At 34.8% G+C, this 998,560-nt stretch overlaps 29 protein-coding genes across 55 annotated transcripts; 13 read left to right on the top strand and 16 right to left on the bottom strand.

Moving 5' to 3' along the window:
- The first annotated feature begins 16,434 nt into the window (after positions 1-16,434).
- Positions 16,435-18,370, top strand: LOC142978958 (cytochrome P450 6B5-like). Its single transcript, XM_076123616.1, has 2 exons — positions 16,435-17,879; positions 18,159-18,370. Exons 1-2 carry the CDS (start codon positions 16,544-16,546, stop codon positions 18,326-18,328), a joined length of 1,506 nt encoding a protein of 501 aa, XP_075979731.1. The 5' UTR covers positions 16,435-16,543; the 3' UTR covers positions 18,329-18,370.
- A 3,926-nt stretch (positions 18,371-22,296) lies between these two features.
- Positions 22,297-24,429, bottom strand: LOC142978960 (cytochrome P450 6B1-like). The gene is made up of 2 exons (XM_076123617.1): positions 22,939-24,429; positions 22,297-22,601 (listed from the first exon to the last, which is right to left on the bottom strand). Exons 1-2 carry the CDS (start codon positions 24,266-24,268, stop codon positions 22,435-22,437), a joined length of 1,497 nt encoding a protein of 498 aa, XP_075979732.1. The 5' UTR covers positions 24,269-24,429; the 3' UTR covers positions 22,297-22,434.
- Positions 24,430-56,223: 31,794 nt separating this feature from the next.
- Positions 56,224-67,906, bottom strand: LOC142978976 (putative ATP-dependent RNA helicase DHX34). Its single transcript, XM_076123637.1, has 19 exons — positions 67,304-67,906; positions 66,780-66,898; positions 65,916-66,082; positions 65,250-65,453; positions 64,940-65,072; positions 64,453-64,601; positions 63,877-63,984; positions 63,661-63,766; positions 63,206-63,411; positions 62,495-62,698; positions 61,899-62,084; positions 61,417-61,514; positions 60,803-61,013; positions 60,296-60,358; positions 59,888-60,069; positions 59,402-59,512; positions 58,924-59,045; positions 58,380-58,668; positions 56,224-56,509 (listed from the first exon to the last, which is right to left on the bottom strand). The coding sequence occupies exons 1-19, from the start codon at positions 67,819-67,821 to the stop codon at positions 56,224-56,226; spliced, it is 3,462 nt and encodes a 1,153-aa protein (XP_075979752.1). The 5' UTR covers positions 67,822-67,906.
- Positions 67,907-68,493: 587 nt separating this feature from the next.
- LOC142978768 (ubiquitin-conjugating enzyme E2 Q2) lies at positions 68,494-84,341 on the top strand. The gene is made up of 8 exons (XM_076123326.1): positions 68,494-68,779; positions 70,604-70,720; positions 76,531-76,631; positions 79,446-79,581; positions 81,441-81,612; positions 82,161-82,352; positions 83,243-83,470; positions 83,862-84,341. The coding sequence occupies exons 1-8, from the start codon at positions 68,618-68,620 to the stop codon at positions 83,891-83,893; spliced, it is 1,140 nt and encodes a 379-aa protein (XP_075979441.1). The 5' UTR covers positions 68,494-68,617; the 3' UTR covers positions 83,894-84,341.
- A 192-nt stretch (positions 84,342-84,533) lies between these two features.
- On the bottom strand, positions 84,534-87,412 carry LOC142978769 (glutathione S-transferase 1-like). 2 transcript variants are annotated; one of them, XM_076123328.1, is made up of 7 exons: positions 87,275-87,311; positions 87,014-87,077; positions 86,300-86,457; positions 86,138-86,196; positions 85,686-85,833; positions 85,089-85,282; positions 84,534-84,760 (listed from the first exon to the last, which is right to left on the bottom strand). In XM_076123328.1, the coding sequence occupies exons 3-7, from the start codon at positions 86,438-86,440 to the stop codon at positions 84,616-84,618; spliced, it is 687 nt and encodes a 228-aa protein (XP_075979443.1). In that variant the 5' UTR covers positions 86,441-86,457; positions 87,014-87,077; positions 87,275-87,311; the 3' UTR covers positions 84,534-84,615. The 2 variants fall into 2 exon arrangements, with proteins under 2 accessions (XP_075979443.1, XP_075979442.1); XM_076123327.1 differs by having other exon boundaries at positions 87,014-87,412.
- A 5,422-nt stretch (positions 87,413-92,834) lies between these two features.
- On the bottom strand, positions 92,835-94,135 carry LOC142978711 (ribose-phosphate pyrophosphokinase 2-like). The gene has a single exon (XM_076123247.1). It carries the CDS (start codon positions 93,993-93,995, stop codon positions 92,964-92,966), a length of 1,032 nt encoding a protein of 343 aa, XP_075979362.1. The 5' UTR covers positions 93,996-94,135; the 3' UTR covers positions 92,835-92,963.
- A 756-nt stretch (positions 94,136-94,891) lies between these two features.
- Positions 94,892-114,198, bottom strand: LOC142978710 (uncharacterized). The gene is made up of 7 exons (XM_076123246.1): positions 113,950-114,198; positions 109,120-109,216; positions 102,925-103,855; positions 100,009-100,216; positions 96,893-97,231; positions 95,671-96,429; positions 94,892-95,427 (listed from the first exon to the last, which is right to left on the bottom strand). Exons 2-7 carry the CDS (start codon positions 109,193-109,195, stop codon positions 94,954-94,956), a joined length of 2,787 nt encoding a protein of 928 aa, XP_075979361.1. The 5' UTR covers positions 109,196-109,216; positions 113,950-114,198; the 3' UTR covers positions 94,892-94,953.
- Positions 114,199-127,074: 12,876 nt separating this feature from the next.
- LOC142978747 (uncharacterized) lies at positions 127,075-132,570 on the bottom strand. Of its 3 annotated transcripts, none has more exons than XR_012959779.1 (2): positions 128,956-132,570; positions 127,075-127,892 (listed from the first exon to the last, which is right to left on the bottom strand). XR_012959779.1 is itself a non-coding variant. In XM_076123300.1 (2 exons), exon 2 carries the CDS (start codon positions 129,875-129,877, stop codon positions 129,017-129,019), a length of 861 nt encoding a protein of 286 aa, XP_075979415.1. In that variant the 5' UTR covers positions 129,878-130,472; positions 131,937-132,570; the 3' UTR covers positions 127,075-129,016. The 3 variants fall into 2 exon arrangements, 1 of the variants encoding a protein (XP_075979415.1); XM_076123300.1 differs by having other exon boundaries at positions 127,075-130,472; positions 131,937-132,570.
- An 844-nt stretch (positions 132,571-133,414) lies between these two features.
- LOC142978876 (adipokinetic hormone/corazonin-related peptide receptor variant I-like) lies at positions 133,415-266,465 on the top strand. The gene is made up of 8 exons (XM_076123481.1): positions 133,415-133,716; positions 193,028-193,149; positions 206,227-206,332; positions 215,904-216,108; positions 217,405-217,558; positions 236,963-237,150; positions 246,149-246,210; positions 265,591-266,465. Exons 1-8 carry the CDS (start codon positions 133,480-133,482, stop codon positions 265,753-265,755), a joined length of 1,239 nt encoding a protein of 412 aa, XP_075979596.1. The 5' UTR covers positions 133,415-133,479; the 3' UTR covers positions 265,756-266,465.
- Positions 218,483-231,589, top strand: LOC142978891 (uncharacterized). Its single transcript, XM_076123497.1, has 5 exons — positions 218,483-219,125; positions 219,271-219,772; positions 219,847-221,256; positions 228,016-228,362; positions 231,581-231,589. Exons 1-5 carry the CDS (start codon positions 218,646-218,648, stop codon positions 231,587-231,589), a joined length of 2,748 nt encoding a protein of 915 aa, XP_075979612.1. The 5' UTR covers positions 218,483-218,645.
- A 3,130-nt stretch (positions 266,466-269,595) lies between the features above and the next one.
- Positions 269,596-323,592, bottom strand: LOC142978848 (actin-binding Rho-activating protein-like). Its single transcript, XM_076123439.1, has 5 exons — positions 323,328-323,592; positions 298,354-298,490; positions 292,775-292,952; positions 273,308-273,400; positions 269,596-272,850 (listed from the first exon to the last, which is right to left on the bottom strand). The coding sequence occupies exons 1-5, from the start codon at positions 323,382-323,384 to the stop codon at positions 272,731-272,733; spliced, it is 585 nt and encodes a 194-aa protein (XP_075979554.1). The 5' UTR covers positions 323,385-323,592; the 3' UTR covers positions 269,596-272,730.
- LOC142978847 (cytochrome P450 6B5-like) lies at positions 281,616-283,109 on the bottom strand. The gene has a single exon (XM_076123437.1). The coding sequence runs from the start codon at positions 283,107-283,109 to the stop codon at positions 281,616-281,618; it is 1,494 nt and encodes a 497-aa protein (XP_075979552.1).
- A 1,980-nt stretch (positions 323,593-325,572) lies between the features above and the next one.
- Positions 325,573-699,166, bottom strand: LOC142978874 (protein unc-13 homolog B-like). 9 transcript variants are annotated; one of them, XM_076123478.1, is made up of 43 exons: positions 699,006-699,166; positions 632,402-632,431; positions 631,929-632,031; positions 613,836-613,950; positions 604,655-604,781; positions 580,366-580,482; positions 578,430-578,545; positions 577,413-577,516; positions 577,050-577,135; positions 576,608-576,704; positions 575,493-575,715; positions 574,623-574,707; positions 574,122-574,397; positions 573,753-573,864; positions 573,542-573,609; positions 571,660-572,979; positions 571,118-571,494; positions 388,195-388,238; positions 387,884-387,974; positions 386,150-386,224; positions 385,830-386,049; positions 382,647-382,779; positions 382,204-382,310; positions 380,336-380,477; positions 379,630-379,756; positions 379,070-379,210; positions 339,097-339,275; positions 338,613-338,763; positions 337,863-338,021; positions 336,281-336,406; positions 335,891-336,058; positions 335,428-335,541; positions 334,926-335,093; positions 334,318-334,539; positions 333,578-333,744; positions 332,582-332,723; positions 331,610-331,741; positions 331,079-331,222; positions 330,306-330,525; positions 329,908-330,006; positions 329,433-329,595; positions 329,070-329,196; positions 325,573-328,913 (listed from the first exon to the last, which is right to left on the bottom strand). In XM_076123478.1, exons 1-43 carry the CDS (start codon positions 699,025-699,027, stop codon positions 328,740-328,742), a joined length of 7,113 nt encoding a protein of 2,370 aa, XP_075979593.1. In that variant the 5' UTR covers positions 699,028-699,166; the 3' UTR covers positions 325,573-328,739. The 9 variants fall into 9 exon arrangements, with proteins under 9 accessions (XP_075979593.1, XP_075979594.1, XP_075979591.1 ...); XM_076123479.1 differs by having other exon boundaries at positions 578,430-578,542; positions 631,929-632,034; XM_076123476.1 differs by having other exon boundaries at positions 631,929-632,034.
- Positions 553,907-561,844, top strand: LOC142978990 (uncharacterized). The gene is made up of 5 exons (XM_076123662.1): positions 553,907-554,317; positions 556,928-557,119; positions 558,119-558,263; positions 559,900-560,033; positions 561,127-561,844. Exons 1-5 carry the CDS (start codon positions 554,264-554,266, stop codon positions 561,340-561,342), a joined length of 741 nt encoding a protein of 246 aa, XP_075979777.1. The 5' UTR covers positions 553,907-554,263; the 3' UTR covers positions 561,343-561,844.
- Positions 699,167-704,370: 5,204 nt separating the features above from the next.
- temp (protein prenyltransferase alpha subunit repeat-containing protein tempura) lies at positions 704,371-706,827 on the bottom strand. The gene is made up of 3 exons (XM_076123584.1): positions 706,610-706,827; positions 706,128-706,522; positions 704,371-705,978 (listed from the first exon to the last, which is right to left on the bottom strand). Exons 1-3 carry the CDS (start codon positions 706,684-706,686, stop codon positions 705,113-705,115), a joined length of 1,338 nt encoding a protein of 445 aa, XP_075979699.1. The 5' UTR covers positions 706,687-706,827; the 3' UTR covers positions 704,371-705,112.
- A 699-nt stretch (positions 706,828-707,526) lies between these two features.
- Positions 707,527-708,999, bottom strand: LOC142978980 (15-hydroxyprostaglandin dehydrogenase [NAD(+)]-like). Its single transcript, XM_076123641.1, has 5 exons — positions 708,836-708,999; positions 708,379-708,615; positions 708,114-708,287; positions 707,873-708,033; positions 707,527-707,792 (listed from the first exon to the last, which is right to left on the bottom strand). Exons 1-5 carry the CDS (start codon positions 708,938-708,940, stop codon positions 707,642-707,644), a joined length of 828 nt encoding a protein of 275 aa, XP_075979756.1. The 5' UTR covers positions 708,941-708,999; the 3' UTR covers positions 707,527-707,641.
- An 881-nt stretch (positions 709,000-709,880) lies between these two features.
- ksh (transmembrane protein 167A-like protein ksh) lies at positions 709,881-710,412 on the top strand. The gene is made up of 3 exons (XM_076123289.1): positions 709,881-710,039; positions 710,112-710,221; positions 710,304-710,412. The coding sequence occupies exons 1-3, from the start codon at positions 710,037-710,039 to the stop codon at positions 710,407-710,409; spliced, it is 219 nt and encodes a 72-aa protein (XP_075979404.1). The 5' UTR covers positions 709,881-710,036; the 3' UTR covers positions 710,410-710,412.
- Positions 710,413-711,132: 720 nt separating this feature from the next.
- vap (RAS p21 protein activator vap) lies at positions 711,133-723,436 on the bottom strand. Its single transcript, XM_076123288.1, has 19 exons — positions 722,936-723,436; positions 722,737-722,850; positions 721,129-721,201; positions 720,900-721,053; positions 720,450-720,574; positions 719,517-719,859; positions 718,364-718,657; positions 717,745-717,915; positions 717,172-717,347; positions 716,844-716,916; positions 716,657-716,775; positions 716,451-716,581; positions 716,069-716,238; positions 715,643-715,771; positions 715,394-715,523; positions 714,970-715,124; positions 714,485-714,617; positions 713,901-714,074; positions 711,133-713,661 (listed from the first exon to the last, which is right to left on the bottom strand). The coding sequence occupies exons 1-18, from the start codon at positions 723,090-723,092 to the stop codon at positions 713,923-713,925; spliced, it is 2,799 nt and encodes a 932-aa protein (XP_075979403.1). The 5' UTR covers positions 723,093-723,436; the 3' UTR covers positions 711,133-713,661; positions 713,901-713,922.
- Positions 723,437-724,034: 598 nt separating this feature from the next.
- LOC142978729 (polyubiquitin-C) lies at positions 724,035-727,089 on the top strand. The gene is made up of 2 exons (XM_076123275.1): positions 724,035-724,193; positions 724,428-727,089. Exon 2 carries the CDS (start codon positions 724,436-724,438, stop codon positions 726,947-726,949), a length of 2,514 nt encoding a protein of 837 aa, XP_075979390.1. The 5' UTR covers positions 724,035-724,193; positions 724,428-724,435; the 3' UTR covers positions 726,950-727,089.
- Positions 727,090-728,406: 1,317 nt separating this feature from the next.
- EndoA (SH3 domain containing GRB2 like, endophilin-A) lies at positions 728,407-766,718 on the bottom strand. 8 transcript variants are annotated; one of them, XM_076123199.1, is made up of 13 exons: positions 766,528-766,717; positions 743,331-743,411; positions 737,946-738,014; positions 737,424-737,640; positions 737,039-737,172; positions 736,752-736,827; positions 736,586-736,639; positions 736,158-736,243; positions 735,875-735,978; positions 735,588-735,679; positions 733,595-733,684; positions 731,659-731,780; positions 728,407-731,533 (listed from the first exon to the last, which is right to left on the bottom strand). In XM_076123199.1, exons 2-13 carry the CDS (start codon positions 743,373-743,375, stop codon positions 731,408-731,410), a joined length of 1,215 nt encoding a protein of 404 aa, XP_075979314.1. In that variant the 5' UTR covers positions 743,376-743,411; positions 766,528-766,717; the 3' UTR covers positions 728,407-731,407. The 8 variants fall into 8 exon arrangements, with proteins under 8 accessions (XP_075979314.1, XP_075979311.1, XP_075979317.1 ...); XM_076123196.1 differs by lacking the exon at positions 733,595-733,684 and having other exon boundaries at positions 735,384-735,679; positions 736,761-736,827; positions 766,528-766,718; XM_076123202.1 differs by lacking the exon at positions 736,586-736,639 and having other exon boundaries at positions 736,761-736,827.
- A 486-nt stretch (positions 766,719-767,204) lies between these two features.
- On the top strand, positions 767,205-801,915 carry Rbcn-3A (rabconnectin-3 alpha). 7 transcript variants are annotated; one of them, XM_076123223.1, is made up of 63 exons: positions 767,205-767,467; positions 768,418-768,618; positions 769,943-770,096; positions 770,513-770,586; positions 771,334-771,463; positions 772,310-772,430; positions 773,049-773,237; positions 774,266-774,393; positions 774,692-774,852; positions 775,380-775,467; positions 776,003-776,074; positions 776,437-776,623; positions 776,968-777,152; positions 777,438-777,551; positions 777,725-777,909; positions 778,175-778,289; positions 778,518-778,710; positions 778,934-779,081; positions 779,361-779,559; positions 779,913-780,128; positions 780,370-780,518; positions 780,827-780,972; positions 781,074-781,180; positions 781,374-781,675; positions 781,910-782,194; positions 782,471-782,734; positions 782,992-783,141; positions 783,455-783,606; positions 783,831-783,894; positions 785,145-785,222; positions 785,499-785,621; positions 785,972-786,113; positions 786,387-786,566; positions 786,938-787,159; positions 787,495-787,670; positions 787,919-788,056; positions 788,126-788,241; positions 788,446-788,677; positions 789,043-789,286; positions 789,557-789,680; positions 789,837-790,051; positions 790,386-790,619; positions 790,928-791,160; positions 791,627-791,799; positions 792,064-792,164; positions 792,331-792,575; positions 792,882-793,073; positions 793,319-793,440; positions 793,700-793,842; positions 794,088-794,250; positions 794,445-794,547; positions 794,749-794,934; positions 795,375-795,556; positions 795,861-795,969; positions 796,776-796,829; positions 798,107-798,167; positions 798,319-798,548; positions 798,665-798,734; positions 798,811-798,885; positions 798,964-799,181; positions 799,256-799,361; positions 799,452-799,582; positions 799,667-801,915. In XM_076123223.1, the coding sequence occupies exons 1-62, from the start codon at positions 767,381-767,383 to the stop codon at positions 799,550-799,552; spliced, it is 9,657 nt and encodes a 3,218-aa protein (XP_075979338.1). In that variant the 5' UTR covers positions 767,205-767,380; the 3' UTR covers positions 799,553-799,582; positions 799,667-801,915. The 7 variants fall into 7 exon arrangements, with proteins under 7 accessions (XP_075979338.1, XP_075979336.1, XP_075979337.1 ...); XM_076123221.1 differs by lacking the exon at positions 796,776-796,829 and adding an exon at positions 797,464-797,547; XM_076123222.1 differs by lacking the exon at positions 796,776-796,829 and adding an exon at positions 797,464-797,547 and having other exon boundaries at positions 775,380-775,458.
- On the bottom strand, positions 801,905-807,169 carry IleRS (Isoleucyl-tRNA synthetase). Its single transcript, XM_076123228.1, has 4 exons — positions 806,923-807,169; positions 806,226-806,331; positions 805,618-805,819; positions 801,905-805,533 (listed from the first exon to the last, which is right to left on the bottom strand). The coding sequence occupies exons 1-4, from the start codon at positions 807,048-807,050 to the stop codon at positions 802,331-802,333; spliced, it is 3,639 nt and encodes a 1,212-aa protein (XP_075979343.1). The 5' UTR covers positions 807,051-807,169; the 3' UTR covers positions 801,905-802,330.
- A 507-nt stretch (positions 807,170-807,676) lies between these two features.
- Positions 807,677-808,511, top strand: Vlet (COMM domain containing 10 protein valette). Its single transcript, XM_076123403.1, has 2 exons — positions 807,677-807,827; positions 807,900-808,511. The coding sequence occupies exons 1-2, from the start codon at positions 807,796-807,798 to the stop codon at positions 808,450-808,452; spliced, it is 585 nt and encodes a 194-aa protein (XP_075979518.1). The 5' UTR covers positions 807,677-807,795; the 3' UTR covers positions 808,453-808,511.
- Positions 808,512-809,559: 1,048 nt separating this feature from the next.
- ari-1 (E3 ubiquitin-protein ligase ariadne-1) lies at positions 809,560-824,905 on the top strand. Its single transcript, XM_076123656.1, has 10 exons — positions 809,560-809,923; positions 811,363-811,515; positions 812,461-812,526; positions 812,863-812,949; positions 814,559-814,687; positions 815,001-815,171; positions 816,503-816,699; positions 817,692-817,881; positions 818,279-818,505; positions 818,782-824,905. The coding sequence occupies exons 1-10, from the start codon at positions 809,717-809,719 to the stop codon at positions 818,861-818,863; spliced, it is 1,509 nt and encodes a 502-aa protein (XP_075979771.1). The 5' UTR covers positions 809,560-809,716; the 3' UTR covers positions 818,864-824,905.
- A 3,570-nt stretch (positions 824,906-828,475) lies between these two features.
- Positions 828,476-900,474, bottom strand: LOC142978954 (sodium channel protein para-like). The gene is given in 39 exon segments (XM_076123612.1): positions 828,476-831,625; positions 831,628-832,186; positions 832,269-832,472; positions 832,550-832,854; positions 832,932-833,202; positions 833,295-833,540; positions 833,621-833,815; positions 833,918-834,040; positions 834,961-835,083; positions 836,375-836,548; positions 836,619-836,890; positions 836,970-837,111; positions 837,196-837,311; positions 837,390-837,512; positions 839,149-839,353; positions 839,609-839,796; positions 841,668-841,830; positions 842,974-843,147; positions 843,234-843,511; positions 845,045-845,110; positions 845,224-845,332; positions 845,451-845,659; positions 845,844-846,087; positions 846,693-846,761; positions 849,113-849,418; positions 849,731-849,895; positions 850,034-850,178; positions 850,256-850,313; positions 850,519-850,731; positions 851,360-851,451; positions 851,753-851,881; positions 852,677-852,882; positions 853,773-853,928; positions 855,444-855,476; positions 855,726-855,905; positions 857,173-857,276; positions 858,247-858,353; positions 859,185-859,324; positions 900,239-900,474. Coding segments are annotated over 35 exon segments (6,684 nt in total). The 5' UTR covers positions 855,873-855,905; positions 857,173-857,276; positions 858,247-858,353; positions 859,185-859,324; positions 900,239-900,474; the 3' UTR covers positions 828,476-831,149.
- LOC142978956 (cytochrome P450 6B6-like) lies at positions 859,731-863,579 on the top strand. Its single transcript, XM_076123614.1, has 2 exons — positions 859,731-861,136; positions 861,476-863,579. Exons 1-2 carry the CDS (start codon positions 859,789-859,791, stop codon positions 861,643-861,645), a joined length of 1,518 nt encoding a protein of 505 aa, XP_075979729.1. The 5' UTR covers positions 859,731-859,788; the 3' UTR covers positions 861,646-863,579.
- LOC142978955 (cytochrome P450 6B6-like) lies at positions 864,482-866,742 on the top strand. The gene is made up of 2 exons (XM_076123613.1): positions 864,482-865,891; positions 866,136-866,742. Exons 1-2 carry the CDS (start codon positions 864,544-864,546, stop codon positions 866,303-866,305), a joined length of 1,518 nt encoding a protein of 505 aa, XP_075979728.1. The 5' UTR covers positions 864,482-864,543; the 3' UTR covers positions 866,306-866,742.
- A 4,544-nt stretch (positions 900,475-905,018) lies between the features above and the next one.
- Pmvk (Phosphomevalonate kinase) lies at positions 905,019-907,661 on the bottom strand. 2 transcript variants are annotated; one of them, XM_076123560.1, is made up of 4 exons: positions 907,515-907,661; positions 907,231-907,317; positions 906,852-907,048; positions 905,019-906,533 (listed from the first exon to the last, which is right to left on the bottom strand). In XM_076123560.1, the coding sequence occupies exons 2-4, from the start codon at positions 907,305-907,307 to the stop codon at positions 906,223-906,225; spliced, it is 585 nt and encodes a 194-aa protein (XP_075979675.1). In that variant the 5' UTR covers positions 907,308-907,317; positions 907,515-907,661; the 3' UTR covers positions 905,019-906,222. The 2 variants fall into 2 exon arrangements, with proteins under 2 accessions (XP_075979675.1, XP_075979676.1); XM_076123561.1 differs by having other exon boundaries at positions 907,511-907,661.
- Positions 907,662-940,691: 33,030 nt separating this feature from the next.
- Positions 940,692-993,439, top strand: LOC142978706 (protein groucho-like). 2 transcript variants are annotated; one of them, XM_076123238.1, is made up of 16 exons: positions 940,692-940,963; positions 946,665-946,762; positions 949,147-949,210; positions 950,118-950,162; positions 967,551-967,688; positions 975,204-975,402; positions 978,191-978,216; positions 988,973-989,074; positions 989,237-989,358; positions 989,959-990,252; positions 990,414-990,660; positions 990,896-991,075; positions 991,318-991,478; positions 992,069-992,151; positions 992,507-992,706; positions 993,019-993,439. In XM_076123238.1, exons 1-16 carry the CDS (start codon positions 940,895-940,897, stop codon positions 993,124-993,126), a joined length of 2,136 nt encoding a protein of 711 aa, XP_075979353.1. In that variant the 5' UTR covers positions 940,692-940,894; the 3' UTR covers positions 993,127-993,439. The 2 variants fall into 2 exon arrangements, with proteins under 2 accessions (XP_075979353.1, XP_075979354.1); XM_076123239.1 differs by lacking the exon at positions 989,959-990,252.
- Positions 993,440-998,560: the final 5,121 nt, after the last annotated feature.

The following is a 998,560-nucleotide window of genomic DNA, read 5'->3' on the forward strand; positions in this document are numbered from 1 at the left end:
CAGGTATTAGCATAACTTAATCTTGGTCATAGTCGTTATAGATAGCTACTAGATTTAGCTCAATAGAGAAAAGACAATTTTTTTTTAACCTTTCCATCATCAGCAGTTGGTAGCTACTGAAACAAAGGTTAAGAACTCGAGACTTCAGTAACCAAGTCAGACTTAAAAAGTATCCAATTATGTCTGAAAACATAGCCGGCGGCAGTCTATCAAACGAAAGGACATTGCGTGAACTTTTAAATTAAGAACCTAACTACATAAGTAGTCTGTCCTTGGAAACATGTCATTCAAGCCGGGAGCGGTAATTTCAAAATTCGAAGATTAGCTACCTACACTTTTAAAGCAACAGATTCCCGCACGGAAGCTATAGAATAATCTGAATTCTGAATGTTCGTTCGGGAGCTCGTGCCGATGTATCGAGATTGTTCTAATTCGATTATTATAGGCACGCTTGCGAACACGCGAGCGAATTATTTGAAAAAAAAAATAAAACAAAAGAATTTCGTCTCGATGTTCCTTGAGTTTTGAATTTAATTGCCGCTTAATAGTGATGCGTCATATTTTTAGATAAGAGTACCTAGTTAACTTGCTAAATATGGGTTATAATAGTCGACTAGAAATTAGAGCTGTCATAATTCTTGTTTGGTAAAGTTAGTTTACGGAAATCGGAAATTTCATTCGTTAACCATAGATAAGGTGAACTATCATACGAATAACTATACTGAGTATTTGACAGGTGAAAAGTGGGTTCTGAACACGCTTAAAAGTCTGTGCTCAGATAACTAGCTAGCAATAAACAATCTGTATACCTACTTACAAAACACTAAATTGATACAAATGACTGCCAAAAGAACATCATAATAACGCTAAGAACATCTTAAAACCTACGAATAAGTAGGTCAAACCTTACTTACCTAACAGAGTAACTAACTAAACTAGATATATAACTACCTACAGTTTGTAGTAACATTCTAATGCCTAGTTATAGCACGGTAATAAACATTAAAACATGTCTCTAATTAGGATCACCGCTTGTTTAACCTCGGTTGCGTATTAAATTCGTTACGCTGCGCCGAGACATTTCGATAAATTGTAGAGGCAAAGTAATTGGTATAAAGTTTACTACTTAGCTCTAAATAGGTACTAGTAACAGATACTTGCTGTGTAGTACGGCTCTACTTGCATATTATATTTTGTACATATTAGATTCAGGATGTTGTCAATATTAAAGCCATTATTCATATTTTTACTAAACTAGGTACTTCCGATATTCTTCTCTGGTCTCTGCCTATCCCTATGGGAAGAAGGCGTGATTTTATGTAAGTATCTAGGTACTTCCGATAATTAAAAAGAATACTTGGGTACCTACTTTTTGTACCGAGAAAAATAATAATACTACGTAAGTAGTTACTATTTACTTAAGCATTATACGTAGAACGTACCTATTACTTATCCCTAGTTCCTCCGAACTCCCAGCTCTAAGCGTTTCTAAATTTAAAATTTCCTCACAAAGGAAAAATAGAAGTGGGCTACGTCAACATCACCTGTCCCGCTCACTCTAATCTTATCCGCTATTAGTCTATCCCTTTCTCATGCGACATGCGACAAACAGTGACATCTAGACGACGGCCAATGACAAAAGGCCGCGCTACTATTGGCTGAAAGTGTCGCATTCATGAAACAGCTGAGGAAAATTAAACTGAGAACTCGCGTTGGTTGAAAATAGGACAGAATTATCTTTTTAATTCGGCTCTACAATATCTATAACTAAATGTTAGTGAGTGCCTTGCGCATTTTGTCGGTGATTATAACAATATGTATATTTATTTTGTATTCTATCTTTAATTAAGTACTTACATCATAGAGTGTAGGTAGTAGTGGAGTAGGTGTATCTAACAATTTATTTTTTGATACTATAATAGTAATATATGGGATTTTTTTCTGAGAATAAGTTTCTTTTGATATGATAAATGATTGACAAGATTTTAATACAGTTTGTGAGAGTGAAACATAAGCATTGAATTACGAAATAAGCCGAGTTTTTTTTATAAATGTTTTAGATCCTTTACTAGTGGTTAATTGCTGTTAGTTAGATGTTTGATACTTAATTGAATATAATAAATTGGTGCGTATCATAATGCATGTTATTATGAGCAATAAATAGTGTAATAGGCTTAATATGTGAATAAATCAGGTTCGTTTCGTAGTATGATTTTGTAAAATTAATTTATTTGTAAAATTGAACGATTTATTTTAAAGCAATTTTAATTTTTGTTACTAGTATCTATTTATTTTAATTATAAGTACTTTGATTTGATTTAAGTATACAGTAACTAGTGTAGGTAAGCAATGTTTTGAAAATGCACCTAACATTATTTTACGTAGGCGGTCTCAAAGCGACCGTTTAAAAATGTCACCGCCTTCCACGCGATTGGTCGGAAATGTCACCGCGACGCGCGACACTTCTGATTGGACAACCACGCCCTTCTCAATTCAAATTTAAAATCACTATTCCGATTCTATAACCGCCTATTAACATTTTCAATTCTATTTTCAAATATTTATTTTTAAAATATAGTGGTGTAAATCGTTAATAAACATTTCCAGCCAGTAATATTCGTTACTTATCTATTATTAAAAATTAACGGATTTTTGTTCTAAAAAGGTTTATGTTTTCAGGTTTTTATGTGTAGAATGGGACATAAGAAGAGTGTTTGAGTGATGTCGTCGGCCCCCGGTGGGCTTGCGCGAAACTATTGATTGGAGACGACCGTGGCCGACGCCCGTGTCCTGAGAGGTGACAAGTCTTATACTTAGGACAATAGAACTGTCTGGCAGCTTCTAGAATGATCCTTGAGATATTTCTAATAGTGTTTTCATTACCTCTGTCTATTCGATATTGTTAATAGATTAATTAATTGTATGTACTACTAATTGGTAGTTAATTTTGACAATCGTTAGCGTCAATATTTGACCTATAAATAAGGTAGTTAAGTTAACAAAGTACAGACAATATTTGTATCTTGCAGTAATATTAAATTGTAAGTGGTATCAGCAGTATGGTTTTAAGAACCTTAGTGAGTAATTTTACTGAAAGATACAGTTTTGTAATTATTATTTAAATTCTGAAAACCGTCTTAGTCTCTTCAGACACATCAATAAGGCGTTTTTTGTAAAAATGATATAAAAGGTAAGTTTCATATATACGCATCTCATAATTTCGTCGTTCATCAAAGAGATGAGTCAGAAATAATTACGCACTAAGTATATTGATGTGGAATGTATCTGAGTTTATAATTTAGCTTTCTCGGGATGAGAATGACGTCATATTCAGTATCCTTATACGTCACTGTTCCTGTTATTAAAGTTAAGTTACCTAGAACAGTTTGGTATGAATTAATTTATATAGAATTTTGTTTAATAGTAGGTAGTAAGATGTAGTACATATTTGTCAACTAAGACAAGTACACAGAAATATTGGAGTGAATAAGATACCGAGACGTCTTGTTCATTTTTTAAAACTACAAAAGCTCATCCGTCATTCCACCTCTAATACACATTTACGTAATGTAGGTAACTATTATTGACAAGATCTTTATTATATTATTGAAAACATCCTTATTATTAAATTCGATTATTAATTAATGCACTTCTGAGAAACTACGACATGTGACTTAAAGAACACACCTAATTTGGTCATAGCAAAATAATATACATTGTATAACTCTACATTACTTTAGTCCAAAATAATCCTTTCACGACAAGCCTCAAGTGCATATTCCACAGAATTACCACTTTTCTCCAAACTAAATTAAATTCCCCGTCAGTATAACCAACAAAGCTAGACTCCAATTAACTCGGAACAAGTTTAAAACAAAATAATGGCACAAAAATACGTTAATTAACGGCTTAGTTTCAAAAATGAAATCGATCGAGGAAGTTCTGAGTGCTAGTTAGGACTGTAAAAGTGAGTGCACGGTTGGGCTTGAAGGAGGGTGTATACAGATCGTTGTAATGGAACATTTTTCTATGTAACATTCGTGTGAATGAACTGTACACTGTGGACAGTGAATTAAAATAAGATTTTTACGTGTAATGTACTTAGGTACTGTTATCTAGGTAATTTTTCTGTGGTTAAAAGTGATTTAACTACACTTTATTGTCACCTGAATCTGGCTTCATGTTAAGTTAATTATTAAAATTGGTAACTAACTTAACGATAGTTTACGAACAAAAATATAGACTATATGTTTTAACACAGTGTAGCAGACCGTACCTACAAAAAGCGTTTGACATTAAACATTTCTGGAAATTAATTCTTGCGAAATACACTGGGGACGCTGACGCAGGCGTTGATAATTTTTTCTTGTAAAATTTCACGATAGCGTTAGATACCCCAGAGCCAAATTTTTCAGCGGTATTGCCTTAATATTTGTCCGTTTGCAATAAACGTAGGATACACTGTAAATAATTTATTACGAAATACGATGCAGGTATACTTTCACCTTTAGTAGCAGGTACTCTTCTGTGCTGCCGAATTTTCGTTGAAATTTCTCCCGTACGGTTGTCGGGATGTTGAAAACTGATTTCGATGTTGTTTTGTGAGTTAAACAAAGTGCTCCACTGTTTGCAACGAACGTAAAGGTAAAGTTACATTGTATAGTACAGGAAAGCCGTCAAAAGCATTCTTTTAATTTTTTATAGTAAAAGTCTAGTGTCAAAGTTACAAACTGGCTTCTAATTTTCTTTGACGATGAGTAATTTAATTAAGCCGTGAAATTACAAAATGTATATGCGTATGTCTGCGTTAGGTATCCTTCGAAATAACCTCAACGATCGGAAATTATTCGCGTTTTAAATTTTCGTCACCCCAGAGACTTGTTAGGCTGTAATACATTTGGCCATGGCCTGCTTGGAACAGCTACATATTTCCAAAATTACACAGAAATATCTATAATTATCTAGATTAATATTGGTATGCATATAGGTACTAAGGCTCTCTGCTAAGTCGTCAAACTATAAGCCAGCTTCCACAAAATACGTTGACTATTAGGCATTCTCACGTCAGCAAAAATAAAACCAAGCCAATCAAGAAAACTACACAGAAAATATTAGGCAAAACCACTTCAACTTAATAAAAGCCGGGAAGAAAAATATAAAAAGCCGGCAAATAAAAAAAGGCAAGTAGTGACGTAACGCAAACAGGGCTGTGCAACATAAAAGTTTATGTCGGGTCATAAAGACCCGGGTTGATATCAACAGGTAAACGTTTTAGGGTTATTGCGGATTTTTTTACTACAATGTGTTGCGTAACTTTTGGACTAAATGTATTCGGGTTAATAGTGATGTTTGTATTTATGTTTATTAAAAATTAAGAGGTTTTCAACGGATTTTTATCCTAATTTACCACTACAAAAATAGGTCTCGAGACCAAGGGTGTTAAAAATATACTTTATTTGAAAATTAAAGATACTGTTTCACGATGTTAATCTAACTGAAGCTTTCCTTATTTATTTAAAGCATTAAAATTTCAGTTTAATATTAGGAGGAAAATAATACACTCTGAAAATAACTTAAGATATAATTAACTCTTTAGTTTTATTCATCTACATTTTATCCATTCATCCAATATCCAAAAATGAAAAACCTAAGGTTAATCATTCATTTACATTTTAACCATTCATCTAGCATTAAATTAAAAATCGTCTAGTTAATGATATTACTACAATTACAAAACAGGATTATAAACCACCAGAAAAAACTAGTTCTAATATTATTTAGTTCTTCAATATTATTAACTTCTTCTAAAACAGTCAAATAATCCTTTGTACTAGAGATAAACCGTGTACAAACATTGTAAGCCGTAAGGTAACGCTCATCGACCAATACCATTCATCCAATATCTAAAAATGAAAATCCAAAAAAAAAAAAATTTTTACTATTACAACACATGATTATAAACAACCAGAATCCACGAAAAACCTAGTTCTAATATTATTTACTTCTTCTAAAACAGTCAAATAATCCTTTGTACTACATAAAGATAAAACGTACGTACATACATTTACTGTAAGCCGTAAGGTAACGCTCATCGACTGAGTGGCTTCCCCGTTCCCAGTTTACTGCCCTCACTAAATTTTATACCCGCAGTACTATGTTACTTGTATGTAAAGTAGATGAATTTAGAATATATTGTTTAGGTTTTTGAAGTTATTGTTGTTTTGTGTTAAATGAGATTGTACTTGTCAAATGTTGTGTGATAGTTATGAGCACAAATTTAGATGTACACTGGCATTGTGAAAAAAGCATCATATATTTTTGTAAGATTTTTTAGTCATTTCTGTTCGTGACAGTATACTTAGTTATAACAAAATTTTGGTACTAGATAGGTGTGACCTATGATGAAAAAATCGTTTATTTCATCGACTAAACTGAATCTAATTACAAGATGGTCGGAGCCCTCTTTTTACGCATAACATTGCCTGTGTTAGGATGATACTACAAGTATGTTTTTATGAAAGAACGCGAATTGTTTTACTTAAAAATAAACCTTATAAAATACTCAAAATATATTGTCATATTTATGAACAAAATCTTCCTATCTTTCTATAAAAAATACACTCCGATAGTATCAAAATAAATACAAATAATTTATCGAAAAATCTACAAAAAGTCAAGTATCAAAGCTGATTTGGAAGTCACCCTCAACCCTCTTATGGGTTCCATCACACCCCTTATTTGCATTCCATTTCATTTGCAATACCCGATACCCGGACACTTTTATATTCTTTTTACTGTCTTTTTATTTTATTATATTACCCTCCGAGGGTAAGAGGGTAAAAGTTTTACCTTTACGAGAGAGGTATTTAGATTTTGGGTAAGTCAATTTTACGATCCAAAGGTTTATCTTAGTAAATGGATATTGATTTATTGGGATTAAATTTTGTGAATTTTAGTAGAGTATTGTTCGAAATTGAGGAGAAAAAATAAGTAGCAAAAGTTGCTGTAGTAATGGTGTAGGTATCCCTTATATTTTAAAGATCTATTATTTACTTTATTAAAAGATTGAATAAGTTTTAAAGATACCAGTTCCAAGTAGGTGTTTCTTCTTTTCAAAACCCATAGGGACGGACGGCTATACGGACATGGGGTAGCAGCTGAAATTTCATAGTAAACCATTTCTTATTTGTGAACATTGCACAAGGTTAAAAAGATCTTTCATAGTAGATAGTTTTATCTTTCATAAGTAAGATAGTTTACTTATCCGTGAATATTTGCACAACGATCAGAAATTATGCCGTTCAAAGTCTCTTGGACACTCACAGAAATAGAGTAAATATAACAAAATCATAAAGTATAAAGTCTTCTTCGTAACGCCATTATGTTCAATAAAACAAACATATTTTAAAAATCACACGCAATTTTCACATAACACTACAAATAAGGGTGGTAATTGTTTCGCGTCCGCAAGCTCTGTCAAACACATGTTCGGCGTGTTCGCGTCGCTCGCGTCATTGACAAATATTGGCAACGTGACTAGGCATAAAGTCCCCTTTGTATCGATCAGTGATTTTGATAGGAAATTGTTTATATTTTAGTACACCTGATGATAGTACAATACAATTTGCGATTAGTGCCTTTTCTGTGGTTTAAGTTTCATCCAAAATACACTATGTATATATTATTACACCTTTGAGGATAGCAGAATAGCGAGTGTTTACTGAATGATACTTAACATTCTTATGTAAACACTCGATCACGCACTCTATAACATTAATCTGGCTTGTTTGAAGAAAACTGACCGGCTCCGGGGCAAATATCGTTCGAAAGACGACAGTACATACTATCAATAGAGTCGTTCGGGTCAAGTGTGCGCACTTTCACCTTTGGGACCACATTGTGAATTAGAACAGTGTAATCAGGAAAATAAAAGTAACATATCAAAATAAACATTTATTAGACTACAATTTGGAAGACAAACTAAATCTGTAAGTGTATTAGTTTTCATTCAAACAGACAAAAACAACTGAAAGTCGGAATGCGTACACTTGACCCGTGTTGTGGGTAAGTGTGCGCACAGCTATGGGGTAAATAGACGCACTTGGGACAAGTGAACGGATTGGTTAATTTGACCGAAATTAATGATATTAAATAAATTATTTCACCAAAATTATCTATCCTTTGTAGTAAATTTAATGAAAATTAACCAGAATCAAACATTTCCTCCTCAGAAATTTCAAACACCAAACCGACAAAACTACTTGAACATTCTAGGTATATAAATAAAAACGTAAATAATCAAATTAAATAATTTGTACTGTTTCTGGCTTAAACCGACCCATTGAAGATGCAGCTACGTTTAATTTAAGTCTTTTGCGAAGACATGACTCGCTTATATCAATAGCTCCTGCAGCAGCACGTTTAATTTTACCCTGTTCAATTAGAGCTTTTGCTTTAGCGATTTGTTGTAACAGGCGCAAGTTTAGGTCTTTTTCTAATATAATTTCGAGGCATGGCGCTACACTAAAACAAATAAGTAAATAAGAGTTTATTTGGTACTAAAATTATATAAATTTATTATTATCTATAGGGATCGGGGGCAAGTGTTCGCGTGCGCCCACTTACCCGCGCACACTTTCCCGCAGACCCCAAAATTGAATATAAGAACCACTGAGTCCAAAGTAATGAATATAACTTTATATCACGCTTACAAATTTCAACAACAATAACCATTTAATTTAAAAAACATGACTTTCCTGGTGTTGCTTTACAATCTTGTGTGTCAGAATGTTTTCCAAACCATAAGAAATAAACAATCAAATGGCCTAAAACAGTTTCTTGCAAATAAATAAACAACAAAGTGTGATGCGGCGCACTGACATGTCGCGACTAGTTCGCGTCGCTTGCAGCTACGATTTACCAAAACAGTCACCCGCGCCCCCTCACCCCGATCAGAGATATAGGCCCTGCGCTCACTTACCCACTGCGAACAGTTACCCCGAACGACTCTACCAATACACAGTTAGAGCTTTACACAAATCCTACGTCGCGATTTTGAAATAGTATGAAAACCACAGCAGTACCGCAAGTCTCTACCACTATCAACTAAAGACAACCTAGCTATCGAGAAATTTGGTATGAAAATCGGATCAGCGCCTCTAGCGGGGGTTGTAAGAACTATTTTTGCAGTATATTTTAAATGTCAAACTCTCGTTACTCCTTAGTACCGACTATACAAAATAGCGCTACAGTTCCTTAGTAAAAGCATAGCGTACAAACCATACTCATCATGTTTCGTTGTCAGTCAAGTAATGAGGTAATCCGTAGACACAGCTGTTAATTCATCCGTCTGTTACTACCACTACTTAATACAACACATCACACCCCGCTGCGCTGGTCTAATTCAACTGTTAAGCTGCGTCTACACAAGGAAAGTCAAGCACGAGCCGAGCACGAGCAGAGCACGAGCCCGGCACAAATTTCTTCTAAAAACGCGCTCATTCGAGGCTATTAAGTCGGTCCACACTACACATATTTGTGCTCGGCTCGTGCTCAGCTCCTCTAGCGTAGACGCAGCTTTAAAGAATTAAAATTTTACGGTCGCATGCTTAAAAACAAACAAAGCAGACTATTAGGTATATAATTTAACTGGAAGCAATATTAAAATATTACTCTACATAAACAGTAACTCGATTCTCTACCACCATCAACAACTGTTACTAGTCATCGATAAATTTTGTATGAAAATCTGATCAGCGCCTCTACCAGGCATCGTAAGAACTATTTTGGCAGTACATCATAAATGTCAAACTTTCGGTACTCCACAGTACCGACCATAAAGAATGGTGTTACAGTATACTCTACATATTCCTGGTAATGTGCAGCGTTACCTTAAATCCAAAATGGCGCTGGAGGTCAGAGCAGTTAACATACACGCAGTAATGAAACCAGCTTCTTAAGACAGTTTAATTTATTCTGGATTAACGTTTAATTGCGATACATTACTTTGTGCTTGTGTATTTGCACTACGAACGGGATGGACGGCTATGTGATATGGGTACCATAGCTTTTATTTTTTTGATTTACTATATTGCCCGCGATTTTGTATAAAATTTCCCAAGGTAAAATAATGATTTAATTTTGTATGTAGATACGTACCTTAATTATCTTCTCTGCTCTCTGCCTACCCCTATGGAAAATAGGCGTGACATAAGAATCAATTTTCTTTGTTCTTCGTGTGATAATAAGTCCAGTGGTTCTAGCTTCTCGCACGTTCAATAGAAAATTATTAAATTGTATTTATTTTCACCCTGCATGATATTCTTTACTACAGTTTAAGTCTAAGTAATGAAAAGTTACTAAACTCATAAAAATATAATACTATGATCTGCTCTCTTAGCCCTTTTAATGTTTCTACCAGAGATTAAAATTCAATTTTACAAGTGCAACATCGATCAGTACTCGTAAGTCACCGCGCTTCCATAAACAATGCCATTAGCGCGGGCGTTACGCGGCGGATTTTAAATTTGGAACGCGCGCCGCCATTCGTCATGTCGCCGCCGCGCCAGCGACACGCCGCCGCCGACTTCTATTCTGCGAAGAGTAGATGCTCTTGATACTTTCGCAAATGAAAAATAAAATGTGTGCCGGTTTTCTTACTTCACTACTGTAGATATCGAAATGCCTTATTGAACATAATTTTATGTATATAATGATATTTATACTTCTAGTGGCGCAGTAAATGAAAATTTATCAGAATTATAGGCAATTAGGTACTATCAGTGAACACATTTGTTATAGGTACCTACCTAGTTATTATAGTCAGTTATTATGCTAGGCACTGCAGTTTAGCACTGTCCGAGGCTAAACCCTATATTCCAATTTCCAATTAATGTTCTTAGGAATAAATATAAAAAAGTACAATAAAAAAAAATAACTCGCAGAAGCAAATTGCGGAAAACTTTGCACAAACCTACACATTTAATAACCATCATTGAACTTGAGTATCAATCACAAATAAAATTATTGTCAAAACTAAACCAAGTATCAACACAATCCAATCACCGTACATTCTTACTTGACTAATGACGTCATGTGTCCCGCGCAGCGATCGCAACGGCAAATGACTCGAATGAATTTAAAATTCGAACTTTGCTAACGAGGGAGGCGGCATGTTGCGGATTTGTGAGTTATCGGCGCGTTGTCGCCCGGAACAAAGTACAATTACATGATATGAAATGTGTTCCTTGTCTCGAGGGATATTGAAACGTGTTCCGATGTAATAGACGGGAAAATTGATTTTAGAGTTGTGTTAACTGTCTCAGCTTAGTAACTGGCTTGATAAAGATTTGACAGAAAAACTACGGAAAAAATAGAGGGCCAGCAAAAGTCACTGTTTTTAAATGCTTACGCCCATACTTTGCCTACGTTCCCTGAGCTTGAAGGAACTCTTTTCATAAAAGTCGAGACAGGGCGTCTATTCCTACAATAATAAATATCGCAGAATAAAAATTACTCAATATAACACCTAAGCTTTCAGTAATAGTGCTGAATGGGTTGGTACCTACCTATTTCTTGCTTGTTTCTGTCTGATAGTTACTATGCAACTTTTCTCACGTTATTTAGGAAACTATACCAAAGGTTTATCAGTCTGTGAAAGCTAATCCAACATAACTATTAGTAGAAGTCAACATTCAATTAGAAACAGTGAGTAACCAAACTCGATATTATAAAATAAACGAATCGTAAAATTTACCGCATTTCCCGCCATCACAGCGGCCATCTTCCAAAACAGGCGAGTTAAAAATACACAGTGTCGACGCGGGTGGCCATAGAGATCAATTATTGTCTATTAACACTATGGCCAGGAAGTTACTGTACAGTATTTACTCTGTCGCGTTGTTTATGGTTGGGATTTTTTTCTAAATGTGTTTTTCTTGAGGGAATGTACGCGTAATTTTTCTTAATTACACGTCTCGTATTACGAACTACTGCCTCTGTGGCGCAGTCGATAGTACCTACATAATAATATATCCGACTAATAGGAATGAGGTATCGAGTTTGATTCCCAGGGCAATTGTACTATTGGTCTTTTGAAATTTATATTAGAATATTTCTCAGTATATGACAAAAGACTCGCTTCCTATTACTAAGGACTTCATTGTTAATGACGAAATATGGGTGAGTTTAAAAACACTGATTGCACTTAGGTCATATCAAGCGAGATATTACCTATGTACCAATGAATGGTAGGTTTTAACATACCTAGGTATCTATGTCAAACTGTCAGCCTAATAAAAATATGTTTGCAAGTGGATTAATGTATTATTGCATTTCTGGGTTGCAATGTCAGAATGAGTTAATAATGAGTAAAGTTCAAAGATAACGTTAATAGCTTTGTCACCAATCAATTAACCAGTATCTTTAATTGTCATGGACTATTTAATTCAAAGCAATAAACATTTTTTTTAATAATTACCTATATTTCTTTCTTTTTCAAAAACTTTTATGTTTTTGAACTGCATGTTAAAGGAATGAACGAAAATATACTTTTCTTTATTTTACTTTCCAACCCTGATGGAAAAAAACAGGTATATCTCTGCACACATATTGTCCGTAGATTATATTATTATAATCTAAGGCTATCCTTATCTAGCTAACTATACAAGCGAAACTACACTTCATCTTGTCCTCAATAATGTAGGTATGTACTTTTGAAACCAGTCGTACTATTCAGCATATTGACTAATTGCTCACCCAATACAAAAGACAAGTACAACCAGCATTCAGTTCACAAAAAATGTTATTACGTATAACAGAGCACGGCTAATTAATCTTAATAGCACCTTAAAAACCATTTTACAATGACCTCCCTGTTAAACGACTTTTAAAACTAAGATATATGAGGACATGGGTCTTGTAAAACTGGACGGTCCGTGTCACGCACTGAGTCAGTCAGTATGTGGCCCGAATTTGGCATTGCCATGCTAATGGGACTCATTGCCTGCCAATTATGTTAGCGCCTGGCATTTGCTGAACACATTTGAGACGATACTAATATACGAACTTCTGGAAACCACATACTGCGGTAGTTTAAAAATCAAATATCGTATCATCCGTTTGATGACATGTTAGATGACATCATATACAGAAGTTTAAATTAAATTTTAAATTAAATAATCATTTATTTCAGGCAAATCACCCATATTTTTGTTTACATAATATAAAGATATTACATGGATATACATAACTATTAACTAACTTGTTTAAGATTATATTATTATTATGGCACATATTATTAATTATTTGGTAACATTGTATCTATTAACGTTATTATTTAGTATTTGGTATTTGTTATAACTATTTTTTATAATTATATATATATTTTTTTTGTATAAGTTTGTATTAGTACGACATATATTATAACTATAACTATAACTATAATTATCTTATATTTAGGTAAATAATGTTATTTAGTACGACATATTTATTTTGTTTTATATATGTTACTGTAAAAGCCCGAACTGTGGTAAATCCTAAGATTTTCCGGTAAAACCTAAGATTTACCAACTCTCAATGGTAAAAGTCCGAACAAGCCAAAGTTTAAAAACTATGTTACGATATATAAAAAAATCCTCCTTCATAACTATGTTTATAACTATTTCACGGTGTAATTATATACTGTGACATTGTTATAAAGAAGGAGTTTTGGGCATAGCGACATGGGTAGGTTAGGTTAGAAGGCTAAGGTGGGAGCGAGCGAAGCGAAGCTCCCACCTTAGCCTTCGTGGTTATTTTTTTTTTAACCACCCAGAAGGAGGAGCCCCGCGAAGCGGGGCTCCGGCGACATCTCGATATCATCAAGTGAATATAGGTAAAAGTTCGAAATAAAATAATTATTCGGACTTTTACCATTGCCAGTTGGTAAATCTTAGGTTATACCGGAAAATCTTAGGATTTACCACCGTTCGGGCTTTTACAGTAACATATATATTACAAATTATCACGGTAACTTTCTGAGTACATGTATACAGCGAAAGACAGCTGTCACGATTCCGTTCTTACTTGCACTCACACGGTGAAGGAAAGATGCTCGTAACTTAGTCATAAGCGCTTCAAAGTCTATCACTTCGTAATCCGCGAACATGCCAGACGCACTACACCGCCATGGCAGGAGAAGCATGGCGCGAAATGCGTTGTTGTATTGTACACGAAGAGCGCTGTAGACACTCTTCGTGTACTTGTACCAGAGCTGGCTGGTGTAGAGCGACTGACAGTACGCCTGGAACAGAGTAATTCGTACCTGCTCGGAGCACTGGTGAAAACGTCTAGCGAGCATGTTTCCCTTACAAGCAATGTTACGTCTTTGCCTCTCTAGATCATCATTGTCCATTATTTGTTTAATAGCAGGATTGTCCATTTTTTTGAGAAATGGTCCCCTGTTGATGCTATACTACTGAAAATGGCTTTTAAAATCACTTTTTTTGTGGACTTGTCCAGACCAGATACCTAAATCGTTTGGACAACCGTCTGCTTAACACCCTGTATAATTTTGAGGTTCAAGAATTTTGTTTCGTAAAACTCTAAGATGTTTTAAGGGACATACTGTACGTCTTCACTCTTCACAAAATTTAGGAACCGGACAATTATTCAATGGATTCCACAGATACCTTAATCCTTTTCTTTAAACTAAAGGTTGTAAACAAATGGAGGTCAAAAACAGCGGTTAGTACAATCATAAGGGATTTTAGAATCGTGAGAGATAAGTCACACGACCTCAAAGCCAGTAAGTAACTTAGTCGATGCTACACCTCTGCCAAGTCCTTCAAAGATTATTATTCTAATTACACGAGATCTTAATCTCTATAATTACATCCTAGCTGCTCTTCAAACAAAAAACCTCTCAAAATGTTATCTGTCATTCGAATGCCGGAACACAATGAGTAATGATATTCCTGCGTGGCCCGTATAGGGAAATGATCATAGAAATAGGTGTCAGTAATGATTGTGTCACGAATGCTATCATTATGTTTCAACCGACGTCAAAAAAGGAAGGTTTTTATATCGCACAACGAACCTATTAGTTCGGGGAAAAGGTCTTTTCGCATTATAGTATGAATGAACTTGTAATAAAATCTTTTTGGCTTCAACAATCACAAATGAGTTGGTACACGGTTCATTAGGTTTCTTTCAGTGAGCTCGTGAGGTACCCAAGTATCGAGCTTTTTTGTGTAGAGAAAAGATTTTATTATAAGTTCATACATACTATAATGCGAAGAGACTTTTCCCCCGACCTAATAATAATATGTTGGCGATTATCTTCGAATTTTATTGCGTAATAATAATTACACAGCGAGTGCAACCTGCGCCGAAACGTTAGGCATTCTAAGGTAAAATGCGTGTTCGCGTTAATTCCTGTATTCTATTATACAATTTTTAATAACCCATTACTGTCCCACTGGGCAAGGGTCTCGTTGCACAAGAGGGAGGGGTTAGGCCTCGAGTCCACCATGCTGACCAAAGCGGGTTGGGGAACTTATCTTCGAAATTATTAAACCGATTTTGATGATTCTTTTGCCTATTTGAACTGAGTTGTTTTCTCTAATGATTGCTCAAAACAAGTTGAAACTAAGTTATTACACTCCAAGGTAACGAAATTCGAAAAGTTCGTTTGTTTGTCCTTCTTTTGAAAGAAGAGAAGGAAAATACGATATAATTAAGCATACGTGCTAGAATTCACACGCCTTAAAAATAACGTAATACGTGCACCACTTCACATATAAAATGCATTAGCCTCAAACCACAAACCTAATCTTTAACTAATAGATTTGTATTTACTCGAATTTCCAGCACAATATTTTAATTGCTTTATAATAATAGGCGCCAAATCATCGTTAATTCATGATTGATATCACGTTTTTGTATCACGTAACTCAGTTGACAACAAGTGTACGCCAAATTGATGATCACTATTCAAGTAACGAGTTAATCGGTATAATCTAATGGAGAAAACAATGTACATTATAGTGGCTTTCAAATAGTTGTCATACAATACATGAGATATGTACTTGGTAGACTGTTCTTCAAGTACTCTTCGTAGACCATTACTGCACTATAGAGCAATCACCTTCACCTTCCGAAGACCCCTCTTTCCCAGATCCTCCCGATCCTGTCTGACAGCATATCGTAGTATTTTTATTAAAGTTTTTTTTTTCTTACATACATTGAAATATTCCTTCAGTTGTGGTAAGTTACTGTTTCTGCGGCTGACCTCTTACTGGTCTCGTAGGTTAAGCCGTCCCGTCCCACTGATAACTATGCAATCAGTTAATTACTGAAATTCTATATTCCTTAATGCATATGTTATCAGTATTTTTTTATCAGTATCTGCGTTTAAATCAATCAAAATGTAGATAGTAAATCTTTAAATTGTCATACTTATATGACGTGCAGCCGGTGCAACGTGCTTATAAACATGTTTTAAAGTTTAATACGCCCGTATATATAGCCTATTAATAACAAATCAACCAAATAATTTGCCATTATGTTTTTAATTGTGTTCGTGTTCGGTTTCCTATGTTTATTAAGCCTCATACATTTTACTACAAATTTTAATTACTGGAAAAATAAAAATGTGAAAGGACCAAAACCAATCTTCTTTTTCGGAAATTTCATGGACGTCGCGTTGAGGAAAATGCATATGGGGATGCTCTATAAAGAAATATACAATAAATATCCCGAAGAAAAAGTGGTAGGGATCTACAGAATGACTTCCCCTACGTTGTTGATACGCGACTGCGATATTGTCAAACAAGTGCTGATTAAAAATTTCGAATCATTTTCTGACCGTGGAACATACTTCAGCAGTCAAGGGCTCGGACAAAATATCTTCCATTCTGACACCGATACGTGGAAAGTTCTGAGGAATCGATTCTCTTCGGTGTTCACAACTAGTAAGTTAAAGAACTTATTTCATTTAGTCAATGCCTGCGGTGATCACTTTGTGGATTATGTTGAAAATATTACCATGAAACAAACAGAACAAGATACATGTCGACTATTTCTAAAATACGCCGTTGGAGCAACAATGTCGGCAGTCTTTGGCCTTCATGTCGATACATACAACGACAATATAAGACTATTTGAAGAAGTGGATAAATATTTTGTAGCAAATTTCTATCGTGAGATTGATCTACTGTTTCCCGGTTTTGTTAATAAGTTCAATCTATCGTTCCTGACGGAGGAAACTATTAAATTTGCTCATCAAATTGTTGAAATCGGAAGTAAGTTGGTACATCCAAAGATTGATACGTCTAATGTGATGGGTGTTATAAATAATATGAGGAAAGAACAAGATAAAAAGCAAGTACCTGAGCCTACTGATGACGAAAAAGAACCAAGTATAGAAATAACCGACGATCTCTTGGCTGCACAAGCTTGGATATCATATTTAGCTAGCTACGGAAATAATACTTTAAGTTTAACTTATGCAATGTATCATTTAGCTAACAATCCCGACGTGCAAGAAAAATTATATACAGAAATTGACGAGGTTTTGGAGAAATACAAAGATAAATTCACGTATGAAGCTTTGAAAGAAATGAAGTATCTTGAAATGGTATTTAATGAGACGCTGCGAATGCATCCACTAACTAATGCTATAATAAGAGGTGCTAACAAAGCTGTTAAGATAGAAGGAACGGATTTGATACTAGATAAAGGCTCTGATATTGTAATATCTCCATATTCAATTCAACACGATGAGAAATATTGGCCTGAACCGGAAAGATTTATCCCAGAGAGATTTTTACCAGAAAATGTGTTGAACCGTCATCCATGCGCTTTTCTGTCGTTCGGTGCTGGTCGTAGGAGCTGCCTTGGTAAGGTTTTTTTCATTTAATTTGATTGTAACTTGTAAAATTATCTCGAACGTGACGATGATGAGCGCATAAAATAAATTAACAAATTTAATGTCCCACTGCTGGGCTAGGTTCTCCTCCCGTAATGTGGGAGGTTAGGCCTTAAGTCTACTATTGGGGACTTGGCATGCCCTCAAAAAATGTATTAAACCAATTTGCTGGGCAAGGGTCTCCTCCCGTAATGAGGGAGGGGTAGTAAGTAGTAAGTCAGTAAGGATATAATAATCCTTATTCTTGCAGGTTCAAGACTCGGCCATATGTTATATGGTGTCGGTGTAGTGAAAATATTATCAAAATTTCGTGTGAAGACTACAAAGAACACCGTAAGAAGTATCAAATATGATGCATGGCGATTGTTGCTTACCCCTGAAGAACCTATACAGTTGAAATTTGTACCTAGGGAGAGGTAACGACTATTGTGACAATATGATTATTTAATTAATAAAGTATTTATTGTATTTTTTTTTTGTAAACTTATTTAATCAATATTTCTTAAAAAAATCTTTTATACTATGGTAAAACTCAAAAAGACTTCTGTAGATTATGAGGAAAAGGAATAAATCTTATGAATTTTACCAGTAAAATATTTTTTTGGCTAAAGCTACGAAAGAAAATTAAAATAGCAAGAGTTTATGCTTTGTAACTTTATTAAACAATTAAATACGGGAATTAAAGCGCACACCTTAGAATGCCAGCGTTCCGGCCTAGGGGATATCAGTTGACAACAAGTGTACGTCAAATTGTTGATCACTATTCAGTACATTGCTGCTTTGACAAAACGCGTTAATCACTATAAACTAAAAGAGAAAGCAATGAACAGCATAGTGGCTTTGAAATAGTTGTCAATTGTGATATGTTATAGCCTCTCTGGTAACACTAGTCGTGGTCGCAGGCTGACTTGCCTTGCTTAAACAAACAAGTTTAAAAGTCGTACAATCACCTTAGGAAAAACAGATTAAATATAAAATATCATATTAAAAGACATTAAAAAGACCCCAACAAAACAAAACAGCACACGTTTCTCCATAACGCACCAAAAGAATAGCTCGTTATGTTATAAAACGGTCGCTTTATCTGCGCGTACGCATCAACACGTACGCTGCTATCAGCCAATCGCAGTTGAGGGCGGGAACGAACATTCGCTTCGGAAAAAAGTCGCAGGCACGATGTATCTTTAGTGCTTAATGGTTACTTGTCAACATATTATAGTTATGTGGAAGGTTGTATAAAACATAAGTTATTTACTTCGAGTTAAGGTTGACAGATGGCAAGGTGAGTCGATAAAAGGATGTAGCAGTCTGTTTAATGGTACTGGTTGACGCTTTGTTGCTGTGGCTAATCTGCTTGATAATTTTATTGTATTTGTATATTTGGTAAATACATAAATCATTCATGAATACATAATATCACGCCTTTGTCCTATAGGTGTAAACTTATGTAAATAATGATGATGATATTTTGATTAAATTATTAATTAAGTAAATCTTTCTGCTGTTGTCGAAAGTCAAATAAACAGTTCAATTTGATACATTGAACAGTTTCACTTGCAAGGCCTGAGGTTATATCTACTATATCCTCGAAGATCGCAACTGTCTTTCATTTTCACAAAATGATTTTCGAACAACCTGATATAAATGGATTTTATAGATTTTGGTGTTATTATAGACTTGAAGAATACATAAGTACTTACAGGGAATTCTGAAACAAGTTAAATTAAATTTATTTGCTTATGTTTTCAAAACTGGTCTAATGATATGTTTTTACTATTAACAAATGATAAGTATTAAAGCATTTTGTTGTCCTTGACATTTTGTTAGTTCTTAGAAGCAAGACGTTTTGACAATATCACCGCAAAAACTTGTGTGAATACAAACATATCAATCATTGTCAACAAGTTAAATTAGTAATTCCATAATATATGTTTAGAACTACATAAAAGAAACATGTAACTATAAACATAGGTAGTATTATGATAAATTGGGCCTTAGGACACTATTAATTTTCGTACCCTTTTATTTTCTATCCTTGATATTTTAAACCCCTAACTTTCTTACTGCTGGTCGCTAGACAAGGGTCTCCTACCAAATTAAGGGAGGGATTACGCCTTGATTCCACAACGCTGGCTAAGTTCGAGTTGTTTGCTTTGCATGCCCCAAAAAATCCTTAAAACTATTTTTAGACATGCAATAAGTGGAAGAATGGCATTTAAATTTGGTAATTCCTAATAAATAGCATTGATAACCGAATGGTTTCAGTTGGCACCTTCCACGCCAGTGGTTGCAGGTTCTAACCCGAGGCAAACACACCAATGATCACTTGCTCTAACGGTGAAGGAAAACATCGTGAGGATTCAACCTGGCATGCCTAAAATTTGTTTAAAATATTTATTGAGGGCATGCAAAGTCCCCAACCCGCACTTGGCCAGCGTGGTGGACTCAAGGCTTAATCCCTTTCCCTCGCTTGGGAGGAGACCCTTGCCCTGGGACAGAAATGGACTAAAAAAAATACTCTGAAAGCTATAAAAAATAGCTGTTTTGGAATCCAACATTTCTCCGAATTCGTTTATGCAAGTCATTTTTATCAACTAACGAACTCGATTTCAATTTTAAATGGAGAATACCTTTGCTAAAACTAACAAATTCTAATTATATAGTCTTAGAGAATCAAAACATAGATGCATTGCTATTACAAATATCATAGGCGCTTTGAATATTTTATATTGCGATAACAGAACGCTGAATGATTTAATTATGAATGAATGATATCATTCGATCGATTATTATGTACGGATTAAAAATAATACTGGTAATAATAAAAAAACAAACACGTGCTGCACATGAGTACAAAGGTCGTAATCGTTCCTTGTACAGTAGTGCAAAGATCTTCGAAAATGACAATGGACCCACAATTTAACGTGCCTTCCGAAACATGGAGGAACTCGATACGTATAAGATGGTCATCTATCCACAGAACAACCTCGGCAAGCGTGGCTTAACCTCAGGTATCGATCCGTGCGGCTGTTTTATCTAAGCCACGAGCTCCTCCGCCTACTGTTTCACTTAGCTAACATACGAAATAGATTATTTACGGTTCATACATACATAATATCACACCTTTTTCCCATAAGGGTAAGCGGAGACCAAAGAACGCCACTTGGTACAATCTTTACAAACTTCCCTTGTCTCATTCACATCCATACATCTTATTATACAGAACCGCCGGTTACGAGATATCTTTTAAAGCAATTTTATTTATTCCTTAACATGAAGGTTTCCAGTAAAATTAAAGTGAGGCACCTTTGGTCAGTAATTTTCTTCCATCATTCACTATTTTTGAAAAGACCAACCTGATCGTGCAATCAAACCCGAGGCCTCATGATCAGCAGTCGGATAGTCTACTATCCGCGCTACGGAGGTAGCACAGTTTTAATCTATGCTTTATCAAGTATGACCGGGCAATAAATGATTGATGGTGTAGTTGGTTGGTTGGCGATAACTGGGTTAAACCACCTGTGAAGGTGACTCAGATATTCAGGTTTTAATTCAGGAGGAGCTCATGGCTTAGTCAGCAACAGCAGCGTGGATCCATCTCTGAGGTTAAGCTACACTTGCCGAGGTTGTTCTTTGGATGGGTGACCATGTTACACATTCCGAGCTCCCCCGTGTTTCGATAGGTGCGTTAAACTGTGGCTGTCATTTTCAAAAATCTTTGACAGTCGTTAAATGTAAGTTCGAAGCGGGATTCGAACATACAATGCAGTAATGGTGACGTGGCCAGAACAATACCACTGCGTCGATATCTCTGTACGAGCTATATTTATTAATTACCTTTATCAGTTTTGGTACAGGAAAATCCAGAACGATGCGGATATAAACGGACTAAGATTTATAAGATAACATTTATTTTACTGATAACAAAAATATTACAGACTTATCGTGTTTCATCGAAAATTAGTGTTTTCATTTGATTAATATGTTTTTCATACTGATTAATAAAACGTAAATAGATCTTACGTTATAATATAATATAGCTCTCGACCGGACCTCTGTCCGCGTAGACTATAGTTATTATGATTATCTCTCAGAGTTTTAGTACCGGATTAAAAACTGGCGTTTTTGGGTCTCAAAATATCATCGTACATGATTGCCAAACAAAATCGCTTCAGTGCTATGAGCGTGACTTACTTTCGCATTTATAATATTAGTAAGGATTTTAATCAATCAATGAACAGAGGATTTTTTTAGTTGTAGGTACCTGTAAACAATCTTTCAAAATTCTCTTACTTTGCTTCAACGAAAATTAGACAGGAATCGACCATTTAGGATTAAAAAAAATCAATTTAAAATAATAGGACATAAAAGCCATATATTGTAATATATTATACAGTCATTTTTTATTGAATAAACGTAACTTTATCTTTATTATTATTCATATCATAATATACATTTTAAATAAAACTAGTAATCACAAATCAGTCCTTAATATAAATAAAATTAAAAGTAAAATTACAACTAAACTAGCTTCTAGGAATAAAATTGAGACGAATTCGTTCTTTAGGCGTTAATAACATTCTCCATGGATCATACTGAATACAGCTGATGGTGTTGTTTGATGGCTCCACTCGAAACTTCGATAGTAGACTTGCTACACATATACCAAATTGATTTCTTGCCAACTGTGACCCTGGAAAAAAACAAAGAGACACTTTAAAAAGGCGTAATTGAAAACTATTTTCGACGCTTGTCGAGGAATCTTGTCTTGTTGTGAAGCGTGTGACGTCATTTTTGAGATGCGTCGACGCAATGCCGTGTTTTGACTTCGCCCATAGGGAGAAATCATTGAAAATCGTGATCAATCAAGACATTTTTTTTATTTCCACCAATTTTCTGAAATTATATACCTATGCTTAATCATTCTTAAATGAATGATTTAAAAAGAGTTACCGAAAGGGTGATTTCCGAAAGTTTCTACAACATTTTCTGGCATCAAATAAATCGTTTTTTAAAGACAAAATGCTTACCTAAACAGCTTCTAGGTCCAGTTCCAAATGGCAGAAAAGCACACTGATGTCGATCTACAATATTTTCTGGTAAGAATCTCTCTGGGTTGAATCGTTCTGGCTCAGGATAATACTTCTCATCGTGTTGGATCGCATATGGAGATACTACTACAATACAGTCTTTATCAATAGTGGCATCTATTCCCTCTATCCTTACATCTTTGGCCACACTTCTAACTAGACCGTTTGTTAACGGATGCATTCGTAGTGTTTCTTCAAACGCCATATCTAAATATTTCATTTCTTTAAGCGCTTCATAAGTCAATTTACCATCATATTTTGCCAGTACTTCGTCTATTTCTTGCCTCAGTTTCTCTTGAACATCAGGGTTCCGAGCCAAGTGATACATAGCATAAGTCAACGATAACGTGTTATTAGCATTTCCTGCAGTATAAAATACCCATGCTTGTGCAGCCAAAAGCTCATCAGTAACTTCCACCATTGGCTGTTTTTCATCAGTTTTGATTTTCTCAGTACTATAAATATCACTTTTATCTTTAAAACTTAAAATTACATCCATCACATTATGTATATCAGTCTTCAATCTCTGATTCGAAATTCCGGTTCTGACTATTTCGTGGCAAAATTGTATTGTGTTTTTTGCTAATAATGACAGGTTGAATTGTGTTAAGAAACCTGGGAATACAATATCAACTTCACTCAGAAAACTTGCTTTTACTTCTTCGTCGATGATTTCGAATAGTCGGCTGTCGTTAAACGTATCTATGTCTAAACCGAAGCCTGCAACCATTATTGTGCTCACAGTGTATTTTAACATCAGATTATAAACGTCTTGTTCAGGCTGTTTCATTGTAACGTCTTCAATATAGTTGTTAAATTTATCACCACGATCAACCAGCAAATGGAATATACTTTTAAACTTGCTAGAAGTGAACACTGAAGTGAATCTTTTCCTGAGAATTTTCCACGTAACCAGATCACAATGGAACATATTTTGCCCCAATCCTTGTTTGCTGTAGTAGGTAGCTCGATCAGGAAAACATTCGAAGTCCTTGATCAGCACTTGTTTCGCTATATCCAAGTCACGAATCAACAATGTAGGAGCCGTCATTCTGAAAAGTCCTACTACTTTTTCGTCAGGATATTGTTTGTACATTTCATTGTACAACATACCAACATGTTTCTTCCTTAACACTACATCCTTGAAGTTTCCAAAAAACGGTATAGGTTTTGGTCCACACACTTGTCTGTCTTTCCAGTAGTTGAAAGACTTTGTAAGAAAGTAGTATAACAACCAAGCGAAAACAAACACTAACAAATACAAAAACATGTTGACAAATGAATTCAAAAACTTGATTTTAATAGTCTCTTTAAATGTCTAGGAAATATATTATTTAATTTCGAAATTTTATTAGTTGTCACTACTGTCGTTTCATCACTTATAAAGAACAGTGTATTGTGAACTTCGATAAATGTAAGAACATTCTATTGATTGTCACGGTCTAGCGCCAACTAATTCGTTATTACTAATGAGCCATACACAAAGCTTAAATACGATGTTTTAGATTGATGACTTTTATCTGCAACGCGATTACGAACTTTCCATACAAATGTATCACCTTTGTAAGTGTTTAGGACATTTGCAAAGTAGACAATATTACGTTTGAAGCACGTATTGCTCTATCAACACCCATGTTTTAAACCTATTCCTTTTTCTTCAGCAAGTTGTCTTTATTTAGTCTCATGCAGGCATAAATATCCGGGCCTGATCCGGAAAATCCCGTATGATGAATGTTTTTTAAGTATTTCAAATAAATTTGGGAATGAGTAATAACTAGCATTCCGGGCTACCAAACAGTTTAGTGGAGAAACGCACTCGAGTTTCTCAGTCTTATAATTAAACAAACAAATAGTGTACAAACACTCTAAAGACGGTAAAATTTATAACGAAACAAACGTGACTTAAGAACTCTTACACCTGAGTCAGCAAAACATATTTTCTTCAATATTTCAAACAAAACACACAAATCAAACCGCATACCTCAAAACATAGAAAATTACTATCAAATCAAATGCCGAAAAAATTGTGTATCAAATTGGTTGATCCAAAGATACCGGTATCATTACGAGGAGTTTAAACGTCAAGAGAGCGGCGTATATCTAATTAGGTGGGTGATTTATTATGGACGAAGTGGGAGCAATTATTGTTGGCCGATTAAGAACACTGCGTCGTTAGAGTCAAACTAGTGGAGACTCCAGTATTTTTGATTTTGTAGGATAAATTCAACATTCTGGTAACGTCCCTGCTGGACTGTGATTTGGAGGAGATCTAACGATTTCCCATTGTCTTCCTTTTACTTCGTAGATTGTGTATATTTCGCATAGTTTTGCATGCCAAGTGTATTTTTTTTTAATTCATATATTTTTCTATATTATTGGTTTTGAGTTTCTTTACAGTTTAGAGAGATTTAAGATTTAGCAAAATACGCTGCAATTGGAAGCATCTTACTTATTTCAAAAATCAAATAAGTCTTTCCAGTGGTCTTATTATATATTATATATGAAAATATGGTATAAAATATGGTATATTATACATTATTTTTCATAAAATTAACAGTTCTGTATGGGTAAGGGATACAAAAAGAATTGGACATTTAAATCTCTGACTCAAATCTATGTTTAGCACAGATAAAATAATAATTTGCGACGGTAATAGGTACTAATTTTATATAAGAGACATTTAAAGTTGTTGATAATATTAAAAAATACGGAAAAACAAACGTAACATATTGAATAAAGATTTATTGTAAAGAAAATTCCCATACTCTTGATGAATAATTTAAATTATGAGCGGAAGGATTTGCGGCAAAGTTCCAGTTTGATAACACTAATTGGATATTCTATATCAAAATCTTGTTATTTACTTATGACACACCGATCGTATTTTTCTTAGTAATTATGTTAAATCATCACTTTAAAAATAAGATGTTTACAATTTCCTTTATTATCAATTGATTTAATCTTTAAATGCGATAACTTCGTGGTTTTCCCAACAAATCTGTGACGAAATTAATTTAAGACGCATATACCTAACTTTAACATAATAATCACGATTCAAATGAAATTGCAGAAAACAGAGGTGCATGAAATACACCCATACCTCTTATACCACCTTAGTCCCATGTATAAGGGAGTCAATTGCCATATACAGGCCACGTTACCAAGCTCCAGGCTAATATTTGAGAATCCTACTAATCCTACTAATATTATTAACTGCACGTTTGGCGCAGTGGTTTAAGCGGTCACCTCGCCGCAACAACCGTAGCGCCGCGTGTGGTGGGTTCGAATCCCACCCGGGACAAATCTTTGTGTGATGAGCACGAGTATTTGTTCTGAGCCTGGATATGGATGTTAATGTATCTATATAAGTATGTATTTAGAAGTATATAAGTATGTTTATCAGTTATTTGGTTACCATAGTACAAGCTCTGCTTAGTTTGGAATCAAATGACCGTGTGTGAGTTGTCCCAAAAATATTTATTTATTTATTTATTTATTATAAATGCAAAAGTTTGTCAGAATGTTGGGATGTTTGTTACTCTTTCACGAAAATATTACTTAACCGATTACGATGAAATTTTGTATATAGGTAGCTGAAGACCCAGAATAACACATAGGCTACTAGACTTTTTATCCCGCAGTCCCCAGGGGTCGGGATTTACATGGGAAGGGTTTCCACGCGGACGAAGTAGCGGGTGGCCTCCAGTATTATATAAAAAAAAATAACATTAGCACGCTGCCGGACCCGGGCCAAAGAGGGCCGAGACATCACGACATAGTAGTCGATATACACTAACGCCCGGACAATTTCATAATATTAACAGTGTATTTTTCTTAAAAACAATGCGTCACTCATAATCCCATAATCACCTGTGACGATGTTAAGTGTTCAAGTAAAATAAACTATTCTCAGAATTATCTATTCAAAGATAGTCCTAATCTATCACTAATTATAATATGCCTACTTGAAGCCTGCTTGTTGTAAAGATATGAATCAAATGGTAGTTTGATATTCAGTTCATCTTTTACTAAAGTTATAAATTTATGCGTAATTTTGTAAGGACGAGTTTAAGTATATTTGTTACTCATTCAAGCAAACGTTATAAACAGGGTTTTGATGACAGTTGGTACATAGATAGTTAATATCCTGGATTAAGGGACGGTTCACATCTGACGGAAGATGCGTCGGGCGTAGCCTAAATAGTATGGGGTTCGCAATGATGCATCATCGGTTGAGTGTGAACGGTCAATCGTTTTTCTGTACATTTGTCTGTTCTAACGTTACGCGACCGATAATACGCGACGCATATTCCGTCAGATATGAATATCGAAGCGAAAAAAACCGATCATGGTGGAACATACTTCTCTAACAAGACCTCGCTCATACGTAGGAATAGTAGCTATTGTTGAATCCCAAGTCAAATATTGCTGTGATAAGCACGAGTTTTTATTCTGAGCCTAGAAAGAAATATACCTACATATAAGTATGTTTATCAGTAGACTAATTACCAATATACAAGCACTGCTTACTTTAGAAGTCTAAAGATAAAAATAAGATAAAGGGCGATTTTTCCTTATGAAATCTGGGTATAAAGTCCAATGTTCCAAGTACCTACATGGCAAAATCACGCGAAGGCATGAGTGATCGAAAGTGCTACTGATTTAAGAAATCAAACCTTATAAGAAAATATAATAACAAATGAAATTAAGCGGGATTAAACGATAACGTTAAGATTATTTCTCTGCCTGTAGTGAAAAAGGGTATAAGTCTGATTTTGTCGAAAATGAGTTAAGTACTTATACCAAAATGTTCAGACAAAAATTCTCTATCGATTAGTGAAAATTGATATTGCTTATATGTATATGTATATAAATTGAAAAATATATGTGCAAAAGGGGTCATCTTACACTAAAAATATTGCAAAAGTGGGATATAAGTCCACTTTTATTCCTTAACTAATATTCGCCAAAATCGGACTTATATCCTTTGTCACTAGAGGCACATGTTTAATCATGTTATTATTACTTACGTGGTATAAAAACAAACGGATAGAGTTTTATTATGCTTGTTTATCGGAATGATCGAACAGATTTGGATTATATGTTTAGTACGTTATGATAAGGATTGTAACGAATAAAACGCAGTGATTATTGAGTGGTGTAATCGTAAATAAAAAATGTTCATACAACTGTAAACAGCAACTGCAGACCGCAGGTGACCGCTAACTGCAAACTCTGTAGTTGATGGTAGCACTACGGCAGACGCTTAGAACGACATTTGATGACTGTAGGTTTGGCGCTACAATTAATACGATTAAATGACGGCGCATGTGTCATAATAATTCAAATGATACAGCGAGCGTGTTGAACGAAACGTTCGGCGCCGAATATTGCGCAGCTATGTTACAAGATTTACAAGAGAACTACTTTCCATAGTTATATCTATCAACCTGCCATTGACGATCAGGAAGTCTGCATTAAATATAATAATAAAAACGACCAGCAAATGTTCAGAAGCAGGACCGATGACTTTACATGCTTACCGAGGCACGGAGGTCTACAAACCCTAAAATCAGTAACACATCAGGCAGTGGATATAAAAATTTAACCATAAAATATTTTGTGAGGTAACATTAAAATGCTAATTGTAATAGTAAATCCACTAAGACTTGGTCACCCTACAAAACAATTGGCATCGTATTAAGAGCCAAGCCATCGCCGTGGCATATGGGGCTACTTTATAGCCCACAAATGCCACTAGCCCACCTAACCGGTCATTATGTACTAAGCAGAACTCTCTAAGTAGTTTTTGCAGCAAAAAATAGTATAAAATTCACAAAAAATGTATAAGTGAGGGGTCGACTGATAGAAGATGGACCTTTTTTCTGATGTTCCTGAAAACCATTTTCTATGGCACACGATTTCAATACAGATAATTATATTGTTTATAAAACTATGACATAAATAATGTAGAAGCTTGTTTAGAAGCATCACATAAGAACACTCGCTAGACATAGCAAAAATAGAGAACTATTGCATCAGCGTTTAGGGAGTTATACGGAAACCAACCATTCATTTAATTCCAAATTACCAGGTACTTTGAAGATTTTTCTGATTTGCGGATAACTGTACACATATCTTATAAATCACGAAAAATAAACGGAGAAGCGAACAACCAATCTAAGCCATTCACAGACAGACACACTATTGGGAACAACTATTCGCATAAATAAGTAATTGCTGAGTATAATAATGAACCTGTTGTCTAATTCAAAGGTAGAAAAGTAGCAACCTTCCACATAACCATTATTTTGTACAGTATGCACCCTACATTGCCGTACAATGAATAAGGGTTTTGAGAGCTTATTCTACGACTAATATGTTTACGTAGACGAAAACTCAAGCAGTTCTTTACCATCGCTTTCAGCATATAAAGCACAATACACGTGCAATCCTTTCATCAAATGTGATAACGCATTACGAAAAGTGTTGTTATTTAGAAATCTTGTATTCACAACAATGCTTTTAGCCCGAGGTGCGCTATTGTTACGGTTCATCGATGTGCGCGTAGCATTTACAACAGAACTCGTGTCACACCGAAACGAATGTATGGTTCTTGATACGCGTAACAATGCATTTCTGTAGCACAATTCTGTATAGTCTGTGCTGTCGAGTATCGAGAGTATGACATGTAAAATGTACTGCTAAAATGATTCTTAAAGGGCCCGGTAGAGGCGCTTAACAGATTTTCTAGCGGAATTTTTCCATAGCTAGCCGGTTGTCGGTAGTCAATAGTAGTAGAGAATTGAGCTACTGTAGCACATTATAAACAATTAATACTATGGTGTTGTTATCGTATGACATTTGTTATAACATAATAATGTTGACCAAGTCATTGATTTGTCTTATTAAGAGCCCCATCACTGGTTTATGATTAGTTCCCGGAAAATTTGGAATAAAATGTCTGTGTAGTTAGAAACGAATTTGCCCAGTGGTCATATTTTATCATTCGAAATCACATACAATACAAACAATAAAAAATGTCGATGATCCAAAAAGTCTCGTGAATACTAAATAGCTGCATATAAATCCCAATTAATCATTGCATTACAGTGTAACAAATGATAGTATTAAACGTTCCCCGAACGCAGCGACAGGGGACGTCCGCTCGCGACGGCAGCCGCGGGGCGAATGGCATTTTTTCTTTTTTCTGCGCGGGTAGTCAGACAAGAATGTGACCGAGTGTAGTGCGATATGAAACGCCGCTGGGCTTAAAGACACTCGCTTTTTGTGTACGGAGCGAATAAATTACTGCTCTTAGGCTGCGTTCAGACATGCGGGAATCGTGCGTTTACGAATCGCGCGGTTTGAAACCGCAAAATTGTGATGCTATTCAGACACCCGCGGTTAGTATGCGATTTCGTGCGTCAGTTTCAAAATGGAGGTCGACGAAGAAGTGTGTTTACTGTGGTTGCTCCTTAAAAAAAAGAAAAGAAAAAGGCGGTATTGGGTGCATCCAATATTACGTGACCGACTAGTACATGGTCAGTTCGTAACGTTATATCCCAAATTAAGAATGTATGATAACGAATTTTTTGACTATTTGAGAATGTCAATAAAATCTTTTGATAAACTAATTGAACTGATCAGGCAAGATATTTCAAGCTCTGAAACGCATTTGCGGCGAACTCACGTGCTGTGACGTGCTAACCGCGCGATAACCGCAACGCCACTGAACGCGAAGTAAGGACTCAATAGTAATAGAAACGCGCAGGAGCAGCGCGATTCTATTTTCTGGCGGTTGGGTTGCGGTAACCGCGCGGCTTGATTAACCGCGCGGTTATGTCTGAACGATTACTAACTAACTCATATAAATAAGACCCGCGCGATTTCCATGCGATTCTATAATCGCGCGGTTCCCGCCTAGTCTGAACTAGCGCTTAATCTCCTCGCGAGATGGTCAATGACTATAGCCCTTGGACATGGAACATTACTTTTAAAGTATCAAGAAATTTGCTTTTTCGTTTAACGCTTTTGATGTTGCATGTGAGGGCGTTTGCGTCATCGTGTTAGTAACGGAGTAATTTGTCGAAGGGTTACACAATTGTGTGACAATTACCTTTTATTATGAATTTGGCATTTACTTTCTCTAACTTTTCTTTCAGCAAACATTAAAATAATAATCACCAGTCTTTAATACATAAACTTAATATTTTATGTCCATACAGTTAACATGATAAAAAGATGTCTAAAAATATGTCGTAAAATAAGTCTTAGTAAAGATTAACTGATTAGGAATCTGGAATAAAGTTCAATGTTTTACAGACTGTAGAATTTGTTTACAAATCTGAAAGATACCAACTTATTAATTTAGGTTATGATAGTAGCCTAACGTTAGTCGATTCTGGTATCAAAAATACTATCACGTACTTCGATCATGACGATTGTCTAAATTGAGTGTGGGAATAGTCTGTGCAAAACTTCATTTTTCAAGAAACGACTTCAAAAAAAATATCTTTTTTATTTGTACTAGAAATCAAACTCGAACATGGTATACCAATGATCTACTGACTTATGTAGTCCCGTTTCTTCTTCCAGAATATTTCTACTTTCAGAAAGCAAAAAGTAATCATCAAAATCTGTCCACCCAAAAAAGTTATGAAGTAACATTGAAAAAAAAAAGCAGAATAACGAACTTCCCCCCTTTTTAGATCGTTTAAAACAATTTTATTTCCTCAATACAAATCCCAGTAACTGGTACAAACATTTTTTCCTCCACGACTTGTTACAAGTCCTTAAACGCTATGACAAGTCCCCACCCAACCTCGCCGGAGCGTGGGAACGTAAGATCATTACGGGAGATGCTCAGGCTCACTTACGTAATTGCCACTGATTTCGCCAATAATCACTGGCAACAGTTACTAAGTTGCTCGCCAAATTATATCGCTTCTTGATTTTTGAATTTGAAAGTAGACTGGAATTGAACTCTGATAAGTGTACTGTGTTAACGATAACAACTTACTTGGATTTGTTTCCGAAATGTTGATAGAAAAATATGTACCTACCAGAAAAACTTTGTAAAGTTGGAAAATGTATGCTTTTATACTAATATTATAAATGCGAAGGTTTCGATGTTGAGATGATTATTTCTCATTCCAACAGTAAATGAATTTTGATGAAATCCTTTCACGCAGACGAAGTCGGCCGCTGAAACAGCACACAAGTATAATGTAATACAAGTATATAAAAACAAATAATGTCTCATTTTTTAAGGACTTTAATCTCGCTCCCGTTGTCATTTACTTATATTAAAAACAAAAAATAAAACGATAATAACCTGTGCTTAATTTCAATGGTGCAATAAGTTCATTATAACTTTATCACTTTCCACACCTTGGTATACCTAACTGTCATGATCCGGGCATATCGTGACGTCATAGCACGCACTCCATTATACGGGCTTAACTAATACCTGATTATTTTAATCCACACGTTCGTTAGGAATCAGTTGATGACTGCAACGTGACTCGACCATTTGTCATCATTTTATATATTATTTCTTTCTAATATCGCTTGGTAATAACTGAAACAATATACATTTGACCCTTTGTACGTCATAAAATAAGTTCCTTCTGAACACTCTAGGTACTCTACTTTTATATAAAAAAAATGTTAGCGCCCCTAGAGTGTTAAAATGCCACATTTGCTACATACTTATTTTTTATTATATTTGTTTTATCTTGCGCCGACGATGTACTTATTTAGGATTTTTTGACGTATCTTGATCTTAATCTTGATAAATAAAAATCTGTGTGCAGTTCCTCATAAAATTAACATAGGTACATTAGAATAATAATAGGTATCGCTTAATATAGGATAATATTTTACTGTGTGTCAGTTTACATCCCTACATCAAAAGACAACATCATCTTTTAACGATTTTACTACATTAATAAAATGTGTACAACATTCAGTTCTATCTCTCATGATGGAACGTGCGCGCTGACACGCACAATCATGATAAGCACCAAAAATACAGCTGATATAAATATTTTAATTACTAAGACTTGCCACACATATATTTGCGTCCGCATTAATCGGCCCAGCCGGATGTTAAAATCAAATTTAAGTAGATGAATACTTATTTGGAAAAATGCTACTTGACTTTGCCGCCCCTAAATGTTAAACCGAAATGTGACGATCAAACTTGAAGGAAATACCACCCGATCGATACGAGCCGAACAAGTGCAATAATTGCTTCGAATCGGTTTTGTACTTCGATAAATACTGCCAAATGAAACATGCCGCCCAAATATGTGCGTGACAAGCCTTATATTGACATATACGGCTTGCTAAAAAAATAAAACACATAAAAGTATTGAATCATATAAAATTCCCAAGAGTCACGAGTACTATAATGAGGAAAATCAATAAATATATTAACTTTATAACAATCGGCTTGTCAATTACCGATAAGATACTATCTCATTAATAGGCCTATATCAGTGATCTCTATTTTATTTTGATCCTTATAATAAAACTAATTACTTGTACATGTTACGTATACATAATAATGACACGCAAATCCGAGTACTTATACCACATAACATATGTAAATGAGTAATAGTATATTAATAATGCGTGAAGTATGATTTCCGGAATTACACTTAAGGAGTTATTAAATTGTATGTAGCATCTGTTTTAAAAAGGACGTGATTATAAGAAAATAAAACAATATTTATACAAGTAAACATTTTTTCACATTTTTTAAGAAACATGTATTACATAAAACTAGACCTTACCCGCCAGTTCGTGTGCGTAAACTATGGATATCATGGACAAAATGACAGGTCATCAACTATTACCTGTTTCTTTAACGTATGTTTAATTCAGGTGCAGAGTCTACTAAGGTACTCTGTTACTAAAGCTATACACAAACAATAAAAAAGTGAAATCAAAATCTATTCAGTAGTTTTGGCGAAATTGAATAAACAAAACATGTATATACAAAATGTTATTAACAATATATCATTGGAATTTAATTTATTTGTACGTGCAGTTTAATAATCTTTGACTTTCAGAAGTAAATCGGGCGTTAAATGTTATTGTCACCTTACGTATTACATAAAGGAAAAAAAACGTCTAGATTTGGATTATTATGTGCATAAAATTTTCCTTAATATATCACAGATTTTGTTTGGTTGGTTGAACGCTAATCTTTGGTAATACTGGAGTTAAATTATGCGTTTAATGATAATATCACCTTAGGTATTGAAGAAGGGCATTCTCTGAACCTAGAATTATATGTAAGTATTTCCGTGAAAGAGTAACAAAGGAATGAACATTATAATTATACATCTTTAAAACACATCAACATCTTCAAAAAATAATGCGTTTACAATATTAGCAGGATAGCACCGAACTCACCAATTCTTACTAACAAGTATTTGGTGTGTAGCTAGATTATCACGAATAATTTTGGCAGCCATTTTCAAACAGTTATTGGTACTTTATCTATCGGATAGGTAAACCAGCACTTATCCATCAGGCATGAAACTGACCTTCAACGGTATTCCCCATACGTCGGAAAGTATACGCTATAATTTTCGAAGTAATTTCCTAAAAATTAGCACATTTTGCATGATTCATAATAATTTTGTGATAAGTTAAACATGACCTTCTTTCAAGTCTGTCAATTTCGTCAGGTCAGTGATAATATTATCAGTCAATCAGGACATTGCCTTATACGTAAAGATTATTTATATTAGAATACATTGACTCGCGGGTTACATTTCTATACTAATATTATAAAGCTGAAACGAACGCGCTGAACGCGCTAATCTCTGGAACTACTGGTGTGATTAGAAAAAATATTTCAGTGTTAGATAGCCCATTTATCGAGGAAGGCTATAGGCCATATATCATCACCCTACGGCCAAAAGGAGCAGAGTACCAGTAAAAAACTGGGAAAAATTTGACCCATTCACTCTTATGTGACGCAAGCGAAGTTGCGCGAGTCAGCTAGTTTATTGATATGACTCGAAAAACAACATTGCAGGCCAGAGATGGATATCGCGGATGTATTTATTTACAGGCTCACAGGGGGCTGAAAAGCGTTCCTTCAAGTCGGATTACGATAGGTATATTGATACGTCTCTATGACAAATAGTCAGCCTAGCTTATAGATTAACCTAATCATTATGTTGGTAATCAAAAATGGATTCACCTTTTTTTATTCTTATCGCAAATCAGTATCAGTTATTATAATACAAGTTAAGCAGAGGTTATATCTATGAAAAATAAGGGGCATTATGATAACTCTATATTGTACAACCCTAGCGTTTTCATTCATTCAAGTTTTGTTGTTTTCCAATACCCTTTTGACCTATTTTCCTACTAGAATAGTAGTCAGTTCTCAGAATAAAAACAGTTATTTGATTGACTAAAGGCTTAAAATCTAGGAATTTATTGTTAGTCTCAATTAAAACTTTTGTAGTGGGTTAAATCTTTTGTCAATTGATGCAGGGATACATATTTTGATTTAGTTATTTTTACTATAAAATACTTTGAATAATACCCGAAAACTCCTTAATAATGACGAATAAAGTCCTTAAAGGACTTTGTTCGTCAGTGGAACAATGAAGCAGGCTAAAAGAGACAGTTTGTAATGATTTTGACCACAACTGGCACCAAGAATCGAACTTGACGAGTTCTACATTGCCTGCGTTTCACTTTAGCCATTGCGTAGCTAGGACGTAATCGTATTTATACTTAACTTTATCTTTAGAGTTAAGAAACATCTCAAATTATCAAATAATTTAATTTTATCCCTTACAAACAGTAAAACAATCTGCTTAGTAAATACTCCTTCACAAAGCGAAGACGCAGGCTAATTGTCCCACGGGCAAAGGAACTTTGTAAATAGCCGACGGCAATTTGCATATCGGAACCTGCCTCGATTGCTTCGGACTGTACTTACACACTAATTCCTTAACACTGTAAGCAAAAACTCTTTGGCAACCAATTAGTTTGCTGTTTTTTTGTTTAAGTGATACTGTCGGGCTCAAAAGCATTTAATATTGCGAAGTGAGTAATTGTTTTATGGTGTTTTGAAGAAATCATAAAAAAACATGGAAGGCCATTAAATTAATCTCAAATTTTAATTATTGGAGAACTATACAGAATGCTCAATAAAAAACTGATTATTTTCTGAACTATAGAATACCTATTATTACATTAATATTTCGATTCCTTGCCACCAAACCGTGATAAACGCGATGGTATACTCTCCATACAGTCGCAGCCATAGTATATTCTGGAGATACCCAAAAAAAAATCTTCAATTCCTCGTCTCGTCCAAGTCTCTTAAGGTCTACTTTTATTTTGCGTTGATTACTTGGGTCATTGTCAAAACAGGGTCTAAATAAAAAAATAAAAAAAAATACTGTTTTTTCAAAGAATTAAACATTTATTAAATAAAACATATCAATCAAAGCAAATATAAATTGTTGTTTGAGATCAAAGTAAAGAATTACAAAAGATATTTTAAAAAAACGTTTTTATTGTTCTACCGGAAAGACATAGGTGTCTACCGAATGTACTAAAAGTGCAATTAAGTAAGAAATTAATCAAGATAATCAAATTAACTTACAATAAAATAATATTAAACCTTCTTTAATTTATAAACAAATCAACAAAAACATAATGAGGTGTCATAAAACATTTAAAAAAAATTATCTCCCTGTGTCCACCGAAAAGATTATGTATTTTTGGTGGACAATATATCTTCAACCTCTGATGATGACAAAAAATGTTCTACTTGCTTCTGGTGCACTTCTTTGGTGTGTCTGGTCTTGATACAGGTGGTGAACTTGAACTGTCGAAGTAAATATCAGCATACTCTAGGCGTTTTCGACTTCTTAGTCCACGCAGAAACTCGGAACAAGTTGGTTCAAATTCGTTGATTTGGGGGCTAATAGTTCTTGGTCCTGACTTTTTCCTGTCTATCGACTGAAACAGCTGTTGAACAATTGGACTCCAGTTAGGACTAAGAGGGCTTGGCATACTCGGTAGGGGGCTGAGAATAGAAATCGGCACGGGCATACGTCTATCTGATAAATCATTTATAGTCTTAATAATTTTTCCTTGCGATTTTTCCTATACTCTCTATCTTTCTTCCGCTTTTCTTCTAAAGCTACTGGATCTTTCTTAAGTCGTTTTCTTGCTTTCCTCATACTTAATTTCTTCTGCTCGCGTCTTTTTTTCTTTTTCTTGTCGTAATTTTTTGACTGGTTTTGGACATATTCTAAAATGGCGGAAAAAAGCAAGCAGGACCGTAAACTAGGCACAAACAAAAAAACAGCAACTTGCAAAACATATATACATACAAAATACGTAACATTTGATCCATTCGCTGGACATTCGTCTTTTCGGCGGACCCAAATTTAAAGAAAGTCCACAGAAAAGATGTCCACCGAATGTACTTTCGTAACAAAATGTCCCATACCAAGCATTATTTTTAGCTTATGTTACAGTTACAAGCCTATAATGATAAATCACATATTACTCTTAACTATTATGTAAAACTATAAATTATTAAGATATTAATTACCGAAATTCAGAAGGAACCGAAAAGACACACTCACCTTTGACACAGCCAACTATTTACCTACGATCACCTGTAACTTTATTCGTGCGTGTACAACAGGAAACTGACGTTACACGGGGGTAACTGAGTATATAACGTGTTCATAAATAACGTTCCCTTCGCAAAATTTTATTTTTTTCGTAGCTATCTAGTGTAAATACATAAGTCCATCGAATAGATGTTTTTTTTAATAACATTATTTTAGACTGCAGGAAGTGTCTTGATTTTAATCCAATTTTTTTGTCATTTTCTTATTATGATAAACAAAATGTCTAGTTTAGGAAAATATCCTTAAAGGATAACACAATTATATATATATTATTTTATATTTACAAATTTATGTGACAAGACAGCACAGTAACAGTCCACCGAGACGGACTTTTCTTTCGAAACTATTTTGTATATATTCAATTTTTATTATATCTGTATTTCTAAATACGTAATCATGAAATAGTTAATATCATCTTGACTATAAAATTAGACTATGCTCCCTAATAAACATTTAAACTATGAATTTCCACTTGTAACACAATTTTATGCGGTTATGACAATGACCCACTTGTAAACATCTAGCAATCCCTTGCAGCACAAGATCTAATCATAGTATATCTTCAATTGTTCCAAAAAATATCGATTTTCATACTTTGATTATTTTGCACACGGTTTTAGTGTAAACAACATTACGCATATAAATAAAAAGAGATAGTAGATAGATAAGAGCATCTTCACACTGGCATTGCGTAACCGTGACGGTACGCACATTCGGTAAGCTTGTTTTGGCGCGTGCGCGGCGAATGTGACGTTGTAAGTCACGTTTACGCATATGAGGTATGTCTTATCGTTATTTTGCGTCATTTTGGTTTGTCCCACCTCTTTTAATCCTACCCGATAACTGCAAATTTAATATAAGGTCGGGGAAATAGTCTTTTCGCATTATAGTATGTATGAACTTGTAATAAAATCTTTTCTCTACACAAAAAAGCTCGATATTTGGGTACCCCACGAGCTCACTGAAAGATACCTAATGAACCCTGCTCATTTGTGATTCTTGAAGCCAAAGAGATTTTATTACAAGTTCATACATACTATAACGCGAAAAGACTTTTTCACCGACCTAATATAATAGATAGTACTGTTTACAACCTAAAGTCATATGATTTAGAACCATCGAGTTGGAAGATAAATGCGTCATGCAGGACCGCCTGAAAGACTGGGTGCCTATATGAGATTTAAAGCTCTATCTAATACGAAATCCGTGTCAAAATTGTTTGAAAAGTATACGTTATTATGTAATTCGCTCTTTGTTATTGACAGATAAATATTTACCAGTAATATTCACAGATGTGGCGCTTGTGATAGCATCATGAAATATACGATTGGACATACTAATGTAATTCAAGATTGAAGATACTTATGATATCAAAGACACGTAACTAGATAAATACTTGTAAGGAATGCACAGATTATTATCAAATGTTCGATTATAGATTTTTCGATTAAACTCCAATAAAGCCTACGTATCTATATGTAAATAAATAACTTATAATGTCTATTTATAATCCAACTAGCTGACCCGCGCAACTTCGCTTGCGTCACATAAGAGAGAATGGGCCATGTTTTCCCCCGTTTTTGTAACATTTTTTACTGGTACTCTGCTTTTGTTGGTCGTAGCATGATGCTATATAGCCTATAACTTTCCTCAATAAATAGGCTATCTAACAGTAAAAGATTTTTTCAAATTAGAACATCACAACTACAACATTCAACTACTCACAAGAACAAGCCAATAATGGTTCTGTCACGCAGCGAAAACGTTCATTAAACGCTGAATAGTGTGAAGGAGCTCTACATAACAGGATGTTTTGTGCTGAATATGAACATTATATTGACAAATATACAGAGTGGGTCTTTATCTAGCATCGTTGCTTAATTACCTGATCCTTATAAACAATTCGGAATTAAAACTCCCTTATCTAATATTGATGAAGTAATTGTGGTAATCTTTCAAAAAATCGGATCATTGTAGAGCTATAATTATTTGTATAGTACAAATGACGCAATTAATGAGCTAAAATGACTATCGCGGCATCTGTCAATGGTATTAGTGAGTTCTATTTACTATCACAAAAACAGATAATTAATTTAATTGTCATTGTTTTCGGACATGTTTTAGAAGTCATGTGAGGATTTTTTGCCGTCTTCAATAAAGAGAGAGGTTAGCAATTCGTTACCCTTTTTTTTAAAGTATAAGCATAATGTTGCGTATTTTGTATTGCGGTCCTTTTGTGTCTGTAACTCGAATCAAGTCATGCAATGTTTACTTGCATCTTTCTAAAGACTATGTCAGCGCTTCTTTTCTGGGCTAAGGCGTCTCCCGTTGACTTCGAAATTTCTCGGCCGCGTTCTCTGACCATCTTTCTAGTAATATATCCAGGCTATCCAGCTCGTCTTGCCATTTCCATTAGATCCTTATCTGACTTGTCGTTGACATTGTTATTCAAAATACTCGTAGTATGTGTCATATTGACCTGTTTACTACAAAAACTTATGTATAACAAAACTGGTATAAGAGATTCGAAATGTATAGATACAAATCAAATTCCACCACTGCACAAAATAACAATTATTCAATTCCAACTACTGGATATTTACGGAAGCGTGTACAATTTCCAAATTAGCGTAAAATTTTAATATTTTTGTACCTAAACCTTTCCTTTAGCGCCACTTAAAATATTTCACAATATAACTTACAGTCAAAATCAAAAATAACAAAAGACTACACCTTTACGTTAACCACATAAGGTACAAAATTGAACAGCAGTGCCCAAATTAGTTGTAAAATGTATCTTTGTAAGATTTCTCTAGTTGGGAGGTCCGATTGTCATAATCCTGTCATATTGCCATTGTGCCCAACAATGGTCATTGTGCAGAATATTGCAAAATAATTGTATTACTATTCTTCATAATTTATGTCAAAAGTAGCCAAAAGGTTTGAGTTTTTTTTCAAACACTGGTATAAAAGGTATAATAGATTTTGTTTGGTGTTGTACCTGATTGTGAGCTGTTTGCTATCGTTGGTTTGAAAGTCAGCGATCTATGTTATTTTAATCTTATTGATAATAATAAATATGAGTGATTTCTAATATTGATACAAAGAAAGCCGATACTTGTATTGCAAACAGGTGTGTTTGTGAAGCACGATCATAAAGATAATAATTACTCGCTCCTGTAGCGCAATTCTGTACCTATAGTCTGTATAGGTGAGTATCGACAGTTTGACGTTTAGAATGTACAGCCAAAATATTTTCTACGACGCCCGTCAGAGGCGCTGGTCAGATTTTCATATAAAATTTCTTGATGACAAGGTGGGTTGTCGGTATTCGATAGTAGTAGAGAATCGAGCTACTGATTTAGGGATGCAAACGTCGCAGTGAATAATGTATCAAATATACTATGCCTTAACTTTTGGGTACATAGAGTTAAGAAGATAACCTATAATCGCCATTTCAAAATACATGTAGTATCGATGTTTTGTTATAGTTAAAAAAATGTGTCTAAAGCTTACTGAACACAAATTCGGTTCGGCATTATTCGGTATAGCCGGGCGGCAAAACCAGATACGTGTTCGGTTTTGTTATTCGAAAAATATTGCCGAACCGAACGTGCCGAAGCCAATATATTGTTAGCACTACCATACACTGTTTATTAGTACTAAGAAAGCCTACGAAACTCATACATACTAACATTTCAAACTTACTAAAGTAACATAGATCTATTAAGTAATAAGTATCATGATCAGAAAACGCTCAACTCCAACGAATATGCAGATTTTCCCAACATTAAATATCTTGTACTATTTCCTATGTGTTACTGATTCTAATTTAATGATTAAAGAGCGGGACATTACCGCCAAGAAATAGTTTCTTATACGAATAACATCGGATACCGACATCTCGACGACTATTAAAACTAAACACCGCGTTATTGTGCTCTTGTGGTGCGTTTTATGAAAGATAGCGGGTTTTAATTTGTGCGAATTTTCTATTTGACGATACATTTTAAAAAATCAATCATGGATTGGTAAAATCTGCGAGTATTCCTCTTCCAGCAACGTATAGGTATAAACAGTAAGGTTCTGAAATCGTAGGTGTTAAGAGAATGGGCTGAAAAAGGAATACCTCCTAAAAAATGTATAATATGTAACGTTGCGTGTAAAGGACATATAAATGCTGCAAAAATTAAAGTCCAGCAGTGATACAAGGACTATATTCAACCAGCATGTACTCGAGTCTCCACCCCCAACAGCATTGAGCATGCCTGACAAATATATTTTTTTGTTGATGACTAAAAAACAAATCATGTACAGATAGAAGAGGTTGTAAGTTTTCCTGTGTTAACCGAGAATCGCAATATCTCACTCCTTAAACCGATATTTACGAGTGTCGGTATCACCGCAACGATCGGGCGTTGGCAAATGATGTTAATTTTCGAGTTTTACAGCGAAACAAAGCAATTGTTATCTGGCGAAGCATCGCTCACGAGTTGTGCCGCTGCTATCTAGCTGTAGGACTCGGACTTGTGCTCTTAACCCTGTGGTACAATGAGAGCAAAATACCTGAGAAGGGATTACGTCTATCGCCAACCGAGTAGCTATCAAGAAATCGTGTGTGAGTTTGAAAATTCAAAAATGTCATAGGATTTAAAAGTAAAATATCGTTTAATGATCTTTTCGGAGTCCATGTCCTTCTTGTAGTCAGTAAAATACTAATCAATGATCCTGGCGTATTCGACAAAAAGTATTTTTAGCAGCCTCATGATAAAACCGAGTGTAGAAAATTGCATTGCTTGTAGGCACATATGTCGATTTTCTAGAAATAGCTAAGGGGGTCTTGATGGTCACCAAAAATCGACGTACGGAATAAATATAGTGCACTACACCATTTTCAAAATCAATTCTATAATTTCAAATAATAATTCTATGTAGGGAAACTTACAATGGGTAATACTTAGGTACATTTTTTATCTGTAAGTATTATCATGTCTTATACTACACACCTTTACTAATTAATTAAGTGTCGTCATTCGCTAAAGAATTTCAGATTATAATCTATTTGATTATAAATTACGCCTTTTTGAAGATAAATGTTTTTATAAAGACAAATGGGCGTTCCAGCAACATGTCAAGATTAGGATGAATGGATCTTGGTTTCGATTTCTGGTACAGCCAATTAGTAATTGAGGTATATTATCAGCATCAACTATAACAAAAATGTATTTTGAAATTGCAATTCCTCTCATTCAATCTTAACTATAGTATTGCTCTAAAAAGAGTTACCTGCTTCTGAAAAGAACTGGCATAGACGTCTAACAATCTGTAGGCTCAAACCTTAAGTAAGCAATACTACAGTTTACTTATCTTGTGCCAAAAAAGGAATAGCGATTTAATCATTATCGACCACTTTTGTAACAAATAAAACGTGTACAATACATTTTAAACTGCACTCATTGTGTACTCAACTTTGTAGAGTGCAATCGGTGTACGGACACGCACGGCAGTCGCGGCCGAATTACGGCTCGCGATAGGATCTCGGACGACAAATCGTTAGGAGCGTTCCCTAACTTCACGAGCACACTATCGAGACATCATAGTAGCAGCCCGACGTTACTTACCAAAGATATTGTCGTGAAAACCATCTATAAATCGTTGTAGATGAAACTCTATGTAACGTTTTTTTGTTTTATTTTGAAGACAATATTTTAGCTTTGTAAGACAAATTATTAAAATTTTTCATTTGGAAATATCCACACAGCTGTAGCTCGATTCTCTACCACTATCGACTACCGACAACCGGCTTTCTATCGATAAATTTTGCACGCAAAATCTCATCAGCGCCTCTAGCGGGCTCCGTAAGAATTATTTTGGGAGTACATTTAAATGTCTAACTCTCGGTACTCGACAGGTCCGACTATAGAGTATTAGTTTAGATAGGATCACAACAAGTAGATCACACGACAAATCGTTAGGAGCGTTCCCTTCACGAGCTCACTATCGAGACATCATAGTAGCAGCCCGGCGTTACTTACCAAAGATTTTGTCGCGAAAACTATCTATAAATCGTTACAGATGAAACTTTAGGTAAGGCACCAATTTTTCATACTGGAAGATACTTTCGAGCTATTTTCAGAAAATAAACTTCTTGTTATTTTATGTGTGTCATCATTAGCTCAGTCTTTCTTCACAGTCTTAATAGCAGCTGAATGCCAGTATTTTACTTGGAAGGACTGCCTATTGAACCTCCACAACCCAGTAACCTGAGGTATAACACGGTAAAAAGACTGCTTGTCAGGCTTATAAATATTTATAACTATAATAGATAATCATAATTTTCCCCGTTTTTGTAACATTTTTCACTGTTACTCTGCTCCTGTTGGTCGTAGCGTGATGATATATTGCATATAGCCTTCCTCGATAAATGGGCTATCTAACACTGAAATAATTTTTCAAATCGGACCAGTAGTTCCCGAGATTAGCGCGTTCACAAACAATCAAACAAACAAACAAACTCTTCAGCTTTATAATACTAGTATAGATATGTGTCTGCATATACATATATTTAAGAACTACTGACTCTTACACTATCATCAGTAAGGTGAGACAGACACCGTTAACGATACAATTTCTTAAAAATTCGATAGTCGTCATTCATTTACATACAGTATTTTTAAGTGATAAAGATGTTATTTGAGAATATTTAATCTCTTTTCGTTTGTAAATTTTGAAAATGTATCAAGTAAGCAAGAATTCAAGGCTCCATAATTAATACTTTATGTTAATTTTACTGTTTCAGGCCCTGGAAGGAGTATTTTTTGTCGCCGTCCAAATTGAGCTTTTTAAATTCCCATAAGTAATAGGATGTGGCCAGTAAGAAAAAATGTTGATTTGATATTAATTGTTACTTGATTGTTAGATACAATGATAGATTGGTTGTAGCTTCGATCTCATTAATCATGGAGTCAGTCACCTCTGGTAATCAGCTGTCAGGTATCACATACCTTTCTGATTGAGGATATTAGCGTCACAAGTATGTAGTTACTACTTTATTTTGTAGCTACTGTTACATTTATAAATAGCTTCTGCCCTCGATTTTGCCTGCCTAAAGATATTTTCTGGGGAAAAGAATATCTTTTGTGTTAATACAGATAATAAACTATCCATGTACCAAATTTTTTACAGATTCTGTTCAGTAGTTTTGGCGTGATAGAGTTACAAATATTCGTTTGAAAAGCAAACATCAAAACTTTCGCCTTTTTTTTCGCTTTACGAGACAATATAGTTTGTGAAACCTTGAATACCTAAAACTTTTTTTAATATATTTATTTAGGGCATGCAAAGTCACCTACCCGCACTTGGCCAGAATGTTGGACTCAAGGCTTAATCCCTCCCTCGGCTGGGAAGAGACCCTTGCCCAGCAGTGGAACAGTAATGATTTAAAAATATATCTTTAGAAAAGAAACGCTTCAACAAGGGCATATAATACAAAAGTAGTTAAAACAGCAGAAAGGACAAAAGTAGTTAATACCCCAGAGCTGCGTGTTGGCGTCCTATCAAGCGGCGGTAGTATCAGCACACGTTATCTTGTTCTGCAGATGCGCAAGTACGATACCATCGTGACAGGATACCGAGGACTTGGCCACCTTTGTGGGAATGAAGGAACGACTGTGGAATTACTTTCGGGTCATTTTTGAAATAGGTACGATAAATAAACGGGTGATAGTTTTAACGGAGTGTTGTGATGTTTAACAGCTTGACATAATATCTAAGCTTTGACGTACCCTTAAAATATTCTAGAAAATAGTTTCAAAATTCATTAATCTTTACTAAAAGCCGCATGTGATGCTATAAGTTTTGATTAGATCATCCGATTCGAAATATGGTTCGAAGTGGTCATGTCTATTATCTATTCAACGAAACTAGCACATCGTATTTTTTTAATTCGGACCCACAGTTTCAAACTCTAACACACCGAAAATGTCAATTCCTATCAAGCATTAAAATTTGTCAACGCTGAACCTAATGTATATAAAAATATTACTACGTGTAGCATAAACTAGCAAAAACTGTGCTTATAATCCTGTTCCTATTTTGATCTATCTATCTTTCTTCCCTATCTTTTATCTTTAAGACAATATTGAATGTTCACGAGGAGACAATAAGTTCGTCATTGTAACGTGATCACACTTCACGCTAGTTCTCTCATTACCGATAGTCAGTTGTAACGAATTTGTTGTGACCAAACTCACGCCCCACCGATTAGGTTCCGTACCAGTTAGTGAAAACTTCGTTAAAGACGTCAAACTTTCACGACACTTACTTGTATTATATTTTTCGTATAATCGCGCTAGTTTATACACATAAATATGGTTTATTAAATAATTCGATTTAAAAATCCATTAATCGGGGCTTGATATTTGCCTCTTGAATTAATATATCAATTATAGCGAATACGCTACAAGGTTTCCCCGAAATTAAATCAGAAAACAGCAAACAAATTAGCAAGCCTATGACTATGCTCAACTCGCGTAGAATGGCTTTACAACAGTCAAATTACTGTTTGCGAAGGAATAATAATTAGAAATATTGAGAGCAAATTATTAGTTTGTGGTTTTGTGGCAGTCACTCACATGTAGGACAATAGTAAGGAAGACAACTATGAACTAAAAGCGTTTGTTTCATTCTATCCGTTTGTAAGTTCTGTTCGATGTCTGTAACCTTGCTATTATATTTCCAGTGCTAATGCAATTAGCCCTAACCAAGACCGAGCCTTCTAAGATCGTTCACGATCGGTCCGCGGTAGAAACTCTACGATTTACTGCTCTATCGGGCGATACATCGCGACCGCTCCGCGACACCGAAACACTCGATAGATGGCGCTGGATACGCTTTTATTATTTACTTTACACATTTTTACACGAATAACGTATTCCTCACAAACTTTTATTATAAAGAAGCCATCACAATCCACTTTTATTTACTCAATCAAAAATCGCATGTCCACTTTTAGTTAAATGTAAACTTAACAAACGAATCTATGCTCCTAAACCTACATTTCCATACTTATTCGCACTTATTTCACATCTGAACATAGGTACCTAACTATATTTTTTATTTATTTCCTGGCCAAAGAGCCTACTGGCTGCTGGTCGTCTCAGCAACTCAGGCATATTCTGAAGATATCCGCCTGTTGACGGTAAAGCTAAGATAACCTTATACGTACATTTGATATACATACGTACGTCAAATCACGTCTTCTTTCCATAGAAATAGGCAGAGACAGGAGAACGCCACTTGGTCCTTACAAACTTCCTTTGCTCATTCTCATCCATACATCTTGCATAAATGGATGTATGGGATATGGCAGTATAACGTAGAATCACAGTAAAATTAACCTCCCAACTTATAAACATAACTAACGTTAGTAACAAAGCTACACAAATCAGAGAGCGTGGTATTACGTTAGTGAATTATAATCCGTTGCAGCGTCAGCTCTCTACTGTGAGCTATAAAGTAGGTGCGTCAACACGGGCGGTCGGGAGCGTCTGCGCATTCGCAATAAGGATGGCGAGTTGGTGCTTTGGAAAACTAATTTTACTAACTAAAAATCTATTTGTACCTATGTATGAAGAATATGGCTAAATTGGCTAGATTGAAGTTCCAGTTTAGGAAGCATAGGATGTTCTATTTAATGAGCATTTTATTTGTAAAAATGTTCACGATTCAACCGTCATAAGCCTGGCTTAGAAGACTTAAGACGTGGAACAACTATACCTTAGAATAACTACTAGGTTAAATCTTCTTGTGGAGAAAGAAATCATCGCCAAAAATTTATTTCATTGAAATATAACACCTTTCTACTCTGAATTGATAATACACTGTAATAACTGCCTAATTGCCAAATAGTATCAGGTAGTTACGTAATCAAAGTATTTTTAAACGTTAAAGGGACAGACAATTAAACCACAAGAGCTACATAGGAAAATCTCTAAATCCTTTATTCCAGAATTCAAAAAGTTCTAAACTTTTTAATATCTAACATGAAAAAGCCAGCCCTGTGCGGAGGTCGGCGTAAATTGAAAATTCTCGTGACGGCACGTGTCGGGAGGGATCAGATGGCCCGATAATAGCCATTGTTTGTTTTGCCTTCACGGTCTAGATACTAAGATATACTTAACTGCTAGATATTGGAGCAGATAATGGAGCGTGTGACTTATTAGAGCGTTAGGTTAAGCTAGATTAATAGGGTTTGGATTTTGATGGGTAAGCGTTTATAAAATTATAATTGGTAACATTTTTCCCGAGTAGAGCAATCTGGTATTTCCAGATTTCTGTAGCTGGATCTCTACCGCTATCAACTAGTTACCGAGAAATATTGTATGAAATTCAGGTCAGCTTTTCTAACGGGCGTCGTAGGAACTATTTTGGCAGTACAATTTAAATGTCAAACTTTCAACACTCGCTGGTACCAAATGTAGAGAATCGCGCTACTGAAACAGTTTCGATTTTTTCTTCGCTTCTTTATTAAAGTGTGATTGTTAGGTTAACCGTCATGATACAATTATTTCATTGACATTGATAATCGTCATTTCTATCTTATCTGATTTACACAATAAACAAAACAACAATAGTCAGTACACGTACACTTATGACCAGGATACGAATTTGAGAATCAAAAACATACCTGATGTTGATTAGATTATGAGTTCATTTCATGTTGTAGGGTACTTGAATATATTGGCCACTGATTATATTAGTACCTTTGGCCTGATGCCGTAATATTAAGTTCTGTTTCCGTTTGTGTGTATGAAGAGATGAGACAACAATTATCTTAACAATCGCTTTGAAATGCATTTTTTTTAACCCACTACTGTCCCACTGCAGGGCAAGGGTCTCCTCCCAAGCTAGGGAGGGGTTAGGCCGTGAATCCACCACGCTGACCAAGTGCGGGTTGGGGACTTTGCATGCCCTCAATAAATGTATTAAACAAGGTCTCCTCACGATGTTTTCCTTCACCGTTGCAGCATGTGATAACTATTTCTAATACACACATAGTTTCGAAAAGTCTTTGATGTGTTGCCTCGGGTTCGAACCTGCGACCACTTGAATGAGAGGTGTTAACTTAAACCACCCGGCTATCACTGCTTGTATGTAAATGTAAAATAATAAAATTAAATAATCTTTTCTTCTACTATTATACGATTTTGTATGACAATATCTAACTATTTATTTGATGTACCCTTAAACTAACTAAGTGTGGGCAGTGAGAAGTCTAATAAGTTTAGCGACTTTTGTAGCTGGTAGAATTACAAACAACACGGAGTCTTTCTGAAATCTTTCCGATTATATTTGGTAATAGATTTAACAATAATGAACTTGTTTAATGTACATATTATTGCTAGCTTACTGTAATGTAAATATCCACCTAGATACGTGGATTGGCAAGCTTTGTCAGCCACACTGTCAATTAAGAAATTCCTATTGTTTTTAGTTTTGCCTTCACAGGGTATCTCCTTAGACGCCTGTCTGTCCGTCGTCGCCTTAATTGTTTCAGTGCGTCATGACTTATCACTTTGGAATAACACCGACTTTGATTATAGAAATATACTTAGATACTTATTACTTAGTAGGTTCTTAAGTATAGCTATTTTTATATTAAATATTATATTTTTCTAAATAACAGTTAGCTGAAATAATGATAGTCCATTTGGTTTTATTCCCAAAAAAAACAAAATTAATAAAACCTTTACAATCTCCCTACAATCCCGCCTATGCAACAAACATTCCTGGGAGACAAATACAGAACCATTACTTTCAGAAATCTCTCTACCTAAATTTTAATATACCTACCTAATTTTCAAACTACTTGGCGAAGAAAAAGACTGTCAAAAATTCCTTATACTCTCCCGCTAACATCACATTCAACATAGGACCAACTTCTAACAAGAAACCTAACAAGTTGCCAAGTGCCAGAGCCACTTATTTTCTAATACCACGAACCACCGCGTTTAATAACTAACCTTATTACTAGGCACTCTGATTTACTTCACGAAATAATTTCATTAAATACTCTAAGATGCCTTGCTTCTTTCCCTGACAGGTTGACAGGAACAAAACACCATCTTACCTTCACACTTTGCTAAAGAAATATAGCCTTTATGACAATGTGTTAAGGTTCAGTACAAGTGTAAAAGTAGTGTGGTTTTAGTATAACTGAAGGTTAAAAGTTAACCACCCATCTGGTGAGCGGTCGGTGCACGATTACATTGAATTTGATGGTAATGCTTTCTTATAGAAACTACTAGTATTTTAGTAGGTTGTTATTCTACTAGTTATACTGAATGTACGTGAAACGGGTGATGTAATAGGTCTAGGAGACGCAAATGTGAACAAAACATTCGTAATAATAGTCTTTGCTAGAAACTTAGCAAAATCATGTTTTTAAAACTTGGGACTATTTACCACTTTAAGGCATAACCAGAGAGAATATCTTACTCGTCAGTAACTCTTGCCTACTGGCTCTGCCTTTTCCGAACAAACAGCGAAACAGCAATATTTTTATTGCAAAATTACTTTGTAAAAAAGTTTATCAATATTTTTACACTATTAATCAAAAGTCTGTCCAAACGCGTAAACTAAACTCTTGTTTCAACGAATTGTTGGCAAGTATGCAGAAATACTCAATGAAAACATTAATGGAAGAAACTACTTGGTCAAAATATAGTTCCTCATCGATTTCACGTACAACATAAAATTTAAACTTATTCTTCAATACATACTTAGTGGATATAAAACAAAGTCGCTTCTGTCCATACGTATGCTTAGATCGTAAAAAATACGGAACGGATTTTCTAGTAATTTTTTTAGCAGGCAGAATAATTTACGAAGAAGGTTTACGTGTAAAAATTGTAAAGGTATTTTGTAAAATCACCTTTTAAACCGAGCGAAACCTGGCCGCTAGTAATTAATAAGACTAACAAAAGTGTTGACCGCTTCCGGGGCCGTAGCCCACATTGTTAGAGTTACGAGGCCAACGCTCTTCACAGCACTAATTACAATAATTACCGATCACAACCTTCGAATGACAAGGTAACGTGTTCACAATGTTGAGGGATCTATACAAGTATCGTTTAAAACCAACTGTGACTTGGATTTGGCTATATGGGCGCTACAGCAAAAAAATCGGGTTTGTAGTTTGAGAGCCAAGAAGTTAGGTATTTATTTTATTCTTATTTTTACTATTTGTCACAGCGGCAACAGCCATAATCTGTGAAAATGTCAACTGTCTATCTATCACGGTTCATGAGATACAACCTGGTGACAGAAAGCGAAGTCTCAGTAATAGGTTCCCATTACTAATACCCCTTGAGCACGGAACCCTAAAATGACTTTGGTTAAGTCGGAATTATCGGCCTGCTTTGAAGCGATAAAAAAAGTGACAATAATAACATAACGATCAAGTCAAATCAATCAAATCAAAGATTTTTTTAATAGTGTTTCCTCTTTTTTTATTCGCATCTACGAAGAATTTAATTAGAGTTTTTAATATGTTCATCTCATTGTTACTGGCTGGTTAACCTAAAAAAATATTGGGTAACCCATTAAATGATTAAGAAAAATACTAAAAAACAAAACTTAATTAGCATTTCTTTGATTTTTTTACCACGAATGGCCAGTATCTTTAAATATGGAAGTTTAGCTAAGCTAGCTATATATATTTTTTGATATATTTTTAAACGCTCAAGAAACACACGGTAAAGTATTACGTTTTCTGAACAAAAATATTTTAAATAAAATACCTGAACAACAATTTCGAAATCGAGTCGCAGACACGACGATTCATAGCTACTATCGAAAGGAGGCACGTCAAAACAACAATGCTATTCAGGTTTTCAGAAAGTAAGAGTGAACCTTACTTAAAAATTTAAATTGTTTATCTCCTACAAAAGGCACCGACATTATTGTGACACACCCAAAACCTGCACCAAAGACTTTTCTTATTCGCCCTCATTCCATTTTCCCAAAGCTCGCTTGTGCTTCACTCACGTTTTCGTGCGTAAACGAACAATGACAGAAATCGCATCGTGCTTGCTATAATTACTGTTGTACGGCCATATTTGGGTAAAATCGACACTAATGATTGTAATGTCCAGTAATGACCTGTGTGAAATATGTGAATACGTTTTGTGCTAGCGATTGCGTTGTTACGTAAAGGCACGCGTTTGTGACTCGGCTCCCACCGTAGATTTTGTTACAAATATTTTTTTATATCAGCAATTATTTGATAAAATAGATGCTAGAGAATTAGTAGACTGATTTTACTGATTGAAGATTTGCACACAAGTGTCACAAAGTTAAAGATCGTACCACGTGGCTTTCTCTGCTTACTCCTATGTATGTTTATAAGTTTGTGTTTCAACAAATTAAGTTTAAATTCTTGTGTAAACTTGGACTCCAAGTTCACAATCGATTTAATTGTGTTTAATAAGGTACCCGCGGGTATTAAGGCCTAGCTAAGGGAGATTTGTAATAAAATGAAGAATATCCAATATAATCAACCAGTTTTTATAATAATCAGTCATGTACTTATATTACTACCGAGTTTAAACAAAAAATAGCTTCTAAAGCTTAAAACTAAAACATTATATCACTTTTAAAAAAACGCTGTCTTTAGGCCTTATTATAATAGGGTAGGGTAAAAAGGCCTATTCTATAAACTATTCAAAAATCAACTTAAACTAAGTAAATTAGTATTCTTGACATCAATAATCATTAACATAAGGCAATAGAAAGCATAGTAGTCTTAATAAATTAAATAAATTGTCCTTATTCGCATCCATCAGGACATTGAAAATCGTCAGTATATTCTGCAGTCAAACCGACACATTCTTCGTGGTACCACTTGAAGCATCGCGAACATTGCCTCATTGCATCATCCATTCTATCTTCTTTGCAGGCATGACCGTACCGATATTTTTTTTTTTGTGATTTATTTTTGTCAGATCGCCTTCTGACCACAATGCTTGTTTGGGAGGCATCGTGACTGTAAGCACTAAAAACAATAATAAATAAATTGAAAATATAAACTACGTATATACTACCCACTAACAAACATTTTAAAAACACGCTCCTACTTATATAGCAGTTAAAAAAATAGGAGTATAATAAGGCCTATTGTAAAATTTTATAGGCCTTAATATCCGCCAACCACCTATTTACAGAAAAGAATAATAATATAATTTTTATAACTACAAGTCTCTTAAAACGGTAATCTAAGGACAAGCATACATTAATTAACAAGCGGACAGATAATACAGGTTTGTAAATATGATATTTTCTAAATAACTTACGTTTTACTGGAGTCGATTTTTATAATTCGTGCTGCTGAACCGCACTTCTGAATGATTTCGACGATATTTGCGGGGGGAGAAGTGCAAGAGTGTGTCCGCCACTTTGCAGCGACTGGTATACGCTCTGAGCTTGTGTGACTGTAATCTTGATCGTCTACTACTGTATTTCGTACGTTTTTTGTTATTTAGGCCTTATTACCCGACAGGCCTTAATACCCGCAGGTACCTTACTTAAAGTCCAACACGGCGACAGTAGCATTTATTACCTTCAGATGAAGATTGCAATATTTAAGAGGCACTATAGTCCTTTAATATTGTATAATCTCTATCTAAATTGTCTCACGATGTTCCGTTCCGTTTTTTGTTTCATCTCAGGTCTAGGTTTACATCTTACACTTGCAACATTGTTAGTTCTTTAGCTCTGGGCGTTGCGACTTATCTCTCACGATTTATAAGAAAAAACCCTTATCATAGTACAAACGGACCGCTGTCTTTGACCTCCATTTGTTTGCAACCTTTAGATGAAAGTTAAGGATTAAAGTAGCTATTGGTGAAAATGCATTGAACTGTTGTCTTATTCCCGCAGAATTTTGTAATTAAACCTCAAAGCTACTTCTTTGAAAATTTTCGCAGAAACCGGCAGAGGAGGTTCCCCCTTTTTCTAAGTCGGTGAGAAAAAAGATGGCGCTTGTGCTTAGTTGTTGAATTTAAAGAAAAAAATAAAATTCCGAACGCTTGGAGCTCTAAAAGCTTCGTTGTTCAAAACTCATTCGATATCCAGGATTACGCACATTAGTGTTTACAGAAATAAAAACAAGCGTAGGCAACTTTATAGGTTTCACATTGAAAATAGGTACCTAATAATGGATTGGGAATTTAAGTGATATTTATATTCTCACGACAAAAAGTAATTAATTACGGGAAAAATGTTCCCATATTTTGTTTACGCCAAAAAATATGAAAGTAAGTGTAATTGAAGTAAAGTATTGTTACATATAAAGTGCACTTATTGTCGCTGAGCTATGGCAGCTAAAAGAATTCGCAAGAATGTCGACGATACTGGGGGCGGTGGTCTCTCACGACTGACGGACATATTGCCTGACATACACGGGGTCATTCTTTGCTCAATTTATAGGGAGACAAATGAAGAAAGTTATTTTTATAACCACGGTTTTATGTTGTTTAATTTAGAGCACATTTCTGTTTAAATAAATAAAATCATATTTTTTTAATTTAATTATTTAACACCAAAAATTTACCTTCAATATCGTACGTTTCTTGGTCGAAAATTTGGATACAGGTACTTATTCTTTGATTTTATAATGAGGATGTAGAAACGATATTAAGATAGGTACATATCTATGTCTACTTTTGTGTTTTGAGTTGCTAACAACTATTGTTTAGATCACTGAGAAGTAGCAGTTGATTTAAATTTGCGTATCCCTAATTTTTACACGGGTATCTAAGCCTACATAAACAAATATTACCAGAATAGTACGCTGAAACTACATATTATTCAATTGTAATACTTCTGATAAAAATCCTCACCCAGTATGAGCCGATGTATTTTGAACGCACGGTGCGTTATTGTGCGAATTAAAACGGGCATCGCGATCGCCCGTGGGCAGGTCACGAACATACCTACCTGTGTGCAGTGTGCACACCGCCTTAATCACATTCACCTGGACCAGTTCGTACCGGACTGAGGTACATCGTGTGCTCATCGCTTTATGTTTATTTTGGAAATATGAGTCTCGAATCAAATAGGTAGCAGATTATTATATATTTATATATTTGACTGCCTCCGTGGCGCAGTGGTTTAGGTCGCCACGCCGATACCACTGCAACGGGAGGTCGTGGGTTCGATTCCCACACGGGACAATTATTTGTGCGATCCAAAAATAATTGTTTCGGGTCTGGTTGTGCTTTGTGTCCGTTGTTTGTATGTCTGTAAAAGTCCCCGCGACACAAGAGCAATTCTTAGTGCGGGAGTTGTCTTTTTAAAATAAATAAATAAATAAATATTAAAGTGAAAATAAACTTTTTCTAAAAAAGAAAGCTGTAAGTATCTTATTCAAATGAAGGGCTATAAGTACCTACTAATAGAGAATACCTAGGCTATAAGTATCTACTGATAGAGAAAAATTTTTTTTTATGTTTTTTTTGGTTAAGTACCTATTATAGGTTCTTTACATAGTTGAAGGACGGAAGCAATCAATCAATTTATTTGGTAAAGATTTCTTATCAATTACTAATCCAAAACGACTACTGAATTAAGGTTGGTGGATAACAAAGTAGGTAGGTGTATTAAGAATTCGTGATTCCCCTATCGAAAGTACCTAGTTATTAGAGATAATAATTTGAATTTCCTATTTTTATACTACTCAGGTAATTCCTTGCTGATGTGGTTAGGTTCCTAATACTGAAGTAACCGTCTTCTAAGCTGTTATGATAAAAATTCTGGACCTATTTACATTTGGATGTAAGTATCTATAGATTACAACAAGATTTACTGTGAGCACCTGAACAAAACAACATGAATGAACAGATACTATGAGAGGCAATCAAAAATATGATAAAGGAACTTTGATAAGAAGTTATTATGTCGTATGCAGGTGTTTCCCATCGGATAAGCATGGCGTGACGGTGTATTTTGATAACAGATTTTGTTAATCAGGAAAATACTACTAATTCTCATAGATTTATTATTTTTTTAAGGATATAGGCATTGATTTGATTTGTCTATTTATCTATTATGTTCTAATACGCAGAAGGAATAGATCTATACCTACTGCATCTGACGATCAGCAATCGGATTTAGTACCAACTACGTAAGTTACGTAGTTGGTACTAAATCCGACTACTGATCATGAGGTCTCAGGTTGCAATCCCGGGTGTGGCATAGTATAAAAGGCTCTTTGTTAATTTATATAAGAATAGTTCTGAATTGTAGGCCAGACCCTGGTATAAGGAAACAGGGTCGCCCTCTATTACATGAGACTTACCTACACTATAAACAGCGAAACGCGGTTGTATTGCATACACCTCTGCCTCCACCCTGGGTTTAACAAGCATGATATTATGTATGTAGGTATGTATGAAGAGAGAGACTTATTGTATTGTGGCAAAACATAGGGCATTAACGTGATAATAAAAAATCCATACTTTTATAAATTTTATTTAACCTTACAACTTTTCCTATGCTTCAATATTTCAACAGGCGTTAAATACAATGTTTCTTTACAAATATCACACTTATACTCTTTCCCATTAGGTTTATTTTCCCTTGAAGTTTTAGGCTTTATTTCTTCCTTTTTCTCGTCTTTTGCTGAACAAGTGAATTGTGTATGTTGTAGTTTCTCTAAAGGAGATAGACAGACTGTTATGCCACAGTTAGGGCAAGTCCAAGGTAGGCTGTAGGTTTCTTGATAACTGTTGTAACTCCAATCCGTGTCTACAATACTGAAAAATTAGGTGTTTAGTTAATACTAGCTGATCCGCGCAGCTCCACTCACGCTTTCTTGTTTTTATTTAATACCGCGCATTCTCAAATTTATTCTCCTTTCACACATTCTCTGGACTTCCACAAATAATGTATGACCAAAATTAGCCAAATCGGTCCAGCCGTTCACGAGTTTGAGCGAGACTAACGAACAAACGAGCAATCCATACTAATTTTATAAATGCGAAAGTAACTCTGTCTGTCTGTCTGTCTGCTACTCAATCACTCCTAAACTACTGAACCAATTTGCATGAAATTTGGTATGGAGATATTTTGATGCCCGAGAAAGGACAAAGGCTATATACATCATCACGCTACGACCAAAAGGAGCAGAGTACCAGTAATTAATGTTACAAAAACGGGGAAAAATTTCACCCTTTCTCTCTTATTGGACACAAGCGAAGTTGCGCGGGTCAGCTAGTAATATGTATAGATTTGTGACCGTAGTTAGGCATTAAAGGCATTAGACTGACCCAAGAATAGTTTTGGGGTGTTTAGATGTTATTGGAGAGATGTCGAGATATTGTTTTAAAAGTCAGAAGGAAGCGGATACTTCAGCTACAATGTGGTCGTGTTTTTGCTCGGATATTTTAGATCATACTAAGGCAAGGGCAAGATGTTTTTTTTTTTAGAATTGGGGGAGGGAATGCTTTAATATGCTGCAATGTGATCGTGTTTTTCTGCTTAGGTATTTTGTATAAACAACCAAAATTTGTTCTGTAGATGTGACTGATTACTCTATACTGCCTACTATATCTGCCCCCAACAAATAGGAAAAACGGACAAGAGTGTATGGTAAATACCCATTTTTTATCTACAGAGGTAATTCTTTAATAAGGAAATGCATAATGAATCAAACTTTATCATTCAAAATTACACAGTACTTATTCGTATTGAGTACATAATTAAGTAGTACAGTTTGATACTCTATCAAATTGTGAAATAAAAATAAAGATAATTATAATACTGAATCACTCAATTAAAATCGTCAATCCATTAATATCTTCAATCCAATCCATTAATCTTATACGAGCCATTTTCAATACGTAAGAACACTCTAGCATACGAACTTTTTCTACACACAATCTTCAAACTATTACCACTATCTAATCGTATGGGCATTGTGTTTTCTCCCATATTTTTATTTTACTTTACATTATTTTTTTTGTTATTTCACAAATATTTTTTGTTTTCTGTTCTTTATATTATAAGAGACTGATATTCGTACTAGGTTGCCCTGACTCACTGATTATCAGGTTAAGAGAGCAGAAGGGCGATTCTCTTCCCCTATCGACTATCGACTACCGGCTAGCCATCAAGAAATTTTGTAATTCTAATTAGCGCGGTACGTACCAACTAGAAACTTTTTTTTAAACTCTTTGAATACTAGACTACTCCCGCGCTTAGAATTGTTCTTGTGTCGCGGGGACTGTTACAAACAAACAAACAACGGACACAATAACAATTATTTGTGGATCGCACAAATAATTGTTCCGCGTGGAAATCGAACCCACGACCTCCCAACGCAATGGTAGCGCCGTAGTGACCTTTACCACTGCCCCACGGAGGCAGACAATTCCATAAAGAACATCTAACAATAAAACATAATAAAACTAGCTGACCCGCGCAGCTCCGCTCACGCTTTCTTGAGTTTCTTGTTTTTATTTCATACCGTGAATTTTCAAATTTATTCACCTTTTACACCTTCTCTGGACTTCCGCAAATAATTCAGGACCAAAATTAGCCAAAACGGTCCAGCCGTTCTCGAGTTTTAGCGAGATTAACGAACAACAATTCATTTTTATATATATTGAAGAAACGTAAACTTACCAATTATAAACAACATTATCGGTGACATAAACTCCCCCTTTCTTTTCATGGGGTCGGCACTCGAACTTTTCATCAAACGGGTTCGGTTCCACACTCGGGTGGGCTTCATCTCCTCCATAATATAGCACTTTAAGATCACCAGGCAGTAATCGTTTGATAGTGTAGTATATTTCTGACGTCATGTAGGAACTGATGTCACAAGATAACTCGTGTTGGACCTCCTCGTAGCAGATTTGAGGGAGATTCTGCTTGTCTAGTTCGCTTTCCACCGATTTTGGTGGGTTGGCGTCTGGAAATAGAGATAAGTCTAGGTTATATAGTATTTTAATGGTGCATTTATATGATAAAAAAAATATAAAAACCATTCTTCATTAAATATTATTTCGAGTCTGTTGTTTCAAAAAATTTAAAGGTAATAGTTCAACTAAGGTTTTAAAGGTAAGTACCTATCCATAAAAAAAAACTATTTTTGTAACGCTGAAAAAGCGATTGCCCAAAGAAACTAAAGAAAATTCAACAACAAGCAATAGCATTTGTTACATACCAAGTAGTCTTCTATTTATCAAAGCATCCCATCTTTGACGAAGTTTGGTAGCTTTCAATAATAAGTTCAATCCAGTGTCTGGATACGGAAATTCTAACAGCAACCATGAATCACAGACAATCCTGAAAACAATTCAAAATATTATACATATTAATAAAACATTTACATTCGTCTAAGTAAATCAAGGCACCTATTCTAATAGGTATTATAAATACAAAAATCTATCTGTTTATCAAGTTTAAAGGGTAAACCGCTACCCGATTTCAAGATACTTATCTTTAATTCGGGTAGCCCGGTATTGTCTTGGGATCAAAAATTGACAGTATTTTTCAATAATCAACTTAGGCATCGGATGAAATACTTTATACGAAATCGGACGCAGGGTTGTAAAATAGTTCATGCTAATTTTATGAAATTTTAAAGATGTAGTACAATCTCAGACAGTATTCGTTTCTCCATGTAAATGTTTTACACGTACCTAGTAAATCCTATATTGGTATCGATTGTATGAGCCAATAGTAACAAAGTCTGCGCGGCAGGCATACGCATTGAATTCACGATGTATGGCTTCGTAGTTTCTAGGAGTGATCTGAAATATAAAACACGTTTATCGGATGAAAAAATAATGAACTGCAAAAAAGATACAAACAAAGTTTTTATGGTGCAGTTCCAGTGTTGCACACCAAATCTTTCATGACACATTATTATGCCAGTTGGTATTATTTATTGTGAACTATAGTGAACATTTGTTGGAGAGTGTAAGTAAGTTTGGTAAATTTTTTGGATAACAAATTAAAGTAATTTTTTCTACATTCCACATAATAATTTATTATTTAAAGAAAATACCTAGTAATAAATACAAATAGTTGCCGTGTCTGTGCCTTCATTCAAAGCTAGTAAAAAATGCCAAAGAATAAAGAACTTTCTCGTTTTTCACAGTGTGTAAATAACATAATATACTCACAAATAACACAATATCTGGTGTCTACTGGACAGCGGGAGCTTGCTCTTGTATCCTTGCGGCGTGTCTGTCTGTATGTCCGCTTCAGTAAGTTGCAGACAACGACCGTTCTTACCGAAGTAAGAGGTCGGGTGGAGGAACACGAACGGTTTGCTCCAAGTATGGTATAGTTGCTCTGATATTGACTGAAAGATAAAATGGCCACTAAAGCAATCTAATAAAAACCGAATTTATTTAACAATAGTTATTATTATCGTAGTTAGGAGGTAAACGATTGTACGGCTTATAGATAAGTGTCGCATAACCCGAAAGATAAAGAGAAGGAGCTAAGTCTTGAATAAATCTATCAAGTGACCCTGCAATATCAGCCAATATTTGTACGTGTATTGTAAAACTGGTTATTATAAGTACCTTACAATGGTTGAACTCATCCGCAACCGCCACTTGTGGATACAGTGCTCTGCATAAAACAACCTGAAAGTTGGAATAGATACAATTATGTACGCTATGTAGTTCAAATTATATATGTCCGCAATAAGGACTATTATATATATTTTTTTTTTTTTTTCATTCAACGGTGAAGGAAAACATCGCGGTGAAACCCTGCATGCCTAAAAAGCTCTTTAACACATTTCTTAAGGGCATGCAAAATCCCGAACCCGCACTTGATCAGCATAGTAGACTTAAGTCCTTACCCCTTCTTAAATTGGGGCGAAAACCCTTGCCCAGCAGTGGAACAGTAATGAGATAAAAAAAATATTAACGATTTTAAACTCTCGCGACTATTACACATAATATTATAATGCAACGGGTATTAAACGCTATTGAAAATTTAAGGTTAGAATACCATATTTGATCACCCGACAAAACATATTACCTAACCTTAAGTCTATATAAATTTGTATTTTGAAAACTTACTTTCAACATAACAAGATCTCTCCCCCCACTCGCACTAGAGCCCGCTATCAGCGCATGTATCCTCGCCGAGTCGTTACTCAGTCTGAACTCAATGTCACGTATATCAGGCGCGTCGTCCTCATCGTCTCCTCGTTCTGACACTATCTCCCACGAGTCCACTTTGAGCCGCTTCTTGCGTTTTGATTCCTCGGCTGCTTTTTGCTTGTATTTTCTATAAATGATTGTAGGAAATTAGTTCCTATTAACTAGCACATAAGGGTGGTTTCATCATAAGGCTTGTGAATTTAGGACTGCCACAAGTGCGGATACTTAACAATTTAACCTAAATTAATCAACTCCACTTTTGAAAATTCGTAATAGCTCGTATAATACCATCATAAGGAGAAAATTAAAGTAAAGGTACTAGAATAAAAAAAGTCACAAAGACAGGCTGCGCCTAGTGGGGTTGTCGTAGTTATAAGCATAATTTTGTAAATCTGGGACTGGTAGGTAATAAATGACGATTTTTTTCTTTATAAAAGGAACCATTTTACAACCATTCTGACTTTTTTGGAAGTCCAAAAGAATATATCTGTCTATTATCGAAGTATGTATTGGTCTGAAGTTATTTTTACCTTCGCATGTCTTTTAGTTGTTTCATTTGACCATGTCGTAGAGCTCTTTCAGCGGAAGACACATTTTCTGGCTCTGGAGTCTCCATTAAATTGTTGTCCTGTAAATAAATGTAAGACATACAGCACAAATTTAACTCGCGCTACACTGTACGTACTTTACAAGACATTACAACGTTCTTTTTTTTACTAATAAAATGTAAGTTTGAAAATGTACCATATGCTCCTTTCATATCTAGAAAATAGTAAAACCTAGTTGACAACTAGTTTGCCGGCGCCCTCTTACCCTTTCAAATGATTTTATCATAAAGCCCGGTTTCCACCGCGAGCGGAAGGGACCCACCAAAATGGAATTCTAAAGTATTCAGTTTACACATGCAAGTTTAACGAAGTCATTAAAGGGTCTGTTCCAACCGCGATGGAAACTGGACTTTATACATGAGATACTCATAGATTTTAGTAATTAATAAAGAATTACTGTATACCTGTAGCAAAGAAGTCAACTGCGCGGCAAGTTTAGTGAGCTCGTATAGTCGTTGTTCCTCAATACCGCGGCGCCTGCACCACGCGCGTCCGCCGCGACCTTCCTTCTTCTCTCTCAGCCATGCGCAGTACAATGATAGTAATGTTAGAGGATCACCGTGCTCTGATTCGTCAGGTTTACGAGCATTCTGGAATACGATAGTTAGTTAGGGTGTGAATTGACTTAAAAGTATCCATAATTAAGTTAACTATGTGAAGATTTAAATAAGGTTGGACAAATATTGACTGAAAATTAAGAATTTGAAATGTTTGGGTCGATTTAAATGAAGGGTTACGAAATTCTTGAAAGTCTAGAAAAGCAGCGAAAAAAATTTGCGAGATTAACATAAAATATCACTGTAGCTAGAATTAACGATAATTATTGCTCCTAATTTACTATTATTATGTAATGTTATCTAACGCCAGCTGTTATCTTAATCATGGAAAATATATAAAATTAAATAAAAGTTATCATATTTCCGAATGCTAGACACTCGTGTCGACAACGTTCACCAACTTAGTGTATCTTAGAGAGGATATTAATACTATACTTACTAACCTCACACTCAAAGTCTCTATGAGCTCTCGTAGTGTATATAGATCGTATGCCGAGTGCAGCCGCTAGAGCCAGCGCCGAGTGTCTCTTGTGTGCCGACAGTGTCGCCGCGCCGATCACTAGCGCTTTAGCTAAGCATACCTCTAGTGGCAAGCTGGCTAGAGAACGACCTAGCGATGTCAACTTCTCGTTAGACGTTAAGGCACCCTGTAAACAAATAGAAAACCAAATTTATAGGTAAGCTCATCTTGATATTATATGCGAAAATATCATCATAGTTCTACTCTGATAATAATGTAAGCCTGTTTGTGCCCTAAATCTTGAAGACAGAGAAAAGAGGTCTGTTTAACCCATAATTTACCATAGATATAGTTATTTTAACGTCAATCTCAATCAAAACTTATTAATATGGCATTCATATCAATAGATGGCACTATTCTCAAGAATTAAACATTTGTCTGATTACGTGCACACAAAATTATGTCTTTAAAAAATAACATAGATCGGCTGCTTATCTTAAGAACCTTTAACCACATATAGTTACTAATAGTATCGACATTTCTGTAGTTACAGTTTAGCAAGGAACCTGCAACTGCTAATAGAAATTAATAATACCGACATTTCTATAGTTAACGTGTGCGTTATAGTAACGTGCACGCTCACGTTACGTGCACGTACACATACGTGCACGTAATTATTATACCAACCACTTACATGTTGTTTCAGCTCCAACAACGCATTCTCGATAGCTTCTTCAGGCGGTGAGTCCAAGAACGGGAATCTCCTAACATCACTGACTCCGAGCGAGCTCATAAGCAACAGTAATGACGCGAGAGGTACTCTCGATACTTCCGGAGTACTGAACGATTCCATATCTGTGTATTGTTGTTCAGAGTAAATGCGGTAGCAGACACCAGGACCTAGAAGAGAGTAAGGATATTGGAGTAACTGAGGAAAGTGTGAAGATGTGGCTGGCAGTGTAGATACTGGATACTAATTTTGAGGTTCTGAAATTTTGCCGTAATTAATCAAAAGAGAATTGAAGTTTGGAATGATAGGTAGGGGCTTGTTTTTATGAGGAGAACAGTAATAGATTCTATTAACTCATACTTTTAAAGATAAAACTAAGTTTTAGGTCAGGGTGTAATCTTACTTGCTAAAGCGCGTACCTGTTCGACCAGCTCGACCTTTTCTTTGATCAGCACTCGCTTTTGATATCCAAAACTCTTTTAACCTCTGCATTTTGGTAGTGGAGTCATAACTCATTTCTTTCACCTACATAAATATAAAAGATATAGGTTTAGTCACATTGACTCTACAGAGTACATATACATATTATAGAGGTATACTGATGGAACTCAAACAAGTTTATTGATACCACTCACCTTGCCTGAATCTACCACAAATCGGATACCATCGATTGTAACTGAAGTCTCTGCTATGTTTGTGGAGACTATGCACTTCCTCACACCTTCCGGAGGGTAGTCAAAAACCTGAAATTGTTATAGAAATGATTTAATTATGTAGATCTAGAAGGTTAAAGGCTAGTTCCATGGCTTTATCTATACTAATATTATAAAGCTGAAGAGTTTGTTCGTTTGTTTGTTTGAACGCGCTAATCTCAGGAACTACTGGTCCGATTTAAAAAAATATTTCAGTGTTAGATAGCCCATTTATCGGGGAAGGCTATATATCATCACGCTACGATCAATAGGAGCAGAGTACCAGTGAAAAATGTTACAGAAACGGGAAAAATTATGACTCTCTTATGTGAGGCAAGCGAAGTTGCGCGGGTCAGCTAGTGTCGGGTATAAGTGTCGAAAAATTTGTCCAATACATAAAGTAACATCAAATGTATGATAACAACTGCCTTAATTGCCCCAGATACGCTAACTAATACTTTTTCAGAAGTGTTGTAACCAGGGCTTAGTATAAAAGTAGTTTATAATTTGGTTCACTACCTTATCTTGTTCTGCCAGTGATAGACCACTATGCAATGGTAAAACAATCCAGTTTTTTGTCTTTTCAGCATACTGTTGCGCTGCGTCACATATTGCTGTGATTTCTTGAACGCCTGACATGAATATCAGTAAGTCACCTCTTTCATCACCTGCAAGAAACATACACAATAGTATTTTAAGTATGTACTGGAACCATATTTTAATTTGAATCTTAATTTTACTAATAATTATAATTAATTCCAGCAATCTATCAAAGGTAAGATTAAGCAGTCTATATATTTTTATTGAATTCCATTAAATAATCAGTTACTGACAATGGAGACCAAGTTATAATAGTCCCAATAATTACTATTGTTACTGAAGTGTAAACGTCAATCAAATTGCAAAGATTAATATAAGGACATGAATAACATGAAAGGCAGCCACTTAAAAAGACGACATGTGATGATAATAAGATGTTGTTTAAAATAAAGCTGATCATACTCACTGGGATATTTGCTGTCAATCAGCTGCATTATTTGTACATAGGGCTGGGGATCGAGTCTGTCATCTCTGGTTGGTTTCTCTTCAATAAATATTGGCTTGTAGTTTAATTCTATTGGGAATAAACGACCTGGCACCTGAAGAGCAAGAATAAACTATATAATACACACATTTGCACAAATAGGTTATAAAATATAATAATTACAATATTTTTTTTTCATGATATATTTAATTTGTTTATTGCAATATTTGATTTCTAATCAGAAAATACTGCACTAATCACATATATTCAAATAAATTGCTGATAAAAATACCTGTATAACAGCTGCTGATTCCGCAGCAAAGTAATCTTCAAACAGCTTAATATTAATTGTAGCAGACATAAGCACCAGTTTGATGTCATTACGACTGTGTATCAGGCATTTTAACACGCCTAGTAAAAAGTCTCCCATTAGATGCCTCTCGTGAATTTCGTCCAAGATTATCACGTCATAGCTAGGTAGGTTTTCTGATGACATCTGTAAATTAAATTAAAATGAAATTTTGAAACCTAAGTTACTAAAACTGGAACAAACAAAAAAAAACAGAAAATAAAGAAGTGAAAGTGAAATAAATACTTTCGACTCGTAGAATTTTTTTTTTACTACAATTCACCAGTTTTATTCTGCCAGGTTCTTAGAAAAAAAATGTATTAAAACATAATTTCCCACCCTACTTCTGTTTGTTCAACTGTAATAGCGAATCACATAGTAGTACATAGCATAAAATCCAGTGCTGCAAAAGACTCTAAGCAGGTTGAAGTCATCTTCTCTACATCTAAATGTGGACCAATGACAACTCCTTTTCTTAATCTTACAGTCTGCTTCTTGCTTTCAGCAGAATCTGGTCTTCTCTTTAAAAAATGCACTCTTTTTAATGAACCAAATAATGATTTAACTCAGTCATACTCTCAGTTTGCCATTGAATACAATAAATTATACCTGTCTTAGCAATAATCCTTCAGTGATGAAGCAAATCTTGGTATCTGCTGTCTTGCTCTTCTCAAATCTGATCTGATAACCAACTTTGTTCTCAAACTGAGCCAACATCTCATATGCCACTCTTTTGGATAGAGACACACAGGCTATTCTTCTGGGTTGTGTACATGCTGGAAAAAATGCAAGTGCAGTTATTAATTTTAAATGGTTTAACACATTTCTTGAGCACATGTATAAGTCCCCAATCCGCACTTGGCCAGGGTGACAGACTCAAGGCTTTCCCTCAATTTAGGAGGAGGCCCTTCCTTCAATTTAGGAGAGGATCCTTGCCCTTTAGTGGGTTTAAAATAAGTATTACTTTTCCATATGTATTATTATTGCATAATACAATTTAATGATGAAATGCTAGTGAAAATTGATGGAGCAAAAGATCCTTTGCGTTTTCTTTGAACATTTATACATCTATACTTATACTTATATAATATTATAAAGCTGAAGAGTTTGTTTGTTTGTTTGTTTGAACGCGCTAATCTCAGGAACTACTGGTCCGATTTGAAAAATTCTTTCAGTGTTAGATAGTCCATTTATCGAGGAAGGCTATAGGCATCACGCTACGACCAATAGGAGCGGAGAAGCAACAAAAAATGTTACAAAAACGGGGAAAATTTTGACCCATTCTCTCTTATGTGACGCAAGCGAAGATGCACGGGTCAGCTAGTAGTTTTATACACCCTTTGTGTGCAAATCAACTTTGCTCTAGTAATTCTTTTTATAAAATTAGTCTAGATAGAACTAGGTGTGCAAGTGTGTCTACAGCTTTTTGCTGTTATCATTGTTAGTGTTAGCTATTGAAAGCGTTAAACTCACCAATATTCTGAAAGCCTGCTTCATGTAGATACTGTGGTACTTGAGTAGACTTGCCACAGCCAGTGTCTCCAGCTACCACCACCACTCTATTGTTCTGCACAGCTGATACTATCTCATTTCTGAAACATTTAATAAAACTTCATTATAAACATGAACTATAAGGTTTTTAAATACAAGTTTGAATTACTATCAACTAACATAGGGAATATTTTTTTCCAGTGTTTTGATATTGTTGTAAGTATCTAAATGTAAATGCTTGTACATTTACATTTAGTTAATGTGCAAAGGGTTCAAAGGTTCTTAAAAAGGACGGGAACTGGGCAGTCATCCTTTCATTAAGCCAGCTTTGATGACTCACAGCCAGTTTGAAGGGGTGGAATAGAAAGTACCATAGTTAGTAGTTACACTCAGCTAATGATGCTACTTTTTCATCCCAGGATTTCAGCCCTACTTAGCAATCGTCTAATATTACAGTAAAGTTCTTTTTATTTATATCAATAAACAATAATTAGCAGTGTACATACTTATACTTAGCTACAGGAAGATCTTTTTGAGCTTGTCGCAACTTGATAAGCTTATCAAACTTCTCTTTATTCTTAAAATCAATATAAATAGAAACAATGTTCAAAAATGCCTCAAATAATTTTTTGTCCAGTTTTCTTCTATCTCTGTCATCAGATACTATATCCACGTATTTTATAGCAGTAGTAAAAACAATACAGTTAAACTTTGAGTAACTTCCATCATTTTCTTGAGGTCCACAGTCAACTATTGGTTTTCCAGCTTTTCTCAATGTAGCTTCATACTTCTTCAAAAATACCCAAAAGTCATCTAAATTATTAGCTACAGTATTAGTTTCACTACTGTAAAGTAATATTTTATTCAATTCGCGTTTGTAGTTTGTAAAACTAAAATCCTCTTCGATTTGTTTTGAAGTTGATGCTACAGGACTTTGCCTTCTAACTTTATGTCTATCTCTATCATAAGAACGCGAGCGTCTGCGTTTGTAATTCCTACTTCTAGGGGAAGGACTTCGACCCATTTTAATGTCTATAATAAATAATTAATGAACTTCTATAGCTGATTTTCATAAATCCCTGTAATGTTTACAATTTATATGTATTGGACTGACAACTGTCATCGGATCTGACAATTTTGACAGGAATTCCATGCTCTGACACTTAACAATCACTAATTATTACCAGCATAAATAAATATTAATGAAGAACAGGGGAAATCTGTGTATTACAGAAAGTAATTTATAAAATGTACAATGTAATATCAATAGTCGAATCAGCCTCGAGCACCTACCTGTGTAAATGTCAGAAAATACAGCTAAATTATTTTATAGGCTTGAATGGCTTGATTATTAAACGACAAATAAGAAATACTACAAAAAGATATTCCAAAATGCGTATTTAATTAACTTACGTAAGCTTAATTGTTCAGTAGAAGTTAATTATTAATATAATGATACTTAGATTGAATGTGTGACAAATATATTACCTATATTGTTTTACTGATTTTAGATAAGTTCTATGTAGATAAGCCCTCAACCACATTTAACTTAAAGTTATTCACAAAGTTACCCATGATGAAAGTAAAATCATTGGGCACCTACTAAGGCATTTCACTTTTTAAATCGTTAAAGCACAGATAATGTATTGAACGGTAAAACTTCAGTCGCCCTCTATCGTCAGCAAACAACGTTTTTTATAATAATTTCCGCCATTACGTTCCGCCATTTTGCTTGGTCGCGGAGTGAACGTAAAATTTATTCTCATGTATTTTATCGTGAATAAATACTAGTTAGTTTAGAATTAGTGTTTAACACACTAATGGCTTGCTTAAATACACTTAAGTTAGAAATCAAAACGTTAGAACAAGTGTTTCCAAAAAACCATGAACGGTTTCAGATAATGTCAGCTAGTGTCGACGAACTGACCTGCAGATTCGTTGGCAAAAATGGAAAGAAATATGAAATACACGCTAATATTACGGTAAGTACCATAATTAACTAAATTACATAGGTGACATAAAAATTAATGTGTTAGCTCAGGGGTGCGCTTTATTGATTATCTTTCGCTGGGACAAAGGGTCGTTGTTTATGAGGGCAGGGCTGTCAACAAAAGGTTTACGGAAGTGAATTTACATTTCCCTGTTGCAACTGCACGTTTGTCACGTTTCGGTGTAAATTATTTACAAAACATTGATGTAAAACACAAATCAATAGTAGCGTGTTAGCGAATGTTGCAGATCATATGTTTATTGAGCATACGGTACCGTGTCGAATCGCTGTATCGATCATTTCGGGTCCAGCACGTCATTATCACAGTGTTCGTGAATCATTACAGCTATTTTATAGAGAGAGTAACGACTGTTTTGTTTGGATAACGGTATATAGGCGCGTTTTTGGGACAAAGGCTCTTAGTCATCTTCTCTACCTGCTTTTTGTCATGTAGACATTTTGTTGGTCCCATTTATGTTTTTTTTACTGATGCAACAATGCAAGCTTGGAATGTTGAGTCCTTAGCTGTACATTCACAGATAGCAGGCTATTATTGTATGTTGAATGTATTTATTCATTATGTTTACTAGGATTTTGTATTGATAGAGTAAACATGTTGTATTGTTTATGTGTGATAGTCTACTATCTATGTTATAATGCTTATTTGTGATTACATTCACTTATCTGCAATGACCATTATTATACAATGTGCTATAAAAATATATTGGACCCAAATATTACAATAGATAATAACCAAAATAGAAGTATACATACATATCTAGTATGATACTGATAAACTATAATGTACACATTGTAATTATACATGCACCTAAATATCTACAAATAATTGTGAGCTGAATAGTATTTACATCTAAAAAGGTTTTATGAAAGTCAATTTGTCCCATTATGCCCATGTTATTCTATTATTAACCTTAAAAGCCCCATTAAAACCATAATTGACATTGATTTGAGTGTAGATAACCTGTTTAGTTACATAGGAATTTCTATTTAAAGCATGGGAATGATTTTTGATCACTTTTACTGTGGCATAAACTACTGTTGGTGCCATATAACTGAGTTAATGGTTTATTTATGTTAGTTACAAATAAATAAATATAAGCCCAAATTTAATTTCCATTAACACTAGTGTCAATGTTAAAAATACATTTTTATTTCAATAATCTGATAATTTAATTAAACTTTCTGTCTAATTCTAAATTCCTAGCAAGTAATACATGCAGTTCTAACTAAGCCATGTTATAGGTACTATGTTTATATTTTTATACAGTATTCTTCCTACAGCTGTTTACATAAATATTGACTCTTACCATGATAAGTATGTAAACATTTCAAGTGGCAAAAACCAAGAATGGCTTGTTGTTCTTTAGGTGCTATTTTTCCCTAAACCTTAATAAGTCACCAACAATAAGTGGCCTGCTGATTTAATTTCATTGAGTGTTCCTTTTTTGCCCATAAATTCCATACAAAGCTTGGTCCTTTGCAAGTTGGTTGTAAATTGCTAATAATGGGCTATAACATAAGTTATCATAAGTATCTGAATAGATTGCTCACAGCTTCTGGATTTTTAGAAGTTTCTTGTTAAATTACTGATTCCAATTCTGTAAAAGCCTAGTTTAAAGAATATACATGCACAAATAGGCAGAAGTTATTAAAGATACCAATGTTTTGCCATTAACCATGTCAGTCCCTATATAAGTGCCATATACTGCCATATATTTAGCTTGGGATGCAACTATTAAAAAATATTCTTATATAAAGAAGATACATTTAATAATACAATATTATGGTTGTTCAGGAGACATACCCCAACACACCACCAGTATGGTTCGCCGACAGTGAAGATCCCATTGTGACAAATGCGGTCCAGATCCTGAGCAATACACAAGGCAGAGACAATCATGTTATAAACCAGGTAAGTCATTTATTTATAAATTAAAACATTGGATCAACAATCAACATATAAACAATATTATGAAGATAACTCTCACTTATTGCATTATGATGCCTTGTTTTCACCTGACTGATCAGCATATCCTGGGCTACAAGCTTCTTGTCATAATATTAGATAAAACTGCACACTGTAATATGATTTTAATATAATTGTCTTTCTTACTGTAGTAAAACAACTTAGTAGACAGCCTTGTCTGCAATGTATGCTGAAGATGGTCTGTCTGATATATTTTGGACATAGTTCAAAATTATTACTTTTAATCTCTATAAATTTTGCCTACTATTACTCTCTAGTTGTCAGACTATAGTACTTAGATGAACTATAAGAGGACTTCAATTATAACTATAGGTCATCTTTAACTAACCATGGGCGGGTTATGGGTAAAATGCTATACATAAATGTGTGAGTAAATAATACAGAAATCCAGATTTATAATAACCAGTTATTGATTTAGGGGAGAGCATTGGGGGGCAATGACCCTCTCCCTTTAACCAAGAAAACTAAAAATAACATAATGTACTCTGTTGATAAACACGTTTGATTTATGAAATTAACAAGAACATTATAATAACTATTATAAATAGTTCAAATCTATGTATATTAGTATGTGTGTGATATTTTTTTTGCATAAGTATGTTAGTAGAAATAAATCTTCAAGGACAGTGATATTGACATTCAATGTTGACCCTGATTTGTTTGTCTATAAAAAAGATAGCTAATGTTATGTTAGAGCTATCTCATGACCTACTGTAAGAAGTGTCTATTTTTTTATCTTTCCATTTCTTAATGAAGTTGAAGTTTTTCATTAAGTGAATGTAGGCAAATCAAGGCAAGACCATAAGAAAATTTTCAATAGGCACTTTATTTATTTAACATTTTCAGATTTTCCTTGGTTATCAACTATACTTATATTATACAACAATTATGTAATAAAGTTATCTACTTTATTCAAGGAATAGTTCTGTCATTTTTGAGAGAATGTACATACATTATCTGTTTAAAAACAAATAAGAAAATCTACAAACAATATCTTCACCAATAGAAAAACCACTACTCAAGTAGTAATAGAAACATGCCAGTCATAATAAAACCCACTTTACTATCAGAATGCACTCATATAAATTCATAGAATAGCAAAGAAACTGCCTACACATAATTGTGTGATTTTCTACTCCATGGCTTACTTTCATGAGTCAGTGTGAGCAAATAGGTTATTGTGTAGTCTTGAAGGCCTTACAACTGATCCTTATCTGTTTAATTGATCCATTGAAGCAACTATTAGATTGTGTTCACTGGAATACTAACTATTGCCTTTTGAAGTAAAATAAACAATATCTAATATACAATTTGTTAACATTTCTATTGGCAATAATAGTACCAATGATAGTTCATACAAGTAGAATTAAAAAAAGTACTGAATGTTAAGTAAAGATTTCTGAAAATGTGGTCTACCAAGTTCATTAGAATATGGTAGTTTCCCTTGCACTTATATGGTTGCTCATCATCTATCTTACTAATAATAAATATAATAAGTAAACATTGTGACGAAATCAAGCATGCATAAGAGGTCTTTAACACAAGAACTGTATTAGAGACTTGAAGTGATATTGTGAAGTACTGTAGAGTCCCCAACCCAGTACCTGGCCAGCATAATGGCTTAACCCCTCACATTCTAATAGGAAACCCTTGCCCACCATTTGGGCAGTAATGGTTAAAATAATGTATTATAATATTTTAATTACCAAATCTGATACCTACTGCACCTAGTCACCTTTCTTAGCTATATAAACACTAATATGTCATATTCTTGCCATTATACCTATTAATTAATGAATGATTAATATGGTAAATACCACAAAGTTATTCATAGTGTTATTTACCAATAAATCAAAACAACAGTGACTATGTTATTATTTTATCATATTTGGTTCATTATGAGTTGTTAATTTTGTGTTTACTTTCATACACATTATACAAGTAAGTATATAAACGTGACTTGCTGTAGGTAAAGTGTAAGAAATGCAAATGATATCTAACTAGTTTGCAAGTTAAAATGTCAGTACATTTTTCTGTTATAATTTAAACTATTATTTAGATTAGTATTTGGTTAGTAGTAACTTTGAGACGCTCATAGCCAGTTTCCGTTCGGTAACCGATCCGTAGGTGAAGCAACCCTTGGCGCGGCCATTCGGATGGGTGACCGATTTGTGGTATTTGAACTGGGCGTTTCCGTGCTTCGGAGGGCACGTAAATATTTGGTCCCGTTTGTTGTTTACTTAGAGAACATTCGTTAAGCCATATCAAAGGCCTTTCGGACGGTATGAACAACTTTGACACTAAGTGGCTAACTAACCATTCAGTCATTCTTAATTTATTCAGTAAGCATAAGGTCAGACAAGAGAAATAACATACATTCTAAACATAATAATATAATCCTTGATAATTCGTGTATGTACTTCACACAGATCATGAGTGTTACGTCTAGATTTCTAGCAGAAAGGACTTGCTTCTTTTTAGAAACAATTGCAACTAATTTGTGCCCGCGGTTACGGATTTTTATTAAATGTTTACCTATGACATTTCCCGGCTACTGTCTATCCTTGCTATATATTATATAAAACAGTTAAGTTGTTTTGACGTAGAATAAGAGCAAACTTTCACTTTTTAGGTACAAGAATAGATTATAGAATATTTATTTTCTTATGTTTGTGCTCCACAATTTTATTAATGAGTTTATTTTACGTCTAGATTATTATGATTGCAATACTCGCTATAAAACAATAAAAGAAAAGGGTTTAATCAGTCATCGAAGATAAAAAGACCATTGCACTACTACTCCTACTACTATTGCTTAATATGAAGGTTTTTCAAACAAATAGTATTTGCGACTAATTTATTAATACTCCTTAGGTATTAACTGTACAAAGGAAAAAGAATTGTGAAATATTTTATTGCAACAGAAGGAGAGATATCTCCTTGACTAATATAGGAAAGGAGATATCTCTATCTAAGGAGAGACTATATTTACATCATTAATATTGCACCTTTACTTTTAAAATGTTGAACATAATAATTTTAAAATGAATCCAAGTAGATGACATGTTACCAAACTTTAGCTGGCTGCTGATGAAAGCCCTTAATTACGCTTACAACTTCGTGTCGTGCATCGGTCCACGGATTTCATTACTCTTCTGCTCATACTATAACACCCCTAAGGCGATCTATTTTAGTGCAAACACCCAGACTGATTCTGAAACTTCTTATTTCAAAAACCCATTTAATAAAAGAAAATCCCGCTGCAAAATGATTGTACTTATTCTTGATGTTATCCAATCCATTTTATTGCTTTAACGGTCTTGTATATTCAGATGTGGTAACGACATTGCCGGCTATGTAATTTTATGTGCAATATAATATTATGTTTATCGAAGCTCACACGGCTTCAGGAAAATGATACGTATGACGCACTTTAGCTTTTTTGGAAGTCAACACTGAGTAATAGATTATTTTAATAGCTTAAGCATTTGTATCAATGATTTGCTGTGTACCTATAGAAAATGAACCCTGCGAATCTACACGCGATCTTATTTTGTCGTCGCCTTATTGAGCCGCTTAAGGGATGATTTTTGGAAAACAGAAGACTCTTCGTCCACTATTTCCCTCCCAGTTTAAATGCTTTAACAAAACACATAAAATTTTATAACGGCTTAGCTACGAAAGCGTAATCATGCAGTAATTTTTCCGTGGGTAACAGACAAACTTTCGCATTTATATTAATATGGATTGAACTGGTTGATTCAAAGTGCAGACCATTAATGGATGACGTTGATGTTGACGCGTCAGTCCGATGACCGCGAAAGGTATTTGTGCGGTGCGCATATTTTCTTTATTTTCTGAAAATGCAGCGCTTCAAGAATTTGTGCTTATACTATCGATTATTTCATTAGTATTAAGCTTAAAAACTTTATTAACATTCTGTAATTATTTTTTATCCTTTTTTCTACTTTTATATTTCGGTATAGCCGAAAAAAAGAAAAATATTCGACGGAAGCTGCAGCTACCCCGAAATGGAACTTTCTTCTTTTCATAAAAAATAGTAGGTAATTTTTTTTGCAAAACATTAGTTCTAACATGAATAGAGCCATCAGCATAGTGTGAATTGTATAGTAAACAAAAACAGTCATTGCATTTTTATCTATGTACGTTTAGATCATTCGACCGCGACCTCGGGTTCAATGAACTTACCAAAATAAGTGCCTACCTACACGACGTGCAAATTGACCGTGCCATTGAAATACACGGTTTTTTTCTCCTATTTGAACAGTTTCTGGTACAATTTTATCTTCAAAACTACTTAGGAGGTAAATAGATTAATTCGTTTGACCATTTACTGTTATCTTAATGACGTAGGATTTGAAGAAGCAAACTTCCTGTTAAATATTTATTCTTAACTATATTATTTATCTGTCATCCATGAATCAGCTTACTGCAGTAATCATCAATTAGCAGACATTTATTGGGATGATAATGTGCCAATTCTACTGTTAAGATTTATAAGAAACTGGTAAATCTTGTTTAGAAATACTTGGTAAAATACCACGTGTTTGAAGTTTTGAGTTATTGATACATAAAATGACTGATGTTGCCATTTCTTTCTTTTGTATTTAATAGCAAAGAACTCGTAAAATGATAATAAACAGCAGTAAATGCATATTTATATAAATTGAAATTTGATTACAACTACAAACATCTTCGTTCAGAACAGTCACGAAAATTCAGGTTATTTTCTTACTATTACTAATGGTCTGGTTAAATATTATAAAATCTAGCAACGGGACTAATCAAGAAATGTCTAGTTTACGGTATTTCCATGTCAAAAGTTGATAGATTATATCGTCTGATGCAATTATGTAGCGGTTTACGACAGCTATCGAAAAATGATGACTCGATTCATTTATAATTGTATCGTGTCGTCAGGTCTTTAGGCACACATGACTAAGTATTTTGTTGTCACGGTGAATTTTCTAAGATATATCCGTATAGCCTTTGGAATAAACCAGTCTTGGGCCAGTTAGCGGTCAAAATGTTTCTATAGTCTTACAACTTTGTGGAGAGCCTTGTAAAACAAGTTTCGAAGTTGTCAGAGATACTTAAACAAAATTAAACATTTTGAACATCGCGATGCATCGGTGATTGCTTATACAACTGACGGTGGCCTGTCTGATACATCTACTTTTATTTAGAAATACTCAGCAGTATTCATTACAATCTAGGTGAAGTTATCCAATGCAAGACTACTAAGCTGTCGAACTTATTATCTCTTGGATAGTCTATCCGGAAGTGTTAAAACCGGCATTTAGTATAAACATATGTTTAAGTTGTACATAATTGGCTTAATAACTCTATTGTATGTAAAAATACAACAGGAAATATCAATGAACTTTGTTGCCTATTTTGTGCTAAACAGTTCATAAAATTAGACTTGAACTTCGCACATCTAAAATAGGAAATGGAATGCTAATTCCGCCTTTTATCAAGTAGAAAATAATTGGTAGTACAATGTTCTGTACATTTCGTACAATATTTACTAAACTGTACAAGAAGGGATCCCCATTCCCCTCTAATTTTCACTTAGCCCTTATAATACTGGTACAAGTCTGTCGTCATCAGGCGGACGAATGATTAGAAAGTACAGAGCCCTAAGAATCATAGGATGAAGAGAGTTCGTGTATTATTTTAAATTAATGTTTGTTATTTCGTATTGTTTCTAGGTCGGTATATTGTTGAGGGAACTATGCAAGTTACACGGTGTTCCAGAGCCTCCAGATTTGGACTCATTGTCGCTTCCAGTGCATCCAGCACCACAGCAGAGGTTAGTAAACTAATTTATGTTAACTAGTCAAAATTATCTCACTACTCGTTAGTTTTATCTTTGTTTTAAAGTAATCATTAATTAAATTGGTAATTCCCTTCCAATATCTTCAATAACTTTGTAAGGGGCTTGAAGTATCTGTTGCTGCATAATTAAAAAAATATTTAAATTGATAAAAATAGGTGAGGAATGTAAGTCTTCCTCTTGAACTGTTAATAGTTGAAATACATTTCTCTCGTCTGCAACTGGGTACTAGTATGATACTACAGTACAGTACTGCAAAACAGCCTGTGAAAAATTAACAAACGGATCCTATTCATATGCAAATCATAACGTTACTTGTATCAAGTATGTAACCTTAACTTAGTAATGGTCCATTAAACAATAGTTTTAATACCGTATAATTACATAATAAACAATCAGCCAGCTATTTACCTAATAAATGACGTCAAGAAAGAAACGCGTACCATGTACATATATATTCGGTATTGTAAGACTGAAAAATAAATAAAATAATCCTCAATGCGTAATAGCAAGGTCGGTTTCAGACGTTTCAGTATGTTTATTGAAATTGCGCGCAATATAATCAATGTAAGGTCATCTCAGATATAAGTGTGAGTGGTTTAATTTGATATATTTTAGTAATTATAAGATTTAACAGTTAATTAGAACCTTTGTTATGTTATTGTGTGCAATATAGTGACGCAGAAGCAATTGGTATTTTATTCGTTGACTGTTGGACATTCTTCCTTATACAAAGAAGATAATTTTATGGGCCTGTATCGTCTGGGTAAAGGCCTCCCACAGCTTTCAAGAGACAATCCCGTCTCCATCTTTTACGGAAGATAATTATTTTTATAACATTAATTTGTAGTTTTCATGAAACTATGTTGGGATGTTGAATAATAACATGCTGTATAGTAAATATTCGTTGACTTATATTTATTCAAAAGTTATGTTAAATAGTTGAATTGGAAATACTTTAATCAATTTCCCTTTTTCTAGTCTTCCGTACTAAAGCGTGTTTTCTACCTGAACGCTATAAAGTAAAATGCTGGAAAACACCCAACCAACGCATTTACATAATAACATGTAAATGTAATTACATGTAAGTGCATAAGTCTTTTGACTGAACGTTTGATACGGTTCTTCCTTCAATGCAAATTGTACTCATTAAAACAATCAATTTACTTGACGGAATACAAATATGTTTCAAGTATTTTACATTAAAACAAAGTCCACGGCCGCGTCTGTCTGTTGGCGATAAATTTTAAGTAATGAACCGATTTTAATGCTAGTTTTACTAATAGAAAGAGAAATTTAAAAGCGATGAACGGTATAGCTCATAATTAATTATGGTTAAGTGACAATTGGCTGAAATATTATGATGGCAAAGTTTTTCGAATAAAATAAGAGCGCTGCGATCGGGATCCAAGTTCAATAAAACAATGTGGTTGGCTTGTTGATTTCTGTATAAACAATGGAAACTTTTACCTTATACGTTGTTTTTTGCCTATGTACAGGCAAATGCTCCAATGGGGCACTCAAATAGCGCATCTCTCGGGGAGACTCAGCTCCGCCGCGTACGCAATCAGAAAAGTAAGACAGTTTGCTGGTGTGGATGCGGCAAGACTGGTTTACTTTAGTTATTTCCACAGCGTCATGTCTTACGGTATATTACTGTGGGGTAAGGCTGCTGATATAGATGTTATTTTTGTCCTTCAAAAAAGAGCTATCCGTGCAATTTATAGTTTAGGAGCGCGAGACTCCTTGAGAGAGCTTTTTGGGCAGATAGGGATACTGACGGTGTCATCACAGTATGTGCTTGCAAACTTGTTGTATATAAAACAAAATTTAGGGACTTTCGCAACAAATAGCGATAGACACAATTACAACACTAGAAACAGACACAAATTAGTAGGTCCCCATCATCGTTTACACAAGGTGCACAATTCGTTTGTAGGTCTCGGCATTCGTTTCTTCAACAAGCTTCCAAAGCACATCATGGATTTACCCCTGCCAAAATTCAAAGTTGCTGTTTAGGAACATCTCGTTAGGAAAGCTTATTACAGAATTGATGAGTATCTAAACGACAATAGCTCTTGGGATTAGTCGCTCGCTTGATTAGGATTCTTTGAAATTAGGGAACTTTGCTATAAATTGTATAAACTCAGTAGCAGTAGGTCTAAATATTGTAAAATATGGGCAATTAATGATGCAAATAGGTGATGTTACGTACAATTTGATGTTATTCATAAAACTGACACTTTTTTCTTTTATAATGTTCACAACCAGAGTGCTCACTTGCTGCCCATATTCTTATTATCACATGCTAGTAGGTGCTCCCAACATACGGCATGATCAGAGACTAATAAATAACCTTGCTATGTTCATTTAACTTAATTGACGTTTAGTCTATATCGCTGATTGTTGGCAGCTCCTCGCATGATCAATTATTGTATCAACCACATTGTAAAACTTTTTGGCGATTGAAAAGAGTGGCCGTGAGTTTCTCGCTAGCTCTTCTCATAAGGCTCTACCCCCTTTCCGAGCTAGTGGTAGATTCAGTAATTGTAACGACTATCATTTGACCTAAATGAATAAATGATTTGATTTTGATTTTGATTTTGAAATAAAATAATTTGACACCCCGACGATCGAAAGAGAAGTGTCATAAGTTAAACGCCTATGTGTGTCTGTATGTGGCACCGTAGTACCTAGACGGGTGAACCCACTTGGATGGGGTATTTTTCTTTATAGAGCATATTTTCTTAGGATCTTAGGCATGTTGTTCAATGTGTTTTGTTGTTGTAGAGTACCAAGTGTGACGTCAAATGGTGCCGAGTCGGGCACAGAGGAGGATGAGGAGATGGCTGAACAGGAAGATGAATCTGAAGGAGAGGATGACTTGCCACTAGAGATGGTTGATGATGCTGGGCGCAGTAACAAAGTAAGTTATTACGAGGGTCTACTTTAGGGTCCCATGTAATCATACTGTAGGCAGTACTAGTCAATAGTAGAGACATCCATATTGCCTTGGTATCTTCTTCATAGTAAAAAGACATGTTGGTTTCATGGTAATGGTCCATGAAAGAGCTAATGAAGGGTGACCTTCCAATGTCTCTCTGCCTTAAACATATTTCTTACTAAAGTAAAAATGTTCAAGAATTTGCTAAACAATTTACTACAAACGGAAGAGTGTCAATTTGTCTATACTGCTTATTTTACATAATATGCTTATCAATTTAAGAAATTTTAAACACAATATAAAGGGTCAAATATAGTGCCAATCTATGACCAAAAATATATAAAGGGTGTGTCTTGTTTTGAGTTAAGTATGCATCTTTGTACTACCTAGCTGTAGTACAGAAATAAGACTCAGCTAAGAAGTATGCAAGTTTGTATAACTATGTTAAAGCTATTTGGGTGTTGACTTTATTTGATTGATGTGTTGTTCTCAGTTGTTATGGATCAGTCATAAGTACTGTTTTGGCATCATATCACTAGACAGTTTGCCAACATATTGCCCAAATGTTTTCTTTGATGCCAGTACATATCTATTGGGTAATTTACCATATCAGTGCCTAGGAACAGTAGCAGTTACAATTGTTGTTCATTCATAGTGAATAGCTAATAATATCAATCTTAGTGTCAAAGTTGTTGCTTAACTACCGCTTTTTTAATTCAAAACAAACGGGGCCGACTTTTCACATACTCTTCAAAGCACGTAGACGTTCAATCTAAATTGCCGCTCTGCGGCTACCCATCTATAGAATGTCCGCGCTAGGGTTGCTTAACCCAGTGATTGTTTATCGACTGGTGAACATAACTAGCTATTATAAGCTCATCAGGCTAGCACTTAGTTACTATGAGTTTAGATACATTTCGACTTGAATAACTTTGACAGTAGGTTTGGCCACTAAGTATACAGACTGGGCATAAAAACTGTTCACACTTTCTCATCACACATTAATGTTTGGCAATAAACAAAAGTAATGTCAATTACACTTTCAAAACGTCTTATACTCTTATTGACTTGCAATGTTAAATGAAAGTCGCATATTAATTCGATGCCATTTTTTTTATAGCGATCAGGTGCATATTAAAAAAAAACATGGGGCAAAGATATCACATTACGTGTTAGAAACCAATAAATAACAAAATTAAAAACAGTAATTGAGTGAATAATTGAGTTATCTTCGAGCATTTATGAATAAACTTGTGTTTGCTAATTACTAACTGAAATAAATTAGTGTCAATGTGTCATCTAACACAAGCTAAAACTGCCTTTTATCGAGTATTTTAATAGCAAATACTCGAATATATTTTTCACAAGTAGAGGTAATTGAAATACACATTTCGCCGTGTAATTAGTAGACAGTCGTTTAAAAGTTACTAACCGAATTATTAAACATCGCGCTTCTCTTGAGAATTTCATTGCATTCATACCTTTTAGTATGTTTCCCAAAACTGGGAAACCCCTCAGATACACCGTTAACTATAGGACCACTGTATTTACTCAGTAAAACATTGTTTAATGAAGTCATTTTTACTTGAAGCAAATTCATTAGTAATGACTTTTTTTTTATTAACCTGTATTGTCCCATTGTTGGGCAAGGGTCTCCCCCAAAATCTTCCACCGGTTTCTGTCATTGGCTGTCTCACGCCAATTCTCCAGATAGGTGTCCAAGTTATCGCATTAACGTTTTCGTGGCCTACCCCGAAGTCGTCGACTTAAATGACTTACTGATTTCAATTATATTTTAAGTCTTTGTATATTAGATTTAACCTTGAATTGTTGTATTCCAGGACGACATGGAAACAGAACACTTAGCCACGTTAGAACGGCTGCGACAGAACCAGCGGCAGGATTACTTGTCGGGCAGCGTGTCAGGCAGCCTGCAGGCCACCGACAGACTTATGAAGGAGCTCCGGGATATATACCGCTCGCATTCCTTCAAGAACAATATGTATTCTATTGGTTAGTTTATAACTTCACCACTTTTTCAATACACTTTCCGCGATTTAACAGTCAGAGTTCGCAGTTCTATTTTTAAATTAAATTTTAGAGCCTTGCTCTTGCTGAGCACTAGGACAGCAAAGGAGTTAATATTGAAATGTATGTCATCTAACTCACGTGGCAACGTGACATTTCAATATTAACTGCTCGGATACGTCGCCAGCGACGCCGCAATGGCGTCCTAGTGAGGCAGGGCTCTTAAGCACACGGTAGCGACCAGACTACAGCGGTCAACGTGTGTACACACTTTCAACTATGAGCTCTAAACACAGCCCGCTGGGGCCACGTGTTCGGCGCCTTATGTTAAAATAAATAATATTCACTAGCTTATCATTCGAGAATCAGTAACCTTTTGGTATGCTATTATCAATATACTTGTAGGAGCGTATAATATAACAACAATGCAGAACATTACACGAGTCTTAATCTATGACCTTCAAAAAGCAAAAGCAATTAATCACAAAACGAAATTGACTCTATAATTAAATGGTTAATATTTAATTTTCCAGAGTTAGTAAACGATTCCCTCTACGAGTGGAACATCAGACTGCGATCAGTAGACCCAGACAGTCCGCTGCACAACGATCTTCTACTGCTAAAAGAAAAGGAGGGCAAAGACTCGATACTGCTCAATATCATGTTCAAAGAGACCTACCCGTTCGAGCCGCCTTTCGTTAGGGTTGTTTACCCTATTATATCAGGTGAGATATTATTATTCAAAGTTATTCTTTATAATAGCATATTATCATTTACGATAGGCTTATAACGTTAGTTGATAAGTTTGCTTTGACATATCGCCTTGGTGTGAAAATAGTGTTCCGGGAATTTATTTTGACAATGTTATTAACTGGTCAATATGTTTGGACATGGCAGGGTATCGTAACGCTGACATTTTCAGCCCATTTTATTGTAATATGTGTACTATGGAAACAATCAATAAAAGTTTTTAAACTATAGAAACTAACATGTGACTAACTTGTTGACAACATCACACAAGGACAATTCTTCGTAAACTGTATTATTCCCAGAAAATATTTACATATTTAATTTATTAGTATTACACTCACGAATCACTGCTTTGTACATTGGTCGGGTGCATTGCGAATTTATATGGAATATTTTCTTGTTTTGTAATGTCTGATGAGCTCATTATATTTCTCTTCATCAGCGTCAATTGAGGATGTCTAAAAACAACCTTCAATTGAATGTAATAAAATTGTTTTAACAACACATTGACTCATTGGTAAATCACCAGGCTTTTGATAAATTATATTATTTTTATAAAAAGGAAAATACCCTTAATCAAAAAGTATCTTTTACCTTCTTTATTAAGACATCAATTGGTTATAATTAACCATTAAAAATGTTACTTTGTGTAAAATTTAGATTCCCATAACTAGTGTCTAAACTAAAAAAAAATCTTGTGATTTTTATAATAAAGTATAGGTAAGGATGTGAGTCATGTGAGTTTATTGAGAATTTGCAATCAGATTTTGCGCTACCATTAAGAGTATTCTTACAAAAACTGGAAGTTGCTTGGCCCATGGTTGCAGTTTGACTATAACTAAATCTTTCTTTATGGTTATTTCAGGTGGCTACGTTTTAGTAGGCGGAGCGATTTGTATGGAGCTGCTAACAAAGCAGGGCTGGTCATCAGCATACACAGTGGAGGCTGTGATCATGCAGATCGCGGCCACACTAGTGAAGGGCAAGGCGCGGATCCAGTTCGGCGCCACCAAGGTGGTCTCGCAGTCTCAGTACAGTCTGGCGCGCGCGCAGCAGAGCTTCAAGTGCCTCGTGCAGATACACGAGAAGAATGGTGAGACTATTTACCTTTTACTTTATCTATTGAAATTCGGCCATGGCAGCCAGTTTCATTCGAATTATACCTAGCTTAGTGCGTGGGACCATTTGAAACGTATTTAATTTTGAGCTTAGACAAAGTAGAGATCTTCTTGTCCACTTTGAAAATAGAATGGAAAGTACCCTTGATCATTATTACAAGCAATTTAGTCAAGGAATACTATAAAATGTTTCCAAGCTGCATCAAGTTGCTTTAATAGCATCAGCAGTAGTATGAATTGTGAGAACTTGTGTTTGATTCTCAGGTCAAGTTTCACGTCATCCACACTTCGTCGCTTTGTTTATTCTTTGTTCTTATTACTAAAAATTAAGTTCATGGTTTTAACACGATTTGTTTTATATTCCAGGATGGTTCACACCCCCAAAGGAAGACGGCTAATGATTGGCGATAGTATGCCGTTACATTTTAAGACTAAACGTGCAACATTGACAGTAACGCCCAAACAAACAACCACTCCAAATTTTGACAAGTGACTTTGAGTTTGCGTGATACTATAACATTATGATTCCATTCAATGTTTGTTTCATAACGCGACGCAATTATGTATGTGTTAAGTATGACTGAGAGGACATTTTGTGGTCGAAACTCGTGTATATTATATGTACTTTAATCGTTAAGTGCTATTAATGTTTTGAAGAAGTGCGGGCGGTCGCGAAGAGACTTTACAAGACTTATAGGAAATGTTTAACTGTGTAACGTTTTTTGTAATCATTAATTTTCTCAAAAAAGTTATCCATATGGTAGCCCTAGACGTTACTGGAGTGTAAAGTTGAAAAATTCTTTGCATTTCTTTTTAGTTATTGAAATAAAAAACCTGTGATTCTTATGCATTTTGTTTTATATGCCTTACCTTTAAATAAGCTTCTAAGAAAATAAGTTTCTCGAGGTTGATAATGAAAGTGACAGATAACATAAATGAGTTCACGTGTCGCAAGGAAACATTGGAAAGAATAAGTGCCTATTGGTATATGGAAGGAATGGTAAGTAAAATCTAATCTTTGTTAAAAAAAATATTATTTTATGTTTTCTTGTTTACAAGATATATTTATTACTTGTTTAAATTTTCCCTTTTACCTTAAAAATAGACTTATAAAATAATCTCATAATTTGGACGTCTGGTTGTATTTATTGAATGCCATCAATGCCTTCAGTCCCTCGGCATGTTGCTCGCTTCCTGGCACGTTGATCTTTTTACCGTAGTCTGTCGCGTTCATTGTGTCGAACCACTTTTTGAGTTTAGGAAACCTGGAGGAGAATATTATATGATAGCATAAAAATGCGATTGGGTTTATTGTCGAAAAAAAATTGTCTCTCGCTATATAAACTTTAGAAATCCAGGTTTGACTACGGATGATCGTAATTCATGGTCAAATTACTGTTATAATTATAGATAGTATACTGAGCTTACTTTGTTACCTTCGTTTTCTTTTTATTTTCATTAGATATAGATACATCTCTATAAACTGCGGAGAATATTATCAATCTACTGTACAGTTAATATGCTCATACTTAGTTTATTGCGTGTGATTTAAACATTTTAGTTTATTCATATCAAAATACCAAGTTCACAAACCTTTTTTCATCAATAGGCACTAGTCCATTCAATGAGCCGACACTCGTCATGATGCTAATGTCGGCTATAGTCATTTCATCGTCTGCTATATACTTATGTTCAGATAGATAGTCTTCAAGCTTGGAGTACGCGTCTACTATGTTGGCAATCATATGTTTCGTCATTTCACCTAGTCTGCCGCCGTATGTTGGTGCCTGAAAAGTAAGTATAAAGTAAATAGATGTTGTTTCTCATATTGTTGTATAGAGAATAATGCAAAAGATATATTTTAAAGTAAAATTTCAATTTTCGACAAACGCCTAGTTTTAGTTAGAAAAACTGATCAGGAGCGCGATTCTCTACAGTCTGTCAGTACTGTCGAGCGTTAGTAGATTAACGTAACGTAACTCTATTACGTATTTGAGTCGTTGGCAACGGCTAATACTATCCGGCTTCTTGCTTCTCAAACACACAGGCGAATGTGGGGATACCAAAAATTTAAATTATAATAAACCGGAACCACACTCGTCATCAGTTTGCATTCAGGTAGGTAATAAGTTTTATCTCAGTTATATTATAATTACAGTAGTAATATAATTGTTAGTAAAATGTAGTTACCATAACAGATCTCATTCTAGGGAACAAAATGCCGCAATCAAAAAACAATCGCTGGTGTATTGTACCTCGCTTCCTTGGATCCTTTGGATATAAATGTGCGTGTTCTGGTTTGCCGTATTTCTCCAACAAATAGATCATTATAGCGTGACTGTAAAAAGAAGTACAAAACTTGATTCATTTCCATGACAAATTGAACCTTAGTTAGCAGAATATATCCAACTAAATGGTTGAATATTTTCTCCCTTGTAAAAACTTGCTGTAATTTAATTAATCACAAATATTAAATCGGTACCTATATTGAAACTTTAAATTGATTGATTAAATGCTCTATCCCTGTCGTTTTAACCACACGACCATGTTAAATAGACTGTAAGATAACGATATTAACATTTAACAAGGAGTAAAAGATTAGGTGTATTTAAACAATGTAGTAAAAGTGCCATAATATTTACCTATCTGCTAGCCAGTAATCGCCTTCGTCCAGCAACGGAATAGTCCTCATGGGATTTTTCTGAAAAGCGTTTCGTTTAACGTGGTAAACTTTACAGGTCTATAAACACAAATATCTAGTTAAAATAAACGCCATTTCCTCATTTTATTTGTCATAAACCCACCTTTTTAAGTTCGGGTGTATCCTGCTCACGTAAAACCGGGTTACAATCTCTTTGGTCGAAGTTTAGGCCGAGAATGTCGACGATCATCATCGCAGCTCTTGCGGTCGGACTGGCGTCCGCTTTGTATAGTATGGTTGGCATTTTGACCCACGAGTTAACTAGAAGTAACGAGACGAACAATAGTAGTATTTTTAAAATGTTAGTCTGTCATGAAAATGATCCTTATTTTCATGACAGACTAACATTTTAAAACTACAAAAAGAAAAAGAACTTAAGAAGGTACAGTAGGTCTGTACACTACATAAACTTAGATGCAGCAGGTAAAATGTAATAAATTCAGAGATAGATGATTGATGGCACATCAAGCACATTATAGATAACTATTTATTTATAAAATTAAATATCCTTTCATCTCAGGAATAATTATGCACCTACTATATTAGCTCTGAAAGCAAGAATCCATGCCAATTTATAGTAACTATAAACGTAAACAATTGATCAATAATTCAAATTTGAAGCACTAGTACAAGCAATAGTAATCTACTAAGCAAGATGCATTAAAACAATTAAAACAAGAGAACATTGTACAATAAATAAGTCTAAAGTTTTAACTGTTATGTAAATTATATAAACGTAGGTACATAATAAGGTCCAGTTCTATTTTCGGTGATATAATCAAAACAGCATACAACTATTTAGTAAATAATTACTTACCAACTTAACTGCTATTATTTCTTGATCTTTGACATTTGTCACTGTTCTAGAATCTGTAACTTAGCTGTTGCCAGCAATTTATAGGTCGATATACGTACAATAACCTGATTATATTATAAATAATAACATTTTACTACCTACGCTATCATATCGTTTTGATAAGATTTCGATAACAAGTCCAAATAGAGGAATTAAAAGGTAAACATAACCTAAAAATAACAAATTCTATTTCGTTGTTCTTACTCAACCACAGCACTTTACCTTTTAGTTAAAGAATATAGGTAACTTTTGAGTAATTCCTGATTTACTTTTCTTAAATGTTAATTATGAAGTTTTTTATATAATATAAATAAACTTAGCTTCGGTCAAGTAAATTGTCAGGCTACGTCTCAGGCAAATGGAAACTTGTAAACAGCTGAGTTAGACCAACATGTTTTCATACGTTCGTAATAGATGGCAGTACTTTGAATTTACTGCTATGTTTTTTCATTATCCATCTTAAAATGGTGCACACTTCTTTTTGTAATTATCCTCATTTCCTTTTTAGATTTGTGTTATATGTAAATCACGATTGCAAAATTCTATATTATAACTTTATAACGTAACTTATTATTTGGCTTACTAGTTTCATAACTTTAATTAAGATATCAAAATTAAACAAGTGGTGTGTTGTATTTTTCGTTCTAATGAAATTTTATACCTATGTATGAATGACTGAGTAAGTATAAGTACCCTGTTCATTCAGTACTTATCTACCTACATGGATTTTTTTCATGTGAAATAAGAAATAGGTACTTATAACAGTTCTTCAAATGTGTTAGTTCTTTGTCATTCTTCGTAATTAGTCTGGAGGTCACCGAACAGATGATACTGGAAGTCGTGTGTGGGTTTGAATCCCGACTCAAGCACGTCTTATATTATTTGTTATTTATTTCGCGCAATCAAATAAAATTCGAACGTGTTATTATAGGTATGTTCGAGTATAAATGTTTTGTATTCCTCTCCCAATTCGTAGAATCACGGCCAGACGTCCCTTATTAGACTTTTATATTTACGATTACAAAAAATAATTTATTATATACTTACACCTACAATGTAAATAGGACGTCGTCAATTCCATCAAAGACATCCTTTTACACAAAAGAAATCTTTAATGAGGACAAGGAGATTATTTATTTTTAGAAAACAATTTCTGGGAATAAAATTGTATAGATAATTCTACAAATCTCAATTACATGATAACCGACACAAATCATTGAAGGTTTCTTATTCAACTCACACTCTCTTCCTCAATACGCCCATGGCGATGAAGTTTCTATGAAAGAAAGAAACAATTGATTTGATCAAAGTAGCAGTAGATATTTTTCTTTTCTTTTCTTTTTAAAAGACAACTCTCGCATTAAGAATTGGTCTTGTCTAGCGGGGACTTTTTACAAACACACAAACAACAGACACAAAGCACAACCAGACCCGAAACAATTATTTGTGGATCGCACAAATAATTTCTCCGTGTGGAAATCGAACCCACGACGTCCAGGCGCAATGGTATCGGCGTGGCGACGTAAACCACTGCGCCACGGTTAGTAATTTAAACAATTTCGTTACATCTTAATGAAAGGATTGTACGGTCTGCTTGGAAAGTATTACGGGGCGCAACGGTGAGGGCTATTGAGCTTTGATCGCCCTATTGATGGAACAGTTAACTGAGAGTCGTCAGCGCTGGGTCTACGTTCAGTTTGCTTTCTGAAATATCTCGTATTTCAGTTTTTGCACATTCATACGCTCATCTATTGGGCGCCTCTGTGCACTGGTAACTGTATTCGGCAGTGTATGCAAATCCTGGGTCGGGCCAAAAAGTTTTATCAGAGATATTTTGTTAAGAATTTCGTTGATATTGCCCGGAGTTACAAAGTTGAGGTTATAGACCTCCGTGCTTCAGAGAGCACGCAAAGCCGTCGGTCAAGCGCCTGTGTCGGATTAGCCGTCCCACCGGCCTTTAATATTAAGGGAATTTAGAGCGTACCTGTGTATTGTGCATACACTTGGACGCTATAAACAAAGTCTTGCACGGTAGGCTGGTTTCAATTGAAATGGCCGCCGTAGCTGAATATCGGCCAGAAGGACGTTATTAGGTGTACATAAAACTTAGATGTATTATGTATTTGAACTATAAATCTACTATCAAATTAATATTGTTTACTTATAATATTGTATAAATAACTGCGAGCAACCTTTAACCTATTCCTTTTGACGTGACTGATTGGTACAACATTGTTTGTGATAACACCATAAGTCGGCACTACTTTACAAGCCTAATTAGTCCACTATGCGTATCACGTATTTCAGTTGACAACCAGTGTATGTTAAATTGATCGTCGCTATTCAGTACATTTCTGGTTAGACACGTTAAATTTATACTATAATATGAGGAAGACAACAATGTACAGCATAATGACTTTCAAATAGTTGTCTACCCCATTCCCCAGGTCGATTGTGTAGTAGCTTAGGTGATCAATGCGTATACGACGTGGGTTCGATTTCCACATGAAACAAAGGTGATCGGGTTGTAGTTCAGTTATGTTTCTAAAAGGTCCTTTAGCACGATGTGATACTTACTAAATTATGTAATTATCTCTTTTAATATAAAAATAGAACCGTATTTCTTGTATGTTAACGCTGTATCTAATTATTTAATTTGCTACACCTTATAATTGTAATAACAGCTTCGCATTTTAAGTGCTCCCTTATAATTACTTAGGCACATTACTTAAATACTTACCCAAGTTCAACTCGACACAAAGTTTAAAAGTCAACGACCTTCCATTTGGAGATATATTTTAATCTACTGACGAAATATCTCTAGGTACAAATTGCTAATATAGATAGTATAAGTTGAAAGATCATAGTCGAAATTCTGTAAAATAATTGTTAATGTGTTTTGATCAAACAACATCCACCAAGACCATGCCAACTGTTACAAACAAAGTAACCCCTTTAAGAAATATTAGTTGTATGTTTTCAATTGTGTGAACACTGAACGTAGCTCACGTTTTCATTCATGAAATATTTAATGTGACACACACACACATAGAGAGTTTGTGAGAATAAAGCGAAATAAAGTACTACTGTTAACTTTCACTTCAATGCCCTGTTTAAAAAGCTACGTACGGTTGTAGCAAAAATTGTTACCGCAGGCTAATATCCAATTGGAGGTACCGCGTCCTGGCCACTTTATGGTGACTGTCGAAGGAACACCGTCAGGTTTTAAGTCAGTAAGCCCAAATTTAAAGCCAGAACGTCTTGCCGGCGGGAGAGCCCGACAGACCCCCGCTTCCTCCCAGGAACGGGACATGCAGTAATCCATTTTCCTGACGAAAAAAAAGCTTGTAGCTGTCATAGTAAGCACTCCCCTGACACACACCCACGCTATGTACGAAAATTATGAGAAGCGCGTTTCACACATTGAAAATACCCCAAACCCGCATTCCAACGATGTGTGTTTCGCCTTACAATCCAATTGATTTATCACCCCTGTCAACAGATTTCGTAATACCTACCTTATTTTCAAAGGCGTTGACTCCAATCAACTGTTAGGTATGTCGCCGTAGTAACTACACTGTCCTTTGTCTTGTAACTAAGATGGATTATAAGCCAAAAGCCGCCTTTAGATACAATATACGTTATATGTATGACTTGTTGCCTTGCTTTATAGTTTACCTTTCAAAATTACTCTTGTATTTTTGTTAGAAATGTTGAAATTGAGATCATATTATTATTTGTACTGAGTTTCAATGTAGGTTAAAGTCCTAAGGTTGTGTTAGGCGCAATTACGTCTCAACTTAAATTTGTCGTTTAAAGGAGAAGGTTAATACTCCTTACGTGGCTGCACTATAACCGTAATTTAATGTTATCAATAATAAATATTTCTGTAACGACCACAAATGCGCAAAGATTTTTCTTTGCCAATTATTTTTTGTATGGTAAAACTGTTAGCCCTTCTAATTCTTAGGAATATTTGACTCATATGAACTCTTATTATAATAGGAGAGACCTACTTTAATCCAGGAGGTAGCAGATATTATCGTCATTGATCACCTACATCACTTTATACCTGTATTAGGTACCTTTTCCTTCGCTTAATCTTGGCTTTGCTCTCATTCCGAGTAGTAAGATACGCTGTAAATATAAGTATTTTAAATACAATTTTCTATTATTATGTTCGGATAGAGTTCCTATTATTTTAAACTATCTGAGATAATGGGGTCGTTGATCAAATAAATAAAGCGTTATTATCATGTGATGTAATGGAATATTGTGCCCAATAATAGATAACTGTGTTCAAGAGAGCTTGTTTACTCAAACACTAAAATAAACCGGCTCTCGTTGATGCAATACACTGTTTGAAGTTGACTCTCGCTCCTTGTTATTGTTCAAAACGTGAAGAAAACGATAGAATATAAAATATAATAAGCTATGTTCTGAACCGTATTCTTTTCAAGAAATAAATAAGTACACTGTTTTGATGTTTAAAACTATGAATAAATGAATATAAATATAGAAGTAATTCAAGTGTTGTTATAAATTGGTTACAAGACACAATAAGAGCCAGATTGATTTAAAGTACTACTATTATAAGTACAATATATCAATCCATTAAGTGACATTTAGACACTATAACTTCTGTAATACTTTACTGAACAATTTATTGAAAATGTCCAAAATGTTGTGAAATTGTTATGTTAGATATTAATACTTTTGTGGCCGTACATTTGTTAAATAAATCAACACAACTAATTGCCTCATTAAACTACGAAAGAGCCTTTAATCCTTTAGTTGAGCGGCCAACTAAAACGGTATCATTTGATATTAAAATTCATACCTCGACCGTTCATACAGTCTTAAGTTCTTACCTATCTTGATTAATTAAGTCCAGTATTCCAGTCCCGTTATTCAACTAGATTGAAACTACTTCCTTTGAGTAGATTCTATTAGTGTAAAGAGGAATTATTTGAATATTATTTTACGAAGAAATAGTTTTCAATCTTATTTTGTAAAGTGGTAATCGGTTTGTGCTGGGACCGACAAAAATATTGGACAGTACTTGTAAAAAGATTTCATATCTCTCTGTTCTTGTATCTGCGATATCATGCGAGGACTAAAGTGTTTTGGGTAAAAACTGTCAGATCGGCTAAGTAAAGGTGATAAATAAACATAGTAAAGAAAGTTTACCAAACATTTTCCAATGGTTTGTGTAAGATTTTAGTCTGGTTAATACGAATTTGGTTGAAACAGTAGGCAGTGGTATATCCTTAGTAATTTTTGTATCAACGAGGTCGATAAATATAATTCTTTCGTAGAAGACGAGTCACCAGACTCCTAGATTACGAGACAACAATTTCCAAACTGGGTTAAGAACGTGGATCACTTGACATAAAAACAAACAAATTAACTCGATTATATCAAACAGTTCAAGGTATATGTTATCAAATAGTTACCTAATAATATTCTTTGGTGATTTTGTACATAATAGCCATCTTCCTACGCACCATTCCTATAATATAATGAGAGATGTTCAAAGGTTCTTCTTGACAACAATTGAGATACTTTACCCCACTTAAGTACAAATGAGGGGTATTATTATACAAATTTACACGAGGACGAGAACAACAACACAACAAATAAGCCTTTTAAATAACATTATTTTGAGAAACACGCGTAACAATTTCCTAAATTGTACAATCATATAACAAAACATACGCAATTCTTAAGACATTCTTGTCAATTGTTCTCGTGTACTTCTTTGTATCAAGGAAAAATAATATGACTAATAAATTAGATTTTTATTCTTTGAGAATATAATTTAAAATAGTGATATACACATTATCTTATTGATAAAGCAAAACAATCATTTGTGGAGTATTAAATTCTTACACTAATTGAAGTTTGACTTCTAATAAGGTACATTTGTGAACAAGTAGGATACAGATTCTGCGTAGTGAGTGCGGCGGATCGCTTCAGCGAGCATCACAGATATATCAATCGTTTGGATTTTCGGGCACAGCTTCATGTGCTTGTCTTGTGGGATCGTGTTTGTCACTACTATAGCCTCAAGATTAGAGTTATTTATCTTCTCAATAGCATTGCCAGCGAATACTCCGTGAGTTAAAATAGCATATACTTTAGTAGCTCCAGCCTCGTATAAAGCTTCAGCGCCCTTGACAATAGTATCACAGGTATCAGCTAAATCGTCAACCATGATTGCTGTCTTGTTCTTCACACTGCCTACAAGAACTGTTGAATCACCCTCGTTGGCTCTCTGCCTCTCCTTGTGAATGATAGCGAAGTCGATGTCCAAACGATCGGCAATTGACGTCATTCTCTTGACACCACCAGCGTCGGGAGACACCATCACACTGCTGCTCCAGTCAGGAATGTTTTCTTTGATCCATTTTGTGATCGCTGGTTCAGCGTATAGATTGTCCACGGGGATGTTGAAGAAGCCCTGGATTTGTGACGAGTGCAAGTCAATTGTGATGACGTGGTCAGCTCCAGCCACTGATACAAGGTTTGCCAACAACTTAGCAGTAATAGGAGCACGGCTCTTCTCTTTCTTGTCCTGTCTGGAGTACGGGAAGCTTGGAATCACAGCAGTTACACGGGACGCTGACGCAATTTTGCACGCATTAATCATGATAAAGAGTTCCATGAGGTTATCATTGATTTCACCACAACCGCTCTGGACAATGTACACATCCTCACCTCGAACTGATTCTCCGATTTCAACATTGGTCTCTTTGTTGCTGAATTTCTTCGTCGTAGCACGGCCTAGGTCAAGGCCGAGTCTTGAAGCAATCTTTTTCGCGATCTCGGGGTGCGAGGTACCGGTAAATATCTTAATGTTCGGCATTCTGGCTCCTGGGTTTGAGAAGTGTCTAGTTATTTTCTTCTCGTCTGGTTTCTCTTGATTTTCTTCAGGTCTCATGAGACACGCCGCTGTAGTGAAGAGCTCCTTCACGTCCCGCGTTCCACCACAAAATAACTTGCTATTTGTTTTAAGCGAAGATTTATCTAAGTTCACGAGGAGGTCAGTCCAATATAATCTAAGTCCCCCGCAATGGAACTGTACACTGTCTCATCCATTTCAGTAAACACGTCAATATAAACACCGAGCACTGTTTATTGATCACAATTTATAAAGTATTACGTAAAAATATACATTTATTACGAAAGTGTGAGTTCAAACACTTAGCATAGAATGTTTCTTTAAGATAACGGGGTCGTATACTGATCTGCCTATAATTGCATCATTACTGATAAAATGTTGTTACTTGCGGTAACCTGTTTCTGACCGTTGTTATGGTTACAAACATGCATCGATTTTTATCGCGATGCCTTGCCAAAAATATACGGAAAGAATTTTAATAACTTGTGCGGAATACTTTTCCTCAGATTGCTTTTTTTGGTCTGTCTCAGAGTTTCATATCATAAGAATTTCGTAATTGCGATACATTCGAGGTCAGCCCTATAGGAAAAATATTGGCAATATTTTTACACGGTTGTGTTACGTGTTTTCTTACACATGATAAAGTAAACATGCGTAGTAAAATTCAATATTTAATGTCATTTACAATTTATGAATGATATGGCAAATATTGTTTGATATTCATATTTGCCTTCATTTGCGATTATAATTATTTATGCATTTGGGAACAATAAAAAATAAGTTTAAGGGTAATATTACTTTTAAAAGGTTTGTTACAACAAAAACAAAATTCATCAAACTATCAAGAGCCAAAAATTAATACTTAAAGCAATATTCATTTCGTAAATATGAGTATAAAAGTTCAATATGAGTTCAAAGTAAACAATTCAGGATCATTAAAATTTATGAAATTCATTGCATTTAATCAACCGTTAAAGATAAAACCTTTATTTAACATTCAAACGAATTTCTGAGTAATTTTATCCTTACTTTGCAACTCACAAAAATCTATATCAACTTCTTCATATCGATGGCTATCGAAATTATTTTGATCATCATCGAGGCCGTATATTGTTATGTACCATACTTCTCTATCCCATGTACCTTCGAAGAAATTGCAGAAAACTTCATAATCGTCACCTTTTGAGGTTATAGTGAGTGTGTCTGAATCAGCTTCGAATTCCAAAGTCATGTTTGGACTCATATGGAATTTTCCTTTGGCTGAGCATACAGTTATAGTTGGTATAGCCGTTGTTGTGTCTTCTGGGGTTGTGGTGGTTTCGTCACCAGATCTTGGAGTGTCGGTAGTGGTACTGTCTGAATCATCTTCAGTTGTCACTTCTTCGGTAACATTTTTCGTTTCGCAGTGCAACGCTATGATGATAGTGTAGGGTGCCATTTGTTGTGTTTCGGCTGTTGTTAATTTGGTTTCCTGTAAAATATAGGTAGGTATTTTAATTGTTACTATTATTAAAGGTTGTTACAAAGACGAATTTTGCTGGCTTTATGTGATTGAAGATTACATTCATACATACATGACACACGTACATGATACGTCTTTTCCCCATAAGGGTAGGCGGAGACCAAATATTAAGATTAAATTCGTGTTTTAATAGTCCCACTGCTATTTCAGATCAATTGAAAACAATATAAAAGGTGAATAAAAATGTCTTACCGGTTGCGTTATTAAAATAGATCCACCACGAATCAAAGTTAGGAACTCAGCATCAGTTGTGGTCATTGTCATCACTTCTCCCGGTTCTCCTTCAATCCTCAGACCACTCCAAAACTCAAACCAATTCCCTGGTGGCAGCCAAAAGCGAACATGACTCTGACTTGGTTGTAAATTTGGAACTATTAGCAAATCATCTCCAACAGAAAATTGAGTTTTCAAATCAGCTAATACATCTTCTGAGGGAAACTGGTAAAACATTGGTCTTAGAAGTGGACCTTCTACAAGAACTGTGTGTAGGTAAGGCATTATAGACATTCGTCGTTCTAATGCTGTGATCATATACATTCTGTCATTGCCAACGAAGGCTAAGGGATCTCTCCGAGCTTCTTTGGAATGTATTTTGATTAGTGGGAAGTAAGTAGCTGCCATATACCATTTGGCACAGAGTCTTGTATGAGTGCTATTATCAAAGTCTTCTGTATCACCACAGATGGGAGAAGACCAGTATCTATGACCAGATATCCCTCCCAAACTGGCTTCAACAAGTTCTCTCTGCAGACTGGACCAACTAGTCTCTACATTTTGTCTGTTCACTACCACATTTCCGTTCATCCATTGGCTGGTGGTCATGATCGGTACATCTTTGACCTTCTCAAAGGCATCAGCAAATTGATTTCCATATTCGTTGTGCGTGTTGAGATACCTCTCCGGTCGTTTTGCATTCCACAAGGGAGTGTTTTCAAAAGCTGTTTCGAAATTCTGAAATTGCAAACTTTATTATAGAAGCAGTTATAACTTATTTGGATCCTTGTATAAACTATTTAATTACACTATAGAGTACTCAATCAGTCTGTAGTCGCTCAACTCAATTTAACTTTTTATTGTAATAAATAATGCTGCCTCTTAGGTCAAATTAAACTTTTATTTAAGGTATTTTACTTGGATATTGTCCATATCCAAGTAAAATCTTTTTGTTAATTGATATATATTTCTAACATAGAGTCCAGTGCACTTGTGCAATGCACATTTCTAGGGAGGGTTGACGTCAGGCAGGCGGTTGTTAAAACATCAGCTCAATACGTTTCGATTTTATTTTTAAGAGAAAATATGCTATGCCTAGCCCTCGGCACGTAGGATAAGGAGAAAAAAGAGAGTGCAGGGACTATCGCAATATGCAAAAAAAATCGGCATTTACTGGTAACATAAAAAACATCACACTTACCTCATTAAAATACGGCAAATGCAGATGTGTTTCATTAAGCAACTTCTCAGATTCATCCAAAGGCCAGCTATTTTCTAACACAACCGCATCAAAATCACTAAACACCCACAATTGCTTCATGAATTCTTCGCTGACATTATCATACTTTGGATATATCACGTCATACTCGTCTACTGAGCCTATGTACACTTCTTCATTGTCTGCATCGTTGATGATGGATTCAAGATGCTCTTCATCAAAGCAAAGTTCAGGACGTGCTATTGTTGTTGCCGCTGTGGTAGTTTCTGTTACATTGTCCGCTTCTGTCTCGTTTATTACTATTGGTTTTGTGTATCGTATCTGTAAAAAATATGTTTTTTATATATTTTTATTTGTATATTTTAGTCTTAACATGTAATAGAATACAAATATTTTACATGAAACGATTGCTTATCGGACCTCCGAAACCCAGTTACTGGGGTTATAATACGATACCCATCGGTAAGACTGGTAGTAAGACATTCAAGTTTCTGACTACTGGTCACGTCTATGAAAGACCTTCGAAAAGCTGGGGCCCACGATTTAACGAGCCTTCCGAACATGGAGGAACTCGATACGTATAAGATAAGAACTTATTTGTGTCCCACAAAGGGACATTGGCAAAATGTATTTTTTTTCACGTGGGTAGAGCCACGGTCAAAATCTTGTTCATTATAAATTCGATTATCCTTTTAATAAGCTTAATGTAGTATTTTTCACTCATTATTTCTTTTGACAGTGTGGGCTCATTAACGAAGTTTGTTATCCGATTAAAATTACGCTATAAAAGTATTAATAAATTATTTATATCCAAATTTAGTTTATGATGATGTAGGCATCATATTTTAGTTCTGAATCATAATTTGTTGCGTAATTAATTAATTCTTAATAGCCTTTCTAATTGGTGTAAAATTTACCAAATTGACAAAATATTGCAACATATTTGTAAAAAATAAAATCTATTAGTAATAATGATGACCGAATTATGAATCATGTCTCGTAATTTATATTGACATGTTAGTTGTAAGGAATACAGGTATTTCATTTATTTATCTCAGGTAATGTGTGGGGGGGTGATAAATATTTAATTACTGCCAAACGAAATAAACGATTCCCTCACGGAGGTATCAAATAGTTATTTCGGGTTTGGTTGTACTTTGTGTCCGTTGGTTGTATGTATAGGTGCGGGCATTCTACAGATAGATAAATGGTTTACCGCCTAGTTGATGTAACTTTGAAAGGCTTGTTAAAGGTCGCTCCCCTTTGCAGTATATTAAGATACCTGTAGCTCGATTCTCTATTACTATCGACTACCGACAACCGACCTGTCATCGAGAAATTTTGTATGAAAATCTGAACAGCGCCTCTGACGGGTGTCGCAGGAAATGTTTTGGCAGTACATTCTAAATGTCAAAATTTCGATAGCTAGCCGGTTGTCGGTAGTCGACAGTGATAGAGAATCGAGGTACAGTAGTTAAGCCATGCCAAGGCTTTCCGCCCTGAAAATAATTGACACTAGGTTGACCACTAACCATAATAATAAATATTTTTTATAATTTTGAAAATCAAAGTACATTTCAATTTTATAAATACTGAAAGATTATCGTCTGCCTTAACTTAATAATATTAAACATTATTCCATGAAATCAGAAAACTAACAAAAGTGAAGTCAAACTCAGTCGGACGTATTTAACTTTTTAAAATTAGTTTTTAATTAATTTCTTGATCCTTAACATTTAAGTCGAAACACAAATGTTATATGAACTAAAAGCAATTTCAAAAATATTTCATGGAAAAACGATCAAAGGCTTATTTATTCTTAAACTTACAAAAAATCATTTTCATCACAAAATTCAGACAAACGTTTATCAAATTCTAGTTCTAGGTAATTGAAATGAATAAGAGATAAATTATTTTAATAAGCATTTATACAAAAAGCAAGCTTTTTACCATGACTTCGTCGGCGTAGAAAATAATCTGTGTACTGAAATTTATCCAAATCCTTTCAGTAGTTTATGAATAAAAGAGCATTTATAATATTAATAACATACGATTAATTATAATATACTATGCAGTTAATCTTAGCAACATCTAAGGTCTTTCAGTGGCGTGATTCTGTATAGCTCGAGTATCGAAAGTTTGACATTTACCCTCTTATTCATAAACACACTATAAATCTATTTTAGTTAAACCACTACTGTCATATTTCGTTAAGGAGTGAAAGAAACAAAACTATTTATAAGCCTTTCACAACTTCATATTATTATATTCTTAGGAATAAAGGGTTAGAATGTACTGCCACCTGTTTGAGGCGCTGATCAGTTTTTCATGCAAAATTTCTTGATGACAAGGCGGTTGTCGGCAGTCGATAGTAGTATCATGGGAGAACCGCCACCAATAGAAAGATAATGGGTTAAAATACCGAATTATCCTTGACACGATTGATATTTTTATGGCCAAATTTACTTGGTATTCAAAGATATAAAACACCCAAGGACACAACACCCACTGTGATAAAGAAAGCACAAATTGGGCCATGGGCTTACAGATTTTTACTACATTGTCATAAGAATCGCCACACAAAAAAAGTTGTAAATAAAATGTGAACATACCTACTACAAAATTATTAAATTACTCAAATAAACCACTTTACATTATATTAGAAACCCACCGAATATGGTATGTACAATATCTGGGCCCGTATTATTAGACTGGTGTCAATTTGGACTCAAGGGTCTCACGGTTTTTGAAACTTTTTTTAACCGACTTCAAACTTCATATTCTTTTTTTAGTATGTAAAATGGTTCTTTTAGCTTTAAAAACCCTTTGATGATGGTTTCACGTTGATTATAACAGCTAAAATAAATCCAATTTTAATGATACAGCGGCCTTATTTAAACTTATAATCTGTAGCACAATTCAATACATTCAGTACTATCAAGTAACGAGAGTTTTACATTTAAAATGTACTGCAAGAAATAGTTCTTAAGGCCCCCGCTAGAGGCTCTGATACTTTATCATACAAAATTTCTCGACTTGTCGTTAGTCGACAGCTGATAGTGGTGGCGAAACGTGACGTAAACGAAAAAAATACTTACATAAGGAGATACGTGGGGTACAAACTTCTTCCTAGCATTCCTCAGGGCAGCTGCACCGCTGTTCACAGACGTCACAAGTTCGCTATTACATGTAGATACACTGTCGAACACTATCGGGCCCAGACCGCAGTGACTTTCAAACGGCATGGCTTGAGAACTGGCCGTTGTGATGAACGATTGAAGATCTGCTAATGTTGTCATTGGTTCACTGAAAAGGTCATAAAAATTGATAAGAATGCATAAAAATACAATCATACAAACCGACGTAACATTTTCAAGTCGGTTAAACGTTGAAATATTTGGTCAAATATGGTTTCACCTAGGATTGTCCTACCTAGTAGGACCGTGGTTTTTCTGCCTGGCAAATTATTGCGAATCTCGGTTGTCAATAATTTGATAGTTTATATTAATTTCATTACTTTTTTCTAAAATGATGACGACTAATATGTTATGTCAAAGCTGCAATGTATTGGATATCAATGGACTGGTGTTATGGCTAGTTAACTAATAACTATCTGGTAGTTGTGAAAACAAAGTGGTGTAAACATTTTCATTCCTTACTTCCTTGGCTTATACTACAGACGGATTTTTAAAGAAATATTTTAGCGTACTTATGTTCACTTAAACGCATCGATGTTGAAGAAAAACATTGTAAGAAATTAACGTTCTTAGAAACAAATTTCGAAATAATACAGCTACATTTAAAGCTGTTATTCGTGTGACTCAAAAACATTTTCGCGCATGTTAATAAAACTTCGACATGCGTGTTTAAATTGCCGAAGTTCACTCTTTATTTTCATTACACTCTGTGAAAACATTGACACGGGCTGTAGACAAACTATTCAAAATTAATTTCCAAGAAAATCCTCTAATATTTTCAGGTTCTTTGAATCTTTGACAAACATAAATGTTGTGTCTACGAAGAGACGAAACTAATTGGTATCAATTTTCGTCGTGGCGATAATAGTTATTGAAATTTTTAAGTTGAAAACTTTTATATAAATTATTAATTTTATAAAAAAATATTGAGGGCATTGTATCTCGATAATTTAGATCTATAGAAAAATGACCTACGATAGAAGAGACTAGCAGCACAGTTTTGATTATGCTTATGGTAGCGACCATGCCATGAAAATTATTTTTCAAATACACACTCTACTTCGGGAGATTACTCGACTACTAGATTTTATTTAGAAAAAGTTTCGGGATTTTTTTATGGGAAAATAAATAAAGGATCTTCTGCGATTCCTATTTTTTGTATAATTCAAAGTTAATACTAAATACCCGATATAATTATTTGCCGATGAAGCATAAATAATTGACCTTATAAAGGACATCCCAAATAAGGTCTGAGTAAGTCTTGGAAATCTAGATTCTGGAGCCTTCCCGGTATCCCTTTGAAGTATCTTTGTGAGGGCTACTTATACTAAAATGTAGGCACCAGTAGATATTGGGAATTATATTTCAGACTTGATGTTGTAAGCTTATTGAAAACTAGCTGACCCGCGCAACTTCGCTTGCGTCACATAGGACAATCATAATTTTCCCCGTTTTTGTAACATTTGTCACTGGTACTCTGCTCCTGTTGGTCGTAGCGTGATGATATATAACCTAAAGTCTTCCTCGATAAATGGGCTATCTAACACTGAAAGAATTTTTCAAATCCGACCAGTGGTTCCCGAGATTAGCGCGTTCAAACAAACAAACAAACAAACTCTTCAGCTTTATAATATTAGTATAGATATGTAGGTGTGTGAGAAACTCACATAGTCTACAGGTACTTTATATTTTATGTAGATGTTTTCAGATTAAATCAGGTAAGACAGGCGGTAAGTTATAAGCATATTAAGTAGTCTTTGTATTATTATTATTTTTAACCCTAGACAGATAATCATATTTTGTAGTAGTGAAAAGATACTCATGAGTAAAGTTGACTGACGCGGTCATTATATTCAAAATGGGTGAAACTTACCTTACACGTGAAATGTCCGATACGCACAGCGATGCATTCGCGCTATTTAACAGATAGAGCGATATTTCGCAAACGCATGCGTAAATTTTACGCAGACTATCTTTCTAGGATTAATTTAAAGATTTAAGTTTTTGAGGTACGATACTACTACTACTGTTTATAGAGTAGCGTATACCTCCCTGTGTAGGCATACGTGTCAATCAACCACACGTCTAATTACTAAATATTTAAGTACTACTAAATATTTACAACTACGTAATACTTATTTTAAAATCTCAGCCGTACACTGTTACTTGTTGCGTATCTGATAATTCCTTCTTCAAACTCACAAAAGATCTTTTAACTAATATTACCCTGATATACTAAACTTATCCTTATCAAGTTCACAAAACATGCCTATCAAATCTGACCCACATTTATAAGTTTCAGTACAAGATCAACAAAAATCCCGAAGGTTTGCCCTTTACTAATAGTTGCAAATAGTTCCCTAATCGATGATTGATTATGATGGAATATTTTCGTGAACGATTTTGCAAGACATGTTCGAGGGAATATCCTTTTACCACATACCAATATATCTTGATAAAATTAGTTTCAATTACACCTATCTGTAATCCGTGGTTAGTAATGCATTCAAAGTTGCTGATTGTGATTTTAAACTGAACTATCAATTAAAACTAAACTAACCAAGGTTGCGCATTCCAAATTTTATATGATAAAGGTTATTACTCCCAAGTGTAATATTGTAAAAAGCCTAAATCAACAAGTGTCGGAATACATTAAACCACGCTTTATAAATAACCTTTTGTTTTCAACGCACATGAAACGCTCGTTGTTGCCTGTCACATAAAAATTAATCTACCGTATTAATGGCACAGATAAACAACCAATACGCTTTGTTTTCCAACGATACAAAGGCGAGAATAAAAAAATATTGTACTCACCTACATATATGGGCTCCAAGCATCCAATATTCCAGGCCTTTATCCGCCCCTATCAAAGCCATGACATCTTTCATTATATCAGCCGGTTTCGGACCCACAAATAAATGGAATTTTAATCCCCAATTCGTTATACTACGAATTACAAGTTGGTTACCATATCTTACATTTATTTCTGTCGGAGCCATCGTATCAATCAAAAGTCCGTGATAAGTACCGTTTGATTTCGCAAATATTAGCGGTATTGAACTCATTCCGCCTCTGTGGTTATAAATTACTTTTACTGTATCCTCTTTGAGTGGTATTTCGCCCAAACCGTACATGGATTCGTCTGTGATTTTAAAGGCCATTTCCCATATGTCATTGGAGGCTATAAAAGGCCCGCGTGCGGTGTTGAAAATGTTCCCACGCGTGGAATTAACGATCACGTTTAATTCTCCTTCTGAAATATTGTACGCGTACGCTTTCTCTTCGATTTTTCGTCCTATTATAGGTTCATCTGATTTGTAGAAGGTTAAAGACAGGTGTGTTTCGGAGACTTCGTCGATGGATAGTCTGATGTTTGTGAAGCTTCTTTGTAAGCCATACGGTACTGTGTTTATTCTGGGGTTCATGATGGTATCTTCGGTCCAATTGCCGTTCAGAATGTAGGAAAATCTAGAGGGGAATCGATGAAAGCAGGCATCGTTGCTAAGGTCGTAGCAACATTCTGGGTGGCATTGATCTTGGGTGACGTCACCATATCCACAGGGCAGTCTTGATTCCCTCGCGATGAGACACGAGCCGAAGGAGAACCCGTCTGAAGGTGGTAGGTCCAGATTGCTGATGAAGTGCAACTGGTATATGAGCACTGGAACTATTATCGCTGTTATTATTAGTGCTATGATCACCTTTAACGGGCGGTTTAATAGAATCCAGTCTTTCCATTTCACTTCTGAAAGGAAATGTGACTTGCTTTAATGATTTATTTTATAAAAATAATATTTTTCTTGTTACTGAGTTTATTTTTATACTTTAAATATTATGTGAAAATCATTATTTTTAAATGTAATTTCATCTTAAAACGATCGTCATTTCAAATTTCTGACACAGTATCTTATTAAAGCGAAGATTAAAGGAACGTGTTTATAACTGTTTTGATTAACATATCGGCAGTTTAACGAAAGGGCCTACTATAGAATTAACAGAAAGTCAAAATTCCTAAGGTAACTGTGAGGTATGGAAAACTGTTATGGTATGGAAACGACTTGAAATCGTGCCAATTACGTTGTAATGTAAAAATAAAAATAATTATTGTTTTTTTTTTATACAAATCAATGAAAACGGCGAAAAATCACGCTTTTTGTATAGGGGCCCTCTTAAACATAAATTTTATTTTATTTTTGTGATTCCAGCGGCAATAGAAATACGCCATCTGTGAAAATTTCACCAGCCTAGGTATCACGGTTCATGAGATATAGCGTGGTAACCGACAGAAGTTTTAGCCATTACGGAATCCTTAATAAGTGAAAACAAGTATTTTCATTTCATTCAAGTTCATGCGTAAAATCAAGGCCTTCAAGAACCTAAATCGATTCCCCCGTCTAGATACGATTGGGTGTCTAAAAATTCATAGAATATGCAAATTAAAGGATGTAGACTAGACACCATCATATAATATCTAAGAAATATATTTTAAGTCTGTGAGAGTATTCGCCGAACACTATATTTTATTTCATTGCTTTCGAGACTCAATCAGTATTCAATAAAATAAATTAGGGTTGTAAAGGAGCTGTTTCAGATATGAATCGGTGTTTTAAATATTGAAATCATGCAATTAGCCTTTAAAAACATTCTCTGAACTACTAAATTAGAACCAATGTGGTAGTGAAACTTCTGGCACCGTGTGTTAAGTTTGGATACAAAAGCAAAAACAAAGTTTTAAATTCAATCGGATGTTTTATCGGAGGTGCATGCGACATTTTAGGGGATTTACGCATTACGCACTTTCGAGCGTATGCATAAATCTAGATCATAGTAAATCATCATCATCATCATCATTGGCCTGTGTTCATCTATTGCAGATGATTCAATGATTGCAGTGGCGTCAGAAAGAGGAATATTTGTAATAAGGGAACCTCTTCGTTCGTCACTTAAGGTCTTTAAAACCAAAGAAAAAACATTCTTCATTACTCGCGTTAAGTTTCGCGGACCCTGAAACGTAAGTTTTTGAGAAAAATCCGCAGTTATGGTGAGATTAAAGTTCTGTTACAACCCTAAAATAAATTATGACACGTATGACTTTATAACTGCGATGCACTCATGTGTTATTTGAACTCTCGTATGTGGGCGTTTCTCAAGCATTTTTCAATGTCAAATCTTTTGAAAGTACATTATAGTGATATTGTTGGCGTTCGTAGCTAAGTAGCACCAGCCGCGCGAATCTCTAAGGTTAAGTTACGCTTGCCGAGGCTGTTCCGTGGATGGGTGACCACATTTTACATTCCGATTAGTGACTCAGAAGGTAAAGTGTAAATACGGAGGGCCGTATTTCGGTATAAATGATTCATTTCCTTTGTATAGATGACTAGAGGCCACCTGCTACTTCGTCCGCGTGGAAAACCTTCCCGTGTAAAGCCCCATCCTCCGGGAACTCCAGGATAAAAAGTAGCCTATGTGTTATTCTGGATCTTCAGCTACCTACATACCAAATATCATCGTAATTGGTTTAGTAGTATTTGCGTGAAAGAGTAACAAACATCTATACATACTCACAAACTTTCGCATTTATAATATCAGTAGGATTTGACAGTTGACTCTTAATTGTTGTTTATTAACGTTATGTCCCAAAGATACGATGCTTTTGATTCCTTTCTTTGTTATGAAAAAGTCTTCTACACTACCACCTTCACCTGACATGTAAGGTCATTGACCCCGAATTAAAATTGATGAATATCGTATGTTCTAAGAAGAAACCCATGACTGGCATGTTGTCATTCGATATTTAATTTTAAGTCAACAAAAAAAGTTTAGTTCAGAATGACATTAATCTCTTAAATGACATATTGAGAAAACCGGCCAAGAGCGAGTTGGACTATGCACGAATAGTTTCATGAAAACTGGCAAAAATCATGTTTGTTCTATGGGATCTCCCTTAGATATTGTTTTTATTCTCAACATAAATATATCGTCTGTAAAAATATCGTCTAACTATCACGGTTCATGAGATACATCTGGTAACAGACAGACAGCGAAGTCTCAGTTAAAAAGGTTTCGTTCTTGACCTTTCGGTGTGGAACGCTAAAAAAAAACAAAATATGTTTCTTAAAAGTAGTATTTGTCTACTATTTTCGATCTAATGGCCAAGTATTGTTCGCAGTGTTAAGCCTTTGATTTATAAAGTGGAACAATTGAGAATAATTGCATTCATAGACTAACTAAGTGCATTTAGAGAGGCGAACGCTTCATTAATTTATGTTGAGCCAACATTGCTCAACTAATAGGAGAAGAACGTTTAATGAATATTGTTCAAACAATTCAATAATAATTTTGTTTTATAAATGCATAAGTTTGTGAGTATGTATGTTTGTATGGATGTTTGTTACTACTGAATCGATTACGATGAAATTTGGTATGTAGTTAGCTGAAGACCCAGAATAACACAGGCTTTTTATCCCAAAGTTCCCGAGGGATCGGGATTTACACGGGAAGGGTTTCCACGCGGACGAAGTCGCGGGCGGCTTCTAGTATACTTACTAAAAATGTGGGTGTGCATATCTTCATTATCGGCATCATGCCTTGGACTATTTTTAAAGGACCAACTTGCAGTTTATCAGATTCATTGTTTTTCAGATCACTCATATATTCAATTGAGATTTTCTTGTAATTTAAAATTTAAAAACTCGAAGCATACGTAATGACATGTGTGTATGTTTTTATGAATAAAGTTTATGAGTAAGGCCGTACAGTTACGTCTGCGTGCGAGGATCCAACATATATTATAACAAATATTTACGAACAGAAATGAGAAAACAACTACAGAAAATATATCAATGAGAGTAAAAAAGAAGCTCCTTTATAAATTATTCGTATAATAACACATACTTACCTATATTTTAACTATTTTGTAGCTAACTAACAAAGCTTAATGAAGGTTCCTAACACACACATTTTGACCAAACGATAAATAAATCTAAAGCGGATAAGCCTAACCGTGATGGATGCGAGAGAAAAATGGCCGCCCGAACATCAGACGTGAGACAAGGGTTAATATTATGTGCACCCTTAATAATTAGAATAAACGATTATAAATATTAGTAAGCTGTTATTTATGCTCTAAGTTGACTTGGTATTTCTTCTTTATTATTCTGGGATGTTGCCATGATGCCCATGTTTTGATGTTTGGATGAAAGTTTGTTAGTCAATCACGTCAAAACTACAGAACAGATTTTGATGAAATTTGGTACATAGATAGATTATATCCTGGATTACCTCATACAACTTTTTGTTTCGAGTTTTTTGTCGCGCAGGCGAAGGCATGAGCGGAATCTAGTTCTTAATAATATTATTAGGAAAGGTATACAAGTGTTTTTTTTGCTCGATAATTTACTCGTGCTATGTGTGTGGGGCGTGTGGGCGTTATACCAATGTACTGAAATAACACTCCTATTTGTACAGCTAAGGAAATCTCGTTAAATCTTGTAACTACCTGCTGAATAACCGAGGTCGTTGACCTTTTACAAAATAATCGAGGTTTCTTATTTAGATAGCAATGAAATGAACAAAATACCTAGTATTTTTCCCATGACCTGAGAACCGTTTGCATTTAACAGTTCAAATGATTAATTGTTTTACTATCGTTAGTCAAACGGAGTTTGATACTAGAGCAAGCATTTAAAAGTTATATTTATACTAATATTTTCGAACACAAACATTTTTATTCTAATCCTTTTGGCTTGCCAAATGCATATTTCTATTTGTGTGTGTACTGTAATGATATGTCATAAAAACGGTATCAAAAGTTTGGATGAAGGCTGATTTTTTCCAATGTGTATTTGAACTCTGTATGGAAAGTCAGACGCTTCGGGACATCTCGTTGATACGTTTTTGCGTCAATATTTCTATAGATACGCGTTATAGAGAAACATTAATGTAAGAAATCACTTTCTCTCTTTACTTTAGGTTTGAAATAAAATAAAATGATTGATGTTTGAAGAGACATGGAAAATATTGCAGTTCAATCGCAAAAAGGAGAAGAATATAACTTGGACTTCACGTTAGACAGAGCAAGTGAGATTTAAATTCTATATACTTTTAAAATTTAAAAATATATTTTTTTTATGAAATTATGTAAATATTAACGTCAAGCTAACGGATTAACTTTTTATGTATTAAGTTTCGATTAGGAAAGCTGATCCCGCTAACGGAATGAAAGGAAGGTAGGTATTATGTTAATCTGACTGAGTCAGCCCGTGACCACGGTCGATGTAATTCGATCGAAACGTCGGGTGAACAAAAAAGGTATTCTAGCCTTAAGAGCCTGTCCAGATGAAGCGTTTTACGCGCGAGTTCACTCGCACGTAGACACTCGCGCGTTCTTGAGGTACTAGAGCTACATATATCCCGTCCAGAAGACTTTGCGCGTGTCATCACTCGCGCGTAAAACGCGTGCAATAACCGCGACTCTCAAATCGAGCGGCGCGCGAGTCGAGATACTCGGGCGCCATTGCTGCGTCCAGTATTACGCGCGAGTGCATGGCGTATGGACGTATTTAGTTGCGATGATGGAGCGTGACAACTTCAATACCGAACTTTTTATTGATGAAATTGAAAAAAGAGTAGCCTTATGGGATATAGAATCAACAGAATATTCGAATAGAACAACAAAACGTAGGAACTGGGAGGAAAAGAACGCGGTATCTGGATGCAGTGTAAAATTGATACGCGCGAGTCCACTCGCGCGTAAAACGCTTCATCTGGACAGGCTCTAACCCTCTTATTCATAAACACACTATAAACTTATTTTATTTAAAAACTACTATAATATGTTATATCTTTTTCATTTTGCTAAGAGTGAAAGAAACAAAACTCTTTTTAAGCCTTTCAAAACTTCATATTTTTATGAATAAGAGGGTTAATTTAAACCCTTTACATAATTATACTATGTGTACAAGTTGCGACAGTTTATAATCGTTAATTATACCTTTATAATATACTTACTTTTGGTTTTATCAACATGATAAGTCAAATCGACTTCCTCCAAGTCATCTTTACTCTCGTTAATGTGTGGTATCATGTTTCGTATTCAGCACATGTCCTGAAAATAGTAAAAAGTATAAAATAATAACTATTACATTTATAAATGGTTTATAATATATCTGCTAAAGCAGCAGATTGAGTTTAAAAAATAAATCTATTTAATCCATTATTGCCCCACTACTGGGCAAGCGTCTTCTCCCGTAATATGGGACGGATTAGGCCTTAAGTCCAATATGTTGGCCAAGTGCAGATTGGGGACTTTACATGCCTTCGAAAACTTTTCTTCTTTATAACGTTTCTTCTTTATTAAAACAATATATTACGTTGGTAAAAAGCCGCCTCATTTTTTGAGAATCTCTGCGTATTTGTTCCAGTCTAAACTTATACATATAATTAATTACTAGCTGACCCGCGCAACTTCGCTTGCGTCACATAAGAGAGAATGGGTCAAAATTTTCCCCGTTTCCGAAACATTTTTTACTGGTACTCTGCTCCTTTTGGTAGTAGCGTGATACGAAGGTGTGAAGGTTATAGGCTATATGATATATAGCCTATAACCTTCCTCGATAAATAGGCTATCTAACACTGAAAGAATTTTTCAAATCGGACCAGTAGTTCCTGAGATTAGCGCGTTCAAACAAACAAACAATCAAACAAACAAACTCTTCAGCTTTATAATATTAGTATAGATTATCATGACCTATCAGACCATGTTAAATAATTGATTTTATGGTTTAATTAATTGCTTTCAAGTGTCAAGATTTCTAATAAGTGAATTGTATGTGGTATAAAAGCTTTCTGCAACAGTTGTTGCTCAATTAAAATATTATTAATTAACTATGGTCGCTATTCATAATACTGTAAAATTCACTCACGAATAAATTCATATTAAGTTATGGGTGACTGAATCCGAAAATCTTTATTCAAGTTATCTTACTAGATAATAGCAATAATATTTCTTTACTAAAACGCGTTTTTTTGCTTTCAAATAACTCTGTGATAATTGATAATATAAGTAAAACAAACTCTTTAATTATTTACGACTAGTATCTTCGTCTGCATGGACTTTCGTTTCTCATTTTTTTATTACTGCTCAACTCTTCTCAATAAATTAATAATAAAATATATTCTAACCAGTAGTTCCAAAGATTAGTGCGTTGAAACAGACAAACTCTTTATCTTTATTTGTGCAGTTTTTTATTACTAGAATCGATTGATTGTACAATCGGAACCATATTCGAGTATCGACAGTTTGACATTTAAAATGTACTGCAAAAATAGTTCCTACGACTTTTGCTAGAGGCACTGATTAGATTTTAACGCAAAATATTTTGATAGCTAGCCGGATGTCGATTCTTGATAGTAGAGAATTGGGCTACTGTAGCCCTTATTACAAATGCGAATACTTGTGAAACAAAAACATTGAAACTAGGTTAGGTTATTTCAATTTGAATTTAATAAGTTTAGCAAATGAACTGCGGATATCCAGACGAAATTTCATGAATATCAAATTGTATCTTAAACAGTCTAATGAAAAAACGTCTTGCACGTGATCCACTGTTACTTTTGAATTATTTATGCAAGCGAATGTAGTACAAATGTAAGTTCTTTTACTAAAACAAGCGGGTATTATATATGTAGAACATGATTTTATGAGACTGGGTCTCCTTAGCGGTAAATATTATGTATTTTTTGATAATACATTAAGGTAAGCAATGTTTTTAATAGTCAAGCGTGTGGATATACAAAATATACACTTTGTTCGAAAATTTTTACTAGATTCCATCAAGCTTATCTTTTTTTTTGTTTATTGATGAATAATAGTCAATGAGACTATTGAATCGTTGTTGCACATCTATATGAATAAAAATGAATTGCCGAAATGTATGTGAGCGCATAACTTTTGAACAACTAAACTAAATCGGATTTAAATATTTTTCTAATATGCATGTAACTGTCGGGACTGAGTTTGTATGAAATCAACGGAATAAAAATTGTACTATATCCGGACGAAGTCAAGCCAGTCCGCTAGTTTGTATTAAAAGTGAAGTAGTATATTACGGAACTCCTTTTCTTCAGAAACTTGACAATGATAAACAATCGTAATCTGTCTAAAAGTAATCGTTTAAAGTATTAAGTATTTAAATATGATACTTGCGATACATACAAGGTTGGTAGAAAGCTACAGGCTGGTATTAAACAGAAATCCGTTACAAATCGAGCGTCTAAACATTCCAATCGCATTTGAATAATCCGATATTATTGGATCTCGAATCCAGACAACTGTTCTTACCATTAGAATATCGGTAACCTTTAATTTGTTTTTTTTTTTTTGCGGAAATCTGCATTGATCAGTAATAAATTTAATATAATTAATAGGGCTTGTTTAAATGTAGAGCTGAAAATATAGGTGTAACATATTCTTACAATATTATTAACATCTGTCTCATTTTCAAAAATAAGATCATTTACCCCATCACAAGTATTTTAAAACTTACTGGGAATGCTTCAATTTTGTAAAGTTGTAAAATTGAAATACAATAAAGAAATATTTATTTATATTATTTATTTATTTCGTTTTTGGTTCAATACCTAAATTATTTTTGAACAAAGTAGCGGGTATTTTTTTCCTGGAATATATTCTACCAAATTATAGACAAAGTATGAATATAGTTTTTAGAATATTGATGACTACTAAGACGAGTCACAGAAGCAATATATTTGTATGAACATTAGGCTGACACTTCAGTGAATTTCGAGCATTAAACCTGATTTCCAATTCGTAGAAACGTTATTTTTAACCTCTTTACTTACGTATATATATAGTATAAGGTGACAAAGCGTTCATATATATTAGGAAAAGTTCAATGAACTTTGGAGTTCAGAGAAAACGTTTTTAGGTTGGTACTGTAATAATATTGTACTACCTTTCAAGATTTTCTTTATGTGCTAGACGAAAGGAGCCTAGGTTCATTTGATAAGATTATTATGCTTACTCAAGTAAACTTATTTACGACATACATTAATAACATCACGTCGGTTTTACCCAAGGATATAAGAATATGTGTATAAATTACTTTAGAATGTTAGTCCCATGTAATCGGGGCATCTCACCTGACTATCGAATTTCTCCATAGCTGGCCGTCTTGTCTCGTAAATTGTCGGTACTCGATATTGGTGGAAAATAGAGCTACAGTTACACAAATATTATTTTACTAGACATCTGCTAATTAGAATCGAAATACGCTAATAAAGGAGATCATCCATTTTGGGCCTTTTTTCAAAGTGCCGGCCAACAAAAAAAAGTGGCATGTATCGATAGAGCTAGCCATTTGAAGCAATAGTTAGTATGGCACGAAACCGGTAGGATCGCTTTGAACCGAGTTATACAGGTTTGAAGATTCATAATATTCAAACATTTATTCATTTCTCAAAGTGCTGTGAAACATAAATAATGATTGATTTTGCTAGAATTAACTACCTAAAGCAATTTTGATTGTGAAGCGACCACTCTGAAGTTGATTTAAGGTCGTAAGCACACGTATCAACTCATAAACGGGTCGTCACCGTATCAACTCGAGCTTATCAGTATTATTTGTATGTAATTCCCTACTATAACACACTTATCGGAATCGTTATCAGCACTTTGAAAAAGGCCCAAAAATGTATGGAGCCTGGATGATCTCCTTTATCCGTAAGGAGACATAATTTAATCTCAAGTTATTGAGTGAATTTTGATTCAAGAATTTTCAAAAGATAAAAAAAATCGTAATAAGAAATAAACTTAACTTTATTGTTAAGAACCAATAATGGTAAACAGGAAAGATTTGCTAAGGAAAGAGCTATAGGATATTTACCTAAATAATAACTTAAATGGGTCGGAATAATTTTATTGTCTGATTTTCCTTTGTGTCCGTGTAAATAGAAAATATCTTTAAATATAATTAATTATAGGACTTTTGGAAAGCTGTGGACAAAAAAGTGTCTTCGTCTAACACGGAATTATAAAGATATTTTTTTTTATAAACAGTGGACCCTAACGAAGGTAGCGGGATGACCTGGACGCATTTGAGAAGGACTGGTAGACTCTTGCCGCCGATAGAGTGATTTGGATGGAAAAGGGAGAGGCTTCTGCCCAGCAGTTGGACACTCAGCTAGGCTAATAAACAGGTTCTAAGAGCTAATCAGCTAATACGATAATCATACATCTGTATGTTAGTCTACAATATGACATCATTCAACACTTGCGCAGTACTAAATTGGAAAGGAATGCAGGTTGTATAAAGTGCTGCTTAACAAAACAGTGGAACATTTATTGTAATCACACAGTCAGTATTTTTATTGTTGAACATGCCGATTAGTTGCAGGGGATGTCCCTTCATACGACTGACTTATTAATTACGCAATAGAGCTGAAGAGGATTTTTATTTGTATAATTATTTTATCGCACTAATCTTTGGAAACTACCTTTACATAATATGAATGACAGCTACTTGAAAAATACTAGAAGACTACCTAACATACGAGAATTGAAAGAAGCGGAGTAACCACTACAAACACAATAAAAACAATGAACAACAATTAATAAGGAATCTAAAATGCGCCTCATCGCGCTATCAACATTATCAAATGACGTTTGAATTCTTGTACTTCTACGTTTCTTCATGGGTTACATTTAACCTTAAACGTCAACCCGTTATTCTCTATCTTGTATAATTTGTCCCTCATATACTAGACTGGACGGTAAGAACAAGGAACATTCATTACACTTACTTACTCGCATAAACTTACCTTACAAAGTTGTTATTCCTTTGAACAGTCTCCTGTAGAGAAAGGTATACTTTACACTGTAAAAACGACCTTATAAACTTGAAAATAAGGTGTAAAACTGCACTCGGTTAGAAAGTATACACTTCGAAACTATCACCACACTATTTCCGTATTAAAATGTTTAAATTTTTGCTTAATTCAGTACATTTTTACACAATAACAAGAAACAATGCAACGTTTTGTAAAATGTTCTGTAATCGGTGAGTTGGTTCCGATTATGATAATTATACTGATTGAATGGATAAAATGACTGATATCGCGGAATCCCAATAAAGGAAACTGATAATTGATAAGACGTTCAATTAATATGTTTATTTTGTTGATAACAGTGATTCGTTGGATAAGAATGTGTGACGGTATTCTATTTATACATAGAATTAAAGAAAGGAAGTAGTATATACGTGGCGGAAAGATTTTTGTACTACCTATTATTTCTCAATGGTCAAATGCAGTATCTAACTAGAGTTGCCAACTTTTATTTGTCGAAATGGAGTATATCTGATTTTAGACGAAGCAAATAAAGAGTGCGGACTTATAAGATAGAGAAACATATTGATATCAATACAGTAAACATTGTGTAATAGAGTAGAGAACTCTATAAGTGTTATAGAGTATGTCTACTTGTTTTAATTCTATTTAAGAGTACGGTTGGCGATTATATCTAACTTGAATCTTTCCCAATATTATATAATGCGGAAGTTAACACGTTTTTTACTCAATCATATCGTAACTACGTATGATTGAGTAAAAATTCTGAAGACACTCTGCAGTTTTGCAGTTTATTAAAATACAGTCCGCTCAAAGTCGCGAGCAAGAGCTAGTTAAATGTATATTAATGTCTAATATTTGATTTTGTCAAAGAACTGAATGTTTGCCATCATTGCTGACTGTTGAAGGATTTTGAGACGTCTAATTATTGATATAATTGTATTTTATAACATATAACATATAACTCGTTCAATATTTATTTCGAAATGTTAACACTCTCAGATATATTCAATCTATTCTTAGTTTTAAAGTAGCTTTGATATTATTTATAAGTATCTCTCGGAGTTAACTCAGTAATAAAGGTCAATAGAATAATATTTGTTTATCACAAATTGATTTAATCCCGCCCTACACTTCGTTTCTTTGGTAACCTTGAATTTGATTAATAATACATAATGTTTTATCCTTCTATATTTGGCAAATATACAAGAATAAAACATTTAACAAAACTTATGAAGTGTTACCTATTAAATAAATCATTATAATTAATGTTAAATATTATTTGGTAACATTTCATAAATTTCGAGACCATTATGAAACAGTTTTGTCAATAAGCAAATAAACCGTTTACAATCCTTTCAGAAATGGATTGAAGAAGTGAATTGGAGAAGTTGCGGCACACAAAGTAGTCTGGCGCTTGTTATATCTGCATCTAGTGTAGTATGATATAGCCCAACTTAAACCTTTATATTAAAACAATCTGAATCTGCAAAAATAGGATTTGTAGCTCAAATACCGGTTTAACCCTTCGAGAAAATTCTATGTAAACATACAATTTACACCGATATTTTCCACCTTATGCGACACTAAAGTCTAATTAATGTAGAAATTAATAGTATTATTGTATACGAGAACTATTCAACATTGGATATAATAGTAGTAAATGCATGAAACCATAGAAAAAGCAAACACATATGCGTCATAACTTCGATATTACTTACCCTTGAAAGCGATATTATTTGCTAATATTATTATGTGTTCGTTCTGATAGTAATATAACGCTGGGTAATTTGATCACAGATCAAGTAATGTCTATGGGTATTATATTTGTTCGATTTTGTTTGCACAGATTTTGTGATAAGACTGCATTTTTCTTCAACGCTTTTAATAGAGGTCATGTCTTGCCATTAGGATTTTAAATACTTATTATAGATACTTACCTACCTAAATGAACACCTTTTTCTCGTGTGGTAATCTGAGACCAAAGAACACCGCTTGCTATGATTCCTACAAAATTCTTGAGCTTAATAATTTGTATATTGCTGAAACATAGTTCAAGATAAATGCGGATTTATAAACAAAACATATAATAGCCGTAATGTCTGTACAAAAATGTACGAGTGTATTCAAAATATTAGGTCGGGGAAAAAGTCTTTTCGTATTACAGTATGTATGAACTTAATAAAATCTCCTTGGCTTCAAGAATCACAAATGAGTACACGGTTCGTTAGGTTTCTTTCAGTGAGCTCGTGAAGTGCCCAAATATCGAGCTTTTTTGTGTAGAAAAAAGATTTTATTACAAGTTCATACATACTATAATGCAAAAAGACTTTTCCCCCGACCTAATATATCAAAAGTGAAACCTATACTTGCTCCCTTACATACTGTTGGTGAGCAAGTTGAACATTTTCACAATAGTTGAGCAGCTACTGTAACTAATACTCATAACAACAGAAATATCTGAGATTAAACAGTTGTGAACGATATTAAAACAAATTATTTTATTCTATAAAGGATTCGACTTATGTCAAGCAAATTATAATTTGCGATCGTTTGTGGTTAAAAATACATGAATAGCACGAGCCATTACTTGGATAAATTGATTGTAAAGTAATTTAATGATTAGAGGATGAAAATAAATATCCGCTATTAACTTCCACGTGGAATAAGTTCAAGGGATATTGGTATTCGTAATTCTTGGTTATGACGTCATATTATACAACTATTTTGGTATGTACGTTTATTATTAAATATTATCATACACGAGGATGATGTGTAATGAGAGTTGTCATTATTTAGCTTTTTTAATTGACATTTGGGCATAAAAAGAAGTAATTTTGTAAGGGACTCGTGACTGACACTATATTGACATAATATGACGTATATATAGACGTGTGCGTATAACCTACTCCTTTGCATATACAATCGGGTATAACAGGCGTGATGTTATGTATGTATTTGAATCTCTACCTACGTGTCCTTAAAAGGACATTGACCTAACAATATAATAAGTTTCTTCTATTAATCTCAACTTCCATAAAACAGTAGTCGGTTCTAATGAATGGCAAGAACTTCTTGGAGGCTATTGAGTATCTTAGTTGTTACAAACTATTCTGTAGTCCTATTTCCTACTACTACCGACTACCGACAACCGGCTAGCTATCGAAAAAAAAATTATAAAAATCTGATTAGCGCCTCTAGCGGACGTCGTAGAAATTATTTTGGGACCACATTTTAAATGTCAAACGCACAATACTCGTTAGTTCCAATTGTAAAAAAATCGCGCAGCACATTGTTTCTTTTATTAAATTATGGTGAGTTTATGTCATGTTAAAGCTGCAATGTACTACATAGTAGCTATTAAATTGACGTACAAGATGTCAATTGAAATACACAATACATTGACGTCAAACTACCTAGACGGAACTATAGTATCGAAATGTCTAAGCTACCTCGAAATCTCGGCGCCTTTGTCAATGTATGCTATATCAAATTAAGTGGTGTATCGTGTTGGACACAGATCTTAATGATTCGTACTCGGAACGACAGTGTTAGACTAAACAAAGGAAAAGGTCAGCGTAAGGAAATAGGTCATACTATTACATACGTCATAAGTCAAAGTATCTCAGAGCAATTGAGAATGTCACCGACTTTAAAGGATCAAAAAAAAAATACTTTTAGTTTTTCGGAGAATATTGAAAACGTTTTCTTTTAAATCCTACTAATATTATAAATGCGAAAGTTTTTGAGAATGTATGTATGCATGGATGTTTGTTACTCTTTCATGCAAATACTACTGAACCGATTAAGATAAAATTTGGCGTATAGGTAGCTGAAGACCTAGAATAACTAATAGGCTTTTTATTACGGAGTTTCCGAGGATCAGAATTTATACGGGAAGGGTTTCCACGTAAACAAAGTCGCGGACGGCCTATAGTAAAAAATATTTTTATTGAAATTGATTCAAGGATGAACACATTTCTACAATTTTTTTTAGATAGCTGATTTCCCACAAGTATCTATCGACTTTCGAAGCTATAAACTTTATGTAAAATACCTATCCCTAGTATATTGTGAAGGAACTTTAAACTTTAGCTTTCGAATTGTTTCAAAAGCAACTCGATGGTTTCAAATATAGGAAACCGCGATACAGACCTTTAGGAATCAATGCGGGCTAAGTCCCAACAATATGGATATGATGAACGATGTAGCGGTTACCAAGTAAGTTCTTGCGATGTCATTGAGGATGAAATATACAAGTTACTTTGGCGGTTTCATAGTTTCATCACTATTGTTCGAAGTTCTATACAATAGCGCGATACTCTACCACCGGCTGGCTGTCGAGACATTTTGTATTAAAAACTGATCAGCGCTTCTAGCGGATATCGTAGGAACTATTTTTGCAGTGGTTTCTTATATATCAAACTCTCTACCGTCGGTAGAGAATCCGCTACAGTTTTAAAATTGATTGAAAGTGACAAAATACATACCTACATTTAGTTTTTAATTTCAACTTTTCGATACTCGATTGTAGTGATTGTCGAGCATCCCGCTACTGTAGGCATATACGAATCTACGCTACAGACTAACCTAGATTATAATTTACTAACTGATCCGCGCAACTTCGCTTGCGTCACCTAAGTGAGAATAGGTCATAATTTTCCCCTTTTTTATGTAACATTTTTCACTGGTACTCTGCGTGCTAGTCGTAGCGTGATGATACATAGCGTATAGCCTTCTTCAATAAATAGGCTATCCAAGAATTCTTCGATTGGCTCTAGTAGTTCCTGAGATTAGCGCGTTCAAACAAACAAACTCTTTAGCTTCATAATATCAGTATAGATGACATGGGTAAGATTGAAGCCTCCGAGAGTTCCATGGTCATTCTTGATGGTGCCCAAGAGCCTTTGCTAATTGTGTTGCAATGTTATTATGTGAACATGTCACAAAGTGATTGATGGACTTGATAAGTTACAAGGACGATGAATTCCGGCTTTTTGATTTGGACGTCACCACAAAGGAACTAATTACTTATCTTGTTATGCATTTGGTTTGAACGATACTTTTTACTTATGTAAATATTAGGTCGGCGAAAAGTCTTTTTGCATTATAGTATGTATGAACTTGTAATAAAATCTTATCTCTACACAAAAAATCTCGATATTTGGGTACCTCACGAGCTCACAGAGAGAAACCTAATGAACCGTTTACACATTTGTGATTCCTGAAGCCAAAGAGATTTTATTACAAGTTCATACATACTATAATGCGAAAAGACTTTTTCCCGGACCTAATAAATAAGATAGTCGAACAAGTAAGTGGAGAGTCTTGTGTGCAAGGGACGTGGGTGGCGGAGGTATAGGTACAATTTGGAACCTAGAACGTCAGCCACCCGCTGACTTATGCAGCGGACTGTAGACTATTTGCTGCGACTCTCTAGTGATGATAGTGGTTTAAAAAATCAACTTCTCACAAACTAAACTGTACAATTTCTAGAAGCGAATCAAGGTAAGTCTCACATAATCTGTAATATTTGAGTCAAATAACAACCACAATGTCTTTTACGACTTACTCTCAGAACAATAAAGCTGTTTTACAATGGAATAATTTAATATCTAAATGATAATTCTATCATTTTCTTTGTCTCAACACTATTACTAACATTGTAAACGAAATGGCAGAGATCTTTCAATAAAGACCAGATGCTCAACTCAGTGAAGATGTCTTTCAATGAACAAACAAATTACACAAATTACTCTTGTATTTACATAAAAGATTTAAGGCCAAATTCTGAGTTCTTCTATAATCCCGTATGTCCTTGGAGAAAATATCTCTGTCTGCATTATGAATGTACAAATCGTAATTTCATAGAATTTATGTATATTAGTTAGGTGTCTGAGTGAGGGCGTCCGATTTAGCGTATTAGGTATTACAAAAAATGGTTTACTATTGAATATATCAAATCTTTTTTAAAAGAAAAAAAAAAAGATTTCCAGAAAAGTACTAAAAATCTATTACTAACAGAAATCTATTTCTAAATGTTTCATAAGTTATATTTTCTTACGGCTATCTCCAATAGGAGTGATTCACGAGAAAAGTAAAGTGTAAGTATAATTTGTTAAGATTGCATTTATCTATGACTAGCTGACCCGCGCAACTTCGCTTGCGTCACATAAGAGAGAATGGGTCAAATTTTTCCCCGTTATTGTAACATTTTTTACTGCCGCTCTGCTCCTATTGGTCGTAGCGTGATGATATATAGCCTATAGCCTTCCTCGATAAATGGGCTATCTAACACTGAAAGAATTTTTCAAATCGGACCAGTAGTTCCTGAGATTAGCGCGTTCAAACAAACAAACAAACTCTTCAGCTTTATAATATTATTAGTATATTAGTATAGATAAGAAGAGTAGGCGGCTGATTGACATCTAAGTATACAGATTACATCGTTGCGAAACTAGTGTTAAACAGTAACTAGTAGTAGAGACAGTTTTTAAAGTGTCATATTGGAAACCAAATAGCCGTCGGAATTGATTTTAACCTCAGAAAATAGTGTGTTCATAAATCACTAAACGAAACCATTAAGGTGCGACCATCAATTAAATAGATACGAAACAATTCGTACAATCAACACTGCCATTACAACGTGGTTGAATTACGACTATTCTCAAATAAAAGCCATTGTCAACGGCCTAGAACAGATGATATCAAATACAATGTTGTTTTATGTCGATGACATTCCAAGAGCACTTTGTTTGAAGTAATGGAGGAAAGTTACGTATTGTTTTCATGCTTTCAATTATAGTTTGATGAGGTTATTTGTACTCTTTTGTTTTGTAACGAGGTTTTATTGCTAAATACGTTTGATTGTTGCTTGTTACTGTTTATAGAGAATAGTAATTTAACAGCTTTTCAATCTTTTAGTTATTTCAAGAACTAATTCATAACGTCAGACACGGCAATGCTATAGCAAATTTTTGGCAACAAATTCTCTCTCCAAATTTTATTTTGTATTATGAAGCAGTTGCGTTATTTATATTAACAAAATAATGCGTGAAAACGGAAATATGTAGAAGAGTAGCACATTTAAACACACAAGTGATGTTACGTCGACCTGCAACACTTTCTTAAAAACATTTACTTTTAAAAAGTTAGAACTAACTTTGTATCTAAACTTAGAAATATTTCACTCAGTTCATTGCAAAAAAAAGTAAAATATAGTTACTTTTCCGTACTCACAACAATGTAACAAGTTGCATCAACAGGTGAGCTAACTATAAAACTACGAAACCCGTTCATTGATTTAATTAATTGTGTGTGTGTGAATTGAGTGAGCACCCTAAATAAAATTCAATAATATATACTAGTCATTTAGTAAAAGGTGTGAAACAATTGTAAAAACAATCTTACAATTTGTAAAAAGATAAAACATGAGATATATCAGTTAATGAATGCTCACTCAGTTCGCACATACGACCACCCTGAATCTCAGAACGTATGAAGAATTCATGTAAGATTTATGTACTACTCTTTAGTAAAACCTTTATAAAGTTGTCGTTTTAGATATCAATCGCCAAGGGCCGTATAAAAAAAAATTACAAATACTTTCATATGCTCACTCAATTCACACACTTTGAAAGGACCCGATTTCTTATGAACAAACCATAATTTCATTTTGTTATAAATCTTGTTTTATTAAAAGGTATACACGTGATTTTGTAAAATACAAAGCGAACCATAAATGTAGCTAGTTTTGTAATAGTTAATTAATATAAGTGCTCACTCAATCCACACAATTCTGAAAAGTTATAAACGTTAATATCTTTGAATTTATAAGGATTAGAAAGCTATAAATTGTGCTAATTTTAGTAAAGAAAAGTTACTAAAGATTTGCCATTTTACATTTAGTACTCTCAGTTTACTCTAAAAGATATTCAACTGTTTGTGTTTCAATGAAAATCTGCCATACTGTAGGGTTGTCACGGTATTTCCGAACGCAGCCTTATCCATATTTTGTTAATTTTACTAAACTACCCTCATAATAATACGCACCTAGTTTCGGATTATCCTCTCGAGCGCCCCACGTCAAAATTCAAATATACCGTTAAGCGTCCGGGCCAAAAATGGCGCGCGAAATTGAATTGGCGGTTGGCATTTAAGCGTCGATTCCGTCATATTTTAATACTAACACCCTAGACATACCTTATATATTTGAAATCTACATAAAATTTGCTATAGATTAAAACAATAAACCACAAATAATATTTGATAGTGCTAGCACAATAGTCGGTTTAATCTGAATATTGTGTGCTTTAGGCATGTGTTTGAAGAAAGTCTAATAAATATTTTTAGGCAAAAATAATAATATGACGAAAGGTCTTAAACTTAATAGGTGTGAAACAGCTATTTCTTTGTCGGAAGGTGAATCAAAATGTGCGTCATGTGAGGGAGTAGCAACTAGTTATTATATTATTTCAAATGTGATTTCTTTTGATTTGAATGGCACCAACGCAGTAGCGCTAAGTAAAGTGCCCCGTACAATTGTACTTAAAAATAAATTGTATAGAAGTATTGGTGCGGTCGAATTCGTAGCACCTTTAGATTTAACAGGCATTGGTCATTATAAGAGTCATTATTTATCAAACGAGAAATATTTTTGCTACGACGACAACTGTACTAATATCCACGAAAGTACTGATCAAAATATTCTGTTGCACTCTTTAAGCTACATCCTGATCGACAACGATTGTTAACCCAAAAATCTAAATTTGTAATTTTTTTAATTAAACTACATTATGTAAATAAATGGTTTCAATCAAATTCGTGTATCATTGACCTTACTGTAACATCCCAGGTCCTACTGCTGACCTCGTAGATAAAGGTCATTATAAAATAAATAAAATTTTAGTTCAGCAAAAATGTCCAGCGTGACAACCCTACAGTATGGCAGATTTTCATTGAAACACAAACAGTTGAATATCTTTTAGAGTAAACTGAGAGTACTAAATGTAAAATGGCAAATCTTTAGTAACTTTTCTTTACTAAAACTAGCACAATTTATAGCTTTCTAATCCTTATAAATTCAAAGATATTAACGTTTATAACATTTCAGAATTGTGTGGATTGAGTGAGCACTTATATTAATTAACTATTACAAAACTAGCTACATTTATGGTTCGCTTTGTATTTTACAAAATCACGTGTATACCTTTTAATAAAACAAGATTTATAACAAAATGAAATTATGGTTTGTTCATAAGAAATCGGGTCCTTTCAAAGTGTGTGAATTGAGTGAGCATATGAAAGTATTTGTAATTTTTTTTTATACGGCCCTTGGCGATTGATATCTAAAACGACAACTTTATAAAGGTTTTACTAAAGAGTAGTACATAAATCTTACATGAATTCTTCATACGTTCTGAGATTCAGGGTGGTCGTATGTGCGAACTGAGTGAGCATTCATTAACTGATATATCTCATGTTTTATATTTTTACAAATTGTAAGATTGTTTTTACAATTGTTTCACACCTTTTACTAAATGACTAGTATATATTATTGAATTTTATTTAGGGTGCTCACTCAATTCACACACACACTAATTAATTTAGCGGTACCATTACACGGGAATGCTCTTTGAATGCAGTAACTATTTTCGTAATGTGATGTTACTGTTTAAACATTATTACCGAGAATATTATTTTTATCTTTCAAAAGACTACTTCCTTTGAAAATCCCCTTTTAGAAAATCTTGTGCGCGAGGAAGTTTTACCAAGGATAGTTAGAGTTAGTGGTGTTTTAGATCAGATAGCACTTCCTCACCACGCGAACATTGTTGAGCACTGAAAACATGACCATTAGAGGCATCAAGCCCATCTTAAAAAGTGCTAAGCATAGTATATACCTAAACTTATAAAATAAATAGTCCTACTCCCGAGACATACAAAACTAAAATGCAATAAATCATCTATTTTATTTGGTAATTTGTTTAACTGTATAAAGATATTCCGCTCTCTCCCTTGTAAATATTAACTTGTTATTTTGATTACATTTATAAACATATCAAGATAATGTCATCAAAATCAGTGACCGGGAAACACAGCGTAGGACGTCGTCATCCGGCGGAATCATCGACCTACATACATGTTAACATATCAAACCACTAATATGAAAAACATATGTACTTTGCTACTATTTATTAAGCTGTTATTATTAGCAATTATATATTTTTATTAACAAAAATAGCATAATTTTATGAGTTTGAAAGTTCTTAATAATAATTGTCGTCTGACCCGGTAATCGAACCTCGAGATTCCGGGATAAGCAATATACAGAATCATACATACTTTATATACAATGAATATATTATGCCACGAATTATTTTGTTCAAAACCGGTCTCATTCTAGAAATAAATATTTATACATTAAAAAATATTATAATCAACTAAACTGTTATAAATATCGAATGTAGTTCAAAACAGGTGCATGTTTATCAGTCTATAAGTCACGTCATTATAGTTTTATATAACCAATATCGGACCCTTTCACTCAGTTGATCTTTACAACCTACCAACTTGCATTTTCACAAAAGATTTATGACATTTCCCCTATGAAAATACGGAAATAGTCGTAAACTTTGTAACAATGTTAGTGTCAATGCGTTATTTATGAGAATGCTTCAAGAGCTATGTTTGTTTGGGGTCAGAGAAAGGAACTACATAAGAGTAGATTCTATATTTTATTTTAAAAAAATCCGCATTATGTATTTCAAATAAGAATTCTATGTATTTGTACACTCGAGTATTTATAATTTATCTACTACCGTTTCCTAAAAGCTCGTTTCTTTGAGAAGAAATGGCAAGAAACATTTCAGAACAGATTGAAATTAAGTGGTTTACATCTGTATAAATAGGTAAGTATGTTAGTGTTATGAGCACCGAACACCCGACCCACGAGAACATCGATAGCAGTATAATGACACTGACAGCCTTAACCTTTTCACCGCCACGGACGTTAAGAGACGTAAAATTGAAAATCGCTCACGACGCCATCGACGTGATAGCACGTCAAAAATATCACTTTTTTATAGTTCAAAATAAACATACAACAATACGTTTCAAGTGTTTTCTTTCTCCTGTTATTATTACCTAAACATATTTATTACATTATTACACAAAGACATATAATAATTAGACAGTTGTACCTGAAAAAAAAACAAAGTAAATCATCATGCAAAATGTATAAATTTAGCCCGCAAATCCACGCCACAGACGTGAAGACGCGTCAACTAGTGATGTGCAAGGAAAAGGACTACAATCTAAACACTTTATGCAATATTTCGAAAACAAATTGAAATACTTCACTCCTTTCTGAAAAAAAAAATTTTTGTCTGATATGTTTTAAATTAGATTCAATACAAACCTAAATATGTAATAAAACTACCATATCTAGTGATAAACTCATGACTAAATAAGTGCAAATCGATCATTTTGTGGCAACTCTCGCGCATCTCTATTAGCGGAATCCCTTACAGTGCTTCGTACGCCACTGACGGAATGAGACGGCGCGCTCTGACGTCACCCGCGCTGCTGGACACTCGTAGTGTTGTTGCAATACGTTATTAATAATAGGTACATAAATTCTTGTGTATAATAAATTTTTCGTACACCATCTGCGCCACAAAAATGTCTTCAAGTCAAATGACGACAGAAGAGCTGTTGAGAGTGTTAGAAGGTGTAGAAGATGATGTTACATATTCTGAAGCAGAATCTTTAAGGAGTGACGATTTAGAGGTAAGTTATTGTTTGAATACATTAAACAAACAATAAAGGTATTATTAATGTTGTAGGACTAACAAAAAAACACAGTTATCATGCCAATACGTACTATCTATGTTTATTGTACCTTTTAGGTATAGTTACTACTTTTGTCGTTATTCAATATTAGAAATATGTTATCACTACATAGTATATTTGTATGCTTAAATCTTTAAAACTACGCAACAGATATTGATGCGTTTTTTTAATAGATAGAATGATTAAAAAGGAATGTTTTATGTATAATATTACATTCAAGAAATAGTGGAGAAATATTGTTATTAAATACCCGTGCTAAGCAGGAGCGGGTCACACTGGTACATCTCTAATATAAGGCGGCAAAATTTGAAATCGCAGCGCTGACCACGCCAGTGGCGTTTCTTAACGTCAAAAGGTGTCGTCACAACTGGGATTAGTGCTGTGACTTTTTGAATAAAATATTTGAATTAAGTACTTTTTTTATGCAAATTGTTCGTGTATATCATTGTTATTTTTGGGTAATGAGTACTGAGTAGTGTAAAGTTGACACATGGGAGAAATTCAATAAAATTTTGTGGTACTTTTATGCAATTTTTACTCATAATATAAGAACACGTAAAATTAATCGAAGTTTTATCGATATACACTTTTCCCGTGACTATTATTTTGTAGGTATAAACGAAGGAATTTATTGCTTGGCGTGGGGAACACCGATTTTCAATATTACTCTGGCGGTGAAAAGGTTAACTACTACTACACTAGGGACGATCTCAAATAATTAAGGCGATTTTGTGATCAAGTTATGACTTTCTTAGATGACCGACATGACCATATGACTTGATTGGCTATACGAACCATGCGTTAAGTTAATATGGCGCCGCGATGCGTCATGGAGTGGCGCAATTCCTTTTCAATGATTTATAATAATTATCGTACTAGATTATACATTACCAAGACAATATTAAATTTTTACTTGCTATGTCTGCCAAATAAATAAATATTAAATAAATAAATATTATTGGACAACTCACACACGGTCATTTGATTCCAAACTAAGCAGAGCTTGTACTATGGTAACCAAATAACTGATAAACATACTTATATACTTCTAAATATATACTTATATAGATAAATTGACAACCAGGCTCAGAACAAATAGTCGTGCTCATCACACAAAGATTTGTCCCGGGTAGGATTCGAACCCACCACACGCGGCGCTACGGTTGTTGCGGCGAAGTGACCGCTTAAACCACTGCGCCAAACGTGCAGTTATATTACATATTATATAACGACGAAGAAAACCCATTTACAGTATTAGAATGAGTGACGTCAGCATCGCTGGCGTCACCCATCCCACTTTTATTTGCAGACATTACTTAATTATAACTATTCTCCTAATCGACACTTTTAGTAATTATACAAGCAAAAACTTACAGTCTCAGAATTCTCAGACAGCACAGGTCCTCACATGTCCTCGTTACCGCTAAGAATGAATTGCAACATGGCGTGCTTCATAAGCGGAACACGTATAATTAAAAATGTTTTAAAATACAACAACGTGTTAAAACCATAAACTTTTTACATCAAAAATTCTAATCTAATTAATTAGTAATTTTAAAGCCTTTACATTAATTTTTTGCATTTAATTTATTAATTATTATTCAAATCGGATGTGTTTTTATCAAATATTAATAAGGGCGTCAATTGAATAAGGGCGTCAATTGAATAAAGACCTCAATGGTAATAAAATCCGTTTCAATGTTGTTTTAGCTAGATATCATTAAAGGTTGATAAAAACACATCGATTGATGCTAATAAATCCTAATATTAATTAACAATATTGTTTAGGTAATAAATCTTTGCACTTAAAACTAATAACAATTTGTTTGTATTTGATGGGTACAATCCAACCATCAAATACTTTCATTTTAAAGTTACAAAATCAAATAAATGAATAATAATATTTAGGCAAGACACCAAAAGCTTATATTGATGTTCAGTTTGATTTGATAAATACGAATTATTTAATTAGTTATTCTTTGCGAATAATTAGTCAACACGATGCGTCGACACGGCCATTCTGCGAGGTGGTGCGCGCTCTGCACCAGTCCAAGGCAATTATTCTGAAATATTAAGTTTATTAATTTTAGTCTAGCGCCTATACACAGGAACGCTAACTAATGATTTGGTTTGGTACATTTAATGCTGCCAAATATTTAGCTAATCAACTTCACCAAGTCATCAGCTATGAATAATTCAATGTAGGTACATAAACATGTTGGTAAATTATAACAAAATGAATTGTTAATATGCTCAGCGCATCATGTCACTGCTTATGATTTTATTTTGAATACAGTTACTCCACGTAAATCTGCATCCTTTATGTTTTATTGTTAATATGCTCAGTGCATCATGTCACTGCTTATGATTTTATTTTGAATACAGTTACTCCACGTAAATCTGCATCCTTTATGTTTTAGTATATAAGAGTGATGCTGTGGTCTGGGTGGTCTTGTGCACCGTGGTCCACAGAGGCTCTAAAGGAAGTAGGTCTAGGTCGATGGTGTGGTCTAGATCATTCAGTATGATCGTGGTCCACACAGGAGCAATGTGATGATGCTGTGGTCTGGGTGGTCTTGTGCACCGTGGTCCACAGAGGCTCTAAAGGAAATAGGTCTAGGTCGATGGTGTGGTCTAGATCATTTAGTATGATCGTGGTCCACACAGGAGCAATGTGATGATGCTGTGGTCTGGGTGGTCTTGTGCACCGTGGTCCACAGAGGCTCTAAAGGAAATAGGTCTAGGTCGATGGTGTGGTCTAGATCATTTAGTATGATCGTGGTCCACACGGGATTTCAAAGAAACATGAAACATGTATGGTACTTTAAAGTGTAACAATCACTTTTAAAGTTTACTTTATGAACTTTTATAAAAGTAAGAGTTGTTATAACAATAGTAATACTTTTTAAGTTTCTGCCACATCTCATACATTACATTTGAAAGACATGGTAAATAATTATCATAAATTAGACATGAATAAAATGTCTATGCTAAATATTTATTCTATGAATATGTTAGTTATGTTAAATAGATTAATATGTTTAATATTAATCTGATTTTATTTCCTATTTGTAGGTGATAGACATAGTCATCAACTAGCCATTCACAATAACAGATAGAACTCACCGGGACTTAGGCATCTTCCAGTATGCCATCTGTAGGTATGTGTGACTGCAACAAATGAGGCTCAGGTGTTGGTGTAAGCCGACCCAGATGTTTCCAGTTGTTGCAGATCATCCTTGTCAGAGTCCGTCGACACGGCTGCCTGATCACCTGGCTGAGGGGCTCTACGGAGTTGATCATGAGCCACCTTGCGTGGTCGTCCTCTTCCTGTTACTCGTTTGACCATGTAGCGATCATTGTCTAGGATTCTGTAAATCTCAAAAGGTTCACTGTATTTTAAATCAAGAGAAGTTTGGTTACGTGGGTTGTTCTTGATTAAAACATAGTCTCCCCTCTGAAACGGTTTGAGCTTGGCTTTATTCTTGTCAAAACATTGTTTTTCATATTGTGCTGCTGTCGCCATCTTCTCCTGTACATGTTGTTCCAACAAATCAAAATCCATTGACTCGTTTTCAATATTCACTAATCTCAGGAGCTCTGGTGCAACACAATGTTCACGTCGTGTTAGAAGAGTGAGGGGTGCAACGCCGGTCACACGATGAGCAGTGCAATTGAATGCAAGTTGTAGTGCTTCTAATGCAACTTGCCATTTATCTGTGTCATAATTTTTGATCATGGTCAGAGCATTTTTTAATGTACCCATCACTTGCTTCACCTGACCATTTGCTCGGCTAACTCCTGGCACTATTGAGTGGATATCAATACCAATACGGTCACAATATACTTTAAATTCATTACTTACATACTCATCACGTCCTTCAGAGTCCTTGCTGCCTAGTTTGCCTGTGATGTCCATATGAATCACTTGAAATGGTGCAGTGGGCTTTTGGATGGGATGAAGTTGTGCCTGTACTGCACCAGAAGCGCTTTTAGAGGTTCTGCATATGACACAATTATCAACAAAGTTCCTTACCACTGTGCTCATCTTATCAAACCAGTAAGATTGCTTAATTTTCTGTAGAGTTTTTTCCCATCCTGGATGTTGTAATGATGTGTGATATGAATTAATTAGACTCCACTGGAATGCTTTCGGGACTACTGTAACCTTATATGTACCATGTACATTATCTGTGAAGGACTTTTTTAGTACATCTTCTTCACCATTTCATATCAGTTGTTAATATTTTCATGGAGAACTCACCGGAGGGATTTCTACTGAAGAAATCTGCATGTTGAAGCCTTTCACCCTTTCTATATTCTACCTCAAAATCATAATTTTGTAGAAAGGCCCACCAACGATGAACTCTGGGTAGAAGGTCTTTCTTGTGCCTTGATGCTTTGAGAGCATTACAGTCCGTGATTACCTTGAACTTTCGGCCATACAAATACTGTTTGAAATGTTTGATTGCTCGCACCACTGCCAGTGTTTCCAGTTCATATGAGTGATAGCGGCTTTCTGTGTCAGTAGTACGTAGACTCATATAAGCAACAGGATGGTGGCGTCCCTCAATTACTTGAACCAGTACAGCTCCATAGCCCAGGCTGCTGGCATCAGTGTAAAGCTCAATTGGTGCTTCTTCCTGAAATAGAGATAGGGTAGGGGCAGTACACAAGTATTGGATGATTTTGTTGCGGGCCTCGTCATGTCTATTATTCCATTCCCACTTAGTGTCTTTCTTAGTTAACTCATAAAGTGGTAGCATAATTTGGGAAAAGTTGGGAATGAAACGACGGAAATAACTGGCCAGGCCATTAAATTGCCTGACTTGTTTAGTTGTAGTTGGCACTGGTGCCTTAACTAAAGCCTCTACTTTCTTTGGACTTGGACCCACCTGTCCATCAGAGATTATATTGCCTAAATATTCAACAGATCTTTTTAAAAAAAACAGTTTTCTCAATATTAATTGAGAAACCAGTCCTTTGTAAGGAAATTAATATTTGTTCTATGTTAGATAGATTCTATGTTAGATAATACGGCGCGTTCACGTTTAAAACATTTATCAAATGTATGACCCACTTTTGAGCAAAACGTACACATTGGCTTATCTGTCTTGGAACCAAAAGACTGAGGAGTCACTGGTTTGTTTTCTAGAGAACGTGGCTGAGTGCCCTCAGATTTCTTATAGAAACGACAGTCACGTGTTTCATGCCCCGATCTTTTACATACTTGGCAAGACGATTGTTTTTCCGAAAACCGTGGACGTTTGTTGATAACTAACTGAGTATTAGATTGACTCGGGTTTGGTCTTTTAATGTGGCGTATAGACGATGCTACCGAAATAAGTTCCGGAACCGATGACGCACGTGCATTTAATAACTCGATTCTCAGTCGATCATCCCCAATGCATCCAATAACTGCCTCAACCGCGTCCTCATCACTTAATTTATCTTTCGTGATACGACGCCAAAGTACCCAAGCTTGAGAAATAAATTGCGCGATATCTTTACTACTGTCATAAGTGTGTTCACGGAATCTAAAAATGTCTCTAGAATACCTATTTTCCGGCTCGAAAGTAGTTATTAACAAATTGCACAATTCTTCCCACGTGGATGTCGAGACTAACCAATTGTCTACCCACAGCCTAGCACGACCCTTGAGCAAACTTCCAACTTTCATCCTAACGTCGTAATCAGCCAGGCTGTAGTTTTCCATGGCTGTACTCACGTGTTGGCACCATTCACGTATTCCTATATTGGCGTCCGGATCGTAAGATGGCAAAAATACGTCACTAATTTTAACTTTATCCGATTGTTTAGAAAAACGATCCGACATGCCTTTCATAACCTGTAACATCTGCGAGAAAAATTCCGTGGGTACGCCGCTAACAGAAGCAGAAACATTTTCATTACTTTGAACAGAATGTCCGGCAGAAGCGGGTGGATATCCCACTTCTGATAACGACGAAGAAAACCCATTTACAGTATTAGAATGAGTGACGTCAGCATCGCTGGCGTCACCCATCCCACTTTTATTTGCAGACATTACTTAATTATAACTATTCTCCTAATCGACACTTTTAGTAATTATACAAGCAAAAACTTACAGTCTCAGAATTCTCAGACAGCACAGGTCCTCACATGTCCTCGTTACCGCTAAGAATGAATTGCAACATGGCGTGCTTCATAAGCGGAACACGTATAATTAAAAATGTTTTAAAATACAACAACGTGTTAAAACCATAAACTTTTTACATCAAAAATTCTAATCTAATTAATTAGTAATTTTAAAGCCTTTACATTAATTTTTTGCATTTAATTTATTAATTATTATTCAAATCGGATGTGTTTTTATCAAATATTAATAAGGGCGTCAATTGAATAAGGGCGTCAATTGAATAAAGACCTCAATGGTAATAAAATCCGTTTCAATGTTGTTTTAGCTAGATATCATTAAAGGTTGATAAAAACACATCGATTGATGCTAATAAATCCTAATATTAATTAACAATATTGTTTAGGTAATAAATCTTTGCACTTAAAACTAATAACAATTTGTTTGTATTTGATGGGTACAATCCAACCATCAAATACTTTCATTTTAAAGTTACAAAATCAAATAAATGAATAATAATATTTAGGCAAGACACCAAAAGCTTATATTGATGTTCAGTTTGATTTGATAAATACGAATTATTTAATTAGTTATTCTTTGCGAATAATTAGTCAACACGATGCGTCGACATATATATTATATATTAAATATTAGGCTAAAATATTATTTGTGTCAAAATTCAATTCTCTAACATAAAAACTAACAAAACCCATAAATTCCCTTTTGTTTATTTTTATTAATTAATCTTTTTATTAATGGTCGGTCGAATGCTGTCAAAAACAACACATTAACAAAGTTTTGCTTTCGAACCCAATAAAAACATTAATTATAATCATTTACAGGCTAGTTGATCTGGCCATTTATTTTGAGAGAAAAATATTAGTTATTATTTGTATACTCCCATTAAACTTATAAAACTACAATGCAAAGTAATAGACTACACATTCATTCACTACTACATTCATGAATAAAATCCTCTTACTACTAGATCGAGGTTCAAAGCCTCAATTTCCGATTGCTACGTCATATTGTGCTACGGCGCTACGGCGATAACACGTCTCGTAGCGGCTACGATCGTTCGTAGACGACGCGAGTTTGCTCTGCGGAAAAAAAGTTGTTTGTTAAAAGTTTACGAATGGAATAAATTAATTAAATGTGTGTTTGAAACAATAGTTGAGAAATATTCTAAATTAAATAGATTTTAAATATTTTAACTAGTTAACTGAAAGTTGACGATAAGTTTTCAAGTTTAAATCATATTTAGTTGAATTTAAATTAAGTTTAAAATACGGAAGTTGTGGACACTTAGTGATTAATATAAACAATAAAACATATTACTTTTAATTAGTGAAAAAAAAAATACTGTGATCGTGTAGTATTATTGTGTACAAATTTAAAAAAGCGTATTGTAGTGTGTACTAGTGCAAAAATGTGAATAAAATAATGACTTAGAACTTAGAACCAAAATGTTACAAGACAATTCACCCCCTACGGAAGAGGGGGATTGTGAGCAAAAATTCTGGGATTATTTTAACATGGAGTTGTCTAGTGATGTGGTGAATTCTACGGACATTGCCGAGATGGTTCCCGCTCCGGAACAGGGGTTTGTTATAGGGGTATATAGTGCGTTGTTGGCTGCCGGGGCTGTGGGTAATGTTGGTGTGTTCACATCACTAGTGCGCTCGCGCAGGCGAAAGTCGCGAGTGAATTTGCTGATGACGCATCTAGTGGTTGCTGATATGATAGTGACGTTCATCGTAATACCTTTGGAGGTTTGTAGTTTTTTAATTGTATTCATAAAATATTTAAGTGTTTTAAAAAATGAGGGTATTCAAATTTATTTTCTTCGATTGACTTAAAAATATTTACAGAATTATGCGTTTATTAGACTATGAGTATTTAATTAATTTTCTTACTCATCAATTTATTTCAAATTAATTATCTACCAAAGGTGAAAAGAGCTAAAACAGCTAGTGGTTAAGAGTTTTCTCAAACTAACAGTATCGCAGCGTTTCCGACAAATTAAATGTTTAATAGAATAGGTCCGATGTTCTTAGCTTGAATCGGTAAGCTAAATTGTATAAGTTTTCTTATTATCGAATACAAACTAGGCGTTTAAACTGTGCTTTGTGAATTTATGTTGTGTGTACCTATGGTATTTGGTACCTGGGAAAAGTGTACAATATCTTCTTATTTTATACCCTTCAATTTATCATTCAAAATTATGTTTGTAGCTCAGATTCAAAATAAATAATCTAATAAACAAAAATATATCAATTGAAATCGTGTATCCCAATCACTTCAATTACTCAATTACTTCCAACGACGCAAAACAAGCCTTTGATCAAAAAACATATATTATTTGCTCGACAAATAATTTCCTCCAAGCTTCGTATTTCTACAATATATTAGGTTTCAAATTAACAGCGTGAAAGCCTGTCGCCAATTATTGGCCAAAGTTTCTACAACAGGACATTGGTATAATGATCTATAAATCATGTCTCAAATGTTGCCACCTTCGTTTTATCGGTGCTCGTAAATTGTCGAGGTTTTGTGTTCCTAGGCGCGAAAATTCTTTGGGAAATAGTTGAAGCAGCTGTGAGTTCGAAAGTCGTTTTGCTGTCGTTCATATAAAAAGTTTTGTTCTACTACTCATGGATTAGGAAGAATGTGTACTAAAAGTATCCATCTATTTCTCTTCTATCCACTTTCAAGATTATTGCTCCCCCTCAGTAACCCCCGATTTCTGACTACATTTAGTGGTAGTTTATCTATTCAATAGCGTTTTTTAAATTAGTTTAAACGCTATTGAATAGATAAACTACCGTTAAATGCACCTCAGAAACCGGGGGTAAATCTTTCCACTATTAAGCATATTAGTACATCAATTTATACGGTCCTGCGTTTGTCTCATACATTGCAGCAATTTACATAACGGTGTCATCCGAGTAGGGCTTTCTTTGCGAGGTTAAGGTCATGAGTCCGTTATAGTTTTGCCTTACATTCCATTAATATGTCCAATTAGGTCCAAATACGTATTGTAAGTAAATATTGTAGCAAATAAATATGAAAAGTTGAACAAAATTTCATCTGAGTTAAAATTTCGATTTATAATAAGTATGAATAAAATATGATTGCATATTTTTGTACAAACGTACTCGTACGTGTAAGCTTGAAATTGGGGTTCATATAATGATGATTCTTATTCAATAACACTTTGTCTCTTTTACCCCCGGTTTTGGAGGTACATTTAGCGGTAGTTTATCTGTTCAATAGCGTTTAAACTCATATACAAAAATGCTACTGAATAGATAAACTACCGCTAAATGACCTCAGAAACCGGGCATTAAAGATTTTATAGCTTAAACTCGAATTGCTTTCCACATGTTCTTTGTAAAGAAGAAAAATATACCTCTACCAAAACTGACAAAGTAGAAAATCCTGAGTACAGTTCTTTGTGATAGTTTCTTGCCTCTTCAATTCCCTGAAGTGAAACAATTATTATATACGAGTGTAAGCTTTTAGCGCAAAATATAAAGGAGTAGATAAATTGTCTTTTGTGTCAAATACTTCTTAACACGTACAAAGCAACACACTTCGAAAAGTTTACTTAAAGAATTGTGTCAATACTATTTTGTCTTTATTGAAAAGTGTTGTAGCTATTATCTCTTTCTTTTTGGGATCTTTATGAAATAAAAAATAATCTAGGAATACTTTTTTTGTGAGCTTTCGACTTTGTGACTATAGAAACAACACATATATAGAGAAACCAGTAGCGCGACTCTCTACCACTATCGGCTATGAATCGTCAAATTTTGTTCGAAAGACTGATTATCGGGGGGCGCCGTAGGGTATTTTGCAGTATATTTTAAATGTCAAATGTCGCACTCCCGATACTCGATATTTCCGTCAATAGAAAATCGCGCTTCAGATTCGAAACTAGTGTATTATACAAATATTGATTTCGTGCTAGGATCAAACTCTTGGGTTCCTAGCACAAGCCGCATGATAACCATAACGATTACTCCACTTAGAACGTCGTCGATTATATCTATTCATTATTATTTGATTATACATAGATACATGTTCGTTGACCCGTGAGATCATGTATCGTTTCGGAAGATTGATAGGGTAAAACGAAGAGAAACATTACGAAAGCTGACACCACTAATTTATGAGTTAAACACTCCCGAAGAGAGGAAGAAAGTGGGCGGAGTTAATATACTTGTATCAAAAAAATATTGCACAGCGTTTATCATTTACTAGCTGACTCGCGCAACTTCGCTTGCGTCACATAAGAGAGAATAAGTCACAATTTTCCACGTTTTTGTAACATTTTTCACTGGTACTCTGCTCCTATTAGTCGTAGCGTGATGATATATAGCCTATAGCCTTCCTCAGTAAATAAGCTATACAACAGTAAAATAATTTTTTTATTCGCACCCGTAGTTCCTGAGATTCGCGCGTTCAAACAAACAAACAAACAAACAAACATTTCAGCTTATACTAGTATAGATTGATTTGTGAGTGTAATCTCATACATATTTACAATGATCTAATTCAATGTCCAATGAAATCCTTCAAGACATTTACTTTACAAGTCCATCGCATTTCGGCTCTTAAATTAAACGCCTACTTGGTTCATTTAAATTTGGCAGCCGCCTCTCTCCGTATATTTATGTATTGGAGGTCAAGATGGCCTGTAAACCTTTCAATTGCTCCCAAGATTTATGTTTGGACTTTTACTTTGCTATCTTTAGAGCGGCACAAACAGAGATAGTTTACATTATGTTCCTTTAATAACTACTAGCTGACCCGCGCAACTTCGCTTGCGTCACATAAGAGAGAATGGGTCAACATTTTCCCTGTTTTTGTAACATTTTTTATTGCTACTCTGCTCCTATTGGTCGTAGCGTAATGATATAAAGCCTATAGCCTTCCTCGATAAATGGACTATCTAACACTGAAATAATTCTTTAAATCGGACCAGTAGTTCTTGAGATTAGCGCGTTCAAACAAACAAACAAACAAACAAACAAACTCTTCAGCTTTATAATATTAGTATAGATGAAACACGTAGGAGGGAGATAATCTATCTTAGATATAAGAGTATTTTTATAATGCTACGATAATATTATAAACTTTGCACTTGTACAATTCTATAAATATAAATTCTGGATCGTAGTATACGTGTGGAGTTTGACTGATTTATTTTCTCCCTCAGTATATGCAGTTTAAGTTTATAACGTTTTTAGTCATTATATCACAATAATGATACATTAATGGAGCTTCAAAAAACCTGCCTCAAAACATGTGTGCGCAAATCTATAAAAGATTATTTTCAAAACATCACGTTGTATTTTTGAGCGCAACGTAATGTTTTTTGCGTTACAAGGTTTTAAATTTTTAGTTTTTGAATTTATTTAAACCTCAACTACTATTTGTAACGTGAGACGCACATATGTTTTATTAATGCATAGTTTTTGGTACAACGAAATTTTTGTAAGTATAGTCTCTTTAATATAAAACTTATACAAAGCTAACCTTTGCCATAGTTCAGAACAAAACATAATTTCATATTGATATAACAAGATATTGAAACAACACAGTCACGGCAGGATGAACTTGACCTCTGCCGGATGAAAGAACAAAAGAGAGAGTTTCCCTTTCCTCTATCCGGTATCTGCAATACAGACGTTACAAGATATAGGTACATATAATAGAGAGGTACTATGTAGTTGTTAGCCAAAATATTTGATATTGTGTGTAATGTAATACTTAGGCTTCCGTAATTCAAATCAATAGAAGAATGTTCATAAAAAGGCTATGGTAGTTTGTTTGTTTATCAAATCTATAAATGAATTTATGGACTTGTCTATTTACAATTTTTCATAGTTTACTATCTGATTTATTTGTATAGCTTGCGTAGCATGTGTATTGTTCTTTTAAATGTAGCCCGTGTCTTACTCGTAAGCCTTTAACTATCTTTACGCTTCGTTCATGAAAATTAGTTTTAGCCAGGATAAAGACAAGACAGCTTATTTTTCTATTATTGCTCTGTTCGTGCAAAAACTTTGAAATAAAAATTCATAGGACCTTATACCAGTGTGCACTTCAAACAAAATGTACTTAAAACCTCAAAATAACACAGCAACTTCCCTTTACAAAGCAAGAACTAAGCATGGGAGAACTTATAATAAAACAAATAGAAGTCGTATCATCGCTTTGAAATCCCGACGTCGTCTTTACTAAGCTAAACCGCTTCACATTCAATTTGCTTACGAAACGTTTAGTTGACAACACTTCATTGACACAGCAGATCTCTAGCGCGACTTGTACACTCAGTATTAAGAACGGAGAACGACATTTACAATTGACTTTGGAATTAGTTTCTACAGCACCCACTAGAGGGCGCAGATTTTCATACAATATTTGATAGTCGATAGTGTTTGTCGATAAATCTTACAAAAAGCAAAAGAAACTAAAATTACTTTTTTACAGCCAGTACTAGGGATTAGCGAGTGTTTGACATTTAAATGTACTTCAAAAATAGGCCCTACGGCCCCTGCCAGGGGCGATGAACTGAAAACATTTTTTGTTGATAGCTAAATGCTGGCTGTCGATGGTCCATGGTAAAAATAAATCGCACTACAATAGCGACTTTCTATTGTCGGTTAGCGACTAGTGAGCGATTGCAATTAAAATTACTTGTAGAAAATAGTTTTTGCAAAATACGCTACGGGCGCTTACAAAATTTTTACTCTCTATAGTTGATGGTCGATACCGAAAGGAAATCGCGCCACTGCGTTTAGTTGACACTTTACTCTGCAAAGTTTCCTGTCAGAAATGTATGCAGCATTTTATGTTACATTCAGTTTTATACGGTCGTAAGGATGTTTGATGGGTAACGTTCCGGGTTTTAAGATGAGTTCGAAAATATCGTAAACTTTACGTTAGTTCATAATAATTGAAAATGTGTCTTTTTATGCTATTGTGGCGCTAAGCACTAGTACAGTGCATGTTATTTCAAGTTTCTTCGTTTTAAAATTGACTTTCGCTTTCTATTTTTAAAGGGACTTTAATACAATTTTTCACTCTAGAATGCTAAATAATAAATGAAGGTACAGAAATTAGGTCCTTAGTAATAGTATACCTACGTATTCGGTCTGAAAGTTTCAAAATAAACGATACATTTGATACACAACAACTCCACTATCTTATCTTATCTTATCTTAGAGGTGGGGGTGCCAGTTAATGCCTGGCTGACACTTCGACCATTCCTGATCCTTTGTGTCGCCCCCTCCTTTGCTACTCTAGACGTTGGGGGGCAGGGCAACTTATCAGTTTTGCTATGCACCCCACCGGAAGCAGCCTGTAGTCTTCTGGTTTAGGGTAACCGCATCCTAGAAGATACATTATTTTCCTTCCTAAAGCATCACACTCGCACAGTATGTGTTTCATGATTTCTGCTTCTTCATTGCAGTGCCTGCATTTAGGGTCATCTATGGCACACAACTCCACTAAATACATTTCCTTAAAAGACGCCGTTACACTAAACCTTTCACTGTCCTATAATACAGCAGAAATATTCTCCATAAAGGTCCTCAGTAAATTAGATACAAGTCCTTTAAAATTACAAGTATCGAGTTACAAATTAAACATAAACATTACCCGTTCACACGTTGCGTCATTGTCCCGTCTGTACCCGTTATTATAACCCATTCACTTCTATTATTCCGTGTAAACCCGACACCCAGGCTGACTAAATGTTATGATTATTTCATACAATTTTCGCCTCCATAGACGTGAAAATGTTGTGTTATTTTATTTTACATGACAATTTTATACTGTTTAGGCTTTCGGGAGTTTTAGAACGGTTTGTTTATGTTTTATGGAAATGTAGGTTTATGTAGACAGGAATTCGTGCGTACCACTTAGTACTTCTGTGTAGGTACTATGGACTTTATAATAACCCCGTCCCGCCTTGTACCTACCTTTTGAGCCGATCATAGATAGTTGCATTTACCAATTGGTAATCGTGCAGTAAGTTACGCAACATCAGAGCGGATATATAACGGATAAGTTGCCGCATAGTGATAATTGAGCGTCTCTGTGCTTCGGAGGGCTACTAACTATTGCGTGCCGGCAGTTGTCAATAGGCGTTAAGACAAGAGCCTTTGGGCGACAATAACAAATTTAACTGGACTGCCTCCGTGGCGCAGTGGTTTAGGTCACCACGCCAATACCACTGCGGCGGGAGGTCGTGGGTTCGATTCCCACACGGAACAATTATTTGTGCGATCCACAAATAATTGTTTCGAGTCTGGTTGCGCTTTGTGTCAGTTGTTTGTATGTTTGTAAAAGTCCCCGCGACACAAGAGCAATTCCTAGAGCGGACGTTGTCTTTAAAAAAATAAAAAAATCACTAGGTCGGCCACTAACCATACGATGAAGAAGAAATAAAGTCGTTTGTGTGAATGTATCCTAAGATTTCAAACTGAACAGACTAAACGCGTCACTGAATAAATGGACTTCGTAAGATATCGAATCAATGTCATTTATCTTACGCACTGCATTGATTCTGGCTATAAAATAAGTGTTTTATACTATTCAGAGCACATTCAATTACATGGATAATGTTGAATTGACTCTCATGAGCTAAAATACAGTCCGTACGTCGATTTCAAATTGAGTATTGTCAATGAAATATGTGTAGTTTCTGCAGTATGTGTCGTACAAATGAAAATGTATCTAGTCGCCTGACGTTTTCATCTTTAAATATCAATATGAAATCAAAATAGAGTGTACATATTTGTGTTCATAATTGTACGCACATAAATTAGTGCGAGCATTCAATTAATTTGATTGCTGTCTACTTTACAATTAATTTACGATAATATGAAAGTTTACGCTGTAATTTTATAATAATGCATTAAGAAGATTAAACTTTTAGTAATTACGTAGTGGGAACGTTTGTGTTTTAATTATATTTTTACGAAATAATTATCATTAATTAATTTCTGGTAGACTTGACAGTCTGATATTATTTTTCATAAACAGCCAAAGCCTACATTAATTATGGAATTATAAAAGACCTAAGAACAAGTTGGTAATGAATACGAGAAAGTTTCATAATTAAATACTTCCTAATGAGGAAATATTTTTCCTGCTAACTTTAATTAAAAGTGTCGCTATGTTGATTCGTAAAAACAACTTGTAATACTCTGAATCTCATTACTAGAGTATTATAATAACTGCCTAACTAATGAATGCGGTGTAAACATGGCTTAGTCAATTCATGTCTTGTTATTTTCCAACAGGTATCAAGTTTAATCTTTAGTGATGCTTATCGACAGTTGTTTTATAATAGAAATAGGTAACCGTTACTTACTACCTTATTTTTATACTACTTATTACCTTATCTATGATATACGAAGCTATGAATACAACTAAACAAATATTCTAGCGCAAGTCAAGGTCCACCTGCAACTGTAGAGAATAATGTAATCAAAAAATGTTCAGTTGGATATTGTGTAACTACTTGTCACCAACTTCTTCTTATCTGCTTAAAGATCGGTTCAACCATGGCTTATCCTGTACCGCTATTCTCTGCCACTATCGATTACCGACAGCCGGCTAGCTATCGAAAAAAATCGTATGACCCGATGGCGCCTTTAGCGGGCATCCTAGAAGTTATAGCATATTTCAAATATATCAAACTCTCGATACTCGAAAGTACCGACTGTACCGAAACGCGCTACTGTTGTCATTGTTAAAGTAAGGGACTGTTTTGTGACGTCACTTGCAAAATTCGAATGCGGGTGTCGTAGATTTGAACCAGAGCCTTCTGCGTGGGAGGTTCTTTCCATTTGGCATTTTGCCCTTTAGTTATACAACATGGTTGTCTTAAAAAACTCAAGAACATTATCGTTGCACGCATTGTTAGGTTCAGGATTTAGTATTTGAGCTTGACCTATTTGGAAGTAGCTTTATACCTATATATACTAGTATAATCAGAGAAAGCCTGTTTGTCTGTCTGATACGTTTTCACGACTAAACCTCTAAACCGATTTAATTTAAATATAGCACACACACACAACAACGCAAGAACACATATAGACTATTTCTTGCTTTATACCTATATATACCAGTATAATCAGAGAAAGCCTGTTTGTCTGTCTGATACGTTTTCACGACTAAACCTCTAAACCGATTTAATTTAAATATAACACACACACACAACAACGCAAGAACACATATAGACTATTTCTTGCTTTATACCTATATATACCAGTATAATCAGAGAAAGCCTGTTTGTCTGTCTGATACGTTTTCACGACTAAACCTCTAAACCGATTTAATTTAAATATAACACACACACACAACAACGCAAGAACACATATAGACTATTTCTTGTTTTAAATATCAACACCTAAAGTGTTAAAATATCAGACGAATATGAGCGCAGCCGCGCCGTTTAGTAAAAATTTAACTAATAGGTCATTAAATTGGTCCAGGTGTCGGGAGAAACGAGAGAAACTAGGATGACTTTTAAATACCCTAGTCATTGCACTAAATGGAAAACATACCAAAATGGCGTTAAAATGCATCAAATACATAAACACTGAGAGCGCATTTAGAAATGCGTAGAACCGTTGAACCGCAACACAATAATGTCATAGTGAAGTAAACATGTTGACGTTGCACGTGACTGCGTGGGTGTATAACTACGTGTATTTACTTCTACTATATAAACTTTATATACTATCGTTTAAAAAGATTTTTGTGCTTTTCTTCCAAATATTAGGGTACCTGGGTCAAATATGGCCAGTCGAAAAATACAACTACAATACAATTGCAAAATAAAAAAAGTACGTTTTTTTGTGGATTTTGTATTTTTGCCTTTATTGTTAAGGGTCAATAGTCACACTTTGTGAATGTGTACCAAAACTTTTTTGTTTAAGCTTTATTGCATTAAAAAAGACAACAAACCTTAACGTGGCCATATTTACCCGGGTACTTTAGTAAACAAGGACGTTCTTTTATCGAAGGGTTGTGTTTATACCATATCAATTTGGTTGCCAGGTAATAAAGGACAAGTTTATTGCAATTAATTTGGCATATTTCCAAAGATTTGGTCTTTTCCGGAAAACCAACTCCATTCTTATTGCAAGAACCTGGAATTGCGTATCTAATTATAAGAAGTGAACAGCACGAATAAAGTTATTTAGACTTTTTTCTACAACGCGTGTTGGACCTGAGAGTGCAGATAGATGAACGAAATGTACCGTACATACCTACATTTTGCCATTAAAAAATTTACTCTATTGTTATACAGTGCGAGTTGATTGCCATGTATCGAGCACGCTGTCGAAATCGGAGTTACATTATTTAATGTTTCGACAAAAAAAATAAGTCCAATAGCACCTTGTTCGTCCCGGGAATCGCATTCTTGACCTCCTGATATATAGTGACGCTGAGACCACATAGGCAGTTAACTATACGAATCTATACTAATGTTATAAAGCTAACGAGTATGTTTGTTTGAACGCGCTAATCTCAGAAACTATTGGTCCGATTTGTAAAAATATTTCACTGTTAGATAGCCCATTTATCGAGGAAGGCTAAAGGCTATATATCATTACGCTACGACCATAGGAGCAGGATACCAATAAAAACGGGGAAAATTTTGACCCATTCTCTTATGTGACGCAAGCGAAGTTGCGCGAGTCAGCTAGTAAGAATATATTGAGTTTATGCCATAATCCTGTATCAGTATGATAGAATTTGAGCTTCATGTCAATAAATCTCAATCGCTCGCTACCGTTTAATCTTGTATAAGCGAATTTACGAGGTATTGCACTCCTGTGATAAGGAAAAAGTATATTACAATATGATTTATGCAGTCCTTATTTGCCTTGTCACCTTGACCTCGCCCTATAATATTGTGATACAAGCGAGTTTTTGTACGAGACAAAATTATTATATTTTCTACAGAAATGTTTCTGTTTTTCATTTAATCCGAGTGACGATTTTCCAAATTAAATGTAGTTTTATGATGTTCAGTTTGTTTTTTATTTGCTTTTGTGGTTTCTGCATTAAGCGAAAAAAGCATCAGGAAATAGTTTTGCTTTAAAATTCTTTGTGATGTTGGACTTTTAACTGTTTCCTGAATTTATTTTGACATGAGCTTTAACAAATATATTTTATTATAGTTTTGTGACCAAACTATTTATGTCACGAATATTCTTTAGTTTATACCAAACAAAATTGTAAGTGTGAAACCAAACCTAATGTATTTAAGGACCTAAGCGTGTTTATCAGTTTTATGGTTAGCATAGTACGAGATTTGTTTAGTTGGAATCAGATGACCGTGTTTAAAATCTCAGATATCAATGAATGTTTATACTGAACCTACACTTTAATTTTGTTGCCTATACAGAGTTACTTCCTAAAATATCTTAAGTTAGTATGGGAAGACTCTATGCATAATAAAATTGGACATACACAGGTAGATTCAATCATTCACTCACCTCAAAATTAGGTAGGCCTAAAGTATTTTGTGCTGCCTTCAGTATAACGAAGATATATCATATTTTAGGCTTTATTATTGTAACTGGTGTTCCTTACAACTTTGAAAAGCTCTTGCATCTAAATTGGGCTTTAAAGCTGAGTGCGTTATTATAAATTTCCAAGTAATTATAAATTACGTGCTCGCCGCGCATAATAAAACAACGTTAGCGTTTTGAACTAACTTCTTTGAATAAAAGTGAAACCTGACTAATTGGTTAAATACTGAACACGGGCTATCAAAGTTACGCATTAACATTTTGAAAAGATTCAAAATATTTTAATCAGAGATAATAAAAAAAGCAGCAAAGATTGAAATATCTCTCGATAGTGATTTCCTTTCTTATTCATGGTATTGCTTCAAAAGAAACGTCTTATTAAATCTTAAGTTCTTCAGACAAGAATTTAATTAACTATCTGCCCCATTTAAAGGAGGCTTTCTTTTAATCTGCGAGAGAAATATTTTGCTTATTATCTTAATTGGTACATGAATATAAATTTAATTCAGCATTCATCTATAAGTATACATCAAAACACATCACCGATGCGCATGACTTTTGAAAAACTACAGTTAACTTTATATTCTTTTTATATTTTTGTAACTGTTGCGACATGGACAAGGTTTGTATGTGATAGATGGATCAAAATTCCCACAGGAATGGAATCAATGGGATAAAACTAATCTAGTCCGCTTGTTAATGATACTGTAAAGTTAACACATTAGCACAATATGCTACATTCGGTACTGACGAGTATCGAGAGTTTGACATTTAAAATATGCAAACAAAATAGTTCCCAAGGAGCTCGCTAGAGGCGCTGATCAGATTTCCGTGCATAATTTCTCGACAGTTAGCGGTAGAATATATCGCTAGCCAATAGAATCAAGTTACTGCTGTCTAAATGTTGATTGACAGATGTATAATGCAAGTGGTATTAATTAATACATAATTACGTAATCTGACCGCACGCTTAGCTGTAGGGCTAAGATTAAAACGCCTGTATTACTGTGTGTTCGTTTGATTTCCAGAAGAGACAATTCTTTGATATTGGCTCGTGGTTTGTCGTCTTTCTGCCATTCAGAATGTTGCCTGGTTGTGCCTTGTATTAAATATAATGTAGATTTTACATTCGTATAAATATGTAAATTTGAATGTCTAGAGTAGCATTTGCTTAGTCTAATACGAATTTTATAACTAAATTTGAATTTAAACCGTATTTTAAACGCATCTGTGAACCTGGGTTTATGCCTGCAGAAATCTTAGCTATACCCATCGGTTTTTAGTGGTATATAATAAAATTATAAAATGAAAGACTATACATATAAAACGTGTATTTTATTATAACAATTCTATCAAGTAGTGCTGCTTGCACAGTGCTGCAAAATAAAGTCAGAACTCAGCAGTTTTCGCTACTTATTGATATTCTGAAACTCAGAGAGCAGTATTTACTCAATGTTTCTATCAGAGCTAGCGAGTGAAACTCAAATATAAGTGAGACGTATTCAGTTCGGTTTGAAATTTTCCATCTATGAGTGATTGGTATTGCTGAACATGTGTTCTTTAGTGTGTCTGTGGCGCAATGGTTAATATCGCCACGCCAATACCATTGCGTCCAGAGGTCGTAGGTTTGATTCCTACTCGGAACAATTATAGTGGTTTCGGGTCTGGTTGTACTTTGTGTCCGTTGTTTATATGTTTGTAAAAGTCCCCGCGCAAGAGCCATATTTAGTGTGGGAGTTGTCTTTTCAACAAAAAAACATAGGTTTTAGTAAATTAAATGTTATAGCGATAGGTAGGTACAAGATAAATAAAGTTGAAGATGTATTGCTGTGCGTCTATGTGTTTGCAAAGACAATACTAATAAAAATGTATACAAATGAGAGTATTTTTCTACTGTTATGTGTGTAACTCACCATTTAGGTCATAACATATACTATGAAGGATAAGTAAGTACTTTAGGATAAGATATAGTATGAAGAGTAAATTACAAAATTCTAGACTTTCATGTAGCATGAATAATATTTATTATTGCATAATCTATGGCGGCAAAGCTAACCCAGTAAGCTCGCGACCGTGATTTGTGTATAGCGCAGTCAGTGCCAAAATGTTAATCAGACCAATATAGTGCATGGTCGCGCTAATCTTCGCGTAATAGTAGTAATAGCAATTACTTGGTGATTAGTTTCACATTAATCTGGACTTGTAACTAAAACCTAATACGCTTTATTATAGGTCTTGCCTTTTGATTAGTGACTTAGGACAGAATTTTTATACAAACTCTCATTCCTTATTTTATCCCCCTAGGGAGAGAATTGATGAAAATTTTCAGCGTCTGTCTACGTCATAGCATTTATCTGCATGCCAAAATTCAGCCCAATTCGTCCAGCTGTTTGAGCTGTTCGTTGATAGATCACTATGTCTGTTACCCCCGATTTCTGATGTACATTTAACGGTAGTTTATCTATTCAATAGCGTCAAAACTCATACAAAAAAACGCTATTGAATACATAAATTATCGCTAAATGTACTCATATACCGGGGGTTAGTCAGTCAACTTTGAGTTACATAAATGTGTTTATATAAATTTCTTATCAAAATTCCTTGTTTGACTTTTTATGTCTCCGACCTATCGTCTTCTGTTCTTCTTCTTTTTTCTCTCTCCACTCATTCCCATCATTCTCCTTCACTCATATGTACTTCCTGATTGCTCTGACACTTTATTCTGACATTTTATTCATTTCACATCGACTACATAAGATTACATAACAGTCAGTATCCGTCCTGTAATTCTAAATATAGCTCAGGTTGGGAAACGAAATGTAATCGTCGCCTTATCTTTCCTAAACGTTTTCGTATATTTTTTGCAAGCTCATTTAGCAGCTAACGACTTGAGTATTTTTGCTTCCGTTTGTCCGTTAGCCGTGAAGGAAATGTGTTTAAAGAACTATCCATTTAATTCTTCGAAATGGTTGCCTAGAATGATAGTTTCATAAAACATCGGCTTCGATTCTCAAGTCGTATTAAATTAGTTAAAATTTTTGTTATGTTTAGTTTTATATTGGTTGCATGTCCAGTATTTGGGCATGCCCACTGAACAAAATCAAGTGGCGAAACTCTTTCTTTTCGTATCATCTTTAAGTAAAGCGTGAGTTACGAAAATAATTGTACGTAATAAAATAATTGTAAACCAAGAATTGAAAATACACACACATATATTATGATTTCGATTACATATGAACATTGAAGCACATAATATTTAACTGAAAATACAATTACGTGAACAAATATTGATAAATTATCATTTCCAGGATTTACGGTATTCAATTCGTGTTTATTTGTACTAAAATATGATTAGCATTCATAATAATTAGTGATATGTTAAACCAATTTTTTACAGATAAATTAAATTAAAGTAGAATTATGATTAATTGAACATTAGTTTACAGTGTAAAATCTAGATGGAACAATACCGGTTGCTAGTGTAAATGTTTTTTCTTTATTCATGCCGTCATTGTACTATTTGTATCAGTTTCCTGTTGAGATGTACGACATAGATGTTGATGAGGAGCTCGTGGCCTAGTTAACGACAGCCCCGCAGATCGATCTCTGAGGTTAAGTCGCGCTTGCCGAGGTTGATCTGTGGATGGGTGACCATCTTACACATATCGAGTTCCTCCGGTTTTCGGAAGGCACGTTAAATCGTGGGTCCCGACTATCATTTTCGAAGATCTTTGACAGTCGTAAACAGTAGTCAGAAGCTTGAAAGTCTGACAACCTGTCTTACCGAAGGGTATAGTGTTATATCCCAGGTAACTGGGTTGTGGAGGTCAGATAGGCAGTCGCTCCATGTAAAACAGTGGTATTCAGCTGCATCCGGTAAGACTGGAAGCCGACTCCAACATAGTTTGGAATAAAGGCTATGCTGATATACATACATATGTATATGTGCGACATAGATGTTAGTGATTGATAAGTAGTGGTTGGAGTTTGTGGGATACCTTATTCCTGCAATAGTACCGTGCAGGTTAACTTAATAAAAATGTTCTATAAGGCCTATTCAGCAGTTATCTGCAAGCATTGTAAGTTCCTTAATCTTAGTACATCAAACAATTTACGTTATATCTACACGAGAGGTCGGTTTAAGAGCTTACCATTAATGGCCATTACGAGTTTTGTGTCAGTACCTGGAAAAGCTATAGTATAGAAACGTAAAAACAACACGATAATAATAATATAAAATAATGGCCGGTTTTCTCAAGAGAATAAGGACTATATAAATAGACCACACCTACGTTTCAAGTCACTTTTTATAGACTAAAACGTGTTACTTATGTACATATGTCTGACATTTATTTTTTTATGGCAACACTCGCACTCTGAAATAATTCTGTGTTGCTTGTGACATAAATACCTTACTACGTAATATATTACTTTGAAATAATAAACCTTATAACATCAAAAATGTTCTTAAAATTCTCATCTCATAGGAATAAGAGACCCTTTAGTTTGTTAGGTTAAAGTTTCAATATCCGAAAGCCCTAACACGCGTGTAAGTATTTCTAAGTCGGCACCGCGCCGTCTGGTCTAGTACTTTTGACTTCGTAATACCAGTGCCTGCATAATGTAATAGGTTGTACAATGTAGTTAAATCCTGCTTTTATTTATCTTACTAATGAAAAAACGCGAGTGTTTGTGGTGATGGGTGTATGTATGTCTGTTTGTTTGATTGTTAGTTTGTATATCACGTAAAAACGGCTAACCAATGTTTTATGAAGTTTGGTTCGTAGATAGATTATAGACCGGATTCACTCATTTGATACTTCTGTCCCGGAAAATCTATTCACGGGGACAAAGTTGCGATCAGAAGCTTGTATTCACTATATTAACCACTTTTGTAGTTAATAACATAAGAAAAAATAACGATAAAATGTGTATTGCATGAGATATAGTAAAATATTTTGTTTTCCTTACGTCTTTATCTAAATGCAATCATTAGAACCGTGATTGACAATTTGATAGCAATCGTATCATTAAGCTGAGTCACTTGCTAATCACACGAAAGAAAAATAAATGAAAGAAATTGAAGTTTTTCTCCTAAAGGGTCACTATTAGATTGTAATATTAAACATATTCTGTCGCACATATTGTATATTATATAACTTTTACAAGTATTACTTTTAGAATTGATTGTAATTACACTGGTGTCAAAACAGTAAGAAATTAAAAGTTATTAAGAATCAATTCATCTTGCATATCTGAGAGGAAATTGTTAGACAAAACATTATCTCAGTTCACTCACGAATCACGCACAAAAAATCTAATTAATTAGCATTTCGTTAAACCCGAAACCCAATCCGCGTTTCCAAGCTCCAAAATGTGATTTATTAATGAAACTTTGTTTACAAAACTAAACTCAATTAAGAGTGAATACGGTCCGCAATTTTGTGGTCACGATTGTAAATTGTTTACACAATTTTATTACACATTTAATACATTTTCATTAAAACAATGCTATTTTAGCGTAGTTATAATTTCATAATTGTTATTTATTTTGTTGCTAGGTTTAATTTAGAAGCCTTTTGGGTAGTATTCTTATGGACGAACCAGTAAACTTATTTTATATAATACTTTTTTTGATATTTTTGCAATAATTTTCCTCAAAAATTCATTTAGGTACTGGACTGACTACATAAAAAGTTGTTTCCAGCTTGTTCTCATACATTTATACTAAGTATAGAAAAATAACTTAGATTTGGGACATTCCGTGAATACTAACTTACTTTTAAGAATTACAACTAGATGTATCACATAAAATTTTATGTTAAAAAAAAATAAGTATATCTTTATTTCTATATTCTTCTCCTTCTTACTTTACAAAATAAATCAGACGTCCGCGCTTGAACCACCATTTGTTTTTATCATAGCGGAATCCTGGGTATGTTTTATATCTGATTTAGTGCAGAACGCAATGCCCAATATCTAACAAGACTGGCTCAGTACATATCTGGCAAAAAGCCAACCAATTGAGTAAAGCTGTTATCTCACCACTGAGTGAACGACAAACTTGAGTTAGCCTTTTGAGTATTGTCGAAGATACGGCTAAGTTTTGATTAATTCAGTGATACGAATAGTTTGGAAAATATTTCGTCTTCAAACGGGATTTGAAGAATGGCGGTCGAGGTTTCTTCAGGCTTTCTAAAGCTAAAGTTTTTTAGGTCTGTAAATTGCGGCGACCGAGAGAAATCTATGTACTATACTATATCTGGGGGCACGGAAGTGCCCCCGCAAGTCGAGCAAAAAAAAGCGGCACGGCCGTAACATCCTTTTCTCGAAGCAATTCGGGCTATTTTGACACCCCTATAATTTCGTTTTGGATAAAACAAGAAGCCTGGATTTTCAGCAACTAATACGTCATTGTATAAACACGGTATATTTAAAATTTCAGTCAATTTGAACCAGTAGTTTAAGAATGACAACTTGTTAAAATTTTGAATTTTGTCACTCACTGATTCACTGACTCACTGACTCACTGACTCACCGATCATCAAAAGTCTAAGGTACTTCTAGCAGACTTAGAAGCTTGAAATTTAGAAAACAAATAGGGTTTAGTGTCTTAATCATGGAAAAAATTTAATCTTTTCTGATTTCGGTCCAGTTTTCTAAATACACCAACTGCAACAATAACTTTGTAACCCTATATAAATGTATAAGATTACAAGGTTACATTTGCAGTTAATGAATTATTATTACTGTAGAAAATAAAATAAATAGGTGTAAATAGGTACCTACTATATGAGGCATAACGGGAGGGGGTATAGGGTGGGTAAGGGTGTTTAGCCCATGAAACTGAACAACATTCCCATAGGAAAATATGTTCAATTTTGAAAAAAACACGTCTTTCCATACAAATTGGACTTATGTTCGCTCTTCAAAAAGAAGTGAGATGCCATCAAAAACATTCTGTAAAAACCTCAAGTCTCGCCGTAAAAAGTTGTGAGATCTATATAATACCAAGTCGATTAATCTATTTAGTCTCTACTTAAAGGACCTTCTGTCTTAAGTTATTACGTATGTTATTATCATGCCAATTAAAAAAAAATACCTTTAAAACAAATAGATCGACTTGGTCATCGCAAGAAAACACAAATTCGCCATTAACATCTCGTCGTGCTGTGTACATACTAATAATTAAATCATGCGATGGCCAGGTCGGTCTATTTGTTTTAAAGGTATTTTTTTTTTTAATTGGCATGATAATAACATACGTAATAACTTAAGACAGAAGGTCCTTTAAGTAGAGACTAAATAGATTAATCGACTTGGTATTATATAGATCTCACAACTTTTTACGGCGAGACTTGAGGTTTTTACAGAATGTTTTTGATGGCATATGTACTTATACGAGTATATTCTGTAGAATGTTTTTTAATATTATCATGTTGTAAGATTTTATGTATGTATTCAGTATTTTATTTTTACGAATACATTAAATTTATGAATAACAAAAACTACAGAGACTTGCAAAACTGCGTGTTTACAATCTCTTGTGTCAGGAGAGTAAAAAGAGCATAACGACAGCTATCCTTGACTGAATGTAGAAAACATTTCCATGACACAGTGTAAGGAGCTTAGAAGTAACGTACGAAAATAGTGTCTTTCCGTGAATTGATAGCAATTTACCTTCTTACATACGTAACTTCCCGCCACGTTTAATATATACTTGTAGATAAAAATAGATTGCTTGATTCTAAGTGACTGGTATTACAACAAACATGGCTTTTCATTAGGAATATGCTATGAAAAACTCACTAAGTAGGTAAGATTATAATAAATTGCATATTTTTTTGTTTGTTCATAAACACATAACTTTAGTAATCATCGGCTTCTTTGTAAAACTAGAATAGTTTATTAATGAATACCGAAAGAATAAACTTACATTGACACATATATGTAATGTTACGTGTACACACTTTCATTTATTTAAAGTTCATTTACCTTTTATCATTATACCTCACAGGTATTTATTAACACAAATGTCCCATTGTAAACAAAATCTCTATATACTACAGATCCAAATTAGTTTCTTGTAATTACAGTTAAGATTAAATCGTATCAACTAAATCTGAGTTTACCTTCAAAACAGCAATTAGAATGATTACAAGATTTCCATATTAATAGTAGGTAGTTACTTTGGGTTAGCGAATTAATATCGACTCGGTGACGACAAATATGTGAGTAGTATTCTCATATTGAATTCATTAATATTTCATTTATAATTAAAATCAACGCGACACGTACAAAACCCAATCATGCGGTAACAGGTGTATGAATTCGAAATAATTTCAATAGCCTGCATTTTTAATAGCATTCCTTTATTCAAATGTTATACGGGAATCATGGTCGTAACATAAATTTGAATTACCCGAAGTTTCGGCGCAGAGCACTCTAACCTTACAGACTGGTAAAAGTAAGACTAACCTGTAGCTCGATTCTCTACTATTATCGACCGTCGCCAACGGGCCTGTCATCGAGAAATTTTGTATGAAAATATGATCAGCGCCTCTGACGGGCGTCGTAGGAAATATTTTGGCAGTACATTCTTAATGTCAAACTTTCGATACTCGACAGTACCGACTGACTGTACGGAATCTACCGGGCTGAAACTTCAATTGACGACAAATGGTCGCAAGCTGTCCAAATTTTAACTTGAAACCACAGGATACGTAGCACTAAGCAATGCGAGATGAAATCCATATTGTAATAAAATTGGATAATAAACATGCAATACGAAAGTTTGAAAGGAATTATACCTTTATATGCATTGAAAATTATAGCTTCAGACGTACGGGAAACCAATAAGTCATATGGTCCGATCATAATATGAAAGTCAATCTTCAAACCATAAAATACGTTATGTTATTTTTACTAGTTGACAGTTTGCAATTTTACTCTAGACTAAGCAGACTGGCTTGACTTCGTCCGGGTATAGTTTTATCCGGTTGAATCCATTACCGTGGGAACTAAAAAATAATTATTATTATGTATAAGTGAATGGGTTTTCGCTAAAACGCAACCAGCATTCTAGCAAAGTGGAAAGCGTAAATTTTACAAGTTACCTTATTGTATTACTAACTCTGAGTGTGTTATAGTTTCATATTCTGAATGTCTAATGTATACTTTGATCCGAATAAAGTCGCACTGTAATCCCGTGTCATTTATTTTTAATGTGGGATGACCTTGTATGTCCCTTCATGAAACAAAAAATATGTAATATTTTTTATTATTATGCTTATAAAAACAAAATTTTATAGATTGCCTATGAACACAAAATTTTCTATAAAATCTTAGTTTTTTTTTTGTACAATTTAACATATAAATTTAACTGAAGTCGCTTGAATATGAATTAACATATTATTATCTACCATAGCGTCAAAATGCATAAATTGTACATAAACACATATTTTGTACGGCAACCGTTCTCAAAATCAAAATCAAAATCAAATCATTTATTCATTTAGGTCAAGTGCTGACACTTATGATAGTCAATGATACAGAGAGTGAATTTACCGCCAGTTCGGAAGGTAGGGCCAATGAGAAGAGCTGGCAAGAAACTCCTGGCCACTCTTTTTAATCGCCAAATGATTTTAACAATATTTATGCTGGTATAAAACATTGATGATGTAAGTAGCTGCTACCTATCAACACTACCGAACACACTTTGGTCATAACATAAATTAAATCAATATATTAAGGTGCTAATAAACAAGATATAAATATTATTGGAAGCATGAAGGGAGCATCTACCCACATAATAATATAAGTAATGAAATCATAAGAGGCATTTCAAGAGCATACTGTGGTAAAGGAAGTACAGTTAGTGAAACGTAGTTACTTTAAAATTATGGCAGTCACCACACCAGGACGACCAGTCACCCCAAGCAGCACCCGTTCACGAGTATGACGCGTGGACCAGCCATCACCCCCTTCGCACATATTAGAGGGAAGGGGGTGACCCGGCACACGACGCCGCCGCAAGCAATGACATTTTAGTGAGCATGACGAACCATTGGCATGGGAGCCCACCATTTCAATGAAAAAAAAGATAATGAATACCACTGAGACTCGTGCAATACCTCTCTGTTACAGAGTTGAAATGACTGATTAATGTTTATACAATGCAAAGATGTATATATAAATATAAATATATAGATATTTAATCTCGATTTGTGTAGAACGCGTAACTAACTAATCCCATGTTTTCTTATCCATTAAGTAATCGTCAACCTTATAATAACCCCTTTTAATAAGATGATCTTTAATAAACACTTTGAATTTTTGTTGGGGAAGATCCATAACACTGCTAGGGAGTTTGTTATATAACCGAACACCAAGACCTGCAAATGAGTTGTGTACTTTTTGCAATCTATTGCAGGGACCTACCAATTTGTGCTTATTTCTGGTATTAATGTTGTGAATGTCACTATTCTTAGTAAACGAATTAATGTTTTGTTTGATGAACATCAAATTCGCAAAAATATACTGTGATGCCACCGTCAGTATACCTATTTTCCCAAATACCTCCCGCAGAGAGTCCCGCGCTCCTAAGCCGTAAATAGCGCGAATTGCTCTTTTTTGAATTACAAAAATTGTGTCTATATCAGCCGCCCTGCCCCAAAGTAGAATACCGTAGGACAAAACGCTGTGAAAATACCCAAAGTAAACCAGTCTTGCCGCATCTACACCAGCAAACTGTCTTACCTTTCTTATTGCATAGGCTGCGGAGCTGAGCCTGCCCGCGAGCTTTGTTATTTGGGTGCCCCATTGAAGTTTGTTATCTAAATCTACACCTAGGAAGGTTGCGGAATTGACCATGTCTAATACCTCACCATTTAGAACTACGTTCGTACCTAGATTCCTAGCGTTGGGCATAGTAAATCTAATGCATTTAGTTTTCTTTGAATTTAGCAACAAATTGTTGGCTGTAAACCAATTGAGAACCTGTGTAAGAGCACCATTTACATCGTCAAAATCAGTTTTCTTACGATCTACTCTAAATATGAGCGACGTATCATCAGCAAATAGTACGATATCACACAGATCCTGTACCTGATGTGGCAAATCATTAATATAAACCAGAAAAAGGAACGGACCAAGGATAGAGCCCTGTGGTACCCCGAGACTGACCGCAGATCCAGTGGATCTTGACCCATTTATGTCTGTATAATGCACTCTCTCAGACAAGTAGGATGCAAGTAAGTCAAGTGCCATATCCCCAATTCCATAGTACTTAAGTTTATATAAAAGAGTATTGTGGTCAACACAATCAAACGCTTTGGAGAGATCGCAAAACACCCCAATAGCATCCTGCGACATCTCCCAGGCATCGAAAATATGCCTAATAAGTGTGACCCCTGCATCGATGGTAGATCGACCCTTTGTAAAGCCAAACTGTTTGCTGTGGAGTAAATTGTACAAACTGAAATGGCTCTCTAATTGCTCTAATATAGCCCTTTCAAATATTTTGCTAAGAGCAGGCAAGATGGATATTGGCCTAAAGTTACTGGGCTCACTTTTGCATCCGTTTTTAAACAAGGGAATTATCTTACTGTGTTTCATTAAATTAGGAAACACACCTACATCTACACATCGATTAAAAGTTGCAGCTAAGTGAGGCGCTATTTCAGCGATAATACTCTCAAGTAACTTTACAGAAATTCCCCACAAGTCCGCTGTATTTTTTGAATTAAGCGACTTGAATACTCTGATTACGTCAGAGGGGTTTATATGCTTAAAATAAAATGAGACGTTGCACTGACCCACATTGCTCCTAAGTAATGATCCTGCTTTAGCGGTAGAGGAATTTAAGGAACTAGTCGTAATGACTGGTATGTCAGAAAAATAATTATTAAATGTTTGAGCTACGCCTAGGCTATCTGTAATAACCCGATTGTTAACATTTAATTCGAAGTCGTGATCAGGTGGTGACGATCTTCCTGTTTCATTGTTGATAATATTCCAAGTTGTTTTTATTTTATTGTTGGAATTTTTGATCTTGTTGCTTAGGTACAAAGACTTAGCAGCGGCACAAGATTTTTTAAAGATTTTAGAGTAATTCCTAACATATTCAAGAAAACCTGGATTGAAGTTATATTGTTTCATGGCATACAGCTCATACATCCTAGCTCTACTTTTGTAAATTCCTACAGTCGCCCAATCGCAGAATTTCAATTTTGTATTTTCCTTCGTAATCGTTTTTTCCTTAAAAACCGTATTAAATTGAGACTCAATAACATTAAACAAGGATTTATAGAGAACGTCTGGGTCATCCTGAGTAATATTTATGTTGGAAATCTTGGCGGCTACCTCTTGATTAAATAATGCCAAGCGGTTGTTTCAAATAGAGTTCGAAAGCAGACTATCAATTGGAAAATATTTGCAGCACTTGTTGTCAATTTGTCAATGTACAGTTTTAATCAGACGTATGCTGTTAATATACGACGTAGTTAGATATCTAGCAGTATATTATTGATAATCATATGCGAGAAAAATACAAAAAGGAACGATACTCCCTTGAGTTTGGTGATCAGCTGTTTGAATTTAGTTCGTTGAACTTCGTTGTCACTTCACACTCGACTTGAATATTCTTCGTTTGCCGGTTACAGTTATTATTCGAAGCTAAAACTTTGTACACCACATCTGGTATCACTAATTCACTATACTATGTACTAATTCTTAAAAATAAACACTTATTAATAATTTAATTAAAATTAAAATTGAGGAGCGACTGTTTTACAATGTCATCTCACTAGTGTTGCCAGAGCAAAAAAAAAAAAAAAAAAAAAAAAAACTCTCTTTCGTAAGCTTACGAGTTTACGATCATTTCTCATACGACTGCAAATCCTTGACGACCTTCGTAGACAAGTGTCCCTTAGTGGAATGAATTGGCTTCCCTGGATATTACATGTCTGGAAAATCTGAATAATATTATGATAAATAGCTTACAGTAGCCGCGGTTATGGCTTTGCTTTGATATGTTTCGCGGATTCGGGATTGGGATAGGTAAAGCTGGTTTATGTGCAGGATAAAATTTCTTTGACAACCGGTGTTTTCTTAACTGAGATTTGGGCTATATTTTTTAGGTTTATTATAAAGGTTAATTATTCAAGTAAATTATTAAGAGTCAATCGTTTTGTGTAAAGCATAAATTTTATGGTTATAGACCACTTTTAACTTCCGAACAATCCTTTGAGCTAGCCTCCACGGATTAAATATTATGTACCTATATGAGATATGGCTCCTTACTAATTATTTTTCATCAACTAGTTTTAATGTCAGTTACGGATACGTAATATCGATTCGTGGTTAATACAAAATGTGGGTATGGGCCTTATTATACGCTTAGTGATGCCTTGTAGTGAAGTGCGTAGCGTCAACTTTTCTAATGCGCTCCACGGGTAGTCAATCAGTGCAGCTAGTTAGTCACGTAGGCGTATGAACACGAGAGAATATCAACTAGAATAATTATATACGGATGTAAGACTGACTAATTAAATACAGCTTTAAATATCCCAAGACTGAGTTGAATGAAATGTGTATTTCTAGAACTTCAAACGAAGACTATTATAGTTTGTTACGTGTCTTATCATTTGAAAATGTTACCGTATAATTATGTTGATTAAAATCTTTTTATTATTACACTTACATTCTTAGAAACACGTTTTATTCTTTCGGGAGTAGAGGCCGGAGAACGCTGCTTGCTACCACCTCTTCGAAAGTCTTTTCTTTTCTTCTTTTCCTTTGGTATTGTTTATTGGATTCTTATGTAAATAATACCAAGCACGCATAAGCTTATCCTTACAATATGTTATCGGTGTGTCTCCTATTAATGTTTTGACTTACAAGAAAAAATACCACGATTATACTGACGTCATAACACGATCTTCGAGCTCTTAAAATAAATCAAATAATTAGCTATTGCCTACGTATTTATTTCGTTATTTTTCCGACGAAGTTAGTATTGATTTTGTCGAAAATAACTGCATGTAGGCAGCGTAACTTTGATTAACTTTGATACACTTAATAAGGTTCTAATTTCCGAGGGAATGACAACGTCTGCACAAGACAGTTTATAAAAACATAATTATATGTTGTGTAAGTATTTATATTAAGTCTATGCACTGTTAAGGTGAGGCCCTAACCACTTTTTACGGTCCTATGCTTATCCCATTTATAGCAAAATTATTTATCACAGAAAACAATCAGCTATATTTTATGTCAAAGTAAATATGAAACATAATATTCTTTAGTCTGTTGAATTAACTAATGCATTTTTCGATCAGATAAAATATGTGACAGAATCATAGTATTAGATGAAATAGATAACTATTTTCATTCAACATACAACTTTTGTACCAAATACTATTCTTGTGATAAGTAAAAATGTCATTAATAAAGAACTGTGTGAAACGTGCCTGTGGCTTAACTAAGCTGATTGCTTTTTAGTGTTAACGAAAAGATGTACGAAAAATTTCAAAACTTTCATTTTTAAGTATTTTTTCAACTTGTTTTAAATATATTTTTAGATTGGTTAGTACTTTTAGTTTGAATCGAATTGTTTTAAAAGTCTGTATGATATTATTTTACTTGCGTTTTTTGCAGATCGGTTTTATTATCGTTGTGAGAAAAAGGCACATATTTTTCCCCCGAATTGAGTAGGTACTTTAGATGTAATTCAATATTTTTTTGGTTTAGGAGAGAAATTACTTTACGCCATGTTTTTTAAGGTCTGCCCTCATAGTTTAACAATTTACCAAAAATACTTATTGTGCCTTTTTGTGTAAAGCTGTCAGTACACTTTTATATTATGTAGGACGTAGGTGTGATATAACGTAAAAAATAATAAAATAAAGTCAGTCGTATAAGACATTTTCTACAATACATTAAGATAACATGTTCAGTATTGTTCAGTTCTTGTACTTCTAAGAACAAGACGTGATCCTTCTTGAATAAATTAAAATTGGCATTTGACGCATTACCTCGCTTACACTGCTCTCCTCAAATTTGACACGAGACACATTAGTTGACGTCTTCATCTTTCTGTCGCGAGAATATTTACGAATGAAATATAGCTGTACTGATGGAGGACTGAATTTGAGAACCAGTAAGGCTTGTTTCACTTACTTACTAGCCGCTAAAGCCAAAATTTCAAATAACTTTTCCGGACGGTACTGTCCTCAATCACCACGAAAATGGGCCACGATATCGTTCTATTGGATCAGCAAAAAGAGCAAATCGCCTTAACGCGGTGCTCGAGAAGCAATGTAAAATTCTGATATACGAATATAACCTAACCATTTAGGCTTTATTCTTGGTTCACACAATTTCTTACAATAATTACAGGCTCAATTCTGTTGAATTTTGGTATGCAACTGGAACTAGTGAATTGTCCAGTCCAGCAGCTGGAGTAATTAGCTTTTTTGTATTTCAGTGGACTCGGTCTACTGTGTCAGTAGCGCAATTTTCTGAAGTCAGTACTGTAGCGCGATTCTGTACAGTCGACACCATCGAGTATCGAAATTTTGACATTTTGAATATACTGCCAAAATAGTTACTACGACGCTCGTCAGAGAGGCTGATCAGATTTTCATACAAATTTCTCGATAGCTAGTCGGTTGTCGATAGTTGTAGGGAATCGAGCTACAGATCAGATTTTTATACGAAATTTGTCGATAGCACTATACTTGAAAATGGCAGGAAATCGAACGTTAGGAATTGCGTGGAGGGTCAAATCAGTTTAATAACTTAACTGTCGGTCCGATACTTTTCGGAACTGGTAATTATACAGTGCCTACATTATCTACTTTGAATTTAACAATATTAATATTGTTTATTTAAAACAACTGCCACTGTGTCTTCAATCAGTTTAATACTAAGAACTAAAGAGTTAAATATATAACTCAAAGGTTACTATTCTAGTTCATACCAAAATCAATAACTGAAAAAAAACAACTGCAACTGTGAACTGATATTTACATACTAACATTTTCAAATAAACTGTAAAGTCACCGCAATAAAGTTCACCGCAAAAATGTTTGAACCTGCGATTTTCAGGGAAACGTTGGTTTTTATTGGTTTTTCACTTTTATTACATATCACCGATTTCCCGGAAGTTCGATAGTAGCCATATTTGGGGCATGTGTTTGACGGCTGTATTAAAAACAATATATGCGACGACACATGTGTCGCGTAACAACCGTTATCAATTACGTATATTTAGCAAGTAACAAGCATTTGTAGTTGTGCATGTATATATATCAATTATTCACTAACTGTTACTTATGTTTCAGTTGTTAATTTAATTCATCCCTATAAATAAATTCAATTGCTTATGCCACTCTCCACATGGATCACACTAACGCGTCAAGGTTTCCTAGCCACCAAGTAGTTCAATAATTTAACATTCAAATGAACAAAACTCTTTCTGATCATTAAAGCAGTAAAACTTCATACCGTATCGCAATTTTCTACAGCTAGCACTATCGAGTATTGAGCGTTTGGCATTTAAAATGGGGGATCAAAATAGTCCTATAGCGCCCGATAGAGGCGCTGATAAGATTTTCATACGATACGAAATTTGTCGACAGTTAGCCGGTTGTCGATATTCGACAGTTGTAGGATATTGCCCCTCTGTAGATCCGTTTACTAGCACTATCGACGATAGAGATAGTTAGGTCTGTAGAGAATCTAACTAATGGTGCTGAAAACATACTCAGTGTGTACACGCTCTTACGTAAAGAATAGATATTGGATCCATTTCGTTAATTTTGTTTTGCTTTTGTAACGAACATGTTTTAACGCTACAGTTTTCGGGGAATCTTTATTAACTTGATGCGTTTTTTGTTAACACACATGTTACCGATATGTTTATTTTATAATATCAATAGGTTCTGTTTTGATAAAACGTGAGCATATATTTTTATTTTTTATAGCAAAGCAAAGGTGTATAAAATATATCCCCGTTTAATTATTTATAAAGTTTGTGTAAGGATTGCTACGTACGTAAGCATTATACCAGACTCCAAGGTGGAATATTTTTACATAAATAAATAAGAAAAACCATTAACACTTTGTCTAATCCGGGCATCGAACTTGAGACGTCGCGATCAGCAGTCCATACGCTATAGTCCAGATCACAGAGGAAATCAGGAGGTCGTATTACCATAATAAATAAACATTTTAAAACTCACTGATGTTTTATTCATAACATTGGCTCTGGGGAATCAATGGACGTCGTCTTTTTACTGAACTAGAATTCAAACGTAAATGAACCGCTGAGTTCTATGAATAAAATATATAGAAAACGCTGCAAAAGATTGATTGAAACTAGGTCTTTTCTAAGATCAAGTCTTTCAACGAGCTATCTTCATTCAGAGATTAGTTCTTTATTTATAAATCTTCTTCGAATTTTAGTGTAATTCTCCGAAGTAGAATATGACGTACAAAAGGCTTTCGGACTGTAGTACAATTTCTATGAATAACTTTTCGGTTGAAACGTCTCTAAAAGGAAATATTGTTGCATGTTTCCGTGTATAGAAGAATGTCATATAATGTGTATAAAAAAGAATTTTGAAATGGACTGACTGATGTCGAAAAGGGTCACGACATTTTTTGTATGAAATTGGCTGATAGCTCTTTGCGTAAACTTTTTATTCACTTTACGAATGTTCGGTTAACTCACTTGCTAGTAATATTTTCGGAATAAAAATGTCAACGTGTTCTGACATGTTCATACAAACATGATATGTGTCATTTTTAGTGAAGGTATAAAATCTAAAAAACACAACTTTTCTCTTATATAACACACTAGCTTACCCGCGCAACTTCGCTTGCGTCACATTAGGAAGAATGGGTGAAATTTTTCCCCGTTTTTGTAACATTTTTTACTGGTAATAATAAATATAGGCTATAGCCTTTCTCGACTAAATGGGCTATCTAAAACTGAAAGAATTTTTCAAATCGGACCAGTAGTTCCTGAGATTAGCGCGTTCAAACAAACAAAAAAAACTTCAGGTTTATAATATTGGTATAGATTTTAAAAGTCGCGGAATTCATCACATAATATTCAGCGTGGTATGCTCTTAAATTCGTGATGTTAGTCACCCCATACATATCGTAATACATTATTAACCCGTTACATGAACCTTTGGGATCAGGTTAAGCTTATAATACAGACAGTTATCGTAATTGGTTCGCCAAGTGGGAAGGTTCAGTGTAAATAAGTGGGGTCGAATTTTTATTGGTTGTATATTTTTTTGAGAATATTGTTGCTCACGGATGTAGTCTTGAGATTTGTTTTTGTATCGTAATATCATACTTTAAGGCACTTTAAGTACAAACAGAAGAAAGGATTGCCTAGTAAACGTTTTAAAACTCGTAACAAGGCTGCATTACATTCTTAGTCTAAAAGCAAAATATGTAACAAAATCATTGTCATGAAAATCCAGATTAAATAACCTGCATTAATTTTAAAATCAATGTCATAATCAGCAACGTTACTCCGTGTTTCGGAAGGCACGTCAAATTGTGGGTCCCGGCTGTCATTTTCGAAGAATTTTGACAGTCGTTAACAGTAGTCAGAAACTTGAAAGTCTGACAACCAGTCTTACTCTTATAACCCAGGTAATTGGGTTGTGGAGGTCAGATAGGCAGTCGCTCCATGTAAAAACACTGGTATCCACCTATATCCGGTGAGACTGGAAGCCGACTCCAACATAGTTTGGAACAAACGCTAAGCTAATATATGTTATAGTCAGCAACCAGTAGTTAAACTAATTAGAATTTTCACAACTACATGCATGCAACAACCTTGAACAAAAGTTTGGGGTTTTGATTGCGACTCAATTTTGACTGAATTTTGTTTAGCTGTTTTGTCACTGACAGTTTGTTTATGTAGTCTATTTATAAAGTACGCGCTTAAGTTAATCCTTGCTCTGTCTTTTTCACTGAAATAAAGTTTTAAACTTGATTGAAAGCGACAAAAGATAGATTAAGTAATCCAAACTACGGACTAATTTATTCATCAGTTCTTCGAACTTAACCAGCTTGGAAAAATCTTTGTGAACTCTGACATTTTAGAATATTAGCAACTTTACCATTAAAATGTCTCGTAGGCGTTTGATGTTCTATGATCAAACTTTGAAAGTCATACTATAAAAACAAAAACAGACCGATTTTAAAGTACACAAATAAGTTTTGAGTACGGTCGTGAATTTAAGGACTGTTTAGTTATTTTGATATAGGTATAAAATTTTATTACACATTAGCTTATTTTCAACCACATGTTGTGATGTAGATATTAAAAAGACTTCATTTGGTTGTATTATTAAATTTTTTTATCCATTGAATTTAATGTTACTACTTGGTTTTTGGTGAGACTGCAAATAGCCTCAATTGTAATTAGTCTTATGTAAATTATTTGCCCTCCAATTTTTGAATAACTTTATTATAGGTAATAAATTCACATTACTATTTAAGTTACTCATTACATACATCAGTAAATTATAGGAATTTGTATTAAATACATACTCATTATGTAATTTTAAACCGTTTAAAAGTTTTCATTTTATTGCAGTATTAAAGAAAGCCACGTTTCCTAGTAACACCATGACCGATCATGTGAAATCTAAACGCGAAAAAACTAAAAAAAGTATCCACTATTCACAACTTACCTCGCTTTGAAAGGGTAATCTTCCCTACCAGAGATGAAAAGAATTACTAATTGAGGTGGGTGGGCTATTTTTAAACGGAGCTGAAAAATACAGCTCGTTATATTTTTGTTTGTTTAATTCCTTTCGGCAGTTACTAATATTACCTGTAACATTAAGCTTTTTGACTATAAAGTTAAAATTTACAAATATGGCCAGCCGAAAAATATAGCCACATGCCCAACACTTAGCGACTAGCAGGGCGCTGGAAGGATCGACAGGTACGCCGTCCGGATACATGTGACACTAGCGACAATTTATGGCCGCCTTGCAATATTTCGTGTTTGGAATAATGGTATGTGGCCATATTTTTGGCTGGCCATATTTGACCCAGGTACCTTATAAAGTTGTTTCAAGAATGACCGTACAAATTATGTATTAACCAAAATATCAAATCTAATCGCTTGTTACTAATAGAAGATTATTCCATCATCAGTTAACTTCATTGAAATAATAATTTTGGTCTAGATTTATGTATGAGAAGCTGTCAAATTCGTCAAATATAGATTTTTTTTTCAAACATTAAAATGTCGGCCCACTCGCACCATTTTCCGTTGTTTTATGTATTCAATGTTCATGATGGACTATTAAAATATTGGAGCACTTCAATAAATAAAATTGCCTTGTAAGATATTTCAAGTGTCTCACCAGCCAGTGAATAAAAAGTATAATAATATAAAACATTTGAATTATAAAAAGTACTTAGACTTATGAAATAAAACCTGGCAGTTATATTATATTTATATCGCTTTTTGCTTTTACGAGCAATACCATCGCGTATTTTGTTTTCATATTTTTTAACATTCTTTTAGATCGAGACGACTTTGATTCGATATAATATTTATCATTTCGTCCGATTGCATTAACTTTAAAATATTTATATTTTGATTAAAGAATTTGTAAATCTTTCTTTTGTTTTTTAAACACTTGTTTTCATCTTTCATCTTAACTTAATGGATGTTATTTTATCTGCACAAATGTCATGAAATTTTTAACTAGAAGAAATTTGATCTGATAAAAATATTTAGGTATTGTCAACATCACAATATGATCGAGTCAAAAGGTGTTTTAAAAAGTCACGTGTTTTGTTAAAACGTGTTTCATTACATAACTACCCGATCTCCTAACAGTTGAATTGTGCTATCGCACAATCGATTGGTTCTGAATACTTATATCACTAGTAGTAAATACGTAACAAGGTACTATAATTTATTTCAAAAAGTATTCAATTACCCAAATATCACTACATTGCTTTACTTCTGAAAAATACTAGTGCTTAAAATAGCAGCGTCGAACATTTTTCTCGCAGTCCTTTAGAGAATAACCCAGTAACTTTTGTAGAATATAATTGACGTGATTTAAACTCCTAGTCTTCAGGGATCGTGCTCTTAAAAATGCTGATGCTGCTTCAGTGAGGGTCATAATCGGCGTTAATTTTTATTAATTAAAATTATTAGCTCCAAGGTTGAAGCGAGACAAGGACGAAAGAAATGAGATGATTAAACCGTCAGGTGGTGCAGGAAAAATACGGTTTATATTTTTTTTGTAATGAAATGTAATCTTGTTAACCTTAGCTGTCTTGTTGGCTTTTGAAGTCACTTGGTATGTAGGTATTTTTTGTGGCACACTTTATTTTTAAAGCAATTTTACTAAAGGTCTATTGGGTTAGTTAGTGTAAGGCTCGCTCTAGAAAATGACTCAATATTGCTAAGGAGTTGCACGAAATAATTTTATTTATCATTTAGGGTTTATAATGTGCAATATTTTATAAGATTGTTGACAGTTCTGATATTAAGTAGAATTTTTTTTTTATATATTTATTGAGCAATATAGTTGCGGTCTTGTAAACGCGTATTGAAATCGTTTTTCCGATAAGTAGGTATGTTTTTACAGGCTAGAATTTTCTTACTTCGGATGTTTAAACAATTGTTACGACTTTCTTTCATTGTATTCGTAAGATAAACAGGCTTACTTGAAAATTCAAACGTTGTTGAAACAGCTCGACTGAAAATTTAAATACCTTTACTTAGTCTAGGAGAGTTTTCATAAAAATATGACGAATGTGCGGGCCCTGCGTACTGATTTATTATGTAGAATAAATTATGTCTGACTTGGTATTTAAGATTTGAATATTATCATAATAAAAGTGAAATTTTATCAGAATCGTCATGATTCTTTGGCCTTAATATAATTATTGTGCTTGAGAAGCCATGTTTTTTTTCATCGTCATGTCTCAAATTACATTCTATAGTTTAAATTTCTTTAACAAGCCTTCATGACGGAGATAACAAAAAATATGTGATGTTTTTTTATTTTCTTTTTAAGTAGCAAATTCTCATTTCGTTTATTTTTCCAAATCTTTACCAGCCAGCTACTAAGAGGTTGTAAACACAATTTATTCTTTTCTCAAAATAGCACTGAATTTATTGTGAGCCGCTAACCAACATTTTTTGTTATTGTTTTTTATGGTGGCACGTTTTGGTAGCTCAGGTTCCAAGAAATGGCGAAAAGTACTAGATGGAATAGAAATCAGGAAAATGTTCCGCTTAACACGGTCTGTCACAGCGTCAGGCACATTCCTAAAGTATTTTCCGCTCACAAACATTTTAAGTTTATAAGTTCGAGGAATCGAGGCACCTGCATGCGCTACTTGATTTTCAAACTCTTAAATCCAATATATTTATTTTAAATATACGACAAGGCAATGATAAGTTGTATAGATTGTCTTGAGGCAATGATGAACTAATTCGAGCTTACGCCACGTGTAACACAGTTAATTACTTTCGATCAAAATAACATTCAAAATTACCGGTAGTGTAAAAACTGTTGCAAAATGACTCCAAATAAATATTTTATTTCAATGATAAGTAAATATTTAAACTTAATTAATACTGTACACGTGTAATTGAGTACACTAAAGAAGATTTTAACTCAGTCATTTTTCCAAGAACTTTTACTAACAGTAAATTTTATGGAAAAATGAGTATTTTTCCCGGTACAGTCGGTTACGAAAGTTGATCAACAAATTCTAACTTTGGGATAGTTTATGTTGGTTGTTTTTGCGAATAATAATGAAATAAACTAAAGGTCAAATTCTGACATTTAGTATTATTATCAAAGTATGTATGCATTATTTATGGTTGGAAAAAGTTAGTGAGGCGTAATTACCTTATATTTTTTCGTTATTTATTATTAAGGATATAGATTGTGATTTGAGTATTGGTGTACGTATATTTTACACTAAAGCCATTTGGATAGAACTGATTTAACTATGTAAGGGGAATCTATCCGACTGATTAAGTAACGACAAATACGTGCAATAATTTGCCGAAATTCAATTTATTAAAGCAAACTGATACTTAAAGAGATCAGAATAAAATATCTCCATTGGAATGTGGAATAAGAGAGTGTAGACATTCGCATCATCAAAGGACCATCTCTAGAGCATTAAATTTGTCAAAACCTATTTAAGATATAAACACTGAAGAAATTTAAAAATAAATGACCGAAATATTTTCTTTTCTCAGCAACTTTCATTGTTGACTGTACATAAATAAAAGGTTCCGACATGAGTGCACTCAGTCAATATATTAGTAAAGTTGAAATTCTTCGCTGAAGTACCTGTTACTGTATCGTAGTTATAGACAGCACTTAGTGCCTGTCAATCGCACTTGCCTAGTGACAGAATGTTTGTGTACAATACGAAATCTTGTTTTTTCTTATTTGTACTACTTTACGTTTGTGTAGCCACGGCTTTATGTCATTGTGTTATACGTTATAAAGAAAATAATACTGGCTTTTATACATAAGTTAATTTTGTTATAATCCGAGGTTTATACAATCCGGCGAGATTGTTGTCATACTGGCAACGTTACCTTACTTCGGACTTCTATTGAGAATGTTTTGATAAAAAAAATCTCAGAAGCTTTTTGTCCGACTCAGGTCTCAGGAGTCAAATTCACTACCGCTCAGACTACATACCATAAGTATTGCATATATTGTTGGTATTTTCAGCGCGCTGGTTTAACTCGTCTTTGAAAGCGAAACGTTGCCGGTAGATGGCTAAACGTCGAGCTCGGTAGGGACTCGTGACTGACAATAGTAAATCCTAGTGATTGCGTACTCTTTGAGATATAGTGCGATGTGCGCTTTGAGCTTTTGTTGGTGATGCATTTATCTGTGGGTGTGACGGTCAAACGTTTGTTTGTAGCATCCGTGCTTTGTGAAAATAGTTTGTTTTTCACTCTTGATCCGTAAGTCTGAGGTATTACCTTAGAACTCAAATAGGAGAGAGATTGGCTGCCTAAACAAAGTGCCGGTTGCAATTCCGCTGGGTTTATGCCGAGCGACTTTGCCGCCGGCAATTCAAGCCGTCGGCACAAGCCGAGCAAATCCGCCAAGCATCATTACGGTTGTGACAGTCACATAGAACGCTGGTGCTAGGTTGACGTCGGCAAGCCGCGGTTCCCGCCGGCACACCCTGGCGACCATGAACGCGGCTCTTTTTGCGTGTGCTTCGTCGGGGGCTTTTATTATTTCACTAAAAAGTAATAGAAAAAACAGCTAGCTCAAATTCGCCATCTAAAGCAAAACTATCTTTAAATGACTGCACATAGAACTTGAAATCAAGCACCAGTTTAGACTTGAATTTTGTAAAGGTATTAGCCCTTCACGTTGTATTCGTGCATTAGTTTTAACCGACAGACTAAGCTTTATGGAATCTCTCAAACGCTGTACCTACTGAGAACTGTAGTATGAAATATTACGAATGATAAATGTCATTGTATAGAATACTAGCTGACCCGCGCAACTTCGCTTGCGTCACCTAAGAGAATGGGTCAAAAATTTCCCCGTTTTTGCAACATTTTTCGTTGCTACTCCGCTCCTAATGACCGTAGCGTGATGTTATATAGCCTATAGCCTTCCTCGATAAATGGGCTATCTAACACTGAAAGAATTTTTCAAATCGGACCAGTAGTTCCTGAGATTAGCGCGTTCAAACAAACAAACAAACAAACAAACTCAATTTTTTCTTTGAAGCCGATTCCGAGAGGAATTGTTTATTGAGAATCTTGTATTTCAGAAGAGAGAATTTACTGGCATCTCTCCGTCTCATTCATATTTAAAGTACCTACCCCTGATGAAGTATTGTAGTGTTTTGAATGATAAATCAATTTCAGATTACGAATCTTCTGAGACTATTTGACCTTCTGAAGTCTTATTTCTTGTTATTTATTCTATAGCTGTTGACAAAAGATTATAGCTTTACTGAGTCATAAAAACAACAAACAGTCTTTAATTCGCACTTGACCAGTAATCGTGCTAGAAGTTTAGTAAGCGTTGTCAAACTAAACCACTATCATAATTATTAAAATGACAGACTCTGCTCAGCAGAGGCACAGTAACAGCATACATTTATTTTATTTTTTAGGCAAGAAACATTTCATAAATAAATCGCAAGCTTCTATGGAATTGACATCTTCTATCAAACTAATGCAATCTTATTCCAGCACATTAACAATTACAAAGCAAATTAAACCCACTAATGACTCCAATCAATTACTATAGCCTCACATAACAAATTAAAGACAAACTTGTGTCCGAACAAACGACCAAAAAGCAAGGACAATCTGTCCATTTGCAAAGTTGTCCTGTTCCGACATTGACTTGGCTCATAATGTGGTAGCTGCAACACGATGACCTAATTCCACAAGGACGTAGGAAATAAAATTCTGAATTAATATACTTTATTAAAATTAAAACAAATATGTTGTTTATAACGTTCCGCGGTTTTATCATGAGTTGTTTATTAACTTTTTTATTTAATTTAAACACAGTGATTTTTATTTGCGACTTCATTCGCTTTTTACCCAGAGATATAGAATAGCGTTCGAAATAAGATATCTAGATAAAGTTTATGCCATTTAGTATATAGGTACTTACTATTCTACTAATGTTATAAATGCGAAGGTGTGTGAGTATGTATGGATGTTTGTTACAGTGTTCGGTGGTATTTGCGTGAAAGATTCACGCAAATACCACTGAACCGATTACGATGAAATTTGGCATGTAGGTAGCTGAAGATCCAGAATAACACATATGCTTTTTATCCCGGAGTTCCCGAGGGACAGGGATTTACACGGGAAGGGTTTCCAGGCGGACGACGTCGCGGGCGGTTTATTATATTTTAATTTTCATACATATATTTTTTTATGAGGAACTCGACGTATTGACTCGTCAATAAATAATGTAGGCTATACAATAAAAGAAAAATATCCTTATAAAATAAGTTGATTATGTTTACATATTTAACGTTGAATTAATGAGAAGCAAACAATCAAGATAAAGTTTATTTGCTTTGCTATAACACATATGTATTTATTCAAATATATATTAAACATTTACGTACACTCGGGTATACACACAACAAATTTTATTTTGTTTTTTAAACAAGCAAAATATAACGCTAATTTTGCTCAAAAAGACTACCAGTAGCTCGATTATCTAATACTATCAACCTCCGGCAACTGGCTAGTCATCGAGATATTTCGAATGAAATCTGATCAGCGCCTCTAACGGGCGTCGTAGGAACTATTTTGGCAGTACATTCTAAATGTCAAACTCTCGATACTCGACAGTGCAGATTATACAAAATTGTGCTACACTAAGTTGTATACTTACCAGTACTTAGTATAATCCCGCCCTAACAATCCAAAGGCGTGCATTAGGGGTTACAGAGAGTTACATCAGTTATACTAAAATGAATTTTTACTTGTGGACTCTCGATTGCAAGTCCGCAACCGCTTTTAATATTGTTCCAGTCCTCGTGGAACAGAACTCAAGTGAACGTTTTACTAAAATTGATTTGAGAACGGCTTTCAATAGACCTTGTGCACAGCGATGATTTGATAGAATGAAAACAGTGCAGAGTGTGGATAAAAAGTTTATACCTGCTGTAAGGCTTACCGGTTTTGCCATTGACTGTCTATTCTTGCATAGGTGGGAGTAAAATCAAATCGGGTAAGCCGTTTTGTTTGTTATGTGGGAGAAGGACAAACAAACAAACACTCTTTTACATAATACTGACTGTAGAGAATCGTAAAGTATGGGCTGCACGAATGATTATCTATATACTGTACCTTCCAATTGGTAAATGATAGATTTCAGACTGTCAAGTAAGCCTTTTATTTAACAACCACAAATAAATTGAGATTAAATCGTTATGTAATCGCGACCTAATTCCCACCAACACGAGATAATACCTCAAACCGATGACGTATTAACACTATGAGTTTAATTTAAATGAGTTAATTTTACTAAAGTGTGGTTTATAACAGTTTGAATATTTATGATGTTCGTTGAACTAGTGGGATCTAGGGCTCATACTGTGTGTATAGGGTAACTACTAACTACAAACACTATGGATGCTAAGTCAACAGTTATTTGAGTTTAAAAAGGTTCTAAGTGAACGATTAGAACTCTATTATCTAACTACGTTTTACATAATTATTGTCATCCGGTGCACATATACATATATTATATATGTATGTACGCTGTATCAACAAATATAATTAAAAAGTTACTAACATTAAAATACCAGCTTGCAAGTATTTTACTGAAAAAAAGAATACATTGATTGCATCCACGTTTGAAATTTAATACAATAATGTACTAATACAATATTGCAGTATTATACGATGATTTTGTACCGCGACTCACCTACAAATGAATTTATTTTTGTTTCGTTGTTTTAACACCAAAATTAGTTGTTAAACGAACAAATATTTCGGTATCTTTCAGCCTACTTCATGGTGTAAAGCCGTGATGAATTTGAAGTAATTTAATAAGGCTTTCGCAGAGCCACCGCTGAAATAAATCACGGGATACCGACGCACTTCCCCGTTTGCTTTTAACAGATTTGAAAGAGGAAACGTGACTGTGAATTAAAATTTATTATTGAAATATCCCCGTGAAAATATTTTGGATAAGCGCTTAATATAATTTTGGGTGCATACCTTTTTCCATTAGGCTCATTTAGGAAATGTGTTAAGATAAAAAGTTTACTTTATACCTACTCATTATGTAAGGGGTTTTCTTTTGGCAATTTCCCTTTCCTAAGGAACAGAATTAGTTCGTGTTTTATGTTGGATCTCCTGCATCTTTTACAAATTTAAATCTATCTAAAATATTATCCGCGCCCTACTTTCAAGGGCGAGCAGCACGATTGTCTTAACTAATAGGGATTCCATATTGACTTTTCCCATTACATAAATGACAATGACGATCGTGTAATCATATTTATTTGATTTAATTAACAAAACGATTGCATATGCTAGCCTCTAGCATTTAAATATGTGTGGTAGTAGTCCGAATATCAGTTAACTTTCACACGCTGAAATAATTTAATAAATTCACCACTGTTTTCAAATTTCAAGTAGATTAATTGGTTCGACTCAAGCACTGCAATTAATTTGATTCATCTCGCTGCGGTAAATGTGTGGATACACCAATGTATCAATATTAAACAGTATATAATTTACGTTTTAAACGCTTTGGTAATGACAGGTGGATTTTTTAATGAGATATTGTTGGCTACTCGGCGTATAATTTATTTCAAAGGTCAAATATGGCCAGCCAAAAATATGGCATTTACAAATTATTAACATGAATAATATATTATAGTATTACATATATTTGTAAATTAATAATTACTATGACATAAATCCAGTATTACCACTTCTGTAGCGTGGTTCTCTATTACTATCAAAAAAGTTTGTATAAGTATCTGATCACCGCCTCTAGCGGATGAATTAGGAACTATTTTGCAGTACATTTTAAATGTCTAAATTTCCATATTCGATTGTACCGACTGTACAGAATCGCGCTATTGGATATATCGTAGCTGTACCTTACTCATAATCAATTTAATACATAACACTATTAAATAATTACTACTAGACACTATTAACAGTAACCTTGAACACATAACGGAGATAATTTATAATTGCTTGTTCAGTGTTCACATATTCAGGCTTTAGAAACCAGACATCTTCAATTAGTTGGCAAACTAATAATATAGTGTTATCAATTTATCATACGTTTATTAATTACGTGTTGCTACGCTATCTACCATTTCGTTTTATTGCGAATAATTAAATAGTTCAATTTAAAGTAATGTAATTGTGTATACTTGTTCAGTATGTACAAGTCGACTTATAGCAGTATCAAATCTTTATACAGGGTGTGGCGTAAATAATGGATAATCCTTTACCAGCGGATGGGCGACAACCCAACTGATCTAAATATCAAAATTTACCTCTGGCACAAGTATCATAGTTTTTGAGATTTTGGCCATTTTGTGTGTTTTTAAGAAAGCGATTTAAGCTCGTTCTTTTTACCGGCCGGCAAAAGTGTTAGTAATTTAAGTTCGTTGTAATATTTTGACAATAATCGGTATTAATGCTGCATGTTGTACCAATTTAGAATTCTAATAAAATTTAGAAATTATTTATTAATATATTAATTAATTAAGTTGGGTTGTCGCCCATCCGCTGGTAAAGGATTATCCATTATTTACGCCACACCCTGTATAATATCTAATTTTAATCCTAACTAATACAAAATCTACTCAATATAAACTAATCACTAAAATAATGATACAATTTTGGCTGATCACTATTTATTAGTTTTTTACCTCTGTAGTTATATAAAATGCTTAAAGATTAAGAATGTCGTCAGACACGACGTGTGGTGGTTAGCAATGTAACTCGTACAGTGTTCTGCCTTTTTTACTCAAATATAATAGTCTGATTCTCTACCACTATTTACAACCGGCTAGCTATCGAGAAATTCTATCTGCAACAACTACTTTGGCAGTACATTTATGTGAAGCTCTCCTTAGTCGACGAATCTCGCTATAGTTTCAAAATTGATTGAAAGTGATTAAGCACTGGTAATTAAAACTAACACGACGTTTCTATGCAAGACAGTTAAAATACATTTAATCTATTAGTATTTTAAATACAATATTACTATTTTCGTAACCGTAAATATTCAAACCAGATTACACGTGACATGGCTTGAAAATAAGTAAAAAAGTAAAGTTGACCTACATTCATTTCACCATGCGGTAACTGTGGTTAGGGACAGATTTTATGTTCATTTTTACTGTTTCTGTTGAGGATTATATTGCATCCGATAAAAAACTCAATCCTGGTTTCAATACTCGTGTAAACTATTTTATGAATGTCCGCAGATTGCACTGTTGTGCACCGGTGACTGTAAAATAGTTTATGTTGTAATAATACTTAACATTTACATATAGTTCCGGAAACCAAGAGTAGCCAGTTGCGCTCACCGGTCTGACAACGATCTGTGGGTCAAGCAAACGTTGGTGCGGTCATTCTATAGATGGGTGACCGCATAGTGGTATTTGAGCTGGGCGGCTCCGTGCTTCGGAGGTCACGTAAAAAGTCGGTCCCGGTTGTCGTCTACTAAGATAACAGTCGGAGAAGGGATGTCAAAGGCCTTTGGGGCGGCTTGAACAACTTTCACACTAGGTTGACCATTAACCATACGATGAGATGATGTAGACCAACAGTAGTTGATGCCTTGGTTTCTATTAACGGTTTGGTACATCATAACTCTCATATTCAAGAAACATGTTTTATCACTAGGAAAAGCGTAAATAGCAAGTATGTTTGCCATTAAAGAAATACTGTAAGTAAATTGCTTTATCTCACAAAAATCACAATACCATACTGACTATAGCTATACGTACTGCTAAAAGTACCGAGCAATAAAATCTATCCCGATTCTTAGAAGAATTATTGATTTTGTATGATACCAATATCCATTTCAAATTTTTCATCATAAGGTTTTGTCGTTATATTATATCACAAATTTAATATACCGAGGCTTTCAGCGGAAAAGGCCTTGTTAAAAGGACGGCCGCACTAAATAGCTTTAACGTAAGAGCTAAATCGCCTTTTCAATAAACTGTTATTTGCCAATAAAGTTGGTAATAAATATTTATTTTGTAGTAAAATGGTTTGTGGGTAATGTTTGCATAGTCTGCTAGGCTTGAAACTGATACAGGGTTTTTATCCATTTATACGGGGACTTTTGAAGCTCAAATATTGTTTACATTGAAACAATGTAATGCCAAAGTTGTTTAACACATTTCTTAAGAGCATGCAAAGCTGCCAACCCTCACTTGACGTACTGGACTTAAGGTCTAACCCCTCCCTCGTTTCGGAGGAGACTCTTGCCAAGCAGTGGGACAGTAGTGGGGAACAAAAAACAGTAATGAGTGGGTCTCGTTTTATCTATTAATAGCGAGATAGACCACTCTTGACATATCCCTATCGAAAGTAAGAAAGAATTATCTTCTAAACTAATGAATTGATTTAAACTAGATTAATAAAAACAATGATTATTTATCTTCTTAGAATTGCAAACATTATGTTAATAGAACTATATATTGGCTTAGCCTTTGTTCCAAACTATGTTGGAGTCGGCTTCCAGTCTCACCGGATGCAGCTGGATACCATTGTTTTACATGGAGCGACTGCCTATCTGACCTCCACAACCCAATATCTGGGTTATAACACGATACCTTCGGTAAGACTGGTTGTCAGACTTTCAAGCTTCTGACTACTGTTAACGACTGTCAAAGATCTTCGAAAATGATAGCCGGGACCCACAATTTAACGTGCCTTCCGAAACACGGAGAAACTCGATATGTATAAGATGGTCACCCATCCACAGAACAACCTCGGCAAGCATAGCTTAACCTCAGAGATCGATCTGCGCGGCTGTAGTCAACTAAGCCACGAACTCCTCATTATGTTAATAGAACTGCCATAGATAAACACTAGTCTAACTTTTGTTATTCTAATTTCTTAATCGATTACCTACAATCAAATAATAATTTGTCTAAAATAAAAATATTTAGTAACTCAAAATCTTACCATCAGTAGGTGTACTCAATTAAATCTTGCATAACTTAATCCTTCAGGCACAATAATATTTACAGGATCCCGCATCCATTACTTCCAAGTTTGTATTCGAACAACATACTGTACAGTCAACAAGGTGTGTTGTTTTGTATCTGTTACGCTAATTAATTTTCCGGAAGAGTGTGTTGATTGTTGTTTATGATAATTATACAATTACCAATAATAGACTTTTCTAAAGTTTCTCAAACCATTCGTTACAAACTTATGCGAGGAAATGGTTCATTAATTGCTGACTTTTCTATCGAAACTTTTGATATGACATCGTCTTTATTAAAATGTCAACCTATGTTTTACTAATTGCTATCATTTGTTTCGCCAACTGTAGCGCGATTCTGTACAGTTGGTAACATCGTTTATCGAGAGTTCGACATTTGGAATATACGGCCAAATATAATAGTTCTTACGGAACCCGGTAGAGGCGCTTAATATATTTTAGTGTAAAAATTCTCGACAGCTAGCCGGCTATCGGTAGTCGATAGTAATAGATAATCGAGCTACTAAGAGACATATATATATGTTTTTTTTTGTATTAATGGCCAATGTTTCATAATCATTGACATTTGTAAGCACATCATGTACGTCTCATAATCCCTTCTATGCCATATTGGAAAGTCAAAACGTCAAAAACATCGAATAAATTAAATAAATGGTGATGTTAATCCACAAATAACATTTAATACTGAATTAATATAACAACATTAATAGCATACACGAGAAAATTATTCAGATGGTCTTCGTCTTGGTTCCATTTCCGAGTAATAGTATAAATTTTATACCTAAGATAATAATCACATCACATTTTGGTCCTATAAATGAATAGAAACAGTACTAATCAAACTAATAGCTTGAAATTGTAATTTGATTTAGGTAAATAGATAAACACAGTAAGACAAAGTTTTGATTTCGCTACGAAGTTTGTACGCCAATAAATCTCTGGGGCGACACTTTGCTAATCTCTCTAAGCTATGATTCAATTCTGTATTCACACAGAGTAACGATACACAGAACATTTATTTAGAAGGTAGTATAATGCTATACGTATTAATTTCCTTTCTTCTAGAGCGGTAGTGTATGGACTGATTTGATTCGATGACCAGATTTATTAAAAAGCCATTACGTTTTTAAAGTTTGAACCATATCTCTTGGACGACGCACTTTATATGCATGTAACATCACATCTGTTATAACCTTCGGTGTATAAAATACACTCGCATTTCGCCATTTGTAATGTTAGTTCCATGTAATAGGCGGCGAATTTAAAGCAATACCCCGGGGATGCCACCAATCTCCGGGTCACTGTTGAAAAATATTGAAAATTTAGAAAAAAACAACATTTTGCCCGGAAATCGAACCCAAAACTTCTACATGGTAGTCACACTACACTACTAACTGCGACGTAGAAGCTGTGGCTTAGACAAGGATACACGTGCGCAAATGTAGGGAGAGGAGAGATTTTAATTGTGTAGTGTTTCAGCCTATGTACGAGTATGTCAATGACATTGCTTTGAGTTTGCAACATATTAGGAACATAATACAACTTTGTACAGCGTCGTTTCATTTAACGCTTGAGATAGCAGTTTGTAAGGCTAATCTAGTCTAGGCTAGAAAACTAGATAGACTTGGTGGCAGGATCGTTTTTTAAATTGATTTCTAATACTTGGTAATATTAAACTTAAATATTATATTGATATCAGTAACCCAACCCCTCCCTTAGTCCTAGTGGAAGCTCACGACTCATAGTGACATAGTAATGTATTATTCTGTTATAAGACTATGCAACTACTCAACTTGAGGTATTAATGATTAAGCAGTCTTCCTTGCCTTCCTGCTACGGGTTGTGTTTTAAGGCCATCACGCTCTGTAAGAGTTGGTTGCATTTCCAAAACTCTTTGACAGCCAAACAAACACAATCAAAATTCATATCTACTTCATAGAAAATCTTTTAAGACATTCGCACTTATTTTTCCGTTTAAAAAAGACAAAATGACATGTATATGATATACTATACATATATTCCCGTGAGGATAGGCTAGAAGCAAAGACCAAAGACGAAAAACGAGTACTACCTATTAACCAGAAGTGATGTTAAAATATAAAACATACAAGTCTTTATGTTGCTCTCAATACGCGGTCAATTAGTATTTACTGAGGTCATTGTGCCGCCTTCAGTTTCTCTGCCACTATGTGGTCGAGTCCTTTACACACACAACATCAAACAACAGGGTTAACAGCTGTTTTAAATAGTTTCAGTCGCGGTCCCATATATTAGAGCTCAGTAAAACGATGTTTACTTTAATTTGGTTTTACGGAAATGTTAAAATGTCACTCAAGTTTAAATGAAACTCATCAGTTAGAAAAATAGGAAAGATTTGCGCAGCTCTTCTCTACTGTTTGACATTTAAAATGTGCTGCCAAAATAGTTCTTACGGAGTAAGTAGTACATCTGAGTAGCGTAGCTCAGAGGCGCTAATCAGATGATAGTGTAAAATTTTTCGATAGCTAGCCGGTTGTCGGTAGTCGATAGTGGTAGAAAATCGAGCTATATAGTGAAATTAACAAAAATTTCGTAGTGACAATGGTAATGTCAATGTTGATCAAAAAATTAAAATAATCCAATTTTCGAGAAAGCAACGAGAAACTCGCTTTATCCTATCCACAATATAAATAATACAAAAAGTGTAACACAGGTGGCCTCTGAAGCCTCTGTTTCACAGTGTTCACAAAAGTTGTTTTCAGGTTTCCTGTAATTTACTCCCAAATTAGATTTCATTTTAACTTAGCGAGGAAGTGCTATTAATAACTTTAAGTAGGACTCGTAAAAGGTCACGTTCATACCCATATTAAAACAGCTTATGTAATTACAATTCGATATAATACCAAAATTGTTCCAACACGTAATTTTGGTCAGTAAATAACCAGATTTAAAATATTTTCGTACGTGTTTTCATGGAAAACAGTTTAATTTTATTATGTAGAGTGGAAGGCTTTTGATTGTCTGTTCATAAATAATTCATAATAAACACAAGGTATGAAGAGATCGAACGATTTTTTAAATAATTAATGGTAAACCTCTTTTCCCGAAACGGTACTCGGAGAGTAAACAGTGTTCATCCACGTTGTTCAATTCACATTTTTATGTCATAGAATGTAAGATTATTGCTATTTACTGCGTACGATATCAATAACCATGAGTACGATATCAAATAATTTGTATTAAAATAATCTTAACCGTAGCTCGGAGTTTAACATGCTCGATATATGGCGATAGGCTTCCCCTTGTTACATAGGATTGACTACAAGTTTAGTTGAGTTGCAACTTTATCACAAAAACTTCTTCATCTTAAAAAAAAGACAACTCCCACACTAAGAATAGCTCTTGTGTCGCGGGGACTTTTACAAACATGGCACAACGGACAAGAAGTACAACCAGACCCGAAACAATTATTTGTGGATCGCACAAATAATTGTCATGTGTGGGAATCGAACCTACGACCTCCCAACGCAATGGTAGCGGCGTGGCGACCTGAAACCAACTGCGCCACGGAGGCGGTCAGAATAACGTTAACATCATCGGCTTGTATCTTTTATCATCCATTGTTGAAATAGCGTAGTATGGCGATTATGTGTATATTTGTTTAATGTTTCAAATGATGCATGATTCAATTGAGGTACACACAATCAGCTCAGCCAACTGAAGCCTAACTACATTACATTGTTGGTTACCCACACGTCTTGATTGTAGTGAAATTCCGATTACAATATTAATTAAGTGCTTTTGCAGTTGCAACCGCTGGTAAACTATCAGTTGATGGAAACCGCTTTGTGGTATTTGAGTTGTAGTTTACGTAATTAGAAGAGCAACCAAGGGGTCACGTTTAAAGCAGCATGAATGAATATTGAACTTATATATACTTACTTACATACTTAAAGACTTTTTCCTGTAATGTTAAGCAGAGACCAGAGAGAAAGAGAGAGTGAGAGAGAGAGAGAGAGTGTCTTGGTGTGAACAAACTTCATTACCTCGTAATATTGGACTTTTAATTGAAGAAAATTACAGGAAATATATTAAATGGTTTACAATAACTCCACTCTTTTCGGATAAGGCTTTTTGCTCAAATGATCCTTCAATTATTTTACACTGATAAATCTAACCAAGTGGACTAATATCGACAATGGATTCGTTTCGAAGATTCGAATACTCGCTAAAACATGAATATAATAATATATATGTATTTGTAACAATTATTTCCATCAACTGCTCGGTATTTTATTGTTCAGTAAGTTGTTTTATAGATAACAGTTTATTATTATTTCCTTTGTCGTCTTTGTAGAATACAAATGATTGCATTTATTATTTAACTCGATATTCAATTCTATTTAACATGGAATATAAAAAGTACCCCATGTATTTCTTTTTAAAAGTAGCAAAAATAATTGGACCTTTACAAAATATTCAGTTCGTGTAAATGTCGAAACATCGAACAATCGAACGTAGGAACAATCACAATTCAGTTTTAATAATTTATATTGTAGCACGAAAAACATCAGTAGGAGAAAGTCGATGATAAGCAGTAATAGTCGGGTGATATAAGTTGGCTCATCCCACGCAAGTGGTCGACGGTTCAAACACGAGGCAACCAATGATGTTTCCAAATAATGTGTGTACTTGTGTACACTTGCTCTAACGGCAAAGGAAAACATCGTGATGAAACCTTACATGCCTAAAAAATTGTTTAATACATTTATTGAAAGTATGCAAAGACCCCAACCCGCCGCGCCAGCGTGGTGGACTCAAGGCTTAACCCCTCCCTCGTTTCGAAACAGACCCTTGCCTAGCAATGGGACGGTAATAGGTGAAAAGGTGCGTTTTTTACTTGCCTTCGCTTCATTCTAAGACATCTATCAGATTTTTACCAAAAAATATAAATTTACCTATGTTATAGTCACAGAGGGCTTTGCATATTCTATTCACGTACTATTAAAGATAAAAAATAAAGCCTTCTACTCCCTCATAATATCATAGTAGATAGCGAAAATGTGATTTAAGTCTATGTTTTTGTCTACAGCGGTTTTGTCTACATATTGTTTATTCGGGGTGACTTTTATGCTCCATAAAACTACAATACCTTATAAAATGTGCTGTTATTTTTCAAAGATCAATATTTAAAGAATATTTTAGACGTTCATTGTTCCGACAATATCATCTTCCAGTTTACCGCATTCGAATAAACGAAAACCGAAAATAAATGTTTGAAATAAATAAAATGATAGATAGATAATGAATAAAAAAATGTTATATTACTTCCAAGTAGTACAGGGTGATTTCCTACAATAATCATGTAACGGCAACTAGTTCACCATCTAGAAATATTGTATGAAATCTGATCAACCCGACCTGGGTATGATCAATAATAGTTCAATTTTTTTACGCCTTTCATTTCAACAAACAATTTTATTCACATTTCTATTGAAACCGCACGGCATTGGTCAATTAAAGTACTGCAAACATCCAGAACAGAAGTACTTACCACTATTTCATACTAATTGCTTTGTATGCGGCTCCCAGTTTACTGAAAAGCTTTTATTGTTCATTAAGGCTTGTTCCGTGTTGGGGCTTTTAGCAATTATGGACATAATTCTCTCGTTGTTAAATTCTTTGTGAGTGATTGGGCTTACTGTTGAGCCGAAATTTACGGCCCGTATGGAATGAATTCTCAAAGGGGGAGATGAGAATGTACTTATCAATATTTAATCTTTTCATCCGTTATTGCCGCTGAAATGTGATTTCGAACGAGCATTATTTTTGTTTTTCTCTCTTTCGGCTAATCCTGGAGAGTACGTACGGACTAAAGATAAGACCTTGATACCATGTTACTACTTAATTGTAAATTAAAAACTATAGCCCGATGACGCCTTAGTATGTATAATATAATTAGAAAAAAAATGTGTATTTCAAAAATAAAGCTTTATCAGACAGGACACTGTTAGCTGCATAAGCCGGCCAATCACTGATGTTTTAAATTCTAAATGTTTCAAACTTCCGTCACCCATGAACCTTGCATACAAGTATCTGTACTTAGTCATTAAAAAACTCTCATTCATACTCATATTAAGGACTCCAAAAGTCATATATATAACTCTTCTACTGACTTCTTAGAACATATGCGAGAAGTTAAAGAAAAGTTTAGTAAACCTTTATTTTCGTCTGACGCGTGACGTAACAAATGAAAGTGTATAGAACAATACATAGGCCGGCTCTTAACCCACACGGCCTGAGTGATGAGAGGCTATAGCTTTGAGCACCTCACTTGAGACAGATTAATGCCTCTAATGTAATGCTATTACACTTAACTTCACATTCCTTCACAGTGGAAGCGTGAACTATTTGTCAGAAAGCTTTTTTAGACAAGACTACATGTAAATGAAATTTTGGATACAGATTTTGCGGTTATTTTGAGTGTAAGGAATGGTTTGTGTTGAGCAAATGTTATGTTATGGTTGATGCTAATGGCATTCCATTATATCTTGATATTAATAGGGAAATAAATTTGGAATAATAAATTGATTGTCAGTTATTAATCGCAAAATACAGGACTATCTTTTCGATGTTTTAGCCAACAACAGATTCTGCCGGCTTCAAAAACAAATTCAGGGCTACTAAACAAACATTATAGCATTTTTGATTTTAGTAGTTATATTTTTAGTTATAACGCGCTCAAAAGAGCTATACTTTTTCTCATTCAACTATGTCAGTCGATGACTGGTTACACAGTGATTTGTGAATGTTTTTTTTAAAGTCAATATTTTTCCGTCGAATATTGAAATTTTATAATAAACGCAAATTCTTGTACGGCCGCTGGGCTACAAAGTCGGGTACCCTGTTCAGTATTCAACTTTTAATATGACGGAAAAAGTTTATACGGGAGGGGAAAATACACAGGTACAGTGCACGGTTGGTTTGGATGATATAAATCGTCACTTTACGTCCACTACATCTTTTGATCACCAAACCAAGTTCGATACTGTCCAATCCATATTAGAATTACCCAGACCAAATATTGAATCCTTTTCCTTTTCTCCAGTAACACCGGAAGAAATTAAAAAGATAATCCTGTCCATTAAATCGAATGCAGTAGGCGCTGATGACGTCAGTCGACGCATGATTGTCACTGTGTTGGATCACCTGCTCCCCGCCATATCCCATATCATAAATTTCTCCCTTACCTCTGGTTCCTATCCTTCTTTGTGGCGCAAAGCTCACATTATACCGTTGCCTAAAATCCCAAATCCGTCGCTTCCAGCTCACTTCCGACCTATTTCCATTCTACCTTTTCTCTCCAAAGTGCTGGAGGCCTGTGTGCACAAACAATTAACACAGTTTGTGTTAAGCAACAACTTACTTAGCCCACTACAATCCGGGTTCAGGCCAGGTCACAGCACTACGTCGGCACTCCTTAAGGTGACTGGCGATATTAGGGCGGGGATGGAGGATACTAAGGTCACTGTTATGGCTTTGGTAGACTTCTCGAACGCCTTCAATACCGTCAGCCATGATATCCTTCTCTCTATCCTTTCCCATCTTAACATATCTTCCGGTGCGCTGAATTGGTTTTCCTCTTATCTTCAAGGGCGCCAGCAATCGGTTCGCTTCGGTGAATCTTCATCGAGCTGGCGGGAACTGGATTCTGGCGTCCCACAAGGCGGCATTCTTTCTCCTTTACTGTTTTCAATCTTCATCAATCTGGTAACCCAAAATCTTCGAGGAACGTATCATCTGTACGCTGATGACTTGCAACTTTATTCGCAAGAGACCGTGGACTCTATATCGACAGCGGTAGACGTCGTGAATGGTGATCTTGAACACGTCAAGTGCTGGTCTGAGAAGTTTGGCTTGGCCGTTAACCCTGCTAAATGTCAGGCTATAGTGGTAGGCAGCCACCGCAATATTAGCCGATTAGGTCATCTTCATGTACCACCCATAGTCTTTAATGGCTCAACTATTGAAATGACGTCTTCAGTGAGAGATTTAGGTCTTAACATTGATTCTACTTTGAGCTGGAAAGTCCAAATAGCCAATGTTTGTCGCAGAGTGACTAGCACACTGCGGGCTTTATATCGCCTCAAGAACTTTCTGACATCTAGGACCAAAGCCATGCTTGTGCAGACTTTAATATTCCCTCTGATCGACTATGGTGATGTGTGTTACTTCGACCTGAATGCAGATCTCCTCAACAAACTCGACCGTCTTCTTAACAACTGCATTCGATTTATATTCAATCTTCGCAAGTATGATCATGTATCTACCTATCGCTCCCAACTTAGGTGGCTACCTATTCGTGAGCGCCGTAATTTACGAGCGCTCACCACACTCTTCTCTTTTCTCACTTCCCCTACTCCCCCAGCCTACCTAACTCCCTACTTTCAATACTTGTGTGATAACCACAATCGTAATCTCCGCTCTTCAAGCAATCTTATTCTTCTCTGTCCATCCCACACTTCTGGGTTCGTCAATTCTTCGTTCCCTGTCCAAGCAGTCTTGTTATGGAATGCGCTCCCTCTTGAAATCAGGATGTCCACTAACCGTCTTACGTTCAAGAGCAAAGTACGAGATCTTTTATTGAACAAAGTTGCAGAATCGTCACAATTATCTTAGTTTATATATATATATATGTTACTGTAAAAGCCCGAACGGTGGTAAATCCTAAGATTTTCCGGTATAACCTAAGATTTACCAACTGGCAATGGTAAAAGTCCGAATAATTATTTTATTTCGAACTTTTACCTATATTCACTTGATGATATCGAGATGTCGCCGGAGCCCCGCTTCGCGGGGCTCCTCCTTCTGAGTGGTTAAAAAAAAATAACCACGAAGGCTAAGGTGGGAGCTTCGCTTCGCTCGCTCCCACCTTAGCCTTCTAACCTAACCTACCCATGTCGCTATGCCCAAAACTCCTTCTTTATAACAATGTCACAGTATATAATTACACCGTGAAATAGTTATAAACATAGTTATGAAGGAGGATTTTTTTATATATCGTAACATGGTTTTTAAACTCTGGCTTGTTCGGACTTTTACCATTGAGAGTTGGTAAATCTTAGGTTTTACCGGAAAATCTTAGGATTTACCACAGTTCGGGCTTTTACAGTAACATATATATATATTCTTATATGTACCTATTATATATATATGTATATATATACTGTATGTTTTTTATATATATGTAGCTAATATGTATGTATGTATAATTGTATTTTTTATTTTGTGTGTATATACTTTATATTATTATTTATTTACACCTCATATTGTCTACACCTATTATTATTTATTTGTACACCCTTTCTCAACTCACTCTTCTTCCTCTTTTTAACACCTTCATAAAAATCTCTGCATCACCCCAAGGTAGACTGGCAGAAAATGCCCCTGGCATTAAGTCCGCCTTTATACAGCCCTGTATATAAAGTTTGAATAAATAAATAAATAAATAAAATGCGTAGGTTAGAAACAAGATAATTGTTTTGAAATATTACGGGAAAATTAAACCTTTTAGCCCAAAATAACCTTCCCGTTCTGTAATATGTATGTATTTTTTTGGATACTACTTTAGCGCTTTTGTTGATAATTTACTCAGTATATTTTTAGCTTCGCTAGTTATCGAAAGTTTTTGTATGACAGCTGCACCTGTGCTCTGTTCAGCGCCTCTGGCGGGTGTCGTATATACTACTTTGGCAGTACATTCTAAATGTCAAACTCTCGATATTCGATGGTTCCAATTGTATAGAGCTGTAGAGATTGCTTTCTAACCTATGACCAGTAGGACTTAAAAGGGTTTACCCTTGGAAGACCTAAGCAAATGGGGCTAGAAAAAAAAAAAAAATATCACGTTTCATCGAAACTACTTAATGATGTGGACATTTCGCAATAACCCTTTGTTTAAGAATCTTCCTTGTATGAATAACAATATTTAATAACAGTGACATGGTTAAATTAAAATGCATCGCATATTTGCCCCAAAGCGATTTACTCAAGGAATTTAATATTCCAAGTTTATTCGACGATAAATAATCCATTGGATGTCCTGTTGCGGATGACAAAGGCTTAAAAATATGGAAATGGAATTTGTATGGAGCAAAAGTTTATTTGAAAATTATTATGTAGTTTTGAAAACGGCGCATGTGTCATGTCTTTGTGATGGGAGATGTGCCTTTTTGGAACTGTGCATACAATGGTATCCTACGAAAGAGAATACATGTCATTGAACTTATTAATAATAAGGCTTTGTCAGTGTTTCTTTGGCAAAAAGCAAATGTAATGTTTTTCGGTAATAAGTATGGTATGAAATATTTAAGGATTCTGTGAATGGTGCCAACAAACAAACGTCGCTTCTCGGTAGTCTGTAGTGTCACAGTACTTGGAAATACGTGTAAGATGAATGAACAGTGAACATGTATACTTTATATACGGAGTCTTGTCAAAGCTGAAACAGCCACTTAGACTGAATCACCATAATACATGTCATCTACCGCCACCACCAAGTTTCAGAAAATAATTATTTGACACCTCAAAGCAACGTTGAAGGTCCTCGATCGTTCTTGTTATTTGGCTCATACTGATAGTATTTAAAACGTGAAAAAAACATCTATAGCTAGATTCTCTACAACTATCAACTACCGACTAGCTATGGAGAAATTTTGTATAAAAATATAATCAGCGCCTCTGACGAGCGTCGTAGTAACTATTTTGGCAGTACATTGTAAGTGTCAAAATTTCGATACTCGATGGTAACGACTGTACAGAATCGCGCTACTGTTTTTTTTTTTTTTTTAAAAAGACTACTCCCGCACTAAGAATTTCTCTTGTGTCGCGGGGACTTTTACAAACATACAAACAACGGACACAAAGCACAACCAAGACCCGAAACAATTATTTGTGGATCGCACAAATAATTGTCCCGTGTGGGAATCGAACCCACGACCTCCCGGTGCATTGGTATCGGCGTGGCGACCTAAACCACTGCGCCACGGAGGCAGTCAGTGTTATATCTAATGTAAAATGAAATATTTGGTTCAATTATTTAAGAAACTTATTAAAACATTTTGGTATCGGAATACGAGCTATATACCTATAAACATAAATGGACCATAGAGGTTGCATCACCGGATGACATTGCTAACTATGTTTGGTTATATACGTTCAATTTCCGGAATGACAAGGTTACAGCGTCACATAACGCTCAAAGGACGGTGTGTCAATATTTTATGGGAAAAGTCTTAAGAGTGGGGTATTTGGGATAGTAACCAAAAATTGCGAAAGTACCCTAATCTTTCCTTAACTGTCGTAAAACGTAGGAAAATCCAGTAATTGTATTATTAAAATAACATGGTATTTTCAAAACAGTATTCCAACGACTATAATAAATCGTCTTCTTTCTTATTACTTGGTAATACAACATTTATTGCCAACCATTTGCATCGCTGTTTGGGCTCCGACCGCGTTAAACTCAAAACTACGGAATTCATAGTAGCGATCCTTGAGAATGTCAGTCAAGCATAAGTATATTATATTAAAATATTTTAAATTTATTTTTATTTCACTAACAAGTCTAGCCACAAATATATCCAATTTCATTATGTAAATGAATTTCCCCACGGGTATACGTATCTTCAATCTCTTATTCATTGAAGACAAAATCTTGCATACATTTTATCTCAAATGTAAACATAGAATGCTCCAGTGTACAATATACTTAATTTGAGATTCAATTGCAGAATCCTTACTAATGTTGTTGATGTGAAGGTGTGGTTGTTTGTTTGTCCATTTTCACGTGAATACGGCTTAACCGAGATTAATGAAAATTAGCATGGTTACATGTATATAGGTTATTACCCGGAGGTGGACAATGCATTTATTTTTTAAACTCAAGCGCATAGTGTCTGAAATAGAGGTGAAACCTTTATTTAGCGCGTGCGGAGTTACTAATATGCTAGTCTTACAAATATTATAAAAGCAAAAGTTTTGTTACCAAATCACAACAAAACTATTCAGATGATTTTGATAAAATATAGTACACAAATAGTTTATAACCACTGTTACAACATCGGATATTTTTAAACCCGGGAACTATTTTCATGCGGCCAAAATCGCGGATACAAATTAGTCTTGTAAACATTTTATCTTAAGTCATTGTATACACAGTAGGCTCCGTAGTACAATTCAAGATTCAACTGCAGATTTTATAAGTGGTTGATAACATTGTCTGTAACTAGGTCAAACTCGTGATGAGTTAAAACAATGTATACAACGCCTTAGATACTTTATCGTCGTTACTGTGTTGAACATTTGATTGTACATCGTTAATAAATCGGTAGGCTTATTTTGTTTTTAATTATTTATGGGCTATTATTTAACGTAAAACATCAGTATCGCAATTCTCTGCTGTCGGTATTGTCGAGTCTCGAGAGTTTGACATTTTAAAATGTACCTACTGCCAAAATAGTTCTTACGACCTCCAGTAGAGATCTTAAACAGATTTTCGTGTCAAATTTCCGATACCTAGCCGGTTGTCGGTAGTCGATAGTAGTAGAGTATTGAGCTTTTGTTCTAAATTTTAAACACCATTAAATATTCCTACATACAATCGTTTTATATTATTATACTGATTTTCTTAAAATATTTTGTTGAATTGTTTTGTTAAAATTAATGATTAAATCACAACGAAACGGTCAGTTGGATATGTTCATGCAATACTTCACTATTTTATTTTCTTATTTAAGTACTTTTGTATAATCATTATTGTAAGGACTAGTTTGTATTCCTTATCCCCGTTTTCTGAGTACATTTAGCGGTAGTTTATCTATTCAATAGCGTTTTTTTTGTATGAGTTTTAACGCTATTGAATAGATGAAACTGAATGAAACTGCTGCTTAATGTACCTCAGAAACCGGAGATTAAACGTATAGGTGTGTGTCTTGACAGTCGAGTATCCACCCTCATTTCATATCTTGCACTAAAGCAAAGAGAAAGTTTCGGATATGTCTTATTCTAAGAACTGTTGTATTGAACACTCTCACAAGAAATTTTATAATAAACTTAACATTTATCTCTAGAAAACAATAAGCTTTATGTATATTATTTTCTTCGAAGAACACTATAAAGTAATAATGGTGATATAGTCACTGCGTCGCAATAGTTGTAGCGCCGCGTGTGGCGGGTTTGAATCCCACCCGAGACAAATATTTGTGTGATAAGCACGAGTTTTTTATTCTGAGCCTGGTTGTAATTTTATCATCTCCTCATATAAGTATGTATTTAGACGTACATAAGTATGTTAATCAGTTATTTAGTTACCTTGGTCTCTGCTTAGTTTGGAATCAGATGACTGTGTGTGATTTTTCCCAAAATATTTGTTTATTTATTTATTTAATACAACTAAAAGGCTCCATAGCGTATTCCTTAAAACTGTACACAACAATTAGTTTAATTGTAGGTGTCTAAACCAGGTCTTACTTTACCATAGCAGAAAGAAAAACATAATTAATACAATAATGTTATAACTTATGTGTTTTTACTATTTTGGAAAACATGGAGCAGGCATATTTAGAAATCCATATTATCAAGCTTTCAATCTGAGTAGAGCATTAGGTTCTTGTTCAAATTACGGTTAGGCTGGCTTAGGTACTGTGAAAATAACTACCTAGTAGTCACTAGAATTACGTAACTAGCTATATCGCAAGGCTAACTGTAGAACGATTCTCTACAATTGGAACCATCGTGTATCGAGAGATTGACATTTTAAATGTACTGAAAAATAGTTTCTACAACGCCCGCTAGAGGCGCCGATCAGATTGCCATACAATTTTCGATAGCTAGCCGGTTGTCAGTAGACGATAGTGGTAGAGAATCGCGGTGCTGATTACAAAGTATTAAGTGACTCGCACCTACATTTGAATAAATAGATGAAAAAAACTCAACGAGTTTACAGACGCTCAAATTCCTTTTCCTTTCCTAATTCTTTAAACGACTATCAAGAATCGTATATTTTCTACAAAAAGGAGCCTCACGCCAACACTCTAAGAAATTCAGTTTATTTCGTACCTAAAATAACAGAAACTAATTCCTACTAAGTCCTAAGCTGGCCAACTTTCATCACTTAACAAGAAAGTCTGTATAGTAATTTATTGTTTGTTTGCAGACCTTGTTACCAAAAATCCCAAAGTCAATTTTCTTTGATAAAGTCGGATTATCAAGTCGACAGAAATTGTTTTGCGAAAATTTACCGAAAAATCGTTTATGTATTTTCTTAGGTAATTGTATTTTTTACCTTTAGTATTTGGTAGACATTTTATATATTCTTCTTCTTGTTGTATGGTTAGTGGTCAACCTAGTGTCAAAGTTGTTCAAGCCGCCCAAAGGCCTTTGACGTGACGCTTAACGATTGTTATCTTAAACAACCGGGACTGACTTTTTACGTGCCCTCCGAAGCACGGAGACGCCCTGTTCAAATACTGCAATGCGGTCACCCATCTATGGAATGACCGCGCCAAGGTTTGCTTAACCCACAGATCGTTTACTGTTACTGGCTACGGGCGCCTTAATTTATATATGAACTTTCTTACTAATTAAAGCCGTGTAAGATCATAAGGGCTTTAATGTGCGTTGACAACTATCTAAGGACCACAATTTTTTACATCGTTTCTTTGTTAAAATACTGATGTTTAATTTGTTGTTGTTGTCAAAGCAGCAACGTAAAGAGACATAGTACGCATGCAGATACAATATACAGTGTTTTGTCTTCCTCATTCTACTGTTTCAAAATACATATAAAATGACAATAAACGATGTTTAGACAGACAGTTATATATATAGGAACAACATATTTTCATTATAATATTCGTAATTTTAATAGCATTTAGGGACAAGGTCACCATTTGACGGTCACATTTGCAAACACTTATTAACTTGCCAGTGTGAGAAATTTCTTTTAGAATCCAATAACAGACTTTTTAACTCAAGTAGAGATTTCATGGAAATGAAGACCCTTTTTCTAGTAACCGAGAAGTTTTCTGCTAACATGATTATTGCTTAGTCTTAATCAGTATAATATCTTAGTCAAAAAGTATTAAAAACAATTTTATTTAGTAGAAGGGTTCTACAACATTTTGCAATATTTAAGCCCTGTATGATGTTTTTTTTGGCACTTAGTCTTGTCGATACCTATATATCCTCGTTTTGTAATCTGTTAAGATTATACCAGAATATAATGCTGTCTATTTCAAGAAAAATACTTGTCAGTTTAGTTACTATCCTTAGCTTTGGTCTCCCCACGCTTCGTCTTAGAGGCTTTAAATACTAATTACCTTATAATATTAGCTCAAAATTCCCATTGTCATATTCTCGTATTGCAAGACTACTGCTAAGTCAATTCAATTTACAATTACTGTTTATCGTTACTTTAAATCGTGGTACTAAATGAAAATTAACTCGGTCCTTGAATTGCCTAAAATGGCGACTGTATCTCTAAAATTACTTTAATTACTTAAAAGTCTTACCTGTCTTGAAATTGTCTGAAGTACGGTCAAAAGAAATAAAAGTTAATGGACATTTTAGAACCCATTTATGGAATTGTAATGGATTTGAAAATAGGTTTACGGAGTATTTGTCACTTACAAGATACACTGGCTGTTACGAGATAAACTACGTTTTTTAATCAAGAAATAAAAGTGACGTTTTTTTGGCAATACGCTTTTTTAAAAGGTAAAACGTTATTGCGTTGTTTTATTTTTGAGTAATTTTATCTACAGTTAGGGCCAAAATTATGTAAACATTGCAGTGATACACAGTTACATTTTATTAAAGCCATTTATTTTTGTTACACATAAAGAAACATCACAAATACAGAACTTAATAACTAGTCAGTACATTTATGTGCAACAAAGGGCTACAGCTCAGTATACGCTGTGCTAAGCACAGCACTGATTTTCAGCTGCCCCTAACAAAACCTTTAATATTGCACGCGACAAAAAAGAAAAACTACAACATTGAAATTACTACCTACTGTATATAAACGTCAAGCAGTTTTACAATCACTAGGTATTGCGTGTTGCCCAAGTAATAGATTGAAAAAAAAATCTTTGGCTGAAAGTGATTTTACATTGTTAACCTTCTACAGCATTTAAGTCTGTCAACCGCAGACTGTCGCCGCCGTGCGAGCTATTCATACAGCTATATTTGATATATTTCTGTAGAAAGCTAAAGGCTACTCTCCCACGCAATGTACTACCGGAAGATGTTGACGACACATTTGTGGACTGACGGATTTTGAATGCACATACGTACACTAAGGAAAAATTGGACCTGTTCTTGTATAGTATTCTGCAAGATAATATAGATTTATAATAATGATTTAAGTAATCAATGCCGGTCAACATCAATAACTTTATGAGTTTATCCTAGTCTTGTTAAATTATTAAGTTCTACTTTAGCAGTTCCTGGCATTTTACAGAAAGTAGCAAGGCATTTGCTACTACATAGGTTACTTAATTAGCCTGTTTCTGTAACAATAACGGATCATGCGATTTTCTTTTTTATTCATCATTATTATCACTGCTTCGAATATCGTATGTTACAGTCTAAGGATAATATTCGTCATACAAATAACAATCATATTGTACCACTGCTAATAAACCAAAAAATAAACTAAAGTTTTACTGATTATGTGTATTTTTTTGTTTCAGATTGGTTGGAGAACAACTAACGCATGGCTGGCTGGCAACCTTGCCTGCAAGTTCTTCTTAGTTCTAAGAGCGTTTGGATTGTACCTGTCTTCCAATGTGCTGGTCTGCATATCACTTGATAGGTAATATTACTTACTTTTACTTCATTGGTTAGACATTTTTTTGTTGCTAGTATTTATATTTTTCATAAGAGGCCTTTGTTTAGCAGTGGGATGCGTAAAGGGCTATAAAAATGCAGATTTTCTTACCTTTTTAGAGATACCTAATAGATCTAGAGGTCACAGAAAATTCCTTAATCTTACTATTTAGATTTTACATTAAAAGCTTACGTTATAAAACAACGAAGGGTTGATTTTATTTTGGCGTAATATGATTTTAATAATTGGACGGTTGATCCTTATCCCAAAAGGACGAAAGAAATAAGAATTACTTTATCGTTGGCCCACAGTGTGATGACCCATTGAAATAAAAGAATATCGTTTTTTTTTAAATAGAGAGCTCAATTCTGTCACCCCAATGATACTCGTATTTTAAATTATTTAAGCGTTAAATCTGTATTGAAATTGAAAATACGATCGCCCGACTAAAAACTAACTTTTAGTCGGATTGAAATAAATTCAGTAAACAATATTTAATACGTGACTTAACACGAAACTAAACTTGTTTCAAAATAAATTGAATAGCTGACAGTAAAAGATAATTAATTGCCTTAGTTTTTGAGAGAAAGTCTTTGATATATTTTTAAAGACAACTCCTGCTCTTGTGTCCCCGCGACACAAATGAAATTTTTAAATTGCTGTTGTGTCGCGGAGACTCTTACAAACATAAAATGATGGATACAAAGTACAACCAGACCAGAAAGAATGTGGATAATACAAATGTTTAGTCAGTGTAGTTCAATTTAAGAATCGAACCCACGACCTCCCGTCAAACGGGTAGTGGCGTGGCGACCACCTTAACCACTGGGGCACGGAGGTCGTCAATTTGAAAATGCTTTCTTCCTTCAGAAATATATTTAGACAACAATTAGACAGTTTGAAGATGTCTTCAGCAAATGAGAGAAACTTTTTAATCAATATTTTAATCAAACTATAATTATAACCATCTTTTGATATTTAGGTTGGGGAAAAAGTCTTTTCGCATTATATGAATTTGTAATAAAATCTCTTTGGCTACAAGAATCACAAATGAGTACACGGTTCATTAGGTTTCTTTCAGTGAGCTCGTGAGGTACCCAAATATCGAGCTTTTTTGTATAGAGAAAAGATTTTATTATAAGTTTATACATACTATGTATTATGCGAAAAGACTTTTTCCCTGACCTAATATTTTCACAATAAAGTATGACTTTTAAGAATTATTGTCCAATTCCTAATATTCTGTTAGCAAATGAATTATTTCCGCTTTGCTTAAAGCTGTACGGTTCCACAAAATTGACGACAGTTATTCGATATCAGTCTTAAGTTATGCGATCGCTCCTTCAAAATGTGTATTCATACGAGTCGATTTAATCTTTCAGAGACACGAGCCAAAACACGTGTAAATGTACACGTGTATATTCTGTAAACAAAATATTGACTTCCAGATTTTAATAATCAAAAAACGTAACATTACTTTTCAAGAATATTTTCGCTTGTGAAAATATGGTAATGTTCTTGAAACATTTCAAGTTCATCATAAAATCAAATGAGGTTTTCGAGACGGTAATAAAGATGAAGATGTTATCCGACGTGTATTTTATAAGAAATTGTTGTTTCCTGTAGGCGTTGAGAAAAATACCGTAATGGTGTTTCATCAAATGTAGGTTTTATATCAAAGATTTTACCAAGAATTCATTACTTTCTATTTTTTTGGTCTTTACTGAAGGCGTACAGAAAAATAGCAAACCCGGCCGTTTTACAATTTAAAGAATTTTTACAGTAACAAAAATGAAAGTAAATAATGCGATTTTTTAGCTAAAGTAGTCACCAAAAAAAAACCGTTAATGTGTTTTATTAACCCGTTACTGTCCCACTGCAGGGCAAGGGAAGAAACAAGAACAAAAGTGTTTAACTGAAATGAAAACCCTCAATTTTCGTGTAGTTGTAGAAGTTAAACACATCGTTTATACATTGTCTATTCTTAGCTGTCTTAGCCGTCCTACAAAACGTGACAGAAAAGCCCCAGTCACTGACAACAAATACTTATTTATGTCAACAGAATTAAAAAGATAAACAATGTTAGTCCATTACAATGTATCTCTTTATAGAACGGAAATCTCAAGCAAAAAACACGACGTTTAAAGAATTTGCTTTTTATTGTCATCCGTATAATTGAGTTAAAAGGTTTCACAAACACACTCAAGATGTCTGTAAACAGTAATTGAAGGTCTATTATTTCAACAAAGTTGCGCGGTTTTAACAGAGTCTCTGTGGTTCGATGCTTAGGTTGGGCAAAAAACTATTGGTCTTTTCTAATTTATGTCAGAATATTTACCAATAGTGGCCTGGAGTTTGCTAACGTGTTCAGCTAATAGCAAGCTCGTCCACTATTACTTGGGAATTTCATTGGTTATGACGAATCGTGGGAGCATATACCTATTTTTTACTTGTAATTTCATAAATATTATGTCTGTATATATTTATTTCGGTCTGAGAATTGGTTCTAGGAATCTTTCGGTAATACTAATAAACAACTATTCATTCAAGTCCAATAGGTTTTATTTGTTGTTATGAATGAACTCATTTATAACATACGTATACGAGAAACAAATCTTAGAGACGGTTTATAACATACTACTGGTAATAAAGAAGTAAGTAATAAATCAAATTTTATACGTAGGAGGAGCTCGTGGTTAAGGAACAACAACCACTCGGATCGATTTGCCAGGTTAAGCTACGCTTGCCGAGGTTGGTCAGAGGATGGGTGACCTAATTATGCATACCGAGATCCTCCGTGTTTTGGAAGGCACGTTAAATTGTAGGTTCCGCCTGTGTTTTTAAAGATCTTTGACAGTTGCTACCTATAGACAGAAGCTTAATAGTCTGACAAAGCAGTCTTACCGAAGGGTATCGTGTTATAGCCCAAATAACGGGTTTGTGGAAGTCCGATAGACAGTCTTTTCATGTAAAACGGTATTCAGCTGAATCCGGTGAGATTGAAAGCCGTTGCCAATATATGTAGTTGTATGAAATACATGTCTGATATAATATAATATTAACATATAGAACATAATATAAAGTTGTATTAACCACCGGTTCCAATATATTTCAGACACGAGCAAATCTTTGGAAAGTAATCATGTCTTGAGAGATCGAACCGGCGTGGGAGCCCAAAGGCTTTAGGTTATATGTACAAATCTTACTGTAAACTTAGTGATACAATATTGAAATCAAGTTTGCACCTCAGAACAGAAACTAAATGGGCGCTTTAAGCTTTAATAGTTATCGTGTATTACGTAAGGGAATAAGTTTGAATACATAGTTCTACAACTTAGTAAAGAGCCTTGTATGAAAGGTACTGGCACTCATAGCCAATTGCGCTTACTAGTCGGTAAGTGATTTCTGTGTTAAACAATACTCGGCGCGGTCATTCTATAGATAGGTGACCGCTTAGTGGTATTTGATCTGAGCGTCTCCGTGTTTCGGAGGTTTTTATTTGACACGTTAGTTGTTGTCTACTAAGATAACACTCGTTTAGCCATGACAAAAGGCCTGTTGGGTAGCTTGAACATCTTTGATACTAGATTAACCTTGGAGGTATACTAAATTTAGAAATTAGAACAGCACGCTGATAATATAGCTACTCTATTTCGGTAATACGTACATAGCATGACTAATTTTAATCTAGATAAATAGTCCTTCCCGAGGCTCTCTACTAAGTTGTCAGCATATAGTTTCCAGGATTTCAGACAACTCAAGTATTTACTACCACATTAAGCTAGCGGGCACTTTTCGAACAAACGTATGTATGTGTGTATGAGCCGAAGGGCTTGACACGTAATGTGGTGATCGTAATAATTGATATTTGCTGGCGGCATACTCACACGTCAAAAATACGTGGGTTTCGCTACTGGCTCAGTGTGTAATAACACTATATCGTTGCGTGTAATAGTTTATATCTATAGTTGAAATCAGTAGCTCGATTGTCTAATACTATCGACTATGGACAACCGGCTCGTCATCGAAAAAAAAATGTATGAAAATCTAATCAGCGCCTCTGACGGGCGTCGTGTGTACTATTTTGGCAGTACATTCTAAATGTCAAACTTTCGATACTGGACAGTACCGAGTTTACAGAGACGCGCAACAGTACATAAAGTATGAGTACCTTATTTCACTTGATTCATTTTCGCTTACAGCAGCTAACCTTATTAGTGGAATCATTTTTTATCAGAAACCAGTTTCTGATCAAAAATGATTCCACCAATAAGGTTAGCTAATAAGGTTGGCTCCAGAGCCATGAGGGTAAATTAAACGGTGTTGAGATTTTAATTTAAATATATAGGGTGTTTTGTGTATGATGTGTTTGTGTATGCAGTGTGTTTTTCATCATCATCATCTCATCAATTGGACGTCGTCTGCTGACCATAGGCCTCCCCTATAGATTTCCAGTGTGACCGATCTGATGCTAATTAAATCACTTTTACGTATCCTCAAATATCTTATGTACACTATAGAAATAGAAAATTAAGTACCCAATAAAAATACCGAAATTTCTAATTGCTACACAATTACTACAAAAAATTCTCTAGAGATTTCATAAAGAACAAAATTGGTTGTAGAGTGAATTAATATCGTCTCCACGGCGATAGACTTCGATTACAAACTTATTGACCTTTTTGATTGGGTTTCAGCAACTATTCTGTCATTAAAAGGTGCCTTTGCAAAGTTCAGCAATACATAACTATTTATTAACTGGGTCGATGGTGGCCGTAAAGTCGTCATATAGGTATTGAGTTATGTGCTAATTTTATAACTTTTGATCTATTAATAACATACGTTTGAATTAAAAGCTATGACCGAAGTAAATAATAAGTAAATAGAATTCACTTGCGTAGGAGGGGTATGTTTAGACTACTCCGCTCCGGCCGTATTATATTGAATGTTTATTTCTAAACAGTTCAATTGACTATCGTAGAAGGCTCTAATCAAAGTCTAATATAAAAATCTCAAAGAGGTAAAGTAAGTCGTTGGTGGTTCAATACATACATAATATCACGCCTTTTTCTCCTAGAGGTAGGCAGAGACCAAAGAACGCCACTTGGTACGGCACAAACTTCCCTTACCTCATTCCCATCCATTCATTTTGTCATACAGGATTTCTTTATTGCAGTTCGATTTCCCCGTATTTATTACTTTTATTAAAAACAAAAACGGAAATAAATATCTTTCATCAAAAACTACGTCATAGCTATCTACCGTAATCTGAATGTGATTGCTGGTTGCACAGAACGATTTTTATTTTACAGTCTCTGAAAATAGCAGGCTTTATAATTTGGTTTAAAAACCGAATGCACAATTGCAAATGACATGACTGGCATTTTGTATTCAGCCGCAGAAATTATATTGTTAAAAAAAAGTTTTAACTGTGAAATTTAATCAATTTTTTTAAGAAATTTAAATGCTGTGTCCCAGTCAGATACAGTTTGACAAAGTTTAAACGAATTGTTATCAGTGTTTGGAACTATGAAACCCTCGACGCGAAACCGCTTACCTAAAGAATGTCATTCAGCAAATATGCCAAGTGAAACTCTAGAAAGTAAGACTAAACATTTTGCACTCACATTTTACAAAAGTTGTTTGATGTTGTATTACGTCATATATGACCCATTGTATCCAGAGACTAATTTTAGAGTTAATAAATCGTATTTTTGTAATCTTATACACTACAAAATTGTGTTTTTTTTTTAACCCGTGTCTCAGATCTAAACCTCAATCAGTATTCGCAAGTCACGAGACTGTTGGGATTAAAATAATTAAATTCATTAATTCGTTGGAGTCGCTTGGAGTCAATTATCAAGGAATTACATACAAGTCGAGATTAGTTCACACTCGAAGTCACAAGGAAATTGAACATATATCTTAGTAATTCACGTCAAGGATATATTCGGGTTATACTTGCTAAGGTTAACAACTTATTCACAACGTTAAGACATGATATACTGCGGTAGTAGTGGGAGTTTTTCGAAAATATGAACACGGTTGATAGGATCTAGTTTTGCAGATGAAAAATGTATATCCTGTAGAGGCCCTGTCCCGTATTTGGAAATCTTAGTATGTAGAGATATGAATAACCTTTTATGAAGGTATTAGGTATTAGGAAAGATATCTAACTGATAAATTTTCGGAAAGCATGTAAGTATTTTTACTAATTTTGCCAGGAACTAATAGCAAAAAGTCGCCCAGCGGTCTGCTACAGTAAATATAACATAATAAAAATAATTCCCTTACGTTTTATTTATTTAAAACATTAGCACAGACATTTTTTTGCAATTTGTAACGTTTTTTTTTGTGATCATAGGTTGTTCTTGTTTGAGACTGCTAAGCCAGCCCCAGATATGTGGCAATTAGAACAACGTTTTATGTGCCCTCAGAAATGTCGATTCTTAAAATCAAATACGTATGACTGATGGCTAAATAAATATTTAAAGAAGCCAAATACATTAAAATGTCTTTTTCCAAAATATATAATTTTATTCTCAAATTTTCTCACATTAAGCAGTTCTGCTGTGAAAATGAATTTGGAGAAGTGGTTTTTTTATTTTTATGCAATAGATACGTAAGTGAGACAATATTATTGAAAGTTGGTATTATCTCAAACACAGTAGAAGAAACCAATATGTGGCAAATATTGCTGACAAAAATTGACACAAGTAAAAATACGACCTTCTGACATGTTATTGTATAAAAGAAAAGGGTCCTTGAGGTCTCTTTAGTAATTCAGTCTAGTAACGACCGTCTCAATGTGCTTATCATGTAAAAGACCCAGACATATTATTAGAACACTTCTAATAATACCAACCCGTCACGCGTCGATCTCATACATATAATACGAACCAGAGTAATGGTCCTAGGTTCAAATATATTGGAAACGTGGTAGTGTATAAAAAGAATCGTCCTTATTCCCGTCATATTATGAAAGGAGCGGCCTTCGAACGAAAATACGGACATTTTTAGACTAAGCTAATAGTTTTCGCTTGGTTAGTGCGTAAGAAAGTTACATGAATTGTTTTTATAGTAACTTTTATACTACAGTCATACCCATCGCGTCCCTGCGCCTTTAATTTGCAGAAGTTGATTTGCGTTTCTTTAAAAGCTTTTATGTTTTAAACTAGCCCGATTTTCTACAGACTGTACCATGGAGTATCGAGAGTTTGACATTTTAAATATACCATAAAAATAGTTCTTACGGCCGTTAGAGACGCAGCCGCTGATCAGTAGCCCTACCATGAGTTGGCGTAGTTAAAAACTAGAGTAGTTAACGTGAGAACGCAACTACAACAGTGGGCTCAAATAGGGAAAGAATGAACGACAAAGCCAATCTACATTCACTGTTGTTTAATTTAACTACACGTTATTAAATATGGCGACCCATGGTAGCAATTTTGGTACCTTAACTATCCGCTAGAGGCGCTGTTCGAGTTTTACGAGAACTACAGTGTCTCCGGGAGACTATAGTTACCAACTCATGGTAGCGCTACAGAAGTGGTTCATGTAAAGGTTCCCGATACCTAGCCGGTCGTCAATAGGCGATATAATAGGAAATCGCCTCTCTGGTCGTTGCTCACTTTTGTAGAGAATATGACTAATTAAATAATCTGAGTATTCGAGTAATAAAACTGCGAGGTACAGCTAATGCATTACATAATTAGCAGCCTCATCTGTTAATCCAGCTGTCCTATTTCGTTTGTATCACATCTCTTTAGCTCTAATCCCCTTCTCGTCTTTAAAACCTCAAAGCAGATTTGAAATTACAACGTATGTCGAAAACTCTCCTTCGATGTTACCAAATAATTCCTGTATGTACCCAGGGATAACGAACGTAGTTCTAAAAATGGCGAAAGCTTAGTTTGGGACGTGATTGAAAGTCTGTTAAGCCAATCTGTGTTAGTAGTTTTTAAGCTATTTAGTTATTTTGTGGGCTTTATAACTACTGTTGTATGTTTTGTGGTATAATTGAATGTGGCGTAATAAAATTTTGTATCATACTATATTGGAAATGTAATTAGTACTTTTCGTTGTGGATTTAAAGCGTGGCCTAGATACGAGACATAATATCTGAAAGAGTTACATTATAAAGTAAAATAACCTACTTACATAGATGCATAAAATCACGCTTTTTTCATATAGGGTTCACAGAGGCCAAAGAACCAGACATGTTTCGATTCTTACAAACTTCCCTTATTTCATTCACAATTTCATAGCCAGTTGCGCTCACCGTTCGGTAAACGATATGTGGGTTAAGCAAACGTTGGCGCGGTCATTCTATAGACGAGTCACTGCATAGTGGTGTTTGAACTGGGCGTCTACGTGCTTTGGAGTGCACGTAAAATGTCGCTCCCAGCTTGAACAAAATTGAAACTAGGTTGACCGTACAATGAGAGAGAGAGAACTGCAAAGTGGTTGAAGTAGAAATTAATATTAAAAGGAAAGTAATAAAAAAACAGCTCATTAAAACTTTTGAACCGTAGTAAAGATGAATAGCTTCCGTACTAAACTATTCTAAAAATATTCCTAATGTCTTAGCGGAAACGTTTCACAAATAAGATTCATTGATCTGCTGATACAAAAAACCCGTATGTAGATTTCGCCGTTTGCATCTCATTTCGAATAACTAAGAAAAGGCAGTCGTAGGAAATAAATCGTTGTCGCGAATGATAGGGATCGCATTTTTGCTGAGGACAGAATAGTTCACGTTTCTCGCGATTTTTTCCGTTCCCAAGGGATTCTTGAATTATAAAGGCACGATATATTGTATACGTTCAATATTCCTCACACAATTGCGTACTATTTTATTTATGGTAAAAATACACCATCGGAACCTTAAATTAGTCTTGTGTTATGTCACAGGGATTTTTACCCACATCCACTGGAGTTGAGCTGGTCTCAATGGCCATAATCGGTCAGAAAACATCGTCATCACCTAATCTATGAAAATAAGTGTAATTTTGTACCAAAAGAATAGGTATCCAATAAGACCTCAAGAAACTACACTTTTTTTTGAGCTAAAACCTATTTCCTGGGCCGTTAAATATAGAATATCATTAAGAATAGCTAACTAATGAATATACTACATATCTAACCTGCCTCAATGGTTGCCTCAATGGCCTCGTGGAAATCAATCATAGGTCTTGAAATCAAGAGTCTCTTAATGTATCACTAAAATACTACCAATGTGCCTCAACAGTGTCTAATTAAGATTTGTCTTCCTTATTATTCCGTCAAACTTTGACATCCTAATTCATCAAATATGAAGATTCTGGAAAGTTTTGCGCCGTGTGTTTACATTCTAAAACAAAGTTTTAAAGTCTTGTTCAAACTGGAATATGCGCAGTTGGTTTAAAACCATTCTACATGGTTTGCGCTTCGGCAATTGTTATTGCGTCACTTTAAATGCGGGTGCTAAAAATAGGAACTATACGAGAGCATTTTTCAATAAACTTTTATGTAAGTAATTGAACACCCAAAAATGTTTTCATAAAATAATATTCTACTAGTTGAGTTGAAAAAAACTTGTGAGTTGTCCAAAACCAATATCATAATATAAAACTCTTCCCTTACTAAGTGACTGACCGACTGACAGACTGATAGACCACTTCTAGCCGAATCTAATTAGCGTATAAAGTGATGCTCGTGTGAAAAATCCTAAGGAAGTGTAGAGGAGCTTAATCAAAAATTCTTCCTCCCTTCCCAAAGGAGGTAAAAAGTAAGAAACTCTTTACATGAATGATCAGCATTAAGAAAACAGTTTTCCCGTTTCTACAACATATTGTGAAAACGGAAAAACTAAAGTCCATGTAATCAAAGTCGCGGGTGGCCGCTAGTATTTCATATGCTTTTAAATACGAGTACATTTCGCATATCAAATTGTTTTACTGTGAATTGCATATATTTGATTAAATTTAGTTTTGATTGTTTAAACTATATCAACGAGTCGTTTTAGAACCACTTGACACTCGTAATATTCAGAAAATTTAATTTATACTCATAGTCTGTATCAAAACTATTTTATTTCATTTTATTTTTCAACTGAATTCAAATGACGTCAAACAAACCCTTGACATAGTACTTTTGTTGACCTAATCTAAACTAATATTATAAAGCTGAAGAGTTTGTTTGTTTTTTTGATTGTTTGTTTGAACGCTCTAATCTCAGGAACTACTGGTGCTATTTGAAAAATTCATTCAGTGATAGATAGCCCATTTATTGAGGAAGGCTATAGGCTATATATCATCACGGTACGACCAATAGAAGCAGAGTAGCAATAAGAAATGTTACAAAAATGGGGAACATTTTGACCCATTCTCTCTTTTGTGACGCAAGCGAAGTTGCGCGGGTCAGCTAGTGTTTGATAAACTCAGTAGGTATACATTTTGTTTAGGAATTTGATATTTAAGTTTTAAAATTTGCCGCGATGACTTGTCTGATTAGCTAAATCATCATCGATTTTCAAGTACCTTTGTAGAACTAAAACATTGCTTAATTGGCGAAAGAAAGAAGATAACAAAGCACTATTCCATAATGTCAAAGAGTATTGATGGATTGTCAGCTTCCAGTCCATTAGTTTAAAACACTGTCATAACTTAATTCATGATTCGTGACTATTACTTAGACAGTGAAAAGCTGAGTCAGTCCTAACAATTAAACTTAATAGAATCCTTGGAGACTTCGGTTACCTAACATTCAATTAAAGCCCAAAGTTTCCAAACATCTGGTTACTGAGAATTAATTAATTTACGATGAAAAGAACAATAGTTTATTGTTATTTTAATGAGAAAAATAAGACATAATTATTGTAATTGCGATGTGGGTAGAATAATAAAAGGTCACGCTTTTGTGGTCGGCGTGACGTGAGAGCCCATAGGAATGCTCGTCAATGAAGTAAATTTTTACCGCAATTTTAATTAGTAAACAACTTTAATAATAATACGAGTACATAAGCCGATTTGTATAAGCTGGCACCTACCACGCAACCGGTCGATGGTTCGAACCCAAAATCAATGACTTTTCAAAGATGAAGGAAGGTGACGAAAAACATCGTGATGAATCTTTGCATACCTGAAAGTTCTTTGATACATTTTTGAGGGCATGCAAAGTCCCCAAATCGCACTTGGCCAGAGTGGTGGACTCATGGCCAAGTACCCATGCCCAGCAGTGAGTAAAAATAACAATATAATATAACTATGCAATACAAAGTTAAAATAACACTCAGCTACACTATAATACAGTCTCCGATTACGAATTCTGACAAAACTTACTGCAGCAAAAGTCACACAAGCTCTTACATTATGAATGGGAATTGCAAATAGAAAATCCACTGTTACGTCTATTTCAGTTCTCTAGTTACAAACTAAAGAAAAAGTTGCAAAGAACTACGTCAGAATACAGCCAACTAACATGATATTTTTCTTCTCCTGTTTTCCGCGAACCTTCACAAACTTTTATTCAATAAACTAACGACATATGAAAGCATTTCTTGGCATCGTGTTATTGACAGTGAAGGTGGGTGTGTTGTCTGTAAATGCAAAATGTCTTTTTGCCTTGAAAATGCGTTATTTATTAATTAATGCGCAATTTCGAAAAGGGCTTATGTTTTAAATGTCGGAATGTAAAGAAGTATTGTTATGCCTTTTTTCGAATTAATTATAAATTGTTGAGAGTTTGACCACGGCACCCGCATTGGATACTTAACAGCTACAGCTAGCCGGTTGTCAATTATCGATAGTCGTAGAAAACCACTTCTCTGATTTACTAAATTCTAGCTCACTAGCTCTAGATGTGTTCAGTAACTATAATATGAAATTATTTCCACAGAAACCTTCCATTTAGTTACCTTACTCCATTTTAGTTATACTGGAGTTAAACAACGCACTACTAGTTAAACAACTACAACTCTCAGTGCACACGGTACCCATTATTTTAGGAATGATTCCATTACAGTACTCGTACTAGGATTACTGCTGGCTGGCCTATATTCAAATGTAGGTCGCAATGTAGTACTTTACTGTTAATGCATGTGACAATGTAGATCAACTAAATAGTATAAAACAAAGCCTCTTTAAAAGTAGGTCTGTTTAAATGGATCATTTTTAGGGAACCCTTAGACGAGCAATAATGATGGCAATTAATATAAAGTATTGCAGTGTTGCTGACCGTTTAAGATTTATACTCGTATTGTGCAATATTATCGATAGTTTCCTTCAACAAGACGTAGTCAAAGGAATCCAAAATTGTAAAAAGATTACACAATGTTATTGCAGGCAGGAGTAAGGCTTAAAATAAATAAGGTACTTTTTATCAAAAGTTGAAAAGATCTGTGGGAAGTCACACTTAGTCGCTAGATAAAACAGAAATAAAGACCTACGTGACGCATTTCTTATCTTCACACAATGTTTAGGTACAGACTTTTTGTTTTTTAAAACTTAATGCCTGTTTTCTCTCTCAAGAGGCACATTGAGGCCAACATCATTTGCTGGCATGTAATAAATGGGTGAGATTATAGCCATTAGCGGGAACATAGCCAACAATTTTCACTGCTACTGAGAATTGGTTTTAAAAGTATTTTACTTTACTTAACTCTTTTTTTTTAGTTGTTGTATAGTAAAAGCCCGTGTCAGACAACTTATCTGTCGGATAATGTGTCAAAAAACGTATTAAAATAAAGGAAACAAGAAGTATAGTCTAACAACTTTATACAGAGGAGAGAGTCTTGTAATTAAAATTTTGAAATAGACCACCAGTGACACGAGTACTTATGCAGCTGACATGTTTTTTACAGCCTTTTTATTTTGAAAATACACAGAATTATCAATTGTACTAATATACCAAGGCTCTCTACTAAGTTGTTGGATTGTAGTATTGCAGTAAGTGGAAAAAATCCACCTCTTTTGAGAGTGTGTGGCTTCAGGTAATTATTTAAATAGTCAACTATTTCAATTATTACCTGAAGCTGCAATGCGTGTGACGTGTCTATTCAGTAACTTTAATTTTTTGTTTCAGATTCTTCGCCATCCTCTATCCCTTACGGCTGGCAATAGCAAGAAAGAGAAGCAAAATGATGCTGTACATGGCTTGGTTCGTCGCCCTTCTTTGCAGTCTACCACAGGTGACTTCTTACTATAAAACAAATTAAACTAAGTATTAACTTTATCTATTAAATCGCGAGCATATTTCGAGAATTATTAATTTGTTGTTTCATATATCTTATTTTGACGTATTGCGGTCTTATTTACTTAAAGAAACTCTGAAGGTTGCAGAGGACATTTTGTTTGTAATAATAAGTTCAAAGTATATTTTATATTTTCATAGTCAAACCACATTTCGTAAATATTTGAATACTAGTTTATATATTTGTAGACTAATTAATAATTCATATAAAAGCTGTTTAGAACAGAGTATTATAATATTTATGATTGTTCAATGACTTTCAAAATAGGTCATAAATGATCTGTAGTTGATCTATCTGACCTTTTTCATCCATATTTCCATAATAATATAATTAATGCAGAAGTCTGTCTGCCATTAACGATTTCACAGATACTTATTTTACTAAACTGATATTGTTAAAATGTAGCAAGGAGATTGCTGAAGACATAGTACAAAATAATATAATGTACTTTTTTCTTAGATCTGTTTTTTATCCATATTACACTTCAAAGGAGCCGCACGAGTCAGCTAATCTAAAATAAAAGTGTATTACAAAACAGTTCTCCAATATATTTTTGTACATTTGATGAAACTTGTTGTTAAACTACAGCTGTAGATTAGACTATAGGCTAATCAGTATTCAATTACAAAATTAAATAGTTTTATTCAAATTTTGATTTTGACTTTCAACAGAATGTGCAGTTTATATTCAACAATTTGGTTGAAATATAATTTAAATTCAGCACTATTATAGCAGCTGGAATTTACTCTACAACAGATTATTCTAAAAGCTTACGTATGTTCAGTCTGAACACGAAACTCGAAACAGCGCAAATAATGCCTAAATCTAGTTTCTGAACAACGAACGGGCCGATTATAAAAGCTATTAAAGTCTATAAAAACACCTATTATGTTTAATATTTTTATCTACCGCGAAAGTACTGTTTTATAAAGAAAATTGCGCGTGGGATTTATGTAAATAACATTTTAACTACGGCAATCACAAAAACGATTCGTAAAATACGGTGTTTGGGGTTATAACAGTGTGTTTTCTCGTTTATTTTTAAATAAATACTTTAAAGGAATAACCAGCATACTGCCTTAAATGATCCATACTAATACAAATAATGCAATTTTCTCTGTTTTCGGCGAAATTGCCAAACGAAACTCAATGCTTGGTTTGAAGTTATTAAAGTTGCGGGTCCAAGTATTATTATAGGCTCTTTTTAAAATTAGCCTTAATTTTATTTAATTAAAGTTTCTCGTAAATGTTGCTATGCTGGTTATTATCATATGAAATTTAAAATTAAATGCATATTTAAACATATGAAAATAACTAGATTGGTTTTGTGTAGGTAGTTTTAGTCAACTACAGACACATGAAGAGTAACTTAAAACATATAAAAATAACAACTGGCGAAGGTTAAAATAAAATATATAACTTGTTCAGAAACTGTAATGTCAAAGATTTAAAAGAAATACCGTGATCGGAAAACTGTCACGGAATAAATAGTTCCAATCTCACGATGTCTAAACAAACGCTATGAGTAATAGTTGAGAGCAATCGTTTGTGAAACGTCTATGCTATAGAGATACTCTCAGTCTGTTTGGCTGAAAGGTTTTATTGTTCGATACAAAATTAATATATTCAAATTGCTTGTATACTATTCGATGCATGTGAATGAATATTAGGTCGAAGAAAAGTCTTTTCGCATTATACTATGTATGAACTTGTAATAAAATCTTTTCTCTACACAAAAAGGCTTGATATTTGGGTACCCCACGAGCTCACTGAAAGAAACCTACTGAACCGTGTACTCATTTGTGATTCTTGAAGCCAAAGAGATTTTGTTACAAGTTCATTCATACTATAATGCGAAAAGTCTTTTTCCCCGACCTAATATATTTACTGATTTACAAGAGTCCATTCTTAAAAAAGTTTTTAGAAGATTGTGGTGATACGATATAGAAATGGCCCTGTTAACGACTCTAACTAAGTTCACGTTAACGTAAGGATTTACTTCGTTAGTTCATGTGTAGGATTTGAACCTACTGTTTTTTAAAAATGAAGTCTAATTAGTCAACAATTCATTCAGCTGTCAGGCTTTCATATGTCAGTATTAATACCGCATAAAAAAATGTTTTTAAGCAAAGGCGTGAATCTTTTGGATCATTGACCCAGATACAAATACTTTTTCACGCCAAAGAAAACAATCTTGAAATTTTCCGATTCGTTTATCTTTAGCAGGACATCATTTTGGGTTTGTTGATATAAACGTTGGTTTTCTCAATTAAACCCGCCTATTGGAAAGTAAATTAAGGTATTATTGTCAAGGCTGGAGACACTTAAGGCTGTTTTGCCGTCTGTGGATGACAACTTTTCATTATACACTCAAACCCTCATTAATTTAAGTGTTCCTTCAATTTACTCGCATATAAAAAATAGATTTATTTAGCTAGATTTAGGGTTCATTCTTTCATAACAAATATTTTTACAGCTCATGTCTTTTCATCACTGCCTAAAAATTTGAATTATTTATTTATTGTAATTTGTTTAATAAAATGGTAAGCAAGGTGTTTTGTTTAAGCGGTGTATAAGCTGGATAAATGCAGATTTAAGTAATGAGAAATACTGAGCTTTGTGGCATCATATCAAAAAATAAAGGACTGGAATTATATTTAAGCCTACTCATTATGTAAATATAATAATATGTAGCTTAAAAGAAATTAAATTAAAAAAACCGACTAAGTGTGAGTCGGACTCGCACACGGAATGTTCCTTACCATTGTTTATAAAAAGGTAGGTATTTTACAAGGGCCCCAGGCGGCATCACCCAGGGTAGGGCCCCTCCTACAGGGGGGCGAGCCGCGCATGGCGTGCGTCTTGCGGTACTAGCTCATAGCGGTTATCCCGGCGCACGTCTTTGCGGAAGCGGTTGGACACTCGTCAGGTTTTTAGTGGGCTCTACGGCGGACCACATACCCCGTTTGCGCAGTCCCAGTGCAGCGGGGACCTAGCCGGTGGGTCGTTTTAATCGACTCCAACGGGTTTTCCTGACGAAAAAAAAAAAAAAAAAAAAAAAAAGGTATTTTACAAGGGCGCCCTAATAAAAATGGTCTGATTCTGTATTTTAGTTTTTGTTGTTATAGCATCAATAAAAATACATCTTCTGTGAAAATATCGACTTCCTTTGTTACGGTTCCTGAGATACTATCTGGTGACAGACAGACAGACAAACAGCAAAGTTTCTGTAATAGGGCCTTACTTTACCTTTTGGGTACGAAACCCTAAAAATAATATTGGTAAAAGAAAAGGCCTGACTCAAAACGAGTATGTTTAAACTTTGTGTTCATATTCTGTCATATATTCTAAGGCTGACTGCAAGCCGAGATGAAAGAGATGCGACTGTGAAAGCGCTGAAAGCGAACGCAGTACAAATAATGCTGACCTTACTTCAGTTCTATGAAGCAGACTGCGACGAAACGCGACAGGTCTTTGTATCTTGTCATATTGCGTCGCGATGCATCGTGTTTGAGTCACGACGATCAATAATACTTATTGCATGGTGTATTGCCAAATATTATAGACCATTATGGATTTACATTGTGCAATATTTCTGTTAGTTTAAGTTGATTGTGCAAAATAATTGCAAATTACCAAACAACTAACCCAACTCTCATGTTGGAATACGAAAAGTTTGTTGGTCAAAAGGTCGCTTATACAGTTGGTATGCTTATCGCCTCTTTGACAAGTAAACTATTTGAACAGTTCTTTATCAACTATACTTGTTTATTCTTTACCCATAGCTAAAATGTGCAGTGCGTTAGAAAATTACAGACTAGTTAAATCTAAGCACTTGATGTAGTTCAAACCGGAACGTCTGTGAATCTAACTAGAAAGTTCGTGTAATAATGAGACGCAAACCTTTCAAAATGTATGAAAAGCCCAACTTTGGCGCCGACTCGGCGTAAAATTCATTTGATGCATATAAAACTTCAAAGGAACAGTTCTTGAAACTTCTCGTACTTGAAAGAAAATGAAATTATTATATTCACTTGTGTTTGTTTCTGTGAATGAGCAGTTTTACGATATTTTTTCTCTACTACTTTTTACATTTTTTAAGCCGGCCGAAGGCCTTAGGCATGGTTGGAGGACTGCTTTCTTAACTAACATCAACCGGGACCGACGCTTTACGCGCCCTCCAAAGATGAGATGCTCATTTCAATTACCGCTGAACGGTCACCCATCTAAGGAATGAATGCGCCAAACTTTGCTTAACTCACAGATCGTTTACCGACGGGTGAGCACAAAAGTATAATGTGTATGATAAAAAGTGAATCGATTCGCGGTGAGTTCGCCCCTCCTGGACAAGGTCTTAAAATAATAATATTAACTTTCAAATAATAATTCATCCTTCATTTCAATCACTTTGAAATGATTGCAATATACACTTAACTGCTTACAAATATTTGATTTAAAATCATTGTATTTTAAAACTTTTTAGATTTCAAATGTTTGATAATTGAGATAAATTATAGTTACCTTTTAAATGATTGCTAAAGTGGGTAGATAAAATTCAGTGCGACAATAAAACGAATTATGTAAATGAAAATTTGCATTCAGCATTTTGAAAATAATTAGCAATTAAAATAATAACAGTATTTTAAAATGATTAACATTAATGTGTTTAATACCTATTAAGGTTTAGAAAGCAAACATAACCTATTCACATTAGTTGTAATGTAGTTAATATCGTAAAAGGTTGTGCTTTTTGCAAAGGTAATAAATAAAATGTTGATGATATATTTTCGAAAGAACATTTTAAATACGTAAATATCGTTGACATCAACAACTTTTGATAAATGAGCTGTTTGTGACGGATCAATACACATTTAAGCAAAGCTTTATTTATTTATGAATTGAATAAGATCTTGATCACAATACAATTGAAATAGTGTTCGAAGTGGCTGAAAATATGTTTACTGTCATAAACATAAATGTCTCAATATGTGTATTGGTATACAAAAGAATACGGGAATTAACGCGAACACGCATTTAACCTTAAAATGCCTAATGTTTCGGCGCAGGTTGCACTCGCCGTGGTCGCATGCAACCTGCGCCGAAACGTAAGGCATTTTACCTTAAAATGCGTGTTCGCGTTAATTCCCGTATTCTATTCTAATATACATTAAGGATGCAACGCGAAAGTTCAAAAGTTATGATGTGTATTGGTATTCATATCGATACAATATAAGAAACACTTCAAGCTTCTATTTCCACAGGAAGAAAACATAAGTTAAGCTAATTTAGCGAGGATATCCTGTAGATTGCCTCATAGTGGTATTTGACGTCTCCTTGTTGTTGTCAAGTAAGGGCGCGTTCCCACTATGTCGTAACGATTAATTTATCGTTCGACCGTCGTCTCTAGCTGTTCCCATTATAACGATATTTGTCGTCAAACATTTTTATCGCTTAGTGACTGTCGTATCCCGTCCCCACTGTCACGAAAATCTGTCGTCACTGCAAAAATGCCGTAGACGACAGTAAATCGTGTCGTTCTATATGCAAATCGAACACCTCCATTTAAACATAATATAAGCCACAACATTTAAAACTTCACGATTATCTGCCGTCACGACATAGCGGGAACGCGCCCTATGACACATCGTTACCCCATGTCAACGGCCTTTGGACAGTCTGAACAACAATGACACTTTGATAAACAATACAGCTTGCTTAAAACAAAGCTAACAGGTCAACTATATCGAGCTGGAGCGTTGTCAATACGAATGCACAATTTTAGTTTAACACGACAAAGGGAAGTCTTTAAAATTCTACCGTAAATTTACAAACAGTCACATACGAACAAACAATGTTAATCAAATAAAAGCTTATAAAAGTCTGTCACGATCCACATATCCATGAAATTACACGGAGACCATTAAAAGGAATTAAAAGCGTGAAAATTTAATAACTGTACACAGAACATTTTTCAAACTCGGAAGACCTTTTTCCGCTTCCACGCAAAAACAGGCTGATTTATGAAGAGACATAACTGAATACTAAAATGTTCTGCAAAAGCGTAAATAAAAGGGCATTAAATATGCTTGAGGCTTTGAGGTTGTTTTTCGGTGACGTCACGATGTCCATTCCATCACGGAAGGAACCTTTTTGCGTTTAAAGTTGATTGTGGTGACGTTTTACAGAAAGCTTTATTAATAATGTATTAGGTTAACTTGAGTAAGTGTACTTGTTTAAAACTGTTTTCTTGAAAAACGTTTTGGTGGAAACGTAAAAATAAAAAACCTAGAAAGAATAAAAATAAAGATAGATAAATATCATAGGACAACTCACACACGGCCATTCATATACATCCTCATCACACAAAGATTAAATTGGTCCCTGGTGGTATTCGAACCCAACACACGCGGCGCTACGGTTACTGCGGCGAGGTGACTACGTTAACCACTGCGTCAAACTTGCAGGGTCTATCTAATTATTCAGAGTCGGTAAAAAATAGTGTCCGATTCTCAGAACATCTTTCCAACAATGTTGAATATTCAAATATCTAAGCCTACTATGAAAGGCTTTGTTCTAGCATAATTGTTTTAAGGATATTACGTGCGGTAGTCATGTCAACGTCCAGATTCGCTAGTAGTCTTTACTAGACACGTACGGTCCGAGTGTCAGAAACTAAAATGCCCAGTGACTGTCGATAGTCTACTACATAGTCCTCTGGCCTTGTCTGTCTGTTCGTGGTAAATGCGAAATCTATGGAACTGATTTTGATACGGTTTTTGCCAATAAAGCGATTCCTAGAGGAAGTTTTAACACAGCTTTAGTGACCCAAATTGTAGCACACTTAGGTATCAATTAATTATTTGAGTATGAATTGCCAATTTTAGCATAGCAATTATAAATACTTCAATTGATTCATAACCTTAATTAAGTTATAAATAGACTGACAAATAACCGACGGTTCAATTATTTTCTTAGTCACCATTATACATTTCGCTGATCCACGTGCCAATATTTCAGAGAGTTCATTGACATTGAAAACCAAATTAAAAATATGACCCCTTTAAATTTTTGGGTTAAACTTTCTGAGTAAACAATTTTACCTGTTCGTTTTCAAACAATAAAATGAGTTTGATGACTTTCTAGAAGGACAACATTTATAATGAACAAGACGAAATAGTAATAAGCTTAACTGAGAAGAATTTTCAGAGAAATAGGTTGATTATAGCTAAAATTAATAATTGTTGTTATTTTTGTATTATTTTTTTAAATAAAGGAATTCGTAGAAGGACAGTAAGCAGATAAGGCAAAACACCTTTTATTTCCTTCAAATCAAAACATCTAATATAAAAATTAAAAACTTGAAGGAATAAAAAAAATGTCTCACGTTTTGTACATATTTTAATCGTAGTTTTCTAAGAGTAAGAAACGTACCGACGATATAATTATGGGTGCTTGGACAATTTTTTTGAGATTTTAGGTAGATTTGTTCATTTGTCTATTCAAAATCCCTATTTTTTTTTCTAATGTATTGTGCAGTAAGTGAAGTATGTGTAATGACTATCACAGCTTATGAATCGCAGCTCAAATAACATTTTCAATAAATTATCCATAATTGGATAGATAAAAATTAGCCGTCATTAGCCTTAGATTACATGAGCGATATTTCATTGAATCATCTAATTACTTAATGTGAGAAATTCTAGTGATATATTTTCATTTAACAGATCAAATAATTCTAAGCTTAAGATTTGATTCTTGGTAATTTCGTTACTTAATTTCAAGAAATCTTAGTCACGTCTCTGTCTTAATCTAGGTTGTCTAATTGTCAGACGTATTTTGAATAAAATGTTAAGTATTTTTATTGTGATTGGCTTTTGATTCGGTTCTGTATAGAAAAATATTACAATAGAATGAGGTAATTTAACTTATTATTACATTCACATATTGTGTAGCCCAAAAGGGCCTACTTCTTTACAAATAAAGGTGATCAAATTAGTAAATGGTTTTTTTATCTAACGTTTTTATAGGTGTTGGGCAAGGTAGTATTATAGGTCGTATTTCTTTTTCTCTTTTTCATATATTTATTATCCGAATCAGTGTCTAAGACGTTGAGGCCACCTAGAAGCCCTGATCAGGGCGGGAATGTTTTTAATCTATATTTCTTATAAAAAGCCATAGGCTATGTACATTTTCGGTATATGCCTTATTAATTTTGCAATATTAAAATATTTGGCGAAATGTAATAGGAATTCCGATTTAATATTGCGTCATATAACATCTTAAATTAATTACGCAATATGAACCCAATAAGATCGCGTACATAGTTCAAATTTTATTAATATCTGGTATGGGAGGCATTTAAGTCAGGGAAAGGAAGCAAATATTTGTCAATGTGATATAATGTTCCTTGGATATGAGTATGATATCGCTAAGCTTATATACCTCTAAACGGTTCTACGAGTAGGATGTATCTTATTTTAGTCATATTTTATGCTTCAAATATGAGAGAAGAGAGCATAGATGAGAAGAAAAGAGTCTGTCTAAATTTGTACATATTTGAAGCTAGGACGTATAACTTTCACAATATACATATTATTATATTACGTCATTCGAATGTCCAATAGTTATACTATTGACGGTTCATGCCGTAGGGGATAAAGTTGCCGCTGTGCACTACGTTTCATATTTGTGTATGTACTTATAAAATAATAAAGCGTTCGTACTTCGTAATAAATTGTTATCCTTTTTTAACGTTCCTTAAAGAGAGTAAGACAAGATTTCATTAAAATTGACTAAACTTTATTCAAACGAAATCTAAAAAATACCGTTCATCTAGTTCAGCGCCAATTTCTTTTCAATTTGTAGTTAACAAGTAATATTGATAAAACTGTTGAACTGCAAATAATACGATAAAATGGACTTTTTTTTTTGTATTTGAAGATCTACTTAAAATTAAATAAATTTTGATAAAAAGATCTTGCTTTTTTCAATATGTTCAATCATGGGACAGATGTACAGATTTATTTTTGAATTTACAATAATTGTACAGTTACGCAAAATAAATTGCTAATCTGGGATTTCGGAGGATTAAACCTTCACACCTAAAAACATTGAATCAATCTTACGCAGTATTAGAGCTAGAAATTCCATGCACCTTAAGCTTAAACCAATATTATACCCACCACTATCAGTATGACTAAATAACTTAATTGCTAAGATTGTAAAATATGGTTTACTTGAAGTAATTGTAGGTTATTAAATTATAACCCACTTATCACATGAAAGTATAACTTTGAGATTATTTCCAGAATTCAATGGGATGTTCCTCGAAATAGCACCATTTATCCTTACAACAACAAAACTTACGAAATTCATAAACATAAAGTTGGAACTTATTAACTTTTCCATCTCATTTCCTCCTCTCCACTCTCAATATTCTTTGAATAATGGTCTTTGTAGATTCTGCCTATCATCTCTTCTAATTTCAACCTTATCTCCATTGTTTCAGAGTCTAGTGTTCCGTGTGATGAATCATCCGAAAGTGCCGGATTTCCAGCAATGTGTCTCATTTGAAGCATTCGCTAACCAACACCAGGAATTAGCTTATAATGTGTTTTGTTTATGCGCTGTTTACTTCCTACCGCTGATGATAATATCAGTGTGCTATGTTTGTATTTTTTACGAAATATCCAAGAATTCAAAACAAAATTCAGGTAAGTTAAATTTTGGTAATATTTTTTCGTACGTAGGTTTTAGAGACAACAAAATATTTGTAGTAGTTCCGGCTATTACCATCGAATATTGTATGTTAATATTTCATGATATTAGAATTCATTGCCTGAGGGCTGAATATAATCCGTAGTAAAAACATGTGAGTTCAGAAAACAGAACATGTAGAGCGTAGCTTGATTATGTATATACTTATTTGACTAAAACACTTGACCTAAGAATGTACGGGACAATCCCGGGAATGAGCCCCTCAAAGAGCTTTCTCTGACCTATTTTGATCTACATATTAAAGACAGGATAAAGCACTTCTTTGCTGTCAACAACACGCGAACTAAGGACAAAACAAGACGTTAAAAATATTTTGCGTGTTCAGTCTTTGAGACAAGCATGTTTAGGAAGACGCATAGATTTAATCCGGAGTTCCGACCTATAAAAGTTGGAATAGCTTTCATTAGACTTTTATTTTTGTTGATTATTTCTTATTCACTTTATAATTAACTATATTCCACATAATGCATAAGGTTATAATCAATAGGACTCAAGGCCTAACACCTCTCTCAATCCGGGAGTAGACCCCTGACCAGCAGTTTGCAACTGCTGGTCAGGGGTCTACTCCCGGTTGATGGGTTAAATTTAGTGAGATTTTTCTTGATTTGGTGTTGATTCTAATGCCAAAGTTTCAATCATCAAAATCAAGTTATCAAAAAAACAGTAAAAATATTAAAATCCTAGAAATGCTGAATGATATGAACTTGTTTCCCGTGGAACACGATATAATGTGTATCTTTTTTACTCATTGGAATATAGGAACATTGATACTTATGTTGAACTATTATGGAGCATAAAGTAGGTTGCGGATCAGTAGTTACGTTAGTTTATCTCAGCTCGCATAGTTGTCGTAACTTTTCATGGTTCTGTGCATCCGTGCATCTATGCGGAATGCAATCCTAGTTGTTATTAGGTATTCAATTTATTGAGGTATGAAAAATAGCGAGTTAATAAATCGTATCAGTATAGCTTTCAGTCTGCAACCTGTTTAAAGATTAATGTGCCAATGTCTTTATGTGAAGCTTTGCTAATCCAAAACATAAATTAGCTGTGTAAAATAGCACAATGGTTTGTCTAAGCGTCTGGAAGCATCTTCATTCACATAATTTTTGATTCTTAATAAGTAATTCTTAAGTGAGGATATCTATTATCATCAAGCTTCCCGTTGCTAGCAATATCAATTGACGACCATAGATACTATTTCACAGTAAAATTTATAATTTACTTTTTAGAAAAATATCATCACTCGGACCACAGCAGAGTGATGTTGCGAAGATCAGACCAAAGGCCGCTGGCTCGAGCGAGGCGAAGGACGCTCCGGATGACGGTCACCATCGTCACGGTGTTCGCTTGCTGCTGGCTGCCTTACGCTACTATGACGCTGTGGTAAGTCTCATCTATACATTCATTTAAAAAACCATTTATTTTTGTTACACATAAAGAAACACCACAAATACAGAACTAATAATTAATAACTAATTCAATTCTTTTAATTAAAAATATATACTTATGACAAGATGTATTGATGTGAATGAGGCGAGGGAAGTTTGTATGGTTCGTAGAGCCGTTCTTTGGTTTCTTGATACCCCCTATGGGCGTGATTTTATTTACCATACGTATATAAAATTAAACCTTTTGGGGAGAATGATGAAAAAATTGGAACAATACCTATCACATTATTAGTTTTTTGTGGGAACCTAAATCTTTGTACAGGCGTTGTGTAGCAATTAAGTAAGGTGTCATGCGTCAATATGAGGCGGACACTTCATATACATATTTAAAATTATTATCCTTGATGTATTGATCATGTCAAGTCCATAATGAACTCTTTATGAGACCAGTGATAAATTGTACGAATATTCTATTTAATGATATATGTTATTATATGTTATATGTAAGCTTTGACTTTTATAGAGTCAATAGTAAGAAGAGTATTTTTTATCTACTATATAAAAATAAGTCGGGTTTTCCTTCCTGACGCTATAACTCCAGAACGCACGAACCGATTTCCACGGTTTTGGATTCGTTGGAAAGGTCTCGAGCTCCGCGAGGTTTATAGCAAAGAAAATTCAGGAAAAAATTCAACAGAAAGGCGAAAAAACAGAGAAAATCATTTTTCTCATACAGCGCCATCTCTGATACATAGCATGTACTACATACCAATATTTGTATCGTATTTCTTTTAATATTTTTATTTGACAGCTACTCATTGTAGATGGTGCCGGTGCGTGATATATTGTTTGACAGAGAATTTCATGTGAAAAAACGGTATTGTGTTCAAAAAAGTAAAAAATAAAAGTTATTCGTTTCCTAACATTTTAATTGGAAACCAACAAATCAATTACGTGTATTGTGCAGATTTTTATTCGATTTCAACAGCAGGCATTTTGTCTTTAAGGTGGTAAGTTAAACTGTGTAAATTATGTGGATCGTGCATTTGAGGTTAAATTCACTACTCTGTCCATAGTCCAAAATGCCTAGAGGACGACGTGCGAACATCGGCCGCCGCACAAGACATGCAAGCCAGCAACAAGTGTATTCACAGAACTTAAGCGAAGTAAGACAAAATATAATAAGAGAAAATGCCCGATTAAGACAGCGCGTGAGCACACGAAGATCATTGGCATCATACAATCGCTTGGCATTCCAATATGATCCCACTGCGAACTACAGTAATGATGAAAATTTAGATATTGGACCAATGACGACTGTATGCCGATATTGTAATGCGTTAAAGTTTAAAAGAGAAACGGCTGGATTGTGTTGCGCAAGTGGAAAAGTCAAACTGGATCCATTACTTACACCACCACAGCCACTGAAACAATTGTTCGATGGAAGTGATCACGATTCCTACCATTTTCTTCAACACATCCTTGAATACAATAACTGCTTTCGCATGACTTCCTTTGGAGCTAATATCATTCGAGAAGGCGGCTTTATGCCGACTTGCAAGGTAAAAGATACAACACACAGAACCAATCACTCACACTAACAAAATGAATTGCAACAATAAAAACTACATATACACCAAACACTACACCATCACACGATCAGAAGTTACACCGTATTCTTCAACAAATGATTGTTTGCAATTACAGATACAAGGACAAATATATCATTTGCATGGTTCAATGGTGCCATCACCGGATGAGCCGCATCAATTTCTGCAAATATATTTTATTTCGTCGATGGTGGATCAGCTGAATGTGCGTTGCAATATACAGGGAACACAACAGTTAAAGAGACGAATTATAGAACAGTTGCAAGCATTTTTTCACGCTAATAACGCTGTGGTTAATATGTTCAAAACAGCATTGGAACAAATGCCATCGGATACGCACAAATTTGTCATAAGAGCGGATTGTACCCCAACAGGTGAACACGTGCGAAGATTCAATGCACCCACCGTTAATGATGTTGCTGCAATTATTGTTGGCGATCCAACTAAATCGCGAGACATTGTCGTTCAGCGAAGAAGCAATATCATGCATCGTGTAAACGAGACACATCGTTTGTACGATGCGTTACAATATCCAATCATTTATTGGCAAGGGCAAGACGGATACGACATCACGTTGAAGATGGTCGATCCAATTACAGGTAAAATATTCACACACTAATTATATTGCTATTATTGGTTTCTATTAACAATTCATTTAATTTTGCATTTTCAGGTGTATCAACGAATAAAAATCTAAGCGCAATGAATTACTATGCGTATCGTTTGATGATTCGTACACATGAGGAGAATGTCATTCTGAAGTGCCGTCGGCTATTCCAGCAATTCGCTGTCGACATGTATGTCAAAGTCGAGACCGAACGTTTAGCGTTCATCCGATACAATCAGGCAAAGCTACGATCTGAGGACTATATACACTTGCGTGATGCTATTCATTCAGATGGCGATGTTCAGAATGTTGGACGTCTGACGATTCTTCCATCATCATATATCGGAAGCCCACGCCACATGCACGAATACGCTCAAGACGCTATGACGTACGTGCGAAATTATGGAACTCCGGATTTGTTTATTACGTTCACTTGCAATCCGAAGTGGATGGAAATTGAACGTGAGATGGAACCGGGACAAAAACCGCAAGATCGCCATGACATAATCGCCAGAGTATTTCAGCAAAAACTCAAGGTTATGATGGATGTGCTTACTAAGTATCGAGTTTTTGGTGACACACGTTGTTATATGTACTCGGTGGAATGGCAGAAGCGTGGACTACCGCATGCTCATATCCTAATTTGGTTGCTGAACAAATTACATTCAAATGAAGTGGATGACATCATATCAGCTGAAATTCCTGATCCAGTCACTGATCCCCATCTACACGACATTGTGACGACGCAGATGGTGCATGGACCGTGCGGTGCTTTGAATCCATTATCGCCTTGCATGGCTGATGGAAAGTGCACAAAACGATATCCGCGACCGTTAGTTGCTGAAACAGTCACAGGGCACGATGGATATCCAGTTTATCGTCGGCGTTCAAAAGAAGATAATGGTCGAACTATTAAAGTCAAAGTTCAAAATCAAGAGATTGAGATCGGAAATGAATTCATTGTACCATATTGCCCGCTGCTATCACGAATTTTCGAAACACATGCAAACGTTGAGAGTTGTCATTCGGCCAAATCAATCAAATATTTGTGCAAGTACGTCACAAAAGGCAGCGACATGGCTGTGTTTGGTATTGCGTCGGAAAATGCGAATGACGAAATCAGCAACTTCCAAATGGGCAGATACGTCAGTACTAATGAAGCACTGTGGCGATTATTGTCATTTCAAATTCATGAAAGATATCCCACAGTTGTACATTTAGCAGTGCATTTGGAAAATGGCCAAAGAGTTTACTTCACTGAGGCTAATGCCGCACAACGAGCTGAGAGACCACCATCGACAACATTGACTAGCTTCTTTTCAATGTGTGAAACAGATCCATTCGCAGCGACGCTGATGTACGTTGAAATGCCCAAGTATTACACTTGGAATCAATCAACAAAGAAATTCCAACGTCGCAAACAAGGCACCCCAGTTCCAGATTGGCCACAGGTGTTTTCCTCTGATGCACTAGGTCGTATGTATACTGTTCATCCTAGAAATGATGAATGTTTTTATTTGCGACTGCTGTTGGTAAATGTACGTGGACCAAAATCATTTGCGCATTTGAAAACTGTGAATGGCCACCAATGCCAAACATATCGAGAAGCATGTCAACTATTGGGTTTGCTGGAGAACGATTCTCATTGGGATTTAACACTTGCCGATTCAGTTGTTTCATCAAATGCGTACCAAATACGAACGCTGTTCGCAATTATCATCACCACATGTTTTCCTTCACAACCAATGCAGTTATGGAACAAATACAAAGACGACATATGTGAAGATATCTTGCATCGTTTGCGCATTCAAACGAATAATCCTGACATGCAAATAACCGATGAAATCTACAATGAAGGATTGATTCTGATTGAGGATCAATGCTTGACTATTGCAAACAAGCTACTGATTGAAGTAGGAATGATTGCGCCAAATCGATCGATGCACGATGCATTCAACCAAGAATTAAATCGAGAGCTGCAATACAATGTTGATACATTTCAGGAATTTGTTCAAAATAATGTGCCGTTACTGAATGAACAGCAAAAACAAGTATACGAAACATTAATACAAGCGGTGGACAATAATACTGGTGGTCTATTCTTCCTGGACGCACCTGGAGGGACAGGGAAAACATTTGTCATTTCATTGATTTTGGCCACTATTCGATCAAGATGTGACATAGCTTTGGCGTTAGCATCATCTGGAATTGCGGCAACTCTTCTAGATGGCGGTCGTACTGCACATTCTGCGCTTAAGTTGCCACTCAATTTAAACACAATTGATACTCCAACATGCAATATTTCCCGATCCAGTGCAATGGCAAAATTGTTGATGCAATGCAAGCTCATTGTTTGGGATGAGTGCACAATGGCACATAAGAAATCACTTGAAGCACTTAACTTGACACTGAAGGATCTTCGGCGAAATAACAACATCTTTGGCGGCTTGATGATATTGTTGGCAGGCGATTTCAGGCAGACTTTGCCAGTAATTCCCCGTGGAACGCCTGCAGATGAATTGAATGCTTGCCTGAAGGCATCACCTTTATGGAATAACGTAAAAACATTATCGCTAACCATTAATATGAGAGTTCAACTTCAAAATGATCAAAGTGCTGCACAATTTTCCAAACAATTGTTAGCTGTTGGAAATGGAAAAGTCCCAGTTGATGCGACATCTGGATTAATTACTCTTACCAACGACTTTTGTCGATTTGTAGACTCTCAATTAGCTCTTATTGAAAATGTTTTTCCAAACATTAGTGAGAATTATCAGAATTATGCTTGGTTAAGTGAACGAGCAATTCTTGCCGCAAAGAATAATGATGTACACGCACTGAATTTCACCATTCAATCAAAAATAGCAGGCGATTTGGTGACATACAAATCCGTTGATTCTATAACAAATCTCGATGAAGTAGTAAATTATCCGACGGAGTTTTTGAACTCTCTGGAGTTACCAGGATTTCCACCACATAACTTGCAACTCAAAGTTGGTACAGTTATTATGATATTGCGTAATTTGAATCCACCGCGACTTTGCAACGGTACTCGACTTGCGGTAAAAAGACTTATGTCGAATTTGATTGAGGCAACCATCATTAACGGAAAGTACGCAGGTGAAAATGTATGTATTCCTCGAATACCAATGATTCCGACCGATCTTCCGTTTGACTTCAAACGATTACAATTTCCAGTTCGCCTTGCGTTCGCAATGACAATTAACAAGTCGCAAGGCCAATCGCTTAGTGTTTGCGGGATAAATTTAGAGAATCATTGTTTTTCACATGGACAGTTATACGTTGCGTGTTCACGAGTTGGTAAACCATCCGCTTTGTTTGTGTTAACGTCAGACCAAAAAACAAAAAATGTGGTTTACCAAAGAGCACTTCAATGAATCTTCGAATAATTTGCGGACACGTATAACGCTTCGATTCAGTATTTACTTTGGATTCACTTTCATATACTTAGAGAAGTTCAACTAAATGACACTTCATTTTTGTATTCAAAATGAATTCATTACTGTTGTGAAATGCAATATTTTTTTCCTTTTCAAATATAAAACATAAAAAAATGTTTCTTCATCTCTTAATCACAAAACGAAATGTTACATAAAACGAAGCCATTTGGTGGCGAAACGGAGTTCGCCGGGTTTGCTAGAATGACATTCTCCTCATGTGTACGAATCATCAAACGATACGCATAGTAATTCATTGCGCTTAGATTTTTATTCGTTGATACACCTGAAAATGCAAAATTAAATGAATTGTTAATAGAAACCAATAATAGCAATATAATTAGTGTGTGAATATTTTACCTGTAATTGGATCGACCATCTTCAACGTGATGTCGTATCCGTCTTGCCCTTGCCAATAAATGATTGGATATTGTAACGCATCGTACAAACGATGTGTCTCGTTTACACGATGCATGATATTGCTTCTTCGCTGAACGACAATGTCTCGCGATTTAGTTGGATCGCCAACAATAATTGCAGCAACATCATTAACGGTGGGTGCATTGAATCTTCGCACGTGTTCACCTGTTGGGGTACAATCCGCTCTTATGACAAATTTGTGCGTATCCGATGGCATTTGTTCCAATGCTGTTTTGAACATATTAACCACAGCGTTATTAGCGTGAAAAAATGCTTGCAACTGTTCTATAATTCGTCTCTTTAACTGTTGTGTTCCCTGTATATTGCAACGCACATTCAGCTGATCCACCATTGACGAAATAAAATATATTTGCAGAAATTGATGCGGCTCATCCGGTGATGGCACCATTGAACCATGCAAATGATATATTTGTCCTTGTATCTGTAATTGCAAACAATCATTTGTTGAAGAATACGGTGTAACTTCTGATCGTGTGATGGTGTAGTGTTTGGTGTATATGTAGTTTTTATTGTTGCAATTCATTTTGTTAGTGTGAGTGATTGGTTCTGTGTGTTGTATCTTTTACCTTGCAAGTCGGCATAAAGCCGCCTTCTCGAATGATATTAGCTCCAAAGGAAGTCATGCGAAAGCAGTTATTGTATTCAAGGATGTGTTGAAGAAAATGGTAGGAATCGTGATCACTTCCATCGAACAATTGTTTCAGTGGCTGTGGTGGTGTAAGTAATGGATCCAGTTTGACTTTTCCACTTGCGCAACACAATCCAGCCGTTTCTCTTTTAAACTTTAACGCATTACAATATCGGCATACAGTCGTCATTGGTCCAATATCTAAATTTTCATCATTACTGTAGTTCGCAGTGGGATCATATTGGAATGCCAAGCGATTGTATGATGCCAATGATCTTCGTGTGCTCACGCGCTGTCTTAATCGGGCATTTTCTCTTATTATATTTTGTCTTACTTCGCTTAAGTTCTGTGAATACACTTGTTGCTGGCTTGCATGTCTTGTGCGGCGGCCGATGTTCGCACGTCGTCCTCTAGGCATTTTGGACTATGGACAGAGTAGTGAATTTAACCTCAAATGCACGATCCACATAATTTACACAGTTTAACTTACCACCTTAAAGACAAAATGCCTGCTGTTGAAATCGAATAAAAATCTGAACAATACACGTAATTGATTTGTTGGTTTCCAATTAAAATGTTAGGAAACGAATAACTTATATTTTTTACTTTTTTGAACACAATACCGTTTTTTCACATGAAATTCTCTGTCAAACAATATATCACGCACCGGCACCATCTACAATGAGTAGCTGTCAAATAAAAATATTAAAAGAAATACGATACAAATATTGGTATGTAGTACATGCTATGTATCAGAGATGGCGCTGTATGAGATATTGGTATGTAGTACATGCTATGTATCAGAGATGGCGCTGTATGAGAAAAATGATTTTCTCTGTTTTTTCGCCTTTCTGTTGAATTTTTTCCTGAATTTTCTTTGCTATAAACCTCGCGGAGCTCGAGACCTTTCCAACGAATCCAAAACCGTGGAAATCGGTTCGTGCGTTCTGGAGTTATAGCGTCAGGAAGGAAAACCCGACTTATTTTTATATATATAAAATATGTTATTATATGTTATATGTAAGCTTTGACTTTTATAGAGTCAATAGTAAGAAGAGTATTTTTTATTTTTTATAAAATGTAAAAAAATACAGAACTAATGAACAGAAGAAAAATAAAGTTAATAACTAATTTATTTCAGTCGAACGAATATAAAGTTACGCATTTAAATTCAATTTCCTGCATAACGGACAACAAACATTTTTATCAAACAATTCACTACAAAGTATGCTCCAAATTAAATTTAAATGTTTTGATTTCGTTCGTATATTTTTTGTCGATAAGGAATGTTTCATTTAAAAGTTTCTGATGTACATTAAACGTGATCTACATTTTTATTGAAATGAACTGAAAAATCGAGCAGGTATTTTTCTCTTATTTAAACTACATTAGGGAGTAAATAAATGTATATACACTCACATTTTAATATTTAAGTAGGTAATTTTGGCTAAGAATGTAATTTTAATTGTTATTATATTATATACTTTATTGTTATTTTTAATGAAGCCTTTGACAAGCCCTATACGACAAGATGTATGGATGTGAAAGCGTCAAGGGAAGTTTGTAAAGATCGTACCAAGTGGCGTTTTTTAGTATATGCCTGCTACTATAGGAAAAGGCTGTGATATTATGTATGTCTGTAAACCTCTGACATTCATTTTTATTCGTATAGATAGGATTGAAAACTGATAGTCCATACACGATTTCAATCGCACAATACGAAGAGAAAAAACTACTACGTAAATATGAATGTTTGAACAAATCCGAATCTATGACATACAAAGTCAAATGTTCGCAGAAATTCGCATATAGAACGAAATCCATATGCTTTTTGCAGTCCATTGCTGGACTTTGTCAAATCTGACACGGCTTTCCTGTCTTTGCTGGCTATGTATTCTAAACTAGGGTTTGGATTAGATTTTCCACGGGAGAGCGTTTTAAGGCATGAATGAACATACGGGTTTGGTGTTAAGACTATACTTAAAGAGAATAGTCACTTAAATAGACGGTTTAACAAAAATCGTGACCACGGAAAGGTGATTGATTTTAAGATGTATCATAAACTAGCTGACCCACGCAACTTCGCTTGCGTCACATAAGAGATAATGGGTCATAATTGTCACCGTTTTTGTAATTCTTTTACTGGTACTCTGCTCTTATTGGTCGCAGCGTGATGATATATAGCCTAAAGACAGAACAAACAAACAAACAAACTCTACAGCCTTATAATATTAGTATAGATTATTGTGTGACAGTTTAAAATTTAAATATACTTGGATCGGAAACATTCCTCAAAAATAATCTAATTTCCACTTTATAAAAATACTAGCTGACCCAGCAAACGTTGTTTTGCTATCAAAATTAAATAAAAAAACATTGTCCAGCAGACAAAATTGTGAATCTAAACCATTCTCAGATCCCCTTGAACACACACAAAAAAATTCATCAAAATCGGTCCAGTCGTTTAAGAGAAGTTCAGTGACATGTGACACTTACAGAAGAATTATATATATAAAAAATATACTTATCGTTGCATGCTTATTGCCTCGAAGGTATTACCACAACACATTCATGCAAAATTGAAACTTAATTTGTTATTTCGGCAAATAAGTATGAATAATAATAATGTCTTCCTAGCCGATATCTGGCTACGGCGGTCAGTTTCTTTGAAATTGGCCATCTGCGCAAGACTTTAGTTTTAGTGTCCAAGTGTGTGCACAATAGACGGGTACACTCTCATACCCCGGTGGGACGGATTACAGACACGACAAGTGAGAGGTCAGACGCAGGACCGACGGTTTTACGTGCGCTCCAAGGCACGGAGGTCAAAGAGACTTCAAATTCCTGACTCCGGGAAATGTCAGAAAAAATATTAATAGAAAATCTCATAAAAGAGTTTTTGTTCCGACTCAGGATTCGAACCCGAGACTTTCTATTTGTTCAAAAATGCTAAAGTCTTAGGTAATTAAAAAACGCTGTTTTACTTATAATGCACGTCGTATCATTCACTTCTCTTTGACAGACGAGAAACTTTATTTTCTTGGAAAAAAAATACTCTATCGTACGCAAAGTGAAAATATAATGTCTTTGAAACTTGTCGTCCTACTTACTTTTCTTTTAAAGGTCACTAGGTTACTTTATCAATACAAATTAAAAAGTTTCCGTAAAGATACTATCGAAGAAATGAAAAATATAATAACAGTCTCCACTTTAGAATAAAATATTATAATTTCTTTGTATCCATTCAAAATTAACTTCGGAGATACGATCTATTTCGACTATCAACAATCGGCTAATCAACAAACTTTGTATGAAAACCTGATCAGCGCCTCTAGCGTGTACCGCAGGAACTATTTATCCTATCATAATTATAAATTTGTGAGAATCATCTATATGTTTGTTACTCCTTCACGCAAATACCACTGAACCGATTAAGATAAAATTTGATATATAGGTAGCTGAAGACCCAGTTTAACACATAGGCTATTTTTATCCCAGTGTTCCCGAGGAGTCGGATTTCCACGAGGACGAAGTCGCAGGTGGCCTCTAGTTATTTGCAAATATTCGTTAGTAAGTTAAGATGATGGTTTCGTAGTTACCTGTTTGGGCGCCGGCAACGTATCAGCATCGATAACACAATCTCCTCATGGTGCCCGTCAAATGCTGGCGTTCCGCAGGGCGGCGTTTTATCCCCTCTTCTCTTCGCAGTTTTTATCAACTCAATTTCTAACTTCTTGACTTCCTCCTACCACCTCTACGCAGATGATCTACAGATTTACTCCCACGCTCCTCTAGATAGGTTGACGGAAGCTGTTCAAACTATAAACACCGACATGATGCGAATTTGTGACTGGAGCAAGTCGTACGGGTTAAAGGTCAACCCGGATAAGACCCAGGTAATTGTTGTTGGCAGTTCGAGAATGATCTCGAGAATCGACTGGTCACTGATACCCCCCGTGTCTTGTGACGGTATTGATATCCCATACAGTGACAAAGTCAAGAATTTAGGTATCTTCATTGATAAGAAGATGTCGTGGGTTCCTCAAATCCAACACGTCAGTCGCAAAATATTCGCTTCGGCGGGGTCTTTGCGCAGACTGCGTAATTTTCTTCCCATCACGACTAAAGTTGCGTTAGTACAATCCCTTCTTTTTCCCGTTCTTGATTATGCTGATGTCAGCTATCTTGATCTCACCGAGGACCAATTGAATAAACTTGAGCGACTTCAAAACTTCTTTATTAGATTTATATTTGGTTTACGCAAGTATGATCATATTTCTGAATACAGACATAAGCTCAAGTGGTTACCCCTACGTTCACGCCGGAATGCTCACATTCTCTCTCTTTTGTACAATATATTGTTTAATCCCTTAGCGCCCCCATACCTTAAAAAACGTTTCGATTTCTTGCATGACACGCATTCAAGACTCCTGCGATCATCAGAAAATTTAAGATTGAAGATGCCAGTGCATTCCACAAAGTTTGTTGATAGATCGTTTCCTGTTGAAGCTGTACGATTGTGGAATGCACTACCAGTGTCAATACGACGTGCTCAATCCTTACCCATTTTTAAAAAACAAGTTAAGGAACACTACCTTTCGCTACAAAATTAATTATTTATTTTATGTATTTTAAATATATTATTTGTGTATCATTTATATATATGTATGTTTATATTACTCTTTTATATACGTATATGTCAATATTTATATATTCACTATCTACACTCAATTGTACTGCCCTCCTTCATTCAACTGCTTTTATATCTCTCCATCCAATGGTTGCCTGGAAGAGATTGCCACTGTGCGATAAGGCCGCCAATTGTACTTTTATTTTAAGTTTATTTTAAGTTTGTTCGTGTTTCCTTTATGTACAATAAAGAGTTTTTCATTCATTCATTCATTCATGATCTTAACTTACTAACGAATATTTTCACTTATACAATTTTTCGATTTTTTTTCCTATCACTGTTTAAATGTGATTGAAACGATCGTCTAGTAACATACTCTAAGCGTTGAGCTTAACTCAAATACCATTACTGGCACTGACCACAAATAGGATCCGATCGAGAAATCCGTTCGATAGACACGTGTACTTTATTTATTACTAGCTGACCCGCGCAACTTCGCTTGCGTTACATTAGAGAGAACGGGTGAAATATTTCCCCGATTTTGTAACATTTTTTACTGATACTCTGCTCCTTTTGGCCGTAGCGTGATGATATATAGCCTTCCTCAATAAATAGGCTATTTAACACTGAAAAAAAATTTCAAATCGGACCCCGTTTAAACAAACAAACAAACTCTTCAGCTTTTTATAATATTAGTATAGATGTAGAATGAGCTAGATAAAAATAAGCAAACATTTATTCTGTGATATGTCTTCCCTATTTTTAATGTATCTAGTCTAATGAACACTTTACTGTAACCTTTAGATTTTAAGGGATTCGCACATTTTAGTGAATAATCGTACAAGTTAAGTTAGTACAAATTTTTGAATTAGGTACTTTTTTGTCCGCTCTAAACGTTTCCATGAATGCGACGCAGTTTCACAGGCTTTTCATAATTCTACGTAGTAAGTCGCTTTCAATGAAATCTCCCACGCTTGTTTATGAAGTATTTATAATTTTTCTTATGGTTTCTTTATACCTTTGTAAAAATGTAAATGTTGATGTTTTGTAATTGTAGCTTATTGTCTACTTTTGTGGTAATAGCCTTGTCTTTTTTCTAAATAAATGACAATGTTATATACTTATTTCGAGAAAGCTTACACTGCCTATTTATAATGTTATTTTCATTTATTGATGTGTCGAAAGTATCTAAATAAATAGGGTAAAGTAATAAATAAGTTACAAGCAAGCTGTAATTTTGATAGTGTTGTCTAAATTTAGTTGATAGAATAATGTCTTAATAGCGTTACTAAAGATGTAACAGTATTTTCCTTTTTCGTTTTTAAGTAGATTTTTCATTCTTTCATGTTTTTTTAGCAAAAAATAACACTAGTTTTCGTTTTATTTGTAAATACTTAGTCGATGTCCTTTTAGATATTTCTTGGGAGCTAATCTGACATCAAATGCCAGAGGTCATTTTATTATTATTATTAACCCTTTTAAAATACACTTACATAGTCACGTATTGACGAAATGGTTTATTCAAAATTCACCATAATAAATTCCCTCATAAATTATACATCAAGTGCGTTAAATTACGTTAAAGTTTAGGCAGATGTTTGTAATATATAATTACCGACAGTTTGCATGATAGCCCGGTATCAAAGTTTCAAGTACTTTGCTCTAATAACATTATGAACCAATTTTACAAGTTTTGCAAATTATTCTCTAACCTCAAGTTTCGGAGAAGTTGGTTTGTTAGTTGAGTTTACAAAATAAACTGCTTTTGTGGCTCAGTAGAACGCTAATTGAGAAGACTCAGGTTTCTCGGTTCTCGGAATCTTCTGTTCTTATTATTTACTAGCTATGAACTTTATAATATTTTTATAAATTTATTTTAGTAGGGTCAATACGGTTACTGATGTTTTAAAGCCCATTACTCAGCTCCTTGACGAGGACTTCCAAATAGCAAAACGCACTTACAATGCATTATCGCGATTCTTTTCAGTCGGTACTGTCGAGTATCGAAAGTTTGAAATTTAAAAGAGAAAGAGAAAGAAATGGATCTACTGGTCGATTCACACATAGTTTCATTATACTGTTTTTGTGAAATGATAAAAATCGAGAAGCACAAAGAGTAGAAAGAGTAGAAGTCTTCTAAAAATCGGTTATCAATATTTTATGTATTCAATATCCATCTCGAAACTATTTCTAAAATCAGTATATTTTCAGGAAATTGTCTGTTCTAAACCAAAAGAGCACGTAAACAAAATCAAATATAAATTCTTCATCTTCTACCTCAAAGTCCGAGTATTCGCTTGCCTTATTCGGTATTGTGGATACGACTCACGTCACTAAAGTGCAGATATTTTCTGGAAACCAAGAATTTTTGTTCAACGTGAAATTGCATTGTTTTATTGAATTTTAAAGCTTTTACGTATATCAAAATTGGCGTAGAATTTTAGTTTACTCACGAATATATGAGATTTGCTTTGAAAATCGGCATGTTTAGATTAATATTAAATTGCATTAAATCCACACCAAGGATTTTAGTACCTAATAATATATATTATATCAGGAGTTTCCATAGTGGAAATAGCGTTAATTTTCTAACTAATATCTGCAGGTTTATATACTAATAATTCAAAAATTTGCTTTTTTCAGTTGATTTGAGTCAAATAACTTGCATTTGCGTAGTTTATAATTTTGTACCTTAATTGCATTGCTCTACTACTACAATTAAGACCTCGGGAGCAGAAGCAAAATTTGAATATTTCATGAAACTCGTGGCAATAATTATAACGCAAAATGTAGGCTCTAACTATTGTCATGTGCATAATTAAAATTGATGCAAACTAGTTTAGTAACTAGTTTGCGTTTAGAATGTTACAGAATGTTGCACCCTCTAAAGTATTCGAAAATATTTTGTACCAATAAAACAATATCAGTTTCGATACAAACTCTCTCTATATAATCCATTACTTATAAAAAAATGATTGTTTTTGCATTATCAATAAGTTGGAAATTCCATGTTACATTAGAAAATCAATGGTACCAACCTTAAAATGACTCACAAATATTGCATGGATCGGATAATTACTTTTATTATTTGACTGTCATATTCATCTTATTAACATTTTAATTACGACTATATGGATTTTCAGATGTTTGGATGTATCTTTTTTACTTAATCAAGTTGAAACTACTGAGTGGATATTTTTTAAATCTAGTTCTCAGAAAGTTTACTTACATTAACACATAGTAAACTCTCACCACGAGAATTCTCTAAATTTCGAACGAGCGAAGTCGTGGGTATAAGCCAGTCATTTATATTTCTTTACATTTACGATGAAAAAAATAGCAACTATTTACGTTTGGTATAATAACACTAAGTTACAAGTATATTGAACTTTGAAGAACTTTTTCAATAGACACCTACTCTTTTTCTTTACAGCCTGAAATAAACCTACAATACTCGTACGTGACATTTCGATATAATAACTTTTATTGAGGAAACTTTTTTAATAATTTCATTGAATGAGGCTTAGCAAAATACGTGTAAATGGATTGTAGGTGTGATGTGTAATGTTTGTGTAGATCGAGTGTGTGTGAGAACACTGCGAAAAGGTGGTTATGATAAAATTAATACAGCCTCCGTGGCGCAGTCGTTAAGGTCAACACGCCGTAAACCATAGCGTCAGGAGGTCGTGGGTTGGGTTCCTACATGGAGGAATAATTTGTGCGATTCACAAATATTTGTCTCGGGTCTTGTTGTGCTTTGTGTCCGTTGCTGGCATGATTGTAAAAGTCCCCGCGCGAAAAAAATCCCGTTAATGACCCACAGCTGGGCAAAGGTCTCCCCCCATAATGGGAAGGGCTTGACTCTTAACTCCACCACGCTGACTAAGTGCCGGTTGGGGACTTTGTATACCTTCAAGCACTGTTCTTTTTCAAGAACTTTCGGGCATTTAAGGTGTCATCACGATGTTTTCCTTCATCGTTGGAGCAAGTGATTATTATTTCTAATTCACGCATTGAAAAGCTTTGCAAAGTCACAAAAATTTTCAGGCTAGTTTGATAACTCACCTATAAAATATCAAACTAGCCTGAAAAGTGGAAGTCTTACGTAAAATCTAGGTTCTTTTTAGGAACGTGGTTCAGGTTTCCCGTTAATTATTCGCAAACTTATTTTGAACGATCTATAGGTCGACTTGATAAAGGCGAGAGTTCACTTCAAAGACTATTTGCAGTGTTAACGAATACTGCATACAAAAGTAGTTCAATTAAGTTTCTATTGATAGAATCTGTTTTTAAAAGACTGCTATCTTTTACTAACATTTTTATTTGTTTTATCGCAAACATACATAATATTATAACGCCGGTTCTACCCGAAGGCATAGGCAGAGGTGTAACACATCCATGTTTTGCCGTTAACCATGTATGTAAGTCCCATATAATCACCGGGCTCGTTACTATAATGTTCCTCTATTTTCTTGACGCAAGTTACATTCGCATTGATCGCAAACTGACTGAGGGTAAATAAGCTTGATCTTGTTAGTCTAATGTACTTGTCGAGGTTATTTGTCACAGAAACGTAAGGTTGTAGTTAATGTATACGTAAAAATAGATCATTATCTAATAAATACATAATTTATTGGTATACAATATTAGCCGATGGCATCGTCTTCAACAAGTAGAAATCGTGATTTAACAAAGTGTTCGTGTAATAAATTTACTAACGAAATATCTTAGTATGAATTACATGAATTAATATTTCACGTACGTTCATTATTTTAAGTACCCAACATTTGTTTTCTTTGTTAACTTGTTGCCAATAAATCAAGTTTCTTTTAACTAAAAACATTAAGTACTTTTCTTATATGAGAGTAAAAATCTTTTATCTTGTTAAGTGTTAAATTAATGTTCATTAAATCCTTTTATCTACTGATTGAACGTCTCATTAATGAGATTGATTGCTTTTCGAAACTTTTATTTATGTATGCGATGTATTATCTTTGTATGTGCAAGTTTATTTTTCTTTTGGCCGGCCACAAAACCTTTACGACATTGTTTAGTTAAAAAAAATTGTTGTTCTTAAGATCAATTTATTTAAGCCACCTACGTACAGTCTTGCAAACACGTATACACGCATACTAGCACGCGAGTTTACACGCAAAGTAGCCAGCTAATAAACTTATTTCCATTTGCAATAAATTTTGATGTCAAACATAATCCTTAATTTAATAGCGTGACTCTCTACCACTATCAACTATCGACAACCGGCTAGCTATCGAGAAATTTTGTTTGAAAACCTGATTTAGCCTACAGTGGGCGCCGTCGGAACTATTTGATAATATAATCGCACTTCAAGGTCTGTTAAATCGTGTCTTTTGAAAGGAATGATGAAGCTGACTAAAAACACTGTGAAAGATTCTATACTCTATAAAAACAAATAGTTTTCGTAAAGATATCAGTAGAACACACTACATGACCTAAACTACGCGTAAATGTTATAACAAATACAAAGTTCAACAAATGCGAAGAATAGCTACAAATGATCTCTGAAGAGCTTTTACCATTTTATGTACAAAAATACTTGCGTTCAAAAGAATTGGAACATAATGGGCTCACGAATAAGAAGCCTGTATGACATTGACATACAATTGGACAGGAACAACGACTGCGTATAACGTGTTAAGAATAAAAGATCATCCAAATTGCTTTTTTTGCTTGTACCGTGTTGATTAAGGAACAATTCTGATGGATTCTTGAAACCTCTCGTGAACTTTTGTTTGAGAAATATATGAATATGTATATTGTTTTTCATTAACTATATTTTTGTTTTGTATATTGATATTGGGATAAAAACGTTTGCTGTTTTGTGATAAAGGGAATTCATTATAATAAAATACCTACAATAGGTATGAGAGAAAATAAAAACATTGAACTAAACATGCCAGTGTCAACGACTCTTCTACATTCATCGGAATATTTGGTTTTCAGAATTAAATATATCATTTTAATATTCTAAGAGTTTGAATTAAATAAGAAAACATATTTAGATAAGAAAAGTGGTATGGGGCATTTTTATTTCTGTTGCAATGTTTACTGAAGCTCGGAGTTTGGTAATAGGCTTACCTTATATTAAACTAATTTGTTACTAGCAAAATTGGCTATAGATTTAGACACGCGGTATCGTGTCAGTTAATTTCAAGCAAAGGAACTGGCTGGCAAGCACTAAGCGTAATGTTACACGAACCATTTGGTGCCACTTATTACGCCCCCCCCCCCATTACTCAAAACCTATAGTACTTACAATTCTCCGTACCGTACTGCCGTACAAAAAAATAACTTAGTTCAGAGGCAAAACAATCAAATCAAGCATGAAGGTCATCATTAAAACAGTAGCGATGTACTACTGGCTATCTGAAAGCCTGCTGGGGGCAGATAGTGCTACTACATTTACTGCTAAATACTACATTAGCCATCTGAGAGCACTCCGGAGACCTGATAATCCCAGCTCAGCAGACCTATAAAGCATTCACTGAAGCCCTAATTGGCTGTAAAGCTTCTGCATTAAACAAACGGTCACATACTGCTTGCGAACAAATTGAAAAGATTAAAAAAAAAAAGTACTATAAGTTAGAATCAGAAAAGTTACGTATTTTGTTAAGACCTGACTGACGAATGATCAATCGGTTAATTTTTTTTATAATTATCGTGGTTTACTCAAGAATATCACCGGATTAAAGCGAGACCCAATGTTAGGAGTGCCCTCTATCATTGGGGAGTAGGCCCTTGCCCAGCAGTGGGACAGAAATGATTTTGTCTTATTATCACTTACTAGGCAAAGAAGTACAACAATATAAGAAATATAGCACCTAAGAAAACCTCTCATTCTTTTTCCGTCGTGCAGTATTTATTTTCAATTCAGTAGAGTATTCATAGACTCAGCAATTTAACAGATTCAACATCACTAATTACCCCTACAGAAACCGAGACGTAGGCGATGCAGGTATTTGCTTTAACGCAGAAGGATGCTGGCACTAATACAATTAGTGGTGACGGAAATATCTGAGGTAGAACCTGCGTAGGTCGTACGTAAGCTGATATTATAGATAGTTTACTTACTCGTGTGTGACATGTATTGAAACTGAAACTGCAATCGTTAATCTATCTGTCAGGTGTCGATACTGAGCGATGGTTTGAGAGCTGTCTTAATTACATTGAGACAGGTCTGACGACAGTAGCGTCACAGTATAGGTTTATACGCAGTATGGATGCGCGTGTTAGCTGAAGCTCAAAGCGAAGGCCGTGGTGCCGTGCAAAAACCGCTTTGTGGTCGATGTTTGTGCATCGGTGTAACTTTTTTATACTTTTTTGTTACCATACTGCTTGTATATTTTATGCTGTGGTTACAGTAAAGGTATATTTTTGGTGTTTTAGGATTATTTACAAGGACGTTTGAGTTGTAGAAGCGTGAAATTATCGTTTAGTAAGCGGATGAAGAAAATGTGTCTTCCATGTGTGATTTGGAAAACAACTGATTAAGTTATGTACGTGTATGTGTACTTAAGATTGTTATGTTCATCTTTGTTCTTTCTTGTTTTTTTCACAGTGATAAAAGAACTTAAGACAATTTCCTGCTTTCATATTTCAAGGCTAAACTAAATTCGGTCCTACTTAAGTCTAGTATTTTTTTTACTGCACTTTGGCGCAGTGGTCAAAGTGGTCACCTCGCCGCAATAACTGAAGCACCGCGTGTGGTGGGTTCGAATCCCACCTGGGACAAATCTTAGTGTGATGAGCACGAGTATTTGTTCTGAGCCTGGATGTTAATGTATCTATATAAGTATGTATTTAGAAGTATATAAGTATATTTATCAGTTATTTGGTTACCATAGTACAAGCTCTGCTTAGTTTGGAATCAAATGACCGTGTGTGAGTTGTCCAATTATATTGATATATTTTTTTTACATATTTGGTAGTCTTATACAATTGTATATGCTTCAAGCAAGTAACGAATCCACTCTTTTCTGCCCTCAGGTACATGATAGACCGCAAATCAGCTGAACACGTCTCCGCTCGGGTCCAGGATCTGTTCTTCATCATGGCAGTGTCCAACTCCTGCATGGACCCTTTGGTCTACGGCTCCTATATCATAGACCCGAGGACCTTGAAGAGGACTATCAGGAAAATATTCTGCATACATGTCAGCCCTTCAGAAATACCGGGTAAGTTTAATATTGTCTCATTGGTTTATGCCCGCGGCTTCGTCCACCTTGATTTATTGTTGGGTATTAGTATAAGTTTCTTTTTAGATATAATATGATATAATTATGGTGCAAAAAATGTAAATGCACGTTTGGCGTAATAATTAACGTAGGCACCTTGCCGCAATATTTGTGTGATTAGTTCTGTTCGTAGATACATTTTCAAACGGGGCTCCCGTTTGAAAATGTATCTACGAAAGTATGTATTTAGATGTATTTTTATCAGTTGTCTGGTTACCATAGTATAAGCTCTGCTTATTTGGAACGAGATGCATAAAATAAAGCCATTTTGACGTAATTAACATAATAACTTGTACACTTCCTTATTGCCGATATTTATTTCTATTATAAGTACTTTGTAGTCAAGTTCAGACTGGTTTAGTTTTACTCCGTCTTCCGCCTTTGAGTTATTATTGATCAAAGTAAAATCAAACTTGTTTCTACTCCTTTTAACCTTTGACTTGACTTTACAGCTGACGTTCCTTACGACTTACTTAGTTACGAACCCTAACTATCCTTGTATAGAATTAAATTAATTAGTAAATATAAAAAAAAATTACTAACTACGTAGCACGTACCCGTCACTCTCTTTCTATTTCCTATTTTTTAAAAGATAACTCCCGCACTAAGAATTGCTTTTATGTCGCGAGGGCTTTTACGAACAACGGACACCTAGTATAACCAGACCCGAAACAATTATTTGTAGATCGCACAAATAATGGTTCCGTGTGGGAAGTGAACCCACGACCTCTCGACGCATTGGTAGGGGCGTGATAATGTTATCTATTATGCTAAATGTTATGAAAATTTGTTAGATCGTACTTTTTAAGAAGTAAGGATAAATACACGTTAACATTATAATGTAGTATATAACAGTCTAACAACTTAACGGAGAATCTTGTACGCAAGGTACGCTGCTGCCGTTCGGAGGTATACAAAAATATGACGCGCAGGCTCAAGCAGCTGATGGTGACCTATTTTATTTATGTAGCTAATTTATTTTGGAAATTCACATCTATGTAATACTCATCTAGATAAATCGCGCATGCCAATGCTTTTTGTAAAACAGTCCGACTATAAAACGGTTTACGTAACATAATCTCTCTGAAAAGAAAAGTAAGATTACCAATGCAAAATTTCTCTGGAAACTGGAAAGCAACTTTCTAGAATATAGTGAAACAATAAATGCAGTGTAATTAATAAACAACATTGTTTGCCAAGATGTAGTGTAACAAGGTGGCAATTAGTGGTAAAATGTTCTGGGAAATCAGAAACCCATTGAGACCACAGAGAGAAGGTACAGTTAGAGGCTAATTAATAGTAATTAATAATATGTTCGCACTGATCGTGATTATTAAGAGCCTCAGGTAGATATATGTCTTTTTTATATGTATGATAAAGCGTTGCTCGTCTGTCTGTTCATAAAACTGTGAATTCGTGAAGAAACAAATTTAACTGTAATTTTTACTTCAGCCCTATAATTTAATTTATTTTTGTTAAAGAAACTGGTTGTTAGTAAGAAACATGGTACACAAAATCTTACTTGTTTCCAATGCGGGTAGAGACCAAAGAACGCCACTTGCTACGATCCCTACGCACTCTTTTGCTTCATTTACATACATGCATCTAATAATGAAGGACTACAATAGACAGTTTAAGTTATTATTTAAACTGATCTTGTCACGTTAGCCAACTCTTTTTTACTGCATCTGTAGCGTGGTCGGGAGTGTATGCGATTGTCGCTTAGAAGCCTTTGTTTCTGTTCCCGAGACGGGCCAATAAATTAATTCCTGAGTTCTTATGTGTAGTCACACGAAAATTTACACAATTCGTGAAAATTTAATAATTGTTTTCTATCATCTGTTTCCTATCTATATCATATCATTTTTTGTTATCTATCACTGTTTTTCAGGTCATAGATAACCTAAAGCCCGATGGAGTTAGAATTATTTATCAATCTTTTTGCAATAACTCTCAGCTCAGGTATCAATTCCTTGAAAATCGTAATATGGATCATGTTTCATGCTACGATACGTTTCGATATAATATTTCTTTCGCTAAATTCAGTTAGGTATGGATAAAGATCAGTATAACGAACGTGTCTCCAATATTCAATAAGTCGGTTTCAAGAATTCTGAGAAAAGTTTTACCTAGTTTCTGTCTGTAACTGTTGACAAATTTTCTGAACAAAAAGTATTGCGCGGAATATAAACTATCTGCGTGCCATATATTGCCAAAATCCGATCAGATGTTTCAAGTGAAAGAGTAATAAAAACCATACAAACTTATCCGTTCATATAATAACTTCATATCAATTTCTACGCGCGACTACATACGCTTGGAAAGATTTCTTTTGACAAAAAGTATTTCGTGTAAATTCAGGTGAACTAGATCATGTGTGTCCTATATTTAATAACCTACAATCAGTTAATAGTTTTTGAAGAGTTACAAACATACATACGTTCATCTATCTATCCAAAACTTTCGCAACTTTTTGTTTCCTAATACCTATTCAATATATTTTGTAGGAGAAAAGACTGAGTGGAGGATTTCAAAGAAAAACAACAACATCTCCTTCATTAGTTTTTTCTTTAGAAATACTTCTCAATAAAAATGTTTTTAATTATTTGCGAGCTTAGGATCAAGCGATGCATACAAAGCGGAACTTCAATGTTTTTCTTCATACTTTTTTTGTTTTTTATTGAAGGGGATGATCTAATAGAAACTTGTATTTTATAAAATAAGGCATTTAAGACTATAAATAGAGGCAAAGTAAGATTTTATAAAGAAAATACTGTTGATTTTTTATTTTTACGCAATATCGTGAGCAGGGGTCTATTATATATCTCAGTTGACAACTATTAGAAAACCACTATGCTGTACATTGTTTTCTCGCCTAGATTGTAGGCAGATCTAAACCAAGGTTTTTATTCATTATTTATTTTGTTTGAGAGGTTTGAACAACTGTTGATATTATTTCAATACAATTTATAACTAAAATTAAGCTTTCTAAGTTATGTCTACAATATTTGACCTTTATTCGGCTCTTGTCTCAAAGGTAGCGTTCCTTGAAGCTAGGCTTATCTCGAATTGTAGGGCCTAATTGGGTACTGTTGCCAAGATTTTCAGGAGCAAAATTGACTGAAGAAATATTTAGTATAGATAACAAGGATGTCTTATTTTATTGACGAGAGGTATGCCCTTTTTTATTTTTTTTTACCTTCGCGCAGATCCTGTATTGTGAATGTCTACAGCCAGTACTATCGAGTATCAAGAGTTTGGCATTATAGACATATGTATACTTATTGCATTTTAAAACTGATACTAGTGCCAATAGTTACCCGTTTCAGGTGTTGCAATTTAAAATGAACTGCAAAAATAGTTCCTATGGTACCCGCTAGAGGCGCTCATCAGATTATCAACATTTTTTTATATTTAGGCGGTTGTCAGTAGTCGAATGTAGTAGAAAATCGCTCCCCTTTTGTTTTTTGTTTTGATAGGACATTGACATGTATCAAAGGAAATTGTGTGGGTGGATTTAAATATCCTTTTGCCCTCTTGTCCCTATTGCATTAAATATTTACTTTCTCATTTTATTATCACCAAACAGCTTAGGACCTTACCCTACCTGTCGAAGGTCGATTTTCCTTTGAACTTATTTTGTTTATTTCTATTCTATCCAAAATGTATGAATAATGAAAAACATTTCAAGCGTCAATGTTGACTAACATCAATGTTTGTTTCATAATAAAACGTGTGAGTTTATGAGATTTTCTATGTTATTACAATGTGTTTGAGGTATTGTCACGACTGTTGTTCTTAAGACGTAGGCAAAGTTTAGGGTAAATTGAAGAATGTTGAGACTTAGGAACAAAATTTAAGTAGTTGGCTTGAAGCCAAAGTTCTGTTGCCTCTTTCTTAGACGAAACAATATTTAGCGAAGTACAGAATTTTGAAATAGCCTACTACTCAATCTATTTCACTCGACAATATGAGGTCAGTAAATATACAGATATAAACTTTAAGACTTGTTAAAATATAAATGTAATATAATGTTTCTGTTTCCGTAGTTTGTACGGTCAGCAATTAGGCAGGGCAGTATGTTGTTATTGACGCACTCTTCCAAGCCACTTAAGTCACGAGTTTTGATCAAGTATTTCGAAAAGTAATGAATTAGATCAGGCAAATAAAACTCACATCAAAAAACTAAAATCCATGTAATAAATTGCGATATAAAGCCAGCAATATTACGACGTGAATACACGTAATTTAAGTAACACGAGGATAAGTTCATTGGCATCGCAAATCAGACGTAAAACAGACAAGCTTGTCACGTTTGCCAAGTTCACGTTCGCTGGTCACGTTATAACACAAAAGCGTGTTTAGTACATGTACTGTAGAGTGATTCTCTACAGTTAGGACCATCGAGTATCGAAAATTTGACATTCGAAATATACTGCCAAAACAATTCCTACGACGCCCGTTAGAGGCACTGATCAGATTGTATAGAATTGCGCTACTTTAGCTCGATTCTTTACCACTATCGACTACCGACAACCGGCTAACTATCGATAAATCTGTCTTGAAAATCTGATTAGCGCCTCTAATGCGTGTCGTAGGAACTATTTTGGCAGTACATTTCGAATATCAAACTTTCGATACTCGACAGTACCGACTGTTGAGAATGGAGCTACTGGTCAATTAGGGTTTGTTTAGTGATGCTGCGATGTAACGGTAGCATCGCGCATTTGTAATGCTAGTGTCATTCAACAATTTGAGTTCAAGGCTAATTTTGGGCGTGATATAGTTCATAGTTCATTCCCTCTGCTATTATTAACTTGGGAACGTGGATGTGTTACATTCAATACTAAGTATGTCTACATGTTGGTTAAATATTATGTAAGAATTTTATAAATATGTCAGTGCTATTAAAATCTATGTCGACGCTATAGATATATAGGTATTTTAATGAGATATTATAGAGAATCGGGGCAAGTCTGGAAGACGAGAAAGTCTGGATAGCCCAAAAATAATAAAAACGGTAGCAGTGTTTTGATCCAGGATTATTAACTTAGTAGATAAAGGCAACTTACTAAGCAAATGATATATGCGCATGAAAATTGACGCGTTCGGAAATAGTTGTGGTCATCTGATTGTTCCCGTTATACGGATTTACCTCAACGCACCTCATTTAACTATTTACTTCAAATCAAAGTAACATTATTATGTTCATAGATATAATCATTCCAGTAACATTCGTATTCAATTGATACACGAACTGCATTGTAGAACAGTATCATTTGCGTCACTATAGGATGACCTGATTTATACTTTCAGGAAATCGTATAATAATTTGGTTTTCTATGTAATGTCATACAGATTAAGGTTGATATAATGTTTGTGTTGAACAAATTGTGTTACACGGTATCAGTGTTGCTTTGTGGCTAGTTGGAAATACGCATATTAATAAAGTTTGTGTGTTATTTCAATACTGTTCGCTGGAAATAATATTTGATATGGTTTCAATAGACTGATTTTAACTTAGCGATTATGATTGGAAACAAATGTGAATTGTACAGATGTATAGTTTATCGTAACAGTAATAATATTATAAACTCTAGTTTTAATAATTTTAATTAATGACTAAGTTATGCATAGTGTTGCGATCCATCTGAGGATAAAATAAAATTCTGAACAAATATTCAATAAAATTAATCAATAGAATACAAATGAAAAAGTCGTATTAATGAACATTTCAGAAGCATAAACTTTTTCATGTATGAATTATATCTTCTACCAATTAACGATCAAAGAAACTACGACATTATGATAGTTATTTTATCAATTTTGATTCATTAATTTACGAAGAGTATGTTACAAAGGTTTCAACAATCGCTTGTGTATGAATTCTTACAAACATATCATTTTTCCGGTCTCTTGAATCTTTCCTTTTGATAAATTATGAGTCGTGTATCATTACTCATATTACGGTTGAGAGAGCTCAGATTTTTTATGCTGACGTCAAATAGTACGTGAACCAAACGTAGTACATGCGTGACAAAGAACTCTGACAAAAAGGGGTGGAGATGGCAAAAAACTGGATGAATGCTTTGTAGCATCTTTTGAATCACATCACAATAACATGCAACGCGATGAGTTTGTAAGAGTATTTAGTTACATATTATAACACGTTTGTTACTTTTAAAGCAAAAAATACTTAATATTTATTATAAAGACAGCTAACACGCGTGAAAATATGTCTTTTCACGCGGGCGTTATTATGAGTTTAGATACGAATTAGTAAATTTACGAGTGCAACTACATATTTTGTTATTCTAGTAAAGGGAGAAGCTAATTTTGTTAAATTACATATGAATCCTAGACATGTCTTGATGTTGTAAAATTTGCTGAAAAGGTCCCTAAATATACGACAAACTAAATGACCCAATTAAGATAATCAACGGTCGGCTAACAAACCCCAATGTTTTATTACATATGTAACATATTATATTGGATGGGCCTGTTAACATAAAAAGTAACTTTCTTATGACGTGTTTCTGACTTAGGACATTAAAGAACGAACATTAGATACAATTTAATAAAAATATTTTTCAAACATTTAAAAATAAAATATACATACGGATGACTTACGTATGTAGTAAGTAAGGAGCATTTCACTTTTTTATTATGTTTAAAAATATTTTTTAAAAGCAGATAGTGTCTTCATAAAAAGTTATTAACACAGACGTGCCACAAAATAAAAAGTCAATACGACCTACTGAATGTGTTCAGTCTCAATGTCGCGGTAGAACCTTCAATTGTGTTCTTAGAAAAAGTCCTACTCGTAAAGGACATCAATGCATTCTACTATTCCTATTTCATTTTATTATTGAAGAAAACTTACAGTGGATACACTGTAGTGCTTTACATCACAAAGAAAACAATATTAGCATATTTAATACTTCAAATGTTTCCACCAAATCTATAACCTTTTGACTATTTACTGTGGTGCGGTTTTCTACCTACAACACTATTTAGTATCGATTGCTTGACACTTAAAATGTACTTCAAAATCAGTCACTACTGAGCCTACTGAGGCCGTTGACCAGGTTTTCATATAAAATGTGTCGAAAGCTAACCGTTGTCAGACTATCGACAAGTCAATAATTATAGTAGAAAATCGCGCTACTAGTATAATGAAAGCGTTACATTTCCATGAAGGAAGCAAGGCTATAACTTTATTCAAGCTTGGAATAGATGTGATAGAATTCAAAGTAAAAGTTATAAAAAGTCAGTTGCAACTATTGGTAAAAAATCGAATGTGTATGCAATTTTCGGCATTGATATTGTCAGTTCTCAAAGTCAGTTGAGTCATAGTTCCCTGCTTCACAGCACGTAGGCGTCATCGGTGGTTGTCAATTAAGATAACAGTCGTAGAGGCCAGTCGACGCTTTATCTCTTTTTCATTTTATCATAAATATATTATTGAAAAAGAATCGGTTTTCGGGTTTGATTTTATTTTATTTCTAGCTGTATTGTTTAAAAGTTGTTTTTATTATTCTCTAAAGCTTTGTAAGTGATCAGTTACAAAATTTGTCGTAATCATTTAGCTTAAAAATGTCAATGTCATTAATAATGGCATTTTTATATGGAATTTGCTATTGAAAAACAAAGGTTTATTTTACGTGTGCACAATAAATAAATGAACTGTCAGTATCATGAATATTTGCAAGATGTCAAACTCCGGCCAATGTCTAAAATATTCTTACATAAATAAGAAAAGGCAAAAAGCACTTTGCCCGAGACTTTGTGACAAGCAGCGCGGTATTCTGCAAATATCGACTATCCACAATTTGACTGAGCTGACTGATCAAATTTCAATACAAATTTTGTATTTAAATCTGATCAGCGCCTCTAGCGAACACCGAAGCAACAATTTTTAGCAGTACATTTTAAATGTCAAACTTTCTATTTTCGATAGTTCCAAGTGTAAAAAATTGCGCTACAGCAGTCGGATTTCTCTTATTCAGTCAACAGAGTCAATTTTGATGCCCCTTACAAAGTTAATACAGTAATTTACTATCGTGTAATATGAGTCAAAACGTGCAGACACTGCTATTGTTGTCTTGACTGACGTTATTGAACTGCGACGCTAAGACGCGTGATAGCCACGTGATAGTCCAATCTCAAATTCGCCTGAAGCCTACGGCTAACATGTGCATTGTCTTTGTTCTATTGTAGGAATATCATATTATTGATGAATTGATTTAGAATTTAGAAATAGGTTATTATCGAGAGCAATTCTGTTTTGGAGTGATGGATCAAATATTAGCTTACGTAAATTTCTAATGTATTGTTTCTCTTTGTATTCGATCTATGTAGTATTAGAATTTATAATAATACTATCGGACAATTGAAATTTGTATGAAGACATTTTTATTTGTTTAGTATTTTATGATTATTTTGTGACGATTGTGACACCTATGTAGTAGGGTGGCAGGAAATCGCTGAATATAGAGACCGTTGGAGGAGTTTGGTTGAAACTTTATTAGACAATGAAAAATTGAAATCACCCGCGACAATGATACACTATTGGTAAAAGAGCAGTATCACGGATAAACTGCTGAACTTAATTTAAGATGATATTAGAAATACCGTGACAACATGAAGTACATTTTGTTATAAAAAGGTGACGCAATGGGTAAATGGTAGTATCTACTAATTAAGTTCAATAAATAACGTGACTATATTTTCTGAAAAGAAACCTATTTGTATATCATTAGTTATGTTTGCGACCGGTTCTATTTACTTTCATACAATTAAAACATGAACGTCGTTACCAATACGTTGGTCGTCTTAGAAAAACAACAAATATGTGTAGATAAATATTGTAAGTAAAGAATTAGATAAATACTGTAAGTAAACTACGTTTTTAATAGGCTATGTTTTTCCTGTACAGGTATCACTGGGCCAGGCCTGAAGACCAAAGTGAGCATACGTCAGCCGAGCAGGGAAGAAAATGTAAGTAATCTATACTTATTTTGTATTATGCATAAGTCTGAATGATATGATATCAGGTGATATTATTTGATGAAAATAGTAATGATAACAATATTAACCGGCTTTTTGAATTTTCCTTCTAGATTACAATAATAATAAATTTAAAACAATGTGTCCCACTGCTGGGTAAGGGTCTTCTCCCGTAATGAGGGAGAGGCCTTTAGGCCTTGAGTCCACCACGTTGGCCAAGTGCGGTTTGGGGACTTTGCATGAACTCGATAAATGACTAATCATCATTGGATTTTAATAAAATTTGATACACATACCTATAGTTTATAATCTAAAACAATGTATAGGATGTTTTTACATTAAACTCTTTTAATTTATATCTTTTCACGGAGGAAGTCACGGGCGAATTTTATAAACAACGCTCGAAATATCTTTGTTATTACCACATTCGTGGTAAATAAATGATTATGAAATAAAAATGACTTTTTTTATCTCAAAAATTATAGCAAAAAAACCATCCTTAAATTTGATTAACTGCTTAAAACACGTGCTGATATCACTAAAATAGATACAACTTTTAATAAACATAACGGAATCTTCAACATCAATTAAAAGTTTCTGTCGCAGATAAAGTAAAGACTTCCGTACAACAAGTCCTTACGGAAAGTGAAGCGGTCACGTTAACTCAGTTATATAAGTAATCTCTTTGAAGGATAGTTTGTAGGAAGTGGGATTATCGGATCTGTCAATATCCGTAAAGTTGATTGAATTTATCACGTGCTCTAGTAAGGTATAAATATTTTGATTTGTCAAGGTGGGTCCTAGCTAGAGGACCCGAGAACCAGTGGGGCACTTGCTGAGCATACATTTGTTTAGTATGGACTGCCTTACGAGGCTCAAACGGGCGACCGATTTTCCGCACATTATTGCAAGGTACAGATAGTATGAATGTGCTTATGATATGCCAACCAATTTACATCACTGTTGAAAGTATTCTTGGAAGGAAGCAAGGAGGAATAACAATGGAAGGGATGCAAATGGATTTTCAGGATTATTCAACATGCTGAATTTAGAAAATCGTGCTACTAAATAAGCGTAAATTTTTCAGGTAGGTACCATGGCATTTGGTATTAAAAGAAATGCACAGAAAATGTAACGCTTACGATGCTTACTATTTTACTTTACGATGAATCTCGATAGCAATTTGATAGTAGTTGAAAATCTCCAGTCCAGTCTGCAAATGTCCTAAGAACCGAAGTATGACAAAATTTACGGTCTATCGGTTCACGAAAGTTTCTGTAATGGTCAGTTGAGTCGAAGCTCACGTAGGCTTGTCCCAGGAGTTCAGTTACACGTGTTAGTGTGAGTCGCCATCCCTGGAACAAACTTGTAGATTCTTATACAACGCCCGTGGGATAAGACATTATATTTACCGTGAAACATGTATGTATGTAAACACGTACTTTAGTGTAATCGGTTTAAAATTTTTTTTTCACTTTGCTATCCCACCATAGGGCAAGGGTCTCCCCAAAACGAGGGGAGGGGTAGTATGTAATAATATTTATTACGTACTACAATATATTGGTTAAAGAAAAGGCGTTTCTTTGTCCTGAGAACAGGGCTTCGGAAAATAATGATTTTTTGTTTCATAAATTCAAAACTTAACACAACTAAGCAATGCTATATGTAATGTAAATCTATACTTACTGGCTAATGTATTGTTTGTTAGTAATGTATACTAAAAAAACCTAAAACCAATTTGCACAAATCGCTTATAAATATAAATTTAATTTGAAATACTATACAGATTTTTAATTAAAAGTACTATAAAAATATTATGCAAGCACAGTGGTAGGTGAAAAACATTTGCTGGATGTTTTCGGTGGTTCTCTGAATATGTTAATTCCTGATATATTATGACATCCTTTACGTGCAAATGATTTCCAATGAAAACCGCCTTTACTATTTGAGCGGTAAATATTATTTGGATTTTAATAATATTAATGAATATTATTGCTTCGTTTAAAATATATCGTAGTTGTTTCTAGTAATTTTTCGAGTAGAAAAATAATTTATAATTCGTTTAATTACTTTTTACGTTATTTGTAGTACGGTGGTTCACTTGTCTTACGATTTCGTACAGTCTATCAAGTATCATAATTTTGTCATTTAGAAATGGGACCTTTTACAAACATACAATCAACGGACACAGTACAACCAGACCCGAAACCACTTTTTGTCGATAGCACATATAATTGTTCCGAGTGGGAATCGAACCCACGACCTACCGAGGCAATGGTAATGGCTTGGTGACCATCTTAACCATATAGCCATAAAACGTGAGCGAATGCAAATAGCTATTAATGCAAATTGTCCAACAGAAAATAACCCCGGAAAAGTTATAACTCTGAAAGGTACAAACTAGATGTTAAGGTCATTTGTACCTTAATGAGTCAAGGTCAAGTTTTGGGTGCTATCCCGGGAGTGATCAAAAGGGTAAAACCCCATAATGCCCGCTAATAATTGCGGTAGAAACGGGACTGGACTGGGACTTATTGTTATAGCCATAATGGGGACTTAAATTGTTTGGACGTTAATGCTGTTTAACCTTGTAAACCTTCATTAGTAAATAATCAACTGGATCTGTTAACGATGTGATGACTGCCGAGTAAAGTGTGATGAAGAATTTTTAGATAAATTGAGTTGATTTGGAAAAAGTGAAAGGTATTCAAAACAGGTACTTTTTTAAACGTCTACCTACACAGTAAGTATGCTGAATAATCCTTGAGGATGTAAACATCTGAGCTGCGTAATTTTTTTTTTTTTAGAAAACACTTTTTTCTAGCCAAGATACTTTTGGATTTTGGATGTATGTATATGAATGTTGTCAGAGCTTAGTAATAATTCTTCATTTTTATTTCTTCGGTAGAAAAATGTATAAAACTATACCAGGAAAATAAGTCGACCTTTCCTCATATCTCATTATTTATCTAACATTTATTAAAAAAAAAACTCGATCTCTAAAATAAAGATTTCTTTGAAGATATTCTAAATATTGCGGAATTTCGACGTAAAATTTCTAACATATTTATACAAATTAATAAAAAATAAACTGTTTCCTTAAACGCTTGTTCTTAATATTTACATAACATCTGAAAATAATCACTGAAATCTAAATGAAATTTTTTTTTGGAAGAAAAAAGGAATAAGAATACCATATGTTCGTGTAATGAAATTCAAATAGGAAATTCACGGAACGATTGCTCCGTAAATAATGGAAAACACCTTCCAGAAAATTATACACAAATAGAAAGAAAATTGGAGATCTCATGGCCTGAAAACAGACGTGAAAGAATATTATCAAGAAACGAATTTGAAACAAAACCTTGAATGACAGGGACACCCCTGTATGTAGTATAGATGAATAACGCATCATTACGCTTTAATAACTTCATCTAATTAAATAGAATCTACCGTCATCAGAGGGACTATTTTCTACTACTATCGACGACCGTTAACTGGCTTTATAGATACATTTAGTATAATCCTATCAGTCCCTCTCGCGGGCGCCCTAGGCACTATTTTTGAGAAACAACTTAAGTATCAAATTGCCGATACTCGATAGTTTCAACTCTTGAGAATCCGTTCGTAGATTATGACAGCAGTACCTCGATTCTCTACCACTATCGACTACCGACAACCGGCTAGCTATCGAAATTTTGACATTTAGAATGTACTGCCAAAAAGTTTCCTACGACACCCGTCAGAGGCGCTGATCAGATTTTCATACAAAATTTTTCGATGACAATTCGGTTGTCGGTAGTCGATAGTAGTAGAGAATTGAGGCACTGATATTATATGGGGAATCTTTCAAAAGCAACAAGTTTTTTCTGGGATACAAGTTATTTTTCGATGTTTAAATCGTCCTCTAATGCGTGTAGAAATTGGTCTAGCTTGAATTATTATAGTTTTGAGAAGGTATGATTATGAACTAACAGAGATATTCGTGATCCGTACAATCGGTATTCGATCTAAAGTTATAAGTATAAGCACTAAAATATCGCGTAGGCCTAGAAATATTCCTATAAGAATTTTCGTTCGACATAAAAAAAAAACTATTTTTACAATTCAAATCGTCGCTTTGTCACTAATTTATATAACAAATTACTAATTAGTAACCAATGTTTTTCAAACTATATACCATGTAAAAGGTATGAACTAGGTAAACAACATTAACGAATTTCGAAATATTAATTCAGTGTTCGTTTTGAACTAATTAGTCTCAAATAAAACGTTTTAACATAAAGTGTTCAAAGAAATTCGCAATTAATAAAATTAACTAGTTCTGTGTGATAGAATTAACACCCAAATTGAAGTAACTACTCCAGATTGGTAAAAGGAATTTTCTGAGAATACTACATTCGTGTGAATTTTCTGCCCTCGTACGGTTCAAATAATTTTGTTTGTAGGCTGGATGAAGACTCTTTTGAAAGACTATACGACAAATTTTAGTATTTTGGGGAATATTCCTATTATATTTGCTATCAAATCTGATCAAACGAGGCTTTGATTAGTCATTATATTATACCAAATTGTTAAACAGTTCATTCACCCCAAATCTGTTGTTTATTATAAAATATTATTGAATAGATGATCAAAAGAGAGTCATTACTCGTGATTCTAACGTAATACTATCAGTAGAAATCTTTTTACTTGTTTCTATAATAATACCAGTTATCAAGTAAGTAAGCGATTCCTGGAACCAAATTCCAACTGCTACAAAAAGAGCAATAAAAATACTTTGCCCAACCGAAACATCGAATCTCTATCCAAATGTAAAAAGGGAAACTGTTTTGGAGAAACTTACATTTCTTAAGCAATAAGTAGCAAAAAATATATATAATAACTTACAACTCTTACACTAATGGTTCCAACAGTGCTTGTGTTTCATAAAGCAAACAATTACTCCGTCTAGGATTCTGGTACAAAATTAGTTCACATATCAAATCGGATTTGTATTAGCACTACGAACTAAATTATGTGAAGTATTAGATAATGCTCATAATTGAGCAATCAGGGAATACGGGCAATGTCTAATAATATAATTGTAGTAATCAATAGCGCGATTCTCTACAGTCGGTAGGTACTATTAAGTAACTAAAGTTAAACATCTAAATTGTAATGCAAAAATAGTACCCACGGCGCTTGCTAGAGGCGCTTATCTGGTTTTCATACAAAATTTCTCGGCCAGCTGGTTGCCGATAGTCGATAGTTGTAGAGAATAGAGTTGCAGTAGGGTTTCGTGTTCTTTTTACCGTAGCATTGTTTCCGTATCGACAATTTAGCTGGCAAAATAGTTTCAAAAAATATCTTTATGTATCTTTTAGGATTATTAGTTTTAAACGATTGTGCGACATGTTTTTTGTTTTATACGGGAATTAACGCGCACATGCATTTTATCAATTCTCGACGTTTAGGTTAAGTTACTGTGGTAATGATCAGAAGGACGTATATGACGTTACGGACGATAACACAGCATTTACGTATGCTAGATAACACAGCATTTACGTATGAAATCTATCGAGTCAAATATGTAGGTACATTATGCCAATTCTTCTTTAATGGTGGAAGAAAAAAGTATTAAATAAATTTTTATGGCAATTGAACATGAACTCATGACACAAATACTTGTTATACGATCCTGCTTTACCTATTTCAGAGTAAGTATTAATAGACATAACTTCGTAAATAGACGTAATATGTATGTATTTATAGTCCATGGTCACTATGACAGGCTTTGACGGCACACTTTGTAGGCTTGTCAATAAAGGTCTAAATCTGTGCTATTTGTTTGTTGCAATTGTTTATTTAATCCAAACGGGTTTAGAATTTTCAATACCTCTACGTGTACTATTGTAACTATTATTCTTTGTTGCACATTTGGTGTAATGGAAAAGTTTTTAACACCAGTAACAATTAAAATAAACGTTGTGGTCATTTTGGTTACGCCCACAGTTATATTTTGCGAGGAAAATAATTTTTACTTTAGCCCGATAGCAATTACCTACTTAGCTTAGATATATACAGCAGACTCCCTTTTGAATAAAAAAATCACGTTATCGTTCCTTAAACTCCAAAGTACCTTGGAGATAGTAAGTAAGTAAAATGGATCATATTTTTATGGTCTTCAGTTCGATTTTCTTCTTAATATTATTAAGTTAAGTGTTGAAAAACTTGCACAAAAGCAATTAGCTTTGTTCTTATTCTACCGGAACTGAAACCAACTACACGACTTTTCTAATGAGGTCATTTTTTACTAAGACCCGTTTTATTTTCCTTATTGTTATCCTATTGTGCAAAAGTATGGGTTTCCCTTTTATATAAATTTCGTTATTGTTGTGAAACGAATGGTCACATTTCTATACAAAGTATCTTGACCACAATACGCGACCCGAAAGTCATTTTTTAGGAATGATCGCTGCCATTTTTTTCCCTTATGGATGTGACGTTCGAATATTATAGTGTTTGTATGTAGAAAACTGTTGATAAATAATATTTAATTTTACCCGTTACTGTCTTAACTGTTGTTACTCCACACTGGTAGGTAATTCTGCTGCTAAGCAATTACTGTTTTAAAATTACTTTGTATGTCATCTAAAACGTTTAACTTGAGTTTTACTCGATAAAACCTTGTTTTTGAAAGCGATAGTGATAGAGTGATAGTATTAAATTAGTTTTTGAAGTACTGCTTACGCACTAGAAGTATATGTTTGTTTAAGCTGAAGGTTTAATTTGTTTAAACGGCAGATACCCTGATTGTATGAAACAAACAGATTTCTGACAGTTCTCGAAATAGATTTTCATGGTATGGAAAACCCACGCTTTTGAAAGACCATTTTCGAAGTAATTCGTAGAAAAATCGTTTTTTCTTTACAGCCATCACCGAATAGTGCAAACTAACGCATAATTTTAATAACTCTACCACCATGAAAGGTGTCATAAAATTAAGAAAACCAACTAGCAAAAAATCTGCTAATTTTACACATTACGATATTTAAGTCTCAAAAAGTGTATAAGCGTATTCTTATAAATTTGTTTGGTAATAAATCCTTGATTTTGATGACATAGCTGTTAAATCCGAACCATTACACTTAATATCTGTATTGATGGGATTCTTTACTTTTACAGTCTCTACTTACAATCATAACGTATTATGTTTTATGTGTTATTTGATGGCGAAACTTTAACTTGTAATAAGTAGCTTATCTATACTAATATTATCAAGCTGAAGAGTGTGTTTGTTTGTTTGAACGCGCTAATCTCAAGAACTACTGGTCCGATTTGAAAAATTATTTCACTGTTAGTTAGCCCATTTATCGAGAAAGGCTATATATAGGCTATCACGCTACAACCAATAGAAGCAGAGTACCAGTAAAAAATGTTAGAAAAACGGGGAAAATTATAACCCATTCTCTCTTATGTGACGCTAGCGAAGTTGCGCGGGTCAGCTAATCGTTTATATGACAAACATGGCCGAATGCTCATACCAAAACTTAAATATCCTGTCAAATGCTTCTGTGGCGCAGTTGTAAAGGTCACCACGCCGCTGCCATTGCGTTGAGAGGTCGTAGTCTAGATTCCCACACGGAACACTATTTCTGCAGTCCACAAATAATTGTTTCGGGTCTGGTTGTACTTTGTGTCCATTGTTTGTATGTTTGTAAAAGTCCCCGCGACACAAGACCAATGCTTAATGCGGGAGTTGTCTTTTAATAAAAAAAAAATAACGTTGCTTTGATGTGTACTGTAAATTATCGAAATAGTTTTAAGCATTTGAGCACACTTGGTTTTACATTAAAAAAAAACAGATTTTATAACAATAGCATTCCTTTATAGCAATAGCACAATTATTAGTTAAAATCACTGACACGCACTTTTATTTCGAACCTACACAATTTTACTTAAAAGACATCCGGACCTTTTTGCGACATAAACCTTAGAGTTACAAGATATTGGATTTTGACAAGTAGATTGACGAAATGGAATTACTACGCAGATGTAAATAGGAATGCCGGAGGGTAGGTCCAAAGAAATTATATTCCTATGTATCAGGAGAGACCTTTAAAAAAGAAAGGGCAAGATTGATATTATAATATTTTTCGCGTAGGTGTTTTCGTTTAAAAACAAAGTCGGTAAATCATTCGCCTTAGGATTAATCCTTTAACTTTTGGAATATGTCCGAATGCTTGTGATCTATTTATAAAATATTTACATTATATTAGATAAACCAGAAATGAAATATATACACCCACGTTTCACCATTAATATTGATAGTCCCATGTAATAGAGGGCGAGCCTACTGCGATATTCCGGGTGCGTTACCAAATTTGGGGCTACTTCTTGAAATATTCTAGTATAAACTGCAGAAGAACAAAACAATGCCCGACCTGGAATCAAACCTGAGACCTCATGAACTGCAGTTTAGAAACAATATCGACTGCGCAAGAACAAAGCAAGAACAAATTATCATAATTCAATTACGTTCATCTAATTTATATTCAACCTAGATTTATTTTTAGACATTCCTTTTTATCCTTATACTTTTTTTTAGACAACTTTATTAAACATCTCAAACAAAGCAGTCCTTAACTCTTTCAAGTCCGAAGTTAAACATCAAAATAAGTTTAGCTTGTTAGTCTGTACTGGATAATTAATTAAATGTTTCAGAAAAAATGACCGAAAACGTGATATTTATTCAAGGCAAAGGGATTATTTTTAGTAGAATTATGTAATTAAGCCGTTGTTGCTAGAATTTAAGTGATTAGTAAACCAAATCTAGCACAACTCGCAAATTAAGCTATCTAACGAAATAACTATTGTTCGAATAATCGTATAAAAATAAACTTTCTCAAATTGCCAACATAATAATTGGAGAACATTATAAATTACCATTGTAATCCTTTAAGTAATAAACTTCTTAAAATATAAGAAAACATGTTTTAAGAATTATATAATTTATACAACGCAATATTGCATCGTAAGCCAATAAAAAATATGAGTGACATTATCGTGTATATAATTTGTTAAGCCGTATTGTCTTTTGACAAAAGGACCGAAGGGTTCGTCATGTTATCTACAGGATGCTCACATATTTAATATTTATGTATGAGTGAATAGGGAATATTTGTTGAAATGTGAAATGTTTGTTACTCAATCATGCCAAAACTCCTTAACCAATTTTTATTCAAATTGGTGTATAGATTGGTGTGAACATAATATTACGCCTGTATTCCTCGAAAATGTAGGCAGAGCTATATGAAGTACACCCACGTTTCCTCATTGACGGAGGCGGCGTATTGCCATTTACCGGGCACTTGCCATATACCAAACTCCGACCTAGTCTGAGAAATATTCTTATATTACTTAGTTCGTCCAGGGTGTCGAACATGAGACGTGAGGTCTCATGGCCAGATGATCTCAGATCAGCGGCCAGTTTTCCTACCAGCCGCGCCACAGAGGCTGTCAAAACCGTTTGGTGCATAGATAGTCGGTAATCTGGATAAGATAGAAGAATAGAACTTCCTACTCTTTGAAAACTCTTCATATAGATGACACCGCAAGCAGAAATAATGTTAAATATATATGTATGAGTGAATAAGGAAACGTTATGCATAACAATTTTGTGTATTACGATATTAATGTCCATGTATGCCATTATGAGTTCCTTTAACGGCCGTGCTGAGAGTCTCATAAGTCTTTTTGGGAAACAAAAAGTCGTATGAAGATGACTCTTTTATTTCTAAGCACATGTGTTATTGTTACGTCATTGCTTTCTAGAAACTGACTTTAATACGAAGGTATATGGGACACCGCCGTCTAGCTGCTTTTAGCATTAAAATTTAGAGTTTGCATGAATGCTGTATCGCGTTTCGGCGACCACCCGCGTTTAAACGCGCCTTTTGTTTCAGTTACTTTCGATCTATCCTTCTGGTTTAAAGTAAAACACTGTTTTAATAGACAAAATAATTCGTTCACATTTTTAACGAAATTGTTCGCTACTTGTGCCATAAAATATTTAAACAGAATACCGACTTTAGAGCAGTATAAACTTGTTCTACTTCGAAATGGCATTGATAAAAAATGCTTGCAGTTGAAATGAAAATATTTTGTAACAATTTCTTACTTCCCTTTGCGTTTAAAAACTCTCCAACTACATTTCTTCACCTTCATTCCTCTTCATTTGCAAAATAAAAGAGAATACCTCGTCGCTTATTCAATAATTTATGAATATTTAAATACGTACAAATGAATACACCAATAATGTAAATGAATTTAATGATTTTCATTAACTTACTCATTAATATGGAACAGCCGAACGAACACATGAAAAGCCTTAAGTAAATCTTGAAGCGATGAAGGTTGTGCATAGTCTTAATCCAATTACAGACTAAGCTTTGAGCAAACTATAAGGCTGATGTGGGTTTGATTGCAACTTGTAGGACATACTCGGTCCTTTCCTGGAAACGGCTATTATTATGTAGACTCATGTGTTATTGGACAATGGCTGGTCTATCACGTAAAGCTTCAAACTGAGGGATATATTGTTAGGATTAAAACGTCTTATTATAAAGTTTTGGTACGGGAATTAAACAAAATATGTTCGAATGAAAAAGTATGTATTGTTTGGATGGTTCATCATCAGATGGAAGAGGCATACAAAAATTATTATTTTTTTAATGTACCTGCTTCGCTTAACTTGAAACTTATGTAGTGTTCGGTTGCCTATTTGTTACGGATTTTTTTTTGACATATACATTAATAAACGATTTTTTCTCTACATATTGTCAAATCTGTACGATACTGCCTTATACTAGTAATGTAGGTAACGAACCAAACATTGCTATTGTATACGCAATTTTGTTTCGAAGAATGAGAACGTACCGCCGTATCAGCTTGACAACTAGTTACGGAGACAGTTTTTTAGTATAAACATTGCTTAACTTAGCAGGTTTCTGAACTTCGAGTATCTAGATTATAATTGCTTAGTAACAAATCATTCAAAAATATCTAGGTATTTATTTAAACAGAACCAATTACGATTGGGTTATTGAACTCGAAATCGAGACAGTTTTATTAGTCAATATACATATTTTAATTGTTACTTTCGTGTACGTTTTTTTATATCTTAGCCTTCAGAATAGACGTACAATAAGGGTCTTCATTTTTAATATGTATTATTTATCGTTCTATATCAGGGTGTCGGGAAACGCGTACATTTTTATAAATAGGGTCGATTACGATAGGTCTGACGCAGTACGTAATAACCCGAACCAAAGAGGGTTTCCTAGATATTATTGGGAATACGGAAAAATATGGGAAATTTCGGAACTACTTCACCTGACGTCATAACCACGCCACGAATGATATTTTAGCGGCATAGATTGATCTATTCCGAATCCGATAAAAGCTCTAGACCCGAAATATTATTATTATGTACGTCTTATTTTTATCTCGGGACTACAGAGTCCCGGACATTTGGAAGGCGTGCGTGGGGCCGAAGCCAACACGTAGAGGCCTTTTTAGACGGCTTTAATCTCTCTAAAATGTATGGTTACACAATCCGGTGATTATCCCTGTTCACACTATAAAATGCACCCAAGGACAATCACCGGACTGTGTGGAACTATGGCAAAACTAATAAGAAAAGCTACTTTGGCTATTGGGATGGGGTGCTAATGGACATGGGTAATTGGGATCTATGGAGACTATGGCACCTGCCGATAACAATGTTAAAAACACGTAAGAATGGCAGGCGGAGACTTGCCAACTCACAAACTGGGCCCCCTAAACTAGTCGCTTAAAATGCAACAAGGGGGCAACAGGGACGTGAGCGGCTGAAGGACGGAGAGGCCTCGCTGGACGTTAAACTCAGATCATTTGCTCCCTGAGGGTCCGGCATCACTGGCCCACTAGCCACTTACGCTCAGCATCCGTCCTCCGAACAGAGTGGGAGCTCTGCTCTTGCGACTCCACTCTGGACGGCCAATGAAGGCAAGCCAGAGGCGGGGGACCGCTTCCTCGTCAGTTTTCACTCCGACCAGCCAACTAAGGCAAGCCGGAGATGAGGAAGGGTGACTTCCCCCTGGAGCACTCAGGTACCGCGGGGTCGCTACTCCCCGTCACCTCGCCTCGAGGTGCCCTGCGGGCAATTATTATTATTTATTTATTATTATTAAAACAGTGTTTCTTACATGAAACTTATACTTATGGTCCACAAAACTGTTTGAACAGTTTGTCTGTGGACACGGTCGAGTCTCATTTAATTATAGCAGTACTTAAGATGTACATATATGTATATATTGTATAAGAGCTTTGATTATATATTATAAATTTATGTATTATAATGTATTTATATTGTATGTATAAGAGTAATATTATATGGTTCAGTAGCTTGTGTTTTATACATGTATATTTGTATGTATGTTTATAGATATTTATAAACTACTAAGTAGATACTTTTTTAATTTTTTAGAAAACTTATTTTTATTTCTTTCTGTTGCGATGTCCACAGGTAAACTGTTCATTACATATGGTATGCGTTTCGATAAAGTTCTATCACCATAATAATTATTAACTCTAGGCACATTGTATCTACCACTGGTTTTGGTTCTTGTGCCGTGTGTATGCGACACGAGCGACAGGTTATGCTCTTGATTGCCATGTTGGTTGGTTAATAATAGGTACTTATGTTTTAAACTGGCCGGCAGAATATTACATATTTTAAATAATTTTTTATAGTCATTTTTACAACTGTTTTTGGTTTTATTATTTACTAATAATTTTAAGAATCTAATTTGTAGTGTTTCTATTTTATCTATGTAAGTTTTAAAAGTAAGTCCATAACAATCAAGAGCATAAGACACAATGGATTCGACCAGTGATTTGTATAGGTTTTTCTATTCTCGTTGTAACTTGATTCTTCTTTTCGAACGTTTGAACCGTATACGCTGTTCTTAAAATACAATGCTTTGCGAAGTTAAGAGCTATTTTAGAGTCTAACATTTGACATGTTACAGAATAAATTAGGTTACATTGATAATGCTTACTATATATTAGTACAGAATGCGTAATAGGGCAATCACTACGTTAATAAATGATTTAATATGTTAATAAAGGCTCATTAGCACGCATCATGATTAATTTGCACTGAATTGCATTATAGTGTAAGCCCTATAGCATCACTCACTACATATTGCACTAGCTCTAATTTGACGGAACCACTCCTTTCAATAACTTCTAGATAATTACATTCATACGTATATAAAATCACGCCTTCTTCCCATAGGGAAATAACTTAATATATAAAAAATCAAAATCAAAATTTAATCATTTATTCATTCAGGGCACTTGTTGACACTTATGATAGTTAATGATACAGCCAGTTCGGAAGGTAGGGCCAAAATCTTTTTTCTCATAAATAAATAACTTCATATTTTAAAGTTTATAATTACACATTACCCGTACTTATAATCACACAACACATTTTGATTAATGTGTGTCTATATAAAAATACAAACAACGGACGCTAATATCAGACACAATACATATAAGACTATAAGAGACTTTTGGATTACTTTATATTTTTTCCGAGTAGATTTCTACCCGCATAGAACTTTAACTTACGTCGTTACAATAAGTTGTCAAGTCGTCCAAAATAAAGGCACACATTACTAACAAAATGACCTGTATCAAGCGGCAAACACAAATAATACTCCCTATACATATAATAGGCATATGTTTGACCCTTCTAACTTTGTGTCCACATATTTTGTACTGTAACTTCACAACTCATTGTCATCATGACAGTCGCTAAGGGATTACAAAATAAAGTTTGAAACGGTAGGATATTGTCGAAATAATTTCTGGTGAGAGTTTATGACTTTAGGAGCATTTGTTCACCAGACATTACTGTTTATTATAAGTTAAACTGCGCGGAGAGTTTTGTGTATAAGGCTAACTCCCGTTGTCTGTCCTTGGATTTTTATATTTTGTATGTGGATTGTGGTGAATTGATGGGCTATTGTGTATCTCAGTTGACAACCAAGTGGCAGTCACTTCTGTACTGCGATTCTTTACATTAGGAGCTACCGAATTTCGAGAATTTGACATTTAAAATTTACTGCAAAAGTAGTTCCCACGATTCTCATACAAAATTTCTCGATAACTAGCCGGTTGTCGATAGTAGTAGAATTGCGCTTCAGTATATTTCATTCAAATTATCGTACTAATCAAGGGAAATTGTACCAAAATATCGTTAATCCCCTGTGCAATATAAGGTATTGAACAAATCACTTTAAAAACTTAAAATTAAGATGACTGCCGAAGAAACAAGTTTTGTAGTAAGCAAGGATCATTTTACAGTATACCCAGGAATGCGTTAAACCCTCTATTACCTTGCGCGCAAATTTGATCAATAATGACGATACTGATTAAAGCCGCGTTGATTAAAATTCCATTATGTGAATCAAGGCTAATTAAAATTAACTTATTAACCTTGTGATGACCACGTAAAGATAAGTGCTAGTTTAACGATGTAAAGACAAACATTAGAACCTAAATTATCAACTTTAAGAGTTTCTTAATAGTCCTTAGACTTACGTGTTATTGTCGGTACGAGCTTTATTGCGACATAGATTTATCCCTCGGGGTTGCTCGTTAGAAATTGTACTTATAAATAATTATTATCCGTATCCAAATACGGCATAGCGGATTGTTTTACTGGAAGACAAGTGTACTATACGCACAACATTTAGGCGTGCATAAAAAATACTTTGAAGTAATCGCATTCAGTAAAAACTCGTGGTTTGTCGAGACTAACTGTGTGTGAGTACAAAATATTAGATGTAAATTTTTTTTGTTAAGTTAATAATAAATGTTAATTTCAAGTTCGGTAGTCCAAGGATTTAGCTTACGTATATCCCAACCGGCTGGTCAGCTTTTCTATTAGATATAGACTAAAGATAAAAGCAGTGTTGCCTTTTTCTGAGTAAACGCGTTGTATAAACACTAACATCGTAACTGCGGACATTGGAGGCTATTACCGAAACCCTAACGTAATAAAAATTGTAACAGCACATTAAAGTACTCCTATGTTTTTACTTCTTCTTTTTTCTTTTTAAACCTTAAGAAAGAAAGAGACAAACATAGAATAGAAAACTCACATTTTTATTTTTTGCATTGTATTTTATTTTCCATTGTTTGGTCTTGATATGCGGGCTTATCACGTATCTCAATTGACAGCTAGTATACGTCAAATCTATGGTCACTATTCAGTACATTGCTGGTTTGACGTAACGTGTTAATCACTATAATCTAAAGAAGAAAACAATGGACAGCAAAGTGGCTTTCAAATGGCTGTCAACTAAGATACGTGATAGCCCCCTGATCGTCTTTCAGTTTTGATATTTAGTTTAGAATTTCATACATTTAATTTAAGACTTTCTTTCATTGCACTTTTTTCAATTTTTATTGCCTTTTGGTTTTATATAAATTGAAGAAATAGAAATAGAACACCATAGCCTGCGGGACATACGTCTGTTTAGACTTCAGAAGGATCGTTTGGCTTACATTTTCTATCATTTACGCTTCCAAAGCAATAATTACTAAGTCATATTTCAACAATGTTAATTAATTAAGTAATTCCTAGGCTTGAGGTAACGCTTTGATATCTGTTATAGTAATTAATATTCTGACTTAGTGACAGTATTGTTGTAATATTTCATGTCGTGCTGTCAGCGACAAGCGATGAATAATGTCTTAAGTGTTTAAGTGTTGTTCATTCAATTAAAATTGTACGCTGATGTTATAATTACATGACTTTGTTAAGCTTAGTTCTATTATAATAGAACTAAGTCTAGTCTAGACCGAATTCTACTTTTTTTTAAATAATTAATTAGTATTTGTATAGTTGTAGGTTATTAAGAGAGGAATGGAAAATGCTTACAAAAAAATTTCGCTTTATGAAAAACGTTAAGCTGCAATTATAATTTATGTTTTTATTCATTCTCTAACAAATGCTTGGTATTAAAACCGCAGTGAACAATTATATTATACGATGACTATGCTATGAAAATGCGAATAATAATTGTCACATCTGTTTTAAGAGCGGACTATAAATCTCTCTATCTTTTTAATGCATGGTCATATTTTCTAACCCATAGTAAAGGTTTCACAAACGAAGGTATTCAAGGTATGCGTAACAAGGTATTTAATCCCACCCTTTCATGAAACTACTAGTTTATGCCGGCGACATCGTCGGCGTGAAACCATTTCCCGGGCTAAAAAGTATAGGTAAGTTATCAGCTAACAATGTATCAATTTTTTATTAAATCCATCCGATAGTTTTTGTGTGAAGAAGTAACAAACATACAGACATAGTATACAGACAGACAAACATACAGGCATACAGTATGCCTGTATGTTTGTCTATACATCCGCACAAATTTCGCGTTAACAATGTTAGTAGGATTTGACAATCCGTTCATATTTTCTTAGTTAAATATCACTTTGAAAATAACATTAGGGTAAATATCAGAATTCATCACTCAGCATGAATACATTTAGTCATTTTAATGAAAAATTCTTTGTAAAAGTGAGAGAATGAAAACTTTTTCAATTATTACTTTTGCTTCTAGGTTTACATTGGGTCTAAAGTTTGTTGGATTGAACTGATTACAATACTAAGTTCTTGAATGGATTTATTGCTGACATTAATGTTCTGAGAGAAATTGATGCTGACTGTGAATTATTGATAATGAAGATCAAGGTTCATAGCTCTTTGATTTGCTCTTAGTGTTATAAAATAAAACTTTTTTACTTCGAAAACCACTTTTCGTAATACATTTCGGCTTTGAAAAAGATTGACAAACTTTAATGTTTAATGGAAAAACCATAACTGTGCCGAACTTCTCACACGTCTTTTGACGAAAAAATCACTTTTCTTTTGATATCGTTTGCGATTAGGTACCTACTTCAGATTTAAATATTTTATGTCATAATGTTGGGCCTTATGTAAGTATGAAAATATTGCGTAAATTTGATGTCTAAACACAAAATATGTTGATGAAGTTTGGTATTAGGTTTGCAAAAATAGTAGCATTTGTAGTTTCACTAACAATTTCGATGATAGTAATATCAAAATAAACACAATAGACGTCCAAATAATCTTGTTAGATCCACGTGAAAACCAAAAAGGCTATATTCAGTAGCGCTATTCTCTACCAATGTCAGCTATCGGTATTCGACTTGTTGTCGAGAAGTTTTGTATGGAAATCTTATAAGCACCTCTAGCAGGTGCCGTAGATCCTACTTTTGCAGTGCATTTTTAATGTTTGACTTTCGTTACTCGATAGCACCGACTGTAGAGAATCGCGCTGTTACTACCTGTACTGTACACAATAATTGAGCTACTGTACCCAAACTTTAATGTTTTCTGTACAAAAAGTTGTTTATCGGTTTTTTTTTATAATTATGTAAGGGCCTGTTTCAAAGGCGACACGTCGTAACTTGTAAATTGAGTTTTTATGTCGCTACTGTTTGGGCTTTTTTAAGTCAGACTTTAGTGTTCAGCAAGGCACCTGCCAGTCACTAGCAGTCATTTGTCGCCAGTTTTTTATTTCAAACACTCGAATTTTCTTTAACAAAGTCACCTTCACTTTACCGATATTCATTGAAAGTCGTTTATTAAGTTTTTTGTGACCTACTTTATAGTAAAATTGTAAATTTCGAGCAGTAATTTTCATTGCTCAATTTAACCACTAACTTATAACATTCAACTTATATTGATTAACTCGTTTGACTTCCAAATTAATCGCGTATTAATTCTCTGAAAAATTATGTTAGGCATAGTGAGGAAAAAAAGGTAAAGCATGATTAGGAGAAACACACCAACCTATAAGAATTATATTAGAATTTTTTTCCGTAAAAAAATATACTAACTCTAGAAAAATAATGTTATTGAAAAAAAATATACATATATTTAAAGTCCCCAACCCGCACTTGGCAAGCGTGGTGGACTCAAGGCCTAACCCCTCCCCCTCGTTTGGGGGAAGACCCTTGCCCTGCAGTGGGACAGTAACCGATTTAAACAAAAAGAAATAATTATTTAGAACACCAATTCATAGTACTCGTACCGATCAGATCCTAGGATTGGATCCCTATTGATGGTTTTATTAATTGTTTTCATTCATTCAGGCTTTCACAAATATTTGTCTTCGGAGAAATTGTAATTAAACGTTTTGCACCTGTGCCTTTTATTAATTGAGACATTTCTGTTTTGATTTCCAATTAATGCCTCTAGAGCTGTTTTCTCGAGGAATGTTTTAATTAAGTTACAGACAAAGTAAGGACTCAATAACTGAACGTGAATATTAATATTTCAGTTAGCAACTGTCAACATTTTCTACTTTATATTTCTTGTTTTGTGGTTTCCACGAAGGACTGTTAACAGAGACATATTCCAAATCGATATGTTTGAAATTAAATTTTAAAGGAATACGAAAAAGGTCTGTATCCTAAAATTTAAAGTATGATTTACTTAAAATTTTAGGACCGGACCGGACCGGATTAACCGTACAGACCTTTTTTCAGCTTGACTCAAAAAAATCAGTTAGTCAGTAAGAGTGCATTCTCGCCGTTACACTAATAAGTTTGGCGAGTATAAATTAGTTAATAGAATAAGGTAAATTGTAAAAGTACAATAAATAAATAAATAAATAAATAAATACTCTCTACTAGCCAGCTAATCTTTGAATCAATAGTTTTCTGGTCTGATTTATACAAAAAATATTAATTCAATAATTGTCAGAAAATTAGATTAAGTTTACGCTAAGTGCAGTTTATATAAAAGTTTACTAAATAGGGCTATATTTTTTTTACTCAAATCTAAAATTCTGTCTGGCATATTCAAATAATTTGTTCGTTACAAATTCAACCTTTTGCAGTTTTTTCAAAGCAAATATTTTATAACGTGTCCACGTCGGTATTTTTTGTAAAATACGATTGAATGCGATACAACTATCTTCAAAGTTATAAAAATAGTAATCTCAAAAATATTTAATGTTAAGAGTGTTTTTAATACGAATTTAAACTACACCATTATCATGATCAACAAAACTACAACCATACTGAGTTTATCGTATGTCAAAGAAAAGCAAATGTCTATTATTTAAAAGTTAGACGTGAAAATTTCGGTACACGCTATATTTACCAAGGCATTGGTTGGAGTGTAGCAAAGGGTGTGCAAAGCGATTAAGACTTAGAAAAAAAAACACGAAGCAAGGCATTTACTGGTGTTGAAAATCCAATTCATATACATTTTTTTCTTGTCCCCAGATTCGCCTCACCTGCATCAGGCGCCACAAAGTGCGTTTCGAAGAGACCACGCTCAAACACAGCGTGAACTCAGAGCCAATATCGCGCTGGACCGAACACTCATTCGACGAACGAATCGTCAAGCCTTCACAAAGCTGCGAAATATTTGTTATACCTTCGCCTTAAAAAACTATAAAAAAGAACAGTGTTTGAACAATAACAGTGCCAAATTCAACTCAAAAGTAAACTTTAAACTCGTGCTACTGTGAAAACAATACGGTTTAACTTAGTGTCAAGTTCTGAAAACTGTTATGTGTGCGTATTACGTGTCTCAGTTGACAGCTAGTGTACGTCAAATTGTCGGTCACTATTCAGTACATTACTGCATTGACGTAAAGTGATAGTCACTATAATCTGAGAAGAAAACAATGTACAGCATAGCTTTTAAATAGTTGTCAACTGAGATACGTTATAGTCTTCCTCATAGTGAAGGCTTATGAACAATGTGTATTCTACAGTGATGTGACACTCGGTATTGTTTTGTCCAAGTGTAAGAACCAAAGTGGTAGTATTAATTTAGACAATAACTAGTAAGATTTTAGTTGTAAAGTGTAAAAAGGGAAAGTGGATTTATCAAAAGTATCATATTGTTATTGTAATAGTTATTAATAATGTGTACTTAAATGTAGTACTACTAAAATCTTATCAGATTCTAAACGATTTAATGTCTAAAAAAAATAAGTTAAGCGAGGTTTGTTATGTGAAAGCTATTGTACATAAAAGGATTGTGAATACCAATTATTCAGTTTGAGTTCAACAAGACCACTGATTTAACAGCAAAGCTTAGACAGGTAATACAATTGATCAGCTGCGCAATAAAAATAGTAAATTTTGTAAATATTTTTACTTACACAACACTTACGCTTAGTTAGTTGTAAGGATTATTTATTATTATATTAATTAAAATTACGGTTGTGAAAATTACTAAGTACATAATTAGAGATATATCTTTTTTTAATAATAATAATATTAAGTAATAAAAAAATACTGAAATTTCCATTGTATTTGAATATATTCTTTTAAATTTTAAGTGCAGATTTCTAAAATAAAATTTTATTATTTCTTTAATATCAGAAGTATTTGTAAAGATCGTGTACAAAGTCAAATATTCTAATTGTAAATTAAAAAATATGTTATAACGTTCAACATTAATTTGAACATAAATAAATACTGTAGACCTCAAATTGCCACAAAATTAAGAATTTCCTAGAAGACGTTCAAAATTATGTTTAAAAAATTTGAGAGCTATTTTTTATTTCTTTACATACTTTACTACAGTGTTGTTTGCTTAAGATTAGTTCTTTTAATTAATTAAGCTGATTCTAATTAAGAGAAAATATGCCTAAATCTTGGAGGCTGTCTATCAAATGATAATAAACTTGGCCAGACAACCTTGTAGTAAAACTGTTGTTTCAGAAATGTAATCAAAGTAAATTTTCTTTTTTCCTAGAATTAGTTTCAGAATTATTCACCGTTTACACATTGGTAGCGGTCAAACTTTACTTTAATATGAACTTGGCGGAAAATCTACCAAGTCTGGTTTTGAAACAAAAAGAAATTGAAAAATGTGGACAAGTAATTTAAACAACATACGACGTACATTACAAATCTTATGTTTCTCGTTGAACTTTCTTGATTTTTTCTTAACAGTAATAATTTACCAAAAACAGTCGGCTGTAATTTAATTTTATCAAGATCACTGACCTATCATTGATATAAACAAAGTGTATTACTTAATACCACTTTTATAAACATATTTTGACTTTGGCTACGAAATGAAAATATATTGTTAGTACCAGCTAACAAAGATTAAGGAAGGTCTTTTCAAAGTAATACAACAAGAAAGCTTCTTTCTGTTACAAGTCTTCTTCGGATTCAGTATCAATCAGATTACGGGCATGCCAATCTCGTTCTAGTATTGTTGATACGCTGGTAATCCAATCAGACAATATCAGCTTCAACAGAACTCATATTGGGTTGCATTGAAGCCGGGTTCAACCTTCAAATGATAACAATGTTTTGTTGGCTACAAAGTATTGTGGGAAACCTTGGCTTGATAACTACGATGATTGTAATTTACTTGTAAATAAGATATATTTGTGTGATTTTCATTTGTTTGATATAATTCTGCACATTTTGCGAATGCTTATTTTGAGTGTTCATTTGCTGGAGAAAAAAAAAACACTTTTTTTCTTTTAAAGCCAGTCTAGAATGCATGTCGATTGTTTAGGACCAGATTCTAAATCCTAGACGATAGACAGGTTTTACTAACATATAAAGTAATTAAATTTTAGACTTAGACACTATTTATTAAAATTATTTTTATGTAATAAAACTGTATACTCTGTAAATATCTTTTTTTAACTTTAAATCTTGTACAGATTGTAAATAAGTATTTTTGTCATTGTGTGACAACCATTTGTTAGATTGGGAACTTACGATAAAATTAAAAATGTTCTCTTACTCATTTGTTAATAAACTTAAAAGTTTATATGTAAATAAAAACTGTAAAATATTGTACCTATCTATTAGCCTATAATTTCATTGTGTTACCTACAAAAAAAAATCTTACAGCAAATAGTTTCCTAAATAAAAGTTCGTAAGTATTTTCAAAGGAATATTTTATTTATTTATCCCAACAAACAAATATCCCTATATACATATTAGTAGTAAAGCAATTATTTTAGGTCACTTCAGACTTCTACACAAATAGTTCCAGTTTTTCGCCTAATTACGTGCTACTTAGAGCACACTTAAAGAGAATTGCTTTTGTTGCGTAATTCTAGGGTTCTTTGCTAGCTAATCTACTTGCTTACTTCTTAATTGGTGATTAGTGAGAAAAGTTACTCTAGTAACATTTATAAAGAACTTTCGTGTGGAATAATGTATCAGTGTCTACCCGCATTGAAAAGAGGCATGGAGTTTTCTGTATAGTAACACTTAATTAGTAAAGGTATTTATGTAAATAGCAACTTTTTTACAAATAGGAAGCTTAATTAAAATTAAATACGTAAATATATAGTTTTTTGTATCTTACCAATACTCTGTTCCAATAGTTCTCATTACTATCTATCTAATAAATCTTCTAAACATAGTTATTCCCGCACTGCAGTACCATTTTCTAAATAATCATCGTTTATTTCGTATTATATTTACTCAGTCAAAAAATGTACAATCGATCCGTCCTTTAGAGAGCACGTAAAAAGGTCGGTCCTGGCTGTTTTCAATTATGATAACAGTCGTTAAACCACGTCAAGTCCTTCGGGCGGCTTAAACAACCTTGCCACTAGGTTGACCACTAGCCATACGATAAGAAGAGAAGAAGACAATTGATTTCGCATTTCATCCTCTTCATTAGACTGATGTAACATGTATAAATCTTAGATTACATCACCTTTATTGTGTGTTGTAGTAATACCTCCTACACAGGTCGTTGCCCTCTCATACCACTTGAGAAATATCTCCATACCTGAAGATACATGTAAGCGCTTCAAACATCGGAATTGATGGAATGATAAACTATTTTCGTTGCTGCCTAAATGTTAGTATAATGCTTCCATACATTACTATGAGGAAATGTAGTCAAAGGAACTCGTAGACGGGAAAAATTATAGAATATTTTCTTTGTGCTGAATTTAGTGCTTTATTTAGTAGATAGTTTATGTATTTTGTTTAGGTTTCTGCGACAGGCTTAACCACAGAACTTAGCTTAGACCACCGTACCTAGCGGAGCAAGAACGCCTTAAGTCGTCGGTCTTGCGAATTACCTCTTACCGGTGGTATTGGATGTCGACCCACCGGCATATGAGAGTGAGGGAATAGAAAGTGTACCTATGTGTATCTTGATCACTTTAAACAAAGTGCTGTACAGTTGGCTGATTTCGAAATCGGCTAGGAGGACGTTATAATGCCAAAGACACTCATTATAATTAAACGAGGTAAATAAACTTAATAAAAAACTTCATCAACAATTTCATAAGTTTATTTAAAAGCACATTTGTATGTAATATTTTCTCTTACAAATCCTAACCGACTAGACAGACTAGAATGTTATAATTTTATAAATCAAAAATGTCAAATATATAAATTACATTTACTACATTTTCTTTACATTCAAATGTCAAAACAACGAATAAAATTATAAGAACAATTCTTAATTAATCTTATGCAAATAAAAATATTTTGTCTATTCCTTAGAATTTTGAGATTACGCGTCTGTGTCTCCATTGAGATAAAGTTTTTGAAATACAAAGCGGACATTTTCATATTCCATCAAAAAGTTTGATTGTTTTTCTTCTATTTGAGTTTACCACAATTTATCGGTTGGTTAAACACTACGTCTTCAGAAAACTATTATTTATTTTAAGAAATTTCCTTATCATTCTCAATACAAAGAAAATAGGCGTGAGAAATTATTTAAAAACGATTTTTTTATCAAACATTTATGTCGCAGTACTTAATTTATCTTAATTTTAATGAGCTTATATGCTGGCCTAAATACGCGCTAATTTTGCATAAATAATGTTATTATCAAAAATACATAAATAATTTTATTCCTTCACATTTACATATACATTATTATGTACTTATAAACTGTTCTTACATAACTGATGACAACTATCCAATGTTTTACGAGAGCGAGGCTATATGCCCGGAATATTCTTTTACATATTGTATAAAAATATTCCAATTATCTTTGATGATATTGGTGATTCGACATAGCATCAATCACGTAAAACATTTAACTTATGTACGGAAGGCACTAACAAGAATGTATTGTACTTTTCACTATGAAATACATTTTCTAAGTTAACGACGATTTTCTTGGCTTTATACGAAAGTAAGTTTCACACAAAAGCTCTTTATAGTTGCCTCACATAAAGAAACTATGTTGTTCAAATGTACGTAAGCCGTGTAGATTGAGAAGAAAATTCCATACATGTTTGGAAAACGATTTTCTAGGAAAAGGATGATTATTTATTATTCAAGATATTGCTTTTCAAGATTATATTTTGAAGGTGAACATGTCATGTTAAGGACTCCATGGCCTTAGGCATACGGTGTCGTTAAGAATAATATATTATTTCGGTTCCATATATAAATGTAACATAATGAATGTTTTTATTCAACACGACTGCAGCTCCATTCCCTACTACTATCGACTACTGACAACCGACCTGTCATCGAGAAATTTTGATTATGAAAATCTGTACCTCGATTCTCTACCACTATCGACTACCGACAACCGGCTAGCTATCGACATTTGACATTTAGAATGTACTGCCAAAATGTTTCCTACGACACCCGTCAGAGGCGCTGATCAGATTTTCATACAAAATTTCGATAGCTAGCCGGTTGTCGGTAGTCGATAGTGGTAGAGAATCGAGGTACTGTTGTACAATTTCCATTCGATAATAATAACGAATACAATAAAACATTAAATGTCTTGTGTATGTAATGGCAAGTTGCCAGCTTTAACACATACTGTAAATATACGTTTATCATATTTCTTTCATGAGAAATATACCAATTTGTTTTAGTTATACATAGAAACGAGTCATTTTACAATTCTCTATTACGGTTCTTCCGTTAGTCATTGGCTTTCGTAATGAGATTGGTACTTTAAAATAAAAAATATAATTGTTTGAACTTTTTGAATCGATGTAGACAATTTTCGTTAGAAAATAGTGCGACGTGTCTAGTATATGCCAAAAGACTTTTAAGTGATACTGATATTACAGTGATCTGAGGCAATGTACTATATAATGTTTGTAAAAAGAAATGATGTATTCAAAAATATTTTTGATAAATGATACAATGCCAACCGTACATAAAATGTTCATTATTTATTGCAACAAAAGCTCCACATAAATTATATTTTAGCGACGCGTACAAAAAAGCATTTTGCACAATCTACACAAAAGGTCCCTTCTTTACATATATCTTTCTAATTCCTAACCTAATTTTCCTCTCCATAAATATTTTTTTATTAAATTATCCTTAAATTAAATACCTTTGAGCCGTGCCTTATTTGAGCCGCTCCTCTCGTTCATTCGTCTCTTAAGAATGAATCTTTGAATAAAATTTATTGTATGAACAGCTCAATCAAAGCACTCTCTTACTGTCATACGCTTTTAAAAGTTTATTTTTCTTAATTTTATTACACATCACTTATATTATGTACTTATTTTTAATGTACTTTAATATTATTCAAACACTTTAAATAATAAGGGTAATTTTCATTAGTAATTAAGTAAGAGTAATTGTAATTTTGTACAGGCTGTTAAAATTTTCCATTTTGCACATATTGAGTTTTTTTTAAGGCAGGACGAGTAACCCATTATGAAAAAGCTGTGCTTGCCGCTTAAAACAAAAAGATAAGAATCTCTTTGCTAGCACCGCAAATTTTCATACAAACGTGGAATAATTTCATACAACTCCAGAACAGATTCATACACATGTATGAACTAGAAAAAACTATGCATAAATTCTTCGAAAAAGATTTCGGTCAAAGCTGGCTACATTTACTTTGTACACATAAAATGCACACAAGGCACCACTGGGGAAAGCTATTTAAAATTTAATGTCACAATTTATTTTATGGGTACTCTCTGGTTGCCTGCTTTATAAGGCGGGTAACATACCCTTGCCGTAAAACGCGTATTAGTAAACCACTAAGAACTCGACACGTAAAATGATCCTTTAGGTACCTTCTCTTTCCCATTCGTTTATAGCAAACTTTTATAGCGTATAAACAGTTTTGGGTCTCAACAAAAGCGTAAATGGAAACGAGATGAGATGTACGAGTAGCGTACGAGTGATTCGTTTATTCAAAAATATTTGTCTGATAAATATAATCTATATCTCTATTCTACAACTGAATGAGTTACAAATTTTTATATAAATAAAATACGTCACGAAATACTCATTTTTATGAACGGATAAAAGTTATTAACTACATTTTTAACCAAATATGTGGTCATGATTTGAATCAAATTCTCTTAATCATTATGGTTTTTTTACGGCAAGGGTTTGCTATTTCTTTCTATATCGTCTGCCTTTACACTCAGTACTTTATACTCAATATTTTTGTCAATAAGTTTATAATCTCTCCGGCATGGGTGAGACAGATCGCCGGGCTTGCAGCGCCCTGTTATCACAATAGGCTCTGATGTCCGCGATCGGTTGCATTAGGAATACTGGCACGTCGTCATCGCGTTTCTGTAAAAAAAAAGTAATCAAGATTTTTTCAAATCATGTCAGAAAGTACCTAACTTATTTTTTTCATTCTCAATTTGAATTATTGACATACCAAGAGATTGCCACACTCAAATATTTAATTGCCAGGCTAGGTTTAGTCAGCCCTTTTCAGATTTTCAGAGCGAATTGATTTAAGAACAGACAGTCTGCCCTTTGTGATTTTTTAATCTTGTTAGCTAGGATCCTTTGTAAAAGGTAAGACCACGATATCAAACATTTAGCAAAAAATATATATATTTTAATTTTCATAAATAGACGATAGTCGTCTATCCTTACAATGCCATTAAATCTGTCTGTCAAATAAAAACTACTAACAGTATAAGTATTTTTAGTTCAAAAATCTTGTACAAATCCTTTTCACAGATCCTCAAGTATCAAAGTTTTTATCTCCGTGTAACGAGTAAGCGAAATAAATTACCTGGAACAAAACTTCTCCCTCGAAATACGTCAGCTGATGTTTTCGCGTCCTTAACAATATTCCCACGAGTTTGTCCGAGATTACCGTGTATATCTGTGAAAGAAGAAAAATTATATCATTTGATGTACGCAAATGGTTTTAGAACATTATCGCTTAAGCTTGCTGAAAAGTAATATTTTTCTGTCTGAATAAAATTAAAGTCGGTTTCATTTTATAGTTTGAATCTTTTTTATAATACCTTTTCTGTCCCAAGAAGAGGTCCATATTACTTACAATGTTGGTATTTGAAAATATTGATTGGTCTACAATACAACAATAATTACTTGTGAAATGTGAACATTATTTGAAAAAAAAAAAAAAACAGGTGCGCATGGTTGTACAAAATATGACGTAGTGTTTGTGTTCACAAAGCATAATGAAACAGAGAAATTCTAAGTTCTTATTTGCGTTAGACTCGTGCAATTTTCACAACACTAAAGCACGGCTCTCGAAAATTATCCTCTTTTTAGTCTAGAGCAAAACAAACTTATTAATATAAACGAAGGCAAAGATTAAATTCTAGTATTCAAAACTAAAGCAAGAAAGAACAGTACATTCGTGTAATAGTGAAGATACTACATTATGTATGAAAACGTCCATCACGCAATATCAGTAGTAGAATAAATAGCTACAACTATACCTCCAGGGAAATCTCCCAACAGTTTACTACATTGATATACACACGCATCAATCCAACAGTCCAAGCTACCCTCGCAAGCCATTACTAACCTCTCAGAGGGAGAAATATGAGGTCAATTTGACCCTAAATTATTCGAAGTTGGAGGTCAATAGTTACTTGACAGATTTCACCTGCAAGGCCGAAGTAAAAAAGCGAAATAGCTCGAAGGACACACGTGCACGAATGCCTCTTTATACCTGTCATGGAGCCGTATAGAATCTCTTAAAAGCTTTCCGGGTAAAGTAAATGTTGCACCTTTTTGCTGTTTACTTGTGTACTACGTTCTCATAGTTTACAAAGTTATATTTATTCGGTTATTATTACTTTTTAGTTGTCCATGGTAGGTGACCTATTACTAAATTATTAAGCGGGCCTTTCAATGAGAAGTTTAAGGTAACGATACTATATTTGTTGCCCTATGTTTTAGCCGTGATCAGTGAAACGTATTGCTTTTAAGATCCGTTTAGCAATTTGGTATCATGTATGTATACAAACGGCGAAAATAATACTTTACTTGATGATTGATAACCAAATGTTATGTTTAAAAAGAAATTTCTATTTTTGGTTAAAAATTCTTGCAATGAGCAAAGCAAGATAGACAGTGAACCATTAATTTCTTGCCCTTATCCGAATAATGTTGTTCGTATCCGTAAATTCTTTTCTAGACAAATAGTAAAAGTTTGATTGCTTTTACGAAAAATCGTTTCAATTGACCTGCGAGGGCATACCGTAGCAATTTACAAGTAATGGATATAATACTCTAGGGTGATAGCGGCAATTAGGGAGCATTGTCCTATGGGAATATAATTTAGTACTACGGAAAATAAAAATATATTATTATCTTGATTTTCGAAAGTATTTTTTGACAGCATTGATAGTTAGTTAGTAGTCAGCCTAGCCTTTTTTCCAACTATGTTGGAGTCGGTTTTCGGTCTCACCTGATGCAGCTGGATACCGATTTTTTATATGAAGCAACTGGAGAATGCGTAATATGCCATTATTATGTTTTACAGTATAATAACATATATTATATTATGTGCCTTCTCGCTTTTCCTGCCTAATCCTGACGCGTCAAGTAAAATCAAGGTAAATGTACCTAATCGCGTGTTAAGTGCCATGTACCGCGAAACTTTCTTGTATAAAATAATATTCTTGTAAATACAGCTTATAGTCGTGTTTTTCAGATAAAAATTCCTAGTAATAGTATTTACAATCCATTGCCACTTATGAGTCCTAATCCTATAAGATCTAGTAAGAACCCGAGCCTGTAATTCTTTCCAATATTTTTCTTGGGAATGGATTTGGCGCGTGATCTTCACTTAAAATTGAGTGGATTATGAAGTTTGTTTTTTTTTCGATATTTTGGATGATCGTTGTAACAGCTGAAAATATATTATGTTATATATACTTCGAACCATCTTAAACCGTGAATTACTGGAAAGGAAACTAAAATAATAACCGGGGAAATATTTAAAATTTACTTGAACTATATTTAGAATCTGTAGTCTACATCTTATCCACAACAAATAATATTTGTAGAGTGTATCAAATACTTTTAGAAGTAAGAAATTTTCCAATAAACCTTTTCTAGCTAGATTTTACTACGAGCTTAGCATCTCTTAATGAAAATCGGTTTTATATGTATCGTTTTAAATTATAATATTGCTAAACCAAGACTGCAAAAGAACAATTTATCTAAAAGGACTGCTTTAGTACTTTATCACATCAATTTTGATTTAAGGGTTCAGCTTTTAGGACCTAATGCGGCAACTTTGTGATCTTTGAAAACCGTGAACGCTAGTTTGAGTGAGAGCAGGCAATATCGATAAAATGCTACTATCACACAATAAGTTCTGCACAGAAACCGAACTATAAAACAGTGTGAGGTACTTAAAAGTAGTTGAAATCTCGCGACTTTGTTAACGTAAAGTAATTCAAGTTAAAAAGTATTTCATAGCTTTAAAAATTGCTATTTTTGTCGGTCAAATACCACTTTCATTCGTACAGTTGTTTCCTTTAAATAATGAAAAAAAAATCTTCCAACATCGTGATTATAATTATAGGAGTGGTAGGATTTTGACAAAGTGCAACTTCGGGTTGTTTTTACATTAAATAATACTTTATCCTTAATAAATCATCAGGGGACCCATTTCTTCATAAAAAACGGGGATATTTTCAGCAATTTAACAAGAGCAGCGGTAATAAATCAAATTATTTAGCTCTAAGCCGCATTCTTTTGCGAATTCCGTCTCTACTTTGAGATTGGGTTAAATTATACTTTACGGTACCACTTTTTTCTCATTTTAGACTTTTTTCAACGAAATTTTTGGCACAAAACAGACACAGAAATTCTTTTTGAATAAGTAGCCTTCCCGCAACGTTCCGACAACTCGTAGGTTTTTACATTTACATTAACCCATATATACCTATAAGATCAATATAGGCCAAAATAACGCACTCATTTGCATAATGTTAAAAATTAACGCCTTATATTAATAATATGTAAAAACTACATAAACCGGTGACAAAAAATGTTCTGGGCATATTATTATATACATAGGTTAATGACAAGACAAAAAAATTAAGTACAAAATAGTTTTCAAAGACTTTGGCACAGGGAGTAAAAAAAAAACAACTGAATAAGACGTACTAGGTAGGTATGGTAAAGCTTATCAGGTAAATGTTTCCTCAAAACGTGAGAGCATTGATAAAGTGCCTCGAACGTGACGAATGTAGCTGAAAAACAGTTTTCGAGATATTTTGTTACAAAAAGTGTTTTGTTCGAACGTGATATAAACACGAATGTATCGTTTCACTTATGATAAATGTGTTTATTATTGTATGCCGGAAGAAAACTTGTGAGATTTTCGGATGGAAAATGTTGAAGGAAGATTACGTTATGCGTTGCACCTGAATCATCATTTGTTTTGGAGAACGTTATTTTAACGTTAATTCAGTATTAATACACGAACTTGTAGTTTTGTTGCAGTAGTATTACGTAGGAATATTGTTATAGATATTTGATAAAAAAAAAACTATTGGAACAATATTTAAAACCTATGGCCAATTCCACCACTTCTCAATTACATCGGTTACCTTATAAAGTTAAATATTGTTAGATTTTTCATAAATGTATACTTTATTCTTCACATAGGCTTTATGAAGCTTATTCAAAAGCCGCAAAACCAGCTCCAAATATCTGTATCCGTAAAAATTATTTCAGAAAAATATATTACTATAAGCATCTTAGATGTGAGTTCATAAAACTAGCGACAAACTAAAAGATATTCAGCGTAGGGTTACGACTGGGGGTCGTTAACCTATATTGTGAACACCTGATACACCATTAAGTAAAACGCTACCCTTATTTGACTCTTAAATCTTATGTTACACAGGGATGGCACACTACCTCTGTATACGACAGTATTTTATAAAACAAATTCTCGCACGTGGTCAGCATGGTGGACTTAAGACCTAACTCTTCCCTCGTTCGGGGATTGTTGCCCAGCAGTGAGACGGTAAAGTAAAAAAAACAGAACCAAAGTAAATTTATTTCGCTGAATGTAAATGACTAATAAGAATAACAATAGATATATATTTCTTGAATCTTGCACCTGTAGCTCGATTCTCTAATACTATCGACTACCGACAACCGACCTGTCATCGAGAACTTTTGTATGAAAATCTGATCAGCGCCTCTGACGGGCGTCGTAGAAACTGTTTGGGCAGTCCATTCTAAATGTCAAAATTTCGATAGCTAGCCGGTTGTCGGTAGTCGATAGTGGTAAGGAATCGAGGTACGGGTCCATCTACACATATTCGGTTTTGCCGTCCGGTTAGGCTGATTAAAGCCGAACCGAATATCTGTGCAGCAAGCCTAACAAAGTAAGTAGCTACAAAACGTCGGCAAAGTTTCTCGGCAACCCTTGCGGTTAGAACGGTCTTCGTAAATTCTGGGACACTCCCTAAAGAGACCTTTTATCTAGTAATTAAATAAAATACTAAAGTATTTACTTAATTAGTTAGACCTTTTCGATTACAATATCAAAGGGTTTGCCTAAAATTAATTAAAATTTTACGTTCAATGTTTTTTTTAAGAAATTTTCGGGGGAATATTTTGTTGTTATTATGAAAATATTTTTGATTTGATAATAAACCTAATATTATTAAGCGCATAGTTTTACGATGTTATTTTAAGAAAATTGGAATTTTATTAAAATGTTCACCTATAATAAACAACAGTATATTAATAAACCTTAATTACCCCACGATACAAGATCAATTTTTAGTGCGGGAGTTGTTCTTTTTTTATTAAAATACAATACATAAAATATTTGTACTAAAATACTTCAAGAGCATAATATCGGAAACCGACATTGACTAATATTCTTAACCACGTCAATCCGTCGATTATCTTCGTAAACACTCGGGCATTTCCGCTGAATATTCCAATGTTTATTTCTGTCAAAGTTTTCCGATTCCATATTCGGCTGGGTTCGGAAACGATTTGTTTATGTTGCTAATTACGCGTCATTGGACGCACTGGCGAGCGAAAGGAACGTCAAGGGTTGCCAAGACTTCGAAATAACTGGCCACAAATTATGCCGTAAATATTTGATATATTATTTTATTAACGGCACAATCATTAGCTTACAATGTAAGATCGTGATTAAATGTCTATAATTTGTATGTAGAAGTTGCGGACAAAAAATCCCTTTTTGAACTTTTTGGATATTTTGCAATATTCCAAACAATCCTCTACGTTTACTTTATTACTAGTACTTTAGTAACTATTATTTTAAAGTATATTTCCTTTTAGATGCAAGACATAACCTGTAAAGATAGTTGTAAGGAAGATAAATAAATAAATAATTAAATGTTGATGAAATGAGCCAATCTTATACAAAACAGACAAACTGAGCTTTAAATTGAAAAAAAAAGAAAAATAAAAAGGCATGTCCTTTGACAAATCTAGTCTAATTCATTATTCAGTAAGTGTGTACGAGATTCTGTGTTCTCGACAAGAATCCTTTACGTTACAAGTGGAATTTAAAATTAAAATGTGAGGACCTACATTTTACAAGCGCGTGTCTAAAAATAAGCTGCCTTTAGACTTTGCTGGCGATGAAAACTAGAGATATCGTGAGGAGAACGATTGTTTTTTTTTTCTAGCTTGAAAATTTAACTATTGTTTATCAAGAAAAGTAGAACTTCTTAAAATGAACTATTTAATATTGAAGATAAATATTTATGTACAAAATTTCACTAATTTCAACAAAAAGGTCTTCTTTTAACAGTTTCAGTTTTTTTTGTCTATCTTTTATTAAATCCTTCAATGACGCAATTTCAGATTTTCTAATTAAAATTTAATAAGATTGTTCTAAAGAGTGAAATTTAATAAAATACTATTTCTATTTCAAGTATATTTTATTAGTAAAAGTCAAAGTGAAACCCACCTGTTGTAGTTTAACTAAATGAAGTATCTCTTTATAGATTTTAATCCTCATATTTTACTTTACAATTCAATAATTAAAATAAAATTAATATTAATATTTGGCAGGGGTACTATAAGACTAAACTTATCTTTTTTCATAGGTCTCACAAAAACTTATCTCGTTTACCGACGATATTTCGTTTTTTTTTATTTCAACAAATCCTAAAAAATGTAAAGAATAATGAACAAAATATCTGTAATAGTTTTACTAAAAGCCACTGGCAGCCCTACAACGATATTAGTAAACCGATTCCAAATTTAAATGTTGGCCGTGACGGCGTGAGTCGCCACGCGGAATGCGAGTGACGTCATCTCTTAGTGGCCAGTACGTCCCATGATGTATCTCTTGTTTATTTGTACACTTGCATCGTATCACTCATTCTCTCCAAGTACAAACGAACAAAGAGATCCCAAGTTCAGATTTTAAATGCCGTTAAATTATAAATTTAGAAGCACGAGTTAACCCTGACAAACTTCGAGGTTAGGATGACTCACGGTGTAAAGTTTGTTTACTATACTATAGATACTGAAATGGTTTTACATACGTTTGTATAGATCTTAGGTCGTGAAATTGTATGTAGTTTCATTGTTACGCGACTAATGCGCGTAGTAATGCGTAGTAAAATGACTATAATTATACAAGGTGTAAAAACAATCCATTCGTGCGTTCGTTAGGTGTAGGCACCTAACGAACGCACGAATGGATTGTTTTTCGAGTTCTACTCTCATATCTCGTACTCTATTGTAGGCAATAGAGTACGAGATATGAGAGTAGAACTCGAAACATACTCGAACTGATACTATGTTTTACAATTTTCACAGTTTTTTTTGTTATTTCAATAAGAATATAGGCAACAATCGACCGAGAGGGCTAGAAAATCAAATGAGAGCAACAAAAACAGTAGGCTACATAAAAAGTCTAATTTAATCACAGATTTTCTTTGTACCTTTAAACGAATAGTTCTGTCTCTCCGAGGTCAGTGTATCGTTTGACGGCGCTTTGACGTTGAAAGTTTGCACTTTCCAAATAGTTGATAGAAGTATGTCGTTATTCAAAGTAGACCAGAGGTCCTTCACCCTACTTATTGTGAAATAGGACACGTGTAGTGTATACTCGATCCCGTTTGAAATTTACACGTGAGGCCTAATTGTTAAATTAGTTCTGTCAAATCCCGGATTACAAGTTGTATAGGTAGTCTATCAACTTAGTAGAGAGCTTTGAAAGACTATTAGTTCTATAGGTATATTAGGTATTGCCATAGTCAGCAAGATATTATAGAATATACGTAAGGATATTTTTTCAGACCTTTAAATATGTCTAGATAATTCTTCAAACATACATCTTATTTATGTAATGGAAAAATTAAAAATGTATTAAATTAATACAATGAAAATATTATCATCTGTTGTTCAGATATGTGGTAAACGCAAATAGCGCTAGGAATCTCACGTATTGTTGCGGCAAAGAAAATACTATTTTTCTGACATGACTGTATTTAGAAGCGTTAAAAGAGGAAATGTTTATAAAGAAATCAATCAGTCAATTCATATTTCGAGTATTCGTTAACTCCAAGAAAAAATAAGTCGATAAAACTATTTATCATTCCCTTTCAATGGCGTCATTAATTTATTAATTATATTTTTACGATGTATCACCTCCTGTTTACTGAAACACTTGTGTAAATAAATTATTTTATGTTAGTTACGTTTGCTTCGAATATTACAAATATAATTATCTTTCTTTTAAATGTTTTTCTTAGCAACATTCTTATAATCTACCCAATCTTGTGATTTTATACTAATAAGTATGGAAAGGGTCAGTTGATCCATTTAATTATGTTAAAAGATATTTTCATGATTCAAAGGAGAAAACCTTGTTACAATATATGCAATTTAAACCAGCTTATAGTTTCTTCCAACTATATTAGAGTCGGCTTCCAGTCTCACCGGGTTCAGCTGAATACCAGCATTTTACGTGAAGCGACATTATTTAATATATTAATATTTTAATATACACATTTCAAAGCCAAATAAAACTGTAAAATGAATAAACAGCAAAGAATAAAACAACAAAAATGTTCTCCTGATCAGTCTATTTATTTCGTATTTCTTGGAATAAACTCAACATCGGCATCGATTGGTCTCACATTAACAATGTGGTATTTGAATTTCGTATCTGTATTTGTTTTCTTTGTTCTAACTGTAAAATGTTTTAAAACATGTACCACGCCTGCTGCCATCTGTAGCTTGGAGTATCTCGCTCCAATACACATTCTATTGCCTATTCCAAAAGGCATATAGAACTCATCACTGTAATTGATGCCTTTTGCAAATCTCTCAGGATTAAATACATCTGGTTCAGGATAGATGTCAGGATCGTGATGTAAGGCATAAATAGGAGTATACATATTTGTTCCAGATTCTACTTTAATGTTTCCAACCGGTAGCACTGTGTCCTTAACGCATCTTCTTGTCAAATATCCTAGAGGAGGGCTAATTCTCATAGCCTCGTTAAGCACTTTGTCTGTGTATTCCATTGTATTAATTACATCAAAATTTACTTTACCGTTGTGTTTTTCAAAGGTTTCATCTATTTCTTGGTGCATTTTTTGTAATATATCTGGATTGCGACCTAGGTGTAGGAATGTGTTGAACATTACAGTTGCTACCGGTTCAATGCCGGCTGCTAAGAAAGTCAATGCTTGAGCTGCCAACACACCATCAGTAGGTTTCACCTCACATCCACTTGCAAAATCTTTCATAATACCATTTTTTTGTATATTAATACATAAGTCAGCGAAATCATGTTTCTTTACATTTTCATTCTTTCTCCGTTCTATCACTTTTGTAATGGCTCCAATAAAAGTATCTTCAAGATCTTTGAATAGTTTTAGACCCAAGAAATTGAATAATCTTGGGCTCAATTGCATAGTTGCGAATGCGAGGTTACGTTTAAATGATGGTGTAAAGGCTTTTTTAGCCAGGTCAAGGAAGGGCGAGTCAAATATGGATTGTGCACCGATACCAAATATGGCGCCGCAAACAGAAGCATTACAAAATGTCATCATTGTCTCATAGCAATCTCCTTCCCAGAGTTTAGGATGCTCTTTCATGTAAGCCACTAAGTCTTGAGCACTTTTGTCCATGATATAGTACATATTCTTTAACTTCGCTGAAGTAAATAAAGGAGACATGCTCTGACGCATCAACTTCCACCTGGGTCCGTTCAAGAAGACAATATTATCAGCCAATATGTCACCTTCATTCCTCTCTATGCCTCTGTGATTAAACGAGTTGAAATCAGCTTGTAGAACTTGCTGCATATTCTTCGGGTTTGTGACGAAAAGCGATGGGCTCATCAAGGATCCGATACCAATCGCAGGTTCTTTTTTATATTCGTTGTACAGCTCCCCGAATGTTTCAAATAAGGCGCCCTTTTTTGTGAAGAAGTCCCAGTAGACGCCGAGCACTTTATTTTTGCTGTAAAACTTAATACCACGTTTCTTCCAGTAGCGTTCATTGTTATTACCGATGACGTATATAAAAATCAATGTTATTAGGAAGGTTATTAAAATTACGGATAAAAACATTGTAATATGTTTGTAGTTTCCGTATCGTTCTACCTACTGATTGACCACCTGGGATTATCTTCTACTTAAATAGTTTCTGCTATCTGTGGACAACCCATCTTTTTGTTTTTGTTGTTAAAGATTGAGAGTCATCATTAGTGGTCATTTTCTTCAAATTTCAAGATTCACACATAGTATGCGTAAAATGTACTTATCACGCTTAGTGCGCATGAAATAGATATTAATAACTCATCATTACTGATAAAAACTACACGTGTTTATTATTTAGATGATAATCTGTACTTGTCCATACCCAATATTGTAGATGAGTGTGTTTGATTGTTTTCTTCACTACTAAGCCATTTTGAATAAAAGTTGGCTGTCGGCGAACCGGGAAAGAACATAAAATGTACTTTGTACTTGAATGTACTTGCGAGCATAAACTTGGTTTAGTATATTACATATAAACGTAGTCTGAGTGCAGTGAACTACACTAGTGTAATATTTATTTTCGTGTACTTATCGCAAAATATCCAAGAATTAGATAATAAATAGTAGATATATTAAAATCGTAACTTTCAAAGATAACTTGATATCTTATCAAGGTAATTGACAATATATAATATAATTGTGGATTATTCCTTACTACCACCTGTTCAATAACTGTCAAAACTAACTGCATTTTGAACTATTTTTCTGCCATCACGCTGTCAAGTACTAACACACTACAAGTACAAGTGTGTACAACCGTGCTACAGAACATTTTTCGAATTGTAGAATAACCGACCTCCTTCCTTTCCAAAAAAAATAGCCTGCTGGAATCTTGAATTATTTCCATTTTGAAGTTCATCAAGTTATATTAAAATATTAAACATTTAACAGTTACAGTATAGAAGACAGACAGACCTTAAACATTCGATACAAAAGCGATTGAAGAACATTATCGGAAATTGGTAATCGCGTTTCAGTTTATGTCCTAAATTTTGTCTCAAAAAGACGGCAAGCCTCCTGTTTAAGTCTAAATATCCCTGCGACTATCAACAGTGACTAATGGCTCTAACTGCCATCTGTTTTTATCAGTCGTTATATAACGCCATCAGCACACAAAATTAAATGTTAATGCTACACTTTTTACAGCTGTCCGTAAAGTTGATCACAAACATTCTACCCGGCTTCCAGTGTATGTGATATAGCTGACCCGCGCAACTTCGCTTGCGTCACATAAGAGAGAATGGATCAAATTTCCCCCGATTTTGCAACAATTTTTACTGGAACTCTGCTCCTATTGATTGTAGCGTGATGATATATAGCCTATAGCCTTCCTTGATAAATAGGCTATCTAACACTGAAATAATTTTTCAAATCGGTCCAGTAGTTCCTGAGATTAGCGCGTTCAAACAAACAAACAAACAAACTCTTCAGCTTTATAATATTAGTATAGCTAATATTAGTATAGATATGATTACAAATTGTGTAATATTATGTGAGAATGAATTGGGATGGAGAAAAGAGCTAAGAACTTAGAAAATCGAAAAGCCTCTTCCATTCTTGCTAATAATTCTGCATTGTTTCAGTGTTCGATTACGTATAACCAGCTAGTCGATTTTTTTTGAAAAGCCATAAAATATTTTCATGAAGCCCAGTTAAATCAATACATAGAAATTATATTCTTATCATAACAGATCAGTTCACACAAACAGAGTAGTCGTTAATCCAAATAAATGCCGTAACTATACAAATATAAAAAAATATATCCGGCATCATATTAGTTCAAAGACAATTTATGTGGATTTCAAACTATAAGCGGCTTACAGAGTAACTAACAGCACTAATGTTTATTTAAAAATTCAGTACGAAAGCTAACATAATTTATTTTTCAACAATTATATTTCGTCCCAATTTTACAATAAATTGTTTACCAGACTGTTAGTTTTACGATTCGTTGAATCTTATATTTTTTGACCTACGAATATTTTCAACTTAAAAATTGGGTGTATTTGTCACTAAAAAATTCGAAGTAAGTTAACTGACTGGAAAAAGAAGGCTGTTAGTTTCATATAGCGCTAGTTTGTTGATGTAATTGGTGTTTTTTTTTCTTGGTATAGCCATTTGGCTTGTTAAAATTCTGGCTAGTCGTATACTTTTTTAGGTTGAAGTCGAATTTTTTTAGTCAAAGGTTTCTAATTGACAATAGACAGATATTGTTTTGATATTGTATCACGACCACATACTCATAAAAACATTTCTAAGAATTAAAATTTGTCAATATACACTGAAATCGTTTGTTGCTTTTATACCGCCAAAACCAATATATTGAAATGTTTATTTATTACCTGAAATCTCTGAAAATATGGTAAGAGTACCTAATTTACTCAAAGTAGTTTGCTATGCTTGTACTAGAAATATTTTAGCAAAAAACCTAAAAACTATGCGATAAATAAAAAAAAGGCTTGTGATAGTTAAAATAGAGAACGAAGTTTTATTTTTAAGAAGATTAAAAATTGAATAATTATAAAAAAATTATCAGCGCTTCTAGCGGACATCGGACATCGTAAAAACTATTCTTGCAGTACATTTTAAATGTCAAACTCTCGAGACTCTATACTACCGTACAGAATCGCGCTATAAGACTACTACTACTACTACTACTAGTACTTGTTGTAATAACATGGTGACTCAATCAATATTGTCCATGTCATGTTTATCTGTAAATCTATCTACTGCCATATAACCTCAGTAAGATTAATATCCCGTATCGCAAACATTACTAATTGGAGTATCGGGCGTTTGAATAACCAATATTTCGACGCAAATTGCCCAGGTATTACAATCTGTTGGTTTGACTGACTAATTAATTGGCCGATTAAGGTAGATATTTCTAAAAGGTACTAAATGATGCATCTATCTATTTTGTTATCTTTCTTTTGTCTTCTATTCGTTCTAGTGAATCATTATTTTATTTTTGTAATTTCATATTTGTCAAATTGTTACTTTTGTTTAAACAGTTATAAGAAATAGAGCTATTTCATCTCTGTGTAATGTTTTTTTATTTATTAGGGCTCATTTATTAAATAATAAATAAGTGCGAGTCTTATAGAGAAATATATAAAATAATAAATTTTCGGGGAATGTTTAATTAATATACTGTAAAACTGCGCAAGTTAATTACAGGAAATAAACCCCAAATATGACTCCGTCTCAGAATGAGAAGGCAAAATCCATACAATACAGAAAAATTACCCATTTTAAACTCTAAGACAATAACTCAGTTCAGGCGAAGATAAATTAATAAAGATTTTCAACCGCGGTATTAACTCAGAGGATTAATTAGGACTTCCCTCGGGTACTGATTGATGACTAAGCCGAGTGTAGAGCTTTTGTCTATGCCTCGGAGGGTATAAACTTCCCATTGTTTACTGTCCCGATCAGCCGAGGTCATTGTGTTGTTTATTTTTAACGTCTTTATTCATTTACTGAACAGTTTAGTCATTAATTATGTTACTTATTCCGAGTTTTATTTATTAACAGCAGGCTAAGATTGGTGCTAAGAATTTTTTTTTATATCTGAGGAGTAGACTTCCGCATTAAGGATTTATCATGTGTCACAAGACTCACAAGGACCTTGCATACAACAAACAAACCCAGTGGAGTTAAAATTATTCATTATTACTATAATCAGTCAATAATTACGCAATAATAGGTGTTCACAAAGCTTAGGGCCTGCTTCTGAAAAGAGATGCATTTTTTCGAAGTGTTCTATTGAAGACTGACGGTGACGGACTTATTCATCTGAAAAGGGTTTATTCAACTTTACGTACAATTACAGTCAAGCTGAGTAACTTTGAATCATTTGGGTAACATTGAACTTGGAATCAATTGTGTTGGTGTCATATGAAAAAATAATCGAAACTAGTTCAAATTCCCACGTTCAATGTTACCCAAATGATTCAAAGTTACCCAAATTGACCTTAGCATTGTTTAATAAATAATGAGCAAAGTACCTACTTGTATTCCACAAAATAATTGGTAAATATGCTCGTAAGTGGAATAATAAAAAAATCTTGAACAAAAAAACAGGAAGAAGAATTAACCTTTTCAAGCTTATCGTTGCTTATATAATAAATGTTATGTAGAAAAGTCCATTGTGACCTAACCTTCACTAAAGATAAAAGATGTTTTGATAAAATTTCCGCTTTAAAAAGGTAAAGGTCCTTCATCGTTGTTGTTTTCTTTTAATAGATTAGCGTCCGTCAAATACACGTGTCACGGCACTCCTTTCAAAATATTCCATGCTTTGATAAGCCCACACTCATATTAAAATTGCATACATCTGTTTACTTTCACGACTAAACCTTTAAATCAATTTAAGTGTAAAGCATAAAGATATGTGAAAACTAGGACTCAAACTTGACTGCCACTTTTTAAAAAAAATACCTCGAGACCGCTGGAAAAGGGAGTGAAATATTGATCGCGTGTCAAGTCGCACTAGTTGACGAGTATGGTAAACAAATCAGACCTTCAGAGGAAAAATGTTATAACATTTACCTAACATCGAGTCACTTATGCCGTTCTTTAACTAAAGGTGCAAAATAACATGACACATCGCCCACAAATACACCCACTCATAAGATCAAGCCAACCTGATAATATTGTTGGAAACTTTCAAAATACGTTTGTTTTCCCAACGTCACATTCTACCTGTCGTCGCTTAGATAATAATATTTTGTCCGTAAATATTTATTTCAATTGGCAACCTTGAAAAACAGTGTAATTATAGAAAACAATACGATTTACGTAATATTTTGCAGGTGTTTTGCGGAAACGTTAGTCATTCGGAACGTTTTAGCTATACGATCAGTTGTTTTAAATAAATGTGTGACTTTTAGTTAAAGAATTAGTTCGTTTAGTTTTATTGATTGTAAATGTTTTGTCTGGAGCAATAACTAAGAAATAAACTTTGGTAATTACGTTGTATAAGAACTGGATCTTATTTAACACATGTTGGCACATATTCAACACATTTAGAAATGAGTTTGCAGTCTCAGTCTTAGTATTTAACTATAGTAAAGTAAAAAATGGAGTTAAAAGTTGTGTAAGATACAAAAATTTGTAAAAACATATTAAAAACTGCAATATTTGGAGTGCAGACTTATGGTATATTTTTTATGATAAAAGGAACATCTCAAGTATCTCTTTGGCATACACACTTGTAAAGCACTATTCATTGTTAATTCATCATTAGATGATTATTATTTTATTATTACAATGTTCTATAAATATTTTATTAAGAATTTTAATGTTCCTTTAACTTATATGTGTAGTTAAATACTGTTAATGTAAGGCGATAATAAATATATAAATAAAGCATGAGGATTTTACTAAAAGCTTTATTCAAATTACTAAACACTCCGACTTCGGGAAGCTTGTCCCATATTAAGAGTCTGTCAAAGAGATACCCTTACGGCTAATTTTCTCGAATTCATTATTTACCTACAGCCTTACAGCCTTGTACCTCTTCTACATCTTATGAACAACATGAGCTTCCCGCAAACCAAGGGTACGGTGCAAATGAAAAACAATTAATAACTGTAAAACATAAGTTGCGTGGTAAAAGTGGTTCGTACTAGCATTTGCGAATGAACTAAGTACATGGCAAATTTTGGATTAAATACATTAATTCTGCATTAATTCTCGCAACAACAAAAAAATCTACTTCTGGGGTGTGCATGTCCGTCTCAGTAATAATAACGAAAAATGTTATTGAATATTGTTTTACAAAAAAATTAATACTTTCGTTTAAAGTTTTCAGGGACTAAAATCCATAATTTGCACAGTACCTATGAAGGTTTCGATACTTGCTTACTTTTCGATAAAATCGATGAAAGCTCGTACCTATTTGTTATATTAAAGGCTCATTTTATTTTAAAGAAACCGAACAAATCATTACATTGTACACGAGTATTCTCTTTCTATAAATTCTTTCAAATGTACAAGTTATTTTACTCAAAGATAAAGTTTTGTGAAGCTATTTTTGCTTTCCACAGTTCTTTAATTTTGCTGCAGACTAGTTGAAATGTATTTTTCAAACTGTTCATTTTATTCCCTCAAGATATTGTTGAGAATTTTTAAGTCTTCAGTCTGATTCTAAGTTTATTGTACACGTGTAAATGCAGTAGAAATACTTTATTGTAAAGAAATGTTTTGGTTTCTATTTGACGTATTTTTGAGAGAATAGATTTTTAAATAGATTGATGAAGGTTTTTAAATATTGAGTATTATGACAAAAGAAAACGAGATTGTCTACGAAAATAAAAAACGGTTTCGCTCCGTATTTTTGATGGGCTAGTTAACTAGCTTATAACCGGGACAAATATGATAACAATATGAGCAAAGTAATTACCGTGACGATAAAATTACAATCTAATCGGCTTTTCATCGATATGAAAGAAGGACTTACAAACAAACAAATAGATATTTAGAATGTACTTAGTGGTGATTTACTAGAGAAACAAGCGCCTATTCTGAGAAATCCTACCATCTCCCCTAGTGACAGTTTCTTACAGCCCTTTCAATAACACTTATATAAAGTACAATGTTTAACCATTGGAAGTGTTACACACGATACTTCCGAAACCAAACGACTATAACCGAAGATACCCGATTTGAAGTACGTGTAGTACCTAAGTACACGATACTCACAATAACTGTTTACTTAGGTTTCCACTATGTCGCATGTCGTAACGATTAGTTAATCGTTGGACGACTGTCGTCTCTAGCTGTTCCCATTATAACAATTGTTTGTCTTCAAAAATTTTTATCGTTTAGTGACTGTCGTATCTAGCTGTTCCCACTGTCACGATAATCTGTCGTCACTGCAAAAAATGTCGAAGACGATAGAAAGTCGTGTCGTTCTATATGTGAACACCTCCATATAAACATATAAGCCACGACACTTAAGACTACACGATTATCTGTCGTCACGACATAGTGGGAACGCGCCCTTACTCGTAAAAGGGTTCCTTAGCATAAATGGATGTATGTTATAATCCTATGTATTATTTGGGATTTCAAGGATGAGTGGATTCATTGTAAGGGTACATTACATTGGTAAACCTATTAAACGGTAACCGTTTGAGTAAATAACACAGTGTTACCAGAAGATTAATTTGTACACCACATTGTGGATGTCCTGTATAACAATATGGATCAAGCAAAATTGGTTAAGATTATTGCTAAACTATCAATGCGTCGGGAGGTTGTAGGTTCGATTCTCACCCGAAACAAATATTTGTGCGACTGTGAAAATATGATGATACATTTATAATTCATTAACATTAATCATTCCCAGTTTTAACCAACAGTTTAGGCGACGGTGAATAAAACTTACCTATATATGACGATAGCAAAGGCCAATCGTATCACCTCATAAAAATACTATGATATACCTATCAAACACGTTATCCAAATCCCGACCTTTATTGAGAACATCCTACTAATAGTATAAATGCGAAAGTTTGTGAGAAAGTATGTATGAATGTTTGTTACTCTTTTACTCAAATACTACAGAACCGATTACGAAGAAATTTGGTATATAGGTAGCTGAAGACTCAGAATAACACATAGCTTTTTTATCGCGGAGTTCCCGAGGAATCGGGATTTACACGGGAAAGGTTTCCACGCGGACGAAGTCGCGGGCTGTCTCTAGTGTATATATAATAGTAATATAACTAAAAACATCATTTACTCGAGCCGTAGACACAGTCAGTCAAAGATTACGTTTGTAGCAATCACGGTCAAACAGCTCGTTTGAATATGCAATAGATTGCAATCTTGTTCTGTGTAAGGATTGCACTTCCTAGGAATTCAAATCTAATACATATGGATGGTATCGTTTGTCTATTGCTAACGAAGTACTGAATTGAAATAGCTATTGCCATGTTTTATAAGGATTGATAAATACCTAATGCCAATCAGTAAAATAATAGTGATAGCAGAACGGTATAAATTTGTACCTCCTGCGAAAGTGGTCGACGATTCGAACCTGAGGCAACACACCAATGACTTTACCAAGTTATATGTGTATTAGAAATAATCACTATCGTTACAACGGCGAATGAAATTAATGAATGAGAGTTTTTTAGAACAGTTCTTGAAGGTACAAAGTCCCCAACCCGCACTTTACCATCGTGATTAATACAAGGGATAACCTTCTCTCTCATTCGGGATGAGATTTTTGCCCAGCTGTAGGACAGCATTAGGTTTTTTTTTTAACAACAAGGAAGTATAAAAAAAAGAAATTAAATTATATTTTTAATTCAAGACTTCTGAATGGGTTTTCTTACTATCAGACGTAAGCATAATGTGTCTCAAATGATTACATCCTATCCGACCGAAATATTATAGTAGAAAAGAAACTTTATACTATAAGCTGCTTAGGGCCCGCTAAAAATACTACACACGGTTTCTCCATATACGATATCAAAATACAATAATATTCTGTTGTTTAGGATTCGCAGAGTTTCCTTTAACTGGGTCAGGTCAGCATTAAATCTTAAAGGGATTTATAGCTAAGATTTGGTACTGCTTATTCTGAACTAAGTAAATTTATTACACAAATATTATTATTAGTTCTTAAGATCTTCTTGCCGATAATATTATAATGATATAAAATTTTATTTCTAAATTATAAAAAGGGTTATCTGATACTTTGCCTTTATCTAAGAAAAAGATAGACAAGAGTGTGTTTAATACAACTAGGTTTAGATTTTCGCGACTTATAATTGAAATTCATTTAATAATCGTAACTTTTAGTAGTGACTGAAAAAAGTTTAAAATAAATTTAAAATCCGATATTGACTGAACAAAGAACCAAATTCAGGACCCCCTCGCGATTAACATTCGTCATTCTAATTTGACTCTTTATTCAAGAGGGACTGGTATTTATAGCATATAATAGAAGGAAATAAAGTATGCGCTACCTCTATAAAACAATGTTGTTACGAACTTGCAAAAAACATTTGTGTTACAACTCGGTAAAAAGTTTTATCCCGAGTGAAATGGAATTGCCATTCTCACATTCCAGTGTTCAAAGTTCCTTTACGTAACTCTTGTATAAATTACTTAGGTATCAAGTTTACGAGTACCTTCTGCAAGCCTGTTTTATCTTGTTGTAATGCTGTTCATTTAGTTTTATTTTGAATAGTAACAATTTTCAATTTGTCAATGTTATTCATGTTCCGTCCTAGAGTTCTATTGTGAAAGTATTGTTCACTATGGTGATGAAATATGTGGTTATTTTACGAATTATCTCTGATTTTTATACATTTGTCTGATGTGCTCGTATACTGATGATTTAACGATATTCTATTCAAAAAGGAACTTTCGGACATTAAATAATTTAGAACTTAGTTCTTGGGATCGTATAAAAAACACTGAAGTTACATTTTCATATATTTATCTTGCTTTCAAATTAAATATAATACGGACGTTTTGACGGCCTCGATGGCCCGCGACGCAATAGCAAATATTAGTGCGGGAGTAGTCTTTATGATATTAATTCGAGGAAAAAGTCTTTTCGCATTATAGTATGTATGAACTTGTAATATTTGCATAAATTTTTGTCTTTAATTTGATAGACAAGTAATGCGAAAGTTACGGAAGAAGTCATTATTATAATAATTACTTACCGTAAATAATTCTCCGAAGGGTATGACTTTGGTAGCGCACTGCATTTCAGGTGGCAGTAAACTCTTGCACGGCGCCTTGCCGTATTCATTGATGATCTCGCACAGTTCCTTCATCTCTGAGCAGACTCTGGCTTGAGCTTCAGCGCCTCGGTACTCCGTCATCGAACCGGGAATAGGTCTGGGGAAAAAATATTGGTGAGTTTTCTTTATGCATATGATTGCATTTTTTTATTACGTACGGATTTAGCGAGTAACTACTATCTCCTACTAACTTAATGTGCCACAGGGTTGCCGTTGCCGTTGTAACCACTACAAAGGAAGATTTAAGGGCTTAAGTACTCCTTGAAAGAGTTTTAAGTTGTAATTTTTCAAAGCCGATCTAAAACATTAAACTGTTCTAGCATGCAAGCTAGCACGGAAACTAATAGGATAACCCTTATAAAGATATGACCTTCACCAAACTTGGTTACAAAAGAAGCAATAAGCCATGTCAAAGGCCTTTCGGGCGGCTTGAACAACTTTGACACTAGGTTGACCACTAACCATACAATAAGAAGAATAGAAGCAATAGAAACCACCTCATTTTATCCTATAGAGTAAATCTTCTATCAATAAACCCATCACTATTGTATCTATATCTGGAATTGCACCTAATCTTTAGAAGTGCCGTGAAGGTACATCTCCATTCACCTTAATGGTTTCCAATAATGATTCGTTCCTTATCTTAATGGTGCTTAAGACCTTTACTGAAGTGTCGGTGTAATAGACGACCCCTCACTATACATCTCGAAGGTCACGGGCAATTGCTTTGGGATCACGGGATAGGACCGTTATATGGGAGAGATGTTTTATAAATGACGTTGCCTAAGAAGTGTGTGTTGATAATATTCGGTTGAAAATTAAATGCTTATTTCTTAACAAGTTTAATAAAATAAGATAGTTACCAATTCAGTTAAATGATTCTTGTCTTAAAACATGAAATCACTGACACTCATGAACTAATACCGTCTGGCAAAATTATGGTTCAAAACCAAAAATCTCTGTTATTGTCTTTTTTTTATCCATTTGAATAAATAATTTAAAATGAAGATGAGCTATGAAGTAAAATGCCCAAACGAGACAATGATAAGACGTAGTTAATACAGAATTATTCGTTCCGGTAACATTTTATATTTTTCTGCTTGTGCAATGAAAATTGCCTGAACACCAACAGTTGGTCATAAAAATAGCTACACCCGACAATGGCAAACACTCAATACCGTGACTTCATTCTAATCATTTGACGTTGGACGGTCATTGAAATAAATTCAATCAAAACATTCAACTAATGGATGTAAATGGTCGGGAAATCCAATTTATATTTTAGATTGTACAGCACAGGCGCGGTCAATACTGCAAGGACGCAGAGATACTGAATGAATGAGGTATTCAATCAGGTCAGTGGTTCGATGTTCATTACACAAATCATGACTTTTTTGTACATTTCAGTAATCATGAAAAGGATTCGTCTAAATTGCTTAGCTGTAGTTAAAACTTTTATACCAATTTGGATTATATTCAGCGGTTATGTTCATACGCTTATACCGAAGAAAAACATTAGCTAGGTTAAAATTATTATAAAACACTCAAATAAAAATAGCCGGCAGACATGGCCGTGGGTTAATACGTATGTAGATACCAATAATTTATTTAAGACCCGCCACTTTGATGCAGAAACGCAAGGATATTATTTTATATTCAGTCACTTACTGGTCCTGTATGACTACAACATGTGTGAACATGATTCGTGAAAGAGGCAAGGGAAGTTCGTAAGGATCGTACCAAGTGGCGTTCTTTGGTCTACCTTCCCTTTTAGAAAAAGTCTGTATAAGGCGTGATTTTATGTATGTATGTAATCTATCAAAAAATACTGTTGAACAAATTGCAGTGCTTCACAATGATAACCATCTAATACATCATTATCATGATAAATAGTCTAAAATTTACAAAGCGGAGGCGAAACCACGCGTGTCAGAAACTAATACATAAAGCTTTAAATCAAACTTTACAATACCCACGCACAGCCATTTTAATTTAGTTTCCTAACATTGTGTGCATTGGATACACATTCTATATTACTTCCTCTTTGAGCTGCAGTTTGATCGTTTGCTTAGTCGATAGTATAACGGGTTTGGTATAAGGGATTGGTTTAAGCAAACCTTTTGGTTTTATCGATATTGGATATGAATTTGTGTTGGGGCATGTGTTACATTCTGGGGTTAGTTAATGCTAATGATTCTCTCCTCTCTCCTTTAACCGATTAATGTCCCACTGCTGGGCAAGGGTCTTCTCCCGTAATGAGGGAGGGGTTAAGCCTTGAGTCCACCACGCTAGCCAATTGCGGGAAGGCTATGGATTCATATTACCAATATTTTGTTTAATTGTAGAATATGTGAGGAGGCTAAGGCGGTTTGTCCATGTCAAAAGGTAGGCACCAAACTACGTTGGAAACAAAAAAAAATGGAAAATGGGAAATTGTAGTGCACAAAGGCATGAATGAGGGACAGGCTTCCAATGACGATGTCAATGCTAGCGTAGATAAAAAATTTGGGAGGCTGACCTTACTACTATAATAATGACATACATATTAAGGAAGAAAGAGAACAAGAGTCAACGTTCGTTAATGTTTATTTTTTGTATAAACAATAACTTAAATAAAAAACAACTCGTGAACGTACAACAATGAGTTAAATACGGTTGTCCGTTTTAAAGCCACGTCGTTATTGGTTCGCCGGATGTCGTTTAGTGGACCAATTTTAATATAATCACGTAAGGGTTAGATTTTCAAAGTGGTCACAATTTAACTATTCGTTTGATCCTATGTAATAATTGCTTTTACTCTCACACAAACGCAGACCTCCCACTCGTTATACTAAGGCCCAGGTTTTGCTGGATATAGTTGTAAAAAAATCGAATGGCCTATTCGATAGACAAAATGACAGCAAATGCATGAAAAATACTATCAAAGTTCTATGGAGTTTTCCGTCAAGGTATCTGATTCCTTCTTCGTCTTTCGTCAAGGTATCTGATACTTAGCCAAAAGGGATGAAACGAGGATTGCTACACACATATTCGGTTCGGCAACAATTATCGGACAACAGCAAAACCGACTCGACTCACTAGTTTGGCTTGTGTGCACACATGTTCCGCCGTTTGCCGCCCGGCTAAACCGATTAATGCCAAAGCGAATATGTGTACACACAAGCCTTATATTATCTAAAACGATATTATTCTCCACATTTATCAAAGTCTCAATTTCTTTTATTGCCTTCTTCAATCAATTACTCCTAGTTCCACCTGTGTTTCTCCCTACGTTAATACAAATATCCCACAGCAAATTATCTCTAATTGACGGCGATATCTCGCTAGATACACGGATGTATCACGTGTCTCGGATAAATTAGCTTTTTATTGATCGTGGTCAAGTAAGAGTTGGTGCAAATGACGTCAGTTAAGGATAGGTTATTGGCACTGTAAATATACAGGGTGGAAAAAATCATGGGCTGTTGTTGGAAACTGTTTCAAATTATTGATGATATAATAAATCAGTGATAGAAAACGTCAACATTGGGAAATTCAATCTTAGTACCAGAAGGGCGATTTTCTACTACTTATAGCCTTTTAATAATAAAGAAATAAAACCATAGTCGATACTATCGTCCAGGAAGGTTTGGGATTTCAAAACTATTCAAAGAAAAAAATACGCTGATTAGTATAAAACTGTATCACTCTAAAATCACCTATAGTGTTCTGTATTCGATTCCACATGATTACCTGAAAGTGTATACAGTACGGAGTGCGGTTGGTAAAACAAACACTCAAACCGCATCACCTATACCGATTGCGAAATTGGCCCTCGAACACACAAAACTACTGCGTTTGTAAACGGTAAGTACATAGACACGAGAATAGCGACAAAGTTAAAAAGCTATTTAGAATAGAATTTTAACTCATAACTGTCCCAAATTAAAAAGCTATTTTAACTCGTAACTGGGTTGCTAGAATATATTAAGGTGTATTTATCGAAATCCCTTAAATTAGAGATTCTGAAACTAAGTTAGTTATTTATCTTTATTTTTTAATCACGCCTGTTGTAATTGAAGAATATCGCATTTTAAAATTATTATTCACAACAAGAAAAAAGTACGTTAAAGTTAACCCCCCCCCCCCCTAACGCATACCGGAAGAATTAATTAGTACGATTTAAATGTCAAATTCTCGATACTCTTTAGTATCAACTGTAGAAAATTGCGCTACTGTCCTATAAGTAGTTGTTTAGCAAAATACTTTTTGTTGACAAAATTACGTCACTTTTACGCTATTGCTTTTGCAAAGCAGTCACAACCTTACCTAACCTCATCTGGTTCGGACATACCTATACGATTGACCAATCCATTTCCTAGACCTACTTACCTATATTTTATTCAGCGGTAAACGAGCAACATTGTAAACATTCACATAGGTACATATAACGTTGTGTCACAATGCAAAATTTTTATTAACTTTTAAAAGAACGTCAAAAAAAACACAAAACGAAAAACAGTAGTTATAAGATATAAACTTATGCACATTTTAAAATGGGATAGGCGAGTAAGTAAATTATGTAGTTAGGGGTTAAACCGGTTGTTTTTTACGTTTTGATTGCTTAGCAGTAAAAGCCGATCAGTCAGGCAGACAGACTTTAGGTAGATAGATGGTTGGTCGGATGGGTGTGTGAATATAGTGACGTATGTATATTTAAAAAACACAGATTTTTCTTCGTAAGCGGCGACCACAGCCATTTTCAATCGATTTATCAAAAGGGTCCATTCGCGTGAAGAGCTCTCAGCTGTGGTAACTCGCTTACCCTTTGACGAAAAAAGTATTTATTTTCTACTTCACTGGACTTTGAAGATACACAAGAAGACATGTAACATAACTAGTTATTTTACCGGCTTTGTGAAGCGTTTACAAGGCAAATGAGTTTGATTAATATAAAATTTCTCTATAGTGGAATCAGAACCTGTTTTTACGACCAACCAAAAGAAGTAATTTGAAGGATATTATTGAGTGAGATTAATTACTTAATTGATAAAAAATATTTTCTATGGCTTGCCAAGGTAAAGTAGATCTTAGAAGAAATATATCTTTTGTCCTAATATTTAATTAGTAATTTTGTTAGGTATTGAAAATATAATAAGCCATATTCAATTAAGTTTATACGTACTTCGTAAAAAAGCTTTGAAGAAATATAAAATTGAGAAGTAAAAAATCAAAGCAAATATTCTGTGTCTCATGTGAAAAATGGTACAAGTCCGATTTTGACAAAAATGAGTTCAGAATTAATTATAGTGCATTTATTTGCAATATTTTTAGTATAAGTTAACCCCTTTTGTGCATGGCTAATGTTTTCATTTTTAAATATACACATATTATTAATATATTGTTATACTTATAATGTTATATTATAATGAACATATTGTTATACTTACCTTCTTTCACTGGAGGCACAGAATTATATCTTAATTCTCCAAAGGTAATATAAATTTGCTTCTACTCACTTGCCATATTCGTCCTTTGAGAACGTAGGTTTGTGGTTCTTGTCGAAGTGCCCGCTGAAAGCTGTTACTTTCTGTAGATCGCTGTGTGTTTGAGCCTTAGTGTCGAACGCAGATATCAGGTCGGTTAGCGACGAACTCTGTAGAAAAAGAAATTTAGAATTTAAAAATAAACACATTAATTGGCTATGAATAAATATAAGTATGAATAACTATATATTTTTTAAATGAAAAAACGTGAAACTAAGTAACACAACACCCAGGTAAAAGCAGGATCTTTGAATAGAATAGATTAAGAGAATGCACCTCACGAAAGACGGCTATTAATTTAGCTGGCAAATTCTGCTTATCTTATAATTAAGTTACCGTCTGATATAGTTGAATAGATATATAATATTTTTATTGTTTCACATAAAATCGAACATTCTATTCCTACATTTTATTTCATCTAGGCAATAGGCAATATACTAAAATCATTGGACCAAAAGCTCGGGGCCACTTCAATAAGATCTCGAATAATTTCCAATCAAATGTCGAAGTAGTTATGCGGATCTATTTTTGAACCAAATTCTTTTCACGGTGAATCGGTTTGGAACCTTACCATGTATAATATTGTATTTTTTTTAATTGGCTAGAGTTACCTAGAAACCCTTCGAGGGTAAAGATACTAAAAGCTAATGGTAGGTTCTAAGTCATAAAATATAAGATATATTCACGAACGGCATTGTGTGGACCTTTTTAGACTTCTTCTTCTTCTTATTGTATGGTTAGTGGTCAACCTAGTGTCAAAGTTGTTCAAGCCGCCCGAAAGGCCTTTGACATGGCTTAACGACTGTTATCTTAATAGACAACAACCGGGACCGACTTTTTACGTGACCTCCGAAGCACGGAGACGCCCAGCTCAAATACCAGTTTGAGGTTGCATGTTTCAAAAGCACATAAAATGTTCAGATTGTTATCAAATAAGATAAGAGTCAGTTCAGCCAAATGTCGATCGCCTTGAACAACTTTAAGTCTAGGTATGGTTATGAAAACATTCGTAGGTATATTTCGAATGAATTATAATATGCTCTGAATTCGATAGATATGTGGGCAGTGTTTCAGACAAAAGGCAGTTTAGTATATATGATAAGCAAGTTCGCTAGATTATAATCAAACATTGTGTAGGAGTAATTGTAATAAAATTATCGTTCAGGTGGTATTATCTTTTAATATAGGGTGAATGTTATCCAAATATCAAAGGAACACGCACGTCTGTACGAATCTGTAATATAACACGTGCTTCTTGTTTCCTACTCGAGTGGGCTTTTGTCTAGATTATATTGAGGGTATTATTAACCAATAGGTTCGCTTAGAAACATGTTTTATAGTCTAATTACGTAAAGATTAAACTTGAACCTGTAGTACGATTCTCTGCAGTCGGTACAAACGAGTATAAAGACTTTGACATTTAAAATTTAATGAACTATTAGTTCCTTAAGCATCCGCTAGGGGCACTGATTAGCACTGTTTTCAAAACATTTTTTTTAAGACAGCTAGCTGGTTGTTAATAAAGAAAGCGGTAAAGCGGTCTTGAGCGCTTAACATAGTAACCAGTTTTCTCGAAACAGACATAAAAAACACAATATTATATGACTATTTCAAATACTTTGTACGAAGTTTACGAAATAAAGGATATTTTTAATTTGAATTTGGTATACTTCAGAATGCATAATTATTATGTTCGTTCATGTTTCGAGTTGCGTTGATCGAGTATTTTTCAGTATTTTTCTACTAAGAATCTTCTCAACTTTTCTCGGAATTAAACCGATGTGTTTCATTCTCGAACAAAAAAATAACTTCTCTATAATATGAATCATTTATATTTCCGTTACTCATCTCAACTTCCTTATTACCGAATAACGACAACCATACTATAGTTCGACATTCCTATTTTATGATTTACTTTATGAATCGTAAACATTTTTGCGGGTGTTAAATGCATTAATACTCGTATTAGTAATGTGTTATAATTTAATGAAGAAACTTGGCAATGTACTCGGTACAAAAATAAATTGTCGGTTGAACTTTGTTTGACTTCGACATACGAGTATTGTGTTCTAAATATATCGGTAACTAGCTGACCCACGCAGCCTTGCTCGCGGACTAAGTTTCTTTTGCAACTAGAAAGTCGATTATTGAGTAAAGTAACTCTTGTTTGATCTTGGTTCTCCATCTGTCAGCCAGCTAAATATCATCAAATTTTGTCGAGAGGCTTATCGGGAATTGGGTAACAGACAGACATATTGGAAGACTCTTGAATTTTTAATACTATTTTCTTTATATGTCACTACATCGTACACACTTGTATAAGATTACGTGTTGCTAATAATATGTATCTTTGTGAGTATTGGCTTGTTCAAACAATAGGAAACATGAGGAAAGAATTTGAAACAAAAAACGTGTCAAATGTAAACCTATTTCTATCAACGTTTTATGAGATTTGATTTATTTAAAGTAGTAGTAGATATTATTGTCTTCTGATGTAAGATTTATTATTATTTCATAAGTACGACTGCAATGGATGTGACAAGCGCAGTATTGTAAAAAATGGTGTACTTAGATAAAGGCTCATTTAATTAGTGTGTAAATGTGGGCTTAAGGAATAAATAGTTGTCTGTAAAAAGTAGTAGTAGAGTCTCATGTTATGTAAAAAGGTGCTTGAAGTTGATATACATTAAATGGCAATACTTGTCTTTTAAAAATACATCTAAACATCATTATCAACAAAATTCTAGTTAGTTTTAGCTTAATACATAGACTTTATTGGGACCACTGTGAGATTTTAGTAGAAAAATGTTATCTCTAGTTTTTAAGACTGACCTTGTTTTACACAATTCTGTTAGTTGTTTGGTTGACATTGGATTTTTTGTTTACAACCAGCCTTTGACTAAACAAAGTCTGGATATAAAAGTTTGTGTTACACAATAAAGTGCCGCAGTAAACTATAACACTGAATAACTATAAAAAGAGCTATTTTGGGTAAACATAGACCATAAAAATAGATCTACAAAAGAGTAGTAAAAATTATTCAGTTTAAATTGATAATACATAGCAATAGGTTCGCCCCTTACATGAGACTAAAATTGGTAAATTTTATGGTGAAATGCAGTTGTACTTCATACGCCTCCGCTTTACCTTCGGTTATGACAGACATGCTTTATGTATGTATATTATGTGTAACTAATAAAATAATTGATTTCAAATCAAAACCATATTTGGCAAAAAAAATGTCTTTTCATTTGTGCTATATAGGTCTTGGCACCCGAAATGGTGCTGCAATTACTATACTTTGATAAAAGAAACAATTAATTGATAAAACAAAAATATGCTGGACTTGCCGGACAATTATAAATTTATATTATACTCTCGTGAATTTCAAATTTTATTACGTGATTAATGCTAATTACTTTAAGCAATGGTTAGACCATTTTACGGACGATTGACCCAGCGATATAGTATATTTGTAAAAATTTACTAAAACTTCACAAATCAAGCATTTTTTTACGTTTAAAGAGTCCTAAGTGATCTACGTATACTTAATATTATGTAAGTAAAAAAAGATTCAATTCATAAAATACAAACAAATCTTCTTCTTCTATTTGAAAATTTTAAATAAAATCTCATCAGAACATTATTTTTTTCAGTACATTTACTCTCAGTAAATAGTATTACAGTCAAAATGTTTGGTAGAGCAATAAATCTCATTGTAATGAATGAAATATAAAAACAGTTTATGAAAATTTTATAGAAAAAAAAAAAATTAAAAATAACATGAGAGTATGAAAACAATATCTTGATTCTTATTCTAATATTATTTAAGTAGCTTTTATTTTAGCATCTGAGTATATTTTTTCAAAAATGAAAAAGTAAGTCACGGTGATAAATATTTGTTTTCGTTCGCAAATATTTAATGAATTGAAGAACACGGTTGGTTTAGTTTTTTAACATTTACGTACAAATTGTACTAAGAGTATATCGCTCCTTGAATACAAAAGGGCCACAAATCGAAAACTATAAATTTTACAGGACAGCCAAAACAAATTTTTGAAACTGTTTTTTTATAATATTTTATATATTTATTTATTAAATATAAGATGTTAATATATCACTAGATGCGTATTTTTTAGCTCTATCTATCTACAATATAAACTTTGTAATAGCTGTTACCTATTAAGAAAAAAACGCATATAAGTCCGTTTTGCATTCAAAATTTGAACCAATATCATGAAAAATATGTCAAAAATTAAACACAGTTTTGCAAATAAAAATGGTTTATTGTAAATTTTTTGGTAAAAAACCGTATCAAAAAGTTAAATCTTATTAGTAAATAAAACCATAAGTGAATAGACACCAGGAAAACATTGTATTAAACAATCTTAATTAAAAAATCTTTACTTATTATTAAGTAAGTAATATAATAGAGATCAACTTTGTGCGTAACTTTCATTATTTAGTCAAATTAAACATCAATCATCATCATCAATCAATGGGTAACGTGACGGGTAGACTGAGTGCAGCAGGAGTATTAAAGAAATAAGATAATAGAAAAGTTTTATGAGTTTAATAAACCTTTATATTTAGCATTCGTGGATTATTCCAAAGCTTTTGGCAGCATCAGTCATTCCGCCATAGAATCATCACTCCATAACCAAGACCTTCTTAAAGATACTATGAAGAATCGAAGCTACATACATCAAACTCATCAAAGCAATATACAACAATCTCTCTAAATCCAAAGAAGCGTGAAACAGGGAGACCCGCTATCTCCAAAATTACTTACCAGCACCCTCGAAAATTTTTCAGGAGCCTGGCGGCAATCGAAAGGCATTGTTGTAAGTGGCAAACAGTTAACAAACCTTCGTTTTGCAGACGACATTGTCCTCTTCTCTTCCTTTGCATTGGAACTCGAATCAATGCTCAAAGATCTGAGCACGGCAAGCCTTCAGATTGGACTAAGTAAGAACCGTACAAAAACCCAGGTTATGACCAACAACACAAAACGTAGGGTCGAGGTAGGCTGACACGTCATACACTATGTCGACGAATACACTTACTTGAGCCAGATAACCTCTTTTAACAACCGACGGGACAAAGAGTTGGACAAACGTGTCACAAGTGCCTGGAAGAGCTCCTGGTCCATGAAAGAGCTAATGAAAGGTAACCTTCCACTGTCACTAAAGCGGAAGCTCGTCGAAATGTTTATACTACCCGTCCTAATCTACGGTGCCCAAACATGGTCCCTTACGGAAAACCAAAAGTAGAAACCGAAGGTTTTCCAGAGAGAAATGGAGCGTAGTATATCAGATGTAATAAGAACAGATCACGTCCAAAATTCTATACTGCGCTCCCAAACTCGCATAGCCGATTTAGGGAAGAAGACCGCCAGGTTGAAATGGAACTGGGCCCGCCACATTATCCGCATGCATCCGGAAAGGTGGGCCCGCATATCTACCAACTGGATGCCAGAGGATAGTCATCGCAGACGCGGGAGATCTAAACGGAGATGGCGGGATGACCTAGACGCATTTGAAAAGGACTAGTCGGATCTTGCCGCTAAAAGGGCGATTTGAAAGGGAAGGGTCCCCCCTTGCCTTTCCCTGCATCAAAATATTAAATTTTATTTCGAAAATTTTAACGAAAACTAAAATTATTATCATGCCAAACGGTCATATTTATGGCCTTCTCATTGTAGCATGCTAAAAATAATTATTTATTCCACAATAATTTATTGCAAAAAGGACGTATTTCAAAATATGCTACTGGTATATTACAAAATATAATAACAAATACTAGTGTTTGAATGCAAAACGGTCGTTTTCAGAAATATGGCATTTTTGTATTACAAAATATGGTAACAAATACTATAATTAGAATGCAAAAAGGACGTTTTCCAAAATATGGCAGTTTTGTATTGTGAAATATAATCACATGAACTTGAAATTTTGCACCCAACACAGACGTATTTTGGATTGTGGCACTTTTTCACGCAACTGACGAGCATTTGCGTTGAATCTCCGGGCGCAACTCACAAAGTGGCTGTTTTGCACTGACATTACCTGTCAAAGTGAGCTAATGCAAAAAGGGCAGTAAGTCAGTGCAGCCATAAAATAAGCAAAAATGATGGGGGTTTTTTTTTTACTATAAAATATAGTCGGTTCAGGTGTCATTTTTGCAATAAAACGATTTTCATTTTTTTTTGAGTTGTGGCCCTTTTGCATTGAAGGAGCGATATGTAATACATTATATTTTCCTAACAACTGGTTAATAAATGTAAGGAAACTTGTTGCTTCTGTTCTCAATTCGGGCCGTATATCATTCCTTAGGGCAATCTAATCAAGAAAGATGATCGTAATGTTAACTTATGTAGCAGAATCAAAGGTTACCTCACTCTCAAGCATCGATTAGGTTGAACTTGCCTCCGCGGCGCATTGGTCATCACGCCGCTACTATTGCGTCCACAAATATCTACAGCGATCCTCAAATAATCGTTTCGGGTCTGGTTGTACTTTGTGTCCTTTGTTTTTAAAAGTCCAATGTCCAAAGTCCAAACACAAGAGCAATTCTTAATGCGAGAGTTGTCTTTTTTAAAGAAAAAAAAAACGTTCATAGAATAGCTTGTAAACAAAGAATAGAGCCTTAACACCAGTGGCCCACCTAACGTAGGCAAACGTAAACATAAACGTTACAGACGTGGGTAGTAAAACGAAAACGAAGTTACCGACTTGCCCGTATCGACCAATTCCTGCGCACTCTGAACATGTAAACTCCAATTTCAAAACCAAGACAGTTTTCAATAAACGAATACAAACAACTGAAGTATAAAATTACCTAAAATCATAATTTACATTGAATGGACGTATTCATTATTTATTAGCTTTGTATACAACATGTTTTTAAGTAAACATTCCCAAACCCTTGTGGCTTATTATCTTCTGGAACAACAAATTAATATGACATGTATGAATTTACAATAAATGTTGTGTTTGCAGTTCCGCCTTCGCAAATTTTGGTTTGTCTTGTTAGATTCAAAAGCAAGAATTCCTAGAAAATTCATCTTGGTAATAGCTTATTAGCCAACACTCAAATGCCATTTAGAAACTGCGACGGAGAAATGTTGTTAATAATTGTTTTTTAAGGGGTTCAAAATTGTCTTGGTAACAATATTGTTAGTTAACCCTTAATATTTTCGTTTATTTTCGTTGGCCTTAGTTGTGTTAAAGCTGAGCTTATCCGTGCTTCGGAGAGTAATCAAAGTAATTTCCGATTACGAGTACAGTTGTCAAGGAATGGCATAAACGTTCAGGCTGTTTGAACAGCTTTGAAGATACTTGTTTCCTGACCGTTAGAATCGAACCAAAAGACGTAATCTCTTAGTAAATTCCTTGTTAATAAGACATAGACAGACACATATTTATTAAAACATAAACATAAACTGTGTACATAGGTTATAGCATATAATACTTGTTCCAACAGTACAACCTGTTTGAGTTGTTGCAATTTTAAAGGTATATTTTCTTATACCTTCTAATATTAATAAAAACACGAAAGTACGATAAAGACCGTGGTTGAGCTAAAGATACAGAATTCTTAGGCGTAAGTAGGAAAGCCGCATACTTTTCAAATAATAAGAATTCCGCAATCGTATCCATTTAAAGAACTTTTTAGCTTTAGAAGTGGAATGATGTTTAAACAACAGCTGTGTTGAATATACAATATTTATTACAAACATTAAATTATGTTGTTTTAGCAAATTGTTTGAGCTAAAACCCAGTGTTTTGTCTAGGAAACCTGTACACGTATTTGAATGGGATAGTATGAAATTTCAAGGCCTTATCATTATTTATTTGAGAGATATATGTAAAAAATTAGATCAACAACTAAATTGTTGTTTAAGAATGCAATGTGTTCGTGTCGTCTTGTTATGTTTGACGTAAAACGGAACTAAAAAAATATTTGTTATGACGAAAACAAACCTAGAATCTATTTATTTTTATTTTCCGTTGATGCAAAAGAATGTGATTGTATTCTAATTTGATAGAATATAAATATTTTGTTCCAAAGTCCACATTATCGTATTAATATCATAAAAACCTTGGCACATATTATAGGTTTATAATACCACTAATGATTATAAACGGCTTGTAGCGGTATTTTTGATTTCATTGAGAAAATATTTTTCTCCCGTAGCGTATAGAACTGTAGCAGTTTTCGAGAATTGTCCAATAAAGTTTGTTAGTTCACTTATACAATTGTCAATTTCCATCTTTCCCTGTTCCATGAAACTTTATATATTAGTCCAATATAAAAAACCAGCTGTTTACTGTTGTGAAAAGGGTTTCATTATACATTACATTATGTAATCGTTTCACAGTTATTTGCTATGCAGCAGTAACTTGGTAGACGATGACATTAGGCATCTAAAATTTGCTATATTTTCTTAATATTGGGTATCGAATCCGTAACAAAAAAATATCATACCCATTACCCGGCAATAATGGCACCGCAACAGGCACAAATGCTATACATATGTACTCGTTACTATTGAGTAGCGTTAGACATATCATGTTACTTGAATAAAATAGTTCTAAGAGAATACACTAGGGAGGATGATCCAGTTTCTAAAAGGATATTTCTTAAGTCCTCCTCGTTGTTGTTAGTTGTAGATAGATCCAGGAATCCAGGAGGAGAGAGGTAGATTAGATATAGGAAACCGCCGCTCAGGTGTTCCCACTTGCACCACAAAAAGATCCTAAACACAGTGTGGATGCACATAATACTCATCATGTTGCTTTTGGCAATAGAAATTACAAAATAACACGGAAACATTCCACTATAGTCGTAATTTACGTAGCCGAGTGCAGTGTTCTAATTAAAATTCATACAGATTTATATCTGACAGCATCCTACCACCTGTCCTCTGAGTCATACGCAGATGTTTAAGATCTATGCCAATTTTGGATCCAATTTACGAAATTATCGTAATACTGAGAAAATGACAGAAATACAATCTACAACCGATGAGAGAAATGTTTGGAAGGACTGTGCAACGATCGTGAAATACTTGCCGTTTTGTCTTTGACTGTAATTATTTATTCATATTTGTGTGATAATGATCACTAGCGAGACTCGTGAAGTCGGTACTATCGAGTACAGTATCGAGAGCGTAACATTTAAAACGTGCTTCAAAAATAGTTCCAACGGCGTCCGCTGAAGGTGCTGATCAGATTCATACAATTTTTTCAATAGCTAGCCGGTTGTTGACAATCAATCAGTGGTAGAAAATTGCGCTACCGCAAACCTTGCCTACTTCTCTTGAATTTATTTCACAAACTCGCAACTACTTGTTGCTGCATTCAATCATACAAAGTTAATTCGCACGAACAGCAAATACTTATCGCAGTTTTTTGCTTAGATAGTATAACAAAGGTTTAATAAAAAAAAATACCTACTTTACTTTATTTCTACAAGCACTTCACGTGTCAAACTTAACCTAAAAGTTTGTCATCCAAAATGTGTTCTACATTACGTATTACCAAGCATCATAATTATTGTTTTTACTTTGTTTATAACTGAAATCACAATTTGTAATATGTTTTAAAGCTTTTATGATTTACCTTCAATATGTGAAAACAAATACTGAACAATCTTTTGAAATATAAACGGGTTAGGTCATGTGGCCTTGAAATCTCCACGCCAATATCATAGTCTGTGTTGAGTTACTGGGAACTAGATAGTAATGTAATAGAGAATCCACGTGTAAGGGCTTTTCAGCTCTTTTTAATGTAGCGTAAAAACATTCCTGAAACTATTTTAAACTTGTTTGTTTACACGAAATGTTTCGTCAACATTTTGAATGGGTACTTTTGCTTTTGTAAAATATGAAATCAATTGTTGATGTTGACAGGAAGTTTGATATTAAAAATATTTGATAGAAGGTACGTTTGGTATAAGGTTATGCAAAATTTTGTATGTAATTATGTCTGACTTGTATTTAAATATATTTAAAATCGATTTTCAACAATTCAAAACTAAAATTCCTTACATTTCACCTATAACTTCAAAAAATTCATATGACTTGATCATAAAGTCTTGGTTCTTTGGAAAAGTTATAGCATTTCTACTCAGTAATATATTTCATTTGATTTATCAGTACTTGAAGCTCAATCATATTCATTCTCAACACGCCACTCAAGTTAGTAGGGCTTTTAAAAGTTAGCCAATTTCGTCAAAATGTTGGGACAAACGAATTCGAAAGATATTAAAGACGCTTAGTACTTCTCTTAAATATTTTATGAGAACTCATAAAGTATTCAAGGGATTTGTTGTGAAAATTTTCAAAGGTAACATTTGAATATTAGTTTTGATTTTTGGTTATCAAAGCTCTCGTGATTTATCACGAATATTTTGGAAGCGAATTCGATTTGCTATATTTGACTCTCCATTAAGCACGTTGCTTTTTTACTCATAAATTTTCATGACACTTAAAACACAAAATAACAGATCTATTTTTGTCTTTAAGAAGTTTAATGTAAATGAAATGCATTTTTTTCTATACTTCCGTAAGCAAAGTGATCTAAACTTCGTGAATCGTGTTCTAGCAAACAATACCAAACATACTTATTTCAATGTCAAAACATGTAAGGCTCGGGCCATAAAAGTGAATGAACTTCTAATAGGTTCAACTCGTGCACATACGATATAGCTGCATCTCTGACTGTACTACTTGGCAACGAAAATGACCTCATAATATGTGAAATATGAGGTCATAGCTTTAATGTCTAGAATTTCGGATTTTTCCCATCAGCAACTTCCTAACAGCAAACGTGTGTAGTTTAGGGCAAGAAGACTAGTCCTATAATCAGTAGCGTTAATGTACGAAATTCAAATACATACATTTGAAATCACAAAAGATACTGTATTAAAAGATATGGCTTAAAACATTCTTGTGAAATTCAACGCTACTGACTCGAGTGAGCAGAGATGCATACCACAGACCCAACATCATGGAGAAGGACAAATCATGCCTTGTAAAAGAAGTGGAAGCTGAACACTGTATTAATATTGAGTTCGTATTACAGCCAACGGAAGCGACGTCACGAACATTTTTCACATATACTCTAAACGACATTATTACACAACAAAGAAATGTAGGATCAAGAATAGCCACATTTGTCATTGCTCGGGTGAATGACAGAATGAATCGTTGGTTGGCCATGCGCCTGAGATGCGGCCTTACGTTATTTAACACTCATTAAGTTTGAATGATTGCTGTTTTGACGTACATTTTAGTGATTCATACTTCCGTCTACGTTGTTGGAGTATTCACAGGTATTTAAGGTGTTAAAATTAGTTTTGTTGTATTAAATGAGGTAATTTTGTGCAAGATAGTGTTTAAGTTGGCATGTGTGTGTAAAGTTTGACGTAGGGCATAGAAACTGCTATAGTAGGATGAGACTATTTGTGATTTATTTGCAAGATGCCTGTTTCAGAACACAGGTTATGTTCTTATAGGCTGTAGTGTGTGTAGAAGTCCGCTGTATAGTACTGAGTACTGTTTATAAGCTGGCTAATAAGTGCTTGTTAATTTTTTCTAAGTTCTTTGAACTAGAAACCGGGACTAATCACACTCAGAAAATACTGTGCAGTCCACAAAAACGTCTATAGTAAACACAAAAATGATTTTACAAAAAAAAAACATTCCAATAAAACGAAAATTCTTCACTTTTTCGCTATTACACGAAATATATTTATGCCCACAGGCAGGAATTAAATCAAACATTTTATATTGGTTTTGCTCAAGTTCGATGAACGTATTGCAAGTTTGGAAATAGCTTCGTGGAAATAATACCCAATGGAATAGGAATAATGAGGATCGTGGCTCATACATCGATGAACATGAACGAAATGCTGACTTATCATATTTTGCTTCGTTGTGACGTCAAAGTTTCTTGTTCACAATGCACGTTGACTCTACTATACTTTAAATAATAGACTTTACGCTTATGACTTTCAAACCGCTAGTTCGGGCTTAGTCTTCAGTTAACTGCTATCGAGACAGGTTAGCGTGTAAATGTTTTCATAGAAAGAATATCATATCATTAGTTATTAACTCTCTCTCCGGAGTGTGTACTTAAGACACCTTCACAATGTATCTATTAGGTTTAATTTTGCTGTATAGTATTAGACGATTTGGATAATCCAATGCATAATTTCCAGAAAAAGTAACAAACAGTATAATCTGAATTATTCTAATAAGCGTAGTGTTATGAAAATGTCAAGTCTTGATATTCGATAGTACCGATTGTAGACAATTGCGCTACTGATTGGTTGTCGATAGTCGATAGAAGGAGGAAATAGCCCCATAGTTCACGTTACATAATTCAATCTTCCATTCAATCCAATCTTTTAAGACAAGTGACATGCTATTTTAATGATAGATTTATAAAAATATAATCAAAGCTGTTTTAGTGACAATCTCATAAAAATATACTTAAAAACATCGTTCTTTGTTCCTCAACCGATGAAATACTTTAAATACACACCGAAGTATTTATTCGCACTGATTCTCTCGAGCGCCCCAACGTCAAAATTCAAATATACCGTTAAGCGTCCGGGCCAAAAATGGCGCGCGAAATTGAATTGGCGGTTGGCGTTTAAGCGCCGATTCCGTAATATTTTAATACTAACACCCTAGTCATACCTTATATATTTGAAATCTACATAAAATTTGCTATAGATTAAAAAAATAAACCACAAGTAATATTTGATAGTGGTAGTACAATAGTCGGTTTAATCTGAATATTGTGTGCTTTAGGCATGTGTTTGAAGAAAGTCTAAACAATATTTTTAGGCAAAAAAAATAATATGACGAAAGGTCTTATCGTGTAGTTAATGAATAATGACATTAAAATCCACCTGTAAAATATACTCAAATCTTTAAAATTAGTTAGAAAAAGGATTTACAATATTGGTCTTAAAGGAACATGTCGTTGGGTCAGATGTTGTTTAAGGTGCTCTCTGGCCTATATCAACCACTTATTCAAGTGTGTGCATTAGATCGTCGTCTCGTTTCATCAGCTTCAATGTTAAATATGTTTGAAAGCGATAAACATAGCTTTAGCATTTCGTTTTTACGTTTTTTAAATGTAAGATCGTTTTGCCGTACCACGGTGGCGGGGCGCTTGACGGGGGTAGAACATTCAACCGTGACACGGTGGCGGGGCGCTTGAGAGGATAATAGTTAAAACTATGTATCTATCTTGTCCTACTTTGTGACAATCAAAATGATTTGGTCCAAGTATTCGCGGCATTCTTGGCCGTCTGTCATTGGTCGAAGCGAAAAAGTGTTTATTACGTGCTACATTGAAATCTTTTATTGTTTTCAGACATATTAATGGTATGTTTTAATTAAATGCACTTTTTGTAATATTTATTTTATTGGTTTTTCGTTGCTGAGTGCATTTTGTTGTAGATGTTTTTACACCAAATGAGAAATTACTGTCAAATATTTTTTTCGTAATGGTAAATACGTCATGCATTTTTTTACCACATGTGAAGGTTTCATGTACGAGTCATTAGCATTTCTTTCTTTATTTTTTCCGACTGGCAACTATCTTATATTGTAATTAGACATGTGTACAGTACGCCTGAAGCTAATACTATTCTACTGATACACACAATTTTGAATGAAGACCGAAAGATTAAATTAAAATATTGCAGATCCTAAAAAGTAGAAAAAAGCCTCTGCTCATTTATAGATCAGCAATAGGTATACAAAATAAAACAAAAAAATAACCGATATTCTAGAATATTCCCGCACCTACATAATTATAACACACAACGTATTAATACGTTCAAGTTTTTAATAAACGGTAAATACATTTCGGTATTCAAAGACAGTTATGTTTGTACGAACAAAGAGGTATGAAGTAAAGCAAATGGCATGTGACGTCACACCATTTCTCGTGAGTCAACAAGAATGCCGGAGGAAGCATTCAAGATTTAACGGTTGCATATTTACCGATACATAAATAATACATCATTAATAATTATAATGATAATGTATGTCTGTTTGGTGTATTTCAAGGGCCTTTACGCATTGTGGAATGCACCTCTCAGGCTGTAAAAGTCGCAGGTAGAGCGAATTTTACAGGCATGCGTACGTTATGACATGCGCTTTGTATGTAGTGCGACTTAAAAACTTTGATACTTTGACACTTTTTATTTCTTTATTACATTATAACATAACGGTGCATTCATATGATATTATAGTAAACTAATAAGAAAATATTTACAATTATAAAAAAAAACACATTGTAAGAAAATAAAACAATGAGTTAAATCAAATTTTTGACACTTAATGAGATTTTTTATTGAATAAAAAAAGAAATTACGTATACGATAATTGAAGCGGTATGCGCTTTATATGACTAAAGAGTATTGATACTTTCTACTCCTAAGAATTTATAATAGGGATTAACTGGTATAAAATAGAATAGTCGTTGGTGACATGTTAATACATTCTCAAGTGATTCACGATCGGCAGCTTGTTCGTGATCGACACGTGAACATTTAGTGTTTTGTATGTGAATTGAGATAGTACAAATAGCTTCTATTGTCGTGCACTTATTGCAAACTTTACAGATTTTATACGAGAAAAAGCCTGATATAAAATACAGTTACTGCTTTATTCGTTTCTCAATAATGTGGTTTCTTACAGTCGGTACTATCGATTAGCGGCTAGCTATCAACACATTTTGCATTGAGATTTGACAAATGCCCCTGGCGAGCGCCGTGGGAACTAATTCTGTCTAACAATTAATATGTTAATCTTGTAATATTCGATATTCGGTACTTACTGTAGAAAATTGCGCCAATGTAGGCGCTACATTTATATGCGCCGTTCATGAGTATGCGCCCTATCGGATGTAATGTTTATTTACTCACATACCTTATTTATAAGTGCCAAAATATGACGTTTAATGTGATTATTTGTTTGACATTATTGCTACCATAGAAATCGTTCTGTGAAGCATTTATATTAGTACTGATTGGTAGATTTAGGGAACTAATAAAATATGCATTTTATGGCTTGTGATAATCTTAATTATAATATGAGTGTTGTGATGTTTGTTTGGAATTCATAGTTCTGTTCTCAGATTCATTTGGTAGTAGTTAAGTTTGCTACGCATTTTTACATATAAGTATAATAATCTAAACACTTATTTTGGCCTAATATAACTTTATTTGCACTTAAAACAATTGAGAATAATAAGTTTTGCAAGTATTTCTTAAAATTGTACCTCGAATTTTAACCCGATATAACAACGTTGGCCCTACTTATACATACATTTTATAGTCGGAAATAAAAAAAACCTTTACCGTAAAGTATCATTTACATCAAGTCCTACAAACTATTATAAAATTTTCAAATAGTAAGTTTCTATGCACGAGTGGTTTGGAAACGTGCAAACTTTGGTAAAATGCTTGAACAAATTACTGGCGGGTCTAAACAAAACTGCATGACAACACAAACGGTTCTCAAAGAGCGTACAAATTAAACTAACTTGCTCATGCAAAATGTACGTTTGTAGTACGTTGCAGTTTCATAACTGAACTGAAACTAAAAGTTTGCATCGGTCCATTCAGTCCGTAAAGAACAAAGTACGAGCCATATTTTTTGTTGAATCTATGTCATAATTTCAACCTCGTTCGAGTACACGAACGAGGTTAAAATTATGACATTGCCATAGAAAATCGTGAAAATTGACAACATTATGGCTTTAAAAGGCGCCCGTAGCCAGTTGCGCTCATCGGTCAGTAAACGATCTGTAGGTTAAGCAAACCTTGGCGCGCTCATTCCATAGATGGGTGACCGCATGGTATTTGAACAGGGCGTCTTCGTGCTTCGGAGGGCACGTAAAAAATCGGTCCCGGTTGTTGTCATTAAGATAACAGTCGTTAAGCCACCTCAAAGGCCTTCGGGCGGCTTGAACAACTATGACACCACTAACTATACGTACGACAAGAAGAAGATTAGGCTTTAAAATTATTTTTACCAGTAAACTCAATCTGCCTGTCGACTATACCCATTGAGATTTTGAAATTAATTTTCAATAGGTAGGTATATTGACGCACGTCAACAACAAGCTTGACAAGTTGACATATTATTATGAAAATTAATCATCTCAGGGATATAAATAAAGTATTTTGTAACTTGTTCGGGGTCTTGAAATATTTTCTGCCGCTTATCTTTACTTGGTTAAAATTACCACGAGGTGCTTGCTTACTACGAGCACGATTCCTTTAAACAATAAAAGAAACAAATAAAAACAATCTTAAATTGACAAAGATTTAATAAAACCTTCATCTTGTATCATGTTGCTTGCTAAGGTTAGCGGTTACATGTTCTTTGACAAGTTGAAAACTCGCGTCGCAAGGTTTTCTCATTTAACTTAAGTCTTGATTGAGATCAAAATGCAATCTAAAGTTGACTGTCCTCGCTTGTAGCTAAGCACCTTTTGGATAATTTTATTGCAAGTAGCTTTTAATAAAATTTATGCATTTTTTTGTATTTCGTTCAATACAAAATAATAAACGTTATCCTAACTTACTCTTTTATGAAAGAATTCTAGTCAATATATTGATTTACTATTATTATTATGTCTGTTCATCATCTCGGGACTACAGAGTCTCGGACTTTTAGAAGGCGTGCGTGGGGCCGAAGAAAAACGCGAAGAGGCCCATTTCGACGGCCTAAATATTCAAAAAGTATGTAAGGTATTATTATTATTAACTGAGATTACACTAGTTTAATGTGAAATAATTTTGAAGTTTTAAGTACAAATATTAAATTCGAATCATAGATGAATGTAAAAACCTTTCAATTAGCTACAGGTTCAAAAGTGTTCAGTTCCGTAAAGCAAATCTGTCAACAGCAGAAGCGTCGCCTTTACTGGACTTTTCAAGCCACTATATTCAGGCTACACAAAAATACTGCAATACGATTTTTCTACGAAAAGATACAGCTTCGTTTAAAGCACAAAGTATGACCTTGAAAAGTGGAGGCGTATTTTTCCTCATAATTAAAAAAATCTATTTACCTACGTAAGTTTTTTTCACAAATTTCATTCTGTGAATAACAGAATGCACAGCAGCACAAAGTGTGACTCTGCAAAATAGTATCGCATTTTTATTATAGTTAAAATTTTTAATATACCTACATTAGTTTTTTTCACAACTTTCATAGCACCCATTCTGTTAATTAGTAAGGGAAATGTACTCCCGTGAGCTTCTCCCGGCCGTGTTTTGAATATTTAGTCGACTTGAACCACGGACGAGTCTAATATTGATGGCATTTCAGACGCTAAAAATGCTAAGCATTCGCAACCGGTAGTATCGCGATCATTAATATGTATATGGAGTAATGAGAGGATGGTTAGGGTACTTACTGGCAATATAAATAATCCGATCTAGAAATATTATATATACTGAATCCTTCTAAACTGCAACGAGATACTCACATAACATAACGCATATCACACCCGAAAGCGTGAGCGAGAGGTGTACGAAATACACCCACGTTTCACCATTCACAATGTTAGTACAGTGCAATAGGGCACGAGCCTTTTGCCATAAACGCATTACTTTTAATTCCGATTAAGTACTTGAGGATATTTAAAATACTGTTCAGTTTAAAAGTTTATGCTAAGCTTTGTAATATTATTAAAATTTTAACCATCACTTGGTTCACAAAAGAAAATATAAAATCTCTTCAATGAATATAAAATTATCCGATATTTATACACTTTACCCGGTCCTCCGATCCTATTACTAAGTATAATAAGAATTATCGGACAAAAGAAGCAGCTTTGTGCGACGGCCCTCAGGATATTATAGAGTTCATTGAATTGATTCTTATACTAGCTGACCCGCGCAACTTTGCTCGCGTCACATAAGAGACAATGGGTCGTAATTTTCCCCATTTTTGTAATATTTTTACTGGCACTCTGCCTATATTGATTATAGCGTGATGATATATAGCTTATAGCCTTCCTCGATAAATAGGCTCTCTAACACTGAAATAATTTTTCAAATCGGACCAGTAATTCCTGAGATTAGCGCGTTCAAACAAACAAACAAACTCTTCAGCTTTGTAATATTAGTAAAGATCTAACGGTAGGCGGTATAATGGAATGTGTCAATCAATACCAATACTTATTACTTTCTGCTCATTTTAGGCAGGGCTTTACCTTTTGATAAATACGTCAATGGATAAACGGTGACTCGAAAAAGAGAATCGATTTTGATATTTCATCCTGTTACTAATGGACTTTTGACTTCTATAAATATTTTATCCTCCTGCAGCCCATTGTTCGTACGTAAGAATAAAATATAAAAGCAATTAAAGCCCAATTACAAATAGTGTCTACAACCGTTGAAGACCCAGTGTCCTTAGATGAGTACATTTTAAAGTTTTATCAATATATTAAATTTTGTTCTTCCACGAGAAAAATATTCTTTGAGATGGTTGACTAAAATTGCTGTTGGGCGGCAGGAGGCTATTAAACTACAAGACAGGATAGGTGTCCGATTGTTAACTAAAGTAAAGCATAATAAAGCAATATCTTTGAACAAGGCTGTTCCGATTTCATCCAGGCACGTTTCTTTAAAAATAAAATCGTAATAAAATAAACGCACACGTGCCAGATCTTCACAAAAAAGAAAGTATTTATAATCACCATTCTAAAGAAATAACTTTACTAATTAACAGATATTTTTATATACTTGAGCCAAAATTATTCGTGCAATTAAAAGAACAATGAAACTCTTAAGAACATTTCACACAGAAAGCGGCTGCGTGTCGGACGCAGGTCGCGATTTGTGTATTCATATGGAGTCATCATAGTGCCCGCGCCAGACCTTAGTCCAATCCGCACACGATTTTGGTGTGATGTCTTTATACTAATATTACAACATTCTAGAGTTTGTTTGTTTCAACGTGCTAATCTGAGGAACTACTGGTGCAAATTTTAAAATTATTTGACTGTTGGATAGCTTATTTATCGACAAAGTCTAGCAAAGCAAAGTTAGAATAAAAAATGTTACAAAAACGCGGAAAATTATGACCCATTTTCTCATGAGACGCAAGCGAAGTTGCGCGCTCAGCTAGTCTTCCATATAAAATCAAGTAATAAGACCCGCCGTAGTCTCTCCCCGAGCCGCATGCATCCGCTTTTTGTGTGAATCGCGCTTTAAAATTCCTCTAATCCCTATTTTATTATCCGTGATTTACATACATTAGTATGAATGGAGACATTTGTATTATTTTTGGCCGGTGAGAAAGAATGTGGCACGTCATTGTTGAAGTCTAGACGATTAGACATAAATATGTTGGTACAGTTAAGAAAACAACTCGCTGACGTAAAGCAACAGCTGAAGAATCCAATCAATGGATGGAATGATTCACGTAATGGTATTTCGTGTGTAAACAATTGAATTTGTTATTTACAATCGGGCTTTTCGAGTGGATTGCGCTTTGGCTTCGATTACAAATCGTGCATTTTTTTAGATAAATTGTTTAGATGAAATTGTAGTTTAAAGAACCACATATAATAAGGTTTTTATGTGGAGGTCATTTTGGGTGTGCGTGTCTTGAGGCAGGAAGACCATTGACCTTACCAGAATTAATCTTCAAAATCAACTTTACTCCAAGTTTCTGAGAAATGTTCCTTAAAAGTTAAACGAAAAATTGGACAAGTTTGATGATGAATGTTTTTGTCTTTCTCGTATTTTGATTTGATAAGCTAATTAATCCCGTAAAAGATTGCCTATTGTTTTATTAAAGTAAGACGAAAAGTAAGACAACTCGGACACAATTCTATATCTGTCCTTTGAAGAATTTTCTCAATACTATTTCGACAGTTTTTAAGTTAGTTTTTTAAGTTAAAATTTTGTTTATATTACTAATTAATAACATAAGTAAATCATTTTGTGTCGAAAATAAGAAACATCTATTTATATACACACCCAAAAAAAAATATAGAAACCCAAAGTCAATATTTTTATGATAACGCAAATATTGAGCTAAAGTTTTGATCTAATTCACGTAAGCGGATCTCGCGGTAGTAACTAAATATATTAGTTTCAAAGCCGCAGTAAAACGTAATGAAACCGTGTAAACATTCCTTGTATTATATTCAGAGTTACATTAATAGCGGATTAAAAGTGATGTTATAATATGATCTGATATCGAAGCAAACTTTTGAAGATTTTAGAAATACATTTTCATAGTGATTTAGATTAACTGATCGGTGCATGCTTGTTTTTACTATGTACTTATCTATTAGGTATCAAGGGTTCAATTTCCGTGTATTGGATTTTTTGAGATCTATGTTATATCATCCTATAGATGAGATAGTAAATATTCTAGCAACACATAATATTATTATTAATAGCAGAAGTTAATAATTCGTGTCTCAAACATTCAAATCTACTTAGTAATGAAACTATTAATTAAATTATGAAATAACAAACAGGGTATCTAGTTTAGACAATTACTAGCTTAACCTTATTAAGTAATTTAAACCTATCCCTTTAGAAAATTTAGTTTCCAGACTTTGAAAGCCTAATTATCACACAACATTTCATAACTCTTGTAGGCGTATTCCGTTTCTATAAATACAATACGTACATAAAATATAAAAGTAGGTACGTACCTACATAAAAGTTACAAACAAGGTAATCTGAGCTAATTTATCAGAATTACGACTGGGGACTAAGCTCGTATAATATCTTATTAGTATTTGTAACACGTTATTGCTAAGTACGTGTGCAAGATAAATGAAATGGTGATATGTTTGTTTCGTAAATAGTGCTATGATTTATTGCTTTTTGTTTAATGATACGCTTTTTGTAGGAATTGAGATCGATATAGCATGATTGTTTTTGTGGTCTAAGCGGCAGTGAACAGGTACCAAAGCTGATCATTAAGTCTCGGGTTTGATTATCTGGTGGGACCAAGTGCTAGGCTTTTTTCTTTTCCCACTTTCTAAACCATACATGAATATAGTAAGTTGTTGTGATTGGTACATTGTTTTATGTGAAAATAATATTAATAAATTTCTGACAACGAATTATTGTAGTAATCGTTTCGTAGTAGCTATTTAACTGATCGAACTTTGGTATCTATTTGGCTTACAATTGTAATCAGTTTTAAAACTGAATTGTCGTAAAATAACTAAGTAAAATGTCTAACAAGCCATAAAGTGATAAATCATTCAGAGAAAATTCAATACTTTAGGAACTTCATAGTCAAACATCTCAGTGATTTATTACAAGAAATTATAACAACAAAATTCTAGACAGCTGAACAACAGATGTACTAAGCATTCTAGACAAACAATGTAATTAATTCTTCCTTCCGTCACAAAAGATTATCTCAGCTCAAAAATACACTACAAAAATATTTTCATATTAACCATCAGTTTCTTACAAAAACAATTTGCTAGCAGTAAATTGGGCGTATAATTCGTATTTTGAACAACAATACGGCTATTTGAGCTAAACATCTCTGGTGGCTTACTACCGACAGTCGAATTCGAATTCCATCGAGTTACATTCTAGTTAATGTCAAATTGAACTCAAAAATTCTCAATTAACGTGTAATTAAATGTTGGCTTTTAAGTTAAGCCAATCAGGTTGTTTCATTCAGATTTACTTCATCTTAAATTAGCGTTTGATAACGTAATTGTGCTACTCGTAGTTTAAAATTTTCGCGTATGATTTTGGGATAGCTCGAATGAAGTCGATGGAATTCGCATTCGAGTATTAAGTGTGAGCCATTTAGAGACGTTATAAGGGAACGATTAAAATGTTAACTCGAATAAGACTCGATTGAATTTCGGAATCGAGTGTCGGAAGTAAACCAACTGGACTTCAAGAACCGTAACCGAAATGGAGCGTAAAAATCTGTAATTACTAAGAAGAGCATATCGAAACCAGTGAATCTGCGAATCTATTGTTTTCTAAGAGCTGTTAGACGAAATTCGAGTTAAAAGAGTCATTGAACAAATTTCGTGTCAATTGTTCTCGATTTCGCAGTGTATTGGCCATCATTTTCCTGTTTCTATGGCGGTGTTAGCGTTTATAACATGGTGTTAAAGTTAAGGAAACTGAAGTAGGTACTTTGAATATTTCTTAGTTTATTTATTCACGAGTACTAAAATAATTTGAGTCTTTAAACTCGCGCAGAAGATACTAAGGTAATAGGAAGTATTTTTTGATTCAATGAAGTGCTATTCCAATAAAGGATCGGGATATTAATTTGCTTGAAACATGGATACAAGATATGTCACTAGCACTAAAAACAGTATGCAAATATTCTAATCAGACATTTATCTTCCTCCTACTTGGCAGGCACTTGAACTTGAATAGTACTATTTCATTAAAATTAAAGTAACTAGGTACATATTTACAATACCATTCGTTTTATAGCAAATTTTAGATACCGAGTCTAATAGTCTCTTACTTCTAAATCGCAATTAAAAAACGCATTTTTCATACAAATATCATTCAACTACTTTCCTATAATAATTTTCTCGAGACGCGCAACATTATAACAATGCTCAGAGCGTCATCACACGGAACAGAAGTGGCGCATGCACTTGACCGCGATACCATACAAGTGTTCCGATGTGTTCGCGATCGTGAACTTCATAGAATTTATAGGTAAATACTGTTGCGTGTACTATGTAGATAGGATTAATTAAGTGTATGGTAAGTATGGACGACGTTTTTATCGTCAGGATAAGGTTTGAAGAATGATTTTGAGGGAAATGTAGCGTTTTGCTAACTAAAGGAAGTACTAAAATTGTCGTAATTAAAGATTTGTGTAAAATCGAACTTGTCTCGTACATATTTCAATTAAATATATGCTGTTAAGTATGGTATGCCCACAATATTGCACATCGATATTGGTTCGGCCAACTGTTGTTATTAGTGACAAAATTTCTGAGAAAAACTTATGTCGTTGTTACTTGTAGAACGGAATTAAAATATGTCGAATTTCGGAAACTGTGTAAGACACTAGTTATTGTGATTTAATTTTGACGTTTTATATCACCGAAAAATTGAAGTTTCTTCTGAAAATCGTAGTCATTAAGACTGTGAAATAAAAAACGAGTTCTTAATGCGCATTTCCAAAACGCTTATTCGTGTATCACTTTTGAGATCGTCACGGATTTACGAAATAAGTTTCGGGCGATAGACCACGTTAGGCATCTATTGTACTTACACGACAGACGGATCTGATGCGCTAATGGTCCGTGAAAAGGTAAAATCGCTTAGGTATCTAAATGTGAAAGTTAGTTCGTCATGTATAACGACTTCAATGTATAAATGTATGTAGCAATTTTTCTATGAAACGTAGGTCTAGTTTACGAGATCACAAAATTCGTGGTAAAAAATTAAGCTCATTAATAAAACTTATCACCTTTTATGTATTGGAAAGTAATTCTTTTATTTCGTATCTTATGAAATGATTAAAGTCTATTGGAGTCTGTGCAGGAGTGTACTGTATCAGCGATTTCGTTACAATAACTAATAAATACTAATACTGCAATTACACTCCGGAAAACGGGAGAATTTGAATCGAAAGTTTGTGGTAAAAAATCTATGCATTGGCCAGACAAACTATAATAATATACTTAAAGAAAAATACTCAATTTATTTTACACAGTTTTAAATTCTTATATTCAAACAGCTAAATTGATCTATATTATTATTGACACGTTTATCAAATTCACACAACCATTACTCATTTATAGAATATCACAAACAACCTTGATGAATCAGTTTACCGCAGAAACAAATAAATGATGTTCAATGAATGGGCCATTAATGACTTATGTCCGACATTACTTTAAAACTGGCCTTGAATATATAGACGTCTTTGAAGCGTAATACGCATGTCATGGCAATTTATAGCCCAACATATATCTCAAAGAAAGTACCGACTTTCTCTTCAAATGATTTCAATTGTATTTCGACATTATACAATGAATAGATTTATGACAGTTCCCGTATATTATGTGGTTTGAAATATTTAAATCGTTTATCAAATACGAATTGTTAGTACATTTATAAGCGAGGTCGGTAGTTGTGATTGAACGACAAACGGTTTGTGAAATTAAAAAGCCCAATTTGTAGTACTTACTTATACTTTTTAACTGTACAGTATCAAACTATCTCATACATCATGAATACGTCTGAGCCAATGCTCTATTTTATGTTCTAATTTTGGACAGAGAAATGAATATTAAATCTTTAGTCTTAATAAATATACCTACATTTGTAAAGCAACAAGGAATAAATAATGTGTAAATAATTGTGCTATTTATCGTTACCGCAAAACAGCTTTCAGCATGTACAGAAAGCGGAACATTTCAGAGTCAATGTTTAACCATGCCCTTGAAGAAACGCCTTCAAACAAATACTAATGAAGTGTTGAATGGAATTGTATGGAGAAAACTGTAGAAGTAACATTTGGCACGGTTCGCGAAGTACTCGGTGCCAAAAGTTCCGGATTCACATCAGTCATGGGCGATTTTTCGAGCTATTGTTGTTTTGTTTGAAAGAAAAGTATGTGTCAGATTTGTTTTATTTAAGAGTCTTGAAGTGGGCTGCCCCGTTTTAAACCAGTCAGTGACTTCCGTTCGAAATTATAATTGGTCTGAATAACATCATGATCGTAAATTTTCCGATGAAAATTGTCTCCTACGCAAAAAATACATTAATTTTCAATGTTTCGTGACTCGATATTAAAACATAAATTTAAATAGTTTATTATATTATTGATTGAAATCAGTCTAAAGGTTAGTAAATGATCAACAAGCGTTACTGTTTACATAATAACAACAAAGTAAATGAAGCCTTACTCTGGATCGCCTCTGAATAGGATCATCTCCGGGTATCGTGAGGAAGTTGCCGCTCATCTTTATTTCTTTCACAATAATATCACAAGTAAAACACGAGTGTCTTTGTTTTCGTTACTGGTAAAAATAGCGCGGGAATCGTGAGCCAAGCGTGCGCACGCGACGGTGGTCAGTGTTCAAATGAAGTATCGCGATTTTATGAATGGGTGACGTTTTTAAATAGTCCCCCCTCTCGTTCGTGTATCGTGACGTCTCAACTCGTAGCCGGCCAGTGTAGGAGTGTCTGCGTTCCGATCGAATTGTTACCTAAATAGACTGTACGATCAGCTGAGAGGATGCATGGAAAGCTCCTGACTCTGACGGGTTAAGGTTGCGCCTAACCAATGACATCACGATTCACGTTTCCCCGAAAATCATCGGAACTCAACACGCACGAGTGATTTACATTCATTTGATTAAAAGCTAAAATAAATAACACCGTAATTGAAGCGGTTCAAAGTCATAATGTCGAAAGTTTATTGGCAAACGAGACTGTTTAGACAAACGGAAATATATGCGAATAGACGTTTATTATTATTCTACGTTTTTGTTTTTTCTCAACCTGTCTGTGCTCGCGTGCTAATGGAATTGACAGGACTGAATAGGTCTTAAATTACGATAAAATGGTGGCGTTTAATGCTTTCAGTGAAAAAAATGTACTGTCGTCAACATTCTTGTGGTCGTTCCTAGAAATGTTTACATTTATATATTACGTTAGTGCAGTGCGTAACTGTATTACTAATCCATATTTTCAGCGATGTGATATTCATTCATTCATCCTCGTTCCAAATAAGCTCATGAGATAAATCTGGAAAGGATCGGGTTAGGATATTTAATTCCATGATACAGGGTCTATATTGTGCTACTTATCGGCTTAGGTCTGCTCACATTACAGCACAAGTGTGAAGCGGCTTTGAAAATGTATTACAAATCTTTATCTTATATTTACATTCGACAATAATCTTCGCTTTATTCCGCCATAACCGTTACCTTACATAATATCTCTCGGTCCAATATGAGAGATACTATCTTGATAGTCATGGAATTTGCATAGCTGTAAGTTCCTTACAACTTCTGCGATGTAGTATTTTGGAACATACTTGAACGGCCTTGAACCCTTTTTCAGAGATCGTTTAGCTGCCACAAAACAATTTGAACAATTCTGCAACATCTCAGTAAATGATTGTTAGGTTAGAAATGCAGGGCGAGACGGCGAAGGCTACTTTTGCTTTGCTTCATACATCGAGATTCCGTTAAGTGCTCTACCAAAATTGTAAGATCACTCAACCGAGTGTTCTCTGTACTGGGTCACTTTTCTTCTACAGGAAACTGCATTCAAGTTGTTCGGAATTTGTACAATAATATAATGCACTATGCACATCTGCAAGGTTTTTTTTGGCATTATATTGGCAAAATACTTAACTCGTAAAAGCCAAGTTAAAGAAGAAAAGAAACGCCAGTTTAGCCTTTTATTTATAAGCGGTGAAACTAATTTTAAGATAATCTCTGAAACGAATGAAGCCAAATATTTCACATGCATTTTAGTAATTAATCACACCGCAAATATGTGCTCTTGAGTCCAATTCAGGAGTGCTGACGTCATTCAGGATGCTTTCATACATTATATTATTACGTAAATGTAGTACAAGAGCTATTTATTCAAATGTATGCCAGAAGCGCATACCTTGCTTACGATACAAACAGTCGCCCACGTAACAAAATCATCGTAATGACTCCTCCTTCTCAAATTAAACCAATCACTTCTAGGAAAACTATTTTCGTAAACTGGTTTATATTTAGCTTTGAAATAACAGGATATGGAAACTGGAGTTCGGTTTTAATAGAAAACAAATAGGTATTATTGTTTTTGTAGGTATTTCTGTTTATTTACTTTGATTGGGCTTGAGCAAGTATTTAGGTCAAAAAAATAGGAATGTGTAACAAATTCGTCGACGAGATTAATCACCAATAAAAACATATTTCTTTTCTATTATTTTCGTCATAATATTCCTTCGTTCAAAATAACACGTACCTTTTGTATTTTTTTACTAGGCATATATTATGATCATTATGATGATTTGCATTTATGGCATTGATATTGAAGATTAGTTTTATGAACATGAGTACTAGATAGAAGGTCGCGTTACTTTGCTTCTCTTTCAATATCTCTTCAACACTACTCTTACAGGTATAATGAAACGAAACAAGATATATTTGAAATACGGATATTTATTTATTTTTTCATAAAAATTCTAAATTCAATAATGTGTTTAAACATGTAACATTTACATATATGCATTTATACAAAGATGTATGCAATGTTAGTGATATTTAATACTAAAATTGGAGCGTAACAGACTTACATGATGCCGATGCATGTGACGATCACATCTTACACTTATAAAATAATATTTACCAAGTATTGTCAAATGGTAAAGGTTTATGTGTCAATACAATTTGTTAGTATTTTATATTTGGATGAGATTATAATGAATACTGTGCGCTTTTCTTTTATTCTAGCTCGAATCGCAATATCTTCATAAACAGTGTCACTGGTTACAGAACTTACTTTGAATACACAAATACGAAAAACGAACAGATAAAGTAATACTGATATATTTTGGTTTATGTAGATATCACACGATCCCATCAATTTAGTGTCTTCCCTTCACGATACCGTGGAAGTACGATTGTAACTATTTACAAATGTATGATCCAATAATGATTTTGTTATAATGGAACGTTTATTTAAAATAACACAATCAAATTCTATTTGATGGGCATCACTATATTCTTCCAAAATATTTTATTAAAAAGCTCTATTCAATATAGTAATGCACTTGCGATTTTTTTATTAACGTTTTATATTTTGATATTATAATCTGGACAAAGAATGTACTATATCTAATTCAAATATTTATTTCAAGTTATGTTGTGCACATTAATACATTGAATAGATTATTTTACTTGAGATTACAAATAACAAAATAACATTTTAATTATTGTTTTTAAATTTTCTATTACGCTATAGTTACACAGATTCAGTCAACTCGGAAATGTAAATTAGAAATAATAAAAGTATTTTCTATATATTATAATAAGACGAGTAAATATATAATTAATTAATACATATTATTGAGATTTGGACTAGACAAACCACATTCTCTATCTACAGATATGTAATCCATGATAAATGCTAATATTTAGAAAATCTATGTCCCGTGTCGGATAGTGATGTGCCTTCTCTACACACCGTGTGCATTTTCAACTCCATCAACGCTTTAATACAGCGGATTACTCGGTACATCGGGATAAAGGCCAAATCATCAAATAACTACAGTATTGCCAAAATGTATTGGATAAAAAAGGGAATTATCATTAAGGTAAAATCGTACAGTAAAGAAAAACTAAAATGTACCTAAGATATGTTCAAATGTGTGTACCAAAAGTAAAAAATATGTTTACATTATTAAAAAGTCTTAATGTTATTGAAAATGTACACACACTAAAATGTATTTATGTGACAATTTTCAAACACTGTGTTTTGAGTTTTGGACTGTGATATATTTTTTTAAAGTTTATTTTTTTAATTATTATGTTAATAAATCAACGATTCGTTATTGTTATTTGCCATAATATAGCCTTAACAAATTATTTTTGAGCACTGGGGCCTTAACATGGAATGTATATTTTTATTACGCAATTATAACAAAAGTTAGGTAAAACAATATAAAAATGATTACCACAATAACAGTTCTATTATAAACAGTCTCATAATAACAAAAATGGAATGTCATGCTACAATGAAATATTTAGAAAACTGTATTTAGGAAATTATTTTTATAACAATTAACACTTGAATTATTAAACATATAAACACGACAGTTACGATGTTACGTCATTTTTATAACAATATCACAATTTTCAATAATATACAAAAAGACATTGGAGATTTTAGATTACACTTTGAACAGGCCAAGCTTATTAAAGTAAGAGCAAATATTGTGATATACAAGTATTATAACATATACTTATTGTTATGTACATGTCTGTAATAAACAGTATGGACCACATAGATATAATATAGATCACTTAAAACGGGACACATAAAATAAGTGGTTTTTTATTTTATAAAAGATGACAAGACCGCACATGTTGATCCCGGCACGCGATACTTTTTGAAGCGATACAACGTTTACGATACTATTTTTAAATGTACTATAATAGTAGATAAAAACATAAAAATAAATCAAAACATTCGATTCGCTCTCTGTATTAGTTTATAGATATTTATTTTAGACACCGCGGAAGCCATTACGTTATAGAATGGATTATATCGTTCGAGATAACTCGCTCTAATGCTATAACCGAAGCGATTAGACTTCAAAAAGAATCGCGTAAAGGATCTTAAGAACGAACGACGGCTATGACTATATTAATTCCATTTTATATAACACTCATCACCTAAACGAACATGCTTTTATTTTCGCATAATTCTATACACCACGCATTTACCGAAAGAAAACTGAAACGCATACTTCATAGCATTCAGAGACATTCTTAACACGTTTACACATTCGCCTCGACAGAAGCAATGGTTACCAACAAACGAAGGAAATAATTTACATAAGGCCATATACTTTACTGTACACGTATAACGAGTAGATGATTAATTAGATAAATAATTATGTTGCATTTTAATATTAATGTTTAAGGATTAATTCATCCGTATTTACGACAGTTTGGTCCATATAAATATTATTACATAAATCGAGGGTCAACGATGCGCCCGCGAATTTAGATACCCAGCAAAAATAGGTCTCAAAGTAAAGTTTTAAGAGAAAGGAATTTACTTCGCCACTGATTCAATACTTGTCGAAATTAGGCGAAGTTAAACATTTTTAGAGAGCGTTTACAGGCAAATTATATTTTGCCATAAATTGAAAAATTCCAGAGTGTTACAACACTGGAAAGGAATAAAAGGTTTTTGCTGGATCCCTAAGACGCGGACGTCGCGGCGCCCGCGGCCGCCTACGGTCAGTCTTTTCTGCTAATGTTTACGAATTTGTGCAAAATATTCTACTATCCGCGTAACTTAACGAAGTTAATTTTATTTACAAAACGTATTACATCACCGACGAGGATGTATGAAACAAAAGGAACTCGCACTGACCGGGAGCCGGAGCGCCGACTGTCACTTCCTGACTCCGTAGCGTCGTCTTTGTCGCACGCGTCGGTCTGTCTCGCTCGCGCATACTGAATGAACGGTTTCGAAATACTGAGGGACATCACAACCGGATCGTCAGTCCAGTCGCAGTCTTGGAGTTGCAAGGTTGTGTTGAATGTTGTGGCACGTGGGGTTTATAGTTACATGCTTCACGAGGGGCCCTGGCCCCCGGCGGGCGCTTCCGCCCTCATCTCCGACTTGAGCTTAACGAACTCCCTGGCCACCTCGTCGCTGTGCCTCTGAGAGAGTATCCGTAATATCGTCCAGCCGGTCTCGTCCATCTTGACCCGGGTACCCAGAGGCAGCCAGCAGGCGCAAGAGCCCTGATGGACGAATCGATAAATTAGAATGACGGCGATCATAAAAAAATACACATCAGTGTTTCATACTATTTGTATAATATGGCTCATAAAAATCATAGTTTTATGATTCATAAATTTTCCTCCTAACATTCTACATCGGTTGTAACTTATATTTACCTGTTCAGCGATGTCAGCCAGCCTCATGACGGCGACACCGACGAGGCGGTCCTCTCTCGCGAAGCAGTAGTCACGCACACACACGTGCAGCTCGAACAACTCCAGCTGTTCTGTCGCGCTCACCATGCTGGAAAATAGAAGATTAAGATTAAGTGGGAATCAAAACAGGCAATTAAAACTCACAAACCTTTGATCACTACCTATGAAATATATACTGTAGATACTGTTTATAATAGGTCAAATGCAAATTTTCTGGCAAAAGTTGTATCACCATCTAGCATCTAGCAGAGTAAGTGACAATTTCTTTACAATGCTTACTAGAGTTCTATTACTATATTTAAAATACTAAATATTTATACTTACAAGTGGAAAGTCTCATTGAACTTGGGACTCCAGTTATTGCTCTTGGACTTGGTGGCGAACTTCCTCTTCTTATCCGCGAGGTGAGGCCCGATGAGGTTCACTTCGATGAACGGACGGAACATGCCGCTTGCAATCACCCACTTGAGGTCGTTTGCTGCTACCACTGAAAAATAAAATCAAGTACATGAATTTACAATGCTTTTCCTTTTGAATTCAAGTAAATTCACAGTATCTGCTTAAAACCACGTTCATTTGCAACACTTTTCAGCTTTTTAGCCGCATTCGTGCATAGAGAATAGAATCTTGGAATCGCCAGAAAAATCGCTGGAGTGAAAAGTTCCAAAAGGTACAACGACAATGATCATATTAAGGTATTTTGGCTCATATTTTAAGGCGAATCAGCTACTATAATGTAATGTTGATGTACAATTTAAGATAGTCACCAGCCAAAACAGAAAATAAAGCAGCTATTTACCTTTTACAGTGATCTTATGTTCCCCAGTTCCAGGATGCGTGAACAGATCAACTTGGAGCGACACTTCTCCCACGCTGCCTTCTTCTGCAACTGCAGCATCTGAAAGACGTAGAACATAGTATCTTAGCAGATATTAACTCAAAAATATGACTTTCAGTTATGCTTTCACAGCTCATTGCTGAACCGATTATGGTTTCATTTGACACTAAGAAGTTGAAGTTCCAGCATCGTATTATTTTCTTAAATATCTCTTCAAAGGCTAACATTACTGATTTTTTTCATCAAACAAAGTCGCGCAGGCTGTTAGTTGTTGCAAAACTGTTAGAGGCGTCAAGTTAATAATAAAAGTGACTTTGAGAAAGAAAAGAAAAAAAAAAGATCAAAGAAACAATACTGACCCTGATTCTGCTGACTCGTAACAAACGTCCTGATCAGCGTATCAGTGGTCTGCGTGTACAGACTGAGAGCGTATCGTAAGGACTGTAGCTCTGGGCTCTTCTCCAAGAAGGTCTTCTTGAGCCCGTTGCCTCCAGCGTGGAAGTATTGCTTGATGGTATCCAGCGCCGCGTCTAATACCGCGCACTGCTTTGGTGATAAACTCTTCTCGGCTGATAAATGCTGTAGGAAAAATTTATGATAAATATTCGAAGCGAGTTTTTGGGTAAAGACGTCAATGTTATTTGTTGATATAAAGTAAAATGTAAACCAAATGCGGATGCAAATAAAATTTGTTGTTGGTTATAAAAAAATATGTTTTCTCTAATATCGGTTAAACCGGTTCAACAGCCGCAGTAACTACGTTTTAAATCTGCCAAAATAATAGTTTCAATTTATAATTTTTAACGAAAAATTTTTACCCATATTTGTGTGTGTCTGTGTATGCATTACAGTTTTTTTATGTTTACGAGTAGTCCCAAAGCTGCCCACAGCGGAGATGACGTATGTCAGTTGATAACTTGTGTTCGTCACATTGATGGTCACTAGTCAGTACATTGCTGCTTTGACCTAACGTGTTAACCACTATAATCTAAAGGAGGAAACAATGTACAGCATAGTGGCTTTCAAATAGTTGTCCACTGAGATACGTAACAACCCCTCAAGTACTTATCAAATAACATCATGTCTCATATATGTATTTCTATAGAAACGAAATGATTGTGTACGTATTTACCTCCTTAGAGATATCCATGACTCCCGACAGCGCGTGTTTGACGTCCTGCTTGCCCACTGTGCTCTTGAACAGCTGCGTCATGTCTTCTATCTTCGCGTTCGCAGCCAAGTTCTTGGCGTTGTTCGTGAGGTTCTTCAGCATCATCTAGAGGAACAATATATTCATGTGAGTAACTAACTATCTTAATACTGCTTTTTTTCCGAATCGTCTCTAGTAATGGTAGAAATAGGGGTAGTGAACAAATTGAGCTCGCGACGCTTAACTGAGACGTATAATGTTAATGATAGATTACGTGGCATGACTGCAGTTCCACGCAGAAGTTGGAATATAAATAACTGTTTATGTGATTCCAAAAAAATAGTTTAGAGAAAAGAAAATTAATGAGTTTATTTTATCTTACTTTCAAATTGTTTATTGGCAAAACCAATGTTATCTATAATGAAAAGGATATAATATACTCAAGGTAAGTATTTTTTAATCCTTACAAGAACACTTGTTATTATCATAATATTGGCAATGAATAAGTCTTACCGTCTTATCAGTCATAGGCGGAAGCACTACAGTCTTTTCTAATATTTTCATCACAATCTTCCACAATTCCTTTAGCAGTCGTTTGAGTACAGTCTTTTCACAGGACTCCGCGTACATCGTGAGAGAACCATCCTGTTAACATAAAAAAATATTAGTAAAACAGTATTGGAATGATTTTCTCACATTAATGTTTAGATACATTTATTAAGGGCATTAAGTCCCCATCCCGCACTTGGCCATCGTAGTGAACTCCAGGGCAACCCCCCCCCCTTCCCCTCGTTTGGGAGGAGACCCTTGCCCTGCAGTGGGACAGTAATGGACTAATAAAACAAAAAAATTGTATAGATCATTCAGAGCTGCATATTATAGATAGTATATGATAATTTCTATCAATTTCAACTAACGAATTTCCCATGGGAGTCTACATACAAAATTCGCAAATTCGCCATATTTTTACAGAGCATACAAAACAACTTGACCTAATTATAATATACCGAATAACGAACTGCGCAAACAAACTAAGAAAATCTGTTCAATGTGTTGATACGATGGAATAATAAACACCGTAAAATTTTATATAAAAATCTATGAATTATAAATATTTATACTGATTGATGGTATAGCATTTTCCATTTTTAGTTTTTCTCAGAGCAGGTATTTGTTGTGGTGTTTTATAATCTGTAATTTATGATCATAGTACAATAATCGCGATTAAGCATAGTACCATATTATGAATATATTAATCCTTAGTATTATAGAAGACATATTTTTATACAGGTGTTAGTATCTCAATTTTAGTATTTAATATTATTATAACCACCGGTTTTACTGAACTTTTTACAAGCTCTGTTCCTTTCAAAACAAGTACCTACCTTAGTTAGAATTAGATGCCTATGTTTATCCTAGCCGTGAATTTTGAACTCCATTCCGCAATTACTCAATATACAAAGTCAGTTGAATGTAGCTACATACCAAGATATCCATGAGTGGTCTCAACACTTCATCAGCCTCGTGATGGGCTGGAGGTTGAGGTTGTCCTGGCGCGCCACCGCCTCCGACCTTCTGCAGCAGCTCGCCCAGTTCTTTCACACTGGCGGTGATTCGCGTCTCCAAGCTGGAACAAAGATACATAACTCTAGATCCAGAACAAACTTGGTACTCGTTTTGAAACTAATTTTGAATTGTTAGGGAAATTGCTTGATTATGTTTACCTCTATGTGCAGAAAGGAGCTTTCCTATTATTGCCTACCTATACTATAGTGACTAGGTACAGTTTGTAATTCATACAATTTTTCTAGATAAAAACTAGTCTCTGATAGGCCGTCGTAAAATTAAAAGGTTTGTCGAGAATATTAAACCGATCGCGATGTAGAAGGAGTTATACAATAAAAATAATTAAGTTTTTGTTTGGCTTAGTAATTGCATATTACACTTACATACATTTAATGATTCGTAACAATGTCGAGACAAAATAGTAGTAGCGATCATTATAAAGATTATAATGTTTATTATATGTAGTGTTATGCCAAAAACAACATCTATGTAGTTTTGGCAAGCGCCAAGACGAATTGCCAGACAGATTGATTACAAATGAAATCGAACATGTTTGTTTTGTACGGTTACACAGGTGCATCGCGACTAATGTGTGATTTCAACACATATAAACATACCAAAACGGATTGTTATGTATGAAAAGATTTTTTTAGGCCGAGTATCGAATGACGAACGAGACTATCGAAATTAACAAAATCGTTGTAACGCTTCCAGTCCGAGCCCAGGCTCTTTCTATGGTACAAAAAAGCATGAGTTTCGGGTTCCCGATTCCACAATTGCAATCCCAGTGAATAAGAATTTGGGTCATTGGCCTTCATGGTTAACAAAACCAATCTGGAACGTGACCTTTCAGTGGTTGGCCTACCGTCCTCCAGGATTATGTAAGTCTAAAAAGAATCAAGCAGAAACGTTTACCTGATAGCAAACATAGACGCCAGTTCATCCAGTGTACTGTTCAGCCTTTGCTGCAAGTCATGAAGGATGTCAGCAGCATCTCGCTCCAACTTGGTGCCGCCCATCGCCTCGAACATCTTCTCCAGTTGCACTCGCAGTTGTTGGATGTTGTTCATCAAGATGCAAGCCTATAAGGAAAGCATACGTTTCATAAAATGCTTCAATTGTTAGTCTATTATTGTGTTTAGATTATAAAAGACAGAACCCGCACCAAGAATAAATCTTGTGTCACGGGAACTTTTACAAACATAGAAACAACGGATAGAAAGTACAATCAGACCCGAAACAACTATTCTTGGACACAAATATTTGTTTCGTGTGAAAATAGAGCCGACGACTTCCCATTACAGCGGCCGTGGTATGACGACCACCTTAACCACTGTGCCATGGAGGCCGTCACATAAGAAAAATATTGTAATAGATATTTCAGTCACAGTCAATTTATGATCAGTTTGTTACCACAACCATGCATGCTGGCTAAAAACCTCAAGCAAAAAAAGGTAAATAATCGAAGAAGATTTATTTCCATTCAGTATTTAATCGAGCAAAGTAAAAGTTTAATTATACGAACGACGATAAGACGTATTCATTATATTTATTTACCAATCCGTATCCCTTTGCAGAAGGCAATGCGTAATGAAAAAAAACGTGTACAAAAATTGTGAAATAAAGTTGGCAAAACGATTGGAAAAACAACGTACCACTCTTTCCTCTTTCAAATGTTCGGGGAACTCCTTTTTGACGATGTCAGCGTACGCCACTAAGACTTTGACGATGGTCTTTGCGAACCGCTTCATGTACCGCTTCCAGATCTCAGGGTCTGGGCACTCGAGCTTGGAGACCACGTCGAAGCACTGCGTCAGTTGCGTGAACACATCCACCACGGAGTTACTGAAGAGGGCGTGTTCGCTCGATTTTTGGAACTGGAACAAAATGATAAGTCAGTAGTTATAAAAAAAACTATCATCTTTTCTATTATGTTTTCGCCTATTGGCTGTTATTGAAAATTAAAAACATAAAATATGCAATTGGCAGGCCTAATTTTTTTCATGAATTAGGTATTAAATATTTAATTCTTTAGTGTCCCAAATTGGTAATAAACCAGTTTAACAACATCAAATATACCATTACAAACTCATTCAAAATCTAAAAGACTAAGGTGTGAGCCCAAAAACGAAATGTATTTATATATTATTATATGCTAGAAAATATGCTGTAAAATTTACCAAATCATACAATATGCTAAATTGATTTCTGAACTGGAAGTAATATTTGCTTTTATGGCCTAATTTAGTTAAATTTTACTTGCCCCGTCTCTCTTATCCCTGTTGAAGGCTCCATTGAGGTACTCCAGCGAGACATCGTCGTTCTCATTAAGCCACTGCATCACGAAGGGCTCGAACCATGCCGGGTATTCAGGCACAGCGCCGCAGTACGGAGGGACGTCCTTCACGTAGTTTGTGTGCAGCCATTTCACCTTGAAAACAAACATAGCATTAGTAAAAAATGAAAAAAAATGTTTTGGGAAAAATAATTCGATACGGAATCAGATTGTATCTTATGGCTTCTTTTTCTTATTGTAAGGTTAGTCAGTGGTCAACCTAGTGTCAAACTTGTACAAGCCGCTCGAAGGCTTAACGACTGTTATTTTAATTGACAATCACCGGGATCGACGTACGCAGTACGCAGACAAAATTCTTATGGCTAGCATTTACTACAGCTACAATTCGCGCTTATTGCATTTTAAGTGATACCAGCAAATATGAATAACCTCGTTATTACGTCTCATTTATTGGAAAGATAAGAATTACCTTGAAGTGTAAGTTCATGTATTCGGAAGACTTGCAGAGCCGATGTTGTTCGTGTTCCTCCAACGCATACTTCATATCCACTGCGAATAGTGACCACATCGTTGCCGCCGATAGCTGTAGAAGAGATTAAAATATAATTACTGACACCAAATTGGAACATTGAAAATATATTTTGGAAATTTCAACTGAATACACATTACATAACTAAAATGCTTAGTATGGGACATGTAACGGAAATAATATAATTGATTGCGCTTTACAATGACATGGAAACAAAAACATCACACTTTACCAGAACTCTAATGAATTACTTATTTTCCAATTAGAGCGTAATTTAGGTATCCAATTATAGTGTGACATAGTTACAGTTGGAGAAAAAAAAGGATTCCAAAGGGACCATTTTTATTCCAGACATTTATATAAGACATTAAGAATGTATATTATTTTCCTAAATCTTTTTTACCTGTCCAATATTCAACTCCTGCGGGAACTGGTTGAGAACAGGCGCGTAGCTGTTCCTGTCCTCTTCTATCACAGATACGATGAGCGCGATCAACTTATGCCAGAAGTCCACCGAGTCTAACTGCGGCCCGTGATCTGACGGATCTCGTTTGGCATCATTCGGATCCACCTGAAGAACAAATTTATATTAGACTATTTACATTTTGTTTAGATGACTAACATTCTTGGTGTGCATAGGCTAAGACAAATCTAGTAAGCGATTCTTATACTTGCACAATATTGAGTTTGATACCAAAATATCGCTAAGAGAATATAACGGATGATACAACATTTTTGGTATTGTCAATGTTGTATTGTACAGCTATAACAATGACTAAAAAAGGAGTCTTACCTGGAACTCTCTATTGTACAACTCATAACAATTTTCGAATAGAAACTGATATGTTGATCTAAGGCAAGCCTTCACGCAGTCTTTGACCACAGTGCTGGCACGGGGCGGGCTGCTTAGCTCTTGGACCTGTAAACACACAAACAGTATTAATGAATGCTTTAATGAAGTACTGAAAAGAAATGCATATTCTTTTATCATAGCTTCGTCATCCCCAGGAGTAGCGGTTAAATGTATTCACCCTTTCTGTGTCGCCAATAAAAAGAAAATTCGACCCGGGATTTGAACCCGATGCCTGTTATTTATGGATGGACTATGCGCTACTGGATGGACCGCGAAGGAACCACAAACATAAAATCTATACTAATATTATAAAGCTGAAGAGTTTGTTTGTTTGTTTGTTTGTTTGTTTGTTTGTTTGTTTGAACGCGCTAATCACAGGAACTACTGGTCCGATTTGAAAAATTCTTTCGGTGTTAGATAGCCCATTTATCGAGGAAGGATATAGGCTATATAACATCACGCTACGGTCATTAGGAGCGGAGTAGCAACAAAAAATGTTACAAAAACGGGGAAAAATTTGACACATTCTCTTAGGTGACGCAAGCGAAGTTGCGCGGGTCAGCTAGTTAAAGATAAAAGCGAAATTGGTTACAATGAATATGCATCATCACAGTGGATATTGCCTCAACAACGTATCATAAACATTCAGAAAACATCAATAATCTACGGAAGTATGAATTTGCCGATATTTTGTTTCCTTGTAACGGATTATAAAGGGAACATTTTACACATCACCCAAAATTAATGCTCACCCATTGTTGCATTGTATTGCAAATGTCAAGGTTCCTTTAAATTGACAAGGGGTCGAATAAACTGTTATTGAAGGTGTCAAATACAAAAGGTGTATGAGTTTACCTTTCCAGGAAAATACATTGTTTACGAGGACTTCTTAGAAGAAAATAAGGAAGAAAAAGAAAATACGAAAATAGACTTAAAAGACACTACCGAAACACGAACAATAGAAATACGTCTTCTATAATTGATAGAAATCGAATTTCCTAGGATTCTTGATGAAAAACAAATAAACTGAAAATGTTAAAGTTAAAAGTAATTTATTGATTTGTCGTAAAACAAATCAATAAAATATTATACTAACTAACAAACTTTTGCGGTCGGAAGTAAAAATCTCTTTATAGGTGAAATGAATAACTTTAGAAATAAAAACTTATACCGTAAAATCGACCTCGGTATCCCAAATTGACCCGACTATATTATATCCTAGATAAATAAAATTATTACAATTAAATATAGCTTTTCGACAGCGTGTTGTAATGTTTTATGTCTGTTTTTAGTACATTTACATGACTAATCCCTAGTTTTTGAGTACATTTATCGGTAGTTTATCTACTTTATAGCATTTTTTAATTAACGCTATTGAATAGATAAACTACCTCTAAATGTACTTCAGAAACAAGGGGTAAGAAATTCCAAGGCTTAAAAAAATATAGCACCACCTAAACAAGTTGAGGGTCTTTAAAGTTTAATGCTATTTGGTGATATCAATACATCATTTGTTACATACCTTCATTCTGAAGAACGTAATGCTGGTCAACAGATCAACAGTAGACTTGAGATCCATGAGCTTCTCAGCGCTGGAGGCCGGGAAGTTGTTGCGGTACATCGACAAGTCAATCCGCAACGAGTTGTGGAGCTGATCCAGTAGCTTGACGAACTTCTCTTTCTAATGGCCGAAGAAAATACAGTAATTATAAAAACTATACTGTTTTTTCTTAGGCCAGGCTAGCTTGTAATGTCATATTTTAATGGCATACGAATTAGTCAAATTGTTGTCGAATTAGAGACTTTTGTTTTTAGTCTCAGATGCACAGGATTTATGTAACTAGCTACAGCACCGTTCAGATCGAAGCACAGTAATGAATGCTGTTGATTAGCGACTGAATATCTTGGTGCTGCGGTGGTACCTACCTAGGCGGCCAGTGCATGTGACCTACCACCAGTATTATATAAAGATATTCAAGTAAGTATTACTATTATTTATTTGATCGATGTATTATTAATTCCATTAGATATACTATTGAATGGATTTCTTTTTTGTGGCATAGGAAATTTAATGAATGTATTCGTATTTATTCTAATTTGATAATTAATCCAGTATAATATCAGATTCACATAGTGACGTTATAGGTTAATATAGCAATCGTTATGTGTAGTTTTTTTATCCTTGATATTCTTTTTTTCTTAAAGCAATCAAATATTACCTCGACGCAACAAATATAACAGCAAATATTCAAAATAAAATTCAGATTTTTACCCCAAAGTTAGACGCAGCGAATCGGTCCGAGGCAGAGACAGCAGACGACGCAGTCGTATGAGCGTAGTATGCGTTGATGTTGGCAAGTAAAGTTGACATGACGGCCGGCACTCCCGCACACAGGTACTTCGTCGACAGGCAGTGGAAGTGCCTGAAAAAAAGCATGTAAGAATATTTATTTTCTCTGTAGTTATTGTAAACTATTTTTAATAGTCCGGAAAGAAAAAAAGATCTATGATAATTTGCACTGTAAGTAGGAAAATTACATATTATTATGTTTTCGTGACGAATTTATGGCTTTATATATTTTTTTACGCGTAAGGTGTTGTGGTATATCATGCGATGTCGCTTGATTCATTTATTTACGTTCTTATTAACAACACTGTTGTATCCATTTTTTATTAGGTAAGTATATAAAACCCTAGGCTTTATTATTTGGGTTTTAAGTCATTAAGAACTGTTTATAAATAGTTGTGCTACTCACGTCATAGCCTGATAAATGGCTTCAATTCCGTATCTCATGGCGAACTCGTCGACGATCTCTTCAGGAATGTCGTTGAAGTAGACCTTCCATGCGTCGTCACCCCTCGCGGCTGGCAACGTGACCGCTCCTCCGTTCTCCTCGCAAAGGTAGTGGAACAGGTTCTCATGGAGACAGGTGTACTGTAACAAGTGGAAATATATCGTTTTAACATCTTGAAAGAATCTTACAAAATTTATTAACTTCATGAATGCGCCATAATTATGAGACATTTGGACTCACACTACGCGATATTTGGATCAATTTACTTTTAAAAATGTGATACCTAGATCCGAGAATTGTTTTCGCAGGTAATAAAAATTATTAATACAATACTCGTTGCTTTAAAATATATCGGCTTTGCTCGTACCTATAATACACTCCTTTGCAAAAAAAACGGGCACCTTACACACACACTTTACCTTAGCTTTTCTATGGGTAAATATTATTATATTGTTAGTATGTCATTAGCTTGGATGACTAGAAATTTCTTATTATCAATGAGAATCTAGTTTTTTAACACTTTTATCCTGGTATCGGTGTTTTAGTCAATGTAAACAGAGAGCCGTGTTAAAATGGACATTTTTATGGGTATAATGAAATTAAGACTACGAGTATTTTTATGGTATTTTAATAAAAGAGACATTAAAAAATAAAAATTAATAACGAGTATGACCTCCTCTTGCAGCGATTACGGCATGTAATCGTCTTGGCATGCTTCCCACCAGGCTTTTGATGGTGTCCTGTGGAATGTGTTCCCACTCAGTCGAGATTACACGTTTAAGCTCTCTGATGTTTTGTGGAGGTAGTTGAACAGATCGTACTCGCCTTTTTAGGAGGTCCCAAACGTGCTCAATGGGGTTAAGGTCGGGGCTCCGCGCTGGCCAATCCAAACGACGAATACCGACCTCTTGCATATAAGCATCTACGTCGCCAGAACGGTGGGCCCGAGCATTATCGTCCATGTAAATGGCATCTTCACCAATTACAGTCAGTGCGGGTTGTGCATTTTGAGAAAGGATTTCTGTTATGTACCTATGCGCATTTAGTGAGCCATTTTCTATGAATACTATCTCGGTACGATAGTTGGAAGTTACGCCCGCCCAAAACATAACGGACCCTCCACCATAAGGGGTGATTTCTTCGAAACACACATCGGCATAGCGTTCCCCTGGTCTTCGTAACACTCGCCGACGTCGGTCCTCACCATGCAGACAAATTCGAGCCTCATCGGAGAAGAGTACACTACTCCAGTTACCTGGTGTCCAAGATAGGCAATTTCTAGCGAACCTCAACCGCGCAATCCGGTGCTCACGGAGTAACTTGGGGGCCCGCGCTGGTCGTCGACTACGTATATCAGCAGCTAAAAGTCTTCTCCTCACAGTCCATAGGCTAACTTGTGCTCCTCGTACCTCTTCAAGGTTTCTTTTGAGGTCTATGTAACGCATTTGCGGTTCCTCAGCGCCTGAGTCACTAAAAAGCGATCGTCTCGCGGCTGTGTGCAACGTTTTCTCCCAGAACCTTGCCTTCTCTGAACGGAACCTGTCTCTTGGTATCGAGTCCAGGTTCTTTGTACGGTTGAACGACTCACGTTTAACCGCTGTGAGACGTAACATTGGCTACACCCCTCTTCCAGCAGCGCTATAATTTTACTAGCTCTTATTGCTTTTTCTGCCATTACGATAGACACAAAGATATCTGTTTTAAGTCACAATAAGGTAGAAATATGCGATAAACATAAATTGTTGTACTAAAAATAACGAAAAGTTACTTTTAGTTGCTTGATAACCTTTTAACCGCAAACCCGCGAAAAGTGTCACAAAATGAAAAAGGGATTAATAATTTAAAAAACAAAAGTTTTGAATTTGGAATGAACTTTTTTTCATACCCAGACTCTTTATTAAGTGCCAGTAACATAGTTTGGCTATTAAAACCTCTGAAGAACTAAATTATTACCAATAATGTTAAAAAATCAAACCCGCCCGTTTTTTTTGCAAAGGAGTTTATATTTATAAAATATTATACCGAATCTACTAAGTAAATAACCACAAAACGTACTTACAAATACAAATAAAGACTACGCATGTCTTTCAGACAACCTTTACTAACCAAATAATAAATATGGTTAGATCACAAAATAAATACGTCATATATTAATTGGATTATGTATTGATAGAAGTGTCTACGCCTTACGTATTAGAAACCACATTTTTACCACGCTTCAGCGAGATTATCTTTGACTACACGTGGACTTTAATTTTACCGTTTTTATAAAAAAAAATATATTGGCACCATTCCTATAAATCATAGAGTGAAGTCAAATTACCTTTCTCAATCAGCTATGTAAAAGACATTTACTGTTTTCAACAACCCTATACATAAATTATATAATAAATAGTCCTATCAGTTTATTTGCAAGATAATGTATCTACAAAGTTTTCTTCCAGCGACCTTGTTATATACTGAATATTATAATAATATTATGATTAAATCACCACCGCGGCTGTTTAATATCTTGATCTCATTATAATTTACATAGTGTCTTTTGTTATGTTAATATGAATAAGATGTTGTCGTGTTGATAACGTCTAGATATTAATATATTAGAACATGTACTGTAGGTACTTAATGTAGGTACATTACATTTTAACCTATTTGTTTAAAATTTCAGCTTCAATACTTACTTAACGTTAGTCTCTTATTACCATTAAAATACATCAAAGAAGAAAGGAAATATTTTTAATGACAAAATGAGAAATATTACTAAATTTCAAAAATACCAGTCTCAATTCACAAACCAAGAAATAAACAAAGAATATCAAACATTATTAAAAGTTCTTTTGAACCTCATTTCAAATATTGACTAAGTACAAAAGCCTCACAATTAGATACTTAAAAACTCCGACATTAAAATAAAAATAATATGAAAATGATCCCATCCGTCATCGCAAATACACCAAGGATTTCAAAGTTATAAATTAAAAAACTTTTTGCTACAGGAAAATGTTGAAAAACGTTTATTTTCAATACGATTTTGTGCTTCTGAAACAAAATCGAACGCTCATGGGAAATCGCGGTGCAAACCGAAAATAAATTGAATTCCCACTTTTGTCCGACCCCGAGTTGACAGTGATAAATATAGGATGACAATAATGGGTAAATTCACCTTACAGGTCGCACGAGTTACGGAAATAGTGAAGCAGTAAATATACCTTAAGCTTTCCTACACCAATATAACAGAATTAATATTACGAAAGATATAAATTAAGAATAAATTGTCAATGTTCAACGAAATATCTTAGATGGCAATAAATGTATTTCAATGGATGAGAAATCAATTGCTTTATCGGCTTTTAATTGATCTTTACAACGCATAGCCTATTACCACCTGCTGGCTAACGGTCTATCTGTCCGCAAAAATGTTTTATGGTACAGAGTCAGGATCAGAAAACGGACTTAACTTTTTGCTTTTGTTAACGCTAAAACATTGAGTAAAAAAAGGTCAAGGAAACAAGCACATTTACAATTTTAGTCCCATAAATAATCAGTATAAATAACCCAAAGTAATTTCCGGATTCCACAATTTCAAACACCACCGAACTATTTTCCGCAATCGTCGGCTACTGAAACTGTAATACGATTTTTGCCAATCCCTGATCAGTGTGGAGACACACATATACATACAGCTTAGATTACATTACGTTAAGGAAACAGAAAATGTTTTGATATTCGGAAATATTTGTGGGTGAAATTCGCCGCGATATGTTATCTCGTGAACGTTTGGGTCCGTGACCCTAATCGCTGAAAGGTTTCGATGCGGTCCACGTATGTGTTGTTTGTTCGCTGACAAATGTACGATAAATATACGCTTGGAATAAATAATTGTTTCGTTAGATAGTATTTGGAACTTTCGATTGTACCTTTTGTCAATTTTACCTAAGCCTGCCTGTTGTACTGCACGTAATTTAACCCTCTTAGCTATATCAGTGCTTTAATTTAGATTTTCTACTTTTAACCGCAGTTAAAAGATTCAAATAAGATTGAAAATTAAATACTGGATTATTTTTATAATAATTTTTTATCCCAAAAAAGAAACCTCTTGATTCGTTCTTTTTTAACAGCTTGTTATTAGTTTACCAGTATTAAAAATAGATTTTTTTCCAAAAACCTTGTATAAACCCTTTTAAATTCTTTTAAACAAAACACATTTTTTTGCAGTTCATAATCGTGCACATTTGAGCTAATGCTAATGACGTCTCATTAGTCTCACAATATCGTGCACGGACAATGCATAGCCGCGTTTATCACGACTTGACATAAATCTACACGACAGGCCACTGTGACAACATGTCTGAACCCACTGATTTACAGCAACGGTTGACATGTTCGGGGTGAATTAGCATAGCATCAAGGATTTGAACGATTATATATATGTGTCTTCATAGACATATTTAACTTAATTCAACATTTAATACTACGTACAGGGTTTACGCACGATTTAAATCTTTAACGACTACGATATCTTTAGTATAAACTATAGTTTATAATCGTCATTTTAATTTTTTTGACTTTTCAATCGTTTTATTTTTTCAATTTTGTCACCTCAAATCATCCTAAAACATTATAGGAAGAATGAGTCGATATTTTGGCGAAAACTCTATTAAACAATCGTAAAATAAAAGTAACAAAACAAAGGCTTATTTAAAATAAAATATCTTTAGAATAAAAACATACTATTTTTTATCAAAGTAGCACAGCTTCATTTGACTCAAATAGCGTCATTTAAAAAGTGATGTTTCGTTAGACCAGAACTTCAGTCAGAATAATCAAATCTTGCTGGAGGCATCCGCGTGAGTGCCGAAATTCAATCCCAAGCTTCATTCGATGTAAATTAAGTCACCAATATCAGAAGCACTGAAATTCCGCCACAAGACCTTGAACTTCGCGTATAAAGAGAAATATTTAAAATTTTCGAGGTTAAACAATGCACGTGTGAAACGCTTGCTTTAGTCTAAATCAAACTTATTGTCTACATTAAAACATACAGAAAATTGTTGTTGTTTAATTCCACACATACAAGGCATTTCTATGGAAGGTAAAGATACTTCTTTATATTTATCGATCTGTTTCCAATATTATAATAGAAACAAAGACATAATATTATTACATTGAAATTGAAGCCCACTATTCTTTACAACCATTGTTCGGTCACGATACAAAGTCGGAGCAAAATATTTCACTCAGAAGATTAAGACCTCTATATCAAAACCTAGCAAGCCTTTAGGCAAAACCTTAAAAAAAGTAATTTATTTTCGGCGAAAAAATATCTTAGTATTACCGCATTTTTTGAGATAACTCTCTATTACCGTTTGTTCCATTCCCAACCGTTTGGCTGAACATGTAAATTTTCCTATCTAATCCAATTTTGTGTATAAACTCTAGGTATTTTGTTATAATCAAAGTTTACCGTTATTGTAATGTTTGGGGCTGTTTACTTGAGGGAATAATGTTATTGTTATTTAATATTGTTATTAGGATTTTAGTTCGTGGTTTACACGTGCCGCCTGTATATTTGGGTAGTGGTTATTTTAATAGGCATACCCTTTTAGGAACATCTATATGGGCACTTATTGTAAAATTATTTTAATATACTCCGTAGTAAGTTAATTGCTCTGAGTAGTATCGTAATTTTAGTCTCTGTTTTTGGATTTCGTCATGTTAAAATATTATATTATTCAAATGAAAAATTCAAATAAATTGAGTACTTCGAATACTATTTGCTTTTATAACGCTTACATATTTGTCGTGAAACATACCTTCACGGTACTACAAATTATTCCCAAACAACCTCTACTAAAACAATGAATTGTGAAGTCGGATCAAAAGGAAATAAAAATAAATCCTCGTTGGGGCCGCGACCGTACCAAATGCACTCGAATCCAGCGCGTGACAGCAAAAGCTGCGACAAAAAAAAAACAAACACTCGGAATTCTTTTTTAAAAATGCAGGCCGGCAGACACTACCTTTGGACTTTTAAAACCATCAGAGGACGTTTTTTCGGTAACGGTACAAATCGTAAAAGAAAATCGGATAAGCGGAACATCAAAGAAGAAAATAAAACACTGCAAAGATTTTACTACAAAATACATGGTATAAAATCTAGATATGTAATTTAGATATTAACATCACGACTGTAATATCCGAAGATGTAGCCAAAGACGTATGAAATACAAAAGCGTTTCGCCATTTACAATGATAGTTCCATATATTAAAGAACGAGCATGTTGCTTTTTACCGGGGACGTTATCTTCGGCTCACTATTGAGCTAATATAGAAAATACCAATAACACTTAGCTCGGCCTGGTAAGCGGACCCGGGACCCAATGATTAGCTGCCGTATACACTGCTGCCAAATCCAAAGAGGCAGTAGGTAATATTTACTATTCAAACAACAATACATTTAGTTCTAAGAAAATCTAGCTTTTTCAAATAGTTCACTTCAATTTGAATAAGAGATTCTCCTTTATCCCTCTGAGATTTACTTAGAACATACTTCAAAGTTATTGATGATTGTGTATCTATTTTGATGGTAATGTATCTATAAATCTTTTGGACATGTTAAAAGTAACAAATAGTGATCAATAACGTCCCTACGCAATATACAGTGATTTACTAGAAGTCATTTTTTCTAGCCTATAAATTCTTTGTAAATGGATAGTGTTTAGCAAGAGTACCTTTTTTCTAGGAAAAAAATGGCTAAGCTCTGAAATAAATTGATTTTGTTCATGTCAATATCTAGCGCCTAGGTTTATTGTTTCCTAGCTTCAGTTTTACTTCATTATTAATGAGACAGAAAGATACTTTGAGCATAAATGTAGCATAGTTTTGCTATATTGAAAGCTTTTGACATTTTGAGTATAAGATGAATATTGATATCAATATACCAGTAAAACTGTTCTTTAAATTACTTTCACATAACAGTATGTTTTTACTCACTACAAGAAAGATGTCTGTCGTTTCGAACGTTGTTTCTGTCGGAGACGTTCAGAAGAACAATATAATTATTATAAGTTAAAACATGCAAAAAAAAACACTGTAGGCCTTTACGCAAATATTACAAAGCTAGTCGTTTTATAAGGGTCATTGCTTCCAAAACTTGCCTAAAGTACACATCGACCTTACTTTTTAGTACTCCAAGGTACGCTCAAAGTACTATGAAAATACACCACCGACAAACTTTTCTTTATACATATTTCTTTACGAATTTTCCTTCCGAGAAGCAGCACAACATGATGCTTTATAAAAATTTCTACGTATTCTTAATTGGTTTACGCTTTAAGTGATTAGCTGAATACAGGGTGTAATTAAAACTCGAGCATGTACAGGTTGATTGTTAAAGCATCGTTAAAAAACCACTTGAACAAAATGTATGTTATTATGGTACTGATGAAACTTAATGGTCAATGACCTTGATTGATTTTTAGACTTACACATTACAGTGAGTGAGTCAGTAATCGATATAATAATATCACTTTACTCGTACTGTCACGCATTATCGTATCAATATTATGTTATAGAAATATATTTTTACGTTACTCAGTACATTGAAATGGATGTAACATAATTTTATTTTGGTTTCTTTCTATAAGATATATATTTTTTGCCTTAAATTAAACTGACTGTATTAGTCGCAAGAAACTGACCCTTAAAAATATTAAAATAACCTTCCCTTAAAATAAATTTACTATACAGATTACAGTACAATTTAAAGGTATGGACGACCTGTTGCTACTAGTAAAGACAATTTATAACTGGCCACTGAACAAGCAAGAATAATATGCACACACATTATACGTTGACAAAGGAACCACCTGTTTTATGTTGCGACGTAATTTTGTTGAAATATCTTGATAGTACCTAGTTATTAAGGTCAAAATAGTATCAAATGTAGCACAATAATACTATATTTATAGATAAAAATATATTGTTTAACATATAATTGCATGAAATTGAGGAAATGCCTAACGTTTCGGCGCAGATTGCAGTTATGAAAACATATTGTTTCGTAACTTACAATAATATTGTCTATTCAGGGTTTTCCGTATCTTGAATCAAATTATTGTAAACAAATACTATAATAATACTAATAATAACTTAGTAAAAAAACAAAATACAAAATACAGAATAAACCGAGAAATGACTGGATAAACAAGGAAGTACTCAAAACATTACGCATTCGAAATGCTTCGTGGAAGAAATATCGAAAGGACCCTAATAACATTACCAAGGAATCGGATTTTAAAACAAAAAGGAGCATAGCTGCTAAAACTATTAGGACTGCAAAAAATAATTACTTCCATGAAAGTTTCAAGAAATGTCAGAAAGAACCAAAAAAGATGTGGGAACTTATTAACACGCTAGCAAATAATAAAAATAAAGTCACAACTATGCCCTCTAAACTAAATACAGAAAAAGGACTAATTACAGGCGGGCAGGAAATTGTACAATATCTCAACGACTTCTTCTCAACCGTAGGTACAGTTTTAGCTAGTAAAATAGAAACACAGGACACAATTAATAGCACACACAATATTACAACCATTCATACACATAACACAGCCAGCCATACACAAAATACAACAACAACCACATCAGTATTACATACATTACAACCAACCACAAATAAAGAAATAAATGATATTATAGATAATTTAAATAATAACACAAGCAACGGAATAGACGGAATTAGCGTGAAAGATGTAAAGTGCATGAAGCCTCTTATACTAAATAATCTTACTAACTGTATTAACGAATGTCTAAAGCAAGGAATATTCCCTTCCAGTTTAAAAATAGCAAAAGTATCACCGATACATAAATCAGGTCCTAAAGATGATCCTAACAACCATCGTCCTATATCTGTTCTGCCGGTTTTTTCAAAAATATATGAAAAAGTAATCTATACTAGACTCAATTCCTACCTCACAGACAATAACTTTTTTATTAAGCAACAGTATGGATTTCGACCAAGATCAAACACTGTATCAGCTGCAATCGATCTCACAACCAAAATTCAAACAGCCCTAGATAAAAAACAACTTGCCTTGGGTATTTTTATCGATTTAAAAAAGGCATTTGATACTATTTCGCACAAATTACTCTTAACACAACTTAGAGATATAGGAGTCTCGGGCGATGCATACAATATAATAAAATCATACATGAATAGATCACAAATAGTTAAAGTTGGCAGTATCCAAAGTTCACCTGCCTCACTGTCGTACGGCATACCTCAAGGGTCAATTCTAGGACCATTGTTGTTCCTCATTTATATAAATAGCATTAGCACTATCAATCTTACTGGTGAAATTTCCCTTTTCGCTGACGACACATGTCTTTTTTATTTTGGTAGCAACCTCAATGAACTTGTCACCGAAGCTCAAAGTGACCTAAACAAGGTAAGTGAATGGTTCACATCGAAATTACTCACCATCAATACTGCTAAAACAGCCTATATGATATTCGCGGCTAAAAATAAAAAAGTCCCGCAACAAGTTAATTTAACCATTAAAAATGATATAATAAACAAATCCAATGAAGAAAAATATCTAGGTCTAGTTATGGACCCTATTCTAACATGGCGTAATCACATTAACAAAGTTAAAAGTAAACTTTCCCCCCTTATTGGAGCCTTGCGCCGTATTATTCCTTGTATTCCGTGGACGATACGGCCTGTCATTTACAATAGTCTCGTCAAACCACATATTGAATACATGATTGAAGTATGGGGAACCGCGGCCAAATCTAATATCCAGGAAATACAAATCTTGCAAAATAAAATTATAAAAACACTATACAATTTTGATTACCTTGCACCCACCACAAAAATATACAAAGACACACACATACTCAACATAAATCAAATATACGTTTATAAAACATGCATGTTAGTAAGGAAAATAATAACACAAGATACACATACACAAACACACTTTGTCGAAAAAGTCCAAACATACAACAGTAGAAGACACAACAAGTTAGAACTAATCCACCCTAGAACAAACTATGGCAAGAATAGCATTTTATATGCAGGAGCCAAACTGTACAATAGCCTACCGGAAGAAGTATTGAGTAGTAAAAACCTAAGTATTTTTCGAACCCGACTAAAACTGTTCGTACAACAAAATTGTTAACAAAAAAAAAAATGTTTTATTAGGATGAAATTGTATATTCTTTTCTTTGTGTTACTCTATATAGAAAATTTATTTGCTCACAGATTGTTAATGCATGCTTATTTAATTATGTACAGTTCTCAATGTAAGCGAACTACTTGTTCTTTTTGAGAAATAAATGTCTTTAAACCGAAATATCTACAAAATCCATTGTAAAAATATTCGGACTCATATTTTCAAACACCCAAGTAGATTATCTGACTTAAGATCATCCTCTCATCATGACGAAAAAGAGCAAAGGCGATAGCGATTCCGCCATTTTGTTTCGTTATTTTTTTAAAATGAAGGTTGAAGTAATAAAGCAACGTTTTGAGTAATAGCGTGAGATATTTTTCTCGCGTTCATTTTTTCCTTCACGTCTTAACAAGGGTGCGTTGCGCTTATATATTTTAATTTATAATACGTTTTTAGGTCACTCAGCGTATTTTGGCGTTCCCTTGTTATCTGAAATTGATGGGCGCTTTTAAGATGATTATTTTGTTTTAATAAGATTTGAGATCGTTCGTCAAATATTTTGTTTACGATTCAATATCGACAAGTTATTGAATCCGGCCTTAATGTTGTGATGAATGAATGTTTGATGACAGGATAAAAAATATAAAAACATAGCTCTGTTATATAATAGTGTTACAAACATAATATCGCGCCTATTATTATACATGCATACGTAGGCAAATGTATATGAAATGCATGTTTCGCCATTAACAACGTTGGTCCCATATAATAGGGGGTGCATATCTACAATTTTTTTTGTGATTCAAGCATTAATTATATTATTGTAGAATGTTGTAGTAAAAACAATAACACATAATTCAGTCTATAAAATGCCAAATATCATTCAGACCCCTTCTTTTTAGTAAACTTGTACTCTACCGAACCATCGAATTGATAGGAACAATAGTATAAAAAGCTAAACCAAATCAAAATCAATTTATCTTCAAAACGACGAACTCTATAATAAAACAGACAGTCAAAGACAAAATTAATTGACACAATTCGAAATAGACTCCTATAAACCGACATCAGGTGGCAGTTATCTCGTTCTGGTTCCAATGAAAAATGTATAGCGACTTGTTCAATCCGCGAGGCGACCGTCTCAAGGGATATTGAGATCAATACTTTGTAATAGTGGAAAAGATTGTTATGCTATTGGTGTTTGAAAGCAATTTGTTGTGTTATAAATCAATGTTCTTTGAAGAATATCCTTTTTAAGTAGAGCGTAAAATGATGTGATTGTTATTTTGCTTTCTGCGATCATTTTTTGCACATTTTATACATACTTACTTGTTAATTGCTAATGCTCGTTGCTTTACCACTTTTTGAGATCAAATATGGTCGAAATAATACATGTAACAGAGTTATTAACCCAAACTGGGTCAGCATAGTGGATAAAAGGGTTTCATTCCGGGAGGCATTCCTTACACAGCAGTGGGCAGGGTTCAATATATTTATTTAATATAATGTTGACGACTCTAGTGCTTGACATGAAACAAGTCAATGGCTAATTATTAGACTAGCACATAACAACTGCATTACGTGACACATGTATTCGTTTGTATAATTGTGTGTACACAATCTTTAACTGCAGTCAAATTAACTAAACAACGTACAGTAAACACTCAAACATTAGTCGACCTATTTCTTTTACCAAATAACCAACATTTACTTAAATATCACTTTTCAGATCAACTTGCCTATTAGCGTGACAGCACACATAAACATGCACGCAATTATAAATCTTATTAACATAATCTTATAGACGGAAATGGAATCAATTTTTCGGTATTAAACTTCTCACATTCAGTATAATTCATTTAGGGAGGTCGCACCAATATTTTGGAGTCCATTTAATTAAGGAGACCCTCAATAAATCAAGGAAAGATAAATTGGTTTAAATGGGTCCCTCCTACCTTTGTAGAGGTACTAGACCGCGTAATATATATGTATATGAAAGTGACCCTACGGAACCTGTCAGGTGTGTAACGGGGACGTAACTAAACGGACAAGTAATAAATTCTCAGTTAAAGTTTCGAAAGAGTTTCGTGAATGTGTTTTAAAATTGCACGCTGTATCTCATTTCAATGAATAAATTGTTTGTTGCACACAGGAAGAGTTTTATTTGCTCCATGGGAAACACCTTTGTGAATGGTATTCATGATGATAAAATAAAAAGTGTACCTTTGATCCGAAACTATATGTGTTTGTATGTAAATACGAGAATAACGCTGACACGAATGTCTGAATCAAACATTTTAATGCAATTTAAAACATTGTGCAAAGCAGCAATTAACGAATGAAATTAGAAAAAAAAGTTCCCTTTGTTACATTTTTGGTGTTGGTGTTTAGAATAATCGTCATACGTCGTTAATAAGTTTATACTAATAAATGGTCACTTGATTTCCGAATTAGGACGAGTGAATCTTTATTCTATTAAAGGGCTAATTGGTTTTGGCAGTTTATTAGAAACAATTAAGTTTAGGCCATTGCCTCAAACTTTATTGGATCTCAATTATATACCTGAAATAGTTGAAATGTTACGTAATGGTTTTAAGGTCTTACTCGAGTCAGGGTTTTTGTTACCGATTTTTTGTCATCCTAAGCAATTAGTATAATAATATAATGTTACTCGATGGATAAAATTATCTTACGTTTAGTAGTTTTTACGCATCAAATAAACTGAATAAAAACCATTCTGTTAATATCAAACAAACAGTCGTAACAAAACATTACGTGCTTATTCCATATTCTACGTCTCAATTAGCTACGAATTGCAGCTACGTCGTAGAGGTTTCGTAGAGGGGTTATATCGTGTGCGTTTTACATCAGAACTTAAGTATGTCATAAAAATTAACATCTCACGTGCACTGTTAGTAAAATATTCAAAATATATTTTATCACGCGGTTCGTTAATGGCTGTGGGCACGCATTACCTCACTTCCTGAATAACAAAGGCTTGTTGCAAGGAAAATATGTTTACTAACAAAGTGTGGGATTTGGTTTAAACATACGTGTTTGAACCACGCAATGCACGTCACATGGTTATGTATAAGGCTTATCAAGTTTTTAATATTGAGGCAATTTTTCTTTAAGAATAGGTATTTAAATTAGGGCGTGGTGTGACACGGAAGAATTCAAAGTACACGTACAAATCAATATATACATATATTAAATAAAACTCTTCCGTAACTGGGTGACTGACAGACAACGCACAGTCAAAACTAGGTACTAAACGTTGAAAGTTGAAATTTTGATATGAAGTTTCTTTAGGAAGTGTAAGTGTGTTTCTTCGCGAAGGAGGTAGAAAGGGGGGAAAACATTTATATGAACATCGGCAACATAAAATGTTGTGAAAACGGAAATAATTAAGTCCACGCGGACAAATCGACTAGTTAACATATCGACGGTCCCTACGTACAATAACCTAATTGGAAAACGCAAATTTTACAGGAGAGCGGTTTGAAGTTTCAAACACTTGTATCTCAAGTTCTATCAATCGCAGAGCTATGAAATTTTGCACGAAGTCTTTATTTGTTGTCTTTTATGAGAAAATAAAATAAAAACGTTAAAATATATTCATTTTATTTCAACTTACCTGACGATATTTTGATGGCTTTACCTTTATCTTTTACATTTTTCATTTTCTTTTTTGCGCGAGCGCAACAAGCCCGCATGTGGGAGTTACGGGGGAGGCGCGCGGGGGTGTTGTTGACTTGCCAATGTAAAAATTAAATGTCTTAACTCTCACTAGTGACATTTTACATTGGAAGTGTTGTAGTTCTGGGGTTTGTCGAGTGTTGATTTAGGGTAGAATTAAAGCATTTTTACTAATTTTTCTTTGATCCATCGAAAGTATATGACAACCGGAAGGTCACGGAAACAAAAAAGGCAAATCCCGTAAGTACCACTTGAGGGAATGTACGTAGGGACCGTCGATATAAACAGTAAACAGTAACGCCTTTGTGTTAGAGTACCTATTGATCAATAAATTGTGACGTCATAAATACATGAGGTCGGTCGCATTGTCCTACAATAGGGACATCAAAAGCTATAAAATACCGACACGTTTTTAATTCCTACCTATTTTTAAACTCATTAAACTAGGGATAACTTTGAAATTAAACCTCGGGGGTGTCAAGAGCCTAATTGAAAGCTGTTGAGCATAAAGTAGAGGTTTCGTTTGGAAAAACGAGAAATTGATTGATTTACTTTCAATACGTTAATAGGTTCGCTTTTGTTGAGTGAAATTAGATTTCTCAAACGCTCTGTCGGCATGCTGCTTGTTTTAAATACGTAGAGCCAGTTTTATGATTTATAAATAGATGTTTTAATAACCTATCTGCTACACACGGTTACAGTTAATGTAAATATAAAAGCAACGGTCTGAATTTCAGCTAATAGGCTATTTAGAAGTGGTTAAACGGTATATATACTTATATATTTATAGTAGATTTTGTCATCTTACTTCATCTGCCATTAAACTAGAGATAATTTAATTTATAATCTTACTTAATGCTAACTTTTATGGTTTGATATTTACCTATTCTCAACACAACGATCTTATTTATGAAGACATAAAAAAAATATTATAATACACGGCGTATTACAGAGCGTCATTGCTTATATCAAATGCCAATATACATAAATATTTCACGCCTTCAACCTTCACAAAAACGTCGCCTCTTTTTATAAACTCAAAATATTCCAAGATACATTTCCGCCGAAAAAAGGCCCCGATCTGCTGAGAAATTCGCATTTATCCAAAAAGCCACTCAACGTTTATTACACATATAATATATAATAATATATGTAAACGTACCTATATGTTGAGGTAAATAATCAACATTGAATGAAACATATATTTATTAACAGACAGATTTATTTTCAAACAGAAAAATATTAGAAAAATTACCTGTTATCAATTCAATTAGGCAAAAAATGGAAAGCAGTGTGAAGCTTTTCCATATTATTAGTTTTGTTATATAGAAGCCTACGGGCGGCCAGAGGCATTGACCTGAAGTTACAGAAAAAAGGACAGTAATAATTCTAGGCCCAGATTTCTGCTTTTAAATACTAATCACGAAAAACCCTGCTTTCCAACAATATTGAAACAAAAGCATGAACTTCTAGTATTGGCTAGTAAGAGCGAAAAGACTTCTTTCATTATTTCATATTTTACAAAAAAATATTTTTCACGCACGTATTACTGAAAAATATTAGGTACATGTGTGAAAGCGTATCTCCATGTTGTGTAATCAAAAAATCTTTTCGCGTCGCTTCATACCTGTTACAACATCAAAGGAACGGAGACTATGTGTTACAAACGTACCGAGTATACATGCGTTAAGGTTTATACTTTGTCGACGTGGTTTGTATACCTTATCTTTAGGGTACCTAGATATCTGGCTGTCCGATCTTACTGAAATCTTTAAGGCCTAAAAAAAATATAAAATCTTTTCTTACATTTTTTGTTTGTATTTTATCAAGACAGTTTGTTTCATGCAAATAGTACAAAGTTTATATTACAATACGATTACAAAAAATCGACGGTGAATTGTAAAACCATATTAAAGTTTATAAATTTAAAACAGTTGTTACGAGTTGAGTGGTAAGTATATCCTTGCGACATAAAACTTTAATATTTTGAATTTTTTAATTACAAAATTATGTTTTTAAAGTCCTAATTCAGATATATTTACATTAGTTATACAAATAGAAATACTTCTACAACCCACTAACATTCCTGTATTTCTGTTTCATTTGATTACGATTAGCACATGGCTATCTAAGCGCTTACATTAGCACATAATATTGTTACTTTCACTTGTCCTTTTGTCCCCACAAAGCCTACACTCGTAGTCTAATTGGTTCGTAAACAGATTAGGTAATGTGTTTCTTTTTTATTATGTAAAAATGGTGTTAGCCAAGTTTAGCACACAGGAAAAATAATTAGTACAAGACCGGGAACTTATGTGTATATTATTTATTACCTATATTAGATTATTGATTGAGAAAAATAAACACATACCTACAAATTACGCATATTACTCAAAATTTATTTGTCTCTCAAGCCGACAATATTTGCGCTTAATTATCGTAACAATTTAATTATGAAGTCCAACGACCTTTTGAAAGGAGGTGTGCTGGCATTACAATTTATTTTAGTCTTTTGTTAGAAAAATCTTGGAATCCGAACAGAAATATATTTTTATTATTAATAATCAGCATTTTAATATCAATAGTAAAATATATGTGTTAACAAAGCATATTTTTTAATATAAGCTCTACTACCAAATCACGAATATAAGTCCAACAGATTTTTGTATCAGTAAAATAAGAACGTATCCCCCTTAACAAGATAATTAGTTTCAAGAACTGTTATAATACTTGAAGATCTTTGGCTAACTTTGATAATTTCTTCACTTATTAGCCTCTTTATAATAGCGAATTAGGGAAATAAGAAAAACTTTGAGAGGAAGTACTTTGTCATACTAATAAGATGCTTAAGAACGATTTATACCTTCGGATATGAACTTTAGTTAACTTTTTGCTGTACAGCCTAAGTATCTGTAATTTACTTAAGTATTGTCACTCCTTATAACATAAGACTAACTTAGCTTGTAAGATAAAATATATAACAATGAAAAAAAATATTTGTAGTCCCTTACAACACGGAAATGTTTGCTTAAAAAGGGACCTCAAATGATATTGTCATCATTGACTTTATGGTATTAAAATGAAGTGTTTTTTTTTAATCAATGTTTTTGATGGCTTTAATATCAGGCACTTTATCGTTAATTAAATGAAAACGTTACTACGAAAGGCCGAACGAAATGAAAAATTTTTATACTTGTGTGAAAATATGTATACTTTTTCTATAATATTTTTTATCTTAAGTAAAGCATATTTTAATTTAATAAATTAAACTACGATAAAACTCTTTTCCAGTCTAAAAAAAATATCACGACAATGCAGACGTGGCACATTTCTAAAAAAATCCCTTTGATCGCTACATTTTTTTGACTATCTAATCTCTGTCAGTTACGTCATTAAATACGTATATTTTAAAGGATATCTTGCTTTGACATTTCTCCTTGACCCGGCTTTATTAAAAAGGAACATTTTCCGTCAACACAGACAAAATTGTCCGTAGCAGCCGTATTTTGACATGCGAAAGCGATCCAAGTTCCGTAACTAGAAAAGGATGGCGCTATACAATTTGAAAAATGCTATCTCATTCTAAGAATAGATTTTAAATCGCTTTACTACGTCAGTATACGCCTTTTATATTAAAAGTATTATTATCTATCAATCCGGATTTTACGGCTGTATTTTGAAATGCAAGAGCGATCTTATTACAAGAAAGAAGACGTAAGGTTTGCTTCACACAATATACTGTTCGGGGCGTTTGATTGAGCAATATTGACCAAACAACAAAACTGACTCGTATCACTTGTTCGGCATATGCCGATCGCGGTCATCTACTCTGATTCGGCTTTGCCGCCCGGCTAGGCCGATAAATGCCGAAGCACCGACCCTATAACACTATCTCCTTCTATCGATATGATTTAAATCGCTGTGAAACAGCTGTAAACAGAATATGGACTTAAGATTAAAAGTATTATATTATTCTATCATCCGGATTTTGTTTTAAGCACTTAATAAAAATCTTATCTCGATCTTTCGTGACTGTTGTAAGTATAAAGTGATGTGATATGTTAGGAATGAGGCAAAGGAAATGAAAGTTGTGTTTGTGTACTGCCTATTTAAAAATGAGTGAAATTGTAAAAAGTACTAGTAATAAACGTAATGTTTACTTGTGATCTCTAACCTTTATTTTTAAATTAAGTTTCGCAGTAACCGGTAAAGATGCCTTTTGAAAATTCTATTTTATTAGTAAAATACGTGTGAAAATCGGATAAAAAACATTTCAAATCTTTGATTTGGTCGTAATTCGAGTAAAAAGTAATGGAACAATTTTATTACAAAAACGTTTGAAAACTGATGATTCATATTTTACTATTAAGTACATCAAATTACTAAAAACATACATATAACCGGTGCACTAATAGCTACTAAATATTATCGTATAAAAATCTCTACCTAGCTTCTCACCTTTCAAAATACAGTCAAGCTATTATTTTCAAACACTTTACGACTTAAACTTTGGCCTCACACGCCACGTACAGGCCACTAATAATTCAAACATCAAACTCTTAATAGCTGGCTCAAAATTGATACGAATGAGTTTCACATCAAGCTCGCTACGTTAACTTTGACACTTGTAAATTGACTTTCTGGTGTACAGTCGTGTGCATAGATTTGGCATTGATAGTAGCAGTAGCCTAAAATGTTAATGTATTTTTTGTACAAATTGTAGATATGCAGTGTTGATAATAATTCATCCAGACCGATATTAATGAAGTTGAAAAACAAAATGTTGTGTTTTTTTTATAAATTTCAAGTGCATAGTTCTTTGTAACTGGAAGGCATTTACGATAAAATCCATAAATGAAGTCGAAAAATAAAAGTTAACAAGGAGCAAGTAGCATTTTTGTCCTATAAATGGAGTCGAAGAATAAAAAGGTAGCAGAAGCAAGTGGTGTTTTTGTCTTTGTCTATATTCATGGGTAAGAACAGTAATTTAATTTTCACGCTCACCGTATTTATATTAATATCTTATGTTATAATTAATTACAAGTAATTCTAATGCTAACAACATTTTGAAAATATAACAGTGTAAACATATTTCTATTCGCGACTGTAGCCATACTAGTACCGGTACAATTACGCATGAACTTTGACATCATGACCTGATTTTATACTTTTCAAATATTAATTTGACGGAAACGTGTAGCATGGTTTTGGGGCGAGGGGAACAGAAATTGTGTTAACACAAATCCAGTTAGAAGTGATTCGATATTTGGTCTTTTGATTCGTTTTGTTGGGTCAGTATTGTGTTGGTAGTATTGGGGTTGATGTACAGGTAAATATTGAATGTGTTTTAAATCTTTCTTGTACAAATACACTATTTGCATATGTTTTTAATATCAGTGTTAGGCTAGATTTAGGATAAATACGAAGTTTATCACGCGTTTTTAATAAGTTAAATGTTTTGTTTATGTGTGTAATTAAATAGAAATTAATTCAAAAAGTGAAACGTAAATATGATTTTTCATCAATATTTGGTTATAATTTAAATACCAATATGTAGAAAACACAACAAAATCAACAAGATTCAAATCAAAATAAAGTAATTCTCGTCTCACAACAGTCTAATTCTAGGTTCCAACTAAACTCACAAAGTACAAAGATATACCACTAGTTGCTCCTCTACAAAGAAGCCAACAATTACCCACAGGTAGACCTTTATGACGTCACAAAGACTTTCCGCAGCTAGACTTCAAGAGGGGAAGAACACAATTGACATATCCGATGTGATTCTACCTCTACAAAGAAATTGTCAGCTTTATTCAAGTACTAAGTGGTTTAGACCTAGAGTGGAACAGAGTGACAATAGTCGAGAATTTGATTTCCAATTTGAGATTGAGTGTGTTTGGCGCTTTTCGACTATATTTAAAATCGGTGTTCAGTATTTAATACAATTAATATAATTATAGCTAACTTACCCTATATAACTTGAAGTAAATAAGATAGTTGGCATAGACACGACAATGAAAAATATATAAGTATTTGATAAAAAACCACATACGTGTTTATATTATAAAGTAATAACTTCTAGAAAAAAATCTTGAACCTAATATAAAATTGCACTGCTTGGGATTTCCATTCGTACTTTCAAAGATTGAACATAAAATTTTATTGATATGTGCCCCATACGATTTAAAAGGTTTCTTAGATCGTAAGTCGATGAAATCTTAAACAGATTTTTTTGAAGAAAAGGAATAATAAATCTGAAAATGTCAGCATAAAATATCATTTTTTATTCAAATGGAAATGTATTTTATAAAAATATAGAGTATTATATCTTACTTCAATTGAAACTACTTATTTCAATATTATTCTACGAAGAAGTTGAACAAAGCAAATTCGTAATAAGCCTACTTAGGACTTGTAGAAGTCTAGACAAATTAGATTCAATAGAAATAGTTTGATAAAGAACAAGTAAACTTTGAAAATATACTTACGAAATACTTTATGAAACAATAAAACGAATAAATGTTGCGTAGTAACGGTCGTGAATATTTTTTTATGATTCATAGATTTTTTTAAAATTCTGATTGAACTTAGGACACGTTGTTTTAACAATCTTCTTTAGTATATACTCGTAAAGAAGATTGTCGCACTTTGTCTAACCCCGGAATTGAACCCGAAACTTTATGATCTGCTGTCGGATATAACTGCATCGGCGCCACAAAGACGTGCTAGTCTCCTAAAGTAGAATAAAAGCGAAAACAACAAAATGAGAGTAATGAAAACCGGCAAGGGAATAAAAAGAAAATCTATGCATAGTAATTACGCCTGTAATAAACCAGTAATATGGTTTAATTTCTCGAAACGATCGCCGCTTGAATACCAATGCTTAATCCTATAAATTAACAATCACAGTTTACAACCGGGACACACGAGTATTACCAAAACCTCCTATAATTTAGGGAATATAGCATATAAATTTAGATTTTAGAATATTAATTGCAGCTTACTGACTTTGTATTGTGTGTTTCAATTGAAATTACCATTTGGCTTATTTACACAAAGTAATATTATTAAAGTAAACGATCTGTGGGTTATGCAACCCTTGGCGCGGTCACTCCAAAGATGGGTGACCGCATAGTGGTATTTGAACTGGGCGTCTCCGTGCTTCTGAGGGCACGTTAAAAGTCGGTCCCGGCTGTTATCTACTACGATAACAGTCGTTAAGCCATGTCAAAGGCCTTCGGGCGGCTTGAACAACTTTGACACTAGGTTGACCACTAACCATACGATAAGAAGATAAGAAGAAGAATGACTACCGTACATACTAATATACGAGTATATTTTGTAAACTTCTAAGATACAATGTTTTGGTTGAAAAAAGTGTTACTATGCCTTCAAACCCTTTGCTTTGTAGACCATAAAGCTGATATAGCACACGGTAAATGGTGCAAGTATCATTACATAATTCTGATTTTATACATATAATGACCAACTGCAGGCTATTTCATACGCATTTGTGAAATTAATTTCGTTATCTGCCACGTATTTCGTATACAAATAAATTATACTGGTAAAATATTTTTGAATTTAAAACACCAACGAAGTGTAACTATTAAATAATACGTGCATAACGAATTTACCCGATATTGTATTTCAGTTTGAACGAATTAATCGAATGGTTGGACGTAATGTATATCCAATGGTTTCGCGAATCAAAAGTGCTATCGAGTACTTTACAATTATAAAACGTTCATACAAGTTTTCAATGCAATTAATTTATGATTTATTTTGTTTTAATACGTTTGTGCTGTTTTAATGAAAAGCATAGGTTTTTCGTTTTATTTTCATTTAAATATGTATTTCATAATAATGTGTATACAGCCAGTTGCGCTCATTAGTCGATAAACAAATAAATAAGTTCGGCAGCCTTTTGTGTCCAGATTACTGAGATAAAAAACTACTTAGAACTATTTAAGCTGAGATTTTTTGTGCTACGGAGAATACGATAAAAATCATTCCTTTCAGCAGAAAATTAAAATTACGTTTAATGTATTAAAACCTTCCGTCAGTTCTAGCAACTGTGACTTCTCTACTGAAAATACAGAAAAATTAAAAATAATATATGTTCTTATATACCTGTGTTTGCTGTTTACTTTTTCAACGAAATCATTACAATAATATAAATTGAGCTGAAATTTCACCGAATTTCTCTTTAATAAATACCGAATACTTATGGAATACGCTGAAAATATTACTTATTTAATATTATTCAAGTATTTTATGAGCCAACGCTTCCCTTTACATATCCTGATATAAAATATAAATAAATTCTTGTGTAATAAATCAGAGAATACATCAAAAAGATAAAATATGTGCAGGTATTTATTTTATTCGTATATTCTTCTATTGTATATTTTTATGATAATATTTGTTGAAGCTCTAAACAAATTTTATATACAGGGTGGGCCGCGGAGTTTTGCGAATTTGAAAAATTCATAAAAAAAAAAACAAAAGTAATATTAAAACCAATTTATTTTTAAATTGAAGTTAACATTTGGGAAAATCATTTCTCAAAAATAACACTATCCAGATGCGCACCATCTCGCTGCAAACATTCTTAGAATCTCGACTTCAAATTGACATAAACTCGTTCGCACATGGCGCGCGGAATAGCGGCCATTTCTTCGCGGATAATGGCCTTCAACTTTGCAATCGTGGTCGGATTATTATTGTAGACTCTACTTTTCATGATTCTATTGCTCATGTAGCCCCATAGGAAAAAATCTGGTGGAGTTAAATCCGGAGTCCTCGGTGGCCATGGAAAGTCACCTCGGCGCGAAATGAGTTTTCCAGCAAACATCTCCTTTACTACAGCCAAACTCTCGTTAGAGGTATGGCAAGTGGCGTCATCTTGTTGAAACCATGTCGCACTATTGTACCCTCGAAATTCTGACAGTTGCGGGAAAAATAAATTGCCCAACAAGGCTGTGAATCGCTCAGTATTTACTGTCACAGAATTCCCTCGCTGGTCTGTACGGAAGCTCTGACTTTGTGTATGTTTTCATCTGTCCTTTTCGTCCTTTCGGGCCCCTTAGGTTTCTGATTAAGGGTCGAACCGGTAGCCTCGAACTTTCTGACTCACGCCCTAATCAAACTTTCACTCGGACACTGTTTTAAATCATGCATCCATAGTAAGAGCGAAATGAACGTCGAAAAATAACGCACAAATCAGCATTTTTGTAATAATTTTTTACACAGAACACAGCTGTTCACCCGTAAAGTGCTCCATTGCGACTAAATTTCCGAAGCCCGAGCTACAGATCCCCACCTCCCGCGCTCCGCTCCCGTCCCCCGTTCCAACGCTATAGCGATTTTAAATTCGTAAAACTCCGTGGCCCACCCTGTATTTATTTACAGAACTTGATTTATGCCATACTTTAACATACTCGATATGTCATGAACGAGTGTGATATTTTTACTACATAGTACAACGTTGTTTTTTCGAAGTTTGTTCAGACTTTGTTGAGTTTATTGCCCGTGTTTATTTATTTGTTTGAAAGGATACACAAAACAAAACGTAGTACATTTTAGGATATTATAACATATAAGATTTGATGGATGATTATGGTGAGTCTGAGGAAAAGCTATGGGTTTGTTCTACAAACTAGTTTTTAAATACATATTTACAGGGTGTTATTTATACTGGTTATGCGATTTAGAGATACCTCTAGATCGCATAACCAGTATAAATAACAATACAATTATACAATTGCTCTATTTCAAAGTTTCATCCCATCATCAGTACAATATTTTTTATGCCAGTAGGTTAATCTTTAATTGATTAGTAAATAAACAGATGCCTAACATACTTCAACAAATGACGTCTAAAAGCAGATCAAATTCGACTTCTCAAAGCAAACAAGAGAGTTTCGATCACAATAACCTTGTAAGTGAGACATAAACAGGAAAATATCGAACACTTGTGTTTTCACACAGAAACACATAAAATACGACACAAAAACCAAAGGTGTAAAAGGAAAAATAACAAACTGCGGCAAAGATAACAAAAATAACTGGTGCAATTTGCGTTTTGATTTTTCGATGGTACAAAAACCTTCCCGTGGCAATCTAACACGTCCTTGTTATATTATGGCCTGCGTACTACAAGAATTTTATTTGGTAACAGGCTCAGAATACAAATTTAGCGAAAACTTGCTGAAGTTTTTCGTATGTTACGCGTTATGTGACTACCGTTTTAATGAATCACTGTCCTTGAGAACGATTGAAGTTTGTTTGTTTTATCATTCTAAATATTATTATATTGTTATCAAGTAAACTGCACGTTTGGCGCAGTGGTTTAAGCGGTCACCTCGCCGCAATAACCGTAGTGCCGCGTGTGGCGGGTTCGAATCCCACCCGGGACAAATATTTGTGTGATGAGCACGAGTATTTGTTCTGAGCCTGGATGTTAATTTATCTATATAAGTATGTATTTAGAAGTATATAAGTATATTTATCAGTGGTCTGGTTACCATAGTACAAGCTCTGCTTAGTTTGGAATCAGATGACCGTGTGTGAGTTGTCCAAAAATATTTATTATTATTTATTTATATTGATTAACCATTCTATTAAAACTAAGCGTCATAAGTATACTATGTAATATGCCAATAAATATGACGCATAAGACTTTCCTTAAACTGTAATTTACTGTACTGTAACCGTTTAGGGGTTCTTACGTGCAATATTTCTGACAGTTACCATATAGTGACAATTACTATTGCATGTCAACATACCATATAATTATATATATTTTAAAACCGTAGTAATAATAGTTTTAATAACTATTCTTAACAGTATAATATAAAGAAGAAATAAAAATATCTAAAGCATATTATACGCAAAAATAAAACCTTTCTTTTTCCAGTGCTTCCATTTTGTTTCTTTTCTGCTATGTATAAAACTCATTTCTTTTATCTCATTGCGTATAATTATTCTTTTATACTCTTTATAATACACTACAATTAGTACACACTATCTCATTGTTTAATATTACCCAGTATTATAAATGAAGCTACCACTACTTACAGTCATATTGTTCGAATAATATTTCCTAAACACATTGCAGGTATTCAAACAGGAAGAATATCAACCAAAATATATTATTTATTCGCAAGATGACAGTACTCCCATAAAATATGGGGAAGAGTCATGTTTCACCAAGGATTTATAGCTAAGGAAATTAAGGGACATTAATCTTTTAAGTCCCGTAGCGACAACAAATTTGTCGCGCCACTGTTTCGGCAACCAGAGCGGAAATGTACTGTCAGTTAAATAAATAATAGAATGGACATGGAGAGCTCAGGTGGAAGGTATTCTGGTTATTTTCGTAAATTGGATCCGGATGGACGGTATACGTACGCGTAGATTCGTCAAAAACAACGGCCTTTATTTAAATCCCATGAGAGTCACAAGTCTTATTGCTTTTTGGAGCCGTAGTTTGTCATTAAGACTGGATTTTTTTGTTTTTTTAAGCCCTATGGAAATCGACGTGATGGAAATATATCACACAAAATATAAATGAAACTTTGATTTTAATTAGTTCTCTAAAAACCTATCAATAATTGTAATACTTAAGTTGATCTAAATCTTTGTCAATAATAAAATAGAAGAGAAAAGTAGTATTTTCTTGTGTTCAAAGTCTTCCATCAAACATCACGAAGACATTTCCTCGAAGCCAAGTAAATACTAAATGGAGTGTCAATAATCCGAACTGGCTTGCACGCGATGAAGCCACGATACCATTGCGTTTAAATACCAAGTGTTTCATCAATGCACAACGCCTTCAATACTGAATACATCAAGCCCGAGGCTTTAGGGCCGTCATAAAACAAGCCAAGGCTCAAATGTGCCGCGTTTTTCCTGGTACGGTCAGCAGAGACATAAAAAGAATTAGGGACGAAGCTTTTATAAAAAAAATGTGCTACCAAGAGCAATTACTACATCAGTCTTGCAGCCGACGTGACACGCATTGTGATGGTATGTTTTTTGCCTACGGTACTTGAGAAAAATTGCCCTAGTTCTGACATTTTTATTGGTGGTCATTTAAAACCAATTTGTTGTGGTATAAAAGAGTATGTTTATTTGTAGAGTGTATCGGATTTGATTCAATATAGTGGCAGAAGGCTTACAGAGAGTCACGTGCGTGTATCGTTTATTCTCGGAAGGAATAGACACACCAATCCAATAACTTGATACAACAGTGGGATGCGTGATGCATTCAGAATGTTCCTCATAACTCTGTTACATGAATGTATTGGAGATATTGAACCACAGAGTCTGAGGAAGAGAATGTATTTCAATCGATATTCGGAAACAGAATGGATAGAAACAAAGACAGTATAAATTTCAAGGTTCCGAAAACAATTAAGCGTAATTTTTGTAAAAGCGTTTAACAGATATAACAAGCTCGAATAAAAAATATTCTTAACTCCTAATGCTACATGATAAATATATCGCATCCCCGGTGCAATACTGTCACTTATGCAAAAATGTAGTTTTTCAGGAGAAGCATTTAAAACGTTGACACTTCACACAACAATGACTTTATAACATATCTATAGATTTGTTTTTTTTTTACAAAAGTGACAGTGTTGCACCGGGAGTGCGATATGTATGTTGTACAAAAGGTACAAAATGTATGTATGAATATGTTATAGGACTTTGTTGATCCTTGAATGTAACTCCGTACGATAAGAAAACTCGCGATCACTGAACCAGTCAAAACTTTATAACAAAAACTATTTCAAAACTTTCCAAATAAATCTAACTGGAAACGAAAATTATAATTTTATTTTGCTCACCGTCCTGCCAACTTTGTCTATAATATACCCTTCTATGCAATAGAAGCACCATCGTTTCAAAGGCGCAGCGTTTCACATAAAAATACCCATAGACCTTAAGTATGAGGAAAAAACGGGTCCCTCCATTAATTCCACGGGCTACGGACCGACAGCAGATACCGGTACTTGACGAAAACTAATCTTTGACTAAATACGCTTATCTGAATGAGAAAATGTTTCATTAAGCTAATTTCGATAATTTCGATGAGATCATTTCAACAGGGTGACTGATGCATTTTACATTGTAAGAAAGCATATTGGGATGTGTTAAGCTGCGAATGTAGTAGTTGTACTTGTTTCAGTTACACGAGGACAGAAATTATATAATATGGCACATCTTGGCTAAGAGCAGAGAATAAGTCATAATATATCATAAAGGGTCTCATTAAAATAATACGAAATATTAAAAAAAAACTTTTGTGGCTTAAGAATTTGGGAACTGAAATGTAGTTTAATTAGTATCTTGGTCATTTATACTTACATGCTAAACTTATGCATCCTGTTTATAAATCAAATCGACTTTGGTCGAAGCTTCAAACGAAAATAGATCAAGTCAATAATTTCTAATTAATGTTTATTACATCAAACATAGTTTGCCTTCATGTTACATACGTAATTACAAGGAGTTTTTAATGTAATGTGTAATCAGTGAATTGTTGTGAAAAATTCGTGTCATTACATAAAGGGGTTTTGTGTTTGTGTTCATGTGCCCTTTGTTTTAGGTAGAAAACGCCTCGGATTCCGTATATTTTCAACCGTTATTTTTATTATTAAGTGTGGAAAATATTGAAGATGTTTGTATTTTTCCAAACATCTATACTAATGCAAAGTTCAAGCTAGCAAAATATACCGAACGAACACACAGAGAAAGTGATAAGTACGAAAAGTCAAACTGCCTTGAATTCCGAATAAGTTCGATAAGTTGGAAAGCCAATAAATCTGCTTCCTTCCTGAAGAGCGAGCGACAAAAGAAAACAACTTGACTGGAATAAACTAACAACCACAAAAGGGAAAATTGACTCGACTTAAAATGTATAAGAAAATTGAAACAATTACGAAATTGCAGTAATTATACTAAAATATAATTAGAGTAATTTACTGAGTCTTAGTTAGCGATATCTAAAATTCTGTAGCAAATTATCTAAAGTAACTTTATCTACGGAGATGTTGGAAGGCGAGACCTGTAAGCCATTTACGTGCAGGGCACGTCACCATTAAGCCATAGAGTGGACAATGCTTTTATCAGACAATAGCCATTAAATATTCAGCGTCAGTACAATAATTGGTTCGTTACCTCCCTCCAAAATATTAAAACGTATTTCTTCCTGAACTTTCCGATTGTATCCGCTTTTCAAAGTAAAATTTTAATTTTCATCCATTCATTATTATTTTAAAACGAGGGCGACGTTTCGTTTTAAATATTTTGAAGGCTGAATTCGGATTTGTATCAGATATTTTATGATTTTAACAAACGAATTGTTTCAGTTTTATCAAAATATTTATGTTTTATTTTGTAAAAATATTGTTTCAGATAAATTTCACTGGTGTGAATTTAGTTGATGACACAAATGCTGCCGTATCACAGTACACTGTAAAAACAGAATTCATAATATTCGACACTCAGGATTTTATTTTACGGGCGGCGAAAATATTCCTTTATTAAAAGTACAGAGGCGTAAATACTTTTACAGTCAAAAAGCGAACACTCATAAAAGTATTGATTTTGATACAAACAATTCCTTTTCAGGTCAAACAGACAAATACTTCGAAAACTAGACATCAACTTACGTAATACACATTTCTTTGGAAACACCTATCAAAAGACCCGTGTCACAAACAAAACCTATTAAAAACTTTGTATTGTTACTAGTGCTAAACTTTTCACTACGATACGGGTTTTTATACAACATACTGTAACCCTAAAAACTAGTAACCGGTGGGGTTAAAGTAATGCAATTAAAAGTTGGTAGCGTGCGACACTAGAGCCTTTGTGCTACAATTACGTACATAAGTGGTTATACCGGTGTTACTGTAGGGTTAAATGCTCTCTCTGACGTTTGTTATGTGTAGTTACTGCCGCGGGTTTTTCAGGGTTATAGTTTTATGTGCTCGTGGCTATTATCTTGACGGTTTTATGACTGTTTTGAGCTTTACACGATAGCGTCTTATTGAATAAACTATTCATAGTTTTGTGATTGAATTCTTATTGTATGTGTTTTTTCCATCGTAAGCATCAAGAGGCGAAAAGTAAACACAATATCGTAGTAATATTTTTTCACAATTAAAATTAACTTGAAAGCAAATCTATGTTAATAAAGACGTAAAAATCTATACTAATATTATAAAAAGGAAAAATTTGTATGCAAGTATGTTTGTGTGCATTTGTAACGAATTGGCTCAAATGGTACTGGACTGATTTTTCAAATTATTTTGTAATTTAAATGCTACGTTAATACTGATTAAAATACACTATTTTAGTAGCAAGGAAAAAAAAATAACGATACTACTAAAACTGCAAAAAATTGAAAAAAATTATGCGAACCGTGCGAATCCGGAACGGGCTACTAGTGTTTTAAACAAATTATTTTAATACGGAGTCAATTATTTATAATATAATTTAACTCTATTAGCTAAACAAAAGGTTTAAAAAGTTCTACGCTTCAAAATTCTGCTACCTAGTAAGCCATGCAATATGTACGTCGTGCATAACTGCACATGACAGTAGTCGAGGTCCACGGACCGTTGATGGATTGATGGCTTTATTGGCCACTGTGGACCGTTCCATTTACACTAGCTTAACATATTGGATGTTTGAATTTTTAGGCTCAAATAATCATTGTTGACTTTCGGAAATAAACTACAAAAATGGTATTTTTTATTTGAATAGTCGAAGGTGTAACGAAAATTATATCAAATATTAAGAACTTGAACTTGATGTTTTTGGCAAATTATGGTTATGTACGTAGTATCTTGATTGATGTTTCAACAGTAAATTCTCATTTCTCAAAATACTCCTTATCATATGTAGCCAAAAAAACAATGCCGGTTTTTTTACTATCTATTAGAATGTGATGAAAACTATTAAACCTCTTAAATACTTTTTACAGGCTTTCCCCAAAATATATATTTCGTAAGTCAAAGGTGTTTGTTTACTTGAAGTAAAAATCCAAAATCTCTGCATCGACACTAATGATTTTTAAACTTAGCTATCATTGCTTCTTGTAAACATTATTAACGAGATTTCTGTACAATAAATTTTGTAGTTTCGCTCTCTCTTATTTGTTTCGTGGGTGTAGTTAGAATTAAATCAAGCGGCAAAGCAATTTCAGTTGTGGTTTGATACAGAGTCTCTGCGGCCGCGTTAAACAGTGCGTCTTGGTTTGTGCTAAGTCGTTATACAGATAGGCTTCACCGCAGTCATTGACCGCTTTTCATATTGTACTGTATTTGTGAAGATAGTGAACCAATTGGTATTCAGCTTTTGAGAATTTATTTCGGCACAAACTAAATATTTAACGATGTTGTATTACCGTGATTTTATGCTCAATAGTTCTTTAAAATGTCTAAGTATTTTTTTAAGTAATTTTATTTAAGAAGACCTTCAATAATATAATATACTATCGAACATTTTCAAACATTGCTTTTTATTATGACACGAGCAGTTATACTTGGAGATAGCGCAGCTAGTAAAATAATACACCCAATTTATGCCATTTGCAACATGATTTACTAGAGGACACAAAAAGATTCTTCGATCATTTATATGCCACACAAAATACTTGAAAAACTATAACAATAAAATAGACAATTATTTGATGACATCAACATATAAAAACTACGCACAAACATTATGCGAATAATAAACAGTAAGTACTCAGGAACAAACAACTATAAAGCCTAGTACATAACTATAGCAACAATAGTACAAGAGCCTGTTATGTACTCTCATGAAGGTTTTATACCTAGGTTTATATGTCTAGGGAACTATCGTGAACATTATCATAAAGGCTAAGATGTAATTAAGAAATGAAGTTAGCCCTAAAAAGATAGAAGGCTCTGGGATAAAAGGTTTCATCTCTTTATTGTATAGTTCGTTATGTTTTTATGTTTCTTTGTTATTATTTACAAGTGGACATTGTATGTTTGCATGAGCAAGCCGAATTGAAAAACTAGAATTATTGAAAAATACAAAGACGAAATAGAAATAGAAAGCTATTAATTAGGGACAACGGCTGGATAGGCGCTAAGTGCGATTGGCAACTTTTACTAAGTGAATCTGAGTAAGGTATCTGAAAAAAAATATATATTATGCAATATAGTCGGTGTGATAGCCGTGGAGGTTTAAAAGTAGATTTCAACTTTCTGAGTTTTTAACAACGAAACGAATCTCAAACTTCCTAAATAATTTATTAAATACAGGTATTTAAAAGTTAATGACTTAATTATTCAATAATGCTAAGAATAAAACCACGATTAAATATTTAAAAGTCTCTTCTTAATCACTTTAAGCACCATTACTTATTACCTTCCCACAATTTCCATATTAGCCCCCCACAAAACGACTTAAACATTCTTAGTACACAACCTTGCGAAAGAACATTACGCTACAGCATTTTATACGAAGTAAAACGACGCTACTTTATTTAAGTCTAAAGTCTAAATTACCTCCGAGCACTTGATAGCTTAACGAGAAATACTTCGCCGGAACATTAACACCCTATTGCTTTTATAATAGCTGCTAAATAAACGCATTATGTAATTGATTATTGTTCCTTGTTTATTTATGGACAGGTCGTTTGGAAGGTGAGTTTCTTAACAATAAGGTATCGAGTATTTTGACATTATTTAGGACTAGCTAGTTCGCACAGCTCCATTTCAGTCTATTATCTCGTGAACAAAATAACAACTGGCCTTTGTTTCATCGCTGGTATTCAACTATCGTCATGTTAAATGTATGAGTGGAAGAGTAACAGAGATAATTTTTTAATAAGTACGGTTGCATATAATTGTGTCATTTTGTTTTTCAACGGGCAACGTGTGTCTATACTCTACATAATTCTTTCTGAAAATACAATAATCCGGAACTATAACGGTTCAAAATGCAATACTTCAATATGCGACGAACACGCCGCTTTCATTGTCCGTTTGTCTTTTTCAAAAGACAATTTTCAACACCGGAAATGTACCAGAATATTACAACATACAATTTACGTCCACAAATTACAAGTCAACTCAAAATATTTCAACTTCAACACGCAGTCGCAGTTCCATTTACATCTACCACTAACGATGTGACCCAAAAAATTATGACCCTCACAGAAATATATAACTCATTGAATTAAATTGAGCATACCTAAAATTCAGGTGCAAAATTCACACGTTTTTCATTCGGAAAAGTACCAAAAACGGGAAATGTTTGAAGGTGGTGTCTTGAAGCAAATTGTGACTATTATTCGGGCCATTACGTATGTTCAAATCACCATCAAACGAGCAATTTGACTCCGTCGCCTCCCTCAAGTTGAATGGAGGAAAAATTTTAATTAACTTCATTCGCACTCATTATTTTACTTGAAAAACGAAAGGCTAGACTTTTACGGAGAAGTACTAAGCTTTATTTGCTTTTATTGTGCCTGTTGTAATTACAACGCGGTGGGTAGTGAAATGCGTATATTTTTTAAGTTTATATTTTTCAAGCATTAGTTTTCCGCCCGCGGTTTTGCCCACATGCAATTTCACCCCATTCAGATGGGATTTTCCAAAAATCCTCTCTTAGTACTTCTATACATTTTCTAAGGAATCTTCATACCAAATTTCAACTTTCTGAACTCAGTAGTTTCGGCTGTGCGTTGTCCATCAGTCAGTCACTCGATAACGGAAAAGTTTTATATCTATTGATTGTGAAGTATGGCTACTTCAAATATAAATATTCTATTTGTATACTTGACCTTTAGTTCTACTTTATATTGTGATGGTGATATTATAAAACTATAATAGTCATCGTTTAGAAACTATTTACGAAAATAGCTTGCAATCGATACCTAAAAAGTAGACCATATTCGTTTATTAAGTATAGAACGCATTAAGGCACAACATTTCTATAAATAAAAATGAATCGATCAACTAAACTAAATTGGATAATTATTTTTAATATGTTTGTTACTGTCAGGACAAGGTTTGTACAGGATCGATGGGATAGAAATTTCCGCAGGAACGAAATCAACGGGATTACATTGTACTCTACCCGGACGAAGTCGGAGCAATCTGCTAGTTATAAAATAAATATACAGATAAACTACATGACTCAAGGTAAACAAAACTGTAATGTCTTCAACGGAAAATGTGCTTTATACAACAACAATTTAAGTGTTAAATTCCTACAAACTCATTATTGTACAGTACTTGAATTCATGCATTTGTAAACGTTAGTCTGCAATTAACATAACTGAGCTTCGGATCTTGTCGCTTACGACCTTTATTACTTAGTAACGTTGATTACAGTGAAATTGTGTTAACACATTCGTGTAAATGCGATTACTATCTCTGAACCTATAGAAGGTATGTATAGTTAGACTGTATGTTTCGTTTCTTATCGTGTGACTTAATATTCAACTATTCGAACGAAGTATTTATTTCATGCCAATTTTTTGTCTAAAATGCAAGAACGCAAGTATTTTCTGTTTTCAAAAACAACTCAGTCATCTATAACTGCACTTCATAGGGAAATGTGAATAACTTGAATACATAATAATACATTTCATGTGCATATACACATAGCTATGTTTTTAGTGTTAAATTGGTTTTTACCACTAATTAATAAGAAGTATTTTAAAGTAATGAAATAATTAGTTATTATATTCTCTTACTAACTGGTAAAGTACACTTTTAGTTAAATATTTGAGTGTTCTAAGTAACTACGCATATTTCCGTCATTACCATATTCTTAAAACTTAAACTAGCTGCTTAAAATTCCCGCAAATATTTCTCAAACTACGCAAGCGACATCAGAAGTTGTTAATATTTAAATAGCTTAACAAACTTTGTACCATAATCCGTCAACTTAGTAGGGAGCCTTGTATGCAAGGTTCGGAGTATATTTTTTTTTAATTTAGCGCTCTGCGACCTGTAAGCTTAGGCAACTGATAGTGGCCTGTTTGATACAGGTACTTTATTTTGGACTAGAGGCCGCCTGCAACTGCGTCCGCGTTGAAACCCTTCCCGTGTAAATCCCGATCCCTCGGGAACTCCGGGATAAAAAGTAGCCTATGTCTTATTCTGGGTCTTCAGCTACCTATATTCCAAATTTCATCGTAATCGATTCAGTAGTATTGGCATGAAAGAGTAACAAACATTCATACATATGTACATACATACATACATACTCACAAACTTTTGCATTTATAATATTAGTAGGATAGTAGGATACACACAAAATAATATTTTATAGTCTAGATTTATCGTGCATGCTAAGGCTCTCTACTAAGTTGTTGGACTATATCTAAACCGCTGTAGACTTACATAAAATATTAAATACATTTTTTTCACGTTTCAGGGGCCATTATGGTTTTTTTATTTAAACTTTCAACTCCATGTAACATCCGGGGTGTATAAATTTAACAAATTAGTGAAGGGTAGCAATAAAAAAGTTTTTTTAAACCCTTTTGTAATTACAAGCCGATGTTGGCTCGCGTGAGAAAAGCAAGGGTAAACCTAATTAAGATATTTAAATTTTAAGCAGGTATTTTAAATTATCGTGATTTACGTGTTGATGCATTGAATTATTGTTGTATGCATCTAAGTTATTTACTAAATATTTTAGAACTTAATCAGTAGTTCATAATATAATGTAATTGAATCAAAAACAAAGATGAAAGCATTGTCATAAATTCAATTTAAGTTGCATTTAAAAAGATATCGGTTATAAATTACTTAAGCAATCATTTATTTTACTATAATTTGTAGTTTTAGTATAATGAGTATTAATAACTGATTTTAACATTATCTACTAAGTAAAACGTTAAAACCTTTACAGCGTCTTTAACAATCCTAATTTTTATTTTAAAGAAGTGTTTTCTTTCTACGAAAATCCTTCCTAAATTGCGATTAAAATATGTCACACTAAGAGTAGTGTACAGTGGTAGTTTTAGAAATTTTCTCATCAAACTAACTCCTTTTGCAAAATACGTGCGGGAATTACGAAGTTTGTAACTCATTTCTCCGCACCTATTTAGTTTGTACTTCTTCTACACTTGTGACTGTACATCTGGACTTAAAACTCTGAGCTACATTTTATAGCGAACAGAAGTAAGTTTCGTCAGCTCAAAGTAATGAAGAATAAATTTTGTATTACTAGTTTTTTTTTTGGTTGGTGAATGTTATTGAATTGAATTTAAGTTATAAACTGTTTAAAACTTTATTCAGTACAAGTTCGGCATTCTTACATTTATTTGTATGCCATGTCAATGCATAGTAATTTTATTCAAACGATTTCAACATTTGATTTCAAATATGAATTTCGTAAAAAAATATACGTAATACACCCAGTGGCGTAAAAAGGAAACAATTTTAATAAATTAAGTGTTTGCAGGTAAAACTGGATGATTAGGGACAATCCTCGCGGGAGAAGCCGTAGCGGATTTTTTTCTACAAAAATCTGAAAGCAGGGTCCGTAAAATGTAAAAAGGTGCGGAAAGGACTTCTCAAGCGGCCCGAGGACGCAAGTTTTAATAACATTGGATTTTACTTTGATGGGAGCCGGGAACTTTAAAGAATAGTATTTCTGCCCGACTAAGAAATTAAGTAGAAAAGTAAGGATGAAATTACGTCATGCGTTTTTAATATAACTTTGCGCCCGCTTTTATAACTAAGTAATTGTTAAAGTTGTGGACTATCGTCTCCAATTAAGATATTTATGAAGGAACAACAATGAATAAGTTCATTAAAGTTTTCATTTTCTCAAGGCACTACTCGTATAATTAAAATACTAGTTTCATCTACCTTAGATAGCTCTCATCTGATAATATTCGAGTGGCTCTGACAGGTTCTTAAGCCTTTGTGCAGTACCATCTTTCGATGTCAGAGGCTATCTCATAATTTGATCCCGAGGGCACAACACATCTTACGAATTTCTGTGCATCTGCAGTGCACAATCCCCTTTGTAAACGGTCCAACTCAAAACCGTACATACATTTTCATTCAAGAGGTTGGTTCGCTTTGTAGAATCTATTCTAACCACAAAACTTCGTCCAACTCAAAGCCAACAAACTTGATCTTTATTTGTGTGGAAGTTTCCTTATTTTGTTTCCAAGATTAAATTAAATATTACGTCGGAAAACTCCGTTTGTGTCCGTAAAAGTTGAAGAATTAATGATGACGATAGCTCTTCCGGTCAAAATGATTCCAGCTAATAATATTACATAAATTAAAACCGATATTCAGGCTAAAATAACTGGGAAATTTTGTAGGAAATTCAATATTAATATTCAAACACAACCCAGAACTTTGTTGTTCACGACTTTCCAAGTATATTTTGTGCAAACATTTAGTTTAAGGGAGGAGTTGGGGTAAAAATCTTGGAGCGCTGGACGGGCGTCCTTTACTATTTCAAAATTATACTTGCATCACCTGGAAGCGAGATTTAGCGAGGACATGCAGCGGGACCGACAAACTTTCTGCATACATTTTAAGCAAAGTTTCCTCTTATATTGCACCTTTATGTGCTTGTAAAATCTCTGAATGCTTGCAATTTGTCGCGTAGCGATAATTCAGAAGTTTCCCGTATTAGCACTTTGTGTAAATGTTACAACTCTTTATAACTGCATTCGTTTGCAGAAAACATTTGAGATACAAATTGTTGAAAAAATAAAACAAAGTTCGCTGTTCTACTTCACTGTTACTCTATAAAATTACAATAATATATTACGGAATATTGCCACGATAAGGAACATAAATCTCTCGATAATGTCTACGTTTGAAATTCAAAATGAAAGGGTTTTAAATCGATAACGCTTGGCTATTTCGTAACAATTTCGATTAAAGCGAGCTCATTATTTGAGACAAATATTAAAAGTACTTTTAAACATTCCGAGAGCTGGTTATTTTCTTAAAAGGATTGTATTTGGTTAACGTAGATGTCTGTGTTATTACTGGGATCGAAATAAATTAGGTTCCTTTTAAAAAATATACAATATATCATACATTATATATTGTAGGCCACGAAATGAGTGAACAAAATCTATTTATTTTGGGTTGTAAATTGTTGATTTACTAAGTTTGACAATTAATGAATAGCCAAAATGTAATCCTACGACGCCTGTTAGAGGCGCTGATCGGATTTTCACACAAAATTTCTCGATAGCTAGCCGGTTATCGATAGTTGTGGACAACCGCGCTTCAGAAAAATAGAATCTCAAATTCTTCATACGAGAGTTATAAAACTTTACTTCAAGTATAGCACTCCATATCTTGCACGATAGAACTAATGACGTAACGGGCGAGTTCGACGTTCGACTATTCCCCACTAAACTGCGGAAACTTCTAAGTTCAATATCTACATCGTTACTTGACAGATATTACAAAGTTTGTGACGTCACACCACTGCTCCATGTTAGAGATAGTTGACAGTTTATGAGGTAGTTCTTGTATGTAACGATTTATGTACATAATTATGTATTATTAGAGTGAAAACGCGAGTTTTAAACGCGAAGGAAAATATCAATTGAACTAGAGTTCTTTGTCTAGTTGTTGGCCGAAACATTAGGGAGTATAATAGTAAAATTAAATTTAAATTAAAGAATATTTCCCAATAGAAGGACCCAATAACATTTCTTCCCTATATCCCACCTTCTCCAATTTTTGATCAGGACAAACAAAGTGTGGTTTTAGGTATAACATGTGTGTTGGTATGAAAGCAGATAAACGAAATACACCGAATATTTCTTTTAATCGTTGGTTATGTCCTTTTAAACGTAACAAAATGAAGCTATCTACAACCCGGGAGCCATGATTTTGAACCTCAACTTTTATACTAAAATTATAAAAGTAATGAATAGCATAATTTAATTAAAAATTCATGCAGCGAGAGCCATTTTCATTAAACGCAATGTACATATAATGTGGCAAAGTTACATACATCTAAGTAAATTAATTAAGTTTTAATTAAATATGCCTTGTCTGTTGAGGTGGCTTATGAATGCCTTGATACATAACCGAGACATGAGTTTTGAAGTTATCAAGAAATTGGGAGATGCATAACATTTTATGCTGTAGATATTGCATTTAATAACGTTTAAATGGCTTAATATGAAAGCTGAAAGGATATGCATATTTATCTATTATTTATATGGCATCTAAGGTTTTCTTTATGCATCTTTCATGTAGTCACAAATGTTTCGTAATAAACAACTTATAACGATTTACACTTCCTTCTTTGTCTCCAAGCCTCCGTAACGATTCAACGCTATTGTTACTACAATAGAATTCGTAACTAACAAATAGCACCGCGTTATCTACAAAGCAGAGCTGTTTATCTTCGTTTAAAGACACTAAAGCAACTCATTATTCACTCATACTATTTATTACTGTCCAATTTTCTTCGAGAATCTATTGATAATATAGCCATCGATCTAGCGCTTCGACATTTTACTTTATTATTATTTACGATAGCACTTGAAAGGTTCACAAATTATTGACGTTAAATTGACGAAATTGTCACGTCTTGTTGTCAATAGAGCCTTAAATAAAAGCTAAGACCTAAGTGAAATTGAGTGTGATATTTTTACAAGTCTGCCGATTTACGGGCGAGTGCTCTGACGAATGATGTGACCATTTTTTTTAAGGCAGACAGTTATTGGAAACGTGGACCTTTATATGTATCGGATATTTTATTGCTAGCATTTCGCTGAAATCTAGTCATTTCAATGTAGTTTAATAAAAAAGGATTGAAAAATAGTTTTTACATTTTTCAACTGCAGTAGTTTACAGTGTATAAAAATTGCACACATTTATTTCACTTTACACAAAGAAATTTAAATTCCGTCAACCATAACCATCCAACACAAAGTTGGCCAGAAAATAAGCATTAAAATTCCCGACGGAGGCATACAGTGGACATAAAATAACCAGCTTAAATTATTTTCATCACAACAGTGGCCTCGGTCACCGTACTCCCTAGACTCCCAAATGTAACCAAGAAATTATACTTTTGCATTAGCTAGCAGTTTCGTTTAGTTAGCCTGCTACAAAAACTTTTCACATTTATTCAGAAAAGTTGTTCTATTCTCGCATCTGGTGGAGGCTGTAGTCAACCTTCGAAAGCTCGACAACTAGATTTGATTGTACTCCGCAGAATTGAACTCGGGCTGTAATAAACGGCCGCTGTAATTCGAATTAATGGTATAAAAGAACGATTCGACCGAAAAATGTTCGGCTTCGGGTTCAATTGATTTAATTTGGAACTAGGTTTTTACTCCGCGATGTTACCTACAATACTAAATTAAGAATAAAAAGTGACCTTTTTATCAACAAATGAACTTAAAATCGTTTTTATCTTTAGTCTAAGCAATAGCCGTTGTTATTACACATATTATTATTGGTACATTAAATTATATTGTATATGAGCACACACCCGTACATTTACATCCGTAATAATTTCAAAATGAAGATAGAAATACAATCAAACATTTCATTAGCAACCGCCAGACAATCGTAATTAAACTCAAGTTAATTTGTTCCAACATTGGCTCAAAAGAAAGCCGACAAATGATTACAAAACAATATCCAATTACGGCCGTCAGGTTCAGTAATTGTGTGAAATAACGAGTAATTAGAGACATTGCTGGCTTTTGTCCAAGGGGCATGGTGCCAATGCTTTGGCCAACCTGTTGACTTGCCATGTGAATTAAGAAATATCGTTTATAAAACGTTAGGTACGTTCGAGTGAAATACGACATAGTTTTATCGCGGAAGCAGTTGGCTTATTACATATTCTTGCTTTCGTGTATACAAAGTTTCCTGTTGCATTTTGTGCAACAGCATTAAGGCATAAATTAGTCCTATAGATAAAACGTGAATTGTTGCTTTAGTGAATCGTTCACTAATGAAAGTACACTCGTATCTTGATGTTTGGTTTTAAAATGCTGTCAATAAACAGTCACTGACCTGGACATGGTAAGGTGCGACCTTCTCTTCACCCTTAATCTCCACATTGATGTGCAGTCTGATGGCTCCGGACACAGCCGACTTGTCTGTCCTCTTCTCCAAGTTGTACCAAACGTCCATCTCGCCCGAAAGAGTCCGCACCTAAAATTCCAACAATATTAAAATCTTTTCAACAACTTGGCAAGGAAATCGCTCCTCAGTCAACATTTCCGTAGGCCTTTATATATTATTGTATAAATTACGATTTTAAGTTTATTTGATCTCAAAAACATTCGAAGAACGATCAAAGAAACAACGTAAATTCAAACAACTAAGCACCGAGGGATAAAATACCGACAAATGATTCAGCCTCTAATAAATATTTATTACCTATGAGAATAGAAAAGACGGGTGGTTTTCATCATACTTCACTTGTCAAGAATATACGCAATGAGACTATGATGAATTTATGTTGCAAGATTACTTGGAGCAAGTTAACTTTGTTTAGGGATTACGTTAAACGCGCCGACGAAGCTGAACGGGATAAAGTTAGGAATACACGCCGTAAATAATTGACTTACCTCGATGATCGTCTGGCCCAAGAAGTCGTCAGATTCCCTCGTCAATTTCTGTCGAAGTTTCGATTTCAAGTCGTTATCTTCGTCCCATACTCGAACTTTGATGCGATCAGACGAGTTGTGGCACTCGCTGTAACAAATATCTCTGTCAGTAGAATTCTAAGAAGTTACGAAACTTTGCTTCACGAGAAGATGAACATCTAAGACTCCGACAAAAAACTTAACAAATAAATTTTAAGGGAATATATATGTTACTGTAAAAGCCCGACCTGTGGTAAATCCTAAGATTTTCCGGTAAAACCTAAGATTTACCAACTCTCAATGGTAAAAGTCCGAACAAGCCAGAGTTTAAAAACGATATATAAAAAAATCCTCCTTCATAACTATGTTTATAACTATTTCACGGTATAATTATATACTGTGACATAGTTATAAAGAAGGAGTTTTGGGCAAAGCGACATGGGTAGGTTAGGTGGTAGGGCGCGGGGCTCCGGCGACATCTCGACATCATCAAGTGAGTATAGGTAAAAGTTCGAATTAAAAGAATTGTTCGGACTTTTACCATAGCGAGTTGGTAAATCTTAGGTTATACCGGAAAATCTTAGGATTTACCATCGTTCGGGCTTTTACAGTAACATATACACAAAAACAAAGACTTAGATATATTGCAGAAGCATGAAATCTTAAAACAAAAGTTAAAAGTACTTACAAGTAAAACTTTTCGTTCCACACTGGATTCAATTCCTGGGGCATAGTTCTCGTTCGTTTCTTGACCTTGCTAACTTGGACGGTAACGTAGGGGTCTGAAGTTCCACTCTTATCCTTCGCGATGAGCCCTTGAGCGCAAATAACTGCCCGCGAAGGGCCAATTTAGTATTTCATTACAAAGTTATACACAAAATATTTTAATAATGCAAAACAATCATACGTACTCCAAAACCGAGAATTTTGTGGGACCTCATAAACAACAACTTTTTCCCACAAAGTAGATTGCTTACAGAAATAATATTTCATATATTCCGCTTCAGTTGGTCCCTACGTATAATAAGAATAATATAGCAGACTATTCCAAAACCCTCCGGTACGGCTGAGTAAATTCCAGCAAACGTATTTCTGGTAAATCTTTTGAAAGTAATATACATTCATATTCATGGCTCTTTTGTAACTATCGTATCTCATGAAATGTTATTCTGTCCGCTTCGATCTCTCGTCGTTTGTAATTTCACCAAAATGCTTGATTAAACTTATTCTAAAAGATAACCTTACCGCATTATCCTCTACCTTACTTACCAAACAAGGCATTCAGTGCTAAAACCTTTGGGAAATCTATAAACAGGGTTTCGTGTGATCAGAACGGGTCGGGGTCAAAGAAGAAGACACTAGCTTCAAACTACCAAACTTTTTATCTATGCCCAAATTCGATTTCTAAAACAACTTGAACATAGCGCCTACATTATCGCAACTTCTAATGCAAACTTCGACCAAGAAGAAAGTTTCAAAGAAGAAGTATAAAGATATGCGCGGGAATCAAGTCTAATGGTATTGGAATTTTCACGAATCGAAAAGTTATTGGCAGTAACAGTAGAGAGGTAGAAATTTCGGGATAATTGGGGTCCTTCATTCGGCATGCTTTATTCCTTCTAAAATTTCATTCACGACTACTGAAGTAAAAGTATCATTCTATCGTCGTCGCACTGAAAATTAAAGGGTTAATGTTTGTATGTGAAACCGTGTCACCACGTGTTACGGCGTACGGCTTTGGCAATCCACTCATAATTGTAACATTTATTGTTAATTTGTGACTCTCATGCAATTTGTGTCAATTTAGCAGACGTGCTGCCGGGTTGTGGTTTTGCAATCATTATAAATGAACGTGGTTCAAATTGTGTCGTTTCAGTGTTCAGGGAGTATAAAATTTGTGTGCGTGACAAGAATCATTGAGTTTGTATTATTATTATATCAGAGTTGAGTGAAGTGTTAGATTCGTGGAATTTCCTTAGTGTTGATGGTTATAAATCAAGCTACGTTTTATCGATGGAAGTGATTAGAGGCGGTGCATTAACGACCGTGATTCTTGGGTAAGTATTTGAAGTAAGATATGCAATAGATTTCTTTTTGATATCTGCTAAAGCTGCTTACAAGCGTTTACTGTTCAAATTAGCACATAATTTTCGCGATACTTCTACGTATACTTACGAAAATAAAAACATTTTAAGCAGATATCAAAAACAAGGGAAACAGAATTCAGGCGAAGAGAGTCTGTCTAATAGTATCAAAATTGCGAGCGTGCGGTTCGTAGCCGCAAAAGACCACCGCAAACCTGTAATGGCGATCTTGCAAGACCACTTTGATGTTCCTTCTATAGTGACTTGCTTGGCCTGTTCTAGACTGTCAATGTGAGTGTCTGGGTCGACGTTAAAAGTCCGCCTGGCCGCCACATGAAACGAAAGATTGAAAGCAATTTAGTGTTGTGTCTGTATTGTGTGGTACGTTGCCTTTCGACGTACGACCGACGACTGCGACCGCCACCTAAATCCTGCAAGGGGAATAGTTAATAAACACTGTGCGTCATCGAACCTGTGATGGCGATCTTGGCGCTCCATTTTGACGTGCCATCCAGGACTGACTGCTTCACTGTGCTCATGTGCGCCGAGTGCGGTTCTCCTTCGATGCTGAACACCTGTCTGTTACATACACATTCGTGTCAGCCATGGATAACCAATAACATTATAAGTGGATAACATTTTTGAATTTGGTTTAGGTGTTCGGTGTCAGTAACAGCTCCTTTGCAGACACTGTTGGGTAACACAGCACTGGTAAAGTGAGTGTTAAGTGCAATATTTCTTGCATTTTTATGTGTAACATTTATTATATTATAACTAAGTGATAATTGCGTGGGATATTATTAGTTGAAAAAAGAAACATATACCTGTTAATCCGACGCATTAATAGCTAATGCTGAACCAAGAGCTTAATTACACACAGAAACATAATTACACAAAGTTTGGAAGTATCATTACCTGATCAGTTCGAATATTTCAGGTTTATCTCGTTCTCGTTGTTTCATTCTTTCCTTCATAGCTGTGATGATAGAATTGGCTTTGTCCTCGGCGCCGTGTTTGGAAGACTTCTCAGCCGCCCCTGCGAAACACACTGATCAGGCGGTGCCAATACTGTTCTCGTATGCCGCGGGATGCGCCGGGACGGCCCCCCGCCCCGCGCCCACACCCGCTACGACCACTCTCGGCCTCAACCTGAAGAGACTCTAACTTATACATAAAACAAAGTTTGAAACAAAAACGTCAGATCTGATCAGGTCATCGACGTCGAGCGGCGCAGGCCGGAGCGGATCTGAGCACGGCGCCTGATCAATAAATTCAATACAATCCGACGCAATCACATTTCGTTAATTATTGGCAGGTTATTAATACTATTAGCGTACCAACAAACTGCCAATTTATCCAACAGCGTCAGATCTGTATTGCTAAATGAATACCCTCTGTATCTGTATGTATAAGTATAGTTTGTTCGTCCAGTTACCTCTTAATTGGATCGGAACTTGCGATCTCGTGACATATATACAAAACAGTACTTTTATTCGCATTTAAAGCTTAGAACAGGAGTTCTCAGAGGTTAAGAAGTGAAAACATAAACATGGTCAAACGAATACAGAAACGTGGAAGTCTATAAATCAAAATATGTAAAATAAAGTAACTAAAGGACCACATATAATATAGAAGTGGACAGACACTGGATTGCGTGCACACATTGCTAACAGGCACATCTTTACAACACGTGAAGTTTGTTCAATTGGTTTGGGCGCTTGTGTTTTTAAAGCTTCTAGACCGATTTTAAGAGAAACGGTGTGTAAGATAGTGTAGAATGTAAAGTAGGGTATAGAAAAGTACATAACACAGACCATTTAGTTAAATAGGGCTTAACAAGTTTCGGCGCTGGGCGGGGCAACCCGGAAGGAACGAACGGATGACAGGACCGGAACCCTATCTACGTGATCTAAATGTCCACACTTCGAAAACATTTCATATTCAAATGTTTCATCATACACATGACAATAAAGAAAGAAGAAAATCAAGTGTAAACAATAAAACATAAAAATAAGTGTAGAAGTGAAAAGAAAATATTAAATATACTTACGTCACCAAAGAAACTGTAATTGTTCCAATAAAAAAATCGTTATTATTCAGAATATAAATAATAAATTGTATTAAAGAGAAAATATAAGAATTAAAATAAAGCTGTTAATATAAAACAAATAGGAAAAGTAAAAAAACCGTGTTTTACCGTCAATAATTTCAAAGTGTAGACTAGCAATGATAATGGCGTGCAGTCGATGATTTCTATTTGAAATTCAATGTTCGTAACACGCGGTAAATCACCTAACGACTGCGCGCCTACATGATCGTGCAAATGTCAATCTAGAACCGAATATCATGGGAATAAAATTTGGAATATAATAATAATTGTGTATCGCACCGATAGCCATGCACACCGATAAAGCGATGGTCAAATCAGTAATTGGGAAAGGGATAATCATGCTTTTTTATTATATGAGGTCAGAATCAACACGAAGAAAAAGGTAGAAAAAAAACACCACAGAAAACAAAACCACAACGATAAAATATACAGAAATGAATTATTCCTAGAATTGCGTGATCCTGGTGATGTCGCTATTGGTGTCTCTTTGACCAATGATCCTAATTGTGTTCTGGGACGTGATAAATGTCTGATCACGGATGTCTAGCGACCGATTCATGCAAAAATTGTACACATGCATATCAACCGTACTAATAATGGCAGTAAGATTGACTACGACGACATTTTTGATTTGCATTTATTACCTTTTAATATAGACATCACCTAGACAGCAGAATCTAGTAAATTAGGTAAACATCTAATAAAAACTTACAATTAACACTCCAAAAGAGCATCACTTTATTATTTACTATAATAGATCTCAATTAATGTTCAGAGTAGTACGAATGAATTTCACTCGAATCAAGACGTAAACTTTTAAGAACACATGCTTTCTAAGTATTGTTGAAACTTCTATTTGCAGAATAATTTCTATATTTTTATTTATACTTACTTGCGCTTCCATTCTATGTAAGCGAACCTTACCTCAAATATCTATAAATAAACATACATTTCCCTATGTACGTATTAGTATACAGTTAAATACCTAAATTGTTAATAACCAAATTGTATTCCCGTTCGTGAGTCACAAAGGATTTGCCTAAACTCCAAATAGAGCAGCTATAAATCTAACGACTTCAAAGACTTCGCAATGTAGGTTAACTTCATAAAAGACGAATGCCTCAACATTACATAAATAATTTAATTATAAAGCGGAACGGTCCAACTTAACTCTGAACAAGACGAAGTGTTTCTGCTTTAAATACAAGCTCTCTTAGAGACTGTGCATTAAATATTGATTTTCTACAGCGTGGCTTGTGTATCCAAAGATCTTGTCTACAACGAGTGACCTGTCAAGTGCTTCTTGACTCACTTGAGTTTAATAAGGAGGGAACTGCGCTTCGCAGCCAACTCTAAAAACCTAAACATTTCACACTCTCTGAACATTATTAGGTTTTTTACAAAGTGATGCTTTTTAGGATCTAGTTTATAAATAAATAACATTTCAATAACACCTGTGTAAAAAAATTGCATTTAGATTTTTGTGATACACTCAGATATTGACACAAAAGAAAGAAAATTGATTTATATTAATTTTAGGTCATTAAAAGCAAGGTAATATCAGCGTAACTGAAAATCAATATTCATTGTCTTTCTCTTGATACACGTTAGGAGTACAACAAAACGATTGAAGGGGAATTGGTTCCATTCATAACGGGGAGAATCAACTGAAAAGGCTTCAGTATCAATAAATTCACACTCCACTATCACAAAACATTTAGTAGGGCGATTCTGTACAACTATCGAGTATCGACAACCGGCTAACAATCGAGAAATTTAGTATGAAAATCGAATCAGTGCCTCTAGAGGGTGGCGAAAGGGAATATATTTCCTTACGCCAGTGCCTTACGCAGTGCACTTGAAATTTCAAATCTCGATACTCGTTAGAACTGACTGCAGATAATCGCGCTACAGTAATACGTTAATGGAACAAATCCCTTCGTTTATAACATAAGTAAACCCGTATACCATCTCAAAGCTCCACTTACTCTGTAGACAATCAGCATTGAGCAAATCCTTGCATTTTTCGTGACACTTGACCCCACACTCAGTGCACCTGACACCTTGCCTTGCGATGCCCCAAAGTAGTCCCTCGCACTCATAACAATAAGTGGGCGATGTCGCGGTCCACAGCACGAAGTTATGAGGCGTGGTCGATGATATCGGGTAGATAAGTGCTTGCAAAGTTTTCTTGTATACGTGCATTTTCTGGAAGAGACTTGCTAACTCAGATTTGGAACTTAGAAATAGTGTTTTGTGCAACTGTTGAAGAATTTTGCTCTGCGTAAGGATCCGACTTTAGACTTACCAATTCTTCATCATTGAGCGTTGCTCGATGCACTGCTGATGTCAAACCTGCATTTCTCTTCGTAGCAGCCATGGTCTAAACAGTAATATATAAATTAGCATCTAAACTTTATATTCGTTTTTTATCCTCAGTCTGTACACGGCACTGAGTTTAGAATCTGCTATGTTCTAATGAAGCTTGTATTTAAATTGCCTACCTACTTGATTTTGAAATTGCTATATTTTGCTAAAATTTAAAATTCTCTTAATTCATCTGCAATTTGAAGCTACACATGCCTTTAGAAGCTGCTTTTTAAGCTTGTCTTTAACCAAAATATCTGTTCTACCTTTTTTCAAGTTAACTTTAGTATTATTTAGAACTTTGGTCAATTACATTATATTATAAAAAGTAATAGTTGTAAAGTGCGTGATATGTGTAAAGTAAAAATGTGTGTGTATTTGTGAAAGTCAGTACAACATTTAAAAACTGTTATATTTGAGGGTTCATGTTAATTGATGTTGTGATGAAAAAGACTTTTCAGTCGCAAAAATAATATTTGCTGTGATATTGAAGCCTCGCAATGAAAACGAAATCGGCAAGCACGTGCATGTTCCCAGTGTGGATTAAATTTTCACAGTATTTGTTGTATAGGTATTATGTATGCTGTGGCGGTGTTATGCAATCGTTGGATGTATAAGTATGTAGCTTTACCTTTTATACTTAACCAACATCTGAAATATGATTAAAAGCAGAAACATGCAAAGGCCAAATCAAATAAATTAATTCATAAATGCAAGCAAACTATGTACAGTAAGTGAAAAGAGAAAAAGTTATCGCGGTCTGTTTAAAATTTTGTTAGTATTTTTTTTTCTTTTCACTGCCAATCAGAACTGCATGCATAGAAAAAGAAAGTTTTATTGGGATAGAAATACCTTGAGAACCTGCGGGTCCATGGTAAGGGGGTAAAATGCAATGACATCATTAATTTTTATCAGGAAATAGAGTCGATCATTCGGTGTCTATGGTTTCGCTACTTTATTTTTGCTCCGGTGACCCCTAGTTTGTCTTTTACACGGTACAATTAAGGATTGGATTGATTTCTAAGAAAAGGTTAAAGGCCATCTAAGTAGTAAAGATCAGAAGGAAAAACACAATACAGGTAACATTAAGACATCAATGAAGAGAGAAGGGATCAAATAGGCCTTTTATCTTAAGTTTTTTTTTTCTTATTTGGACAACAAATGGGGAGAAGAATCTTGTGCTTTAGTTAGTATCTAAGGGCAAAGTGGAGTCTAAATAAGAATCAGATGCGCGGAAGAAATTCATACTATATTCACGTATTATTGCCATTTCAAGTTTTATAGTGCAATAACCGGTACTAAAATTACATGTCAAATAAAATTTTAAAGGTAATGACGCAATTTTGTAAAGCAATCTCCCCATAAATTGTTCAAAACACATAATATGGAAATTTTCCGTGTAGAAGAAAACATTTATTACGCGCCTAATATTACTAAGCTTCAGGAAGCGTACGTCGATGCGAGCTGTAAACATTTACGACCAGTTTCAAATATCTACCTTCCATAACCCTGAATAAAGATAAAGGCTTATTATGCCTTAGATAACCCTTTTGAAATAGCTTTAAGACAATATTAAGATAGCGAATTGAAACCGGCCCGAGAGAAAGATAGCTTACTTCCATCGGATCATAATAAATAGGTTAGTATCGATAAAAAAAATTAAAACGTTACTTACAAGTTCTGAGACGAGCGGGATTGATTTCCTCCTGGGTCTGATGTCGGGCATGCTGTCGATATTACTGTAGAAGGGGTTATCGCCGGGGTGCCTAGAAAAGTTTTGTTAAATCTCGGTCAGATTAGTTGAGAGAAAACATATTATTACATAGGTCATGTGAACAGAAAATTCCCTGTTTACAGAAAAGATAAACCTTAGTTAGAAACAGCTTTATCACATCGCCTTAATAAGCCTTTCCAGACTAAGTCCGCCTGTGTTAGTTTACTATACCATTTAGTATTGTTATATACCATGTATATGTCTGCACATACCCATTTCCTCGGCCTCCTTGTTCGTTGAATCCGCCGGAGCCATTCTAAAAACAAAAAAAAAACAATTAACAAAACAAAATAAAAACTAAAACAAAACGCTAACATTTCTTTATTGAAAAAAAATTATAACAGTTAACAAGTCAATTTGATTAAAATTCTGTGACAAATTCATCAAAAATGTCTCATCTTTTGGTACTATTACAATACTATTTCATTAATACATTCAATAAACCCTGGTTGATTAAAACTGTAGTTATTTGACATCACTTGAGACGTTTGTCACAAAAAATTAAGTACAAGTAACACTTACAAACAGATTGGTTTTCATGGAGAATTAAAACGAATTATCGGAAATACGAATACAAATATAGTTAACAATAGTAATAGACATGGGCACGAAATAACCGATTTGAATATCAAAAGCACACATTTCCTAAAACATGTCGACCAAGTAAGCCTCAAGAGTAACAAATTAAGCTAAGTTTAACATTACATTGTCCCAATACAACAATACACAAGCCTGCAATCGTCAACGCATTCAAAACATTGCTAAAATAATTTCCTATAAACGCCCATTTATTCATAATTCTACGCAATATCAACATCTAAAACTTCCCGCTAAATATTATGTTATTAATGTGCCAGCTATATTTTTATGTAAGTGTAAATAGCTATACGATTATCTAAGCCGTGTGACATCTAGTAAAATACATTGTTGTATTTTTAATTCTATTATGAGTATCATAATATATCTTGAATGAGTTTGTAAATGACAATGAAAGCCATTGTATTAGTGAATTTGATATGGTAATCGAGAGGAGAGTGTTAAAAGGTTAAGAACTATGAAGGTAAATAAATTATTTTCCCGACCACGGTGCGCGTGTGTAAACTGTATTTATTTGCGAGCTTCATTTAATATGGGAGCAGAGGATTTATAGCTTTTGAATTCTGTCCGAAATATAACTTGCCTTTGCTGGACAATAATCTTCTATCTTGAATTTATTATGGATCACCGCAATCGGGCTCTATGATTTTTCGCATAAAACTAGTCTATATTATCTTTCATAAATATGTTTTCTATAGTTTAATATATTTCATGAGCGACTAAAGTTGCTTAGAGCGGTCGTCTATAAATAAAAGGAACATCTTTCTCTGATATGAGATGATATGACGGTGAATGAATTTTGTACGACAAAATGCTCCCCAAGCCGCTTTGTTTAATACATGAATTAATTTAATTATAGACAGCAAATTCATTTATAAGTATAGTCACTAACATTATCAAACAATATCTATCAAGCAACAAACACATGTATAATACTGAGTACATTAAGTTGTATGTAAAGATTACCATTGTTCCAAATATAAATATCGTCAAGCAAATCTTTGTTAAAAATTGTATAATTGTTTGGTTGAATATTATCTTAAGCTTTATGTAAAAATCCTTTAATATATATAGAAAGTTCTTAGTACCCTATTGCGTCGGTTATACCTAATTATTGCCTCAATTAAATAGAAAGAGCGTCAATAGTAAGTAAATATCATATAAGTATAATATTGTATATACGAGCACCCTATTCTATGCATTCAAATACACAATAGCAGTATAAGGAGAAAAACAAACTGGTTGAAATATGGTTATATTTCTCACAACCGCAGTTAGTTCTTTAGGTCAAATATTACTAAAATATGAACAAAGTAAAACGTCGTTAAAAACTTCTAGTGTTGAGATAGTAGAAGTTCAGAAACTTTATTAATCTTTCACTTGAAATCGTTTTAAAATGGACGACTATAAACAACAATTACACGTCCTAATCGCTATTCTATATAAATTACGTTATAATAGAGTATCATATTATTATTAACTTGTATTAAGAGTTGTAAAGCGGGTTAAATAATGTAGCAATGGCTTGAGTATATCAGTCTAACTATTAGTTTTATTTTATGTATTCGGAAGTTATCTGACTTACATCCTACAAACCTTATTCCTAACTCTTTACTCTAATTTCATGAAACTTTTGCATAAGATAACTTACACCGGCGCTGACTTTGTCCTTTTCGGCTGACGGTGTCGTAGCGGCGGGCGATTCCGATGCTTTGTCTTCAGCTTTTCGGTCTTTGAGAGCCTTGAGAAGCTTCCACTTGCTCCCAACTGGCGCATCCTGCTGCGGCGGAGGCTCTTCCATAGGTAGGGGATCATGATGGATTTCTGGCATATCGTAGTCGTCGTCAAGTTCATCACCACTTTGCACCGGACTGTCAGGTCCTGACGTTTCACCCGAACCAGAATCATCAAACGATTTATCATCGTCGGATTCCCTTTCGTCTATATCGTCTATTGTCTCCTCAATTACAGGGAATGTTGTTATATCCTTCCATGTATCTTTTACTGGAGACTCATCATACTTTTGCTTCACAGTTGCTGTCTTTAATTTCAGTTCTCGTAAAACAAATGACATTTTTTCCTTAAGATTTTCGTTTGGTTCTTCCTCGTAGTCATCAAACTCTTCCGGTTCTTCAGGCAATGTCTGTTGCCTCTCTGCCTCCATTTGCGACTGATGTTCCATTTCTTCCAATTTTCTGAGTTCGTAACAGTACCATTCATCTTCAGAATCAATACTATCTTCCGTACTTTGCCTTCTTGAAGACACTCGAGAACCACTTCGCCAGGAGTGTGTACTTCTACTGTCATCGTCATCATGTTTGTTTGGAATCTCTAAGCTTTGTTGGTGACGCGGTTGAAATTTATTAGGTAAACCACGTGTGCTTTGTATCGACGGACTTCGTTCAGGAAGAGTTGACGATTCCTCTGTTAACGTTAGTGTCTGTGTGTTTACAACTTCGGGTGGGCTTGGCTTACGAACCTTCTTTTCTCTTTGACTTTGATACTCTTCCGTCATTTCTTCAGAAGGTTCTACTTCGCCTTTAGGTGGAGATATATCAGCAATATGCTCGTCTGATACTGATGTTGACTTTCGTAAGCGATATTTACCCAACGCCCGAGATACCGCGAATTCTTGGGAGCTACCACTATAAGATTTGTTACTCTCACTTAAACCTTCATCTGAAGTATTCGTTGTCTTTTTTACATCACCAATAGTAGCAAACAGAGAGCCCGGAGACTGACTGTCAGTTTTTTCGTCCTCTTCAAACAAATCGACGTTAGATATATCTGTGTCGATGTCTAATTTTTCCAATTTTGGTATATTGTTAGTTTCTTTTTTCATTTGACTAACTCGGGCAAAGTGAAAATCAATATCATCACTTTTGTCTCGAGGCATAACATTACTTGTCGTAAACTTTTCGCTTTCCTCAATTATACACTCAGTTTCATCGTCTCGGAATTCCAATGCTCCTTGTTCTTGTATCCTATCTTGGATCATTTGTTGCTGTTCAATAATTTCTTGATTATTTATTTTTCTTTTAGGCTTATTAGCCACTTTAGCGAACATACTGCCCTCATGGGTAGAGTCAGAGAAAACACTGTCACTGTCCTCTGATTGAGCACTCGAACGACCCCCAGACCATTCCGTTTCAGACGTCTCTGGATCTGATAACGACTGATGACTAGCTTGATGCTTTCTCCTTGCTTTTTGCAATAGTCCAGACATGGATGCCACCAAGTGATATTTCTTCTTCCTTCTTTGCGCTGATAATATTCTTTCTTTTAAGGACTTTTCTTGCTGTGGCTGTTCTACTGTATCCACTCCTGATGGCAAAGAGTGCGAACGATGTTTCTTAGGCAAATGTAAATCAGGCAACCAGTGACTCATAGATGACATAGCAGATTTTAAGGATGAAGTACGTTTCGGTTTTTTAGGCTGTTTGTCTTGTTGCTTTCCTTTGAAATTATTGGATATAGACAAATAACCCGATTCCGAAACCAATATGCCACTAGAGTCGACGTATTGTTCTTTTCTTATTTTTGTATGTTCTGGCATAGCTTGTTTATCAAATCCTTGATTTTCATACATAATATTACCGTTTCGTTGATCATATTGTTGTTGTTTAAAGTATTCTTGTTGTAATTGATTTTGGAATTGTTTTCTTTCAGTTATACTCAAAGAATGCGATTTCAAGCTTGACGTTTCCATTGAACTTGTTGGAGACCTACTGCCACCTTGCCATGATAGTTGATCTTCCAAAGAGGCTCGTTTTGGTGAGTCGTATCTACTTGATGTTGGATAATATGAAAGGGCATCAGTGAGATTACCGGGTGGGTACCCAGCACGATGTCCTTTATATCCGTTTTGATAAAAGTGCGGATCGTTCGCGCCCATCGTATTAGCCCTTGTCAGAGGTCGTTTGTTGGCATTCGCCGCCGACATCACAACAGTTTGTGCATGATAACTAGGCTCTGGCGGATAAGAATCTACTGCGGGCCTCGCAACAGATTCTGCAATTTCATTTCTATCTAATAATTCGGAAAAACTCCTATCTTCAGACAACATTCCTCTCGGTGTGCTATACACAGTAGTGAATATTGGTTGCCTATTTCCAGCCACGGAATATATCGACGGCGCTTCATTGCCATAATAATACTCCCCGATATTGCTTATTTGGGTCATTTGATCGGCGACCGAATAGGGTATTTCGCTTTTTATATAATCACTATCAATTTTTCCTTGCAATTTACTCAAATCTCTTGAACTAATTTCTTTCGTCATGTGATCGGTTTTTCTCAAATTATAATCGCTTTTCAAATTTTTACCCTCATAAAGATACGAGTCAACAAGTGTCTCTATGTATGGCTTCGACTCAAGTTCATACGACACTCTTTGTATTGATTGCGGGGAAGGAACTCTCATTTTATGAGAATCGTGACTTCCATGTGTAATTCGGCCTGTTTTAGGCGAGCCTGGACTTTTCTCTAAGCTTGACCATCCACTCATAGATGATAGTCCAGAATCTGATTTAGCTGCAACGATGTTAGCAGAGTCTCGCTTCACATGTTTTGGTGATGTTTTTGGAGATTTAGGAGATCTTGGACTTAAACGCATGCCATCATGTGGCATAGCGCTACTCGTTGATAGCATTGGTTGATGAGCAACTAGTTCGTTGTTGTTTTCAATAGACGGGAATGCATCTGTACCATTTGGCGGGGCTGGAGGTGGCGGACTAGGTGATTTCCTCATCCTATTATCCTCATAACTTAATTCATTAGCACTAGGTCCGTTGTATATTTCATGAATTGACAAAGGAGAGTGTTGCTCGGAACCTGATTTATACATCTCGTTTAAAGGCTGAGATAAGCCTTTACTAGAAAAATAAATTTGTCTGGAAGTGTCTGTTACTTGGTATGTTGAACTATATTCAAATCTGTCTCTCGAAAGTGCACTAGGCGATTTAGATGCTTTGGCTGCATTAATCTCTGCATTGGCGACAGCCGAACTATAAGCTAAACGACCTGTTACAGTTGTGTAAGGTTCTGTTGTTGTTCTCTCGGGCACAAACTTTCGACGCGGAGAAAGGGTGGGTGGTAAGTAATCTATTGTTCTATCTGTAGTATCTGTGAGTGACAACCTTGATGGGGATTTCTCTCGCACAATAGCATCTTTTGGAGTTGTTAACATAAAGTCATCGAAACTTTTCATCATATCATTGATGGCCCAGTTTTCACCCCCTGAATATACACCTTTGAGCTGTTCATTTATGATATTCCCATCTTCGACCAACGCTTTAGCTTCTATTTCCCTGTCATGCTTTGTTATTTTTGTTTCGGGACTTAAAAGCCTCGTTTTCAAGTCTTTTAACTCTCTTGAATCTTTGTGTAATTGGGTTGTCAATCTATCTAATTCATGTAATTTATCTACTGTTATTTGATCTATTGTACTTAAAGCAGACAAATCCACCAAATCCCTCTCGCTGATTTCGGGTCCACCCTTTAGTCCACAGTAATGTTTGTAATCTGATGATGTGTATATTTGTCTAGAGCTTGTTGGCATTATCTCTAAATCAGGTTCTTCAGGAGCCTCCCAGATCATATCCAACTGTGATGGTGGTCTGGATGTTTCATCGCACACGAGATCATCTCTATAAGCTTGATTCAAGCTTTTATAAAATGCTTCGTTCGATTCCATCACCTCATCTTGAGGAACTAGTAGTACTGAACTCCGTCCAATATCCAAGCCTTCTTCTATGCCATCTTCGACTGTACCGTTGCCTAATATCTCTCTGATCACTTCTAGTCGAGTGATGGGGTCTCTGGAGGTGACAGTTCGACATGTGTAAAAGTCGAGTAATGTTGATATTACACCCTGTTGATCGGCAAGCAACGTCTCCAACCTCTCGAGCCGCTCCCACATCCTGACGTACTCTTGACTGAGCAAGTCGAGGGCGCGCCAGGCATATTTGAGCTCCGTCTCGAGAATATTGAGACGAGTGCCAAGACGTTCCATGTAGTCGCTGATGATGTAGTCGCCGGAGTATGGGGGCAGGTCGGGAGGAAGCGCGAGGGAGCCGCAGTCGTCCATATCGACCTCTGCACCCCCATTCCCGCCGACCTCGCTTTCCTCCATCGCGCCGCTTGCGCCTGCCCCAGCATTGTCGTGGATTTCGCGCATCATCTTCGGATCGGACAGTGGGTTGCGAGTAACATTTTTCACTATGAGTCATCCCATATCGTTTTATTGTTCACACTTTCCACGCGAAACAGTTCTGTACCGCGTACAGTTCTCACTAAAGTCATTTTCCCTCACTGAATGTTTAACACATATTGTTTATTTTATTTCACTGTTTAATAAATTATTAAAATTTGTTCAACACTTTAAAATGTATACTTTGTACTTCGACGGAATGAAATTGATAATTAGTTTACATCAAAAATATACTTTGAGTTACACTTATCACTTTACTGTAAATAAAAGATTTCGTTAGCGGATGCCGAGCTCCACTGATTTGGACATAAGCCGACTTATGTGCACACCAGTGGATGGGGAGCAAAGGAATACCTCGACGGAATATGTAGACTTTACTGTGGTTGCGATCCAATTTTGACGACGGAAATGTTAAAAATATATTAAGTATTGAGCGGCGTATCTCAAAAGAAAGTCGACATGTTCCTGTGGGAGGCAGCTAAGCGGTTCGTATTCGATTCCACGTGAGCAAGTGCGCCTCAGAGGTGGAAGGCGTCGCTCGGCGAGGAGAGGAAGCGGGATAAAACGAGAGGAAATTAGTGCCGAGTCCCACCACCGCTTCGCTTAAAGTAACCTTAGGGTTGTGAATCAGGGAGTATTGTTCAGTGGTAAACAAAAGTCCAAAAAATATTTGTTCGTATTTATATCACAAGAAAGTTATGTTTTCCTTGACGCAAACTAAGTAAATGAAGACGGTCTATAGGGCAATACGTGACTAGATAGTTAAGAAGGAATGCCTTTGACACCACGTAGGGGAATATTTGATGTAGCGTGTACATAGCGCGTATAGCTGTCTAAACAATGTGAGCCGACGTTTTGTTATATGTTGTAGAAATGCTTCATGGCAAAAGTGATCGTATAAGACTTAATAATAATATTATCTACACAAATATGGCATACCAGCGTACATATGCTTTTACTTTATTAAATACCAACGCTTTATTTGCGTATGATGTTCGTTAGGCAGTTACCAACAATCTCTCAAGAATATAATAATGTTTTGTCTTGATGTTTACATATTTATTTAGACGCACGAGAGAAAAATATGATTCTCGAAACTTTCCATGGCGAAAAACTTTTACTTAAAGCCACATGACAAAACATAATAGCGTATATTGGTATACAATATTTTATAAATAAATACATTGTACTATATCTTGTCAACTGGTAGTAAAAGTGTCACATTTAAATTGTTGCCGATATAACGATTTACAACAGACTATGTTTTCAATAAACAACAAGTTCATCCAAAACGATTTACGACGTTTCCTGGACATTTGCCCAATATTTCATAAATGTAGTAAATTGAACGAATAATGACACACAAGCACTGGAAAATTATATTTGCTATGAACTAAATGATCCGATACTAATGGATCGTAGAGAAGAATAAATAAATCGTATACGCTTATAGGTTACGGTACTAATATTTTGAAAATGTAAAATGAATGTCTTCATTTATATAGCTTATTTTTTGCCCTATTTTGTACACTTATTCGTTGCTAATATTAAATTTTAAATTTTTACCATTGATGTAACAATTAGAATTCATTCACCAATGAAATCGTTAGGGGACTATTTCCACCTATAATACGTATATTTAACTATCAACTCACTGCCTTACAAGATTACTAAAAACCTAAACAGGTACTAGTACAATCTTAATCACATTACACTAGCCATTCACGTCTCCCAATTAGAACTGACCTTCTAACTTAAATCCGAGTTCAAAAGACATTCAAAAACTGTACCAACTAGTAAATCCAGCCGGTTCAAACTAGACCGGCATTAAGTAATCATTGTTCCACGTCACGACAACAAACTGAATTAGCGGCAATGAACCGACACAACCCAGAGCCTCTTCGGTTGGCAATCCCCAATTGAAACTCTTGGATACTGGCCAAATGCCACCAACTTTTAAACACTAATTCGATTTGTACGCCATATTGTCTTATGGGAATATTATGGTTGCTCTTTGGCTCAAAGGTTCAAAGGAAGACGTAGAACTTATGTAGAGAGATGGAATAAAAAAAAATGTTTGCTACCACTACTATCAGAAGGCGAATAAAATCAATACGAAAATTATGAAGTTTAATACTTCATAATTTTCGTACTGATTTTATCAATTTTAGAGTAAATGCTTGGCCATGTAAAAAATAAAGATACTGAATAACAAGAAAGGTAATTTTTCCGCAATTTAAAAGCAAACCTCAAAGCCGATCGAACTATGAATATCAAATAGTTTATAAAATATTCTTCAAATTTCGTAACAGAAACGATTCCCGGAAACGCGAGAAATGTCAGTACGTGAGAAATAATCCAATAAGGATCAAAGATACTTTAGTATAAGTAGGTACATAATATAAGGCTTGATGGGCCTACTAACATTATATGAAAGTAAAGGGCTTTCAAACATAACAAGGTACAATTTCATAAGCTTCGATGCGTGCGATCAAAGTTTTGCCAATAATTGAACCAATATTGGAGGGACTGCCGCGGTCGAAGGAGAATTTCTGAGAGCACTTTATAATACTTATAAGAGTTAACAATACCAGATTCTTGTAGTTTTCTCAGATTCTAATAGTAGAAACGTTTTACTTTCAAGGTTCGTAGTATTGATGTTGACAACTTGTAGTACTGAATTGCTGATAGCTATAATCATTATTAAAGTGACCCAGTGCGGGACTGAATGTCACTATCACAATGCGTTGTTGCCGTATTCGCTTCCTCTTACTCATGAAAATATTTAATATTGCTTTTCGACACTATAATATATCTATATTTTTCTTATCAGTTAAATAAATTTTAACCTAACCACCCCTTTCACAAGCAGTATATATCCTTTTTAACTTGCCCAAATATTAATATCATTATACGGAGCAGCATACACTTTAAAAGCAACATATGTAGTCTCAAAATTAAAGTTCTATTTCAGATAGTCTCAAAGTACTAGTGATCGGTTTTTGGGTACAGGTGCCTATTCAATCTACACCGTCCCGCGGTCACATATAAATTGTACGCGTCAACCTTTTATTCGATTTATGGGATCTTCGCTCTATTAACTCGGGGTGGAATATGTTGTTACGACCTGTTTTCATAGAAATAATGAGTTCTGTTGAAATAACACGAGAGAAAATATGTTTCGGAATGTTTTTGGTGTTTTTCCTTAGTTTATTATTGAGGGTTTTGCTTTTGTATAAATTTGGTTTTGTCTGTTTTTAAATGATGTTGAGCTGCCATACAAATATTGTTGTAGTCTAAACGACGCGAAGTGTGAAGCCCTTTTATAAAATAAAATTAATGCACTAATAATATTCATTACAGTTTTAATTTGTCAATGCGACCAAAATTGGCATGATACGCAAAATTATTTAATTTAACATTCCATTTAGGATTTGTCTACTAATTCGCCTCAACAGTAGTACTAGAATAATAAGTTAGTTTTAGTATAACAAATTGTTTGTTCGTGACAAAGGACTATGCAAAACCACCAAAACGTACCAAATAAAGTTAAATTTAAATCACAATAACAAATTGTAAGTTAATTTTGTTCAAACGCCTTAACGGTTAAATTATTCTAAAACGCAAATAACTCGAATAAAAGTGATAAAATTATTGCTAGAATATTTAAAATGGAGGTAGACTGCTTGTCACTTGATGTAAAATAAAAATATTGAAATTTTTTGCGAGGTCTGCGTAGCGCAAAATGTCACAAAGTGACTAGGTAAAAAGTCTTATGAGAGAAAAATCACGAACACGCATAAAAAGGTATACTACCTAGAAAAATGTGAAGTGACATTTTAAAATTTACTCGTTAAATTATGATTACAGTACTATAACGATCTTTTCTCAACTTTTTTTATTTCAATTCAAAGATTGCTAAACTCAAAAAAAATATAACGTTGCTCAAATTCATATCAATAAGTCACCTTATTAAACCTAAACAAAACCCACCAACTGAATCGAAATCACGATAAAATACGATGCCATTTCAATCATATTTTATTATTACAATTGTTCGGCGAAATAAGGTACAAAATATCAAAAGAAGAAGCCTCCAATCTAAGAAATAAACCATGCAATAACAAAGCGGTCCCTTGCCAATCCAGTCCCACAAATGGACTGAAGATTACTACTGACATCTCTCGCATCCAGTCGTTGGCATTCATTCAACAAACCAGATGTGCCGTTTCACAGCCAGCTCGCGGGTTAATAGATTACTGCTTAATATTTACTGGGAAGGAAAAGTATCTAAGTAGTTGGTTGTCGTCCAGAAACTATTTATTTAATATTCCGGCTGTTTTACGGCTAGTTTTATGGTGATCGCGGATTTGCGGGATGGCTGCGGAAGTTTTCTTTAGGTGAAATAAGTTTTGTGAGCATGTGTTATTATTGCAAAGGTGCAACTTGTGTAAGCGCTCACAATGAATAACTTACTAAGATAAAAAGTGACTTATTATACTGAGATAACAACATTATTTGGTTTAAAAACGCTCTTTCTTTATTTGATGTCTGAATCAAATGTATTATTACCAGAAAATCGGGCATACGGTGCAAACTACGGGCCAACCTATTGTCAAATCGTTAAGCAATCCGTGACGAATAATACATAGATGCATTCATCTTTCAACCGTATTACAAACGCGCACTATTTAAAAGTTTAAAAGAGAATTACACTCCTTGCCAAGTTAATCTCGAAAAATATATATCTTAAAAGGAAAATCCTCGCCCAAGTTAATCATTGCAGTGGGGCATCGCGTAGATATTACGGGCGGCAGGATGCAGATGTTGGCAGCTGTTCAAGAGTGCCAGATGCTCGCCAGATTGTTCCGCAACAGCACGGATAATAACGCCATGTCTAATGTATAAAAGTGTTGAGTTTTTTGCTCGTATGTGTATTTTTGTTTTATGTCTCTATTTATTTTCTTGAGTGGCTATAAGATGTAATATCGCTTAAGAGTTGTTGTAACGACCAATGTATAGTTTTGGTTCAGCTAAGAAGGAATTAAATTGATGTATTTATACATTTTTCATTTATCGGTGACTTGGTGACTTGAATTGAATTCGTAGTCTCTTAAAAAAATATGATGGGATCATTTCTGCCAGACATTTCTACCGGAAGAATCTGTTATAATTATAAACCTTAAGATAACTCAGTAACTCGACTGTTATCTTCTTCTATAACATCACATTTTTGTAACTATCCACAAAAATACATAATAAAATCTGAGAAATTGCTAGTCTCGCCTAAACTAACGAGGCCTATTTTAAAGCTTACGTTCCAACTTAACAAAGATCGTTTGTCACCTCAGTTCAAAGTAGACTAGTACAAGGTAATATTGATTTAGCGACGAGCCACAAAGGCGTAAGTAAACAATTTGAATAAATTACACTCAGCACTCGTAGACGCGTTATCTCGAACCCAACATCGTAACTCAAGGTTTGGTTAATACAATTTTATAAATATATATTCTTTTTTTTGAGAATTATGTTTTGTGTATGGAAATGAATTCTTGAGTGAATAATTTAGTGTGTATCTTTTAAGCACTTTGTGAAATACAATTTCATTACACTCAACAAACTCGAAAAATAATGCAACATGTTTACGAGTATTGATTCACTTTGAATTATACCAGATAATTGATTACTCAGTCAAAATAGAGTTGACATGCCTGTACTGTTTTTATTGACATGTCAACTCTATTCTTCCGTAACAATAGAGAGCGTTATCAGATAGGACGTTGTTTACATGTATACAACGTTATGGCCACTAATAAAAAGTTAGAATATTTCGTTTTCATTACAAGATATTATATCTCTGCTTCAACACGGAAACTAAAGTATGTCTCTACTTAAAAGAGAAACGCCGCTAACTCGTTTTCTTTTAAATACCTACTACTTCTTTCTCTTTCATGCTATGAATCCTATATGGTAGTGGGGTCAGCCTTTTTAATTTTACTCCTCCACTTCGCTCTGTCCTGGGCATCGTCTTTGGAAACCTCACATTCTCTCATATCTTTTTGCACTGCAGTATCACATCTTTCTTTGGGCCGTTTTCTGCCTACCTAAATATCTATTAGCGTACTACTACAATTATAACGTTATTATTTCCTATTCATATCGTTAAAAACCTGCCCGTTTGTTCATAAAATAATCAGCACATTTTACTAAACCGACAATAGCGCAGACGACAGTCGTTATTCTAAATATTGTTTAGTAGGCGTTTAGTGAATAAACTAAATTACTTGCGGGTTCGGGAATTTCAGACCATTATTTATTTACTAGTTGCCGGTCTAGTTTGTTATCGTTATAAATGATAGTTGGGACCTTGTTAGTAGATTTTGTATTTAGTTGTATTTTACGAAACTTGATGTTACATTTTGAGGTATAGTTGTTGAAAGTCAAAGATTTATTGGACAAAGTTCACATCAAGAATCAAGTTGTCGTTTGTGTTTGTAGCGATACTTAGCAGATATACGAAGATGTTTTAAAAATCTGACAATAAATAGAAGTATAATACAATAAGTCATAGTATTTTTGTATTATCTGGGGGCACGGAAGTGCCCCCGCAAGTCGAGCAAAAAAAAAGCGGCACGGCCGTAACATCCTTTTCTCGAAGCAATTCGGGCTAATTTTGACACCCCTATAATTTCGTTGTGGATAAAACAAGAAGCCTGGATTTTCAGCAACTAATTAGTCATTGTATAAACACGGTATATTTAAAATTTCAGTCAATTTGAACCAGTAGTTTAGGAATGACAACTTGTTAAAATTTTGAATTTTGTCACTCACTGACTCACCGATCATCAAAAGTCTAAGGTACTTCTAGCAGACTTAGAAGCTTAAAATTTAGAATACAAATAGGGTTTAGTGTCTTAATCATGGGAAAATTTTAATATTTTCTAATTTCGGTCCAGTTTTCTAAATACACCAACTGCAACAATAACTTTGTAATCCCATATAAATGTATAAGATTACAAGGTTACATTTGCAGTTAATGAATTATTATTACAGTAGAAAATAAAATAAATAGGTGTAAATAGGTACCTACTATATGAGACATAACGGGGGAGGGGGTATAGGGTGGATAAGGGTGTTTAGCCCATGAAACTGAACAACATTCCCATAGGAAAATATGTTGAATTATGAAAAAAAAAACGTCTTTCCATACAAATTGGACTTATGTTCGCTCTACAAAAAGAAGTGAGATGCCATCAAAAACATTCTGTAAAAACCTCAAGTCTCGCCGTAAAAAGTTGTGAGATCGATATAATACCAAGTCGATTAATCTATTTAGTCTCTACATAAAGGACCTTCTGTCTTAAATTATTACGTATGTTATTATCATGCCAATTTAAAAAAAAATACCTTTAAAACAATTAGATCGACTTGGTCATCGCAAGAAAACACAAATTCGCCATTAACATTTCAGGAGCATTAACTTCTCGTCGTGCTGTGTAGTGTGATACATACTAATAATCAAATCATGCGATGGCCAGGTCGGTCTTTTTGTTTTAAAGGTATTTTTTTTTAAATTGGCATGATAATAACATACGTAATAATTTAAGACAGAAGGTCCTTTATGTAGAGACTAAATAGATTAATCGACTTGGTATTATATCGATCTCACAACTTTTTACGGCGAGACTTGAGGTTTTTACAGAATGTTTTTGATGGCATACAAACTTTTGTTGTAAATAGCAGAAAAATACGGCAGAAAATTCTATTATAAATTCAAGTCCACAGTGGTTGCAAACAATTCATAGTAAACGTTGCAATATTATTTCCTAGACGGTGGTCTGGATCCGAAACTTGTTATCCTTTGTTATTTATACTGCAATTCGGACCGAGCGCATACCTATTCAGAACCAACAAATGTAAAAGCACTCGTAGAAGTTAGATACCTAAAACGGGAAACGTTATTTGTCTTCTGTAAACCGTTGAAAAATAGACGTTGAAATTTCAACATCCACTCGTAAAAAATCTCGCATTTCTCCCCACTGAGGCTGTTCAAATAGCACAAAAGTTTCAAACGTGAAAACAAATGAAAAAGCCGTTTGCAAGGTAAGTATGTATAAGCGAGGATTGTCAACAAAACGATTTCGAGCGCGAGTGTACGTCCGTCCCGCAGCATATTGCCGACTCATGCCCATTTCATTCAGTGTTACCGTTTTTCACACCCAGCTTTTGCAGGTTACAGAAAAAAATGTCCACTATCGGCCCGATCGAATCACGTAACAGGACAGGTTTCCAACGTTTTATATTCCAGTTAATTTATGGATTCAATCACGAAAAACATATTTCATAGACTGCGATAAAATTGAATTCAAATGAAAAACTTTGAACTCTATAATAGAATAACGTTTGATTTAGGTTCTATTTTGTGTGGTTTTTGTAAACGGTCTGAGTGTTAAATCGGCTCTATTGGTTTAAATTTTAATAAACCTTAGCACGTATTTGTTTTTTGATAAATCTCCAGTTCAAATATCCGGAATTTCCTAATGTAAAAAATGTTTTTAATAAAAGCGGGTTCTGAAATCAGCTTTGACACGATGACCCGAGCTGTCACAGCCCCTCGTCCATCGGGACCCTTCCTTTCGCCGACGTTTTTTTTCATGTAGGTAACAAAGCAAGCACCGCATCCGGCAACATCAACAATCCGTCTGACACGACAAATGGACGGAAACATTTTAAACTTGCGAATTCAAACGGAATTTTCAATGTTGGTAGTTTAATAATAAATGCTTTAAGGGCTGCTGGTGATAATTTTATGCAAGCTGCTAGTACGTATGTTAGTTATTTATGATTCTATCGTCCTTGTGACTGATATAAGAATGCAAGTTGACCTTTGTGTCAGCGCGTGCGTGTTCCTAGAAAAGGTTTTATTTACACTACGAGAGATATATTCAACACAATTTTTTATACGGCATTACTTGCGTAGCTGTCTTGAAACCTCTGTCAACATTTGATGAAAGACAAACAATCTATCGTTAATCAAAATATACTTCAATACACTATTACTAAATGACAAACACTCGAATTGTATTAAAAAAATCCTAACCATACTTTACGGAGAGATTCACTAGAGAACAGTATGAAATGTTAATAAATAACAAAAATAAAGATCTACTAGCCAACTAACAATGAAATCGTTTTCAAGGGCCATCAAGTATTTCAATTACACGGCCATATCTTTAAAACTATTCAACGCCCGTTTCAGTCTGCGTACCCTGTGACGTAACGAAACTTTCTGTGTAATCTCAAAGTAATTCATTGTTTAAGACAATTGAGTTAGACGGACCAACATTTACAATGTAACTTTGAGCATGGCAAAACTAATTTAGTTAAACAAATAATATTTCATGGTCAAATTAAATCTAAAATAGTCTAGTTGGCTAGATTCGAAATTTATGTTCAAGGACTAGTACTGTACAAGAAACTTCTAGAAATCTGGTATATCTATTTCATCTTGATGAGGAGAAACTGGAACAGAAATAGAGAGTAGCTGTTTCTTTGAAGAGGGTAAATCTTTGGAACTATTGAATCAATTCCTACAAATCGTTCATAAGAAAGAGTGTCATTTTTTTTTTATTCAGAGTAGAAGGAAATAGTTTAAAGGATGAATTTACACACAGATTGTCATTTTATCCATTACTAGCTGACCCGCGCAACTTCGCTTGCGTCACGTAAGAGAGAATGGGAATTTTCCCCGTTTTTGTAACATTTTTCGTTAGTACTCCGCTCCTAATGGTCGTAGCGTGATGATATATAGCCTATAGCCTTCCTCGATAAATGGGCTATCTAACAATGAAAGAATTTTTCAAATCGGACCAGCAGTTCCTGAGATTAGCGCGTTCAAACAAACAAACAAACAAACAAACAAACAAACTCTTCAGCTTTATAATATTAGTATAGATATATGACTAGAAGTTCATTAAAAAATTATAAAGTTATTACGAATTCACAACTGTATGTTATTAAACTTCTTAATTACAGTTTCATAGGTTCAAGCTTTTATTCAACGGTTTCCGTATTTCCCAGTATTCCTTAGTGGTTAGAACTACTCTAATCGTAAAATTTTATCATCATGGACATATTGTATAATATTATATTTTACAAGTCTCTTGAGACTAATTATATTGTTGGGAAATTATTTGAGTATGTATAATTACGTTGTGAATTAGTATGCCTATTGTATTCAGAGGTAAAATTACTTCAACCCTTTATTACTGTAATTTCCATACGAGAATCGAATGACTAACTATTTACAACTCTTCTGATATACATTCATACATATATATTATTATGCCAGTTATACCCGAAGGTGGAAGTAGAGGTGTATAAAACAAATCAATAATACATATTGTACCAAATTAACACGTTCAAATTTTGAACGTCACTTACATCTTCATGGGGGCCATAAATACCACAGTTGACAACTATTTGAAAGCTGTACATTATTTTCATCCTTAGATTATAGTCATTAACACGTTATGTCAAAGCAGCAATGTACGGAATAGGGACCATCAATTTGACGTACACTAGCTGTCAAATGAGATACGTGCATGAAATAAGCATTCAAGTATTCATTCAGCAAGAATTCAATAAAGAATAAACAGAACATCTGGTTGTCTTGTCTAGGACTCGTAATATAGGAAAATAGGTTGCCATGGCTTAGCTACAAGCTATGAATTTTATATAGATTGGATTTTGGGTCAGACTAGCTCACAATACGGCGTGTGTAAGGACGCGTCGGCACTAGTTTCGTATTCATATCACCTAGATTCTTATCTAATACCGTGTGAAACTTCTAAGAATAAAGTTTTTCAGATGTCTAGGGCTATTTTGAAAACCGGCTTAATGTCTACTAAGACGTAATAGGAATAATTTATGAGTTAGATAATATATCATAGAAGAGTTGTAAAAAATTACGCTTGCACGAATAAAATGAAAATTATGGTGTAAGATTTAAGTATAATAATCACATTCGCATTGAACTCAAGAATGTAGCAATGGTTAAATTAATTGAAATATGTGGGTTGTAAAATTGTGATTGTTTAATATGTATCTAGGCAATTTTCTAAATAAATAAACCCTTATTACCATTTGTACAAAACTGTTGTAACTATCGCTAAACTACATGACACACGAAAATAGTAGGTTTCGATCAAAACCCGTCGCTATATCGTCTTAAGACATAAATACGGTATCGAATACTTAATAGAAACACTCGATTGACAAGGCGTCTTACGTTTAAACGTAAATTGAAGAGTTGACAAGATAATGTTCGTATCTTTGACCGTTGAGTCGAGAAAGTGTAATTTTCTTGTCGAGTTATAATGATTTATATTGCTTCGGTGAAAAGCTATGTTTGCATTAATCATATTGATTGGTAAAAGGTTAGTTGAATGACAAGAGGTTCGTGAGTAGATGTTTATTTTGTGGCGGTGTCATTTAGGGAACCACTATAATAGTATAACGTCTTTCCGGCAATTTGAATGTGAATCAACAATTTTGTTGTGTTTTGAACATGACTTTGTTACAATCAGTAGTGTTTTTGTATTCCAAGTAAAGCGTGGTATTAACAACAAATAGAGCTTGTATAGCTCAAGCTTAAAATGCCTGGATAGTGGCTCAACAGTACTACACGTTTGTTCCAAATATTTTGTATTCCTAAAGCATTTTTTAAAATTAATTCTGTTATTTAAAAAAACGTACGCGGATTCCTACGAAATATGTCAAAGAAATGACACTTTGATGTTTAATGCTTCATGAATATCGCTTTACGTATTCTTTTGTAAGCAAATACGAAATAAAATAAAAATTCTCATCAAACTGCACAAAGGCGGATGACAATCATTTTCAACGTTACAAACATAATCGGATATGACGCCGCAAAATTGGAAAATACTGTAACACTTTTAAACAAAGTAGGTCAGAAAATTGTTGACAAACTTTATACAAGAAGATTGGTATAATCAAACAAAAGAGTTTTAAAGGGAGTCCCGACGAATAAAATACTAAAATATTACAACTGCGAGTCACAAAGGGAGCCGACCTTTGAAGAAATAAATTGAGGTCAACAATCACTGGATGTACAATATGATAAATAAAGATTCTCACACAAAAACATTGAGGTACGAGAATTAAAATTCATCAATGACATTCCTGTATTCGAGGCGTTTTTGTTATTGCTTTTTTCCTCATTGTTCTTTCGTCTCGGCATATTATTTTTCTCATTATTGGTTCATATCAGGTTTGCAATTACATTTCTCGTATTGTCTTTACATCATATTGTCTTAACTGTTTTATATTTGTGATGTTATTTCAAGCTTACAATACTGATTTTTCATACGGATAAGAAAAGGTTTCTTAGGTTGTTATTTTAACTTTCAAAAACAATATTAGGGTTGATTTCGTTTCATATTCTTATTTGTTTTTAATTATGCGCTGCTCTTTAGTATTAACAAGAAAGCAGGCAAACAGTCACCTACCTAAATAAAGGCAAACATTCCAAATGTTCGAGTACCTTAATCATCGTGTTTATATATAATAATACGTCGACACCACAATAATAGTCAATTTCACGAAACCACTAATTCATTCACGACAACAGGCCAGCTCAAGGTGGACTCACCTTGTGTTCTCACCGTAACAAGTCTTACAAAGCAATTTGCGCTTAATGAATAATGTCAAAGGGTTTATTTTCAATTGGCGTCTAGCGCAACATTTTCCTTCGGTCCCAAACACACACCCTTTGTGTCCCTTGCGACCGGCGTTATCTAGGCTCTGTTTTCCGTGGTGGCAATTTCATAAATTAAACCGCACCGTGTTGGGAAACGTCGTCGGTAGTGTTCTGCGTAACTTGATTCTGGTTTGCGTACATTGCGCATCGTTTTATCTAAACGCCAAGCAAACTACTCTCAGTCGTATCAGTTTCATTCTATCGTGTATCTCATTGTTATTCTTTTGCACTCCACTAGTGCTCCAGTGTCAACGTTTTGAACCGTATTGAAACATACTCCGACGTAACGGCAGTCCTTAGCATAACAAGATATCTCTCAAGGGTCTACTACTAGAATATGTCGCTTCACAAGTGCCTGTTCCTTTTGCCAGCTTAAGTCAAGTATCACTAGTTTTATCTCTCAGATAGATCTTTTAAATCAGTTTATATTCTATGTTAGTACATTTTAATATGCATTAGTCTCATTCGCAAGGGAAAATGCCGTTATCACTGAATATCTGAGAGAAATCGTCAAACATCTTTGAGTTTCTAAACCTGTAAGTTCGCAACTTCGGAATCTTTGCAAATATCCGTATCCCGAGCAAGCACAGGTAATAAAACTTCCCTGTTTGAACAACTCGTAACATGCAATTTCCTCTGAGCATTGCTATAATTCAGTAGTGTATTAACAAAGTTTATGTACTGCGATGGAGCGCGTGGGACACTTTCAGAACGGTAAATTATTTCTGAGGGCTAAGGGCTAAGTTTTTATCGCTTATTGTGGTCAACTTATATTACGTGCAGGGTTGTATCACGCAACCTTTACAGGTTATAAATTTTATAAGAGAATGGATTTCTCGTGCTGTGTTAAGGCTCATTGAGAACAGCTCCTGTTACGCACGCGAGGAAAATGTTGACTTTTTTTTAATGTCTACGGGGCGTATCTGGGTCAGCGTTTCCTTACATTTTCTTACTTCCTTCAATGCATTTTCGTTGCGAGAAACGCGAGCTGAATGTGGTAACGAAAACGTTTTGAATGCCAAGAGCTGTTTAATGCTGTTGGTTGAAATTGTAACACGTTTTTTCAACTTTTTAGCGGGCGCTCTCAATGACCGTGGAAAATATTTTTTGTAAAATTCACACCAGCTGATAATTAAGGTTAAAAACGTGACAACGCTTAATAAATTCTCGTTTACAAAGCATGTTTTAGTTAATATATTTTTCGCTGAAAACATAAAGAATTTAAAGATCACGCTAATATCGATATTGCGGGTTAAAATGTTGAAAAAAATATTGAAATTCTTTCACGTACAATGTAATTTATCAGAATGACGATTAACAATTTAACCGGGTCACACTTATTAGGTCAGGCCGCCATTACATATCGTTTGTATCAAACGTCAACGTAAACAAAATCGACAAACGGTACTCTTTCATTCGTTTTTTCAGCAAATACATCGGCAAGGTTTGTTTTAAAACTGCTACTTTCAAAGAGTAATTGCATTTAGTTTTTATGAGAACCAAGTCTCAAAGGAAAATTCTTTTAAACTAATCATCATAACTTTGACTCGAAGTTATTTTTATATTTATTAGAATTGAAGAGTATTGGTTTACTTTCTGAAGTTCCGGTCTAAAGGCAATTTGAATTTATTTCTACTAACGTTAAAGTCTGCTTACGTACTACTCTAGTAACTATTAAAAAAACAAAAGCTTGCAATAAAAAAAGTTTAGGAGATTTTTACGATTAGAATTTCAAAGAACTTCAACATTAAAATCATAATGAAATTCTTTAGCCTTATATTTTGAAATAACTTTTTAATTCTAATTTCGCAATAATAGTGGTGTCACCGTTATTCATTCGTCAGATTTCTCGTTAGCCGAAGTCTGAATGCCGAAGAAAGGTTTCTAGCCGTATCCGCGGGCCATTGTGCGGTAACCGTTGGGATCCGGCTTGAGGCGTTAATGAGGTACAGTCACGAACGACAATCAAGCTAGATCTCGTAGTAAAACTGACCTCGATAGAAATAGTAATAAGATGAGGTTTTGTTTACTTCAATATTTTGGTGTTTATTTTAATCGTCAGAAGTCGAAGAAACTAAAATTCTTTTCTGTAAGGAAAGAGTTTATGTTAATTCCTAACACATATTTTTTTTACAGTTAATGTTTAGATAATGTTTAACAAAAATGTGCATTCAATATTTATGATTTGTTTCCTAACTACAAATACCTATACACAATCAAAACACCTGTTCCTCACTTTTCACTTTTTATTTGATTTTCTGAATTTTCATATTCAACGGCCTACATATTTTTGAACATAACGTGTATTCAACAATTTTTCTTTTCACAATTTATGATGTATTGAATTCCGCATCGCTGCAAACAAAGCATTTTTCAAGCGCAGTGAAATGCGTACGTTATAGAGGACCATAACTGGTATGTCACCTATTTTGTGAAAAATTCTGGCTGAAAATCCTGTTTTGGTCCAACGCTAATACCGATATATTTTATTATTCAAAAATGGAAATACCGCAGATATTTTTAGCTAGCGAGCAATTTTTTGTGAAATATAAAAATATTTTAAGCTTAAATGTCGCTTTTGTTGGTACGAAACTATTATATACAAATTGTCGATTTTCAACCATCAAAAACATGAAATCAAATATAACGTACCGAAACAATAATACCTCGCATTTCTCGACTGTACACAAAAAAAAGAAATAAACAATAGAAACCATCCAGAACATTCGAAACTCATTCATCTATATTTTAGTTAAAGATCCGTAAAATACTCTGTGGCTCGGCCATCTAGAATTGGACAGTGACGTCACATGACACACCTCATTGGAACCTAAACTTTTTCTATACAACTTGGACTCGTAGCCAGTACTAGAATAAGTTGTTTGAACTTTCATAGATACATTTTACTGGACGCAATGTTCTAGAATTTTTATGACGTATTTGTGCAAATTATTTAAGTATTTGTGCAGGATTTTGTAACAAATTTTCTTGGTGTGGTGTAAAGAAACTATAAGTCTCAAAAAGACGCTTTATTATTGAAAAAATGTCGTAATTATTATCTTTGATTTGTTAGTCTAACATATTTCTTAGCTACCCAAAAAAATAATGTGGTAATTGGCAAGTTATCACCTTAGTGGTTATAGCTTTCTAACAACCTATTCTAGGTATAGTCATAATAATGGTATAATAAGTATAATTTATCAACGAAAACATTTTTGTGACGCATATTTTTTCATCAAATTGAATATTCATCGTTAGTGAGATTTCGCAAGAGATGAAGCGAGTCGCAATATCGGAATTATAATGAGAGCAATGTCAGCTCAATGTCAAGACGCGTGTGTAATATATCGTGTATGTATGTATGTATGTATGAGACTGGTGTTATTACAGGGGTGTAGACGATACGTCTGTTGTGAATGGTTGTCACAGCGAAGACAAGTCTATTTATAGCTCCTGAATTTGATAATTTGACGGCTTCAAACGTTCATTTAAATTTTCTCTGTTTTAATGTTGAAGTCTTTAAAACTTGCATATAAATAAGACGAATCAGTGGATATTTCTGCTGAAGAATATAGGCGCAAAACAAAAAAGAGGAAATTTTTGTTTTCTTCTATATTTTAAAGCTCAAAAAAATCCTCATCATAGAGCAATTTCTAAAAAAATATGTAAATATCAAGCTTTGTACTCAAAAAAGAAAACATCCACCATCATCAAAAGTTCCATGAAACCAAAACGCAAACGAAGTCACCTTTTCATCATTCGACGTCCGCATAAAAGATGAACTTGACCTCCTTACAATCTACAATCATTTAGATAGCAAAGTAAACAGTGGGAGCTCAAGATCAGACAGAATTATCTCACAAAAGGTATTCTTGCCAACACTTTGAAAATGATAAGAAAATGTTAATCTAAGTTTCTTGGGACGCCTGATATTAAATATCTAAAGGTGCTGTAAATGCACAAAGCTTGGAAATTTACAATTTAGTTTACAATTGAGTGAGTGTATGAGTGCAGTTTATTGAGATTAAAGGTCTTTTTAATTCAGTATGATTCTATTAAAAAAACGCATATTTTTGGTTGGAATTGAGGTAGCTTTATCTTTTTTTTTCAAGTTTAAATACTAGTCAAATAAGGCCTATAATATTATTTTGACATAATACGCTTTCTTGTATAATAAATGTAGTATTTATTTATTTCCGATTCAACAGCAAATCTAACCTACTCGATAAAAATACTCTGTCAACAGTATCTATAAATAACACGTTAAACACACAGGGCTATTGATTTATATATTTCAACCCGACGTTTAAGTTCAAAAGAATGAGTCAGAGCAAATCAAATCTATTTATATTATCGCGTCAACGAGACATGTTATTTACATAATCGTAGGTGTCTAAACACAAACAGATTTGTGTCAAGTAATTTAATAGATTGTCAATCACCACCACAATACTTAATATAAATGTTAAGATGATTATATTTATTCATGACAAAATGTCAAGCACTAGAATGTTCTAATAGCGTTTTATTCTCCGAGTATAATTCAATATTTCTCCAACGGAAAACCATTTCGCTCTGTCCAGAGATCAATTAAGCGTGAAAGATCGTTTCCCGTCTATTGTCCGTCTGGCATTCGTGGAATAAAACCAATAAGAAAATAAAGAGCCGCACACATAACACACTATCCAAACAAACAGAAATGACAGGCATGCTTCCATACAAGGTCATGCCATTCAACTATTACGTATAGAGATATCGCGACGTTCACAGCTATAATCCAACTAATTGTCTGCAGACGGATCGGTCAGGCCACATTAATTATACGAGGCACTGATCATCAATCACCCTAACATTCCCCCTCACCCCTCTACACCCCCCTTTTTCGCCCAGGAATAATACCCATTAGTGTCAATTTGATCTTACAAGCGCAAAGAACTGACGACCTCGATTCCCGACTTGAAGAAGTTGTGAACTTTTATTTTAAAACATTTCTGCTCAATCGTGTGGAACAATGTTATTGATAAGTGTTTGAAATAGTCATTATTTGAGCCGTTTGTCGCGATAAAATGAAAGTAAATAGGTTTTCTTATTGTGTTTTAGAAATTTTTGTAAGCGAAATGTCTTTTATGAGCGTTGGGAATTTGATAAAATGACTTTTTGAGTTGATTGGTCGAATGAGATTACGTCTGTTTTGTTTATTATATTGTGACAGACCTTGAGTTACGAAACCTAGAGAAAAGAGAAGAGAAAAGCTTTAGATCATCAATTTATCTTTGAGATCATAAGTAAGTGGGCTTTCCTTGAAGCATTATTTATTTATAACATAAGAGACGAAAGGTAACAAGGTATTTTGTTTTTTTATCTCTACACAAAAGACAGCGTATTTTTACGAAAATTTACCATTAACTAACACAAAAAATCAAAAATATCCACCATAACAAATATTCTATACATCCAGTAATCATTATATTAGAACCTATTACCTATCCTAATCACCAACAAGTAAAAACAAAAAAAAACAAAAGAATCACACCAGAATACTTTTTCTGTGATTCTCCTGTGGCATCATGATGAATAATAAGCTTTGAAAAGGATACACCACAAAAAAAGTTTGGGGAAAGAACCTTTTAGGACAACATTTCAGGCTATTCTTTTGCGAATGTTATTCTACTCGTACGTTGTCGGTATCAAACAGACTTTTATCTGCCGAGAGAAAAACTTTGTAACCCTTTATAAGAAGATAGTATAACGTCGTAGCCTCAAAAGTAGGCTACTGAAGTAGGCTTTTAGAACGAAACTAACATGAATGTTATCTTTTTTGTAGAATTTGTACTGTATGTCAAATAAATTGGATATTTTTTAAATTGGTTTTGCTTCTTATACATGAAATTTCAGTAAAAAAAAGTATTATTACTCTGTCTTATTTACAGCTGTATAACTTGGTAATTTGCAAAGCAATATGGTTTTAGGTATTAAGATTTTAGATACAAGATATTTAAAAAAATAGAAAAGGGAAGATCGCATGACTTCAGAATTTCTTCCAATATGCATGCATGAACACATAAAACACATAGTTCACTGTCTTATAAAACATGATATCTAACAAAAATTTCAATCAAATTTTAACATACTGCTATATGTTGCGCGATTCCCTACGATCAGTACTATAGTGTAACGAAGGGTTGACATTTAAGGGATATTGCAAAAATAGTTCCTATAGCGCCCGCTGCAAGCGCTGATCAGATATTCATAAATTTATCGATAGCTAACCGGTTGTTGAATCGTGATACTGATTATAACTATAATCATTAAACAATTCGATCGTTGTTTGCTAAGTACAGGCGATTACACAACGGTAAGCTAATGGGCATAATTCAATCAAACCGATCAATGCAAATAGTGCTTGATGTATGTACGTAATTCGTGATTCGCCTCTATCGAGTGTGTGAGTTAAAACAAATAAATAAACCTGTGTACTGTTATCGTTATAAAGTGTTTTTAGTTATAGCTGTTTTTTAAACTATATTATTATATTAAATATTAAATATCGAGGCGCATTACAACCGATAATAGGTTTAGTAGTAGTGTTAATTTCTTAAACTACATGACAGGTGGTTTAGTTTGTAGGTTGGAAATGTATTGTACGCCTACACTTATCCTTCAAAACGATTGACGTATAATATAATCTTATTCAACTTTATTTTCGTATAGGTAGATTGGGTAAATCATACATCCATAGTAGAATCGTATGAGTATGCCTTAAACTCATGGAACAGAGCAAACAAAATCAAAAAGTGTACGGAGCTGTGGTTGTATACACAAAGCTCTTATCTAGCCTTTACCAACCACTTTTTTTTGTATTGTATTATTATTTATTATGCTCATTATTTAAAGTATTTACAAACTTGTAGCTACATTTACTTAAAGTCAAAAAGGGTCAAAAGTTAAATTTAACAAATGTATTGTTTTAATAAAAGATTAACATTATAAATGCATGGAATCGAATTTGGCCTTATAACCTTCTTTTACCAATAGTACACCTTAACCATTAAGTTTGGTCTTCCAATAAGGTCACTTTTGAGATTGAGAAAGATCAAAGGTCACAACATAGCTTAATGGAAAATTTAGAGATCATTTATTTTTAAAACTCAGACTCATTTTGTTTGTGTTTATTTTGTTGACAAATACGAGTATTTATTTAGTCCACAAGTAAGTACAAAAGGGTCATCAAATCTGTGAAGAATAATTTCGATCATAAAAGTAGCTATAAAACTAATTACAAAAAACCATCAAACCCCTTTTATATTTTAAGTAATTCTCGCAGTATTTTAGCACCCTATTAAATCCAAATGCTGAATAAAGTCTTGGGACTAATTAATTAATTCTAAGTCTTGAAACTAGGTGCGCTGAATAAATGCACTGAGAGTGAAGAGCGACAGTAAACCAGACTATTACGATGTTAATTTACGTGCTTGTATTAAAAAGTACATCTTAATGTGAGAGAATAAAAATATTCCGAACATTAATTTCTTTTAGCATAAATTTTGCATGACGAAGTTAAAGTTTAAGTTTTAGAGGCTGTCATGGCTAAATGTATATAGTTAAATTATATATTTTAAATCAATAAATATAAAAATGTGATAAAATACATTTAGACAACTCACACACATAGTCATCTGATTCAATTCAAAATCGGTAATTCAACACAGTCAACTGATAAACTTACTTATATAATTCTAAACAACATTTTTTGAATGTCGATACATTTTACATTTTATTTTTGAGGAACGGAATACTTTTAGACAAAACAGAAAGTAGGTATCTTGCAATTCATTACTAGTGACTGTAGTTCCTACAGTCTACATTTAACAATGTCAGTCACGAGCGTATTTAAGATAGGGAGATCCTGCGTAGGAAGCAAACAGCTACCCCTATCGCTTAAATGAGATAGTAGTGCATAATAAATGTTCGTGTGTATTACGCGCCTTAATAAGATTGCAAGTCCCACTTAGACGAGATTGACAAAGGATTGAATTAAGGAAGAAAATAGGTTACGGAAGTATTACTGTGAAGCAACGTTAGTGAAGGAAAACTATAAGAAAATTTATAGATTTTTTTATCAAGCTATAAAAACTTGAGGGTTTACTACAGAGTGCATTTCTTCCTAAAGTTGTTTAGTAAAGTATTTTTTAAAGGTATCGTTTTATCTTACACAAATATGATACTAAATCAGCAACAGAAAATAGGTTAATGCGATGCGATACGATCGGAAAGCAAACTGTTACGGCTCTCGTACCCAATCCGGTATCAGAGATGCTTCGCTCTTACTGTGCCGGTATAAACCAAACACAGTTACAGATGAAAACATAGTCAAAAACTTTAAAAGACTTCAAATGTATGGAAAACCAATTTTAATGTAGCATCGGGTAATAAAAAATGAGAAGGGCGATGATAATTCTTTACATCTATATGTATTTTTTTTATAGAGTGAACGGTAACTTCCCTTCAATTATTTGTAATTTTAACGCATTCGATGTATTTTTAGCATTATGATTCAATATGTTATAGAAGATGCTTTTGTCTTTCAATAATTTGTCTTGAACAAATAGTGTTCAGACTTGAGTTATTCTAAGAACATTTTATTTTATCAGCCGATTACGTCCGACTGCAGATCGGCCGATTCCGGCTTACGTTCGGCGCAGGGCTTATGCAAAATTTGCTGGATGATCTCCCCATTACCTCCCACGGGTGTTGTAAGTGACGAGTAAGAGATTATATCAAGCAAATGGATATTAGCATTTAGGTATATGCGATCGGAAATCCGCCAGAGAAAGATTACGGCGAAATGTCTCGGAAATGTGCCTTGTTCGGGCGAAAATCGATGTTCGTGAGAAAGCGTGATTTTTTTCTTTTATTTGTTGTGGAAATAGATTAGTCAGATTGCTTTCAGTATTTTACTGAGGGTAAGTTAAATATGTGACTGTTTGCCATACTAATTTGTTTCATTCATCTATAACAACTCTCAACAAAGATAAGAAAGAAGTCAGTCAGATCTGCAAAATCAAAACGAATAAGATCGTCAATTTCTCAGCAGAAATAAAATATAAGTACTTTATTCCGGGCCGATATGACGAATTTCTCTTAGTTGCCGCTATCAATAAAGCATCCCAAAACTTCCCATGGGAACCATTAAGCATTACGTCAAGGGAATAGGTCGCTGCATCCATCATATTGGACCATTCTGAAGTTTCATCTTTATAGCCTTTGAAGGCCGAATATTATTTTGATATCGCTGCTATTTCGTAAGGGCGCCTGTCAATCTTGACCCCTCTTTGTTTCAAAGTGCGTTAGTGTGTGTGGGTGTGTGCGTGTGTCCTTAATCCTCATTGGTCGAATCAAAAGCATGTATTTCTTTGATCCCTTGCTCATGTCGACACTGTCATATAATTATATAGAGTTACAAAGGTACACTTATTACGCCTGAAGCAATTTCCCCGAACTAACGAGCTCAACTGATACGTATTTACGTAGAACATTTAAGTTCTTAGAACATAATTATCTACCTAGAAATTGTTCATGGTTCGGTCACTATTATATTATTGGAATCGGAATTTATTAAGGAGAAAGATTATTTTAAATGGTTTTAAAATGCAACCCTATTTTTATTACTCAAGGAATATAAAAAAATCCGGAGCAGCTACTAAGTCCTTGAGATATTCATAAATCAGGCTCAAGATATTCTTAATCTATTTTTGATTTTATTGATTCTTTACTTGTATTATTCGTTGTACCTTCTGGGAAAGTCATCATTATAAATCCTTATTTTAGTAACAAAAAGTAGACTTAACTTTTTTGGTTTCGTATGACTAGGCCTACAATTTTCCATTATACTTTTTACGGAAATCAGATTTTTCGATAAGCACCCCTAAAAGCATAATGTCTCAACTATGAGCAGTAGATTCGTAGATAAAATAAGTACGGAAAAATAAATATAACAATGTCGCTACGTTATAATTACAGGCGCGTGCGGGTAACAAAAATGACCTGATTAGAAAATTACAATATTTATGTTACTCAGACATTCTGAATTTCACGCCTTACTTAGTTTTAGATTATTTGAATTACTTTTAGTTTAGTCCCTGTTAGAGAACAACGGCTCCAGTCATATTTATTCCCACATTATAACATAAAAGCAATTTCAAAATTAATTTTCTGCAATGAAATTGTAATTAAACTTCACGCTTATTCACGCCACGCGGAAACTGACGCTAATATTCACAACTAATATTAATAATTCCCCAACGTAGCACTCACGTAGCCTATATCGTAGCAGGTGCTACGAATCGGCTACGCTCGCGATAGTTTGAATGAAACTTTGTAACGTTATTATGCTATACACAGTTAGATATAAACTCAGGTAGCTGATAGTTTATAAAGTGCTAAGTTAATGAATAGGCAGTAATAACGATAAAAGCCTAAAGTTTCCGCCACACGATTTTCCGTGCGCGAAATTACCACACTATTTTAGCGATAAGATAGCTTATTTTAAAACAAATAACCTACATTGTCTATAATATTTTAATATAGCATTCTAGATCACATCGAAACGTATACACGCAATAGTAATTTTGTCGGACTTATTTTACGCGGGCAATTAGCGGCTGGAAAACATAACATTTTTTAATCTATAAAAAGCTTTCCCCTATATTATATGAACACCTATAGAATTACCGGTGAAAAGCTTTTGCCATTACGGTCGTTACATAATTGATTAACTAATTACACTACACGGACGGCTCGTCGGCCGCGTCACGTACAATTATAAAATGGTCACGTGGCTCATTTACAGAAGGATATGACAAATCACTTCACATCACTATCACATGGGCTTTGTTTACCACGTCGGGATGGGGGTACCTAATATGTACGGGATATGGGTAGTGTTCGCGGTGGGCGGTCGGGCCGCCACGCGCGGCCGGCTGTATTGTGCGGCCGGCGGAGGACGCATCTAACACTGCGAACGCGGCCGGCCGGGCTTCAGGCGCCCGTTGCACTGCTGCGCGCGCCGCCGCCGCCGCCGCCGGCGCGCTCGATACTCCGCGCCGCGCCCCACTCGGCTCATTATACCACCTGTGAGCACCGTCAAAACACCGCGCCATGGTTTTTGTCAGATCACCGGGCTCGCGCCGCTCTCGTAAACATTCTACCCACCACCACATGGATTACACCACCGTTCACACTGACACTTTATTTCACTCAGACGCAATTTTCGCTCAAGTTTTCGTATCATTTATCATAAAGTAAGACTCATTAGAATCGACCATAACTTTCGCGTTTGAAGTATGTGTTACATTCACTCGATTAAATATTCCCTTAGATATTCACAAAATGACTGTCATTAGAACATAAAAAGCAGCAGTTATCGGAGTTCATCATGTTTTTATTGCAATAGAGAGGCAATAAAACTGCGAATAAAATATGGAGGATGAGAAAATGGGGTAAACCGCGACTGACATAAAAATCAGATCAGCCGGAAGCTTCCGGGTGGTTAAAACTGCTTCCGCAATCAAAAGTCCCGATGATCAATTAATAAGTACTATTAAAAGAAACTTTTCAGGCTAGCATTTGGGGGCTGAAACATAAAATAAAAAGTTACGAAATGGCTGCTTATTTTTACGGTGTCGCGTCTAAGGCAGAATTTTTGACATTAAGTGACTAAAAGCACTTAAAGTTTCTCAACTGGTTGTACTAGAAGTTTAGCTAACTACTCTGAAACACTGGTGCTATCGAATCTATAACCGATATACAAAGGTAGAGGAGATATTCTAATAATATTTCCTTTGAAATGTTAAGCGCGTTACTGTCGCAGCTTGGATACGAATAGTAACCCATTGATCTGATCAGTAGAGAAGAATATCTTTAGACCGGTTATAAATAGATGAACTTTGAGAAGCCGGTATCGTCGAGATTCGAAAAGCAAATAGAATGCAACCTCGTGATAAAAGTCTACTATAAAATAGACCTTACCCATATTAACTGTTATCAGAGTAAGTCATAAAACTTAAAGACCAGTAAGAATACAAAACAAAATACAGAAGATCCTTCAGTATCTCAACTACTCGTACGTTCCATTGTTACGATATCCATAAAAACAAAAAATGATCACAGATAGAAGAAAATATAAGGCCAATGTACTAAACATATCGGATAGGGTAATAAAATTCTCTCCTATGGAACATCGCATGACAGTTAGATACAACCTGTATGCTATGTAATGGTACTTGCGGCCTCTAAGTCGGCAATGTGTGTGAAAATCGCTGAAACATGTTACGCAAAACTATCTTTTTTTATTCATACGAAATGTTATTGAGAAAAATGGGGATTTTCGCCGCGTTATTACTCAAACCAGGCTATGTGTTAGGCTTATGGTCCTTAATAGGATATCAGTGTAGAGTATTATAGGATATTATAGCATAGTAGGGATGGGAATTCCTCTGTGTTTTATTAAAGTACCACTTAAGACAATGATTAGGTTGAGGTTAATATTGGCGTTTATAGTTCTCGACAGGACGGACAGAATGTAATTTCGGTCAGCAATAGGACAACACTGACTAGTTTCAACTAAAACATAGAATATTTGTTTATTATTTGCTACTGTTTTGTCTGGTTTAGTCAGGCCAACAGTGTAGTCAATGAAATTGAATCACGCATTTGTATTCAACACGATTACGTACTAATAGTTTGGTATAAAACAATCCAGTATTGCCAGACTGAACGGAAATCATGTCAAAACACGTTAAGTAAACAACCAATCGAATTACCCAAACACGATATTTGTGTCGTTTATCAAGCGTAGCAATTGCAGACTCCAATTTAAACGTCAATAATGACCTAACTTTATGAGCGCGCAAATGTCAAACGCCCCGGCGCTAGGTGGCGTTAGTCCGCTAATCCAATTGCTTTTGCTTGCATTTCTGTTTGTGAACGCCCTACGAAGCTATATCGAACCTCCTATAGCTATAATTCAATGTACACAAGGAACAATTTCCCTGAACATTTTGATAAATAACTGATGGTTTATCCTAGTCGTATTTGCATTTTCATTCGGTTTATTTCACGAAGTGAAGTGTTGGCGATACAAGTGCTCGGATCTCGATAAATTCTAAACACGTTGAAAGGGATCGCTATCATACATTTTGCGTATTCGAATTGGTTTTTACGATTAATTGGCAGGAAAAGCTGATGCGATGAAAGGAAAAGCTTTTATGTTATGAATTCTCTAATAACTAAAGCGTATTTCGATGCTCCAGTTTTACAAGTGATATTGAAAATCGCAATATTAAAAACACTTTTTAATCATATCTTCCATTATACATTTCTATTGCGTGCAATTGTATAGAAATACCATGAATGGATTCTAACATAAGTTATAGAAATACTTTCACATCTTTTTATTTATAAATGGCAACAAAAGTTGACCACAAAGCATAGATTAAGGCCGTTGATAAGTCTCAGAGAAAGTAAAAATACGACTTATCACTGTAATCTGAAAAAGAACTTAAGAAAATGTTTTCGCCAAAATACAACGCAGGCCAAAATATTTTCAACCTTAAGTCATAAACTATTAGTTTTATCTCTCAAATCTTGAGTTAAATTGAAACCACGAGAAGACATTTCAGCTAAATGTCGCCGTAAAACTAGAAGATATATCTTGAAAAGTTCTGATGGCTGATGTCGGGTCTATTTTTATAGTTGTCTAGGCCGACTTGAGGCACTGACATTCTGTGATTCTGCCAGCCCGATGGATTAAATCGACACACATTATGACGTGACACTTACTAAAGAAAATAAAACTTTTTAAAAGGAACAATTTACGTAAACCGTTCACTGTTTGAGCCATTTTAGTTTGTTCGTAATTTGAAATCGATAAGTTACTCGTTTGTCAAAATTAGTTCACTGATTTTAACCGTTACGTAATTTGGAAGTTACCTGGAGCATTCGAAGTAAGGAGCCGTTTAGATAATTGAAGGTTTTAATGTTTTTAGATCTTGTTTATGTATTTAATTCTTTATTTTAATGTATTAAAGTGTTTTTACCAAATACCTTGTCAGTATATACAGTTAATAATAATACAGTTGATAATAAAAATAGGTTCACGTTAATAGTATGGATGGCATTTAAACTCACTACTTTTAGTCACTGAGGTTAGCTATTTGGAACCAATTTATACCAGTATTTTCCAAAACAAAAATTTACGTGAGCAATCTCAAGTCCATAAAGAATTTAATTTAAAATCGGAAGTATGCCAAAACCACTCATTTTAAAAACATATGATTTACTCTCTACCTGCTTTGCGGTTCCAACCGCATATTTTTCGCTCGCAAACTTTTACAGGCTGTATATTAAACTTCGCGGTTAAACCTTGAATCATACTGTATGTAATGTTTTTTATTTTGGTCACACTCGTTTGTAAACGTGAATATTACTTATAATGGTAGAGGGTGTAAATCTCTTTGTGCTCCATTTCCGAAAGCCTACGCGGCTTTCGGAAATGGAGCACAAAGAGATTTACACAGTGTTCTGCTGCAATGGCATAAAGATAGATTAAAATTGTACTCTGACATATTTTGTTGTTTAAAAATTTTAATGACTGCAGAATTGTACAAATATATGCTATGCAGCAATCATTTGTCATAGTTAAAACCAGCCCAAAAAGGAATAAAACCTATTATAGCATAGTATATTGTGACGTATTACTGTATTAAAGACAAAAATATAAAAATAATCTCACAATAAGACTTATTAGTGATCAGATCATGGAACGTCATTTCAAAACTTTGCATGCAATATTTAACCGTCTTCAATATTCGATTTAAATATAGAAAAATTCTACTATAAAACTACATAAATTATTCGTAATTCGTAATGTGATACTCGCAATAACAGGCCACAATTATTACTACGATGCAACAACACAATTTGTCAGTACGAATCGTTACAGTTGAACGGCTACGTACCGTGAAATACGGGCGCAATTGTAATTTAATCCAGCACCGAAGCCTTATAACCCAGTTATACTAAATGTACCGATAAATAAATACAATGATAGCGAAGTGCCTGAAGGTGGGAAACTATTACACTAAATATTTACGATACGATGATGTCCGAAATTAAAGGAAAAGCTCATAATCTAAGTAGGTTATGTGAAATGCCTATTTTCGTATTAAAGTGAAATACTCCATTTTTTAAGTTTTAGTACGGAAGTTTATGTAAATAGCTTCTTTAGAAAGGAAACAGGAGCGTGGAGCAAATTTTTTATAAATATCGACTACCGACAAAGGGTTATCAGGGCCTCCAGCGGACATAAAACTCAAATACTGGGAGTACCACTACTAAACTGTAGAGAATCACGCTACTGCTGATTTGCTTTATATACATAATTTCCTTGATAGCTATTCAATAGTGCTAGCAAATTGATTTTTCAGTTTCACCGATTTATTCGAATTGATACATATTATTTGAGCTATGCATGAAGATAATTCTTATTATATGTATGGGCCGCCATCAGTACAGCTGTGGATTAAAGTAGTCAGTACAAAATACCAGAATATTATCTCTATAATGTAATCAGGATACTCAAAGGAATACTAGAAGGAAGAGTTCAGTTTCTCTTAAAGAAATATCGTATTTAAAGGAACTCCTATCCCACTGGAATAGTATGAAATCTACTGTTAAGTGCCAATGGAACTATCATTGGGGCGGAATGATTTTATCGTAAAAGTTCATTGAGGGTTCAACAGCAAGCAATAAAATAAAAACATCAATAAGATTTGGAGGCAAAAGCATTGATGACAAAAATAGTCGTGATAATAAAAAGTAGTGTTAACGTTCATACTATAGCCATCGACTAATAAAATACTAGTATTCTAATACTAGTATTTTATTAGTCGATGGCTATACTACTATACTATACTACTATTTATATGATATAACTGTTAACTTTTTATTTCATATTGTTGGCAAAGTTTCAATTTTAAAATATACAAATTAAATTGCTTGCGATAAAACCTTTAGTGCCTTTTAGCACCTTTAATCGCTTTTTAAAAGAATACGATAAATTATGTTTTTTGTTTAGGCTGCTTATATTCTTATACTGTATATACAGATAAGTTGGTACTCTCTTAAAAATACTGCTCACTTTCAAAATCGTAATTCGTCAAAATCATCAATTTTCCTCTGCCTTTACGGCGTTGAAATCCAAATAATTTATTTTACGCGTTTGAGAAGCATCGACCGTTTTCCTATAGACTCATCATAACCCTCGCCGGGCGGTTTGTAGGTCAAGGCTCCCCTTAAACCCGGATATGACTTCGTGTGTACCCTTATTATCTGATTCTTTTACAGGAAATCTCATTTGGCGAGCAAATTAAACCGTGTATTTTCTTACACTTATCTTTTGCACTGGGAGTTTTAAATTTTGTTTTAGGTACGTGGTTAGGTTATCTAGATGTCCAGTTAATAGGTAGCCTAGGGATCGTAAATTACTTTGTTAATGAATTACGCAAAGAAGTTGGATAAGCTATATAATATTTTACTGTGCTAAATTGTATCTCAGGGGAGGCAAGCAAAATGAAATAGAAAGGTATGACGTGAGTTGTTCATAGGAAAGTTTAGTCATATTTTTATTTTAGTTGCAAATAACATTGTAATATTTATTTAATTTAAACTTCTAGTAAAAAAAAATGGTACCAGTTCCAAACATTTTTCTCAGCGACTCGGAAGCAAAGTAAGTCACCAAGAACGAACACCCCACTTAGATGCGAATCTAGGGATTACGTCAGAACATTATGTGCGTAAAACCCCACAAAAACATTAATCCGGACGACCTTAATAATACTTGTAAACTGAAAAGGACATAATCCCAACAAACACACAAGATATTTCCAATATAAAAATTCCACGGATCCGCCCTAAGGGATCATTGCTATAACCCGTGTGCTATCGGGCCTGTACACTCGACCATATGTCCGTCGGTCACATGTACCCTGTAAGATATATTTGAGGGTAAAAAAAGGGTTATGTTGATAATTTGAGGTAATGCGACCTCCTCTCGTTAGCTGTATGAAAAGATTGATATATGAGGAGTTAGGAAAGACGCGGAGAAATGAGCTCGTCAGTCCTTCGATTATTAGGTGAAGATAAGGTCAGAGGGATTAAAAGAGGCTCTTTGTTCGCTCAAGGCGGATTCTCCGCGCGATTCTCTTTGAGTAGTTTGGTAAATTTGTTATTCCGTGACGTATATTATCTGAGATGTGTTTAATGTTACGCTTTGTTACTAAAATAACGTCACGATGTCAAACATTCTGAGTTCATTGTTTTATTAATGTAAAGACGTACAGCTCACATACAAAATTATAATTTTAGTATGTAGTAGCTACCACCTTCTAGAACAAAATACAAAATCATGCGTTAAAATCCATATTCACGATTTCCATCTATCTGACCTAGATACATTATATAATGTCATATTCAAGAATCCAAAGCTTTTATAGTTGAAAAATTCCTTCTATAAAAAGGGCAATATATTTCCTCTGACATGTAATGCATGCCTGCATACAAGTGGCGATTTAATAGCACGCATATCAAACACCAAGTGATTGCACGTATGACACCCGCAGTAACAGTGGGTGTTCGTATGTGAATATTAAATTATACAGCATATATTAGTACTGTAGAATGGTAGTTGTATTCCCGAGAGACGGGTGTGAGTAATGGCTACGAACGAGCGAATCTGATAGCTCTATACTTTTATAATATTTAACAGAAATCGCTTTTATATTTTAAAACCTAGTTGAAGTTCTTGCTATATTCCTCCTAACCTATATGTTATATTGTTCGGCAAAGCCTTAAAACAAAATCCTCTATTAGTCTCGATGGGCCTTCCTGCCAACCATGCAGATAGGTAGATGTCCGAGACAATACACCAACGTTTGTTATTCTCTTATAAATTGGATACAAGAATTTAAAATGATTAATGGCATTTTACGCATATATGAAGTGAAAGCATCTATTGGCAAACGTAAATTTAATATATTGATATCGTCTAAACTTTACGATAATATCCAAGCAGAGTGTCAGTCGTTGTATCTCTTCGAAATGATAATGAATTTCAAAAGTTTAGAACAGAAATAAGAATTCACTCGTCATATTACCAAAGTTTATGTCCAATATAATCAGCCTTAACAGGTACTTGATCAACTATTTTTGTTTACGATTTAAAACAATAGTGTACTAAAATTTACTGAAGAAAACAAATACTAACGTGTATGACGTCACATGAAACAACAAGTCTATTCTACAAGTATTGCCACGAATTCAGAAGTGTTTTCATAGATTTAAGAGAGTTAGATATTAAGCAAAGTTTCTACTGTATTCTGGAGATATGCCAAAACATTGGTGTCTGAGTTGACACAGTAATATTTCATTGCTCTCGGCCCTCCTTTGCTGGTGTTTTTTCAATAACCTACGACGATAAAATGGTTGTAAATATTCTTTCTAAATATTTGCTGAAAGTGCCTTTGCCGAGTTTTGTTTGATCTTTTTCTTGTTTAAATAAAAGTATACTGTGATGTTTTTGTAAAAAAATGTTTACTTTACATGTTTAGTTTGAAATTATACCGAGCCAAAGATAATATTGACTCATTAGGCATTTCAATTTCGTGTCTGCTTTTAAATGTGTATGTATAGGATTTTCAGTAATAGGTTGTCCTTATTTGCAATTTTCCAGTAAAATACTGTACGTAATAGGCCCACTTCTGTCTATTTCTATTAAAATAAGTATATAAATAATTACATCTCATTACGAACGTGTGTAACTGTACAAGGCTGTATCATATTACGCAACATTTTCAGGATCAACATACTTAACCTAAAATATCTTCTTACATACTTAAAAGTTAGAAACTTCATCATCAAAAACAACAAACTAAAAACATAAAGCAACATAATTTATTGTTTACATGTTAAGAACGTAATTTGCGAAGTAATTAAAGTATTAGGACGTGTTCAGACGTGCGTAAAGTTAGCGACTGGATGTAGACGTAATTGCTTGCGAAGCCAACGGGACGTTAACGTTGGTTCGGTTCCCTCTCACTGTAAAGACAATGTGTGTATCGCTTAGTGGAATTGACAAGAGCCTTCTTTGTAACATGTAAAATAATAAGCTCGTTTTGTCACACAGCTAAGCGTGGCTTGCGGAAAAGACGGCTAAATGTAGACTTTGAAACTTGTTATTCTTTTTGTTAGTTGTAGGTGTAGTTTTTGTAAAATGTTATTTGAAATATGACCTTTCGATTACATTAAAATGTGGGTTGTGAACATGAAGCCGTTTTAATAATGTTTAACCGTAATGTTATTATGGACCCTTTTTATAACAATCATTACAGTGAATCTCTAAAAAGGGCAATAATATTTCTTATAATCATAAGAATTGGAAACTTTTGCTGTCATAGTATGGTTACATTTGTATTGAATGTTTTACGTTAGTAACAGGTTCCTTTGTAGTTAATAAATATAATACAAAAATAATACAAAAATAACATATCGTTGGTTAGAAAACGAAATAAATGTTTGATGTGAAACCTTGATTTTACGTACGTATTTATGTTTCAGAAAGCATGTAATATTCAGGAATTCGTGAGGGTTCAGCTATTAATATCACAACCAGGTACTAAGTGTGTTATTATGTTTTATATGAATGTTTTTACTTGATGTTTTAAAGCTATATTAAGTCGAGAACTGATAGAATTTGATTTTGATTAAAATATCGGTATGCTACTAATCAAAATTGATTGATGAGATCAAAGTGTGAAATTGAGACGTATTATCAAATTTATTATCCTTATTAAAAAGTATATGGTGTACGACGTGTACGTTGTTACTAAACTTCCACAATGTGCCAACTTATCATCCAAGATTCTCTTAGGGCGGGTAAATCTTATTAAAATGGCAAGCCCAAAAGTGGATCTATACTTTAAAGTCTCCAAGACGTTTTGAAAATATACTGCTTAGCACCTTATCCGTCTTGTATACTCACGCTTCAAAAACATTAACACTCAAGGGCTGAACAAATTATTTCGTTCGTCGCCTAGACGAGCATGTTTACACAAAATTCATCCGATACGATTAACTGTGAGACGGAATTTGATTAATTATGTATACGGAGCGACTGTGAATGACAGCTGTGTTGTTGCTAATTAGCTGCCGAAATTTTCCTTAGTTTAGTATCGATAGAACGAAATGTAAGTACTAAAGATCAGGCTTAGATGACTGAATAACTTTGCTATATTATTATTTAGAGGTCATTTAGACCATGAAGTGATAAATATTATACGGATTGGAGTATGATGCTTAGAAGTTGTATCAAGACAATTTTTAAGTGTATTACTTTTGATATGGGTGAAAAGAAGGAATCATCTATAGACTTTTTACAAAATGAAAGTGTATCTTGCAAGATGAGAAATATATAGTTGGTCAATGGTCATACAGCCCTATCTTGAGCCATGGTCTTCAGATAATCGCGTGTCAAAATCTCATAAAGTGTTCTTGAACGCTCAATATTTATTTAACGGACTTTTCTATTAGATTCTCCATTTAAAAAACTGGTTCAGAAAATTTTCATAGAAAGGTTCTCTCCAATTTCGGTCAAATCTAAGTGCATAATAAACTTGATTATCACTTGACACAAATAAGAAACGTTTTAGATAACGACACTTTATTACGAATAATAAAAATCCCGATAATATTATCAGGAATGTCCGAGAATAATCGTATAGTATGTTCTAATCTTTTAAAGTGACAGTGGCAAGCTGAATTTAATAGCTTTATCGCAAGCAATAAAAGATTTATTGGTCGTTTTTAAAGTTCACATCTGCGATAGACTATTCTCTGGCAACACTGACTGAAAGGCCATACAGTGTTGCCAGTACTTTTTATTTGTGGAAGTTTTAACAGCGTCATGTCTTTCCATTTTATGAGCCATACATGAATACGAATTGAGTAGTTTGATAGTTGCTATTTCCTTGAATTTCAGACCGCATTTGAATTGAACTTTGTATGTTATACCCGCGTGTAAATGTGACGTCGCTGGACAAAATCACAGAATACGACATATACAGGGTGTGGCGTAAATAATGGATAATCCTTTACCAGCGGATGGGCGACCACCCAACTGATCTAAATATCAAAATTTACCTCTGGCACACGTATCATAGTTTTTGAGATTTTGGCCATTTTGTGTGTTTTTTAAAAAAGCGATTTAAGCTCGTTCTTTTTAATGCTGTGATCACAATTTAAGGCTTTTTTTAAATCCGTTTTTTGCAAATAAATCCTGAATAGATGTGCTATTGAATCTACAATCTTGTTTTGTTATTACTACTTGTTTTTTATTTAAATTATGCATTCAAAGTTAAATTTTATAATCTTTCACAAAATTTGTGCAACTTTGAGCACTTGTGGTGAAAAAAAAAAAATGTATGGTGGCTTTACTGCCCACGCCATAAATAATTTCTAAATTTTATTAGAATTCTAAATTGGTATAACATGCAGCAATAATACCGATTATTGACAAAATATTACAAAGAACTTAAATTATTAACACTTTTGCCGGTCGACTAATTTTATTTTATCAGCGCGTTTAAGCTAAGTTTGCTTTCAAATATTCATGTTTATAGGGTTATTACACTATTAAAGATTATTTAGATGATAAAAAAGCTTGGAATTGTGCTGCTTCTACCAAGTCTTTTTCAAAATAATGTATTACAATTTGATGAAAAATGATTTTTTTGTCAACAGAGTAGTTTTCTTTAGATTTCTAACAAAACAAGATTGTAGATTCAATAGCACATCTATTCAGGATTTATTTGCAAAAAACAGATTTAAAAAAAGCCTTAAATTGTGATCACAGCATCAAAAAGAACGAGCGTAAATCGCTTTTTTAAAAAACACACAAAATGGCCAAAATCTCAAAAACTATGATACTTGTGCCAGAGGTAAATTTTGATATTTAGATCAGTTGGGTTGTCACCCATCCGCTGGTAAAGGATTATCCATTATTTACGCCACACCCTGTATGTACACCCATATGAACACATGTGGTACAGTGTATAAACACATACGCAAGTTTCTAACAACGCAGAACTTCGTACCAACCGCCTCGTTAGAGGAACCACCCTTTTTGTTGAAGAAACACTCCACACTCCATAGAAAATAACAAATTTAATTCAACAAGACTTTTTACCGAATACTTTATATGAGAAAGCTTTTTTTTCGTTGTAATCTTGGGAAGTGTCTCTCAAAAAGCGTGTCCTTGACAAATCTGACGTCACATGACTGATTAGTTTGTCGTAGCGAGATATTTGGACAAGGCCGACGGGTGACGTATGAATAGCTGAGGTGCTACCTAATGTACTAAGGATTTACGTGAAAATATTTTTTTGTAACGGTCTTGTTACACGTGTTTTCGAATGAAATATTTAAGGGAGGTTACGAGGGTAGGTCTGTCATGTTTTGAAATCCGTAGTAAGAATTAAATAGGTACCAAATTAGAACATTTTTCAGAACTCATTAGGTAGCGCGGGAAGGCGCTTTACTTAACGCTTTCAGCGCAACCTTGCATCGCAGTGGCAGTTATCGCGGTGATTTCAGTTTGTTCACAGAATCACTTATTAATTTATTTTGTAGGATCTTCAGATTTTATTTCTAAATATCTTTATTTTAAGAATAACACACAATTCTTTGCAGTACGCCAAACTCATCATCTCGCAAAGATCCAGCAATGAACCAAAAGTACGTACAATAGAACGTAAGTGTCGAACTCATTCTATGCAGTTGAAACTGCAGACAAAACTTTGTGTTACCAAGCTTAAAATTACGCTCGTCTGTTCGATGTTCAATTAAAACTCAGCTCATTACTAAATCCTTATTCGAATAGGAAATGCTATTTGCCTATTCTGTTGACTGTCGTATCCGAATAACTGCAATTGGTAATGGCAAAAATTTAGGTTCACATTAAAAGCCTCTTTTTGATGTAAATGGAAACCCAACATTGATAATAATATGAACTATTTCATATGAATTCAAAATTCAAGCCTTTTTTTAAATAAAAAAAAGGCAAAAACACTAAAAAAATACGCTTTACATTAATCAAACTTTTTTTAAGTTTCTCTTAACATTTGATGCAGCAATCGTCTCTCTGAATGATAAGCTACAATACCAATAATACGGATAAATTAAAAATACAGAGTACAAATTTAAAACAAACAGTGTCTGTAAGGATATTTTCTCGGAGCGGGAACGTTTCAATTAGTCGCGTAAGCAGCCACTGGCCTTATCTACGAGGGACAGTGGAGGGTACACTGCAATTTGTAAGCTTCAGCGGTTGTTACTTTGTTACTGATATATTCACTTGTTTTTGTAGAAGAACATTAAAAGGAAAATGCAATCTGCAAGTTTAAATGTGGAATGAGAGCAAAACTAATTTAATACAATTTATTCAAGTTTATTTTAGTCCCCGAGTGGCGCCCTCTATACATAATGACGTGACTAAAGTTTATACCATCGCACAACACTATCTTTTAGTCACACCGCGATAAAAGATTCACAGAAAACTAAAACACATTTACCCTCACAATTTCGTACCAACGAATCGTAACTAAATCCAAGTTTATTTATCACAATACCCTATTTCAGTATCTCTCATAACTTAGGCTTCGACGCTATTCCTAGTCCGAGCCTTAAATAACAACTTGGACTGGCTCGGAGTAAACTCGAATCGATAACGCCCGTATTAAATTAGGAACTACCAACATCTGCGGGGTTCCGACTATCAAAGATAAACCTTTGCTTTAGTTACAGCCTTCCTAAAAAGATTTGATGATGGTGGGAACTAAAGTTTAAAAAATGGTGCGGTATTTTATGCGTTACAAGTTTTTTGATATTTATTTGTTATGAGGAATGAAAAAGATACACACCCTTAATTATGGCTTAAGGTAATGTCAATAGTAATATTCTCTTCACAAATTTATTTACTTTAGACAATTATATCAAACCTGTGAACAAAAATCTCGTCGAGTATCACAGAAGAAGCTACAATCTAATAACTCAGAGTCAATAATTCCGCAACGTGAATTCTTCTCAAAGAAAACACTCAAAGAAGTGCCTAGTGTAATAACTTGACGTTGTTAAAAAACTTTTTATTCGACGGAGTCGGACCCTGAAGTGTCCTTTGGATTGAGCATTTTCAATAAAGTATTCATAGCAGCTTTGACTAGCTTCTCACAGTTACATCTTCCATTCAATTGAGTTTATGACTTTGACCCTGAACACAGTGACCAAAGGACATACTTCCTTGTTGATCTTGAAAAGAAGTAATACAGTTTATTTAGTATAAACTCTTTTTTATCCATTTCACTGTCGCCGAAGCCTTAATCCTCCCTCCGTAAAATGTTAGAAAATATTGAAACGGTAAGGTTCGTGGGAATTTATATCCAAGCTGAAAATGGATTACGTAAGTGATTATTGAATAAAATTTGGCAACCCATGAGGCGGTGCGAAACAATCCTCACCTGCTATCCGAAAGCGGATGGTAGACAAGGGAATTGAAACAAAAGGGAAAGCTTAAAAATTGGCTTGAAAAATAATATAGTACGTTTAATGTTTACACAATGGTGTGCTTAGTGTGAAGGAATTACTTGGCATGGTTTTGAGCGCAACAAGTGCCAAATGGCGGGGTGATGTTCGTGCCATCGGTGGTCATGTTGCCAGACAAGTCCACCTTGCGAGTCGCTTTATTGTGCTTGTTTACGCCACTGTAAGCGCGCGTGACGTTTACACCGTGCTATTCTTGGCAAACACTCGTTCCGGTCAGATGGAGGAAAAGACATTTGTAAATGGTCGCGTTGAAACTTTACAGTTCTAAGCTGGTGTTAACGATAACGTCTTTTTTGCTTTGAAATAAAATTAACACATTTTTAGACTTAAACCAGCTGATGCATTTTTCACGTAGTATCTAAACGAATGTTTTGCCATACTTTTTTCCGTTTTGGGGCTTAAAATATCCAGTAAAAGGTTTAGCTATGACTTTTTGTTTATAATAGACATTAATAACGGGAACAAAGAATTCCCTCGCTTCCTAAATGAAGGCGTATTATCCACAAAGAAAACATTATACATACCAAACTCTTAATAGAGTCACCTACAGCCTACAACGAATAAATTGACGCCAGTAAATTAATTAAGCAATCGGAACAACAGAGACATTGTCACGGAAATCCGGGTATCGCGTGACTCGGATTATATTGAGCCGGCCGTTGAATGAGACGATTCCGATTCGTTTGTCCCTTAAAGCGTGGAATTAGCTCGACTAATTAGTAAACTCGAAGTTTTGATTGTGATATGTGATAAACGGAAGATCGGAACAATATTGTGAATCGGAAATGAAACTTTAGTAACCATAATTTAAAACCTAAAAAAGTGACAGTTAAAAAATCTCTATCGTTTTTTTGCAAATAGGAAATTATTATTTTAATACAAAAAACTCATTTTACAAAAAAAAAATACTTTCTGCAGAATTTACCTAAAATATTTATATTTTTATCAAAGTTATATTACTAAAAGCGTTTAGTTCTAAAATAAGATTAATTTATCAAAATTTCTCATTGTATAACGGTGTCGGGTTATTAAAATTAAATGGTATGCATCTCCGAAACTAAACCGCAACAGCGGCAGTACAATATAAGCTTCCGTAACAAAGCCGGGATTATACAGAAAACGTAAGAAAAAACCATGACACAGCTACTTTTTACTTTTGTTCTTTTTGTTTGTTTGTTTGTATGTTTGTTATTTGTTTTAGATCGTTATGGAATGTTCTTTAGTAGTATTTGTACTTGTTTTTGTTTGGAAAAATGCTGAGACTATGAACTTTGTTGTGAAAAATATAGAATCCAATGGTAGTAATTAAACGTACATTGGATAGATAAATAATATGGACCGTTTTAACTAGATTACAAGTTGTTTTGGGAGAAGGCTGTACCTCAGTATGTGAGATAGCACAGCACATTGAAATACTACTAACGGGTTTTTCATAGTAATTTCAAATCACTTTGAAAAAAAAAATTCTTCACACATGTGTACTTCACGTTGAACTTAGACTCTCGTGGCGAGTGTTAAATTAAATATGCACAAATAAAACTAAACCGAGTTCCGAGAATACTCATACAAACGTAGAAACAATAAATTCATAAAAGAGGTCATGCTTACACGGATTAATATTGCGTTTATCATTTGTGACGTAGGAAATGGGGTGATTTTCCGACTGCGTGAGCACATTGCTGGCTGTATGAGGAATGGCGCAATCATGCCTCGCGCGCATGGGGTAATGAAAAGAAAACAGGGTGGCGATGTAATTTAAGTTTTCGTTGAATAAATTATTGTTAAAAATATTTTTATTAAAGTTATATTATTGCTTCAGTTAATCTGTTAGATTTAGAAATAAGAGGTTTGTAACAAATATCGACCGCTTTTTCTTCACAACACACAATTATTTCTATTAATTGGAAATCAAACCCTTACTACTTATTCTAATTAATTAGTTAGGATTAGTTAGTATAGTCTAATTAGTAAGGACGCAATAACTGCAACCAATCATACTTCCGAAACAACAAAAAAAAAACTATACAAATATTTAGAAGAAAAACGCAATAGTAGAGTATCTTCTCGTAAAAACAACTCAGCAAGGAACTGTTCACAAATCTCACAATTCGTGCAGTTCTTTTATCTTCAGCAGCATTCGAAGACTACGTAATACGTCACAGCAGCGGGTATTAGACGCGCGCCCTTGAAGGGATTTAGTCTCAAACTTGTTATCACAAGTCGAGGGTGTGTCTTTGTATAATGTATCGCGAACGTGATCGTATACTTTATGTTGAGATATTATCACGTGAAATGTTTTAATATACGAGGCCCTACTATTGTATGTGAAAACGAAATTTCGTTAAATATTGAAGATGATTGTTTATGACATTTTTCTATTATATTATGACACGAAGCAGGCAATATCGGATAAGCATGCGTTATATTTTCGTATTTTAGTTCGTCATTTTATAATGAACTAGCTGACTCCGCAAGTTTCGTATCGACATCCGATTTGTAATAAATAAATAATTCATCAATCTTTTATTTTTTCTTTTTTAATTTTTGCTCCTTAAGAACCATCCCCGTACTTCAAGCAAACGAAGTTTCACCGAATATACGTTTTCGTTGATTATATAGTAAGGCCCCTTTTGCTAAGCCTTTTGTTTATATGCTTGTATTATGTTCTCAGCGTAACATAGAATTACAGAAATGTGAGGTTGGAATAATGATATACCTATGACCTTTCCGCTCTTGGTGGGTGGTTGAGAATAGAAACTGGGAATAACTCTTTCCTGAAACGCCTTTTTATAGTTGTGCCTTTAGATTGTATAGTTAAGATTAGTTGAGTTTTCAAATCAGAGTTAGCAAAAAAAAATAGTGCTATGGAAATAATGTTAGAAGCACCTGATTAGATCTGAATATGAAATGGAATAACATTGTTTTCCTACAATTGTACACGTAATAACAATTTACACTAGAACAATCATATCGAACGCTATCGATGCTATCCAATTCATTGAAATTCGATATTTGGAACAATGCTCCGTTAGGTCATCTCATAAAAGCATTAAAATGAAATTGTATTCTCACAAATGTTCCTCTAAAGGCTTTTTGCGAGTGAGCCTCGTAATAACATTCAAAGAGACCGCTATGCCAAGTAAGGGGAGGAAGAATGGTTGGATACAGCGTAATTAAAATTTTAGGAAGCTCACGAGTTGTTAGGAATTCCCAGAGTGTCTCCCGACCGGCAATTTGAAGGATGACCTCGGGAAATTTCGGCTGTTTCCGCCTTGCGTCGGCATTTATATTTGTTTGAAGTAGTTATTTGTTTGACGCGTGGAATACGCGATGGGTTTGTTTGGTAAGATATAGTTTTTGTGCCTATTTTAATGAGTAGTGGGCTTTTAGTTAGCTTACTCCAAATAATAGGGTCTGGTTGTTTGAATAATTGCTATTTCCGGGCTGTAATAATATGTTATTGTTTGTTGTAGTTTTCTTCCGTAAACAATCATTATTAATCTTGCCACGGCACTTTTTAACATAGCTATGTAAAATACATGGGCAACACTTATAAAAATCGTATGTTAATTAATCAATCTTATTAAGATTATATAGCACTGGAGCATTAACTTTAATTTTGGTACTCTAAATTCAAAACACCTAACAATTATTGCAGCTAACACTCTCGTAATTACATAAAAGACCGTATATTAAATAAAAAATAAAAGCGTGCAACCTTCTCATTTGCAATGAAACGGCACATGTTTGCACAGTTCAATTGGGTCCCAATAAAACGTACATCGTAACTTTATTACTGTAGACTTTTGAATAATTTACTGTCGGTTCTCATCGCAGATATTGAGTTAGCTAGATGGCGCAAACTTCAAAGCGTGCTCTATAGTCTATACTTTGATAAAAATTACGCTCACATTTCGAACGCGGACGGCCGCTAATCTACATCGCCTAGCTACATTTGATTAACAGAAATAAATAATGAAGGTAATATCAATCGTATCGTAACTTGAATAAAATAATATGAAATGGTGGCATTGGGTCTACACCTGCATAAAGCCGACATTAAAATTAAATTATTCTGCAAATATTATCAGTCAGAACTTCAAAGTTATTTCATCGGATAAACTTAATTAATTATAAAAATAGTCTCAGAGTTCCACAGTTTGCGGTATCTAGTGAGCTAAATATCCGTGATCCGTGATACCTCCATTGTACTGAAACGTCACACTTTCAGCTACGGGTCACTGTGCCCTGGTGTTGCGATGCAATCTGCTAGCTGTAAGTTCTTTGCAAAGATTTTAAAATTACTAGTATTTTGGTGTATAGTTTAACTTCATTGTATTTCATATGAATAAGTTGGTTATAGAAGATATTTTTAGGAGTTATGTAACGCTTGCGTAAATAAGACATAATGCGTTCTTACTTTGGTCGACCCAAACTCGAGCTTCACGCGGAAACCCAAACTTTATATAAGTTATATGAAAACAAACACTATAGCATTACAAATTTAAAATCACAATCCCTATTTCCAGAGAACACATATTCTTCTATAAAATGACGTGCAATATTTATATCCAAAAACCATCACAACCTTGAATAAAGCTACTGAATGCTATTGAAACGTTTCCAGCAGAATACAGAGTAAAACCTATGGGCGTGGCACAACAGAGGGTTTTGCATCTCATGTTAATGCAAAATTCCCGCGGGAAACAAGAACCGAATTCCACGGGACAATAATATGCTAAACGCAAGGTACTAAACTATACAAAGTAAACAGCGCTTTGTATGAAAACGATAGAGAAAGGAATATTTGGATAACTAGCTTGGAGATTCTCATAGAATACTAGCAAAATTTTGATTTCTATTAGCTTCAAAGACTGTTTTTATGAATAACTGGTCAACGTTCCTCGCGGACCTTCAGAAACTTTTCTATATTCTGTAGAAATTAACTTTTCGTTTTTCTAAATCAAGAAATGAGACTAAACTATTGCTTTGCATTGTCTTTGAAGTGTACTTCTGTCGTTAATACTAAGTTAAAAGCTAGTAACTAATCTAATTTATTAAGAAAATAGTCGCAAAAAACTACTTGGAAAAAAACCACCTAAGCATTGCCTCGACATTTACTGAATGCTAACCAAATGCTACAGTCGAGTAACTGGTATTTCAATTAGTAAATTCGCATTAATAGTCTAGATTTGGAATAGTGCCCGTGGCCGGTAGTAATCGGTGATCAGATAAACTTAAATAGGATTAAACGGTTTCGGCGCTTAAACAAAGCAAGCACCTAAAGTGCGGCTTTTGATTCCTACTAATACTGTAGATGCAAAAAAGTAACTGTGTATGTCTGTTTGCTTGTTTGTCTGTCTCCTCTTCTGCCTAAGCCACTAAACTTTATTGAATTAAATTTTGTAAAAAGATAGTTTAAGAACCGAGACAGGAAATAGAATAGTTTTGAATCCCGCAAGTCACATCCACTATAGTCCACGCGTACAAAGTTGCAGGCAGAAGCAAATAAAAATAAAAATAAATAACTGATCTAAAAACGGAGAAAAGTTACAACTCGAAAAACATTGACCTTATATAGTACATTTGATTCCAATATTTCTGTCCGCGGAAACGCCTGAGACATTATCGGGCCTAACTTATGAGCTATATATAATTCTAGTCATAAAAATGACAGACGTAGTTTATAGAAGGACTTAAGTTGACGCCCGAAGAACGATAAAAATCTTATTGCGTAAGCGTGAACGGGTCAAAAATATATTGCTACAAATGAAAACAGCAATTTTTATTTCATTTTCTTTTTAAATTTTAGACAATTTTGAAGTACGTCTAGTTTAATATGGACCTTTAGTTAATGGTAAGTTTTGTTACAATTGATTTACTACTAAAGTCCTTAGGCAATACTAGTTTAAAATCAATTACAAAACAGATGAAACACACGAAAGATAAACTTACGAACCCTCAATTATCTCACAAAGATCAAAGATCAAAGGTAAGGTTATAATTTAACAGTAAAGTTAATCAAAACAGAAGATATGTTTTTCTTTAATCTCGAGTATGTTCTCAATTTAGACTAAATTAACACATATCTAAAGACATGATTTATGAACAATTTATTCCGTAACCTAGTGAAACCCTAAGGGGAGATTCTGCAATGTAGATATCGTAAACACCTTTGGGATATCTAGACCGAAATATGGATCGCTATTACGTTTGGACGGCTAAAATGAACACTGAATAATTCATAGTATGACTGCGACAAAGTTTATCGTATTGTGATTTTAAAAAGAAATACTTTGTAACAAAATCTTGAATAATATTAGAAAAAAAGGACACAAGATTTGAAACAAATAGCCCTTCAATGTAATCCGCTAAAATATTTTTGACAAATCGAACATAAATAACCGTAAAGAAATCGTCTACACAGTTATTTATAAAAAAATCTCTATAATTTACATAAAAAGGGAAATATTTGGAAAAAAACAAATGTAAATATTTCGAAAGAAAATCAAGCAGACCAAAAGTTAGTTTGTAATATTTGGCGTAACAAGCATAAATTCTGCATTTTCTATTACAGTTAAATGTAATACTATCGACTGCAAATATATAGCGTCATGAAATCTAATCCCAACTCTCGCGCCAAGGTATCGTTTCAATAATTTAAAATAAATTCCACTTCCATTAGTTATTACTTAGTATTGAAATTGGAACTGTAATTGTAGCAATTTGTAGAACAAAGCTCTCTTGGGACGGTCAATTGTTCAATAGTAATTAGTCTAGTAGTTCTATTTATGTTTCTTTTAACTTTATTTAAATTAAGTAACGTTACGTCCTTACTTTATTTAAATTTAGTTACGTCTTATATTAAGAGTCAGAGTACTTTTCAATATTTTGAAAATTAGAACTGAGAAAATGATATTTTTGTTATTCCTTAAATTACGACCAACCTAAAAAAATGTGTAAACAATAAAACATTACCGTACAAATAATTTTTGTTCGTTAATATGTAGCCTTAATTTTGTTTGTAAGTGAATCTTTATCTTTTTATGAATCAAAATCATAATCATTAATTTGCTAAACATTCTTGATACCTTATTTTTATATCAAATCTCCTAGTTATATTAAGTAACCATTGGGCTAATTTAATTAGAATCTTGACTTTCTAACTTGCTAACTAAAATTGAATCTCAAGGCAAAGCGTCTCCTGCATACTGACCCAGGCTACAAGCCTTAGAATATATTTATAGAGAAAACTAATTTGCGTATGAGCACATTTTCACTATACACACAAGTATGTTATGAAGTCACGTCGCTTTGACTTGTATACCTTTGATAAACAAAGTTCCAAGCAGCAGAAAAGTTTGTTTGCCTTTGATGCATGTACGACATATCAAAATTCTGACCCAATTTTGTGACTTACTTAGAGTTTTAATTTAAAAGATAATTCTGAAAATGCTCTTTGTTATTCTGCATTCAGTTTATCATTAAAATTATCATTATTTTAATTTTAACCACAGAGATGTACAAAAGTGTATACTATTTTTTAACGGTTATTGGAAACTAGAAACACATATGAAAACTGTAATATGAATAGTTTGAAAACACCTTAACCTCATTGCATAAACACTAGAAGGAGCAGACAATACATTTGCGTTACTTCTTTTTGTACCTACTACTGCTATTAATTTCTACAATCTCGTCATAAGAAGTTCTTTTACATAAAGTATATCAAGTCAAGTGCTCAAGTTTACTTTACGAGAATGAATAATGAGTATCCATTTCCCTATCAAAAATGTAAAGGAAATAAGACTAACTGTTTAATGACTCGACTCGCTATCGAAATACAACCATAACAAATGCGTAAACTCGAACGAATTTTACTTCCTGACTGCATAAAACATTTTCTTGCAAACTTTGTGAATTTATTATACGATGTCGAGTTGTCTTTAGAATTTAAGCTGTAGCTCTTTATCGCTACATTATATTATGTACACTTAATATTACAGTACATTATTCAAAAACAATATTTGGAATATCTTTGGTATTATCTTAGATATATTTTTACGTCTGTTGAGAAACAAAAACAAACATCTGTTAGATTTAGCTACAAAATTGCTGAACTGATTTCAACGAAAATTGTCAAAACTGAAAGTTATATATTAAGAACCCTCAAGGAAATAAAAAAATAAATAAATGAATAAATATAAAAAAACTAGCTGACCCGCGCAACTTCGCTTGCGTCACTTAAGATAATCATAATTTTCCCCGTTTTTGTAACATTTTTCACTGTTACTCTGCTCCTATTGGTCGTAGCGTGATGATATATAGCCTATAGCCTTCCTCGATAAATGGGGTATCTAACACTGAAAGAATTTTTCAAATCGGACCAGTGGTTCCCGAGATTAGCGCGTTCAAACAAACAAACAAACAAACAAACAAAGAAACTCTTCAGCTTTATAATATTAGTATAGATAACCAAGCTGCCTGCAAAAATCAGTATAGAGTTGTACTCATTTTTGTCGTCGTATTTTATTATTATATTTTATGGTAATATTTGCTTATTTGTGTGGTATTATGACGTGCTACATAACATTTATAGCCGTAAATAAATAAATAAAATGCAGATACAGCAACAGATCCATATTCCGTATCCGATACTTCTTTATCTGATTACTAAACTCCCATTTGACATAATCAAGGATGCGACAAGTCGATTTTATCAAGTTCTCTTTGAATAGAGGAAATGAATGTAGGCGCCTCGCTATGCACACTTATTTACAATATTGAATTAATATAATATAACATCATTTATACTATTTACGAATGTAATTTTTTGCTATAATTATGTTATGTTAACATTCTCTTATTTATTAGTATCTACATTGTCTTTCTAATAGTACCTCTAAACGCAATAAGGAAGACAAATATTTTTACTCGTAAAAAAAATCATTTACAACGCTCGTCCTTACTGTAATATACTTCCTTATTGAAACAGTAATAAGTAACATAAAAAATCAGTAAACCAATAAATTTTTAAATCAATTTTCCTTGCACAAAGTAAACGACATATCAAATAAAATTTTACTCTGAAATTACATCATGTACTTTCACAGTTAAGTTTGAAACACAAGAAACCTTCAGTCACACGCCTATTTGTTCAGTAATACGTCCCTAAAGAACAGCACAAACGTTCACCAAATAGAGTTCATTATTGAATCAAATCTTACAATTTGAATAACGAGATATTTGCTTCGACGCTAACTTGTGTAATCGCTTTAAACTTTGTCAACTCATTGTTTGTGTGCGCGTAAATTTAATTTGTATAGTGGTCTCTTCCGTTATTGTTCGATGGAAGTTTACTGTGACTCTCAAAAAGCTATGTAATTTAAGCCTGTTTACCAATGTTGGTTGAAGCAACACCAACTTGATAAATAAAATATAAACTGTTTCAACTGTATGATTCCTCATTTTCTTGATAAGAAATATACTATGATAATTGGCGAAATGTATTTCGTGAAATACTGGCCTCAACCATGAATAGAGATTTTTAAGAAAGCCTTGTCATTGAATACATCAAATTAAGTAACAACAGGGTAACTAGTTTTTTTTTACAAATAAATTATAAGTATAAATAAGTTTTCGTAACATCTGTTTGAAGAGGTATAAATACTAAAGTCTAGAGTCAGCCTTTTATAAAATTGCTAACTTAAGATCGTTTAACTTAGTTGCTTAGTTGAAAACGACAATTAAAGTTGTCTTCCTTAATTGTTTTGCGTTCATTTAAATTTCCTTGATATTTTGTTCTAGCGTTTATTCGAGGAAATATTTCTGTTATGAAATAGACACCAAACTCGGTTTGTATAATACAAATGAATATTAAGTTTCCAATTGAGAGCGTTTGAGGCAATTACAATAAAATAAACCTTCCCTTTGATGTTGAGGATACTTACTTCAGTTATTTCAAATACTTAGTTAATATTTGAGTGAAATTCTGTTATAGCATGGGAGTGGCAGAATAAACAAAATCAATTATTTAAAGAAAGTGACCTTTTCTTTGTATTTATAATTTTCTATTCAATTATATCACTTATCAATAAAATATACTAACAGCGCGTTAAGAAGACTACAATGAAATTAGACTTTAAATAAAAAATAAATATATCGTCGTAAGTAATCATTGCCACATCTGTTAGTAGAAACAGCTGTTAAATAACCGGAGCACAAAGTCTGTTCAATTTATAACAATTTAAAATGTACTCCACACAACTGACACAAAACAAACCGACCCACATGCTTCAAGATTCAAACGCACACAGATCATAACAAATACACTCCATTTGTTCCCACAAACAAAGAACTGCATCCGTATTGCAAAAATAACAAATGGTTGTACGTACACATCGTTTGTCTCGTCTTATCAGTCGTATTTCACGCGACGAGAGACGAGATGCGACGCAAGGCGACGCGAGGCGACGCGAGTAGACGCAAGTAGACGCGACGCGACGCACGAAGCGGAAAAATAAAGGGTTTGACGTATACCTCAGCGGATTCTTATTAGATTTACTTCCGACGTACGATGATTTCCAATGATATGTGGGTCACGTGATCCAGTTATTGGTCTATTTTTAGAATTCTTTTGTTCGATGATTTTCTGGGTACTTATTTGACTTAGACCTGAAAGGACCTGAAAGGTTAGTTGTGTATTTACTGCATTTTAAGCAACTATTTGTTAAATCTCTTTTTTTCTTGGTATCAATCAAAAGATAAATTTTATGCTCTTTTACAAACCAAAATAATAATGCTTGAATAAAGCGAAATTATATTCCGCAGTGTTAAAGCCTACGGAAAACAAGGCCGTATATTTATTCTTTAAGTATAATTCATTTCAAAGATTCATGTCTCCCTAGAGTTAAGATAACCGGGATCTTCAAGACTGCACGTTGCCAAATTAGCGAAACTAAACACTTCCATAAAACCGAAATACGAACTATAAAACAAAGTCCAAGATTGTTCTGGGGCTAATTTATGACGTCACTTTGGTCGTTAGCTGTACTTGTAGGCAAACAGCTAGTCTAGTCACATTGTATCTCAAACTAGGGGTCGTGGCACTGGCCATTTATAAAACGCGGCATCTGTTTAAAAAACATTATTAATATTTACTTTATATGCAAATTAAACAGTCTTATATATGCCTAATGAAGAGATTTTTGCTCTGGAGTCTCTTGTAATCTTAATTACTTCTGCTATTACTCGCCTAAAATCTTTAAAGGACGTTGCAATCATTGTCACTATAAACGTGTAACTTAAACAAATACAAAAATGTTTGAAGAAATCTTCAAAAATTATCAACGTCGTGCTAAGCCTTACTCAGCAACCGCGTAAAAATCATTCTCGTAAGGTATTCCACCTGGATTATGACCCTCTAAAGTACTATAAAGGTTGGGAAACAATGAACAAGAGATATTGTAGACCACAAGACGGTCACGTCTCGCGTCATTGACAGACGACGCTTAGTGTCACGCTGCGAACATTAATTTTGTTTAATTAAAATAGAGGGCACTGAGAAGTGGGTCATCTCATCCGCTTCGGTGACGAATGTTGAGGAAACTTTTGCAGTAGTTTTGAAAATTATTATAATAAGTAATAGTTGAAATCTGGATCCCTTTTTAGTGTGAAATAGATAAATAAATGATGGTAAAGCCTGAACCATATTTTTTATGCGAGTAAGGTATACTATCCCTTCGTTTGAAAAGTGTCCATAATATTTTATCTGCAGTGTAACAACAAAACATGGAAGCATAGACTCTAAGGACGTCTTTGGTTTATTAGCTAAACATTTTTTCATAAACCCTATAAAACCTTATCATTCAAGTGTTGATGATCTATTCCAAAATATATTAGCATCGTAAAATTCTATACGGAAGAAATACGAAGCACTTAAAGGCCAAGCCGATGTCTATCACAGTTTCCCGTTTCATAAAATCTTCATGACGAAAAAATATGAAACAAAAGGAACAATACATAATGAGGAGAAGGAAAGTTGAACGAAACGCGAGAAAAGTTGGAGACCATTATTTAAAACGGCCATTTTTTTCACAATATTTAGGAAGAAAGTTTCACTTGTTTGTTAAAGATTCAAATACAAACGGCTTATTTGTTTGACGTGAAACTTTGGGTGAAATGATACTGCGTTAAAGATAAATGTCATCTTTGAGCGTCAGTTTTTGTTACTGAAGCCTAATGAAATGAGAAATAATAATAAATAGTAAATATCATTGGTCATCTGACACATGGTCATATAATTCGATACTAAGCAGAGCTTGTAACCAAAAAACTGATGTACATATGTACTTATATATTTCTTAATACATACTCATATAGATACTTGAACAATATCAGGCTCATAAACAGATACTTGTGCTCATCACACAAATATCTGTCCTGGAATTCTAACCCACTACACGCAACGGTTACTGCGGCGAGGTAACACGTTAGCTACTGCGCCAAAGGTGCGGAAAATCAAATGTACAATCAATTGCTTTTTAATTTAACTTACATAATATTAAAAAGCGGGCACTATTTCAACGCTGACTTTGCGAACGCTTCAAGCAAATAATTGATTAAATAATTAAAATTTTAATTACTAAGACAGGCAGCTTTGTGAATAAGTTCCTTAATTAACTGTATTGTTAATTTATTCGTTTCGTTTATAGCTTAATAATAAAGAACAACTAGATTAATTAAAACTGAAAACATAACTTATCGCTCCTTAGAATATTACTGCACTACGTGACTGCCATATTAAATAGGACATTACTATCTTATTACACATAATTCATTTATATCCTAATTAAATTATCTTTTTAAATTCAAACCAACAACTCTGCTTATTATCAACTTTTTTTATTTATAAAAGGTAACCTATACTTGGTAGTTTTCATTGTGAAGGTATCAGTCATGTGGTCTGTTAGAAAACAATACATGACCGCCTTGCAAGAACAAGACAGAAGCTATCTTATGTAGTTGTATCTTAGTGGGGCATTTTCTTATTATTGACAATCGACAGCCGGTTAGCAAACATTTTTTGTATGAAAATCTGAACAGCGCCCCTAGTGTACTACGCAAGAACTATTTTCATTAGTAATTTGAAACGTCCCACGCTGAAATCAATAGTACCGCTTGTAGAAAATTGTGCTACTGATTAGATCTGAATGTAAACTAACTAAGTTGTCAGTATTTCCGTTACTAAAATATATACTTATACAATTCAAATTCAGCAGTGCAAAGCTGTCCATAACTTGCAATTGAATAAGTACACAAATTGGTCTCGGACAATTCTGGGAACTGTCCTCGCAATTGTGTTTGCTAAAGATGTTAGACTAGTTTCTAACTGGAATAAATAGTAGCTGCGAAATACAGTCTATTTAATAAATGTATTTGTTCTATTATGTATTTATTAAGGTTATCAAATCGGTCTTTTTAACAGCCCTTTTAAAAATAATTTCCGAGGTATTTTAATTTAAACTTATGAGAACATGTTCAACATCAACAATCACATGGTTCTATAATATTATGTTCATACACCTCTAAAGCCCTGTTTCATTTAGCGGCAGTTTATCTAATCAATAGCGTTTTTTTATGTGAGTTAAAACGCTATACAAATTAAATTTCGTACTCGCAATACAAATTATTAAAAGTTTTTTGAGAGTCTTTGTTTAAAGTGAGGGGTTTTTTTAACAGAATTATAGTCCTCTTGGTACTGGTATCTGCCTTAAGTCCTATAAAAAGGAAATAAAGAAACAAAAAGTCACTTATTTTATCATTCACTAAGCAAAACTTCTAACAGATTAAATATTCAAGCCGTTAAATCTTTGAAACGCCAAGTGTCGCATAAATCTACAGCTGCTTAGTAAATAAAAACATCTAAAAAGTTTTAATTTTTTGACGAAATAATTATATTATTATTTGATAGTTACTGCCGCTGATACAAAGTTTTGTTTCGTTTATTATTTTTGCTAGATACAAATTAATGTAAATTAATGTTTAAAATAAACACAAACAAATATCTGCTATGAAAAAAATATCTAAGCGGTAAGCGTGCTACGAGTTACAAATTTACAAAATGGAGAGAGACTAACAAAAATCCGGAATAAAAATGGAACCTAAAAATTCAAAAACACAACAATCCGTATGATTTCCGAATAAAAAAAGCTGCCAAAATATGCAGTTTCATAAACTCTTTGACAACACCCAAACACGTGAATTAAAGACAGACGTCCCGTACTAACTGTCGCGATTTCAACGTTTCACAGCAAAAGGGGTAAATTGCTCGAATACTCGTGACAAACGCGGTGCACCGGACGAACGAACAAAGGTTGGTTATTGCTCGCCACACTTACTATTGTGTCAGTGAGTTGCTATTGTGACTCTTGGTAGGGTTTGCAGGACTGTTGTGCACGCCTTTTGTTAGTGAAATGGAGGTATCAGTTTACTGCACTATTACACTATCACGATATACTACATGTGCTGTGGTTATGTCCTTTTACAGACAAGACCTTTTTGTGCAAAACTTGAAATTGAACAAAGTAACAAAATAATGGTAAAATCTCTATACGCCTATTATTCAGGCGGTAAACCTAAAACTGGGGAATCATTAAAGACACTCTAAACGCATTGTTGCGTACACCCAAAATATCGGGAGAATTAGAATTTTCGTCAATTTCTAACTACGAAAATTTTCTCGCGAGATCTTTGATTAATTATTATTGTCTGTGAATTCAGTTATTATCCCATTAAAGCAATAAGCTAGACAAAAAATGTATATAACCGAGAAAAGACATGACAATTTGTCAGCCCTCTCAATATGAAATCGTGATACGTAATATCGTAAAAAGACAAAACTTTAGCAAGCTCACCACGTTCAAGTAATACCATTGAGGCAGTATTATTTGTAATGGTAACCCAGACAAATAACCGCTGTAGTGCCTATAGTTTCGTGACAAATCCTTCTATGAGTCTAGACGTTACGTCACCGCATCTGAATCCCAAATCGAATCAATTCGTTAGGTCATGATATTGACGCTTATGAACGCGAGACTTACTAGTTATTGGAGAAACAAAAAGTATTAAGGAATTTTTGACTTCTAATGTTATGTGTTTGCCTTTGATGTTGCTCTATAGTACGTCGTTGCAAGAAAAACAATTAAAATACAATAAAACTGACGTATTTCTATTGTTACGTTTTCATTTAAAACGAAATTGTTTTCTACATAGCTGATATCTAACACAGTCGCCTGTAACAGCAAACTATTTATACAACCACGTGTTTCGCTTAAAAGCTTACCAATGTTTTCAAAATATCTATTTGCATACAGCCTTTGTATTCTAAAATAAATAAACGTACGGTGACCCTAGTAGCCGCGATAGTGACAGACAAATGCAGCCCGTCCGCTCGGATTTCTACCTCAAATTGGAAAATACGCCGTTCATGAACGCTTTTGTAACAGTGACAGTTTTTACCCGTAACGGAAATATTTTGTAGCCAATGCCCACCTTTATAAACTGTTTTATGCATTTCACGTGTGACTTTTATTGGACGCGCAGAAATACGAGATTGACTTTATTGAACAACGAATTTTCATTTGATTTTATAGTTTTGGTCACAGCTGGAAGGTTAAATTAAAATGTCGCGTTACATGATTTTAAACAATGTAAGCACACACACCTGCTGTGAAACCAAGCTTAAAGTACACTTTATGAAGTTAAACCGTAATATTATATTCAAAAAGGTTTCGGTACATTGTACTCGAGCACATGACACATTATAATGCGAACTTAGATTCTCTGTCCCAGTTATATCCCGCAGAGTTAAAATGGGGTTAAAACGTACAAAGTTGCGGCGAAGACGTAGTAAATTGAAAGTGATGTCATAGCCTCGTTGTATAAGAAAAACTATTCCGTACAAGAACGTACTAGAATAAAACACGATAACATTTCTTGCAGACTTTTATAATAAAAATACCTTTGAAGCGAGAGGCAGATACATACGCAATTTATACGTAGTATAATCAGGGTAACGGCAAGTTCAGAGATACAGAAATGTTGATAAATGTTTAGGTTTATGCGATATCTCCGGCTGTGGGATTTCGAGGGGATCGCACGTCTCCAATCGTCCTTATATTATGGCAGTTACAAGATGTCAATATACGTGGAATGGCTAAAATGCTGTTAAACAGACGATTCGTATTCAGGCCTGCCTTATTTTGGTAAGAACCAAACTCATACTGGCCGTAAGTCACCTAAATGACTCTATGCTCATATTACTACACTGAACTTCGTCGACGTGCGCCCTCAATATTCACACTGGAACCAGATTTCTGCACTCGTTGCTATTGTGACTTGAAAAGATGAGCTCAGTACATATCGGGCTTTACGAGATAAATTTATGTATGTTACTGCAAGACAATTTATTTTCCTGTCAATGGCAAGCAGTAAAAGCTGATGGAAAAGTTGCTCGTTCAGAATCTAGATGCTAAACTTTATTTTAGAAGTAACGACGTTCTCGTTGCGCTATATTTCAGCTATAAACGTATAGTAATTGATGGAAGTGAAGATATATTTCTTGAACCAGATAAATGATGTCGGAAACCTTAGTTTCGCTGTATCAAAAATTGGCGTTGTCGCTAGAAACAGGATTTATTACACAGTGAGCTGAGCTTTCGATAGCATAAATGACGATTTACGGTGAACCTAGTTTTACTGACGTGAAATCTTTTTAAGGACTATACGATACGTGACACGGAACATGAAATGTCGTATTTGGTATTTTATTCCCGTGGTCTTCAAGACAAAGAGAGAAGAAGAAAATCAACGACATTTTATATCATGTAGGGTAGATTCATGTGACAATATTATTACACACATTTTTTACTTTTTGAAACTATTTTCGTTGCTTCAAATCATTCATTTGTAATAACGCTCACGAAAGTCTAAATTTTATCTCCATTTCCAGCCACTATTTTTACTTGAAGTAACTAGGAAACGCTTGAATTTCCATTTTCACCACTAAAAGTTTGAACGGCTAACTAACCACTCTGTGAGCTAACAGAAATCTCTCCAACTCATTTGTTATATACGGACAGGACTATCCTGAATAACAGTCTCTCAAGTTTGCAGTGGTTAGTTAAATACCTCTAAAGCTTTGATTTCAATGTATGTTTAATGTTCAAAATTAGTGAGAAATTTTGTATACCGACGATTTTTCTTTGCAAACTACACGGAAATAAGGTTGTTTTTTTTCCTATTGGAATTATACAATACTCTCTACTATTAGGGGTAATTCAATATGTTCATTTATTATTAATAGGAATAGGAATAGAAAGCTCCTGTGATTCTCACAAAGTTACGAGTAGATCTCGATCAAGACCGTAACTTCGTACTCACGTTGCATAAATTTGTTTCCCAATATACTGCAGTGAAAATAGCTCTCTTTTATAGGAGGATTATTTTAGCAGGCATAACTTTCTCTGTGGTCTAAGTCGTGCAATCGACAGCAAACCACGAGGTTTATTCTATTTGGGTTCACAGTAGTATTCCTATTTCTATCAAATTATTTTAAGCAGCAGTAAGGAGTTTATCAGTGCGCTGTGGTAAAGCTGACTATAGCTATTTATAGTTAATCATCTCTATAAAATGATACCAAAATAGATTTTATACGACCACGCGTCGGTCATACAAAAATTTATAGTTTAAACATTATTACTGCGGATTATTTCCCCAGATAGTTACAAGCTTCTCTCCTTTCTTATTTAGTTTAAAATTTGTACGTTCACTAATAGATAGCTGCAGTACAAAATCAGTGTAATAGCTTGTCAAACAGGTATATATTTACTATTCCATCTGTGGTTCCCACTAAAAGCAAACTATTCAGGTACAAAGCCTGCGAAACTGTTGCTATTTGAAGCAGATATACGCTTAGCTTTCAACTGCAAACAAGATGAGTTACCTGTCAGTCTTGCAAATGCTGTGATTGCACTTTGTTACACGGTAGAATGGATAATACCGTTTTGTTACTACGAAACACAATTCTTAAATTTTGATAAAAAAATACATGGACCAGAAAAAAATAAAATTAATTGCGATAGTTCAGAAAAAATACTTCAGTAATATGTTACTTTAACCAATGTAAATGTATTTTCTTATTATGATGAGGAAGCCACAAAAAAATTAATCAATGAAAATCAATCAATGAAAATAAAACATCTACATATATTGTACCTAAACTAGATAGACTTTCTGTATAAAATATTTATCCAAAGATCTATATCTTCTTATAACTTCAGTACTAAATACGTTTAAAAATCTCATACAATTTGCTACTAAAGTAAGTGTTTCTCGCCTTATAGATCTGGGGGCACGGAAGTGCCCCCGCAAGTCGAGCAAAAAAAAAGCGGCACGGCCGTAACATCCTTTTCTCGAAGCAATTCGGGCTATTTTTGACACCCCTATAATTTCGTTGTGGATAAAACAAGAAGCCTGGATTTTCAGCAACTAATCAGTCATTGTATAAACACGGTATATTTAAAATTTCAGTCAATTTGAACCAGTAGTTTAAGAATGACAACTTGTTAAAATTTTGAATTTTGTCACTCACTGATTCACTGATTCACTGACTCACTGACTCACTGACTCACCGATCATCAAAAGTCTAAGGTACTTCTAGCAGACTTAGAAGCTTAAAATTTAGAATACAAATAGGGTTTAGTGTCTTAATCATGGGAAAAATTTAATATTTTCTAATTTCAGTCCAGTTTTCTAAATACACCAACTGCAACAATAACTTTGTAATCCCATATAAATGTATAAGATTACAAGGTTACATTTGCAGTTAATGAATTATTATTACTGTAGAAAATAAAATAAATAGGTGTAAATAGGTACCTACTATATGAGGCATAACGGGAGGGGGTAAAGGGTGGGTAAGGGTGTTTAGCCCATGAAACTGAACAACATTCCCATAAGAAAATATGTTGAATTATGAAAAAAAACCGTCTTTCCATACAAATTGGACTTATGTTCGCTCTACAAAAAGAAGTGAGATGCCATCAAAAACATTCTGTAAAAACTTCAAGTCTCGCCGTAAAAAGTTGTGAGATCTATATAATACCAAGTCGATTAATCTTTTTAGTCTCTACTTAAAGGACCTTCTGTCTTAAGTTATTACGTATGTTATTATCATGCCAATTTAAAAAAAATACCCTTAAAACAAATAGATCGACTTGGTCATCGCAAGAAAACACAAATTCGCCATTATTAACATTTCAGGAGCATTAACTTCTCGTCGTGCTGTGTAATGTGATACATACTAATAATCAAATCATGCGATGGCCAGGTCGGTCTATTTGTTTTAAGGGTATTTTTTTTAAATTGGCATGATAATAACATACGTAATAACTTAAGACAGAAGGTCCTTTAAGTAGAGACTAAATAGATTAATCGACTTGGTATTATATAGATCTCACAACTTTTTACGGCGAGACTTGAAGTTTTTACAGAATGTTTTTGATGGCATAGCTTATTTCAGTGTCTTATATGAGGATTTTAGTTCGTTTACCCTATGTGTGAATATACGAGTAATGACTGGTTTTACAGACATATTCAATCTCTTAAGAATATGAGAAAATAATTCAATTTCTTAAACTCAAATTGTTTTTTGTCTAATATAGAAATTCATCTTGCAAGTGAATACGTTGTACATATATACTTTATATTAAAATTGTACGTACAATTTGAGACGTATTCTAGAAATAAAATATTGAGAGTTTGACATTCAAAATGTACTGATGAAGTAGTTCCTACGTCGCCCGCTAGAGGCGCTGATCAGATTATCGTAAAGAAAATCTCGAATGCTAGCCGTTTGTCAATAGTCTTTAGTGGTAAAGAATCGCGCTACTGTCGATGTCATTTTGAAGAAAACAAAACAGCACTACGCTTTTGTCACACAATAACAGCATTTCTTATCCCAAATTAATAATTCAAAAGCGACCTAAAATGTAGTAATTACGTAAAACAAGAGTCATTTACAACGGCCAAGAACACAAACGTTGTTCTAACCTTTAAAGTTCATACCAATGAATATTTTAAAAGTTCACGCAAACAATACAATGTATTTTGGAATAACGAAGTGTTAACTACTATTAATAGTTGAATAAACAAAAACTATAGTCTTGAATATATTTGTTTAAAAAAATATTTTTCTTTGTTGTATTTTTGTATGAAAACTAGTTTTGTTTGATAATACAATAGACTTAAATGTAAGCCTATTGTCACATAAATGAAAAATACACAGCAATTTAGAGTGCTACAAGGCAACTGATAAGTAACTATGCATAAAAAAGATAGCTTGCTTTTTCAAGCTTATTAAAATTCACCAAAAGTTGTTCTATCGTCTAATGTGCAGTTTTAATATGCACATTTGAATATTGCAAAATCAATACATGATATGCCTGTATTGGTTTAACGTTGTCGTTAAGTAATTTCTCTTGATTATCCATTTGGTTTAATTTTCAAGTAAAATACGTTACACTAACATTTAATAAATCAAACTGAAGCTCAAGAAAACGAATAAAAAAGTGTAAAGGAAAACTACGAATAAAAAAACCAAACAATTTAAACTTACAAAGATTCTCTTGCATAAACGACGATACAAATTGTAACAATACATAGTTTTGACATAACGTCTGGCGCGCATTTCCATACACCGACAACCTACTACTACCTACTTTCATTTGTCAGCCAGACAGTTTCATTCAAAGCGGTTTTTATGATGATTCAGATGTATAATGTAGATTTCCTGTTTTTCATCTCATATCATGGCTTCCGGGTATGAATAAAACCTGCCTTGTCCCGCGGGTGTCGTAACTGTGAAAGATTGTCGCGAGTTCGTCTAAGAAAATTCAAACGTTTAGAAGTTTATGTTCGTAGCCGTGACGAGTATTTGGTGGGAAACTATGGAGTTGATACCTATACATAGAATAGATTTTCGTCGTATTTTTACGACTGCTTACTTTGGAGAAGCCTTATCTTTAGTTCAATTCTTCATAACATCGATGTTTTTTTTTTATATTATTAAGTCTTAAAGTTGTCATTACTTCCGTTATTTATAGCACAAAGTACATTTAGCGAGTGCTTCCTTAACCCCGTTTTCTTTGTACCTATAACATTAAATATTCTGGTGATTACGACATTTTCTACTAATCAGTTACTTAATCTTAAGATTGCATCCTAACAACTAGTAATACAAATTCCCCGACGGCTAACAACTTTAAACCTCAACTCACACGCCGATAGAAATCAAGTTCATTAGCATTCAAGAAACGGATGAAGTTTACAATTTTGTGTAGAGTTTCTTCGCTGGACTTTTGTACATCAGTGTAGGAAGCTCTTAACCAGACTTTATCTCACCTAACGGCAAGGCGATAAGACAGAGATAGCAATAGTAACACAAATTAAATTTTAAAGAACGTGCACGAAATTTTAAAAGTTGGTCGAATTTTTGTTTTAAGTAACTCGATTATGGACGCCAGAAAATCTTCAATCTTCCCTCGTAAATGAAGCTTGACATGAGAAAAAATTAATCGCAATTGTAGAGTGTCCTACAGCTAGGCAAGGGTTTCCTACCAAATTGATGGAGGGGTAGGGCCTAGTTTTAAAAATACTGTAAGATAGATCTAAATCGCGATATAGTACAAGCAGTGGCTCTCATCAGTGCATACAAGTGTCTTGAGTGCGCGCCTGAACTAAACCATCACGTCTACAGTATATTACATGGAACTTTAACGTCCGTCGGAGGCGGCCGAAGCGAGATAATTAACAAAGTTCACGGGGATGCTCACAGTTAATTCCCTTATAGATCGTCGGTTAGCTCTCTTCACAGGACCGCGTGGTTAAAAGGTCAGTTAAGTGCGTTTTAATTCGTGTACTAACTAGATTTAACTTATATTTAACATTATATTTCTGAAACATAGTCCAATTTGTTACGTTAGTTTTAATTGTACCCCTTTTAATCGGAATTACTAATTTTAGTTTCATAACATGTATAGTAATCCATCGATCATTTCTACCATACAGTTTACTCGGAAAACGAAGTTACGTCACTACGATTAAATAATTTAAACATCCTAAGCAATCTTTTTCTATGCTTATATAATCTTTTGAAACTGGCAGGAAAAACTTCGACCTAAAAACTGCAGTTCTATAAAACTAATTACAAACTAAGAGATCGAAGAGACGTTTCAAAGACGCTCTAATTCAAAGTGACTTATCGATTAGCTTCCAAGTTAGTGACCGTTTAAAGGCTAAATCTCCTTCGTGGCTCGGAGAGCACGTTAAGCCATCAGCGTCTTAGAAATTGAGACATGCCATTTACTTGACACGAATAAAAGAACGGTGACGTCAAATTAAATTAGTAGGAACCGGATATCGGGGCGATTGTTTACTTTCACATTACGTTTTTGGTTAGCTTTTTTATAAAACAAGCGATTTTATTTTGGGAAAGATCGATTCCTGGGAAATTGAATAGACTCTCTACTGAATTTCCCTACATTGTACACACTTATATGCATAGTTACATATATGTCAATGTAATTTTAGAAACATACAAGAGTATAATCAGTTCCGTAATAATGAAATGCAGATCACACAAAAACTTATTCATCGTTAGACAATTTATGAAAACAACCATGACTTAGCGACAACGTACCTTTTTATAATAATGATTCTATGTTATTGAATTACAAACATTCATATAATTAAAAAGAACTCTGATGATTCATCATACTTCAGTTTTGTTGACGTAAAACACATTTCATGGCTACGAATTTCAATCATGATAATAATCTAGAACCTTAATAGGTAAACATCACGTTGTTGTGATACCAAACATAATAACTAATCAATACGGATAATACACATTTCCCTTAATACCCTACAGTATGAATATTGATGCCAAGCTATTATAATATTTACGGGAAATATCAATATTTCAAACAAAAAACCTGTCTCTATGTGCTCAAGGCTCATAAATAATGTCTGTAATGGTACAACGACACGATTTTACCGACACTGTCTGCAATAAAATGGATGTCGCAACTTATTTTGACGATGATTTCGCGAATAGTTTTTAAATAGTATATTATTTCTATACTTGGTTCCTGACAGAACCATATAGGCCTGATCATGCTTAGACGTCGAACTCAGCCGAACTTGTAGTGATATCAAACAAAATTAAATTTAAGAAAACCATTTATTTTCAAATCAATTTTTCGATTGTTTTATTTACTCAATAGAATTTTATTAATCTATAGTAATGGAAGTCAGATGCAGAAAAAAACTAAAACGATCCATAAAATATTTTGTCTTCTTGATTTTTATTAACATTAATTCATATACCAAACCAAATTCAATCTCAGGATGAGTGCTTAGACTACAATCACTTTCAGCAATCAAAACAAATCTTAAATACCTATATTCGAAGATCTCCAGTCGTAAAACTGCGAAGAGGAATGGATTCCGGTAAAGCTTTATCATCAGATTTTATGACCTATCTTTTGAGAAAATTAGGAACTGAATTGGATACGCACGTTTTGAATAATAGGTTTTCAAGATTATAAAATAGATTTAATTTGTATGATATTTTTGTATCATAAGGCTTAAATCAATTTTAATTAATATTTTTGTTTTATATTTTGGTATTTTAATTAAAAGCATATACACATCTATTGTAATTGTAAATACATGTATGTAAGTAAAAAGCGAAATAAATAATAATCATCGGGAAGATCTATGGAGTCAGAATGTAAACTCAAATTAGTTTTCTGTAATCAGTACCTTTTTGTATGATCAATCAGCAATCAAGCAGCACAGAAGCTTTAAGTTGATGATGTGCAGAAAAAAGAGGAAATCCTCATTCTCGTTAAATTATAAGCTTCAATTGCAACATCATTTTAAAAGGTATATGATTCATTCGCTTTATTATTTCCAACTCAGGTCGTTATTAAAGAAAGTAAAAATCAATGTATAATAGAATACGGGAATTAACGCCCGCCGTGGTCCCAGGCAGACTGCCTGGGACCACGGCGAGTGCAACCTGCGCCGAAACGATAGGCATTTTAAGGTAAAATGCGTGTTCGCGTTAATTCCCGTATTCTATTATACATTAAACATGCAACGCGAGAGTTTAAAAGTTATGAAGTAAAAATCATTCATTGCCTTCGGTTTACGAATAACATTCAAATTTTGAACATTGCAGTAAGTGAATTTTAAACTCTCTTGCAAAAAGTAGGAAGAGATCCGAGGCTCGATTTTTACCTAAATTATATCAATGGATCGTAAAACGTAAACTATAAAAATATGCATGAGTTTGTTTCACCAATGTCGCGAGGATCAAAAGTATACAAAATATTCTCAGTAAAAGCATCATTTATAAGGTCCCATATATTTATGGGACCATAAAAATATTGCTGTACCTCCTTGAAACATGGTGTGTTGGCCCATTGTTTTAGGGTAGTCGTAATTTTCATGGCAAACAACACTACATCATAGCACCATATGTGGTGTTCAGGGTATAATTCCGTTCAATTTTGCCGAAATGCGTTTTATGATGAATGAGCACAATGCTGTAGTTTCGTACTATGAATTGTAATTGATACTTTTGAAGATAAAAATAAAAAGTATGCATAAGTTTACGTAGAGTAATAGTCTCTAAAGTTTTAATCAAACAATTTGAGTGTTATCTTTAGTAAAAGTGCACTTTTTACGGCTTCAAACGTAAACATAAATGTGATAAACAATAATGAAAATGAAACAATTCTGAGTTGAGCTGCAACTAGCGTTAATGAAATTAAACTTTGCTCAGAGCTTGGTACTAAAAACTTATTTCAATTATAAAAATGCTTCAATTTGAAAAATAACGATATAAGTTACAATTTTAGATGTTGAAAGATAACCAAATGCGTGCGCTGTTTTTCATCACAGTTGCGTATTTAAATCTATTTTAAAGAAACACAGTACAGGGTTTTGTAATAAGACAAGATTTATGATATTACTTCGAAGAAACTATTTATCTACCTCTAGGAGTTAATTCTAAACCTTTTTGTCTTAAATGCCTATTTTCTTTTCAATATAACCTTTGAGAATAGAATCAAACGATCTATAACGGTTTTCAAATCTCAGAGGACGGCCTGAGAATATAACTTTTTTTGATAACTAAAATAGTAAAGCGTTTTGAGAGCGTAAAAATAATCGGAAAGTCTATTTCCAACCTATAGCCGTTATAATCTTATACTTGATCAAACTTTGTGTTTAGTTCACGAGCAATCTTCTAAAATAGCCCCCGATTTTTAATTAATGAACAAAGTCCGGAGAATTTTCAACATCTTGTTCAGACTGCCTCTCGCAGGCGATCGTTCAAAAGCACAATAACACAAGTATGATAGGTGAAGGCTCACATAATTGCATAGCAGTCACTCGCAAACGCAAACTGGAGAGAATGCACTTTTATTACTCTGCCAGAAAGTAGGTCAGGACGGGAATAAAACCCGGGTAACTTCGCTATCCTGCTGTATATTGCCAATGATTTATATTATGGTCCTGCGAAAGATGCAAGTGCTATTGTTAGTCGCAAAAATTGTTCGAATGAATTGTGGTTCTGTTAATATTTTGTTGTAGATTATTGAGAGCATTTAGTAGATATAGAAACTTTTACGTAAAAATTTTATTACACAAATTATTTTATATTACAGGTTCTAAAATACCTGTAATTTGGGATTGATGATGATTTTAGTTCGAAGATTACGAGAAGAGGCCAGTAAAAAAGCCTAGTAACGGGCGAGAAAACGGTAGTTGCTACGATGCGTAAACATGAGCCGTCCTATCCTTCACATAAATAATTCTCAGAATTAAAATGAAAGCAATAAATATTAAAACAAAATAAATGGCAAACATCCATTCAAATCAATTACCAATGCAACGTGTAAACACTCGAGTCGAGTGGCATTAATTAATTCAATGGCAGATTCACGTCATTTAAGTTATGTGATTAATTTTCCATTCAAATGAATTAATAAACCACAGCTTATTAATTTGTGAATTGAATTTTTGATCAGATATAAATTCGATCTGTGCGAAGATTTTAATGAAATCGTATTTTATCAGTCACGTTTTTAATCTTCAAATGTGACAATATTGTAGCTTTCACCAAATACTACATACATATACATATGTGATATGTGTCGCAATAACGCTTTTATATATTCTGGTGATGCTAGCAGTAACGAGAAACCAAATAGTCCGTATTCTTCCTTTAAAATATTTTTAGTTTCAAACTGAATTTAATTCGTAAAGTCTCTAACATATTGCTTATTTGTTACTGTCAAATGAGGTTCAAATTTCGCACTTGTTGTCCTTACTCCACACGTCCAGATAACATACTTGAAAAATAAAAACCCAGACTAGTTCATTTAGATAACATATAAATAATCCAAATCGTTTATAATTATTATCTCATACCATTAAACCGCTTAAGTACAGATTGACGAACACAAATAAATATTTGAGAGTGTTTCTTTTGAAAATCCAGACTAAGTGCAATTAATCTAGACGAACACAGATGCATAAAAACAGACTTAGCATTTAATGCGAAGTAATAAATCGTTAGCGTGACTAGGCTTTGTCTATCTCATCTCGGCTTTTGATCGTCTGCAGTTTTTGCTAATACCAAGATTTATTATAAGCAAGTACTGAGTACTAGGACAATTATTCATTATGTTTTAAATAATACCACATATTAACCGAAGTCGAGTAAAGGACTTGGGGTTAAAGTTATCTTAATGAATTGCTATATTCGGACCAAAATTTGTTGAATTTTAAAGCGTATTTTTTAATTGAAACGTGTCTTAACATAGCGAAAATTGTTATATCAAAATATGAAATAATATAGTTCAAACTATCTAGTTAATTTAAATCACGAAATTCTTGGAAAGAACATAATATCTTCATTGAACTAACATTTTATCCAATAAAATTGGTATCCTGAGGGCAAAATTCTATGTAAATACTTGTATCGGATTTTGTGAAATATTCCATCAACGTTGAATAGTTTCCTTTTAGTATGTTAACAATACCAGGAAGATGTTGTTGAGAATATACCAACTAAATAGATAATATAATTTTTCGAGCATCTGTTTAATAAATTTCTATGAATTTTCAGTTTCCACTCTACTAAATAAACAGAGTACGTCATACATGAGAACTAAAATAGCGCAGAATAATATTTCAAAAGTAAAACTGCAGGTCACTGTGGAATCATAAATGCTAATGTTTCAAAATATAAAATTTTCAGTGACAACGATACTGTAGTATAAACGGACATTAGCGAGGGCGAGAGCGCTGCCATTTCTAGAGCACCAACATAAAATAAAAGCGCTAACGATAAAAACTAAAATGAATAAAGTTACGCTTTCAAACCTCGTGGCCCCACTAATGAGAAACTTGATGGACTAAAACAATAATTAAGAAACTACGGACTCTGCCTGTATTCACAATAACGAGGAAAATGTTCGCCGTATAATTTTTGTTTCAAACTTGCAGTGCTCGGCCGCGTTTCATTTCAACTCAATTGAAAATATGAAATTTTGTAATGCACTTGTAACTTAAAAATAAACCCGAATAAAAAAGGGTTACCTTAACGATGCTCCTTTAACAAAACGCGGAGATAATCTTAAAATTCATTTGCATAATATCTCCTTGCTTACTTTAGAAAATGTTTTGAATTTTCTGTTCCCAAATGAGAATAAAGTGGAGTGTTTTATGTGCTTTTATTTTATAAACTGCTAGGTTTTACCTTAATACAATGCAGCTACTTTGAATAAAAAACTTAAAATAAAATTTTCGCGATAAAACTTGCATCAGAAGCCAATTTTCGCTGTACAATAAAGTTTTAATTTGTTCACCTTCATTTAAAAGGAAATTAATTGGAAAGAGTCATGTTCCTCTCGAGACTAGGGAATATAGCCACTTGATATTGCAATAACGTTCGTCGGAGATCAATAGGAGTGCTGTGAGCTCTATTATCGGCGCGGGCGAATGTAAATAGGCTATTTGTCACTTGCAACCAGTCGTACCGAGGGAACGATTAAGTGGTGCTATTATAAAGTGCTGTTAGGAGTAAAGTTTAGTTTACTCGTAACTGGGTTAGTGGAAAATCTTGTCTAGGACATGTGTTGGGTAACTATAAAATAGAGAACGAATTTGCCGTCATGTTCAGTTTTGCATACTATATAGTCATGTTATAATTAATAGATTCGCACTATAATCGTATAATCAATACACAGTATATACACCATGCAAAAAAGTTAAGACTATCTCTGTCTATACGATCAAGAGTAAAACATGCAGATTTATTGAATAGAACATTTATTTCTACTGTTATTTTCACTAGTACAAACGCTAAGCAACATAATAATAAATCTTCTAAAACGCGCCAACTTTTAGCGCTAAGTGCAGCGTGTTATTTCAGTGACGTCACAAGTATGTTCTCATTTTGTAGATACAACTAAACAAGGCCAGTCGGTCCAGTAAACTGGTGCTATGTGTCAAGTCATAAGTGCAAGTGTACACGCTTCAGACGAATTTCAACTTTGAAACTTAAGTAGTAGCGTTGTGAATTGCATGAATGGTAATACAGGTATGCTGTCAACGCAAATGAGAGACATTGGGAGAATTTATGCAATCAAGAAAAATACGACATTGCAAACTTTTACCAAAATAACTTTCCACTGTTATTTCGCATAGGAAATTTATACATTGACGGATATTAAGCGTGTTCTTGGTGCGTTGACCTCACTAGAAGCGCAGTGAATTTTGCCTATGGTTTTATAGGCAAAACCCCCACGTCACACGGAAAGCTCAGATAAAGGACTCAATCAGTCCGGCAGCAACAGCACATTTTGATAGACGCCAAACTTGCATAGGCTAAAAACTAACCACACACAATTTGAAGTAAGAAGTAAGCAATCAGAGAAATAAGCAATTTTTGCTCAGCGTGAACACTCCATAAATGAGTAACTACTGCTTATTATTTAAGCTGGTATACCCTTGCTTCGAAAAACATGTGTGAGAAGTCAATGACAACAAAAGCAGCTGACCTAAGCAAGATTAATACAAGGTGGACCGGACAAGTGAAAACACAGGAAAAGAAAAATTACTTCTGAAACTCCCTGTCTAGGGAATGGTATTAGGTGTATAATTATAAACCTCTTATTTAATAAACCAAAAGCTCCTATATCATTACGCGACTTTGTTCTCAAGTAAAAAAACCCCTTGGGCAAAAATAAAACAAGGCAAAATAATTAACAAAATTATTTTTTTCTTCCAAAAGAAATAATTACTTGGAATTTTTCCTTGTTGAATTATTTACATTTTGAGACTAATTAACTACCTTATTTTGCATAAACAGTTTTCTCTGGGAGTACTTGGGGAAACGTTTAATGATTCGAATGAAGTCATACAGTTATAAGCTGGTGAATGAGTATTTTCATTCATTCTATTCAATTGGAACGGTAGTAGGACAAATTAATTTATCGTTTTAATATTCTGTTTATTAATAGCTATTTCCTGTACCTTCATATAGATAATTTACCCTTAATGTAAATTTTATGATATTTCCGTCTGCTATATGGCTTCATAGCAGGGAAAGATTTAATGTACAGCAAAAAAAAGATAGTATGTTTAAAAACGATTTGTTTGGTCATGTAAAAAAGCTTAGGATTTTTCATCTAAATGATTTCATTATCATTTTTATGTAAGGGATTAAATAAAAATCTTCGACATTTCAAGAATAATAATTGATCTATTCTGAACAATCCATTTAATAGAACTATCTTCACCATAAAATGTATTTTATTGAGTATCGTGTCCATTATTTCAATAGAATCCCCAGTGCACATCTCACTCACCTAATATTCTTTAAACAAATACTATTTTCTATTCGTTCTCACGTTTTATACTCGCTTGTAGGTACACGTCACGTGCAGCCACTGCATCACAACCTCTATGTATCTCCCTCTTGCACATACAATTTGTGTATATTCGTCTCTTTCTACTTGCGAACATTTTGCAAGTATAGTGCATTTGTGCGTTAAACTAGAGTATTTCCGGATGAAAGCTAGTGCATGACGTCATATTCAGTCAGGTTGAACGACGAAATAAAGTGGTGTTCTCTTGCATATTTATACTTTAGTGTCTCTTTTATAATTTAGTGTGTCTTAACATAGTATAATTTAACTTTGACACTAAGTTTGATCTACGTTTGCCTAGCATGCACTGAAATGTTTTTTTCTCAGCTCGTACACCGTTATTTGTATATATCTATTTTTCTATAAAGGAGGATGGATATTCATCAATTCGGAGCATACATCGGACAGGTGGCCTAACTTTTATCACTTATAATGTCAGTAGTGAAAAAAGCTATTTCTAACTAATAGATATGCTTAACAGTATTAGTAGTTCTAGAAAGAAACAACTTTGCATCCGTTGTTTTAAGTAGACCTTCGCGCCATGTCTCTCATTCTTAAAGAGAATTGTCTTTTTAAATGCTTCGACTAGTAAGGTATTTGTACACTAAACGGTATGAAAGCGTAAACCGCTATAACTATAAACATGTTGTTATGATGTCGTAACACCTTTACGATGTACTTTCAAAATGTGTTATGGTCGCTTTTAATACAACGCCATTAATAATTTCTAGTAAAATATCGTAGATAAAGTTTAAACGGGAAAATTTGTGAAAAAATCATATAAAAACTTAGATACTGCTTGTCGGTGCTGAGGTTTTTTTCGAAATATTAACACGATGTTCTTGAATATAGTATCGAGAGGTTGATATTTAAAATGTGCTTAAAATAGTTCATACGGCACCCGCAGGGAGCGCTGAAAAGTTTTCTTACACATTTTGTGGATTTTTGTCAATAGTCAACAGTGTGTCAAATTTAAGTGTTATTGCACTAATTTCTATATCAAAAACATATTTTTCTGGTGTATATTAACTTGAGTAATAATTGCAATTAATATTCATACACACGTAGAATGATATCTACCAATCAAGAACTCAACCTGATACAATAACAAGAATTGTCTTGTAAACCTATTTCGCTTCACAGTTCTACATTTTGTTATTAATCACCAACAATTCTGAACTTTAAACTCAAGAAAAACATAACAGAACTGTCTCCTTGTAGTTGTCTGCAATATATCGTTCAGTATTATTACCTTCACGTTGAGACGATAAAGAGCTGAGCAGTGAAATAAAACAGGAATGGTTCGCGTTAGTGCTCTATAAATCTTGTTTTCCTTCTAAGCCTCTAAACGCTTTCACCTTGACTCTTTGTTTCTTAAGAACTAGAAACTTAACGCAGTGATTTTAAATGTTTGTTTTGAAAAGCAAGTAATTTACGCTAAACTTTCTTGAAGTGCACAATTCGCTAATAAAAGAAAATCTTTTGTATCCATCAGTTGCAAGATTCTCTACAGTCGCTACTATAAGGTAACAAGAGTTTGAAATTTAAAATGTACTGCAAAAATAGTAACTCCGGCGCCCGCCAGGGGCGCTTACATATTTTTCGATAGCTAGCTAGTAATCCGACTTGGAGAAGTATCTAGGATATCCTTGAAACGTCTATGCCTATTGCTACAAGGCACAGATGCGCTCGCATCCACCGATGCAGTCACAATATAATCGAAACCAATTCTTATAACAACTAAAAGCAATCTTATCTTGCTGTTACTCGGACGCAATGCGATAGAAAACAGTAAAATCTAAAAGTGTAAGGACTCCTACTTACTGAATTGCTTCCTAGAATTGTAACAGATTTTATTCAAGGCTTAAGCTGAGATTTAGAAGTAATTTATTGGCCGCTTTTATTATTGACAGCTGTGGAAGTTGGACTTAAAATCTTAATTTTAACGTTCTATGAAAGTTGCTATCGACAACGTATTTTCAAATATTTATCACTCTTACAGTAAAATGACGAAATTGAGGCAACATTTTAAGATATGCTACAACATTAAGCAACATGCTTACGTCTTGAGTTTTCTTTTACGTCCTTTGAACATATCCCACATGCAATTCTGTACTCTAAACAGATTTATTACCGTGATGTCGAGTCTCGTCACGTCGAGTTGCCGCCACGTCTACTTCGGAAACTGACCGCTTTAATTCCCGCCATGTCGAGTCTTTAAAAAAGTCTCTGTTATTACCGCCACGTCTACTTTAACCATTTTTAATTGTACAGTCGTGTATAAATCCAAACCCATAGCCAAAATGAAAAAAATACTGCCTAGGTTTTACTGCAATACATAAATATTGCAGTTTCAACGTAGTCCATTGAAATGTTACAATTTGAGGGCCGAATATTGCATTTCTTAGAGGACGCAATTTTATTTTTGGAACATGTAGGGGGGGTCTATAGAAGCTTAACTTGAAGTTTGTGGGGTCGCCACCCTTGTCCCCCGGCCGCCATCTTGGAAAAGGGGGTGGAATCACTTTTTTCAATACATGCCTCAAGTCTTACAATGCAACGTCATAAGATCCAGTATTAGTGCACAGCAAACAGAACAAAAACCGTGCCTAGAAGTCACAGGAGGGGACTAATGCGAGAATTCCTTTTGCCGTTAACGTGAGATTTGCGAGCATTTCGTGACGGAACGTTACGTAATCTCCTTCATAGTTTCCCTTTGGAAGGCTGAAATTCAGAACTCGGCGACTGAAATAATAGCGCTTTGATTATGTGATATAATTAGCTGTAATGTTTCAATCGAACTGTGCAAATTCCTGTGGGTAATGTGAATTTACCGGAATGCTATTGACGTGACGTTATTGCGAAATTGCTATTGTCGTGTTTGTTTACAGGGTTAATGTTTAGAAATTATCATAATTTGTGATTAATTTTGAGTTATGTTTATAAAGCATTAATTTTATGAGTGAATGTGAAAAAGCAAGACTTTAGCTTGATAGAAACTTTAACTCACCGATATAAAATTCATCAATATTGTTCGATAAAAAATTATATACATGAAATAGAAGGTAAATAAACTAAATAGTAGAGCTGATACTCAACAGAAATAAAAAGAAAATTTCAACCTTTTATAAACTAAACCAGAGCAAGGGAGTATTTGTTTAATCCTGAGATAATCTTTAGAAACTTGTTGAACAGTTTTAACTACATCACGGCTCGTTGCGTTCACGATTTATTAAACTACGGCCTTTATTGAAAATTAGTTTCGTAAAACTTTCTTTTTTTCGTTTTATTCTTAAGGAGCGGGTTTAAAAAATGAGCTTTGTAATTCCATGCGATTTAATAAAAAGTATAATATGATAATTTTTCAAGATTTATCTACCGAAAACGCCTTCCATTTATTTATTTATGTGTCGAAAAATAATGTTTTTTGAAACAAATAATTAGGCAAGTTCAAAACATTTATGTGTCCCGGCGAGGCGTAGTCTTTAAATTATAGGTACCATAAAAACCTTCATATACTGAAAAAAGAACTTACTTCTTTGAACCGTCTACTCTCCTAACGAATAGTATCTTAATCGAACGGAAACCAAATCGAATGTCAAACAGACTCTATTGCCCAACAAAAAAAATGGAACAAAAAGTTCAAAGTCCGATCGAAAAATAAGTCCTCGTCACGTTTGTTACGCAGTATCGTATTAGTTCAGCTTAAATGGTAGCGTGTATTGTCAACTTTAACACAGAATAAAATATTACAAGCAGTATGGAAAGTTCGAACGAAACGATTGAAATAACACGACATGAATCTACAGACGTCTACGTTAACAGTGACCTTTGGCTATACTTACTTACTTACTCCGTTGGCTCAACGACCCAAAATGTGTCTTGGCCTCCGACACGAGAGAACGCCACTTTGCCCGATCTTTGGCCACTTCTTGCCAATCACCGGCTTGAAGCTCCCTCAGAATCCTTTTTTGGCTATACAGGTCGCGAATCGCGGCTCCACATTGAACTCATGACTTTTAAACCTTGGTGTTGCATATTTAGTTTTTTAAATTTTATAGGAATTAAGTGCGCCAAAAAGACAGGCAATTTTGGGTAAAATGTGTTCAAATCAAGATTCTATGCGCGTGCAATTGTAAGTCTGAAATTTCGAGCATTTGTTCGTAGTTTCCATACTGCCTATATTTGTACTGTGACCGTTGCTTGACGCGTTCGCGTCGCTAACGAGTCTAACTGGCAATTTGCAACTTACGACCGTTCGGGCGTAAATAATTGTGTATGCAGCTTGTTTACGTAGTATATTTGTATATATCTTTTTATTTTCACTTATACATATAGGACTACTAAAAGATTAACAGTACAAAATACTAGGCTTTGTATCATCAACATTATGTTACAAAGATCGAGTTTTCTTTTACTCTATGAAAAATTGAACCTTCATATTGAAATACAACAGCGGATCACCATTACTTAGCAGTTTTTTGTGTTTTATAAAATTTTATTTCTAATAAACATAGCAACTTAAACAAATACTATCTAAACTAAATAATTAACGAGAAAAATTAACCTATAGGTAAGCGTTACTAGACGTTTATTTTACCTACTATTTCGTCAATGAAAGGTTTGAACAGAACCTATTCATCATCTTACACATAAAAAGATCAAAACAAAATACGAAGCTTTAGTCTTTATATTTATTGATAATAAAGCTCAAAAATTATAAAAATACAGCTCGTAAAATAGTGTTTATGATGCTTAAAACTACCACTCTATAACTGCGAGATGCACAATGCAGTGCCCGATTCCAAAATGACGTAACATCATAAGTCTATAAAAGAAGATGTTTCATTATTCATTCCAGCGATAACTTGTGACTATGAATACTAAAATCCACTTCAGGTTTCATGTTCAGTAAAAATAGGGCACTTGATTAAGACATTTCATTTTTGAAAGTATCTGGGTCAGTTTTCAATCATATTTTTATGAAAAGTGTATATTTAAAATACTTTTATTCGGGTACTATTACCTAAGCCTAAAAGTCACCGTGTTGTATTTAGTTGTCACATGTCATACGAGTTTCTATGTCTATTAATATAGAATTCCTTTAGCAGCTAAGCAAACTTAGAAGCTCATATAATCTACTTCTTAGCTTAGACAACTAACAGCATAGAATATGCCTGTTTAACTAAAAAGTTAGTAAAATTGAGCTCTATTACTAGTTAAGTACATTAGCTAAAATGATGAACGAGCTGTTTTCAAAGCGTTCTAGTTCAAAAGGCGCTCAATTTCAATCAAATTCTACAGCTTTGTATAACCAATCGTTATTTTATTGAGAAGCGAAATTGATTACAAACTAAGTGAAGTACTCATAAGAAATAAGGAATCTTCGTAAGAAGGCTGGAATTTTCCGAGAACTAAACTTCAAAGTTACAAATTGCACTCAAGGGAGTATCGAGATACGGAAAGGCTTAAGTGTAGGAACGTCTTGTGTGATATAATGCATTGCATAATCAATTGCTCTATGCTGAGCATCTCTGTGCTTTAAAGGATACCTTAGACAATGTTCGCTGCTATAATTTACGATATCAGTCAATTTCTTTACGGTCTTGTATAACAAGATGTATGGATGCAACACATTGTATGGAGCAAAAGAAGTTTGCAGGGAACTTAGCAGTAGTCTCTGCTTACCTCTATAGGAAAAAGGCGTGATTTTATGTATGCTTGTGCTAATCTTGTGTTACAGGGACTTTTACAAACGTACAAAAAACAGTCAAAATTCAAACGGACTACGCAAAACAATAAAACATTGTATGTCATCTTGTATCCATGATCGCTTAAAACAAAATGAGATGAATTCACTATCATACATCATCAGAATCAATACAAATCTAAGAACAAATTAGCTGATAATCAAGCTGATAAGCAAAATCAGCAGCAAAAATGTTCTTTTCTCACGATATGCGCAGTTTTCACAGACTCCAAGGTTCCGTATTAAGGCGGCATCTTCCTGTGCTCGGAACATTTTCCGTCGCAACTCTCTGTGAAACTCAAACGTTTGTGCCGTGTCGATGAGAATACAGCGGGAATGTTTAATATAGTGAAACAATATTTGCTGCGGCCATGTGGAGTTCGTGTTGAATATTTTTGTATGTACATACAAACAGCGCTTCTTTGCTTGCTTAGCGTTTGGTGGGAAAATGTTCAACCAGTGAGGTTTATCAATTGTTATTTAAAAATGCAACAACGTTTGGGTATTTCCTTAATATTCAAAGATGATTCAGGTTTGAAAATATTCGACGCTTATTTAAATTAAAACACAGGAAAGTTTTTCCGGAATTACTTCCATCAGAATTTCAATTCCGCAAACTATAAAATTTGCATACAGTTTTATGCAAGTACTTTGTTTTTACGATGAAATTTTTAAGCGTAACCAATTAAAAAACAAACTCAATGAACAATTATAAACTGTAAAATAAATAAAGAGCAACGTCAGCTACAAACGCTGGCAATAAAATCGGCTAGTAAAACACCAGCTGTATTTTACGAGAGTCGCCTTATTTGCGGATAATTAAGACGTAGCAGAACTATCCAAACTTGTGAAAGACAAGGACAAAGATATAAAAGAGCGAGATAAAACAGTGTTTATTGAAAACCGATACGGTGCCGATAAAATTTCGTGTTGATGACTAACGTCGCAACGTCCCTGGAGACGTAATAAACATCTTACTTTGATTAAAATATGATCTGGATATTACAATGTTGGATTATGTTGGGTCATAATTTGATCAGTTTTTTTCCCAGTGGTATAAGACTGAAGTTCGATGAAATTAATTTGACGTAGAGATTTTGATACTGTTAGTAAAACTGCTTCATCAGGTTTTTTGACAGGGTTGTTGAAATAACGGAAAAGCAGAAAGGATATATTTATTAGGGTTATGTTTTGTAAGCTAAAAGTGTCAGTTTTTACTAACAATTTAGCCATCTTACGGGTAGATGGTGATTGTTTATTCTTATTAATACTGTTGCATAGAAGTCTTTTCAGAAGCGTGTAGTCATGTTTGATGATGACATCACTCCCTTGAACATTTAATAAGAATTTTTCTTTGCTATAAAAGCAATTCTATCGCTACAAAGCCAAAGCATTATTTCTCACAAGTTTATAATATTATGCACTTCAGAAGAAAATTAAATAGTTTTCAAGGGCGGATGAGTGCGCATCCATGTTTAAGCTTACGGCACTGGAAATTCAATCTGCTTTTTTTATACAATTATCTACACTACTCACTTTTAAATATGAGTTTCTAACCCATTATTATGTTCAATAAATTACTGAATTATATTGTAAAGGATGCCAATTATGTTACTAATGAGTACTAAAGCCTTAGATCATGTTATAACATTATTAGGTGAAGTTAAAATCTCGTTTCCAATTACATAGTTGATTAAAATTAATGTTCTTATGTAGTTACTTCTTATTAATTTTGGTTTAATAACACTTGATCATGTTTCATGCTAGAAGTATTGAACGGTATATCTTTTAAAAGTGTGGCTTTGTTCGAGAAAAATATGGCGAGTCTTTTTTCTTTTTCATCTCGATTGAAAAAGATAGAATGTATCGACTGTGCTCATCCTGAGCAAGTACTTTTGAGAGTGGATTGAGAAAAACAGATTACAGTGAAAACTTGAAGCGAAAGGCTAGTGACCTTTAAAACTTTTGGCTTAATTCATTTCATTGTATGTGATCAAGTGAAAGTGTTTGAATTACTGAATGAATGGTCTCGATAATAAGTACTCACTTTAGACTCTATATAGTTCTTCGCTTACTGGTCTTTTTTTTATTTCCATTGCCTTTGTCTCCATTGCTGACTTATAGGACTTATGTATATTATTATTGTTAAACACCAAAATATCTTATAATATTTTTTAAAGAACAATTTTTTTTTGTATAAAAGATAACCCCCGCACTAAGAATTGCTCTTGTGTCGTAGGGACTTTTGCATCCATTGCGCCACGAAGGCAGTTAAAGTCATTGACAATTAAATTAAAGTGACGATGAATTTGTATCGCGAAAGTATTTAAGTTATTATTAAGTACATAATCCTTATATCACATATCGTTGTCCTTTACTCCCATTTGCCAATAATTACGTCCACCATATAAAGTTTCGGTTAAGTGTCCGACAACAAGGATTTAGGTCGAGCATAAACTGTTCGAGAGCCTTTCACCATCTTACCCACTTAAGATACCCTAACACTTGCTACAATGTCTTTGTTATATTATTATTAGTAGACACAAAGAGTAGTTTAGTAATTATTATGATGCTTGGTTGAACTATGAGGATGTGACGATGGTTACTTTCTAATTAATAATTTTGAAATTAAACTGCATATAAATAATACTGCAAATTAATTATGCATTGTAACACCTATCTAAAGGCCTTTTCTTTAGGGTAGACTAAGTCCAAAGAAGGCCACTTGCTCAAACTACAATTGCTTTATTCACATTCTATTATATCTAAGATATCTGTAAGATGTTTAATACCGAATAAGCTACAGAGATGATAAGTAGAGACCGCTTTACGTAAAAAATATTGATTAATAGTCTATAGAACGTTCAGTTGAAATATTTAACATTCTGCAGATTGACTGTTTACTTTTCGACTATTTCTTTCAAGAGCAAATAATTATACTTAACTGGTCCTATTCTTTAAAATCCTAATCAGCCTGAAACCTTTTTCTCAGTCTTCTCAAATGAAAAGAGGGGAACACAAATTATTAATTAACGCACTAATTGACAAAACATAAAGCAGCTGCCTTTGTAGATTTGTGTACCTAAGTTACAAAAGTAATTAGTTAGGTAGGGTTCGTCGACCTTGAAGTTATACTGATTAAACATGGACCGGGCGAATCCAACTTGACCCGTTTAGTTGCGTAATCTGAATTAGCTTTGTCCTTTTAGTACTTGGTAGTGTTAGAGAGGGTTTTACGTATTTTTGTAGTATCACGAGTTTAATTAGAAAAGGATGCACTAGCTCAGTGTCAAAATGATACTTATTCTGTTTAAATGATGAACTGTTATGGCAACCAGCGGTTTTTGCTATACAAATATTGAAGTCAACATTTTATTGTATTTTACTTATGACCCAATTCTTTAAATCGATCGAGTCTATATAAGAAGAATGGTTGAGAAAAATTCAAGAGTCTGAAATATGGCACAGTGATAGTCGTTCAATGATATTTGACGACAGAAAAGTCTGTTCTAAATAAATTACAAGCCAGTTCTCAATATGATTATAAATAAAGAAACAATCCCCAAAATCACTGTCGACATTTTTATTGGTTACGCGGAACAAAGGTTTTGATACTATTATCGTTAGAAACAAGAAAAAGATTGTGAGAAAGCGAGTAAAAAATTGAAATGATCATTGAGCATTACAATTTATGAAGATGAAATGAAAAAATTGGAACATTAATCGCGCTGAGATTTTCTCAAGAAAAGGAAAATTGGTTGAAGAGAGCATAAAAACAATTGCCTTGTTATTGTTAATTTATACGAACAGAATGTGCTTAGAATATATAAAGCAGTTAACTTTCCATACAATTCTAATATTCTGAGGTATTACACAAAAAGATTATATTATTTCGAAGATTACTTTGTTCTTTATTATTTAAAGGTTTCATGTAGGTGGTGGTAAACCTTTTGAACCAAGAATATCTTATTCTCTTGACTGTGAGTGCTTACAAGAAGGTTGTATAATTTAGAAAATTAGGAAGATAATACACGATACTCCTACTCTCGTTAATTATCTTAGAGACTACAAAATAATTAACAATTATCGTAAACAATTTGAGGCACCGGATTTAAATGTTAGTTTAGATGAAATAATATTATTTTTTTATGTAAATAGTATCAAAATATTATCGTCGCTTTTCAAACTTTATCAATAGCAGTAAAAAATATTTCATAGATATAGTATCCCAATCGAAATAGATGTCTGCTGTGAATAGAGACCTGCCAGTAGGCGTTGGATAAAGTTGCGGCCTTATACATCTAGTGAAAATAGCTTATTCAAGAAAGTTAATCAACCGTATCAACTGCTTAGATAATTTAGTACCCAAAAGTACCCTAGGAACGTAAAAAGACCTCATACTATAATTTATTTCGGAAATAAAACAAGCTTGGTAGCACGTACCGTCATTATTCCATACAAAATAAAAGATGTGCTCCGACGTATGACAGATTTGTTTCCTCGCAACTCACACGGTTCGTTGTAGGCTTGGATACAGCCACTCGTGATTCGTACGTGTTTCAACCGAAACGAGGAGACGTGCGATGTTTTAAAGATTCAACAGTTAATCACTGATGTGACAGATTTTTCGCGGTAATGAGATTTTATATTGCAAAATGATGAATTATGACTGTCCTTGCAAATTGCTTTTTATTATGTTTTGCAAGTTTGTTCTGTCATGTTCATCGCGATTATTCTGATTTTTGTTGCGCTTCTTAAGGGCATTGGATAAAGAGGCATACATTGAGAGTATAAACGTTGCCTATTAAAGCTTAGCCTAGGTCTTTAATTTTAATTGAAAGCATTTACGTCTTATTATTGTAATCGTCAATCATAAGAAACATTTATATGCGAAAAATACAGAATTTTCCTCTACACATTACATATGAAAAGTTTCCAAGAAAATCAAGTGAGTATACATAAATCGTCTCTTACTCGTGTCTAAACTAGTTAAGAGATACTAAATAAACATTACAGAGATATCAAACATATTCTCTGATATGAATACTGAGTAAAAGGAAAATATAAGGCTAAGGGGAAATAAGGAAAATGTGTCATGACAGTTCACGAACCTGGCAAAGTGATTGGGGTCTTGTTTATTTATCTTTTTAGTGGAGTGTGAAGAAATCGTGAAATTCCCGAGAGATGTGTTGCTCAATAAATGCCTGGATAATGTAAATATACAAGATTAAGTAATGGTTACCTAAATATAATAATATCTTTGCCCAATGAGATGCAAAAATTGTGTAGAAAACTGTCTTTCCACCACTGGTAGCCACACATTTAGTACAGACAAATAATCAATTTTGTTCATAGCCTACAGACTGTGTATATAATTCTAATCGTAAAATGTAGACTAAAATTCATTTCTGTGAAAGAACTCATCAAAAAATAATTACGTAAAAATAAGTTTATCAATAAGTTTAATCGACAAGCCGCGTCCATTTAAATACCCTAAAGGTTGTGACACGCATCGGCGAACAATTCCCAACTTTCCCTTCTCAACTTCGATAAAAAAGTTTTTATTTTTATTTGACAATTTATGGAACCGCGGAATTTTAAGGGCGGAATTTTGGGCGTTAAATAAAATTATTTAAAATATTGTGCGTGGAATAAGTATATTTATCTATAAATCGAGGTGAAACAGTGTCGGTGTAAACGTGTGTACATTATGTGTCTACATAATTACAGAGTTATCTACATAAGTTGATGAGCCGTGAAATTTAATAGACATTTTCTGTTTATGGCCAAGCCGTGAACAAACATTTGTCGGGACAAATAGGGTCCAGGATTTTTATGTAATGTGGATATTGAGATCAGACAGATAAATAATGGTAATGGCTTGTATGTCCACAGACGGTGTAGTATTGTGTCATTTGTCCACTCATGTGTATGATTATTTATTGGGATGTTATGCTTGAGATATCTTTATATTTTTGTTAAGAGTTATTGAGGCAGGTGAGTGTTTTATATTGAAGAAGTAAATGTAAATTATATTATGATTCAATAAGGCCACGTAGGTTATAATTTAATAAAGACTTATTGCATTTACTGTTTCATAACACCAACAATAACTCAAAAAATGCAAAGTACTCTAGTTGTTTTAGATAGTACGATGTGTAAATTGCGTCTTATCTTTCAAAAGCCTAATATAACAGTCTTAATTATGGCACGTTTATTCTAATAACTCAAATTTAATATAATCAAAAGGTATTTAACAAGCCACGTGCACCGCAAACGAGTTAAGTATTATTTGATCAAATTAACCAACATAAATATTCTACCAACAAAATGTTTCTCATTTTAATCCATGGCAGTGTTATTAGCATAATTAAATTTGTGTCGCCATTCGTCATAATCATTCGCTCGTTGAGTTGCAACCCTTAATGTTCGTGGACGCGGTGGTAATTCACCGACACGATTTTTATTTAATGTTATCATTTTTAATTAGACGGCTTTAATTATATGAAAGTTTTTAAGCTTGTTGGTTTTTTTAAGAAATAGTAGGTACTAAGATATTATGAATAGTACCAGTAGTATTAACGGTTTTTTTAATAATATTGTACACGTTTGATCATGATTACTATTGTATTAAAATATTCTTAATGAATCCAGTATATATATGTTAAAAAATACTATATTAGCAATGAAACAAAAAATAATTTACTACGTACAATTTACGAGCTTTTGAATGCTGCTTTTAGTCAATAATTCACGCTTCTGAAAGGCTAAACCTAGTCAATATTCAGGCACTGCCCTCAGAAAGTTCCGTTAAAAATAAATTGTAAGCCGGTGCGATAGCCGTTGATTATTCGAACAAGCCGTATTCATAGCGAGAGACGATCGATCCTGGTTTAAACTTAGTAGGCCCGAATAAGGTTGTCGAGTGAATAATATATGTATATCCCGGCCCTGCCCGGAAGCCGCCGTGTACGTAATCCTATTTTAGAATGTATCTTCACAAACAAACTCACGCTTCAAATAAATATTAGAGTCTTTCGCGGTCGGTTTTGAGTACCTAATCTATATTTTGCAATGAACTTTGTTAGAGAAACGATGAATATTCTTACAATATTTTGAAACATGTTAAAGGTATTTAGCAAGTTATTTTCCATCTTAATTTGTATTCTACATATATTATCTATCTTATTCGGTTTAAAAGGTCGATTGCATATATCTCGGAAATTTAACAAAAATACCAGATCAATATAGCTAATTTGTGGAAACTCGAAGCGAAAATAAAATCAGATTAATAAAGAGATTCAACTTTACACAACACCTGGTGTTAAATAAAACCCTCCAGCCAATACGACTATGTTAATAAAACTGCTAACGGTTTGCGTACGTTTATAATTTAAGCGTTGAAATTCAGCTTTTATATTTATTCCACATACTGTATAGTGCAGATAACGACTGTGGTAAAATAAAATTTAGTAGCTCAGATAAAAAAGGTAATATGAACGTGCCATTACAGATGAAATCCGGACATTTTGTAGGTTACATTAAAATTAAACTGAATTTTTGATACTTCATTTTTACTGCTACCAGCTAAAAGGAATTCCGTACGTGTGTTTTATTATAGACCCTATTAAAATCTTTAACCCAAAAGTGTTATGGGACTCTATGATATCATTAAAAGCTAAATGAGGGGACCCTAGTCTTTATTATCTCGGAAATATTTATGATAATGATACTAATGACTTAATTATTATTTTGTTCTTTGATCATAATCATTACTAACGCTAATCTTTTACAAACAATAACTAGCTTTTGTTAAATCTATTTGATTTGTGTTTTTATATCCAGTCAACGTCAAACAGCATCCAAATAACATATGGCAACGAATAAAACGCTTGCAGTGAAAAGCAATGGGGGAGCTCTTTGCCCGGCAGTGGGACGATACAGCCTCATAATAACCGAATACAATTTATACCCTATTTACGGTAAATAACACATCAACGGGCTGTAATGTCTATCGAAAACGCCACAATCTACAGACTTATAGTAAAAAGCCTCTAAGTTATGTATTAACCAATAAATGAATTATTCCATAAATCCGTAGCGTTGGTCGGGATTAGGTTCACCACACTGTTTCGGTTGCCACGTGCTATCGATTCAAACAAATTAAATATGTTAGTTCTAATCAAGTATGCAATCATTGTGCCTTCAAACGTGAATGGGAAATGTTACTCTAAATAAATTAGGGCGTGTTTACTGTTTTTCTTTTGTATCGTGCAAGTCATTTCAGGGATCGAGGAAGAATATCGAGTATGTGGGTCATGGTTTGATCAAACGTAAATTAATGAAAACCTTGTCTAATATTGATATTAGCAGACCTTTAGATATTTTTCACGGTGTAGTTTGATATCTTATAGCTTAATAATGTAGACTAGTAAGTAGAAAAGAGAAGGTATCCTCGTTTGATAAAGTTCAATTTTGTACTATTGGTTTTTACCCTAGACGGTCCTACTGCTAGGCAAAAGGCTCCTCCCGAACGAGAGAACCCTTAATCTACCACTCTGACCAAGAGCACTCTAAACAAAAATGTGATTATTTCATAAAACGGGCTAAACATTAAGATATCAATTTCAAATAGACTAATTGCAGTCAACAATGCAACCTAATCCACACAAAACCAGTGCCAAATGCCATCTACACGTCTAAATAGCGTCTAAACTCTATCACTTACAAGCCTAAGCGTGTAGGAACCGCCCGGAACTAGCTGCCTCAAAGAAAAACATTAAGCTTATCGCGTCGTCCGACTGACAGCGGGGGAAACGGTGACGTCACAATGAATTAACGATTTGTAAGCGTTCTACACACTGTTTGAAGTAACGCTGTGAAGTCTGTTAGTGAAGAGGGAACGCAATAAACAGATTCAATAGGATTTCTTAGCAAAAGTTGCCGCTGGCTAATAAGGTGAAGGATTTACAATCTTTGTTTTACTTCATTTTTTTCTTCACCCATTCTGTCCCACTGCAGGGCAAGGGCCTCCTCCCAAACGTCCGCCTTGTTTGGGAGGAGACCTTGAATTAGGCCTTGAGTCCACTTCGATTATGTTCTTAAAATATTAGTACAAGATATTTTTACAGTTTCTATTCTCGGATCAACTTATTTAGTTTAACTGTCATACTTAATTGAAAACAACAAAAAAAAACATCATCAAATTCGTAATCGTGAAAATACTCTTGCATTCATACTAATTGTCGAACGACATTTATCCACATTCTACTCCATCAATTTCAAGTTAAACGCCATACTTTTACTACCGGCAGCAGTTAAAAGAAATTTAAAAGCAGTTATATCTCTTTGTTTTATATTTTATTGACCATTTCACCGCTCCTTAGATGAATTTTCCATTCAGAGAATGGAGAATTTATGTAACATCCAGACACGGCGTATCGCTCCATTTATTGTTATTTATTATTTTTAAAAGAATCGTACAATAAGTGGTTTGTTTATGCATATTTATAACACACGTTCTGACTTTTATTGCAATGTTAATTATGAGCAAATGTACAATTACTTTTTTATAACTTGTTACTGCTTATAATAGCGGTTTTTTTTGTTTGTAAAAAAATTACTTCTTTGATAGGAACAAATCGTGGTTAAAGAAAGTTTAACTTAAACGTATAAACCAAGAAAAACTAAATGCGATACTCACACACTACATCCAAGGATTGTGGTGTCATTGCAGTTCTCCAAATCAATTATTTCAAAAGACGGATAATTGGTATTGACCTGATTTAACACGTCCGTAATTGAAAACTTTGTACTAATTCATGACTTTATTAAACCTATATAAAATCCTATGAAGTTGAGGCTTAATCTAATTTCTATGGAGTATGGCAACAGACTATGGAGTATTCTAGAACAAGACAACTGATCTGAACCCTATAACAACAATAGTAATCTTAAGCAGGTACTTACGCGCCTACTCACCTTGCTCAATAGACAGACAATATATCATTGGATGACAATGATGCATAGATCGAACTACAGCTAGTTAATACTATTGTTGATCATTAAGTAGTTATATTGAAATAGGAGAATATTCAATATTATTTTGTTCATACAGAACATTATTGCCCTTAAATTAAAATACTATTACAAAAGTTTTGTAAATGTATTACAATATATTATGTTATAACAAGGCTGATGCATTTTAATACAAACACGTTAATTTGTACTCAATCAACATAACATAATGTTGGCTTGTAATGTAGACGATAACGATAAAGAGCACATTTTCAAAGCTGAAAATACATATTTATTCTAGACTTTATCCAACTACAAAGAAGCCAAAACCGGGGCGCGCTTAAACTGAAAATAAAAATGTCTACAAACTTAGTAGACAACTTTTTATAAAATTGTAAACAAGAAGTCGTAAAAATGTAAACACTTTTTCCAGTATTATGTGCAACGGTTTTAACCGTTTAAGAAGGGTCAATGGAATACAGAATCCAATTAAACTTTAGCGAGATTCAAAGAGAAACACCAATAAATAACGGCATAGCCCTTGAAGGGGCCAATTAAAATATTAATTCTCTCGCCCTTTATAAGATAGGTTATACACCAAGTTCGGAAGCAATGTAGGAACAATGCTGTGAATTGTATTTGTTTTGACAGTTCAAGTAATGAAGAAAATTTTGGAAATAACTGTATAGTTTCAAAAGCAAAAGTGTAAAAAAAATATGTTACATTCAATGTTTAACACGGAAAATTACATAATCGTATAGAGATTTAGAATTGACATTTTATCAACATCAATTTGTTGTTACCTCATTTTTACACTAAGCTTAATTTGCTTTTATAAAAAGTTGAGACTTAGTTAAATTTCACTCACTTAACTAATTGTTACTAAGGCTAGATTTCCAACAATACCTAAATACTAAAAACTAATAAAAAAAAATTACAAATTTCCTATCAAACGTCTGAAAACTTTACCGACCAATAATTTTAAACAGTTTACCAAAGACTTCTTAGTTAATTCCGCAGACAGGTATAATGCCCACAATTAAAGTAACTAAACTTATTCTCCTTATTCTCAAAGAGAAAGTTAGACAATAAGATTTTCTAATACCCAGTGTTTTCGTTAATAACCTGAGTTCATTGGCTGTAAATAACTTGGAAGAAATATGCTTTTGTTGGCCTTGACACCTCTTCAAAAGGCTATTTATACTTAGCACTGAAACAGAAAAGGCTTGTGCTTAGATTGTTGAAGAGAAAATATTTGAATCTATTTTAGGCTAAATACTTGCTTCTGTTTATTTGTAAAGCTATTGCTAAAACGCACTATATTGAAGTTTACTTTTTATCATAACCTAATTAAATCTATCCACTGAAACTTTATTACGCGTAGAGAAAGCAAACACATTACATAACTTAAAAAAGTAACTATATAAAAATATGATAAAGTTTTTATCCCGGAAAAAAACATTCGTCTACAGAACACAGGAAATGTTTCACCAGTATACAATAAAAATACATGACGAGTTCCTTCAGCAATTCTCGTTTTCCTCTTCAATAAGAATGAGCGAAATGTCATGTATTCGATTCAAGTCATCAGATTTGAAACATCCACTATCATAGCCATTCAATCTAAAAGCTTTTGATCCATCTATGTCAGCCGAAAAAACATTGGCTAGGCTTTGCTAACCACCGCAAAAAGGTTTTTGTGGTGATGCCAGATACTAAACGCTTGTCGAGCGAATTAGTTAGTGCTGAATAATGTATTATTTCACTAACTAGTTCGTGGTTTAAAAGGACGGTGTTAATATCTATCACGTGGCACATCTTCCGCAATACTAAATTTTATAAAGAGGCTCAATATTAAGACAAGATTTTTTCAGGGCAAATGTCTTTACCAACTTACGACTCGAATTTTAGGCGGGGCATCTTCGTTCTACATATCTATCTTTCCAACTTCCTGATTCCAATAAGAACTGGAGGCATTATTGCAAAAACAAAAAATAACATACATATAATAATCAGTTAAAAGATCTGCTATACTAATTGAGACAAAAAAGCAGCCGTGTTAACATTTCAAAATAAACGTTTCGATCTTTTTAAGACTTGTTACATCATACAAAAGACTTTAAAACTGATTATTCAAAATTTCTATATTAACAATGAACTAGGAAGACATACAGGCATGCGAGCACACATGAAAAATCACGTAGGTAATATAAAAAGTCCGTAACCCACATAGAGGGTGGTTGAATGTTTTGGCGGGGCGGGGCATGGCCCGGCTCCTCTATTGATTTTGTCCCCCCTCCACCCCGCGCACCCCGCCACGCATCTCGCAACTGTTGCTTGACTTAAGCCACAGAATAGTACAGTAGGTCAGTACGATTATCACTTAAGAATACACGCTGTATCTTAGACTTGTGTTAAGTAAACTATTGTTTTATGGGCTATTGTTTACCCTGCTACTTATTACTGGCTGATTTTGATAATATATTTTTAGAAAATAATAGGAAAACTGAAGATTATGTATCTACAACGAGCCTTTTCCTTGTAGGAAAAGAGGTTCATGAAAACAGTCAATGTTAAGTTTATCTCCATAAGCATATAAGTTTTTGAGACTATCCAAGTCGAATTGCAGATAATAAATTTAATTAAATACGACAACGTTTCGAAACCGAAGATCCATTGCACTATCGATACTAACTATGAAAAAATAAACAAAAAATACTAGTATATTTTTGCAAAACGTAGCTTCTGTTTGGTTGCTTATTTTAATATGTAAAAGTTTTCAGTGAAGAGTAATGTGCATTTCATTACATTTGTTGAACTGTGCTGAGTGCAGAGCTACGATGCTCGCTGCATACATTATAACGTTATATTAAGAGAAAAACAATTTTATACTCAAAATGTAAACTAGACTGTGTTAAATTACTACGTGCGAAATTGTGTTTGTTTTATGTAAGTCTGTTAAGTAATTTGTCAAATAAATATGCACATATTATTTATTTTTGTATTTCATTCGAAAGTAAATAGTTCTACGTAGAACGGTCAAATATTTTGATGGAGTAACTAATATTTGTTGTATTTATTATTTTACTTAAGCTGTCCTCTGCAATTTTGTGAGTATAAAAGAGCACTTAGAACAATGTGACTTTAATTAATAAGGTTTAAAATGTGAATGATCTCAGTAGTCAAAATAACAAGTATAAACAGTCAAATTCAATAAAAGTAACTACCACAAAATTATGGAAGAAGAACAACAGTAATACAATTTGGTGGACAATAAAAACTAATCCTACTGTTTAATCTTTACTCTGTTTTCAGTGAGGGACTGTGGCCTTGGAAGAATCTCGGAGGACATTCGAATCTGTCAAAACTGAACACGAATATACTTAATCGTATGTTAGTTACTATGGCAACTGAACTAGGTAAAAGGTATCTGACCTTTCATGATCGTGTTACAAGGTTTTTTAGTTTAATTAAAATAAAGCAATAAAATGCCATTTTTAATTATCCTTTTAATAAACTCATTAGGGAGTGGATTTGGAATTTTAAGAATCATTAAATCATTGTTAGTAACCCTGGCTAAAGTATTCTTCTACTTTTGGGCCCTTAGTAGGAAAAAGTTCAGTTATGTTACAAAAATACGGTTGGATTGAGAACCTCCTACTTTTTGTAGTCGGTTAATAAGGTTCCAATTTACACTTAATAGAGATAATGAATCCATTGGATTTAGTCATGTTACTGTACGATAGAAAGACAAACAAACAAAACATAATATTGTTTAATATTATAAAATTAACCAGGAAACAAACAAGATTTTAATCCTTTAGCAACAGACATCAATCATTGTTGCTCAACGTAAGATAAAGACAAGCCTTAAGGATAAAACAGATGACAACCCTGTGAAATTACATCAAAGTATTAAACTAAACCGTTCAACATGAAATCGGTTAAGGATAAAATATATTTTCATTATAAATTAATGTAGGTGTTAGATGTCTGTTTATAAAAAAACCGGACAGTGCGAGTCGAACTTGCTCATGAAGGGTTCCGTACCAAAAAATAGGAAAAACCACGTTAATTGCATGGGAACCCCCCTTAATAAATATTTTTTAATTTTTAGTATTGATATAACAGCGGCAACTAAAATTCATCATTTGTGAAAATTTCAGCTTTCTAGCTATAACAGTTTATGAGATACAGTCTGGAGACAGACAGACAGTGGAGGCTTAGTAATAGGGTCCTGTTTTACCATTTTGCTACGGAATCCTAAAAATAGAGAAGCGGTATCCTACTACTACCATCTAATACAGATTTGCTAAGATCTCTTAAATGCGGTGAGCGTTTTAAGGTTTACGACACCTTATTTACTGCCGGACGTTTCGATCAAATTGCATCGGCCGCGGTCAGGGGCTAACTCTATCCACTTTCGAAGAAGAAGCTGAAGTGATCAGCGCCTCTAGCGTAATTTATTTGAATCAAATTTGACAGTTAATGCCAACAATCTCGATACGAACGAAAACTCGGTAGATCGAAATGTTTGTCTTCGTTCTAGTAAAACTACTATATACATATACTATTAAATATAACTACACAATTTGTAAGTAACAAAATGTGTAGTTTTCTATATTTTAGTTTATTTGTAGATCATAATTAAATTCTTATTCATATTATTCTTAAGTCAAAATATAATCACCCAAAGGAAAATAAGTAACCAAACGTGAGTAATTCAGAATAAATAATTATAAAACTAACTTACTTTATTAAAAACAATGTTTACAAGAGCTTTCAACGTTTAGTTGACGAGAAAATAATTAGACTACTCAAAGAAAAACAAGTTTAATTATTTTTATTTAGATTGAATAGTCAGGTTTATTATTTTGTAAGTAAATATTAGAGTTAAGGATTTTTGTGTTCTTGTGTACAAATTAATGAAAAATTTAAATATAACGCGGGCCGTAGTGTTTTGGACAACGGAGACTTCCTGAGATAAATACTTAAAATAAAATTACCAAGATCCCTAGCCCAAACTTAACTGAACCTAAATTTTACATCTTTTTCAATCTGATGACAAGTTACACCCAAAATAGTGTAATAATCTTGTTTGATACTACGATTTTTTGTTGGTTAATTTATACAGCATCCCTTTTTTATGTCGTATGCTTTTAGAATATCTATTTAGCTCACATTGCTCTAAAATAAAAGTACTAAACAAAGCAGAATAATTCGTGCGAAGCAACCCCTTAGCTTTAACCCCCACAAAACAACATTAACAGTACGTTAGGAGAGAGCAGTTTAACCTGACAGAATTACAACGTAACATCTGAATGACTTAATGTAGATATAAACAAACTCGTAGTCATTTAACACTAAGTTATGTTGTCATAAGAGTAGAGCTCATAATAATATGAAAATAACGGGGTTAGGACTCATAAAACAAGTTTTAAATTTAGATTATCTTTATAATAAATACGATAAATTAAAAAAAAATACATAAGTAAGGTTTCTTAAACTACAGTTTGTAAATTTCTTATGAAAAATGAAATAGAATTTAAATTAACCATTTTAAATTCTCGCGTCTTGTACACATAATATTATTCGCAATCTCATCGAAACATCGGGTAAACAAATAAGGTATCCTAACCTTTAACTTTCAAATTTAAGACCCGTTGTATTCATAATATTAGAATTCAAATTATATCAGAATTTTCACAACGTCTATCAGATACAAAGTTATTAAGTATTGTAATATAAGGAAGAACAGAATCTGTCTTGATATTTTTTAAGAATATTGGACATTTTATAGAGTTACTTTACGTTGAATTTTTACAGACTTTTTGTACAATGCAGATCACGAGGACCCAACATCGATTCCCAGAGAAAACCCGGATACATTTCATACTCCTCTACTTACTCCTTCGTGTATAAGATAGGCGTGATGATATATGAATATGTGATACGTATAAAAATAGCAAAATTTTGATGAAAAAACCCTTTGCCACTCTAAAAATAAACAAAGCTTAACTTATAAAGAAAGCACAATTTAAATTCATACAATTGAATTATGTGTAACACGTTAATTATTATTGTGCTCATTAGCTTACTTTGTACTTAGCCGCCAACACGGGGGTGAAATATTAGGGTTGTTATTACAACCCTTGCTTCGTTTGTTTTATTATAATACCCTTTTAAATCCTGACAGGACAAGCAGGTGCTTTAATGTAATTGATTTAAAATAATCATTGCACGGAAAATAAAGATGGGAAAAGAAACTCAATTAAAAAAAAAGGGGTCTTAAGGCATTGTAGTTATAGCATAAATTTTAGAGGCCATGAAGTATAGGGAATGATACTCGGGTGAGAAAATTATTACCTACATTTTTCTGCACAATATGAATGTTGTTGAATGACAGAATGGTTACATTTATAGCTTAATAATTTGCATGATGTTTGCGGAATTGTCAGTGTTAAATAATAAATCAGATAAAACTGTGCATTTAGTTACTTTACCACGAAATCCTAACAAGATCACGAGCTATTGTATTATCTTTTACCATTAAATGTTTCGTATCTGCCCCAAGCACCAAAATATAATTGGAGCCTTATTTTAATAACGCTGATCCTTGGTTTCCTAGAAACATATTCCGTAGGCCTTGTATAATAATAATATGAGAAAAAGACAAAAGAAAATATTCAACGTTTTTTCCCCACAACGCGTATTTACTTAAACCAATATATTTTTTTAGGAAAACTGTCGACATTTGCTCTACCTAATGTGTCTTTGTGTGTGTTTTTTACTTACTCTATTTTGGCATTTTTATCTTCCTTGAAAAAACCAACGTCAAATATAAAAGGTTTTGAATACTAAACACATAAAGTAAAGGTTAAGTTCAGAGAACATTTTCTTTGCTTCACAGTAACTAGGCAAGTTACTAACAATTCTCGTTGAATAATATAAAAAAATCCAGCCACTCATTCTCAGGCAGAAATCACTAACGTATTTTTCCCAACCACTGTTAATCCAGACTAAAGCATTCGTCAAAAAATTCCCGTCAAATAGATCATCAAGTGAATTATAAAGCTACATTCCTCTTCATACATCACGGTCTGAATGTAAGTACTTTTGAGCTGTAACTAAATGAACTTAAACAAAAACCTTTTGAAATACCTCCGCAGTCATCGGCACTCAAACGCAGAGCGGTATTAAAAGCGATTTCATTTTTAGGGTTCCGTACTTAAAAGGTTAATACGAAACCCTATGAAACTAAATCTCCGTTGTCTGTCTGTCCGTCCAACCGCCTGTCCGTTTGTCACCAGGCTGTATCTCAATAATCGTAATAGCTAGGAAGCTGAAAATTTTACAGATTATATTGTATTTTCGTTGCCGCTATAACAACAAATAAGTTCCCATATAGAGGTAGTAGACATGTATTTCTCGATTTTTTATTTATTATAATGATACGGAACCATTCGTGCGTCAGTCCAACTCTCACATGGCTGGCATGGTTTTTTTAAAGAGGAAAAGAGAGAGGTCAAAGGAAATAAAAGAGGTGATTTGAAGGCTTGTGGTACACCTCTCGTTATATGTTTTTGCTTTTAGTTGTTTGTTGTGGGAGCACTTTTGTGTTACAATGGTGTGGACTGAGTGGGGACGGATTTTACTGATGACGTAGTAGCCGAGTTGTTGGTGCATTATGTTTGTTTACGTTTTCATTATTGACGACAGGGACTGTTGAAATTTTGTTAGTGGGTTTTGTTTGAGTGAAAAGTACGCAGTGAAGTGTCCGTCTTGATTAAGTATGCTGCTTGTGAGACGGATAGTATTATTTATTCGAATGTTTTATGGCTAGGCATAAATTGTTTGAAGTCTACATCAAGATGCAACTATTGATAGGAGTTTGGGCTGCTATACAATAACATGAAATGTATAACATATTAGAGTCTGGGCATTGATTAATCGAAAATGAGTACTTAGTTTCTTTCACGACGACACGACTTTCCATCAAAAACCATGAAACGCACACCTTAAAATCCACGAGAGCGATGTAAATTGACACAGTTCCCTATCCAAACGGGAGGGTCGGTCTGTCTGTCACGTGTCACTCGCCGCTAAATAGGATGAGATGGATAATGCTCCTCTCGAGTACACCGCCCCGCTCGATATTAAACCGATATACGTTTCGACGACTGAATTTAAAATGTTTGTACTTTTATAGATAGATTTTGAGAAGCAATTGAATCGTTTGAAGGGTTAGAGTTTACTTGGAAGCGCTTAAAGTAGATTCAGTATGAACTCTACTTTTTAAAAATCTTTCTGTGAATAAATCTTGTGATGCAAGTTATCGAAACACAATAAATGTTTAAAGATTTCAAATAGTGGAGCTATTTACTCCCGGACTTGTTCATAATAAATTGTGAAGTGTAATTTAGACTATTACAAGATGCGTTAATGCCTGAAATTATTTCATTTTAGATTTTTCCTCGCAATTTATCGACAAGACTGGCCTTTTAATTTTCCACTCGCATAGATTCATGGATGTAACGTTAATCAAAATAAAATAACATCTAATATCAAATAACATATTTTACCTCATTTCTCACTACAATATTTTTGCAGCAACTAAGCTTTCCAGCAAACAAAATACTCCCTACTTTCTAAAGATATATGTAAAATAAATAGGATTCTACAATCAGCATTTCTGCTGGAAACGCTTGATTGTATCACACAATCTACCGGTAAACGTCCACTGCACAGAACTCCGGTGCAGAGTGTTTCAGAATATATTATGAATATTCACGCTCTAAAGTCCGTATATTCTGTATTGCAATATAGGATAAATGTTAACTACTGCGCTAAAGTACAAGTTTAATATATATTTGGACAGTTCACTTGCAATGTATGTGGGACGTTGCAGTTCGTATGAATGTTAAGTGTACGATTTTGGCAATGAAATAGTGTTATATTTTGAAAATTATGTATTAGCTACGTCGAGATAGAAACTAACTTATTATTTTTTATTTACCAAATTCGTAATCAAAAGTATTAATTTTTCGAACGCTAAAGCTTATTTATTAAATCGAGTACATGAGGATTGTAATCATGATTGTAACGTTCACACCTGCTTGCAACAAAATACATATTTAGGAAATGTTCAACTGTATCAACAAAGTAATACACGAACTTGCTAGGATTCCAGTAACACATATGTAACGACAAACATAGCACACATTGTGACAATATCATAAATTTCCACGAAACAAGATCAAACGGAAAACCGTCAACACTATATGCAGTTGCGGGAGCACTACTATAACTGCTCAATACATGTAGGTATAGCTACATATTAATAGTAAATGTCGCTAATGTAATCTGACAGTAGTTGTAGTGTTGTAGTTTTCGCGTGAATATAAGAAACTAGAGGTAGGTAAAGGTACTATTGAAGCAGTTATATCAATTTAAGCAATACCATTAAATTAACCTTATAATATTTATTATCTAAACGTACATTTTGAGCAAAGCAAGTGGCGTTCATTTGTCGCTATCCCTTTGAGAAAAAGGCGTGATTTCATCCATGTGTGTACGTATGTATGTATGATTTACATGTTACTTTTTAATGAAAAGGTTTAACACCAGCTGAAAAAAATATGAAACATTATAGAAAAACTTTACTTATTAATATGCTAATTGTAAATGACGTGATCGCCATTCTCTATACATTTTATCTTAATTGCTGGCCCCTTAGCTCCCCTGTTTAATAACCATGCCTTTTAACATTTTAGCCTAAGAAATGTTAATGGAAGATAATAGATACTTCTTCACGGGTCAGATATTTCCTTAGGGATCCTTGCATTCTAAGATGAGAATAGTTCAATGGTGTTAAATTTGAAACACTTATATTTCTCTTTAGCTGCTTCGAAAACATCCTCTTAGACTAAATGCTCCAAAAATACATCTAAGTTGCAAATTAAAGTATGCGTTACTGACAACACACAGACAGCAAAAATCGGTTTTATGTTACCTTAAAACTACAATGATTACATTATGAATATTACTAATATACTTTCGAGATAATTATATGATTGTTCGTAACAAAATTTCCCGAAAATTTTCTCGGCATACATTCCTAAATCAGATACACGGATAAAACCTCTAGACTTTACAACCTGGAAACGAGTAAATATATCTGAAATCCAACAACATTGACTGATCCCAACATACCGGTGCCAATCCACTCATAAACTAAAATTGACAGGCATCATGCTCGGCTTTTAGCCATTTGTTTTCATTGCAGACTATGCCTAAAATACATAACTGTCATAGGGCTGATTCAATTAGTGTTGTAAAGCTGAGCGCACACCGTAGCGAGGCTGACCGCAACGTAGCGAAATATTGCCATGGCATTATCGCGAGCACTACATTCTGTGCTCAGTTGATAATTATTGCGGAATCCTTTTATCATAAATAACGATGGGTTAGGGTTGCGGCCGGTGGTAGAAATGATTTTAACTTATAACCACGCGCTCTGTGCTATGTTGATCATGTTTGTTTGATAAAACCATATTTAGGTACTGTAATTTTGATTCTCGACGGCGATAGAAAAATTTATATCTGCCAGATTTATTTTAGATCTGCAGATTTTATAAGAGTTACTTTATTTTTTTGTTTGTTAGTATTTATTTGCTTGTATTACTCGCTTAACAGAAGATGCTGGGAAATGTTTTTAGACTTCACAAACGTACAAAGTGTTGACTTTAAAGTGTTTACTAGATAGTAATAAATCAAGAACAAAACAATTAATAGTAGTTTGACTTTAGTACTAACAGAAAACCCATTAAATATGAAGTAGTGGCTCTATACAAAGCTTCACAGGTAATGTTTCTAGGTTTATAAGCAACCCTTTGTCAATTATAGTATGACAACTTATTCTTGACCTAGAGAGCCTTGACATATAAAATATATCTAGATTATCTTATCCTGCTATAAATGCAAAAACTTGTGAGTATAGATGAATGTAAGTTTGTTACTCTTTCGAAAAAGATTGACACGTACGATTCTTTTTACCACAGGAAATTTTTGAATTCGCGGGTGGATGCTAGAAGTTAATTATACTGCAATTTCAAAATTAAGAAACTGTTTTGAATAAGCCGCTATCACCTGCATAAGTCTACGGGCCACTGATGTAAATAATTTTAATTTTGTGTAGGTACTCGCGTCACCGGTAAACCTTGCATACAAGCCTTCCTACTAAGTTGTTAGACTATAATCTGTATCTTCACATCGAGAATTCAGAGTACGGTCTTCGGTCTAGGGTACCTCAAACAATGAAGTGGGTCTGACTTGACAAGTTTAAATGCAATAGTTTTGTGTTAATAGAGAGACTTAGAAACGTTGAGGGCTTTTCGATCTGATTTATTGTACTGCTAAAAGGGAAGATTGAAAGTGGAAATTAAGATTTGTGGTGATAACAAGCACCAAATAAAGCAAGTAAATAGTAGACTATTCTATCATTAGGACGTACCTGTTTTGGTTAAATAAGTAGTAGTCGCAAAAAATCGCCGAATATGTATATACTATGCAGGTAATTTGTCTTTTCACTTGTCTATCTCATGACATTATTTTGGTTTAGCCATCTAGAGCTTTACACTATTTCTAGTAGATCCAACCTATTTTTATCTTTTTATGCGCAACAAATACTATAGACTGGATCGCGCAGGCAACATTGCTTAAACTTTTCATTAGCAACACTGCACAGTTAAACGCAAACACTGCTTTAAATAAGAAAACAAATACAAAAACATTAAGCCTTTGTCTCTACATAACAACAAGAACACCTAATATTAAAATGTACTTATTCAAAACAGCTTGTTATTCCCTCGCGACTTAATTACAAACCAGTATCTAGGTCAGGTGGCCACATCATTGTATTACAAATTAAATCCTTTCATACGATACAGTATAAATTTAACCCATTAAAGTCCCACTACTGGGCAAAGGTCTCCTCCCGTATTGAGGAAGGGGTTACTCTTGAGTCCACCACGCTGGCCAATTACGGGTTGGGGACTTTACAATATATATTTAACCCACTAATGTCCTACTCCTGGGCAAGGGTCTTCTCTCGTAATGAGGGAGAGGTTAGGCCTGAGTCCACCACCCTGGCCAATTGCGGGTTGGGGACTCTGCATACCTTCAAGAACTGTTATAAAGAACTCTCAGGCACGCAAGGTTGCATCACGATGTTTTCCTTCACCGTAGGAACAAGTGATAATTATTACTAATATACACATCACTTGGAACAGTCATTGATGTGCTGCCTCAGGTTTTACCTGCAACCACTTGCGTGGAAGGTAACCACTTATGCCACTCGGCTATCGAGATTTTAAACGATACAATTTATATATTCCGGATTTGTTCCCTTTACACTGCAGCCCAATTATTGACAACGCTTCGGCGAACTAGATAACTAGATGAAACAAAAGATACATTCACCATTTTCATACGAATATTCACGAAAAGCGTTGAAACTTTATTTGTTGGACACTATTCAAATATAAAACTACAAAAACGGAGCCTCGAAATTAGATTTGGGAAAAATGTGTGAAAATTGACGTTAGAAATTTTATTGTGAAACGAAAATCTGTTACACAATTTTATATTATTTTTGTTTTTAATGTAAAACTAAAAATTGCTTTATAAACCTCTTTTTAAATACACTATTTTCTATTGTAATAAATTATTAAAATTTAAAATTGCGGCGAAAAAAGACCTTTTATTTAAAAATACGGTTTTATGACTAAGATATATTACTAGTTCTAATGAATAAATCTAGCCTGTCAAAGTAGAAGTCTGGATTACGTTTTGAATAATAGACACGAGATTACGTTGCCTTCACAAAAGGGATAGGACTCTAGTCAAATGTGGTTTTAGTAGTCATTAAACATTTAGTTATAGGCCTATTGGAAACTTACGTTAAATGTTCTGAATCCATACAGTTATTCTATACAAACATACATACATAAAGGATTAGATAGATATCTTTAAAATGGTAACATTTTAAAATAAAATGCGTGTTCGCGTAAATTCCCGTATACTACACATATTATTATACACATACATAAAATCGCGCTTTTTTTTTTTCATAGGTGTAGGCGGAGACCAAAAAACGCCATTTGCAAAGATCCCTAAAAACTTTTTGCTAAATTCACATTCATACTTTATTATATTATCATACAAGTCTTAATTACAGTCATTTCATTATTTGAATGAATAATTATCACGAAATTACGTAAACTGCGATCCAAAATGTATGTTATAGTGACCATTAATTACTCATTTTCATTATTTGATCATTATTTGACTGCCTCTGTGGCGCAGTGGTTTAGGTCGCCACGCCGATACCACAGCAACGGGAGGTCGTGGGTTCGATTCCCACACGGGACAATTATTTGTGCGATCCACAAATAATTGTTTCGGGTCTGGTTGTGCTTTGTGTCCGTTGTTTGTATGTTTGTAAAAGTCCCCGCGACACAAGAGCAATTCTTAGTGCGGGAGTTGTCTTTTAAAAAAAAAAAAAAAAAAAAATTTAAATACTTCATTATGATTTAGAATTAACATAATTAGAATTGTCCGCTCACAACTATTTAATTAAGTGTAAAACTAATTCACAAAGTCATTATCGACGAATAATGTTAGTTATTTTGTTAATTTTGTTAGGTTTAAATATTCAATTATGCCCAAATATCAACTTGCTTGTTAAATTAATTAAATGTTCGAACATTGCATTTTGGGCAAGGATTATGCAGAAAATTATATGAAATTATTTTGGGCCATGCATTATTGATAGAGAGTCCTTATATTCTACATCTTCATGGATTTGGCATTGAGCGAAATCTATTATGCGATTGTGTGTCATGTCAATCACATTAGTGATTTGTTTAAGCATTCACTGTAATCATTGCTTTCGTTAAATGCGATCGGGACTAGAGTGAGGAATCTCTCAGCCAAGGCTTCAGTTTACGTGACTACATTAAATATCTTCTTTAAAATTGCCTAAACTATGAAAAATGTTATAGTTTCTTTAAAAATGTATGGAAATAAACGATTACAGGTACTCAATTCTGCACCCATTACAATCAAGTACTAGGAACACATACAAATCAAGGAGGTTAACATACATGGTAGTGTCAGTATGATTAATTGATACAGATTGATCGTGAGCCATTAACTAATGAGCGCCGCTCCGTCTTCGTCGCGAGATAATCTGATTTTACACTCAACGTATACCTACTGGGAAACTTTAACTCAGTTTACACTATAAAAAACAAGCTTCGGCTGCATTTTTAATATAAACTAAGCTTGCATTATTATAATATAGATACTAACAATTTGCAAACAAAGTAATGCTGAGTTAGCTTGTGCTTGTTTAGCATTTAGGCCAGTCTAATAGATGGAGACTACATGACTGATGATGCGCTCTATTCATTAAAAAAATACTAACTAATACATATCAGAAGATTTTTCACTTACAGATAAGTGTCTGAATATTCCAAAGTTATGAAACTCAAAATGTACATCATAAACATTCTGACAGATGTCAATATTGACAGCTGTCAAAAGATAATTAGGTATGACAGATGTCAGCATTTCATAAAGTAATCAATTGAACTAACCCGAATATATCTGCAATAATAGACTGCACTTAATTACATGGGCGACCATTTATATGGATTATGTAAGCTTCTATAAAATCAATAGATATTTACATAATGGTAACATCATTGAATATGCTTAATGCCTAGGAATGCAGTAATCCATCTGAACGGAAATAATGATCATTGCTAGCAGCAGTAACAACAAACGTGCTCAATCGTGTTTGATACGTTCAAGCCATTAATTCTATTTCACGATAAATTTACTATAAACGCTTCGAGAACTGAACTACATATATTTATCTAGAACGAACTGAACTACATATATTTAAGAAGTTTAAATTTATCCTAGCTCTAGTTTTCCCAAAAATAAATCATTGTAATAACTGTAATTGTATTTTAAATCGGACTATAACAATTAGATTGAACCAATACTAATTTACTCGAAAAAAGAAACATCGAGTAGCCCTTTTTTGTTTCTTGTTGGTTGTGTGACAGATAGACAGGTTGTCAGACACAAAATATGATTCTACAAAACTTCTATTTGCTGAAAATAGCACGTAATTATAAAATATAATAATACGTACGTAGGATTGTATCCTTTAGCCATTTATGCTATCTACCCCTATGGGAAGAAGGCAAGATTATCTGTCTAATTATTCTATACACTTGAAACAAAATACAAGGTCGGTAACCGATCTAATCTGTCCTCTATTTACACAAAGCAAATGCCCCGTAACCCAAACAAGCCGAGCACTGCCAACCTGAGATTAGAGTAGTTGTCACAATGTCGCCGGTACTCGCGTGATAACCGGGACCGACGGCTTAATGTGTGCTCCAAACACGGGTATTGTAATATAAACAAATATATTATGCAGGTATATGAATGTAACGAAGGTGAGATGTTTAAGTTACTTTGGTATATCATTTTGGTCTAATTATTTAGGTCAACGGCAGTTCAGTAACTGCTTTTGCAAAAGTATGAATCCTGCACTCCTTTCAATTCATTGTAATATAGTTAATGTTAATGTCAGAGGTTAGACTATATTATGCGTTAAACAAACTACATTCCTTTACGTCTCATATTTAAAACATGTGATAAGTACTAGTAATATAATTATAGGTTTAAATTATTAAGGTAAAGACAGCAAAGTATTCACCATACACTCTCTTAGTGTATGATGAATATTTTGTTAACTTGAAAAAGATGAAGACAGTACACTTTACACACACATTTTCTAACACACTTTAAAAAAAATGTACCGCAGTTTAGAATTAAAAACGGAAAGGATTACCGAGAGCTTTAATGAAACTGATACACGAACACAATAATCAAGCTAAAAGAACAGCAAAGTCGTAACACATAAAAACCATGTACAACGTATCTGAGATTTCGTTTTCAAATACTCGTACAATAAACAGCAGCACACGTTCCTTTGTTTACACTGAGTGTAACGTGCAATAAACCTACTGTATGGACCATTACAGTATCATTACGAGTTTCTCACGTCTGATACGAGAAACATTTAAATACAATATTTTTACTATGGTTTCCCGTTTGACAGGTTTTTCTCATGGGAAATTGTAATGGTCATAAAATTTCATTTCGGGTCTTCATTTTATCGATTTTGCAATTTTGTGGTGTCGTTTAGGTCTTTACCGGATTGTAATGTTTTTAGAAGCTTATATTAGTCGTCCACGTAGTAGTTTGGATTTTAACGCGTGTCAATTTTCTGAAAAGTATTGCATACGAGACACCTCTCTCTCTCCACTCTCAAATTTAGCTTATTTCGAGTTTTACAAATAACCCCGATCAAAATAAAGCTAAAATATATATGTATTCTAGACTAATGCGTACTTTGAAAGTTATTGTATAGGAGTCAAAGTTGTATTACTAGGCTTCTTCCATACAATTTCCAATTAATAATAACACCCGTTTTTTGGGGAACAACCCCAGCAATATACACAACAATTGCTAGACTCCCCTTTTATTTCTCTTTCTAAATAAGATTAAAAAGGGCCAAACAAAGCCGACAAGATAAAGGATATTAGCTCCCGAATAAGTGCCAGAACTTTCTGAATCACATTTAATTTTGCTGTTTGTTTTAATCCTGTTCCGAACTCTCATAATTATATTTTACAGAATATTATCGTTCAGAAAAACTTGGATTAAAACTGTAATACTATTTTCTCGTAAGACCTTTACGAACTTTTGTCTTGGTTAGTCAAAGGATTCGAAATTAATAATATTGAACGCCTTTCGAAGGGTGAAGATTAACCAAGTCATTAATCTATTTTAATAAAGAAAATAATCTGTAGAAGCTCAGAGAAAATTCAACAAATTAAACAGGGTATTACAACAAATTATCGGTCTTTAATTAATGCCTATTGAGAGTATAAACATACTCGAACCCAAATATATCGGCATTACAAAAGTACACGTGGAAATTTCCTCGTTAAATATTTGGAGTTTCAGCAAAAAATTAAACGACACGGTCATATACAAAGGGGGTGGAGGAGGGGGGAGAAAATGGACGAGTAAACTTGTTAACGAGATTATCCCTGTGTATTCTCCCTACGATATCACATACAGCAGGATATGTGTAAAGAGACATGACGTATGACGCTTACACAAAAAATCCACGGTACATAAATATTTGATGACGAGTATGGGGTTGACTTGCCGGGTTCTGGGTTATAGGGTTCGTGAATCAAATTGGATAAATTATGCATAGTTTTTGCTTAGGTAGGGGTCACATGACCTCATGTATATGCAGTAGTTGGATAACTTCAAACATTTTTCCAAGGTTCGATCAGAATTGCAGTCGGATACACCGAGCTATACGGTTTTCTAGATAAATTACAAGTTCAGAGCTTTTCTAATAACACAGTCTGTACAACATCACACTGGAAACCCGCAAGAAAATATACTGCTGTTTTCATTGCTTTTGCTTCTCATGTTTATACAGCAATGTTATTTTATAGATATAACGTAATTTACTTGAACAGGTAAACCTTGAAAATGAGTTTTATACTTAGTGAGTATACAATGTTTTTATTATTATAGAAATGTAAATGTAATATTTGTAATCATATTACAAGTACAATGGCTCAATTTGTTGTAATTTTAGTTGCTTTTAACAGCTATTGGTTTGATCGAACTTAACTTAACTAACGAACGATACAGTAAATACATAAGATCATATGAAAATATACTCATATATGTATATATTAAGACTACCTGTCATATCTCCCCGCAAATAATATATTACATTGGGAGCATTAAACTCATTACGCCGATCATTGTGTAATGACACTCGACTTAGCCAACGACATTTATACCCCATTTATTATTACTGTGAAATTATAATCAACATTATTACCCGGAAATATTCAAATGATGGGAATTCTGGAACTGTTCCAACCAAGTTGAGTGAACGCTTATTTTGGTTGTCTTTTCAAAACATAGATTCCAGTTTTTAGAAATGGTAGTAGTATTATTGCATCAAAATGTATAAGTATGTAGTCATACGTTGAGAGTTTGAGTTGAAATTGAACAGGATGAAAGATCACGAAAAAAGAAAAGACTGGATTATTAAAAATGCGAACAAAACCGCTTTAACAAGATACAGAAGAATCATAATATACTATTTAAATACAATATTTTATGATTTCATTGAAAAGGAAATATATCGCGTCAATACAAGTTATAAGAAACTTAACAGAATATAATATAAAAGTTAATAAATGTTCGCAAATAATGAATAGCAGTCAGCTCAGCCATTACTTTCTTTAATATTATTTTATAGCGAAATATATAACATTAGCGCCTCTTAATAGCCGATAATTCTTTCTTACTAAGATAATTGTTATAAATTATGTGACGATAAAACTTTTATTTATTTGTATGTAAGGAAATAGCGAAGCAATTTGATCTGATTGGTATCTTCTCACATAAAATACAATGACCCCAAAAGACGAGTATTACAATTATGTGATAATTTAGTGGTATTTGAACGCTTATCTAATAAAATTAGGTTGTACAAGTAAGCAGGCCTATGATGATATTGACGAAAATACTTTATAGAAAATCGAGTAGTCGATCGTTAAAGTGCACAATATCAATCCTCAAATAAGAATTTACTAACGTTAAAGGTTTGTATTCTAACACGTTTTCCTTCCGTTCATAATCAGTTTTTGATCAAAGATGAGAATACCTTAATTACAAGAAATAAGGAATCAAACAAGATTTTAATTCGAATGTCTATGGCAGATTCAGTATCGTTCACCAATTTGTTGAACAAGAGTATGTAACAGTGATACATGTAAGGCGCACATACCCTCCCAGTGGGAACGCACAGGCTTGTTCTAGATTCGCGATAGAATTCTCTAGAGAATTTCACCCCTATTTGAGTATGAGGAATAAGTCTGCACGAACACACACGTACCGCTTTGAAAAGTGCATGTAACCACAAAAGTGTGTTCTGCAAGAATCGAGCGATGTACTTTATTTCTTAAACAAAATTATGACTCTCAAATAGCCAGTTTCAATGTACTTTTTGATATAAAAAAGCACTATTTTATTGTTATTCAGTAAATAAAAATTAAGACCCTTAAATGTTGTCCGAAATTGAAAGTTATGCACTGGAATTACTGAAACCACATATTCCATTATTGTAAAATATCTTGTCATTTACAGTAAAACAGTCCAACCGTTAAATAAACCAAAATTGTGACTGTAAAATGACTCAAAGAGCAGTACGTCATAATTGTGGTTGCACTGTCCGTCACAGGCGATGCGACCACAACAATAGCGGGACTATCAATGAAAACTGTACAGCGATTCTGTTCCATTATCGACTACCAACAACTGGCTAGCAATCGAAATATTTTGCATCAAAAACAATTCAGCGCCTCTAGCGGGTGCCATAGGAACTATTTTTTAAGTACATTTTAAATGTCAAACTCTCCAGACTCGATTTTACCGATTGTACAAAATCGTGCTACTGGTCCATGTGGGTTTATCTCACTATAGATCCGGTATACTTTTTATCCGTGCTTCGAAAGCGAAGGTCTTCTGATTGCTATCTTTGGGTCTCTGTTATTAGATTTATTTTTAGCAAAAGGTCTCTGAATTTGATTTCTGCTGTGAATAAGATCTGGGTCTAGGTTAAAGCCAATTTAGGTAGCTAAGAAAACGTATGAAGAGTTTTGCAGTGTCTGTATTTGACGTTAAAGATAAAATAAAGAAGTTTCTAGAATCTACGTTAAACAACAGAGTGAGGACTATTGTCTTGTTTCAAACTAGCACATAACACGAATGAAACATGTTGTTACGTTAGTCTTAGATAACGTGGAAAAGTAATTTCACCTAATAGCTATCGCATTTAAAATTCATACACCACTTAAGGTTCTTCCGTAAACAAAACCAAAGCTAAAATGTGGTAAAGTTTTTCTAAGAGAAAATATTCACGTTAGCTCACTGCGTGTCAGTTGTGGTCTTGTTACCATGTAATCGCAGAATCGCAATAGCAATTTCCCAGTCCAGTTGCAGATAAAATAAAATGTATAGACGTTGACGCCCGTCGCGTCGTTTTGAAGCGAATCTGCTTTGGATTTCACACTGACGTAAGCTAGAAAACTTGTAACAGCTCTAGCTTCTAGCCCTAATCCTTTTTAACTTGTGAAATTGAAGCTAAGTTTTCATATTTTTTAACGTTTTTAGACTTTGTATTTACAAAGGTCAAAATATAAAATATGTTTTAAATAAAATAATTCATAGGTAAATTATTTTTTCATTGAAATAACATAGTTGTTTTGTAAAAGCACAATTTCCATATCAAAGCTTTGAACAATAAGCGCTCAAATGAAACTATAATTGAAAATCGTACATTCATATCTAACTAATCACCATCTTGATTTCATTTCAAACATGCAAGAACTCGTTCATACATGTATGAAATGAACACCACATATAATATTTACTCTTTTTCAATTTATAAAGCACAGATGGTACAAACACGAAGTCCTGTGTTGACATAAAAAAGATCATCCGCGAGTTAGCTTTATGAAATTTATTTTTCATCCGACAATAATGTTGACAATTTTCGTTCGTTGCCCGCAGCCATTTTAACATAACACGATACGGGTATCATCAACTCAACAGAGATATCAGCGGGCATAAAGATTTTTAGTATTTGAATAAAATGAAATATGAAATATCATGTCAGGATTTACAATCTTTCACATTTAGACATTATGTGCGTCATATTTAGAAAGTAATTATAGCACTCCCTTTAACCATGCCTGAGGGCCCTTCATTATGTTCTTGGCAGTATATAAAATCTGCACTACTTCTCATTCTTTACAGCGGACCCGCTCTTAATTCTTAAATTAATTGTTCGTGAAAATAAGTAATATTCTACAAAGAAAATAATATAAAAAGTCCAAATTATTTCTAAAGTTGGGACATAAAAACTCATTTTTAATGAACGACCCTTAAAATATTAACGAAATTAGCTCGTTTAATATAAATAAACTTATCAAAGAATAAATTATACAAATTAAAGTTAGCCTAGGTAAGAATTGTATGCCCTTAGGGATTAGAACAACCTAGTTAGGAAAACACCACTCGTATAAATTTTAATAAAGCAATCAGAAATTCCTAGAAAATTTCGTACAAAAGACTGAATACAGAGAATTTAATTTTGTGAATTGGGTTTATTTTCAAAATGTTCTATGTAGCCTCATTATACCTTGAGCCCTGCAGCATGATTTTCTACAGTCGGTAAGTACTACCGAGAACCTAAAGTTTGACATTTAAAATGTACTGCAAAAATAGTTCGTTCTACGCCCGCTAGAGGCGCTAATATTTTTTACAAAAGACTTAAGACTTTCATACAAAATTTCTCGATAGCTAGACTGTTGTCGATAGTCGGTAGTAATAGAAAACGCGCTACTGTAAAACGTCACTTAAAAACATCAATATTATGGTGAAATAAACAAACGTAAAATGGTGAACTTTCTTTCACCATTTTACAGCTTATGTTATACCATATTTCATAGTGTCGGTGCCTACACATAAAAAACTAACGATGTACAATATTTTACTTACAATTTATAGCGAAGCTCGTTATGATTTATATTTTTTACCCTTGTACGAAATAGATTTAACTATACATTTTCGCCGGTTTTATTATATAGACGCATAAAACAGTATTTTTTAAACATTAAAGAAAATGATTTGTTTAAAAAAAATGTAGACATAAAATTAAATTTTATAATTGGATTGCATAGATAAAATATTATTATATGAATAATAAAATTAACATAAAACTTAAACGAACTATAAAAGATTGATAAATAAATGTTTTTTTTTGCATAAATAGCCTATAAAAAGATAGTAACAACAAAATATGAGTTACTATTGAAAAGATTACGTTAAATGTACAGTTTACGAGGCAAATAAATTTCGAGCTTGATATTAATATGCATGAGAGCAAATGCCGAGATAATAATTGTAATTGGGCTTCACTGAGTGCAATCATACGGCTATGTTATTTATTTTAAAGCCCTCTTTATTTTCCTTACATGTATTTTAAAACGTATTTAACATAGAACACGAAAATGAGAATAATATATCTGAAACTTTAAATACTTGAATGAAATGTAAACTTGTAATTTAAATATTTAAACCACATCAAATAAAATAATTAATAAAACTTTACTATCTTGCCACAGGATTAGTATTTTCCCATATATTATGTATATATTATTTCCAAAAAGTTAGTTCTACAACCATCGTTTTCACTAAACAAAATAAAGTGAGCGCATCTGCAAAGTGTAAAGAAATCTTTGAAAAAATTGGTTAAACATAAATTTGTCTCTTCTTCGAAAATATATCCATAACGAACAATTTCTCGACAAAGTGCTTCTGTGTGTAAAATTTTAATAATAATATTTTACGAAAACGCAACGCCATCAATATCCCCGTTTTAATATGCCGCACATAAAGATCGCCATTATTTTATATCGAATATCGGACGGCACTTTACTCACACAAAGTGTTTTCATGTCACCGTATTAATAAGTTTTGCATGGGAACCAATTTGTTGTAAATATACGAGTATAAACGTGATTGTTCCATTCATAAAAGGAAAATTATAGGCATTATTTAAAATTTTCAACAATGACTGTGTTTACAACGCCGTAGTTTTATTAACCTCCTGGCTCCCCGTCTTTTGCATATCATTGTAGTGCTAGTTACATGGTTTCTGTATCAAAGTTTATTTAGCATCCGTAACAAGCTAGATTTCAGTTTAAGTTTCAGTTAAATGTATGGTAAAAGCCACTTCACGTCAGTAAACTAACTAACTTCGTCTAAATAATGCTTTAACTTATAATCAATGCTTCAAATTCTTTCTTGTTATGCCCTACATTTTCAAAGATACTTGCATCCCGCTCCCTACACTGTTATTACAGCTATTTTCTTTAAGAAACTCTTTCATATCGATCGACTGGACAGTGCTCGAACCAATCTGTAGTTAGAGGTCGATAACACCATTATCTCGTAGAGGAACTCAATCCGAACTCTTTTCATTACTCATTGAACAACAACTAGTTTCTTTGTGGGGTAAAAATGGTAGGAACCAAGCTGCTGTCGCGAACTTTTGGTTATAGAAAAAACACTGATGATAAAAATAGGTAATAATAAAAAAAAAAATAATAATAATAATGAGTTCGAATCTCAAGTGAACTAAGTGATTGCATCTTCTGTTATGATATTCAAATGTAATTTCAGAGCAGTACTTACTCTGCTTACATTAGCAAAATTTCAAAATAGAAATTATAAGTAAGTATTTATCAGAAAAAATAAGTCGTAGAAACTTTACCTGAACTGTACGATGTATATTTTTATGCTTTTTACTAAAGAGAAGTTTTCAAAATGAAATTGCCAATTTCGCAAGAATGCCAACCTTATAGTTTCAAGACACGATAATAGGTCAATGACCCATCATTATACGCTACGCTAGCGTCAAATAGCGCCGCTTATTGCAATTTGAATAGGAATTCTAGAACCGCCAAGCCAATTCAAATTTTACATTCACGAAAAAGGTTTCTTATTCGAGAATTAATTAATATAACTTGACCGGCTCTTGAGGAGAGCCAAGTTTTCAAGTACTATGTTAGTATATAGTACATTGTTAGGTATATGTGTGTTTATATTGTGCCGACGTAACATAAGTTTGACAAGTGTGGGCATACAACTATGCCAGTTATTGTTATAACATTATGACGAGGATAAACTTTTGCATAGTTTCTTGATAAATTCTTCGGGAAATCCGACCTTTGCGCATATTGTATATGGTCGAGAATTCGTGGGATTCTCAATATATTATCGCAATTTTAACATAACATATACCTAAGTTAAACTCATTTTATATCTTAAGAAAAGAAAACCTTGTTTTCATTTTAAATCAACCAAAACCAAATTCTGGGTAAGGTTTTTACTTCTCACAATTTTTACAAAACCTCTTAAAAGACAAAGAAAAGTCATTCGTTTCTGAAAATACAAACGTAAAATATTTATAGTACAATTACAATTACAGTACAGTAAAATTTAAAGTACCATGAACATAGTACGCAAAACTATTTTACTATTCAGTTTTAAAACACAAAATACAATGTACATTTAAAATCAAAGATCTAAAAACGTGTACTTGCCTGTTGAAGCCAGTTGTACGGGGTTGATTTATTCACGCCCGGCCCCTACTAGATATGCATCGAATCAATTAAGGCTTAGCTAATCGGTGCCAAGTTTGTTACTTCTACTCAACTGCTATTGATCTTTTTAAATGGCTTAGATTTTACTGATAGTAGGTCCGAGGTAATAGGAATGTATTTTGCTGATAGTCATATCATGATGTAGGAAATGTATTTTGCTGATAGTCATTCCGAGGAAAGTAAAACGATGTAGGAAATGTATTTGAAGTTCCGAAGTAATATGATGGAGGTATAAATACAGTAAATGTATTTGTAGTAACAATTTTTTAGATTGAAATAAATTTGTCATACGGTAACAGTTGGTATTCGGAAATTGAATATGAATACGGAACATTTTTTGTTTATTTCTGCTAATAGTTTTTTAAAATCTATGCATGCATTTGTTTCGAGTTTATTCCGTGTAACAAGATTTATTCAGAAGGTATGAGTATAGAGAAGAGTAACCTAAATTCAAGCCAAAAGGTACTGCTACTATCAAAAATACTTCCTACTATCAAACTGTTGCATACAATCGACTATAGTAATAGAAGATCGTATAGTTTGCCTTTACTACGAATTAGATACTAGTACAAATACTAACACGTATTAACAGTAAAACCTCTTACAATATTTGTAGCACACAATATTACAAGAAAAGTAAACAATAACTATCATAAGTATATTTCCTATAATCGTAACACAATATCCTTTCCCAATTCGCGGTAAGTAACCCTAGCAACAAAAGAAAATACAATTAACGTGAACTGAACTGAAGCGAAAAGAAAATGTGGCTCCGATGTCCAATTCTTAGGAAACAAACCTTAACACCCCATCGCAAAATCCTAATTAAATGGGAAAAGTTGCCCGCAATGGGTAAAACGTGACTTTTACCAAAAATTAGGTTACAGAGACCATTAAAGTAGATAACAACGGGATATTATATAGAGTTTTTTGATGAATATTTTATAAAGGCTGATGATAAAAGAATACGTAAAGCCTTTGGTAGATGAGGAAGTTTCTTTATTTGATATACATTGAACAATAATAGGAACAGAAAAACATCTTGAAGGAAAGATATAGGGGGAAAATATTGCACCTTATTAATATTTCATTAGAAGAAAGTATCGGTTCTCGATAGGTATTATTGTTTACAGAAATTGTTACAATAATACAAAGCGAAGTGGATAGACAGCGTTCTGAGAAATGAACAACAAAACAGACTGTTTTATAAAAATACGTGGAGTTCTTATCTTGCAAGTACGACTATTCTAAGAATAAGGAGCCGTAAGCTTGTTATTATTTTTTATGTAAATTGGACATACGTTCTTTTACATGACCATTGTAAATAAACATTTTTATGTAACAAACATAAAATAAGGCCTCCTTTTCCCATAGGAGTAGGCTAGACCAAAGAAATAGATAATAATTAGTCAATTTCAAGGCATTTCTAAAATAGCACGCATTAAATCTTATACAGACGTTTTAGTTAATTGCACGTCATACATACATTTTATTATACATTTAAGAATAAATAGATTCTATTTACTTCGAAACACTTGGCCTAGATTTTCTCCACAATTTGTCTTGTATCACCACGAGTAACTTACACGCGAGACATTACACATATTTATTCTATAAAGCAAAGTACTCCTTTGCATTTTTAAAAACCCAACATCAGTCAGATTGTTTTAAAATGTTGACCTTGATACTACCAGAGGGAGCATTGATTAATACACCCCTAACGAGCGGATATTAGTAGTCGAGTCCCGAGCAGAAACGACCACGGTATATAAATAAATACAGCTCAATTTGATTAGGCGACTTCGCAGTGAATTAGGATCGCTACAAAAAAGCTATAAGCATAAGTAAATACGAGATAGGACGACCAATTTTGGGAATAAGTAATTTAGAATTTTTTCTAAATTGTTTTTTTTTAGTTATATGGTTTTAACCTCGGCGTCCACAAACATTTTGATTCAGCCTATTTGAAACATTTGGTCAAAACCAAACAAGAATAAATCCATCAAAGCCTGATATGTTTTAACCATATTTGAACTAATGTATGTACCTATGTACAAGTTTATTAGAATTTAATTTAACATAATGCCTGACATTTTAATCCAATTAGAATTCCAATAGATGCGGCACATTCATTGTTCACATTTTGTTAGTAATATTATATCCCGCAATTATTCTTCACACATTGCAAATAATTACCAGTGTTCCGATAATTTATATTCCAATTCATTACAAGCCCATTTTCGTTTCAGCAGGTTAAATATTTTCGTTCGTCGCCATTATTTGTGTACCCGTATTTTATTCTTAATAGCTGACCCGTGCAACTTCGCTTGCGACACATAAGTGAGAATGGGTCATATTTTCCCCCGTTTTTGTAACATTTTATACTGGTACTCTGCTCCTATTGGTCGTAGCGTGATGATATATAACCTATAGCCTTCCTCGATAAATGGGCTATCTAACACTGAAATATTTTTTAAAATCGGACCAGTAGTTCCTGAGATTAGTGCGATCAAACAAACAAACAAACAAACAAACTCTTCAGCTTTATAATATTAGTATAAATAATATTTATTAGGGTGAATAACGCGCGATTCGAGAGTGCACACAATGTACAGATTTCAATTTTATTCAGGCGTATTATTGTGCTCGACGCGTTCGGAAACGGGCACAGGTGGCTCCACTCCGCTTTAAAATACAAACAAAACTTGCTACAAATTTAATCAGTAAATTTATTTCATATAAAGAATATTTGTTGGGTAACAACGTTGAATGCTCTTTGTAACTATGTAACGGAAAAGTGTTGCATTGTTAGTGTAAAGCTGAGCTATGATTGTGAATAAGCTTTGAAGATGTAGTTCGTATGGCGTACGTATATGAGACATGAACCGACAATGGGAGGCTCATATAAAAAATAATAAAGTTGCTTATTGTGACATTACTGCAAGACGAATGGCGAACAAAGGTTTCACACAGTTAATGCTATCAACACAAAACTAACGTTTCAGTTGCGAATAAATTTTCACACCATTTAAATAAAAAATAAAGGGATTCAAATGTATTTTGTCCTTAGAAGTTACTTAAAGCACGTATATATTTAAATTTCACCAACCACCTGAGTGCGAGACTCTCTAAGCCAGGCGCAGGTGGGAAACACGGAGCGGCTCTAAAATACAAACGGGATACGATGCAAATTTAATCAGTAAGCTTTACAGGCTCTCGTGGAACGAACCGAACTGATACGATTCCTAATTTGCAATACTTTTATTCTCCTTAATACGAAATTCTTTACCTCTTTTAAACCACCTTTATCAACAGCTGCTGAAAGTGTCTAAAATATTTACGAATTTTCTCTCTCTGAGATATAAAAGTGCCATTTCTTCGTCATCATTTTTAATGGATAGAAAAAGGTTACGTGTACTAATACGTCTAATGTGCTGTTGATAAAAATACTCAAAGAATTTGTGGTAAAAACATCTGATGTGTGTTAAGTAATGTATGTAAGGATTGATGAAAAGGTTTGTGACGTCGCAATCACGATGTCTCATCGCTTCGTGGAGGAAAAGATTAGTATAGAAGGAGAGAGATTGTGTAGCCTGCGGTGAAGGCGCCTTATCATGTCGTTTCATCTTAATTAAATCAAAATAAGAAATCAAATCAAAATTACTAGATAAGGAAGTGCTCTGTTGAATATAGGTACTACATGGTACATACTGTTTTTGGGTGTAAATCTGATAGTGCATCTGATACTTGTCTGTATGTTATTCAGAGAAGATCCAGATAACCCAGATAAGCTCATACTATGTTTCAAATGTGTACATAGAAAGGAAAAATGAAGATGGGTTATCTTTCCTTTTTACGCACATTACTTATTTATATGATTGGCAGAGATGTATGAAATAGAACTGCGATTCGCCATTTACCATGTGAGTCTCATGTAATTAAAGACGAGCATATAGCCTCCAAGCACGTTATAGCACTACATAATAACTTCTAATATTTCTTCCCAGTATATTCAATAGAACAATACCAGTCATCGAAGTTCAAACCATCAGAAACATCGTCTAATCCAATTAATTCCACTTCGTTAGTACCACAAAGATCTAGATCATGTTTACGTAGCGTCTTACCGTTATTGTTGGCGAAACTATCAATTTACCTTGATACCTATCATGAATAGTCAATTTGGGTTATAATAGAATTAGTTCCATGTTCTCAACGTACTTCGGGTATTGAAATATGTAAATTTTGACACGGTGTACTTGATAATATTATTTAGAGCCTCATTTTGTACCTTTTTAGGAGGTTTTTGACCGATTCTGTGGCACATTTTTTTCTATTTTACATTTCTTTTAGCTTGCATATCTCAGGGAGTCATTTTATAAAGTACTGAGGAAACCACATGAAACTTTATAGCTATAGGTTATGTTTTATTTAGAACTTGATGCACGTGCACCCGCGGAGTTAAGTTAGTTTGCTTTACAATACCAAAAAATAAGCTAATCACTAACATCAAATGTTAGTGATTAGCTTATTTTTTGGCGAGTCAACGTGATGTGTATATAATTTTATTTTTGGTAAATTGGTTTGAAATTTTAATTAAAAGGTAACGTATTTGTACAAAATACAAACAACCAAAGCAATATTTAAATTAGACACAGACACGTGTAACAATATTTATGTTGAGCTATCTCTCGCTTTTTAAGGATCCGGGAATAAAATGGTTCGAAAATATATTATAAAGATAATTTTGCTATTCAATAATATTTGTGTTTCAATATTTATGTGTTGATAATAAAACGAACAATATTCATTAATTTCTTAAAAAAATATCACAAAAATTGTGCAAATATGTCAGGAAATCAATATCGCTCATGTCCAATTACACTTGCATTTAAAGTCACTATTAAATATAGTGGTCAGTAAGCTGATTATTTTTTTTATGTCATTGAATAAGAGAATAAAAAGAAATTATTATCTCATCAAATAAGAGAATAATAAGTGATTATTGACAGCCATAACATTGGTGATATTCGCTGCAGCGTTATTTTAAGAGACTTAGTTTCAGAATCATATTATGGTTAATAAAATGTTATTCCCATTATAGGCATTGCGACACAAAAGCTTTTAGCACAGACAAATATATTTTTAGAGTTAGATGCATTTAACGAACGCGACTGTTATCTACACAAAATGTTTTTCCACGTAGTCCAAAACTTTATATCCAATCGGATCGTTAAAACGAACTAACATAGCTTTTAAATTCAGTAACATTCGAAACCCGGTGCAAATGTTATGGATTAACTATGTTTCGAAACACGAAACTAACAACTGAAATACCGCAACTGGAAATGCAGTTTCTATGTTTCAGAACGCGTGCTGCATTTTTTTTAGTTTCTGAACGTACACTTTGCACTCACGTATAATAAAATGTTTATTTTTATAGTCGGTATTGCGGTTAGCTCTACATAAAAATACAAAATAGAATGTGGAAAAGATATCTTTTATATTCTATTGTGTTTTATAAAAATAAACTGACAATATTTACTTTAAAGCGTTAGAAAATATGATCCAGTAAATAAAGTAATTGAAGGATATAAGTTGAGAAATCCAACGTCTTTTGAAATGTAAAAATGTAGAAATCTTATTTGAAATCTCTGAGGACAGTAAGAAATGGACTCGAAAGTGTCTGCTTCCTCACAAAATACATCCTGCATACTGCGCTCATATTTATAGTTGTTATATTTGTGTAAAATTTTGGAACCATTTGCTTGTACTATATAGATTATGTCATTATAAAGATATGTATTAAGTAGTTTGTCATATCGATATATTTCTTTAACGGTTTAAATTCAACAGTTTCTTTACTTTAGTCAGCAAAAATGAATAGATAGCTTGTAAGATATAAATAAAAATACAGAATTGTCACAAAATTTCATATCAATTGCAATAGATAAACACCCACTAAACATTTAAACCTATGTGTCTAGAAAATAAAAAAACACCTTTTACGTTTCAAAAATAACATACTCACGAATTACCTTTTATAATTCATACGTAAAGAAACCTAATCAGGTACTAACAATACCTTGAACAAACATTACAAACACATTGGAGTCACAAAGCCTGTAAATACTTCACAGCCTTCACCCCTCGCCTTATAACGTATGCTTTTTGTTAATAACATAGTACAAAGGAAATAGGAGGCTAATTCTGGAACAACATAATGCGAACGTGACGTTGCATCAACGGAACTTAAGACCTAGCGCTTGTAAATAGCGAGTAGCGATATTTTAGGCGATTAATTAGGATCAACAGTGACGAAACGTAACGTAAATCGATTTTGTAGGGGTTGTCCATGTTAAGACATAGGTATAACGAGTCTGTAAAGTTATATGGTCCTGGAACTGAACGACGAAAGATTTAAAAATAATACTTTAAACCTCAAACATCGAGATTTTTTTAACCTATTACTGTCCCACTGCTGGGCAAGGGTCTCTTCCCAAATGAGGGTGGGGTTAAGCCTTGAGAGTTAACTTACAGATTACAAATTGTCTGTTTTCCAATTAAGTTGGATATTACCTCCTCATTCTAACTAAATTGTAACTCAAACATTGTCAGTACAAGTTCAGAAATTTTACCTCATACAATTTATAGAAAGCCTAAAATTGCCCGCGAATGTTTAGCTAGAAATCTTCGCCGTTTATCGCTCGATAGCCAGCAGTTTGACCACAACCCTAAGCACCGCTTAAAACAGATGTGTGCGGCACTAAATAACGCATGCCATGAGCGGCTAATCTCTAAACAACACCGAACATTCTGAAGCGAGAGAAAATTCGCAGCGAAATTTTCGCAACACTGCCGCGTCATGTGGTCGCAATATTGATTAATTAGTTTAATTAAATTCTGTATTGGATAAAAATTGCAAGTCATTATTGATGTCGATGACCTTTCTGAACGCTGTGCTATATAAAAAAAGGTTTTCTGGTGGAAATGTTTTTATATTTTGAGAGTAGTAGTACAGAGGTCAAGATACTGTAAAAAAACTTTGAAGGTTCAACGATACATTTTAGCCATCTACAAAAGTTAAATTGATGATGGTAAAGTCTTAGTATAAAGTAACTGACGCATTAAAAAGTCTTGCTACATAAACCGTATTCTTTAAACATGAAACAAAGCCGTACATTTCCTGTGTGTTACCCAAACCTTTGAGCTTGAAAGATTAATTACGCGCGATAATTACTTTATTAAAATAATCAGACAATAGAGGGCGAGGACGGAAGATATAACGCCCGTGTTTTGCGCAACACATTAAGGAAACTGTGTATGTGGTCTGGGTGGTAGTGTTTAGCACTGCTGACCACTTGATCTCAGGTTTGATTCCCAGATTTTATTAAGGCTTTAAGTTAAACCCGAGTTAACTTGTAACCACGATATGAAAGACTAGGGCCGAAACGTATAGCAAATCGAAATAAAATGCATGATTCCACTAATCTCCTTTAGCATTAGATATTATTTTGGCAAGATTAGACAAGAAAAGTTGCCGACGAAGCACCCCTTCTACTAAAAAAAACTAGGTTCAAAATATCATAAGGTCAAATCAGATTAAACCTAGATATGACTTTTTGAATATTCATTTGCCAATAAATTTCAAATATTGAACTATCCACCTTCGATAGTAGGGCTTAAATATTCAAAATTGACTTTTCTATTCAATATTCCATTTGGTTCGACATCTGGATAGTAAAATTCCACAACCTTAATTTATATAAAACGGTTTGAAAACGAAATTATAAAAATACCCAGTAGCGCGATTCTGTACAGTCGGTACTATCAAGTCCCGAAAGTTAGACATTTAAAATGGGCTTCAGAAATAGTTTCTATGGTACCCGCTAGAGGCGCTGATTGAGATTTGAGATTGCCATACAAATAATTCGATAGCTAGCCCGTTGTCGGAAGTCGACAGTGGCAGAGAATCGCGGTACAAATGTACAAAAGAATAATATGAAATATTTTAGTTTTGTAGAACGTTCCGTAATTTAATTTAAACTGAACCAAACTTTGTTTGTCGTAACACAGTAACTTTGCAAACATACAATGAGATGCACAAGAACAAAGCAGCTCGGATTAAGCATTACATAGGTATACAAATATACTAACTTTATTTTTATATAATGTAGATTTTATTTTGCTCGCAGCATCTCTGAGTAAAAGTTATAAATATGAAAGTGTGTTCGTTTGTGTGACCTACTGTCACATGAAAACAGCTGACCCTGTTGAAATAAAATCTGATATGAAGAAGTTATTCATACAGAGACATCAGAGACAGTTATAGGTTGCTATGATTATTTCTTTTAGCTGTTTTCGACCTTGAAACAGTGGTCTTAAGTATCAAGAAAGTAGAAATACTTAGCCTTATAAAACACATAAACCTGGTTAAGTATTTAAAGTAGTCAAATTATGCATGTTACACTTTTGCTTACAGCTTTGCGTATAACATGATGCTATATACATATGTATGTTAAATTACGTATCATACAAGTCATACAACACAATATCATATCCATGTCTAGCAATAAACACGAACAAGAACTCCAATATACTGGAGAAAACGCTGACGTTTTTAGTGCCCCCGCACTTTAATAACCTCACAGCTGAGCGTTTTCATTACGCATGCTTGTTCACAAAGAAAACAAAATGAAACAATAGGTACCTGCAGCGGTACTTTTAATGAACGTCACTTGACAATAGAACAACGCTATTGTTACACATTGTGAATTAGGTATGCCATTGTGACTTTGAGTTTTCGGTGGTGTGATAACAAATATTTTGAGGTTCTAAATTCGTTGGGAAAAAAGCAGTTAAGTCTGGAGGATTTTAAAAACTAATACAATTTTATTTAAAAAATTTCTATTGTCATAAATCTTTCATGATATTTACAAACCCTTTTTTAAAAGACACAAGATTAAAACAAACGGAAGTCAATGTTGACACACTAGGTGCTTTATGTTAAAATATACAGAAATAGCATTCCAATTCGTTATTTCATGATACAAAAAATCTTTGTATTCAAAATATAGGTAGCATTTTTTTACAAAACTAACAACATAATATTTTATAGGCCAATTTAGATAAAAAGTCAATACTTAATACACAAACTTTATACCAACAATCTTTACATGCCTTTATCTTAGTACTTCATAAAAACCTATACCACACGACGGAGTACTTAAGATATCTGCAAATATTAATATCATTACATAATACTTATTCATAGCATCTTCCATTTAAGATAAACGAGGCCTTAAGCCGTTAAAACAGCCGTAATGTGTCTCAGATCGCATCAAGGGCTTATCTTTTGTACTATCACGATTAAAGGATTAACCAAACTAGTAATATTAATTTGCTTATTTAGGATAGAACATTTTAATCTTTGAAGCGTAGTTTGTGTGTAATTTGTTGTTTTGAGCTCGTATTAGTTAGGTTTTGAGTACAAGTTATGTGTGTTCTATTGGCAATTTAATAAGAATTAATATAAGCAGAAGACATGTCATTTTAAATAGATTTTGACATTTGGAAGGAAAAAAATTGCGTAGATTTTTAGCTAAATAAAGTTGTGATATTAGCGATCTTTGTAAAGAATACCGTTTAAATGCGAACGTTGTGTTATAATTGACAAAAAAAAAACTCTGTTTAAAAATAAAAGTATCAATAACATTTATAGTACACTCTTTCAAAGTCAATGTCAATCGAACTCGAAAGTATCAAGAAAGTACATCCAGTTTACAGAAAAGGAAGTAACGTAATAAAGTTGTGAGAAAAATGCTCGTTCCGTGTTACACGACTTGCCACTATGTTTGCCAGCATACACGTTTTATTATTTACCCAACCAACTTACGTATGAACTCGAGAAATATATTGAAAAGCGGGCTTTTTGACTTGTTACGTAGAATTCCTGTGATGAAAGATGGAAAGGTATGCCGAGCACTTCAGACAAAGTCTAGTCTGAGATTTGGGACAAGGGTTTTTTATTACTTCATGACATCAACGAGGCAGGTAAACAAATATGTCTGTTGTTACTTAATAAGTCTAAAGAAAAACCACGAGCCATTGTTTTTGAATTTTCCAACCAATGATAACGGGAACCTGTCTCTCTACTCAGTTAAAATGTTTTAAATATTGTAATCCCTTTTAAACGTAATTTTAAATGCCAATAGGCTCACCCCCTACTACCATGGTCTAGCATTGTTAATGCCAAATCGTGGAGGTATCTCACACACTTCTGCCTACGTCCTTGGGTATACCCGAAGGTTAGGCATGATATTATGTACATCAAATGTATGTAAATATCGTATGTATAAAAGTCTGTTTTTATAATAGATAAAAGTAAATTCATCCTCCCGTCTATTTTAAATTCACTGGCAGTCCAAATTGTCTACTAACCTATTTTCTTAAGACACCGTTATTTCTATTCTAAGCTAATGTTGCACTTTAGCTAAGATAAACAGACAAAACGTGGCTATTTATATAAAGTCTAGACAATAAATGCAGACAGTTTGAAGTTTTAAAATAAGTTTAAAATTCGTATTCAGTTATTGGACGTGAAATTGATGGGATATTAGCTATTCAATTTTATCCACGCAAGAGTTTTTGAGTGCAGAATTATAGATGCACTGCACTGCTGAGCAAATATATTTATGTACTTCGATTATTTTACTGAGTTATATTTGGTTATAAAATCGATTATGTTAATTCCGTTCTTTTTACGGTCATACTGAAATAATATGTTGTTTTTCCTCTAAAATTATTTAATTGCAGAAGTCAAACAGATAAAAAATATCTTTCTTTTAAAATGATCATCAGTGTATTTTATATTTCGTCAAAAAAGCCCTGTATTAAATACATACTGTAAGTACACCTAAGAGTACAGGCAGTACAGCAGCAGTACTTAACACAAGAAACATTTAACTATGTACATTCTAAACTTAGAATTGTCAGTTTGTTACGAGCACTAAGAACTTCTATGTGCCTATTAGAACAGTTGCCACTTAGCGCAGGATATAAACGTAAGAACTTAGTTTGTTTATAAGAATAGTTGCTAAAAGTGTTTTAAAGGATGGCTTTATGTAATTCAGAATAGACAGAATACTAGTTAATTATAAAATCGTTATTTTAATCAACAACATAAATACCCATGATTGTCTCATTGCTGTGAAAGGATATAATTTCACAATGAAAGGTGCTAAGCTCTTATTGCACCAAGGTGATCAAAGGTTGGGAACTTTATATGCCGTCAAGAACTGTGTCAAAGAACTTGTAGACTTCAGTTTCATCATCCACAAAAACAAGTCTTTGATTCGTGGCCTCGGGTTCGAACTCTCGAACACTTGCGTAGGACGCATAAATGTACTAAGACCACTCAGCTATAGCTCCTCTACAGAAAATACTCGACGTTTAATAATTCAGTACAGTAATTGCGTAAGTACCTCAATATCTCACTTACGCATTGCACTCTTAAATCACGCGTAACGCCATGTACCTAACAAGTTAGGCAATTAAAGCAAGTTCCGTTTGAACGAACAATTTGCACGTAGGCAATATTTTTATTTGGCGTTTGGACCCATTAATATGCATGGCGAGAGGACGGGATTCCGTGGGACAATGAGCAAGGCATACGTGATGTGGGAATGAATTGACACAGCATAAAGTAGTTTAGATGAAAGCTGTATTATTGGTACAGTGGTCATAAATGTGGGGGTGCGGGTGAAATTATCTGGAACAATGTCGATGAAAGAGTACAAGTAGGACGCTTGCCGGAGTGAAATAGACGTACAAATGTTTATGTACACGATGAATACATAGACTAGTTGTAAATAGGCTGATAGGCGTGCGAGTAAAGGTCTTTACATCCATAAAATTTGAACTCGGCCCTAGTATAAAGATTAAAAATATTAAGCTCGCAAAACATTTAGAAAACTATTGTAAAATGAAATCGTTATAAATTGCCTGCGTGCTAAATGAACTGCGAATCATTAAACCCTCAGTCAAAAGTTTTAAAGTGCGATATGAGAATTAACACGGAAATCCCGTATAGTAGTAATCATGTGATTATTGCAACTGAAAACAGTTCATTAAAAGGTAAATCCGTTTAAATTATCTGTACCAAACGCTTAATTAAAACAAGCTCGCTGATGATATCGTATGGTTAGTGGTCAGCCTAGTGTCAAAGTTGTTCAAGCCGTCCGAGAGGCGTTTGACATGGCTTTACGACTGTTATCTTAATTGACAACCACCAGGACGGACTTTTTACGTGCCCTCCGAAGTACGAAGACGCTCAGTTCAAATACCACTATGCGGTCACCCATCTATGAATGACCGCGCCAACGGTTGCTTCACCCACAGATTTACCGACCAGTGAGCACAACTGGCTATGGGCGCCTCAATACCGTTCAAATAATTTGTACCAAACGCTTCGTTAAAACAAGCTCGCAGATGATATCGTGAAATAAATAAAATATAATTAATTCGCGTAAAACAAACAAATTCACGTGCTTACAATGTATCGTGTTGCTTTTAATTTAGCCGAATGTGTAGCCGCCCCAATAATATGTTCCAACCGCAAATGTTTAACGATACTGATGAAACTGGAAAGTGGTCGAGGAAATTTATATCGTACAATTACAAACGTTTTTGGTGTTAGCGTTTATTTTATTACATGTTTCTGTATGACGGAATGGCAAGCTTGCTTCGTATTTTTCGCTTCGAATTCTACATTACTACTATGTGAGTTAAAGGTTGTTTTCTTTATGTTATACGTATTTATTTATACCATAGAATGAAGCGTGAATGAACATTTTTCCGATTAAGAATGTCCTATATTTAAAGCAATCTAAGAATATACTCGTATTTCGGAAAAGTATTAAAATAATCTGTTTCATTTCCGTCTAAAAAATTATATTTATATCGAACTTCCTAAAAGTACTTTAAAAATAGACATTTCTCAATGAAACAATGCGGAACGATGATATTTGTTTAATTAACGAAAAATAAAAGAATAATCAAGTTGAAACCGAAAGAAAGTGACGTAAAAATCTTTGGAGTTAATTAAAACGAATTCGGTGGAAAGCCGTAAAGATTGCGAAGTGATAAAAGCAATTAGAAAAACACTTCTAGCGAAAACAACTTTACGCAGATTTAAGCCTTTTTCATTTAGCCGATTTATATTGAATCTTTTTCTGGCGGTGAGTAATTGTTACTTTTAGCCGCAATGGTTTTTGGGTTAGCGTTAAATGAGAGCATTTCGTGTTAATTATGAAGAAAAAATCGAAAAATGGCGTTGTCAAATTAGAATGAATGACTTTACCAGAGTACCGCACATATTTATGGCAAACATAAAAATCTTGTCATATTTAAACAAATGGAATGTCAGAGCCGTCTTTTTAAGACCATTGTACAATATTTTTCATCGATCCAATCGAAGAACACAAACATCAGACGAAAAGGATTCATTATCTTCTAAAAATGTTTAGGTACTAATAGTACAAAAATACAGTTTAAAACCATTTATCACCTAGATATCGCAAATACAATCGCCATATCACACATTTGGCCAACAAAATGAATATTTATGTTCCAAATGAATAAGCCCGTGTTATCGAAGCACATAACTTTTCATTAATTTGGTTTTGCCTACAATGCCACACTGCCACACTATGACAGTATGTTGAGATTTATTGTTGATACAACATATTATTTAATACTGAAATGGATATTAAAAGGTCGGATATTGTATGTATTTTAATGTTATAATTTTAAATAATGTTATAGTTAAGTAAAGACGTTGTTTTAATTTTTAAAAAATGTAATAAATAGTTCCAGGGTTTTTCATAATTTCAACCTGAAAGTACCCAAATTTTATAAGAACTAAACGGATGACAAAGTCTTCGATTTCGATTGCACGTTACACGAATAAGTTAGTTATGTTACGTTTGCGCAATGTAATGTTCGATGTCTGGTTGCTATAAACTCAAAATCTAAGTACTGATCGGATTTTTTTAACGGTTTTAAACAAAAGACAGGATAATTCTCAAGAAAGGGTTCATTGATAATTCGTTTAGGTTTACTCGGTGTAATCATGGCAAAGCCAATATGGGCCGCTAGTTTCCCATAGGGGTAAGCAGAGACCAGACAACGTCACTTGGTACGATCTTTTCAAACTTTTCATACAGTACTGGATTAAGTAAATTTTATTAAGCATTTTAATTATTCTTGTCGAAGTACAGTAGTTCAGTTACACTTTCAGAATGTTGTTTTCTGTTTCAAAGAGCAACATTATAAATAAATTAAACAAGGAGTACAAACCCATTAAAATGTAATTGAATGAAAGTTCAGCGGTTGTGCCAGTGACCTAGAAAGAAAAACTTTTATCCCTCATTTGACGCACGAAGATTTTATTTACTTTGTAGCACTCTTTAACTACAGATATGAAATAGGTTTATGCAAAAAGTAGTTATTTTTTAATATTGCAAGTTATTGGCTTTATATTTATAAATGTTTGTTGTGTTAATATAACAAGTACCTTACTATGTAAATTTATATTTTAAAGTATCTATTGTCTTTATAAATATGAACATCAGTTATCTAGTTACGTAAGTACAAACTCTTCTTAGTTTGGAATCGGATGACCGTGTGTGACTAGTCTAATGATATTTTATTTTATTTACACCTCGTTTATTAATTAAAAATGCACAAGTAAATTGTGCATTTTTAATTAAACTAGGTAACTGATGTACATATTTATAAAGACAATAGATACTTAAAAAGATAAATTTACATAGTAAGGTACTTGTTATTTTTAACACAACAAACATTTATAAATATAAAGCCAATAACTTGCAATATTTAAGCCTTCAACTTCACGTGTATTGTATAGATATACTGCTTAATAAATACATTTAAACATACTATGAATTCCAAATAGAGAATGGTTAAAAGCATTAATAAGAAATCATACTCACAGAAACGTATATTACGGATTACAGTAATATAAAATGCAAGCAAAATACCAATATGAACCATCCTCGCTATCACTGCAATACTTAAGTACGTACTAAAAGCATTATCTTGTTGAAACTAAGCACTGACTTTATTGAGATAATTTTCAAACCAAAAACTGAATTTCAGAAATAATCTCACACAGCAAAATAGTCCAGGTCCATTTTAGACCTTATTAGCATAACAGTTAAAGTTTATTTTATTAAAACAAAATGTATTTTATATTTTGTTCGTATAGAGTAGAATGCTCCTAATTTGCCGGTGTCGTTTTACGTACAATTTTAGTTGATAAGCTATTTAGTACAGGCAGTTTCAAAATCAAATACAATATTCATTTACCATATATAATTATATTAGAAATCACCAGATTCAGCACTGATGCATGATGTATGACAGCGTAAATAATATATACACGCCCTACCTATAGATATACCTGTAGATATAGGTACATCCTGTATTTAGTGCCTTATGCAAAAGAAAGCATGTTAAATGAATAACCTTTTTTTTTATAAACATTTTCGCCATAATATCCACCTGTACTATTACTTAGATTGCTATGACATTTTTATGCAGCCAAACCTATAATCGATATAAATTTAAAGAATAGATACTATTCACGATGTAATTTTTTTAACAATTACTTCCACGCCCGTACCCTTTATAAAATTTCTCTAGTAAAATGTATTAAGCCCAGTGAGAATGGAGACCACTAATCGTCGGTCTGTCGCCCGGAATTTCGTCAGCAGCACTAGGCAAAAGAAATTTATATTATTTAATTTCGTAAACGTTCCTCTTAGAAGCCTTGAAGTGCGAAATTTAGCGGAAATTCTTGTTTTAATTTACACTGTCACTGTATTTTGCTAATTTAATTTTGACCTATTCATTTATTAACACAAACATTTATTTTGCAATTCACTTGAGTTCAGGGAAGAGTTGATTCGCAATACTAACTAAATACTTCATTCAATTCATTGAGTTTCTGTTCTAAGTAGATTATTGTGTGGTTCGAAACGTGCGTCAGTACCAGGAAATATATTCTGAATATGCAAATACAAGAGTCTTTATAAGTCTGTTCTAACGTGAAGACTTAAGAAGCATCGCACTTATAAACTGTATAAAATTAACACAATGTATTCGCCGCAACAACAAAATTCTTAAAGAATCCTTGAGCATGCAAAGAGTGTTCAAACTTTCATCCGACCCTATTGTTCCTTTATATAAGAGTGAAAATAACCGCAGTACAAACAAACAAACAAAAAACTTTTGAATGTCACAAGTCGGAAAGACGCACTGCAAAATTATCCATATATCAAAAAGGTGAGAGAAACATGGGCTTTTAAAATAGCATTTCTCGCAAAAACGTGAAATATGAGTGTAAACATTGAAAAGCTTCCTGGTGTACGTTTTTGGGAGCAAATGTTCGCATTTACCTCCAACCTAGAATATTCACGTTTCCATTTCATTGAGGTAATGCAGATAAGGCTGACTCTTTTCACAGTATGCATATATGTATGTAACTTTAGGTCCAAATAATTTGATTTATACAATTCCTAATTCCTAAGTGTATGTTTCTATGGTTTTAATAGGCATTTATAAATCATTCAATTCAGTCACTTTTATTCAAGTCACTAAAAACCGTTGAAAGACTGTGTTGCCCCGTGCCTGTACAGTAAACAGCATTTAATAACTGTAGCTAAGGAAACTACAATTTTAGAGTACATTTGCTTCGTTATTTGAACGGAAGAACATTAGAGAGAAATAGGACAACGTAATTTGTTTCAGGAAATAAACATGAACTCATGTTAGGCTTTACACTATTGCTACATATAATCTATGTCTATAGGGCACCTAGAGACAATTTCATACGGGAAATGAGCAATTGAACCACATAGTACAATATTGGTTGAGGTGAAAATCTGATTACTTACACGTTACGTACAAGACGATCTTGTTATTGGAAACTTTATTGGTGATAGTGCTATATAAATTTAAATAAATAGATGATGAACTTGGTTTTGTATTTTTATAGCCACCAACTTGTTATAACATAATGCAATTCGCAGTTCCTTTAGTTTCTCGAGGTGTGGGTGAGATAAGTTTAAAAAACATATCATATTATACTCAATTTACAATCGTTACTTTTTATCTCGCTTAGGTAAAATTCCGCGCAAAACCTCTAGGCTTAGGCCTAGTGATATATGTATATAATAAAAGGCCTTTGAGCTAAGTTTTATCTCATAAACCGAAAATATCCTATCAACAAAACTTATCAAATAAATATCTATCCGTCCGATCATACAATATAACACTCACACGAGATCCTAATAACTACACTATCTTTTCCAGAATCCCTATTCAGTAAGGCTGGAATTATTCGACATCTGCCCTCACAACGCTCATAAATACTTACTACCGAGGATTTTTATAGCACAACTATTCACCCTGTGTTGGCCAGCCCTTTTACTTTTCTCACATAATTCCATTAAACGAAATCTAGATGTATTCTGTACTTTAGTGTAGTAATCTCGATACATTTTGTTTATATTTGGGCTGTTTTTTGCTGGAATCGGGGCAACGGTTTCGTAGATAAGATTCAATCTTGTGTAGTATGAAAAAGATAATGAAGAGAAAAGACCTACTTTCCGATAAGATACGTCTTTTTATGATAAAGTTTTATTTATAAAAAGTATATCGTATAAAGATTCTAATAGACAAATATCTCTATAATCATTGAATGTTTCTAGCATGTAGTTAAAATCGTTACCGTATAATTGTCAATGCAAGTTCTAAACGGATAGCTGGGATGCTGCTCCTTTAGCCGAAACTGGAGCAGAGTAACAATGAAAGTCACTTTAATCCTAAATTACTTCTTGCAACCGAACAGTTAGAACAAGGTTTGCACCAAGGATTAATAATACAAACAGTGCCAAGAGCAAACTACGCTGCAGCCATTTTCACAGATTTGGTGCGAAAATTGGACGCAGTGTAATGTGAAATGTTAGGTAAATAAAAGAAATTGCCAGTAGCTAAATCTTCACAACCATTACACATGGAACGTTTGAACAATAACATTCTTGATTATTAGGCCAGTAACTTCAAATCCTTCGGAATTTAAATCTCGTTTTTCCCTATTATTATGTGTTGATAGAAAATTATATCTTTGTAGTAATCAAATATTAGTTCTGAGTGATTATTTTAAAAATATATTTTCTATTTCCAGACAGTGAACAGCGCGCAATAATGGTATTGGTCATGTTGATTTTTAACGAGATAGAACGACGACAATAAAAGAACGACGTGTTAAGTTAAAATATATTTATTCACTATTGTGTTATTTAAAACTGAGCAAGAAAAGTCATTTTATTGAAGAATTTGTAATGTTATTTCTTATGTAAACCCCATTTATTTATATCTTAAGCCATCGCCTGAAACGTACAGATTACAAAGATAACCAGTACTAATCCACAACCTTGAAATGATCAAATAATTCATTTTCCTAATCTTACTTGTCGTTTCAAAAAGATTTCTGGATACAAAAAAGAATTTATCTTCCTTTATAATATTTTTCTTTTATTTCACAAAAAAGCTTTTAAGTTATTTTTCGTCTGTGTAGTCAAAGCTTATTTTTGACGTAACATTCAAACAAACTAATGTTTTTAATTTAAAAATATGATATAATCGTAAATCTCTATTCTTTTAGTAGTCATCGTAAGATCAAACGAGATTTCCAAAATAAAATGAAACAAAAGCAACTTTTAGCCTTCGGCCTTAAGAAAAATAGTAACAAATTCTATTTGAAATAAATTTTATATTTAAGGTTGACATGCCTTAGATAACTAGGTTCAATAAAGATACAAACATATCTTTTTATTGAGTCTCTTGTTACTTATTATTGTAAAAAAGTCGTATTCTCTTTGGATTTGAGTTGACATAACGCGTGTTTGAGAATCAAGCCCTTAAGTACTGTAACATGAGAATCTCGTTATTTGTTTTGCAGCTTTTCAGGGAGTTGGGATCGAAAATCGAGTAAGTTGTTACTAGGGGCAAAGATATCTGTAATATTTGATGCGTTACTTCCAAAGCTTTATTCGAAAGGTACGTGAAAATTACTGTTTTACTCCTGAGATTTAGGTCGACCGCGTTTCATGAGTTTCTTATATGGGAATCATACTGAAGGACGGCTCAAACCTAAATATTAGTGAGCTACGATCGACTAATAAAGCAAAGTTTCCAAAGTTACACCATGCGTTGGCTTATCTTCCGTTTTTGGCTCAACAATGACTAACGGGACACTCTGTATATGAAACAGAATTTTCTTCGTGTGGCAATCAATTTGTTAAACGAAAGACGTTGCTCATAATTTTTTATAACACGTACAAAACCATAAACTCAAAAATCTCCCAAGAATGTTCTTTCAACACTGCCTTTAAACCAAAATAATAGCCCAGTAAATTATATCCTAATATTCCGCAACTTCAAAGGCAAAATACCGGCGTCTAACGGCTAATACCACTGCATTAACAGCTCCATAATTCTCGACTGCGCAAATTCGAGTCGAAACAAATTAATTTACAGAACAGAAACCTGTTATCGTTGGCATAACGATTAACATAATAAAGTTCAATTAACTGAGGCCTGAACAAATACGTTTGTGATTTTCTTTTCGGCAGAACCGCCTCTGGCCATTATATTCTCGTTTAGTTTAGTTACTTATTAGTTTTTGTACTTTGGTTTTGTATAATGTTCATATTTCTTTGCTTTTTACTGTTGATTTGGTTTTCTTTTCTTGTTTTCTACTTGATTCGCTATTATGTTATGAATATGTTGAGACAATTAATGATTCTGTTTCTGATTGAAAACTTATAAAAATCTTTGCTTTAAGAGAAAATGCCTAAGGACAATTTTATTGTCTGACCTTATATGATGATTAAGCTTTATTTATCTTGGGGTGCTAAGTTAGGACTGCTAACTAAAAGAATCAAGACAATCGTAGATCAATTCATGATTAAGTTAATCCTCATGTAATAATAGACAACAGTTCCCCTATAGTCAAAAACAACTAAATTAGTATAATTATTATGATGATTATTACTACATACTTTGGTCACTGCACAAGAATATTTTATCAGAATTAATTTACTACAATTATCGTATTACCTTTCGCGATCTTTCTTCTAAAATAAAGAGCTATATTAGTAGCAGTAATTTTAACATAACCCGAGATTTTAATTACCCCACACTCCACAACTCCATAACTAATAATACAATAGTAAAAGCGTATATAAGCCAAAGGATCAAAGCCCCGAGGAGTTCCTAGTATTTTGTACAACGCTCACTTACAGCCGTGTACCTTTATAATATTGGCCATTAAACTTTAACGAACATAATATTACTACTACATTATAATAGACAAGTAATTTTAAACATGTTAGCTGGATTTAGGATAAATTCGGCATTATCTTGAAGACTTTTCCCTATTGAGATCATTTTGGAGGAGTTCAATGACCTTAGCTAGGTTGTTTTAGATATGTTTATGGTAAACATTACTAACAAGATTCATTATGCGTAATACAAAAATATGAACGTAAAATTATTTTTTGATAAGGTTTAAGGTGGAAGTAAAAAGTATCTATCATGAGTTAATTGAGCTATATTATATGCGTTAGAAATTTTATTAAAATCCGCTCTGTAGTTTAAGTGTAGTTAAGTAACAATCCTACATCTAACCAGACGAATATCCAAAATTTCGATTTTATAATATAGGGATACAAAGATAAAACAGCTACTAAAGCAGGCTTTTAGAGGCTAAAATTTTAATCTAAGGAAGAAAAATATATATTAAAAAAATACAAGTAAGGCTGAACAAAGACCAATTTTAAAATGTTTGTCACGGCCTTATTTACACAATATAGGTTATAGTCTTGCGTGATTATGAAGCATAAAATTAGTTCAGGCGTTACTATCCCAACTTATAATAGCCTGTCAACAACATCAAGTGTCAGGAAGTGACTGGCGACTAAAACTGCCAGTAATTGTTGAGAAAAATAAAAAGCTTTAGGTACTTGATACGTGGAAAATATTTTACCCTTGTTGGGTAGATTTGAAATTAGAATGAGGCAACATTATTGCTAGCTGATTATACGTAAGTATTTTTTTTATAATTTATTACTGCTTGCAACCAGCGGTCTTGTATGACAAGATGTATGCATGTGAATGAGGCGAGGGAAGTTTGTAAGGAGTAGGATCTTTCTAAGTTGCATAGTTTGATATTTGCCTACACCTTTGCGAAAAAGGCGTGACATTATGACTACGTCTGTATCAATTTTTTTTGGTGGCAACTTTTTGTACCTTGTGTCCTTACGTTCAAACTAATAGTGAAAATTGTATTTCAATGAACGACTAAATCAATATGCAACATTTTTATAGATGTTCTATGGTCTTCAAATAATATTATCATACAATTATAAACACAGAACACCGTAACAAAATTATTCATTATACTCAAGAAAGGATTTGAATTCCAGAAAACCCTTTATTTTCAAAGTACAATAAAACGTCTTTATTTCTATTACGAAATGAAAGCGTTTTACTTAAAGAGTAGCTAAACGAATTTAAAGTATGGAAGTAATTTGCTCTGCAAATCATTCTTGCATAAAATTAAACCTACTTTAACCTTCTGCGACGACAAAACTCATTTTGGCACGATACCATAAAAAAATAAACGTGTCTTCATATTCTTAGAAGCTTTTCCAAAAAAATGTTATTTAAAACAATCTTGGTTTGTGAATAATTCATAATACATCCATTAGTTTAATTTATTCTTTCATTACTCAAAACAATTCCTCATTACTTAAAATTACTTCCTTCATACAAAAAGAAAGACGCGTTAATGGGTCAAGCTATGTTTTATAACATGCGAAAATTTTGCTCTAGATTATATCAATACCAAACAACAGAAAAAAAAACCTTTGATTGTTCCCTTTCGAAAAATTTCACATCAAATTGCAACTTGACGCGCATTTGACTAGCGTCGCGGACTAAAAGCCTATTAAAACGTAAGTTAGTCTATCTATTGTGTTTTTACAGATGACCTACGGAACTAGTCTATATGTTTAGCATGGAGAATATGGAAATCGAGTAAATAAACGATACTATTTACTCAAAAATAAATTTACACGCTCAAGGGTCAACTTTTCCAAAATAAAAAGAACACAACAGTTCTTATATTTAATTATCCTTACAAGTAAAGGGTGATGTGCTCATCATCCTTATACCACGTAGTACGATATAATAATATTATGATATAAGGAAGTGGAGTCGCAAGAAGTTTCCTTATTATGTTATGTTGTTGCTAAAGAAGGCGTAAGCTACTTATCAACACGTAAGTTGTTAATCTTCCCTTAGTAATTGGGTCACTATCGTTTAGATAATAGAGCTACGGTACCTTCGCTTGATAACTTAGTTAAGGGTAATATTTTCAATCATATTAGACACACAAAAGATTTTTTAGTAATTATTACTACGATTATTAATTTGAAAATTACTGATTTCTTTTTTTAGACTATGTCAGCATCCCACTGCTGGGCTAAAACCTCTTCTGTAGATTCCCAGACTCAAGCTTTCTCTGGCTATTTTTCTAGGAATGAGTTTAGCTTATCCCACAACCTCCATTTAAGCCAATAATTTTTTTATTAATACTCCTTAATCCTAATGAGGTGTACTAAATTGAAACATCGAAATGTATCGTTCTGGTAATAGCACCGTACTCAATTTACAAACACGATGAATAAACAAGGATCAATTCTTACGTTTGTATCGCATTTCTGTAGGAACGCTTGCTATTATCTTCAGAGCTTAAAGTGAATGCCTTTATAGCAAGCGATGTAAAGCACTGTTGCGTCTAGTACTGTAATCCTCCAAGCCTATTGAAGCGTGGAAGCGGTTCCTAGTCAAAGGGCGTGCGGTCTGTAACAAAATGTTACATGACTGTGCTCTACAACTTGCAAACGAGAAGTGCTCTACTACCACTGTGTGCTTTACCTATGGATCTTAATGCTGTTTTTTAGATAACAAGATCAAATCTCGCGGGAAAATAGTCTATAATATCAATTAAACAAAAATGCATAAATAATTGTAGATATAATTATACATTCATGTCAGAACGGTGGACAGCCTTATAAGATGATATTAGCTGATAGAATATATTGTAAAATCTGCGAAACTGTAATTAATGTGTGAGTAGAAAACTTTTGCAAATAAATATTTTTTTATTATTTTATTATTATTAGATTTTTGAACATGTTTATTTCAGAAATTTGTGACAGCACTAACTTTCGTTTAAAAATTAGACATGAGAACTAATTAACAAACACATTCCACAACTAAACTAACACAAATCACAATGTTATCAGCATCTTAAGAGTTGTTATTACGCACATAATCTCGTCGGGCCACTTTTTCCTGGACCTATAAATCTTTTTGACGTGAGAGGTAATTTGTTATCAGACATCGTCACTTGGGACTTGTACTACATACAGTATTTATTCGCCTATTTTGTTTAAGTGATATCCAATACAAATAGACTTTTTCAATGCGCGTTTTTTTAAAGTAGTTTAATACAAACTATACGTAAAAATATTTATTACGAATTTTCCACTACAACTTTAGAAACGTTGACTCATAAACACATTTTTTTGGCAAAAAAATAATGTTATATTTACATCCTCGGGTCGGACGACTAAATAACTACATAAGTACTACTTTTTACTACTTATTAACGTTTATTTGTACATGTACTTTTATTTAACGACCTACATGTTTATTAACTTACATTTTGGAAATCCGTAATCAAAATCACTGCCTCACATTACGCACTACTAGCGTAATTCAGATAAAAACAATATTGTACATCACGTATCGTAATTTTATAATACTAAACAGAATTGTATTCATATCATCCGTATTCAAACTTCATTATTCAGTACAGAATCTACCACAATTCTATACGCAAAATCCTAGGCAACAAAACTTGTTAAAGAGTGAGCCACGCGGTATCTCGAGCAGCGTTTCCAATATCTCAGCGTCAGCCAGTGTAGTGCTTTTATTTGAAAACTTTCACCTTTCACTTGTTACCTAAGGAAATATTCTGTAATATTTCTCCTAGTCACGTCTCTGTTAAACAGAGGTCATTTTCAACTGAAATACTGTTTTAAAGTTATATTCTGCTTCTATTTTGTGTATATTGCGTTGTAGCGAAGCTCTGCTTTTGTTGTAACAGGAAAATGTGAAGGAAAAGTTATTTTGTATTTTCTTCCATGACTTTAAAACTGTGTTGCGTAATAACTTTGTAAAACAATATGTATAAGGTACTACTGGTCCCAGGCATATCTTTATAATCTATTTATTTTTTTAGTTATATGTAAGTACTCCAGGTTTTCAATTTAGCCAAAGACTTGAGAATTGTGCATTTTGGGTTGAAAAACGTAAGTCACTAGACCGGGCTTTTAGGAGATTTGGCAAGATTGTCAAAGGAATGCCGGCCAGGAAAATTCCTTGAGTACAAAACGTTGTTGAAGTCTCGTGAGTCGTTTTTGGGAAAATTAAATAAATTGTTAAAGCATTGTAATATGCACTACAGTTACATTTTTCATTTTGATAAACACATAGTCCGAAATGGTGTGATCTTTGGCATTCGGCCATAAATATTTTTATTGAACATCGAATTTCATCGAAATCATAGTGTAAGAAAGAGTAACATCTGTTAAAAGAGTTTCTTAAAATATTTATTCGCATATATTCATTCTGACTGGAAGCTAGCTTCCTCCTTACCAAATGATTAATTCTGAAGGTGCTCTGAAAGTCAATTGCTATCATAAAGGGTAATCAATCATGTAATCATTGACTCCCTCGCTTCATAGCTTCGTAATGCAATAAACCGCTAATGTTCGATTAATGTATCCTTTATGTAATTACGAATTATCATAAAGGTAAAACGTTTTATATTGATTCATAGGTAATAAGGATTTATCAAAATTAAATGACGATAAAAATAATGACAATTTAATGACGATTTACATTATCAGGCTAAGTTACATTAGGTGAGTAACCAACAACTAACAAATGACCAACCTTAAATTAGCTTTAAAAAAGTTATAAATCTTTATAACAAAGTTGATGTCTGTCTTTTTCCACTCATATCTTACCGACTTACGACTGTTAAACAATAGATCAGTTAAAACCGTAGACTAAAAGATTATTAAATCATTTTAATCAAAATAAAACCTAAAAATTACTAGTCGCCGTTAAAGTAGGTATCCAATCATTTGCCTCAAATTATCAGGTAAATCTGCTTACTTTAAATAATTACCTTTTTCTGCAACATAATTGACTATTATTTAAAACAATACGTCAGTTATTTAAAGACTACAATGTGTTATTGTGTTTGCATTGTCTATAAATACTTTATTGTAAACCAGCCGAGTTGTTCGGCTTGAATGCAACCTGATTGATTGCTTCCCGTTCTTTTATCAACTCTTAATAGCAGACTAATATAGCTTTCTGTTTGTTTAATTATGAAAGACATAAATGTAGAATAAAATGTACCTCTATGTGATTTATAGTAAACGTACTCATTAATAATTAATGAAAAGAGAGAAGAGAGAGAAAAGAGTGAAAGACTATTAACACTGAACAAGGGCATTACATCGGCGTTTTCGATAAGAGTACAAAATTGTTAAGTTTTATAAAAAGATTTGATTTATTTTATTCCATTATATAGTAAATAGCCAATTTAGTTACGTACAGTTAAAACCATAACAGTTACTTATCTATGGTGTGTACACACTGTACACACCACACATATGTATATGCTACACACATATTTCATAGTGAAATTATTTGACAGTAATGAAGTGTATGTATAGCATTCCTAGCCGTAGTATCTGTAGGTCATTGATCTTAGGCCCTCAAGGCCAGTATATCTTGTATTTCGGTTATACAACTAGACCTTGCTTAGCTACTAAGGCCTCAAAACGACTGGACAAAGCTTGATTAATTGCCTAAAATCTGCTTATCACGACTCAAAAACTTATAGTCCGAGATATTCTGGTTTAATTCAGATTTACAATTTGTTGCTTTGTTTCGAAATTGATGAATATTAATAGACTTTTTAAAAAGGAGACCGTTTTTGAAGGCAGCGCCATACAAAGATGTTTATTTATTAGAAAAATACGTAGTAATTACCTCAAAGAATATTACTTCAAACGTTTTCTTTAATGAAAAATTCAGGCATAAAGCAAACTCAAGTACACCTATCCCATTTGTGTGAATACAAGCCCGTGAATAACAAAATATAGGTTAAGTACTCCCAACTAACTGGCATTAAAAGAATCCAGTTTAGTTCCCGCTACTATGCACCTCTAAGAACCATAAAATATTAAAACCGCGCAAAAACAAACACTACTTTTCTCATACAACTAGAATAACTTGGAGGAAAAATTCTACATTTTCTTTGAGCTGTTGAAGTTATTCAGTTAAATATTACATGTTGCAAGACCGATTTTCGCCCTGTAGCCTATTTGACCCTTTAAATGGGTTTGCCCAGCGTCGAAACCTAGAAAATCGCTATCTCCGCCCGGATACGGTCGCATCGGCTTTCTGTAAAACATTTAGGTATATTTTCGACATGTTTATGAAGACATACGGCTGGGTTTTTCACTTTATATTTTGAATCCGATACGTAGGGAGAAAATTAAATCAACTTACTTTTTTTCCAGGCTGAACTGAACATAGCGTTGTGGCGTGTCTATTCCGTAAAAGTTCTTTGTTAAGTTATTTATGAAATAGAGGGAAGCTGAATGTATGGTTTTGAATAGAAATAAGACTAAAACTATCTTCAAATTAATAAGACATTCAATTTGCAGAAATGCTAACCAACTTCTCTCCGTAAACAAACCGCCAAATATAAACAGTAAAAGAATTAAAGCAGTCGCATCTCGAGAGTAACATTAGTATGACAACAGTGAAACATCAAACATTTTGCTCTAACAATGCAACTCGTTCTACAACTCGAGAATTGACCCCTTGGAAGTAATAAAAGAAAATTTTGTATTCCACGACGTTAGCGCGATTAAAATGATTCCGTTTGCAACGTTGGCTTCGAGCATGAAGTTAATATCATAGTGAGAGCTCTTTGCTGTAATTCAAGAGCCGAGCTAAATGAAAATCTCATCAACCCCCGCGGCTTTAAACCGCTTTAAGGCAGTTTTTGTCGGTTGAAACAGGTTTCGTGGTTAGTCTTGCGAGAGCACAGGTGGAGGCATGTAAATATATGATTTTTTTTATGCATTTCGGATTATCTTTTAATTTTAAGTAAACAATATTTTATAAGTTACTTCTAAATTAGATTCGACTGTCACAACATTTGGTATAGCTGATAAAATATTTTCTCTTTATTATCAGTGGTATATAAGAGGTGGAGAGGCAAATCTCCATCATCTCAGAATAACAAATCTTAAATTTATATAACATCGTAAACGTAATAAGGTAGTATAGCTCTCACCACGTAGTTGATACATGTATCATATTAACTTCTTTATAACCCTATCTCATAATATGAGATTACTCCAACAAAAATAATATAACGATACAAAGACAATAAAACATTTTATCTAGAACTATGAGAATGCTATAAATGCGAGTGTCTCTTTGCCTATCTGTGATGCTTTTACGGCTGAAACGTAGAACAAAATTTGGAAAAATTTAGCATGAATACAGTGAAAGGGCATATTTCAAAAATGAGATACAATTTTCTCAAGCAATCTTAATTAAGCGGCCTACTGATGAGGTGAAACTTTGTACGCAATCAGCCGCGTGAGACAGCTAATACTAGCTAGACAATCATATAATAGCTAAAAGGCTAAAATCTTATTCGTCTCTTAAAACAAAGGTTCACAATAAAACGTGTACAACTATTTACTTCACTGGCTCGTAAACTTGACTGTGTGTTAAGTTTAAATGAAAAAGTTACATACATACTACTTTATCTCGAGTTCTAAATCGAAATGTTTGCAGCGTGAACTAGGAGATGTATTTTGATCCTTAGTAGCACGTATTGCAGTTTGAAAATGTATTTTTGCCGTTCAAAATACAGTGTAAAATACACTGTCACACATAAATAATTGCAACAATTGTCGATTGATATTGTTAACTTTTAAATTGATGATATAAATCTGTTTCTGGTAATATTATATTACTAACACATAAAATCACGCGTTCTTGCCATAGGGGTAAGCAGAGACTAGAGAACGCTACTTGGTATGATCTTGTAATAAAATGTATGTAATAATTTTTATTATTATAGCACGGGTTGCTAAGTAAAAAAACAAAGTGAGCATTTATTATTAGAGCATAATCTTTATACTGAATATTATTTATTTCGATATTCACTACTCCTACAGAAACACGTGGCTACACGAGCGTATAAAGAAAAAAAAAGGCGCACAGCTTCGTCGAATCGTTAATCTTAATATATTTGTGAGTACAGTGAAATCCCTAACGTTTATATCATACGAATATCCTTACATCCTGTACCTAGGCTCAACGCTTAGGCTAAACGTCGATAACTCAGTGAAGAGAGAAAGTTTTATAGGTGCGCTATAAATCTTTATGATCACTAAGGAAAAAAGGCTTTCACGCGATGAGCAAAATACTTAGATCCGTCAAAAACTTTACAAGATTAAGATATTCCCGGCAAAGTCTTTTTTAGCGTATCTGTTAGTGAAGAATTTTTGGTGTTATCTAAAAGGTCTGGGTTTTTTAATTTAGAGAAGCTTCACCTTATTTTTATATTAATTTAATTAGTTCCTATTACGTTATATCTACTAAATTGATTACCTGTTGTATTGAAGCGCAAATGATATCGTAAGTTACAGAACAGGTGAGGTGGTTGAGCATCGATGGGAAATCGGTCATGTACCGACAAGCCGCGCGTTAGTAAGACAGCTGATCACTTTCTCAAGTGTTCTTATTACACGAATAGTAAATTTATTTTAACCTGAAACTTGTCACACTTAAGTCACTGATCATTAACGCGATTTCAAACTAATTTCTACCTAAATACTGTCAGAAGCAAATTAACTCAAAGACGGGTCAAACAATGATATATTATCATCATCAACTTTCTATTGGCTACACCTTTTTCGTTTTATTCCTGCACAACACTAAAGCAGGAAGTCAGAAAATGCCTAAGGCATTAAATCCACCTTATACTTCTTATATAAGGTCAATAAATAAATAAAATATGGCTGTATCAATACACACCTTTACCTAATCCTTTAGGGGAATGAACATACGATACAATAGAAAAATATACACCGGGAAAAAACAAGTGAAGCTAACTCAATCATAAAATATTCATGTTACTAGTTGTTTTTTTAAACATTGAATGAAACCTCGTTATGAAAGATAAATTGATAGTATTGATTTTCTTTGTCCCTGCGGCCGTAACGTTGTTTTTGTTTAATTGATATTTTCAATGGATATTTGAAATAATAGAATGTTCCAGAATATTTTTGTGTCGGTTTTGATAACGTTCGTTGAATTTATAACAATATTATTATTGTACAGTTTGGTTAAACGAAAATATGAGCGACGAGGTAATATTATCGAGTTCATTTGCTTAGACAACTTAAATTTTATAGAGTCCTATATTTAATTATTTGAATTCTGACACTATCAAATTGTAATTAATGAATACTTGAATTACTGCTTTCTTATCGAAACGACTACATTTAAACCTTCAGTCTGTACTTCATTTTTGCACAAAACAAGTTTGTCACAATGCATTAGCAATGCGGAAAAGTGTCAAACTGCACTAGAATGCAACTCTAATACACTTTCAACGGAATCTTAGATGTGACATATCGGAAAGTCGCAAACATTGTGCTGATACTGGATACGAGTTCTACTTTATTGGTAGATCGAGGTTCCAGTAATATAGAAAATGCTAGCCTTTTTTACCAGACGTTTAACGCAACTAGTACTGTAATGCTCACATTTTGATTTACAATATTCTAAGATATAAGCATAAGTAAACATTATTCTTTATAAATCCCTAAAACTGTTAATAAAATAATCTTACCATTATGAATCTTCTGTCGAAATTTCATCAAAAAGAATGAAAGGCAAATCGGAGACGAAGGTATCTTCTATAAACTTTCGACCCCTTCACCTATATTCATCTCCAACGCTACTTACACTTTAGAAACCTCGACCACGCACATCAAAATCTAAACATGTATTCGGTCTATTTACAATTTACGTCGACATAAATCACGGTATCAAACACAATGTTATCTAAATCACCTATCAGAGTAACAATGGGAATGGTAATAACTTGATATCGAGCGACCTAGACGATAGATAACATCAATTCGTTGCAATTGTGCATAAATTTTATTTGTATTCGTGATGGAAGCCATTGAAACACGCTCGCTTTTATATTTTACAAAACACTTTGGTTTTATGACAGTTATCGTATGAAGTATGGTTGCTCGAGATATATTATGACTAGTATTAGAAGGTTCTAAGTCTTGTAACGCCGTAAACGGGAAGACCTTTTCCCATATAAATGCTTATATATAGTGTATTTATCTAATTCATCACATTATTGTTATTTTGTGTTATATAAACATAATTTAAGCTAAAGTTAAGTAACCAATGGCATGATTGATTTATAGGTTATTATTGCGATTGCAATCATCCGTAGCCAATATGTCATTAAAGGCTTAGTTGCTTTTGTATTAAACTGTTCTTAAAAAAATATGTTTTTATCAATAAGTTTATTAATTACGAATGAAATTTATCCAACAATCTAAAATTAGTATTATTATTATCTAAAATTAAATTAACTTATGGCTGCGGTCTCAAACTTGATTCTAAAGTAGTTTTTCACAAAACTCAACAAGAGTTTATACCGCTATAGTGCTTCAGTTGGCATCCAGTCTTACTTTGTATATCCGTTCGGCGCAACTTTAAGAGCATTGCCCGGCTTGAGAGCATAATCCGACTGTTTGCACCTACTATCATTCCTTAGCACTCCTTTAAATATTAAGTAATCGCTTAACAGTGTTTTAAATGCTAAGCTGGTTCGATTTACAAGTACAGATTAGGACGCTTAAATGATTGAATTAATTGTAAGATTTTATATCTTTCAGATGCAGGTAGAAAAAAATTACGTGAGGTGACGATGTGGGTTAGAGTGAATTTGAGACAAATAAGGTGATCCCACTTCTAAGGGAGAGAAAGACGAATAACAGTTAGCAAATGAGTAACGGAAAGACTTTACCAGAGCTTTCTTGACTTTATCACGTAAATACAAACAATACAAGAGTATGTATACGGGCATGTGATTAGGCGTTCAAATTGGTCCATGTCTATTTAACATTGTACAAGTGCCCTATACAATTATATACGGTTTTTTATATAAATGTCTATCCACTATCAATACATTCTAAACCTATTCTTATATTTTTCCACATGCGAGAATCCTAGTCTGTTGGAAGTACTAACATGACCTTTATAAAGGACATCAACGATAAGGTCCCCAGGATGTTCTATACGGCTATCTCTGTAACCCTTAAGGTTAAAGGTACCGCCATATTTTTAAAACGGATACTAATATCTCAATAGGTAATAGAATATGGGCCAGTTCTTTAGTATAGAAATAAGTGTCCGAATACCAATTCACTAGATAAAGAAGCATCAAATAGCAAACTTTCACCTGATAACCTTTCTGGTAGTTATCCAGAGGTTGTAAAACGGATCTTAACAAATTAATGATATTTTTCAAAGAATATGTAAATGTTAGGCACGTTGTAGTGACTCTTTAATCTTATTTTTAATAACTATTAACCGAATAATGTCTATAAAAAGGTCATTAAACAGTAATAATGCTAATAAATTGTGTAAAATATCTAATGTTTTATAACGTAATAAAAGCAAACTACATAAATTATAAAAACTTAATGAACGTACAATTTCCATTAGCATCTAGTCAACGTAAATAACTATAATATAGGTATTCTTTTTGCGAAATTAACTTTTAATACTGGTGACATAATATAGGAAATGAAACTGTAATACAGTATCTATTGCTTTCATTTACCACAACTACTAAACTAGTTTTTTATTCAAGCATGCTAGTTAACTAGTTAGTAAAATTTATAGTTCACATTTCCTTGTTGTAGTTAACTTCTACAATATTATAGAAAAATATGAGACCAAAAGTATACTTTAATAAAACTGAGCCCCCTACCGTTGTCACAATTTCACCTCACCATGAATAACCCATAAGTATGTTATCAAAGCTTCGAGATTTAATCGACTTTGTTCTACTATACATACGTATATTTCACAAAAACTCAATCTGAAATGTCGAGACGAGAATAGAAAGAGTTTCCGTGGTTAGTTAAGTAAGCTCCCGCGCTATTTTCTGCTTTTTATTTTTAAACTTGCTTAATATAATACTGCATAGAACTGAAGACTTAGTTTTTCTTTCTTTGTTTATTTACTTTTTCATTCGTAGAAACAACTTTAGAAAATGGTAGCGCTAACCTTTATTTCTATATAATACTTTTAGAATAGAAATATTTTCCAAAAGCATAACTTAAACGAAAATGTATTTTCATATGCCACAGCGGTCAAACCAACTAACTCTACGTTGGAATACACTAAACTATAAAAGTAAGAAAACTCTGCTTTTGAAAAGGAATATTCTAGTGAATTAAATCCCAGAACAGAAAGGCCGGGATATTCTCTGAAGAAATATTATCGCATAACTTCTTCCATATAAAATTATCTAAGGTGGGAAAAGTGGTTTAAATAATTTTGTCGGCATAAAAACACGTAACAAACATTGCGCCGGCAGCGGAGTTATGATTTAGAAACGTGACCGGTGTGTGAAGTGAAGCATTGCCGAGATATACAGCCACTAAACGTTTTTAGTGCAACACATACAGTCACTTGCAACCACCCTGGAAGCAATTACACCGCACACTAAATATTTACGTGACACTATTCCTAAATAGGGGCCATTCCGGATCAAAGCTTTCGTCGGCGAATACAAAGTACACGTCAGTATTACATTTTATGTGTCAGACCTTTTTCGTTCCTGTATAAAGCTACGTTTGCATATAAAGGAAAGGATGAAAGCATTCGCTGTATGGACTCAGACTAGATCCTATCTTAATGGAGAGAGAGATATTAACATACGTAAACCGTAGGTCACACAGGACGCATTGTGGAAGCGTCCTTGACTGCGGGCAGAATCTTCAAGTAATATTACTGTGCCCGTAATAATGATACAATGCGGACCGAAATAATTCATGAGGCCTACGCTTTATTTGTCGGCGTATCTTGGTACGTTATGAGGTACAGGCCCTAACGATGTGTGTACAACTTAGTTACACTAACAAAGGCTGTATTTGACAGACCCTCCATTTCTGCAAATAATACCCTGCGTAGGTCTTGCCTTACAAAAAAAATATTACGTGTTAGATCCATAAAAACCAGAATAAGCTTTAAAAAAGCAGAATTTTTGGTAACAAGATCGTAACGTATGGTTATAACAAAATTGCTTTCATTTGTGTTAACTAGTTTTGGAAATATGGGGTCTCTATTTCGCTGGTATTAGGAACGTTCTCTCGATATTGTTTAACTTTGGTTGCAGTATTCATGCGAATATTATAGCTTAAAGTATAGTAGACTGTTATATAGAAGCTGAATTCTATATGAAACTCCTTGAGAATTTGTGTTTAAATACTAAATAATAAACACAGTATATAGGTTAATACACATTTGCATATTCCACTGCAGCGACACTTAAGTTTTATACATTTAATAGGAACATGTTTTGCATAATCTAAGCTCAATACCCAATACTAATGTTATATTATTATGTATTTAACCTTTTACATAAAATAATAAATATTTTCAAGAACTTGTTTAAAATCTGAAGTTAATAACAATATTTTATCAGAACGCTAAAAGAGGAGCGAGTAAGGTTACCCTTAGACCTACAAATAGAGATCAATAAATTTACACAATTAGAATTAACATCACTTTGTACCTAAACTTTCGAAAATAATGCACAATTTGTCGAATATATTGTGCAATTCGACTGTATAGTACATAGCACACTATTTTCAAAAACAAACACAAGAACTACCCAATACTGTTAAAACGACTATTATTCTCGTAAATATTTTCGCCCTCATAAAAAGGCAGTCAGTAATTTCCCCTCATTTTCCTATTCACAGTGACAGGAAGCATCTATGAACAACATTAGTGATCTTGGAACGTTTCCAAAAGGATTCAACAGTACGTGACTGAACATAATAAGCAGCAACAGTTGCATTACAATGAATAGGAATACATACAAACCTATATAATATCACGCCTTTTATACTCGAAGGTGTAAGCAGAGAATATATATAACACACCTGCGTGTCGCCATTAACAACGTTAGTCCTATGTAATAGGGTGCAAGCTTATTTCCATATACAGGACACATTACCAACCTCCGGACATATCGATAATTATCTGATATGAATTAGAAAAAGACCAATAACGGATAGTACGACTTGGGTATCGAACTTGGAACCTCGTGTTGAGCAGTCGGATACACAACCGACCGCCACAGAGGCAGTGAATACAAACAGTTGTATGGGAAATTATGAAAAAGTGCCGATTCATTTATGATAACGAGGACCAAAATTGGGTTGAATTGGAATATGTGGTTTTCTTTTTGTGCTTTCTTTGCTAATGTTTGGGTAAGTATGGAATATGTATGTTTGTCTTGCGTACAATAATACGCCTGTCGAAAGGGTCGGTAAGAATTACTCATGCAAGTAATTTTTGAGCGAATCTTTCCCCGCTTTGGCTGGTAAATAAACATGGTCATGTGTATAGGAATATGATTCATAATTTAAGTACATAATATTGATGCTGTCAATAATATCGTAAGTTTAAATTTGATCAGTTTTTGGGCTCTTGCAGTAAAAAAGCATACCTACTGGAGAGTAAGTGTTCGGATATTGATTATATAAAAATAGCCATTTCTTAAAAATAATAAAAATGTTGACGCATTTTCTTTTTAAGGCTTCATTAACGCAATTTTAGCCCTTATTTTCTAAGCTACAGGACACATTTTCCTTGAAGCTTGTATACTAGCGTCGCAAAGTCATTGGCCTACATTCTCACGTCCTTTCTCGACAGGAAGTGGTGGAACTATCACTAAACAAAAGTTACCTTCGAACACACGAGCTCTTAGACTAAGCTCCTAACCTAAGCTTATACGTGCTTAAAATCTACTGTGGAATAATATTGGTAGTGTTAATATCAATTATGATAGGAATATGATATGATAGATAGTAACAGTATTTTTATTTCGATGTAAGTTTTTGAACATGTTATCATTGTATAATCACGCTAAAATATAACATGCAAAAAGTTTTATTTTCTCTTAGAATAACGACACATTTAATAAAATAATTAAAAAATAAATTAAGTAACAAATACATATATACAGGCGATTTTAATGGCAAAAGTTTTCTTTGGCACTCAATAAACATTGCAGCATTTGTATTCAGTAAACCAACACAAATGTGTTTAAAATGTCTTCATACTTTACATTCACATTCAATGCACAATAACATCTAGAAAGACATAAAGATTCTTAACCCTTCAAAGATTTACATAATCCTAACAGACATCAGGTACTACATAAATACATAAACAAATACATACATACATACATTGTCATACATACATAAATAACTAAATAAAATACCTAAAATCATGCCTTATTCCCATAGGTTCAAGCAGAGACCAATGAACTCCATAAATATGTCTTTACTTATGTGTTATACACTTGGAATATATCTTGCTGGAGTAAGTGAGGTATGAAAAATCTCTACACCTAGTTTTACCACGAGTTGTTTTTGTGCCGCGATTCAGGGCCTAGAATAAACACTAAACAGATACCAAAATACCTTTTTCCTTTAGTTCCCTACTAAGATTTATAACGCTATTTAAAGCTAGTCTATGTTAAGATGGTCGCCGTCTTACTTCTGCATCCGGTAATGTAGGTCGAATTTTCATATTTAACTATAGTTCATTGTATTGGATCTATTTTTATTGGATATCCCTGTTTTTATTTAAGAAAACTCCTTGAAGTACAATCAAAAACAATTCTATAAAATGTAATGTAGCTATTGTTACTAAAACATTATTCAAACCAATTTGTTCAACATTCGGACATTAAACTTCTCTCTCAGATCAATTCTCTTAAGGCTTTATAGTAAGAGTGTTAATCCTTTTTCCTGCAGACGTAATCAACTACCTCTAGAACCATTTTCACACAAAGCACCTTAAAGACATTGTCAGTGTTACCGTGATCATGTAACGTAGAGAAAACGCTGACGCGAACGAGCTCGCCATGTAACAAATCGCTCCTCTATAAAAGCAATTTATTCGACTTCTCAAATCTGTGCATCGACTAATTCACGTGAGAAAGTTAAGCCAAACGATTTTATAGCGGCCCCTTTATCTTGGATACGAGGCACCCGTATCGTTTGAGAGCAAATCTCTTAAAAATACACAAGGTGCTCGTACAACGGTCAATCTGGATTCAACCGAAAGGCTTTTTCGAAAGCCGACAGATTTTTTTACCAGGAAAATTATATCTTCACATCAACTGTTTTTCATGTTTAAAATAAAGGTACAAACAGTGTCGTTAGTAGGCCGTGCAGTGTTATGATTCTAAATAAAAACTGTGACCCTTCACTTAACTAAATCTGACAATTACGACTCATTACTTATTCAGCGGACCATTTTCCGCAATCAGCCAGCCCTTTTTGCCCTAAAAGGAATTTGGGATTAATTACCCATATATTATAACTGGTATAGCAACAGACATTTTGATATTTCAACTAATTTCAAGCTTTTATAATTTAAGTGCCAAAGATTGAAAATAAATGTAACATTTGTACAAAATAGGAGTTTGACTAAATATGGAAAAATATTTACGTAGAGCGTTGAGTGACGAGGAAACTAAGTAGTGCAAACACATTTTTATTACGTGCCACATCTAAAATTAAAACCAGCCAGCTTACTTTTTATTTTTAAATTTACATTGCTCAACAAGGTAACAGTCTTTAGTAAGAAGTCCAAAGCTCGCAAACTATGCTAGAACCGTGGCTAGAACAAACAACTAAGGCTTTGTATGAGAAACAATATAGAACAACCACAAAAGGTCTGAAGAAAAACGTTTACATTTTTAATTTAATTAAAACGTAGCTCCACGTACAAGTGAACAAGCAATAACTAGCTTGTTAAAGTAATCTTGTACAGTTTCCGCTCAATACAGATACGATATCTAGGTCGTGTTTATTGTCCAAATTTATCACTAAAGTTAAGGCGCTTTGAACAATAATGCGATACGGAAATTCAGCGTAGTGTTGGTAAAGGTGAGTTTCAAGGGAACTAAAATTGTATAGTACTTTTACTTTAAATCATTTTATTTAAATACTCAAAAAAAAAAATTAAAATGGTTTTTACTGTAGTTGAAAATTCGATTTCATTTTTAAACCATCCGGAAAAATACGCTCAACTTTCAACCGTTAATTTAAGTCGTTGCATTTGCGGGTGTGAAAAGTATACGTGTGAATAAAAAGTGAAAATTTTCAAAAAAATATGGACACGAGTGTCCATTGATAAATTTTAATGAGCTGAAGTGGTATAATGGAAATTCAATCGACACATCGGGCACAGTTCCAATCCACAGACAGTGAAAATCATTTTTCCCTCTTTGGCGCGATATATTAAAGCCGTCACGTGAAATATCGTTTCGGAAAATACGATTAATAGAAGCAAAGCACATTCGTATATCGTTAAATGATTCAATTGACTATTTAAAGCTAAGCAAAATATTAAAATAAATTGTGCAACCGCAGTTAAAAAGAAAAACTTATCTAGTTTTTAAAGTAACATCTGTGAAAATCGTCAGCACCTACTTTTCCTAAATTAACCCTACAAAGTAACAGATCCCTAAGTTTTCCTTAACAATTTATCGCAACAATAAAACGGGAAAATTCTAGAACAGTTAGGAAAGCTATCCTATTGCAATTAATCCCGTCAGTCCGTTAACTCCTTTGCCAATAACGGAGTTCCGTAGCGAAACTGTTAAAACCCGTTTTTACGGCGTCGCCTCGCTACGGCTTAGCTAAGTGCTGATAAAACGAAAGATTAACTTTTAGATGGTTTAGAATGTATTTCTTTGTACATTTTAAATGAAAGGTTCTTTAATAATACGTGTTTACATTAAGTACTTATTTGTGTGAGTGTGCCCTTACTTCCTGCATAAGTTATGGCAAATTTTAGCGGGGATTGAGAACACGGAAAATGCGATATGAAGGTCAATAAATTAAATATTGAGATGAAGTATCAAGTTAAGTGGTAGGGCGAAATAAAATCGTACTTTTTTAATATGATATTAAAACGATGATACTCTTATCAGTATCGTGTATAAATAAAATATTTTATTTTCAAAGAAGGAAATCTCTAAAACATACCTCGACGATAAAAAAGGAATATCAAGATACAGTTGAAAGGTAGCCAGTGGGGTATCACGTATCTCAGTGGACAACTATTTGAAAGCCTCAATGCTGTACATTGTTTTCTCACTTTAATTATAGTAAATGACACGTTGCGTCAAAGCAGCAATGGATCAAATTATAATGACGTACTTTTTTTGTCCTCTGAGATGCCTGATACAGGTGTAAAAAAAACAACACTTTCCCTATTTACACTTTAACAAAAACCTCAGAAAGACTTACATCGGTCGACAACACTACAATCACGATTTGAAAAAGCAGAGAACCATAAACATTCATGGTACATATCTCTCAAGTCCAGGTAAGTGTGACGTCACACGGCGACTTACATAAATCTGGCCGTTGATTTATGTTGAACACCGACAAACGCTGTCATGTTACCTGTCGCGGTGAAAAAACGTGGAACTTTTTATACTAAACCTTTTTCTTTAGGCGACTAGGTCTTTTTACCCCGTTTTTTATAAATATAGTTTTCTATGGGCTGTATTAAAGTTAAAAATATACTTTTGTGTCATAATAGCACGTGTATATGAGATTAGTGAAAGATCTATCTATCTATCGTATGGTTAGTGGTCAACCAAGTGTCAAAGTTGTTGAAGCTGGCTTAACCATGACAAAGGCCTTTCGGGCGGCTTGACTATTATCTCAATTGACAATAACCAGGACCAATTTTTTACGTGCCCTCCGAAGCATGGAGACGCTCAGTTCAAATACCACTATACTTACTATATCACCCATCTATACAATGACCGGGCCAACAGTTGCTTAACCCACAGATCGTTTACCGACCGGTGAGCACAACTAGCTATAACATTGATGCGGATGTCTTAAAGAACTGCGTGCTTTTATATTATGCCTGGTTGATGGAAGAGAGATAAGTAACAGTGGTATCTATGTCAAAGATTTTTAAGCGGCTTTAACAATTTGGATCATAGGTTGACTACTAACCATAAGAAAGAAATTCCTTTTTCACTGATATGATAGTCTACAAAGTTTCGGTGACACAGCACAAAGTACAATAAATGGCATTCAATTAATGTTATCAATAACGAAACGCAACAGGCTGCAATGTATTCTATTCTAATTGTTAAGAGAGCTTTGTACGTAGTGTGTTCAATAGGCTAGTTGCCTGTACCCGGCCTATTATAAGCCCATAATAGCACGATAGTTAGTTGTTAATTAACAATGACTGCATTTATTGAAATATTCATTGATAACTATGCTCATTTACTACAATTATTTCCATTCGTAGTTTATTACAATTTTATACAAATTGTAATAAAGTAATGTTAAAATTTCGATTTAAAAACGATATTGTTGATATGTCGTGTTATCTAGTTAAAACCTCATTTAAAGTCTTGATATTCCGTATATAAAGACCGGTTTTCCCTCACTGAATAAGTGTCAAATAGCTAATCAGACGAAATTTTTGCACGTCAATTTATCAAGCAGATAGATGGCCCTCAGCAAGCATCAAATGAAACAAATGACAAGTGAGTCAGTTCGTAAAATAATACACCAATATTATAATACTAGATTGAGTCTATGAAAGCTTAGTATTTCCCTTGAAAACTTCCAAGAGAATTTTGCATTAGTATACCTATTACTAAAAGACAACTGCGAGTACATTAACCTGAAGCTAAAAAAGATCATTGTATACGCGAGCTCAGAAAGTTGATATAACCTTTTAATGTTAATGCACGCGGATTATCTTCGCCACCATAACATTTCAAGATAAGACTTAATATGCACGATATGATAATATTCATAAACCCGTGGCTGCCACTCGTCATATAAAAATACCAACATAATGACGTCATAAAGGTAATCGACTTTTTACTGTTTCGCATTAAGATGTGAAAATACATTGTTTACGCGGACGTTTTTGTTTTTTGAGTAGATAAAAGGGAAATTGCTTTAATTATGTCTTTACTCATATTATTATTGTATTTCTAATGTTATATGATATTGCAGTTTGCGATCTGTTTTTTTGCAACAGAAATTATTATTTATCAGTGAAAAAATCATCTTCAAGGTAACTAATAAATTACATTTACACTAGCCGGTCCAATTTGTTGTATGCACAAATTCCGAAAGTATAACATTCGTCTTTTATTATCAAATGACATTATGATAAGGGTTCAAACTCGTCGTACACCTATTATATCGAAACTGAGTACTATAATAATAAAATTTATCGCCGCTCTATTATCCACCGTACAAACACCGCCTTAACGAAGTCAAACAAAAACACGGAACAAAACCACACCCTGTAGGAAGTATAGAAGTATAAACAAAGGAAATAATCTTATTAATTCAGCAACTATTCTTCAGAGAAGGCTGTCACGGCAGGTGTGAACAATGCCGGGCAATCGCCGTCCGGAGCAGGCATACTTGAGCACTATTACGTAGCGAGAAGTAATAAGGCCTGGCCGAAGTTATGGCCGAATGGCGGCAAACAATTTATGTTAATGCCCGCTCTTCCTGTAATTTCAGAAGGGATTATTCTTTGATGGGACGTTTTCTGGATTCGGTGGCTGTTTTTTCTGGATCAATCGTTGCTAAGCTTTCGATTTTGTAAAGGTCAAGCTTTGAACTTTGGGGAACGGAAAGAAATCGGGAAGACGAAGATTAGAAGGCAAGTTGCTGATCACCAATTAAATGACGTGTTTCACTTTTTTTTGTTATTCTAATTCAACGTGATGAAGTTTAGAAGTTGCTTACCTTGAAAATTACAAACAGTCATAATAACGTCAAAAAGTTTATAAATACTGAATTTAAATTCAAAACTTTGTCGTTAAATTTCTATATAACTTATTAAATTGTTCTTGGGTAATCTCAAAATTTTCTCCATGTCTCAAATACTTGGCTTTATTGTTTGTACTTGCGCCACACATTGCTTTATTGTGGATGAAAATAATTCATTATTTCCTTTCAACTTGTCTAGTTGTTTGGTATTGAATAGTTCCCTCTGGGAGTTTTCAATGATGACAGCAAATACAAAGGCATTTTTGTTTCAAAGCCGACTGAAAGCTCTTGCTCTTATTATTTAGATAGGCTTATATATTCCTAGTATTGATGTCTTGTTATTTTTATACTCCTACAGTTACTAAGGTCTTTAAAGGTTAGTAAAAAATAATTATGCCTTGGTAAGATGGGATTTTGGTAAGGGTTGCCGGAGTCCGATGGATGAGGGCGGCCCAGGACCGGTCCTATTGGCGCTCGATGGGGGAGGCCTTTGTCCAGCAGTGGACGATTCCCGGCTGAGATAATGAAGATGGGATTTACACTTAACGTCTATCAACCTAATCAAACTCTGATCACCGATGCTTTTACCAAACCTTTCTAATCAATTATAAACATCCCAATTGTTTCAGCTCATAAATTTATAACAATAATAACCCAATTACATGACAAAAAATTACAATAACAGTCATAAATTTATTTATCTTTAAACAATGTCTTTACAGATACAACTTTCTGTCATCATAAAGTTCAAATCGTCATTGTGGAGTAATAATATAAAATAACTGTGTTTGATAACCTACCCATTGTTTTAATCATCGTTTCTGTTATAAGTTGTTTAATTATTACGAAATAACTTTGTGCTATAAATATTTCGATATGACTGCAAGTATTTATTCCCTAAAAAAATATTATTTTAGTAAAAAGCTCTCTCTAAGTTGGGAATAAACATAATATTAATGTTATCAACAAGTCACATTTCCTTTTTTTTTAAAAATAGAGTACCGTATTTTTTATATCTTTAAAATATTGCTTGCCTTATTAAAATGAACGCTAATAAGAGATTTTTTCCAAGTATTTTATAACGAAGTTAACCTTTCCCGTAAACATGGCAACCTCAGGTTCTAACGTAGTTTTTCTAGGAAATAATATGATTATAACCTTAATTAGTACGTGTACGATGCGCAAGATACACGACAGTATATAATATAAGAGACTTTACACATTATAACCGGTGGACGCGTGTTGAACCTGGTTTTGAACAAACATTTAATTGCTAGTGGCAGGCCTTGATATACTATAAGAAATTCTTATTACTTAATAATGTTTATCTCAATTTGTATTAAGTACAATAGATTAAAGTTACTGAAAAAAACTTAAAGTTACCTGTATTTGAATATTATTAAAATTTGTACAATCCAATCTATGCTTTGTAACACACTGGTTATATTCCCAGTTCAAATTAATGTGGTAGTTGTAAACCCAAGTCAAAAGACTTATATTTTGATAAAAAATTGAATTCAAATCATAATAATTATTAAAAAGAACATTACTAGCATCTGCTGCGGTTTGTGATGCTCTATCGCAAGTCACACGCGTCTATCGCAGCGATGTGTAATGTGTACATACTTTAATATTCAATAATAAGGTACATGTAACCAGATAAAATAATAACCACGTTATAACCAAGCCGTGTCAGTATGTTGATCCTCTAATAAATTATATTAATAATAATCTATATAGCGCGTTAGCATGTAATACTTCATGTTGGTATGTCGAATAAACCGTAACGCTATTTTCTGCATTCGGTATTACCGAGATCGAGAGTTTGACATTTAAAATGTGCTGCAATAATAGTTTCTAGCACGTCCGCTAGAGGCGCTGATCAGGTTTTCATACTAAATTTCTCAATAGTTAGCCGGTTGTTGATAGTCGATAGCGGTAGTAACCGCGCTACAGTTGCCAGTAATTCAACATCCACACACGATATTTTTCATTCCAGATTACTTTTCGTGGAAATGAAGTCATACCCAAGAGAGAAAAGCAGTTTATTACAAAGCTAAAAACTGCCCATTTCCTGTTTTTTCTTTTAAAACTAGAGCGCGAATTAAGACTACAAGATGACATCTTTGTCATAAAAAATCCACGAGAGAGCTTTTACAATGACTTTTAATCTTCCTCACCTTTTTGCACCTTAAATTGCTTTAAAGCTCTTAACAGCCTTCACGCCTAGTCGTAACGCTTAAGTTTTTTATTTTTTATTTTTCACATTTCATTCTGAGATTAAATTCGTTATGAGACAGGAAATAAAGTTGTGAATAAACTGCTGAGGAAAGGGTTATCACATTGCAATAAAACTGCTTGATGAAAAAATAAACTAATGCCATCTATTGGTATGAAATAAAAACTTTGTATTTTTTGTAACCAAAATATTGACATTGTATTTTTTTCAATGTCAACCACACCATAATCTTGCCTTATTAAAAAGGTACAAGTAACCTATTTTATTGTCCTTCACTGTATTCCAAGGGGTTTTGAACCTCACCATCAATGAGCTACTCAGCTGATCTTATCTTTACAAAGGGAGTCCCACAGGCCACTTTATTGCCGCGAAAGTGTTAAGACTCTATAGAAATATATAGCGGCGGCACAAAACATAGCTCTTGAACGACATGAAATACGGGGTCATGGTGTTTTGTTACCCAGCGTGGTGGAGCTTATGAAAGGATTGCGTGCACGTACTTATTTTTGTCACACCTTTAGAATAACATTGTCTACTAAAAGACGTCGTAAATTGTCTGTTTATTTTCAGTCCTTTAAGAATAAAAGGTCACAAACAAAAATTTTAACAGAATTGCATATTTGTTTACTTAAATATAACATTCAGTCGATTTGATACGAGTAAAATATATAAAAATACACAAAATTTTGCCACACAATAGTTACGCTTAATCCCTAGTTGATAACAAATAGTCATTGTGCATTCTGTTTTAAAATTTATAATTTTTTTTTATTAATTTAATTTTGTTTTTCGGCAACAAAACAATACGAGCGCAAACTGTAGATACAAAGCTTTAACTAAGCTAGTTTTTCGTCCATTTTACGATTACCTACAATTTTACAAACAACTTTTATTTTCTGACATTGGAATAAAAGTATTTTAATTTATTCAGTCCCGGTCAATTTCTCTTTGCTAGAGCCAAAGTGCCACTGCATTTATTCATTCAATTTAATACAATCTGCCGTTTTAAGGTGAAAAATTGGAATTTGCATACTTAACACTGAGATTGAAGGAATAAGACAGAAAGTTCTTTTTTATTTCTTTGTGTTAAACTGAAACGAGACTAAAATGAAGCTGTAAGATTTTCAGGCAGCACACACTAGAAAATTAAATAAGAATTTTTGTAAGATATGGAGATGAGCCTCAAAAGTATAAGGTTTCCTGTAAAGGTACCGTAATTTTTAATGTTCTAAGCTGGTTTGGACATTTGTTTATTTTCCTACATTATTATGATGTCTTAAACTTTTCTATTATCCATATTTTAATATTCATATATCTTCTAGTTCAATATTTTCTATAAAACATTCTTCTCTGAGAAATATACCACAATAACTTCATAGTATTTCAATATGAAACGAAATCGAATCCGAAGTGAAAGGTCAAATGTCTTCATTTCCTACATCGACCCAATACTAGAATTTAGAACTAGAACGTTCCGTGTTCAATATTCCCTACATGGATGCCGTACATGAACAAATTAATATTGCACCTATATTAAATACCTTCTGTACATAACGCAATGTACTTCAAATATTCAGTTCTGCGAAACTCTCGTAACGTAGATATTCCATAATTCAATATTAGAAGCAAACTACAGCTACTTATTTGATAATAGCGAAATACGAACACAATAGATGGCATTTTTTAAATATGGCATTTAAATAATAGTCAAAGTTAAATTCTATGAATGCCAAAAAACTTCGAGATCGTTTAAAATGTTTATATAATGAGTTTTTAAAAGCGTCTAATTTACATTGCGTGCAATTAATTTCTTCATTGCATACTGAACTACTATGCTAGCAGTTAGCTGAAGTATTATTGTTTAATTTAATACATCATCAAGCACTATGTGTATCTTAATATGTACATCACGAAGGGCTTCCTTTCGTCTAATTCTCTCTCTCTCTCTCTCTTCTGTTCTGTAACTATGAAAAGCTAATATTGTAAAAATAATTTCAGCGCATTTTGCTATTAATTCCTGGTAAAAAAATTAAATAAATTAATAATTTCAGGCACTGTTTACATTTAAAAACAGCCCCACACACCGGCAGTACCCGTTATCTTTAACACATTTTAATTGGAAACACAATATTCTAATTACAATTCCTCATCCGACAGGCCGCGAAACGTGACCGCGGCCGCTGTAATAATTTACGTGCTAAGTAAATATCAGATTTAATTCACTGATATACACAACAAATATATTAATAACACCGTTTGCCAAACGAAACAGTCACCAGGCTTTTAAAGGGAAAAGAGGTTATTAAATCATTTGCAATGATTATCATGACTGTAATGAGTAGCTCGATTCTCTTCCATTATCAACAACTAGCTGTCCCCAATACTAGATTTCAAATGTACTCCAATTCAGGTTAAATTAGTCAGTAAAAAGAAGGCTTACTTCAATGAGAACGAAATACGAAATCAAAATAGAAGAAATTGGGGCATCATCGAATTAAATGGGTTAAGGGCAAAAGCCTGATGATGATGACACCCAATAAAAAAATGTCATTTAATTGGCTCGAAGCCTCAACAATGATCGAAAATTCCAGAATCGGATTCGATTTAATTCCCAACGCACTGCCGACTGGCATACGTAATCACGCAGGCTGCTGATTCAGAATGGTGAAGAGGCAAGCGATTTTAACTGTATTAAATTGCCGCTTAAAACTGATAAATGTGTTGTATTTTTAATGATAGATTTACTGAAGGACCCTCTCTCAGGGAATAACAACTGTCGAGTAACTAGGAAACACATGAAAGTAATGATGAAGATTGGGCTAAAAAATATGTCGAAAATATGTCCCAGTTAATATAACATCTCAATACATATTTCTATTATGTGTAAAGAATTCTGATGGACATACATTTTCACTGTCAAACAAGCGGAATGACAAGCGTAAGAACACGCCACGCTTCCCGCTCCGCTTCTCTAAAGCCTTAATCCAAGCATCGCACAGATTACATAAAGGTTTAGCGCAACAACAATGCTTTTGTTTGGCACTCAGCATTACTGCACTTGTACAGGAATTCCAATTTGCGCTGACATTCGCAGATAGGGTTCGAAATTGACAATGTTAGAAAAAAAGGCGGAATGTTTGAAATGGTATTACTAGTGCAACGGTATCAAGGATTAAAAATACGTAAAGCGGATAACGTTGCTCTTGTTCTGTCAATATTGTTGGAATATAGCAACAGTAGTTGGTTTTATAACTGTCGATAGTTTATTGCGTTTGGCATTCGAACATATGTGATGAAATTAGTTCTGTCGACTCACGCTAGCGGAGTTCTGCAATTTTTCATGTTATATAAAGGAATTATTTGATAGGTTTTCAGTTCCGATTAGCTATATATATACATTCATGTTTATGTCATGTTGAATGAGAATAAAACGTTGGTTTTGCAGCAATCAATAATTTGTTTGGTTAGCTGTTTATGTTAGTTTCCTAACTATTTTCCTTGAAAGTCCTAATATTTTCCAAGATTGAGTCAATCTCACGAAAATAACAAACGAGCTTGTTGTCCGCTCAAGTAAATATTTCCGAGTATTTCTCACTAATCGAGAGTAAACAAAAGGAAAATATTTTTTACATTTAAATGAATAGGAAAGGCCATTGAGAAAGCTATTAAATAAATTGGATGGCGGAAATTAAACGAAACAAGGTATTAATCTAATTGCTAGCTGTTTATAGGCAACCATTTGTTGTCTTATTTGAAAAATATACGCATGGAAATTGCCACGCTGCTCTTTCGTTCATTTAAAAGGGAAAATACTTAAGATCCTCAATTTTGGTTCAAAACAAAAACATCACTGACTTTGTTAAAACTGCTTCAATAATATTATCCTGTATAAAACTGTTTTAGAAATATTTCTGATAGTTTATATAAAGTAACTTGGTAACTTGTTTTATTTAAGTTATGTTTAAAGAACGATCAGAATTCACTTAGAAACTCGTCACGTGGAAAATAGCTTCTCTAGCGGGTGTCAAAAGAACAAATCAATATAGACTTAATTAATAAAAAAACTATAATAATTTCACACGAAAAAATCTGTATAGGCTAGTTTTGCGGCGCCTGGATAAATGTCACATATCGTGATAGCAAATGTATTGTAAGAAAAAATTACATTTCTTCACTTTGTAATCTAACCGGTACTTACTCAAAAATGTTCGAAGCAGTCATAAGTCGCGATTATTTCGTTCAGTAAACTCGACTCCTCGCTACAAAGTGTCAGATACGGTTTGACGACGCCTATAATAATATAATAGTAAGCCTCTCCGCCTTTCTTTACAAAATATATCAAATCGCGGTTGTAAAAGATTTACTTGTATGCTAAAATCCTTTTAGCATTTTCATGTGGATACGGTGGGTACGCGTAACCTAATGAAATTTGCATCCAAGTAAAATGCAAATATACGGTAACAAAATAGGATTTAGAGAATTAAATCCCTCACGAATGAGACGTGGTTGTTAATTAAAACGATTAGGTGTTGAATTAATTTTGTCTAATCCAGACATTCTAAAATTATTGTTTAACGGTTACTTGTAAAAACAAAAATGTTATCAATACAGTCTAAACTATGTTATCCGCTGAATCTGATCTTTAAGAAGCTGATACACGGTGTTTTAAGAATTATTTAATTGCTTTTCAAATAGCATGCATAACTTTTCTTTCGCAAAAGTATGGTGTCAAAGTCAGTCGAAGACTTATTTCTTAATGTAATTGATCCTTCGCATTAATAAACTCAAAAATAGTTTGCTTCAAAGCGATACACCATGAACTACACGCCCGCTTTTAAAAACTCCTTAATTATAAGAAGCAACGTCTTAAACAATTGCTACACTTTATACATAAAACTCACTAGATCGACAGCTGCACTTACTGAAAACTAGAAAAAATATTATCGTCCTTAATACAGTTGATTTAGTAACAAAAATTTTACTTGTAATTCTATGCCTAGATGAGACCAATCTAGGGCCCAAACTGTAAGTCTAATTAGGATAATTCAATCTAGATTTCAATTAAAACCCAGCCTGGGATTGTGCTCTAAGTACCAATGAGTTGACCTCAATTACATTTTATCTTTAAAGTAATCGTTTATTTGAATTTTAAGTAACTTTCTTATTACTAGGGACAATTAGAAAAATCTAAAAAGTAAATACTTATTTGACAACAAATTTTTTGACACTGGTAATGGCTGATAGAATGCCAGTCTGAAGATTAAGACTCCTTAAATGTGATATGTGGAAAGATCAAATAGACTGTTTTAATACAGAACCAAGCATTTTATAAAAGGCTGTCAATGGTTTAAATTGTCTCTTTCTTCTATACTCGACCTTCCAAAGATTTTGTAAACTGACGGCTAAATAAAAATAGCATGAAACGTAAGCCATAAAGTATCAAAAGTCAAGGGAAGTCTATAATCAGTACTAACTATTGTGTAATATCTACTTAATCAGTAGTAAGAGTAGTGAATTAATATAATTAATATTATAAAATATGATCACGTATCAAGTAACCGAAATAAATACAGTATTTACGAAACCCTTGTAACCAAGTGACGTCATACAAAGCTAATTAATTTCTAGTTTCCCATCTCACATGAGCACCAAACATAAATTAATAATTAACTCAGACCAAATTACCTTCGCATTGGATTGACTAAGCTTAATCTAGCGAACTAATATACTAAGTTTATTACAAAGGTAATTACTAGCCTGCGGCGGAGGATAACAGGTATTTTGTTTACATCGCTTAAAGACCTGATTATAACAATTAAGTTTGGAAAATTATGGCTAACTAATTTTGAGAGGAGAGTTTTAATCTAGGTCTGTATGTTCCACGATTAAACGTCGCAATTATTCTACTATTTTTATTTAAAAAAACAAAATGTTTTCTACCGAAAATGGAAATACAAGGTCTTGTTAAAAACTGAACTATCTTTTAGTAAACTTTTCTCCGTTATAATCACTGCCCGATGTATAAAACATGGTCATTCACAAGAAGAAAGTACAGCAATATCAAAACATTCAACCAATCTCCAAACATTCCAAGATTCAAAGTTCAGAACTATACCGAAGACAAGCTAATAGCAAAATGTGTACAATGTGTACATAACGCTGGAACGCAATAACCGTGAAGTTACCTTCAGCTGAATAGGAATTGCACTGCAACGCAATTCATGAGAACATTATTTCGAAATCGCCACTGACGCCGTTCTACATTCGCTTGCAACTCCCAATATTTGCTACCTCTACTTTATACGTGTTGTGCTATTAATGTGCTATGAACATTAAAGCCTTTTAGATAATCGAGATCGTAGTTTGTAATTAAAACACAAGTTTTACAGTAGATACATTCTTAGTTTATACTGAATCGGTATGACCAAAGAAACTATTTTCTTCAAAACATTTTGTGTGAAAAGTATTCATGAGATAAATATACTGAATAAAATATTTTGCTACAGCGACTTATTACCGAAAATGAAAAAATTACCACTAACTCCACCTATTGGCAAACGCCGTAAATTTATGCTTGATATGAAAACTCGGAAAACATTCAGCGGCGAGTTCGTGAAAATTTTGCTAGATGGCGCTGTTCTCAATATTGCCAAACCTAGTATTTTCCTCTGTTTAATTCAAGAGTTGTAGGTCAATATCATAAAAAGTAATATTTCCTTTATAATAATAGTATAGGGTAAAATGTCACAGTAATATATTGGAAAAACGACAGGCATTGCAAACTAAAGACTATCATTATTTCTTAGTAAGCTCGAGTTAATAAATTGTTCGCCATAAACTATTTCCTCGGGGAAATGGTTGTATATTGTATTTTCTCTTGGTTACCAATATTCATGTAGGAGTGTTTTGTACTGTAATAAGTTCTTTTATATTAATTATGTTATCAATTTACTTAGCTAGAGACTTTACTCTTCAAAATCAAAATGTGATTTTTATCCTACTTTATGACTTCTTTTCACATTACAAGATTTAAAATATTTTTAACAATATACGAATAAATAAGTTTAGGATTAACAGTTGCACGATTATTTTGGGAAATTTCATGTTTTTTCTAGAGTTTCTCACGTAGAGTGCCTACAAGGCAATGATGAATAGATCTCGTTCTATAGATCAAAATTAATTGTCTTCTTGAATGAGCCGTATTGTTGTTATGATTTGTGTTAAGTCAGCTATTTAATTGATCATTGTTTGTCAACATGTTTGTTTTATAATTAACTAGCCGTCAATAGCGAGAGAGTATGAATTGAAAACTGTTCCGTACGTACATTTATTTATAACAATTAAATTAGATACCCGAAAAAATATGCTCACGATGAAATTCGTAGTTGATGCATGTTACATGAACCTTATTTTAGCATCGTTATATCAACTTCTTACATGTCATTCTAAAGATTTCAGATAATTTCACCGATGATCAGAGTTTAATAACTTAATATGAATACACTATTTATTTAATTTCTTGTTTAAAAATTATACACATGCCATGTTTGATTCACTCTAGCAGCCGGTGTATTAAGAACAGCGTGTATTAATATTTGAATCTCAATAAACGTTCACATAACTCGAGAATAATAACATATTAAGATTCCCAGTTGAATGAAAACACGGAACCCAAGTGAGAACAGGTCAACAATAAAACAATTTGCTTGTATCATAAACTATAGCAGCCGTGCGAGTCACCGACGCTGAACAGTTTTGAGCAAAATCATAATAAACATCGATGCCGCCGTCCATGTTAGCAAAACACAGCTCACTTCAACACCAGTAGCACGGAGATTTTCAATCAGCCAACATTGCGCTAAGAATCAAATAAACCTTTATTTTTCTATAGAATTAAATTAATTAATATATATTATATAAATTCAGAATATATTTTATTATATTGCATCTGGTTTTTAATATAATGCTGTGTATAAAAAGTTGATTACGGGATGTGAAGTACAGGAAAGGAAATGCATCGTATCGTATTCTTCCTATTTGCGATCTCCGTCGTTGTCACCATGCAGGTAAGTTTATTATAATTAATATATTATATTCTATGAAAAATATTACAAAATACAGACTAAGCGATAAATTTGCCGCAGAATTCTGACTGTATTTTAAAGAACATCATTTGTTAATGTATGTATTAAAACGGCATGATGAGCTAATATATTATCAAGGCACATTTATTTCTTGTACGATTTCTTCATCAAAGTAACAGCGAAAGTATAGGGGTAACTTAAAAATGTCAGTCAAGTTTGTTTCTTCCACGAATTTAAATAAATCTCAAATATAAATTAATGGCTTTAGCTGTTACTATAGATATGTATGAAGAAACTGGCCGTAAATGCAGAAAGACAATAAGTTCTGAATTGAAGACATTTTTCTACACTTCACATTGTTTAAAGAAGATTGAATTACAGGAACGATACGGCGTTTTTCATGTTTCTTTTATTCTGACTCGTAAACTTAACAGTGAGTGTTGTTTTCACTGCCATTGTTGAATTTTTGTTTACTTTCACCCCGCGGCCGATAAGCCGAGATTGCCAGCGCAAAGTCAGTCAACAACACATTAAAAGGTCAAAATTATGCACTTGAAATGATTCTATCGGACGGGAATTTTGTGGCATAATCTTGAGGATACAATTCTCTACATTGTGTTTCTATACGGTTCTTTGGAAAAAAATCTTCAGAGCACTTGTTTCTAATCATTCTTCTTCAATCTTGTTACTTTAATTAATTTAAATTTACCTTATAAAATTAGTATTTTTATACCAACTATAATTTAGCTACAGAAAATGATAATTGTCGACGAAAATACACTAAAATTATTACACTAACATAAAGAATGAAGTAATGAATAAAAGGCAAACTCTTTATCCATGGAATTAATTCGGTAATGGGAGAATGACAATAATATTTTCATTAGTACCCTACAATATATCAGCTTCTATTTAAAACTAGTGCAAATTATGTACAAACTAACAGCAAAAATACTTTACGAGTTGACCTAAATACGGGCCATTTTCTTTGACATAATGTTCTTTTTTAAGGGTAAATTTAAATATGGTACTAGTGCAGCCGTATTCAAACGTTGCCTCATTAGCCCGTGCTTGTTACTTTTGTGACTCTCCGAGGATTAACAGTGCTAATGGGTAGCACTAACGATAAAATATGTCAGAACAAAAGTTAGTTTCTGTTTTAATGTTAATAAGAATTTTATTTACTAAATTATTTGCTATTAAAATTATAAAATACAAGAAAGTGTATAAAAGTTTAGAAGAGAAAATATTATTTCCAGTATCTTGTAACAATTTTATCTTGTTTTCTTATTCTTCTTTTTAGCCTTTTTCATACCCACGCTATCCAACATTGTGACATGTAAAATACTTTTTTATAAACATTGATAGACAGAGAATTTTCGTAGAGACCCGATTCTTCTTCGATTAAATGGATAAACTTTATAACTATTGACTAACGACATCCACCTAGGTATCGACCAATTTTATATGAATGTCTGTACCGCGATTCTGTTCAGTCGGTACCAACGAGTATCGAGTGTATGACATTTAAAATGTAATGCAGAAATAGTTCCTACGCTTACCACTAGAGGCGCTGATCAGATTTTCATACACATCTTTTTTGACAGCAAGCCAGTTGTCGATAGTCAATAGTGGTAGAGAATCGTTTTACTGATCAGCGCATTTAGCGGGTCCTAAAAAAGAAATTTCGAAACATTTTAAATGTCATACTCTCGATACTCGATAGTACCAACTACAGAAAATAGCGCTACAATATTATGTCCATGTTACGTCCACAGAAATAGTCCAAAATATAAACATCCTTGGAATTTCGCCAACATTTTAAGCAATATTAAAAAATTGTTGTTGTTCAAAACGATTAGTATTTTGTAAACAAAATTCTAAAAGTCTTACTGGAGCAATTGTCAAGAATATTTTTTTCTGTTGCGAGTGCTGTTGTTGAATGAATCAGAACAATAAATAAACAAATAACAGAAACCAACAAGCATAAACACTGTTTTAAGACCTGCTAATTAGGTATTTAATATATTCATAAATGAATAAACAAATCTTAGTATATTTTCCTATAAATTATAAACCAATCAAATCTTTATTATATTCAGTTATACGCAAATTTAGTTCAGTTTTATACTGACAGTAATTAGCTAAAATACTTTACTGACTAATGACGGCGTTATAAGCAAACGATAAATGCTACGCCGTTGCATATCTCTAATGTACAGCAAAATAAAATTCACAATAAAAGACATTGCCAAAAAGCTAACAAGCCGTCCTTTCTATTCCATCTATACTAATATTATAAAGCTGAAGAGTTTGTTTGTTTGTTTGTTTGTTTATTTGAACGCGCTAATCTCGGAAACTACTGGTCCTATTTGAAAAATTCTTTCAGTGTTAGATAGCCCATGTATCGAGGAAGGCTATAGGCTATATATCATCACGTTACAACCGATAGGAGCAGAGTACCAGTGAAAAATGTTACAAAAACGGGGAAAATTATGATTCTCTTATGTGACGCAAGCGAAGTTGCTCGGGTCAGCTATTCTCAATAAAAGACATTGCCAAAAAGCTAACAAGCCGTCCTTTCTATTCCAGACGACGGATTTCCAGGATAACCTAATACAAGGTTACCGGTCGCTGATTGCGGACATTCAGATACGTACACAGAAGTCCCGGGAGGATATGGACACGCTCGTCTCCCAAATAAAACTACTCATGAAGAACGAGGCCGACAAAGCAATTAACTACATGACCGTTTATCTCGAACAGATCTCTTTGTACTTCCAAGTAAGTTTATACTGTTGTATTTGTGTATACGTAAATAAAAATATAAACAAATAAACATACGTACATAATAACACACATAGATGCGTATATAAACATAAACATAATATATATAAATATCTTAGACACAATATGGGGCTCCAACCGTACATCCTATTATGTAAGTAATAGTACCTATGTATGTACATATGTTTGGAGTTATTGTATTGTATGTTACCTTTTATGTAAGTAAAAATCTCAGTTAAACTCAAACAGTCATCTGATTTTAAACTGAGCAGAGCATGTACTTTAGTAGCAAAACAACAGCCGATATACACACTTTTCACAACATACATGTTATACAGATTTTAAACATACCTACCTATACATTTTGGCTGTTTGAGGGTTCAAGAAGACTGCTTATTTCAATCCCTACACGTGTCTTGTAGTATGTTTTGAGAAAGGTTACTGCAGGTGTTTTATTATATTCTCGGTTTACAGATGAATGGATTTTTATGTCTTGTTATAAAAATATTTATGTTACGTCATATTCATTGAAGGATGGACACCGGAAGAGTAATCGTGCAATATACACCGATTGTATAACACAATGAATGTTTTACAACTACATCAGTATCAAAAATAAGACATCTTTAACATAACAACACGACACAAAATATTTTAACTTTTATGTTGTTCAACATTATTTTGAGATCTTTGTTGGCCGAAATATAACTTTAAATAATTGAGCAAAGTTATTGTTATTATTATAAGTGGATATGAGGGGAAGACGTCTTTTATCTTACGCTAAAATCCCATCAGGGTTTGATAATATCTATCAAGAAAAACCACAAATTAAAAAAAACAAAAAAAAAACATAATTTTTTACCGTCAAACAAAAACAAAACAAAGCGATAGCGAACAAATGTTTGGAAACGAAAAAAAACATTTTTTACTGTCATTCACTACTAAAAATCTTCGACCGAACAACATATCCGATTACAAGATTCATTTCGTTCTCAGGTGATAATACACGACCGTAAGCCTCGGAACGGGACGCACTGCAAAGAGAGCATAGTAAAGCTTCTCGGGGAAAACCTGCAGCTAGCCGACGAGAATGTCACATTGTGCCTCGCCCTCGGCTACCAAAGAGTTCAGAGATTACCCGGTAAGGCTATCAAACTTTATACCCCTGTTGAGAATTCAAAGGATAGAATTCTTTTAAGGCTGCTGATATTACAATGTGTTTATATACAGAAGAGATAGTGACATTTTATAAAGTTGATGGTGTTAATAATAAACAGTTTTTTTTTCGGAACTTCATTTCTACTTATAAACGAGTGACAACAGTTAATAATTCTCTTAACACAGTAGTTTTCATTGTTTAGCTAGTTTGCGCGTTTCCTAGCTTTAAGCAAAATTCCTTTAATAACCTAGTATTAAATAAAATAAATCAAGAAATACTTCAATGTAGATTGTTTTAACTGAATAGACTCCACGTTGAAACAAAATTCCAAAAGGTGCTTACGTTAGTTTTAGTTATAGCGATAGTATATGGTAATGAATTTTATAGACAGATCTTAATTTAGTGTACCAATTCAATCGCATATTTACAATCAACTTGTAATATGCAAATAGTATTTTCAGTTATCCGCTTGCACAGGTATAACAACATCAGATTAACAACTAATCATCAACATACATAATACAGATTAGCAATATCAACAAGCTCTGATTAATCGACTACTAGTAAACAATGTGTGACCGATATATTGACAATGATTATGCTAACATAGACCACGTCCGTTTATAAACGCGAACTATTCTGATGCGGTTGGCTGTTTAACTACGGTTTCCTGTTTGTAGTACGGACTACATGATTTGTGTTACTAGGTTTAGTAGTTGAGGGTCTAAACCTCCTAAACCTAGATTTAAATGCGCCCCTAAACATACAATCTAACAAAGATAAATATTTTTTTAATCTTCTTGAAAAACTCTCTGCGTCTCTAACGCCATCTACATTCAACTTTTGAAAACTTTTAACTTATTTGTAAATTGTTTTATCGGACTCTATCGGAAATATTAAAGTTTTTATAGCTCTACTACAACAATTTTTATTGAAATATTTTGCCAAAAATATGCTACAACTAACACGTTTCACTAAAGAAAACAAAGTCAAAAATTTTAAAAGCAAATAGGGTATCCGAAAACGTGTATTGTTTGGTTAAAATCTAAACTGTTTGCGGACAAACCTCCGGCGTCGCTTCGGCTTTGTCAACCTACATACGTCCGTATTATTTTGGGACGATACTCGGTGTTTATAAGGCCGTATTTCCGTTATACTGACAACACAGGTAGCGTGGAAGATAAACCGTGCAATGAGTAATAACAGCTGGCCAATGTTTATAAGTTAGACTGCTCACTTACGCTGGGTAATTTGCGGTATCATGTTCGGTGAGAACGTATTTTTCAACTAACCACTTCAACAACGTATTATTTTCAATACCGTATGACTATTTTTGCCTCCTCTAAATCTACAAACTAACGTCTGAGTACAAATTAGAACTATAGATGGCGTTATTGTATAATATTGTTATCTGTAAAATTGCTAGACATAATCGTATGTTCACTGAATTTTTGCATAACTTTTGTAGTTTTACCGTGCATATTTCTATCACTGAGGATACTAGCTGACATTTTCATTTCTTTACAATTTTAATCAGAGTTAAAATAACAATATTTCAAAGACCAAAAGATCAGATCAGACAACACAAAGCAGTGACGTCAAAACATTTGTTTCATAGAAAAGTTGAACGTACACTTCGAAACGCTGGACAACTTGAAGAAGTATTCAGCGTCGAAGTTGTTCGAGTGTCAGAAACAGCAGCAGGTCGGCGGCAACTGTTCCCATGAGAGTCAAGACCTCGAGAGGACCGTGGTAAGTGTCTCGTCTTTTGTTCACAACTTCTGAACATGTGTTATTTATTTAATGTTTACTGTTATAACCAGCTGTAGTCGATTTCATAATTGAATGGCTTGGTTTTGTACAATGGTATTTATTTTTTGACAAAGAAAATATATCGATTGTGTCTGTTCTCTAAAGGTTTGTCCCACCCATTATCAATGCAAAAAAGTAGTCTGCCCGTTACTCATAAATGGCCGAACCACTGAAATTATTGAGATGATTGGCATGGCAATAGTTATTACCAGAGAAAAGATAGTAATAATGTAATATAATACTTCTTGAAATACTTTCTATATGAACATGTACAAGACATTAGAATCTCTAAACAGATGATTTTTTTTTTTCAAAGGCCATTGAGTTTTCATATTCTGTAATTCAACAGCCATTACTGTGAAATTAGTAATAACGTCTTGAAATTCAAGCAAAAACCCAAGCCATTGAAATATTCCGTGAACTGCAGCCACTAGTGGCTACTTCAATTACTGGTTTTAATTTGCACAAGCTGTACGCAGAGCTTTTAGTGTCAATATATAAAGTGTGAAACTAGTAGCAGAGATAGTTAGAAGTGCGCTCTCAAGGGGGTAGTTTAGTAAGAACCGGACACTGTTATATATCAAGTTTGTAAACTAGATTTCATGACATGTTTGTGTAAACGTTTAATATATTGAACTAAAGTCACACAGTTGAGCTTACTTTATTACTAAAAAAATCCACGATTATGTCAATTGATGTTCTATAGGTATTCGACATTAAGTTTGCGATTTTAAGACAGCTTAAACAAAACTAGAATAATCACTACTAAATATACTTTTTAGTTTAATATTTAGGAAAATATTATATTAAGTGCTAATCATTGTTGCGCTTTATGCTAGCGTCAGATTTGCCTTGAGATAGTTCGTGATCGAAATCATTGTCATGGCAACGCCACGCGTTGATGCGGGTCCGCTATAATAATATATCTACTCATTAAATAGACGCTGCGTACACAGAAAGGGATACTGTATGTATGTACTAGCATACTGTACATTTATTTTAATAATGACCCGATGTTTTTTCCCTATTACAGTTTCTGTACGAAACATCACCGTTCCCGGTGGTGATGGCAGAGATAGCGATTCACGGCTTCAAAGAGGTGTCGGACCTTAGCGTGTGCCTCAAGGACATCATTTCAAGAATGATGACACACTCTGTCAAGGTCATAGGAGACTTCAACAGATGCATCCACAATATAGAGATGCCCAAACTTAAATATTTACTCAAGTTCATGAAGAAGTATGCTTGATCTAACTCGGGCTTTCAAGGGCTGTCACATCCTAGTTGGTATAAGTCGCTTCAAAATATAAATTCGCAGTTTTCCAAATTAAACTTTGGTGTAGCACTCTCTTTTGCTTTAGATTTAACATTTCATTATTATTTTAATTTACCAAATCGTTCTGTTTTTGATTTTTAGTTGTAATATTGGTTTATGTCAAAATTTAACCAATTTAACAATTTACAATAAAACTCAAGGTTCCTTTTAGTGACAACCCTACGTGTGATTGGACTGAATGTATGTAAATAATTTTAATAACATAAATTTTACGTAATGACATAAAAATATAATGTTATTATGTGTTAGTAATAACAATTTTATCGGAATGTAGTAAAAGATAATTTTATTAATGTAACAACGACAAATGGCTCAAATAAATAAATCTGAATTTTCTTGTATTTTATTGAATAATTTATTTTTGGTAACTATTGAAACGAAATAAATTCACTCATTTTAAATGTGTGTTTTTTTCATTCAATTTTTATTTGAAAATTAAGTCAAGATTCAATTCTCCCAGGGAAATTCCCTACCACTATCAACTATCAAGAAATAATGTTTAAATAAATGCTAACTTAATCTGTATTGTAAGATAATTTTTCTAAGAAAAAAATAAATATCACACTCCCACTACTTAATTACGTCATCTATTATAGAAAATCACACTTCACGCTACTGTATATTACTCAAATAGCATAACCTTTAAAAGGCAATGTACTCTAAAAATACTATTTTAAATCGACTGTAACGTCTGTTCTGAGTGAAAATTCAAAGTTGTTGAAAATTCATGAAAGATTTTCCAACGTGTTACGTCACTACTTCCTTATGCATTGCGTTCTATTCGACTCAATGATTCGATTCATTGAATTTCAGCAAATATGGTGGAAACCACTTCTCTGTGAACTTAAAATGGCGATAAGACGAGAGTACGTATCTTTTATGAGAACAAAGTGATATATCGAATAACAAAACCATTCGTTCAGCCAATTATGTATTCAGGTATTTCAAATTATCTAAGAAACTGTAAAGCAGCTTTACCGAAACGGTCGAAAAGATAATAAGTACGACTATTTGGAATAAATTATGTACTTTTTTCCAATGGTACGATATAAAGGATATTTTGAATTATAAGGTATATATATTTGTGTCATATTATCTATGTCAAATATACATGACTAGCTGACCCGCGCAACTTCGCTTGCATAAGAGAGGATGGGTCAAAATTTTCCCCGTTTTTGTAACATTTTTCACTGGTTCTCTGCTCCTATTAGTAGTAGCGTGATGATATATAGCCTATAACCTTCCTCGATAAATGGACTATCTAACACTAAAAGATTTTTTCAAATCGGACCAGTAGTTCCTGAGATTAGCGCGTTCAAACAAACAAACAAACTCTTCAGCTTTATAATATTAGTATAGATATGTAAAGCAGACTAATACTTTCAAAAACATCCTTTCCTGTGTTCAAAAGCTTTTACTTTGACAAAATACTTTAGAACTATTGAAACTTAACCGTAAGTATCGACAGCGAAGAAATCCTTCTGAGGGTTAACGTTGCTAACGCCATCTATTGCGCTATGTCCGAACTACTAACACCCCAACAGTCCTCCACTGACTTCGAGAGAAAGGCTCTACGTTTGCCACAACCCTTTTTGTATATATATGTCAGAAACAAGCCAGAACAGGGTTTGTTATTTTGATGGTGCTATTAAAATAATCTAATCATGAAACTTATTTAGATTAATTTGAATTTACAATAACTAATGCGGTTTTATGGATAAGAACATACGCACGCTTTTAAAAACTACCTTGCAGTAATAGTAGTCTGAAACAATGAAATCCTAATAAATCAAGGGAAAAGGTAAAATACTCGTTTTTGGCAACATTTATTTACCACTAGCCCAGGAATAATAGAGACAATAAACTGGCAACTTATTTTTGCATTAAAAAGGCCAACAGAGTTTGTCATATCAATGACAATTACACTAGGCATGTGGGAAAGAAGTATACACTATCTAAAGCATTCCCATAGGACTTTGTCAATCACAAATCGTATTAAAACTCTATCTTGTCACTAGAATATAAACCATACTTTCAAACTAATCGATATTTCCACTGTTTATCTGTTGCACTTTATATACTAAATATTTGAACCAAATTTAATGAAATGAACTTATAGCATAGAGATGAATTCAATTCATGACTAAAAATCAAATTAAACTCCTTTTTTCGCCAACTCCTAATTACTTATTATATTTATACAGTGTTTTGACATTCCATTTTGAAACTGTTTATGAGTGAAAAAGGTATAACACAACTAATCAGAGCTAGCACGAAGTTAATTAGTAAGACATTTTAAGTTTTATTGTACCCAAAAAACAACTCTACATCACATTTTGACATACTGCCATATCAAAAATTACGTTCATCTGAATCAGCTGTGCATAGAGAAGATCACTATCAACACAAAAAGGTAACATTTGATATAAAAGGTACCATTCTCACTATTTCAACGTGTTATTTGATGTGAATCCGAACAGAAAACAGTTTTCTACGAAACAGCGATTTGATTTGCACAAGCGGATGTATCTTTTGTATTCTTTCTTAGTATTTTATAGTGATTTATTTGTATCAAAAAGGTTTTGTGATAATAAATGAATCTGACTAAAGACCAAAAACAATACGATAAGACGAAATTTAATAACTAATAAGTAACCTGACTTATTAATCATTGCATTAGTGTGATCTAATGAATGATTAATTTTTCAGTAAGAGTAATAGTTTGGGTTAAAGATTTTAACCAAAAAACTATTAAATGTCACGTTTTTTTGACAATGTTAACTCGGAGTACTAAAAAGGTAAATAAAAAACAGTAAATATCTGATAACATAATAGTAATAACTTTTTTCAGGAAGGACACTTACTCGTAGTTAAATAGTTACACAATATACATTACTCTATTACTAGCTAAACCTATTCACAGCTGCTCAAACGAGTCATTCAATAAACCGCGTTATTTTAAGGCTTCAATTCCTACGTCCAAGAGCGTTCATTTAGAAATCGTCACTTAGTATAAACGATTGGTTGTAAGTGAGTACACGCAAACAAAGAAAACGGAGGAAATGCCTTATTTGACGTAGTTCGTTTCAAAGTAGGTTGATATACCTTAAATTGGTTTATAAATAACCTGCTACTTAGTTTTATTAAACAGTGTTTTGTATGAAAAAGTGTGCTTAAAAACTTAAAACTTGGGAAAAGCGTATAATAATAACTTAAAATCAATCTAAATAAGTAAGTTGGAAGAATATAATACACTAAAATGACATTATTAATTACTCTAAAACTATATTTACTATGATATTATCAATAAAAACAAATCTGTTTGTAAACAAAAACCTTTCCCTAATCTCTAAATACCGTAACAATTAAGTTAATGATTCTAACACTAATTATGCAATCCCATTGAGAGCCTTATCAATCAGCGCCCGAGCACTGTTTATTGATGAGATGACCTTGCAAAATGATGATTACCGCCTAACTCACTCAAATATCCTTAATACTATCGATCCAACTGTTGAATATAACATATTTGTATAAAAAAACATTAAGGAAAGTAAAACTATAACGAAAATATAAACGTTCTTCTAAATCATGAATAAATACATGTATTTATGTAAATATAAACCACTCTTAATAGTGTTTTAAGTACAATGAATTAACATGATGTACGTAAGTAATATAAGCCTTAAATGCACGAGATAACGTCACATGATATCAGCTAGATCTATCGATAATGAGTACATAACGCAATTATCGCAAACTCGAGCTTTCATGCCCGATACTGAAGCACTCGACCGATAGCTATCATATACGAACAACCCCATGTTTACATACTATACATAAATTCACTATTCATAATAAACAAACAATAACGAAATGGACTATATTCTTACGAGTAATAAAAGTCAGACAAGGTGTATTGTTTACGTTTCACCATAAAACAGGCTATAAAACTTCAACACTCACCAAAGTAATAAGAACGTCAGCCGAACAAGGTTGGTACTTCAGTAGCCTGCTAAATCTAAGTGTTCGCTGGGCCATCGTGAGCGGACCCACGGGTCGAGACACGTGGATGAGCGGAGAGGAAGGCGGGCGAGACGGCGGAGTCGACACAGGCGGCACGTTACGACGAACAGTCTCCAAAGGAACAGTCCTGGCCACCAAAGTGTCACTGCCCACAGAATTCACACTGCCACTGAACATGTTCATCAAATCCCCGATAGACCCGCCACCGCTCGAACCACCACCACATCGCAACTTGTCCAAATCCGTCAAACTCGACCCACGACGAACTCGAAGCCGCGAACCGCTCGTATTCGAACGGTTCTGGTATCCAGTCCCTTGATCCCGGCGGACATCAGCCTCGCTGATCGCCTGACCTTTCCTACTTCGGAACATAATGTAAATGCTACACCACACATGAACGTCTACAATAACACTGAGCGTTAACACCTGAGCGCGAAGAATTTGCATACAAACGAGTGATAGGTGCGATATCAATAGGGCCACGGTCGCCCGCAGGATGTCGCTATCGCGTCCTCGCGAGTTTCCGCCGCCATCGCTTGCGCAATATTTCCATACCCCGATCACACTTTCGAATTTCTTCTGATTTTTATTAAGGGGTGCGTACGCAACAAAGTCTGTTAACGGACTGAGCGGGATCGCGTAGTTTCGTATGTGCGTATGTATGGAGCAACCGAGCTGAACTAATGAGGTGATCGGGTTCAAAGGCGTCAGGGGTCTCTGCAGGCGGCCATGCCACTGCGCTAATAGCCATCAGATCCAAGAAATAAAAGCATCTGATCCAAAACAATAAAAAATCGTTAGATACCCGTTGTATATAAAAAGTAAGAGTGCTACCTATATTAACTCGAGAAGCCCTTTCTCGATCAGCCGGAGGCGGAATTGAACAAGGGAAAAATGTATTGTATTTTCAAAAGGTTCCGTTCCTATAGTGTTGATATTCTTTTAGTAACTGAGCCGCTTTTGTTATTAGAAAATGAAATACATAATAATTAATGAGTTTATTTATTTTGGATCCCTTTGAAGCTCACCTTTAGCAAAGTTGTTAAGTAAGTAATAATAACGTCAAAATTACGAAAAGCTATTATTGTTAGATAGAAGTTGTGAGTTATACGTACAACAGGTGTCAGAAATAGATGGAAATAATTAGAACGTGGGATCCTTCGTCGCTCGTCAACGTCTTTTGAAAAGAACAATAATATTCCGTCGGCAATTCTGTGTAGGTCCTTCATGTCTCGCGACAGTCGGAAACAGATATACACATAAAGAGGTGGAGATTTTGTGAGGTAACATATTACATCGACTTGATTTCCCTGTGACATTTATCTATGAATAGTTCTGCGTTAGATCAAATAGTGTGGATGACACTGATATTATAAGCCCAATATTACGTATCCAACAGTCTTGTGCTTCCCAAAATAAACCAGTATATGTCTAAAAAGTCACCTATTTACAGAAAACAGGTTATCGACATCGTGGATAGTTTGTCCACATAACTATACATTTTTCAATAACTAATAAACTGGAAATTTTCACTTAACCGAATGAATGGGATTAATTTAGTAGATATAAAGCGTAATGAAGTGTTATTTTACGAGTGTAGTCGGAACGTTCAATCAATTACCTCAAGTTGAGGCGCACAATGAAACAGCCTTTGTATAAATCACTGAATATAACAACACCATGTATAAGTGTAATAGATACAGGAGGTTGATTTTTAGTCTAAGTTAAACTATTAAAGAAATTGATTTTGTATGTTTTTAAGGGACAAAACACAACATTTTGTTAGTATATATGATTTTCGAGCATAATAATATTATGTGCTCTTTGCCTTTCCAAATATGTGAAAATGAAGCTTCGAAGGCTTCCGGGGTCCGAGGGATAAATCAATGTCTTCTTGAAATTGGATACATCCGATTACTGATGTTACAGGACCATTAAATAGATACAGGTCTACTTCTAAGAAACACAGTCCCAAGTGAGTTTCATGTGACCCGAATCGTGTAGAGAGCGTATCAGTAAAGTTAAAATCCAGACAGATTCGTTTGTTTAATATAACGGTGTGTAGACTGCTTGAAATTATTCAAGACTTGTAGCATAAATATTGATAGGTTTTCTTGGATCTTGAAGTATTTTTATTAACTTTCTGACGTCATAATATTTTAAGTCATGCCATTTTTGTGCTGGTTTTATTATGGCGTGGGTTGTCCATCGTAACATAACTTAATCGAGGCATATTTTAAATTCTTAACAGCACAGTATCTATCATCAAAAGACACGATTTGTCAAAGAAAGTTAAATATTTTTCATTTAGTTTTTTTTTTCTAAAATTAAATAAAATACTTTTTAAAAGAATAGCAATTCCATCGCCTGAAACAGTTTTTGTCATCGAAATATTAGACATTGAACTCTCCGTCTGAAGTAACAATTAATTCAATTAGGTACATAAGCATCATACTTGATTACAACACTTCTGTAGACAGCTACACGATTGTCGTGACCACCCATCCATCCACGTGTAATTAATTATTCGACACAGGAAAGCCCGCTTCATAAAAAACAAAACTTTTACTTAAATATCAAGTTGACAATAAGTAATATCGAAGAAACTGTTTTGATTTAATTTCGTGATGGAAAATTACTTTAGCCTCAAGCGAGTTAAAGAAATTAGATCTTATTTACAATAACCACGAAAAAAAAACAATGAGTATTTCTTAGAAAATCTTTAGAAAATGTGCGCGTATAAAGAGCGTGCTACACTCTCTGCCTTCTTCATAAAACTTATATGTATATTTTAAAGTCTACGACTATGCAAGCATAAAGTGCAGTAGCAGTGATCTACACTGGCCTAAAAAGCGGACAATCTTTTGCGAAACAGTTTCTATACAGTCTTTATTCATACATAAAATACGCACAATATAAAATAAGTTCATACTGAACGTATTAAACGGGTAATTGTGATGCAAATCCTCTCAGGTTTCCCACAAGGGGTATAGAAAGTGGGTCAATTAAAACTAACTTGAGTCCACTGATGTTTGCACTGCATAATCTGAGTTTCAAACTTGGATTATAAAGATATTTGTACACTCAACGCAGCGGTATAAAAGCGATAATCACTGGATGTGTGAATATGGACAATTAGTAAGACTTGGCAGTTTATATCATACTTAAATTACAATACTAGTACTACGAACGAGAGCATTTGGATATAACTTATACGTTTATAGGTAGTTCCCATACCAAGGTACGAACAACAATGGTAAATCCAGAACACGTAATGTCGACTTCTATTTAATTATAACGATGTATCTCACAGATGGGAAATGGTAGTTTACATGGGTTCACTAACTCAGACGAGGTACCAGATTGGGACCACTGGACTGATAACGTATTAAACAATAATGTAATGTCTCTTTAATTCGTAATCGGCGTCATACATACAATTCCATACTTTCACCACTCTGAGATATCAGTTTTTCAACGTGAATGACCTACAAACCCAATAAACGACGTGTGTTAAAACCTTTAACATGATATTTCCTGTTAAAAGGACCTACTTCGAAGGACTATTAATACACTTTGTGGTTTTAACGATTCCGTGAAGTGGAGCCGTTAATGTTCAGATTGTTTGATATGTTCAAGAAAATTTGTTTTTGTTACATTTCCCTATAAACTTTATCAACTCCTTTAAGTTATTCTAACAATGCTTATTCAGAGTAATTTGAAAGTTGAATTTTAATATAATATTATTATTTACTCCTTGGAAAATAAACAAACAGAAAAAAAACCCGAGTAACATTTCGTTCAACTTATTACCAAGCTTATTGTTCGTAATCAAGGTCACAGTGTAGGTCAGTCGAAGGCCACACAGAACAGCACTTTGCCATTTTCACACAGAGTGTTAGGTGCCTACTTCTCCACGGGATATAGAGTATTACACTGTTGCTATATGCGTTTGTCTTGTAACTCCAACTACTAGGTTTTGCAATTGCAGTGGAATTGGAATTTCTAGTTTCGGTTGTAAAACGGATAATCTCGGGTATAGAGTTTAAATTCCTATACGCAAATGAGGAACATTATGTGATCAGTCGGATTTTACAAAGTTATACCAAAAATTGTTATTGTAACAAATCTTAACCAATATTCTACAAGACTTGGCTTTGATATTTCAATGTTTGTTCTTAAATGTAGATATCACAATTTATAATAACGGTAAACTAACGCTCTTAGCTCATTTATTAGTTTGAAAACGCATAATTAAATATATCAAAGCAAGTATCCAAGTAAATATAAAACATTATCCCTTCAAAATAACAAAAAGATATTCCAATCTATTGAATCATAATAAAATTTGTCCCTCCAAAACCGTTTTAACAATCCAGATAAACCGAACCTTTTCCCCAAGAAACAAACATATTGAACGTAGATAAATTTCATTTCCTCATCCGAAACCAATAACATAGTAGCCCCATGACATAAATCAATAATACTATTACTATCATTTCTCCATTAAAGGTTTGGCAACCTCAATTGTGTAGACAAGTTAATTAGTGTGGCCATTAAATCGTCAGTGAGCCTATGAAACAGCAGGAGATCCCTCCTGTAGGGCTAGACGCTCTTACTAGAGAATGTTCGGCACTTATCGCGGTAATAAATAGGACGAGAATTCGGTGGTGTCCTTATAACGGTCGATAATGTTTGTTATAGAAAGGGTTGAGGTTGGTAGTTATTTCGTATTATGTAAGAAATGTGTGTATGTTGATGATATGGATGATGCCTTATAGTTGTAAACGTTAAATAAGTATGAAGTTCAAAAGTTTTAAGTTCCCGAATCGCAAAGTTAAAAAAATATATTTCGTAGTCTTTTTATTACAGATGCGTATTAAAACATTACACATTAACTTTTGATATAAATACCGTAAATAAAAGTCATAGAATATAATTTTTTGAGTTGTTAAAGGATTGTAAATTGCTAACGAAATCTTTGATACATAGTCAGAGAATACGTGACACAGAAATGTGGACATCCTTATCGATCTGAAAACGTCATTGCCGTCGAAGTACATTTAAATTCATTTGTTTATCTATAATAGTTTCACTTCACTTACATACTAATTATTTTGCACTTTTTGCTCGTAACCGTATTTACCATACCTAAATAGAATATTCTTTAAAATTTGTTTTTCTTCACGTATTTCGAATTTATTAAACTGGGACAATGTAACGTTGAACTCAAATTTAATCTGCCCGTATAATTATTCAATTAATTCTGAAATTGACATCGTTGATAAGACTTACCTGGTCCAATGACTGCTGTTTTAATTCTCCATCAACGAAATAATGTAAACAATATGAACAGTAAAAATCATTATTAATCAAAGGCGAAAGATGCAGGTGTTTTTTTATATAAAAACGCAACATAACATAACTAAAGATAAAAATAACGGAAACACAAACAAAAATAAAAAAAATTGGTAAAAAAAGGACATCAAATTTAACAAAAAAATATATAACTTTTGAATTTACGAATAAAATAACAAAACAAAATAAATCAAAAGTGTACGTAAACAAAAATGACAACCAACAATTTTAAATAAAAGTTAGAATAATAAATAATAAAATATATTTTCCCGCATCCATCGTCAAAAATCGAAAAATTACTCACGTTCAGCTGCATCACGATCTTATTGTACGCCCGATGCCACCGCTGTTTCGGCGTCAGTTTCGGCTGCTCCGGCTGATATTCCACCGTATCTTCATCAGCTCGTTCCTGCTCATCAGATTCTCTAAACACACTATCTTCTTCAGGATACTGTTCATCAGACTCTTGGAACTGTTCCTGATCTTCATCGAATTTCTCTCTCTCCTCTCTAAACGTATCCTCCTGGTCTTGCATATCATAAGTATCATCGTCATCACGGTATTCCTCGACCTGGTCATCGTAACCTTCAGCTTCGTTGAAGGCATCACTCTCGTCCGGCACTTCGTGGTACGTAGTGCGTTCGTCTTGGAACGTGACTTTTGATTTGTCTGTGATTGGTTCTGCGGAAATAAACAGGCATTAGAACATAAGTAGATTTGTAGGTTACATTAGTTTCAATATCATCCATCAATTATCGTAAAAGACTATGTTTTCGTACAAAAATTATTATAGAATTTTTAAAATACCATGATAAAGAACTATTGTATTGAATCAATATTCTTTACCTTCTTGTGTTGTCGGCACTGCAAGTTTCTCTTCAGGATGAAAAGAACTTTGCGAGGTTCTACGATCAACAATCGACGGCGTTTGACTGTGATAGCTGTCTACCGAAGGCTTCCTCATTTGAGGCACAGTCCTTGTCGGCGATGCCTGTTTCTGCAAACTAGGGCTCGGCACCTCCGACAAACGCCTCTCCTCGGGGACTTCTTCGAGAATGGTATCATGATATTCATCGTCACGATACCTGTCCAAAGACGTCCTATCGCGGTCTATTGTTTGATCGTATTCAGTCTTATGATACTCGTCCTCGTAGGCACTTTCGTCGAAACTCGACTGGGGTAAATCTTCGGGTGCGTCTGGCAACGTCCGCGTGCGACGCACCGAAGGTCTCTGGATGGACTCCTGTCTCCTCAGAGATGGAGTCCGCGGTAAGGTTACGGGCGCTGATGTGGTCACAGTTGACACTGGCACTGATGGCAATTCTTCTGGGACGGATGCTGTTGTAACAGTACTCGTGAACGGTGTTACCGGGGCTACGGATGAAATGAACTGGCTTGTCGGAGCGGTGGTCACTGGCGCCGCATGAGGCGGCTGGCTAACCGCCGGGGCAGCGACCGCCGCTGCGGCTGCGCCGAAGAAACTTCCAAGCTTCTTTGCACCGCCTACCATTAATGAACCAAAAGTAGCAGCACCAGTAAGAACAGTAGTTTGCAGTTGTTGCGCAGGTTGTTGCTGTTGTTGTTGTTGTTGCTGCTTAGCTTGTTGTTGTTGCTGCTGTAGTTGAAGCTGCTGCTGTTGCTGTTGTTGCTGGAATTGCAACTGCTGCGCTTTTTGCTGCTGTTGCTGTTGATACTGTTGCTGCTGTAGAAACTCTTGGTCTTGTTGATACTGCTGATCATGTTGATACTGTTGATCTTGCTGATATTGCTGCTCTTGATATTGCGACTGATATTGTTGATCTTGTTGATACTGATCCTGTTGTTGAAGCTTTTGGTCTTCTTGATACTGTGTCTCATACTGATCTTGATACTGATAATCCTGCTGTTCATACTGTTTATCCTGATACTGGCTTTCCTCCTGATATTGCTGGTCTTGTTGATCATACTGATATTGTTGATCGTCGTATTGTAAATCATACTGTTGGTAATTCTTATCATACTGTTGACTGTCCTGGTACAATTCTTGCTGACTTGTAACAGGCGGTTGAGGTAAATACGACGCTATCGTTGATGGCACAGATTTAGGTATTAACGAATCAATCTCACTAGTAGCAGGATATGTGAACTGCGAAATCGTCTCTGTTTCGTTCCATGATGTCTTTTGAGCTGTAAAATGACAGAAAACACTCACTATAGTATATGAAAACTCTTCACAAATATATTGAAATATACGACTAGTCATGTCTAAAGTGTATAAAAAACTAATGTAAATAATAAATCTGTCCTTTGCACCGGATGTTTTTATCACTCGTGTAACGACATTATTTTGATTGAATCATGTCTGTGTTACATCGATAATGACCTTAACATTATTAGAATATCAGGAATGTCAGCTATTTATAGGAATTTGACTGCCTCCGTGGCGCAGTGGTTTAGGTCGCCACGCCGATACCACTGCAACGGGAGGTCGTGGGTTCGATTCCCACACGGGACAATTATTTGTGCGATCCACAAATAATTGTTTCGGGTCTGGTTGTGCTTTGTGTCCGTTGTTTGTATGTTTGTAAAAGTCCCCGCGACACAAGAGCAATTCTTAGTGCGGGAGTTGTCTTTTTAAAAAAAAAATAAAAAAAAAAAATAAATAAATAGTTGTTTAGAATCCTTTGACCAAATTTATTTATGAACGTAACAATTTTTTATACTTTTAGTTGACGTAAAGTTTACTAACCAGCGGCAGGCGGAGTAGCGTGTGGAGTTTCATCGAAGAAAGGTTGCATCCCATCCTCATCGTAACTACTGCAACAATAAAAAATCGAGATTAATTTACTGTAAGTAAACTAAAAAAATTACAACAGTGACGTCACAAGATAGCAAATTCGTTCGTTCATGGTAAAACATTGTTTCTGTATGAGAAAATACGGCTAATAAGTGTTACATACCTTGTATTATAATTAGTCTCTGGATACTGTTCAGTGGCAGTGGTTGTAAAGTCTTGCTGGTACCCGTAGCTATCGTAACCATAACTCACGTCTGGTATCATTTTCTCGGGTTCTGTGAAATAGGTCAAGTTATATTAGATGAGTTGTAAGTTATAGAGACCGTTTCCTCCAACAATTAATAGGGAAAAGGTAGTCACTTCTTTACAATATTTTATCAGAGCAGATTATTTTAACAGATAGGGTAGAGTATGTATATAACTTTGGAACTTATGGGTCGCGACCTAGTTATAAACCAAGAAGAGTAGTGATATTCGTTCGTAAAGCAATAATTTTCCATAAATAAATAAGTTACAGACACAGAACGCTCACCGGGTACGTAAGGCACGTGCGTAGCTAAAAGCGTGGAGGCGGAGGGGGCGCGGTGATGTCGCGTGAGCGGCGCTGGCGCTTGTGACGTCATCGGCGCCTGTGACGTCAGCGTCGCGAACGTCGACGTCATCGCGGAGTACGAGGACGACAGCGGGGCCAGCGGCGCGGGGGGAGGGAGCGGGAGGCGGCGCCCGCGCGCGCCTCGAAGCGAGCCACTGTCGCCAGAGGGCGGCACGGGGAGCGCCCGACCGCGTTTTGGTGTTGATGATGGCGTCGCTGCAAATTGTGACGTCATACTTTGCATAAGCTTTTCACTGTAGCAGAGCTGCGCTAGCTCGCAGCGGTAACACTTTTAAGCTCAACTTGTACTTAATAGGTACAAATATTCAAGGAACAAGCAGTGTTCCCTTTTTATTGTCCCATGGAGCAGCATATTCTCCTTCCAAGTTTCATTGTTTTAATTTACTTTCTTTAGCTTAAGATCATAAATTATGTAAATACCTGGAAGACTGGCCGCAGTACGTCGCGGCCGCGGTCTGTACGGCGCCATCTCATTGTAATCCGAGTACCGTGACGACGGCACCAACTGAAATAAAACATTTAATTACTTGATTGCAGATATGACACTAAAACACACACAATTTCTTGGGTTACAGCATGAAGAGGTTTACGAATTGCAGAATGAAGAAACGTTTATTTGTAGTTATGAATGTCCTAAAATGTATTAGTAAACAACAGAACACATGTACCATAAATTACCCGCATTGAAACTTGAAAGTCTTCATAACAAACTTTTTCACTGAAAATGACAACAGGTGGCGCTGTATAGGGAAAACATTACCACGTGTTAAGGGTAGCTTAGAATATCGAATACTCTCCAATAGATGGCGCTGATTTAAGTTTTTGCTTAACCAGACTATACTGATAAAAATATGAGTGAAAAATTACCATCTAAGCTTCACTTCTAAATAAATATCTGACTTCAATAAATTAACTATTCAATTCAGTTACTGCCTGCAAGGCTTAATTTCTCTAGTCTGATTATTTAATTGACTTTGCCAACGAATAAAAACCATTAATAATCATTAGCTTTTGCGATTTGCACACAAAAGCTTATTTGTCCCAAATTTTGCATTTTATCCCAAGATAATATCTCATAATTTATTCACTCAATAATTTTTGTATAATCTATTTGCGACCTTCTCAAACTTCATCCAGCTACGCAAAAGCTAATTTGCACATAATATGTTGAGCTGGTAGATGTAGGTAGTACCTTCCAAATGGTGGAAGCTTTCCCTAACTTATCTTCCTACATAAAAACTTGCAGTTCTGATTCTCATTTTATAATAGCATAAAATTCCCGATTCTTACCGGCTTAGGCGGCACTTGCGGCAGCTGCACAACGGACGAGCGTCTCTTGTTGACGATGTTCTCATACTCAGTAGGTGTGAGTCCATAGCCGTCATCATAGAAGTACTGCCCGCCGCTGTCCCACTGGCGCGAGTCGTCGCCTACGTACGACGTTTGATACGGGTAGCTGCTCGAGTCGAAGTACTCCTCGTAACTCGCTTGCTGGGATATATGTGCGTGGTCCCTGTAAGAATATATGAAATTATTTATCTTAGACAGTCCCTAAACTCTTATATTAGGTATTGTCCTATTAAAAGTTTGGCATTAAAAATTTACTTGAAAAAATATCGTCCTTTCAGATTATCTACGGCAGAATCGTTTGTAAAGGTACTAATCAAATACTAATTTATTTTAGAATCGCGCTCGTCCGAGGCTTGTAAGTCAGTCTGCAATACACTAATTTGTGCTCGGCCTATGTTCTGCTAGCTCCTCGAGCATATACTTACCTTAATGTTTTCTTTAAAGAAGTAATTTATAAGAGCACATAACTTTGATTTGAGCTAGCTGTTCTAGTGCAGAATAGGTGCTACGAATAAACAATATTGTAGTTACACATTTTTTTATAAAACACATACTTATCTTTGCAATAAACAATAGCTACATAACTGATCACAGTACCGTACATGTATGCTACATGACATGGCGTAAACATTCTATTTTCTTTCAATAAGGAAAACCTTATATTTTCCAAGAAACACCAATATTCTTACACTAGGAAAATCAATCATATTTAAGGGGAATATTGTTCTACGAATTGAGTGGATAGTGAAAACGTATTTCTGAGAACATTAGGTCGGGGAAAAAGTCTTTTCGCATTATAGTATGTATGAACTTGTAATAAAATCTTTTGTCTGTACAAAAAAGCTCGATATTTGGGTACCTCACGAGCTTTTTTGTACAGAGAAAAGATTTTATTACAAGTTCAGACGAGCACGAGCACTGAAAGAAACCTAATGAACCGTATACTCATTTGTGATTATTGAAGCCAAAGAGATTTTATTACAAGTTCATACATACTACAATGCGGAAAGACTTTTTCCCCGGCCTAATATACATATCTATTCGTTTATTCGTACCTTATATGCGTGGAGGCGGCGTATGTTTCGTACCCGTAGGCTATATTGTCGTCGTACAGCGTATTCTGTCGCTCCAGACTCGGCCGCCGCTGATCCTCTGCAATCAGAAGATTTTAATTACAATTAATAGTAAAATAAACTTAGAAAATAAAGCTTGTAGATTCAAAAGTAGCGTAACGTTACTTTTTATTTTATTTTAATATTTATTTATTTAAAGAAATAGTTCGTTAGCCTGGCTACAATAATTCAAGAGCGTTCTAAAATATTTTTTTTTAATATCCATAGTTCAAATAGTAAGAAAACCGCCACCATCACCTGAATTTGATAAATGAGACTCTGATTGATATAAACAAGAGCTTGAAAGTGATAAAAACCCAGAAAGATTACAAAAGTATTGTTTTGTTATAGTAAATAATGTTAAATATCAGTGGTCTCATCCTACCCGCGGACTGCCAGTCTGCTGCCGTTCGCCATGATATCGCTGACTCTATACTCGCTTGTGCGTGCAACTGTGACCACGTCTCTATCCTGAAATAACAACATAAAAATATGTTATTGCAGTAGTCTTATAGAAGAAAACTGAAGACCTAATTTGTTTTAAAATATATTTAAGAATAACGCAACAGTAATGGACTTTCATGGGCAGCTTTCAAAATGTCAGACAATCAGAAATTAGGGACTTAAAAGTCAACATTGAATACGTTTTTACGGACTTGCATTACTAAACTGCAAAGAAAATATTAAGTAACACATAATATAGTTACTATACAATAATAAATAATTATAAGTTTCTATAAATATTTACCTATTCGTCCTCGGCTGACTGTTGTAATAAAGCGGATCGGTGTCGCCGTGTATGTGGTACTCATCCCTCTCATACGAATTCTCACGTGAAACCTCCAACGATCTCTGTAAATACATAAAAAATATACATTTCATTATAAGTCACTCAAAAAGCATACTAAATATCAATAAACTCGATTGTGAAAGCGGCTCTACCAGGAAAAACATAACCTTCCTCGTGGTTCTATAATATTATCCTAACAAATTATATTCCTAATGGTTTAACAGTTTTCTTTTTTAGGAGAGAGAAGAATAACCATCAAACATACTTTTGAAATTAATATTGTACGATGACAAAAATTTTATAAACATTATAATAACAATTTAATTGATTATTGATTTAATCGCATTAATCGTCATCACATTATTGTATTGTAATTTTAATTGGAATCAAATTGGAAAATTAAAAATCTAATCATCGGGAATTAATAAAGCGATATATAAATTCCATTCACCGATGCTGTCTAAATAGAAACTTAGCATAGAGATAAATAATTGCTTTTCTCGAAAACCAAAAAGCACAGTTCTGTATTTCCAAAAGGGGTCTTTTAAAGCAAGATCTAGTATTCCCCTTAGAAGCAAACGTAGGATTTACGATCCTAGTAAAGTAGCCTGTCCTATGTATCTCAGAGTTTTCGTGACTAGATCTTAAGAGTCTTTTGGGTACAGTAAGTTTGGCAATAATATTTCATTTTGCGTTTTGCAAAGTTAAAACCACTGAGAATGACATTGTGTTTTACGCTTTACAATACATTCCATTTAATGCTAGGCAAAAACATTCCTAAGCATACAATTTTTTTTAATACAAATATTTCGTTTTACTACAAGTTTCGGACCTACACAAAACATGTTACACTTTGTTGGCTGTTGTTGATTTGTATAACAACAACTTAAACTTAAGTTTTGCTCATACCTCACTTGTGACCATATTGACAAAATCGCCTATTGTTCTGAGAAAATATTCATAATGATTAGTTACCTGTGGTGTGTGCATCTGATGAGCGGCATTTCGGAACTGTGACGCGCTGCAGTTGGGATGCTGCCCCACCGGGTAGTTGAGGTCCGACGTGTAGTCCGAGTCCTCTGAATAACCTGCTGTGATATATATCAGAGAGTTAATAAGAGCATTGATAGAAAATGTTTAAAAAGATCTTGAAGCAAGACATTGGACGTGAATTTGGACCTAGTAGTATTCAGTTTATCTAGTAATTGTACTGCTAACGTAATGTATTGCGCATCGCAATATCCATTTTCAACAAAGACTATATAGGTGATCCTAGCTTCTATACGAAATACTTCTGTAATCAATTCCTAGCATTATTTGTCTTTTTGCAACTGTAAAGAGTTTCTAACTAATGATAAAAAAACATAACTTTTTAGCGTAAAAATGGTATTCCGACCACAGGAAATAACCATGACAAACCTGCGGGTAGAATTGGTAATAGTTTCATACATGTACGTGTCAACCGACGCCGGTTACAGCTTAACTTGCCAGTGGCGGTCACCGCAAAGCCAATTGTCACGCCAATTACGTAGCGATAGATACAAAGACCGATTGAGTTATTGCAGGCGAAATTAGCTTGATGCAAAACATAAACGCTCTATTCGTTACTAACAAATAATTACGATAAACAATCCCATCTGCGGAAACTTTTAATAATAAATAATATAATATAAGGCTTAGATTACAGACATTCTATTTTACCCATTTTATCATATTTATATGCTGTTTGTTTCTCAAAATTTAAAGAAGTATAATAGCATAATCAACTGCTCATAACATTCACTAAGAAGTTTAACCAAATTAGAATAAGTATAATACCTATAATATTATAATCTCCTCTCTTATCCTCTCTCATATCTCAATCTTTAACTATTATATGTGCCAAACAAAATAAAATGCCTTATTACACACATACTTTTATATATAACTCAAAACTTAATCTTTTAGTTGCTCAGAATGTAAGAACATCAAATATTTCGAAACAAACATAGTCGTAGGTAGATATCATCACACCATAACTTTAATGATCATTTTGTTTATACAACTCACAATAAAAAGCAATGGTTATAACTTTAACAATCGTATTCATGCAGATGTATAAATAAATTGGTTTCATTCAGCAATTCAACTGATCGGATTTATTCCTGGTCGGACGACACGGACGGGTTAAGCCGACAATCCCGGTTCAACCAATAATTGATGATTTTAATCTTTTACACACATGTCCGAAACATCACGGACATTGTGAATTAATCTACAAACGATGTAGCTATCGACAAATGTTTTATTGTTAATCTAGATTTAGTACAAGGCTTTTGTTTAAGAGATATACTACGCCTGAATATTATTACATCTACAATTTCGTTGTTAATTGAAAATAAGCTTATGCCGCAAATACATTTAATAATGTAATGGTTTTCTACCTTGAGCTAGGATGATAAAATTAGTTCAGCGATCGAAAACTCCAGTACGAAAGGGATCCAGAGTTATCTCATAGTTTCATTCTGTATGTGTATTTTCAGAATTGCAAACTTATAAAGTTATATTTAGCTATTAAATCACCCTTTTCATAAAAATATAAACTCAAAGCAAAACACAAGTCAATTTATGTTTTGTCAACGTCACTGTCAATTAGTTTGAAACTACCTGTCAATAAAAAAGGAATGACATATTTATGATATAAAAAATTTCATAACTGTAAACCTTTTTGGGAAAAACAATCTCTTGTAATTTCAATACCGATGACCGATTAATTCGTCTGGCAACTCTGAAAATGTCGGAATAACAACAGAAAAAAAAAGAAAATGGTTCACTCATCCCAACTTACACTACCTACTTTTCTGAATAAAGTAGTATACCTATAATATAAGGTTTTAATATGTTGGTGTTAGAACGAGAAGTGTTTACTTACAGTGTGCAATATGGTACTGCATTTGTCGGCGCGCCTGTTCGTCCCTTTCAGCATGCAATGTACCGTTGAGCAAATCCAGCTTGCGCTGCAGATCCGCACCACCGGTGCCCTCCGCGTCTGAAAACAATAAACACAGCCTTTAAACATCGTAATACGGACAACTTGTATTATGGGACTGAGAAATAACATCAAAAATCTCTCTTATATGCAAACATTATAACCACACCTTTTTTCCAAAGGGTGAGGCGGAGAAGAAAACGTTACTTTAATTACTAAATAAAAGTTTGTAAGTACGAACAAGTAATGTATTAAAATAAAAAATAAACTGATGATAACCATAACTCTCGAGTTATCGTTATCATCATGTGATCTATATATTCAAGTGCATTTGCTGATCGTATACTCTTGTCGTAGTTACTCTTGCATATTATTTTATTACGAAGCTTACTTAGCAACCTTTACGAAAATAAACACATTTTTATATCTAAGTATATCTGTCGATGTCCCAACAACTTAGCAATACTCATAAGTTGAACAAACTTGTGCAAATATTGGTAAATACCGTCGATATCGACGTCGTTTGCCGATACATTATTATAGCAGTTATGTTTCTTCCCTCTGATAACGTACCTTCATATCTTTAATGATTTTAAAACGGCATCAGTACCTACCTCACAATTTCAAGCAAATGATATTATCAGTTACTCAAAGATGCGTATTTGATTTTTTACATGTTACAAACAAACCCTTGTTTTTTTTTGTGCGCTTATAGAGTCATATGTAAAGTTTATTTATTGTGATTGGACAACTGAAGGTTATCTGATTTCAAAATGGAAGAGCTGCACTACCATAGTACAAGCTAAAACCAAACACCTGATAAACTTACTTAGGCCCGATTTCACCACTTCATTAGAAGTGGTGAAATCGGGAAACCTCATAAGCAACTTGATAGTATAAGTATTAACTTATACTATCAAATTGCTTATGAGGTGCAAAGTTGAAAGATGTTACATAAACCGTGGAGCTGGTCATTATTTACACCTAAATACTAACATCGAAGAGACAAGAAATATAGTGTTTATTCCAGAAACCGTACAAATAAACAAGCTCGTGCAATAAATATACTACCGTTATTGCATCACACATCCATGACGTTGACAACAGCCTTCGTCACAGCCATCGCAAAGTCATTTAACCCCAATCATGGGTTCCCACTTAATACTGAGCGACCCAATTTCTTAGATTAAATTTATTTCCCAGCGGCACTAACTCTCTCAGATGTCATTAGCAACCTGAATTAGTGGCGTAATTGTTAATTAATGCTTATGGAGTGTTAATAGCGCGATAGTTTTTTTGTTAGACGTTATTTTGTTGGTGAGAATGGCCGTAAATAAGATAAATAAAAGTTTTAAATTTCATTTTAGTGGGGTTTCATGTAGGTCCGTGTTTTTGTTACATTTAAACAAAGATGGCTTCCTGTACCTCGATTCTGTACATTCGATACTAACGTCACGCTATCGAATACCATACATTGCTATCGAGCTACTCGTTAGAAAACCGGCAGCAATCCGGCAGAGAATCGCGACCTATCGAGTATCGAAAACTTGACATTTAAAGTGAGAAAAAGATTCGTTCTGAAAATTTGTTCTTTAAATTAAATCTTATGGTAATAATTGTGTATTAACTAATTTGAAATATATTATAAAGTGGATAAAAAATAATCATGAAAGGTATTATTCTCATAAATAATAATTATAGTCTACTTTAAACGGTACTAGTAAAAATAAATCAATAATATAAATATCATAATTAATGTTGTTCAACGAAACATTATCAACACCGAAAAAGAATCAACGTCTTTTTTTTTTCTACGTTGAAGCAGGCAAAGGAGACAATACCTTTTCAGCCTTGTTGGCCTCGTCTTCCTAAAATTATCTAATATAGAATATTTAAATAATTTATTAAAATTAAAAATGGAAAGAACATTTTATTTCGAAATTCGAATTTCGAATTGCCCCTAAGTGCGCTCCAGCTAAAAAAAATAATTTATTTTATTTTATTTTATTTTAATGTTTGGTGGAAAATGGCGCCATTGAAGAACATAATTGTTGCGAAAATCCGCTAGGGGCGCTGATCAATTTTTCATACAAAATTTTTCGATAGCGAGTCGGTAGTCGATACTCGATAGTTGTACAGAATCGCGGTACTGCTACCTGTTACTTTAGTATACTAAATAGGGAATGGTTGTGTATAAAATCATAAGGATGCAACACATAATGACATAAATTAGGTAATTTTATTACTAGGATATCTGTAAAAAGACTCCTAACTTTTTACGGCGAAATGGTCTATAGCTAGAATTGAACGTAGCATGAAAACCGCTTACTATTGTTCGATACATTTGAAGTAATTTTACCGCGAAGAAATTACTCATAACATTAATGTTTACACGTTTCCAATAACTAGTAAATATTTGTTGTGAAAATACTGCGAACTCATATTGTTTGACTTGTCGTGACCCCAGGTTTTGGTCAATGTACTCTAACAAAAGACTTGGCATCGAATACCGTAAACTTAAAATACAATTTTACTTCGCCGAAATCGTTTTCAACAAAACAAGATAAATACAACATTTTCTAATATATTAAGCTGCATACTAAATCATTTTGAATCAAATGCTTGGTAAGATTTTATCGGGGTTCATTTCAGTTCACACAATTTCCGCTGATTTGAACATTAGACATGAACATTATTCGTACAAGCTGCAAGTCGCTTAGAAATTTAAATAAATTGCGATATAATCTTTAATTATGAGTCCAGCGATATTAAAAGTAATTTACAGCGGTAAGTTAAAAAGAAAAACATTTGGAAAGTAAATTTTTAGTTTGATTTTATGGTATAGTTATTTTATTTTGGTAATTCTGTTAGAAGCGACGCCTCTTACTACAGTCAATCATCAAAATATGATAAAGGAAAGGTAAAAAAATCCAGTTTCTCATATCAAGTCTCCCCTCTTCACTCATGCATAAAAATAAACTTCCCGGGTACTAATCCCATCAAAACTTAGGGACAATCACGAGACTTTTCGCTCGTAAAATTAAAATGTTTTTTTCAGAGTACATTTTTATCGGAATAAGGTCGAAATTTGCATAACAGACGTATTAAGGCAATCGTTGTATGACGGGTGCAATTACCCCACAAATTACTGAATGATTTATGCGCCGAGTTGATTGCACTTCAATAAGTAATCGTGAGTTTCAAGGGGTTCTTAGTAAGAAACTCTTTTATGCCGATACAATGTAAGTTCAAACGGAGTCAAGTGGAGTTTCTTGGAACGACTGTCAAAGGTTCCAACGTTTTCTTTTTAAGCGATTAATTCTGCTTTCGACTTAGTTGCAACTTTTTTCTTCTAGATTGTATAAGTCTGCGTCTACGAGGAATAAAATAATGCTTTATGGAAAAGAAAAATATGTTTTTTTCATCTCAGTTATTTCGTTACAGAAATTTCGGTATATTTATAACTGCAGATAAAGGCGATAGAAAATCTTGTCTAAATTGATATTTACTATATTATCATATCTCATGTGTTAATTTAATGATTAAAAAATATATAAGTACAATAAAGCATTATTCTCATGATAAGCCTACAAAATAATTTATTAAAAGCTACACTATCCATCATACTCATACACAAGTCAGTCTTAAAACAATACAGGCTTACTTAATTACCTTCCCGTCAAAACGTCAGACATAATGAGTCAACGATTTAACGTTAAAAATATACAGAATTTCATTTCGATACGCCGAAATTTGATCCAGAAATAGTACCTTCCTCTCAAATGGACCTCTTAATTTAGCTACACCAATTTAAGAGTAAAAATAAACGTGTTTTTGTTTTACAAAATTATTAGAACATTTTTGATTCACCTGAAGGTAAAATTAGCCGCTTAACAATGATAATACTTGAACACTTTGTTTAGTGTCTTTCATTACCATTATAAAACTATAGTTTGTAGCAATACTGTCAAATCTTATAACATTTTGGCTAACTCAACTAGCTAGAAACTCATGCTCCGTTTCCACACTTTTCAAACCACCTTAGTCACCAGTCTTCGGTAGGAGGACGATCTACCAAAAAATGTACTCGAATTTTGGACACTGGCAATAAATCGCTCGTAAAATTCTTTCGAGATTTGTAGTCTTCATAACTCCCTAGGCAGTTTTAACGTATAATAAGGCATCATAACATAGCCCACTAAAATTACATTGTGCTAACAAAATAATATCTAGTCTAAAACAGGCTAAGAAAATCGGACGTTTGCAAACATTCTCTTAACAACAATGTTATCTAAAACGCGAAGTGAGTGTTTTATTTGTTACGAGCCCGTTATGTTCTATCTTACACATAACAAGGTATTACATAGAAATAAGGGTCTCTTAACGAGTTAAGGGATTACTAGCGGGGCGATTTGATAGCGCTATGTGCAATACCGAATTCCTAAGGGACAATAACCATGGGTTTCCTTTATCCCTCTATCTCTTATGGAACTATCAATTGATTTTCAAACCATCATTGACTCCATATAGCTGTTTTAAAGAGAAGTGTTATCACCATGTTATAACTATCGAACGTGTAATATATGTAGTTTGTAGTTAAAATATCTCCTACAAAAAAGATTTTTGCAACTCAGTCAAACTCATAAAGTTCACATATTTTTTTAAGAATTGTATTTATGTTAATAAACGAAATATTTAGTAAGTATATGTATATATCACTTTTCTGACTCACTTCGATGGTATTAGGAAATTTTGGCCACCTGCTTCTGACTCAGAGAACTCGCAATACGTGAATCATTTCCATCAAAGATTTTGTGATTCATGAATAATGTCTATAAACAACTGATGTAAAAAGATTTAAAATTTCAAGCCCCGAAAAAAAACTGGTTTTTTATATGACCCATGTTCATATTGTTCATCAATGATTAGATTGTTATACAGACTATGAACTACATTTTTAGTTTGCAAGCTGATTTTAAGACCGTGGACTTTCGACACCCAAAACCGCTTGTATTCAATTCGGGTCATATTTTTTAAATATGTAATGTTTCAATAAGTTGGTAGAAACAGATCATCTAAAACATAACTAAACTATAAGTTCCCGCCACTAGTACCGCTTAGCAACAATCAAAACTATAAATAATCATATATTGTGACAACATTTCGCAATAAATACGTCAGATATTACTTAGCATGCGCATAAATGTCACTATTTATACGATTATACGGCTGTACGGCTAATGTGAAGGAACTGAGCGGGCTAAACGAAGATAGAGGAAGGTTTACGCGTTATGTTGTATTGAAATATGTGCTTTATGTGCGTAGTATTTAGGTTTGGTTTTGATTGTTACCTTTTATTGTTTAGGTAGAAACAAGGTGGTAAAATTATCAATTTGTGACAGTATTGGTAATCTTAAGAAAATGCCATAGTAAGTGGTAACTGTATTACATTTTAAAATCAAATTTTCATTTATATTCAACTAATACTCATACTAAAATTAAAATGTTAAAGACCAACTTCACAGTTTATAAATAAGTGTCCACTAACGTAATTACTAAATAAAGTGACAGTAAATGTAATAAAACTGAGTACATGCAAAATGTTATCTCAAAAGATATTTGATGGATAAGTATTCAGAGGTGCTAAAACAGTACCTAAATATTACAATGTCAATTTCTCCAAAATAATCATACTCAATTATGACGTCACTATTTACCAAATCTACCTACAATAAAAAACTTAACATACTTATTACGTCACGATTCACTAAATTCATCATCACTCAAAACTCAAACAACTATGACGTCACAATTCACTAAACACAACATCAGTCAAAACAAACAATAATGACGTCATAACCTACCAAACACATCAACTAACACGTGATTATAATCATATTACACCACACACAGATCAGTTTACAGTCGTTAAGTCAATTTGTTCGTCGCTGCAGTAACCTGTTATCTCCATCACTTGTACCCACTGTTACAAGCAGCATATAAGCCGTAAACAAACCAACGACTTCAACGTAAACACGAATATATTAAGGTATTTGTATCGCGAAGAATCGAGGTACAGGGTGATATTTTTAATTTTTAATAAAGCCTTGTTGAATTATGACTGATTAAAGTGCATTCATTACTTTATTTTTAATTATATTCAAAAGTTTCATCACAAACTGAATTTTCAAAAAATCTAGTGCTAAAAGTTACTCTATTTATAATTTTGAACCCAAAAAATTTAACCTTACTAGTAGAATCTATAAATGAAAAGGTTAGATTTGCATTTGGGAATATAGGTTAAAACACCAATAAACAATATTAACACATAACATCAAAAATAACCTAAATAATAAAACCTACATACACTAATTAACGCTACAAATAACTTGAAAGCACAACTCACATAGTTCACGTAGCAGCGTAGCACGCTACGCCGTAGACACATTATAACAACAGAATATATCGTAGCACACTGGCTTGGAAGTATTATTAGCAGGGACAACGGGTCATCGGGACAGCTCGGAAGATGCCCCCGTTTCGTCACACAAACCGACCAGTGACTTAAGAACTCTTGATTAAAGACCACGCTACTCTATTCCTTTGTAGATAATGTCGATTTTTGCTCAAGATACGGGTCAACTTGTAATGGTTTGTTGAGAACCACTGAACTTTTATTCGAACCTTAGTTTTAATGAGTTAGTGCGTGTTATCAGCTATGTATACAACCTTGAAAAGGGCTCGCATATGATAATGTACTTAAACGTTAATCATTGATATGAATGTTGTTTGTTTTTAATTAGCTTTAAAGAGATTTATTGTAACGTTATCGTTTTAAGTTTATGAAACATAAAGCGTGATAAGTTGCAGTTAACAGTAATTAGAAAGTTAATCGCTCAGTTTTTATGAGTAAATTATAATGGTATTAAAATTTGCATTGAGGTATCGTTAAAGAATCAGACTGTATTAGCCCGCCCAAATATAATAACAAAAAAAATCAGCTTATTTAAAACTTTACATCTAGTTTTGTTATTAGTATCAATGATAGTAATTCGAAATCTAGAATAACTGTTTTTCAACTAGCGAACGCTCATAACCACGAAACAAAAACCCAATTACCATCACAAAACATAACACAACAAACAATAGAGATTCATTAAAGAGATCTCCTCGTAAAATATTAACAAAACCTATTTCCCCTTTCTTCTCCGCAATGACTATTCTCCCGTAACTTTTATTCAAGCATAAAGGTTGGCACCAAATAAAAAATGTACGCAAAACATAATATTTCACAGTGAAATACTTCAGAATGGTCGTATCGTTGTAATCCCGCGTTTTTTCCCGCACATTTCAAAAACTGCTCGCGGCTGACTCTTTATTATTGCGGGAACAACGGAACTTTTTAAAACTTGAAAATAAAGTACTGAGAACAAATTTCGTATGCTGTTAGCTGTTCTGTAACTAGCTGTACATGAGACAAGTAAAAAAAAAATGTAAAAAACGATCATTTGAATAACTTTGATTGAATGGCGCTTTGGAAATTACTGTTTCCCCTCGACGTTACTTTTTACCTCCTTTTAACCTGATATTTATAGACAATGATTAATTTGTTGCATAGACCAAAAGCTTACAATACGCAACGCTTAAAAAAAAATTGCCAAGGAATATAACTTACTTTAAAAAAGAAACAAAAAAGAAACCGTTTTTAAATAAAAGCAAAACCTTTAAAACGCAAAACCTGTTAAAACTGCCAATGCAAGCACTGTTTCATTGAAAAGAAGTTCTCAATAATCTTTTTAACACTGTCTTTCTAATGTGAAACCGGTTTAACCGAACATTTTCTTGTTTTTATTCGGTATCGACACAAGTGGAATTGCGTTTCATTCGCATTGGGTTGGCTCCAACATTTAATAATACGGGTCACTGCGTAGAATTCTCTACATCTGTTTACCCCTTAAGGAAAGGGCGCATTGCCTTATTTAAATGGTGCTTATTATTTTTATGTAGATTTATATCTATGAACAATATTGTTGTTTATCCTTTCCTGAATAAATCAAGATTCTGGTTATAACTTCGCTCGTTTTCCTTCTTATGATTAATTTATATTGTGTTTTTAAATAACCATTCCTTGTAACTGGGAGACTCCATACCAACCTATCACATGGCCATGGCACCGTTATCAACAGATTGAATAAAATAAGTTTATTTTCAAGAACCACAGTACCAAGAATAGTACAAAATATATACAGTAATATACACGCACGAATCAAGGATTAATATATTTTTCATCAATTGATGCACAATTTCGTGATTTTGTGCATCAATGCAAATTGATTCGAGTTTTATCCTATTTATTAATAACTATATCGTTTTCATAATAAACTGTTGACCCGCGGCAATCCCTTAGTCATCGTTTTACCTCAAATGTTGCGATTCATCTCATAATAGTAAACATATAGAGTGCTAATTCAATATTCAGGGCATGTGTAGCGCATTTCCATTATTTGGAAGCTAGCATATACAATTAAGCACACAGTAAATTTATAGGTACTTTTACAATTTTATCAATTATATAAATACATATTGTATAAGAATATAAGTGCCAAACTACAGTAATAGTATCTAGATTTTCTCCGCATATTAATATTGCAAAGCTAATCAATGCTTTTACAATTTGCTACGAAATTATTCAAGCGCGTTCCAGGAAATGCATCTACTACAAAATTAAGTAAGCGGTAGACTTAACTAGAAAGGTGTACAACCTCTCTAGTTATTTTTGTTAGATTGTTTGCATAATTTAAGTACAATATTATTTTTGAACGTTGCGTTAACGAAGAATAGTTAATCTATGTTTAATCTACTACAACAAATAAAGTATGTCAGTGAAAAGAGTCCGACTAAACATTCATAATAAATTATCGATTAGTTTTATTAACATGACTTTTCAGCAGTAACAACAAAAATATCTATGCAAAATTACTGCGCTAATATAAAGGCAGACCAGATAATACTAATTGCAGCCAATCATACCAAAATACCAATCGTATTTAATTTTAATATTAACCAGTACACTGTACAGTGATAAAATCAAATAGTAATCATACAAATGCTCTCAATAATTAATATATTACGCTTCCATATTTCAATGGAAATCAATTAACAAGTTAGTATTTAACTAACAAAGTTCATTGAATCGACGTGGCGAACGGCTAATTAGGCATAAGCACCGATTAATTAGTCCGTCCACAAAGCCGAGACCAGAATAATGGTTTTGAATTCACTTGCATTTAGTACAAATAATCTATGCGGCTGTTGTTTTGCTTGTGGCTTTTCTCGTGTGAAATTTGGTTTGGTAGCTGGAATTTTGCTCTGGGTAGAAACGGTTTGAATTTACCTTCGAACCAGTAATGTTCGTGGTTTTGATAGATACATTTCTTCAAAGGAAATTGTATCTATCAAAACTTGCTTGATTGGTTTAATCGTTTTTTTTTAATGTAATAAAGCTAGTTTTCTTCCTGAATATTTCAAGTTCACCCTAATTTTTCCAACCTAATAAAAAAACAGTTCCCTGAACCAGTAAATAATTTTATATGCTTATGAAGCCACTCTGCAACCTACTAGTCAAATAAAGTGCATTAAGCCCGGAAACACACCAACTTTCATATGACTCGCGTGCACAACTTAACTGTGTTGGCGCAAATTGGTAAAAAAATATTTTGCCTGTATTGTTTGATGTTTTCCTGTAGGTTACACTGACCGTAGTCACAGGCTAATGTTTACTCCTTTATAATATTAGATAAGAAACATGCAACGCAAAAGTTTTTAAGTAAGTTTTTTTTAATGTGTTTTAAATAATTAGTAAGTGTAAGTTAAATCTATACTAATATTATAAAGCTGAAGAGTTTGTTTGTTTGATTGTTTGTTTGATTGTTTGTTTGATTGTTTGAACGCGTTAATCTCAGGAACTGCTTGAAAAATTATTTCAGTGTTAGATAGTCTATTTATTGAGGAAGGCTATAGACTATATAACATCACGCTACGGCCATTAGCAGCGGAGTAGCAACGAAAATTTTTACAAAAACGGGAAAAGTTATGACCCGTTCTCTCTTATGTGACGCAAGCGAAGTTGCGCGGGTCAGCTAGTTTAAATATAAGTAGTGTCTTGTTTTTGTTTAATCTTGTATTGATAATATACAGTTTGATTATTCGAACTAGTCTTAGTCTCAATTAGTCTATTATCAAAGTTCTAGTCTATGTAGATTTATACATATATGTTCGTACTTGTGTAATGTGTATGTCTGTTTAGTTTATTACGTGTGTTTACTAAAACAGTTAGAGACTTAGTTTGCATACGGGAATAGGACTAGAGATGGAGAGAGGACAGGTGTGTTAATGCATATGTATTTCTATTATATTGCAACGTTTTGGAGTGGACAAGAGGTACAGTGCTTAAGAGATATACATTTAGTTCATAAATAAACGGAATAAACAGCTTTTTTTTATATGTCGAAGTTTTAAACGACCCATCATATCAACTGAGTTAAATAGTAAATACCTTCCTTACCTAGTTTTTTAACTTCAATCATTTTAATTAACCAACACAAAACAAGGCTGTTTAACCTCTTACAAGAGCTTAAATTACTTATTAAAAAACCTTAAATCCTTGAGAACTCATTAGTATTAATTAATAGTAGTAGTCGTAGCAGTATACTAGTACTTAACATAGCAACTGAGAAAGATGGAAAACTGTAACAACAAATAACTTACATTATATCAAAAATACGAAACACAGAACACTAATTAAACAACAATATTCCATAACAAGCTATTATTAGCGAGTAATCAGTAGTGCAGGCTAACATTGCAAATGGCGACTGTCAACACAACACGAGATAATAAATTATGTAAAAGTGCCTTTAGCCCGAAGCGTTTAATTTGCACTCATGTATCATTGAAACATGCAAATGTCCATTACTGCCACGTTGGACAGTGTAGTGCTGTAATTATTTATAGAAGGACATTTGGGATTGCTTTGTTATGATTTCAATAAAGTATTTATATCTATGAGATCAATCTTTACATAAAAGCATTGGACTAGTACAGGTGACAATGACATGTTTAAGTAAAAATATATTTTCTTTTCATAAAAAAAAATAAGTAGCAACATGCTTTCTGCTATTTTATTCAACTCAAGATATTATTGCTAGTATACTTTTTAAAACAGACGTGCAGCAAAATACTAATTAAGTCACACACTGTGTTATGGACTTTCATCTTCAAAATAATTTAAGAAACTTATTATAAACTCCACTTCCTCGCTGAAGCGCAATTTTGCTCCAATATCGACTATCGACAACCGGTCTACTAACTTATTTTGTATGAAAACCTGTCCAGTGCCCCAGCAGGTAATATAAGAACTAATTCTTCTGAACATTAAAAATGTCAAACTGCTAATATTCGATAGTACCTGTAACTGTAGAAAATCTTACTGCTGGACATCACAAATATACAGTTTATGTTAGTAATATACAAAGCATTGTAGCGGAAATTTCCGGCAGATTTAGTTTAGCTTTATACAGCTTCTACTCGCAACCGAATCATAAATTCGACTTAAGGCGAGCCACTCTCGAGTGCTATAATATACACTTTTAAATCTCTGTTTATTGCTAAAGTAGGTTCAAATAATTCTTTAACTGCATTATACTGTTGTTTTGGTGCAAAAGCTACTGTAACCTGAATTTGCAACAACTAATATTATCAAAAATATTTGCGTAAAAATACTCCTTTTTAAGATAGCTTTTGGGTTTTACTAATATTTAGTAGAAAAAAGACTTAATTCGAATCTCGCTACATGATAAGTAGTACTCTTCATGTAGATTATTGTGCACAAGTTATTACTCCATAGAAACAAATAACTACGCATTTTCGATGATTTTCTCCGAAGTCCAGAAAAGCTACATCATAATAGGATATAACCCAAGTAATATTAATATTCATATATTAATGAGCATATCACACCCACCCTAATGTCATATTAAATAGAGTGACATAATTACACCACCATATCAAGTTCTTCCATGAGTTTATGGTGATAAATCGTCGTACTAAGGGTATTTCCTCGTTGAAACACGACAACGACGTGCCTGTCGCGTGCATGTTCTACTTTCTTAATTGTGGTAAGAATTTTTCTATAAAGTTTCGGACTGTTTTGAAATTAGAAATTAAGTACAATGTCAGGTGCACATTGTACGTAATTACTAGGTAAACATAGGTTTAGAGAATGCGGAGATAAATAATTTCATACAATGAAATAAAGTATAAAATATCTTACGTATGCTTAGAGCTTGATTTCGTTATGCTTTTGCTTTCCTCGTCCACGACACGATAGCAACAGACTTTTGAATATTTTTCATAAGTAAATTAGTGTCCTCTCGCAATAATAAGAATTTAAAAAAGTCTTGCGCAGTCGTAGAACTCATTGAGCAAGCCTCCTAAGTAGCACAATGAAAGCTCAGCGTCAAATGACGCAGTTACAACACAAACAGATTTCATAATACGGCATAAAGTATTAATGTCTGAAATGAGGTCGGATACACAGCGATAATAAACTGTTTATTGACTCCCGGAGCCTCTTGTTTGTTTCTTAATAACTACCTCAGATTTTGTGCCATTCATTTTTGGAGATATTAATTTGGTATTAAATATTGTCGGTTATTTGTTTAATCGAAGAACCAAGCATTATATAAGTCATGGCTTTAATAGTAGTAGTAGTCCTATAACACAACTTTATGATGCCCTTACATAAAATACAAGAGAATTTTCTATGATTTTTAAATTATAAATATAAAATTTTCACTCTTAGTATCAAGCTGGGTCTGGAACATTTTTCTCAAGATCACAATAAGTGGTCCTGTCTTGAACCAAAAAAAGGCTGATAGTGACTTAATGACAGCAAGATAATCCTTTTTACAGTGATTTTCTAAACGCTCGTACTTATACATACTTACTTTATACAGCACTCAAACTTACAAGCAGCCACAAACCACACAAAACGTTACCTCCTTACAAAGTCACACACTAAAACATTCTCCAATATCACAAACATTTCAATAACACAGGTTGTTCTAAACAGGGACATAAAACCACGACGTTATAGTTTTATTGAGTAGTTATAAAACAAGAATGAGAGCACATACGACTCCGGTACACGACAGTAGCCGTTGAACGACGCTAATATCGTAAACACGAGGTTTCACTGCACAACTATTATATATCTCGTGATTTCAAATGTACCGTTAAATTGCTTTAAAGTCGTAGTTTAAGTTCTTGTTTATAACTAGCTGTTTAGCTTATGAGAAAGGGGGATTTAAACTCCTTTGCGGAAAAGTTATAATCCAGCTAACTTCTATCCGTTTTTACTTCAGTCACTTTTTTTGTATATAATTTTTTACCGACTTCAAAAAAGGAGGAGGTTCTCAATTCGTCGCGATATTTTTGTTATTAATGTCAATGACCTGTCTGTGGCTACCTGAAAGTGTTGTGATGTCTAAATGCCTTTAACAATGGTAGTATAAAACATATACCATTATTTTTAAAAATAACGGCGACTCTCAGATTCCACTCCAAAGTTAGCGTGAGTATGGCAATACTAATAATTATGGTCTAGAAAAATTACCGAAATAGGATTAAAGCGCGCGCATCTTCTTTTAATACATTTTTGAGTGTGAACATGGAACCTAAGCCGAAATAATATTTTAAGAACGTCTACAATTACTAAAATTGGCCCTCATACAAAAAATACGTGTAGGTATAAGGTAGGTAGTACTCAGCGAACTCAAATCAATTCACCACCTGCGCACTCAAAAGACTTTTATAACTCGTTGACGTAAGGATTACCGTGTTCCGTGACACAAAACCCTTAATTACTTAGCCGTGAAACAACTGAATGTAAACAAAACACAACCATCAATATATGTAAAACTTTTCCGTTACTGAGTGACTAATGCCCGGTTTCTGAGGTACATTTTGCGGTAGTTTATCTATTCAATAGCGTTGAAACTTATATAAAAAAAGGCTATCGAATGGATAAACTACCGCTAAACGTACCTCAGGAATCCGCGGGTAACTGACTGATTGACAATGCACAGCCGAATCTACTACTAAGCGTAGAAAATTGAATTTTGGTATAAAGATGCCTTAGGAAGTGCCTCTACACTTCCTAAGGCATTTTCATACCAAAATAACATACCAAAAACCTAAGAAAAGATTTTTGGAAATCACCGAAGGGGTAAAAAGGGAGATAAACTTTTATATGAAAGAACTGTAATAAAAAAAACGGGTAAACTAAAGTCCACGCGGACGAAGCCGCATGCGGCGGCTAGCTCTGTATAATACTCTCAACATAAATTATTCTAAGAGTTTATTAGATAACGATCGAGGCAGTAACATCGGTGTCAAAGGTGTCATGAGGCTTGGCGCATTAATAAATAAGTATATAATGTCCGTAATATAAGTAGATGGAAGGATGAAGATATCAAAATATGAAAGTGAGGTTACATTTGGTTTGTGTAATGATGTGTTTTCGTGACGTCAATGTGATTTGGGTGAAAGTTTTTATTCGTTTTTTAATAGTTTTTAAATAAGAAAGTAGGATGAAAATAATAAAATATCAATTAAATTGATAGAATACGAAAAAAGATATAAGCTCTAGTAGTAATTGCGGATTGTATTAGAGAATTTTATGCACTACCATTACGAACATAATTATGTATGAAATGAGAAAATTAATAACGATAATAAGGTGAAGCTTCACAAAACATACAATTAATTTTAAATCCTTGGAAAACTTCCTTGGATTTTTGGTAGAGTAAGAAAGTTTTGACCTTGATTCTGTATTCTAAACATAATAGTTGATTAAAAGTCAGTCTAGCTAAACGCTACTTTACTTACTACTATTAAATCTGGTTTTTCAGTTGCGATTCTGATGATTACGTCACTAGTTGTCGCTTTTACTCCTCCTTCGAAGCACTGAGCAGCAAATTTCAAGACTCAAAGGAATTTAAAAGCCTAGGCCACAAAGCGTTATACTGCCTCAATATCCCTCTAGGAATATCTTCACAAAACTAAATGATATCAATACGACAGTCATGAACCTATACAGAATAAATTCATTGTACCAAGTTCCTTAGGAGCACGCTTAATTGGTATTATGCTTGCAATAAAAGAGAATTAGGTTCTGAAACGCTATTTTCAGTCGGGATCCTGTCTTGAATTTTGATTGGCCCTCCGAGAGAACGGGAGGGCCTGCCCTCAGTAATACACAACTTATTTCCAACGCCCGAATACCGAATAAAAAAGTAATTTAAAAAAATATGCGTTTTTCATTTCGAACACAATACTTAATTTTTCGTAGCGAAATGAAAATTGTATTTGATATGATGAGTTTGCCGAATCGATCGTAAATTTTACTGAATAGCTTTGGATATTGGAGGCGGCTTATCTAAGATTTTTCAAAGGAAAATACGTTGTGATAATGGAAACAAAGGAGATGAGGTTAGAACACTTGTTGCGTATTATCAAGCCGCTGATCAATCTTCAAGGCACTTCAACTTATAATAAAAGCCTGTCTAAAAATAATCCAGTTTACAAATCCGTACTTTTTTTACTCCAAAAACGGATCAGATAAATTTATCGAGTCAGACTTTATATTATTTGAAGCCATAGCATGCGACTCGGATCCCGAAACAAATTTGGTAGTTCTGATTTATATAACAAAATGATGCAGTAATGAAACCAACAGCATTTTTTTTATCCTCTCAAACGTATAGTATCTAATATTTACAATACAATACTATCCGTGGACGTTTGAAAGGTTAAAATAAATGCGAAATTTTGCAAGTATGAATAGACGTATGTATGTTCGTTACTCTTTCACGAAAAAGCTGAAAATAAAATTTTAGTACATTGGACTAACCCATAAAATACTTTTCACGCGGACGAAGTTGCAGGCAAAAGCTTGTAATAAATACTTCAATTCTAATAAACATTCGCATTATCACAGTACAGCAATCCCACGAAATACTACACATATAGATACATTATACATATATTTTCATATAAAAGCCACTCATGTCTGCACAAACAAATTCATATTCACGTACAATATCTCATATTTATCTCCCATTGAAGATGAAAAACATTTTAAGTAAACAACATAATAAATAATATACATGCAAATGGATGTATATAACTACATATTTATATTTTGCTGTGAAACGAGACAGTCGGTGAATCAAATTACTAGACGAAGAATTAGAAATGATTTTGGTAAACTCGGAATTTGTCTGTAAAATATTTTATTCTGATTAAGCGAAGCGCCAATAATATGTACGTAAAATAAACTTACTATCAATTCTAATCCAACACATATTTTTCATTTTATCTCTCCCGTAATGTTTCAATAAATTAATAAAGTTATATCAGTGCGAAGAGAAACAGCATTGAAAGCATAAACAAGGTGTAACCTAGATAAACATCAAAGACCCACATCTCACGCTCCACTGAACACATTAGACACAAACAAGCAGAGAAACTTAGCGGGTTATAGTTCAACAAAACTGGTGTAAATAACACACAATTAACATTGACAACTGTTTCAAATGATTGTTGGGGAATAGTATAATTGACGTCTAATTGAACATGTATATTGTATTAGGGTTTATATTAATGTATATTAGAATAAGAGAATTAACACGAACACGTATTTAACCTTAGAATGCCTATGCTAGTGCAACCTGCGCCGAAACTTCAAGTATTCTAAAGCAAAATACGTGTTCGCGTAAATTCCTGTATAATATTGTGTAATAAACATGCAACCCGAAAGTTTAAAAGTTGTAATTCACTTTATAATACAAGATTTAGAGCTATTGCATATTGTCCATTTGCCACGCGTCAGTACTACAGATCTGTCGCTAATAACAAATCGTCATTCTCGGCACGTCTCTACCCACTGCACTGCTCCTTCCGTTTGCTCCGGTAATGCCCAATTCAACCAATCTGTTCTAAGTAACATTTTAACAATGGGGTTTCATGATTATCGAATAATATACGGGAAATAACGTAAGCATGTATTATATTTTACCCTGGTTTTCTTGACATTTACTTGAAGTAACATTGACCGTGGTCGCATAATATATTCAAAATGTTTTCATCGCTTCATATGATCCGCATTACCGATATCCAGCCATTTTACTAAAACTAGCTAACTTTAGTACTAAACATGAATCAATTCTTTTGTTATAAACCTTCCAAAGAAGTTTTGATCGGCAATATTTTAGCAAAAGCACTTCCTCGTCATGTAAACAGAGTTAGTGGAAAACAACGTTAAATTATGTAGCTATTCGTTTTAACTTAAACACTAAAAGTACTTCAAGTTAAAGTAAAGAAGCATAGCTGTTTACCGATACTTTTATATATTTTTGACTCAAGAGAAATTGGTCTTCGAAAAATGCAAACATAATTTTAGTATATCCACAAACAGGAAAATATTAAGGTTGTCGAAATATATGTAAACGGCGGTATTTCGTTTATTTCAAATTTTGATATATCTATTTAAGTAGTTACTTACACATATTTTTTAATATACGTTTACTTATAATTAAAACTGTGAGATGAAAACATTTGTATACAAAAACTTTAAGATTCATTGAGTTATATTAAAAGACACGAAAACTAGGATTGTAGTCATATAGGCGGAATAAGTCATCTTCAAGTTTTGTTATTGATTGACTAGAATGAAATTAAATTTCGTTGTATCAACTTTAAAGTCAAAAAGATTCTAGTCTAGCACTCTTGGTACGACACCAGTCGCACGATTACTCCTAGTCGTAAAAACAAACTACGTGTTTTGTTTTTCATTAACTTTTTAAAAGCTGCTAGTATAATAATAAACTAAATCCTAATTAAAACAATAAACTCGCAACAACAAAAGTAACAGCATTCCCAAAGAAAATAACCTTTCCTAAGAGGCGAACGTTTGCAATGAAGAAACGCGTTCGACAAGGTGTCGATACATAGACATAGTATATGACAACACATTGATTAGACGGTTGCACCCTCCGTTCACCCACTTCCCCAGTTTCCTACAAAGGTACAGTCAGCTCCATAAGTCGCTTTACACCTTTATATTTTCAAAACCAGTTTATTACCAAATGTTAATAAATACATGAACAAAATCAGATATAATTAGTTCGGCTGTTCAAAGCTAAACCTAGCAAGGGACATTTTTATTCAAACACCTTTTTTTTTAACCAATATTTCAAATTTTTTTTGCTACAACTATGCCAAAAACAACTGTATTTCCATCTTATATAGTGGCTTAGTTTACAACAGCCGCACGGATCGATCTCTGAGGTTAAGCTACGCTTGCCGAGGTTGTTCCGTGGATGGGTGACCATCTCATACATATCGAGTTCCTCCGTGTTACGGAAGGCACGTTAAATTGTGGGTCCCGGCTGTCATTTTCGAAGATCTTTGACAGTCGTTAACAGTAGTCAGAAGCTTGAAAGTCTGACAACCAGTCTTACCGAAGGGTTTCGTGTTAATACCTAAGTAACTGGGTTGTGGAGGTCAGATAGGCAGTCGCTCCATGTGAAACACTGGTACTCAGCTGCATCCGGTGAGACTGGAAGCCGACTCCAACATAGTTTGGAACAAAGGCTAAGCGAAAAAAAAAAAAAAAAAAAAAAAAATAGAATCAAAGTTATGAACATGCTCACACCTAGCAAGTTTTGAAATTAATCATTTCGATCACCGTCAAATGTTTTCTCGATGGAAAAACTACAAATATAGAGTTTCGAAGAATATGTTCAGCGACTTTTGGAGCTGACTGTAGAATCTCAAGGAAGACAAGATGCGGACGTACGCTTTATTTATTCGCTCACGTGTTGAATACACTTACGATATTACCATGGAATAATGTCGTTTCATGAATTTATTACGCTTGACTTTTATAAGTTTTTGTTTGTCGTAACAGCTCAGGGAGTATATTTCATAATGTACTTTGCATACGATTACGACATTTTGACTTTAACCTTCTTATTACTATAATTTTGACACTTTGGGACATAGTAATAATGGTTTAAATATTTGAAAATATACATAGATAATAAGCGGTGTTGCAATCTTTTGCGTTTGTGCTATTTCTTTTGTCGTATCTATACTTTTAGTTTAAATGCAGTGAATAGAGTTCGTAAGATTAATATAGGCTTGTGTTATAGACAAGCAAATGCTTTCAATAATTATGAATACTTGAGCAAAATTAAATAGATACCTATAATCTTTTTTAACATTTTCTTCCCCTAACAAAAAGGTGAAAAGGTCCCTTTTATTATAAACGAGGAAAATATTTTTATACTAATTGCTGCGCTGGTTACTATAAAAACTGTGAATGGCTTTTTATAGAAAAGCCAGTGGACGTTTATAAAAGCGATGGAAACAGAACTGTGAATGACCGGCCACTAGGCACTATTATAAACGACTATTTCATAGCGCCTTTTAAATAAAAACGTTTTCATAACTGTACAGTCGACATTCAGTTCTAAACAAGGAAATAAACCGGACTTGTTTGAAGAGAATATTACAATGTCAACAAGATGTGGGTAAACTTTATAAAAGTCTTCATCATTATCATCATCTTGTACGTGATTTTCAAACCGCTGCAAGTATTCGACCTGCACACATTTACGCCAATTATTCCTGCTCCATGACTTTTCCGTTCTATCCTACTGCATTGAGTCTACAGATCTTCCAATGTTTCTTATTCTTGAGAATTCTACTCTTGATTCATGAAGAACCAACTATTTTATACTAATCTACTTGTTATTTTCTCTCAGCCATAGGCTTGTAGTAATCCAAGTCACTGGTCAATCCATTGTCAATTTTAGTTAGTGTTGCACAAATGCCTGAAGTCTGTGCTAAGTGTCTATACGCTTATTAACTTCCATATTATAAATAATGATAATGAATAATAATAAATATTTATGGACAACTCACACACGGTCATTTGATTCCAAACTAAGCAGAGCTTGTACTATGGTAACCAAATAACTGATAAACATACTTATATACTTCTAAATACATACTTATATAGATATATTATTATACATTAATACTTAGTCTTAATTTGTTTCATACAGCGTAACTTTTTATAGATAAGTTTCGATCTCGTTGCGTTCGAGTTTATTCCAAACTTTGACTTAAAGCAGTTTAACAGTGAATTTTGAATTATTTTAATAAAGATTCGCAGAACTCGGTTTAAGGAGCTTTTAAAACTGACCGAGATGATTAACTTAAAACTAGCGAGTTGAGTTAAATTGCAGATGTCGAATAAATTTAATTGGGGCGTTATATGTATATTTGTATCGTCTTGGCTATAAGTCTTTAATGAAGACTAAGGTTTGTGAAGGTCTTAAATTGTAGTCAGAGTTTTCTATACTCGTGTGAATGCCGAGAACAAATTTTAATATTTCCTAGACCGCGAGTTATCCTTAGAAGTGACTTTCTTTTCAAGTCGATCACAACTCAAACATAATTTGGCAACCCAAACAGTTATAGAGAGTAAAATTCTGCTAAAAGTTATGGTATATTATGATAAATATAATACAGCTCATGAAGTAGTGACAGGCTGTCAGTTCTGGTTGATCTAGAACTATCTACGCGTCCAACAATGGCCCTTTTCAGTTCACTTTTACTACCTACGCTAATAGATAAGGAACCCACGCTTTCTTTGTGTTTGTTATTATTACATCTACAACTCAACACGGTTTAATAGTAGGCACTAGGGCTTGCAAGTATTTGAATACTATTCGAATATTCCCGAAATAAAATCTGAATATTCGAATATTTGTAAACTCTGGTAGGTAAATAACTTTTACATTGCATGTTTTCTTATATACGGAAATTAACGCAAAAAGGGGTAAGGCTGCGACCATGGCGAGCGCAACCTACGTCAGGCATTCTAAGGTAAAATGCGTGTTCGCGTTAATTCCCGTATTCTAACCTAGTAGATACAACCGCAAGTGTGATAAGAACTTTGAAGGAAGTAAGTTACTTGTATTTGCATTTTTAGCAATGATTATGAATTAATTTAAAAAACAATTCGTTAGCAAGGACCGTTTTTGAAAGACAGAGAAGCAGTCTAAAAAATCACGCGAAAAACTTATTAACACTCCGCGAGTACAATGTATTGTCGATAACGCTGAAATTGCCGGCAAGCAATACCAAACGAGTAATCGTATTATAAATGAACATCAAAATATAGGTCAAAGTTCAACGATTTATAGAGAACGATGGAAATACTTCCACCGGATAATAATTCTGCAGTCCCAGCAAATCTATTATAGTTTGATCTATAAATAAGATGTCTGCCGCTGGCGTTCGATGCAGCTGGCTTTGTGCTTAAGTGAGGTTTTAGCTTACCAATTAGAATAGTCTAAAGATAGACCATGGTTTTGAAAGCTAATCTATTCCTGGAATTAAACGACTTATTGATGTTAAGTCAAGATTTTAGAAACGTAAACACGTTTACATAGAGTTATTATTAGTTTACTTTTACTAAAAGAATAACTATTCAATACTTTGGCCCAATTTCACAAATTATTATGGATATGTTTCAGGACAAGATTAAGATGGCCTATAAAATGGAATTATGATAGTCGTTTTCTCTTTATCTAGAACATAGTTATCTGATACTAATTCATCAGCTTTGTAACAGATTAGGTACTAATATCGTTATTTCAAATACATCTAAAACATTGTTCCAAAACATTCTACAATATACATCCAAATAAAAACAAAGTGAATACGTCATTTCCTATTCAAGTCAACACACCTATGAATACACCTCCACAAACTTCGTAATCCCTGAGCCAAAACAGGCAACATCTAAAAATAGACTTGCCAACTTTTGCATTAACGCCTTCATTTTTATACACCCCAATGTTCCATACACCTACTAATCGACGCCGACCCTCTTTTATGATAAATGCTTAAGTGCAAAATGTCTAATACTCGCACAATCCATCAAATTTGACGTACGCCTCCCACGTTATAACACATTTTTTATGCACCTTCCGATTTATAATTATGATTTTGGATTGAAACAAAACTCTAGAGGATTGTGTTCACTTAACAGAGTGGAACCGCGTGATGATGTTGCGCTCTATTAAAAATTTAAAGTAGATTAAAACGTCTGTTTAATTGACCTAATAAACATATATTTTGTCGAGTGTAGGAAATTATTCAGTAGTAACTTTTAACTATACACTTTAAAAGTTAATATGTCGTCGACCTAAGTTAAAAATGCAAATCAGTTATCACGATCCATCAATAGGTGAGATAATAAAATCGACTAAACATTGATTAAGCAGCTTGAAGGTTTGGATTACACTACTCGAAAAAGAAACAAAAGTTCTAATTTTAAACTGTCGCAGCTTAAAAATGGTTGACAAGAATTCGCGCCAAATCGTCTGCAGCCAGTACTAAGCAGACGCAAGTGACGCAGGGCTTTGGGTCGGTGCGGTGGCTCAGTTGCCAGTCTGTTGGCCACGTGACCGGGCGACCTTGGCACCCGACATCCGCCCACGAGTCTCGACTCTCCGAACGTCCGCCCAGACGGCGCCCGATGTTTGTTACATTGAGAACAAAAACAAAAAAATCCTATGACGACATGTCCTGCCTGAATAATTTGTTTCCTAAGCATCAGAAATATAAGGTTATGGTCGGAGTTCTTACAGAAAAAAAGATTAGTACGAGATTATTTTATAGTCTTTGTTCTTATGAAAAGTTGTATTTAATAGAAATCTTTTCTTCGTTTCAGATTTGGTTTCATTGTATAATAAGGAATCATTATTTAGATTTATTTAGATAGATAGATTCTCTTAATCACAGGATTTATTAAGTCTAGTCTGTCGACAAGGTTCATTATCCCACATTATCCTCTTTATTCAGTAAACAATCACTCACAAAGATACGAAAAATGAGGCCAACTGATATACATCTTGCTAATCATAACATCGTGTAGAACATCCTTTTTATGGGCCGTTATATCCTAGCTATGTAGGACAGTAGGCATCAACGAAACATGGGCCAAGAGCGACCGCATAACTCATGCTTACTCGAGTGACCTAACCGTAGATTCTCAGTAACCAGGACGTACAGTTTGGCAAGGCTCTGTAGCCAGACAGGCGCCGATACGACATACTTGTGATCACTGCCAACTCGACTTTATATCTTTCCTTTATCGATTATGGGAACACAGAAATTTCGGATATAAAACTATTTTTTATTCTTCTTCGCAAGGATGGCCCCGCCACTCTCGTTGACAAGGGTTTTCGCTACGGAAAATGTTTTACGATGGGACTTTTACATTGTTTGGTTAAATAACTCGATGGAAGATGTCGCGTTTGTTCCTTGGAGAGAAGAAATATAGACAAGCAGGTGTCGGAAACATTTTCGCATAAGGAATAGACGCAATTGATCACTGACGCGAATTGATTGCGCCATTTAAAATTTTTAACCACGGACATTATAATAAAGCTTAATTGCGTCATTTGTTTAATACTCCACACCACAAAATATTCAATCAAATTTAACCGCCATTATGTATCCTGAAAGCACGTTGATTTCAGGAATGAATGCTTGCCAGTAAATTAATTGCGAGATCGTTTATAAAGGCATATTAACGCATAATTAATTAAACTGTAACAAACCGAAACGCCACATTTCAGTTACAATTCACACCGCAAATGTGCGATGCGAAAGTTCCGCGGGACGTTTTACAAAGTGATAAATGAACCATTGTTTTTTTACCGCAAAAAAATGTTTATAAAAGTTACGTGTACAAGCATCGCGCTTTTTTGCTGCCCAGATTCAACAAGTACAGTTCGACTATATTCTCATCATTGGTCTTAATGATATCTGCTCATTCGATATCGGTTACTGTAAGTTAAACTTAGTAGTAATTACTAAAAAAGAATTAATGAGAGTCTCTTGGATAGGCGTGTAACTTTTTCGTCTTCATTCTCAGTTACCATCAAATGAGATGGGAGACATATGTCCCTATACTAAATATAAAAAAAAAACAGAGATAAACTATGTAGAGAGAGTATTGGCCTTCAGAAAGCTAAAATCAAACTGTCACGTACAATTACTAACGATAGAACTGAGTACTCACCGAAGGGCGGTTCGAATCTGCAGTCGATAAAGAGCGCATGACCAGTGGGACCATTCGTGCCGACAACTGCACCACCTCGCATCATCAACTGCGCCTCGAGTTCCACCCAGCGCCCGCCGCACTCCTGCTGAAGAAGCAATGTATACGTCACTATCTAATGTTCTCAGAATTGAAAAAAGTCTCTAGAGTGCTTATCGTCAGGAAGTGATCACGTGCTAAAGTTGATACATCATTTAATCCCTTTAAATTACTTTCTATTGCTATATAAAATGTACGGAACAAATATTTCTTGTTATTTTCATCTTTAACAAACATGGTTCAAAAACGTGTTTATCGACGTTTCACAATATTTGTTCCAAATTATTTGTCCGTACAATATCGAGTGTTTGCGAAATATTTTCGTGTTTCCGTGATTTAACGGGTTTCACCGAACTCCGGAACTTTTTAATTAACGTGTTTTATTAATTGTATTTCGAAATTATTTACTTATCACAATGGTATAAAACATCCAAAAATAACAAGCCTGGCTGTGGGATTTCCCAATTATTATTTGGTTATAAAGCTGGTTACTTTAAAAATATTTCTTTGCTTAGATATTTCGTAAACATAACATCGCTACTAATCACTAGTATAAGTAGTATTGTTTCCTTTTGCTTTCTTGCAAATTCTTTTATAAATAATATCATTTTTATTTATACTACTAAATCTAGGGGAGAAGCCTTTGCTCAGCAGTGGGACACAGAAAGAGGCTATTTATAAAAAAATTGACTATAAAATAGCCGAATCTTGTACCTCATTCTTCAATTGATTACGTTTTTGATTACTCAACCTTGCAAGACTATCGATCAATGAGTACAAATGCCTATTAGCCTTTCATAACCATGAAAGTTCCTCGCATGATATAATCAACTCTTCAACCTCGGACTAAGTAGTTGTGTTAAACGATTATACACGAGTAAGTACCTACACGTGCATAATCGTTTAATATATAAACAAAATAGTATATGTATGTAGGTACTATTTCGCTTTTTTTCGGCCATAGTTTTTAAATGATCATATAAACAAAAATAAGGATTTTCTCAAGCCATTTGTTTGTTACTATATAACTTTTTATTTGGTTACAAGCCGGTGCTCCGCATGTGGTCTCATTTAATTTTGATTGTAATCTGAGGAACAGTTTTTGTTTTATTATATCTTTATATTTATAAGTTTAAGCGTGATTGTCCACATTGGTGATGTTTTTTGTTTCATGTCGCTTATAGAGTGACAAAGTTCTCGTTCCTCCACATACTTAATTAGAAGGCTTCGATCAAAACAAAGTTAGGTTTCAAGTTGTTTTTTTGTAGATATAATTTTTTTTCAATGTTGCTAATAAAAATACTGTATATTTGGAATAAACTATTGTAATCTAACGAGCAGTTTCAGAGATTAGCGTGTCTAACAAAATTTACATAGAAATTCTCAAATTATTCCTAACATCGAATGAGGAAGTAAATGCAAAATGCAAATGCAGTAGCTCCCAAAGGCGGCTATGTTAGCCAGTCTCATGATAATATAAAGCAGTAGTAACAATTCCAGGAACTTGGTTAGAAACCGTATTCTAAAAGGTAAAGCGATTCCGTACCCTCAATTGGACAGGTTAAACGACTTTAAATGTATAAAGAAAACACAATTATATTAGGTAGAATGTTTACGTTTGTGTTGTAGGTTTATTTTACTTGAATACATTCCAAATTTGTGTCTAGCGTACGTTAAATCGCATAATAATGCTTGTAAAATATGTTCATCTGCCTTATTGGTACATATTCGTAATACATACTAGTGAAACTAAGTCACTGACACGCCAAAATTTGGATGCATAAGTAACACTTTTTTAATATCATGCAATGCAATTATTTGTAGGGTAAACGAGCTTTTAACATAACTTTGATATATATGCGTGTGGCCATAATACATTTATATTTAACTCATTTTGCGTTGACCAAAACACAATCATTTCAAACACACACAGAACTATTGACAACGGAGACTAAGCTCACCTTTACAACAATAACTTTAAACATAGTAGTACCAATGCAATACGACAGTAACATTACAATACATCGTCCATACTGCGTTCAATTCACTCGCGCTCATTAGCTAGTGCACGGTTCATTTATATTTCACTCGTAATCTCATCAATTGCTTCATGATTACTGCCCTGCTTACAACTATTACGTTTGATGCGTAAAAAAATAAGGCAAGTACTTATTGATAACAACCTTTTAGTATTTGAAATTGTTTTTGTTTTACACTTCACGAATGCAACAATTTAGTGCAAGTGACAGTCGCGTGGTTTGGTTAAGTGTTTATTTAAGATATAATATTCACTTACTACAATACCGTAAAATTGTTTGAACAATTTTTATAGTAAGACGTAGTCCTAACGCTCTTACGGCTGCATACTCAAATGACACTATTTTGAGTGATACTCAAAACTATTTACATCGCTAATACATATGAAAGTGCCAGTGACACGGGAATGTGTAACTTAATATTGAGTATCATTTAAGTATTTAGCCATTTAAAATATGTAACCCAACTCACTAACCACTAAAAACCAATGTCTCTTTTAGAAAAGATCTGTACCGATTTGTGTGATTATAAAATCCAAATTATACTACATTTCATAGCGGGCTTATTTCTATTTTATCACCTATACTGTATGTGACCTATGCATTAACATCGATGGAATAGTTTAACTTGTTATTGATTGAGTTGGAGACCCAGCTGTCCTCGACCTGTCAACCGCAACGATTGCAATAAAAAAGTTCACTAACTAGTTCTTATGCAGGTAAAGTAGGACAGGAATTAATCAGAGAGCTATAGCTTTCTATCAAGTGTATTAATCCTTGGGTATCGGAGGCAGAGGTATTAAAAAATACTTCAACTCATTTATGTTTAACTATGAAACACGGGTAACGTGGTATTCCAAAAGGAAAATTTTAGTCGAAAATATTTGTGGCAATATGTTTAAGCCACGTCATTCCTAATGTTTTATTATAGCGTTACTAGTTACTTAGTTTTTTGTAGTTTTATTAAGAAGTAAATAAAAAATGACAAGTTTAACGGAGTCTTGGAAAAGAGTGATAACTTATGGTTCTTATTCTTCACAATTAGTGCGAGTGAAAAGTCCAGAGTCTGTTTTACCAAAATGATTTACCCCTAACAAAGAATCTGCTTTCAAAAAGTATCAATATCAAACTTAAAACATAACATATTATGAAACTAATAATAAATTGAGGTGTTCACTCGAGTAACAGGTAGCAAAGTCGTTCCTTAGAGATTATCCTCTTAAACATAATTTATGAGTTTCTACGTCCATACAGACTATGAACACCAACTTGTGTCAGGAGTTTTCCTTTGTGGTTTTAAACTTAATAAACTTCATAGAGTTATAGTATGTAGTTTAAATGCACTTATTATGTATAAGCTCGTAAGAAGTTGGTTTAATTCTAGGTAGAACTTTTGTTTGTGTGAAGTTTGTGTTTGTTGCCGCTAGATGGCGTTAGGGCAGCTTTGTTTGTGAGACGTAGCAGTTGTAGAGTTAAGTAGAGGATCATTTAAGATTTAGTTTAATAATATGATTGATGATCTTATGAGGGATTTATTGATACTTTCTAATGGCGTGGACGATCTTAAATACATTTTGTATAATGGGGAGATTATAAATGTGGACTGTCAATCGAATTATACGCAGAAGATGGACATCAAAAAAATACGCTAGTGCATTTGAGAAGTGGTTTAAATAGTGGAAAATTTGCAGCTCAGTTCTAGAAAGCCTTTTTTGGGTTGGGATGCTACGATAAATGCTGAATATTATAATTGCTCGTGTACTACAAAATAATATAACAAAAGAAAAAGTTGACATTTTAATTTAACTTAAATATGTTTGCAACAATATACTCGTGGTCACCACAGTCCCTCCACAGGTATTAATTAAAAAAGCGTCTCGTAAGCACTTAAGTAACCGTTCCAAACCGTAGCGGTGTTGACGCGGCAAAATTAAACCTTTTATATATGCAAATTCCATACAATTTGCTCTCTCTAGAGTGGATACTGCGTACAATATATCGAGACCGCTTCAAAATTACCATGAAAATTAACTACCATTGTTTCCGAGTTTAAAAAGCTTGCTCGAATCTCAATTTTTAGTTCATTCCGCTTTCGTATATTCAACTGCTGATCTCAGTCTTCCTGAATACCATCGAAACAACTCGACTAAAACGATAACTTTATTTTTTTACCACGTATAAAACCCGTTGTACATCTTAGTATTATGTGAACATTAAAGAGGTTTCAAGTTCAATTCCCGGGTCTCTCCTAACTTATAGAAGATATACTTTTTCAAAAGTAGCTCGAAAATTGGTAAAGTACCCAGTAATGATTGACAGCAGTAGACTCGCTCTCTTACAAATGACAAATATTGACAAAACCGGAACATGGATGTATTTTATACACTTCAAACTACAGCATTGGTATAAAACGTGTGATATAATGTATGTTCTGCTTTAAAATGGCGGCACAATTCTCGAGTGTATGAAATAATTAATACAAGGTAGTGTGTATTGATTTTGACTATTTTCATAGCGACCTTGTGTTTCAGCATCAGTAAGCAAGTTGTTTTGTAACAATGTGAAACTGCTCGGTACCTGAGGTTGCTAACACATAAGTAATATGTAGTTTAGTGTACGTAGTGGTCAGTACATTACAAATATAAATACAGGGTGTCCCAAAACTCAACGATAATCCGAGACAGGATGAAAGGCCAAGTCATACCGGCTATAGGAAAAATAAAAAAAAAATTCCGTATCACTTAGTTCAGCAATAATAGACACTTTTCAAAAAAGTTGAAATTCCACACCCTTGGTCGCATTTTCAAGTCCTGTGATCACCAATGTCACAATTTCGCTGTGTTTTTTCGAATTTCGTGATCTTAATTAAATATGCTATTAGTCGTATAACAAACTAGCTGACCCGCGCAACTTCGCTTGCGTCACCTAAGAATGGGTCAAAATTTTCCCCGTTTTTGTAACATTTTTCGTTGCTACTCCGCTCCTAATGACCGTAGCGTGATGTTATATAGCCTATAGCCTTCCTCGATAAATGGGCTATCTACCACTGATTTTTTTTTTCAAATCGGACCAGTAGTTCCTGAGATTAGCGCGTTCAAACAAACAAACAAACAAACACACAAACAAACAATCAAACAAACAAACTCTTCAGCTTTATAATATTAGTATAGATTAATGCACAAAACATTGTTAATTTAATAAAAAAAGTTAAGTTTTAGTGAGTCATCTTTCTCAAAAATATCGTTAGTCAACTTTGACGCTTCATACTGAAAAAAAATGTACTACACTACCCTTGGCAAGTTATTTCAAAAGTTGGCGCATTTAATCAACATTTCAAAATAGTATAACACTTGCCACTTTTCTTGCCATTAAAATTTTTATTTTTATTTGAACGAAGAGTATCCTCGTAAATGGATCGGACGCAGTGGTACAATTTTATGGCATCCTATTTCCCTCGATCTAAATCTAGTAGATATTTTTTGCTGGGAATGCATAAAAGAAAAAAATTATTCAAAATCAATACAAAATCTATCATAACTTCGCCAGAAAATTGGCACAGCGTCAGAAGAAATAAATGCAAGGAATTTTGCTTGACTGGTGAAAAAATCTTTTGTACGTCGTTGCAGAGCCTGAATTCATGATCACGAAAAACACAGCGAAATTGTGACATTGGTGATCACAGGACTTGAAAATGCGACCAAGGGTGTGGAATTTCAACTTTTTTGAAAAGTGTCTATTATTGCTGAACTAAGTGATATGGATTTTTTTTTTTTATTTTTCCTATAGCCGGTATGACTTGGCCTTTCATCCTGTCTCGGATTATCGTTGAGTTTTAGGACACCCTGTATATTATTATTGGACAACTCACACACGGTCATTTGATTCCAAACTAAGCAGAGCTTGTACTATGGTAACCAAATAACTGATAAACATACTTATATACTTCTAAATACATACTTATATAGATACATTATCATCCAGGCTCAGAACAAATACTCGTGCTCATCACACAAAGATTTGTCCCGGGTGGGATTCGAACCCACCACACGCGGCGCTACGGTTGTTGGCGGCGAGGTGACCGCTTAAACCACTGCGCCAAACGTGCAGTTGACTATTGCATTGGCTTTTTTCTTAATGGGAAATCTTTGGGAACCCCGTAAATATTTGTTAGAGTTTGATGTAAATTTCATAAAACTTTATCAAAATTGTCCCTAAGGAAGAGAACTACTTTTAAGTTTATAGAAAAGCAGTATCTATTTTGTCTTTTGATAAAGAGTACACTTCCAATATGTCATAATGTGCACTAAAGTCTTACTCGTTTTTTTTTCAAAACTGTAAGTTCTTATTTACCTAAAGCTATAATTTAATACTAATTAAAATTCCTACCGTGAGCTTTGCCTAATAAACATTTCCATATCTTAATTTAAAACAATTAATCTGAGAGGGAAAGCCTACTTTTCCTTTCACCCTTTTTTATTGTGATTACAAATTATTTTGTCTGTTTTTTCCTTAAGTAGACATATTGAGGAAATCGTGATATTATCAAAAGAAAAGTTAAATTATGTTTTCTAATTAAATGCTGTAATTGTAATAAACACCTGAATTAAATTCATCATGCAAATAACAATCTAGTTAATATAAACAAATAAAGATATAACGTCCTACATTACAATAAACAAAACGAAAAGGACTCTGAATTCGAATGTCAAAAAATATTCCAATAATTACTAACGAAAGAGTTTGAAAAATAACTTTTAATATACCGAACCTTAAATAAAAGTACTAGCTGATGTTAATAAAAAAAATATTTAAAAAGGCCATTACTTGAAAAAAATACAATTAAATATAAAACTTTAATGGCGTTCTGTCATAATTTTCGAGGCACATTGCCAGTAACAACTCTTGACAACAAAAGAGGATTTTTGTCGTTAATTAAAATACGGACTTAATTAATTTATTATGAGAACAAAAGAGTTGACATCTTTTGTTATGAATAGTAGATGTATCTGCACTGAATATGCAACTATACAGGTATTGGTGATATTTAATAAAATGCTTAAAAGCACGTATTCGACAAGTTAAAAAAATATTTCTTCTTCGAGAATTAGGCCGTTCAAATAACGCTGATATACATAAAATGTGCCTCTAGGTTGTAAAATAATATGGGTTGCAAAAATAGTGCCTAGCATCAAAAAAGCGAAAAAAAAGGCCTTGGCCATGTACAAAGGCTTTTAAACTTTAAATACATGCAACTTTACCGAAAGGATTATGTGTGCACAATGATCCCTTTGATCGTGTTATGGTGCACCGAGGAAATACCTTCTAAATGGAGCCTTAAATGTAGCTACAGTTTTATTCTTAGTTTATTTATTAAGTTATTTTTAGTCCAACGTAACTATAGTAGTTTATGTAGTAAAAAAGCGCAAGTTTTTAACTTCTTACTTGTGATATTCCCAATGAAGCGAAAAACACGAAGTTCAAAAGTTTAATTGTTTGTATTTCAAACTGCCATGAACAACATTACAAGCTCCAGAATATAAGTCAACACTACAGGACTAGTGCCGAGATTGTTTCTATGAACAATAAAAAAATATTTCTACAGTCCTAAGTAAAAATTACACTTTTACGTTACAGTAAGAAGCAAAAATATTTCAAAATTAAAAGCACTTTTATGTTATACAGGTGTGAAGGAAACTCGCCTTCCTTATACTCGTATGTATGCTATTGGAAGAGTTTTAAACTCATAATAATAGATACTTGTGGAAACTCAAATTACAAATTATTTATTTAGAAATATGCTACGTATCAAGACTTTCCGCACTGTATACATTAACTAAACCTTTCCGACTTTATTTCAATCCTAACCACACTAAAATATCAAATATGTTTATTCAGCATCGACGACAGTTTATACAGGCCAGTGTAATATATTTTTCTTGAGTCCGTTACATGGAAACGTACTACCCTTCCGTTTAAAATACGACCTTATTCTAAATAGTTACATAAGGCAATTTGTTGGGATACGCGCGCCATTGAAGGAAACATTTAAAGGGATTGCTCATTTGAACGCAAGCTCAGATGCCGACGGTGTATACACGACACTATAATAAGTATATTATTATATATTATCACTGAATATTTTTTTGTGATAGGCCTTGAATTTTTGATTTCATCTTCATTTGTATGTAAATGTACGATGGTTAGTCTACTGAGCATACTCATAAGAATATTATACCAAATGATAAATTTGTAGGTAGGTATTAAAAAATATTTAAAACCAAAACAGCTTTGAAAATTGTTTGTTGTTTGATAAAGGTTTACCTACATAGTCAGAAAGTCATAATGCCTTACTTTTTTAACTGAGGTCAATTTTTATTTGTATACCAGTTTTCCGAAGAATCATATTGACGTTTTTGACTGAACTCCAATAAATTACCTATCAAAACGAGTCTTTAATTCTATCAATCAAGTTATCAAACAAGCTAAAATGAACACTAAAAGTGCAACAAAATATTGTAAAACATATACATAGTTCATGTAATTTGTGTTGTAATCCTCTAAACGGCGAGTCATAACAAACGTGTGAGCGGTGAAGGTAAACTGTAACTAATACAATAAATCGGACAAGTTTGTTGTTTACGATCATCCATTAACAAACCAGGAAGTGAGGCTTAGTTTCTGTTAGACAGGTAAATATTGTTAGGTATTTGTGGTCAGAAACAGAATAAGTTGAACATGAACATTCTTCCAGAAATTAGTAAAACGCCAGATTAAATTCCCCATTAGTCTATCTCCTCTATTGTGTGGACTTTTTTTAAAGAACTTGCAAGATATTTATATTTGATTATTCCTTTTATATAAATTAAAGGTAGGCTGTATATTAAGTATAAGTAACTTCGAATTCATTTGAAACCGTTACTTCAACGGTACTTTACAAATGTACCTCTATAAAATGATTACTAAAAAAGATTGTTCTATGTTAATTTCCAATACAATTCAACGCGGACGGGGCCGCTGACAAAAGCTAGAGTAACCTTTAAACACTAGCACAATATTATGTGTCATACCTCGTTATATGCGACGGATGTAAGTGGCAGGTAGTGGTAGCCTATCGCGCGGTCCCAAATCACGCCTTTGTTCCACACCTCCACCAAGAGACCCTGGTTGATGTCGTTGGTTTCACTGCAAGACAAAAACATTAAATTAATATCATTATTACGAAAACAATATGGGAAGTGGCTGAAATATAAAATTACCTGTAAATTGGTTACACAAATCTATAATAGTAAAGTTAAACGTATTAAAATTAAAAGTGTCAAAGATACGAGTATTTTTGCGTCGTGTTGAAATAGATTTAATTATGTTATGATGTCAAGCGGGTAAATAAGAGATTTCGCATTTACGTGTCACAAAAGTCATAACAAACGCATATACAAAGTGAGGTAACCATATTTATTTCGACGCAGAATATACAATGTACATACCAACGTAAAGAAACTGTAATCTACCCATCAAAATATAAATGTGCGCTAATATCTACAAATATTTTCTGATTTCATATACTACTGACAACGGTAAATGTGAACTGAAGATGCTATCAGTAGGTATTCAGAATTGAATGTAAATTACCCCGGCCTCGACTAGAGCCCGCCAGAAATTTTCTACAAAACAAATCTAAATCCGGGTCATCGACCCCGTGACGAGACGTTTTCTTCAAAGCAAGAACAAAATTGAACTGCTTTACGTGACCTTAATTACATTCGTAGGTATATTTTATTTACTACGATGAAAAACATTACTTTGCGTAAATCTAAGCCAATGTTTATGACTATGGCAGATTAATAACGCATCTTACGTGGTTATCAAACAAAAGATCTCGTTTCAACATCTGCACGTAATAAATATAATAATATTACGATAATCATAAAAATGGATAGTAAAAATATATCGAAGATCTATTTTATTACGGGAGCCTTTTCCATCATATCTACGTATTATCTATACTAATATTATAAAGCTTAAGAATTTATTTGTTTGTTTGAACGCGCTAATCTCAGGAACTACTGGTCCGAATTGAACAATTATTTCAATGTTAGATAGCCCATTTATCGATGAAGGCTATAGGCTATATATCATCACGCTAAGACCAATAGGAGCAGAGTACCGGGAAAAAATGTTACAAAAGCGGGGTAAATTATGACCCATTCTCTCTTATGTGGCGCAAACGAAGTTGCCCGGGTCAGCTAGTTGATAATAAACGGAGATCTATCCCTCGTCCGCCATTATGATCGACAGCTAACGCCATCTCTCGAAAAAAAATACAACAAATCTAGGTCAGGTGTACATTGAAGCTCATTAATTTTGCGGTCGGCGACATCGCGATATTCTTTATTGTGTACACTGGCTTAACTAGAAATAGGTTGTTGCTTTTAAACTTAATTTTGTTTGCTGGATAAAAATATACTCTAAAACAAAAAAGATTTGGTCATTTTTTAAGTTATGATGATCTTAATGTTTTATTACAGGGCGCTTACTTGTTGGAAGAATGATAATGACAAGTAATACGCGTTGTTTTGAATAATTGATAACATAATTTCATTCAAAAACTTTTATTATAATTAATCAAAATTCAAAATTCTTAACGACCATAACCCGCAGGCTTATGCGGCTTACGGTAGGTATGGTGGCTTGTTTGACACACCTACTTTATCTTTTAAATTCACAGAATTCTTAATAATCCGGATAAATCACGATAAATCATGGCTAAGGCTCTACTCACTCTTCAAACTATAGTTGTCTCATTAGACATAATATTAAAGTACCCAAACAAGCTTGTAGGCGATTTATATACTGATATTAACATGGACTTATTTACACTAAATAACTTGTTATATTACCCTAAAGCTAATTCAGAGCAGGAAACAGACACGTGTACCTTTGTACATAGAAGTATGGCCCGCGGGGTAAGCAATTATGATATAATCAAGCAATCTTACTTAAAATGTTATTTGATGTTGCTACTGTTTGTACGGAAACTGTGTTGGACATTACTTGGAAATATGAGTGAAGAGGTTAGAGGTTTATTTCTTGAAGGAGTAATGTTTTGATGATGAAGTTAACAGCATAAATAATAATATAATATGCCTTTTTAATTAAACTAATAAATCTCATGCTGTTTCTATGTTTTGATAGTTGGTCAAACATACGCAATTTTTCGAGACTTGCATATTTATTAATTCCGAAATATACTATTAAGGTTAATATTATAATTATGTTGAATGCGATTTATAAGATAGTTATGTAGGCATGCGCCTGTTTCACATCTTACAGTAAGACTATTATTCAGTAGATAAGGTGACAACAAATGTACGATAACAAATCAAGTTCGGTAAGCTAACCAATATTTTCTGCAGGTGATAAAGCCGAATAAAAATCATAGTAGTTTTGTTATTGAACCAAATGAAACTTCATATTCCCAACTCATGTCTATCAACAATCATAACATCACAAAAATACTACGTCTAACAAAACGCAAAGCCACACTGATATAAACGTACAATTTATTATTAATTATACCAGTTAGCCACGCCCCCTCGTGATTTAACACGACACCACACCGCGCCCAGCAGCGCAGCGTGACGTTGTTCCGACTTGATCCTCAAAACTTATCAAAATACACAAATGTTTACCAAAGAACGACTCAAGGGATGTTTTTCCTTTAAAAACGGTTTTACTGGCGTTTTCACAAAGTTGATATTGCTCGATAGAAAAGTAATGGGTATCTTTTTTTAGATTCTTTATTAGGTCGATACCTTTCAGCATAAACATTGTTTTATCAAGATCTTGATCATTATGGGGAATATGTTAAAAAAACTATTTAAAGTTATACATAATCACGTAAAGAGTAAAACTGCCTTGTACGAGTTGTCAAATAACTTGTGGCTATAATTATTTTCGTTTTACATAGTTACTATTAGAATTGTTGCAAGTTAAAAGTTACTCCCAACAGTTTCCTGTTTTATTTTAAAGCTATAAGTACCGCAAAAATACTTATTTTTCTCAGGACTATTTTTAGTCTTCTACTAGAATACCTAATAGGTAACCTAGATATTCTTGACGTAGTTCTAACATTGCTTAGAGAGTAAAGTGCCTACCACATGTCATATTAATATGATGTAATTATCCCGGTCCTTTCCCACATAGGCTGTGAGGTAGCCTCTTAAAGCATTGCGATTCCCATCAGAGCGAAGCCCTTATTAATTAACTACATAGGTATAATTGTTATGAACATATACTAGTAGACTCTAGCCTGTGTTTCATGCAATATTTTTAATGCAAGTTGTATTATGTTAGGTACTCCTATTTTACTGATACTTTATGATAATTGTAAACCCTATTTTAGTTCTTAAATAACATGTTTTATAATGATTTGACTTGAAAATCAAAAACCGTCTATTGTCACAGACAATCACGCCTTTTTTTCTATAAAGCCACTGATCGACCGACGAGTAAAGCTCCGTACTCACACAGGGTTTTACTCGATCGAGCTAAACTGTCGAGTAAAACCCATGGCATGGGCTTTCGTCCACACATTCAGCATTTATCTATCGAGTGAGGCGCACCGTTCAGTATTCACCGGTCCATTCGAGCCAAAGGATGTCTGTGCTACAAAGGAAACGGTGGCTGTATTTAGCAAGTCTCGCAGTTCTTAATTATAAAAGAATTAAAAAAAAATGAAAGGAAGAAGAAAAAACACATAAGGAGGTACTGGGTTAAGGATTGGTTAGATCGCCACTCTGATCACGACGACCATCAATGGCGGACTGACGCTCGAATCGCGCCACTCGCGGTTACGTACACACGCTTGAGTCAAGCTCGACGGCTCGCTTCGAGTAAGTGCGAAGGAAATTAGTTTTATTTAATTCCATCGAGCCGGCTCGGTGCGAGCCTTCGAGCTGTGAGTTTTGCGGTCCACACATTGATTTTTACTTGAATTCGAGTAATACTATCGAGTAATACCGTGTGTGAGTACCCAGCTTAAGGGTGGGTAAGTTATGTCAACATACTCGACTTGATTAGGAGTCTCAAAACGCAAATAAATGCAAATAAAACACACACTAACAGTATCATCTCAGGAAAATATAGCTTTAACAATTTAATGACAGTATAAACATAATGTATTCTCTTCTATCCTAGTATTCCACGCAGTAATTGAATGAAAATATCGTGTTTCTTTGCTCTCAAAAGGTGCTCGAGACTCGATATAAAATTAAATTTCTTTCCACCCCGTCCTACTTATTAAGGCTAACTAGGAAGATAGAGGAAACTTGTTTATGCTATAATTCCACCTTGTTATTGTAAAATAAATAGCTATTTGCCACAAAGAGGTCTACATTAAATAAATAACAACGGAGAAAAGTAATAGTGGTTTAAAAGCATTGTGAACGACAATGCAATAGAACGTCCATATAATAGATTAGTTTTTAAAACCCTGCACTCACAGGACGTGAAGTATGTTCTGTAAAAACATTTTATGATTTTGATTTGCTTTGAGACATTTTCAAAGTAATGTTTTGCTGTATATATTTTTATAAATATCTAAAGTAAAAGACATTGTTATCTAAATATAGCCACTTCTCATTCAACGATAAATCCTTGCGCATTGTTTCAACTTAATTTCAGCAAACCGAAATAACTGACTTGAAATTTGAAATATGTTTTGTGATCAAAATGAAAGCCCCAAATAATTGGGTGATTAAGCGGAGGCAACGGCAATATTTTATCTTCATAGCCAAATAATTTTGGTCCCAATTTTACTGAGTGGAATATTTTTATGCACAAAATGCTGCATAATGATCGGACACATCGTGACGAGTTTACAAAACCAACGAATTTTATACTGCAGTGACTGAACTTCGAACTAATAAGGAGCACGCCCAATCTGAATGTCTACAAAAAACCCAGAAAAACTGTACCTACACATGTTTATAGAAATACAGAATTAGAAACAATAATTTTGGCTCATCCTTGCAGTTAACTTTAAATAAAAATACTAACATCAGGAGTCAATGCAAATACTTAGTAAGATGAAGTTTTGCGTAGTTTTGGCACTTGTAGTTCATGCTCAAACTTCTAATACATTATACAAATCAAACATTTGTTGTTATACTTTATACCCAGAATAAAATATCAAAACGGTAAGTTTATCAGTAGCTTTAACAATCACACTGCATTCACAATAACACAGGTACAAAATGATTTGGCTGCGTGCCGCTTTTCATTAAGTCCAACATATTCAAGTGTGACGCCTTGCTTCACGCGAGCCTCGAATTGATGTGTCACGTTCAAATACATAACGTGCTTCACACGCTTTGCAAAAACCGGTAGAGTAAAGGTGTGAAAGTATATTTGAAAAAACGCTACTAGCTTATTTCTGCCACCTTGTGTGTATAATTGTCATATTATTCTCAGTGAAAGAGTAATCTATATAAAAGTCAAATTGTTTATTTTCTTTCAAAATATCAAATCACTCAAAAACCTCAATATTTATGTCAATACCAAGATAAATAAGTATACACCTATATTATTAAAACCACAGACATTAAAACATAATATCGTCCGGCTGTCTCCTTATCGGGGATTACATAAAAATACTAGAAGTGGGTTTTAATTCAGTTTCTATTTATAAGTACAAAACAGGCACTTTTTAATCTTATTACGCGACGGTCGACAGAAAAAGAAGTTCTAGATTTAACTAGTTCGCCTCTGATCGAAGACATTCAATTAATTCGTTCTAGCGTTCCTCTTATAGGTCCTATTTTAGATTGCCGCCGACGTTGACCAATGAGCGACATCAACCTTTTTTGGATTGAGATCAAAAGACCAATGGATTTGAACCTAACATTAGAGATTTAAATCTAGGATCGTTGCTAAAATAGGTTTGGAAATCTTTCATTATTCAAATACATTATTCTACCTCCCAGAATATAATGTTAAGGGCTAACCTTTAGAATATAATTTAATTCTATAATTGACGTGTAAATGTTTATGGTATGTTCGGAATAGTTTGGAATATTTCCTTACAAACTTCAAATTACCAGACAGATTTTTATTTAATGTATAATAGAATACGGGAATTAACGCGAACACGCATTTTATCTTAAAGTGCCGAACGTTTCGGCGCAGGTTGCACTCGCCGTGGTCGCAGGCTGACTAAGGCGTATTGTTTGTTTCCATTAAATATTTTAGTGACGTAATTAAAATAATACTGATGAAATACTGCCTAACTTTAACTTATAAATTAAACATGACTATAAATAGAAAATGTATGCAGAAGCTCCACAGATCCAGCTCTTAGCATCAGGCTTGCAAGTGGAAGCTAATTAAGTCTTTCAACCAATTAGTATTGCCATTAGCGCTGTGTACACTGAAACGTTTTCATAATAACTGGTCTGCAATTTTGCAGTAGTGTTTCAACTTTGATTTCAAATAATAAAAACCTCAGTCTGTAAGTGTATCTTATCTTTTATTGCAGAAAAACTATTGAAAACTGCAAAGTGTGCAGAGATTTCTATATAGCGTCTCCGTGTACATGATACACAAGTACACTCTCAGATCCTAATATGCCAATAATTAAATTACTTAATGTCTAAAAATTTTAAAAATAGTGCCCATATAAACCAAGCATTCAGCAACAAATACTAAATTGAAAGATAAAGGAGAATGCTCAAAATGTATGGGAAAAAAACCCAGGCCGTACACAAACGGTGTGTAACTCAGAATTTTAGTGATACTGAGTGATTCAATTCCAGATATTCGCCTCTATCAAATTCGATGGCTAAATACTATTTTTTGCTATTTAAAAGGTGAATTTAAAAACTAAATATTTTTCAAACATTCATCACAATGATTATTTTTTGAATAATATAATTGTATCGAAACCGCACTACGGGCGCCAGCTAGTAGTGTGGGCGGGGATGTCTTTTTTATATTCATGATAAAAAATATTGAAAATACATTAAAACCCCTACTGAAAAGTAATAGCAATATAATATGTTTAGCCATTGAATTTGATAGAGGTAAATATCTGGAATTAATTACACAGTATCACTCATTTCTCCCATTGCTCCCATGCTGGATTGAGAGCGAAAAAAAAACATAGAAGGTGCCAGCTGCATTTCTTCCCGTGCATACTGCAAAAGTCAGTAGAGGGATGGAAGGGTTTGGTGCTTCATAGGCTATAGGCTAGCAATCTACCACCATGACAACACTTTTCTACCTTATAATAGCCCTCCAATTATTGTCTGCCAACCCGCATTAGACCAGTGTGGTGGACTAAGGCCTGATCCCCCTCTTTGTTAAGAGGGGAGGCTCGTGCCCCTCGGTGGGGACATATATGACCTGGTGATGATGACTCATTTTTCAAAAATATATTTTTTAATATTTTTAATTTGTAACTCAGTTACATACCTATATTAAAAATGTGTGACTCAAAAAAGATTAAACATTTATATAGGTAACTTATTTAGTAGTAGTAGTAGTAGTTTTGTACTACTCAGTTACATACCTATATTAGAAAATATAAAAATATATTGAAAACCCCTACTGAAAAGTTATAGCAAAATAGTATGTTCAGCCATCGAATTTGATAGAGGTAAACATTGGGAATTCAATTACACAGTATAAATAATTTTTTGAGTTACATAACTTTTGTGTACAGCCTGGGTTTTTTTTGAGCATTCTCCTTTAATTTACTTTACAATCTTAACAAATATTACAGAATATTAAAAAAAAATAACATTTTAAACAATAACAACAGCACTTTAAAGAAAAGTATTGTGTATCGTATGTAGTGTCTGCAAGCACTCCACAATATCATAACCACGTCAAGTATTATCATAATGTACTTTGTCTGCATCGTTACCATCAAACAATACGTATTCGACTGCATTATTCGATATTGTTTGAACTTATAACTTTTATGCGCATAGATTTTCTTTAACAAAAGATTCTTCACTTTGGTTAGTATATTATCATTTCTTTGTTTACCAAATTATGGCAAAAGAAATATTCCGTTTTCAGTCTATAATAACCCAAAAAAGAATTTAAAAACCAAGGTCCACAATCATAAAGTACGTGATAATCAAATCAATAAGCTGGTCAAATATGAGGCCATTAGTTGTATGCCGATAAAAGATCTTCCGGAGTAATAGTATTCTATGTGTTAGATTCAATTACAGCTATAAAGACCTGTGTACAGATTTCATTAAAATTGGTTTAGTAGTTTTTGCAGGAATGAGTAACAAATATACGTAACACATCCAGAAGTAAGACTTTAACAGGAGAATTTTAAGCCAGTAGTAATACGTTAGGCGGGAGAGTGGGCACTCGTATGACGAACATTCAACAGACCCACAAAGACTTCAACAGACACAAACGTCCATTTCATCGTAGGAGCCGCGTATCTTCCGGGACTATTTATTCAACTACTGCGGGCTATATACTTCCCTGTAAAAGCTTTGTCCACCCACCTTTGTGATCAGAACATGAAACATACACTATTGAACTAAATGCTTCAATGTATTTCCTACCCCTTTGGTCCATCTAAACGATATTTTTGTCTTTTTCAATTTAAATGTCCCTCTGACCGTTTCTAATCCCAGTTGACCTTTTCAACGAATGTTGTATGAGTTTCATCGTAAATATAAAGTATTGAAGTACCTGGAACTGTTTTATTACTTAGTTGCTGAGGTGAACTAGGCAGTAGTTTACTGTGCCACGTGGTCACGGGTCGATTTAAAACATAAACTTCGAAATTTTACGTGTTGTCTGAATATACAATTTTAGAACCAGCATAGTATTTTGCATGGCCATTGAAATAAGTGTCGGAAAATCTATCCTATAGATAGTAATTACAACAAATTTACGAAAAAAACTGCCAACATTTCGCTTATGCAGAAAATTTAAACGTAATCAAAGTGGTAAAACCAGGACTTCATAATATAGAAAGTGTCGTCATAATATGGAACGCACTTTGAATGTAGCTTGCTTCGAGAAAAAGGGATGGTTGCAAAAGACGATACATCATTGTAAATCATTTCCTACTATAGGAGTGCTAAAGTAATGTTATCACATACCCGGGAATGCCAATTAATTCGTTCATCAGTTCCTAAACTCCATACATGAAATTCGAACAGGATGCAAGATCATCATTACCGCAAGTTTAGAGTCAGCTCAGCGGTACTGAGGAACAAGTGGGAGTACATCGACTAAATTACAAGACATGCATTGTGTTGGAAACTTCAATCGAACCTCGTTATTATAAAGTTCATTAGTCCGTGAACTCAAAAGTTCGACTGCATTAACTTACGTAATTATCAAGTTCCGTGAAATTCTATAGATATGCTTCGAAACTTTTGTTTTATGTATGATCGTAGAATAATATTATATTACCCATTAGTGTACTATAACTGCGCATTAAACTTTTATCTTTATAACATGTCCATGTGGAGAAAAGCATAGAACTGGTGTCTCTTTAAGAAATAATATTATAAGAAACTTTTGGAAATATACGTTTTCATGCCAGGTATAGAAGCTTTCCTTTCAAAATGATATGACATAAAGAAATAGGTATGATAAAACTCAAAAGTTTGACTGCACTAACTTACGTAATTATAAAGTTCCGTGAAATTCTATAGATATGCTTGGAAACTTTTGTTTTATGTATGATCTAGAATAATATTATATTACCCATTAATGTACTATAAACTTTTATCTTTATGAGATGTCCATGTGGACATAAGTATAAACTGGCGTCTCTTTAAGAAATAATAATATAAGAAACTTTTGAAATGCACGATTTCATACAAGGTGTATTAAGTTTCCTTTACTATATATTATTATAATTATTGTAACAATAGAAATACGTCTATTACTAAAATAAGGTCGCGTGAAATACGAATGTAAATAAGTCGGGTAATCGTAATTACGAATTCGTTTTGGCAAAACGAGAACTTAAGGGATAATATAACTTCAAATAAAATAATTTAAAAATACAGCATACACGCTAATGTATACACAGTAACACAGAAAGATAGAACAAAAAGCAACAAAAAAAGCAAATAAAACTACAAACCAGAGATATAAATTTTACCGAAAGCCTAAACGCTTAGAGTACCTCCGTAAACTAAAAAGCGAATTAAAGTTAGCCAGGCCGTAAAACACATTAAAAGTAAGTGCCTAGATACACTTATACGAAATCAGGGCTAATCCGAGAGCCTCCAAGAACGGCACATTTTGGCCCCGAGTCACCTTTGCCTGCTAATTGCACTCATTCAGAGTGAACAAAACGGCTTTATGCCCCATTATAACATTAATGATCTAAGTATATACTTATATGAACAATCAAATGAGATTTCATTTTACACTCTGTTATGTGAAGGGAATTTTCCTTAAAACGCGTCCCGGGAGAGTTTATTTGAGATATTGGAATATGTAGACTGTAATTTTCTTGATCAACTAGGATGTGATTCTCTATAAGGATATATGTAGGTCGCGAAGTACATACTCTTTCCAGTAAATATTATAATTATCGAGTAAGCTTTTGGAGCCACAAACGAAAGTGCGTGAATTCTACCTGACGTCACCTTAATCGTCCACAATAGATGAATAAAGGCCAATTATTGATGAATTGCATGTATACACAATAATTGCTTGGGTACTTTTGGTTTACTTTTTTAATAGCTGTTACTTAAGTTAGAACACCATGTTAAGTTTAGTAGTACTAGTATGTTTATTTTATGCCAGTACAAATACGCCCTTTAATATAATTTGTTTTTACAATAGACCTCCACTGAGCAGCCAGTTCAAAGAATAACATGCCTTTATTATGGAAAATTTAATCGCAAACAATTCGACTCTAATTTAATTGAAAATATTTGCCATTATGTTTTAGATGACTCCGATTAGATTACTGCTTAATTAATTCTCTGATAACGGTATTAAATGAGCCATTTCATAATTTTGATTAAGAAAGTAATAAAATTGATAAGAGATATTCATTTCAAATGAAAACTTTCAAAGCTGAAAGATATACTATCCAGATCAAAAGCCAGTCACTATATGCTTACAAACCATAACAACTTTATGATAATTTATGTTATACTTAGTAAGTATTAGTATGGTGACAAAGAAAACTCCCGCTACAATTTCTTTTATCTATACTAATATTATAAAGCTGAAGAGTTTGTTTGTTTGATTGTTTGTTTGTTTGTTTGTTTGTTTGAACGCGCTAATCTCGGGAACTACTGGTCCGATTTGAAAAATTCTTTCAGTGTTAGATAGCCTATTTATCGAGGAAGGCTATAGGCCGCCGTAGCGTAATGTTATATATATATATATATATAACATCACGCTACGGTCATTAGGAGCGGAGTAGCAACGAAAAATGTTACAAAAACGGGGAAAATTTTGACTCATTCTCTTAGGTGACGCAAGCGAAGTTGCGCGGGTCAGCTATCCTGTATAAAGAGAGCAAGCCAAGAGACAAAATATCGTAAGTATTAAAATTCTCATTGCGTTTCAGACCCATTTAGCTACTTAGTATTAGAAGCAAGCCTGTCTTAAGTCTTAAGTGTAATAATCTTACAATTAAAAAGTTGTAGGCACGTGGAACATAAAGGTACCTAGTTAGTATGGTATACATATTGTCTATAAATTAGTTTTAAAGCAACAAGTCTTATCAGGCCGGTTCATAATATAACAGTGTTCATTGTAAACTCGTCGCTAATATAATAATTCCTGTCGTGTACACTAAATCAGAGCCTAGATTCGTAAGATAAATGTTTCACGTCACGCCTATGGAGAGGCATTTCAAGCGGGTTTAATATGAAACGAGAACTGAATCTCTAAGATTTTGTAGCTCACTCAATCTTCTTGAACGAAAATCTTGCACCGATTTGTGGACTTTGAAGTGCAGTTTAGAATAAAATGTCGCATTAACGTGTAGACAAAACTGTGATGATCCAAGTTTTTTTTTTATATTTTGGACACAGAACTAAGCCTTGACGTATCTGTCTACTTTTGATACTCACGCCAATTTCAGCTTTGCATAAAAAAAGGTACCGTAGTAACGTAAAAGTATAATAGAAACTTTAAATAACCAAAACTTAAACGATGCAAAAACACACCAAAATAGAAAAAAAATAGTAAGACAACATCAATACAAATGTTTTATTTAGATACGAGACTTGTCTAATATCCTGTATAGTAAATTGGATGAGGGTGTATCAAGCATAGGGCAGTTTGCACCCGTGACCTCGGCCGAGCGTGACAAGGCCACAAACAAAACGTCCCGAACAAATCCGTATTGATGACGTAACGACTCGAAATATAACCGCTTTCCTTCCCCGCAATAGTTCGCCTTATTTTGGTTCGAGTCGTAAATCGAAACAAATTGTGTATCTGAAAGTTTTTGGCCGGAATACGCGTATAAGAATTTGTATTTCGGGCTTTCTGACTTATGGAGAGCAGACGCTTATAAAACAAATACATTACTTATTCTTTTTACACATTTTTTATTTTTAATAACTATTATTGTACACTTCTGTACTTATGCGTTATACAGGATGGAAAAAAATGGCCCATGGACGGAAACTTTAAATATTAAAGATACCTGTAGGTACTGAAAGGAAAATACTTTAATCATTATTTTTAAAAACATTCACTATAGATTCCATTTCATTAAAATCCACCCTATATAGTCACCTTTCAGTATTTATAGGGATTTGTTATCTTGTCAGATAACACTGCAATTATAATGCTATATCTACACCACGTTAATGGTTTAGTGGGCGTGTCGGAAGGCCGTCACAACCTCACAATTTAAATTATTTTTAAACGATTTAAGCAATTAAACGAAAATAAATCAATATTCAATAATACTCAGCTTAATAATAGTTTATACAGAATGGTTCTTTGCACTGCACTTATCGCTAAATTCATATTAATATAGCAATAATGATAAAATCTAGTGGCCGGTCTATCGATCGCGACCTCGCGTGATTCAAATGTATGGACATATTCTATTGAGTCGATTCAAAAACAGCAATTTGTTTCAGCCAGTTTATTAATTCGTTTGTTTGCAATTATATGTGGTGAGTTTTATAGCTTTCCTATGGGAGGAACAATAAATGAGGGTATAAACGAAATGGGCTATTGTTTGCAGGCACAAGAATATTTGATATAAGGACGGTTATTTTGTTGCTTTGGCCATTGTTCCCTTGTTTTTATTAAGGCATATATCTGAGATTTAATGTTAAACAGTGTGTCTAAAACGTAAAATAGATTAAGATATGAACTAACAAAGTTTTTTTCCATAATAGTAAAGTTTATCTTTCATTCACGAGTAAATTACTTTGAATATTTAAAAATCAATGTAATTGTTTAAGTTTTCAATGGGGTCACGTACATATTTCATGTCGTCTAATTCGGATTGACACTGACAACAAAATTATATTGATTTTACAATTGGTTTGTTCGTGTATTTTGAATAGGCCTATTACTGATAAGTGGTATTCAAACAGAGCGTTGCTTTCCGAGAACGATAACAATCCTAAACTTATTATAGAAAAATAAGTTAGTAGTTGGTGGTATACAAAATTGAGAACCTAGAACATCAGTGAACCGCTAACTTATGCAACTGACAGTCAAACTGAGTATCAAAATACAGCTACTCTATTTTGTTTTACAGAATAATTCATTATAATTTCGATAAAATATGCTAAGGTTCTCTACCAAGTGCTCGGACTATATGAATTAAAGACATGAAGTATAAAGTATGTTACTAATAAAGACTATTTAAATATTTTTTCAAGTGCTTCTACATCGCTAACCACGCAAAAGAAAACAAATAGTATTTTATGTGAATTCAAAGGCACTCGGATTTTGTTGAATCAAGTTCCCAAGTTACGAGAGGTCATGGTTTTTTGATGAGCTTCCAGGTAAAAGGGTCTGACGTTTCTAATGGGTTCCGTTAATTTAACTTTACTTAGCTAAGAAATATTCGTTATAATTATGAAATGGCGGTGCATTCTAATTATGTAGAGACAAATATACACTTCAATCCTTCCAACTTTATGTAATCTATACTAATATTATAAAGCTGAAGAGTTTGTTTGTTTGTTTGTTTGTTTGTTTGAACGCGCTAATCTCAGGAACTACTGGTCCGATTTGAAAAATTCTTTCAGTGTAAGATAGCCCATTTATCGAGGAAGGCTATAGGCTATATAACATCACGCTAAGGTCATTAGGAGCTGAGTAGCAACGAAAAATGTTACAAAAACGGGGAAAATTTATCTTATGTGACGCAAGCGAAGTTGCGCGGGTCAGCTAGTCTAGAATAAAATTCTAGGTACATGAAGCTAGCTTACAATCAATCTCACAAGACTGTAAAATTTCGATAAATTTTGAACTGTACCAAACTATTTATAAATTATTAAACAATTTTAATATAAATATTGTAACGTAAATTATATCGACTCTTAGCGCTCCGTCTAATTGTGATTCACGCGAGATAAATTACAACCTGAGTATAAAACTACTAGTTTTTACATATCTTACTGTAATCTAGGCATTGAACTGCTGATTAATGTCTGTTTTCACTACCCACATTTACACGATACATAATATACTGTAAGGTTCAGTATCCTTATTAAATAAAGTACCTCTACGTTAGATATTACTCATACAATAGACCAAAACCTGCCAGTGACGTGCGTCATCTTTTTCAACCAACATACTTCATTCATCTTGACTAAATCTCAAGTCTTTTTTAGATTTTTTCCATGAAAAGCCCCTTATTATAAATGGTTAGGGAAAAGCGAAAACTCATCTCGTAAACGACATGGCTTCGGCCGTATATTTTTAGATATAATATAATAATGGTTAAACTAATGTTGTGTGTTTATGTTTATGTTTTCTTGAATGGGGATGTAACATTAGGGGGGTTTAGTGCAAATGCATTCCTTATTTATATGATTCATAACATTACAATTTATAATATAATTTATAAATATGCTTGTTATACACGCTTTGTAGTGAAATTTGATTTTGGAAGGACTGTGGCCTTATTAATCACTGTTATATATCACACAATATGCTTAAACGGGCGCATATACATATAGTTAATTTCATAACGAAATTGAGAAATCGATTGTTGTCTGCAACTTGAGAAATGATGGCAAATGCCAGACTTAATTCATTTTTGAAACAAAAGTGACTAATGTGGAGTACATAAGTCACTTTTGTTTCAAAAATGAATACTACCTAACATTATAGAGGTTATATGCACAAACATCTTATTACTTACTTAACCTTATGAAAATACCTCTTCGAACAAATTGCTAGCTGAAGATGTCGCAGCTTTTCAATATAAACTCGCTGTAATGTATTAGACTTTGACTGTGTCGTCTAGATTAATGTGTGTCAGCAACTAGTGTATACACGTGGTTTATCCTGTCTCTGTCTTGTAGGTGCAATCACGTTTGCTTGTAGTAAGTAATTAAACCATTACAAATGCATATTGTTGAAGTAAAGCTGACAGTGGACAGTGTTTATGGGATGTATTTCGAGGTGGATTATAATATATGTTCTTTCAATATGGCTGCAGTAATTCCTAATGTCGAAAGTATTGAGTGACTTTGTTTGACCTAAATCATTTTTTTTTTCTTTTTTATAACTAAGTTAAGAAAAATCATAAACAAATAAGATAGCATATAATTGCATAACATTCTGTACTTATTTACATTATAAAGATATATTTTAGGGCGACGCCTAGACATATTGCAGCCGAGGCCCCAATTCTAAGCCTCTTATGTATTCAGCCGAATTATTATACTAAGACGCACAAAGTAGTATTCAATTATGACTTGAATTACGATCAGATCTTCTACTTATTTGCCGCGTATATACCTATATACGTTGTTTTATAGTCAACTGTACTTTCTCTAACATCGTTTCTTCAAACACAACACAACTCAAAAGTATGCTAAAACTTGTTCAAAAGTCGACAAATCCTTTCCATTCTGCATAACACCGTGGTTCCCGCATAAATCCCATGTTCACACACGAGTCGTCATATCGCACTGTTTTGTATCGCATATTGTCACAGCGACGCTACATGGAAGCTCAAAGCGCTGTGCAATGAACAAACGAGGGGATGAAATGCTAATATAATACAAATTGTAGTCAGCATTATAGGGCTGTCTCGTTTACCATTATTTGTTTACATTCACCGTCTCCACGCTTCGAAATGCGAGTAAAAAGTTCGGCCTAGTTGTTGTCAATTAAAATAATAGTAAGCTATTTAGTGAGCCATGTCTAAAGGCTTTGGGTGGTTTGAACTGCTTTGACTCTAGGTTGATCACTAACCATATTTGATGAATGGATGGAAACAAAATTCCAGTTTGATTAAATGCCTATATTTTTCTCTTTTTGACGTTTTCAACAATTTTTATACGCATAATCTGCTAGATTATCTAACAGATTCGTCAAAGATAAAGGCATAGATTAAATTTTTAATCAAATCTGAAATGTATGTTCTGTTCTACGAATATTTATTGCTGTTAAGTCAACGATTAATATGACATTACTTTTGAAATGGATTCTTTCCTCATGCCAGACAATTCAAGGAAAAAAGTTAAGTTACAAAACATTTACCTCAATGACGAGAAAAGAAAGTAATCTATAAAAGTGTTTGCAATATTTACTGTACATACATATTTCTATCAATCGCTTTCACCTTACATATTTGCCAACAAACAGTAAAATAATAATTGTTACATCAGACAAATAATAATATCGACCTCAGACTTTATACATCTGCAAACCGGTAACCTTAAACATAATATACATACAAATGTATCTTCTATATGTTTGCGAATTCCCTTCATTTCCTAAACACAGGCCAGATCATAAAATTTAAGGTCTTTCGGATTCGACAGCCCTGCGGGAATGACAAGTAGGCATTTTGGACCTGTGTCAGTGCGACACCAGGCTGTAGGGGCGTTATTGTCCCGCTTACAGATTCAGTCCCCGCCATTTCTCATCTCAGTGGAAGAAGAGCTTAAGACGATATTACCATAGCGTCACTTAAGCCTTTGTTTTAGGAGAAGTGCAACAAGCCTTTACTAAAATAAAAGGTTGCGCTGTGAATGCAAAAGGGTCGTAAGATTAATTTGCATTGTAGTGACTTATGTCTTTTTTCGTTGCAGATGAGATTTATCGGTGGTTTGTTGATTTAATAGTTACGTGTTAACCCTACTCTGTTCTATTTATAAGAAAATGTATGTCTGTCTCGGTAACAAATGACTTTTAAAGTGAACCGTGTGAACAATGTGAGTGTCACTTGGTTTTCGCATTAGTTATGAATTGTATTTATTTTCGTCTCGTCTGTAGGGCTAGACGAGGGTCTTTATACTCGAGATATGCTAGTCATGTTAGATTGAAGATAAACAATGACTTGCCAGTCACCCTATGCGTTTTAGCTTATATATTAACGAACATTTTAATGAAAAACCACGATTTGGATATTGAATGCTATGGATTAAAGCTACAATAAATAGAAACTGGCACTTTGAGAATAAACTAGCTTACTTGAGAAAATGACGCAAAGTTGATCATATATTTTCGCATTAAAAACATTAAGCTCGTGAACGTGTTCGAGTTTTATAAACTTCGATAGAATTACAACAGAAGTCACAATAAGCTAACAATCAAATATCACATTTCAATAAATTTAGTATTCAATTTAGATTTTATCAGTTACAAAAAATACTGAAACGTACGTAACTACAAGCTGAACAATAAGTTATTCGGTCTCGACTAAAACAGTTACCATAACTTTCAGTTATTTTACAGCAACGATGAAATTCGAAGCGATTCCCTCATTGCTGAACTTTCTACCGAGACTTAAGAAATGCTAGGCTAAGCACAAACAATATCCAAGGTTTTCACTAATTAGACAAGATTCCTACGTACGAAAATACATAAACCACTCACTCTACTCAAGAGAATTACATATTACATACGATTCTCGACCTTGCACGACTATAATAGTGGCTATTATCGCATGCATATTCGAAAAGCAAGTTAAAAATACTCACAATAGGAAGTCTTGCTCCCAGCTTGGAGTCGGACCCTTAACTGTCACCGTCGTCGACTTGACATTCTGTAGTTTGAGTGTCACGTAAGTGTTGAACTGTGTGGCTGCTGACAAAAGTAAACCTTATATTAGCATCAAGTAAGTTCAAAATTGCTTAACACCTACAGGGAAGGTAGTGAGGCATGGAAGAAAAAACAACTACATAGGTTTCTCGTGTAGAATGTCGATCAAAGGCCTAATGAGTGAAAGTTAAATTAGAGCGACTAACTGGAGATTAGTATCTAATTTAATTGACCGCAAAACATCTAAAACTTCGTTTAAAGGGTTACTTAATTATAAATAGAAGTTTACTTTTAGTGAGTTCTAATGTGACTTATTTTTATATCACTATAAGAAGATTGCTGTAAAGCCAATAATTACACCTCATCCTCACAATATTATGAAATACGATAGCATATTTACAAAATAACTTACCTTGTATACCAACATATCGCGCCTTTTTTACTGAAACAAACAAAAATAACCACTTAAATCACAGATATTACAGTCGTTTTGACCCGACAACGACCGGTAAAGGTCAACGGCCGGTACATATAAAACGTTTGAATCACCAAGTTCGGCGGGATTTTTGTAAAGACCGCCAGCTTTGTCCAGTACCGGTAACTTTAGTTGCACAGTTGCCGTATCCTCATTTTATTTATAACTTTTGGTATTCCTTTGACAATTTAGTTTTACTGAAGTCATCCCCAACTTTAGAGTGCGGATTTTACTCAAAACATTCACAAAAACTCAGCAAGTGAAACAAAAATAAAATTTCATATTTTAATTTAATACAAAGCACTCGTGTTTTTTGCGTGTAATATTCGTTGACTTTCCAGAAAGTCTGCTCTCAAAGCTACCTCAAATCATATTATTAAACGTTGTAGGTAGAATAAGAGCCATATTTTAGACACTAATGAGATTCGAGTAGCACAAGCCAGAGGTATCATAACAATAGAGCTCGAGTCCGAAACTGAATAAAGGATGACCTTAGCTTTTAAGTCTTTAGAATAGAGATGCCATTGAACTGGAATAAGTAAGGGCTATTAGGGATTTACTTGTCAAAGTACTGGCCTAAAATAACACATACACTTCACTTGGGAACGAAACGGCACAGAGAAAGAAAAACACAACCAATACGCGTTTGGAACATCACACACACTCACACGCACTCAAACATAATTCTATTGTCACGATTTAAAAAAAATATTCAAATTTTAAACTCGAGAGCGTTCTAATTCGCGAGCTCTCGAGCACACAATTGTTGTGCAACTAAGTTACCACTGGACCTATTTTCCGTTTAATGAGTGAAAAACCTTTTTCCATGTACATAGTTTGCGTGTCTCACGGTACTGGTTGGAATGTGGTCACATTGAGCGAAAGGTTTGTTGCTAACTTTGCTGACCAATAGACGCAATCTGGCAAAACATAATTTTGTATGCAACGAACATAGGCGAGCTTCTGCAATCTGTTCTTATGAAGTATCTGGCAAATGCAGAAACATGTTAACATAGATATTAAAGATGTGTGTTGCATACAAATCTGTTCATTTTGCAAAACACTTCAGTAACTGCAATATGTTGAAATATCATATTAGTTTTCATTTTAAACAGTGGGGTTATCCTATATCAGTTGACAGCCAGTGTACGTCAATTTGATAGCAATCCAATACATTGCTGCTTTGATGTAACGTGTTAATCACTATAATCTAAAGGAGAATACAATGTACAGGATAGTGGCTTACAAACAGTTGTCAACTGAGACACGTGATAGCCCACCTGTTTTACTAATACATGTAATGTTTGAAGTATCGTCATCACAGAGAATTCACATTACACATTAAGCTTAGACACGGCCTTAGACCCAAATAAAAATAAAGAATTTGTCACCGTCAGCAGCAAACTGTTCGCTCAATATTACCACGAACTTATTACGAGAATAGTAACGAACAATCGATGTAGGTGCTCGACATTACTCATTAAACGTTTAAGAAATCGTATGTGTGGTCGATGGACGCCATGGACGGTAATAGAATGGTCAAGAAGACAAACTTTAAATATTTAAACAGTATTTAACATGGTAACAAATGAAAGTTCTGTCATACTTTAATTTTGTTGTCATGGCTCTCTCTCAAATCCTGGAGAGACAGAGCAGTGAGACAGTAATGAGTTCAATCTATTATGTTCATACATATACCACCAATCTTATGGCAATCAAAATGTACCAAATTTCAGCGTAAAACACCAACGCAAAAGCCCGGTTTCCATTCAATCTTGAAGTAAATATCAGATGGTTTATAAGATGGAATTAGTTAAAGTTGCTCTTATACATTTGCTGACGATTTACCTAGCACTGACTGAAACGTTTTAAAACTGGCACTTAATTTCTTAAAAATAATATTTTTAAATTATTTTTTTACAGCGTTATAATTACTACTTCTATTTTTGTCGTACAGTATGTAGTTGGTCACTAATACATCAAAGTAATTGTGGTGGTCATACGTCGGACTTACCTGATTAACATACTATTTTTAGTCATATTTATATTCGTTTTAGTTTAATAAAGGGTACGCCTATTTATGTCATGTGTAGTAACTGCTGTAGTAAGATTTTTAAAAAGACATTTTCATATTTTCTGTTACAAATATTGAATGAAACAATAAAGAGAATTGTTCTTTCAGATCGCTTCTGAAAACAGTGTTATATTTGACATTATACTCGTACCCATTTCGTACCTATTACAATTTCGTTGACATTAAATACTATATTGGCATAAAATGTCATGTCTGAAATCGAATTATATGTAGAGAACGATAAGAGCATTCCAAAGGTAAAGTGTCAAAAACTTTGTTACATAACTTTCTTACAAAAATAACGATTGTATGAAACACAAAAATATCTAATTAATAGTTTGATAAATGGAAGTTTTCCAATTATATTCGTTGTATCCCGCGGGGTACACAACAGGTAGGCAAAAACTTTAACTATCCACAATCTGTATCAATTTATCAAATCCCTCGAAAGCTGGGTCCTCGGACTTATCTAGGGGACTTGGCTAAAAGTTAGCTCATTGAAAACATCGCTCCCGCGGCGCACGATAACAAAAACTTCACACTTTGACATTAATATAAAGCGCTTGTACCAAAACCTTGTTTTGATTTAAATTGTAAGGTTTAAGTTATAAGACTTATAAGCCTTGTAATTTTCTAAAACAATTTATTTGCGGTGTAGGCATCACTCTAAACATCTTAAGAGCTTAGTCTTTATTTCTATGTAAATATTTATATGTTCTAATAAGGTACCTCTATTTCGACAATGTTCCCTCTACTAAAAGTGGTAGAAACGAATACAGCATGATTTCATTAATGACAGTAAATAAATACTACTTTTTATTTGTTGCATGATAAGTGATCAACTGAGCGTTCAAAATGTTCAAGCAGCCAGAAATATAAAAATATTTAGTTTGAGTTAATAAGTATTAGATATTACGTTTATAAATATTATCGTCAAGATCTTGTCACTTTTTAGCACTTGTTGCAAAATACAAGACAGATCGGTACTTCTTTAAATGCCAACTTAAAAAGTTTCACGATTCAAGCAGTGCTTGAAAACTTACACACTTTAAATAATTTACTGCTACAGCAGAGCCTAAGTTTGTTCGTCAACACTTCGCGTTTAGATTCATTCAATCTTCGTCGTAGTGAGGAAGTGGGGAATAAAAATAGTGTGCTCAACTTGCGTTTATACTTTTCAACTTTTAATGACTTCATATTTTGCTAGAAATGCGTTTATTTTTTCAACCGTTATGCTTTTGATTTAAAATGTTTTACTTAAAACTTGCGAATTTCTATTTTTATACTATTTAAAATGAATGTCTCTTTCATTTAATTGAAACAAGGCGGAAATGATTAGCGCAGTAAAGAACGCGTGGGTGATACAAAATTGAGATAAAATATTAACCGCATCCGTCAAAATAATAAATTTTACCGAATTGCTAACAATAAATCTAATCTGAACATTAAGTACACATTGCCAGTGAAGGCACGGGAACCACATTTTATGAATTTCTTGTAAAAAAAGGTTGAGTCGTAAAAGATCAGTTTTAAAGACACACCGCGTTATTGCTCTCCTAAAATTAAAACCGGGAGCAGTTAAACTTTACCGTGTACGCTTCTCCAGCAGTCTTGTCAATAAAATACTTTTAAAAGTCCTTTAACTACGTGCGGCATGCTGTCATTTGTATTTTCGCATGCAAATAAAAATTACCACAAAAAGGTCACACAAAGGCAGAGCGCCGAGTCGAGAATAAGGTATGTAAATTTGTCCTTTTGTAGACAAAGTGTATAAATAAAAACGAGAATGTAAAATATTTTAAAATATAAGCTCTCCAGCAATTTTTCAGTGGTGAGGGACATCGAACAAATATTGGCATCGTTTCAAACAAATACTTTTTTAAATATTAGAGTTTTACTGTGTGAAGGTGCTTCAGTGCGCTCAAGTACTAGGGAACGTGTAAATAATTCAAGTAAAGTTTATTTTTGGCTGTTCGGGCTTCGAGACCGGTGCGGCGAGTGAGCCGCGGCGGCGGCGGCAAAACTACTTGCAATTTGTATGAAGCCAACTGGCGGATTATACGTCTGCGTGTGTATGCAAATGCTACTTTGCCAAACTTGCCTCCGTTGGGTTATTTAACCAACTTTCTCAAACTCCAGTAATTAAATGTACGCCGAGAAAATTTTACTCACAAGATTTCCATACAAATGTAAGTGTACGAGCAAAATGTTGAAGTTTCTTACAAACATTGTGATAGCGTATTACCTGATTATCATCGTACGAGTTCTAATAGCTCTTAAGGAAAATAGCTTATTATTATTGAACTTTTGAACGACATCATTTGACCTTGAAACTTTCCAAGTTAAGCTGTAATATACAATATAACACAGTAGTCTTATTATTAATGGTAACAAACAACATAAGTTACCATTTAAAAAACTTGATATATATTATCTATCTTATTGTTTCCAACTACAATACACATAGTTGGTAAAATAAGACTTTGGTAATGAATGTGATATAACTGCGCATAAACTAAAAACAAAACAATATCCAATAACACGCCGTCTCACAAAACAGTTTCGATAAAACACAACGTAAAACAATACAAAAAATCACTTTCAAAAACTGGTTACAGCACTTTATTGAAAAAAGTTTTTCAGTATCCCTCCGTATCATGTACCCTAACTCGGTACAGAAAATCGTAAAACTAGATTATTTACGCAATGCCTCCAGAAGGGTCGCGAGTGGCCACCGCCAACCAGTGTCCGTTTTATGTCCCACCTATACCAACACATTATACGTACTTGGAATTTGTTACACTGTTTCAGACTAAATACCTACGAACGTGATTCGTATGTTTCTATTTTACGCTACACTACAAGATAAAATTAGAATGCCTAATTAACTCTATTAGGCATCGAGATAGTCAAGTTTCTAATTAGAATTTACGTTCAGAATATATTATTAGAAAATTGTGTTATTCGAAACCCTAGATTGTTATTGATTGTAGCTTATTTTAGACAGTCTGCTTAGTTACTATGAATACAGTAGGTACCCCTTGTTGAGAATACTAACACATGACGTTTGTAAATAAATTTGGATCCCCAAGTACAATAGAATTCTCTGAGAAATGCGTAGACCTGCATCTAAAAAATAGTAAATAACCTGCATCTGCATTGTAAAAAAACTTTTCCGCTTCACTACCAAGTTCAGCGCCCCAAGGATGGGTAAGTCATAAACTCATAATCACCTCTATGGGCGAGTGGATGGATGCTCACACTACGGACAATGCTTCCCTCGCCTTAATCCACAAGTACATTCATTTTACGATCCTCTAGGAAATGTAGGACGAGGGAAATGCAACAAAACAAACTGTACGAGTAAACATATTGAAGTCCACATCTGTATTGATAGAATCAGCAGATCCTTTAGCCTTTTCGAGGAACTACGGGGGCATAAAGATTAAATTATTCGTCTGAAGGAACGACTGTAAACAAACGTAGAATTTTATCTATAGATAATTCCAGTTAACGTTGCAAAACAAATGGACTGAGTAAAAGTTACAAGCAGAAATACTATGTTCTCATTAACAATTCACCCGAGACCACTCAACTCATATAACTTCATAGTGATTAGTATTTATTGATAACTATCTGAAATCTAAAAAGCTGTTTATAATTAAGCCTGCATTATAAAATCACTGCAGACATTCCAGCAAATGTTCTGTAACAGACACTGTAGAAGCGAAAATCAACGCCTTTGAATACAAATTCAAGTAAATATCATTTGTTTACCACCCGGTACAGTTACCTACATATTTCGTATGCTAGTAGCGATGAAAGCGAGCCTTCGTTTTTGTAACCAAACGAAGCGTCAACAAGAAGGTTTTAGGTAACAAAAGCAAAGATGCCGGAGCCCCTCGGTACAATGACAGAGAGCAGCCACAAATTTAAATAAGCAGCATTTCATTAAAGGAATTCTCAGTGTGAATAAACTACAAGAGATTTATCGTGAACAATGGTGGTGCCGATACGAGGCGCGTAATAAGAAAAACTTTACTTCGGACATCGTTTCCATGTTAGCGTTATATTGGATTTTGTTTCGTATCATATTGTGCCTTCCTCCGATATGTCGTACATTTTGGGATGCTAAATATAAGTTTACTTTAGGAAAAGAAAACTGTTTTTGAATTGCGGAATTCTAGTGTAAATACCTAAAGCTTAAACCATTATATTCTTATTATAATGTACCGTATTTACATTCCAATATATTTGGGGATTACATAAGTATCTTTTGTAAGTAAATTCGTACCTTACGAAATGAAAGTATAATTAACTATTTATTCCAGGTAACATTTTCTTAGAACAATTACGAAACATTCGGAGCCAACTTTATTATCTAGTTATAAAACGGTCGGACAAAAAAATACATGTTTCACAATCTCATTTGCTAATCTTTTGAGAAAAAAATATTTAATTAAATTCTCTTGAAGGCTGCATAATAAATATGATACGTAATTACAGGATCAAAGAAAAACATTTATTATTTTGTTTGTTTTATTTGTGAGCTTTGCTTAAATGTATGAGATGTAAGCGTTACATTAAGCTTATTCGTCTTGATGTGGTAATTAAGAATAAAATAAGTTACTATAATATTTCGTTCTAATACTCGCAAAAGCTGATAAGATTATTAAATACGAAATATCTCATATACACTGAACAAGCACTAATTACTAAAAGATAGAAATAAGACTTAAAACACAGTAAATAATGGTTCGGATAGTTTATGTATAGCATGCAAATCACTTTAGCAACTAAAAATAAAGATTCTAATCACACCATATCCCTGTTTTTTCTCGCCCGCAAAACGAGTGCATATAAAAGGATAATTTAAAGCAAAACAAGCGCAAACGCTTGGGACATAAATAATTGATTGTAGTAGAGCAGTGGCGACACCCACGTGGACACAAACAAGGGTTTGATTGAGAATTTGTTGCTTATTTTGTTTTGTATCGCTACTGTATACACGTGTGGATAATAGTTCTATAGAATAACATACTAATGGTCGGATTCATAATAAGTAATTTAATTTCCATTTTACATGTGACGAAACTCATACTTCATTTTGCGCGCACGTACAAAAGCCTTTTGGTATATCATAAAATATAAATAAATAATAATAGGTAAATATTTTTGTACATTTTGGTGTGATCAGTGCTTTTTAAATGTCAGGACATAATTAATACTTGATATTTGCATTGTGTATGTCATTTAATGCCACTGGCTATTTAGGTTATAGTACAAATTGTATAAAAGAATATTCTATTAAACAGTCAAAAGAAAGGTATAGGATCTGATAAAATACCTTAATAAAATTTACGCATTAACCTGTCCAAGAATCAATACGAAACTTTAAAGTTTATTTATATGTATGCTCACAACTGTATTTATAAAATCTGACCTAAAATAAATTGTGCCACCATTTTTCAGCCGCGGCTTTTCGATACAAAAAGTATCGCGTCTGTTCGGCCAGTAATGACTTATTTTCCTACACACAAAAGTTTGTTCAAGTCGACAAATTATTCCGGCCATTTTGTTCTGCCGCCGGGAAATATTCGACAAGTGAACAATGCTTGCTGATCGTTCACTGTTTGTGTAGTTGTGAAGAAATATTCTCGTTGAAGAGATCCTATTGTGTTACTTGATTGTGAAATATTTATAACGTTTTGTTTGAGATAATTCGTAAATATTCTAATTCTCAGAACGAAATCTTTAGAAGGCACAAGGACGTTCAAATTGTTCTTGTATTGCAAAAAGTAGAGAATCCGTATTCAAATATTGTTAGAACTATCTTACAGAGGACCGTTACAAAATGCACAATAATAATTAAGTTATTGACCGAAAATAAAATCAATCAGTGGACGTAAATTATGACAACCAGATTGCAAATTGATCACTATGTCAAAATAAAAAGCCGCGAACTACCGTCACGGTCCACAGTGCCGTTAAAATTAATTATTTTACGGTTGACGTAATTTAACGTACTACGAGGGAAAGCCAACAGAGTAAGCTGCACACTGTAAATAAACGCCTCGAATTTTCCCAATTAATTTTTAATTGTACGAAGCACGGTTACCGCACATTGTAGCAATTTTTATATGCGAAATAACCTGTGTGACTTGCAGCGCGATAGCGAATTTGTAAAGTTTCTAGTCGATTTTGTATCGAGTGTTATAGTTTACGAAACCAATTAATTCTTTTGTTTTACCTCTGCTTGCTTCAATTGCTGCTTCAGTTATAAAATCTTCCGATTGATGTGTTCTGTGTGAAGTACATAAGTAGTTAATTTACGATACATTGGACACCCAAACATTAGCGCAATTGTCCGCTACTATCGAGTACGGACAAGCGACAATATATCGATAAATTTTGTATGAAAATTTGATCAGAGTATTTAGCGGACGCCGTTGTTAACTCTCAGTACACGATAGCCTCAACTGTAGAGAATGGTTCTACATATTGTGATATTCTTGTCATAATTGTCCATATCAATTTAGATTAAGGAACCGCAAGTGGTTAGAGATCGTTCCGTGCACCTGAGCCCTACGAGGAAATTCGATCCTTCCGTGAAGGGCTGTCAAGTTCCCCGAGATGCACCTGTTGACGCCCTGCGGTGTCTTTAGCTCCCCTATTCCATCTTCCCGCGTCTCTAAGGACTGTTTTGACGCGCACTACCATTAATAATATTTTTGCTCTTAAGTGAGATAAGTGTTACGTAGTTTTGGAAAAGCATCGATCTAAAAAGTAATTGTTCGAAAATAACAATTTTATAATTTACTCTTTAGGTATAAGTTTTGAAGTATGTCTTTACAATAGTATATCGTATTTTGTAAAACTGTGCGAAAAATTACAAATTTTTATATGTGAACGGTAAGATGGGGACTAATAATTTCCTTATTTATCGAATAAATTAATCGTATTCAAATTTGTCTATTGGTTAAATGGTATACTCGGCACTTCTATTATCAAATGACTACACGTAAAGTGCGTTCTCTTTACGATGTATACAAATCTGAAATCGTCAATAACGTAGAGTGCACGCATAATGTTATTACAGCTGAAGCCTTGTATAAACATCTATTAATATTGTAAACCGTTAACGTACAAGGAAAGTAGATAGTTTGAATGTATTTAGAAGGGTCTTTCTTCATATTGCTAACAAACCTGAAACGTGGCAACAAATAAAAAGATTATTTAAAGTAGAGGTCAATTTAAATTACTATTGTAGACTGACTTTTAAGTTACCATAGAAACACATTTATACATAACATTGTACAAATAAGTATTTTATAAACTATCAGTTATATAAAAAGAAAACCAGTAAAATTCAGGCTCCCTATAATTTTAGTCCCACGACGTAATAACCTTTAAACTCTACTTTATCTCCAGCCTATATTAATCACAATTTTATCGATAACAAGTTTTATAAGGAAATTTTCAAAGAGCGGTCACTTCATCATAGATTATAAACGTCAATAACAGGGTGGGCAGATGTCCCGCCTACTGAGCGAGGATCGCCACCCACTCGACATAAAGGTTACAATGAATCGTGATTCGGATTATCATATCATTAGTCAGAACAAGTTTAACGAGAAAACTTTTATTTAGTGGGCGTACTCTGATTACCTTATCTGGGAAATTTTATTTTATCATTATTTGCTCTTGATTATAAATTTAATGTGAGCATATTCATATTACTTTTTTTTTATTCACGGGTGACGATCGTGCGTAGGTTTATATATATTTATATTTAATTTTATCTGAAATACAGTTCCCAGTAAACTAAAATTTCGTAACGATCCTCCATAAATCTTTCATCAGAGTATCAAAATATTTTTTTCATATACAAATATTATGTTAGTTTACCTACTGTGAGGTAGAATAACATTTCAAGTGTGTGTATTTTCTCTTAACATCCAAGTTAAGTTTCTTTTGATACAAATAACAACATTTCATATAATAATATGTATACAAGAAAGTTATTATTCTATCTCTACGTCAATCGTTGAGTTAACATTATCTAAACCACTTTCTTCAACTAAAAGTAAATGCCATCAAAAACATTCTGTAAAAACCTCAAGTCTCGCCGTAAAAAGTTGTGAGATCTATATAAAACCAAGTCGATTAATCTATTTAGTCTCTACTTAAAGGACCTTCTGTCTTAAGTTATTACATATGTTATTATCATGCCAATTTTAAAAAAATACCTTTAAAACAAATAGACCGACCTGGCCATCGCATGATTTGATTATTAGTATGTATCACACTACACAGCACGACAAAAAGTTAATGCTCCTGAAATGTTAATAATGGTGAATTTGTGTTTTCTTGCGATGACCAAGTCGATCTATTTGTTTTAAAGGTATTTTTTTAAAATTGGCATGATAATAACATATGTAATAACTTAAGACAGAAGGTCCTTTAAGTAGAGACTAAATAGATTAATCGACTTGGTTTTATATAGATCTCACAACTTTTTACGGCGAGACTTGAGGTTTTTACAGAATGTTTTTGATGGCATCTCACTTCTTTTTGTAGAGCGAACATAAGTCCAATTTGTAAGGAAAGACGTTTTTTTTTCATAATTTAACATATTTTCTTATGGGAATGTTGTTCAGTTTCATGGGCTAAACACCCTTACCCACCCTTTACCACCTCCCGTTATGCCTCATATAGTAGGTACCTATTTACACCTATTTATTTTATTTTCTACAGTAATAATAATTCATTAACTGCAAATGTAACCTTGTAATCTTATACATTTATATGGGATTACAAAGTTATTGTTGCAGTTGGTGTATTTCGAAAACTGGACCGAAATAAGAAAATATTAAATTTTTCCCATGATTGAGACACTTAACCCTTTTTGTATTCTAAATTTTAAGCTTCTAAGTCTGCTAGAAGTACCTTAGACTTTTGATGATCGGTGAGTCAGTGAGTCAGTGAATCAGTGAGTGACAAAATTCAAAATTTTAACAAGTTGTCATTCTTAAACTACTGGTTCAAATTGACTGAAATTTTAAATATACCGTGTTTATACAATGACTGATTAGTTGCTGAAAATCCAGGCTTCTTGTTTTATCCACAACGAAATTATAGGGGTGTCAAAAATAGCCCGAATTGCTTCGAGAAAAGGATGTTACGGCCGTGCCGCTATTTTTTTGCTCGACTTGCGGGGGCACTTCCGTGCCCCCAGATTTTAAACTCGAACTTTAACGTAAACTCATATAACTTGACATCCATGACACAATCACACCACACATGTAATAAAGAAGTACAAAAATTCACAAAAGTTAATGAATTACTGCAATAGAATAACGTAGCATGCGACATGCGACTGCACCCTTCACATTAGTAAACTTTATGAATTATTTACACCAATGAGCCTGAGTGTGGCACATAATTCATTTTAAAGTTCAGCAAAGTCACTCCTCCCGAGGGATAATGGGTTATTGCATGCCATAATTACCACGCTTTGTACACAATTTTGTTATCGTTCGAGATAAGTAAATGTTGTTAGTAAACATAATTACAAGGAAAATGTGTTGCATTAGATTTGGTAACGTAATGTGATAAATGTAATTTCCGATCTCTGCCTTACGCTGTAGAAAAATACCGAATGCTATGTATATATGTCATTTTACTTAAGTCCCTTGCCTACATTGCTTAGATGCAAACATCTAATGCATGTATACTGCCGTCTAGTACCTACTACTACTAGTACACATAAGCCCAGTTTAATAATCGAACACACAAACAAAAACCAGAAACTCGTACCGTGTCAAAACTACAAAATGAACAACATAAATTAATAAATAGCTCGTATTACTAAGAGCAATATGTTAAAGTTTAACAACAACACTCAACAACAAAGCCATTAAAGGCGAAACAAAATAATGCACAACGCCAACAACAGCCAAACTTTAATCCCGCTCTCGAAATTGGCGCGTCAAACCGCAAGCTTTATAAAAAGGCTGTTCTTTACACAACCTTTATAAATGACGGACATCGTTATAAGGGTTTGGTAATTTCACTTGCGCTACCTTTCCTAGTTCAAGTGTATGCTGAGCGGTCAGCCGTTAGATTCTGAAAAACGTTCTTCCAGGAAATCGGGCTTGAATAATTCATTTCTTAAATTGTATTAGGGTGTTGTTTAAATAATTAAGACTGTTTACTTATTCATAGATTGCGTCATATTATTGAGGAACAAAAATCGTGTCGCAATACTTTATTATCTCAGATCAGTTAACACTTCATTTAGTAGCTCAATTTTTTATTATCATTATTCACTTCAAATTAAATTTACGCTAAAATATTTATTACAACCCTGGCAATTCTTTCCGTCAATATATAATCTTTTATTTAACATTGAAATAAATGTAAAAAATAGTGCACATTAACAACCAACGACCTTAACCAACTTAAGATAAATTATTACCCCTCTACTTTACTGACCACCATTACCTGACCATTGCGAGCTCGTAAGATGTACCCAACAGCTACACATTACGTTGTTATAATTACATAACATTATCCTGAATATTAACTCAAATATGAGATGTTTCGTACTATGATTAAGCTAAGTGGTGCCACTCAGTGGTATTAGGTAAGTAGGTTGACGTGTGTTCATATTTATAAGACGTATTCTGCTGCTTCTCTAGAATGAAAGCGTCAAGAAATGTTGGAACACAAGTTTGTTGTATTTCTTGAATGAATGTGAAGTTTTGTATGACATTGCCAAGTAAAACAGAATTATGGAACCTGATTTTAAAATAACACATTTGTAGCATTTCTTCTTTAAAACCAGTTTCCGGTCGCGACTTTATTAAAAAGCATCGTATGTGTTAATCTAGGTTGTTTTACGAAATTTCATCTTTGTGAAAGAGTAACAAAAATATTTACAAAATTCGGCATTTGTAATTCCCGTAGGATATTTAGTGCATTGTTTTGAACACCATCTGGTTTAAATTATAAACTTTCATACCTGCATATGTTTGGCGAAAGCTTAAGAAAAAAACCATAAATAAATCTAAGTTTAATTGCATTGAAATTCAAAATAAATAGATCGGCTAATTGCTAATTAGTTTAAACGGTCTTTATCCCCTATAAATAACGGTCATATTGTCTCGTAAATTGCTTTGTTGGGCAACGAAAGCTTTAATTCCTGATACATTTAGGTACCTAATTTTCTTTGGAAAGAAGCTCTCTACCTACGTGTATTACGTACCGTTGCACAAAAGAAACCATGACCAATTATAAGAAAATCAAACTCCAATAAAACAAACTACAATTGAACTATCAAGTAAATTTATTGAATTACATTCTTTACCAAAATGGTGTCATATATCACCGGTGTATTCCCACACCGTGTTACATTTCACTTCCCTACACTATCTCGCCCTTGAGACAATAAACTATCTTCTATATTTTTTACGCGTACCAAATATAGATTTAGGGATATAAAACGTCTTATACTCGTCTTATCGAAATTACTTTTAGGACCTTTTTCTTTTGAGTGACGTGTCTAAAATCTAGATACTTTCGATGCGCTAAAGTAATAAATTGGTTTGAGAATGACGTAGGGAGACATAAGATCTATTTGTAAAGGGATTATATTACTTAAGAGTTTAGGTTTCGTCTTGTAGTCGCCCATTAGGCCCTTGACAAAGTCTAGTCGCTTTTAAGTAGCTAAGTCTAGCCCTCAAGCTTTGAAAAGTCTTTATCTTTGATTTTATAAAAAGGTATCTTCTATTATCATACTATACTATGACTGCCACGCCGTTACCATTACATCGGCAGGTCCTGGGTTCGATTCACACACGGAACAATTGCGATCCACAAATAGTTGTTTTGGGTCTGGTTGTAATTTGTGTCCGTTGTTTATATGTTTGTTAGTCGCCGCGATAAAAGAGCAATTTTTAGTGCGAGAGTTGTCATTAAAAAAAAACAGATATTATAATGTAACTTGATACTCAAAAGTTAGTTTTATTTTAGAACCGTATTCGATCTTTGAGTCAATTACAGTGGTATTAAGAATTCCGTCAGGAAATTCTCCGTTGCGCTCCGGAGGTTGAAATTGTGCCCGGTGGAAATCGGTTCACCATCTGTTACTTAAAACCCGATTTACCTGGCAAAATGTAAATTAATATAAACCGTATTTTCCTATTATTAGAATAGTTTATTTCTAAGTTCGATATTGATCGAGGAACTCATATTACGAAATGCAACAAGTAAATATTTGTTACGAAATAAAATGTCTAGTGCAATGCCCATGGGAAGATATGGGGTAAAAGTTAGATTAAACTACCAAAGTATTTTGCCTCTACATCCCTATGTAAAGTGTGCAAATATATACGTCAATTTGTACAAAGGAAACACTTATATGAAACAACCTTTCATAAGAAGCTTCATACAAATGTTTTGGTTTGTTTGAACAATGTTATCACTATTAAATTACTGTAAGAAGACATTTAACTATTTTCCTTGCTTAAAGTTACTTAGTTAACATTTTAGACGAATAAAATATTTTGAATTTTAAATAAACTAAGTATATATTACATAATTGATTCTATACTTTAATCGTAAATTACATTCATTAAACTTACACTGTAGACAATTCAATTGATATTTCTTGTAAATGCTTAGTCAAAGTGTCAATCAATTAAAACGATCCTTACTAAAGTAAACATAAAAAATATCGGTAGTAAAGGTAATCTTCAAGCCTCTGAGGTCAATAGGTCACAACTCACAATGTTAGTACACCGAGCCTGACCGACCTGCCCGAGCCTGATCGAGGCTGACCGCGCCGGCTCCATCGTAATTAATACTTAATTGGTTATTACATGTTGCAAGTTTAATGCACACTGCAACTTTCAACTAAATTGTTTTACGGTTATAACACACCTTATTGGCTAGTTTGTTGTTTGTTGCTCTAAATTGACCGCAATTTTAGTGCTTATGTATTTAATTTATACTTGTATACTAGGTACAAAAGTTACAGAATAGTTACATATAAAGTTCAACTATTAAGAAGTAGGAAATCGCTGAATCTATTTAGCGTCGTCTAGTAGAAAAATTAAAAAAACAACAACAGCAACATATTATTTGTTATACTGTTACCAGCCGTAATTTTTCCTTAATTTTCTTCTAAGTACCGAATTAATAAACTATCAATCAATATCGAGCAATTTTGTCATTATCGTACATTTACAGAAAGGGTTATTAATTTTTAAATTAGGTCAGTCACTAATACCAAAACATGATAACAATAGGAATACGATATTCCTATCGTTAATTATTAACGCAGTCTTTAACAGAAAGCTGTTTTCAATAGTGGACAATGGTCACATTGATTAATTGACATTTGAATAACCGAAGTTTTGTTCGGGTAATTCCGTGAATCTTCGGTAGTACCTGTCTTGTGTTGTGTTCATTTTGTTAGGCACGTTTATACGGTGTGCGTAAATAACCCATTAATAATCGAATATAATAAATTATATATAATAACTAGTTGACCCGGCAAACGCGGTTTTGCCATAAAAATTAAAAAAAAAAATGTGTCACTTAGGGGCATGAAAAATAGATGTTGGCCGATTCTCAGATTCTCAATATGCGCACAAAGTTTCATGAGAATCGGTCAAGCCGTTTTGGAGGAGTACGGTAACAAAAACTGTGACGCAAGAATATTATATATATTAGATGACAAATTAATCGATTTTTACGAAATCTCTGCGACTGCGTTTACTAGTAAGTAGTTTGATTCATGAATTCAGAGATCTTTTTTGAAAACATATTTTTTATCCAATAAGATACATGATTGTGACGGCGCTATAATTTTTTTTTGATCCCGTAACGCAGAGCAAAAATGCTAATAAACAAAAAGTTTAATATAAGTTCTTACATTGAAAATCGTAAAAAATATAAATTGCACTTTTAACTTCAAGAGTCGCGTGAAAGTCAGGTCACAATGTACAAGCGAGTGTAATGTGTTACATGATAGATGGCTCGGCAACCTGTTACAATAACTTTGACAATATCGATAACATCGCCCTAAGAGTCCGTTGTGATCATGTATTTTTCAAACAGAAAACACGGTGTAACAAAAACACACTCGATTGAAATTAGTAAGTCTAAGATAGACTAATGCACTGCCATTTTGTAATTATGCAATATACCTATATAAAACTCTTCCATTACTGAGTGATTGACTGATGGACAACTCACAAACAATAAGCGTATAAAGTAGAAATTTGGTGTGAAGATTCGTTGGACAGTGTAGAAGTGCTCTTCTACACAACGAATCTTCACACTAGAGGAGGATTTTAGAAATTCCAATACTCCTAATGCTTGCATATAGTCACAATCAGGATTATCATAATTACTTAAAAAGAGTAAAGTCTTTTAAAATGTTTAATAGTCACTTGGAGATTTACAATTTTAATATTGCTAAAGCACTGAAATACATTTGCGAACTGATTTGAAACAATGTGTATCACACAAAGTGCGGTCTTGACTAGGAACGGGTTGGGAATATGGCTCCGTATACGCAATTTGGTTATGGTCCAACCATTAGTAAATGGCTAGGCTGGCTCTCTCAGTGCACTATATACTAGACTACCAATATGCTTTTATAGTCCAACAACTTAGTTTAGAACCTTGAAAGCGAGGTTTGCGAGGTTTGTTTTTGGTGGAGGTGTACAAAATACAGAATTCACGACATTAGTGATCTGCAGACTTATGCAGCTGACAGTAGGGTGTTCGATACAGTCAATTGATTTTGGGAATGAGCCGAATTATTACAACATTCTCATATTCATACATTGCTAGGGCTCGTTACTCATTTGTCGGACTATGGATGTAGTTCGACAATTTAGATTTTAAGAATTCTGTGGATTTCCAAAATGGTGTACAAAACTGTGGGTCGGTGGTGTACACCTGTGGGTCCTGTGTGTCTAAATTCCAAATGTTGTGTATGTCTGCCAGCCGCGAACTTTGCACACAAGTCTCTATTCTAACTTGTTGGACTACAGTTATTTAAGTCCGGAATACATTCTATAGAGCGATGATAATATTGACAAAAGAACAAAAGGCTAATATAACAAAATATTGCAATCGTAACGCTCTAAGAAACATTTAAACGACTGCGAAGATTTACGAGTCGTATTTATTAGGGCAAATGTGAATGAAAGGGTGAAAGGGACAATCTAAAAGGACTAATAACAAATCGGGGTTGTACTTAAAAAGGTCGATTTGTACTGAAACAATTCATTGCTGTGATATATGAGTTTCCTTTTTTTTCGTTTATTTGCTCTGTTGGGAACAGTAATGTTCAAACTGATTGTACGGTACTTATTCCTATCGTTTGTTGTTGGCAGAGTTCATAAATTGTTACATTATAATACAGTTTAGTGATTTTCTTTTGTTTTTGATCACGGATTTCAAGAATCACATTTTATTCGGATTCCAAGTTTCCCTTGCTAAGTGCAGTCTTCTGGTATGCACTATTATGACAAGCTGGCTTAGGAATCAAAGCATTACTTAATTCTATACACAAATAGTTTTCAAAGGATTTCAGATCAGAGTTCATCAATTAGATTGAGAACATACAAATAAATTATTTTATGGTGTCGTGTGTATCTACAAATACAATCCTTACGTACTATCCCAAGCCTAAATATGTTTTAAATAAATAAAACGTGCATTCACGTTTCACTAGTTTGTTAAAAAGTTTAAACGTTTATATAGGGCTATGACCAATAATGAAGCATAGAATATCATACTCGAAACTTTATCCGAATCTTTGCTTGCGTAAGAAACCATTATAGTTGGTAGCATACACCTTTTAAATGAAATAGAGAAGTTTCGCAACACACGATATCATAGCACGAATAAGTGCTTCTAAGAAAATTGTAGAAATCTTCACTGAAGCAAAGTAGTTAATGTGATTTGTCTTTCCTTTTATTACGGAGACAGTATGAAGCAACACGTACATACACACACAAGTGCACGTACATATCTCTCACACACACACACACACACGCAGAAAGAACGCAGAACGGTAAAACTCAGCTAATATTTATCGGGTAAATAGGTCATATGAGGAAACAGGTCGTTTCTCCTTCGTTTCATGAAAACGTTTGAGTTTTCCCCAAAACGTTTATTTCAGAGTCACTGAACACTGCAAGAAAATATATTAAATTACATTTTGGGAACAATTTAAAATATATTGGTTCTCGTGTTAGGTACTTGGCATTGCACTGTTATAATATTCCCGCTTCACCTTAACCTCACTTTTTTTGACAACTCACACACGGTCAATTAATTCCAAACTAATCAGAGCTAGTACTATAACAACCGAACAACTGATAGACGCACTTATATACTTCTAAATAAATATTTATAAAAGTAAATTTACAATGAGGTACATGAAATATCTTACTGATAATAATTACAATAGCATATTCTATAAAAGAATAGATACAATAATGATAGTGTGTTTCAATCTACATTCAAGAACTATATGGCTTAAAACTTTCCAGATGCGACTTCCACTATTATTTATTATATGCATATTTTACCCTTCAAGTGCTGCAGCTGCATGTAAAATCTCATAGGCTATTTATCACAAGTGTGAAATGTTTCAAGTGTTTTAAAACATAAACTTTCAAGATACAGTCTGTGAACACTCGTCGTATCTCCTAGTACCCTACAACAATATCTTACCCCACTTTCTCCTTTATACGACTTTCGAGGGACCATGAAAAGCTGATAGATTGCGATGCTGATTTGGGCGAAAAAGAAAATCACATAGATTTTTATTTTGTTCGTAAACCGCAAGGAACGTAAAAAAGTTTGACTTTGGAAGTTAATAAGCTTTTTTAGGAATAAGGTAAAGTGTGTTTATTAAAGATAGTAAAAATTGTAGTTGTTAAAATCTCGGTAGCGTTAGACTTGAAAGAAGGGAAGACGTGAAAAGACGTTGGGCCAGTTTTGTACTACACCATGATTTACTTCCACTATCGACTATCAACAACTATTTTTGCAATCTCTCGATAGCCGAAAGTACCGACTGTAGTGATTCACGCTGCTAGTCACCATTAAAAGAAGTCAGTTTAAAAAATAAATATTTAAACTTAGTTTAACCAGAAATGTTCACAGTGTCGTTATTAATAGCTTTCAAGAATAAGCTGGCTATTCACAAACACAATGTAGACAATCCTTATTAACTATGCAATGGTTTAAAATTAACAAACGACTGCCGACTATCGAGCGCCATTTTAAGGAGCCAGTCAATATTTATAAGGTTTTCGTCAATGACTTACTAGTATAGATATTTTATTTAAAAGCATTGTACAAAATAGTTTTCTAATGTACTAGTTTTGTCTATTTATGTATCTAAGTAGGTAATAAGCACTTCTGAAATTCAAACATGGTTTGGTTATAGTCTATAATTAATAGTATAGACTTCCTTTATACTCGACCTGCCGTAAATATCGTCATAAATCCAAAAAAACTATTCTTTCCCATAATAATATATTATGTGCAGCTTTTCCGGACAGTTTATTTACTACTGCAAGGCATATCAGTACTGTATTAATGCAAATAAAATTATTTACCTACTTATAAGATAGCTTTGATTTGAATATCAAATTCGATCGCACCACCTACAATGTGAAAGGATAATAAGAAAATGTTGGGCTCGCTTTTCAGACAGTTAGATTAAGTACCTTCTCACTGAGATAAGACGGACGTAAAAGGGTTAATTCAACTGCCATTGTAAGATCCACTGATATCTGAAGAGGAAATTAAATGTGTAATAAACGTAAAACTCCATAATCTTTGTAATGTTTAAACATTTAGCGAAATCAGCAATAAAACCTTGTTAACAAATTATGACAGGTGAATGACCTAACTGTCAACGCACGCTCATAATTCACTTTGATATATCTCTTCGTCACACATTTTTGTTCCACAGCATTAATATATTTTCATAATGCCGTACATTCACTTTAATTGAACATACTTTCGCGTCAAACATGGCATGTACAAAGTTCTGACAGGCATTTTCGTTAGGGCATTTTTATTACATCAAATATTCGAGTATATTGCGGTGACCGAATCGGAACACTACCTAATGTTACGTTACTTGTTTTTGTTTCCAAACGACAGTTTTGCCAGCCAAAAGTACTGATTTTTGTACCGTACTACTGGTACATAGAATACTTAATAAGTGTGTTTGAAAAATGTAAGCCAAAAATAACACAGCGTTGCGTGCTCAGGAGTTATTAAGCCCCGCGCACACGAGCTTAACGAAGAATAATTCCGAATACCGGATCACGTAATACAAATAGGTGTAGTGCATGTAAATTGTGTACTAAATTTTGTAAAATTACATTGACTTTGTAACGGTAGGTACTATTTTATGTATAAAAATAATAATTTGGATTTATCTGTGCGATTATGAGAATTACGCTGCTCAGATCAGTAATTTAGCATTTCATAGTTGTAGCTCAAGAATATATTCTTTGTGCAATTTAAATTAGTAATGAAAAGAACAGTGGAATTGCTTTTTACGTGTCCAAACTTGACAACAACATAATAGATAAACTGTTTACTGGCGGGGCTCCAAATTCCTATGTCATGTTGTTAGCGTCAGTTACTATTAGAGCCAAAATCCGAATTACTCAAGTGTATATGTTCCCTAAAATATTTTTTCAATATCGTGAAATAATTCGAGCAAGTCAGACTTGGAAAATAAAACGGGAGTGCGCAACACGATTTACCAATCAGAACGTTTTGTTTGTTTTCGAGAGCCGCCGGGAAATGGAGGCAATAACGAAAACATTGCCTCATATTTTGTAGTTTTAATGAAAACTTACTTAATAAAAGAATCGTTGTTTGTTCGGTAAATGCTGGCCGTTTACAGCGTTCGACTGCAAATTAACAACTAATAAAAAGCTACAGTGTTGACCACTTATTTTAACATCGGATCTTTCTTTTAAACAAATACATTATTTGAGGATACCAATGTTGCTGTAGGATTGATCAATGTTTTTTTAAACCTTTGTTTTCGACAATTTTGTGTGTAAGTTGAGTTTGTTAGTCAAGTACAAATCTAATAATAATTTTAAGGGTGATTTCTGTTGAATTCCAGTTTGGTACCTAAATTATTATTTAGATCTAACTATTAATAGACTTATCTCTTTTATAATATATACTATAAAATAACTGCTAGAGCTTTTAAACATCCTCTGTTATTGTAAAATATTATTCCTTCATTATTTCTAGAATCTTCTCATATCACTTCCTATAAGAAAAGTACCTTTATTATTACCGTCTGGAGACCATAAGCCTTAATAATATTCTACTTTGTGCTGAGCCTAGTACGGAAAGCCTACCGAGATTAAATTTTGTTCCGCTCATTCAGTACTTTGGAAAGAATGTTCCGTAACGATACTACAGGGTTTAACCATTAAGGGCTTATACGGAAAAGGTCGTTGACTCTAGGGTTTGGAAAATTACTGGCTACGATAATCTACAATCGTAACATCATAATAATCATGACAAAAAACACAGTTCTTATTTTGGTATTAGGTAGCTAATGTACATTGCAGTACTAGTCAGATCTACCTACCAAATATTAATGTTCTCAATATACTCACCCGTGTTTTTAATCAGTTTTTTTTATATTTGGAAAATAGAGAAATAAATATTATAAAACACGGATTATTTTTTATATCCTAAGCGTATTTCTTCAACTCTAAAGAAATATATCCTACTAAAGCGTATATTCTGAGCTTGCACAATAGTTAGTCAGAGGAGGAAAAATGTATTTCCCGAAGGCTACACTCACGAAGACTTTAAACCGTGACTATAGCGGCTCAAGACAATGGGATTATACTGTGAAAACGCTTTACATCGCCGTTTTTGTTGAGGATTTTCACACTTACTTGTTCTCATTATGAGTAATCGTTGCGGTATCATAATGTATTACGAAGAAATGTGAGTTACCAAACGTTATGGATATTATTATACAATATCGTTATGAGTGAAATAATTTTGATGAGATAGAGAAACCATAAAAACGCGCGCATGGTAACGCGTTCTCTTTAAACGAGTGTTTGTATGTAAAATATAGAGCAGATAAATAAGAAAATAAAAAATATTACTTTACTTTACCAATTTACCAACAATATATATTATATTTGTACTGATAACTAGATTAATCTTGCAATACTTTTTTAACCAGAGTGAAAACTGTTTATTCCCATAAAACCCTTTACACTACTTACGTGGGCAGTAGTTAAAAAACCTAAAAAAAAATCGATTACCAAAGTCTTGTATTCAGTACGACAATACTTAACCGTATGAACCATACCACCAGACACAATACAAAATAATATAACATATATCTATGCCTAAACTTAAATAGTTCGAAGGTACTACAAATAATTGCATCATATAAGACACGTCACAACAATGAACCATTATTGTATCCTGTCAGGTGTTAAGGGATTAAGCTTGGACAATAGCTCAATCACAGCACTGACAATATAGTGCATCCACGTGATTAACAATGATGGACCTGAGACCTTTACTAACTGGGTCATACTGATGGAACTGAGATGGGATTCCTAATACCTGGGACTAACATTGTTAATGGTATGTAGTGTATGATACTTCTCTGCCTACAAATATGGATATAACAGTCGTGATATAATGTAGGTGACTATGCGTGTTATGTATAACAGTTAATTCAGATTTATATTATAATGCAAGGGGTCCGAAACGCTATTGAAAAAATATAGGTTATGGTAGGTACTTTATTTGTTTAACCGACTTTTCGAACGAATTGCATGAACCATGATTACGGGCTAATTCAGATGTGACCAAAAATATAATAAAATATACATGAGGCAAGCAATTATAATAAGTCGTATATATAATGTACTGGTTACGACAGATTCGTTTAGTACAATAATTCTAGAAAAGTTGGGAATTTAAAAGATACTACCGCTAAGAACTCCCCCGTCATATTATTTTATATCAATAAAAAAGTAGTTTTAAAGTAAAAAAACTTAGAAAGTTTCGACTTGGTATTGCGATTTATATTTTTAAAAGTATCGCCGTATCGGAACAGCTTCGATTGATAATATCCGGCGGAAGAAAGTCGGTCCGTCTTGTTGCATATTTATTCCATCGCTAGAAAACTGATTTACTTTTAAAGTCGTCCTAAAGATAGCTATAAATATCTTAAAGGCATAATACATACCTACGAATTAAATCTGGATTATATGCTTCAAAATGTATACAAAATAAAATACACTCAGATCCTTACTTCGGATAAGTCTCCTATTATTTTGTTTTTCTATGCTTGCTGGCTACCATAAAATGCTATTGTACTAATACCGAACACTGAATAAAACCCGAAAAAAACAATCTCCACTTCTCACGACCTTTTAGTATCAAATATAATTAAACAGACTTTAAGCCGCTAATCAACTCATCGGCGAATAAACTACATTCGTTTTAATTTTTTGGACTCATAAACGGCAAACAAAATGGCGGCTATACATTTTGTTCAAGGAAATAACGCTTATAACCATTACAATATAAACTCGGTGCTCATTTAATATACATGAGCTCCTTAACCGAGTATGAGCTTATTTTTGTACCAGAAATGCAAAATCCTTACTCCTAGGTAAAGTTAAGCTTTACATTAAAGACTGTTGCTTCTATTCTGAGTTTTAGTTGTTAAGTAGTAGAGATTTCACTCTTTGACAGATTGTCGTGGCAGTAACGTGCGTTCTGTTTGTTCCGCGATATATTTGTGATTTAGGGTAAAAGTTGAAGTGTTTATCGGTTCCAATGTTGAGTATACTATTTTTAAAAGAGTGTTCGGTTTAAAATCATTAAATTATTAGTGTCTTTGTCGTTTTTTCTCAAGAAAATTGGTTGGAAATTAAAATAAATTGTGTTTGACAGCTGTCGAAGCAGACAGTTTTTTCTTAATATTTTCGGCCAGTACGATATAAAAACTCCATGGAGAGTTCCAGTGACGACGAGGATGGATCCGTTCGCACTGTAAATGACTATGGAGGTTCTGACTGTGTGGATACAAAAATAATAATAAAAGAACCAGGCAGGACAGTAGCAGCATCGACGATGATTCTCTGGGATCTGATTTTACGACTGTAGGGAAGAAGGGGAAGAAATTGCGCACTGCTACGACAAAAATCGCTGATCCGAGTCGTAATAATGGAGAGTTACCTAACAATATTAACGAAGAGACGTATGAAGTATCAATTACTTCCAAAGAGATTTTACCAAAACAGATCAGTATGTCGAGAATTTTGTTTAAGGAGGATGTTGCGAATATTTCAAAAGTAATATACAAAAGCCCTTTTAAAGTACTTATTCGGGTAAAGAGTCATGCAGCAGTAGAAAAGTTATTGGCTTGTAAACATTTTAAGGAAAATGGATGGGTATGTAGAAATACTAGTGAGGTAAATGTATCATACGGTCTTATCAAAGATGTAGATATTGAGCTGGAAGAGGATAATTTAAAGGATATTCTGAAATGTGATATGGAAATTCTTTCTATAAAACGCTTGAATAAGAGAGATAAAGACGGAAAGTGGGTAAAAAGTGAGAGTGTCCGCATATGTGTTAAAGGTCCCACTTTACCTACGTTTATATCATCATATGGCTTAAGGCTGAAAGTAGAACCTTTTACCTTCCCAGTGACTCAGTGCTCCAACTGTTGGAGATACGGACATTTGAAGCTTTACTGCCCTTTGAAAAAAGCGATATGTCCAAAGTGTGGTGGTGAACACACTAATTGCGAAACAGTTAAATTTACATGTGTAAATTGTAAAGGTAACCACATGGCTATGGTTAAAAGTAAATGTCCGGTATTTTTGAAAGAGAAAAATATAAGAGGTGTTATGGCAGAACTCAATTGTACATACAAAATAGCTGTGAATAAAATGAAAGTTGAAAGAAATAGTTTAGAGTCTCAAGTGGTAAGAGCTACAGAGCAATCTGCTGAATTCAACAGTAGTGTGAAATCTTATTCCGATGTGCTTAAAGATGGTCTTACGGTTAAAGAACATATAAAAGGGCAGGATGTGACGGGCGACAACCCGGAAGACGATGGTATATCTTTGATTCTGCCAAATACAGTTAGCAGCAAGAAAAAATCTATTCAACCAAAACCTTCAACTTCCAAGCCTATAAAAAATGTTTACGTAAAACAAGTAAGAGTTTTAAAACAAAGTGATATCGCTAATAAAGCTGATACCAAAGATGAGGAGGAAGATTTCAGTTTGGAGAGAATTGTTAAAAAGATCACTGGTTTTTGGAGGTCGAATATGGATTTTATAGCAAAGATAAAACTTACTTTTGAGTTTATTGTTACGCATTTAAAGAAATATTTTTTCGATAACTGTAATGTTGGATTCCTGATGAAGTTATTAGGTATGGTTAACAATAATGGATAGTTCCTTCAATTTGCAACTCAAGACTCTTAACATCTTCCAGTGGAATGCAAATAGTTTATATCCGAAATCCACAGAGTTGCAATTACTATTAAGTCAGGAAAAAATTCATATTTGTATAATCAGCGAGACATGGCTGTCTGTTAATAAAATTATTACCATGACCAATTACAACATTCTTCGTAAGGATAGAAATGATTCATATGGAGGCCTATGTGTTATTGCGCACAATTCCATAAAGATTTTGCCTTTAAGTTTTAACCACCCTAATTGCAATATAGAAGTTCTGGCTGTCAAAATATTAAATATTAAGGGACTTTCAAATATTATCTCCATTTATTGTCCTCCATCTTTGACCACCTCTCAATATGATTGGGATTGCATCTTTCGTTCATTTGATACAGAAACAATGATTGTTGGTGATTTTAATGCACACCATTTAGCGTGGTCTTACAAAACAGAGCCTAGAGGCGAATTAATTTATTCATCATATTTTGATCGTGATTATGTGTGTTTAAATGATGGTAAACCAACTAGAATTAAACTAGTTAACGGAGTTATTCAAGAAACTTCACCTGATATAACTTTTGCTACTACTGATATTTCATTAAAACTGACTTGGCAAGTTACAAATGAATCCTTAGGAAGTGATCACATTTTCATTAAAATTAAATATGGCTATGATTCTTCGCATATTTGGTCGAAGCGTCGAAATTTCAAAGAAGCGGATTGGAATAAATACAAAGAATTATCGGAAGCTGTATTCACTGATTTGAATATTAAAAATGATATCCAGGAATCTTATGATTTGTTCGAGTCTAAAATTAACTATATAGCAGAGCAATCAATTCCTTGGATTAGAACTTGTCAAGACCCTAACACAAAATTTGTACCCAAGCCTTATTGGAGCTCTCAATTATCGATGGCAGTGGCTGCGAGGCGTTTAGCACTTTCAAATTTAAGACGTAATCCTACACCTGATAACTACAGAGAGTACATAACTAAAATGAAACAAGCTCGTGGCGTTATTAAAAAGGCTCGTAACAAAGGTTGGAGAGATTTCTGTTCGAGCATTGATCATGAAACTTCGGCTTCAGACATGTGGAGGAAGATGAGATGGCTAAAAGGAGGACGGTTTTCCAACCGCTGCGTAGACAAGGAGAAGAGTATTGACTTGCTCCGATCTTTAACCCCAGATTCGGCTTCGGAGGAATCTCCCTTGTTCGTGAATGATTTTTCAGTCATTGAGAGAGAATTTTCTCTCGCTGAATTAGAGAACTGTTTTAAACATAAAGATACAAGCCCAGGTATTGATAACATTTCATATACTATGATGTACCATTTATCATTTTCTGGTAAAGTTTTTTTACTGCAAATGTACAATTCGATATTAGCTAAAGGTATAATTCCAAGTCAATGGAGAAATATTAGAGTGATTCCGATCCCAAAGCCAGGTCGCGATCCAAATAGTCCTTCTTCTTTACGTCCGATTTCCTTGATTTCATGTGTATGTAAGATTTTCCACTGGTTATTGTTAAAAAGGCTTGAATGGTACGTTGAGAAACGAGGGTTATTTTCCCCATCTACCATAGGTTTTCGAAGGTCCCATTCTTGCCTAGATAATCTTACTAGGTTAGTTACGAGTGTCCAAATAGGTTTTTCTAGTAATAGGGCAACAGTTGCTTGTTTTGTTGATATTTGTAATGCGTATAATAATGTAAATATTAATTGTTTAATTTTTATATTAAGAAAAATTGGTATAGGTGGGTTAATTTGCAAGTATTTATGGAGCTTTCTAAATTCTCGAAATCTTCAGGTTGTGAGTTATGATAATGAAGTTACAGTTAGGCGGGCGAGTATAGGATTAGCTCAAGGTGACCCTCTCTCACCTTTACTTTTTAATATTGCTACTATGGATATTTGCAAATTAATAACTGATGTTTCTATTTCACAATATGCTGATGATTTTGTGTTATTTACGTCTGCCAATAGACATAACTTAAGCCCAGCATTGTCTACTTTAAATTCTGCTTTAAGTGTTCTCCAAAATAGTTTAGGGAGTGTTGGCCTTTATTTGTCTGAATCTAAATCGTATGCTTGCGTATTTAGTCGTTCTAAGATTAGAGAAAATGTTCAGATTAGTATTAATGGCTCACATATTAAAGTTGTCGATAAAATTAAGTATTTAGGTTTGTGGTTGGATGCATCTTTAAGATGGGGTGCGCATATAAATGAAACTTGTGAGAAGGTTTACAAATACCTTAATATTTTTAAGGTTTTAGGTAGTAGTTCGTGGGGTGTTCATCCTAAACATCTGCGTAGGTTGTACATTTCCCTTGTAAGAAGTAGGATTGATTATGCCAGTTTTTTGTATGGCAATAGTGCTAATATTCATTTAAATAGATTAGATGTTTTGCAAAATCGAGCTTTACGTGCATGTGGCGGATTTATTCGTACTACTCCTATTTGTGTAATGGAGAACGAGCTCTGTGTGCCGCCATTGTTTGTGAGGAGACAGTGGCTAGCTTGTAGGTATTGGTTGAGAATAGTCTCTTTCGCCAATAACCAAACAGTGGACTTGCTTGAGAAGCTATCAACTTTAGGTAGTAATCATTTCTGGCAGAATAAGAAAATACCTATTTTAGTTGATGTATACAATAAATATAAAGATATGGTCGTTCATAAGAGTAGCAGTTTAGAAATGTTTAGTCTTGATACTTGGATATCGTCTGTTAATATTAAACACTGTATTCATTCTAAGATTGAACATTTTGATATTCCAAAACGTAAGTGTAGTGTACAAAATTTAAAGTCTATTGTAACGACAATGTTGAATTCTGATTATAAAGATTTTTATTTGATATTTACTGACGGGTCCAAGGATACTACTGGTGTTGGAGCAGCATTTTTTGACCCCCAAAATGATTACAAAACTATTTTAAATTTATGCGATGGTGCTTGTGTTATGAGAGCAGAGTTGACAGCCATTACTGAAGCACTTTCTTATGTAGAGTCTATAGAGATCAAAGATGTGGTCATTTTGTCGGACTCAAGAAGTGCTCTCCAACATTTGGCCCGTTGTGTCACGGGTGTCCGAGGCATGCCGATAGCTTATGCGGCACTAGAGTCGATTCATTTATTACAATCGAAAGGAATTAATATCAAACTTCAATGGATTCCTTCTCATGTAGGGATTTCAGGGAATGACATTGTGGATGGGCTTGCTGGTCGAGCTGCATCGGATGGTATACCTTTCGGCAGCAAGCCTTACCCTTCAGAACTGATTTCTTTCATGAAATCTAGTTGCTTCGACATATGGAAGCAACATTTTGAGTCCACAATGTCAACCAAAGGTCTCTGGTACCGGACCATGCAGCCAGCGCTGTCTCGGGCCCCTTGGTGTGATGAGTCAGGCCTGTCGAGGGATCAGATAGTGGCGGCATTCAGGGTTCGTTCCGGTCATGTGCCCTGCGGCAAATTTTTGAATTTGGTGGGTGTTAAATCGTCGCCGATATGTAATTCATGCTCGAAAATCGATGATTTGTTGCATATTTTAATAGAATGCAGTTTATATAACAATATTAGAGCACAGTTGCAATTGCAGCATTTTTTTTGTCATAATGGTAGTATAAATGTTATTTTGAGTGATCCATTTTCTGAAAAGGCGATTAAAATTTTTAAGTTTTTTAGTTATGTTTTTTCTGTAAATATGCTAAATTAAAATATATTCAATTTATTTTTCTCTTTTTAATTTATGTTTTTTGAAAATTTTAATTGCCTTCAGTTAGAAAATTAGTTTTTTTTTAAGATTTTGCTGTACACTTTGTTGTAATTTGAGTTTCCCTATGAGGCCGACATAGCCTTTTGTTGGCTAAAGGCCTTGACAATAAATTTGATTAAAAAAAAAAAAAAAAAAAAGTAGTAGAGATTTAAAAAAATGTAAATTAAGTATGTTTGCAGGTCCTTTGCTCGATGTTAAATGTATCTGCAATAATATACATTGTAGATTTGTTATGTAGAAGAATAAAGCGTTATTTAAAGCGATAAGTTTACCTCTTTTCAAAAGTATCAGTATATTACTAAAATTGTTTTCACTTTGGCACTATTTCAAACTTTATTTTGTTATATCCTGTTGACGCCGAAAAATATATGTATTAATTTATCACTTCCGTAACCTTTTATTCAAAATACCATATTGTAGTAACAGATAAGTCCCAAACCTTAACAAAACATTCAAAATCCGAGCACATGATATCAACAAAGGACCAAACATAAATCTCACCACTCCTTTGACAAACGGGTAACGGATTAAAACTATACTACAAAATTAATTAGTTCCGCCACCATCGACGCTATTGTTAGGTAGGTCTTAATGGGTGGCCGACACACAGCGGCGATGTATATCGAGTGGATTAATGCCTCACAAGGTTCGAAACAGACACAATGCATAATACAATCACGGTACAAATCCTCACGCCGGCACCCAAAAGGATTAACCGGGATCTCTCGACCGTCCGTCCGATTTTTCACATGAACCGGACTCTAATTCCGCAATGGTGTTAGATGAAAATAGAACTGTGAAAAATAAAATTGGGAATAGTTCTAACCAAATTAACACTCGGGAAAAACAGGAACGGTGAATTCAAAACATGCATGTTGTAGTTGATAGAGATGTATTTGTCTATATGTATGGCTAGTATTAGTTCTCAACGCATATACTATGTATCATGTTGTGCTGTTGTTAAAACTAGACTAAATTCTAAGACAAAAAACTGAGTATGTGCTCTAAAAGATAAGGGTATAGAAGTAATCCACCCAACGACAGTCTATAATAAATTAACGTCAATATTCATCACAATATGATCAGTCTATGAATAAAGTTGTATATTAATTACTTTTTAAACTAAGTTTTAATAAGCAAAACAGGGTTTTTGGCCGTCAATCAGTGTTACCAGCCACTCACAATAAAACAATACGCTAGTTGATTACAAAGCCTTTATTGAAACATATCCAGTTTCTACAGTCCTACAATCCATTGTGCATTGTGCCATACTAAAATAAAACGGAACAAAATATTCGCGTGACAACGCTACTATTTTGATCTAAAAGCGTTTCTATTTTCGAGTGAAATTGAAATAGCACATCACAGATGAAAACAAAGTGAAAATCGATACTGGAGACTCAAAATAACGGATTGTAATGGCTCAAAGGTGATATTGTATCAATTTGAACGTGTCACTAACCCGAGAGTCGCGAGCGTTCGATAAAGATTTGTGGCCAATATCAATCATTTTGACTGCCTTCAGTTGTAAAGTTACAATATGTCGTTGTAAATTGACTTTTGAGGTAAAGGCAATGTCGTGTTGTCTTACGACATCTAAGAAACCACAGAATAGAGATTTTAGTGCCATACTGTCCTGTGTCTACCAGTCCTTTCTGTTACGTAGTTTCCAATCGATTCATAATAAAAATACTTTTCTTAGGAAAGATTGAAATCTGTTTTACGCGATTAGATTTATTTCAAATCAAACTTGTGCAACAATGAGATACAATAAAACTGCAACAAAACCAGTCTTAAAACTTAAAGTTTTGTCACTATTTCGTGCCTCTAGCTTTTCTGACGTCCTACTTTCGAAGCGGACTGCGATAAACTGTAAACTACCTTTCCGTATTACCAAAGTTCTTAACAGAGATTATAACTGTACTACTAATGATTAATAACGATAAGCTCTTCATCGGGAAACTTTAGATTTATCGCTCAAAAGATTCGTACAAAGTTCGATACTGCTGTAGAACAACTATTTACTAAATACTGAGCATAGTTGCGTACGAACAGTTTACAAAATATCGTGGTGGTCGACGAATACTCTCGAAATGCGAGTCGCTAAACTTTCTCCAAAGTTGGTTAGTACATTAATTATGTCCCCGCGGCTACCACGTTTAATTAATCTTTCTATCTCGTTGATCCGTTGTGTAACTTCGTAGGCCAGTCAAAACTGATTTTTTTCTTAAAACAAAAGCCTGTTACCAATTATTATGAAGATATTGTGTATTGAAAAAATTCAAAAAAATATAGCAACATATTTTTTTAAATTTTGCTCATTTATTTGTATCAGAAAATAAGGGTGCAAGTAGCCGCTAAGACACGTGTACAATTCAACAACATATAATACGTTTTCTTACACCTCAGTACCAATCTCTAATTGGAACACATAAGATCTAAGACCGTCAAGCCAAAAAAGAAAGATTTTAACAAAAAAGATTCGCCAGTTGTTCCAAAATAGGAGCATGTGCAGCACAATTTGAGCCTTAAACTTGGGCCATTAAGGTTTAATATTAAAAACGCGTGGTTTATAGGAAGTTTTCGTAATATGGATAGAAGTTAATGGCGGCTTGCCAACAATAACGGATACCCGGGTTGGCTGTGCGGAATTATGCCTTTATTACACGGCAACAGATATTCTATAAAGTTTTTGATATTATTACACGTAACTATAGTTTTATGGTTTTATTTTTATGGTTTACCGCTACTTAGGTCTTACTGTCGTCGTTCGGTCGGTGAACTATACCTGGATTCTCATTTCCAAGGTTTAGTTTGTTAAGCAATAACTAAATTGAACTTACGAAAACTTTTGTAAGCTCAAAATTTTTTGAAGGACAAATATCATTATTCTTACACCATTGGTTGACCACAAACGACTTTATGTTAATTGGATATTACGAAAACAAGCCGTTAAAAGACTTATGTTGAATTGTATTTAGATCATCAATTCTAAACACAATAACTCTACACTTACCCATCTCAGCTGTTAATATCAAAACTTAATCAGTAAAACGAGAAATATACCACAAAGAAACTTTCAACACGAGATTCCGGGAGATACTTTAAACAATAAAACAATTTGGGTTAGCCAAGAATTTAAAGCACTTTGGCAAAAATACTTTTCGTAGTAAAAAAACGTGAACTATGGCCGTAAATGTGGAACATCACACACAATATACGATCAGTCATTCCAAGTGAATTTTATTTCAGTTGGTACTCACATATCGTGAAGGCCGCGGTGCGTATAAAACGGTCTTACTGCTACTTTATACTGTTATAGGATCGCTTTTACTTAGACTGTATTGCGTCTAGTCATATCTTTCGGTAGCAAACTTATGAACTCATTTGGACTTTCAATGATGCCAATTTAATCTTAAACTGAGCTGCTTTGCTGCTCCTATTGCATTTTTAAATAAACGTCGTGTAAGCTTCAATTAGTTATACAGTGCTTTGTCTCTATCCATCAATTTTCAAACTGTGTATGTGTGAGAAAGACAAAACGCTGTATGACTAATCAGAATATACACAAAGTTTATTAGTAAGACAGTTAGAATATAAAAGCATAAGTAAAACAAAGTGCTAAAGACCAACCTACAACCACTTTGTTACAATTTACATAGAACTTATCTCATATTCGTAAAATAAAACGCAAACTTTATTTTATTGTGAACATTTATCTACGAGATTCTTAAAGCTTAGAGTCCTAGCATGTTCACGGAGTTTTCACGCTGGACATACTGAATTCTTTTTTCGTATTTGAAATTTCTTAAGTATCATAAAACTTTATACAAATGCCAATGAAAGCCAATATGCTACCGGAAAAATTGTCAAATATGTATATTCATAAAAAACGAGACACTTCTCCCACTAGTAGGTAAATAATCGTAGAGATATTTACAAACATCGGGAACAAATTACCAGCCAATCAATATTTTTTCAGTTTGTTAAGAAAGTCAGCCCTACGCCCCTTGAGCGCAGTGGCAACAGCTTTGTGAATTCCATATATACTATTCCATATACATAAAACAGTAATTTGATTTTTTGACCTTTTCGGAAAACTTGATTGCTAATGAGAAGAAACGGCATGAAACTCACAACTTAAAGCTTAATCACTAGGCTTGGCCATGGATATCTTCTAGGTGAAACAAATATTGATCCTAAAAACGCTTTCTGCGTAACTGAACTTACTTAACAGCTGTAGTTTTATTTATTTAAGTAGAGTAGTAACATATAGGTTATGTCTCACTTAGACTTAATATTGCTCTGAATGTTATACGTAGATAACTGTTATTTGAAAGGTAATGGTTCCTAAGTAATAAAGAAACCGGTACGTATTTACGTGAAAAGTGCGGAATCCACTAGCGAATTGTAGTACACGTATGTTAGTATAGCTTGAAATGAATACATACTTCCTAAAGAAAATAAAAACAACAATATAAACATACACTACATAAAATATTAATGTTACTGAAACAAAAAACTTATTAAGCCATTTAAAAAAATAGTTACGGAAAGTAAATCAATTTTGAGGCACTTGTACTCATACAAATGTTTAGTCGAAAGCATTTCATTGACGATATGATTTTTTTTAATTTAATCTTTATTTACTAAGGGCTTTTAACTCTACGAGCTTATGTCAGCCCATGATATGATTAGACGTCATCAAACAAAAACGACATCAGATCAACATCTACTATTCAACGAGAAAAAAAAAACATCAAGCAGCTCCGATTATCCAACTAAAACACGTCAAATTTACACGTTCAAATCATTCAAATTGATTGTTTTCCTGTTAGTAACTGAACGATAATACGGAGAGTATTATGTAGTCGCAAGTAGTTTTGAAAGTCAACAAGAACAAAGGCGGGCTAAGTCGTCAAAGTTCAAGGCTAAGTTGGGAGTCCCGTATCGTACGAGGGACTGACTGGCGATGTTTGTGGGTACTACATTATAAGCAACGTTCTATTGTTATTGGAATCTTAAGTGATTTGTTTTTCCGTACATCACGAGCAGAGATGTCTAATCCCCGGTTTCTGAGCACATTTAGCGGTAGTTTACCTTTTCAATCGCGTTTTTTATATGAGTTTTAACGCTATCGAATACATAAACTACCGCTAAATTATGTATTTCAGAATCTGAGGGGTAAATTAATTATAATAGACGACTCGAATAGAATATATTTTATTATAAGTATGTCCCTATTTATGACTTTACACCTACAGTACCTGATGTGTGGAGGAGTCAGCGGAGGCGTAAATACACCTACTTTTGTACGAATGTATAATTATGATTTCTATTTGTGGTACTGCAAACACCAGACACCTTACCGGGCTACTATTACTATTGAGAACTAGCTGACCCGGCGAACTACGTACCGCCTAAAATATGCAAAATTAAATGTCAATATCTCAATACTTCTGAGAGATTTTCTTAATATTTTTTTTCCGTAAGAACCTTCTCCTAATAATAACAAATACAACACAAAAAGAATTAATAAAATCGGTCCAGCCGGATGCCGTGACCAAGGAAAACGGGTTTCATTTATATATATATGTATACATATTCCAATAGAAACTTGGGAATAACTTGCAGTGTTAGTGTAGTACTTTAATTTCTTTAACTAATTTATAACAAAATGCACTATCTACTTACTATACGTTTTTGTAAATATCCAACAGTCTAACTTTACGCTAACCGGAATAGTCCACTTTCAACCTCCACCTATTTAGCTTATGTCAGTCATAATACAAAGTATCAGAGCTTGAGCTTTTCGTTTATTCCCTGAAGGAAAAACTTTTAGTAAACCACAGTACACAGACAACTGCACAGATTAGTAGACTGCATTTACGTCCTAATAAATCTCGTCGAGTTTTGATGTAGCAAAATTGTGAATTGAAAAGAAATATAAAATATCTAAAATATGCAACACTTACTTACATTTATAGTGCAGAAGTATTCTGGACTTATCAATTGCAATACAATTAATATATTTGAACAGAAATGATTTTAGTTTCTTTTTCCTCGTACCGGCTGTGTTTTGTTATAAAACTACCCGCAACTTTAGTTTGTAAGACTATTTTTTTCGATGTACAATGATAATATATGTCAATGCCACCGTGGTAACCTCCGTGGCGCCGTGGTTATCGTGAGTACCACGGCATTACCATTGCGTCGAGAGGTCGTGGGCTCGTTTTCCACACTGAACAATTACTTGTGCAATCCACAAGTATTGGTGTGTTTGTAAAAGTCTAAGAGCAATTCTTAGTGCGGGAATTGTCTAAAAAAAACGCAAGTAAGAATACGACAGCTCTTAACATCTACCTTCTATTTCAAATCACAGTCTAAAAGATCGGCTGTTAAACGTTCCTGCATGTACCGTAGTGTGAATATCACACGGGTATGCCATCGCCGAGGCAATAACGCCAATATCCTGAACTCCCCTGCAGCGCGAACGAGCCACGCTCTAAATGTAGCTTAAAACTAGGTGTTTATACGTGCACTAACATTATCGTTACACTTTCGTCATTTGCACTCTCTTCCTTACAGAAACGTATAAAAGGCTAATGGATTTTAGTTAGCTAGTTGGATTTTCTGTAAATGTCTTTGCTAGATAGAAAATTTGGAGACTTTTTTTGGTTTTACATTAGTTTCTTTGAGTAACGTCTCATCATAACTTATGTATAAAAGTAGACTTAGATATAAAAGTACCAACACAGTTATGTAGCAATATAAGAAGGAATTAATCTAATTTACGACTCCGTTGTATCAATAAGTAGTATATAAAGGTTTGAGAGAAATCAAATTTATACATACTCACATTACTGGTCGAGTAACCTATAACTATAACCTCAATATAAAAAGGCTATCACGATAATACAAGCACTACTGATACACAATAGTCTATAAATAAAAACGTAATGGCTACTCCAATAACGATTACATTAAAATCTACTCAATTTATCAACACTCACGATAAAACCATACTTATATACGTTATTCAACTGAAATGGGTGCATTTTCATGACAATATCATAGGAATATAATGCTGTTATCAAAACACCTGTCTTTCGTGCCCTATAATATCTAATTTTGTATGAATACAAGCATATTCGCTATATAACGTCAACAGGAAAATGGTAGCAGTTTTTTGTAATATACACTTATGGAAAGTATATGGTTATTGTTTAGGCATATAGAGCTTGTGTGTTTAGTGTCACTAAGCTTTGAATACTAGAAAGAAAATATTATGAATCTTTTGTATTATAAATAGTGTAGAAAGCTGGATTCAATATTGAATTTACATATATTGCTTAAAATAAATAATTAAGAAATTATTTCTATGGTTAACGATTTTAAGCTCGCACGACTGGTGCACATACATTTAGGGTCTTAATTGAGTTTATCATTATGATATTGCCTAGTTTGTGTTTTAAAGAAAATTATTCTAACACATCGTAGAAAATAAACACAAAAGCAACACCGTATATAAATTGTTCTAAACGTAAACATAAAACTATGTTATTTACGATCTCCACTCAATTAGATGGCAACATTCACACACATTTGCCGCAAAACTAAAGTTGTCACCAAAACTTCTGACGATATACTAGAGTAGAAGTGTACAGACAACAGCACAAATAATTTGTCCTAATATATTTTCAAATATATTAAATTACTAGTGGATATACTAAAATGACTGTAACATTTACTTGATGATTATAAATTGAAGAACGGTTAATCGTCAAAACAACAAAATTACTCAGTTTTTTTATGATTACTTAGTATTAAATCAGTTCTAAGTAAACAAACTGCAAAAAAATCACAATATTTTCATCCATAAATCAGGTTCTTTATGTGATAGTGTATATTTGTGTTGGTGACTGTACATAGCGATACAGGGCTCATCCGTAGCAATGACGTAAGCGTACGCAACTGGCCGAGACCTTGAAGGCCGGGGGAAGGGCGCTCCGCCATCGACCTCTGCATTCCCGCCCTGAGGCAAAACACGCGGTATATGTTTCAAAATATACCTGCTAATATTTGGCTGTTGTTTTTCTTACAAAAAATAGAAATTTCATATAAAATATCCACTCATCAAGAACAAATGTTCACAGAACTAGCTCTTTCCCGTGATTGATCGTCAACTTAAGTTATGTCAAATATTTTGGCTTTTATGTTTTCTATAGAATTAACCACGAAATATAGGCTCAAGGGTAAGGAACGTAAAAGAAATATCCACTCATCAAGAACAAATGTTCACTAAGCTGACTCTTGCCCATGATTGATCGTCAACTTAAGTTATGTTACAAACAAAACCATGGACAAAAGTCAATATTTCTAATGCCTATATATCATTTTAGTACATAAACTACAAACACTACCAGTTCACACCAAAATCTGTTCAGTTGTGTTAATTTTATTGAGTAACGAACAACCATCTGAACATCCGAACTTTCGCATTTCAAATATTATTATTGATATAGAATATTAATGTCAGTTCATGTTCTATTCTAATAACAATATGTGCATTAATTTGATATTATTTACTTTGGTTTGTTATTAGAGTGTACCGACTGTGATTTTAAGCTAATGACATTATACAAATGAATGATTATATTATTTAGAAATCAGTCAAACAAATTAGGAGCATATTTAATACGTTAAATTCGTCAGTGTTTTAGATAAATACGTTAAGATTATTATATGCTTTCAAGTCACTTGTCAAAACCTTATGTAAGTGTTATGACTTACTCTAATTATACTAAAATTTGCATGCATGAACTGTTTGTTTAGTTCCAAGGTCAAACCGATTTCAATGACGTACATCACGCTTGCATCGTAGATAAGATTAAACGAACATTTTTGTAAACATCGCATAAAATGACGAAATAGAGTTGATAAAACGTGCACTACACGAATATATATAAATCCTAAAACATTTATGTAAGTTTTATTCATAATAGATACTTAATTTGTAACTAATTCGTTCACTGTGCAACTACTTTTTAATTTTAACCCATCTAAATCCAAACTCTATCTATGCTAATAATATAACTAGCTGACCCGCGTAACTTCGCTTGCGTTATATAAGAGAGAATGGGTCAAAATTTTCCCGGTTTTTGTAACATTTTTTATTGGTACTCTGCTCCTATTGGTCGTAGCGCGATGATATATATTATAGCCTAGCTATAACCTTCCCCGATAAATGGGCTATCTAACACTGAAAGCTAGCTAAATTTTTCAAATCGAACCAGTGTAGTTCCTGAGATAAGCGCGTTCAAACAAACAAACTCTTCAGCTTTATAATATTAGTATAGATGCTTAAGTCTGCCTGTCAAGTAGGCTACTTTTTTATCGAAAACTAATCTTCTAATCCAAATTGCACTTAAGTGATGTCGCGTGAGTCAGCCAGTATTTGTTACATTTAACAGTAAATTAATATACATAATATTTGTGGTGACACAATATGTTACTTATATTTTAACTAGGTTAAATTTCGCAGTATTTAGTTTAACCGAGACAGTCTGAAACTTTTTCACACCTGTGATACTTTCACAATATTGTGCAATACTGTTCACCAGAATTGCACACGAGTTATTCCTTCTTGTGTATCCAAGCATTTTGTTGCGAATTTTATCCAGTCTAACGAAAAATATGTAATTATATTTACAGTTTATTTTTTATTAATTGTGCAAAAGTCGCGTCAATATCCAGTTCAAGACTTATTTTTCTTACTAATATTTATACCTAGCCTGAGAACTGTTTATAAACCTACTTAGTCTTTAAAATGCATCATCTTTTCTAAGAGCGAGAGGAAGAAAGAGGGAAATGCGCATCCTGTCATTACTCGAAGGATATGGAACTCAAAGAATACTTATATAATGTATGTGATGATATTGAATACATAGTGTTATGAGTTATAAAATGCGAAAGCGTTATACATTTTTAAACATGTCATTAAGAAATCAAAATTGAATATATATAATATGTATATAAAACCCATAGACCACACATTACTTAGTTATTCTGACCTAAGTAACAAAGCTTGTTACTGGAATGACAACCATAATGATAATACCCATCAAGAAAAAAAATGTTGGGTGAAATTTTAATTCACATATTTTTAAACAACTCACTAGATTCATAGCTACTATCATATCTGTACAAATTGTTCAACCATTATTAAAAATAATGTCCAGCTGCTGAATTTTCTGAAATATTTTAGGCAACGTAGTAGAAAACATTTATGTTAGTCAGCAAAGACACTTCATTTAGTGCAAACTATATATAAAACTAAACAAAACTCATATAAACACTTCAATAACGCCTGAAACTACCCTCTGTTATCAAATTTCCGCATCAAATTTACGAATATAGCGTCACGTAGTTTTTGCGTAGCGTCTGCTACGCCGTAGCCGTAGCACGTAGACGCTCGTAGCTAAACAGCTTTAGAACTAGCTGCGATAAGATAAACAAGGAAACTTCCTTCATTTTACGTCTTCAAGTAGTTTATTCAGACTGATGGAAAACTTTCGAGTTGTACTACTTGTTGTACGCAAGTGAATTACCTTGAAGAAGTCGATTTATCGCAAAAGTACATGCTAAATATACATTTTGGAAACATAAATCAATACTATTTTTCCAAAATAAATATAAATGCTACCAACAAATATGGTGTTTTGTTGATGGCATGAAACTGTAATATATTTTTCTGAGTCATAAGCTACAAATCATAATCCAGCAAAAATGACGCAGTCCCAAAATGAAAAAATAAAACATTGCGTAGAACGCAATACATCATGCAATACAAGGAAGTATTTACTTCGAAATATACACATGTTCATGATCATCAAAATTCAGTATTGTTCTAAATAGCATCACTATCATAAATCTCTAGTATAATAGTAGCAGTATTATTATAAGTACGTTAGTTGACTCACTTAGTAACTAAACAAGTGATATTTATGTAGAAGGCTGCAGTTCACTTAACGTAGTGAACGAGAACAAATTAATATAATGAACAGATGTAGAGTGAGCGGCACAGCCTCAGGAGCGCGGTGCAAGTTATGAGCGACGACAGAGCACTTCTTATTTTATAAGTTTTCTTTTCATTCGTCTTTCTAGTAAAGTTAAGATTTCAAAGTTTGGAAGTTATAAAGGTAAGATTAGAATTTGTTAATATAAATTTTGACGATTTGTATTGATTTTAAAATATCCAACAGAAATCAAAAGATTTGTTAAAATAGATCTATGCAGCTTATTTATTCCTCAATAATTGTGCTGATAATAATCAACGAGCATACATTCGTTGTAGCTAGTCCATATCTTTAGATGTAGCTCGATTTTCTACTACTATCGACAACCGACCTGTCATCGAGAAATTTTGTATGAAAATCTGATCAGCGCCTCTGACGGGCGTCGTAGAAACTTTTTTGGCGGTACATTCTAAATGTCAAAATGTCGATAGCTAGCGAATCACAATCAACTGAAGCTTTTGTTAGTTAGTAGTAAAAACAAACAAACGCGTATTAAGTAATCTCACCGCGTTTCCACTATGACTCGTACGTGTACAACTACTTCTTGCTACAAGGTCATTCTACGCGCATCAACTACGCGCTCTTGCATATTATATACGTAATCAACGAGCTCTCGTCAACAATATTGAAATGTATGCTAAACACTAATACTTCAGCTCACCCGAGTGGCCAAGAGATTGCAGTTTTATAGAGAAATAAGACTTAATACAAGCTGCTGAGTGGGTTAAAAAGGGAAGAGAGAGCACTCTATGAAACATTGCACAGGCAAATGAAAGGATAAATAGAGATACCTTTTTCAAATATAAGTGAGCTAATTGCTTGCGTTTTTTCTTTTATTTTTATCAATAGTATGTCGTTGCTGTGAAGAAAAATAAATCAATGTTATAATTGTTTTCTTTCAGAAATGTATTATTGAAATGTAATAAGTGCTGTTAAAACTTCTAATAAAGTTATTACAAGTCTCGTTTAAAAGGAACATAATATTTGAAGAACACTACTGCTTATACGTTAAAATATCTTCACACAGTTCAAGAACTGCAAGCTCTATTATTACTATATTTGAAGCCTGACGCAAGCACTCTCATATATCTAACCGAAGTTTGAAGACTAACACACTGCAAGTTATGAAGGAAAACGTTACGAAACCAAACTCCGATTCATTTTTGTATCTATTCATATACGCTGAGAGAACACGCCTTCCCTACAATATGTTACACTTTATACAAGAAAAAGGATGAGGAAGGCATAGGATAGTTGACTGGATTAACAAAAAAATATTAAACTCCTACTCTTAAAAGGTTCATTCAAAATGCTCACGTATTTTCGTAAATTATGTTGAAATTGTTATTATTGCAGACTGAAACATGTTATTAAGCACTCATTTGATACCAACGAAAATAAGATACTGTGACGTCACTATATCGTATTTCTCTAATAAAATGTGTTTTTGACATTTCATAAAGAGTAGCTGATTAGACTGGTAAGCCATGTCAAAATTGTCAAAGGCCCTCGGGCGGCTTGAACAACTTTGACACTAGGTTGACCACTAACCATACGATAAGAAGAAGAAGAATTAGACTGGTAGTCAACTACCGTATTTTACGGCAAACTTTTTACTTTCTACCTTCCGTCGTAGAAATTTAATATTGCCTTGTAATTCATTTCGAACATCCGTCCCGTTATCCGATTGGTAGTGGTTAATCTTACTTAATGGGTGTAGGACCCGTTTCAACGATGCTTAGATCATTCAACAAGATTTTTTGAGATTAATTTACATCGTACTCGTCTTGGGGTTAAACCTGAATATTTACAGCAAAAATTTAATTTTTTATAATTTACATCTAACAGAAGTCTATTTTTTATTAACCGGAATGTTTGTTTTATCAACAGGAATAATTATATTTAAAAAATAACAAATCTTAGGTTAACATCATTTTAAGCGTTGTGTATTAAAATAAAATTCAGATAATTGTAAAATATTTACTATAATTTCGGTATGGTTAAACTTTACTGAAGGGGTAGTATTAAGATATCTTATATAGGAGGTAAAAGAGTATCTATTGTCGAACGCATGTGGTGGGAAAAACGATAGCAGTTCCCAATAGGATTGGTGGCGATCCTCTGACCATTTGCGGACGGATCCAATTATGAAAACTGACATGTTTTCTATCACAAAGCCGTATTGAAGTATAAAGTACGTCAAAATACCATAAATTCAATTTATTTTATTTCTACAAAACCAATCGCACGGAAACCTATTATTTCAGGAAAAATATACATTATTTTTACAATTTAGAAAAATACTCCTTCTATAAACTGAATAAATAAAATGAGGAAATATTTTTCTATATTAAATAAACCACACAATTTACAAACTGTCGGATCGAGTACCATTTCAATGGGCGAATAATACAAGATTTCAATTTCAATATTCAAATGATTCCGAGTATGAATCTGTCGGTACAAAACCTCTCATTTTCGTGTATTATTATAGTTAATTGGAGAAAATCGTTGACAAACGTTTATTTTGAGGGCTATCCAATTATTTTCTGTTTACAATACAATCAGTCTGATATAAAAGAGTAGATTTACCTCATTAGATCCTCTTTGATGTTATTATTTTATGATAATCAAGCTCCGAGACCTCGAACAAAGTCGAGATTTTACCGAGATATTATAATTACAATAATTGTGAGGTTAAATTAATAAGAATTTGCTCGAACAAAACAAAAATTATCTAGTGACCGTACATTTTTTAACTTGCTACTAGTATAGACATTTAAATATTATATAAGTGCATTGAAGTGTTTTGAAAAAAAAATATTGATTCGTATCAAGACGTCAGATGAAATTATGTTTTCAAAATAAAGTTTTAAAAAGCAAATTACAAGAAATCTATAATCATCATACTTTTTATCACCAATATAATGTACAGCAAAGTTTTTACACAATATATTTGCCTTACTGTAGAAACAGCTAACTTCATCATTCATAACATCGCAAATAACTGGCAATCGTGTACAGCAAATCAGTGCTTAGTTCAATATAATGGTTGAACTATAAACAGCACACTGATCGCAAATGTACATCAAAATTCAAACAACTCGGCACGCAATCAGTACAGCCTTCAGAGTGCATTCACTTCGCTATCTATTGTAAAATGGATTATACACGAACAGCGCGTTCAATTGAACTATAAATACATTCATTTGAGCTTATCCTCGCGGAGAAATTCACGATCTAAACAGCGGCTAAATGTTTTACAGACTCAATAGAGAGAAAATAGTGTAATCCTTTAATACAGTAGCCCACTGTAAGATAGCCGAACGATGGCTTAGTGTATGTTGAGGACTTGCAACGCCTCAAGCAATGTTTTGACTAATTTTCAGATAGGTAAGCTAGATTGTGTACCTAATATTAGAAAAAAATATGTTTCATAGATCGAAAGTTTTAATGACATATGTTTATGATGGCAGTGAAATAAATCATATTTTATTTATTGCATCGGTACAGCTACATGCTTGATGAATCTTTGATGTACATTTAATGATGATTGATAATGTTCTTTAGGAAAATAGAGTGGTGTAAATAACAAGGCGGCAGTTCATCGATGATGATGTTATGATTTTCAATGCGATTAGAGGCGCCTCTCGCAAGTTATCGAGCTCGCCGCGCCCTGACACCGAGATTTATTTAACAGGAAAACCGGATTATTTACCCAACTTTCTAATAAAAACTTATCTTTGAGTTACGATGAGATCAAGCTAAAGCGGTGATAAACGAAGCTTTTTCGGCAACAGTTTTTTCTAAACAACTCCTGCAATAAGGATAAATACGTCACTAGGGACTTTGCAAACATACGAACCAAAATAAATGAAACAAAGACCCAATTCTAAAGTAATTATCTGCTACAGCACAGCTTTTACTTTTACTAACAAAACAAGTTTAAAGTTTAAAATCTTGTTTATTTTTAGGATCCACCACGATCACATAAAGTACTAGAAATAAAGCTAGAGATCAGGATTACAATTCCATAACGATATTAAAAAGAAAAAACCAATCTACTACTCTTATAGCAGTAGGCTTAATTCAGCAATACGCAGAAAGTACCTCACTTTATAAAACACGTTCACAGTACCCAGTTCCACTAGGTCTGTAAGTAAAGCTCTTCGCATAATCTGATCATAAAAAAATAAAATTATATTCTAGTGTGAGATGCTACTGAGAATTCATTTAAAAGAGAACGTGTATTCGCATTTATATTAAAATAAGTTCTAGTTAGAGAGGGCTATGTTTCTGACGTTTTATTTAACTGCTTTCTACCAAACCAGATTCGGTTAAACGTTTTCGAATCACTATGAAATGTGCATCAGAGATTCTTCGAAGTGTTCTTTGTTAGAAATACGACTATTTTTGGTAACTGCGATTTGAGATACCGATTCGACTTATGTTAAAAGCTTGCAGTAACATTTCTACGAGTGATTGATACTTCGGAACAATCAAAGATGGTTATGGGTCCTATACATATTTATTTTCTAGATGAGTAGCCTTGAGCTGAGCTTGAAACTAGTTTTCTGTATGAATAGATCGTAAGAGTAGTGTAAATTACCTAGATACAAGGTTAACCGCTAACCACAAGAAATGCAATGAGGCAGATTGTATGCATAAAGATTAAATTGCATTATTATGATACTACCCTCTGTTTGTATTTTGCCGGTTTGATAAGATTTTTGTGATTGACTACTTAAAAAATCTAAATATATATTATGTTCTAACTAGTATTGTGTGTGTAACGTAGCTTGATTTTATATATTTTTGCTGAAAAATCTAACAATTATTATAGTGCCTCAACTAAACCCTTCCTCGATCTTAATATTGCTAGAATCAGAATGTTAATCGTAGCTATCTTGTTCTATAATACTGTATTGACAAATGTAAATTAGGCTTACATCTAGCGTTAAAGTGGAATTTAATCGAGCCGTTCTCTAGTTCCATTAAGTTGGACATCAGTGAAATAAAGTAGGAACGCGGAGGAACGCGCGATATTGAACATACTATATATGCCTTTAGTAAAAGGAGATGGAAATCTCGTGATTACGAGGAAATACACTACAAGGAAATGTGTATTAGCAATAGTCACAAATAAGTATGAAGCTATACCTACCTACTTTACTGTAAGAATGGTATTAAGGCCTAATATTTTTTTATAAATATCTATGTATGTAGTGTAATAGGCCTAAGATTGAATAACCATTTTATTCCATAGAAGACGTCTCACCGAATACTTTCTTCAATATGAAAAAAAGTACTTTAAACTAATGTATGTCAAAATAATTTTGTAACAATAAAGTATTTCATAACTAAAAAATAATAAATCTAAGTGTATTAAGGTGTGTATTTTTGGTCACTGTATCGATATACTAAGAATAGAACTCGAACTCACACTAAACAAAAGATAAAGCCTCTTTATTATAGGTATATTATTTCAGTAATTAATCTGAGCTCCTACTAATTACATCATTCCGAATATCGGATTTGTAGGTCTTAGTTAATTCTGATTATGGACTTAAATTTTTCTATAATTGGGACAAGAATTCTGCTTTTTAACTTTGATTTAATGATCTGAAGGACCATGTTATTTTAAGACCAATTTATTTGTTGATATGAACAAATAACTATTACAGATACTTCAGTTACTCACTGTCTTGTACACAAATCTGAATATTTAATATCTGATCTAAAGAACTAATAAAATAGTGATACAAATCCCTTTGATATTTATAACCTCGTTATTAAATAAAATTTTCATTCTTGTTTAAAAATTCAGGTGATAATAACGACCGACATCCACCACCTGCATGTTCAAAGAAATTTTGTAATAAGTGTATCCTATAGCGAATCATAGGTAAAACTTTTAATTATCAGCAAAAGCATACTTTAGATATCAACCTCTAAGAACAAACTACGTAGATTACCAAATAGGCCCTAGAAAAAAAATAACATTAGTTATTCTACATACACTTAAAATCCCACATGAAACAATAGCCCCCTATAAACATAGATGTCAGTATGACCCGTGGGAACTTGACTGGTCGAGGTGGCGCGCTAATATTGATAACCCTTCATATCGCCTACCTCCCCCCCTCCGCCCTCCTCCAGGCACTTAATAGTCAGGACGTGACTTGCCAAAGGCAGCCGCGCGGTAAAAGGAGCTAATGTTTTTTACGTTAGCTAATAACATGTAGTCGTTTGTATGCGGTTTTTTGAAAGCTATTGGTTTCTTTGTGGACAGGTTTTCTTGAAATCTGAATAGGTAATATATATACTTTCTAGATTTACTTGTGAGAAAAAAATAGATTATAATAAAAATAAACGCTCGTACCTACCAGTAAAACGAAACTCTCATGGGCTATAGGGCACTGATTCTGAAGATTGTGGTCTTATTCCCTTAGGGAAATGAAACTGTAACGTTTTCCATAATTATTATAATAAATTAAGCTATTGCACACCTTTTTCCTATAATGATATGGGCTAGTTTCACTACTTCTGCATAGATATCGATTGTTTTATAAATGATGTACCTAATTTTATTTTCATACATTCGCCGTCATTTTATCTAATGGATATTTTATCCTAAACGTATCCATAAGTCGTGAACCTATACGTAAACAAGAAGTTCAATACAATTATAGAAACTTCATAAGTAGGTACCTAAGTTCATTCTCTGATCTCTCATTATGCAGATTGAAGTCGTACAATTATATTAATAACACAAAGTTAAATGAAAAGACATTACGTTTTACAACATATACAATAAAATTTCACAACCAGAGGCGAGAGGGACATTTTAACTTGATAGTGTCGTATGTAAGTTTCCATTCTGCATCTAACGTGACAAAGTTTTCTAAGTATCTGTAAATTGCAGTTTAAAGTACCTTGTTAATAGCAATAAAAGCATGATAGTCAAAATATCTATAGTAATAATATAAAGTTGTAAGGCTTGTTTGTTAGTTTGATCGCGTTAATCTAGAAAAATACAAGTTCAAATTGAAAAACATATTTGTCGTTAAATTTAAGGATAGTCTATCTATTAACATAACATCATTCTAGGTCTAGTAGGAGCAGAGCAGCAATAAATTATTTTCGTGAAAACAGGGAAGCTAAAGTCTGATATCGACAGCTAGTTTGAATACAAAATGTTGTTTTTTAACTCCAACGCACTCAACGCAGAAAAAATCTTGCTTTGCTTGAGAGTTAAAAAACATAATTGATGTTCTTAATCAAGAACTCAAACTACCAAACTAAACTTTAACTATATCACTCAAGTATTTATTGTTCCACGTGGGCTCCAACATTCAGTGCGATGACATTTCACCACACGCGCTCCCAATACGCCATTCCAATCTAAATAGAAATCAAATCAAAGTGGACACACTCCCACACATAACCACTTAATACAGAGAGGTTATTTCATCTCGCTATTCATTTACACCCACGTAAGTACCCATGAACGAGCACGGGATAAAAAATAAATAAAATGTCAAATTGCAACTCCCACGTTTCAGGTGCGTTGGGGTCTGGGTAACTAGGTACAATTATTTGTGAACGCACGTTCTAAACGTTATTTCGTTAGTATATAAAAAATAACTAAATCTTAAATCAAAAATACTCTCACCACTCGTTAACCGATCAGCGGGTTAAGCAACCTACAGAACGGACATGCCATAGGGCGGCTTAGTTGTACTTGTGTCTCTGCGTCGAAATAGTGCCAGTAAAAGTCGGTACCAGTTGTAGTCAACATTTGTTAAACCATGTTAAAGGCCTACGTGCGGCTTAAACAACTTTTACTCTAAGATGACCATAAACAGCCGTTATAGAATTAATGATAACTTATAATAAATCTCATTGCAGTATGAAAAATAAATACGAGTGTAAGAGAGAGTTTGCTATTATCTCTGACCTTCATAGATGTAGAGCAGCGGTTTTGATTGTGATATAAATGACAAGCTTTATCGTTATCAGTAAAGTTTGTATCTTGTTATATTGGTGTTAGAAAATTACGCTTTGAATTTTACTGTGTTTTTTTTAAATAGCAGAAAAATACTGGTTGATACTTTTCTATATACAATTTAAATTTTGCTTTTTTTTGCCCGAAACTACGATAATATCTTATACCTATTATAATTCCCCTTAGCTATAAATTATGAATTATTCTTTTGTGCAATTAATGTTACAAAACACTAAGTTCCAGTTTTACTACTAACTAAATAAGAATCGACCACATTTAAGCAAGTAACGATAATCATATCGCGAGAAATTTCGACAGTTATTTTCATACACATGCTATTACTTTATCTATCAGATAAGTTAGCCGACACTTATTCATAAGCCGCGAAACTAGTCCGTAAGTTACTTCAATCTATACAAAATTGAACTTCAGTGTCTATATTTACTTGTATTCTAAAGCAAAACCAGTTAAATTCTATTAAAGTTTTTATCACTAGCTCGGCCTATATAACGTAATCTTTCAGTGGAACATAAATGTCGGAGACGATTACACGAACAGGTGTTTCAATGTAATGGTTTTAGATTAAATCTAGAGGCTCTTCGTAACTCTAGCTATCATTGACTTTGTCGGAAATACAACCTTTTCACCACCTCTGGTGAATATTGGCTAAGTGAGTATTAGTTAATTAAAGAATGATAACAGATTTCTTCATATATGTTTCGTCACTTTATGGGAGGTGTATCAAATATTTTTTTTTTCTTCAGTTTAACTTTAGACTCTCATCAACCGGAACATTATATAGCAGAAAAACACCTCTCTGTAAGTCTTCTGCAATATGAGGTAGACATCAGTAACATATTGGTAGGCATGTGATTTAACCTAAATTGTTTTAATTATTGAAACCGTAACGATTATGTAAAAAATGCAAAGGAAAAGTTTAAAAGTTTGTATAAACTTTATCCTATTTTCCTTAGTTAACAAAAATGGTTTCCTTTTACGTGTAGGTACATCCTTCCTACATAATTTAGTCAGTCACACGGTTTACTAAAAAGAGATAAACAGATATTCCGCACTCTTTTACACTATATGTATTCTCGTCTAATGGCAGGTAATACTAGCAACAATTGCTATCGACCAATGCTCGACAGTGAATCACTTCGGTGGTAACAATGCGGCCTAGATCGAGTGCTCGGCTCGTCAACGTAACGCAGTCTATTCATTCCCTTACATGACAGTCGCTATCGGTGTACCGTCTGTGTACCAATGTATCGGTAAACCCGCCAATGAGTTCTTTTGAATACGGCGAATATTGTGTACATGTTTCACCTTATTGACCTAAAATAGGTTTGATTAGTAATGCCATAAGTGAAAATTGTGTTGTTAGTTATAAGTAAAAACCTTTTTTGTTACAGTGTTTCGGTTGCACTGGCCTTAACCTCGTACGAATGATAAATATCATAAGGCATGTATAATGTTATATTTAGAAAATGTTTCCAAAAACAAATTTAAAACGAAACACGTAAGAAATAAAGTTTTTAGAAAGACCGAGAGCAATTTAACTGTAACTGCTCTACTAAGCAATACTCACACTCACACAATTACCCATGACTCACTAAACGTAACTTCGATTTACGTTTATTGTATACCAACTCGACTTTTATACCTCCTTTATTCCGGAACACATAAATTCTTTTCGTATGGCCGAACCTGAATCTAAAAGGAAATGCAAGTGTGACATTTTAAAATAGCAATGCTTTCCACAATGGACTTGTGCATGGACCCGCTGTTCCGCTGTTTGTGGGTAAAATACACATTCTTACGAGTATTTATTGTCGAGAAATGTAAAATAAATCACTGTGAGAGCTTCTACGACGAGGCGAGCCTGCAAAACGCTGACGGGACGTCGTCCACGTTTCCGTGTGAAGTAACTAGGACTGAAAACTGTTGTATGCACTGTAAGTCTGTAAAGTCTTACCGCTAGTTGCAGGACGAATAAATGTACTTTTAAATAATTCGGTTTGCTGGTGAACCTAAACATTTCAAGTCACTGGGCAAAATCACAGTCGACTATTAATTATTATTTACTTTTAAAGTAACAATTTTTTTTCCCAAATCAACAACCAGTCACTTTGAGTTTCTAGTTTAAATATCAAACTCTTCATATGATTAAAGTTCTATAAAAATATCGCCAGCACCTAGATAACACAGTTAATGGCGGTGCATAATTACCCACTGACCTATCAAAATTAGTTTAATGCAACGCCATTTTTTATACTTTAATACATTTTCTATTTTAAAAAGTAAGTAATTACCGGCTACTTCATAATTGTGTCGTGACTAAGGTCTCCGCTTGGACATAAACACAAAAATAGCACACACACGACCTAAAAGTTGAGACCCATTTGAATAATAGATGGAGTCCGATGTACATATTAGAGTTGGCGTTCAAAGGTGGACTTAGTATACAGTGTTAGATTTCGTCTTTCTTTTATGCTTTTAAGTTTCTTTGCTGTCTATATTTATGCTAAAATTACATTATTTTGGAAGAAAATCTTAAGACTAGTGATTGGATTATTATAATTCTTTAACCAATAAAATACTGCTTCCCAAATTCAAAGTATCCCTATTTAAAGTAAGGAGTAATTGTAGGGGTAATGAAGCTGCTCAAAAAATACCTGCATGTAAATACCGGTTTCCCAGTGTAGTTTTCTAACTGAACGGATAAGACACTGGCAGTTCACCGTACGTAATCATAATTTCCTTACCGAACTAGATAAAAAAGAAAATATAGGTTTGTTCGTTTATAGAAAGGTTCAGAATGTTCTCGAATCATTTAATTTATGAGGTTAGGTTTCTCGTGGTCGGTTTATAACTTAGATCAATGCCGATCTCTGGGAAGTACGCTAAGCCGCCGCCGAGTAGTATTGAATCTCGCCACAATATCGCTGGAATAGGAAATATCAATAGCGCTCAGTATAAGAGCTTTTTATAAAAATATTTTGCTTTCCTAATCGAAATATTGTTTTTTTAAGCTTTAATTGGTTCATTATAAAATCGTCAACAATGATACTCTTATAAAAAATCATTAGATTTAAACTAAATAAAAAAAATGCGTATGATAGGGCTCCTATACAATTTCTTGTCCATACAATTTTATTTTCGCCCATTTTCCATATTCATAATAGTCACCTTGACGACCACAGAAACACAATTTGAAGACACAAATCTAAAAATAATAAGCTTCTTTGTCACTTAAATGAAAAACAGCAGAAACATTTATTTAACTTTTAATAATTTCTTCGAAATAAAAAGTTTCGTAGGGATTCCGTTGCTAAATTAATGTTTATTACAAAAGGGAATAACATGAATTACTTGTTGCTCGTATTAAGGAGGGAATATTTTCATTTTGTTACAAATTATTAGTGTTCTCGACATAGGATAAAGTCAAGATTTACTTATATAATATATGTACTAAAGGCCACCCGCGACTTCGTCCGTGTTGAAACTCTTCCCGTAACTCCGGGATAAAAAGTCAATGCCTATATGGTATTTTGAATATTCAGCTACCTATATAACAATTTTCATCGTAATCGGTTCAGTAGTATTTGCGTGAAAGAGTAACAAACATCCATACGTACATTCGTTCTCACAAACTTTCGCATTTCTAATATTAGTAGGAATTTTTTAAATTACTTGCAACTGTCTCACTGTTAGGCAAGGGTATCCTTTCCAAATTATGGAGAGGTTATTCCTTGAATCTACTGTTGCGAGACTTTGAATGTCTTCAAGAAAAGGCATCTAAGAACTTTTAGGCATGCAAAATTTCATCATTTATCTTTTTCAATAGTCTTTATCTATCCCATCTAGTTGTTATCCATGATCACGTTTTATTGTTCTAGATATTAAATAATTTTCCTAGTACGTGTCAGACCATTTCAATTACACGATTACGTAGTGATTTAGTCCTAAATATAACTGGCTGGTGAGATAAGCTTATAGAATGTCTTAGCGACAAGCTGAACAGACAAGTAGATGGTGTTCTTACATAATGTGGTCTTACATATGAATGTTTTGGAGATGTAAACATATGACATCTTGTTTTTCAAAGCACTACTAACGAAATCTATGTACCTATTAATTCGGCTACAAAAGTTGCTGAACGCATTAGATCTTTCGAGACTTTGTATTGTAAAGCATATTATTCCATCGAAAAACATTTGACTTTACCTGAAATCTATAAATCCAACTAATTCTACTTGATTTTGAATTTCAAATAAAGAGGTTTTGAAAATAAGTTGTTAAGCGACTTTTTGCTGATTGAACGTTGCTCATATATGTAAACACTAAAAGTCCAAGAAATAACTTACATTTGCATTAATTCGTGTTAGAATATTACGCTCGCACACGTCAACAATTAACCACTCCGCCCTATGCTCTTCGGTAACTACGAACTATGTAATTGTATTAACTGCAAATGTTGACACACAATAAAGTAGCAAACACCGTAACGCGATAGTGTAGTGATCCGCAGATTTTAATGTAGCCAGGTGTGTACTCCCTGCGTAACAAGATCAATTGAACGCAACTAGTAGAGTAAATAAGGAAATACGATTACACGAGAGTTTGTTAATGTTTTTGACTGTTTAATGCTCGGTTTCTGAGGTACATTTAGCGGTAGTTTATCTATTTACAGCGTTTAAGCTGAATGAAATGAACTAAACATGACAGTTTGAATAAATAAACTCCCGCTAACTGTGCCTGAGAAACTGGGCATAAATGACGTTTTAGGTAATGATATGTAGTAGAATTAAATAGCTTGCCGCTAGTGACTTTTTTATTTAAATTTAGAAACTTCTTCACTATATTAGATATTTTTAATTTTGTATTTTTGACCTCGTCTCTAACTTTAGTGAGCTATCCATGTTATTATGATGCTATTTTTTATTATTTTAAGGAGAAAATGCAACATATAAAATACACTTAAATAAATATAGGTCTTGAAAAAATAAATATTTACAGTCACACAAACACATTTAATTTACGTCCGCATTAAAACTTATTGCAACAACAACCTCGACAAGTGGTTAAAAGGTTATAAATTTTAAACTACACAATATTTACATCTAGGAAAAGGCGATAACGTTCATTACCAACCCACATAACATTTTTATATCTGTTAAATGTAAAAACGTAAAAAGTGCAAACAAAATGTTCGTCAGTTCGTGTACTAAGGAGATGTTGACTCATCGCTTTGTATAAAGCCTTCTTTACGGTTCTTTGTGTTTCCCGTACGTTTCATTTCAAAGCCAAATAGGTCAGTGGATTTTGCACATCAACACTGATTGTACGAAGTAAATAGGTTACAACACTTTAATGTTCTAAGTGCTAACGAATATTAAAAACGTGTTTGCTTAATACCCAGGTGTTTATTTTACTTTGTATTAAAAGTATGGATGTCATGGTCGACGTTGTGTTTTAGTTATGTTATGTTTCTTGCTTGTATGTTTATATCAAAAAGAGTTCAATTTTGGTCCTTACTAATGTTGCATATTTTATTCCTAACAAAAGAAAATTAAATTACGATAAATGTTAATTGAAATTAATTTTTATTAAGGAAGAAAAGCATTACGTTTATTTGCAAAATATTAAAGTTTAGCAATATTTGAGCTTAAAGTACGGTCTATACTAAAGTTGGCTGTGCTATCTCGACGGGTGTCACGTGAATCTCTTTCACGCTAGAATTTCACTGTTGGAGAGATTTAACGCTAAAAGTTTAAAGCTACAGGCTGTGTCTGAAGTGTGGGCTGTGACAAGGTTCTATTAAAGGTCAGAGGCCCCGAGATAAACGCTCATTAAATTACATTTCAAACAGTTGCTTAAATAAGTTCATATTTCCTTAAATGCCAGAGAAACTCTATATTTGGTATTCATTTAACATTAAATCAAGTTATTCTGGAAAATTCTCAGACGAATTCCACAAGTTTTGTTGAACATTGTAGAACAAGGAAACATTTTCTACGATCAAATGTAAAATAACACGCTTAGAATGCTTTCCTATTGCTTGAAGCGAGGCAATGTTTTTCTTTCTTTGTGTGTTGTTAGAGATACATTTTAATGCGGAGCTTGGCTATCAAGTTCTCAGAAATGTTGTAATGGTTAAAACCACAGAGAATTTTCTATGAGAAGAAACAATTGTGGTCCAGCAAGTAATTTCGTCATCAAGGTAACATCAACATTATGAATATGACATAGAGATATTAACTTTTACAGTAAGGTTTGTACTGTTATCGTTCTCTCATTTCCTCACATGGCAAATTATAGAGACAGGCATATAATATTTGGAATACAAAGACAAGCAACAAAAGCGTTGTATACTTACATTGTAAAATACATTTGCGATTGTGTACATTGTATATAGTCGTAAGTACACAAAATCAATTGTTACAAAGGGGACAGGTGGCGCTACACAATCTATTTGTCGCTCACGTCTCTAACACCGTACGTGCAATTACTACTTATGTCGTCCGAAATTACTTGCAAATTGCTCGCCGTGTCTTATGGGACTGTTGTATGGGGGAGTATTTATTCATTTATTTATTCTAAATACTGTACCAACTGATCTCATCTTAGCTTTATCCCGTTGTCCAGAAATATTCTTTGAATATGCATTTTTGTTCTAATATTTTTAAAGCGCATTTCGTCGTAAACTTGTAACTATAAGTTGCGCAATTATGAGTTTAGTTGCGCGTCATGAAGGAAAGTCTAAAAGAAAGCCAACTTTTGGACTTTGGAGTCAAAGCGAGATCTTCAAATTCAGTAGTCATTTCGTAGGATCATAGAAGCAAGAGAATATTACTCAAAGATATATAATGTTAAGTAAATGTTTTTATACCTATCTTATTTTTCCACGTTCCCAAACACTCATGACACTGTGAGTAATATGGACGTGATATTTTAAAGGACAACACGCTTAAAGGTCAGAAAACCATCGTGGTAACTAAGGAGTCCTGTCATGACATTTATATTGACATTAAAAGTAACCAATCACAATCTTTACAGTGAACTTTGTCGAGATCAAAACTAGTGACCTTATGTTTGCATACAGTGATTATGCCACACAAGTGAACTAAAATGCCGTTAAGACTGAAATAAGGTTATATAGCTAAGTAACAATAAAGTCGTATGAATACGGAGCTGAGTATCATTAGCGCAATGATCTTTCAATGCTAATATGCTGATGAGAAATGAAGATTCATTTTTACATACACCTGACTATATCAAATGCTGATTATATTAATAAAATAATAATAATAATAAATATTATTGGACAACTCACACACGGTCATTTGATTCCAAACTAAGCAGAGCTTGTACTATGGTAACCAAATAACTGATAAACATACATATATACTTCTAAATACATACTTATATAGATACATTAACATCCAGGCTCAGAACAAATACTCGTGCTCATCACACAAAGATTTGTCCCGGGTGGGATTCGAACCCACCACATGCGGCGCTCCGGTTATTGCGGCGTGGTGACCGCTTAAACCACTGCGCCAAACGTGCAGTTAAAAAGTGTTAAAAAGTTATTAAAAGTGTCAAATGAAAAAATACTATCAGTCTTGATTATAGAGTCGCAATTCGCCTACCAGCTTGTTTGATTGTCAAAATGCGAGTGTGGGTGTAACTCCCAATTCCTACACGGAAACATAAGCAATATTATATAGAACTACACATAAATTGCATGGTTATTGGACATAGTTGTGGAACCGTTATGTACGGAGGTTTAAATATTGGCATTTATTCGAGAACGGCACCGAATATCTAGCAGCCTACATCGCGGTGAATGCCATAGCAACCCGTTTTCCTCATCGCTACTTACAACTTGCACGGAATTTGAAACAGCCAACGTGTTCTATACATACATACAAGTCTACTTCAATTTGAACGTTTCCCCCTCGCTACAAAGAAAACACTGACGCTTTAACACACATTATTGGTTTTAAACATTTTGTTTTCATTGGCAACTGTTTTACATGCAAACTTCGAATATTCTAATAATATTGAAGTTTAAATCAATGTTGATATTTAAAGCTGAATGAAAGTTAAAGTTCGGTGGTTACTAAATAGCATTAGGTATTTCCCGATAAAACATGTTACAAAAAGTTTAAGAGGCCTTTGTACTATGTAATAGTAAAACAAAATTGAGGAAACTACAAGCAATCGGGGTTCCAATTAACTTCTTAAGTAAAATTGTCGTCGTAATTCAGTATTTAATAGACGAGGGAATCCCGCCAAGTGGCGTAGCTTCACACTTGCGCCGACACGATTAAAAAATGGCCCATCTTGACATAGTTCTCTGAGTACACCTGTTTCTTGCGGTTACGATAGACGCAAGTTATGAGCGGTTGAAAGAGGTTATAAAATATATGAGAATTAAAAGATAAAATATATAAAATTATACTAGATTACGGAACTTCGTTGAATGTGCGTTAGTTTGAACTTATATGTAATGTTAGGGCATTTTAGTTTTCAATGATCATTGCGAAATTCGCAACTATAATCAATGACGACGCAAAAAAAACATAAAAATGGGTGTTAGTAATTTATGTACGTGTTGGCACCAATTCATCCGCTGATACATACTATTTTTTGAAGATCTAGTCATATATAAGATAATAGTTACGGGTATATTAGTCATAATAATGTAGGAACACATACAAAACAAGCTCTCAAGATGTCCATCAACATATTGATATGAAAGCTAGTGAGAATACAAAGTGATGATATTTGCGTACAAAGAAGAGGATGATGGCAGTCACGATCGCACCGTAGTTATTGAAACTGAAGCATGCGACCGGCAACCGGCGACAGGGGAAATCTGACGACCCACTTGACATTCAAAGAATATGCCATCTATGTCCAAGAATGTTAATTTAATATTTTTATGTATGCCACAGAACTACAGACTATGTGATGAATCATAATACGAGATTGCCAATAACAGCTTGCATTTACTTATATTTTGTTACATATTGCCACTGGCAGAATATAAATAATGTTTTGAAGACTTTATTTATGTTTCATACAGTTAGAATCTGCCATCAAACATGAAATTTATTTTTTGCTTCAATTAAATGATGGATTTATTTAACAAATGATTGCGTTATCTCCAATACACACCACAAATTATAAAGTGGGAAAAACTTTTTGATTTCGTGGAAAAATCTCAAGTTTAAGGCCGTCGAAAGAGATTGAATTTGCAAATCAGATTAGGTATGCGACTTCTTAAGGTCATTTCGAGTAACTTAATTATTAAAGTTTCTGCTGCCAACGACTTCCAAGACACCGTCGTCGCAAGAACAGACAAATTGGTATAATGACGCCAATTCTCTTTGACATAAAATAGGTGGTTATAAGAAATATTGCAGCAAGCGTATGTGCAAAGTTCTTTAGTAATGCAGATTCGTATCACTTTCATTCCGAATATGGTTTTAGTGTCAAAGGAACTTTGAGCGTGGTTCAAAGCTATTTCTAGCTAACACTGCGTGCAAACATTCTGCTAATTCTAGCTAGCTATGTAGTCCACAGAATTTGGTTAACTGGTAAAGCTAACTGCTGAAAACTAAACAAAACAGAGTAAATTATGAACAAGCAAAGTCGATATTATCTAAAGTCTTTTTTTCGGAATTGAAGGCGAGGAAACGATGTAAAACAATTCACGTTGAACAACATCTGTTCCTCATAAATATCTGAATGTAACGGCTTTTTCCGATATCTTCGCGCCTTATAATTCATGCGAAAACTGACAATCTTATGTGATTATACAGGAATGAGGAACATTTCGAAGAATACGACATTCTTTTTAGATTAAACTTCGCTTCAAGTGGCTGCGATGTATGTAATTTTATTTTAACACAATCTGCTATTTTTAGCCTCACATTCGAAGCATTTTTTAACGTCTGAATCGCAAAGGTAAGAAATGTCTTATCTCCCTCGATCGTGACATTTACACAGATTCCCTTCGACTCATGCCTTATTACTACATCTACGGGTTGTATTTTTAGAAAATTTATTTTTTGTTCGTTGGTGTCTTACAAACGGACCTTATTTAGTTTTTTCGGAGATTTTTAAAAGAAAACGCTGGCGCTTCCTCCATTTTTATCGTCAGATTATAGTTGGCCTCGGCCGACTTCGACCTAAGTTACCCATTTCCGGAAGTTTCTGTATATTCTTGGTCATTTTGTCGACTACTTCTTAAATATAGTCAGGCCAAAGCACGAAATACGAAATAAAACTTTATGCGGTACAAAAACACACTACGATATTAGCCAAAATACAATTTCTATAAGCTAAATATTTCTTAAGCGCATCAAACAAAATGGAGTACACCGTATATCTTTCAAATAACACGTCAACGTGAGTCTTTCTCGTGACAGTGTCTAAAGCATAATAGAGAGAGAGAGAGAGAGAGAGAGAGAAGAAGTCATGTATTGAAGTGAGATGGCATGCGTCCCTTACAACAAGTACGGGATTCATGATTGAATAAAACGCACCTGGGCGACCACAACAATCTTAGTTCCTACATACAAATGCCTAAATTGTGCAGTACCTACATCGATCCAACACGATACTAAACGATGTTTGTCGGAAAGAAGCCACACAGTATTCCATTACTCACTTAAGGGTAAATTCTCGTTGTTTTGTGAATTAAAACGACACTAAACTAAAATCGAATTGCAATCCTACAATTCAACATTTAAGGCATTTTATCAACTTAACACTAGATTGTATTTATTTATTATAATCTTTTTTTTATTATGGCTATTTAAACTGTTAAAATATGTTAAAAACGCTACTGCTTGTGTTTCAGCCTGTCGTACAGCAGTTTATATGTCAATATGAGCTTATGTGAGACCGTCATGTAGGCGAGTGCCGCAGAGTACCTACTATCCGCTACACTACATAGGACTCTAGGTACGCTTAGGCACTCCTCAAACTTATATCCTTCAAAGAAAATGCCTCAGAAGCACCGTGCGTGAGAATAAGATGATCTCAAAAAGCATCGAATAGATTTTCATAAGAATTCATTGCTTCAAAGAATTCTTTCTTCGTTTACATATTCGTCCATACAGCGTTCGTGGAACAATTTATTCGACTAGTTTTTCTTACAAAGAAATATATACATAAATATATTTTTGTAAGTTTAACTCACAAAAATGCTAATAATTTGTTGAAATGATAAATATTTTCATTCAACCTGAGTACAAGCTGTAAGCTCATTTTAATAAATTGATACTGAGGTGTTAGACAGCAGGTATTTATTTCGTCCCCTGTGGAAACTAACAATTATGGTAATAACCGTCAAATTACGCGCTGGGTCACGCAGTTTTATAATAAACAAAAACTCTGGTACTTCCTGTTCAGTATTATCAAATGTATTCGATACAATAGACTCTAAAGTGTGCCGCTTAACGTGTTTCGTAGACAAAGTTTTATTATGTTTGTTGTTAAAGGTATCTGAGAGAGCAGACGATATGTTAAAACGCATCTATACCTGAATAAACCGACCGTAAATCTTATTTATTTCAGTCAGTAACTTAAATGATGTCAAGTGCTAACTTTAGTGCACAGAATACATTATTCCATCTTCACTTTATATCGAACAAACAAGCTCGCGTTAGCATGAATGACCGATAAACTACAAGCACTGTGTAAACAAAAACCGATCGATGGTCATAAAATATCGTTCGCTACACATTATTTGAGGAAATGAAATTTGCCGAAGTGTCTCAGTGATAGATAGAAAAGTGTACTTGAGTTTCAATTTATAATATTGACGCCATATTGACGCGCGTATTCACTTCTCACGATGTTAAGGAAGTGTGAATATTTCTCAGAAATACTACTTGCTTTTAGGATCGGATCATAAGACGTTTGTGAAATCTAAAGTATGACAAACATAATGTGGTTTTAATAAAGTAAACAAGCTCTTGTTTTGTTAGCAGCAATAAGCGAGGTTATAGACTAGACTTCTACTTTAAACCAAAATTTGACGGTATCAAAACTGCGGGCAAAATAACTAAGAAAATTTGGAGCGAATCGATACGAGAAGGAAGTTTCTACACCATGTATGAAGCCAGATACATTGAATTTTAGCTTTCTTTGAAGTTAACACAGTTGTCGATATAATTTCATAGTTAAAAACTAGTTTCATTTTAAACTTGAACCATTATTTTCAATACTAAATGCCGCATGTGACCTGCTCTACAAGGCGTTTCGTTTTGTGACTGTACATTACATTTGTACCTGTATAATATCTATATTATAACAGTTTTAGAGTCTCACATATCACAGGGGTTTAGCGAACTATCGGTAAACCAGCTGTTTCACCGTCTTCTATCTATGTATAGTATAATAATTTAGTATACGCCTTCACAACGGAACAATTACGGAGCTTAGTAACGTCAATGATAAATAATGTATAGTTGTGATATAAATTATGCATTTAACACGTACAGTCGATCTATACCTGCAAGCATGTGTGATACTCTCATATAGGTAAATGAAAGAAATAATGTCAAGTGTAGTTGCTAAGTTAATTTTACAGTTTTAAGTTACTCGTTAAAGGAAAGAGTTTATCAATCCTGATGCTTTTTTTAATGTATCATTGTATTTTTTTTTCCTGGAAAGGAGTTGTGTCATTAGTTTTCGTAAAATCAGATGAACAGAACTCTTTTAATAAATGAAATTATCCTTAGCTATTTATCGAATTACTAACTGGCAAAATCCTGTTCTAAGTGCCACCCTTCATTTATTTATTTATTTGTTAAAAGTTAGTATGTAGATATTTTTAAGTTAAACAAATATAAATTCTGTAGTATCACAAAATCAAGCACACTTTTTACTTTATTAGAACACCGAAATGACCCAAATACGGCGGCGGTGATCATATTCTTATCATTCCGTTTACTTCGGAAACCAACTACTGACGTAGAGTATACGACGGCCGAGGGAAAAGGGACTGACCCAAACTATTTCTACCCGGAAATTCTTTGGACTTTGAGGTACCATAATGTTAAAACAGTTTTTCAACACACACATAACTTGTAACTGTATCTACTTATAATGCAAGTAACACCAGTATAAGGAGGAAAATCTATAAACCATACTATTTTATGTTAAAATGTATGTTTTTTGTGCATAATGTACCTTTGAATGTTTTTTAGATGGGTATATCTTGTATTTAGTTGTAAGCAATTAGAATTCAGAGTAGGTAATCCTAAAACTATCTCAAGGGAATATAATCGCCGCGATTTGATTATTTAGCTTCAACACTTCACTACATACAACCATACGAACATATATTAATTAGAATAAGGGCGTAAGTGGTGTCGACATTGATTGCATTTAATTCATTTTTAAACTGAAGATGTACGGGCAAAATTCACAACTACATATTATTATACTACTATTTCCTCAGAACAAAGAGCTGCCGCATTGTCGAAGAATACGTTGAACAAAGACGAAGTATCGTTACTTATAACATTGCATAATAGAAGCGGTAATATCTATAAATCGTCGATATCGATGCGAAAATGTGGATGAGACACGCGAAACATCGTATTTGTGCGGTCAACGATATTAGCTGTAGTAATAAGTAGAATATCCAATCTGCTTCCTTGTGTTATGGTATTATAGAACTTAGTATCTGCAACTACAAGTCTTTTAGGACGAAAGTAACTTATGCTTAAAATATGTCTACCAAAGTGTTAGCAGTACTTATATGCGGAAAATTTGTTGGAGTTTCGAAAGCCAATTTTCATAGTAATTACATACTTATAATTATTACGTAACTCAGTATTTTAGTAAAACAGCAAATGATAAAAAACTCAAACTTATTAAAATTTCTTCTTTTCTTTCATCATTCATGACATTCTTGAGTAAATAGGCTTTAAATGTAGTTAACGCATCTTCTTAATAATACGAATATATCTACCGCAGTAAAAATAACTATTCGTATAAGAAAACTTTACTTCGAACTATTTAAAATACTACGAAGACTTTATAATCAAAAGTTTATCATACACTTGATGATTATATAGAACTAAAAAACAACCAGACCCCAACATTATTTTGTTCTTACATCTTTTGATATAAGTTAGAAGGTGTTATCAAATTTCAGAGATCGCGGCGGGTACAAGTTCGATTAATCCTTGACTTTAGGATGAAATGCCATGGAGACCTGTTGCAGGCTGCTAAGCTGGGCTTAGAGCCGCTGGCTTACGATCCAGTACCAATTTCCGGTCATTTGAATGTTTGTGTTTGTGATTTATACCGCGCGGTGAGAACCTACGTGTAACCCTTCGCTCGCGGTACACTGAACACAATCGATTTTGTATTGTGGTCAGCTTGTGTTTAAAAATATTTTTAGGAAACCAATGTCACAAACACGGTTGAAATCTAGCAAGTGAATTTGTTTCTAAATATGATTTGGAAAAAAAACACAAAGTAAAGTTTAGCAATAAATTTTACTTTTATAACAATAAAATGTTAGACGATAAATTGAAAGACTTTCGTCACAAGAAAACTTACTTGTTATACTCTATAATATAATTAATTACTTCTATAATTATACATTTTGTAAGGACAATGTAGCGTACTGCTATTTAAGGGTATGTGTTACAGCTCAGAAACAATGTAGACACCAATTAATTATTCATTAGGTAACAATGTAATAAAACTAGCCAATAATAGGAGTCCAATATCATTCATAATTAAGTTTGTTAGTGAGACGTCTTTCCAAGTCAGACGTTGATTAACTGAACAACTATTATATTGATGGATTGAATATATTGTCTCATAAAGCACAATGCTGCCATTGATTTTAATTGGGAGATTATAAAACATTAGTGTGATTCTCGCTTGGTATTTCGTTGTATGTTTATTTTACAATCGTTATTAATTACCAGACATGGGATACTAATTATTCATATCGCTTAAATATAAATATAATATTTATTAATATTACAAGTGTCACGAATCTTGACGATGACGCTAATTTATGCTGTTTACTTCTTTTTTTTACAAAGAGCTTAGTGAAAAGAACTTAAAAACTTCTCCATAGGAAAGCTATTGCAAAAGTTATCTTAAAGATAAGGGGTTGCCTACTGAATCATTCACCTTTCCTTAAGAGTTAAGGAAATCATCACCTATTGTGTGCAATAATAGCATAGAATCAGCAAAATTACCAATAATACAAGCAAAAATTCAATCTAAATCAATTTACGCAATGAACCAAACGACCTCTTAAACAAACACTATAAACTTATTTCTAGTAAGTTTTAACCTAAAAAAACCGGTGTAGTTGAAGCTTGGCTCGTAAAAACTAACTAAACTACCCTCCCGTGCGTACTTGACCAAGTGGAACTTTATTCTTTATAGTTTAAGTGAGATTAATGATAGCTTTACTAATATTCGTTTAGCATACGACAATTTATAAACGGTACCAACTAATTATTGTGTTTAAAACGTCGTGTGTTTATTTTTTCCGATTTATGGTTTTGAAATGGTGTTTTAAAATTGTATAAGTTAACTTTTAAATATAAATATTTTGGTGAATCAGATTTCGTTTTTATTTATTACACAATAATGTGTTTTTTTTATGGAAATAAATCAGTCACATGTCATTATAGAGCAGGCATTGAAAACGATTTAAATTTTATGTTCAACGTTTTCAAAATGTGACTGCGCTGGCTATATCGTATTTCTTTTTATGCTTATATTTCGCTTATTCGATCGCCAACAATTTACAGTCGTGTCGAACTTGTTTACAAACGAAGTAAATACAATATTGATTACATTTGGGCCGGTGTAGAAAAGTCGAGAGGCGCTACAAGAACTCCCGTTGCGTAACACAAAGGAAGATTTGGCAAACACAAAAATGTTGTCATTCATTTTGATTTGCCTAAATATTAATCAAAATTAATTTCCTCGTTCATCTAAATGAAAGTAAATGTATTCTTATATTAATGTTGTTTTATGAAGCAGGTAAATATTATGATTGTGATATAGGTTTTGCTTCGTTCTTGTAACCGACGCGTAATATCTACCAAAATGTAATATAAATAAGGTTGGAATAATACGTTATTAAGTTTCTAAAGCTTTTCATACATCATAGTTGGTGAATAAAAGGCGTAATATTGTACAAATATGATATCGTTAACTGTGTACGCGGAAATGAAATGAAATGTATACCAAAAACATATTTCACGTCCGTGTTTTGATCAAGCAAATTGATTAATCTACGTTTTGACATCAAAAGATTAGCTTTTGGCTCGCGTAAACACAGATTTGTTTATTTTTATGTTAAACCAATCTTTGCGACCAGTAATTTATTCGCTTTCGTACAAGTATATTTTGTTTTTAGCTTTGTAACCATACACTATAAAAATATGCCTTAACATACACTTTTTGGGAAAATAACATTAGTATATGAAACTCATTGCTAAGGAAAAACAAACACACAACAAAACTACTAAAACCTTGTTCCAGAGTAATTTGAAAAAGTTTAATAAAACAAGACGATTTAGAGAATACATTTTTATTTCCCATAAAACAGTCTGAAACCTATTTGTATGCTACTAACCGCAAAAATTAAAATCCCTCCTTAGTTATTTTTTAACGCAACTTTTTCATAAAAGGAAGCATTAAACGTTAAAAACTGCGGTAAGTAGTAGTTTAGTCTTTGATTTAAAGAAAGGCATCTTGTTATGGTCACGACCTACATCCGCATTAAATGGAGCAGAATACAGTGTGGTATACTACGTCCATTTCTAAGTTAAGTTCGCTGCGTGGTGCGGCCGATGCGCTCCACTCAAACACTATTGAATAGAGATGTGCCTTGCTATTCCGATATGTCGACTGAGTCCGATTTCAATTCTTTATCAAGAATATTATCGTAATGGCGCATATTTTAAATCGGATTCAAGTTGGTGTAATGCCTATTAGTATGTGATGTGTACGGAATATTATCATAAATATTGTAAAACAAAACATGCGTTTGAAATACGCTTATTTTTGTTTTATCTAAACAACACAGAACTTAACCTACATTTATGCGGATCTTTCTTATTAACATTTTATATCAACCGAAGCCTTCATAGTGAAGTTCATTTAATTTTAATACTTTCGGCTTTTATCCCGACCCTGCGGAGGTCGATAAGAGAGCTCCAACTCCGTCTCCAATTAAACCGCCTCCGTAACATCACTACAATTGAATTAACTGGCTCACTTCAGACGCGGCCTTTCTCAGAATACGTTCAACTATGACATCTGAATACGAACAGCTTAGCTCTAAGGTATTGTGCCCGTGTGTACGTATAAAAGGATAAAAGATAATCACGTTGAAGCAAACAATACGCTCGGATAATACCAAACGTCGACTTAGCCTTAGTTTGTGTTTGAATAAATGGAGCATGCTGTATTTTGTATAGGAGTCGTAGCGCGGCGAGTCAATGCAGGTCACATTACATATACATGATGTACATATTATACACAACGTCACGTGCAGTTAATTAGATCTCTGACAACGTTACAGTGCAATATGAAGGCTCGAGAGCCTTGACTATGACCTTTATAACAAATACCACTCAGTTGATAAACGCTGATATTTGAAGTAGCCCACGTAAAACAAACTCATCGCCGTTTATATCGACTGCGCTAATCAAACTTAATTTATCTGATATCGGCTGAATAGAACTCTGAAATACATTAAACGTTCAGTCGTAGCTACTAACAATGACTCGTGTGTGTGTGTAGAGGCAGTTTCTTAGACAGAAACGCGTGTTTCTTAGCAATTATCTATGTAACCTGACTAGAAATAGATGATATTTCGTTGATAGAGTCAAGTCCTTTGCGCTCACCACCACAAATACCTGAACACATTGAATACGCGTCCATGACGACCACAAATTGCTGCGTAACTCTCGTGTATCTTAACACAAAGCGGGTTAGCACCTCCATTGAGCCGGTCGAGAACACAACACTATGTACCTGTGACGCTGAGCAAGGACATGATGGGACGAACGCCCGTCTGGCCTGGCTGGCCCGTCGACCCGAGGCGGTCGGCGGGGCCGGCGCCTCACCGGCCGCCACGGGGCGCCATTACTAGCACACGCGCGCCCGGCTCAACGCGCGGCCGGCGACCGACTGACGCCCGGCTACCCACTGTACCCACTAGTAAGTACTAGTCCTAGTGACGCATGCGCCCTGCACGCCTTCTGACATCACCGGCACCCGGATTATTTTCGCCCGGCGAGGTAAATACCCTCACATCGATCGAGCCCGGTTAAACTTGATGCAATTATTGCACTGCCCTAGTCCTTACAGATGCAGTTTTAATGACCGCTAACGAACCCACCTCCTTTGATCGCAGGAGTTGGCGGCGACCCAAGGATTATTACTATCTCACCTTTCTTTAGTACCTTATCTATAATGTGCGGCATGGCTCGGGAGCTTCACAAGAACTTTGTAACAAGTTTCTGCTGTAATTACAATTTTTATTTCGCGGTTAAACTTGGCATGCGAAGTCTATTATTAGAGTTAGTTACTAACGTAAGGCATTAATTTGGGTCAAAGAGTTGTTTAAAAATTATGTTCAATTTAAAATAACGATTATATAATTCGTTGGTTCAGAACGGCGCTGTAGAAATAAATAATCTTACGGTACGAATCACGGGGCACGCAAAGACATCATTTATTTCCTGAGGAAAAAAGAATCACAAGGTTTATCTCCATCTGAACTGTCTATGTCAGGCGGTCTATCTCGGGCTCGTTCTCTATGCCGGCTTGTTTTGCTTTCTACTTGAACAAAATCATTTAAATATAAATTGACTTAACCTAAGGATATTTACCAATATTCATATTTTTTATTCAAAATATAATTAATAAAAGATTGATCAAGGAATAGTTTATTTAACTGGCGTTCCTTCCTATTTAGTTCTTTTGTGCGAGTAAGGAAGGCTGGAAAATCGCGCAATCATGCTGCTAAATTCGAAAAAATATGAAAATATTGTTTCGCAAGCAAGATTTTATTTTACGTGGAGTGTTTCAGGCGTTTATTTTAATCGGCTGCAGAATGGATGAATGAACAAAATCATTAAGAAGTGTTTGTGCAACTGCAAGGAATAAAAATGGAATAAAGTTCTTTGTTATTCAAAAATATGAAGTATACAGTCCTGATAAATATGATTGATAAGACGTAGCCAAAAAGTCCTTACACCTGGCAACGTGTGACGTCATGATAGCAAAATTGTGTATTAACCTTTTGTATCGGGACGTTTAATAGTTTGGAACTTTGCCCGTATTCAGATAATCACAATTACTTGCTATCTTAATTTGAATGCAAAAGTGTACAGTTAAAAAGATAAAGCGTTATGTATTATATAATATACATCAGAACAAAGCTTTGCATGCCATTTGCAAATGCATTATATATTAAACTAGTCGTGTACCGCACCATAGTGAACTCTCTTTGTTCGCGGTTTAAAGTGCTACGAACTGCTACATATATTTGTGAGCTACGCGCTGCGTAGTACGGTACTACGGGCTAAGAATAGCTCGTAGCGTGCCCGGCCGCACGTAGCAATCTAATTGCAACTAGAAATCAATACTCCTGTGTGGACCTTTTAAAATTTTAAGTGTTGAGATTTCGCGGTTTTTGCAAAGATACGACACTGTACAGAGTGTAAGGAAAACGCTTCCAAAAATGAGTATGAGTGTCAGAGGTTTAGAAAACAATACCATTAAATACACCCTGTATCTTTCTAAGAAGCCCCTCAAGTATTTTTTTCAACAGTTAAGTTTTACTAACAGCCCGAATGCTTGATTGACTTTAAAAAATAAAAAGAATATATGAACCAGCTGTGTCTTTTATTTAAACGAAAAGGAACAGAGTATAAAATTATCAATAAGAGTAACTTCATTCGAGTAAACTTAATAAAGTTCGTTAGTCAGGTGCAAAAAGTTAAAATTCTGCAATAATAATAATTTAATCCCGTAGTAGGAGACTGTAAGTATTGCTTCTTGCCTCACGTATAATATTCGCGTCACGTAGACATCGCCGCGGGCATGCATATATGCAGCCGCCACTTCCTCCTACTGTCTTTGTATGATGTATTAACTTTTCTACTGACGTATATGCATGGATATTGCAATAAAAATATATTTTTAAATACATTCTTGGCAATAATCAATGTCTTTATTCAGCAGTGGGACACAAAAACAGGCAGATTAGTGTGCCAGGCGAATCGCGAACTTCTTTATTTTTAAAGTCGGTTAAAAAAGTAATTGGTTTATATTTTAAAATCTCAAAGTAAAAAGCCTTCATCAGCCTTTCTTTTATAAATAGTTTAGCTTCGACTCATTTAAGTTTAAATATCATAACATATGACAGCAAATGACTTCCTACGCGTCGCAGAAAACCAATAAATAAATCTTAAATTAACCTTCAAATAAATTTCAAAAGAACAAAAGAGCATTAAATAATATCTAGAACGAAACAAAGAGACCTACGATACAAATGATCTAGCGACCACGACTGGACAGGACACATTCATAGTTAATGTCTCATACAGTGCACGTACGTGGTTCTATGTAAAAGATTATTGTATGTATGAAACCTATTTGAGCCTGCAACGTTATGCACCAAGCCTTATGCGTTACAGGCTTACAGGACAACGACCTCAAAGTTTTATCCTATAACTAAATATTTTATGTTATACTTTTTGCATGTAGAACTTTTTGTGTTAGTAAAAATTTGTAGTGAGTGACGTAGTGTTTCCTACGATTTATTGAAAAAAATGTACAGATATATGCACTAATAATATGTAAGCTTTGTTATTAACAAACAACATCTATTATACTCATGCTTCGACTGACTTTTTATACCATATTTATAAGATCAAGTTTAGTTTTTCGTATTTGAAATTACGTCTTTTGACGCGCGAAACTCATGTTCTTCAAAAATATTAGTCTCCAGTTAAGTTTTTTTTTTGCTTTTAAAGTAGGTATAGACTATTGTATAGCATAAACTAATTTTATCTGAAAATGAACTCCAGTAATACCACAGTAATGCACAATATTGCAGCGTAATCAGTCGTTAGCGCTAGTTCAGTTTAACCCTCAGGCTTCAGGTAATAAATAGCCTGCTATTAAACCTAGCCCGATAAGTTTAGTGCTAACCTAGTTCCCAATTAAACTATAGCTTGTGTGAGAAGATAAACGGATTATTATAATATCTGTAAAAGTTTTAAACAACACACAACTTTGCGAGGCTTAAACCTAGGTTATGTCCAGCTATATTTCGTGTGACCATTTGATGGATTAAGTATTAAAGTATTATTTAATCATCTGTATTAAGTAAATATATATGCAGTTATTATGATCTTCGTTTTTAAGTCACTGATTACATTAAAATACATAATATCTTCTATGTTTTTAAAATCAGTTTACGAGTCTGATTTATTTTATTTATTGATAAGCAAATAGAAGAAAGGGGTTATTGTTAGCATTTGTACTGAATTTATAATACCAAGAAATTCTGCGATAGCGTAAAACGTCGCTATTCATTATTTTTTTAAAGAAACTTGCAGAATTGTAATAGTTCATTACTAGTGAATCGAATACCAATGAAACGCTTTAAATAGGTAGGTATGTATAACTGTAACCGTAAACCAACTAAGCTTTTGTTATTAAAATAAAATAGTTTCCTGCATTTTGTGAAATCTTAATTAGGTACTTTCATTAATTTATATTTCTACTCAATAAGTTACAACTGTATGTACGTTCGTTTCGAAACATCTGCAATTTTGCATTGTGACATCCGCATGAAATATCTCGTAAAGAATTTTATGTCTAAAATATCCGCATTCATTTCTTAAGGCTTTCACCATTCGAACTTGCAATACATTGTTCGTTTGTATGTATGGAAGGTACACAATAGCCAGTGTCCACCAATGGCGTGTTCAGTGTTTGTTTGCGCCAAAGCGTTCGTAACACAAATAATCTTTGTCAATGAGTTGTACCATCATTACGTAACTCGCACGTGGCGCCGCGTCACTCGGCCCTTTCCGACCTTCCGCGAGAACGACCGAGTCCGAATTCAAATATCGATCGGAACGAGCCCGCGAACGCGCGACACCGTTGTGACGTCACAACGCTACAGACACCGAAACGTCTTATACCCTACCCTTTGCTAACCTAAATTCGACTTTATCGTTCACGAAATCAACCCTAAATTCGAATGTTGCGGACTAGTTTTATGGTTATTTTTTATTTGTTGGTGTTATAGCGGTGGCGGTACCCCGCGTGCGAGCCTCCTGACCCACATCGGGGCCGATGCGTAATGCGTATGCACCTGTTATGTGCTAGTACGATTGCATTACGTTCAACATGTGTGCTGGCCACACGAGAACGGTAACGACTTATAACGCAGACACAAATTGAAATGAATAATGTATGTCCACACAGGTAAGTATTCATGTCTATGACGATACCTATATCATCGTTGTGATAAGTAGGTACATTAACGTAGATAGATATTAAGTCTTCTAGTAATAATATTATCCTAAAGATTTAAAGGAACATTTTTCGATCAACATAAAATAAAACTCAAAGAACAACTTTGAACATTATTCATGGCATAATCAGCGGCAAACTAAAACATTCAACAAAACATTAAACAAAAGTAGCGAAGAAACAATGCTAAAATTAGTAACAGCTCCATTAACTGGGATCTACACAAAGCTACGGACGCTCTACGGTTACAAGAACTTGGCTACGACGAGCTACGAAGCGTAGCGTACACAAAAACTATGCAATGAGAACATTCGGAACAAAAACTTTGCTAACTGTTCAACTGATTTTATCTTTAGTACCTACCTATGAGCACCCATTTGTTAGTACGAAATTATGTAAGCTATAGTATTTTTCTTTATAAGAGAGTTTTTTTGTGATACTCGTAGATATACGATATAACATAAATTTACGCCTTAGTAAATGTTCTCTTAATAACTATAGAACGATTCTAAGAATTCGTTAATACTTATTACAGTAAGTACTTTCGTTTAGCCATTGTACGAAGTATTGGACAACTTAAATTTATCGTCAATCAATTCTTTCAAAATGTGTTTATACAAATTATATACCGCTACGCTTTTCGAGATAAATGTATATTTTAATAAACTCCTTATTAGATAATTGACTTTATGATACGGAAATTATATTGTTGTTGTAATTTGTATCTCTTTAATGACAGTTTAGTTCAAACAACCGCAATAGATGGCGCTGTTGTCAAATAAATCTTAATTTTACGATTAATTTTACGAATATCATTTTGTAATCTAAAAAAAACAACATATTCTATTCGATGATATTTATTGAAATATAAAACATGTCTTTTTATTTAAAACAAAATATACATTCAGGAAATTATGATATCTAGCGGATTGGTACTGGGATTAAAACATTTGGTAGATACTGATATTGCTTACATTTTCCAACTTAAAAATAAATAAATCCATTAAACATTTATATTTTGATACACATAATAAATAATGCAATTATTTGTTACAAAAAACCTTACCGTACCTTCTTCTTATACATTTCCTGCCTGAAATACACCAAAAAAGATACAGAAAATAATATATTGAAATAAATTAAAATATCACAAAATTTTACAAATTTTCATTCTTACAATTTAATTGTAAGACATTGTCATAGATTTTATAAATTATTTGATTGCAATAAAATTTTATGAATCATTATGAATATTATCATAATAAAGTAAGTCCTAAACATGATAATTTATGAGTGAAGCTTTAGTTGGATACTTTATAAAGTGTACCAAATAGTAAAATATCTACCATATATACTTAATTACAGTAACATGTTACATGTTGCATCACTAGCGAGTTATTAGCAAATGGCTACTGAAATACTACATTTCTCTTACTACAAGCCAATAACACATTAAATATTCTTCAATTTAAAATTCTATATTGATCTATATTTTGAAGTGTATTAAATACCCAAAAATGCAAAGTTACAATTTTAAAATACATGTTCATACAAAAGAGTTAAAAATACAGTCATCCTCCATGTTATATAACATTGTTGAGACCTTCAACATACTTCAAGAACTTCTCATGTCTGTCAGCATAAGTGTCACAGTCATTCCTCCTCTCTTCAACAAATTTCTTCTCATGACTCAACAAAATATTAAACAAAATACTGGAATATATTCTATTGCTGTCATACCTAACTATCTTAGCTTGCTTCTGCCTTATCTCTTCCTTATTACATTTCCTACAAACATTTTTCACTAACGCACCATTCTGCCGGACCAAATCAAAGTGCTCATAGATGAGAGTAATAACTTCATGAGCAATAAATCGTCTATGGTACCATAAAGTTTCATGATATTTATAAAACCTCAACAGCTCATTGTTTAAAGCAAATTCTTGACATAATATTTCTAATTTACGAGACTCAAGGGCATTGTTTTGCAAGCAATTGCAGTTCTTAACTGCATAACCTAGCAATAAGTTGATTAATTTTTCATCTGAATATGATACTATGTTTTCCTCTGTAACTTGTACAGCATCATTGGGGTAGTTTTGTACTATAAAACTTGCAAGATTCTTGCGCAGATTGACATCAACTGAATTCTCAAGGGTGCTCCAACTTTCTTGACTGATTGTGAAAATATTATTTATACAGAACTGGCGGTAGTGGAAGCAGCTGAAATCTGATACATGGTTAGATGACCACCGCTCAGAGAAGCCATACTCCTTGATATACAGGAAGTTCAAATCAAATTGTTTTCTTATGTTCTTGAGTGTTTTTAAAAGCCACATCCGATGGTTCCAACTGTGATAGTTGTTTGCACACTTGTATGCTGCTAACTCACATATAGTCAAGTCCTCATTTACCAAGTCTTCAATATAATTGCTCTGTACAGTCTCATCTGGAATACATAAACAATGAAGTTGTTATTATAGAATATATTATAATGGTGTATAATTTATAAATAATTATTTATACAAACTAATAACATAAATATAACTAAAAATCAATGTAAAATAAAAAAAACCTCTCAAAAAGAACTGCAGTTACCTCTAAATATTGCTTCAAGCAGCCATCTCCTGTATGCAAATGCATCATTACACTTTGGTTTTCTTGATAAAACTAATCTTGTGAACTGCAACTCAACTGACTTCTCCAATAAGCTCTTGAGGACCATCTCTCGCCTTTTGTTCCATAACGACGGTATTTCAGGATTCAGGAGTAGTGTGACATTCAATAGTTTATTCAACCTCTCAGAATTCATAGACGAAGGTTTGGAGATCCTACGCTTTGGCTTCGACAGATATTTATCCATTAATTCCGAATAACAATACATGTAAACATGTTTCACACACCACGACTCCAGGCCCAAACAGTTTTCTAAATGTAGCACTGGCGACTTATTTTGATTATTAGACTCCACAGGAACTATGTCGAACGCATTCCTGAAATTTTAAGAACTTTAGAACGCATGCTTCTACTTACACGTACAAAACTAATTGAAATTTTGCCAATAGAAAGTAAATATTTACAACTCAGCGTTTTTCGACATCACATTGTCGACGTCTTTTAGTATTTTTTCCACTAATGCAAACTTATCTTCATCCATATTTGATTTATTATAGATTAACAACAATTATTATACCAAATAATAATGGTTATTTGGATACAACAATCTAAATATTTACGCAATGCTCAAATAAAAACAATCCTGAGAACACCACGTCCAATATTTTGAAACGTCAATACAATTTGCAAATGTCAAACTAACGTACACAGATAAGATAAAATAAACAGATAAAATATTCAATCTATGTCTAATTTTTAAACTTAGTATGTACGGATTTAAGTAGACCTATCTAACTTAATAATAAAATATACCTGTATATTTTTAAGTTTAAAGTAGTGCAACCTAAAAAAATATTGATTATAAAATGCCCCATACAACCCACATGGTGTTAACAGTGGGAAGTGCATCTACATAACATAAAACAAAGACCCCCTCGCCTCATGTATCATCTGTTTGCGATAAACGCTAACATAACTCAGCTTTTATGGGGTTATCATTAGGTATATTCATTATCACCAATATTGATTCATGAATTTATTGAATGGGCTGAAATTTCTTATTGATTGTTGAAGTTTTCAAAAAATGTAATATTGCTATTAGGCCGGGGAATTAGAACAAAATATTAACGAATAGTCAAATCTGCTTTTTAATTAAAATATATTATTATGTCATAAGTAATACTGAATTCTAAAGTGACGTATTTGCATTAGGACTTCTAATCTTGGTATTGTAGGATCCCACATGATTTTCCAATCTCGCAACTTGTGGCGGTGGTTACGGATGCAGGATTGGTATTTTTAGGGTCAGCTGAATTTGTATAAAGCCAGGGGGCTTACATTTGCGAATATGTGAGTAGGTCTAAGTATTAAATTAAATTACTTTAGTATTTTTGAAATATTCTTTTATTCAACCAATTATACAGACTTACTAACAAACATTCATTAGATATTTATGATATTAGGTGTTGCAATGTAAATATGGGGTTTGCTTCGCCTCATTCCATTATAGCGTTCTCCAAGTCTTTGAAAACACGCGATATGACTGGAGTGATGTCTTTCGCTGGTTTGTTATCTATTGTCAGCCAGACTGTTCCAGGCGCTCCATATTCAGCCATGTGGACTAAAGCTGCAGTGGCTGCTTCAACCCTGTTCACAAAAAGATTTGTCTTAATTATAACAATGCACAGAAATAAGTTAATGAATTACTAATTAGCATTGTCACTTACGATTGATATACAAGCGACATGTCCTTAACCATGTCGACGAATTCTTGCCCGAGGTTTGGTTGATAGGCTCTGGCTTCCAGATTGTGGAGGAGAGGGGTGTCCGTTGCTCCAGGGCACATTGTCAATACTCTTACGTTCGTGCGCTCGTAGAATGGGTCCATCTTTAAATTTTAATAATCATATTATTAGTGTAAGGAAACAGTGAGCAAACGTAGAAGTTCTCTTACAAAATTTAACTCACCGCGATGCACTGACTAAAATGCAAAACAGCCATTTTGGAGCCATTATAGACTGGCAGGAATGGGAACTGCGTTAGAGCGGCTGTTGAGGATATGTTAATGATGGTACCTCCAGCTCCACCTTCATCTTTTCTCATGTACTTGATTCCTTTCAAAGTTAGTGAAATTAATCCTTGCTGAGAAAAAAATACACCAAATCAGTTTTTAGTAATCTGACAGTAGGACCAATTGATAAATCGGCCGTTAATGAAATAATAAAGTACTTACCCAATTAACTTCACAAGCGGTTCTCCAAAGATTTGGAGCATCACTCATAATGCCTGCATTGTTAATAATCACGTCAATTTTCTTGAATTTCTGCAGCACGGTATCAAATGCATTGCTTATGTCTTCTTCTTTGCTCATATCACATTTGATGAACACCACCTTGTCATTGTACTGCTTGTTTAGACGCTCCGCTGCTGCTTTACCTAGTTCTTCAGCGATATCTAGGATAGCTACATTCTAAATTAATAGAAAATTATATTGTGTTAGTAATTTACACTCGTAAAGTTAGCCTAGTTAATACAAATAAATGATATTAACAAATTTAATTGGAACAGGTATGAATTAATTCAAATATGTGAATTAAATTTAACAGTATTGTTCTACTGTAGCCCTAAGATTCTGTCAAGATTACAGTTTTAGTTAAGCGACATAATTAATTTAGCACGTAGGAACCTACCTTAGCTCCTAAACCTAAAAAGGCCTTTACGTATTCCGCTCCTAAACCGGAAGCTCCTCCGGTTATAATAAAAGTTTTATCTTTTGCGTCCCACTGTTTTGTCATTGTAAAATATTTACTATTAGGCCTGTACGGATCAACAGTGACTAGATAAATGAACAACACCTATTACCTAATATATACCCGTACCCGAAGTGTTTTATCAGCTAACGATTTCAAAATAATCAAAAAGAAACGGTTTATCATTTATTTTCGAGTTTACATACACTGTTGCAAACAATACCTTTATCTGATATTTTATCTTTATTGTGTTATCTATGTACCTATATAAGTATTATAAAAAGGATTATTGTGCGTTTGTTTACGTCTAAGTGGGGCGAAAATAATTAAACTGTAACCATAGTACCTACATCAATAAAAAAATCTTTAAACATTTAAATGTTATTGTTGAATGGTAATGGTGAATTCCATGACATTACATAGTCGTAGATATTTGGTATTATTTAAGTTGGGACAAAATAATTAAATACAGGCGAACCTAGGACACACCACTAGTATCGAATTAAATAATATTCACCCTGATTCGTGCGCTTTAAATGAAAACAAATATATAAATAATATGTTGAAGCAATATAAGCATGAGTCTACTAATCGGTGTCTCCAACCACTTAATCTGAAACCGCCAAAAATAAATGTTGACAATTGACATGACTCGCTTAATAATAAATCCCTTGACGCCAATATTTAGATGGTGGAAAATAAGAATCAAAAACAGGATTAAGTTTAATAAAAAGCGCGCTGCACTGCTGAGCAGCATATGGCACACATAAACCTAATTTAGCAATGTAGAGTTCGCTTATGAATTTGGGTCACTTTGCGCAATACACATACTCCAACCTCCAAAACTCTTATCCTGTTGGTACAACAAAACAGAATAACAGGCACAGTAAACTCCATAATAATATGTCATGGGAGGTCTACATCTCCGTACCTATTTTACTCATCGATGGGCTCCATGGTGGAAGTTACTTACCGTCTTGTATCAATCTATTACTGAACGAAATCTGAGCTGAGTTGTCAATTGCCAAACTTGATGTGTCAAATGTCAAACCTCTCGATAAGCTTGTTGTATTGAAACTGTGCGATTAATTTAATAATTTAAGGAATATTATATCGGTTATTTAATTTTTAGGGAAACAAAATGGTAAGGCGCTATTCTTTCATACCGTAAAATAATGGTGGTATGACTGAACTTAACGTAATTATTCTGTTTCAGAGTGCTATATTCAACTTTCAAAGTTTGCTGTCTGTAATACTCTTGCTAATATGCACCTGTGCCTACTTGAGATCATTCTTTCCTAGTATTATGGATAGAAATAAAACGGGGTACGTGTCCGTAATTTTAATTCGAATATTCATATTAGTCCTGTCATGTTATGATCCGACATTAATATAACCAACTTTTCAGATTACTTGGGACGTTCTGGAAGTGCGCAAGGATTGGAGAAAGAAAGTCACCTTATGTGGCAGTCTGTTGTGTTATAATGGCATTTAGTATACTATTCCTTACATAAATGTTAAACAAACCTATTAAAAGCTATTTTATAATATTTGTAAATAAAACATTATCTCAGTACAATAATTTCTCACTTTTATTACTTCTGAAGTTTATAGATATCATGCTTGTTGCACCTGAGGGAATGAGCCATAGATTCTCAACAGGCAATACTACCCTTTAGTGAGAACTGTAGGCTTATGTAGGTGGTAACAACCAGTAGTTCTTTACTTGATCTCAGAATGGAACCTGAGACTTTGTGATCAGCAGTTGCGAACACTGATGACTAGACAACAGGGGCAGTCATTGAAAAAAAGCAATCTAAAAAATAAACCTTTTAAGTAACTCATCAACCATACTGAACAGTAAACACAACTACTGTCTTGCTGCCAATATTTTTAAATTACTACCTATAACTTTTTTTAACCCATTACTGTCCCACTGCAGGGCAAGGGTCTCCTCCCTAACTAGAGAGGGGTTAGGCCTCGGTCGGCCACGCTGGCCAGGTGCAGGTTGGTGACTTTGCATGCTCTCAAAAAATGTCTTATTACTTTAACAAATTATATAAAATTTGACAGGGCATTAGACCAGTCGAATTTTATATTATTTTCAGGCCTGTCCATTTTTTCCAAATGGAAGAAGGCCTAGGTCCTGCAATGTGTTAATTTTTAACAGTTACCTTATCACATGAAAACTTTATCTTTATTTATAAGGGGGTGTTTCAAAAAAATAAAAAATTGTATAATTTTCTGTACTTTTTATTTTATACGTGTCTGGGTTTCTAAAAATAGAAAATGCTAAGGGATAGAATATAAAGAGATTACAAAACAGTCACAAAATCTAATACTAATCATTATAATATACCTTGTAATTAATTTTCATAAATCAATAGCTGTAAACAAATGTAACAAATGATTTGCTGGTACAAAGCAAGTGTGCAAGCAACAGCCAAGTGATATGCAGATATTAACGAGTGCAATCACTTTACAAACTGTGTGTCATTATAAACCTGTGAATAATACATGCTTACAAATATTGCATTGGAATATAAAACTAACATACCATAAATATGACTCATTATTCTCAAATAAATTATCATTACTATAAAATCAATATAATTTCATAAAATAACTCCTCCACTGTATGCCTATGTGTACTAACAATCGCAATTCCAATAAGCTTATATTTGTCAATATGCATAAAAAAATGTAATAATTTAATAATCAAAGCATTGTAAAAAGTTTCAAAATATTAACAATATCAACTCCTATGCTATGGATAGATATAATCTCTGAATTTCAGTACAATTTTTTATCAAATGGGCCAAATATTGCAAATTCTTATCACTTTTTGTTACAATTTTGTGGAAAATCTAGTGCATAATACATATACTAACATGTCTAATTGGGCTTATTTCAGTCTAAACATTGTCCTATCGTAAGCTAAACACACTTAAATACAGCAACAACACATCCACTAGTCCTACAAGCTATTACTAAATAAATAAACTTCGATGCATTGATGCGCGTTAAATACAGCTATTACAGTCGTTTCGAGAATATTTCAACACTATTACTACTACACTGAAGACCTTGGAAATGACATACTATTACATACTATTGAGAAAAGGCGGAATAGATGAATAAGTATTGGAAAATTGTATTTGGAATTAAATGTTGTCTTACGAAAGTTGTAGTTAATATTGTAAAATGCTGAGTAAACATAAAATCTAATCTTTTCACCTTACAACTAACTAATAAATAACCCATATTATTATTGTTCAGATTGTTATCAAAGAATAAAAATAGATAAAAATATAATAATAGCTTAAGAAAATTGTGATGTATGAAGCGAATGCTAGTATATAAGTACAGATTATATGGCACTAGAAATATTAAACTGTCTATGACAACAACACACTTATTGAGCAAGAGGAGAGGAAGTAAGTAAGGAATGAGTTTATGTCTACAGATTTGCCTGATTTATCTGCCTTTAGTTTAAAACAACTTATTAGCGAACAAGAAAAATGAAACAAATCAGTAGGCACCCTAATAAAAATCTTATATCAGAATTAAAATTTGATAAACAAATCACAGAATGAAATGCAAAATTTCACCAAAAAGTATAATGAAACATTATCACAGAGACTCAATGTATAGTCGAGGTGCACAGCAATGATTGTAAGTGCAACATTAAAAAACATTTAATTTTGTAAACAACACCAGTCTGTCACGACCACGCCCCACGTCTATCACATTCATACACATTACCTAGTACATTTTTTGGTGTCTTAAAAATGATGGTCGAATATTATCCTAGAGTTATCTACATCTAGATATACTACTAAAATAACTCGGCCTACGCAAGTACAAAAACTTATAACGCACTCTAATGAACGATGATATTAAAAATGACAATATTATCATCAATTTTGGCAAAATCATTATCCCTATGTGATGATTACAACAAATTAGGTATTATGTAAGCAATACTCATATCACATTATGACTTTATATAAAATTCGAAATGATTCAGCATATTAGAAAAGAATCTTGAAAATCACAACTTATTTTTTCAAACACCTCATTTAAATGTCATTATTCACTAGAGTGTATTATATGGTAGTCAAATAGTATAAAAAGGATTATTAATATTAATCTATTCATAATGAATTTAAAGCATTTTCAGTAAGAGGTATTCTCATAATTACGACGATCTTACTCTTATTATTGCTGGCAGACTTACAAAGCTTAAGAATATAATCTTATTATTTTATGTTCTGTGTCCATCGCCTGCTTAATGCTGATCGTAGAATGACCTCTCAATAAAAATAAATACTGTATGTCTAATTACATAAATAGAGCAAAATTACGCTCAGTAATAATTATTCTTATGATTAAAATAAATGCTCGAGTTAACTTATATGTAAATCTGAGACAGTTACTTGATCCGTAATAAATCAATAAATGTCTTATAATACTAGAGAGCCGATTTTTTTGTTTATTTTCGCTTTAAATAAAATTGTATTACAATAAAAGTTAAAGATTATAAGGGTATATAAATACGCTTAAGAACGAAACGTTTTGGCACTAATAAGCTTCAAAATAACATGTTGAATGCGTATGTTGTCCGTAATATAAAGTAATACAAGACTAAAGCTAACAATGACTATGCATGAACGACTATGGAAAAGTTCTTATAATTACGCCGGAGGACACGTGTCTACCTGCTACCGATTCCGTTTGTCCGATACATTACTTCTTGTTTTACCCTGCAATTAAAATAAACATGTAATTTGATGATATGTTATTTAAATCGTTAGCTTTAAACAATATTATCCAACGTAACCAACGTCAAATTCCCGTTATTATAATCATGCAAGGCATTAATTTTTGAAAGTATGTTTCTCTTATCATTTATCTTGGAATAATCACTTGAATGGTTTATAATAATCCAACTGGAACCCCTCTATTACTTGTATTTTTTTATTCTACAAAAAATATAACATACCTGTGTTATTAGTAGTTGTATCCTATCTGATCATCTCGAGATACTTGTGCTTGTGTTTGGTGAGCATTTCTGTGACGGTGACGAGTTTACGGATGGCTGGTTGTGTCTTGGCCAAGCCTTGCAGTTCTGTCAGGTGAGACACGCATATGTGGTGGAGTGTTGCCAGCTCTTTTGCTATAACAAAAGTTACCATATTACAAAAACATATCCTAAAAATATAAATAATCTTGGACTAGCTTCTGCCTATGACGTCATCAATTTAACAACAGATTTTCAGAAATAAAATATAATCCTATGCCAATCCAGGTAACATACTACCTGTGTACAAAATTATATCTAAATCTGTTTGGTAGTTTTGGTGTGATCAAGTAACCAACATCCAAACTTCGTCATTTATAATTTTTTGTTTATTTATTTTATTTTTATATTCTTCTTCGAATTCGAGGTATATACATGATTACATCATAGTGAATTACCAGGATACAGGCATTAACCAGTTGTATACAACTGCATGCCTGCTAATAAATAAATAAATAAATAAATATACGAACAAGAACATATAAATGTACAATGGACATACTTACCAATATCAAAGTTGTTATTAGTATTGGGCGGTGGATTGCCAGGATCAGGCACATTACTCAGTTGGTCCAAGAACACAACCATTCGTTCCTTGTTTTTAAGAATAAACGGATTTACTACTTCCATGTATGGTTCCTGAAAATACATAACAGAAGTTTATTTAGTAATTGAAAATACTTAGGTATTAGAGCATCAGGAATGCTTATAAAAATATTTTTACGATCCATTGATTGCAGTTTGTGCTATGAGACAGTGAATTGTATATTTGGTAAACCTCCCGTGGCGCAAGATTCAAACTCATTCTCAACGCAGAAGATAAATAACATATAAATGATGATTTTCAGAGACTTATGGCCAGTTTCGTCTTACATATCTCAAGTTACAGATAAGCCATTGGCTTATATTAGATATTTGTCTAAATTCGTGGAAGGAACAAATTTGTCTGAAAGTTTTACGTAATATTAATGTTATTCAAATAATTTCATACCTTAGCACCAAACTCGACGAGGTTGGCGAGATTCTGCAGACACTTGGCAACCATCAGTAAGGAACGTTGTGCGTGCGGTGGCGGCGCTACACACACTAGTCCCCAGGCACGCGGCTCCACTAGCGCGGGGCAGATCAGTCGGAGGAAGATGAAACCTGGGACCAAAACATATAGTCATTATGTCAAAGTTTTTACTATAAGTAAGAAGTCTGCGTATACGGAGGTATACGTACGCATTCCAAAGGTATTCGCATATCCCTACGTGCACGTGTGTATAGTTCGTATAATAAATGTAGACATTTAATGATGGCTTGCGCATACACTTCCGCAAACCTTTTACATAGCTCGAGACACAATGTTGTAAACTCCATGGATACAAGAGTGCGAGTAAGTGAGCATTAGTTTTGAAATTATTGGTACAAACCTGAGACAACTCTGGTCCTCACGAACCGTTCATTGGGCCACTTGGCGACAGCGGCGCGTTGCAGACACCCACACAGGTACCGCACTGGCTTCGGACACGCTTCAGGTGATGTGAAGATTGACAGCGTTATCTGACAACATAGAATAAGCAACACTATTTATCAAAAACTTCGGTGACTGCAAATAAGTTGTGCAAATGCGCAAAATCCCCCTATTTTGTTTATCTTTAATTTTCATATATTTTACATACCTGATCAAGTATCATAAGTAGAAATTCGGCATTATTACACGCATCATCTGGAGAGTCCATCTTTGTAGGATTCAATTCAGCTGATTGTTTCGCGTCTATTAATTTCTGCACGGTTTCTGATATGGCCGCCTGTAAATATAAACACCTCAAAATTATTTACTAGTTTAATTTTAGTAGCAGAATAGCACCTGCAAATAATATGACCGACGGTACAATGATTATATTAATGATATATTATGTACAAAATAGAATTTTGTAATTGCCTGTTTGATGGGTGTTCGTTTAGTTAGGGTATACATGCACTGTTACGTGCGATGGATCCAAAAAACGTCATTCCCAACCCTTTGCCACCGCGAACTAAGTTTAAAGAAGCATTAAATTTTGATTGTTGTCATTGTACACGAGACACAAGTGGTATAGGCTGACCTGCAGGAAGGGCTTGCAGTGCGCGCGCATGAACTCGTCGACGAGCGCGGTGGCCAGCGACGCGGCGCGGAACATGGCGCGGTGGTCCGTCTCGCGCGCCACCTCCGCGCTCACCAGCTCGCGCGCCAGCTCCGCGCCGCGCCCGCACTCCGTGAACGCGTGCAGGAGAGCTGCACACACAAACACATCACGTCAATACGCTAGTAAAAAGTTTGCTACTTTTGATTCCCAACCATAAAGCTGACCCCACACTTGGCGTGCACGTTACTTCAGGGTACTATGCCCGTGGAACGTGCTTGCCTTATGTGGGAGACGCCATATAGCCAATGAACACAGTGTTTTTTTTCTAAATGAAACATTATTACTTTCCCAATACACTTACATGTGGCCAGAGGTTGTCTATCGGTACGGCAGAGATCTGCCAACGCTTTGACGGCAGGCAGACCTGGCTCCAACAACAACTGACGCAACGGGTTATACTCCTCCCGAGGCATCACTAACTCTTGCATATACCTGCAACCAGCCAAGTATTGGTTTCAGTATACAAAAAAAGGTATGAAAACTATAGATAGAGATATGAGTTTTTACCTAATACGCAGTCTTAAGGATCCCCATTCTCCAATAGGGGTCATACCCACAAGCGGGTACCATTCTTCGATCTCTTCACCGTTCGCAAGATTCGCTAATTCTATTGTTAGTTCTGCAACCTGAAGAAAATTTTACGATTAAGTATTTGAAAATCGACATAGAAAATATAAGCGAAAAAGAAACTTACTTCAGACTCCTTTCCCCTTTTTCCTGTATTGTGGACTGTGATCGTGAATGAAGTTACATCGGGAGGCACATCACTGGAACATAAGGTATTCAATTGACAAACAATATTTTTTTGAAGGAGTTAGTCTGCGGGCATTGACTACTTTTGCGTGACTTTGGTATTATTTTGTAGATTAGGTATGCTTTCTTCTGAGGATTACGGATTCGAGAAGAATTTAGAAAGTATTTAGACTATTAACCACTCCAATGCATGAGAGTGCTTCATTTGTGGCCTGTGCTTTAAGCTAACTTATTATGTGGATAAAAAGTATAATATGTGCGATACTGACTCGAAGACGAACTCGTCGTCCCAGTGCGGGTCGGGCGAGGGCCGGGGCTTGGTGCGCGCCACGGGCGCCGCGCCCAGCGCCAGGCGCAGGTGCGGGCGCGGCGCCAGGCGGGCCGGCAGCCGGTGCGCCGTCAGGCACCGCACGCGGAGAGCGCGCAGCCACACCACGCGTGCCACCTGGGACATGACCACAACGTATACTACATTTTATTTTAAAGTGCGATGTCGAAATCATTTATGGGGACGTTACAATACCACGATAGAAATGCCTGTTTCTATCGTAACTGGAAAAAGATTTTTAAGCAATTTCTTTATTATGATGAAGTTAAATGCCTTCCAAGTCTAATTATGAAATTCACACCTTTTCAAGTCTAATAATGAAATTGAATAAGAAGTATAACAGTCGATCTTTTGCACAGTGTACGATATAGCTAATGAAGCAGTTTATATGAATTTACTATTTGACTGCAAAATACTACACAACACTATTTCTTTTTCGCCAGAGTTGCAGTAGAAACTATAACCACCAATATCATCAAACATTGCTTAAAATTTCAATGATAAAGTGTTGTACCTTGCACTGGTGTCGGGCTTGCTGCGGCACACAGAGTGGTCGCAGTGCGTCGAGCCAAGCGCGCTCTTCGGCGGCGGAGTTGGCCGCCAAGAAGGTGTGTGTGGACAGACACGGCAGTGCGCGCTCCACCAGCTGGAAACAGAACTCGCGCTCCCACAGCGACTCATGGACCTGGATAATACAGAAATTATTGAATGAAACACACTAAACATCATGACTTTTAATGACTCTTGGAAAAGTTCAGAAGACTTTCTATGCCTAGTAATAAACGATAGAATAGTATCGAGCAGAATCTTAAATCAATACATCCTCATTATTTCACTGCTATGTATAACTGGTTCATTAGATAAAACTGAATTAATGACACATTATTTACAATATACTACTTCCTCTAATAACAACTATAGTTGAGCCATTACAAACGCGCGAACTATGACAGAATTAAAAGAATGAGAGAAATAGGACAGTGTGTATTGTGTGTAAGTGCGAGCGGGAGAGCCCAATTAAATGACACGACTTCGTTAGCACGTTTAAAATGAGCCAACTATAGACTAGCTTTAACTTACTGAATTTTTAAAGTATATTCTGCTACTTCTTAACGCTATATATCAGTACATACCTGGTATAAATAGGCACAGGACAGATCAATCAAGCCCTTAGGCTTTGTCCTCTTGGGCGAATCGTAGAAATACAAATGCGTATCGGTGCCCTCTTGCAGCAGCACGAAATACAGCGCCTTCCATTTCTTGGCTCCTTTATCTGACTTCTTGTTCAAATAGCCCTGGTGTTTGATACCCTTCGTCTTCTTGAGGCCGATCTGATCTCTGCATTCGCGCAGTGTCGCGTAGATCTTCTCAGCTGCAGCCCCAGTTGTGTTCTGTTGCGGTTCTATTACATGTCCCTCCGCAATTAACTACGAAAAATTTACAGTTTAGAATTGTACAAACATGTGTTACGTATATGCATATATTTTCGCTTCTATGCTTCGATAATAAGCGTTGATACATCTACTCTGATCTCAGTTGAAATAGCGACAATGATAATGTAGTACGAAAGCATAGCAGGATTTACGATTATCCAAGTGACAGAATTGATAATATGATCTTCTATCAAATATACTAAGGTAAAAGTACAAATTAAAAGTATATACCCAAATCATCTCCTTCCAAAACGGCATAATTAAAATAATATTGAAAAACTACGTATTATTGACACACTGCTCTATTGTTAAAACAAACTGATACAGATATTATTTTTGCAATCATGTCCGTGAGATAATATTTAATCTTATCATGTAATCAAAGGAAGCGTTTTGAGATTGTAGTACTGCATAGAACATTGCAATTGAGGCCTTACAGTATTCTATATTGACTGAAAGAGCAAATATTCCAAGCTAAGCTAAGGTCATAATATTTTTTTTTTCTAAGTTAAAAACAAGATTTGTTTTTAATCATTAATTATTAAATTATTTATCAGCACGCCTACATCGATTACAATGTTATCGTTCACGAAAATATAATGGTAATGAATTACGAAATTCTAATTAACATGATAAGAAATTATAGATATACGCAGTTGATAATCTCAAGATTAGAGGAAACCCCTACTATTTACGTAGTAAATTCCTCGAAAAGATTCTACTAATAAATTTCAGGGGGTTAACAAATTTGATAAACAATAGTTTAAGCATCATCAGTCAAATGTTTTATCTTATTTGTTTGTTCTGGCGTTACACGTCCGACGATACTTTAAAATTCATTGAATATACTTACCGGCTGTCCCAAAGTATGTCCCTCAACAATCTGCTCTTTCCTGTATCTGTTAATAACAGCATCCAAGCATTCGAATGTTCTCCCACCCATCAGGTACCTGACGCCCTTTTTCTCTATCCTGAACCGTTGTATCTGGTTGTTAATATGGAAGAACAAGGAGTAATCCCCGGGCGAGTTGTCCGAGGGCCTGACGAGGAAGCTCCCGGGCCCAGCCTTGACAAGCATGTCTACTGCCTCACTTTTAGTGCAGTTTGGATGGAACCAGGAGAAGACCGTGTTCGGATCAATCGAAGGGTCGAGATCCTCGACTAACTCTCTGAAGATCATTCCTTGTTCCCCAGTTCTGTGTGGACAAAACATACAACCAATGTAATACGCTTTTAAACAACACGATCCATATTTACAAAATGTCGGCTTGTTTATTTTAAATGTGCTGGCATTATGGACTACAATGAACATTATTACATTGTTTAAAAATAGATAAGCGCTGTGCATCATCATGAACAGTTGAAGCAGTAACATGTTTCGCTGTTTAAAAAAACGTCCAAAAATCTAACTGTAGAAAAATCTTTATAACTTCATCGTTTGGTAGCTGATACGAAAGTAGATATTAGCCTTTAAAATATCCGCTCAAGGGAACTACGCATTGCATTTAATAACCGGAAATGATATCGGAAAACAAAGCGGATATTCGTGTCAAGGCAAGATATCAGACATTATCATTGTGAAGAAAAGTTATTCAAATATATTATGATTATGACATGTTGTAAGTCACGTCATTTTATGATTCTATATGAAATTCTATATCCATTTCACTGAGTTATGGATATCAATATGGCCAACAATGGATATCAATATACCAAAATTGCCTAAACATTTACATTGACATACTCTTTGCGACATGACATAATCGTTTATTCCAAGAATTCTTACCTATGCGCAGTAACCCAGAGCCAGCCATCACCCATATCATTGTGAACAAAGAAAATGTCACCCTTCTGAAAGGTGAGCTCATCTGTGTCAGGCATCTTGGTGTATGGTAATATTGCCACTACTCTCTGTAAAGAAATTTACATGTTATCATCTTACATGTAGAAGGTCAGTCACGAATTTGAACTGAAAAATGTACATTTGCTTAGCAGTTTAATAACGAGTGCTGCTTATACCACTTCCTTACCATAGTCCAACAACTAAGCAGAGAATCTTGGCATACACAATAAATCTAGATTCTAACTAACAATTCTGTGTAAGTTCTGAATAAGTAGCCTTATCAAACAGGACACCATTGTTGATGTTCTAAATCCTGAATTTTTTACGCCGGCCGCGAAGCTTGTATCTCTTTAAGTTGTTGGAATATAATAATATGTAGTTGGTAACACAAACCTTTTTATCATTGACGGGTTCTGGTGGTGGAACTGGCTCCACAAGACGCTCTCGCTTCAAGAGATCAGAGCAATGACTATAGAAGCCCACTAATTCAGTCAGGGAGTCAAACTGTCGACCTCCAATGTAATAATCGCCGCACACAGCTGTTATTCTACATAAGGAAAACACCGGTGCATTATATTTAATATTCAAATACAGGAAAGTGTATTGAAAGAATGAAACTTACCTAAAGTGATTTATCCCTGTGCGGCCCAGATAACTCAAAACATATGATCCAGGTTTTCGATCACTTTCCCGAACTGAAGCAAATATTTGATGTTAACATATTATAAGGATTTTGTTGTACTGTCAATAGACGTAATGATAGTCTAACTGGTCTTTGATAGTCTCTATAGGTATTATGTTTCCTGTGAGCTTATTGAGTTGAATTTCATGGGACAGCATTTTGATTTTTGTATGGAACATGGCCCATCATGTTTTATACAAATCAAAATAATATTTATTGCACAAATATATGTATTAACAGAAATATGTTTATTCATATTATAGTTCTGGTGTAAGATACAAATAGAGATTAATCATAGAGAGAGTATTAAAGTGCTTTTAAAACCCTGGTCTTAGACAACAAACTTTCTTGTTATACAAGTGAAAATAACAAAGAAACATTGTTCTAACAGTCATATTGGAAATGTCATATAGTTAATTGCATAACTCTATTCTCAGGCCAATGGCTTGGGAACTGCTTGATTAGTCATTGTCTATTGTTATGTTTAACAAAGCTGTACATTTATAGTTATCTCAACAGTACTACAAGTAAATATGTAAATGAGGAGAAAATGTTATCATTGGAAAAGTTGTGGATAAATAATGAATTCCAACTAATGTTTACAAAGAAATCATTGTAGTTGAAAAGTCACATTTAGAGTTGTGTATTTTCATAGGATGCAATTTTATTTTTCTGATTCTCACAAACTTCAACTTAACCTTCAATTGCCTACACATTAAAAGACAAAAAAATAAAATAAAACACTCACAAGCAAATGCCTAAAAACTTTTCATTTCAATCATATCAAAAATGTAGTAAGCAAAAACTTATTGCATTACATACTGAAGTAAGATGTTGTTATTCAGTCTATGAGCATTTGAAAACTATCATGACAATGATTTAGCACATCCAAACTATATTTATACATATTGTTCAAAACCTATTCTTTCACTCGTAAATTCATTAAACAGAAAACAGTTTCCTTGTGATTAATACATGAAATTGATTCAATTAAAATTATGACTGTCTTTATTACTGAATAACAATATACACATTTCATAAACCAACAGGAAAACTACCAATATTATTTTTAGATCAAATCAGGTCTAAGTAGGCATGAATGTAGTAAGTTTGAAGTTTCCCTTTGCCTGCTTACTTTTTTTAGATATGTATATCAGCCTAGCCTTTCTTCCAACTATATTGGAGGGGGCTTCCAGTCTCACTGGATTACCAGTATTTTACGTTAAGCTACTGACTATTAGTACTCCTTTGAATCCACATAATATATTCAAAATAATATTAATGCAAAATGTGTGTTACCTGTGCTTAGTCAGCATAAACATATTAGAATGATAGTACTTATTAGATGACAACACTATCAATGTTTTTAAAGTAGATAAGAGACTATTATAAGAACAACAAAATATGTCAACACCAACATTACAGAGATAGTTCTGGATATTTCTCAATTGGCTGAATAACTCAATTCATTTCATCAAGCATTCACTAGATTAACCACTAATGAAACCCTATAACATTCCCTAATTATTTTTATAACAGTTAATTTACCTAAATAACTGCCTAGCTTCCCAGCAGCCCACAGCCTCTCCTCAGAGGTGTACCTGTCCAGTCTGCCATGATACCATTCAGTCTCAGGAGGCGCCAGCACTGCTTGTCTCTCACCTATCATAACATCAATGTATTTTTATAATAAACATGCAAAAATTGTAAAATTAATATGCAAAACACAATTAGTGCAAACTATTACCATTGGTGCTAGGCCCATCAGCCTCATCTAGCTCCAAATCAGCTGCCAATTCGGCGATATCACCACCACCATCTTCAGATTCCGTTGACGGAGAACCCAACTTATCCTTTACAGGGGGGCCGATCGGCGCCCCCATAGCACGAATCAAATCGGCCATCTTTCAAAACACAAACAATCCGGATTCGAAGCACTTCACTGGTCCGTGCAAGAGTAAAACCAGTGACTCATAGTTTATTCAGGAACAGTATGATATAAGATTTTTAGGAAATATCCCAAACGTGTTTACAAAAGAAAAAAAATCAAGAGCTAATCATCGGAAGAACACTAACATACGAATATTTCGTGAACAGAATTGAATGGGCTATGCACAAATTATAACTGAATTAACGGCACGCACATTTTAATCTTTGTTAACAATAAATAAATGGAAAATATATTCTCTTCAATAAATTTCCAATACTCGATACGCCCGCTTCCACAGATTAAAAAATAAATAGATTGAAAATGGTTCAATTTTCCTATCAAACTTTTGACATTTAATAACAGTCTTGCCAGTGTTATAAATAATAAGTACAAGATTATGTCCAAAAGCGAAGGTAGGTAAACCTTTATTGTACAGCCATATTTTGCTTTTCAGTCTTGCTATGTGAAGAAGGAATATTCACTGTCCTGACTCTGCTTTCTGATCCTGGTCCTTGGTGATAACAATCACAATGCCAATGGTATAAGCGAATGAGGAACAAATTAAAATACGAGTCATTCACTTCACTAGTCTATGGTTTTGATAGAGCAACAATAAGAAGAAAAAGTGCGGTAAGCAAATTTTCTTTAAAATATCTCTACCATATTAGTAAATTACAGTTAAAAGGTAAGCTACTGTCAATTTTATAATAATTGATGTATTTTTTCTTCGCTATTGGTGAAGGCAAACTAGTTCGGATTTAAATGATCAAAATAGGTTTTAGGGCAGAATGAATCATCGCAATCAGTAACAATGTTAATTAAAATTAATTAGTTCTACTCTACTCTTTTTTTAGTTAAGAATATGTGCCGATTTATCTTAGTTGAATTTTTAAAACCTACCGAAGGAGCATAGACAACGTTAGGATCGTTTTGAGCGCAGTGAACGAAAACCAAAACAAATCTACTCGTCTCATTTGAGAACTTGAGATTGACTTGCGTCGACTGTTCGTCAGTCAGTATTGATTGTGTATAAAATAAGCGTTTTGTCTTGTAGTTTCTGTTAAGCAAATAATTGGTAAGTTCTAAAAACTGAAAATATTAATAACAAAACTTTTCAATATCCTATTATGGGTACTTTTCAATGACGTTGTCAATTTTAATTTTCTAAATGAGTCGACGTTTGACGCCATTTTGTGATCGCGAACTTTCTTTGTTCTTGCCCATAAATCGATAGCCTTTTCAGTACAGATACATTTACCAAATTTCAAGTGTTTACCGTTCTCTAAAGTCTCTTTCGCATTTGTTACAGATATCATAATGCAGATTTTCGTGAAAACACTTACGGGCAAAACCATCACCCTTGAAGTTGAGCCCTCTGACACTATTGAAAATGTTAAAGCTAAGATTCAAGACAAAGAAGGCATTCCCCCAGATCAGCAGCGACTGATCTTCGCGGGAAAGCAATTGGAAGACGGTCGCACACTATCCGATTATAACATTCAAAAGGAATCTACCCTCCATCTTGTACTGCGTCTTCGTGGCGGTATGCAGATCTTTGTGAAGACCTTGACGGGCAAGACTATCACCCTTGAGGTTGAGCCCTCTGATACCATCGAGAATGTTAAGGCTAAAATCCAAGACAAAGAAGGCATTCCTCCAGATCAGCAGAGGTTGATTTTCGCTGGCAAGCAGCTGGAAGATGGCCGCACGCTTTCTGACTATAATATTCAGAAAGAATCTACCCTTCACCTTGTACTCCGCCTTCGTGGTGGTATGCAAATCTTTGTTAAAACACTCACTGGTAAGACCATAACACTAGAAGTGGAGCCTTCCGACACTATTGAGAATGTAAAGGCAAAAATTCAGGACAAAGAGGGTATTCCTCCAGACCAGCAGCGTCTTATCTTCGCTGGCAAGCAGTTAGAGGACGGTCGCACACTCTCAGACTACAATATTCAGAAAGAATCAACCCTTCACTTGGTCCTGCGTCTCCGAGGTGGTATGCAGATCTTTGTTAAGACCCTTACAGGCAAGACAATTACTCTTGAGGTGGAACCCTCTGACACAATAGAGAATGTGAAGGCTAAAATTCAGGACAAAGAGGGCATTCCTCCAGACCAGCAGCGTCTTATCTTTGCTGGCAAGCAGTTAGAAGACGGTCGCACACTCTCAGACTACAATATTCAGAAAGAATCCACCCTTCACTTGGTCTTGCGTCTCCGAGGTGGTATGCAGATCTTTGTTAAGACCCTTACAGGCAAGACAATTACTCTGGAGGTGGAACCCTCTGACACAATAGAGAATGTGAAGGCTAAAATTCAGGACAAAGAGGGCATTCCTCCAGACCAGCAGCGTCTTATCTTTGCTGGCAAGCAGTTAGAGGATGGTCGCACACTCTCAGACTACAATATTCAGAAAGAATCAACCCTTCACTTGGTCTTGCGTCTCCGAGGTGGTATGCAGATCTTTGTGAAGACACTCACCGGTAAGACAATTACTCTGGAGGTGGAACCCTCAGACACTATTGAAAATGTAAAAGCTAAGATCCAGGACAAGGAAGGCATCCCCCCAGACCAGCAGAGACTGATTTTCGCTGGCAAGCAGTTAGAGGACGGCCGCACACTCTCAGACTACAATATTCAGAAAGAATCCACCCTTCACTTGGTCCTGCGTCTCCGAGGTGGTATGCAGATCTTTGTGAAGACACTTACTGGAAAGACCATCACTTTAGAAGTTGAGCCTTCTGACACTATCGAAAATGTGAAGGCTAAAATTCAAGACAAGGAAGGCATTCCCCCGGATCAGCAGCGACTTATTTTTGCCGGCAAGCAACTCGAAGACGGCCGCACTCTTTCCGATTATAACATCCAAAAAGAATCTACTCTCCATCTCGTACTCCGTCTTCGTGGTGGCATGCAAATCTTTGTCAAGACACTCACTGGCAAAACTATTACCCTGGAAGTTGAACCTTCTGACACCATTGAGAATGTAAAAGCTAAGATCCAGGATAAGGAGGGCATTCCTCCTGACCAGCAACGTCTTATCTTTGCTGGCAAGCAGCTTGAGGATGGCCGCACCCTTTCTGATTATAACATTCAGAAAGAGTCTACTCTGCATCTTGTACTCCGACTTCGAGGTGGTATGCAGATCTTCGTGAAAACACTTACTGGTAAGACCATCACTCTCGAAGTTGAGCCTTCTGACACGATTGAGAATGTTAAGGCTAAGATCCAAGACAAAGAGGGTATCCCTCCTGATCAGCAACGACTTATCTTTGCTGGTAAACAGCTAGAAGACGGCCGCACTCTTTCCGACTACAACATCCAAAAGGAATCGACTCTCCATCTCGTGCTCCGTCTTCGTGGTGGCATGCAAATCTTCGTGAAAACCCTGACTGGAAAAACTATTACCTTGGAAGTTGAGCCTTCTGACACTATTGAAAATGTGAAGGCTAAAATTCAAGACAAGGAAGGCATTCCTCCAGATCAGCAGCGACTTATCTTTGCTGGTAAACAGCTTGAGGATGGACGCACTCTATCTGACTACAATATTCAGAAAGAATCGACGTTGCATTTAGTTCTCCGTTTGAGGGGAGGTATGCAGATTTTCGTTAAGACGTTGACAGGTAAAACCATTACCCTTGAAGTTGAACCATCTGATACCATCGAAAACGTAAAGGCTAAAATTCAAGACAAAGAAGGTATCCCGCCTGATCAACAACGTCTTATCTTCGCTGGTAAGCAGCTAGAGGACGGGCGTACCCTTTCTGACTACAATATTCAGAAAGAATCAACTCTGCACTTGGTTCTCCGTCTTCGCGGCGGCAACTAATTTCACATAATATATTATTCAAAGCAGTTAACGACTATAATTATCTTCTTGAATTTCACTCAGTATAATTACAATATTCTAATCATTCCAGTCAATGTAACCAATTTGATTGAATAAATATATTTCACTCTGAAAGCCTCTTTCATGTTTTATTTTTCTTTTATGTTCTCTCGTCCTGCTTCAATGTTGTATACTTACAGCCAGCAAATAATACTTCCTACTCATCACTGCCTACTGCTGAAACTGGAATAATGATGGTACAAGATTACTGACTGATTACTTAGATGCACACAACGCGCAAAAAGTCCGGCGCGTTACTGCTTATAATTACATAGGTCCTATTTTCACAGACTAAAATGTGCGTCACGGATAGTCTGTCGTCTGCGCTGCACCTTATTGATATAAACAATGCAATTTAAGAATATTTTTCCTGTTAACCTACAATGTAGGTACTAGCCTATTAATTTTAGAGGAAGTTTCCCATATTCCCTGGAAGTAGGTTGCTATCTAAAGATAATAGCCTATCTTTATCAAAATTAATTTACAATTCTATGCAGTTCTAAAATAAAGTAGCTGTTCCAACAACTACAATAATTTTATGTGACTTCTGGTGAACAGGAACATATTTTATCTCAAGTTTAAGGCATGATAAAATAATGAAATCAAGTAAGTAGGTATGTAACTAGTTAATTAAGCAGGTATTTCTGCGTTTGGAGGTCGTCATGCTCTGTTTGTTGTTCATTTCTAAAGGTGAACACTTATTTACATATAATTTAATTTCGAAATAGTGTTTGTTTTTGAGGTAGGTAGGTATATTATTACGAAAATGTTTAATTAGCACACTGAAGTATTTTTTGTATGTAGTTACAATTTATAATAATGCAATAAGAACAATGTAAATGTGCGTTTTCCGCTACTGAGCTTTATAATTTTTCATTTTGACATAAGTACCTAGTTCTTACTAATATATTATTCATGACTTGAATATTAGGTACTCGAGGAACCAGATCTAGGTATTGCATTGCAATTTATGTTAAGTACTTGGGTACATATCTACCTATAAAGTTTTGTGTGATGAGATCTAATTTATTGACTGAACTTTTTTTTATTATTTGTGACCCCCTTCAGAATTATAGGATGCGACCTCACGACTCTTACTCGTAGTAAAAGACATGACAAGGTTAGTACGTGAATCTATACTAATATTATAAAGCTGAAGAGTTTGTTTGTTTAATTGTTTGTTTGTTTGTACGCGCTAATCTCAGGAACTACTGGTCCGATTTGATAAATTCTTCTTCTCACTTATCGAGGAAGGCTATAGGCTATGTATCATCACGCTACGACCAATAGGAGCAGAGTAACAGTATTTTTTTTTACAAAAACGGGGATTTTTTTACTCTCATATGTGACGCAAGCGAAGTTGCGCGGGTCAGCTAGTATGAAATAAAACCACAATATATATATTTAATTGTTAACATTTTATTAGGAGGCGAAAACGAGCAATAAGTTTCGGGATAAATTTTAATACAAATCAATAATATTTGCATTACATCTCGTAAATCGTCAAGTTTAAATCTATGAAATTACAGTATTTTAAGATTACAGTAACATGAACAAGAATAATACACCATAACAGACGTAGGTATTCGCATCAATAGCAAAATATTTTAGGAGCCAATATAATGATAGTGATACCTGACACTTAACTATCCCATAATATTTTTTATGCTTAGGTACATGATTACCTTTAAAGGTAATATTTCTTAACGTCCGTCTGACAATAGACAAGTATCGCACGTCAGACGATTATAATAAAACACTGTCTATGTATTTTAAGAGTAAATAGAAAAAGCCAACAAGATGAACGGGACATTATCCTATGGATATCCCTTATTTGTTCTGAAACAGACCTTTGATATTATCGATAGAATGGGAACATTCGATGGTCTACTGCCAGAATGGTTCAAGAGCTGAAACAACATTCTTCACTAATTATAAATAGTTGCTAAAATGTTTGTGTCCTACAAGTATCATTACCATTCCGAACCAATTATTCCATACACGTAACAAGTTAAGCAACACTGAACCAACACAGTATAGGGCTACTACAAAATAAAGTGTCCGTCAGCATGTCGTTCACACATGATAGAAATATGCCCAACATGAAGTTAATTGCAACCACTCTTAACGAAGTCTTCTGTAAATGACTTAAGTAGGTATATCTTTAAAGTGTGCTGTTGTGCCAGCATTGTGGACGTATAATATCAGCAACTACAACGACAGCTCGACGAACACTGAAACGTCATCAAATCCACATCCTTCATTTCAATCACACACACAATTCCAAGCTATTAGAATTTTTACACATTTAAAACAACAACAGTCTAACTCCGCTCTGTAGGATAGTGACAAGATCGTTCTGCTTTCAATAAATGGTATGTTATATAGTGACAAGATGATAGACGCTTAGTGTACAGTCCACGTCGCAACATCTCACATTAAACATTGAAACATGACATCCTCGTAACACTGATGAATATATATTATTTACTCAAAATACTTATATTAAGAGACACTTGAAGATAGAACAATTATTTATGAACTTACATACAACTAACATTAGATCTAGGTATTGTCTTTTGTATGCCAGAAATGTGATTCAATGGGGTCCGTTAACGACAATAATGATGCGATGAATTTATTTTAAATTACTTATGTTCAATATTACTGCAACATCAATATTGGACAAAGTGAAATGACGATTTAAGATCTTAGTTCACAAGTGCACATAATTAGAGTACATTTAACATTACTATTGAATAGAGGCCATGTACAATTACTAATTTCGATATTTTTGGTATCAATCATACACATTAAAAATATAAGTTAAAATAGGTAGCTTAGACAATGTAATGACTAAAGGACTATTATGCGAAATGTCGATCAAATTAACGGGGATTGTTAAAATATAACTAGGTATGTAAATATAAAAACAAGGTAGGACACCGCACCAACAGCATGATATCTATAGTTATCACAATTACATCATAATAATATGTTTTATTATAGCTTGCCAATAATACATCAAACATCGAAACGCCATAGATTTCTGGCAATATCTCAACAACTCTTATCGACTCCGTCCCTCAATTCTCATATTTATAATATTATATACGTTACATTGTATACTTTCTCCATTTAGTTAAATAATTACCCGCAAACATACAACTATAAAATCTAATCGCATGTGTTAACTAGTATAATATAATAGTCCTAATAAATACTATGTTCCGCTCCTGTGCCTTCAATGTACGGTACAAACATGAAACAATGATAATAGTAAACTAAATAAACTAATTATACGTCAAGGGAGAATACTATACAAGGGATACGCATCTACAAAAATAGATGCCAGATATTTAACTAATATACAAACGTTAGTTTAAAAATATCACCTTACAGAATTCTTGCTGCGTCGCGGCAGAGCCTTCAGCAATAATATATTGCGATTGACAATGATCTATCACTTTGCTTAAAATTACCAATCTCAATAGTCGCATCCACATTACGCAAGCTTGTAGTTTGACACTCGCTTGCACTCATACAGCAAGTTACATTTTAACTTATCAAGACAGGATATATCATAAGCTAGGTATTATTATAGTAACCAATATTCTCCTGTCTTTTCATTCTGAGCAAAGGTACTTCGACCGATGGTGGTATATTTGGCGTAAGTCACTTTAAAACTAAAACACCTAAAGGTACATAAAATAACGGCAATTTACTTTCAACTCATTACTAATATAAATCGTCATGAAGTAAAATGGCAACGTGATTACAATGATTTCTATTAGAATAATTTTAATATTAAATAATTAATATTTTGGCAATAAATGCAAACAGCAGGTAGGTACAAGTACATCGTAATTTGACATTTAACACTCGTAGCATTATCTCTTTGATGAAATAACTACACAATTTGTGAACATCAAACACCTTTAAAAATGACCTATTATATTTTGAGTATTTAGATAATCGACGATATATTCAAAGAAATCATGCCACGATCAAATGTAAAAAAGGTAAAAAAAAACCCGGAAGACGAGGTCCAACCCATAAAGCTACATAAATTCATCAAATTATACATTACATTAAAAGGTTATACTTGCCATTGAGCTTTTGACACAATAATCGTTTCGAATCTACGTAATACTGGGTAACGTGACGTCAGAACGAATGAATCAGTGTAACACAACCTTCACAAAGGAGTATTGGCCTACTGCTTTTGAAAGGTTTCAGCAACTTGAGATTCTATAGGTTTATATAATAATAACATTGGGAAATAAATGTAGGCATTACACTCAAGTCGTAATAGTGAGTTGTGTTACGTATAATATGTGGGAGTGTGGGGGGGTAGGGGCGTGAATGAATACGTTGGTGGTGGTGGCGCGTCGCCGCTTACATGTTGGGTAAGGGCACGGTGACCTGCACGTAGCTGATGGGGAAGTAGCCGGTCTTGCCGTTGACGGAGCCCTCGAACCAGTTCTCGTCAACTTTGTTGATCAGGGTGATCACGTCGTTCTCCTGAAACCAACAGAATCATTATTAACATTCATTCTAAGACCCTTCACTGTGTTCCATATTCTACAGTAGAACATATTTTGGAAGCAAATTTGCTGAATTTGAAGAGGTCTCATAGAATAGTTTACCTTGAATCCTAGTTCGCCCTGATTCTCCGGCTCGAAGTCATAGAGAGCGGTGCAGCAGGGTCCCTTGTTGGGGGCCATCGGGGTTCGGGCGGGGGACTTAACTGGCGATGGCAACGGGGATGCTGTGGAACACTACAATTTAGTAACAATTCTATCACTTGTGGACACTTTTAAGACTATTTCCCTGTCAAACGGGTTTGTTAAATGAGAGAAAACTGTTTTTTTTGATAATATATTTATAGTTTAGTACATGATTTAAAAACCGTTTGACAGAAAAATAAGCCTAGTAGATACTACGTGGTAATTATCTAGCAACTAATAACGGAGGTAATAAAAAACATGCTTGTTTAATTAATTTAGGTACAATATTTTAAAACAAAAAACTAATGAAATCTCTAATGTAGGATGAGAATACAACTAATGAGTTATCACGTTTATACTCGTAGTATCTACTGTATCTGAGAAGTTGCGTTTTAGATGGTTATAACCGAATACGTAGGTCGTACAATATCATGAAAGTAACTAGGTTACAAAGAAAACCCTCGTGCATTGTAACTTTTTAAAGTCAGTGTAAGCGTAATACGGGATAATATTACAATTTCAACTGAGCTTTATAACAAACATTTTTCATCATTAAGTCATTCAATACGATAGTAAAGACAGTAAATAATATAACCAATTACTTCGCAAAATCTCTGAAAATTATAAAACTAAAAAACCTGCTTTAGAATGTCAAAGTTCATTGAAATAATATTTCATGCGCGGCATTTGTACTTATCAGCGCAACAGTATTAAAAGAAATAAGAAACGTTACTTGACAGTTGTGAAACAGGTCGTAAGATTAGTTACAATTTTATAAAATGGAAACAGAAAACATGAGTAATTAGATCATATAACAAGTACATGTATCGAAATGAATGTCAGCCAGTTACATGAAAGTTGACATGACGGTCATATGGCTATTATTGGCTATGCTGTATGTAAGCGTTGTCAAACTGGACAGTATTTTCGTATAATGATGTTTTTTTATGCGAGAGTAGAAGTACGTGCACGGGCTTGTACGTACGCGTGCACGCACTTATAAATACTCAGGATTCATTCACTTCGAAAATACATTTATGTTTGGGCAGACACATATCTCAAAGCACAGTGGTTATTCCTTTAAATAAGACTGTTTGGTTTTTGCTTCCCTGTGCTTTAAAAATACGGGTGCTGCTGTAATGGTAGTAGCGCTACAACAAGCCATCTTCAACATTCAAACGCATACAAGGGGACGTCACATGGTTCTTTCAATGTTTCTATGATGTTGACATGCACAGCTGATGTAAGTTTCACGTAAAACTTTAGTTCAAAACTCAACCTCCATAAGCCTAGCCTAAGTTTTAAGCAAAAAACAAAGTCCTAGATAAAAATAATAAACGTCACAAAAATATAAGCGATATAAATAAATTCCAAAGCAAAAAATAACTTCAAATAAAACGCTACCTACAAGTGTTGTTTTGTCTAGTTAGAAGCTTGTGTACCACTGTGTAAATCAGCGTACGATTTTATTTTTATAAAGCATTTTCAAAAACTAGTCCGCATTCCTGTGTCAACGGGATATGTTTTGTAAATGAAAGATTGCATAAGTATTTTATAAGCACCATTATTGATTTAGTATTAAGTAGCCTAAATATAAAGCTCGAAAAATGTTGTATATACTTTAATAATAACGAGGCTCTTTTGTGTATTAAAATCTAAAGTCTTTATAATTGTTAAGGCAAAAAAAACATTGTTTAATTAAAAAATGTATGAACATGCTTATAATTTTAAGGTAATTAATAGGAAAAAAACCAACAGCTCGGGGAAACAAATAAAAAATTCATAAAAAGTGTTATCTACACAATGTTATGCAATCTCTCAACGGTGTGTGTGTGTGTGTGTGTACGCGTGTTACCATTGGTGGAGCGCTGCGCGTTGCCCGAGCCGGGGAACAGTTCCAGGTTCGACGGCGGCTTGTGCTCCGGGGAGCCGGCGTGAGAGCCCGCTTGTCGCGTGAACAGATATCATATACTATATGTGCCCACTACACTTATATAATGCTCAATATCGCGTTCCTACTCACTATACTGTCATTTGAGGAAATATTTTTTGAAATTTTGATGTGTTGCTATTTATAAAATATTTGACAAACATTGTATGTATCATTTATATTAATATTTACAAGAAGGCTATTTTCTTGTATATATTTTCATAAATGTTTGATATATTGGTATATATGGGTGTAGATGTTTCTTGACTATTGCGATGTGCATGTCAAACAGTTCGTCTGTGTAGGACTGAACATCGAACATCTTCAGAAACACGGAAGAGACATCAAATATCGACTACTCGAAGAGATAGAAGGAGTAAGATATAACTGGCCTACCAAAGAGAAACGTATACAATTCTAGACATACATATATCAGGATAAATAGACACATTTATTGTAAATACTATGGATAAGACAATTAACGGATGCTAATAGTGTTGCCAACAGTGAAAAAACAATGTTAAAAAAGTTAAACACGTAAATTAAACTTATTATATTACTACTTGCCATAATAACGGGAAATATTTATAACCGTGGCAATACTAAAAGCAGTCCCACACATATTAATCGGAAGAACTCATAATATTTCAGACATTATATTTTGGAGTTGCAAAGGGAGGGTAGGTGGATAAGGAACAAGGATAATTCGGCAACCTGCAAGAAAATTGAGGATTGTACATCATCGTACCACGCCTGTAGGTGCACCCTGTTAACTAAATAAGAGAAGCTCGAATAAAATAATAAAATGTTATTTTCACAACTAATACAGAAGTGTAAAGTAAATACTACAGAGTCGTAAATTAGTCGTAAATGATATATTTACAGTCGAGTCGACGTATTTAAAGTTTCAACTCATAGCGTAGGACTGTGTTAAGAGAGTAGTAATAACATAAAATAGTATTATTTACAAGTAGCTATAGATACGAATATTGTTAGTTACAATATAAAGAATATAAACACTGTTATGACTAATTTGGTATACGGATATACATATGACTAACAGTGATTTAGCAAAATAGTATTTTATCTTTTCTGCTACTATTTATGTTTGTATTATACAAACTATACCTATCAAGAAATATGACGAATATAATATATGTATTTTTAGTTAGACATTGTGTTTTGTACAGAAAATTGTAATTAACCAGAAAATTGTGTATCTGCCTCACAGAGCGAACGACGCTTCTTAATGTATCTGATTGTGTACAAATAGTCGAGCATTGGGAGAAAATTAGTGTAAACTGGAATAAACTAATCCGATTTTAATGCTAAAAGATTGTCCAGAAATAATTTACTCTTGAGTTAAACGTGTGTCGCCCGAGTCACCTTGATGTCTAATGAAATATCGCGCATGATTTGTGCCAAATCCAAAATTAGCACCATTTATTACACGAACCAACTAAAAGATTCATTTACTTCATGATTGTTAGTAGTTCATGAGTGACAATGTTTTGTTACTCCACCTCAAGTGACATGGAAACAAAAGAATGTGCCCCAAAGCGTGAAAGTGTTCATGAAAACATGAATGTGCATCAAATTTTGACTATGGACTGTACGCACACAATATCCTTCACCGTGATCCCACCACCGTTTACATCGCAATCCATAACCAAAACCGAACAAAAATATATCCAGCAAATAAAACCTAATTCACCTGTCCAAGGGTCCCTTCCATTGAATTGATTTCTTGGCGCCGGGTGCGGCTTGAACCCTGGCGCAGGTCTAGCGTGGGTACGACTGGAAGGGGGTGCATCCCAAGCCTTGAAAGGGTCTGTAGTGCTGAGGTCACCGACCGAGGAGGAGGGGGGGATGTGTTGGCGGGGACGGGACAAACTCTGGGTGGAACCGTACCGCCTACCATTGTTCAGATCGTGGATGCCCTCGATGTGGAGGTCCGCTAGAGTCTTCGGCACGAACTCCATCTTGGGACGGTTCACTGCTTCTTCCTTCCTGGAAACGTGGCAAGTGCACCAGTTTAGAAAGCATGCTATTTATAAATTGTCTAAATGCTATTTCTAAAAATAATAAGCCGGTTAAATGAGATTTCAATTCAATCATTTTAACTACAGTACTTCAACAGTAAAAAATCTTCAAAAGCACATAAAAGTAAAAGTGTTGAGTAACTATATGTAAAACATTGCTCACTTATCCATAAGTGCAGACACGAGTCCCTTGAGGATCTCTGTGCATTGCTGGTGGTACTCCAGTAGTCCCTCCGCGAAGTAAGTGAGCTGTGCTACTTGCTCCACCTAGTAACATGAAACAATATTGTGATTAACACATCTATTCGTTTGTATAACTGACAATTGGTACTCTTTGAAGACATTTGTATACTTGAGAATAAAAAGGAATAATTTGAATGAATAACCAAAACTAGATTATCTTGCAGAAGGATAAACAGACAAAGTGTGTGTAAAGTTGTACTTACGTCATTGTCAAGAAGATTGAACATCCCAATTTGGGCGAGCTGAAGGGACTCGGCGAATTTGTCCTCCGCCTGTCTGATCTCGTCGTCTGCAATATGAGCGCCTGATGTACGGATGCCTCACAAAAATAGCGCACGCACACGAGCACGCAACATAACGCACTCACGCACGCAAAATTAGTCACAAAAAAATGATATAAAAAATAAAAATAAAACCAAAAATGTGCATACAAACCAAACGTAGTAAATAATACTCAGGTAATGAATGATGGTAAGGAGCAGCGCGGACGCAGGACAGGAACAAAAACATGAAAGAAACGAGCGTATATTATACTTTTTGTACAAACTAATGATGCTTTGAAACGCGTGTTAGCTTTGCACTACAGGCCTATAACTGTGTTATTAGTTAGGATTCAATATTCCCCACATACCCTGTCTTGTTGTGTTGTGACTTGGACTCATGTAAGGGCTGGCCCTACCGGGGCCTGACCAATACAGCCGGGAAAAAGAAAATAAGAACTTAAGAGAGAGAAATAGGTAAGAAAATAACAAACCAACTTAATAGAAATAAGTAAGTATTGAGATTTAATAACGTACGATGATCACCTTTGGCTTGCCTCCGCCTCTTGCAATCAAAGTCCAATCGACGGCCCTGTAGTTTCTTTCGGTGATGCTGAAACGTAAACGTCACTCAGTTAGCAATGGGTACAGCATTACAAAGATACAACAAGTAACTGAATTTGGAGTTCAATTTTCGATATTTTGCAGTAGTTTACACAAGACTATTGCAACTGGATTAGATAGTCTTGAAAAATGTTTGTGATAGTTTTGTTTTTAGTATTTCAGGATATCTTAAGATAACAATACAATAGTAATGAACTTGCCATGACTTCCTTAAGATCTTTGGTCTGCAAATGATGAAGCGGCTCGAGGAAGCCCTGCTTGATGTTGTCGTCGAGTGAATATTTAACGTCGGCCATTTGTTTCAATGCTTCGCCCATCTCAATGAGACAGTTCGCTATAAACAAAATTACACTGTTAATTTATTTCACTCAAACTTTTTCTAGTTTATTTACATTTTTAAGTAAGGTAAGTAGGCTAACTTCTTCAGAAATAAATCAGAAGTGATAGAAGTTAATAAGGTGCAATAGGTGACAGAGATAACTCGAATAACGCGTCAGAATCCTCTAACTACAAGTAGTCTATTGCTTTCGATGTGTAGTACTGACTTAAGACTTTGGTATATGTAAACCAGAATTAGGTACTTACAGAATACGGTATCTTCTCCTAATTTCTTGCCGTAGTGGAGCATACAGTCTCCAAGTACACCTTCGGGCTGAGGGTAAGTGTTGCTCTTGGCCTGTCCGCTTAGTTTACTGATGCCTTTAACAGCTGCCATCTTCGCTCGTGCCGTCGGGTTCGGTTGCAAAAACTCTTTCGTCTTCGTTTGTAACTCTTCAACCAGCTCGCATGTGACGTCTGTTTTCTAAAAATAACAATAATGTCAAGGTCGTTTCCTCAAAAAAGAGTAAGGCCTAGCTAAAAGAATAATAAATGTCGCGACATTTCATTAACCTGTCTCCTACTGTCGTAAAGGCCTCATACATAAATCATATTTAACAAACATTCGTAATCGTAGGATAACAAATGTTTTCGGAAGTAGTAACTTTATGTTCGCAATTTTATTACATTTTATTGTGAAACATCTATCTGAAATCATATTTCAAGGGGAGTCTCGTATTTGCAGCTTTATTGTATTTGCGCAAAAGCAATAGTTACTGATATACTTACTCTTTCCATTTCGACAAAGTCCAAATCCAATTTCGTGCCTTCGGCACCACCCATCTTTTCTGTGACATACTGCAATAAAAAGAAATATTGTTTAGACATTTGTTTACTGAACGAACTGTTGGAAATCTAATAAACAGTTTGAAAGATACATTGTTTGTATGTATTATGTTTTACAAATACAAGTGTTGTAGTATTTCTGTGTAGAATTGAAAATGTTGTTAAAAGTATTATAAAGCATTAGTGCATCGTACATCAGTGTGTTTAAAAAGTTCATACAAAGGATAAGCCGCGGAAGTATCGGGACGGTAGCGAGAACAAAAGCTTGGGTCGAGGTCTAGCCTTGGCCGAATTGTGGCGCGCTCTACACTACCATCGAAATTGTAATAACTGAAAAAGCTTCTGCGTAAATGATTCACATACGTAACTATATTATCTATTGTATTGTTAATAAACTAGTCAAAATATCCTTTGAATTAACTGATAAATTAGTATGAGTTGCTAAATGGATAGGGATATTATGTAAATTAATTTTTGAAATAAGGCGGGGATCAAATCATTTATAATCATTTTTAAACATTGCGTGTGCTGCAATACGTGTTGTTTTATAGATAGTTTTAATTTAAGCGTCTTAACGACTTCAGACTTTTTACGATTGCAAGAAGTATGAACTCAGGAGTTCAAGGCTTTCACCACGGCCATGAATAAAAAGGGCCTAATGTTTTTAGGTACTTATGAAAATTACAAACCACAAATGTTTATTTAAAAATGTTACAAATGTTTATTCTCAGAACGCTCAAAGTGTAATTAGCCTAAGGTATATTTGCGTAAACACACTTAACATGAAAACTTTCGCAGTCCAATTTCTTCAAGTGACGGTAAATATGTTATAACAACCATTAACAAGTTGAAATTGTCGAAGTGAGGCGTTCACTACGGGGACTGTTTACTTTTATCATTTGCTTGTTATATTTATTCACATCTACAGTTCCACGAAGAGATAGATTTTTCTTGAAATATGGCAGTTATAAATCTGTCGACTGTGCGCGTTCGATATTCCGTTCGATTTACTTTCATGAGTGTAGAATGTCGACGGATAAACATGGCTCACTTGCCTGATTCAGATACAATCGCTTTCCATTGGTATAATTAAAAGTATTATGATAATTTCAGTATTCGATTCATTAGCACTGCCATAAAGTCATAGCTCCTTATTTACACACAATATAAAGTGAATTGTAAAAAGCAGGACCTTCTAACAAAGTCCTTGTTAGCCAAGAAATAAGATCCTTGTCAAGTCTTGCGGTTGTCATAAAAGCAGGGACCGTACCGACCGACATAAACAATGTTTGCGGCCCAAATTAAGCTTTACTGTCCAACTTTCAGATAAACAAAAAAATGTCATAGGTTACATCTGAGACAAAGCTCTTCACGAAGCTTTCTTTTGTTATACGACAAGGCGGAGATTCTCTAGAGAATTGTACGAACAAGCACACGATATCACATACATATATTTCAATCAGAAAATCCTCGGTGAAAGGTTGAACGCATAAATAATAGAGCACCTGTACCTTTTCTCGTATACATTAGACTTAATAATTTTAAGTCATGGACTCGTTGTAAGATAGGATTATCCCCTGTTGCTCTTGCGCTGGACATCCGTTAAAGATAAATTTTATTATACATACGTATAAATGTACACACTCAGTAAAATTAGGGATTCCTTTTTAACTAAGAGACGTTCATTTTTATTTTGAACATTAAATACAGAATCATATGGAAATTTTCACTATCAAAGGCAAAAGACATTTCAGTTTCGGAGACCGCTACAGAATTATATGTTCCACAATCGATTTATCAAAAGTGCCCTATAACCCGTCAAATGGTGATACGTAATATTATTATGGAACCTGCAATAAACACCCTTTAAAACGTCTCTCTAAGTGAATACTCGGTCCAATGTCGCAGGACTCGAGAGCTGTACGAAGGCCGTAATAATTGGGGCACAGCGTCGATATAGGGCAGGTTGTAGGTCACGGACATAACCCCCCCCCCCGACGCGCACCTTCCATCCTTCATTCCTACTACAGATTTATTCTACATTTATTCCATTATATTATAGACATTATCAGATATCAGGCCATGTGATATCCATTAAATATTAACCCCAATTGTAAATGTTACGTAAACAGCAGAGCACTGAATATTTTACTAATGGACGTTTCAAAATCGACCAGTGCCAGTTTAATTTTAGATTACGTTCATATGGTTAGTGGAAATTTTATAGGCATTAGTTTATTAACCGCGTTAATGAGGTAGCCTTACTGGTACTATATTAGAATTTAACTGTTGTAATAAATTATAATGTAGGTATGAAACACGTAGCATGCATCTATAAATGCGGAAACTAGAGGAAATGGGTATTTAGGTTAAGTAGACATGTGCGCGCGAAGATTAACTGAATTAAGAGCACTATATTATGTTTTCTTCAAGTAAAAGACTGAGCTATAACCAGTAAATTATTGATTGCATTATTCCTACTATAATTTAGTTAACACGATGTGATAGCATATGGGTTAGTGATTTATGATCGCTATTATTGGTAGATAATAATGAGAGAATTTGCGGTGAAAAGCGGAAACAATCATCTAGGAACGTGAGCGACCCAATTTGCGTTATTACTATGCCGCTCTGTAAAGTGTAATAAAAAGTAATGGTGACGCTCTTGTCACATTTATCAGATATTTACAACCGGTGTGATGATCTGGCATCACGTCTGTTTCTGTTATGAGTACCGTGATACGGTGACAGTTATTATTGTATTTACGACTGTAGATTTTACTCAAAAGCATGACTTTCTAGACAGATAAAAAAATGTTATTTGTCTCTACTTTGTATAACCTAATCAAAGTAAAGATAACACTAAAAATAGCGCATTTTCTTTCAGAAAACATTTCGTTCAATCACTTCACGACGGTTTAATTGATTAAATCAACGCAAGGGTGTGATTACTACATGATTACTACATCCGCCCGTAATCGATATTGTATCCTACGGACAAGGTCCACAGTACTCCACAGTCAGCAATATCCGTTTAAAGGCTGATTTACGATCACAAATATACCACAGTCAGATAACGATTATAAATCGTATCTTTTTCCCTTTTATTTGTACACGGCCTTGACTGTCTTTATAGTATTTTTTATGAAGAGTAACCGTACAACGACAGATCAGACAGTTTATAGCGTTGAAATGTTTTGTGGTCCAGAAAAGTCGTAAAACACACATAAACGATGTCTGCTAAACAACAACAGATGACAATTTATTCATAAAACAACGGATGTATTGCCAAACAAGGGAAGTTTAGAATGTCACTAGCCAAACGACATTTAACGATAAGCTCTTCGTTGCTGCGCTTATACACGGCGAAGGAATTTATCTCGAAAGATAAAAGGACTCTCTAAGCGTTTTCTTTATTCAGTAAGAAACTCCAGTTAATAGAATTCGGAGTATTTGTGCCATTTGTGGCTTTTTATAACTCCCAATGAAGGCATGTAAACATGCGGTTCAAAAATTTGACGTTAAAGTTATTAAAGCGTGTTTGTGCTTTCGTGAAAGATAAATTAAAAGTAACCTAAGATAATATTTTCATTTCGGTAAAGTTTACACAACCTAGCGCGAGTTTCATTACGAAAATCCCATTTTGTTTAGGTATAAGTAGTCGTAAAAGTGGGCGAGACATTTTCAATAGAAAATGTAGTCTGTCTGAGTACCTTCTACCTTGCCTATATTATTCATTCACAAAGGGATAGTTCTCCAATGTGTAATAGAGATGTGCCATTACCGACTCTATCGAATCATCAATCACGATCCCATTTGGTTGCCTTTCTGCATTAGTTGACTAACATATAAAGTGGCTACGGTATTGTGCCAGATATATTTTAACATAAGCATAGGCTTTAAGGACAGAATAATAATGCTAAAGCGTTAAATCGTAATTTCGAAAACGTGTGATCATACTAAAAACTTTGCAACAAGTTCTCCTTCATTTGTAAATCTTTTCATGAATTCATTACCCAGTACGTGCTTTTACGCTCAGATGATATTCCCGGAGGTCGAGAGAGCTGCCCTGAGTTTATTTTTCATCAGGTTTAGGTGGCTAAATAAATAACAAACCTGGCTCTCACGAAGTAATACTGTTAAACATTTCATTCATTAGCAGGAAGCAAAGCCTTGGGGAGAGGAAACTAAGCCTACAAAACGGGCGCGATTGTTACAACGTCTAAATATTGTCGTAGGCTCACTGAAAACAATGTCGGGAATGGCATGGTTATTAACTTTAATAAACTCCGTGCGCATCCAGTCGGTTAATTGAAAAATATTTCAGCCGAATCGATTTTACAACATGTCGCGAGGTAAAATGCTGACTCTACGCGAAATTGAATTTAAAAAGGCCGGTCAAGAGCGAGCCGAGGTCGCGTGATAAATGTTCACTGCATTGGCGTATTTACAACTAGTAAAAACAAAGGTGATTTTTTCCACGCAACACTGCTAGCACAACCACAAACAACGCATTCAGGGGAAGTAATCAACGATGTTGTGATATTGCACATGAACCGTTATTATGACTCATTCTCGTATAAGTGGACAAATTATATCCAATATGGTTACTTAATTGATAACTTCAATTTATATTTATCTTATAAAATAAATAAAAGGTAATTTCACTGAGCACAAACTTACATAACTTTCATTTCGAAATGCCAACAACAAAATCTTTTTAGGCATACCTCCAATTACAAATTGGTTTATCAGAAAATCAAATTGCTTCACCGAAATAACATTTCAACAGAATAAATACTAATCACACAAATGTTATAAATAGAAATGGTAACTGGCAGATTTATAATTAAACCATTGAATAAACGGAGATCAAAGGAGAATACACATACAATACTATACTGACGTTACAAACAATAATTGTGTTTAAATTTACATAGCGTGGGTAATAAGAATAAAGCTGTAACACAATAGGTCAACGGCGTTGACCTATTCTTAACTATAACTGTGCGCTGTGTGGGAGTTGAAATCCTATGCGTAGCGATTAAGATTTCAACTTCCAATGTGACGTTGTTCCACGACCTTTATTCTACTCTGTTAATTAACTTAGACCTTTGCAAGATTAAAATTTATTTTAAGAACGAAAAAATATGAGCATCAAATTAGAATCATAAGCAATGAATCCTGAATAAAGTTTTTGATATTTGCCGTCTACGTTCCCGTAATCCGCGTAGCTTAAAAAGTTTTAATCTCGGTCCCTTACTTTTTTCTTAGACATAAAACTGAGAGGTTTTTCTAAGAATAATGTTTAATAATAAACTCACTCACCTGATTGGCTTTATTTATTTGTTTTTTTAGCCCAGCAAAAGCCATGGTTGAAATGGTGCTGCCTTCCTCGTACTAATTAATCTGAAAAGACGAAAATATATTTTAATTATGGGAATTTGGGATGATTCATTAAACATAAACATCGTTATCGTTAGAAATGAGAAATTGGGGACCTCTTTAGCAGAGGTTAAGATTCTTAATTTCAAACTCATTGAAAGAGCTACCGTTCCTCTGTGTAAAAGAACTAATATCGTCAAATGAGTATTTGTTTAACTACTTTCCTAACAAGAACTACAACTAATATTCTAGATAATTTTACACAAGGTTTATGTTGCTACGTAATGATTGTTACATATGTCTTACCGCGAGAATATATTCTGTAAACGGGTGAACACCTATTCGTTTAATTCCGTATCGACTTACTGAAATAATATGTCACTGTCTATAACTTACGCTTTCGCAATTTACTTTACATTACATCTCGTTGGTTGCGATGATCACGTTTCTAGCCTTATGGTTTAATATATGAAATAAGTGGCCCACAATGTTTTATAATACCTATTGCTCCATTAAGGTCGGCCTATATATTTTTTAACACATCTGCTAAAACTCTACAGGTGCTACTATTATGGTTAAATTACATACAGCAAAAGACTTGAGTGTGTGGCAGATAAATTATATACCGAATGGCACTAATCAGTGTTAAGTTTATATAAGCACTGCTACAATGTTATTTAGTTTCTTTACTCAGAATAAGTAATGCTCACAGCAATTCAGATACATTTCAATAAATTAAAAATGATGACGCAGATTCGGCATTACGTTGAAATTGGGATGATTGGAAGATATAGCACAATATTTATCTTAATATTACGCTCAATTTGTATTCGTTAAATGTTATCATCCAAACATTCTCTGAAACATTTGTATGAAAGACCCAGATACCGATGTGAAAGTCGTAAAGCGTTTTAGCGCGGGCTTCCAAAAATACAAACAAGCATTGCACGTAGTAAAATAATTATTTTGTACGTGTATCGCAAACGTAGAGCGGTAAAAAGCACTCGCCGTTATAAAACAGTTTTCACACCGAAACTTTTATCATTGGGCGCAAGTCCCTCTTCTAGAACAGCGGAGAGTAGGGTAGGCGAGTTTGTTATTGGCACGGTGCCACATTAACGGATCGATACGGTCGCGAGAACCGTAAGTAACATTATGTAATGGCTGGCTTGTTCAACAATAACCCTATTACGGCAGTACAGCTTAATGTGCACCGTGGCCGGCGACTGACCGCTCTCACCCTATTAATGCTAGTTGATAATCTATTAACGTTAGATCCGAAGTTCCTTCGAGCCGCTGTCGGAAAAATGCCCGCGTTATCTTACTAAGACTAACGTTAATAAAGAACTTACGCTGTTTAGGCTTAATTAAATTAAAGATTAAATGTTCAAGATCACTTTTAATTCCGTTAACAGTTTGCAGATTGGGTCAAAATAAGTTGGAGGGATTTAGAAGTATCTTGGAACTTGAACAACTGAGCATTGTAGCATAATTTTCATTTATTTGATTTTGTTTGAGCGTATGTTTTCAGTAAAAAGGGTAGGGTATATTTTCCCGTGGGTATCGTGCAAGTCGACTAAGTGACAGGCGTCAGGCAGAGGCGTCCACCTGCGTAATTTCTCAACTTTACTGCGACCATCAATCGTCCGTCACGCTTAGTTATTATGACGTAGGTGGAACCTTGTAGTGAACCACGAAAACTGATCAAATAATTCATAGTCATACTTTAACATTTACAGCAGAATGATTCAGCAGTTTTAAGTTGTAAGTGTAAGCAACGTAGGTAATTCGCAAATGAAGCGAATAATTAATATAAAAGGTAAAGATACAATTTTAAACGAATGACATTAATTGTACCGGTACCAGCAAAGCAGTGAAATGTTTATATAATTTAAAACATTAAGTAATACACACACGTTTACGCTGTTCGCTTTATATCCCTTTCAAAGTCAAACGTAGCAGTTCGTAGAACACGTGAGAGGATCTACGACGTAGCACTCTACAAACGCTACACTAATTAAAATATTAAGCTCATTTAATTACTTAGAGTTGTTTATTCAAGTGACGTTTATACGGCGGCAGTATTTCATACAAGTCGCCTTAGCAACAGTTTCTAAGCCCACAATAACAACTACGTCGGCGGGGAACTGTATGCACAGATTAGAGGAGCTCTAAGTTGGATGAAGCCGAATGCAACCGCCATCAAATCACGTACGTACGATGTTCTGCACACGCCGTATCTCTATAATCCGCAGTGTGGCCAACTAAGTGTAATTGGACCTCGAAGTTTCATTAACTTCTGTCGAAGTAGAATATCTTCACGTTATTTTACGCTTGCAAGAGAACATGAAAATAACGAGGAAAGCTTCGTCATGAATATATAAGGGAAGTGAAAATTAGTTATATTAGACCACGACACGCGGGCGGTCTCTCACGTTACTCATTATGACGTTATTAAAATTTGTAACCCTGTGAACGAGTCCCAATAATTTTATGTCACCTTTGGGCTTGAAAGTAATTTCATACGGAATTTAATTTTTTTTATACTGTTTAATAACAATTTTATTAATAACATGACTGGGTTGGTATACAGAAGCTCTAAAATTAAAGTACTCGTGTCTCTTTTGTATCAATTTTAGTAAACACAGACTCCGCAATGTCATGGTTATAAGCTAAACATAATTTCAATACCGTGAGATACGTGAACCGGGTCACTTTCATCATCCTAGATTGATGAAAGAATTATATTATTTATGATAAAATATTCATTACAAAAATAATATATTCTTATGTTACTCATTGAGTCTTCAGTGATAAGTTTCCTTAGGTGGATGAATAAACCACAACACACAAGGATTTTATATATTTTCTCAACGGGCCACTCTCGACTAAGAATAATAATGCCGAGGACAGTGTTAGAGCACCTCTAGTCTTATAATAATATTGCGCAATATATGCGCTAATTTCAATAATATTGTGCAATAATGTTGATCGCTTAAAAACGTTATTACGGTAAATACACAGATGAAAAATGTATTGTTTAGACAAAAAATTGTTTACAAGAACGTCATCCTAGTTCTGTTTTAAGTTGATCGATAACACTCTAACCTAAATCCATACTTTAGTCTACCCGCAGAGGGAGTAAGAACTTCTTGAGTACAACTGAAAGTGGATCGGATTCACTTGAGATTAAAGCTTTTCAAGGGTCGCTATATGTTGGATAAATGCCCTTAAATAAAACGACCTAGTAGTCGTAGGTTTGTTATAGAGGATATCGCACTGTTTGTTATGCTAGTTTGTTTGTAATAGCGAGGTCTACATAATAGCTTCAGAACAGGCAGAAAACTACAAAAAAATTGTAGTAGTAAGAAGTCCACCAAATCTTTGAGGCATGACTCGATATTTCAATGATTTTGTGATCTATAAATTGTGATGTTGGTGGATAAAAAGAGATATTCCTATGACGTTTTAATATAGTTGCACTCAATTGAACTATTTGTATTTATACATTTATGCCCTTTTGCGAATGAATACCCATTTACACTAACGATTTTTAAGTAACAATTGTCAATAAAAAGTTTGAGTCCATTCGATAAACGCATAACTATTGCTTTATATTAATGGACATTTCGCTTCAGTTCCCACTCACAGAACATCAAAGATATTATCAATTTGGGTTCATTAGTTCTATCGTTCACAACATATGTACGTATATGAACACCTTTATCGAACGTCCATTACTAGGCCCAGATTAATAGCTATTCAAAATTGTCTTCAATAGCCATTGATATCCATGGGCTTAGTGTAAATACCGTCACAACGTCCCGCCCTGTACGCCGGCGATAAACGAATATCCAGCATTATGTAAATGTTTCAGGTTTAACTTTATCAACACTTTTGGACGAGTACAAAAAGGTAAATTCTCAGTAGACAGAAAAACGTGAACATCAAAAAAATGTAATTTAGGGAAAGCGGTAAAATTTGTTACAGTTGTTAACTTCTGCCAATTGTGGTGCCTTTGGTTTCATTACACTATAGCTATGTCTGACCACATTCACGGTTGATACAGCGGAAGTTATTTCGGGACTAGAACAATGATGAAAATGACGGGATTCACCCGAAATACTTCGCTTAAATCATGCGGATTTAGCATTGGGCGCAAATATACAGCTTTAAATGTCAGAAAGGGTCAAGGTTATATTTAAATGTTGCAGATTTATGATATTTTAACGAGGTGGGAACAACATTAACAAATTAAGCGACCGCCGCATATCCATATTAATATTTCAGAAGGTTAGAGTTATAACATTATAAATACATGTAAATATTAATGCAATGCGAACTAAATATTGAAAAGCATGGTTTTATCATACAGAGTGCCTTCTAAAAAACTTATGTTATACGTTATTATAAGGCTTTGTGAAGGGTTTCATAAAGTATAAAAAATATTTTCTAAGTAATATGTTCGTGAGGCGTGCAACACACAATAGTATTCCAATATAAGTTTTACGCCGTAATAGAAAACTTGCACAATAGTTTGCGATCTTTTCTGTTCACATTTTGCGGTACAGTATAACATAACCGGCATTAATCTCGCTCGAGTAATACATATATCCTTCCTAACGTATAAAACGTATTACATAATACAATAGTAGATACACGTAATAACAATAAAATAAAATGGTAATAAAACTAGACCTTTTCTTAATAAAAGTCTTAATCCTAATTACCAATATTTTTTAGATAATGGTAGTCTCGTTTCGTTATTATTATTGCCCTATTCGAAATAAAAGAATGTTATTAAAAAGCCAGTCGCGTGTCAATCGTCAGGGGAACAATGAAAAAGTTGGAAACCGAAAGGTTATGACCTTTCAATTTTTAAATGAATACCATTTTTTAACTTTCAACTTTTAAATCAAGCTTTTATGAGAGCGATACCTACGTGCTTATGAAGAAGCGCACCACAACGCTTTGAAAGGTACATTTAATTATTCGCCCCATCACTTTATGTGGGAGGTATGAAAGGGGTTGATTGCAACGTGGGCAGAAACAAGTACCTGTGTGTTTATGTCGCTATAAATATGTATATTGCAGTAGTGGCTCCGCTGTCAGCTGCCAACAACCAAGTGTGGCCTGACAATTTAAAACCAACTAGGCAACGGGATGCCGACTAGCTGATAATGAGGCCGAACTACATTATTATGTCATCGCGTCTAGATCCACAAAGCTCTTTTATACACATAGCGAAACCACGTACGGAAATAGACATTTACTTTTATGACATTAAATGAAGCTGCGGCGGTGGAATGGTTCTATAAATATTCCGTTTTTCCAATTTGGACTCGCCTAAATAGAATTACTTTTGATTCGGTATGGGTGTTCATATACGCCCACATTGTCTACTCGTACATGTGTTCGTATTAATAGATATATTACATTAGGTGTATTCCCAACGACCCACAGGTGAGTATTTGGAGTTGGCCGCTTAATAATTCACACCCCTTGTAGTTGAAAGCGGATAAACGTATGTACTTGACAAAACCACTCGCTTAGCTCACCGGCTCTATTGTTATATAAAAAGCTTTTGTTTCCTGACAGTTTTTTATGTAGACATGAATGTTTTTATGTTTATGACGTCAGAACATACTGAGAACTCCGATGTTTATTGGAATAGCAGGTAGGGTTAGTGATACCTCATTATAGACATTTGTTATAATCATAAACATTCAGGTAATAATGATAATTTTCTTTAAAATAATTTTAATTAAAAAAAATAATTGAGTACATGACACAATTATTTTTTCCTCACATTTTATACGCGTTTATGTTACAAAGCTCCTTCTCAAATAAATTTAAATAATTTTCAAATCAAATATTCCGCGCCCTAATCTTCAAGGCAATTATTTTAAAAGGTTTCATTCAGTTTAGCTAAAGATAGATCAAACAAAAATAGACACGGTTGGAGTTGAGAGAAGGTTACGTATTTCATGGTTAATGTCATAAAATATTCTAAAAGAATAGCGAATATAAAGTAAAATGCCACCTTTAACCTTTTCCCTGACAGTTTTTACATTTATCAACATTCATGGAACAATAAAATAACTAACATTAATGATTCATTAATTGAAAATCACAAGTCTAAAATGTACAGACACTGATACATCGATACTGGTCCATCGTAATCGTCTCCATTTTATATTAGCGTATTCATTTCGTAACTTATATCCATCAGTAAAAGAGAAACCTCTTCGCTTAGATATTACGACATCAATATTGCAGGGAAGGCAAAAGTCAATCGAATAAATAAAATGTGTACAGTAGAACATATTACCTTCTCTCCTTTGATCTTCAATATGTTCTCGTGGCTCCTTTGAGATCACGTCACAGAATCACTTTGACGGTATGAGAATATAGTAGTGACAGTTTGTAATCGTAGTGCTACGGCGTAGCAGTCGATAGTAGTCGTAGCACGGACGCGACTGAAGCGCTCGTAGCGCTACAGAGACGTAGAGGTGCGCGCGCAGCCTCGCCCCTCACATGTAAACCCGATATCAATCCGCTTCCAAACAATTTCGAAACGATTTGCGAATATTCGATTTAAAGTCGTAATGTATCGTCATGTTGAGTTCTACCGTTTGACATAATAAGCAAAAACAAGGAGGATGCATAAGTAATATAATAAGACACCGCGCTTTAAGGAAAACCTACAAAAATGTTTCACCATCATTTGTATCATTTGCGGGTGCGTGATTGTAATATACAAACCCTTTTTGTATGAGAAAACTTTGCAAGGAATATTTGACTTAGAAAAATATGACACTTGTTTATTGTTATTGGGCCCAGTAACCTTTAACTGTTAACGTAATTTGTATGTGTTTAAAAATCCTAGACAGTATAAACATAAAAATGATAACTCATCCTGTGATGATGTAAGGGTGCGTCCACATCTGGCGAATGTGCCGCGAATGTGCAGCTCGCGAGCCGTTTGCGAGCTGCGCGCGTACAATTTTGTTCGAGCGCCGCTCCTGCGCCGCCCGCGCGCAGTTCACGCGCAACCTAAGCGCCGTACGCGATCAGCGCGCGGGCGGCGCGCTAGCGGCTCGCGTCTTCCTTCCACCCGCGTCTCAATCCCCGCACCCCTAACTTACCCGCCAACGCCGTTGTCTCTTTTTTTTCCTTTTTATCAGTAATATAATAGCTAATGATGCAGCAATTATATTAAAAGCACTAGTGTCGTCCGACATCTTCGAAAGTACTGAGCCAGTAAATGGAACTGTAAGCGCGAGGATTGAGTACGCGCAGATCGCGCGCCGCGCGCACGCCTTTATACGAGCCTTGTATGAGTTGCGCTAAAGAGGCGCACCAAACTATTGCCGTGACTGCACGCGCGCAGCTCGCAAACGGCTTGCGAGCTGCACATTCGCGGCACGTTCGCCAGATGTGGACGCACCCTAAAGGTTGCCGAGAATCTACTAATTACAAAAGCGCTTTAACCCTTGCTTATGTTTGAACCTCGATAAAAGGCCAGCACATCGAAACATAAACGTAAACAGTAAAGGCTTATTATTTCCGTTAAAACCCGAGCTTAGTAGTAACAGGCGCTGGTTTGGATTACTAATGGTTCTAAAATCTTGGGTCCGCATCCCAGGTACAGATAAAGTGTTCTTTGGGTCTAATTTTTTAAAATCTCAAGTTTTGGCCTATTTCGAAAATGTTTCTGAGTTTGTGAAATAAGATGCTGCTTGCGTTACAGATTTTAATTACTACACGCAGCGAATATTTACTTTAAAATTGAAGCACCGTTAAAACTAAAAAGTAATTTTACTTTAGCCAGTGTAGTTTTTCAAGCCATTCATCGCATTTTGTCATTTTGCCTTTCGTGAATGTACTTTGGTAGATTACGGGGGCGGCGGATGTTTATGTACACATATTTTAACGTAAAAAGCCTGTATCTACACAGATGTATAATAAAACATGGTTTAGTACGCCTCGGAAAGTATGGATCGATGTATAAAAAGTTCAGCCATCGCAACCATGATAAAGATGCGTCTTTATCTTATGGTTAATCTATGTATGAGGTGAAATGCATAAAATGTAAACACTCATGAATTGTTACTTTGTGCCATATACATATTTGGCATGTTTTAAATATGAAATATCAAAAACAAATCACAACTTTATTATGCGGGGCACAAATATCTAACGTCAAAGGCATGTTTCTAGTAACTATTAAGGATAAAGTAAAAGCGCTTATCTACTATTGAGTTGTCTATACGTTCTTAGCTTTTTATACATTACTGGATTACACTGGTAGTGTTAAGACAAAATAGAAAGAGTTGAGGTATCCTGCGGGTGCAGTTTGTTTCATTGGTGAGAGCAGAACTTTACCCGATGCTGGACGCACAGCTCCGCTGCAGCGCCAACTTTGTCCTCCACTAAATAGATTCATTTTCTCGCCCAACACCGGAACTTTTTAATTTAGAACTTTAGAGAAAATAGCAAGCTATTAGTGAATTCACCTAATTGTATATTGATAGGTGGCTAAGCTAAAATATTGGTACGTAATTTATCAATGTCCCGAGATTACGCTTGAGAAGGGAAACATAATCCTTTTGATTTCGTAGCTTCGCAGAAAAAACCCAACGCCGTCGTCAAAGATATTAACTGTTTTTATACGAATGTGTTATTTATAAAATATATAATATTATATTCAGGACTCCGTCTAAACGACCTGCTAAGATATAACGAGTATGTTTTGTGGTTAAGAATATTGACAGCATTTCGTATAATGGCAAGTAATTTTGATAATAAAGTAGTTATAGGATCAAACAGGAGAGATTCTATTAATATTAAAATAAATTACTAACCGGATTCCGCTCATGGCATTGCACGCGTAGCTGTTGATTTGCCATTAGATAGGGTTTTTGTGCTTGCTTCTAGTGTCTCAAAACACATTTAAATAATTAAGCTTTATAGAATATTAAGGAAATGAAATTATGAATTATAACTTTTATAAGGCTTTAAATGTGACAGACGGGAATTCTATACACTATAGTTAAGTGCTCAACTCTTTTTCAAAAGGAACCATGGCAGTAATCATTCCGTACCCCATTCAAACTAAGTAGCACTGGCGTAAAGAGAGAGATGACTAAAAGCGTAGGCGTAGGCCGTAAAATAATGGGGTCGATAAATCCAGCTTATGAGATACGTCTAGACCTAGTTTCATTCTATAGATTGGCAAGTTATTACAAATTTTGATGCCAGTAAAAAGTTTTAAGACATCAAACCTTACTTGGACGCGGCTATCGAAATACATTTGCAGTATACGTTGGTATATGGACTTGAAAACGAATTAATTAAGACTGGCCTGATGCTAAAGCTTTCCTTTGGGGAGCAAATTAATTATTAAATTATCCAACTAGATAATCCAGATGAAAGGACAAAGGGCTTTACACAAAAGCGGAACAGTCATTGCTAACATTATTTTCATTTCTTATTACACTCGCTTAATATTTATTTTAAACTTTACCGGGTTTAAAGTATTGACAAATTGTTGATTACCTTGTTCACATGTCACATGTTCGCATTAATAATTCAGCACTGTTTTTCAAGCAACAATGGCGGCGACCCAACTCTTTTCGTATCGTAGTTTTCTTAGACCCATCTATTGGGGTACCCTTACCTAAAACTAAAATATTCAGTGGATGAAATTCACTGTTCACATAGATCTCGTTGTCGGGTTCACTGAATGCTACTTTTAGAACATAAATCGATTGTTTGCTACATCATAAATGTGTTTGTGTTGTGATTTTATTTTATACATAGAATAGATATGTGAGCGTTCGTTAGGAGCGAGATGAGTGCTTGTTAAACTAATAGATACAGGCTCGGCGATGCACATGACAGGTAATGTAAATATTGTAACGAAAATATAAATAGAAGTCGCTTTTCCAAAGTTGATTGAGAGCAACATTGTGTCAGATGTTCCTCTTCACCTTTTAATTGTGTGAATAAGTGAGTGATACTCGCTAATAAGGTCAATCTAGTGAGAATAGTAGTAACTCATTTATGCCAAGGACGGCAGTGGTACGGCATTGGACATTAATTGGAAGTCGGTTACTGGATGGAGATTCTGATTCAGAATGAAATATAAAAATGTTTTACAATCGCTAATGTTGAAGTAGACAGCTTCGTAAGCTCTTCTCAATTTGCTGTAGAAAAACAGCACTTTAATTAATATGCCGACTAAAAGAACGAATAAGTCTATCTTATCTTTATTATGCACGAAAATCCTTAAATATTAATTTTCTCGGAACTGAGATCATCTATGTGAATCTCACTGATGTATAATAATGAATGGAAACACCGACCTCATAAAATATATATAATGTTCATTAACTTTTATTAATTTCAACGAAACTCCAAATTGGGTAGTTACAAATTATTTCCTTGAATCATCTAGGTTTCTTCTTAAACAAAACCACAAACCCAAAAATAATATGAATAAACACAACAACGGTAACGAATTGATTGTAACAAAAATGTCCCTTGAAACCTGGTTTGCGACAGCTAGGTACGTGGGAAAAAAGTTTTGTTTGCTAGGGATTCACAAAAAAGGCCCCAAATGTGTAACAGCGTATATTAGGCACACGGAAGCGAGGTCTCGGCGGATATCACTTTATAAGCCCTCAGTCAAATAACATACGTGCGAACGATAGAGATTTAGCTCTTAGGTAATAACGTTTATTTATATAGACAAAGTGTATTCTTTACTAAGATACTGTGGTAATTACATAACATCATCACAGAAAATAGATTACCGTTTCCAGGAAGTACCTAGTCAATGTTGTAGAGTCTTAGTTAGTCGGTTCTTCGCTCGTGGGCATAGCAACTAAACAGAACTCCCACAGACTACACCCACGTTCAAGAAACGCTGCTGCCGCCCTTTTGAGATGTTATCTAACGCTGTTATGGCGTTTATTTTTATTATGTCAATAAACCTAATAATAGACGACATATTACTGTCAACCGTTATAAAGTAAGCTGTGAGAAAATAGGACTTTACACAGGTGTAAGCTTCTTCGAGCTAATAAAGATATCGGTAGGGTTCATTGAATACATTTCTGTTTGTATAACTTATGATATTTTCTTTGACTCATAATGAGCCCTACGATGTTTTGAGCATTTAGCAAATTGTTATTTCATGTTCATCGGTGGTTTTTGAACTCGGAAACTTGTTGTTTTCATAATAAATACTCCCACCCCTTAACAAAACGCTGTTTACTATTGTAACTTATTGTAAACGATTTACGATAATAATTACATTGTATATTTTATAAACTTGTGATCAAAAACGTTAACCTTGGGGTAAGTTGAGTTAAGAATTTAAACCAACGTCGATTATGGGTTGATCTACAGTATTTTTTATTTTTACGTTATTTTGCATCAATATTACGTCAGCGGAAAGCTTGTAGAGCGTAGTCCAGATTTCCAAGCATGTAATATTGGCCTGTGCAAGCATTCTTTCACGTGCACGTGGTTCGTGAGAGCGCGGTATTTCCACATATTCTGTACACTTGCTTTATGAAAAGACGTTGCAAAATTTGCTGCAACTGCTGCTATTTTTCGTTGTCTGTTAGTTTACTCTAACAACTTTGATGTACGAATATTATTGGGCAAGGTACTTTGTATTCAAAAGACTATATACTTCATATCGACATAAGTATTCTGATTTGTAGAGCAATACTTGTACCGCGTACAGCAGAATCTTTCGCGAAGAATACGTGCATGAAATATCTGAATACGGATACTTGTAAGACATATTTCGTAAGCTACTGAATTCATGTGTTCCAATGGACGTATTCGGAAGGAGTGTGCGGTGACAGTGCGCTCTCAATACCCCATTAATCTAACGGATTCTACATTATTGATTGTCCTGCGTGGTTGACGTGCAAATTCCTACTCGCCTGAAGGCATTCCTCGAAGGAACTCGAACTTGCTGAACAACTACATCTACAACTTGTGCGATTTAGCTCTTTATGTTGCGTGTGCAATAACAACATGTCTTTAACATCTATATTCGTATCATGAATCGTTTGTGCTGTTAGCAGTTAACATGCCCATCAATGTAAACACAAGTTATGATGACTCAATAATCCAGCACAGTTTTCTTACCAATAATAAATTATCGCGTGTTATAACATTCCCTTTCAAAGACGTTGAATATAGGCGCTTCAAGGCTGGAAAAAAACAAACTCTATTGTTGCCGTAATGTGTTTAATTTCAGTGCGGATGTAAACTTTATTGCCAGCATCATTCAAAATCTATTTTCGTAAAACCTTTATTGCGTAAACATGCCAATTTTACCATTCACTTACATAATGAAAAGATTTTACTCCCAATTTTGGCCCTGAGCCTAACCTTTATACACTATATTCACTTGCATGTCCACAATGCAGGAATATGCATGTTGTTTGTCTATACTCGTTTATAGTTAAAAGAACGGTTTAAAGCAGTGGACAACGAACAATACTAAACGTATATTTAACGGGCTGACATAAAAACGTAACTATTGTCTTATCGCACAATGTGTCCATTAATAATGACGATAAAAAATCATTACCAGCGGTTTTTACAAAGAAAACTTAGATAATAAAGGACATTGATCCACCTCAATCGACCTTTACTCTTCTGCGTTTATCTAAGACGGTTATTAAATCCGAGCACACGCTAAAAGCGGACTCGGACAAAAAATTCAGCAAATCTGCGACTGGTTATATTATTGCAGTCAAAAGATATTGTCGAAAAACTTGAAGCATTGGTCGTGAAAATTCTAAATTTAATAGGGTGTGTATTTGAGACGTACCAACTACTTAAGAAGTAATTGTGTTTCTACGTGCACTTATATTTTTTTTACCACCAAATAATAAGTTACAATGATGGTGACGAGGATGTTTAAGTGTTGAATTTTTATAAATAGGTTAATTTTTTTGACAAAAGGCGACTAATTATAATGGCAGCTACACACGTGACGCCATACACTCAGAGAGTGACCGATCTTTTCATTCAAATGTCTGGCTGGTTGGATCGAAGCGAGTGCGCGCGCATCCACCGCGCCACTGGTGACGACACGACACATTGGTAGCTTATTCCACTTAAAGAACCTCAGTACTATTACTCCAGACCGCAGTTATTTTTATCACTAGAACATTGTCCAAACAAAATTTCTTGCAAATAAAATAATACTTTTCCATTGCGACAAAGGCGTAATGATCACAAAACAAAAACAGTTCGCTAGTCATTTCTGCACAACAAAAAATATTGATAGTTTTTGTGCTCTCTCCGCATTCCAATTGGGCCTTTGTCGCCGTTTTTACTCTATTTCAGAGCAGCTACAGCAAATTTTGCTACATTTTTGCTATAGGTATTAGTATATTCGTAATATAGTTAAACTTACGAGTTAGAGCATTCATGCACTCTCTTTTTGATTTAATTTTAACATGAATTAAACCCATTATAATATTTAGGTAAATATTTTCGCTTAATGGACTTGCGTTTTACTGACAATATGTTGATGTCTGATGAAACTGTGCAGTCCATTAATTTTACCGAATACCACTAATGAATCTTTTCTTGTGGACCCTTGTTTTCATTATGGTGTTGTTATAGTATTATGTCATTTTCATGACATTATTTTGGAAATATTTTCAACCTATTTTATGCAATACCCAAAAACATTGCCCGATTGACCTTATACCGTTTCCGTTTAAAAAGAGCGAGCGTGTTACTCCGGTCTATCTTTCATAATCTAATGTTTACGTTGATACTAAGTACAGAAGTATAGAACTAAGAAACACATTTTACGTTATAAACAAGATAGAGAAACTCGAGTAAAACTTTTTACGAATTTAGATACTCCCTGGCGGCCTTAAAAGGTTCCTGACGACTCGCAAATTTTATGTCCAAATTCTACGCTTTATGTCCTGTTTTACTGTCGTATTTATCTATTTGATTTGCTCAGTCAACTTAAGACGTTATCAAGATTATATTTTGTTGGCAACGATGATTTATTAAAATCGGAAATTATGGCATCAGAAAATCGTACGAAAAATACCAATCGTAGTAAGTTTCTTGGCAACAATAAGGCCATGTTTTATAGTGTCTAGAGGCTCCAGTAGCGAAATTCTGCCAATGAATTTATTAGCTATAGTTTTTTTTTATAAGTCCAGTGTTATCGACATACTGTGATATTTATTATTCGTTATTAATAGTATTTAGTCTGCTAGATAATCTACTTTAAATCTACTCACAATAGATCATCCAGAAGGGTTTATATCATCAGATGGTTTGTTAAACAGGCCGACCGATTCGAATGTGAGTCAATGTGTCAGGGGCGCGATCACATAAAGAACCATTCGGAAATATGGGTCGCGTACCATCGCGGGAACCTCACTGTATCACTGTACCCCACTCACCCCTGCCGACCCACCGCTACTCTATCTCGATCCGTTTAAAGCTATTATCAGCAACACAACCGAATTTAAAAGTGGTGATTTCCGATAAAAATTATGAAAGCAGAACATTTTTTTTTGCAAATTCAGACAATTCGTCGTAATATCTTCATATACTTTATTTACGCTTGGCGACAATAGTATTATATCAGCATAGTTTAGTATAGATATAAAATGTAGGGAAAAACTGAACCATCTCAAAATTTTACGAACTCAACACTATGACAAGAAAATATATGTATTTGAATATATACATTTAATACTTCTAGGTCTAGGTAGACTACAGACCTACATATCGTATTTATTCATGGAATAGAGGCCTGAGCTGTAAATACGGATCTAAATGTTGTGTAACTACTTTCAGTAGGTACTGAACTCATGTAAATCCTAGGGCATTGAACAGAGGCCTCTTATTCTAGTCTAGCGCGTGGGCGAGATGCCATTATCTGGTAGTTCAACGTCTCGTGGCGCCCGTCTGTCTGCCGTCATATTCCTGCAGAGCACGAGAGCCAACTAGGTCAACGCCAACAATCTACCAATAACATTAGCCGCAGAAAAACTACCCGACACGTTGAGGGACGTTACTTAAAGTTCGGATATAAATTAGGCATAACCATATTTGCATAAACATGGACATTTGGTAGTATAATTAAATTTACTACAGGAGGTCGACGGCTGGCATAATAAAGTCGATAACATTTTAATAATAAGTGTCCTTCCTTGCCAAATTGCCGAGTTATTAATGACCAATTTTCACCGTGAAACTGAAAAATATTGGTGATTTCATTGACCAGAGCAATACATGATATTGCCGGAACCGTTACTTCCCGTAGACAATTTTTATTGTCCGCAGTGATAGAATGTTATTATTGCTATGATTGATGCTGCTACTCATCAAATGTTTTTATTAGTTGTTTCCTGTATTTTTGCAGCTTGTCGGCTACTCAAAGACGGCTGTCTCACATCACTACATAGTATAAAACAAAGTCGCCCATTTTGTCTGTAGTCCCTTCGTATGCATAAAACTTTAAAACTACGCAACGGATTTTGATGCGGTTTTCACTAATAGAAAGAGTATTTTCTCCGACAGGTTTTTATATATAATTGAAATACATTGAAACTATATTAGCTGAGTTATAGCGATTTATGTCCAAGAAGTCAGAAAAAAAATCTAATTGAAGATTGCATTTGTGCGTGCGCCGCTTATACCGTTGGATACAAGTAAGAACAATGTATAGCAAAAACATTGGTCTTTATTAGTTCTACAAAAAAGTCCGCGATGACATATATCCAGCTTTTTTATTTAAGTCACAAAAACTACTTTTCTGTATTAAAAAAACATTTAATTCGTTGGGTGATGTTTAACTGGTGATATAACCAATAATACATATATCCTTATCAAAATAAGTAAGTTCATCATCACGAGCATTTAATTTAGATTATTTTTGCAGTTTACAGTGTGTTATTTAGACATATAGTTTAGGAGATATCACGATATTAGTATTGCGGCACGGTACGGGCCGGCCGCGGCGGCGGGGGCAGCGTCCCTATAAATAGCGCGTCGGCAGCAGCGGCTCCCCATTAGCACTTTGAAATTGGACTAAATCAAAAATTAAAATAGATAGTGTACCTACATAAATAAAGTACAATCTAATACATAAAAAAGGTAAAGAAAAAAATAAATAAAAAATAAAAGGAAAATAAAAAAAAATAACATGTATATCTACCTACAGGTAGTTTTTAATTGTAGATAGTCTTTAATTTTAAATATATGGGAAACCTTTCTCATCGTTAAAATGAAAATGTATGTATACCTTATATTATATTTAAAAAAATGTAGACAAAGTTAATCTTCTAAAAATAAATGTAAATAAAAAATAAGTAAAAGTAATAAAATGTAGAATGTAAATAATTTAAAAAGTAAACAAGAAAATAATAGTTAGATGTATATAACAAAAGTAGGTAAGTACATAAAAAAAAAACAAAAAATATAAAAAAACGGTACATAAAAAATAAATAATATTAAAAAGTAGGTACTACGATTTTGATCTATACATATAAAACAAAAAAAAATCTGTACATTACTCAAATATTTTTTCCAAAAACTGATAGGGGGGGGCGATCAAAGAAGAGTCACAGAAACCAAAAAACATTTTAATATTTTAAACGCGGTTAAGGGAAAGAGAAGTTATTGTGAATTGAAAATTAGTATCCAATATGTGTTGGTGCGTTGACTGTATTTGTCGAAGTAGCGGGATACACGCAAACGAAGTTGCGCGGGTCAGCTAGTTTTTACTAATCAAGAACCCGTTGACGATGATTCGGGAAATATCACTGTACGATTTCGAGTTTTCTTTAAAACCATCGGATGTTAGGGCTCTTTCAATTTAGCCGTATCGTGTCGGACCGCAGCAGTGCCGAAACGGTGCGTTTGTCGTACGGTGCACGGACGGTCATTTGTTTTCATACAAATCGCACGGTGCGGCAACAGTGCGGTGTCGGTACCGAGAACGCACGACGACAGGACGGCAACGTCGCAAGCTCCACGTGTCCATTTCGCTGTTGAATAGTGCGGTGACTAAACGTGACAGCTAATTTCATTGAATTTTCATGTTTATTATTTGCTTAAAATGGATGATATAGACGTGGAAGAATTTATAAATGAAATTTGACTTCTAACTAATTCAAGTAATTCGTAGAAACATTCTCTTGACATTCTTAAGTAATTAAAAAATTTGCTTGGGTCTTGTTTTAACCTAGGATAAAGAATATGGAAATCACCAAAATTACATGTTAATGAAAACATCGGTAGTGTTCTTTTACGGGCGCGGCGTTTTTGTTTCTGTTTGATATTTTTTAACAGGAGCACTAACAGTAATGTTTCTTCGTCAGAGTCCATGGCTACACTGCTGTCACATGAATTTAAAACAACACTAACATACAAACGCACGGCAGTCAGATACGCTTTCAATTTAGGCGTTTGGTGTCGGACGGCTAACGTACCGCAGCGGTACGGCAGCGGGCTATAACCAGCGGCACGGTTAACGTGCGGCAGCCGTACGACACGAAACGTCTAAATTGAAAGAGCCCTTAGTCTCATAATACCTGTGTATTATCATTTTGAAATTAAGCTGTGCACCTTTTCCAACCTATACAATATGATGGTCGTTTTTTTAGTCACTTTCTTCACAGAAGGTAATATTTGCATTGCTTTTTGAATAATTTCTATAAACTATCTTCTTGGCAACCTCATTTGCCCAAGTGTTGAATATCACAGAGCTCTATCTAAGCGAACTAAGATTAATCTGCACTGGGAAATATACCGACATAGACTTAGTAGTATATGGAGTAAAAGCGACAGCCTCCGCTAATGCGTAGTGAAAGTTTAATGGACGTTTTACTTACACTACAATTTTCTCTAGCTTTCAACTAATAACGTCATACACGACGATACTTTTAAATTATTGGCTGGAAAAAGAGAAACATTGAAAAGATAAAATACAAAACATTCCGTAAATAAAAATCATTAACTCTAGTAATTTTGTTAGAACTAATTAGGTAAAAGCAGTTCGTTATGTTATGTTCGTTATAGTTATACGTCGTCTGTAGTTATATTCTATGCTCATATCCCATTTCAATTTACGCTTGTATTTTGGAATCAATGGGAGAATCTGCTTAACTATTCCAAAATCATCTTTTCTATAAAGATTTTTTACAGTTATTGTTCTACAGCAATCTTCAAACATAAGATTTTTTTTGTCTACCTAAGTACCTACTACATTTTTTAGCCGCTGTTGCCTGCATTGATTATGCTGGCAAACATCCAAAGCTAAACAGTGAATCAATTGCCAGAACCTTAAGTCGGCATTACATAATAAAACTTAAAAAGACTATTTGAAAATTAAATAAAAGATTACCCAGTGGACTATCCCAATTTGTCACGGAAAATAAAACCATTTGAGTTCTAAGAAATCCTTGCCGTGTAATAGGAAGGGTATCAAGGGATCCTTTACATGAGATGAATACCTACTTAGCGAGGAAACGCGAAGGGAACCTCAGTAACGTGTTCAAACGCGGAAACATGTGTTTTATCTGTGGCAAAGATCTGGTTACATTCCAACGGCATGTCTGTTGATAAATAGCACGGTACATGTATTATTAGCATTTGGCTTTAGTAGTTATGATAACAACAATTGTACTAGCAATTATCACCGGAGAGCATTCACATACTAAGCAATATTGCATTCTCTGTCTCTGAACACATCATAACCACATTTGTGGTGTTAAGGAGGCTCGTTTTCTATTTACAGACCGAAAGTTAAATTCAAGATGAGATTGTTTTGATCTCAATTTGGGAAGGGTATACTTGACTAGAAATTAGTATTACCTGCGTTATTTTTGGTACTAGTTGGTGAGATAAGGTAAGATTTAGTTTAGCCGCAATGCGGTACTAACGTGTATAAGAAACATTATTGTGAATAAAATGAAGGTTTACGCTATTTTACAACTGGAATTTATATAGTTAATATATTTTTATTTGCTTTTACAGAAACCTAATTCGTCCGAGTGGATACTAAAATGCTTTCCCATGAAAGCGCGATAGTAGCGAAATAGGGATCATAATAATAAAGGTTCGTGCCAATCGGGTATGCCGTTTTGCAAGCAACAATCCTTTTTCTATGTTATATTTTCGTCCTTTACATTATATTTCATCAGAAATCTCCAAAGGTTATGTTAATACACATTAATAATTCATTTGATATCAGACGGGATAAAATATACTTAGGCCTATGTTCAAAGCGTATATTATTATCTTCAAATAACATTAGCTATACAATCTATACATACATGTACATTGTACAATAACTAACAAAGTGCCTACTTAATTTCGTTAAACAACTGAGCCAATCATAGTAATTCGAGCGGTGTAATAGTTTTTTTTTGTGAGCTGATATCGTTATAATTAAGCATTTCAAATAAGTTTAATAATTTCGGTAAAAACAAACAATTTGAGAAAATATGTTATAATTTATAGATACACGCGTAAACAAAGCTAATTTTAGCGACATTATCTATGCGATACTACAGAATGCACTCACGCGTGTATCATTTTAGTGCGATACACACGCTAAATTCTTTCACGGCTCATTCATTACATACTTTAAGTCGCTGCTTATACGCGAACTACAATAAACAAATATCAACTACAATAGAAACTAAGAGAAGCAATTCATTAAATTGGGAAATTAGATAAAAGAGCACCGATACAAGGAGAGTCAACTACTCGCATTCGTACTAGAATCCTAAATGAAGCGTTTGATATAATCGTCATAATCTTTACTATCTACGCATTTACCTGACTCACCCAGATTATCAACACTTATAACACAAAATGAAGCAGCACCGTTTTCCTAATAAAGACACTACGCACCACATTTAATTTTAAAACTTGTTATATAACGTGATGATAAGCACGGTGAAAGATACGTCACTGTCACCCAAACAAAAAAATGTTTGTGATAAGAGTAAAGTGGCTAAGGATCGGGTAAACGAGGCAAGATGCGGTCCCAGCTGACCTTTCAACTTTCTCATACAGTTAAGAGCGTTAGGGCAATAAAGCGCTTTTATTAGTAAATCCAGGGCAACGTACATAGACGGAGGATGGATATAAGAACAAACATATATTAAACTAACTCCCAGCGGTCGATCGAAGGCGATTCATGTGCTTGGTTCGATAGTTTACGTTGTTCTATCCCTTTTGTTGTATTTCAGGTTTAATTCATCACTATAGGTAGCCATGCGTTACTGAAATAAAAATAAACCAAGTGCGATACCTACACCCGTAAATTTTATCAACAGTGACCTGATACAATGATTACCAGAGAAGGTTTAACATAAATTGTTAGCCTTCGGATTTATCAGTTTTCATCAGTTAAAAACTGCAGAATGTTTGTTATTTGTTTCAATGTTGAAACATAAATTGCTTAAAGTTATCGACCATTTACCTGATAAGCTAATATTTGCGTAAACAGGAAACTGGCACGTTTATAACATTTTTCAACAAAAGGTCAAGGACTGACAAGGTGAAGTTATTAGGTAAATTTCGTTAGGAATTAAAAGTACGATATTATAAAGCAAATTAGTTTAATGAGGAGCGATTGGCTAGCTATGATTAAGACTTCTTATCAAACAAACGTATTGTTAAAAAATAAACAATGAAACAACTTGCAGACCTAAAATTACTAATCATGTTTTATCGATAATACAAATCCTCAGTCATTTAGATAAATGTATTTTATAGATAGTAAAACTATTTTCTAGTAACAAAGAACGTAATTACATACTCGCACACTTGGCCTGGAACATTACTCCCATTTCCCGTCGTCAGTTTCAATACAAACAATTATGAGGTTTACGACCTCATTATGCTTCATATGGTCAACAGAGATAAAAAACCGTTTTAGAGACAAAACATGTTACATTCGTTGCCAAGAAAAAAACTAAGCCGTCTTTGAGCTAATTGAGAGGGACTGGGAGACCGAGGGCGGTTCCTAAAATAGATGGACCCCCACGTCGTCGAGGCGACGCGACATTCTAAGTGCACTCTATGCAACTATTGGTTAATTGACAAACTTCGCCAAGCGATGCGGGATGACGTGCTATTTTAAGGCTTGAATTATATTGATTTTCGATACTATATGTATACTGTCTAACAGCACGCGTCAATGAATTGTACGACACATCTTATATGACAAACACAGTAGCGTAATTATTTATCAAATTCTTCTTAATGAATTTCCTTGTTAACATTATGGATTTCATAGTAAATCTAGGTAGGTGGCGACCTAAACTAACAAGCTTGCTGATTCACTAGTTCAACATAATGATTGTCATTTAATGAACCTCAGAGTTGCCCTTGTGTATTGATTAAGCCATCCTTGTGTGCGCCGACTATTATGAGTTTATGCGACTTTTTTAGTCCGACAGTCTAATTTACACTAAAATTGTTTGAAGAATGCGAATAATATTTAGCATTGTTGTTGTTACTACTTTGTTAGGCGTATTGTGGAAAGTGCATTGATTGCAAAGCATTGAGTTGTAAATCGATTAAATATAACTTACTTTGAAAGCTGAAAAGCATTTTAATGATCATATTACGCGAATGACCGCAGCCGCGGGTTTCAGCTGCCCTGTATGTTAATTATCATCTGCTGCAGATATTAATTGCATTTTATTTTAGTGTAAAAACTTTATTACTTTACTAGAGCAATATATAGAGAGAGAGAGAGTGTGAGCATAAATATTAATAATAATAATATATATTTCGTAACTTTGACTGGTAAATGTATATAGTATCGAGACACGATAATAGGAGGAAAATCAAATTAGGATTAGTGAAAATGTCAGCAATGACTAACAGCTTATTATTAGCTCAAAATGATAGCTTTGCTTAGTATTTTAAAACATTATTGGTACATATTGGCAGATAAATGTACACAGTGTGTAGTGCAGTATACACAGTGACCAAATATTCCATAGTTTTATCTCTATAACACTGGCAAATGGTGTACAAAAATTAAGAATGACATCATACACATAGCACACCTTGGAGTAATCAGTTTAAAGAAAAAATACCTACAATGTTCACCAAACACTAGTAATAAGGTTCAAAATCTCACAAATTGCATTTGGTCAGTAGTCAATTTCATTTGTACATCTGTACAGCCAGTTATTAGTCTCAATTAGGAACAAGTGTCTGGTCAAAAATAAAACTTTATTCATGATTGATATAGCACTGGCGGGAAACAGCGGCCAGTGATTTTAAAATTATCATATCACTGAGAATTGATATGTGCATTGTAATAATTGAGATAATATATTACTCATTGCTTTTAATATTAGCAATTGATTTTCATTTACAGATAAAGCATTTATTATTGTGCCCAACAAAAACAACAAATAAACTGATGGTTTTTATGCAAGAATCATATAGGTATTATGAACTAGTAGTTCACATTAATAACAATGAATGATTAATACATTATATAGAAAACTATTGGCATATAAATGCTATTCATTGATTATGTGCACACCCATCAATAAATAAAATTCAAAACAAGTAAGAAATATCATTTTAAATAACTATATATTATTATGTATGCATATTCTTCTTTTTAACATAATTACATAAACTCTGTAAATGCAGTGAGGAACCGCAGACTTTAAAATTTAAGCGAAAAATCTTCTAATAGAATTAAAATCTAACACAAAAAATATAGTGCAAAATTAGGTCTTTATTTACAGTTATACAATGTTATTTAAGGTGTTTGATTAAGTTGACTAATGTCCTAATACATTAAGGGCTATAACAAGTAAAAACTATTTCATAATAATAATTTCTGAACTCTAACAACATACACAGGATATACCTTTCAAACATTTTTTTGTGTATGACTGTTCATAGTACAACTATTATGCTGACGAGGAATGTGAAGCAAAAACATTACTGGAAGACATCCAGAAGTACGAACTTTTGCTCAATGTTTCTAGTAAACATTCGGAACCATTCTTTTTAAACATCGATATTAAAAATTGATGTAAATTAGTAACTGGAATGATAAACCACTTACCTGTAATGCTGTAACAGACTTGAAAATCGATGTTTGAGGATTCGTATTTTTACGGCACTAGTAACTTAAAATAATGTCCTTCAATTAAAATATAATCCAATCCGGCCTTGATTCTTTTAAAGATCAATACACAAAAAACAACTCGTTTAACGATTAAACGTTGGCATACATAGATAGAATGTAACGTCAAAGTTGTCATCACGGAGTACTTGAAACTGTCAAGACATCAACTTTAAAGATTATATTGATACATAAATTGTTCATTAAATCGCATACGTTTTTGTATTTATACAAAATACAAATTGTCGTATATTATTTTATCTTTATCAATTTATATTCTTTCCATTTTGTAATTATTTATAGTAACAAATGATTCGAGCTGGCAATACTAAATCAGCGTTGGTAAGACTAAGTGCGTCCAAAAACCTATATCAGCTACTTTTCGTATATTAATAGTTATGATTTTAAACTATAAACCCTTTGAATAACTTCAATATATTATTAAAATAGTGTTTTAGTTATTAATTTTTTTGGTATGAATTAAATATCTTCTTGATATGATAAAAAGTTTGGCAGATAATCCCATTAAGGTCTATCGATTGACAATTATGACATAAAATATTCGGAACGGGCTCCATATTTTATCTCTTTCTTTCTCTACGTCATTCTCTCACGTTCGATGTGAGGTGTCAGAGAAATATTCGTGATAATTATTAAAAAATAATTAGATCTTGAAATGTTTAGAGGATATATTTCTTTTGTTAACTATGTATTACTTTAATAAAGGCATGCCAGTGACTTTGGGTTGTCTGGGATTCATCTAGCGAAGATTTTTTTGTTTTATTAGTTCATTATGAACTGTCACCAAGTATTAAGTGGTGCCTGTAATTCAGGAGATCAATGTTTTGCTGTTGGTTCTGTTGAAGGAATACCTTTTACAGTAAGTACTTTGATTATCAACCGTGTCATTGTTGACAGCCAGGTCTCGTGACTTTGGATCCTTTATGCCTAAAGTGGTAATTGAGAAGTAATGTTCCTAACAGGAAAATCTAATTTAGCCTAGTTTGATAAGCATAACATTTTCGTTTGGACACTAAATAGTATTATCTACTTTGTTTGTCAATGGATTCTGGCTCATTACTCTCCATTAGTCACAGAGATCTATACAAATGGAATGAGTTTCCTTGAATGCTAATTTGCATCATTCATTTATAGATATTTAAATAACAATAATACCAAAGGAGACTTTAATAACTGTGGAGTTAATTCTGTAACACAACCATTCTTTGCTATTCTTACTTAAATATATAGTCTGGAAATATCTAATAAATTACAGGTTTTATTGTAATGAGTAAATATTTATACTAGTAATGGTAGATAGACTACATGTAGGTAAATAAAACACCTTGGTGAATGTAAATAAAATTATTTGTTCTCTGAATACATTGATTTTTTTTAAGCTTATGTAATCTTCAATTTGTCTGTACATTTGTTATTGAGAGTGGTACTTGTTAAAAATCCAGACAATGCACTTGAATGTACTGCAACATTAAATATTAAAAACAAACAAGTTCTATGATAACAATATATTACTCAAGTACACCTTGCCTTAAGAAAATAATGAGAACACATTTGTTGTATAAACATTTAAATATTGTTTCAAAGAGTACATTGAATGTTTCTATCACCTTGTATTTCATAGTATAGATAGTTTCATAAAGGTATAATAGGCACCTATATTAAACATTTTATATATTTTTTTCTTAAATTACAAAATGTCTGAACATTATTCTAGTTAGAAGGCACTATTATTTCTTTATTAAAAGTTTATTTACTTATATGTATCAATATTATTTGTTCATATATCTTATAATATTATTTGTTTAACAGGCATATGCAGCAGGATGTAACATAGTGATCTTGGCCTCAAATTTTGAGAGAGTTCAGATAATCCCTGGGGCGATCCATGGTTATGTCCGTATTGGTTCCTTGGACTGCAGCACTGACACAGGAAAGATTGCTGCATCCTATGGGGCTGAAGTGTGTATATTTGAACCAACACCATTGATACATACTGCTGCTACCACTCATGTAAGTATTATTTTATAACATTACAATATTTACTGCAAAATAGATTACAATTTACCATAACTATATCCTGAATATAAATTAATTTAGATGATAGATGTTGCTAAATTATTTTTAAAATATTTATTGTAGCTTTGCATCTATCAGCATTTAAGTGAGAGATAAACATAATTATTTTCGTAAAAAGGAATGCAATTATATCTGTTATTATCCATTGTGATCAATCTGTAATCAATCAAAGAGCCCATCAATTAAGCTTGTCAGTTGTTATTTGAACTCTTGTGCTATTTTTACATTATTTTACACTTATGAATTGTTTTGTATAGAATTTAATTAAAAAATATTTTTATTAAAAGTTTTTTCAGACAAATATTTTAGACATTCCAGAATATTTCTTGTTTACTTTCTACATGACATTACCAAGTTATGTGTCATGGCTCAAACTGATAATGTTACCAACAAAATTGATTATTGAGATAAAAGATGCTTGATTATGTAGGATTATATATTGAGTGCACTGTTATCACACTGATATTTTTGCAAAAACAATGAAATCCGTTAAATCAACCTGAACATTTGTTTTAATCCTTTTTGTAATTTTTTTGAAACACTTCTCTATTTTTAAAACTAAGTTTTGGTTAAAAGTTGATAAGTTATTATACCTGTATAGTGTGATAATTTTCTAAATGACTTTGTAATTACCAATAGTAAACAATTACGTACAGTGCAATATGTTTATTATCATTGTTTGTAGTGGACTGCTAGCAATTAATTCATGTGACATTTTAATTGATGCTGTTTAATTATCTCAGTCCAGTGAATGTTAATCCTCATAAGGACAAACCATATCTACTATAGTATTTATTGCATTCTTATTCATACCTCTATTTTTCTGTATTAATAACACAGAAATTCATAATTAAATATTTTTATGGATATTTACGATTTTTACGCGCGGACTCCTTGGACCTTGCACATTACTATTTGCAGATATTTTATATTGCGACATTAAATATTTGCCGTGCCTCGTGCACTCCAAACATAAAAGAGATTCATTAAATTGCTCTTTAGATTAACGATGCATTGTCCGCAGTCGAACTTAATGACGCTTTGGATTACGTCACCACGATTTTGCTTTAGTTACATGTTTGTCAGATGATATGGGATTTTGCAGATACTGTTACGTAACAGGTCTGTGAACCCTCGACGGTAACCGATGGCGAAGCGCCAATTTACTATATGACTGCAATTGGCCAATCTCTATCATATAAAACTGTATTCATACTCAGATTCATTATTCAATTCAAAGAGTCATGTGATTGTTCAGGGTTTAGAATACCGGTGGGTGCAGACGGGCAAGTTGGTGGCGGATGGGCCGATCACTGCGCTGTCATGGAATCTCGAGGGCACCCGCCTGCTCACCGGCGGCAAGCTATTGCAATTATGGCACCAAGCGTCGCTCTACCAGGACGATAGCCAACGTGAGATACATTTTGTTTCAGTTTATATCATCTTAGCGTCTGGCTCATTTCAAGTGGTATTATCTTTGTGCGCATTCAACCTTATCTCTTAAATCAAATTAGATATCGTGATTTAGGACAATCTCAAATGTTAAGTTTTATCGAGTTTGTATTTCCCCTAAATATGTAAATGGGTCTCAATGCCAATGTGATTGATATAAACTAAAATTCCGATACAATAGTTCAATATAAATTAAGTAGTTACAGTATCATTAAAACACAGTAACTTAACAACGGGTCGTATTGTCGGAATTAGTCTTCGTGTACACTGTTCATGATATAGCTAGCCGGGATCGATTTTTACTGCCAGTCATGTGCATAATGCATTTTTATATGAGCATTTATTTTTTATAAAATATAGGTTTATTTGTTCCCAGCGAGTTCAGGCGTAACATTCCAAATCGGCGGCGACAAAGATGACAAGCCGAAGCAGGCGGAGGAGGACGAGCCCGTGAGTTGAACGCGCAGATTGTGATACGTTGATAAGATAAACAGATACAAACAATAGGTTCCACCGTCCGCTCTTATCGTTGTTTTGTTTATCTATTATGGTCTCCACAACTATATTTAGCATATTACAATGATCAATTAGACTACTAGCTTTGTAGTAAAGGTTTCAAAAGTACGTTTACGGTATGCTCTAATGTAATTCACACGTTGGTACGATTCCGGAAACGTGTTTTTGTAGTAAAGTAAATCATTCGCGATATAAAATGTTGATATAGTATCTATTTTGTCAATCCCTCGAATTAATTAAAGTTAAAAGAGATCAATGTTAATAATGGGTGTGACATACCTACATATTTGCAAACGACGTATCGATAAGCCCAAATTGATTGATGACATTGCAACAGACACATTTTATCTATGACATACGTGTTGACAAACATTAAAAATGTGTTAAACTTATTAAAAAACAATTATCAACTATCAGAACAGCAAATTGATAGTAACGGCAAATTAATATAATTATAGGAGTTGTTTCAATGAGTTCAATACGTTTCGGGCAATCTTACTACCCACCGTATTTCGCGTTTATGTATATTCTACTGTCTTTTATTAAAATAAAAAAACTCTTACATAGTCTTTTCAGACCGGGCTGTATATGTCTGTTTTTAAAGTTACCGATGACACAAATCAAAGTACTTGCAGGAGTTACTCATTCAAAGTAATATAGCTCTTATTCCATGTCATATAGGGTTGGATATGCGTGTGGCAGTGTCACACGGCGACGCCGGCGCATCACCTCGCGTTCTCCCCGGACGGCGTGCTGTTCGCCACATCTGGCATCAACGACAGACTCGTCAAGATCTGGTACCAGAACAAAGGTAAATTGTTTACTTGACATGTAAACAAATTGCTTAAACACCATACAATTGTACGTTGTAATGTGAATATAGTCTGACAACATAGAGAGCCTTGGCAGGCACAATTTATTAAAAATTATAATTCATATTTTTTTGTATTTCCATAATAAAGAAACTGAATTAAACAGCTCACCATCAATTGCATAAGCATACGAGTTATCAGTTTTAAATTCTGAATTTTCTATACTGCCACTAGCCGCTAACTAGGCTCTGTAATAAGCTATAGTCTAGACATAGACATTGTTCGATTGTTAAATTAATTATATGTTTTAAAGTAAAAAATATTTATATGTTTTATTTATATTTCAATTGGTCTAGAATTATAGTATTTCAATAACTATTATTGGTAGATAATTATTTCTTGTAATAAACCAGATTAATTTAAAATTCATTACTCAATAAATACCGGTTTTGTATTACACGTAAACACATTAAAATATGCGAGATGACATCGTTATTTTTCTTGAATAACTGGTATTTATTATTGTACACTTATTTCGAAAATTATTCTAAGAATAATAAATAAAACTATAGATTGCACAATTAATATAAAGTAAATACGGAAGGATAATTTACATGGTCAACATTTTATTAGATATTTAGTCAATAGTAGGTACTTATATATTTTGCTTACCTCTTGTCTTACTTGCGTCATAGCCCTAGGCAAACAATTACTTTATTATAAAAAACAGCTGACGTTTACAAGCTTTTATAAAATCAATACATCACTAAAACATAAGCTACATTTTTAATAAATCATATCAATCTAATTACAAAACATTTATACAACCGTGTTCTTTGTTCTAGTGCTAGTACAAACGCACAACGAGCATTCAGCGCCGGAATTGAACTATACCTTCATCTATGTGGCTCACCCTCGCGCCGTCACACACCTGTCATGGCGGAAAACCAGCAAATATATGCCCAAGTAAGACTTAAAAAAATATCAAAAATATACTGTAAAATGCGTTTAATAATTTCTTGTGTGTGGCTCTAAATAAATTTTTAAAATAGGTATAGAGTTTGAAGACTGTGAAAATCTTATGTACTTAGCTTTATTCCGGTGGATTCACGTTGATATCGTTAATCCAATAGTACTGTCGTTAAATTATCGTAATTGCTGTCATAAAGAGCTTTGAAAGGATTTGTATGAGGACTTCTTTCGGACGGTTATCCGTGATGGTCGCATTCTAGAAAATGGACATTTGTAGTAGTCTGTAAGAACTTTTCCTTTTAGTCCATGAATGAGCTACAAAGATCCACTATATTTAGGTCGTGGCATATTATGCCAGCACGGCAACGGCCCTGCTCAGACCAGACGATTTACTTGTCATATTTCGCAGAATATATTTCATAACGTTTATATAAAAAGCTGCAACAGCGTGCTTCAAGTGTCCTTTGATTTGTTAGTTGTGGCAGCGTGCTAGCACGCTACGCTAACGTGCACGTTCATGGTAGACGGCGGTTAACGCTAAGCAAATTTTGTGACAATAACCTGCCTAAATTATGAATTAAATAAATTTATTCGTATTATTTCGTGGTGCAGGGGCAGCGTGGGCAACGTGCTGGTGACGTCGTGCGTGGACAACATCTGCCGCGTGTGGGCCGAGACGCTGCTGCCCGACGACGAGTGGGGCGGCGGCTGCGTCACGCCGCACGCGCGCTCGCCGCCGCGCCGCCAGCGCGCCACGCACCGACACAAGCACCGCTTCATGCAGCGCCTCAAGCACATGAAGTAACCACCCACCATACATACATACCTACTATTAGCTATTATTACCTATTTTTACTACTCAGGCCGTTACAAACGTGCGATCTACGTCATAATCAAAAGAATCAGAGGAGTGTGACAATGTGTAAGTGCGAGCGAGAGACTCCGATAATGGCAATGGCATGACCTAGTTCGCACGTTTGTAATCGTCCGATTATGGTCACTGCTACTTACTGCTGCCGAATGGCTCAGACGCTGCTGCGGAACAAGTATACGATTCTCAACTGAATATGTTTTAAAATTATATTTTTTCAGATGTCTGTTTTTCCTTAATTTAATTTCAATTTCAGTTAAAAATCAGATTCAAGAAATATGTATATTTGAAACAAGCGGATAATAAATTAATCTTAAACAATAGTAATTATATGAGCCTTGAACGTAAACTTTCTCTGTTACGTAACCTCGACTAAAGAATTACGATGCATCGCTTGAACGGTAAAACACGCAATCAACGCATAACTTACACAATTATTCTACAAATGAGACTATAATGACCGTGAAATTTTAATCTAACAAATATCGTGTAGAATACTTTTCATAGTAAGAGTTTATCAGCTCCAAACTATCTAACCGGGTACATTTCCGTTTTAAAAAATACTGTTACGAAATGTGTCATTAAAATTTTACTTACCCGGAAATTTTAACATTGCTGTTAAAACTATCGTCTGGGCTTATTAGACAACTAGCTGACCCGCGCAACTTCGCTTGCGTCACATAAGAGAATCATAATTTTCCCCGTTTTTGTAACATTTTTCACTGGTACTCTGCTCCTATTGGTCGTAGTGTGATGATATATAGCCTATAGCCTTCCTCGATAAATGGGCTATCTAACACTGAAAGAATTCTTCAAATCGGACCAGTGGTTCCCGAGATTAGCGCGTTCAAACAAACAAACAAACAAACTCTTTATAATATTAGTATAGATTAATTAACGTCCTATTTGTATTGAAATTGTATAGTAAAAAATACCTTTTTCTTAATGTGTATTCCAGGACATGCTTCCACATCCGGCGGACCGCTCAGTCGTCGAAACAGCCGGGCGCGCCCATCCCCACCTTGCCCTCTACGTACAGCGCTCATGACTTCCACAACCCTTACCACGCGAGTTCCTACACTGGAGGTAAAATTATACTGCTATCTATTGCACATTTATGTGATCATGGCTGTTGCAAAAAAGTAAAAAGTTTTATTAATTTTTATTCTAATTACGTCGCATAGCGGCAAGGTATTACCATTCTGGAAAGTTTTTTAACCCAAAAGAGAATTGTATGTTCTAGACTTTTTATGGACTGTCGCCTAAACAGGCCTTATTCGTGTGGTTTTTTTTTTCGTTTATAGCGCATACCAATAACAAGAGCATAGGTTTTAAAGTGCTCTACAGTTTAATGTTAGTAAACTTTTCTTTACTTTGTGAACAGGTCTCCACTTCCACCTGGCAGCTTCAATAAACGCGGAGACAGATATACCGCTAGTGCCATCGTTGGCCGGCGGCGGTCGCTTCATACTGCACTGGCTCCACAACAAGGAGATGCACTTCACCAGCCAAGCAGAGGCTATACTACATGATTTAACTAAAAAAGTATGTTCAAAAGTCGAACACAATTTCATTTTGTATGTGAAAAAACTATTTAGCTTTGTGATCGTTAAGACTTTTTCATTTGGCTTATAAACATTTTCTCAGATTTCCTGAATAGATCATTATTTCTCTGAATCTTAGCTAAACACCCTTTAATATTAGGTCACTGTTTTACACTATGGTTAATTATTTGTAGTCTGCAAGTAGACTATACCCGCCCCATGATTTTTAAATTATAAGTTAACTAATGAAATAAAAAATTGCAATTGTTGGAAAATGGGCTACTATACAAACGTGAAATCTACGACACATTATTATGTTATTTTTATCAAATCTTTCGCTCGCACTTCGTCTTATGGAACCTGACTAGTGCTGTCACTGTTAGCCTTTGATGTTTTTGACTATGACATAGATCGTACGTTTGTAATGACCCAAGTACAGTAGTAAGTATCGTGAACTGTTTGAAATGCTTATGATTATATTTTCATCAAATAATATTGTTAAATTACATTAACTCTTTGTTTATCCAGATATTAGATAAAGAAGAAACAGACGAAGGTGGTTCAGGATCAGATCACACGACACATCCGGACGGGGAGAATGAAACAAGTAAGTGGAGTAAGTGAAACATTATACAATACATGATACTATACAAACTAACTAACATAGATTAATACGCTTCAGACAAATTAATCAGTACGCTTTCTTAAATCAGTGTGCAGTATTACATCGCTGTTGACAAAACACAACTCATGAGCAAAAACTTTACGAAGACATTTTGAATGTTTTTTTTTTATACCGTTGAATTACACAAGTACTGATAAAAAACTGGTAAACCTACTAAGTCGTAAAATACTTTATTTGAAGGGCTATAGGGGGCAATGCAAATGTAAAATTTCTGATACCTAATGATATTTTAAGTTGACCAATAAAGAAAACTATTCCTATTTGAGGACTTGTATAAGCTGTGGTAATAATTTAAGCATAGAGTAATAATAATTAATCGTGCTTTTAAACAGTAATTTGCCTATACTATATCCCATAATATATTTATTAAAACAGTTAATTATGTAGCCTCATTATATGCTTAGTATACCGTTAAGCAAAGTTGCTTACTTAGCTTTACTGCTTATTTTATTTCACGCTCACGTAGGACATAGACGGCCAAGTCAACATTTAACTAAAATGCAATCGGAGGATAACAGCAACAGTGATGAACAACCAGGTAATTTAGAACAGTCTTATCAAGGTGTTATTATTTTTGTGTGAAAGTTATAGACAGTGGCGTTGGATCCATTCAAATTCGTGTTTGATATATGTGGTGTTGTTTGAGGTAAAAAAAAACATACAGTTGAATTGAGAACCTCCTGCTTTTTTGCAGTCGGTTAAAAATAAAATAAGTAAGGACATTCCTTCAGACATATGACTGCTTTTATGTGTTGACAGTTGAATTTAATATAACTGCAGTGTTACTTTGTCAAACTGAACATGACACAGTTAACTGCGGATCTATTTGTTCAGTTCTAAAGCATGCCAAATCAATAAATAATACAACAACTAGAAATAACCTTTCATTTCGTAATGCAGGTAGCGGCAACCACAGTCACCCAAGTTTATCGAACACTACGTCAATCAACTCGATAGCGACGGACGTAACGTGCACGCACCTGCCCGACTCGCTCGACGCTAAGATCGAGTCGCTACTGAGGGACTGGCATCAAAGCCCCGACTTATTGTTCTCTATACATCCTGTTGATGGCAGCTTTCTTATATGGTGAGTGATAAACATTTACACCTATTTCGTATACAAAGCAGACTTAATCTTAATAAAAAAAAAACCTGCGCCTAATCGAGAGAAATACCAGCCCAATTAGGTAAGGTATGTTTTGTAAAATATTGTTTTAACCGTGTTTTACAAAAATGAATCTTGTACGCAGAGTACCGAAATCGGTACGGTATATATTGCTTCACCCACGTCGTGTAGTTCCGTGGAGTTCAACTATGTTACATTATACACGAATAATATTGGTAGAACACTTTTATAATCTTATTCGAAGTATTTGGAGGGAGCTTGTGAGGAGTAGTATAAAATAAATTGTTGTAATTTGTGTATGTCAGGGTGTGCGAGTGGCTGGACGAGCTGCAGGCGGGCGCGATCCGCCAGGCGCAGGTGTCGTTCTCGGCGCGCATCCCGTCCGCCTTCCCGCTGGGCGACGCCACCACCATGTGCACGCCCGCCGCGCTCTACCACGCCGCCGCGCAGCCGCTCTACGTGCGCCACCGCACCAAGCCCGTCATGCCCAGTCAGTACCTTTATCGTTGAAATTTCATAATTCATCGGTTACATTTGCTTTACAGTCGGACCCTAATTTCCCACCCAAATGACAAGATAAGTAGAAATTAGACTAGATTTAAAATTACAACTATTCGTATCTTTATTTTTACTAGAATTCACAAATGTGTAAATCACAACATTATCCACAGATTAAATTACTTTAGACAAGCAACTAGTCGATTTTTGGTGTTGTTATATTTGGAATGATATTTTTGCTTGACTTTAACCTTTAATTGCTATTTATTGTTTATAGTTGGCCCACAAACACAACCAGAAACAGTGACGACGCCATTGGCCAGCGTACAAGAAGAGAAAGAAGAAGCGGAGTGGCCGCAAGGAGAAGAACAAAATGAAGCTCAGGAAAACGGTACATATTATCATCATGTCACTATTTAAACCAAAAGTATTATTTACTCCAAACCTAAAAAAGCGTACATACGTGCACGTTCATACCCGTATACGCTGACATGATAACTAAAATGATTATTTAAAACATAGCAATGTGCATATAATTTTTCACCAAATCTTGTGATAAAATAGGTCCTCGGGAAGAGAACAACAACGAGATGCAGCGCAAGTTGAGCGTGGCGACGGAAGACCTGGGCGAGAACCAGGAGGGTGACGTGCTGGACTCGGCGCCCGTCATCTCCATGGTCACCAACCACACCAACGGCACGCTCAACCTCTGGCAGCTCACATTCGACGACAAGTCCAAGTTTTCACAGGTATAATGCATTTAAACGATCTGTTCACCGTTTTAGGGCATTTTTATTATTCTACATTCCTTGTAATTGATAGTATTGTCTGTAGAATATAAGGGTATAAGTATAAGCGGCTAAATAATGCTCATGAAGCTGTCAATGCTGCATTTGATTTCGAAAAGTAGGTTCAAAAGTTCCTTTATCATGAGCTATCCCCATGTAATATCAGCATGAAGACAATACTATATTTTAATCCAAACATGAATAATTTTGTTATTGTTGTTCCCAGGTGCTATCAATAGGTCACGCGTCAAGAGCGTCCGGCCATAGGTTTAGAGTAAACGACATCACATGCCATCCAGTATTACCTCTACTACTAACTACGAGTCATCATAACATATCTGGTAAGTTATAAATGTTACCTATATATTGCGCTTTTTACTATCTAAAAAACTGTTCATACTGTAACCTTAAAGCTTTAGATACGAGACTTTGCACTTATTCCTACAAACAGCGGGACGATAACACTGAGCTTGGAGCTCTTGTAAATAGTATATGTTTTTTAAACGTTTTTTTATAACTACCCGATAAGTTTAGGTAATACTAATACTTACTTGTTTGTTTGCGTGTAGACAGCGAGCGCGACTCGCACAAGTACGAGGACGACGCGGCGGCGGGCGGGCTGTGCTCGGAGCTCATCATGTGGCGCGTGGAGTGCGTGGGGCCGCTGGGCAAGTCGGGCGGCGTGTCGGAGCTGGCGCGCGTCAACTCGCCGCACCTGTCCGCCTTCAGCAACGTGGCCTGGCTGCCCACGCTGCTGCCCAGGTACCACACCGAACACACTACTACCTGTTGAAACCCAACGTTTTACTCATTATGTAGATTTACAGTTAACTTTAGTATGTTACCCTAATAAAATACATATGAATAATGTTAAACTCCGTGAATGTCCGTGATTAATTAATTGAATTCGACTATAATTTTACTTCGAAGAAAGACGCATGTAAATAAATTTTCGTTTGAATATAATGATGGTGTTTGTTTTCAGTACGACTCTGGGCAATCTATCAAATTCTCCTTCAGCGTGTTTCGTGGCGAGTGACGGTGAAAGTCTTAGAGTGTTCCAAGCTGTGATAGACGCACGTACGTTGTTAGCTGAAATAGCTACTTCAGAAAGACGACACAAAGATATTTTGGTAAGTAATAAATTCGTCAAAAAGAAAAGATGAATATAACTTATTCATTTCATTTGCGCATACAGTTTTCGTTACTTAAAACCCACTTCCAGTAAGAATATATTTACTTGTTCATATGATCCGAACGTATACGAGCGTATACGCATTTACTATTATGTGATTGCTAAAGTATATCATATCGAGTTATACGGTCGAAAATGCTATTAAAAATGTCAGTAACACAAAAAGTCTTCACGTTTTACTGTTTATGTACATGATAAACATTTTTTTTTTTGGCAGCACGACACAATATCAATGTCATCCGAATCAACGTTAGAAGAAGGCGGCGGTATTCCCCTCCACGATCGTATCAAGATAGTGTCTCAGCAGTCCACGGCTCGTCCCGGCGCCATCATACAGTTACACGCGATTGCAGACGCTACGCACGACTGGCACAACACGCAGTTGCTCCATGTGTTCCAAGAACAACTTATTACGGGTAAATATTTATTTTAATCATACAAATAGAACAATGTAATTACCTTAGCTCTTTATTCGTCACGTTAGTAAGCCGAGTAAATAAATTAAGAGTGTGCAAAATGAAGCGAGAAATATGATATTTATCCTATTTCTTGAATGTTTTAGTTTTACAGAGTAGTTCATGAGTCATCAATTATATCTAATTTTCTTTTCTAACCTATGGTGTCCCATTCTATTTTCCCCAAACCCATCCATCGGTCATGATCTTCGGTCAATTCTTACCAGCCATCCAGATAGTCATCTAGTCGAAATGCCAACGTCTCATATATTTTCTTAAGCTTTATGTTAATTGACATTATGTTCTTTTGCCAGGTGAAAGAACAGCAGTGGAACCAGAGAACGTGGACTGTGGAGCAGAAAACTCTGACGTGAACACACTCACAGAAGCCGGTCTTGAAGCGATAGTGGACTTGCGTAAGGCGGCGGTGTTCAATGAACCGTTCTACATCGTGGTGCTGGAGAGAACTGACGGAGGCTCCACTGTGCATATGTGGAGGCTGACTGTGTCGTCACAAGCGGACCCTAACGGTAAGAGCTTCTTAGATACATTTTGACTTCTTTATTTTTATAACCCGCTTAAGACATGCTAAACATTTTCTTAAAAGTGGTGAAAGCTCTGTACTTAAAATCTAGAGCGATACTTTCGAACGAGAGTATGCGTCCGAATTACTCCGAATCATTGCCCTATACTTATGAACCCATCCCTATTGATGCATTACTAATCAAATTGGTAATAAATAAAGATACTTAATCTTTGTTCTTGCTACAGATGACCTAACAAACAGTATGATGTACGTGCCGGACAGCGCGTTGGTGCAGGAAGACGACGGAGAGTCCCGACACAACTCAGTCTCAATGGACAACGATCGCGCGCCTCAACCTCAAAAACATTCACATATTTCTATATCCACTAAGAAGGTAATTCACTTACGTCAAAAGAATCAATGAATACGCTTTGATAGCGTTGACAAACCGAGGTTATTAGGGTTTAAACTTGAGTGATGGGCGTGTATGATTCGGGCGGACACGCACATACACGTGTATGAAGGAAAGTGTATTAACGTATACGCACGAGATAAAATGAGAGCATACGACAGTTTTAATTTATGATTTAAGATTACTGTGTAGTGTTTAAAAGAATTACAAAAATTACCTCGGCATGATAAAGCTTTTAGCATTGCGAACACGTAAATATCTTGCATTATATTCCTTTTCCCTCGTGACAGGTGTGCGAGTGCCCCCTCTCCCTGCCAGACGGTGTCGATGTGATCCACGCCACTCCCGCGGCCGGACACCTCAGCTCCGCGTCGATATACCCAGCTTGTCTAGCCCCCTACATTATGGCGACCGCTTGTTCCGATAGCACTTTAAGGTATTTACTTTACACTATAATTAACTTAAAAGTTTATACAAAATTGTACATTAAATTAGGGTTTGTTTAATGCAGGTGTTGATATAAGTTTGTGTTTCTAGGTTTTGGAAATGTCACGTAACTAAAAAGGAAGATGAGGACTTCGAATACACGTGGAAAGAATGGGAGATGATGAACAAAGATCAAGAATCGGCTATAGACATTCCAGGTAACACATATTACGCTTCCATGATACAGTTCAATACGGTTGTCATATTTAGATATGCTTAAAAACTTTGTATTTTTTCCGTTTAACGATTTAACGGCTTAAGATGTTGTACGGAATCCGTCGAAATATGCTTAATAGCAAATACAATGTACATGTTTCTAAAATACTAAAACAGAAAATTTCTATTTTATAGGTCAACCTCTCCACATAAGTGCGGCATACTCCGGTCGTATCGCATGCGCGTACAAATGCGGTCGCTCCTTCACTCGGCCCAAAGGCGGCGCTACAACTAACAACTCAGACGCTCGCTTCGTGAACTTGTGCGTGTGTGTGTACGAGTGTGAGAGTACCGGCGGCGCGGAGTGGCTCTTAGAAGATACTATACCGCTGAGGAATGTTAGCTTGCCACGAGTAGGTGTGTGTACGGATACGCAGATTGATCTGTCGTATCTACATGATACGTCGTTTATGCAGAAGAAACAGAGATTGAATCAGGTGAGACATTTCTACTTTTATTATCTTCCCTGTGGGACTAATTTAAAAATTACGTCGAACTTTCGCGTAACCCTGTAATACTCTCGGGAAAAATGACAAAATGTGTATTTAGAATTCGCTCTAGAACAATAAACCTCTTGAATATAAATATGTTAAATTAAATGATCAATAATAATTGAACAATTCCTCACGTGTTTCTTGGTGGAATACATAGTTAAATTAATAAATTCCCAGGTCTTACAAACTCTATCATCGGACGAGAGCCGTAGTATTCGCAACGGGGAAGGCGACACGGGCAAATCGGCCGGCTTGCTCGCCGTACCATCGTTCAGTACGCTTCAGTCTCTTCGCAAGAGCATCATGGAGAACGGCAACACGTGTCCGTTGACGCAGAAACACTTGGTGCAGTTAGACTGGGTGTCGAAGGAAGACGGCTCGCATATATTGACTGTGGCTGTTGGGTCTAGAGTGCTGTTGTTTACGCCTGTTTCTAGTGATCTTGCTCAGGCTAACTTGAAGGTAAGATTTTACAAACTGTTGTTCAAATCGGTGTATCGGTAGCGTAAATGGTATCGGTAGCGTGACCTATGATAGTCTAGCAACATTAATAAACAAATTTTAATCATATAAGCGTAAAAGCGAAGTTAAGGTATGCCAAAATGTAGGTATATTAGTTACTAATAACAATTACAGCATGAGCGATCCTATGACATTTCAAAGATCTGTTACTGATCTTGTAAACAATGACTAAAGCATATATTATTACATTTACTTAACTATCTTTGACATTTTTAGGCTATGAAAGAATCTATAAGCAACAATCGTCCGATACTCCGTAAAGCATCGTCTCTCGCGGCACCGTTATTCGTCGAAGAGATCAGATGGATGCAGCTCCGACGTATAGAACTTAAAACTGCGGACGGTCTACCACCACTACCTATGCAAATATCGTGGGTGCGAGACGGTATATTAGTGGTGGGAATGGACTCTGAAATGCATGTTTATTCGCAATGGAAACCTGAAAACCCGCAGTCGTCGTCCGGACAGATGGGAGTGCCGGTAAGTTAAATCTTTTTTTTGTTGCGTATACGTACTGATCACAAATACGTACACGTGCTAATTATACGTCAGCTGCTAGGCACTACAATAACACCAGATGTCGTTGTTTTAGTGCCTAGAAAACATATCAGTGTGATCCATAGATCAGATGATTCGGGACAGATCGTCGTTGGGTCCTTCAAATTCTGGCATCACAATATGTAATTTGTAAGTTGTCTTATAAAAATGAGAGTAAGCATATTGTGTTTATTTTAAAGGAATTAGAAGAAGGCAGTGAATCTCGCGCACTACGTGACTCCGACTTGCGTATATCCGCGCCGCACTTACAACGAGTGTCGTCGATCAACTTGCAACTACTAGAAAGAGATGCCAGGAGGCGGAACAAAACACAACCAGATCAACCACAAGTAAGAAAATAATACCTATTTATTCATTAATACTTTGACAATAGGGTAGTTGCCAGGGTTAACGAAAAATTATTAAACTCGTACTCGTAAAAGGTTCATTTGTTCAGAAATTGTAATTATTACTTTATTATTGATACCATTGAAAATATGACATAGAGACGTCACTATGTCGTATTTCTATACTAAAATGTGTTTTTGACATTTCATAAAGAGTAGCTGATTTGACTGGTTAGCAACTACCCTATTAACACTGGCACCATTTATGATTATGTTAGTGATGGAAAAAGTATTTACAATTGCCTTTATTTTGTAGCCATTGTTGGACTACATGCCTGACTACGGTTTATTCGAAGCGTCACAAATGGCGTGCCCGGTGCTACCTCAATATCATCCTAAACAATTGATGGAACTGCTCAACAGCGGCAAGATTCGATGGGTCAAAGCCATTCTTGCCCATTTAGTAAGGTAACAAAACATCCCTTTGTATTAGTTTCTCTTCTCATTTTTATTCTAAAATTTCAAAATGTAACACCCTTGAGAATTTTTCCTTACGTGGATCACAAGTGTCTCCGTTTAAATACGGGTGTATGTGCATTTGTAACACACTGAGTAACCTCTCCATTTTTCGTATATCAGGATATTTTCTTTTCTAATAAAAATCGCTTGAAAACAAAAATCTCCATTTTTAGATGTATTGGTGGAACATACACCACACGCAGTTCACAAGGTGACGAAGATAGTTTGTCAAGACAGGTATGACTTTCTCTCCTTTCATTTCTTCCAATTTACTTCCGCGGCTGTATTTATAAATAATGTTGCCTCTTTTGTCTTTCAATCTATTCAATTCGAGTGAAGATCAAAGCATGGCGTCATTAGGACGGATGTCATGTCAAAGTCGCGTATGCAAATTCTAACACGCATAGAAAAATACTGACTTTATAACAGAACAACAGAATGTTGGAGAACTAAATAATAATTTGACTCAAACTCACTAGCCACCATGATCTAAGACGTAAAGTAAATTTTTAACCGACTACTGTCCCACTGCAGGACAACAGTCTCCTCCCGAACGAGGGAGGGATCAGGCCTTAAGTCCACCACGCTGGCCAAGTGCGGGTTGGGGACTTTGCATACCCAAAGTGATTATTAAGAAAATAATCCCAAATTATAATAATCGGTGGTCCCAGTAAAAAAAAAGTGTCCATTTTCATGTTAATATAAATATGATTCTTCCATACTCCTTGAAATCAAATGAAGCTTTAGTAAGCATAAATTCTTCGTTAATACAATAATCAACATTGTACCAAGTATCACAGTAAGGTAGCCCGTTTGTTTGAGTCTCAATAAAAACTCTAAAACGCACACGCGACTAACATATTTTTTTAAATCTTAACATTTTGAATTTAATATTTTTTTAACTCAGCAATTGGATGGAGCTTTACAAATATGTGATCTATGTTTAAAAAAATAAAGTGCACATCAGCATGACCGTCCCGACAGCTTATGTGAGGATCGAATATAATTTACGTGTTGTGATTTTGTCTTATTTGTTACGCTTATCATAATTCAACGACATATTGACTTAAAATTGATTTTAAATATGGTTTTTGAAAAAACATGTGGTTCGATTTTTACTAAATCTTTAATATTGTTAACGTTATTGTTAATATAGGTTTTCGTTTTAGTTTTTCGTGTCATTAATTTGATTTAAACTGATTAATATTGTTAATTTTATTTTATCCTTGTTTCTAAAATTAATTATGATCCACTCGAAAGCATTGCATAGACTTAGCGGGCAATCATTAAGAATGACGTACATTTATAATCATGAAGTAATTTTATAGATTCGATTGACAATCACTTTTTGGTCTGAAAGATCTTTTAGCATAATTTCTAGAATCTGCAGAGAAAGCATGCAGGCACTAGACATTGACAATGACATAAAGCGGGCACACTTGCGATTTATTGTCGCATCGCTATTGCATGTCGCACGTGTGTTGCAGCGCGGCTGGTCGCGCTCGCGCACGCTGTCCGTGTCGTTCGCCGCCGGCGCAGCATCGCCGCTAGATGGCGTTGCACAGGTAATATCAGCTTCTATATACACGCGCTGTTCACACTATTTCTTCTGTATAGTTTGTAAGAATAAGGATATAACAAAGATATAATAAAGAAGAAGGAATTTATCGTCACGATTTGCTTCAGCCGCAAGTAAGTAGATGCGAGTACATACCTACCACTCTATAACACAGTATTAAGTACATGCAGAAACTATTTAACTCTAACTTCAAAGTAAAATTCAGATAGAAAAAAACTATATTCTCCTTATCAAAAATTCTGAGGCTATGTTCATAATGTAGATCACGGAGGACAAACAGCGAGACTATGCAGAGTTAACATCGGTGCCGCCGCTGCCGTTATGGACGTTGTTAGTCGCCGACAAGGAGTCTCCACATCATCCGTCCACTATACAGGAGGCTAAGGTACACCCTTCACTCACGTATTCATTTAATTATTTTCTTATCTAAGACACTGGATGCTTAATGCAACTAAAACAAATATTAGGCCGGGGTAAAAGTCTTTTCGCATTATAGTATGTATGAACTTGTAATACAATCTTTTCTCTACACAAAAAAGCTCGATATTTGGGTACCTCACGAGCTCACTGAAAGAAACCTAATGATCATTTGTGATTCTTGAAGCCAAAGAGATTTTATTACAAGTTCATACATACTATAATGCGAAAAGACTTTTACCCCGGCCTAATATTTTCTTATCTAAGACACTGGATGGTAATGCCACTAAAACAAATAAATAACTATTATGTTTGCAGGACTACAACGAATTGTTTGAAGGGACAATACAAGATACAGATGAAGATTTGGACGCGTTGTTGCTAGGTGAAGAGGAGGGGGTTGATAGGCGTCCTTCTATGCCTGAACGACAACCTCTTTCACACTTTGGACCTAGACAAGGTAAAAATACCGAAATTTGTATCTCATATATGTGTCGGTTTCCGTACTTAATTGCAAAAATCTAAATACCATAAAAGTTTAACATCCCACGTGGTGTAACCGCTATTAATTGTCAGATCTAACAAATTCTAACTAAATTTAACATCATAAGCGGCTCTCATTGACGATCGAGCGTGCACTCTGAAGTACTAAAAGGAACGTAGAAATCCATATGCTGTAGCTACCATAGCTATTACTTCACGAGCTCTGACTTAAGATTTCTTACATTACCAGGTCGCATTCTATCCCGGCTGCTGACTCACACACACCTCCCCGGCTTGAGCTCGCTGGATCAGATGCACTTGCTCGCGCTCGCCGACACCGTGTCCACTTGTGATGCGGACTTCGCAGAACGACTGGCCACCAACGCGCGAGTTGACGTCGCGCAGGTTATTGGACAGGAAGTGCTGCCTGGTAAGGATATTTTATATTTACTTTTAAAATTGTCCTCAATTTTGCTTTGATTCTTAGTTGATGGGTTATTTCATCGCAAGAAATTAAAGAAAAAAATCTAAATATCCTTAAGTCCCCTTCCCGCAATTGGTCAGCGTGGTGGACTGAAGGCCTAACCCTTTTCTCATTAGGGGATGAGACCCTTGCCCAGCTGTGGGACAGTAATGGGTTAATTTCTTTTTTGTTTAAAATATATTTTTCTAGACACGTTGAACTCTGTCTTTAAGCGAAGCTTATGGAGTCTTTAAAACAAAGTGGCCAAAGCAATTTGACGACTTCATATCGGTCATTCTTTATTTTATCAACGAACTAATAACAAAACGTTTTACCAGATTCCCTCGACGATTGCGGTCTCCGCTTCCTCCTGGCAATGAAACACTACGGTTATCTGCTCCGGTGTCTTCCACTCGCCCAGCGTGCGAACCTTCAACGTACCGGTGTTGGTACTTGCAATCTCGTGTGGGCCTTCCACTCTGAAACCCATGAGCAACTTCTAGCCCTAGTACCTGGGTATGCTAAGGGACAACCGAAGTGGAATACAATGAGGGAACTAGGTGAGTATTTTTTATAACATAAAAATGATCTAATACATATGTAGGTTCGTACGGGTACTTACATTATATTTGTGGGCTGATCTACACAAACTATTATCATAATTATACAAGAAACAAAAATATTCTCGTCTTGTATTTGTGACACTTATGTTTCAACCAAACATGTAATGGGGTATTCCTGTTATACGAACGTGCATGCCCGTGTACGCATAAAAATCTGTGCTCGGGGAGAAAACATCCTTTATACTTCTTGATTCAACATTTTATTGCATTCAAAGGAACGACTAGTTATAAATCAACCATCTCATCAGTTTTCTACCTTTGTTTATAAATAGGTGTCGGTTGGTGGGTCCGTGGCGAGTTGCTCCGCACTTGCGTAGAAAAACTAGCTCGCGCTTCGTACATGGCGAAACAGGACCCGATGGACGCAGCACTGTATTACCTCGCTATGAAGAAACGGATGCTGCTCTGGGGATTGTTCCGATCCAACAGAGACGAGAAGATGACTCAGGTATAATTTATATAATGTTTTGCCTTATGTCTTCAAATTATTCTATTTTTTACACTTCGATGTGATCCATCCAACATTTTTCATTTACACTGATGAATTCTTGCCACAAAATTAAATGTATCTGTCACACAAAATAGTATTTCGATATTGTTAACTACAATATGTTACTTTGTTTTGGGAATCAGAGCAAGTTTTCGAAAGACATACATATTATACAAACTGTGAATGATCTGTTTGTTTCTATACAGTTCTTTTCCAACGACTTCACGGAAGACCGTTGGCGTAAGGCAGCACTTAAGAACGCCTTCGTATTACTCGGCAAGCAACGCTTCGAGCACGCTGCTGCATTCTTCTTGCTCGGAGGTGCACTCAAGGATGCTCTAGAGGTAAGTCCCTTTACTTCCAATCGTCACTAGGTAACTGTTGAGATATTGTTTAATTTGTTCTGTTTCCAGGTGCTTATTACTCGCTTAGGAGATCTACAGCTCGCTATGGTGGTGGCCCGGCTTTATGAAGCCGACACTCCCCTGCCTACTAGCTTGAGGAAATTACTTATGGATGAAATATTAGGGTGAGTGACAAGAATCAATAGATAAAGATTTTGTTTGGAACAGAATATTCATCGATTTAACCTCTATTTAATAAAAGAATATGTACTATGTTGAAATGGATATGATTTTTAACAAGTTATAAGTATGTTTTTCGCATAATACACATAGTTTTACAGTCTTTACCATACTGTTTTATTTTCTATATCAACATTATATACTAACAGTGGCGAAACTGAAAACGGTGAAGTAGAGCTAGAACGAGCACATCCAGACCCGTTCGTTCGTTCTATGGCACTATGGGAATTGAAGCGGTACGGCGAGGCGTTAGACACTCTGCTCAGCCCCGCCGGACGCCTGCACGCTGCACGCGACAACGAGCCCATGCCGAGCGTGTTCAACTTCTATGTGTACCTGCGTACACACCCGCGGCTCAAACGACACAATCTACCCAGTCAGGTAATAAAACTACTAATCTACACTTACGACTGCATTTGACTATGAATCTGTCCTTTCTAGATGAAAATATTGTTACTTTAAAATGAATGGTTGAAATTGTATAGCGAAAGTTTAGTTGAAGTTAATAGTCAAAGTTTATTAGAATTGGACGTTTTATTTCACTACGATAGCTTCGCTGAGTCTACAATAAAAAAAAACATTTAATGTTTTAAGTTAATACTAAACTTCAAACAGAACATTATGTTTAGCAAGAAATATAAAAAACGGGATGGCTCGGTTTATTTGCACCCAAATGCATGTTTACAAAAACTTACACAAGACGAAAATCTTATGGTGATAAAATAACTATTTTCTTCTCTCTACAGGGTGGTACGCTTGCATTGCTGCAACAAGAAGCAGAAGAAGGCATCACGCGTCTCGAACGTCGTCTTTACTTCCAAACCGCCCACGGGCACTTCAAAGCTGGCTGTCCTGCTCTCGCATTAGAAGTACTGTCCAAACTACCCGCGCGGGTGAGGGACGAGAGGCCCAAACAACCGGTCGCCGCCGCGTCTATAGACGAGACTGTTATACACACGGGACAGTTCGGATTCGACACTACAGACAAAAGTATGCAACTTGGTAGTTTCCTTGTACGTCCTTTATTTTGTTCTGACTTGTGTGTTTTTTTTTAAAAGCATTTTTAACAGCTACCTTGCTAATTTGTTTGCTTAAATTAACGTAATGCCAATTTCCAACTCATTTTAGGATATTTTATATAAATTACTAACTTTTAATGTTGTTTTGAAACCATAACTTATATCCGAGCCCCGTTTTATCGTTTTTTTTATTATTTCTTATTATAAAATCCATCTAATGTCATTACGGGCGTATTAACAGATCCAACAACAACCAAAGAAGAATCGTCGACGATGGATTGGGGCGCGTCGATGGATTGGGGAGCACCCGTCAGTACCGCGAAATCCGACGACCTTGTACTCGACTGGGATGATGATGATAAAGGGTGAGTAGCTTTATAAAGTCCTAATTTAGAACATTGTACCCATTACATAAGACCTTTTGAAACTGAATGCACGTGTATTGTATACTGATTTCGATGTTATGACAAATCTCTCATTGTTGTCTGTCTGAGTGCTATAAATTAATGTTTTTTAATCAGTTCGGAAGGGTCCGGAGCATCAACTCCACCTCTTGAGATGAAGATGGACAAGAAAGAAGAAGAGGAGCCGACAGTGAACGGCAACTCGGAGAAAGAGAAAGAAACAGAGGAAGCGCCATCTGTCGACATCATGGCGCAACAACTCAAGTTTGTTGCTTGCTTGAAGATTTTGATGGAGGAACTTAGCACGCTTGCTACTGGATTTGAAGTTGATGGTAAGTGATATAGTTAGAATTACTGGTTTTTCTGAACTTATGATTTGTTTCAAGTCTTTTTGTTAGCAACGATATTTATTGCCTTTGTATATAGTATTTTAAGCACAAATAGACGATTTTAATTTAAAAAAAGCAGCCACTAAATAGCTTCTTTGAACAGTTATCGATTGTAAGACACATCAGGCCAACATAGTGCCATCTTTATCTTGATTTCTTACACTTTAAAAAACATCACAATTTTACAGTCGTATGTCGGTTACGTTACCAAACAAAACAGATGGCAACCTGTATATAATATTATGTGATACACTGTACTTTATACTGTGTTCCCCAGGCGGTCACCTGCGCTACCAGCTGTACATCTGGCTGGAGCGCGAGGTGGAGGCGCTGCGGCGGCTGTGCGGGTACCTGGCGGCGGGCGGCGCGGGCGGCGGCGCGCTGCTCTGTGCGGAGCCCGAGCTGGCGCCGCTGCCGGACCGGCCCACGCTGCACCAGCTGCTCGTGCGGGAGAAGGCCGACTTCGAGGCCAAGGTGCAGCGCGCACTCAACAGGAAGAAGTGGCTCAAGGGTACGTTCCGATATCATTTACCACTTATGTTTCGTTTACTTACTAATATAGTTAAGATTTCCCAATATCTTCTTTGTTCCCTTTTTATTGAACAAAATGCTTAACGTTAAGAAAAAAGACAGCTTCTGGAGTTATATTAAAAAGTTTAACTTTTGTTGTCAAAGCAAAACCAAAATGGAATTTATGTAAATTATTATGTGAGATGGTTATTCATTAGTGTCGCAAAAAATTGTTTGACATAATGTTTTCTTTAAAATCTGTTGTTTTGCTCGATAATAGATTTTATTGAATACAATTTATTTTCACAGCAAACGAGACCCTCCTCCGCACATTACTATCATACTGTTCACTTCACGGCGCGGGCGGTGGCGGGCTAGCCTCAGTTCGTATGGAGCTAGTCCTACTGCTGCAAGAGTTGGGTCAGGACAAACAACACCAACAGTTGTTATCGCCTCTACCGTTCCCAACTACACTGCCGTTGTTGGCCGCTGCTGTGGCTACTAATAATACTGTGGTTGCTGATCCAGTCAGACACTTACAGGTTTGTAAATTATACTACATTTTTTTGACAAAGAGAATATTCTTAAGACGATATAAGGTAAATCCGCCTATCGTTCATTGGACTTTGTGGTGAACTTCCTTACACTAAATAAGATCTATGTGGAACTTATGTGTCTGTCATTATGATAGTCCAGTTTATTAGTCTTATGTATTCCTACGAATAAAGGACTACAGTTTGTTATTATATTGCAATAACATCATGGCAGCTCGTTTGACCGCATTCTATAGTAATATTACAAATAGGTAAAATTTGCAAATTTGTATGTAGGATAATCTCTGAAACTAATACGAATATTATGCCTGGGAACGGAATCATATGGAATATTTTCGACTTCTACGCGGACGAAATCACGAGCAGAAGCTAGTTATCCTATAAATCTAAAATACGCAGCACAGCAGACAATCGTTTTTAAATTCGTAAATACGTGTTTTTGCTTTGTCTACAGTCGGTGGCTCACGATATGTTAGGCACTATCGGTGAGCTGGGCATCCCTGGTGGTTCAGCCACGAGGATACTACACACTCTGCGAGAGCTGGCCGTCGCGCTGTCCGCCTGCATCTACCAGAGTCTGTGCGATTCCGACACGTTCAGCTTGAAGCATAGCCATCATCATGATGGGTGAGTACTTTAAAAAAAATAATCAAATGTTTATATGTATATTTTATCCGAAATGAACACTCGTGAGTCGCAAATTTATATGAAAAAAGGAAAAATGGTTCGGGCAAATACAATTGTCTACTCCATTTACACAAATGCAATAATACTGTTAAAAGTTATAATTGCATTACAGAATTCAGTTTGCGGTTACATGCGATTGATCTAATTTTTGTATTGCCTTTACTTACGCTACTTGACTTTAATTTTATTTTTGTTCTTTCACAGAATAATAGCCGAAACTCCCGGTACTAGTCAAATACTTGCACGTCAGAGACGTCACTCTACCGACGAGCTTACTGTTACTACTCCACCGAACAAATGGCCAGGTAAATATTTTAATTCACCGCTTTGCATATTCACAAACATGCCCATTAATTCGGACACGTACGTACACACGCAATGTGTGTACGCTTTTGTTGCACGTACATACCCGTTTTTTACAACCAAGCAAAATAAAAAAAAGGCTTTTAACACATTTAACGTTATGTTTAGGTGTATCAGCACTTCGTGGTCTAGCTCTACGAGCAGCCGAAGAGGAAGACGCGCCTCGTCTAGCGGTGCTCCTGGCAGAGGCGTTCTGCGCCGTGTTCCTGGCGCTACTGGGCTGGGCCGCGGCGGCGAGGGACGCTCACCTGCTGTACCGCCTCGCCGCACACGCGCCACATGCTCCTGATCATGCGCGACTGTTCGGGGGCGGTGTTCGTCGCCTGTTGACTACTGCACCCGCTCCTATGCAGGTAGGTTAAGTGCTAATTCATTGAATTATTTTGTAGCGTCAAAGTTAATGTATTCGCTAAAGTAAGGCATTCCCACACGTAACTAATATTGTATGATAAACGTTCAATACTACCGTGTTTACCTCTTGAGTCTTGCAATTTACATATTTATGGAGTTCTCCGAAGTCTTCGTGTAAAAATTTTTAGCAAAACACTTGGAAAAGAGATAATATTTGAATTACAGAGATACATTTTAGCTTCTTGAACTGTGCTGAAATTTTGACCATATAATAATATCTTATAATTGTAATGTAACTTTTTTCTTAGCCTAAACTTGTGGAGCGACCCGAAGGCACATCGGTGTGGTCGTCTCTGCGAGAGAAGCGAGCTCTTTTGAACATGCGTCTACTTGGTCTTGGTCCCGCCGCACCACACAAGAATATACAAGAAGGACGTCCTACGTACAGGGAACAGTTTGTGCCACCGCATTGCAGTATACTCACCTATCTGCTCACTAAGGTACGGTATTACTATTGATACCCACTTCAATGATAAAAAAGGCACTGGCAAACTGCCTAGACACAAAACAAAAGCTCATCTAAATATACTCAATGATCCCGTACTAATGAAATCCCGTGGCCGAAATCTATGCTGGTCTAAGAGCGCGATTTATGATAAGTTTGTACACCCAATACTACGTAAAATGTAATCCGGCCTGTAGAAAAAGCAATTAATGTTAAAAAATATTTTTATCTTGAATATAGCCAACGGCCGAGCAAGACCCTGAGAACTACGACTACGATTCGGCGGAGTCAGGAACCGAGGACGTGGACGAGAGCGGTAGTGAAGCTGATGACGATGACATCTTTGATACCAGCACTACCAAGTATGACTTATTTTACTTTTTAGTTTAAATTAAAAAGATCACACATAACCCGCATTAAGGATTGACCGAGCTCAAGGTCTATTTTGGTTCTAATTTAATTCATCGACCCTCAATAAGTTAGCAGTGGTTTATGAATCAATAAATAATTCTTGGTTTAATATATAATACGACGCCTTTTACCCATGCCATTGACAGGCAGGGACCAAGTGAAGGATTATTAAATTTGTTTTAATATTGTACCATAATGTTTATTTCATAGGACCGAGAAACGTCGTAAAGGCACGAACACGGAGCACTCTGACCCGGACTCGTACTCGTGGCTCGTGATGCGAATCGCAGTACTGCGACTTGCTCAGCAGAAGTTGCAGAACTTCTTGCAACTTTGCGGTATTGAGATGTCTGGTGAGTGTTTATTTATTCATACCGTAGTATAGACTTATAAAATTAGAGCTGAAGCTTCTGACAATCCCTCGGTCCCTAAAACCAGTTTTTCTCAAAGTCTATCGTTGGAAAGATAAAAGTGGATGGTGATCATTCCAAAAACATTGTTATATTCTATAGTTTTGTCTCTATTCACTCTTAAACAAACAGCCATAATGTCACCATAGTTTAAGTAAATAAACAAAAATAAATCGTTTTGATATTAGAACTGGCGACAACAAGTCCCATGGTGCACGGTGCATTGCGTCGCGTGGATCAATGGCAGCAACAGTTGACGGAGACGCTGGACTCCAGAGCACCACCGCCAGACTACATCCCCGGCTGCTTCCCCGACCAACAGACCTCAGGGCCGCCTATTAATAAGTACAGGTTTGTAGAATGTACATACACCGATAGTCTTTAAAATGCTGTATAATCCTTTTGTTAAGTCCTTGATTCTTTGCTTATTTTAATTATGAAAAATGGTTTCGTGAAGGGGATATTCCCTTTTAAATTCTTAGTTAAGAGTGATTTCCGCATACTACTTTCACAATTTATTAATTGATTGTATTTTTTTATTCCAGATGTTTGATTGAAAAGCATAATACACCGTTCAATTCAGTGTTATTTAGTACTGCACCAGCAAGACGATTATGGAACTTCCTCGTTCGTCAAGAGCCGATCCAGGTACACATCAACCTAACATTTTTTTTTATACATTTACATTTTGTTACAACAGCCAAAACTCACTTCACTCTAGTACCCTGATCTTTTTAAAAATAGACACCTGAATCGTTGATTAAAGTATTTATGTGTGTGATTTTCATGAACATATATATCTATATTCATGTCGTATTCAATAATAATTACGTTTTGTTTATTTCATAGGATCTGTTCATTCGTGCGGTGTTCTCCCGTCGTCGCACACAATCAGTAACGGCGGAGACGATGGCGGGCGAGCCGCGGCCCGGCTGCATCCCGCAACAACACCGCGAGCGCGACATGGAGCTGCACAACCCAGTGCGCATCATTCACAAGGAGCAGGACTCTATAGCCGCCTTCTGTCTTAATAAGGTAATGTCAAAACTATACAGCTTTTCATTAAGATAAGATGCATGTTATAAAGTTGAATGAATTCAATCTGACAAACTCAACTATGCCACCGACCCGTATTGTATTTTGGCTGAGGTCTTATGTCCTTAAAGTATTGTTTTTACAACTTAACCAGTCCTACCACGGGGTATTACAACCCAGGTAACTAAATTGTGGAGGTCCGATAGACAGTCGCTCCATGTAAAATACTGGTATTCAGCTGCATCCCATGAGACTGGAAACCGACTCCAACATAATTGTAATAATGGCTAGGCCGATGAATATGTCACAATTTTGAAGTATATACGACGTGACTGTGATGTAAAGCTTTTTATGGATCTGAATATAGTACGGGAGTTGTTTTTTTAGAACAAAACAAACAAATGAAGTAGAAGGAAACTGAACGTTTTTTGTTTCTCCAGGTCGGCGGGTGCCTGCTAGCAGTGGCAACAGCTCGCGAGGTGCAGGAGATGGACGTGTCGCTGTTGCTGCGCGCGGGCGCGTGGTGGGCCGAGGACGAGTGCGAGCTCGACCTGCTGGCGCTGGCCGCCGACCCCGCCGCGCTGCCCGATACCGGCTTCCTGCTCATTCAGCATCATGACAAGTACGAATACCCCCCCGCAAACGTATTGTGTATTTCAGTTGATAACTAGTGTACGTCAGTTTGTATAGCCACGATGCAGAACAATGCTGCTGTAGAAAAACCGTATTTGTCACCATAATTTTAGGAAAAGGCTATGTACAGCATAGTGCGAACTACCCTTACAAAAACTTTTGTAACATTATCGTTTACCAGTAAAAGGTACATAGCAGTTGTGAAACCAGACAGCAAAAATCAAGCGAATATGTCAGTACCCAGTGTATTGTTATCATTATAAAGAAAATGTAAAAATGAGTTAACATTGCAGGCCTAACAGTGGGTCGGTGCCAGGCACCGGCAACAGTTCGCCTCTGAACCCCAACGCGCCTCAGGTGCCGGTCGGGATGGCCAGTCAAACTGGACGAGGTGCCAGCGTGGTAAGCACTTAGTACAAAACATACATAACTCTATAATAAAAGGTTCGCTATACATCCGGCTGATGACAGACTGTGTGATATGGCTAGATAGTTTGAGGTAACTCAAGCACGAACAATTCGATAGCGTGCTTTCGAATTTTACGTTGCCATAAATATGTCAAATCAAAGGTTCCTACTGCCGATTTACCAGCTTCTGGTCTGAAGTTTACGATTTGCAGGTAAAGAGAAATATTTTGTGCTACCAAAATCAGGCCGCTAATTCAATTCACATAAAAATTGATATTGAATTTGATACGAACACTCTTTCGCAATTTTTCATCTAGCACGCTACAGGAGCATGATTACGAACTTGACTAGAAACTTACTTAAATAGAACCTGCCAATGAGGCGTTCGCGTCATAGTATCAAACGTCATTCTGTCAGATGTGTAGCGAAGCGATATATACAGTTGACCTTTAAAAAAACACGTTATCAATAACAATGAAGGTTGATAACTGAACTTGTACTTGCCAATTGCGATAATTTTATATGAATACATAAATAAAAGGTATAGCATGATTTATTTTGCAAAAGTTTTATATGCAACTAACAAATGTCTGAGAGAATAAAGTATTTATAATATCGTTTTTATTATCTAACACTGATGCTATATTAATCCTCTTTATTAATCTATGCTTGTAGTTAAGCATGTCATCTAATAAAAATACTAATAATATATTCATAATATAACATATTAATACTACTATATCTAATTAACTGGATAGTGCAGTGAAACTAACTTGGTATTATAACGACAACGTCCACAGCAGGAGCGCAGGGGAAGTACAGTCCCGACAGGACTAGAAGCGTACATTGTCAACGTACGTTCATAATGACTAATGCACTCATGAACTCGCTGAATGAATAAATGTACACTCAATACAAACTTCAATTAATGCATCATTATAGTTATCTTAAATTATATGCCTTATTATATAAGACGTCTAGATTTGTGTAAAATTATCATATTTTTCAATAATCAGAAATAATATAAAGTCGAATTAATATTCTAATTAAACATGTTCAACTGTTTCTCACAATAGGTATCTTATGCATTTATTCGTTCAGTATTGTTTCATCGAATACTGGGATTATAAACGTGGTGTGGTTGTGTCCGTACAAAACTTGTATCTGTTATATTGTTCAGTGTCGCCTCGCGCTTCGCTCGAGCTTTCCTTCAGTATCTCTTGTCAAACTGTAACGTCTCTCAATCTATACTCAACGGAGACGGAGAGATATATAATAATGCGGGTTTTGTATTATGTATATTGTCTTTATTTGGTTTACTTTTGGTAGGCAGGTAGATTAGGTAGCAGGGTACCAAGGAGAGTACGGTTTCCTTAGTATGTGTATATTTACATTTGATTAGTTTGTATATTAATTATCTGGTCCCATAATATAAATTTTAAAGTATGTGTGAGTGTATGATTCGGTATAACAGAGTGTTGGTCGCAGGTGAAGGGCCTACAGTTCCCGGGTTGCCACGACCCGAAATACTGTCGGCTGGTGCTGCACCGTTCGAAGCTTCTCATGAAACCGGTCAGTGACACCCCTAGACCATCCCCCGCCTGTAATAACGTCGCCTCCTTTAGCCGGCGGATCGCACTCCCTGCGTTTTATTTATAGCTCGATGTTTCATTTATTTGTTTCCAATTATAATTTTATTCTTCTATTGTCATCATTTCTTATTTAATTTTCGTTTCACAATATTCTTTTTGCTAGATCACTCACACGTTTTAATTTATCCATCGACAAATCATCATCAATTTTATTTTTCAGTGTTTCCATACCTACGTCAATGGATTTCAGTTCGACTAGGTCACGTTTTTTTTCGTCGTATATTTCGTCAGTTCAAGATATTTTCCTGACCGGTGTTTCTTATTTTGTTTACTTTCTATTATCTCTTTATGGCTATATTGTACGTTGCGTGTCTCTGCACATTTATTTTTATCTATTTATTTATTTTGTTAAAGCATGATCTGTATGGTGTCTCGTCACTAATTGGTCGCTAACATGTGTAATGTTGTATGAGATCGGGTGTTTGTATTCTAAACTATAATTCTTAAAGGCATTTTAGTAATGAAGGATTTCAATGTAGGTGCTGAAACATAAAATCGACAACATAAAGCGGATGGCGGCACATCCCTCGCAACCGTTGTGTAAGTATTACTTTTACTTAATTCAGTAGAATCCCTTCGTAATTGATTATTGTTGAAAACATGGGCTAACTTTTATATGATATGTCACGATCAAGCTACTTGTTTTAAAATACGAGAAGCAATGTATAAAATGATGTACGTGATGCGTTAGACCTGACGGGCGGCGCGGACGGCTCGGTGCAGCTGTGGGAGTGGGGCCACCCGTCGTGCGTGTGGTCGCCGCGGGCGCCGGGCGCGTTCGCCAAGGTGACGCGCGTGCGCTTCTCCGACTACGGCAACAAGTTCGCCGCCTCCGACGCCGACGGCAACCTCGCCATGTGGCAGCTGCACCCCGCGCCCAACCAGCCCGGGCACACGCACGCCTCGCCCAGACCCTTCTTTGTGAGTTTGTATTCTATAATGATTACTAGAACAAGGCCGAGATTTAGTTCTTAAATCTTTTCTGTTGGAATTAGGATGACTGACATAATTATCTCATCGCGTCTTTTATGTTACAGACTCATCAGTGTCATAGCAAAGGAATAAGTGATTTTGTTTTCCTCGGTTCCTGCAGTTTAGTCGCTACAGGTATAGTAACTACTAATTTTATATTTAGAACCTCGATTTAAAAAACATTTAAATTAATCGTTTTTTGAACTTTCAGCCGGGCACAGCTCGGAGAGTAAAAACGTCGCCATATGGGACACATTGATGCCTATCAAGAAAGCTTTAGTGGTTTGTGAGTATGATTATTTGTCGTCTTATTTAATAGTTTAAATGAGTAACGGATGAGATATTGAGGTGTGCGTGTGCGCAGCGTGGACGTGCCACGAGGGCGGCGCGGCGTGCGTGGCGTGGGCGGGGTGCTCGGGCGCGCTGGTGTCGTGCGGGCGGCGCGGCGACGTGCTGGTGTGGGACCTGCGCGCGCGCGCCGTGCGCCACCGCCTGCACGCGCACCACGCGCCCATCAAGTGCGTGGCGCTGTCGCCGCGCGAGGACTACTACGCCATCGGCGCCGCCGACGGCGACATCAAGGTACGTGCCGGGCCCCGCGACGGCTTCCTTCTAACGAACTTTACGGAACGCATTACATTCGAATTTTTTTCCAGGTGTTCTCGTTGACGACGCACCAGCTGTTGTACACGTTCGCCGGCGAACACGCTCGAAGTTCCTTCTTCAAGCACATCGGCCAGGGTGTGACGCAAATACATATCGGTACGTGCCATATTTTAACCGATATTGTTATCCGACTTTGTTTATTCTTTTTATCATAATCCAATTTACGATATTATGTTTGTCGTCCAGACAACGCTGGTCGCCTGTTCTCGTGCGGCGCGGACGGCACGATGAAAGTGCGCAAGTTGCCGGAGCGAGACTCACCGCTGCCTCACCAACCGCAGTATTAGCGCTCACGCGATCTTACACTTATTTACACGGTAACTATAACTACTGACCGATTTGTTTCTCTAGGGCTTTGACGACGAGCCTGATCAATATGTAAATTTGATTGTAATTTATAGGTAGGCGAGACGCAGTCAACAGAGCATAATCGTCCGGCGCGCCGCGTTTAGCCTTACGCCCCCTTGTGATGTACCTATTTATCGTTGTTGCTATTCAAATGTTACGAGTATGATGATAATTATACGCCGTTAGACTAGTCACTGAGTAGGCGATGTTGTATCTTATAATGTATTTAAAATGTTAATGAATCTTTAGTTATTTCTAGTGTGAAATATTCGCTATTTTTAACTTAATAAACATGTCCTAGATAAATATATAATTTATTTATTCGCACTCGCTGTCAGTCGTATCAGCTGTTCGCGGCAGTGGCTGGCCTAAGCCGCGCGGCGGGTATACTCGGCGCGCGGCCTACGAGATACGTTAGTGTAACATTATTGTATGATGTGGTGTATTTAGTATGTGTAAAGTGCAATAACTCTTAACTCGATGCTAACTTATGAATCCGACTACTGACGACGTCGAAGCCTTCACTAGATAACAGTTTAGCTCTTTTAAACGATTTAGCTTATGATGTGAGTGCATATAACTTGTTGACGCATAATAAAATATAATTTATTGTATACATAAATATATATCGATATATCCCTATGTGAATCGTCGTTGGCTTATTGTATAACATGTTTAATAACTATAATCGAGTGGGTCGTACACAATATCATTTCGTCGGCATCGTATTTTCATATAACATTATTAAACTTAATCCCCTAATATGGCACCTCATTATATTAGCGATAAGTATTATATTATCTATGTATTCTATGTGATTTATTCGAGATTATAATATGTTCACGTTATTTTTAAAAGCAATATTTTGTTCCATAAAAGCATTTCTTTAAAACGAAGCAATAAAATTATAATTATGATATATTTCGTGTACTTTCCTGTGCTTTTTAACAGTATTATACGCTTGTGGTGAAGGAGAATAACGAAATTATTTTTGAAGATTGATTTTCTCTCATATGTGGTCTGTATTTGAAACTGCTCTTGTGATACATACAGTGATAAAATAATAAAAAAATCTTAACTTTTTTTTCCAATAAATTAACAAAACTATTTTAATCGTAATTTGTATTTTTATTTACTTATATTGTTGAATTTATTTATTGATTTAGTGACACCCAGCAATATAACAAAATAACAACTACAATCCTATGTATAATATTAACACAATTTAGTAATAATTAATCACACCTAATTCCGATATAAAAATCATGATATCGATGTATAGTCATATAAATAAATCAGTTGACTAAATCTTTCATTTAAAATGAAACCGTATTCTGAGTGAGTTAAAAGACATTTGGTTTCGTTGTTTTTTCTTTGGTTAACTATTTGTAATATTCTTTAGGTTAATAATGTGAACACCAAAGGTAATTCTATCGAACATATTTGTATAGCTGCTACATAAAACTATAAATTCAATATAGTAAGTTACCAAATTTAGGCTTTATGAATAAAATTCGCACAATATTCACATGGGATGCAAAGTAGGTGTTTGAAAGATGTAATCATTGCTGGCACTGTTAAAAATGTAAAACGTCTTGTCAATTACTGTCTAATACAGAAACTAAGGTTGCATTATCAACTTATGTTTATTTAGCAGTTTAGCATTTGATGTAGTTATTGTTTAAATTGAAAATTGTGGGTTATTTTAACGTTGTTGTTTCTGCTTATTGTAACACGACTATATCGTCTCAAATTATGAGAAATAGCTGTGATCACACTTGTTAAAGAGTTTTGAACTAGGTTGCAATTGTTTTGTCGATTCAAAACCCCAAAGCACTTTGCTACAGCTTTGTTATAACGTTATGTACAAAATACAGTAAAAATCAAGTTCATTGCCCTCGATCAGTGAGTCTTAATACTACTCATAGTGATCCTAGAATTGACTACTTTAAATGTAGTGACAAGTTTAAATCAGCTCCGTTGTATCATAAAAGTTATTGTTTTCATAGAAATGTTTTATCCAAACAATCGAACAGGGCAGTAGCGTTGTGCTTTGGGTCAAAATTTTGCGTAACTACATATTGCTTCGCTTTGTTACGTACATACGTAACTATATAATAACATTATCGTACTTTAGTACGCCACAAACCTATATTTTCCTTTTATAGGAAGCCGACACATTACAATGAAATGAGTTGTAATTCACTGCACCTGTTATGATAATAGTTGAATGAACAATGTTCAATGCTTATTTTGTTTTATTTATGAAGGAACATTTAATTAAAATAAAGTTTAACTCATATTACTTGTTTTATTTATGACAATGTGCCAAAGCCGTACAGAATTAGTCAAATAAATAAATATTACATTACTAATGGGGTGGTATTTTATAAGCGGTCGCTTATTAAGAAACAAGGGATAGAGTAACAAGAAGTTTACAGTTGAAATTCTTTACACAAGCCTAAGTTAAAACACTGAAAGCTAATACTTTCCGTAGCAGGTAAGCACATACTATTATGATTAAACACAGTTAAATAAAATGAGGCACAGCCCACACAAAAAACAGCTCCCAATATTCCTTACACATCATAATATAAAGGTACTGTAGCAGATTGAACAAGGTGTCTCCTACTGGGTTACAAATATTTTAACAATTAAACTTTTAAGAGTCAATAGCAATGAGATGATAAAATTGAGATGAAGTAACAAGTATAACATTATTGAAATAGCTTCTTGTCTACGTCGCTGGCCTTAATTCCCAAATAACTAGTAACGAACTTCAAAGCCTCATTTTCATTCAAAGTTTCCTTTCCCACGGGATTTTCTAAGAACAGTGTAAGTGATTTAGTACCATTTGCAATATTGAGAAACTTGCAATAGGGACTTGTCTTCGTTTCGCAATCCTTTGGTTTCTTTACTGATATAATGATTGTTTTACTATTCAACTTGGAGGTATCTTTTACTTCTACTCCATCACACCATAATGTAAACTTAACACCATAGAGGCCAAAGAGAACAGTCACTTCATTATGTAGTTGACCTAAGCTTATGAATTTGTTAGTTTTGTCCTTAAGTATGATACTAGCTTGATTGCTCGACACGCCAAATCGAGGCTTAATATCATTCAAAATAAGATTGGCCCAAGGATTTGCAGGAATCTCGACCTCTTTTCTCCATGTAATAACCAATTTGAGGGAAGAGCCTTTCAGTTCTTGCGTTTCCTCAATAATCACCTGTAGCGATGGTTTGAGTTGATCAATCGATATGAGTGGCGCCTTTACAGTAGACTCAATGAACTCACGATGGGAATTAATGATACGAACAATGTCGCTAGCCTTGTTTACCGAGAAGTACACATTTACCTCATCAGTTGGCACTAAATGAGCCTTCTTTCTTAACTTTTGAACTCTATTAATTATTTCCCTGGAGAAACCCTCGTCGAGCATTTCTTGATCAGGTGTTACATTCAAAAGAATTAGCACATCGTTATCGCTGTGAGCCTCGTACTGGTCGTTGCCGTCAGCTTGGAATATAATCCTAACTTCAGACACGTCGATGCGCTGCCCAACTAATTCCACAAAGCCATCAGCAATCAGTTTCTCACATTGTTCATTAGTTAAGTTCTTTAAACCTTGGGTTACAGCCTTAAAATCGCCTTTAAGCCGAGCTCCAAGAATTTTATGATCAGGCTCAGCTCTTAGTTTAATGCCATACTTTTCTTTGTCGCTCGTTAAATTCAATTTCTTAATATTCATCTCCTCGAGAACATATTTTTCTAAAGACTTCACATCACCCAAGTAAGTAGGGTCCTGGTGAATGACAGTCATTTCCGGTAGAGGATACTTGATGGGAATTGTTTTTCTGTCCCTCAGTACTCTTCCTAATTCAATCACAGTCTGCATTCTCTGCACAGCTCTTTCGATATCAGTGTCTACTAATTCTATCTTAGGTTCGGCTATCATGTTAAAATGCACACTCTCCAATGACGCACCAGGTAAAAGCTGACGTAATGTTTTATACATCAGTTCAGTGAGAAAAGGAGTGAATGGTGCCATTACTTTCACCATATCGAATAGGACTCCAAATAGCGTATCTAACGCCACTTGACAGTCTTTAATACCATTATCTCCCTTTAGCCTCTTCCTGTTCATTCTCACGTACCAGTTGGTGAGATGATCAATAAACTTAGTCAACCTTGGAACGACAGTATACAATCTATAGGCTGCCATTTCTTTCTTCACAAAACTAATTAGAGATTGAACAAAAGAAGTGATCCACTTGTCCATGACGTTCTCTCTATTAGCTTTCTCATTAAACTTGTAATCAATCTTATCTTCCTGAATGATTCTTTCTACATTTTGCATCAAAAATCTAAATGCATTATACCAAGGCAGGAATACATCTTTGATGATATCCCTAACGCCTTCCTCTTTGAATCGGAGGTTCTCCGCTTTTACAACAGGAGAGTTGACAAGATAAAGCCTCAAAGCATCAGCACCATACTTTCTTACAACTTCTAAAGGATCAGGATAGTTCTTTTTTCGTTTCGACATTTTCTGTCCATCACCTGCTAAAACTAAACCGTTTGCAATAAGATTTTTAAACGGCGGTTTCTTAAATAAAGCTGTCGACAATACGATCAGAGTATAGAACCAGCCTCTAGTTTGATCGATACCTTCAGCAATGAAGTTTGCGGGAAAGATATCTTCGAATTCTTTTTTATTTTCGAATGGATAATGGTTTTGTGCGTATGGCATAGAGCCTGACTCAAACCAGCAGTCGAAAACTTCAGAGACCCTCTTCAATGGTGGCTGCCCAGGGCGTGAAGATGGAATCTCCAAGTGGTCAATACTTTCCCTATGTAAATCTTTAACTTCTTGACCAGTTAATGCTTCTAACTCAGCAATACTTCCAATGCATACAACCTCCTGTCTATCTTGAGAAATCCATAAAGGAATCGGAGTACCCCAGTATCTATTACGGCTGATGGCCCAGTCGCGAGCGTCTTTCAACCAATTCTTAAACCTCTTCTCTTTTACATACTCAGGGACCCAGTAAGTCTCTTCACAGGATTTCAAAAGGTCTTGACTGATTTGTTCAACTCTAACAAACCATGAGGGTACCGCTTTGTAGATCAGCGGAGTTTCCGAACGCCAACAGAATGGATAACTATGCTTAACTTGTCCAAGTTGTACAAGTCGATTGCGAGCCTTCAAATTGGCAATAATATTTTTATCGGCATCTTTAACATACTGGCCAAGGAAATCTTTCACTGGTGCCATAAATTTACCACTCGGATCAACAGGGCATACAATATCTTGATCTCTTGTAATAACGCCAGCCGCAAGACAAACCCTAAAATCGTCCTCACCAAAATATGGTGCTTGATGTACAACTCCTGTACCAGAATCATCTGTGACATAGCCATCAACTAACACTTGAAACGCGTTAGGGCATTGATCAATAAAGTAATCAAAAATAGGAGTGTACTTGACTCCTTTTAGCTTGTCACCAGTAAACTTTTCGAGCACATCAAAATCATCCACATTTTTAAAGATAACAGGGAATCTTGACTCTTGAAGAACATAACAAATACCAGTAGACTTTTCTTTTACTTTTACATAAACCAATTTGGGGTTGACACATAAAGCTAAGTTGCTAGGTAATGTCCATGGGGTGGTGGTCCATGCAAGTAGTGAGTAACCATTAGCTGTAGGGAATGACACTACAACTGCTGGATCAACAACATCTTTGTAGTTCTGTCCAGACTCAAAGTTGGAGAGAGGTGTTGAACAGGCTGTAGAGAAGGGCATCACTTTAACCCCTTGATACACCAGGCCTTTATTGAAGAGTTCTTTGAACACCCACCAAATAGATTCCATGAACCAAGGGTAGAGAGTTTTGTAATCATTCTTGAAATCTGAAAAAAATAATAAGATTAGTTTACTTTTCAATTATGCTATTGTGAATCAGGAATAGCAAAAGTACTGTCAGGTATTCTTACCAATCCATCTTCCCATTCTTGTAATGATCATCTCCCATTCACCAGCATACTTCATGACAATCTTACGACATTCAGCATTGTAGTTGCCAATGCCCATTTTCTCAACATCTTCAGGGCCTTTAATGCCAAGAGTCTTATCAATTTCGAACTCTACAGGTAAACCATGGCAATCCCAACCAAACCGCCTTTCCACATGATAACCCTGAAACATACAATATACATTAATTGAAATATACATATGTACATTAATATGTAACATCAACCTGGGAAAGTTTAAACAATTGCTCAGATAAGACTCCTCCCTGCATAGAATGAGTAATAATATTCACTTCAACATCTTGATGATAGCAACCCAGACTATGTTTGTTGCCTAGTGTGAGTTCCTGGATAGCATATTCAAACTATGTTACAAACAACTGCAGTTGTCAAACAAGCTGACTGTTGTCATCTTAAAGAATGAGGTTGTCATCATATAGCATGGATAAGCAATAATAGCAGGTTTCAGGCTACATTCAGTGATAAAATATGAAAAACATGTCATTGTATAAACTTCTGATAAAATCAATTAATTTTTTTATACTTTTAATTAGTTAGTTGTAGTTACATACCTGTTGGTGTGCATATCTTGTGACCACATCCTTGATAGTTCCAGCCAATATGTGGCCATAGTGAGGCAGTCCAGTGGCAAAAGGAGGGCCATCATAGAATGAATACCTGTGGAAGAACACATTTTTATACAATTTATACCTAGCTTTAGGTAGAAAGATTTGTAAACATTGACTTAACTTATAGATTAAATAACTTTATTTTTATTCATATTATTTAATAGCTATATAATTGATAAGCCAAAGCAAGTTATCAGTGGGTTTGTCTAAAAGGAAAGTTGCACTTTAAATGGCTAATATGCTGCCTAGTGTGCTACTGTGATTTTATGACATAAATGTCTCATACAGCTGAAATAATTCCATGAATAATCAACCATATGCTTGTTTTATCATATAAAACTCTTATCTATAAAATATGAAAAATTGTATAAAACTTTCTATAAACATAGTAGGAGCAACAGGTTTAGGATGAGATGGTTCGACAGGCGGTTTTGATTATTCTGAAAGTGAGAGGCCAGGTCAGCCTAGCTTACGTGTTTACCTTTTTTAGAACACCTAAAATATAGTCACCTCTTTTAGCACTTTCTATAGACTTTGGTAAATTAAACATGAATTAACTGGGTGACAGGCATTAATCCAGTTAACTTTATGAGTATACCAATACTTATTTAGAAAGTAATAATATTTTTTCCTCACCTACCTAGGTTTACTTTTTGACTGCTTGAGGCAACTCTGAAACGCATCAATTTCTTTCCAAAACTGAAGGATACGTTCCTCTTCTTTTGGAAAGTCTATATTCTCTGGAACTCTTTCTAACTTTAAAGCCATGGTTATTTTCGTTTTCGCTTTTTTATTATAACCTCCAATTTCTCTTCCACGACATTATCTTGATCCACTCACACAGTGACGTTTTACACGTTGCGATTGCGACAGAATTCGAATAATTGCGAGTGAAACAATATGGTACATAGGTACCTATAGAAATACAGACAAAGTTTCACGAGCCGATTTAGTTGGAACATTGGATGGAAATTATATCATTTTTGTACCCAGACTTGTTGGTAGTTTTTCTAAACTAAAAAATAGAGATAAAAATCTATATAAATAAAATATAATTACTGCTTTTCAAAGCAGGCAATTATTTGCCGGTTTATGTAAGACGACGGACCAACATTCAACTTTAGTAATATCACAAAAAAAAATCTTACAGCCAGATCCAACTAAGTTGGAGAGCGCCAGACTTACTCTTCACCACTTTCGATCTGATTAATCTTTAATTTTTTTAATAACTTTATATAACTAAAATATGTAGAATTTTATGGCATTCTTGCGTGGTATTAACTATGTAAATAATTAATATAACTTAGTAAATAATTAATTAAGTCACGCTCAATCCATACCTACTTTTCTTATCAGCTGTTTGGACTGTGGTTGTCATACTTGTCTTTGTCATTGTCATGTCAGTAAGACAGCGAAAGATCAAAACAGGTTCGAAGTTTGTTGACTCAGACTAAACAAATCAAAAGTTTTTAATAATAAAACCTTATATTCGTTTTAGTTAGTTTAATTAACAATGGAATGCCACTGGTTAAAATTAAGCCCAAGGTAATTGCGTAAATAAGTATAAGCTTAGGAACCATTACTTCATCCATTTACATAAAATCATTTTTGTTTTAGCTTGAGTAAAGGTTTGGCTATAATAAATAAGATAGACGAAACAAGATTTGAACAGTATGCTCGTCGAATTGTTGCAAAACTAAAGCTTCAGGATACAGAAATATTCACAGAGGAGGAGAGACTGAAACTTGAAAAAATTTTCAGTGTGGACCAAGAAAGCCTTATACTGAGCATTAAGACACTGCAGTACATATTTAAAAGAGCACTAAAGTATATTTTTATGCCTAATGACCTCAAAAGCGATCTTAAAAGCATAGGCCTGAATAATGATAAAGCTGATGCTATCGTCAAAGTATGGTCTGCTGAAACTAGAACAACTCTCAATGAAATAGGGTCTATAACAAGTGATCAATCTGATTCATTGAATTTTTCTTGGAAATTGAATGCTGAGTTAAGTTCAGATGTTCACAAGAAGTGTAAGATCCCAAAAGCATACATATCTTTAAATAGAGAAAACAGTGAATCAGAGATGGAATTAACTCACGCAGAACTTTATTCAATGTTTCTTCAATTTGAATGCATTCAGAATGAATTAGATAATTTAATCATGTAATACTGATGTCTTGTCTTTGTTTACAATATTGTTAAAAATTATAAATTATATTTTATGCATTCTACTGTTTATTTAACTCTAACATTTTGGTTGAGACCCCAAATGACTTTTAATTTTAAATCTCAAAAACAAATTTAAGTATCTCAATTAATTTTGTGTAAAATAATATATTAAATTATTTGAGTCAAGGCATACAGAATGAACAAAATTGGGAAAATAAACATTCATGTTTGGCTGGCCACGAAAGCCACAATGACTCTAATAATCTCAAAAGAAAAGTAATAGCATAATAAAATTATGTTAAGTAAACAAGGAACCTAAATAAAATATGACTACTTAAATATAGTATTTAATATTGCATAGCCACTACAGCCAGTAGTATTTTATGTAATCTGTATGTATGTAATGTAACAATAACATATATGTTTAACTCATGCCCTTTGCAGTGCACATCAAGGGTCTCCCACCAAAAATGCAAGCACAAAAAAAATAATTAAATCTCCTATCTCTATATTTAAATCTTTTCTCTAAAATAGTGTGTTCCTAGTTCCTAGAACCTGGAATCAAAATAATGTAGTATTGTTTTTTTAATTCTGGGCTACTTGTAGATTATGTGGCGGATAACATATCTGTCAGTGACAGTAAATAATAATAATATATGAAAACAACTGTCAAAATTCCATCAGTTAAATAAACTATCTGATACCTAGCCAGAGTAATCCAGATTAATCCAGGATTCGTAACCCCGCTCCGCTTCAAATGTAAATGTCCGATACTCAATTTAAGGTACCTAACATTTCTTAGATAGTAGGTCCTAACCATAGCTGAAAGTGAGTGCGGAATTAAATTTTACATCATACTACATTAATTAGTAGAATCAAGTGCTTTTTCTGGATCGGTGCTAACTGCTAACTAACTATCTAGTACGGAATTTTTGCTTCATATATTCTTCGCTCACAATTTTAGAGCTTCAATTATCTTTATTGATTTTTTTACAAAAAAACTTAATGCAATTAAATAAATAAAAATATTTTTCTTGTTTTATTTTTCATATGGTATGTTTATTTCCACGACTAGTATTTTTCTAAATTTTAATGTTGGCAACTCTAGACCTTCTATACGTCAGAGGTTTTGGCAGCCCGCGGGTGAACTATTTTCTTCATTGTTGACCTTTCCTAAATCTTAGGTGTAATTATTTCATCATTAGACGTACTCTGGCTGCACCCTTATTATCTAGTATACATATTTAGTCAAAGTTTCGACGATGGACTCTGAAGATGACACAAAGGATGATGTGGATTCTGGGAATGAGTCTAGCGGAGACGATGTCGACTTTGCAATGGACGTTGAGACACACAGTACACGGGAACGACAAACAGAGCTTGAGGAATATCGATACGAGGTGTTATCTACGGAGGAAATCGTTCAGCATATGGTTGACTGCATCAAAGAAGTGAACACTGTTGTCGAGGTCAGTATGTTAGTGGTAAACAATGGACTAATCGAATGAGGTTACTCGTACACTGTTGTACTTCAGTACGTTCTTTTGTGTCGCATTCCAATTTATTTGTGTTTGATGTAGTGAAATGTTATAATTTGTTACTGTGATATAGTTCCCACCACACTTTGCTGACACTACTGGCTTGAAATGTTCTTGTTCCATAAACCTAATTTCTTGAAATTATCAGAGATGACTTTATTTCCTGTTTCGTTACCTGTTATATTGCAATATTTCCATTATCATATAATACATTCTAATGAATGAGCAAATGTCAATCAGTGAATATTAGAAGTACATAATGAATAACAAAGGTAATTCTTGTGTTGGTGTATATGACTCATAGCAGTGATGACTGGTGTGGGGTATTTTTTTATTTTAATGAGTATTTTTTTGTTTTGAAGGCTTGTGATTTCAGTCTCAGTAGGTACTGAATATAATAATGTGCAACTTTGCACATTATCAATGTCATATATTTAGACAATAAACATTTTATCTGAGAAAATATTATTTTCATACAAAAGTTTGTATACAATCTTTGTCTTGTCACTTCTTACTACAGAGTTAATATTCCAACTACAATAATAAGTACTTTCTGATTAATTAATAGAAATTGTATTAGAATTTTGTAGAATAGAAAGCGATATATAAGTTGGTACTTTTTTATTTGTTTAAATACAACATTTCAGAAATGTCTAATTAAAATCAGAAGTAGTATCAAGTATATGTTGTGGTCAGTTTTAAGAAAGTAATACCTATACATCTGGGTAATTATATTTGCTGTATTTACCTATAAAGTGGCCTTGACCATTCAAGACATGTAGATAATAATATTATGAAATATCTATAACTTATATTTATTATTTGTTACCAGTTCTTAGTTCTGAGATCTCAAGATAATAAACAAAAATAGTATGCGGTACCTACTTTTATTCTAGAGATAAGATTTGATTATCAAAGTGGATAGGTATTAATAGTTAAAAAAGTGCATATCTTAGCACTCATCTATTGTTTTGTCAAGTACATAACATTTACTTGTTAATTTATTGCTACTCTCATTTATTTTCTGCAACATCTAGTGTTTCTTTGTTGAGTCGCACTTCTCTCCAGTGAGTATTCTGCCCCGCAGTTATCTCAAATCATGCTGGTTTCATATCTTTGGTTAGACATATATTTTTTTGATCTTAATTTGCATATTCTTACAATTATTGCTCTTATTATAAGTAGGTATATGGAAATATTGTATTGACATTGACTTTAAGGATACATGGGATTTATGAATAAAATACAATACCTTTACATCACCAACTGTGGCATATAGCCGACAAAAATAATGGGGACCTTTTCACCAATTGGACAATAACTAGCTGAGAAAAGAAAAATGTTGCTTACAATTCTTTTACTTGTTTTAGATACCAGCAACAACGACCCGCATACTGCTAAACCATTTCAAATGGGACAAGGAGAAGCTCATGGAAAGATTCTATGATGGGGACCAAGACCAGTTGTTCTCTGAAGCAAGAGTCATTAATCCATTCAGAAAACCAGTCATACAAAGGCCAAAGGTATTTAAGTTATTACCAATATGTGTATTTACAGCAACCCCTCCCTACTTCCTTTAAAAATATTGAACTTTTCCATTTGTTTAACCATTTCTGATAACCCTGGGTCGGCTTACCAGGAGGAATTTTGACAGTCATTTTCATATATTTGCTGGCATGTTATCTATTAGATTGGGTATCTGAGTCTTATCTGTTAACTTTGAAAATGACCCTGTATAACTAGTGGTTAATCATATGTCTACAAAGCTTAATTAGAATTAGAATTTCCTTTTCTCTTAATAAATACAAAGATTTAAATCAAACTTTTAAAAAGATTTACTTATCAGATTTTACTAATTAGACACAGTAAGTGTACAGTTAGTATAAACAAAGATGATCTCACTTGTATTTTCCTGTTGTACAAAATCTGTAATGACTTTCCTCATATTAGTGGAATCAGAGCGAAGACTTAAGTGCAAGTTACACCTAACTTATATTAGTGTTTCATATGTGTTTTGAAAGTATAATGAGATATAAAGAACTACATACAATTTTCGTCTAAGTATCTATTAACTGTAAACAAAGTACATAAAGGCATATATCTTTTAGAATCTATATTCTCATAGAAGTATAAGATGTAGTAATATCTTGTATCCATGTAATAAATGGTTTTAAATGTCTGCTGATATGCCATGCACAATGTGGATATGACCGACCTAATTCCATGTGTTGGCCAAATCATACAATTTTCCTCATAGTAATAGGCAGAATTTGGATGGTTTATTCTTGAAAGTTATTAAATCCATTATATTAGATATGGTTATTTACAGTGCAAACATATGCATTTTAAATGACAATTCTGATATAGATTTAATGACTTTTAGAACTAAGCCAATAATTTGTTATGGTAAAGTAAAGAAATATAGACAAATTTATCTTTTTATTTATTATATTTCTGTATTGTTTCAGCCCAGACGGATATCAACAGCGGGGGCAGAAGAATGTGAAATATGTTTTTCAGTTCTACCAACTTCTGTAAGTGATTTGTTTTTATTTTTACTTTTACTTTTATCTGGCGCCCCCAATGAGTGTTGATGATACATTGATAAGCTAGTTTGTTTACATTTATCAGACATGTTTTTATTGCCAACCAAAAAGAAAGTGTCAGTTGTTATCACAAACTTGATACCCATGGGTAATTTCTGTGATGCAATTAAGATTGTAGTACAGACCTCTCATTATGTAGAAACGACTATAATTAATATAATTATGTATTATATGATGTACAATGTAGATAATACTTTGCTTACATTGTAGGTCGTGAGTTTGTTTTGCAACTTATACTTAGTATATTTTTTGTTAATATTTCAGATGATGACGGGTCTGGAGTGCGGCCACAGATTTTGCACACAATGTTGGTGTGAATATTTAACAACTAAAATAATGGAGGAAGGCCTAGTAAGTTTTCTATAACGCATATTAATTTGTCTTAAAAATACTTCATAGGAATATAAAATATACCATCACACAGGACCATTACCTTATTTATATCAACGGATTGTAAAAAAAAAATTTGGCGATCCAAAAGAGTGGCTAGTAGTTTTTGTCAGCTCTTTTCATTGCCCTTAACTTCCGAATTGTGAGTTGCTGTTATTGCCCATCATAAGTGTATGTAGTTGACCCAAATGAATAAATGACTCGATTTTGAAAACTGAAAAGTGGACACACCATACAATACCGTAAGAACTGACTGTACAAAGCAATGCGTGCGGTAATCAAACCTAGTAGGTCACATTAGTCTTAGTAATCGCGAGGCGAATGTACAACGATTACGTCATCGGTGACGAACAAAGAAATTTGTGTTTTTCCACATTTGTTAGATAACAATAGAACCAATTAGAATTTAATTTAATTGAAGATGCCTAACTTTAGTATATTTTATTTATAACAATGTTATATAAATGCAATATTAATGTCAGTTTTCAGTATTATTGCACGATGTTTTTGCATTGATATAGTTCGATACGATGTCTGGTGACGTTTATCCGTGATTTGTAATCGTAAAAGCGCAGTAACTGAACAAATATACGTCACACAGCATTACGAGTTTGTAAGGTTTTGTTTCAAGGTTGCTTCAAATGGGTTCTGTTCTTTTACATTTTCTGAAGTAATAAATTTGAGTTCGTAAAAGATGTTTGTAAAGTAAAAGCTATATTGGAAATACGTGTCTGTATGATTAGCGTATTGGTTTTTGTGTAATGTACAGACAACAATTGAAAGAAAAAAGAAAACTATGTGTTTTGCATCCATAAGATGTCAAATAAAAACACAATGTCATCACAAATTTGGACTTTTACCTTTATCGACATTATAACAATAAAATCTACTCTGTAAAGGCAAATTTTATTATGAAACACGACATGAGCCCATAAAAAGTGCGACGTACCCTCTCAAAAAGGATATACACACACAGCCCTTTCAAATCCTTAACACGGTATTTTCCCTCTAAAATTCCCCCTTCCGGTAACAATTCCATAGTTCGTTTCCGTCCGTTATTTGAGTGATTAACAATTAATTCTGATTATTCCGCTTGTCGTATGCTTCCGTTTACCGTTTAGATGAAGTAAGTTCTCATATTACACAGACAATAATTTATACCTGTGTAAATGCAAGAGAAAAAGCATGGGTCACTTTCACAAACTTTCACTGCCCTGAGTTTGATGAAATATGGAAGCAGTATCTAAGGAAGTTAAAGGTTACTTAAAGTGAAAGAATGAAAAGTCTTTACTCTGGTACAAGTAAACTTCTTAAGAAAATGCATACATAGTCATCTTATTTCAAATTGGACAGATTGTACAGTCAGATACGAAAGTCACTGAACGAATTCATTTCTGGAAATTCTATATTTTGAAACAGACTCTTATCAAGCATACTGCAAAATTTTGTTGCAACAAAACTTGCTTTTGTTTCGGAACAAAGTAAAGAAGTTTGAAAATAATGAATTGTTAATCTACTGCTCTTGAGCCATGGCTCAAAGGTGCGTAATAACATGATGTGTTTCCACTAGGGTCAGACAATAGCGTGTGCGGCGCACGCGTGCGACATCCTGGTCGACGACGCGACTGTGATGCGACTGGTGCGCGACCCCCGAGTCAAGCTCAAGTACCAACACATCATCACGAATAGCTTCGTTGAGGTAACACTTATTTTTCTTTAATGCTTTACAACATCACTATTATAACGTCAGACAGCTCTACTAGGTATAAAATTGTGCATAAAGTTGTCAACAAATCGGCAAACGTATAATACCATTCTAGTTAAGAAAAATAATCCTAATACATATATATATTTTATTCAGTCAGTCCCAGATGAATAATATTTTTTACTTAGACAGTAAAGCACAAATTCAGTCTAAGTGTCATCTATATCCAGAATAATGATACATAAACACAAAAAATAGGTATGTTTGCCATGTTGAATGGGTGTTGACCAGTGGTGTGTATGTTCAGTGCAACCGGCTGCTGCGCTGGTGTCCGTCGCCGGACTGCAGCAACGCGGTCAAGGTGGCCTACGTGGAGGCGGCGCCCGTCAAGTGCCGCTGCGGACACATCTTCTGCTTCGCGTGCGGGGAGAACTGGCACGACCCCGTGCGCTGCTGTCTGCTACGGAAGTGGATCAAGGTGAATACTATCTCTTCTGTTTTGTCTTGTCCTTATCCCACCTTAAATGGGGTAGGCATGCCACGTTTTCTGTCTCAAAAGCATGCTGTCGGGGGATTTGGAAAATGTTTTTACAAAGGATAATAAACTTTGCCTCTTGACATATTGGTAAAGTAATACCTAAGGTGGGAAACCGCGATCGTTATATTGAATGTGTATTTGACTACAGCCGCTTGTTTCACAGCGCCAGAGATAATAAGTATACAAAGTTACTATCTATTCCACCTCTCGTAACCCAACAGGAACGGCAATAGTGCGGGACCTTATGTGCTCTCCGAGGTCATTGATTCCACGTTTACAATATTTAAAGATGTTTGCGAATGGTTCAGTGTCTAACCAGTCACTTTTATAACAAAACACACATTCACTTAAAGAAAGAAAAAAAAGTAAACAAAAAAAAAACTATTTGTCATTATACTAAACTATGTAAAAGGTAACAAATTTCACTTTCGTCATTACGTAATAAAATCCGTAAAGGCATAGCAAGAATTTACGTAATTTACAAATTAATACGAACTAACTGACAACAAAAGTAATTAGTAAAATATAAGACCAATTAAAATGTATAAATGCTAACGACGCGGCGACGTACACCCGTAACTAGGTCAGTGGGGCAAGGATATGTCCCTCACTGCTTTAAATGGGAAACTACATAAAGCGCTTTTGTTATGAATATTTTATAACATTTTTAACTCGTAAAAGTTTACCTTCGACAAACTTGAATTACTATGTTGGTCAAATGTCAAAGTTAATCCATAATTGACTAAAATTGGTAAACAACAAACCTACGTTAGAAATAACGCGAGTCGTCCTAATTTTATTTAACTTCACGGTTGTTTTCGAGTTTATGCAATTATATTTTTTTTGAAATTTTTTTATTATATTACTTATCTTTTATTGAACAATGATATTAAAAATAAAAACCGCTGCTGATAATTGTTATAGAAAAAAACAATAACGAGCTATCCTATCCATAACTCAATGAAATTAAACAATAATATACAAACACACATAAAATCACACCTACCCATAGGTGTAGTAGGTAAGCAGAAACCAGAGAACGTCAATAGATCCTATTAATATAGTGTGATGTTAAACGACTACTGATTTATATCACTAGCCCCCGGTTTCTGATTACATTTAGCGGTAGTTTATCTATTCTATAGCGTTTTTTGATATGAGTTTACTTGCTATTGAATATCTAAACTACCGTTAAGTGTACCTCAGAAACCGGGGGTAAACCATGACATATGATAACAGGCTCAAACGTAATTTTTAAATTATTTTTCTAGAAATGCGACGACGATTCAGAGACTTCCAACTGGATAGCGGCGAACACGAAGGAGTGTCCGAAGTGCAACGTGACGATCGAGAAGGACGGCGGCTGCAACCACATGGTGTGTAAGAACCAGAACTGCAAGGCCGACTTCTGCTGGGTGTGCCTCGGGCCCTGGGAGCCGCACGGCAGCAGCTGGTACAACTGTAACAGGTAAACAACACTATTTATTCGTCAATTCAGTCTACTTATACTCAATGTTGAGTATATGTCTCACCATCAAGAAGTAAATAATGCTACATACATAATATTAAGCCTATGTCCCACAGGCTTAGGCAGAGAACAAAGCACGTCACTTGGTACGATCCTAACAAGCTTCCCCTGCCTTGCCTTCTACAGTGCAAAGTAAAAATAATCTACTTAATTAATATGCAGATAAATCGATATTTCATTCTTCGATTAAAAGGGAACTTGTAAAGGATTGGGAGCTTACTGGGATTGTTATTTTGGATTGTTTTCACTGATTACTTTGTCTTTAACATATAATTAATTAATAATTCATAAGTGTGTTATGCGTGGTTTTGTATAGGACGATAGACGATACTGTTTGAAGTGATTTCTATTTGTGATTAATGACAATAGTTCTACATTGTTTTTTACTCGCTTGACTTGTCAATAATACTTGTCGTTTTCCTCGTGTTCTACTTTTGCTCTCAATTTATCTGTTTCTTATTGTGTCAACTATGATTATTCATAAAACAAAGACAGATTCTTTACACGTGCATATTCCTTTGAAGCTAAAAAAATACGCGTACCTATTTTAAATTGCATATTCTGTATCACTTACAAAGCTAGCGAACCATTTCATTTGGTTCTCCAGTTGGATAAAAGAAACCTAAAAGCTTATCAAGTATACTCTTTTACTCTTGATTAATATGAAAATACAGCATCTTTTCTAAAATAATTAAGTATAGTTCTTTTATATACCTATATCCCCTACAGTCAACCTGGGTAAACAACACAATTGATAAAGGTTTATTTTAGTTTTGCAAACTTTTATCAATTGTGTTGTTGAAACTAGTTCAAATTCCCCCGTTCAATGTTACCCAAATGATTCAAAGTTACCCAAATTTACCTTACTCTATAGAAAATTTTCTTTATTGTATAAAATAAAACTAATATAATATATGTATGTGTGGTTGTAGATACGACGAGGACGAGGCGAAGGCGGCGCGCGACGCGCAGGAGCGCTCCCGCGCGGCGCTGCAGCGCTACCTGTTCTACTGCAACCGCTACATGAACCACATGCAGTCGCTGCGCTTCGAGTCCAAGCTCTACGCCTCCGTCAAGGAGAAGATGGAGGAGATGCAGCAGCACAACATGAGCTGGATCGAGGTTCACAGCTAACTTTTAAACACTCGTAATTGCTAGAAAGTTGCATGGCCATGGGTACAAGACTAACTGTGTGGTTATTCATCACAGTTTTATATGAAAAATACTAACTCGCTGAAACTTGTTGAAAGAAACAATTATTTTTTTGACACGATTTCGACTATTGTAAAAGGGTAGTGTTTGAATTGACTGAAAAAGTTACTGAATGGAGTCTTACATAATAAGAACAGTTACACTTAGTATATGGAAATATGCATTACTATCATCATTATAACGGTAATAAAACTTGTTTGTTTTTAGTGCATAAACCTTACTAAACTCTTACTTTACTAAGCTTTGAAATATTGTTTCTCAAAAATATATGAAAGAGTAAATTTATACTCAAACTATAATTTCGTAGGTGCAATTCCTGAAGAAGGCAGTAGACATCCTGTGCCAGTGCCGGCAGACGCTGATGTACACGTACGTGTTCGCGTACTACCTGCGCAAGAACAACCAGTCGGTGATCTTCGAGGACAACCAGCGCGACCTCGAGTCCGCCACCGAGACGCTCTCCGAGTACCTCGAGCGGGACATCACTAGCGAGAACCTCGCCGACATCAAACAGAAAGTACAGGATAAGTACAGGTAAATACACATTATTATTTATATTTGCATGAACCTGTCACATTCTTCGTGACTTGCATTCTCATTTTAGATATTATCATATCACGTGGTATTATTGCGAAAATGGGAAAAAAGATAATCAATTTTATGTCTCTACTGACAGAAACTGAATTTAATATCATCAATTTAAAGTCTACTTTATAATTTTAATTCGTTTCACTGCTGTGGATTTCAATAACAATACAGTGTTTTGAATTATTTCATGTTACTTACAAGTTGTTTGATGTGTGTGTACAGATACTGCGACAGCCGGCGCAAGGTGTTGCTGGAGCACGTGCACGAGGGCTACGAGAAGGACTGCTGGGACTACACAGAGTAATCTTGCCTCTCACTCACTCATCCCTTACACACACACAGCACTCCACACACACCGGGACATCGTGTTCACTGTCTAGCCAACCACTATAAAAGAAACCACTTATTGAGATTATTTTTCTAAGTATGACTTACCAATGTCAATATAAGAGATGCATAAACACATCCAAATATCGTCTTGTAGTCGAAACAGAATACTCAAAATGTATGTACCAAAACAAAATGTATGTAAGTTTTCAATATTACCATATTAACTTACAAATTAACGTACTTTTATAGTGGTTTTTTGTATGATGGTTTACATGAGGTAGTCCGGTACATCGACGCAACAAAGTCCCATGTCACGCTTTTGTTTCTATTCTACATATAGACTAAAAGCTGCAAAACTAAATCACATTATATTTACTATCCTTTTCGCGTGAGGACTGATGTTAATATCAAACGTATCATTTGATAAGCGAGAAAATAGCACTTTGTTGATAAATTATACTTAGTTTTATGAAATAATGTGTCAGCGATAGCGTATACGGGCGTGTACGTAGCCGTGAAAGACAAGTACACGAACAGTTTTTTACATAAAAGTCTTTCTAAAACACTAAGAAATCTGATTCAGTTCGAAAGTATGATCTTATCTTATCTTATCTTAGGGGTGAGGGTGCCAGTTAATGACTGGCTGACACTTCGACCATTCCTGATCCTTTGTGTCACCCCCTCCTTTGCTGCTCTAGACGTTGGGGGGCAGGGCAAAACTTATCAGTTTTACTATGCACCCCACCGGAAGCAGCCTGTAGTCTTCTGGTTTAGGGTAACCGCATCCTAGAAGATCCATTCTTTTCCTTCCTAAAGCATCACACTCGCACAGTATGTGTTTCATGGTTTCTGCTTCTTCATTGCAGTGCCTGCATTTGGGGTCATCTATGGCACCTATTTTGTTTAACATGTAGTTCGTACCGTAGTGTCCTGTGAAAGCACCAAGTATTTTCTTGATGCTGTCTTTGCTGAGGTTTATTAGGTTATTACTCCAGCTTTTGTTGACGTTATTTATGAACAGTTTCGAATGGGTTAGTCCAGATATGGCTTTCCATTCTTTCAGATGCTGGTCCCTGGTGAAGTTGGTTATTGCCAGTTTGACTGTCGCATCAGGTAGTCCAATTATTGGTTCTGGACCTATTGGGAGTGATTCTGATCCTTTCCGTGCAAGTTCATCAGCTTTCTCATTCCCATCTATGCCCGCATGGCCTGGTACCCAAACTAGCCTAACGTTGTTTGTACTACCTACCTTGTTCAGGTTCTTTATGCAATTCAGTACAAGTCCCGAATTGACCTTAAAACAGCAAAGAGCTTTAATAGCTGCTTGACTGTCGCTGAGTATATAAATGTCGCGATTTTTTGTATCTCGTTTTATAATCTCTTGGGTGCATTCGATGATTGCGTGTACTTCTGCTTGGAAGACTGAAGCATATCTGCCTAGGCTAGTGCTTATGCTGCAGTCCTCCGAGTGAACGCCTGCTCCTGTGCCGTTCTGCATTTTGGAGCCATCGGTGTACCATATCTGTCTCGATTTGGTTTGTGTGTAGAGACCTTGACTCCATTCTTCTCTCGTCGGAATCGTCATCTTAAAGTTTCTGTGAGTGACTAGTATTGTCTGTATTTTGTCAGAGTTCATATCTAGCATCTCTTTTAGATGAGGTTTTATGCCCATGTTTGTATGGTTGCACGTCATCATCTTCCTTGTCCCGAGGTTTGCATCTTTGAGTCTTTTCAACGCATTGATTGCCTCTCTTTGGACTGTAAGGTGCAATGGAGTGATTCCAAGTAAGGTTTCCATTGCCGCCGTTGGTGTTGTTCTGAAGGCACCTGTTATAGACATGCAGGCAACCCTTTGGATTGTGCTGAGCGCTTTCTTGCATGTCTCTTTATTGGTTCTTGGCCACCATACTACACTTCCATATTTGATGATGGGTAGGATCATCATTGTGTAGATCCAGTATGGTACCTTTGGTTGGAGTCCCCATGTTTTGCCATAGGCCCTCCTGAGCATGCCAAAAATTCTTAAGGATTTATTGGTTATATGCTCCTGGTGTTTTTTCCAGGTCAGATCTTTGTCCAGTATGAGTCCTAAGTATTTGACCTGTGTCGACCATTGTAATTCTTCTCCTGCCATCTTTAGGCTTTTGAAGTTTTTGAGGTCTCTTTTCCTAGTAAAGTACATCGTGGTGGTTTTACTAGGGTTGATGGATAGGTGGTTTTCTCTGCTCCATCTTTCTGCTATTTTGATCGCTTCTTGTGACAACTGCGAGACGATCGTCGGAATTTTTCCGTTGACCATAATGGCTAGGTCATCTGCGTAACCTACCGTGTAGAATGGTCCTGTGTTCAGTTCTTTCATTAGCGAATCGACCACTAGGCTCCACAGCAGAGGCGACAGCACCCCTCCCTGTGGGCAGCCTCTGGTTGTTTTGATGTGGATTGTATCGCCAGCTAACGTGGAACTGATAACTCTGTTTTGCAGCATATTCCCGATCCATCTGCAGATGGTTGGGTTCACGCCATGTTTTAAAGCAGCATCTTGGATAGCTTCGAAGGTGGTTCTGTCAAAGGCCCCTTCTATATCTATGAAGGTGGCCACGCATATTTCTTTGCTTTCCAGTGCTGCCTCTGCTCGTTCTATCACTAGATGAAGAGCTGTTTCGGTCGATTTCCCTTGTTGATAAGCACATTGCCTATCGTGGAGTGGATTGTTTCTTAAAGGTCCGTCTCTTATATGTTTGTCAATCAGCTTTTCGATCGTTTGATCGAAAGTATGATAATCGAGGGTGTTATTTTCTCGCTTGTCAATATTAAAGTATGGTAAACAAGCGAATGCTTGGTATAATATTCTAATGTAGTTGAACCAGAATCATAATAATAAGTAGTGACAACCTGTAAATGCTTTTAGAAACAAGATTACTAGACCCAGATAATTGGACTTTAAAACTAATGAAACTTGATAATGTTATAATTCTAATTTTATTTGGTAAAAATGAAAAAAATACTGAAAAAAATGTATATAGGTTTATTTAATATTAATAGTGAATAAAATCCATGAAAACGGCAAGGTATTTGTTTATTGTATTAGTCACAATATTTCTATTTTTAGGTAAATATCGTTCATATGAACTACAGACACACTGCAAATTGCCTAATTTTACAAAATGGTTGGAAGATTTTTGGAGATGAATTATACGACAAGGCAAAACTAGAATGTTGTTAAACATAAATGAACTAATATTGAGGTGTGAAACATTTAAAAGGTTTTTGTGTTGTGTCTGTTGTGTGACCATGACATTTGATAACTTGATTCTTCCTACGAACTAAATATGTCGATAATTTCGTTCAATTTCCATTACGTCTGATCGATTAGCTTAACCAAATAATCTTTAAAATCTCTTGATATTCTGCCCTTTATCTTAGTCCAAAAATAATAAATTGCGTTGTGACCAATTTGTAACAATTTCTATATAAATGAATGACTAACAACTGACGGTGTTTTGTAAGTAGTAATACAGATCTCACTGCTTTAAATTGTATGAAACTTATAAGTAAGTCCTCGATTGTAATTTGAACCTTGTCTGAAGATTACCAACGCGTGAACTGACTTGACTATCACCTACACTTCAACAAATGCACGAGAATAAGTTTTTGATTAGAGAAATTAGTTTGACGTTCTGCGGTGGATTCGTTGCCTTTGTGATCGATAGTGTTCATTTTGTAAAAGATACTTTTAGGATGTTATGGGAGGAACTGCGTTCGAAACGCTTGTTGATTTACGTGAATTAAGGCCAGCTCGGAGCTAGGTTTATTGACAATCATTCATGATTCCTCCTATATGCTAAACGGATGCAACAGTGAGGTTTGCTACACACAGATTCAGTTCGGCACATATTCATCGAACAACAAAACCGACTCGACTCACTTGTTCGGCTTGTGCCGATCGGGTTCATCTACATATATTCGGTTGCTCCCCGGCTAGGTCGATTGATATCGAATCGAATATGTGTGTAGCGAGCTTAAGAAATAAACTTAGTTTTAATTCGTGCGTACCCGTGTTTTAGCTTCCCTGTTCGTTGGCAATAATGTGTTCACAATGTACTACGATGAGAAATTCCTATTAAATTCAAGTGTGCTCAAATATCCAGATGCATAATATAGTCCTACTGTATTGCATCTGTATTTGCACTGTGTTTAGTGAACAGGGTGGAAATGCTTCAAAATTATTCATTATAAATCAATTTTATGTCGAAGTGGGTCATTTAAAAAATGGATTGTTTATAAAAAAAACACGTTAATTATGTAGATGTTTTAAATGATTTATAATTATAAATTATTAATAATAAATACTTTCTATTTGCGACTTTATTTAGTAATTTAATTATAGTTTAGTTCGATTACATACACTCTAATGAGGCCTGTCGCAGACGAGCGATGTAAAGGGGTAAATTGTTTTCACTTGCACATTGTCCGTTGATCAGTCTTATTATATCCACAACTGCTGATCGATGGTGTTCGGTGGGACTGGCCAAGACACCATAATGTATGGCCAATTCCATCGATCGTCTGCGTGAGGCTCATGTTGCTGCCATGTAGCGGCACTCGAAACATTCATTTGATCTATTTACATCAATAAAATAATAGTGCTCCTTCTATACGTTAGACTAAGTTATAGTTAACTATTCGGAACCGAGAGCCGTTAACATGTCGAGCTGTAGATAGAGTAAAGAGAGCTCGAGCGTTTTGTACTAGATTATGATGTGATTTCGTGATGGCAGCATTTAGTTGTGCGCTGAGCCAGGTACTCTTAACAGTCCACATACAGTTGCTACATCCCTTAACATAAGTCTCACATTATGAACGTTCAGATCTCCTCTAATTATTTAAATAGACTTCATTTAATGTTTTTTGTTCGACTGTAAACTTAGAATTTATAATTTTTAATATTAATCATTTTTGATATTTTAAAGTCGTCTTTAGCGTCGTGTAAATCGCTTAGTGTACTAAAAGTTTGAATCTTTGTATTATTACGACCTCATTTTCATGGTAATGTAACATATTACGATGTATTATAAGTTCACATTAGCGGTGGTTTGTTTCGATTATCGATTTTATCTTCGATGACGAGTCTTTTAATAAAAATAGCACAATATGATATAATAACATTATCGGTTAAGAAGAAACAAAAAATATTTTTACCAAAAAACCTATTTTTGTTATTAGATTACTGTATATCAATATAAAACTGTTAGTTCAGCACTTAGTATGTTTTTAATTCTGTGATCGATTTATAATTTAACGTCTGCAAGACGTGTCACGTTGGTCTTGGTAGGCGATGACTCGCGACTCGCTCGCTAGTCTATAGTCGCTGCACTCATTCTAATTATTCTAATATTTAACATGTAATTTATAAAGTTCTCAATAAAAGTTGACGACTGGTAATGTAAAAGTGTATTTACTAATTAAGCGTTGGACTCGCGAACTCGATCGCGATGTTTGAGAAGCACATAGTGGCGTGTTCACAGACAATGTTGACAGCTGACAGTATAACAACTGGATAGTACTGGAACCAAGTCGTTTAATACAATCATGCGTAACTATTTTCGAGTCGCGATAATCAGCTTTATTGTAACTTTACTCTCGCGCTACATATCTGTCATTAATGAATAATATCTGTGAAATATGGTACGGAACGTGCATAAGTCAGTTGCACTGCCAGTAAATGTCGTAAAATAAATAAAATTAATATGAAGCTTGCTGTACAAGGCGCCACATAGTGGACGCTCGACTAGAGTAGAAGAGCCCCCCGCGTTCACACTATTCGACTAAAGTTTCTACTTAACCACGGAGGGCTTCGGTACACACATACTATTGTATATATAGATGCTGTATAGATATTTATATGGTTAATATACCTATGTATTGACGAGCATCTTGTATGTGTGCCTATGTTAAGGACACATTTGTCAAGTAAGACTAAGATGGAAATAAAAATAAATAAAAATAGTAACATCGAGGTGAAGTTTGTTATTTATATCAATACCTTATGCCCTTCCTATCCTTCAAGTTCAATTATTCATAAACCTGGCACATTTCATGAAAATATCTAGTCACTAACGAAGAAGATTTAAAATACTATAAAATAATGTTTCTTTGATCTATAAAATGTGCTGATATACAACTTTAACATGAAAATGAACGAACCTACCACAAGGAAGTAAACTTCAACATATCTGTGCCCTGAAAAATTTGAAGCAAGAAATGGAATAAAGAAATTATAAGACATCTTACAGATACCTTTCAGCTGAGCTGTGGGGGTATACGAGAAGACGAGTGAGGACATCTACAGCACGATTCTCATCAATTAGAACCATCAAGTATCGAGAGTTTGACATTTAAAATGTACCATCAAAATAGTTTCTACGACGCCCGCTAGAGGCGCTGAACCGATTGTCACACAACATTCTTCAATAGCTAGCCAGTTGTCGGTAATCGATAGTGGTAGAGAATAGAGGTACTCGCTAGACCAGCATATACAGTCAACAATACATGATGCGCCTAATACTAGTTAAGTAACGACTAGTAAACAACTTACCAGGGTCAGTAAAAAACTATGTAAGTATGTACACACGTAAAAAACGTAAGTATTCTATGTACTAGTAGTATTCATCATAGTTAGCTAGTCACCATGATTTGCAATATTTGAACATGATTGCTAAGGACTTTTTCACCGTTTTTACAAAGCTATTTGTTGATTTATTGAGCAGAATGCATTTGATAATTAATTATGTTAGTGAAATCATTGGAGTTGATTAAACCGTTCTTTACTCTTTGACTACACAAAACCCGACAAATTACAAATACGTTGACGTCGCTTGATTGTGATTTTAAGGGCGGTAGTACTTTCGACTGTTGACCACGTACATAGTTCACGGGTCCATTCTCGAAGTTCTATTGGTAATTCTAAAGATGAATTGCATTCACTATAGTTACAATATGATTTATTAAAATCTTATTGATCGACTAATGTCAACATAAATGATACAAAATATTATGATAATCAATAAAATAATTTAATTAGGCTTACGTACTTCTATTCCATAATACTCTGTTCTATTGGTTCTAATTGATTGAAAAATAAATTCATGTTTCGTTTTTCTTAGGGACGCCCTGGCCCCGTCTCCAACAAGACCTAGTAAAGCCTAGCCATAAAATGGTAAGATGACTTTTAATTTTTATTTTAGTACTAGTGTGAAAAAGTTTTGATAGACTATCTTTTTTGTTTTGGCTCAGTTAAAAATAATTAACCTTTTCACCGCCAGAGTAATATTGAAAATCGGTGTTCCCCACGCCAAGCAATAAATTCCTTCGTTTATACCTACAAAATAATAGTCACGGGAAAAGTGTATATCGATAAAACTTCGATTAATTTTACGTGTTCTTATATTATGAGTAAAAATTGCATAAAAGTACCACAAAATTTTATTGAATTTCTCCCATGTGTCAACTTTACACTACTCAGTACTCATTACCCAAAAATAACAATGATATACACGAACAATTTGCATAAAAAAAGTACTTAATTCAAATATTTTATTCAAAAAGTCACAGCACTAATCCCAGTTGTGACGACACCTTTTGACGTTAAGAAACGCCACTGGCGTGGTCAGCGCTGCGATTTCAAATTTTGCCGCCTTATATTAGAGATGTACCAGTGTGGCGAGTCGGAGTGAAGTATAATATATCGTTACGTTTAATCATTCATCTGAATACGTTAAATTATAATCAATACTCAATTTTGCACAATTGTTTCGTACTCGTATCTTACGATTTTAATAAATGTAGAAATAAAATTTTCGTAATATTTTTCTAGTCTATAAAATTTATTTTGACACACACTTCTACACCTTCTAACACTCTCAACAGCTCTTCTGTCGTCATTTGACTTGAAGACATTTTTGTGGCGCAGATGGTGTACGAAAAATTTATTATACACAAGAATTTATGTACCTATTATTAATAACGTATTGCAACAACACTACGAGTGTCCAGCAGCGCGGGTGACGTCAGAGCGCGCCGTCTGATTCCGTCAGTGGCGTACGAAGCACTGTAAGGGATTCCGCTAATAGAGATGCGCGAGAGTTGCCACAAAATGATCGATTTGCACTTATTTAGTCATGAGTTTATCACTAGATATGGTAGTTTTATTACATATTTAGGTTTGTATTGAATCTAATTTAAAACATATCAGACAAAAAATTTTTTTTTCAGAAAGGAGTGAAGTATTTCAATTTGTTTTCGAAATATTGCATAAAGTGTTTAGATTGTAGTCCTTTTCCTTGCACATCACTAGTTGACGCGTCTTCACGTCTGTGGCGTGGATTTGCGGGCTAAATTTATACATTTTGCATGATGATTTACTTTGTTTTTTTTTCAGGTACAACTGTCTAATTATTATATGTCTTTGTGTAATAATGTAATAAATATGTTTAGGTAATAATAACAGGAGAAAGAAAACACTTGAAACGTATTGTTGTATGTTTATTTTGAACTATAAAAAAGTGATATTTTTGACGTGCTATCACGTCGATGGCGTCGTGAGCGATTTTCAATTTTACGTCTCTTAACGTCCGTGGCGGTGAAAAGGTTAACCTTATGATCTTTGTGCCTGGAAATTACGTACCTACACCGTCTCGGATATCATTATTATGTCATACATTAAGTTTTAAAAATCATCGTTCGTTTCGTTTGAAAGGAATTTAATGTTTTGACTCCGTACGCGTTGATGTCTAATCCATAGGGCGTCTATACAATATTGGTGTAAAGACATCTACTAAGTGCATGAGTAAGTAGTTAAACGGTTAACTCCGTTGTTGTGTATGAACCCTTGAACGTGATAACGAGATGTGAGTGAAGCAATTCAAGTTGGTATGTAGAGATTTATTTTGAGGCGTATAATTTATATATGTACCTAATTCCATACAAGTACGCTATACCTAATGAGTATGGTCGTCATCATCGTTTTACAGATTTTTTCAGTCAAATTCTTCTTGTTTCAGGATACAACTCAACTGTTCGGAATGTTTTCTATATCAATATAAATTAAACAAGTGTATAAAGACTAGATGAATATTATATTATCCACGCTAGTTAGGTTGTTAGGTACATAATAGTATACTTATCCAAAAACTTCATGACATTTTGTAATTTATAAAAATGTATAGGAAAGTTTTGTATATTATTAATAAAAAGCATAAATAAAAATAGACAATGCAGTTTTATTGTTGATTTTTCGACGTTTATTATAATAATATGATCGTAGTTTCAAGTGGATTGAATCAACAAAATAATAATAGTAAAGTAATATAGCTGTTTGGAACATGTTTTAGATTTCTGAGTCGGGCTTGCAGGGAGTGGGCAATAACAGCTGACCTTCTTATTTGCAAGTACGAGCATTTGTACCAAGTACGTAGTGTATTGGCCTTCTAGCTATTGCTGTCGCGGTATTTTTCATATGCCACATATGAATGATGATGTGATTGACCTATGCAGCAGAGACAGGTGAATACTCAAATGAAACTTCATATTAAAGCAGTCAAGTTCTATATTTTATCGTTTACTTAATTTATTTTGTACAAACTTCAACAATATATATATAATAAATACTCAATTAAACCTCTATCATTCGCAAACTGAACTCACTTTTTTGTCATAAGTATAGTTAAAATAAACAATACAATGATATTATAACTTATTGTCTAAACTTAATTAAACACAACTTCTTTGTGCAAATATGCCTAATAGTAGATATAACTTTGGTTTCACCAACATAAAGTATCGACAGACAGATGGTCGCATGTCGTCGAGCGCGCGGACCCTCTCCAACCCAATACCTAACGCTATTTAGGAGCTCAAAACAACTCATTATACATTTTATTTGTAGTTTATCACATGAATTTTAATTATGCAAATATGCATTATGATCATATTCTAAATATGGAAAGAAACCAGAATTTCGGTTCGACGTGTAGACTAGTGAAGTTATCATTAGGGGGAAGTCATCTACACCATCTTTCTTTTTTTAATTGTTCCTTATAAATTCTGATTCCTTTGCATAAGGATTTATTTCGATTTTGATAATGAGAGCAAATAATCATCTAGCTCGTATATAAAATGATCTAGCTAGCATGTTTATTGGCTAATCATATTTAATTAATAATCTAACGTGGTCGAGCTGTACTGTGACTGTCAGCTACTCGTACGTGTCAACAGTCGGTATCTAGTGTAAGCTCTAACTAAGTACATCGATATTGTCGAGTCAACTCATACTTAAACTAAAAGATCATGATTTAAAGTTAAGTGTTTGATTTAAAATTTTACAAACACGTCAACAAGGACATTAAAAACAAATGTTCAAGATCATCTTATCCGATCAGTCTTCCAAAGCGCAATATAATATTACATATTAAAGGAGAGAGTCGGAGTGGGTCCGCGCAGCTCTGTTCTCTACATAAGGTAGTAAGTGTTCGGTACAAGTGTACAACTGAGACAGAACGTATGAACGTATGAACGTATGAACGCATTGAACGTATTGAACGTACGGTAACACAAGGCGGCGGCGCGGAGTGCGCCAGAGACGGGGAACCTCGCTCGCACACTCCTCGCACTGTTCATTATAAAATTATCTACATAATCATTATTTGTAACCATAATTATTGCAAAATATGTGCAAAACGGTAAGCGTCTCTTTAGTTTTCGATACACTGACTCTTTAAACTTTGCAACACTTAGAATTGTCTTGCACTTCAGATTTCACATTTTATGTAAACGAATTGAAAACAACCGGCACACAACTATTCGGTGACATGTTCCGTACAAGTAATGAAAAGCGAAACCTCTCGTCGAGCACACGTTAACGTTATTGCTTCAAGCTTATTACGTATCGCTGATATCAATAGATAGTAGACATTATGATAAATTACGTGTTGCGACGTGCGGTTTGGGATCTACCCGGCAATAAGCTCTCAATATTTACAGAGTAGTAGAAAATTGACCACTTCCAAAGTTAAATTACAAAAATTGAATGATTCATTATTCTGTTGTGCTAGAAAAGACAATACTGTCACAGAGCCGGTCGTGTCGAGGTCGCGCCGGCTCGTGCCGGGTCGCGCGGCCGCCCGGCTCCTGCACTACCTCCGTCTAGCTAGAGAGATGTCAATCGAAAAATAAACAATACTTCAATAATATCTACCTTACTCGGTAAGGGACGTTCGATCTCTTAGGTATATCAATATTATCTTATTGCTAATTACAGTGTGATCTCTTTCAAGTAGCCGAATCGGTTGTACATCGTGAATGAACGTTAAACATTATCAACATCGTCAAAATGTAATCTGCAAGAGCAACACTCGTCGAAGCAGTACCAGCCCGCTCGCAATATCAGATAAATAGGTCCTATGTCGGGCGGCGCCGGGCGCGGGCGCAGCGCGGCGAGGGGAAGCGCCGCGCCCCCCGCGCCCCGCACCCCCGCACTAATGTAATCTGGGGAAGGCATTACATTAACTAGGTAATGTGGAAAGTGCGCGTTACATAAAATGGCTCGATTCCTATGATGCATACTGAATTAGGACGGAAGTGAATTCTGGTACCGATTTCACAGCTGATTTGTTAAGCTTACATAGATAACTTTGCAAAAATTTTTCTAAACTCTTAATTCCGAGGTGATCGACGGCGAGCCGACCTCGTATAGTCAGACGCGACCTGCGTCCTTCGGTACAGTGAGAAGCTTACAAATTGGAACTATTAAAACTATACGGACAAAATTGATATGAATCGGCGTAGCCATTGCTTCTCTTAAGCGTCTATTAGAAACGATTACACTAGCGCCCTGCACGCGGGCGAGTCGTTGACGTTAATGTATGTAATGTAAATAAAGTAGAGTCGGAAACGATCAGTGCTACATCGAGCTGCGTGCGTGACGCGATGACGCGATGACGCGACAAGCTGAACCGAACAAGCGACAGTCACTTCGCGTTGCACTCACACCATCACTACTCTCCACTGTGAAACACAACTTGTGCTATTGATCGACACCATTTCGGGGAAGTAAATGATATCTCACAATCGGTAACGAATCATCGAACTTCTTCACAATATTATTTAGTAGAACTCTGTTTTAGAATTTTACAGATAGACAGTGATATTCATCGAATACAAAAATAAGCTTTTAGAGTTTCCTCAATATTATCCAATACCTTACATTACATCACTAGTGACGAATAAAAAAGGGCACGCTCGCGAGAACGATCCTCTCCGATCGACAGGCTCCACTGCCCGGGCGCTTCGGTCGTCCCGGGTCCGTCCACGCGACGACAACCGACGAACGGATACGACTCGGAACGAGAGCACGGCGAACGCGCGAACATCGGTCGCAAAACAAACATCACTAAAGCTTCGGCCACGCGAATACAAAACACTCCGGTGAACACGTCGAACGTCTCTAAAACGCGAAAGAACGGTCCAAAGTAACGGCGCAGACGCGCGGCCGGGCGCCGGCGTCGCGTCGCGCCGCGGCCCGCCGACACACACCTGGACGTACCGCGAACGTCTAGCGTAAAAATAATTAAGTGCGCTTGGGTGGGCTCAACAGCTCGGGCAGCGGTGCGGGCAGCGGCAGCGGCGCGTCGTCGACCAGCGCGGGCAGCAGCGCGAGCGCCAGCGCGGGTCAGACGGGCGCCGCGCCGCCGCCCGCGCCCGGCGCCAGCACGCCCGGCGACAGCACCACGCGGTGCCCGTTGGGCGTCACGGCGTCCAGCAGCACGGCCGTGGCCGCGCCCTCGCCGCCCGCCTCGTCGCCCGGCGGCTCGGGCTCGGCGCCGGGCGAGTGCGCGCGCCGGTGGCGCCGCCACGCGTGCTGGATGAGGCGCGCGCAGTACTCCTCGCGCTGGCGCCACAGCGTGGACGACACGGGCTCGTAGCCCACCTCGTCCGGCCGCCCCACCTCCAGGTCCCCCGGGTCCTCGATCGGGTTTCCCTTTCTCGCGAAGAAGTCCTTCGTGAGCGCGTCCAGGATGTCCACGCAGAACATCATGTCGCCGCGACATATCGGAATGTCCATCGATATGATTTTGTACTTGTTCGGTTTGTGGATCTGTAGCGGAGGTTCGAGCACGTCCAGGAAGTCGGACAGCTGCTCGTACCGGATGTACTGCGTACCGTCCGGGTCGAACCGCTGCCAGATCTCGTAATACATGTCGTAGTCGTCGTCCGTGAGACCTTCCTGCACGTCCTCTGTCGCCTGTCAACATCAAGCATCACCATTAGTGCTTCGATCATATTGAGATATCGAAGTGTAATAAACGCTTGATGACGATAATTACCTGAGAATAGTTTTCGAGGATGACAGCGATGTACATGTTGATGACGATCAGGAAGGAGATGACGAGGTAGGAGAGCAGGTACGTGATGCCGATAGTGGCGGAGCCGCAGTTGCCAGGATAACCGCGCTCATTATCCGGCAAATCGCACTCCTCCTCGTTAATAATACCGTCAAGCACGCCGTCCCACCCGGCGGACGTCGACATCTGCATCATAATAGAAATGCGTCACGTTAATATGTCCAGTATTGTTCTCTTTTCTACCAATGCGTGAGATAACATACCTGAAATAGCAGGATCATACTCTGCACGAAAGTTTTGAAGTTGTAGACATCGTCGAGGCCACCTTTGTCTTTGACGTGCATGAAGAACGACATTCCAAAGATGGCGAAGATGAACATGACAAGGAAGAGCAGTAAACAGATGTTGAACAATGCTGGCAGTGACATGGCCAACGCGAACAGTAACGTTCTTATACCCTTCGCGCCTTTTACGAGACGCAGTACTCGACCGACTTTTGCTACTCTCACTACCCTCAGTAAAGTGGGCGACACAAAATATTTCTCTATAATATCACTCAACACCAAACCTGTTGACAAACATAGTATAAGTAGAAACATCCCAATCTATAGAAAAGGCTGTTCCGAAAAATGAAAATATACTCACTAAGTATGGAGAACATGACTACCACGAAGTCGAATAAGTTCCACGGCTCTACAAAGTAATGATATCGTAAGGCGAATATTTTTAATAGGCACTCGGAACTGAATATCACGATGAATATCATATTGAGATAGTCGAGCACGGTGCTGAACGTTTCCGACTGCTGGTAGTGGTCCAGAGTCATGGTCAACATGTTGAACCCGATGAACAACATAATGATCATGTCAAACTTCTTGTCCGTCACTATCTCGAACACTATCGCTTGTGGTCGCCACTGTAACAGATACAATATACAAAATAGATAGAGCACAAAATCATATCAAAGATCAGTAACTGCATTTGTAAAATATCAAATTGTTACTTCACCTTTGGTCTGGGTATAGCTTTCAGTGGCTTCTTGGAGCCCATTTTCTTCATGGCATTGTAGTATTTCTTCTGATCTTCAGTCATAAACATCTCGAGACTGCCACCAGCCTTTTTCTTCTGTTCGTTAAAGTTGTCGATGATCACACCGATGAATAGGTTGAGAGTGAAGAATGAGCCGAATATGATGAAGAATACAAAGTATAAATACATGTAGATGTTCGTCTCTCTGATTGGTTGGCGTCCCACCTGACAAACAAAACAAAGTTTTTTTATACAGCATTCAAAAGCAGGTATTTCAGGTAAAAAAAACATTTCCTTATTCTCACCTCTCTGGAATCAATAGCGTCGTTCATGATCTGTATCCAGCCCTTGAAGGTGGCCACTTGGAAGAGACAGAGGTATGCCTTGCCCACGTGGTCAAAGTTCATCGGCGAGTTCTCCCAGGTGTAGTTCTCTAATATACACGCGTTTCGGTCCGGTATGATCTCGTGGCTCAGCGTCGTGTGGTTTAGGTCAACGCACTGAAATATTACGCTCATTACATCATCATTCATCAAAACGAGTGGTTTTTAAACATTAATATGCATGTAATGTTTCATAATAATGTAAAGGTAATGAGGTACCTTAAAGTATTTTCCAGCAAACAGTTGAACACCCATGATGGCAAAGATGAGCCAGAAGATGAGACACACGAGTAACACGTTGAAGATGGACGGGATCGCCTGTACCAGCGCGTTCACGACAACCTGCCATTCATACAAATTTGTTGAACATACCACCCTTCTAAATCAAATTCAGTGCGTTTGCGATATTGTAATAAGAATTGAATCCATCAATTGTTTCACTATTTTTTTGACCAGCGTGCGATCCTTATTGCGCAAATTATAATTTATTTTTCTTAAGCATTATTTTGCAATGTGCATCGCTAATATTTTTGCAGATAGTGATTTATTATTTGATCGTTAGTTCAGATGATCATGTGTATGACATCGATTAAAATGATACTGGTTAGTGGTTAAGTTATCTACATAACATGAAAGTTTTTAACATCAAATACATCGAACGAAGCGCATAATTAAAGCAACACAAAATCTACGCTACTCTTACCTCATACTCTAAAATAGCCAGGGAATTAGTAGATAGTAATAACGCATGCGACTTGCCGACTCGTACGATGAAGATACAAGAAGAATAAAATCTAAGGTGCAGAATAAAATTAACATTCCAATCAACTATGTTATAATATAAAAGACTAATCTAGCTAATAATAATAAGATCAATGAAAAATAGACCAAAACATAGATGAGTATCTCTCCTAAAATAAATCCAATTGAACGATTTCTAAAAGAAGTTTAGACGAACAGTGATGATACAAAGCCATTCAGGGGTGCCACCGACCACTTCAACATGATTCGCTAATACTTTAATCCATAGTCGACTACTACCAATGATTTTGTAACAACTGCCGAAATTAACAATTTAAAAGAAATGAGATCAGGTGATTGATGCAGAAATATCGAAAAAGGAGCTGTACTCGATTGTTAGAAATATTATAATGTAAATAATGATCGTTAGAAGTTGAAATAGAAATGTGTTAGTGAAGTGTGGAGCGAAGTGTGTGGTGGATGGATGAGCTGGGTGGAGGTGGCCGCCGGGCGGTACGTACCCTCATGCCCTGCATGCGGCTCATGGCTCTGAGCGGGCGCAGTGCGCGCAGCGTTCGCATCGTTTTGAACGCCTGAATGCCGCCGGCGCCACAAAGCGCCGCTACGAAGTTTATAAGCGAGACCTGATGAAATCAAGGGTTGCATATTCAGACAATATATTTTTCAACAATTCAGTGTTAACAATATTTAATTCTGCATGGGTTACACCACCTATAATACTATAAAAATATTAAACCACCATGATTATCATCAACGTCATATAGAATTATTCCATATACTGGTAGAAGACAACACACGACCCATATCAAACCTAAGGAAATAATAGTACACTGGTATTGTAGAAACCTACTTGTAAGACATGGCAACCTATCTATATCAAAGTTACGTAACTTAGTTGTGTCGCTCAAGTTATACACATTTGTACATCGAATATATATTAAGGACAACAAAGAATTTTTGTGCGTTCAGTAAAGTCTTAGACAAAACTTCTCTTTTGTCCTTGAAATAAAGCTACATCACATACTGAGAACAGATAAATCTATATTGTTATATTGACATCAACAGCATTCAAGATTTGTGCCATTTTCAGTTCAATTTATTATGCTTGAAATATTTTGGACTAACACGAATAGAACCATTTAAGTTTTGTAAATGAAAACGGCACTATCTCGTTTAAGAGCACAAAGAATAAAGTCATATCGGTCCATGCACTTGAAAATACGAGGATTTCAAGTCACACGTGAGAGGCCTCATTATACTCGGCGATAAGTAAAGATGCTGTCAAGGAGCAGGGTTCGTGGGTAGAGAATCACATAGAAGCGGTATTCATAAACAAACATTACGACATCGAGAGCTCGAGGCAGCAAGGTGAGGCCGGTCGGAGTATCCACTGCCATAGACATCGAACAATCAAAGCTGCACGCTTTGAGTTGCGTTGCACATCGGTTATAAAGGTATTCAACAATCTTTGTCGGATAGTAGGACATAGAAGAGTCGTATCTGCAATGTGCGAGAGTGTACGGTGGAGGTCGATGTGCATCGCAACAGTACCGACAGTACCGACACAGACGCGTGGTCGCGTACTCACGCGCATGCCCTCCCAGCGCGACACGGCGCGGAGCGGCCGCAGCGCGCGCAACGTGCGCATGGAGCGGAACGCCGGGATGTCGTCCGCGCCCGCCATCACAGCGCCGTGGTTTACGAGCGACAACTAATGCGACACCATTCGTCATTTACTTATTAACTTGACTTACATTTAACCTACGGTTTCGTATACCTAGTACTGACAATGTACCCTTCGTTCGGTACGAAATAAATATGATCGTTATCCTTACTGAAAGGAACAATATTGACCTGCAAGAAAGAATTAGTACGATTCGACTATAGAGAAAATCTATTGGAACGGTTTATTACCATGACGATGATGAAGTCGAGCCAGCACCAAGCGTTCGTGAAGTACTTCTGGAAACCGAGGGCGAGCCATTTGATCAACATCTCGAGGAAGAATATGACGGTGAAGATACGATCCATATAATACAAGATGTCTTGAAGAATCGGTCGATGAGGTAAATTTACGTCTTCTAAAGCCTGTAAAGAGAAGTTATTATTAGATATGAGTCGGCCATTATTACTGTAACAGCAATTTTAAGAAACTTACCAAAGCCAAACTACTGAGCAAAATCATTGTAATCACAGCCGTTTCAAAATACGTGTTTTCAATGAGTTTGAAGGTCTTTAATCTGAGCATGCCCCAGCCCTGCCAGAAGGGTGACTCATCATCGCCGGCGAGGAATGGGAACTTCGCATAGCACGGCTCGGGGCAGCAATCTGCAGGACTGTCGTCGACTACTTCCTCGTCAGCTGCTACTATAATATCTGTCTTGCCCAAGTCTCCGTCTAGCTTTCCTTCTTCTTCCTCTTCCACCATTTCTGTGTAAATAATATATTATTATTATTCACATTTTATTTATGTGTAACCTGCAATTTTTTGGCGTGGTATCATATTTACCTTCTTCTAAACCTAAGTCTTCTTTGCTAGCGTCTTTTTTCTCTTCACCATCTATCGTATCTGCTGAACCTTTGTGACTTTCATCTTTAAAGGACCTGATTTTGTGACTGCCGTACGATTTTTGACTTAACGTATCGTCATCCTGTAACATATTGTATGATAAATGGTGAACAAATGAATTAAGAAAATATGAGGTTCATAAGATTAGCGTAATTTGGTGTTTTACCTGTATAGGATAACCGTGATGATTTAATTCGCAATCTAACCGGTTGTCTCTGTGGTTATCTGTTATCGCATTTATATTATTTAACAATATCTTGCCTTTCTTGTATTTATTGTCACCTGCAAAAGTAGTATGAAATCAGTAAAGTTTATTATTAGCAGAATCATATTTCAATATAATTAGAATGCCGTGTGTACCTGGTATAGTGAATTCCATACCGTCACCTATAGCTACTTCTACTTGGTCTTTGAGTTTCTTGTCCTTGTAAAGTACGGCGTCATCCAGGTCGGTGCCGAGCTCCAGTTCGTTGTCGACTCGCTCTGAAGAGACACAGCGGCCGCACAGAGCCGCCTTTAAGCCTACGTGTCGTTGTGTCCACGTGCGAGCGATGCCACCCGAACACCAAGCATAGAAATCAGACCGTAACAACTTAGATATCATCAACAATATTTTTGTTTGAAGTGCAGATTTAAATCCTCGATGTGAATACAGCAATGTGATCTGTTTTGTACGGTATGTTGACTTTGATATAAGTGTGCTTATTTGATTTATTTTGTCACATAAAGTAATTAATTCCAGTACAATAATAAAATAGCCCTCCATATTATTGTGAATAATTAATAATTTACAACCTTATATAAATAACAATAAAGTTAATGTATTAATGATTGATGAGTACATACATAATACGGTAACAGCAATAGAAGTAACAACATTGAATGTACTACATGCATAAACACACAAAGCCAATAATACACACATAGATACACAGATGTAGGTAGAGACTGGTCACACTCATAAGCGTGAACACGGCACAATAACGATTTAAATATAAAAAAAAAAATAAAAAAAACTTTGGAATAGACCATAATAAGTAAATAAGAGTAAGAAGAACAGATATCCGTAAAATTGGAGAAGATTTTATTTTTACTCACTATGTATTATGAACAAATGGGTCGAGTGTTTTTTTTTGCTTTCAATCGCACTTTGTGAGAATGATTAATGAGACTAAAATGTTATTTGTTCTGCATAGTTTATAGAATTTTAAGTCTCGACAGCCAAGCTGCTTATAGCTTTTCTACAATTTGTCATAAGTAGGTAGATTTAATTCCGAATAAACTCTCATTCTCACGCTAAGTAGCGGGCGGGAGGGTCTTTACAAAATATTTACGTCATATTGTAAATATGACAATTATAACAAAAATGTGACTGGAGTTTTCGTGTTTCTAACTTTTTGCTAATAGTTTCCGCGGCCTTATCAACTTTGACGCGAGATTAACCAGCAAATAGCAAATATGTTTTTTTCAGTGGAGTATGTAGAAGTGCTTAGAAAATGTTGTGTAGTAAGTAGATAAATATAAAATAATGTCAGCATTGATAAGAATAAATGTTGCTGAGAGCAGGGAAATTTGATAGAATAGTATTTTGTATTCTCAAAAGTAGTTTATAAATTGAATGACAGTAGCGTAAATGAAAGCATAAATACAAAAATGAGAAACTAATAGTGTAACGAGAGCTCAAACACGACAATTATAGGGTCTGCTTTCTACACTTGGATCGCTAGGACGCAGGCAACGCACAGTGTCCACAACACACGCCATTTACAACCAGTATACTTAGATATAAACAACATCATGCTATACAATTATATTTACTTACACACAGAATCATGCTGTTAACACTAGGATTTTTTACATTTTAGTTTATGTTTAACAAAATCTCCATCAATTATATTCAATAAATGAACAACCAAACATATTTATAAAACAATGGTGTCATTTTCATATTTTTTCCTTACATCACATGCTCAAAAAGCATGAGCAGGAATTAAAGATTCTTTATTATAATGTATAATAGAACTGCACTGTTAATTAGAATGATATTCACATAATCTACGTTAGATACAGATACGTAACATCGACATGCCACAGCAAGGCAACCGGACACACATCTTACCGGGAGCGTGGATTGCTATCTGATTCGTCAGCTTGTTTTTCAGAATTTTCATAAAGTCCGCCACGTTTCGTTTGACCCAGTCAATAAACCTCGATATTCTGTTGAAGGCCTCTGCTATTTTGTTCGTATCCTGATCGGCAGTTGGCGTCGATAAACTCGATGAACCGAAATTTGACAGGAGCAGGGCCAAGAAGAGGTTCAAAACCTGAAATGTGTTCTTGTTTATTATATAACTCTACATATTCTAGAATGTGAGTTCGTTGCTTATAGAATTAAGGCAGTTTTTTACAAACGAATTACGTCTACAGTTCATTTTAATAAGATAAATACTTCAAAAGATGAGTTCGCCAAAACTTAATTTACATTAAACACGCAAAGCACGTGTGTTAAACGCACATAGCGCTATGAGGTACAAAAAGTATAAATGTATAAAACAAAATGTTTGAAGGTAGATACTGACCACAAGATTGCCAATAACGACGGTTGCCAAGAAGAATGGTATACAAGAGACATCTCCGACCAACATACAGTCCCACATACTTTCTATCCATTCTCCGCATAGTACTCGGAACACAATCATAAAGCTGTGCATGAAGTCTGTAAAGTTCCATCGCGGTAGGTCTCCGTCCGGGAAACGATCAACGTAATCTGTACATAAATACGCCATCATTAGTATCGAGGAATTTCTCTCCAAGCATTCTCAATCAAATCACTCATAAAATATCTCCTTCTCATTTGTCATATCGGGGCTCATGAAACATCAACGTGAAAGACAACAACGACACGTCACAGATAGAACAACAGATATAAGTAAGAGGTTATAGAAGGCTTGCATTATATATATTTATATCTGAAATATATTTATATATAACAAGGAGATATAGTCTGATACTATTTTAATAATAATATTATAATAGATAAGCAATTTACCACGTTAATATTTACTGCATTTGGTATGCAAATAATGTCGTTTTGTGATAATAAAGTTACTTGTATATTTAAAATATAATTTAGAATTTGTTTCAAAAAAATTTCATTTAAATACATAAATGAACAAACTACATAATATTATTTCACATAACGACAAGCTACAAAAAAGCTCCTCAAATTGTTGTGAATTAAATTAGTATTCGTGATTGTATATTGTCTAATATTTGTGATAAATAAATTATATAATAATATCTATTTAGTGATTGTTCCTAAGATCCTAAAGCATTATCATGCACCACTACATCATGAGCCTATAGAAGTATAAAGCTTACTTGTAACAATGTACTTACTATAACGGCATGCTATAATACTATAAGATAATATCAGAGATAAATATAGCGCTGACGGAAGGCTTAGAAAACATATTAAGAATGTGGAAAGATGTATAAAGGAAATATGAAAGGTAGCTATTTAGCGGTAATGTTTCACAAGTGAGGCGCCTTTTCTTTGGGCTTTTAGATAAAGGACTGTACATACTTTAAGGGTCTGAGGCTCACTTGTAAGGGACACATCGACTCTTACCAATCGTCTAATGAGCACAACAGTGTGACGCACATAAACACAATATCCACTATCCAAACTGCGACGGCGAGCCCAACTTAAAGTGTGGAGGTGAAATTGTTACGATTTAAACATTTATTTTTAGTCTGACTAATGGTTCATGAAAATTTTTTAATCTCACTCTATCATGTCAAATTAATTAAACAAGTAACTAAGATTCGTAGTCCAATAATATGTTGAAGCGAAAGCCAGGTGTGACTCTAAAACATTTTTTTAACTGTTTCAGCTATATAATTTTGATATTACTTTATGCCGTAAGCAAAAATGAAAACCAGGTCTTCCACACTCTAAAATATTATGTAGCGCCAAATATACTTCAACAGTAGTGAAGGTAATTTTGATTCTATATGATGATAGTGTTGATGTCGAATAAGTAATATCGATCCTCGCTATAAATGACCGTCCTCGTTGAACTCAGTAATACATAAATATTTCTTTCATCAATTAAAATGTATGTGATGGTATTGTGACTCTGCGTTTTGTATTACTAGTAGAAAATATGAACGGCCTCGTCTTGAATTTTCTAATTGGAATATTTAAACCGCCGTGAAACATACAGTTATTTATCAATAGAGATACTTGAATGTTGATGAGTAGAGTAGGTACCTATTTGATTTTATGATCATGACTCAGAATATTCTTTAGAATGTTGGAGTTTCGATGTCAATTACACTGGTGTTTATTCATTTTGGTGACATTAATTGAGTAGTGAGTACCGTGTAATTGTAGTATATAAAACTCAGAGATGTGCAAATTCATTTCCTATCATATATTGCTATTGCTAAGCGAATTAGCACATCACTAATTCACAGCTCAAAATAGCTAGTGACATTTACTGTTTTGAATAAAGTCGAAGTCTGTTGAAATACATTAATCGCGCTACACCGGGCGCCGCCGCCGCGTACCAACAGTCAACATCTCCAATCAAACACCAATGTACATGCAACACTCCCACCAATTACACTTACCCACGTAATTTTTCCCGAATAGTTGCATACCCATCACGGCAAATATGAAAATAATGATGCACAATACGAAGGTCAGGTTGCCCAAGGCACCCATTGTCCTACCCATTATGGAGATGAGTAAATTAAGTGTCGGCCATGACTTTGCCAATTTGAATACTCGAAGCTGCAATTACAAATTGTGATACAAGGCGTCACACAAGCTCGCTTACCGGCGCTTCACCTATGCTACTGCGGTACCCTTCCACGACCCGCAATCACTGACAGCAGTGACAGTCGTGGCAGGCGTGACAGAGTCAGAGAGTCACCGTGCCCGGTGCCGTCAGTGCCGTGCCGTGAGTGATTGTGGGCCCTTATCTTATACGGTTAGCAAATGTGTGCTTGAGTTACCTATCGATGTGCACAGAATTATTTCTGTATGAGTGGGATTTATGTTAGTTCTTGTCGTGAGAGCTTTTGGATCGATAATATAGATATTTTGTATATTTGTTATATATTATAATCATCGGTTCTAATTTTATCGTTGTCTCTTATAACGACATAGATCCCATCAGTAGACGACCTGATGCATCAAAGTACCCTTCGTAAGCGAAGCTGCAAGTCAATCTATGTTACTCGATGCAAAGCTTAAATTATGATCTGAAGCTGCGTGGCGTAGCTTTATAACGTGTGGCGCGGGCTCGTGGTGGCTCCGAGCCACACATCCTGTTATAAAGCCTCAGCGAGGACTCATCAGTCCGTCATGAAATAATGTTCAATCAAGCCCGTGTAAAAATTTTTGTTGTGTAAAGCTGAATAATTAATAATGAAGCTTAATTCTTTAATTAGAGATGCTAAATTTTCTTTTAAATTAGAACCTGTGTAGTTCTTGCCAAACAACTGCATTCCCATCACCGCGAATATGAATATAATGATGCAAAGTACAAAGGTCAAGTTCCCTAAAGCTCCCACCGTCCTACCCATTATGGATATAATTAGGTTTAGCGCCGGCCAAGACTTGGCCAGTTTAAATACACGTAGCTGAAAATATTTCACCACATTTATATATTAATTACATTCACATTAATATTAGTCTTAATGTTAGAGTGAAGTATGGAGTAAGAGTATCGTGAGACAAGTTCACAGGGTACGGAAACATAGATACAATCATATTGTAACACGAACAAGCCGGGAGGTAATGTCCACAGAGGTAGGTGTAGCAAACAAACTTATACAAATAGAAGAATCTGGATGTTGATTAGTATTTCAAATAAATGGTATCGGTTGATGAAGTTAGATTGTAAATAGTAATAAGAAAAATGATACATACCAAACGAAAGGAACGCAACACAGACAAACCCTGAACACCTTCTAGTCCCAACTCCAACAATGATAAGGCCACAATGATAAAGTCAAAAATATTCCATCCCTCCTGGAAGTAATACTTTGGGCTCATAGCTATTAATTTCAGTGTAGCTTCTATTCCGAAGGTAGCAGTGAAAAACTGAAAAAGACAAACATTGAATATGAAAGAATGTTGTAAATAAATGTGAGTAGTCGGTTACAAGTGTATAATGTAGTGATACTGACATAATTGCCACTCTTGAGCGCCCTCTCCATGTCGCGATCCATGTCGTGGTGGTCGAGCGCCATGAACAGCGTGTTGACGACGATACACAGCGTGATGAACAGCTCTACGAAAGGGTCGAACACGAGCAGCGCCACGTACTTCTGAAACTCCAGCCACAACCAACAGCAGTCCCACACACAGAAGATGTCTATTACTTTCATGGTGAACTCCAGAAGTTTCTCCTTGAACGTAGGCCCATCCTCATCGTCTTCCGCTGTTGGGAAGTAGTACACTGACACTGTTGCGTCCCGTTTACCGGCAGAGTGCGTGTGTGTGTGTTACAGAGAGAGAGACAGAGAAATAATTTTGTTAGTATTCGCTCATTATTTTTTAATACAAATTACATCTTTCCAATAAAAGATAGAGTATTTTTTTAGAATGAGACTGACTTTTAAATTTGTTCATATTAGTCATTTCATTCTTTTATTGGAATGTTCGAATCTTAAATTCTAGACACCAATATCCATATTTTTTGCATGTTTGCTGGCTGTCATTTATTTAAAAACAATTATAAGGATGCGCAAACTCGTGGCACTCACAAGTGCTGGCGACTGAAGGCACTCCACGGGAATATCACACCACTGTGCTGGGTAACCTCGTGCAAAGTAAACTCAAACAAGACTACCGGTGGCTAACTCTCCAATACTCTCAACTGCTCTCAAGCTTACTTGCTTAACTACTCGAAATGCTCCCATGAATGATACATACTGAGCTCAATTGACAATTTCGACTCATCGCTGACCAAAAAATATGAATATCGTGGCTAAACCCAAACTAAGAGTGATTTAAGCAATCTTAGAAGCTTTATGCATAAATTTGTATTTGTTTTTACTGCTCCTTACATTATTATTAATATTTTACAACATGATACAAGTCTAATTATGACTGATTGACATCGTCTTACCTCGATGAAGTCAGAAAAACCCAAATAGCGACTAACATGCATTTAATAAAAAGGATGGAATCCAGTCAGTACGATCCATAGTCAATATATTACGCAGAAATAAAAATAACAAAAGTTTCACTCTGTACAAAGTAATTGTGCTCTGAGGTAGTAAGGTGCTGTGCTGACTTGCTGAAGTAGCGGAAGCAGTGCTCGTGGGTAAACAGAGGTACAAGCTCGATAAGGCTCTCGTATAAATATATTGGCGACGGTGAATGGACATCTAAGTGTAACACATGTGAGTGTAGTCAACATTGTGAGATTACAATGTATATCTGACAAAGGTACCATGTAGGCAGCTACTGTTCACTCGTGTTAACGGTTGAAGAAAAATCTCTTGTTAGTGACTTCAAAAAGTTTGAAGTTTGAGAACACCAAGACATGACCGATATTCTTCTATATTAAAAGTTTCGTTTTTATTACGTTCGTTATTCTTTCTTTCAGTTTTCGTGCTCATGTCGATTTGAACTAATCATTCCGTGACGTTAATTTTTCTTCAACTCAATGTGCGTGCGAGTGCAATATTCTATCTTTGATAGCTGTAGGCAACGCCAATAAATGACATCCACAAATGTTGGTTTTGTTTTTATTTTGCCAATTATGCTTTTTTGTTGCATAATGAGCAAATACCGGCCAAGTGTAAGTCTGTTAGTGTTTGTGTAAAACGTTTTTGTTCTTATTCTGTTTATTTAACTGTTGGGTTAGTTAGAAAGAAGCGTAGAGTATATATAAAACATCGATCATTAAGTAAAATAAAGTTAAAGAATGCAAAGACATTAGCGTTGTTACTTGGCAACAACATTAATAGTGTATTGTGTGAGGTCGTACCGTTCTGGTCACTGGCGCGACTCTGTCGACCCGCTTGCTCGATGATCTCATTCAATACCATTACATCTGGAACAGATTAGACACACAATTTATTTATTATAATTGTCAAAATCTTTCATGTCTACTCTACTAACAACATTTAGTGCGTTTTGGAAGTCACTAATTAACAGAGTACGTACCTCTCATATCTACTACATTAGGCTGTTGCGTAGACTCTATGAACGGATTGTCGTTTGACGGTTTTAACACTTTTCCGGCTTCGTCGGTGCATTCAGTCGTGCTCATCTCCTGAAAACACAAATTTATACGATAAGTTGCCACGATTCAGATGTTGTTGTTTTACAAGGAGTGTTCTCTTACGCTTTTTATAACAAAAATAAAGCAAAGTATATAGGGAGTAGCTTACATATTCTCTAAGAGGTCTGGAGGCGAGCGAGGAGTCCTGCCGCGGCAGCGGGTAGGCGTGCGGCTGCGAGGTGACGCTGTGGTTGCGCGAGGCGGAGCGACCACGCAACCGCGCCTCCTTTGTTTGCTGCTTGCCGCCGCCCAGCAGGTCGCCGTGCGACGTGTACGACAGCCGCGACTGATGCGACGTATACGACGAGTGACGGGATCCTGATGACATCACTTCACTTATAATATCATTCAGTAAACTTCATCGATTTATGAAACGAGTATACGTTCTGTAATCACAAGTCTTGGGAAAAATAAATTATCCGGTCACGGTACCTGTAGTAAAACCACTCTATCAAAGGTATAATTTAAGATTTCGTAATGTATAATCTTTGAATGTACTGACCTAAATTAGCGTAGTAAACTGGAATAATGATAGCACCGTTCTCTTCAGACATAGGGGTTACGGCATTGGAGTCGTCAGCGTAGGGCAGGTGCTCCTGCGCGTCCAGGTACGTGGACAGCACCAGCGGCTTGCGGTCGGCGCCGGGCGGGTAGCGAGCTCGACCGTTCGGCCGCAGCGCCATCTGGTGCGAGCCCCGCGACCCGCGCCGCAAATTGAACGGCGAACCGGGCAGAGATAACGAAGCCTGCACCCATACTCAACATTCAACATACTTATCCACTTTGAACTATCATTGACAATTTCATATAGCTTTCTTGGTTGCTGGTTTCGATTATGAGTTTTATATCACTAGAAAACCTTTAGTTACATATTTTTCCTCAATTCAGATCGAGTAGCTATTACACATTACTGTCGTCTCACATTTCTTTTTTTCTTTTACTAAAATGAACCGGCTGCAGAGGCTTTAACTAAGCTTTGAAGTAAGTAGTCCTAAATCTTATTTATAAGTTGATGATTTATTTACTTTCATGTGCTGATAAACAATAGCGATAAATAAAAGACAGAATTTGAGGAATGTAGAAAGAAGTTAGAAATAATTAAGTAAAAAGTAAATGATCGGTGCTTAAAATGGTGAAATCGAATTATAATATGGGCTAAAAAAAATGAAATCGTTACCTTAATATGTTAAATAATACAAATCACAGCAAAATAATGTGGAAGATACTGGTTACCACTAATAGTCGAGTCGGAAGAGCAAGAGCTACACAGAGAAAACAAAAGAGGAGTTAAGTCCTATTGTAAAGGAAGTGGTAGGGGAGCACAAACACCAATGAGGATAGAAGGACAAACCTGTGAGCCCTCCCGCAGTGGCCCATATGACAACTGGCCGATTTTATTTATGCGTTCAGGGTGGGGGACCTTCAATACACAAACAAAAATTTCGAGTTTATTACATTTCAAGAACTTATAGCGACAATTATCTAGCATCCACCAAAAAGGATAAAAGGACGGAGAGTAGGCATTGCCATATTACACAGATCAAAACATAAACAAAATCAAAACTCGGCATACAATCATAACTGAACGTTGCAGCTTAGAAGCGATCTTGTGATGAAAACAAAATACTCTTGTGATACCAGAGGTAAGTCCAACTCTACGAATGTGTTGCTAGCTTTAGATGAAAATATATAGAAAAGACCTAAGGATTACAAATATGTACAATAAGAATTTTGCTTTCAGTCTAGCATCCACGTGAGGAGAAAAATTCAAGGAAAAAATAAAAGTAAGGATGCTTGATAAAACTCTTATTGTAGAACAAAATAAGTACAATAAAATAGCAATGATAGTAATGAGTGAAAGCAACAGTTAGTCAAGTAACTTTGTTTATAAACACATGAAGTAATGTGGGGTTCTCATGCATATTTGCATACGACTAATTCATAGTCCTATCGTAGCTATTTACTTCTGTCAATCTACATCTATAGTCATGACGACTGTTCTTTTGTTCGTCCAAATATTGAAGCCTCCGCATGTCGCTAATCGAAATTGAGGAATTAAATGTTACTTCAATATTAATAAGAACAATTTAATTGATAATAATTATATTATTATGCTGACTGAACCTACCTCTCCTTCGTCGATACGTTCAGTTTCGGCCCGGCCCGGTCTTAAACACTCACATTGCAAAAGAAACAATCTACCATGACAATAGATTCATTCACTCCAATATTATTCCTTAGATTTATCGTTTCCCTCAAGGTCTTAGTCTCAAATTGTTGTCGATATGTTTGATAAGGTTGCTGAAGAAATATTATTGGAGACCAGATGTAGAGCTAAAAGTTAACTACAGTGCATCATTCCATGAGTACAATATGCAACTTCTAGGAACCATGCGAACATGAACACTTCGTTATGGTATTCAATGAACTTATAAAACCGTTAATAAATTATATCTTCTCTATAGAATAAGTGAAAACATAATACTGAAATTAAATCACGTCGTGCTAATTAATGTCTCGAAACATAAATGCTAAAGAGATCTAATTGAGGAAATATGTAATGTATTACATCTATTTTCATTGATTTTTGTGCATCTATCTGTGCCATACACTAGAAGTTCTATAATTCAAGTGAGTCTAAACGATCGCTAGAGGATGGTTTTATGAGAATATTTAACTACACGAACGATATCGTTCTTTTAAACATGGCAAGAGCACAGATAAATGTTGAAAATAATAATAGATCGTTACATGGTACACAATAAAGACAGCCTTCAACAGAATGTTAGGTAACTAAGACGCATGCTTCAAGACAACAGTTCTGGTATGACTGAGGATCACATAGATAAACGAAAAATAATAATTATTCGAAGACATTGCAAATATTCAGATATAGCAGCATTTGTCAGTACTGTTTAATATTAGTTCAATGAAAAGCCCCAAGGCTTTTTCATCTGTGTATTTGCATTAGCAAGAAAACATTGTACATCACCGGGCAAACTCAAAATAAAATTGGAAGCTTAGCAATAAACACATAATCATAAAATAGTTCTTTTCAACTTGATTATATTACAGAAAGTGCTAGAATGAAATGATAGTGAGACAAGAGTGTTTTAGAAGCTTTTCTTTGTTGTCATTTTATCTCTATTGAATTGCATAAAGCAGCGCGTGGTTTGGGTCAAGTTGAAAAGACACTGCTCGACTGACAATAATTCAATGCAATGAAAAATTTGGAACAAGTACTACTTTTCTAAATTACATTTTGTCACAAATATAATATATTATATTATATTGTTCAATTAAAAAACTTGCGACGCGGGACGAATAACATATAGTAGGAGTTGATAAAAAAGGGTCAAGAATTTGTTGAATTCCAGTTGTGATATTGCATAATAATTTGACCCAATGAATACGGTACCATTTGTAAGAATGATTAAAACATGTCGTGACAAGTGAAGGGCTGACATCGATTCCTGTGTTATGAAACACGTATGGAAACTGTGATAAGAAAAAGTTGATATTAAACATGAGTACGGGTTAATTTATCAGTTCTGATGGATTACAATATACCTACAATATGGAAAATTGATTACGAAAAAATAATCATAAACTGAAATTTCGATAAGAACTCTTTGACTGATATTTGTGAGAATTTACTCTCGCTAAGTCGAGAGCTTGAGGGAATTTGGGTTATCTGGTTCTATCGTTCGAGTCGCATAGAATCAGAACAATTGTCAGCGAGGTGTTCGGTGAGTGAGAGCGCATACTCACCATGCTGACCTTCCTGGGGCGGCGTGCGTTGTCGTGAGGTTCGGTTGGCTTGTGCGTGGGCTGAGTGCTCACCGAGTCCTGGAAGGGGTCGCTACGGAGGGACATGCGCTCGCGCGTATTGTCGTCCTGGTTGCCGCGCTCCTGGTTCACGAACAGCTCGTAGCTCTGACACGAGAAGTCGGAGGGCGACTTGGCGGGGTGCGCCTCCGCGTAGGCCGCCGCCTCGGCCGCTGCCGCCTGCTCGCGCGCGTGCGCCTCGCGCGCCTCCTGCTTGTCCGCGCGCGCCGCCGCCTTCTGCTCCGCTTCCTGTTGCCAACCGTGCACAATAACATCGCCTCTTTTGTTCATTCATTCAATTATATCTTGTCACTTGTAGCGATGCAATTGATATAATTATATTACTGTCACCAATTGTCTTTGCACTTATCACTAACGCTGGCGTATTCTTCTTTATTGGGGTCGATACTACTATTAATTTGCTTTTATTTGGCTTAGAAATTGCTGCTTAGAAAAGTTTATTTTTCTTGTAAATAAGTAGAGATGCTTTAAACTGCAACCTTGTTTGTTTGATTTTATATTTTACCTAGATACAGAGAGCGGCAAGTTAGCTGGACTCACCCGTAGCGCCTCTTCCTCAGCCTGTTCTTCCTCTTCTGCTTTCTTCTGCAGTTCGTCGTATGACATGGCGACGATGGCCAAGATCAAGTTCACTAGATAGAACGAGCCCAAGAAGATGATCACCACGAAGAACAACACGTGCCATGACCCCGCTGACCTCAGCACCTTTGACAAATACGTAATAATAATGTAAGTTTGTATCATATAAAAAATATTTCAATCGTTGTAGTTATTTTTTGCCTTTTTTGTATTCTCATGAAATCTCATTTATTCAAATTAAAGCTGAGAAGGTAGAGTACTTACCAATTGATAAAGATTTTCCCAGTAATCCTGAGTCATAAGTCGGAAGGCTGACAGGAAGGCCCAGCCAAAGGTGTCGAAACTAGTGTATCCGTAGTTAGGGTTCGGTCCGTACCCTTGCAAGCAGATGTAACCAGGCTCGCATTGACTATAAACAACGCACGACGTTAGTAAGTTTTAGTTTAACAGAAGTGTTCCATAAAGTATCGTATTGATTGTCCTTACCCAGCTCCTGATGAATTTCCACATAGTGGATATTCCCCTCCATCCCCATACCAGTTGGCTGAAAATAAAAAGATGCATCGAATTCTTTTATGATCACTATGTGACCTAATGTGATGGATTTCATGAATTAATTATAAAATTTCATATCATACACAAATGTGTGTGGAGTAACATATGGAATGACTACTGTAAAACGCTACTAATTAATATTCTTAAAGTTAGAAAGGTCTAGTTCACTACTTGGCAATTTGTAATGATCTTACTCTCATTCTGGCAGAACCTCTCCCAGTTCTCATCGGTGAGGTTACCCCAGGAGCCGTCTTCCGGGAAGACTTTAATACACTTTTGCGTCAACACCCCCATGTAGATCTGTAGGCCCATCAGCGCGAACACAGACAGTGAAAACATCGTCAAGATTATCACATCCCGCAGATTCTTCACTGACTCTATCACGGCGCCGACGATTGTTTTCAAACCTGTGTATAATAACATCCACATGTAATAACATACTATTCCATCTTTGACATGAGTTTATTAAAGTGCAGCAGCATTGGCTAATCATCCAATACATTTGTGATGTGCACTCATTAAGGATTCGTTGAAGTCTGTTATGGCAACAAAGATCTTTTGCCTACCATTCCTCACAAACATCGTTATGACATTATCAGAAATGGCCATTATTAGGCAGAATATAATCTAAAACCAGCAAATCATTAATTGCGTAAGTCATATGTTGAGTGTTGCTGATATTCCCTGACTTGCAGAATATAACACATTCGTAGTTATCACATGAAGCTCACGCAAGTCACGGTAAGACGGATGCACTTGTCCTTGTTGTTATAAAATATATATGTTTTATCAATATAAGTACACGTGCAGTTAATAAGATGTTTTTGTTGATTTGCACGTGATTGGAGTAACTTTTATTTATTCAAAATAAACTATATTTAATAGATACCTATTCGGTATGCCTACATTCTCTAATTCGACAATTTTAAGAAATTATTACTGCCTATGTTAATAACTATTATTAACTATATAATTAAGTACAACAATTCTATTATTTTGAAGCTCTATGTACATAATAAGTAATGTAATGTTTACCCGGTACGATGGCCACAGTCTTGAGCGCTCGGAGTACCCTGAACGTTCTGAGGGCGGCCAAGTTGCCGAGATCTATGCCCATCGTCACATAACTGCAAACAGACACCCACAACAACAACATCTACGTTAATATACGCAACTACAGCACTACACACTTTGTAATCTAATACTTTAGTCCTATTACATTTATATTAAAAATAAAGAAAGGACTTCTTCACATCGCTTTACTACTATTAACTTTATAATATTTTTCTCATTACGGAATCGACAAATATTAACAAATATTCTTCTATAAAGAACTAGTTAAATGACACATCAAATATAACGATATATAATCTACAATTCAACGATTTGAACGTTCTACATAATTCAATAAAATTGTCTACTACTCACGCTAAAGCTATAACTACGAAGTCAAGCCAATTCCATGCATCTCTAAGGTATGTGAATGGCTGTAGTATGAAACCCCTGGCCATTACTTTCACCGCTGATTCAAACGTGTAGATCCCGGTAAAGATAACTCTGGAAAAATTCACCTCCACTGAGGAACGCCACTCATAAAGTAATAAAAAACATTTCTATAATATGAGATACAATATAAGTTCAGCATCTCAACTCGTCCGAGATGGTAGTAAATGTATGAACAAAACATTATATATCTAAATAAGAATACAGTAATATTATATGTATAATAAATATGGGTAATACGTCTAAATTCAAGATAATAATAAAACATGTTGATATGTACAGTTAATGAATATTGCAGTCTGTATGTAGTCGAAGGTATGTTGATGGTGAAGATGAGTAGTACTGATGTGGTAGTCTGGCGAAACAACATCAACCATTATTAGGAATTGTTCAATGTTCACTCACATATTGTATTGTTTCAAATAACTTTTCTGAATGGTATCTATTTGTATCCAATTAAATTTTAGACAAACATGAATATGCATTGCATTTGGTCATTACAGCCAGGGAATATTGTTATAAATCTCTATACGCCTGTCTAAAGCGATTCAGGAATTCTATGTATATTAATACATGTTTATATTAAAAATGTTTTCCAATAATTTACTATAAATATAATTTCTAACAATTTACGTCCGTTTCTAAATATTATCGATTATATCAATTGGAAAACTAGCTGAAACACTAACAATTTTGAAACTAGCGTGCACTCTACTAATGTTCTAGAACCTAAGAAAGGATATGTTCTGTCGTCCGGTGGTATTTCAAAATTGCAAATTGAAATTCGTAATCGAATCAAGAAACTAACTTAGATGTTGGAAAAATGCATAGAATAGAAGGTATACTCACTCAGTACTTTCGACGGTTGGAGTCGTAGGCATTATCATAAGAATACAGTTGACTAGAATTGTGGTAATGATAAACAACGAGAACAAAGGATGTACTAGAATGTATATCGCCACTCTTCTTATAGGATTGAACGGGTCTAGTATCCAAAGGGCGTTTGTTGCCGAAAATCTGAAGATATCTTTACCCTTGCTTATCACTACGAAGGTCTGAAACAAAACACATTATCAGTTTAATAATATTATTTCGTCCTTATGTATATGATCAATGTTCAATTTCATATTTTTCTATACTGGGTATTATGATTATTGTCTCTGGCTTTTCCTAAAATCGACGCAAATATTATATTTATCAACAAAAGTTATTAACGATTATGATTAAATCTTCCACAGGTGTCAAACTATGATCAGCATATTCAAATACGAAAAGGCAAAGTAAGCATTACATATAATCAGTTAAGCAGTTTTATCTAAGTTATCTTCGTAACGTTAATATAAATAATTAGAAGTATATTAATAAACAAAATATAGTGATAAAGAGCTTTTGTAATCTTCATTTGAGGTTATCTGTATGTAACAATAATATTACCTATTATAACGATTTGAATGAACTGTAACTTCATAAAAATGATCAAAGTCTTTAAAATAACATAATTACATTTTAAATGAACCACGTCTTTAATTTTTATGTTGAACATTTACTGTACAAAATGTACGTACATAGGTAACGCACACTTATTAGTTTTTGATATGTATAGTTCATTCGCCTATCATCAGACATATTTTATATTTTCATGTACTTTGTACTTTATGAATACATCTTCAATATAGTAAAATATGCTTAGTAATGAAGAGTAAGATGATTAATTATTATCAATTACGATAATATCATGCCTATTTTTTTGAGGAATAACTAATACACCCGTTTGTTTAGTTCTACAATAAACAACGTGCTTTGGAAATAAAACTGCAAATCAAAATTTTGACACAATCAAAAGCACGACAATATTATCGTGATGTAAAGATTATGAAATGATTTATTTTCGTGGTATGTTTGTGTATATCAACAAGAACCGTTGGACTGTTTTAAATATACTCACTGTTTGATTATGATAGAAGGGATCGATGTCCTCAAGAGGTATGGAGGACACTTCCGGGGGGAAGGAGCCCTGCATTCGCACCGGCAGCGGCAGGCCCTGCTCCAGGGTCGCGTCCGGCTGAGGACCTTCGTCCTCGTCCTCGTCATCGTAACGCACCTACGTCCATACAACACTTCGATCAAATATCTCTGAGGAAACCAACAAATATTCTACAAAACATGTCAAGAGCAGAACAAAGGCATTGTCAGACTGTTTATACAAGTATAATCACCATCTCCACATAAAAAATATAGAACTTCCTGGAATCCCGATCTGCTTTTGACGAATATAAATGACATCCTTGGTACCTAAGCTGTGCGTTTGTCTTTTGTCGTACGTTGCTCATAGACTTACTTACTCTCAGACATCGAGTCAAATCCAAGTTTGTTGAAACAAGCTAGCCTAATGTAAGCCTAGTTCAACAGACCATATCATGAGCATGTATGCGCTAATGCTCGTAACAATACTGTTGGCTAGACAACTAATATTATTACAGAGCCATTGAGTCAGCATGTCTGGTGAAGGCGTTTAAAGCTAATTTTATTGAGTGTAGTGCTGCTGTCTGTGTAACTATGATGCGTATCTGGCATAACTAAAAGCATTGTTTCAAACCTTCCCCACTATTATGTTACCATTCCGAATGTGCGAGCGAGGTATCCAAACACATCGCCGGTGTTAATCACCACACAATCATTACTGTCACGAACTGGCGTCGATTCGAAAACGGTCCCAGAATAGGAGGCGTGACTAGCGCAAGCCCAAAATGTTACAAAATACGAATCATAACCAACAAAATTGTTCATTTGTACTTATTATTTAGTGTAAACTATTATGCACTAAACGCTAGCTAGGTGATGCCACCGTGCTAGACCTAGATGACGGCAGTCGATGATGATGTGACGAACATGAGCCAGTCCTGTGCAATGCTTGAAATGGTGAATGTTATGTGCTGGTGTACTCGAACACTAACGCTTATAGTTATTGGAGTTCACACGTTTTCATATAAGTCGTTCGTCAATTAATATAAACCACTCAACTCTATGGTATCGTATTTAACAATATTTTGGAATTTGGATTTACGGGCATTGATCTACGTTATCTATCTCTCATCAATACTGGGTTCAAGGTTTACTAAAAGACTGCTATCGATTCAACAAGGTTTTTATCTGTTACTCGCTAAAGGGGGGAGAAATTATTCAAATTAATGACAGGGAGACACTATTCGGTGAATGCATTTCATCTTTACATGAATCGTCAGAGAGTGGTGGTAACTCTGTTAAACATTTTTCGAAATGCAAATAAATATGAGAAGCCGTCGTTGTTACTACTGTAAGATTAGCTGTTACGTACTACACTTCCGTTAAGGTAACAGCTAAACTTGTAAACACTGTTTTTACATTACTTTGCCGACAAAGCGATGTGTTTAAGGAATAATGCTTTAAATGCGGTCAATATGCATAAATCAGAATGCAGTACAAGTTATCGCACTAGAACAAATGTGGCGCCAATGTTGTGGGAGCTTGCAATATTTTATGTTGATACAAATTTCGTTTGTGAAAGCGATAACTTGCTGAAAAATTCTCTAAAAAAACGAGCCGTAAAAAGGTTAAAGGGGCAAGCAAGCATTCTTACTTCTTTTTTCTTTTTCGTCCGCCCCAAATCGTTCTGGAATAATTTAAAAATTATCCGTCAGAGTTTGCTTTGTTGTTTTTTTATTGTTTCATGTATGTGCCACACAAAATGTTAGTGATGTTTTTTGTGTGCTAGCTAACATTTTTTTCACTCGTGTCAAAGTCAGCCGACATTGTCCTAATGGTAATCGGTAGCTTAGCTTCTTCAGTGTGTAGAGTTGTAAAGTCACTCGACACTCGTGTAGCAGCACCGCGACACCTGCTTGAGCTCTGAATCACTCACCTCGCCTTCCGCTCGTTTTTTCTCGAGTTCCTTTTGCTTGGCATGCTCCTCAGCTATGCGGGCTTCGATAGCGGCCAGTGACTCTCTTGTGAAGGGTCGGAACAAGCTTCGTTCTTCCTCGCTGATCGAGTCCAAGTCCTCGGACATTGTCTATCGAACTCCCCCCGAGTGAACTGCCAACTACAATAAAAAAGAACATCACATTAGATTAAATCAAAGCTAATATACATGTTACATAGGAAGTTACTGGTATGTACAACGTTGGATGTTTAATACATAAATAAAATAAAACTGAATCTCTTATCGGAATTATAACAGTAACAAGTCGCTAGTTGGCATGTACCCAAAATGATGAGCAAGCAACTTGATGCGGCCGCTGCTGCGTGACTTTGCTTTTGTGAACGATCTTAGCCTTGATATAGTTTTGATTAAGCATAGTAAGTTCAATATGCTGAAAGTTTTAAGGAATCATGAACCAAATATAATATTACATTGCTTAAGTCTACAAGCCCTTGACACACGTAATTAACGTGATTTTGTAAATAAGTAGTAGGTAATACATAGTTTTAGTAGTCAAGAATACGACTGTCAAGTTATAACCTGTCCTATTCCGTATCTCAAAAGTTATTTGAAATGTACAATGAATTTATATCTTATCGTAGAGTTTTTATCTAGATTAAAAGTCATAAAGAATTAAAAACTGTATACAAATAACGGAGCGGCAAGGATGTGGTATTATATTAACAATATAATTTCCTTCATACTGCCTCCCTGGCTCTATAAGACAGTGTTTGTGCCTTCAGAACTAGGCCAAGGGCGTCCTTTATATTGTGCGTTACGGACGTAACATATTTTATTTCTTTTCTTTATCACTTTCGGGACGAATTATAGGATTAATATTGGTTGGAATAATTATTAATATATCTGATCTATCGGTCCTTCCATGGTTTAAGATATAGTAGCCAATCGCAACAGCATGTATATTTAAACCTTTCAGCCGTTGGTAGCTGTTTAGCTGAATTTAAATGTATTGATTAAACATAAAATCTATTAAACATATTACAATATAAAATCAAGCACTAAAGTTATCGCGTTACTTCAAAACTTATCCAGTTTTGCGTCCGGTAGATACGCAATGCGGGAGGGGAAATTTGTTTTTTCCGCACTGCGCATTTGTAGTGGCACCTTTACCTTTAAAATTTCTTTGTTTCGATCAGAACATAGATTCAACTATTAATACATTATATTTTTAACCAAAACTATTTCAACATAAGATGCATTTTATAGAAATAAATACTGTCTTCACGCTCCACCCTAGATCCACGTATTGTTTATTCCAGGCTGGAGAAAATCTCTTCTGTTTTATCGATTACCTTGTTTGGGATTGTATGGTTTCCCAGTTTAATGAAGGGAACAGGTTGAATGTGTTTGAATGAATGATATTTACCTGCTAACAGTGAATGGGCGGGTGCGTGTGGTGCGGGAAACGCGCGCGGCCGCACGCTCCACGCCCGCGTTCTCCCGCCAACCACCTACGGGCGGACCGCCCTTCTGTCAAACCAAACATTCTTATTGTTCTTACTTATGTACTAACTGCACTCAACAATATCTATATTTGAAATTACAACTTAGCAATACCTATGAAGTAAAAGTCACTGAACAGAACTTGGCTAACTCAGTAAACAGTATATTTTTGTTATTGCTGTTACTTAGGTACCTACTTAATTATTTGTATCAAATAAAACGTATAAATCCCAATAAATCATAAAATATCCAAATCTCTAAAGATTAATCATATTTTTTGTTTGCCAATACGGTTAATGTAATTATCGGTAAATGTACTCATTTACTTATTTGTTTGATTTAACTTTGACTTTGTTTACATTTATATAACCAGTTTATTTTTCGCTACTGTCAATCTAATAAATGACGCAAGGTTACAAAAAGTTTTTTGGGATACAAAAATAATTTTGGTGTAACAAACACTATTTAGTGACATGTTTTTATACCTAACCGTTTACTCCTTGTCATTGTTTTTAATACCCATTAATCAAACTTGAAGCAACGCAAGAATAAAAACAAGTATAAGTAAAGTCACGTGGAAGATAAGCATAGTGACAGAGGTTTGATGTACAATTACATATTTTACTAATTTGCCACAGTTTCGACTTCTTTCAGCGCTTATGCGAGAGTAGGAGAAAGTAGTCAATTACAAGAATAACACTATAGGCAACAGTTGATAGCAAAATGTGAGCGCTAGCTTTCACTCGCTCGTTTAAATGATCTAATGGTTCTGTACTTAGAATAAAATACTATGGGTACCTATCTAAAACGTTTAGGAACATCATTATGACGTTGCGTATTGCTCAAAACACAAAATTCACCACATTCATATTTACTTTTATATACCTCCATAATATATTTAATATTGAACGTAAAATAAAGTTACGCGGTTTTAGTTCTAATAAGACAATAACTACATGACAGAACTAAATAAGTAAAAATGTAAGGTAAGACCCACCTGTCGTCCGCGAGAGCAGTGTGGTCGCGGCTACTAGATAGATGAACGTTACCACGTGTTCGCTGATAGGGACAGCCAGCAAATGGCCAAGATTTTTCATGACCGACCTGCAACAACCAACTGTTATCAACACACATTTTCTACTAGTTTACTTCCACAATTATGAATGAGTTAATGCCCTGAACGAGTCTTGTCTTAATTATCTTAAGTTTATCTTGAAATCATGTGTCACGATGAATAGAAATATTGATAAGTTTAGTTCTGTTTTTTTTCCGTTTACGAGGTTTATTGTATTTGATAACTAATTTTGAAATGTAAGTAGAGCAAAATGTTAAGAACCGATAGTAAGCTCTGTCAGTAAGAGGTTAAAAGATACGTACATTGAGAAATTTATTTATTTTGCGTACACACAATAAAATTCTAATTAAAAAAATCTGTTTTATACTAGTCAACGCTAGCTCGATCTGCAAATACGCAGAACCATTTTAAACGGATAATTTGTACGATACTATTAGATACAGAGATCCATAAGACATTTCCATAAGATTTCATAAAGATGAGGTTTTCATAGCAAAGAAAATCTTTGTAAAAAGTAACATCGATCGCAATGATGCTACAGTGTGAGAACAAACTTTCACTACAGTCGTATCGCCTGTATCTAAAATCTAACATTTGAACCTTTCATAGATATAAGAAAAACGGAGCGTGGCTCATTTTTGTCATAGAAAAAACAATGCAAGTGACTTGAGCTTTAGGAGCTCGTAGTTGTTATTGCTCCTCTAATATCTATGATTTCTTGTCCGAGCATATCAGTACCAATCTGATAAGGAGTCGAAGTGGTCGCCATGGCCGAAGTCGTATACATCATGCTTATGCCGTTGATTATACGATTATATTTTGCTTATAAAAAGGTGAGAAATAAAATAAACTGTATGTACCGTATATAGTGCAATGTATATGTGGTAGGTAGGTCTAGAGGGCGCGCGGGGTGGTAGCCGCGTCACCCGCAGGCCGCGCGCGCTCCTCTCTACGGTATCGGCGCGCGCGCAACATCTGCCTTAGCACTCCCGCCGCCAGTCTGTTGGACAACATACATACATTATTGAACACAATCAAATAACTTTTAAGTAACAAGCATAACTACATACTTAAAAACTTTTGAAAATGTTTATTAATGATGATAGTTTTTGAGATTATGAACCATGTTTTTTTAAGAAATGAGATTATTCGTGGCTGGAAGAAGAAAAAAAGAATTCTGCATTTTACATGGAATTATTTAGACAATGTCGTATTCTTATTTATTGTAGGTATTTTGTATTGGTTTTGGGCAGCTAGTTTACAAATAATAAAAATATATGTTTTGCGCCCGAGTTACTCGTTAACTAATTACTTTATCTCTCAGGCAATTATGTTATTATTTCACCAACTTTATTTTAGTTCATTTTATCATTTAACCTAAATAAGAACACCGAAACTAAGTGTCAAGATTCATTGTACAGTCATTATTTCATGCGTTAAGTCCGTGTTTTATATTACACAAAAATGTTTATTATTCATATGTCAGTGGTGTTAATTGTGCTTTACTATGTTTTCTATAATTACTTTACGAGAAATTACAATTATTGGAAGTCAAAAAATGTTCGAGGACCGCAACCAGTTCCTTTTTTTGGAAATCTGAAGGAGTATACCTTACGTCGGAAGAACATGGCCATCGTGATTCAAGAATATTACGATATGTTCCCTAACGAAAAAGTTGTCGGAATTTACAGGATGACCACCCCGTGTTTGCTTATACGAGACTTGGATATTATTCAACATATAATGATTAAAGACTTTGATTTATTCAAAGATCGTGGGATCGAATACAGCACTGAAGGTTTAGGAAAAAACTTGTTTCATGCTGACCCTGTGACATGGACAGCATTAAGAACACGGATCTCTCCTATTTTCACAGCAGGAAAGTTGAAAAACATGTTTTACCTGTTAAACGAACGAGCTAAGGTTTTTCTCAGTTACATGGAGAACAAGAGTCAAACAAACCCAGAATACGACATACATGCACTAGTTCAGAAATTCACAGTAGCTACAATCTTCGCTTGTGCGTTCGGTATAGACTTTGATACTTTTAATTGTGAACTGGACGAAGCATTAGTCACCGTAGACAAGTTAAGTGTTACTCCTAGTTTCGCGGTAGAAGTAGATATGATGTACCCAGGTATTCTGAAAAAACTGAATCTTTCCCTTTTCCCAGCAGGAGTCAAACAATTCTTTGATAAATTGGTATCCAATATAGTTTCTCAAAGAAATGGCAAGCCTTCAGACAGAGGCGATTTCATGGACTTATTATTACAAATGCGACAAACAGGAGAAATTACTAGCTTAAAAAGCAAGGAAGGATCTGAACATAAGGCAATAGAAATCACAGACGATGTGATAGGCGCGCAAGCCTTTGTTTTCTTTGTAGCTGGATACGAGACGGCTGCCACTAGCATGACCTATTTGTTGTACAGTATAGCGTTGCACCCAGAGGTTCAAGACAAATTAATACAAGAGATCGATAATGTTACGATGGCACATAATGGTGAAATAACATACGAATCTCTCAAGGAGATGAAATATTTGGACAAAACATTCTTTGAAACGCTTCGTATGTTTTCTGTTGTGGATCCACTACAACGAAGGGCACTAGAAGATTATAAGATACCTGGTACTGATGTTATCATTAAAAAAAACCAGATAGTGTTATTATCAGTGAGTGGTATTCACCGTGATGAGAAGTATTACCCGAACCCTGAAGTATTCGACCCTGACAGATTTGAGCCAGAGTTAGCGGGCGCTCGACACCCTTGCGCATACTTGCCCTTTGGAGTTGGGCCAAGAAACTGTATCGGTGAGTGAAATAATATGTTTAAAATCATATCATATTTAATGCAACTTTAAATAAAATATGAAATGCAAATCACAGGTCAGTAGTATCTAAATCAGAATACTTAAATTAAATGTTGTTGAATAATAATAATTTAACCTAACCCTTAGGACTCATATCAAATCCAAAATGTATTGTTAGTTAATTCCTGTAACAAGTGATCGGGACTGTAGATAACATTATCTCTTCATAAAAAGATTATATTATTTATACGCATTTTAAACAGATAAATGTTAAAATGCCTAGCTATAATGACAATTAATAATACACTGAATATAGACAATATTATTATCTTCTTTTCAGGAATGCGGTTTGGTGCACTTCAGTCTCGTCTATGTATAGCCAAGATTCTTTCTAAGTTCCGTGTGGAAACTTGTGAGAGGACGAAGATTCCAATCGGAGTACAACCAGATAGAGCTATCATTGGACCTTCAGAACAAATATTTTTGAATATTGTACCAAGGACACGTTAAATATAGCATCTCATTTACTCGATGTAAAACTGAGGAACCAATCATTATCAGTTTAGGAAGACTTAACCCTTTGATCGCCACGGTCGGCCATACTTGACAAATAAGAACATGTTCACGACGCTTTCGTCGGCTAATGTCGACAAAAATATAGCGTGCTGATTTGTCGAGTATAGACGATCGTGGCGGTCAAAGGGTTAAACGATTTTTACTCTCAGGTTTTTATTTCACCCGTGAAGAATTCATGACTTAAGGCTAAGCTAGAGGTGTAGGTCTTTCCCATATAAAAGCATACTGCTGGGGTCGATGGTCAAACTTAGTATATCATACCTGTTTTACATAAGAATAAGCATAAACGTAATGTTTGTTTTTATTGAAATGTATCTAACAAATATAATCTCGTTGCGATAAGATGTATTGGTCATATTAAATTGGAAGTCTTAAGTCGTGATTTAGAACAGAGATAAAGTACGATATTTTAATTTTTTATTTATTATTTATATTTAATTTATTTTCTAATTCTAACAATATGTGTTATAAGTTTGTAGTCGTGTAGTCCTAAGTTCTTAATTGGTGTTATCAATTTTCTGTTATATACCTGGAAATGTTTTCAATACTAGCCCACAGTTCAGTAACCGCTGTAAAACAATAAGCTCTAATCCTAGTACATGGGGCAAGATTGTAAACCACTACTGCATACACTTCTGAGTAAAACAGCCGTAGTGTTAAATAAATAACTGAATACTTGTAATATAAGTTCATGGATACATAAATGAAATCATGCTTTGTTCCCATGGGGGTAGGCAAAAACCAAAGAACGCCACTTTCAAACTTCCCTTGTTTCATTCACATTTATTATACATTGATAACAAATAATCAATTCGAATATACTTTTAAATCAGACATTTTATCGACCATGGATTATGTCTATTACGCAATACGATTGTGTAAATATTTAAAGAATGGCCAGGAGTTTCTTGCCAGCTCTTCTCATTGGCCCTACCTTCCGAACTGGCGTTAAATTCACTCTCTGTATCATTGACTATCATAAGTGTCAGCATTTGACCTAAACGAATAATAATATTAGAATAAATGTTTGATTTTAATTTCCATTTTGCACCTCTTTTAGGATAAAATATCCCCTCAATTGATATTCGACAATATCTCATTCAAAGAATAACTCAGAAAAAACTTTTTGGACTCGACCTGTGACCTCTTTGCGGCGGTCGCACTCACCATAAAGACAGTTTCAGGCTATGAATGTCAAAATCAACGCAAAAAAACACGCCGCATTTAAAAACATTATTATAATAGAGCCTCGAAACAAGGCGGAGAGATTAGCGCTCGTCTATTCGACAATCTTAAACTGGCATAAAAAAGCCGGCTAGCGACAGATCAAAACATACTTGCGTTGTCACGCCTATTTTCAATAAGTTCCAGTGCATATGTACTTTATTACTCATCTATGTTAACGCACAGTCCATACTAAAGGTTAAGAATAACACAGGCTAATAGGTACATAATGACTACGCTGTTTTAATATCGTGCTTAGGATAATAAGTGGTAAAAATAGACACATAATCTTCAATGAAATAGATAAATAAGGTAACTACAGTCGTTTGTCTATCGCTTTAGATAACGTAACCATAAAGCCGGGATGCTAACTGCATAATAATGATCACAGATGTCTCATCAATATTAACAAGATCTATTAGTTAGTACTTAATATAAGATTAGCAATATATAATGGTATATTCAACAGAAATTCCTTCTAGTAGTATATTTCAGGACAGCTGCTATTGACTGTTACTCCAAGTAGGAACTTAGATGGTATACCTTTATCTTATAACGAAAAATCAGGACAATTGAAGGATAACACGTTGTCCAACAGTGTTATTGCATGAATTAAGAAGTTCACAATAAATGCATTTTTAATATTTGTCTCTTTCATTTCATGCAAACATTTTTTTAACCCATTACTCTCGCACTTCTGGGCAAGGGTCTCCTCCCAAACGAGCGGAAGGGGTTAGGCTTTGATAGAAACATAAACGCATGAAAATTTTGTGCAGAATTTACTGCATAGAATGAAAACAGGAAATAAATGGCTACAGACAATCATCAAAAAGATCGACACTTCAACCGAATCTCATAAACAACTGCTCAATTCAATAAATAATATGATTAGGAGCATTTCTAAGAAAATCATAGTAAATTTTGCGTACATAATTATACCTCTACGCAATACATAAGTAGGTTCTACACAAAACTTGTCCGGTTTTGTTTTTATCAACAGTAACTTGACAAGACTTGCTCAAAGAAACGTTGTTTTAACCTTGAAATCTCATTGATATAGTCAGTAACATATGTACATAAGAATATAAACCAATGTGAAAATGTTAATATGGTGATGTTTACTTTTCACATAATGTATATAAATAAATAATAGACATGAGATTATAAATTCAAGAAATGAACGAATAGTTTGTTATTATCCGTGAATATTCGATTCCACGGTCTTTTGATACAGAATAAAATAAAGTAAAGTCTTAAGTCAAACACTTGTGTTAACTAGAAATGTATGCGATAAAAATATTCTAATGAAATTCAATCTATGCAAAGAATCCTTATAAATGATGGAAAATATATTTTTTAAATTTGTAGATTTTATATTATTCCTCAAATCTATTTTTGTACAAAACCTCTCCAAAAATCTATTTTAATTATTTAATCCGACTTAATCAAATTCGAGATAAAGAGGTTAGAATTAATCGTCGACTAGCTATCAAAGTACGTATAATCGCAGCTTCGTTTCCCACGAATATATAAATTAAGGCGAGCTATAGCGCCAATCATTACAGTTTGATCATTCGTGTGCTCAGTTCGGTGAATTAACACTACAAAATGTTTTTATATTATTTACCGGTAGTGTTAATAGCGGTTTACTATGCCGTGTATTATTACTTTACGAGAACTTACAACTACTGGAAGAAAAGAAATGTTGCTGGACCGACACCTGTTCCATTCTTTGGCAATCTAAAGGAATATACTTTACGCCAAAAGAACATGAGTCTTGTTATGGAAGAAGTTTACGCTGAATATCCCAAAGAAAAAGTTGTCGGAATATTCAGAATGACGACGCCGGGCTTACTCATACGGGACTTGGATATTATAAAACACATCATGATTAAGGACTTCGACTTATTCAGAGATCGAGGAATTGATATGAGCAGTAAAGGCTTGGGCAAGAATTTGTTCCACGCTGATTCCGACACCTGGAGCGCTTTGAGGACGCGATTTACTCCAATATTCACTTCAGGCAAATTAAAAAATATGTTTCACCTGTTAAGTGAACGTTCTGATGTTTTTGTTAATTACATGGAAAAGAAAAGTCAGACAGATCCAGAATATAACATTCACCAGCTGGCCCAAAAATACACGGTGTCTACTATTTTTGCATGTGCATTTGGTATTGATATGGACACTTTCAAAAATGACATTGACGACGCCTTGAAGTCCGTTGACAATTTTGCTCTGATTCCAAGTTATGCGTTAGAATTCGACATGATGTATCCAGGTATCCTGAAAAAGCTTGACCTTTCAATATTTCCCGTTAGTGTGAGAGACTTCTTTGATAAGCTTGTAGCAAGCATTATGCAACAAAGGAAAGGAAAACCAACTGAGAGAGGTGATTTCATGGATTTAATTTTACAACTCCAAGGAATGGGAGAAATCGGTGGTGGAAAAAACAAGGGAGGCACTGAGAACAAGTCCCTCGCGATAACAGATGACGTCATCGCCGCTCAAGCCTTCGTGTTCTATGTCGCTGGATACGAGACCAGTTCTACCACCATGGGTTACTTGTTGTACCAATTAGCACTGAATCCAACTATTCAAGAAAAATTACGAGAGGATGTTGATAAAGCCATGAAGGCACACAATGGTGAAATTACATACGACTCTATCAAAGACATGAAATATTTGGACAAAGCGTTCAATGAAACGCTTAGGATGTACGCAATTGTCGATCCTTTGCAGCGAAAAGCACTTGTAGATTATAAAGTACCTGGCACTGACGTTGTTGTTAAAAAGGGCCAAATAGTAATAGTGTCAGTGAACGGTATTCACCATGATGAGAAGTATTACCCGAACCCCGAAGTATTCGACCCTGACAGATTTGAGCCAGAGTTAGCGGGCGCTCGACACCCTTGCGCATACATGCCCTTTGGAGTTGGGCCAAGAAACTGTATCGGTATGTATATGATGTTTATTTTTGATAGTTTAGTAATAATTTAAAGTAACGATTAGTTTAGTTTTCTTACTTCCTATCGCATACTAATAAAAATAAAATTCAAAATAGTATTGACGTAATAAGTGTTATAGATCATATTGTAGAAGGTGTTATTTTAAAAGTGCCAAGTAACATCGTAGAATAGTAAAACGATATACCTTTCTTAACAATAAAATATTACAATATATTTTGTGATTATTTTCAGGAATGCGGTTTGGTGCGCTTCAATCTCGCCTGGCTGTAGCTAAGATTATTTCCAAGTTCCGAGTGGAGACTTGTGCAAAGACGCAGATGAAGTTAGGCATTGACCCCAACAGGAACCTCGTTGGACCGGCTGAAAATATTATTCTGAACATTGTACCAAGAAATTCATAATACCGATAATGTACCAATAACGTAAGTTGCTGAATATTATTTGCAATCACAGGTTATGCATTCAAACTATGGGTACGGCTTGGGATTATCTATTCTTATTTGAATTACATTATTTGTGTTCTGAGAGACTTTAGTTTTTAAATATTAGTTTATTTTGTTTCCTCTGCAGTAAATGTCCAAGAGAATTGTAAATACCTCATTAAAATGTCCCCTATTTTCTATGTCTATCGAACAATTGTTATTTTTTATTTTGCTTCAGTAATAAAAAATATAGAATTATGTAATCCCGGATGACCAAGGTTATGTTGGAGTTATCCTTTAAATTGTAATATTATTTGGGGACACCGAACGATAATGTTAAAACACGATATTATGTTCAAATTTTGTAACATGTGATATATTTATTTAGTTTTATAATAAATGCTGTGAAATTGAAATGGATTATTATTTTGACCATACAAATAAATATAGCAAATATTTATACTGTTTACGTCTTATACAGAGATTTATGATTAGAGATTTGTATTGATTGATAGTGTTGATATCAGAGGGATAATAAAATATAATTAAGTCTTCGTTATAAAAGTGTACATTTAAAGGAAGACCGCGATATTTTTTAGCTGGAAACCAGTGAATATCTGTTTTCCATTCACAACGAGACTACTTTCATTATATTCCGTCTCGATCCATTCAGCGCGGGCTGGCGGCGACAAGTCTGCCATTTTCCTCGTCTTGCCTCGCACAATATCATTCTGACAACCGACACTACCTAGCCCAGATAGCTTATAAAAGATTCTAAAATTATTGTTAAATTCTTTTATATTTAAAATACCCTCACAAAGATTTTATGTGCTTAAAATTATGATAAAATAATATTATTTCTACTGTTTTATTAATGATGATAACACAGCTTATCGTTTGTATTGTATAAATGTTGCAATCTTAGTAAACATTATATTAGGTATGTTTATATCATTCGTATTGATAACTGTTATGGTTGTCATCATATATTGACAAATTAATGTAGGTAAATTAACTGTATCTACTAAGTACCTACAATAATAATATGATTAAATAATCTTATAGTTTTATACTATTTATGTTAATAGATATATTATGGTTTATCTATTTGGCTTGTGTCTGAAATCACAAGCGATTGTATTATGTATAAATCGTCGTACATATATTCCTAATATATACGGTATTAGAACTAGCAAGATCATGAAAGGAATTTATTATATCCGAGCATTTGCTGTTGTTAGAGAAGCTGTGGCCTCGCCAAGTGCGGGGTCCTCGGTCCACGCACAATCAGGTCAAGGCGATTGTTTTACACTCAAGTATTTTTCTTAAATAACGATCGTATCTTTTGTCTTTGACTCGACAATTTAATGATATCTTCTTTGTCAAACGTTTCGATCAATGTTGTAAACACATTTTTTAAGTTAGTAAAGCGTTTGCCTTTTGTTTAGGAGGTAAATACCCTGTTAATCGCTACCCAATACCCAAAGGAGTGCTACAAATGTTTTGAATGAGAACATTAAGCAGAATGAATGCAAAATGTTAAAGTAATCACGCGCGATACCTAAAATGGCACATGTACCGCGTCTAAAGATACAGGGTGTGAGAGAAAGTAATAAACATCGGGTTCTCGGTGTCTGTAATTCAATGAGCGGTACACGTCTGGGTAGGGCGGGTGAACAAACCCAGTGCCGCATAGATCGATACCGCGCGACCGACTCGCGCGTAGCGCTACATTGCAGCACTTTATGAAAGAAACACTATCTCTCCTTCAAGTTCTTCATTTTTCGGTCGAAGAAATGTTTTTATCATAGGTGATAAGTAACTTAGTTCATTTAACGATGAAACCTTTAAATGGTTAAAACTGTAGGTATCCTGACACCAGATAAATTAAGAAAAGTAAAAATAATATAGTTCCAGTCCGATTCTGATAACGCTTTTTCTTTGGTTTTCATAGAAAGTGAACTATCAAAGTGAGTTTTCCAGCGCTTCAGCAAAATTGTTGCAAAGACTGTATTCCGAACCGCCGCAAGCCACGTCTTTGTCTCAAAATTAAAATAAGCCTTATTGTAACTCAAAAGTAACTTTCCTTTGACTTAGGATGTTAGATCAATCGTCGTTTCTAAAATAAGTGTTTAGTAAGTATAAAGTAAACTTTACACTGACACGATAAAAGCAATAAAATACTGTACATTTAGTTAATCTTGGAAAGTAAAGTTAACCTCTACACCTATTGCATTATAATTCTACCCGAGCTATTACAAACAACTCTTTAAAAAGTCAGAGACGCGAAATGAAGAAGTCTGATAAAATATAAAGCAATATAGTATAATATAGAGTATATTAAATCAATAAAGTTTAACATAAAGCACCTTATAGACTTTAATTGATACACAAGCATGTTATTTCATGGGGCTAAAAAAATATTGATTGTACGAAAAAATAGTGCAACATTCTCTTTTAAGAATTTGTTAACAAAACATAGTGTGTAACTGTAAGACAAAATAATATTCTGTACTTTTCTATTTGCCTTGGGCACATTTGTAAAAATGTATTCTAAAAAAAGCTAATTGAGTGCGGTTGCTAAGTGTTACTCCCGTACTTAGTTGTTCTACCTACATACCTACTCGTAGCAGAGTCCGGAGGCACGGTTGAAACGTAAACATTGTTCTTCCAAACTTCCACTAGTCAGAGAGTTTGCGCGTACTCGGCGACTTTTGCTTTCCTTCGAGCGTCTTTATTGATTTCTATCCTTATAGACTCATTTAAGTACGTGGCTATAATATTAGAAAGTTTAAAACCATCTTAAAAGTACGACAAATATAATATATTTCAAAGGAAACTCTACATAGTTGTGCCGGCAACTTCGCCCGCATTGTCATGTGTGCTTAAATGTAATTATGAAGTAAAGGTTTATGGGATGAGCCAATTTACGAGGACCTTTTCAAACAAACTGGACGTTTTAGAAAATACAACCATCTGTGACTATTTGCAATCCATTTAGATAGATATATTAGCTAAATTACATAGTATTCCAAATTCATTTTGAGTACTTGAACGTATATTTAAACTATTTTTTAAATATATATTATAATATTAAAATCACTGTGACAATGTACAATTCGCTCAACTTTAAAAATGTTATGATAGATACAGTCTGGTGCATTCGATATCTATTCGATCACACAAAATGTTATAGTGAATTTTAATGTTATGTTAGAGTGAACAATTATACCTCCCCATAAAATAGACTACTAAAAATATATAAAAATTGTATCAAACGTTACAAGCTTCGATTATAATTCTGTCGCAGTGTGGACATTCAGGTTTCTCGTAGCTACTGACATTAGAAATTAATAAAAAAACTTAGTGATTAATTAAGTAGTATATTATAAATAGGTTGTTTTTATTTTGGGTAGCGGGTACGTCATACAAAAACAGGATAGAGCATTTTTGGTTTTATCACGCAAACTAAATCTTTTATTTCGTTTTGTATGCAAAACAAAAATCTAATCTATGTTTTTAAAAACTGGAATACTTTAAGATAACACAATAGCTATAATTTATTATAATTATTTCAATTTCCCAAGACAAATAGGTAACCCACTTTATTATCGTAGGAAGAAATCTAAGCATTTTATTAATTAAAAGTGACGATTAGTTAAAATTTAAGACAATCCTTGCAGATATTGTAATAAAAGTTTTAGATAGATAGTATATTGAAACATTTTCATTTATCGCAAGTGAATGAATAGCACACCACACATAGTAGTACTAGACTTAGTAAATCGGCTTATAGTCACAACTTGTAGGCAGAGTAAGTAGATGTAATGCGTAACTTGATATACAATAGCTCGACTAACATGATTTGTTTACGAACAGCGTAAGCTTTCACCTGTGTTGCCTTTCAAATCTCTATAATTTTAATACAGTTTATATGCACTGCAAAAGTCCTATTCTACTCTTGTCAGCTAACGAATTAATTCTTAATTCTAAAACCAAGTCCTAAGTACTACGATTAGAAATCGATCTGTGATGATATTTACATCTTAGCTTCCGAAACATACTCGTCAATACAGTCTACTAGTTCAGTTCTGATTATCAGTATGCAAAGACGCAATTTTCACAATATTTTGATTTCTGATATCTTGTTATCATGCTCTTATCATGATGTAAGTCATGCATGCACGTGTTAGATAACCAGGCCATTACAAAGTCCATAGAAAAAATTCGAAAAAGATTCATAAGCAAAAATATAATGACTTGGAAGAACCAGTTTTTTTGCGACTAAAATAGTTGTCTAGACAAAAACGTGATTTTGTCTACCAGCAATATTGCCTCAGACATTATGTAGGCAAGACACCGCACAGATTTGTGATTAGGTTTAACAATAAGCCTTAATATAAGCATAGAATATTAAATGGTACTCGCTATAAGTAAACTTTGCTGCTTCCACCACAAACATCGCCGCGATCTATGGAAACATAAGGGCTGCGACTTTTCAATCTTTTCCATTTCCATCTTTTCATTGCGTTGATAAATATTATGAACTGGTTGGATAGTTAGTTTTACAGAAAAGTAAGTTATCCTTAGATTTCATAGGCTAAGATTTCTCCCAAGAAAAGGGTGGAACCTTCTTTCAAAGCAACTTATTCAATAAACTCTATCTAGTCTTCAAAATCTGTAAATTCGTCTGTACGAAATTGATATAAATGAGTAAATATTGAATATACCAAATTTTAAATGTATAATTATTAATTTTTATGATACAGTGTTGACAAAATTAGACAGATAGTCCTCAAGAAAAGAAAATAATAAAACCAACCGTTTTAACGAATCTAATTGGTGGTTTAAAAGTCTTATCACGGTAATTCTAGCTTAGAATGTTTTTGCGTTGTATTCATTATGCATAATTCGTAACCTTGAACGGTACAAGCCTGGTACAGGCTTTATTTATTTTGACAATGTATTATGTCATGGTAAGACCAAGAATTTGCGGTTAAACAGGTAGAACTAGTTTTTTTGTTTACTCTACGATATCAGATAAATACACGTATGTAAAACTTACAAAGAAATAGTTCAACTGTTATGAGCAATTCTAACGCAATATTTATGTGCAAGAACCGTATATGATATCCTGCATTTATAATTAGCGACTTATATTCAATATTTGGTCATAATACAGATGTATGTGATCAATATATTATTATAGAAATGTTTATTAATCGCACACACAACCTTTATTTGTTTAACCATCAAAACATATAAAAACCTTCTTAAAGGTATATCAAAGTCCATGCATCTATACTAATATTATAAAGCTGAAGAGTGTGTTTGTTTGAACGCGCTCAACTCAGGAATTACTGGTTCGATTTGAAAAATTATTTCAGTGTTAGATAGCCCATTTATCGAGGAAGGCTATAGGCTATATATCATCACGCTACGACCATAAGGAGCAGAGTGCCAGTAAAAAATGTTACAAAAACGGAGAAAATTATGACCCGTTCTCTCTTATGTGACGCAAGCTAAGTTGCGCGGATCAGCTAGTTTGACAATAAATTGATTTGTAAATAAAGGTGGTCGATCACATTTAAACAAAAAGTAAGTATTTTTTACGATTGAACCGTAGATGAAAAACATTTGATTCATAATATTATGAACATTTTGTACGTTATGATGAAACTTAATTAACTCATAAGATAACATCACGTGTGGACTTCCCTCAAGGGGCAGTGCAACATATTATTACACGTAACAACATACATATATCTACTGTTTAAGTGGTTACCTTCTACATACATAATTATGATAATGGCATGTATTTGGGGGTGTGTCCACCGTCCGCACCATACAATCTGAACGTCAATCTATCCTATTGAATATACTAAAAATATATGATTTTGTCAATTGATCATGATGTACAATTTTATAATCTTCATAATTTTATTTATCCGTAGACTTATATCGAAGTATTGATTACTATCACCATAATGTCGAGTGTTCAATACATGCATTTGCTAAAAACATTAAGTTCTTTTGATAAGATTGAGATGCCGATCCGTATTACGTAATATTTTCATATTCTCGTTTGATAACAAGTCTTAAGTGGTTTATAAATGTTTTTCTAAACTAGTCCCCAATAGTTATTAGTATAAAGTATTATGGCGCAAAGCACTTAATCATTAGCTGTCAATGCTGCAATCGACGTCTGATTGTTGTATGGAATGACAGAAAGGTCAGGAGCGGCCGTTTCAGTCTAAATCCTACAGCATAAAGCCCTCTGGTAAGGGTTTGTGTAAATGCCACAGGTCAAGGTGCTATAAAGGCCTTTGTAATTAGATACAACATCTGTTTATTTATACGTCGTTATATTTGGCGCGTTGTTTCCGCATATAAATAGGACATTTTTCTTTAATGATCAATGTTCGTTTAAACTATGGCAATTAACATTAAATGCTTAAGTAAGAGAAAATCTTAGCGCTCGACTTGTATGAGGCACTCCCGTATTCAGATGTTCAATAAATTCAACAGAACAATTAAAAAAACTGTATTTAGTAAGGCAATCTCTAAAAGATAAATTAATCTTGGTCGCTTGCACCTGTAAATATACAAAACAAAAGATAAAAACAAATTTTAAAACTCTATCGATCAAATAAACATTGATCCATGGACAGTAAGAGTGACACGGCGGGTACTTTATTGATATGATTATTAATTTGCGTAAACGCGGAATGAGTGTGCGCGCAATCCCTACCTGACGTAACAATATACAATTTTACGAACAGCTAAATGTATCGTTCAGTTTTCCGAACTGATTACTTATGAATGAAACACGACGCTTTCAGGCAATTCCGCGAAAATAAGTATGCATTGCTGTAATCCTTTTGTCGCCTTTTATATCACCTACCCACGGAAGAAGAGATGGTGGTACGCGTAACTAGGTTAAGAACACAACGTGATTGAACATTGAGACCCAAATTGTCTGTGACTGCCGATTTTAAGGCACGAACAAGACCATTATCTCTTTAAATCAATATATTACCGTAACATTATAAGACCGTGGCATCATATTGTCCCGGTCTATCTTTAAGAACAATACTTGATCTAGAAACGTGGAAGCCAGCCATTCCTTTATTGTTAACTGATATAATAATATGGTGTTTTTACTGAATAAAGTCTATGTAGACATGATATATTACTCCCCCTATGTGTGATTCAGAACCCCGAAATGCTCCCCATTCCTCCTAAAAAGTGATTCATTGATGAGTAAATCGCGACTCATAGCCATTCGACAAAAACAATGACTTGCCACCTAACTTTCATACACATCTATACTATAAGTATATAATATTATAAAGCTGAAGAGTTTGTTTGTTTGTTTGTTTAAACGCGCTAATCTCAGGAACTACTGGTCCGATTTGAAAAATTCTTTCAGTGTTAGATAGCCCATTTATCGAGGAAGGCTATAGGCTATATATCATCACGCTACGACCAATAGGAGCAGAGCAGCAGTAAAAAATGTTACAATAACGGGGAAAAATTTGACCCATTCTCTCTTATGTGCCGCAAGCGAAGTTGCGCGGGTCAGCTAGTTCATAATATAGCTTGTCAGCAATATTTGCTCATTTAGTTAATGATCGACAATATTGCATAACGAAATATTTGCAACTTTCAGTCAAACTCTGAGATCACCATTCCCTTGCAACTTTATTATCTAGTCGATATGAATAATATTTACGCGTGAAATTGATAAACGTCTTTATTTAATACACGATAAGAATCTTCATAAAGACGTATTAGCAAAAGATTTTGGTATGATAATAAACAACAATAGATACTATTAGATACCTAAACAAAGCTTTAAAATAGTCCTAATAGAAGATAACAGATAAAAATCATCTAATAAGTAGGTCTGTACAGTTAGCTCCATAAGTCGCTTTACACCCTTATATGTTCAAAACCTCTTTATTACGAAATGTTAATAAATACATGAACAAAATCAGGCAGAATTAGTTGGAATTCATCATTCCGATCACAATCAGATGTTTTCTCGATGGAATAATATGCAGTACTACAAATATAGGGGTTCTAAAGACTGAACATGTTCAGCGGCTTTTGCAGCTTACTGTAGGTACACTATAGTTTTCCATTGTGATAAAACTTTAGTAAAAGTAAACAATACTCTTGATCAACGAGATATTGTGACATTCCGCGCGTGCACCACTGCAGGTTATACGCTGACGTAATTACATTTTCATTATGAGGGAGACATTCGCGTGGGAGAGCCGGTAGTTCAACCAGATTGTTTACCGCTTATTCTACGCAATACAAGCTAAAATTAGTCACCTTTCTTTCTTCTATATGCAGAGATTTGTGATACTCTCCTTAATGTTTAAGGAAAATACTTCATCTTAGCGTATGCTTAACTTAGTGTCAAAGTTGTTCAAGCCGCCCGAAAGCCTTTGTCATGGCTTAATGACAGTACCTAAACGTCTGATTTTCAAATTGACCTAAAACATTAAACATTTTTAAACACTGTAAAAATACTCGAAGTACACAAACAATTCGAGCAAATACAAATGAACAAATGTCATGTCTATCTACCACCTGTACTCAGTCTTATTTATATTCAGCCGAGGTCCACAGCGGACCTAATGTGATATAAGTCCAATGTTTACATTCATTTGAGTTCCGTTCAGGGAGGAATCCGGCCGCGGCTGGGACGACACTATCTAAAGACATCCCACGCCCGGAACAGGCCGGAACTAGGTCAGGCAAGCCTTTGAACGAACACATTACACCTTCAAAGCGATAGCCTACAATATATACTTGCTACGTACAGCTATTGATTAATTATGTAAAAGTGAAAGCGTTAAATGAGATCAATGTCACTGAGCATTTCCTGAAACTGTGTCTACCCTTTTCCGTAAAGTTTCTCTTTCACTACTTACATCTCATTTTGATATGGATATGTGTAGGGTAATATAACATGGAAACAAATATAGGAATGACGTTTTCCCAATACATATAACAACATTTCAGAATCAAAATAAGACAACTAAAGTACCAAAAAAAGTAAGTAAGTACAGCAAAAACTGTAAATAAAAAAATCTCTACGTCATAACAGAATGATATTGTTTTAGCGACAATATCTATGATCATATTGAGTAGCAAATTGCTTAACTTTTATAAATTGCACTCAAAAATTTTAATGATTTATCTCTATTTTGGATAAAATTCTAAAAAATATTATGGTTCGTTTTAGGAGCAGACGCGTTTATTGAGTTAACCTTAATAATATTTACACGTCGGGCATTCATAACCGTGTGATAATATTGTATCAAGCTGGCAAACGCCCCTACCCTCGTCACTCTGTCAGGAGCCGACTATATTTGAATGGATACAAAAACTTTCAACAATATTTTAAGTATATATTCATTAAAAACAAAATGTTTTTTTTATTCTTTCTTCATTTTGAAATGTGTTCTCCTTCCCTACAATAACGACTAATAGAAAACATTATCCTTAAGAGTTAACAAGAAAACTTAGAAAGTTTCTCGTTCAATCGAGTTATGCAAAGTTGTTAGATTCACAATATAAGCAAAACTTTGATGCCTTCTCCATAGATTACAAATATAGGTACATATATTATATGTTATTCCAACGCAATCGCTTTTATGTAAATATAGCAAACCTAATTAGCAATTAATTATATTATTAAACATTAATAGATAACTTGTACATCAATTAATGATGGTTATCTAATTAATCTGCCGACTGATACATATTTACAAAATTAGGTATTGCGTCAATCAAATATAAGCCTGACTAAATATTCTTAGCTATATTTAACATAACGCCTATCATCAAAATGCTATGAAACAGTTATTTTACGGTATGTACAAATAAGGTATACTGATTCCTGACGACAAAATGAAGGGGCAACACCAACTTTTCTACTATTAGAAATGATTGAAAAACACTGCAACAACTCTTATCAGAATATGTTTATAACATTCTAAAATGAATTCACAACTGTAGTTTAATTTAAATAACTCAACGACCGGTGATAACAGTTGCAGAATACATTTGGCGGACGTCGATATCGCAGTTGCAATGTTATTGACCAGTTAACAATTAAATATTCATTGAAATAAATTGATTACAGCATTTTTTAACTACAAGGGACGTCTAGGTGACTAACCTTTGATAAAAAAATCCAATGTCATGTAATTAAGTCTAATTTACAAATAATATAGAAAGTCACTCTTAAGTTAACTATTAGATACGAGTTCATTGCCATGATTATAAGGTCTATCTACAATTACGATTTTTAATTAGTTAGGACACAATAAAAAATGATGTTAAGTAACTGCTTTAACCGATTCATTGCCACCTTCATTTTCGTGAACATTTCAGCCAGGCCCCATTCATTGGTCGGTGGCTCACCATTTGAGCCATCGACCTCCCTGAAGGATGACTCAACTGATGAGTCATTGGCTCCTTGTAATGATTTAATGCTTTTCGCCATCATTCGAGCCAGTCTGACAACCAGAAACGTGTTACTGTGTTCTCCTATTCGAATTTGTGGATAATAAAAGTTAATATGGCGTTTCAAGGTAGTATTTGTTGGTTTTAATGAAATATTGCAGAGGTAGTAAACATTTTAGTAGTATTCAATCATTATTTATTATTGTAATATTATTTGTAGATAATCAGGACTACGACGATTTTACTGAATGTAGCCAGGCAATGTTTACTGATTTCCATGATCAACAAATTGAAGATAAAGAAAATCAAGGTTTTCCAAGCTGTAGTCAATCGATTTTACAAAAAAGTGTACCAAAGAAGCGTCCATTCACTCAATCTCGTAATAGTTGCAATGTAGTTTCTAACAACAGTTCAGATACTAGCATTGAAGAAATTTTGGACTCTGATGAAGACGAAGATAATAAAAGAAAAAAAAATAGTTTCCATATGAATGAAAATAAAATGAATAATGAGGTCTCTATAGAAAAAAAAACAGAACATGTTTGCTGTGCAGCAAAAAAATATTTTAATGCATTATTCACTAAGGATTTGAATATTATTTAAATTTTCAAACAAGCATTTCTTGTATATTTGTATAATTGAATATGTGTAGGTATATATATAAAAAGAATAGCTCCTCGAACGAGCAATTATTGTATTTATAAATTTTATAAATATATATATATTTATTTAAATATATGCAACAAATGCTTGTATAGCGATTTAAAAAATATTCAAGATGTTTTGCGGCAGTTATACAAAAGGTTTATGACACCTGACTAATAAAAATATTCTCTAAATTGAAGGGCCAGGTCTGATATTCACGGAAATGTTTAATGAGATCTGAAAAATGGTAGTTTAAGTGGTTTTTTTTTTTTTAAATATCCGTTTTTATACAATTTTGGTTTGACTCACCAATTGAGCCATCGGCCTTCCTAAAGGTTTTTAATGACTCAACTGTTGAGTCATTGGCCATGAATCGGTTAAAAACGTCTTAAACGTGATTTGAATTTTTAAAGGTTACGATACCTTATACCGGGTAACAAACCCGACGTTTCAACCAACTTACTGAATGATGTTTTAACTAAATAAAGTCGTTATTTATCTATTCTAAGGAAGTACGTGCGACGATACAATTTGTGAATTCATCTACTATTCGTGTTACAAAGGCAGTTTTCTAACCAGATCATAGAAGTCAGAACTTCAACGGAGTAGAAAATCTTTATTAACTTACTTATGCAAAGCGGAAGGGGCTAAGCCTCCCTAATCCGTTGGTTTTATTTCAAGCCATTGCGTCTTAAATAATAACTTTCACAGTTATTAAGCCTAATTAGAATTGTTTTCTTCAAGCTCTGAACTCAACTAATTTGCACAATCGTTTTATTGTGCGTATGATTAGGTCAGTTGATGTAAGTAGCTGGCTTTTTGAAAGTGATTGTGTTAGATACAGAGTGATATTACTATTGTGAAATACAATACATTTTCACAGTTCAATTTCAGGTGCTAATGTGACACTACTATGTAAATAAATGAGGACAAGTAGCAATGATCTATCAAATTATATTATTTATTTAAATATTATTATAGTACCAAGATTGCTGCGACGACAAGAACGAAGATTCCATGGAATGACAAATACCGTTCTCGCTTGCACAGGAAAACAGAAATACATTTTACATTTATAGAAATGGTTCGTTGTATCATTAAACAAAGCGTTGATAAATTACAAGCTTATAATTGTAATTGAAATATAAATCAAAAATGTCTCAAGGACAGCAGCTCAGCTGTACATAAGCCGGTCAGAGCACCTGGGCCCCATACATTGTAATCCCTCGCCTGTTCATACATAAAGTACATAAGTATCTTATCATAGACTGAGATGGCTTTTCCTTCTCTTTCACGAATAATGGAGATGTTGTCACTAGTAGAAAAATTTATAATATTCTATGTGTTTTTTAATATGATGTAAGCAGTGTGTCTAACGAAGTAGTCTCTAGTAAAGATCTACAGACTTGAAACTAAACGAATAAAATATTTTGCTCTGTGTTTTCTTTATATTGACTCCTTCTAGCTCCAACTTTAAGGCGTGGATGCGACATCAATAACAATTTCTTAATAGTAAACAAGAAAACAGGTTGATTAACATTTTCAGTAATTACGTCTGAAAGAGGTTTGTAATATTAGGAAATTGCCGACGTAAATTCCATTCAAAAGATCAATTTTCAATGGCCACAACACAAGCACATTTCTAAATGTAGGGCATTGCTAATAAACTGTTCGGTATATAACAAGTACAGTATATAATGTAAATAATCAGTCTGATTATATTCACCGAGAGTATGCCATTACGATTAGATTAAATTAATTATAACCATGTCATCGCGTTATTTAATTAGCTCTTTATAAAAATAACTCTACATTACAAAACTAATAATAATTTGAACCAATTAACATAACAGCGTTATCGTAAAAGCCATCTGCGATCCAACAATTAGGCGATCCTGTGAACTTTCCTAGTTAGGATTTATGAACAGTAAAATTGAAATTGTCATAGATTAGCATAGCGGTTGGCGTGGGCCTGTGTGGTTCCAGGTCGTGCGATCGATCTGCTGGCGCCGACCCGGTCAACGCCTGGCAGACAACTGGCCTACCACGTTTGACCCTTGCACACTACCTGAACGAAACGATCGATACCGCTTGTTTTCCTGATGGCTTGTTAATATATTGCGAATTGTTTAATCACGTGCTCTACGAATTTGTTGATCGAAATTTAATTTGTATTTTGTGCTAAGTTTGTATAAGTCATGATGGTGATATACCTACAAAGTGATAAGTGTTGGGAACAAAAAAATCATACAATTATTGTCGCATGATATACTATTCTATAGTCGCGTGATATATTACGAGCGTTACTATAATACCAAGTTTACTCTAGGATATGGAAAAAATTAGATGCATCTCAAAGATTCTCATTAGGAATTGAATCGTCACATGCATTTTGTGAGTACAGAAAAGCAACGCGTTTTATAGCTCAATCCTTCAACAAGCAATTTATAAAGTAAAAAATACTCACACAAAATGTATAAATAGAAGTTTAGTTTCGACATAAATCCGTAGCTTTATAACGACTTGTATCGATCCTATTCTAGGAATGGGCCGCCACAGTTGCTAACTTACGCATTCATTACTATTATTTAGCTATTTACCAAAATAACTTCGACGCACGTAAATATACGTTGGAACTCATACTCATTCGTTCAAATGTAGTATTAATTTAATATAGTATGCGTTTCAAAGGTTAGTGCTACGATTTATAACTTGAATGTGCTTCATTTGTGGTGTAGGTGAAAGTCAGAAAGTGTTACGGATTTCGTAGCACCGCTACGACGTCATCACACTTATCTATACCATGACGGAAGAATAATTTATTGCTCTTTGTTCGTCTAACTATAGAGGGATTATAAAGTGTTTTTTTTTTATAATAGTTAATCCTTGTTGTTCTAATGTTAGTATAACTTCAAATAGGATATTTAAATAGCATTCTTAATAATTGACAACAATTACATAGTAAGCTATAATAAAAGTTACACGCTTTTTACTTATTGTAATTAAAAGAGTACTTTAGTCAGTTTTCCTCCAAGTAATTTGTAATCTGGAGAGTGATATTTATTTAAAATTACAGGTTTATAAAATTAAAATCTTAACATTCGTGTCAAAGCTCCGTGTTTTATAGTAATAGCGTCGTTAATTCCATGAAACGTTGCAGTTCATATAATATATTCGCTGTAAACGTTTGTACTAACTGCGTTCAGTTCGCGTGTCAATCACATGTTCGACATATACCCCAGAGATACATTCACCACATTATACATACTTCATGCACTACGAACCATGTGGAAAATCCCCAGGCTATCCTATTATTGTTGTACTCACTGACAAATGAAATATCGGTGATAGCTATCGTACTAATCGACTTAGTTGGAGTACCACGTACCTATTTATACGACTCGTAAATTCGCTTTTCTTCAACATTCATTACACATTCTCGGCGGGTCCGAACAGGGCCTTGTTAAATGTTCTCTTGAACATAACCCGCCGACGTGAACTTTTGTTCCATCACTGAATCTGTAAGTAGGCACCCAGTACTTTTAAATTTAATTATATCTTGCGTCTCTGTTTCGCTTTACCAACTATTATTAAGGACAAAAAACTACCAAGTATCTATCTTTTTCTCTACCAAGAACAAAATATCTAAATTATATCGTTATTCCGTATCAGTAAATCTCAAAAATGTATTACGTTTTGTACAAATGTATTTATAATTGTACCAACGAATATAAAATGGAAGCATAATATTCCATTTAGGAAATGACATGCTCGAATTGTTCCGCCAACTTGAATGAACGCCTGACAAAACATTAACGACAATGTTGCGTTCTTATGTCTTATGAAATCTTATTATATTGGTTACATATTATTTTATTGCTATTTGTTAACAAGATTGTTTATGTGTACAAAAGCTTTTACAAAGATTTCCAGCAGTTTACTGCTTTCTTTGGAAAAATACTTTTATCGACTCTCAGCATCACATTGCTTTTTATAAATTAATATGCTTAGGAACAAGGAAAAGTAAGCAGATAATATATAAAAGTATTTTTTGCATAATATTAATTCCAAGCTTTCATCAAAGAAACAGAACTTTGTACAAAGATGTTAGCGGCCAGAGGCTACGAAGGAACGCGTGAAAAGAACAAAGAAAGAAAACGAAAGTATGAGGGGCACGCGGCGTCTCGCTTAACGCTCCTCTTAGGCGATTAACACACTGCCCCGCACCACGCAGCGTAGCGCGTGAATGCGTGTTCGAACGTTGCTTGTAAGTATCTCCGTTTGTATGGAAACACGCGTGTATGCGCGTGATCCGCATGAACGCGCGTGGATGCATTTTCTGTGTGTTAGACTGTGCGTGTTTTCCATACAAACGGAGATACTTACAAGCAACGTTCGAACACGCATTCACGCGCTACGCTGCGTGGTGCGGGGCAGTGTGTTAAGCGCCTTACAATACAATTTCCACGTGTATTCGCCTAATATCAAAAGGTATACGAATTAACGGTAAGAAAGCGTAATAACCAAAAGTCAGTAGCAATTAAATGAGGATTCTTCATACATTGAACTGTAATCAAGATGAAACGAATTGAAGTGACCCTCTATTAGAAGAGAAATGGTACATGTGCAAAATATGATTTCTATGTAAGTGTAACCAAATTACGTGACGTTGAGAAGAAACCTAGTCATCATTGTGAAAAGCACTTAAAATTCATATTTACTAGAAAATGTATTGTTCTACTTCCAAGGCTGAATCCATAGTACATTCTTGAGTACGTTTATAGTTTGTACGGTCCAACATAATATTTCTCAATGCTACTAATTTTATAGCTTAATTTCTACTATTATATTACTAGCTCATACCTTAAAAACTTAAACTAATGACGTCAAAAACATTCTGAACTTGTGAAAACCTACAAAAGTTCCATAGTTTTCGAGCTACATAACCTAAAAATTCCTCAAACAATGGTAACAAAGCCGGTGGTATATCAAACAATTTAGCTTAATTAATTATTAAGCGACCTAGTTTAGAATACAGCGACCAAGTGTTGTATGAAGCATCGTTCGTTGTACGCACCATTTTCACGCGACTTCTTTTCACAATTTTTGAAGAGCTCTCCGAGTCGGGTGCTATTGTGGTTATTCCGGGTAAAAGCCTCCTGTGTTCGTCGCTACAAACGAGGTAATTCTGCTAGAAACGTTCATATTCGGGTCGTTATATTTTCAAACTAGAATACTTCGTACATAATGTTTGTAACGTGAGGATGCATGAAAAATGTGCTGTTATTTTCCCGCCTAAAAACTTGTCATGTGAAAATATTTTGCACGGATTGTAAAGAACTGGTTTAGTATATCCTCCTTTTTGATTTTTGAGGTTGCATACATTTAATTATACGGTATTATACCTATCTAATTAATTTATTGCGCATAATTTCGTATTTTGAAAATATGCTTGCTATAAACTCAGTGCCTATAAACTACACATATATCAAATAATTAAATAAATAATAATTGTTAAATGCAATAAAACTTGTAAGATACACAGGCAGGTTAGAAACTTCATGGTTTCTACCAAATTCTACCAAATAAAAAAGAAAAAACTATTTTTCTTTTATACAGCTAGCTTGAATGTCAGCTACCAGTATCACAAAAATGAATAAAGAGGTTACGTTATTTTGTATCATAGCTTAACATCATTCATGCCTTTATTCCTCTATTTGTAAAGAGATTTGAATACAACCTTCAATAGTTGCCAAAAATAATGATTAAAAATATCTAGCACATAAAGTTCGCTTCTTTTCAGTTGTTGTTTGATGTCGGTATTATTTCACTTGTTGTATATTCGCGAGGTGTGTAGTTGTGTAACCTGCACCTGGTTTCATAGGAATGACCTAGTTTGTTCGGTGCCGCCGCATCGGCGCATCGCTCGGCGGCTGTTGCCACTAGCGACACCACGCTATACTGATTACCTACTAATTAATGTATTTATCAATATAGTCGCTCGCAATTACTTGGTAATGGCTCGGTTTGATGATGATGCTGTTAAGTGGATAGCTTTCACGTCGTGCATGATAATTCAATGAAAGGTGTACGCTGCAGCCTTTGTTCATTACGGTCGTCGTCCATTTGAATGTTGCTACTACTACCTAATGCCGCTACCTACTAGGCACAATTGAAGTGAAAACTGTGCTGCTATTTTAAACGAATGATTGTTTATCTGTTTCTATCCCACAGCTTAGCGGATTAAGGTGTTTACAAGACTCGCTTATATACACACGTAATACCTGTTTTAGTCTATATATAGACATCTTACGTAAGATATTATATTATCAAAATACCACGCAAACAAAAAAATGCTACTACGTATAGCTTTCCAAATAGCTAGATTTTCTTCTAACACTGCCTTTTGCTAAACTAACTAAACATAGCTTACTGCACTCGCGTGATAGAGCGCTGATTTTCTTAGCAAACAAAAAACGGCAATATGACATTTCCTTTATCTGAAGATTTACTTTGATATTTAAGGGCTTGTTTGTTAAAGTGTACTGTGTAAGTATCATGCCGGTGATACTAATGAACCATAAAGCTTAAGATTACGAGATGAAGGGCGAGATAGCTACCTACTGTTTACAGGCAGCTACTGGCTACAGGTATATTTCTTACGTAAACGTATACTGTATTATGGTAACAGAGTATTTTTTCTAGCCATGGCGTAGTACAATTCGTGCAATCTATCTCGGCCGATTTGAAGTTAGCAGCAGTAGCTGCGCAAATGACAATTTTTGGAACAAAATGGTGACTTTAGAAGTACTACCTGCGCGAAGGTTCTTTTATGCCTAACTTCAAGCCGGTCAAGATAGATTGCGCGTACTGTAGCTAAGATGGCCTTACAAAAATACTTGTGTGATCAACTGTGGTTTGGTCACCCCTTGTGTTCGTTCCCTATTTGTTAATAGAGTTTCTAAATATTGAAGTTACGATTTAAGGATGTTGTGATACGATACGTTCTGATTGAGATGGATTTTCATAGAAATAAGTGTGAAGAGTGTACTGCGCCTACGCCATTTCTTTGTTGAAATATGTCTATATACCAAATGTATAGCGCTAATAAATTATGGATTAATTAGTAAATTAACAACATACTATGATGTATGTTTACTAATGATCACCTTATAATTAACAAAAATACACGTAATTTTCTAATATTCCCCAATAAAGCTTTTTGATCGTCCTTAATAAACATTTTTTTATAATAAATACTCGAACCAACCAATCAGAACATATTTACATGCCCTAATTAGAAAATATTATCCATATTTGAACGTAGTACAAAAAAAACATAATTTGTGAGGTAGCTCGTTACATTTAGGCATAATATTTTCTCAATAAATTGAGTTTTGAAAAGGATTATTATTAAAATGAGCTCAGTTTAGTGGAAAAAAGCTATCTTCTATGAATCCGCTTTTAATAATAAAGATGAGAACATTCATATAAAATGTTCTTGCTAAGTTTACAGTTATTGAATAGAATTATCAAACAACGGCAGGGATAGCAAATGTTTGTTCCCGCCTGATACCATTCAGAGGTCATCAGCCTGTTGAACAAAGACATTTTAATGTAAATTAGTATCGACTTTAAATAGCTATGGAGAACAACAGTAACTAAACAAGATTCGACCTTTAACAAAGTAAAACGAGCATCTGTTTTAAATATTTCAAAAATACTCGATCAATAACCCTAAAATAGGACTAAATTATTTACGAACAAAATGTAAAGTTTATAAAAGACTTCGATTAACGATGTCAATCATACGACAATACCTTGGTCTCTTTTAGAGGAAATTCAAAAAGTCCACGTAGGCCAAAAATATAGTAGTCTTAAGGTAGCGTCGCGTATTTGCGATATTAATTTAAGTTGTACGTGACAGAAATATGGGAGTGAGAAAGTCTGTGAAGGTATATAATCCCGACTTCAATCACTCAAGTGTGATGGACTTTGGCGGAGTTATTCCTTCTCTCCCGTAGTAATGAAGACGTAGAGTGTGTACGCCGCTTTGAACACGAATAGAGACCGCGAACAGCTTTCTTATGTTGCTTGATATGTGCGAGGCGATATTGAACAGTGTAATCGCAGACATGTTCACTGCAGCTATTGTATTCAATATTACACAATCTGTAGGAAAAACACTCATATAATACGCAGCGAGCTTTTGCTAAGTAACTTGTACAACATTCTAAAAAATATGGTGATAAAATTAACAAGTCTTCGCCAATAAAGCTCAAATAATAGTAAATCGAAAATCTTCATTAAATTACTGAACATGATTAAGTGAGATTGACAGTCTTAATTAAATCAATTTAACAATACTCTCAAGGTTCTTATACACTTATATTATTCTTATTCTCTTGCAGTTTCGTAAATGAAATAAACTGGCATAACTGGGGATACTGATGTAGTAACATGTTAATTATAAATGAGTCGTGTGCGGCCTTAAGCGGCGACTGTCATGCACGCAACCTGCGTCGAACCACTCGGAACGTAGCTGAACGTAGTTAGTACCTACTCACGGAATCGTACATGCACGTACCTACATATAGCATAGTAACAGTTTATTTCGGTTGTTCAATAGCGTTATAGATAGAGCGCTACGTAGCGTTTACATTAGCGTATTGTGGTTTTAATCGGTTGTAGAATGCGAATAACAAGTATCAGAGTTATCCAAGTTCAATTTGAGGTTCATAACCATCAGTTGAGTTCATAACCATCTTTGTTTTGTTGAATTGGTATGAATAATATCCAGTACAAAATTTTTCTTCGAAAATTATTTTCCTAACTGAAACCTTTGATTTATTTCAGCATGTGTTACCGAGTGTTACATTATAAAACATTTTGTCGAAAACCATCAACCTAACAACAGAGAACATTATAATTCTGTTCTTTATCATGTTATTATATGAATAGGAATCACGAATACCACACACAGGCGTCACAAAAGGGCCTTGAAAAGTGGGAACTCGATAAAGCCCGTCGCTCATCCCCACACAGTCGAATTTTCACGTCGAGCGTGAAGTCAACCGCGCGGGCAGAATTCAACATCGGCACATTACATAAGCGCCGTAGAAAAGATTCCCTCTACTCTGCCTACATTTTATATTTTATCTTTCTACTTGACCTTCAACAATATTGAAAGATTTGAAAGAACCGTTTTCCGATAAATTACTTTTGTAAAATTGCTAAGTATTTTTTTTTGTAAATTTTGGGATCTAAGACCATTTTAGGCAATGAAGTATTAAAGGTGAAAGAAGCTTTTAATAGATGAAAGACCTTATTCCTTAAAACAAGTTACTAACAAATAAGGTATGTATGTAAAAGAAAGCTTGTTATAACAATAAAATCAGTGAACATTATTGATGTCAAACACAATACAAAATAGCTAACCTCACAAATATTTTCAACATCAAGTTTCCTAATTTAGCGCAAACAAAATGGTGTTTCCTACTGAAAGTTCACGCTAAATTCGAATGTCATAAATATAGATTTTCCCCTTTTAAGCGAGCGACCTTGAATTAAAATATTTTTTAAACTTAAGTTGCAAATCTAATATAATTTCATGCAAGCAAAAATTAACTGGATACCTAATACAGTGACTCTTTGTACTTGGAATACAAGAAATAAATGTTGTTCGGGGGTGGGTGGTTGTACGACAGGGGGGTGAAGGGTTGGGGTGAGGTGGCGGGGGAGGGCTCAAGGTTTAAGTTCGGTTCGTTCGGGCGGGCGCCACTGCGGACTATGCGTATTTCTACGTGTCGAGTGAACTGCCAGAATTACGGCGCGCAGACATATCGCTCTGGTGTTCGATGTCGAGCTTCAGATTAACCGACGAAATGATCTTGTAATATTGTTCGTTGTGATATAAAGCTAGATTGTACGTTATTTTATATTGTGATTTCTGTTGTCGGATTAGCTTTTATCTCTTTCTAGCATACTTTAAATGCGCTGAGAGGGGAAAAGGTCATTAGCTGATTATGATAAAAATAATACTCTTAACAATATTGATGCAATCAATACTTTTAGGAACATTCAAAATATTTCAAACAACCAATAATCCTTTCGCAAGTCATACCACCAACATCGTTGGTTTCTTTGTTCTTTTCAAGTCCGACCAGTTTGATTTTCCGAGTCTACTGATTATATTTGATTTAAAAATATAATACCTGTCACAAAAAGGGATTGCTAATCAGTTTTTGTTGTTGTTTGTCGTATGGTTAGTGGTCAACCTAGTGTCAAAGTTGTTCAAGCCGCCCGAGAGGCCTTTGACGTGGCTTAACGACTGTTATCTTAGTAGACAACAACCGGGACCGACTTTTAACGTGCCCTCCGAAGCACGGAGACGCCCAGTTCAAATACCACTATGCGGTCACCCATCTATGGAATGACCGCGCCAATGGTTGCTTAACCCACAGATCGTTTACCGACCGGTGAGCGCAACTGGCTATGGGCTAATCAGTACAACAGCATATGAAAACCTTGAGAAAAATGATAACGTTGTAATAATGACACTACTGCACTATCAAAAGCGTCAAAGCTATATCTTTACAAACTTGTTATAGGATTAACATATTAATTAAACGATAACTTTCCTCATCTGTGACTACAGAAGACACGGAATACGCTTTAGTCATCAAATAAAGGCAAGGCATGTAAACAATCTCGCTTTTCACACCTATGCACATACTGAAATGCGGGCAAAAGTTGTTCTTTTTTCCGGAGAAAGTGTTAACGTTTGTACCCAGTTTGTAGTGATACGGAGCGCTGTGGCCCTGTGTGTGGTGTGTACATGTGGTACAGTTATTGCACACACCGCCGCAGCGGTCACGACCCTTGGCGGGCCCTAACTCCACTCCACAACCGACCCGTAAATATTCAACTTATTTTTTATGCGGCTGTTTTGTTTTTTCGGGTGTCACTGAATAATACACATGTGGAGGTAATTTTAAAGGTGTGTATTGTAAAAATGTAAAAATTAAGTACGTGAGATGAGACTGTCGTGTCAGTTTGTTAATTAAATGCGTAACTTGCACTGTGAGTGGCATGTTGGTGGTATTCTAGTGAATCTATGTAAGGGCGTCATGTGTGAATGGATCGACGTTAGTTGTGCAGTAGATAAAACTAACTCTAGTAACCTTTCCATCGCTAATGTCAAGTGCTTCGATTGATTTACTGACTCTATTTTATAGACAGAAAGATCCCTGTGGATCTATGTTATAAATTAATGTAGTCTTTATATTAAAATAATTCGTTAAACTGACTAGAGATATCTGATATTCGACTCGTGAAATATAATAATGAATCATGCGGAATCTCAGTATTTTACCAAAAAGAACACTTAAGCAATAACCTTTCAGTCTATGCTCTATATAATCCCAAGAGACATACAACTACAAATAGTTTTTAAAATAAAGGATACGATAAAATGTTATATTTTCTTAGAAATATAAAATGTTATCGGAGCATCGATGCAAGTAAACACAAGCAGCAAAGTGCTAGTTATTTACATTGAATTCCAAATCAAAGTCCACCCCGTACCGGATCAAACAAACCTGAGAACTGAAGGCGTTTTCTACAATTTTGCATCTCAGTTCCGTTCACTGCTCCTCGATAGAATATTTATTAAAGTTTAAAGAAATGTTTATGTATTTGATTCTTTATTTAAGGTTATAGGTATGTTATAACATGCTTTCGTGTTGTGTTGTAGTGCGGTGTGGTAGTGTTCTTAAGAAGATATTTAAACAAAATAAAGACATTTAGGTTTAATGAATAAATATTCTCTTTATACCGGTACTGCTTCATGCTACACTATTACGTTACGCTGGATGTCAGATATTTTTTAATACGTTTACGTTACAAAAGCCAAATCTTTAATCCCGCTACGGATATTACAGTCAAGTCCGCAGGTTAAGAGTTTATTAATTATACTTCTTAAGATAATGAACCAACGTAATTTGCCCAAACCAAAAAAAGATTGAGGTGCGCGGGAGAATGCTGTCAAAAATCTATAGTCTAGTCATGTTTAAATAAAAGATTCCTGCTATATCTAGCAACTTGTATAATTCTAACTCAAGGTAAACATCGAACTACAAGAATAAAGTAAAATTCAGTGGAAGAAAACAATGTCAACAGTTTTTCGTTTGAAGACAATGTCGAAATGTTTACAGATATGATTTTATTGTTGACACGTCGTTAAACAAACAGTAATGAATTTTATAGTGACCTGGTTTATTTCAAATTAATTTAGATAAAAGCTTTTGTAGACAAGTGTACGACGTACATTGGTGACGCACATCAGCGAACCTTGTACCCGTATAATGTAGTTTTAAGTTGTAAAGTCAGTAAGAACGGGGAATCTTTACATGAAGATTAATTTCATAGCGGTCACATACGTTCATAAAGGCGAATTACACGTTTTCGACATATAAAAATGACATAAATAATAATGCAATCTGTAGTAGATAGGTAATGTTGTAGTCGGTCGGTGATGAAAGCAACTTGAACATATTCTAGACTCACGTGCAAGCCACACGAAGAGAAACAGAAATAGAACACTATAAAATGAAACACGACAGAAATGTACAAGAGATCTCAGCCCTTAACGCTCGATTACCCTCCACGTAAGCCCACACGTTACCGACATTCACATGTAACACAGTTACATAACGAACCACCAAACGAGTATTTTTACAGCCAGAGACGATCATATTTTATAGAAAAACATGTTTGTTGCACTTTTTATGCGTATTTGGGAAAATTCTGACAGGAAAACCATAAAGGTGTACCCGTAGTGCGTATATGGGCCACGCGGGTGAGTGTCGGGTTAGGCACACTTCCATAAGCCGAGCTCCCATTTACATACGTTAGGTCGCCGTGACGGCCGCTCTCAGCGAAATTGCTTTCAGCTTTTACCAACGATAAAAAGATTCATGTTGTTAAGGTATTCAAATTTTCTAATCACTAAGCTTTAATCGAAAACAAATAGTCGTTATTGTTTTTCCTCTAGATATTAAAATAAGTACTTTCTATGTAGAAATATTTTATACATAATTTGGCATAGCTATATGTTAAGAAAGTATGCAACTTTACTATTACTCACAGTACACTATAAGAAGATAATGGCGATGAACTATTACTTCAAGGAAAGGAAGAAGAAAATATTATTTTCGTGTTTGAATGCCGGGTAAACGAAAGGCGGGCGAGGTAAATTGTATCAACACATATAAGTTACGGGTACGTCTGCGGGACCAATCAGATACGAACGAGCCAATCCACGTTTGCCGGAATATTTTTTCACCAAGTCGTCTCTGGATTTCCGAACACACCTCCAGGGATTACACACTTTTGTGTATATTTTTCTTCACCAATATTTCTGGATTCTACAAAACATACCACTTAAATATATAAACAAATAATTGAATTGCCTATTAAGTTTACTTTGTAAAGTCTTAGGAGTTTTAATGTATTGAAAATTTTCACTTTATGAAGTAGTAGTTAGGTAAAGTTACACTATCGATTTGTCGTAATTTCCTAATTCAGATAATTGAAACAAACAAACCCGAAAGCTTTATAATAAAACGATTTTCTCTTTTCCATATAAATAACGGTTATTAGGCCCTTGAAATACACAACAGTTGTTGGTCTACGTGCTACACGTACATAGTACTGGGTTTGTATAAAAAGGTTTGTGTGTGCGAGTGGAAGGTCGTCGATATTTATCTAGCCGAGTGTGGGCGCCCGACATTTGTCACACCATTTAAACAACTATAGACAAATCGAAACACCACAGAGGGAACTAAATCCTTCACGCACGCGAGTGGATAAATCAAAAATGTATCACTAGTAATATTATTTTATTTGACACTCGTTTCTGGTTTTTACTATTTTATAGCTTTGTGGTTTGCTTAAATTTTACCACGGCAGATTTTAACTATATGGTAACACAAACAATAGTTTGAAATCACTAAACTTAAATTTAGCTAAACATGTTTTTTTTATTTACAAGCCCGATAAAGTACTTGAAATATTGTAACTCTAAATTCATTTGTCTACCGAATATTGATGTCTGCCTCGTCTGCCTCAATTTATGAGTTCATGGTTTCACAAAATCTATATTTGTTACGTCAGGGTTATGAAATACCTGCAACTGTGTTTTCGTTGTATCAAGTTCAGTACGAATTTACGTCACAAGCAGCGAATCACAAAACAAGCAATCGAAGTAGATTTGCAAAAATGTAAATTCATTTTTGTCTTTAAACTTAAAACCTTTTAACAGACATGTGTTGTGACTGCAGTATGAATTTCTTTTGAACAAGGAGGAGAAATTATGAGACTAGTGAAAAGAACATAAGTACGTCTATGCCTACTAATTATTCGCTTCACTAATAAGCATGTATTCGTTTCTATTGTGCACCCAAGGTAGCTGGATTAGCCTCAATCATAAAGGACCTTGAAACTTTTCTATTAAAAAATGGCGACTTAGTTGTAAAGGCAAAGCCTGCACGAAACAACGGGCTGGCCTTTTTATTCTACACGTTATCTAGAACTATAAAACAATTCTCTAATACTATCAAATATCAAAAACCGGCTGGCTATCGAGAGATTTTGTATAACAATCTGATTAGCGTTCGCCGTAGGATCTATTTGTGCAGTACATATTAAATGTCAAATCTTGATACTCGATAGTGCCGACTATAGAGCATCGTGCTACTACAATGCCGTAAGATTGCACAATGCCATTACATAATTTTTCTCATGAATAGGCGCGCTACAAATCAGTACACGAACCAGTTACGACTGTTAGCCTCAAAGATCCCGGTTCGTTGCCAAAATTACCACATTCTTGTAATACTATATGTGATTCTGTATACATACGTTATCATCAATCTTGTCGGCCTCATAACACTAAATAGGACATAATAAATATGCTAATAAAAAACTGTACTTCCATGTATTTTTGATGCCACACGACGTTTATTGTTTTGGCAAAGTTTTAGGAATAAAACTACATGTCCATATAATATGTAGTAAGCTCGAATGCGATCATATCATAGTTCGATGAGAATGTATCCAAGAGAAGAGAGTATCAAATCATTTACATACTTTACAACATATTACAGAATATTCGGGAATTTCGGTAGATTTAGTCTCTGTCAGAATGTATACTTAACTATTTGATGAATATACTACTATTAACTAAGTATTTCCTAAATTAAATTTGATCAATTTGAGACTGTAATTCCCAAATTTTTTAACATTTTACCAGCCTCTTTGCTTATTTGGTAATGCTTCATATAACTTTAACTTTTCAAAGACGGATCATTTATTAAAACTTTTGAATATTTGTGACGAAACCTGTAATTTTAACACACTAATTTGTATAATTGTTCTAACTATATCTCACTTAGTGAAATGTGTTTCACGCTACATATAGCTGTGCGCTGTAAAGCAAAGCTTGTGTGACATATTCATGCAAGCGTCGGTCGTAGTCCGATTCACACTCCGGCTAACCGGCTCAAAGCTCTTTGTGCTGCGACTGCGCTCCGGATTATTAAAACACTCCTACTATATCGTTTTCAACCACCTTCTTTATGAGTATATTACAGTAAACTGTATTTAATGCACATATTTCTAGTAAATGTAAGTAAACAATTACAAAATGGTGGCCTAGACCAACAACTAATTCATTAATCAAAACATTTTAATGACGAAAATAGTTGCCCGGTTTAAGAATACATTAAACTGTAGTTTATCTATTTAATAGCGTTTTTTCATATGAGTTTTAACGTGAACGTGAACAAAAAAACCTGGTAGATACGTAACAGGGACAGCCTTTGAGTTTCCCTTTTGCGTATATGCTTCGTAGCAAATCCGTAGCATTCGTAGATGCTCTACGAATGTTATGTTAATCATCCTTTGTGTGTATTTTTCGGAATATTAAACTATAAATAACACATTTTCTGCTTCAAAAAACTGTATCCGAACAAGTAATCAAAAAGTTTACTTAAATACACACGCAAAAACAAATCGCAATGAAAATACTTCCAGATAAATTATAATGGCGAGCAAAATTATATTTGAAGTAAAAACTTTGGGTAAGTTAATTATTGTTGGGCTGCGATATTTTCCAATGGCGACAATAATAACCGGGGCAGGCCGCGGGTCGCGTGTAGCAATGTAAATGAAACGGCCGACTGCCCTGACACAATCACGCATGCAGAACACCCACATTAACTGTAAGACGAACAATGTGCTTTACAGAAATTAGGTCATGATAATGTTACATTTGTGTTATGTATTCGCCTATTTAGACGCTTTCTGTTGAGCTTCTTAATGTACATTTTAGTGCAAACTTTAATGGATAAGTTTTACGACTTTGGCGACGCTATGTCTGAAGAGTCAGCGCTATATAGCGCACAATAGAAGCGAACCTGCAGTGATGTTGTCAGTACGGTTAAAAACCTATGTCAAAATATCGACTGAAATGGAATTCGATAAAGAAATGTTGATAATAATTATATTTATCTTTTGAAGGGTATGCCTAAATTAAGATCATCTAGGTTTTGTATTGAAGGAACAAAAATAAAACACGACAATATATTCCCTCGTCAAAATACGTTTAAATAATAAAATTCCGGTCCCTCCCAAAATATTTTAAAATTAGACATTCAAAGTTGCTACAAAGAAATAGATTTTACCTTTCTAAAGGAATAAAAACGGTGGCAGATAATACATCTCTTTGATAAGGAAATGGCGCGGAAAATGTCTCGAGGTCATGATACAAGGCACGGATCACGAGCCGCGATTAATCCTTTACGACTACAGCCTACACTAACCTTATTACTAACTAACATTACTTGACTAGGAAGGCTACTGGATTATATTAAACGTATCATTACATGTTTTATTCATACAAGTATTTACTAAGCCTTGACCGATTTCTTTTTCTTACATTTCTTTCTTTCAAGTGGGTAACCTCGTGTTTCAGTTCTAAGCCGTTTTTCTTTGCTCTGAACATAGATAATTTGATTCTATTGAGCGATGATTTTCTTAACGGTTTTTAAACTTAAGTTTACATAATGATATATAACCGTATAATTATATTCTTGAAAACTTCACCAACGTATCTACGACGGAAAAGTACCGTGATGTTGTGAAAATGAACTTATAATAACGGCCTTTGAAAAAAAGTAGCAAAACCGCAAAGATGTCGGGTTTTCTTTAAGTTCTGAAGCGTTAAGAAAAGCCTGAGATCTCGTATTACATAACTGGGTGTTGGCTTTACCTACTTCTGTACGAAAGCGGTACGGATAACAAAAATGGATATGAAATATTCGCTACGATTCTAGGATTTTCGTGAAAAGAAACTCCTACATTGGGGAATTATACCAACGTCCTTGAGGGTTTACAAACATTATATTGTTACACTAAATATATATCTACTATGAAACCCTAAATAACAACTTGAAAATGAATATGTGTGATGTTTTAACCACGTCATTATAGGTAAAATCTTAGATCGACTACAAGATATAAGCAAATCTCCATAGAATAGGTACAAATATATCCAAATCTTAAGAAATAGTGGTAGAATTTAGTTACCGTAGAGCGACCGGCTTTGTCAATGTCACTAGCGGTGGATGAATGGATATCATGTTTCATATGAATGACACAGAACTTCCCGATAAAATAACAAAATACGAGTACCTAATTTTAGGCACTTCGAGTTACTTGATTTATCGAAAGTTATGGTAGATACATTTATGTTTATTATGACTTTACACGTAATCTATCCTTAGAAATTCATGTTAAATTAAACTAATTGTGTTCAAGTATATTTTCAGCAACTTTGAAGAAATAGTTCATGTTGTAGATAAAAAAAAAACGTAAATTACTACGAATTTGTACAGCATAGTTAATTGTAAAACGCCATTAGACAGCTTAAATAAAATGCGGCTAACGACCGAAGGGAAGGAGGTATTTCAATTAAGTTAAAAAGCGATTAACTTTGGAATTCGTGGTTTTAAGATTAAGATAATTTAAGAAGTTGATAAAATTTTAGCGCATTTCTTATCGATCAAAAACAAGTGAATAAGGTTTACAACGGATATTCAAAGTGAAGAGCTTTGTCTAAACGCCTGTTATCTTATGATATCAAGGAGGTTGTAAACCAAACCTTATTTATTACGCTGCTCAAAATTATAAGAGTCTCATCAATTGATTCTCGAGGCGTCCTTGTACATCAAAAAGAAAACCAAATTGATTACGTATTCAAAAGCATTGAGTTCCATGATGGCTTTGGCTAAGTAATACGATTATTTTATGCTCACGAAAGCAATAGTCGTAGTGTGAGCAAGCAAGATACTGTATAGTTAGATACATTTGTTGTACTTTTGAACCGTGTCAAATACGTAGAACATATTTAATTTAAACCAAAAAGCCTATAGAAAATTATAATGGTGACTTTTTATCTGCGCGAGGAAGGAAATTTTTCACAAACAACTTCCTTTGTGTCCCTTTAACGAGTGAAAATTATTCAAACGCATTGAATAAGGTTTTCATTTCAATGCTGGTTTAAGTCCTACCAAGTATTTTCAGTTTGAGGGACTGCAATTTTATTCAGATGTTTTTTCTCGTTATGAATACAATTTAAAACATCATATGCATAATTTAATAATTACTTATAGTAAACATTCAAGTAACATAGTCATAATTATGTAAGTTACAGTACAACAACCGTAAAACTACGTTATTTTTCAGCCTCATTTTATTAGTTGTGAGTTAAGTTTAGTTTAAATACTTTCAACAAGATATGATTCCTACATCACTCGACTCCTACATCTCATTAATTCCATATCACAAATAATAATCACATGATTTCATCATAAATTATGACATAATGAACACATCCAATCTGAAAGCGTTAAAATCCAATTAATATAGGAATTCCCTGGCGAATGCTAGTGCGGTGAATTTGGTCGCAATCGACAAAGACGCCGCACGGTCTGGAAACCAATTGAATGAGATAATTTGGTATGATATGAATGTTTTTACATGTATTCTTGGAAATATATATTTTTGGATAGACGATAGATATGTTATGCTTTAATCCAGATACATATTATATAGAAACGAAAGAAACAAACGTCAAAGAGGAGGAATATAAATCATAGTATTCAAAAAGTTCTCGACAACTATTCATTTACCAACAAATGTTTTAGCATAAATATAATACGGCAAATCATTACTGATTGATTATAAACTATGTTATGTTTGATCTCATTTTAGATTATAGGTACTTTATTCTACTGAATATGATATTGATATAACTAATATTGTGATCATAATTGACTGTTATTACATTATAATAGTTGAATACTGAATTACTAATTAAATTAATTGTTACATAGTAACGAAGAAAGCTAGAAATTATTCCAGCTTTAGTCACTATCTAATGCCATATTAGAATAACATCAATTGGCGAAGCCAGTTTCTATTGTGACTACGTGTGTTTTAAATAAATTAATAATCAAACATATAATTTTAAAAGAAAAGGTATGATCTGTCTACTCGGACTCATATCAAGCTTGGACGGAATACTAAAAGTAAGTACACATTTAGAAATAATCACCAGCACCCAATATTAATTGAGTTCAGAACTGAAAACCAATTAAGCACCTATCTGATTGGTATTTTTACAGGCAATAAATTATTATTTGTGTACCCTACATACCGTACCCGGAATTAAATCGGGACGGAAGGGTCGCCGTCACTCTCTGGAAGGTTCGCGAGGTTTGAACGTAAATCTGGTCACGTTAGACTGAAATTTCCTTCTGTAGGTCTACAAAATGTGGATGTAGATACATGGAAAATGTATTTTTGGAAATCTAGATCTGTATAAAAGTGTTTGAAGATAAGTTGTGTGTTATTTCTGAAATTGAAAGAGTTTAGTTGTCTGTGAAAGTTGAAGGAAAGTTGTTTCGTTACTTCCGCAAGTAAGCAGGTAAGTTTAACTTATTAAACATTAACGCAATTAAATCAATGATTTCATATTGTATTCCTTTGAAGCTCGCAATTTGATGATAATTACCTACAGCTTTTTCAACCGAAATCGAAATCATACGTGTATACTTCAAATCTTCTTCTTTATAAAGCGTAAATGTTGTCTCTAAAATTGTGAATACTGTAAAAATAAATATATTTTCTTCAAATCTTGACACTTATTGAAACGGCTACATTTTTACAGATCAAGAGGCAATGTTCCCTACAAAACTTCAGTTCTGTAAAAAGTACTATTCTAAAGTACATATTACTTGAATCTTTTATAATCCTTACAAACCCATGTGAGTATTCCCTTAAGTACTAAACACGCCTTTGTTTCAATTGTAATAGTCGACATGTACTTACAGACAGATTAAACGCGAACTGATACGACAAATGAAAGTGGAATACTACACTTGTAATTGCACATTGCACACATGCGATAGTTTGCATGAGTTACATGATTCATGTTGTTTAATTATACATATTAAATACTTTTTGTAGCAGGACTTAAGTTATAGAAGGTAATTTGTCTGGTGCATTTAATAATATGTTGGTTGTATCTACAATAAATTTAAAGAACTGACAGTACTGAGTAGTATGTACCGTGTAGTAACTGGTGTACGTCAATTTGTTAGCCAATCTTCAGTACATTGCTGTTTTGACATTACGTACTAATTACTGTTATTAAAAGGAAAAATCAATGAACAGTATAGTGGCTTTCAATATGTTGTCAACTGAGATACAAAAAAGCCCCCTGAGGTGCACGTATTTGAAAGTCAGTATGCTGTACATTGTTTCCTTCCTTAGGTATAGTGATTAACACGTTACGTCAAAAACAGGAATGTACTGAGAATGTCAACTGAGATACGTGATACGCATACTGGTTAAAGTATATAGATGTATTTAGTTATAATTAGTCCTAGAAGGTAACTCTTTACGTTAGTTAAACATGTTACTATAAGCAACATATCTATTAGTCTACCAAACCTCACAAACGGTGTTTCAGTAAGTACTCTAAGTAATCATACAAGAAAAACCATTAACGTTTTAAATCTAAATAGTTCTAGAAAGATCCGCTGAAGCATTTTATAGATAACGTTCTTTACGACTCCCCAAATCGTAAAGTTACGATGTGGGACTAGTGTTCCCCATTGATTTATGGGATGTAAAGGGTAACAATATGTTATGGCGATAACGTGCTCGTTATAGCTGTAACTCGCTCTCCTCTTTGTTGTAACGATCTTTGGAGGTCGTTTGTGTTCAATTATTGCATTCGTAGGTCGGTAGATATCCCAAATTCCCGCCATTGCGACTCCAATGCAGTAATGTCATTTCATTTCAAGTAACACGTTAAATATTGAGTTCTTCAAAGTTTATGTCAATCTAGGAATTGGAAAAAAATGTATACTAAGAATTACTGAACAAATGAAAATATTTTAACTTAGTAGAGTTATTTCAGAACTTATTGAAGTAAATGTTGTGAATAAACAATATATTATATCAAGTAATGCTAAAGACCATTAAGAATGTGGAAATATCTTGCTAATGACTGCTGAACAACCCATTTCCAAAAACTAAGTTTATTCGTGTCATAAAGTGTTGTTGCATTGGTTAAAACTTCCTGAAATTCTTTTAAATCTTACCTCGAAGGTCGCCTTTGTATTCCCGGAAACATTTAAAGCATATGTTAACGAAGCCAATTAAGCGGCATCAGTGTAAAATGCACGATGAGTGTGAGTTTGTGCTCAGAGATTGTTAAAAAACATTAACTTAGTATCTAATTGTTTACCTAAGTACTAATTCATTAGTATTTTGATAATCGTTATCGTAGCTACATAGAACGTAGACCTAAAATCGTTTACGTAGCACGTCTACGACCCTGCTACGTAGCACGTAGCGCGTAGACAAATGACTACTTAAAGATCACTAATGGTGCTCCTATTTGGGAAGACAATTTATTTTAGACGCGGTAATAACAAACCAATGCCATTTACTTAAGTAGCTAAAGGTGAATGGAGCGCAAACATCCCTTTACGTAATCAGCTGAGTAAGGATAAAAACAGATCTAGTTGCACCCCTTTCTTAATAGAGACGTCACTGAAACTGTTTACCGTAAGTGAAAGCGTTGAAAAGTCCTTCGTTTGAAAGTTATTGACATCAATGATCGTATTGTTACGTCAACCAAAAAATATTGTTGATAGATGCGAACGATTCTTGACAGAAAGTCTATCGATCTATCGCTACTGCCAGTAATATATTTCAGAACAACAAGCTTTCTAGATTGGATTTGTGCCTTGTTCCTGAGAAGCAGGAACTAGGTGGTGCTGTATGACAGCCGGGCTGGCTTCCGTGTCGGATTCCAAGTTGGCATGTAAATAATGATGATGACTCTAAATAGGTTAAGTATGGACGAGGATCAATAGCATAGAGCACAATGGTGAAAGCGAAGGCATCGGCGGCTGCGGCGGCGGTGGCGGTGGCGGCGACGGCGACAGCGGCGGCGGTGGCGTAGTGCCGCAGCCAGCGCGGCGTCCTTGCCGCGGGTAATACGCGCGAGTCACGCGAGCGAGGTCGATAGCGGCCGGCGGACAGCCTCCGCGTCAATTATTCAGCACGCGACCGCAGCCGTCACCGCCACCACCACGCGCCCGGACAAAGGGCGAGCGCGCGCACTGCGGCGACACCTACCAGCCACCGGCGGTCCGCGCCCGGCCGTACGTCCTCGTCGAGCCGGAACCGACGTTTATCTTGCCACACTAACAGCGAAACACTCCCAAAGTAATCCTAGTGCGAGCGGTGAGGAGCAGCGAGAGCGCGCGCGATGGTCGCGCGTTACGTAAAGGGCGCGACGTTGCGCGTATCAGCGCGTGTAGCGCGCTCGCGGCGGGCGCTCGGAGCGGGGTCGCGCGCGGAGTGCCGCTACACAGTTATGCAACGCGCCGCCACCGTCGCCCGGACGGGGAAAATCGAACGCGAGGGGCGCGGGAGCGTGCGCGCGCACCCGCGTCGATAGCGCGCCGCCGCACGGCCGCGACCCGCCCGCGCGCGCCGCAGCGCTGCCCCACCACCGACACCGTCATCCGCAATTGACATTACACCGGAGACACCACTCATTTCTGGACGCAACGCACATACTCCGACGAGCTTAATTGACACCGCCGGACGCGCTCAACGTCCATAATTATTCACAGCTACGGAGGCTACAAGGAAAAGTACTTAGCTAATTGCGAGACCATTTTACAATAACTTTCACTGCCGCCGTTGTAGCTTGTTTATTTTAAATTGTTAGCCATCGTTAACATACACAAAACATGTAAAAATATTTCCAGGTTACATGTTAGGAAAACTAATACAAAACCGATCAGTACTAGGTATAGGCATCGCTAAGGCTTGGGAGTGTGTAGTGGACTTTACACTTGCGGGTAGTTGGGGATGTTTCCGTTAGTTATTAAAGTTGGCGCTTCTAGGAAGGCTGCGCGGCTGAAGGTCATTCGTACGTGACCTGCTTATGGACCTCCATGACTATCGAACGAGTAGTGTCTGCGCCAACCGCAGACTTGTGTTGTCCTAGGATTGAAACTTTGAACAAAGGATCATTAACATAATTTTGTAATGTTTATTAATCATTATTATGGATTCATGTCCTGATATTATAATATAAGAAAATCGGCAAATAGCAAATAAATATGTTAATGAATATATAATGTATTGTCGTTAACTACATAAGTAGGTACATGGGAGAGCTTTGTTTGTTCCAGTGCCGCTATCTGGAGTGTCAATGCTAAATATAGAGTTATCTCGGAGGGCGGCTGTCAGAGCACGCGGCTCCATCGCATTGTGGTCGCCAGATCAAGTATACAATTTCATGAATGGTTTCACTCGCTGTAAATAGGACGTTTGAAAATAAACGCGCCACTTTGCGCAATTAAAACAATATTGTTAGCTGATTAAATGGTTTATTTTGTAAAAGCTTCGGGTAGCTTTATGCTACAAAGATTTGACGAATAGTGCTAACTTTATAGATACTTGTAAAACTTTAATGCAAACATCAGTAAGTATAATTACTTATTTCTTTAACGTAGCTTTTAAAGGTATAATATGAACCTTGAAATAATTTGATTCGTTTTACGCCTACTTTTTATTGAACAGTTTCAACAACCTACTTAAATAATAATAGAAGTGGTGCTTGATCCCATAAGACTGGCAAAAAAGTCGTTGCTCTATAAAGATCTCTAGGAAATTTAGTGGTGTCTCCGCGCTGAAGAAGATCAACTCGACGGTCAGTGACCTGGCTTAAGGCGGTCAGCTTATCAAAGATTGGACACTCGATCAGCGCCTCCAGCGTATTTTGAAAGAACTATTTAAGCCAACTAATTATACCTAAATGAGAAGTACACTGTTTGAATGTATCATCAGATTTAAGCTATCAAATTTATATTATTAGTCAAGAATTTAATACGGAAAAAGGATTAGCGTATTTTCAAATACTAATACCTACCTTTTTGTTACGCAATTTTGTAACAGAAAGAACTTGAAGTGTTGAAGCAGTGCGATAGAACTAAGCGTAAAAACTTGTGGTAAGAGATCAACTTCTAACGCGACCTTCGAAGCAAAGATCCTTAACCGGATGTACGCAACAAGAATTCTAAATTCCTAATCCCAGCAAGCATTGTTTAAGTATGGCAATCTTGTGAGTATTACTACAGGTTTGGTAATATAAAAAAGGTTACTTAATAATAAAATATCAAGGTTTAACTGTTATGACTTATAGATAAGTGTCAGATAAACTATCCGAGAGAAAAGACAGCAACTGCATGGAAATAGCTGTTAAAATTCTACTTGATAAGCTAACCGATACTTATCCAGAAATGGTAAAGCTGGAGCTTACAGTAGTAACTATGCAACTACTTCTACTGTGCTAATCTGGAAGTGGTTTAAGTACATTATTTCTCTAACATATTTCTTGTAAATATAAACTCATTGTAACTTATTTAAACATAGTTTTTTGGCAAAGCGGAACACGTGATAAGGGTCAATGACCCTGCCAAATCTTCCAAATTTATGTTACTTAATACATCGTGTTCGTCCAAAATTCTGTGTCATAGTGAATAAACCAGTAGGATATCCTTGTAACCTAAATAGTTATACAGCCCTATATTTTATAGTTAACATCTCAGTAGTACGGCTAGACTTGGTGTCTTGCCAAAGAGGTCTTCATTGCCAGCCAGACTCGGGACAATACCATGCGTCTCGTACTCTCTGATAAATTGATTATTTTTTCTCTTTGGATACTTAGCCGTACGGAGATTTAAATCTTAAACAGCAGCCAAGCGTATATCTTAAAACTTTGGTGTACAAATAAGTAAGCAATAATTAGTCTGTAAACGATTATAATGTCTCCCAAAGTGGTGAATTCAAGAGGTTGACAGAACAGATGGACACTCGCTCACAATCCTACTTCTCTTGTTTCTAAAAAGAACAACTTTGTGTTAAACTCATATACAAACTTATTAGACGCGTTCCTAATGCTACAATATATCGAAACCCGGCTAGCTATTGGGGAAATTTGTATGAAAATCTGATCAGCGCCTCTAACGGTCGTTGTAGTAACTATTTTGACAGAACATTTTAAATGACAAACTTTCGATACTTGACAGTGGTGACTAGAGAATCGCGCTAGAGTATCACCGTACTCCTTTACTTTACCTTGTCATGATATCTTTACTGACTGAAAATTATAGTTATTTTCATTGGAATATTTCGTATTTGTCATTTAAAAATGTATTTGTGAAATACACGGTTGACAGCTGTAGACAGTGTGCCTGTCTACTATCAACCGCGTATTTCATTTGCAAGTGGCGCCGCCTAGCGTGCGATTATATACTCACTAGCATTGATACGTTGCGAAACATGACTGCATTGGCAAGGTCTATTGTGAAGAAACAACGAAAGATTTTGTTTCCTGGCACGAATCCTACGGCCCAGCGCAGACAGACCGGAATAATCCTCGCGCGGTCTCGAGCATTTTCTTTACGGCTCGCGGATGCTCGAGCATGCTCGCGACTGCTCGAGCCTGCGCGAGGAAAACTTTCTAGGTTACCATTCTTCATTAAACAGGCCAGTTTTCGTGAAAATTCGTCAACGATTGCCATGATTATAATTGCTCTTTTGACTGAAGAAGAATAAAAATGACGTTCTCTCTCTTTAAACTCAGTAACAACATTGAAATTTTTCGTACGATGCTCGCGCGTCCTCGAGCATGCGCGGGGATACCCGCGCATCCTCGCGGACGCGCGAGCATTTTTTGACAGGTTCAAGCAATTATGCACTTTATATTTATAAATTTAAAGTTGATTTTCAAGTGCGTTAAAAAAATCCTCTCCGCTGCGCTCCTCTTGGTCTGCGCTGACCCTACGACAAGTTTCGATAGCCTTTGTCCTAAAGAATATGTTTTAGTTCAGCTAGTCCTCAATAGATGTCGCTAGTTATGTTTTTCCATAAATGTATTTAACTTACTATCGAACCAACTGAATCATGACCCATTTTGCCGATAATTCGCTTGACATTGTCAAAACAGTAAGAATTTCGTCTCTATCGTCAAAGTTGCACTTAGGACATTTTAAACATGCATACGACTGTGTTATGATGTATCTACGGCTACATACAACTTTGACCTTTGTTATTACAGTACGTAGATACGTTTTCGATAAATCACTCTTAATTTGAATGTAGAATGTAAATAGTCTAAACTCTTTTCACGATGAAAAAATCTATTTGTGTCAAATGTCAAATAGCACGTCAGCAATCATTTAGAAATCTGTGAAACGTTTCGATTAGGGTAACCACTATAGTCATTGCCCAGCATACAGTGATTGCCAACGTTAAGCAATAATACGTTTATTTTAATTTCTAAAGTAACCAGTTCAAATTAATTGCAATATACCTATGTCACTTTTAGAATTTTATACTGGTTACTTCTTTCGTTAAGTTTTAAAATTAGGTGGACAATTACTGTGATTTTAGAAGTCGTTTTTTTTATTAGTAATTTATTTATATGTTTCCAAAGTTATTGAAACAAATGACTGATGATCCTTCAGAAAGAATATTTAAGTTGCGTTTATAATAGAGTACTACTAGAATACTATTGACCATAATTGTGTATAAATTCCTTAACCGGGTAATAACTATACTGGTTACCCTATATTATTTTATTTTTTATAGTTACATTATTTCCTATAATGGACGCACAAAGATTTGACGCAATAATGACAGATAACAAATTCATTACCAAGGAAACGTAGGTTCAAGCGAATTTCGACCTACATGTATATAGACGTATTTTAGAAAATGAGCACATGGTGGGTCATGATTCAGTTTGTTCGATAGTACATTAAAGCGTGCTAACTAATCGGACATTGTAAAATGCAATGAAGGATTTGGTATATAAAATGAAACAAAGCAGTTTGGTCCATTACATTTACTACATTATTTTATGTTGTGAGAGAGGTATAATATTGAAACTTGTATCTTACTTTCTATTAAAATGACAATAGATACCAATACCAAATGTAATTTAAAGGTTACACAAATTGTGGTAAAGCATACACCAACTACATTTCTATTTTTTTTTATGTATCTGATTGCACCTTATTATTTTAAATAAATGTAGTCCATATTAACTGACATTAAGTAATCTTTCTAATAAAAAAAAATATTCTGAAAATCTGACCACATTTGGCGAAGTAATTAATAAACATACGGAAGAAACAATCATTCGAATGCAGTACCTACTCCTTTTTATAGTCAGTATAGTTTAAAAGATTAAATATCAACCTGCAATTATGAAATATAGTAACCTGCTGCAAAGTGTAAGAGTAAAGAAACAGACTTTGATTTGAATCTAAATCTACTATAGATATATAAACCTTATTAAACTACACTACGGAGATACAGATATACCTGAAATACAAAAACTCCCTCTTGTACAGTCAACCTCAAAAATAAATAGTCATATCCTATCTTAAGAATTATTTTCATAAATAAGTTAAAAAAATAAAAAATTGCTAACATAAACGCGCTAAGAATTTTAAGGTGCAATGCGTAAAAATTAAAATTCTCATCGCTTTTTAGACCCGTTAGCAATTTTGTGTTATGTGTACAAACCAGTCACTCAGGTCCCTTATTTTTTGTTCTTAGTGATAATGTTTCTAGCACTGTACCCCCATCTAGGTTGAACAGGGAATAAGACAAGATGGTATAGCCAGCTGCACCATAGAAGTATAACTTTTATGTGCCTGTGTTTGCAAGGGACCAGGCAATACTTTAAGCATTGCATCTAAACTCATCACTCACTCATGTCCCTGTGACTCATTAATTTACATAAATCACTGTCCCATCATTCTTATAAAAAGTTGAAGTGATATTATTAGAGTTTTATGTTTCTTTCTACAGCAGTAAAATAAACAAAAGATAACATATTTTCACAACATTTAAATAAAATTTTAGGGTATTATGCATATAATAATACTACTTTTCTCATTGAGACATTGACACACTACAAACATAATATATTAAAGTTACGCTGAGATACATTTTTCTTTTCTATCATCTTGGTAAGAAGTGAGAGAAACAAAACACTTATAAAGCCCTAATAGCTTCACACATTTAACTGTTCAAAAATTAGGAAAATCTACGAAACCTACGGGTTCCAGGCTCGGCACCAAGCGATTTACAAATTGTTGTACCCTTTCCAAGTTCTCATTGTTATTATTGAGTACGAGATCCCACTCAGTGTAATCATCTAAGTCACACTCTGACGGTGCATCGTCCACGCCTGGTGTAAAAACATAGCCTCTATTCTTCCTTATTTCTTCATCAGCATTTATTCTGATAGTTCTGACTTTGCTGCCATATGTTTCTTTAAACCATTGGATGTCCGTCTTCCGTCGCACGTCACTTACTATCCAGATTACATTGTCCTTAGCTAAAATATACAGATGATCAAAGTGAATTGTTTACTGTTATATGTTAAGAGCTAATCATATTAAGTACTTCATAATGTGAAGAGAGAGCAAACACTTCAGAATCAACCAAAAAGTGTAATATAGGTATTAAATGCTTCAAAATATTTTTTATTTATTGATTTATTAATAGTTATAACTTTTTTATGTCATTAGTGACCTCAGTCAGTCTTTTGAATAACATTATAAATTATTAAAATAGCAATCCTTTGCTTCAATGTCATGCAACAATACAGAAACAAATAAATTAAACATGAGTTATATTATCACTACGATCTTACCAGACTCACAAGCAGTCCTACAGAAATAGCCATAATCTTTGGCTCTTATCTCCTCACTCCATTTGATCATTTCCAGCCGGTATTGTTCTTTGTACCCACTGTCACTGAGTAACTCATCAAGATCTAAATTCTTCTCTTTTGCCCAATGAGTTTTGATTGGTCGGGATATTTTTACCACCTCTGATTTTCCAGATGTGCTGAAACCATAAATTAATATTGCTAAGATTATTTTATTGTGGGTATTGCACTAGATCAAAGAGATCTAAAGGAGTATTTGACTTGACTGTGATGAAGATATAGCATTAAAAAAATAAGGTCTTTAAAATTTACAAGGGGCTTCTTGCAATATAACAAGGCTAATGGCCTACATATTACTTACTAAGCTTGTAAAGTATTCGAAACATAATCTTTGCCCGACTTTCTCTTGCCACTTATCAACGCAATAACTCGTGGCATGATCGTACACCTGAAAAAAGAAGTGTCTATTTTATATGGTAATCGAAACAAAAGTTAAATCTATTTTTTCAAAAACATTATGCGATTCACCGCAACTATTACGCTTGTGAAAACATTTATTGCAAGAGTACGTGGATTTCTAGAAAAGTAGCATTTTTATTAAACTACAACACAAATAATATAAAGTAATTCATGTAACTAACTCACTACACAAAACGCTGAATCTGAATTACACTGGAATATGACTAGAATGCAATATTGATTTGAGTGCCTGAAACTGTTCTTACTGTACTGTAAAGTGCTCTGTATGTACACACTGTTTGACAGTGTTTGACACTGCGACATTTGATTTGACAGGCGATGTTACCACCTCTGTTTTTTAAAAAATGCTAAATTATTCTTTAAAACGGGCTAGATTTAGAAAATGGTGTAGTAGGTAGATATAAAAATACGGGCTCGACGTGCTAATAGTTACCCGAGTCATGCCTGATTTCATCTACTATACTATTATTTATATGCTGCAGTAAAGCATGAACTGGACTATTTTAAAGACAGATCTATATTTATGAGGTATCAAGGTATGTATAATATACAAGATGAACACATATTATTATGCTTGTTAACAAGTATTATTGGTAAAAAGAGGGCAATTGTAGTATACAAGCAAGTAGTGAAACTAATCAGATTGTTTAATGTAGATTATTTTCATTTTAAACCAGTGTCTGATTACGCGCTAGTCTGTAATTTAAAACTACGATTTGACATTTGTTCGAACCAATCGAATTTGATTTTCAACTCGATACTGTCGGGAGTAAGCCTGCTGTTCTTCTGCGAAATGCTATTTTAGCCCAAAAAGGCTAAGGTGGCAACACATACAGGTCTGGTAGTGACACTAGGCAGTAACAGTGAACTCTCATCAACTTCCATGTCAGTTTGTTAATAAAGAAACATTTTAAAATAATCTTTTTATAGTATGTTTTACATTGTTTTGGAAGTAAATTGCATTTAACACAAAAATTATTATACCAATTTCTTGACCACCTTACGTCATTCATCGCCATCTATAGTCTTTAGCAGTTAACTAGGATTGTATTAAATTTTCAAAAGATGGCGCCTCTAGTCCTTATATCAAGCAATAAAAATAATAGAAATATTTTACAGAAAAGATAGACCTACACTGCCGGTCAAAAGTTTGAGACCACTTGTAAGAATCTTCGTCACCAACAAATTATTTCAAAAGTACATATGGTAAAGACCTAATTTGAACATCTGTGTATTCTATTGTTATTAGAGAATTTCTAAGAACCTTTTCTTTATATATTTTTATCTTATCGTCCTAGAAAGGTCTATTGTTTCAAAACATCAATGAACGCCGCGCAACGACCAAATGGTAAATCATTGTAATTTTTTTATGAGCCGACCAAAACATTGCATATTTTGCTTTTGTTTCTTGTTAACTGGAATTAAGGATTATTTAAACGTTTTAAAACATATTTATTACCTGAGTTTTCATGAAGTTAATCTTTTTTTATCTCGTTTAGTCTGAGCTCATCCTTGTGACAGTGAAGACATCTTAAAATGGGAAAAGTGCACGAAATTAGCAGTGAAACTCGTGCTGTCATAGTTGTTTTACACAAAGAAGGCAAATCTGAACGTGAGATTGCCTCTCAACTTAAGTTGTCGAAGACTTGTGTTCATAACGCAATAACCCGATACAAGGAGACTGGCACTAATCAAGATCGTCCGCGGTCAGGAAGGCCGAGAGCTACTACTTCTAGCGAGGATAATTTTATCGTCGTTACCAGCAAGCGGAATAGACGCCTAACAGCACCAGAAATCTGCGCTGAAGTGAATAAAACCCGATCCGAACCTGTGTCAGTGACTACAGTAAAAAGACGATTGAGAGATGCCAAGTTGTTTGGTCGCGTCGCTGTACGAAAACCACTACTAAGGCCACAAAACAAACGGAAACGGATGCAGTGGGCCCTTACCCATCAAGACTGGTCTGAAGAAGAATTTAAAAAAGTTCTTTGGACAGATGAATCCAAATTTGAAATATTTGGATCAAAACGACGAGTTTTTGTTCGACGTAGCGCCGAGGAAAAGATGATGCCAGACTGTGTGGTGCCAACAGTCAAGCATGGAGGTGGTTCCATTATGGTCTGGGGATGTTTCTCGAGCCACGGAACCGGAGATTTGGTACGAGTCGACGGAATTATGAAAAAGGAGCAATATAAAGAAATACTAGAGCAAAATGCCGTTCCGTCTGGTTTGCGATTAATCGGCGATGGATTTATTTTCCAGCAGGATAACGATCCAAAGCATAGTTCAAAATTATGCAGGGGCTTTTTGGAACAAAAAGAGACAGAAGGGGTGTTAAAAAACATGGTGTGGCCTCCTCAGAGCCCGGATCTCAATCCAATTGAGCTTTTATGGGAAGAGCTGGACAGAAATGTCCACAATTGCTGTCCCTCCTCCAAAGAAGACATGTGGAAGGTGTTACAGGAGAGCTGGAATAATATTTCACCAGAGACAATAAATAAATAAATTGCTCGTATGCCGAGACTAGTGAAAAAAGTGATAAAGTGTAAAGGTGGATTTTTTGACGAAAAATCAGTTTAAGATATGAAGGGCATTTTTGATGTATACCATTGTAATTTCTCTACTGTTTTGTTTTATTTTAGAAGTATGTATATTAGTTAATAAGTATTTTAAATAATAATTAAACATTTTGTTTTATATTTTGAGTTTTATTCCATTTTCCTTCTTTTATGTAGGTGGTCTCAAACTTTTGACCGGCAGTGTACCAATGCAATTAATATATAATTAAGGGTCAGCGCAGACCAAGAGGAGCGCAGCGGAGAGGATTTTTTTAACGCACTTGAAAATCAACTTTAAATTAATTAAAATAAAGTGCATAATTGCTTGAACCTGACAAAAAATGCTCGCGCGTCCTCGAGGATGCGCGGGTATCCCCGCGCATACTCGAGGACGCGCGAGCATCGTACGAAAAATTTCAATGTTGTTACTGAGTTTAAAGAGAGAGAACGTCATTTTTATTCTTCTTCAGTCAAAAGAGCAATTATAATCATGGCCCAGTCTACCATCTTTGATGAATTTTCACGAAAACTGGCCTGTTTAATGAAGAATGGTAACCTAGAAAGTTTTCCTCGCGCAGGCTCGAGCAGTCGCGAGCATGCTCGAGCATCCGCGAGCCGTAAAGAAAATGCTCGAGACCGCGCGAGGATTATTCCGGTCTGTCTGCGCTGGGCCTAAATAAGAAAAAAGCATTTTTGCTGAACAGAAAAGAACTCGCCTTATATAGCTTAGTTCACGTAATGCTCCGGTAGATGGCAGCATACATTGTGGTTTTAAGTTTTCAATCTAATCTATTCCTATATAATACTACTACAAATTAATGTTACATCTAAATCATCCAATAGTTACCAAGTGATTTTACTTGATTGTTGAGAATTTATTTAAAAGAAGAAAAGTATTTTTTAAATCTGCAATTTCGAATAGGTAGTTATAATAGATTGAAAACTTTAAGTGTCGAGCTCTATCTTCGGAAATATCAGAATTATAAGAAAAGATTTACGAACATTTACCGTTAACAACCGTGAAGTTCATCTAGTACCTATCCATCCTTTAAAAATAAATCGATCAATCGTTGTGATGGTCCATTGAGCAATTAGTGGATAAATTAATAATCTACATTACTCACATTTTTTCTGATAATAGCTTCGTAATATTATTCTGTGACTGTTTATTATGTAGCGAGTTGTCTATAAAAACGATATTCTATGGCCGCAAGGGGTTAACGCGGCTGACGTCTGAACATCTGCTCTCCCCTTTGTAAGGGAGAGAACACGCAGGCAGGTACTCGCTCGATAGGCACCTACCTACCCTATAAATATCTCTCATAAAAGATTGAATGTACTTCAATAAAGTAAGCCTACGCAACTATTGCCTAATATCTAATAGATATAAGCTAAGCTTTTAAATGGAAATATGTTAGATAATAATCATCATACAAATATTCGTAGATATAGCTAGTAAATGAACTACGTCGGTATTCAATAAAACTTATCAATATTGTTCATTACTAAACCGATATCCGTGACTAAGTGAATGAATACCTCGGCGCGGTATCTCGACTGACACGTAGTACCATGCCATCGCCCACGCCACGTTATTATACCCAACATAACATATATCTAACTATTAAATAAATTCGTGCCGACACGAAAAAAATGGCGTTATTTGAATGCCGGCCGATAATTTAAATGTAGCAACAACCGCTTTTAGCTTACAACCTTAATTGACTTAAAAATGCTTATCAATATGACGCAGCCATAAAAAACATTTCAACACAAACAACTACTTGTAAATGTAAACTTTAAACGAACCCAACAAAAGCTCAATTTAAAACAACGGCGATTCCAACTTGTACTGTTTCGGAACAAGGATAAAGTTGGAAGCACGATGCACGCTCACGACTTTCTGAACAACTCCGGACATGACATTCCACGTTTCGCTGTAGATTAGAACGGGACGGATAGCGACCTACCCGCTGAAAAAAACGAGACAAGCGACCACCGAGCAGTCCACGTGGACTGCTTAATATCAACACAGGAGCAACGACCAATAGAAAACGGTACCGCTAATGTATTTCTCACCTCCGCACTCACACCAAGGACGGCTGCCATTTTTACATTATTTATACGATTCTAAACTTTGTGCCGTGCACTTAGAGTTTTAAATCTCGTGTTGCGGTGACAGGGTATTCCATTTTCGAAATGACTTATAAAAATGTGATGTTATGATTTTGGGTCATATTACCGAGGAGGTAGGGTAGGTAGTCGCGCGGTGAGTGTTCTGCGGTTCTTGAATTTAAAACGATTCCCAAGAACACGGGCGCAAGTTGGTGAAGGTTGGAGGAGGCCGCGGTGCAAACTGCATCGTCACAGAGCGCCCCCCGGCCCACCCCGGAGGCCGAGCCGGCGCCCGGAGCTCTCCCGCCGCGTATTGTAGCCCGGTGTATAAGCTGTGTGTGTGTACGTCTGTTCAGAGTCAACTGTTGTGCTGAGCCACGACGTTTTCATAGCTCTCGGAGAGGTGCATGCAGCCGCCGCCGCTCGCTCGCTGCACTCAACGCCGGCAATATTTTGCTGTTGCAATATGCTACCTACTCTTTTACTTTTTGTAGCGTTTGTTTGACCAACTGAACAAAGGATTTTCACATGAGGCAATTATATGGAAAATGCTTGCAGGTAGTTTACCACTTTACTTGTACCTGCATATCTACTTATTAAATTGAATAGGTACGTTGGTACACTCGCTAGCTTTGAGCTTCTAAACCAATTAGGTAGGTAGACGACTTCTGACACAGAGCTGACAAAGCGTTTGAGTATTATAAGAGGAGGCGAAGACATCGCTGTACCCGATCAAGGTACCTAACATAACTTAACATACAAAATGAAACATAATAACATCAAAAAAGATCAAACAAATATAAAAAGTCAATATCCAAAACATCAGTCTACATTCGTTACAGATTACCTTCACCCACTCGGGCTACTTTTTATGAAAAACAAAATAACGAGATTCAAATCAAAACTCGTTGTTAGAAACAAATCGACTCTTTAAAAGCTCCTTTACGATTACGTTTTTGATTCAATGGAAGGGGATCTTTTGTGGATGGCACGCCCGGAAATATTACCCTCAGATGTGCCCCCATTCACCCCCTCGACTCAAACAACTGATGTCTTCACTCATGCACTGCAACTGAAACAAATCTACTAACTAAACTCTACCTCCTGCATTATACCTATTTTAAAACAAGTTATTACATTTATAGACGATATAAGCTTTTGTGGAATCATTGCTGGCTGGTAGGTAACATACTTAATTATTATTAATTAACCACACATGTACCTACTCGTATATTATTATGTTACTTCTCGATTACTAATCTATTATCCTACATTTAACATTTAAATAACAGCTAATTAAATTAAATTAGCCATTAGGTGTCTACATCCTGTAGCAATAAAATAATAGTTACATAGAGTCGACACGACAAGTTCTCAGTGTGTGAGCAAGTATTTTTTATTAGCGTAGAGGCAAATTATGATACGCGTCAATTGGCTCATTCTCATAAATTGATTGAACGATCCGGCTCGCGCAGCGCTTGCAGCGCTTCACTACTTTACTTTAACAACTCGTCGTGTACTTTTTGTCAAGAGAGTTTTCTTGAAACACCTAAGCGCGTCGACTAATGGCTACCGACGCGTTCCACATCAGAAGCTTTTTGTAAATGATGTACCTTCGAGGGGAAGCGGTATCGCAGTGTGGACAAAACGTTCCCGCTTTATTTGAGCTAATATTTGATTTATAGACGAAGTTATTAGGCCGGCCGGCCCCTCCATGAAAAAAGCTGCAGAATACGTTTTTGTCTCGCCAACCATTCACACTGTGAACGCTTTTGTGTGCTTTTTTTCTATAAGACGAGTGAGTTATGTTAATAGTTCCAAGTCACAGCGGACGTCTTGAATAAGTAGGCCGTTCAGATAAGGGCTAGACAAGATTAGGGGCAAAAAACCACTAGACACATTTAAAGACATAGCCGAGTAACTTGAACACTAAATAAAAACGCTATCTTTACAGCCCAGTTACCTATTACTGCAGTGGACATAATCTATCCTAAAATGGCATCGCATATGGTTGTTTGTTATCGATATCATATAATCCACCATTCATAATGCGAAGTGAGTGTAGTGTGTGGTGGACAGGGCGCGGGGGACGCGGCTCTGACACGCCGCACGACACGCTCGCATTAGTCAACACAAACAAAAAGGGAATAAATGCTGGAATAAAATACTTTTAATTTCCCCGGGCGCCGCTAATCGGGCCGCGTCGATGGAGGGCGCCAAATCGCCCTTTTTATTTTACTGTATGAACGCAAATCCGGCGGGAAAACGGCGTTAGACGAGCGGAGGGCGGCGAGGTTAGCGGCGGGGGGGTGCGGTCACGCGCTCGGAATTAGCGCTCGCCCCGCGCGCCCGCGCCCCCGCACTTGACCCGCGCGAGGTGTCACCGAGCACGTTACCTACCCGCAAAAAATAGGGGGTGAGCCGCTCCGCACCGCACCGGGAGGCGCTGCACGGATTTTGTTTTTAATTTTTTATGATTTCGCTTCGATAGGACTTCGATGCTAACTGGAGTCAATTTGGAAAATAAAAGAATAATAATAGGTGTGGTGAACCTAAACTCCACCTAAACTCCTTCTACTCTATGGTAGATGCCATATATTAATCATATAACGATTTGGCATTCTCTGTCAATAAATATATCAAACACGTAATGCTCGTATTTTATTAATACATAATATTGGCGACGAGGAAAAACTGAACCTAAATGGAAAAGCTACGTAAAAAACGGAGCACCCTACGTGGGATGCTCACCAGACTCGATACCTACATCGAGCAAAGGGCGACGATGTCTGACGAGGACATCACCGCTCGCTCCGCAGCCTTGAAGGACACCATAACAGCACTGCGAGAGTTACAAGAGAAGATAGAAAACAAAACCATAGATGATAACGATGAAACAGCGTATTTACACGAACAAAATTACGGCTACGAATTCGAAGAACTTCACACTATTTTAGTATCAAAACTTTTAACAAAAAAAACCATTATTCAAGGTCAGCGACAGGAAGACCAACATAGAATATACCAAAAATACAATTTAATCCTTTACATGAATCAGAAACGTTCAATAACTTTAAAAAACATCTGGAAGTGTACTTTAGACTTAATGAAATTACTGAGCCCCACATGAAGACAAATATTCTTCTGTCTACATTATCACCAGAACTCCATGAAAAATTAAGTGATTTAATAGCACCAGACGAACCATTGAATAAGACATTTAACGAAATTACTGAAACACTTGACGACTACTTAGACCCAAAACCTAGCAAATGGGTTCTCCAACATAAATTTATATCGAGAACTCAAAAATCGGATGAAACAGTAGCGCAATACGCCGCAGATTTAAAAAAGCTCACTACCAACTGCGAATTTAAATGTCAACACTGCCAGAAAAACATTTCAGAAAGCTTTTTATCTCTTCAACTCATAAGAGGATTGAAAGATAGCGACGCACGTACAAAAATTTTACAAGACCGAACAGTATGTACATTTAAACACCTGACACAGATTGCAACATCTATTGAAATGAGTAAAGCAGAAAATACATCAATGCTTCCGAATGAACAACCAAGTAGTGACAATATCAATAAAATTTCCACTGATTCCTACAATAATTCAAAAAAATCTCCTTTTAGAGGAATCACACCAAGAGATTTAAAAGGGAAATGTTTCCGCTGTGGTTTAAATCACGAAACCAAGAAATGTAGCGCTATAAACATAACATGCTATAAATGCAAGAAGGTCGGACACTTAGCTAGTGTGTGTCTACAACGGCGCTCAGATGCGAAGCCCAGTAAGACTACACCGGATATAAATCAATTAAACGACTCAGCGATAAGCGATGATGATGAATGGAATGATATTAATGTTATATCTGGTGAAACATCCGAAAAATACATGATAACGGTACACATTGAATAATTTTCCACCCACATCAAACGTTACCAGCAATGAGTACAATGCGATTATTCCACTACGCTCATTTCTTATCTGGATTTGACTACAACATTGAATACAGAACTTCGCCTAACAACTCAAATGCAGATTACCTATCCAGGTTCCCAGTAGAAAACACAAAGGCAAACAAAATGGACCAGAATTACAGCTTTCAACTTCAACAAATACATACCATTGATGTCAACCCAAATATCATAGCGAAAGAGACAAGTATTGATTCCGATTATACACCATTAGTACTCGCATTACAAACTGGCCGATCACTTAAAACGCTCGGTTACAATGATAATGAATTTACTTTACAAGATGGATGTATACTAAGAGGAACGCGAGTCTTAATCCCAAAAACATTACGCGAACGAGTGCTGGACGAACTACACCTCGGTCACCCGGGCATTGTGAAAATGAAGCTACTGGCCCGCAGTTTTGTATACTGGAAAGGAATTGACAATGATATCGAAACAAAAGTTAAGTCCTGTAGAACATGTAGATTACAACAAAATGAACCAGAGAAAGCACCACTACACCACTGGGAACACCCAAAGGGCCCCTGGCAAAGGCTTCATATTGATTTTGCCGGACCTGTTTACGGATACTATCTTTTAATAGTTGTAGACGCATTTTCGAAATGGACAGAGATTATACCTACTAAATCAACGACAAGCTCTTGGTGCATCCAAAAATTGAAAGAACTATTTTGCACCTATGGAACACCTCTACTCCTTGTCTCAGACAATGGCCGACAATTCGTATCGGGAGAGTTCGAAAAATTTCTAAAAGACTGTATGATTTCGCACAAAACCTCTGCTCCATACCACCCTGCAACCAATGGACAAGCTGAACGATACGTACAAACAGTCAAGAGAATCTTACGAAGCTTAGAGGGAGAAAGGGGTAATCTTCAAGAGAAACTTGTTATGGTAAAAACTCGCCTCAGACGGACACCAAACTTGAATGGTCAGACACCTTATCAGTTAATGTTTGGAAGAGAAGTTCGAACAGCATTACACTGCATGTTTCTAAACACCCATAAGGAAACTACATCAAAACATCAAGAGATCAAGGTCAGACAGTTGGAAGTCGGCGAACGTGTACAGGCCCGTGACTACACGAGTGCTTCGCACCGTTGGCAGTTTGGTACTATCACAAGACGTCTAGGCCGACTTCATTACGAGATCCGCACCGACAACGGCGATGTCTGGCGCCGACACCTCAACCAGGTGTTGGCTGCATCTTATATTCAGAACAGCTAAGAGGTTAGGAGGGGAGAAATGTGGTGAACCTAAACTCCACCTAAACTCCTTCTACTCTATGGTAGATGCCATATATTAATCATATAACGATTTGGCATTCTCTGTCAATAAATATATCAAACACGTAATGCTCGTATTTTATTAATACATAATAATAGGTATAGTGTAGTTTTCTGATTCTGTCGATACGTGCGTGAGTATGGGCAAGTATTGACTACCGCAATAGCAACTCATACGTATGTCTAGTCGGCCATAAAACTTAGAAGCATGTATCCGATGGGTGCGAGGCCGGCGCAAGCCACTAATTGACTCACAAACAACCCATAGAGACCGCAAATACTGAGATATTGCAGCTTCAGTGCCAAACAATGACACACATTGTGTCATTTATCGAGCTGTACTGTAAATTATTATTTATTAAAGATTTCCTTCCCTATATGGATGATGTGTTTATTTATAGCTAAATACCAACGCAATACGTAACCTTACTCGGGTACTAATTAGTTGAGCACTTACCTGTTTACATGGGGCACGAATTAGTTAATTGCTACCTACATGAATAAACATTATTGCTTACTTACTAACTAATATAAGTAAATGAGAAGGCATTATAGCGTAAGTAATAGATACCGAAATAAAATCGAAAACATTACCACACTATAATTAAAAAACTCTATTCTTAATGGTTTTAATAACAATGTACCTACCTACAGACAATACCAGTCATAATTAACAAATGAAAATCGTCATTTTTTTTAAATTTATATAAAGGCAATTGCACTTACAATGGAATAAACAGATGTTTTTATTTCAATCAATAGTTCATAAATAGTGGAGCGAATAGTAAATTGGGCAGGCGTACCCGCGGGCAGTGACAAGGCGCGCGGTTTGGCTCACACTTGACGGTGTGGCTGTGCGCGAGGTGTCGCTAGGGATCGGCGGTCTTCAGCCGGCAGTAAAAATACGTGCGGGTATTTCCTGTCCCCGCGACAGCCTCGACTGGGGAGACGCGGGGGCGATAAATAACTCAGTTTGCGGCCGGAGGGGGCGAGCGGGCGGGGTGCGCGGGGCGCCGGGGGCGGGGTGTTATTTGTAGGGCTCGCGTGTGAATTATTCGTGGGTTCACGCGCGCTGTTTGCCCGCCGTCTTGTGGAGTGGCGCGCCGACCCTCGTTAATGAAATTTCATATCGTTCCCGCCGCGTCGCGCTCCATTGTTGATGCACATCACTGAGCCATTCAAACTACTGGATTGTTACACTTCACTGTCCCTAATGAGTACGTCTACCTTATTGTTATTTGACAATGCGAGGATTCGCGTGTAGGCGCGTAGGTGGCTCATACCTCTATTTTAACGGTGCTGCACTGTGTGAGCACAATGAGTAGGTGAAGGTAATCAATAAGTATTTTGAAGCAGTAAGTTAGCATTACGCGCTAGGTGATTAATTATACGCGATTACCGATTTAAGCAGCAAAAAGTATTGTAAGATTGCGAGCCCAGTGACGCGTATCGCGTATACATTTCGTGTTCGCATGCTGATAAGTAATAAAGATTATGTAAAGCAATAAGTGTTTTTCATCGTCGCCGGACCGGGGCGTCGGTGTAACGTAATTAGACAGCACCCTTGTTGCGAGTGCGTTGGTCCGAAACAGCTGTCGCAATGGAATATTAATAAATTGCCTTTGGCATGTAAATATCCGGCTGCTTGTTACAAACAATTTACTTAATTTAGACTGCACTGGTTTACAAGCGTTCCGTGTAATGTAAATAGTTGAATGTTTAATGAAATGTTAAGTAGCAATTAACGCGTGAGAGGCGCGCCATTAGCCTGACTTATCCGCGGTTCACTGACACTGCTACCTCACATACTCACACTCACATCAGATGCCTCACTACTCACTACTCACTACATACTACTTACTGTATCATGTGTAGCTTCATTTACTTACCTTTGGAATAACTAAGCGCGCTAACTATTACCTAGAATATTAATTGATTCATATCTGTATAAAAATCCATCGTTGTAATTAGATAATGTCTCAACAGACAATAAAACCAGGCTAATTTATAATATCCAAAATAATTCCTTGTCCAGAGATCCACATGCTTGTCAATTCGCGGTACACAAGATCTTTCTCGAAACAATTCCATGGCAAATAAACAAGTAAATAAATAAGACTCAAACGTACGATAGAGTCACACTGACATATTAAAGGCTCGTGTCGATTGAACAACAAAAAGTGTTCACTACTTAGTAGTATACGAGTGTACGTACATATGTAGTCCACGTGGTAATTGATGAATGGCATCATATCGCCGAGTGCCGTCGTTTAACAAGTGTGATCGAGCGATTGTTCTCGCGCTATCTATTAACTGTTATATTGCTACATTATTGACGTGTTATATCTAAAAGTTCCTCTGTACCAATTGATTGTAACGTTATTTTGTAAGGAAAATGTTTGTAGACAATATTTGTAATTGATAATGCTTCTTTTAATGACACGATAAGATAGTAGGATTAAACAAAATAAAAGTATTAGGAAATACCTTATGATACAATTTGTCAGAAAATAAAAAAGTATTAAGGTGGAATTACAATAAGCATCACAAGATTAGTACAAGTATTTAGTACGTACTATTTAGTTAAGAGGCTTATATTATGTTTGAAGAACATAGAGTGTATTTTTCCAGATTTGGCATGGATTACTGTTGATTTTTTGCGTATTTAGAAATATAGAGTCACTCTACGACTGACTCCGTGGCGCAGTGGTTAAGGTTGCTACACTACTACCATTGCATCAGGAGGCTCGATTCCCACACGAAACAATAAATTTGTGCGATCCACAAATAATTGTTTCGGGTCTGATTGTACTTTGTTTCCGTTGTTTGTATGTCTGTAAAAGAGCCAGCAACACAAGAGCAATTCTTAGTGCGGGAGTTGTCTATTTTAAGAGTAATAACTACTCTACATCTCATCACATTTATTCTTACCACTTTTTAGGTGCTACCAAGCGAATAATGCTTTCAAAGCGCACACGTTACAATAAAATGATTTCATGAAAATAATAACAGTGGTATACGTAGGCCGTAGGTAGGTAATTGTGCTGCCACAAGCGATACCATTGCACCTGTTACACTCACGATATTCCGCCGGCAGTCGTGTAGGACTCTGTGCTAATGCTGCACATAATTATGTTGTCAAAGAGATGCGTATTCAGTGAACTAGCTATGTGTGGTATCAAACAACAGCTTAATGACGACTATGGCCCATGTATCAATGTACACGTACGTGTCACTAGCTGTACTAATACTAAAACTAATATTATAAAGCTGAAGCGTCTTCTTCTTATCGTATGGTTAGTGGTCAACCTAGTGTCGAAGTTGTTCAAGCCGCCCAAAAGGCCTTTGACGTGGCTAAAGAGTTTGTTTGTTTGTTTGAACGCGCTAAGCTCAGGAACTACTGGGCCGATTTGAAAAATTCTTTCAGTATTGGTTAGCCTATTTATTGAGGAAGGCTATAGGCTAAAAACCATCACGCTACGACCAATAGGAGTAGAGTATCAGTGAAAAATGTTACGAAAACGGGGGAAATTATGACTTATTCTCTTTTATGTGTCGCAAGCGAAGTTGCGCGGGTCAGCTAGTGTGTCTGAATGTAAGATAATAAGTACATTGTGTTCTGTTGGCACAGTTGGCTTTACAACGCTTGTACGAATTTGTGTTGTCATTTATAGATGAGCTCTATGTGTACTGTTTTTATATAGTAAAGAATAATTAATAACTGTACCTACCTAGGCATATTTTGTTTAGTGCGCAATTTTGTCCGTCTTTCTAATTTACTTTAAAAGTAATGTTAAAAATAAAGTATCGTCTTATCTTTGCAGTTAATTAAATTCCTATTGGAGTCTTTGGCAATAAATTCAGCCCTGATTAACAGCTTATATCATCAACAAAAAATCTGATAGGTATTGATTTTAAAAGTGCAACGATTAATGTCATCATTACTTTCATTCCTCATTTGTTCGCGTGAAAATATTTTCCTTGGTAAAATGTTAAGTTAATCCATGTTATAAGCTATCAATTTACCAAATTGCATTAAAATCTGTCTATTACATTTATAATATTAGTAGGATAGTATGTAGTTAGTAAACTAAAATGCATTAGTTATTGACTTATCGATCATGTATTACATAAAAACATAATATATTCCGTATCTCGCAGTCGTGGTACTCGTGGTATCGTAGTGTCTGTTCGTGTATTAGCGCAGCGGGCGACACTAAACATGTGTTACGTATAACTAAACCACTTCGCAGCGAGCGCCTCCACTTACACGCGCTGACTTTATAAAGTTCACACTGTAGGGGTTCGTGTTAAAGATTCAGTAGGTTATAGTAATGTAGAGGACTTTATAGTAGTTAATTATATCTATACTAATATTTTAATGCGAAAGTTTTAATGCTTGTATGTCTTTTTGTTGCGATGAATGTACTCTGTCGCTTCAAAACTACTAGATGGATTTTGATGAAATGTGGGACACAAATAGAGTGTAGCGTGGAGTACGTTGTACACTTTTAAGTATTTCACACGGATAAAGTTGCGGGCTGAAGCAATTTTTGCATTTAATCTTAAGTTATATCACTAGCATTGATTCCATTTAAAAAAAAAAAATGTAATTTGTAAGGAATGTATTTGTCATCAGATAATGACATTTACTAGAAACTACGATGACTTGTACCAAATAATTTTGACGTATATTTAAGGAGCCACGATAAGTTAATCCGAGATAGAGATTTTTAAAGTAAAGATAAGGGAATATTACAATAAACATACGCAAGTGGGTATCTTAAGACCGTATAATTCTGAAGCAATTATTATAATATCAGAGATGATTATGATCCCTCATTATTGATTGTGGTATCTTGTGGAATTATCCGCCATTATTACAAGTAATGCGTAAAGAGAGACACGTGAGACTTGTTTTGCTCGCGACTAATTGTGATACGATTTATCTGTTGCTGATTTCTGTGCCGTGAAAAATAATGTTGACGATTTTTGGGTGTAAAACTGTATTAAGTACTTTACTCGTTATTTATCTAGTAGATTACTCTTTTTTAGATGCTTGTTCTTAAAACTGCCAGCAATGTAAAAGTATACGTACAAAATATTATTATAGAACAAAGGTAGATATTTCGTTCAGCGTCAGCAAGTGAAAAAAGACGGGCCAAAAACCGTTAAAGGCCACCTGCAAATATTACTTTCCAGCAAAATATGTAATTTAGAGTTAAAGGATCCCTATTTCAATACTTTCAATATTTATAAATTACGAAGACTTAACTAGATCACAAGTAATCATTGTGCACAAATATAAGTAACATGTTTACCTTCAGTACCTACAATCTGTAGATTCGGTAGCAAATATCCATTTATAAATCCATGTCAAAGATAAGAATGCTTTTACATACATCCGTATCTATATCTTGAATTATCTTGTAAATCGATTACGAGAAGTTAAGCATATCTATAAGGAAGCGGTGAAGCGGTATTAGATTATACCTATTTGGCAAAAATAGGCAAAATACCTACAGTATTATTCACCAGTTCACCACTAAGGTCCTAAACTAAATTGTATTGAATTAGTGACGTTTATAATAAAAGAAGTAAAGTTCTAAGAATGTTTTACCTGAGTTTAAAGAATGTGGTGGACAATAGACTGAAATAGTATTTTTTTCTAAGAACCACGAATATCCTGGACCGGTCGCAGGAACTTCTCTGAACTGTAGGTCAGACGAAACTTGATACACCGGCCGTTGCCTCCAGTAAAAACTTATTAATTAATATCTTCGGCTTATTCCGTCATGAAGTTCGATCGATGGCTTGCTAAATGAAGTGTTACTACGGGAGGTAATTTACAGGTTGTAAATAGGTTTTATGCTTATAAATTTCCTGATTTATCACGATGTAAAGTACAGTACCTAACCGTGCGATGTAATTATGGATATGCTGTACCTACTAGCTAATCCATCAGGAAACAAATACCACATTAGTAATCAATACAGTATTAGTATTATTTAGTATTAATGAGTAGGTAACTGACTGGGTGTTCCCGTTAGTTCGCTATTTACACAAATATATCTAAGACCACACATTTTGACGTCAAACGACAATATTTTTTTCCTGCTCTGGTATTATTATATTTGTTTAATTAACGAGTACGTACGTTTTCCTCTGTTTCTTAACCGCATGGAATAGATTAGGTGCGTTATACCGCAAAGGGTTATCTGGTGTGTTACGAGGAAAATAATAACATACATTCCGTTTTAGTCGAGCAAAATACCAATAACTTAGACTTATGGTTAATGATAGAACGGTTATAGTGTTTGTCGACTTTACAGGTTGATTAAGAGGTAATTTTATACCTAGAGGATCTTTAGGTTCTACACTAAGTGTGCTCTAACTTACTAACTGTTTTTGTGTATGAGTTTAAACGCTATTAAATAGATAAACTACCGCTAAATGTACTCTGAAACCGGGGTTACTGATATAATGTAGAATTAGAATCACTTCGAATTGTAAAATGAAATGACAAAAATAAGTAAAAATTCAACATAACATAACCGTTGAGCTTAAACGTAACGTAAATTTAATAGAGATTGAATAACTTTACCTTATAATCATGTTATAAACCACATACTAATATTTCTAGGTGCAAGCGTTTAGTTCAAAGTAGTACAGTTACAACACGTGCAACTAATACAATAATTAAGTGCGGGGATGTTGCACACATTGTTGTACACAATTACTGTAAACGCTAATCATTCTCTATCTGAACATCTCCACCATTATACTATGAATTATGTCGACTGCTCGTAAACCGGCCAAGTTATGCTTTTCGTTGCCAGGTTTCCAATCTATATTAAAACGTAGTTTCATATTTCTGTTTGAAGGGAATCATCTTGAAAACTGTGTTAGCGATTAATGCAATTATTTACGTATAAAGTAAGGCTATTTCTGATTCATATAGACTACAATTTTACAGAGAAAATTTGTTGGATAGTTACGAAAACTGTGCTTCTCGTAAAGTCAATTAGTCGCAGAATTCAGATGAATATGTCTAAACAAATGGGCTGGTAATACTACAATGAACTACTGTTGTATTTTACAGGGTTACATGATTTTTTTTTATTGAATATAGTGTTTTATTTGAATTTGTGTGTCTGTGTGGTCCTAAGATTCGTTACCGAGTCTTACATCACAAATAACAGATGTCGTGCGCGTAAACAAATGCGCTGTTATTGCTATTATTGCACGATTCGTCACGTGCGCCGTACCTACACTACAAAAGTACACAACAGTACACATGAGTACACAAACAGTACACAAATAGTACACAAGTACACACTCGCTGTGCCGAATTACTGTTAACGCGTATCATTGTGTTCGACGCAGATTGGGTTGCCTACCTAATGTTGTGCCGATTGTAAACTAAACTCAATACATCCAAACTAATCCATGCGTCCATGCCAATATTATAAAAGCGAATTGTAACTCCGCCTGTTATGTGGAAACGGCTAAACTGCTGATTTGATTTAAATGAGATTTTGTAGAGTGGTTAATTGTAGTTCCAGAGAAGGATTAAGGCATTTACGTGGATTGTTGTTCTTATGACTGGAATAATTGGATAAGTAGAATGCTAGTTATAAAATATATCTTTAAACTCTAAGATTATTATTTTTATGAGACCTTGTTTTAACGATGCCAACATTGGGGAATTGGTCTTACCAAAAGCCTACTTTCCGATACCTAAAGCCAGTCGAGTAATTCCTCCAGAAGTCTGGAATGTTCTTTACCACAGTTGCCTTCATGAATAAACATATTTAGTTAAACCAAAATATATTTTTAAAATTAATTATCCCTAAATAGACTCTCCCCTAACATGGCTGAACATTACTTGCGAAAAGCGGGTGTATTAATTACTACTTACCCCTCAGGGGGATGCAAGCGTAATGTATGTTAATTTTACTTTATAGTAGGTTGAAAATGTTAAATGTTTGAGAAGGAAACATGGTATAACAAGCACGGATAGTAAGCGAGTAAGTTATTAAAAGCTAGTGATAGTTTTCGTCTTTGCAGATACAGCTAAAGCTTACAACACCACCTACTGGCAGTCGAATCGTGATTTTGAGCCACAATTCTTCTCCATTTTGTATATAAATAGTGGATTTTTATTGTGTAAGTATTTCTAGCCCTCACGCATATTTTGTATGGTAATACCTATAAATGCTCTTTCCTGTGTACTGGTTTCCTCTTAGCAAAATAATTGTAAAGTCATCCCTAGTTTCACACGTTGCCAATGTTGCTAGTTCTCAATTCTTTACGAGCCTTAAATACCTGTCTTTATGACGAACTCTACATAGTATGAAATGTAATAAAAGTATTATTTCGATTAACGATATGAACATAAGAATTTTAAAGCATAAATAGCATTTCACCAAACACTTAATTACTTAAAAACACTTACTTAAAGTTATTACGTGTTCCTAATAATCAATTTGTTATATCTCGAGTCTCAAGTTTGGTTAGATAATAATTAGAAACAAAAAGTTTTAAGTTACATACATCCACTTACTTTGGCGGGTTTTTCTATTTCATGGTGCTGTCTATTAGGTGACACCCAGTACCTAAGAATGCAGCAATGATGTCTATCTGTCTTTCATAGATGGAATTACAAGGGATATTTATGATAATTGATAACTTAGGTTAGTACCTACATCATATCAATGTTGGTACAGACCTACCTAATCATATCACAGTCTTTCGTATCTTTATTTGTTTTCTTTTTTTTAATTTTTATTTGAAAGTTAACTCAGTCCTAGTTAGGAATAACATATAAAACCCCAAGAGAAATATGAAATACTTAACTGCTAATCTACCTTTAAGATAGTTTTCCCCAAAGCGAATACAAACTTAGGTAAGTTTTTCTAAAATAAATTGTAGCCTGTCTACGAAATAGAACAGGTGTGAGGAGCTATTATTTATCCTGTCAATTCTCTACTGAAACATATCGTATGTATTAGTATATACCTACTTATTTATATCATAACAAGCATTTAGTTAATGATGAACAAGACTATCAAATCGTTTGTCAAATGAAACTTTACACTTTGCCAACAAACTACTCGGAAATCGAAGCTGTTATTCCACGTCGCGCACTGAGTTAATAATCTGACTAATAACAATGTGCATTTATCAAACGGATTATTGTATAACATATAGTGTTGAGTGATGATAACACACACCTACGTACATTGTACCTTCTATAGATAAATGATGTCGGAGTGGGTGTCTGTTCGTCTCGCGTTAAACACACTCGTTTGATAGCTCTACACCACGCAATTAGCTGCTAACCACCGGCTCTTCTTATTAATACTTAATGGTTCATAAACAATGTTGATACCTACAAGAAAATTTGAGTTATATAAATATTACGCCTGTATTACGCCACATTTTGACTGTCGTGAGCTAAGATGTCAGTGTGAACGAGGCACTAATTACAAGTTCCACATCATTTAACTGAGTTATAATAATAACGTGCCAAACTTCGTCAACTTCCTCCTGATTATTAATATTGCTCTTCCTAACCCGAGAATCGTATCCGGGTCATAACGAACAGCAGCCGCGTTTATAAAAATTAGACCAACGAGGCAGCTCTCCATAATAAATAACTTGTATGCATTTATTCAAACGTATCGTGTTACAAAGAAATACGCCAGGTCATTAACAGACACGAGTGTAAAATATCCGAGAGGAAAAAGTAATTTAAGAAGTTGAAACAACTTTTAGTGGGCGGGTGATTTAATAAAAAACAGCAAAGTGGATTTTAGTCGATGGATAGAGATGAGTCGTTGTTTATTGTCGATGAAAGTGCTCGGTGTGTATGGCGCGAGTGGCGCGAGTGGCGCGGAGTGGCGCGGAGTGGCGCGGAGCGAGCAGCGGGCGCGCCACTCAGTGGGTCAGTGCTGTGTCGCCGGCTGTAATCATTCTAATTCAATTTGTGCGGACGTCTGCGCTCGAGCGCTTTGTTTACATTAGAGCGGGCCGCGGCCGACAGCCCGCCACTCCGCACCGCCTCGATTAAGGGCAAATCAATAAGGCAGCCGATAGCGAGCGAGTTTAATAGAGTGAGCGAGTCGAGTCGAGCGCCCTCATTACCCCCGCAATTAGCGCACGCCGCGCTCCCGCCGACGACGACGCACCCCGCGCGAAAAACGAATAAAAAGAGCTGCCCTCAAAATGGCCGCCGCCTCCTCCCGCCGCCCCGCGCCGACCGCCCGCCGACCCCCGCGCCGCTTCGTGATTGCATCCCCGCAGCTCTTATAAATATGGCCGTATTCCTCCCGCCTTTACTGATTGCCCGTATACCCCCCGGCCTCCCCCCGCGACCGCGCCGCCGGCGTCTGAATAGATAAACGAGTCCACGTGGACTGTCGCTCTTATAAAAATCGACTCGACCAATCGCGAGCTTAGCGCGCGACTCTTCCGCCAACCGCGGCGCCGAAACGCGTGTAACCCCGCCCTTAATAAGCGATGCGGCCGTGCGAGCCAATGAGCGCGGCGGATCGCGCTCGTCGTGCTCACCGACGACGAAGCGGTCCACGTGGACTACGCACACAGCGACGCGCGTATAATGCCTCGAGTGGAAATAGCTATGACGGCGAAATGTGCGACAGCGAAAAAATAAAATGCGGTCGGTCGGTGCGGCGGCGGAGCGAGCGAGCGAGTGGGTGTAAACAGGGGATATTTCGGTGCGGCTCGTTCATTATTATTGAATGCGCGGCGCTAATGGCAGCGGCCGGCCGCGGCTTCCTCGTACACCACTCTACACCACTACACCACTACACCGCGACACCAGCGACTCATCGACGCGCCGAGCATCTCCAGACACTCGGGTTACGGCGCGATACTGCCACTGAACCAATCACCGTCACACTAAACGACAACACGTAAACAAGCCGTCATTAAGGAAACTCTATATCTCGCCTCTACAATAATACTGTACCTAGCTCGTTTCGTATTAAACAAGTTTCTTATCAGAGAGCATCGAATTTCCAAGTAAATTAGCATTCTAGAAAAAGTATGTAGTCGACACAAGTGTGACAATGAGCCGGCTGTGTCTGTAGGTTGTGGACACAGTGGCGCGGCGACCTCCATCCGATAAGGCATGCTCGTCCGGTAGCCGGGAGCCGGCGGAACGAAAAAACAACTACATTGTATAACACTCACGGTAAACTGCACATTTATTGACACTTTAACGATATTAACGAACACTTAGATCATTTTATACTCTGCCATACCTCGCATATTAAACAAGACAATAAAAGGAAAATGTTTTCATAAATACGGGGCTTTACAATTTACATGGAGCGATGGAATGATGTGGACTATCAGTAAATAGATCAATCCGAGTATCATTGACCTTTTGATATCGTATCGTAACAACGGAATAATTGGACGCGTCTCAAGATCAAGCGCGTTTACTCTACGCTACATACATAGTAGCTATTTCTTTTACACTTTTGGGTGTAAGCTGCTAATGTTCTTGTAGAGTTTGTTGTAGGCGCCTACGAACAACACGTGATTAATTAAAGCCTCTATCTACTGAGTTACATTCTAGGCAATCGCCTCTCCCTTTTCTTGTAGCGAGGGATCATTGTAGTATCAGATAAACTGATGTTTATTATTACACTGTTAATGGATTTTTTTATTGCGTTAAGGGTGGAGCGTGTGGTTACTTTATCAAAACAAAACACTTTTTTTGTGTTAATCTTTGGAATTTCGCTCGAAAGAGGTCATTAAATTTGACATTCTAGTATTTTAAAATTAAGACCTAGTTACTTATACAGTGCTTATAGTTATGTTACTTATAGTAGATAAATAAGGTAATATATAAATCTGTTACCTATCTGGGTAGGTAAATAGGTAGATACATGTTATCAATACCAAACGTTTTTTTTTATAATTTCCCCGATTAAATGCCATAGATATCAACTTAATTTATGGTGTTGTTGATTCTTGTTGACATACTTGAATACGATCATCAAAATGATAACTTTAAAAAGTAATTTTACAAAACAGGAAGATTTTTCAATAAATTCCCTTAATGATATTATTATTGACAAATTCGACTTCTAACTATAGAAAATTATGAGAAACTTATTTACCTTCTATTCACTACACATAAAACGTGGTAAGCAAACTATTAAGAGTCGATCAGATGCAAGGTGTAAAGGCAGGTCCTGTATTCGTCAACGTGAGCTAACCCGTGGCATAAGATCAAAGGTTTATAATAACACAGGATATGGGCATTCTGAGCCTAACGAGGCTAACTTAGCCGCTGCATATTATCTGTTCATTAATAACGTATAACGTACAATCTGCCTCTAACTCAACTATCCGGCCGGTTTGATAGCTTTCCATTGATGTAATCGCGCTTGTAATTAAATAATGTCCGGACTTAACCACTGATGAATCGCAGCTCAGGATATAATAACACATGTACTGAGTTACTTTTTTTACCCCCGGATTCTGAGGTACATTTAGCGGTAGTTTATCTATACAATAGCGTTTAAACTGATATAATAAAACGCTATTGAATAGATAAACTACCGCTGAATGTATTCAGAAACTGGGGGTTAGTCATTCGTATTAAAGAATTAACGTAATGCTATTTTTTATTTGACGTTTCGGCACAAGAGATAAAAGTCTCCTATCATCGCTGGGTTATTCAGCTGGGTTGCTCATGCATATAAGGCAATGCATCTTTTTAATCACCGGGTAATGTCAGTCAATACACTTTATAATCTTGCATTGATATTGTCTAAAATTTATAAAGTGATAGTCCACTATAAACTGGTGTCAAATTATCACTTCGTTACATAGGCAGGTAACTCACTAAAAACAATTATAGCAGCTGCAAATTTGCGAGCCCTCTGACTATGGTGTAAAGACAATCTGACTAAGAGGGGTATCATCGATCCAGCCGACATCCAATGTGATTGCGGCACCCCCACGCAAACTATGTCGCACTTCCTGTCTTACCCTTCTTAACACCCCGAGGGCTTAATGCACGCTTTTAATAAAGGGATCAAAGAAGCCAATTACTTGACAAAAATCATTCGAATTAAGTTGTTGACTGCAGTTTAGTGTATCGGGAGAGATGCAATTGGCTTTTTATTGATTTTGTTTTTGTTTGTCAGTTACACAGGAACGAGATTTGTTTTTTTTTTAACTGCGACTGTTATTACCTATATGGCCTTTAAAGAATGAATTAAGCAGCATTTTTTTATTCAATCTTTGTAACTTCAGGACTGCATCTATGTGATCAAACATTCGAAGTAGATCAGAGAAATCCCACGTATTTTTATTCATCAACCACGTCATTTTGTATTATAAATAATAGATATGTAATTCATCAGTTACATAAATAATTGAACATTCAAGTAGTTATCAACGAATTATAGTGTCAATCATCAGCGCGCTGAACGCCCGGCGTGGCTCGGCCGCGCGAGTAAGTGTGATATTTACGTTCATAGTTGGCAAGTGACGGGTTTACGATACGCCGCCATTATGCAGACGGACAATGATTTAAATACAAGTAGACGCCTCGCCCGCCAACAACATTTGGCTCTTGTTGCTCTTACATAACAATCATTGGAATACTCGCAAGAAAAATTCACGACATGCTGTAATTTGTTGCTGATTCATAATTTATGTTCTTGAGCTTTGTAGTTCTTTTGGCAGTCATGATACAGAAGCATGTTAACGTAATTCGCAAAGAGCATATCAATCTCGAAATCATATTGGATGTACTTCAAGTTTATTTGATTTGTATTAACTGATATAAAACAGTTTAAAATGTCTGCTGCTATTTCATATCCAGTCTAACCTTGTTATAAAGAGCGTTATTGTTCAAAAAACTCATGCATTGTAATCCAATCAACGTATTATTCAGCCCTTCATTCATTTAGGCACCCTCTTTTCAAAAAGGATCAAATCAAAGTAGATAACATATCAATCTGTTTTCTATAGCGGTTTTATCCGTCTCTTTCTAACCCGAGCGTGGGTTAATTGCGTGCCATAAACTTAATTTGACATGAATATCAATATCATAGAGTATAAAAGCATTTTTTTTTATTATAGCAGATATTATATTCTATTAGAGCTGCTTTTTATTTAATCGCTTGGATGTAAACTTGTTATTGAAAATTTTGTTGATTTGACCTACTGATAGTGGGACAACTGAACAAATTTTATGGAGACAGAATAATGGATTGTTGGATAGACACTATAGACAGCTATCTCTACAACATAATTAAATATTGTTATTTTGTCACAAGAATATGTAGAGATACCGAATGTAGAGGTGTTGTAACATTAACACCTTTTATCGTTTTGTTTTGTACCTACTCGTATTCGTGTTTTGTTTTTTATGTTGTTTTTCTTATTTGTATAACTGTCGTGGTTATTTTAATAAATGACTGTTATTATTGTATTAGTAAATTAATACACACAAGTATGAAACAAGAAGGTTTCAAGATTGGCAGATTTGTGTGTAACGAGAGGTTTAATTTCATACAAGGGTCAATTATGTTAACCGGATTAACATAATTATCAGTACAATTTACACAAGTAGGTACACGGTATTACACAGAAACTTGTAACAATTACATACCCTATCTATGAGTCATACAAATATAGATTTTATTGTTTTGGTTCCGTTCTAGAATTTAATATACGTCATCCACTTTCGCACACAATAAAAACAAACGAGATCTATTTCCACTCTCATACATGTATGTAGTATTAGATACATACATGTATTATGTATGTATGAAACAGACACTCAACATGCGTTGTGTAATGAGCAATAAAGAGTTTTATTTGATTGTCAATCGCCACTTGAGTGCTGAGCGCATTTAATTATATCACGTAGATTCTCGCCTATATTAAATATCAAGTAGGTACTTAGGCGATAGCAAATAGTTATGTAATCAATAAACATATACATACAACTGCATTTATAATACTCGTTTATATGAAAGTGCGAGTAACGGTTGTGAACTCCCCGGCTACTATCAAAGGTCACACGAAGTGTTATTTTCATGATAACCAGTTATAAATCATAGATATTATCCGTAATTAGATAAACACTGATAGGACGAATAATGAGCCAAGTATTTAGATTACTAGAACATAATATAAGAGACAATGTATGCCAGTTAATATTATAACACATTTATATCTAGCTAGCCTATTTAGAAAACTGTCTTAGTAATAATATAACTGTAGTGGAGTGAACAATAAAACGTCTGCGTCGGACCGTCTATTGAACGCAAGCTTTTGTTCAAACATCCAAGAAAAATATTTTTAAAAAGTGTTTAACTTGTTACAGTAAAACTGTTCTCTTCGTTTAATAACAATTAACCTTTCTATCTGCTCTCACAAAAGATTGTGTTTTCACAAAGGATCCTATTGTTCAAACATCGGTTGAGCTGAGTTGAGCACCGATCTAGACGAAACTCAGGCGTGCGCTATCACCTATCAGGTTCCATTTTACGCCCCCGTTATAAACCACGATTCACGCCACAACCTCACGCAAAAGTAAATAAACTGAGATATCTAAAGACCCGATCGCATGCAATTCCAACTGCAGCCATTAAATATTAATTCCCGAGCAAAAAACCAGCCGTCCGACCGAGAACGACAGAATCCGAGCCTTCTGGGAAACGCGGTGGCTTTTTAAAAAAAATAGTCGCTTTTACGCGACACAATGGCCGGTTATACAACTAATTGTTCGCGCCGGTTAATTATGCAGCTTGTTTTGTTGTTTGTTCGGTGGCGCACCTCCGCCGCGTCGTGCCGCGCCGCGCCGCACACACGCCGCAGATAACAGCGCCGACTGCCAGCCACCGCCGACTAGCCAATTAATCCCCCCGTGTTTATATTATCCTGGTACCGAGATAAACATTTGACGTTTTACCTCTTGTTAAAATAATCCTATTACAGAACAACCTAAATATGTATCCCCGCCCGTGTTTAATTTCCTCAAACTCGAATACTTTGTAATTCCATTATGTATTTTAAAAGCTCACATACGTAGGCGTTACGTTCGTTTTTTATCGTCTACTACTACAAAACTACCTACACGGACGATTCCGAAGTTGTATAGAAGCTCAAAACTTTCGAATTAGGGTTAAACAATCTCGATTGTAGGTGTTTATTATAGCCATCAAGTGTGTAAATTAAATGGACAAGAAAATAACGGGTCGATTAAGCGGGCCTACCTAATTAATTAAAGCTTATCTTGGTGGGGCCGATGCGATCAGCGTTAACGCAATGGGATCGTAAAAATTTTGTTTGAGTCAGGTAAGAGGAGATAAGAGCTCGATGCGGAGCGGCACGGAGCGGCGCGGTGCGATGCGGGGGCGGCGCGATGTTGTCGCGGCGATGTCGCGCGATACCGCTTGATTGTTATTTATCCGTTATCGACGATCGGCTGCGCGGGAGCCCGCCACTATCGCCTTCATCTCGCGACTACAAAATAAATAACCTCCATGTCTATTACAAGCTACGGCACGGCGCTTCCATTAAGTGGCTAGTATTTTACTTTTACTTATAAGACCATGTACACGATTTATTTATTGGCGAGTAAATTATGGTTTAGCAATTAGTCAGCTGTCATACGTTCATTAGACAATTTGCTGTTATGTTAATGTATCAGTGCGGATACAGGTGAGTTATTATCAAATGTTTCATTAGCCCGTGAAGTGAGTATAGAAATCAAATTAAGTAATTGAGCATCGTAAGTATTTGAAAGAAAATTTATTTCAAAAGAATTTAATTACTTTCAAAGAATTTAAATAAGATTGTAAAAAGTGATATTATTATTAACCTGTTACACGATTAAAAAGATAATTTAGGCAATCACGAATTCGTACAAAAAGCAATAAAATCTTTATATTGTATGCACCCAATGTCGGATGTAGATGCATTCGTCTAACTGCGTGCAAATTAAGTAAAAAAGATACCTTGTAAAGAGGTTGTTGTTAAAATTGTACAACAATGCTTTAATAATTATTCAAACAGGTAAAGTATTCATAATAAAATCTTTTCAAAAACTAAAAAAAAAGTACATAATAGCGCATCCAAAAGTGAAGTGTGAGTTAGCTCGGTGACGCGACAAGTGGTCGTCGTCGGACAAAACGACCGATTCCAAATAAGAATTAAAAATAAACTGCCAAGGGTTTGTGGCCTCGTAAATGAACGGGGTTCTGTACGTTTGTACAAACCTTTATTTAATTAACTCCACTTGTGAGTTTAGTCAAATCTAGTTATTGGTTTTACAACCCTCTCTATTTTGTTTTCACATAGAACTAATTGAAAGTTTCTGGCTTATTAAAAGATCTTTTCTAATTTCGTTTGACTTTGAACGTTTTAGCGTCGGTGTTTGTTTAAAGAATGATTTTCATTTCAGTGAGCCGGGAGTCGGGAGCCAGCACGGAGTTCTTTAGCTGAACCAAATTACAGAACCAATCATGAACTCGCATTTGTCTTCCAAACGTAGCTTCTTTCTTGACTGTGCGACGCGACGCGGGCTTGGGGTAATAAATTTGTACTTTCATTTTGCACCCTTATCTACTCTTGCCATGACCCCAGATGGGTTCAATAATGAGTATTTTTATAAACCAATCTATGAATTTTATGTACCAACGGCAAATTTAAAAACTACGTCCTAAACCGGGGAGTACTGTTAATCTGAGTGTCTACGGTCCTAACTGCATTAATTTCGTTTGACATTCGAATTTCGAGGAGGGACTCAACGAGCGCGAAATATGTTGCCAAAAATGACAAGAGCACTCGTTGGCGGGCTCTAAAACGAGCAAAACCGTCGCGTAGGTTTGTACGCTTGTTTTTTCCGTCTCGCCTCGTTACTCGCGCTCGAGCTGCGTGAATTACTGCGCGGTGGCGACACTACTCGAGTCTTGAAGGATGACGCGTTAACTGGTAGCGAGTTACTGCGACTTATATACCACCGTGTGCGTTCGTGAATTAAAAGATACGGGACTCAAGTACTGCATCTGCGGCTGCCGTCTTTGTTTGTATCCGTTAATTACTTGTTAAGTGGACGACGGCGTAGCGTGAACACGGGATCACGGGGATTATTTCTCATGGTAATTGCAGAACTTACTTACACTAACATGTACCATTTTAATCGACTTCAAAAAAGATGGATGGAGGCTAGTTTTTTAGGAGTTACAGTAGTTGTGAATAAGAATTAAGTTAATATTTATTTAGCCTATTTTACATAGGTATCCCACTACTGGACGAGGGTCTCCGATAGACTACCAAATCCTTGACCGCGTCTTTCTGTAGTCACCTTTCTTCAAACGTGACCACTTTTGAGTTCTCTATTGCTCTACATTACGAATTAAAGTAAACCTTTCATAAATATTCAAAACAGCTGTTCCAGTTACAAATCTGTACACGACTAATGCATTGAGTTGTGACAGTATCGACACATTAATTACCTACTGGAATTCGGAAATAACTGACCTTTCCACATTAAGCCGAGCGAGAATAAACAGCGGACTAACGTAGCACCGTGTTTAATCTGTGGTTCAGCGGTCAAGGCCACTCACCGTGCAGAAACAGAGATCAATTCTTCACGAACCGTTGTGGTCACATTAATATACCTAATTGGTCTATAAAATACGTCATTTGTTGCGGTATCGTGTGTCCTTATTATTCCTCCGCTCATTTACGTTGAATGACTCTTAGTTGTCGTCTAATCGGAAAGTTGCCGCCGCAATAACTCATTCTTTGACTAACAGGAAATAACGATATCTTTTGAAATAAATGAAATGTCGTGAAGTAGGTTTTATGAGTAAGGGGTCCTTACTTTTGTGGTTATATTCCAAGTATTTGTTAGGTAGCATTATACCCACGGAGCACAGTCTTAATGTTCAAGTCGCTTCGACAAACAAATCATCGAGCTATTGATACAGTTTAATGCAGTCGTAAATCATCCATCACAGATGCTGAAAGAAAATATCATCGTGCATTAGGTGATTCCTAGACAGCACTAGAAAGTTTACTCTATGTATATCAGCCCCCTGCGAAGATCTAAATTAACTAACAAATCATAGTTGCAACTTTCACATTTCCTTAACAACAGGCGTAAAGTAACATTGTTATAAATAACTATTATATACGAGTGTGAATATGAGGAACAAACAGCAATTTTATACAAATAAATGGAGCATTAAGTAACAAAACAAAGAAAATGTGAGCTTTCAAAAGTGTCGCAACACTGGCAATAAAAACTAAAGCCGAGTACAGGCTGTTATTACGAACGTGTGTGGTGGGCAAAATAATATGTAGCTACTTAACGTGGCGAGCGTGCCTCGCGACAAAAACCACATACTCTGCACTATGCACGCGGTATGCCATGAATAAACATAAAGCATCGCGAACTACGCCTCACATACCCACGTAAGGTCCGCCGGAACCTCAACAAAAAATATACAACCTTCTAAATGCATATTTATTGTGCTCGATAACAATGTCGACATTGCCACGGCACCTACTGCAAGTATACGACCCTACACTCTAATTACACCCAGTTAAATGTATTGTTGCATATTATTATCAGTAGAGATATCAAGCTCATTTATTCCTCAGTTTTTGCTCAGCACTTAAGTAGCTGTGCGATCATCGTCACAATCCGACATGCTCACACTCGCTTTTTTTCCAACACATTAATGTTTTTTACAAAAATAAACGGCAACAATACACTATTGTGAAGTGCTCAGAATGCTTAGATAGATTAATTATCGTCTAGAGGTTATTTTTTCGCATTGCATTGTATGAACGTGGATAATGGACAATAATTTAATAATTTTGGTACTAATTTTAGGTAATTATTCATGTTGTTTAATTTGTATTTTTTGCTGTGGTTTCTTTTAAATACAATGTTTACTGACCGTTCAAATAATCAAATAGATAAAAATAAGTATTAGCAACCAAACTCGCTTAAATATTGATACCTACTTGAAAAGTGTTAAACAAATAAATAATTGCGGTTTAAGAATATGATAAATTGTAGCAGTACGATGTGTGAGAGCATAATTTTTTAAGTTTATAAAATAAAAGTGACTAAAAATCACATATTAATTATTTGTTTCGTTAGTTAGATTGTTCTTCCGAGTAGAGCCTTTATTTAGTTCCCAGTAAAGTTTGTTTGATTATTATTGATTCCAAACAAAGCTTTAGATAATTCCTAGTAGAGCATTTAGTTAGTACGGAGAATTCTAAACGTCCAGTTTTGACCTATTAATATTTCATCCTGATCAATTGATTAACAATTCTATTGAAACCTTTGACCAATTCGTTACGTAATATATGTTCCTATATTGTGTTCTGAATGAACATGCTTAACAACAATAGAATTATACCACTTTGCTAGTTACAGGAATCAGGTTTTAGCACAACCAAAACCAAAAAAGTATTCACAGCATTCATATGGGTTTTGTTGTCAATTCTGACCCGATAACACATGCTTTCATCAAGCAAAATTACTATACTCGGATTAATCGTACGTTTACAGTTAAACAACGGAATTTGCAAACTGTAGGCATATATAAACCTCACTAAAGCCTCTCAGTCATAAACTTATAACGATACAATAAAGATGTTCATCAAAACAGTTTATCAATTTTACGCCACACATCGCGAGCGCTCGTGAAGGGATCGTTTGTTTTAATATTATTGTTAATTATGGCTGCTTGTCATCGTCATTATGATTGATTGTCGTATTTACACGCCACAGGCACAAATACTAGGGTGCCTGTGACGCTTATAACGCTTAAATGACTCTCATTTGGCCATTCGGTCACGAAACCCTCGCACGGAAATCTACGGAATCTTAGGGTCCGAATTCCGTGGTTATGCGGCCATGGCGATAACATTTTTGATAACGCTATAAACACAATTAAAATATGTTCGTGGCAAAGTTCGAGCAGCCCCTTGACGAGCCATAAACTTTTCTTTCTCGGTTACGGTTTATTGGCAAGTATAAGTTTAATAAAAGTGTTTGTAGAGCTTAATGAAAGTTGCCGAGCTTGTGTAACATTTTATAGGACATCAACTTGTAATTTGTAATTGTGTCGTAAATTATGATACAATATAATGTTACGATTATTACAAGTGTACAAGAAGCTTCGTTTTAAAAATTCTGCAGAGCGTTATAAAAGAGTTCTTGCTGATTATGAGAATCAGTTAAGTCCAATTTCAACAGTAAAGTTGAAAGAACATACGATTTTTCTATTTCCTTTTTATTCACGATAAGCTTTCTAGGAATGTCTGTATTCGTAAAAATAAATTTATAAATACGAGCTCTGAAAAAAAATTGGCAATCCAATATTTGATACGTAGCAGGCGGCTTAAATCAGAACGAGAATAAAAACACGAGGAATGCTTAAGGATTGCTGGAATTTTAACTATGTCGTTTCTGGGAAAAAAATGTAAGCGAAAACATTTAAGTACAAGGTATTATCAATTGCAGTAGCTAGTAATATTGGCCCCGATTAAACTTATATTGGGAGCGTGTACAAAGTACAATTACCGGGGTACAAGTTAGTAAATAGATTGAACACGGCTGCTGAGGGTGCCTCGAACATTAGTAAAGCTGCCTCCAGACACACTAGTGAACCTCAATATTGTGATTGCTTTGTTTCTATCAAATAGATCAGCATTTTTTTAATAAATACAATACAGGCTTGGCCTAGTGGGGTTGCCACCTATGTGCTTAAGTAGGTATATGGAATTAGGTTGGAGCTATACCTTATTGTGGACATAAAGTTGCAGAAAAAGATAAGTAGGTACGTTACTAGGATTCTTCTAGAATAAGCTCAGTAAATAGGTAATTGGTAACACCATTAAGATATAGGTAAGCTTTATTTGTAAGGAGATTAAATTCAAGTTAAATAAGTACTAATGAGTATAAAGCTTTTATGGACTAAAGCTGCTATTTAATACTTTTTAACAGTTAAGTTCAACTCGGGTAATCGTTTTAACCACGTGCGTAGAAGTCTAATGTAAATTAAAAGAGAAAACAGGAAATAAAATTTTAAATAGTTACGTTTCGTACGTTTTAGTGTAGTTTACATAACACAAGCCGCAGTTTATAAAATAAGCTATCGATACGGGGTACAAAGTTGGTCTGATCCGCATTGTGTGGCTCCAGCTTTAGGGCACGTTGCCCGCCGTCCGATACCGACCTATCTGTATCAATTACCTGCCCCTCTGTGGATTACCGAATTAACCACCCACATTAATATTTTAATCTATGGCCACAAATGTACGTATAAAACGTAATGCGATCTATTGTATTCACCACAGGCATTTTAATACAATGTGAATGGAACCAACTGAGTAATAAATGATTGTTTTTTGTTTATTTAATGCGACTATTTATACAGATGTTCCTAGATTTGACTGTATGAAAATGTAGATATTTGGCTATAAGTTACAACATCCTGTGGATACAGAAACTATTAAAAACGCTAGAATTCCTAATATTAATATGTTATCGGTGGATAGATGGTATAATAAGATCTGCCCTATATTTGATAGGGCGATAATCTCATGCGAAATCGAGAACATATTGCGCTTCTGACGCTGTAAATCTGTTCCTGAATGACACACTACTTATTTCGCATGTCCCTATCATGGTTTGTTTAGCTACGTGATACACCTTTTTTCTTATTTGTTACAATTCATTATAAGAATAATGATAACATACCTACCTATTGCATTTATACAGTAAAAAAGCTAACTTGTTAAATAAACTATAGTAGTCAAACAGATGAAGTTTGTTTTCCACAACAGGATAGAATGTAAAAATGATACCTAATTGATTACTAAGCTATCAATAGGTATCAATTAGGTAGCTACCATATTTGATTGACGTCTGACATGCTTAGGTAGATATAGCAACTTTGTAACTAACTAGCTCAATAGTGTGTCAGAAATCTTTATTACTTTGACATCTGGCCTAGTAGTTAGTGCCACTAGGTATCAAGAAAATAAAGCTAGAGTTAGCTCAGACTGAATTGCAATGCAATATTGTTTGCCAAAATAACATCGGGCAAGTCAACCGCAACGCCAGCCACCAAACCGTAACACCGACACCCACCACCCCTCTCACAAAATCCCCAGATAATACGTATCTATTAGAGCGTATATCTCCGATTCGGCTAAAGTATTCCTCAAACATGAAGATAGTCGACGAAAAATTCGAGTGGAGAAAATATGTATGGCAGCGCGGCAATCGGCATGCGAGGCGAGGGTCGACCGGGGGCGGGAGGTCGCGGCGGTGGGGGCCCCCCTCACCCTCGCTCGCACGGCGCGCCAGTTCGTTTGCAACGCTCGCGCGTGGTGGACGTATATCGCTCGCTTGTCAACAACGGTGCGTCGCGTGTGACTGACCGCGCGGAGTACGTGCGTGCATCCTGTGTTATTGTGTGCCCCGAGTGGAGTGTGTGCTGTGTCCTGTTTTACTCAAAGTGTGTTTTTGACGATGAGCGCGTGTGTTTGACGTGGGGATGTATCCGAGCGCGGGCGCAATGAACGCCGCCGCCGCCGCTGCTGCCGTGGCGGCCGCTAGGCATCCGGTAAGCGACGACACCGTACCATTAATTCACTAACATCTCTCCCTGACCTATTACCTAGACCTCATGTCCTCGATGCTTTTGACAAAAGACAAATTCCATGTCAAGTATCACTTTTGGAAACCCTCAATCTAATCCTCGTTTGTAATAAAGTGATTTCTTTTAGCCATCTCAGTCTCTACCTTCCACTAAGTAAAAAATAACATAATTGTATGATTTTACTACTAACCTAAAAACAACATGCATTAAGACTTTGATAATTAGGAGAATAACTTACACGTAAAAGAAACTGTTTTAAACATGTTGAGCATGTAATAAAAACATAAAAGTAATAAACAGTTAAACGGCACAAACAAACGCGAGGTGTGCGAGCCCGGACCCCCGCAGGCCGACCGGCGATCATTGTCAGACGCTCAATTACCCGTGAAATTGTCTGCAAAGGATTTTATCATACTCGGAAATCTGAGGGACGAATTATCAAAGCTCTCGCAGACCTGTTTAACGCCTAGTTCCTATTTAGAAATATCTAATGTTCTTGTTTTATTTTTTGTGTTATAGTGTAAAGCTGTACTTACCGTAATTTTGATAATGTCATGATAAGATTGCGTTACCTGCCTGCATATTTTGTCTCTTCTGTACAAATACGTAACGACAGTTTTATTGATAAGGTTTTATGGGAGCTTAAAACTGGTCCTTGTACAGATAGTTTTATACATCAATAACATCGTAATAAACATGTCGATCATATCGATAAGATGAAATCAGTTGCATAAATTTTCTTTTGGATTCGTGTTTAAAGGGACGTCAAATGAACTTCGTTGTAATGATAATATCGTGGATATAACTTATCATGGAGTTTGCAAGTAAAAGGCATTTCAGTAGCAAACAGGCAGTAAAATTTGATAATAAAAACATAATACGTCGAACAAACGGGATCATCTTTTTTAACTTAGAAGGAAACTTTAACCATATGTCGTTGCAATATGTATCCGCATATGGAAAGTCAAACAATTTTGAACATAATGCCTTTGTAATAGTAATGTAGGGCTGCCAGATTAGGTCCAAAGCTCAAAGTGGTGACCGCAAGCCACATCGCATCTGTCGCCGCTAGCCGACGGTAAACTAACCACAATTCGAGAATACATTAGTGTTTTATTTTTAAGCACACACAATCTATTCATTAGATTCCTAATTAGACAACTGCAATTTAAATTGCCCAGTTCTTGAGGACGTGAGAAGCATAACTAAGAGTTGCTTCTGAATAGATTGTTCAATCTATTTTCTGACGATGTTTAAGTATAGTGAGAGAGATCAAGGAAAAATTTATAACATCAACATGTTCAATGTTAAAGACTAGAAAACTTTATTAACCAAGGCTTAAATGATTTTAAAAGACTGTTATTATGAACGATTACAGATACCTAAGAACAGATGTTATGGAAGCTAAATTGTTTGACCATCACTTTTTTTCTTGCGTTAATCGCACGTATTTTGTTCGAATAATAAGCAATGTACACAATGCTGTAGTTATTAGTCGGTGCATTCCCACGCGCGCACACCACTTTATAAATTGACAAACACGACCACTTTAAAATGACCCTTGCCGCTTGTAATATCCTTTTGAGCGAAAGGAACGTTGTTCATAAATATCAGGATCCGGCTTAACTGGCCCACAAACAGGAAGTCTTGCGACGCTTGTCGCCTAATTGATGCATTCATTTCATTTTCAAAGAAATACGCACCTTCTTGGCATTGATAAGCATTTCGGCTCGCCCTTATAAAAAGTTTTTATTACGACATTCGATACGTGTACATGTGCCCCACGAATAAATTTTGGATCATGATTGATACGCGAGGGTTTTATTTAATCAACTGCTTTTACAATCTTTTATAGCCAGTCAGTGACATGGAACTTGTCTATCAAGTAGAAAAGCAAATCACAGTAGTTTTTTACACAATGAGATCGGATTTTTGCATACAAGCCACAAATAATGTCCCGCTAAACGTCAAAGTTTTCTTTAAGACTCTACATTCAACTATAATATGAGCTTCGTAGGATATAGACGGATGAAGCGCGGTGAGCGGGAGGAGAGGGCGAGTGTTAATGTAAATGCCTATTTGTCTATTTGCTTAAAATCCGTGTCGCGTCCTACTCGGTCAATATTTGACTGACAGAATTACCGCTACGGACAAATGAGATGGCGTCTCGTCAAATATTCCAAGTTTTCTTCAAATATGCATAGCTTCGAGTTCTAGAAATAGTAAATCTGTGTCAATGACGATTACTTTAATTTAGTGAGTCGAGATGAGTTATCAACGGAAACGTCTTGTCAGGATTATCATCGGAGTGATAAGTGGAGTGCCTTGAGTCAATGATCACCCAAAATAATACTCAACATTTGTACATAGATAAGGTGGTATCAGTTTGCACAAACACGGCATTTGGAGTACGCAAACAATGCTTCGTCATAATCAAGATGCCATCAAACATATTCGGCCACGCGGGAATGGAGAGCTGACATACTTACGCTTGCAACCACCGAGCACTCACCCGAGCTCCACATTATTTTGCTGTTGTTGACGTTTTCATGCCCATTATTATGTCCTCGTTTACAATCTGTTCATTGAATTGACGTTCATCGGTTAAGTCTTTTTTAACTACATCGAAAACGAGCTAATGCACTTATGTAGAATATGATTCAAAACATTGTTAAATATCGAAATTTGATTTACATAGCACGTTGCAGTTAACCATTAATATCTTTATTTAAAATTAGTTCAAGTACTTAATATTGTTCCATAATAATAATAATATTTATTCTTTAGGATAATCGATATCAAAATAATGATTTGCCAAACCACCGCACTCGCCTCGGGTGGCAAATGGTGTTGTATTTCTGAGAAAATAAAATCAGCTTTCTGATCCCAACGCTACCATATTAGTTTACTAGCTCTTTTTTATTTTTCTTTTACAAAGAGTAATAAATCCAATCGTGACATTCGATTTTTATGAACTCTAAAACGTTCACAATAGAGTAGAAATTAGTTCGCGGTATTACTATGCTGAGGCGTTACGTTACAAAGCCAATCTCAATGTTCAAATATTTGTTTATGCTTGTTTGGTTTGTAAGTGCGAATGGTGTTTAGATGTTTACCGAGCCGCTGAACTTGTGTGAGTTGAGGAGAGCGGGCGAGCTTCTAATATTACTAATAAACAGTTGACATCGATCCACTTTTAGGAGTTTTCGGGCTTTCGACGTCAACGTTTGTGCCGTTAATAATTTCACCAAAAGTCTTATTTCAATTTCGTATTCGGGCAGAATTCATTCAGCCGTTTCGGAATTCGAATTTCCAATCCAATAAAAAGAAAATACTCTCGGAGCGTACAGCAGGTAGACGTGGGCAGACGTATTCAATAATTTGAAATAAGAACACGTATTTCTTTTTATATCCGTTTAAACGCATTCTGTTTAGTTTTGTTTTTGTGAGCGGTCGGTGGATGCGGGCCTTTCATCCGGACCCTCTACACAATACTGCCACTCAAAAACTGTTCATTGTATTTTAATTTGACCTTTTCGGCGATAATTTATGGGAATCTTTTTTTTTGTGATGAAGGGGAACGTTTACTCAGTCTATTATTGCCGAGGATTATTTTAGTTCCTTTTGTGATCAACGGTTTAAAGTTTGGATCAAATTCGAGGCTATTAGTTGCGAAGGGTATATTTAATCTTTTAGACCGTGGGAAAAAATCAATAACAGATTAATAGCTTTAAATTTATAACGAGCAATAATATCTCGAGAGTGCAAACAAACGGTAGGTAATTTAATAATACCTCAATCTGTTTAACAATATTTATTTGTTATTTTTTTTTTGTAATACTTATTAATTATTTTGCCGAATATCGAATAGTGAATAGTATATAAAACAGAATTTATTATAGAAAATTCTTAATATAATCCGTATTGGTAATGTCATTATGTTAATTTAATCGGTTCTATAAAACACATTATCTATAAACACGCGTGAGTGAGAGCAAGTTGTCTCTCAGATCGGGATTAGCCGATGTCGATAAGTTGATAGCGCCAAATAAATAAAACAATAATAAATTAAAACCATCGTTGCGACGCGGCTCAGGCCGTTCGCCGTCACTTACAGAACAGATAAAATTATGTCCGGCTGCGGTAAAGCCATGTGCACACTTGTTGACTGCGTCCGACGCGTCCGTGTCAACCAAATGTCTTATTATCCGTTGTTATTATTGTATAGCCCATTCATAAGACAAGTCAAACTTGACATAGAAATATATTATAATATAGTATTTTTAAACAAAGCAGTAGCTCGATATCTTCAAAATTGTTGTTATGCTTATAAATTACAACAAAGAAAAAAATATTTGACAGGAGTATCGTAGTGGATATGTACTTGAATATTTTTTTTAACCTTTTCAATTGAAAGGTTTTTTTATTGTAAAGTATAAATTAAAATGGTGAATCAGTTTAGTGCGCGCCGGTACAGTGATGTTGGTGTAGGTTGTCTGCCGTTGCCGATAGCGCGCACACCATGCTACACCAGCTACACCACACGCCACACGCGAGCGCGCTCTCACACTGCTACTGTCCACATCGTTTTGTTTTTGCTCCAAACATACCTTGTGTTAGCTCGTAACTTTCAATTCCTTTTTTATTTTCTGATTCAACGATATGAACATGGATAAGTAATTGCTTGTGTCGATTTACATCTTCCAGTTTAATGTCTGTGTGGTTTTCGCTCAATAAAAATAATTGCATTTTTATTAAAGTAATGAAGCATGAAAACGAATCGAGGCGCCCGAATTCAATTGCGTTTTTCCCTGGTAATGGTGAGCATTAGACACTCTCAGTTATAAATTAGCGATGTAAATAAGCACGAATTGCGGTGCATAAATGAACTCGGAATGTTGCGAACAGTGCCTAGACGTTGCGGTTAGGTTATCCACGATGTTAGCTATTACGTTATTAAGTGCGATCACCCATTAGGCGGAGCGTGAGACGGCGGCGCGCGGCGCGGAGGCGCGCAACCGCAAGCCCGTCTCCCCGGTGGTTACATTCACTAAATTCCCGGCCACATTTTTCCCGAGCCCGATTGTCCGCAGCTCCATTTACAACGTCTACACGCCGCGCCAGTTCCTTTTACGCTTTTATTTACGCTCCTTTTATTATTTTTAAAGTCCGTTTGTTCCTCGCGCCGGCTCCGAGCGGGCGGTTATTTATTTTTTGCCGTCGGCCTCCCGGCGACCGTGTGTTGTTGTGTCCCTCGCTTTATTTTTATTTTCGTGCTTCTTATTATGGAGTTAGTTTTTTTACTTTATTATTACATGCTCGCGTGTTCGCGTTACTTTATTTTTGTGTTAAGAGGCGAGCGTTCGACTTTGTTTTTTTTTTTCATTAATCGAGGCTCACACCGAATTATGGTCATTAAAGGATAATTTGTATTATGGTAATTTGGGATGCGTGTAATTTTTGTTTCGTGATAGAAATGTTTTTGTTCCGAGACTGAGATTGATGGGTTATGTTATCTTAAATTATATTAGTGGGTACTACTATGTGCCTATTTGTTCATAAACGGTGTGTCGTAATAAATTAGTACACTACTTAAATGATTAGGTACCTTTTTTATTTAAAAACTGTAAGTAAACAAGAGTTAATAGAGTTGTTTTGATTGCAGGGTCCACCGCAGCCCGGTCAACCGATCAAGTTCACAGTTGGAGAGTCCTGTGATAGGATCAAAGAGGAATTCAACTTCCTTCAAGCCCAATATCATAAGTGAGTATAAAAACAGTAACACAATCATTCGTACGTTGTACAACAGTTAAACAAAGCACTTAATCAATAATTGATGTAAAAACGTTGTGGAATCAATGCCCGGGTTGGAGGATTTACTACAACAAAAATAAAACAAGTAAAGTGGGATCATCCGGGATCCCCTGTCACCGGGAATCAGCGGGATCAACCCGTACCTGTCCCTTTGAGAACACAGACCCTTACATTTACCAGGCTTTTTGCGACCCACTATTGTCATCGAAGAAAAAAAAGGGATACAATGGGCTTTATTTACACGAGTCTTTTAAAGTTTAGAGATAAAAACGTGAACTAACGCAGACGCTCTCACGATGAGTGCTTTGTGACACGAACTGGTCAATTACGAACCAGCCGTGTCGAACGTTTGTTTCAGACAGGTACCTAACGCCTTCATTTCTTAACGTAGCTTCTCGTATAAAGTCTACAATAATTCTTGAGAGTAGCTAGAATAATGTGTTGCAATCGTTCGCATTTAACTACAGCTTACCAATGGCGTGACGAAATAATTTAATTAAATCAAAACATTATATTTTCCTTAGTATCAGGTTTTTTATTTCTATTAATAGAGTATATCATAATAACCGCACAATGAATGGTCACTACCATACCATACATTGATATATCATACAATATCAGCTACGATTTCCCTGTAACGCAGTGGAGTGAATTAAATTTGTTTGTTTAGGAGTGGGCTAGTCACCGTACGAGCCTTTGAGCTCCATTCAAATATACCCTAGATCTTTGAGACGTGCACCAACTAGATGCAGCAGAAAGGGAACTTCTGTGTCTAAAACCTTTAGAGAAGCTAAGTCAACACTTCAATACAGAAACCAAACTACCTTTGCCTGCCTTTTGATGTGAAAGCAAGGTTACAAAATGTAGAAGTATATAACCTTAATATAAAATGTACGTGTACGTCAGGTATTTTGTAGGTAATTGTTGTTTTAAATACTTCTTGATATAAATATCAAATTAATTAAGCGTTTTGTATCAAAAATAATCGTTCAAAACGTCAAAATTAATATGTGGGTAATTGTTGTACTTACCTACTTCTTGATAAATATTAAATACGTCATTTTCTATCAAAAACGATTTGTCAAAATTATTCGTCTAATCATATCAACTAACGATCGATAAATCGTCTCTATTAGTAGAGAGTTGACATATTTGCTTATATTTCCAGTCACATAATGAACTAGATATCTAGAAGTTGTAAATAGAGAAATATGAAAGTTAAGATTTGTTGCTGAATCAAGTATGATGCAACATAATTGGACAGCAACAGAAGGAAGATCGCGATTAGCGTCCCACGCCTACCTGTCAACACAGCTCTAATCAATTGTCTCTGCTAATTATAGACTAGTCATACAGTTTCCATAAATAAGTCTACGAAAATACGAATATCATGTAAATGGGACAATTGCCAATGTGTAGACAATTACATCATTTTGCAGTGACAGGTGCACCAATAAAGATGATGACAGGAAAAATTGCATTTAAGCTGGTAATTGATGCTTTAAGTCGATTACATTTAATTTGTGAAGGCTATAATTAAAGAAATTAATAGTTATTGTTACAACAAATAAGTATAATTTAAAAAAACTTAGTTAATGTTGAGTTACACAGTACTAACGCTTAGCTTCGAACAATGAGTTGTTATGTTTACAGAAAATCTTTTAAAGATTTATGCAAAAATGTATTGTTGTACAATATGTAAATGTATGTTTTCTCACACGGTGACCGTGGCTATTTACCAACGTTATTCCAATGTTATTATGTTATAAAACCGTTATCGGACCACGTTTTCTGTAATCGTTAAGTACGTAGGTAATAATCTAGAATTGAAATTGAGTAGTGTAGTTAAGCGACGATAAAAACTATAACCATAACAGGTCTGACCTACTATACATGCGATAACAGCTATAAAATATGTTGTTCGTTTATATATTTCTTATCTTAATAATGTTACAAGCACTCCTTAAATAGAACATCGACGTGAGAGTTCCATTATTGCGTCTACACTTGACTGTTGGAATCAATTATTTATATTATATAAAGTTGCCAAAATTTACCTTTGACCTATATATTATTATCAAAAAGGTTATCGCTAAGTCTGGACCGGGACATACCTAAAAAGCAATTTAGCAGTATTTTATTATTATCAGTGTTAACAAAATCTTGTGTTGTAGATTGTTAGTAATTTACGTAAATAAATAGATCAAAAGCAGAAAAATAGTTTGTAAAACTGTTCCAAAGTCATAAACTTGCAGCTATAAAAAATAAAACAAACATCTTCCAACTTGTACAACAAAAAGATCGCGTTGAATCATATTTTCTCTTTGTTTCAGTTTAAAATTAGAATGCGAGAAGCTGGCTAGTGAAAAAATTGAAATTCAAAGGCATTATGTTATGGTGAGTAATTGATTTTTTTATAACCCGTATTGAAAAAAGTATCTCTAGGCCGCACAATAATTTATTAATACCTTCGATAAAAATAACATGTTTTATTATATTACTACAAGAAACCCAGTACCAATGATGATAGCAATAAAATATGTGAATACATCGGTATTATAATAGAACGACGCATTGTACATTTGTCATATTTAATATAACATAGTTTAATTCAAAGGGGCAGCTTATTTAACAGATGAATAGAGATGTTTATCACATGTAACAGTTGTTATGGCGTGTGAAATCAATAAATGTGTTGCTTTGTTCCTCGCCCGCATGTCACAATGACACGAATGTTATTCGATTGGGACGAATGCACCCCACTATTAAAATAATTGTAATAAAATATTTAAGTATACAATTATTAGACTAGTCAACAATGTGCTCACTCGAGCAGAATTCTTAAGTGTCTAATAGATACATGTAATAAAATATATTAAGATAAGATATTGTAAGAGCGGCGTATCAATCACGGCGTGAACCGAGCTGTCAAAGTCGTGCGTAGGTAAACGAATTAGTGGCTGGTTCAAGAGCAGACGATATATTTTAAACGAACAGATATATTTTGGCATGCCTTAATCCCCGCATGTTCGCTCCATTCAGATATGAATCACGATTAAGTGTTGCCAAATCGCTCGCAATTTATTTTAATATGCTCGAGAGGAAATTTTCGCGAGAATTTTTATGTGTCGGAAACACTTCTGGCCGCAGTCCAAACTGTGGCAGTGCGGATGTTTAGTCACTCGACTCCTATAATTTGAGGAAGCTAATCTGTGCCAAAAGCGCGCCGTGTCACTGCTCGCACGTTACATTTACGCGCATAAATTGTAATCGATTTAACTAAAGCGTGTTATTTATGTTTCAGTACTATGAAATGTCGTACGGCCTCAATGTGGAAATGCATAAACAGGTATGTATTGTTTCTTTACTCTTTTACTCGCTTTACATATTTCCCTACAATAAGTTGGCTATAGATGTGTAAAAAGTTTGCTTCCACTCACCGAGAGCAGATGTTAAACGTTGTTTTGTAGGATCATGTAAAAAGGAAGATGAAGAGTAAAATATGGCTATATTTTAACAAGGGCGGTCGGGCGAATTGGCGCACGGGGAAATGTTGTAAAAGCAAAAAAAAAACGTGTTATTGCGCTGCGCCTGTTTGTTGGATAAACGTTGTTTGACGCGGGCCCCGCGGGCACCGCGCGGCCCGGGCTCGCCGGGAGGCCGGGGAGGTGGGGGTCGCCGCCTGGTCAAGCCACTTTGTTGACATTTCGGTTTTTAATTTGTACCAACTTTGCTATTTTAATTACGTACGCACACCGTTTGTAGTCTTACTACATTTCAACAAAATAATTGGACAAATATGTGCGTGGCAACTCTCCATAAAAGCGTAATCCCGGGCGATTCACCCGCTGGAATTAATATTTAACGTTATGACGACGGGGTTTCATTTCAATACAACACATTATTATCGGAATATTGTTGGGGAAGGGAACAAACTTGTACAAGCTCCCCTAATGCGCGTGACTAAAGCACAGAAACTATATCTATGAATTAGACGCTTAGTAGAATTCACAAAAAGGGGACCCAACTAGGGTTGTCACTAAACAATTATAGATAAAAATATTATAGAAATATCTATAAAAATGTACGATCCACCATCAGTAATTTAATAAACTCGATTAAATTCTAGTAACTAAAAGTGATAAAAAAAACCTTTATGACAAACCTCTCATTACTAATTCAGTTCGCCGTATTAAGCAGTAGTAGCACATGCAGCTCATATTATAAACAAGAAAATATTCAACATTTATTTTTGTCCCAAAGGAAAAGTTAAATCCCATCTAACAAAAAACAGGGATTAAAAATAATGAATAAAATATTTGTTATATTTGCTAAACTAAACTTGAATAGGCAAACATTATTATCCAGCTGGTTACGACAGCCCTGACCGCCGAGGGCGCCTGAACAATAGCTATCGTAACAAATACGTACGCACACTCAGGGGTGCCACACTGGCAGCGAGGGTGCCACGGGGGGCTTCATGGTAATCTGTTGATTTTACGCTCGCCGGCTTGTCTCGAACCCCGCTTTTATTAATAACACCCTGTACTTTAACACGTTCTATAAAAGGTATCACAATCAATTTACTACACGGAAAGCTACGTGAGTAATAAGAAACACTCATTCGATTCACACAATTAATATTCACGTGGATTAAGTGAACGACACAGGTGCAAGCTATTTGCCGTCATTGAAGTCATTATATCAAGGAAGGACAAAACGTTTATTTAAAAACATTGTTTATTAAATTACAATTTACTACAGAACAGAATGTACTCGCATAGTAAAGTAGTTTTAAGCCGGCATGGTTTATGATTTGCTTGATAAAGTGACGAACAATAAATAGGTCTGAGCCGTGAGCCAAAGGTCCGCTCGGTAAAGCCGTCGGCGGTTAGTGATATTTGTTTAGGTTCTGGCAAACTAGCAAACGAGGGGTGATTACGAAGGGTCGTATTGTTTGGTGGCGCGGCGGACAGATGGCGGCCTCCATCCACTAGTTCAATGCTTGAATGCGCTATTTAGCGTACAGCGCCGGGCTTCATTGTAATGGATTATTACATTAGCACTTAACACGCTCAGTCGAGCGAGAACCAGAAATGCACCCCGTCGACTTTGTTAAGCTTTTATGTGTTACGTTGCATGCGAGCGTAATACAATAACAAGCGATGTTTTTACTTTTTACATCTGATATCGCGCTTGTTTTTATTTCCTAACGTTGCTTGACGGTCGCCTCGGGTTAAACACTCAATAAAAAGAGATTGAAATTACCTCTAATCGCCGAAACGTGGACACGGTTTAGTTTCAGTAGTTTTTTCTTTTACTTTTCCAGTAATTTCAAGGTTTAATACCGGTGTGACAGGAGTACTGTCTCGTGAGTCTTTTACATGATTACACTGACATACGTTTAAAACTGAAAGTGTTTATAAGATTATCCGTGTGAATAGAGATCGCTGAAGACCATACTTAGGACAGTTACTTTTCTAAGCTATGGGCTAGATCTTTTTGCTCTTTGGTGGAATGCAGACTGCCGCAGATGTAAAGTAGGTCATCTCATGTTATTTTTTTCTGCTAAACACTTCCTTGTATGACTACATTGAAGTAAACTTGTTTTGCCCCTTTTTTACTAACCATATTCGTGTTGATGAGCTATCTTTACATATCACGTTTCAAACAAAATATTGTAATGATAGTCGTGTATTGTAATGAATGTACGGTGCGTCTCGTCCCGCGATTATTGTAAGTTTCCCGCGCGTCGGCGCGTTGTCGTGACCGAGTCGCGCTCGTCGGCGTGACCGCGACTAACGCGCGTTTTCCGCTCTTTCTGACGACGACTAATTGCTTAGATTTTCTTTTGTTAGTCGCGGGGCCGGACCGTAGTGCGACCGTGCCGAATCACACCTACTTACGCTGTGAATTGATTGTTTCGTCTTTGTGTGCCTGTATCGACACGGAGACTTATTGTTCTGTGCTCCGAGCTATTATTCACGCCCGGACTGACTTTCACGCTGTCGATTATCGCACCGGTTTCCTTACTTAGAATCGCTGGATGACGCAGTTATCCTTTATTAGCATAAACGGTGCTGATAATAGTTTTATCTAGTGCTTGTGAACGACTCACGATGTGAAGTGATTTAATGAATTGTGACGAGTGTCGAAAGAGACAATAGGGTTGCGAGCGCGGTTCAGCGCTCGGTGGGATGTCGATAAAATACTTTGTCGGGGTTTACGAGCGACACCCCTGCGGGGTTGCACGCGTCGCCACCCTCGCTTGTTATGATATATATCAATGGCGTCGACTCGTTGCTTTACCACGCCAACCTCTAGTGCTCATGCAACCTCTAGTTACGTTTTGTTCCTTGCTTTTTTATTGTCTTGATAATATCTTTAGTTGGTTTGTTGTTCTTTAATAGAATACAGATTTATACAACTCAAGTTTACAACACGATCTGAAATTGTATTTAGGTTTATTGATATCGATTACTTTAAAACTTTGGTCTGAAATTTTCAAAACCATTAATTTAATTGACGTTTTTATAGTTTTTCACGTAGTTAACTAGGTAGGAAATAAATCTCCCTATCATATCTACAAGATTCGCAGAATGTAAATTGTTTTAAGATGGTAGCTCACATGCATTAAAAAGCAATTCCCAGAATGCATACAAACATAAATAAAACCAATTAAGTTAGCAAGCGAGTAAAACTCATTCTATCAGCAAGGCATTCTAGCGAAAAATCCATTTCAATACTTTCATAGCAGTACGTGTCCGTATAATTTAATAATCTCCGGGTTATTGCGATTCCATCCATTCCGACGTGCGGGGGTGGGCCGATGCGCTCAAATTATTCATGCGCGGCTCGGAGCATTGTTTGGCCCTGCATTAGGGCGCGCCCTCGCCGCACGCCCGCACTAACTCTCTCATTGATAAAAACACTGCACGTGCCCTAGCTTACCTACTGCTCATAATAATAGCCGGGGGACGTGACGACTGCCCGCCCTTTATCCACTACTGTTTGTTTACAATCTCAATGCACAGGGATATAGATAGCTCTAGTTTACGTATTCGTAAAATTTGATACATTATTTTTTTTATCGTCTCACCTTGCCTGTATCAGGACATATTATTAAAAATTAATATCAGTGATTAGCGCTTCATATCACATACTATTAACTAAATATGATTTAATCCATACGCGGAACATTTCGATGGCTAATTTAGATTATTTACGCTTATCGACGTTGTAATCATTTAAATACTAAATGCGTTTTCTAAAGCCGCAATTTGATAATTAATCGACGAACGTATAATGTTGTTTTTATTATAAAATATGACAGAGACACGAGTGACTCAACGTCCTGTTACACCATTCATAAAAGGCGTAGCATATAAAAGTAAAATATAAACAATACAGTGACAGAAAAGTGGAAAGCGCGCGGCGCGGCGCTGAGCGGCGTGCCTTATCAAATTATACCCGTCGAGTGTTCACATCAACATGCAGGTAGTCGTTAAGGGTCCCCGCATAATGGGAGCGCTATCTCGTACATCTAGAGGCGGATACAGCGCTGTGAATTGTCTAAACGAACGCAACAACTCACAATGTACGCTCGGGCGCGCCGCACTCCGCGTCGCCCCCTCACTTTAAAAGCGAAATTATCTCTCCATCTACAGGGTGCGTCGCGCGGCAGATGGCGCTTGCAATAAAACCACTAAACGCGATATCGCCGCTCGCTGCCCCTCCGTCCGCTTTATTATTTGATCGGGGAGCCAAATTAAAGGATTTGCCGTAACCCCTCGCTAGCGACCCTCGCCTGCCAACAATCACCTCTGTATTAAGTCTAATTGTGTTTTCAAATTCGACCCCTATAATACCGAGGGACGTGATATTCTGTACTATGTGAAAAAATAGGGCGTACTCACCCTTGCCGCTTTATTAAATTCGGTCTTTTGCTACAGCGTGTTCTTTAATATGAATGTTTCTTTTAACAGTAATTGGGTAAAAGTTAGTAGGGACGGCAGCGACACCGACGACGACGCAATGATCGTGAGTGCATTGAGTTATTTCATGTGACGTGACCGTGAACGCTCGAGAGTAATAAACAAAGTTTTATTGCAAATGAATGAGACCCAAGTAGAGACTTGAGACGTGTTATCATTGCGATACCAACGTATGTAATTACCTTCAACGAGTTTATTTAAGTGTGTCTAGTATTATCAATATTATCATGCACATGTTTTGGCTACAGAATGAGCAATACTGGGGAGTTATTACAATAATGTAATGATAAAAAACTAAAACACAACTTGTTTGTGACAAGTGTTAAACCTCAATAAAAGCAGATATGTGTTAGAAGTAGAACAAGCTGTGTATGAGGCAGGCGATGTCGCCGGCGTACATTTTAACGTCGGTGGAGTACGTAGCTAAGTATTTGTCAGCGTTTATTTATCGCCCCTCGTGCCGGCGGCGACGACGGCGTCAAACTAATTACACTGAATACGGGCCCCTGTACCACGGACCACCTTAATTGCACTGATTGAGACACGGATATTGATTTGCAAACAGTTTGCGTGGCCGAGGAGGTTCGCTCTGTGTTCGGCGACGCTCGGTGCGGCTCGACGGTGGTCGGGCGTGAAACGGCCCTCATGAATAATGGACGCCTTGTTCGCTCCTTGAGTTTTCATTTAAAACAGACGATTTCTATTCGACTCGTAAACTACACGCCTATGACTCACTCATTTCCCATTCAATGTAATAACCCGTAAAACTGCAGCTCGAGCATTGTAAGAATTTTAAGTGGCGGCCTTTTTACTTAGCATACTAAACAAAATGTTGGTAGAATTTACTTAGTTGTACTTATGTGCGTGTGTAAATGATGCGGTGTGCGTTATTCACATAGTATAGTATCATTAAATCTCGCTTACATTATCATGAAAACGGTAACAGTTGTAGGGAGCGGGTGTGCTCTATTCAAATACGGTGAAACAATGCAAACAGGCCGAAGGGGTAAGTACAAATACGGGGTGACGACCCTCGGAGCTATTGACTGTTGGATCCCTCGCAATCTGACAGTTGCCCTACAATACACTTGCTGGATTTGTGTTTAAGTGCACTTTATTAGTGTTGCCAACGACGATGCTGCTATTCATTTTATCATTATCATCATAAAGATTCCTGTAATAATTGTAATTCCAAGAAAGTCCTTTAACTTTAGTAGCTAACAATTTCTTCTTAAAACTGTACAGCATTTTATGGGATAGCGATACATTTGCTAAATTCTAATTGAACGAGACATTGAGGTATAAATCGAAACACAATAAATACGAGAATATACAAAGCAGTTCCAAGAGGCGGAGTGAGACATTACAAGTCGCAAGCTATGCTAATTTCAATTACGATGAGTGATGTTGTAATTCAAGTCAATATTGTAGTACAAACAGCTGGCAGGTAAACATCATAAACACGTCGTGTTAACACTAATGAAACATATTTTGTTCGCTACTCGCTAGTAATGTCTCAGCGCAATATATTGAATGAATGAAATACGAGTTGTGCTCTCCACAACATTTTATTGAATGTTGAACAAGGAACAAACGTTTCTCTTCTCTATATGACTATGTCAATGTTGAAGTTGTATTATACTATACACGTGTGTTTAGGTACAGGTGGGTGTAGTATGTGTAGGAATAATGTTTGATTGTAAAGATTTTATCAAACGCAATTTTACCTCATAAAACTTACGACATTTGTTTACTTAAAACACATTAGTACAAAAACCTAAAATAATCGATATGCTTTAAGTAAATCATTGATATATAATAAAAACTGTTTGTTATAAGCTTTAGCAAAAAGTGTGTCTCAAAGATATCCGAGGCATCTGATCGCGTGTGTTCGTCGGTCGTTTGTATAGACACTTATAAAACATTTTTAAGTGCCGCAGATATAAATTTACGAGGCTATCAAAGGAACTCGAGCGATGTTATTAACAACTCGTGGTCAAACGCTCTAATGATCCTCTTTATTTATGATTTCCATGAATATTTAAACGTAATACTATATCGATATATTAATTGCATACGCGACATGTTGAATTATAAATGAGATGTCGTCTAATGGACATACGATATTATGTCCGATCGTAATGTAGCATATAAATTATTAATATTGTAGTATAATTATGTATTCAGTATCTATGATAATAGTTAGGTATATACCGTGGCTACAGCTTTATTGCGGATTCTGCTAGAAATTAAAGTTTCACCATACATTTGATAATTAACATTTAACTTTTGCGTCTAAAAGTCTAAACTAATAAGAAATGATGATTAGATTTTCTATTCAAATGTTTTGTTATTTTTCTGTTGAGTAAAACAACTATTCTCACCGAAAATTAACTTAAAATTTAATTATTTGAATTTAAATACCTATTCAAAGTATACCCGCGTTACACCCACATAGTAATATTAAGTATGTACTGTATAGTTATTAAGTTAAGAACAGTGTTTGTAAGTACTTAGGGTTGACATAATGAGTAGCGGTAGTTATCGAAAGCTCGAGTTAGCTCGACGTGTACTTGATGTTCTAAGGTTTCCCTCCAGTTGAAGTTCGATCATTATCGCCGATGGAAACTACCCCAACCACTTGAAAATAAATAAAAATACTCTCATTTGACATTTAAATCGGATTTGTAACTTCATTAACACGCGCAATGACCGAATTGACCTAAAACATTTAAAATCTCGACATTAAACGAGCAATACGTAGAGTAAATATAAACAATATAAATAAATAGCGTTATAATATGCATAAAATAAATAAAGGTTTCCCTGTGTGTAAATATCATTGTCTTTTAAACCAACAACAAATAGTTAATTAGCAAATGATCGTTTCACAAACACATGCATGCATGTTACACTACGATGTAAGTAATAGCATACGTTGTGTGGTTCACATTCACACATGGCGCGATCGTTTGCGTCCGCGTGGAACATCTTCTCTCGTGCGCCAATTATCGCCTGTTACTGTACAAAGTGTACAAGTTACAACTAAATGACCGACAAACTAAATAGACATGTTTTATGTGCCACTGTTTTGTACGACTATCATAATTGTACCCTCACGTTTATTACGTATTCTTACCGCGTGTTTCCACGCTCAGATACGTACACAGGGTTTGCATTTATTAATTAAATGAATGTAAATCATTAACATCTTTCTGTGTTTAGAATAAATAAGGCTCTTGATATATCTACAGAAATGTAAAATAGAGTGAATGCAGGCCATGTATCAGTATCACAATGTACCAATATTTCATCATGTCATCAGCGATGATAACACGCGACACGCAACTAGTGTATCTTCACTATTAATTATATTACACTTGTTGCAAAATTCCTCAAGAATAAATCAACGGTATTAACACTATCTTTATTAAGTAAACAGCGAATAATTACGCAGTCATGACGGCGTGGTAGCTTTTTAAAGCGTTTGTCGGGCAAATATGACGATGTAAATATTTTAATTAAACCTTCAACAATTTCGGTTGGCGGCGGCAACGTGGCGTAGAGATGAAGCGTAGAGGCATGTCCAGCTTAGCATTAGGGCGAGCGCCCACTGGAGTGAGGTGGGTGGCGCGGTAGCGGGCCGCGCGGGTGTGCGGGTGCGGTTAGCCGCGGCGCTGCGGCTGCGGCGAGCCGCGCGGCCGCCGGACCGACCCGCCGCACGCGCTCCCTACACCCGCATCCACTCAAATATACTACTTTGTTTTGTTTATTTCGATACATTTTTAATTATTGTTGTACGTATCATTGAAATCATAATTAAGCGTGTGTCCCAATTTACTCCGTGGTACACAGTTACTTACATTTAAGAAGTCAGCTATCAAAAATAGAGATCTATGAAAGTGTTTATTGTGTTTGCATATAATAGTCTTCTATGTAGTTCGATTATCACAAAGTTGAAGCGGTTTAAACGTACAAAATACCTAAGTCTTATATACTTATCCAAAAAAAATGGACTAAAAAGTTGTACGGATAAAATTTTGGTTGTTTCTTTTAAAGATTTGAATAAGTAAAGTAAAATAGTAAGTAAGTTAAATGTATGCTGAGTACTTGAAATGCAGATTTGCGTAATAAGTGTATAAAGCCGGTATCCAAAAGCAACTAACAATGTTCAGAAGTTTCACAAAGACCTTCCAAATATTAGCAGAGGAATGCTGGGAACGTTGTTAGTTTCCAAGAAGCGTGAAATTTTCTCTGCAAAGTTCATAACTAGTGGTAGTAGGGCCTCGTCGCGACGGTCGTAGTCGCCACTTGACGCATCTGACTAATTAAACAGTATTCTGTGACCACGGGCGGGTGTGCGGGCACCGACAGACGTTCACAATAAGCATCGGGCTCGCAAACACGCCGAGTAAACACATGCTGTGTAAACTCGCAAACTCGAGCCCTCCTCGCCTGCCTCGCTCTGCCTCGCCCGGCCCCGCGTCCTCTACTACACGCACAAATACTTACACCAACCTTATTAAATATTTAACCTTAATAAATACTCTACATACATATCGACAAGATATTGTAGAAACCTCTACACTTTTTGTTTGCGATCCCAAATTAGGTAGGTATCACAGAACGTGAAATAAATCTTTAAAGTTCTGAAAGATTATCTATTTGAAAGTCATGAAATTCGCAGACTGTGTATTTTTTATCATAAATATTGTAGGTTACTCTACCTTGTCGTGTTCTATAGGATTGGCAAGAATTCATTTCGTATCTGTGAGTCGGCTGCACTCTGCAGTCGGCACAACGAGATAGTAAACAGTCAGTGCAAACGTTCTCCGTAAATAAGCACGCTTCTATCGTAACTGGACGTCGTCGTCAGTCCTAACAGCAGTAACAGCTGTATGTATACATACCCTGCCAACCTATGATAAATGTTATCTTCCATGTAAATACCGAACAAGACGAGTGAGAACCTTCACACAACCTCTTTGTTTTATACAATACAAATACATATAGATTACACATATGACTTATCGTTAAACACGCTTAACGTTTCATATACTGTTTAAAAGTTGCTGTCTAGTGATTTATCACCTTACGAAAGCGATTAACTGGCCGAGACTGGCTGATATATTTGGAGTTATCGGATGTTTATCACAATTTAACATAGTTTTTATCTAAAACTTTTATCGCCTACTTTGTTGATCACACAAGTATAATATAGATAGATATACACAATTTACACATACATACATTTTATCATCGAGCGGGACGTAATCAGCCCAATCAATTTTAGTACAAAATCCGTGATAACTCTTTATCGTGTCCGGACGAAAGCAAGACAGCCGAGTACAGAAATCATACCAGATAATACCGACCAGATAAATGGTGCCATGATAACGATCAAATATTTAGGATGAGGTTATCGGGGCCCATAATAATGTTGTTATTGGAACAATTCGGTAAAAACAGCTTTGCACGATAACAAGCAATCAGCTAAGAAATTTATTGAATAATATTAATGAATGATCCTAAAATAAATTCTCAGCGAACACGAGTATTGAAACAATCGTTATAAGCGGCGCGGTACATGGCTCCATTGCACGTTGCATAAATTAGGAGTGTATTAACAGTGCTAATTACACGGGTAGAGCGCTACCGAATACAACTAGTATTTGTGTTGTAGCCGAGCGCGGAGCGTAGCACCATTGTGTAGCGCAAGGCGCGGACGGAACACAAGGCGCCGGAAATGCGGAGTCATTACAACGCGACTCGTTAATGTCGACAAAAAACCTCCTCGTGCACCGCGATGATTGATTCGTCTGTACTCTATTATAGAAACTGCTTGTGAAACTATCTGGCGACTACAAATTGGTCAATTCATGTGAGTCGAGAAACTTGTTTGTGTTTCTTTATTATCACGTAAGTGCTCGTGCGGTTTCACCTCGCCCGCTGCAAATAAACTGCGATGTAGCGCATCCACTTTTGTTTGTTTACGCCTTTTACTTCCTACGATTTAATTTACAGATTTAGTGTCGACTCGCTCTTTCACATTAGTATAAATAACTGAATGCGTTGTTTTTCGAACGTCAAGTAAGCTACACGTTTATAAGCGCTCTTGTAAAAAGTGCCGAGTCAAAAAGGCTTCACGCTTTGCCGAGAGGTAAGATACACAAAGGGCAATAAACGTTTGGCGTGGACCTAAACAAACAGGGGTAGCTAGGAAGCTGGCGCTTTGTTTGGCGAGAAACATGCGAGTCAACAGAGGCGCCGGCACTCGCCTCCCCGCCTATTATGAAACTGTGTCCCTGCCACGACGCGCGGTGCGGTCGTCGCGCCTCTTGACACATGTCCGCACTAATATTGTCTATAGTTTGCTTGACTCCACCACAATCACATAATTATCAGATTGAACTTCTAAATTAATTGACCGTGACAGCTGATTATTAACTTTCACCGGTGCTACGATATGTCGATGTGATGTTAAATATAATTCAAAATTACAACTAACAATATGAATAAAAATAATGTTGACTCGAAGTTAGTGAAATCGGTACATACCTATAATATAAACAATCTATTACCGGGTTTTATGGAATTTAATACAAAAAATAACGTAGATCTGAAAACAGGATAAGTGAATACCGACAAGGATATTGTTGTTTATTTATTATTGGAGCTCGGAGGTATAAATTGACAGGTGGTGGGTATGCGAGCGTAGCTGGCTCTTGATCGCGCAATTACAATCTGATTACGAGGTGACACCGGAGCGCGGCGGCGGGCGGCGGCACCGGCTTCACTCGACTCGATATCGAGATAACGACGTGTCCCGCACTACACACCCACTCGACGGCTCTCGAATCAACTTGTTCTTGCCGAGTAATTATATCCATTTGTTTATAATGAATATTAATGACGTACCTTCCCGGCCGACCATTCTGTTTATTGTAAGTATCGACGCTCGAGTAGCAATTATTTTAAGTAAAGGCAATTATATTGTCGTTCACGAGCACTTCACTTCACTACGTAGATAATTGGAGTATGTTTAAATATTTAAGATGTAATCCTGCCCCAATTTACGTTTTCCTTGTTTGACAACCCTTCTAATAAATTCACATAGTACAAATGTAGTAGTACAAAGTGGGTGTACAATTAGAAAGCTAACGAGAAGCGGCGACATCGATGGTCGGGCGACAGTATGCATTATCGATGTGCCAGCCACTAATGTTCCACGGCAGGCTATGTTTAAACAATTATTGCTCCGCGAATGCGATACGAATCGATGATAATGTTGGCCTCTGTCTGCTGCAATAATAGCCCATTTATCGACTCGACTGCCATTTCGCCGGAGGAATTATTTATTGCCGGGCCATAAGAGCGACGTCGCTTTCAATACAATAGCGTGCCTTTTCGATTGGTGACTGTTTTGTTTAATAAAGTGGAAACTTGGCGAGAGCGCCGCGAGCGAGATAAGCAGAACGCGGCGTGCATAAATAATTCATAAAAGAGTCGGGAGTCATTAATGAAGGCCGAAACCGCAATGGAAGTGCGCGCGTCCGTTCAGTTTATTCCGCAAAACACAATCGCGATAAAAGCTGTAAAAGTTTCGCGTCGGGTTCAGGAACAAGCGTGCTTGGATGGTCGGCCCGATTCATAAGTAAATTATTATGATATTGACCTATCTGCAACTTAAATTTTAAAAGAAGTTAGTGTGTCCTGATGACAGGCGTTAATTTAATTTATATTCTCTTTGTCTTGTTGAAAGCCTATATGTTTTAGTATTCTAGTGGTTGGTGTGTCGGTCACGATGCGCCGGCGCAGTCACATTGTGCGCGTCCTACGATCACGGAGACAATAAATTGCGGCGTGCGACCGCGACCGCGACCCGCATTCGGTACGCGACTTGCGATTCTTACGAGCCCTACACAACCGCCGTGATTCACGTTCTCAATTGTATGCACTTATGTGCCATATTCCGTTACCAAGTCGACCATAAGGACGTTTATAAACCTTGGTTTTTATGTCGCCAAAATGCACGTTTCAAAAACAAGTGGGCTCTTGAATAATGAGCGTGTCTTTCAATGTGTAAATTAGTTTCCACGGTTGTCTCAACATAAAAATACCAACACTAACTGAACCATAATTTGCCGACAAATAAAAGTATTTATTGAGTATAACAAGTTTCTGATTCATATTATAAGATACCGTTGTTTTGAAATCAATTTAATACGAAACTTAGTGAGATTAAGTAAAAAATATCTATATAACTTTTAGCTCTACACTCAGATTTCAATTGTAACCTGTAGATAAACTACACAGCAGATACGTCGAAAATGTTATATATTGTGTCTGTCTATATTTAAAAGCTGTTTAAAAGTGGTATATTTGAATTTGATTTGCGAGATAGGAATGATAGTGAAACAAATGGAGCACCGTTGGCAAGATGCGGCCCCAGATTAAAAGCTCCACCGACTAAACCACGTGAAAATCGCGCAAAAAGAGGAGTCACCCGCGGCATTAGCGGATGAGTGTCGGAGCCATTAGTGCACCTCCTCGCCTCCGCTCCCCGCCCAACCCCCGAGCTCGCCCGCTCACCCCGAAACCCGACGTTCCTCTTTTATTTCTCGCGCGGGGATGAACTCCTTAATGACAAACCGTACTATATCTTTTGTGGAGAGCTCGCAAAAGTACGTATTTTGTGGCCCTTTTGTACCCTCGCTTTTTATTCCACCGTTTCGTACTCGTAGCTACTGTTGTAGAGTTATACGAGGTGCAGATGGGACGGGATTGTTCGCCTCGTAACGACAATAAGAAAAACTGCTTTAATCTGAAACCCTTTGTCGATATTTTGTGTTCAATGGCGCTATTCTCTGATTGAATTTCGATATTGCGATGTAGGAATTCGGCGAACTCACGCTATAAGAGAGGAGACAAAGTATTTGAACGATCTCACAATAGTATTGAGGAATGCACGAAATTCTGGATTGCAGCATGGTACAATGTTTTTTGAAACGTTTTGATTGAGGTGTTACTTGTTTTGTTGTTATGTGAAATAATAAACAGTTATGTTTGATTTTCCGTTTCATATTCATGCCAAACTTCCTGTAATTTTATCGTAAGTCACTACTCACAGCTTGGCTTATTAACTGTTACGAATTATGTTGTTTATATAACGCCCATTTCACTTTCTTATGATAGTTCAGACAATAAAACATACTTGTTAAAAATATTCACACGTTTGGAATTACAATTAATTACTCAGTAAGTAATTATAAATTCATCAAGTTTTCACTGCGGTGCGCGGCGAGTCAGTGCCGCTCGGTACAATTCCAGTCATGCGGTATGACGCGCTAGAGCCATGAGGAATGTGCGATTTGTGAGAAACAAAGATATAACAAACTCTCACTATAATTCTCTGCAATTCACGGTCCGTTAGTGTTAAAATTAATATTCGGTGTCGCCGCTGAGCGGTGTAAGTACGAAAGTCGTTTATCATAAAAAGCGTTAAATTTAGAGCGGGGTATTTTCCAGTATAGTAGTAAATTTTCACAATAACCTGATGGCGGGCGGCGGTGTGCGGCAGGCGGCGAATGAAAATGTAATTTGCGGTGTATCGGGCGCGTGGCGGTATCGGCGTGGGGTCGCGCGGCCGCGCGGTCCGGCGCCGCGGCTTGTCCGCTTCACTACGCGTGTCGCCGATGTCATTCCCACCGTCAACATCACACATTTACATAACGTACGTTATGAATCGTTATCCGTTTGTTTGCTGTTTACATACACAGTATTACACAGACCCGGAGACACGAGTGCATGTGTGTAACAAAATAATACAATAAAAAAGTAATCATAAAAACAATGTGGGTCAACCAGAAATCTGATTAGACTAAAAATATTTCATTTTTACTGAGGTATGTCATTGCGAATATTGAATTTAATATTGTCGGAATTTATTGAAAAATCCTTCTGTATACTTTAATTAGTGTTTATAATTAGTAGTATACGATCATATCATACCATATAAAGGTTTGGCTGATCCATAGCCTCGCTGGCATGACGACACCTCAACCGCAAAGATAACAGCTCCCGCAATGAACAGGAAACAAGCAAACATATTTATTTATCCTTCATACAAATTAAATCTGCGAGCCAATAGCGTGCAGAGCATGTTATTAGCACTTTGCTGGAGGAAATTTGCATTACACACTAAATTCCAATGGTTGTACCACTTTGGCTAGATGTTTATCTAATAAATGGACGAACCTTGTTGTTGTTTTAGCACTAAAAATGTCGGCCGGTATTGCTTTACTAATGTTTATTTATAGATTCGATTATAAATAAAACATACCATCAGACAATAAAACCAACTTCAGCTCTTTGTATCTCGTATTCTCGTTAAAAACAAACGGATACGATTATATTCATTGTCAATTGTGATCTCAAAGGATCTTTCTTTACTTTCTCAATTGCTGAGAGCAAAGCTTTATCTTGTAAACGATAAAGCTAAAAGCTTTTATTTAGTTTTTATTACGACAAAAAGTGATCGGTTAACGCATAAATCTCTGGTACAAAAAACAAACAGAGTGAGTGTGCAGAAGCAGAGTAAATTCGCGTCGCGTTGGCCGTCGGGCGCGACAAACAGTCCATTTAGCGAGGCGGAATGAAAGTACAATTTGCGGTGGCGCGGCCGCGCTGCGGTCCACCGCGCGCCGAACGCTTACATACACCTACACTCGTACACATACTAAGTTTTCATACCTATCTACATATACCATTATTTACATTGTTTGTCCCAGTTTTACATTTTTTCGAAGAAAATGAGATAATTCCTAGAGAGACCCAGAAGTGAATTCAGGAAGATGTAAAGCGTGAGATGCGATTGTAGAGAATTAATATCCCTGAATAAGATTACAAAGAAATCTTCCTCCAATTTTATTTTAAAGTGCAGAAGTAATAAGCAACACCGATGTAATAAACTACGATTAAGAATGAAATATAGATAAGTACTTCAACATTTGTAATCTAAATACGACATCACAAAGATGGGAAATAGATAAATAAGTGGGTGATTGTCGGCGAATCCCACGCGGAGTTGTGAACGAGCGCTTGTTATTAACGAGGGCAGGCGCAGCCGGGTGAGGGAGACAATATCGCCATAACTTTAAGGGTGCCTCTGTCGTTTACGTGCTTTGATAAATATTAACTATGTATTTATTCTTCGAAATTCCACGACATTACCTTGTTCTCTCATATTAACATAAGGAGTTAAATATCACTTTAATGATTTTGCAATTGTGTGCTTTATTATTGAGTATCGTATCTTCAAAGGTATAAGTATTTCGCAAAATTTACAACGAATCAACTAACTAGCTCATCCGAGTAACTACTGAATTAGTGTAAACTTTGAAGAAATAAATAGATAATTGTTGAACATATTCTACCCCATATCCATGTAAAAAATAGAAATCTGCTTCCGTAATACGTCCTGATTGATTACGTTTCATTACACACGTATCGGCCGATTTCTTGGAACTGCGAAATACATTATCGCGTGACTTGCGCCGATCTGTAATCTACGCAAGAACACGCCTTACGATAATATTAGCAGCTAATTCAGATTATTGTCTTAATCACGTTGTTAACAAACATCGATCTGAGTCGCAGATATCACAATAATACGCCTTTGTTTTTTCCCGTTACTTTTTTGTAGAAGCGAGTAGGTACATTGGTGTTGTCATACGATGATTCAGGGACACGTCAGCTCCTCTAATTATTCAGACAAATAATCTCCACGCAAAATTAAATACGATGTTTTGAAGAATAATAAGAGTCTTGACAAATATTCCAAATTGTATTTAGACATGCAATTATGCTAGGTATTATGTTAACAGTCGTGTGTGGGTGGGTGGACTGGGTAGAGCTTTGTGGCAGTAATGGAGCGTCGCAGAACCACCAGCCGCTCGCCGTGCTCACTGCGCTCTCTATGTAGTAATTTAACACTCCAACAGATATGTGCCGACATTTCCGACACATGGATTTGATAGACGTTATAAATGTCAATGATAATATCTCCATTTCGATTATAATGAATGTATTCGTGTTATTAATAAACTCGTCGGAAGATAGCCCCGCCACTGAACTTTACGCTCGATGACGATCAAATAAAAACAAGTGTCGACAACAAGTCCATTGTTTACACGAGCCGACGAGGGCCGATATAATAATACACTCAATTATGTTAATTCGTCGTCGATTCACTGCGAATCTGCGAATAAAATTAATGTGCATTTAAACGGAAAATACGAACAAAGCCAATAAATAGTGGTGGTCGGTAACGCGGCGATTTATCATTTCATACCGCGCCGCCTGCATTATTGTTTATCGTGTTAATTTTATTTGTTGCTCCCCGGGCGGCTTATCAACTAATTATAAATGTTATTATTGAATATAATCTGCATCGGAATGTGGAAACATTTTCGGTTGTGTGTTTGTTCATACGTATAATAATATATGTAAAGTAGCGATCTGCAGTTAGCTGTCCAACGTTTCATTTATAGCCAACTTTATTTCAATGTTAATGTCGATTTTATTCAGCGATGTAGATTGTTGAATTAATTATTCATTACGAGTGTGATATTAATGTTTATTGGTATTATTATGATTTTGACAGTAGTACTTTTTAATTGCTGCGTTGCGTATTGAGTTATGTTTGATTTGTAAATTAATTCAATTGTCATTGTTTATTTCAGACAGAGATAGCAAAAAGGTTGAACGCGATAATAGCACAGATATTACCGTTCCTGTCTCAGGAACATCAACAGCAAGTGGCCTCGGCTGTGGAAAGAGCGAAACAAGTCACTATGACGGAACTCAACGCCATCATAGGGGTGAGTACCTCCCCCTTTCTTTCTTTATCGTGCCAAGTGACTACATACTTATATACGTTGAAGTATTCCCTGTTCACGATCAAAGAACAACTTTTTTTATATTAGTTTTAGAACATCTGTAACGAACGAACGCAAACATTATAATATTTTCATAAAAACATTATAAACAACATTAATTTGCCATGTTAAACGTTTAACTTAGGCTAATAGATTATTGTAAAATTCTCAGAAAATGATGTAGCCGATGTATAAAATTCCTCGTAACGAAATTAATTTCTTATGTCGAGCGTAGAGCGTAATATTTCACACGAAACCGATTTAAACAACACGTGTGTTGTTTGTTCAGCAGTGGGCTGATTGTAAATGTGGCGTGGAATGTTTAGCGTTCCGGCACCGACACCCGGCACTGCGGCCAGCGGCCAGCGCCGCGCCGCTGTGCGCTGCGCTGCCGAGTGTGTGGCATCTGTCCAAACACTCTCGCCGCCAACCTGTCACTGATTAGTTATTCGCTTGTTGCACGTACACTAAACGGTGGGAAGGTCGATGTTATTATAATCGTCTACTATAAATCACATGTTTCTTGTTCCATTGTAATATTTTACACATCCACATCTCGCAATAACACTTACGCGTTGAAATCTTTTCTATGAACAATATCGTTTAATTCAAATAACACATCGAAACGATGAACATTATTATTCCAATTATAGCTCTCCAGTAGGTAGTTACTCGCGAGCGTGGCTTAATTATTACTGTACAGAAGCTAAACGAAAATTCTCGCTTGAAACGAGCGGTACTTACGTGTAAAGTAAGTTGATTCTCTAAAAGCACGGCTTTCAACAGGTCGAAAGTTCGGCGGTCGTTAATTAAACGATCTAAGCCGCGCAAGACAAGTTGGCCGCCAGCCAACTACGAGGTATTGATGAAATTGCTACAAACTACCACCATTATATAGAAAATAATTTTATTTAGCCAACGCGTTCGCGACGAATTAGCATGTTTATATATTTTATAATTCCGAGTGGTCATTTGTCATCGGCGTGGGCGAGACACGCAGAACTATCACTACTGACTACTGAGTCTTGGGACTTTAATGCTTGAATCTAACAACTATTCCGTATCATTAATTCTTCGGCTCACCGATGTTGTGTACCTAGTACATGATGTGACAACGCTCCCGCTCCCGTGCGGCCGCGCCGACAATATAATTAGTATTCCGGCACAAATTGCGGTTCTAACTAATTTCACAACACTCTAATTGCATTTTTTAGCGAACGAGTGTCGTGAGGACTTCATTGCTCTCTATTATTTCAATAGGCACATTCGCGGTTGAGTGCCAGGTCGTTAGTGTGACCTATTCTCTCTATGTGTTAACGTTTGGCGTTCGAAAATCGTGAGCTGATCATATACATAGACGAAAATATATCACTTTAATGATAATGAGGGCGAAAATAAAGTGGTGGAACTCAGTCGTCGCTCATCCGTCTGCGGCTGATAGAGTGTTGCGGACGAGAGAGCGCTGGCGAACCGCCAACTCGATCACACAATGTTGCAGCCTCGCCTCCGCACTCATTCCCAAGACAATTCCGACTTAATAGTACCTACGTAAACGAACAGTGGCCTTAAAAATTATCTTCATTAATACCCACGATCATAATGTTTTGGCTCCTCACCAAACATTCTGTTTTCATTGACAACGCGATATCTATTTCATGGCATACGTATGTTACGTTTACGACTGACACACGTTTTGTATAAATACTGACATCTCGTATGTATTTCCCAGTACCCATTTTAGTTGTTTGTACATAAGCCACGGCTCGCACATCGTCGTACATTCACGTAGGTGTCACGTAAATCATTATCCCACCGGGTAAATAGCAAGAACGTTATCTGATCGATGTCTTTGAATACTACCATCGCAATACACAGTATAAGAAAGAACATACCTCAGATCTGGAATATTTGCGGAAGGTTCGTCGCCCTCGGTACCCGGACTGTGACGATTTACCTATACGTACGAGTATAGCTTACCGAACAGTCTTCGAGACACTGGAAAAACGCAATATCGCCCTCCCCCATAAAACACTCTAATTTAAATAAAAAAGCGGCGCCACCTTCCGTATGTCGGGCCTTTTTTATTACGTACCTTTTTTATTTTCGGGTCAGCTAGGGATCAAAGGGGCTCTCCCCTGAGAGTGGCCGCGCCGCTCTGCCTCGTCTGATTTGCGAGCGTTCGAAGAGCGCCGATTTGTGAACAGGGAATACTCCTCAAATTGGGGGAGTCGCTTGCCTATTAAAATCACTTACAATTTGAGTGCTTCGTTTCCTACTTACAAAGCGATTGTTGTTATTATTAAACAAGTACTTACCTACTTTAAGTCTCATACCTAGATTGTTGCTTTTTGTGCGGAAGTCGATATCATGGTGAACTCGCTATATACGAACAGTTCAGAAAAACCAACCTCGGTACTGAGAACGTGGTGCAAAAAATATGTATTTTATGTATTTGTATATATTTGCACATTTTTGGTTCACACAACCGAATCAGGCTAGTGTCAACTTTGCAATAGAATTGAGGTATGAAAGATTATGAGGTAGGGTGATCAATTTAGCATTGTATTTGAGCAATGTGCGTGAACTCGTCAATAAGCTGGGCGACATCGGCGCGGGGTGTCGTCGGTGCGTTATCGACGGGTAAATCATTTCTCGTTGTGATTTTATTCCGCGCCGCCGAGCCCGAGGGGAGGCCCCCGGCCTCCACAGAGGTAATAGCTTCCAGATACGAGAACTCCCACTTATGCTCACCTATACATGACACGAAAGTTAACATTGAAACAATATTCACGTAACTCGAACAGATCGATACGAACGTGCGACCTCGTCTCGTGGGTACGTTCTGCGAATTCGTTAATAAATCACTTTTTTGTATGTAACATCTCGACGGCCTCGATTGAAAAGCCGAATACTCACACACAAGTGAACAATAAACAAGTGTATTATGCGTACAACGTTTATGCAACATTATCTCGAGAGATAGATGTGCAAACACAAGCGCTCGAGCCGTGTAAATAGAGCGTATCTGTTTCCCCGTCGATGGCTTTATAAACAAGCGAGTCGTGAAAACATTTCTATCTAGTTTACGCTGGGTTCCGCGCCCTCTGATAAAAATTACGACAAGAATAAATCGGGGCGAGAAGCGTCGAGGTCGGGCGTCGGGCGGGGAAACATGAATTTGTCATTTTTTCCCAGGCACGTTCGCGGGCGGGTGATAAATATTGCATTGCGGGCCCTCGGCGTTTCTCGAGAGTCGCGCGACGCGCTCGCCCGACGACTCGCATTAACTTTTCCCCTGTCGCTTAGGCGAGACTCCTTGTTTTTCAACGCGGGAAAGTGAGTTAGGGCCCGTTCTGTCGTCGCTTCCAATGAAATTATGTAATCAGTTTTACGACTCATCCGGCCCGCGAGTGTCACGAGTTTTTCTTATTATCTATGTTCTTTCCTTTTACAACACGATGTTATTTGTCACAGAAACTTTGTTTATTGTAATCTAGCCGCGAGGCAGAATATTATAGTATATTGTAACTTCTATTACTTGTTCAGCTCATAAAATAGATTCTTAGACTGTGAGTGTGTTTCGTCTACAAGGCCATCAAGCACACCTGTCTATTAGTAGACTCTACATGTCTGCCTATCCATTATACATACTTCAACATCAATGTGCGCATTCTCAGCAGTTGCATTAACTCTGCGTAACAACTTGAGTTTCTACGCCTCGATTAACACTTATAATAAAAGCATTGCTGAAAGTACTCAATGTTCCCATAATTTTGAACCACATTTATGTATGTATGACCCAATCTAGAGTAGAGATGTAAAAAATTTAAAAGTAATTTAATAAAACAAGCTAATCATAAAGTTTAGTGCTTTCCGTGATAATTTAGTTGGTGAGTATCCCTAATGTGTAGGAACATAACATGTATTTAGGTATAATATATGTGATTAGAAGCAATTATGTTGAAAGTGTAACACGTGTCGGCGTCGCGTGTCGACCCGCCTCGAGGCTTCCTGCCTAATGGTGCGTGAGACCCCACCGCCTCCCGTCTGCGACCCCCTTAAACATAGTCTCGATAAACTACCCCTTTCATACCGTATGTCGACATTCCGCCCATTGCATCTAGTAGTAAAACGTCGTGCGTGCATAAAATAACAAGTAATTAACTGTCATTGTAGTTAAGTAGGCATTGTCTCGGCCGGCGTATAAATATTCCTGACCGATGTCATGCTCGTAGCGACGGTCACTTGGCATGTAAAGCGTTACTGGTGTGTCGCAAATTTACGATAGTTTAATGTTAAAGTGTGTAAAGTGGCGTATCTACATTAAGTTGCGTCGTTCTACGGCAAATGATCGTCGCATCGCTTCGCGGATTCTTCTTGTTTTTCTTAACACGTTCTTCACAATAGTTCTTAATGGCCGCCTTTGGAATATTAAAATGTAGTTAAAGGTTTGAATTTGCATTGTGTTATTGCTCATAAAAGTCATTCGTGAAAATCATATATTGTAGTGTTTAACGAGGTACTTACTTGTACCCACAAGAGTCTTTATTTATAAGTTATCGAATTTTATAGATAAGAGTCAACATTCAGTATTTTAGAACATCTGGAATAAAACAGTAAATTAATGTATTACATATTTTTTTTTTACATTGAGCGCGTATATTATAGTGAAATAATAATTAGGACGGCTTAAATAGTGTCGTGAAGGCCCGAAGCGCTGAAAAAAATTATAACAGAATTAACAATCGTATTTCACCATAACTACTGGACTCTTTATTCATTAAGTGTAAAAAAGGGTTTTATGTAGTTATCTCTAGAAAAAAAAACAAGGGATGCAGTAAACAAAATAAATACCACATATGACGTTAGTTTCGGTTAGTCACCGTGCTACATTGTAAAGTTTGGCCCACTTAGACCTAAATGTAATATTAGTTACGTTTAGTGGAAACATCTAATCTCGATGGCATCAATTAAAAACCAACTAATAACAAGTTAACGTCCACTTACGTGTTCATTGCCTACCTCTTCATACCATAGATAATTGTGTAAACAGTAATTATTTTTAAATGCGCCTGCTACAAACTAATTATCTTTTAGATTACACTAATGCATTTATAATATGCGGTTGATCTCATTTCTTAACTACTACGTAACAAATAAAAATGTGTTCTAATGATTTCTTAATTTAAAATATCATTGTAAAATGTCTAAAAAATATTTTTAAAACGATTGGAATCGTGACTAAATTTAACTCCAAGATTCGATGCTTTTTAACGCATTTAAATGTATATGAAAAAGTTAGTATACTTAAACAAATATAATACTTGTTAAAGTCTGTTGAGATATTTATGCGTGGAAATCTGTGCGGTTGGCGTGCGCTATCCATTTATAAATGAAGAATAATCCCGGGCGTATACAGCGTGGTAAATGTGCCGTGAAAACCCGAACGCGCCGAAGCATTTTTCTCATGACAAAAGCTTTGGAGACAGCCCACGTCTGCCGCCCCGCACATACCAACACACGCAGAATTACACTATATACGAACACGTATCGTATACCCACCTCAAATATCGTCTACATTATGTTCCTTACGTTTTTGTATTAGTCTTCAATACATTGCTCTGAGCAATATTTTGCTTTATCGTTGTCTCAGGTGGCACAAGGTTTTGGTGACACGTAACGTGGTGGTTAAGGCTATAATAATTACAATTCTTAACACAATTTTTGTGGTCAAGCACTTTTAATTGAAGCAGTATATTTGAATAAGATGGTACTGAACACAAAATCTATCTATAAAATATGTTACTCATAATTATTTTTTCTTTTGAATATCATTAAACCCCAAATGGCAAGATAGACAAAAAAATCTGCTCTCCCCTTGTCTCCCGGGGGAAACTTAATCAAACTTAAATTCGGTCGATAATATAAACACCAAAGTTCGCCGGGAGATAAGTAAATGGATGGAAAAGTCGTTAGGGGAACGAGTTTTAATCCCGGGGAGGCCGTATCGACGCTATTTAATCACGTCTAAATATGTACGATGGAAAAAATCGCGGTGAGATATGACGCCACGTTATTGTCATTCATAACAGGCGCGTGGGGTGTACCGTGTAGGGCGGGCGGGGGCGCGGAGGGGCGCGGGTGGCGCGCGGTGTGAGGCGTGCGAGCCGAGCACTCGATAGCGATAGCTGCGGGATCACGTCACCGCACCGTAACGAGGGAACAGTTAGCTCCAGCGAAATGTTTGTACAGGTATGTCTCCCACTGACGGGGGACGAATACCTAATTAAAACTTCTACCGCACAATATAAAACTCCACGTGTCCGCACTACATGTCTTCTCCTTCTACAATGTATAATAACCAAAGCTACAGCAAAAAGGTAACAATCGTATAAACACTTCCCATTAATCATGTTTTAATTATTACATTAACAAAAATGTTTACGCCGCCGCTTCGGTGTGTTGTGGTATTTTATTTGGTGTTGTTAATTAATAGGCGGGTAATTGATGCGGTTATCCGTAGACCATTAGCTACATATTAAGGGATAAAGAGATGTTTAATGTAAAATATGAAAAGCTTGTTTAAAGAAAAAATATATCTTTAGTCTACGAAAATGTTTCCAATTAGTATAAAGTGATATCTCAGGCCGAACCTATTTATTTAACTATACTAATACCAGACATGTAAATGGCCAAATGAAAATAATTTGAATTTCAACAATCCCCTTTTGTAAAAAAGCACTCCCAACTAAGTGGCGCTCGCCACCTTTTGACACACAATAAATCACAGCCGTGAGCGGCCAATAAAAAATATGTTCCACCCTCGGCGAAAATCCAATTAATTTTCGGCGGTTAAAAAAAGAACCTGCCCGCCCGAGCGGAAAAAGCTTGCTCGTTTTGTACAAGTTATAAACGAACAGCGACGGAGTACAAGCGGTAGCGGACGTGGAAAACACTCTATTTATACTACAATTACAATCAGTGAAACTTTTCATAATATAGAGAATGGACATTGTAATAAGTGACGTATAACACACTCCCCGGCTCGGTTAAAACGTGAGCTCTCCGCAGAGTATACGAATAATAACGTTACGCGAGACGAGATAGAACGGGAAGTGCGGGAAAACAGGAAAACTGGAAAAAAGGGGAATAATGGAGAAGGAGTAATCAATTTGGCTCAGTCGCCGCCGCCGGTGAAGCTCTCATTTAAAATTTAAAATATCGCGGCACAGAGGGGGTCCCGTAGAGGACTTTTTAATTTGGCTCGGCTTCGGTTTTAAAAATGCACGGAGGTCTGCGGTGACACATCAATCCACTTTGACTGTTGACACTCTCAACTAGAGTGTATTATATTATTCGTTTTTACACAGCTATACATTTTCATTTTATTTTGTTTAGATTTTAGTTCAAAATGTATGTACCCATTTTACAAAACTTATTTTTTTTGTATTGTTTCAGCAACAAAGGCCGGACTTGCCGCGGCTACTACAACAGATGCATGCGGCACATTTACCGGCGCACGGAGCGCCGCCGCTGCCGCTGCTAGGACAGGGCGCGCTGCCCCCGGCTGGCCTGCTCGGTCTGGGCGTACCGCACCATCCTCTTTCAGTCCTCGCCAAACCACCTGACCTTCACCGACCAGACGATAAAGGAAATGGTGAGTCATAATGACACCTGCACAACTGCTTACACTAAGTCACTAACTGACACATAATATAAACAACACATTAAAAAAAGTATGATATTGGATACTGGATATGTTAAAAGTTCCCAAGTAAAAGCGGTGAAAAGTTAGAATCCTGACTAACGTTTTGTTTAACTAACCGTTCGATACAAAGATGAATATTTTAAGATGATGTCGCGTATTTGTGTATTCGTCTTGTTTGCCGTGTGCCACTGGAGACTATTAGTACCTCCCCGCACCGGCTGTGTTCCCCTCCGCCCGCGCCCCGGGCCGCAGCCCCCGCCGCGGCAGACGTCTCCGATCCCACTTCTGTTTCAATATTTACCATCTTCGAGTGGCTTTTTGAACTCACTGTTTGCGTGTTTTCGGATCGCTGACGGCTACGGCTCGCTCGATATTACTTTGAGAGTATGAATAAGTCAATTCTCCGAACTGGTACCTAGCTACGCGTGTGTTTGTATAGAATATGTAAACAGAGACGTGGAACAGATTGGTGGAAAATATTTTTCGTGTTACTCAAATGCATACATCAAACGAATAGTCGATTTATAATTCGCCGGCGTCGTTGAGTATTATTCGTATCAAACAACGGGGAGCGTTTCAGCGTATCCAGTTTTCACGGTAGCGCGAGTAATCCCGGCGCGGCGCGGGGACGAGCGCGCCACAAATGAAAATGTAACACAGAAATGGATTTGGAAGCCGCCCGTCGCTCCGGTTAATTACAAAAGCAAGCGGTAATCTGCGCTCCGGGATGTTCCGGCTTAGCGCCCCCCGGGCCACCCCCGAGCCGCCGCCTGCCACTTCCCCGGCTAATTTGTGCCATTATCGGTGTACTGATGTAAGAGTTACCGCGCAGATGGCCCCCTCTGCTCCCACACCTAGCCCCGCACCTTGCCCGAGCTCAATTAATTATTCCTTGCTGGTGTGAGCGTCGCGTGTTTTAGTCAATTAGTAACGTAATTTTGCGGTTGACTTGAGTGTGTGCGGTCGCGGACCCGCACGTAAGCCGCGCTCTAACCAAATTACATACGTATGTTGCATTAAACCGAATAACGCCCGGCTTAGATATGATAGAACGATAATAATTCATGTATGAATTAAAAACATAAATTAAACCACTAATTTGTCTGTTATGACGTGATTGCATTGTTTTGAAGCGATGTGCACAAAGCGTTCATGCGCAGCGGGCCGATGTAGGGGAGGAATAGCCGGCCAATAATTGAGGCTATTGCGTTTAAATTAATTGTGGCAATACATGCAGTGCTAATACGACCGGCGTCTGCCATTCTATGTACGTACAATATGTACATATGTAGAGCACGTGAATAGTAATGGGATTGGCTGCAATTGCTCACAAACTTGAGACGAATCAGCCGGCGCAGATAATGCCTTTGATGTATGCAATACTCAGTAACTAAGGCACATACATACATACGTAATGTACGAGGGATTTGCTGTTTTGATTAAACTGTATCTATGTATTCGGATGGTGATGGCGAAACTAGATTATGCGCATAAAATTAACGAAATATAGAGTCAATGTCGTGCATAGCGAAAAGGCCAGCGGCTGTTTTGTTTTACTATGATTGATAACATAAAAATAAATGATTATATTTACGTATGAGTTTGTAATCAGTCACTCAACAGTCATGTTTATTAATGACACACCGTTATTAGTCGTAACAACTAGACTAGTAATTTAACAGAAAGTTATTTTTGGTGGTTTCTTGATTAATTATAAGTTGTAATACTCGAAACTTCACACCAAATTGGCATCAAAAAAGAAAAAAAATAATTTAAGCTCTCTATGGAATAGTTATAATACTTACTAATGCAGAGAAAATATAAAACATTAATTCGCTTGCACATTAACTAGTATAACTTATTCTGTTCCTGAGTAACAACGTGTTACTTACAGTATATCGTTGCAATCGTGAACAGACACTAATATACCCAGGTTTAATATAAACGCCGTGAGACTAATTTGTACAATATTATATAAAGCCATGTGCAACGAGTACCGGGCTTACTAACTAGGTAGATTGACTTCTCAAGTAAATAGATATTACCCTATATACATAACGCTGCTCATAGTTAGTTTTCTTATTATTATAGGTACCTACTTATTTTGAAAATAATTACTGTTTTATGCAGGAAGTTTCTTATAATATTTAAATAAATAAAGACAATCGAGTAAAACGCCGTTTCCATAGCCGTTCAGTATTTCTAAGTGAACATTTTGAAGTTCCTAAAATAGGTTTATAGTATTTGAATTGAAGTAAATAGACAATGTGTATTGTATAGATATATCGTGTACGTAATGGCATTAGGGTGTCAGTTGTCGTGGGAGTGACGCGAGCAGACGTGAGCGCGCCGACAGCCTGTGCAATATTCATCGACCACTTTACACCGCTCCTCGCCTGATCCGCCGCCATCCTTCACCATCCAACCATCCGACCATCACACACACTCATGCATACAACATGATGATTGCTTCCATCTAACAAAACCAGTAGTACCTCTTTATTATCAGCCACACTTACAAATCAGTAAAAATATATTGTTGTATGCAACAAGTCTCTTAAAAGAGTTTACTATAACCCTATCCCTGCTACTAACAACAACAAAACCATTACCATATTCAAATTGAAAACATGACTTATGTATAGTGATTGTATATGTGTAGTAGTGACTACTAGTGACAATATAAATGTGTATCATATATGTCGAACACTGTGACATGTGTCCCACTTGGTTGCAGGTATCAGTTCAGCAGAGGAGAGACATGTGAGTATAGAATAACTTTTTCCAATTTCGCTCGGGTTGTTAAAATTCCAACGGCAGAATTTTGCTTTGAAAAATTCCCCAACAAGCGTACGTACTGCCTTTTCCATTTGGGAATGCGAACGTGGAGAGGAGTGTTGCGCTCGAACACGTTGATTTCATAACACGGCCCTGACTGAAACAAGTGGGTGGTGCAAGTGGCACACCCCGCGCCTCAGGGGTGCCAACATACTTATCACTGTTACAACTTCAACGTTCACACGTTCAATTGCTTATGTTCTACACGTGTATGCTTATTTCACAGATTCGTATTTTATTACTCACTTAAAAATAAAATATCTTTATAACGGGTACCTTAGAAAACGATGGACATGAATTAACAATGGGCACGACACATCCCATCGATTTGCATTAAAAGTAACATTGTAATACATGCATGTTTAATCGTAAAATCTAGTCACGTAGTCGAGACATCCGATATTAACTTAAGCGCCTGGTGCATACAAAGTTTATATATTATACTTTTAACGTGACAGTCGGTAATCGGTATTAATGTTTATTGTATGAATAAATTTTTCCACGGTCTGACGCGTTGAAAAGTAGTTATTCGACATTTCATAGGAGTGCGTTACACAATATAATTTATATTCGGGGTGTAAAATAAGTGCATTGATGTCGAGTCAACCCTGCGATGAAGTGAGCTCGGTGGCGAGTGCGTCGTTGGCGAGGTGTTGCGAATGTCGGCTATCGTGGTAGCGTGGTACGTGGTGGGTGGTGGGGGCCGTGCTCGCCTGAACGCAGCGGCGCACCGCACAGATGCCGCCGCCACCGCTCTCTGCAAGCGAAATGCATGCGAATCGATACCGCCGCACCTACTTTATAACATCGTCTTTGTTGCACTAACCTACTTCGCGCAACAATTATTCACTTTTGACAATGTCTCCTCGTTAGTTGCTTTTGTTTAAATTCGGTGTTCGTTGTTGGTGTTTGTGATTTTTGATGAAAGAACTGCTTGTTTTGGTATATTTTTGTAAAGAATGAAATTTCGAAATTTTACAGCGTTCATTTTAAGTGAGGCAATTTTTTCGGTTATTGCTAGAAAAACAAAACGAAATTTATTCGATTCAAAACATTTTGTACTTGCCTACCTAAGTAAAAAAATTATGTTTTATAACAATGTCGCAGGTACAATTTTTTTACAAGTAGTGTTGGTTAAATTTATCTCATCTTTTTCAACCAAAATGTGTACCAACATTATTGCATCGAACAACATGAAAGCAATAGCAGATGTTAAATGTCCAAACATTCCAAATTATTCCGTCAAGTTAAGAAAAACATAATCAGTCACGTAGCGATCACATTACCGTACATCAACTGGTAGAGCATACTTTAACAAGTTTGTTGGTAAACTTCGGTGAGGTGAGCGAGTTTATAACTCGACGACAGCACGTGAAGAGTTTATCTTGCAGTGTGACCCCGATACGGCGGCGGGCGCAGTGTTGGCAGTCCGCTCACGGAACCGTCGATCTGTGCAAACACGCGGCGAGCTGAGTAATGCACGGACGCGCCTTACAATTTGAAACGAGGGAGTCGGGGGAGCAGGGAGAACTGCACTCCGTAATAAAGTTTACATAAACCGAGCGCGTCTTGGTGCGGCACGGCGCGGCGCGGTGCGGCACGGCGCGGCTCGGGGGCGTCAGGTTACACTCGGCGACCGAGCCGCGCCCGTTTGTCCACGGAATGTTTTTATTGCGAATCACGAAGGTGCTACACAGTTGCAGCCGGCGTGTTGTTTATTTGCAAACATCGCACGCCGTATATTTGATTTTCCGATACATCGGACTCATGTTTACATTACAGTGTAGGGAAACTTTTCATTTCGATATCATTGCGCTCCGAACTCCGTTTTATGATAACATCCATGATACCGGAGATGGCATATATCGATGAAAGAATTACATGTTTTAGTTTATGGAATTGCCTCAGCGTGGGCTTAGTTTAATTACTTTATAGCAATAGGTGCCCATTCTCCCCTACTTACTAGCAATTATCACCTAGCGGTCGAACCGTATAATTATTCAGTTATACATAAATTACTTTCTAGAAAGGTGCTTAAATTCCCGCAGAATAACAAAGTTTACGACTGGCAATTTACACCGACGCGAAATTGAGCAGCCGCTGTAAGCCTAACAGAGCGAGCCCTTCCACAATCTCATTTGAGTAACATAATAACCGCGGATTTATTTCCGCCGCCCGCTCATTCGCTCTCAAATCGCGCCTAATATTCAATTTGGGCGCCCGAACCACACAAAAACTGCTTGGAGCCGGTTCATTACGCCGCGCATCTCGCCTCTTCATCCTCCTTACCTTATCTAAGCCACTCTGAATAACACACCCCCCACCCCCACCCAGGCGTCACCCTAGCACCCGCACACCACTTCAAGTGGAAAACTCGCAGGGCGAGGGCCGCTCAACCTTGTTTAGCATTCTCCTCGACTTCTTTATTTAATAGATACCGAAAAAAAAAACTCCGGTCAGAATAAATTTGCGTTTGTTCTTCGATATGCTGGGGTCGTTGCGTTTTAAAGGTGCGCTCCTTTAATTAAGGTAGAACCGGCGAGTATAAATGACTTACATAAATACGGCCGAGGACCGAGTACTTTATTAAACCGTTAAAACAAAAATGGGAGATTTTTCTTTAGAACCGGTGGGTGGCAGCCCTGGCGGCATGTTTACGCGCTGTGTAACAGGCGCTCGCTCGCTTCGCGCCCGCGACAGCCCTCACAATTTATAGCTCGAGACTTTTCTTAATTGGAAAGAATGGCCACTTGTAATTATTAAGACGCCCTAAAGTGAAACAGATTGCGCGGTAGTCGCGACTTTTATTTTTTACTTTTATACAACGCTCTATCTACGGTTATTCTGACTTGTTTATTGAAAAATAAAACTTAACGCTACTAAAGGCGGTGTTTAGCGTAATTTATACTGCTTTCTACTTTGCGGTAACTTTATTATGGTTCATTCACTTGAACGTTATTGTGAACAAGTTAACTTAAACATTATATGGAAATGTTACACGTTGAGCGGTTTTTAGTTAAATGTATTGTTTTAAGTATAACATGAATATTTGGCTCATTGCTCAAACCATCGGTGAGGTAGAAACTTACTTAAAGTTTAGTCCAATGTTAAGTTTGGTATTTTGAGGCAGTTACTTTGTGAAGAAGCGATCGGATAAGGAACAGGTTAAAGAGCAGTTACGAGGTAGTTGATCGTATCAATGTAAGATTGTAGCATCACTGAGCCAGAGCCGCAGGTAGTCTGACAGGACCAGGACCAACCACAGTGCGCCTTATGCTAGGGAATTTAGTTATTTTGTTCCTACTAAACTACAATGTATAAATTTAATAATAATTTTTAACAGTCTCGACAAAATTGCGTTATTACAAGGGACACACGCTTCCCCAATACCCGTACACATAATCCACTTGACGATTCGATTTGGAACACATTGTTTTAATATTTGGCAAGGCACAGAATCATTCAGTAATCCTGTACATGGCTTCTGTTCAGCCAAATGCGCTCTGAATCCGGGCTAATGTCTCGAACGCTGCGACGCTGTAGTTAATCTTCTTACAGTCGCCGTCTCTTGATAGGGAATAACACATAGATTATGTCGGTGCATCCACATTATTCCACACGGATTATCTGTCGTGTCGAGCAGTCAGCCCCTCTATGTCTCTCAACTGAATTTATAATGTAGCGTGCAGAATTAATTATGACAACGCTTGTAAAACGCATGAACGTGTTATGAGACTTATAAGTATCGTTTATCACGACTAGTTTCTTTTGAGGCATTATCCTATTCAACTTTAGATATGCATAACAAACTGTTCTGTTTTTTTTTACTTCGTCATTTTTCTTGCATAATGTTGCCTAGATATTTATGAGCCTGTACCTGCGTGAGTATTGAAAACTATGTTTTTACATACCTGATAGGGTCTGAAAGTCCAAGTAACTTGTAGTAAACATGATAAGTGTGTCAGAATAGTTCTCACAATATTAGATGTTCGACATTCGCTCAGTTGATGTGTAGCCGTATCGTGTAGGGTGAAGGTACCTATCCTCGTCTCGAAGCGGGCTTGCGGCTTTGTTCACGATCCGAGCGTATCGCATCGATTTATGCAAGCTTGATCGAATCGCGCCTGCCCCCGACTACTCTCCCTCCTCATAACAATACCTGGCCCGCCTGTCGGTGCACGATCTCATAACACAATTTAATATCAATATTTTTAAACTATACTACCGATACGTATGACATCTTGAAACAAACAATTTTAGATAAAGTTTCCAATTATTTTAATTGGTGTATTGCGTATGACAGCCGGTAGAATCAATATGCATTAGTAAACATATATTTCGTATTAGGTGATAAATAACTAAACATAACATGCATCTGTTTGAATATGTTTGACGTGATCTACTTCCACCTGACGTAATAACCAGATCAGTTACTGTAAATAAATCAATACAATCGCAACATTAAGATTGTTTAAGGTTCATCAAAAAGTTTTGACTTAGATTAGTAGTATTTGCTCTAGCGCTTGAGTTTAAAATATTAATAATATTGAATGAATGATACGGCATATAAATGTGCACTGTGCCTACTGAATGGTAGTGATAACAAAGGCGCACGGTGTGTCGCGCGCAGTCCATGAGTGTCGTGTAACCGCAGAGCTGACGAGGCAGCGCGCCGCTGACTGCGGTCACCACACACGCTCCTCTGTTGTGGTCGCGCCACTATGAGCCCCCACCAGCCACCACGAGCTCACACGACACCGACAGCGACGTGTGTGGCGCTGCCTGCCCCTACACACTATACACGCTACTGCCTACTATATCCTACACTTTATTTATTGCATTCGTTTCTTCCGTTTTTACGATACCCTATAACCACTAAAATCTAATTGCATCCATAATACTATAACATGTTTACAACACGCTATTACGTGTGTTAATTGTGATTTAATCGCCTCAGACGATGCTCAATAGCGGATAAAGTTAATAAAAACAAACGTGCTCGCATTTGTTAAAGTAAAAAACACGCTAGAGCGGCGGGTTAATTGAAATCGCTGCATGTAATTAGCAGGTAGGTGGTGGTGCGATAGCTCGCGGTTCGGTGCACGTCTTCATAATTTATCTCAATTAGTCTGCGCGTAATGAGCGGAAGGGCGCCCGCCGCCCGCCGCGCTACTGTGCCACTGCACCAGCACACCAGCTAATGGTTGACACCTCATTTTAAAGTCATTGTATTTCATCGAGGCTATGTTCCAATTTATTCTGATGAATGAGGCTTTCTAAGGGCTATGTAACTGGTATCATAAAACGTAAGCAAGACGGCGTTCGTCCTAAACTCACTATTGTGTCTTGCCGTATCGTTTATAGAAGTAGGTAATAGACTAGTGTGCATTGTGTGGACATAGATAAAGTGTGTAAATCAGGTATGGCGGCGCGGCGTGTAGAACAAGGCGTGCGGCTGAGAAGGTGTTGCGGTGACAAGTCGGTGTCGCGGCGCACGCTCAGCGCCCGGCGCCAGCCTCCGTGCCAGTGCGGGCTCCCCTTCGTGCTTATCACACATTTACATATGCTTCCAGCGCTCACCGCCCGTGTACGAGCATCGAAAATGTTTCATGAATAAATTTGTAATCCAATTTGGTCGTTAACTTCTGACTCGACAAACACATCGACATGGTTTCGTTCCGAATAAAAACAAACATATTAAACACCAGCAAACAAACAAAGAGAATTGGATCGAATAATCTTCGGTTCGCTTAAAACGATTAATCATAAAAAGTGCGCGGGTCGCAGCCCTTTTTCGAGTTTCCTCGTTACGGACTAAGACGAGAATCATTAGGAATTAAATTTCCCCTTTCATTAGTCCCTCAACCCTCGTATAATTCCGGACGCGGAGCAATAACAATATAAATCCCCCGTCGCGCCGAGCGGGGGATTACGGCTTGTCTCGACCCTAATTTAGGGCTGCCCCCGCCCCGGATTAACGAAGTGGCGGAATCCGCTAGGGTTGTCGCTGCGCATAAACTTGTTACGTGTTTAATGTTTTATTGACGGGTGGCTAGGGAGCTCTCATTTAAATAACCGCGCGGCTGCGGCCCCTCCACTCCACGCCACTCCACTCCACTCGTGTTGATCACAAGAAATGCTAACCATTGTCCATACGACTTAACTTGTATGCGCTCACTCGACAAATAACTATGGTTTTAGTTTAAAAAATAACTAAAACTTAAAGTCAAATTATATTCTTCCCCTGTCAAGTTCAATAACTGATCTATAAAAGTCGTTTTGTTTTTCTCTACATTCGTATTCTTGTTTGTGGCACATAACACTGGGACCTTAGGGCTACTAGTTACAGCATGCGGGAAGTATTATTAGGTATATCTGTCGTTATTTTGTTTTTATTCATATTTCAAATTAATTTTTACTGCTTTAATCACGCTATCAAATCGAATCGTTCGTTAAAGCGGAACGAATTTTTTATAGCCAGAGTATTAGGAAATGCGGCAGTATTGAAGCACATAATAGGATAGGTACCCACGATAGATATTAATTGTATTTTATGTGATTAATGACAGGAAGGACATTAAATAACATAAAATATCAAGTCTGTCTGGCTGCAGTTTCTCTAAAAAACATGGTGTAATATGTGTCGCAAGAGAAAGTAATAAGATAACCATTTTACTCCCGTGTTATGGGCTGTTTTTTTAAGTAATTAACAATTTTTTTGTGTAATCTTATTCTACTCGGGATGTTCTTATTTTTGTTGACGCCAATTTTCCAAACGAGTTGTCATTTAGCATGGCGACGAAACTCGATTCCAGGTAATTTATTTAAGTAATTTTACAAAGCGAAACCGCGTATACCGTATTAAAATTTGCCTCGAAACCGCAAAGTAGACGCAAACACAAAATTAAAGTCGTCGACACTTAAGGGTCTCGTAGTTTCGAGGGGAGTTTCCGTGAAATTTCTCTCGGAATGTCGAAATGGCGGATGAATTTCGCAAGTCAACTCAATTATCGTTTTAATTAAGGCGCCGTGCCACGTGACATTTGTTTGCGTGCGTGAAAGCGATCGTTCCCCCGCGCACCTCGCGCTGCTCCGTGCGCCCCTCAAGCCCGCTCCTGTTAATTGTGCTAATTACTCCTGTAATAGAGCAAGGGGGCGGGGAAAGATTGCTTATCGATGGCTTCCCCGGAATTTATTTGTGTGATTATGTGATATTGGCGTGTGGAAGGTGTTATTTTAAATGAATTCTTTAGCATTTTTTAGAAAGTACGCTCAATGTGACTGCAGGGTAGGCTCTGGCTTATTGGAGATGTTTTATGAAGCGGCTAGCGCAGGAACTTTTAGTACGAAGCGGCGAAAGACAAACTCGGTTAACTGCAGGTTAACAAACAATGCGGTAATGAACATCAATTGTATCGGGCACGTTTCCAAGTGTATTTGTAAGTGGCGCTGAGTACGGCGGAGTTTCCGCAAGGAGCGCTCGTAACGCGAGTGGCGGCATAATGGGTGCGCGGCCGTGGTCAGATCACGAGCGCGGGGCGGGAGCGGCCGCTGGCCACGTCAGCCCGACAACGAGCACCAGGCAATTTGGTTATTTGGGGTCGGCCATAAAGCAATAGCGAGCGCAGTAAACGCAATCCTCCACTCGCGACTATAAACTTTACGAGTCACGTAAAAACGCGCTCGAAACGCCGACTCGCTACCATAAATTTATGCTAATGTATTCTTTATAGGAGTTTAATGTGTATTCAGAAATTCCTCCATTATTTATGTATACGAATGAACCGGTAAAGTTAATTTTAAAGTCGCACAGCACCCCGCGGTTTATGCGCTCGCTGACGATTAATTTTTTGTAACTTTTTTGTGGCGCAGGTTCCCGACGAGCGCGGATTCTCGTTTCGGAGCGATTATCGTTTACGTTTTTACGGAGCTCTCGGTAGCGACCGGTTTAATAACGTCTCGCTCCTTATGAATGAGCTTATTCAATATGGGCCATTTTATCGCTACGTGTACAGCGCCATGATGATGTCTCGTGTGTTATAAATTGACAACATACTGGAACTTAAAAATAAAATGTGTTCAATAAAACTTTTCGACGACGGTATCATAAAGCGAAGTCGTATAAAATTGGTAGTCTCGATAAAAGCTGAAAATGTCGCGTTTAAATCACGTAACTTTCAAAACTATTATGCCTGAAATATAGTCCGAACTCAATCCGTACATTTCCGAGCGGCGGGCGGTCTATTTATCTATTTCCCCCGCTTCCGCCCCAGAGCGTCCGGTTAACCGCCCCCCTTCCGGTTAACCGGGCGGCGGCGGCGAGGCGCGCGCGGCTAAACGGCTCGTCGCGTGACCGCAGACAATAAGCCCGGGCGGCGTTAACAGCGCGCCTGTGTGTTGCCACTTTATATGTTACGTCACAGCACAAGTGAACCTGCACCCCGCGCCCCGCGCCCCCGAGCTCCCTGCCACATGTGTGCGACGCGACGTCGCTTGCTAGCCGATAAGTCGTGTTGTCGCAGCTCCTACTTCGACTAGTACTTGTTTAGCGACGCTGTTGTCTCGCTCCTCCCGTCCTTTCGTCCGCCGCTCAATTGCCTTTTTCTTGAGGTTGACCCGCGTAATAGGATAAAGTAAAGATTAGCTCTATTCGTATTTCTCTTGAAAATAGAAAAGGTTGCAAAGGACTACTTGTTATTGAGTGTTTTTGTCCGAATAAGGAGATAAAGCAAAACGTATAGGAGCTTAATCTTCTTCTGTTTCTTAATCTTCTATGTATAAAATATACCTATCTACCTTTAACAATACTTAAGTCGCTCTAACTATGCAAGTATTATACGAACTGCCTATGTACAGCTTTCAATTATTTTACTAGAGACTTCTACATTAAATAAAATATTATTCGTGTTGATAAAACTATTCATTAAATTCTAGCTGAATCTATCATACGAGTACCTACGTGTTACAGAAATGAACATATTATTATACAATAATGTAACTAAACACCTTCACATGAATTTCATTTCAATCCAGCGCGGTACGTGACCACATCCAACTATTCGTCAGCCGACCACAAATTCAATCTATTAAATTAACGATTAACCACAAACGGTGTACCCTCGAGCGAATGACTCGTATGGGTAACATAAAATCCATCCAATCGAATCCGACACGTCACATTACGGCATCGTAGCCCTCTCTCCAAATAGCCTCACTTGAAATTCGATGTCGAGCTCTGTGGAGATCGGCGATCGTAAAATTAGGGCCTCAAGTACACGCTCGACCTCTCCGCATGCACCTCTTCACCTGTAAGCCTTATGTGAGCTCACGCGTTAATGTTCGACCCTAAAATGTATCTATATCTACATATGTGTGTGTGTATACTGGCTGCTTCTATTTTGTGGACTTTTTACATGGTTTTATTCAACTCGCTATGTCTGTTAGTTGCTCTATTTTGTTCCGCGCGACTTGTATCAATAATACTAGTTTATTGAGGACATCCAGCCTCTCTGATATTCAATAACTGTCCACGCAATAAGTCGGGTACGCTTGTTCGTAGAATGAGTTTTATCTGGTGGTACGATATAATAATTTCGAATCCAGAAAAAATATATCTTGTGTTAATTAAAGTAAATATTAGCGAGGTGTGATAATAGATGTGAATCTGTGAGTCGAGAAAGCATGGAGTGTTATTGTGTGCGTGTGAGTGGCGGGAGGGCAGTAAGTCACAGCGGGCGGCGACAGGACGGCGGCGCGCCGCGTGCCGAGCAAATTAACAGCCGCTTGCCACTCTCCTCTAACTTAGTGCCTCATAAAATTAGGCCCCGTTAGATCCCTCTAGGCACCGCCGCGCCGAGCCGCCAGACTCTCCGAAGAGGACAGATTAGGTCCGAGTGGCCGAATTCGCCATTCAACAACACTTACGGCACCGCCACCGTTCTCCCTGTTTTGTTAGTCTTGATAGGATGCACTTCCCCTCACAAATACGTAACAAAATTTTAAATAAAACATGGGGAAAATATCGTTTTTGTTGAATATGTAGTTTAAACCTGCAAATTTGCAAGAGAGAAAACACACAGCGTAGTATAGGTGATTGATACTTATGAAATGGCCATTGCGCTCGAATAGCTGCACCACTTGAGCGATGTATACGAACACTTGATATAGCATCTGTCTAATACATAACTGGATGCGGGCATTCGACCGAATATTGATAATACGCAGTTGTAGCGCTGGGTACGGCGAGGTTTACGTGGAGTGCGGAGTGTCAACAACACGGAGCGGAATCAGTGGAGCGCGGACCGCTCGTTCGTCACGTATATGATTATTTCATTAGTTCGTATTTGCGCGCTCATCCAAATGTTGCGGTAACATCCCCCCTCCCCTCCACTCGCCGCGCGACCACCACCCCGGAGGGGGCGATGACCACTCCCGGAGCTAATCATGCGGTCAGTTTGTTCTGCCTCAGCGTGTTTTGATATTGATATTGACTGTAGCGCTCGCCTCGCTGCGCGCCGATTTATTTGCGAACAATGATCGATTGATTGCCGTGGGTACGTAAGCTCGCCCGTAAACGTTTTGATTATGTTTACTTACTCGTATTTGTTAAACTAACAGACCCAACATTGCGATATTAAATAGTCTTGCGGTTTGTTTTTACTGAGTAATTCTATTGTTTCAGAGGAATTCTATTTCACCCGGTGAGAGAGAAAAATATAGGACGCGGAGTCCAGCGGAACCTGATCACAAGAAACTAAAGAAGGAAGAAAAAGACATGGGTCATGTAAGTGTGCTTATATCATAGAACTCCACATTTCCAGTTAGAGTCTAAGAACATTTAAATCATATCAATATTTTATCATATCAAACTTGCCCCTTGGGAAGAACGCCAAAGAAGAAGCCTTTTTTTATGGACAAAGTGTAATGTAATTGTTGTTATTTACAGGAACTAGTGGTAGACGATGCGAGTGAGGAGCCCACGTCACCGCACAACGGCGCGCCTTCACCCCGGGAGAACGGTCTCGACAAACTTCAGCCTAAGAAAGAACACCCGCCACACAGCCCCAGGTAAACGATCACATCACAAGATCATTACTTACAGCTAAACGGTCGATTCAATATTGAAACATTACTTACTCACTAACCATAAATTAGTATGCAAGACTTGTAATCAATACGCTCCAGCGCTGGCTCGTTTCTACACTAATTATATGTAACTAATAGTACATTAGTAGTAACACGACAAAGCCGCTCGCCCTGTGGCGTTTTCTATCGAATACGCTTACCGCTTACCGGTCGTGCGTTAATTCGTGATAATCGCTCTATCCGTTTAACAGAAGCCCTAGTGAGAATACTACTTGCTACCCGTGTAAGGTCATCGAACGACGCGAGACAACTTGTTCAAGTCAAAAGTTAATCCGCCTCCGCACTGAATCAATTACGAATACACGCCGAGGTTCGCTCTACGCCCATTAACAGTAATAAGATTAGACGCCTTGATGGATAGCGTTAAGTTATTCGCGCAAAAACTTCGAGATCGCTCTGTAAACGTATACTAAAGTAACTACTGCAATAATAGATACACTAGTTTCGCTAACTGATTTAAACTGTCGATGTACCGTCGTGATGATTATTCATTTTTCATATTGATCATAATTTTGAACTCAGATCGGGCACGTCAAGCAACGCATCGACGCCTTCAGCGAAAAAGCTTGACGAGAAACCTAGTACACCAATATCGAAGCCTGTGACGCCTACATCGGGTGCGAGCGGCGCGGGGGCCGCGGGGCCGCCGCTGAAGGCCGCCGTGAAGCCCCCGGCGCTGCAGTACCCGTACCTCGGCAACGGCGCGCACGACGCGTACGGGCTGGCCGGCTACTCCGCGCGCGCCGCGCTCGCCTACGAGCCGCTGCGCCCACCCCTCGGGCCCGCCGCGCTAGCACCGATACCGGGTGGCAAGCCGTAAGTTTCTTCCTAGTTAGCAACTTCTTGTATTACAATTCTTTGTTTGTAGCCGATATCTGTAGAAACAGTAGTTTGAGTAGACAAAGAGGAGTCTCACACGAATGACAACCTAGCTTGTGTTATTGGTGGCTAATGTTAAATGTGTTTTTGTATTGCAGCGCGTATTCATTCCACGTGTCGGCGGAGGGTCAGATGCAGCCGGTGCCCTTTCCCCCTGACGCGCTGATGGGACCGGGGATCCCCCGTCACGCGCGGCAAGTCTCTGCACTGGCGCACGGCGAGGTGGTGTGCGCCGTCACAGTGTCATCCCCCACTAAGTACGTGTACACCGGCGGCAAGGGCTGCGTCAAGGTGTGGGACATCAGCCAGCCTAGTAAAGCACCCGTCAGTCAACTGGATTGTTTGGTGAGTGGGTAACTGTCGGCGACTCATTCTTGGTATTTTCCTTATTGCTTTAAAATTAAAATACTTAATAGCAGATACTAAATAATGTTTTCTATACGACACCTAATTAAAAAACAATAAATGAAAAATCCGAAATTCCAACATAATTTGTAATTTTGTCATTATAAAGAATATTCTTATATAGTAATATGATTGTTATTTACGAGAGATTAAAATGTGCGTTTGTTGATTTCAGCAACGAGACAACTACATTAGGTCGGTGAAATTGTTGCCGGACGGCCGCACGCTGATCGTGGGTGGCGAGGCGTCGAACCTATCGATATGGGACCTCGCGTCACCCACGCCCAGGATCAAGGCCGAGCTCACTTCCTCTGCACCCGCCTGCTACGCGCTTGCTATCAGTCCAGACTCTAAGGTACTTTCAAATAAAACTATCTTAGCTCTTAGTTTTGTAGATAAAAGTTAACTTCTAAGTTAAACTATATTTACCCAACTAAGATGTACAGCCATTGCGGCTACCGGTTGGTAAACCATCAGGAAAAGCAATATTTAGCCGGCTCATGCTTTAATAAGCCATACACACAGTATAAATCTTGGATGACCACTAACCAATGAGCAAAAAACCGGGAGAATTAACTTGTGTACTTTGAATTGCAGGTGTGCTTCAGCTGTTGTTCGGACGGTAACATCGCGGTGTGGGACCTCCACAACCAGACGCTCGTGCGACAATTCCAGGGACACACGGACGGCGCGTCCTGTATCGACATATCTGCTGACGGCACTAAGTTGTGGACCGGTGGCCTTGATAACACTGTCAGGTGTGTAACACATAAATGAAACATGCTACAATCTAAATTTTCTTAACGCTGTTGACTCTTTATTTTTCGAATGTCTCCTTTCTTTCCTTCATACAACTTTCTAGAAAGAACTAAACAAGTAAAAAAATATTTTCTGAAAGTATTTTTTTAACGTGTATGTAAGCGATGTTTTCCACGGTTGTGGTTTAAATGCAAAGTTGTTGACACGCTATCATAATCTACACCTGCTTATAATATTATGTGACTTTATGCTTCGAAAAACAAACGCAAGATTTAAACAAAAGATAAAGCTGGAGAACATGACTTCTGAAGTAGGGGAGGGTTATGAAGGAGGTTTACTGAGATAACAACAGATACTCCAACGATCCGTTACACTCAGACACACACGATTAATCAATGGTATCGCGAACTGTGACAACTGTTTACATTATCAATACTACTTCAACTCAGGGAGATTTAAGTGTTCGCGTTGATTCCTTTCGTCAAGTACAATGATAACACATCAAAATTATCTAAATAGATCAAACACCTACTTATCGTAGGATTGTTGAAAGTATCACCAAATAACATGTTTGTATTATATCTTGCAGGTCCTGGGATTTAAGAGAAGGCAGACAATTACAACAACACGATTTCAGTTCTCAGATATTCTCATTAGGATATTGTCCGACAGGTAAGTTTCTAGACTTTCTTGAGTTATGAGTAAACTGTACCATACTACTAAGATTTTAAGGATAAACATTTAATTCCTTATTGAGCATCGGACAAGCCAAAAAACTACTCCCTAGTTGTTGCAGACACTAAACTCTGTTTCGTCGACCAGTTTTTTTGTAGAAAAAGCCATCTGAGCATAAGTATATTTAAATTGCCCAAGTTTCCATTACTCATAACAATATAGCTATTCGACACGATTTTTGAACCGTTTCCATGTATTACGAATCGGAAATGAAATCAGGTCTGCTGTACTGCCAACATTCATAGACCTCAAAAAGATGAATTTTTCTCTAACTCATGTGTATGTGTTTCAGGCGAGTGGTTAGCGGTGGGCATGGAGAACAGTAACGTGGAGGTGCTACACGCAGTGAAGCCGGACAAGTACCAGCTGCACTTACACGAGTCGTGCGTGCTGTCTCTGCGCTTCGCCTCGTGCGGCAAGTGGTTCGTGTCCACCGGCAAGGACAACCTGCTCAACGCCTGGCGCACGCCTTATGGTGCCAGTATATTCCAGGTAAACTCACTTTCAATAACTGTTATATTAGTTTATTGATTGTTTAACATATATTTTTTTACATAAGGGCATGAGTTTGCCAATTCTAAAGGACTTTAATTTCACAATACATTGCCTTGTGTCTAAGCCTTGTGAGGATTTCTAGTTGTTTGATATGGCAGCACTCAAGTGGTTAATGCTCCAAGAATACCATTTTTTATTGATATATGTAGCAATTATTAATAAGAAAATATTGTAATTAATATTTATGTGGTTATTATTATTGTTATTACCTCGCAACAATGTATTAATCGGTGTATAATTTGTTTACAGTCAAAGGAATCATCGTCGGTGCTCAGCTGTGACATCTCGTCAGACGACAAATACATAGTGACGGGTTCCGGCGACAAGAAGGCCACAGTGTATGAAGTGATCTACTAGTGACACAGACTAACAGACAGTGCAACAATCGAACAAAATAGATCAACAAGTGACTGTGGACGTTGTGCTAACGAGTGACGAACGTTCTGGGAACGTAGAGTGGCAAGTGGTGATATAGCTTTAGTGTATGTATAGATTATATCGGGAAGCCTGTATGTACTTATGCGACTTGTTTATATAGATTAGTGTGCGCGATTTATGTTTATTTGTTGAGCGCCCGTAGTGTATGTTGGCAGCAGATCTCAAAATGATGATTTCGTTTCAATATTGTTGTAAAATGCTCGTATTAAAGAAAAGATATGCGCAACCCGTATGTTTGTCAGTTTTATTACACTTTACCCAATTCCTTAATATCATAACACTAACCAAAGGCATGATGCCAAACAATCTACGTGGCAAAATTATTCTAAAAAGTAAATTGAAACTAAGAATGCTGGACTCGGAATGGAACCACTAACTAAAAATAAACAAAGATGATAGCAAATCGATGCAATTTTGCTACACTTTAAAAGTCAAGCTGGATATGGCAAGAAGTAGTAGCAAATTAAGACAGTATTCAAGAAATTTATTTTAGCTCTAGGTATTATATTTTTGATTATGATTCAATGAAAGTTAGTCACCATCAGAACATTTATGTCATATCGCTCGATGATTTTTGTACTTTATTGGCCAAACAATTTGGAATTTACTTCCTCTCAATTGCGTATCATTACTAATAAGAGACCTACCAATTAAACCATCACTGGTATACAATGCAGTAGCACTATTTTCTGCTATAAACAAAAGGAAAGCTACCGACAAATTTGGTATGAAAACCTGATCAGCGTCCCCAGTGAGTGAGGTAGGAACAAATTTTTAAGCACTTTTTAAATGTCAAACTCGGTAACTACTATCTACCTTCAAGTAAACGTTTGACATTTATTATAACTAAAATAATTTAGTTCTCACCCAGTGTTGGGTCAATCAACTAATTTTTTCAATCAATTGATTAGTCATGACTAATTTAGTCATGAATTATTTAGTCATGATTGAATTAATCATGAGTAAAAATAGTAATCCTAATCATGATTAAATAAATTAGTCATCAATCATTTAATGATTAAATGACTGATGACTAATTTATTGTATTTTTGTATGATGATTAAACTAAAAAAATTAATTCAGGTGACATAATTTTAGTTTAATTGAACACATCTATAAAACTATAACTGATCACCACATTAAGTTGACTGAAAGAAGATAATTCCATTATTTATAAATTTAGATTTTCAAAACGCGTAGTTTTAAAAAGCAATTTAAATTATTTTAAACTAAATTAGCCTGAACTTATTTTTGCAAATGTGTACCTGTGTAAATTAAAAAAAAATTAACTGATTCTGTTGTAAAACTAGCTTTAATTAAAAACCTGTGATTAACAAATCAACAGTCATGGAACGTAGACTTGAAAAGCTTAGTTTTATTTAACTATTATTTTTAGTCATTAAAATTTTAGTCATGATTGAATAACTAACACTAACACTAATTAATCATCAATCACGACTCATGATTGAATTTTTTTAGTCATTATTCATTAGTCATGATTAAATAATTTAATCTTAATCATCAATCATCAATCAAACTAAATTTTGCCCAACACTGTTCTCACCCAGCTCGCTAGGAGCGCTTATCAATTTTTCCTGCAAAATTAGTCAAATTTGGAGTGAAATGGGTGAAATATTAGAAGTACTCCGTAAGAGGTACCCTTAAAAACCAAAGCATCGTCATTAGACTGCCAGTTACTGTTTCACGGAGACTAGCGATCCCTGCATGCAATTTTTATTCGACAGATCTAGGTTGCGGAGAAAGGTTCGAATGCAACTCCAAAGCAGATAAAATACCTGCAACAAATTAGGTAAGTAGGTAGCAGAGTACATTGGGCTGCTAAAGTTTCGACCGTATAGGACGTCTGTGGTAAAGTCATGCGACGCAAATAAGATATCTTAGTCTGATTAAACTGTCTAAATCTTTCAATGACTGTTCTCAATTACATGCGTATCTCGTATCATCTCGTTCCTAATTGCTATTCGAAGCATGTGGTCTATCTGTCCGACCTCATTTAACTACAAGTGCGTAGAAGAACAGATAATATCTGACACATACAAAGCCGATCTCAATTAATTGACTTAATTTCCTGTGCATTCAGTATCATAGGTTTTATTTGAACTATTTTCTGGTGGTTGCATGTGATTTCTTAGGGATAAAAATTCTTAAAGTACGAAGAAAAGCCCTTTTAGAGCATTGCATTTTTTCAGGTGCACTTTATGTTAGATTAATATTTAAAGATGACTTCTTATGAATGAAACGTTAAATTTGTAAGACATAAAACAGGCGTAAATAACACAATATTTTTAATTATGTAAAATTTGATACGTTTTTTATAATCATCTAAATGCTACATACTTTATACATTATCCGCTTATTGAAGACGTCTGTAAAAAAAATATTTAAATTAAAAATCAGTACATAACTAACAAATCTTTGATTTTTTTATTAAGTACCAAACAGTCTATACTGGTGTGACTGTATCAACAGTCCATTGGATACGTAAAAAACAATGACAAACCGGGTTTTGTGTACGTCATTCATCAACAACGTGATATTTTTCTGTAATCCGATACAAAGATAATATCAATGGGTTTGCCATTTATTTTCGATTGACCAAAACCACACCACATGGTTAATAGTATTTTTATCTAAATTTGCTTTTGAAATATTCGTAACGATAGCCATCGTCGAATGCGTAGATACCAATGTGTTTAATTTTTGAACTTTGGACATCACTGAGGCCAATAAAATTAACAGTTATGTCATTTTAGCAACTATTAGTATAAGTTTGACATAAATATTACCGAAGAGTGTTCAATTTAGAGGTTTCATGTCTTTACAGCTTATAACGCTGGCCGCAACAACATTAGGAGCTTTTTAAAGGTAGGTAGCTCTTTAAATGACATCCATATCCATTCTAGTAGAAAACCTAAGTTACTGATAACATAATACTAAACTAGTGCCCACACCCAGCCAATATACATACCTAGATTTTAACCATTTAGATGCGTAAACAATCCTTATCTAATTATTTGAGTCTACATACATTATTATGTCTAACTTTAAGTATTTAGGTATCAATGAAAACAAATATGTAAATAAATGATCAAAGTATAAAGTATTAACCAGATGGTGGTAGTGCCAGCCACCGGCGAGTATCGTATCAGGACATACATAATGTCATTTAATATAAATATATTTTGTTTACCTTAGGAGCATAATATTGAAGGTATTATAGGCGTGAAAGATACGATTTTGTTTTAGTTAGGTTCAAGCATGTCAAATCCAAATATTTATTTACCAATCCGCCTCTGAATGCAACGCATATGAAGTTCGTATAGTAGCTACTTAGTTTTATATAGCAACTGTGTATTTCTTTATAGGTACCTGTGGTAGGTGTTTACAGGTAGGTATAGCTAAACTATATTTTTTTAAATCCAACTCCCGCACTAGGAATTGCTCTTGTGTCGCGGGAACTTTTACAAACATACAAACAAGGGACGCAAAGTACAATCTGATCCGGAACAACTATTTGTGGACCGCACAAATAATTATGTGGGAATCGAACCCGCGACTTCCCGACGCAATGGTAGTGGCGTGGCGACCACCTTAACCACTGAACTACGGAGGTCGTCGAAATATTTTAGATAAATTGCTGAAGTTATCGAGACTCATTTATTGATTAATTTTGTTCGTTACAAGCATTGGTGGGCCCCGCAATGCTAGCTGGTCTGCTTGTCCAAAATTAATATTAATTCTTATCTACTCTACTGTCTACTAGAGATCCAGCAAACAGACCTTAAAAAATTTCAATTTACTTGTATTGTATCTGGTACCTACTGTCGATAGCTTCAATGGAAATCTAATTTTCTAGCTAGAATGTAAGTAGTCATGGGTAATACCTTCACAAACAGTATCGCGTAAATAAAGTTACTTATATTATATATTATGTATGTCCGATACATACATAACATACCTACTTGCTATATTATTATAACTAATATGAATAAAATAATGGGTTTACAGAGTTTTTTCATAGAACTCACTTGTTTTTTTGTTATTAATATTGTAAATAACATTGTTTTTATTAGGATATAAAAAACAGATAACTCATTACTGGGAATCGGAAGTGGACAGCTCATAGAAACGGATTTGTCACCATCAGTGTTATCCTAATCCTAGAATGTATTCTGTGATATAGCGTTGTTGTAAATCAGAGCTAAACCAACATGTCTAAAAATTTATTCGTACCGTGAATTGTTCTAAATAGTGAGCTTCAAATACCGTCCATTTAGTATCCAAGCAGGTACCTACCTACCGAATTATAAACCTACCTGCCTTAAAAACACTGTGAAGTGAGGCTGTCGCATCTATGGCTTTAAAGTACATTAAATACTTATTGGGAACTCAAATGGGAATTGAGAGTAATAAAAATGACAGTAAATTCGTTAGTACTTAAATCAATTTTAGAAAACGTAGAATTTGTATGTGATAACAGCGCGTAAAATCGGATGTCATTGTAACGTGAGCGTTTGTGCGATCGCCGTTTGCCAGATGTTGGCGGTGGCTGGTACGGCCGCCGCGCGCCACTGCCGATAGCGATGGCTAGACGACGCCGACGCAGGCGCACTGACGCAACGCAAAAAAACATCATCTGCGTAAAACCTTGATAATTTTCCCTTGCACATTGTACTGGCAATGCGTTATGTGCAATTAGCAAATAGGTACCTAATGTTTATGACTTTTTTGTTACAGTCACAGTTACTGAACAACATTAGCACACAGGAGCCTACAGAAATAAACTCCTTGAGCTACGCCGTGCCTGATATTACACCAACGGGAATATTGCACGCTCTATTTTGATCGATGAGGGGTCATGATACAAGTATGTAACACATTATGATTATTTATTATGTAGTTAGAAGTGATTTAATTTCATAAATCTCGTCCAATACTGTTGTGTACCTACTGTGGCTGCCCTCTTTCCAAACTCATTCTAAATCAAAACCATCCAGGTCTTAACGCCAACGTTTCTCGCTTGAACTGACCCGCCTTTTAAGGTCTATGTCTGCTGATCTGTCCGTCCTAACACACTCTTTTCTTCTTACAATAAAATTGACCTTACAATTACAAAATAACCTTACAACTGACATCAATGAAGTTTTCTTCTTCTTCTGAAGTTTTCAATAAGAGTGAGAGTCATAAGTATGCATAGGTATACCTAATTAATTATGCATGTCCGATCGATCATTCTATGTCTCCCTACCAATCATTTCATGTAGAAGTCATCAGCCAGTCGATGGACTGGCTGATGAATTCTTCGGGTTTAAGTAAAAAGATAGGCGAGATA

Source organism: Anticarsia gemmatalis, chromosome 15, assembly GCF_050436995.1.
Source record: "Anticarsia gemmatalis isolate Benzon Research Colony breed Stoneville strain chromosome 15, ilAntGemm2 primary, whole genome shotgun sequence".
Classification (NCBI taxonomy): domain Eukaryota; kingdom Metazoa; phylum Arthropoda; class Insecta; order Lepidoptera; family Erebidae; genus Anticarsia; species Anticarsia gemmatalis.

Bases quoted from the DNA above. Each gene is read 5' to 3' on its own strand.
- LOC142978958 (XM_076123616.1), top strand. From the start codon at position 16,544: ATGTTTTTAATTGTGTTCGTGTTCGGTTTCCTATGTTTATTAAGCCTC. The intron at 17,880-18,158 runs GTAAGGTTTTTT...TTATTCTTGCAG, and splicing joins TGGTCGTAGGAGCTGCCTTG to GTTCAAGACTCGGCCATATG.
- LOC142978960 (XM_076123617.1), bottom strand. From the start codon at position 24,268: ATGTTTTTGTATTTGTTAGTGTTTGTTTTCGCTTGGTTGTTATACTAC. The intron at 22,602-22,938 runs GTAAGCATTTTG...GTTTTTTTCCAG, and splicing joins TGGACCTAGAAGCTGTTTAG to GGTCACAGTTGGCAAGAAAT.
- LOC142978976 (XM_076123637.1), bottom strand. From the start codon at position 67,821: ATGGGTCGAAGTCCTTCCCCTAGAAGTAGGAATTACAAACGCAGACGC. The intron at 65,073-65,249 runs GTATTTTTATCA...CTTGCTCTTCAG, and splicing joins AATCAGCAGCTGTTATACAG to GTGCCAGGTCGTTTATTCCC. The intron at 63,412-63,660 runs GTACGCGCTTTA...ACTCTCTTCTAG, and splicing joins AGGTCGAGCTGGTCGAACAG to GTCCTGGTGTCTGCTACCGC.
- LOC142978768 (XM_076123326.1), top strand. From the start codon at position 68,618: ATGGCTTGCTTAAATACACTTAAGTTAGAAATCAAAACGTTAGAACAA. The intron at 68,780-70,603 runs GTAAGTACCATA...ATGGTTGTTCAG, and splicing joins AAATACACGCTAATATTACG to GAGACATACCCCAACACACC. The intron at 83,471-83,861 runs GTGAGACTATTT...TTTATATTCCAG, and splicing joins GCAGATACACGAGAAGAATG to GATGGTTCACACCCCCAAAG.
- LOC142978769 (XM_076123327.1), bottom strand. From the start codon at position 86,440: ATGCCAACCATACTATACAAAGCGGACGCCAGTCCGACCGCAAGAGCT. The intron at 85,834-86,137 runs GTAAATATTATG...TTCTTTTTACAG, and splicing joins GATTACTGGCTAGCAGATAG to TCACGCTATAATGATCTATT. The intron at 84,761-85,088 runs GTTTGTGAACTT...ATTCTCCTCCAG, and splicing joins GTGCCTATTGATGAAAAAAG to GTTTCCTAAACTCAAAAAGT.
- LOC142978711 (XM_076123247.1), bottom strand. From the start codon at position 93,995: ATGAGACCTGAAGAAAATCAAGAGAAACCAGACGAGAAGAAAATAACT.
- LOC142978710 (XM_076123246.1), bottom strand. From the start codon at position 109,195: ATGATACCACACATTAACGAGAGTAAAGATGACTTGGAGGAAGTCGAT. The intron at 103,856-109,119 runs GTAAGTATATTA...ATTTCCTTTCAG, and splicing joins TCATGTTGATAAAACCAAAA to AAGTGAAATGGAAAGACTGG. The intron at 96,430-96,892 runs GTAAGTGTGATG...TTGCAATTTCAG, and splicing joins ATTTGCCGTATTTTAATGAG to AATTTCGAAACAGCTTTTGA.
- LOC142978747 (XM_076123300.1), bottom strand. From the start codon at position 129,877: ATGAGCACAGTGGTAAGGAACTTTGTTGATAATTGTGTCATATGCAGA.
- LOC142978876 (XM_076123481.1), top strand. From the start codon at position 133,480: ATGGAGTTGTCTAGTGATGTGGTGAATTCTACGGACATTGCCGAGATG. The intron at 193,150-206,226 runs GTAATATTACTT...TTTTTGTTTCAG, and splicing joins GTCTGCATATCACTTGATAG to ATTCTTCGCCATCCTCTATC. The intron at 246,211-265,590 runs GTAAGTAATCTA...TCTTGTCCCCAG, and splicing joins AGCCGAGCAGGGAAGAAAAT to ATTCGCCTCACCTGCATCAG.
- LOC142978891 (XM_076123497.1), top strand. From the start codon at position 218,646: ATGCCTAGAGGACGACGTGCGAACATCGGCCGCCGCACAAGACATGCA. The intron at 219,126-219,270 runs GTAAAAGATACA...TTGCAATTACAG, and splicing joins GCTTTATGCCGACTTGCAAG to ATACAAGGACAAATATATCA. The intron at 219,773-219,846 runs GTAAAATATTCA...TTGCATTTTCAG, and splicing joins GATGGTCGATCCAATTACAG to GTGTATCAACGAATAAAAAT.
- LOC142978847 (XM_076123437.1), bottom strand. From the start codon at position 283,109: ATGTTTTTATCCGTAATTTTAATAACCTTCCTAATAACATTGATTTTT.
- LOC142978848 (XM_076123439.1), bottom strand. From the start codon at position 323,384: ATGAGCGGCAACTTCCTCACGATACCCGGAGATGATCCTATTCAGAGG. The intron at 298,491-323,327 runs GTAAGGCTTCAT...CTTTTTCTACAG, and splicing joins CTATTCAGAGGCGATCCAGA to AGTTCGTCGCTAACCGACCT. The intron at 272,851-273,307 runs GTAATTTATTTC...TTTTTTTTACAG, and splicing joins AGGGAGAAGTTTTGTTCCAG to AAACGCGATGACGACGTGCC.
- LOC142978874 (XM_076123472.1), bottom strand. From the start codon at position 394,760: ATGATGCGCGAAATCCACGACAATGCTGGGGCAGGCGCAAGCGGCGCG. The intron at 382,780-385,829 runs GTAAGTGGAGCT...CCGCCTGATCAG, and splicing joins CAATGCTGATTGTCTACAGA to TGTGTTTCGCAGGGGCGGCT. The intron at 336,407-337,862 runs GTATGTAACAAA...GTGTGTTTACAG, and splicing joins TTACGTTCTTCAGAATGAAG to GTCCAAGAGCTAAGCAGCCC.
- LOC142978990 (XM_076123662.1), top strand. From the start codon at position 554,264: ATGCATCGTATCGTATTCTTCCTATTTGCGATCTCCGTCGTTGTCACC. The intron at 554,318-556,927 runs GTAAGTTTATTA...TTTCTATTCCAG, and splicing joins CCGTCGTTGTCACCATGCAG to ACGACGGATTTCCAGGATAA. The intron at 560,034-561,126 runs GTAAGTGTCTCG...TCCCTATTACAG, and splicing joins AAGACCTCGAGAGGACCGTG to TTTCTGTACGAAACATCACC.
- temp (XM_076123584.1), bottom strand. From the start codon at position 706,686: ATGGATGAAGATAAGTTTGCATTAGTGGAAAAAATACTAAAAGACGTC. The intron at 706,523-706,609 runs GTAAATATTTAC...TTAAAATTTCAG, and splicing joins ATGTCGAAAAACGCTGAGTT to GAATGCGTTCGACATAGTTC. The intron at 705,979-706,127 runs GTAACTGCAGTT...TATGTATTCCAG, and splicing joins GCTTGAAGCAATATTTAGAG to ATGAGACTGTACAGAGCAAT.
- LOC142978980 (XM_076123641.1), bottom strand. From the start codon at position 708,940: ATGACAAAACAGTGGGACGCAAAAGATAAAACTTTTATTATAACCGGA. The intron at 708,616-708,835 runs GTAGGTTCCTAC...CTATTAATTTAG, and splicing joins TTTTAGGTTTAGGAGCTAAG to AATGTAGCTATCCTAGATAT. The intron at 708,034-708,113 runs GTGAGTTAAATT...TAAAATTTAAAG, and splicing joins ATTTTAGTCAGTGCATCGCG to ATGGACCCATTCTACGAGCG.
- ksh (XM_076123289.1), top strand. The intron at 710,222-710,303 runs GTACGTGTCCGT...CCAACTTTTCAG, and splicing joins ATGGATAGAAATAAAACGGG to ATTACTTGGGACGTTCTGGA.
- vap (XM_076123288.1), bottom strand. From the start codon at position 723,092: ATGGCCGATTTGATTCGTGCTATGGGGGCGCCGATCGGCCCCCCTGTA. The intron at 716,239-716,450 runs GTAAGTGTATTG...TTGTGTGTGCAG, and splicing joins TAGACAACCTCTGGCCACAT to CTCTCCTGCACGCGTTCACG. The intron at 714,075-714,484 runs GTAAGTATGTCC...CTTTTGTTATAG, and splicing joins TAATAACAACTTTGATATTG to CAAAAGAGCTGGCAACACTC.
- LOC142978729 (XM_076123275.1), top strand. From the start codon at position 724,436: ATGCAGATTTTCGTGAAAACACTTACGGGCAAAACCATCACCCTTGAA.
- EndoA (XM_076123196.1), bottom strand. From the start codon at position 743,375: ATGGCTTTTGCTGGGCTAAAAAAACAAATAAATAAAGCCAATCAG. The intron at 735,680-735,874 runs GTGAGCAATGTT...CCACGTTTCCAG, and splicing joins GTGTCTGCACTTATGGATAA to GAAGGAAGAAGCAGTGAACC. The intron at 731,781-735,383 runs GTGAATTAGGTT...AGTGTTCCACAG, and splicing joins TGGAAGGGACCCTTGGACAG to CATCCCCGTTGCCATCGCCA.
- Rbcn-3A (XM_076123221.1), top strand. From the start codon at position 767,381: ATGAACTGTCACCAAGTATTAAGTGGTGCCTGTAATTCAGGAGATCAA. The intron at 774,853-775,379 runs GTATGTTCAAAA...TTGTTTATCCAG, and splicing joins TACATGATTTAACTAAAAAA to ATATTAGATAAAGAAGAAAC. The intron at 777,910-778,174 runs GTATAATGCATT...TGTTGTTCCCAG, and splicing joins ACAAGTCCAAGTTTTCACAG to GTGCTATCAATAGGTCACGC.
- IleRS (XM_076123228.1), bottom strand. From the start codon at position 807,050: ATGGCTTTAAAGTTAGAAAGAGTTCCAGAGAATATAGACTTTCCAAAA. The intron at 805,820-806,225 runs GTATGTAACTAC...TGTATGTTTCAG, and splicing joins CAAGATATGCACACCAACAG to GGTTATCATGTGGAAAGGCG. The intron at 805,534-805,617 runs GTAAGAATACCT...TATTTTTTTCAG, and splicing joins AAGAATGGGAAGATGGATTG to ATTTCAAGAATGATTACAAA.
- Vlet (XM_076123403.1), top strand. From the start codon at position 807,796: ATGGAATGCCACTGGTTAAAATTAAGCCCAAG. The intron at 807,828-807,899 runs GTAATTGCGTAA...TTTTTGTTTTAG, and splicing joins TGGTTAAAATTAAGCCCAAG to CTTGAGTAAAGGTTTGGCTA.
- ari-1 (XM_076123656.1), top strand. From the start codon at position 809,717: ATGGACTCTGAAGATGACACAAAGGATGATGTGGATTCTGGGAATGAG. The intron at 809,924-811,362 runs GTCAGTATGTTA...TACTTGTTTTAG, and splicing joins AAGTGAACACTGTTGTCGAG to ATACCAGCAACAACGACCCG. The intron at 814,688-815,000 runs GTAACACTTATT...GTGTATGTTCAG, and splicing joins TCACGAATAGCTTCGTTGAG to TGCAACCGGCTGCTGCGCTG.
- LOC142978956 (XM_076123614.1), top strand. From the start codon at position 859,789: ATGTTTATTATTCATATGTCAGTGGTGTTAATTGTGCTTTACTATGTT. The intron at 861,137-861,475 runs GTGAGTGAAATA...TCTTCTTTTCAG, and splicing joins TGGGCCAAGAAACTGTATCG to GAATGCGGTTTGGTGCACTT.
- LOC142978955 (XM_076123613.1), top strand. From the start codon at position 864,544: ATGTTTTTATATTATTTACCGGTAGTGTTAATAGCGGTTTACTATGCC. The intron at 865,892-866,135 runs GTATGTATATGA...GATTATTTTCAG, and splicing joins TGGGCCAAGAAACTGTATCG to GAATGCGGTTTGGTGCGCTT.
- Pmvk (XM_076123560.1), bottom strand. From the start codon at position 907,307: ATGCCACGAGTTATTGCGTTGATAAGTGGCAAGAGAAAGTCGGGCAAA. The intron at 907,049-907,230 runs GTAAGTAATATG...TTATGGTTTCAG, and splicing joins TCGAATACTTTACAAGCTTA to CACATCTGGAAAATCAGAGG. The intron at 906,534-906,851 runs GTAAGATCGTAG...TGTATATTTTAG, and splicing joins TAGGACTGCTTGTGAGTCTG to CTAAGGACAATGTAATCTGG.
- LOC142978706 (XM_076123238.1), top strand. From the start codon at position 940,895: ATGTATCCGAGCGCGGGCGCAATGAACGCCGCCGCCGCCGCTGCTGCC. The intron at 946,763-949,146 runs GTGAGTATAAAA...TCTTTGTTTCAG, and splicing joins CTTCAAGCCCAATATCATAA to TTTAAAATTAGAATGCGAGA. The intron at 989,359-989,958 runs GTAAACGATCAC...TTTTGAACTCAG, and splicing joins CACCCGCCACACAGCCCCAG to ATCGGGCACGTCAAGCAACG.